The sequence below is a fragment of the Symphalangus syndactylus genome, chromosome 3, assembly GCF_028878055.3.
Source record: "Symphalangus syndactylus isolate Jambi chromosome 3, NHGRI_mSymSyn1-v2.1_pri, whole genome shotgun sequence".
Classification (NCBI taxonomy): domain Eukaryota; kingdom Metazoa; phylum Chordata; class Mammalia; order Primates; family Hylobatidae; genus Symphalangus; species Symphalangus syndactylus.
Genome location: NC_072425.2, coordinates 111440390 through 112593822, shown reverse-complemented (window position 1 = coordinate 112593822; position 1153433 = coordinate 111440390). Strand labels below are relative to the sequence as shown.

The following is a 1153433-nucleotide window of genomic DNA, read 5'->3' as shown; positions in this document are numbered from 1 at the left end:
TCTAATGGGCTGCATTTGCATATCAAAGTTTGCCTACCTGGCTCTCAACATATCTCCCCACATATCTCCACATGTGTAAAACATCCAGGGCGCCCTGCATTTGCATATTAAAAGGCTAGAGTGGGAGAGCCAGCTTTTTTGCAGCTATGTCAATGACATTCCTGGTCAAACCAATCCCCTGAGCCCTATGCAAATCAGACATTGCCTCCTCCAGCCTCTGCATATATACCTAGCTGGTATCTGTGGCAGGTGAGGACTTCCTCTTTCGGCTTTGGAGCCCCTCTCCCTCTCTCTGTACAGGGAAGCTTCTTCCTTCTGTCTTCTCCCTTCTTTCTTGCCTATTAAACTCTCTGTTCCTTAAAACCAAAAAAATAAAAAATAAATAAATAAACACTTTATTGTCTTCAAGTCATCAATCATTTCTCAATTCAAATGCTAATTACTTTTCAAACAGACCCTTTCTGGAAGAGTTAACTCTGCCACTATTGTGATTATGAGAGAATTCATGGTTCTGTTTCATAGGGTACAGGCAAGTAGAAGACACGTTAATGTACCAGCATACAAGTTATTTTCTACTCCTAAGAGCTCTAGGAAGAAATAGAAGGAATATGAGGCACATCTCTTTCTTTGTTAATGATTTTACATAGTGTCTGTCACCTTGCAAGAACTCAATAGTTTATATCTTGAACAGATGAGCATACAAACAAACGTGAATTTGGTCTCCATTAGGAATACTGCAATGGTTACCAAGGGCCAATAGAAACAAAAGGTGCTTTTACTGATTACTTAAGCCATTTATTTATCTTACAATGAAATTTTACATAATTTACTTCAGGTACCATATGAAAAGGGAATTTTAAAATTGTCTTATTTAACCCTGTTATTCATCCCAAGCAGGACAGCTTAGCTCACACTAATGTATGTTTTTTCCCCAATAAGTTGTTTTTTTTTTTTTTGAGACAGTCTCAATCTGTCACCCAGACTGGAGTGCAGTGGCATGATCTCAGCTCACTGCAACCTCCCCCTCCTGGATTCAAGGGATTCTCTTGCCTCAGCCTCCCAAGTAGCTGGGACTAAAGGTGCGTGTCACCACGCCTGGCTAATTTTTGTATTTTTGGTAGAGATGGGTTTCACCATGTTGGCCAGGCTGGTCTTGAACTCCTGGGCTCAAGTGATCTGCCCGCCACCCCCAACCCTTGGTCTCCCAAAGTGCTGGGATTGCAAGTGTGAGCCACAGCGTCTGTCCAATAATAGGTTTATGTAAGATCAGATGAACTTAAGATTACTCTAATTCTAGGCTATTTCTAGACTGTTGCTTAAGTAGATAGATGGGTAGTTTCCCAGGTTAGATGCTAGAATGCTTGTGATCGGCACATTTTAATTCAATATTTGGGAGGAAAATATGAGAGTAAACACACATCCTGACAGCCAAGAGAGCTGGTACTGGCAGGAATAAATGTTGCCCAAAACTTCTAAATTCTGGACTGCTACTTTTATATCTTTATCTCTCCATACATTTCTCTCCCCTTGAATGGGTCTCTTCATCATTCTTTTCAAACCTAAACATCTACTTTCTATTTGTTTGTAGGCATTTAGATTGTTTATCTTTCTAAATCAACTGACCTATTTCCTCACATGGTGGATACTTCTAAGAGCTAGAGAAATAGATGACTTGGCAAAATTTGAGACTGGGATTTTCAAAAGGTTTGCCAGATCAATGTTCCAGATCAATTTTAACTCCTTATCTTGCTGAACTTGGACCTGTTGCCATTCTTCTTAGAGGGAGAGGAACTAATGTGTAGTGCTTAAATTCATAGACTCAGCGCTTGAGTTTGAATCATAGGCACTTTCTAGCTGTGTGAGCTTAGGCAAGTAACTTAATTTTTCTGTGTCTTTTCAGTTTCTAAGCAGAGTTTTGTAAAATGGAGTTCATAATAGTACCCATATCAGTGGATAGAAGATTGTATTAAATAGGTCAATTTGTGTAATACTTTTAGAACAGTCTCTAGCATACCATAAGCACTCAAAAAGTGTTAGCTACTTTTTATTGTCCTGTGTCTGTATCCCTGTAGCCTTAAAGGAAAATGTGCTCCTTGTGGCAGCCAGGACTCCCTCTCATGGCATTGTAAGTTTCTAGCAGGGCAGGAGAGAAGGGGAGCCTAAACACACACTCGCTTGGGTGTACTTTGAGGTGAGGAAACTCTAGTGGACCCTTTTCACTTTTTTATTTTCCCATTCCCATAGTGATGACTAGCAAATTTCTAGGAAAATTAAAAATAATTTTTCATCAGTATAATTTGATATTTTTATTTGGTCTAATCCATTTTAAAAAATGGCTGAAAGTAAGATAATGCACAACAGATAGAGTTTTACTTTGCTCACAACCTAGGGAATCTAGAGTATTGGTTCAGTGGCTCAGGGGTGTCAGCACTTTGACTCTGAGATTCTTGTGGCCTTTTCCTCATGTTTGTTACCTCTTTGTCTGTTTCCTTCTGCCTGAGAAAACAAAAGCTTACTCAGAACTACCCTTCCCACCTCCCTCCCCTCATACCCAAGAACTTTCTGCTAAAGGTCTCATTGGCTAGAAATGGGGCACCTGCAAGCACCAACTGCAAGGGAGCTTGGGAAAGTGGTGAATAGAGTAGTCAGAATTGGTCTAAACAGATCATGCTCTTTTGCTTGGAACTGGGCACTGACTCTGAGCATTCTCAGGCATCTGTTTTCAAATAAAATGTGGGGAGGGATGGGCATTAGCCAGACCATTAGCAATGTCTTCTATAGTAGCTTTCATACTGGTTAATCTTGCCTATCTCAGTGGTAAGCACTTTTACTTGAATTATCTTCATTATTAATAAACAATAGTATAAATAGGTACCCCTTTTTACAGTGCAGAAAAATGAGGCAGCTAATAGGTGGTGAAGATGGGATTCAGGCTAAAGCCATCTGATGTCACGCTACTGCTATCCCCCAACTGTCCATGCAATTATATTAGAGCTAGAGGCAAAGTGATTACCTGACCCCTCCTTGAGAAAATGAAATGTTATTTGTCAGGCTATTACTAGAGAGAAGAATCTCTGGAGTCTTCTATGTGAGAATCCTGAGCATTGAACTACGTGTCATAGCAAGTGACCCAGAATTGCTGAGAAGCACAGCCTCCCTTCTGAGCCCCTAGGTACGTTCCTCTCTGTCCTCATTTGAGGAAGTCTATTTTGATCTCTTTTATCCTTCTGCCTGGGATCTCTTTCTCTGTCAATTTATGGCAAGTTCCAGTAAAGTGTAACTCCTACAGTGTGGGTGACCCTGTACATTCTTTGACTTGTGACAATTACCCTTATGTAATGAAATCTTTTCAAGAAACACTCACACACAATCAGCGTGCCTCCTTTCGGTGTAGGGAGGAGCACAGGGTTCACCAAGGATATGGTCACATATTTTCCACTCTGATTGCATTTACACCTGGTTTGAGGCCTAATTATGCCATCAGCTCTGGCCCAGATGTCTGGCTGTGCAGCTGCAGGGAGAGTTGGTGCTGGGCTGAATTACAGGGAATTTAGTGGACTCTCACAGAGAATATCAAGGAGTTCCTTATTTAGACTAGAGAAATGCTAGGGCTTCTGTTTTATTATCACTCTTTTTTTGGCAGCGGCAGGCCTGGGTATACATCGGGGTAAGCACAGTAAAGTATGATGCTCTAGCACCTGGCAGTTTGTACTGGGGAAGAAGACACTTTTCCTTGTAATGTCTCCCCTCCTCCACCAAAACATATTTCTAACAGTGGTTTTTCTCCTTTCCAATCTTCAGCACAGAAGTGAAAAGCCATTCTGTATACTGGACAAGTTATTAACACTTCAATGTAAGGATTATCTGGTCTACTCATAAATTCTCAGAATCTGGGAAAGTGTCAGGGCAGCTATGGAGACCTTAGTACCTACCTCTAGAGCAGGGGGGTCAGCAATGTTTTCTTGTAAAGGGCCAGATAGTAAACATTTTGAACTTGCTGGTCATATGCTTTCTGTTGACTCTATGGTTGTAACTCAAATGCACTCATAACAATCTGTAAATGAATGAGCATGGCTGTGTTCACTTGTGAACTCTGAAATTTGAATTTCACATAATTTTCAAATGTCATAAAATATCCTTTTTTTCTCAACCATTTGAAAATGAAAAAAAAAAAAACATTTTTATCTCATGGTTCATACAAAAATAGGCCGTGGGTTCTACTTGGCCTATGGCCTGCAGCTTGTTGACCCCTGTTCTAAATGACCTGTATCTAACAGAAACTTCTGTGATGGTTGAAACGTTCTATAATATTGAGCACTTGAAATATAGCTAATTCAATGGAGGAACTGCATTTTGAATTTTAATTAATTGGATTGTAAATTTAATTTTAAGTAGCCACCTGTGACTAGTGGCTGCCTTGTTGAATAGACCTAGAAATCTGCTATTTATCTGACCAAGATTTAAAACTTCCAATTTTTGTGTCTTTAGGTCAGAATTTTAAATTCCTGGAAGAAAAAGTATGGCTGGCCTAGTTAGGGCAAAAATCACAGGCAGTTGTCTTCAGGAGCCCTATTGCTGGTTGGGTCAAGTGGGATTTCCTGCAGAACAGAGCCTGCATATACAACCTGACAGAGGTTTGCTACAATTTTCCTGAAGTCTTTGAATTTTAAAAAGAGGTCCCTAATGGAAAGCAAGGAAATGACTCCAAGATGATATACTGTTGGTAGAATCAGAGTATAAGAAACATTTTGTTGCTATGCATTTTAGCACTCTTCAATTCATATTGTGATGTTGACTTGAATAACCCTGGGCTTTTAAAATATGCTACATGTGTAGCCAATTAACAAGCTTTTTTTTTTTTTTTTTTTTTTTTTTTTGACAGCATCTCGCTCTGTCACCCAGGCTGGAGTGCAGTGGCCCAATCTCGGCTCACTGTAACCTCTGCCTCTTGGGTTCCAGCGATTTTCATGCCTCAGCCTCCTGAGTAGCTGAGATTAGAGGCATGTGCCACCAAAATCAGCTAATTTTTGTAATTTTAGTAGAGACGTGGTTTTGCCATGTTGGCCAGCCTGGTCTGGAACTCCTGGCTTCAAGTAATCCGCCTGCCTCAGCCTCCCAAAGTGATGGGATTACAGGTGTGAGCCGCCGTGTCCAGCCAACAAGCATTGCTGAGCATGTACTATGTTTTAGGCACAGTGCTAAGTGCCTTCACAAATTGTTTCAGATTTATTCTCCATCTCATGAAAATTCTTATATACAATGCTGTTTTGTGAAGAATTAAAATGAAATTGAATGCCCTCATCATGAAAATGATTATTATTCTGTTACAGAAGATACTTCAAGACCATATTGTGGAAAATAAAAGACTTTAATCTTATATTTATGCTCAGAGTCTTAGCCTAACAAATTGGTGGCATATTTGCCAATTTAAGCTCCCTATCATTCTTAAGGTCTATTGGAAACCGCATACCAATAGTTTCTTTGGAAATGTTCTTGTTTGTGTGATGGGCATGTGGGGGTGGGGATAGTAATTTAGAATGAGAGATAAAGCAAGATCTCACTTACAGGTGACATTTCATCAGAGATTGAAATGGTAGGAAGGTGCAAGTTGGAAGATTTTGGAGCAGAGATTTCCAGGAATGGTGACAGTAAGGGCACTACCTCAGAAGTTAGCTCCTTTGTTAGAAGAAGGAAAGGGGGTCAGAGCATAATGTAGCATAATGTAGCAGGAGGGCACCAAGAGGTAAATTCTGGAGATAGCTAATGGTCGGTTAGGTCATGAAATAAAGCATGTTAAACACTTAACACAGACCCGGGAAGGTACTAACATTAGCACATAAGAAACAAAATTACATCACTGAGTTTGAAGAGTCACAACTGTTTCCATATGGCTGAGTTGAAGGTTAGGAATTAGCCAAATGGACATGCATCTAATTGAAATAGAAAACAAGTTTATATAATTATGTCTCAATTTTCCCTCAAGGTATCACAGACAAAATAATTTGGGATGAGAGGCCTCATAATAAGCCCAGCAAGGGCACATGGCTGTCCATAACCCACTGAACATGGGTGAGTTGGATCTCTTTTGGTCTTCTATAGGGATTTTTTAAAAAAATCTCAAAATGCTGATAAAGGGTTCGATAAACAAGAAACACTAGCATTTCAAATCATAGAAGATGTAGAGCTAAGATATCTGACATATAAGCAATTTGCTCTGAACAGAAATAAAGAAAACTTATAAGAACTTAGTAGGACAAGAACAAAACAAATCAAAACAAATTAACCAAGCTATTAAATCTACAGAGCCCAAAGAAGCTGTATGTTCAATGCAATCTGCAGTCTAGTTGCTTGACTGCTGGAGCCTGGCACAGCAACTAAGGTTTTGAGTCACAATTTGTGAAGGTGCTACAGCAGTAGATTTTAAATTTCAATGAATGAAGGCAAAAACAGGATTCCATTAATATGACTCATTTGCTTTGTTAGAAATGTGTGGAAATATATTTGTGAACAGGAAGTAGCAAGGCAGTCTTTTCCATGGAAAACATGAAAACCATTTTGAACATATTTACTTATCATAGAAAAGTGGAAATGACAATTGCTGCTGCAAATGTAGGCACAATTGACAAAATGTAGACAGAACATTATCCTGATGAACCTGTGCAATGCATCAATCCATCATACAGGCCATTTGCATGAGGTCTTTGCCCAGATTTCGAGCACTGGCACCATCAAATGTATTTCACATGATATAGTAGTAAGAATATTAATGAGGATTGTGCAGTTGTGAATTTGCACAAGCACAGCAAATGAAAACACTTTGAGCGCAAATAGGTTTAGTTCATTATCGGCATCAATATTATTAGAAATAAACTTTACACAGTACAGACTTGCTCTTATAAAATATTTATGAAAAATTTGTATTGCTACTGGTAACAGTGGCTTAGTAGTATATAATACAGATAATTCTTCTAATACATAGAAGATCTTATCAAACTAAAAAAAAAAGAGACTTTCTTATAGTTACTTAAGGAAAGAAATGACAGCAAATGTATATTTGCCAAGAACTTTGGTTGAATCTAAAGCATAAGAATGACCAGGTTTTAAGTTGTTCATGAGGTTTTAGCTGGTTTTTATATCTGATTCATCACAACCATTCTGTTTTACTTTTAACCGTAATAGCAGTTTCTCAATGACACTAATAAGAACATAAAAGTGGTGAAGACAAGGGTTACCAGGGCAGTGATACAGACTTGGAGTGTGAGTATGGGGAGAGGTGTGGCATTCATTTTCCATCTCCATTATATCCTTTTATCTCAGAGATACAATTAGACATAAGAAATAAACCACTATAGTTACTTCAAGCACAAATGGTGGCTATGACCAAGGGTATAAAATGATTTCATTGCATAAATATTATCATTCTTTCTCCAGTAGGAATACTTTCACTGTACCCGCTTTGCTTTAAAATTTCTTGGAAGTTTTAAAATAAAACAAACAAAAAGCTTCCCTCTGTTGACAGCAAGTGGTTGAATCTTACTTCAGTTCTGCTGCTTCTAATGAAGTTGTATCTTAGTTCTTTGCAGCTGACTGGTCTCCAGCCAGTCCCCTGTTCCCTAGACGGTATAGCTTCAAAGGCCCACTTCCGGCATTGTAATATTGGTCAGCTTTGCTGACCTCCCATCAGATAAACCTGGCCTTTTCAATCTCAAGGGGTAAGCCTAGTTCTCACATATCTGTGATTCCCAAAGGCAAGCTAAGGCTGAAGAATTATTTTTTGCCATGTGTCACAATGAAGTCGTCAGTAGAAATATGTTTTAATCTTTTCAAAAAGTTGGCTTATTTGAGTATAAAATAACTTGATTTTAGAAAACACACTCTTCCTTTTCTCAATTTTGATTCATTCTTTTAGCACGATTTACATAAAACTAGAAGCATTAGGGTTGAAAATACCCCTTGATAAATAAATTATGATTAAAATATCTGTCCAAGAAGAGCAAAGGTAGCTTGAAATCCACCCATTTATAATATTTTATTTTCTGCTAGAGGAGGATTCTTCCAGAAATACCATATGAGATAAAGAGTGGGAAGGAAGTCTTCCTACAGACCATTGAGCAATAATTTTATGGTAACCAGTTCATGTCCTATCCTATTTCTGTAATCATTTTTGACAAACTGGAGCAAATTCTTTCCCTTTTTGGGCGCCAGAGAAATTTGATGCCCCAAATATTGATTTTCTAATGTAATTGCAATTTTATCTGAAGGAATTACAAACAAATGGAAGTAATAGTCATATGTACATAAATTCAAATATATATCAGTTAAAAGAATTGGTGATTCGTATGTGCATACACACACAAATATTCTTTTTGGATGAACAGAAGTGATTCTAATGGTTTCAGTTTTCTTCTTTGGAAAGATAATCAATTATTTAAGCTTGGAATGCAGCCCTCTAGGGAACAATGTAATCTATAAGTGGCTGAGATTTTCAATTATATCTAGTAGTTTCTCAAATATTCACTTCACTTAGCGTTAGTGTTTACTGATAATTTTTATAATATCCAGGTTACTATGTCTGATTTTTTTGATCACTTTAAAAAATATAATGACTGATTACTCACCAATTTGCAGAGCTATTTAATAATCTTTAAATATGCACTTCTAAATGCCCTTGGCTGGTTTGAATGTCTTTGTGTGTGTGTGTGTGTGTGTGTGTGTGTATGTGAAGTTCTTCCTAAATATCTACAATGCAAGGATAAAGCATTTAAAAGTGGCTTAAATACACAAACTGTTCAATTTAAACCTACGTAAATCAAGTTTGGTTCAATTATGTTTATTCCATCTGTTTTTATCATCTGCTGTTACAATAATTTATCATTTCTACATGGTATTAAAATGTAAATGAATCAAGATAGGAAACACATCTGTGGACTGTTAGTTAAAAAAACTACACTCAGAAAGTAAGCTAAGCCATAATAATTAATTAAATTTCACTGCCCATATATGCTTGTAATTATATGTTTAGTGTGCATTTGCATAATCACATAATGGGATCTATATGATTCATGCTCTGCTGAGCATAATCTGGATGCACAAATCACCAATTCAAAACTGGAGCCGCTTATGAAGACATCACAGAGACATTTTTTTTTTTTCAGGAAATGATGTATACGAAGTAAATAAGAAATATTTATAAATACTTAAATATTACACATCCTTAATGTTTAGCAGAGTAATGATGGAAAAGACAATTTAAGTAACAGATAAACCTTGGCTTTTTTTTTTTTGAAATTGTGCTTTTAAAAGTACACTGCTCTTTCTCTCTTTCCAGTAGTGTATTTAGTAACTTTTGATCAGAGAAAGGTTTACTCTTTTGAAGAAGTGGTGTGAACAGGTTAGATTAGGTATTGTTTTGGGCCGTGTTGTATATAAAGAGTCTCTCACTCATGAGAATTTTTTACTGAATCACCTTCCAATTATTCTAATATCACAATTAATTAATTAAAAATGGAGCCTAGATAGTTGTTTTAGAACCATATCCCGGGGAAAAATTGTGCGTATTGGCCTTAAACACTAAGATATATGCAACTTATGACATTTGCTGAAGGTGACGGGACAATTTTTAGGAGTGACACAGCAGACAGCATAGCTCTAGACAAAATCTATTCTAGGCACTGTCCACCTCCACCTCCTCAAAACCTAGTCCTCTCCAGCTGCCCTCTGATTAGCTGATCAGAATAACTCTCAGCAAGTTGTGAATGACAGACTTCACTTTCTCAGGCATATTTGCATATTGAAAAAGAAGTTTGTAATTCAAATAACTTTTGAAAATGCCAGTTTGTTGAAACCAATTTCCTACTTGGTGCCCTTTTCTTGTTCATCAGGGCCTCAAATTCAATTGTAAACTCCCAATGCATTTAGCACTGCTTGCCAGGCTTACCATCGTTCGATCATCTTTTCTTTCCCCTCCTGCCTTCCTCATCTCACACCATTTGTCCTTCTGTTCTTTAAGAGTTTAATTACCAAGAAACCCCAAGTAACATAAGTTGAGGGTGGCATTTTTTTTAAGGGAAAAATGATGTCAAGGACATGACTGTTTGAGTCTCACAATTATATTCTTACCTCTGCTAATGTCAGGAGTAGGTCAGTTGTCAGTAATGTCAGGAGTAATATAAGGAGTAGGTCAGTCGTCAGTAATGTCAGGAGTAATGTAAGGAGTAGGTCAGTTGCCTGGCTGTTCCAACTACCTGTTAATTGAGGTTGCTAAAATGTGATTAGAATAAATCAGAAGTATGGTACATCAGTTAACTCAGATATCTAAGGACAATTTGTTTTATAATTGGACAAAATAAAAATTGTTCCTCCTCCTGCCAAAGGGATGGTGTTTGTGTGTGGAAATAAAAACACAACCCTTAGCATAGGCACCACACACTGATTTATCCACTAAGCACTTTCTCAACAGGTTAAACAGATTCAAGTTGCAAGCTGAAGCAATAGGACAGACTACCAACCCAGAGGACAGCCAGACAAGCAGTTAGTTGAAATTCTAAATCCGAAGAGTTCAAACATTATTATTTATTAATAATAAGTGTGTTTGTTTGGTATTTACATTTTAAACTCTTTTTTGGAAAATACACACCTTTCCTCTCTAAAAACCTCAAACATTTAAGAAAAACCCAAATATAGAACAACATCTACAGAAAAGGTGAAAATACTTTGTTGTCATGGAAATGAAAGAAAAAAATTAAAACATATTTTGAATAGGCCTGTTGAAGAAAAAGACCAGCAACTCTCATTCAAGCCAATTTCAAGTAAGTTAAAATGCTATGATGCATCAGTATATTTAATAATTACTTATTTTGAACATAAAGAAGATACATGATTTTGATTAATATAAAAAGTTTCACTGTCTGTGTTAAACATTACATCCTTGCTTTCCTCTTGAATCTTCTTGTCAGCAGAAGCAAATTCTTTTATCCTGTATGACTTCTCCCTTTTTTAAACTTTTAATTTTGAAATAATTTTAAACTTACAAAAATCTGCAAAAATAATACAGAGTTCTGCATACCCTTCACCCAGCTTCCCTCTGAAAAATGCTTCTGACAATGCACAGTTGATGGACTCCTGGAATGACTTCATTCAACCTAAAGTTATCTCACACAATAGTATTTCTGGCAAAGGAAATCATTTCACAGTAGAAGTGAGCCCATAGGCTACAGAATCTACTAGTCATACGTATACCTTATCACCTAGAAAAAGTTGGCCTCATAGACATGTGAAATGGCCTGCTAAAAACTCAATATTATTCACACTTGAGGACAATAAGTTGGTGATGCTGTATTACAGGATACTGTATATGCTTTGAATGGGCAGCAAGTGTATAGTTCTCTTTCTCCCATAGCTAAATCCAAGGGGTAGAGGTAGTAGTAGGAACAGTTCCTCTATTATATTTGATGACCTTTCCCTTTCCAAAAAGTCTCTGGTGACGTTTTGCCCTAATTCCCACAAACTTTGTTTTAGATATTTGAAATGTCTTTGTTATCAGAGAAGAATGCTTCCTTTGGGGTTAGGATGTAGAGTGGCATAAAGATTGATTATTGGATTGAATTGGAATTGAGATTACCACTTGGCTATTTTGGGCTTCTTATTCCACTAAACTGACAGATATGAGGTTGCTAAACTGGCTGGGAAAACTGATTCCAATTGACAAGGAAAAGTTGGATTGCTCTTGCATCTGAAGACATCTGGGACCCAGAGGATCCACTTAGTACTTCTATATGGAACAGCAAATGTCAATGGGAGATTAGAACAATCCAATAAAGGCTGGACTAGTGGAGGCTTAGCCTCTTTAAAGAAGAATGTGTCAATCACTCCACCAGGTAGAGAATCTCTACTGTTAAGGTGCTGGCTACAGATGTGAAATGGATGGTGGGAAAAGAATGTGTTTAAGTGGTAACTGCCACCCTAATCAGTTACTAGAAGGTAGAGCAGAAAAGATATGTTATTTTGGGTATATATTATGAATATAAGGTTTGTATATATTGAGAAAGAATAAAAGCAACCCCTGACATCTGGTAACTGGTTTAATGCTCACAGCTGGGCCATGTTATTCTCCTGCTGGACATGAATGAACTCATGAAACATCACCATCAGACAAGGTCACTCTGAGGCCATGTTAAAGTCAGACAACAGCAGGGTAACTGAGTAAGCCACAAACTGAGTAAGCCACAAACAACTGAATATCTCCCTCTCCCAGATAGTACGAGTGACTGCTGCTTGAATTACAGATTTGTCCTCACTCTAGTCTGCTTTCTGTACAGACAAGATTTACTAAAATACTCAATCTTAGAATTACCCCTGCTTTCTGACAGGATTTCATTTCTGGTGAACTCCTGTTTTGTCATGTCCTATCCAAATCACCGACCTGAAGCCCAGACCCTCTCCTAGAATAGGTTCTTTCTAACACCCTCTTACTGAGACACCCAGATAAGCATTCTCTGTGGTATGTGTGCTCCCCTTCTGCAACAGTACAAGTCTGACTTGTTCATCTTATTCACCTGGTGGTCTTTCGCTGAAGAATGTTAACAATATTAACCACTCATATTTGTTTCCTCCATCCCTTCTTCTACTACTACTATTTCACATAAGGGTTCTTATCTTTAATTTAGGTTTTTTTTTTTTTTTTAAGTAGAGACAGGTTTCATCACGTTGGCCAGGCTGGTCTCAGACTCCTGACCTCAAGTGATCTGCCCACCTCGGCCTCCCAAAGTGCTGGGATTATAGGTGTGAGCCACCACGCCCAGCCTACAATTTAGTTTTTAGATTACAGAATACTCTGGTAGGATTTTGACTGAGCTAGATGAGAAATTAACATTAATGGGGCATCTTCTCCCTGTTTGAAGGTGAGGGTGAGGGTATCTGGCTTAGTTTGTATGAAGGATGGTTCCATCATGATAGGCAGATACAAGCAGTTTTTGCTCTATGAGACTTAAATGTAGTAGATCGTAGAGATTGATGCTGAAGAGCAAACATGATAAGCTGTGTAGACATTTGCCCATTTGCTCTCAGATCTAGTCCCCCTTTCCTCCCCCTCCCTGTGATTTCCCAGGCCCCCTTCCCACTGGCTTACTATATATTTTGGCTAATGGGAGGCACTGCCGCAAGCAGAAGTTGGGGAGAAGCTGATGGTGCTTCCAGTGGTGTTTAAGACAGTGGCTACATCTCTTCTGTGGTTCTAGATTCAGTCATAAAGCCCCTGTCACCATAGTCCCTAATCGTTGGTTCCAGCTTATATGTGAAACCTCCACTCTTTGCCTTTGATAACATCACCTGCTCCATTTGTTCACTTGCCCTAAAAAGGGTAGCAACATCCTGCTATGTTTATTTTCTGTTTGCTTTAACTTTATATGTATTCAGTTCTTCCAATATGTCTTTAAATAGTTACCCATATTGTTTCCTTTATTGAGATACTTGGATTGAATAATGTTTTCTTCATTTCACCTGAACTGATACACTCAATAAGCCTAAAATTTGCAGATGCATTTAAACACCTTTATAGAAAATAATGACTCTTGTCACTATTTTGATAAGATTACATTTTCCAAAAATGGGACAACTTAATTCTAAAAAGCTTAAAATGATTTTTGGTAATCAAATCTTATGGAATTAAAAACTACAAAACGTAAATGCAAAATTGTCATTTCCCTCACATTCTTTCCTAATTGTTCCTAGTTAAGCAGTTTCATTAATACTTATAAATATTTGGACCATATAGCTGAAAAAATTCTTAACAGTTCTTTCCTAATAGGGATTGTAAAACAGATATGACAAGAGTAGAGGGCTAAAATGAACTACAAATTTAATGCTTCTTCTGCCCCAGAAGCTGGTTGAAGGACATGCTTTTCTTCCTTATGATGCAAATCTGCCCTGACTTTATCAGGAGTTATGCACAAATCCAGCTAGAGGAGAGAATCTTACTTTTTTTATTGTCTCAGTGGCTACCTGCCTGGATTTGTTTTACCAAAGTTAAATGATACCCCCAAGGTGCTTTCAAGATCAGAATTGAGTAAGGCTCAAACGCTAGAAATATCTTTAGGATACCTCTGGAGTAGGTAATCATCTTTGCAAACTGCCTCATATCTAAGTAAGGAGAAATAAAATTGAAGGGTAGGAACAAAACAATTAGTAGAAATTGATATCTCTAAACTTTGGATACAATTTATCAATTGAGTCATGTTGATTCACCATTTTTGTTATTTTTGATTGGTGGCTAAAGTTATAGCAATAGCTGGCACTTTCTTTTATATAATGTTTACATTGTGAAGAAATAATTCAATTCATAACAGGAGTGTCATTGATGAACATTCTGTTTGGGTTCAGTAAAACTAAAATTAAAATTCCACTCCCTCTGTGCTAATTAACATGTTGCAGAGAGCACGATGCTCCAGACAAGCCCAGGGAAAGGCTCTCACCCATCTCTGGAGCTCAGGGGAATACTGTTTCCCTCTTGGTTTTTCACTATATATTCAGTAAATGGGCCACTTGTGGCCGGAAAGAATTAATGCACCTCTTTAACTGCTCAAATTACCTCCAGGCAGTGACTTAGAACTGTGAAAAAATCCAGCTCAGAGTCTTTGAAGAGCTTTGAGTAAGTCTGATAAAAGCAGTCACTAAGAAGCAAGTAGAAATATATGCTATTTATTGAAGTGTTGAATATGTTTATTAGATGAGCCAGTTGGCCATGGGGAATTTAAAACTTCTCAGCAAGTAAACGTTCAAACCAGATTCTTTGTGTGTCCCTCTATCTTCACACACTTGAGGACAAACCATTTTATAGACTGTATTTTCTCTTATTCAGGACAGGTTTCATGCATGCCTTTCCTGTTACTTGTTTAAGAGTCAGGAGAGTGAGTAGAATCATAGAGAGAAGACAGTAATCTCAAGGAATTAGTCTTCAGCATGAAGGCAAGGAGAGTGCTGTTGTACATATAGGCACAAAGCCAGGACTTAAAACACATCAAACCACAAGTCATTTTGGAATTTAACTAAAAATGAGAAATGTGACTTCATAATATGTTTTGGTTCACACCTGTTTTCCCACCTCTGGGCCATTCCTCTTCTTCTCCACAAATCTATAGATTATTGGCATCTGAATATATAGGACAAGTCTTTCCTTTACATTTTCTGATAACAGTCTAACCTGTACAGATCCCCTTTCTTTGCATTCTCATTGTTTCTATTATCTGTATCACTTTGAGGTAAAGTATTAGTATTCAATCAAATTCAATCAATATTAGTTGCATGAATAAGTCAGAAACAATCTTTTTTTTTGCCTTGCATTTTGTTTGAGAATCGCATCATTTCTGTGTCACTTATGCTTTTTCTGCTTAAGCCTCGTTTCCCTTTCCAGACTATAAACTCATTGAAGGCAGGGATTAGGTTTTATATCACTTGGATACAAGGATTCCTGACATCTTCAGAGTATATCTATATATAGAGAGAGGTCAAAAAACACATACTTAATGATTATTGATGACCCCATCATTACTATTTTTGGGGGGTGGGGAGACAGGGTCTCACTCTATTGCCCAGGCTGGAGTACAATGTTGCAATCTTAACTCATTGCAGTCTTAACCTCTTGGGCTCAAGTGATCCTCCCACCTCAGCTTCCCAAGTAGCTAAGGCTACAGGTGTGTACTACCGCACCAGGCTAGTTTATTTTTATTTTTTGTAGAGACAGGGTCTCACTACGTTGTCCAAACTGGTCTTGAACTCCTGGCCTCAAGCAACTCTCCTGCTTCAGCCTCCTAAAGTGCTGGGACCACAGGCGTCAGCCACTGTACCTGGCACCGTCATTACTTTTTAAATCATGATAAATCAACTCGTGGTTGCCCTGGGACAGTCTAAGATTATGCAATGCTGTTCTTCAGGACTGGTACTCCATCAGAGAGCAAGTGATTCAGCTCCCAGGAGCCTGGGTGATTACCTTGTTAATTTTCCATGAAAAAGGCTCACTACTTAGCATCGATTTAATCTGTATTTCTTCAGACATAATGTTGTTCCTCTGAGATTGTTAGGTCATAATTTACCATTATATTGTCATTTTGAAGTGTATAATATCTTAGAATTTCCATTTTTGGTCAAAATATTTTGTTTCAATATGATTTTTTTGCCCCATAGATATGCAGAGTTTCTAAGTGATTTAAAGCATGCTCACAACCTTTATCTGAAGAGGCATTTTTCTTTTTCTTCTTGCATCTGCCCTTAGAAATTATGAAAGTTCAGAAATGGAAATAGGTTGTGCATTTGCTTAAGCACTGCTGTTAGGTTTGCTTACTACTGCAGGTTTCTGTAAATTTAAATAAATGAAGATGGTTTAATATTTTCAGAAAGAGCTTCTTTTTTAAATGCCTCAGTATTGATAAAGGCCTTTTCAAACAGAACAACGGGGCCTGCAGAGAACTCAGGGTTTATATTTTAACTTTGAAAGGAACAAAAGCAAGAAAATACTTTGAAGATCCCCTTGAATCTAGTCAATCAAGCAGATATTGATGGAGTACCATCTGTGTGCCCCTGTGCTAGGTCCTGGGATAAATAGCAATCAGACACAGGCTCCACTTGCAAGAAGTGTAGGTAGTTTGAGGCAGGAGCACAAGAAGGTGGGCATTCCAGTACAGGCAACATCATGTGCAAATAACGGGAGATGCCCAATGGCATTGACATGTAAACAGTATGGTGTGCTTGAGATGCTGTAAGCTGTTCAGAATTGCTGGAGCGTAAAGTGTGAGAAAGGCATAGCAGGAGATAAGATTGGAAAGTTAGTCAATCCATCTGTATCATGATGGGCTTTTCCTGTGATGCTAAAAAATTTGTAATTTGTTCTCTAGGGGATTGGAATCCAGTGATGTATTAGAAGCAGGGAAGAGACATTATCAGATTATCATTTTAGAAATTTCACCTGTGTTGCCATGAGGTTTGAAAATAAACATAAATAGAGGAAAGAAACCCTTGAAGGAACTGTGTAGAAGTTTATGCAGGAAAGGGAGAACCTACTGCACCTCAATTTATAGAAAAGTAACAATTATGTATTGTGTTGTGGTGACATTATTCTCCTTGGTAGGAATTCATATTTTCTGTGGAGGAAGATAAATTTATGTTAATGGAAAATTGTCTTTATCCTTACATATATTTTATTTCAGTATCATCCACTTAATATAGTGTGGAGCTAACTTGTAGAAACATCTTCACAAATTCATATAGAATACAAGCTATGATAATAAATTTAATAAAAATGGAAATATTTTAAATTGATTACTGAACATTTCTTCCTGCATGTGTAGCTATAGGAATTTTTAATATCCTAGGAATATTTAATTTTCTTAGACTGAAGTCACATTAAAAAAAATAACTTGACCAGTCCTTGTTTAGAACCATGGATTATCAGGCATTCAGAAAATATTAAAAAATAATTATCTTCCGTGAATGGAAATATATTTAAAAACTAAATCTGTATATAGCATTTTAGGACTTCAGCAAATTATGAAATCTTTCATCTAATACCAGGGTTATTACCTCCATTTAGGATACTCACAGATAGTTCATAATGTACAATAGTCCAGAGATGATTTTACCTTTCTGGTGTAAGTTAATTAAAATTTGGAAGGAACTCGTTTCTCTTTCCTCATACACATTTTTGGTGTATTTAAAAAACAAGGTAATCCTAGGTAGGATAAGGTAAAGCCTAGGTAATCATTTGGAAATATTTTGTGTTTATTTCAGTGCCTGTTAAGAAATAATGGAATGGAACTTTATTGAGTGGTACTGATTTATCCGATTACATGGCACACTCAATTCCACCCATGTTAATGATAAAGATATGCTCCAGTATATGCAAAGCAGAGCACAACTGATGGGTTTCTATGACTCTCTATTTTGTTTTATGTCTTTCTATTTTAAAACACATCAGTGACATAATTGAGCATTGTGGACAGTTTTCAACCCATGATGGTATGAGAAAATAAATGTAGCATCGAATAGCAAATACTTTTACAGGACTGTGTGTCTGGCAAGTGTCAAGTCTTTACCAATATCAACTCATTTGAATTCACTAGTATGTTGTATTAGTCTGTTCTCACATTGCTATAAAGAACTACCTGGGTCTGGGTAATTTATCAGGAGAAGAGGTTTAATTGGTTCGTGGTTCTGTGGGCTGCACAGAAAGCATGGCTGGAGAAGCCTCAGGAAACATATAGTCGTGGCAGAAGGTGAAGGGGAAGCAAGGCACTTCTTACATGATGGGACGAGGAAGAGAGATCGGGGGAGATGCTGCACACTTTTAAACAACCAGATCTCATGAGATCTCACTCACTATCGCGAGAACAGCAAGAGGGAAATCTGCCCTCATGATACCATCACCTCCCACTGGGCCTCTTCTCCAACACTGGAGATTACAATTCGACATGAGATTTGGGCAGGGACACAAATCCAAACCATATCATGTATCATCCCATAAATTATGCTATTACATACAAAGTTCGTGTCCCAATAGTTTTCAAAGCCATTATTATCATGAAAGAGAGGCTCAGTAATGTCCCAGGAATAATATTGAAGACTCCTTAATAGTCTAGATTATATTTATGACAAGCATGGTTTGCTTCTCAAAGTTATAGGACAAATTTGGTCATTTCTTTTATAGTTTTAAATAGTTCCTTTGAACTCCACCTTCATACTGGCCAGGAGGCCCAGCATTTCCCTCATGAGCACACTGTCCTTTGTCAAACTATCTAAGGACCTAGGAAATCAATCATGGTGTCACTGTTGATGCTTAGTGATATGGTTTGGCTCTGTGTCCCCACCCAAATCTCACCTTGAATTGTTATAATCCCCTCGTGTCAAGGGCAGGACCAGGTGGAGATTATTGAATCATGGGGTGGCTCCCCCATACTGTTCTCGTGATAGTGAGTGAGTTATCATGAGATTTGATGGTTTTATAAGGGGCTTCCCCTTTGCTTGGCACTCATTCTCTCTCCTGCTACCCTGTGAAGAGGTGCCTTCCACCATGATTGTAAGTTTCCTGAGGCCTCCCCAGCCATGCAGAACTGTGAGTCAATTAAATCTCTTTTCTTTAAAAATTATCCAGTCTTGGGTATTTCTTCATAGCAGTGTGAGAACAGACAAATCATACACTTAGTCTATACAGTCCTATGGACACTTCTCCATTGGAACCTGGGCTCACATCTGCAGGCAAATGTGCTTCTTTTCTATGGGGGAAACTTGAAATTCACTCCTCCGCTCCGACCTCATCACACTACCAAGTGCTGAGTGCTGCCAAAGCATCTGTACACTAGGCCTCCCAGGACCCCAGCTCTATGGTTTACCCTTTTTGACCAGCGATTGTTTCTCATTGTCCTCAGTCGCTCCACCAGGCAGGCTGGGCCCTGAGAGTCTTCTAGCACTGGACATACATTCTTCAGAAATCAGTTCTCCCCCTGAACTCAGTATGAAATTATCATCACCAGCTGAAATGGTCTGATTATTTTAGGGTTCTCGTAACCATAATCTGCTACCAGACTGTGGTCAGGGTTATCTGATATACTCTAGCAATTTTCCCTGGTTTCAAGTTTTAGTGAGTGGGCATTAGGATCTAAATACTCTCTATTCTAAAAGATCCTTGGGTCCCACACATTGACCGTATTTTGCCTTATCAACAATTTCTGAGTACAAGAGCTATGGTAGTAGTATCCTTCAAACATGCCCCAATTCACAACAGGGAGTGCGTTCCCCTTAAATGTGCATAAATATATTAACTTCTTAATTGACCATTCCCAAGATAAAGTATAAAACTTCTCTTATTAAAAACAAACCAAACTACATTACACAATGTCACACCAAATAAAACTAAACTGCAGGCAAAAACGAACAAAACCAAACATTCCAAACCATATCAAGCTACCTACTTATATGCAAGGTTATGTGATATTTTTTGCCTTAAAGATATTCTATGTCTCCCTGAGCTGGATTTGAGCTTCAAAGTCCATTATCCTGATTAGAACAAACAATTCCCTGTTGAAAAGATACTTTGACCCTGTACTACTTAAGAACTAAGATTAAGCCTTCTTTAAAATATTCTTAAATCCTGCAATATTCTCTACTCTCATTCTTCTTTTTATAGAGAAAGATAGTTAAAATGGAGATGGAGAGAGTGCAAGATGTGTTTGTGTGTGTGCACATGCACGCATGTGCATGCTTAAATCCTTGGCTCAAGGAATCGAGAAGCCACAAAAATTATAGAACAATTCTAAGAGGTGAAGAGGCAATTTTTCAAGGTAAAAGTGTCTCACAAAGTGATTTCCTTTTGTGTTGGTTGCTAACGGTTTTTATACCTCCCACAGTGCATCATTTGACATATGAAACAAAACCCAGGGGCCTAGGATTTTTAGATGCACCTGTTCAAAGCAATCCCATATCAAGAATCCTGTTTCTTTCCCCACTCTCTGACTTAAGGGCCCATCTTATTATTTTCTCAGTATTCTGGGCACCTCTCTCTCTCCTTCTCTCCCAAGCTCATTTTTAAAAACTTATTATTAAATAAAGTGTTTATCATAGTCATCAACTTACACTTCACATCTTACCTAATGCTTTTCTTTTTAGTATTGGGCAGTTTTGAATGGCAAATTTATATTACAGATATAACATGTACATTTTGAGTAATATAAATTATTTCCTACTATACATTTTCACATACTCACTACAACCTACCCTCCAACAATGTTTCTAAAACACATCCAAACTGGATATGGAGTCATTAAAATGATTGTGTATGAGAAGAATTCCCTGGCTAGCTGAGAGTTTCCTTTGACGATAAAGAAGGGCAGAAGGGGGCACACATACACACAGGCATCAGTCTGCGGAGATGCTGCAAAAGTGCAAGTTTGCAAAATTTCACTCAGCAGCATCTAAGTGTAGGGAGAAAGATATAGCACATGACATCTTCGCAGGTGACATCTACCCTCTTAATGTCTTTGCCTGAAGTCTCTCCCTAATAAACTTAGGTCTTTGAGTGCCTTCATAGTTATTCCTACCACAAAGATTGCGTATTTCATCCACAAAGAAATTTACTTTGGAGGAAAATTAGCAAGGATAGAAGAAGCATTTTGATTGACCATCATTAGAAACTGTGCTAGACACTGGGGATCTAGAATTAAACAAGTTCAGGAATTTACATTTATAGTGTGCAGGAGGGAACAGAACTGAAGATGTACTTACCCATTACTTAAGCATAGTTTAAAAATCCACTTATCAAGAGAAATATGCAGCTATGAGACCACACAACAAGAAACAAGGAGGACTGTGGAAAACTTTCCTGAGGCCTCTGAAGAAGCGATATTTAATCTTAAACCTGGAATGTAAGTTAGGCAGACGACAAATTGTTAGAGATGAAGGCATAGGGAGTAGTTTTCCAAACCTAGGGAATGGCGCCTGGCATTTGGGAAAAGCTAAAACCATCAGGCAGTATACAGTGCAAAAGCAAGTGTGACAAGAAATCAAACAGCATATAGGCAATCAGGCCCAGGTCCAGCGTGGCCTGATAGGTCATACTTGAAACATTGGGCTTTATCCTAAATGCAAGAGGATGGAAATGGAGTTTAAGGAGGCTTACATGGTAAGACTTGCTTTTTATTTTATTGTATCTTTACCCTGGAGAGTGGATTAGGCAAGAAGAAATGCCAGATGATGGGTTAGGAGACTATTTTAAATTGTACATGTGAGAAATGATGGTGCCTTACAGTAGGGTGATGAAGTCTAAAAGACTTTCTCATAATATTTCCTAATTTCCTCCATTCAGGAGAATTCATGGCACCAAACTTGACATATCAAGTGGGATTTTTAGTTCAGGAAGAAGAAGAAGATGGATTTTATTGCTATTCTTCAAAGAGTAGAGAGACCACAAGTTGAGGAGAGTCTTACCTTGGGATAAGTTATTTAGCAATTTCAGCTTTGCTAGAAGGAATAAATAAATTGGTACAATCATTTCTGAGATATGTTTTACATTCTAACTTACATAACTTATTGATGAAGAAGAGTTGATTAGGAATAGACTTCTATCAGATACTGTGTTTATTATTTTTACATAACATGTTATTTATTTTTATTTTTTATTTTTTTGAGATAGAGTCTTACTCTATCACCCAGGCTGGAGTGCAGTGGCATGATCTTGGCACAGTGCAACCTCTGTCTCCTGGATTCAAACGATTCTCATGCCTCAGCCTCCCCAGTAGCTGGGATTACAGGCATGTGCCACCACGCGCGGCTTTGTGCTTTTAGTAGAGACGGGGTTTCACCATGTTAGCCAGGCTGGTCTCAAACTCCTGACCTCAAGTGATCCACCCGCCTTGGCATCCCAAAGTGCTGGGATTACAGATGTGAACCACCATGCCCAGCTAGTTTTCCCATAACATTTTAATCATTAGTGTATATTAATTATTTAGCTGGGACTCAATAGATGACTTTTGACCAAAACCAAATTATTGCAATTTTGGTGTCTCAGGTACTAGCGTGTAGACATTGTGATGCTGCAGCTCAATCAGTCAGTTACTGTGGAAAACTGCTTGCTATGCGAAGTGATAGATGTCTGTGGAGGAAACGAATAGGCAATTTTGAAGATCAGTGCACTTAATAAAAGATTTGTAAAGATGTTTTGACTTAAAGCTCAGACTTTAGAAAATCTTGAGAAACATAGATACGTTGTCATGATGAGGATTTTTTGAAAAGTACAGTCATGCCCTGCATAATGACATTTTGGTTAATGACAGAACACATATACAATGGTGGTTCCATAAGATTATAATACTATATTTTACTGTATCTTTTCTGTTTAGTTATGTTTAGATACACAAATACTTACCATTGTGTTATAAATGCCTGTGGTATTCAGTACCATAACATGCTGTACAGGTTTGTGGCTTAGAAGGAATAGGTTATACCATCAAGCGTAGGTGTGTAGTAGGCTATACCATCTATGTTTGTGGTACACTCTATGATGTTTGCACAATGACAAAATTGCCAAAGGATGTATTTCTCAGAAAGTGTCTCTGTCCTTAAGAGACACATGAATGTATGTGACCCTTAAAGTATAGGAAATTCTAAAAATAAAATCCTGATTGGGCAATCTTCATCCAACCAAATGAGAAAAAAAAGAGGAAAGGATATATTCTTAAAAGTATTTTTTGATGATAAAAGAAATTTCCAAATTTGGAAACTACAGAAAAGTATAGTGTAGAACAGGTTCACTGTGCTCTGGTTACCAACTTGTTCGAGCTGGCTGAGATTGAACACACTCATACGCAACAAGTTACATGAAGCTGGCTTGCTACTTATAGATAGGCAGCAAAGGACAAAAGAAGTCTAGGAGCCATTGGGAGCTGGTGTCCCAGTGCTCAAAAAACCTGCCCATGGTGGATGAAGTCTTGAGTGCGTGTGCTCCACTTGCAGCACAGCTGAGGGACCCTGAAAGTGAGCCTGCTGTGGGTTACCTACCTCAGGAACCATGTGATTCATTGGGCAAAGTTTTGACAGACATCCTGCATCCAGGAAAGAGAGAAGCAAAGCCCAGGCTATCCTGAGAAGTTCCTTTCCAACTCAGGATGTTGTTGGAAGGGCAGGAACAAGGCTTGAGCTGTTTCAGGCAGCTTCTACTTATCTCAGGATATTGCATTCCCAGCACATACACAGTTATTCTTGAGAGCTACAAGCAAGAAAGGGAGAAAAACTGGGTCAGTGCAAGCCTACCTGAAGAACTGTCCTGCATATCTAGTAAGTAAAACACATTATAAATTATCCAACTAATCCAAGGCAGAATATTTTCCAGATTTCTTTTTAGGCCTTTTGTTCTAATGTAAATTTGTTATACACATGAGAACATACTAATATTTTGTTTTCTGCCCTTTTTTTGCCATACCATAAAAAACACATTTCATGATATTATTAGAAAGTTGATAAAATGCCATTTTGGATAGCATATGAGGCTATCAAATTAATGCATCACTTTTAAATTTTATTATTTTTTATTTTAAAGGACATTATCAAACACATATAGAAATAGAGAAAACGGTATAACAAATTCCCATCAAATACTCATCAACAAATTTCTGCATTTAGGCACATTTAACCAGTCTTGTTTCATCGATCCCAATGATATATATATATATATTCTTAAGAAGTCAAGTATTTTCTTTTAAACCTAGGATATGTTAAATATCAGACATCATTTTACTTGTAAATACTTCCAAATGTACATCTGATAAAACTTTTTCTTTTGTATAGCTAAAATGCCATTAGCACATCTTAAAAAGTTAATTTCTTAATTCATCCAATACTTAGTATATATTTAAATATCCCCATAGTCTCCATCAACATATATATATTTTTTTTTAATAGAGACAAAGTCTGGCTTTGTCACTAAGGTTGGAGTGCAGTGGCGTGATCTCAGCTCACTGCGACCTCCGCCTCCTGGGTTCAGGTGATCCACCCACCTTGGCCTCCCAAAGTGCTAGGATTATAGGCGTGAGCCACTGTGCCCGGCCTCATAAGTATCTTTTTTATAGTTGGCTTGTTTAAATAGAAGCCAAATGCTGCATTCAGTTGCCATAGTTGTTAAACCTCAGTTAGTTTCCAACAAGCTCCCAGCCCCCACTTCTTATGTCATTTACTTGAAAAGGAACCTTGTTGTTTGTCCTGTTTGTCCCCTAGTGTGTCCCACATTCTTAATGTGGCTAATTGATTCTTCACAGTTTGTTATATTTCTTCCTGTCCCCCCTATATTTTCTGTACACATTTAGTTATATCTAGAGCCTGCGTTGGGGTCAGTTTCCATTTCTTTTTGTCAAGAATGTCATAGTTTGTGCTGGTTACTTCTTATATTGCACAAAAAGGCCCATAGTGTCTAGTTACCCACATTTAGTGATCTTAAGATGGATCAGATGCTGTCAGCTCCATACAAGTCCCCCCTCATTCTTTCATCATTTTGACATCTATTGATGAATATTGACTAGATCTATGACTTCATTAGGGGTTGAAAATGCTAATTTCCTAATTTTTATTTCCCTGCTGCATCTATTATCCCCAAAGAACTTTCCCTCATTAACAATTTTGTCACCCCCAAAGATAGTTTGTGCAAATGAGTAAGGTCTGATTCTTTCCCTTTATTTGTTACTTTTCATGATGATAAGTTGGTGCCCAAACAGTCTCTAATGGCAACCAAAGAGGTGTTTTGCTTTTCTAATTTCATTATAAATGAATGAGTTTTTATATTAGAGTTTTTTGATTATTCAACTGCCATCTTTGTTTAGTGGGAGTCCCTTTAGGTTGGTTTCTGTGTCCCGTTGACATGATGCCATTTATGTTGGATGTTTGTTTTGCTTTCTGACACAAGAAAAATATTCCTATTCTTTTGTATTTCTTATCTAGAAGTGGAAGCAGCCATTTCTCCTTACTGCCATAGTACCATTTAGGGGAAAATCATATCAAACTTTAAAACTTTATTAGATATTGGCCAGGCGCGGTGGCTCACGCTTGTAATCCCAGCACTTTGGGAGGCCGAGGCGGGCGGATCCCGAGGTCAGGAGATCGAGACCACGGTGAAACCCCGTCTCTACTAAAAATACAAAAAATTAGCCGGGCGTGGTGGCGGGCACCTGTAATCCCAGCTACTAGGAGAGGCTGAGGCAGGAGAATGGCGTGAACCCGGGAGGCAGAGCTTGCAGTGAGCCGAGATTGCGCCACTGCACTCCAGCCTGGGTGACAGAGCGAGACTCCGTCTCAAAAAAAAAAAAAAAAACTTTATTAGATATTTAGATTACTCTAAAGCTTTCAATTATATAAATATTTCAGGAATAGCATCCTTGTGCCTAAAGCTTTCTTAATTTTTGATAATTTTTAGGATAGATTTTATGAATTACCATATCACAGAGCATAATCATGTCTAATGCTGTTGTTTCATATTGTCATCTTTTTAAAAAGGTTACACCAATTTATGCTTTTACCAGGAGTATTTATAAGTAAAGTTGTTCTATTCTGCTGTCAAATTGCTATTATCCTTACCAAATTAAAAAGGAGAAGAAGAAAATGAAACCTTATTTTACTTTGCCTTTCTTATTAGTGAAAGTGGGGACATTTTCCATTTGAAATGCAAAAGCAAGTTTTTGAGTTAATTTTACTTCTTGGATCATGAAACGCTCTTATTATGTATACATGTAAGACTCTGCTATTTATCCATCCATCTACCCACCGTTCATCTATGTTACCTGTCTTTATATATCCATCCATCCATCCATCATATATCTCTATCTACCAATGTATCTATTTCCATATATTTCCATACTTCACTCCCATTTTCTTACTGTTAAATGTAACCATTTTATTATGTATCATGGATAGCTTCTGACTCAAATGTTTTCTAAAATGTGTATTATTTTATGAACATTTATTATAATTTATGTTAATAATATTGTTATGCATCTCATTCTATTTCCCATTTTTTCCCCACTAAGAGTTGCTATAAAATCTGTCCATGTTATTTGTATAGCAAATCTTTTGCTCTATTGCAAAATTCTCCATGGTGTGCCATATTTTGGCCATTACTTTTCTCCTGTGATAGATTTCCAGGGTGCCTTCCATTTTCTACCAATCATAAATAAATGTTGTCTACCTATTCCACATAGAACTTTGTAAACATTTATTTGGAATTCTGAGCATGTGTAAGTAATAATTTTACTAAGTAGTGCCATAGGATTTCTATCTGTAGGCAATGCAATAGTCTTTCTATATCACCATATTCTCATCAACACTTGGTGTTCTAATTTTCCATGCTGAAACATGTATTGTCTCAGTGACTTAATTTGCATTTTTGAAATATCAATGATTTTTAGGATCTTATAATGTGCTTGCTAACTCTGTGTGTACATGTGTGCATTTTTAATTGCTTGTTCATCTCTGTCGTGTGTTTTATCTATTGTGGTTTTTTGAAAGATCATTATTACTTTCCCAATTATTCTCCAGGTCAGTCACAATCAATTTGAGAGTTGTTTATCTGTTCTATTTTCTTGCTTTTTGATCTTAGCTTTAAAAGCATAGCACCTATAAGCCTTTTCAATCTGAAGTCTTCTATTGAAATATAGGTGACTTTTTCTTTAGCTCCCTAGTACGTTTTAAGGCTTATTTTAAGATTTAATTTTTCAGATAAATTCAGTTGGCATATGCTATGGTCTAAATTCTCAAGGCTGTGCCATATTTTGGCCATTGTTTTTTTCCTGTGATAGATTTTCAGGGTGCCTTCCATTTTCCACCAATCATAAATAAATGATGTGAAGGATACCCTTGTATGTATTCCCACATAGACCTTTGTAAATATTTATTTCGAATTCTGAGTGTGAGTGAGTGTCTAAATGTTTATGTCCCTCCCAAATTCATATGTTGAAATCCTCACTCTCAAGGTGATGGCATTGGTAGGTGTGGCCTTTGGTAGGTGATTAGTTCACGGGGGTGAAGCCATCATGAATGAGATTAGTGCCCTTTTAAAAGAGGCCTAAAAAAGATGCCTCATCCCTTCCACCTGCTGAGATGAGAGTGGGAAGAAGGCTGTCTATGAGAAAGTCAGCCCTCATTGGACACTGAATCTGCTGGTACCTTGATCTTGAACTTTCCAGACTCCAGAACTATGAGAAATAAATTCCTTTTGTTTATAAGCCACCAACTCTATAATATTTTGTTGTAGCAGCCTGAATGCACTAAGAAAACATATTTTATCCAGTTACTTTAAGAATTTTCATGGAGATACTTATACATCTTATTCTGACCTGTGAACTCATTATCACGTGGCACATGAGCTCGTTTGTTTAGTAATGTGAGATGAGGGCAGGTTGAAGGCCAGCTTCCAGTGTTTGCTAATCTGTTTTGTTTGTTTTGTTTTGTTTTGTTTTGTTTTTTGAGACAGAGTCTCACTCTGTCAGCAGGCCAGAGTGCAGTGGCGCACCCACAGCTCACTGAAACCTCAGCCTTCCGGGTTCAAGCAATTCCCCTGACTCAGCCTCCTGACTAGCTGGGACTACAGGTGCACACCAACGCGGCCGGCTAATTTTTGTATTTTTCGTAGAGACGGGGTTTCACCATGTTGGCCAGGATGGCCTCCATCTCTTGACCTCATGATTCACTGGCCTTGGCCTCCCAAAGTGCTGGGATTATAGGCATGAGCCACTGCACCTGGCCTGCTAATCTGTTGAATTTAAGAAGGGTGGAGGAGACAAACACAATCTTGATTACCCTCATTTCCCTCCAAGGCATTGCATGTATCACCTCTGTTCTGCCTCCTGTAAAGGCTTAGAGAGAAACAGCATTAGGACTCTGTTTCTCTAGGTTGTAACTCACTAGTCCTGGGTGATTTGACTGCAGGGTGGGTAAATGTGAATGTCTGGGGGCAGCTGTTTTATGGGCACTTGTTTATATAGATCACATATCTCAGCAGGGTTTTGGCAGTCTCCTGATAATGCCTTGGAACATCTGCACTGGCAATATGAATGGTTGGCACTGGTTTTTATGGTGAAGGCCTAGGAAATGATTGTCCCACACTCAGAGGAGAGGCTAGAGGAGTATTTACAAAGCTTTACTCTAACAGATCCTCTTACTGTTCCTCTAGCTGTTCTCTGTCCCAAGCTTCAGGCAAAGCCCTCCCCTCAACATGTTATTTAAATCAGCTTTAGCATCCCAATGGAAAATTTGTTTCTGTAATATATTTCCCCCCCAACTTCTATAGTTATTCCAGGTTTAATTTTACAGAGGAAGCCAGAAGCCCCATGTTAAGTTGCCATATGGGCAGGAACCAGAAGTTCCTACTATGTTGAGTAAATATTTTTTTTCACAGGCTGATGTCCTGTTTTAAAGACATCTGTTCATTCTTTTGCCCACTTATCCTCTGGGTCTTTGTTTTTTTAAATTAACTTATATGAGCTATTTATCTGTTATGAATACCGTTACATTTCCTGACATTTTAATGCAAACATTTTAAACGTAAATATTGATTTTTTTTACTTTTTGCTTGTCTTTTACATATTGCTAATAAAAGAAAATGTATACTTTCAATGTAGATAATTATATATATAGAATTTCCTTTGTGATATCCTTCATTAATTTCAATCTTAGAAAATTCTAGGGATACAAAGTCCATGACAGAACATATTTAAATCATTTAACTATATAGGATATACATATGTAGTGAGCATCCTGATAAACAAAGTAAAAATCCTATTCAATAAATATAAAAGGCATAGCCATCAATGACTGGTAATAGGGAGATAATTCCTAAGACTTAAGGCTTATAAAAGTTGCTTAAAAATTTTAAAAGAAGTCTTTAAAGGAGTTTTTTGGAACAAGAAAAACCCAGGATTCAGGAGTGAGGATCTAAGAGTCTGTGTCTTAACTGCATTTGAAACTTTCTAATGAATAAGCTTACACATTATTTAGCATCTTTTGGTCTCAGTTTAAAACAAAGTCTGTTAAATGATGATGATAACAGTTGAAAGTACATTGTTGTAACATTTTAAATTTAATAATAACTTTATGTATTAATAGTAAGCAATAATAGTAACAAAAAAGGGAATGACTAACTGCTTAAAGAAAGCAAGACTTAGTGAGATTGCTAAATTATTTTGTGTTCATATTCTACAGAAATACATAATAACTAGAAAGAATGAAAAAAAAAAACTCCCAAAATGATTTGGCTTCACTAATGTGAGAAAACAATAGAAGAATACCTAGGTGCTTTCAATGGTGCTTTGTTTTCCATTGCAACATCCAGAACTGATGAAATTCATATACATGCTATTTCCATGAGTACCCATGACATTGATTAAACTCTTGACTAGTTAAGAAAATAAGTCAAAAGTAAACTTCTTGTGCTGGTTAAAATATAAGTTCAGCTAAACATAAAAGAAACTCAAAAACAGTGGTTAAACTGAGAGAAGTTCATTTTTTCAAACATGTAAAAATGTGTAAGGAGGTGTCTGTCTCACAGCTAATATGATTTCTCTGCACCAGTCAATCTTTCAGAGAGCCATATGCCTTCCGTCTTCATGATCTGCTAGATGCCGCCATTATCTGCACAGCCCAATATGGTTTACAACCATGATTATGTTTCAAGTCCTGGATGGAAAAAGAACAAGCATCTTCCTTTAAGGATGTAATCTAGAAATTACACAATCTACTTCCTCTTATATCGCCATGGCAGACCTTTGTCAAAGGTCTACTATTGCTGTCAGTGATAAGGAGGAATTTCGTCTTTATTCTGCACAGTCAACAGTAGGTAAACAGTAGATTCTTAATACTCTGAGAGTGAAGCAAAGGATGGACATCAAGGGAACTGTTTTCAACTTCTGTACATTAGTTCTTTGGGTGTTGGATTGCCTTCCTATTCAAATCCAAATTTCCATTTTTTCTTTATTGGACTGTCATGTTGCCCAAACCCTATCAATTACAGATTTGTAAACTGAACATGAATTTTTGGCACATTTTAAATAAGCTGTTCATAAATATTTAGAAAAATAGATCTTTGAGTGACGTTTGGTCAAACATTATTCTGGATGAGTCTGTGAGCATGTTTCTGGATGAGAGTAACATTTGAATTGGTAGACTGAGTAAAGCAGATTGCCCCCTGCGTTGTGGGAGGAACTCACTCAATCCAGTGAAGGCCTGAATAGAACAAAAAGGCTGACCTTCCTGCAAGTCAGAGAAAATTTCCTCCTGCCTGACTGCCTTGAGCTGGTACATTAGATTTCTCCTGTCTTTGGATTCAAATGGAAACATGAGCAATTTCTAGGTGTCAAGCTTGCGGGCCTTCAGACTGGAGCTGTACCATCTGCTCTCCTGATTCTCAGGGTGTTGGACCTGGACTGGAACTACATTATTGGCTCTTATGGGTCTCCAGCTTGATGACTGCAGATCTTGAGACTTGTCAGCTTCCACAATCATGTGAGCCAATTCCTTATAATAAATCTCTTTCTACGTATATATCTTACTGGTTATGTTTCTCTAGACAACTTTGATTAATACACATGTTAATGATTTTTTAACAGCTATTTTAGCAAATGAAGACAAACTCTTTGCTGGCATCACAGGCCTATTCTTGTAAAGTGGTTTTGCTTCTTGGAATGAATATTGCTCCATTTTGAAAGAAGAGGATTTTAAAGAAATGTATTGCTTATTGAGTTTCACTATGTAACACACATTTCTCCTTCCTTTAGAATATTTCTGAACATAAATACAATAAACACAAAGGATCAGATTCTCATAATTAACAAGTCTTTGGTATAAAATTAGAGATCAAATATTTTGTGGTCCTTTAATCAACTGTCGTTTTTCTACATTTTGCTTAATTGCCATTCACTTTTACTGCTTTTAAGCTATTCTTGGCTGATTCAGCCTCATCTCAGGAAGAAACCTCTTACCTGGAATCTGGCCAGGTGCACAGCTTGGGCTGCAAAGTCTCTTTCATCTTTCCAGGAAGCTGCCAAGTAACATGTCTTAGTTTGCATTTCTGGAAAACATTAGTAGAAATGTGTGCCTTTGCTCTCATGTAGAAGATGTTGAGAGGGGCATATAATATACTTCAGTGCTAAAATTATAGGGAAAAATATGCCAACATTTTATTTGGCTTCAGTTTTTTGGTGGAAATTCTTCCAGGTTTTAAATTCTATAGTGGTTGCTTGATGCCTAGCTGATAATGGAACATTTTTCTGTAAACAAACAGGTGTCCTGTTATTACAATATAACAATGTAAAACAAACTTCTTGTTTAATGAGGAGTTAGCTAATTTTGTCTTCCACAATCCTAAAATGGAGGCTTTACATTTCTATCTTTTATGTCTTAAACATCTGAAAAATAAGCGTAAATAATGAGAATATTAGTGTTTAATGAAAAAATCATGTAAAAGGCTCCTAAAGATATGGGTAGGTGTATACCAGCAAAGAAAACAAAGATTTGAATGTATTTTCCAGATATTATAGCAAAATGTGCATTTTAATTCAAGTATTACCTTTAGGTCTTCCTAGCTCTTACATGCTATTTGTCCCCTTTTGAATTTTAGAATTAGTTTATATCTATATTTTGTTTTGCTAGTATAGACATGAATACAGGGAAAATTTTATTATGAAATGGAGAATATCACTTATAATATCATGACATGTTATTACCATAGTCCTTACAACACACAGGAGTTTTTGCAGGTAAATTTGTACACTTATTTAGAAAAGTACTTGACTTGAAAAATAGGACAGTATTTATTGCCAGTAAAGAAACTAAAAGATGGAATTAAGACCATAATAATTGAAAACCTAAATACAAAGGTAAAAGGCTTCAAAGCTAGGCTATGCTTAGCTACGAAGTTAGATAAATTGCAGGCGTCCTTATAATTCAGATGTAAAAGGTAAAGATATTTGAGACTATACAGCATTAAAAATTAAAATTTTAAAAATTAAATTGTGATAATAAGAGAAATTCAGAGGAAATTATTGTCAATGGGATATGAATTGTCTATCTTTTCAGAATACTGTAACATTTTTCTTGATGTATTATCCATATATATTTTTAAAAATAAGATTATTTTTTAACACCTTAAAAAGGACAAGTTTCCTATACATCCCTTCAGTAAACTTCATGTTCTGAAAGGTAGTGAGCATGATATCCAATTTCTTTTTGAAATGTGGTATGACTTTGGAAAGTTATTTAACTACTCTGTAGCTCAGGCTCTTACTTTTAGAATGGGGATGATAAGAGTACCTACGTAATTGGGTTGTATGGATTACAAGTTAATGCAAGTAGAAGTCCTATAACAAGTTAATGCTCTCTAAATATTACTTATTATAATTTTATTACTAGACATTTAAAAGGAGCCTTTAGTACTTCTGAAAACATGTACATTGTATACTGAAGAAAATTATTTAGCTAGAAAGTAAATGCTATCTCAGGTGGAGAAAATTGGGAAGTAAAGCAATCAATGATATTGTAAGCTCAGATACAGGCTTCATATAGTGCAATATCTGGTACTTTATTGATTACAATGATTCAGTAAATATGAAGAAAGAAATATATGTATATGTATTGAGAGAGAGGACTGCAGAATCTGGAGTAAATATCCCTCTTGGGCTAAGCAGGTCTAGAAAAGTTCTTCACATTGGCTTACATTTTAGGTCAAAATAGAGTTATCATTCCGATTGTCAATGTAGCCATGATTATTTTTCCTCTTTGATGCCAATCAACTAAATTTCCTTTCGTTTGGAGATTATATCAGGAGATTGATATTGTTAATAAATTAAGTCTGATGGTGTCTTAGGTTCAGAATGATCTTTCCACTAATGAGCACATCACTGTCAAATTTCTTCTCACTGGTGCATATGGAAGACATGAATTACACTACAGAACGGTTATTTCTATGTCCCTCTGCTGGTCCTCTGCATTTAATCGGCTATTTTGTTTATTACACAATTAGCAATCAACTGCAGTGTTGCAAAGATTTTAATGATATTGTTCAACAATACAAAACACACCAAGAAGTGTTTTTTTTGTTTGTTTTAATTATTTTCTGTACATAACAACAAACATTCAGCCTTTAAGACACAGAGCAGGGTCTCCTTTGGGAAGCTTCCTTCAGTGCCTTGCACTGTTCCCTTAAACCACTTGTGATTCCCTTTATTGTGGCACATATTGTGTTGCAATCATAATTTCAGTTTTCTGTATCCCCAACTAGATTTTAAGCAGGCCAATATCTATTTGGTTTTTGCCTGAACATTCAGTATCTGGTATGTAAGTAGGGAATCATAAATATTTTCTGAATGAATAAATTATTGGGCAATATCTATAAATTCCCACATCTCTAAGTCCATTAGATTTAATTCTGGGAATTTGCAAGGCAGACAAAGAGGACGAAATGTTTCTGGAAAAATATATCACATTGGACAAAGGGAAAAGAGGGTGAAAATAAAGTGTATTTTAGGGACTATAAAGGGTTTAATAGGGACATGGCTCCATGTGCCTCACTACTCACTAGAGAACTGCTGATCATTCTTAAACACACTGCTCACATATTATATTTTTGAAGAAGACTTCTCAGAACTTTTCTTCTTTCTTTTACCCAAGGTAGAATTTTTACTACTCTTTATGGTCATCACTTATCATTGTACACATTTTATTTATGTCACATTAAATATCTTACTAAAGTATTTATTTGACCACCTTTCCTACTTAAAACTAATGGCAGAATAGGGAAGAGAGATTGGACTTTGCAGTCTGCCAGATCTTGGTTTAAATACTGACTTCGCTACTTGTAACTGGGTAATTGACAATAAACAGTCATTTAATTTTCTTTAAAGCCTTAGTTTCTTTATCAGTAAAATGGAGAAAATAGTACCAACTTCACAGCAGTTTTAGGATCACTTATATTAGGTATATAACAAGTGCACAATAAATTATATTTCCTTTCTCTTTCATCTTCTCTGAAGACAGGAATTGTGTTTTATTAATTTATTCATAGCGACTAGTACATTCTCTGACACCTAGAAATGTTTAATAGATGCTTATTGAATGAACAAAGCATAAGTTCATTTAAATGTCTGATATAGATATGTGTGTGAGTGTATATATATATATATGTGTGTGTATATACATATATATATGTATATACACACAAGTAAATATTCAAGAAGAATTTATTTGGAACCAAGAACTATCTACATTTCTAAATTGAGTATACCAGGAATCCTACTATAGTAATTCTTATATTACTATATTACTATATATATATATATATATAGTAATTCCTATATAGTCTAGTCTGCTTTACCATTCTTGGTAGGGTATCCTGAATTCAGATATGGAAGACGACAGGAAAGAACATTCCAAGCATTCTACTTGCCGAGGTTGCTCCTATTGGAATATCTGGGGGAAATAATCATGCACAACTTAACACAACCTTCTAAGTAAGTACACATCACTTATCAGCTTACCAAAGTTTATAAGTCTTCCTTTCCCTGAGGAGGCACACAGACACTTAAATAAATTGAATTGGTATTGTTTGTAACTGGTCTATTATAAATCATTGAGTGAGTGCATATTATTAGCTACGTTGCTTTAACATGCTGTCCTCTTTACATTCCTGAGCATAATTGCTGATTAAAGATTGTTTCCAGGGAGCCTCAGTTTTGCCTTTGACAGCATGTACACATAAGTACCTTATTTCATTTCTATAAATATTAAGCATCCAGCAAGCCTGGAGAATGTGCAAGGCAAGGTCCACAGATGACTTAGTGCCTTTCTACACATCTTTTTGCTCTGTATGTTGGAGTTCCTTAGACTTGCTTTTTCTCCCTTTCGCTTCTCTTCTCCTCTTCCCTTCCACTCCTCTCCTCCACTTTTTTATTGGTTCAATAGCTGGGTCAATGAGACAAACTGCAAAACTGCATTCCTACATCAAGAATGTGATGAGACAGATAAACTTTTTTCCTTGGCAATCCCATTTTGGTTGATTACTACCTGTCAGTAAAGGTGGTTTCTCCTACTATTCATTTAGAGAGTTCAATTACTTTGAAAAGCTTCAGTGCATCAGTGAAAGAAGGTGGAGAAATAAGATAATGTGGTTATGAGAGGACCGTTCTACTAAATAATTTATCTATTTTGCTAATTGAACTCTCAATATTTAATATCATTTGAGGGATATATAACTTGATTGAATTTTCTAACTGTAAAGTTAAATTAACAGGAGTGGGGTTTATTGCATAAAACTGTTGAGTTAATTCCAAGCTGAATTTTGTCTTATGTCATTTGACGTTATTCTTAACTTTCTTCAATTTAAATCTAGAATAATTTTATATACAGAGAAAATAGATAAAATTTAGACCTTTATACTTTTTTAGAAAGATTCTTGGTTTGTATTCAATATTTTAAAATCTACCATCCAATAACATGGTCTTTATGTTTACTTTTTTACATTTGTTGTGTGCCAAATTGGCTCTGACACTAATAAGCAGCCAAGAGTTACATATTCTATGATTTTGCCTCATCCTTTAGGACATCTCAGTATTTTTTAAGATGTTCTTCAGTATGATATTTAAGGGAATCAAAATGTAATTCAAAACATACTGTGTATTAAAATGTTAATTTCCGTTAAATAATGGAAGAATCTAAATGTTGGATTGAAGATTGTTTTTCCCAGTATAGAGTAGAAGGAAACTTCATACTGATTTAATGCCTGGTGTTTAATAAATACAAAGCACATTTGTAAAATTCACATAAGCAAATTTATTTGCTAAAATAATTTCTGTAGATTTGCAACCAAGCTATTGTGTATCAAGAAAAAATCAAGTACCTAAACATGTTCATGTGTTTCAGGGATGAGGTATTTTTCTGGGCACCTTGCCCTTCCCATTTTGGAAGGCAGGCTTCACTTCAGCTGAGCTTGTGGAAGCTGATGGCCTGGCACTCTGCTTCTGGCACTGAACTTGAGTCAGCATTTTAAGAGAAACATGAAAAATATCAACATTCTGTGTTTACACTTTGCCAATTGTTGTACATTAGAAAAGAATCCCTTTTCAATGTTTTATAGTTAAGCAATGCCTACATTGGCATTTAGTTTTCACTTCTCAACAAAGTATAAGTGAAATGCCAATGTCTATACTATGAACTTAGGAATTCATCTAAATATCTTTAATATAGTTCTGAATGTGCTAATGCCATTATGCTTTTTCCAAGTAAATACCAGCTTAAATTAAAACATATTGTAAAAATGGATACTTCTTTATAATATAGAGAAATTATATTTCATCTCTTTATATATTTTCTTATAAACAATGACTACATGGAAACAAATAATCTATTTAACAATATTCAATGTTATTTTTAAGAAGTGGCATTCTTCCACCCTAATTTAAAGTAATGTATATGCACAATGAAAGAAAAGGATGACTTATTCTCCCTGTAAAAACTGAGCTGTGTCCTCGACCCCTCCAAAGTTCCGATGTTGAAGTTCTACTTCCTAAAATGTGACTGTATTTAGAAATAGGATTTCTAAACAGGTAATTTAGGTTAAATGAGGTTAAATAGGTTATAGGCCTTAATTTAATATGACTGGTGCTCTTATAAGAGGAGGAAGAGCTACCAGGTATGCTTTCACAGAGGAAAGGTCACATTACTGTGAGGACAGCAAGGTGGTCATCTGCAAGCTTTCCAAGACCTCAAAAGAAATAAAACCTGCTGATATCTTGATTTTTGACTTCTATCTTTCAGAACTGTAATAATAATAATAATAATAATGTCTCTATTGTTCAAACCACCCAGTCTTTGGTATTCTTTTATGGAAGTTCTAGCAAAAAATGCCCTCCCTTTTATTTCTTTAATGAAATTTGATGATACTCATTCTCCTTAAAAGATAAGAGTGAGAAGGCCAGGCACGGTGGCCACGCCTGTAATCCCAGCACTTTGGGAGGCCGAGGCAGGCAGATCACGAGGTCAGGAGATGGAGACCATCCTGGCTAACACAGTGAAACACTGTCTCTACTAAAAATACAAAAAAATTAGCTGGGCATGGTGGCGGGCACCTGTATTCCCAGCTACTTGGGAGGTTGAGGCAGGAGAATGGCTTGAACCCGGGAAGCAGAGCTTGCAGTGAGCAGAGACAGAGCCACTGCACTCCAGCCTGGGTGACAGATTGAGACTCCATCTCAAAAAATAAAAGATAAGAGGGAGAGAGAGAGAGAGAGAGAGAGAAAAGAAGCAGGAGGGTGGGGAAGAAAGAGAAGGAAAGAGAGAAGGAGAAAGAGGAGGAGAAGGAGAAGGGAAGGAAGAAAAAGAAAGAGGAAGTTAGAAGAAGAAAACATGATCAGATGATGCCTAGATGCAATGTAGAGGTTATGACACAACCTTTTTCTAAGGTCACATATGTGGGCAAAAGAGAGGTAAAATTTGAGCCCAAGTCTGTCAGAGTTCATGGCTCATACTTTTAAACTTTATATACTATATTTGATGGAGTTGAAGCCGTCAGAAAAGTGAAATTGTTGTTTTCATGTTTTCCAGCTCAAGCTGGTGTTTTCAAATCTATAATAATTAGAAGAGTTCAACCCAGTAAACACTTCCTCAGGATCTCACTGTGAATGAGAAAGACACTTTTGCTCAAAGTACAATCTAGTAGTAGTAGAACTAAAAACAACTGCAGTAATACAAGAATGATAAAGGTAGAGAGGAAGGAATGACACAAATTCTGTTGGTGGTGATTGTGGTGGTGTTGGTGAAAACAAGAGAATGATTCACCATTTTAGTTTTGCTCTTAAATATTTTTATGTTTTATTATATATTTAAAAAAACTATTAGCCTCTATGTCCCGTATCCTTGATATCATATTTATGTGCAGGAACAATACTGATTAATTCAGAATTCAAATTGCTTTAGAGACCTTATATTTCAGCTATGCATTAATATCATTATTGTTTTCACTGGTTACTTTTTTGAATCACTTTATTCCTAGATATGTTAGGCCTTCTCTGAACTTATTCAGTAACTTGAGTACCATTTTTTTAGAAAGGATATTAATGCTGTTATTAAAAATTACATCATAATTTTTTTTGTCTACAGATATAATCGACTTTCAGCAAATTCACAAAACCTCATGGGATTCTCCACTAGTCTTAAGTTACCAGACTCTTCTTCCTTTTATCACCAGGGTATCCAACACCATGGCCTATCCATTTCTTCTTAATGGTTTCTAATCTGACTTATTCCCCTATAGCTGTCCTGTACCAGCCCTGTGAGAGATTACCAGTGACTCTCAGCTACCCATGACACCACTCTTTCTCATTCTCCTCTTCTTTGATTGGTCTTTGCTCATCACAAGACCTGCTCTTCTCCTGCGTTCCATGACACTACACTTTCTTGGTTCCCCTCATTGTTCTCTGAAAGGCTCTTAGACTCTATCATGAACTCCTTGTGTATTGACTTCTTATTGATAAGTCCTTTTCAGGTCTTTTTCCTTAAGGCTTTCGGTCATGCCCGTGAGTTGGACTCTCGCCTCTGTAAGGTTCTCTTCCAATGTTTATCTCTGTTATCTATTCTAAATTAAAAATCTCTCTCTCAAATGTTACACTTTTATTTCTTAATTTCTCCCTTACTCCCTTGATATCACAACAGTATCTAAAACCTAACATACCTCAAATACTCCTTTGAGATCATCCTATTTTCACTTAAAAAACTGCCATTTTCCCAGTTTGAACCTGTTGACATTGCTTTGAATCTTCAAAGTACCTATTTCTACCTGTAGACTTCACTTCATGAGGTTTCTCACATCCATTGGTTAGGAAATTAGACTTTGACCAGAAGGCTAGGGTTTGAATCCTGGCTCCTACAATGAACTTCTGTGGTCTTGGTTATCACTTTCTCTTTCTAAGGTTATATTTTCTCTTCTGTAAGTGGGACAATGATAGCATCTACCCATAGGGTTGTTGTGATGACTAAATACATTGACATACGTAAAGTATTTAAAATAGTACCTATTATAGTAATCACCATGTATATTAGTTTATACATAATCATTATCTATAATCTTTTCATTTCCTTGGAAAATCTGTTTCTCATTATGTCTTATTTGGCCTTTGATAGATACCTTCTATCAGGTTTCTCTCATTCTCAATCTCTTCCTGTGCTCCTTAATTCTATAACACATTTCAAAATTAACATTCCAGAAACAGAACACAAATAATTACAGCCCCTACTGGCAAATATTCAGTCATTCAACTATTAATCATTTGTGTGGCATCACAAAAGTCACTAAATTTCTCTTGTTTTAGTTTCCAAATCTCTACCATGAGAAGTAGGACTGAATGCTCCTAGCAAAAAGATTAGTTCTGTAATTTGATTCCTCATTGGCTATATAGTGCATACATATCCCTAAGCATGACATTCAAAGATCTTCCTGCTTTGCTCACAAACTGCATTTCCAGAATTATTTCCCCCTCCTCCTCTTCCTTCTTCTTCCACTTTCTGTCCTCCTCCCCCTCCTCCTTGTTATTCTTCTTTTTCTCCTTCTCCTTCTCCCTCCTCCCTCTTTCCTCCTCCTCCATCTCCTCCTCTTCCTCCTCCTCTTCTTCCTTCTCCTCTTTCTCTTCCTTCTTCTCCTTCCTCCTCACCATCTGACCATCTGGAATGAAATACAGTATTTGGTATTTTCTGAAAATATCTGGTGCTGTCTCACCTCCATAGCTCCATGAATATAATTATGACATTCTTTCTTCCTGGAATTTCCTTCTTCTTTATTTACTAAACAAAATTCTGTCATTTCTCTATGCTCAGTTCAATGCCAATGCTTTCATAAATCTACCCCACAAATCTCCACAAAAATACATTTGCTTTCTCCTCTGTAATCCATAAGGAATAGTGTGTATTACATAATTTTTTATCTGTTTCTTCTCCCTTAAATGTAATTTCCTTGTGATTAGGGACCCTAATTTGTATTCATTACTGCATTCTCTGCTCCCAAACCCAGTATATGTGCTATGCTTTGCACATGGTCCCTGCTCCATTGATATTTATCAAATGAATATATGAGGAATCTAGTGTCTATAGGCTCAGCAGATATTTATTAAAAATGATCCTAAAATGTAATAGGAACCTTCACTGTAAGGTAGCCATAGAGAGCTCCAGGTTTTTGCATAATCCCATTGCAGGTCCTAACCCAGGGAGACTCTTTTCACAATGGCACTGATTTGTGAGCCTACTTTGATTCAGCTGTATCAGAGGACTCCATGTCCTCCTGCACTCAACTGTTGGGCTACAGTCTTTTCACTTAGGAGAACAAATGTTGTCTCAAATAACACACATGGGAAAGGATTAAAATGTGAGCTCCTTATTCACTTTGGTATTTCTAGAGCCTAGCGAATGGTGTGTTCTCAATATGAGTTTGGGGAGGGAGTTATGACCGCATGCATATTTGGGTGAGGCTCCTGAAAGGCCCATCTGAAGCTTGCATCTTATGGCTGAACTCACCTATGCTGACGAATGGCATGTGGAGGCAGGGGAACCAGGGTCAGCCAGAAGACAAACTACATAGTCTTTCCAAATAAATAATACCAAGCTGAGTAAACTCTTTTTTGATTATTTAGAGGTTTCTTAAAATATAGAAATACAAGTGTTAGGAATTTTTTTTCTGGTTACTTGATTTCCAAGGACTTTTAAAGATAACATGGTGATACCCCGTCTCTACTAAAAAATACAAAAATTAGCTGGGCGTGGTGGTGCTTACCTGTAGTCCCAGCTACTCAGGATGCTGAGGCAGGAGAATTGCTTGAACCCGGGAGGCGGAGGTTGCAGTGAGCTGAGATCACACCACTGTACTCCAGCCTGGCGACAGAGCAAGACTCGGTCTCAAAAAAAAAAAAAAAAAAAAAAAGATATTGGGGTTAAAATAGTGCTGTCCTTTGATCTAACCTCCTTGCATTATTTAGAGGACGCTGGTGTTATTTGTAATCTAATGCCATCTGTCCTGTGAAAGTTAATTGCTCTTCCCTATTCTTAAGCAAAATCTCCATACACAGAGACAGGGTCACTGTATTATCTAGGATTAACATTCCACATCTTAGTAAAATTCTTTGATTTACTGACCACATAGTACTAGTTCACAGGGTAACTTCCAATTCTCTATTTGGTGGAGAAAGAACCCTAGTAAAAGGGACTGAAATAATTTGGCCAGGCTTGTACAGCAAACTAAGAACAAAGGCAGGAATCAATGCTGAACAATGATGCAGCTTCTACAAATTTGTATTTCCTCTGCCCCCCCTTGAACATCTCTTTAGGCAGTAACTGTACCCCTGCTATTATAACTGACAAAAATAAAATAGTGCTAAAGTATTGGCCTTTGAGGTTATTATCTCAGTCACTTTCAAAATTCTCCTGTTTTAGTTTACTACATTTAAATTATTATAAAATAATGAAACAACCCTTCTGTCAGGTTTAGTTACTGTATGCATTTAGAGACATGGGCTTCCTAACTAAATTTAGGAAATAAAATTGGTATATAAACATGAGCTGTCCTCAAAGCCAAAAGGATTAACATGAGGGGAAGTTCAAAGTTCAGCTGGCTTCTGAAGTTCTTTGGTTTAATTCATTATGTAAGCAATGCTTCTTATTACTTTGCATGTGCTATTTTGAGTTATACAACCAGGAGAAATAAATGCTCACTAAAAACATTTTTTTTTTTTCTGAAATACTTCAATGCTATTCTTCCTAAAATAAAGAACCTTTCTATCAAACATCTCTCAGACCTATAAATCTACACGACTATAAAGGTTTATTAAATGTGTCTTTACATGTAATTTCTTTAAAGAAATAGATATTTAGATACTCTAGGTAGCATTGTAAATAGTATTTAGATACTCTATATAGTTGATCATAGAAAGTGCTTTGGCTATGTCCATACTTTATAACAAAAGCTGTGCTTCAAGCTAGAGCTTCAAGAGTTTTAGGCTACAACCTTAATCTTTTAGTAAGTGCCTTGAGACCTGGAATTGTTCCAAAGAATCTGAGTTACATTTTGCATCTGCACAAAAAGCCACATGCACAAAACTAATTTGTCAGTTTAATATATAGACCGACAATGCTATCTTAAAGATTGCCCTGTTAACAGCTCCAAATCAGTAAATTTGTGAGTGAGTTCAGCAGAGAAACACACCAATTATTAGAAATATACGACAAAAGAACCATGGTAAAGTCCAGATGGCAGCACCCATAAATCTTACAATGTCATCAAAGCCATGTTACTCAAATAAAATGAATGGGTGTTTACTCCAATTAGCCTAACATGCATTCAGTGTATCAATGCTGCTGCTGAAAGCGTGTAGGGCATGCTAAGTATTAAGTATCCTGGGTGTCTGGTAAGTTTGTCTGATCAGGTCTCATTATATTCCATAGCCTCTTATTTCCTCCATTAAATGATTCCTTGTTTTAACACTTTTGGCCAGTCACCTCATAACAATGTAATTTTTAATTTTTTCATGGCTACGTTGTCATTCTCATTACTTTAGTTAAATGGTTTCCTCCCTCCTTTCCCATGTATTTGGCTATTTCCTTCCCATATATAAAAAATAGCACTGAAAGATTACTTCCTCCAGGACAGCAACCCCCATGTCACCTTGTAAACTCAGAACTCAAATAGCATGAAATTCTCCAAGAGATTTCAGCTGTGTGGAATCTTTTCAGAGGTGAATTCATTTACCAACTATGCATTGAACATATAAAATATGCTGCAGTTATGCTCATTTCTATGGGGAAAATAAATATTCAAAGATGTCTACTTTTTAAACTTTGCCATAATGAGTTGTGATAAATATCAGAAAAGTAGGTAAGAAATGTGTGTATAGCAAAGAGAGTAAAAAGGGGGAATATTAATGTGATATTTTCATTAAGAGCTTACTCTCAAAGGCCTAAATATGGCTTACAAGTACTAGAATTACCAGGAGTAGGCATAAAATAAACTCTTCTTCCATTAAATAAATACTGAATTTAGGGTTCGCAAAGGAATGAGGGATTTAAAAAAATTTATTGTGTATCTCAGAATTTATAATGAACTTCACTCACGCCAACAATTTAATAAAATGGTTGAATTGGTTTCTTTAATTGAAGGAATTAATGAAAACAACAAAACTAGATAAAGAAATATTATGACTAGAAAAATGGGATGAACATAACTCTTCTTTAAGCATTCAAAGATGTAAATGCTCATCTAAGTCACAAGATAGTTGCTTCCAGCCTCTAATGTTCAAAAGAAATGTAAACAACTGGAAGATGAAACTGGATATTAGTAAATTAAACAAAATCAAGCACCCTGTTTGGAAAAGGGCAATTGAGGTGAGGTGGGCTTTAAGTACATTCCAAGCATTTTTATGTGTTTTTATTTCATCTAACTTAACCTCTACAAATTTGGTAAAGATAAGAAATACAAAATAATAACATTTTATTTTCTTCCCTAAACTCAGGGGAATTAAAAATGTTCCAACAGAAAGGTTTGCATACTCATTAGTGTGCTAATTACATTATTAGGGGTTATACTACATTATGGGCAGTGGCTTCATTGCATGTTCAGTAATTTTGCTGACAAGCATATTAAAGTGAAAAGGAGCCAGAGAGGTTACTCAGAGTTGTTAAGCATTTCAAAAAGGTAATTTACTATCTTTACTTAATTTTCATGCCTGTCCAATTTATCTGTAGAAACATTAGAAGAGAAACCCGACTAATCAGAACACCACCATCATCTGGTGAGGTTTTTGAACAAGATTGTATCACACCGGAGAAACTTCCTTTTTGTTATGTTTGAACCCTGGCTTTGCCAGTTTCTATTTAGCTAACTGAAGCATTTTTTCATGGCTCTAACATTTTTTCTTTAAAGCAATCACAGTGAGTCCATGTTTAACCCTAAAATAATAGCCACACATGATTCTTTCAGATAATAGTGGCTTGAACTTGCCCACATTTGCCTATTTCCAACTTGAAAATGGCAAGTACATATGGTTCAGCCTGTTAGCAGTGAACATATATTGAGTACTTACTGCTGCCAGATTCTTCACTATGGGTGTTACTTGTGTCAGTTATCTTTTTTGTAACATCCTTCTAAGGAGAGAACTATTACTATTCCCCATTTCATAGATTAGAAAACTGAGGCACAGAGAGGGTAAGCAACTTGTACAATGTTCATTTCATAGGGATTACAAGAGAATGGCATGAAATTTATCTTTATTGTGTTCGTGAAGAAAAAATTAGAACACTTAATGACTGGAGAGACTGTTTATACGATTTTAGAAAAGTCAGTCTTGCTTTCTCTTGTGGGCATTTAGTGCTATAAATTTCCCTCTACACACTGCTTTGAATGTGTCCCAGAGATTCTGGTATGTTGTGTCTTTGTTCTCGTTGGTTTCAAAGAACATCTTTATTTCTGCCTTCATTTCATTATGTACCCAATAGTCATTCAGGAGCAGGTTGTTCAGTTTCCATGTAGTTGAGCGGTTTTGAGTGAGTTTCTTAATCCTGAGTTCTAGTTTGATTGCACTGTGATCTGAGAGACAGTTTGTTATAATTTCTGTTCTTTTACATTTGCTGAGGAGAGCTTTACTTCCAACTATGTGGTCAATTTTGGAATAGGTGTGGTGTGGTGCTGAAAAAAATGTATATTCTGTTGATTTGGGGTGGAGAGTTCTGTAGATGTCTATTAGGTCTACTTTGTGCAGAGCTGAGTTGAATTCCTGGATATCCTTGTTAACTTAGCTGAGTTGAATTCCTGGATATCCTTGTTAACTTTCTGTCTCGTTATCTGTCTAATGTTGACAGTGGGGTGTTAAAATCTCCCATTATTATTGTGTGGGAGTTTAGGTCTCTTTGTAGGTCACTCAGGACTTGCTTTATGAATCTGGGTGCTCCTGTGTTGGGTGCATATATATTTAGGATAGTTAGCTCTTCTTGTTGAATTGATCCCTTTACTTTTACACTGTTGGTGGGACTGTAAACTAGTTCAACCATTGTGGAAGTCAGTGTGGCGATTCCTCAGGGATCTAGAACTAGAAATACCATTTGATCCAGCCATCCCATTACTGGGTATATACCCAAAGGACTATAAATCATGCTGCTATAAAGACACATGCACACGTATGTTTATTGTGGCACTATTCACAATAGCAAAGACTTGGAACCAACCCAAATGTCCAACAACGATAGACTGGATTAAGAAAATGTGGCACATATACACCATGGAATACTATGCAGCCATAAAAAATGATGAGTTCATGTCCTTTGTAGGGACATGGATGAAACTGGAAAACATCATTCTCAGTAAACTATTGCAAGGACAAAATACCAAACACCACATGTTCTCACTCATAGGTGGGAATTGAACAATGAGAACTCATGGACGCAGGAAGGGGAACATCACACTCCGGGGACTGTTGTGGGGTAGGGGGAGCGGGGAGGGACAGCATTAGGAGATATACCTAATGCTAAATGACGAGTTAATAGGTGCAGCAAACCAACACGGCACATGGATACATATGTAACAAACCTGCACATTGTGCACATGTACCCTAAAACCTAAAGTATAATAATAAAATAAAAAAAAAGAAAAGTCAGTCTTGTTTTTGTATTCTAACAATTGGCAGAGGAGGAAAAAATAATTTTCACCTTTCCAAGTTCTCAGCTTGAGCCCCTGTAACAAAAGATAGATTAACAAACTGAGGTTTATTAACATGTATATTTCATATGTACATGGGAAATGCCTAGGAAACGAGTAATTCTCAAAAAGGTAGCTTAGAACTCCAGCTTATATAGCATCTTTTAAAATGAACAATAAACTTTTAGAGAAGTGACAAGACAAAAAACAACCTTGAGTCTCTAGGCATGCCAACTTGTGGGATGGCAAATATAAGGAAACTAATGGTAGATAAAAGCTAGTTAATAAATCTTGTTAAGTAGAATCCTCTGAGGCTAATTAATAAAGCTTATTATGTAGAATCCTCTGCTGCCTTCTCCAGGCTGATAAGGGTCTAAAGTTGTCTTTGTGATCAAGCTGTCCTTTCTAGTAGAGAGAGTAGGAGTGATACCTTTGTAAATGTATGCCTCGCTTTTAGGCAAATAGGAGGAAAGGCAGAGAGCTTTTCTCGTATTTGCTTCTTCTCAGTCGTCTTCAGCTCAAAATAATCCTGATGCCAATGTGGCATATTTTGGCATGGCATATTCTACTACTCTTCATACCCGACAGTTGGACCTCTCTACATCTCAGTTTTCTTCTTTATAGTGGGAATAATATTACTGCCTCATATGTGTTAGATTATTTTCCAACCTTGCCGCTTCTTTCTGTATTAGCACTGCTATCTACAGATGGGCCATATTTTCACACATCAGCTCTATCAGTAATAAAGTTAGCATTTGGATCTTTCATCTGTCTTATCATTTGTTTTGTTTCTCAAGTGTTTCATAACTTAGGCATGGAAAATATTTTTCCCCCTTCAAATTCTTGACAGATAGGGTTGCTAAGAGGGTTAAGTAAAAAAATGGATATAGAAAGGTTATAACATAGACCTTGGTAAATATTAAGCACTTGTCATGTTTATTATTATTACTTTAACATAATCCCTCTAGCAAACTTATACTTTAAAATTCTTTTAAGCTATTTAAATTGCAAATTGCTATTATAGTAAGTAAAAGTACTACAACTGTATTTTTTAAATGCTAAAATTCAGATCTTTTGCTTTTACTAGTGAAGTGATATTTATTATACTAAAATTGTGAGACTTAACCATACCATATTTCATGTAATCTAAAATGCCATTAATAGTAGCATACACATTTATTTTTATGCTATTAAGAAAAAAATGCTTCTAATTAATTCCAAGATGCTATAGATTAAAGATGCATCACAATTTCAAAAGGGTTAAATATGTAAAAAATGTCTTAGAGCTGATGAAATATGGTAATAAAATTAATGAGTTTGATTTTTCCCTTTCACCCATAAGTTGGAATAGTTTGAGATTAAACCAGATAGGCAGCATGCAAGACATTCCATATTTTTGAGGTGTATTAGTGATTTCCAAGACACTCTTGGCAGTACAAATACGCTTCTGCTCCAAATGGGCCAAATCTGGGAAATTAGTATGGATCATTCATTCCACAGAAGTGTTCCTTGGTCATGGATATGAACTATGTCCAGAAAACTAAACCGGTATGAAGTTGCTGAATTTCAATCCACATTCAAATTCTGATGTCTTTCTAAGGCACTAGCAAGTCAAAACGTTTTTGTTTTCAACATTTGAAGCATATACTCCTGGATGTGTATGCACAGTGGTTTACAGAACTGGCTTGCAGAACATACAGTTTACAAAAGCTACTTCTTAATGCAAAGCCAAAAGATTAAAATAAACTCTGCAAAGCATCTTAATTGTATCAGTATTTTTTTATTTGGATAGAACTTATAAGAATGAGAGATTTAAAGAAACCACAATGAATATACACACTTTATGCAAAATATCACACAGGAATCACTACTCTTTTAGTAATGTATTGTACTTCTCTGCTCTCGATTTTCAAAGCCATTAAATAGAAAGACTGAATATAAATTCCTCTAAGCAGAGTTATTTTTTTTCTTCAACTACTCTTTCTTTTTCTTTTAATAGTACTCTACTGCCACATGGACATGTTTATTCATGTGTCTCATTGATTCATGTGCTTAACATTCTTATTTATATCTGGTACACAGTTGATATCATAAAATATGGGTTCGTGGAGTGAGACTCTTGATTTGAAATAGCTGGCCCATAAAACTAAGCTGTTAGATTAACAAGTCAGTGCATTAAAGCAAGGAATCAACACAAGGTTAATTTTCAGTCTGTTTATCACTTTCACACCAGAGGAGAGAAAAAAGTGACTTAACATTTGCATAGTTCTTTAGTCTCTCCGGAATGATTTGTACACTTTACTAACATTGTGCTGGCAACAGCTAGATCTTACAGTCTTGTGCCAGATCCTATGCCTTTTAAATATTTTGCATGGTACTATCTGACGCGGCTTACCCAGAATGGCAGTAAACAAATATGTGTTTGCGACAATCCACTAGTACTTTCGTTTTCTAAAAATTTTTATCCTTCAAGGTCAGTGACCAAGTTACAAAATATTTTCTGCTTTTCTATGCAAAAGGTATTCTATATGTGGTTAGTTAAGGGTCCTGGGATTTTGAATGTTATAAGTGACACAATATGTCAGGCTATTTATGACATTACAATATCAAGGAACCATTTACAAAGAGTGTGACAGATTTTAAAAGGCTATCTTTTTGTGTAAACTTTTATATTTTGGGTTAAAAAGATGTTACTGTGTGTCATGAGTGCTAACATGGAGAGTGTAGACTTGGTCAATATTATCCTATCTCTTGAGCAGAAGCATGAATTAAGCACAGATTTGGAGCTTAACTCATTTTATTAATTATTTTGATCTTTCAGAAATCCCAATTCTTAGTGAATCTTGCTCATTGGTAGAGTGGGAACAACAATATTGGTTTCTGTTTTGTTTTGTTTTTGTTTTTGTTTACCTCCTAAGTTCTTTCCTCCTCTATGATTATAAGCTGCTAATTCACATCTTGAACCATTTGGAATGGATCAAGATGTGAATTATAAATGGGAATGGTAGGCTTAAAACCCAGACACTCATGGGTCCTGTATGTGAGAGACAGGATTTATCCACGATACTACTATTTCTAAAGCATATTTCTTACCTACTCTGTTTGTGCTAAGGATTGCAGAGAGAGTGTTTAGGGGGAGTTAAAGTGGATAGTGACCTCACTAGGCATCTGCTAAAGATCAGGCTACATCAGGGTTTATCCATTAACTTCTCCTGATTCAGAAATCTTAGTTTTCCATTTTTTACTCATTTCTTAGTTATGCACAACTGGCAGGCACAAAGCTGGTGCTGAGACAGGGCTTCCCAAGTTTGCTGCTAATTTATTTCTTTGACTAAACACTTTAGCATGGAAGGAAAATGGATTTGAAACACATGTATTCATGTTATTGCTTTGTTAGAAAAATTAGTATCTGGGCCCAAATGCATAAATTCTTTGCAACTATTCTCCTCTTCCCCAGAAAAAAAAAATCTCAAACATACAAAGTAATTAAGTCATAAACAGGCTCAATCTAAATTCAAACAATTGGTTATTTGGAGTAATAATAAAATACTCAACTATGCCGTAAGAAGTTCAGCATACTTGAATTACTCCATGTACTTCTGAAAGACAGGACCCATTAGAAACATGTACGTTGCTCCCCAGATGGATCATTGTAGAATGCATAAACAAAAGAATATCTGCTTTGAGATTATTCAAATGTGGATTTGAATCCTAGGTCTGGCACTTGCTGTGTGAACTTGGGCAAATTGCTGTCTATCTCTGAGTTTCAGTTTCCTTTTTTATAAAACAGACATCATTATATCACCTTGGAGAGCTATTGTGAGGAAAAAAGTAGTATTACATTAATACTTACAGTAGTTTCTGGAACGGAATAGATATAATGTTAATTCTCTTCTACCCGGATGCCCTGAGGAGTTATTCAAGATCCTGAGAATTTCCTTGCTGAGGATGTGTTTACACAAGGTCCATATTTCTTAGCTATATTGTATTTTGGAGTCTAAATTGTTCCCCCCATTCTCTGTATACCTTTCTACTTTCATTCTGCTCTCCTTTTTGGTCAGTCCTATTGAGTTACATGGCCTTGATGATGACATCCACAGAAGACCCTGGTGTGTCTGTCTTTAGCCCTCGTCTTTCTCTGGAGCTCTAGGCTCCTATTTGTATTATCTGTGGATATCTCACTTTAATATTGTGTCAACATATCTGAATAGGGGCCCCAAACTGAACTAATAACTTTTCCTTCCAAACCTGCACCACTTTCTTCGTGGCTTTTGTGTCAGTTTAACTGACTATCCCAGAAAGCTTGCAGTTATATTCGATTTTTATCAGTACTCCTGTCCTTGATAGTCTGTCGGCCACAAAGTTCCATAGAACCTGCCACCAGAAATCTCTCACTTTCATCCCATCTTTAACTTCCTCTGCCCTTAACAGGGCACAGCTCTAGTTACTTTCCTCCATAATTATGGAGGTGGCCTTTTACTTACTCACCTGACCTTCATCCATCTCTTCCCTTTTCAATCCATTCTTCACTCAGCTCTGAGAGTTATCACAGTCTCAAGACTGTCGTTTCACTTGTCAGAAACTTCAGTAACTATCACTTTCAGATCAAACTCTAAAACAGTAGTGTGGTGTTAATATTTATGTCCTGATTTTGCCCAGACCTACTTTTTAATTTTAAATAAAATTTTTTAAATTAAATATAAAACTTTTCAAACATAGAGATAAGTATAAAGATTATGTAACAGAAACCAATATACTGGCTAATTAGAATTGTAATTCATTGATATTTTCCATATTTGCCTCATATTTTTGTTATATTTACACGTTTAAATAAAACCAAAGTCCTACCTCCTCATCCCTTTCCCCACCATCCCTGGTATCTACCAACCTTATTTTCCCCTTTCTTTGTCATATCCTATGCTCTTGGGGTAGTGAGGTGAAAGAGAGGTGATGTTTAAGGTGAGAAGATCTAGAGATGGTTTTCTAAGGAGATGAGAGCACACATGACTTCTCTCAGCACAAAACCTCCACGTTATTTATCATTTTATTCCTTAGAAGACGGAATCACTGTCTTGTGAGGAGTAGGCAATATAACAAAGTGATTTCTAATCATGGCCATGACACTTACAAGCAAGGTACTTAACCTCTATAAATTTAGTTTTCTCATTTGGAGAGTGGGCATCTCAGTACCTACCTCAAGAATTGTGATGATGCCTTGAGATAATGTAGGTGAAATGTCTGGATCAGAGTCTGCCATCTAGTAGGCGCCCAATAAATTGTACCTGTTAATGCTGTTAGCACATCAACTGAGGAACTGGAATGGATCGTAATAGACTGGATGATTCAGTGTTTTTCTCTTGTTGCAGGAGCACTGCATTATGAATGTGCGAGTGCCATAAATGTGGCCCTGAGATTTTTAGGGAAGTGTTACAAAATCCAGAATGTTTGGATTTGGTTTGATCTTAAAGCATGGCAAATTCTAAGTCTACCCATAAGCCTGCTTCCCTCCACCAGCCTCTGTGTCACCACAGAGACTAAAGTGCATTACTTTGTGCGAAAGTGTCCAGTGGTCATTGCCTACAGGGAACTACGATGTAGTTGCTTCAGTAAAGTCGTTGCTAACTGCTACAAAGCAATCTCATATTCTCTATTTTATTTAGTTTAATGTTTGTACTTGGGCTAGGAAATAGTTAAGTGGATTTCTCACGTATATCTTTGACTTGAATTATTTTGAAGTGACTTCCTGAAATAAGACATCAATGCTACATCTGCCACAGAGGAAAAAAGAAACCGTACATATATGAATGATTATAATCCTCGCCCAGGGCAGGAATCTCCCAGCATGCCAGAAAAGGTCATAAATCCATGCGATATCCCTGACTACTGCATTTTACATCTAGGACTCAGAGTAACTGAAAGGTATGTAAAATTGTGAGCAGGCAGAAAGTGGATTGACTATACATCTGGGAAAGTTCTTATGCATTGCTTATTCCAGGCTGTTCATCTTGTGCTCATGAAGTCTGGCACTGTAACACTTGTGGTTGATGACGGGAGCTGAATAACTTGTGTACAGCTGAAACATTTATCCTCTTAAGAAACCTCTCATCTTTTAACTATTGGTTAAAACCCTTCATAGATGACATAATACCCTATTAGTATGGGAATTAGAAACAATCCTTTTCTTGTTCTGATATTGAAACTATTATATGAAGGATTATAGAACTTTCAGTTATACATTTTATATATAACATATATAATATATATAACATACATTTCATGTATATATATTACATCAAACCCTAACCATTAACGTTTAAAAGATAGATATAAATATTTCTCATGATTTAGGAAATTTTGAAAAATGTATTGATGAAGCCAGCTCCCAGATAGTGTTATACTAACTGAAAAATCAGATAGCAGATAACTGGGGAAAGGATAGAAATCTCATCTGGATTTTTCACATTTGCTTACAATTCACAATAATTTAGGTTGAGAAGATGTATTTTCATCATGCGAGTATGTTAATGAATAAACAAATTCAATTTTTGTTGAATAACACTCATTAAGGATCTATGCCCATAAAAATTTGGATTGAAACGTATGGGCTGAATTAACCACTGCTTGTTCTGAAGTTAGTAAAAGTGGTTGAGTAGAGCACACACTGAAGCAGGAACTACTTAAAGATTTCAAGCTGGAAATAATAAATCAGTTAATAAAATTATAATTTATTTGGTTGATTCTTTTGGTATTGACTTCTTTAGCTCTAAATAACATACTTTTATTGATATTTTATTGTTTTTAAAAAGTTCAGGCATTATCTATTGACTTTCTAATAAAGACTTAGCTGTGTTTTACCAAATCCTCCTCTGCTGACTACTGAGAAACACACTTTCCATAGCTCCAGTTTCCCAAATACATTTCTATTGTCACGTTGACTATATTAATATTCATATTAACTTTCTTAAGTAATGCAAATTATTTATAATGGAGCCTTGTAGTAAACTATAATTATTCTTTCTTGCTTGCTCGATTGGAGTTGATAATTATCTTGTTTTTGTTTAGTTTTAAAATATATGTACCACTAATATAACCTCACTTATTCTGTGATATTAATGACTGTGCTGTATTCCTTGATTTTTGAAAAATATATTTATCAGTAATTTTGTCTCTCATTTTCTGTTAGATATGTAAACTTCTTTTCAAGATGATGTATATTCCCTTCAAGCATTTTACCAGCATCATCGGCTGAAGAAGTGTCTTTATCAAAGCCTTCTGACTTGCTTCTGCCTAGATTGGCTGCCCCTTTATAAGAGGGCACAGTTGAATTTTAGAGATCTATCAGACCTGAAAATGACATTAGTTTACCCTTATATTTGATTAATAATTTGGCTGGATATAGAATTCTAGGCTGGACAACATTTTCTTTCATGCTGTTAAAAGCCTTGTTTTTTTATATGTGAGTATCTAGAGTTGTTGAGAAGTCTTATGACATATAATTTTTGAGACTTTTAAAGCACTTTTTCCCCTTCTACAAGCTTGTAGTATTTTCCCTTTGTTCCTAGTGTTATAAATATGCTTTGGTCTTTTTATGATCCACTTTTTCTGCTATAATTTTTAAATGGACAAGTCTTCATATTTTTATTTGCAGAACACTTATTTTTCATAGCATTTTGTTATTGTTCATGGATGCAAGATATTTTCTTACCCATCTAAAGATACTACTGTTAGGTTTTTTGACATTTACCTCCCTGCACAGTTTTTGTTATCTCCATGTTGCTTATTTCTGCAGGTTGTTTTGATCCTTATTTTCCATATTAGAGATTTTCATCAATATCAGGTAATGTGTTCTAATAGATGGGATTTGGTAATTGTGGAATTCCTTGTAGAGTGATTCTAGTTGTTATTTACTTAAGAAATTCCTGATATCAGTGTCTTTGAGTCTTTTCTCTGAAGACTTTTGAATTCTCTGGGTATTATTTTACACACGTTTCTGAAGGATTCTTCCAAATCTAAGAAGTTAGTTCAGTGTAAATATTCAAGATATTTATCTTCCCTTAATTCCTGTGTTTACTATAAAGTGCTATAAACTTTTAAATGAGACTGATTTGCACTAACCCCTGATTTTTTGTCAGAGCTGAGGAAAGGCAGTCACAGGCTGCATGGAGTGGGGAAATGGGATCTGGAAGTCCAAATGGTTCTTTAACAGATTTTTCAACCATTTCTCCTATTTTTGCCCATTTTTGCCTGTATAATCAGAGATATTTTAAAATTATGTTGTGTAAATAAATTTCTTCCTGGCTTATTCTACTATCAGCCCTAGGATTCAGTTTTTCAGTATTTTTCCCTTTAGATTTACTTTTTAATATTATTTTTCATTTAAAAATTTTAAAGTGTTCTGGATACATAATAATTGTACATATATAATTATATATTTATATATAAAATATATAATTATATGTATAATTATATATATTTACATATATAATTATATATATTTATATTTATATATAAATATATATAATTGTACATATATATATGAAATACACGTGATTTTTTTGTTTGTTTGTTTGAGATGAAATCTCACTCTGTAGCCCAGGCTAGAGTGCAGTGGCACAATCTCGGCTCACTGCAACCTCCGCCTCCTGAGTTCAAGTGATTCTCCTGCCTCAGCCTCCTGAGTAGCTGGAATTACAGGTGCACACCACTGTACTTGGCTAATTTTTTTGTATTTTGTAATAGAGACAGGGTTTCACCATGTTGGCCAGGCTGGTCTTAAACTCCCAACCTCTGGTAATCCGCCCGCCTCAGCCTCCCAAAGTCCTACGGTTACAGGCATAAGCCACTGTGCCCAGCCACATGTGATACTTTGATACAAGCAAACAATGTATGATGATCAAATCAAGGCAATTGACATATCTATCACCTCAAGCATTTATCATTTCTATGTGTTAGGAACATCCCAATTCCACCCTTTTAGTTATTTTGATATGTAAAATAAATTATTGTTAACTACAGGTGCCCTATTGTGCTACCAAATATTAGATTGTATTCCTTCTAACTGCATTTTTGTACCCATTAAATATTCACCCTTTATGATCCCCTCTCCACTATACTTCCCAACCTCTGGTGACCATTCTTCTACTCTCTATGAGTTCAATTTTCTTTGTAGCCACATGTATGAGTGAGAAAATGTGGTATTTGTCTTTCTGTGCCTGGCTTATTTCACTTAATGTCCTCCAGTTCCATCCTTGTTGCATATGATAGGATTTCATTTTTTATATGTAAATAATATTCCATTGTGCATATGTGCTACATTTCTTTATTCATTAATCCATTTATGGACACTTAGGCTGATTCCATATTTTGGCTATTGTGAACAGTGCTGCAATAAACATGGGACTGCAGGTATCTCTTTGACATATTGATTTCCTGTCTTTTGAATATATACCCAGCAGTGGGATTTCTGGATCATGTGATAATTCTATTTTTAGTCTTTTGAGAAACCTTCATACTGTTCATCACAGTGACTATATTAATTTACATTCCCACAAGGGTTCCCCTTTCTCCACATTCTTGGCAGCATTCATTATTGCTTGCCTTTTGGATAAAAGCCATTTTAATTGAGGTGAGATGATACTTATTGTAGTTTTGGTTTGCATTTCCCTGATGATTAGTGATGTTGAGCATTTTTCATATGCCTGTTTGCCATTTGCATGTCTTCTTTTGAAAAATGTCTATTCAGATCTTTTGCCCATTTTTAAATAGGATTATTTGTTTATCTTTCCTATTGATTTGTTTAGATTCCTCATATATTATAATAATCAATCCCTTGTCAAATGGATATTTGCAAATATTTTCTCCCTTTTAACAGATTGTCTCTTTACTTTGTTGATTGTTTCCTTTGCTGTGCAGAAGCTTTTTAACTTGATGTGGTTCCATTTGTCCGTTTTTGCTTTGGTTTCCTGTGCAAGTACTCAAGAAATCTTTGCCAAGGCTAATATCCTGGAGTGTTTCTCCAGTGTTTTCTTGTAATAGTTTGAGGTCTTAGGTTTAAGTCTTTAATCCATTTTGATTCAGTTTTTCTATATGGTGAGAGAAAGGGGTCAAGTTTAATTCTTTGCATATAGATATCTGGTTTTCACAGCACCGTTTATTTAAGAGACTGCCTTTTCCCTAATATATGTTCTTGGTGCTTTGTTAAAAATGAGCTGAATGTAAATGCATGGATTTATTTCTGGGTTCTCTATTCTGTTCCATTAGTCTATGTGGTTTTTTTTTCCTATGACAGTGCCGTGTTATTTTCATTACTGTAGCTCTGTAGTGTAATTTAAAAGTCAGATAATGGAATGCTTCCAGCTTTGTTGTTTTTGCTCTGGATAGCTTTGGCTATTCTGGGTCTTTTGTGGTTCCATATTAATTTTAGGATTAATTTTTCTAATTATCTGAAGAATGTCAGTGGTATTTTGATAGAGATTGCATTGAGTATGCAAATAGCTTTGGGTAGTATGGACATTTTAACAATATTTATACTTTTAATCCATGAACATGGAATATCATTCCTTTTTTTGTGTGTCCTCTTCAATTTCACCAATGTTTTATGGTTTTCATTATATAGATCTTTTATGTCTTTTGTTAAGTTTAATCCTAAGTATTTCATTTTAGTGTCACTAATGTAAATAGAATTACATTCTTTGTTTGTTTTTCAGACTGTTCATTGTTGACATATAGAAATGCTATTGATCTTTTGCATGTTGATTTTGTGTCCTGCAACTTTACTGAATTTATAAGTTCTAATAGTTTTCTTTGGTGAAATCTTTAGGTTTTACTAAATATAAGACCATGTCATCTGCAAACAAGGATAATTTGACTTCTTCCTTTCCAATTTGGATGTCCTTTATTCCCTTCTCTTGTCTAATTACTCTTGCTAGGAGTTCTAGTACTATGTTGAACAAAAGTGGCAAAAGCCTTGTCTTATTCCAGATCTTAGAGGAACAGCTTTTAGTTTTTCCCTTTTCCGTATATGATACTATCTGTGAGTTTGTCGTGTATACCTTTTATCATATTGAAGTATGTTCTTTTTATAAACTTTTTGAAAGTTTTTGTTATGAAGAATGATGAAATTTACCGAATGCTTTTTCAGCATCTATTGAAATGATCATATGGTTACGTCTTTCACTATGTTGACATGATATATCATGTTTATTGATTTGAATATGTTGAACCATCATTGCATCCCTGAGATGAATCCCAGTTGATCATGATGAATGACCTTTTTAATGTGTTGTTGAATTTAGTTTACTAGTATTTTGTTGAAGATTTTTGCTTCAATGTTCATCAGGGATACTTGGCCTCAATGTTGATCAGAGATATTGGCCTGTAGTTTCTTTTACTCAGGGCAGCACTGAGTTTCAATGCAGAGTCCCATATTCATTTTGTTCTCTTTGCCCCAAATACACAGATTTTCTCTCCATGCTTTGCTGACTGAGGTTGGGAGAGGAGTGGTGAAGGCAGTGCAAGACTGTCTTTCCTACCTTCTCCAGTGCCTCTTTCCTTGTTATTAGGTTAAAATCAGGTACTGTGATTGCTCACTTGATTTTTTAGTTCCTATGAAGGTGCTTTCTTCTGTGGATAGTTGTTTAATTTGGTGTCCCTAGAGGGGACCACAAGGGCAGTGTTCTATTCAGTTGTCTTGCTCCCTCCCCCAACCCACCCCCATTTTCTTTTTCTTTTTCTTTTTTCTTTCTTTTTTTTTTTTTTTTTTTTTTTTTTTTTTTGAGATGGAGTCTTGCTCTGTAGCCCAGGCTGGAGTGCAATTATGAGATCTCAAATTATTGACACATATTTACAAGTGTTCCAAGAAAATAAAAAGATCTGTATTTAAATAAAAATTTTATTAAATTGAAGTTCTCATCCTAACTTTAGCATTTGAAATATCATATGTAAACATTATTTTGTAAAATATTTACTGAAAAAACTGAGCTGGATAGACACAGGCAGCCCCTAGCAACCCTCCATTAAGGAATGAGCAGAGTAAGTACTGCTACCGTATTCTACTACTTCCTTCTATCTCTCCATGGTGTTCAATGTTGTTCGGATCTACTAGAAAATATTAATGCAGTTGATACAGATGACTTGTCTCCTACACCCACCTTTCACAGAGCAAAGAGAAAGAATAGAGAGTGGAGCTGGAGGGAGAAATTAGAGTACTCTTAACCTACTTTGTGATTATATTACTAAACTTATTTAAGAAAAGCTAAAGGTAAAGGAATTTAAACTCTACACAATTAGATGGTAAGAAATAGCTAAGGAAAATTATTCAAAACACTTTAAATGACAAAATGAAGTCGGAATTAGACTTCACTATATCTTTTACCTCTTTTTGACCTCACAAAAATAATAAACATGATTAACCAAGTCACACACACATTATTTATGTGATTTAACTCTTAATGCTTCTGAATAAAATGGATCCCAATTTTATTTGAACTCAATATTTCGTATTTGTATGTGACAAAGATGACTTGAAATTACTCCCCATGAATGGACCCATATATAGGTATAAAAGTATACCTATATAAAATATATAGGATATATACTTTTACACATACTTCTGCATTTCAAAGTAATTTTGTGGAGGCTTTTACTCTTGAAAACTTATTGAATATTGCAGTTAATCCTGAAGTTCTGTTTTAAAACTAATCAGGCAGTGTTCCTGATTTTAAATTCAAGTGCAAGCCAAAGCAGGGATCTTTTCAAGTAAGCTGAATTTTAGTGAAATTGTTTCACAGGGGTTTAATTATTAGTAGACTATTTCCTCCATTGTGTTTCTCCTTTTTCTTCTAATTCTGGAAGAGGTCATACAAATTTTGAACACAATATTAATTATACACAAAGGAGTTCAAGAGTGCTTTTATAAGACTAAGTTTAAAATTTGGAGGGAAAAGTTCTACTAGAAGATAGTCAACACATTAAAACGGAAACAGAATTTTTTTCTCCCAATATGTTTAGTCACCAAAGTTATTTGTTTGCAGCCAGAGTAAATTAAATATAATTAGAGATACCATTCTAATAGGAGAATAAAGGATCACATGTTACTAAGAGATTATATGAAGAGGCATGTAGACTGATTGAACAGCAACGTATGGACTTTTGATAAATTTTCTCTACAATGAAGTCAATATAAATAAAGTAGAAATACCATGTTCATTTATTATATCTGTATTCATGACATACTTAAATATTCATCTGCTCCTTTCTAGAATAACAACTCTTATATTTTTGGAGATCTGGCAGGAAGTCCTATCTCTCTAAACATTCCTGAGAAATCATAAAATTTGTGACAGAATTGACTATGATGAGGGAAATGGGGCATTTCTGAATGGTGGCAGAGATGGTCGGCAATTTTCACACTTCAGAATAGGGAGCAACTGAAGCTTGTGTAGTAGCGTGGCTCTGAGAAACTAGACATTTTTTCAATGCAAGCAGTCAGATCTTTCTCAGCCTCACAGAACCATGTGACTGCTTTTCCCTGAATCCAGTTCTAGCCCTTCTCCCTGCATTTAACTAACGCACTTAAGGGGTGCCAGTGCATGTACACTAGCAAAGTATTGTGTGAGAGTAGTTATGGTACAACATGGGAATTGTAGGAAGGGTAAAATTCTATTAAGTTGTTTCAAGCTTATGCCTAGAAAAATATGAGATACAGAAAGTTACAGATATTTGCTGTCAGAAATAGGAGACAAGTGCTTAGCTGCTAGAAATTGGGTAACAAAAACCACTATAACGACTAGTCTATCCTAAGGCTATTCATATAGTAAAGTCCTAACTCCCAAGTACCTCGGAATGTGTCTTATTTAGAAATAGGATCATTGCAAATATAATTTGTTAGGATGAGGTCATACTAAAGTATGATGGGCCTCCTGTTCCAATATGTCCATCATGATGAACCATACAAAAGGGGAAATTTCAACACAGACACATACACAAGGAGAAAGCCATGTAAATATTGGAGTTATGCTGCCATAAGCCAAGGAACTAGAAGAAGCTAGGAGATAAATTTGGGGCAGATCCTTCCTTAATACATCCAGAGGAAGCATGGCCCTGCCAACATCTTGAGAACTTGTAGCCTCCATAACTATGAGACAATATATTTCTGTTATCCAAATAACACAGTTTATGTTATTTTGTTATGACAGCCCTAGCAAAGTAATGCATTCACCTTGCTGAGGCTGATACAGGGATGAAGAGAAGCTTGGCATAAGCATATGTAACAGTGAACTAGAATAAGTCCACAGAGGATTGGATGCAATATAGCTACATAATTTGCTAAACTCACTTTCCTTGGCACTTAGCTAAGGTGCTTCCACAGCTAAGATCCCGGAATGTATAGATAAACTGATCCAGTGAAAAGGAGGACTCAATACTCATCTTATCCCCTTTTATTCGTTTTCATGAAATCCTAAACGTGAAATCTTGAGAAGGGGATGGGGCATTAAAAAAATTCATCTCTGCATCTCAACTCTGCCTGTTACCCTGTTTTGTTTTACAAAACTTCGTTGGTATCTCAGAAGAATTAAGATGGGAGCATAACAATGCCCCCCCAGCAGAGTTTATTATACAGATTTGGACCCTAAAACAGCCAGACATCTGATTTTTGAGTGCTCAGCATCTATTATTTTATTTTCCTAAGGCCACACCAAAGTGTTCCCTGGGAAAGGATCCCTTCCTCATCCTGCTTGGCCTTGGAGGGACAGTCAATGGAGGACCCACATCTCCTCCTCTTGCCAGGGTTTGTGCATGTCACAGAGGCTAAAACAATCAGATGCTTTCTTGTGGGAATTTGGATCTTGTCACAAGAACAGAAACATTTGGAATCAATTTATTTTGGTGTTGATGGCCTAAAAAGACTGTCCTTTAGTTACTGGTTATAAGAGCCTCAGAATTGCCTGTTTGTGTCTTTCCAAAGACTTTACCTTCTCTTTTGGTGCAGTGAAATACTCAATTTCCAATGGATTAGATTTTCATGAGTTAGTAAGTGTTGTTTTCTGCTGCTTTCAATTGAAGATTCTTAACTAATTCAGCATACCATCCCATTTAAAGTTTTCTAGTATTCTGATACTGGTATTTCTAGGGATAATAACGGTACTAGGGCATTTAAATTACTTATTTGATAAATATTGTTTTCAAGACTTTTTTCCTCAAAATCATCTAAGTAAAGTACTTTAGCAATTAACTCTGGATCAATAGTGGTTCAATTCTGCATTGAAACATAATAATTATGAAAACCACACAGGTTTTTAACTTTGGGGTATGGAAATACTTTTGTATTTAAATGGCTTCTCAATAATTTACATTGTTCCTCAGTCTCTTTGTACACTGTCCTTGAAGAATAAGATTAAAACTAGAGGCAATGTTTTCCATTCCCTGAAAATGAAAATTGCTGGTGGAAAAGGGAAGGACATTCATGGTAGCCTGTACAGCATAATATAAATGATATTTAATTAATGTTTTTTTACATACATTTTATTGTGGAGCCAAGATGGCCGAATAGGAACAGCTCTGGTCTACAGCTCCCAGCGTGAGTGGCACAGAAGACGGGTGACTTCTGCATTTCCATTTGAGGTACTGGGTTCATCTCACTAGGGAGTGCCAAACAGTGGGTGCAGGACAGTTGGTGCAGCACACTGTGCGCGAGCCAAAGCAGGACGAGGCATTGCCTCACTCAGGAAGCGCAAGGAGTCAGGGGGTTCCCTTTCCTAGTGAAAGAAAGGGGTAACAGACGGCACCTGGAAAATCGGGTCAGTCCCACCCTAATACTGCGCTTTTCCAACGGGCTTGGAAAACGGCACACCAGGAGATTGTGTCCCGCACCTGGCTCAGGGGGTCCTATGCCCACGGAATCTCGCTGATTGCCAGCACAGCAGTCTGAGATGAAACTGCAAGGCAGCAGCGAGGCTGGGAGAGGGGCGCCCACCATTGCCCAGGCTTGCTTAGGTAAACAAAGCAGCCAGGATGCTCGAACTGGGTGGAGCCCGCCACAGCTCAAGGAGGCCTGCCTGCCGCTGTAGGCTCCACCTCTGGGGGCAGGGCACAGACAAACAAAAATTCAGCAGGAACCTCTGCAGACTTAAATGTCCCTGTCTGACAGCTTTGAAGAGACTAGTGGTTCTCCCAGCACGCAGCTGGATATCTGAGAACAGACAGACTGCCTCCTAAAGTGGGTCCCTGACCCCCGAGCAGCCTAACTGGGAGGCACCCCCCAGTAGGCACAGACTGACACCTCATTCGGCCAGGTACTCCTCTGAGACAAAACTTCCAGAGGAACTATCAGACGGCTGAATTTGTGGTCTCACGAAAATCCACTGTTCTGCAGCCACTGCTGCTGACACTCGGCCAAACAGGGTCTGGAGTGGACCTCTAGCAAACTCCAACAGACCTGCAGCTGAGGGTCCTCTCTGGTAGAAGGAAAACTAACAAACAGAAAGGACATCCACACCAAAAACCCATCTGTACATCACCATGATCAAAGACAAAAAGTAGATAAAACCACAAAGATGGGGGAAAAAACAGAGCAGAAAAACTGGAAACTCTAAAAAACAGAGCACCTCTCCTCCTCCAAAGGAACGCAGTTCCTCACCAGCAACAGAACAAAGCTGGATGGAGAATGACTTTGATGAGTTGAGAGAAGAAGGCTTCAGATGATCAAACTACTCCGAGCTACAGGAGGAAATTCAAAACAATAGCAAAGAAGTTAAAAATTTTGAAAAAAAATTAGACAAATGGATAACTAGAATAACTAATGGATAGAAGGGCTTAAAGGAGCTGATGGAGCTGAAAGCCAAGTTTCGAGAACTATGCGAAGATTGCAGAAGCCTCGGTAGCCGATGCGATCAACTGGAAGAAAGGGTATCAGTGATGGAAGATGAAATGAATGAAATGAAGTGAGAAGGGAAGTTTAGAGAAAAAAGAATAAAAAGAAACGGACAAAGCCTCCAAGAAATTTGGGACAATGTGAAAAGATCAAATCTATGTCTGATTGGTGTACCTGAAAATGACGGGGAGAATGGAACCAAGTTGGAAAACACTCTGCAAGATATTATCCAGGAGAACTTCCCCAATCTAGCAAGGCAGGCCAACATTCAGATTCAGGAAATACAGAGAATGCCACAAAGATACTCCTCGAGAAGAGCACCTCCAAGACACATAATTGTCAGATTCACCAAATTTGAAATGAAGGAAAAAATGTTAACAGCGGCCAGAGAGAAAGGTCGGGTTACCCACAAAGGGAAGCCCATCAGACTAAGAGCTGATCTCTTGCAGAAACTCTGCAAGCCAGAAGAGAGTGGGGGCCGATATTCAACATTCTTAAAGAAAAGAATTTTCAACCCAGAATTTCATATCCAGCCAAACTAAGCTTCATAAGTGAAGGAGAAATAAAATACTTTACAGACAAGCAAATGCTGAGTGATTTTGTCACCACCAGGCCTGCCCTAAAAGAGCTCCTGAAGGAAGCACTAAACATGGAAAGGAACAACTGGTACCAGCCACTGCAAAAACATGCCAAATTGTAAAGACCCATCGAGGCTAGGAAGAAACTGCATCAACTAACGAGCAAAATAATCAACTAACATCATAATGACAGGATCACATTCACACATAACAATATTAACTTTAAATGTAAATGGGCTAAATGCTCCAATTAAAAGACACAGACTGGCAAACTGGATAAGGAGTCAAGACCCATCAGTGTGCTGTATTCAGGAAACACATCTCACGTGCAGAGACACACATAGACTCAAAATAAAGGGATGGAGGAAGATCTATCAAGCAAATGGAAAACAAAAAAAGGCAGGGGTTGCAATCCTCGTCTCTGATAAAATAGACTTTAAACCAACAAAGATCAAAAGAGACAAAGAAGGCCATTACATAATGGTAAAGGGATCAATTCAACAAGAAGAGCTAACTATCCTAAATATATATGCACCCAACACAGGAGCACCCAGACTCATAAAGCAAGTCCTGAGTGACCTACAAAGGGACTTAAACTCCCACACAATAATAATGGGAGATTTTAACACCCCACTGTCAACATTAGACAGATCAATGAGACAGAAAGTTAACAAGGATATCCAGGAATTGAACTCAGTTCTGCACAAAGTGGACCTAATAGACATCTACAGAACTCTCCACCCCAAATCAACAGAATATACATTTTTTTCAGCACCACACCACACCTATTCCAAAATTGACCACATAGTTGGAAGTAAAGCTCTCCTCAGCAAATGTAAAAGAACAGAAATTATAACAAACTGTCTCTCAGACCACAGTGCAATCAAACTAGAACTCAGGATTAAGAAACTCACTCAAAACTGCTCAAGTACATGGAAACTGAACAACCTGCTTCTGAATGACTACTGGGTACATAATGAAATGAAGGCGGAAATAAAGATGTTCTTTGAAACCAACGAGAACAAAGACACAACATACCAGAATCTCTGGGACACGTTCAAAGCAGTGTGTAGAGGGAAATTTATAGCACTAAATGCCCACAAGAGAAAGCAGGAAAGATCCAAAATTGACACCCTAACATCACAATTAAAAGAACTATAAAAGCAAGAGCAAACACATTCAAACGCTAGCAGAAGGCTAGAAATAACTAAAATCAGAGCAGAACTGAAGGAAATAGAGATGCAAAAAACGCTTCAAAAAATTAATGAATCCAGGAGCTGGTTTCTTGAAAAGATCAACAAAATTGATAGACTGCTAGCAAGACTAATAAAGAAGAAAAGAGAGAAGAATCAAATAGATGCAATAAAAAATGAAAAAGGGGTTATCACCACCGATCGCACAGAAATACAATCTACCATCAGAGAATACCACAAACACCTCTACGCAAATAAACTAGAAAATCTAGAAGAAGTGGATAAATTCCTCTACAAATACACCCTCCCAAGACTAAACCAGGAAGAAGTTGAATCTCTGAATAGACCAATAACAGGCTCTGAAATTGTGGCAATAATCAATAGCTTATCAACCAAAAAGAATCCAGGACCTGATAGATTCACAGCCAAATTCTACGAGAGGTACAAGGAGGAACTGGTATCATTCCTTCTGAAACTATTCCAATCGATAGAAAAAGAGGGAATCCTCTCTAACACATTTTATGAGGCCAGCATCGTCCTGATACCAAAGCCTGGCAGAGACATAACCAAAAAAGAGAATTTCAGACCAATATCCTTGATGAACATTGATGCAAAAATCCTCAATAAAATGCTGGCAAACTGAATCCAGCAGCACATCAAAAAGCTTATCCACCATGATCAAGTGGGCTTCATCCCTAGATGCAAGGCTGGTTCAACATATGCAAATCAATAAATGTAATCCAGCATATAAACAGAACCAAAGACAAAAACCACATGATTATCTCAATAGATGCAGAAAAGGCCTTTGACAAAATTCAACAACCCTTCATGCTAAAAACTCTCAATAAATTAGGTATTGATGAGATGTGTCTCAAAATAATAAGAGCTATCTATGACAAACCCACAACCAATATCATACTGAATGGGCAAAAACCGGAAGCATTCCCTTTGAAAACTGGCACAAGGCAGGGATGCCCTCTCTCACCACTCCTATTCAACATAGTGCTGGAAGTTCTGGCCAGGGCAATCAGGCAGGAGAAGGAAATAAAGGGTATTCAATTAGGAAAAGAGGAAGTCAAATTGTCCCTGTTTGCAGATGACATGATTGTATATCTAGAAAACCCCATCATCTCAGCCCAAAATTTCCTTAAGCTGATTAGCAACTTCAGCAAAGTCTCAGGATACAAAATCAATGTACAAAAATCACAAGCATTCTTGTACACCAATCACAGACAAACAGAGAGCCAAATCATGAGTGAACTCCCATTCACAATTGCTTCAAAGAGAATCAAATACCTAGGAATCCAACTTACAAGGGATGTGAAGGACCTCTTCAAGGAGAACTACAAACCACTGCTCAATGAAATAAAAGAGGATACAAACAAATGGAAGAACATTCCATGCTCATGGGTTGGAAGAATCAATATCATGAAAATGGCCATACTGCCCAAGGTAATTTATAGATTCAATGCCATCCCCATCAAGCTACCAATGGCTTTCTTCACAGAATTGGAAAAAACTACTTTCAAGTTCATATGGAACCAAAAAACAGCCCGCATCGCCAAGTCAATCCTAAGCCAAAAGAACAAAGCTGGAGGCATCACGCTACCTAACTTCAAACTATACTACAAGGCTACAGTAACCAAAAGAGCATGGTACTGGTACCACAACAGAGACATAGATCAATGGAACAGAACAGAGCCCTCAGAAATAATGCTGCATATCTACAACTATCTGATCTTTGACAAAGCTGACAAAAACAAGCAATGGGGAAAGGATTCCCTATTTAATAAATGGTGCTGGGAAAACTGGCTAGCCATATGTAGAAAGCTGCAACTGGATCCCTTCCTTACACCTTATACAAAAATTAATTCAAGATGGATTAAAGACTTACATGTTAGACCTAAAACCATAAAAACCCTAGAAGAAAGCCTAGGCAATACCATTCAGGACATAGGCATGGGCAAGGATTTCATGTCTAAAACACCAAAAGCAATGACAACGAAATCCAAAATTGACAAATGGGATCTAATTAAACTAAAGAGCTTCTGCACAGCAAAAGAAACTACCATCAGAGTGAACAGGCAACCTACAGAATGGGAGAAAATTTTTGCAACCTACACATCTGACAAAGGGCTAATATCCAGAATCTACAATGAACTCAAACAAATTTACAAGAAAAAAACAAACAACCCCATCAAAAAGTGGGTGAAGGACATGAACAGAAACTTCTCAAAAGAAGACATTTATGCAGCCAAAAAACACATGAAAAAATGCTCATCATCACTGGCCATCAGAGAAATGCAAATCAAAACCACAGTGAGATACCATCTCACACCAGTTAGAATGGCCATCATTAAAAAGTCAGGAAACAACAGGTGCTGGAGAGGATGTGGAGAAATAGGAACACTTTTACACTGTTAGGGGACTGTAAACTAGTTCAACCATTGTGGAAGTCAGTGTGGCGATTCCTCAGGGATCTAGAACTAGAAATATCATTTGACCCAGCCATCCCATTACTGGGTATATACCCAAAGGACTGTAAATCATGCTGCTATAAAGACACATGCACACGTATGTTTGTTGTGGCACTATTCACAATAGCAAAGACTTGGAACCAAGCCAAATGTCCAACAATAATGGACTGGATTAAGAAAATGTGGCATATATACACCAGGGAATACTATGCAGCCATAAAAAATGATGAGTTCATGTCCTTTGTAGGGACATGGATAAAACTGGAAAACATCATTCTCAGTAAACTATCGCAAGGACAAAAAACCAAACACCGCATGTTCTCACTCATAGGTGGGAATTGAACAATGAGAACTCATGCACACAGGAAGGGGAACATCACACTCCGGGGACTGTTGTGGGTTGGGGGGAGTGGGGAGGGACAGCATTAGGAGGTATACCTAATGCTAAATGACGAGTTAATGGGTGCAGCAAACCAACACGGCACATGGATACATATGTAACAAACCTGCACATTGTGCGCATGTACCCTAAAACCTAAAGTATAATAATAAAAAAAAGATAAAAAAATACATTTTATTGCCCAAGAATAATTCACTTGTTTATATATTATTTGTCATAATAAGATGGAGAAAAAGCATCCCAAATTTCAACAAGAAAAATGTAAACTTTAAGGTTAAAATAAAAACCCAAAACAGGCTATTTTAGTTCATAATACACATAACATTGAGTTTAATAATTTTAAATATATAACACATCTCTTGTTATTTTGGTAATACTTCTAAAATACATACGAATTTGACACAAATATATAAGATGTCTAAGTACTTTAAAGTACATGAAAATGGCTTAACTAGAAATCAAGTACTTTTCCAAATCCTTTCTTTCCAAGTTCTAAGTTCATTTCCAAACATCTCATCTCTAAGTTCATTTCTTTTCTATCCCTGTAAAATCCATCAGCCAAGACCACAAGCCAGAATCACATCTGTCTTGCAGCCTTGGCTTATGAATTTTACAGTGATAGAAGACATATTCCTGTCAAGAACAAAGTCTATATACAAATAAAATCTATATATTTTTCTAAACAAGGAGATACTTTAAAAAATTTATTTCCATAGGTTATTGGAGAACAAGTGGTGTTTGGTTACATGAGTCAATTCTTTAGTGATTTGTGAGATTTTGGTGCACCATCACCCGAGCAGTATACACTGCCCCCAGTTTGTATTCTTTTATCCCTCACTTTCTTCCCACCCTTTCCCTTTGAGTCCCCCAAGTCCATTGTGTCATTCTTGTGCCTTTGCATCCACATAGTCTAGCTCCCACTGGAACACACAATGTTTGGTTTTCCATTCCTGAGTTACTTCACTTAAAATAATAGTCTCCAGGCTCATCCAGTTTGCTGAAAATGCCATTAATTCATTATGAAGAGATAATTTTAAAGGCTCAAGATAAGTTATAATATATAAACAATTATAAATTTTTGACATTTTGTTATGTAAAACTATAAATTATTTAGGTTTAAAAATAAATGTAAAAATTTTCACTAAGGAAGACCAAAATGAAACAATATTTTAATATAATTTTACTGATATTTACCATTTGTATTACTTCCATTTTCTCTTGTGTCTATTCTAAAATTATATATGTGTGTATGTGTTATCACCCAGCAGATTCTTCTTCTTTGCTGCACGGATAAAAAGCCAATTCTCTGAGACAATGGTATTGCAGTAGAGAAAGAGTTTAATAATTGCAAGGCCAGCCAAGTGGAAGGACTGGAGTTATGATTACTCGAATCAGCCTCCCCAAAAATTCAGAGGTTAGGATTTTTCAAGGATAATCTGGTGGGCACTAGGGAATGGGGAATGCTGATTGATTGGGTTGAGGATGAAATTATAGGAGGTCAAAGCTGTCTTCTTGCACTGAGTCAGTTCCTGAGTGGGACCACATGATCAGTTGAGCCAGTTTGTTGGTATGGGTTACTTATCTGGGTGCTGCCAGCTCGTCCATCAGAATGCAGAGTCTAAAATCCACCTCGAACAGCAATTGTAGGTTTTACAGTAACGTTATCTACAGAAAAAATTGGAAAGGATATGAATCTTGTAACCTCTGGCTGTATAATTCCTGACCATAATTCTAATCCTGTGGCTAATTTGTTAGTTTTACAAATGTGGTTTTTGGTCACCAAGCAAAAAGAGGATAGTTTTGGGAAGGGGCTATTATCATTTTGCTTAAAGGTTAAACTATAAAATAAATTCCTCCTGTAGTTACCTTAGCCTGCACCAAGGAATGAACAAGGGCAACTTGGAGGCTAGAAGCAAGATGGAGTCAGGTCACATTTTTTTTCACTGTCATTGTTTTTCTATGTCAGATTTCTCTCACTGCCGTAATTTTTGCAAAGGCTGTTTCAATCATATGCATGTACATACATATGTATATGTGTACAATTGTGTTCAATGTAAAATTTAAATAAATACATTTTAAAGATTTTTTTCCCCTTTAAAGTTGATGAAACAATGTCTTACACTTTCAGTCAGAAAATCCGGTGATGAATCCTACTACCCTTCTAGTAACTGACTAATAAATGCCATCTTGAAAATGTCCCTTAGTTTCTCTGAGATTGTTTTGTTATTGATTAAATGTGTTGTTGATTAAATTTTGCCTACCTGTATCAGTTAAATAGGGTAAGTTATGCTGTGCTAACAAATTACCTCCAAGTTTCAGTGGCTTTAAAAGAACATCCTCTCTTTTTTTTTTACTGCTCACCTAAGCAACGTGTCAGTGTTGTAGACATACGCCATCCTTGAGTGTATGGCTCCATTGCCTTCCATCTCATCATCATCGTGTAACAAAGCTTGTGGGGGCATTACATCTGGAATCAGATCTGTTTCTAAAAGAAAACCAGGCATTGCCCAATGAGAGGCAGCTGTCGTTGGGGGGGCAGGGGCGCACAGAGAAATCCAGAGGAGAAGTAAATGGGCTTGTCAACAGGGTGTTGTCAGCGGAGCTCAAAGATGAAAAGTCAACCTCTTCTTTTTCAAGAATCACATCTGCCTGTGGCCTTGGCTTATGGATTTTACAGGGATAGAAGACATACTCCTCTCAAGAAAGCCAGCCACTTCCTTCTGGCCTCTTCTGTCTTTTGCTTCCTGAGCTCAAGACCTTTTCTCTTTTAATTCCATGGCAGATTCCACAGGATTCTAACTTGCCTGTTTTCTAAGTCCCTGAACAGTAATGATGGAATCTAAAGTTGGTTTTGAGGCTGCTTTTACTTCAAACTTGAGGCAGACAACTTTTTTTCCATTGGGTTTCAATGTTGAAGGTTTCTTATGAACAAGTTTCTACCATCCTGGTTATCCAAATTCCTGAGCACCTGAACAGAAGTATATGGGATTTTCCACACTGAGGCAACCTGCTACTGTGCTCCACCAGTCTGAAGTCTTTTTATTTTTCCCTAGTAAAAAAGTCCAATATTTCCCAATAAAAATGCAGATATCTTCATTCTATCTGAAATAACCTTGATGTCCACTTCCTTCCAGAGACAAGTTGTACATTGCCAACATGATAACTTTGCTGCCATGTCAGCCTCAGCCTTTCATACTGTTCCTTGCCATCTGCTGAGCAACCAGAAAAAGTAAATCTAAAAAAAATTATCACCCTTAACATAACTGAGCTGTCCCCTCAGCTGTCTGGTTGGTATCCATTTTTGGTACTTGCCACAGAAGCAGGACAGCTGCTTCTCCATCCACAATACATCTTCTTCATCGCTGTTAGGGAATCCCTGCTCTAGTCATGACACAAGTCTACTGATGTCTGATCCTCCAATTGGACAATCAGGGGAGTCTCTCTCTCCACTTCACCTTCATCCAGCCCTTCTGAGGTAGATGTTATTGTGGCTTCATTACTATGTTGACTGATCAAACTACTCAGGTAGATGTAACTATCTATTCCTTCCTTCTCACAGAAGCAGCGCTCTTCAGTCACAATCCTAAGCTCTGGGCCATGAACTTAACAGGACTTTTACCAGGATCACACAGGCAGAAACTCTTCAGGAGACTGTACTCCTATACTTCTTTATTCAGACATAAGGAACTTTGAAAGCAGTAATTTACAATATATGATCCACTATCCTTTATTTGATCAAGTTTAAAAAGACAATGACTAAAAAAAAATTAAGATACCACTAAGCTATTCTCCATCAACAGGCACAGATACACACACACACACACACACACACACGCACACGCACACGCACACAGTGTCCAGTGTCATCTGTCCCATTGATATTTCACATTCATTTCAAGTTAAGTTTTTTGAAATCCTTTTGCGAATAACATCTGTCTTTCTGCTTCAAGTTGCTCAGTTAAAATAATCTGTTCTCCCAAAAGATGAATGTTTACTTTTTTTCTAATTTTTTCTCTCAGTGTCTCTGATAACTCCATCATGAAGCTTCTGCTGGTCCTGCCATTGCTCCAGATGCATGCTGGCCACGTGGTTGCCATCAGCATCACCACCGAGAGGCCCAGCAGTGCCTTCAAACGCCTCGACATCCTTGTGCTAGCTTCCAAGGCCTCTTTCTCCCACCTCTCAAGGCTGGTCAGTAGCATTTAATTTAGTTCAACAAACATCTATTGACTGTCTATTATAGGTAAGGCATCAAAAGACTTACTAACTAGTGGAGGAGATATACAAACAAAAATGATCTATGTTATAAGTCAGAGTAGAATAAGTGGTGGAAATAAGTGCAATAAAAGAAACATCTGGGGAAAGAGAAGGAATAATATTCTGACTTGGGGACCAGATAATGTTTCACAGAACTGTAATATAAGCTGGGCCTAGAACAATGAGTAGGGTTTCAAAAGCAGGAGGAGGGGAGGTGTATGCAAGCTGGGGCAGAGGAAAAAATATTTCAGATTAGAGTCAAAATATGAGAAAAATCATAGTGGTAAGAAAATTTATGGCCTATTTGGGCAATATCAAGCAGTCTAACATGACAGAAACATTTTGTCTGTGTGTGTGTGTATGGGTGTGTTTGTGTGTGTGTGTGTGTGACTGAACCATGAAGAGCCCTGAATGCCGTTCTAAAGTATTTAGATTTTATCCCTTACAATAGATGTCCTAAAAGGTTGCCCAGCTAGGGAATGATATGTGCAAACTTTTGCTTTAAGCATATATATATAGCTCTTGAAGCTGAGTGAATAGTGATTGATAGACTGATAGAATGACAGTTAGATCTTGTGGAATACATTCAAGCTAGGAGATCCAGAAATAAGAATGTGAGAAAGAAACCAGGAGGGCAGAGAGAACGGAGAGGGACTGATACGGAATATTGTGGAAGTGGCCTCAATTGGACTTGACAACTGCCTACATATGGACAGCAAAGGAGAGGTGGGAGTTTTTTACTTGGGTGATATTCACATTTTCTCAGCGTTTACTCCCCTCCCACTAGAGGGTCATGCAATGACTCCACCAAATTCAGTCAATGTCCCTGGTCTCTTCTTTTGTTTTTCCTTCCTAAATTCATTCATATTGTTGGGCATACAGATTTTGCTTCACTGCCCATGCTTTGGCATTGATGTACATATAGGGTCTATAATCATAGAAGCAACCTTATGAAAGAACTGTGTCTCAGTGATCTTTTAACACTGATCAGTAGGAGTAGTACTTTCCCTACCACTGTATGCAGACTTGAGCAAGCTCCATAACTCTTCCGTTCATCCTTAAGTAAGAGAAAGAGTTATAGCCACTTTAAATGACTTTTCTCAATTAGGTAAAAAGAATGTGTAGTCAAATAACAAAACTTAGAACGTCATTTAAAGTATAAAAACATTCTCCAACCACGCCTTCCCAAGCTGGGGTCTGCTCTGCAATGGGTGTTGGCAACTCAACTCCTAGCATTTCTTCTCTTCCTTCAATTTGTTAGACTAATGGGAAGAGAGGAGAGAGAAGGGAGATGGAAAAGTTGTTATCTTTGTTCTCATTTTACATGACTTTACTCCCTTCGAGCCTGACTGATGATAAAAGTTAATTCTTTAGTGGGCACTTTGAGGGAGTCATTGGAAACCCTCGTGTATCATCCATCTATAGTTCCCTTGATACAGATAAAAGTTTCCCCATCTTATCTGGTCACTTACTTCCTCTGCAGCTCTTTGCAATTCTTTGGTTCACCTTGAACTCTTGTCTGCTGAGGTCTCAGCACAGGCAGTCCTTATAGGGGAGGCTCTAATACAACTCACATGCTGGCTGACCCTCATCGGGTCCGTGGGAAGCATAAACACATTCTTGGCTCAGACAGTAAATCAGCAGATAATAAATTAGCAGACAATAAATCAGCAGCAACATGCTCCTAAAGCTGGAGGCCAGACCATCCCAATCCCTAGATTTTCTGAGTATGAGTCAGGCAATAGGCTGCCATGTCTCCATAATACATAAGACTTATCAAACTCTAGGCAATCCCTATAAACTCCCTCTCACTAGTTTGCGATGAGGCACAAACAGCTGTCAACTTTCCTTTGTTCCTCAAGAGGTGGGGCTTGAGGATGGAAGCAGTAATCTGCAAAGACATTTTCCGTACAAAGATAGTTTTTACTTTTGCTCTCATGACTATTTTTAAACTTCAAAAAGGCTGAGACATTTGAGAGAATCATGGAATCAGTCATTAACCAAGTTCATTAAAATTTTTATATGGTTTAGCACCCCCTTTCCAATGCAGAATTTTTAATATTTTGATATTTCAGTTGAAACTTCCAAATTTAACATTGGTTTCAATCATTGTCCATTTGATTCCCAAGCCCACTTTCTTCTTGGAGGTTGTTCTACTGTATTCAGGTTCCTGTTGATCCAAAACCTCCAGCCACTTTACTTTCAAATCCAGCTTATACAGGTTCCTGGTGTCAACATCTATGCCAGAGATGCGAATCATTTGCCTGGCTGGAGGGGAGATAGGGAAGTGATGGGAATAGAGAAATGTGTTGTAACTTCAGCACTGTTAACACTGTGGGTCAGATAATTCTTTGTTGTGGGAGTCTGTCCTGTACATTGTAGGATATTTGCAGCATCAGTGGCCTCCATCCATTGGATGCCAGTAGAAACCCCATTTCTTGGTTGTGAAAACAAAAAAAAAGTCTAGAAATAGCCAAATGTCCCCTGGGGGCAAAATCACACACAGTTGAGAACTATTGGAATAGAGTAAGAGAAACAGTTTAAGTTTTGCTGTTTATGGTGAAAGTAATGATTTTGATTGTGTATGTTAGGAGAGGAGCTAGCAATACTCTTATCTGGGGTGATTTAACAGTTGTGGTCTTGCATTGATAAGCTAAGTCAAAGCTTGACTTCTGGTTTGGGAGTCATTTGTACATAGCTGATATATGTACACCAGTGTGGGATGAGTAGTGAAAAGGGCTGAGGAGAAATGAGTGGAAGGCCTTTGTTCAAGGAATGGACAAGTTGTAATTAGAGATTACAGTTGACTTGGAAGGGTGTGGTGGGACAATTATAAAGCAAGAGAATGTTTCAGAAGGAGAATCAAGGAAAGAATGTTAAGAACTGCTGAGAGGTGAAGGAATACTTCTTTCTGTTTGGCTTGTTCAGGCCAGACTCCAAGTAGGGCACATAGATGGTCTCGGCCAGTCTTTATTTTTTATTGGAATTGCAGAAGGCCCAGTATTGAGTCTGATTTGCCAAGCGTCTAAATAATTTTAAGAAAACTCATCATCTTACACAGTAACAACATGAAAATTGTCAGATACCAAGAAGTTCTTTCTCTAACAAGAAAGCTCCTAGACTTTCATGATGACATTTTTTCAGAACAGATTCTGTGAAGTCTGTTGTGTAATAGCACCATCTGATATATCATTTCCTAGGGTGGAATTGTTGACTGAGACTAATTTGTCTGTTCACAAGTAAGAATCAGAAGATACTGCAATATCTTAGACTTTGTAAAGTAACAGAAAACCTAAAGTGGAACAACATACCAAGGATGATAATGGTTAATAAGCTAAAGACAAAGACTAGAAGGAACTAGAGAAAACAGGTTATGGATATTTTACATCAGTAGTTCTCAAACATTTCATTCTCAGCACCCCTTTATACTCTTAAAACAGCTGTTGTTTATATATATAAGATCTATCTTTATTATGGTAATAGGAGCTGGGAAAATTGAATATACACCTATGTGTTTATTAATCTAAAAAGAGCAATAAGCCCATACCTGTTAACATAAATAATACATTTTTATTAAAAATAACTATAGTGATAATAAAACAATTAGCGAGGATGAGGGCTTTTTAAAATATTTTCGAAATTCTCTTTAATATCTGGCTGATAGAAGACAGCTGAATTCTCACATTACCTTCTGCACTCTGTTATGATATCACACATTACATAGTCTCTATGAAACTTCATGTACATTTAAGGAAGAATGAGTAAAAAACACAAATGATGTTTTAGTATTATTTTGAAAGTAGTTTTAACTTCCTAGACCCCTAGACAGTGTCCTGAGAGTCCCAAAACCACACTTTGATAACCGTGGTTTTAGATGATGGCTGTACGGTTTTAGGAGGACTAACGTTAGTTTTAGCAAAGGCATCAGATTTTTGAAACAGGGTTTTAAGAAACAAAACTGACAGGAAGATATTTCCCCATACACTTGATCTTTAAATAAGCTTGGGGCATGGCACGAGGCAGCTAAAACTCATATTTACTGCCAATTTTTAGTTGGCTTCTAAAATTGGTTATAATTATTATCTATCCTCTAATGTAGAATGAGTAGGTTCTTTTATTTCTCTTTCAATAAAGTTCAGTCCTGGATATGACAAAAGGAGCTTTTCTGGAATGAATATTTGGAATGTAGAATTTACATTAGGTAATATTAGGTAATAAATATAAATGAGATTAAAAGAGTTATTAACATTTCCATTTGCAGTATTAATTTTGGCCAGGTAGATAATACTCAGAACATAAAATCTTTGGTAAGAAGAAAGCAGATGTTCAATAGTTTCTCTAGTATATTATACAATAGATAGCATGGACCTAGTACTTTCTAGCAGATCATGGCAACTCAGTCAAGCTCATGTATGATAGAAATATCTAAGTAAATTTAAAGGATTGTAAGGCTGTCTATCTATTTGTCAATCATCTATCTATCTATGTGCCATGTATTATAAAACTACTTCGCTCTATACCTTGTTCAACTCTTCAGAAGAAATAATATATTTATTAATAGCACGGGCTGTGAAGCGAGATTGCTCAGACCAAATTTTAAGTTTACATCATCTCTGTGCCTTTTGGTTCAGTTTCCTCATCTATAAGATTGGGGTTGTAATATTACAGTATTATTGTAATAGTATAATCAATTTAATGTAGTTCGTATAGTGTTCAAAATATGCAATTAGAGGTAAAATTCATAGCACAGTTCCTGGAACAGAATAAATGCACTTTACCCATTGTTTTTTAAAGCTATGGTTAAGAATTATGAATTTTATAGATAATAGGTGATGGATTTAGGGTTTAAGAATATGGATTTAGGGATGTAAAACACTTTCTTAAAGATATATCTCTAAAAAGAAGAATTTTTACCTTACATTAAGAAAGTTTCTCCAAAACTCTGGGTTTCTAAACAAGTTACTTGATGATAGAGGCAAAATGGAACTCATGAAGTAGATTACTATAAAACGGTCCGTCCAGACGATAGTCTTGGCTTTGAAAATTATTTTTTTCAAAATTAATTTTATTAGAGCTTAGAATTTCTCATTCAAGTCAAGTTGAAAGTGGTTAATGAGTTGAGTACCTGAGCAACATGTGGGATTTCTTCTGGCTATATGTGATGGCCAACTACCATAATCCCTTGCCTCTTCCCTCCCAGCAACACTGTGAGCTCTGGGATAGCAAGATTTATAATATATAATGAGCTTAGCCCCTTGCACAGTAGTTGACCAAAGCAGGATATTTTTACTTTGATGTTTTAACCGCAAGGGTATTTGACTATGTTGGGTCTATTGAGATGATGTTTAGTCAACATCAAAGAAAATTAGAACTAACATAAAGTAATTGAAAGTATACAGAAGCATTGGTTTATAAATTCTAGACCTATAGTAGGCTTTCAATAAATGGTTATTGCTCTATATGTAATACTTCGTAACAAGTCAAACATACAGAAGGAATTATTCAGAAATTGTTAAAGCACATTTTAAAGAATAGGCCATTTTAAATGATTCCTTTAAATCAACAATGATAATCAGATTATTCTGGAAAAATGTATTGCCTCTCTAGAATAGGATGGTTATTCCTGAGGCAAAGAGATAAAGTTGCGTATAAAAAAACTTGCTTCACAAGCCTTGACTAGATCCACTGTGCTGGTGGCAGTATTTTTCCTCTTTATGCTGTTGTTTCCATTATTGCCTTACATTTTTATTTATAGATAACGTATTTAACTTCTCTCTTATGAATAAAAGAACTGTTGCTAATTTACTTTCAATTTTGTATTTAAAGAAAATTACTCCACTACATATTTATAAATAAAATGGATTATTTTAGTGTTCAACTCACAGGATATATTTCCTGCTTAGTTCATAATTGGTGTTCTCTTGGCACACTATTATTATTGTCCCTTATTGCAGGTAAACAATGCTATGTGAAATTCCAGTTTGCAAATATAAATACTTTCTCATTCTCTTGGCCCCACAAAGATAAATAAATTTAACGTCTACACTGTAGTATTAAGATTCAAGATGGAAGTTCAGCGGTATAGACAATGATATAAATGATTTAACTAGAATAAAAGGTGTGATGAGTTAGTATATAATTTTAGAGAAATTATACTTGGTAAACATTAATCACCAAGAGAGTTATAAAAGATATTTCTGTGGCTCCAATTTATTTTTTACCCAGAGTTCAAAATTATGACATAAACTGAACACAAAATTCCATTCACTGGGAACTTACAGCTATTTTTCTGGTAAAAAAAAATAGCTAACAAATTAGGACTAAGCTAGGACATATTTAGAACATTAGAATTATAGCTAGAAAATCACAAATTACTTTATAATGATATCACATTTTACTGAAACAGCCAGGGTAACACAAACTTAGTAAATCTACATGGTTTTGCTTGGTAGAACAGGGTAAGTACATAATTAATGGACCAGCATGAAGGAGCATTTCCTTCACGTCTACAAAAGCGTTCTGAAGAAAAGGCAGGATGCATTTAGAGGAGCTCATTGGTCTGAAAATTCTCCTAGACTTCACTGGTTTCATATTTTCTTCTAAACTTGATAAAATAACCTAAAAACATTGATTGGTAAAAGAGGTACTGTTCTCTTCTGGTTTTCATGTAAGCAGATCTGGTGAAAAAAAAAAAAAGAAGATTGTAATATTGAATAATATCTCAAGCTGAAAAAAGATAGTGGGATCCATTTTCTTTTATTGACAATGGTATATAAATTAGTTATTTCACATAGGGTAGAATAAACAATAACAATATTAAATGCTAAATCAGAGCTACCTTGTGGGAGAAACTGTGATACTTAAATTAGAATTGTGGCTCTATATTTACTAGCAGTATACCTTTGAATGAGTAACTTACACTATCTAAGTCTTTCAGTTTTTAATTCTATAAAGATGGGAAAAAATTATTGTGGATATTAGATGATATCATACATATACAGTATCTAGAATAATATCTAACTCATAGTAGATGCTCAGTAAATGGTGTATTTTATGAGAAAGATGAAAGACAGTATTCCATGAAAATCTTTGCTGGGGTTATAGCAACAACTCAGTCTCAGTCTCTTGTTTCAAGTAGCTTATAGTTCATGAAGTGTAGATAGGTAGGAAAATAAAAATAAAATACATGAAACTGTGAAACTGGAATGGTGAATTTTACCTGATGATTTAGGGGAAAAGAAAGTTTTCATCTAAATGGTAATGCTTGTGAGAATGATACAATGGACTTTGGGGACTCGGGGGAAAGGCTGGGAGGGGGTGAGGGATGAAAGGCTACACAGTAGGTACAGTGTATGCTGCTCGGGTGATGAGTGTACCAAAATCTCAGAAGTCACTGCTAAAGAACCTATTTATGTAACCAAACACCACTTGTTCCCCAAAAAACTATTGAAATAAAAATAATTAAAAAATAAAAATCCTTGAAGGCAGGAACATGTAAAAAATGATAATGCTTAAACTGAGTGTTGAAAGATAAGATGCTTATTAAACATACTCTAGAGACAGGAAGGAGAGGATGTGATGGTGGAAATCCAGGTAGAAGGAGCAAGTACTATCTGAAACTATACGTAGTTTAAAATTGCTGCATCAAGGATATGAAAGAGTGGCTTGGTGAAAGGTAAGAATGACAAGTTAGGTAGGGGCCAAATCACGTAGAGTCCTACATTTTAGTTTGAACTTCATCCTGTGGGCACAAGAATGTCATTGGAGGACTTCAACTGCAGAAGTGCCATGACTATATTTTATTAGAAAAAAATATTATGCTAGTTGCAGTACGAAATATATATTAGAGAGGGACAAGAATAAAGGCTGGGACACTAGTCAGAAGTCTAATGTAGCTGTCCAGCTGAGCTGTAATGACTGCCTAAACTAACCTTTTAGAGTATAATGTGTAAGAGAAGAAGCAGATTGTAGCATTTGCAGATTTTATTCATCGTTTGAAGTATAGTACTGAAGGAAATATGGTACTAAAGATGGTAAAGGAAAGGAGGACTTTAAGATAACTTTTTAAGATCCCTGTCATTAAATAAGAGAAATGAGAGTTTCAAGAGAAAAATAAGAAACAGTTTCATCAAATGTTAAGAAGGTGCCAAGTAGAAGGTGAACTGAAAAAAATTAGTTATGATTTGTAACTAGGTTACACACACACATACCTACACATATATGTTATATATGGGTAAAGGTCTAGGAGAATTAGTGGCAATTATAATAGCTGTGGGAAATAAAAGTATGAAAAAATCTTACTTCCTACAGTTCTACTGAATTTCAATTATTACTTTAAAAACAGACATAACAGAAATTGTTTAAAAAGAGAAAATAAATTTTTATTTTAATTTTTTTCTTTTGCATGTTTTAAGCACTGGAATTATGAGTGATTGATTATCTCATGGTGAAACTGGTGTAGTCCAAATTTGGGTCAGTTTAAACCCCAAATTGTCTTAAACATATATGAATTTACATGTTGCATTCTTATTGCATGTCATTTTGTCAGAGATTTTATAAGACGGTCATACCGAAATTTAAATTTTAGTTTGAACTTATTTAATGAGAATTAAAAATAGGATAACTAAACCATTGAGGAATAAAGGATATTTATGTTTACAATTTTATATTATTACAATAAAATTACACATTTAATGCAAAGGATGGAAGGATATTGGGAATATTTGCCCAACATGTTTCTGTGCCGTGGTGTACCATGGGGGCCCATGACGGTGAATGGGAGGTGGAGACGTGGGGAATGAGAATGTCGATGTTTGAGGGACTTGGTGTGAAGGCTGAGAGAGAAGGTGGCAGGTAGCTGGAGGATGACACCAGGCTGGAGGAGATCGGAGATTATGTATTTGTTTTTAACCCGGGATAGAGCTGAGTGTATTCACAGGCTGTGGAGAAGGAGCAGGGAAAAAGAGATTTGAAAATCCAGAAGAGAGAGGATAATAATAGATGAACAAAGTTCTTACTCCCTTTGAAGCAGGAGAGGGTAGTTGGAATAAAGGTCACAGGAAGAGAGACTGGCTTGAAATGAGACAAAGGGCTGTTTCATCTTCTGAGACTTGAGAGAAGGAGGGAAACAAGATCGTGATGTTTGTCACTCAGAGGGCAGGAAGTTGAAGACTATTCTTCCTGACAGCTTCAATTTCTCCGTGAAACAGAAACAAGGTCATTGGCAGAAAGGAAAGCTGGAGAGAGGGAGGGGGCTAGAGTAGCCCTTGAGAAGGGTGAAGAACTGTGTGTGGCTTTTGAGGACACGGAGAAGGCTCTAGCCATCAAGGGATAAAAGGTTTTTCGTCAGTCCCACCTGCACAATTGTGTGGTTTTTTTTCTGGCAACAGTCAGCAGTTTGGGTGGAGAAATTCTTTTGAAAGGAAAAAAAAATCTGGTTTGCTAGAAATGGAGGCTCCTTTAGTCTTCTGCTGTAAATGGAAATATAGAACATCCAAATCTGTATTATCTCTTCTTATGTACGTTTTGACTGTTTTAGGTACATTTTAACTATTGAGCATGAAGCATTTGAATCAGCTCATTTAAAAAGAATCATTTAATTGCGATGGTAGCTGAAGGAGATGTAATTAGGCCTTAGGTGACTGATGCTATCTTTCCGATCTATCTGTTTCTGAACATGTCTGGTGCTTAAAATAAGTGTCCCCTGTCTCTGTCATTATCTTATAAATGACATAATTCTTGCTGGTTAACTGGATAGCAATTCTTCCTCCCATTTTCACTACTTCACTGATCTTTGCCTTGTTCATCTGTCACAACTCTGATCTTTAAATGGCTCTACTTCCTATATGTGATTTCACAGAAACACCAACCACAATGACAGGAACAAAACACAGCACATTTGAGTGAATCTCCTTCAGTTTGGAATCACATCTCCTTTCTCTTTCAAAATCTCACTATGTGTAAGGAGACTGCAGGAGTAGTTTTGCATAGGAGGCAACAAACCACTGCCTTTGTGCCAGCTCTAGACTGCTGCCTGCCTGGTCTCAGTGTATCCAGCCCAGAAGCTAAGAATGAGTGTTACATTCCTAAATGCTCGAAAAAATCAGAAGTGAAACAACAATATTTCACGGCCAGTGAAAATTATAGGAAATTCTAATTTTAGAGTCCACAAGTAAAGTTTTTTTGTGACACACCACACTCACTCACTTATATATTGTCTGAGCGGTTTCTCCTTTTAGTATCAGAATTGAGCGGTTGTAACAGAGACCTGCATGGCCTGCAAAGCCTGAAATATTTACTCTCTGGTCCTTTATGGAAAAACATTGCTGATGCCTGGTTTAGAGGTAGTCCTTGGGTATATTATGTTACCATATGTTTAGTTTCATTCTCATTGCTCTTTAGTGGACTTAAATTATTTAAAGCAGCAAAGTTTTTACTTTGACACTTTACATTTAAGTTTTTTTGATAGACAAACATGTCTGATAAATAATTTTGTGGTCTAGATACTATCTCTGTCATTAATGTATTCAGTTGGTCTTTATTGAATTCCTACTAGGCTCTTTGCCAGATACTATGAATATAATATTGAGTCAGAGAAATGAATATACTATACTGTAGTATATTGTACTATATAGTATACTATACAATAGTACATACAATATACTATAGTAGACTGTAGTCCTATACAGTGTACTATACTATACAGTACAATATATAATATAGCATATTGCTTGACCCTGGAGTCAACTTGATAGCCACAGTTTAAATTCTGGCTCTAATACTTTCTTGCTATGTAAATTGAGACAAGCTCCTTTGGTGTCCTTATCTGTAAAATATGATACTATCCATATTTATCTCAGACCTCTCTTATGACCCTCTAATGAGGTAATCCATGTAGTGAAGTATCTGGCACACGGTAAATACTCAATGTTATTATTATTATTATTATTAGACTATGATAATTTCTATAATGGGAGGGGGACCTGATTCGATGGAAACCATGAGGGAAGGCCAGCTAAAACTTCCTGGAGCAGTTCAACTTGTACTCATAAATCTGGTAGGAGATATAGAAAATATTATGTTTTTTGGATACTATCAGAACACTGCATTCCTAGCCAGTGTAAGTGGGGCTCACTCATTGACTGGGTCAGTTCTTTCTGCTTTGAGCTTGGCTTCCTCTTATGAGGCCTCAGCATTCTTTGTGATAAAGCCTCCTAGAGCTCAATGACAATCATATGCTCGCCTCTATGGCTGGTAGAAATCCATTAGAAGGAGCATGTCTTTGCAGGTGGAAATTCTTGCTGTTGGTGAGAGCTGTGGAGTGCCAAACAAAATGCCCATCTGCCTTATTCTATTTCTCTTAATTGATAAAATACACAATGGGAAGCAATTAGTCCCACTGTATTAGTTTGTTTTCATGCACTGATAAAGACATGGGAAGAAAAAAGTTTTAATTGGACTTACAGTTCCACATGGCTGGGGGGCCACAGAATAATTGCAAGAGGTGAATGACATTTCTTACATGGCAGCAGCAAGAGAAAAATGAGGAAGAAGCAAAAGCAGAAATCCCTAATAAACCCATCAGATCTTGTGAGACATATTCACTGTCACAAGAATAGCACAGGAAAGACCGGCCCCCGTGATTCAATTACCTCCTCCTGGGTCCCTCCCACAATGCATGGTAATTCTGGGAGATACAGTTCAAGTTGAGATTTGGGTGGGGACACAGTCAAACCATATCATTCAGCCCCTGGCTCCTCCAAATCTCGTGTCCTCACATTTCAAAACCAATTATGCCTTCCCAACAGTCCCACACAGTCTTATTTCAGTATTAACTAAAAAGTCCACGATCCAAAGTCTCATCTGAGACAAGGCAAGTTCTTTCTACCTATGAGCCTGTAAAATCAAAAGCAAGCTAGTTACTTCTTAGATACAATGTGGGTACAGGTATTGGGTAAATACAGCCATTCCAAATGGGAGAAATTGGCCAAAAAAAAAAAAAAAAAAAAAAAGTAACAGGGCCCATGCAAGTCCCAAGTCTCATGGGGCAGTCAAATTTTAAAGCTCCAAAATGATCTCCTTTGACTCCAGGTCTCATATCCAGGTCACGCTGATGCAATAGGTGGGTTCCCACGGTCTTGGGCAGCTCTGCCTCTGTGGCTTTGCAGGACACAGCCTCCCTCCTGGCTGCTTTCACAGGCTGGTGTTGAGTGTCTGTGGCTTTTCCAGGCACACAGTGCAAGCTGCCAGTGGATCTACTATTCTGAGGTCTGGAGGATGGTGGCCTTCTTCTCACAGCTTCACTAGGCAGTGCCCCAGTAGGGACTCCATGTTGTGGCTTCGACCCCACATTTCCCGTCTGCACTGCCTTAACGGAGGCTCTCCATGAAGGCCCTGCCCCTGCAGCAGCAAACTTTTGTCTGGGAATCCAGGCATTTCCATACATCTTCTGAAATCTAGGCAGAGGTTCCCAATTCTTGACTTCTGTCTACCTGCAGGCTGAACATGATGTGGAAGCTACCAAGGCTTTGGATTTCCATCCTCTGAAGCCATAGCCCAAGCTCTATGTTGGCCCCTTTCAGCCATGGATGGAGCAGCTGAGACATAGGGCACCAAGTCCCTAGGCTGTGCACAACACAGGGACCCTAGGCCAGACCCACAGAATCACTTTTTCCTCCTGGGCCTCTGGGTCTGAGATGGGAGGGGCTTCTGTGAAGGTCTCTGATATGGCCTGGAGACATTTTCCACATGGTCTTGGGATTTAACATTAGGCTCCTTGCTACTTATGTAAATTTCTGCTGCCAGCTTGAATTTCTCCTCAAAAATGGGTTTTTCTTTTCTACTGTATCATCAGGCTGAGAAGTTTCTGAACTTTTATGCTGTTTCCCTTTTAAAATGGAACGCTTTTAACAGCACCCAAGACACCTTTTGAATGCTTTGCTGCTTAGAAATTTCTTCCGCCAGATACCCTAAATCATCTCTCTCAAGTTCAAAGTTTCACGGATCTCTAGGGCAAGGGCAAAATGCTCCCAGTCTCTTTGTTAAAACATAACAAGAGTCACCTTTGCTCCAGTTCCCAATAAGTTCCTTATCTCCATCTGAGATCACCTCAGCCTGGACCTTATTGCTCGTATCACTATCAGCAATTTTGTCAAAGCCATTCAACAAGTCTCTGGGAGGTTCCAAACTTTCCCACATTTTCCTATCTTCTTCTGAGCCCTCCAAACTGTTCCAACCTCTGCCTGTTACCCATTTCTAAAGTCGCTTCCACATTTTCAGATGTCTTTTCAGCAATGCCCTAATCTACTGGTGCCAATTTACTGTACTAATTCATTTTCATGCTGCTAATAAAGACATACCTGAGACTGGGAAGAAAAAGAGGTTTAATTGGACTTACAGTTCCATATGGCTGAGAAGGCCTCAGAATCATGGCATGAGGCAAAAGCCACTTTTTACATGGTGGTGACAAGAGAAAAATGAGGAAGCAGCAAAAGCAGAAATACCTGATAGACCATCAGATCTCATGATAGTTATTCACTAGCACAAGAATAGCACAGGAAAGACCGGCCCCCATGATTCAATTACCTCCCCTTGGGTCCCTGCCACAACATGTGAAAATTCTGGGAGATACAATTCAAGCTGAGATTTGGGTGGGGAAACAGCAAAACCATATGACCCCCTTCAAATGCACTTTGCAAAGTCTAATTCTTTGATGCTACTCCAACTATCTCTGGCTCCGTAAGTGTTACAATTGGACAGAAATAGGAGAGGAAAGTACAAAGAAAGATCTACTAGGAAGTAGAATCAGAAGGGAATCTTGATAGAATTCTATCTGTGAAAAATCATATCCAATGTCTGAAAGCGTCATGGTGAGGACACTATTATTATAAATGAAGAGCCTCTGCCTTTTGCAAAATATCAAAGTAGCTGATTTGAATGCTGCCCAAGTCCAGGGCTGACTTTGGTTGGATCATGGCAGCCTCAATTTTGCAGAGACCCCTGAAAATATTTTAATTATGGGGCAACTTTTTGATCCAAATATTTTTAATAACATCACAGTCATACAGTTTACTTTGAGTGAGTGAAGTCTGTTCTTAGCTGCTTTTGAATTGTTTGTTGTATTTTGACAATGAAATCAACATAATGAAGTACCTAAGGGCAATTATTTTTTGAAAGAAAATGAGTTGGAATTTTGGTATCCTGTCAGCTGTGTGATCTTGGCAAACCTCATCCCTTTTGTGATTATGATGTGGGACAATTAGACCCATCTCAAAGAATATTGTGTGGGGTATATGAGTAAACATATGTGACAGTCCTGGCTTATTAAACACTTCCTAAATTGTAGCCATTATCATATTATAAATGATTGCTCTTTGTCTCAGGCTTAAGGCAAAGATACAAGAATTCTGTCAATTTGCTTTATTTAGAATCATTTATCTTGGAATAACCTTCTCTAACCTATCAATGTAAACCACAACTTGATTGTTTAATTATGTGTTAAAATAGATTTTTAGTAACAACTTTGTAAAACAAAATTTTCATTTAGAAAAAAAGAAGTCCTTATTAAACATTAACATATGGAAAAAGAAATTTCATTTAAATGAACCAGAAACACAATTTTTTTGGTGCTTAGATGAGAACTTGGTAGAAATTTAAGTAGTTAATTTGTGAATATTAGAACCTAAACAAGTAAAGTGCATATTTAGGAGATGGCTTGATTACTTGGAGTGCCACCACATCAGGTTGAAAAATGATGTTACTGACAAATAAAAAAAAACCCAATAGTAATTAGTAACAAAGTGTGTGGATGTTATTTTTCTTTACTGTACCAAAACATGTATTTCACAGGACAGGAATGGGAAGCTAGCCATAACCAAACATTTATACAGATTTATTTTAATGTTTGACTCCATGGGTGGTTCTAGCAGTGCAATCTGGGACAGATGAATTTAGTACACCCATGAAAATTAGATCCACAGCATCCAAGGCCACACATTCTCTAAGTTTCTTTGATAGAAAGCAATAGAAAACAACCCTTAGTTGATGAATGTCAAGTTGGCAGGTGTGGCTGGAGGGTATAATAGAAAATGAAGTTAGGGAGATTATAGCTGGGAAAAGTAGATATTGTAGAGCCTCACAGGTCACCATAATGACTTTTTGACTTTTTAAGCAAGAGTGAAAACCATTGCTGTCATAAGTGAAATAGCCTAAAATATTTTGAAAGGATTGCCCTGGACACTGTGTGGGTTATATACAGTAAGGGGCAAAAAAGAAAGCAGGTTGAGGATGGTGGTTGGAGATTTCAGGTGAGTTGTGATAGTGACGTGGACATAGGTGGTAGTAGTGGAGGTGACAGGAAGAGGTGGAATTCTGGATATATTTTAAAAATAGAATCAACATGATTTTCTGATAGATTACATGTGAGATATACTTTTTATATTCTGAGTTTTTGAAGAGTGGAGTTGCCAATTACTGTCAGGGGAGAGAATGGAGGAGCAAGTTTGGGATAAGGTCAATAGTTCAGTTTTATAACACTGAATTTGAGGTAGTATCTGATTGAGTTTTTAGTTGGATATAAGAATCTAGATTTCAGAGGAGAAATCTAGGCTGGAGATATAAATTAGCAGTCTTGGGAACATAGGAAATATTTAAAGCAGTAAAACTTTGAGATCACTAAAGGTATCATCATTGATAAAGAGAAGCTCTAAGTGTGCCCTGGTTCACTACGAAATTTCAGATAGCATTTCTCAACTTAAGATGCACATCAGAATTTTCTGAAGACCCTTAAAAAATATTGATGCTGGCATCCCACTCATCGGATTTAATTGTGCAGTTTGGGGTAGACTGAGTATTGGGATTTTTTTTTTTTTTTTTTTTTTTGAGACAAAGCCTCACTCTATTTCCCAGGCTAGAGTAAAGTGGTGGGATCTCTGCTTGCTGCAACCTCTGCCTCCTGGGTTCAAGCAATTCTCCTGCCTCAGCCTCCCAAGTAGTTGGGACTACAGGTGCACACCACCACACCCAGCTAATTTTTTGTATTTTTAGTAGAGATGGGGTTTCACTGTTTTAGCCAGGGTGGTTTCAATCTCCTGACCTCAAGATCTGCCTGCCTCGGCCTCCCAAAGTGCTCGGCCGAGCACAGTGGCTCACACATGTAATCCCAGCACTTTGGGATGCCAAGGTGGGCAGATCACCTGAGGTCAGGAGTTTGAAACCAGCCTAGCCAACATGGTGAAACCCCCTTCTCTACTAAAAATACAAAAAATTAGCCAGGCATGGTGGTGGGTGCCTGTAATCCCAGCTGCTAGGGAGGCTGAGGCAGAAGAGTTGCTTGAACACAGGAGGCAGAGGTTGCGGTGAGCCAAGATTGTACCACTGCACTCTGGCCACGGTGACAGAGCTAGACTCCATCTCAAAAAAAAAAAAGCTCCCTGTGTAGTTCTAAGTTATAGGCAAGATGAAGAAACACTAGGGTTGCACAGATGAAAGAAAATTGGCAAAAGAAGACTGGGAAAGAGCAGCCATTGAAGTGGAAAGAGAATGGAATGTCCTGGAAGCCAAGTGAAGGAAGCCTTCAGGGAGCCAGTTGTGTCAAATATAGCTTAGGGACCAACTAGAAAACTAGAAAGAAGACTGACACTTGACCATTGGATTTAGAAGCATAGAAATTATTGTTGACTTTAATGAAATAAATTTTGGTGGAGAATAGAGGTAAAAGCCAAATGGTTTTACATCAAGAGAGAAAAGGAGACCATGAATCACAGAGAGTGGGTATAGGTAAGTCTTTTTAGGTTTTGCTGTAAAGGGGAACAGGGTAAAGGGGTGGTAAATAGAGGAAGGAATAGGGTCAAGAGAGTTTTTAAGAAGGAATAAATAATGACATGTTTGTATACTGATGAGGTTGTTCCAATAGAAAGAAAAATTATTGATGTGGAAGAGGGAAGATTCTGATGAACTAATTTTTGTGAGTGAGTGTGATCAGATGAGATACGGTGCTTAAATGGAGGGACTGGGCTTAGATAAAACTGTTGATTCAGAGTAATAGGAAAAAAGGCAGAGAATAAAGGTACAGAATATTGTGTGGTATAGAATATTGTATATAGAATAAAGGCACAGAATTTAATAGCCAAGCTTCTGAAAGCTATCTTCTGATTGCTTTTATTTTCTTGGAAAAGTAAACAGCAAGGAATCAGATTAGAGCGAGTATAGGGGAAGAGTTATTGAACTTTTGAGGAAAAAAAAAAGGTTTGAGATATTTGTGTAGAAGAGTAGAAGAATGAGTGGATTAGGTAGAGGTGATCAGATTTTTGGAGCACAGAGGACCCAATTGCTCTTAAGTTACTCTTAATAGTTTTGCATGGTGATATGGTTTGGCTCTGTGTCCCCACCCAAATCTCATCCTGTAGCTCCCATAATTCTCGCCTGCTGTGGGAGGAACCCAGTGGGAGATGATTGAATCATGGGGGTGGGTCTTTCCTGTGCTGGTCTCGTGATAGTGAATGGGTCTTATGAGATCTGATGGTTTTTAAAACGGGAGTTTCTCTGCACAAGTTCTCTCTCTTTGCCTGGTGCCGTCCACATAAGATGTGACTTGGTCCTCCTTGCCTTCAGCCATGATTGTGAGACCTCCCCAGCCATGTGGAACTGTAAGTCCAATAAACCTCTTTCTTTTGTAAATTGCCCAGTCTCAGGTATGTCTTTATCAACAGCGTGAAAATGGACTAGTACACATGGCTGTATGGTTTTATTTTCTAGCTATATCCAGCGCTATAGAAGCAGAGAGAATGTAAATGGAGAGTTGGGTTTAACCAAATGGGGAGTTATTCAGGTAAGTGTGAAGAAGAGAGATGGGGCAATTAAGTTCCGAGTGCTACAGGGAAATTATTGTAATGAGAGATAATGAGATTTAAATTTGGCAAGGAAGGATGTGAGAAGACAAAAGAGTATATGACAATGAAATGGTGGTAGGATCAATGTATTGTAGAGTCTCAAGGTGTTGAAGAATTATTAGAGTTGGAGTAAGGAAGAGGTCACCCAGAAAGCAAGGGGGCAGTTGGAAAGAGAAAGGATTGAGATTAAGATTAGGAGGCTTACATTGTTGTGAACATGTAAAAAAAAAATTAACAACAGCCACCACAAAATAATGGAAGACAGATTTATTGGAGGAGTGGAAGTTAAAAAAAATGAAAGGCTGGGATATTAGAAGAAAACGCTTCATGAATACTGAAGTTACCAGTCATTATGACATGAGTAGTATTGGATGAAGTGGCAGGGGGCCACAAGCTAAATTATTCAAAAAATGAGGGCATATGCTCCCAGGAGTTCTGGAGAAGATTGTAGCAAAATGGGATGGTAGGAGGTAGAGTCTAATGACAAATTCAAACAGAAGATAAGAATGTTCTTAAAGCAGAAATAAGGCACAGAAAGGATAGACACTTCTCTTCAAGGCCCATGAGTAGAATAGAAAACCTGGGCAAGAAAAGCAGCATTGTCAGGTAGAAGAGCAAGAGGTAAAGGGAATGTTCAGAAAAGAGTTTGAGGATACAGAGGACTTTCTGTTCCCACATCCATATGCATCAATGGAAATTTTCTTATCCTTTCTGTCCTGTGTGGGATGTCTAGCTCTTCTTTTCTTCAGATGCTTGCCTGAACATCATTTCCTAGTACCTTCAGGGACTCATATTTCAGTCAAACTGTTTCCTAAATTAGAACACTTGATATTTTTATATTCTTGACTCTGAGCTTAGAGGATTTATTCCTTCTGTACACAAACTCAGTGGGAATAAGTCGCTCTAAGAGATACAGGAGAAAATTCTTTTTGCATCGTTAATTATAGGAAATATTACTTACCTCACTAGGGTTACTGGATTAAATGAGATTCTTAATTTATTTCTGGAGGAAAGACCATGTAAGTTCTATCACCATGTCTATTCTACTCACTGCTGTTTCTCCAATGACTATGACAAGGTAGACATTCAATAAATATTGGTACAAATAAATGAATGTACAAAGAGCGCAATAAATGCACACATACATGCATATATTAATACCTAAATGCAAAAAAGACTTACTATTATTCTTACTGGAGAGAACAGCAGTAGGAGCTGCATTCAACACTATCAATTATGCCTTCCTTCTGAAACACACTCTTCCTTTGGTGTCTGGGACATCCCATGACTTGGATTATCCATCTTCTCCTCTCCTACTTTGCCAGTTATTCTTCCTCTACTTATCAATTATAGGTTGGAGAAACTCAAGCTCCATCCTGGGCCTTCTCTTTTCACTGTATACTTTTTCCTAGATGATTTTGTTCTCTTGTATAGTTAAAATTAAATAAGTGTTATGACTCAAATTACGGCTCTTCTAGGAACTTCTTTTTTGAGCATAGATGTATATTTAAGACTCTAACTTTTACCTCCACCCAGATTTCTTATAGATCCTTCAAATTTACAAGTTTTGTAACTTATTCCTCATTGCTACTTTCCTGTATTAAGTAATCTACTAACAGAAATGGGGGCCATTCATAATACCCCCATTTCCCCTCACTCATCCCCCCATATTTAATCAATTTTATCTCCTAGGTATCCATTGAATGGGATCTGTCTAATTCTCTGGAAAAAAAAAAGTCTCTTGACCATTTGCCTCTTAGTGACCCAACCCCTTTCATGTCTATTCTCAATGTTACAGCACAGCTATCTTTGTAAAACCCAAATCTGATAATATCAGTTCCTTGCTGACACCTTTCCCTGATGCTATTGAGAAAAACTCTCAAATCCTTAACCTGCCTGCAAGACCTTGCATGCTCTGGTTCTTACTGTCTTCATAGGAACTTGTCATTCCACTTTTTTTTATTCTCAGTGACCTAGGCTCACTGACCCTATTGGCATGTCTTTGAGCCTGAGGTTACCTTTTCTCTTGAGGGCCTGCACCCCACACACATGCTCTTTCCTCTACTCAGATATTTTTCTATCCATACTGTGTTAATTTTCATAGCTGAGCTCAAAATTCATTAATCATCCTCTCCTACCCAATGCTAAGTCATGTGATTTTATTATTTGGTTTCATAGCACCCTGCTATGGACTGCATTCTGTATCCCCAAAATTCATATGCCAAAGCTCTAACTCCCAATATGACTGTGTATAGAGAGGGATTTTAGTAGGCAGTTAAAGCTAAATGAGGTCATAAGGGTAAGGTTCTAATCGGATAGACTTAATGACCTTATAGGGAGAGGAAGCAAGATCAATCTTCTTCTCTCTCTGTCATATGAGGATACACCAAGAAGGTGGCCATCTACCAGCCAGGAAGAGAGCCCTCACCAGAGTCCCGCCATGCTGGGGCACCCTGATCTTAGGCTTCCAGCCCCCATAATGGTGAATAAATAAGTTTCTGTCGTTTAAGCCACCTGTCGATGATACTTTTTTTTTTTTTTTGAGATGGAGTCTCACTCTGTCACCAGGCTGGAGTGCAGTGGCGTGATCTCGGCTCACTGCAACCTCTGCCTCGCAGGTTCAAGCGATTCTCCTGCCTCAGCCTCCCAAGTAGCTGGGACCACAGGCACATGCCACCACACCCAGCTAATTTTTGTATTTTTTAGTAGAGACAGGGTTTCACCATGTTGGCCAGGATGGTCTCGATCTCTTGACCTCGTGATCTGCCCGTCTCAGCCTCCCAAAGTGCTGGGGTTACAGGTGTGAGCCACTGCGGCCGGCTGATACTTTGTTATGGAAGCCCAGGCTGAATAATAGACACCTTGTACTTATTCTTCATGCCACTTAATTCCATTTTATATGACTAATTGTTTGATATATGCCTCCTTCATTAGTATGCACACTCTCAAATGGAAGAAAACCTGTTTATCTTGTTATGCTCTGTATTGCTAATGTCTAGCAAGGTGCCTTTTATATTAGTGGCACAAATTAAATATTTGTTGAATTAGTGAATTTATTCATAAAAATCACATTTGTACACAGATTGCACACTACAATATAGAAATATTTTATTAAAAGTGGCACTAGGTAATTCGCTACTTTATGGCAACAGCAGAAGGAAGTGAGAATTAGGATTTGAGTTCATTCCTAACTCTCCCTTTCTCCAAACCTTTGACTTAGGCTGTTTCATTTACTTTGTAAAAACACACATTGTGTTAGGCAACATTGTAAAAGTGCAGAATACCTGATTATGATCGGTCAACATATAAGGGTGTATCACACATTTGTATAGTGCAGATTGAGATGTTAGATATTAGCCCAGTAGAACAAATGGTAAGAAATGTTCTTAGACTATTAATTCATAACATTTTTAAATTAAGAATCCAGCAAACCAATGTTTCTTTTACCCACATCTCAATCCACATTTGCAATACTGTTTTTGTCTGAGAGGGAATACTACAGATTTTCTCTGGTAGATTCAAGTGGGACAGTGGATGACCTGTGCCATGAAATAGTGTTTAATTCTGTTTTATGTGTTATATTTAACTTTGTTATACACATGAATGAATGTTTATTATATTCAAAGTAATACTGATAAAGTAATTGTTTTCATGACTATACTAGTATTAGGCATGTGAACAGTCATCAAAATTGTTATGGTAAGCAGCTCTAAGATGGCTTCCAATAATTCCTGCCTCCTGGTATTCATGTCTTTGTGTAAAACCCTACCTTTGGGTGAAAGTTTGACCTAGTAAGTTATTTCTAGCAAATAGAATCACAAATATATTATCTTCACAAAAACTCCCTAAAATAGACATTATTTCTCATCCTACTCAAATATGAGCAAAATTCACCAAAAACATCACTGTGAGATTTGGTTATGGGCCAACACTGACATAAACTCATCTCTTTTGTTCTCTTACTCTCTCTGGTAGAAGCCAGTTACCATGTTGTGAGCTGCCTTATGGAGAGGCCTGTGTGTCAAGAAACTGAGAAAGGCCTCTACTTAACAACCAGTGAGGAAAAGAGGCCTTTATTCCTACAATTCATGAGGAACTGAATCTTGCCAGAAACCAGAAAAATTGATCTTGGAAGTAGATCCTCCCCATTTGAGCTTTCAGATGAAACTGCATCCCTGGGTAACATTTTCATTGCAGCTTGTGAGAGAACTCGAAGTGGAGGCATTCAGCTGAGCTCTGCCCAAGTTTCTGACCCATAGGAACTCTGAAATACTGAATAATTGTTGTTTGACCCTGCTAAGTTTTGGGGTAGTTTGTTATGCAGCAACAGATAAATAATATATTTGTTATGACTAATCATAACAGTTGATATTAACCTAGTAATTCATAGTTCAGGAAACACACTTAGCCAATATTAAGTTAATAAATGTTCTGAATGCCATTTTTAATGCCAGAAACTAAGAACCTATAGTTGGACCAAAAAAAATTATCTCTCTTCATGGAGTTTACATAGAATGGCTTCATAGAATGATTTAGGGGGTATTTTCTCTTTCTCTATCTTGTGGAATAATGTCAATAGGATTGGTACCAATTCTTCTTTGAATGTCTGATAGAATTCAGCTGCAAATCTGTCTGGTCCTGGACTTGTTTTTTGTTGGCAATTTTAAAAATCAATCTTTCAATCTCACTGCTTGTTATTGGTATGTTCAGAGATTCCATATTTTCCTGGTTTAATGTAGGAGGGTTGCATATTTCCAGGAATTTATCCATCTCCTCTAGGTTTTCTAGTTTATGCATATCAAGGTGTTCATAGTAGCCTTGATTGATCTTATGTATTTCTGTGGTATGAGTTATAATATCTCTTGTTTTGTTTCTAACGGAGCTTATTTGGATCTTCTCTCTTCTTTTCTTGGTTAATTTCACTAATGGTCTATAAATTTTATTTATCTTTTCAAAGAACCAGCTTTTTGTTTCATTTATCTTTTGTATTTTTTTTTGTTTCAATTTCATTTAGTTCTGCTATGATCTTCATTATTTATTTTTTTCTGCTGGGTTTGAGTTTGGATTGTTGTTTCTCCAGCTTCATGAGGCGTGACCTTAGATTGTCTATTTGTGTTCTTTCAGACTTTTTGATGTAGGCATTTACACTAGGAACTTTCCTCTTAGTACTACTACTTTTGCTGTATCCCAGAGTTTTTGATAGGTTGTGACACTGTTATTCAGTTCAAAGAATTTTTTTGTTTCCATCTTGATTTCATTGTGGACCCAATGATGATTCAGAAGCAGGTTATTTTATTTCTTTGTATTTGCATGGTTTCCAGAGTTCCTTTTGAAGTTGATTTCCAATTTCATTCCTCTGTGATCAGAGGGAGTACTTTATATAATTTGACTTGATTGGGGCCTATTATATGGTCTATCTTGGAGAATGTTACATGTGCTGACGAATAGAATGTATATTCTGTAGTTGTTGGGTAGAATGTTCTGTAAGTATTTGTTAAATCCATTTGTTGTAGTGTATAGTTTAAGTCCATTGTTTCTTTGTTGACTTTCTGTCTTGATGACTGGTCTAGTGCTACCAGTAGAGTATTAAAGCCCATCACTATTATTATGTTGCTGCAGATCTCATTTCTTAGATCTAGTAGTGATTGTTTTATAAATTTGGGAGCCTCAGTGTTAGCTGCATATATATTTAGAATTATAATGTTTTCCTGTTGGACTAGTTCTTTTAACATTATGTAATATTCCTTGTTGCTCTCTGTCTTTTTAAACAGCTGTTGCTTTAAAGTTTGGTTTTCTCTGATATGAGAATAACTACTGCTGATCAATTTTGGTGTCCATTTGCATGGAATATCTTTTTCTAACTCTTTACCTTAAGTTTATGTGAGTCCTTAGGTGTTAGGTGAGTATCCCGAAGACAGCGGAAATTTGGTTAGTTTTTAATCCATTCTGCAATTCTGTATCCTTCAGGTGGAGCATTTAGGCCATTTACATTCAATGTTAGTATTGATATGTCAGGTACTATTCTATTCATTGTGCTATTTGTTGCCTGAATACCTTTTTTTTTTTTTTTTGGTTGTTGTTGTTGTTATATAGATCCTGTGAGATTTATGCTTTAAGGAGGTTCTATTTTGGTGTATTTCGTGGATATATTTAAAGATTTAGAGCTGCTTTTAACAGTTCTTATAGTGCTGGCTTGGTAGTGGCAAATTCTCTCAGCACTTCTTTGTCTGGAAAAGACTGTGTCTTTCCTTATTTGTGAAGCTTAGTTTTGCTGGATACATAATTCTTGGCTGATCATTGTTTTGTTTAAGGAGGCTAAAAATAGGACCACAATCCCTTCTAGCTTGTAGGGTTTCTGCTGAGAAATTTACTGTTAATCAGATAGGTTTTCCTTTATAGGTTACCTGATGTTTTTGCCTCACAGATCTTAAGATTATTTTCTTTGTCTTGACTTTAGATAACCTGATGATTATGTACCTAGTCAATTATGTTTTTGTGACAAATTTCACAGGTGTTCTTTAAGCTTCTAGTATTTAGATGTCTAGATCTCCAGAAAGGCCAAGGAAGTTTTCCTTGATTATTCCCTCAAATATATCTTCCAAACTTTGAGATTTATCTTCTTTCTCAGGAACACCAATTATTCTTAGGTTTGGGTGCTTACCATAGTCCCAAACTTCTTCGAGGCTTTCTTCATTTTTAAAAATTCTTTTTTCTGTCTTTGATGGATTGGGTTAATTTGAAAGCCTTGTCTTGGAGTTCTGAAGTTCTTTCTTCTGCTTGTTCAATTCTGTTGCTGAGATTTTGCAGTGCATTTTGCACTTCTATAAGTGTATTCTTGACTTCCAGAAGTTGTGTTTTTTTTTTATTTATGCTATCTATTTCACTGAAGAATTTTTCTTTCATGCCCTGTATCATGTTTTTGACTTCTTTAAGTTGGACTTCACCTTTCTCTGGTGCCTCTTTGATAGCTTATTAATCAACCTCCTAAATTCTTTTTTTTTTTTTTTGGCAATTCAGAGATTTCTTCTTGGTTTGGATCCATTGCTAGTTAGCTGGTATGATCTTTTGGGGGTGTTAAACAACCTTGTTTTGTCATAGCACTAGAACTATTGGTCTAGTTCCTTCTCATTTGGGTAGACTATGTCAGAGGGAAGATCTGGGATTCAAAGACTGCTGTTCAGATTCTTTTGTCCCACAGGGTGCTCCTTTGATGTGGTGTTCTCCCTTTCCTCTAGGAATGGGGCTTTCTGAGAGCTGAACTGTAGTAATTGTTTTTGCTCTTCTTGGTCTAGCTACTCAGTGAAGCTACCAGGCTCTGGGCTAGTACTTGATGGTGTCTGCAAGGAGTCCCATGATGTGATCCATCTTCAGGTCTTGCAGCCATGGATACCAGCACCTACTCTGGTGGAAGTAGCATGAGAGTGAAGTGGACTCTATGAGGGTAGTTGTTTGTGTTTTCGTTAAGTGTGCTGGTTTTCCATCAGTTGGCCTACAGCCGGGAGGTCACGCTTTCAAGAGAGCATCAGCTGCAGTCCTAAGGGAGGATTCAGCCTTCCCCTATGGACACCTGGTTAAGTATTCAGTTTTCTCTGGCAGTGCGCAGGATCATAGAGCTCTCAAGACATTATGACCTTTGTCTTCAGTTACCATGGCAGGTAGAGAAAGACCACCTGGTGAGGGCAGGGATAGGCATGTCTGAGCTCAGCTTCTCCTTGGACAGGGCTTGCTATAGCTACTGTGGGAGTTGGTGGTGTGGTTCACAGTCCAATAGAGTTATATTGCTAGGGGGATTTTGGCTGCCTCTGCTGAGTAATGCGGGTTGCCAAGGAAGTGGGGGAAAGCCAGCAGGCTTAGGCCTCACCCCACTCCCATGTAGACTGCAGTCCTAAAGGCTGGTCTCACTCCCAATGTGCTCCCACAACAGCACTGAGTCTATTTCCAGGCAGCCAGTAACCCCAGCTGAGAACTTGCCCTAGACCATAAGCCTCCTTGTGGAGAAAGCAGGCAGGCTCACAGTTCCTTGGCTGTTCGATGGAGCCTGCAGCAGCAATCCAACTCCTTCAAAAGGTTTGTTGATTCTCTTGGCTTTCCTGGTATGTTCCTGCAGTAGTGGCACTTCCATTTACTAACGATATAGTTTTGGACAATTATCTGGTCTATTTCCTCTTCAGTATTGAAGTGGCTACATTGTCTAGGGTATATACCCAGGGTTTGTCATCTTGTGCCTGGAAAATTTTGGACACAAACAAACATGAGGAGCTTAGGAGCAGAGGTTTAATAGGCAGAAGAAAAGCAAAAGAAAAACAGCTCTCTCTCTAGAGAGAGAGGGGCCTTCTGAGTGAAAAAGACCGGCTGGTGGCAGATGTGCTAGATTTTATAGTCTGGCTTGAGGAGGTGGTGTCTGATTATGCAGGGCTCACAGATTGGCTTAATCAAGTATGACATTTACATAGTGCATGGGGAAGGCTGGTCTCTCCACCCTAATCTTATTATGCAAATGAACTTTCCCCTTGGCCAACTCCATCTTGTCTGCTCCCTACTGTACATGTGACTGGCAGAGAAGGGAATATGAAGCTACCATCTTGAACACGTCTAGTCCCTAGTTCCTGCCAGCATTCACCCGTGCAAGCCCCCAGCTTGCTTGTCTATGTCTGCAGCTGGACTTTACGGGCTGCTCTTTGTTAGAAAATGATTTGAGGCTGCTTTTCATTAAAAAGAAAAGCCTTACTGAGGACTCCCATACCCTTACTATCTGCCTAAGTGATTTCTTCTTAACTCCTGTGTTAGTCTGTTTTCACACTGCTGATAAAGACATACCAGAGACTGGGCAATTCATAAAAGAAAGAGGTTTAATTAGAATTACAGTTTCATAGCCAGGCGCGGTGGCTCACACTTGTAATCCCAGCACTTTGGGAGGCCGAGGCGGGTGGATCACGAGTTCAGGAGATCGAGACCACGGTGAAACCCCGTCTCTACTAAAAATACGAAAAATTAGCCGGGCGTGGTGGCGGGCGCCTGTAGTCCCAGCTACTCGGAGAGGCTGAGGCAGGAGAATGGCGTGAACCCGGGAGGCGGAGCTTGCAGTGAGCCGAGATTGCGCCACTGCACTCCAGCCTGGGCGACAGAGCGAGACTCCATCTCAAAAAAAAAAAAAAAAAAAAAAAAAAAAAGAATTACAGTTTCATGTGGCTGGGGTTGCCTCACAATCATGGCAGAAAGCCAGGAGGAGCAAGTCACATCTTACGTGGATGGCGGCAAGCAAAGAAAGGAGCGCTTGTGCAGGTAAGCTCCCTTTTTATAACCATCAGATCTCATTAGACATATTCATTATCACGAGAACAGCATGGTAAAGACCTGCCCCCATGATTCAATTACCTACCACTGGGTGCCTCCCACAACACGTGGGAATTCAAGATGAGATTTGGGTGTAGATACAGCCAAACCATATCAACTTTGATATCATTCCCCTCCTCAGGAGTGGTAACCCTAACTGCTGTTAGAGGGTGTTGGGTGACAACTCTTTCTGGCTACTTCCTGTTGAAAAGGGGTGTTGTGTGGAGAACAGCAGCTAGGGCTCCTGGGGTTGTTCTAAGTGTCCTTGGAAGAAAGGCGTATCATGTGTGGTTAAGTCTGTAGCACCATTTGGAGTTTGATTGCTTCTAGGTGAGAGGAAACAATTCGAGTTATAGTATTGAGTAGACAAGGTCCAAACATTAATATAAAACACATGAGCAGGAGGAGGCTTAATAATGGAGCTAACCAGTTGTACCAAAGGCTGGATGACTGAATGGTAGAGGTGGAAGTGAGTAGGATAAGTAGCCCTTGCTCATTTACTTATCTCTTTTGATTTTCAGCTTAAGGTCTCTTATTTCCTCACATTGGTATCCAAGACATTCCTCTGGGCTGCCAGGGATTGCTCTCTCAGTTTTCCAGGCTTTAACTTGAGCGTGATGTATCCAGGAATCAATACCTGTAACTTTTACTGCCGAGAGCATTGAAAGGAGAATGGTGTAAGGCCCTTCCCTGCTTGGGCTTAGAGAAGGAGAGAGAGAAGGTAGAGACTTTACCAGTACCAAATATCCTGGGTTAAATAAAGATGGTCCTACTTCTTGGGGTTGGGCTTCTGCTACTTGAGTTAATTCCTGTTGAAAACGAGCCAGAGAGTTTACATGCTTGCCCAATTCAGAGGTCTCTTGGTCTAATAAGAAATCATTGGTGAGAAAAGGCCATCCATACAACATCTCAAAAGGGCTTAGATCTAACATTGAAGGGGTGTTTCTTACCTGCAGTAAAGCCATAGGAAGAAGAGTAACCCAAGGAAGATGAGTTTCTTGGGACAGTTTCCTGAGGTGTCTTTTGATGACATCATATGTCTTCTGTAGTTTTCCTGAGGACTGGGGTCTCCAAATTCAGCGGAGATGATACTGTATACCTAGTGCCTTTGAGGCTACCTGTGTGATGGCTGCTTCAAATGAGGGGCCATTTCACTTTGGAGGCACTTAAGTAGACCAACACAGGGAATAATTTCATTAACTAACATCTTTACTACCTCAGAGGCCTTTTCTGTATGCTATGGAAATGCTTCTACCCAGTTAGTGAATGTATATACCCATACCAGGAGGTATTGGATGTCCTTCGTCTTTGGCATGTGGGTGAAGTCTATCTACCAGTCCTCCCTTAGAGAGCATCCCATCCTTTGGATTTGAGGAGGAAGGGACTGTCTGTTCATGGGATTACTATTAAGAAAGACTTCGCAAGCATTAACAACCTGTTTTACTGTTCTTAATAAGTTCTCTCCTGAAAACAATCTTTGGGCACATTGATAAGTTTTATCCTTTCCCAAGTGAAAAGCTTGGTGAAGGAATTTAAAGACTCCACTGGCTGGAGGCTGGCAAGTGGACCTTGCAATCCTCTGACTGCAGCCATTCTTAGGGCTGGAGGGTGTACCCTTGAGAAGTGGCCTATTCTATTTCTGCAGGGGAATACTGAGGCTAGATTGCTCTTATGGAGCCTTCTCAGAGTAGAGGGGCTTGAAGTGTGTTGATGTCATGAGACTTCCTTGCTGCTGACTTGGCTGCCTGATCAGCTAGCTTGTTTCCTTAGGCTATTTCATTTACTCCCTTCTGATGTCCCTTACAATGCATCACTGCTACCTCTTGTGGAGGGAAAACTGAGGATAATTACTTGTTAATTTCCTGATGATATTTAATAGAAGACCCATTGGTGGTAAGAAAGTACCTTTCCTTCCAAATGGTAGCATGAGCATGGAGAACTAGGAAAGCACACTTGAGTCAGTGTAAATGTTAGCTACCTTTCCCTTGCTTAACTCAAGTGCAACTCAAGTGTAAGAGCTGTCAGTTCAGTTAGTTGAGCACTTGTGCCTAGAGACAGAGATGTGCTTTCAATAACATCATTCAGAGTGACTACTGCATATCCTGCCTATGGATTCTTTGCTCTACAAAGGAGCTTCCATCCATGAAGAGGGTCCAATCTGGATTTTTCTAGGGGAGTTTCCCTGAGATCTTCCCTGGCTGCATAAGTCTGTACCACAACTTGTTCACAGTCACATTTAGGTTTTCCAGCTCCCTCGGGGAGGAAAGTGTCTGGGTTTAAGTGAGAGAAAGTTTTTAACTGGATGGTGGAACCCTCTAACAGTAGAGCTTGATATTTAAGGAAACTGCTGTCTGTTCACCAAAGGCTTCCCTTAGAGGACAGGAAACTCGCCATGTTATGTGTGGTATAAACAGTCAAGTCATCTCCCAAGTTTAATTTGGAGGCTTCTGGGACCAATAGGGCCACCGGGGCAATGGCTCAGAGGCATGCTGGCCATGCTTTAGCCACCAAATCAAGTTCCTTACTCAAATAACCCATTGGCTGTTGAGTTTATCCTCAGGCCTGTGTTAAGACTCTCAGGGCCATCCCCTTCCTTTCTGATACATATAGATTGAAGGCCCTTCCTATGGGAAGGCTGAGAGCTGGTGCCTTAAGTAAGGCCTGCTTTAGCTGGTTAAAGGCCTTTTGAGCTTCAGGTTCCCAGGTTAGGAGATGAGTTTTAAGCTGATGGACTTTCTCTTATGAGGTGATACAGAGAATGAGCTATCTCACTGTACTCAGCCTGAAAAATTCTGTAATGCCCCAAAATCCTCTTAGTTGCTGGAGGGTTTGGGGAGGGGGAAGGAGGAAATGGGCTTAATCCTTTTTTCCTCTGGTGCTTTGGTCCCTTCAGACAGCACTAAACCCAGAAACTTCGCTGAGGTTTTGCAAAGCTGGGCCTTAGATTTTGAAACCTTATATCCTCTGTCAGGTAATAAATTAAAAAGAGCTTCAGTGCCTTCCTGAGAAGCTTCCTCAGTTGGGGTACAGAGCAGTATATCACCCACTTATTGCAAAATCTTGATCTGAAGATGAGAAAACTCAGTGAGGTCTTTTGATAATGCCTGTCCAAACAAATGAGGGATATCTCGAAATCCCCAAGGCAGCACCATCCATGTTAACTGGATGGTTTGGTCAGAGGGATCTTTGAAGGCAAACAGGTATTGAGAGTAAGGATGTAATGGTATAAAGAAGAAGGCATTCTTTAAATCTAGGACTGTAAACCATTTAGTTCCCTCAGATATTTGGGTCAGCAAGGTATAGAGATTAGGTACTACTGGATGGATTGGGACTTTGGCCGCATTAATGAGGCAGAGGTCTTGAACTACTCTTCATTACCCATTGGGTTTTTGCACTCCTAATATTAGGTTTTTGCAGGAGCTGTTACAGGGTTTGAGAGGACCCTGCATCTTCAGATTATTAATAATAGCTTCTAGCCCTTTCCTATCCTCTGTGTTTAAGGAATATTGCTCCTGGTTAGGAAAAGAAGTGGGATCCTTAAGATATATCTGAACTGGCTAGTGGTTAAAGCTTGACCGATTTTCCCTTGAGTTGTCCACACTTATGGATTGATATCAGCTTCTACCAGTGGGAGACAAAGCAATTGTCCTGGGGCTATAAGGATGCTGGCCTCCATGCAAGCTAAAATGTCTCTACCTAACAAATGAGTGGGGCTTTCTGGCATGAACATCACACACCGGGGACTGTTGTGGGGTGAGGGGGAGGGATAGCATTAGGAGATATACCTAATGCTAAATGATGAGTTAATGGGTGCAGCACACCAACATGGCACATGTATACATATGTAACAAACCTGCATGTTGTGCACATGTACCCTAAAACTTAAAGTATAATAATAATAAAATTTAAAAAAATAAAAATAACCCTAAATGTATTTTGTATGTTTTGATTAATAAATATTTTATTTAAATTTAAAAAAAAGCCATGTGTAAACATTAGGTTTCCTCATCTGCAACTGAGTTGAGAAAAATATCAATTTAGAGTTTTTTTTGAGATGTCCCTGATGGTTGTATTATAAGAAGAGGGGAGGCCTGGATTGGAGAGGAAAGGAGAGAGGCTGGCTTCAGTGTCCAGAAAGAGATCTACCTTCATTCCTTCAATTTCCAGAATCATCTCAGGCTCCAGTGCTGTAATGGCAGTTTGAGCTGCCAAAGCCAGGGGTTTGAACCCTGGGATCCATCAGTCCTGTTGGGCCATCTGTGAGACTGATTCTGAACCCAGTGACCTTCATCTTCAAGGGCAGTCTGATTTCCAGTGGTCCCTGCCACATGCTGAACAGGGTCGTGGTGGTTTCTTCTTGCTACCTGGACACTCCTTCTTAAAGTGCCCTGACTTGCCACACTGATAGCAACTAGTGGATGCACCTTGGGGATCCTGGACTTTGCCAGGCTTCAAAGCAGCTACTAGAGCCTCTGTCCTTCCATTTTCTTCCTTTCTTTCTCTTGGTTCTCCTCCTGGTTCCTATTATAAAAGACTGAGGTGGCCACCTTCAGAGGGTTCTCTAAGGTACTATCTGGTCTCTATAGCCTGCTTCTGAAGTTTCCTTTTAATATTGGGAGCTGCCTGTGTAATAAAATTCTATTTTAGGATGAATTGTCCCTCTGCTGACTCAGGGAATAGAGTTGTGTGCTTTATTAGTGCCTCTCTCAGTCATTCCATGAAGGCTGCAGTATTCTCTTCTCATGGACAGTTTAGAGTAATTAAGGGGTTTGGCCCTAGTTCTTTATAGGCCCTCCAGTGTGCACATTAAAAAATGTTTTCTTTTCCATTCATCTGTAGCACCACTGGGATTCCAATTAGGGTTGTCAAGAGGAACTGCTTCTATTGGGAATGGTGTTTCCCTTCCCTATTTTCTCTTTTCCTTTTAGACCTACTGTAGGAGACATATTGCTCATCTCTGAATTTCTCTGCCGCCCTCAGAGCTGCCTGCTTCTCAATTGTGGTTAGGGTTTGGCTTAGGAGCAGCGTAACATCCCTCCATGAGAGGTCAAATACCTGAGTTAAATTTTGGAAGGCTTTTATGTATTTATTAGGGTCATCGGAAAATTGGCCTAAGTCTTCCTTTACTTGCCCAAGGTCCTAAAATGAGAAGGGAACTTGAACCCTAGTGACATCACCTCCATTGTGCCTTTCCTATAGGGGTAAGAGTGAAGGTGGGGGAGTGGGAAATTTTGGAGATGGTGGAGGTAGAAGAGCTGGTGGTGTGGTTGGAAGTGGCCCCAGATAAGGGGAACTGGAAGGGCTAGGATACCCAATAGCTGCCTCAGATGGTTTCCCTGGAAGTTGCTTTTCTAGTCTTGGGGAATCATTCAGTTTGGTCCTGCCAGATATGATTGCTAAAAGGGCTGGGTTGATTGTGCAATGCTTGCAAAGGTCTGGGTTGTCTTGCAGGGCAAAGAAAGCTTATGCATAAGTTACCTTGGACCATTTTCCTCCTGTCTGCAGAAAAGATCTAATTGTTGGATAACATTAAAATTAAGGCTCCCTTCCAAAGGCGAGACTGGTTCAAGAGCATAAGAAGGCCATGCCCTTGTGCAAAAGAAAATGAACTGCTTTTTGTTAAAAGTCTCAGGGTCAAAGAGTCCTTGTGTTTCAGAATGCACTCCAGAGAGGTGCAAGCTGAAGATGGTCTGTTACCCATTTAGAAAGAGAAGTGAGAAAAAGGCATCCCTTTAGTCTCCTTACTTTTCATGTGACCCAGGGTGGATGGGAAGACAGTGGGGGTGTCCCTCCTGCTGTTTTTTCTCCGTGGTTCCTGGCGGCTGGTATGTTGTTGAATGTGCTGCCCATGGTTGCAGGCATGACCTCCAGCTATGGAAACAGAGGAACTAAGAGATTGGGATTAGTCATAGTCATCCATGTGATTTTAGTCCTCTGCCTGTGACTTCCCTTTGATTTCCTAGACTTTTGTGACCTGCCTGGCTCCTCAGGGAAAAAAAAAAAAAAGGGATCTTGAGAGAGACAATGTGACAGTTGCATTTGGGCAACTGTTGCACTTCCCTCCTTAACAGAGGCAGTGTGCTAGTTTGAGCTCTATATACTGCTGTTACAGCCCATGCTAAAGCCTTCACCCTTAGAGAATGGTTCTGGTTAACTTCTGAACTTAAAATCCCCTTATTAATTAAGTACCATTCTAACTGGAGGCAGAATATGTGCCTTCAAAGAACATAGGGACTAAATGGCTATTTTCCTGGTGATGGGACAGTATAGAGACTAAAATTTGGCTTTGGAGAATATTTTACTCCTAGTTGTTGAAGGCAGAATTTTCCAGTTTACAGAAGCAACATGAAGCCTGATTTCTAGTAGAGAAGTGCAAAAAAGAAGAGAATTGGGAAGCTAGAGTGTTTTGGTAAAGGACCTACACAATGTGCCTCATGGAGAGGATCCCTATTCCACTAGGTGGTGCTGTTGACCTTGAAATGCCATGCGCTCTCCAGACCAAGGGCAGAGAGAGACCTGGAAGTTCCATGTGCTCTCCAGACCAAGGGCAGAGAGTGATACTCACTGTAGGAGGCGGCACCCTCTCTTCCTAGAAACTCACAAAGACACCCTTTGAGTTATATCCCTGGTTACTATGACATTCCCTGATCTTGCCAAACAAGATTACTTCCCTGAACTGTAAAACTTCCCACACATTGCATACACAGAGAGGACGGGAGACATGGTAGTTGCAGATAGGAAAGGAGGAAATTATGATAGGAAAGTTGGAGATCCTGTTGCTGACACCCCATTGGGTGGTCGGAGGCTGGGGTCAGTCCAGAAGCCTCTGGATAACACTGGGGAGTAGCCCCAGCCAGAAATCTTCAGTCACTTCAAAACCTCTTCCAGCCCCCCGCAACATCTAAGTCCTCCGTGAAAGTAAGTTGGTTCAAACATGGCCAATATGCCCAGGAACTCGTGGGTACTGGGGGATTCTCCATGTTCTCCCCAGCAAGCCTCACATGCAAGTCTTAAAGAATGACAGCCATGCTAACTGTGTTTTTAACTGGCTAACGGATGCCCATTATTGATTTGATTTGCTTCTAAAATAGAGGCTGAGAGCCCTGAAAAGAGAGGACAAAGTTGGAGTCCGCTCCTCTACTCACTGTTTCAGTGAATGTTGTACTTCGGTATCCTAGACGAGGTCCCCCATATGAGGTGGCTACATTTTCTGGGGTATACACCCAGGGTTCATCGTCTCTCACCAGGAAAATTTAGGACATGAACACACATGAGGAGTTTAGGAGTGGAGGTTTAATAGGCAGAAGAAAAGAAAAAGGAAAACAGCTCTCTCTCTCTCTAGAGAGAGAGTTCTTTGAATGGAAAAGTGGAAAAGACCAGCTGGTGGCACACGTGCCAGATTTTATAGTTCAGCTTGAGGAGGTGGTGTCTGATTTATGTAGGGCTTATGGATTGGTTTGATCAGGTATGACGTTTATGTAGTATGTGGGGAAGGCTGGTCTCTCCACCCTAATCCTATAATGGAAATGAACTTTCCCCTTGGCCAGCACCATCTTGTCTGCTCCTTACTGTACACGTGGCTGGCAGAGAGGGAAGATGGAGCTGCATTCTTGAACATGTCTAGTCCCTGGTTCCTGCCAGCATTCACCTGTGCAAACTCCCAGCTTGCTTGTCTATGTCTACAGCTGGACTTTACAGGCTGCTCTTTGTTAGAAAATGGTTTGGGGCTGCTTTTCATTAAAAAGAAAGCCTTACTGAAGACTCCCATGCCCTTGCTACCTGCCTAAGTGATTTCTTCTTAACTTCTGTAGCAGTGTCTTATTCTCAGGTATAGCATTCCTCCTCAGCCCTTCACAGGATTATTGAAGTGTCAAAAGCTACAACATAGAGTACCTGGCACAGTGTTTGATGCACACTAAACGTTCAGTGTGTCCTACAGTCGTACTGATTTCTTTTATTCAGGATTCAAAAAGCTTAACATAGGGGCTGGGCACGGTGGCTCACGCTTGTAATCCTAGCACTTTGGGAGGCTGAGGCGGGCGGATCACAAGGTCAGGAGATCAAGACCACGGTGAAACCCCGTCTCTACTAAAAAATACAAAAAATTAGCCGGGTGTGGTGGTGGGCGCCTGTAGTCCCAGCTACTCGGAGAGGCTGAGGCAGTAGAATGGCGTGAACCCGGGAGGCGGAGCTTGCAGTGAGCCGAGATTGCGCCACTGCACTCTAGCCTGGGTGACAGAGCAAGACTCCGTCTCAAAAAAAAAAAAAAAAAGCTTAACATAGAATAATGAGTTTTTTTTTTTTTCAAACTGTGGTCAAAATATTATTTTTTTCTAGAATTTTACAGCCAGAAAAGCCTTAAACCACAAATCTTAATTCTGTAAATGAAGGAACAGCTCTAATGAAGTGAGATGATGTGTCCAAGGTGGCATAGTTAATTAGTGATCTGATGTTGACAGGAGAGACTCCATTTCTTACAGAGATCTCTTAGGGAGATATGCACCTATATTTCCCAATTTCCTCTCTTAGGTTTATCAATGACTTGACATGCGCAATCAGAATTTACTTTGAACTCTGCCCAAAGGCTCCTTTTGCATGATCTAGATAACATATTTTTGTGTAGCAGTTTGACAAAGTATGACTTATTATAAACTGTAACTATATAACATTTAAACAAACTTAGAAATTTTAACTAGCTTTTGCAGGCAGTTAAATATATTTTAGCCCATTTAATTTTAAGAGCATTGTCACCATTTATTTTACCACATATATAAATTAAGATATAAATACAAGGTAAATTGGGGACTAAACTTTAAGAATCAGAGTTGGTAGTTTCTCATTCTCTAAACAGGCTTTATTTCATATTTGAAAGCACAAGTGAAAATTTATACTGAACATAGAATTACCATTTACATAATCATGTAAGTGTGATAGATGGAGAACAATTACCTGTGAATGTGGGCAATATGCCCAGACCAGAGAGACCACTTTCTGAAATGAGAATAACAATATTTCTATGAGTTCAAGGATTCTTCATAAAACAGTCATCCTAGTTGGACTGATTTACTAAAAAGTAGAAGCCAATGAGTTACAGAGTTACTTAAATGATAGCTGCACAAAATATTTTCGATTACCATTTAAGTATGATTACACCCAACTTAAAAGGGATCCTTCTCGTAGATACATTTTTTTTTCTCTAATGAATCATTTGCTAATACACATCATTCCAGTCTAAATAGAGTGGACATATAAATTATAATCTAAACAGAAAATTTTTGCTAATAATTATGCAGGACAATAGGTATAAATTATCCTGGGAAAACCACACTATATGATATTATCATGGACATAACTGAAATAATGCATAGGGTTAACAAAATGGGAAAAGGTGAGGTTACTATTGATGCCTTCCCATTTTCCTTTCTTTGTACTTTTCACTGCTTCTGATGCCTTATCTTTTATTGTGCTTCAGGCTCTCTTGATACCCTACCCATGGGTTGTCTTGATGCTATCTCTAGGTACTGTTGTGCATACGAATATTATTCCCTTTTCAGGTGAAAGCTGCTATTCTCCTCAATGCTTATATTAAGTTTAAATCATAACTTGGTGCAGAGTACAAGAACATTTTTAATGTCAAACAGTTCTGTGTTTGAGCTTCATTCCCCCACTCTCTAGCTGTGTAGCTTTGGACAAGTTACATAACCACTCTGTTCCTTATTTTTGATTAAATTTCTGGATAATGCCATCTATTGAGGAGCTTAAAGGAGTATGTTCAGTTAGAATGGGATGAGCTCTGCTAGACACCCGACTCAAAGAGCTGTGGACTTCAGAATCTGTTCTCTACCTGTTATACGAGGTTAAGCCAAAGACAGGACATTTTATCTCCCAAGCCACAGTGTTATTTTGTCATACAACAATGATCCTTCTTTTCCTTTTGCTCCTTTACTTGAAGTCACTTGTAGTTCTCCGTGATTTGAGATATAGATAGAGGAAAGACTGTATGATTGTAATTCTTTCATTTTAAGAGTTAATATTTGGCTTTACTATGATCACCCAGTACCAAGATGTTGAGTTTAATGTTTCATAATGCTGAGATGCCAGGTACAGTGCCTCATGCCTGTAATCCCAGCACTTTGGGAGGCTGAGGCGAGTGAATCACTTGAGGTCAGGAGTTTTAAACCAGCCTGGCCACATGGTGAAACCCCGTCTCTACTAAAATGCAAACATTAACCGGGATTGGTGGTGTGCTCCTGTAGACCCAGCCACTTGAGAGGCTAAGGCAGGAGAATAGCTTGAACCTGGGATATGGAGGTTGCAGTGAGCTGAGATTGCACCACCGCACTCCACCACTGCACTCCAGAGCGAGGCTCTGTCTCTAACAGAGCAAAAACAGACAAACAAAAACCAAAATGCCGAAACTCACCAGAAGACAGGACAGGGTCCCCTAAGGTATGCTTTAACAAGGTTAGTAATTGGATTATGATGGAAAGATGAGGAAGGTATTATTCTCTTTCTTAAATAATTATTCAGAATGTTTACTTGGGAGCTTTCTTTTCATTTCTTTGCTCCCATTGCCCCAAAGTCATTAACACATTAGTAAAATCTATGGTGTTGTGATTTCTGTTAAATTATAGGACCCAAGGAGCTACTGTTACTAAAAATATGATCTTGACACCAAAATTATGCCTAATTTTAAAAAGTTCTCAGAAGAATTAAATGAAATAATACCAATATCAGCTGTATAAGTTGATTAATCATAAGTTTTCTTCTAACAATGTTTTTTCATATCCTGTCTGAGTTAGCATTTCAAAAGAAAGATACTGTGAAATAATCTAACAAGACTTTATAGTATTTAATGGGGCATTTCAGAGGGCCTGACAGAACTTTGGGAAGACACATTTGGGCCCGCAGAGATACTTTTGGGTCCAGGGAGGAAAAATTGCCTTTTTCCTACCAAATCATTTATTATGAAAAAAGTTCAGACATGCAGAAAAGTTGAAAAGATTGTATGGTGAACACCCATAGTCCCACTATCTAAATTCTACAATTAATATTTGCTATATTTGCTTAATCACACATCTTTTCATCTATCCTCACCTCTATCAATTTATCTTGGCTTCTGAATGCATTTCAAGAATTGCCTTTTAGGAGCCTCTTTAATTTATATCTCAAAGACACTTTCTTTCTCTGCTCAAGGGTAAAGCTAACTGATATGGTTTGGCTGTGTCCCCACTCAAATCTCAACTTGAATTGTATCTTCCAGAATTATGTGTTGTGGGAGGGATCCAAGGGGAGGTAATTGAAGCATGGGAGCTGGTTTTTCCCATGCTAGTCTCATGATAGTGCATAAGTCTCACAAGATCTGATGGGTTTATCAGGGGTTACTATTTTTGCTTCCCTCTCATTTTCTCTTGCTGCCACCATATAAGTACATTTTGCCTCCCACCATGATTCTGAGGCATCCTCAGCTATGTGGAACTGTAAGTCCTATTAAGCCTCTTTTTCTTCCTAGTCTTGGGTATATCTTTAGGCAGCATGAAAACAAACTAATACAGTAAATTGGTACCAGTAGAGTGGGAAATTGCTGAAAAGATACCCTGAAATGTAAAAGTGACTTTAGAACTGGGTAACAGGCAGAAATTGGAACAGTTTGGAGGCCTCAGAAGAAGACAGGAAAATGTGGGAAAGTTTGGAACCTCCTAAGGACTTGTTGAATGGCTTTGAAAAAAATGCTGATAGTGAGATGAACAATAAGTTCCAGGCTGAGGTGGTCTCAGATGGAGATAAGGAATTTATTGGGAATTGAAGCAAAGGTGACTCTTGTTATATTTAAGCAATGAAACTGGCGACATTTTGCCCCTGCCCTAGAGATTTGTAGAGCAGTGAACTTGAGAGAGATGATTTAAGTAGGTGGTGGAAGACATTTCTAAGCAGCAAAGCATTCAAAAGGTGACTTTGGTGCTGTTAAAAGCATTCAATTTTAAAAGGGAAACAGAGCATAAAAGTTCAGAAAATTTGCAGCCTGATGATGAAGTAGAAAAGAAAAAACCCATTTTTTGAGAAGAAATTCAATCTGGCAGCAGAAATTTGCATAAGTAGCAAGAAGCCTAATGTTAAATCCCAAGACCATGGGGAAAATGTCTCCAGGCCATATCAGAGAACTTCACAAAAGCCCCTCCCATCACAGACCCAGAGGCCTTGGAGGAAAATATGTTTTCGTGGCAGGGCCCTGGGTCCCTGTGCTGTGCACGGTCTGGGAACCTGGTGCCCTATGTCACAGCCACTCTAGCCATGGCCGAAAGGGGACAATGTACAGCTCAGGCTGTGGCTTCAGAGGGTGGGAGCCCCAAGCCTTGGCAGCTTCCATGTGGTATTGAGCCTGCAGGTATGCAGAAGTCAAGAATTGAGGTTTGGGAACCTCTGCCTAGATTTCAGAAGATGTATGGAAATGCCTGTATTCCCAGACAAGTTTGCTGCAGGGCCAGCACCCTCATGGAGAACCTCTGCTAGGGCAGTGCAGAAGGGAAATGTGGGGTCAGAACCCCACACAGAGTCCCTACTGGGGCACTGCCTAGTGGAGCTGTGAGAAGAGGGCCACAGTCCTCCAGATCCCAGAATGGTAGATCCACTGGTAGCTTGCACCGTGTGCCTGGAAAAGCCACAGACACTCAATGCTAGCCCGTGAAAGCAGCCAGGAGGGAGGCTGTACCCTACAAAGCCACAGGGGCAAAGCTGCCCAAGACCATGGGAACCCATATTTCATAACAGCATGACCTGGATGTGAGACCTGGAGTCAAAGGAGATCATTTTGGAGCTTTAAAATTTGACTGCCTCGCTGGATTTCGGACTGGCATGGGCCCTGTAACCCCTTTGTTTTGGCCAAGTTTTCCCATTTGGAATGGCTGTATTTACCCAATACCTGTACCCCCATTGTATCTAGGAAGTAACTAGCTTGCTTTCAATTTTACAGGCTCATAGGAGGAAGGGACTTGCCTTGTCTCAGATAAAACTTTGGACTGTGAACTTTTGGGTTAATGCTGAAAGAGTTAAGACTTGGGGGGACTGCGGAGAATGCATGATTGGTTTTATGTGAGGACATAAGATTTGGAGGGGCAGAGGTGGAATGATATGGTTTGACTGTGTCCTCACCCAAATCTCGACTTGAATTTTATCTCCCAGAATTACCACGTGTTGTGGGAAGGACCCAGGGGGAGGTAATTGAATTGTGGGAGCCCGTCTTTGCCGTGCTATTCTTGTGATAGTGAGTAAGTCTCATGAGATCTGATGGGTTTATCAGGGGTTTCTGCTTTTGCTTCACTGTTATTTCTCTTGCTACCACTATATAAGAAGTGCCTTTTGCCTCTCACTATGTTCCTGAGGCCCCCTCAGCCGTGTGGAACTGTAAGTCCAATTAAACCTCTTTTTCTTCCCAGTCTCAGATATGTCTTTATCAGCAGTGTGAAAACAGACTAATACACTAACCTATAACAGTTTTAAACAAAATAGAAAAAAAGCTATAAGCAGATTTTTAACTGAGTTTCCATATGTCAGAGTCTGCCGTTTGAGGGTACTTTTCTAGTTTGTTAGAAATCTAACTTCCAGTTGTCAACACTACAACAGGATTTGTTCCTAAGATGAATAACTTGATTATTTCATAGGACTGAAAATAAAGAGCTTTCCTTACTTGTTCTTTTTCTTTGCTCCTTGAATATTTTTGCATATCCTTATCATCCATAGACAGCTGTGGCAATGCACAGGGTGAAGAAGTAGAGAAACCTAAATATACGTAACTGTTTGCTTCTGTCATTAAATTGATGTGATAGCAGAGAGAGTATAGTTTTGTGACTGCAAGAATTTTTCCATTATTTCTAATTCTAAACCACTGAAAGCTTATGAAAAGAAAGCTTGACAAAGGCCACATTCTGCAACCGACAGTCATTGAGCATGGATAAATCCATGGCGGGAATGAAAAAGAGAGATAAGCAACCAATTACTACTGTATTACCAAGGGTATGAAATTGGCTCTAGTTAAGGTGTAAAATTGCTGTTAAAAATATGTGCATATGTCAAAAATTTAAAGGAAAGTTCTTGAAATAATGAACAAATGAAGTAAAGTAAAAAAAAATTGCTTCGCAGAAGACCTTGGAAGCAATATATTTGACCCAATGAAATCAATGCTAGAGCAAATTACTTACACTTGAAAGCAAAAGGGGAAGCAAAAGGAAATAAAAGGAAGAAAAGATCCTCTAAGAAACTGTCTTAACCTCTATGGCGCAATTTTTGAAAAACTTGTCCTTTACAAGTAAAAGAAAACAAACTGAACCTGCATTTCCCCATACCTACTGTCTTTTATTTTGTTTTCTATCTTTGGTGAAGGAACATTTTTTAAAAAGAAAAACTTCCTCATGTTGCAGACAAATACATTTGTAAACTATAGTGAGAATAAATAACTAGAAAAATGAAATACATAAAGTTTAATAGCTCCTATTTTTATTAAACAGGCATTAAATTGCTCTGTTAAATAGCTCTAAAGATTTAGAAACCCATCCACTCAGTTCCTCTACTTGTGTAGACCAATAGCAAACAGTCATGGACAACAGTGTGCAGAGTGCTGACTTAGATAAGGTGTCATTGCGTTTTGAAGGTTAACACTCAAAAAAAAAAAAAAAAAAAAGAGAGAGAGAAACAAATATGAACAAATCTTTTGTTTTGAATGACTTATAACCCTTCTATTTTCAACTCCTAAATAGTCAACTGGTCATTACCAGTTTCTCTATCATAAGTCAGTAAGTGTTTAACTATAAGGGTAAATTTACATTTTATAAAAAGCCAACATCTTCAATAAAGCAAACTAACCATATCTGTAAGAGAGTGTCTATTAGCAAACTCACTGATTATGATACAGAATTATAACTAAAAAATGGTTGCCCTTCATGGAACTATAAAAAGTACCATAATCAATGAATTTGTTAATTGACATTCTCTTACAGATATGCTTGGTTTGATTTTTCTTAATATGTAGTCCATTAGAAAAAGACAAATGGAAGATTTATTACCTCTCTTCTTCTCCCCTCCCTCCTCTACTCTATTACTTGTCAAACTTTATCTAGTATCCCATCTTTCAGACTTCAACTGTCACGTATACACCATGCCTTTGATAAAATACCAAAGCAGTTGAGAACACTCATAATATTTTCACTAGTACTTGACAGAAATAAATCTCTTTATTGTTCTTAAAAGACACTTATCAAAAAGATAAAGTGCAAATACTTTCAAAGCAATGTTAACTTATCTCTAATTCTGCAAAACTTATCTTCACACCACAAGTGTTAAAACAGACAGAAACTCCATCACTTCAAAAACAGCCAAATTAAAAATTTAGCTTTTGAGCTCAGAGCTTAGTCTTCACACCCGCCAGATTCACAGTGCCCAATAAAGTTTCATACTTTCATTTCTGATAAAGTTGTTTCAATAATGTGTGTTATCTTTTTACATCTTGAACATATGATTTATTGTATCTAACTGGCCATGTAATAAGATTTTTTATGAAGGTTGATTAGTGTATCACTAGGCCAATCAGTATCATAAAAAGGTAAAGAGTGAAAATATTAAAACCTGAATTGCCAGTTAAAACAGTTGAGCAGTGAAATGGTGGAAGAAACAGCTGCTGTATTTATTATAGTTTATGATAGTTTTTGGATGATATCATAAACATTTAATAAATATTATACATTCTCACCTTACTTCTTCTTGTATTATAATAAACAGTGATTCTTTTCCAATCATTGTACCTCTGTGTGTTTAATGGGCCTTGCTGGGGGGAGGACTGTTTTTAGCAGAAACTCATTAAATTGTAGACATTTCGGGAATTGTGTGTAGTAGCAAAGAAAAACCCTGGAGCAGCTATACCCAGCAAGAAGGAAAAGTGGCAGAGAAAATTCCTAGAAATAAGATCTTGACCAGCCAGAAGTCAGTGGACACTGTAATCTTTGTGTCCTCAAGGAACAATGTCATTGAAATAGTCTGACATAGATCCAGAAAGTGGCTTACCTATTTATTTGGTTTATTATTTGTTTCTCCCTACCAGGTGTAAGAATCTATGAAAACGTGGGGTTTTGTCCTTTTTAATTCACCACCAAATACCCAGTGTTTGGCACACAGTACTGGTTCAATAAATATTTGTTGAATAAGTGAATGGATGCTTTGTCCTTCTGAATGAGTATGTTGGGAAACATCCCTTCCACACCAGGAACTACTTATGAGGCTGCTTTGTAACACTGGGAATGAAGGCAATTTGACTATGGGAACTTAAACATTCTCAGTAAACCAAAAATATCTTTTCAGTCAGTAGAGATCACCGAAAAGGATATAAGTAACCAATGGATCCATTTGACTGTAACTGTATCTGAAGGGGAACTTTCTAGCTAAAAAATACTTCAGATTTTTGTTGTTGTTGTTCTTTGTTTTGTTTTTGTAAGCAAACCCACCCCTCACTTTACCAAGATGAAGTGAATAATGAAAGCACATCCACATATTCTTGAGAGAACACAAGGACTGGGGCACAATGGGTTGCACGCAGTGTGGGGTTATTTAGGGTCAAGGTGGCTCTAGAGCAAGCAGACAACGTGTGAGGATTTGGAGATGTAGCTAAAGCATTTTAGGACAGTAATAGTGGTATCAGGCAGGATCCGAAGGTTTCATATGGTTACGCGGGGATTTTGGCAGTCTGATATTCTTTAGTGATGGCAATTTCTGATTACAATTTGCAGCAAATAATTCTGGAAATGAAAAGTAAGTAAAAAATAATCTAGGCATCCACTGTATACTCCTTGTTTGCCAGCAGTTTGACAAAAGTTCCTTAATTGTTCTCAACTTTATTAATTTTTGCCTTAATTCTCTACCCTCCTCAAATCTCGATGAATTATGGCATTGTGTTAGGGGTATAAGCTGATTATTAGACATGAGGTTCTTCCAGTTGAGATTTGGCCATCTTAACCTATTTTGTCATCTGCCCAACCTCTAACAGCAGAACAAAATGGTACAAAAAAGTAAGCATAATCTAACAATCTAGTTTCTGAATTAGACAGAAATATAATGGAGTGCATCAATGAATAAGATATATTTAATAAGGACAGGTTGGAATTAGGCTAAAATTAACATAATTTTTAGTGATAGTTCAGATTTAAAATATGAACACCTATTTGGGTACAAATATGAATGCCATAACTTTACTATGAGCTTAGGTATTTTTTCTGATTATTTTATGTTTAATATTAAGTATAATAAGTCTCAAATTCTATATATCTCTATATAGACTCTGTATAAGCTAATCTATATCTCTATAAACTGACTTCAAACCATTTTCAGAACATACACACAGACACACACAGAACCAATAAATACTACCCCTCTCCAAAAAATGAGTAGACTCAATCAAATTAACAAAATTTAATTCACATGCTAAATTCCCAGTATTTAGTAAGGCATGTGATTACAAATATTAATCCAAATTCATCCAGGATTATAAGTGAGGTAAAAAAAAAAAAAGAGCTCCTTTAAAATAGTCTTTCCATTAAAGAATATTGAGTGTCTTAATTTATTAAATTATTTGGTTACATATCTGAATTTAATTGTAGTTTTTTTATATGGGTCTATATTTAACTTTAATTTAGGTATTTTGGTATGTTTGTCCTTGTTGTTTAAATGATTACTTTCTCATATTTTCTCTTTGTTTTTGTATATGGAAGACATTCACCTTTTGCATAAAAGTCTTGTTCCCAATCATTTTGCAGATATTTTCCATAAAGTCTAATCATTTTTAATATATTCTCTTAGGATATTTTTTTGTAAACAGTCTTATTATGTACAAAACATAATAAATTTGACTTCTTTCTTTTTTTGAAGTAAATAAAAGGGTAGACTTTACTCTTTATTTACAGGACACTGAGCGATATGAAATTCCATATAGAAATAAGAAACCCATTCAAAAGACAAGCTTCATACAGTATGTACAATTTGGAACTGTTCAAGTATAGTTTCAGCATAAAAAGTGGTACAATAACAGACCCCATTTAAAAAGAGTTCTTAGTAGAGAAACAGTAAAACAAACTTATACCAAACATAGTACACAACTTTTTGCCTCAGTTACGTAATCTAAAAGTTAAAGGTCCCAGCAGTCCCACCCTGAACTTTGAAGGTACAGCCTTCAGAGGTAGTTTCTGGCAGAGAAACTGATCTTCCTCTCCCTCTACAGAGAAATACTTCTCAATTAAGCTTAACAAAGCCTTACACACAGACTCATTTTCATGGTTTTGTAGAGCTTCAATTTTTTCTAAGCCTCCACATTCTTTACTCATACTGGGTTTCTCAGTTTCACCTAGTTTCTCAGCAGCCTCAAAGATATTTGAAATGGCATCCAGGATAACCAGAATAATCTTGGTATCTCTTGCTGTTAAGAGGTTCATCAGTGGCTTTATTATGCCACAATGAACGAGGTATACAATCTGTTCAACTGTTCCACCGCTGGAATAGTTGATCACAGCCCATACAGTTTCCTTTTTTGTCTTAAAATCTGCCTTAGAGAGAACATTGACGAAGAATGGAACTAATCCATGATTCACAACTTGCTCTATCTGTTCCTGGTGGCCAGCTGTGATATTCGACTGTTAGTTTTGGGGTTGATTAGCAGGCTGGGAAAGATGGTGAGTGCTCCTGCATCAATCACAACCTGAGTCTGTTCATCTGTACCAGTGACAATATTCCCAATGGCTCTTAGTGCTGGAGTCACAAATGGCAATTCAGAAGCTCCGAGAGACTTCACAAGTTGGGGCAAAACCCCCGTTTTCACGACCATGTCACTTCATTCATTTGGACCACCAGAAAGGTAAGGAATAACCCAGCAGATATCTGCTAATATTTCTGGATCATCCTGATGCAGGAATCAAACTAACGTAGGAAAAATTTGCTCAAAAGAATCTAAAGGAGGTGCGAGTATTCTTGTGGCAAAGGTTTGAAAGTGTCCACGTAAGATAAGTAACCGCATGCTAAAGATGACATATCAGGAACTGCAAGAAGAGCCAACAGTGGGTCAACTGCACCACAGTTGATAACCAAGTCTCGGAAAATGGAACCATCACCTGCAATGTTTCCTAGAGCCCATACAGCTTGTTCACTGATGTGAGCATGGGGAGATGCCAGCAGAGAAATGAATGCTGGGATGGCACCTCCGTCTACCACAGCCTTGGTCTGTTCTGATGCCCCAGAAGCAATGTTAGTGAGTGCCCAAGCAGATTCAAACTGAATGGGACTACAATCAGTTCTTCCCAAGAAGGATGGAAATGTTGGAAGCAAATCAGCCTGGATTATGTTGTCTATGGGGGGCTGGTTTTCTCCAGAAGGTAGTTTCCTGGCAGCTTGAGTAGCTTACAGCTGACTTTCCACATTGTTGTTATTTATACCTTTGACAATGTCATCAACGGACCGACTTACAGTATCCTGGTTGTTACAGTTCTTCTGCAGTGGAGAAGTAGCATCATCAGGAAATGAGCTTACATTTCTCCTTCTTAGCTTTCCTCAGCTCCACATTGACTTCTATTCTGCGATGCTTCATTTCTGTACTGTCTTTTTCTTTGTTCTTGAATCTGTGAAGTAGGGTGGCTGGTGTGTATTAGCATTCTCATTGGTGGACATGGAAATGAGACAAAGGGAGAAAGCTGCACAGGGGGCCCAGGTTTCCATGTGAGGCAACAGAGGCCTCAGCAGCTGAGGGGTGGCTGAACTCAAACGTCCACCTCAGTGCAGCCCAAAGACCGTGTCAAATTTGACTTACATCTGATGCTAAATCACTTTCCCTTGCCTCATGGTTTTTGAGTTGTGAGCATGTGATTTAGCCATGGCTGAGTGTGAGCTCCTGCCTACGACTTTAAATCTTGTGGAAGTGAAGCCAACAGACAGGCCAGGGAGAGAGATTGTTTGCTGTAGCTGAAGAGCAGTTGAGAGCCTGGTGGTATAATGATGAGTGCTTGATGAAGTTGGGGGCCTCTTCAACAGATCATGGTTACCTTTTTTTAAATTTCATTCCCAATACAGTTCTCCAGCTTTCTACCTGATTCTGTAAACTCTCCAATATCTTTCTAATTAATTCCTTTTCTGTGTGAATTAACTGCATTTAGTTTCAGTTGTCTAGAAGAATCCTGACAGGGTAGAGAGTAGGCTGGAGGATGGTGATGCAATAAAATAAAAATTTAGAAAACAATAATTACATTTGGGGGAGCAAATAATTTTTGGATTAGCTAAGTAGAGGAAATGGATGAGAATGACTGATCAGGAAAGATAAGAGAAGGCTTTAAATTAATAATCTCAGATTTAAAAAACAGCCTATGGGCTTTATAAGCATTTAATGATGTTTTTTTTTTTTTAATAAAAGTATGAGTTGACAAAACTGGTCTTAAAAGACTGTAAAAATGAAACTTTTTTTAAACCTTAATTTCAGTGCAAATTGAGAATGACTTGATAGGGATCAAACACCTGCTTTGGATCCTGCAGGGCTCCCTGCACTGAGCATGCCAGCAGACTGGAAACCTACCACTGCTAGTGTTTGTGACCTCCCACTTCCACCTTTTAAATGTGTGGAGTGGAAGAGACCAGAGAGAGAGAAGATTTTTCTGGAAAAAGGTACCTGTGTGTTATCTGTCGCCTTCCATGAGGGAATTACGTGGAATGTGTCCTGGGAACTGCAGTCAAAGGTCCTAGCAGAGAAAATTTAAAAAACAAAACAAAACACAAAAGTGCTTTTCAAAGGAGAAGTGAGTTGAAACAAAACAGTACTTGTGCATTCATTACATCCAGAAATAGGAACTCTTCTATCAGCCCTGTGACATGCTTTGTTTATCTCTAATTACCTTTTCTCCCAGTACTGTGCCTCAAGTTATCAGTCAGAATAGCCAGGACTAGGGAAGAAGGAGAATGAGGAATAGAGGAGTAAAAAAGCTGTCACCCTTATTGCAGGCACAAGCTTTATGAGTTCTTTTTCTGGGACATGGGGATAAAACAAGGAAAGTGAAAGTGTGTAAATTGTGGTAGACCATATTGAGACTGTTTGTGATCAAAAGGGCCTAGACAATTGAGAGGATCTGCCTGAAACTTGTGGCAGATGTAGCCAAGGAATTAGTTCATGAGCTTGTTTGAAGTTGAATGGAAGAAAGAATAAAGCTGTTTTCTGCTTTTATCCTACTGAGTCCAGCTGATTCAATAAAATATTTACATATTGTTGTGTGAAGGGGAAAGAGTCCAGTATGAGGAGACATGGAAAACAAGAAAGTCAGATAGGATATAATAACAGCTATCAAGGAATGAGTTTTAAAAATCCTAAAGGTTGTGATGAAATAGAAGGAAAAAGGACAGATGTGAGAGAGATTTAAAGGACAATTTTTGGCAGAGGATGATGGCTAACTGGATTGAGTAAGAAGATAGAAGATTAAAAGGTTAGTTTGAGGTTTCAAGCCTGGAATATTGGTGACACCATTTAAAAAAATAGAGTAATCAAAATGATCTTAATATTGGGAAAATAAAGGGATCAATGAGGAAAAAATGAATGTGCTTTCCTCAATGCACAATGTGCTTTCCACATTTCCACAATGAATGTGCTTTAGGGAAGTAACACCAAATAAAAAGAAAAATTCAGAGGTCCTTGGGTCTCAGAAACAAAATAGAAGCAGGTAGGATTTCATGGAAGATTGTGAAATAGTGAAGACGGGAAATAGTTTACCACAGAATGTATATTATCTCCAAAATGCTCACTCCTGAATAATAACAATCATCACAATTTATATCATTGGTGCTTGGGGGAATACTAATAAAATTATTGAGGGCTTACTATGTGCCAGGCACCGTGGGAGTGCACTAAATGTACCATCTCATTTAATTTAGGACAGCATTCTTTAGTCTGTAGTACTATTATACTTATTTTATAGAAAAGGAATAGAAGACAGTGAGTTTAGGGAACTTACTGAAGTCAGTTATTTATTATCAATTAAAGATTCTGGTACTGATTATGTCCCAAGGGAACCATCAGATATGGGAATGATCAATTTCCAAAAGAAATAAGCAGATAAGATTATACATGGACATAAAGATGGAACAGAGAAACTTGGGACTACTAGTGGGGTTGGGGGGGCGAGAGTAGAAAACCTACATGTCAGTTACTATGCTCACTACCTACATGACAGGATCATACATACACTGAACCTCAGGAACATGTAATTTACCCATGAAACAAACCTGCACATGTACTCCCTGAACCTAAAATAAAAGTTGAATTTGAAACTTGCCTCTTAATTTCTTGTTTTTAATAATAATAATATATTGTGGTTTTGGCTCCCATATCCTGATTTCGCATGCAACTATTTTCTCTGAAACTTATCTTCCAATCTCCTTTTCTTAAAAAAATACAAGCTTTTAATTTTATAATAGTTTTAAGTTTACAGAATTATTGTGAAGATAGTACAGAGAGCTCCTGTAGACCCCACGCCTGCTTTCCTCTATTATTAACATCATACATTTGTATATTAGGCTTGTTACAATTAATGAGCCCATATTAGTATATTATTTGCATCTAAAGTTCGTACTTTATTCACACTTTTCTAGATTTTTCCTCTAATGTGATTTTTCTGTTCAGGATCCCACCCAGGGTACTGTGTTACATTTAGTTGTCACAGCTTCATGGAGCTTCTATGTTGTGACAATTTCTTAGTCATTCTTTGTTTTTTATCATCTTGACAGTTTTGAGGAATACTGGACTGGCCAGTTATTTTGTAGAATGTTTCTCAGTTTGGATTTGTTTGATATTTATCTCATTATTAGACTGGGATTATGAGTTCTTAGTGAGGAAGACCACAATGATTAGGGGTCATTCTCATCACATCACATCAAGGGTACATTCCATCTACATGACTTATCTCTGTTTACATTGACCTTGATTACCTGGCTGAGATCATATTTGGTAGGTATCTACACTGCAAAGTTACTTTTTAATTGATTCATTTTCATGTTATATGCTTTGGAAGAAAGCCAGTGCATACAACCCACACTAAAAGCAGTGGGGAGTTATGCTCCCCCTCCTTGAAAGCAGAGTATCTACAAACATTATTTGTAATTCTTCTGCATGAGAAATTTGTCTATACACCTCCATTTATTTATTTGTTCAACTATTTGTTATATCAGTGTGGAGTAATGGTATTGTTTATATTTTGGATGATAATTTATTTATTTTATTGCTCAAATTGTTCCAGGTTTGGCCATTGGGAGCTTTTTCAGTTGGTTCTTGTATCTCTTTGGCTTACCACTATCATTTTTGTGTGTGAGTACTTTCGTATTTTTCTGGCTTTGGGTTCATCTTGAATACTTTTTTTTTGCCATAGTCTTAGAATCAACAATTTATCCAAGGAGCCCTGATTCCTTTTATTGGAAAAAGCAATTAGAAAGCAGTATCTGGACACTAGGTGTGTTCCTTGCTTTCTGTGTGTCATTGCTTCTGTACCCTTTCAATGAATAGAACAAGGAGATGTATGTGTATGTACTAACCCATGTATATGCCCATATCTATAATGTTTTCTATGTGTAACCATCTATAGCTATATTAATTAAGCATGAGTTTGTACTGATATCTCCAACTCTAATCTAGTACCACATTGATCATTTTAGCCTCCTTTCTTGCTTATCTTATTTCTTATTTCTTTCTACTCTGACCATAAGAAATCTGACTCTCACCATTCACCATTCATAAATTTAATTTTTCAATTCCAGTATGCATGAATAGTCATTCAATAATTGTTAACCCATACCCTTGGGCAAAAAAAAAACCTTTATCCATTACAGTATATACAGTGCTTATGAACATTTCATTTTGCCTTTAGTCTAAAATAACCCACTCATTTCCAAAGTTACTTAGATCAACATCTTACTCTCTTACTCCCTTCAGTGGGGTTTCACACATTCGTAATAAATTTTGCTGTCTTTGCCATATTCTGCATTTCATTCTGACATCTGCCGACTTCCTGAATGATTGTTTTTAAAATTGCTTACATTATAGTTCACTCTTCGTGCTATAGAGCTCTATGGGTTTTGCTTATTGTCATGTATTAACCACTACAGTACTAAAAAGAATGGCTTCACTGCCCTAAAACATCCTCTGTGCTCCACCTAATCAACCATCCCCAGTGTCTTTTTTAGTATCAGTCACTTCAGTTATTTGAAAAAAGCTCAAAAGTTACAATTTGTCTTTGTGTGTATGTGTATTCCACGTGCACACGTATATATGCTACTGCATGCCAGATATTTTAATAGGCCCTGGCATGCAGAAAGGATCAAGAAAGGTAGTTTTCTAACTTCATGAAGCTTACATACTAGTGGAGAAAATTGCTTTTGTGGCATGTATTATACATAGAACAGATGTATAGCATATTATGATTTTATGTTATGAGGAAAACATGATTTAACCTCTATAAGCTACATAGAATAATCCCAGGTATATAGTTGGTAGTCAGAAGACATGAATGTCATCTGCCTTCACCACTCGTGTTGTTTATTTATTGAACTTGGATTTATTAGCACCTCTACACGGGAGTGGAATGTGTCTTAGCAAGAATCATGGGTTATGTTTTCCCATTTATCCCAATACTGGGTATAATACATTCATTTCACAAGAATGTGTCCAGTACCAGGGTTATTGCAGGTTCCGTAACAATGTTAATCCCAGTATTATTAGAGTGAAGAATATGTAAAGAATATGGAAGGAAGCAGTTGTAAAGTTAGATTGGAGGCAAATTGTGATGGCCTTTACTTCCTTACTGAGTTGTGAATTACACTCAATTACATATGACGCAGTGGGAATGCAAAGATGATCAAGATCCAATTCTTGACCTTAAAATCATGGAATCAAGCCTGCACATAAATTATCACTCCTTGAAGCAAGTTGTGAAAGAGATGGAGGGATGTGTAATGGGGGTAGTGCTGAACCTAGGATAAGTATGGAATGAGGCAGACTTAAGTTTCCATACCAGGACACTGGTGTTACAGTGTGAACTGCTTTTTAAAAGCCCAGTCCCTATGGTGTGTTTGATTGCAGATAGTCCTGCCAAGTTTGGGGGTAGGAAAACATGTTGTGCACAAGGGCAGCTTTAAACTGTTACTGGAATTTATACATTAGAACATTTTATCCTTTTAATTCATCTTCTTGAAATGTTTATAAAATTTATAATTTTATAGTTTTTATACAAGTAAATGTACTTTTTATTTATATAGTTCTTATATTTTTAAAATATAAAAAACTATAAAATAATTATACCCACAGAAAGTTCTAGATAGTATGTTTAAAAGCACTTGTAGACATCATTCAAGTTTAACAACTTGTGTTATTTACTACATTTGTCCAATTTAAAAATAACGTTAAAATCTTCAGTGTACCCATATGTTTTTATTCACTCCTCCCTCCCCAGATATAATCATATGATCCTCATCCTGAGTCTGGTGCTTATCATTCTCTCACTTGCTTTTATAGTCTTCTGTCATAGATATTTATATATATAGAATATATAGAATTGTACTGAAAATTATTGTTCTAAAAATAGTATATTGTAGGTCTCTTTCTACCTTATTCCTTTGTTGTTTTTGAGATCTATTCATGCTGCTAATTGTTAAGTAAATGTTAATTTTGTAATTCATTTCCCTATTTGTTGGATGCATAATTGGTTGATAGATACATAGATGGTTTTCTTTTTTTAGAGAAAGAATACTGTAGCAAATCATTTTGTGCACATTTTTCTGTGCACATGTGCAGAAATTTTTCTAGACTATATATCTAGGAGTGGAATTTTCTGAGTTTTAGGCTATGCACACACAAGTTTTCTGCATATCATCAAATTGCTTTTCAAAATGGTTGTTCTGATTTACAATCCCACTGGTAGTGCATAGACATTCCTTTTGTTAGACAGCTTTGCCAAGATCTAAAGATTTTGACAACATATGTGTGAAATCTTATTAATTTGTAATTTCCTGATTAGTGAGTAACGTATCATTTCATGATTTTCTTGGCCATTTGAGTTCTGTTCTGTGAATTGCCCATTGAGATCCTTTATCCACTCCTCTGTTAGACTGATCATCTTTTAAAAATAGGCTCATAAAATGTCTTTAGGTATTCTGGATTTGAATCCTTTGCAATTTATGGTTATTGCAAATATTTCCTTGAGTTTTTTTTAACTTTGCTCTTTTTTGTAAAGAGTATTTTCATATTAATATAGTATTTAAATATATTAACCTTTTTCTCTGAGTCTTATACTTTCTCTATCTTGATAAAGAAATTATTTTCTTCATTAGTGTCAAAAACAATTCACCAATTTATCTATATTTTTTCTTCTTCATTGTTTTTGGTCCACTTTGCCCTTAAACCACTGATTTATTTTTACATAGCATGAGGTAGAAATCTAGTATTTTGTCTATGTGGATAAATAATTCCGCAGATGAATTTCTTGAATGTTTCAGTCTTTCTCACTGATTTATGTCAAAACTATTATGTATATATGTTTCCATATATATGTAGGTCTATAGTCTCTATTCTCGTTTTATTACTTTTTTTTCCATTCATGAGCCAATAACATGTTGTTTTAATGACTCAGACATTATAGTGAATCTTGATATCAAGTAGAAAAGTAGCTACATTATCCTATTTTTTCTTCAAAATTGTCTTGATTAATCTTGGTACCTTTATTTTTCATTTAAATTTCAGGATTAGACTGTCAAATTCCATGTACACTTTTGTTAGGATTTTATTGTTATCGTATTCATTTTGGTGATTTATTTATGAATATTGACATTTTTCATAGCCAGTCTTTCCATCCACAAATATGCTGCATTTACTTAAATCTTTTACATCCTCTAATCATGTTTCACAATTTCTTTATAAAACTCTTGTGCAATATTTGTAAAATTCACTCCTAAGTCCTATATAAATTCGTTGCTATTATAAATAGAATCATTCTCTCCATTATGATAATCTATTTGTATATCTCTGATGTAGAGGCATGCTATTGATTTTTATGTTATGCGTGTATACATACAGTAAACTTGTTGAGCTCTGTTATTAGTTCTAATAATTTTTCCATGGGTAATCTTGAATTTTCTATGCAGACAATTATATCTCCTGTGGAAAATGGCAATTTTGCTTATTTCTTTTCAATTTTTATAATTTCATTTTTAAAAAAATTTTACTACATTGGCCAGAACTTTAAAAAACCACAGATTTTCAAATTTTATACTTATGGTTGTAATAGAATAGTCCAAAAGTTTTAGTAAAATTAGTCTATAATATTATCTAGATATAATGTGTTTCAGAGGTAGAAGTTACTATTTTTCAATGGTATTTTGTTTATTTAGTTTTAAATTTAACTGTTTTATTTCTTCTTGAATCAGGTTTTGTAATTTATTTTTTCCAGAACTTATTTCATGTTTTTCATTTCATGACAATTCATTGTTTAAACATCGATTTCTATTTCCATAATGTATCCCCATTGTCCCTTCTGATATTGCTTATTGTGCCTTTTTGCTTTATCAATACTTGTAGAGATTTGTTACTTCTTAAAATTTTCTCTAAGAAACCACCTTGTTAATATTCTTTCTTTATCACTAATATGATTTTTATATTGGTTCATGTTTTTCTTCTATTTTACTTATGTATAGAATTTTTTAGTTTTTGAAAATGAGTACTTAAATTTATACTTTCTGACAGTAGGTCTTTTAGCAGTTATACTAAAACTGAAAACAATGAAGTTAAATATTCCAAGTTTAGAGGGAATGTATTTGTCAATTTATAGTTTTTTCTAAGCTAAATCATATTTCCAGATGAGGGCAAAATGTAGACAATATCAGGTATGCAAAGGCTGATAGAACTTAGAGCCACAAACTCTCAACGAGGGTATAATTAGTAAGGAAGTAAACCCATTGAAAAACCATGAGTATAAGAATAATGCTATAATTCAGAAATTGACTTTTTAAAATTTCAGTAAATTTAATTAAATATTGACATTAGGAAAACTGTTTTCATACTTACTGCTAATATGTTTAAAGTCAATTTTCTAATCTTTTAAATTTCTTTCGGTAGCTACAGTTCTGGCTTCATTTCTTGTTGATTTTGTTTCTCAATTTAAAAGTGATGTTAATTTTTATCACTCTTTGAGTGTTCCAGAATAGATATTTTAGTGGCGGGACTATAATTTATCTAGAATGAATCAATATTCTGATAGTTAATTTGTTTGACTTTCTTTTCAGTAACTTTAAAAAATGTATTTTCCTTTGCAGATTTATTTTTGCTTAGAGGATTTTTGTTTCTCTACCTTTTTGTTTCTCCCCTTTGTTTTCCCTATCTTTTGACTTTGATTTCACCTTATTTGGGCTTCAGGACTGCCAGTTCAGAATTAGGCTCTGTAATGGTGGTTGGTGGTCCTGTCTTCTGATAGTATTTAAAATGGTAAGGCTGTGTTTCTGCGTGGTGGGGGCCATAGCTCCCTGTAAGCCACTGTGACTTCACCATTGCTTACTACTTGCTGGGTTTTTGTTCACAGAGATGTTTTGAGTTCACAGAGATGTTTTGGGTTCACAGAGATGTTTTGGGTTCACAGAGATGCTTAGCTTATTTTCAAATCAGCTATGTGCTTTTGGTTTTTTCTTTTTGTGCTTTGTCTATTACCATTATGTATTTCAAACACAGGGTTTAAAAATATGAATTTATTATGTCTTGTTGACTATAAGTTTTTATATATCTTCAGTAGAATATACTAACCATAACTTCAACTTTTCTTCACAAGTTAGGTAATTTGTGTTTGAAAATTAATTATTGTATCATGAAATAGCACAGTTGTATTCTCAAAACATTTTTTAAGTAATTCCCCTTTCCGCTAAATAACCTCTGGTCAAATCACTAAAAGCTGCTTATTTTACTTTCTATGTATTTTTCAAATTTGTATTCTCCTCTCTGTAGCTACAGTTTCTGCCTAATTCAGACTATCATGAGATTCCTAATTTGTCTCCCTATCTTCAGGTCTGCCTCCAAAATATATATCCCATAAGCTCCTCCAGATCTGATCATTTTATATCTCCTCTCCCCCAGGTAGAGGTCTAGCTTCCTACTGAGGCACACAAGCCTTACACGGCCTGATCTGTGCCCATCTCTAGTCTTCCAAATCACCTCGGTTCCCCACATGCCTCATGCACTTCCTTCTGCCCATAATTCTGGTCACTCTTTCCTTTTCCTGAACAATCCTACATATCTTTCAGAATTGATCTCAGGTATTCTTCATTAAACTCCCAGACTGGGCTAGTTTTAAACTTTGCTCAGTTTTGGGTACCAATGTTTGAGTTACAAAAAAAGTTGCAAAGATAGTATAGAGAATTCCTGTAAAATCTCCACCCAATTTTAGTTTCCTTAATGTGATCATCTTACATTACTGATATATTTGTCAAAACTAAGAAACTAACATTAACATTGATACATTACTATGAACTTAACTCCATTTTTTTTTCCAGATTTCAACAGTTTATCCGTTAAAGTCTTCCTGCTCCAGAATCCAATCCAGGATACCACAATGCATTTAGTTGTTATTTTTCTATTTCCTCTGATCTGTGACAATTTATCAGCTTTTCATTGTTTTTCTTATTCTGTTTTGTAACCCAGCAACTAAGTGACCTATAGTAAAATAAGTGATAAAATAGACAAATTATTCTGGGTTTGGTAGCTTTTCTGCATTCTCATTTTGCTATTTGCCCTTTATTTTCTAATTGCTACTAAAAATCACTGCTTTGCACTACATACAAATGATCTGACTACCAGTCCCAGCAACTTTACCTCTGGGCTTTATGTTAGCTACTTCTGGCTCATAGGCCTTTTCCATTTCTTCCGGGTCCACAGTAATTTCCTGGATGAATTTAATTAAAAGGTTTATGCCTTTTAATTAAATAACTATTAATAAAGTAAATAAGGTTAGAGGTTACAGAACTGAGAATCTAAAACATTTCAGAGGCACCATTCGACATAACGTCAAATGGTAAGATGGGATTCTAAAATTTCACGGAGGTCTAGCAATGTAAATGCCGTAGATTTCATGTCCACAAGATGAGAAGACAGCAGACCCCTTTCAGTGTTTAGTACCATCAGCTCCTTGCTGGCCATAGGATGGAATAACAATGCTAAGGAGTGTCACTTTGTACAAGACAAACTTCTTTTAGGAGTTAATGCTAATATATGAGCTATGACCTTAGATCAAGCAGCAGTGAGAATGTGCTCCAGTGGGGTGCATATGACACTAGGACCAATAATTCACTACTGGATTTGAGGGAACAGCATAAAGTAGGCAAGAGAAAGAATTTTGAAAATATCTGCATGCAGTTCTGTAGTTTTAGGCTTAGATTGTTCACTTATCTAAATACTATCTCCAAGCCCTGTAAATGATAACTTTGTCCTAACAGACACATTTTTAGACAAAGAATCTCTAGTTTGGATGTATAACTTTTATTCCCTTAAAGTCTTCAATGATACTTAAGCCTGCCCTAAAAACAATGAATAAAAAAATTACTTGGTCTAACTGGATACAAAAAGTAATTTTATAAATTTACTAACAATATTCCAACAGACTTTTCACATTATCCCCTTTATAACCTTTTGACAAGAATACAATTTAGATAAATCACAGCTTTGGAAGTACCTGCAGCTGAGAAATACAATTAACAAAGATTATACAGTTTTCATGAACGTCATCCCCAAAGAGTTACAGCCAAATTATTTGTAACCTATGGGGGGAAATAAAACTCAGGGCTGCATTTATATGTAATTTTATTGTCCTGAGGCCAGGCTGACTACAGAGAAACAAAGGCTTTTTCTCAAGATAGATGGTGGCCTTTTGGACAATACCTGTTAGCACAGTGATTGGTACAGTTACACCACCCTAATGATTATATAATTACATGCACACAAGTTAAAAGCCAAATCTGGAAATCTTGCACACCAACACCAGACACATAATTCACTACTAGCTCTGAAGGACAATCATTTGATTCTGTCTTTTTTCCTTGTAAATGTAAATGGCAGTCAAACCCCCTATACCTTAGTGACTAGTATAGAGCCTTTCACAGGGGAAGTAGATGATCAAAAGATACTTCTTGGTGAAAATATATGACGGTGAATCTAATTACTAAGGTACTTTTTATGCAACATTCCTATGTCTTCCCAGACTCGAAGAATTATCCAACCCTGAGACTGAACCTGACAAATCTGAGCAAAAAAATGTTTATGCTTCATGAAACTACAGTGAACTTTTAGTAGTCAAATGAGTTTTCAGCTTTTGTTTGGGGGATAGGGAAATATCCTTTTAGGTGAGCCAATGGTACCAAGTTCATTCTTTTCCATCCCAGCAAAAACTATCCCAAGCCAGTCTCCTGTTAACTCTCACTGGACAGCTACAAATTGCTTCTTTGTTGAGGTCCTAGCCTCAGGTCTTTCCTTTACCTTAGAGCAGGGGTGTCCAATCTTTTGGCTTCCCTGAGCCACACTGGAAGAAGAATTGTCCTGGGCCATACATAAAAATGCTAACACTAACAATAGCTCATGAGCTTAAAAAAAAAAAAAAAAAAAGGAAGAAATAGGAAAAAAATCTCATAATGTTTTAAGAAAGTTGAAGAATTTGTTTTGGGCCACATTTGAAGCTCTCCTGGGCCGCATGTGGCCCATGGGCCACAGGTTGGACAACCTTGCCTTAGAGAATATTATCTCCTTAGCTCTCTTTAAGCATAGCTCAGATCATTTGAGAGCTGCATGAGGAAAATTTTTAACAGATTTATTGAAGTATAATTGATATACAACACAGTGCACATATTTAAAGTGTGCAATTTGGTGAGTTTTGATCTGCAAATTCTTCACCATAGTTGTTAGTGAACATCACCACTACCTCTGGACAGCTTCTTTCTGCCCCTTTGTAATCTAGTCCTCTAACCCTTCCCACCTCATTCCACCCCACTCCTGTCCCCAGCCAGCCACTTACCTGATTTCTGTCACTATAGATTAGTTTGCATTTCATAGAGTTCTATGTAAGTGGAAGCAAATGTATGTACTCTCTTTTTCTGGCTTCTTTCACTCAACATAATTATTTCAAGATTCATCCAATAGCCTCTTTTGTATAGGTTAGTGGTATTCCATTCTATGAATATACCTCAGTTATTTATCCATTTGCTTGCTGATGGATAACATATAAATGTTATGGACATTTCATATGTTTTGAGTTTTGGCTTATATTAATGAAGCTACTCTAAATGAGGTACAAGTCTTTCTGTGGACATACTCTTTCATTTCTCTTAGGTAAATACAGGGGCTGAAATAGCTAGGTCATGGGGTATGTGTATATTTAACTATTTTTAGAAATTTCCCAACTGTTTTCAAAAGTGGTTATGCCATTTTATATACCCATCAGCAATATGTGAGACTTCTAGTGACTCCACAGCCTTATCACTTTGCATGGTGAGAATTTTTAATTTAAAAAATTCTGGCTGGGCACAATGACTCACTCCTATAATCCTAGCACTTTGGGAGGTTGAGGTGGGAGGATCACTTGAGGCCAGAAGTTCGAGACCAGCTTGGGCAATATAGTGAGACCCTGTTACTACAAAAAATAAAAATAAAAAATCAGCTGGATGCAGTGATGTGTGATGTAGTCCTGGCTACTTGAGAGGCTAAGGCAGGAGGATTGCTTGAGCCCAGGAATTTGAGGCTGACTAATTCCATTGAGTATACATTCGTGTCCTTATTTACCATCTCAATATCTTGTCTGGTGGACTGTCTATTCAAGTCTTTTCCCCATTTTTTGTAAATTTTTATTCTTTATATATTCAGGATATACATCTTTTATTAGATGTATTTGTAAATATTTGTAAATATTTCCTTCCAGTTTGTGGCTGGTCTTTTAATACCCTTGGCAGCATCTTTCAAAGAGCAGAAATACATAATTTTGATGAAGTTTGAATATCAAGTTTTTATTTGATGGATCATGCTTTTGGTGGTGTATCTGTATCTGTTAATATTTTTCTATCTCTAAATCAAAATTTTCTAATGTGTTTTTCTGTAGAAGTTTTGCACTTTTAAGTTTTTTATTGTAATAAAAAGATACAACATGCGATCTACCCTATTAATGCATTTTTAAGTGTACAGTACATTGTTGTTAACTATATGTGTATTGTGGTACAACAGTTCTCTAGTACTATTTTGAGTGGGTAAAACTCTATACCTATTGAACATGAACTCCCCATCCCTTCTCAGCCTGGAAGCCTCAATTCCACTCCTATGAGTTTGACTACTTTAGATACCTCATATGGGTAGAATTATGCAGTATCATTTGTCCTTCTGTGACTGGCTTGCTTCACTTAGCATATCTTCAAGTTTAATCCATGTTGTTGCATTTGACAGGTTTTCCTTCCTTTATAAGGCTAAACAGTATTCCATTGTATGCATATACCACATTTTCTTCATTCTTCAATGGACATGTAGGTTGTTTTCACCTCTTGGCTGTTGTGACTAATGCTGCAATGAACATGGAAGTGCAAATATCTCTCGAAGATTCTGTTTCAAATTCTTTTGGAGAAATACTCAGGAGTTGAATTGCTAGGTCACATACATAGTAGTTATATTTATATAATATAATATATGTAATTTTTTTAAGGAGCATACATACTGTTTTCCACAGTGGCTGAACCACTTTATTTTTCCATCAATTGTGTAAAATAGTTTCAGTTTCTCCACATTTACACCACTTGTTTTGTGTTTGCTTTTGATCATGGCCATCCTAGTATGTTTGATTTGATATCTCATAGTAGTTTTGAATTGCATTTCCCTGATGATTAGAAGTAAGAATCTTCTCATATACCCATTGGCCATTTTGTTGTCTTCTTTGGAGAAATATCTGTTCAAGTTCCTTGCTCATTTTTTAGTTGGGTTATTTGGAGTTTTTGCTATTGAGTTGTGGAGTTGCTGGTGTACTTTGCATATTAATCACTTATCAGATATATGATTTGGAAACATCTTCTCTAGTTTTATAGGTTGCCTTTTACTCTGTTGTTTCCTTTGCTCTACATAAGCTTTTAAATTTATATAGTCCTACGTGGCTATTTTTGTATTTTTTGCCTGTGCCGTTGGTGTCATATCCAGGAAATTATTGCCAAGATCAATGTTATAAAGCTTCCTCCTATGATTTCTTCTAGGAATTTTAGAGTTTCACATCTTATTTAAGTCTTTAAGCCATTTTGAATTATGTGCCTGGTGTGATATAAAGGTCCAATTTAATTCTTTGCATGTGGATATCCCATTTGTCCAGCACAATTTGTTAAAGAGATCATCCTTCCCCTACTGTATATTCTTGGCACCCTTGTCAAAAATTAGTAGACCCTATATGCATGAATTTATTTCTGAACTCTATTCTGTTTCATTGGTCTATGTGTCTATTTTTATACCAATACTATACTATTTTGATTACTGTAGGTTTGCATTATGTTTTGAAGTCAAGAAGTATGATGCCTCCATCTTTGTATTTTTTCCTCAACATTGTCTGGTTACTTGGGGTCCTTTGTGGTTACATCTAAATTTTAAGTTTGTTTTTTCACATGATCTGGGATGCAAAAGCCTCTTACCTGATTTCTGGATTTACCATAAAGGGAATTGGTCCATATATTTTTGAGTCAATGTCTCTGTGGGGAGAGAGAGATAGTCAGGGGCTTCCTATTCCACTATCTTGTTGATGTTATTGTTTTAAGTTTTTGCATTTATTCTTACAACCCTTGAGTTAGTTTTTAAAAAATGCAATTAGATACACAGGGAAGTTGTTGTTGTTACTCTTCTTTGTCTTCATATGGATAATCAATTGTTTAAGAGATTATCAATTGTCCACTGAAAACAGCATTTAAAAAATCACTATTTGTGTAAGAGATTATCCTTTCTCTACTGAATTGCAGTTGTATTTTTTTTGCTAAACTTAAGTATGGGTCTATTTATGTACTCTTTGTTCCACTGATCGATTAGTATGTCTTACTACAATATGACACTCTCTTGATTACTATAGTTTTATGATATTTATTGAAGTCCAGGCATATAAATTCCATAGATTTGTTATTTTTTGTCAAAGGAGTATTGGCTTTCCTAGGCCTTTTGTATTTACATATGAATTTTGATCCTGGTATGTCAGTTTCTACTTTGATTGGGATTATGATGACTCTGTAGATTAATTTTGATGAGTTGACATCTCATTACTATTGTGCCTTTGAACTGTTAACACAGTTTAGCTCTCCACTTATTCAAGTCATCTTTGATTTCTCTCAAAAATTCAGTGCACATTTTTGGCACATATTTTGTCAGATTTATTCCTAAGTATTTCATATTTATTATATTATTATAAATTTTTAAAATAATTAATTTCTTACTGTTCCTTGCTAATATGTAGAAATACAATTGATTTGTGTTTATGATCTTATATCTTACAATTTTTTCAGCTGACTTATTAGTTCTAGGAGCTTTATTTTTGTAGATTCAATAGAATTTTTTACACAGTTTTTAAAATAATGTCTTTGGTTTTGGTATCAGAGGAATACTGTCCTCATAGAAAGTTTGGAAATATTCTTTCCTCTTCAATTTATGGAAGAGTTTTTGTAGAATAGATATTATTCCATTCACAATTTAGAATTCCCCATAAAGCCAAATAGATCTGGAGTCTTCTGTGTAGGAAAGTTTTAAACTACAAATTCAATCATAGATATTAAGTACTCATGTTATCTATTTCTTCTTTTGTGATCTTTTGTAGTTTGTGTCCTTAAATGAGTTTTTCTATTTTCTATTTCATCTAACATTGGATATTTTACCTTGTACAGTGATGGATATTTTGTGTTCCCATAAATATCCTTGAGCTCTCTTCTAGAATTCACTTAGGTTACTTGAAGTTTGTTCCTTTTGAATCTGGGCTTTATGCTTCTTTTTGGGGCTATAGCATTGTTTAGCACTAATTTTGCTCAATCTGTGATACAAATCTCTTCTACAATTCTCTCTGATGTTCTATGAATTATTGAGATTTCTTTTTTTTTTTTTTTTTTTTTTTTTTTTTTTTTGAGACGGAGTCTCGCTCTGTCGCCCAGGCTGGAGTGCAGTGGCGCAATCTCGGCTCACTGCAAGCTCCGCCTCCCGGGTTCACGCCATTCTCCTGCCTCAGCCTCTCCGAGTAGCTGGGACTACAGGCGCCCGCCACCACGCCCGGCTAATTTTTTGTATTTTTAGTAGAGACGGGGTTTCACCGTGGTCTCGATCTCCTGACCTCGTGATCCGCCCGCCTCGGCCTCCCAAAGTGCTGGGATTACAAGCGTGAGCCACCTAATATGACTGCTATAAGCAGAAACTCTTCTTGATCTTGTTTGAGTTGTGGTTATTTTTCCATTTATTCCTTTCAAATGGCTCTTTTTCCAGGCCTAAATAATTTTTTTACACAATTGTGCTCATTACTACTTAGCTTACAATGCAATAGCAACTTCGGCAGATCTCTGAAGCATGCATATATTCTCTCTCCCTCTTTCAATGAATCTCTTTTTTCTCTAGTGCTCCTCCCCAGGAACTCTAGCCACCTTGACCTTCCTGGGCTCCTAGCTCTAGATAGAGCTCTGCAACTCAGAGACATTGCTGGTACCTGGGTTCCCCTCCCTTGCACTGTAGCTGGAAATCTCTCTCCAGACAGTAAAGTTACCATCGTTAGAGTTGTCTTGTTTATTTTCTGTTTGTGGCTACTGTTCTATGTTGCCTGATGTACCAAATATTTAAAACTATTGTTTCATGTATTTTGTCCAATTCTTTGTTTCAGGCAAGAGGTTACATCTAGGCCCTGTTACTCCATCTTTTCCAGAAGCAGAAATCAGCACAAGAATTTCTAATAATATATTTGTTCTGTAACTACTTATATGCATTTTGTAAGTGAATTTCCATACAGAAGTGTGGACATAAGAACAACTATTTTGATTGAGGTGGAAGTTGGGCTCTATATACTCTCTCCCTTGACACATACTCTTCTCATTTTTATAAACCTTGAGGCTTCTTTGTGTGATTTTTAAGCTTGTAATTAGGTCTGATTCAATAATCTGATGCGATAAAGTAAAATTCTCCATATTGTAGCTCCAGCATGTTTTTCCAAACTTCTTTTTCATTGTTTCCCTTTCTAAGCCTTATGTTTCTGCCAATAAAACTACATTATGTTCATTGTATTATTAAGTTCTACCCTTTCGAGTGTCTGTATGCTTTTATATTGTTCCCTACACTTGAAATATTTTCTACCATTTCCACATGGCAATATATTACAACACCAAGCTCAAAGAGCGCTTCCTAACCAAATCTTTCATAAAAATGCTTGTTTAAATACTTTCTACTGTTGGAATTTCATAGTATCAGTCTATATTTTCTTATCCTACTTTGTATTTTATATGGCATCTGAGTGCAATTGTGAATCATCACTCTTTGTGTCTAACATCTGTAATATTTGTCATATAGGAAGTTAATACCAAATATATTTGAATGAATAAATGTACTTTAATGTATAAGGTGATTATATAATGTCCTTTTCTTTTTCTGTGCACGATATTAGCTAACACTTATATAGCACTCATTGCATGTCAGATATAATTATAAATGTTTTATCTGTATTATCAAAATAGCCTTGTGACGCAGAAATTAATATCTTGATTTTTGTAAATGGCAAATGTTAAGTAAGTAACTTCACCAAGTTACTTTAAGTAGTGTTGCTGGGATTGGAACCAAGGCAGTCTAATTCTAGAGGCTATTCTATTAATCTCTGTGCTAAATGCCTCTTAGATAAAAAATTAATACTTAATTTCCTATAGTATTAATCATTTGTTATTTTATGTATGCTTATCTTTTTTTACATATAGTTATTAAGCTGTTTGTGGACAGAACCACCTTGTATACTTTTAGATCCCTTACAATCCATTCTGGACTGCAGCGTAATTAATTGAACATAGAGATATTCAGTTTAAAAACTTTTTATTTATTTATTTTTACTTATACTTTAAGTTTTAGGGTACAAGTGCACAACGTGCAAGTTTGTTACATATGTATACATGTGCCATGTTGGCGTGCTGCACCCATTAATTCGTCATTTAGCATTAGATATATCTCCTAATGCTATCCCTCCCCCAGCTCCCCACCCCACAACAGGCCCCGTTGTGTGATGTTCCCCTTCCTGTGTCCATGTGTTCTCACTGTACAATTCCCACCTATGAGTGAGAACATGCAGTGTTTGGTTTTCTGTCCTTGTGATAGTTTGCTGAGAATGATGGTTTCCAGCTTCATCTATGTCCCTACAAAAGACACGAACTCATCATTTATTATGGCTGCATAGTATTCCATGGTGTATGTGTGCCACATTTTCTTAATCCAGTCTATCATTGATGGACATTGGGGTTGGTTCCAAGTCTTTGCTATTGTGAATAGTGCTGCAATAAACATACATATGCATGTGTCTTTATAGCAGCATGATTTATAATCCTTTGGGTATATACCCAGTAATGGGATGGCTGGGTCAAATGATATTTCTAGTTCTAGATCCCTGAGGAATCGCCACACTGACTTCCACAATGTTTGAACTAGTTTGCAGTCCCACCAACGGTGTAAAAGTATTCCTATTTCTCCACATCCTCTCCAGCACCTGTTGTTTCCTGACTTTGTAATGATAGCCATTCTAACTGGTGTGAGATGGTATCTCATTGTGGTTTTGATTTGCATTTCTCTGATGGCCAGTGATGATGAGCATTTTTTTATATGTCTTTTGGCTGCATAAATGTCTTCTTTTGAGAAGTGTCTGTTCATATCCTTCGCCCGCTTGTTGATGGGGTTGTTTTTTCTTTTTTTTTTTTTTTTTTTTTTTTTTTGAGACAGAGTCTCGCTCTGTCGCCCAGGCTGGAGTGCAGTGGCGCAGTCTCGGCTCACTGCAAGCTCCACCTCCCGGGTTCACGCCATTCTCCTGCCTCAGCCTCTCCGAGTAGCTGGGACTACAGGCGCCTGCCACCACGCCCGGCTAATTTTTTGTATTTTTAGTAGAGATGGGGTTTCACTGTGGTCTCAATCTCCTGACCTCGTGATTTGCCCACCTCAGCCTCCCAAAGTGCTGGGATTACGAGCGTGAGCCACCGCGCCCGGCCGGGGTTGTTTTATCTTGTAAATTTGTTTGAGTTCATTGTAGATTCTGGATATTAGCCCTTTGTCAGATAAGTAGATTGCAAAAATTTTCTCCCATTCTGTAGGTTGCCTGTTTGCTCTGATGGTAATTTCTTTTGCTGTGCAGAAGCTCTTTAGTTTAATTAGATCCCATTTGTCAATTTTGGCTTTTGTTGCCATTGCTTTTGGTGTTTTAGACATGAAGTCCTTGCCCATGCCTATGTCCTGAATGGTATTGCCTAGGTTTTCTTCTAGGGTTTTTATGGTTTTAGGTCTAACATGTAAGTCTTTAATCCATCTTGAATTAATTTTTGTATAAGGTGTAAGGAAGGGATCCAGTTTCAGCTTTCTACATATGGCCAGCCAGTTTTCCCAGCACCATTTATTAAATAGGGAATCCTTTCCCCATTTCTTGTTTTTGTCAGGTTTGTCAAAGATCAGATAGTTGTAGATATGCAGCATTATTTCTGAGGGCTCTGTTGTGTTCCGTTGGTCTATATCTCTGTTTTGGTACCAGTACCGTGCTGTTTTGATTACTGTAGCCTTGTAGTATAGTTTGAAGTCAGGTAGCGTGATGCCTCCAGCTTTGTTCTTTTGGCTTAGGATTGACTTGGCAATGTGGGTTCTTTTTTGGTTCCATATGGACTTTAAAGTAGTTTTTTCCAATTCTGTGAAGAAAGTCATTGGTAGCTTGATGTGGATGACACTGAATCTATAAATTACCTTGGGCAGTATGGCCATTTTCACGATATTGATTCTTCCTATCTATGAGTATGGAATGTTCTTCCATTTGTTTGTATTCTCTTTTATTTCATTGAGCAGTGGTTTGTAAAAAACTTTTTTATTCATTAGTAATTCTTCCTCTAATCATTTACTAATAACTTCTTATCCACTTATAAAAGCAATGTAGAATTACTTACAATAGCATACATATATACAACTGCTTTCCCCAACAAAAGTATAAAACAATATGTAGTAAATATTGTTGAGTTTGCCTAGACTTTATTTTCTCCTCTTAACTTCCTAATGGCATTGCTGTTTCAGTTCCTGGAATTATCTATTCCCCATTATATCCACACTAGAGAGATTAAATCAGGTTCCTGTAACCACAAGTCAGTCACGGGACCCAAGCTTTTGCAACTTCATTTCCCTCTGACCAGACTGTCCTTGTTCCTAGATTATTGTTGTGATTCCTATTTTCAAGGCTGTAGAGTTGCCTTGGTTCCTGCCTCCCACCAAGCTTTATTTTCTGAACCCTCGATATTTCTGATGATTTTGCTTTTTGTGCAAATTAGCCAATTTGCACAAAATTGGAACAATTGTGCAAACAATTATGCAGTTGTGCAAACAGTTATGCAAACAGTTGTGCAAAAAATTGTGCAATTGTTTGCACAAAATTGGAACAAACAATTATAACTGACCTACAAGGATACAAGGGCAGAAATTAGAGGAGGCAGTAATGACATACTTCTCAATCTCAGAAAACCTACACTGGAACAAATAGGCAAAATTACAAAACATATAAAAACTTAGCTTTGAATTTTCTGAACACCAACATAAAAAACCCAAAGTTTCATAACTCTTTAAATTATGGGAAAGGGGATCAGATAAAATCATTGGGAGAGATCTCCTCCTTTTTTGCTTAGAACATTGAGTAAAACATGAAATGTCAGAATTTGTGTGTAGACACTGAGCAATATAATGGCAGTAACTTCAGTAGCAGTTTCATCAAACTACTGCAGAGAGTTTCTTCTTAGAACCATTTATTAAACCAGCCCTCAATAAATACTGAGGACACAAGGCTAAATCAAGTGCTGTGAAGACATTTCTACAATTGATTGATTTCCAATTACAGCATAAACCTGAGGAAAGCATGACAGACTTCCATGTGTCAGAACTGACAGGCTTATCTCTGAAGTGCACACTGCAGAGGGAGAAAAACCTGAAAAAAAAGAGATTTTAAATACCTTACATTGTGAAATTATAGTTAAATTTTAAAATTAGATGCGTTTTCCCATTTTCCATAACATAATACTAAATATAATTACTTCTATATTACTTTAAAGTAACTACAAATATTTTATTGATGCATATAGATTTATGAGGATGTTTAGGGAGAAGCCATCTCAGTTAAACAGGAAAGAGTTCTTAATCTTTAAAATCTTAATTATAATCAGAAGGAAGCAAAAATCTTTAAGCTACTTACCATTTTGTAAACTCTTGTAACTTAATTTGTGAAATTCTCTATTTCTACTTTATATCATTTTAAAAAGAAGTCTAATTAGAGATTTTTATCTAAAACACCTTAGACAAGAATTCCCAAATGAGACGCAAACAGAAAACTAAGCAGGAAGGTAAACTCTCATTGTAATAGGGAAACAAAATAAAAAGTATGCAAAGTGTCAGTGAGACCACAACAGGCTACTACAATTACACTCAGGAGGGAGATGGTGGCTTATGTATTGTCTCCTTTTTTAAACAAATGAGAAGGGGAATAAAATGCAGAAGAATCAAAATGGTTGACACACAGCTCTTTAAAAATAGGTTTCCAATTTGCGCAACTGAAGAAATAACATTTTCTCTAAAGGCACATGAGGAAATACAAGTAATGAAGCAGTAGGCAAAATAAAATAGAAAATGTGAACGAAACAAAATGGCTTGTGTTTGGGGTATTGAAATCAACTAGGCTGATTTAATAACTTATTTGGCAGAAGCCAAGTGGAATTGGAAAACAACAGAACTATTTCAAAAATTTGCCCACTTTTTAAAAGAAAGCAAGGAAGAACCATGAATTCTACCTAAATATTTATTACTAACCAATTTTGAAAAGTAATAAAATGAGATGACAGAAGGAAAGTGTGCTGCTGCTAATAAAGAAAAAACTAAAAATGATAATGACTGGTGGCAATTATTTATTCCAGTTGTAAACATGTCTTATGCACATGATAATATGTCATCATATGATCACACATGGCCTCCAAAGCCTAAAATATTTACTCTCTGACCCTTCATAGAAAAAGTTTAGACTGGCAGTTAGCATTTGAATTATCTGCCCTTTAGTTATTTCGTCCATGTGAGAAATGGAATAAAATCCATTAGAAGAAATTATTGTAAAGTACTTGACAATATTGGCATCTAATACACATTTGTCATGACAATGAGCAGCTTAGTAGTAGAAAAATGTCTTTTCAATTGGTTTTTGCTGAAGGAATGTAGATACCTCTTGTTTTATAGTTTAAGTTCCAAAGTTTAATGTAGAGTAATAGTATTTTATTCCTCTCCTTTCTCGGTGAACTCAGGAGCATTTCCAAGTATTAACTAAGCCTCATGGCAAATATCATCCCCCTTTTACAAATACAAAAATTATAGTAGTGAGAATTTAAATTAGTTATTTAGGAGGATGTGGTAAATTGATGGAGGAACTGGAAATAAAATTATCCTCATGAGTCAGTGCATTACTTCTTTGATTATTCTCCAGCTCTAGCACACAGATAAAATACTTTTAGAATTGTTTCCATTTATTTTTCCTTCTCCCATGATAAGGGTGGAAAGAATATTTACCGGGAAAGTTGTGACTATTTCACCCATTACAATCAATAAAACTAATCTACGAAAGAAAACTTGACCAACATTTCATTCATTCTTAATCTTCCCTAAAATGTGTGAGTCTAGTTAGGACCAATTTTTTTTTAAAAAACGTAGTTTTTGAGGAAATTGAAATGACCTGAAACAGAATAAAGAAAGATTTTAACAGATCTTGAAATGTGGTAAAATTTCTCTTTCATTTCTTACTGAAATGTCAGGACCCTGGTTGAACCAAAGAAAACATTTATGTATATTTGGTTGTGGGGCAAGGAGAAAGGATTTCATAATTTTTATTTCATTCTATAAGAGTAGAGTGAGGCCACCAAATCACTAGGATGAAAGAAGGAAGAGCCTGGAGGATTATATTTCTTCTTGAGCCTGAAGCACATTATCTTTCAAAATCTGAAATTCTGCTCCTTTGTCAAAGCACAGTTCAGAGACTGAGCCCAGCATAAAGTGTTCTGCTTTAGAAGGCTTATTATACCTTCCTCCATGCTCCCTTAAAATTCTGTTGAACTTCTATCTCAGTGGTTCACAGAGTCTGGTCCCTGGATCAACAACATCAGCATCACTTGAAAACTTGCTAGAAATGCAAATTTTCAAACAGCCACTTGTCCACCCCACAGTCCCCTGAGTCAGAAACTCAGGGGATGGAGTCCAATAATCTGTTAGAAAGTCCTTCAAGTGATTCTAATGCCCACTAAAGTTTGAGAACTATGGCTACCACAATTTGTATTTCATCTTGTATTTTGTTATAGTTTGCATTTTACTGTGATTCCTCCAAGGGCTCTCCAAGACTGCAAGTGTGTCTTACTCATTTTTTAGAATGAATAAGACATTCTAAAAATGGAATGATTCGATTTTTAGAATCCTGCATTCCTCATATTGCTAAGACCATGGAGTTCATAGTATTTTGCACTCAGTAGTAACTCAATGAATGCTGTTAAACTGATATCACATTTGAATTTGTCCTCTCTGTTAGTATATAATATTATTTGTGGAACATATACCATTTGATAATTTTCCTAGTATTTGAGAAAAGAATGTTCTATATTTTCTCTTGATCATATGAATCCTCAAAAAGTAATGCAGTTTTTCACAGTCTGGTTTTCCTTGTACAATCCAGAGAAGGTTCTTCTATGATTCTGCCTTGTGCTGCTTATCTTGGTGAAAGTGTAATGATTAAGAATACAAACTCTGAAACCAGACTAATAGGAGTTGTATCCCAGCTCTGTCACTGTTTCTCTGAGCTTGTTCAAGTTACTTAACCTTTTTATGCCTGAGTTTCTGTCTGAAAAATAAGGTATAATGTCCACTTTGTTAAGTTGCTATGAATTTTAAAAACAAACTTAAAAATAAACAATAAAAAACTTGTCAAATAATTAGTAAATATTTGCTGTTATGTATTAGTTTTATTATTATTAACTTGAAGAAAGAACACATGGAAATTTATTACTGTGAATAATCATAATGAGCTCAACTAGTTATTCTAAAAGTAGCACGTAATTTCTATACTGTGAAAGAACATGTTTCTATACTAGGAAAAATATATCTGGACAACTGTTTATTTTCTAAATTGTCCAATTGAGAAAATTACTTCTTTCTAAAAAAAACAGAGTTGTTACAAATACCCTTATAAAGAGACAGCATGCTACCAGAGGAAGAACAGTAATCTTGGAATCAGAAGGACTGAGTTAGAGCCCTACTTCTATTCTGATCATGGTTAGTTTTTTATTTTAGGTGATAAATACAAGGTACAAGTTACTTGGCAAAACTGAACTTCAATTTTCTACCTCTGTAAAAATAAAAGCAATAATACCTTATAAACCAGTTAATCTCATAGTTGTTATAAGAAACAAAAAATAATTACTATGAAAATGCATCATAAAATATAAAGTGCTGCATGAATACAAGGTGTCTTATTGCTGTTATTATTATTATAAAATTGAACTACTCTGCTACTGATTATTTGTTAATGTGTTCTCTTGTGTTACATGGACATGGTTTATTGTTGGTGGTGCAAGTTGAGAGCAAGTGGAGTAGTATTCTTCATGATGTAGTCACATCCCTTAAGAACTAGGTTCAGAATTTTGAAACATTTCACATTGGCTAATAAAACACTATTGGGCACAAATGACTTCTGCTCTGACAGCTGACCCTGCTTGGATTTAAATTGGTGTCCATGAGCCATAAGACATTGCAGTATATCATGCAGGGCCATCAGATGCTTTGCCTTTGAAGACAAATGTATTTTCTAGCCTACTGTCACTACAATTCTAGTTAATCAGTTCCCTGGTGCTTCTTTTTATGACTGCAGGCTGTTCAGTAGTTCTGTGGTAAAACTACATTCTAACAGGGCCTTTGATTTTATTTGAAGTTTTCATGCTTTTGCTTGAGTTTTCTATGTCTTAATATTTATGAATGGTGCCCCAAACTTGATGGTAGTTTTAGAATCAACCTAGAAATCCCCTACTATCTCTGATCTGGCTGGTTTTCTAAATGAAATCTTTCCCTTTGATTACTTCTGAAGTTAAATTAACAGAATACAATACACACATCTCAGATTTGGAGATTGTCTTGCTCTGTAAATTTAGAACCAGCCTGAGCTTCCATTAAGCACAGGGCCCATCTCTCCCTCTCTACATGGGGCAGCAGTATTCCTGCAGTGGAGTGTGGGCCAGCCACAGAGCTGCCTGTTTTGGGTGAGAAAAAAGGGATTCTGCCCTGAAGTCATTTCAGTTGTAGCTGTAGGACAGGCATTTTCCAGGGACTTCAGTTACATTGTTGTCTGGAGATAAAGGACAATGTCTATCTGAACTGAAAGTCATGAACCCTCGAAGAGGAGTATGATGAGAAGAGGATCACTTTCTTACCTGCGAAGGATATGGGGCTGCTGCAGCCCCCTTCTCACTCTCTGTGGAGACCTCAGCTCATCTGACTATGAGTTCCCCCCTGTAATGCCCATCAGGACATGTGCTTCTGCTCCTCTTTTGGGTAGCTGAAGGCAAGCTGGCTTTTACTCATAAACATCACCTACTAGACTGGAGATCAAACCACACCACCAAATTAAAAAACCTGCTGACAGAGGGCATAGTGATAAGGAAGAAGATAAGCTCCCTGAGACCTCCATACTCCCAGCCCTGAAGAAGAGAATGAACCTGCTCATATTCTGAATACAATGCTACTACAATTAACATTTGAGAAAGCCACTACACAGAAGCTATCGATAACCAAGGAACTTATACAGAGCCTTGGCCCCCTGAAAGAACCTGTAATCAAAGCAAAACAGTCATACACAACATACATTACAGTCACACCCTCAAGGGGAGAAAAGAATCCCATCAAAATGAAAGTAAAATAAAAAATAAGAAGTAACAGCTTATTCAGATGAGAAGGAATCAGTGCAAGAATTCCAGCATTAGAAAAAAATAGTGTTTTGATACCTCCAAAGAATTGCATTGGCTCTCTAGCAATTGATATTAACCAAAACAAAAATTTTGAAATGACAGATAATTCAAAATATGAATTGTAATGAATCTCAGTGAGATCTAAGAGAAAGTTGAAAACTAACACAAATAAGAAAAATAATTCAGAATATAAATGAAACATTTACTAAACGGATACACTTAAAACAAATCTTCTGGAAATAAACTATTTATTATTTATTTATTTATTGAAGGAATTGCAAAATATAGTTGACAGATGCTAGACTGAGCAGAAGAAAAATTTCGGAGCTTGAAGACTGGTACTTTCAATTAACTCAGTCAGATGACAATAAAGAAAAAAGAAGTTAAAACTAAACAAAGGATTCAGGAAATAGGGCATTATGTAAAGCAACCAAACCTATGAATTATAGATATTCAGAGGGAGAAGAAGAAAAAGTAAAAAGCTTGGAAAACATATTTAATAGAATAATTCAGGAAAGGTTCCCTGGTGTAGCTAAAGAATTGGACATTCAGATACATGAAGCTCAGAAAATGCCTGGGAGATACTCTGCAAGATGAACCTCATCGAAGCATATAGTCATGAGATTATCCAAAGTCAATGTGAAAGTAAGAATCATAAAAGCAGCAAGAGAGACACATTTAATTACTTATAAAGGAAATCCTATCAGATTAACAGCAGACTTCTCAGCAGAAACCTTATAAACTAGAAGAGAGTGGAGGCCTATTTTCATCTTTCTTAAAGAAAAAAAATACATCAGCCATGAATTTTATATTCTGCTAAACCAAGCTTCATAAATGATGGAGAAATGAACTCTTTCCCAGACAAGCAAACACTGAGGAAATTCATCACCACTAGACTGGTCCTACAAGAAATGCTCAAAGGAGTTCTAAACGTGAAAATGAAACAATGATACTAGCAATCATAAAAGTACATGAAAGAACAAGGTTCACAGATCCCATAAAGCAATTACAAAATTAAGAGTACAAAAGAAGTAGCAATTCATATTATGACAGGAACAAAACCTCATATATCAATATTAACCTTCAATGTAAATGGTCTAAATGCTCCACTTAAAAGACAAAGAATTGCAAATTGGATCAAAAAAAAAAACAACAAGATCCAACCCCACACTGCCTACAGTAAACCCACCTAACAGGTAAAGACATCCACAGACTCAGAGTATAGGTGTGAAAAAAGTTATACCATAGAAATGGAAACTAAAAATGAGCAAGCAGTAATAGCTATCCTAATATCAGATAAAACAGATTTTAAATAAAAAAAAAAGTGAAGAAAAGACAAGGGCATTATATGATAAAGAGTTCTAGTCAACAAGAACATACATAACAATCCTGAATATATATGCACCCAACACCAGAACACCAAGATTCATAAAACAAATACTACAATCTCACAAAAAAAGATAGAAAGCAATACAATAATAGTGGGAGACTTCAACACTCCACTGGCAGCATTAGATAAATCACTGAGAGAGAAAATTGACAAAGAAACTCTGACTGAAATTGGACTCTAGACAAAATAAACCTAATAGACTATTACAGATCACTTTACCCAACAATTGCAGAATATACATTTTTCTAATCTACTCATGAAACATTCTCCAAAATAGACCATATGCTTGGCCATAAAGCATCTTAATACCGTAAGAAAATTCAAAGTCATATTGCATATCTTCTTAGACTACAATAGAATAAAATTAAAAATTAATACTAAGAGGAACTCTTAAAACTATACAAATATATAGAAACTTAACAACGTGCTCTCGAATGATCTTTAGGTAAATGATGAAATTAAGGCAGAAATTAAAACAAAATGAAACAAATGAAAATAGGGCGACAACACACCAAAACTTCTGGGATACAGCAAAAGCAGTGCTAAGAGAAAAGTTTATAGCATTAAATGCCTACATGAAAAAGATCTCAAATTAACAACCTAATGCTGCACCTCAATGAACTAGAAAAACAAGAATAAACCAAACAGAAAGCTAGCACAAGCAAAGAAATAACAAAGATTAGATCAGAGCAAAATTATATTGAGAATAAAAAATTATACAAAGGATCAATGAAACAAAAGTTTGTTCTTTGAAAAGATGAGTAAAATTGGTAGACCTCTAGTTGGATTACCAAGAAAAAAAAGGAAGAAGATTTAAATAAGCACAGTAAAAAATAATAAAGGAGAGATTACCACTGATACCACAGAAATACAAAAGATTATCACAGACTGCTATGAGCATCTCTATGTGCAGAAACTAGAAAAGCTAGAAAAAAGGGATGAATTCCTGGAAACATGCTACCTCCAAAGATTAAACCATGAAGAAATTCTTAACAGACCAATAATGAGTAATGACATGGAATCAGTAATAAAAATCTCTCAATTAAAAAAAGCCCAGGGCCAAATATATTCACAGCCACATTTTACCAGATGTACAAGGACTGGTGCCAATTTTGCTGGAGTTGTTCCAGAAAATTGAGAAAGAGAGATTCCTCCCTTATTCTATGAAACCAGTATTACCCTGGTATTAAAATCAAGCAAGGGGACAACAAAAAGGAAAATCACAGGCCAATATATCTGATAAACATAGACGCAAAAATCCTTAACCAAATACTAGCAAACCAAATCCAACAGCACATCAAATAGATAATTCACCATGATCAGGTGTGTTTTATCCTAGGGATGCAATGATAGTTCAGCATACCCAAATCAATAAATGTGATTTACTACGTAAGTAGAAGTAAAACAAAAACCATGTGATCATCTCAATAGATGCGGGAAAAACATTTGAGAAAATTCAACATCCCTTCATGACAAAAACCTTCAACAAAGTAGGCATCAAAGGAACATATCTGAAAATAATAAAAGGCATATATGACAAACCCACAGCCAGAATCATACTAAATGGGGAAAAGCAGAAACCATTTCTCCTAAGAACTGGAACAAGACAAGGATGCCACTTTCACCATTCCTATTCAATATAGTACTAGAAGTCCTAGCCAGAGAAATCATTCAAGATAAAGAAAAAAAAAAGGCATCTAAACTAAGAAAGAGGAAGTCAAATTATTTCTGTTCACTAGTAAGATAATCTTATACCTAGAAAATTTTAAAGACTCTGTCAGAGGACACCCAGATTTGATAAATGACTTTAGTAAAGTTTTAGGGTACAAAGTCAAGGTACAAAAATCAGTAGCATTTCTATACACCAATAAGGTGAAAGCTGTGAACTAAACCGAGAACTCAATACCATTTACAATAGCCACACAACATAATAAAATACCTAGGAATACATTTAACCAAGGAAGTGAAAGATCTCTACAAGTGGAAATACAAAACAATAATAAAGAAGTCATAGATGACACAAATGAAAAAAAATCTCATGCTTATGAATTGGAAGAATCAATATTGTTAAAATGACAATACTGACCATAACAATATACAGATTCAATGCAATTCCTATTAAATTACTAACAATTTTTCACAGTTAGACAAAAGCAATCCCAAAATTCATATGAAATCAAAACAGAGCCTGAATAGCCATGGAAACCTTAAGCAAAAAGAACAAAGCTGCAGGTGTCACATTACCTGACTTCAAATTATACTACAAGGCTATAATAACCAAAATAGCATGGTACTGGTATAAAAGTAGACACATAGATCAATGAAATAAAATATATGCCCTAGAAATAAATCCACATACCTACAACCAAGTGATATTTAACAAAGTTGGCAAAAATATATTCTGGAGAAAGGACAACCTATTCAATAAATGGTGCTGGAAAAATTGGATAGCCATATGCAAAAGAATGAAACTGGACCTCTATCTCTCACTATATACATAATTAACTAAGATGAATTAAAGGTTTAAATGCAAGACCTGAAACTGTAAAAATTCTGGAAGAAATTCTAGAAAAACCTCTTCTGAACATTGGTCTATGCAAAGAATTTATGACTAAGACCTCAAAAGCAAATGCACCAAAAACAAAAGTAGACAAATGGGACTTAATTAAGCTAAAAAGCTTCTGCATAACAAAAGAAACTATCAACACAGTAAACAACCTACAGAATGGGAGAAGATATTTGCAATGTATGTTATCTGACAGAGGGCTAATATGCAGAATCCATAGGGAACTCAAACAACTCAACAACAACAAAAAGAACTGCAAATAACCCCATTAAAAAGTGGGCAAATAACATGAACAAACACTTCTCAAAAGAAGACATACAAGAAGCCCAAAAACATATGGAAAAATGTTCAACATTAATAATCATAAGAGAAATGCACATTTAAATCACAATGAGATGCCATCTCAAACCAATCAGAATGGCTTTTATTAAAAAGTCAAAAAACAACCAGTGCTGGTGAGGATGTGAAGAAAAGGGAATGCTTATACACTGCTAGTTGCAGTGTAAATTAGTACAACCTCTTGGAAAACAGTACAAAAATTTCTCAAAAAATTAAAACTAAAACTGCCATTTGACCCAGCAACCCCACTTCTGGGTATATAACTAAAGGAAAAGGAATCTTTATATCAAAAGTACACCTGCATTGTATGTTTATCACAGCACTATTCTCAAAAGCAAAATCAGAGAATCAACCTGTGTCCATCAATGGATGATTGGATAAAGAAACAATGATATATATACATTATGTAATACTACTGAGTCATAAAAAAGAATGAAATCATGTATTTTGCAGCAGCACAGATGGAGCTGGAAGTCATTATTTTACGTGAGATAACTCAGAAACAGAAATCAAATACTCATTTATAAGTGGGAGATAATAAATGGGTGCACGTGTACACACAGTGGGGAATAACAGACACTGGAGACTCCAAAGGGGAGGGCAGAAGCAGAGTAAGGGTTGAAAAGTCATCTGTTGGGGGCCGGTCGCGGTGGGTCATGCTTGTAATCCCAGCACTTTGGGAGGCCAAGGCAGATGGTTCATGAGGTCAGGAGATTGAGACCATCCTGGCTAACACGGTGAAACCCCGTCTCTACTAAAAATACAAAAAAAAATTAGCCAGGCATGGTGGCAGGCGCCTGTAGTCCCAGCTACTCAGGAGGCTGAGGCTGGAGAATGGTGTGAACCTGGGAGGTGGAGCTTGCAGTGAGCCGAGATGGCACCACTGCACTCCAAGCCTGGGCGACAAAGCAAGACTCTCTCTCAAAGAAAAACTATCTGTTGGGTACACTGTTTACCAATTAAGTGATGGGTACACCAAAAGCTCATACCTCACCACTACACAGTATATCTATATAACAAACCTGCCTACGTACCCCCTGAATCTTTTTTTTTTTTTTTTAAAGAATGACTCTAAGTTTTTTGGTGTGAGCCATAGGAACGATGATAGTACCATTTCTTGAGAAGGAGAATGGTCATGAGGAGGATGTCGGAGGAGAGAATAAATAATTAATTTTGGTTATAATACATATGAGTTGGCTATTATATATAGAACATGTGCAACTAATGCAACTGTTATTTTATTTACAGAAACCTATAGTTCAGGAGAGAAATCATTGCTTAGTATACAAATATTGAGGTTTCATTGAACACATATACTTAAGCCATGGGACTGGGTAATACAGAGATGGAGACAAGGATAGGGAGGGAGGAAGGGGAGGGAGACAGAAAGATGTACCTGGGTGAAGGGCTTAGATGCAGCAGCAAAGTCATTGAATGAACAAGGAAGGAGCCAGGGTATAAGGAGAGTATTTGGATTTACACAGGATAAGGGACAGTGTGTTTTATTAGAATGGGAGAGAAAGGAGAACATTTACATATACATGTAGAGAGGCCAGCAGGCAGATTAGACTCTGAGAAGATTATCTTTAACTGAGAGGGAGGAGGGGGTGTGGATATTGGCAGTTTGAATTGAGAGAAGTTCTGAAATAACATTTTGGTTTGTGGGAGAACCAAATTACTTGACACATGCTGAGAACTGACTTGAGATTTGTGCTTAAAAATATTAGATAAACTCAGTCAGGAGGGTTGAGTGCTTTCCTTCTGCCATTCTCTGATGCTCAGATGCAGGAATGGATTAGCCAGACAGTTGGATTTAGCCTGAACTCACATTCTGTCAAGTGGTTATCATAGAGAAAGAAGAACAAGAAAGTGGAGGGGATATGAAAAGCAGTGATTAGCAATTATAGGGAACATTCTACTTTATTGTATAATGTGAAAATGTATGATGTCAGTCAATATTCCTGCACAGCACAATTTATAATATACCCAAAATGTCCCATCAATGCATAATCATTTTTGATGGGTAGCAAAGTGAACAGTCTCATTTTTTTCTAGTAGAGCTCTTCCCACCTTCAAACATGTAGAATATACTACAATAAATTGGGATTGCTTTTTCTGTGCTTACTTCAATAAATATTTATGGACTATCTTACTGGGTACCAGGGACCTTTTCTCTGCAATCAGTTTAACCAGTGAGTTTTAAAACTGATTGTTCTTGATCAGAACAAAGTGTTTTTCTTCAGTGCAGAATCTGGCCCTGTGAAAAATCCAGAAGGCAGGCATTGAGTGGAAACCATTGAGGAAAATGCTGTTGCTGTCTTGGAAAAGAAAACTGCCCCGTTAGACCCACCAGTGTTCTTTTTGGGTTGGTAGGTGGCCCTGCCTCTGTTTTTTCCTTCTCAGGTGCAATGAATACTGTTCTGTGGTTGCTGCAGGAAAGCAAATCATACTAGAAGAAATCAAATCCTTAGCAATAGACAAAGAGATTCACATTCCCAGCGATTGATGATAGGATAGTGTGTGGCTGACTTCATAACATGGCTGCAGTCAGGCAGGATGTGCCAACTGTTATGAAATAAAATGTAATGAGCCAACTACAAAAATAGGTTTGAACACCGCAATGTAAGGAAAACAGGAGGCTGAGAAGGGAAAGTGGCAGGGCCATTGGAAAGCCACAAATTCAAGCTTTCATTAGACTTGGCTGAGGATGCGGATGTGTTTGATGGTAGTAGTATGAACCATTTAAGGATAATTTAAGTTGACTCAGGTTTATTTAGGTGCTTTTTTTCCTTTATGTACTAGCCTGCCATTATGAATAAGGATTCTACTATTTTAGAGGGTCTTTTGCTTTTATAACCAAAATTACTAACTCTTTTAAGCCACTAAGAAAACATTTAACTAATTAGTGTTGTTGAGGTGAAGCAAAACAGCCTTGAATGCCTGTTGACCAAAAAGAAACAGGGCTTTAGCTCCCTCTAAAAGTGATCAGAGATGTGGACAATCATTGTATTTGCTTCAGTATTCCATTTGGCTAATGGCACAGCATGATATTTCATGGCCTGAAGGTAGGAGGAAAAGTCCCTGCATAAAGAAGGCAATAAACAGCTAAGAAACTAGGAAGCTCTCCTTAATCTCCCTCTGGCAAACCAAGTAAGGTGGATTGTAAAAGCCAGACTTGAAGCCACACTGTTTTGAATGTAAAGACAAGGCTCAAATGTTCTTAATTCACTCCCAGGGAGCACTCAATCCAGCTGACTGTAACATAAGGAATTTAATAAAATAAAAGCAAGTTATCTAGTCAAACCTCCTGCTGCTTTTTTTATAATATCAAAATGAAAATAGGCTTAATTTGTTGTTGTAATCAAATTCATTATAACATCCAACATGTTTTATGCTGTTCTCCCCTTGGATACGGTATTACTGCTGATAGTATGAATTGGAAGGCAGTAAAATTGTTCACTTGTTGAATGCAAATTAATTCATGGCACTGAGGTATTGTTCACCAAACCTCACAGGTGGCAATTTATAAAGTAGTCATTTCAAAATGGAAACATAATGGGTAGGCTGAGTTTTTATTATTTTAATTTATTTTATTTAATAAGGGCATTTTATTTTTGTTTGATAAAGAGCTCACTAGACAACTTTATATGAAATCTTATTATAAGTCCAACATAAGGAGCTGTTTATCCATGCTCTCACTCTAAGTGCAAAAGGTTAGATTCCTACTTATCAGATAATTACAATATATGATGCTTTTCTAGTGCTATGTGGGCTTACCTAGGATGATGAAAGTGTATCCACTGTCCATGAGGCTGATAAATGAGACAAAGTGAGCGCACAAGCAACTGAAGCTTAAAGAACACAGTAGATAACAGAAGAGTGGCAGATAAAAAGAGTTATGAGAGTTCAGATGAGTGAATTCAATTCAAGCTGTTTCTTACCTCTATTAGCGTTATATTATCCCTTTTAGAGAATTTAACTTTTGCCGCTTCCTACATGTACTTCCTACATGGTGTATGTTTCTCATCTCTCATTTGCTTTTTTGAAGATTGTAATCAGCGAGGTTTCGTTAAAAATAAGTGAAGAAGAAGAATTAATTCAGGCAATTAGCCTGGCTCATTGGGACTGTACTAAAGATAATGAACAAGCTGATACCTGCAGAAAACATAAGGGAAACATATATGCAGAATAGGGAGTGATTTGCACATGCTGTCTTCTAAACTTCCCGAATGATGACAGAGCAGGGGTTGGCTAAAAAATGTTAAGCATGAATAAGGTACTGACATACTGACAGACAGAAAATTACTTTTAGCACATAATGAAAACCATCTGTCAAGACTGAGAAGATTTAGAAGACTAAGAAAATGGGTAGGACATCCCCATATATAGACGAATAAGTCACATTGTGTGTCTATAGAATGACGTTGATGATTGTTACTTTATGCATTAGCTGATGTCCAGTTGAGGAAAGAGCAACTTCAAAATAAAACAGAGATACAGACTACAGCCAGCTTAGCATTCTGTGAGGTGAGTTCTTAACTTCTCTAGTCACTTGTCTAGGCATCCTGGGAAGACATTTGTTTGGACTTGCCACATTGTAGGGTGTGTGTGTGTGTGTGTGTGTGTGTATGGTGGGAGATGGAATGTGGGTGTCTCTCCTTCAAGCCAATGAGTAAAATTAAAAGATCATCTGTCTGCCGCCTTCCTCTCCCTCCTTATATCCCTTTATTTTGTGTTGTGGTGGTGTTCTCTCAGTAAATAGAAATGTAGGACACTGATTTCAGAGGAGCCTTCCTTTGTCTTTGCTTCAGTTCTTAAGTAGTCTTGGGATAAAATCATCAATTATTTACCCTAAACAGGGCTTTTGAAAGTCAAAGCTGACACAGAATTTTAGGATTTGGATTAACAGAGGAAGAGGTGACCACAGAGTTGATTTGATGAGGAGAATAGAATAGTGTCTGTCAGCCAAGACAAAATGTAGCCAAGTTATCAGGAACCTGTAGAGTACAGATGGTCTCTGACTTACCGTGGTTTGACTTAGGATTTTTTAACTTTACAATGGGTTTATTGGAATGTAACTCCATCAAAAGTCAAGGACCTCCTTAGGACTTATAATGGGGTTATTGTTTCTACTGAATGTTATTGCATTCACATCCATAAAATTGAAAAAATAGTAAGTCAAACCATCCTAAATAGAGGATGGTTTGCTCTGTTGCCAGGATAAAGTGCATTTTCAACTTACAGTATTTTTTATTTACAATGGACTTATTGGGACAAAACCCCATTGTAAATCGAGGAGCATTTATGCTTTGAATATGAAATAGAAATAATAGGTCTTTCTAACTCAACCTCCGAGTACTGCTATTCAACTGTAAGCCATCAGCACCCTGATAGAAGGAATTGCAAGCACAGTAGCCTTATCAGCTATATGGGAACATTTACTCAGTAGCTCGTAATCTAATAATAATAATACCATATATATCTATGGAAATTTAAAATATAAAGCAATCTTTCACATATATTATTTTATTATTTTGAACTATATAGTAAATTTATATGGTAGGAAAACTACAGCCACTATCCCCTGGTTATAACTCATAATCTGTATGAAACAATATCAGCCCGTATTATATTGGACATCAATAACTAATTTATTGTCTTTGTGAATATATCTGTGGCACTGTATTTTGTAGGATTAGGAATGCCACATACTATTCTGAAAACCAAAGAGTGAAGACAGCAATTAAATCACACAGGAAAACAAAGCAATTAGAAAGAGAGCTAAAATTAGAACTCAAAACTCTTACTCTTATTCTGATGTTTACAAGAAAGATGGTTTCCAATAATTATACAATGTAGAAGTATGAGCTTGTGTGTATACATGGTAGACTCTGACCGTTTCCTTCTCAATTCAATATTTAACTACACATTAGCATATGACACAAGTTAAAATTATCATTAACTTCCCAGTCAGTGTGTACATTCTTGTTTATAACTTTAAACTATTTCATTCTAAAAGAATAAAAAAGACCAGAGGCAGCAGCAAGATTTAACTGGACATATTTTTAGGTAAATGATGCATTCTATTTCAACATTTTTTGTTTTGTAATCAAAACTCCGTATCAGCAATTAAAATATAAGGGTATTAGATGAATGGCATAGAACAGATAAATTATCCTCAGGTGCCCTTTCTGGCATCATAAATGAGTCATTTTAGAAAGAACTTTTTATATCAAAGCTTTTACAAAGAGCTAGTTCAGGAAAACATTTGATATTTATAATAACTAGTATTTCTAAAACTGCAAAGCCCACGTTATATTAAAAAAAATTCTCACTTCTCAGAAATTTGAAGAACCCCTAGAATGCTAAATGCAAAGCTATTTTAAATAGTGAAACAGACCAGCAGTGAGAAAAAGCTGTAGCATGTTTCAGGAGATAGGAGTGATTACAAGCTCTGGGCGTATCACTGTCTAGTTGTATAACCTTGAGCAGGAAATGATGTCTCTAAACCTCAACTTCTTCATCGGAAATAAAAAGGAGTAGGCTGGATAACATGTAAACACCATTTCAGCTTTAATAATCTCTGGCCATAAAACCTATATTTTACAGTATTACTTGGCAGATCAGAATCCTATAAAGTAATTTGATTCCCTCAGCAGCCTGTGGATATAAATAAGTTTATTTTAGCATTTCTGCTCACATTTCACTGAGCATTGTTTCTTTTACCTTTTCACAACAGACTTCAGTCCTCTGAAAAGTTCACCTTTGTATTTCTGGATGTTGCTAAGATGTCTTACATATGCCTGTGAATAAATCTCAGCCTGCCGAAGCTCTTCAAGCTTTGCTATTGCTCTGATAGCCAATTGCCACCCTGTCCAGTTACTGTCTCCTGCAATTCCTAACCTGGAGACCCATGAGGGGCAAAAATCATGCTGTGTTTCTTGTAGGTGGGGTGTCACTGCATTAGAACTAGTTTAGAAACACCTTTTCCACAGGAGGCTTTGGACTCACCCCATGGGGCCTGAGCTGTGAAGGCATCTTCATTTTCCTTTGTCTCTCTTTTACAGCCACAGAATCCATGCATAAATACTCCTCACTGGCTCCTTTTCTTCTTACACAAATCAGTGTATGTAGATTCCTGAGAGGTTGCTGACCCCACAAAAGCAATCTGAATTTGGACCAAAGTCAAGGCCTTGTCTGGTAGTTGTGCCTATTGGTGGGAACTAATATTTTAAAACAGTGGATACGCCCCCTACAACAAATTCTCTTCAGTCCTCCTAATAAAAGGGAGAAGCATCTAACATGAAGAAGCCTGCACTCAGATTAGAAGTGTCTTGTTTTGGAGTCATGTGAATTTTCCTTGTTTTAGGGTCATGTTAATGAAAGAGTTTCTTTCATTTAAGATTTACTGTTAGGACACCCTAAATTTTATAATCATTATCTGTGTGGTACAGGGTTGCTGCCAGCAAGTAGGTGCTTATAAATGTGATTTCAATTTCAAAAAAGAGAATGTAAGCTTCTATAGCAGTCAGTAAGGTGTTGTGGAAAGACTGAAATGTTCAGTCAGATATGCGAGATCAAATCTTGTCTCCACCACTACTGTAGAGAAAATTATTTATAGCTTGACCCTCCGTTTTCTCACCGATCAAATGGAGATAATAATGCATAACTTGTAGAGCTTCTTTGAAAACCAAATGAGCCAATGCATGTAAAGTGCTCAGTACAGTAAGCTTTAACAAATGTGATATATCTGAAGGGACTCTCTCAATGGTTGGTGATATGGTTTGGCTCTGTGTCCCCAGTGAAATCTCATCTCAAATTGTAATCCCCACGTGTCAAGGAAGGGACCTGATGGGAAGTGATTGGATCATGGGGATGGTTTCCCCTATGGTATTCTCGTGATAGGAGTGAGTTCTCATGAGATTTGATGGTTTTATAAGTGTTTGACAATTCCTCTTTCACACTCACACTCTCTCTTGCATGCCACCATGTAATTTGTGCCTGCTTCCCCTTCTGCCATGATCATAAGTTTTCTGAGGCCTCCCCAGCCATGCGGAATTGTGAGTCACTTAAACCTCTTTTCTTTATAAATTACCCTGTCTTTCGCAGTGGTTCATAAGAGTGTGAAAATGGACCAATATGTTTTTTTTTTTTTTATTATTACTCCCTTGGTATACAGTATCTGGATGATCTAAGTGTATTATGTGACTTAGACAAAGTAAATTCACCGCTGTGGTCCTTAGTTTTCTCAATGGGAAAATAGGAAGATCAGCACCAGCGATTTCTAAAGTTTCCTTGAGCTCTAAAATGAATTATTCTACAGTTTAAATGTTTAATTCATTTATTTAATGATACTGCGTTTCTCTTTGATACCTGTCAAATTCACATTAAAACTATTATCACACTTCATTTATTTTCTAATAAATTTCTGACAACATGAATGAAACCTACAAAGATCCTATTGAGTTTTGTTAATTTAAGTCTACATAATTCTAAGTGGGATCTGAAGATATAAAATATTTTATTGTGGTTACCATACATGTTATTTAATGAGTCAACATATGAAGCTTCCAGGTGCTACTCATTTTTATTGGAAGGTGATAATTAGCTTTATTATGTCTATCTGGCAACACACTATATATTATTTCCTCACATAGTTTCATCCCTCTATATATCCAGAAATCAACTGAAGCTAGAATCAATCATTTTCTATATGTGCCAGTTGGGTTTAGTTGTCCCTGAAGACTTTAATTTTGAACATAAAAGGTGACAAAATAGCTTTGACAGCACTAATTTGACATACATTTTTGTGGAATAGAACCACAACTCAGTCCCCTTGAAAATCTCTATTTGTTGCAAAACTAACGCTGTTATTTTCCATTTCATTTGAAAAATGTTGAGCAAAATAAATCCCATCATGATATTTCATTGTATATGCATAAACAATGTGGGGATACCTTATCCTTTTTCTTTTCTAAACAAAATATTTAATTTCTGTCTTGGACAATTGTTATCATCTTGCTCTTTTCTTTTGAAAACCTATTCATTATACCCTTGTGGGTTATATACTCTCTAAAGTTAATAATTTAAAATAATTTTTCTGCTTAACATTTTCTTCTGATCTCACGGTTGAAAGGCAACAATTTGAATTTTTCTGTTCAAAAAAACAAGACTCATGGACTTCCCTTAAAAATAATAATTTTCATCATTAGTACCATCTTTAAAAATCTTTAGCTATTTACACTTATGTAAAACCACAGAAACCAGAGTGTGAGGAATTGGTAATTTGCACTATTTTTAATTATTATCATGATTGTTGTATTAACTGTTTATAGTTCATATTAATAAAAATGAATGGAGTGGCAGTAACAAATCCAACAAATCTCTAACTGTTGAGGCATGGTATTTTGGCCACAAAATTATCGTCTTTATGCATTTCCAGTGGACACTTCTCACTTGAATATTCTCCTTTTTTGTTATTGTTGTTTTTCTACCATGAGATGGTTTCTTAGTACAAGTATCTGCCACATGGTTTCTAGTGTTTTCATGTATATAGTGACAATAGAAATCATGATCATGACCTGTGCCAATATTCTTATTGCGACTTCCAAATATCTCTATCATATTGCTTATACAAGTTATACACTGATTCTACATTTGCTTTTTACCATCTACATGCAAGAGATTATTGCTTAAAACACATATTTTTCTACTTTTGTTGGTAAAAATTAGAGAAATCAGAAAGTGGAAAAAATAAATATCACCCATAGCTTTATGTCCCTAATGTAGCCACTATTAATATTCATTCTTGAGCAGTGTGACTTGTTGGCTTTTGTATAATTAGTGTGGTGCTTCCTTCTCTTATTTGGAAAGTAAACTGCTTAAGGCATTATATATGCCCTTTGGCATTCCTGAAAAACAAATTTTGATAAGCAAGAATTAACTTTAGTCTAAATTTCATGTGAGAATCTAAGACTGAATAATACTGATTGGAATGTAAAACGATGACAATGTAACAGAATTTTATCTTGTAGAAATAATGTAAAAGGAAAAGTAGTATAATATATATAAAGTTTGAAACAGATGAAAATATCCTGGCATTTGAGAGCCATTCAAATCCCAGAAGTTATAACTCTTTCAAGGATGCATGTTGACCTATTCAAACGAAAAAAAATCCTGATCCACAACCCAAATATCATATATTCCCTTCCTGTGTCCTGAAGTGCTAAAAAATGTTCGTGTTAACATAAATTTTCTTTGCCATCTCCCAAAACTTTATGACCTTTTCCATCCTTGACCTAATTATACAAGACAAATAGAAATTATTTTGGCTGAAGGTTTACTTATCTCCTAGTAGTGAATGAAGAGGGTGGATAATCATAAATGTAAGAATTGAGGATAAAAACTATGTAAAGGAAACAAATTAGGGAGTAGTTATTTGCTTTACGAAAGTGGTCATTAAAAATTATTTAAACAAGTCTTCCTTTATTTTCTTTTAAAAAGTATGGTTGAATTTAATCACAAAAATTTTAAAAGCTAATATATAAGATGAGGTATATTGATTTGGAATTATAGTGCAATTCATTTATAATCCATCTGGTAAGTTGAGTTAGGTTTTATTCAAGAAATAAGTATTGAGTTTATCACTCACACTTTTAAGCAATTACACTTGCTCTGTTTTGGGGGGCATTATTTAATACTAATGATATCAACATTACTGACAAGGAGCTGGGGTGTTTTTGAGTAAGACTTGTTTTAACAATTATTTTCTGATGGTGTGGTATTAAACACTGAATCAACAACCACAAAGATGCCAAATTGATATTTTTTTCAGAAGATATCTCACAGCTCAAGAAAGTATCTAGAAAAATAACAGTGTCTAATATATGTAGAGAAAATAATGTTATTTTATATTCTGCTTGTGATTATCTGAGTTTGGGGATTAGAAAGAAAAGTTGATAATAGTCTTTGTAAGGAATCTCTTTTGAAATTTTATCTGTCTTGGAAAAGATAGAATAAACCATATTAATATTTAAATTGCAAGCATATTTTGACTCAAAATGTGTTTAGGAACTAAAGATAATTTTATACTAGTTCAAAAGACCCTGGTTGGAAGAATGTTCTCATTTATTAAATCTGTCTGTTGAAGTCATTGATAAAGTTGTTGAACCAACAGGTCTTAGGAGGAAATACATCAAAAACCAATAACCATTTCAACTGCTACTTCTGAGGTAACAATACTGGATTGAGACACTGGTTGAGAAACCAACTATACTTTGATGTACAGTCCGTATTGCTTAACAACAGGGATACATTCTGAAAAATGCACCGTTAGGCTATTCTGTCATTGTGTGAACATTATAGTACAGCCTACTACACATCCAGGCTAGATGGTATACCTTGTTTCTCCTAGGCTACAAACCAGTACAGAAAGTTACTCTACTGAATACTGTGGACAACTGTAACACAATGGCAAGTATTTATGTATGTAAACATAGCTAAGCATAGAAACCTATTATAAAGGGTTAAAAAATGGCACACCTATATAGGGCACTTACCAGGAGCTTATAGGACTGGAAATTGCTCTGGGTAAGTCATTGAGTGGTAACTGAATGAGGGCCTAGGGCATTGCTGTGTACTACTGTAGACTTGATAAACACTGTACACTTCGGCTACAAAATTATTTTTCTTTCTTCAATAATAAATTAACCTTGGCTTACTGTAAGTTTAACTTTAGAAATTTTTATTTTTTTAACTTTTTGAATCTTTTATAATAACATTAAAACAGAAACATATTGTACAGCTCTACAAAAGTGTTTTCTTTCTTTGATCCTTATTCTATAAGCTTTTTTCTACTTGTAAAATTTGTATCTTATCTTTTTTTTTTTTTTTTTACTTTTGAAACTTTTATGTTAAAACTAAGACATAAACACACACATTAGCCCAGGCCTACCTAGGGTCAGTATCATCAATTTCACTGTCTTCCACCTTTACATCCTGTGTTACTGGATGGTCTTTGAGAGAAATAACATGCATAGAGCTGTCATCTCCTATCATAACAATGCCTTCTTTTGGAATAGAAGGACCTTCCTGAGACTGTTTTACAGTTAACTTTTTTTAAATAAGTAAAATGAGTACATTCTAAAATAAGATAAAAATACAGCATAATAAATGCATAAACCAGTAACATAGTAATTTATTATTGAGTATTACGTACTGTACATAATTATATGTGTGTTACTTTTCTTTGACTGGCAGTGCAGTAGGTTTGTTTATGCCAGCATCCCCACAAACACATGAGTAATGCATTGTGCTAGGACTTTATGATGTCCGTGATATCACTAAGCAATAGGAACTTTTCAGCTCCATTTTAATCTCCTGGAACCACTGTTATATATGTGGTCTGTTGTTGACTGAAACATCCTTATACAGTTCATGACTGTACAAGAGTTCTGAGGGATTGTTATAAAAATTGTCTGCCTTTAGCATTACATTTATTCCATTATGGTGATATCTCATAAAATATCTACAATTTACCCTTTAACAACACAAATTTGTGCTGCAAGAGTTGACTTATATGTGGATTTTTTCCATCTTTGCCACCCCGAGACAGCAAGATGAACCCCTCCTCTTCCTCTCCCTCCTTAACCTACTCAAAATGAAGATGATGAGGATGAAGATCTTTATGATGATACACTTCCAGTTAACAAACAGTAAATATATTTTCACTCTCTTATAACATTTTATCTTTTCTTTTTTTTTTTCTTGCTGATGCAAAGTCACCACATGGGGATACATGCATTCACCAGTCACCATTCCTGCAATTGGTGACATTTTTCCTTGGAGGAAATGGCCACTACAGATATCTCACTTCACTTAAAAAATATAAAAATTTTCAAAGCATCTTACAGGCCAAAGAGCTGAGTAAGATCCTCACTCAAATACTCAAGAATTTCTCTGAGGAAAACTCAGGGGAGGAAACAGCTTTGAAGATTTTCCAACCAGCCACAGTAAGCAACAAACACTAAAGTCATAGAGCTTTAGCACAGAGAACGTCAACATCTGCATGAAAAGTGGCTCCTCTGGCCAGCAGGAGGGAAGACACTGTCTGTGGGAGCCACTCCAAAGGACGTAGAACTCTGGGGCCTAGGGGCCGATGGGTCAGTATAGGGCTGCTAAGCACGGTATGATCTCCTGTTAAAGGGGAGCAGAATATGGGGTGAAAAGTTTCAGAATAACAGCTGCAACAGACTCAGAACTGTGGCACCCAACATGCCCGGTTGACAATGGACAGAGGACAGTGACTGGGGCACCTGTAGCTAGGCCACTGCTCACAGCTCTAAAGGTTGTGCAGGCCTGAGAGCCCAGAGCAGCAGCAGCAGAGTGTGGGACAGGTGCCATCCCAGCAGCCAGGACCCTGCATATCATAGGGTGCCTGCCCTAGGCATCCTCTGTCCTACCCAAGGCCATCTCTTGTCCTTGAAGATGGACATCAAAGCTATGTCCAGCTGGTGTGTACAAATCCAGAAGAAGGGAGTCCCTACAAGTAGGGGCCCAGGCTGTGTCCACAAAGCCTTCCTTGGTCTCCGCAGCCTTCCCCACTGCCCAGGAGGGCCTCCTTTTCTGTCTGAGGGTCCCTGGCATCACACATGTTCCCTAGGACTGGAAGAGAGCTGAGGGCTCTGACTCAAACACCCTTGAGCTTGCTCTGACCAATGCCTAGCCAGGCTCAGATACGGTCTTGATACTGGCGCCTGGGAGTGTCTACACCAGCCTCTCCCAGGAAGAGGACATCATAGCAAAAAGGCATCTGCGACCCAGTGCTGGGTGTGGGCCTTGGGCATCAATGTGACGGGGGCGAGTCTCAGGAGGCAGCCACTCTGAGGGCCCTCGAAATGCCAACTCCATCCAGAAAATCGAGAGCACAGGTGCCAGGGCATCCTCACCACCTCCTTTCCACGTGTACCAGGGGCAGAGACAATCCCAGCCCTGATGTCTGTGCTGACCAAGCTGGGCAGCAGAGGCCACCCAGTGAAATCAGAGTGTTGGGTCGGGGTTGTTCTGAGTCTGAAGGCTCCGCCCACGGGACTTGCTGGGTCTTCCTGACACTACTCTTTCTTGTTTCCCGGTCCCACCTCCAGCCTGGAGCTCCCCGTACCCCCTGGTACGTGCATCCTGCTCATCCCAGCCTGCAGGCCCTGTGGGCCACCACCGGCGAGGCTAGCTTGCAGGCTGAGGCGGATCCGGGAGGCTGGGGCCCAGATTCGGCCATGATTGGAGAAGTGTCCTGAGGGCCTGGTGGTTTGTTTGCCTTCTGGGGTGTTTATGAACACATCTCAGGTTCGGGCTGAGTGATTTGTGAGAATGGGAAAAGACACCTGCTTTTCCATCACCTTAAAAACACCTGAAAGCCAGCCCTTGGGTGTCAAATCCCTTTGGCAGCCTTTGAGGTGCTGAGCTCAAGGTGTCCGGTGTCAGGCCCTGCCCCAGCGCACCCCCTGAGAGCCCCAGCAGAGGCAAGTGGAGAACCTGACCCCTGACACCATCTCCCCACACGGGCCCATCCCTCTGCAGGATGCCGCGGTGCCTGCCGTCCGCCATGTGGGGAGTACAGGAGACTCTTGGGGCCTCCGGCCGTCACAGGTCCTCTTCCTCCCTGGCTGCCTCAGTGCCTTGGCACTAGCGGGTGTGCCGTGTGGGGCACCGGCATCTGGGGTGGCAGGTGGGGTGAAAAGAATGCCTGCCCAGCATGGCCATGCCCAGCAGATGCAGAGCTGCAGGGCACAAGGCAGGCGGCAGGCCATCTGGAAGGCCTTGCTGCTTTTCCGCAGGAGCGCCATCCTGAGGCTCCTGCCCCTGTGGGCTGGCGGTGGTGGTTGCAGTAGGGCTGCCTCACGCCCAGGAGGGCCTCCGTCAGCGCCGCCGGGAAACCCAGAGTCTCCACAAGCAGGGCCCAGTCTTAGACAGGTACCTGACGTACCCTGTCATGCTATGAAGGCCAAGACGCACTGCCTATAGTCCCCTAAACTTCTGGCTCCAGTGCTGTAAGTGGTGGGGCCAGAAGTCTGCAAAGAAGCGAGTTTTGTTCAGCTTATCTGCCACGCAGACTTCAGTGCAGAGTTTCAACATTAGCAACATGGTCAAGATCATGATTATGCTTTGTCACAGGAGAGGTGAGTCAAAATGACTTCCGAACCAGAAGAGTATCCGTAAAATATTGGCCACTAGTTTCACTAGACACAAGCAGGTAGAGAAGCCATTGGCATTTTGAGTGCTCCCCTCAGTGTACTGCCGGATACATGGGAGCACTCCTCTAAAGACCATGGCTGCAGTTGACTCCAGGAAACCAGCAGGTGCAAGGGCACCAGAGGCCAACCCAGCCCACACACCTGTGCTGCCCTGCTGGATGCCTGAGGTCCACCTGGCAGAAGCCCCTCCATTCTCACGGGCTCCTGCAACTACACACCACAGCCACGTCCCCATTGTTGCAGCTATTCTGTACAATTCTCTACCAACAGGACCCAACACCACCTCCTCTCACTGTGCCAGTGCACTCTGCTCGTCTGTCAGTCCTTTCATGCCAGGGCCCTTTATGATTTTCCTAACATTTTCTTTTCTCTAGCTTACTTTATTGTAAGAATACAGTATGTAATACATATAACATACATAATATGTTTTAAATGACTTTATATCATCAATAAGGCTTTGAGTCAATGGTAGGCTATTAGTGGTTAAGTTTACAGGGAGTCAAAAGTTATACATGGATTTTCAGCTGCACAGGGGTAGGCAGCCCTAATCCTTGCTTTGTTTAAACGTCAGCCGTATATTTTCTCTTTCGATTAGAAAGGTGAGTCCTTGCACCAAGCATACGCAGTTGACATCACATCTACTCTAAGTCACATTGTTCCCACAGAGAGTGTTCTCAGACTCATTAGCACCTTCTAACCTGGGACCAGGCAATGAGAGAAGGTGAAAGGGAGTTATGCTGAGGGAGCAAAGATTGAGAAATTGCTGTGGTACAATTTCTGTCTTTTCCTTTTTATATACATACCGAGTAAATGGACATCCACTGTGAAAACATGCCTTAATTTGAACCCCATAGATCGACTATGAAGAACTAAACCAGACAATGAATTATTGAAATTGGCCATAAGTCATTCTGCAACAACAAAGTGCCCTATAGGGCAAAGTCAAATAAGACATATTTGCCCTTAGATAGCTTAGTTCTACAAAGAAAAATAATCAACTACTATGGCACAGCACTGTATAAGTGCTATGGTATATAGGTCTCTGAGAACCATAGATGAATTATACCTGGATGATAAGGAAAGTCTTCTGGAGGAAGCTAACACTGGTAAGGGAATGAGTATGGTTGAGGTAGATTATAAAGAAGGGAAGGATGGACTTTTCAAAAATGACATAAGAGCATGTGCCAGGGCCATGGTTCATGAATATGACACTTGGAATTATAAATATTACATCAAAGCAGGAACTCTAACAAGTGACTGTGGAAGAGTGGTGGAGCTGACGCTGAGAAAGATAGTCCCAGGACCAGGTCCTGGAGGGGTCTCGTTATAGATGAATATTCTAAATTTTATCCTGAAAGTTATAGGGAGATACTGAAATCCTATTTAGACCACCATGATTAAAGATATAATCTATTTTCTATAGTAAAATGATAGACATTTCTAGGAAATTACACTTTGCCTTAAATATGAGAAAAGTATCCTAAGCTAAGAGACATATTTTATCTTTGTAAGTAATAAAACCTGAAAATTAAAAAAGACTGCTACTTTTGGAACCCTTGTTCAGAAGCGATTAAGAAAACATTGGTTTTATAAATATTTTGTACATATTTTTATGTAATTGAGTTGCTTCATTGCGTTACTTTTTATTAGTTCATTTTGTTGAAAATATTATCGCACTTCAAATGCAAACACACAAAACACTATATGCTATAAATATTTAAAATATCAAAATTTGCAAACATTCCATAATGTGCATACAGATTGTTGTGAATTTATACACATACACACACCACAAATATATATACATGATATTAAATCCTTTCTTTCTTAAGCATTTGTTAATTTTTCCCTAACTTGTGCTGGCCTATAGTTTAACTGAATTCTTAGTAATTTATTCAGTTGCACTTGATAAATGATTCATGAAGTTACTCACATTTTTTATCATTTCAACACAGAAGTGCAATATTGCCCTAGCTTAATTTACTGTATCTAGTAACTTTGAGTAGAACAATAACTACTGGCTAACAAACATTTTAGGCTGCTTTCCATTTCTGTGTAACCTGTTCTGCCTTTGAATTGTCATGATATAAGAGATATATATTACACTAATCTGAGCCAAGAAAATGGGAAAAACCTGTAATAAAAATGTGATGAGGCCAGGTGCAGTGGCTCACGCCTGTAATCCCAACACTTTGGGAGGCTGAGCCAAGTGGATCACTTGAGGTCAGGAGTTCAAAACTAGGCTGACCAACATAGTGAACCCCTGTCTCTACTAAAAATACAAAAATTAGCTGGGCATGGTGGTGCATACCTGTAATCCCAGCTACTTGGGACTCCCAAGTAGGCTGAGTCAGGACAATCAGTTGAACCTGGGAGGTGGAGGTTGCAGTGAGCTGAGATCATGCCACTGCATTCCAGACTGGGCAACAGAACGAGACTCCGTCTCAAAAAAAAAAGAAAAGAAAAGAATGTGATGAGTTTGCAAAGTTTGTGCTATTTGGAATGTTCTTTCATCCAGTGTTTTATAAAGCTGTTTAGTTTATTATTCTAATGTATTTTAAGTATAAATAATAGCTTACATTATTGAGTACCTGTGTTTGAATCATTGCTGTATCACTTACTAGCTGTATTTGAACTTGGGTAAATTTCTTAACATCTCTATGTCTTAATTCCAGGATCTGTAAAAGAGATAATTAGACCAATATTTTCACAGGTTTTGTGAAGATAATATGAATTCATGCATGTAAAAATATTTTAAACAATCATTGGCAGGTAATTAGCACTTAGCATTTATCAGCTTTTGTTATTTTACATTGCAGTTAAGTAACTAGGTTCCTCTATCTTGTAGGCGTTAGCACAGACACTTGAATCTGACTCTAAATTCATGTACATGTGTGTATTAGTCCGTTTTTACACTGCTGTTAAAAAATACCTGAGACTGGGTAATTTATAAAGAAAAGAGTTTTAATTGGCTTACGTTTCTGTGGACTGTACCGGAGGCATGACTGGTGAGGTCTCATGAAACTTACAATCATGAGGGAAGGTGAAGGGGGCGCGGCACATCTTATATGGCCAAAGCAGGAAGAAGGGGTGGGGCAGGTGCTGCACACTTAAGAAAAAAAACAACAGATCTCCTGAAAACTGTATCATGAGAGCAGCACTAGGGGGATGGTGCTAAACCAGTAGAAATCACCCCATGAGCCAATCACCTCCCACCAGGCCCCACTTCCAGCATTGGGGATTACAGTTCAACATGAGATTTGGGTGGGACACCGACCCAAACCATATCAGTGTGATAGATTTTTCTCCAAGCTGTAATATTATCATCCTTTCCCTTTGCTTCACTAGTTTTGTATAGCCTACTGAACCTACAAGGATTAGCTCAATCTTTTGTCTTCTGCTAAGTTTTGTCTGAACACATCAGCCCACAAAGCTGCTTCTTTGTTAATATCTTTTTGACATATCTTCTTTATAGATTATATTAAAATCAGAGATTTTTAGCTTACCCAGTCCCTTGCAAAGTATGTGCTTGGTTAATAATTCTCTCTCTCTCTCTTCATCTTCATTCTATGAATGATAAATTAGATTATCTGGATCACAGAACCATTGAGTGAATTATTATGCAGGTTATCTAACTCATTCTACGGTGTCAACTTTGTCAGCCATAACTCACCCGTCCTTCACTTGGCATATTCAGTCACTGTTTTTATTCAGGTTTTTGTTGTTGTTTAGAATCTTTAGGTGCCTGTGCCTCTAAGGTAATTGAAAGAATTACTGAAATAACATAATTTCTTAAAGTGCTACAAATGATATGCACTGGCCTTTTCCTAAATCATCTACTTGTTCTAGAAAAATTCAAATTTGATTGGCATGATTTTCTTCTCTAGGAAAAAAGCAGCTTTTAACTACGGAAAGCAAAAGCTTCATTTACTGGGTGTCATTACAGAACTATGGCCTAGAAAAGAAGCTTCCTAAAATTCCAAGAAAGCTTAATTGGTTGTTATAACCTATAATGATTTATTTCATGATCAGATGAGATGAGAGAATTGGATCTTTTCTGATATTCAATCAAAGTTGTTTACTTTCTGTTTTTCCTTAATTTAGCCTTTTGATAAGGAAAGACTTATATATCCAGAGATCAAAATATTCAAATAAAATCCAATGTTTTAATATATTAGTGAAATTTTAGTAGAGGTTTAGTGTTTCAAAGAAACAGTCTTGCTGAGTATAATCAGATGATTCTTTTATTTTCCATTTATGAGGTATAAAAAGTCAGAATACTTAGGAGAAATGAAAGAAAAGAATGAACTTTGTCTTTCAGACAAACAAGTAGAATCTGCTTACTTCTATGAATAGTTTCTGACCTTCCACACAGTGAATTATCAAAAGAACACAGACAGTTTGGAATGCTCTTTCCTCATAGAATGTACTAGTGGTCATGTGGGGGGAGGTCATCTGTCTTCGGTAAAAGACACTCCATTGTCAACTTCATCATGGTAAGATTCACTTAGAAGGCCAGGATTCATAAAGGAGAAAGGAATTCAAGAGTTTTAGTGTGTTTTATCTACTCTAATTAGAAGGGATTTTTTTTTACACAACTGTGGTGCATAAGAAAAAAAATTTATTATCTCCTGCTCCATTTGTCTTATCTTTGTACCCCTCATGGCAATTTCCCACTCTCTGTCTCAATTTCACACCTTTTCCTAAAAGCAGAGTGCCTTTTTATGATCGTTACTTATGTACTCATCTATCTTCCTAACTAGATTATGAGTTCCTGGAGGGCAGGACCAACATCTTACCACACTTTATATATATCACAGCTTTAGGCTCAGAGAATTGCACATAGGTTATTAATGGATGTTTGCTGAATTGAAAACAAAATAAACCCAGATTTTTTTTCCTATACAGAAAGAGCTAAATAATTTTATTTTCTAGTATATTTTTAAAAGTTCTTCCCACCACCTCTTCTTTAATCATTCTTCTAGATGTGTGTGTATAGAAGGCCCAAAAAGGTGTGGGTGGGTGGGGAAAATTTGGGGGCAGAAGTATTTCTGGTTCAACAGGCCTGTTTCAGATTTTCTTATTACCTCCATGTTAAGTATCACTGAAATATTTTCCTGAGGATCAGGATATTTATGTTCTTTATACAACCTAAATTCTGACTTGGAGTTTACAAATGAACTACCCATGGAAAAGTATTTTGATTTAATCAGGCTTCCGTTTCCTAATCTGTAAATGAGGCTGTTGGATGAGTTAACACCAGGCACTTTCAAGCTCCAAGATTCTATGAATCTATCATGTTTGATCAATTATTCAGCATTGTCTCTTTCTTTTTTCCCTTTCTCTCTTCTCTCCTTCCTTTTGATGCCAGCAATTGTTCTTGGAAGAAAACATACAACATCTCTGTCTTTGCAGAGCTTACATTATATTGATGGTACATGGAAGCAAAATAAGCATAAGGTTACTTAATGGCAGGTGAGTAGGTTCAGTGCAATTTGAACAGGGTAGAGCATGGTCTGTTTTGGTCAATAATTATGTGTTTGAAGGGAATAAAATGGACTATTATTAAGCTCCTACTTGATTTGCAGAAAAACTGCTAACGAATTTTCGGTATGACTAAGAGACCTGAGACACAGCCAGAGACTCCTAATTTTTTTTTTTTTTTTACCAATTTTCTGAACTGAGCAGCTCTCCTTTTTGAAAAAGGAAGCTTAAGAAAGTGCAGTTATAATAACAGTAAAAGTATGTATAATACTGTGAAACTTGTTCCAGTCTGTCTTCAATAAGTTAATTTATTACATATCTAGGGAAACAAATATCAAAACTTTGGGAAGACTATTGAATCCTGACTTTATACTTGCACTAATTCCTGGTATCACAGAAGATCACTGAATTCTACCAGTAAGAAGGAGAGATTTTTGTAGGCAGGAGTGACATGAAAGTGAACTAAGTAAGCCTAAGGACAGAATCAACAGGACATGGAACTCCCGTTTCTAGAGTTCCTGATTAATACAACTACATAGGTGTGCAGGAGCCAGCTTATATCTACTCATGGAGCCGATTGTGGGCATCTTTTTCCAACTCCATGGTTTAGTGACTTTATGTTGGTAGTTTGAACTCGGACATACTTGAAGTGCTTATAGAAATCAGCAAATTCTACAAATCATGACCTTCCATTCCCAGAACGCTGTTATTAATAATTTGCCAGCACGCACTGTGAATGAATATCATTGGCAAATAGCAAATTGCTACACTGTCTCCATTTATTTTTTTAATATGAGCTATTATATTGGGAAGGTAAAGTGGATATTATTTGAATATTTCCAAAGGGCAAATATTTATGGTTAGTTGGGGGATATAAACTAGAAATTGTGTGTGCTTATGGAGAAGAAGAGTATGTGCCAAGGGATAATTAGATCTTATTAAGTAGTGGCATTTTTGAAGTAGAATAAATTAATTAAAGAAATGCCATCATAATCACACTGAAAGTATATATAGTACTTTGAAAATTGTTCCAGTCTGTCTTCAGTGGGTTGTGTGTATGTGTATGTGTGTGTTTGTGCACACATATGTGTATGTAAGGGTACATGTGTTGAGAAGCCAAGTAAAAAATAATATGAAATTGGCTCTTCTAGAATGGAAGGAAAAAATAATATAATAGACAAAGTAGAGTGACCCTTCATGTTCAAAGTGATGCCTCAGTGACTATGATGTAGCTCTTTCTTCTTGCCATAGGTGATTAATTCTAGGGTAGACACCAGAGCCGTGTATGAATAATCAGATTTGCTGTCACTGGGATTTGAATTTGAACAGAGTCATCTGGAAGATGGAGGTCATAAGATCTGTGTAATATTTCTGGAGGGTAATAGTCAATACAATCTTAGCCACCCTGAATTTACTCCATCCCTAGCAAAAAGATGGATCACATTTTTAGCCTAGCCTTACTCATCTGAATCATCAGCCTAGAGATGCATCTTTCAAAGAAACTAGGACTTACGTCATGTCTGCTCCTAACTGAAGAGTAGAATGAAGAGTTGTCTGAACCCTGGTAATAAAAATAGGGAGGAAATGGATGGATGAAAAGTATGGAATAAATCCAGTCTAGTATTATTTTCTCCTATAGTTTTCAAATTCTTTCTTTTATATCAGATTAATGACTTTCTGATTTTTTAATATTATATGTCTTGGGTTACCTTTTGATCTAGTTTTGCTTCAACTAACCCAACAAATTGCTACACTCTTCATGGTTAGCTGTCTAAAAGCTGTTGAATTCCAAATCTCCGTGTATTCATCTGTAGCAAAGAATTAAGCTTGATCTCAAATCATACTCTGCTCTTTATGACTGGGTACTCTTAAAATACCCATCTAGAATTTTCATTTTTAGAGATAAGAAAATTTAAATTCATGAAACTTCTTCAGAGCGTAGCACTTACTCTCTACTCTAATTTTGCATTTCACCAATTGGGGAAATTTTGGGGATATGAGTGGCAGGATTGGGCAAATTATTAGATTTGTACAGCAAGAAAGGTATAGTGGGAACATTTCAGAGAAGTTTGAAGGGTTGGGATTCTCTAAATCATATGAATGCTCCTAGATATCTTTATTTCAATTACCAGAATTTTCCTAATTTCCTACTGGTATTATATCTTTCATATAAAATAATTAGTGAATTGTGAATTTAATTGATATTGTAGTTAAGCCACTGATGGAATCAATATCTGCATTTGACTTTTAGCAGCTTTAGCTCTATGGCTAAAAGAGATAGGAGATTTGTTTGTTTGTTTCTAGCATGGTTAACATGCAGTACCCAAGTATCAATCTGAGCCTTGAGGTAAGATTTTTAAGACTTGCTTTTAGCATGCTTTCACTTTAAATTACTTGATGCCATTGGATGTAGCAAAGATACTACTGTGGCTGAGAAATTTTTCATCCATTGTTTTTTCTCTGGTAACCACAGTTAATAAATTGATTGGCTAATTTGCTGCATTGTACCATGGGCTGGTATTTTCCTATCGTGGAAAAATGAGAGAGTATCTCGATGCTTTTTGCTTCACACCAACCTAAGAAAAATTCAAGAAAGTTAACTTTCTCTGAGGATCTGTGGCCCTTGCCCTGCTCCTAGTATCTACTTCTGTACGTGTTTAGGTGTTATGGTTGCAAACGATAGACACACTGTGATAGTGCCTTCTGATCCTAAGTTCCTACAGATTGACCATCATTACATGGTTATGTTGCATGTAATGTGGACCCAATAATATGTATTTTCATTTCTTTACAACCTGTTGACAATATAGCAACATGGCATTGGAGGCATAATGCAAAATTATACATAGAGCTTAGGCATTAGATCCAGGTGAGGTGGCTTGCTAAATAATTTTAGCATCATAATAGGTCATTTTTATGTAATTTCGGGGCCATAAATTGATGGCGTTAGAAGCCTGTAAGTCCCTTCTTGTGGCTTCCTGTGACCTTTCAGAATCTGAGGCCTAAGTAGAATATCTTCTCCACCATCCTGAGAATATTATCCTTGACAAGCTGGAGAGTCTTGAAAAGTACCATTCATCCCAAATCTTCTACTTTTGTATCTCCTAGTATTCCCTCTTGATAACACATCTTCTGTATTTTTTATAATAAATTGCAACTTCTATAAGAATGCTATGCCATAATTGTTTTTCACCCAATCTCTATCTCGCCAACTCTTCTAAGGGACTGATTCAGAAACTTTGATTCACATGATTTAAAAAATAGTGTTTTTTTGGAAGAAAAGTGGTATAGTTTACAATCAAATAGCTGGACAACCAGGTCTCAGGAAGAGCAGAAAATACAACTTAGACAATGAGAAAATTTATTGGTTAACGTGGCTGCTATAGGAGCACGTTAGCATTGGTTTTATCCAGCACTTCAAAACTTTCCCCTAGAAATTTGCTTCTTTCTATATCTCCTTCGTGTATCATATCTCATTCTAAAGTTGACTTCTTTTGTCATGTCATAGGATAACATTCATAAGCTCCTAAAGCTACATTCTTCCTTATTCAGAGAGAGAGAGAGAGAGAAAGAGAGAAATTTCTGCCTTAATCATTGAATAAAAGTCCTGAGATTTACTGTAACTGAACTAATTTAGCACTTGTTCATTCATAGAATGTCAAATACTAACTAGCTGACATAGGAATTAGTATGCTGGTAAGTGTTTAAAATAATATCTCAAAAAAGTAAGCATGTATATATACACAAGTTTACTATAAATTTTACTGATGTATATAATCAATAGTAATGCATTTTATATTTTAACATTGCTAAGAGAGTAGATTTTAAGTTTTTTCACCACAAATAAATGGTAAGTATGCGAAGTAATATATATGTTAATTAAACTTGATTTAGTCATTCTAAAATGTACACATACTGTAAAACATCATGTTATATACCATAAATATATACAATATTTGTCAATTAAAACAAATAATAAGAACAGTCTTCCAAAAATACAAAAATTTTTATTGATGTCAAATATATTTAGCTCTCAATTTACAAAATAATAGAATATACTGTACTTTCACTGCAAATTCCATATGACCAATTAATTCCCCAGAATACATTGGCTAAACTCTTTTTTTTTTCTTTTTTGAGATGGAGTCTTGCTCTGTTGCCCAGGCTGGAGTGCCATGGTGTGATCTCAGCTTGCTGCAATCTCCACCTCCCACATTCAAGAGATTCTCCTGCCTCAGCCTCCCAAATAGCTGAGACTACAGGCACACACTACCACAGCCAGCTAATTTTTTATATTTTTTAGTAGAGACAGGGTTTCACCATGTTGGCAGGCTGTTCTCAAAATCCTGGCCTCAGGTGATCCGCCCACCTTGGCCTCTCAAAGGTGGTTGTAATTAAACTATGATTTGAAAATATCCTAATTGTTGGGAAATCTCATTGATTCTTTCATTGGTAATGTGAGAGAATTATTTGCTCATCTGGACAATAATATTTAAATAACAGAAAGATGTATTTTGTTTGCGTACCAATACAATGTCACTGGCTCCAGAGTTAGGAAAAGATGTGCAGTAGCATACCTTTATACAGTATTTTCTTCTGTTTTCACTGTTAAAGTAAATATAAATAATTTCAAGATCATAAGTACTATAAAATTTAGTAAAATATCTTAAAGGTCTGAATTAATATATTTTTGCTTTAATATATTTTAGTTATAAGTTCATATAATTTTTTTAATAATGGCTGTGTTTAGTAACTGACTTGCCAGTTTTCAAGAAATTTAGCAATTGGCTCTCATGAGCTGGTATGAGCTAGCTCTAGTACACTGTAGGCTGAGGTGCAGGTTAGGTCCTCACCCCAAACTCAGAAACTGTGGCATGGGGGTGGATTATGCTGTTGACTTTAGCAAATTAAGACAAACCTTGAACTAGTGGTCAGATAATATCATCCAAACCACATGAATGGAACACTGAGATACTGCTAAGAAGGGGAAAACTGATGCTGGGGAGGCAAGCAAAAAAGGAGAACATCACACACTGGGGCCTGTTGTGGGGTGGGGAGAGCGGGGAGGGATAGCATTAGGAGATATACCTAATGTAAATGACAAGTTAATGGGTGCAGCACACCAACATGACACATGTATACATATGTAACAAACCTGCATGTTGTGCACATGTACCCTAGAACTTAAAGTATAATATATATTTTTATATATATATATATATGAATGAAACACACACACACACACACACACACACACACACACACAAATGTTTGCCACCAACAAGAGCCCGGGCATCCCTAGGGACTGTTGGAACAGGAACTTGGGAGCCTTTGTAAAGTGCTGCATTGGCATAACTCAGCTTGTGTGTGTGTGTGTGTGTGTGTGTGTGTGTGTGTGTGTAGAGAAAGAGAGAGAGAAAGAGAAAGGGAGAAAGAGAGATTTATTGTAAGGAGTTGTCTCACATCATTACAGAGACTGAGAAGTCCAGATTCATGAGAGTCAATGGTACTGTTCCAAATGAAGTCTGAGCCTGAAGGCAAGAGGAGACCAATGTCTTAGTTTGACGACAGTCAGGCAGCAGAAGATTATTTCTTACTCAGCCTTTTATTCTATTCTATTTAGGTCTTCAAAACATGGGATGAGGCCCACTACATTGGGGAGGGCGATCTGCTTTACTGTCTACCCATTTAAATGTTAATTTCATCCAGACATACCCAAAAATGATGTTTAAAAAATATTTGGGCATCACATGACCCAATCAAGTTGACACATAAAATTAACTATCGCATGAAGGTTGTGTGACTCTGCTCAACTGTATAGTTCCTGGGAGAAAAATATGATTGACAACGTCAGAGTTAATGGGCAAAAGCTGGAAGTATTCCCCTCAAGAATTGGAGCAAGACAGGATGCCTTCTCTCACCACTTCTATTCAACATAGTACTAGAAGTCCTTGCCAGAGCAGTCAGGCAAGAGGAAGAAATATAAGGCATCCAATAGGAAAGAAGAAGTCAAACTATGTCTGTTCACTGACAATATGATTCAATACCTAGAAAACCCTAAAGACTCCACCAAAAGGCTCCTGGAACTAATAAACAAGCTCAGTAAAGTTTCAGGATACAAAATTAGTGTAAAACTATCAGTAGCATTTCTATACACCAATAGCATTCAAGTTGAGAGCCAAATCAAGAAGGCAATCCCATTTACAATAGCTGCAGAAAAAATAAAATACCTAGGAGTACCTCTAACCAAGGAGATGAAAGATCTCCACAAGGAGAACTACAAATCACTGTTTAAAGAAATCATAGATGACACAAACAAATGGAAAAGCATTCCATACTCATGGGTTGGAAGAATTAATATCATTAAAATGACCATACTGCTCAAAGCAATCTACAGACTCAATACTATTCCTATCAAGCCCAGCAATGTTATCTTTCACAGAAATAGAAAAACTATTCTAAATTCATATGGAACAAAAAAAGAGCCTGAACAGCTAGAGCTTTCCTAACAAAAGGAACAAAGATGGGGGCATCACATTATCTGACTTCAAACTATGCTATAACACATAATCAAAACAGCATGGTACTGGTACAAAAACAAAGACACATAGACAAATGGAACAGAATAGAGAACCCAGAAATAAAGTCACACAGCTACAGTCATCTGATCTTCAACAAACTTGACAAAAACAAGCAATGGAGAAAGGACTTCCTATTGAATAAATGATGTTAGGATAGCTGGCTAGCCATATGCACAAGAATTAAACTGAACCACTATCTCTCACTATATACAAAATTTAACGAAGATGGATTAAATATTTAAATATAAGATCTCAAATTATAAGAATCCTAGAAGAAAAGCTATGAAATACTATTCTGGACATCAGTCTTGGGAAAGAATTTATGATTAAGCCCTCAAAAGCAATTGCAACAAAAACAAAAAACTTGACAAGTGGGACCTCATAAACTCAATAGCCTCTGCACAACGAAACAATCAACAGAGGAAAGAGACAACCTGTATAATGGGAGAAAATATTTGCAAACTAGGCATGTGACAAAGGTCTACTATAGAGAATCTAAAAGAAACTTAATTCAAGAAGCAAAAAGCAAATAATTGCATTAAAAATTAGGCAAAAGACATGAACAGATACTTCTCAAAAGACAGACAAGTGGCCAAGAAGCATATGAAAAAATGTTCAACATCACTAATCACTGGGGAAATGCAAATCAAAACCACAGTGAGATACAGTCTCATACAAGTCAGAATGGCTATTACTAAAAAGTCAAAAAATAACAGATGCTCGTGAGGCTGCAGAGAAAAGGGAACATGATACACTGTTGGTGGGAATGTTAATTAGTGCAGCCACTGTAGAAAACTGTTTGGAGATTTTTCCAAGAATCTATAGCAGAACTGTCATTTCACGCAGCAATCACATTACTGGGCATATACCCAGTGGAAAATAAATTCTTCTACCAAAAAGACACATGTACTAAAATATTCATCACAGTACTATTCACAATAGTAAAGATGTAGAATCAACCTAAGCGCCCATCAGTGGCAAACTGAATAAAGAAAATGTGGTACATATATACCGTGGGATACTACACAGCCAAAAAAAAAGAATGAAATCATATCCTTTGCAGCAACATGGAGGCAGCTGGAAGCCATCATTCTAAGCAAATTAGTACAGGAACAGAAAACCAAATACCTCGTGTTCTCACTTATTATAAGTGGGAGCTAAACATTGGATACTCGTGGACGTAAAAATGGCAACAACAGACACTGGGGACTATCAGAGGTAGTAGGAAGGAAGGAAGGCAAGAGTTGAAAAACTATAACTGTTAGGTACTGTGCTCACTACCTGGGTGATGAGAGCAATCATATCCCAAACTTTAGTAGCACTCAATATGCCCAGGTAACAAACCTGCAAATATATACCCTGAATCTAAAATAAAAGTTGAAATTACATAAAAAACAAAATAATATGGTCAGTCCAGCTTAGAACACTAGGAGTCAACATTCTCTTAAAATTGCTAGATGAAACTGAAGTAGGCCAAAATTGTTCTAATCCATATTTGGTATAATATAATTATCTCATTTTAATTCAAATAATTGATAATATATTTCCAAATTTAAACAAAATCTAAAAGAATTGTATTTTTGGATGTCAAATAATAACTGCATCATGGGTAGGAATTTAAGGGACTATTTATCACTTTTGGTCTTAGATTTACAAAGTCGTCCAAAAAAGAAAGAGAAAAAAAGTGGATAAAGTAATCTGATTTCTTGTGTATGTGTATTAATTGGATTAGGTTTGACTAAAGCTAACAAAAAAACCCATACAACAATGGTTTTAGTAAGAATGATAAGTCTATTCCTTTTTTTAAATTTAAAATTTTTTATTATTATACTTTAAGTTCTGAGATACATGTGCAGAACATGCAGGTTTGTTACATAGGTATACACGTGCCATGATGGTTTGCTGCACCCATCAACCTGTCATCTACATTAGGTATTTTTCCTAATGCTATCCCCCAACAGGCCCCAGTGTGTGATGTTCCCCTCCCTGTGTCCATGTGTTCTCATTGTTCAGCTCCCACTTATGAATGAGAACATGCAGTGTTTGGTTTTCTGTTTTTGTGTTAGTGTGCTGAGAATGATAAATGGTGCTGGGAAAACTGGCTAGCCATATGCAGAAAACTGAAACTGGACCCCTTCCTTATACCTTATACAAAAATTAACTCAAGATGGATTAAAGACTTAAATGTAAGACCTTAAACCATAAAAACCCTAGAAGAAAACCTAGGCAATACCATTCAGAACATAGACATGGGCAAAGACTTCATGACAATATTTTTATCAAGAGTATGGAATAAGTTAGTTGAAGGATGTTATGATGCTACACAGTGTCGGAAAACCACATTACTTTTCTCTTTTCCCTCTATGAAGACCAGGGTTCCCAATATGAACACATGGCAGGAAATGAATGCTTCAGTTCTAACATTGTAGCCTCATTCCAGCCAGTTGAAAGGGCATGTTCTAGAAATTTTATACTTTTTTTCTGTTTACACTACATTGCCAGGAGTCATAGGTCTACTTCCATATTGCTACAAGGTAGGCTGAGAACTGTGGCTTCTGTTCTGGGACACCATGGTCCAACTACATATTAGAGGGAAATCTATGAATTCAGAATAAGGGCAAATATTAAGAGAAAAGTATCCATTTCTGAAATGCCACAGAATTCCACTGGCTTCTTTTTAAAGAAAACCGATTTGCCTAGTATAAAAATAGTCTTACTGGCCGTGCACGGGGGCTCACACCTGTAATCCCAGCACTTTGAAAGGCTGAGGCGGGCAGATCACTTGAGGTCAGGAGTCATCAGCCTAGCCAGCATGGTGAAACTCCATCTCTACTAAAAATACAAAAATCCAAAAATTAGCCTGGCATGGTGGCACGCGCCTGTATTCCCAGCTACTCGGGTGGCTGAGGCATGAGAATCGCTTGAGCCTAGAAGTCAACGTTGCGGCTAGCCGAGATTGGGCCACTGCTCTCCAGCCTGGGCGACAGAGAGAGACTCCATCACAAATATTATATATATACATATACATATATATATACACACACACAAACACATACATACACACATACACACACATATATATATGTATATATAATATATGTATAGTCTTACTGTCAAGAGTATGTAAGAGTCTGGCTCCTGAAAATATTTGTTGATATAATGGTTCTTCACTTAAAAAAAACTACTAGCAGTTTTAAAAAGTACCTGTGGTTTAAAATTTTTAAGTAAGTATATTTATTTTAAAAGAAAATTGTATTTTACACTAATGAATGGAAAACCCATAATCACTTCCCATAATAGAGAGTAATCACACACGAATAAAATGTAAGCAATCCTGGGTTTCTGGCTTGTTCAGATGCCAATTTTATTCTATAGAGTGGAAAATTCCTTTTTTTGCTTTGTGTGGCTTTAATTCAATTCTTCCCTTATTTTTCTTTCTCATCATCTTTCTTTTCTTCACTTTTTCAATGTTACTCAATTGTTTTCAATTTATCTATTAAATATTTAACATTTTGAGTAATAATACTCTTTATTTTTTGTGTATTAGAAAATATTAAGCCATCTCTGAACCCATCACACAACTAAGAACTCAGTGTTACCAATAACTTTATTCTTGTCCTGTGTCCCTCACATCCCATTGCTCTGACACTCCCCCAGAGCAATCTCTATGCTGAATTTTCCGTTTATCCTCCCTTGAATGTTTCCGATACGTAAGTCCTCACTTAACTTTGTTGGGGTAGGTTCTTTGAAACTACGACTCTAAACAAAGTGACGTATAATGAAACCAATTTTATCTAGGCTAATTTATCTAAACAAGTCAAGTTCCATGACATACTTCTGGTCACAAAAACATCACCAAACTTCTTAATAAAGACCCAAACACTTCTAATATTAAACATTGAAATAAATGAATGTGAGCTCTACATACATTTAAGAAAGATTAATAAGAATTAAGATAATCATTTATCCCATTTTTGGTGGATAAGTGAGTGATGATGGTCATAGTGATGGTGGGTTAAATCAAGAAATAAGTGTTTGCAAAGAATAATTTTAAGGAATACCTCCTACAACCGTGTAGTTCAAACAGATACAATAATGAATATCGGAGGCTCGCTGAGCACTTTTGTACCACATCATTTATTGTCATGCATTTGTATTTTTATTGTATATCTTGCAGATTTTTATTTTACAATAACTTGTATTAGTTTATTCATTCATTTCCCAAACAGCTTATTTTAGTTCAGGGTCAAGGATGGCCAGAGCCTATCCCATAAGCTTAGGGCATAGGATGGAAACCAACCCTGGATGGAGACGCCAATCCATTGCAGGGTGCACATGTACACACACATACCCCTACTCATTTATATTGGGACAATTTGGACATGCCAAGTCATCTAACCGTGCACATCTTTAGGATGTGGGAAAAAACTGGTGTACACAAGAAAACCTATGCAGACGTGGAGAAAATTTGCAGACTCCTCATGGTGGCCCTGCCAGGAGTGGAATTTTTTTTCTCATCAAGTTTAAAGGTAACCGACATTGAACAAAACAATGTTATTTGAGGCACTGCTACAATTTCATTACATACTCAAGTATCCCTAAACAATATATTATTTAATTTTTTTGGTTTTAGTTTTCTTATTATCTAGTGTAATATATTTACACCCAACTTATTGTTTGTATTTCCTGGCCAACCGATTAAGTTTCCTCTGAAAACTTGAAAAAAATATCCAGTAATATGCTAGCACATTTGTATCATGGAAAAAAACATATAGAGGCTATAGTCAAAAGAAGCACAATATTTTTAAGCTGAGATTCTACAGCAATTCACATTTTCTTAAAGATTCTTCAAAGATGTCTGATAATGTTATATATAAATATTTCAACATAAGCTGTCAATGTGAGCTAGATTTAGTGATTTTAATTCACTATTTATTCAATCATAAAATAAATAGGCATTATGTCTTGTTTCACTATTATCTATTTTTATATAATTTAACAATTTGAAACCATATTTTAATCTAACATTATCTTCATATAATTTTGTAAACAAAATGGACATTATTAAAGATACAGAATACTGGAACACACTGGGGGAAAATCCACGAGTGAAAGAATCTGTAGTATATGTTAGACGGAAAGGAAACCTCTCTTTGAGAGTAGATACATGTTCATTCATTCATTTGTTAATTATGTAATTGTTATTTTGAATCAATGATATGCTAGACATTCTAATCTGTGTGTGTGGGGTGACCAAATACACACATGGGTTTCCAGAATTTTAATAATAGACTCTAAATAGTTTAGCCACCAAAGAAATATTTGCTTATAAACTGTGATTAGGGCTGGGAAGAAAATGAGCAGATAGCCATATCGGGTGGAAAATGACCAGTAAAGTGGAAGATAGAAATAAATTTCCAAAAGAGGCAAAAGGAAAAATTTCTAGAGAAGATTTTAATAGGCTAGATAGAATTTGCAAAGATTTTGGCTAAAGATAAGCTTAGAAAGGAAATTTAAGTGTAGGAGAAACATAAGAAAAATCACAGGCATCCAAAAATGTGGAATTTGTTCAGAGAGTATCATGCAATTCTGTTTGTTGAACATTTAAACAGTGTTGACTGTGCACCAAATACTGGCCTAAATATTTATCTTAGCTCATTTACTCTTTGCAGTCACTATTTCAGGGAGATTCTATTATTTTTCCCGTATTCAGATGAGGAAATTGAGGCATGGAGAGGACAAGAAACTTGCTTAAATTTACAGAACCCAAACAGGATCACTATGAACCTTGACTGGATAGATAGTGAAGAAAGCACTGAGGAAGTAATCTGAGATTCTAGTTTCCTCATCTACAGTGTATATTTAGGGTAAAATGAAATAGAAGGCCAAGTTTGCAGTTCTTTGCATAAGAGTATGAGTATTAATTATTGATCCTTTCTGCAGTGGGAGATGGGCTCCAAAGGGAGTAATAAACATTAGTGTTTAGCAATGTTTGGTAATGTTTGTTAGACATATATTTTGGGACTGGCATAGACTTTGGTTCACATTGTTTTTAATCCTCACAGTACAATGGTATGAAACAGGGTTTCTCTGAATTCTATTCATTCTGAGAACAGTATGACTAATTGTGAGGATTCCATAATAAGCAAAATAAAGAACTGAAATGTAGAGTTCATTCTTCTCTTTCCTTTAACAATCTGCAGCCCTGGGGGCAGTGCCCAGCTCAGAAGGAAAGTTCACAGCCTTAAAATGGTTGATCATATACCTGTGTTGAGAAATGTTTTGAAATAAATATTTCTTTGAAATTCAATCTTCTCTAAGATTGCCTTGATCCGAATTCTAAAGTACAACAGATTGAAGCACAATTAGACAAATCTTCATTTATTTGTAGTTTGCTCACATGATTAACTTACATGTACAAGTTTCAGTAACTTTATTGCCAAGGAAAAGGAAGCTCAGTGTTTCCAGAGATTCCCAAGCCTTTCATTTCATTGGACCTTAGTCATGTTTTCACAATGTTATAAGACTGAAAAGAATAGAGTTTCATTTATTAAGCAATAAAGTCTAAATACCTTTATAAATGCCTATGTCCAACAATTTGTTAAATGTTTAGGGAAAATAATACACATAAATTACAAAAATAATATGACATTTAATTTTTAGATAAGCACAATTACTTACTAGTGATATGTATGTATCTAGTGAATACTGCACAACTTCTTAGATATTAGATCCAGACTAGACACAGCCGGGACCCCCATTTTATCTGTGCTACATTGTGTTTTTTTTTACTGCTTACTTGCTTATCATTGTAATAATCACTGAAAACAAAACTTTGCAAGGATATGCCATTGAAAGGAATGTAGTATAAACCACTGTTAAAACTGAACTACTTCAACCTAGTAGTTTGCAATATCTGACAGATGTTAAGTATCATTGTGTTTCCCTTAAAACTTTAAAATATTCCATGGTTCTGTGTGAATTTTGTGGTTTTAACCCAAGACACAATTGCACAGGTAGTGAAACATCAGTATACATGATTCAGCACATTTCAAGAATTTGACCTGAACACATTTCAATTTGCATCCAAACATACTGGATTCAAAACACATATTCCAACACTGATGTTTTTATTTCAGATAGATTATCCCATGGATGCATTACGTTGTTCGAGGGACTAAAAGTATGGATTCAAATCAAGTTTCAAATCCTTGTTTCACTATTTATTAGCTAGAAGTTTGTCTCTGAGCAAGTTACCTAACACCTTTGAGACTAGTTCCTTCATATATAATGTGGAAATAATAATAATAAGCACATGTCATAGTAGTTGTCAGAATTATAGTCAATATTATACTTTGAGTACCCAGTACAATATTTGGCACCTTTGGGGCTACAGTGAATGTTATTTTCCTTCTTATTTTCTCTACAAAGAGAGATTTTCTTATGAAGTTAACCAAGTTTCTGTTTCGAATAACACATATTTAAAATGAGAAATCTTTCTGTAAATACCATGAGGGCAATGATTCGTAAATTAGCAAAATGGAGACTAACACATATGAGATCAGATGTTTAATTTGGAAGATTTATGCCATTGCAACCATTAACAATGTCTTCCCTGATGGTAGTTTGTATTTCTGTGGGATTGGTGGTGATATCCCCTTTATCATTTTTTAATTGCATCTATTTGATTCTTCTCTCTTTTCTTCTTTATGAGTCTTGCTAGCAGTCTATCAATTTTGTTGATCTTTTCAAAAAACCAGCTCCTGGATTCATTGATTTTTTGAAAGGTTTTTTGTGTCTCTATTTCCTTCAGTTCTGCTCTGATCTTAGTTATTTCTTGCCTTCTGCTAGCTTTTGAATGTGTTTGCTCTTGCTTCTCTAGTTCTTTTAATTGTGATGTTAGGGTGTCAATTTTAGATCTTTTCTGCTTTCTCTTGTGGGCATTTGGTGCTATGAATTTCCCGTTCCGTCTACACACTGCTTTAAATGTGTCCCAGATATTCTGGTATTTTGTGTCTTCGTTCTCATTGGTTTCAAAGAACATCTTTAACCCCTCTACACAAATAAACTAGAAAATTTAGAATAAATGGATAAATTCCTAGACGCATACACCCTCCTAAGACTAAACCAGGAAGAAGTTGAATCCCTGAATAGACCAATAACAGGCTCTGAAATTGAGGCAATAATTAATAGGCTGCCAACCAAAAAAAGTCCAGGACCAGACGGATTCACAGCCAAATTCTACCAGATGTACAAGGAGGAGCTGGTACCATTCCTTCTGAAACCATTCCAATCAATAGAAAAACAGAGAATCCTTCCTAACTCATTTTATGAGGCCAGCATCATCCTGATACCAAAGCCTGGCAGAAACACAACAAAAAAAGAGAATTTTAGACCAATATCTCTGATGAACATGGATGCAAAAATCCTCAATAAAATACTGGCAAACCAAATCCAGCAGCACATCAAAAAGCTTATCCACTATGATCAAGTTGGCTTCATCCCTGGGATGCAAGGCTGGTTTGACATATGAAAATCAATAAATGTAATCCAGCATATAAACAGAACCAAAGACAAAAACCACATGATTATCTCAATAGATGCAGAAAAGGCCTTTGACAAAATTCAACAGCCCTTCATGCTAAAAATTCTCAATAAACTAGATATTGATGGGACGTATCTCAAAATAATACGAGCTATTTATGACAAACCAACAGCCAATATCATACTGAATGGGCAAAAACTGGAAGCATTCCCTTTGAAAACTGGCACAAGACAGGGATGCCCTCTCTCACCACTCCTATTCAACATAGTGTTAGAAGTTCTGGCCAGAGCACTCAGGCAGGAGAAAAGGTATTCAATTAGGAAAAGAGGAAGTCAAATTGTCTCTGTTTACAGATGACATGATTGTATACCTAGAAAACCCCATTGTCTCAGCGCCAAATCTCCTTAAGCCGATAAGCAACTTTGGCAAAGTCTCAGGATACAAAATCAATGTGCAAAAATCACAAGCATTCCTATACACCAATAACAGACAAACAGAGAGCCAAATCATGAGTGAACTCCCATTCACAGTTGCTTCAAAGAGAATAAAAGACCTAGGAATCCAACTTAAAAGGAAGGTGAAGGACCTCTTCAAGGAGAACTACAAACTACTGCTCAGTGAAATAAAAGAGGATACAAACAAATGGAAGAACATTCCATCCTCATGGATAGGAAGAATCAATATCATGGAAGGTGGCCATACTGCCCAAGGTAATTTGTAGATTCAATGCCATCCCCATCAAGCTACCAATAACTTTCTTCACAGAATTGGAAAAAACTACTTTAAAGTTCATGTGGAACCAAAAAAAGCCCACATTGCCAAGACAATCCTAAGCCAAAAGAACAAAGCTGGAGGCATCATGCTACCTGACTTCAAACTATACTACAAGGCTACAGTAATCACAACAGCATGGTACTGGTACCAAAACAGAGATATAGACAAATGGAACAGAACAGAGCCCTCAGAAATAATACCACACATCTACAACCATCTTATCTTTGACAAACCTGACAAAAACAAAAAATGGGGAAAGGATTCCCTATTTAATAAATGGTGCTGGGAAAACTGGCTAGCCATATGTAGAAAGCTGAAACTGAATCCTTCCTTACACCTTATACAAAAATCAATTCAAGATGGATTAAAGACTTAAATGTTAGACCTAAAACCATAAAAACCCTAGAAGAAAATGTAGGCAATACCATTCAGGACGTAGGCATGGGCAAGGACTTCATGATTAAAACACCAAAAGCAATGGCAACAAAAGCCAAAACTGGCAAATGGTATCTAATTAAACTAAAGAGCTTCTGCACAGCAAAAGAAACCACCATCAGAGTGAACAGGCAACCTACAGAATGGGAGAAAACTTTTGCAATCTACCCATCTGACAAAGGGCTAATATCCAGAATCTACAAAGAACTTAAACAAATTTACAAGAAAAAAACAAACAACCCCATCAAAAAGTGGGTGAAGGATATGAACAGACACCTCTCAAAAGAAGACATTTATGCAGCCAACAGACTTATGAAAAAATGCTCATCATCTCTGGCTATCAGAGAAATGCAAATCAAAACCACAATGAGATACCATCTCCCACCAGTTAGAATGGCCATCATTAAAAAGTCAGGAAACAACAGGTGCTGGAGAGGATGTGGAGAATTAGGAACACTTTTACACTGTTGGTGGGACTCTAAACTAGTTCAACCATTGTGGAAGTCAGTGTGGCAATTCCTCAAGAATCTAGAACTAGAAATACCATTTGACCCAGCCATCGCATTACTGGGTATATACCCAAAGGATTATAAATCATGCTGTGATAAAGACACATGCACATGCATGTTTATTGCGGCATGATTCACAATAGCAAAGAGTTGGAACCAACCCAAATGTCCATCAGTGATAGACTGGATTAAGAAAATGTGGCACATATACACCATGGAATACTATGCAGCCATAAAAAGGATGAGTTCATGTCCTTTGTAGGAACATGGATGAAGCTAGAAACCATCATTCTCAGCAAACTATCGCAAGGACAGAAAACCAAACACCACATGTTCTCACTCATAGGTGAGAATTGCACAATGAGAACACTTGGACACAGGAAGGGGAACATCACACACCAGGGCCTGTTGTGGGGTGGGAGGAGGGGGGAGAGATAGCGTTAGGAGATATACCTAATGTAAATGATGAGTTAATGGGTGCAGCACACAAACATGGCACATGTATACATATGTAACAAACCTGACGTTGAGCACATGTACCCTGGAACTTAAAGTATAATAATAATAATTTAAAAAAAAAATCTCTTCCCTAATAACAGGTATCTCAGTGGCAAGTAAAGTGAAAGGCCGAGAAGCAAGAAGTCAAGAAAAAGGCAGCTAGATTTAGAAAGTAGGAACAGACGTACCCTATATCAAAAGATGTTCCATATGTTCCCCTCAAAAAAAGTTATAGGAAAAATTATTTTTTAGCTTTTTTTTCCAACTTTTGAGAATACTATTGCTCAGAATTGTCATTAAGATCAAGAATTCCTAACACATTTTTTTAATGTGTATGTTATGTGTGATTGTGTGGCTAACGAAACCATCGAACCAGTGGATTTCTCTACCCATTCTACTCATCTTTCCGCAGATCTGACATAGGTAGTTGGGAAAATTATTTCTGGAGAAGAATCTCATTCATTCAACATTTCTTAGAGCTATATAAGATCATTAATAAGGATTTTCTCAATTAACTACTAAATCAGCAATTAAGGCAAGGAGATCTACCACAAATAAAAGGATTATTGATTTTAAAAATTCAGTCACATCTAGTAATGACGGATATTCGTCACACACAGTCTTTAACTGTAAACTATGACTCTCCCTACCAATTAAACATAACAAAAAGAGGAAAAGTTAGATGGTTTTCAAGTAGTCAAACTGCCAAGACAGTAATGAGATTGTATGCTATAGCTTAACACTTTAAAAAAAAAAGTATACGTGTTTTAAAACACAATTTTAAAATAGCTTGAAATATATTTCAGCCAAGTTAAAACTGATCAGGCACATTTATTTGCAGGACCACATAAAATTACAGTAATGGAAAGGCAGCATGATATACTAATAGTTACAGCTACACCCTACAATTGCATAGAGCAGCATATATGCCAGACCATGTTTTAATTATTAAATATAATGTAAAAATGCTAAGAGTACAATAACCTAGTGAATTCCTTTATATTTAAATTTATTAAGATAAAAACATAGAATTTAAAAACCTGGATATGTTCATTTTAGTTTAACAGGATATGTAAAGTCTCACAAAAATTGAAAAAGCCTACAACCCAACACCTTTCACTCTTTTACTAGATGGCAACGTTTTCTTTAGCATTTTTTAATGTTGGCCAAAGCTCCTGTTATTAGCCCTGTGGCAAGTGAGTTTTGGCAGTCTAGAAAAGATAGTACTAGTTCTACAGGGCAGTGTTACAATTTTTCTTAAATTTTTTCCTTGCCCATGATTAATTACATGTAGACCTTCTGTAAATTAAGAATTGCAAGTTTCATGCTAATTTATATGACTGATAGCAGCCTTTACTCAAAGAGTAGCTTCTGTTTATATCTTTATCAAATGCTGCTCTATCTAGTCGGCTTTTTCATGATTGCAAATCTGAAGGAGTATTTTTTTCTGTCCTAGAAAGCATGACTGCAAATCTGAAGAAGTATTTTGTGTGTGTGTCAATGCAAAAATTGCACTGGACAAAGTTAAATAAGTAAGGAAGACTTTATTCAAGGCCGTTACAATAGGGGAGCAAGACCATAATACATTCTGAACTCACCTTTGCTGAAACAAGGGGTGAGAAAGTTTTAAGCGTTGGAGTGAGAGGGAAAACATAGGCCATTTGTATTGGCTCATTGGCTTTACCCAAAGGACAAATAAACTTTCTTTTATCTTTGTGACAGGAGGTAATTTTACAATTTGGAGCAAGCCACCCACTCAGGAAGTTAAGCTCCAGTGTTCTTACAGAGGCCTGAAGGTAATACTTTATCTTCCTTGATAATTACATATCAAAGGGATGGCTCCTGGATCCTTGAGAAAGACAATCCTGAGTTGTGAAACTGGTAAGAGGCTCTTAGAAAGATTTACATCTCAAAGGGGCAGATAAAGGATTTACAATTAAAGTTTTCTCAAGTAAATGCTCTAAGAAAAGGGAGGTCAAGGGGCCTAGCTAGAGTCAAGAAAGAGCCTGTCTAAAGCTTAATCAAGCTGGAAGGAACTTTAAGCCCATCTTGATCACAAGTATTAACAGAGATTCAGTTGTGAAAACTGATGAGAACCCTATAATAATGGCAAATGGTTGGGATGCAGAAGATATCCCAGTGTTTAATCTTACCAGAGTTTATTATGATTATGATGACGTACTCATTAGGTGCATTTAAGAAATCACCATGAACCCCATTCATAAGGTGAAAGCATACTGTGTCCATGTACATGTGAGTCAGACCTCTCGTTGATTCTCACCCCTCCCACAGAAATGTGTGAGAAAAACATGGAAAATTTTTAAATTGCAAGTGTTTTCATAATCTTTGTTAATCTGACACAAAATGGACCATATTTATACTTCGAATCCTTGTAGCCATCATTTTCATGGAGGACTGTTATGATGTACAGTGGGCCTCTATAACATCCGATATCAGACTTTCAGTTAATTCTGTAAATTATCGCTGGAGTATAATAGAATTAACCTAGAATTTAAGGTGGGAAAAATAAGGCGAAATTGTGGGTAGATTTATACCTTTGTCAAAAAGACTTTTTCTAATTTAGAAAGTTCCAAAGGTAGAATTGATTGGGTTGGGAGGTAGAGAACTCTCTGTTAATCAGAGTATTTGAACTGAAACTTCATATAAGACATAATCAAAAGAATCAATAAATTGGTTGAAAAAACAGTATTACTGACCTTTAAGGCCCTCTTTTTAACTTTACAGTATTTAGATTTGCCATCTGTCCAGCCAAAGTTATTACTACTTTCTTATTCAATTATTATTACTTGAATGCTAGTTATAATTCATTTGAATTCTCATGTTTTTGTTTCATAGATTTAGTTAGAATATTAAATGAAGTATTAGGCCTTGAATGTATTTGTCCTAAACATATGCAAAACAAAAACAAAAGTCTTCTAGCTCTCTGTTTGCCCAAATTAACATGCAGTTGAAAAAAGTCATAATTAGCAGGTAATGTAAAGCAATAGAAACTTTGAAGGCCCTTAGCTTCCTGAAGAAATTTTTCATAACTGAAATTATCACTGGTTTGTATATACAAAGTTTCTCCCAATAATTTGGCAGTAGTTAGTATTTTAAAATCCTATCTAAGGGGTTTGTGTTGAATTTTTAATACATTCTTTTTTATTGATAATTTGGCTGAATGTAAATTATAGTAAAATATTCTGAAAAAGTGAAAAAATTGAGTCAATTGTCTGATACATTGTCTTTCTAATGAAAAGGACCCTGGAGTTTCCAAACATTCATTTTCCCATACAATTTTATTGCATAAAGACTCCTTCCAAAGATTGTAAAGGAATGGGTCTTTTTTGTTCTTTTCATTTTTTCAGGAGTAGAATTTCCACTTCCTTTACTAGACAATTTTGGCAGATAATAATCATTTGGCATATTTTTATGATGCTTTGTGTCACTTACTCTAGACATACGCATTTCCCCTTGAGAAGCTTTCTAAAGAGAGCATTTGACAACTACTTAAAAAATGATTGGATGATATTCTCAACGTTTATCCATTACCCATTTTATATTTTGCTTAACAAAGAAATGCATTGAAGATAGACTTACAGTTCAAAAGAAACTCCAGGAGAAACAATTACTTTGGCACAAAAACTATTATTTCACTTCTTGAATTAATTGATTTGGGAATCAGCAAACCGGAACTATAATTTTAAGTCCTAAGACATAATGCACGTGCATTACAGAGAGAATCTTGCCCTGAAGCTTGTAGTTAATGAAATAAACTATTGAAAAAAAATGTAGCTTTGGAAAATGTTTTAAATGTAGTACTGTGCTCCAATTCTTTCTCGGTAAACTTTTTAATCTGTCAGGTTGAGGAAAATGTGATTGATTTCAAAAGTGTCACTCTGATAGAATAAAGCCACCTCAGAAAAGAAGAGATTGTCAGGGGCAAACAGGTACCAAAGCACTAGCTGATTCTACATGCAGAGTATTTGTATCATATATGAAGTTGTAAAGAATTCCCACATAACCTAACTAAATATATTTTGTGATTTGTAGTACTGAACAAATATTTGTTCCTGCTACTTGTTTTTATTAAATACTGTGAACTCGTGATCCATAGGCTGCATTTAATAAGTTTTGTTCAGTATATATATTTTTGTTTTTCTTTGTTATTTTTCTGAATTTTAAAATGTGTTAGCATTTAAAAATTATATTTATTTAAATATCCAGATGTCTGGTATTTCTTGAAAAATTGAAACTCCAACTGTGTTGGGCCCCCTGCCCCACATGGCATTCATATGCCCATTTATTTATGTATCCATCTTTCCAATTAGTGAATAAATGTTTATTGAAAACTAATTATATGCCAGTCACTGATGTAGGCACTGGAAATATAGAAGGTCCCTGCTCTCATGAAGCTCCTATATTAGATAGAGAGGGATTACAGTTTTCCAGTTCATTACAGATAGCATCTCTCTTCATTTATGTGTTTTCTTGGCTTAAAATTTTAATTCCTAGTCTATATACTTGGAATGAAAGCTGACATAAAGTTAACTCTACAGCAGTTTTTTAAATTAATGTTTTTATTTTGCCTTGAGGACTTTTTAAGATTAAAATCTGATATCTTAAATTGTATGAGTAAAATTATGATTTAAAAACTGGCAAAGATTGTAAATACTTATCATGTTTAACTAAAATGTCAGTTAACTATAGTCAGCTCTGATTTTTTTCTTATTTTCTGTTTATCAAACATTTATAGAGCATTAATTATGCACTATAAAATATTTTAGGTATGAAATTACATACATGATAAGACATGACTCCTCTTAATGTGAAACAAATTTAACACAATGTGATAGACTGTAATAGAGTTTACATGCAAAGTGTAATTCAGAATATTTAAAAAAGAAAGCCAAATTTTTCTTGGGAATTCAAGGAAGGTCTCACAGAAGAAGGGACATTTGGTTCTTTCTGAAAGAAGATGACAAAAACTAAAAGTAGTCATTTTCTAGGAATATAAGACCCAAGAAACAGAACGTACAAACCATGAAAGCATAAGGTGTCATAATGTAGAAAACTGATAGTCCTAAAATTTATTTAGTGAATGGTTCTGACTTACTTTTCAACAAATCTTTCTCTGGATCTGTTAATACTATGTTACTGAATGGTGGGGCTGTCAATCTCCTCTGCCGACATCAGCTTAGCTTAAGTGTACTTGTCAAAAAGAAAGGCTTTTGGTTTCATCTAAGACCTACTGAAACAGAGCACATTTGCATTTTTTGAAGGAGTCCTCTTTGATATTTACAATGATAGGCTGGTATAATGTATTTTCCCATAGAATTAACAAGGAAACAAAAAGTGTTCTATAAAAATAGTAGAGTTTCTTTTCCCCCAGTGGGTTCGCCACCAGAAAACAAGGGTTGTGAAAACAGCCCCAAGAGCCAAAATTGGAAAGGAACACACTCATATCAGCATTGTGGTCATTGGACACGTAGATGGGGCAAGTCCACCACTACTGGCCATCTGATCCACAAATGAGGAGGCATCGACAAAAGAACCATTGAAAAATTTGAGAAAGAGGCTGCTGAGATGGGAATGGGCTCGTTCAAGTATGCCTGGGTCTTGGATAAACTGAAAGCTGAATGTGAACGTGGTATCACCATTGATATCTCCCTGCCAAAATTTGAGACCAGCAAGTACTACATGCCTATCATTGATACCCCAGGACACAGACACTTTATCAAAAACATGATTATAGGGACATCAAATACTACATGCCTATCATTGATTCCCCAGGACACAGACACTTTATCAAAAACATGATTATAGGGACATCTCAGGCTGACCGTGCTGTCCTGATTGTTGCTGCTGGTGCTGGTGAATTTGAAGCTGGTATCTCCAAGAATGGGCGGACCCATGAGCATGCCCTTCTGGCTTACACACTGGGTGGGAAACAACTAATTGTTGATAACAAAATGGATCCCACTGAGCCACTCTACAGCAAGAAGAAATACAAATAAATCATTAAAGAAGTCAGCACTTTCATTAAGAAAATTAACTACAGCCCCTGACACAGTAGCATTTGTGCCAGTTTCTGGTTGGAATGGTGACAACATGCTGGAGCCAAGTGCTAACGTGCCTTGGTTCAAGGGATGGAAAGTCACTCATAAAGATGGCAATGCCAGTGGAACCAAGCTGCTTGAGGCTCTGGACTGCATCCTACCACCGGCTTGTCCAACTGACAAGCCCTTGTCCCTGCCTCTCCAGGATGTCTACAAAATTGGTAGTGTTGCTACTCTGCCTATTGGAGGAGTAGTGACTGGTATTCTCAAACCTGGTATGGTGATCACCTTTGCTCCAGTTAATGTTACAACTGAAGTAAAGTCTGTTGAAATGCACCATGAAGCTTTGAGTGACTCTCTTCCTCAGAACAATGTGGCTTCAATGTCAAGAATGTGTCTGTCAAAAATGTTCATTGTGGCAATGTTGCTGGTGACAACAAAAATGATCCACCAACAGAAACAACTGGCTTCACTGCTCAGGTGATTATCCTGAAGCATTCAGTCCAAATCAGTGCTGGCTATTCCCCTGTACTGGATTGCCACACAGCTCACATTGCACGCAAATTTGCTGAGCTGAAGGAAAAGATTTATCGCCATTCTGTTAAGAAGCTGAAAGACGGCCCTAAATTCTTGAAGTCTGGTGATGTTGCCATCACTTGATATGGTTCTTGGCAAGCCCATGTGTGTTGAGAGCTTCTCAGACTATCCTCCTTTGGGTTGCTTTGCTATTCATGATATGAGACAGAGAGTTGCCATGGATGTCATCAAAGCAGTGGACAAGAAAGCTGCTGGAGCTGGCAAGGTCACCAAATCTGCCCAGAAAGTTCAGAAGGCTAAATGAATATTATCCCTAAAACCTGCCACCCCAGTCTTAATCAATGGTAGAAGAATGGTCTCAGAACTGTTTGTTTCAATTGGCCATTTAAGTTTAATAGTAAAAGACTGGTTAATGATAACAATGCCTCATAAAACCTTTAGAAGGAAAGAAGAATGTTTCGTGGACCACTTTTTTTTCTTTTGGCATGTGGCAGTTTTAAGTTATTAGTTTTTAAAATCTGTACTACTTTTTTTTTTTTTGAGACAAGAGTCTCACTCTGTTGCCCAGGTTGGAGTGCAGTGGCATGACCTCAGCTCACTGCAACCTCTGCCTCCTGGGTTCAAGTGAATCTCCTGCCTCAGCCTCCCTAGTAGCTGGGACTACAGGCGCTTGCCACCATGCCCGGCTAGTGTTTTTTTTTTTTTTTTTTTTTTTTTGTAGTTTTAGTATAGATGGGGTTTTCCCATGTTGGCCATGCTGGTCTCCAACTCCTGACCTCAGGTGATCCACCAGCCTCAGCCTCCTGGGATTACAGGTGTGAGCTGCCTCATCCAGCCTAAAATCAGTACTTTTTTTTTTTTTTTTTTTTTTTTTTGAGATGGAGTCTCGCTCTGTCGCCTAGACTGGAGTGCAGTGGTGCGATCTCAGCTCACTGCAAGCTCTGCCTCCTGGATTCACGCCATTCTCCTGCCTCAGCCCCCTGAGTAGCTGGGACTACAGGCACCCACCACCACGCCTGGCTAATTTTTTTGTATTTTTAGTAGAGACGGGGTTTCACTAAAATCAGTACTTTTTAATGGAAACAACTTGACCAAAAACCTGTCACAGAATTTTGAGACCCATTAAAACAAAGTTTAGTGAGAAAAAAAAAGTAGAAACCTCAACTTATAAGTAGTTGCTTATTGTAAACAATACACAATTGATTCCTAATTTATCAAAAAGTGTGTGGCCAGTTTTTTTAAGTCAACTGTTTGGAACTCAGAATTTCCCACAGAAATTGCTTTATACATAGTGATCAATTCATAACCCATCAGAGAAATATCCATATCCTTCAATCAAGTACCAAAAGAATCCATTTGCCACACTCCTTTAAGGGCAATAATTTAGAGTTTTGACTTGGTCTTGCAAAAGGGCCTGAAGCAGGATCTTAGCTTGCCATTCTGTTCTGCATTTCAGTTAAAACACAAGATAATTGGGATAGTAAGGTGTCTGAAGAAACATCGGAAAGAAATGAGAGAAATGGAATCAAAGGGGATAAGAAATGGTAGAAAAGGAAAATGTTTTCGCAGGAGTTAGATGAACTGAATAACTAAGGACACGTCAGGTTATAGCAGCTTCTATCTCACCTATTGTTTTTGGTTTTTGATGGTTCAGAATTTTGGGGACAGGAGAGATGGTGCTCTAAAGCTGTGCTGTCCAATTTGGTAGCCACCAGACACATGTGGCTATTTAAATTTGGATTAATTAAAATTAAATGCAACTAAAATGTATTTTCTCAGTTGCACTAGTCACATTTCAACTACACAATGCTATGTTTGTTTCATGACTACCATATTGGACGGCAGAGATACAGAACATTTTCATCACTATAGAAGATGTATTAGGTAAAGAAGCCAACAGTAAGTATTTTAGGCTTAGTGGGCCATGATCTGTGTCTCATATTCCCATTTATTTCACATCCTTTACAAATGTTAAAAACATTATTAGCGCATGAATTGTACAATAAAAATTTACAGGCTGGACACCGTTAGTTAAACCCTGCTCTGGAACATCTCATCCTTTTCTTCTAATGAAGAGCAGGTTAGGTCAGAGGTAGGTTCATGATTACAAAGGTTTTCTTGATCCTAAAATAGGTACTTACGCCTCACGTTGAAATTTCAGAAAGAATAGGGGCATGATCCTTTCTACCTCTGCTAAGAACTGTGATTGGTCTGTAGATTTCCTCTACCATGCCCTGGTGAGCAGGGCCATATTTTTAATCTCAGTGCTCATGGATGGTGTTACCTGAGAAAATGTATTACAATGTGATTGCTTTGGAAGCATCAGTCTTTTTGTCCATGGCATTTTCAGATGAATAAATTACTAAAAATACATATTGATGAAAGATTCACATGCTCTGTTATAATATCATTATAATTAATCTAAAAAGACATTCTCTATTTAATGTAATGAAGTGGAACATCTTATAGGGTATTTATGCTCATTTGAAAAAGATATTTTATATTTATAGTGAGAGTTTAAATTTATGTATATATTTTGCATCATAAAGATGTGATCATTTGCTACTATTCTTCTATTACTAAAGTTCTAAATATTTTATATTTCTCCTTTAGCTGTCATCACTGGTAATACTAAATATGAAGTTTCTAATCTTAATTTGGCTTTAAAAACAGAAAAGAAAAATTTAGAAAAATTATCTAAAATATTTATGCATTCATTTCAACAAGATTTGTTAAATATTAGCTATGTGGCAAGCACTATGCTAATAAGTAGTATAGTACAATATGTATATCAGTTTGGAGCATAAAATAATTCAACTGTGATTTGACTTATCTCAATAACACATGATGTGTCTGTAAAGTGTTTAAGCACTGTTGGGTGTTTGTCATTCACTGCATAGTTTATTCCTCACAAAAATCTCATGGAGAAGACACTATTATTATACCCATTTTAGAAATGAGGCACATTTACTTACTTCTGCCAGGATTATCTTTTCTACTACTACTATATGATCCAGAAAAATGCAATAATATGTGCGAAAACATCAAGCGGTGCCTAGTTCATGATACAAACTCAAGTATTAAAACTCAAAGCAGTATGACAGTAGAATATAGTAGTTAGGACTATAGACTCTGGAATCAGACTGTGGTTTCAAATGCACTCCAATGCCAAAACCAGACAATGACATTATAAAAGAGGAAAACTACAGACCAGTATCCCATGAATACAGTGCAACTATCCTAAGCAAAATATTAGCGGATAAAATAAAAGTAATTATACACTATGACCAAGTGGGAATTATCCTAGATATGCAAGACTGGTTCGACATTTGAAAATTAATTAATGTAATTCATCACATTAACAGGTTAAAGAAGAAAAATCACATAATCATAACAATAGATGTAGAAAAAGTATTTGAAAAAATTGAACACTCATTTATGGTAAAAACTCTACAAACTAGAAATATTGGTGGACTTCCTCAATTTGCTAAAGAACATTTACAGAAAAACCTATGGCTAGCATCACACTTAACAGTGACACACTAGAAGCTTTCTCTCTAAGATTAGGAGTAAAGCAAGAATATATTCTCTCACTACTCATATTCTATATTGTACTGGAAGTCTCAGCTAATGCAATAAAACAACAAAAAGAAAGCAAAGAAAAAAGGAAATAAAAAGTGCACAAACTGGGAAGGAAAAAATAAAATTATCTCTATTCACAGATATCATTATTTATATAGAAAATCCCAGAGAATCAACAAACAAGCCTTAGAACTTATAAGTGATTATAGCAGGTTTGCAGGATACAAGGTGATATGGTTTAGCTGTGTCCCACCAAATCTCAACTTGAATTGTATCTCCCAGAATTCCCATGTGTTGTGGGAGGGACCCAGGGGGAGGTAATTGAATCATGGGAGCCAGTCTTTCCCATGTTATTCCTATGATAGTGAATAAGTCTCACAAGATCTCATGGGTTTATCAGGGGTTTCTGCTTTTGCTTATCTCTCATTTTCTCTTGCTGCCACCATGTAAGAAGTGCCTTTCACCTCTCGCCATGATTCTGAGGCCTCCCCAGCAAGGTGGAAGTGTGAGTCCAATTAAATCTCCTTTTGTTAACATAGAAAAGGCAGTTGCTTTCCTATATACAAGCAGTGAACAACTGCATTTGAAATACAAAACACAAAGTCATTTATATGAAAATTAAAAACCACACAAAATATTTTTTCCAAAAATGAAATACTTAGGTATGAATTTATCAAAAACATAGGAAACTGTATGAGAAAAATCATAAAACTCTGATAAAAAATCAGACAATTTAAACAAATGAAAATATTCCCTGTTAATGTGTAGAAAGATTCGATATTGTTAAGATGTCAGTTCTTCCTACCTTAGTCTACAGAGTCAATGCAATCCCAATCAAAATCTTAGAAAATTATTTTGTGGATATTGACAAACTGATTTGAAAGTTGAAATAGAAATGCAAAAGACAAAGAATAACCAAAACAATATCAAAGAGAAATAGTTGGAGGATTCAAGGATTCATTCAACCTGACTTCAAGACTTACTATAATGGCATAGTAAGTAATAGAGACAATGTGATATTGGCAAAATAGACAAATAGGTGAATAGCACAGAATAGAGAAACTAGATATAGACCCAGTTAATACAAATGAGGTCAACTGATCCTTGACAAAGGAGCAAACAGAATTTCATGCAAAAATCATAGTCTTTAAAAAAATGGTAGTCTATTCACACACAAAAACTGAACATAGACTCAAACCTTATGTTTTTGGCAAAAACTAACTAAAAACAGATCATAGATCTAAGTGCAAAACAAACTATAAAGCTACTAGAAGATAATATGGAAGAAAATCTAGGTGATCTTGTGTTTAGTGATGACTTTTTAGATACAAACCAAAAACATAATAAAAAAAACACAAAAATAATAAGTTGGGCTTCATTAAAATTAAAGGCTTCGGATCTGTAAGATATACTGTTAAGAAAATTAAAATAAAAGATACAAACTTGGAGAAAAACCTTTGCAAAACAAATATCTGATAAAGGACTCATATCCAAAATAGACAAAGAATGCTTAAAACTCAACAATAAGAAAATGAACTGTCCGATTAAAAAAACAGTCAAATTATGAAAATAGACAACTCAACAAAGAAGATATACAGATGGCAAATAGGGTGACATGATGCTCAATGTCATACTTAATCAGGGAATTGCGAATGAAAACAGCAATAAGATACCACTACACATCTACTAGAATAACTACAATCCAGTACCCTGACAACACCAAATGCTGATGGGCATGTGGGCAACAGGAACTCTCATTGTTTGTGGGAATTTAATATGGTATAGCCACTTTGAAAGACAATCTGGCAGATTTTTTTCCCCCAAAACGAAGCTAAGCATTGTCTTACCACATGGTCTAGCTATTGCATTTGTTGCGGGTTAATTTGTGTCTCCCCAGAAAAGTATGTTGAAGTCCTAAGTACCTTAGAATATGACCTTGTTTAGAAATAAGATCTTTACTGAGATTACCAAGTTAAAATGAGGTCATTTGGGTCAGCCCTAATTCAACATAACTAATGTCCCTATAAAAATGGAAAGTTTGTACACAGACACAGACATGCACAAGGGAAAGACTATGTGATGACACGGGGGAGAACTCCATGTAAAATGAAGGCAGAGATTAGCATCTGCAAGCCAAGGAACACTAAAGATTGCTGATAATTCTCTGGACACTATTAGATAAGCATGATTATGGCCATAGGAAAAAACCCATGCTGCTGACATCTTGACTTCAGACTCCTACCCTCCACAACTGTGACACAATACATTTCTATTGCTTTAAGCCTCTCAGTTTGTAATATTTTGTTATGGCAGCCATAGAAAACTAATACAGAACTCCTGGATACATATCTTAGCAGCTTTATTCATAATTGCCACAACTTGAAAACGAGCAAAATGCCCTTCCATTGGTAATAGAACAATGCAACGGAATATTATTCAATGATTTTTAAAAATGGATATCCAGCCATGAAAAGACACAGAAGCACCTTAAATGCATATTACTTAGTGAAAGAAGCCAGTCTGAAAAGACTAAATATTGTATGATTCCAACTATATTATATTCTGAAAAAAGCAAAACTATAGAGACAGTAAAATGATCACTGGTTTCTAGGGATTTGGCAGGAAGGATGAACATGTGAAGCACAGGTAATTTTTAAGACAGTGAAACTATTCTGTGTAATAAATTAATAGCAGATACATGATATTATGCATGTGTTAAATCCCGGCAACTGTACAACTCAAAAAGTAAGCCCTAATGTAAACTATGTGTTTTAGTTAATAGTCATTTATCAACTGTAACAAATGTACCATACTATTGTAAGATTTTAATAACAGGCAAAGCTGTGTGCAGGGGAGAAAGGAGATGTAACAAGAGGGTATAATGTCATTTTCTGTGCATAGTTGTACATATTTACGGGGTACAGTATGAAGTTTCAATCATGTATGCATGGCATAGTAATCAAATCAGGGTAGTTAAAAAAAACTGAAGTCTACTAATTAAAGTAAAATGTAATCCAACATTTACTAGCTGTGTGTCCTTGAATGATTTGTCTTTCTGGTAGCTTGGTTTTCTCCTCTGTAAAAAGGGACTAATAACAGAACAACAACCTTATAGAGTTGTGAGAATCAAATGCAATAATACAGGTAAAACACTTGGTAACACTTAGCACAATGCCTTGTACTTATAAGTATTCAAGCATGTTTTAAAGAGAAAGAAGAATTTTATAGGTCACATACTAGCATCTATTTTTAAAGTGGAAGTTTTTGAAATAGCTACACACTGGCCAATTAGTAATTTAATATATAGTATAAAGTCTAATTTCATTACATTTCACACTGGGCTTCTTTGTGACTGTTACATAGTGTTGAAACAGTCATCCAAAATTAGAGAATTTACTCTTGGTAATGTGCATTTTCTCAAACAAGGTTTAAATGATCTTATACAGCTCCTAACATTATGCAGCAGATGTGAACAATGTACCAGGTGGAGTTATTATGACAGACAACTATGAATGCACCTTAAATGCCTTATCTTCAGTGCTCTATTAAAACAATCCTGTTTGGACAAACAGAAGTTTAGAATCATATTAGGGTACATATAAGATCTTTAGGGACATTTAATAATGCCTTACATATTCTTATTTTATTAGAAATCTTGTCTTTACTAGCAGGTGAGGTTGAAAATCAGCATTCTGTTATCTAATTCAATTTTCAAAGCTGGCAACATAGAGCTCATAGGCTGGTAGTGGTATTCGTAAATTAAGGATCACTTTAATCTTCACTGACAGAGATTTATGAAACATTGTTTTAAATTTGTGCTTCATGTGGTAAAGCAAATCGAGTCTATTTTATAGACAAAAGCAAATTGAGGAAACCCATAGATGACTTTGGCCACAGAAGGGTATAAATAATCTTTAACTAAATTTTGTCAGTAATATATGTTGAGCTATTTAGATAAAACCTGTTTTTGACATTTATTGCAAAATAATACCTTTTTCTAGACTCCTGCATTCAGTGAAGTTGAGTATAAAATGAATCATTAAGGGAATTAGTAATCCTTCTTTTGACATGAATTGCGTTATCTGAGGATGTGAAAATCTGAATGTTTTTTTCTAAGTAAATTATTGTGAAAAGGTATCCAAACCTATTATGATGAATTTAAGGTACCCCAAAACATTACACGACCCACATGCATAATTGCTAGGCAAATTTACTGCCATTATTTAGGAGTTTTATGTATATTCATTCCCATGGGTGTAATCCCATGGAGAGTCAAGGTAAGTAAATCATTCTGATGGTGGTGCCTGCTTATAGAAATAGGTCTCACAGAGCATGAGGCTTTCTGGTGGACACCCTGCCACCAGCACTGGCATTGTTGTTATTATTCCCCTGTAGAAAAACAAAAAGGCAATCCATTATGAACAAAGCTCTGCAGTAGGAAGAAAAATATATGTGTTTTTAGACTCCAAGGAACATAACATTTAATGAGCAAAAGAGGCTAATGTGTATATGTGTATAAACATGAAAACACAGACAATTAGCCACAGGACTAAGTAGCAGGAAGTATGAAAGATGAAGTATGGGTAAAATTTTATTTTTTTAATTTATTTTATTTTATTTTATTTTATTTTATTTTATTATTATACTTTAGGTTTTAGGGTACATGTGCACAATGTGCAGGTTTGTTACATATGTATCCATGTGCCGTGTTGGTTTGCTGCACCCATTAACTCGTCATTTAGCATTAGATATATCTCCTAATGCTGTCCCTCCCCCCTCCCCCCAACCCACAACAGTCTGCGGAGTGTGATGTTCCCCTTCCTGTGTCCATGAGTTCTCATTGTTCAATTCCCACTTATGAGTGAGAACATGTGGTGTTTGATTTTTTGTCCTTGCGATAGTTTACTGAGAATGATGTTTTCCAGTTTCATCCGTGTCCCTACAAACGACATGAACTCATCATTTTTTATGGCTGCATAGTATTCCATGGTGTATATGTGCCACATTTTCTTAATCCAGTCTATCGTTGTTGGACATTTGGGTTGGTTGCGAGTCTTTGCTATTGTGAATAGTGCCGCAATAAACATACGTGTGCATGTGTCTTTATAGCAGCATGATTTATAGTCCTTTGGGTGTATAGCCAGTAATGGGATGGCTGGGTCAAATGGTATTTCTAGTTCTAGATCCCTGAGGAATCACCACACTGACTTCCACAATGGTTGAACAAGTTTACAGTCCCACTAACAGTGTAAAAGTGTTCCTATTTCTCCACATCCTCTCCAGCACCTGTTGTTTCCTGACTTTTTAAAGATGGCCATTCTAACTGGTGTGAGATGGTATCTCATTGTGGTTTTGATTTGCATTTCTCTGAGGGCCAGTGATGATGAGCATTTTTTCATATGTTTTTTGGCTGCATAAATGTCTTCTTTTGAGAAGTGTCTGTTCATCTCCTTTGCCCACTTTTTGATGGGGTTGTTTGCTTTTTTCTTGTAAATTTGTTTGAGTTCATTGTAGATTCTGGATATTAGCCCTTTGTTAGATGTGTAGGTTGCAAAAATTTTCTCCCATTCTGTAGGTTGCCTGTTCACTCTGATGGTAGTTTCTTTTGCTGTGCAGAAGCTCTTTAGTTTAATTAGATCCCATTTGTCAATTTTGGCTTTTGTTGCCATTGCTTTTGGTGTTTTAGACATGAAGTCCTTGCCCACGCCTATGTCCTGAATGGTATTGCCTAGGCTTTCTTCTAGGGTTTTTATGGTTTTAGGTCTAACATGTAAGTCTTTAATCCATCTTGAATTAATTTTTGTATAAGGTGTAAGGAAGGGATCCAGTTGCAGCTTTCTACATATGGCTAGCCAGTTTTCCCAGCACCATTTATTAAATAGGGAATCCTTTCCCCATTGCTCATTTTTGTCAGGTTTGTCAAAGATCAGATAGTTGTAGATATGCGGCATTATTTCTGAGGGCTCTGTTCTGTTCCATTGATCTATGTCTCTGTTGTGGTACCAGTACCATGCTGTTTTGGTTACTGTAGCCTTGTAGTATAGTTTGAAGTCAGGTAGCGTGATGCCTCCAGCTTTGTTCTTTTGGCTTAGGATGGACTTGGCAATGTGGGCTGTTTTTTGGTTCCATATGAACTAGAAAGTTGTTTTTTCCAATTCTGTGAAGAAAGTCATTGGTAGCTTGATGGGGATGACATTGAATCTATAAATTACCTTGGGCAGTATGGCCATTTTCACGATATTGATTCTTCCAACCCATGAGCATGGAATGTTCTTCCATTTGTTTGTATCCTGTTTTATTTCATTGAGCAGTGGTTTGTAGTTCTCCTTGAAGAGGTCCTTCACATCCCTTGTAAGTTGGATTCCTAGATATTTTATTCTCTTTGAAGCAATTGTGAATGGGAGTTCACTCATGATTTGGCTCTCTGTTTTTCTGTGATTGGTGTACAAGAATGCTTGTGATTTTTGTACATTGATTTTGTATCCTGAGACTTTGCTGAAGTTCCTTATCAGCTTAAGGAGATTTTGGGCTGAGACAGTGGGGTTTTCTAGATATACAATCATGTGTCATCTGCAAACAGGGACAATTTGACTTCCTCTTTTCCTAATTGAATACCCTTTATTTCCTTCTCCTGCCTGATTGCCCTGGCCAGAACTTCCAGCACTATGTTGAATAGGAGTGGTGAGAGAGGGCATCTCTGTCTTGTGCCAGTTTTCAAGGGGAATGCTTCCAGTTTTTGACCATTCAGTATGATATTGGCTGTGGGTTTGTCATGGATAGCTCTTATTATTTTGAGATACGTCCCATCAATACCTAATTTATTGAGAGTTTTTAGCATGAAGTATTGTTGAATTTTGTCAAAGGCCTTTCTGCATCTATTGAGATAATCATGTGGTTTTTGTCTTTGGTTCTGTTTATATGCTGGATTACATTTATTGATTTGCATATGTTGAACCAGCCTTGCATCCCAGGATGAAGCCCACTTGATCATGGTGTATAAGCTTTTTGATGTGCTGCTGGATTCAGTTTGCCAGTATTTTATTGAGGATTTTTGCATCAATGTTCATCAAGGATATTGGTCTGAAATTCTCTTTTTTGGTTGTGTCTCTGCCAGGATTTCGTATCAGGACAATGCTGGCCTCATAAAATGTGTTAGGGAGGATTCCCTCTTTTTCCATAGATTGGAATAGTTTCAGAAGGAATGGTACCAGTTCCTCCTTGTACCTCTGGTAGAATTCGGCTGTGAATCCATCAGGTCCTGGACTCTTTTTGGTTGGTAAGCTATTGATTATTGCCACAATTTCAGAGCCTGTTATTGGTGTATTCAGAGATTCAACTTCTTCCTGGTTTAGTCTTGGGAGGGTGTATTTGTCGAGGAATTTATCCATTTCTTCTAGATTATTTAGTTTATTTGCGTAGAGCTGTTTGTAGTATTCTCTGATAGTAGACTGTATTTCTGTGGGATCGGTGGTGATATCCCCTTTTTCATTTTTTATTGCATCTATTTGATTCTTCTCTCTTTTCTTCTTTATCAGTCTTGCTAGCGGTCTATCAATTTTGTTGATCTTTTCAAAAAACCAGCTCCTGGATTCATTAATTTTTTGAAGGGTTTTTTGTGTCTCTATTTCCTTCAGTTCTGCTCTGATTTTAGTTATTTCTAGCCTTCTGCTAGCTTTTGAATGTGTTTGCTCTTGCTTTTCTAGTTCTTTTAATTGTGATGTTAGGGTGTCAATTTTGGATCTTTCCTGCTTTCTCTTGTGGGCATTTAGTGCTATAAATTTCCCTCTACCCACTGCTTTGAATGTGTCCCAGAGATTCTGGTATGTTGTGTCTTTGTTCTCGTTGGTTTCAAAGAACATCTTTATTTCTGCCTTCATTTCATTATGTACCCAGTAGTCATTCAGGAGCAGGTTGTTCAGTTTCCATGTAGTTGAGCGGTTTTGAGTGAGTTTCTTAATCCTGAGTTCTAGTTTGATTGCACTGTGGTCTGAGAGACAGTTTGTTATAATTTCTGTTCTTTTACATTTGCTGAGGAGAGCTTTACTTCCAACTGTGTGGTCAATTTTAGAATAGGTGTGGTGTGGTGCTGAAAAAAATGTATATTCTGTTGATTTGGGGTGGAGAGTTCTGTAGATGTCTATTAGGTCCACTTTGTGCAGAGCTGAGTTCAATTCCTGGATATCCTTGTTAACTTTCTGTCTCGTTGATCTGTCTAATGTTGACAGTGGGGTGTTAAAATCTCCCATTATTATTGTGTGGGAGTTTAAGTCCCTTTGTAGGTCACTGAGGACTTGCTTTATGAATCTGGGTGCTCCTGTGTTGGGTGCATATATATTTAGGATAGTTAGCTCTTCTTGTTGAATTGATCCCTTTACCATTATGTAATGGCCTTCTTTGTCTCTTTTGATCTTTGTTGGTTTAAAGTCTATTTTATCCGAGACTAGGATTGCAACCCCTGCCTTTTTTTGTTTTCCAGTTGCTTGATAGATCTTCCTCCATCCCTTTATTTTCAGTCTATGTGTGTCTCTGCACGTGAGATGGGTTTCCTGAATACAGCACACTGATGGGTCTTGACTCCTTATCCAGTTTGCCAGTCTGTGTCTTTTAATTGGAGCATTTAGCCCATTTACATTTAAAGTTAATATTGTTATGTGTGAATTTGATCCTGTCATTATGGTGTTAGTTGGTTATTTTGCTCGTTAGTTGATGCAGTTTCTTCCTAGCCTCGATGGTCTTTACAGTTTGGCATGTTTTTGCAGTGGCTGGTACTGGTTGTTCCTTTCCATGTTTAGTGCTTCCTTCAGGAGCTCTTTTAGGGCAGGCCTGGTGGTGACAAAATCACTCAGCATTTGCTTGTCTGTAAAATATTTTATTTCTCTTTCACTTATGAAGCTTAGTTTGGGTGGATATGAAATTCTGGGTTGAAAATTCTTTTCTTTAAGAATGTTGAATATCGGCCCCCACTCCCTTCTGGCTTGTAGAGTTTCTGCTGAGAGATCAGCTGTTAGTCTGATGGGCTTCCCTTTGTGGGTAACCCGACCTTTCTCTCTGGCCGCCCTTAACATTTTTTCCTTCATTTCAACTTTGGTGAATCTGACAATTATGTGTCTTGGAGTTGCTCTTCTTGAGGAGTATCTTTGTGGCGTTCTCTGTATTTCCTGAACCTGAAAGTTGGCCTGCCTTGCTAGATTGGGGAAGTTCTCCTGGATAATATCTTGCAGAGTGTTTTCCAACTTGGTTCCATTCTCCCCATCATTTTCATGTACACCAATCAGACGTCGGTTTGATCTTTTCACATAGTCCCAAATTTCTTGGAGGTTTTGTTCGTTTCTTTTTGTTCTTTTTTTTTTTTCTCTAAACTTCCCTTCTCAATTCATTTCATTCATTTCATCTTCCATCACTGAGACTCTTTCTTCCATTTGATCGCATTGGCTGCCGAGGCTTCTGCAATATTCGCGTAGTTCCCGAAACTTGGCTTTCACCTCCATCAGTTCCTTTAAGCCATTCTCTTCCTTGGTTATTCTAGTTATCCATTTGTCTAATTTTTTTCAAAGTTTTTAACTTCTTTGCTATTGTTTTGAATTTCCTCCCATAGCTTGGAGTAGTTTGATTGTCTGAAGCCTTCTTCTGTCAACTCGTCAAAGTCATTCTCCATCCAGCTTTGTTCCGTTGCTGGTGAGGAACTGCGTTCCTTTGGAGGAGGAGAGGTGCTCTGCTTTTTAGAGTTTCCAGTTTTTCTGCTCTGTTTTTTCCCCATCTTTGTGGTTTTATCTACTTTTGGTCTTTGATGATGGTGATGTACAGATGGGTTTTTGGTGTGGATGTCCTTTCTGTTTGTTAGTTTTCCTTCTACCAGACAGGACCCTCAGCTGCAGGTCTGTTGGAGTTTGCTAGAGGTCCACTCCAGACCCTGTTTGGCTGGATGTCAGCAGCAGTGGCTGCAGAACAGCGGATTTTTGTGAGACCACAAATTCAGCTGTCTGATAGTTCCTCTGGAAGTTTTGTCTCAGAGGAGTACCTGGCCAAGTGAGGTGTCAGTGTGTCCCTACCGGGGGTTGCCCCCCAGTTAGGCTGCTTGGGGTTCAGGGACCCACTTTAGGAGGCAGTCTGCCCATTCTCAGATCTCCAGCTGCGTGCTGGGAGAACCACTACTCTCTTCAATGCTGTCAGTCAGACAGGGACATTTAAGTCTGCAGAGGTTCCTGCTGAATTTTTGTTTGTTTGTGCCCTGCCCCCAGAGGTGGAGCCTACAGAGGCAGGCAGGCCTCCTTGAGCTGTGGTGGGCTCCACCCAGTTCAAGCTTCCTGGCTGCTTTGTTTACCTAAGCAAGCCTGGGCAATGGCGGGCGCCCCTCCCCCAGCCTCGCTGCCACCTTGCAGTTTGATCTCAGACTGCTGTGCTAACAGTCAGCAAGACTCTTTGGGCATAGGACCCTCCGAGCCAGGTGCGGGACACAATCTCCTGGTGTGCCATTTTCCAAGCCCTTTGGAAAAGTGCAGTATTAGGGTGGGACTGACCCGATTTTCCAGGAGCCGTCTGTTACCCCTTTCTTTGACTAGGAAAGGGAACTTCCTGACTCCTTGCGCTTCCTGAGTGAGGCACTGCCTTGCCCTGCTTTGGCTCCTGCACTGTGCGCTGCACCGACTGTCCTGCACCCACTGTTTGGCACTCCTTAGTGAGATGAACCTGGTACCTCAAACGGAAGTGCAGAAATCACACGTCTTCTGTGTTGCTCACACTGGGAGCTGTAGACCGGAGCTGTTCCTATTCAGCCCTTTAATTTCTTTTTTAAAACAAACAACACTGTAACTGTATCCAGAAAAATTATTTGATAATATTAGCAGTACAATTAGTGTGACACTCAAATTTTTATATATATATGTATTTATATATATGTGTGTGTATATACATATATATAGCAAATGCCATTTATATAATTTCAATTTAATAATTTAAATATGAATTATTTTGACTACTGCTAACTGGGGAGGGGATAATAGACCTTTGATATCAGTTCTTTCATTTCTCAAAAATGTTACTCTAGATAAACCTAAACTAAAACACTGTAATATGTATTTATGTTATTTACATTGAACTATAGTGCCCCTGACATGCATAGTATATAGCCTTCCCTCCTAGCTAACATAATTTAAGTGACATGCCATGTCTCTATGTCAAGATACCACCAGCAGAGATGTTAGAAAAAAAAGATGTAATTAATTCAGTGACTAATTATTTTTTCTATCTGATGAAATTTATCCTTCCATGGCTCATCTTAGTTCACTTATATTATCTTTATTACTTGTACATGTGTACTATTTCCTCCATTTTTTTCCTTTTTTTTTATTTTTTGAGACCAAGTCTCGTTCAGTCACCCAGGCTGCAGTGCAGTGGCTCTGTCTCCGCTCACTGGAAGCTCCACCTCCTGGGTTCACGCCATTCTCCTGCCTCAGCCTCCTGAGTAGCTGGGACTACAGGTGACTGCCACCACGCCCAGCTAATTTTTTTGTATTTTTTTAGTAGAGATGGGGTTTCACCGTGTTAGCCAGGATGGTCTTGATCTCCTGAGCTCGTGATCCACCTGCCTCAGCCTCCCAAAGTGCTGGGATTACAGGTGCGAAACACCGCGCCCAGCCTTTCCTTATTTTTTATGCTCTTTCTTACATGCTTTGAACTTCTTTTCTAACTCGTGTTAGATTAGTGATCATTTCCTAATCTAACTTTTAATTTCCTGCACTGGTTTGATGAAATGGACTGAATTTTTTAGTAGTTACCTTTGCATTCCTTTAATCCTCAGTTTAAAAAACACATGGAGTGGACGAATGAATTAGGAAACAAAACCCAGTGATCCCTTGCCTACAAGAAACATATTTCACCTATAAACACACACATAGACTGAAAATAAAGGCATAAGAAAAGATATTCCATGCAAACAAAACCCCAAAAACAGCAGGAGTAGCTACATTTTTATCAGAGAAAACATATTTCAAGAAAGAAACTATAAGAAGCAACAGAGAAGGTCATTATATAATGATAAAAGGGCCAACTCAGCAGCAGATATAATAATTTTAAATATATATACCTAACACTTGAGCTCCTAGACATATAAAGCAAATATTATTAGAGCTAAAGAGAGAGACAGATTCCAATACAAAAATAGCTGGTAACTTCAACATCCCACTTTCAGCATTTGACAGCTCTTCCAGGCAGAAAATCAAGAAAAGAAACATCAGACTTAATCTGCACTATAGAACAAGTGGACTCAGTAGATATTTATAGAGTGTTTCACCCAGTGGCTGCAGAATACTCATTCTTTTCTTCAGTACATGGGTCATTATCAAGGATAGACCATATGTTTGGTCACAAAACAAATCTTGAAAAACTCACAAAAAGTTGAAATAATATCAAGCATCTTCTCTGACCATGATGGAATAAAACTAGAAACCAATAACAAGAGGAATTTTGGAAACTATACAAACAAATGGAAATTAAACAATATGCTGCTGAATGACCAATGGGTCAATGAAGAAATTTAGAAGGAAATTAAAAAAATTCTTCAAGCAAATGATAATGTAAACACAATATAGTAAACCCTATGGGATACAGGAAAAGCAGTACTAAGTAGGAAGTTTATAGCTGTAAGTGCCTACATGAAAAAACAAGAACAACTTTAGATAAAAAACATAATGACACATCTTAAAGAACTAAAAAAGCAAGAGGAAACCAAACCCAAAATTAGTAGGAGAAGAGAAATAATAATGATTAAAGCAGAAATAAATAAATTTGAAGTGAATAAAACAGTACAAAACATCAATGAAACAAAAAGTTGTGGTTTTTTTGGAAAGAGTAACAAAATTGACGAAACCTTAGGCAGACTAAGAAAAAAAGGGAAAAAAACTCAAATAAATAAAATCAGAGATAAAAACTGAGACATACAACCATTACCACAGAAATTTAGAGGATCCTTAGTGGCTACTATATGCCAATAAATTGAAAAATCTAGAAAAAAATGGACAATTTCTTGACACATACAATCTACCAAGATTGAATCATGAAGAAATCCAAAATCTGAACAGACCAATAACAAGTAATGAGATTGAAACTATAATATAAAAAGTCTCCCAGAGCAACAGCAAGTAAAACCCAGCACCTGATGGCTTCACTGCTGAGTTCTACCAAACTTTAAAAGATGAACTAGTATCAATCCTACTCAAACTCTTAAAAATAAACGAGCAGAGAATACTTCCAAACTAATTCTTCAAGGCCAGTATTATCCTGATACTAAAACCAGAGAAAGGTACATTGAAAAAATGAAAAACTACAGGCCAATATCACTAATGAATATTGATGTAAAAATCCTCAACAAAATAATAGCAAACCAAACTCAACAACACATTAAAGAGGTCAGTCATGACCAAGCGGAATTTATTATAGGGATGCAAAGATGGTTCAACATATGCAAATCAAATCAAACAGTATGATGTGTTCTATCAACAGAATGAAGGAAAAAATCGTATGATCATTTCAATTGATGCCAAAAAGCATTTCATAAAATTTAATATTTCTTCATAATAAAAAACTCTTATGAAACTGTCTATAGAAGGAACATACCTCAACATAATAAAATCCATATACAACGGAGCCACAACTAGTATCATACAGAATGGGGGAAAACTGAAAGCCTTTCCTATAAGATCAGGAATATGATATAAATGTACAATTTCAAACTGTTATTCAACATAGTACTGGAAGTCCTAGCTAGAGCAATCAGACAAGAGAAAAAAATAAAAGGCATCCAAATTGGAAAGAAAGAAGTCAAATTGTCCTTGTTTGCAAATGATATGGTCTTATATTTGAAAAAAATTAAAGATTCCACCAAAGAAACTATTTGAACTGATAAATAAATTCAGTAAATCAATAAATTTTCAGGATACAAAATCAACTTACAAAAATCAGTAGCATTTCTATCACCAACAGTAAACAATCTGAAAAAGAAATCAAGAAAGTAATTCCATTTACAATAGCTACACACAAAATAAAATATCTAGAATTAAATTTAACAAAAGAAGTGAAAGTTCTCTACAATAAAAACTATAAAACATTGATGAAAGAAATGGAAATATATTTCATGTTCATGGATGGGAAGAATCAATATTGTTAAAGCATCCATACTACCTAAATCAATCTACAGATTTAATACAAACCCCGTCAAAATACCAATGACATTCTTCACAGAAATAGAAAAAAGAAGTCCTAAAATTTATATGGAACCACAAAAGACCCAGAATACGCAAAGCTATCCTGATCAAAAGGAACAAAACTGGAGGAATTACATTTCTGACTTTAAATTATACCACAGAGCTATAGTAACCAAAACAGCATGGTATTGGCCTAAAAACAGATACAGATTAGTGGAACAGAATGGAGAACACAGAGGTAAATCCATACATCTTCAGTGAACTCATTTTTGAGAAAGGTGCCAAGAACATACTTTGAGAGAAAGAACAGTCTCTTTAATAAACGGTGCTGTAAAACCTGTATATTCATATGGAAAAGAATGAATCTCTACAATGTATCTCTTGCAATATACAACAATCAAATCAAAATTAGTCAAAGTCTTAAATCTAACACCTCAAACTATAAAGCTACTACAAGAAAACATTGGGGAAATTCTTCAGGACATTGGTCTGGGCAAAGATTTTTTGGTTAATACCCCATAAGCACAGGCAACCAGAGGAAAAATGGACAAATGGGGTCACATCAAGTTAAAGATTTTCTGTATAGCAAGGAAATAAACAACAAAGTGAAGAGACAACCCAAAGAATGGGAGAAAATATTTGCAAATGACTTGTCTTACAATAAATTAATAACCAGAATATATAAGTAGCTCAAAAAACTCTATAGGAGAAAATCTAATCATCCAATTAAAGCATGAACAAAATATCTGAATAGATATTTCTCAAAAGATGACATACAAATGGCAAACAGTCATAAGAAAATGTGCTCAACATCACTGATCATCAGAGAAATACAAATCAAAACTACAATGAGATGTCATCTCACCCTAGTTAAAATGGCTTTCATCCAAATGTCAGGCAACAACAAATGCTGGTGAGGATGTCGAGGAAAGGGAACTCTTGTACACTGTTGATGAGAATGTAAATTAATACAGCTATTATGGAGAACAGTTTGGAGGATCCTCCAAAAAACTAATAATAGAGCTACTATAGGATCCAGCAATCCCACTCCTAGATATGTGCCCAAAATAAAGGAAATCAGTGTATCAAAGAGATATATGCACTTTCATGTTTATTGCAGCATTATTCACAATAGCTATGCTTTGGAAGAAACCTAAGTGTTCATCAACAGATGAATAGATCAATAAAATTGTACATATTCATAATGGAGTACTATTATTCAGCGATTAAAAAAGAATGAGATCCAGTCATTTCAACAACATGAATGGAAGTGGAGATCAGTGTGTTAATTGAAATAAGCCAGGCAAAGAAAGACAAAATTTGCATATTCTCACTTATTTGTGAGAGCAAAAATTTAAAACGATTGAACTCATGACGTTAGAGAATAGAACAATGGTTACCAGTAGTGGAGGAGTCAGAGGCAAGTGGGGATGGTTAATGGGTGGCAAGTGGAGATGATTAATGGTTACAAATAAATAGAAAGAATGAATAAGAACCAATATTTCTAGCACAACAGGGTGACTATAGTAAAAAAGAATTTAATTGTACATTATAACAACAGTAAAAGGGTATAATTGAATTGTTTGTAACACAAAATATAAATTCTTGAGGCGATGAATACCCCATTTACCCTGATGTGATTATTACACATTCCATGCCTATGTCAAAATATTTCAAGTAATCCATAAATATATATACCTATGATGTACCCACAAAAATTAAAAATGAAATTAAAAAAATAAAAATAATATTTTCTCTCCAAGTCTACGTAAGATTTGTCTACAATATCATTATTCATCTCCCCAGAAAGATAAGAATTTAGGTATACTTAAACTTTTCACCAAGCCTTTCCGTTTTCCTTATCATTTGTTTTAAAATATTAGTTCTAACTTTCCTTAGCATAACATAATCAGATGTTAATTAAATATCCTGACAAATAATATATTTATCTTTTTTTGCATTTTATTCTTGGCTTCTAGGACCTCTTTTCTTCTGACTTAAATTTTTCCTTTTGTATGTATCTCTTTGAGCAAACCTCTGTAATTCCTGAACTCTTCTTAACATTTGAGCATCTAGAAATGTCTTCGTTTCACCATTTCTCTTTAAAGTAGCTTAGTTAGATATGGAACTCTAGGTTGACATCCTTTTCTCTAGCACTTTGAAAATAACTCATTGTGTTCTCACATCTATTTTAGCTCATGTCATTCTAGTGATTGCTCCTTTGTAGTTAATCTGGCCCGTCTTTTAGGTTATTTTAAAGGTATTTTTTTATCCCTGATATACTGAAATTTTAGAATGGCATATTTCTGTGTGTATTTATTATTGTTCATCCTTTTTAACACTCTGTTTTCGCTTTTAGTCTGAGGAATCATTACTTTGTTAGTCCTGGAAATTTTCAGTCATCAACTTTTCAAATTTTGCTGCACCAACATTTTTCTTATTCTTTTCTTCTAAAACTTTTATTAGATGATCTTTCTATCCTTCAAGTTTTTAATAAACTGGTTCGTATTTTTCATCATTTTATCTCCCTGACCTGAATTCAGGCTGAATTTAACAGTATTATTATTTAATTATTTAATGGTTGATGACCATTAAACCAAATCCTTTTAACCAGCTATGGCCACCATCCCCCACTTTCTGAATGCTTTACTGCTAATTGCTTCCTGAGTTATTTTCAGAGCCTGGATCAGGCTGAGTCTAGAATTTCATAAAACGTTTCATTTGTTTAGCTTTCTTCCCTTGAGGATTCCGATAGACCAAACTCTTGGTTCAGGATCTTCAGGGAGAACTCTAATTAAGACAAGCACTATTTTCTGATTAATTCTCTTTATGATTGTATCCACTTTAGATTGTATTTCATCTTTTGGGGTGTTATGTTATGAACTCACACACACATACAGACACACATGCACACACACATGCATTTCAGAATTTCCAATTGGTTCTTCTTTCTTTGGCAATTAGCAGAATTGATCTAATAAATAAGAAGTCCCAGACTCCAAGTGGCTCCAGGATAGACTAATTCATTCACTTACAAATATAGAAGCATCAGTGATGTAAAGCAGAAATGTGAGCCAATTTCTAAAAAGGCATCAGTAGTGCAAAGGTATACTGGAAATTTACTTGTCTAGGAGACTACACTAGGCCAGATCATGGACTCTCTGGTTTCATTTTTAGAAATATTTTTTGTAATTTTTATTTTTTAAAATTATACTGTAAAATTTACCTTTTTGGTGTGAAGTTCTCTGAATTTTAACACATACATAGATTTGTGTAATGAACACTGCAACCAGGATTTAAAACCTTACCACTATATAAGTCTCTTTACCCTCCTCCCTATATGTTAGAGTTGGCATGCATTACATCTCCTTATGTTGAAAAGCCCAGTGGACAATGGTACAATTTTGGCACCCAGTCATCAAATATACCATACAGGACCAACTGGAGAAGAATCTATTTATTTACTCAGATGGAAACCAACCTGTGAAAATGCTGAGATGGTGGTGGTAGATAGGGGCTGGAAGGCAGTGATTTGCAGTGTCGTAGTGCTACAACTGTAATACCTAGATCCCAGATATTGATCACATAAGGGGAGTGGCTTTATGTCCCTAACCATGAATGTTGAGATGGCAGAACAGAATTGGAGGCTCAGTTTGTAATACACAATATATTTGTAATTGCACTGCTGATCGTGTGGCAGGTGAGATTAGTGCTTCCCCATTTTACAGTTTATAAGCTACACAACTTATGGACTTGTTCTCTGTCTCTGAGGGCTCTGCTGGGTCTCTCTTCACTATCCCAGAAGGCACCTGGGCAATACCAGGACTACATAACTCCTATTGTCCCCATCTCTGTAAGCTTTATCAGTTACATGTTTCAGGTCAGATGTATACACTTTTGCTTTTAAACCATCTTTTGTTTAATATTACCATACTTACTGATGTCTCTATACTCATCAAGCTGTTACAGAAGTCTTTTTTGCTTCAATAATATTTCCTCCTGTCATTTATCAAAGCTTATATTAATAGTAGTTTTGAAAGTCTCATTTGAAAATTTTCTTTACCTTTTTTCATTTGTAAATATAGTTGAGAATTACCATAGAAACTGGTAAGACAAACAATTTTCACATATGTGAGAAATTATGACTTTAGTTATTGTACTTTTTTTTTTAACTTTGTCCCCTCCATCCATCGTCTGATCTTCTCTGTGTCCTGGGAAACTGACCCCTAGAAACTCTTTGCCTTCTGCTTGATTTCAACCAGTCATAGGCACATAAAGCACAACAGAAAGAGAGAGAGAGAGAGAAAGGCTGTGGTATTCATCCCCTCTGCTCTTTCTTGCCTTGTGCAGTTCTGGAAGTGTCTACACAGCATGTATTGTGAAGCTTCCCTTCAATCTCCAGCTCTCAACGGGCTCTGTAATAATCTTCACACCTCTGCCTTGTCTTGCCCCACTGATTTTAAGGGTAGGCTGAGGAAACAGGTGCACAAAATGAGATTCCTTTGTTTAATGAAGGCAACTGGATACCTCTTCACCATGGGAGATGGGAGACAGGTAATCTTTGGCATGCCATGACACTCATTTTCATTGGTTGGAGTGTGAGATGATGGTGTGCTGATAGACTGCAAGCTGTTTCTTGTGTCCTGGGAATGCTACTTCTGATTTTCCTAGACGGCATACACAAAGAAAAACATAATGTAAACTCTTTCAACTCCCAACTCAAGACATTATAGATAATCATAAAATCTTTCGAGAGGCCAATTCCCTAGACTCATGTAGCAATAGGGAAGACATGGTTAAGAATCAAGTGCAAAGCCTGATTGTCTGGGTTGATAAGTTGAAAAAACTGTTAAATATACAAACCCTCCAAGTCTATTATACTAATAAAAAGGCAATACTGGGCAAAAAGAGGGATGAAAATATGAAGCTGATCATTTTGAACACCAAATCTCTGTGAACTTTCCTTGCTAGTAAAAGCAGCCTCTTTTAGATATGATGATAGTGGAAGATGCTACTGAGGATTGAGTTCCCTGATGTTAGGGAATAATGGACTTAATACTTATAAGACACAGAGATGGTGATTTCTAAAACACGCATGTTTAGCTCTCCTGTTTGATTGATAAAGAAGCCAGATAGGCCCTGTAGAATGCCTGTGTATTATTAATCCAGTGGTGAATACAATTATAACTGTAGTCTGTTACGGTATCTTTCTTGTATCAAATCAACACAGCTTCTAACAGCTTTATGGAACTATTGTCTTAGCAAAAATTTCCTGTTTCATACCAGTCAGAAGAGACAATCAGAGGTACTTTGCCTTTGACTAATAGGATTAAATTTATGCTTTCATTTTCTTAACTCCAGGATAAGAAAGCTCTTGATCTTGGCCATAATATAAACATAACACTCCATGGGGACTGTGACCATCCTATAGAACCTCACTATGGTCCATTGCATGTATAACATTATGCTAATTAGATTTGGTGACCAGTAATGAGCAAATATCTAAATGTCTCATCAAGGAACATCTAAGCCAGAGGATGGAGGATACAATTTTAGAGACAGCTGCATGATGATATCTCTAAGGATTGAGTGGTCTCAGAAATGTCAGGGTAACTTCTCTTATGTGAGAAAGAGGTTGCTGTACTTTGTACTGCTCCACATAAAAAGATTACAATAATTAGTGGACTTCTTTGAGTACTAAAGTCAACATATTTCAAATTTAGAAATGCTATTTCAACCTATTTACTGACCAAACTGCAGATTTTAAATGGGAACCAGAAGAGAAGGATCTGCAATAGGTCAAGGTTTCAGGACAAACTTTCTTGACCCAGTAGATCCAATCGTACTTAAAGGATAGAAAGAGATGCTACATAGAACCTCTGCTTCATGGCAAAGAGAGAACAAGAGTACAGACTCCTAGGATTTTGGAGTAAGTTTTTTTCCTGTGCATTGCATTCTGTGGCTGATGAGAAACATAACAATAGATCTCACACCAGAACTAAAACACTATAATTCCTGGTCAAAAATAATGTCTCCTTGTTTGTTTGGATGATCTCTAGATATTCCAATGTTTGACAGAATAATATCTCCGATGCTTAAACTGTGTTGGGCTGTATCTACAGTTGGATAGGTAACCTTTCTGTGTATCAGAGACTCTTGGCTAGAAACCCCTCAAGGGCTACCCTGTTGGATAAATCAATTTATGATCTAAATCGCACAAGGAGAAGCTACAGTTTTGACATCCTTTTTATCTCCTTTTCTGGAAAGTTCTGAGCTGGCTACTTATATGCTCTGTATCATATGTATTAAGCAGTCTTTTGTCAATTGCAAGAAATCCCCATTCCCACCTCCCAGTATTAAAAAAAAACCTTTAACAGAAAATAAAGATGGAAACATCATCAATGTCATCATATTTGGCTTTTTGATCTAAAAGTCATAATTATACAGCCTTATAAGAGGGAGATTTCTTTAAAAGTCTATCTAGGAACTTTGTCAAATTACTTTGCACCCTTAGGTGTTAAATTATTATTATTATTATTATTTTCATTTTTTTCATAGTTTTTTTTTTATTATACTTTAGGTTTTAGGGTACATGTGCACAGTGTGCAGGTTTGTTACATATGTATCCATGTGCCATGTTGATTTCCTGCACCCATTAACTCGTCATTTAGCATTAGGTATATCTCCTAATGCTGTCTCTCCCCCCTCCCCCAACCACACAACAGTCCCCAGAGTGTGATGTTCCCCTTCCTGTGTCCATGAGTTCTCATTGTTCAATTCCCACCTATGAGTGAGAACATGAGGTGTTTCATTTTTTGTCCTTGCGATACTTTACTGAGAATGACGTTTTCCAGTTTCATCCATGTCCCTACAAAGGACATGAACTCATCGTTTTTTTATGGCTGCATAGTATTCCATGGTGTATATGTGCCACATTTTCTTAATCCAGTCTATCGTTGTTGGACATTTGGGTTGGTTCCAAGTCTTTGCTATTGTGAATAGTGCCGCAATAAACATACGTGTGCATGTGTCTTTATAGCAGCATGATTTATAGCCCTTTGGGTATATACCCAGTAATGGGATGGCTGGGTCAAATGGTATTTCTAGTTCTAGATCCCTGAGGAATCGCCACACTGACTTCCACAATGGTTGAACTAGTTTACAGTCCCACCAACAGTGTAAAAGTGTTCCTATTTCTCCACATCCTCTCCAGCACCTGTTGTTTCCTGACTTTTGAATGATGGCCATTCTAACTGGTGTGAGATGGTATCTCATTGTGGTTTTGATTTGCATTTCTCTGATGGCCAGTGATGATGAGCATTTCTTCATGTGTTTTCTGGCTGCATAAATGTCTTCTTTTGAGAAGTGTCTGTTCATGTCCTTTGCCCACTTTTTGATGGGGTTGTTTGTTTTTTTCTTGTAAATTTGTTTGAGTTCATTGTAGATTCTGGATATTAGCCCCTTGTCAGATGAGTAGGTTGCAAAAATTTTCTCCCATTCTGTAGGTTGCCTGTTCACTCTGATGGTAGTTTCTTTTGCTGTGCAGAAGCTCTTTAGTTTAATTAGATCCCATTTGTCAATTTTGGCTTTTGTTGCCATTGCTTTTGGTGTTTTAGACATGAAGTCCTTGCCCACGCCTATGTCCTGAATGGTATTGCCTAGGTTTTCTTGTAGGATTTTAATGGTTTTAGGTCTAACATTTAAGTCTTTAATCCATCTTGAATTAATTTTTGTATAAGGTGTAAGGAAGGGATCCAGTTGCAGCTTTCTATATATGGCTAGCCAGTTTTCCCAGCACCATTTATTAAATAGGGAATCCTTTCCCCATTTCTTGTTTTTGTCAGGTTTGTCAAAGATCAGATAGTTGTAGATATGCGGCATCATTTCTGAGGTCTCTGTTCTGTTCCACTGATCTATGTCTCTGTTGTGGTACCAGTACCATGCTGTTTTGGTTACTGTAGCCTTGTAGTATAGTTTGAAGTCAGGTAGCGTGATGCCTCCAGCTTTGTTCTTTTGGCTTAGGATTGACTTGGCGATGCGGGCTCTTTTTTGGTTCCATATGAACTTGAAAGTAGTTTTTTCCAATTTTGTGAAGAAAGTCATTAGTAGCTTGATGGGGATGGCATCGAATCTAAAAATTACCTTGGGCAGTATGGCCATTTTCACGATATTGATTCTTCCAACCCATGAGCATGGAATGTTCTTCCATTTGTTTGTATCCTCTTTTATTTCATTGAGCAGTGGTTTGTAGTTCTCCTTGAAGAGGTCCTTCACATCCCTTGTAAGTTGGATTCCTAGGTATTTGATTGTCTTTGAAGCAATTGTGAATGGGAGTTCACTCATGATTTGGCTCTCTGTTTGTTTGTGATTGGTGTACAAGAATGCTTGTGATTTTTGTACATTGATTTTGTATCCTGGGAGTTTGCTGAAGTTGCTAATCAGTTTAAGGAGATTTTGGGCTGAGACAATGGTGTTTTCTAGACATACAATCATGTCATCTGCAAACAGGGACAATTTGACTTCCTCTTTTCCTAATTGAATACACTTTATTTCCTTCTCCTGCCTGATTGCTCTGGCCAGAACTTCCAGCACTATGTTGAATAGGAGCAGTGAGAGAGGGCATCCCTGTCTTGTGCCAGTTTTCAAAGAGAATGCTTCCAGTTTTTGCCCATTCAGTATGATATTGGCTGTGGGTTTGTCATAGATAGCTCTTATTATTTTGAGATATGTCCCATCAATACCTAATTTATTGAGAGTTTTTAGCATGAAGGGTTGTTGAATTTTGTCAAAGGCCTTTTCTGCATCTATTGAGATAATCATGTGGTTTTTGTCTTTGGTTCTGTTTATATGAAAAAATGTTAAGGGCAGCCAGAGAGAAAGGTCGGGTTATCCACAAAGGGAAGCCCATCAGACTAACAGCTGATCTCTCAGCAGAAACTCTACAAGCCAGAAGAGAGTGGGGGCCAATATTCAACATTCTTAAAGAAAAGAATTTTCAACCCAGAATTTCATATCCAGCCAAACTAAGCTTCATAAGTGAAGGAGAAATAAAGTGCTTTACAGACAAACAAACGCTGAGTGATTTTGTCACCACCAGGCCTACCCTAAAAGAGCTCCTGAAGGAAGCACTAAACATGGAAAGGAACAACCGGTACCAGCCACTGTAAAAACATGCCAAATTGTAAAGACCATCGAGGCTAGGCAGAAACTGCATCAACTAACGAGCAAAATAACCAACTAACATCATAATGACAGGATCAAATTCACACATAACAATATTAACGTTAAATGTAAATGGGCTAAATGCTCCAATTAAAAGACATAGACTGGCAAACTGGATAAGGAGTCAGGACCCATCAGTGTGCTGTATTCAGGAAACCCATCTCACGTGCAGAGACACACATAGACTCAAAATAAAGGGATGGAGGAAGATCTATCAAGCAAATGGAAAACAAAAAAAGGCAGGGGTTGCAATCCTAGTCTCGGATAAAATAGACTTTAAACCAACAATGATCAAAAGAGACAAAGAAGGCCATTACATAATGGTAAAGGGATCAATTCAACAAGAAGAGCTAACTATCCTAAATGTATATGCACCCAACACAGGAGCACCCAGATTCATAAAGCAAGTCCTGACTGACCTACAAAGGGACTTAAACTCCCACACAATAATAATGGGAGATTTTAACACCCCACTGTCAACATTAGACAGATCAATGAGACAGAAAGTTAACAAGGATATCCAGGAATTGAACTCAGCTCTACACAAAGTGGGCCTAATAGACATCTACAGAACTCTCCACCCCAAATCAACAGAATATACATTTTTTTCAGCACCACACCACACCTATTCTAAAATTGACCACATAGTTGGAAGTAAAGCTCTCCTCAGCAAATGTAAAAGAACAGAAATTATAACAAACTGTCTCTCAGACCACAGTGCAATCAAACTAGAACTCAGGATTAAGAAACTCACTCAAAACCGCTCAACTACATGGAAACTGAACAACCTGCTCCTGAATGACTATTGGATACATAATGAAATGAAGGCAGAAATAAAGATGTTCTTTGAAACCAACGAGAACAAAGACACAACATACCAGAATCTCTGGGACACATTCAAAGCAGTGGGTAGAGGGAAATTTATAGCACTAAATGCCCACAAGAGAAAGCAGGAAAGATCCAAAATTGACACCCTAACATCACAATTCAAAGAACTAGAAAAGCAAGAGCAAACACATTCAAAAGCTAGCAGAAGGCTAGAAGTAACTAAAATCAGAGCAGAACTGAAGGAAATAGAGACACAAAAAACCCTTCAAAAAATTAATGAATCCAGGAGCTGGTTTTTTGAAACGATCAACAAAACTGATAGACCGCTAGCAAGACTGATAAAGAAGAAAAGAGAGAAGAATCAAATAGATGCAATAAAAAATGAAAAAGGGGATATCACCACCGATCCCACAGAAATACAATCTACCGTCAGAGAACGCTACAAACACCTCTATGCAAATAAACTAGAAAATCTAGAAGAAATGGATAAATTCCTCGACAAATACACCCTCCCAAGACTAAATCAGGAAGAAGTTGAATCTCTGAATAGACCAGTAACAAGTTCTGAAATTGTGGCAATAATCAATAGCTTACCAACCAAAAAGAGTCCAGGACCTGATGGATTCACAGCCGAATTCTCCCAGAGGTACAAGGAGGAACTGGTACCATTCCTTCTTAAAGTATTCTAATCGATAGAAAAAGAGGGAATCCTCTCTAACAAATTTTATGAAGCCAGCATCGTCCTGATACCAAAGCCTGGCAGAGACATAACCAAAAAAGAGAATTTCAGACCAATATCCTTGATGAACATTGATGCAAAAATCCTCAATAAAATACTGGCAAACCGATTCGAGCAGCACATCAAAAAGCTTTTCCACCATAATCAAGTGGGCTTCATCCCTGGGATGCAAGGCTGGTTCAACATATGCAAATCAATAAATGTAATCCAGGGGTTAAATTATTTTTAGGGGGTGCGGTTGTCACACAGTCCATGAGATTTTGGTCTTTTCTCTTTTCCAAGTAGAATTCTATTTACATGAGGCGTGCAGCACCCTAGCAACACTATCCTGCCTTGCACTAGCCTGCACAGTTTCAGAAGGTGGTTAAGGGTGGAATAAAAAAGGCATAATGTCTCCCATTAGGATTATTAAAGTATAACTCTAATCCCTCCAATGAAGTTTGTTCGTTCCCAGTAAACTCCCTCCAAGACTATTAATAATAATAAAAGAATGTTATATTTGGTCTTTGGTTCATGGTAGAGTCATCACAGGGGGTATGTATCAAATTAGTAAACTGTAATTTAAATGCTTAACATTGATTGACTACACTGCCCCCAGAAGATGACTTTTTAAACTCCCCTGGATATGCTATTGCTCTAGTGCCTTGGTTCTTTTCCTGAAGCTTAGGGTGGGTTTTGAGACCATATGTCTAGCTTTCTGTACCAAATTGCAAAATAAATGAGAACAAATGAGCAAATAACGTAGGCCAAGCACAGTGGCCCATGTCTGTAACCCCAGCATCTGGGGATGCCTAGTTGGGAGGATTGCCTGAGGCCAGGAGTTCAGACAGGGCAACACAGTGAGACCCTGCCTCTAAAAACAAACAAAAATAGCTGGGCATAGATGCCTGTGCCTGTATTCCTAGCTATTCTGGAGGCAGAAGTGGTGGAAGGATTACTTGAGCTCAGGAATTTAAGGTTACCATGAGCTATGATTGGGTCACTGTACTCCTTCACTCCAGCCTGGGTGATAGAGTGAGGCCCTGTCTCTACACAAAAGAAACAACCTCCCCCTCACTAAAAAAAAAAGCAAAAACCTAGCAGCACACACAGCAAACCTGTTGTATAAACACAGCAAATGTTTGTAATGAGAAACTTACTGAAATAAGAGGACTAGTATATTTGTAGCACTCTGGAAAAGCCCACAGGAATCTAACAATGCTAGATGTCATTTTCTGAGAGAGGGTCTCTGGCTGAAAAAGCACCATGGCATGACTTGAATTGTAGACCAAATAATGTAGTCATAGCTGTATAATGTAACAGAACTTAGGCCATCAGTACTGATCTGTTTATTTTTTGGCTAGGAGAGCACAAGTCCCTCTTCTGTGATGAAGAATTGGGGCCCATGCCTTGCCCTTATAGACATGTGACAAAAAAAGCCACTGCCTTCCAACCCTGATCCACCACTAGCACAGCATCCTCACAGAATTAAATATCTTTAGTACTTGGCTATATCTCTTTTCCGTGGAGCAATTTGAGTTTTCAGTTGGTTCTGCCCTGTAAGCAGTCCACACCTTCTCAGAAAGACCACTTGCAGGGGATCAGCTATAGAAACAATTAACTCTTCTTACCTCTCATGCAGTATTGCTGAAGAGGCCAGGCACGGTGGCTCATGCCCATAATCTGAGCACTTTGGAAGGCTGAGGTGGGCAGATTGCTTGAGCCTGGGAGTTTCAGACCAGCCTGAGCAACATAGTGAGACCTCATCTCTTTTTAAAACATAAAATTAAAAAAAAGAAACTATACAATTGCTGAAGAGATGTAATGAGAAACGATTCTGTGATTTGAAAGAAACAATAAAACAACTTTTGGAGATGACATGTTTACATGGCAGATGATCCCTTTGTAAAAAAAAATAATAATATTGAGAATGCATAAGTTTGTATATTGATGGTTCAGCAGCAATGATAGGAAGGTGTAAAAGCTTTACACAGTTAAGTTCAATTTGAAAACTCTAAAATTGAAGTAGTACATTTTTCTATTCACAGACTCTCTTTTATATGTAAAGGTTTGCCTGGAGTTCTGGAATCCATAATAAAAATGTTGTCAAAATGATACATCTATTAAAATTCAAGCCTCTACACTCCAATTCTATTTTTAGTTTTATTTAAAGCAATGGGAGCAGAACACAACATTCCACTGTTTTATACTGAAGTATGCTGATAGTAAAAAGAAAGAAATTTATCAAGAGTTTGTAAATTAAAAGTATTATGTAAGGAAGTCGCTATATGCAGTCCATGCTTAAGAATTAGGGGGTTATGGTTGACCTCTGTAAAGGCAGAGTATATACATAAATTATTTAAATTTATCTACATGGACTATTCTCTTTAATTATTCAATCATTTTCATATCAGCATGGATTCAGGTTACTTACTTTACACTTTGAGTAAGTATCCATAATACTTTATGGGTAGCTCAAATGGGTCCATCTTGGCTATGGAGAGCTCTTTTACTTGGCTCTTATGTATTATTGACATACTCTCATTATTGTATTTTTCTCCTTTCTTCTCTCTCTCCTTACATCCCTTCCTCTTTCCTCCCCTCCTTCATGCACCTTCTTACTTTCTGGCATTATAGTATCTTCCAGGCTTACGTTTTATATTTCCTGCCCCAATCCTAGAATCAGCTATTGCTCTAAGAAGCCCTGGTTCATTTTATTGGGGAATGGCATTAGAAACCCAGGTCTGAGCACTAGGTGTGCTCTCTGCTACTGGAATGTCCTTGTTTCTAAGACCTGTCAACTGACAGAGCAAGGAAATATATATATGTATACTAACCAATGTATTTATATATAACTATTTCTATCTGTACCTATATTAAGCAAAATACGAGTTCATACTGATGTCTCTAGCTCTGTTATATTACTCCATGGATGATTTTAGTCTTCGCCCCTTGTTTCCATTCCAACATTAAGAAACCTGGCTTCCCACCATCTGCCAGCCATGGACTTTATTGTTCAAGTGCAGTACAGATTTATAATGGTTGCAGAATGTTAAACTGTACCCCTGTGGAGGGAAACAATGTTATCATCTGTAGTATAGTGTTTATGTGTTGTCCCTTTTGATTTTAGTCTTACAGTTTCTGCTCACTTCCAAAATTACTTAGGTGAGCCTCATTTTCACCAAGCTGCTTCTGAGATTGCTTCATACACTTGTGATACAGTTATGTTATTTTGTCCCCATCTGTATTTTGGCTTAGGATCCTTCAATCTCCTAAATGATTTAATTTTATTTTTTATTTTTGTTTTTTTAGAGACGAGGTTTGCTCTGTTGCCCAGGGTGGAGTGCAGTGGCACAATCATAGCCCATGTTATGCAGCCTTGAACTCCTGGGCTCCAGCAGTCCTGCACCTCAGCCTCCCAAGTAGTTAGAACTACAGGCACATGTCACCACACCCAGATAATTTAATTTAATTTAATTTAATTTAATTTAATTTAATTTTTTTTTAAGAGAAGAGGTCTTACTATATAGTCAGGCTAGTGTCAAACCCTGGCATCCAGTGATCTTCCTGCCTTGGTCTCTGAAAGTGCTGGAAGTACAGGCACAAGCCATCATGTCTAGCCTCCTAAAAGATTTTTAAAATTTGCATCTATTAGGGTCCACTCTTTGTGCTGTGAAGTTCTATGATTTTTACAAATGTATAATGTCATGTATCTATTACAGCACCACACAGAAGAGTTTCACCACCCTATAAAATTCCTTGTACTGCATCTGTTTAGCCCTCCCCCCCTCCAAACTCTTGCAACCACTGATCTGTTTACTATCTCTATTGTTTTGCCTTTTTTAAGGATATCATGTAAATATAATTATAGAGTATCTAGCCTTTTCAGACTGACTTCTTTCACTAGAAGTATAAATTTAAGATTCAGCCTTGTTATTCACATGGCTTGATAGATTATTTTTAGTTATTAAATAATATTCCATTATATAGATTTACTATACTTTGTTTATCCATTCGCCTATTAAATAACATTTTGACTGCTCATCATTTTTGGCAACTGTGAATGAAAGCTACTGTTAACCTGGAGTGCAGATTTTTAAGTGGAAGTGTTTTCAGATCAGTTGGGTAAATAATGAGGAACATGATTGCTGGATTGTATGGTGAATATGTTTGGTCTTGTAAGAAACTGCTGAATGGTCTTCCAATGTGGTCATATCATTTGCATTTCAACCAACAATGGCTGAGAGTTCTTGTTGTTCTATATCTCCTCCAGCAATTGCTATTGTCAATTTTTAGACTGTAGTTATTCTAGTACTTGTGTAGTGATATCTCATTGTTTTATTTTACATTTCTCTAATACCAAATAAGGTTGAATATCATCCCATTTGCATATTTGCCATTTGTAGCTTTTCTTTGATGAGGTGTCTATTCAAACTCTTGCCTACTTTTTGTTTTTTCTTATTGTTGAGTTTTAAATATTTATATATTTTGTATAAAAGTCCTTTATCAGATATATTTTCCAAATATTTTTGTGTAAGGTCTGTGTCTAAGTTTTTTTTTTCCTTTTCTTTTTTCTTTTTCCCATATGAATATCTAAAGGTTCTGTAGCAGGACGAGCCGCAGACAAAACCCCTCAGACACTGAGATAGTGAAGGGAGTGGCTTTAATCAGCTGGGAGCATCGGCAGGCTAGCATCTTAAAATCCGAGCTTGTCAGGTGCGTTACAGATGTAGTTTATCTAATCTACAGTTCCAACACCATTTCTTGAAAAGACTATCCTTTTTCCATTGAATTGCCTTTGCACCTTTGTCAAAATCAGTTTATATATGTATATGGTTCTATTTCTAGACCTTCTCTTCTGTCCCACTGATTTACGTGTCTGCTTTTTCTCTAATAGCATGCTGTCTTGATTACTGTAGCTTTGTAATAAGTATTGAAATTAGGTAGTATAAGTTCTTCAACTTTGTTCTTCAGTATTGTGTTGGCCATTTTAGATCCTTTGCTTTTTTGTATAAATTTTAAATCAGTTTGTCAATATCTACAGAATAGCCTACCAGAATTATGATTAGGATTGAGGTCAAGTTAGGAAAAACTGGTATCTTAATAATTTTGAGTCTTCTACCCCTTAAGCACAGAATATATGGCCTTTATATCAAAGTACTTCAATTTTGGGATGCTATTGTAAATGATATTGTTTTCTAAATTTCAAATGCCAATTGTCCAATGCCAGTGTAAAGTAAAGCAATTGACTTCTGTACGTTGACCTTGTATCCTGTGAATTTGCTATTTCTTGCTTATTACTTAAAGGAGGCTGTTGTAGATTCTTTGGGAATGGTTACATTGAAAATCATGCCATCTTTAAATAAAGATGGTTTTTGTTACTTCGTTTCCAAACTGTATAACTTTTATTTCATTTTATTGCCATATTCCACAAACTAGGATTAGTTGTCCTCCAGCAATTCCTCAAAATTATCAGTATATGGCTCCAGGGGCTTTGGTTCCAGGTAAGCAGGTCTATCCTGTGTGTCTTTAGGTACACATGTCTCTCCATATTTTGGGGTTTTGGTTTGTCTAGTGATGTATAGTTCTATGATGAATCCAAAAACAGTCACTGATTTTCAGTTTGTCCAGCTTTTTCTTGTTAAGGTTGGGAGTGATGACTTCTAATCTCATTACATGTCAGAGCTGAAACTGGAAGTCTCTTAAAATATTTAATCTGAAAAACTTCTAAAGGAATATAAATACATTTGAATTATCACACAATTTTATAATATTGTATATATCAGTGAAAGACAAGGAAGAACTATTAATATTGAAGAATAATCAAACTCTATAGTACAATGATAAGAGATGGAACCAACCAAAATCATGTTAATGGAGAAAAAGAAGTGTTCATTCACAGCTAAATAACACAAAAAATATTCTGCAATTTTCTATCATGTGTGGAAAAAAGTTTCTTATCATGGTAACTACCAAGAATTTGAAGATATTGTTATTAAGATATCTTGATGAGAAATTGTGTGTAGACATTACAAATGTTAAAAAAATTATGAAAACAAACTCAAATTTCTCATTAAATTTGTTTTAAGATTTCCTTTGGAAGTTTTATAAGTTATTTATAAGTTATATAAATTATAAAAGTTTTTTATAAGTTATATAAATACACAAGTAAATGTGCCCATTAATTATTAATAATTTATTTTTGTTAGAACATGTAATTAATTTTTACACCAAATTCCCTCTGACTATTTCAGAACTCATCCCAATTTGTCCATTATGTAGTATAGGTATCATGATTTTCTCAGTGTGCCATGAAGAAAAACTTTCTATGAAAGACTGCTGTAGTATGAAGTATCAGGGGAAGAAAACAGTGGTCATTATTTATTATAGAATGTTGGACAGACACAAAAGTTCATAACCTCTTGGCATTCTGAAAAATGTCTTTCTGCCAGAGAGACCAACATCAAGAAATACCTTTTTTCAGGGGTCAGTGAAGCAGCTTAAAAGTGTTAAAACAGAGAAGTCAGAGTATGGTGTTTTTTAAAAAAATTATTTATTAAATCTGGGGGTAGGAAAAATATGAGTTTCTGTTCCTGAGGAAACACGCATCTTTAGTCTCAGAGCTCATGTGTCTCCCTTCCCACATTTTAATTTTGGTGGATTGATAGTGAGGACTAGGAAGGAAAGCAAAGCTTCTGGCTGAAGTCAGCAGTGTTGACATCATGAGATACTGAGTAACACTGAAGCTATTTCCTGGAGCAGTAGATCCTTTGTAATGTAGAAAGCTGGGTATCCCCTTCCCACTCCTTAGCTAGCTCATGAACATGTCAAATGGCACAGGACTGCATTCCCTCCACCAGCACGTCAAGCTCTGCAGCAAAAGCACTTCCCTCCATGGAGTAGCAATGAAGGACCAGAGAATCTTTGTGTTGAGGTCTTGCATTGCTAGTCAACCTTATGAGAGCTAACCCTGTGCGTTGTTCATAGTGTGCGGCACTGTGCATCCTGTCCCTTAACCACAGTTGCACTGATGAGGTTAACTGAGAAGGTTCTATTGGAAAGTCCGATTTCCTAGTTCCCTCTTTCCACTTGGATTCTTGATGTAGTAAAAAACTCTGTGGATGATTCTTCCCACATTAAAAAAAAAAAGTTACTCTGATGATTAGCCTCTCATTGAAATAAGCAACCATATTTAGAATCCTAGAAAGCTTTGATGATACATTGGAGAATGTAAGAGATGACGTTACTCTGATGAGAGATATTTAAATGTGGAATGTTCCTTGGTCTGAGATAACTTAGTAGAAGGAGCCTTGATCACCAATTCTTTATAGGTTTGCCATGATTAATAATTTAACTACATTTCTCCTGGGAAAATAAAATTCTTGCTTGATTTAGCCTTTGGAAATGTCTCTTAAAGGCCTTATTTGAAGTTCGCTTAAAACCTTCACTATATTCTCACCTTGTATCTTCGGTGGGCTGTACCCTGAAAGAGCATAGGTTCAGGAGTCTCGAAAATTACAACTTTGAATGAGTTAAATCTTTTTCTCCTAGCCATTAATGGACACATCTACCAACGGTCTAGTTTTCTGTTATAGCTTACTCTGGACTGTTTGAATATAATGTAGTAAAGTCTCTGCATTTTGTAAGGAGCTTTGAGTAACTATATCTCTTCAAGTTGTCCTTTGAAACTGTGTATTCCTGATTTACAAGTTGTATGTTAGCATGAGTTTACGCAGTATATATTTACCTTCTAAAACAGGTTCTCCAGTTTCTTCCCTAATTAGAGTCTATTCTTGTTATCAGGTAATATTATGTTGAATTACACAAAGGAACAAAGAGTAAGCAAGTTTTTAACAAAATAAGTCCTTTATTGCTACAAAGTTCTTTGGAAAATCTACCACAAATATTTGCAGAAAAACAAGTAAAACATGAAAAAAAGGACCAATAATATCTACTGACATGCATAAATCTACTGAAAACACAGAACCTTTCACTACAAAATGAAAGCCAGAATTTTGTGGTTTAGGATCAGCTCTTACATGCCATGAAAACTCATGTAGGAGGTTGGCTTATCTTACTACAGCAGGTTTGAGTAGGAAGAATTAGCCAAAAGTCAATCAAAAAGGGCAATGTGATGTGGATGAAAGGGTCCTTAACTGTTTTTTGCTAAATTCACCAAGGGCTCTATGATATTCCAAAAGCAATCTTTGCCTCAGCCCTGGCATTTCTCTTCTTGGCTGCCCAGAAGGAGGTTATGCTTCTCCCTAGTGGAGGAACCTCTAACATACCTGCAGTCATCGAGTCCCAAAGCTCTAGGCAGCAATGGGCCACCATTCCATGTATGTATGTATGTATGTATGTATGTATGTATGCATGTGTTTATTTATCCCATCTATCTTTAATAACTGAAAGACTTGAAACAAGATTTCCGTGCTCATTTTGAGATGAGTTAAAGACATGGTACTTGAAATTTATTTAGTTTAAAAATGTCAAGTTCATTAAAATATGAGGGCCAGTGGTGAGCAGCAGGTCTACATAACTCTTGAAAACCTCTGTCTTTTTCAGTGTTAATGAGAGTGTGGGCTTTTAAAACAACAGCAGGTAAACTAGCTTAAATGGCTAGAAACAAAGATTAGAATCTCACAAATGCTTTGTTTGACACTGTGATATTTCTAACTGTTCTATTTATTGTGCTATACATTAGCCAGATTATTTGAGTGGGCTTGTTAGTAACAGGCTCATGCACAAGCACACTGAGTGTATGAAGCTGTTAGCATTGCACAGATCATCCACATGCAGCAAACACTGCAGGAGGTACTCACACATTGCTTTCCAGCTTTAATTGGAATTTTATATTGAGTTCCCTGGGAAGGAAATATTTAGTCTCAATTGGACAGACAACAGAAAACCACAGTAATGCAATTTTTATCCTTGCTGTCAATTCAGCTCAAATGTATCTATTTATTTGTTTATTCCACAGTATTGCTATAAGATTAAAAATAATCTTTAAGATACAGAATTTAATTTTATATGATGTATATATTCCTATATAAATATGTGTGTGCATAAGTATACATATCATAAATTAAAACAATATAAGGGAAGTAATGTAAAAGTGGAAATGGATGAATTTTTAAATACATAATATTGAGAATATTGGTTCCAGGGAAATTCAAAGTAAAATCTCACATCATACCACATACTCAAATAATTTCCAGATAAAGAGCTAACTGTAAAATTTTAAATCATAAAATGCTGGAAAAAATTCAGAAGCAGAAAGTAATGGAAAAATTTTAACCCTAAGTTGATAAGTTTTACAATGTAAATTTAATAATTTCTGTACAATACAAAAATAATAAGTATGTAATAAGTTAGAGAAATAGTTTTAATAAATATGTAAAGAGTTAATATATTAATAGTCTTCATAAATGAATAAGAAAGAAGCAAAGGACTTAAGCAGACTAATTACAAAAGAAGAAATTGAAATGGTCAAGAAATGGAAACTTATTTAATTTCATTTATAATAAAAGAAATAATTGAATATTATCACTTTTTAACTCATATTGGTAAATATTTGAAATGTTCTTACAAGATATTGAATTTTACTTTCTTCATGTTAACATCTAACATTTATATGTGCTCAATATTTGCTAGGAACTATTCTAAGCACTTTGCATATATTCAATTTAATTCTCTTAATAACCCTATGAGACTGGTATCATTATTATTACCTTTTTACAGATAGAAAAAGTGAGGCATTAAGAGATTAAATACTTTCCAGGATCACAAAGGTAACAAGTGGTGAAGCTGGTACCAGAACTTGGACAGTTTCTCTTTTGCTTTTGAGCTCTCAACCTTTCTACTACCTGCTCCTCAACTCTTAGCCAGAATGAGGTGAGAGAGATATCACATGTGCTCATCAGAGCATATTTTGACACACCATGTCTGAAAAACAATTTATATACAAACACAGGCATGCATACATCACAGTCCCATAGAACTTTAACTACATAGCACAACGAAAGCCTAAATATTAAGTATTGAAAATCAGAGCACAGTTTTACATACAATATGATATCTATATAAAGTTAGTCATGGATAACAGGGTGAAAATTTTTAAGTGATGTTTTAAAGAACACTTTTCTATGTTTTAGAATTTTCCTAGCATGACTAACATAACCTTTTTTGCTCAAAATCTCTATGAAATCCTGTTTAAATTTTAAATAAAAAGTAGTAATACATGGGCTTCTTAAACATTTTCAGGGACTATAGACAAAAGATTTACTGGGTGTAAAGGGGGGCTATCTCTTTAATAGTTATCTTTTGCTTAAATGCCCATTTAGGTAGGATGAAAATAACAAAAGCCTTAAGCTCATGTCAGTTACATTTGACTCACTAATTCAACACATAGTGACTGTGGACATTCCATATGGACCAAACATTCTTCTAAGAATACTGCAGAGGACAAAAATATACTGAGTTTCTCTTCTTGTGGCATTTTTATTCCAGTACGGAGAGACAAACAATAAACAAATATATGATAAACAAAGAGGATTAAAACAGGTGACTCGAAATTGATGGGTGATGCTACTTTCTATAGGTTAGTTGGAAAAAGACATTTACATTAAGTGATGTCTACGAAGACAGAAAAAAGTAAGAGAAGAAATCTAGGGAAAAGCATTCCTCACAGAGGGAAGAGTAAGAATGGATCCCTAGGGTGAGCATATGCTTGATTTGCTGGGAAACAGCAAGGTGGTCATATGGCACAAGCAAAGTTACAAGGAGAATGGAAAGGAGATTGGAGACAAATGCAGTCTATGCAGGGCTCTATAGGTCATTATCAGTACTTTGCATTGCTCTCTAAAGGAGTGTAGGCTTTGACAAGAGAAGTGATGTGACTTGACTTAATTACAAAAACTCATTCTGGATGTTGGATGGAGAAGAGATTCTGGAAGGCAAGGGTGGAAGCAAGGCAACCAGTGAGGAGACTATTCCAGTGATTTCACATATGAGGTAACTGGAATTTGACCTAGGTTCATAGCAAGGGAGCGTGAGATTTGGGATAGATTGTGAAGGTAGACCTAGCAGAATTTGCTGATGGATTGAATGTTGGATATGAGAGAAAAAAAGAAGTCAAAAATGACTCTAAAAGGAAAAAAGCAAAGTTAACTTCACTTAAATGATACAATACCTGTTCTTGTTCTCCCACATCAGAGTCCTATTCCTCTCCATGGTGTCTGAGGCAGCATGTATGGGGCCACACCTCTGTGATTCCCTGATGTCCTGAGTGATTCTTTTGACCAATCTGTAAGTCTCTATTTTTTTTTTTTTTTTTTTTTTTGAGACAGAGTCTCACTCTGTCACCCAGGCTGGAAAGCAGTGGTGCCATCTCTGCTCACTGCAAGCTCCGCCTCCCAGGTTCCTGCCATTCTCCTGCCTCAGCCTCCTGAGTAGCTGGGACTACAGGTGCCCACCACCACGCCTGGCTAATTTTTTTATTTTTAGTAGAGATGGGGTTTCACCGTGTAAGCAAGGATGGTCTCGATCTCCTGACCTCATGATCTGCCCACCTCGGCCTCCCAAAGTGCTGGGATTACAGGCATGAGCCACTGCACCCGGCCTGTAAGTCTCTTAAGGAATGATATTGTCCTATTATCATTTCTACCTCTAGCAGCTGGTACAGTTCCTTACATATAGTAGGTACTCAACATAATATTTTTTAATGAATATGTTATTTACTTACCTGATTAATTAAATGAATATTTTTTGGGTTTTGTATATAGTTCATTATGACAGTTTACTCTCTTTTCCAGAGTAGACTCAAATTATCTAAGTTAAATGTATTACTGTGATTAATAAGGTTTATTTCATTCTATATTGTTTAGTTTTTCAATTTATTTTCTTAAATTACATACACTAACCAACATATACTTATTAAATTGGTCTCTAGATCTTTTGGCAAAAGTCCCAGAATCACAAGCTCACTCAAAATCAAAATAATAAATCAATTCAGAGAGGCATGGAACTTGTTCAATGGTGATGACTAAGTGTTATATATTCTGAGTGCTGGGGACTTCATAAATATTTCCGGAGACTTTATTTTGAAACCCAAGGTGTCTTTTTAACTTAAAAAAAAAAAAATCCAGGAGAACTTCCAAATCTTTCTTTTTAAATAAGTAGATCTCCCCTTTCTCTATTCTTCCATTCTTATATCCAGGTCATCTGAACCCAAACACAGATTTCTGTGACTTTCTTCTAATTGATACCTCATCAGCTGCCAGGCTCCTTTTCCTTCTTCCTAACACCTTACTTACTGATTAGTCTTCATAACTCTCAGGATTCATTGTCATTCCTCCTAGAAAGCATATAAGATAGCTCCCTTTAGTCAAAGGACACTGCTCAGTTTCCTCATCCTGTTTGTTGGGTGCCTTCCATTCTGACCAGTATTTATGGAATGTATCCCTGGGTAAGACATTTCGCTACATCACCTTGCCTCTCTTCTGTGACTACATTGCTCATACTCCTCTGCTGTAGCTAGAGAACCTTCTTACTCTTTCCCTTCCTCTATGTTATTGCAATTATCTGCGTGATTCTAATTTCTCATCTACTGATATCTTCACTTGATGAGCAGATTGGAAACTCATTTTTGCCAATCTGAGAGCTGCATAACCTTTCAGACTGTATTAGAGAATCACCTGCTGCAAACCACCAGCTATCTCAAGCTATCCCCTATGAAGCTCTCTCCTTTGAAGTATTGCTGTATTACATTCATTTCAAATCTTTTAAAAATAAATTGTAAAGTTCTTAGAATTTTCATATGTGTTTTATATTTCCAAATAAACAGTAAGTCCTGGGGAAAAATAAGATACATATCTTGTTTTGTTTTTATCCCCAATTTTTCACAGTTACTATGCATAGTTTAGTATGCTGAGACTTGTTAATAAGCACATATTAATTTGATTAGATTTAAGAAGTATCACAGAGGATTTTAAACATTTTATATCAAATTCCATGTTATGCCTGGGAGCAGGGTTGTGACTTACGAGATTGAGTATTGGCAGTCACTACATATGCATTCACCCTCATGACTTCAGTGTCTTTTTTTATTGAACTTCCTGACACTAATTTAATCTTAGCCTGTAACCTAAATAATAAAGAACCAAACTTTATAAACTATATAAAAGTGAATTTATGATATACATTGTCCATTCATGACATCTACTGCAATACTTTGCAGAGTCAGTATAGCATGGTAATGAGAAAATGGAGACTTTGGAGTCAGTTGAACTGGAAGTAAAATAATAGATTCATATTCTAGGAACAGGCAACATCATTCCTCTACTTCTCTCTTTTTTTTCTACACAATAGTACAAATAATTATTTTGACTATTTTATAGGGTTGTAATAAGCCATGCATATAAGGCATGTAAAACAGTGCTTGACACTCAGTAGGTTCTCAATAAGTTTTAGAAATTACTATTGCTACCATTATCATCTTTATTTTTGTTATTAAGGTACATTAATTCGAATATTATATTTTAATAATATCAATCGTATTAAAAATAGTTCTCAACCCATAAGTAAGAGAGAAAAAATTGAGGGCTATGAGCCTCCAAAGAAATAGCTATCAAAAAGCTTTCATATTTTCTTACTTTCTAAAATAGAGCCACCTTAGTCTTCAAAATTATTTGTGAAATAAAGTAGAATAGAAGCCACTAATTCATCTGTCAACAATGGGATTAGAAGTTTATTAAAAATAAACCAAAGAATTATAGAATACAGGTATTAAATTTTAGAAAAGATAGAAATTGAGGGTTATTTAAAGATAACTAGCCTCACATTTTAAAAAATAAAATCTTGAGGATATCATCTACTGTACCAAAATACTATAATTAATACATCAAATGACAAAAATGATAAAGTTATTTTATGATAAACACTAAGAAAATAAACAGAAGGGAATAAATGTTTCTGCTAAATAACGTAAGAATATTTTATTAACTTGGAAAACATACAATATATCCAGTGAAAACTTTGACATTGAGCACACAAATTTATATCACATCCTGCTGAAATACCACTAAAATGACAGAAATGGGATTTTTAAAAAATGTGTAAGGCACATGGACAAAGAGTTGGGAGCGGAGTAGGGGGATGTAAAAAAATCTTGTTAGCTGGAAAACAGATGGACAAGTGCTTCAGCAGACTGAAGAAAGCTGGATTTTAAAGCAGCTCTTAAGAAGACACCTGACTTGCAAAAGAAATTTTCCCAAAGGCTCACCAGAGGTTTTGGTGGCACTTGTTACCTCTGATAATAGAGATGAAGGCGGGGCTAAAACCAAAATGATTGGTTGAAACACTCTTTAAGAAACAGTTACATACCCAAGCTCCCTTCTCCCATTCCACCTAACTTGGTCACTACTCTTCTCTCATACTGGCAAAAAAGAGTGATTTACTTTTCTTAAATGGTAAAACTGAGGTACTGACGATTTCTGCATAATTCAAATGAGATCTCTAGTTTTCTTCCTCTACTCCAGTCTCTAGCACTGGCAGCCAGGCTTATACCTCCCAGGCAGAGATGGCTGACTATTCTATGCAGACTGAACAGTCAGAGGAAAAGTGCTCCTGCAAACTGACCAAAATGGGTTACCATACAGAAAATTCCATGGTCGATAAAAAAAAACGCCCCAGTCAGCTTTCTAGTGCTTCAAAGTTAAATCAACAATAACAACAGCTCTAAGGAAGTAAATTTATGGAGGTAAAAAAATCTCTCCCCCAATTACTATTATGTGCATAATCCATGAATTATATGTAATTGTACATTATATAGAAAGTCTGTGAATAACACCCTGATGTTTAAAAGAAGAATTATTCAAAGATCAGAAAGAGCTCTTGGAAATTTAAAATATGCAATAAAAAACTAAAAACCTCAATAAAAGAACTGCAAGATAAAAATGGAGGAAATCTCCCAGACAGTAAAACAGTTTCTAAAACAGAGAAGGGAAATAGAGGAGAAAATACAAAGGAAATTAGAAGGCTATTCCAGGAAGTCCAACATCTAAAAAATAGGAGTTCTAGAAAGAAAGAAAAGTAAATGGAGGAAAAGAAATCATTAAAAAAAATGATTTGAGTAAATTTTCTAGAACAGGGATATGAGATTCCCGAATTTTCTATCAGTTCCCTGAGTGGATGAAAATAACTGACCAAGCACATCACTGATATATTTCAGAACATTAAAGAAAATGAGAAGATTCTGAAACAACAATCAGTGTGATACAAAGTATCTCATATTAGAATGGCATGGTATGTCTTAGAAACATTGTTAGAAGCTAGAAATACTGGAGAATGGCCTCAAAATTCTAAGGAAAATAGTGACTCAGGACAGTCCTGAGGGATGTGCTCCACAAAAAAGAGAGTAAAACCAAGAAAGAGAAAGACAAGTGATTCATAAACTTGGGACTCAACCCAAGGGAAAAGGGGAGAAAATTCCCTGGATGATGGTGGAGGAAAATCTCAGATTAGTTTCTGTCAAAGCAGAGCCTGCAACAAGGACTTGGGTATGGTTTATGTGGGAGATAATCCCAGCAGACAGGAATGAAGGAAAGGGTGAGTGAGAAAAAGAAAGAGGAAAAGTCAATATAAGAATACTTTTACTGGGGGAAGACATTATTGAAAATGGTGGATAGGAGACCGCACTAACTTGTAGTTCTCACTTGGAGCTACACAGCAGTGTGTGGAGACCCAGACTGTGAACTTATTCTCCAAGAACTACTGCAGGAACATACCAGGACAGCTGAGAGAATCCACAGACCCTTTGAAGGAGGTGGGTTGCTGCTGCAGGCTCCATGGGACAGCCAAGGAACTGTGAGTCTGCCTGCTTTCTCACCTGGGAAGCTTGTAGCCTGGGGTGAGTTCTCAGCTCTGCTCACCGGCTGCCTGGAAAAAAACTCAGGGCTGTTGCAGGGACACAGTGAGAGTGAGACTGGCCTTTTGGACTGCAGGCTGCGTGGGAGCTGGCTGAGGCCTGTGGCTGCCACTTTCCCCCACTTCCCTGGCAATCTGTGTGATGCAGCAGGGATGGCCATAATCCTTCTGAGAATATAACTCCATTGGCCTGGGAACCACATGCTGGACCCCTACAGCAGCCACAGCCAGCCTCACTGAAGGAGAGTCTGAGCTGAGAAACAACTAACCCTTCCTCCACCTGATGGTCTTTCTCTACCCACCCTGGTAGCTGAAGACAAAGGTCATAATCTCTTAGGAGCACTATGGCCCTGCCCACCATGTGAGAAACCTGAATACTTACCCAAAGGCAATGTTGGGCAGGTTTACATCCACCCTGTACAATCACAGATGATGTGCTCTTGAAAATGCCATCTCCTAGATGGAGGCCAACCAACACAAAACCAGAGCACTTAACAAAAACACAACCAAGAATCTTCCCAGAGTCCACTTCACTCCTTTGCTGCCTCCACCAGAGTAGGTGCTGGTGTCCATGGCTGAGAGACCTGAAGATGGATCACATAACAGAACTCTTTGCGGACACTCCCAAGTACCAGCCTGGAGCCTGGTAGTTCTGCTGGGTGGCTAGATCCAGAAGAGGAATAACAATTACTGCAGTTTGGCTCTCAGGAAGCCCCATTCCTAGGGGAAAGGGAAGAGCATCGTATCAAGGGAGAACCCCTGTGGGACAAAAGAATCTGGGCAGCAGCCTTGAGTCTCAGATCTTCCCTTTGACATAGTCTACTCAAATGAGAAGAAACCAGAAAAACAATTCTGGTGATATGACAAAACGAGGCTCTTTAACGCCTCCAGAAGATCACAGTAGCTCACCAACAATGAATCCAACCAAGAAGAAATTTCTGAATTTCCAGAAAAAGAGTTCAGAAGGTTGATTATTAAGCCAATTAAGGAGGCACCAGAGAGAGGTGAAGTCCAACTTAAAGAAATCAAAAACATGATACAGGATATGAATGGAAAAATCTCTAGTGAAATTGATAGCATAAGTTAAAAAAATAACAATTTCAGGAAATCAAGGACACACTTAGAGAAATTAAAAATGCCCTGGAAATTCTCAGCAATAGAATAAAACAAGTAGAAGAAATCATTTCAGAGCTTGAAGATAAGACTTTTGAATTAACCCAATCCATCAAAGACAAAGAGAAAAGAATTTTTAAAACATGAACAAAGACTCCAAGAAGTTTGTGATTATGTTAAATGATCAAACCTAGAATAATTGGTGTTCCTGAGGAAGAAGAGAAATCTAAAAGTTTGGAAAATATACTTGAGGGAATGATCGAGGAAACTTCCTTGGCCTTGCTAGAGATCTAGACATTCAAATACAAAACGCTCAAAGAACACCTAGGAAATACATCGCAAAAAGATAATTGCCTAGGCACATAGTCATCAGGTTATCTAAAGTCAAGAGGAAGGAAAGAATCTTAAGAGCTGTGAGGCAAAAGCTTCAGGCAAGTTATAAAGGAAAACCTATCTGATTAACAGCAGATTTATCAGCAGAAACCCTACAGGCTAGAAGGGATTGGGGTCCGATCTTCAGCCTCCTTAAAACAATTATCAGCCAAGAATTTTTATCCAGTGAAACTAAGCTTTATAAATGAAGGAAAGATAGTCTTTTTATGACAAACAGATGCTGAGAGAATTTGCCACTACCAAGCCAGCACTACAAAAACTGCTAAAAGGAGATCTAAATCTTGAAACAAACCCTCACAATACACCAAAATAGAATCTCTTTAAAGCATATATTTTATAGGACCTATAAAATAAAAATACGATAAAAAAAGGTATTCAGGCAACAAATAGCAAATGAATAGAATAGTACCTCACATATCAATACTGACATTGAATGTAAATGGACTAAATGCTCCACTTAAAAGATACAGAATGGCAGAATGATTCAGAACTCATCAACCAAGTATCTGCTGTCTTCAAAAAACTCACTTGACACTTAAGGACTCATAAACTTAAGGTAAAGGGGTGGAAAAAGGTATCCCATGCAAATGGACAGCCAAAGTGAGCAGAAGTAGCTATTCTTATATCAGAACAAACAAACTTTAAAGCAACAGCAGTTTAAAAAGTCAGAGGGACATTATATAATGATAAAGGGACTAGTCCAATAGGAAAATGTCATCATCCTAATTATATATGCATCTAACACTGGAGCTCCCAAATTTAGACAACAATTACTTCTAGACCTAAGAAATAAGATAGATGGCAACACAATAGTGGGGGACTTCAGTACTCTATAGATAGCACTAGACAGTCATCAAGACAGAAAGTCAACAAAGAAACAAGACAAAGTCAAGAGGGAAACAAACTATACCCTAGAATAAATGGACTTAACAGGTATTTACAGAACGTTCTACTCAACAACTGCAGAATATACATTGTATTCATCAGCATATGGAACATTCTTCAAGATATACCATATGATAGCCCACAAAACAAATCTCAACAAATTTAAGAATATCGAAATTATATCAGCTACTCTCTCAGACCAGAGTGGAATAAAGTGGGAAATCAACTCCAAAAGGAACCCTCAAAATCATATAAATACATGGAAATCAAATAATCTGCTCCCGAATGATTGAACCGCCTCCCCGGTTCAAGCGATTCTCCTGCCTGAGCCTCCTGAGTAGCTGGGATTGCAGGCATGCGTCACCACACCCAGCTAATTTTTGTATTTTTTGTAGAGACGGGGTTTTACCATGTTCGCCAGGATGGTCTCCATGCCCTGACCTCGTGATCCACCCGCCTTGGCCTTCCAAAGTGTTGGGATTACAGGTGTGAAAAGGGAACACTTTTACACTAATGGTGGGAATATAAGCAACCACCATAGAAAACAGTGTAGAGATTCTTTAAAGAGCTAAAGACCATTTGGTCCAGTAATCCCACTCCTGGGTATCTATCCAGAGGAAAAGAAGTCATTATAAGAAAAAAAAATGCTTGCATGTTTATAGCAACACAATTTGCAATTGCAAAAATATGGAACCAGCCCAAATTCCCACCAATCACAAGTGGATAAAGAAAATATGGTATATATATTTACCATGGAGTACTGCTCAGCCATAAAAAGGAACAAAATAATGTCATTCACATCAACCTGGATGGAATTGGAAACCATTACTCCAAGTGAAGTAACTCAGGAATGGAAAACCAAATATTGTACGTTCTCACTCATAATTGAGAACTATGCTGTGAGGACACAAAGGCATAAGAATGATACAATGGACTTTGGGGACTCGGGGGAAAGGGTGGGAAGGGGTTGTGGGTTAAAAGACTACACGTTGGGCACAGTGTTTACTGCTCAGGTGATGGGTGCACCAAAATCTCAGAAATCACCACTAAATAACTTATTCAGTTAACCAAACACCACCTGTTCCCCAAAAACCTATTGAAATAAATAAAAAAAATTAAAAAGAATACCTCTATTGGTCTCACATTGTAAGCAAACGTGGTTCAATTACAGAGGACCTCTGTGAGAAGCATCTTTAATGACCCCAAGAATTGTTCCCTTGTAAGAGGAGGCTGAAATATTAATCCAGTGGCCACCTTCCTAATTATTCAATATTAACACTGAATTGTTAGCTCTTCCTTACTTCTGGGCCTCATTCTGGAGTAGGTGAGGCAGAGAATAGAAAGCCCTACCATGAGAACTTGAGGTGGGATGATGGCGTTAGTCTGAGATCTCAGGGCACATTCTACCCCAGCAACAGCTGAAATCAGAGATGGAGAGAGTATGAGGTGAGACAGAGAGGGTGGCTGCTATAGGCCCATAGGTTCAGGCCCACCAAGCTGCCATCTGTGACAGAAGCAAGTCATAATTCTTCAAAGAGTACTTCAAATTGAAATGATTGGACTATCTTGACTTTATAACATAATAAGTGAAGTCACACACAACTGAGGGGAGAGAGTGGGCATGAGTTAGTGATTAGTAAATAGAATACTAAGTAATAAGGAAAAAAGAAAATTATTAACTCTGAGGGAAAAATTTATTAAGCAATAATGAGAAATTGTCATAGTTTCTTACATGCCTCATTAGTGAATATCACTTACAAGGCAATAATGATAGACATTTTGAATACTGAGCTAAAAAATTATGATACACTGAGTATGCAATTAGGGGTGGAGGGTGAAAGAGTGAGGTGTCAATAAACAATGACTAAAAATTTTAAAGTTAAGAAGTAACAACATAAATATATCATTTAGAAATGTTGAATATATCAGGAATATTTTCATGTTTCTGCATGGTCAAGGCTTTCTGAACAATGGAAATTGACATGTGATAAAGATAATGTCTTTTTTTTCCCTGACCTCTCCATTTGCTCTTTACACCACTTTACTCCATTTGCTCCTAACCACTTATCTGCTTCATTGCGAAGCCATCTGCTCCCACTCAAAGGGTAACAGGGTAACAAAATCTTTCTTGTCTCCCCTAGAGCCTAATGCTTATACTTGAGAGTAGAGATCTTTTCCTGCACCTGCCAAAAAGGCGTACTCTTGTGCTCTCTCTCTCTTTCTGGAGAAGAGGAGGAACGAACGTGACAGCTCCTATATAATATCCCATTTTCATAATTTCGGGGGTCCTCTACTTTAACACAGATCTCCTGGATGTGCAAGTGACATTCTCCATCTTCTTTTCACCTAGTGTGTGAATAATGGGGTGTGAAGAAAGAAAGCAAAATATTCTGTAAGTAAATAATAGGTTTGCCTCTGATGCAGAAAACTAATGTTTACTGTTATAATAAAATAAGTACATATAGATATATAAAAGGTTATCAGAATTATATATTGAAGTATCACCTAAAATGATTGAATTTGGTTGTTTCAAGATTGGGAAACAGAGACGAAGTAATTCAGAAAATGGTTTCTTATGATACGCCTTACATATCTATTTGACTCTGGAGACTATGTACCTGTGTAACTTTGATAAAAATAAACACTAATTTAAATGTTTAAATGACTACCAATAAACTCCATTATCACAAAAGAAAAGTAGCTCTTTAGCATTATCCAGCCGACCTTGCAATTTGCAGTAGTGTAATATTTCTGTATTACAGTTTGTTTTGACTTTTACTGTGTTGTTTGCTATACTCTTACTAAAAAAGTATTAGCCTACGTTATGCACTTGTTGCTTCACAAATGAATTCAAGAGCTATATGGTTAAAGGAGCTGGGCTCACATTGTAATTATTTAAGTTTGGCTACAAATGGCCTTCAAAGAATGCCTTGGGATTTTTTCATTTTCTCTGTGTCAATACCTTTCCTCTCCAGGACCTTTTGCTATAAATGTAATTGTAGTTTATCAAGGCAGTTAGTCATACACAAAAGTTTTCTGAGATGCCAGTTTGAGAAGGTCTGCACAGTAGTTTTCCAGCTGCTATCAGCCATATAACTTGGTGACACAAAGGTTTTATCCTTGTCCCACATTTTTTCTCCTTAATCTTGAACAGTATTTTTTTTTGTGTATTACAGTTATCTCAATGGCTTTTGTGGAAAAATAGATGAAAATGGTCTATGAAGCTGTTAATATATTTTGATATTAACATGAAATTTGCCATTTCAAAGATGGAGAATGCTAAACAATAATGAGTAATGTAAATTTCCAAAATGTGTTGCATTAGATCTGAACTTATTATCCATACAAAATCTATTGTTTCTTACAGAAATGCTATTTTTTTCTTTAATAAAGATATTTGATAGACTATTTTGGAGATTTTGAAGGCTAAAGTTTTGGAAAGTTCCCTTTAGTGATAGATTATTATCTCTGCATAATTTAATAATATTTTATTTTATTTTTCAACAAATTTAGTTGACTTTTATTTGAAATTCATGAATTGGTGCAGGCTTCATTCTACAAAATAGAACGAGTGTTCCCACTGGGCAATGGCAGAACAGTGGGTTCTGTAAGGTGGGAACAGGGAAAAACAACAGAAAAAAAAAGCTGTCCTGGTGCGGTGGCTCATGCCTGTAATCCTAGCACTTTGGGAGGCTGAACCGGGTGGATTGCCCGAGCTTAGGAGTGAGACCAGTCCGGGCAGCACAGTGAAACCCTGTCTCTATGAAACTACAAAAAATTAGCCGGGCATGGCGGCATATGCCTGTAGTCCCAGCTACTTGGGAGGCTGAGGCAAGAGAATTGCTTGAATCTGGGAGGCAGAGGTTGCAGTGAGCCCAGATGGCACCACTGCACTCCAGCCTGGGCAACAGAGCAAGATGCCTTCTCCACAATAAATAAATAAATAAATAAATAAATAAATAAATAAATAAACTGACTTGTTAACATCAGGTCAGGTTACTTCAGGTTAGTTTTTTGTAAGAGCTAAAGCAGAGGAATCTTCCATATTATGCTGACTCATGTCGACCGGAATATCCTGTTTTCAAAGAAAAATTGGTATTTTGGGGGTCTATCTGCTTTTCCAGTTTGATTATGTGGCATTAAGCCTGAGTGACTCCATATCAATTTGGTTTGGTCTGCTGGGGTCCAGTTCAGGAGCTCAGACTAAAACAATTGCTTCTCAGGATTTTTGTTTAACAATCATTATATGAACTTACTAATTTATCTGCCATTGTAAATGTTCTAATTTTTTTTTCCAGCTTGTCATTTGCCTTTCTAGTTCTGTTTTTCCTATCTTCCGTACATTAACAGCAGAGTTGGCTCTTTTCTATTGTTTTTATTTTTATGTTTTTCTCTTTTTATGTATTTCTTGATTTTATTGCTCCCTGACTGGGCTGGGCACTCACAGACCACCTTGTAGTTAAGAAACCAGGATCCATGAGAGAAGAAAGTTTGCCCAGGTCCCTACCTCAAGAAAGTGTGGGAGCCAGAATAGAAACCCAGTCCCATGTAGGGAGGAGCCTGCAAGGGTCTTTCTCAGGCCAGCTGCCTAGACCAGAGACAGTCCAGAAGAGGCCTGAGAAGTGAAGAGGAGAGTTCAAGGGGCTGTTAAAATTCACAAGGGCCATGGAAGAGCAAGCCAACGGAGGACTACTGCCCACTTCCGCTGCCAGGCAGCTCTGTTCTCATACCTTCTTCTGGCAATGGCAATGGGATGTCCAGAACCTCCCCTCACTCAATAGGTCACCCACAGTGACCATGGTATACTGGACTATGGGACTTTGCCTTCCAGGAGCTCACAGGTTGTTGGAAAATCCTATAGCCCTCTTCAGTTTAGACTATCATTTTAGGAAGGTAAGTGGCAATGGGTGTGCAGGAACTGCAGTTGTAGGCCCCAAAGAAGTCTACTGATGAACACTGGAGGCTTTTGGCATCAGAGCCTGAAGCACTGATGTAGTCTGGTATTGGACTTCAGGCTGTGTGGCCAGGGCATGAGAACCAGGAGCCCATCTCCACCCCCACCCCACTACCAATCCTTGCATCAGACAAATGGGGAGAACAGATAGACTACATGCTCATTTCCATGTCAGTTACATGCTCAACAGTCACATGCTCAATTTCTAAATGTGTTGGCCCTTTCCTAACTTCCCAGATTGATAAGGTTATGCAGAGGATGAAACATGTGACAAGCTATATTAGCCAGGGTTCTCTTAGAGAGACAGAACTATATATATATATACATATATATATATATATATGTATATATATATATAGGGGAGTTTGGCCGGGCATGGTGGTCACACCTATAATCCCAGCATTTTGGGAGGCCAAGGCGGGCAGATCACCTGAGGTCAGGTGATCTGACCTCATGGAGAAACCCCGTCTCTACTAAAAATACAAAATTATCCAGGTGTGGTGGCTCATGCCTGTAATCCCAGCTACTTGGGAGGCTGAGACTCGCTTGAACCCAGGAAGCAGAGGTTGTGGTGAGTTGAGATCATGCCATTGCACTCCAGCTGGGCAACAAGAGTGAAACTCAGTCTCAAAAAAAAAAAAAAAAGGCTGGGCACAGTAATCCCAGCACTTTGGGAGGCTGAGGTGGGCAGATCACCAGGTCAGGAGTTCGAAACCAGCCTGGTAAACATGGTGAAACCCTGACTCTACTAAAAAAAAAAATTCAAAAATTAGCTGGGTGTGATGGAGCGCACCGGTAATCCCAGCTACTTGGGAGGCTGAGGCAGGTGAATCGCTTGAATCCAGGAGGCAGAGGTTGCAGTGAACCGAGATTGCACCACTGCACTCCAGCCTGGGCGACACAGTGAGACTCCCCCTCAGAAAAAAAAAAAAAAAAAAAAGGTGAGGAGTTTATTAAGTATTAACTTACACAATCACAAGGTCCCACAATAGGCTCTCTGCAACCTGAGGAGCAAAGAGGGCCAGTCCAAGTCCCCAAACTGAAAACATGGAGTCTGATGTTCGAAGGCAGGAAGCATCCAGCACAGGAGAAAGATGTAGGCTGGATAGCTAGGCCCATCTCTCCTTTTCACATTTTCTGCCTGCTTTATATTTGCTGGCAGCTGATTAGATTGAGCCCACCAGATTCAGGGTGGATCTGCCTTCCCCAGCCCACTGACTCAAATGTTAATCTCTTTTGGCAACACCCTCACAGACACACCTAGAATCAATTGTTTGTGTCCTTCAGTCCAGTTGTTGACACTCAGTATTAACCACCAGGCAAGCACTTCTGTGGACAAGCAGCACTGCACTTGGCTTCTGGTTTTAGACTGGGCCATTTGTCTCCCTAATTTCATTTCTAACTTACACCACATACCTATTCAGTAACCCCAAAGATATAGTATCCCCCCAAAATGAGAGGGGTGTTTATTTCTGGGACCATGAGGGATCACTGTCTGCCTTCCCTCCTTGAGTGAATCACCTCTGTGCTGGTGTGCCCCCATCCTCCATCCTCCTTCTTCTTTCTTTCTTTCAGCATGGCTGGGCAAATGTTGGAGTAGGGAGAAACATTCTGTGCTAGACCCTGTGAACTCTTAGACAGAAGACATGAATTTCTTTCTTTTGAAGGCAGGAAGCGTCCAGCATGGGAGAAAGATGTAGGCTGGGTAGGAATTTTACTGTGGAGTTTGCTGCTAGCCCCCTGCAAGGTGAGTTGCAAGGAGGGGATTGTTTCAGGAAAATGCCTAGGGACAGGTGCAGGTTCAGCTTCCATAAAGAACCCCATTTGGCTGGACACAGGGAAAAGAAGGCTGGATAGAGCTGGAGATGCAAGGTCGGATCAGGGAGCAGCACAAAAGCCAGGCTGGGGGAAGTCATCACTATGCACAGAGAAGAGAAGAATCTGTTATGGGGACACAGAAATGGCCAGAATAGAACTGATTGTGGTTTACTGATTACAAAATAATACATTTCTACGAAACAATCCTCATCTTGCCAAGCCCCTCTCTCTAGCAGATTTTGTACATTGTAAACGCGCCATGTTTATTTGGTTAATAAACAGAAGGAAACACGAATCCTTTTTTCTCCCATCTAAGAAAAACCCCAAAGTCGGGTGCATCCTGAGGCCCTTCCATTCTGACAACTTCGTTTCCCTGGAAAGTGTGTCTGGAGGCCCTTCCACGATAAAGTATACAAATCTTGATATTCCTCTTCAATTTTCGTAATGTGAACGCTACAGATGAGCGCAGGACACAGACTTAGGTGATTTCCACGGGTTTGCCTTGCAGCTTCCCCAGAGGTGCAGATACTGCAGCGGGTGCTCCGGGGCCTCCCGAGCCGGTTGGGTTACAGAGCAAGAGAAGGAAAATGCTCCTAGCGCTTAGCAGGGCCCTGCACAACCGCTGCGCAGCGGCCAGGAAAGCGGCCGAGAGGCGGGATGCGGCCAAAGCTGCTCGGGCGGTGGCGGAGAGGGCTGCTTTCAGGTCCCCGCGCGCCCCATCTGGGCGACTTCCCTGGCTGCCAGACCCACAATGGCTACAGCTCTGCGGTGACAGGGCGCGGCTTAGGTCCCCACAGGGGCCTGCCGCATGCTGGGAGCAGGCCAGGTGCCCTGGGAGGAACTTGAGGCCTAGCACTGACAGCTTCTAGCTGTGGGAAGGGCTGGTGGCAAGCGGGACCTGGAAGCAGCGCTGAGCCCAAGGGTGGAAAGAGACGTTTGTGTAAGGCTGGCCTGGCACACTGGCTACCATCTCCAGGTCAAGGTGGTGGTGGCCGGGGCATTTGGTCCCGGGACCCCAGCGTGCCCTCAGAGGAGAGCGTGGCCCCAAGCCTCCTCTGATTCCCAGGAGAAGTTGCCCACATTGCTCTGAACCCCTGGGAAGCTGTGCTGGCAGGAGTAGTCAGGGGCCAGCACCGCGGGCTGACTGGGAAGTGGGATCGGGGCCTGCGCCCAGGCTGCCTCCATCCACACTGGGGCTTCCCTGGCTTCTCTTTGGTATCCGAGCTCTCTGGTTCTGAAACCAAACCTGGATTCATGGCTTGGGAATCTGTGTTTCCTGGCCAGTTCTTCTATGACAGTAATATCAGGATAAGCGTCCCTTTCGAAGGCCTCAATTAGAATGTGTTTAGATATTTGTCAAATTCAGTCCTCCTGCTCCTCTGGCCTTGCTCAGGTGTGTCAAGTCATGACCTGAGGTCACTGTCCACTGGGAGCCTCAGTGGAAATCAATATTTTAAATATTTGCCTGGCATGGTGGCTCACGCCTATAATCACAGCACTTTGGGAGGCCAAGGCAGGTGGATCACCTGAGGTCGGGAGTTCGAGACCAGCCTGGTCCAACATGGTGAAACCCCTTCTCTACTAAAAAAACAAAAATTAGCCTGGCGTGGTGGTGGGCGGCTGTAATTCCAGCTACTGGGGAGGCTGAAGCAGGAGAATAGCTTGAACCAGGGAGGTGGAGGTTGCAGTGAGTCAAGATAGCACCACTGCACTCCAGCCTGAGCAACACAGCGAAACTCCCGTTAAAAAAAAAAAAAAAAAAAAAAAAACTTTTATAACTTATACTTTTTTTTTTTTTGAAACGGAGTCTCGCTCTGTCACCCAGGCTGGAGTGCAGTGGCATGGTGCGATCTCTGCTCACTGCAAGCTCCGCCTCCTGGGTTCACACCATTCTCTTGCCTCAGCCTTCTGAGTAGCTGGGACTGCAGGCGTCCGCCACCACGCCCAGCTAATTTTCTGTATTTTTACTAGAGACGGGGTTTCACCATGTTAGTCAGGATGGTCTCGATCTCCTGAACTCGTGATCCGCCTGCCTGGGCCTCCCAAAGTGCTGGGATTACAAACCTGAGCCACCATGCCCAGCCACTTATACTTCTTTTTTAGTAGCTTAGTTGTCATTAAAATTCTGGTAGTTTATTTTAAAATACAAGGTCATTACTACTGTTACCAGTTGAGGGTAGTTGTCCAGATTCTTGGCATTTTGAGCAAAGAATTGGACAAAATGCACAAGCAAGGCAGCCAAGGCAAAGATTTCTTTTAAATGAGCCTACACCCCACAAGATGGGAGCCAGCTCCAGCAAGAGGCTCAGGAGTGCTCACTACAGGCTACAGAGTTTTCTAGGGTTTATATACCCTGTAGAGGTTTCTCATTGGTTCCCTCTAGTGCTCTGTGACCAGTCTGATTGTTGAAGACTAGGCCTGCAACCAGTCGGCTTGGTTGCTGAAGGGCACCAATCAGAGGTACTTTCATTTTCCAGCTGCCAGGCAGCAACTGTCACGCATAAAAAGGAGGGGTTGAAAAGGGAGTAGCTCCTGATATCCAGTCAGCATGAGTCAGCCTTAGGTTTCCTCCAGACCCTATTTGCCTGCCTCATTACGACTATGTATTTGCCAGATGGAGACAGGAAATAATAGTTGTGGGGGGCGGCGCGGAGGTAGGGGGAGAGTGTGAGTAAGATAACATAACTTCTAAAAATAAACTTTTTATTTTGGGAATAATTTAAGATTTACAGAATTGCATGGATAGTATAGTGGGCTGCTACATAGCCTTCATCTAGTTTCAGTTTCCTGTGTTGTTAACTTAGATTACCATGTACATTTGTCAACACTAAGAAACCAGCATTGGTATACTACTATCAGTAAATACTTCACTTTATTTGGATTTTACTGGTTTTTCCATTAACATTCTTTTTCTCTTCCGAGATCCAATCTGGGCTATCACATTCCATTTAGTCAACACATCGCCTTAGTCTCCTCTGATGTGTGACAGTTTTTCAACTTTTCCTTGTATGTACCGACCTTTTCACTTTTGAGGATTGCCAGTCAGACATTTTGTAGAATGTGCTTCAATTTGGGTTTATCTGACATATTCCTCGTGATTAGATTGGGTTATGGGCTTTTGGAAAGAATACTACAGAGATAATGTGCCTATTTCATCACTTCATATTGGGGGTACATGGAATCCACATGACATCATTGGTCATGTGAACCTTGGTCACTTGGCTAAGGTAGTGTTTTCCAGGGTTTCCACTGTAAAGTTACTATGTTTTCCTTTCCTGATTCTTGTCTTTGAAGTCAATTACTAAATCTGCCACACTTAATGGAAGTGGGGATGGGGGACTTAAGCTTCACCTTCGGAGGGAAGAGTATCCATATATATATGTGTGTGTGTGTGTGTGTGTGTTTTGGAATTATCTTATAAGGAAACTTTGTCTCTTTTCTCTATTTATTCAATCAATACAGACTTATGCATATTTGTTTTAGACTTTAGATTATACTCTAACACTACATTATTTATTTTATTTTCCAGCTTTGGACATTAGGAGCTCTTTCAGGTTGGTGTCTGTGTCCTTCTGAGATTGCTTTATGAGTTATTTTAGTGCTTTTTAATTTCTGATACTTCAAGATACTTCAGACTCATCTTGTATTTTCCCTGTTCATTCCTAAATCAACCAAGAAGCTCTGGTTCTTTTAAATGGAGAATTGTATTAAAAACCAAGATCTGGGCACCGGATATAAGGTGTTTTTTTAAACATGGGAAGTCTGTGCATATGTGGTTGGTTGAGTGAAAAGTTCCAGTAGAGGAGATAGAAATAAGAAAGGACAATGATATAACTGGAACACAAATAATTGGTGGGAATTAATAGCACAAATAATCAGGTAGTCATGTCCATATTTGTGTTTACAGGAAGAAAGAGAGAAAAAAATAGCGTCATATAGTTTAAACTTTAATTAATGTCAAAAATGAAAATGCATGTCACCTCTCTCTCTCTTTTTTTTTTTTTGAAACAGAGTCTTGCTCTGTTGCCCAGGCTGAAGTGCAATGATGCAATCGTGGCTCACTGCAACTGCCACCTCCTGGGTTCAAGCGATTCTCCTGCCTCAGCCTCCTGAGTAGCGGGGACTACAAGCTCCTGCCACCATGCCCAGCTAATTTTTTTTGTTGTCGTTGTTATTTTTAGTAGAAACGGGATTTCACCATGTTAGCCAGGATGGTCTCGATCTCCTGACCTTGTGATCCTCCCGCCTCAGCCTCCCAAAGTGCTGGGATTACAAGCATGAGCCACTGCACCCAGCCCTCATCTCTCTTTTTAAGTAGGAGGTGAAGTTACCATCCAAAACCAGTGGTATTAAATGTGGGGTTGAAGGCTTGACTTGATTAGAAACACTTTGGGGGTTGCTGAATGAACTAAAGAGAATCATTAGAGATGAGTAAAATTAGACTGCATAGCAGGGAAGGGAAGGTCCAGTTGAAATTAGAAAAGCTAGTAATGGTCAAGTTAGTTTCTTGTTTCTCCAGGAATGCTCTGTAGAATGAAAGAAAAAGGATGAAAAGGTGAAGTTACTTGCCCCAGTAATTGTGTGATTTTGGTAAAAATCCCTAATAAATATTTGCAAACAAAGTGAAATATTTTCCAACACAGAATTTTTAAAAATCTCCACTGTTACATCTTCAGAAATTTTGTGACCTATTTAACATCATTTGGTGGCTTGAAATTAGTCATGGTGGGAGCTTTATACCACAGACACTGGAAACACAACAAAGCAGGGCTCCCATTTCCCTGAGAGACAGTCATTGAAAAGCTGTCAAAACACCACTGCTCCTTCTCGCTCACCTTAATTTTAGAGAAGGATGTATAAATTTTTTTTTTATCATTTTTTCCAACACAGACTATGAAGGAACAGCAAATGGGTACTTTAATGAAACAAATGGGCAATACACATTCTTTGATTTAATGTTCCCTTCAGGTGCGTGTGGACAAACTTGTAAGTCAGCTTGAAAGTAGTTGTGCTTGGAAGATCAGATGGAACAAGGTTTTGGTGGAAAAGGAAGGAAAATGCAAGATTCTGGTGAGATCACACTTCTATAGCTCCCCAATCAAAGGTCATAGTCCTGGGCCTCAGGCAGACATGTGGGGTGAAGATAGGTCTAAGCAGCAGTGGGAAGCAGTTGTATGTACACATGACAAGAATCACATGTGCACTTGATAAGTCACAGCCCAAGTGTGCCAGCAACAATGTGAAGTCCCTTAAACTGCAGCTCCTCACACAAAATTCCCTGTGTGACAGGAGCACTTCCCTGGTAGAAGGGATGAAGGTATGTCATAAGGCTGAAGGGACAGCTGACTTGGGAGTAGAGATGACTTCATAGGCACATGACCTAAGAAGCTGCACAGAGCTCCAGAGTCAGAAAGGCCCCATGCTTGGCTTGGCTTGGCTTAATTCTTTACCATTGCCATCTTGAAATTCTTAATTTATCTTTGAAATTGTTATTTTTAAAATTTTTATCTTCTATTTTTTCTTTTGAATTTTTTTAATTTTAAATTTTGTAGGTAGATAGCAGGTATATGAATTTATGGGATATATGGGATATTTTGATACAGGCATACAATGTGTAATAATCACATCAGGGTAAATGGGGTATCCATCACCCTAAGCCTTTAGTCGTTGCATTATAAACAATCCAATTACAATCTTTTAGTTATTTTAAAATGTACAATTAAATTATTATTGACTGTAGTCACTCTGTTGTGCTATCAAATACTAGAATTCTTTGTAACTATTTTTTGTACCCACAAACCATCCCCACTTCCCTCCCATCCTCTACTATCCTTCCAAGCTTTTGGTAACCATCATTTCTACTCCTTATCTCCATAAGTTCAACTGTTTTAATTTTTAGTTCCCACAAATAAGTTAGAACATGTGATGTTTGTCTTTCTGCACCTGGCTTATTTCACTTAACATAATGACCTCCAGTTCCATCCATGTTGTTGCTAATGACAGGATCTCATTCTTTTTTATGGCTGAATAGTACTCTATTGTATATATGTGCCACATTTTCTTTATCCATTCTTCTCTTGATGGACACTTAACGTTGCTTCCAAATCTTGGGTATTGTGAATAGTTCTGCAATAAACATGGGACTGCAGATATCTGTTTGATACCCTGACTTTTTTGGGGGTGTATACCTAATAGTAGGATTGCTGGATCCTACAGTATCCTTATTTTTAGTTTTCTGAAGAACCTCCAAACTATTCTCCATAGTGGAATTTTAATTTTTAAAATTTTCCCCATGACACTGATGCATGAATTTATGATTTTTACAAGAAGAACTATGGAGCAATAGAGCATATGTATAAGCAAAGGAAATACAAGAAATATAGCATGTTCAGCATTCCTTGTGTCTTAATCTGCATGTAGTATTTACTATGCCTGGTAAGTACAGAATTCCAGTGGAGAAACAATGTGTGGGGGCTCAGTGAGACTAAAAGGGAATACAAGGCAAGCATGTTACATCTACAATTGAGTAAGCAGGGTTGATACAATTGAGTAAGCAGGGTTGCTAAGAGGCCACACATTCTGTCTGTACAAGTTTGAAACTTGTTTCAAACACAGATAAAAAGCAATGGCATTCTATTATAATGTAAATGGACAGATGGCCAAGGGACTCTATCATACCCTTTTTTACTTTTACTATTCCCATGTATATAACCAACCACTTTTAGAGTGGAGGTACTTCATAACTAACCCTTCCACACGTATGTCACTTTTGAGATAGGAGAATGTAAGGTGAATAATTAGCATCCTGACTTTTTACTTACATAAGAAAAAGTGGCCTGGATAAATGTATATTACAGAGTACCAAGACAGAACAGACCCTTACATGATACAACTTCACTCTTCCTTGACATGAAAATGCAATTTGGACATTTCTATGTATATTTCTCACCCATTATTTGGTGAAAACCCAGCTAATCCTATTGATTCTCAAGTCCCCTTTCCAGATACTTATAGGCAATGTAGAATATAATAAAAATTTCTCAATAATATTGATTTATAATATATATTATTTAATTAATATTCATTCAAATAGCAATTTATCAAAATTTAATATTAATTCAATTTAATTCCATGTACTATGGTTTATTTGATATTTATGTTAAAGTAATATTTATATTACAATTAAACATTAGTTATATGTACTTAATACTTATTTTTGATTCAGGATGCCTGGTTGGGTGTTATGTATGTCTTTGATGAGAATATATTCTCAGTAAAGCTAAACCTTAAACCTTATCTCTGCATTTCCAAAATCATGAGTGCAAATCAACATATTATTATAAGGTTTATGAATCAAGTTGATCCCTTAATTTTAGAATTTAAATATTTTCAAACTAAAAAATAACAGAGTGTACTTCCAAGTTTAATTTCTCATTAATAAAGAACTAAAACTGCTGATGGATGTAAAAACAAATGTACATCCATCAGTTAGCAATCATCCTGTAAGTAATATATTTGGTAAAACTTCAACAAAACTGTTCTAAATGTGAAATGGATATAGTTTTTTTTATAGGTTCATGTATTTCAGCTCTAATCCCAATATCTCAGAATCTAAACTTATTTGGAAATAGGGTTTTTGAAGATGTAATTAGTTAAGTTTGGATGAGGGTATACTAGTAAGATGTGCTCCTAATTCAATAAGACAACTATTCTTACAAAAAACGGGACAATATGGACACAGAAAAACACATAGGGAAAGTGCCATGTGAAGATAGACAGAGATTGGGGATGCTAAAGATTGCCAGCCTACCACCAGAAGCCCTCAGAAGGAACCAATACTTCTGACTTCTTGATCTCACACTTCTAGTTCTCAGAACTGTAAAATAATGCATATCCGTTGTGTAAACCACTCAGTTTGTAGTATTTTTGTTACATAGCTCTGGCAAATACATATAGCCTTTTATAAAATTGTATTGTAGAAGACATATGGTTTTCCTCAGCTAAATGTAGAAAAACTTTATTTTCATATATAAAATTAGGTTTAAGGCTATTAGTGAAATAAATACATCTCTAATTCCCACAGTCTTTTTTAGTGATACCAAAAACCAAAACTAATGCCAAGCAAAATTCTTTGTAGTTCAGCTTTTCTGAGGGTCCTCCCTGTCTTCCTACTCATTACTCTTTTGTAACCTATTGTGATCTTTATTTCGCTGTCTTAATTTCAGGTGCCTAGTACTACATTGTATTCTTAATTTAAAAAGAAATCACAACATAAATCCTCAACTTGTCAACAAATTTTACAAGAGCATATATTAGAATGGATGTTCAACTGTGTTTCCTCTCTTAAAATTTAGGACTTAAAAATTATCTTTACCTCTTTGTGGAAAGGAAAACTCTGTTCCCACTTAATGTAGATTCAGTTGTGCTACAGAAGTTAATAAAAAAAGAAAACTAGATAATCAGCATATTGTAAGACCCTGAAATCACACCTACGCTATCTGCAACTCTGAAATATGAGGTTAGAGATAACGATATAAGTATTGTTTTTCTAGCATGTTATAAATCATTCTACAAAGAGTAGTCATATGTGGTAATAAAATGAATACTTTCTAGTGAAAATTGTATGTTTTTTTGTTCTCAATATATGATTTAGTTCTTTTTAAATCTCTTTTGCATACATGCCCTTCTAGAATATCCAAGATCATTTCTTATTATCAGAGTGTTTTAGTATAAGGTACAATCTGTTATTAGCTTGTGTCTTTAAGTGGAGACAAATTAAAAAATATCCTAAACTCTAAAGGGATACTTAATTCTTAATATTGTTAAGTAAAATGCTACCATAGCTATGAAAATCGTCATATTATTTTTAAATTAAAGTAAACAATTTTATTCTCAGAGTCTTAATATACTTACTAGAAATTAAATTATTTCAAATACTTAGATGTATTTTAGGGTAAATATTATGTAGAAACTTATCTGCAAAGAGTACTTGGTAATTTTTCACAATGTCTGATTTACAACAGCTGAAACAGCTGAAAAGCAAAGATAAAGCAGAATCACTAAAGGCAGCTAGGAAAAAAGAAACACTACACAGGAAGAATGAAAGATAAGAATTGTAGCAGAGTTATTGTCAAAAACTGCCCAATTCAGAAAAGCAATGAAGTGACATCTTTAAAGTATCAAAAAAAGTAATCCTAGAAATTTATTCACAGTTAAAATATCTTTCAAGAGTAAAGTCTAAATGAAGATTTGTTTTTCAGAAAAAAACCAACAGGTAAGTGCATTTATTGCCAATGGACTAATGCTACAAGGAATGATCAAAGAAGTTTTTCAGGCAAAAGGATTATGAGACCAGATAGAAACTTGAATTTACCACAAAAATAAAGAGCTCTAGAAATGGTAAAAATGAATATAAACATTTTCCCTAATTTTCAGTAGTTCTAAACTATAAATAAATATTTAAAACAAAAATAATAATAGCATATTGTGATATGTATAGGTAAAATAAAATGCATAATAATAGTACAATGAATTTGAGTAAGAATTGAAAGGATACAGTTGTAAAGTTCTAACATTATTCATATTAAAAGATAGATTGTGATAAAACCAAGGTATAAATTGTAAACCTTAATGCAACTGTTTTAACAATGAAGTATTATTAATAAGACAGTAGTAAAAATAAAATGGCATCATAACAAACATTCAATTAATACAAAAGCAGGCAGTAAAAAGAAAAAAGTGAATAAAGAATATACAAAACAAGTATAGAAGAACAAACAATATAATAGATTTTAACCCTGCCATATTAATAATTATAATAAATGTGAATGATCTAAAAATCAATAAAAATGCAGAGATTGTCATAATGTGTTAAAAAAGCAAGACCTAACTGTAGTCTGTCTATAAAAACCACATTTTATTTTATTTTATTTTATTTTATTTTATTTTATTTTTTGTTTTTGAGATGAAGTCTCTCTCTGTCATCCAGGCTGGAGGGCAGTGATGCGATCTCAGTTCACTGCAACTTCTGCCTCCTGGTTCAAGTGATTCTCCTGCCTCAGCTTCTTGAGTAGCTGGGATTACAGGCACCCACCACCACGCCCAGCTAATTTTTGTATTTTTAGTAGAGATGGGGTTTCACCATGTTGGCCAGGCTGGTCTCGAACTCCTGACCTCAAGTGATCTGCTGGTCTTGGCTTCCCAGAGTGCTGAGATTACAGGTGAGTGCCACTGCATGTGGCCTAAAAGCTACATTTTAAATATAAATATATTGCTAGGTTAAAAATCTTAAGTATGCACAAAGACAATGGTAGCTTTTCCCTATATTCTTGTCTTTCAGTATTTCATTCCAACGTTTTCTATATATTAGGATATATATTCTATATATTAAGATAGAAAATAAGAGGAACAAATTAAGTTATGGAAAAAAACTACTTCTAAACCTAATTAGCATACAGAGAATGCCTACATTCTTAATAGCTGTAAAATGTTTTAGTGTGTGGTCTCTCACACAGTTGTCCCACTCCAACCCCACTGCAAGACATTTCTGGAAAGAAAACAGAGCTAGAAAATCTACAGAAAAAGAGATAAAGAAATAAACAATGAGGCATAAGGTCTAAAATCTCTGCCAGAAAAACTAAGTCCACTCTTTTCTAAAAATACTAAAATAATGTCCAGGTAAGACAGAGCATGAGCCACAGAAAAGTTATTTAAGAGTTTCACAATTTAAAAAAGCAGAATTTAAAACACATAGCTTCTTTGGAGGAGAAAGAAACCATAAAGAAGTCACCTCTGGCCAATGGGATAGTGAATTAAATGAAAGAGGACATTTTTGAATCCCACAAGACAAAAGGGATAATTCACAATCTAAATCACAAAACTAGATAATTCACAATCCCATTGCCTATCATAAAAGCAAACAAACAAAACCATTGAAGTTTTCGAGTTTTGAAATACTGTGAGACAGGAGTATCATTAAATTAAAAATCTTGTAAAACACTGTAATACCACACATAAAAAAATAGACAAGAGAAGATTAACAGATTCAAAATGAGCTTTTGAAAGAAATCTGAAAACAAAATTCAACACATATTAACTGAGGAAATTTTCCCTCAGACTAATAACCATGAAGCAGAAGAAAACTCCAAGTCAAAACTATAAATGGAATGAGATAGTCTCACAAATAAATGAAGATTTGAAAAAAAAAATCTTAATTAGAAATTCAAAATCTGAGGCTAGACATGGAAAAAACCAGTAAAAATTAAAAGAAAGTTGATTGAATTCAAAAAAGAAATGGAATTAAAAGACAAAATTAACATAGAAATAAAGAATGGATTTTAAGACGCCCATGAGAGAATTGATTTAAGAAAATTAAATAAGGAGCATTGAAGAAAAACAGAAAAATAATTAAGAGAATAAAAATAAGTGAAGAAGTGGATATGATACAAAGATAGAAAGAGAAGGAATAATATGTATATTATTGCAATCCCTGAACAAAACAAAGAATGAAAAGCAAAACTTGAGGACATTAGACATTAGAAAATAACTATTAACAAAAACATTGTAAAATAATATTTGAAATTATAATCACAGAAAACTTCCCAGACATTTAATAAAAAGTTTGAACCTAAAAATTGGAAGACCGCACTGGGTACTTGGGAAAATACAGTTTATGAGAAAATCTAGTTTATCATTAACCCAGACTGATAAACTTTAAGACATATTCTAATAACCAATAGGTTTCAGAGTTAAAAGAAAAATTCTCATGACCTCATGGCCTAAATAAACAAACATATAACTTGCAATGACAGATATATTGGACTGACATTGGTCTTTTGATAATCCAATTTTAAAGCAGTACTTTAAAAAAATGCTCAATGAGAAAAAATCGTGTAAATTAAGTATTTGATATTCAGCCAAACTGTCCCTCCAGAACCAAGCAAGACTACAGGAAAACAGATAATAACAAACAAGAACTTAGGTAAATTTGTATGCAGTAAACTTCTTGGGTAATCTATTAGAATATGAACTTTATATTTTTAATAACATCATTTAAAAGAAGCCTGGGACCATTTTCGGAAAATTCTTTTTATTTCAAACATTCCAAGCATGTTGAACTAATGGAAAATTTAATTTCCTGAGAAGTGTGTGCACCAATATTGGTGGATGTACTTGAGAAAAATAATTAACACAATATTCCCAATAGGGTTTTTTCTTTATTTGAGAAACATTAATAAATTAATAAATTTATTCTGGGGATTAAAGGGACTTGACACCTTCAAAGGGAAATTCACCAAGAATCTTGAAAATTATTCAAGTATAAATCAGTATGGAGGGGAAAATTATGAGGCACAAAACACCTGTCCTCAACAGGTAAAACTAATCAGATAAGAAGTTTAAAAATTTACTATTTGGAAAACAATAACTTGGCATCAAATCAGTGTGGCTAAAGGATTAACCAAGGAGATCTCTATAAAACAAACAAAAACTCTTAAACAGAAATAGTACTTCTTGAAAAACAAAACTACAATATTCAGACCAAATTTGATTTGTACCTCCTCCAAGCTTGAAGGTTTGTAAAGAAAGCTGGTGCCTTATGTCATCCCAGATTTGCAACCAGGCAGCACCGTGAAAACATGCTGACTTAGTAGTTAAAACTTCTCCATCAAATGATGGCAGTAATCCCACACCCGGAAAATACAAAGGCACAAGGGGTATTATCTTTATTAATTTGCAGATATTAATCTGCAAATCATTTGATTGTGAATCAGACTTCCCTGAGTTTCCAGAATGCTTTCAGATTCAATTCTGTTGTTCAACTAGGGGCATATTTCACTTTTTACTATCTGGTTAATTTCTAATCTTTGCTCTTTCTCCCTGGAAAGAAAATGCAGTTTATTGAAAATTAGAGCCAATTATGTTATTGCATTTTTCAAAAATATATCTAAGAGACCTTGGAATTATTATAAATTTTTTTGTCACTTAACCTGGAAACATTTTTGATTAGCCTATGAGGTGGTGATACTTCTCCTGTAACTGAATACATTTCTGTTTGTTTACATATTTTAAAAATTCAATTAGATCCCTGTCCTCACTTGTATAGTTAGCATTGGTATTACTTCATTGAGGAGGAACAATTTATGTGTTCCCTGACTTGGTAGCTTGCCATACCTTAGGGAACCCTCTCAATATTTTTTTCCTATGTCTGTGTCTGAAGTTGAAAATCCCAAGCAATTTTATGTCCTTACATACTGCTAACTATCCACCTCTGCCCAACACAATGACATCTGTATTGTCCCACATCTCTGGTTTTACTTCAAAGACACTTCTATAACCAGGGTATATGGGACAAGTGGCTTGAATAGGGCAGAGAACAATATTGAGTATCTAAGAGTCAGATGTTGTGATGGACATTTTAAACCTACCATCTAATTTCATCTTATTATTTCACAGAAGAGAACATTGTGCCTCAAAGAGGTTAGGTGAGCTTTCCAAGACAAATTCAAGCTTATCTTAATCCAAAGCCACGTAGTGCAAGAACATGATATGAGAAAAAGCAAGAAAATTCTGAATGCTCTTGTAAATGATTTTTAAATCTGGTTAACCCAGGCTTTTCTATTCTTGTGATCTTTGACATTAGAGACTTTGAGAGAGTGTTGAGGGTGGCGGGTAACTCGGTATAGAATTATCAGTTCCATTTAGAAGATTGCAAAATAACAAAATTACTAATTACAGAGTGACAAAGGAAAAGAGTCTTTGTGAACACTCATCTTTCCTTCAGAAATATAGTATCCTAACCATATTGAGTTTTTCCTTCCTAACCATCTATAAAAACTATTATCTGAACTAAAAATCTCAGCACTAATCTAGTTAAAATGTGTATTTGTCTTGTTTTACCAGAAAAGTTCTTTGAAGGCAGCAGTCTTGATATATACAGTCATGCACCACATAGCAACGTTTTAATCAACGACAAACTGCGTATCTGACAGTGGTCCCAGAAGATTATATTATATTTTTACTATACATTTTCCATGTTTAGATATGTTTAGACACACAGATACTTACCATTGTGTTTTAATTGCCTACAGTATTCACTAGAATATGCTGTACAGGTTTGTAGCCTATGAGCAATAGGCTATAGCATATATCCAAGGCACGTAGTAAGCTATACCATCTAGGTTTTGAGAAGTACACTCTATGATACCTGTGTAATAATGAAATTGCCTAAGGATACATTTCTCAGAACCTATACATGTTGTTGAGTGACACATGACTGTATATTTCTTTAGTATGCTCCAATTCCCAAAAGGAGGTTAATCTCATAGAATTGAGTTTTGTTGAACCAAGCTGTCCCAGGTTTCAACCCTTTTGATTTTCCTCACCTTCTACTTTCTCTATTGTGAGCTGCAGCAACATTTTATAGAGTTGTTATTTTACTGAGCTGTTTCTCTGGAAGCAGTTGTAATGTCTGTGGGGATAATGTACCACTTTCCTTTTTACAGGAGCACTGAGAAATCCGGAGAAGCTTTTGGAAGGTATTGACACTGCTCAAAAGGAAACATTTAAAAATGAAAACTAGACACTTGACAATTAAAATTCTTTATGATATGACTCTGTTTTGTCATGAACCTTGAGGTTTCTGAGATGTTACCCATCTCATTCATGTATGTCTGTACATACTTTTATGTCTATCTGAATACTGCAGAAACACAAGGCATTTGGGTAGAGAAAAGCATTCTATATTGAAGCTCACAACCACATCAACAGTAACATTGTTGCATTGGTCCCTCACACCTAGACCTATAGGCAACACGATGAGTTCTAATGAAAACTTTCCAGGCAAGTGGTTAAGTTTTACTGGTAGAGGAGAGATGATAACAGAAACAACAATGGATTTATCAGCTGTCACTCTTCCCTTCTGAAAGATGGGATAGATAGGATCCTGGATTGCACTCACTCTTTTTGATATGTAAATACACCTTTCCAAGGAACAAGTAAGCCCTAGTGTCTATGGCTTTTATGACCTAAACATATCCCCAGGGTTTGGGCTTCATCTTTTTAAAAATGTAAATTCCTAGGAAGACAGTCTTCTTGACATCTTGATTGCTTAACCTAAGGGCCTAATCTAGGCTGTAACCAATTGTTCCTGTAGGAGAGAGAAGAGAAGTTTTATCATACTCTTGGATGAGCATGATTAACTTGACAAATGACTGCAGATCTAATCCTCATAATATGTGGATAGTTAAATGTTTCTAGGGAAAGGGAAAGCAAACATTATTTTTATGTTGTATACATTTATGTGTCTCAGGTGGCTCAAAATTTTTACAGGAGAAATCTAGGGAAGTTTTATCTCCCCACATGCTCTCACCATCCTCTCAATATTATCACTTAGGGCTGCCCTTCATATACAGCATGTTTGACCAATGGGACTATTCTCTGGACATTTTATATGTTTCAGGAATTTTCACTCCAACTTTGCTTATGATATTTCCTCTATCCAGAATATCCTTCTCAGTTCCATGGGTCCTAATCCTACCAGATACTTTAACACACAACTCAAATACTTTCTCTTCAATGGATTATGCCAGATTATTCAGCTGGATACCTTCTCTTCCTTCTTTGAAATATCATCTCATAGTCTGGTCCTCTTTTATGGTATTTAATTATATTCTATTTTGGATTATTGCTATTTAGATATTAGGTACTTTCCCTGATAGATTTCATACTGACTTGAAGCCAGGTTTATGATTCTGATTTAAGGTAGTATTGAATATTATATATATATTTTCCAGATGAAGATGTTTTATTTATTTATTCATTTTTTCCCATGGCCTAGCATGTTTGTCCTTAACATCATAGGAACCTGATCTTTCTACTGGAAGGTAAGTTGTTTCATTTGGGAAGACATGTTAATTTAGGTAACAAATTCTTACTTTATCACAGGCTAAGAGCTACACTTCATAGAAGTAAGCACATAGCATCTGCATTCATAGAATGGTGGCTATGACCACCATCATGCATGTACTTTTAATAATATTTCTTATGTCAAAGTCTTCTTGAAGCCATTTTAGAAATTTATTTATGTCTCATACTTAATACAATGCAAGTATATTAATGATATGATATTAATATACATAATATAATTACTGACATACTGAATTATATAGTTCCATGAATATTGCATGAATAAATAAAGTTTGGCTTATTGCTATTATTACCTTATGAATCACTTGTAACAACATTATCAATCATTTTTAGGGAAACTAAACATTTGGTGAATTCCTATTAAGTGTTAAGATTATAACAAGAGTAAGGATCTGAAAATAATTATTTGTATTATTTTGATTCTTAGCTGTTAATTTTGAATATTGCTAAAGTTAGTAGGCTGATATTAATATCCAACATTCAATTTTATCATAGAATATAGGCTGAGCTTCAACTTCAAACTTTCATATCCTTAATAGAAACTGTTAATTTGGTGTGACTTTTGAGGGAGAATTAGTGCTGTCTTGTTGGTATCTGCATTTGGCACTCCCCTCTAATTCTGTTCTAACCTTATTGCAATTACACTCTTCAAGTGTTGGATTATAGACTATCCAGAAAATACGAGACTGGATTTCTAATCATGAGGCAATGAAAGAACAATATTTTTTAGCAAAACCATGAGGAGAATGAAAAAGTGAGTGCAAGACCTGATCATTTTGGGGTTGTGAACATCATTGCTTTATACCATCCAGCTATATGTGTGGTATTAGGCCAACTGTTTTCCTTTTAGAACTTCCACAAAGAAACTTTCAAAGTTCAACTCCATGATTGTTTTGGAGATTTTTGGAAAAGACTTTGATCCCCTTTTAATTATAGGGCTAAAAATGTGTTAATAAGATCAATAAGAGTTCAAAAATTTGAGCTAAGGTTAATTATACCGTAAAACATGATTATATTTCTTTTGAAATAAATGAATTTGAAAATTATAGAATAATGCCTACAAAATTGTTTTATGATATGCCAAAACCATCAAATGTTTTAAAAAATAAATGACTGCAATTACTTCTTGAGTTCTAAAAGATTCAATTATATTAATGATAATACTTATTTTTAATAGAAATAAAAATTATTCCTACTGCAGATTATCCATGGTTATAAAGTTTAAGGAAAAGTTACACATATTTCTGACTAATTTGAAAAATTCAACACCTCTATGTACTTATGAGAGGCATATTTCATTTATATAAATAAATCTTATGACTTTATTTTATTTCTTTTTATTCCTTTGTTGGTTCATGCATCAGCAATTGCGATGGTAGAGCAACAATACCAAGCACTACATGTGTACCTGTTGGAAGATAAAGTCTTTTGTGATTTGCTGCTTTGAATAGGCTGAATTATATTGTTATTTTGTATTATATTCAAGAGGAAAGAGTGAAAGTGTTCTGTTGTGTGTAGAGGTGCAATAATCTTAGATGAAACTTCTTTATATTGAGCTTTCAAATCCTTGCATACATATCCTATCTTTTACTTTTAGAAATCCTCTTGGAGACAATGTGACTCTTCATTGTCTAATAAATATTTACTTTAGATTATGAGTAAGCTATCTTTTTTTTGTGCTTACAAAAAATAAATACAACAATAGCAGAAACTTTTCTTTTTACTCCTCCTCGTCTTCCTCCTCCTCTTTCCTCTTTTGGTGTATTACAGTCTACCCAGATTCCTTGAAATGGAAAGCCTTGATGGATTCCCTTGAAGTGTTTCCCTCCAGACTATGTTTTGTAGAAAGTCTGAGGAGACAAAACCTAGCTATTTCTATGGAGGAGTATTCACAGCTGACAGATGGTAATATTAGTTTGTGCACAGTCTTCCTATCCTATGACTTTTGTCTTGACATGCTTTTAGAATTTTCTCTCTCCTCTCCATTTCAACTTCATTTATTCTAGGTTGTTTCGCATTCCCTCTAACGGGATTACCACAAGCCATTCTTAATTTATTTCTCTGAACCTATGATTCTTTTCATTTACCCCATCCTTTATAATTTACCATTCTTAAATAGTTGATCCATTTACATTTTTACTTGTTCATTGTTTATTTATTTGTTTAATCATTCACTATCTTTTCATACATCAAACTTTTGTCAAATATCTTCTATATGCCATAAATTCTGGTAGAGAGCTGAAATTATAACTCAGTTGCCATTTTCATGAGGTTTAGTAATTCATTTTTCTACCCAAATCTTAAGTAGCTCCCGTTTCTCCTAATTCCTCAGGTCAATTTGACTGCTTATATTTCAATAAAGGCTGTCCACATTATAGCCCTTGGGTCTACCAACTCATTCAGTTATTATAGTTATTAGATATGTGTTTATTAAACACTGATGACATTTAAAGTATTGCTTTCTGATATTCTCTTTCAATATCATTCAAAATGTGTTTTTTACAGTTGCCAAATAAAATATAGAATGCTCAGTTAGTTTGAATTTCAAGATAAACAACAAATAAATTTTTAGTATAAGAGTGTTTATAAAATGTTTGGGACATATTTATATTCAAAAATTGTTTGTTAATAAAATTTAACTGGGAAGTCTGTATTTTCATTTTTTAAATCTGGCAAGGAACATTTTGGAAATTTGCTTCTTTCTATGAAGTTGTGCGATTCACTCAGAATTTCTTGGTAATAATACAATATTCTTAGCACTTTATATATCTTAATTCAAGTAATCCTCAAATATATCCAATGCTGTAAGAATAGTATTATCTCACTTTAAACATAAGTGTGTTGAGATGCAGATATCAAGGAACTTGCCCAAGCTAGTAAGTGTCACTACTGGGTACAAGCCAATGACTTCGTATCCAGTGCTTTAACCATTACATATGATAGCTTCTGTGGAGCAACGTACCCTTCACAGATCCCTAAGATTGCTCCAGAAAATAGTACTTGATAGTCACAGTTCATATGGCACTTCCATAAATATGAACTCTTAGGAATGTAAGCACATTTTAAAAGTATTGACATATTCACTTTGCCCGGGTATTCATAGACCCTGAGTGCATGGACACCAGAAATATTATTAGGCCCCGTCTTCTCTGTTGCCTGACTGCTCTGGAAAGAAATCAGTATTCCACAAAGCTGGCCTGTAAGCTGCAGACTGGCTTGTTCCAATGACCACTCTCCAGACTTTGAGATATTAAAGCATGTACTCATTCTGTGTCCTGCAGTTACACCTTCTGAGACCTACTGAAAGAAATTCCATCCTTCTTTCCCATGTAAAATCAAACTAAGTCCGCAGATCAGTCCACCCCTCTGTATTTTTGACATGTGCCAGGTTATTCTGCAATGATCAGAGATTGTTCCCTTATCTCTCTCATTTGGCTAAGGATCCTTTCTCTTCTTTTCCACTGGAGTCCTTGAACTAAGCATTACTACAGCTTATTGTACTTAACCAATCTCTGTGCCTCTGTGTCTCCAGAAAAGGTGTTATTGGCTGACTTATGTCCCCAACAAATGTATATTGAGGTCCTTACCCCTAGGAATATAGAGTATAGTAGTATTTGGATATGAAGTCTTTTAGGAGGTGTTTAAGCTTAAAATGAGGTCTAGGGTGGATGGTCATTTAATAAAATAGAGGTGCCCTTATCAGAAGAGAAAATTTGTACATGCAGAGAAATAGCAGACATGCACTCACAGAGAGATGACCAAATGAATACTTAGTGAGAAGGGAGTCATCTGCAAGCCAGTGAGAGGGGCCTGAGAAGAAATCAAACCTGCTGAACCCTTGATCTTAAATTTTTAGCCTCCAGAACTGTGAGAAAATAAATGTCTGTTGTTTGAACCACCCAGTCTGTGGTATTTTGTTTTGGCAACCCTAGCAAACTAATACATGAGGCTCATTTGTTTAGGAGAAAAAGGTCTGATTCTGACTCTACCTCTGAAAATAGACATGAAACTAATACAAACTAATATTCCCATGAACATGTCGTTCTCCTTTGAACCCATAAATTTCAAAGTATTCAAATTTTAGCTGTCCTCCACTACCACAGATACTGCTCTTACTGGCTATTACCCATGCCACTAGTTTACTATTTTTCGAGCCCCTGTTATGCGCTAAGTGATGAGCTAGTGATTTTCGTATGATATCTCAACTAATCCTCACGACAACTCAGGGAGTTAGATATTACAACAGATGATACTTGCAGTCAAGACACAAAAGCATAAGAACCATTATTCATTGTTGTTTCATAGGTAGAACATTGCCATTAAATTCCATTTCAGGTTACTAAGGTCAGGCTTAGTATCTTAATTTACCCACAACCTGAGAACATGATTGGTCCTTCATACATGCTGCTGAGTGATTACTTGATTGAATTGGGAGAGGAAGCTAGAAGGGGTAGAAATCCACTATCTTCTTGACAATGCATCTTGCCCACGTCATACTTCCTGTGGACTCTGTGCTATCTTGATAGAGAGGTTGCACCATCCATGCACTCAAATATATGATATCAGAATAATCATTTAGCTCATTTAAACTTGACTCAGGAGAGAACTTTTTTCCTCCATTTGTATAAATTTAAGGGGCACAAGTGTATTTTTGTTACGCTGATATATTGCATAGTGATGAAGTTTATACTTTTAGTATAACCATCACCCAATAATGTATATTGTACCCATTAAATTATTTCTCATCCTTCACCCACCTCCCAACCCCTCACCATTCCAAGTCTTCAAAGTCTATTATTCCAAACCCCATGTCCATGTATATACATCATTTAGCTCCTACTTATAAATTATCACTTATAAGTGAGAAGATGTGGTATTTGCCTTTCTGTTTTTGAGTTTTCACTAAAGATGATGGCCTCTAATTCCATCCATGTTTCTGCAAAATATATGATTTTATTTCATTCTTTTCCATGGCTGAATGGTATTCCATTGTGTGTGTGTGTGTGTGTGTGTGTGTACATATATAGAGAGCTTATCAATCTTTTAAAAAATTTATAATGAATTTTTATAAAAAAAGAGCTTATTAATCTTTTAAAAAATTTATAATGAATGAAATTGATTGGCTCCCAGTTCTGAAGGCTGGGAAGTCCCAATACAAAGTTAGCAGCATCCGGCAAAGGCCTTCTTCTGCATCATTCCAGGGGAGAAAACAACAGGACAACAGAGATAGCAAGAGGGGACTGAACTTGCCCTTTTATAATGCACAAATCCCACTCATAAAGGTGGAGTTCTTATGGCCTAATCACCTCCTAAAGGTCCTACCTCTTAATACTTTTACAAAGGAAATTAAATTTCAACATGAGTTTTGGAGGGGACAAATATGCAAACCATAGCAATGTATAATCAGCATGGAAATAAATTTCCAGTAAACTTTAAGAAGCAGTCCATTGAGACCTGAAAATAATTCCTTCCTAGGAATAAAGGAAGACCAAGAAAAAAACATATTCCCCATCTACTACATATAGAATAAACAGAAAATTACCCAAGATATCAGTTTGGGGTGGGGGGGAATCTGTCCCCTCAATTATTTATCCTTTGAATTATGAACAATCCAATTACACTCTTTAAGTCGCTTTTAAATATACAATTAAGTTATTATTGACTATAGTCACCCTGCTGATAGGTGAGAGGATATCTCATTGTAGTTTTGATTTGCATTTTGCCAATGATCAATGATCTTGAGCATATTTTCTTATCCCTGTTTGCCATTTTATGTCTTCTTTTGAGAAATGTCTATTATCCATTTAAAAATTGGATTATTAGCTTTTTCCTGTAGAATTGTTCGAGCTCTTTATATATTCTGGTTATTAATCCCTTGTCAGATTGGTGGTTTGCAAATATTTTCTTCTATTCTGCAGGTTGTCTCTTCACTTTGTTGTTTCCTTTGCTTTTCAAACTGATGTCATCCCATTTTCCCTTTTTTTTTTTTTTTTTTTTGAGACAGAGCCTCACTCTGTGGGCCAGGCTGGAGTGCAATGGCACCATTGCAGCTCACTGCAACCTCCATCTCCCAGGTTCAAGTGATTCTCCTGTTTCAGCCTCCTGCGTAGCTGAGATTACAGGCACATGCCACCACGTCCAGTCCAGCTAATTTTTTGTATTTTTAGTAGAGACTAGGTTTTGCCATGTTGGCCAGGCTGGTCTTGAACTTTTGACCTCAGGTAATACCCCACCTCGGCCTCCCAAAGTGCTGGGATTACAGGCATGAGTCACCCCACCTGGCCACATTTGTCCATATTTGCTTTGGTTGTCTATGCTTGTAGAATATTACTCAAGAAATTTTTGCTCAGATCAATGTCCTGGAGATTTTCCCCAATATTTTCTTTTAGTAGTTACGTAGCTTGAGTCCTTAGATTTACTTCTTTAATTCATTTTGATTTGATTTTTGTGTATGGCAAGAGATAGGGGTCTAGATTTATTCTTCTGCATATGAATATCCAATTTTCCCAGCCCCATTTGTTGAAGAGATTGTCTTTTCCCCAGTGTATGTTCTTGGCACTTTTGTCAAAAATTAATTCAGTGTATGTGTGTGGATTTGTTTCCAGGTTCTCCATTCTGTTCCATTGGTTTGTGTGTCTCTTTTTATCCCTGTACCATAATGCAGAATAACTTGAAATCGGTTAATCTGATTCCTCCAGTTTTGTTCTTTTTGCTCAGGATAGCTTTGCTTATTCTGGGACTTTTGTGGATACATATAAATTTTAGATTTCTTTTCTATTTCTGTGAAGAATGTCATTGGTATTTTGATGGAAATTGCATTGAATCTGTAGATTTCTTTGTGTAGTATGGATGTTTTAACAATATTGATTCTTCTGATACATAAACATGGAATATCCATTTTTTGGTGTCATCTTCAATTTCCTGCATAAATATTTTATAGTTTTCATTGTAGAGATCTTTTAATTCTTTGTTTGATTTCTAGGTATTTAATTTTATATGTGAATATCTTAATGGGATTACTTTTTAAATTTGTTTTTCACATTGTTCACTGTTGATATATAGAAATGCTATAATTTTTGTATGTTGATTTTGTATCCTGCAACTTTACAGAATTTATCAGTTTTAATAGTTTTTTGTTGGAGTCTTTAATTTTTTCCAAATATAAAATCATGTCATCTGCAAACAAGAATAATTTGACATCTTCCTTTGCAATTTTGATGTCCTTTATATCTTTCTCTTGTCTGGTTGCTCTAGCTAGAGCTTCCAGTACAATGTTTAATAACAGTGGTGACAGTGGGCATTCTCATCTTGTTCGATATCATAGAGGAATGGCTTTCAGTCCACCACCACTACGATTGCACTGAGTCAGACCTGAAGCCAGCATAGCACTGGGTCTCACGCAAGGCCTGTTGTAACCACTCCTGGCTACTGCCAATGTTCACCCAAGGTCCTGGGGCTCTACAATCAGCAGGTGGCAAAGCCAGCCAGGTCTGTGTCCTTCATTTCAGGATGGTAAGGTGCCCCAGGCTCCAGCTGGGTCCAGAGGTGCTGTCCAGGAGTCAATGACTAGAGTCAAGAATGTTACAAGTCTACCTGGTGTTCTGTTGTATTGGGCTGAGCTGGCACTTAAACCACAAGATTCAGTCCTCACTCTTGCCTTCCATTTCTAAAGGCAGAGAGCCTCATCCTGCAGCTACCACCACCCCAGGCCATGAGGAATACTGCCAGACTACCAGTCAATATTTCCTTAAGGCCCGTGGGCTCTTAAGTAAGCTTGTGGTGAATTCTTTCTGGCCTGGGACTCACCTTTTAGGGCAGTGGGCTCCCCTCTGTCCCAGGGCAGGTACAGAAATGCCATCCAAAAATCAAGTCCTAGAGTTGAGCACCCGAAGACCCTGCTGGATTCTCTGCCCCACTGTGGTCTTGCTGTTACCTATGGAACAAGACAAATTCTCCTTTACTTTTTCCTCTCCTTATCTCGAGCACAAGGAGTTTTGCCCCATAACCACCAGAGCTGGTAATGTGCTGAGTCTCACCTGAAGCCAGCAAGTCTCAGAGGCTCACCCCAGGCCCTTGATATAGCACCTGGGTATCAATGCTGATATTCAGGGCCCAATGGCTCTTTAGATAGCAGGTGATGAATGCTCTCAGGACTGGGTCCTTTCCTTCAAGACGGTGGGTTCCCTTGTGGCCATCCTATACATGGCTTTATTTTGGAGAAATAGAAGTTTGCCAGAAAATAAAAGTAATAAAACATCCCAGGCAGAAAAGAGAATGTGAAAAACAATAAAATGCATTTAAAGCATCTATTCTCCCACTTCATGTACATTATTATACCCTCAGCATCTGGCATGCTGCTTGGCACGAAGTAGGTATTTAATAAATACTTATGAATTTAATAAATGAAAAGCAGAGACTTTTCATTTATTAAATGCCCAGGAGGCCATAAGGAAACTGATATATACAGAACTTAGAACATGACTGGAAAAATATAAAGAAGTCAGTATACAATATTAAATGAATAAAGATTTCTGGATAAAATATTATATAAAGCAAGCTCATTCATTCATTTATTCATACATTCTTTAAAAATTTATTGACCATTTGCCTTATACAAAATATTTAAGAATCAGAGATATATAAATAATGGAGCTAGACTCTGCATTAGAGACATAGACCTTAAATATTTTAAGCTAGTCCTTTGAAGAATAAAGTCACAGAAATTATTGCATTTACTGACAGCATTTATAAAAATAAAAGCTATTAAGCTGTTACTTAGATAATAAAACAAAGCAATTATCTCTGTTGACATACATCAGCATTAAAAATTAAGGGAATTTTAGCATTTTTATACCAATAAAATTACCATTATTTATTATATTTGCATGCCAGAAATCACTATCTTTTTAATAACATAGGTAAATATAATTCAGTATCATTTGGTGAGAAAGTGACATACACGCATAGACATCAATAGAAAAGTTGTTTTTTGGCTGGTCAGTGACACTTCCTTGCCATGATATGAGCACTGATGAGATCAAAGTGTATGTACATTAGAAAGGAAACACAGCAATAAACAAGTAGCAATATTTTGTGTATATGCAAGAGCAACATAAAATTTTATGTTAAGGGCTAGATATTGAGTAGAAAGCTATCCATCCTTGGCAAAAATACAAATTTAAGAAAGCAACAAAATGGAATAAAATAAAGAGGAACTTACATTAATAAAAAGTGAAAGTGAATTTTATTGCCACATGAATTCTTTGTTTTACTAGTTATTCCTGTGTTCTACATAACATTGAATAAATCATCACTGGCACTTTTCTAGCATCTAAGCTTATATTAATCAATGTAATACTTGCAAGCAGTATTTATTGTTAGTGAGAAAATTGTGGGATTACTGAGAAATTGTGGAATTAACAGTTCATTGAGTGAGAAATTGTGGGATCAACCCTTTGAAAAGGAATGGAAGAAAGCAGAAATGGAGAAGAAGAAGTCAGGCTATGACACAGGTCCAATGACAGTGTCTGCTGACCCCAAGGAGTGCTCCGGAGCTAGAATGGCCCTTAAGAGTCATCTGTTCCAAGTTTGGTTGAGATGGCCAAGCCCATCTTCAGCCTCAGTTGTTCATTAAATGTGAGCTGCCTGGAAAGCTGCTTTACTTTGGGAGAAATGGCTTTCTGCATCTGAAATAATTCCTGAAGAGTCTGACAGCCAAAGGCAGTCTGACAACAGCACTTCCAGCAGCCAGGGCAAGAAGTTTGTCACTGAAGGGGCCACACATCCATTCCTACCATAGTCGCCTATCAAATAACAGAAAGAACACTTCAGAAAAAGGAGTAGTCTCCTTCTCCACCTTTCTGTATTACCAGTGCTGCTACCCATAGCTAATCTTATTCTATGGTTTCTGTTTTGATATTTTCTAGTGGTTAGTCCTTAAGCACTAGATTACATACCTTTACCTATATTTCTTCAGTATTTCTGCAGTCATGATCAGGTTCCATGCTTGTAAGCATGGGTTTATGTTGGAGGAATGAAAGTTTACCAGAAAATCAAAATCATAAAACATTCTAGGAAAAAGAGAGAGGGTGAATGATATGGTTTGGTTCTATGTCCCCACCCAAATCTCATCTTGTAGCTCCCATAATTCCAACGTATTGTGGGAGGGACCCGCTGGGAGATGAGTGAATCATGAGGGTCTTTCCCATGTTGGTCTCGTGATAGTGAATAGGTCTCACTAGATCTGATGGCTTTATAAGGCAGAGTTTCCCTGCACAAGCTCTCTCTTTGCCTGCCATCATCCACGTAAGATGTGACTTGCTCCTCCTTGCCTTCTGCCATGATGTGAGGCTTCCCCAGCCATGTGGAACTGTGAGTTTTCCATTAAACCTGTTTCCTTTTTAAATTGCCCAGTCTCAGGTGTGTCTTTACCAACAGTGTGAAAATGGGCTAATACAGTGAACAACAATGAGATGCATTTTAAGCATCAGTTTTCCCCTTCTTTTACGTGCATCATTGCATCCTCAGTGCTTGAATACTGCCTGGCACAGAGATGGTATTTAATAAACATTTATTGACTTCTTCTGTGAAAGATGAGGATTTGGCTTACTTTTCTTACCCCTGCTCTCAAATATTTATAGCTTAATTATTATTTTTAATTTGTCTATTGATCTCTTCTCTAATTCAAATGTTATGTTTACACCATTTTTTAAAAATTGTATGTGCCCTCAACTGCTAACAGCATCACTCACCTCCTGACTCATACAATAAAGACTCCCATGACTTTCCTTTACCTTTTCCTGCTTTCTGCTTCCCAGCATCTATCTTCTATAGCTTTACTTTTATATTGTTAAGTTTATTGACGTTTATATTCTGTTTCTGAAACCACAACCATGCTTTTCCTCCCTTGTGTCTCAGGATCAAATGTGATAATGGCTACAAACTGTTCAAATAAATGAAACTTTTGAAACCACTGGTTTAAGACTACCATCTCAGAGGTTCCAGCAGCTAAATATCATCTGCTGAGTTGTCAGCTGAGGACTGTGGCCTGGACTTACCCTGTAGTTTTGTTTTATTTGGCATAGGTAATATTTTATACATTTGAGTCAGTATTTAAAAGCTACATGATTTTAGGATTACTCTTAAAGAGCAAGTGAACAGTATTTATCCTGTTTCTTCATTGTCAAATAATGTGCTAGGATTAGATTTCTTTTCTATAGGAACAATGTCACCATACTTGGGTTGCTCCTAGGAAGAACGTTTCCAGCATCTTTGCACCCTTTGCGTCATAATGCTAGCATGTAAAGTTCCCCTTGTCCTAGAATTTTCTCCCCTTGGAGGTCTTCTATTTCCTGCTCCAGTCTGGATTAGATACTCTCGAGGTCTGCTGCATTTGAGGATGCTCCTTTTTTTTCTGGAACTCCTGCTATTCGAAGGCTGTATCTCCTGGAATGTTCTTTTATCTGCCTCTTTTCATTCATATTTTCTGTCCACACTTTCTTTCCTACACTTTAAAATATATTATTGCTTTTTCATTCTAGTAATATTATTATAAATCCGTAAGAATGCTTTGACATTCCCTAGTTGATACTTTTGCCAAGAATCCTAGCTTTATTTGATCTCTCTGATCATATCAGAGGTTTCTCTTCTGCTTCCTGAGTGATCTGTTTTTCTCTGATGTTAAATTTTCTATTTTCTTGTTTTGGTCATTATTCTCTTTCATTATTTGATTCTTCTCTTCTATCCAATGATCCTTGGTTGTCCTTAAAGATGATTAGGTGATGGGGTGAGTAGGTGCTTTGGGGTGTTCTTTGCTATTATGTAAATAAGTGTGTTTTCTTTCAGGTCTCTGCCTTAATTGGTATTCTGACTAGGAGCTCTCTATGGAATGAGGCATGGGAGTGCCAGTGCATGATTTTTATTCCTTAGGGGGAGAGTTTGGTGGATGTAGTCTAATTGCTCTCAGCATCAGGATTCACTTCTTTCTAGTAAGTCTTATTTATTTATTTATTTATTTATTTATTTATTTATCTATGTACTGGCTGAAAATCTAACAACTACGTATTCCCTAGACTCCACAGCAGACATGATTTTGGGAGTAAAGTAGGTTCTGTGCATTAGATACAATTGTATCAGATTTGTAAAGTAGGAGAGAGAAAAAACCATCTTCCTACTGTCTTATGGCTCTTTTCTGCTGGCAATAAAGATGTTAGAGACGTATCTCTGCAGGAATGTTCCAATCTCCAATCACCAGCTTTCTGTTTGTCAGAGTGTAGGCAGGCACTCTTTACTGAGTCCTGTTTTTTGACCTGTGAGTTCATGAGCTTAATAGTTTTCATAGTTCTGTTGTTACAGAAGTAGCAATTGCTCTTGCGGATCAGTTCTGCACTGCTCTGGAAATCATTTCTGAAAGCCAATTGTAGATCCTGCTGCTCCATCACTTCCATTGATTTTATAATCACCTAATTCCCTTTATTTAATCTTGAGTTGCTTTAAAAAAACCAGAATTGTTTTTGTTTCAGTACTGACATCAGACAGACAGAATGAGCAGGTAGGGAACTGGAAATCAGGCTATAGATCCTTAAATGCCAGAATGGGGAAAATAAAGAAATTATCAGGAAAACATCTGCAGTAGTTTTCCTTATAATTTCTTTAGAGAGGAGCCATTTAGAATTGGTATAGGGCTTGGATAAATGCCTCATGCCTATGTCTGAGTTGTGATGGCGGAAGAATGGAGGGACATCTGCTCCAGTTGTTCTGTACACGTGTCTTTGGTTGATTTTGCTGTTTTCAAACCTATATCTCACTCCTATCCTCCATTACACCTGCTGCTTTTAGGTTTCCATGAACAGATTGGGCAACTTTGGCCTTATAGTTCTTATACGGTGTATTCTGTCTCTCCTGTTTTTATTGAGAAATGCTCCAATTATCCTTCCGTCTTCCAGAAATTTGTTGAACTTCTTGACATACTAGTGACACTCCGCAAGTATATCCTGATGGTTATGTCTGTTCTTTCATTTCATTAGAATGTATGGAGACAGATGTTTTTTTCCAGTCTAGATCTTTAGCCAGGATCTTACTTGAATTACTTGGTCTTCAGAAGCAGAAGCTGAAGAAGAAATGCTGTCTGTCATAAAAGTGATATATTTGGCCATTTAATATGTAAAAGACATCTAAATTTTAATAATTGTGAAGTTTTTAAAAGCAATCTTTTTAAAGCTTATACCTTTTTTCTCCTTAGAGGAAGAACATTTTAAACCTTGACTGTTTTATTCCTGGCAGACAAGCAAACATCATCATTTTCTATTTAAACCTACACATCAAAATTGGAAAAATGTAAGGTTTTTTTAGTTAGAAGAAAACGTGTATGCAAATTTTGATGTTGCCACTTACAACTTTGGAAGGTGAAGCAAATTACTCCCTCTGAGCTTCAGTTTTTAAAACATTTTTAAATGTGGGTATGTATATTTACTATGCAATAGTCAAGTAAGAATTAAACGTTATGAGGTAGACAAATGAAGATGACTACTATAGTGCCTACTATACAGTATTTGTTCTTTTTTTTTTTTTTAAATGCTCTCCTTTGGATAACTAGAAAATTTTCTAAAAGTGACTTCCTTAATGTTGCTTCATGCACATAAAGATGTCTGTGAAGCATAGGAAAATCAAGTACCAAGAAAAATCTGCTAAAAACATGGAGAGTGAAGTTTACTGTTTTGCCCCAAGAAGGCATCATGGTAATATATACAGAAGATAAAATGGTTTAATATCTTCAAATCGTAATAGATAATAGAGACAATGGATTAAAAGTTCTAAGATGCATTGTAAACCTCATCTGAAATTTTTTAAAAGAAAATTGTAATCAAGCTAATAAAGTATACTGAATCTCAAAGATATCTCTAGCTTATCTTCTAATTCATTATCCTGAGCATTGATTGAATTCTTGTAGCTTATGAAAGCTGTATAAAATCCATAATTTTGGAGATATAATTGAGGAAAGGATGGTATAAACAAATATCTAACGTAAAAGATCTATGTGGCCTTCTTTTATAATATTACTCTGAGTTTTCTTTAAAAAGTATTTTAAAAATATTTCTCTTTGGGAGAAGTGGCACTGAAAGTCATCATCAGAATATGGTGATTATAATGACTAAAAGATAAGTTTTTATTCTTCACCATGACCTAGCCATCTAAATGAATTATTAGTTTCCCATATTATTAAGCTTAATGTCTTTAGGCATAATGAAATGTTCAGCCACAAACAAATAGACCTCTACTCTCTGCTTGAATCTTAAATGAGCCAATGAAAATGAAGTCCCTGCTCCCAAGGTAACAACCTAGTAAGAGGTGGACCAAGAAAGAATATGACCTGTTTTTAATGGTTAGGAGAACTGGTACAAACACTTATTAGATCTCTGATCAGGAAATACTGCTTCTGAGATCACTGCTTTTCTTAAAATGTGATATTTAAGGTATGAATGAACTCCTTTGACTTCTCCCTTAAGTACACAAACAATTTGAGCAGGGCAATATGGGTAGATCATGAGCTAGAGACCATTGATAAAAGATAAGGCCAAAGCAGGAATACCTGAGCCCCGAGGAGATTGTACAAGTTTCCAGAGAGACAGAGAGAAAAAATTTCCTTTAAAAGATCAAGAATTAGCATAGACTTTTTAGCAGTACTGAAAGCTAGAAGGCTGTTCTGAAAATGCACAGTGAAAATGATTTCCAATCTAGAATTCTATACTATCAACCAAATGTAAACATAAAAATAAACATTTTCAGACACACAAAATGTGGAAAAAAACTCACATGCATCCTTTTCTAGGAAACTACTGGAGCATATGCTCCCACAAAACAGAGTAAACCAATAAAAGGGAATATATGGTATCCAGGGAATAGAAGATCTAGTACAAGGGAAAGGTAAAGAGAACTCCTAGGATGACGGCAAAGGAGAATATGAGGAAGATAACTAGAGTGCAACTTGACCAGGCTAAGCAAGTAAGAGGTGTTTGGAAGAGATGTCTCTGTAAAGATGGAATTGTTAGGGTTCCTGATGTATTGGGATATATTGAATAAAGATTTATATAACTGAGATATTTTTTAGGGAGGAAGAATAATAATTACATAAAAATTAAGCCAATAAAAATAATATTTTTTGTAGGAAAGGAAAAGTATATATAGTATACTACATGGATCAGTCATAAATATCATTTTCTTAATTATAATAAATAAATATCTGCCCAAAGATCAACCTGTCATATGCTGATTTCTTAGTACATCAAAATTTACTACTAATGGTTTGTAAATGTTGAGCATATTTCTATCAGCTATTTATAATATAATATGTGCATAAGTAATTACTCATCAATTATTATTATTTTTAAAGACAGGATCTCACTCTGTTGCCCAGGTTGAAGTGCAGTGGCACAATCATAGCTCTTGAAACTCCTGGGCTCAAGGGATCTCCCCACCTCAGCTTCCTGAGTGGCTAGAACTATGGGCTTGTACTACCACACCCAGTTAATTTAAGATTTTTTTTTAGAGACTGGATCTCACTATCTTGTCCAGATTGGTCTAGAACTGCTGGCCTCCAGTGATTATCTCACCTTGGCCTCCTAAAATGCTGGCATTACCGGCCTGAGCCATTATAGCTGGCCAATTATTTCTTATTATCTAAAGCATAATTTTAGAGAGATCAAGTCAATGACCAAATTTTTGAGGATCTATGTTACATATTTAAGATGGAAATCATAAATATCTCTATATAGTGAATAATTGATGGTAATTAAAAATATGTTTTAAATGGATACTCATAAATACAACAATGCATGCTTTTATTATATACGTTGATGAAAATGATTTTTCTTTGAAAAGAGTCAGTGCACTTCCATTTTGCCTGTCAATAAGATATTGTCATTCACTGCAACAGAGAGGATAAAAAATTGCAAATAATTTGCATCAAGATACTAATTAAAAGAGAAAATGCCATAATGGGATGCTGTATCAAATACTGCATTAAAGGATAGCAATCATAAATATTTGTGGTTGGTGGATGGAGGTAATTGGGATATACTCCTAAAGTAATACAATGCTGCCACTATAGTATAATAAAGTTATTTTTCCTTTTTTTTTTTGAAACGTAGTCTTGCTCTGTTGCCCAAGTTGGAGTGCAGTGGTGCAGTCGGCTCACTGCAACCCCTGCCTTCTGGGTTCAAGCAATTCTCCTCTCAACCCCCCAAGGAGCTGGGACTACAGGTGCACACCACCATGCCCATCTATTTTTTTTTGTATTTTTAGAAGAGATGGGGTTTCACCATGTTGGCCAGGCTGGTCTCAAACTCTTGACCTCTGCCTGTCTTGGCCTCCCAAAGTGCTGGGATTACAGGTGTGAGCCACTGAGCCCGGCCTTTTCCTTATGTTTTCTAATCAGATCTCTTTTGGCTACCTTATTTTTAAAATGTAGTGAATTAAAACAACATTAAAAAAAGATGAACTTAGAGGGTCAGAATAGTATAATCCAGTTATAAATCTAAGTGGTTTGACCATTTTCATTATAGGCAAAAGACTATTGGTTAACTCTCTAAAAACAAAACCATTTCTTTCATTTTTGAAATATAAAATGCTACATTAAGCCTTTTCTCAAGCAACTATTAAGAGAGCAGTTACTGGAGAATGTACAAAAACTCTATTTTTGAGTAACTATATACCTAATGCCACTTGAACTAAATCATGTAAGAAAAATGTGTGCATTCTTCTTCATTTAAGGACTCATCTATGGTAAAAATGTATGACTTTTTTTCAAAACAAAAGCAGTGGGAACACGGGAGAAACATGCCTTCTTTATTGCTGAAATATATATTTTCAGTGGTTATACTCTTAAGGAAATCCTAAAGCTGTAATGCATTTGGTGTTTTTTTTTTCCTGTGACACAATAAGAATAAAATGGCAGCTCAGCATGAGACAACTATTATATACAACATCAGATATATTTTAGGTATTTGAAAGCAGGAAATTTTCTCTACCATGGGTTATGGTTTTAGCTTTATAACTGCCTTGCTGTGTGAAATTGGACAAGTCATTTAACCCTTCTTAATTTTCTTCCACCAAATCATAAATGGCAATTATAAAACTCCATAGTATTTTATCTATGCATATACTTTGCTGTTCTATACAGAAATATCCCTACTAATGGTACTTCCTGCAGGTCTGTCTAAAATGCTCAGTGAGTGACCTATAATCCAGCTCTCCACTTAGTGAATGTTACTCTTACCTGTGGAGTCCCTTATTAACAATGTACTGACTCTGCCCTTCAAGCTGCCTGATATTTACACTCAAACACAACTACCCTGTCTATGCTTTCCTCTTGTCAGTGTGGTCTGTAGGTGCCACATATAGGACGCTTTTAGCAGCTATGTCAATCAGATCAAGTGATTCTTTTGTGGGCTTTTAACCTCAAGCAGAAATATAAGTTCTCTCACATTTACCACATTTAGGACAATCCTCTTTGATTTACCACTTGGCAGGTGAGTGGCAACACATTATGGTCCTTTTGCCTTCCATTAATATTTCTAAGACTTTTTCGTATTTTTTTAAATTCCATATTTTATTTTAGATATAGGAGTTAGATGTGTAGGTTTGTTACATGGGTATATTGTGTGATGCTGAAGTTTGGTGTATGGATTCTGTCACCCAGGTAGTAAGCATAGTACCCAATAGGGAAATTTTCAATGCCTTCCCTGCTACAAGCCCCCCTTCATAGTCTTCAGTGTCTATTCCCATGTTATGTCCATGAGCGCTCAATGTTTAGCTCATACTTATAAGTGAGAACATGAGATATTTGGGTTTCTGTTTCTGAATTAATTCACTTAGGACAATAGCCTCCAGCTTCATCCATTTTGCTGCAAAGAATATGATATCCTTTTTTATGGCTGTGTAATATTCTATGGTGTATATGTACAATCATGATGGCCTATATGTATATTAAGAATTAAATAATAATATATATGCATAGTAAAATTATTTATGATAGAATCATAATTTTCTAAATGAATAACTCTAATTCATGAAAAAGTTGTCATGGCTTGATTTCCTGCAAAGTCATGGGTAGATCCTGAGTTATTACTGAAGCTAATATTATTTTACACTTACATAGCAGGTTGTAATATGCTCACCATTTTGCAAAACATTGGGAATGAAATTTGACATATCAAGAAATCAAAGTATGACAGTTTGATACATGTGTTTTTTTCTTGAGATCTTTCAGAGGTTGCATGTATGTCAAGTAATTATCTTTTATATAGCAAAGTAAAGATTGCTTTATAAAAGCTTTTAAGTTTCTGGAAACACGAGGAAATTTTGGTTTATGTGTAAGCCTCAGTGTCTTGTCCTTAATGCTAAATTTTCATAATTTTACTCGAGTAGGAAATATCAGACATGACTCTGGAACATACAGCCTTGTGTTAGCAATATCCTTTTTAGAAAATGCAGGTGGCATATGTAGCACCCCCAGAAAGAAAGAAACGTTGTGAAGATGCTCTATTCTGTTCCTGACCACTCTGAGTATCAGACTGCTATCTACTGTTTTAAGGATTTAGATTTTTGCCAGAGCCAAATATCCAGATATATCTATAGTAGGCTGGATTTTCTATCTTGGGGATTTAATAGCAGAATAAAAATAGTAATTGGGGGCCGGGTGCGGTGGCTCACGCCTGTAATCCCAGGACTTTGGGAAGCTAAGGTGGGTGGATCACGAGGTCAGGAGATCTAGATTATCCTGGCTAACACAGTGAAACCCTGTCTCTACTAAAATACAAAAAATTAGCCGGGCGTGGTGGCGTGCGGCTGTAGTCCCAGCTACTCGGGAGGCTGAGGCAGGAGAATGGCGTGAACCTGGGAGGCGGAGCTTGCAGTGAGCCAAGATTGCACTCCAGCCTGGGTGACAGAGCGAGACTCCATCTCAAAAAAAAAAAAAAAAAAAAAGGGAATTGGTAATGAGCATGTATTTAGGAATAAAACTATAAATTTTTTTAGTATTCATTGATACATATGTAAACATATATAAAATGCATGAATATAACGGAATGATTTCTGACATCAATACCTAGTTATCTTCTTATCTTTCAAATATGGTACTTCCAGGGCAGTAAACTCATATTGTATTTAGATGGCACATCTTGCATTATTCTGTTCTCTTCATTCCACTTAGATGTATCCCATGTCATTTTTTGTACTACATTTTGATACTTGGATAGTCATTATTTTTATTATTAGTTGCCCCAAATTTTCAATCTTTACATCAACAAGTACTCAAAGTTGAGTCTAATACTGTAGCTTAGGTAAGTTCTGCAGTGATTTTTCTTCTTGCTAATATGCTCTACAAAATGCTGGCTCCCTGGTTTGTCTATTAATCCCAGCACTGACTTCTGTCTGTCAGGCTCTGCAGCTTTCATTTGATCTTGAATGTATGCTCTTGTGTTGGCTTTTGATACATAGATGTGACCAGGAAGACCCCTTTCTTGGGAAGAATCCCTTTCGAGTTGGAATTTTAGCTGACGAATAGATGCAAAGGGCCATATTGCTTCCTAAATAATAATATTAAAAATGACCAATATTTTCTGCTTATCATACTACTTACTGTTTATCAAGTGTTCATTTCTCACCTGGGTTTAGGCATTGGTAAGAATAGTAAAAATTCTGGTCCAAAAAATGTAATAAACATTTCTTAAATTCCATTTGGGTACTAAACACTATTCTGGGTCTTCCAACTTTTATTATCTTCCAGTCCTCAAAACAAACCTGGCTGATAGATAGTATTGTTATCTGTAAGATTAATAAACTACTTCTCAGACAGACAATGTGAACTTCCCAAGGTATTTCAGCTGGTAAATGGCTGTATTCAGGTGTCTTGACTGCCACTTCAATGATTCATAATCGATATGGTTTGGCTGTGTCCCCACCCAAATCTCATCTTGAATTGTAGCTCCCATAATTCTCAAATGTCATGGGAGGGACCCAGTGGGAGGTAATTCAGTCATGGGGGTGGGTCTTTCCCATGCTGTTCTTGTGATGGTGAATAAGTCTCATGAAATCTGACGGTTTTATAAAGGGAAGTTCCCTTGTACATGGTCTCTTGCCCGCTGCCATGTAAGATGTGACTCTGCTCCTCTTTCGCCTTCCACCACGATTGTGAGGCCTCCCCAGCAATGTGAAAATGTGAGTCAGTTAAACCTCTTTCCTTTACAAATTACCCAGTCTTGGGTATGCCTTTATTAGCAGTGTCAGAACAGACAAATACAATCATTTTGCAAAATTTGAGACCTTTTAAAATGGCACAGAATAGGGCTCATCTCAGTGAATATTCTATGTGCACTTAAAAAGAATGTACACTTCGCAGGGTAAGTTAGATGTTGTAACCTATACATAAAAATTATGTTAAAGTTGTTGATAGTGTTTTTCAGACTATGAATTTAATTTTATTATAATATCAGTTGCTGAGAGAGGGGTGGTAAAATTACTATGATTGTGGAATTATATATTTCTTTCTTGAGTTTTGTCTCTTCTTTTGACTTCATGTATTTTGAAGCTCTGTTATTAGGCACATACGTATTTATGATCATTATGTCTTCCTGATGAATTGACCTGACCATTGTTATGAAATGTGCCACTTTACTGCTGGTAATATTCTAGCTTGTAGTCTATTTTTTCTGATATTTGTATAACCACACAAGCTTTCTTACCCTTCCTGTTTGCTTATTTACCTTCAGCCTAGTTGTATTTTTATACTAAAATGTATCTCTTCTAGCTAATATATACTTGGGTTTTGCTCTTTTTTTAACCCATTTTTGATAATATCTGTCTTAAAATTGGCATGTTTAGTTTGTTAACAATTAATTATTGCTGAAAGGATTGACTTTGGGCTCTGTACCAGTTTTTTTCCTGCCATCTCTTGGATTACTGTAGTAATTTTTGCATATGATTTTAATGTAACTATTGACTTTTTAGCTATATCTCTTGCACTCTTTTTTTTGTGCTTTTTCTACAAATTACCATAAGCACCTACTTAGAAACAGTATTTGTCACTTAATGTAATGGGCAATAAACTTGCAACTATATAGATCTGATTGTTCTTCCTGTAATCCTCTGTGCTAGGTTGTCATATTTATTACATTTTCATACATTTTACAATCTCACAGGATGATGCTATATATTTTCTTTAAAATGTCCTGCGGATTTTAATGAAATTAAAAGGAAATGTAGCTTTTTATATTTGGCTCCCCACTTTTTATAAAAGCACTTTTAAGGCTTTTTATTTCTTCCTAAAGATCCAGGTTTTTATATGGTGTATCTTCAGCCTGTGGAACCCCCTTTATCACTTATTTTTATTTTTCCCCACTCATATTTCTTATTTTTATTGTTTCTGGGCCACTGGTTTTAAGTGTATAGTTTTTCTGTAAACAACAGACATCTGCATTTATTTTTTAATCTAATTTGAGACTTTAAAAAATAATTTCAGCTTTTATTTTAGATTCAGGTGGTACATGTACAGGTATGTTACATGGGTATAATATGTGATTCTGAGATTTGGGATACGAATGATCCCTTCACCCAAGTAGTGAGCATAATATCCAATAGGTAGATTTCCGGCCCTTCCCCTCCTCTGGTAGTCTTCAGTGTCTATCGTTCTCATCTTTATGTTCACATGTACCCAATGGTTAGCTACCACTTATAAGTGAGAACATGCAATATTTGTTTTTTTTGTTTGTTTGTTTCTCCAGCTAGCATAATAACCTCCAGCTGCATCCATGTTGCTGCAAAGGACATGATTTTATTCCTTGTTATGGGTGTATAGTATTTCTTAGTGTTCTATGTACCACATATTTAAAATCCAATGGCCTGTTGATGGGCACCTAGGTTGCTTCCATGTCTTTGCTATTGTGAATGATGCTGCAATAAACATATGAGTATCTATTGTCTTTTGGTAGAATGATTTACTTTTTATATACCCAGTAATGGGACTGCTGGGTCAATTGGTAGTTCTGTTTTAAGTTCTTTGAGAAATTTCCAAACTGCTTTCCCCATCATTTGTTATAGTAGTGAATTTCTGTTGACAATGAATTCTCTTAGTTTTACTTTTAGAATAAAATATTTTTACTTTTATTCTTAAAGAATATTTTCACTGAGTATAGAAGTTTTGATTGTTTTTTTTTTTTTTAGTTTCAGTACTTCAAATAATACTTTTCCACTATGTTTTGACTTAGCCATTTCTGATGAAGAGTTATTGGCCATTCAAGTTGTTGTTCCCTTACCATTTTTCTCTGACTGCTTTCATGATTTTATCACTCAGAAATCTGACTGTGATGTATTTAGGAGTTGTTCTCTTCATATTTATTCTGCTTGGGGTTCACAGAGCTTCTTGAATATGCACATTTATTTTTTGCCAAATATGGGAAAGTTTTCGTCACTATTTGTTCAAATATTTTTGTGCTTTAAAAAATTACTTCTTCTGGAACTGCAATTATGTACGTTAGCACTTTTGCTTTTGTCCAAAAGTTCTCTGAGTTACTATTCACCTTTTATCTATCTTTTTTTGTTCTGTCTTGGTATTAGGTAACTTGTATTGATCCATTTTAAGGCTCAGTTATTTTTGTGTCATCTCCATTCTGGTTTTAAGTAAACCCAATTTAAGAAATCTCAAATATTGTCCTTTTCAGTTCTAAAATTTGCATTTGGGGTTTAAAAATCACTTTTTAATTCTTCTCCAAGATTTTTTTTTAAAACAATTTCTCATTGTGATACTATTTTTACTGAGAATAATTATAATAATTCTTTTAAAATCCTTTTGTGATAATTTTACTACTTGGTTTTTCTTGTGATATGTCTCAGTTGATTGTATTTTCTCTTGATCTGGGCTAGACATTTCTGATTCTTCATGTGTCAAGTAATTTAGAATTGTGTCTGGGGCATTGTGAATGTTATAGAGATTGAATTTGGCTGTATTTCTCTGAAGTATGTTGATATAATTAATTGGTTGGAGTCAAATTGTAAACTCTGCCTCTTAACTGGCAGCTCAGATCTTGGTTCATTTTTTTCATCTTTAACCTGTGCTGCTCCGAGTTTGCCTAGTGCATTTGTAGTTTCAGGGGCCAAATATATGGACAGGGTTTCTGAGGAGAATTTGGGGCTCAGATCTGTGCCTTTTCATTTCCCTGATTCCTCCCCTATTTATGAATATCTATAATTTACCTGAACTTTTCTCTGATTTTCTAGGATAGAAAGACTGTGGATTTTTCTGTTGAAATTTTAGCGTATTTTATGGTTCCAACTTCCGTTTGCCCATAGGGGAAAAGCCATAAAAACTGAAAATGCACTCCATTTCTAGTCCCTTTTGGCCCTATAGAATCTTAGCCTTACTGGAAGCCTTATTTTGCATTATTGTCTAAACTGTTGTGGGCTTTAAAAAATATTTTAATATCATAACTTAGAATTTCGCAATATCATGATTTCATTTTATATTCAAATACAAACTATTTCATGATAATTAAATCTTTCCAAAGATTCCTTTAGACACTTTCCCAAACTGAATTTTTGTAAATTATACTCAAATACTGATAGAGTGATTTCACAAGTACCAAAATAAAATATTTTTTCATTTTGGGCATTTAAATTAACTAAATGTATTATCACACTCTATTAGAATGCTATACATTGTGAAGCAAGCTTAAAGTTTATAAAGCAGCTTTTTCAGTATTCAAAAGCTTCAATGGGAATTTTGTTTCTGTGAGACCAAAGATTTGTGATCTATGTTGGTGGTGATCATAGAAGAAAAATCAAGAGAATAAATTATTGTGTCAAAATTACTCTTACAGGCAGTGTTTTTGATGTCATAGAGCAATCTTGGCTTCCCTTTCTTCTTATAATGGTATCAGATTCTCATTGTTAAAGAATTCCTCATCCCCAGCTACTCTATTACTCTGGAATTTGTAGAAAGGTCAGTGAGTCTCAGGAGTTGTGATTACTTTTTCTAGCTGACATTTATTGATCTCATTACCTTCATGCTCATATTTCAAAAAAATTTTTTTCATTCTGTTACCATTTCAAAGATGACAGAAATGCTGCCGTGCTCAATGTATTAGAACTGTATGTAATTAAAATTTGTACTCTGTGTTTCATCACAATCTCACTGTCAGAACCACAGCATGTATTGTTTATAAATTAGATTGTTATAATTAGAACCCACAATGTGCATAAAAGAAGGCTGAATTTATATGCTAACATATTTTATATCTTTTCATGAAAATGAATGTTGTAGAATCTTTGGGAATAAAACATTTTACTGGTACTGAATGGCTCACTTGACTCCAGCCATTGCCAGTGCTTTGTCTTAAATGATTGCTTTTGCAAAATCATTTCTAAAAAAGATTCTAGAGACAAGGAATATTAAAGATATGTGAATAAAGATGATTAAGTAAACTATACATAACTGTGTTTTAATTTTCCTAAGACTGAGCCATAATTAGGTTTATTATAAATATATAGATTTATAATACATATAATACTTTCAAATATTTAAACTCACAGTTCTAGCCCAATTTTACTTGTCTACATTTAAAAGAAAAACTTTAAAAGGATGCTGAAATAGTTTTTAAAAAGGTTTATTTGCATGAGGTAGATTTAGGAACAGTTTTTCTTTTGTCTGTTTAAGCAGCAGTTGTACATACTGAATTCCTTCTTCCTATTTGCCAAGAGACCATCCAACCAGAAAGATTTAAAAATTCTCTCTATGAAAGTCAAGAATAGGCACAGGACATTCAGCTGTCATGATGAATCAGAAAACTAATCTATGAACCATTTCCTGGAGGTTATTTTAGATGGATTAATTTACAGAGCACCCCGATTTACAGAGGCTAATAAATTATAGTTGATAGTTATGATCAAAACCATTATTAGATAGGTATGCCATTGTTTATGTATACATCTTAGTCCTTTGGGCCATAGATTTGGCCCCTATTAATTCACTTCTGAGGATTATTAAATTCTTTATTCTGATTTCTAATTTGAGAGATAAAATTCAGAGAAGCATGTTTTGCCTCTCACTGGTGGTTCATCAGTTTTAAGGACCTACTGATACTCTGTAACCTAAAGTTTGTTCATATTTCTGATAAATTTGCAATCTCTTTCTTTACTTGTATTTATTTAAAGATTACTGACACATGACATTGATCAGTCTCAGGCAAATGCTAACCTCACTGCCAAATATAAAGAGATAATCATTTTTGACTTCTGCATTAGGCTCAAAAAAATTCTGGATTGAAATATTCACTAATCATAATAGAATATGCTAATTCCAAGAAATAAGTGTATTTATGTGCCATTTTATAAGGTCAGCCTAATATTCCTGAAGAAAACATCCCCATGTTCTTTCTTATAAAATGACTTCTTATTATTTTTAATGACAAGCATGTTTTATGATGTGTGGATAATATATGTGAAGTTCAGAAAGTCTCTGTGTAATTAATGAATTAATCTAGGTGGGAGATAAACTAGTTTTAAAAAGAAAATGAGTCTATTTTAATAACATTCATGTCTTCAGATGTTGGATGTTGGTCAGAGACCAGAACTGTCTTTGTCATCCCAAGACATTTTTTTTCAACAGGTATTATTATGGATAAAGCGGATTATTTGAAATCAAATCAACAAATTTACTGGCTAGTACCATAGGTTAGGTACCATGCTGGCTGTAGTAGAAAATATGAAGATGCTGGCACCAAGTACTGGGCTAGTCAGTTATAGATATTATTTTATTTATTCCCAACAATGTTGAAGGGGGTATTAGTTCCATTTTATAGCTGACGATATAGGCTGATGGTTAAGAAATAGTAGAGAAATTATTAGATGCCAGCAATACCAAAATGCAAAGCCCTTTGGTTTATGGTAGCATCTTCATATTTCTTTGATCATATGAATACTCTGAATGAATTATGAAAACTATGCTCCCCTTCATGCATGTTTAAGTTGAAACCCAAATTTTTTTCATCACAAATAAGTTATTATAAATAATGTGTTTTTGACATATTGCAAATATTGGCATTTAAAAATTTATCTCCAGATCACTCACTTAAAAATGTCCAGTTGCATCTAAATATCACAATGATTTGATGCTCTTCATCATGTATTTTTTAGAAAGTACACACACATATTATTTATGTCATAGAAGTGAATGGCTGTTAAAATTTGTGTCAGCTGGGGTTCTCCAGAAAAACAGCACCAACGGGATATACAGAGAGATATATAAGAGCAGATTTATTACCGGGGTTGGCTCATATGGTTATAGAGTCCCACAATCTTCTGTCTGCAAGCTGGAGAACCAGGAAAGCAGAGAAAGCAGAGGGAGTAATTTGGTCTGAGGAGAATGTGGTTGAGGTTGGTGATGGTGTTAGAGCTGGTCGGAGTCCAAAACTCTGAGAACCAGGAGCACTGAAGTCCAAGGGCGAGAGAAAAATAGATGTCTCAGATCAGGCAGAGTGATCAAATTTGCACTATTTCTGCCTTTTTGTTTGTATACGGGGCCTTAATACATTGAACGATGCCTGCTCACATGGGCTAGTGTGATCTTCTTTACTCATCCTACTAGTTCAAATACTGATCCCCTGTGGGAACATCCTCACAGACACACCCAGAAATAATGTTTACCCAGAGCTATATGGGAATTCCTTACCCCAGTCAAGTTGACCCATGAAATTAACCATCACATAGTTACATGGTCAATAGAAATAACCTTTGATTATAACCCTTTGGTCAATAGAAACAATCCCTGCCTCTGCAATTTTTCTGTCCACTCAGTTAATATTAATACTTCTACCATTTATGCTGGTTTTTATTTGGCAAACTTTTATATATTCTTATATTTTTAACATTTGTGCATAATTTTGTTTTACACATATCTCTTCTAGGCATAATATATTTTTAAATTTTTTAAATTTTAAATTTTTGTTGGTATATAGTAGAGATATATGTTTATGAGTGTATATATTTATAGAATACATGAGATATTTGATACAGGCATTCAATGTGCAATAATCATATCAGGGTAAATGGGGTATCCATCACCTCAGGCATTTAACCTTTCTTTATGTTACAAACAATCCAGTTATACTCTTTTAGTTATTTGAAAATGTACAATAAATTATTGTTGACTGTAGCCACCCTGTTATGTTATCAAATACCAAATTTTATTCATTCTATCTAGCTATATTTTTGTGCCCATTAACCATCCCCATTTCCCTCTCCACCATTACCCTTCACAGCCTTGGGTAACTTCATTCTGTTCTCTGTTACCATGAATTCAATTGTTTTAATTTTTAGCTTCCACAAATAAGTGATAACATTCTATGTTTGTCTTTCTGTGCCTGGCTTATTACACTTAATATAATGACCTCTAATTCCATCCATGTTTTTGCAAATGATAGAATCTCATTCTTTTTGATGGCTTCATTGTAAATATGTACCACATTTTCTTTATTCATTCATCTGTTGATGGACGCTTAGGTTACTTTGAAATCTTCACTATTATGAATAATGTTGCAGTAAACATGAGAGTGAAGATATCTCTTCGATATACTGATTTCCTTTCTTTGGGGATATACCTAGCAGTGAGATGTCTGGATTATATGGTAGCTCTGTTTTAATTTTTTTGAGGATCCTCCAAACTGTTCTCCATAGTGGTTGTACTAATTTACATTACAACGTTTGAACCGACAGTGTGCAAGGGTTCACCTTTCTCCACATGCTCTCCAGCATTTTTTATTGCTTGCTTTTTGGATATAAGGCATTTTAATTGGGGTGAGATGGTATCTTACTGTAGTTTTAATTTGCATTTTTCTAGTGATCAACGATGCAGAGCACATTTTCCTATGGCTGTTTGGCATTTTTATATCGTTTTTAAAGAAATATCTATTCAAATATTTTATCCCTTTTTAATCAGATTTTTAGATCTTTTTTCTGTAAGGTTGTTGGAACTCATATATTCTGGTTATTAATCTGTTGTCAGATGGATAGTTTGCAAGTATTTTCTCCCACTCTGTGGGTTGTCGCTTCACTTTGCTGACTGTTTCCTTTGCAGTGCAGAAGCTTTTTAAATTGATGTGATCGTATTTGTCAATTTTTGCTTTGGTTGCCTGTACCCATGGAGTGTTACTCAACAAATCTTTACCCAGTCCCATATAACAGAGAGGTTCCTTAATGTTTTCTTTTAGTAGTTTCATAGCTTGAGGTCTTATATTTAGGTCTTTAATGCATTTTGATTTGATTTTTGTATATGTTGAGAGACAGGGGTCTAGTTTCATTCTTTTGCATATGGATATCCAGTTTTCCCAGCACCATTTATTGAAGAGACTGTCATTTCCCCAGTGTATGTTCTTGGCGCCTTTGTCAAAAATGAGTTAACTGTAGATGATGGATTTGTTTCTGAGTTCTTTTTTCTGTTCCACTGGAACAGAAAACTACTTCTAGATGAATATTGGCGCAAAAATCCTCAACAAAGTATTTGCAAACCAAATTCAAAAATAAAATAAAAGATCATTGGAAGAGAAAAGGGAACCCAAAAACAAATCCATACATCTACAGTGAACACTAACTATTCTGTTGGATAATACCATACTGTTTTCATGTTAATACCATGCTGTTTTGGTTACTATAGCTATATAGAATAATTTGAGGTCAGGTAATGTGATTCCTCCAGTTTTGTTTTTTTTGTTTTGCTTTGCTTTTGCTCAAGATAGCTTTGACTATTCTGGGTCTTTTGTGGTTCCATGTAAATTTTAGGATTGTTTTTTGTATTCTGTGAAGAATGTATTAGCATTTTAATAGGGATTGCATTGAATTTGTAGATTGCTTTGGATAGTATGGGCATTTTAACAATATTGATTATTTTAATCCGTGAACATGGTGACCTGTTCAATTTCTTTTATCAATGTTTTATAGTTTTCATTGTAGAGATTTTTCACTTCTTTAGTGAATTCCGTTATTTTATTTTATTTGTAGCTATTGTAAATGGGATTACTTTCTTGATTTCTTTTTCAGATTGTTTGTTGTTGGCTACAAACATGCTACTGATTTGTGTATGTTGATTGTGTATCCTGCAACTTTACTGAATTAGTTTATTCTCATAGATTTTTGGTGGTGATTTTAGGTTTTTCCAAATATAAGACTATATCATCTGCAAACAAGGATAATTTTATATCTTCCTTTTCAATTTGGATACCCTTTATTTCTTTCTCTTGTCTGATTGCTCTAGCTAGGACTTCGAGAACTATGTTGAATAACAGTGGTGAAAGTGGGCATCCTTGTCATGTTCCAGATCTTAGACGAGAGGCTTTCAGTTTTTCCCTATTCAGTATGATACTAGCCGTGGGTCTGTTGTATATGGATTTTATTGTGTTAGGGTATGTTTCTTCTATAGCCAATTTTTTAAGAGTTTTTATTCTGAAGTGATGTTGGATTTTATCAAATGATTTTTCAGCATCAATTGAAATGATCATACGGTTTTTGTCCTTCTCTCTGTTGATATGATGTATCACATTGATTGATTTACATATGTTGAACCATCTTTGCATCCTAGTATAAATCCCACTTGGTTATGGTGAATGTTTTTTTTTTTTGTTTTTTTTTTTTTTTTTTTTTTTTTTGAGATGGAATCTTGCTCTGTCGCCCAGGCTGGAGTGCAGTGGCATGGTCTCGGCTCACTGCAAGCTCTGCCTCCTGGGTTCACACCATCCTCCTGCCTCAGCCTCCCGAGTAGCGGGGAATACAGATACATGCCGCCACGCCTGGATAATTTTTTGTATTTTTAGTAGAGATGGGGTTTCACTGTGTTATCCAGGACGATCTCCATCTCCTGACCTGGTGATCCACCTGCCTCGGCCTCCCAAAGTTCTGGGATTACAGGCGTGAGCCACTGCACCTGGCTGCATGATCTTTTCAATGTATTTTTGAATTTGGTTTGCAAATATTTTGTTGAGGATTTTTGTGCCAATATTCATCTAGAAGTAGTTGTTTTGTTCAATGTTCTTCCTTTGGTTTTGATATCAGGGTAATACTGGACTCATTAAGTGAGTTTTGAAGTATTCCCTCCTTTCTTTTATAAATGCTTGGTAAAATTTGTCAGTGAAGCCATCAGGTCCTGGGCTTTTCTTTCCTGTGAGACTTTTTATTATGGGTTTGATCTTATTATTGGTCCATTCAGTTTTTTGATTTCTTTGTGGTTCAATCTTTGTACGTTGTTTATGTCTAGGAAATTATCCATTTCTTCTAGGTTTTCCAATTTATTGCGATATAGTTGCTCATAGAAGCCTCTAGTGATCCTTTGAATTTCTGCAGTATCAGTTGTATTATAATATCTCCTTTTTCGTCTCTGATTTTATTTATTATAATCTTCTGTCTTTTTTTTTTAGTCTGCCTAAAAGTTTGTCAATTTTATTTTTTCAAAAAAACTTTGTTTCGTCAATCTTTTGTATTGTTTTCTTCATTTCAAATTCATTTATTTCTACTCTGATTTTTATTATTTCTTCTACTAATTTTTGGTTTGGATTGCTTTTGCTTTTCTAGTTCTTTAAGGTGCATGGTTACGTTATTTATTTGAAGTTATTTTTCTTTTCTCATGTAGGTATTTGTAGCTATAAACTTTCCTCTTGCTACTGCTTTTACTGTATCTCATAGGTTTTGGTATGTTGTGTTTCCAATATCATTGGTTTTAAGAAAATTTTCAATTTTTTTCTTAATTTCTTCATTGACCGACGGGTCATTCAGGAGCATATTGTTTAACTTCCATTTGTTGTTATAATTTCCAAAATCCTTTTGTTATTTTTTCAGGTTTTATTCCATTGCAGTCAGAGAAGATATTGGATGTAATTTCATTTTTTTTGAATTTTTTAAGACTTACTTTGTGGCCTGACATACGGTCTATCCTTGAGAATGATCCATGTACTGAGGAAAGCATGTGTGCTCTGCAGGCATTGATGAAATGTTCTGTAAATATCTATTAGGTCCATTTGGCCTATAGTGCAGACTAAGTCTGATGTTTCCTTGTTTATTCTCTGTCTGGATGATCTGTCTAATGCTGAAAATCAAGTGTTGAAGTTTCCAGCTATTACTGTATCAGGATTTATGTCCCTCTTTAGCTCTAACAATATTTGCTTTATATATCTGGGTGTTCTAGTGTTGGGTGCATATATATATTTACAATTGCTATATCCTCTTGCTGAATTAATTCCTTTATCATTATATAATGACTTTCTTTGTCTCTTCTTACAGTGTTTTTAATCTATTTTGTCTGATATAAGTATAGCTACTATGGCTCTTTTTTTTTTTTTTATTTCCCTTGGCATGGAATATCTTTTTCCATTCCATTATTTTCAGTCTCTGTGTGTCTTTATAGGTGAAGCGTATTTCTTTTAGGTAACGAATTGTTGGGTCTTGTGTTTGTGTCCATTCATTCATTCTATGACTTTTGATTGGAGAGTTTAATCCATTTACATTCAATATTGTTATTGATAAGTAAGGACTTACTCTTGCCATTTTGTTATTTGTTTTTTGGTTGCTTTGTGGTCTGCTTTTCCTTCTTTCATTCCTTCCTGTCTTTCTTTCAGTAGAGGTGATCTTCTCTAGTTGTATGTTTTAATTTTTTCCTTTTTCCTTTTTTTTTTTTTTGCATCTGTTTGATTTTTTATTTGAAGTTACCATGGGGTTTGCAAATAATATAAGCCATTATTTTATACTGATGACAACAAATTGTTGCATGAACCAATAAACAAACTAAAAAACAAGCAAAGATACAACTAATAAAAAGTCTACACTTAAACTTGGTCCCGCTGCTTTTTTTAAAAACTCTTTATTGTTTGTATTTATATTTTACTGTACTGACTGTGTTGAAGAATTGCTGTAGTTATTTTTTTGATAGGTTCATATTTCAGTATTTTTACTCAAGATATAAGTAGTTTACATACTACAATTACTGTGTTATAATATTCTGTGTTTTACTGTGTACTTACTATTACCAGTGAGTTTTGTATGTTCAGATGGTTCCTTATTGTTCATTAACATCCTTTTCTTTCAGATTGAAGAACTCCCTTTTGCATTTCTTGTAGGACAGGTCTGGTGTTCATAATGGCCCTCAGCTTTTGTTTGGAAAAGACCTTGTTTTTCTTTTACATTTCAAGGATATTTTTGCAGCATGTGCTATTCTAGGATAACAATTTTTATTCTTCAGTACTTTAAATATGTCATGCCTCTCTCTCTTCTGGCCTGTAAGGTTTCTACTGAAAAGTCTGCTGCCAGCCATATTAGAGCTCCATTGTATGTTATTTGTTTCTTTTTTTCTTGCTGCTTTTATAATCCTTTCTTTATCCTTGGGAGTTTGACTGTTAAATGTCTTGACGTAGTCTTCTTTAGTTCAAATCTGCTTGTTGTTCTATAATCTTCTCGTACTTGAATGTTATATCTTTCTCTGGGTTTGGGAAGTTTTTTTTGTTGTCCCTTTGAATAAAATTTCTCTCTCTCTCTGTCTCTCTCTCTCTCTCTTTCTTTCTGCTCTTTAAGACTAATAACTCGCCGGGCGCAGTGGCTCACGCCTGTAATCCCAGTACTTTGGGAGGCCAAGGTGGGCAGATCATGAGGTCAGGAGATCAAGACCATCCTGGCTAACACGGTGAAACCCCATCTCTACTAAAAATACAAAAAAAATTAGCCGGGCGTGGCGGCATGCGTCTGTATTCCCACCCACTCGGGAGGCTGAGGCAGGAGGATGGCGTGAACCCGGGAGGCGGAGCTTGCAGTGAGCCGAGATCGCGCCACTGCACTCCAGCCTAGGCGACAGAGCGAGACTCTGTCTCGAAAAAAAAAAAAAAAAAAAACACAAAAACTAGTAACTCTTGTATTTATGCTTCATTCTTTTTAGCCTTTTTTCTTTTGTGTCTTCTGGCTGTATATTTTCAAATAACCTGTCTTCAAGCTCACTAATTCTTTATTCTGCTTTATTAATTCTGCTATTAAGAGATTCTGATGCATTCCTCAATATGTAAATTGCACTTTTCAACTTCAGAATTTCTGCTTGATTCTTCTAAATTATTTCAATCTTGTTCAATTTATCTAATACCAATCTGAATTCCTTTTTTGTGTTATCTTGAATTTCTTTGAGTTTCCTTAAAACAGCCATTTTGAATTCTCTGTCTGAAAAGTCACAAATCTCTGTTTCTCCAGGAGGTTACTGGTGCCTTATTTAGTTCATTTGGTAAGGCCATATTTTTCTTTTGGGTATTCATTAGTGTCTGGGCATTGAAGAGTTAAGTATTTATTGTAGTCTTTGCAGTCTGGGCTTGTTTGTAACTATTCTTCATGTCAAGACTTTCCAGGTATTTCAAGAAACCTGGGTGTTGTGACCTAAGTTTTTTGTCATTGCAGCCATATTTGCATGAGGGAGCACCCTAAGCCCAGTAACGCTGTGGTTCTTATAGACTCATAGAGGTACCACCTTGGTTGTCTTGGATAAGATGTGGAAGAATTCTCTGGATTACCAGGCAGAGAGTATTGCTTTCTTTTCTTACTTTCTCCGAAACAAATGGAGTCTCTCTCTCTGTGCTGAGCTGCCTGGAGCTGTGGGAGGGGTGACACAAGCATACCTGTGGCCACCATCACTGGGAGTGTGCTGGATCAGATCTGAAGCCAACACAGCACTGGGTCTTATCCAAGGCCTGTGGTAATCACTGCCTGGTGACCACTTATGTTCACTCAAGGTGCTGGGTCTCTACAATCAACAGGTGGTGAAGCCCAGCCAGGCTTGTGTCCTTCCTTTCAGGGCAGAGAGTTCCCTCAGCCCTGGACAGGTCTAGAGGTGCCATCTTGGAGCTAGTGCCTGGGGTTGGAAACCTTAGGGATCTACCTGATGCTCTAATCTACTGTGGCTCAGCTGGCATAAAAACCTCAAGATAAAGTTCTTCTGACTCTTCCCTCCCATTTCCACAAGCAGAAGAGTCTCTCTCCGTGGCCACCATCACCCAAGACCTGTGGCAAGAACTACCGAGCTATCACTGATGTTCACTCTTCAGTCAGCTTTTAGTGAATGCTTCTCTGCCTGGGACTCTCCCTTCAGGGAAGTGGGCTCCCCTCTGACCCAGGGAATGTCCAAAAATGCCATGCAAGAGCCAAGACCTGGAAATGGGGACCCCAAGAAACTGTTTGATGCCTTACACCACTGTGGCTGCACTGGGTACCTAAGCTGCAAGGCAAAGTCCCCTTTACTCTTCCCGCTGTTTTTCTCAAGCAGAAGGAGTCTCTCCACATATCTACCACAGCTGGGATTGTGCTGGGTCATATCTGAAGCTAGCACATCTCTACGTCTCATCCAAGGCCCACGGTGAGTATTGCCCGACTACCACTGCCGATTATTTAGAGTCGAAGGGCTCTTCAGTCATTAGGTGATTAATCCTGCCAGGACTGGATCCTTCCCTTCAAGGCAGAGGGTTCCCTTCTGACCCAGGATGTGTCTAGAAATGTTTTCCAGGAGCAAGGGCCTGGAATGGGAGCCTCAGAACTCTGCCTGGCACTGTCTTCTACTGTGGCTGAGCTGGTGACCAAGGTGCAAGACAAAGTCCCCTTTACTGTCCCCTCCCCTTTCCTCAAGCAGAGGAAAGGAGTCTCTCTCAGAGCTGTGAGCTACTTCCCTGGGGTTAGGGGAAGGGTGATGCAAGCACTTCTTTGGCCACCCCAGTTGGTGTTTCACAGGGTCATGTACCCTCCAAGTCCACTGGCTCCAAGTCCAGCACAGTACCAGGACTTTCCCAGGAATTGCAGTCTTTGTGGCCTAGACTGCCTCTCAAGTTTATCTGGGACTCAAGAGCACTTTCTCTGTGGCAGCAATGCTTGCTAGAAGTGAGGTTCCTATTGTTGAGATGGGTGATTCCCCTCTGGCTAGGCTGTTCTAAATGCTCCCTCTGTGGACATCAGCTGAGTTCTGTCTGATGTTGCTTTCCACCCTGACAGGGCAGCACTAACTTCCAAGGCAAAGTCCCGTAATCACTACACTCTTCCTCCCCTAAGTGCACAGATTCTCTCTCTACACCACATGGCTGCTGCCAGGGCATGGGGGAGGGGTAGCATCGGCAATTCAAAATGGTCTTTGCTATCTTCTTCAGTGCTTCTTTCAGTGATACGAAGCTAAAACCAGGTACTGTGATTAATCACCTGATTTTTGATTCTCATAAAGGTGCTTTTTTCTGTAGGTAGTTGTTCAATTTGGTGTTCCTGTGGGGAGAATGATTGGTGGAATCTTCAATCTAGACATCTTGCTCCACCTGCTCCTCCTATTCCTTTAATCTTTAAACCAAATCAGACAAATCAATTTTTAAATAAATTTAAATGAATCATATACATTGATATAACAGATTCCTGTTGTACTAGTTTTCAATCACTGAGTAACAAATTACTGCATACATAATGGCTTAAAACAATACCAATTTATGATCTCACTATTATGTAGTTATAAGGTCAGGAATAGAGTGACTGGATTCTCTGTTCACTGTCGAGCTGGCTGTGTTTTCATTTGAAGATCAGGGTACTCCTCCAAACTCATTCACATTGTTGGCAGAGTTCAGTTCCTTAATGGGTATCTGCTAAGGTATCACTCTCGTCTCTTTAAAGGTCCTCTAGGTCCCTTGCCACATGACCCTCTTCCTCTTCAAAGACAGCAATGTGGAACTTCCTGCATGTCAAATACCCATTCTCAAATTTGAAACTCTTCTTTACGAACAGAGCTCACCTACCTAGGTTAAGCCCACTGAGGATAATCTGCCCTTATTAAGGTCAGCTGTGCCAGTTATCATACCCTAATCGTGGAAGAGACTATTCCATCACATTCACAAAGCCTGCCCACCATCAATGGAGGGGTTTATACAGAGGTGCACACTGAAAGGCGGGAATAATGGGAACATCTTAGAATTATGCCCAGCACAGTTGTCTTTACTTTTGTAATCTTACTTTACAATCTATTTAGGCCTCTTAATTTTTTTCTAAGGAAATTTTACTTTATTAAAAACCTTTATACTATAAAGATAGTTTGAACAGTGGTTAAGAGTATGATAATCAAGGGCATAATTTTAGAGCCATTATTTAGACTTAAATCATAGCTCTTACTACTTAGGTGAAATGGGGCAAGTTATTTAACCACTCTTGCCTCAGTGTCTCATCTGTAAATGAGAATAGTATTACCTGCTCCATAGGGCTGTTTTGATGACTAAGTGAATTAATATGCACAAGACACACACAATACAGTCCAAAAGAATATCAGTTATTAAGTGTTAGCTATTAGTATTTATCTTTCACAGTTACATGGAAGATATGAATTCTGTTTTGTAATCTACTAGATGTAGTTGTACATTGAAGCTATGTTTATCTAGCTACCCATGCATGCATTTGCTATTATGGATGTCCTAGTCTTTATTAATATTCTATTGCATTAATATTAACATTTTTATTAATAGAATTAATATTAATGTTGATGTTCTATTTTATGCCACGGCTCTATGACAGAAAAATTGAAGAAAGTGGAGGTGCCTGCAAAGTTATCTATACAGAAAGGAGATACAAAGGCAATACAAACTCCTGAGATGAGAGATGGCTAGATGCGTCCTGAGCAATAGCAAATTTGTCAGTGTGGCTGGAAGTGAACAAGGAGGGAGTGGTAAGAGATGAGATCAGAGAGAGATTTTATTTGTCTAGATCATGTAGGGTCTTGTGCTTTGGCTTTCACTCAGAGGAAGCTAGAAAGCCACTGAAGGTTTTAAAGCAAACATGACATAATCTGTATTTTGTTTTAAAAAGAAAACTGTCATTACTGTATCACACTACATTGAAACAAAGGTAAGAGAAGCAGCTGAGATAGTTGAAGTGGATCATAACAGTAGCTTAGACTAGAGTAGTAGATATGGGGGTAGTTAGAATTAGATTATCTTCAACTATTAGATTCTGGATATTTGAAGAAAAAGTTGAGAGCATTTATAGTTAGTTGTATATAGTTATGAGGAAAAGCAAGAATTAAGTTATGCCTATAAATGTTTTGATCTCAGAAATTAGAAAAAAATAGAATTGCCATTTACTGATATATAGGACTATGAGAGGGAAAGATATGGAAGAGATCAAGAGTCAGTTTTAAACATGTTGCCTCTTAGTTGCCTAGCGGCAGATGTTAAGAAAACAATTTGAACATATTCATTTGGAGTTCACAAGTCAGGTTTGGCTTGGAGATGCAAGTTAGCAATTTTTCAGGAGATTGACAGTATTTGTAGTTATGAGTTTACGTGAGATCTCTTAGGGAGTGAACATAGATAAAGAGGACACGAGTACAGGAAAAGAGTCCTAAGGAATATCAGTGTTGCAGATAATGAAGGAAGAGAGAAAGAAAGGGGACAAATGCAAGAGTTATGCCTCTGAGTAGACAATAAGTGGATGGTATCCAGTGAATAGTGCATGACATCCAGTAAACTCAGGAACATCTGAGTTCAAATAGGAGAATTAACACTTCATTCATTCCAACAGGGGAGAATACAGAGTACAGTATTTGTGTATAGAAATTTTGCCCAGTGGTATAATACAGCCAGAGAAAACTTTCTAGAGTAAAATGTTGTCCTTTTAGGTATAGTACTTAGGAGAATAATTACTATTAGACTCTGATTCCTTAATCTGGAATTGGAAGGAAATACAGAGAGAAATAAAGTTCGGCACTTTGAGGGGAGAGGGCTCAGTGGTGGTTAGAGACTAAGGGGGAGGGTCCATGGAAAGAAGGGAGGGTAAGTGCTGTACCCCTGTCAAAAAATAGGAAGGCTGGGTGCACATGTCTTGTTTAGATGATACTTTAAAACTTAAACATCTTAAATATTTTCCCTGTAAAAATTAATATCCAAAATGGTTTCAACATTATTATATTGCCTAACATTGTCATCTCAAACGAAACACATTTTTTATGAAAAAATATCTCATGTATTTCAAGTTTTTCACAGAAATCAGTAATAATACGCAATATTCTATGATGAATTCAAAAATCCATTTTGATGGATTGAATAAAGGTATGTGAGGAAAATAGAAAAGTGAAATACATAGGCTAAATTATGTAAATATGAATTTAGATTGAAATTGTTAATTTTATTATTAAATACTATGGGTTATTGTGGATGAATCCACCCCATTTTTACCCCTAGATAAGAGAAATATAGTTTCCTGGGGACTATGTATGTCTTCAGAAAATATCATACTCAAATTAAAATGAAATGATTGGCACTACACATCCAACATAAATATTTATAATTATTTTTTATTGACAAAAGTACAAATAATTTACTGATGATCCTGTGAGAGATTTTTGTGTGGACAGAAATATCTGAACGTATTCCACTAAAGAGACTAAATAATCTCACACAAGACTCATCTAACTTAACAAGCTGTGCAATTTTAAGACTCTACCTGAATATAGTAAATGTTATGTGTTTGGAAGTCTGCCTTTGTGGATATTCACTCCACCTGAACCCAAATCATGCACCATTATATAATGAAGAGAATTTCCAAAGGAAAAAAATAGAAATGGTTGATAATTTATGAAAAGAGGTGTTATTTGAATAAAGTGTTATCATTCTGGGGTTAATGGTTTGGCAAAAATTAAGAATATCATTGTATTCTTTGTTGAAGAGAGTATAGAGAAAAAGACTATCATTCAGTCCAGGGTAGAGTTTAAATTGACAGAAATTTTGAAAAGCAATGTGGCAATATTTATTAAAATTTTAAGTGTGTCATTGATTCAGTTCTAGGAATTTGTACAAACAAAACACTTTCAGAAATGTGCAAAGGTGAGTGTTCATGTATATTTAGTGAAGGACATTGGAAATAGCACAAATGTTCATTAATAGGATTCATTAAATAAATTAGCATATGTCCAACTACCTCTACATAACAGTTTTTAAATATTTATTATTATTTTTTAAAAAGTACAACATATGCAGTTACGTTTTCTGTTTAAGAAACAAAAGGACAGTGGTAAACAACAGAGGGTCAATGGCGGGAGCACTCCCTGCCTTGGATTCAGGCAATATGGGCAAGAAAAGTGATACAGAATTTCAACGCATAATTAAACCAACTAAAGGTCAGTCTGCTTTTTATGATGATGGTAAGCTGGCAATTTAAACAATGTCAGTTATAAAATACTTCTCCCCACTGGGGTAGGTTGTTCCTATAACACTTGGGAATAGAGTGGGGAAGAAAGAGAGAAAGAGAGAGATGAGATTGGAACAGAGGGTGGGAGAGAGAGATTGGGAGAGGAGGGAAAGGGAGGAGGGAGAGAGAATATGAACAAGTAGTAAATTAGGGATGGCCCCATGTGTTTCAAATGTGAAATTATAATAGAAAATATTGTTATATTTTGAATTTGTATGTGTTATGATACAGGATTTGGCCAACAGTAACCCATGGTCCCATTCTGGACAGCTGCTTCTTTTTGTAAGTAGTTTTATTAAAATGCAGTGGCACTCATTCTTTTATGCATTGTCTAGGGCTGCTTTCACCCGGCAGCAGAATTCAGTAGTTGCAATAAAGACCATATGCAAAGGAACAAAACTGGACCCTTGCTTTCACCACATACAAACATTAATTTAAGAAGGATTAAAGATATAAATGTAAGACCTCAAACTACAAGAATCCTAGAAGAGCACCTAGTAAATATCATTCTGGACATCGGCCTGGGAAATAATTTATGACTAAGTCCTCAAAAGCAATTGTAATAAAAATTAAAACTGAAAAATGAAACCTAATTAAACTCAAGAGCTTTGTCACAGCAGAAGAAACTATTAACAGAGTAAAAATATACCCTACAGACTGAGAGAAAATATTCACAAACTGTGCATCCAACAAACGACCAATATCCAGAGTCTGTAAAGAACTTAAGCAATTGAACAAGCAAAAAAAATAATAATCCCATTAAAAATTGGGCAATAGACATGAACAAACACTTCTCAAAAGAAGACTGGCAAGTGGTCAATAAACATATAAAACAAGTCCAACATCACTAATCATCAGAGAAGTGTGTTTCAAAATCACAGTGAGATACCATCTCACACCAGTCAGAATGACTATTATCAGAAAGTCAAAAAACAACAGGGGCTGACCAGGCTCAGGAGAAAAGGGAATGCTTATACACTGTTGGTGGGAATGTAAATTAGTTCCACTACTGTGGAAAGCAGTTTGGAGACTTCTCAAAGAACTTACAACAGAATTACTCTCTGACCCAGCAATCCCGTTACTGGGTATATATACAAAAGAAAATAAATTATTCTACTAAAATGACACGTGCACTCACACATTCATCACGGCACTTTCACAATAGTAAAGACATGGAATCAACCTAGGTTCCCATCACTGGTGGATTGAATGAAGAAAATCTGGTACATATACACCATGAATTACTAAGTAGCCATAAAAAAGAACAAAATTATGTCCTTTGCAGTAACATAGATGTAGCTGGAGGTCATTATCCTAAGCAAATTAACACAGGAACAGAAAACCAAATACTGTGTCTTTTCACTTATAAGTGGGAGCTAAACATTGAGTACTTATATACATAAATATGGCAACAATAGACACTCGGGGCTTCTAGAATTGGGAGGGAGGGAGGGGTTGAGTACTATGCTCACTACCTGAGTGATGGATCATTTGTACCCCAACCCTCAGCATCACACAATATACCTACATAACAAGCCTGCACATGTATCCCTGAATCTAAAACAAAAGTTGAGAATGCAATTATTCATTCATCTGTTTATGGACATTTGGGTTGTTTCTACATCTTGGCTGTTGTGAATATTGATGGGGCTTCAGATGTCTCTTTAAGATCATGATTTCAATTCTTTTGGATGGATATTCAAAAGTGGGATTGCTAGAGCATATGGTAGTGGTAATTCTACTAATTTTTTTGAGAAAACTCCATATATTGTGTTTTCTTCTAATTTCACGTTGAAATGTTTGTTGACTACTGTGATAGAAAACCAAGGCTGTCAGAGTATAAGGTAATAGAAGATTGTTGTTTGGTAGCATATTCTCAGAGAAGAGCAAGTCTCCATAATTTTGCCAAATGTGCTCTGGGGTTAGGCCTGTCCCATCCTGATGTGCTTCACCCATTGAACAATTCATTTCATTATTCAGTCATGTAAATGGAACATTAAAAAACTGGTCCCTATTTTTTCCTTTTAAAATTATCGTCCTCTTCTGATTCATTTATTTTACAATTAACTATTGAACACTTAACATGCAGGAGGACCCTTTTTCTAGCCACAGAGAAATAGTAAACTAGACAAAAATCTTCATCCCCAGAGGAGCTTATGTTCTACACCTGTAGTGCTCATGTCTTCAAATTTTACAACTACCAACTTAAAAGTTTTGCTAGGGGATTCTGAAGAAAATGACAGCCTGAGTGTTTATCAACTCTTCAGCTCCCAATCACTTGTCTGTCTAAAGAGATAGCACGTATTCTCTGCCACTCTTAGAGGTGATTAGCCCTTGTGTACTTGTGATTTCCCTGCTGGAGAAAAGTCATGCTAACCTGCTTGTGCAGAGTCCTGGGAAGATCAACTATGTCTTACTAGACCTTGAGGACTTGCAAGAAAGTTGAAAGCTGAAAGGCTACCGCTTCATAAGCTTGGTAAGTCCTAAGTAGATCCTCAGTTGTTGATTCCTGGTCAGTAGTTTTGTTTTATAAAAATTTTGAATATTGTTTCAAAATATATACACCAGTAAAAGACGTATGTAGAAACATGAGACAAGAATAGTAACATCAGAGGTAAATTAGATGGTTTTTCTAATGCAGCAAGTGCATACATGTAAAATATCACCTCAAAGAGCACATGTAAAGAAAGAAACTGGAAGGCCCAGGCAGGAGAATTGCTTGAGGCCATGAGTTTGAGACCAGCCTGAGAAGCATAGCAAGACCTTCGCTTTACAAAAATTAAAGAAATTAGCTCAGTGTGTTGGTGCACACCCATAGTCTCAGATACTCAGAAAGCTGGGTTGGGAGGATTGCTTGATCCCAGGAGTTTGAGGCTGCAGTGAGTTAAGATCACGCCACTGTATGCCAGCGTGGGAGACAAAACAAGACTGTCCCCACTGCCCCCTCCATAAAAAAGAAAGAAAAAGAAAAAGAAATCAACTAACAGATTCAAGGTGTCATTGAGAGGAACTATGTATGGAGTAGTCAGGCATATTTATGACTTGAGAAGGTATATTGGAAAAGTAATTAAATTTGAATGAGATTTAGGAGGGCAGTTTAATAAAGAATTGTGTTTAGCTGAACAGAACCTTAAAATGAGAACAATTTAATAGAGTTAAACTAAATTTCAAGATAAAAGCTTACATATTTTATGCAAGTACCTCAAACCTGGAGAAAGTTGTAATGTCAGGAATTAGCCACAAACATTTCTACTTTGATTGAAATTTAAGGTACTTTCAACACACTTGCTTCACTCTTAATATTTGATTCAAATTATGTTTTTCATAATTTTATATAATGCCAAATCAACTAAAGCAGATTTTACTCTTACAAATCATGTACACATGTGTATAATAATGAGACTGCATGGAGTCCAAATAAAAATTACATTTTCTTATGCACTCACAAAATAAGGAGGTTTGATCACTGTTTTGCAAATGTCCACCAAATAATACAATTTTCTCTGGGGACTTTAGAAATAGGCCAATCTAATGAAAAAGAAAAGACACATTGAAATACAGAACATGTTCTTCTTGAAAAGATTGATGTATTAAATATTTATGCAAACATATTAAATTGGCAAGTGTATGAAAACATTATTACATATTCATCACCTTCACATTTCATCTTTTCGAGAACTTCTTTCCTATAAAACTAAAATGGAAGACTATAAGTTTTCCAAAGCCACATTTTTCAAATTAATAACATTAGATAGTTTTTCTTCAGAGTTTATATTAATTCACATAAACAACAAAATTAATGTTGGAACTGGACAAGGCTAATAATTTATTCAAAATAGAAGCACTAAAGTGCTGTTTCATCATTAGCCTTTTTTCCTAAAACCTGAACTGGAGCTTCCTTTTATGAAAGATGCTCCCTCAGAGTGAATATTCACTTTGAAAAATAAATGAGCTCTTTTAGGTCACGGAGTTATTTACCAAACAACTGACTTTGTAACAACTCCAAATGTCATAAGAGAATTAATGCATTTCCAAATTTCTAACTTCTCCCAGAGTGTAATAAATCTTTGTTGGCTCTAAAATTTTATGATCTTTGGAAAGTGTCATTTAAATTAAAATTTAAAATTGATTATACCTCTCATTAAAGTCAGAAAGTTGAAATGATTTTATATATGCTCTAAAACCACTCATGTTTAATATAATCTGATTTGTTATGGTGATATTGTGTTCTGCATTCAAAGCTTTTTCTACTTTCGTTTCCTGCTAAATTCTTTCCCCATTTCTTTCATCTTTTTCTTACCTCATTATTTATGTGATTGAAACATACTCATCACTATTTTATTCTTTTATTTTCCTATCTTTTCATCCCTCTGACCATTTTTCACCGACTTGTCTTCCTTTCCCGCTTGCACCACTCTCCTTTTGTTCACCCTTGTTGATATTTTTTAATTTTATAATACTTTAGTTTTAATTTTTGTGGGTACATAGTATGTGTACATATATATGAGGTACATGAGATGTTTTGATACAGGCATGCAATGAGTAATAATCACATCAGGGTAAATGGGGTATTCATCTCCTAAAGCATTTATCCTTTGTGTTACAAACAATATAATTATACTTTTATTTATTTTAAATTGCACAATTAAATTATTATTAACTGTAGTCATCCTGTTGTGCTGTCAAATACTAGGCCCTATTCATTCATTCTATTTTTTTGTACCCATTAACCATCCTCACTTCCCCCTCAGCCCTCCACTAGCCTTTCCTGCCTCTAATAACTATCCTTCAGTTATTTACAACAACATGGATGAAACTGAAGGTCATTATGTTAAGTGAAATTAGCCAGGCACAAAAAGACAAACCTCTTTGATGTTTTAAAGATTGTTGTGTTTATTATTTTTTCTCACTTTGAGTCCTCATGTCTCTGTTTTAATAGTTTGTTCACGTTAACAACCCTGGGGTGGGGTAGCAAGTTCTTGGTGTTTACTCTACTTAATTTAACTTGGCTATTCCTATCTTACAGCCTGGTAAGAAAAATCCATATCATGACACAGAAGAGATGGAGGAAGAAGAGAAAACAAAAGGTCAGAGATGTAGCCCTACATAGCTGATTTTAAAAGGAACTTAAAATTTTACTTTGGCTAAAATTGACCTCTCCTGTAATTCAATCCAAACCTCTATTGTTTGTGTGTGGCCAAGTTCAGTAGTCTTTGGAGTCTCACTTCTCTAATTATCCAAATGCATTTGTTGAAGCCCCATCCCTTGCCTCCTCCAAATCCCTTCATAGGTTTGCTTCTGCTCACTGCTCATTGCTATTTTCATGGTGCTGCTGAATTCCACTCTCCTTCTCTGTTTCTAGCCTTCTCGACATTGCTTTCTCCTCTCATCCCTGGCATGAAACACAGATGCTGGTTATTCGATCTTTAAAGCACTGTTCTTTTAAGAATAAACTTTTACTGAAGAATGGGGGATAAAAGATGGAGCGTAAGCTCAGAACAGCACAGCGAGAAAATGTACAAGTAAAACTGTTATTTAGTTTAGAGCTTCTTGATCAGACCCTCCTTAGTCCTGCTTGCCAATTTGTGCTAGATAATTTTTTTCCTAGTAACTGTTTCCCACACCTCTCCTCCCCATTCAGGGACCCCAAAGCATGTTCTTCAGTGACCAGGAAAATATTTTATATTCTTAATACTTCATTATGGAGAATAATTTATTTCATTTTGTATAACCATTGTGTGTTAGTTTCCCATGGCTGCCTTAACAAGTTACTACAAACTGGGTGGCTTAAAGCAACAGAAATTTATTTTTCTCAGTTTTGGAGGCCAGAAATCTGAAATCAAGGTGTCAGCAAGACCATGCTCTTTTCAGAGGCTCTAGAGAAGATTCATTTTTCTGCCTCCCTCCAGCTTCTTGTGGCTCCAGGCGTTCTTTGATTCTCCTTGGCTTGTGGCTGCATCACTTTCTGCTTCCGTGATCATGTGGCTCTTCTTCCGCATGTCTTCTCCTTTCTCTTACAAGGACATCTCGTTGCATTCAGGGCCCACTCAGGTAATTCAGGATGATCTCATGCCAAGACCCCTAATTTAATTACATCTACAAAGATCCCTTAGCCAAGTAAGGTCATATTCATGGGTTCTGGGAATTAGGATTTAGGCATATCTTTTGGGGAGCCATCATTCAATGCACGACATAGTCTGAACAGACTCCAGTTTTCTCAGCTTTAACAGAGACAATCAATCAAATGATTTTTCTTTTTTAATTTAAAAATAAAAACAGTATTCCTGTCTCTCAGAATAATTCTGCAGCCCAGTTCTTAGAGCAAATTACAGTTAGATTTAAAGGAATGCTTTTCTTCTCATTTTAAAGATTTCTGTTTAAAAATTGTTAAAATGACCTAACATTTTAAAAGACGGAAAAATAATTGTAATATCAAAAACTTAACACAACTACATATTTATACAAATGCCTTTATAATCTTTGTGTATATGTGTGTATATATACATGTGAATGTATAAATACATACTTGCAATCATGATGTACTTACAACTGCAGATTGTGTTTAATCTTAGCATATTAAATAAGTTTTTTCAATGTTTTAACATATGTTTTAATTTACCACTTTTTAATTTTTTAATCTTAATGATTTAAGAAAGTATTAGTCATTGTAGAAAATACAAATAAACTAAAAGAAAAATGAATCACCTGAAATTCTTTTAAAAGAGAAAACCAATCTGGAGACACATACATCTGTTTTTTTTGTTTTGTTTTGTTTTGTTTTTGAGACGGAGTCTCGCTCTGTGGCTAGCCTGGAGTGCAGCAGTGCGATCTCAGCTCACTGCAAGCTCTGCCTCCTGGGTTCAAGTGATTCTCCTGCTTCAGCCTCTTGAGTAGCTGGTATTACAGGCACGCGCCCCAACACCCAGCTAATTTTTTTATTTTTAGTAGAGACGGGGTTTCACCATGTTGGCCAGGATGGTCTCAATCTCCTGATCTTGTGATCCACCTGCCTTGGCCTCCCAAAGTATTGGGATTACAGGCGTGAGCCACTGCACCCAGCCTCTGTATTTTTTAATTTAATTATATCTTCATGTTTGTATGAATCTATATCTGTAGCTGTATCTACATTTATTTATAGTTTTGGCTATAACCCCATCTCAGGAACTAGTTGACTAAAAAATAAACGTCTATTTTTTTTTGAATTATTACATATTTTGTGGTCTTTTAAAAAGTACTGCAACCTCTTCTATGAATGAATACACTTGTTTTTATAAGTTTTGAAATGTATTGTTAAATGACATTTCTCAAAGCCTAAGCACTGATGATAATCCCTACTGCTTCTTAACCAAGATTGTAATGACAATCTTAGAATCAAACATTATAAATTTTAATATTTATTAGAGAATGTCTGACAACACTTTCTAGAGATTCTCTTATTTTATCATGTTGCCAATTTTCCTAAAAAGTGTTAAGTGAGATTATTAAGGCTACAATGGATGCAAATAATGTTAACGCTATAATGAATGCAAAATTATTAATTTAAGCATTGTTTCATCATTAAACCTTGTATATATTTCTAATTTTTTTATTGTTATGTTTATACATATTGATTTCTCTGCAGCTAAATTATTCTTTTACATAAATTTCCCAGAAATGTGTGTATTCAGAGAAATTGTGGAAATAAATCTAGTCTTCATACAGATTGCAATTTGCCTTTTATAAGGGTTATATGAAGACAGTTTCATCAGAGTATAAGAGTAAACCGGTTTTACCCCAAGTTCATTATGATTGTTGTATTTTGATATTAACATCAGTATTTTCAATATAAAAGTAGTAGAATTCTACCATAAGATTAGTTTAATTGCATTGCTTCTATCTCAAAATTGAAATTTATATAAGTTCCTAAATAGCTTTAAATTCACTTAATGTAATTTATTTTTGTCTACTTATTTTTGGGGGGCTTAATTTGAATAAATTGTGTTTTTATTGCAGATAGATCATCCCTCTAGTGATCTTTATCTATTTAAATTTCCCATGATTTGTTTTTACTCAATTTAGTAGTCTATAAGGAATTTAGATTGATATAAGGTCAATTTCCACAGATTGCTAATTAATAATCTTTATTTATTAGTAGTCCTTCTCTGTTACTTTATGTTGCCTATGTCTAAAAAATTTCGTTATATAGTTTTGTTCAGGCATTTTCACTATGTTCTATTTATCATCACACTTATTTTTGTTCTAATAGCATGCTGTTTTGATTATCACTGTTTTAAAATGTGACTTGATATCTGGCAGAGCTGGCATCCCTACCTCACAGTTATGCTATTAAACATTTAAAAAATAATATTTCTTTTTTTTTGCATTTTAAAAAGTTTTGTGAATTGGCAAGAAAATAATTAAGGACTATTTTAATGGGTAGTGTGCCAACCCCACAGAGCAACTTATGTGAGAGTACCTTTAAAATGTATTAGTCAATAGTCAATATTTGCATTATAGGAGAATTAGAAAATATCCAAGGAGTATTTTCATACTAAAACAGGTATTTTTAAGTGGGGACTAAGAAATATGTGATTATTTATTGGTTAAGATAAAATGAAAATTAATATTACTGTACTATATTAGGGGCTTTTTTTGTTTTTAAATTCAAATATACAGGTATTTTGTAGGAATTCTGGCTTACTTGAAATATCACCGGATGTCAGGCTATCATCCCTGAAAATTGTATGGGTTTTATATTCTGCCATTCTTTTAACATGGGAGTCTAGCAACCTACAGCAATAGATAAAATACCTTACAAAGCTCAGGAGTTAAAGGGAAATGTTCTGTATTGCAAGAAGTCAGGAAATATAGCTTTGTTTTGGAGGAATGGAACCACATTTATATCTGGAAGTTAATTAGATATTGTGACTTATAACCAATATGATCTAATTCATAATGAAAGAATTTTGCAAAAAAAAAAAAATTTAAATTTTCATTAGGATGTTTTTGTGTTGGTGATTTGCCTGTGTAGCTGATTTGCATGCAGGATGATTAATGATAACTAAAGAGATAGTTTCACCAGGTAGAAGGAGATGAAAAATTATCCTCATAAAATAACACTTCACAGGGTAAGCATTTCAACATTAAAAAATGATTCATTGCGATTTTGTGACATAAAACAACTATGTGAACTAGTAATAAGATAAACTTATTAGCCCGTGTCTATTAGTTTGATTTGTTTACCCCAGGCTTGAGTTTTCTAGGACAAAGGCTTAACGTTCCACTTCTTTCTAGAAACTGCACAAGGTCATGAGGCAAATTACCAGTTCAAAACAATTTGACAAGACAAATGCAAACATTACAAATCAGTTCATCTATAAGTAATTGAAGATATGAAACTAAACATAGTAAAAATTCATGTTATGTTGTTATTAAATTGCTAGATTACAATCTCAGTTTCATTACTTTGAAAGGGTGAATCCTTTTGAGAAAATCAAATCCATTTTACAACTCACACATAATGTTTTATGTGGCTGACAGCATAAATGTTTTTATAAGTCTCCCATATAATATAAAATATAAAAGCCTTCGGTCATGTGATGTGAATAGTTAATACATGAGTTTATATTTAGAATACAAAAGATAGTATAATAAATGCTATCAACTCAAAATAATATTGCTAACATTATAGAACTTATATATTGAGTGAATGTATTATAAAGCTCATTTATTTCAACTTTGGTTCTTGACACAGGTACAGTGGTTTAATACAGCCTTTATTTTGGCTGAGTGGCTATGGATTTTTTATAATTATAAGAAGAGAACTGTGGCATATTCAGTATTTTTACTTGTAATAAGGGTGGGCTCTATGGGCATGCCACCAATGTGGTTGCCCAGGAATCCACACTCTGAAGGGACCCACACTTTAATGTTCTGCTATTGCTTTCTTGAAATTCTTAATATTTGAATAAAAAAACCTCCTTTTTATTTTGCATTGGGATCCTAAAATTATATAGCTCGTTCTGTCTGTAACCAAATACTATCGCCAAGACCCTCTTGTGTTACAATTCCCTTTAAGCAAAAGACTACAGTCCTCTGATATTTGGGGGGTTTTCTTCTTGTTTTTTTTTTTTATGTATACTTTCTTTTCCTTAAAGTTCAAAAAGAGAAATCATTTAGGGGAATACTGGCACGTGTGAATTGTTTTATTTTTCTGATCACATGACTTTCGGTTTTAGGCTACAACTCTTGCACTTTTCTTCCTCTTAGAAAATGCATTAATCAGATAATGTTGTAAATGCTGTTGCAGCTGCAAGCTGCATTACGTGGCCTCATATTTTCTTCCACTGACAAAAAAATATATATAACATAGTAAGTACTTTTATCCCCTTCATCTGGATTCAGTGATTATTAACATTTACACCATTTGCTTTGTCTCTCTCTGTATATATTCTCTCCTGCTCTCTCTCTCTCACACACATAGACACATTTTTCTTCTGATTCGTTTGAAAGTAAATTACAAGTATTTTGACATTTCACTCCAAAATATTTCAGCTTGCATCTCTTAAGAAAATTCTCCTGCATGACCTCAGTGCCATCCAAAATATTTAATATTGATAAAGTATACCTAATATTATTTCAATTCAAATTTCTCCAATTGTCCCCAAATATTTTTTATTGATTTAAAAAACTTCTAGGATCCAACCCAGAATTATGCATTACCTTTGGTTTACATGTCTCTAATTTAATAAAAAATATCTATACTTGTGATTTTTCCTGAAGAGGATGTTAAGCTTGATGAAGGTAGGTATATTTTCTTTTTCTCCAATGTGGTGTGTGGAATTGAAGGAAAGACAAGAAAGAAAATTTTCTGTCTGCTGGTCTTAAGAACCTATAAGCCTTGTATTATCTTCAAGGTAATAAGAGCAGATTGTATAATAGCCCCAGTGTACTGAGATTTATTTTAAATGTGAGAAGTATGTTCAATTAGGTTGTGTTTTAAAATAAGTGTGGCATCTGGAAATCAGAAATGGTAAATTTGGAATATACACTTTGTCTTTAAATGAATGGTTCCTTCCCTTGAATATGGCATGGGAAGGGTCCAGGAAAAGTAGAAGAGGGTCCAAGCCGCAGTGAATGACACTGCCATCCTTCCAGACTTCACTGGGATTCTCTGAGCCAGCAGACACGGTGGTGACCACCACATTGCTTGGCATTTGCTAGGAGCTGGGCCCTCTTCTCCATGGTTTTGTCAAGCTGGCACCATAACTTTGCAAACGGTGAAATGAGAACACATAAGTGCTCTGTAAACAGCAGAGACTCCTGTTTTTCTTTCTTTATCATTCTGTCATCTGAAGTCTTTTTCTACCTCCTATGCTTATGGAATTCTTCTTTGAGGAGAGGGAGGAGTGTGGAATGGGATTGGATGCTCTACTATTGGAGATTCATAGATAGGTCTTATTTGCTTGGTTGTGAATCCATGGATTATTTTGGAAAGGCAGTGTCTTTCTCTTGATGACTCAGAGCAACATCAGTCAGGATCAATGGCTCTTCGATTATGTAGCCTTAATGAATCCAAATCATTGAACCGAAACTTTTCTTTTTAAATTTCAAGGCATATAAACTCATGAAATCAGTTTTGTTTCTTATCATTTGCCGTGCATTCTCAGCTATCACTGTACAACTTTACTGTCTGACTTAACTGATATGCTTTTGCAAAATAAGTAATTGAAACAGTCTGAGAAAACCTCATCCTAAATTCTTTTCTTGACTTTGATTAAATCATCATCCCTGTCTTTGTTACTTGATTTGCTAGGAGGCAGTACTAAAAACATTGCACCTTTTGCTTAGGGACCTCAGGACTCTACAGTCACTCTCACTCTACTTTTTAACCCTGTTGGGTTCATTTCAGGAGTACACATCACTATCTTAAGAATTTTTTAATTGCTGCTAAAAAATCCCTTCTCTTTTTCTCGGTCCCTCCCTCTCTCCCTTCTTTCTTTCTCTCCTTCCTTCCTTTCTTAGTTCTATTTGGAACCTAAACTGAGTTAGACATTAGGTAATTGCAAAACATTGTTTTTTCTTATTTCAAAGTTTTAAACCTCTGTTCAGTTAAATATTAGGGTAAAACAGAACAGATCTATCAAAAATGAAAAATGGTCACTATGAAGAAAGAGTGCAATCAGTAAGCCAATAAGGCAGCCTAGAGTGAAAGAATTTAGAACTGTTAGGGAAAAACAAAAACTAGATTAAAATATGTAGTTTCTGAAGACTTTCTCAAAAGAGTATTTTGTTCAATTAAGTTATTTTAAAATTTTCCTAACTTTTCATAGTCACACTGTCATGATTATTTTAACGAAGGACAGAAGCACAAGGTGTTGTAGTCTCTTTTATAGAGACATCTGAAACACTTTCAAAACACTGAACTGTTTTGGTTTCCAGTGCTGTGTAGCCCAGGTCAAGAATGGCAGTGGCTGGGTCCTGGATTTCTGGCTTGCTGGCTTGGTCCCAGCTACAGCTGAGGAGATCTATGTCCAGTAGTACCCCAGGGAAGAGGGCTCAGCTTACATGTGGAAGGGCCTCACCTATTTGTTGCACCTTCCTAGGGGAAAGTGAGCATGCTTAATACTTTCCTGAAGCAGCGCTGTGAAGAACACTGAGATCCAGGAACATTACCTACCCTATCCCTGCATCAGATCTAGGCTCTTTCCCTGGTGAGATTGTAACCAAATTCTATTCCGTAACCCTTATATACAGCTTCTGATTGGCTGTAAAGGGGATCGCATTGATTTGGACCACTACTTTCTATATGGGCTAGAAAAGTGTATGGGACCTTGTGCCCATTTTCTTTACTTGTATCAAGTGGTGACCAGTATACAGATGGTCCCCCACTTAGGATGGTTTGACTTAAAATCTTTTTACTTTCAAATGTACAATATTATGAAAGTGGGGGTGGAGCCAAGATGGCCGAATAGGAACAGCTCCGGTCTACAGCTCCCAGTGTGAGCAGCACAGAAGATGGGTGATTTCTGCATTTCCGTTTGAGGTACTGGGTTCATCTCACTAGGGAGTGCCAAACAGTGGGTGCAGGACAGTTGGTGCAGCATACTGCGCACGAGCCGAAGCAGGGCGAGGCATTGCCTCACTCGGGAAGCACAAGGGGTCAGGGAGTTCCCTTTCCTAGTCAAAGAAAGGGGTAACAGACAGCACCTGGAAAATCGGGTCAGTCCCACCCTAATACTGCGCTTATCCAATGGGCCTGGAAAACGGCACACCAGGAGATTGTGTCCCGCACCTGGCTCAGAGGGTCCTGTGCCCATGGAGTCTCGCTGATTGCTAGCACAGCAGTCTGAGATCAAACTGCAAGGTGGCAGCGAGGCTGGGGGAGGGGCGCCCGCCATTGCCCAGGCTTGCTCAGGTAAACAAAGCAGCCAGGAAGCTCGAACTGGGTGGAGCCCTCCACAGCTCAAGGAGGCCTGCCTGCTGCTGTAGGCTCCACCTCTGGGCGCAGGGCACAGACAAACAAAAACTCAGCAGGAACCTCTGCAGACTTAAATCTCCCTGTCTGACTGACAGCTTTGAAGAGAGTAGTGGTTCTCCCAGCACTCAGCTGGAGATCTGAGAACGGACAGACTGCCTCCTAAAGTGGGGCCCTGACCTCCCAAGCAGCCTAACTGGGAGGCACCCCCCAGTAGGGACAGACTGACACCTCACTCGGCCGAGTACTCCTCTGAGACAAAACTTCCAGAGGAACTATCAGACAGATGAATTTGTGGTCTCACGAAAATCCGCTGTTCTGCAGCCACTGCTGCTGACACCTAGCCAAACAGGGTCTGGAGTGGACCTCTAGCAAACTCCAACAGACCTGCAGCTGAGGGTCCTGTCTGGTAGAAGGAAAACTAACAAACAGAAAGGACATCCACACCAAAAACCCATCTGTACATCACCATCTTCAAAGACCAAAAGTAGATAAAACCACAAAGATGGGGAAAAAACAGAGCAGAAAAACTGGAAACTCTAAAAAGCAGAGCACCTCTCCTCCTCCAAAGGAATGCAGTTCCTCACCAGCAACAGAACAAAGCTGGACGGAGAATGACTTTGACGAGTTGAGAGAAGAAGGCTTCAGACGATCAAACTACTCCAAGCTATGGGAGGAAATTCAAAACAATAGCAAAGAAGTTAAAAACTTTGAAAAAAATTAGACGAATGGATAACTAGAATAACCAATGGAGAGAAGGGCTTAAAGGAGCTGATGGAGCTGAAAGCCAAGTTTCGAGAACTATACGAAGATTGCAGAAGCCTCGGTAGCTGATGCGATCAACTGGAAGAAAGGGTATCAGTGATGGAAGATGAAATGAATGAAATGAAGCGAGAAGGGAAGATTAGAGAAAAAACAATAAAAGGAAACGAACAAAGCCTCCAAGAAATTTGGGGCTATGTGAAAAGACCAAACCTACGTCTGATTAGTGTACCTGAAAATGACAGGGAGAATGGAACCAAGTTGGAAAACACTCTTCAAGATATTACGCAGGAGAGCTTCCCCAATCTAGCAAGGCAGGCCAACATTCAGATTCAGGAAATACAGAGAATGCCACAAAGATACTCTTCGAGAAGAGCACCTCCAAGGCACATAATTGTCAGATTCACCAAAGTTGAAACGAAGGAAAAAATGTTAAGGGCGGCCAGAGAGAAAGGTCGGGTTACCCACAAAGGGAAGCCCATCAGACTAACAGCTGATCTCTCAGCAGAAACTCTACAAGCCAGAAGAGAGTGGGGGCCGATATTCAACATTCTTAAAGAAAAGAATTTTCAACCCAGAATTACATATCCAGCCAAACTAAGCTTCATAAGTGAAGGAGAAATAAAATACTTTACAGACAAGCAAACGCTGAGTGATTTTGTCACCACCAGGCCTGCCCTAAAAGAGCTCCTGAAGGAAGCACTAAACATGGAAAGGAACAACCGGTACCAGCCACTGCAAAAACATGCCAAATTGTAAAGACCATCGAGGCTAGGAAGAAACTGCATCAACTAATGAGCAAAATAACCAACTAACATCATAATGACAGGCTCAGATTCACACATAACAATATTAACTTTAAATATAAATGGGCTAAATGCTCCAATTAAAAGACACAGACTGGCAAACTGGATAAGGAGTCTAGATCCATCAGTGTGCTGTATTCAGGAAACCCATCTCACCTGCAGAGACACATATAGACTCAAAATAAAGGGATGGAGGAAGATCTATCAAGCAAATGGAAAACAAAAAAAGGCAGGGATTGCAATCCTAGTTTCTGATAAAATAGACTTTAAACCAACAAAGATCAAAAGAGACAAAGAAGGCCATTACATAATGGTAAAGGGATCAATTCAACAAGAAGAGCTAACTATCCTAAATATATATGCACCCAACACAGGAGCACCCAGATTCATAAAGCAAGTCCTGAGTGACCTACAAAGGGACTTAAACTCCCACACAATAATAATGGGAGATTTTAACACCCCACTGTCAACATTAGACAGATCAACGAGACAGAAAGTTAACAAGGATATCCAGAAATTGAACTCAGCTCTGCACAAAGTGGACCTAATAGACATCTACAGAACTCTCCACCCCAAATCAACAGAATATACATTTTTTTCAGCACTGCACCAAACCTATTCCAAAATTGACCACATAGTTGGAAGTAAAGCTCTCCTCAGCAAATGTAAAAGAACAGAAATTATAACAAACTGTCTCTCAGACCACAGTGCAATCAAACTAGAACTCAGGATTAAGAAACTCACTCAAAACCGCTCAACTACATGGAAACTGAACAACCTGCTCCTGAATGACTATTGAGTACATAATGAAATGAAGGCAGAAATAAAGATGTTCTTTGAAACCAATGAGAACAAAGACACAACATACCAGAATCTCTGAGACACATTCAAAGCAGTGTGTAGAGGGAAATTTATAGCACTAAATGCCCATAAGAGAAAGCAGGAAAGATCCAAAATTGACACCCTAACATCACAATTAAAAGAACTAGAAAAGCAAGAGCAAACACATTCAAAAGCTAGCAGAAGGCTAGAAATAACTAAAATCAGAGCAGAACTGAAGGAAATAGAGACACAAAAAACCCTTCAAAAAATTAATGAATCCAGGAGCTGGTTTTTTGAAAAGATCAACAAAATTGATAGACCACTAGCAAGACTAATAAGAAAAGAGAGAAGAATCAAATAGATGCAATAAAAAATGAAAAAGGGGATATCACCACCGATCCCACAGAAATACAATCTACCATCAGAGAATACTACAAACACCTCTACGCAAATAAACTAGAAAATCTAGAAGAAATGGATAAATTCCTCGACAAATACACCCTCTCAAGACTAAACCAGGAAGAAGTTGAATCTCTGAATAGACCAATAACAGGCTCTGAAATTGTGGCAATAATCAATAGCTTACCAACCAAAAAGAGTCCAGGACCTGATGGATGCACAGCCGAATTCTACCAGAGGTACAAGGAGGAACTGGTACCATTCCTTCTGAAACTACTCCAATGGATAGAAAAAGAGGGAATCCTCCCTAACACATTTTATGAAGCCAGCATCGTCCTGATACCAAAGCCTGGCAGAGACATAACCAAAAAGGAGAATTTCAGACCAATATCCTTGATGAACATTGATGCAAAAATCCTCAATAAAATACTGGCAAACCGAATCCAGCAGCACATCAAAAAGCTTGTACACCATGATCAAGTGGGCTTCATCCCTGGGACGCAAGGCTGGTTCAACATCCGCAAATCAATAAATGTAATCCAGCATATAAACAGAAGCAAAGACAAAAACCACATGATTATCTCAATAGATGCAGAAAAGGCCTTTGACAAAATTCAACAACCCTTCATGCTAAAAACTCTCAATAAATTAGGTATTGATGGGACATATCTCAAAATAATAAGAGCTATGTATGACAAACCCACAGCCAATATCATACTGAATGGGCATAAACTGGAAGCATTCCCTTTGAAAACTGGCACAAGACAGGGATGCCCTCTCTCACCACTCCTATTCAACATAGTGCTGGAAGTTCTGGCCAGGGCAATCAGGCAGGAGAAGGAAATAAAGGGTATTCAATTAGGAAAAGAGGAGGTCTTATTGTCCCTGTTTGCAGATGACATGATTGTATATCTAGAAAACCCCATCATCTTAGCCCAAAATCTCCTTAAGCTGATTAGCAAATTCAGCAAAGTCTCAGGATACAAAATCAATGTACAAAAATCACAAGCATTATTGTACACCAATCACAGACAAACAGAGAGCAAAATCATGAGTGAACTCCCATTCACAATTGCTTCAAAGAGGATAAAATACCTAGGAATCCAACTTACAAGGGATGTGAAGGACCTCTTCAAGGAGAACTACAAACCACTGCTCAATGAAATAAAAGAAGATACAAACAAATGGAAGAACATTCCATGCTCATGGGTTGGAAGAATCAATATAATGAAAATGGCCATACTGCCCAAGGTAATTTATAGATTCAATGCCATCCCCATCAAGCTACCAATGACTTTCTTCACAGAATTGGAAAAAACTACTTTAAAGTTCATATGGAACCAAAAAAGAGCCCGCATTGCCAAGTCAATCGTAAGCCAAAAGAACAAAGCTGGAGGCATCACGCTACCTGACTTCAAACTATACTACAAGGCTACAGTAACCAAAACAGCATGGTACTGGTACCACAACAGAAACATAGATCAATGGAACAGAACAGAGTCCTCAGAAATGAAGCCACATATCTACAACTATCTGATCTTTGACAAACCTGACAAAAACAAGCAATGGGGAAAGGATTCCCTATTTAATAAATGGTGCTGGGAAAACTGGATCCCTTCCTTACACCTTATACAAAAATTAATTCAAGATGGTTTAATGACTTAAATGTTAGACCTAAAACCATTAAAATCCTATAAGAAAACCTAGGCAATACCATTCAGGACATAGGCGTGGGCAAGGACTTCATGTCTAAAACACCAAAAGCAATGGCAACAAAAGCCAAAATTGACAAATGGGATCTAATTAAACTAAAGTGCTTCTGCACAGCAAAAGAAACTACCATCAGAGTGAACAGGCAACCTACAGAAAGGGCGAAAGTTTTTGCAACCTACTCATCTCACAAAGGGCTAATATCCAGAATCTACAATGAACACAAACAAATTTACAAGAAAAAAACAAACAACCCCATCAAAAAGTGGGCAGAGGACATGAACAGACACTTCTCAAAAGAAGACATTTATGCAGCCAAAAAACATGAAAAAATGCTCATCATCACTGGCCATCAGAGAAATGCAAATCAAAACCCCAGTGAGATACCATCTCACACCAGTTAGAATGGCCATCATTAAAAAAATCAGGAAACAACAGGTGCTGGAGAGGATGTGGAGAAATAGGAACACTTTTACACTGTTGGTGGGACTGTAAACTAGTTCAACCATTGTGGAAGTCAGTGTGGCGATTCCTCAGGGATCTAGAACTAGAAATACCATTTGACCCAGCCATTCCATTACTGGGTATATACCCAAAGGACTACAAATCATGCTGCTATAAAGACACATGCACACGTATGTTTATTGCGGCACTATTCACAATAGCAAAGAGTTGGAAGCAACCCAAATGTCCAACAACAATAGACTGGATTAAGAAAATGTGGCACATATACACCATGGAATACTATGCAGCCATAAAAAAGGATGAGTTCATGTCCTTTGTAGGGACATGGATGAAACTGGAAACCATCATTCTCAGTAAACTATCGCAAGGACAAAAAACCAAACACCACATGTTCTCACTCATAGGTGGGAATTGAACAATGAGAACTCATGGACACAGGAAGGGGAACATCACACTCCAGGGACTGTTGTGTGTTGGGGGGAGGGGGAAGGACAGCATTAGGAGATATACCTAATGCTAAATGACGAGTTAATGGGTGCAGCAAAACAACATGGCACATGGATACATATGTAACAAATCTGCACATTGTGCACATGTACCCTAAAACCTAAAGTATAATAATAATAAAAAAATTAAGAACATGATACCAATAAGTAGAAACTGTGCTTTGAGCATTCATACACTTATTCTGGTCTTTGTTTTCAGAACAGTATTCAATAAGTTACATGATATAGGCAACACTTTATTATAAAATAGGCATCATATTAGATGATTTTGCCCAACTCTAGGCTAATGCAAGTGTTCTGAGCACAGGTAAGGTAGGCCAGACTAGGCTATAATGTCTGGTAAGTCAGGTGTGTTATATGCATTTTTGACTTATAATATTTTCAATTTAGGATGAGTTTCTCAGGCCATAACCCCATTGTAAGTTAAGTATTGTCTGTACTGATCTTCCATCTCTTTGCTTATGGCAAGAGATGGCATAAATAAATACATAAACTTATATTGGTCATGAGGAAATAAAACAAACACCAGAGAATCAGGTAGTGGGACATGAACTCTATTCTCAATTTGAATGACTCGAAGCATATTGTTAAGTTTCCCTAGGCCCTAGTTATTTTATCTTTAAAATGGAGTTAATTTTTAAAATATATTTTAAAAACTGATTTGTAACATATGTTAAGGAAATGAGTAAATCATATCATGAATAATATTTGCCCCCAGACTCCACTTTTATTCCCTTTCCTTTACTTCCCACTAAAGGAAATCACTAACCTGACTTCTAATACCATAGATTAGTTTTTACATTTTTGAAATTTATATTAATGAAATCGTACATCTTATACTTCTTTGTGCCTGGTTTCTTTTGTTCAACTTGATGTCCATGAAATTCATTCATTTTCTTTTGTGTAGCAGTTACTTGCTTTTATTGTTATCTAATATTTTACTATATGAATATACCACTGTTTCTATTCATGCTATGGTTGAGGAACATTTGGATTGTTTCCGTTTTGAGGTTTCTATGAATACTTCTTCAATAAACATTCTTATATGTGTATTTTGGTGATCACCTGCATGCACACATGGCATGGAATTGCTGGGTCATAGGGTATGTGAGTATTCAGCTCTAGGAGATGTTGTCAACAGTTTTCTGGAATACTTGCACTAATCTCAGTACATGCTATATGAAAGTTTAAATTATTTTTCATCCTTGCCAACACTTAGTACTATTAGTGTCTTTAATTGTAGCCATTCTGTTGGTTGGATCTTGCTACCTCATTGACTCTTCAGTATACCTCTCAAAGAGTTTTTATACACACACACACACACACACACACACACACACACACACACACCCAAGATAAACATATAGAGCATTGACAGCATTCAAGAACACTCTCATATCTTCCTAGTCAGTATACCCCTATCTCTTCCTAGTCAATATACCCCACCCAAGAAATAATAGCTATCCCAACTTCCATCAACATAAATTATTTTTGCCTGTTCTTGAATTATATGTAAATGAAATGACAGTTTGTAGCCATTTGTGTCTCAATTCTTTTGCTTATTTTTATGTCTATGATATTAATATGTGTTAAGAGATGAACATTGCAAGCAAGTTTTATTTTATATTGCTGTGTAATATTCCCTTGATTGATATATTACATTTTATTTTTCCCCTCTTGATCATGGACACTGCATTGTTCCAAATTTTGGCTATTAGGAATAAAGCAGCTATAAATATTCCTATGTGCGCCTTTAGTGGGTATAAACACACATTTATGTTTACTTTTTTTCTAGGAAAAGGATTGCTGGTCATGGAATGGATAATATAAGTTTAGCTTTACTAGATATTGCCAAGCAGTTTCTCAAATGAGTTTTTCCAACTTGAATATTTTTTCTATAACAGCAATTAATTTATTGAGAAGAGAGGACTAGGAAGATTTCAGTTTATTTTTAACATTGTATTCTTAATTTTATTTTATTTAAATTGACAAAATTATATATACTTATTGTGCACAACATAATATTTTGAAATAGAACTAATTATGGAATGCTAAAATGAGCTAATTAATATATGCATTACCTCAGTTATCATTTTTGTGGTAAGAATATTTAAAACCCATTCTCAGCATTTGTCAATACTAAAATTTGAAATTAGATCCTTATGTCATATTATATAAAAAGAATCAGATTAGTAAATGTAAGACCCAAAACTATAATATAAAACTACCAGAAGAAAACATAAGGGAAAAGCTCTATGGCACTGATCTGGGGAATGATTTTTGTGGCTATAACCCCCAAAGCACAGGCAACAAGTAAATGGGCAAATGGGATTACATTAAACTAAAATGCTTCTGAACAGCAAAGGAAATAATTAAAAAGTAAAGAGACAACCTATGGCATGAGAGAAAATATTTGCAAACCATATGTCTGATAAAAACTTAATATCCAAAATATATAAGGAATTCAACTTAATAGGAAAAAAACCTGAATAACTTGATTAAAAATTGGCAAAGTATTTGAATAGACATTTCTCAAAAGAAGAGATACAAATAATCAACAGGTAGGTTAAAAAAAGGCTTCACCTTACTAATCATCAGGGAAATGCAAATTAAAACCACCATGAGATATCACCTACACCTATTAGAATGACTATTTACAAAAAAGGCATAAGATAAGTGTTGGGGAGGATGTGAAGGAAAGGTACACTGTTGGCAGGAATGGAAATTAGTACAGCCACTATAGAAAACAGCATGGAGATTCCTCAAAGAATTAAAAATAGAGCTACAATATGATGCAGCAATCCCAGTCCTGGGTATATACATCCAAAGGCAATAAAATCAGTATGTTAAAGAGATAACCACTCACATGTTTATTGCATTATTCACAATAGCCAAGAAATTGAATCAACTTAAGTGTCTGTCAGTGGATGAATGGATAAAGAAAATGTGTTATACATACACAGTGGAATATTATTCAGCCATAATAAAGAAGGAAATTCTGTCATTTGTGACAACATGGATAAATCTGGAAGACATTATGTTAAGGGAAATAAGCTAGGCACAGAAGGACAAATACCACATGATGTCACTTACATGTGGAATCTAAAAATGTTGATCTCATAAAAGTAGAGAGTAGAATAGTGGTGACCAGAGGCTGGAGTGGTAGTGGTTGTGGGCAGCTGGTGAGATGTTGGTCAAAGGATACAGAGTTTTAGATAGGAGGACTAACTTCAAGAGAGCTATCATACAGCATGTTTTTCCAATTTAAACTCCCACCAGCAATGTGAGATAATTCCAGATCCTGGTCATCATTTTGTAGTTTGGTCTTTTTAGTTTTAATCATTCTGAAGGGTGGGTAGAGATTTGTCATTGCTTTTTAAATTTGCATTTCTCTGATGAAAAAATATATTGAGCATCTTTTCTTACACTTCACATTAAGAGTTTCAATATCCTCTTTCGTGAAGTGCCTTTGAAGTTCTTCTTTTCCTTTTTAATGTTTTTCTTTATTATTGATTTGTAGGAGTTCTTTATATTTATATTCAAGATATAAGTTCTTTATATTCAAGGCATAAATTCTTTATTGTATCTCTATATTGTCTGTATGTTTTCCCAGTGCAGTTTGCTTTTTCATTTGTGATCAAAAGAAAAACCACAGTATATATAAAAAAAGATACTCTGTTAGTTACCAGTACTTAAATATTAGGAGGATTTATAGAAAAATCTGGATTTCTAATTTCGTTTGAAGTAGTAGGAGGATCCTGCAGCATTTTGCTTGAGATCTCATATACCTTAGGCTGCATGGTAGCTACTCCCATGAGATGCCTACTATGGTCCCTGTTGCTTCCTACACCAACCTACTTCACAGGTTCATAATACCAGCCCAGTTCTGTTGGTGCCTAGTGTGAGAGCCTGATCTAAGGTCTCCTTTTTTAAAATTTATGAGCTGTACCTACCAGAGTTTTTTGCCTGACAGGTTCAATAGTTTAAGGGACAACGAAGGTCCCTTTTGGATGATACATACTTAAGAATGCTAAATCTCTGACTACCAAGTAATAAAAACTTTAATATAATTGAATGCATAGTTTTTACAATAATTCATTTTTCAACTGGCAGGATATAAAGCGTCATATCTGGGAGGAGAAGTTGAGAGTTTAAATAGAGAAAATGAGAATTTAATAAAGTGGAATTAGCTTAAATAGAGTTTAAATAGTAGAATCAGTGGAATTTGATTAGGTGTTTCATAGGATGCAGATGTAAAAACGCAAAAATATCATAACCTAAATTTCAGAATTTGTCCTATATATGTGTGTTCATACAGACAATATAGAGATACAATAAAGAATTTATGCCTTGAATATAAAGAACTTATATCTTGAATATAAATATAAAGAACTCCTACAAATCAATAATAAAGAAAAACATTAAAACATTATACATATATAGGTATATGAACACACATATATATATCCCCGTATTGCTTTAGGTGTTAGAACCATAGAAGTGGACATAATAGAGAAGTTCTCTGCTTTCATAGACTTGTAATTCAAAAATAATTAATCAATACATAAATGTACAAGCAAATATTAAAATATACAATAGTTTAAGCTGCTAAACAAGTTTTTACAGTAATCAAGACAGTGTGATATTTGTGAAAGAATAGACAAATAGATCAATTGAATTGAATACAGCCCAGAAATAGCCCACACAAATGCAGTCAATTGATCTTGGACAAAAGAGGAAAGGCAGTTTAATGGAGAAAGTATAGTCTTTTAAACAAATGGTACTGGATCAACATGAAAAAAAATGAAAAAGAATCTAGACATAGACTTTCCACATTTACAAAATTTAACTCGAAAAGGATAATAGACTTTGCCCTTTACTTTTAAGGGCAAAACCATAAGACCCTAGAAGAAAATATAGAGAAAAATCTAGTTGGCCTTGGGTCTGGTAATGACTTTTTAAATAGAGCACTGAAAACATGATTCAGGAAAGAAAAAATTGGTAAGTTGAACTCAAATTAAAAATACCTGCTCTGCAAAAGACACAGTTGAAAGAATGAAAAGATCAACCATGGACTTGGAGAAAATAATTGCAAAACATATCTGATAAAGGATTGGTATCTAAAATATAAGAACTCTTAAAAGTTAGCAACAGTGAAACAAACAACTTAATTAAAAATGGGCAAATGACATGAACAGATAACTCAGCAAAAAAGATATACAGATGGCAAATAAGCATATTAAGAGACGTTCAAAGGAAATTGTGAATTAAAACAACAGTGCAATGCTATTACATATCCATTTAAGTTGTCAAAATCCAAAACATTGACAACAATAAATGTTGATGAGCACATGGAACAAAAGGAACTCTCATCCACTATTGGTGGGATTGAAATATGGCACAGCCGGGCCGGGCGCGGTGGCTCACGCTTGTAATCCCAGCACTTTGGGAGGCCGAGGAGGGCAGATCACGAGGTCAGGAGATCGAGACCATGGTGAAACCCCGTCTCTACTACAAATACAAAAAAATTAGCCGGGCATGGTGGCGAGCGCCTGTAGTCCCAGCTACTCGGAGAGGCTGAGGCAGGAGAATGGCGTGAACCCGGGAGACAGAGCTTGCAGTGAGCCGAGATTGTGCCACTGCACTCCAGCCTGGGCGACAGAGCGAGACTCCGTCTCAAAAAAAAAAAAGAAATATGGCACAGCCACATTGGGAGACAATTTGGCAATATTTTACAAAACTAAACCTAAGATTCAGCAATTGTATTTCTTAGCATTTAGCCAAAGAAGTTGAAAACTTATGTCCACACAAAAACTAGCATATGAGTATTTATAGCAGCTTTATTCATAATTGCCATAACTTCAAAGTCCAAAATATTAATCAGTAGGTAAATAGATAAACTGTGGTGCATTAGTTTCTTAGGGATGCTGTAACAAAGTATCACAAATTGGGTGCCTTAAACAACAGAAATTAATTGTAACACAATTCTGGAGGCTAGAAGTCTGAAATCAAGGTATTGGCAGGGTTGGTTCTTCTGAAGGATAATTTGTTCCTTGTCTCTTTCCTAACATCTGATGGTTTGCTAGCAATCTTCTGGCATTCTTTAGTACATGGCATTGGCTCATGGCATAAGGACTACAATCTTCACATGACATTCTCCTTGTGCCTCTGTCTCTGCATTCAAATCCTTCCCAAACCTTTTTTTTTTTTTTTTTTTTTTTTTTTTTTGTATAAAGACAAGAGTCATTTTGGATTAGGGTCCACCCCAATGACATCATTTCAACTTGATCATCTGCAAAAACCGTATTTCCAAATAAGGTAGCATTCACAGGTGATTAGGACTTTGCCATTTTAAGTGGGGGGGGGGGGGGTGCAGAATTCAACCCCTAATATAGTGGAATATTATTCATTAACAAAAATTAAGGAGATAATCAAGCCACTAAAAAGATATGGAAGAAATTTAAATGTCTGTTGCTGAATGAAAGAGGCCGGTCTGACAGAGCTAATTATTGTATGATTCCACCTACACAACATTCTTGAACAGGTAAAATTAAGGAAAGAGTAAAAAGATCAGTGGTTGCCAAGGATTCAGAGGGAGATAAAGAAGGATGAACAGACGGAGCACAGGGAATATTAGTGCTGTGAAACTATTCTGTATGATACTGTAATGGTTAATACATGTTGTTATACATTTGTCAAAACCTGTAGACTCTACAATACGAAGAGTGAACCCTAATGTAAACCATGAACTTTTGTTCATAATATTATATCAACATTGGGTCTTCAATTGTAACAATGTACCACATAAATGCAAGATGTTAATAATAGAAAAACCTGTCTGCTGGGGCAGTAAGGGGATATATAGGATCTCTCTGTACTTTCTGTTCAATTTTTCTGCAAACCTAAAACTACTCTAAAAATAAAGTCTATTAATTTATTTAACAACAACAAAAAAAAGTGCCAGGTTCTAAGTAGCTCCGTTAGCTTCGTTGGTCAGAAGGAAGGGCCCCTTTGAAGAGACAACCTTTGTATCTGACCTGAAGGACAAGAAGATGTTTCCCTTGTGACGTGCAGATAGGAGGATTTCTAGTAAAAAGAAGAGCTGGAAAAGAGACTCTGCAGTGAAAAGCTGCATGTGCCTGAGGAACACTGTGAAGAGCAGAGGGATTTCCCAGGGGAAGGCAGAAGAAGGAGGCAGGCAGGGACCTGATCAAACAGGACTTTTAAAACAGAGTATAGTTTAGATGTTATTCTGAGTGTGATATGAAATCATTAGATAGCTAAACAGGGATGTACTAGGATATAATATATTAAAATAAATATCACTATAGCCTTTGGATATAAAGAATAAATTGTGTATGGGGGCAACACTGGAGGCAGGAAGACTAGTTAGGAAGATATTAGAATGGCCCAAGCAGGAGATAATACTGGTTTGGACTAAGGTGGAGCCAGGGGTGTATTTAAGATATGTTGATAAAGGTAATAGAAGAGAGGACTTCTCACTGTGTCAATCATCTATGACACAGCTATGAATCTGGAAATACATGGAAATATCAACTTGGTTACAGGCTGAAGTCCATGCCCTTTGCCGTTCAAATCCTCTTCCATGGAATGAGGACTCATCAGATAAATATTGTTTTAAATAAATGGACCTTGTGAAATTGCACATATTTGCTTTTCATAATGTTTGCTGTAATAGAATTTTACTCATATCTAAAACTCATTTAGCATAGACATATTTCCAATTTTCTTTCACTTTTCACTGAAAATTTTTAATTACTGGAGTTGGAAAGAAAGTATCTCTTTTAGTAGAGAGAAAAGTTAAGACAACTGAGCAACTTGATATCTTTAGCAACTATGTAAATAAATATACACATCTTTCTTTTATTTATATTTGGTGAGCCACATCTAAAATATATGCTAGCAAAAATGGGGAGTTGTGAAATATGATGACACCACACTGATAGTTATCAGTCAAAATCTGGCAAGGAAAAGAAGGGAGTTGCTTTCATTTTCTGTTTGTTTTTAGAATTATTCTTAAAACTAGATAAATGTGACAAATGTGCCAATTTTTTGCCTCAATATTTTAAGATGAATGGCAAAAATTAGAAAGAAAAGGACAACCTAACGTTTAAGATATGGCAAATGAACAAATTCTGTGTTATCCATTTCTAAAGGAAAAATACTTCGAAATTTAAAAATTTTTAAGAAATTCAGCAAAATTACAGTAGTCTTTGAAACATTACTATAAAAAGTAGATTATTTTGTTTCCTCTGGGAAAAACTCAAATAGACACAAGATAATGGTCTAATGACAAGAATGTCAGGATGGCTAACAAGTACTTTGAATAAGATATAAAACAGAATAGTGTGTTTGAATTTTATATTTTGATTACTCTTATCCATACTTTCATTTTATAAAAATATGGCTGATTCATAAAAATAATTAAGCAGTATTAGGAAGTATATTTACTCAATGAAGAAGACATAGTACCCTTGGGCTGTTATTTACAGAAATTATATCATTCATCTTTCTAATACATTCTAAGTTGCCTATGCCTTGGTCCTCGATGCTGTTTGCTACCTACATTTATTTATCCAGAGTAAAATAGTAGCTATCAACTGAGCCACACTATCTTCTTTAAAAATTCCACTTTATTCATTTTTTGGTCAATATTTCACCTATTTTTGAAGTTTTACTATTTGCAAATACATTGTTTTCTTTGTATAAAATATATCTAATGTCTATACATGAGTAATATTACTTGTTCTCAGCTTCAGGAAACACTTTACAGCTGTTAAGTTGAATAAACACTATGTTGCTAAACACGCCATTGATGTGGTGTTAAATGCATCAATAGAAAGGAGAAGATGGATCTGTTGCATCTACTGCCACTGTTCTATAAATTTATTTTTATTTCAAAAGTTCTTACCAACAATTTATTTAAAATAAACAATTCCTAAAAGATTTACATTGCACTGTCCCAGTTTCAGTAATTTTTATTCTGAAGGTTTGCAAGGAAGTGGCCTTTTTACCTTATATACTCAGAAGCTTTGCAAACACTTTAAAATACTATATGAAACCTTTAAAATGAGAAGTACATCTATGTATTTTTAAATAAAATATTAAGGATATTAAGCCATTGGAATGATGTAAACAAAAAGTCAAGCCTTTATTGGGTAGTTACAAAAGTTACAATTAGATTCTTTTTTGTTCCTTTTTTGCTTAAGAATTTTATGAGTTGCCTGAATAGGAAAAATTAAATTAACAGTTTTTTTTTTTTTTCTTTTAACCTGTTTTTGCTTTTGTGTCAATGTCAACCGGGATGCCAATGAGGTATTGTGGGAGACAGGGGAGGACAATACTGGGGAGAATACTCAGAGCATTGGCGGTAACCTTTCAATTCCAGCGCTGAAGCAACAGACTGAGAGGAGGTGAACCTTTACCTTCTCCGAGGCACAGACAAGGCGAGGTGAGGCAGAGATGGATTGCAGAACCCCATTAAGCAACCGCGGGGTGGAAGAGAGTGCGGGGTGTCTCCAAACCCTTGGGAGGGCTATCTTCTCCTTTCAGAGCACATTTCTACACAGGTTTTTTTATTCTCAGTGCGGCTCGCTCTCTGGTGGCTTAAATTACGGTAAACGAAATAACGTCCGTTAAAAACCACTTCTGAGGGGGATGACTGTTGGGGGTTTTGAAAGCACAGAGGTCTTATACAGACCAAAAATATGTGCCTCGTTAAAGATACGGAAAGGCTTGTAAGTGAATCTTCATAACTCTGGGTACGTGCATATATATGCACATATACGTATGCATGTCTCGTTTCTATACCTTATATAAGTTTTCTGCCCAAAACTTTCCTCGTCCGTGCGTTCCCTACCATGGCGCATCTAATCTGTCTGCCCTATTTGTGGCTTCACAGCTCATTCTTGCAGCCGGCTGGGGAGCTGTTGCTTCTGCCAACGCCGCCGTCAGCCAGAGCGCTGAAGAAAAGCTGAAGGCCACCAGGCAACGAAAGAGTAAAGAAAACGCTCTCCTCCTGCCCATCTCCTCCACCATGGCCTCCCCAGTCCTCCCAGGTGACTCCCAAACACAGTAGAAAGTTGGCTCAGAGATAGGGCAGACGAACCGGGGGGCTGGGCGGCTGAGGCCGGGAGGCGGGAGAGGCGGGTCCCGCAGCCCCGAGAGCCCCTCGCGGCCGCCGCGGCAGCTGTCATCCCCTGGCCTCGCCCCACAGCACACCTGAGCCTCCTGGGCAGCCCCGAGCCCGCAGCTCCCAGCAGCGGCGCTAACTGCCCTCCTCAAGCACAGGTCGCCGCGTCCCCAACTCCCTGTCCTCACCCCGGCCCGACCGTCGCCTCCTCCGCCCTCTCCCGACTGCAGCGGGGGCAGCGCTTTGGCGCTCCCAAGGACTCCCCGCCACTCTCCCCACAAAGGCAGCGGCGGCGGCGGCGGCGGCTGCTGCTGGATCCCGGCACTGCAGCCTGCAGCCCAGGACGCCCCCGGCCGGACGATGGGTACCCGCGCCTGAGCATCCCCCGGGCAGGCGCCAGGCGCGAAGGCAGGGGGCGGGAGGAAAGGGGCGGGGGAATTCCTGATTCCCTGGAGGACCCTGGAAGTTGTCCTTAAATAAATATATCGCTGGCCCGCGGTTGAGCAGCCACCTCCTCAGAGCAGCATGTGGACTGGCTCGCCGGGTCCCCTCCGTGCTCTGTGCTGTCGCCGCCGCCGCCTCTGTCAGAGCAGCAGCTGTCGGCAGCAGGAGCCCCGCACGGGGCGCGGAGCAGGGACGCGCTGCCGCCGCCTCCCTCTGCGTCCTGCTGGCCGCTTCTTCTCGGGAGGTGGCAGTCGCTGTTGCGGCTGAGAAACCCGCCCGCTTTCCACGGCTGGTCGCCTAGTGAGGAGTTGAGACTCTGCGCCTCCGCCCGGACCCACATGGCTTGTTACTTGGTCATCAGTTCGAGACATCTCAGCAATGGGCACTACCGGGGCATTAAAGGAGTCTTCAGGGGACCCCTCTGCAAGAACGGATCTCCCTCTCCGGTAATGTGCGCGCGCACACACATACATACACAAACGTTCCAACTCAACACAAACAAAAAGATATTGAGAGGTAGTATCCTGATACAATGAGTAGGTGGTGGACATTTAAAACGTAAAGCTTATCCATAGGTATGGAGATACATCGTGTCCGTTTATACAATTTATTGACAGACTGTGACACAGAGAGGGGTGTGTATTTACATGTGTATTTTCAATCCAGTCAGTAGGATCTATAGTGCTACGGATGTAAATACTTAGTGAATGCGGTTATCTGCAGGGCTCTGAAGGTAGCTCCTCTGTGCTATGTCAACTTATGAATCTGCTGATTTGGGCAGTGTAGAAAGTTTGAGTGGCACGTTATAATGTGCTTTTGTGAAGTCATCAGTTGAGATTAGTTTAATAATGCTACTGTTACTTTATGAGAAAAACTCAAGGATTTTCCCTCAAATCATTGGCAAAAGGAAAGGTATAGGTAGTGAAAACTTGATTATATCTAATGCTCAACTATGCACATTCTTTAAGGGGAAGTAAAATAATTCTTTGTGGAAGTCTGAGTTGGATAATTTATTGTATAATATACAAATATATTAACATGCAATTAGCGTGATTACTTTTTAACTTAGTAAACTATTCAATTTAGTTACTATTCAATTTATTCACATTCTTTTTATAAAATAATTTCATCCAGATTATATGAGTTAAATATATTATTAATTCATTTCTTGGTACATACTATTATGTTTTAAGGCTTCAAATGTGTTTCAAGAAAATGTGTGTGAATGTGTATGTGTGTGTAATTTTTATATATATATAATAAATATATATATATATATTAGTTTTGGACTACTAGTGACTAAGTATCCAAACTTAAAGACCAATTTTTGAGGTTTCACATAAAAAACAGTATTTAAGTCTGTATGATATCAAGAGGGAAAACTGAAATTGCCCAATTTTAATTTTTTTATGTTTGATATTTTCCATCATGGTTTAATGCTTCATTAGCATGAATTATTCAAAACTGCAACATATTATAAAAGCCTTTGATTATTAATAAATGCTATATGAAATTTACATGAGAAATCTAGGATCAGAAAGTACAGGTGCCCAGAGATATCACTAGGATTCCTCATGACAAACTATTCCTTCACACGCTTTTATGTACTATAAAAAGTGGGTTGTTGCAACTGCTTCCCCCAACAACTGTATACAGTACTGAGTCAGAACTGTTAGATGGAAAATACTGTTCGTATAAGTACTTAACAATTAAACTCACAGGGTTAGCAGGCACTTGCAGAGTTCTAGCTGAATAAAGCCCACATTCAGTCTCTCTAAGTAGCAGGTCTGAATCTTTCCCATTTCTAAAGATTCTCAGAATTGGAGTTCCTGCAGTCTCAGCAAACCACTGTAATGTTTAACAACTCACAGTGCCAGGAGAATCTTTCTTACAGCAAACTTAAATCCTTTAAATTCTCCTTTAAGTCCATTTCATCTAGAAAACATACAATGTTCTGCCTTTCTCATAGGTATTATTTTTCAATGCTTTGGTAATCTGCATGCCTGTCTCCCTTGCCCTCCTTTTGGTTATGGAAAACTAAATTGGGTAGTGCATTGTACTGTTTGTGCCTTAAGACTTCTCAGTATAAAGGGAGAATTGCTTCATAATCTTACACGGTTTAGTTCTATTCAAGTTGGTTAGACTATGGTGTTCATCTTCCCAAATCTGTAGGGCTTGCAGAAGAATTTCTGTTACATGGTCAAAAAGTGTCCTTTCTCTCCCACTTTGTTCAGTCATCTCCCAAGAGCCTGACTGACACCATAGAGACTGGATGTGTGAATGTGGATGGGAGAAGACAGCCCATTGACCACATGGCTGTGCTGGTTGACCAGGGTTCACCAGGTACTCCCCATCCTCAGGGCACTATTTTTATTCACTGCTGGGCTGGTTTTTACTAAAGTACAAATTAATTTACTTTGTTATCTAGAATCTACACTTTGACTCACTGGAAGGTTCTCTCCAATATTTATTTACACATTTGGATGTACTTAAATTACATATGCATCATTTAAAAATATCTAAATTAAATGATATATGTACTTTCTCAACACTGTTTGATTTACTTGGTCTTCTTTTACATTTTATTATGGAATTTGCATGGCTTTTTCAATATTTGAATGGTTTCTCATGTGAGCTGGGCACTGTGTGAAAATTTGTGTTTATTCATTCTCTATCATTGGCAGGTGGTTGAGATGAGTCTTCCAACGAGTTGAGGTCCTCTTCCCATTACATAACACTTAGCCTTTCTCCCTAAGTTGAAATGGATCACTACCTTCTGGACCTTAGACCCTTACACACTTGAAAACTTTCCTAATCTAGATAAATGTGTGTTTGCCTTCCTTATTAATTAATTGCAAAATATGAAACTGTAAACTGGGGTTATAGATCTTTTTTTAGTTCAGCAATACACATTCCCCAGTTATTTTCAGGTTGACATAACTTTATTGATTTTTTTCCTTTAGTATAAACGTTAAACTCAGAGATCCATAAAATATATTCATTTATTTAAAAAAATAGCTACTTTGATTTTTTTTCAAATTTAGTGCTAGGAATGACCTGAAATTGACCTCTACATCAATGACTTTAATTATTTCCACTCACTGAAACTCAGTTTATTTAGTATAGAGGTATTCTTAGTTGACTTAGCTAACTTTCACTAAGATTTTCAATACTTCAACTTTGGTCTTTGCCCTTTTTATCCAAGTGTCTCTCCTATTACTTTTGCTCCACATTTTTCTGTTTTATTAGAACTGTTTACATGTAGGACATGGTCTTAATATTCAATAAAACAATTATTGGTTAAGACTACTTTCTACCTCTGCTACAGAAAGGAGAAAGCTACAATCCCTTTTTGACATAATAAGGATTTCTTCTTTTGTAGTTCTGATATTATGGATATCTGATATCTGGATATTATGGATAAAGCATTTCACTTTCCTATAGACATAATTCTTCAATTATATAGGTAAAGTAGTTGTGTACATTTATGTTCAAATCGCATGTCTGTAAAATCCGAACATGCAATATTAAGCTAAAAGTAAAAAAGAATGATTATATTTATTTCAAAGGATTTCATTTGGAAAACATGTTGAATCATTATATGGAATTGTTGTAATAAATTCTTAATGAGTTATTTGAGAAATAAAGCATTTTACCCCAAACAATTTTTGCAGATCAGTAAACTGAAAATCCCAGAGTGAAATTCAGCTTCTATCTTCAAAGTGAAAACATGGTAATGTCTTTTATCTATTGCATCTCTCTTCTTTTTAGAGACTGTGTGAAAAAATAGCATACTGCTTTTTAAACCTAATTAAAATGTGAATAATTGAGTGGAGATAGTTTATACTACTTTAAATCCAGGGATATATTAAAGAAAGTAAAAGAAAAAAATGAGAGAGGATTTTATGGTGCTTAATGCTAAAAGTCTCTATTTTTAGAAATTGTGCATTTTCTAAATTCTACCACAATTTATACTTATCCCTGACTCTATCTAAACTCTAAAATAATATGACTACATGATGACTTTAAAAATCATTATGAGATACACATATATACATTATAGATAGAAAAATAGATAGATAGATAGATAGATACACATTGCTATCTGTGCTCAAGCCAAAGAAGTTTTTTATATATTATATTATACAGTCTTCTACCATCAAATATATTAATGGTAAAACTTTGTTTGAATAATTAGGAGCACTTAGGGGACCAAGAAAGCCAGTCCACATGGGCTGCTCTGAAAAGGTGGCTGCTCAATTTAATAATTAAATTTAATAACTTAATAATTAAGCTATTCATTGAGAACATAGTCTATAGATGAATTCAGTGTTCATGAACTTCTAAGTTCTATCACCATGTTTGAATTCAATAAAACAGATACCTTCTATGTAACAAGAAAAATATATTTGACTTGATTTTTAGTTATGTAATCTAAAATAGCATCTCAAGTTTATATTCAAATGTAGTGTGGTTAATAGTGAGACTATCATTCGGGATACCTATTGGTTACCTGTTAATAATAATGGTAGATATATATTTTATCTGTGGTACATATTTAGCTTATTATTACTCTTTTGAAGTTTAGATAAGGTTATATTTCTTAAGAAGTGCTTATTCCTGGGAGCACCATAGTTAGACATTCTGGAATATCTTTTTCTGGGAATGCCTATTGTCTTAATGCATTGGGTATAAAGGAAATTTTGGGGATTGTCATCAAAGTAAAAAATCAGGGCCACTGGATGTTTTATGTTCTCTCATCTTAAGTTATATACCTGATTAAATTGGCTAATAGGAGGATGTGGAATATAAATAAACAAGCATTTTAAATGGACCAAAATCTTCTACAAAATTCCCTTGATAAATTACAAATGTATATCTATAAATGAAAGAAGTTCTAGAAGAGATGAACTACCTTGAAGGTGCATCCATCCAGAGAACTTCTTAAATGAGGAAATGAGTGCAGTTAAACCCTTGTCCTTCTTTTTCTAATGCCTATAATATCCGATTGTGTATGTTTTCATTATGCCTAATAAATACACATTAAAGACATTCAAAATTGCTCTTAAAGTGATGCACTTTTCAAGTGCCAAATATAATTATGAAGACATGCCCTCCTGTAGAGAAGTCACCTGCATCCTTTTCTTGAATTCATGAATACATAATACTGCCTTTCATGTTGGAACTTTCAGATGTTTTCAGTAAAGATGACTTAGTTACAATTCTTATAATACATGTTCTTTTTTATGTCAAGTATCATATAAAGTAACCTCCTTTCTTCTCATTGCCTTTACAACCATTTCTTCTTTCCCCTAACTGATTTCAAAAACTTTGTAGTTAGCACCTATGCTAGTTGGTACTTTCCAGAACCTAAACGAATTTCTGTTTATTTGACTTCAGAAAGTTTCCATAGTAAGAAGACTTAAATAGGTATTTGAGTGCTATAATTTTGGCTTTTATTAGATTATGCTACATTTATTTCATAATTAAAATTAGAAGGCTCATCTACCTTGATTAGTTTCTTTTAGATATATGACTAAAATGAACTCTCTATTTCAGGTTTCTGCTCCATAATTTGGAACTAAAATAAAAATGAAACATTTTGGTATCATGGGTAGGCTAAATGTGCATGGCATTTAACATAGAACTTAAACTATTTGTGACTTAAAAGAAAACATAACGTTAGTTGTAACTGTGAAATTTTTGCTGTATAACGCGTATGCACTAAAATACATATTTTTATGTGTTAAGTAATAACAGAGCTTGAAATGCCAGTTGGTTTTAGGCTGTGTTGGAAGCAGAGAGCAAGAAGAATAATATATATTTCAAATAACTATCAAGTGCCTCTCAGTGTGAAGTTGATTTTTTCAAAATACACATTGTCATAATTCTTTGGTATATATGAACATAGTTTGTATAAAATAATTTGAATAAAATTGAAGTAAAAATGCTACTTTGCTTGAAAATGCCTTTGGGTTGTAACAAATGTAGTTTTTCATAAAAATTCAAGTAATCCTTATAAAATGACAGCTGAAAAAGCCGTTTGTAGATTGATTTTACAAATCAGGTTTACTTAGAGAATAAGATCTGGAGAGAGAAATTAAATATTTGATATGTTTTCAAGAAAAAGTGTAGTTATAGTGATAATAGTGATATACCAATTCCCAACTTACATAGTCTCTCTTGTTTTGGAAGTACTTACTAAACTTGGAAGGAAATTCTGGAAAAATAAATTACTTTCTACCTTAAACAGCATTTTCAGTTGTAGCTAAGACACTCTAAACTTATTGAAGATAAAAAATACAAAAGAGTATTATGGTGTTTAAATTGGAGAAGGACCTGTAATCCCAGCACTTTGGGAGGCTGAGGTGTGAGGATCCCTTGAAGCTAGAGCTTGAAGCCAGGTATTCTAGACCAGGTTGGGCAACAAAGCAAGACCCCATTTCTATAAAAAAAAAAAAAAAATTAGCTGGGCTCGGTGGCTCATGCCTATAGTCATAGCCACTTGGAAGGCTGAGGAAGGAGGATAGCTTGAGCCCAGGAGCTGGAGGCTGCAGTGAACCATAATAAGGCCACTTCACTGCAGCTCCCAGGCAATGAAGGGAAGCCTTGTCTCAAAAATAAATAAATACAACAGAAAAGGGGGTTTTGATTTGCTTTTTAAAATATTCGCTAATGATATTAATTTTCCTGAGATGACACTCAGATAACATGTATTCAACTAATATTTCATTCAAATTTGGTATCTAAATTCTAAACATATACTTCTGAAGAACTGATAATACATTTTTCTCTTCACAGAAAAGGATAACCATATAGTTGAATCATTTTCTTTTCTTCTTTGGCTGGGAGGAAAAGACAAATCTGTGGCTTAGCAAAGGGATAGGAATTAATGTTGGCCTTAAAGGCAACATGATATACCCATCTCTGCTCATCTCCTGTTCTTGGTCCAGCTCTTATTCTATTTCCAATGACTCTCGTTATTTTTGCATTTATATTTTGCTGTCTTAATGTATAAAGTTTCTTTCAGATGACTTAGATCTGTTGTGAAAACAAGTTGGGTTGTAAATCAATAATAAAATATTGAATATCCAAATTAAGGATGCTACTCAGGATTTTGTACTGGACAGCAATGAGAATGATTCGTAGAGATTATTCAGTTTGTTCATTTCTAGCAAGTATAATTAGGACTGCCAGTTTTCTTTTTTTCTTTGACAATTGACAATTTCCTTTTGGCAAATTTTATTTCACTTTTGTGTGGGTGTAAGAGGCAGAATATAGCTTATTTTGAAATGGATATTGCCAGTTTTTTCTTTTCTTAAACAATCTTCTTCCTCTCTATTCTTCTTGCCATCAATCCCTATTCATTTCATTCACATAATTATCAAGTTTTTCAATATCTTTTTTGGTTCACACATAAATGTTGGCATATACTTCTAACTCCAGAGATACTAGCCCTTGCAAATGGTAAGAACTACTCTATTCTGTATGCTCTTTCACCCAACCTTACAAGTTTCTCCCATTCACCATCCACACATAACTTTCATCTTCAGTTCAGAATTTACAGCTTTCCCCTTATCTCCATTCAGAACCCACCTACCAGTGTTCTTCCCCTGCCCTTCTTCCCACAGCTATTACTCAGCATTTCACTTGTCCTGTGTACTTCTCAGCACCAGGCAAATACAGTCAGCTTCCCCTCTTTCCACTCACATATGTCCCTTCCAGTTCTTTATTTTGCTGTGAATAATTATATTCTCTAACGCCTTCCTTGGCAAGCAAAGGCTATATGCATTTTCTTTTTGTGAATGAAATAAATGCCATATTCTAAACAAAAATGGCCATGGGGCCTCTTTTTTTAAATGACAGGGAGGATAGAGGCATGCCTCAAATTAGACTTGTCCTATTCATTTGCTTCATCTGATATGAAACGAAGAGGCATGGAGGTGGCCATATTAGTTGCATTCCCATTACCTAAAAACGTTCAAAATCCTTGAATAATATTTTAAGTGTAGGTGCATGATCCAGCCTGCACCTACATTTTCAGCTTTCACTGTGTATTCTTCCACATGATTCTACTATTGTCCACTTATACTGAAGAGTTCTTGACTATGACATGTTCGCAGACCTTTCTGCCATTGCAGTTGCTGTTCCCTCTGCCCCCAAAAATTTTTTACCCTTCATTTGTTGGGCCATATCTTGTATATTCTTACAGACTTAACTAAGGAGTTCAGTCCTGTGTTTCCTTTCACAGGTCAAGTGCATCTCTTATAGCCTGCCATTACATCCATCAATTGTGATCACATCCATTGAAATCCTTGGGGTAAGTCTGCTGTCATCCTTACGTCTGCAAAGCTTCTGCTTTATTTTACTCAATAAATATCTGTAGAATGAATGAATGGATGTGTGAATAAAAATGAATGATGAACAATATATTATTAGATTCTTCATCATTCAGGACGTTCCCACTGATATATTTGACAATAGTGTAGCTGGTATGAGGAGTATTGGAAATTTCCATCTGGTCATTGACTTTAATGTTTATCTTATGATTTAAAAGCCATTTAAACTTAATGAATTGCTGTGAATACCTCTTATGCAATTTTGCCACAAGAAGCCTCCAGAAAATTGGGGCTAACTCTACAGTTTAGCTATATATTTATATTGAAATTAGTGAAATTTAAGGAAATCTTAAGAATATATTTAGGCATTAAGAACATTAACTCACAAATATTGGGCCAGGTGCAGTGGCTCATGCCTTTAATCCTAGCACTTTGGGAGACCCAGGTGGGCAGGTTGCCTGGGCTCAGGAATTTGAGATCAACCTGGGCAAGATGGCGAAACCCATCTCTACTAAAAATACAAAAAGTTAGCTGGGCATGGTGGCACTAGCCTGTAATTCCAGCTACTCAGGAGGCTGAGGCCAGAGAATCACTTGAAACTGGGAGGCAGAAGTTGCAGTGAGCCGAGATAGCACCACTGCACTCCAGCCTGGGCGACAGAGTGAGACTGTCTCAGAAAACAAACAAACAAAACTTACAAATATTGATTTTTATGTGTTCAGTTTCTGTGATATATTATACCTAAATGTATTTCTCTCTTTGGGTATTACTTTTGGCCACTGATAGAGGGACAATATTACATGAGGATCAAAAATGTAGGCCCTGGAGTTAAACCGCCTATTTTCAAATTCTAGTTTTGCCATTGACTAGTAATTTTATAGCTTCTCTTAACTTCAGTTTTAACTTCTTCACAGTGGGAAAAAATGGTTCCTAATATGGTGTTTTGAGCCTAGTGCTTGACATTCATTGAGTGTTCAGTAAACATTAACAATGATTATTACTCGGATTGTGTGTGTTGATATGTGTGCATGCATATATACACCTGATGTTGTAGTGAGGGAAAACTTCCAGCAAGTTTTATCAAACTCCAATTGGGATAATTTTCCTTGTCTTAGTTAATTTAATGATTTCAATAGAAAATAAATAGATTTCAATGGAAATTTAATTAGTATAAATATGTTCCCTTTTGTCCTGGTGGTAGGTCCACAAAGAAGATTTTTCCATAGAATATTTTTTCCCCAGTTAGAATTTTTTAGAATGTAGACTATTCTACTGATGAATTAAGTGGTCACTGTTTTCATGGCAATGTTTATCACTTTAAGATCTACCAAGATCATTTGGTCAATTGCTTTAAGTATAATTTAGGTCTCCTATCAATCCAAATTGCAGAGTGCTTTATTCTATTTAGCATTTCAGAACATCTTTTGCTGAAGGCCACAAGAAACTGAAGACTGGTATATGTAAGTTGATGTAATTCGTACATGAGTTAGTTAAGCCATATTTTTTCATTGGTGGCATATTTAACAGCTTCTGATAAATGAATTACAAGTTAGGAACTTGATCATTTCTTTCCTATTTAGGAGTTTATAGGAGGTACATAAGAAGAAGGAAAAATAGTGTTTTTTAATCTTTTTCTTTTTTTTTGAAAGAGAGACAAAAATTCCCTGACCAATGACCACTGCAGCCTTTGAGATAGCAACATCCTGGAAAAGCCACAAATTCCTGTTGCATAATTGTTAAGAATCTCCAATTGCCTGAATTTATCAGTCACATACTTTTCAGCAAGGTTTTGTTAGCAATTGTCCCTTCTCGGACCAGTTAGGATGGGACCACAGTATGTAAGAGAAGCTTGGTCTTCTTCTAAACAATAAATTTTATCTAAAATATTTAGTAATCTAGGATGGACATACAGAAAGAAAGTAATACTCTTAGGAGTGAAGAGAATCTGTTTATTTATGTGGTCAGTTTCTTAATCCAAATAAACTTTTTATCAGATAATAGATAGTTAAATAGATAGTTAAATTCTTTGGCTTATTTATAGAATATAAACATTGGAAAGACCCTTAGCAATCTAGATTCATTTACCAATCTATATTTTAAATCACTATGGTAGGCAGATTAATGATATCCCCAAAGATGTTTATATTTGAATCCCCAAAACCTACAAATCCAACATCTTACATGACAAAAGGGACTTTCCAGTTATGATTGAATTAAAGAGGATGAGATGATTATCCTGGATCACACAGTGGGGTCCAAGGTAATCACAAGCGTCATAAGAGGGAGGCATGAATGTCAGAGACAAAGCTTTAAGGTTGCTACGCTTCCAGGTCTGAAGTTAGAGGAAGAAGCCACAAGCCTGGGAATGTAAGTGACTTCTTGAATCTGGAAAGGGCAAGTAAATGGATTCTCCCATAGGGGCTCAAGAAAAATCACAGTCTTACTAACATGTTGATTTGTGCCCAGTGGAGCTTCTGACCTAGAGTACTATAAGATAATAAATTGATATTGCATTAAGCCAGTAAGCCTGTTAATTCAACCTCACTCAACCTTAACATGGATGAATATTTCCAATGGTGTGGGAGCTCTTTGCTTATCAAGGTGATTTCTTCTCCTGTGAGATGAATGAATTAATGCCAGTCTCCTGTCTCTGCCCAAATGTCCCTTCCTCCTTCTTTCTTTTACTCACTGGACTTTAGTGTGCCTTTTTGAAGCAAGAGTGTAGGGAAACAAGAAGAGCTCTCTGTTCAACATAATATCCCTTTAAATATTCAGAGACAGCTGGTAAATTTCATTGTTAAGACATAAAAAGGACTGAAACATTTGTGAGAACAAAGAACATCCTATGCAATGTATATCATTTGCATTATTTCCTTATAAATTGAAATTTATGCAATTGAAAATGCTTTACTACACATTTTATGTAGTACAGGTTTGAAATATAATATACTGATGGTTCTTATATTCTTGATAAGGTGGTAAACTCAGTACAACACTATCATATATTAAGAAAAATACTGTTCACATTTTTAAATATTGCCTACTTTACCCAGATGTTTCCCTGTCATACCATCTACATCCTGTATCCAGAGGGTAAACAGAAAAATCAAATCATTTTAAAGGGATATTTTAAGGCTTTCTCTTTTGGTTTTTTACTCTTCTGGTTACAGATTTGTGAATTCCTAGGGAAAAAAGCATTAGTTTTAAATAAAATGTGATGTATGAATTGAAGTAATAGCTATAATTTCATAAAATAAAAAAATTCTATTGTGGACATAGTGGCATATAAATGGAAAGTTATGTTTAACTTTTGTATTAAAGAATAAAATAATATATAAATTATCACTAATCATATGTGTACAGCTTTTTGATGCCACAAATGTAAACAGAGAACAGTACAGGCCCTGGAAGCTTTATATTAAAAATTAATATTAAAAGGAATTTTAGTAAAGAACACACATTTGCAGCTCAACTGACAGCAAACTATTGAAATAAAGCCCTCATTTCTGGGTGCGGATAGGTAACTGGACAATGTCTCTGTTGCTTCACTTTTCTGTTTCACTTTGACTGGCCAAAGCAAACTTACTAACCATTTGAAACAATTAAGTAAGAGAATACTGATTAGGCACAAATGAATGGATTTATGCTAATAAAACATATATATTATATGAAGAGTGACATCTGTGAAGGATTTCATTATCTTTTCCTTAATAGTACCTGTCAATTTTCAAAGATCTGATCATCATGTAGATTCAGAACTGTTTTGCAAGTGGTTAGGAATGGCCCTCTGTTGAGTTTTCATTATTTGAGAGGAAATGTGAATTATGTATTTAATGGCAAGACAGCAATAGATGATTAAAGGAAAGAAACCTGTAGCTTGGACTTCTCACAAAAATGAAATTTATGTGCAAATAATATGTAAACTTTATTACAAAGTTGTTATACTTCCACAAGCATGCATGAAGATAAAATACAAATTTTTGTCACTATGGAAACAGGGTTATTGCCAAGAAGATTGTAGATAAAGCCCAAACAATGCTGATTTAAATGAATTTAAATAGATTTAAAGAATTGATCATGTATTTTAAACCACGTTTAATGTTCTTTCAATATTCATGTGCTACATACTATACATTTAGGAAGTGTGTATAATATCCCTGGGAGAATCCTTGGTGACCACCACTGATGATTTGCTTTCCTGTCATCATTGAAAGAAGATTTGTGAAATTGTGTTACTAAAAAACAATAAATCTTCTTTATGTGTTTCTTCGAATAGTAGGTCACTTTACGGTGGATTTGTTGTTGTTTTTATATATCACACTCTGTTTAAATCTGTATGATCATCAGGATGCATTCCACCCCTGAAGTGATAAAGCAGACCAGTCTTCCACAGGGAATAGAGAAGGTGAGAAAGCACAGTTAAAGAGAAATGATAATTGGCCTAAAATATTCATAAGGAGTGGACTTGGATGGATTTATATAGTACATAAGCATCCCTAAGCCTGAAGGTCTTAGAAGTAGACCAAATACATAGTAACTGGAATACAACATGTGATCTGATTGTATGACAAATTCGGGTACATGAAGTTCTAAATTCTTCATTAAGTCATGAATATTAAGCTAGCCCTAGGATTTAATTTCTGATCTTGATGAGTGCCATGTTTCATGAGGCAAGGAAAGAACAGCAAACTCAAAATTTCTTACTCCCCTGTTTGGAAACAACTCACTAATACTTGACCAGTGTATTTCAGGTGGTGGTTGTTTTATTTTTAAAGCTATGATATCCTTTGTTCAAAGGAAATTCTAGGAGCCAGGCAAAATAGACATAAGCAGAACTACTTTATTTAAAGATGGGAGGAAGTTCTTGAATGGTGAAAGCTTCTTCCTTTTCCTCTGTATCTGGGCAGGAAAGGTGCTTTTGGCATAAGCCCGGAATACTTTGATCTGAATAACACTTAGATGGACCATGAAGGGGAAGCAGCTGCTGTTTCTAAAACATGGTTAAAATTCATACATCTTACCTGGAGTAATTAAATTAGCTATCTGATACACTGCCAATTAATTCCATCTCTAAGTGTTGATTATATATTAGTTTCATTCTGTTTGCAGTTTTTATGAAAAATGTTAAAGTGACTTTGGGAGCTCAGCCCTCAGGAACTCCTGAGTGGGTAAATTCAAGAAAGCACAAGAAATTTTCCCCTGAGCTAAGTGCTCAAGGAGGAGGGGAGGCCCACTTTAAAGAGTAAAGCAGGAATTAGCAGTATGTGTGTCAGAAACTTGGATATAGAACTATCATCTGGAAGAAGCCAAAGAGTTTAGAATTAAAAACAAAAATATTTCAACTGAGGAGTCAAAGTCATTCATTCATTCATTCATTCTGTCAGTCAGTCAATCAATCATATATTTAACAAGTATTTTTTAAGAGTATATTGTCTGTCAGACACTTGCTGGCCATGTAGCAAAACTGAAAGATAAATCACATTGTGGGAAGAGAAGATACGTTTTCCATAAACCAAATAATCCTGGGAAGTAACACTACTTTGATAAATGACTGTATTAGGTCATTCTTGTATTGCTATAAAGAAATACCTGAGACTGGGTTATGTATAAAGAAAACAGATTTAATTGGCTCACTCTTCTGCAGGCTTTACAGGTAGCATGGTGCTGGCATCTGCTTGGCTTCTAGGGAGGTTTTAGGAAGCCTACAATCATGGTGGAAGGTAAAGTAGGAACCTGCACATCACATGGTCAGAGCAGGGGCAAGAAAGGAGGGTGAAGGAGATGCCACTCTCTTTTAAATGACCGGATCGCCTGAGAACTCATATCATGAAGACAGCACAAGGCCATGAGGGATCCACCCCCGTGATCTGAACACCTCTCACCAGGCCCCACTTCCAGTACAGGAAATTACAATTCAACATGAGATTTGGGTGGGAACAAATATCCAAACTGTATCAGTGACCAAACTCCTCTGGATAAAACAGAAAAAAAAAAAAAAAAAAAAAAATGAGGTAAGGGGCATCTGAAATGGATGGACTGAGATAGTTATCTCTGTTGTCATGGGTCAGTTGACTCATGCACAAAGCACTTAGGTTGGAGTTTAAATTTAATTTAGATCTATACAATTCTAAATTTTTATCTAGAGACTTTTCAATTTTGCTCTTTTGTTTTTTAAGTTTTTTTTTTTTTATTTTGAAACTTCAGCTACCTCCAAGTGACCAAGGGGATTACAGCAATTGAAGGGCTCCTGTTAATCCTCTTAGTTTGGTTGTGGGGTACAGCCTATGGGCCAGTACCAAAAGTGTGATCAGTTAGGGGCTGAGGGGATGTTCTAGATGTAAGACTGAGAGGAAAGAAAGCATTAGAGCACTAGTTTGGACCTGGTCTAGTGTGAGGGCCAGAGTACCTCTTTTTCATTGGGTATCTGTGTGTAAGAGAGGCACAGTTGGCCCCTGTCCATAGTGAAGGTTCTGTTTCTACTCCATGGAGATTTCTCTGTTCCTAGTGGTCGATGCCAGACATCTCAATTTAGATGCTGCTAAATGAAACTATACATTAGAGGTATCTATTCATCCTACTAAGTATTTATTCTTCAACGTGAATAAAGGATCTGGAAACAATTCTCTTAACCTAATACCTCAGGTGTTGGGTCTCTGAAAGAAAAAGTGGGAGACCACTGAAAAAAATGAGAGCTGAAGATGAGTGTTATTGTAAGGTTCTGCTTTGATGGAGTAGGTTTAGTGCCCTCTAAATTGTGGAGACCACAAAAAGGAAGCTCCTAATAGAAAAATGAGGACTTAAAGGACACTGGATGGAAGAGCTCTGTGCTGCTCTGTGTGGCAGACCCTGTCACCAATGTTCCCAGTGAAAAGATCTCAGGGGGATTATGGCTATGCCTTGAGGCTGGGTGGGATTCAGATAGTAAGTTTTCACAAACATTTTGGGGTCCTTACTACATACTGGGCACCGTTACAGGTACTGGTGATAGTGAAGTCAACATAACAGACATGCTGTCTGTGTTAGTGGAGACTAAGGAAGATAGGCAACAAACAGATTTTTATTTCTTAATACCTTACACAAAAATGTATAAGAATTTAAAATTCTTGTGAAGATAAGTAACTAATGCTAAAGAGGGAAAAACAGGGTGACCCTACCTAGTCCTAGAATTGAGTAAGACTTCCCAGAGTAAATGATGCCTAATCTGAGACATGAAGAATGAGGAGGAGCTATCTTTTCATAGAGCTCTGAGTCAGGACCCAAGGAACGGCTCTTTGGAGGTTGGCTCAGAGGCCGAGGGGCAACAAGAAAGCAAAGGCTGATAGGTGAGGAACAACCATGCAGGACCCTGTAGGCCCTGTAACAAGGAAATAAGAAAATCATCTCAAGTAGATAGATATAAGGCCTTTAATCCAACTACAGAACTAAACGTGATCATTCCATTGTCCCAACAGAAGCTTTTCTACTTACTTCTTCTCAGTCATGCCAAATGAGATAGGTAACCATGACTTTTTTGTGGTTGTTGTTATTTGGAACAAAAATCAGAAATAATTTATAAACAAGAAAATAGGAGTTCCAAAGTTGAATCATCATTAATTTAGTTACATGTGCAGTAAATTCAGAATCCATTCCTGTGTATAGCTCTATAAAGTTAATTTTCAGTTCTTCTCTCCTTGTAAGAGTCAACAGATGAGGCAACACTCCTCATTCCTGAAAAGCATGTATGGCCACTAAAATATGAATCCTTTCCAGTGTTGCTTGGTGACAAAGGGTCTCTTCCTATATTTATTTAAAATTTGAAAATAAAATTGTGATATGTGTAGGGCTTTGTGGTATATGTATGTAAGTTGCCTTGATTCATGCATTTCTGCATGTTGTCCCTCCAATTTTAAGGTGGGAACATGGAAATTTTCCCTTCTTGTACTAAGTACAGAGAGGTGCTTATGGGTATTGATTTTAGAGTTGGAATGAGCTGGTTTGACCTTCTATTCCAGCTCTGACAAGCTGTGTGACTGCTTCACCATTATGAGGCTCAGGTTGTTCACCTGTGGTGTTACTTGTCTTATAGGGCCTTTGCAGGCAGTGAATGAGCTTATTAATGTTCTTATTAAAGGGCTTAACACAGGGTCTTGCACAATAGTAAGTGTACAATGAAAGGAGCTGATGATTACTTTGATCACAGTTGGCTTGTTCTGTCAAAAACACGTTTTCATGACTCCTTAAAATATTCTCAGTAGTGATGGGGAACTTAAAATTTTTGTATCAAATTGTTGAAATTATTGCTCTTCTGGATGCCCTATCAGATCGCATTATACTGTAGTTGGTTTTTCTTGGGAAGAGAAGTTCAGGCATGAGGGCCAGTTAGCATTATGTTGAGCACAACTGTTGCAAATAGCAGCCCAGTGTTTTCACAACTCTTGTAATAAAAAAATGTTCAGTGTGTGCCCTACTTTCCTGGTACAGCTTTAATTCAAGATAATGATACATTTGTAGTGGCTTTTCTATTTCTCGTGGTGTTTTTTTTTTTTTTTGTCAGAGCAAATTGAGTTAAGTAGACCAGTTGTTTTCATGAACTTGCTGCCACATGGAAGGATTTTTTTCCCTCTTTTCTATAAGGCTAGAGATTTAATCTAAAACTACTGTCTCTGTGCTGGTAGGCATCCAACCTCATTACTGTTTAAATGTCTACTGTCTTTGGAAATTCTGATGAACCCCAATTAGTACCCATAAACCCCCACCCCCACCCTGTTCACTTCCTTATTTAAAATAAGCAAATATTAGTACAAAAACATTTGTATCAGTGTCTAGCCAAGATAACAGAAATCATTCTCAGCTTTTCAAACAGAGGGAATCCAATACCAAGGAATTGTTTACCGATGTGTTAAAAAGCCTGAGAGAGAGAAAGGAGTTAGTTGCTATTACCCAGAATTAGTAACTGCAGGAAGTCACTATTGCCCCTAGAGTTGGAAGGGCAAACGGGAAAGTGGAATAAGCAGTATTATGTGGACCTTACAAGCATGTACCCTGGGAGTGCTGCAGCTGCTGCTGAAACCACCTGACCTTTGCTTTGCAGGCACCCATGAGCCCACAGTCCTGCTGGTGCTACTGGACTCATTGACAAGGTGAGCGACTGGTGCCTACAACCACTGGCTGCTGCCATAATGATGCTGGTATTGCAGAGAGGCAACCACTGGCCTGGTGCTGCTTCTGCCACCACCAAAACTCATGAGTGCTAAGATGCTAAGGCAGTTGGACACAGAAGCAGAAAAAAATTAATCATGGCTTCTTTTCTTCTCCTAACCTCCACTCTCCCACCAGTCGTTTCCTTTGGAAGACCCAACCAGAAACGAGCTGGCAAGGGGATCTGGGATAGGTACTTTACTGGCTTCAAGCCAGCAGTTTACAGGCATGCAGTCCCAGAGTAAAGTAGAAAGAGTGAGAACAGAGCTGAATGCTGTCAGACAAATACCCAGCACTGTATTTAGACCATTTAATGTAGATTGCAGAAACTGTCCGGGCGCAGTGGCTCACGCCTGTAATACCAGCACTTTGGGAGGCCAAGGTGGGTGGATCACTTAAGGTCAGGAATTCGAGATCAGCCTGGGCTGGCCAACATAGTGAAACCCCATCTCTACTAAAAATTTAACAATTAGCTGGGTGTGGTGGCATGTGTCTGTTAATCCCAGCTACTCTGGAGGCTGAGGGACGAGAATAATCTGAGACCCGGAGGCAGAGGTTGCAGTGAGCCGAGATCACACCACTGCACTCCAGCATGGGTGACAGAGTAAGACACTCCATCTAAAAAAAAAAAAAAAAAAAAAAATTGCAGAAACTGAGAGGAAGTGGCATGAACTAATGAAGGAAATTATTTTCTGAATATATATGTATATATATCTGTTATACAGACATCTAAAGAATGGGTACAAATATTTATGTTCAACTCACACCTCATGTATTAGTTTCCTACTGCTACTGTAATGAACTACCACAAATTTAGTGAAAAAAATAACATAAATTTATTATTTTGCCATTTTGTGGGTCAGTGTCACTAGGCTATAATCAAGTTATAGGTAAAGGTGCTCTGCTTTCTAGAGGTATTCTCTCAAAAGAGAATTCATTTTTAATGTTTTTTTTTCCAGCTTCTAGATAGAAGTTCCCTATATTCTTAGGCTCATTGCAACCTATCTCCATTTTCAAGCTGGAAACTTCCTCTCATGCTGCCATCTTTATGATTCTCTGCAGTGGGAAAAACTCTTTGCTTCAAATAACTCATGATTAGATTGGGCCCACTTGGATAAGCCAGGATACTCTTCCCATTTCAAGGTCTTTAGTTTTAATCACATCTATAAAGTCCCTTTTGACATGCAAGACAGCACTCACAGGTCCTGATCATGGACATCTATGAAGATCATTATTCTGCTTACTATGTCTCAGAATTTTAGACTCATATACATCTGTAGTTATTCACTGGCTATCGTTTTCCTTAGAAATCTCAAACATGTAATCTTTAAAACAAAATTACTCTTCCAACAAATATTCCTCCCCCTTGGTTGGGGACATTGTCTTCATCTAGCAGCCTAGGCTTGAAGCTTGAGAATATTTTTCTGTAGTCCCTCATTAGATTGGGAAATCTGCTAATTTTCATTCGTAAATATATCTCCAATCTACCCCTGCCATGCACTTCTCTTACCACTCCTATATCCTGCCAAGGAATGCAGTCATTACCCTGAAAGTACTTCTTGATTAATGGTGCCTAGCATTGTACTAGCTGGTGGAGCAGCTGATGTGCATAAGGTATCCATGTTGTCTGCTCCAGTGGAATGTGCAGTCTAGCATGGAAAGTGCACATTAAACAAATAAATCTGTGGCAAATGTCCATTTCTGATCTTTCTGCTCATGGCTCCCCAGTTCCATTTTCAAAAATTGGGGTTTTAAAATTTCTGAATATTCTAGAGAGAGGACAATTTGTGTTATTTAAAAGTAATCAAAGTAAGTACTTTTTGTGCATGTGTGTCACTTTTCCCTGATTCTGAGATATAAAGATGGCAAAAAAGACTACTAAATGACACGTCAAGTATGGCAATTTAATTTTAATAAAATCAAGCTAGAATGGCTTTAGGGCTCATCTCCATCAATTGTTGTTTAAATGGGGTTAAGTTGAAGACTTTAGGCCCCCACACTAGACTTAATGAATCAGAATGTCCAGAGTAGGGCCTGAGCTATGCATTTTAAACAAGTATTCCATGAATTTTTGTGCCCATTAACATTATGAAATTATTTAACCAATGTCAACTCATGAATAATCCCTGGACTTATAACACTGAGGCCAGAGGATGAGGAAGGTTTTATGGCTGGCTCACTGTCTGTTCTCTCCTTTTTCCACTAGTAACTCCTGTGAACATTCTCTGTGAAGCTTCCATGGTGACTAAATATCTCCCTAGTGCCCAGTTCACAATCAGAGTAACATGCAGGAAGCACTCACTATATGCCAGACATACGGTGCTAAAGTCAGCCTTTCACATGTCGTCATATTTAATCCTTAACACAACCTTAAGCTGGAGACACTGTTATCTTTCATACTGCAGATTAGATAAAACATCGAACTTTAACTTCACATTTAACTACATTGCATGGCAGAGTGCTGGGGCTTCATTCCAGGGCTTTCAAATTACAAAGCTCAAATGTGAAACTACTTCTCTGAGAATTGACTATTATTCCCTCTCTGTGCCACCATGAAAATTTTTACATTCTTTTATTACAGAATAATGGCATTTAAATTGTTGGTTCACATATCTGTTCTCCTTTCTTAGATCCCCCCCTAGCAATAGGATCAGTGTCTTCTTTATCCAAGTAAATGATAGCCCTAAGGTGCTGCAGGGTCTATGGGTTAGAAGATACTCAATAAACTGTCAAACTGGCCATTCATTCATTCAATCTCAGTTGATTGAGAGTGGGTCAAAATGTAAATATTAAGTAAAAGTAAAATTTGGATATGCACATAATCAACAAAATTAAAAGATAAAACTTATATGAAAAGGTGTGCAACATCACTGATCATCAGAGAAATGCAAATCAAAACTGCAATGAGATGTCATCTCACTCCAGTTAAAATGGCTTATATCCAAAAGACAGGGAATACAAAATGCTGGTGAGGATGTGGAGAAAAGGGAACCCTTGTACACTGTTGGTGGGAATGTAAATTAGTACATTCACTAAAAACAGTTTGGAGGCTCCTCAAAAAACTAAAAATTAGACACATATTCATATCTTCAGCAGTTAATATGTATGTATAATTAACTGATATTCAGACTATTTTTTAGTAAGAAATTAATAGTAAATACTTTTTTGTCTTTTTCTTTTTGAGAGAGGATCTCACTCTGTCACTCAGGAGGGAGTGCAGTGGCATGATCATGGCTCATTACAGCCTTGACCTCCCAGGACTCAGGTAATCCTCCCACCTGAGCCTCCTGAGTAGCTGGGACTACGGGTGCACCACTACGCCTGGCTAGTTTTTGATTTTTTGTAGAGAAAGTGTTCCACCATATTGCCCAGACTGGTCTCAAACACCTGGGCTCAAACGATCCACCCACTTCAGCCTACCAAAATGCTAGGATTACAGGCATAAGCCACTGCATGTGTCCTAATGGTAAAGACTCTAATTGGCAATTACAAAAAACTATAAAGACGTTTTCTGAGAACCCAAAGACATCAAAAATGTGTAAAAATTCAAAAGTGAAGCAAATACTTTTCAAGAATTTTATCTCACGTAAACTGCAAATAATGATATAATTTGAAAGCTCTTAGTTATCCTTCTTCACAGGAAGAAATAAAAATGTGTATTTTGCTTCCCTTATCATTGTGCACTTTTACTTATTTTATAATATACTAATTCTGTTCATAGGTATGAATATTAAAATCTAATTTATACATCAGGCAACAAGGCACAGTAGTATTATTATCTCTTTCTTTTAGGCACATGTAGTTAAGCAACACATTTCTTGTTAGAAACATATAATGGAAACAAAACCCCATAAAACCGACACAAGTCAATTTTAATCTTAGAATTTGAGTTCTTTAACAATAAAAAATCCTTCATATGTATATTAAGCCATTTAATTGAAATAGTGGGTTAATTTTCTGATATTCACATTATTATTGAAGAATATAAGTAGGGTTTCCATAATGCATACTAATAGAAGTTAATTAAATGATCAGGTTCTGGTTATCTGAATTGGCATTCAAGCGTTTATTGAAGTGTAGCTCATATTCTTCCTGAGGATATTAAGAGCAGCAGCAGAAGTCTGCTTAAGGACTTACCCTGGGCTTTGACTTGCTAAGACATATTCTAGAGTATCTTCAGCCTACTGACTCCTTGTTGTAGAGACATTATATATCAGCAGCTTGACAAATTGGTCTAACATTCTTGAGGTCACCCAGGGCTACTGGTCAGAATTCAAACTTTTTTATGTCCTTGTCACAAAGCTGATCATCATAACTGCATTATGGAAAGTGTGAGCCAACAGACTATATGCCAAACACAGCTTAATTCAACAAATATTTATGGAGTTGCTGATAATTTTCTTATATCATTTATTTTATTTAATATTTGTGTGCTCATTCAATTTACAAAATGCTGAGACCCAGAGGCTAAACTACTCAAAGTCGCAGTTAGTGAGTGGAAAATCTGAGATTTGAATACAGATCCTCAAATGTGAAACCTGGGATTCTTTCTGCTATATGTGAGTAGGTTCCTTTGAAAATATCCTCAGGTTACTCAGGTTCTTATTAGCTTTAAGAGACAAAAAACCCTGCAACGCTTTACCTGACTTAAGCATAAAAGAATTAATTGATTGAGAGGACTCAGGGTTAGAAAATGTCTCCAGGCCTTGGCCAAGATGGGAAAGGAAATTGGGAGCTGAGGTGACTCATTGTTTATAGTCTACTTCCAAACATCTCATCTCTGCTTCTTACTTTAGTTTCATAATTTGCTGCCTTACAAAAGGGCTTTCTACACCAATTTGTAAGTAGTGACTATTCCAGCTTTTGTGTGTGTGTGCGCGCGCGTGTGTGTGTGTGTGTTTGTTGTGTAATAGGGCAAGAGAGGAGAGAAAAAGAGATTGGGTTGGGGAGGAGAGGGTGACAGGGTCACACATCTGTATCTCACTCAGGGAACTATGGAAAGATACACTCTGAGAAAAGTCCATGGGCAGCTCTATCAGAAGGAGATCAGAGGAGGGACAGGGAGGACATAATTAATATAAATAATCTACATTATTTATGCAAAACCTTTCTTGTACAGCACTGTTAAACACTGATAGTTAACCCCCTGGTTCTTCCACTTAATTAGGAGCCATTTTATGAATCTTAATTGGTTTCTTTAGTTCAATATAGTTACATATATATATACATATGTGTACATACATGCACATGTACTTATATACAGTAATATCTCCACCTCTATATAATTATATTTCAAATATGCAAATGTATGTAATTTTATTTACACAGGCATTTTATTTCCATTAATCAACTAGGAGTCTTCTTCATCGAAGAGATATTTTGATGCTTCTTCTAGAAACACATAGTGGGAAAACATTGTCTTATTGTCATTTGTAAAGTAATTACTTATGTTTATGCAACCATCACTTGGTTAATATTAGCAGGAAGAACAAGGTAGTGTGAAAAATAAGAAACTGTGCTTCTGTGAGTAGAACTTGCCTAGCTGTGGTTTTCCAGCTCCTCTGATATGGTACAGTACTCTGTGTAAATATCTTTAGCAGCAATCATGGGTGAGTGGTCTTCCTAAGAACCATCGCACAAATAAGCATTTGTGTACAAGAGGACTCTTGGGGGAAAAATCGTACTTATTTCAACTTAATGTTATGTGAGATCCCTAAACATTTCTTCAGTTACAGAATCACTGGCACTTTCACAAAAAGGCCAAACGTGCAAATGTCAAACTGATAATTACCTTCCCTTTATGTGGTAAAAGGAATATAGAGACTGTGGAAATCATCTCATTAAAAGATAATATTGAGTACCTTCATAAAAATCATCTTGGTTAAAAATAATTCAGAACTTTGTCTCTTACAGTCTATCACTCAGCTCCCTCACCCCAATAAGTCAACTCAATAGGCACGTGGCTAAAGTGCCAGACTTATAAATACTTCAAGTTTTTGCATGTTGTTTGTGCTTTGTGAGACTGTAGAAAGTAACAGTAATATGTGGATTTTGGGAAAAAATCTATACCCAAAATAAGGCAGTAGAAGTGTAGTCCTGATTTCAAGGGGAGAATGAGAAAGATGGGGACTACATCTAGCTTCCACATTCCTATTGACTAGTGCTGTGACTTTGGGCGCATCTCTACATGCTTCGTTTTCCTCACTGAGGCACCGGGCTGGAATAGACAGTATTAGAAGTTCTCTTAGTGTGATGTCTTCATACATAATATCTTAGAGGTATGACAGTCATATTTCTTAAAAAATAGTACATTTTGAAAAGAGATGCTGATCATTGTCGAAGGTGAGCGATGGGTAAATAGGTTTGTTATGCTACTGTCTTCACTTTTGTGAGTAAAAATGTTCAGAGAAACAGGGAAAGAGAAACATAGCTGCAGAGAATCATTACAATAATATGGGAATGGTAAAAGAGTAGATTGAACTTCCTTGCCTCTTCCATCCTAAAAAACATGATGTGTTAGTTTATTCTAAGAAGTTACTGCAACATAAAACGTGATATAAACAGTAGAACGTAGTAGGAAATGGGAACAGAGAAGTTGGAAAAATTTCCAAGGCCGCTTGGGTCATTTTGGTTGAAATGCTTTATCATTTTGTTATGAATGTCATATAAGACGTATTCATAGTCAAGTTTAATGAATATACATTTAATGAATATACATTACAAGTTTCATGAATATACATTAATGGATATACATTACAGAGATAAATGGTTCATGAATTCACCATCATTTTGGATCATGCATTATTGCTCTTTAAAGTCATTAGTTTGGAAAATTGAGATTTGATTATAATTTGTAATTTGCTAGCATGCCCTAAGTGGGCAAAAAAAGAAGTGACCTGGATAAGGGCCAAATTTCAGAGCAAAATTTATAAATACAACGTGGTTGATCCATAAAGTATATAGAACACAGGAGACAATCGGCAATTAATTGTAAAAGTTCGACCATGGAAATAGCATTGTATTAACCCAAGGCTTGAGCTATAACATTAGAGCTCACACATATTCTAAACTCACTTTCTGCACAGCTAGGTTTCTTCTAGAGATTAGTGCAATTATTTATCTAAACAAATGTTTATTAAGAAGACAACATGCTGTTCCTGAGCTGTGCACATAGTCACTCTGGGACCTTTAAAGTCCAAGATTATTATTATACACTGCCATTCAAAACTGGATAGAGCCCTTTTACCCTGGGGCCACAGTTGGACATTGAATCTCACATGAAAGGACAGAACCAACCTCACTGGAAACCAGAATAAAGAGGTGATCTTCCTTTTACTAAAAACTTTAGAATCCTAAAAGTGACCTTTATGTTTTTAAATATACTCTGCACATTCATTGCCAATGGCCAAGCTTTTGGAAATACTGTCTATACTTGTTTCCTCACCAGACTCTCGCTCCTCAACCTACCAAATCCTGCTTCTGCCTCTACTACTTTGCATAGGTCACCCTCTCCAAGTCACCAGTGACCTTCTTGTTATTAAACTTACTTTTACATTTCTTTCTTACTTGACTTTGAGGCAGAAATTGATGTTGTTGAGTATTCTCTTTAGGGAATGTTCTTTTCTTTCTCTGCTTTTCTTTTTCTGCTTCTCGGCAATTTAAATTATGTTATCTTAGATTTCTTTGTAGATGGCTCTTTTTTTTTCCCATAGGCATTTCTCAAGGTTTAGAATGAAGTTTTCTTCTCTGCTTATTCTATATATTTGTGTGGGTGATAGCACCATTCCTGAAGTCTCAGTCATTATCCAGAAATTGATTTACAAGTCTTCATGTTCTTGTCAGAGCTACCTATGAGCTTTGAGGAAATACATCAAACTCTGTATTGGATAGTATAACGTTGGTGATTCTCAGACACCTCAAATTTGGCATGTTCAAAATGACAAACCTCATCTCACTCACTGTGAAACCCAAACTGTTGCTCCTCCAATATTCTTGATCTTAGGGAATGGCATCTTCACCTGCGTAGTACTTCATCCTAGACTCTTTCCTCTTCCTAACATTCTATTTTCAGACAAATACCAAGATATTGGACACATCTCTTGATTCTTTCCACCTCTTTCTGTTCATTAAAGGACACTATAGGAGTCTGTTTTTGTACAGACTTCTATTATCTCTTTCCTAGATTGTTGTAATGGCCTCTTCCCTTAAGGTGTATCTATACAGTCTCGTTACCTAGTTCTCATCCTATCTGTTTCCCACAATTCAGAGTGGTCCTTCTATAATGCATAACTGACCATAGTATTTCTCTTGTAAAAATAAAACTGCTTTCCATTTCTATTAAGATAAGGTCATGGTACTTCTTTATTCCACTTTAAATGTTTGCATAATCTGGCCCCATACCTTGCTATCCAGCCTCATCTCTTATGACTCCCCTTTGTACTTGAGGCCCTGCCTTGTAGAAATTCTTTCAGTTCTCCCAACACAGTATGCATCTTCTTGCCTTCAGATTTTAGAATATCCCTCTGCTAGAATACATACATATATAGATAAGTACATAAAATCTCCTCTGCCAGGAACATTCTCCTCCTACTCCTTGACTTTTAATTGGCTTACTTCTATTTAACTTTCAGAAATCTCTGTGTCTTTGTTCTCTTAGAGGCATTCCCGATCCTCTAAATTAGGTGAAGTTAGGAAACCATTGTAACTTGTATATCCAGGATGACGACACTTATTATAATTGTTTAATTTCCTTTTATATGTCTGGGGTGAAGGGAGAAAGATCCTGCATACTCTCTAAGGTAGAAATTATGCTTATTTTGCTTATGATTGTACCCCTGCTGATACTTGGCAAAGTGCCTGACACCGTTTTTCAGTTCATCCTTGCTGAATAACTAAATGCAGAGAGAAAATAAAATGTAATATTTGTCATATACTCCCAGTACCATTTGAGAGAAATAGTGGGCAAGCTATTTCAATATAGTACCAAAGGACACCTTGGCACCTAAATTTTAATTGCAAATAGAGTAGATGCTATATCAGTGAATTTGGGGACAGCTATAGAGAGCCCATTATGTGCTTGTGTCTTCCGTAGTCCCTAGGATATGACTGTGCATATAATGGGCAATCAATAAATAATTCTTGGATTAATGTTTGAATGACTTTTATTTGACTAAAGAAAGAAATTAAGCTCAATAAGCACTGCTGATTTTTTTTTCTCTTTACTGAATGCAGATATAAGATTAAGGGGAGAGGTAGGAGATTTCAGGCTAAGAATAATCTTTGGGCTACTTCCTCCTTTAGCTTAATTTATTTTAATTTATCAAACTGCTTTTATTCTGTTTTTCTTTCCTAGGAGTTCCTCACTTATATCAGAAAATACTGTTAGTACCTAGCTATTTCAACAAAGAATAAGATTTAATATAATTTATATGACCTACACCTCATCTAAAGATATCAATACTGGAGATATCCAACCAGGAAGGAGCAATTTTTGCTTGATAATTCCAACAAAAATTGTTTGATTTCCATTTCAATAATGAAAATATTGATAATGGCCTGTTTATGAGATTGCATAATACTTTTGATAAAAGTGAAATTAATCTTATGGAATAATTTTTACAGATATTTTAAATGATTCCTTTTTGTGATAAGGCACTAAATATACAAATGAAAAAAAGGCCATGACAATTGTTTACAAGTTGCTGGCAGGAAGATGAGTATGCACACAAACATGGCAGCAGAATTTCTAGAATGTGGTTGAGTACCATGTACAGTGAGGACAGAAAAAAGTTCCTTGAGTTTGCCAGTCTTCACAGAGGACATAATTTGATTGATATCAGAATTTTGCTAAGAGAAGTGAGGAAGGGTGATAGAAGCCAAGAGCATGGAAAAATTAGGGAACTGTTACAGAACAAAGTGTGAGAAAAGAGAATGAGAAAGGAGAAAGAGACAAGAGAAAACCATAATGTGAGTCTGGGTAGCAAAGTAAGCATGGATCAGAGAATCAAGGCTTTGCAGATTATTTATTACAGAATTTTGCTTTTTATCCTGAAGGTGAAATGGAATCCATTGAATAATTTTGATCAGGGGAATAATATTTATTGAGTGCTGACTATACCCAAATTACTGTGAATTTACCTGTTAACCAAATAGTGAACTCTGTGAGAAAGTGTTTATGCACACTTCTTTAAAGACGTTCCTTCCCATTGAGTTTAAAGGCCTTATTACTAGGAGTTTACATATATATGTGAAAGATGAATCTGAGAATATTACTTAAAAGATGAGGTTTGCACAGTTTTATTGCAGTGAATTTAACTGTTTCAAACTGTGAATTCTGTAATGAAGTGTTTAAACATTCTTCTTCAAAGATGTCACCATATGATGGGATCTTTACACCATTGTTTTATGAGTTAACACCAATAACTAATCGTAAAATACAGATCCTGTTGTCACTCTCATTGTGCAGATGAGGAAACTGAGGTACAGAAAGGTAAAGAAACAAATTACACTTCTAAAAAGTTGTAGAACCCGGTTTCAGTTCAGCAATTTGACACCAGAGTGGCTCTCTTGATTAAACCTTATGCTATACTGTCTTTATGTTTGATAGAAACATGACATAACTGAGTACAGAGAGTAGGAAGAAGAAACTGGAGTGAGGAAAATGCCTAAGCAGGGTGCAGAAACAAGATCAGACAATGGGAACACTGTGGAAAACAGATGAGGATTGGATTGATTGGCTGTCAATCATAAAAAGAAAGAAAGGAATCTAGGATAATTTTTTAATTTCTGACTTAGCAGCTGTTTGGAGAGTGGTCCATTTTATAGCAACAAGGAGGGTATGGGGAGGGGTAGGTTGAAGGAATAGCGGCGGCAGGGAATGATGCATTCATCTAGTGCATGTGGAGGTGCAGATGCCTGTAGGGTTCCAGTGGGACTCCTTGAGAAGGCCCTGCATGAGGACTGGAGGCCAGGTGGAATTTGGTGTAGTAGTGAAGAAAACATGTGGAATTAAATCCAGAACCCCTAATCATGGCAACAAGGCCCTACATAGTGTAACCCTGGCCACTCTTACCAATCTCACTCCCTTCTTGCTTCCAGTACTCTGGTCTCTCTGGTATTCCTTCTGTCCTTCAACACACCAAGCTTGCTCCACCCCCAGAGCCTTTGCACTTGTTGTTCTGTCATATAGAATGTTCTGACCATTACCACCCCACCTCTTTTCATTCAGATCTCAGTTTGAGAAGGCTTCACTGACCACCAAATGTAAACCAGACCCATTAGTTACTGTCAGCATTATGACTTTTTTCACAGCACATGAAACCATCTGAAATCATTTTCTCTATTTGTTTGTTTTTTTGTTTCCTCTTTCAGAGTATATGCTCACTGGAAACACTGGCCTTGTCTTTTTTACCATTGTATCTTCAGGGTGTAGACGGGAATGCAAACAACATAGCTGTATAATACGTATTTGTTAAATAAATTAATGAAGATATAAATATGTATTTGAAGTCATTATCTCTTAGATGGGAGTTGAGGTCATGGCATTAATTAGAATGAATTAGAGAAGCATGCAACTAGAGTGATCAGGGAAAGAGAAGAATGCCTTGACAACACTATTATTCTCTTCATATCCTCTTTAAGGATAATGGTAATCTTTTCAACTGAAATTACAGGTGAACTAATTCTATAAATATTCACATTCAGTTAAAAATGGTTTCTTTTTCATTTGAAATTTATATCTACTTTTGCTTAAATAAAATATATTTGGTCTAAATTATATGGAAAATCTCTTTTACATTTTGGCCTATATAGAAACATACTAGCAAAAGTATTTTAATAAATCCAAAGTCCAACCATTGTTAGAAATTAACAACTAAACAAATAACCAAAATAAAATGTATCGAACTTGGTCTTTCAAAAATATAAGGAAACACAGAAATGGTAATAACAACTAGTTTTTTTTTATATAGCAACTCAACATAAGGTCAGCTAATATAAAATTTTTCTCAGATATTATAAACTGCCTATACCAATATGAAGTTCTAAACTAATGAGAAAAAGTGACAGGCATAATTTGCTTAAAGTTATGAGTATAAATTAGAGTGAGTATAAATTAGACAGGCATAATTTGCTTAAAGTTACTTACTTGTAGAGGAATAAAGGTCTGCATAATTAATGTGGTGAAGTTAACGATTACAAGACCCTAAATGGGAGAATACTGTTATCTTGCTTTTATTGTTACTGTTGTTACACTGTTATACCAGTATACTGTTATATTTCCTTTTACCATTGGCGAGACACCTTAACGTCTTTAGGTCTCAGAATCTTTATCTGTGGAATAAGAGGAGTCAAACAGATATTTGAAAGGTACTTTTTGGGTTCTCTCTGTATGCTCTTAAAATCTATGCACTGTATTTACTACGTACATCCTGTCCACAGGTAATCAGGAAATTTAAGTAACTGACCACAAGGGGGAGAACTTTAATTCTGCATTAAATTATTTAATACAATATGAAATGATTTGAAAGTACTTGGCTATGTGAGATTGGTGATAGGCTGCTTCATTTACACTTCCTTGTGGAAGTTGGGGCATTCTACTGCTAGCAATAGGTTTAACTTAATTGAAATGTGGTTTTGTGTTTGTAGAGTTATGATACAGTCACTGGATGTCAAATTCTATTTGTATTAAGCAATAATGCTCCATGAAGGGATCCAGATGCCTTTTTTTATTAAATTTATGATAGTAGAATGTTAGAATTCACCGTGGAAGAGTTTTTCCTTTCCCAAGTAGTGTTATTTAAGTTATTCTGCAAGAAATCTATTACCTTCTTGAATGTCAACACTGAAACAAGCATAGGATTATCAACAGGGCAGTCTGTACTCAAGTATCCACATAAAAAGAAAAGAATTAGAACGGTGCTGGTCACATCATTTGAATGTTATATGATCATTGGCTTTATATATATGTTCATTGTTATATGAATATTAAATATTACATGTTCACACTTAAATATTCATTTTTCTGTGGGTTATGTACTCTTATTTAATTTAAAATTTTATTTTAAGGCAACTATAGCTTTCTTTATTTTTAAAATATTTTATTTTAAGTTCTGGATACATGTGCAGGATGTGCAGATTTGTTACATAGGTAAATGTATGCCATGGTGGTTTGCTGCACCTCTCTTCCCATCCCTTAGGTATCAAGCCCCACGTGCATTAGCTATTGACCCTGATGCTCTCCCTCCTCTTGCACCCCTGACAGGCCCCAGTGGGTGTTGCTTCCCTCCCTGTGTCTATGTGTTCTCAATGTTCAGCTCCCATTTATAAGTGAGAACATGAGATATTTGGTTTTCTGTTCCTGCATTAGTTTGCTAAGGATAATGCCCTCCCTGCTCCATCCATGTCCCTGCAAAGGACATGATCTTGCTCCTTTCTATGTATAGTATATATTCATAGTATTCCATATCACATATCACATATACATATATCACATTTTCTTTATCCAGTCTATCATTGATGGGCATTTGAGTTGATTCCATGTGTTTGCTATTGTGAATAGGGCTGCAATGAACATACGCATGCATGTATCTTCATTCTATTATAACTTTCATTGAGTTAAGAATTACCTTATCAGTCATACTAAGGCTTAAAAGTTCACATTTTTGGATTTCATTAAGCTAAATTTGTAAGGTATAAATGTAAGATTCCTGCATTTTATCAAATATACCCAAACATACACAGCTAAATGAGTCCAATTTAAAGACATTATATTAGTGACCTATATAAGTATCTCAATAACTCATTTGTTACTGAAAACAATTTGTACTTCCCCTTAGAAGCATTGTAATGCTCTTTTTAATATGTTCAGTGACAGCAGATCTGTCTTTGAGAGTGAGTATAAATTAAAAAAAATTTCTATCAATGGAGATAAAATCTTAAAGTTACTAATTAAGTTAGAGTATAACAATAATTTGGAGATCAAATATTAGATATAATTAAAATATTTAAGCTCCCTTTGATTTATAAACCTCCTTTATTCAACTGCCATAGGGTCACAAAATGTTTTCAGCAATGGTGTTTCTGCCTGGACAAATATAAATCTTCCTGAAGTGACTCCTATAAGGGGTAAATTTATTTGAATACATTCATTCTGATGTGTTCACAAAAATGAACAAATAACTAAGTAACTGAAATTATTTCGAGTCACACTGTGTTTATTTTCCAGTTATTTTCATAGTGAGCCTTCATGAATTCTTTAAAATTATGAAATACTAAGTAAATCAGCAATTTCATCGTTGAGAGATATTCTATAACTTCTTCCAAAAATGATTAAGATTGTTAATAATTCTCTTTTTGGCTTAGTGAATTAGGTTTCTATTGGTATTCTCACACCAAAAAGTATTATAGACCCATAAAAAATCTATGCCAGGCAGTGTGTTGAATATACCTCTTATTGCTACTTGTACATCCAGTGACTAGCACAGTGATTGGCCTACTAGTACATTTTTACCAGTAGCTATCCAATAAATTTTGGTACATAAATTAATGACTAATAAGTGATACAAAGAGCTTATATACATATATATTGTTTTTCCCATTACATGTGTATTATTTTTCCACAGTGCTGCATAATCATTCACCCAAACCTTAGTGGTTAAATAAACAATAATCACTAATGTTCACAGAACTCCAGTTTGGGCAGGACTTAGTGGAAACAGCTCATTTCTTCTCCACACAATGTCAGCTGAGCTGGCTTCCCAGGTTTACCGGAAGCCTGGGGTCTGGGGTCACCTGAAGTCTCACTCACTCACTCACATGTCTAGTGGATGATAGGGGCTGTTGGCTGCGACCTTAGCTGGGGATGTTGTCTGAAATTGCTGGATTGCTCACAGCATAGTGTTTGAATTCCAGGAGCTAGCATTCAAGTGAGCAAGGCAAAGTGCACATTTTTATGACCTAGCCTTCGAGATCACACGGAATTACTTCTTTTGTATTTTATCGGTTGAGGCAGTCACAGAAGAGGTCTGCCTGCATTCAAGGGGAGAGAGTTAGAAGCCACTACACAATGGGAAGAATATCAAGCTCGTGTTGTAAGAAAGGCATGTGGGATTGGATATATTGCAGTAACCATTTCTGGAAAATACAATATGCCATACTTTCTTATTTATAAATATATAATTTTTATCCAAAACTCAAACTTCTATTCACTAGATAACTTTAGAAAATAATATTCCCAAACAAAATTCAACCTGCTAAAGAAATTCTATCTGATCCAATAAACATTTATTATCCATTATTCTCTTACATATGCTGGTCTTCACTCCCAAACCACTTTCACATTCATTCTAATCTTGGACCAAGGATTGTATCTTTGTCGAATGTTTTCTCTATTCCTTTTTTGCTGGGAAAATATTTACTTACGTTTCCAGTCAGTTTATCACTAATCATTTACTATTGATGTGCTCCTGTGTCTTTTTCACAGTTCAAAGAATAGACAGTATAATGCTGTTTAATATTAGGTGTTTCTTTCTAAATTGATATAAATTTTGAAAGTTATATACTTTCTTAGGTAGAAGAATTCTCATTTTATCTAAAACTTTTTTTTCTGTTACTAACTTGAAAGAAACTTCAGTTAAAAGTGAAAAATACCATTATAATTAATGAAGTATTACAAAATTTGGGAAATAGAATGGTCTTTCCTAAAATTTGATTCTATTATGTAACAATGATGCATATAATTTTTGTTTATTATATATATTTTGTTTGTTACATAAAATTTGGTCAGTATTTTCATATACAGAACAAAATTTTCTTCAAATGAAAAATTTGAGGTGCACACTGAGATTGGTTTGTCCTCAAAGAAGCTAAAAATGAAACAAATAATAAAAAATAAAACTATAATGATAAGTATTTTCTCCATTAACTCCAAAGTCAGTTTCATAAGATATTAAGGTGATTTGAGACAAATATCATTGCAGTATTCAAAATATTGATGTCAATTAATTGTTTAAACAAGCTAAAAACTTTTAAACAATGCAAAAAATATTCATGTGGATAAAAGAAGGGATCAACTTGAAATTGGTCACATAGAAATTATATATAATTAGTTGCTTTCTAGAAAGTGAATTGAGAAAATAACCAGATTGTTTATTTTACATAAAATCACTTAGAAGTAAGTTTTAATAGTGGGCAGATAATGTTTTCTGTGTACTCTGCCATATCCCTCAGTGCCTGGCAAATGTTTGTAACATAGAGGGATGTTCAATAAATGATGTTGCATGGAGTAGCACAATGCCATCTGATAATGTATTTTCGTGTCATTCCAAATAGCTATTGTTTTCTGTAGCTTTATAATGGTCTCAATATTCTTGATTATATAGGCCAGAATATGTGGGCTTTGGAAATATTTTCAACAATTAGATTTTGTTTTCTGAATGCAGGAATTATACAGTGATTATTCCTTTACTTGTGCTCTCAAAGCCCTTCCTATATACTGCTACTATAATGATATATTATATTACATTATATATCATATCATAACTACTTCTACGTGTACTTGCCTCTAACCTTAGGTTGCAAGCAACTCTAGGGTGGGATTTTTCTTCTCGATTTTGTACCCTCAGAACACTGTACTTCTGCTATGTAGTAGTGACTGTTCATTAACTCTTGAGGGATTGGATGATAATCTGAATTCTGTTTGTCTTTTTTCAGCCACACTCTTTTTTTGAAAAGTGTCAATTCATGAAAATGGTGTTAATATTTGAGAACTTATTATAAACTTATTAAACCCATCTACCTAGTAAAATAATGTATTGAACTTCATACCACAACAAATAGATACATTTTAAAATTTAGCTCAACATACTCTGTAAAGATTAATATATTACCTCTGTGTATATTGCAATGTTCTGTTTCTTTTAAAAGAGACAAGTAACTTTAAAAATGTTTTCTTTTTTATTTAAGTAGCACAAACTCCTTAAGAGACATGGGCACATTATCCCTCTGAATCCTAGAAACATGAAGGAGCAGGCCATACCACCTCAGAATCCAGAGTGATGTGTATGGGTCTATCATACATGTTTATAAATGTTGCTGGGTCCATGAATTCTTCGGATTTGCACAAGTACTTTATGATTTGTTCTGGGAGGAGTAGGTCAGGTGCAACTTGGTGTAAGTTATCGCCTGGTCCTTTAGTGCCTACTTTCATAGTCTTGCAAATGTAGAGTGACAGTTTATGAGTTTGTGTGAGAAAATCTGTGATGACCTCTTTTAGGGACTGTGACTGTGTCACATCATCGAGATACATAACTGGAACTTTTATCACTGAAACATGCCATTGCATAAAAAGCCTCATTGGAATGTTATGAGAAATGACTATAATTTTCATTTGTTGAATAAAAAATACTGTTTCATCTTTGTCACGGCCAATATAATCTAAGAGAACTTGGTAGAGAGTGTCGCTGGAGGACTCGAGGATATGCAGAATGGAAGTGGGATAGATGAGCAGCAATCCTGTCACTGCTTCTCCTAGGTGATGTTTCAAAACTGACTGAAACATTTGTTCATAGTAGTCAGCAACATCTTTTCTTTCTACATTTGCTTGTATCTTGGCCACTAGAAACATCCTATGAAGAAGGAATTTCTTTAGGTGTAGTCGTTGTTTCTCTTCTTGAAAGTGCAGGTAATTGCTACGTGGGACTTGGAGAAAAAGAAGAGGCTCCAGTGGCAAAGGCCTTTTGCTGCCCTTCTGGTTATGGACCGAAAAGGACATGAGGAGTCTTATTTATTTTTCCAGATGATTCCAGTTTTTAGCTTTTCATAATATTTATGCTGCCAGGGTACCTCTTTAGTGATGAAGTCGTGTTTTTAATTCTTCTGACAAAAAAAAAAGAGTAAATCACAGTTTGTCAAATGTTACTAAATAGTAAAATCCCAATCTTTTGCCAGTTTTATCAGGAAACAATGTATTTGAAATGAAAGATAATGTTAAAACAATACTCAAACTATAGAGTTTTTTTAAAGTTTACAATGAAAGAGCTAAATCATATCCTAGGAAAAAACTTTGTAAATGTCATGTAATGGTGATTACAGATTGTCCTTTATAAGCCAAATTTTTTTAAAAATGGTATTTTATGGTAATTCTTCCAGGTTCTTTTACAAATCTAACTGGTCTATAACTTTAAAAAAAAAATCCAAGGCTTTCTAAGTCCTAATTAGCTTATGTAACCTTTAGTCAGGACACTAATAGTTAATAATGTTCCTTGAATAATAACAGTAAACATTTCAAGGGAAAAGTTTTGGTTCTTTGTTTTTTCTCCTATCGACAAATCTCAGCAATGATTTTTCCCCCCTTTATTTTTTTCTTCTTGTTGTTGTTGTTGTAACGGCTACATGAAAGTATTCTGCTACTTTAACTTACTCTGCTTACAAATCTCCTCAATTTTTTTTTCCAGGTCAACTTACCATTTTTCTTTTTTTTCCTGTGCTTCTGTCACGTACCTGTCCTCAAGGCCCTACTTGTCCTCCATCAGGCTCCCAACTGCCAGTCCTCTGGTGTTCTCAGCTGTCCTGTGTTCTGCCTTCCCTCGGGCATACGTGAGTCAGAATGTCAGCACCATTAAAGGACCAGAGCGCCAAGTTTCTTAATACGGGTATCTCGACAAACACTTCAAAGTCACTGCAGAGGAAGTGTGAATGGCTTATTCCTGAATGGTTTATTTTTAGTCAGGTGCATTTGTAAGTCAGACAGATGGTGAGAATCTGGACATCTTTTTCCTTTCTTTTTTTCCTTTTGATAAATAAAAAGTTTGGTTGTAGAACTCCTCTGTTCTACTTAGACACTAACTAAAGACTTTAGGAACACATATCTGAATGTGTGTAATGGTGAATATATGATGAGAAAGTTCTATAGTAAGATTTGGCTTACTTAACTTAATGTGAATTTAAGAGATGTATACCTCTTAAAATTGTGTCTTAAGATATTCATCTCTTAAAATTGCATCCACATGAGTTCTAAACAGTAATTTTAAAACAAGTTTAGAAAACACGTTTATTCAATTTTTAACAATTAAACCTAAGAGTAATTTTTTCCCTGAGGTCTGTATTATCCAAACTAATGATCTTATTTTAGTGATAATACAATGATAAATTATCCAAGTAAATGAAGGCAGAGAGGTGACTTAATAATTCATTAATTGTGTAATACACAAAAATGGACTATTCTTCTTCATTATGATTCACTTTATCACTCCCTGAAGCAATACAATCTTTCCCAAGATGTAAACCATGGTGCCAAACCATGTCATTGCCCAGTCTAGTTATTATCTCACTCTCATTCTTCTTACAGCTTTGCTGGAAGAAAGTGTCCATGTTGACCAGAGCCTTCATTATGGCCTTCTCTGCTCTCCTGGTTTCTATGATACTGCACTTTCTTGGATTTCTTTCTAAATCTCTATATGTGGCCTTGCCTGGTAATACCTTCTCACACACAACTCTGGAAAATATTGAGGTTCTGTGCTCATCATGTGGATGGATCTCTCACTCTACTTCTTTGCCCATTAGCTCAGCACCATCTATATGTCTCTGTTGTGAGGGCAGGTAAGTGGTCCTTAAAGCCACTCTTGCCACTAGATTGCACGATTGAAATTGGAAATTGATCATGAGGCTTTCCTGCTGAGCTTACCTGTGGACTAAAAATATTTTTCAATCTGAGGCTCAAGGTAGACACAACTAATTAATTGGGGTTGAGAAAGAAGAAAAAACTGAGCTCCCATTCTAGATTATTTTTGCACAGAAAATTCTCAAATTATTATCTCCAGTCACTTATTCACAACTCTTCTCTCCTTGGATGTAACTCTGTCTTTTCAAATTTAAAATGAAAACATTTAAACAATTATTTTCCTTATTAAACATGTTTCCCTTTACAAATACCCCACTTGTGTCTAAATTAACACGTTTTTTCCTCTCAGTTCCCAGGCCAAAATCCTTGGTATTATTTGTTCATGTTTCGTCCAAGTTATATACTCCAACTCTATTCTTTTTACTAAGTCTTTTTACTCACTTTACTATGCCTTAAGGGTTCTTGATTTACACTACCTCTTTCATAGTCCTACTTCTTTATTTGGATTATAATAAGGGTATCTACCCACAGTATTTCTAGATTTCCCCACCCCACAAATTCAGCTAAGAGTGTGAAACCATAAGCCCTTTGATACATCTACTTTATAAAGTTAAAAAGATTCTCATTTTACAAAGTCCTCCCTGCTTACTTCCCCTCCATAGAATGCTGGGAGGCAAAGCCTCTGCCTTCACCACATCCAGAGTGACTTCTAGTATTTATTTCCAATTTCCAGTGATGGATTAAACCAGAGAGAACATGGGGACATGCAACGGTGTGATTCGTTACCTAACACAGCTACTGATCAAAGTGAGTAGGAGAATTTATGAGTTACTGCTACCCAGGAGCACCTTTTCAGTGCACAAACTCAAATTAGTCTTTTATACACAGGTGAGATTCTTCCTCTTCATGAAACTGTTCCTTACTGACAGCCCAATTTCTTCCCAAACATGGCCAAGAACTATCCCTCAAGACAAGGCTAACCCCAGGATGTACTGTTCCACCTCAACTTTCTGTTGACTTCATTTACATATTTTTATTATAATTATGTTCTCAAAATACAAAGAATTGCCACAGCAAATGAGAGTGATGTACTATCAAGTTTTGAACAAGATTATTAACTCACCTGGTCAGATTCCCACTATCTTCTTGGATTCCCTGAATCTCAGAATAAATAACAAAAACTATTTCATAGTTCTGCTTGTTTTATCTTCTGGCTTTGCTCATTCTCCTCCAGGTCTAGTTATTGTGCACTGCTTTTTCCAAATCTCTTTTTTAAGATTTCTATTTCCATGGGTATCACAACCTTGATGGCTTCCCCCTTATTCTAAATCATAGCTCCCGACTCTGATCAATACTTCCAACACAATATCTCTCTGATAACCACTTGTGTCTTTCTACCTTTTACTCCTATCAAAAGAAGCTTAGTGGTCAACTTTTCTCACCATGTGTGCTTTTTGTTTTCCTTTTATTTCATATATCTAGATTCCTCCAATATAAACCTAATAGAAGAATGATATTTCATCATGATAAACATATAAACTCTATAGAAAATCAACTAAGCTCTCCTTTCTTCAAAAGAGTGATAATATCTTAACAAAGCCCGATTGTTGTTATCTCGAAAAATATATGAACTATCATTTCTGTAAGTCAAAAAAGGCAAGTAGAGACAATGTTGTATGGTTCAAACTAATACATTCAGAAGCAATAGTTTTTAATCTCCATGGATGGTTTGACATCTTTATTCCATTTTCCCAATGTAATTTTCCATTTTCAAATTATTTTTTTGCTGTTGGGTTGCTTCCTAAAAATTTTGGCTTCATTGTCACATGGCTATCTGAAAGGTTTAAAGGCAACTTATTTTCTTTTTTTAAATTATTTATTTATTTTTTATTTTTTATTCTTATACTTTAGGTTTTAGGGTACATGTGCACAATGTGCAGGTTTGTTACATATGTATCCATGTGCCATGTTGTTTTGCTGCACCCATTAACTCGTCATTTAGCATTAGGTATATCTCCTAATGCTGTCCCTCCCTCCTCCCCCCACCCCACAACAGTCCCCCCAGTGTGATGTTCCCCTTCCTGTGTCCATGAGTTCTCATTGTTCAATTCCCACCTATGAGTGAGAACATGCGGTGTTTGGTTTTTTGGCCTTGTGATAGTTTACTGAGAATGATGGTTTCCAGTTTCATCCATGTCCCTACAAAGGACATGAACTCATCATTTTTTATGGCTGCATAGTATTCCATGGTGTATATGTGCCCATTTTCTTAATCAAGTCTATCGTTGTTGGACATTTGGGTTGGTTCCAACTCTTTGCTATTGTGAACAGTGCCACAATAAACATACGTGTGCATGTGTCTTTATAGCAGCATGATTTATAGTCCTTTGGGTATATACCCAGTAATGGGATGGCTGGGTCAAATGGTATTTCTAGTTCGAGATCCCTGAGAAATCGCCACACTGACTTCCACAATGGTTGAACTAGTTTATACTCCCACCAACAGTGTAAAAGTGTTCCTATTTCTCCACATCCTCTCCAGCACCTGTTGTTTCCTGACTTTTTAATGATGGCCATTCTAACTGGTGTGAGATGGTATCTCATTGTGGTTTTGATTTGCATTTCTCTGATGGCCAGTGATGATGAGCATTTTTTCATGTGTCTTTTGGCTGCATAAATGTCTTCTTTTGAGAAGTGTCTGTTCATGTCCTTTGCCCACTTTTTGATGGGGTTGTTTGTTTTTTTCTTGTAAATTTGTTTGAGTTCATTGTAGATTCTGGATATTAGCCCTTTGTCAGATGAGTAGGTTGCAAAAATTTTCTCCCATTCTGTAGGTTGCCTGTTCACTCTGATGGTAGTTTCATTTGCTGTGCAGAAGCTCTTTAGTTTAATTAGATCCCATTTGTCAATTTTGGCTTTTGTTGCCATTGCTTTTGGTGTTTTAGACATGAAGTCCTTGCCCATGCCTATGTCCTGAATGGTATTGCCTAGGTTTTCATGTAGGACTTTAATGGTTTTAGGTCTAACATGTAAGTCTTTAATCCATCTTGAATTAATTTTTGTATAAGGTGTAAGGAAGGGATCCAGTTTCAGCTTTCTACATATGGCTAGCCAGTTTTCCCAGCACCATTTATTAAAAAGGGAATCCTTTCCCCATTTCTTGTTTTTGTCAGGTTTGTCAAAGATCAGATAGTTGTAGATATGTGGCAACATTTCTGAGGGCTCTGTTCTGTTCCGTTGATCTATGTCACTGTTGTGGTACCAGTACCATGCTGTTTTGGTTACTGTAGCCTTGTAGTATAGTTTGAAGTCAGGTAGCATGATGCCTCCAGCTTTGTTCTTTTGGCTTAGGATTGACTTGGCGATGCAGGCTCTTTTTTGGTTCCATATGAACTTTAAAGTAGTTTTTTCCAATTCTGTGAAGAAAGTCGTTGGTAGCTTGATGGGGATGGCATTGAATCTATAAATTACCTTGGGCAGTATGGCCATTTTCATTATATTGATTCTTCCAACCCATGAGCATGGAATGTTCTTCCATTTATTTGTATCCTCGTTTATTTCATTGAGCAGTGGTTTGTAGTTCTCCTTGAAGAGGTCCTTCACATCCCTTGTAAGTTGGATTCCTAGGTATTTTATTCTCTTTGAAGCAATTGTGAATGGGAGTTCACTCATGATTTGGCTCTCTGTTTGTCTGTGACTGGTGTACAAGAATGCTTGTGATTTTTGTACATTGATTTTGTATCCTGAGACTTTGCTGAAGTTGCTAATCAGCTTAAGGAGATTTTGGGTTGAGACGATGGGGTTTTCTAGATATACAATCATGTCATCTGCAAACAGGGACAATTTGACTTCCTCTTTTCCTAATTGAATACCCTTTATTTCCTTCTCCTGCCTGATTGCCCTGGCCAGAACTTCCAGCACTATGTTGAATAGGAGTGGTGAGAGAGGGCATCCCTGTCTTGTGCCAGTTTTCAAAGGGAATGTTTCCAGTTTATGCCCATTCAGTATGATATTGGCTGTGGGTCTGTCATAGATAGCTCTTATTATTTTGAGATACGTCCCATCAATACCTAATTTATTGAGAGTTTTTAGCATGAACAGTTGTTGAATTTTGTCAAAGGCCTTTTCTGCATCTATTGAGATAATCATGTGGTTTTTGTCTTTGGTTCTGTTTATATGCTGGATTACATTTATTGATTTGCGTATGTTGAACCAGCCTTGCATCCCAGGGATGAAGCCCACTTGATCATGGTGTATAAGCTTTTTGATGTGCTGCTGGATTCGGTTTGCCAGTATTTTTTTGAGGATTTTTGCATCAATGTTCATCAAGGATATTGGTCTGAAATTCTCCTTTTTGGTTATGTCTCTGCCAGGCTTTTGTATCAGGACGATGCTGGCTTCATAAAATGTGTTAGGGAGGATTCCCTCTTTTTCTATCGATTGGAATAGTTTCAGAAGGAATGGTACCAGTTCCTCCTTGTACCTCTGGTAGAATTCAGCTGTGAATCCATCAGGTCCTGGACTCTTTTTGGTTGGTAAGCTATTGATTATTGCCACAATTTCAGAACCTGTTATTGGTCTATTCAGAGATTCAACTTCTTCCTGGTTTAGTCTTGGGAGGGTGTATTTGTCAAGGAATTTATCCATTTCTTCTAGATTTTCTAGTTTATTTGCATAGAGGTGTTTGTAGTATTCTCTGACGGTAGATTGTATTTCTGTGGGATCGGTGGTGATATCCCCTTTTTCACTTTTTATTGCATCTATTTGATTCTTCTCTCTTTTCTTCTTTATTAGTCTTGCTAGTGGTCTATCAATTTTGTTGATCTTTTCAAAAAACCAGCTCCTGGATTCATTAATTTTTTGAAGGGTTTTTTGTGTTTCTATTTCCTTCAGTTCTGCTCTGATTTTAGTTATTTCTAGCTTTCTGCTAGCTTTTGAATGTGTTTGCTCTTGCTTTTCTAGTTCTTTTAATTGTGATGTTAGGGTGTCAATTTTGGATCTTTCCTGCTTTCTCTTGTGGGCATTTAGTGCTATAAATTTCCCTCTACACACTGCTTTGAATGTGTCCCAGAGATTCTTGTATGTTGTGTCTTTGTTCTCCTTGGTTTCAAAGAATATTTTTATTTCTGCCTTCATTTTGGTATGTACCCAATAGTCATTCAGGAGCAGGTTGTTCAGTTTCCAAAGGGCAACTTATTTTCTTATCATTCATCAATCACACTCTGAAATGTCAAGAGTAAGTTCTGACTAGATAGAAATAGAAGCAACATGCAATTCAGCCAGTTTTTGATTCATTGTCATGTGTAATTAGACTTGTACACTCTCTGCTCAATGGACATTCAGCTTTAAGTGCCCAGGTGCCACAATCCTTATGTGCCATCTATTAAGGGCAAGTTATTTACCCTCAGATGGTGACTCAAGAGAACTCTTCTATCTGTCTGTCTATGTATCTGGATAAAGAAGCATTTGTGTTGTTCTACCCAGAGTGATCTGTTCAGAATAGCTATCCAAGTTCAAGTTCAAACAACCGATAAGTCACAAAACCTTAATAGAAGCTTAGGATGCCAAGTCTTCTTTCAATTATTCTACTTATCTACCTTTTTAATTCAAGTTATCTCACGTTAATACATAGCATATACTTGTAACTCGTGTCAAACAGTATACCTTACTGTTACTGATATACTTTATGCCCTGATTTCCTTTTTCAGAACCAAATGCTTCTGAATAAACAAACTTATCATGTCCTTTTTGTTTTTGTAAGCCAGACAGAAAGGATTAAAACAATTAAATACCATTTATTATTTACTATGTGCCATGCACTAGATACTTTTATATACAGTAACTAAGCTACTTTTAACAGTAACCCTATATGATAGACAGAATCTTTTCTACAATTTGTAGAGAAGGAAACTAAAATGTAGAGTAGTTAAGTATTTTGCACACAATTAAAATCTTCTCTCAGCAGCCTCTGTATTCTGTCTACCTGGGTAAAAAGGAGGTAAATTATCTCCTATTTCTATCAATGACCATAGTGTCATTCTTCCCCCGTCTATGAGATAATTCCTCTTGAAGTGAAGGATAGCTTGTGGTTTGGATAGAGTAAATTTAAAGAAAAACTTCTACATTATAGCTAGGTTTCAGCAACATTTATCTACTGTTATTATCTACTCATTTGTTTCAGATTTATTGACGCCTTTGGTGTGCCAGGTGGTATCATTAGGCACTATAAGAAATGTAAGTCTGAAAAATACCTACTCCCTAATTTCAGGAGCTTAGAGTCAGGTACAGGTGACGAAATGTACATGAATCTGAGATGTTCTTGAGACAGAGCAGGGAAAAACAATAAGTACCATGCAAATGATGTTTAGTGCTTTAGAAACACCAATTTAGAAAGGGTAACTTTGGAGTTTTCTTAGGAACCTTAGTGAAAGAGTTCTCATTTGAGCATGGCCTTCAGAGAAACAGGATTGAAGGACAGCTTCATGAATTGGTCTCACATTCATTCCTTTAAAATGTGAGGTTGTGCACTTACTAAACTTGATTTCCATCTGGAATACCAGACTTTAAACTCTCACCTGTGCTCAGGTCCTAGCGAAACAAAACACTCTAAATCATTTCCTTTCACTTTATGTCTTATATCAAAATGATCAGCCAAAGAGAACTAATCATCTAAATAAATGGCTTACAACTTGGGTACAGCCTTTCAGTAAGAGCACATATAATAAGCTATTGAGTAGACAAAAAAACATATTTGATTTAGCATAGCAAATCTGAGTGAGATTAGTTATCAAATCACTAGGTATTTGAATATTTATTGAAAAAGATACTCCCCCTCCAAGAAAAGAAAAAAAACAAAACAAACTAGATTACTTTCTCTTGCACTGACTCTCTTCACCAATAGTATTACGGAACAGTGTTTGATAATTACTTATCAAGGAGAGCACAGGCTAGGAACATTTAGTTATTTGATTACAACATTTCACATAGTTTTCATCTATCTACTATTTGTAGAAAAATGTGCCAGGCTCTATGGAAATATTCTTGTGAATCAGATATTCTATCTGCATATGAAAAATTTAATTCTGTTAGTGGATCTTAAGATCCCCATGACTATGTTTAGTACAGGGCTGGATGGGCGTCTACAAGAGTGCAAAGATATAAACAATGAACAATGAAAGCACAAAATTTGGAAACATTTAAATCTGGCTGGAAGAATGAGCATTTAAGCTGGGAATTAAAAAATAGATATGATTTGTGTGTGTGTGTGTGTGTGTGTGTGTGTGCTTAAAGCATAAACAGCAGAGAGCATATATTAAAGATAGGAAGTGTGGCACATCATTAAGAAAATGGAAACAATCTGTTCTGGCTAAAGCACTAGTCCTCAAACCACAGAATCTGCAAATTTGTTAAACTGAAGATTCCTGGTCTCTAGGCCAAAAATGTCTGTTAGTAGGCTTAAAGTGAGACCCAAGAATTTGCATTTTTGACAAGTAATCTCCCAGTCTCTCTACATACCTCACTTTAAGAAAGAAGAGGCTAACTCACAGTGATTCAAACCCTGACTGTCTATTAGAATAATCTAGTGGAGAATTTTTATTTACTTTATTTTATTTTATTTTATTTCCATAGGTTTTTGGGGAACAGGTGGTATTTGGTTACATGAGTAAGCTCTTTAGTGGTGATTTGCAAGATTTTGGTGCACGCACCCAGCACCCAAAAAGCCAGTTCCCAGTCTTACTTAATTAGTCTGGAATGGAACCCTGGTGTGTAGTTTGTTAAAACCTCTCCAGGTGATTCTAAATGTAGCCAGGAGCAGAACTGCTACAGGGTGAGTGGTGGGGAGGGGAAGGAAAAAAAAAAAAAAAAAGTAACTTGGAACCAGCTTGTGGAGGACTTCTATGCCACGCTCCGAAGTTTGAATTTTACTCTGTGGATAATAGAGAATCATGAGAATTTCCTGAGTGCCTGTAATTATAACTGTGTTTAGGAAGTTGCCCTGAAGTGCAGAGGAATTGGAGATGAGAAATACTAGAGGCACCCAGAGCCCTTTTAAGAACTCTGCAGTTGGCAAGTGATCCCTCTTATCTTCTGCCAGCTTAACCGTAAATTGTTTCAACTTTGCTGAAAACCAATTTGCAAATGGAAATCATAAGCTTAAAAATCTACTCTTTGACTAAGTAATGCCTCTTCTAGATCCCATGGTAAGTAAAATTATGAGTTTCAAGTTGAGGCTAAGTGAAGAAAAAATTTTAAAAAAGAAATAAAATTACTGACAAACATTTGAAATATAAAGATAGTTTTTATAGAAAAAAGAACTTTGAAAATAATGAATATATGTATTAATGAACAACTACTATGATGCCCTTGAAATTAATTTTGAAGAATATTTAAAGGGAAGAAAAAATAGTTATTCACTGAAACGAATAGCATAATATAAAAAATTATAGATATTTAAAAATAAAATTTGGATCTGATATGGTTTGGCTGTGTGGCCCCACCCAAATCTCATTTCGAATTGTAATCTCCATGTGTTGAGGGAGGGATTTGGTGGGAGGTGATTGGATCGTGGGGCAGTTTCCCTCGTGCTGCTCTCTTGATAGCGAGGGAGTTTTCAGGAAACCTGAAGGCTTTAAAAATGGCGGTATCTCCTGTGCTCTCTCCCTCCCGCCTCAAGTGAAGAAGCTGCTTGTTCCCTTTCACTTTCTGCCGTGACTGTAAGTTTCCTGAGACCTCCTCAATCATGCAGAACTGTGAGTTAATTAAACCTCTTTTGTTTATAAATCGCCCAGTCTCAGGTAGTATCTTTATAACAGTGCAAAAGTGAACTAATATCTTTGTTCAGGCACAACTTTTTTTCTGTTTTGTTTTTAAATCAGTAAAAGAAACTGGGTCCTTAGAAGCTACCGTGGTCTAAGCAGCAGCAAGTTTATGCATTCATTTTTGTTTTTGTTAAAATATGTTAAAATTGTCACACTGCTGGCACACCTCATTTGCGTGAAATTCTGTACCACACTTAACTAATTGTAGTAAAGTTGCCCCCTATCTCAGGGAAAAGAAAAAAAACTACTCTGGAATGTAATTTTCTCTGAGATCTAACCAAACTTTGTTAAGTGGATTGGGACAAGATTATACATGATGTGAAGAATAACATTTTGACATTTGTCCATCAAATTTAAGAAAATAGTTTGCCTATATAATTTTTCGTAATTTTTTAAAGATAGTGTATTCTACCCTCATATGGTTCTCACATTTAAACCATAATGAACAGGAAAAAAAAAAGGGAAAGAATGCAACTGTGTGCTAAGGCAGAACATTGTGGCAGAAGAAATTAATGAAGGTGGAGTATATACTGAATATCAAGTGCAGAATTTCATAGGGCAAACAAGATAACCGTCTATATTTTTCACATATGCAGGCAAAGTGGATTTTGCAATTGCCAGTTACGTTAAATGATGCACTAAGTAAAGCTCCTAACACTGATACTATAAGGCACCACCTTAAGTTTTCCAGGCTGCAACTGTGCATAATTTTAAAATGGTTTTCTGAAAACCATTTTAAGTTTAAATCGGATTCCCAACCTTATTTTTAAAAGGTCATAGAAACAAGAATAGAGAGAAATCTAGCCGTGTGTTAATTGGTAGAATTTGGGATGGACATTTGTTTTGTATTTTCCAAATTTTTCAAGTGTGTTTATGTTGTTATGTTCGGAAAAAAATAACATTAAAAAATAAGGCTATTGCAATGGTTTGGTGAATGATGATACATGTGTTGCTTTGTTTGTAAGTCTAGGGTAGTCTAGCCTGAGAGCCTGCTATTGAGTAGAACTTGTAGAATGATGGATCATGAACCAAACTGAACAAAGAGAAACTTAGGGAAATCTGGACCTACCGACTAAGAGTCAAGATAGGAAAATATAAGGGTGTAAGATAGGGAAATTACTAAGAAACAGTCAAGGAATTTTAGTCCAGACACCTTGCATACTACTGAGTAAAAGGTGAGTCTTTAAAGAATTTGCTCCAGTTGGATACAGTCTGAACTAAGGCAGTTGCTAAGACTGAAAATGTGCGAGCCATCACTAAGGTAGACAAGACTTGATCCCCTGGATATGGGAGGTTAGGAATGCAAGGATTTAGAGATGACACTGCAGGTTTGAATATCAGTCACTGGGAGGACTAACATTTTTTCTTTAAATAAAGATGGAAGATACAGGAGGATGCCAAGATTTGGGAAGAAAAATAGTTTGTATAGATTATCTTGAAGTGGAGTGGCCATGGAAATATCCAGGTATAAATGTAACTGTGAATCTGAAGATCTGAGGAAGTCTGGACTTATGATGCACATTTGTTAGCTGTCTGCATTGAGGGTAGAACTGAAACCCTGGGAAACAATGAAGTCATGAGATAGTGAAAGGAAAGAAGAAGGTGGAGAAGCACGTTGTGGAACATCCCATTTTAGGGAGCAGGCAAATAAGAGGCAGTGAAAGAGGCAACAACAAATCAGAAATAGGTAGAGAATTAAGAAAACACAGGCTTATGAAGGTCACTGCAGGAGAAAGGTTTAAAAGTTGCTGGTTGAGGTAAAATTCTAAACAAAGATAAAAAAGCCTAAGGGCTGGGGTGACCATTTAATATTGGCAATTACATTTCCTAGGGGTTTAAAGAAAAATAGATCTGGTAAAATAGTTGAGGGAAGCCAGGTGGCAAGCATTGAGTGGATCAAAGGAGAATAAGTGGTCAGAGGGTCGACCACTCCTCCACATTTGTCGGTAAGAAGAATGAAAGCACTCTGATGGTGAACTACGGAGGAGGAAGATAGTAGATTAATAGTAGTATAGTAATCCTAGGTTTTTATCTATTAAAAACTAGCATGCTGGGTTTCTTTTTGTCTTTTCTATCATTGTGTCCAGCCAGGAAGGTGGAATCTGAAAATGGAGTGCTGTATGGTATGCTTCGAAAATATTTTAAGATTGTCAGCTTCTATACAGAGATTTGGAGACTACAGATAGCACTAAACTCTCAGTTATGTTTCTTTTACCTTCTTTTAATCAGTTTTTTTTCAGCTTCTTTGCAAGACAGAATGCTAAAGCTTTATGACTTAACTAACACACAGTGCACATTATGATGGGGTGACATAAACACAACAAATTTGAATTTAGTTTTTTATGACTTAAAATCTTTGTGTAATAGCAAAGTTGCTTTACATATACAAATTTTATTATGATTGGAGTAATATCTTCACAATTTCATTATTCAGGCCCATATAACCTATTATGCTAAAATGTGTTATCGATAAGCTAATATCTATTTTAGTGCTTCCTTTTGGTTTAGCTTTGAACAATTGTCACATGGAATGGAGAAAATTTGAGTAGTAGAAGTTTAGAGCTGGAGGGGAACTTGGTACCACTGATATAACATACTCCGTTTGCAATTAAGAAAACCATGGCAAAAAGAGATTGATACTACTGACTTCAAGTTGCTTACTTGTAAAGTTGCCAAAAAATGTGTACTCATGAAATACTAAAACAGGGAGATAATATTTCACAGTAGAGTATTTTTTCAAATATTATAAAAGTTTCAGTGGATAAAGTGGTGCTAGAGCTATTCTGAAAGAAGTTGTAGGAATCTGAATTTTATGACACTTAATATTGAGAACCATTAAATGTTTTAAACAGTAAAGTTATATGATGAGTTACACATTTAATAGTGACTAGTTTTGGGAAGACAGAAATTTTATAGTCAGGTATGCCCTACTAAAACATTATTGTATTCCAAATATGCAATGAGGGTCTAGGCTAGAATTTAGAACTTTAAAATGTATTTCTTTTTAAAGTAACAGTAATATTAATCCAAGTCTAAATAACATACTGTTTTTATTCCATGTAACTAGAGTAGCAGTACAGTAAAAACAACATAATAAAATATTTTTAAATATTAGCTATGTCCTAGATGTCTAAGCGGATTGCCTTTAATTTATCCAAGAAGTCTTTATTATCCCGAAACTTTCCCAGCATCCGTTAGATTTAAAGCCCCTTTGCTCATTTTAACCCAAGATACCTCCACATTTCTTTGGAAACTGTACCTACTAACACTAGCAGTTGTGGACAATTGAGAGACTTCTGTATCACTGTTTTAATATATGTGTACGTAAGGTACAATCACTTTTTTTGTGAAGACTATTTTGTGAAAATATAAAAGGGTGATGAAGTAGAGAACAGTGTTGATGGTGCCTGCTTCATTAAGGACAGCACATTCCTAGGGGTCTAGAGTAAGAATGCAGTGGTAAGGGAAGTATAGGCACTTGTCCTCCATCATCATCATGAATGCCTCTCTGGTCCATGTCTCACCTGTCATTATAGTTCTTTGTCTCAATGACAAGTACCTCTTAACTACATATGTGCCACTGTTGGCCTCATGGAAGCCATTTCAATGGTGGTACACGTTCCAAGAGTTCCCAGGCAAAGCTGTTCTGGGCTCTGTGTGCCTTGCGTGCTGAAATATAGATAATAGCTTTGTGCTTTTTTTTCTTTTTCCTAACTCAGGAAGTTTTAAGTGCCACATTTTGTAAGATAGTGGCTGATCTAACTATGAGGACCTTATTTCTAACCCATTGATTTAGCTAGTAGAAATTGTTATTTCTATGTATTTTCTATTTAAACTTTTTAATTTTAACTTGGCTGTATCCCTTCCACTGTTCAGTTGTGGTATACTCAGAAAAATCTAAACATTAATCATACAAGGTGAATAAAAGCATAACTATAAAGGCAAAGTTCTCAAAATCATATAATTAGTTTCAGAGTCAAATATTAAAATTGTTTGGATTACTCAATCCTTAAAATTGTCAATTCTTTTAGCTATACGACTTGAGTACAGATTGCAGTTGCTGTGATTGTATTTGCTCCTAATTATCATTTTTATTAAGGATAGTTTGGATTTAAGAGAAGCCACACTTTTTTGGTTTGGTTTCCTGGGAAGAGTAACTCCGTTTTAATCATTAACAGAGTTGCAAGTTAAGTTAACTTTCATGTCTGGTATTTTCTCTACCTTAATATAAGGTAGAGAAATAGCCTGGCCTAGTCATTGTTATATGGGTTGAATCTCTCATCTACTTCTCAAAATAATGCATCTATCTTCCATGGACCCATATTTAATGCCTATCTCATTTGAGGTGTGTGTGTGTGTGTGTGTTGTTAGAAAATTTCTTAAAACTTTTCAGTAATAAGCCATTATCATAGTAGAAAGAAAGCATACTTTTAAGCTTTGCCTCTTAACCAAACTGAAGTCCCATTTTAGATCTCACGGGGTCCAGGGAGGTGATATTTAATAAGTTTCTAGAGGTTAAGGCCAATGGTGTGACCTGTGTTCAGTGACTCATCTTTGTTGTTAGAAATTTGCCTCCAGTGATCTATTTGAGAACTGGGCTAGTTTTACATTTTTTATAAGGTCATTCTCCAAGACCTATGCCTCTTAAAAAGAGGAAAATTCTTCATGGTCCTGTTATTATATTGGAATTCAAGTGCAGGTCTCTGGCCTAGTGTGTGTCTTCTCTGCCTTCAGAAAACTGTTTTCTTTGTGACTCAAAAAATAAAAAATCTATATCTTTTTTGACTGAAGATGACTTTATACTTTTAACCTATATTTCAAAAAGCCAATCTTTAGAAAAAATGAAATATTTTAAGGGAAAACTAAAGCATAGCCATGCTCTGCAAACTTTTAAAACATTAGTTTCAGGCTGTGATTGCTGTTTTCTATTTTAATTTCAAATTAGTTTTAATTGGCATAATTTTACTATTTAATAGTTAAGCATTTTTTTCTATAATAAAATATAAAGGTGAACAATAAAAGGAACAAAAATAAGTTTATGTTATAAAAAATGAAAGAGAAAGAATTTTGTATGGGTAGGGTGATGGCAAAGTCAAATAAAATTCAACCACACCATATAGAAGAGCTAGATTAAATCCTGAATGCTTTGCGTTACGTGAGTAGAAAAGAATGATCGCTCTGAATACTTTATAACCTCTAAGAGGAGAGAATGTTGCTGCAGCAATATTTGGGAAATACAATCAGTGTGTCTGAAGCCAGCATCTATTTATCTTAAATTAATCATTTTTTTTTTCTGAGTAAGTGGATGATGATCCTGGTGCTGGGTGCCAGTGTCTTTTTATTCATGCTATAGATTAGAGCACTCCTACATTGGTGAGAGCTCTACAGTACAGAAGGTCTGAAGCTGTAACTCTTCTGTAAGATTATAGACAGCTTTATAGATTTTCAACATGATTTTGGGATTGAGAATCAGTAAATAATTGTATTTAAAGTAAAATCTTGTGCATAATCAAGTCTATTTTACCTTTCTGCCCTCAGGAAAGTATAAACAAGGTATTCTAAATATAAGGCAGCAATTTTTCTTCTTCATTGTTAAATTCTATGGTCAAAGGAGTTCCTACAACTGAAGTGGAAAAGGCTTCACTAAGCTGTAAACTGTCTGGTTGCTGTTAGTGTGAGCCATAGGGTGAAGAGCAGCATGGTGGCTCTGATGCAGCAAACCTCAAATGACATCACGTTGAAGGCCCAACAATCAGGCTTACATTCAAATATGTACTTGCTTTATCTCTTCTGAAAAGAAAACCAGGCCGGGCATGGTGGCTCATGCCTGTATTCCCAGCACTTTGGGAGGCTGAGGCAGGTGGATCACCTGAGGTCAGGAGTTCGAGACCCATCTGGCCAACATGGTGAAAACCCATCTCTACTAAAAATTAGCCAGGCATGGTGGCATGCACCTTTAATCCCAACTACTCGGGAGGCTGAGGCAGGAGAATCACTTGAACCCAGGAGGCAGAGGTTGTAGTGAGCCGAGATTGCGCCATTGCACTCCAGGCTGGGGGACAAGAGTGAGACGTCATCTCAAAAAAAAAAAAAAAAATGTAAAGCAGAAAAGTAGTCTGGATTTTTTTTTTAAGTAGGTCTTCTTTCCTAGGCATTGTCAGTAAGTATTATATTATCATCTTGTCTAGGCTAGAGGGTAGAGTAGCAAGAAGAAAGTGAGATCTCCTCACCTCTAATTTGAACAGTGTACTGGGATTTAACCATCTTCTAACTCTTGCATTATGTCTCAAGAATATATGTGGATATACAAATATTTGTCAGTAGACATTAGACACTGTGATTAAAAGCTGTGAAAAATATGTAAAATACAATGAAATTTTGGTTCTCCTGGAAAAGCATCTAAAAGGAATTCAGAAAGGAATGGAGCAATGACTCAACATATTAGATTTAGTTAAGTGGTACTGATAGCAGGATGAAAGTTAACCTAACTTAAAAATTAGGTAAGGCTATGTGGCTTATAAGAGTTAAGAACTCAACCATTGGTAAGTTATGAAATCCCTTTTATAGACTATGCATAGGGCTCAAGGTGACCCTTAGTCGCACTGACAAAATAGTCAGCAACTGGGTTGAAATCCCAGATCAGTATAGATCTTCAGTTGGCTAAGAAGGTAACCTCAAAACTGTTTGTAGTGATGTTATTATTTCCTTCTTAGATAAAATTCTTTTAACCCTGGAAGATTTATAATTTACAGTAGAAATATCTAAAATAACTAAATTTGGCAGCATATTTTTGTATTAAGAGGAGGTGTACACACTTGGTATTTTAAGGATTTCTAATGTGAAAGAATCTGCCTTACTAAGTAACAGGTTAGCTTTTTAATTCCATCTTCAAATGCATAACTGAGTAATTGATTTAGATCTGTTATTTTAAATAGAAATCTTACCAAGTTTTATATAACATTTAAGATTTTATGTATGTATATAGAATCTATTGTTTGTCATCTATCATCTATCTATCTCTCTATCTACCTACCTACCTACCTACTTACCAATCTACCAACCTACCTACCTATCTACCAACCTACCTACCCATCTACCTTCCTTCTGAGCTATTTGATTTGTCAGCCAGGCAATTTTAAAGGAATTGTCTTTAAAGGAAGGATTTTTAAAAATTGGGCCAATGATCAGTTGAAATCCTCTTATAACATACTATTAAAATATGCTAGACTAATAATTTGTAAATTGATTTTAAAAACTTAAGAGTAAATCAGGTTTTGAATTTGCTAATTTGACAAATTTATGTTAAGCTTTAAAACCAAAGTAAACCGATGAATTTTTTCATGCATAAAAGCTTCTCTCAAGGACACAGAAACACTTTTTATTGACAGTATTGATTTGTCTTCTCCCTTATGAGAATGTGAGGAGATAGAAGTCAGCAAATTCAGTTAGTTAAGAGTGAATGCCTCCTGCCCCAAGTGTTCCCAGCTTTTCAGCCCAGTTGCTTGTCTTAGCAGTGGAAGGTGGCCATCTTCAATATCAGTAACCATCCTGACCTTTCGGAGACCAAAGGCCAAATAGCTATGGACCAACCTGAGAAATCGCTCTTATGTATTCATGCCAAGTTTCCACTCCTTTATTGTTTTATATGACACAGGTAATATACATTTCTTATAGAAAATTTAGAAAACAAACATAGGCAACAAGAAGATGATATTCACTTATATCTCATAACCCAGATAAATTAACCACTACCCATGTTCCGTGATGCTCCTCTGTAATTCCAATTGTGTATAGACGTGTTTAGTTTGAAATATAATGAGGTTTAGTTAACATGTATCCCTGATAATGTTGCACACTCTCACTCACACAGTCATGCTTTTTTTTCTGCCTTGTATTATAATTATGGTTTTCTACCTTGCTTTTACCACTTAGTAACATATTATGAATTCCTGTTATTAGTAAAATAAAAATAAGAACTAAAAGTACTTTAAATTTATTTAAAGACAATGTAAAAGTATATAAAAATCATAAAAAAGAGCTGAGCCCGGGGCCTCATGCCTGTAATCCCAGCACTTTAGGAGGCCAAGGCAGGTGGATTGCCTGAACCCAGGAGTTCGAGACCAGCCTGGGCAATATGGCAAAACCTCATCTCTACAAAAATCCAAAAAAAAAAAAAATTATCAAGGTGTGGCACTGCACACCTGTAGTCCCAGCTACTCGAGAGGCTGAGGTGGGAGGATCACCTGAGTCCAGGGAGATTCAAGTTTCAGTAAGCTGTGATTGCTCCACTGCACTCTAGCCTGGGCAACAGGGTGAGACCCTGTCTCACATTAAAAAAAAAGCATAAAAATATTAAATCATAAACAATAAAGCAATAGCTTTATGTTTAATGGCTGCATAAATTCCAATGTACAAATGCACTTTATTAAATAACCTTCCAATCTTCAGCATTTTAAATTGCCTACTTTTTGTTAAAATAAGCAACAGTCTATGAACATCTTTGAATCTTAGTTAATTCATTTTACAGTTTCAGTAATTTCAGATGTAAGATATGTGGCAAAATGATTATGTATTTTGTAAGGGTTTGACACATATTTTCAAGTTATCCTACAGAAAGATGAACCAGTTTATGCCCAGGAGTTGCTTCTTGGTTAAACCCTTGATAGGATAAACTGAGAAACCCACCAAAATTAGAATGCCACATCTCAGAATTTAAAAAAAAAACATTAAAAAACAGACTAAATAGATATTAGTTTTGTTATCAGAAACAGTTGAGTTTATTATGTTTATTCTGACCAAACCTAGCAAAGATCCTGCCATTACATCAAAGTGTTGCACTTGGGTTGTCAGAAATACCAACTGTATGGCTGTTGGTTTGCAGCCAACAAACACATGCAAAAAAGCTCAACATCACTGATCTTTAGAGAAAGTTAAAACCACAATGAGATACAATTTCACACCAGTCAGAATGGCAATTATTAAAAAGTCAAGGAACAACAGATGGTGTGGAGAGATACGAACACTTTTACACTGTTGGTGGGCATGTAAATTAGTTCAACTACTGTGGAAGACAGTGTGGCGATTCCTCAAAGACCAAGAACCATAAATACCATTTGACCTAGCAATCCCATTACTGTGTATATACCCAAACGAATATAAACCATTCTATTATAAAGGCACATGCACATGTATGTTTACTGCATCACTATTTACAATACCAAAGATATGGAATCAACCCAGATGTCCATCAATGATAGATTGGATAAAGAAAAGGTGGTACATACACACCATGGAGTACTATGCAGCTATAAAAAGGAATGAAATCATGTCATTTGCAGGGGCATAGATGGAACTGGAAGCCATTATCCTCAGCAAACTAACACAGGAACACAAAACCAAATGCCATATGTTCTCATTCATAAGTAGGAGCTGAACAATCAGAACATATAGACACAGGAAGGGGAATAACACACACTGGGGCCTGTGGGACAGGGGTGGGAGAGCATCAGAAAAAAATAGCTGATGTATGCTGGTCTTAATACTTAGGTGATGAGTTGATAGGTGCAGCAAACCACCATGGTACACATTTACCTCTGTAACAAGCCTGCACACCCTGCACATGTACCCCAGAACTTTAAAAAAAAAAATTTGAGAACTTTTTGATGATCATATGCCATGTAATATCTTTTGTCGATAAATTCTCATATACACTGGAAATCTCCCCTTCTTTCCTCACTGCTGTTGTTACAGTAGCCTGTACCAGAGTAATTAAAATCATATAGGAGTGGTAGAACCTTTCTTTTTTTTTTTTTTTTTTTTTGAGACAGAGTTTCGCTCTGTCGCCCGGGCTGGAGTGCAGTGGCGCAATCTCGGCTCACTGCAAGCTCCGCCTCCCGGGTTCACGCCATTCTCCTGCCTCAGCCTCCGAGTAGCTGGGACTACAGGCGCCCGCCACCGCGCCCGGCTAATTTTTTTTTTTTTTTTTTGTATTTTTTAGTAGAGACGGGGTTTCACCGTGGTCTCGATCTCCTGACCTCGTGATCCGCCCGCCTCGGCCTCCCAAAGTGCTGGGATTACAAGCGTGAGCCACCGTGCCTGGCCAGAACCTTTCTTAACACAGCCAATATAGATTTCATGGTATAATAGTTGAGTACTTAGGCACCAGCCAATAATCCATCCCTGTGAATCCAAGGAAGATTGTCCTTCATCCGTTCCAAAAGAAATTGACCTTTATCTAGTCCAAAAGGCATTTAATTTTGTCTTTAATATTTCTGGTAATATGGTGTCCATTACCCATGTAAAAAATAAGTGTGCACTTAACGTGCATTACGATGGCTACTATCAAAAAAAAGAAAATAACAACTGTTGACAAGAATGTGGAAACATTGTAATGCTGGTACACAGTTGATGGGATTGTAAAATGGTGCAACCACCATGGAAAACTGTATGGAGGTTCCTCAAAGCACAAAAATAGATTTACCAGGTGAGTCAACAATCCCATTTCTAGATATGTAGCCAAAAGAATCAAAAGTAGGGTCTCCAAGAGATATTTGCCCACCCATGTTTATACCAGCACTATTCACAATAGCTAAGAAGTGGAAGCAGCACAACTGTACATTGATGAATGAATGGACTTAAAAATGTGTGTGTATGTATATATATGTATGTGTGTATGTATGTATATATACATATACACAATGGAATATTATTCAGCCTTAGGAAGGAAATCCTGTCACATCCTACAACATGAATGAACCTGGAAGACATTATGCCAAGTGAAATAAGCCAGTCACACACACAACCAAATACTGTTTGAGTCCACATATATGAGGTATCTAAATTAGTCAAATTCCTAGAAACAGAAAGTAGAATGGTGGTTACTAGGGACCAAGGAGAGGAGAAAATGGGGAGTTGTTTAATGGATATAACATTTCTATTTTGCAAAAAAAATAAGTTCTGGAGATGTGAATATACCTCACACTATTGAACTGTAAACTTAAAAATAATTAAAATGGTAAATTTTATGTTAGGTGGTTTTTTCCACAATTAAAAAATGGTGAATTACATGTAATGTCAATTATATTTTAATTTTAAAATTAAAAAAATAGTTTCCCATAAATCTTATGTAGAGTTTTAAAAACATGTTTAATTCTCTCACGCCTATAATCCCAGCACTTTGGGAGGCTGAGGCGGGTGGATCATGAGGTCAGGAGATTGAGACCATCCTGGTTAACATGGTGAAACCCTGTCTGTACTAAAAATACAAAAAATTAGCCGGGCGTGGTGGCGGGCACCTGTAGTCCCAGCTACTCGGGAGGCTGAGGCAGGAAAATGGCGAACCCGGGGGGCAGAGCTTGCAGTGAGCCAAGATTGCGCCACCTGACTCCAACCTGCGCCAAAAAGCGAGACTACGTCTAAAAAAACAAAAAACAAAACAAACAAAAAAATCATGTTTAATTCTCTATGTGCGGTTTGCTAAATATTTTTAAGTGTTATAATATTTTATTATCTAGACTAAGGTTTCTTACTGTAGTTGTTTTTACATGGCATCAATTTCTTCATATTTTTGATATAAACTCTTTTCTCTCTACTAATATATGAGATCCATATTATTCTGTTGAAATTCAACATAACAAAATGTATCTTGGATAAAGTCTAGACATAGGAAAGAAGTTTATTGTGTTAAATACTAGAAACTTAGGACAATTTTTCAAGCCATACCCGTCCTTTTTAAAATGTAAGTTGGAAATATTCTTAACATCTACATAAACTTATGTATTTTCTTATCTACAGGGTATTTTATCTATTAAAGATGCTAAATTAGTTACATAGTTGTTATATACTTCACTGCTCTAAGACCCTTAGCAAGAGTCCATGCATAATTACTTGGATTTTTAAATGCTAAAGAAAAATGGTGAATTTGCACTCACTAGGTTTTGTAGTGAATTCTTGACATGCATAGCCAATGCACCATCAGGCTAAATAGTACTCATGAAGAAACAGAGGTAAGACATTTCTGGAAGTGTGAAAATTCTGATTTGAGAGAAATGTATGCAGAATTGATATTTATAGTACTTATTTTCTGGCTCTAATATGTTACATATTCTGCTCTTGGATATTGGCTAATTATCATGTCAGTAAATGCTGTATCTGGAAAACGTTTTGTCAAGTGAATAAGACTTTTCATATTTCTGGTAAAAGAACAGTATATGTACTTTTATACATGTTTCCAAAGATCAAACAGCTTTAGAAAGGTGTACATCTGGCTATTATTTAACCAGACTGAATAATACATGAAAGAATGTAGACTCTTTAGAATAATGTGTTATTTTAATTCTTACATGACTCTGTTAAAGAGCAAGTTTATTTCCATTCTGAAGTTTGATGTTTAATCTTTCTAGTCATATGAACCAGTCACTGGTTCACTTACCTCCCTTCACACACACACACACACACACACACACACACACACACACACACACACACCGAGAAAGTTTAATGATAATAGCACTTTTTCTACCCATAGATTATGATGAGACTCAGTTGAGGCAACTTAGTTCATTGAAAAGACCATGGATTTCGAGTAAAGCCAATTTGGGGTTTAAATTTGGCCTCTATATTTTATTATAATTGGAACATTAAGCTATGAATGAAATCTGTTAGATAATTTTCTAATTTAAAAAATGGGAATAGATGTCAATGCCTACCTAAAGTTGTTGTGTAGAGCAAAATATGATTAATATTAAGTGCCTAATGTAAACTCTGACATTCAATAAAAGTTTCTTCCTTCTTCATTTCCTACAGAAAGACTTTAATTTTTTACTTTTGTTCCCCCTTACTTTTCTTTCATGTTGAAAAAACACAAACATGTCAAGTTTATAATTGAAGACAGATAAGAAAAGTTTTGAATAGTACCCTGTTTAGCATCCTGAGCTTTTAGTGGAATTATTTCTGAGGATTAATCTTGTCCTGCAAATTTTGGTTTAAAAATAATATATATATGTGTGTGTGTGTATGTGTGTATATATATATTCTTACATATATGTATATATGTGTTCATACATATATGTATTATGTATATTCTCACATATTCTCACATATATGTATATATGGCATAGATAAATTACAATAAAAGAATATTCTAAATGTTATATATAATAAAATATATAAAATATATATTTTTATATATTCTCTATATATAACATTTAAAAAGTTATTTAATTGTAATCTCTTATCTATGCTATCCATATGATTCTGTAGAAACTCAGTATAACAAAGCATAACTTGGACAAAAGCTAGGCATTGAATACAATTTATTGTGTTTAATACCAGAAACCCAGTACAGTTTTTGAAGTCAAGTTCTTTCCATATTAGAATATCAGTTAAAATTAGTGTGAGGCTATGTTATTATTAGGATATGTATATAACTATATGTTAGGTATGTTATTAGAATATATATTTTATATATATTATTATTATTATATATAATGTCCCTTGTATGTAATCAGTGTCACATTGTGGCTATTCCTTCCCCCTTGTGGGCACCTTTCCCCACTTGGTCATGCTCTGATATCCCATGCAAGGTAGCCCCTTCTTGCCAATGTCCTCCTTCGCCTTCTCAGGCTCTGACACCTTTCTGACACTTTCACTGTGTAGTTCCACCCACTGGATAACACTTTCTCAGCCTGCTTAGGTTCCCACACACCACACTCAGCTTTCCTCTTTTGCATATGTGTACCTCCCTGCTCTTTTGGGGCTGTGTCGTCCCATGCCAAGCTGCCTTCCTCTCCCACTGCATGGTCACCATCTTTAACCTGCTCATGCTCTGTCAACACACTCTAGGACACCCATTCACATAGCCCTCTTTACCTTTGTCAAGCTCCAGAATCCCATTTTGGTCATTCTTTCTCAAAATGTGGACACTCTTTCCACCCTTCTTGGTTTCTGTCACCCCTTACCAGGCCTCTTGCTGGTGAATGCTCTTGCTATCCTACTCCGACTCTAAATATTTCACACCAGGCAATTCCTCCCTCTTTTGGCAGGATATCCTCCTCACCCAACTTCAAATTTAACACTCCTCATTGAGCTTTCCTCTTGCACGAATGCCCTCATCACCCTGCTCAGACTCTGTTACCCCATGCCAAGCTGCACTCACAGGCAGATGCCCTTCCTATTACACTGGGTTCCAAATCCCCTTTGCTGTGCCTTCTTCCCATGTGGATGCTTCATTCACCTTGCTTAGACCTAAAACCACAAAAACCCCACAAGAAAACCTAGGCAATACCATTCAGGACATAGGCATGGGCAAGGACTTCATGTCTAAAACACCAAAAGCAATGGCAACAAAAGCCAAAATTGACAAATGGGATCTAATTAAACTACAGAGCTTCTGCACAGCAAAAGAAACTACCATCAGAGTGAACAGGCAACCTACAGAATGGGAGAAAATTTTCACAACCTACTCATCTGACAAAGGGCTAATATCCAGAATCTACAAAGAACTTAAACAAATTTACGAGAAAAAAATCAGACAACCCCAGCAAAAAGTGGGCAAAGGATATGAACAGCCACTTCTCAAAAGAAGACATTTATGCAGCCAAAAGACACATGAAAAAATGCTCATCATCACTGGCCCTCAGAGAAATGCAAATCAAAACCACAATGAGATATCATCTCACACCAGTTAGAATGGTGATCATTAAAAAGTCAGGAAACAACAGGTGCTGGAGAGGATGTGGAGAAATAGGAACACTTTTACACTGTTGATGGGACTGTAAACTAGTTCAACCACTGTGAAAGACAATGTGGCGATTCCTCAAGGATCTAGAACTAGAAATAGCATTTGACCCAGCCATCCCATTACTGGGTATATACCCAAAGGATTATAAATCATGCTGCTATAGAGACACATGCACACGTATGTTTATTGTGGCACTATTCACAATAGCAAAGACTTGGAACCAACCCAAGTGCCCATCAATGATAGACTGGATTAAGAAAATGTGGCATATATGCACCATGGAATACTATGCAGCCATAAAAAATGATGAGTTCATGTCCTTTGTAGGGTCATGGATGAAGCTGGAAACCATCATTCTCAGCAAACTATCACAAGGACAGAAAGCCATATACCGCATGTTCTCACCCATAGTGAGAACTGAACAATGAGAACACTTGGACACAGGAAGGCGAACGTCACACACTGGGGCCTGTGGTGCGGTGCGGGGAGTGGGGAGGGATAGCATTAGGAGATATGCCTAATGTAAATGACGGGTTAATGGGTGCAGCACACCAATATGGCACATGTATACATATGTAACAAACCTGCACGTTGTGCACATGTACCCTAGAACTTAAAGTATAATAAAAAAATTAAAAAAAATACTCCACCATCCCTAAGGCTGCTCTCTCCATAGGCAGTTAGTGCTGCCCTACCTAATGGCTTTATGATGGTATTGTCCATGAAGGGAAAGGAAAGAAAGGGAGAGGATACAGAAAAGATTATTAGTGACTTGCTCTCTATTTTAAATATTTAATTGCATTTATAAAAATAAATATTTTATTCTAGAATAGCTTCAGGTTTACAGAAGGCTTGCAAAGGTTGTTCAGAGAGTTCTGGTATACCCTGCGCCTAGTATACCTAAGATCTTCCATTGGTATGATATATTCATCACAACTAATGAGCCAATATTATGGTACATTTTGTATCAACATCCATAATTGACTATGATTTCCAGTAACATTTTTAAAGAGAAAAGGATTTCATCTATTTTTTTCCATTTATCCTATATGTTACAATATTCCCCCCGAACTGAACTGTTATTCCAATAGAGGAACACTGAAATTACTGATGTGATAGGAATTCCCTAGGATATTGTCCTCCTCCTTTTTATAGATTTTTGTGGGGAGTTGCTATTGTAACCTATAACCTGCAGCCCAGCATTCCTTTTTTACTGGACAGATAATTTTGTGAGATGAGGTCTGTAAAGTGCTTGGCATTGTGCTCAGGCCACTTTATTTATCAGGCACTGGAGCAGAGTGCTAGGGGACTATAGATTTTTCAGTGACTGTAAAAGAAAAAATTTGAGATGAGGAAAAGAAATTGTCCCTGGAACCTATTTTTAAAAAGGCAAAAATCTATAATAAATGAATAAATGTTTTATTAAATGTCCATGAAGCATAACATTATATCAACTTCATGAGCTATTAAACTTAGTAGTCACAATGTCATTATACTTGAAAAAAAATCTGTAGGTTAGATTTTCTTCACCAAAAATCTCAAGTTGGCATAAAATCATTGCTGATAAATTAGGGATTATTGTAATTAAATAAATAGCATATAGCCAAAAATTTTAGAAGCAAAGGGGATAATAATTATGTCCATTTTTTCTTAGAAAAATATGTATTAATGAAAGATAGTCAATTTTAATATACTGTTATGATGCATATGAAAGTCATTAAAATGTCCCATCTACAATATAGTGAGTGATCAGCAAATTTTACTTCTCTTTCTTTCTTCTATAAACAAATATTTTGTATCATGGGGAATTATGAGATAATAATGTAGAAAATGCATGCATTGGCAAATTCCAACAGGAGATTTGATTATCTGAGTTCATTTTGAGGGGATTCCATAGCATAGGAGATAGGAAAAATAAACTTAGACTTGCAGTCAGAAGCCCTGGGTGACTTTCTCCTCTGCCACTTAGTTACTCATTAATGTTAGAAGGCTGTATGTTGCCTCAGAGCTTTGATATCATTATCTATATAGTGGGAATGCTAATCATATCTGTGTATCAACACTAAAGTACTGCTCATGAAATCACTCAGTGAACTGTCAGGTCTATCACAATGTTAGATGAAATTGCTTGTCATGATTCTTGTTGTTGTACTACTATGTCCTTTCTTTAGAAGTATGTCAGAACCAATGAGGTTGATATAATTAGAACATTTTAGGCTCCTCATACAGCTTTCAATGTCAATTTTTAGATAAATACAGATTATTTAAATAAACAGCAGCAGGAGATAGTAGAGTGATTGACTGTATTTTCTTCCCTGCCCATTGTGATACCCTGTGAAAGTATATCCACATTTTGTTTTGTTTTGTTTTTTGAGACCTAGTCTCTTTCTGTCACCGAGGCTGGAATGCAGTGGCGTGATCGTGGCTCACTGTTACCTCCACCTCCCAGGTTCAAGCAATTCTCCTGCCTCAGCCTCTTGAGTAGCTAGGACCACTGGTGCATGCCTCCACACCTGGCTATTTTTTTTTTCTTGTATTTTTAGTAGAGACGAGATTTCACCATGTTGGTGAGGCTGGCCTTGAACTCCTGACTTCAAGTGATCAGCCTGCCTCAGCCTCCCAAAGTGCTGGAATTACAGGTGTGAGCCACCGTGCCTGGCCAGTATGTCCACATTTTCTATGTCTCCTTTATTTATTGATGGTTCCAATGAAGAGGGGGGTACCTGAGGCGTTTTGGGGCAGACACCTCATGATAGATCCCACCAACTTCTTTCTGCCTGCTCTCTTGGAAGATATATACCCATCTTGAATCTTTCCTGCTTACTGACTTGTCCTAGGGACACAAAAGTGCTTAGTCTATATACTTTTATCATAAGTTTAAAAAATCCACAAATAAACTATTAAAAATTTTCAACCTCAATAATTATATGAAGAACATGCGTTTCTAGGTAGAAAGTCATTATAAATATATATATATATATATATATATATATATATATATATACATTTAACAGCTTCATTCTTTTCCAAAAAATTTAGCAAAATTGTTCTGGAAATTAAAAGAAATTATGATTCCACTGCTTGAAACCCTGGCATTTATTGAAGATTCCTCAAAAGAACTGATCCATATATTTTGGCAAGGTCATAAAACTGCTCAGAGTTTTGCTCAGGAAGCATAGTTTGTCCTGTGAAGCTTCTTAAAGGTAACTTTTGAACACATAAATATTTTAAATCAATTGGTTGAACTTAATGTCATTTGAGTTGTAATGAAAGCTCTACTCAAATGCTGTCCCCTGCAAGGACAAGATAATAAATAAAGATATGTATTTTTGCCACGTATTTTTTAGCAAGTCCTGCTGAAATGGGAGAATGTTTTAAATTACAAAGCAATTTAAGAATTCTAAGGAGGGCATATAGATTCATAACTTGTTACATCTTTTTTAGGATACAGCCAGCACATACTTCATGATATAAAACGTTCCACAAAAATATGTTTGAAAACTCAAGTGTCTAAAATAATACAGTAGACTTTTTTATGGTATGGGTATAATATTTCACTTTTGAGAAGCTATCAATGAGTACCATTTCTTAAGCATCATCCCTACTGGCAGTGCCTTTGCCTCCTAGGGTTCAGGTGTTTCAGTGAGTGGGTTCAGACCTTCACAGGCAGCAGGAGAGGCGATTGCCTGCCCATTCTCTCCTGGGAAAAAGAGAAGTCAAGCCATGAGCCTCCCTCTCTCACAGGAACGCTGTCTCTGTGTGATTCTTTCCGTGGGGCGTTGATCTGAACTCTGGGTGGCTTGCAGTTGTTAAGTCACTTGAACTAGATGCCTGTAATGTTCTGGAGCACGGTGAAGGGAAAAGTGAGTGGGACATCCCAGGCTTATTATGTGGCTGCCTGTGGGAAACTCTCTAGCTGTCTTCTAAAGCAGCACCGCAAGTTGCCTTTTCTTATTGCTGTTCTCACTGCCTGTAGTTGAATGAGGACTGAAGAGGAGGGAAGGATTTGGAAAGAAAGAGATTAAGTTGGAGAAGGGGATGCTGGCAGTGACGGTGACAATGTGTGAACTGATAGGTGTCTGAGAGTCCTAGGAATCTGCATGGGACCCCTCAGCATGGAAGAGAGAAGGGAGGGGAGAAAAGACTGTGAATATGCTGCAGTGAGAATCGTCAGAAAGCAGTTTGTTTTTTGGCTTGGCTGGTGCTGCTACAAGTAATAGCCTAAAAGTGTCACAGCTACCTCATGAGGGCTGACTTTTCTTCCCTTTCTCAAACCTCCATGGGTATCTCTAAATCACTCTCAGTCAATTCTGGCATAAAATTTTGAATTTGGCCTACAGAAGGTGGTTTAGGGCATGACTTATAATATACAAACATATCTATTATGTAAATGTCAAGAATCACCTTTTCCATGTGAGTGTATTAAAAAAACTGTCATACACCATAATTCCCTGGTCACAATAGCTCCTGAACAAGTCAAATCTACATCAAGTCCAAGTCTAGTGGGCATTGCTAAGTGCCCACATTAATTCCAAAGTAGTTTATATTTACTTAAATCGTACTTTAAATAAAAGAATTAAATAAATGACCAGATAGATACGATGAATCTATATGTGACTTTACTCGATATTTTCAGTTGTTTTTCTATGTGTTGCCAATAATTACAAATGGTGTTCATAAAATCCCAATATTTCCAATACAGATATACTTTAAGTTTTTAAAATGTATTTCTTGTATATGCAGCACCATGGAAAGGAGGAGAATATAATATTGAATATAGTATATTTAAACAATATCCTTTGGCCACATGCAAGGTTATTGTAAACTTGCAGAAATTATAGAATTAAAACCTTATAACCATCTCTCACAGGTACTTCTGAAGGAGAAATACCAAAGTCAAACATTCTTTTAGAAAAATGTTGGCTTCTTTTCTTTCAAAATACCATTTCTAACTAATTATAAAAATCAAAGGAAACCACTATAGTTTTAAAAGTATCTGTTTTGGCTAGTTGAAGAAAGTCAGTTATTACTTAGCTCATGTAACATAATTCATCTTATATATGTAGCATTTTTATTACTGTTCTAGTACTGATTTTAGTTTGTTGCAATTTATGCTATTTGTGCTCTATTTGAAACACTTTACTTCATATAGAAGCAAAAAGTATGAGGAATGCTGGAGCACCATTGGCTTTTGGAAACATTCTATTCTGTTATTGTAATGCAGTTATTAATTTAAGGTGGGAATCCAAAATGTTCTCTATGGTATGGTGCTAGTATAAATGGTCATTGACTCCTGTACAAATTAAGCTGCAACACTGTTTAGAAAGATTGTGGGACTGTAAGACCAACTAATTATATTTATCCATTTTCTTTTTACCACAGTGATTTTCTTATCAGAGTTCTTAAGGCAATGCAACTATATAGAAAAGATCTTTTATTAGTACTAGTTGAAACTTCTGAAATAGCCTTGGTTGTATGAAGAATTTTTCTAAGTGAGAACCAAAGTCAGCTTTATTTTTATGGGAACTAAAAACATGGATAACCTTGATTAACCTCATGATTGTTTAAATACAACTAATCTTGGTTTCTTGTTTATCGAGTCATTTTCTCTACTTAAAGTTTATTAACATTATTGTCATTACTGTTCATAGTTATCGCTAAATACAGCCCACAAGCCAGTTGGTGCTGAAAGGGAAGACCTTTTATCCTATAATGTTTAATTACTTCTTTCAGCTTGGGAAAGTATGGGCAGAAAGATAGTGAACTTTAGCATAAGAACAATTGAACAAAGTTCTATTTAATCTGATGGTTTTCCTCAATTGTAAAATTGATTCTCTTGATCAATAGTGTAGAGAGAAAAAAAGGTAATGCTGCAGAGAAGTGAGGTGGAAAATGGTACAATTCAATAGGACTTGACAGCAGCACTACAGTCTTGTAGTGGCATAGATTCCAAGAATAGCTCTGTTCATGGCCACTAGTAAATACAAATAAAATAAACAAATACAATTTAAATTATTTTCCACTTTGATTTAGTCACATCATTTGTTTTGTCCATTATTTTGAGTAATCAAGAGTCCTCTAATGAAGCATTTACTTGGTACAAAGAATTGTGTGAGGGATGGCAAGATATATTGTTAGAATTTTCTATGTAAGTCTAGTTATAAAAATGCAATAAATAGGCCGGGCACAGTTGCTCATGCCTGTAATGCCAGCACTTTGGGAGGCTGAGGCAGGTGTATCACAAGGTCAGGAGTTCAAGACCAGCCTGGCCAATTTGGTGAAACCCCGTCTCTACAAAAAAAATACAAAAATTAGCCTGGTGTGGTGGCAGATGCCTGTAATCCCAGCTACTCGAGAGGCTGAGGCAGGAGAATCGCTTAAACCTGGGAGGCAGAGGTTGCAATGAGCCAAGATCACATCACTGCACTGCCTAGGTGACAGGGTGAGACTCCGTCTAAAAAAAAAAAAAAACCCAATAAATATATAAATATAAAAATACATTCAGTGAAGTCATAGTGCATATATACACTAGTGAGCAAAATAGTCAAAACACAAAATGCTCAGTGATCTCCATGATGCCTCTTGCACAGGTATAAACAGCCTGGACAGTAATTTTTCCTGAGAATGCAAGAATATGAACTTAGATGTACTTGAGATTCAGATGTATTATACTGACAAAGGTGTTTGACAAATTATCTCCTGACTGATGCCACAATTCAAGATGGGATAAAGGATTTTCTAATAGATAAAGGTCACCAGGAGAATGTTAGGGGTCTGACAGGGGGTGCCAGGCTCAGAATCAGGGCATAGATGGTGGGAAGGAAGGCGGCAGGTACGAGACTTCAGTGGGGAATGGCAGTGGTTTCTAGTGCAGTGAGCTGAGTACAATTGGCTAGCACCCTTCTCAGTCCCCAGGTACCATGAGCATGTGGCAAATTGTAAAGCACTAGTTGGACAAGGACAGCTTCTGCTATTGGGGTCTATGGATGCACTCACTGATGGACACTAGAAAGGGAAGGTGTTTGCTTACTGGCTTGAGAGAACAATGAGAAGAAAAGGAAGAAAATGTCAGTAAAAAAGAAAAGCGCTGATGGAAGCATAACACCTGGGGACAGCTGCAGCTGGCAACTCACAGATTGCAGCCTAGATGCACCCTGGCCTGCTACTCTATCCCTGACTTCACATGTACAATAGCCTGTGTCCTCTGGTCTCCACGGTGCAGAGAGGTCAAAGTACACTAGTCTGGTTTAGCCTTCTCTACAATCCCAATTTTTCTGAGAGCATTAGAAAAGACAAAAGAAATGGGAGCACTAAGCATTTGGTATATGAGGGTGATATGGTTTGCCTTTGTTTCCCCACCCAAAACTCATCTTGAATTGTAATCCCATAATCCCCACATGTTGTGGGAGGGACCCAGAGGGAAGTAATTGAATCATGGGGGCGGTTAGCCTCATGCTGTTCTTGTGATATTTGATGGTTACGTAAGAGGCATTTTCCCCACTTCCTCCACATTTCTCCTTGCTGCCTCCATGTGAAGAAGGACTTGCTTCCTTTTCCTTCCACCATGATTATAAGTTTCCTGAGACCTCCCCAGCCATTCAGAACTTTGAGTCAATTAAACCTCTTTCTTTTATAAATTACCCAGTCTCAGGTATTTCTTCATAGCACTGTGAGAACAGACTGATACATAGGGATACTAAATCAACATATGTAGAAACTTTACCTTATCTAGCACCTTCAAATCAATGTTGTTTAAACACCACTTCTTGACCTGTTCCTGCCCTTTCATCTGTTTCTTCACAATCTCCCCTAAACTTGACGGTGAATAAAGCTCATTTTGTGTTATCATTGACTTTCTGGCTCTGTCCTTGATTTCAACATTGCATCTGATGCATTCCAGATCTTGGAACCCTATCCCAGAATTAAAGTTAAGTTTGTCTTAGCCTTTAGAAGTGTGGAGTAGAAAATAATACGAATAAAGACTGACAATCAGTAGTAATGATCAAACAGGTCTATGAAGGAAGTTTAGAATAAATAGCTAATGGGTTATAAAAGTTCTGAATGGAGAAGGCAATCTTAACCATGTATAGCTATATCACTGAGGGAAAATCCAAATGATCCTGGCTTTGAAAACGGCCTTATAAACTTCTAAGCCTACACAAAGTGAATGACATATTAGAGATTTTCTGGTACATTTTTGTTCTCATCTGGTTCTGTATTCAAAGGCAGCACCATTTCAAAAAATTGGATGGAAGGGTGGATTGGGGAGTGCAGAAGGAGCTGAGTGGGATCCTGTGAGAGATGACAATAGTGCATAAGTGCATATCTCATTTTCCAGAATCACATTGCTCAAAATACCAGCTACTTTATCAGCGAAGCTAGAGGGTCCTGGCAGTGGTGGTGGTAACTCCACAGCTTATGTACTATGGACTCTCTCTCAATAATCTCCAAAAATCGACTAACAATGAGAATTTTACTAGAAAAATGACTTTAATTTACAGAGTCCAAAGACCATAGGTCACTAGTCTCTCAGCATCTAGTATATGGAGAACCAGACATACCAATCAGACATTCTGAGACCCCAGCAGCACTCTCAGATTGCAGCCTGCATGCTCCCCGGCCTGCTACTCTGTCCCTGACTTCACATGTACCATTTCCCAGATACCTGTGTCCGCTGGTGTCCACAGTAGAGAGAGGTCAAAGTAATCTAACAGAATCCAGAAGGCCTGGCCTTCAGCATCACTGTATCCCTGGCTAATACAAAGGCCAAATCACTTTTCCTTGCTGGTCCTCATTTTTCTTTTTATAAAAGTGATTGAGTCTGGATAACTCCTCACATCTTTCCCAACACTTTGAATTTTTAAATTTATAAATCATTTGAGAAAATTTTGCTCAGTTCCATCTGTACCTGTATGATGATGCTGCTCACTTAAACTCTTCCTCTGTCTCTCCCAATATCCACCAAGTGCCGTGTGACTCAGTTTCCTCTTTGTATCACCGCTGGCTTGGGTGATTCCTGCCTCCTCTAAGATGGTGAAATATAGAACAAATAGTTCCTATTTTATGTGTACATTTCCTTTTTGTGAAGTCAGTTTTGACTGAAAAACCAGCAAATCTTCTGTGAATAACTCCGTTTGCTTTTTAATAAAATAGGAAGATTTCTGATAACACAGATGATTCCAGATTACTAAAAGGTTTAATGATATATGCACTTGAAGTAATAAACGAATTATGTTGAAAAAGAAAATACTTAAAAGCGAATGATACAGAATTGTCTGAAAAACATTGTAATCTCAGCCATCATGAATAAATTCAATAATTTTAGTACTTTTAAAAAAATGTTCTACAACTGATATTATGTATTTGATTAGAGAAAATATTCCACAACATTTCAAAACCTTTTAACTCACATAATATATCCTACTTATAACAAATTTTAGTTTTGAAAACTGCTTCTAAACAAGTCACTTAACCTCCCTGCAACTCCTTTTCCTCATCTGTAAACTGCAGAGTTTGAAATAGCTAATCTCTAAAGTGCCTTCCGGTTTGAAAATGTTATGATTCGATTTTGCTTCTCATTTATTGTATACAGTGAGAACAACTATTTTAGTGGCTAGGCGCAATCGAAAACCTAATGATAATGACTTCAGCAGGGGTCTAATTGGAGCTTTTAGATATAAATTCAATTTATGCTAAGGTCTTTCTCATGGGCCTTAGTTGGGTGGCGGCTTTACAGAATATTATTGGGGTTGGGTGAATTCCAAAGCATCTTTATTTTATAGCAGTATTTTTACTTTTCAATAGAGTCATACTAATTTATAAGTTCATAGTGTAGAAAGACTTTGGCAATGGAAATTATTTTTAAATGAAAAATGATGAATATATTTTGCATAGGTTACGTAATTTCGGGGCCAGAAGCGATCCTGGAAAATTTATGCAGTATTACTAGAATAAGAACAGTGCTGAAATAAGGAAATACATGAACCTGATTCATTAATCAGAAGATTTATATGGATAATTTTCTAACAGAAAGAAATATTTTGGGATTAAATAATGACAGTGAATATGTTTCCAAGATAAAACAGTTGTCCCCATTATTCCTACTAGATGTCATGTGGAGAAATAAGCAACAAAACAAAATAATTTTGAAAATTGTATAAATATTTTTCAGATTATATTTTGTGAACATTATGTCTGCAAAAACCTATTGCTCAAAAATGGGCATTGTATTCAAATTTGGGAAACACTATTTTAAACAAAGTTAAATCATATTTTAATTATAGAACTTTTAGAAGCGTTAATATTTTAGTGTGATATTTACTGTTAATTTCCAAGAGAAGGATACAGTATACACAATTTTAAAAATAAACTCATTAACTAGGGAACTTTAAAAATTTTTGATACAAATTAAAATATATATAATAATTATAAAGAAAGAGTACTATAAAATTTTAAATTCTGATCTATTATGCTATCTTGGAAAACATTCAGCTTAAAATATTTGTAGTTGCAGTTACTTGTGCAACTATATATGTGTCTTTGTATTTACATATATGTGTGTTTTTTTTTTAACTAAAAGACAACTTGGGAATATATTCAGAAAAACTTTTAGTTAATGTTTGTTTTTATGGTGCTATTTGTCTTTATGGTGTTCCAGTCTGGGTTCTGAGGTTATGTCTTTAGTTTTTGCCACTCATTTGGGCTCTAGGTGCGCTTTTAACAGTTTACTTTGTATCTGTACTTTACTGTCTTACTTCACTCTCATAACCTAAAACTGAATTTGGCTCAACCTAATTTATTTATCCATTGCCCACCTTCGTTTTCCCTCCACTCTCAAAACCACATAAAGGTGTTCTCTCTGCAGCATGCCATATTTCCATTAGCAGTGCTGCAACACACCCTGCCAGAAGCGTAGGACCATTCTGAACTCCTTTCTTTCTCCACTGATTATTGCCAAATAGTTAGTAAGTCTTGTTGATTTCACTTGCTAATGGATAGCTACCTGAAAAAGAATGAAACTGGAGCCTTTTCCTGTATCAAATACAAAAATCTTCTTTTTTTCTATCTCTGCTGCATGATTGTAATTGCCTCCTAATTATTCATCACATACACTTTTCCAAGCTCATTTTTCTTTTTGTCACAATGAATATTTAAAACACAAATGTGATCATACCTTTTCTTCCCTTCATAGCCTCTCATAGCTTCTTCCTTTGTAGAAAATGCCAAAGTCCTTACTATGGCCTACAAGGTTGTCAGTGACATTTGCACTCTAATGCTTTCTGATGCCATATCCCCTTTCTATTTTTTAAAAATCAACTTTATAGAGTTGTAATTAATATGCAATAAATGCAACCATTTTAAGTGCACATTTTACCATTTTGACAAATTTATAACTTTATATATTTAAGGTATAGGACATTTCTATCACACCAGAAAGGTCCCTTGGGCCCCTTCTCAGTCAAATTCAAACTCTACCCCAGGCCTTTCTGGTTTCTATGATTCAGTGTATTTTTTTTTTCTTCAGTTTAAGTGGAAGAGTCTTTGACATGTTCATGCAATGCAGGGTCTTCCCTAGTGTTGTTTCCTCTGCCTGGGATCCTCCTCTCTGCCTCTAATGCCAAACACATACCCAGTTGCCAACCAACTCTTATCCATCCATTTTCAATTTAAATATCATTTTCTGAGTAATTTGGAAGAGTGCCTGGCCACATATAAAGCACTCAAGAAATGTTAGTTATTATAATGAATTATAAATTGGTAGCTTGAAACCTATTGGTTTTTTTGTAATAAAATTATAACACAATGGATAACAATTTAGAATAAAAATACTAATTTGCATCTATTGAGATGATCATATGATTTACAAAGTGAGACAGTTTTGATGCAGGCATATTGTTCATTCTGACATTTGCTTGAAACCAGAAGAGCTCTCTGTGTTTTTCTTTAGTCTGTTATTGGTCAATACATTTTCTTAGATGCCATCAAAGGTGGAATTTAGAGAAAAAACCCCTTAGATCACCTTACAGATAATATCTTCTGTAGTTGTAGCGTGCCTTAACTCTGTGTTCTTAATACACAAAAAAAGCTCTATGTTTACCCAGCTACTGAACTGTTATGTGGAAGAGAAAGAGAAAAGGAAGTAATTGCTTTGTTGGGGCTTATCCCATCCATTATCCTTTGTCTATTATCACATATCTATTGTTGTGATACTTTTTTCTATTTTTAAGACAAGATCTCTCTCTGTCACTCAGGCTGGGGTGCACTGGTGCCATCATAGCTCACTGTAGCCTTGAACTCCTGTGCTCAAACTCCTGGGCTTCTCCCATCTCAGCCTCCCAAGTAGCTGGGACTACAGGTGTGTGTCTCTGCACCTGAACATTTTTAATTTTTTTAAACGATCTATTATGTCACTGTGAAGGCTACATTGACCAGGCTATAGTTCTGGATTAATTCTCCCAAAGCCACAGAGATGTGAGCTTGTTCTCTAATTAAATATCAATAATTATTTTAGGAAATCTTCCTTGGTGGGATATCCCTTATGGTGATTAATAAATCATAAAGCTCAAAGAAGACAGTTGAAGGAGCAGCTATTAAACCAATGTGATCCTATTAAAGGGAAAGTGAGAAAAATCGCTTTAGCCAGAATCTGACATTAAACTTTGTAAATAAATTAAAAATTTTAAAATAATTATTTTTCTAAGGAAGTTGAAGAAAGTCTCATATAATAAAGCTGGATACTCTTCCACAATTTAAGATAAAAAATTAAAGAGAAGGAATTGGAAGTGTGTTATGTTAGTGACTGATGTGATTTGTATTTATGTGCTCTCCAAAGACCTTGTGTAGCCTGGAAACATTCATTTGTTAAAATGCTAAAAAGCAAAATATTTATTATTTCATATAAAATCCTCTATGAGATGAAAATAAAGGAAGATTATTTGCTTTGATCTTAAATTGTGCTATAATATTTTACTCTGAATATTTGTTATTGTACTAATGTTTGTAATAGTATCATCAATTATGTTGATTATAGTCCTCTTTATTTACCTTGAATCAAAATTTTTCACATCTCAAATACATTTCTAAACCATTTATTTCAGTTGGTTGAAGAAAGCTAGTTAAGCTGCTATTTTATCCCTTGGTTTATTATTTTACAATTTCTTGTGTTTCTACTGAAATTTTGCCATGGTGTGGCCCTGGCAGGATTTGTTTAGGGAGTGTGCTCAAATGAGAGTAAGAAGGAAAGAGAAAATACTGCAGATGCTGCTGAAGGCTTTCATACAAACCAAATCATACTCGATTACTAAAAAGAATTAGACTGGGGCTTGTGTTGCCAAAGGGCATTTAAGAACTCAAATTATGTAATTAAAATGTTTATGTTGATCAAATTAGCCAGAGCACAAAGCAATCCATAATAAAAATGAAAAGTTATTCAAGTTAATTCAAAAGTTATTAACACGTACAAGTTAGAAATTTAGCAAAAAAACAGAAATATCTACCTGCTACACATATACACACAAATAAAAATCACTTTAAAACTCACCACATAAAGATAATTTTTCATTCTATTTCTTTTGAAACCCATGTTTTTCAACATATTGGGATCCTATATTCATGCATGTTTATAACTTTCTTTTTATACTCAAAATGTTAACACACCCTTACATCTTTTTTAAACTTTTATTTTGAAATAATTTTAGACTCATATAAAATTTGTAAAAATAGTATGTTTTCAGTGTACCCAGCTTCTTCCAATGATAACATTTTACATAACCAGAATACAATGATCAGAAATAGGAAATTGACATTGGTAAAACATTATTGGTCTACACCATAGCCCTTAATTAGATTTCACCAGTTTTTATATATGCCCCTTTTGTGTGGGTGCATATGTGTGTGTAATTCTTTGAAATTTTATCTTCAATATAGCTTTAATTTGCATTTCTTTTATGGTGAATGAGTTAAATATCTTTTCATAAGTTTAATTACAATTTTTATATTTTTATGTGAATTATTTGTTCATGTATTTGCCCACTTTTGTATCTGGTTTTCATATTCTTTTTCTCAAATTTTAACAATTCTTTAAGCATTAGGAATATCAGCTCTTTATTTGTGATATATGTTGCAAATATTTTAGTTTGTCAGTTGTATTTAGATTAAAAAATTTTTTTGAAAAAAACAGTTGTGTTAAAATATAGTTCATATACCATATATTTCACACATCTAAAGCAGACATTTGAATGTTTTCCAGTATATTCAGAGTTGTGCAACCATCATCACAATTAGTTTTAGAATATTATTGTCACTTCTTTCCTGCAAACAAACAAACCTTATAGCCATTAGCAGTCACTATTTCCTTCCCAAATTTTCCAACTTTAGGTAAGACCAACCTATTTTCTATTGCTAAGGATTTGCCTATTCTTGAAATTTCTCCTTACATCCTAAGACTTAATAGGTCTAACAATCATGATATTTTGAAAAGCTGCATTGTATTCTATGGTAAAATGTTGCCATATTTATTTAAGCCATCATGATTATTAAATATTTTGGTTGTTTCCAAATTTCACCTTATAAAGAATGCATTTGATTAAGTTATGACTACTTTTCTGTTCATTTTCTAAAGATAAATTTTGAGAAATCAAATCGTTTGGTCAAAGACTGGGCACATTTGTAAAGCTTTTGTCACATTTTGCCAAAAACAAAAAAAAAATTGAAAGATGTTTTCAATTTGAACTCACTTTGAAAGTGGATAATTCTTGAACCTTTACCAAAAACTATAATTAGAGATTATTTAAAAAATTATCTTATTTGAAAGATGCTTCTAACTGTCTGATTAACAGGAATTCAAATTTTTTATAATCACATTTATTAGGTATTCTTATGACAGACTGACCATGCTCTTCGACCATTTATAATTGAAATGATAATTTCTTACTGATTTCTAAGAGCTTATATATGAACTATATTCACAAGTTTTGTCAAATATATTGCCAATTTTTCTCCGTTTGTTGCCTTTTAAAATTTTGTTTCTGCTCTATTTGTTCTATAGATGTGAAAACATTTTTATAAATATACTAATCTTTTGTGTTTTAATCTTGAAAATTACACATATTATGTATACACCTGAAGGAAAGCCTTTTCTAATTCCTTTATTTTTATTTTATCCATTAGTATATGTGGAACTGATTGACTTGTATAAATATTAGGTGGAGCTTTGTGTTTCCCCAATTAAGCAGTTGTGGCATATGCATTCTGTAGAAGCCAATGGTGATGCATTTCCACAGGAACTATTCTGCTCAGAAAAAAATCAGTGAAATTTGTCTAATGTACTCTTATGCCATAAATACAAACAATTATCATAATCACTTGCCTGTGCTTAAAGTTATTTCAGTCAGCACATTGCTAATAATTTGCTTAGAATGTCAAACATTAATCATTATATTTTGTATACCTTAAAACGCATACTGAATGTTTTAAAGATGCAGACAACCAGCACACCCTTCCACCCAAGCTAATTTCAATGTAATTTGAAATTGATTTGAATCTGTATATGGAAGATGCGCATGGCTTGTTCTTAAGTTTTGTGGAGAAATCAGAGAATTTTAGACCTGCACAACACAGTCTCCTGTACCTGAGATAAAAGCAGGAGCTATTTTTTGTTTGTTTTTCCTTTCTGCTCTGTGTTTATAATTAGAATACAAATAGTCTTGGTCCTGCAAAAAAAAAAAAAATCTAGGGAAGAATTATTGATTAAAATAGATTTTTTTAATGGCATTTCCTGAATCAGAATCAAATTGTTTGGTTAAAGATGTGTTTGGTTGCATCTTAACTGTTACTGACTTCAGTCATTGCTGTTTGAAATTTCCGTTAGGCTGAACCTAGCCTAGCTCACTGCTTGCACTATCATCCTGTGGGGAAGCAAAACAAAACAATACTGGCACAGAAATCAACTTTCTCCCATAATAATGTCCTTAGGAACAGACCTGATAGCCAAATTGAAAAAAGCATAGTTGCACCATATCTGATCTAGCCATTTCTTGGACTATGAACTCTGAGGAATTTAGGCTGGACCATCGATTTGAAAATACATCAGTGTCAGTGCAGTGAGGCCGGGGCAGTTTGAATGGTCGTCTTCATGCTAAAATCTGATTGTTTTTATTGAGTGCTTTTATTTTATTTTATTTTATTTATTTTTTTGTGATTTCACTTTTCTTTTTTATTATACTTTAGGTTTTAGGGTACATGTGCACAATGTGCAGGTTTGTTACATATGTATCCATGTGAGTGCTTTTATTTTTTAACCTGTTGTAAATTTATAGTTGCATAATAGAAATTTGCAATTTAATATTTTATATCCTCTTTCAATGTTTCCTTTCTGCTGTTTTTTTTGCTATTCTATCTTCTGCTTAAAAATGTATTGTTGACATTAATCAGTTTCAAGGATTATAGGAAAAAGAGGTTTTTTTTAACTAGTTATCTCCCCTTTCTAACTAGAATATTTGAGGATGCAATCTCACCTCTGTTATTTACTGTGAGAATCTGAGGAAACTACTTAACTTTTCTGATTCTATTTTTCTAATCCATAAAATGGGTTGAAAACTGCTGTCTTGTAAGGCAGTAGTGAGGGTTAACTGAGGTTCTTCAGCTATTACAAAAAAGTCAAGTGATTACATGTATCTGGCATGTTGCTAGGGAATTACAATATTAAGATGAAGAAGGTAGAAACTCAGGGACTTGGCCCTCAATACATTTTAGGACCAGTAAAAGATAGGAAAATTTAGAGTCTGTGAGTTTGAAAGAGACTAGTTATAGAAGAGCAATTCATTATTTCTGCTAATAATATAATGCAAAAAATCAGTTACCATCATATTTGAATGTTTGTTTTATTATTAACTTAATGGAGAGCCTTAATTCTATTGACCTCATGTGAGAAAGCCAAGCTTCTCAAATAATTTGATTGTGTACTAGGGTGAGGAAATTGAGAACCATAGACTTGGGGTGATTTTCTTAAGGCTTTAGTGACAAGATCAAGCTAGATCCAAATTTCCAGTAGATTTGTGTAACTTGGTGCATTTTCATACTTATGCCAAAATTGCTTATTTTCTTTTTATCAGAAACACTCTTCAGAAAATGAGATCAGATGTTTTTTCAGGTAGAGTACACTTAAAAAAAGAAAAAACAATTACAGAGAAAGCTCTTATCCAGAAATGGGGCTAGTTTTCAGCATCTATTTGGAATTTAAATGCATTCTAGTGAACTCCAAGCAGATTAGCCTGTATTTGAAATATAAGCTCAAGTGGGAGGTTATAATCAGAAAGAATTAGAACTCCAGAAATTAAAGTTACCTTGAGAGTAAATGGCTGTTCTATATGGAATTATTTTTTGTTAAAACAATTTTACACAAAATGCCTTTATAGGTAACTATTATTTTAACGAAATGTAATAATATACAAATGACATGAAGGAATGTAGGCTATATTGCGAATTATTTTTGAATTGTGACTATTACAGCTATTATAACCAGGAATGTAGCTAAAAACCTAGTATTATGTATTAAGACAATAAGCTGATCACACATATTAATTTGTGCTTTAGAATTCGAATATAGTCTATACAAGAAAACTAGTCATCTCCAGTTGATTAAAAGACAAGTAATTCTAATAATCTTGTGAATGCAGAATTGAAAATGCACATGATAATGGATAATGGAGTTAAAGTAATAGAAAGTTCTTGAAGAAACTTATGAACCCCTTCTGAGATTTACTTTATAATGATTTATAGATTATCTTGATTGGCATGATGGTATTATGGGTTTTTATATTTGTCAAAATTTATTGAACTACACACTTACTTTGTGTATATATTTTACTATATATATGTTATATCCCAATAAAGCAGTTTGAACAAAACATCACCTTAAGTTGAACGATGCTATATTAATGTCAGATGCTCTGTTTGCCAAACTATTTTTCCTCATTCAATCTCCTTGTTCTTTATACTTTGGTTACTAGAAATGTAGCTCTTGGGAAAAAAAAATAATAATACATTCTTAATAAAAGTATCATGAAATACTCACTTGCAAAATGTCCAGAACAACATATGACAGAATTTTGACATCTATGAAAGGCACCAGCCCTCTTTGGATTTCAGCAGCATTTTCTTTTGTACAAGGAAATAATGCTCATATAGAAAAGACACTACTGAACTTTCAGTGATCTCCTATGAACGGAACTGTAGTACTCACTGTGTTTTAATCAATTGGAATTCTTTTCTATTTTTATATTACTTTAAAATTGGAGTTTACACATTGGTAATATTAACATTTTTTAGTGGTAATAAAATAACATGCTGCAAGGAAATCAGGATACAGTAGCATACTGCTTTAATTTTTAGAAGTTAGTATGAACCCAAGATCATGAAGTCACTTTTCTATCTCTGTTGCTGAAAGCTTCTGAAGCTGGCAATAGAAGTAGCTACATCTTCACATCACCAGTACTACTGATTGCCTCCTCGTGTCTGTATATTGAATTTTAATCTCAGTCAAAAAAGGGGAACCAGGCCTTCCCAGAGATCTCATTCTGTTGTTGGAGGAGAGATCATTCAGAATGAGCACAGAACTTTCTATTATTGCAAAAAGCAAAAAGTGTTTTTAAATATATCAAACCTATTCCTGAATGGACAAAGAACCCCACTGAAGAAGGCTATCACTGGCCAATGGATAAAAATGTAAGTTTAAATAAGCTTGAATTCAAATGAAAATAATTTGAATCTGTAAAGAGCCATGAGTTCAAAATGTAATTTAAAGGAAAAGTTACAATAAAATTTGCAATGGTGTAGTTATGATGCCAAGAAAGGATAACTTCGATAGTAGATACTTGCTTTTTATTTATTTTATCAACTATGTAGAATGTGTGTGTACAGGTATTCTATATATGCATATACATATATCTTTTTTCAGTGTTTAAGATTGTTTCATATATATAGTTATTAATTATAAGCAAAATGAAAGCAAATACCTAAAAGAAAAAGAAAATATAAATATTTGAGCTCATATAAGCTCTGCATATGCAGATTGTGTGCATATATATGTGTATGTGCATCTTTGTGTAACTAGTCTATAGGAAAGAGTAAAGAGGATTAAATTTGAGTGAGCCAGACATTCTCTGTAAAGGTAAAAACTCTATTAATGACAGGATGTTGTAGCAGATATTTTCTTACTAAACAATCCTGGTATATGATAACCACTTAGAAAGATACTATATCAAAGGGACAGCCAAGGTATATACAAGGGATCAGGGTGATCCTTTGATCACCTCTGGCGGTCATACACATTAATTAGTTAACATCATGTTTTGAGATAATAGGTTAGCCAGGTTCCAAAAAGAAGAATTGTTGGGGCAGACTTGAACCTTCATTTTCTGGTAGATAAATTGCCTTGATTCTCATTCTGTTGAAAGTTATAGATAAATTCAACAGAAGTTTTGAATCACAATAAGTGACTAGGTAACAACACAAGAATAATGAGGTAGTATTGATCATTTCAAAAGTAGAGATCACATATTTTCTGGAAAAGATGTGAAAGGCTTGGACTTAAAAGTCCCATGGGCAGCAAATCAAATCACTCTGGACTACACAAAGAATCACTTGGTAGTCAAGCAAGAACAACAATGACATTTACATTCAGATAGAGTTCTATTTTTAAATTAAGTAAAATTATTATCATTCTAGGAAGTTGCCAAACGAAGTGTCTACTTCAAATACTCACCCTTTAGAGGGCATAAGACTAGAAATAATAAATTATAAACACATAAAAATGTGTAAATGCACAAATGAGTAAATGAATGTTGATCAACATTCTACTGAATACTTGAGGGTCTCTGTGCAGATTTCCAGAGCATGCTATCTCTCTCTCTCTCTCTCTCTATGCAACTCGCTCTTTCCCAGTATTCTGTCCTGCAAACACTTGCCACCTGGATTCCAAGTCTCCTCACCTTTGGAAGTCCATCAGCCTTATTCAGAGGAGTGAACAGGGGGCCGATGTAGGAATCACTTCATTTATTTCCTGTCTGACAAGGAACTCTGTTCTTTGTTGGCTGATGTCCAGTGTTTTGAAAAACCTTGATTAATAGTTTTTGGTTTTTCTTTTGTTTGTTTCAGGGAGGGCAAAACTATTTTCTGTTAGTCCTTCTTTGCCACAAGCAAGAAAGGACATATATGTTTAATATTATTGTAACAAAATAGGAAGTCCTCATAAAGTTTTTCTGCTGCATATCAAAATAAGTTGGTTGCCCCCAAAAAAGCACTTGTCCAATTGATTGAGTTGAGAGCTAAACAATCCCCTTTCTTCATGGTGCACAATATATTTTTTTTTGTAAAGAGTAATTGACAGACAAATTATGGTTATTCATACTTGGCTATATGGCAAACATTTACTTTAAAATGAAAGAAGTGATCCTGTAACTTCAAGACAAAATAAGTGATCAGTATTTGTTGCCAGTGATAAAGTTGGAGCTTTCAAATGAAATCAAAATTTTGGAAAACTTATGCGACATCCACTGTGAGTTGAGAGCTTCCCAATACTTAGATTTTTCTGATAAGAATGTGGTGATATTAACAAATAAATTTTTTATTGTTTAATAAAATATGTTAATATTGGAAGAACTGCATAACTCAGTGAAATCATATTTTTCAATGATCAATGGTAGAAAATTATGCAAATGTGAAAGACCATTTAAAGAGTGGAATATACAATTTAATGTAACAGGGCATAATGATATTTATAAATGGGTTTCAGATTGCACATTGTAGTGAAGCTTTAATAAATCACCAATTGTCAAGTTTTAGTGTAGTATCAAGAGAGAATGTTCACAATTATCTGGAAATTATATTAAAATATTCCTCTTTTTCCAACTGTCTATCTATGTGAGACTGAATTTTCTTCAAGTACTTCAAAATAACATATTGCAACAGATTGTACTCACAAGTATATATGAGAATTTAGCTGACTCTCGATGGCCATCTATTAAAGAGATGTGCAAAAATGTAAAATACCACCACTAATTTCCCCAAGTTTTTTAAGAAATATATATTTACTTTCTACTAAAATATGTTATTTATTTAAAAATATAATATATGTTTTAAATTAATAAGTATTTTAATTTTTCAACTTTTTCTTTTATGAGAAATATTGATAAATATAACTGACTTAAAAAATCTTTGGGATTTTCAATTAATTTTAGGATATTAAGGGATTCATAGACAACAACATTTTAAAATTGCTTCTTTAATCACTGTAATATACAGATAAAGCCAACATTATTCAAGTATGTATCACATGCCTGGTCCTATCAAAGCTCTGTTAAAATATGCTCAATTCTTTTGTTTGTAAGGAAAGTACAATAAGATAAATACTATTATAGCCTCCTTATAGATATGGAAAAATGAGACATAATTTTCCCAAATCATAAGCTAATGTGAAAAAAGTCAAAATTTAAACACAAGCAGACTGTCTCTCAAGTTTGTATTCTTAAACACCATTTTATATTATTCTGCTAAGTGTTTTGTTACATGTTACGGTGGTTTCAATATTTTAGAGTAGAACACATGGGATATCCTTGTTGAAGTGTTTGGAAAATTATTTGAAGTATTTATTTGGAAGGGGCTTGAAACTAGTTTTCTATAGTTAAAAAGTGTTTGCTTATTTTTAAAGCTCAAAATAGATTTGTTACCTATACTATTAAGTATATTTTAACATACTAAATATCTTTTATTACACATTTTTTAGTTTCTCCTAATTTAGAGAGTACATTACAGTGGTAAGAGCCGGGGCTCAGACTTTCTTGATTTGACATTGTAGGGCCATGGTCAAACCCTGTAAAGTCTTTGTGCCTCTGTTTCTTAATCTTGAAAACTGAGAGAAATAGAATCTATCTTGTAAAGAACTTTTGTGAGTTCCTTGAACTAATAAATATAAAAGTCTCAGAAACCTGCCCTTAGCATGGTAAGGCTTCCAATAAATACTTAACTATACTTGTTATAATAACTAGATAGTGTTAGGCGGTCACAAATGTAACCTCCATAAATAAAGTCTTTTAAGTAGAATGATAACTTGCACCCTTTGATGTATAATTTCAGTTATTACTACATGTAACTAGACCTCGTACAATTACAGTTAACTGTATTTTCCATCTTCAATGCCTGATAACTACACAGTTGGCATAATTGCAACTGTCAATTTGTTAGCTTTATAAAAATAGTTGAGCCAAAAGGTTAGTGTATGCTTAGCTTATCCTCACTCCTTTTCCAGTAGGATTGAGACCAGTTTATTTTTCCTGCTATTTAAAGAGTTATAGAAAAACCTGGGTTCCTAGCATCTTATCTCTGATCAATTCCCGTGATGGAGTCCCTTATATTACCTTGAGAAGCTGCTAAGTTGTCCACACCTTAATATTAGGTGCCAGGCTAAGTGCTTTATATACCTTTTTATATTTAGTCAGATAGCAAACCCATAAATTGGTTATGTTATCTGACTAAATATAACCTACCTTACATATAACATAAGGTATACCTCCTAGTTTCCTTAGGAGGAATACTGCTGTCCAGAAAGTAGAGTAATATGCTCAGTGTTACACAGCAATTAGGTGGCAAATCTGAGATTTAAGGCCAGGCTGATCATCTCATCCTTTGAAAGCTAACAACTTTGACTTTCTTAGCTTCAAGAAATTGAAATAATTAGATTGAAATAGAAATAATTAGATCCATCTATAAGCTTATTTGCAATATTGGATCCTGTGATTCTGCAACAGTTGAGACAGGAGTATGGAGAATAACACAGTCTTTGGAATCATATAAAGTGAAGATTGAATCCTTAACCAGCCATGTTAGCAGTTTAACTGAGAGCAGGTTCTTCACCGAGAGCAGGTTCTTCAACTCTTGTGCACATCATTTCTTCATCTAAAAACAAAAATAGGCATAATAATTTATACCTCAGGATAGTCAGGAGGACTAAATCAAACAATCTATACATAGCACATGGCATATAATAAGCATTCAACATATAATATCTCACCTCCTGTTAACTGGGACTATTTTTAGTTTGGCTCCTTGGGTGCTAGCCCTTTTCCATTAGAAGAGAGTTTGCAAAGAAGCCGTTTGTTCTCCAGGTTTCTGAAAGCTCTGGTTCTTGTGATAGCCCCTTCATGGTAGATGCCGAAGAATTTTAGATAATACTGTAGAAAAGTACAATACAAATTGATATCCTCTGAGAAGGCATATTTTAGAGAAAAATGTTCCCACCGACCAGAACAAAGTTCTGGCACAGAGGCAGAGTTCTGTAGCCTTCCCCAGACACCAGCATGTTTCTTTGTCCCTGTCCATGGCAAAGCTATGCTCTGACCTCATCATCCTTCAATCAGTTGTTCATCTAAAGCATTTACTTTCTAATGATCATCATCATGAAGGTAATTTGCTTGATTGGCAGCTTATTATTTCCTATTACCGGGTCCTCTGCTAATGAGTATTTCCCATCTGGATAAATATGTTCTAAATGGAACTTCTTTTGGAAGAGTAACAATATCTAGCCTTGTTTATGCAACAATTGTCTGTAAAATAAGAATGCCATGAATTTTATTTACTTCAGAATAGCAATCGATAAAAGTATTATTTTGAGTAATCTCCTTAAAATTGGGGTTATTAGTAGTTGTGTTGAAACCTATCAAACTCAGTAAACAAGATTCTCAAAATATTTAACTCAGCTTCATTTGTAGGACATTAACCATTAACCCATTTTCTATCAGATTAACTTTTCCAGGATAGTTTTGAGCTGAGATGAGATTGAATTGAATACATTAACTAATAAGCCACTAGATTGGACATACAGAAAACCAATAATTAGTATTGTAGTATTTGTGTTTGGGGAGGTAGGATAAAGTGTTAAGAGGTGTGATGAACAGGCTTTCTTAATGAGTGAGAAAACAGCTCAAAGTACACATTGATCTATAAACAAAATTGACTGACTATAAAATAAAATGACTTGAGATTATAATGCTTTCATAAGTCCCAAATCTGGAAAGGTTATACATCCAAATACTTAAAATATACTCATTGACTGCTAGGGAATATAATATTTAATAGCAGATTATTATACTGTCCTAGTTAAAATAATCACATGGGTAAAACTAGAGATATTCTATTACACTTAACTCTTATCTATCTTCTTTAACTTCACACTTAGGTAGGAAATGATTGTTAATATTCATTGTGTAGCACAGAATTTGGCCTGTCCAAAGAAAGATCTGGCCTTTGCCCTAGGCTTTTGGGAGGTTATTTACATCATACATAATAGGAATGTCATTGTTTAGGATGAATTTGGATCTGGATTTACACTGGATCTTAGGGTGATGCCAGCCACACCCCATAGTCTTAGAGTGGGAGCTATTCATGCCAGAAAGACCAACAATGTGACTTAGAGTGAGAACTTTTGGTCACGTCGTATCAGTTGGTCTGGAGACTGAGTCCAACCAATGGGCAATCAATCTATTAAGTAAGCCCACGTAATAAAGCTACAATAAAAACTATGGACGTAGAAACTTGGGTGAGCTTTCTTAGTGGTAATCTGTGCATATTGTTACACATCAATGCTGGGAAGGTAATATGTCTTGACTCCACTGGGAGAAGACAATGGAAATTTATATTTGGAACCTTCCTAGACTCTTTGTAGCTCTTCCTTTGACTGATTTCAGTTTGTGTCCTTTCTCTGTAATAAACAGTAACCATAAGTACAAAAGCTTTCAGAGAGTTGTGTAAATCCTTCTAGAAAATTATTCAACCTGAGGGTGATTTGGGGATCCCTCCCTCCTGAGCTTTTGGTTGGTGTCAGAAGTAAGGACAGTTGAGGACTGTGCTCTCAAACCTCACGGTTTGGTTAACTCCAGGGATTCATAATAAACATTATAAGCATCACTAAAACCTGTATGGACTTCTGAATTTTTTCAGTCTAAATTATATTCAGTAGAATTTTGCTGTTACTTTGGGCATATTATATTTCTCAGAAAGAGGTAATCAAACACTCATGTAATACAGAATTTATCAGTTGCCCACTAGGCATGTCTAGCTAACATGTAAGATTATTTTTTTAGTCCAGGTATTTCATTGATTGGGATAGGTCATAATCTCAGCTATGCTCTGCTTTCTGATTGGACTAAACAATATATACTTTTTCATTAAATGATTCAATACAAATATTTAAGTAAAATATTCATATTCTAGTCTAAATCCATCTCAATTTTTATTTTTTTAGCATGAGGCAAATCAAATAAAAGTTTGTATTTTTTTCTGTCTGATTTTCCCTAAGGTTGTCTTAATGACCTGTGAATAGCAAGACTAATTATTTTGTTATGTCCTCATCAATTGTACAAATAAATTGAACCAGCCAAATAAGCTGGTTCCATTTGATTAGCTACCACTCATTCTGCTTCAGCCATTGTCATTTATTGGGAAGTGAAATTACAGAAACCAGCTCTCCCATGAAGTGGAACACTGCCAACTCTGTTGGGAGAACATAAATCATATCACAGTTATATCTCAAATCCATTATTAATAAAACTTTGCACTATGGGCTTCAGCCTGCAGCAGACATTTATGAACAGGTCAGAAAATGAAGAGTGTAAATGGAAACACTGTGCCTTTAATTACAGCTGCACAAGTGGCAGCACTAGAGCTACAGAATTGTTAAAAATCAATTAAGGAAAGTTGCCACCTGATCTCCCTGCACATAATCTGTTTAATTAGGTAGTCTGTTTCTGAAATCAAATGTTTCTGGAAACTAAGACTTTTCAACAGCATGCAATTTTCCTTAGAAGAAATAGTTCAGAGATTTACTGGGCTCTGCTGCTTCAAAAGAACTAAGAATTTAAGAAATAATTGTACTCCTTTGCACAAATGGTATAACCTGACCCAAGCTTGTTGAAGAAACTCACCTGGTACCCTCTTAAAATGTAATATAACTTTGTTGAGATTCATCCTCAAATCGTTTGGGCATTTTATAATTTTTATTTTACTTGTTCACTAATAGAAATAATATTCATGATTCTGTAATACAGAAAATACATCTCTAATTGAAATATGTTCATAATAATTTCTATAATCCTTAAATTATAGGAGAAAAATTAGAATTTTTATTCTGCTTTTTAATAAATAATTTGACACATGCAATAAAGTTTGCTGTGATTCTTCCGTAGAAGAACTGTTAGAAACAAAACCTGAGGAATGCTTTGTAGTAGAAAGTATCTTTTGGAAAATACTCTAGTAAGGGAACATTTAAAATTGTATTATTGGTGTTTGTGGTACCCCTATGTACAACAGTTCCATCATTCACTTAGTTATTGTTGAATTCTAGCACTATTTACTTATTAGCTCATTTATTCCTCATGTAATTATGAGGAATTTATTAATATTCTCATACATGAAGAAATTGAAACTCAAATGATTTTGGTAACTTAAGTAGATCTATGGGCATCAAAATAAAAAATTCATTAATTTCCCGAGAATTTTTTTTATGATGTCACTATAAATGAGTAGAATAAATAATTAATAACAAAGGCTGGGCGTGGTGGCTCATGCCTGTAATCCCAGCACTTTGGGAGACCAAGGTGGGCAGATCACGAGGTGAGGAGATCGAGCCCATCCTGGCTAACACGGTCAAACCCCGTCTCTACTAAAAATACAAAAAATTAGGTGGGCATGGTGGCCCGTGCCTGTAGTCCCAGCTACTCGGAGGCTGAGGCAGTAGAATCACTTGAACCCAGGAGGTAGAGGTTGCAGTGAGCCAAGATTGCACTACTGTACTCCAGCCTGGGCGACAGAGCGAGACTCTGTCTCAAAAGAAAAAAAAAATAATAAAATAACAAATGAAGACAATGTCAAACGTACTGTATCTTCTAAATCACAATGGCAATTGTAATATTTTAAGCTAATCTAAAAACATTTATGCAAAAAGACCCCTACTGTTGCCATTCATTGATCTAGAAAAAAATAAACTCTTTTAACAATACCCGGTAAACTTCTAATTGTTTATAGAGATTAAAAAATCTTGTTTTTTTAATATAAAAATGTTCAAACACATGGAAAATATATAGATGCTAACATGACTCCCATAAACCCATTATGTAGAATTAACAAATGTTAATATTTTGCAAATTTGCTTCTGTAACCTTTTTGCTAAATTATTTTAACATAAATTGCAGATATGATACCTCAAACCTACTTTTTATCAACTTAACATTTCTCCCATTACAATGCCAAAGAGTATCATTACTATACCCAAAAAAGTTAACTATATTTCCTTAATATTGTCTAATATCCTTCACATTTTTCAGTTTCATTAATTAACCATGAATGTCTTTTGAAGTTAACTTGTTTAAACCAAGATACAATTAATAAGGCATTATTTTTAGTTGGTATGTTTCTCTGGTCTCTTTAGCTTCTGCATCACCCCCAACCCTCTTTTTTGTGACATTGACTAGTTGAAGAGAAAGTTCCACCTATTTGTCTAATTGCTTCTTTGGCCTCATAGTATCATCCAATCTGTTTCTCTACTCCCTGTATTATTGATAAACAAGAAGTTAGATTTGGCTGCTTGGTTAAATTCATATTATAGTATTTTGGAAATAATTCTTCATAAGTGATTCTGCAAACCTACTGCATTGCATCTGATGCATACAATGTCCAATTGTTTCATTATTACTTTTGCTAAGAGTGATCTGGGAATTCAGGTGGCTGCAGCATGATTCCTTCATGATAGATTTGTGCTTTTCCCTTCTGCATCTGAATCTTGCTGTGAAAAATGCAACTGGAGGCTGTACATTTTTAATTTTTAGTTTCATGCCAATCTCTGTAATACCAGTACCATAATCTTATATTTCCCCTGGTTTAACACATAATTTTGAGATTTATAATAGGATATATGGGGAGTTAAATAATCCTTAATTGTTGCAGACCATTTTATCTCTTGAATAAACCTCTTTAAAATGTGAAACTGCTCTTAATATTTGTGGATCTGCAAGCTGGAAGTTCTCTCATTAAAGCAAAACTATCATAGAAATCCTTTTCTGTAGGTTTATTTTTAAAAGAACTTAGTTTCCTCCTTCTTTCCAATTCCAAGAAGATCAGGATTTGCTTCTGGAAAACTTACAAAGGGAGACATTGACGCTTTAATAAGGCAAGGGGTGGTTCAATGGAAAAGCATGTAGCAATAGCTCTTGCCTTAGCCAGATCAGTTCCATTTTCATCTATTATGTGTTGAACTTCTGATTCTGTGTAACATTTGGTTTAAAAGGTAGAAAGGTATAAACAGAATAATAAAAGCATACACATACGCACGCACACACACACACACACACAATAACAACACACACTTAACAAAATATGCCACCTCTTGTCCACCTGGACCTTAGTACATGGTGTAGGAGCCTGGAAATCCTGACCCTAGCTCCTCTTCAGATGAGGGACAATGGGTAACCATGTATGATTTGCTAGTGTAACCCACAGGCATGGTCTGTAAAATGTTTCTATTATTTTTCAAATGGAACTGGCTATTTCAAGCTGCTGACTTTTGCTCAGGATTTTTTTTTTCTCTTGCTACTGTTCTTCCTTCTTTTTCTGCCAGGAAAAATTTTCTTTTTTCTTTATGAGACATGATCTCACTTCCTTTGAGAAAATCTTAATTATCCTTCAAAATCAGAATACAAGTCACCTCATCTCTAAAATCTTCCCTGAGCCTCTCTTCTGTCTTACCACAAGAACTTTCCAGTTTGCAATTGATTGTTGGTATAATTGTTTTCCTCCCTAAAGTGAGAGGCCCTCAAAGTTGGGTGGCATGTCCTTTTCATCTCTGTTAGTTCTTAGGTTATAATAAGCAGTAAATATTTGTTTAATGGATAAAAAATATTGTAAGCCTTCTGTAAAACTGGAAAAGAGAAGAAAAGGAAAGAAAAGGGGAGAGAGAAATCAACATAGAAGTCTGAGACCTTATTTAAGTCTCTGACTTTGGAATATCACCAGCTTCCAGTGCAGAAAGGCACTGGTGGTCAAAGATATGCTGACACTGGCAGAACATTTTGCATTAAGTTGAAAATTTAATTTATTTACTTATGACATTAACTTAATAATGCCATAACTCTTGATTTCCAATACATCTCTCATTGTTTTAAATTTTCAAATAAGCATTATTTGCAATATGATTTACTGGAGCAGAGTCTAATACATTTTGCATCCGTAAAACCACCCACAGAGTCACTGGTAGGTACTAGATATGCTTATTGAACTAAGTAGAAAAAAACTATCTGCCAAAAAAGAATATTCATGAAAAAACAATTCCAATGAGAAACTAGATAATCTCTAGCTTTCTGGAAGTTTATAGAGCCACTACAAAAAGGAGGAATGAAAAGTGGGGGATAAGAAACACCTCAGGACAAGTGTTATATGTTATCTCCTCAGTGCCACCAGGGATGTGCTAGTCAGAGTGTGTAAGTAGACATTTGTCCACACATTGACTTTAGATGCCTCGAGGCCTGGCACAGTCAGATATGACGTGGGGAAAAATAACCTGGGATTGGAACTAAACTGCTTACACACAATGCTTATTTCCTAAGGCCCAGGGAGGAACAGGAAGAATGAGGCCCATTTCCTTTTTGGTATCACATTCTTTTCAGTGAGAAGATGAAAAACAAAAAAAGGGTATATGTCTATATGTGAGACTACCATATATATTTATATATGTGTGTATATATATATGTGAGACTACCATATGTGTGTGTGTATATATATGTTGTTGTATATGTATATAGTAGTGTGTATATACACATAAATATATATACACATATATTTGATATGTAATTATATACACATACATACATACATGTGTATATACACACACAATTAGTGTATATATACACATAAATATATACACATATATTTGATATGTAATTATATACACATACATATGTAAATGTGTATACACACACACACACACACACTAACAATTACTTAAGGATCTGCAGTAATTATTGTTCCAGAAACTAAGAAAATAGAAAATGGCAGCAAAGAAAATGGAAAACAATCCTTTGATTTTTGGCAAACTATTTTTAATTCGACATGGTATCTAGAATACTTGAAGATACTCTCAGTGTAAATAGTTTATTAAATTTAGCAGAATTAACTATCTTTTAGAAAATATAAGAAAAATATTAATATATATCAATGAAGTGAAAAAGCAAAGGAGAAAACTCTTCAGCAAAATTCTCTTCACTCTGATAGTATTCAGTCTCATTCTGTGAGCATAACATTTTTCTCAATTATGTTAATATTCCATCAAAAAATATTTGTTTAAGAAAAACTGTGTTTTCAATGCCTTGTTAAGAAATCAAAATATTTCTTCCTTGAATAAGAGGTTCCTTTTTAAAAAAAATATATTTAGCTTTAGAAGCTTAATTTTTAAACCATTTCTTTAGCTACTAATTTTTAAGCTTAATTTTAAAACCTTCTGAATTATTAAAATATAAAATAAAAGGAGATTTTTAATAAACTTGCAATAATGTCTACACAGGCTTGATCAGGAGAATTAGTGGAATAGGTAATATTAAATATTTTCTTCAATTAAAGTTATCTAGATGTGGGGGTACAGGGATGGTTGGGGCTCATATTATCTTCACAATGTTTGCATTCCATGAGGTGAGATGAATTTTAATAAAATAAATTATGATAAAGTGTGATGAGTGCAACAGTAGGGAAATATGCAAAATCTAAATGTACTTGGCATGGAGAAGAGAAAAAGAAATTCTGTCTAAGGACCTGGCTATGCTTCCTGAAGTAGTGACACCTAAACTATTGTGGTTGTTCTTGTTGTGGTTGTTTTTCAGTAGTTGCTTTGGTTCTTAGTTGGTTTGTTTTCTAATATGGATACAAGTTTTTTAAGCTTTCATATATAGGAATAATATAAAAGGGAGGAGGAACCATGTTGAAAAACCATGATTCACAGACGTGAATCAGCATATAGCGTTTGGGGAATTATTACTAATTTGGTATGGCTAGAGCAATGGTTTCCAATCAGAAGTGATTTTGCCCCCATAGAGAAATTTGGCAATGGCTGGAAACATTTTTGGCTTTCATAAAGGGAGTGGGGAACAGTACTACAGCATCCGATAGGGAGAGACCAGGGATGCTGCTAAAACATCCTATGGTACAAACAGGACATCCTCCACAGCAAATAATTACCTAGGCCAGAATGTCAATAACATCAAGGTTGAGAAATGCTGGGTTAGAGCATGAAAGCTTAGGTGATAAAAAGAGATGAAGCTGAACAGGCAGAGAGTGTCCACATTATGGGGGCAGAAGGAGGAGCTGGGATGGCTTTGAATACCTGCTTCAGGAACAAATGAGTAGCATGAGTATTATCAGTGATGAAGAAATTAAAGGAAAGATGCAGGCCCAAACACAACTGCATAGGTGTGAATGGCACAGCTAAGGAGTGCACTCACAGAGGTTACAGTGCACCTAGTTTTTCCTGGAGTTGTGCAGCGAACAGACTGCACCATCAGTCTCAGGGAAGAAACCTTTTTGCAGATATAAAACCTGAAGAAACTGTGAAATCTGAAATGATTGTATATTTAGATTGAGATGTTTCATATGAAAATGCATTCTTTTTTTTTTGAACAAAAAACAAGGTTAGTGTCTAATTTTAGAGATTATGGACATGATTAGGAGAAAGGATTAAGAAGGGCGTATAGATTGGTAAAAAATGGGAAAAAGTCTCGGGGACAAGAAAGGTCAAGAATTATGTCATAAAATGGTGACACAAATAGAGGAACTAATATGGGAGGTGCTGAGCCATGAGGCAGGAAAGTTTAACATTGATTGACAAAGAGATTTGGATACTAGTTGTTGGAAGTTTAGATTTGATGCAGTAGGTTAGAAAAAGTCCTTGTAAGTTCCTGAACAGGAGAGAGATGGATGAAAGTGGCCTTTGAGTAATATTGTTTTTCCAGCCCTGTGTTAGATAGATCATAGCATGAAGAAAATGAGGCATGTGACAGGGTGATCAGCTAGGAGGCTATTGAAGTTCTGCCCTCAATTTACAAACAAAATAGCTGCTCACTGCTCCCCATAAAATATTCCTTTATATACATGAAACGTGCTATTAAGTTTCCTTTCAATTTTCTTGGGTATGTACACTTAGTCCTTTAGCCTCTTCTCATCAGGCACATTTCCCAACACTGCAGTGATTTATTTTGCTCTTGCCTTTGTACTCTCCGATTTTATTTTTCCATATCTCACTTCATTTACCATGATTCAAATTGAACAGAGTATTCTAATAAAGTTCAGATCAAAACTGAGTAGAAGGAAAGGGTCTTATCTATTCAAAATAAAATATTTATTTTTTATTTTTTAAGGAAGTAAAGATTAAGAAAAATGAGAAGAGTGGGCTTAAAGGGTGGGCTTAATCCAACATTTTATATTTTTAATTATAAATATTGAGTGACAAGATATGAATAACTGATTAGTAAATGTATAAACTACCGTATTAAAAGTTATTTTATTTTTATTTTTTTTGAGACAGAGTCTCACTCTGTTGCCTAGGCTGGAGTACAGTGGCGTGATCTTGGCTCACTGCAACCTCCACCTCCTGAGTTCAAGTAATTCTTGTGCCTCAGACTCCCAAGTAACTGGGATCACAGGTGCCCGCCACCACACCTAGCTAATTAAAAGTTACTTCTTAAAATTTAAATTTAAATTTTATTAATTAATTTATTTAAATGTAAATTTTCTTAAAGTTTAAGCTTGTCTTTAGTGTTTATAGATGGACATTTCCATTCAAGCCTCACTTAAATATATGAAAATTTAAAAAAATAATTGCAAGATTATTTTAAAAAAATTTTTGCCTTGTTTAAAAATAAGGCAAAATTATTTTAAATTTATGGAGTTAAATTCTCCTTGTATTCAGGCCTAGAGAAAAAAATTTGACCTCCTTCTGCCTTTCATTATAAATATAATAAAAAATGTACCAGCAAAATACCTGAGTATAAATACATGCAAAGACTTTTTTCCACAAGCCCAGGACGGATTAAATGATTCAAACAATAGGAAGAAATTCTATATCAGATAATAGACTAGATGTATCTTCCTATTTGAAATAAACTTTTTAAGTTAAAATATGGGAAACAATAATTCTCAAGACATTTTACATTAGGCAAAGAGGGCAAAGATCCCTGTTAGGTAAAAAGAAGCAAGGTGAGCCTCTGCCATGTGAGGGCTTCAGTTTACTTCCTGGATAAAGTTTCCAGGCACAGCATGGGGAGAGGGAACCCACGTAGAGCCTGGCTCTTTTTTGGAGTTAAGGAGATAAAACTGGTCATCCAGAGAATACACGGTGGCTAAAGTTTGCAGAATAGAATATCAGAGGTGAGAGAGACACAGACAGAAACCTGAAAATCTATATACAGTCTCCTGTGATTATTCAGTAGAGTTCTGATCAGTGCATGTATATGTGAAAATCATCTGAGACTCATGGAAAAAACACCCAAAAGGATTAGCGGAAACATCTGGGAATAGTCCTATTCCCATCAACCAGAGTGAAAAATCTTGTAATTTACAGGGGACAGTTCTCAGAAATCTTTGCCCCAATGGGGTAAAATTTACCCTAGGCAAAATGCCTAAGAAACTTAATAGCAAGATCCAAAAAGAACAAACTGTTTCTAAGAAATTTAAACATACTATAGAGCAAAGATCAATAATATTTATAGAAAAAATATTTATTGCCCAATAACTTAAACATTTACAATGAATGGCATTCAAACAAGAAGTACCAAGCATACAAAAAAGCAAAACAAACAAACAAAAAACAACAAAAATCATTCAAAACTAATCCATAAATGACACAGATTATAGAATTAGTAAAACTATATTAAAATATTTATTATAACTGTATTCTATATGTTTAGAAAGGTAGAGGAAAGGTTGAACATGCTAAACATAGTCATGAAAGGTTTTTTAAAAGATTCAAATCAGGCTTCCAAAGATGAAAAGTTTCAGTGTCTGAGATGAAAAATACACTGGTTGAGATTAACAGAAGATTAAACATTGCAGAAGAAAATATTAGAGAACTTGGAAACAGCAGTAGAAAATATCTGATGTGAAACATAAAGCAAAAAGCCTGGAAAAGAAAAATGAGTAGATTGTTGGTGAGTTGTGAAACAACTTCGGGTAGCCTAAAATACGTATAAACGAAGTGCCTGAAGAAGGGGTAGGGCATAAAAATATCTCAAGAAATATTAGCTGAATATTTTCTAAATTTTATAAAAGCTATACATCTGCAGATATAATAACCTCAACAACAAACATAAGAAACATGAAAAAGCACACCAAAGCACATTACAACCAAATTGAATAAAAGAAGTGATAAAATCTTAAAAGCAGCCAAAGGAAAAAAGACACATTTTGGAAGAGAGGAACAAAGACACCAATGACAGCAGATTTCTTTGGAAACAATGCAAGCTAAAAGACAGTGGAGCAACATCTTTAAAATATCAAAACAAAGAGACCATAATCTAGAATTCTTCACCTACCAAAAAGACCATTTAAAAACAGATGAAATCAAGATTTTTTTTTCAGACAAAGACTAAATGAGTGTAACACTAGCAGACCTACATTATAAGAAATGTTGAAGGAATTCTTAAGTAGAAGCAAAACATTACCACATGGAAATATGGTTCTACAGGAAGGAATGAACAGCATGGATCAGTAACTATATGAGGAAATATAAAGAGTTTTTTTCTTATTATTTAATACTCTTTATAGTCAAGTGATTAAAGCAACAGCAATAATAATGCATCATGGAATTTATAACATATGCAGAATTGAAATGTGTGAAAACAGTGATGCAGAATTTGGTAAGGGAGAAATGGATGCATACTTGGTTCTTATATGTGAAGTGTTATAGCATTGAGTACCATGTGATATGAAATACTTCAGAGATGCAAATGTCTGCTCTGAAAAAGGAACAGCTCTTGTTTTCCATTGATAGCTTCTTCAAGTCTAATTGGCATATAGTGGTGGTGAAAAGAGGGCAGGGAGTTTTGTCATGGTAGATACCATGGAAGAAATGAAGCCCAAGATGAAAAGATAAGTTTTTAAAACTTTGCCTCAAAGAGGGAATGCAAAAGTCAAAAACACAATTCAGCATCTGGTTGTACTTGCAGACAGGGCAAAGTTTAAGCCTGACACCCCAAGAGCATCCATCATGATGTATTATCAGAGGACCAGTCAAGTGGCATTTGATCCCTAGCTTCCAACTAGTATGTATTTCCTAGTTGCAATGTTAGATATATTTCTTACTATGAGTCATGGTCAGAATAGTTGGAAAGCCAGTGGTCTGAGATGAGTTAAAGTCCTTGACCTTAGCTATAAAAATCAATGGATGTAAGCAAATTGCAGTAATAGCACTTTCAATTTAGGCAACTAAGCTATGTAAAAATAAGTATGTGATCAACTTTTAGCTATGTTTTAAAACTTTTAATTAATTTATTTTCAATTTATTTTCTGGGTAGGTAGGAAATTCTCAAAGCAGAGAATACAATAAAAATGTTACCTCCCACCTCTCTCTCTTAGACTTAGCTTCCCTTCCAAGAAGCAACCAATAGACAGTTTCTTGTGTATTCTTTTGAGGATATTTTACTGATGTGTTTTAAGACAGCTTCAGGGATTTTTTTTACCTAGACTGATTAAGGCCCTAGAAGGCTAAATACCTTTGTGTTGCTCAGATAGCCTGATTTATGAGTACCCAACAATCACATCGTAGTTCTGCTGCCCAATCCTTGTTACCTGTCCACTCCCAATAAGACTCAGATTAAAAATAACTGACCCCATGAGGAAAAGGATCCACTGGCTGACTCTCCAAGACACACACCTGACTTATGCCCTCTTCATGATGGAATCCAAGAAAACATCTGATAACAATGGCTAACATTTAATGAGTGTTTACTCTGTTCCATTATGATTTAAGCAGTGTACAAGACATCAATCTTCATATAAACATCAAATAATCACTTTGAGGATGGTGCTAACATTTTTTTTTTTTACAGATGAGAAATCTGAAGCACTCAAGTAACTGCAAATTCACACAGCTAGTAAATGATGGAGTTTCGATTCAAGCCAGGCAGCCTGACTCCAAGGTTATGCACTTTATCCCAATACCAAACTGCCTCTTCTCTAAACTGATAAAAACTGCTCCTTTTATTGCTGAAATAGAAAAGATATAGCTTTTTGAGGACCCATAGCTAATCATGAAACAGTGGTTTTCCTCTCCTCCAACCCATTTCTGTACCAGAGGAGTGACCCTACCCTGCTTGGAGTGAAAAGAAGCTATACTCCTGCGTTCTTCTCTAGCTCAAACTAAGGAGGAATGAAACGCAACATTAGATAAGTATTTGCACATGTGTGTTTTTATCCATATTCTGTGAATTGGTGTCTCTGTTAAAAGATCCAATCATCTGGAGAAAAGACAACCTGCTTTACCTTCTTCTGGCATTAAAAAGTCAGTCTTTCATCAGTCAGACAAATGTATTCTGGGACAAGCTTAAGTAGTGGCCCTCAGGCAGTGTTAGATTTTCTAACAGCTGAAGGGTGAATAAGGAGCAACACAATTGGAAGCAGAGTTAACAGAGTTGGCAGAAGAGATATGTAAAGGATTTATTTAGTTTTGTGTTGAGGGTTATGTGATGTCAAGGCTCCATAAAATCTTAACTAAAATTGGCACTGCTCTCCAAGAGTTCTTGGTAAAGTTAGAATGTATTCTGGGAAATGTAGAGATGCCAATTTCAAAGAAGTGGTCATTGAAAGATAGCTGGATTATGCTAACATTGATTTTTCACATTCTATTCCAAGATTTTTTTGTTCTCGGTAGTCAATATCTCTAAAATGCTTAATTTTAAATATGTGACATTTTATCACATTAAAATGCTATATATAACTCCCAAATATAGAAAGTTAGTCCCCAAATATTGTATAAATGTGTATATATATTTTCACTGAACTATCAATGTACCAAGTTTGTCCAAATTTTAAATTTAAATTTTGGCTAAAAATTTCACCAATGTATAATAACCTTCATAAAGATGAGTATGCACAGAACCATAGATATTAAGATGGTATGACCTTCTAGAAAATAGATTATGCTTATTTAATTCTAACATTCAGAGCTTTAAGCATGCATAAGGACTTAATAAATGTGTGTTTATTGGTGCTAATGATAAGATTAAAACGTTTTGAAGGCTGTTACAATTACATTTAGCACATTGTTTAAAAACCACAAATTCCATAAAGAAAATATTTCAAGTACATCGTTAATATTTTTAATGCTTTTTTCAAATATTTTTAATTCTTTAACTAAATGTGAAAATTAACATTTTAATATCTTGGTAGTGGTTTCCATATTTCCTGGGTCTTTCAACATAATAATAATAGCAAGCATTTATTTATTTTTACTATAAGCCAGGAAAATGTGTTAGACACTTGACAAGTTATCTTATTTAAACCTTAAATAACTTGATGAATTCGACATTTTACCTTCATTTTATATGTGCAAAACAGAAGCTTAAGTCATCATTTGGCTAATTTCACACACACAGAAAATAAGGGGGACCAAATTCAAACCACGAAGTTTTATTCCAGAGGCTGTGCTCTTAAGTACTGCATTTCTTTCTTTCTCTTTCCTTCTTTCCTTCCTTCTTTCTCTCTTTCTTTCTTTCTTTCTTTCTTTCTTTCTTTCTTTCTTTCTTTCTTTCTTTCTTTCTTCCTTCCTTCCTTCCTTCCTTCCTTCCTTCCTTCCTTCCTTCCTTCCCTTTATTCCTTGCCTTTCTTCGCTTTTTTTTTATGCTTTCAGTTTTAGGGTACATGTGCATAACGTGCAGGTTAGTTACATGTGTATACATGTGCCATGTTGGTGTGCTGCACCCATTAACTCATCATTTAACATTAGGTATATCTCCTAATACTATCCCTCCCCCGACCCCACAACAGGCCCTGATGTGTGATGTTCCCCTTCCTGTGTCCATGTGTTCTCATTGTTCAATTCCCACCTATGAGTGAGAACATGCAGTGTTTGGTTTTTTGTCCTTGCGATAGTTTGCTGAGAATGGTGGTTTCCAGCTTCATCCATGTCCCTACAAAGGACATGGACTCATCATTTTTTATGGCTGCGTACTATTCCATGGTGTATATGTGCCACATTTTCTTAATCCAGCCTATCGTTGTTGGACATTTGGGTTGGTTCCACGTCTTTGCTATTGTGAATAGTGCCACAATAAACATGCGTGTGCATGTGTCTTTACAGCAGTATGATTTATAATCCTTTGGGTATATACCCAGTAATGGGATGGCTGGGTCAAATAGTATTTCTAGTTCTAGATCCCTGAGGAATCACCACACTGACATCCACAATGGTTGAACGAGTTTACAGTCCCACCAACAGTGTAAAAGTGTTCCTATTTCTCCACATCCTCTCCAGCACCTGTTGTTTACTGACTTTTTAATGATGGCCATTCTAACTGGTGTGAGATGGTTAGATGGTATCTCATTGTGGTTTTGATTTGCATTTCTCTGATGGCCAGTGATGATGAGCATTTTTTCATGTGTTTTTTGGCTGCATAAATGTCTTCTTTTGATAAGTGTCTGTTCATATCCTTCGCCCACTTGTTGATGGGGATGTTTGTTTTTTTCTTGTAAATTTGAGTTCATTGTAGATTCTGGATATTAGCCCTTTGTCAGATAAGTAGATAGCAAAAATTTTCTCCCATTCTGTATGTTGCCTGTTCACTCTGATGGTAGTTTCTTTTGCTGTGCAGAAGCTCTTTAGTTTAATTAGATCCCATTTGTCAATTTTGGCTTTTGTTGCCATTGCTTTTGGCGTTTTAGACATGAAGTCCTTGCCCATGCCTATGTCCTGAATGGTATTGCCTAGGTTTTCTTCTAGAGTTTTTATGGTTTTAAGTCTAACATGTAAGTCTTTAATCCATCTTGAATTAATTTTTGTATAAGGTGTAAGGAAGGGATCCAGTTTCAGCTTTCTACATATGGCTAGCCAGTTTTCCCAGCACCATTTATTAAATAGGGAATCATTTCCCCATTTCTTGTTTTTGTCAGGTTTGTCAAAGATCAGATGGTTGTAGGTATGCGGCATTATTTCTGAGGGCTCTGTTCTGTTCCATTGGTCTATATCTCTGTTTTTGTACCAGTACCATGCTGTTTTGGTTACTGTAGCCTTGTAGTATAGTTTGAAATCAGGTAGCATGATGCCTCCAGCTTTGTTCTTTTGGCTTAGGATTGACTTGGCAATGCGGGCTCTTTTTTCATTCCATATGAACTTTAGTTTTTTCCAATTCTGTGAAGAAAGTCATTGGTAGCTTGATGGGGATGGCACTGAATCTATAAATTACCTTGGGCAGTATGGCCATTTTCACGATATTGATTCTTCCAAACCATGAGCATGGAATGTTCTTCCATTTGTTTGTATCCTCTTTTATTTCATTGAGCAGTGGTTTGTAGTTCTCCTTGAAGAGGTCCTTCATATCCCTTGTAAGTTGGATTCCTAGATAGTTTATTCTCTTTGAAGCAACTGTGAATGGGAGTTCACTCATGATTTGGCTGTGTGTCTGTTATTGACATATAATAATGCTTGTGATTTTTGCACATTGATTTTGTATCCTGAGACTTTGCTGAATTTGCCTATCAGCTTAAGGAGATTTTGGGCTGAAACGATGGGGTTTTCTAGATATACAATCATGTCATCTGCAAACAGGGACAATTTGACTTCCTCTTTTCCTAATTGAATACCCTTATTTCCTTCTCCTGCCTGATTGCCCTGGCCAGAACTTCCAACACTATGTTGAATAGGAGTGGTGAGAGAGGGCATCCCTGTCTTGTGCCAGTTTTCAAAGGGAATGCTTTCAGTTTTTGCCCAATTAAGTATGATATTGGTTGTGGGTTTGTCATAGATAGCTCTGATTATTTTGAGATATGTCCCATCAATACCTAATTTATTGAGAGTTTTTAGCATGAAGGGTTGTTGAATTTTGTTAAAGGCCTTTTCTGCATCTGTTGAGATAATCATATGTTTTTTGTCGTTGGTTCTGTTTATATGCTGGATTATGTTTATTGATTTGCGTATGTTGAACCAGCCTTGCATCCCAGGGATGAAGCCCACTTGATCATGGTGGATAAGCTTTTTGATGTGCTGCTGGATTCGGTTTGCCAGTATTTTATTGAGGATTTTTGCATCCATGTTCATCAGGGATTTTGAAACCAAGGAGAACAAAGACACAACATACCAGAATCTCTGGGACACATTCAAAGCAATGCATGGAGGGAAATTTATTGCACTAAATGCCCAAAAGAGAAAGCAGGAAAGATCTAAAATTGACACCCTAACATCACAATTAAAAGAACTAGAGAAGCAAGAGCAAACACATTCAAAAGCTAGCAGAAGGCAAGAAATAACTAACATCAGAGCAGAACTGAAGGAAATAGAGACACAAAAAACTCTTCAAAAAATCAATGAATTCAGGAGCTGGTTTTTTGAAAAGCTCAACAAAATTGATAGACCACTAACAAGACTAATAAAGAAGAAAAGAGAGAAGAATCAAATAGATGCAATAAAAAATGATAAAGGGGATATCACCACCGATCCCACAGAAATACAAACTACCATCAGAGAATGCTATCAACAACTCTACACAAAAAAACTAGAAAATCTAGAAGAAATGGATAAATTCCTCGACACATACACCCTCCCAAGACTAAACCAGGAAGAAGTTGAATCTCTGAATAGACCAATAACAGGCTCTGAAATTGAGGCAATAATTAATAGCTTACCAACCAGAAAAAGTCCAGGACCAGATGGACTCACAGCCGAATGCTACCAGAGGTACAAGGAGGAGCTGGTACCATTCCTTCTGAAACTATTCCAATCAATAGAAAAGGGAATCCTCCCTAACTCATTTTGTGAGGCCAGCATCATCCTGATACCAAAGTCTTTCTTCCCTTTCTTTCTCCTTTCCTTTCCTTTCCTTTCTTTTCTTTTCTTTTTTTTTTTTTTATTTTGTCACTCTGTTGCCCAGACTGTAGGGCAGTGGCACAATCTCAGCTCACTGCAACCTCTACCTCGCAGGATCAATCGATCTCATGCCTCAGCCTCCTGAGTAGTTGGGATTACAGGCTTGTGCCATCATGCCCAGCTAATTTTTATAGTTTTAGTAGAGACAGGGTTTCGCCATGTTGGCCATGCTGGTCTCCAACTCCTGATCTCAGGTGATCTGCCCACCTAAGCCTCCCAAAGTGCTGGGATTACAGGCGAGAGCCACGGCACCTGGCCTGCATTTCTTTACCTGTAATTATCTATCTCTCTTGACCTCTAATGTCACTAGTTCATAAACAGCAAAAAAGTCTAAATACTTCTTCTCCTCAAATTAGGCTAACCTCTGACTTTTTCTTGCTGGATATTACTTTCTTAGTTTCCTTTCTTCAAGGTACTTTCACCAACATAAAGCCTCTTGTAGCAATGAGTTAAATTTGATAAATTTTATCACTTATTGGAAGGATAGAAAGTGACTTTAGCAACAAAAATATGAAAATAAGCATGAATATTACTTGAAGTCAAAGGGTAGTTAGAGATGGGGTGATGATTCTTTGTTTAAAATTAAAGCCATTATTTTTTATACAGTTGGTGATTATCAGAGAGGGACAGAGAGAATGGGACATGCAATAGAATTTGATGAATATTTTATAGTTGATGAAAACAGAAAAGCAGTTACTAAACACTGCCAGGTGATGTGCTGCTGTAGGATCCCTGAAGTGTAGAGCACAATGAACATACTGGGGTACGTTGAGGCCAAGTGCAGACATGATTAACAAAACTCATTAACAGAAAGGCCATAATGAATTATATTTATACTAATGTTGAGATTAATAATATATCACTTGAAAGACTTTTGGAGACATTTTAGCATGGAGAAGCATAGTTATTTTCCAGAATAATGATTTTGAAAATAACTGTTAGGATTATGTATTTGAGAAAACACAGCGGCAACAACTGTGAACTTAATGATGCCAATATTTTCTGACTTTTTGTTTTTCTGGTTCTATAGCTATAAGGTAGACATATTTTCAACAGTAATTTAGGAAATAAAACAGCTTGAGATGGAAGATTATTAATGAGGAGGCTTATAAACATTCCCTGAATGTTTAGGAATGGATATATAAATGAACACCATTATGAACGAATTAAATATTAATATTGACATTTAGGTATATATTTTGCTTATCATTGGACCTCTGTCTAATGAGCAGATAGGTTTTATTGGGTTTATTTTCAGGCAACGCTCCTCACCAATCAAATGAATAAGAACGAGGAATTTTTGCTTACTTTAGGAGCTATGGGTGTGTGTGCATATGTGTGTTTGTGTGTGTGTGCTGTTTCTGTATGGGTAATATTTAGGTGTAGTGTTTTGTCTATATTTATCTAAAAACTTATGACTTAATGACGACTCATCAGATACAACTAATAAGTTTAGCAGGAAAATCGGATTAGGCCATTTTTTCATCTGTTTTACAAAAACTGATATAAGCCAGTTTAATAAAAGGGCACAAGCTTTTCTCTAAATGGTAATTTTATAAGACGTTTAAAAATAATAATTAATTCAATCTACTTTTATGTGGGTCATGATTTATGTGAGTTGCGTGAATCATGATTTACCAAAATTTTATTTGGGGAATAAGAATATACTATTCTCTTTAATTCTGTCTTTCATTAGTTTGAATAACAACTTAGTGCCATAATTTACAGACATAACGTTTTCTAGTTTTGATCTGACAACTTAAATCTAACAATTAATAAGATAATTTGTAAATAATCAGGCTCATTAGGACAGAAATGCTTTCCATAGCAATTATGTGCAGCTAAATGTTTCCTCAAGGAAACATTTGGCTCTGTGTCCATGTGCCTGCATATGGAAATATAGTGTTATTTAGATATAAACTAATATCTATTGTTTAAACTAATATTACATAGTAGATATCTGAGTATTCAGAAACAACTTAAAAATGTGCTTTTAGTCAAAAGGATAATTCCTGAAATTTATTACATTCATTTAAAAAATATAAATTTCCTAATGTACTTCAAAAAGAATAAAGTTATGGAGCTGTGTAAATTTCTCTATTGAGAAAAATCAATATTTTATAAATATTTTTAAATTATAGAAAAAGTAAGGTTAATATTTGATGTTTTATACCTAAACTTTCAAAAATATAATGTTCTCTTGCGTCTGTTTTCTTTTAAAATCTGGTTACACTGACTTCAGATATAATTAAGAACTTTGCTTTGTTATATTTGGAAAATCAAAACATACCAGATTTGAGCTTATAGAAAAAGAAAATGCTCTTGCTCAGAGTATTACAATATAAAATATTGTAGAGGGCAATAGTATATTTGAAACCTTTTTCTTTGAAGAAATAAAAAATGGTTAAAGACTTATGTTTGCAGTTTATACGTGTATCATTTAGCAGATTTAATATTTTAATTTTTCAGTTGTTTGCTTGACATTGGAGTATATTTTATCCTTCCTTTAAATTGTTACAGGTGACATATTTATTTTTGATACAATAAGTGAATTAAAATGGGATTTATTTGAATATTTTTATGTATACCCTGATGGGTAGTAAAATTATGCTTGGAAATTTCTGGCTTCAGTAAGTTTTTTACTCTTTGTATTCACAAATAAATAATCTCTTTAACTGGATCAAAGCAAATTACCCAAGGTTCATGTGAATTCTTTATCAGCAGGATTATTGTATTATGACAATCTGAGTTTCATATTTACAGTCCTGTGTCTGAGATAATTGGATTGTTTTGGTAAAGAGTTGTGCTAACAAAAGGAAAATGAGGCAGAGGAAGAAAAGAAGGAACTTGATACATACAAATAGACACGAATAAAAGAAAAAAGTTAGGCACTACATTAACCAATGTGAGATATAAAGGAATATGAATAATTAATTTGTTTTAAACAATGCACCTCCAGAAAAAATTTTGGTCTGTATTTGGCATCTTCAAATGCCATTTAATAAAATAGCACCAGAACATTGATTAAGTAATGTTGCTTTGAATGATACAGTTTTATGCTTTTTATTCTATGGGCAAAGTAAGTTATTATTCTTAGAAGAATTAAAGTTGGGCAAAGTCTATTACAGAATCACACTAGTCAATTTTGCTAAATTTCTGCCCAGGATGCTGACTGCCTTGGTTTAAACTGTTAGTCTTTACCTCATTTACAGTTTCTTTTCCTTCAATAGATATGTATTAATCTACTAGAGTGTTCCAGTTATATTTTTAAGTGCTAGAGAACGTAAAGATGAATGAGACATGGTCCTTGTCGTTATGAGGATCCCAGTCTACTAAATGAGAAGTATTGTAATTTTTTTAAATGAGCTTATAACATTAATGGCTACCATTTTAAGCACTAGTCGTGTACTAGACATTATTAAATGTTTTCACCAACTCCCTTAACATTTCCATGGAATTAAAGAAAAAGATGAAGCCAAGAGGCTTCTGAAACTAGCCAGCAACACACAGGAAGGAAACAACCTTGCCAGCAGAGCTGCTGAGGAAAGACCTTAAGACATGTTCTGGAAGGATCCAGTGGCTGGAACTCGAATAGTACAAATACCAGTTAATATCTAACTGGTAAAGTAAGGCATTTAATATAGGGTGCTTAGGATTTCATACTTTATCCTCAGCAGAAATGGGAAACTACTACATATTTTTGTATGGATTTTATTGATCTCTCAGTGATATCTGTCACATTTTCTGCTGTGGTTCCTAAAACCTTTGATACCCACTGTCTCCAGTACAGTGTCACTGTAATAACATATCTTCTATCGTAGGTCTGCACTTACTCTTTACAGTTTCAGTGTACTTTCAAATAAAAGATATCTTATTCTCACAAGAATCTAAGATATGTAGAACATACTTTAACCACTTTGGAGAAGGGAGAAATGCTGAGTGTTCCAGCAGCTATCATAATAACCCTTGCATATTTTTCAGTAGCATAAGATTAGAATTATGGGAACAAGAAGGAGATGCAGCCACGTGGGATGGAGGAGAAGCAAGAGAAGTGAATGCTGTGTTGGGGCTGGGGGGACCCAGTGCTAAGGACAACTGACAATCGCTTCAACATCTCCCATCTGCCAACCTCACTAGCAACATCACTTCTTTAGTAAACTACCATCTGGCATGGCTGAGAAATGGGATGTTTTACTAAATAACTTATTCAGTTTAATAGAACTTTTGGGTTGAATTATGTGCTTTCAAATAAGTAGACTAAAGGACATGTAATATAAAATTATGCAGCGCATATTTTAAACTTTCTTTGATCATCTAAAATCTACTTCAGGCCTACTCAGTCCCCTTGGATCTTCATAAATTTGGGGGAAAAAACCCTCATACTTTCAGGGCACCATGTCTGACAGTGGGAATGCAAAGATGAAATCCTATAGCCCCTACCCTTAAGGAGCTCACCATTTAGCCAATAGTGCAATAATTACATTGATTATAGAGCATCTGAGTAGTTATGTCAAGGTACATGACTAGCCTAGGAATAATGATGGAGGTATACAAGAAGACAGAATGGAAAATTAAACCCAAGGAACATGGAAAACAATGTTATGAGCTGTAGCTAATACTATAGATACAACAAAATTGAAAGTAATAGAATGTTCTAGTTGAAAATTTGTTCCATGGGTCCTAAAATCACCCCTTTGTAGATTACTTGTAACATTACTTGTATTTTTATGAAATACATGATCACTATGTAATTTTTGCATGGCATTGACTAAGACAAGAGAGTAATTTCCCAGTAAGAAAATGTTATTGTTGCATAGTGGCCTAACTCACCCTCTTATACTCTGTACGTGCCAACTATGAACCCAGGTTTTGTTGTTTTGATTCATGGATGTTTACACTGTCATTTTTTTTTCAGCTTTTCCTGCTTCACACTAATTATATTACTCACTATCCTGCACTCTGCTTTTCACTTTGCATCCACTCCTGTCTCATGCTGAGAAATCACCATTTCACACCTGTATCAATGCAGTGCTCTCTGTTCATCACCCCACATCTCACTGCAGTTAAAGTAAAATTTTTGAATGATAAGCCTAATCATGTCGCTTTCCCTCATAATATCTATTAGCGGTCATTATGATAAAAGCCTATAACTTGTCTACAAGGCCCTGCAGTGGTCTAATCCATGCCTGTCCTTCTAGCTTCATCTTGTACTACTGTCTCCTTGCTCACTGGGCTATAGCAAAACTTGCTTGTTTTCAAATCCTGGAATACATTCTATGGTGTCTTGTCTCATAGCTTTTCACATGCTGTTCCCTCTCCCTACAATGCTCTGATACCCCTGCCCCCGAACCCTACCTTGGCTTCCTTAATGCTTTTTTATCCTGATGTCAGTCCAAATGACCTTTCCTCTACAAACATATTCCTTGTCCTCCAGAAAAAGCTGGTTGTCTTTGTTGGTGTGCCATGCCCATTCATATTTGAATATCAATCTGTTTTTGCCATTTTAATATAATTATATTCACTCATTCAACAGATATTTATTGAACATTTACTATGTTCCAGACACTGGAGTTACATGGTCTTATGTCCATGTCCATGTTACATGTAACTGGAGTTACAAAAGACAAAGAAGCCCTGTTTTTTTTTTTTTTTTTTTTTTTTTTTACGGGGTTTATAGTTTAATGGTTGAAAAAATGAATAGTACTTTAAAAACTGAATTTCACACATAGTTTCTGTAGATGAAATGAAACAAGGTGATTTGGTAAAAAGCACAAAGTAGATAGGGACAAGTGGGTTATTTAGAGTGGATGTCAAGTAAGGCTTTCTGAGGAAGTGACATTTGAACTGTGATTTTATTGCTAAGAGAATGCCAATCACAGGAGGATCAGGCAGCAGAACTTTCAAGGAAAGGGAAAGGCCAGTGAAAATGTCTGTCTGGAGGCAGAAACAAGCGTGGCAGTTGGAAGAGGAAGAACATTATGGCAGATTTAATTAAAATTGACCATCACATGCCTGTCTCCTCCACTAGACTGCAAGTGTCTGTAGGGTGGGGCTCTGTCTCCTTTATCTCTGAAGTTTATTATACAAAATCACACTTTAAAACTCTGCTCAGCAGTTAATTCTTTTGGGAAGAATTTGATGTCTTCTCTCCTGCTCCCTGCCCATCCCCACCATAGAAACACACACCCGCATTCATCCTGGGTAGAAATGACTGCTTTCTTTTTGTAATTCAGTGCTACCGCCTTCGTATTTTTTTCTTAACATGTGGAACACTTTCTCGTATTTGTTTGTTTTTATACCTCTCACTTCTTTTTTTTTTTTTTTTTTATTATACTTTAGGGTTTTAGGGTACATGTGCACAATGTGCAGGTTTGTTACATATGTATCCATGTGCCATGTTGATTTCCTGCACCCATTAACTCGTAATTTAGCATTAGGTGTATCTCCTAATGCTGTCCCTCCCCCCTCCCCCCACCCCACAACAGTCCCCGGAGTGTGATGTTCCCCTTCCTGTGTCCATGAGTTCTCATTGTTCAATTCCCACCTATGAGTGAGAACATGCGGTGTTTGGTTTTTTGTCCTTGCGATAGTTTACTGAGAATGATGTTTTCCAGTTTCATCCATGTCCCTACAAAGGACACGAACTCATCATTTTTTATGGCTGCATAGTATTCCATGGTGTATATGTGCCACATTTTCTTAATCCAGTCTATCGTTGTCGGACATTTGGGTTGGTTCCAACTCTTTGCTATTGTGAATAGTGCCGCAATAAACATACGTGTGCATGTGTCTTTATAGGAGCATGATTTATAGTCCTTTGGTTATATACCCAGTAATGGGATGGCTGGGTCAAATGGTATTTCTAGTTCTAGATCCCTGAGGAATCGCCACACTGACTTCCACAATGGTTGAACTAGTTTACAGTCCCACCAACAGTGTAAAAGTGTTCCTATTTCTCCACATCCTCTCCAGCACCTGTTGTTTCCTGATTTTTTAATGATGGCCATTCTAACTGGTGTGAGATGGTATCTCACTGTGGTTTTGATTTGCATTTCTCTGATGGCCAGTGATGAGGAGCATTTCTTCATGTGTTTTTTGGCTGCATAAATGTCTTCTTTTGAGAAGTGTCTGTTCATGTCCTTCGCCCACTTTTTGATGGGGTTGTTTGTTTTTTTCTTGTAAATTTGTTTGAGTTCATTGTAGATTCTGGATATTAGCCCTTTGTCAGATGAGTAGGTTGCAAAAATTTTCTCCCATTGTGTAGGTTGCCTGTTCACTCTGATGATAGTTTCTTTTGCTGTGCAGAAGCTCTTTAGTTTAATGAGATCCCATTTGTCGATTTTGGCTTTTGTTGCCATTGCTTTTGGTGTTTTAGACATGAAGTCCTTGCCCACGCCTATGTCCTGAATGGTATTGCCTAGGTTTTCTTGTAGGATTTTAATGGTTTTAGGTCTAACATATAAGTCTTTAATCCATCTTGAATTAATTTTTGTATAAGGTGTAAGGAAGGGATCCAGTTGCAGCTTTCTACATATGGCTAGCCAGTTTTCCCAGCACCATTTATTAAACAGGGAATCCTTTCCCCATTTCTTGTTTTTGTCAGGTTTGTCAAAGATCAGATAGTTGTAGCTATGCGGCATCATTTCTGAGGGCTCTGTTCTGTTCCATTGATCTATGTCTCTGTTGTGGTACCAGCACCATGCTGTTTTGGTTACTGTAGCCTTGTAGTATAGTTTGAAGTCAGGTAGCATGATGCCTCCAGCTTTGTTCTTTTGGCTTAGGATTGACTTGGCGATGCGGGCTCTTTTTTGCTTCCATATGAACTTTAAAGTAGTTGTTTCCAATTCTGTGAAGAAAGTCATTGGTAGCTTGATGGGGATGGCATTGAATCTATAAATTACCTTGGGCAGTATGGCCATTTTCACGATATTGATTCTTCCAACCCATGAGCATGGAATGTTCTTCCATTTGTTTGTATCCTCTTTTATTTCATTGAGCAGTGGTTTGTAGTTCTCCTTGAAGAGGTCCTTCATATCCCTTGTAAGTTGGATTCCTAGGTATTTTATTCTCTTTGAAGCAATTGTGAATGGGAGTTCACTCATGATTTGGCTCTCTGTTTGTCTGTTATTGGTGTACAAGAATGCTTGTGATTTTTGTACATTAATTTTGTATACTGAGACTTTGCTGAAGTTGCTAATCAGCTTAAGGAGATTTTGGGCTGAGACGATGGGGTTTTCTAGATATACAATCATATCATCTGCAAACAGGGACAATTTGACTTCCTCTTTTCCTAATTGAATACCCTTTATTTCCTTCTCCTGCCTGATTGCTCTGGCCAGAACTTCCAGCACTATGTTGAATAGGAGTGGTGAGAGAGGGCATCCCTGTCTTGTGCCAGTTTTCAGAGGGAATGCTTCCAGTTTTTGCCCATTCAGTATGATATTGGCTGTGGGTTTGTTGTAGATAGCTCTTATTATTTTGAGATACGTCCCATCAATACCTAATTTATTGAGAGTTTTTAGCATGAAGGGTTGTTGAATTTTGTCAAAGGCCTTTTCTGCATCTATTGAGATAATCATGTGGTTTTTGTCTTTGGTTCTGTTTATATGCTGGATTACATTTATTGATTTGCGTATGTTGAACCAGCCTTGCATCCCAGGGATGAAGCCCACTTGATCATGGTGGATAAGCTTTTTGATGTGCTGCTGGATTCGGTTTGCCAGTATTTTATTGAGGATTTTTGCATCAATGTTCATCAAAGATATTGGTCTGAATTTCTCTTTTTTGGTTATGTCTCTGCCAGGTTTTGGTATCAGGACGATGCTGGCTTCGTAAAATATGTTAGGGAGGATTCCCTCTTTTTCTATCGATTGGAATAGTTTCAGAAGGAATGGTACCAGTTCCTCCTTGTACCTCTGGTAGAATTCAGCTGTGAATCCATCAGGTCCTGGACTCTTTTTGGTTGGTAAGCTATTGATTATTGCCACAATTTCAGAACCTGTTATTGGTCTATTCAGAGATTCAACTTCTTCCTGGTTTAGTCTTGGGAGGGTGTATTTGTCGAGGAATTTATCCATTTCTTCTAGATTTTCTAGTTTATTTGCATAGAGGTGTTTGTGGTATTCTCTGATGGTAGATTGTATTTCTGTGGGAACGGTGGTGATATCCCCTTTTTCGTTTTTTATTGCATCCATTTGATTCTTCTCTCTTTTCTTCTTTATTAGTCTTGCTAGCGGTCCATCAATTTTGTTGATCTTTTCAAAAAACCAGCTCCTGGATTCATTAATTTTTTGAAGGGTTTTTTGTGTCTCTATTTCCTTCAGTTCTGCTCTGATTTTAGTTATTTCTAGCCTTCTGCTAGCTTTTGAATGTGTTTGCTCTTGCTTTTCTAGTTCTTTTAATTGTGATGTTAGGGTGTCAATTTTGGATCTTTCCTGCTTTCTCTTGTGGGCATTTAGTGCTATAAATTTCCCTCTACCCACTGCTTTGAACGTGTCCCAGAGATTCTGGTATGTTGTGTCTTTGTTCTCGTTGGTTTCAAAGAACATCTTTATTTCTGCCTTCATTTCATTATGTACCCAATAGTCATTCAGGAGCAGGTTGTTCAGTTTCCATGTAGTTGAGCGGTTTTGACTGAGTTTCTTAATCCTGAGTTCTAGTTTGATTGCACTGTGGTCTGAGAGACAGTTTGTTATAATCTCTGTTCTTTTACATTTGCTGAGAAGAGCTTTACTTCCAACTATGTGGTCAATTTTGGAATAGGTGTGGTTTGGTGCTGAAAAAAATGTATATTCTGTTGATTTGGGGTGGAGAGTTCTGTAGATGTCTATTAGGTCCACTTTATGTAGAGCTGAGTTCAATTCCTGGATATCCTTGTTAACTTTCTGTCTCATTGATCTGTCTAATGCTGACAGTGGGGTGTTAAAATCTCCCATTATTATTGTGTGGGAGTTTAAGTCCCTTTGTAGGTCACTGAGGACTTGCTTTATGAATCTGGGTGCTCCTGTGTTGGGTGCATATATATTTAGGATAGTTAGCTCTTCTTGTTGAATTGATCCCTTTACCATTATGTAATGGCCTTCTTTGTCTCTTTTGATCTTTGTTGGTTTAAAGTCTATTTTATCAGAGACTAGGATTGCAACCCCTGCCTTTTTTTGTTTTCCAGTTGCTTGATAGATCTTCCTCCATCCCTTTATTTTGAGTCTATGTGTGTCTCTGCACGTGAGATGGGTTTCCTGAATACAGCACACTGATGGGTCCTGACTCCTTATGCAGTTTGCCAGTCTGTGTCTTTTGATTGGAGCATTTAGCCCATTTACATTTAACGTGAATATATTTATGTGTGAATCTGATCCTGTCATTATGATGTTAGTTGGTTATTTTGCTCGTTAGTTGCTATAGTTTCTTCCTATCCTCGATGGTCTTTACAATTTGGCATGTTTTTGCAGGGGCTGGTACCGGTTGTTCCTTTCCATGTTTAGTGCTTCCTTCAGGAGCTCTTTTAGGGCAGGCCTGGTGGTGACAAAATCACTCAGCGTTTGCTTGTCTGTAAAGTATTTTATTTCTCCTTCACTTATGAAGCTTAGTTTGGCGGGATAGGAAATTCTGGGTTGAAAATTATTTTCTTTAAGAATGTTGAATATCGGCCCCCACTCTCTTCTGGCTTGTAGAGTTTCTGCTGAGAGATCAGCTGTTAGTCTGATGGGCTTCCCTTTGTGGGTAACCCGACCTTTCTCTCTGGCTGCCCTTAACATTTTTTCCTTCGTTTCAACTTTGGTGAATCTGACAATTATGTGTCTTGGAGTTGCCCTTCTCGAGGAGTATCTTTGTGGCGTTCTCTGTATTTCCTGAATCTGAATGCTGGCCTGCCTTGCTAGATTGGGGAAGTTCTCCTGGATAATATCTTGCAGAGTGTTTTCCAGCTTGGTTCCATTCTCCCCATCATTTTCAGGTACACCAATCAGACGTAGGTTTGGTCTTTTCACATAGTCCCAAATTTCTTGGAGGCTTTGTTCATTTCTTTTTATTCTTTTTTCTCTAAACTTCCCTTCTCTCTTCATTTCATTCATTTCATCTTCTATCAGCGATACCCTTTCTTCCAGTTGATCGCATCTGCTACTGAGGCTTCTGCATTCTTCGCGTAGTTCTCGAAACTTGGCTTTCAGCTCCATCATCTCCTTTAAGCCCTTCTCTCCATTGGTTATTCTAGTTATCCATTCTTCTAATTTTTTTTCAAAGTTTTTAACTTCTTTGCTATTGTTTTGAATTTCCTCTCGTAGCTCAGAGTAGTTTGATCATCTGAAGCCTTCTTCTCTCAACTCATCAAAGTCATCCTCCATCCAGCTTTGTTCCGTTGTTGGTGAGGAACTGCGTTCCTTAGGAGGAGGAGAGGTGCTCTGTTTTTTAGAGTTTCCAGTTTTTTTGGTCTGTTTTTTCCCCATCTTTGTGGTTTTGTCTACTTTTTGTCTTCGATGATGGTGATGTACAGATGGGTTTTTGGTGTGGATGTCCTTTCTGTTTGTTAATTTTCCTTCTACCAGACAAGACCCTCAGCTGCAGGTCTGTTGGAGTTTACTAGAGGTCCACTCCAGACCCTGTTTGGCTGGGTGTCAGCACCGGTGGCTGCAGAACAGCGGATTTTCATGAGACCACAAATTCAGCTGTCTGATAGTTCCTCTGAAAGTTTTGTCTCAGAGGAGTACCTGGTTGAATGAGGTGTCAGTCTGTCCCTACTGGGGGGGTGCCTCCCAGTTAGGCTGCTCAGGGGTGAGGGACCCACTTTAGGAGGCAGTCTGTCCGTTCTCAGATCTCCAGCTGCGTGCTGGGAGAACCACTACTCTCTTCAAAGCTGTCAGTCAGACGGGGACATTTAAGGCTGTGGAGGTTCCTGCTGAGTTTTTGGTTGTCTGTGCCCTGCCCCCAGAGGTGGAGCCTACAGAGGCAGGCAGGCCTCCTTGAGCTGTGGTGGGCTCCACCCAGTTCGAGCTTCCTGGCTGCTTTGTTTACCTAAGCAAGCCTGGGCAATGGCGGGCGCCCCTCCCCCAGCCTCGTTGCCGCCTTGCAGCGTGATCTCAGACTGCTGTGCTAGCAATCAGCAAGACTCTGTGGGCATAGGACCCTCCGAGCCAGGTGCGGGACACAATCTCCCAGTGTGCCGTTTTCCAGGCCCGTTGGAAAAGCACAGTATTAGGACGGGACTGACCCGATATTCCAGGTGCCGTCTGTTTCCCCTTTCTTTGACCAGGAAAGGGAACTCCCTGACCCCTTGCGCTTCCCGAGTGAGGCAATGCCTCGCCCTGCTTCGGCTCGCACACAGTGCGCTTCACCGACTGTCGACTGTCCTGAACCCACTGTTAGGCACTCCCTAGTGAGATGAAACCGGTACCTCAAGCAGAAATGCAGAAATCACCCGTCTTCTGTGTCGCTGGGGCTGGGAGCTGGAGACCGGAGCTGTTCCTATTCGGCCATCTTGGCTCCACCCCCTATACCTCTCACTTCTAACAACGTCTTGAGAGTAGGGACTATTTCTGATTCAGTTACCTGTTTCAATTGCCTAGTGTAATAAGCTCTTAAGCATGCAATCAAATTTTGTTGCAATGAATGAGACAATGAATATATACTGCCTTATCTCTGCTGTGGCTTCTATTTTTGTCTTGGTCAAGGTGTCTTGGAAAACAGAACCTGAGGTAAGGTACCTTAAACCTGCTATGGCTTCTATTTTTGTTTTGGTCAAGGTGTCTTGGAAAACAGAACCTGAGGTGTAAGGTACCTTAAATGGTAATGTGGTTATTGAGATGTACAATCTCAGGGCCAGGCAAATGGAAGTGATGCCAGGCAGGATGAGAATGAGATGATGTTACACAACTGGCTCTCAGAGACCAGCTAGTTGCTTGGCCATGTGAGATGTCTCCAGATACGCTGTTTGGAAAATCCACCCCTAGAGGAGTATTCATCAGAGGCATGATGGAGAGGTAATTTATCTGCTGACTTCCTCTTGCCTCTAGTTTGCTATTATTTGTCAATGTATTGATGTTAACTCCCCTGGGTCAACTGGCCCCACGGGTACCCTATGGAGAAGTAAGATCTCTTGCCTGTACTTCATCTGAGACCAAAAGCAATGGGAAGAACTGGAGATTCAGTGTTGGTCTCAGGCAGTTGGTCGACAGGGGCCCGCAGGGTCATTTGTGGCAGTGGCAGCTATGGTAGAACAAGTGGCCAAGGGCATGAGATTGCAGGCAAATTTGAGCTGCTCTGAGAAAGTGCATAAGAAGTGACAAATAAAATCTGCAAACTTGATTTTCTTCTAGGCTGTTTCTTCTCCACCCATAAAAATATTTAACTTGGCCAGATGCAGTGGCTCATGCATGTAATCCAAGCACTTTGGGAGGCCAAGGCAGGTGGATCACCTGAGGTCAGGAGTTCGAGGCCACCCAGACCAACATAGAGAAACCCCCGTCTCTATTAAAAATACAAAATTAGACAGGCGTGGTGACCCATGCCTGTAATCCCAGCTACTTGGGAGGCTGAGGCAGAAGAATCACTTGAACCCAGGAGGCGAAGGTTGTGGTGAGTCGAGATGGCACCATTGCACTCCAGCCTGAGCAACAAGAGAAAGACTTCGTATCAAAAAAAAAAAAAAAAAAAAAATAGGCCAGTTACCGTGGCTTACACCCATTATCTCAGCACTTTGGGAGGCTGAGGCAGGAGGATCACTTGGGCCTAGGAGTTCTAGATCAGCCTGGGCAACATAGGGAGATCTTGTCTCTACAGAAAGTAAAAAAATTAGCTGGGCATGGTGGTATGCACCTGTGGTCCCAGCTACTTCTGAGGCTGAGGTGGGAGAAATGCTTGAGCCCAAGAGGTCAAAGCCGTAGTGAGCTATGATTGCACCACTGTACTCCATCCTGGGTGACAGAGCATGACCCTGTTTCTTCAAAATATTAAATAAATACATACATAAATACATATATAAAATGAAAACGAGAAACAAACTTCTGTGACCCCAAATTCCCTTTTAATTTCATCTTAGTTCTCTCTCTCCTTTCTACCAAAACTTTTGTTCCATCTCTCTATGCCTCACCCTTGACACACCATGGAGGGCCAGCCCCCTTTAGGGTTTTACATCTGCTTTGCTCTTATATGGCTCCCATCTCTTTGATCTTGCTGTCATCTGCGCCTAGAGTGACCTTTTCTACTTCTGTATGTCTTTGTAACTCGGACCAAATGGCATCTATGCCATTTGCTGACCGTTTTCCCAGCTTAGTCTGAATGTCATGCCCCTCCTTACTTAAAATGGCATCCTGCCCTTCCCTGAATCATAATACTTATCACATTGGTTTAATATGGTATGTTTTATATGTTCTTCCAAAAATATTGTGAGACTGAATTCTCTCACTGTTTTAAATTCATCTTTGTGTATCGATTTTTGGTTCAATGTCTTGTCCACAGTAAGTAGTAAATACATGTTAGCTAAGCAAAACTATACTAGTTAAGACTAATAGAATAGGTGACTGACCAGAAGATCGTTTTATCTTTTTTAATTTTAACCTGGAAAAAAAGGCCAGAAAATAATACATAAAATTTCACCTTATAATTAATAAGCTCTTGATTTAATTTTAATTTAAAATGATATTATGAAAATATGTTAAAGCGATGATTATCTGTGATAGAGTCTTTCAAGATGGCCATGATCAATTATTTCCTTTCCTTTGCGACTTAGAATTCAGGCTGGGTTTATAACTTGTCTTGGTTAATAGAATGTAAAAGAAATGCCTGAAAGGAGGTGAAAAGCTTCCACTTTCTCTTTTGGGGCACTCAGCTGCAATATAAGTGGTGTATCTTCCCAATATCACCATGTGGTATTGTGAGAATGACTAACCTAGTCGTGTGAAGAGAAAGAGGTCACATTAAAAAAACAAAAAACAAAACAAAACAAACAACAAACAAAAACCCTGACATGTGACCTAACATGAAGCTTTTTGAGCTTTTCCGCCCAGGTCTGCAGCCAAGTAAAATGCAACCAAATGAGTAATCCCAGCCAGTGCCACCTGGAACAGAACAACCTCTCAGCTCAGCTCATCTAACCTACAGACCCATGAAGAAATAATAGGTCATTGTTCTAATCCACAAGGTTTAGGGTGATTTGTTGAATATTGATAGATAATGGAAATACCCATATTTAGCTTGGCATTTCCTTTAAAAATGAGTCTTAACTTTATGACTTAGTACCAAAATAGTTGGCTTCTGATAATGACCCTAGAATTGATTACAGTCAAGCCTGGTCATTCAGTTTACAAGAGTCCACCAAGTGGTTCTGTGAAAGTAGAACATTATAGAATGCATTATAAGATGGGCACAACAGAATTGTGTGCATTGCTTTGTGGCCATATGCACACAGTAGACTCTTATTAGTGGAATGATGAGTACATAAGAAATATGAGAAAAATAATAGCTGGTGGAGAAGACTGTAAGTAAAGGAAAAACCTTGACATCATTAGGAGTACACTTGCTGTATTAGGGTTCTCCAGAGAGACAGACCAATAAGAGATATATATATATATATATATATGAGAGAGGCGATTTTTTTAGGGAAATTGGCTTACAGTATTATGGAGACTGAGAAGTCTCCTGATAGACAATAGGCGCTGTCTGCAAGCTGGAGAACCAGGGAAGCCAGTTGCCTTACTGTCCAGGGCTGAAAGCCTTAGAAACAGGGAAGCCTGTGGTGTAACTGCGTTTGTGGCTGAAAGCCAGAGAGTCCAAAGACCAGAGAACCTGGAGTTTTAACATCCAGGGGCAGGAGAAAAAGGGTGTCCCAGATCCAAGAAAGAGTAAACAAATTTGCCTTTTCTCTGCTTCTTTGTTCATCTGCACCCTTCACTAATTGAATGGTGCACACCCACATTAAGCGGGGGATTTTCCTCTCTAAGTCTACAGACTCACATGCCAATCTCCTAGGGAAACACTCTCAAAGACACATCTAGAAATCATGTCGTACCAGTTTTCTTGATATCCCCTAATCCAGTCAAGTTGACACCTTGCTTACTTGCAGTCATGCAACTTTCTAACAATATGTTGAAAATAATGTTAGTAATAACAATAACAATAAAGCACATTTTATTGAGTTCTTATATATGCCTAGAAAATAGTATCTCATTTAATACTCAGACTAACCATAAGACACAGTTGCTATAATTATAGCTACTTCACAGTTAATTAAACTGAAATATAGAGAAATTAAGTAACTTGTACCAAGCCACATGACAAGTGGTAGAGTCTGGCTGAAAGTAGATTGTCTGATACTAGACCACTCAATGTTAACTGCTGGTTATACTAATATATAATGTCTGTTAGCATAATCACCTATCATATATATGTATATAAATGTGCAATATTCATAATTCTACTGCGTGTATGTGTGTGTGTGAGAGAGAGAGAGTGTGTGTGTGTGTGTATTATGCTTTTCTTTAAGCAACAAATGCTGCCATGACAAGATGTTTTGGAATACCAAGGTCCTCTATATTTCAATGTCGAAGGTAGTACATAGCTTTGGTAAATGACTTCCCTTTACTGATAGCCTGACTGTACCTACCTTCCCCTTCCTTCTATCCCTTATTTGGATGTTGTAACTAGAATTACCTTCTCCAGTCCTCCTCGCTGCTCATTGAACAGCTCGTGAACCAACTGGGCTATGTATATCCATTACTAAAGAACAGGAACCTGATGTTAGGACAGAATAAAGGTATTTGAGTATAATATATAATCTATTATTTTCTCATTACTTCTACCTCAACTATTATTCCTTAGTTCTCCAAATAGGAGAAAATAATTTTTACCTCTTTTGAAATCACAAGAGGGGTTGTAGAAGTGATTTTAAACATTCAGGCACATACTCCCATACATACATAACAAACCCTATTCCACCCATCAGCTTAATGTTCTTGGCAATTTATTGAACTCACACTGTGGGAAACCACTGCCAGCTTCAATTGGCTTGCTGCCTTTATTGATGTTTTCAGGACCCAAGATCTTTTTATTCATGTTTCCCATTAATCTCAGATGCTTTACAACATTTCTACAGACAGGAAAACATATTGGGTCAAATTTACAGCTATCTTTGAACTCAGTAGTTGAATCTGCTAAGTCAAACCCAGGTTTCAGCCAGCAAAGTAGCTTTGAAATGCTAGTTTGAAAAAGACTCAAAAGCTTTCTTAGGTGTCAGTTCCTCCTGGGAGAAAAGAGACAGGAATCACATTTTAATGATTCAAGTCTAGGTATATCACAAGTGCAGCCTGTTTATTTTATTTTTAGTGGAGTGAGAAGAATCACCTTTGAAGATGCTTTCTTATAACCACATATTTATTTTATTTTTAGTGGAGTGAGAAGAATCACCTATTGAAGATGCTTTCTTAAATTCACATATTTAGTCTTTTTTAAGTTTAAACCCATCACACACTATAGAGGCAAGATATTTTTATAAATCACATGCTTTCATCTTACATGATATCTTAGTAATACAGTAATTCTTTAATATAAGGCTTAAAAATATTTTTAAGAACTTTTCAGCATAATTATTTTGAGAATAGGGCTAGTATCAGTCACAACTATAAAACATGGCATTTATTTTTGGTTCCCTGTCATCTTCCTTCCAGTCCTTTGTATTACCCACCAGGTATACCTACCTTGGGGCCCATCCATCAGTGCTTCAGCTCTTGGCAATAACCTATTGCTTTTAAAATAAATGGTGTTTCTCTGAGTAAAATTAAGAAGTTAGTCAGCCCTCCTTTGATCTTTATGACACTTTTCAACATTTCCCACCCGTGCTTACTTTCTCTTCCTTCAGGTGTTAGAAAATATTTTTAAAATATCCCCTCTCACTCCATCAGATAGGGGAAGTAATAGCAATATTTATTATTTTATTACCTAATCATAAGCTAAAACAAATATCTTTTAACCAAATATATATCAAAATTTGAACTTTAAGTTCAATTTCTGAGTTTTAATGGTGGCAATGTCAGGTTTTAGCCTCCTTTAAATATACTTTTGAGTATGAGAATATGTGTGGGAGTATGTTTCAAAGATAACCCCTGGAGTTGCATGTTTAACCCAAAGGTAGACTTGCAAGTATTACTGACTTCAGAATGAAGCAGTATAGTGGGGAAGGGAAAATCTCCTCATGCCTTCCCAAGGAGGACAAGCAAGTACAGGGCCAGCCAAGGCTTCTTACCTAGGTTTCCCTTGCATTTGGAAAATGTATCAGCCAGAGTTCAGCTGCAGATATATTACTAAAACCAGCCTAGCAATTTTAAGAAGAAATGGCTTAAATATAGGGAAATATTCAATCATAAAATAGTTGGAAGTACTGAAGGACAGGCTCTGGGATGGGCTCTGTAATTCTACCACAGACCAGGCCTTCCAGGGATGCTGCCAACTGTCACCATTAGAAAGGTGGGTGATTGGAAAATAACCACTTCCTGGTTGTCTTAGATGAAATTCCAAGATCAGGAAACTGCTGCACTATTTCTTTAGAACTGCATCAGCTGACATTGAATTCCTAGAAGCCATGACTTCCCTCTCAATCTCAATTCACATTCAAATAAATGATTTTTCTTTAATGACAAATGATTGTCAGAACCTAAGTCACCTTCAGAGGTGTAGCTGCAAGGGAGTCTTGAAAATGCAGATTTTTAGTTTTCTGGGCCTTATAGTACAGAAAAAGGTGAGAAAAGATGCCAAAGGGAGTCAATCCTGACATATTTTTTAAAAACGCAAGTGCTTGAGTCATTTTTATGACCCGATTGAAACAGTTACACATTGCAAAAAAAGACATTGCCTAGATAAACAAAATATTCTTGAATCATTTGCTCTAAACTAGGATATTATTTCTAGGCCTTTACTCTATTTATTTGAAACACTTTTTCTGTCTGTATTATTGATGATGGCAATTAGATATGAATAATATGTTTGTCATAAGGAAAGATATTGTGTTAATAAGATTCAGTAATGATATAATTTAATGTCATTTGTTTCTCATATTAAGTTCTATATTTCAAAAATATTTTCTATTAAAGGATTGATAATTGTGAATTCTGCAAGGAAGGGAGAACAACATAAACTGATTTTTTATTAAACTCGAGAACCATTTAGGAATAAATGATTGATATGTTGAATTGTCTCCTGCAGATAGGTGAAGATACCTGAAAAATAAAACGTGCTATCTTTCATTCTTACTGAGGTGATTAAATGAGATCAAGTATGGCTATCTGAACTATCCCTGTGAACTTTAATAAGCTACTCTATCTATTAGGGAATCTGAACTGAAGACTATGCAGGCATACAAAGGCTCCTAAGTTCAGTACAATTAAGGGGGAAGAGGAGGGAACACATTATTATTATAATAAAAAAGTAAAAGTGCAATTTACCGTAGTAAAAAAAAAGCACTACAAAAACCTGAAAACAGTAGAGGAAAAGTGCTTTTAAAATTTTTCAATTATTAATAACAGTTGAAAGATAATATAAAATGCATTAATTATATCGCTGAAAATATATACTAATGAGAGAATAATTACACTATACTTTAGTGGAACTGAGCAAAATGTAAATATAAAGAAACACAAACATAAAATATATATTTAAACTTCAGTACACAATATGATGCTATTGTAGCATTTTTCCAGTTGTTGAAGACAATGATAAAAGTGAAAACTGGGCTGGGTGCTGTGGCTCACACCTGTAATCCCAGCACTTTGGAAGTCCAAGGCTGGCAGATCACTGAGGTCGGGAGTTTGAGACCAGCCTGACCAACATGGAGAAACTCCATCTCGACTATAAAAATAATACAAAAGTTAGCTGGGCTAACTTTCCGGATTCAAGAATTGCTTGAATCCAGGAAGCGGAGATTGCGGTAAGCCAAGATTGCACCATTGCACTTCAGCCTGGGCAACAAGGGTGAAACTCCATTTCAAAAAAAAAAAAGTGAAAACTGAAGTGAAAGTAGTAATATGTAGGAAATTTTATGGTTTTCCAAATGTATATAACGGATTTTCATGGTGAACTGTGTTTTGTATTCAAACACAAGAATTTTTAAAACTTAGACAAAAATGGATTAATTTTTAAGTGTCTCAGGGGAACTTAACTGGAAATTTTGTGGATCTTATTTATTGAAATGCTATAAAATAGGCAAACACATTTAATTGGGATTCAGGCGGTTTAAGCACAGTTCAGTATCACACAGTTAAATAATGGACCTGTGCAAAATTGAACTGGTGCTTTAAAATCCATGATCGTGCCTGTAATCTGAACACTTTGGGAGGCCAAGGCAGGAAAATGGCTTTAACCTACTGGTTTGAGGTTACAGTGAGCTATGATTGTGCCACTTCACTCCAGCCTGAGTGACAGAGCAAGACCCTCTCCCTAAAAGAAAAAAATAAAATAAAATCCACGATATTTCTATCATGCTTCTTGTACTCCCTTCTAGGAGGAATTGCTTTGCATTTTGGCTAATAAAATCATGTCCCCTCTTTACTGTCTCTCAAGTCTATCTCTTTTACTTCTTTCCCAGACAGATCAGTTTTAGCTTACCATAGCAACCTCTCGGACTTGACCCAGTCTTTGCAGACCTGTCAGATCAGTGTTCTCTCTTGAGCAAATTCCTTAAGTGACTCTTTCCTATCACATTAGATCTAACTTGCTCTTTCTGAATTCTCTAATAGGGATATGTTTAAATTAGTTGGATTAATTTTTGCTGCTCTTTCTGAATGCACTTCTGTGAGTCTAATGAGTCTAGGCTTCTTTAAATAAAACTATAATGCTTATTCCAGCATCTATACCTTTATTTACAATTATTCCTTTGATCAAAATATCTGTCTGTCATTTATTCAGTGACCAGATCCTTTTGGAGATCCTAGGCCAAACTTTTCTTATCTATCAGTGAGTTCCCTGATCACTAGGTCTATTTTAATCCACCCATTCCCTCACTTGTCTACTCTCTTGTTGCATTTAGAATAATTCTGTCTTGTATTGTTTGCTGTAAAGTTCATGTGTTTTAATCAATTGTCCTGCAAAAAGCTGTAAACTCCTTGAAAACATGGGCGTGCATTCATCTTCTTCTTAATTAAAAGCAATATCTAGCTCATAAGTCAGTTTCCAGGAGTTTTCAATATTATGCTTTAGCTCTAATAAAATCTTTATAAGAGAATGTAAATGACCTAGAAATGTTAATAAAATATACACCACTTAAAAAGTATGTTGATTAAAGTGAAATTTTAGAAATATGAATTAAAAGTAAGTAATAAAGACAAACATATCACAATGAGCTTTACCTTAAAAACATCATCTGAGGTAGTACAGGAAATTATACAGAGAATATTTGAAAAAATATTTTATATATATATATATATATATATATATTTTTTTTTTTTTTTGAGACAGAGTCTCCCTCTGTCGCCCAGGCTGGAGTGCAGTAGCGTGATCTCGGCTCACTGAAACCTCCACCTCCCAGTTTCAAGCGATTTTCGTGCCTCAGCCTCCTGAGTAGGTGGGATTACCGGTGTGTGCCACTAGGGAAAATAGAATTTTAAAAAGCAAAATGACTAATCAAGTCTGTGTAGATACTGACTGATAAGTAGAAAGTAGAACATTTCTCATTCTTCCTCAGCATTAGAATCCTGAGATCAACATTAGCCAAGTCAAGATTTTGTAGGTATATGTAGAATTAGAAAGAAGCAATTTGGAAACAACTAACTGTTAAATAATGAATTGATTTATGTTAAAAGAGATGAAATCTGTAATACATACCTATCTGAAGGTATCATAATTTGAATTCCAGTCCCTCTTATTTTAGGGGTTAAATGGATATTAAGGGAGTGTGAACCAGTGGTTAAAATCCCTTTGGGACTTAGAAGTATCTGAGATAAAATCCTGTCTCTTCTATTAATTAAGGTGTGATTGTGGCCTAGTTACTTAGCTTCCCCACCCAGTTTATTCTTTATAAAATAAGCATAATAATAGTGTCTACCTCATGGAGTGAGTAGAAGATTAAATGCGATACGGAATTTATAGCAGGGGAAACATTCTTGGCATATCAAAACATTAAATAAATGTTTGCTGTTATTGCTATTATTTTCATAAAATATATTATATTTTACATTCACTCAGAACCAGAGCCAATATTTCTATAAACTGTATTGTTTTGGAATTAAATGAAAAGTTGTGTGATAATATGTTACTCATTTCAATACATAAGGAATTTATACTTCTTCCTTACAAAAATAGAGCTCTTGAGAATAGTCTTCATTATTTCAGAGGTGAAACAACAGAATATGACAGAAAATATTGAAAAATACTATTGTAGAAAAGATGCGGTTAAATCATCATTGGCCATTGCAAGTAAAATTTTTGGATTAAGTATACTGTTAAATTAGTCAATATGTACATTTTAACTGAGATAAATAATTAGTTTAGATAATACCTCTAAAGATAACTCATTATTCTCATTTGAACTTAAAATTCTTCCACTGGTGGTAATTTGAAATGGGCTATAATCCCATTGGTACCTTTTGTATGACTTGAGGGTTTCGGTTCCCCCTGTCAGAATTCAACTCAGATTTAAAACCAGACTCTGGTCTCACTTTCTCCATTAGGTAACACCAAAGATTGCCCTATTTCCTTTTAGAATTTATTATTTATATCACATTATAAAAAATTTGGTAATTTGAGGCCTTGTCTTACAACTTACTACCTCATGGATATATGTCTTAACAACTCAATTTTAATTTTATAGAAGATAGATTACTCAGTATTGTCATCTGTAAAATGGATATAATAAGGGTGTTTGCCTGATGAGAATGGTATAGGAATCAAGAGTCAATATAAGTAAAATGCTTAGAAGAGTATCTGGCATATATTCAAACCTATTTGTTAAATAAAAACTAGATTTCTTTTGCATTTCTTTAATCACCTGTACTATGCTATTTTTGACAATGAAAACAAAATAGTACTTGAAATAATCATGAAGAAATTGGCCATTTGGGATAATAATGTACTTTTATGCTGAAAGCTGCTTTTAACTAATACAAATCCATCCAGTATAGATAAATTAGTAAAATCTTAATGAGATAAATAAATCAGTTTGCCTTTGTAAAACTTTAAATGTATCTAAGTTTAGTGACTTAATTTAGTGACTTTTCCAATTAATTTGTTGTCTATACCATCTTCTAAGTATACTACTTAAATTCCTGTTCCCATGTCTTAACATTTGCAGTTATGCCCAAATACCTCATCCTTCCACTCCTCTAGTCCTCATTCTACTCATGCTTCAGTATATCAGGGTCACAGACCACTCTGCCAGGCAATATTAGGTTCACGATGAAAAGGGAGAAGAAGAAATGTTGGCAGATTCCTGAGATACTCAGAAAACAGGATAAAAAGGACCAAGTGGTTTGAAACAGGATTTAAGATGCAAGAGATTACAAAGAAGCCTTCCTTGTAGATTGAATGTTAGTGCCAATTACTGATATAAACATCTTTGAAGGAGACCGCGTTTGAGCAAAGTTAATGACTTCTGTTCTGGATGTGTACAATTTAAAGGGCCTATAATATGTTTTACCCATGCATCCTCAACAAGGATGATATTGCCACCAAAGGGGGTAAAAATTGGTTGCTGGGGAGTAAAAAAAATCTTTTTATGCACAAAATATAGAAAGGCATATAGTACATGAACATTTCTGCTACCACGTATTTATCAAAATTTCATGGAGGGCAGTTAGGAAAATATTGTCTATAACACTTATGGGAAGCACAGATAATGTAAAAAGTATGAATTTATTCAGGAAGTATGGAATTTATGTGAGAATATGTATGGGAGATCATATGTATGTATGTATGCACGTACACATATACATCTAAAGGGAGTCAGTGTATACACATGAATTGAAGCCACATGCATAGAAGAGTTTACCAGGGTCAGTAAATTCCAACTCACATTAAGAACATTAGGAGAGGTTTAAAAATCTTTCTGGACCCAACCCTGTGGAAATCCAATTTTTAAAGCTTCCCAAGTTAAGTCTAAAGTGTAGGTAGAGTTAAAAGCCACTTGAAGGCGGGCATGGTGGCTCATGCCTGTAATGCCAGCACTTTGGGAGGCTGAGGCAGGCGGATTGCTTGAGCTCAGAAGTTAGAGACCAGCCTGGGCAACATGGTGAAACCCCGTTTCTCCAAAACATACAAAAATTAGTCGGGTGTAGTGGCAGACACCTATAATCCGAGCTATGCAGGAGACTGAGGCAGGAGAATTGCTTGAGCCCAGGAGGTGGAGATTGTAGTGAGCCTAGATCGTGCCACTGCACTCGAGCCTCTAGCCTGGGCTACACAGCGAGACTGTTTTAAAAAAGAAAAAAAAAATCCACTTATCTGGGGAGAGGAGTAATTAACGAATAAAAGTTGTTCTGTGACAGTCTTATGGAATTAGTTCCCAGAGCAACTGGTATGAAAGATAATTTGGAACTTTAGAAAATATGGTGTTTTGCTAGCAGAGTCAAGGGAAAATTTGCTGTAAAGAGGCTGAGTTGTGCAGTTTGTAATCTGAATTGTACAGAATCTGCAGTTCATAATCAGTTTCAGCTTTTGCCGAGAATTTGAAGAATGCCATAAAAATATTTACTGGGTTTAGCAAAATGGATATCATTGGTTTTGGCAAAGCAGATGACAAGTTGAAAACAGATTACAGTAGAAATCGTTTATTCTAAATAGATTATCTAATTTCTATTTTTTCCCAGAAACACCATGGTTATAATCTTTTGTCTAACATCTGTTGGATTGTCATTTTCTTATTGATACATAACAATGTCTTGTAATTTAAACATTACTGAATTTATTACATATTTTAAAGTCTTTATAAAAATTGCTTTGTTGTTTTAATTTTATTTTTAATTTAATGTTCTTTTGGTTTTGTCATTTCAAAGTTTAAAATATTATGCAGTAGAATTTACCAATCTGATACAGTAAATTAAGGGAAGACACTGGGCAGGAGCAATTTATACACAATGAGACAAACCAAGGAAGAAAATTTTAATTAAATTTTTCTTAAATGTAATGGAGGATGTTGACTAAAAATTGATGACTTTCCATTCTCAATATGGTGATTATTAATTTTGCTTCTTTTGTCTTCCTTTCATGTATGAATATTTGTACTGTTCTAACATCTATTACCTTAATTTAATGGCCAGTGAACATTATTTTAATGGAAAATTCTTTAAATGTTAAGGCATTTAGTGAGGTAGATTAATAGCAAATAAACACTATTTAAGATTTATTATCTAGCCATTGCACAAAAGGCATCTCATAACTCTAACTCATAGTAAAATGAGTATATCGATCTCTCCATTTCCCAAATAGTGTTTTAGAGATAAAATAAATAATATATCTTCATCATTATTAAATTATTTTGGAGATATTTAAAATTACGATAGAAGGTTTAGGATTATTAATGGACTATAGGTTATTTATAAAAATAAATGAATGGATTGCATTTAGAAAGAATATTTATAAAGCTAATTTTCATACAACTTTCTTTTGCCATCCAAATAATATTTTTTTGGACAATTGAAACCTAGATCTCTGAAAAAGAACTTCACTCTGTACTCATAAAAATACTATGAGATTGTATTGCGAGTTAGCACCATGAGAACAGTGTTTCTGCAAATTTTTTCTTCTAGGTGCCTACCCCACAGCAGATTCTTCACCAATATTTGTTAGAATTTAAATTTAGCCCAATTCTTTAAGAATGCAGAGATTTCATGGTATAAGAATAGAATAATCAACACTCTTTGTGTTCTGTTTTACTGCTTCATAAATAAAGTTCTTGAGTCCAAGACAGCTGAACATGTATCAGAATATTCACTAATTATTGTGAACATATTTTAAAATGGCTTAGGCTACAGATTCTTTCCTTACAAATCCATCCTATTGTTTGGGGAATCCAATTTTAGGGTGCTTCATATTAGGATAAAAAAAAAATTAGTAAACTTTTTTCTTTTTCTAAAAACATCATCATAGATTTGCAATTTTCCATTATATATTTATTCAGCTTATTTCTGGAAGATGTTGGTCTTTTTAAGAGATCACTGAGAATACTAGATTACTATGTAAAACTTATATTCTGGGAACTGTAAGTAACATTTAGCTGCTTACCCCAAATGGCCAAGTAAATGAACAACTGTTGTGTCTTATCTTAGAAATAAAGGTTCACATAATCATCCTTCAGTGCAGAGTATTAACATTTATTTGAGAAGAGCTCTTCAGTAGAAAAAATAGCTAATATAGATGCTATTATTTTTGTCTCAATAAAACCAAAACAAAGCTGTAACTCTGAGTCTGTTCTCTTTCACTTCATTGCCTCTGTAGGAGAAAACATAACCAAAGCTCCATGCTCAGCACCAGCTCATGAGCACATTTGCCTCACTTAGTGTTTAAGATTGTATGCAGAAGGGCTTCATTTTTAGAATTAACAATGGTGCAATTCTTCATTAAAACATGTATGCCTAAAGAACATGAGCAGACACTTTTCAAAAGAAAACATGCAAGTGGCCAATAATATATTAAAAAATGCTCAATATCAGTAATCATCAGAGAAATGCAAAGTAAAACCACAATGAAATACCATTTCACACCAGTTAGAATGGCTATTATTAAAAAGTAAAAACTTACAGTTATTGGTGAGGCTGCAGAGAAAAACGGATGCTTATACACTGATGGTGGGAATGTAAATTAGTTTAGCCACTGTGGAAAGCAGTTTGGAGATTTCTCAAAGAACTTAAAACAGAGCTTCCATTTGACCCAGCAATCTCATTACTGGATGTATACCCAAAAGAAAATAAATTGTTCTACCAAGAAACAACATGCACTTGTATGTTCGTTGCAGTACTATTCACAATAACAAAGACAAGGAATAAACCCAGGTGCCCATCAGTGGTTGATTGGATAAAGAAAATGTGGCACATATGCACCATGGAAAAGAATGAGATCGTGTCATTTGTGGCAACACGAGTGCAGCTAGACCATAAATCTAAGTGAATTAATGCAGGAATGGAAAAACAAATACTGAATTTTCTCGCTTACACGTGGGAGCTAAACATTTAGCATTACACACGGACATAAAAGTGGGAACAGTAGATACTGGGAACTATTACAGTGGGGAAGGAGAAAGGGGAGAAGGGTTGAAAAATTACCTATTGAGTACCATGCACCTGGGTCACAGGATCATTCATCTCTCAAACCTCAGTGTCATGTAATACCCCCATGTAACAAACCTGCACGTGTACCCCCTGAATCTAAAATGAAAATTGAAATTAAAAAATGTCTTCCAAATAATTTTTTAAATGACTATGCTTTCTACAAAAATAGAAGAAAAAAATTTTTAAAAAATTCCCTCTGGGTTAAACATGGTAGAGAATTGTCACACAAAAGAAGCATTTGCCAGCCATCATTCGCAAATTTCAAGATGTCTAGGAATCTCATAAGGAAATTGTTTAAAATGATTATTTACAGGCTCCACTGCCAGAGATTTTGATCTCATCAGGTTAGGATCCAGGGAACTCCAGAGACTGCATGCGTCACACTTTGACAAACAGTGAAAAAGAATCTTTTTTTTCTTTGTCTTCTATATGTTTAAAATTAGGCAGAGAGTTGCTGTTTCCTCTTTGTGCATACAACTAGACTAGATTTACGGGACATTGTTACATAAGGCATGGCCATATAACTGAGCTGTAGACAATGGAAAGTGAGTGGAAGGCAGTTATCAGTCCTGACTCGTAAAACTTTACTCGACAAACTTGTCCAAGCTCTTTTCCCCTTTCAGGCTAGCTTAAGTGGAGGTGACCACTATGGTGACATTGAAAGTCAATAAAATGTATAGGAGCAAACATCTTCTAAGTCAGCAGTTCTCCTCAACTTCAGCACACATACAAATCAAATCATATGCTTGTTAAACCCACAGATTATAAAATTCTACCACCAAAGATTTTGATTTGATAGGTCTAGAAGAAATGCACAGGAATCCGTATTTTAAAAATCACGAGGCAATTGTGATTTGTGTGATTCTGGTTCTATAAGTTGAGAAGCACTGAATGTGTGTATGTGTGTGTTTCAGTAATAATGTAGTTAATGCTAGTGTTGATTACCTATTATATGTCACTTATCAAACTACATCTATTTCTGCATCTTTTTATATGTTTATTTTAGAAGACAATAGCATTATAGATTACAGAAAAAACTGGATCTCCAGAAATCGCATTATAGATTACAGAAAAAGAAAATTGGATCTCAAGAAATCGTCTAGTTTAATGGAGATCCTAATGGAGGCAGATGTCTAATCTCACTTTTTCTCTAAATAATACCAGCTACTTCAACTCTTCCCTTAGGGTATTATTTTATATCTCTATAATGATTTTATCTTTTTTTTTTTTCTGAGCACTCTCCATATTATTTACCTCCTTTAAAAAATAAGGAGAGCAAAGTAAATATATTGATAAATGTTATTAATGCAGAGTATTACACAAAAATAATTTATAGGCTTTATGTAAGTAGCCATTATTTATACATATTTTAAATACAGAGGATATTATTTAATTTTCTTAATGTATTGGAGACTTTAAAATGAAAAGTACATGTATCTTGTTCATTTTTACATGCCTGACTTACATTGGTTATCTTTTGCTTCTCATATATTTATTTATTTTGCTTTATATCTATATATCTATTTATCATCTATATCTATTTATCATCTATCTATCCTCTGTCTGTCTAATTTTGGCGTTTTATCTTAAAGTTTAAAAAAATCTATGGCACTATATACACCTATATGACCTTGATTCTCCTCCAGTAGTTTCCTGTTTGTATGCTGAGGAACTATTATCTTTTAGACAAGAAGCTTGGCATTTTATATAAATTTCATATTTGAAATAGCAATTTATATTGCCTACTATATGACAGATGGAGAAATGAGATTGATATGTAATAACTTACTTGCCCAATATCATTTACCCAGTAAATTGCATTGTAATTTAACATTTTTTCATACTCTTTTGTCTTAAAAAAATTAAAGCTTGTGAGAAAATCTTTTATAATGAACATCCTTATATAGATAATTTTTATTTCATTATGAAATGAATTTTAACCAGAATTATGTTGTCTTTGAGTGGAAGTCACCATAATGGCAGTCTACAATTATGTTTATTAGTCTCGTCTATTGAATCAGGGTGCACATATTTCCCTTCTAGAAGGCTACTAATAATAATTTTCTCTCAATGCTTTTCCACTTTGAGCTTAAAGTGCTCCTGAATAAATTACTACACTAAATCCTGCCATCAACCAATGCAAAAGAGGAAGCATTTCAATGCATATATAAATTGTATCCCTACTTGAAATGCAGCATTAGATTTCTAGTCACCTCATATTGGATTATTCTTATTTTTGAGTAAAATTCAGTTTACGTACTAAAGATTCCATCACCAAAGTGAAAATAGTTGGGCATTATATTACATTATCTGCTACCTTCCTCAGAGCAGGAATTTTTATTTTGGATAAAAATGTCTTTTGTTTTTCCCTGAGTATTGAAATGTTCGTGGTTTAGAGTCCAAATATCTAAATGAGATCACTAGCTTGTATTTATTATGCTAATTTACCTTTTCTCATAAAACAATACCGGGTTTTCTCTGTGACTGCTGCTTTTCAGTGATGTATTGATCTGATTTTAGCTAAACAATACAATATTGCTAAAATCTGGCTAAGAAGAGGACCATATCAGATAATTCAGTACAACTGTATATCATTTTCTATTAGAAAATTTATGTTTTCCCCTTGAATAGTCTATTTTTCCTAAGTTTGGACCATATTAAATATGCAGATGTACAAAGAACAACTATAAGCAATTACAATATACTAGGTATGAAAAATGTTTTGATAAAAAGTCTATTAGGAATTAGATCTCCTTTCTGCATCTTTCAGAAATTAGTTTTTTAGTTTTCATAAGTTTTACTTTTCATAGTTTCTTTAAGATTACTTAAAGAGAATATCTTCTTTTCATTGTGAAATCGATAACATATAAAAGCCATCTTATATGCGTCTGTTTACACCTGATGAAACATTATAATGAAATTGAAAATCACCATACATTGTGTGCAATAAAATAATGCACTATTAATTATATTAGCACTCAGATCATTAAGAAAATAAAATGTTCTTTATCAAATTTTCAAGTCAACCTTTTGCTCTGAAATTTATTACTGCAGAAAATTTAATGCTTTTGTATCTATCTGTTCTTTTCAGGAATTTGAGGCATTTTGTTAGTTTTCCATTAACCACAAATAAATATCTTACATTTCACCATAAGATATGAAAAGAATTTAGGAGATGAATTAGTCCAAAACAATGGACCATATTTATAGGCTCATTAATGCAAATAAAGAGCAGTTATACATTTATTTCAAAATTTTATCTGAAATTTGGGAGGTTTTGTGGTGATGGTAGATGGATTAGGGATGATACTCTTCCTATACAGATTTCCTGCTCTGCATGGGTATATATTTGTAGGTGCGGGTAGGTGTTGATGTTACTCAGAGGCCCTGCCTGCTAACAGACACTTGGCACTAAGCCATTTGGTGTCACCATGGGTATTAGCTATTAGCTTCCCTGTGAAAACTCAGAAGTTAACAGGAATTGTTTTTCTTTGATAATTGAACAAATTTTGGCTTGAACTACTGATATGGTTTGACTCTGTGTCCCCACCCAAATCTCTCATCTTGTAGTTCCCATAATTCCCACATGTTGTGGGAGGGACCCCATGGGAGATGATTGAATTATGGGAATGGGTCTTTCTCGTGCTGTTCTTGTGATGGTGAATGCATCTCCTGAGATCTGATGCTTTTAAAAACTGGACTTGCCGTGTACATGCTCTCTTTTTGCCTGCTGCCATCCACATAAGGTGTGACTTGCTCCTCCTTGCTTTCTGCCATGATTGTGAGGCCTCCCCAGCCATGTGGAACTATAAGTCCAATAAACCTCTTTCTTTAGTAAAATGCCCAGTCTTGGTTATGTCTTTATCAGCAGCATGAAAATAGACTAATACAGCTATATTCAGTGGGATCCCTACATAATCCTTCTAATGTTTCAGAAAGGTGTCAAGAATCCCAAGTTCCTCCTGGTGTCTCCTGACTGGAACTTTATCCTTGTTCTTATCTAACATATGAGATGGTTAATTTTTTGTGTCAACTTGACCAAGCTAAAAGATGCCCAGATAGCCAGTGAAACATTATCTCTGGGTATATCTGTGAGGATGTTTTTGGAACAGATTAGCATTTGAATTAATAGACTAAGATTTGTCCTCATTAATGTTGGTAGGCATCATCTAATCCATTTATTGAGCATCTGAATAGAACTATTTAGACAAGAACAATAGGGCCAATTTTCTTTCTCTCCTCTTGAGGTGGACATCCATCTTCTCCTGCCCTTGGACATCAGAGTGCTAGGTTCTTAGGCTTTCAGATTTAGAGATGCACAGTGGTGCCATCCTCTGGTTCTCAGGACCTTGGACTTGGAACTGCGTTACATCGTTAGCTTTCCTGGTTCTCCAGCTTGCAGATGGTGTACCATGAGACTTCTAGGTCTCCATGATCTTGTGAGAGAAATATAATAAATCATCTAATATATATCTTATATCTTATTGGTTCTATTTCTCTAAAGAATTCTGACTAATACACTCACCTGCCCTCTTTGGTGACTCTTTTCTTGTCTCTGCTCCATGTAAATTCAGACAAATAGTACAACTCCTTCGTTTGAATTACATCTAAACTACTCACATGACACGTTGTTTGTATGTCAGCCTTATTAAATATTTTTAGAGTTTTTAGAGTGTGGTTTTCTCATTGACATTTTCCTTTACTGTCACTTGCTCATACTTTCTCTCCTTCTTCCATGTCCCTGCTTGAAGTCACATTCTTCCTCTTTGTCTTAACTTGCTGCACTTTCCTCACTTGTAAATTCTTTCTGATTCTAATCAGAGAAGTTTAGCTCTCTCTTTACTATTTTCTTTGAAAGCATGTACTAGGAGTTATAACTTTTGAACTCGGTGAAAGATCATTTGCCAAACAAGAGTTAATATGCTGCTCTGGAAAGAAATATTGCCTATCCCTTAGTGGAAGAAGTAGCTTTGATCAGTTGTGTCCAGTATCTAGTAGTTAAATTACTTGAATGTGAACCTCACTTCAATTTATCCGAAATTTAATCTGTAACATGGGAATTATATTTGCACTTGTGGGTGTGTAGTGCAGGTTTGAGACTATATTCAGCCAACACCTAGCACAGTCCCTGGTATGTGACCATTGGTCAATAAATGTTAGTCTCCTCCTCTTTTCCTTATGTAGGTAACTCCTTTTCCGCTTTCCTCTTCTCAGTCTTCCATCTTCATGGCTCCCCACTTTGCTGCTAAGTAAAGAGCTCTTATGTGGTTCTCTGTGTGTGAGAGCTGAGATGTTATACGTGACTATGTTTTACCTCCTTGCTTATGATAACCTGTAAATATGGAGTCTACATTTTTTAGCATGAAATTGAAAATCTCTCATACCAAGATTCCATTTTATTTACCTCTTTATCTCTCCTCTTCATACAACTTATTGTGTAACCCCACTATACTACCAATTGTTCCCAGAATGTGTCACTCACTTTTATGTCTTTGGGCTGTTGTATATGCTATGCCTTTTCTCTCAATCACCTATTCACCACCTACTAATATCACCTCCCTGCTTTAGCTTTTCCTGACATGGAAGTGTATTAAATGCTGCTGTATCTGAATTTCAAGAAAAACTCATAGCACTTACTATATTGGGTTATTATTTACTAAGTTGTCTGTTTCTATGCCATGCTCTTTCTATACTATCTACGTTAAAGCATGGCATATAATTTAGTCACTTCTGTAGCTTACCATTGAATCTCATAGAATTATATGCTACGATCACTATCATTATTACTGGTATTACAACCTGGGGACAAATAAGCAATGAATTAATAATATTTTGACAGGTGTTCCTATGTGGGACCCATGATTCCTTTCACACCACAGGTTGGAGGGGAATTATGATCCTATTTCTGGTGACTCTGCTTCCTTCAAATACTGCTTTCCCATCTCAAGCAGTATTGGAAGCTCCTGCTTCTCTGGGCCCAGTAGGAGAAGAAAGCATCTTTTAATTGTGTGTTACCAAATTGGAAGAACTCTCAAGTATGACGTAAGCACATGCCTTGTAATTTAGTAGCCAAACTTCCACAGAACCCATTCTGCGACTGTAGTTGCCTTTTAAACCCATCTCTTTATATCAAATTCATTTGACTGATTTATTATTATGCTCACAATATCCAAATATTATACCACCAGACAAAATATTAAACTCTGCCTACTATTTCCGTTCCACTTCCCACCTAGACACTAAAATGAAGAAACCCCAGAAGGTTAGCATGTATACCAACTAATTAGTCCATCTCACCCCATTATCTGTCCACAAGTGAATATGGTCACCACCAGCTCTAGCTGCCATGTTGAGCTGCTTATTCACTGGAATGCCTAGTTGCCGTTTCTTCCCTGTAATAGGCAGCATCATCATTAAACCACTTCTTTAGAAAACAAAAATATGTTTCTAAACAACAGGTGAAGGTTTGTTACATAGGTAAACTCATGTCACAGGGGTTTGTTGTAAAGATTACTTCATCACCCAGGTATTAAGCCCAATACACAATAGTTATCTTTTCTGCTCCTCTCTCTCCTCCCACCCTCCTACCCTGTCAAGTAGACCCCAATGTCTGTTGTTTCTTTCTCTGTGTCCGTAAGATCTCATCATTTAGCTCCCATGTGTAAGTGAGAACATGTGGTATTTGGTTTTCTGTTTTTGCATTAGTATGCTAAGGATAATAGCCTTCAGCTATATCCATGTTTCTGCAAAAGACATAATCTCATTTTTTTCTATGGCTGTGTAGTGTTCCATGGTGTATATATACCCATTTTCTTTATCCAGTTCATCACTGATGGATATTTATAGGTTAATTCCATTTATAGGGGTTAATTCCATGTCTTTGCTATTGTGAATAGTGCTGCAATGAACATTCGTGTGCATGTATCTTTCTGGTTGAATGATTTTTATTCCTTTGGGTTTATACCCAGTAATGGGATTATTGGGTGGAATGGTAGTTTGGCTTTTAGCTCTTGAAGACTCGCCATGTTGCTTTCCACAATGTTTGAACTGAGTTACACTCCCACCAACAGTGTGTAACGGTTCCCTTGTCTCTGCAATCTTGTCAGCATCTGCTATTTTTTGACTTTTTATGATAGCCATTCTGACAGGTGTGATTTTGATTTGCATTTCCTTAATGATCAGTGATATTGAGCTTTTTTCATATACTTCTTAGCTGCATGTATGTCTTCTTTTGAAAAGTATCTGTTCAAGTCCTCTGCCCACTTTTTAATGGGGTTGTTTTTCTCTTGTAAATTTGTTTAAGTTCCTTATAGATGCTAGATATTAGACCTTTGTCGGATGCATAGTTTGCAAATATTTTCTCCAAGTCTGTAGGTTGTCTGTTTACTCTTTTGATAGTTTATTTTGCTGTGCAGAAACTCTTAAGTTTAGTTAGATCCCACTTGTCAGTTTTTGCTCTTGCTGTGATTGCTTTTGGTGTCTGTCATGAAATCTTTGCCTGTTCCTATGTCCAGGATGGTATTGCCTAGGTTGTCTTCCAGAGTTTTTATAGTTTGGGGTTTTACATTTAAGTCTTTAATCCATCTTGAGTTAATTTTTGTATATGGTGTAACGAAGGGATCCAGCTTTAATCTTTTGCATGTGGCTAGCCAGTCACCCCAGCACCGTTTATCGTACAGCGAGTCTTTTCCCTATTCCTTGTTCTTGCTGGCTTTGTCAAAGATCAGATGGTCGTAGGTGTGCGGCCTTATTTCTGAGCTCTCTATTCTGTTGCATTGTAAACCACTTTTTAAAAAAACATGAGCCCTTTCCATATATTCTAATTGTGAATCTTGATCATAATTATATTATGCCCAGCTTATGTTTTACAAAGTATTAAGCTCTGCATGGGTTCATTTAAAAAAAAAAAGTACAGACTTGTATTTATGCCATGCTTATCTTTGTACACTTTGTGCTCATTACTACGATCCTACCCAGTCTCCACAGACACACACAGATGTGGCTTTGATATTAAGTTTTACATTTGCTTATATATGCATATTCTTTAAAAAACACAGGAATGTATATATATATCTGAGAATTGCTATTTCAAAAATATATGTATTACTGAAAATTTCAGTGCTAGTAATACATATTGTCACTTTTTTACTGGCTCTATAGTTGCAGTTATGTAAAGCTATTATATTTTACTTTAATATGTTCCTATAGATGGACATCATTATACCCAAATAATAATTTTAAAAATTGAGTTTTATGGGCTGGGCATGGTGGCTCATGCCTATAATCCCAGCGCTTTGGGTGGCTGAAGTGGGCAGATCAGGAGGTCAGGACTTCGAGACCAGTCTGGCCAACATGGTGAAACCCCATCTCTACTAAAAGTATAAAAAATTAGCCAGGTGTGGTGGGGGGTGCCTGTAATCCTGGCTACTTGGGAGGTTGAGGCAAGAGAATCACTTTAACCTGGGATGCAGAGGTTGCAGTGAGCCGAGACCATGGCACCGCACTCCAGCCTGGGCGATAGAGGGAGACTCTGTCTCAAAACAAATATCTATTAGTTTTATGATCATCTATTAATAAAATTAGTTATCATTGCCGATGATTTACATATTTATGATACTTTTACAGTTGGTCTTCTATATTTACAGACACCGTATCCATAATTTAGCTCTGAAAGATGATTAATGCCAGAAACTGTGGAGCAATTAACACACCTGAAACATTTTATTACAAGTAGAAAAAAAAAGACTGATTACCTATCAGACAATATTGAAACATTTATATTTTTATTACTATAACTGTTTGTTTTACAATGAAAAAATTTCATTGTTTTGATCATGCTACTCTGTTTTACTTATGCATTTTAGTATTTTAAAGAGGTAGGATTGTAATCCTTTACCGTTTTTTGTTTTTTGTTTTGTTTTGTTTTGTGTTTTTTAACTTCAACTTTTGTTTTAGAGTCACAAGACACTTACCGGTTTGTTACATAGATATAATGCTGAGGTTTGGGGTACAATTGATTGCATCACCCAGGTAGTGAGCATAATGCCTAATAGTTGTTCAGCCCTTGCCCTCTTCCTCTGTCCTGCCTCAAGTAGTCCCCAGTGTCTATTGTTCCCATCTTTATGCTCATGTGTGCTCATTGTTTAACTCCCACTTATAAGTGAGAATGTGTAGTATTTGGTTTTCTGTTCCTGCATTTTGCTTAGGGTAATAGTCTCCAGTTGAATCCATGTTGCTGCAAAGGACATGGTTTCATTCTTTTTTATGACTGTATAGTATTCTTCCATGGTGTGTATATACCACATTTTCTTTATCCAATCCACCACTGATGGGCACCGAGGTTGATTCCATGTTTTTGTTATTGTGAATTGTGCTGTAATGAACATAGGAGTACATGTGTCTTTCTGGTAGAATGACTTATTTTGGGGGAGGGGTATATATCCAGTAATGAGATTGCTGGGTCCAAGGAACTCTGTTTTGAGTTCCTTGAGAGATCTCCATTACGATGGCTAAACTAATTTACATTCCCACCAAGAGTAGATAAGCATTCACTTTTCTTTGCAGCCTCATCGACATCTGTTATTTTTTGACTTTTTAATAATTGCCATTCTGACTAGCATGAGATAGTATTTCATTGTGGTTTTAATTTACATTTCTCTGATGATTAGTGATGATGAGCATTTTTTTCATGTTTGTGATGTTTGTTGGCCATTTGTATGTCTTCTTTTGAGAAGTGTCTGTTCATGCCCTTTGCCCACTTTTTGATGGGTTCTTGTTTTGTTTAAGTTCCTTGTAGATTTTGGATATTAGACATATGCCACTTGCATAGTTGGGGAATATTTACTGCCGTTCTGTAAGTTATCTGTTTACTCAGTTGATAGTTTCTTTTGCTGTGCAGAAGTTCTTGAATTTAATTAAGTCTCACTTGTCAATTTTTATTTTTGTTGCAATTCCATTTGAGAACAGTCATAAATTCTTTCCCAGGGCCAGTGTTCAGAAAAGTGTTTCCTAGCTTTTCTTTTGGATTTTTATAATTTGAGGTCTGACATTTACATCTTTCATCCTTCTCCAGTTAATTTTTGTATATTGTGAGAGATAGGGGTCTAGTTTCATTCTTATACATGTGGCTAGCCAGGTAACCCAGCATCATTTATTGAACAAGGAGTCCTTTAACAAAATTGGAAAATAAAATTATGTTGATAATAAGTTATTTCATAATACATTTTTGAATTAGGAGTAATTTTAGAAATTTATATGAAGACAGTAGAAATCTATAAATTTTATAGAACACATCATAATAACCCCTTCACATAAGTCCAAAGGTACTCTTCAGAAATAATGACTATATTTCTCTCAACTATTTTTAGTATTAGTTCTTCAATTTTAACTTTGAATTTTAAAATTATTTGTATGTATGATATTAAGTAAAGTGTTCAAACAATTTTTTAATGAATAAATCTCCTGTAAGTATTTGTTTGCAGGTTTTTACATAGACAGGAGTTTGCATATCAATTGAGTACATGCCTAGGAGCATGAGAGCTGGTATTGCATGTAAGACCATGTTCAGCTTTGTAAATTGCCAAAATGTCTTCCAAAGTGGCTGTATCATTTGTCTTCTCACTATCCACGAATGAGAGTTCTTGTTGCTCCACATTTTTACCAGTAATTGATATTGTCAGATTGGATTTTAGTCATTCTAATAGGAGTTTGGTAGATTTCTGTGCAGTTTTACCACATAGGGTGCATAAGCAATTTATTGTTTAGTTGCTTTTTTTCCCAAAATTTTATGAACGGAATCACGTTTTATGGTGACATTTTGCTTAAAAATGTTTTGCTGAGTTATTGGTGGATACATGTAACTGCATGTTCTTAATTTTCAATTCTGTATATTATCCCACTGTATAAAATGTAACACAATTTATTCATTTTATTATAAATAACATTTAAGTTGATTCCAATTTTTCACTTATTCATAACACATAATATTTATCATACAAATCATGCACATGTTAGATATATTCCTAGATAACAGTGATCTTCTGTGGTCACTGTAAATAGTGCCTTGTTTAACTTTTTTCAGTTCTCATCAACTGACATACATATTTATCTGTTTTTTTTGTTTTGTTTTGTTTTATCCTCCTCAATAGAATATAGGCTTTTTGAAAACAGGGTTAATTGTTTGTGTTGTTTACTGATATACCCCTACCACACACAACAGTGCGTGACATGTAAGAGACCCTCAATAAATATTTAAGTGAATGAATGATATAGAAACATAATTGAGTTTTCCATGTTATCCTTACATATTATGACCTTGATAATGATCGTTAATTCTATCCTTATGCACTGATTGTAGATACATCTATTTTTGCTTTAAGTGTGTTGATACTGTAATTGTAGGGTATACACTTTTGGTATTGCTCTCTCTTTCCAGTGAATGGAAATTTTAATCACTACGTATTTATTTCTAACAAATATTTGAATTAAAGTCTATTTCGTCCAATAATAATAGCTATGCCCATTTTTATTTTGTTTGCCTTTTATATAATTTTCTACCCTATTATTCAAACCTTACATGTCCTTACTCATTATGTGTCTATTAGACTACCATGTAATTCATTGTAATCCAATCTGATAATCTCTTTAACTTGAAGCATTTATTGCCTTTACCTCTATTGAATTATAAATTTAATTGAGAACAATTCTATTATTTTATTTTTTACATTATATTTGTCCTGACTTTTCTAAGTAGATTTTTTTTTTAACTTTTAGCCTTTGTTTGGTTAGTTGAGGCTTTAATTCCCCTTTTTATTTTATTTCTTTCTCTCCACTAGTCTGTTTTGTTCTGTTCTGTTTTTTTGAATTTTGATGTTTCTTTTTTTTTTTATACTTTAAGTTCTAGGGTACATGTGCACAACGTGCAGGTTTGTTACATATGTATACGTGTGCCATGTTGGTGTGCTGTACCCATTAACTCGTCATTTACATTAGGTATATCTCCTAATGCTGTCCCTCCCCCACCCCACGACAGGCCCTGGTGTGTGATGTTACCCTTCCTGTGTCCATGTGTTCTCATTGTTCAATTCCCACCAATCATTTTCTGTTTTCAGTGTTTGCCCGAAATATTTTCATGTGCAAATTTAACATATAAAAGCCTAAAGTTATACAATATTTTTACTATCTTTCTTGTAAACCAAAGATCCTTAGCATGTGTTACCTCCAGCCACCCTACTGTCAACCTAAATGCCTTTACTGTCCAGAAATATATTTAAATATATTAATTTTGATGCTACAAATTAGGTATTGTTGTTTAATGCAGTGTTTATTTAGATCTACATATATTTTCTAATTTGTATGATCTCTATTATTTCCAGCATCATAGGCCTTCCTTCTCAGATATTTTTCTTTATTCTTGAAATATAGAAGTTATGTGGTGCTTTCGGGAGTATTTGTTTTTTAGGTTTATTTATGAAGGGTCTGTAGATATCTTAATTTCCACTCTAACTTGTAGAAAATAGTTTTTTTCAGAGTGTCTTTCTAGCTTTATAAACAAGTTTTTTCCTTTTGTCCTATGTCTCTGGCTTCCATTATTCTTGAAAAGTCATTGTCATTTTAAGTGTCAGTTTTTTGTGTAGAGTATCTTTTCTCTTTGACTCCTTCTATAAGTTCTACAGTTTCACTACCATTTGCCTCATTGCAGACTCTTAAAAAAATGTATCCTTGATGTTCTTTGAGATTCCTAAAAAGGCAAATTCACATCATTAGTCAATTCTGGAAAAGTCCTAGCCATTATTATCTTTCAATATTAACTTCTCCCTCTCACCTCCCTCCAAAATGTTTTCTCTTTCTCCTGTTTTTGTTAAACTTCTGTACCTTTCATCTCCTGGTCACTTCGTTCCTGGAAACACACATTAGTGGGAACACTAATTTGGGATCAATTAAGAGACAATTTCAGATATGAAATTTCAGATTTCAGTTCAGGTATTTTGAACTATATTGATATTGTTACTTATAACTCTAAACTTGTTTAAATGTTGAATTAGGGTCAGAAGTTCTTAGAGGAAACTTTTTAATTCTTCTCCCATTGTCTTCCTATCACAGTAATTTTTTAAACTTAGTTTATTTGCAGGGTGTGTTGCCTCTTGTGGGGACTTATATGGGGTTTTAAAGTGGGTTTTAAATTTAACCTATTTGTTCAGGTTCCAGATTTTGCTTCGTATCCCTCAAGCACTTTGGTCATTATATCCCAAATCTAGGTCAACAGCTATCAAAAGATACCTCCAGGGTAAATGCCACTTTCAGCATTTGATATGGTAAGCACATATGGATTACTATTTTATTATAGTTTCTGACCTCCAAGGAATATAGTTGCTTTCTCACCACCTAAGCAAGAATTTAAAAAGGCATTTCAAAAATATGTCGTCTACCATTTTGGGACATACTTATCTGAACATCTATCATCTGTATTGCTTTATTATACACATTTAAAATTTTATTTTTGAAATATGAACCCATTATGTAAACCCTTTAAAATTATTTTAAAATATTGATGTATGTATTTAATAAATACATACCCTGCCTGTCTCCTTTAAGTTTTCAAAAAATACAGTATATAAACTATAGCATTATCAAAGTATGGATAAAATATCAAAAACCATACAGTAGAAAGTAAATTATACTAAAGCTTACGCAAATAATACTTATTAAAATAGAGTGTTGAACTTAATAGATTTGACTTAAAAGTGTGGTTGCCAAAGGTAATAGGCATAAGGAAACTTAACAAGGAAAAACACTCAGATACCAAAACTTCCCAGCATTTAGCCCGAAAAGCTGTGTGTCACAATGTGAAGCGACATTTTGAAAGATGTAATAGACAATAGCTTCCAATAACTTTATAAAACAGAGGAAACAGTAATTACATGGCTATTTTTAACTTTTATTCTCAATGTCCATCAGATAATTTGAAATTAACATTCATTGGGGACATTATTACAAGTTAACTTAATGTAGAAAAAGGATGAAGCATTCTGATGATTTTCTTTATAATAAGGAAACATCATGGAAAATTAGATAAATTTATTATTAGCATGTCTCTGAAATAAATAATACCACCCAATCTATTCTCCAAAATATTAAGATGTATGTATTTAATAAATACATACCCTACCTGTCTCCTTTAAGTTTTCAGAAATACTGTATATAAACTGTAGCATTATCAAAGTATGGATAAAACACTCTTTATGTAGCATTATCAAAGTATGGATAAAACACTCTTTATAAGTGTTGGAAAATAGTTAATTTTAGATTAAGCATTACAGTGAATTTCTCAGTTGTGGGCTTCAATGAGTTAAATTTAAAAACTATGCAATCCCTTTTTTTTTTTTGAGATGGAGTTTCACTGTTGTTGCCCAAGCTGGAGTGCAGTGGCGCAATCTCAGCAACCTCCGCCTCCCAGGTTGAAGTGATTCTCCTGCCTCAGCCTCCCAAGTAGCTGGGATACAGGCATGCACCACCATGCCCAACTGATTTTGTATTTTTAGTAGAGATGGGGTTTCACCATGTTGGTCAGGCTGGTCTTAAACTCCTGACCTTAAGTGATCCACACACCTCAGCCTCCCAAAGTGCTGGGATTACAGATGTGAGCCACCGCACCTGGCCCAATCATATGCTATTAACAGCATATTTTAGATTGAAAATCCTAAGAAAAAACATCAGATAACAATTTTATTTATCAAAGAATGGAGGCAACCAAGATATCCTTCATTAGGTAAATGGATAAACAAACTTTGGTAAATCCATATAACAAAATACTATTCAATGATAAAAAGAAATGAGCTATGAAGCCTCAAAAAGACATGGAGGAAACTTAAATGCATATTGCTACAGGAAGGAAGCCAGTCTAAATAGGCTATATACTGCATTATTTTGATGATATAACATTCTAGAAAAGATGCAATTATGAAGATAAAAATAGAGGTTTGGGGAAGGGGGTGTTTAAATATATGAAAGCCTGGGGATTTTTTAGGGTAGTTAAACCATCCTGTACAATATTGAACTGGTGGATACTTGACCCTATGCATTTTTTAAAAACTTCTAGAACTCTATAACACAAATGGTGAACACTTAAATTAAGAAGTCAACGTATGCCTAATAAAGTGCAAAATGACAAACTATTAAAATGTATAAAACAATCTTACTGAAGGGGGTATAGATTTTTTTATTTTGTTTTGCTTTTCTTTTTAAACTGACCTAAGTAATTTTGGAAATGAAGGGAGATTGTCAAGAGTAAAGGCAAAAGAAACTGTATATAACTACTAGGTTCTAGTTGGCAACGTTGGTTCTCACATTAGAAATTTAACAATTATGAAATCACTATACTTGTACATGGAAATGGAACAAATAAGTAAATGGGTGGCAGATGGTAGAAGCCAAGCTTCTCACTGTTGAAGTGGGAAGTTACATATAAGCAAGGAGGAAGGCTAGAATAAACCTTGCCATACTGGATTAGAGTTGGATGGATCAATATGACTTCATGTTTAGCTTAATTAGATACTGATAGATATACCTAGCAATATTTATAGGTATGTGCTAGTATACATGTGAGTTAGTGTTCATGCATGTATTTCCTAACACTGTCCCTTCAGAGGGCCTAGAAGCGATGATATCCCATTAGCAATGAGCACATGCAGCACCAAGATCTTGGTTTCTAATACCATTCTCCAACAAAAGAAACCAGTGCTCCTTAGAGAAATGCATGGTTATGGGACTAGGGCAGGGTATATACAAGATGAGGCTATCGTGTCTTGTCTTGTGATACCAGAAAGTAAGGATGTGCTCAGTAAAGACAACTATGAAGGTTTGTCAAAAGGACACAGAAGACAACTGAAAGAGCTCCCAATATGCAAAGCTGGAACAAGTTGTGCAACAGAATAAACCATATTGGATTATAACCAAAAGTGTAAAATAAATATCTATGAGTTTGTACTTATATAAATACATTATTGAATAATTAAACAGATGGGGGAAATAGACAAGTTTTCTTGCAGAAGAACACCAAATAAATTATGTAGACACTGTTCCATCAAGACGTTGGATTATAACTCCTTACTGCTTATGTGCAGACTACACACTGTGATTTAATTTCAAAGAGTAGAGTAATGGACTGGGGGAGAGATAGTAATTGTATGTTGGAGAAGTCTGACAAGCAGTACCTTAGGCAGGTGATCAGTGATAAGTCATGTTGATAACATGTACCTTTAATATGATTTGCTGAGAATGATTATCTCTCTGGTTTTTGTCTCCAAAATCCACTACCCTAGTGTAACCATGTGAAAAACTTCTGAAGAAATCCAAATGAAGCGTAGAGTTTAGTTCATAGTAATTTATCAAGATGGATTCATTGGCTGTGTCAAATATATCATACTAATATAAGATGCCAGTAATATAGAAAAATGGGTGAGAAGTACAAAGGAACTCGCTGTACTGCCTCTGGAACTGTTTTGCAAATGTAAACTATTCTAAAATGGAAAGCTCATTTGCATAGAAAATAAAAGCAATAATGAAACTAAAATTCAGGATATTGATTACTTCTGGTGGGGGAGGGAAAGAAATAAGGCACATGGAGTCTTCAAAAAGATTAGCAATAGTTCATAAAGTGGGTGATGTTTACATTTTTATTTTTTATTTTTACATTCATGTATACTTCGTGTATTATTTTGTATGTTGATATCCCAATTATTTATAAAGTAACAATTGCCTAAAGAATACGTGATACAGAAATGGAAGAAATTCCAAGAGATAAGTTTATCGGAGAGGTTTCTCTGGGAGGTAATACTTAATCATTTGGCCAAAGAAATAATTGGAATGCTAAAGCTATAATTGATTTGGAATTGAAGATGGAGTATGACATTGCAATTATGTGTTGTGTCCAGTGCCTTTGTAAGAGGAAAGACAGAAAGGTTGTCTTTCAGAAGTGAGAAATTTATTTGGCAGGGCATTTGAAAGGGTATGCTTTGAGAATTATGCATGTTAATTTTTCTCATAAAAGTGAATAATAATGCTCATAGTGATAATAATAGCTATAATTCATGCCTATTATGAGTTAATCACAAGTTGACTGCTTTCCAATTCTTCTCAAAGGCTATGCATGGATAATTGATAATCAAGAGAGATGTTCAATAAACTTAGTGCCTGTTGTTGATATTGTTACTCTTACTGTACATAAACTGTGATAGACTGACTAATGCCACCACTAAAGATACCCATGCATTAACCCCCAGAACCTGTGCATGTGTTACCTTACGTAGCATAAGGAACTTTGCAGAGAGGCTTAAGTTAAGGATCTTAAAATGGGGAGATTATCCTGGACTATCTAAATAGGCCCAAATAATCAAATGGGTTCTTATAAGAGGGATGCAGAAGGAATGGGAAAAGATGTCACAGATGTCTTTGGCAAAAGATGTCACAGTGGAGCCAGAGGTTGAAGTAATATGCCTTAAAGACCATGGAAGGGGCTCAAATGCAGGCATGTGGGTGACTTCTACAGGCTGGAAAAGACAAGGTAACAAATTCTCTCCCAAAGTCTCCAGAAGGAACACAGTCTTGCTGACACCTTAATTTTGGACTTCTGAATTCCAGAAATGTAGGGGATTAAATATGTGCTGTTTCATACCACTAACTGTGGTAATTTGTTACACTACAATAGGAAACTAATACATTATGTCGTGAAACCTCACCAGAACTCTATAGATTGGAACTCGGATTCCTCAATTTACAGATGAAGAATCAGAGTCTCAGCTAAATTAAGGAATGTATTTGTATTCAGCTTCTTTTCTCTGGTGAGTGGCAAAGCTGAGATTTAAATCAAAGTCTCTCTTCCTCTGAAGCCTATACTCTTTCAGCTCTAATACTGCCAGATTAGTGCAGTGGTCCTGGAGTTACGCTGTCTCTGTTGGAATCCTACTTTACTACTTGCTGAGTAAAGTTAGTTAACAGCTTGGGGGAAGAATAGTACTTTTTTTTTTTTTTTTTTGCCTCAGATTCATGAATAAAACGAATAACAGTACTTAACCTGCATTATTGTCAAAACAATCTAAGTATTTAGCAGCATACCTTCATATCTACTGAAATATCCTGAAGGTCTTTTAAACCAGAAATGTCCAAAATTGAATTTATTATCCAAACTCTGAAGCTACCCCACCTCCTTCCTATATTACTTCTCCACTCTTTTTTTTTTTTTTTTTTTTTTTTTTGAGGCAGAGTCTCGCTTGTAGCCCAGGCTCCAGTGCAATGGCGCTATCTCACCTCAATGCAAGCCCCGCCTCCCGGGTTCACGCCATTCTCCTGCCTCAGCCTCCCAAGTAGCTGGGACTACAGGTGCCCGCCACCATGCCTGGCTAATTTTTTGTATTTTTAGTAGAGATGGGGTTTCACCGTGTTCGCCAGGATGGTCTCGATCTCCTGATCTTGTGATCCGCCTACCTTGGCCTCCCAACGTGCTGGGATTACAGGCATGAGCCAGCGCTCCCAGCTACTTCTCCATTCTTATGGCTTCATCATCTTACATTCTCTGCATCTCATCTTCTCTTCTAACCTCCCACTAGATACTTTGTTATCCATGACTCCCCCTTCTGCTGCACACACATGCTAGAAACCTAATTGTTCACATGTAAAATTCTTCACTTGGAATACAAATATAGTTATCATGTCTCATTTATATGGTCACACCTTTTCCCTGCTTCTCTCTCCCACAGTCTAGAGGACCCTCCCGCTGTTATTAACAGTATTTCCAACATCTCAGTCTTCAGGTCTTACCTTCCCCTTGATATTGTCGAAGATAATTTTCTTCAAGAGGATTCAATTTACTTTTGCTTTCAAATGCTAGATGCCTCACTGCCCTTAATGTTGGTGCTGAAGAGAGGCCTGGGTGCTTGTTTGCTCTGCAGTGACGCTATTGCTGGTCTAGTCCCAACACAGGTAACACGTGCCTCTGGGCTCCTGCTCCAGGGTGATAGCTTCACTTGTTCACATCATCATGCTCAGCCATTGTTTCCCAGAACTGCACACAAAGGACAGAGCGTGGGTCCTGAATGGTCACAGTCTTAACGCTTGTCTCTTCTAGAGCCATCCAGAGCCAACCCTTAAGTTCCAGTTCTGAGTCTAAGTAAACAATGCAGGTACACATCACCATCCCCAATTTTTGGTGAGTTCCATTATAGAGCCCTTTCCTTTCTTTAGATTCCATTCTGGTCCACAGTGCCAGAGCTTCTGATATTTGATCACTGTAAAATCGATCAACACTTCATTCCTAAGACGTTCAAGTTTGTATTCAGAGAAATTCTGCATTCTTTATATATGATATCTTCAACAATTTTTTTCTTACATTTCTTATGCACACCAAGAGATATTCGAGAAGAGCAGCTAAAATAAGCCAAATAAATGATCCTATCAAAACTTTCTGGGGATGGTGGTTACCTAGTCACCTTATACAAAATCCCATAAGAAAAATCTGCTGTAAGGTTACATACATTTCCAAATATGGACAATAAATAGGTGACAAGGTTTCTAGAACTGAGCCTTATTAGGCATTCTGTTTCACCTTGTCACTATATCACCCAGCTCTGATCTCTCTCTTCACTGTCATATTCTTCATTCAAGCCTGCATCACCTCTCACTTAAGAATTGCCTCAGCTCCTAGCCAATCATCTTGCCTCCAGACTCTCCCTTTTTTTGTCTACTCACTACTTTAATAGTTCCCAAAACAAACATAATGGATTATTTGCTTTTTTAAAAGGTCTTTTTTACTTCTCATTACTTCTGGAATCAGTTTCAACTTATTTCAGTCTATTCAAGACAAGGTCCTCTAGAAAGGGGCTGCAACCTAACTTACTGTTAGCTCCCAGTACCATCATCCTCAGATACCCGTATCTCCTTCTATGTACTAAAATCCATTTTGTCCAAAGTATGTATATAGTAATAAAAATCTACTTTTAAGACAGAAAAGAAGGCAAGTCCTTTCTTTGTACAGTGGGAGTTTACATATTTTATGAGATAATTAACATATGGATTTCATATGTAGGTTAAAATGCGTTCAGGATGAAACACTGAGTTTTACTTGACAAAAGGTATTGTGAATTGGTGTTTCTCAAAATTCAAATTTTATGAATAGTAGAATGAAACAGTAAACGTGTTCTAAGGCTATGTTTAACATTGCAGGTTGAGAGTTCCAATTTCTTTTGAGATTACAAAAAAGATACATATTTAAAATACTTATTTTAGAACAAGATTGGCTGGCATACTTTATGTATAGAGATTTAGAATTTTGTAAATTCATATGATACAGCAATAAGATTGTGAATGAACAAAGATGTTAGTTCAGTGCACGTTTTTCTTTAGATTATTTGATTCTAGGATTTTTAAAAATTGGTAATCGTTGCACATGATGAACTATTCAGACCCCTTAAAAACATATTTAAATGGAAATGAATAAAACTATGTATATTGCATTCCTATTAGATTTTACTTGCTTTAAAAAAGCACGTAGAACAAAATATATTCAAAGATTTACATAAGCCAGAAACTTAAGAAATAGTTTGAGATTAAAGACTATTTCAAATAGACAGTATTTTTCCATTTGATCTATTAAATTTTCAACAATAAATTTCAATTAAATTTGGTCATTCCAAAAGCATTGGTCAAGCATCTAGTATGTGTCAGGCATTGTGATCAATGTTGGGGAAAAGAGAAAAAAATCTCTTTATTATTGAGGAGTATGCAGTATACTCCCATGTAGGTTTAGACAAATATTTGAACAAATATTTACAATATAAACTAATAATTCCTATAATAGAATGATATAAAAAGTATTTATGTGGTCTCTTTTGTACTTTAGATGGCCATCATATTTTTGTTTCTTTCCTATTAAGTTAATGGAAATAAATTACAATGCAAAGAAGATTAGTTGTTATTGAATTGACCCATGGAAAAAAATTATATAGAATTGCTCTGCTTTTTGCTTATGTTCAAGGCAAACAAAGGTAAAATATTATATTTAAAATATCCATACTACATACAGAATGCTCAAAAAGTAATTTAATGATAAATACTTCTAGAAGTTGTGACCTCCTATTTTCCACATAGCATTTATATACTCTATTTTAGCTTCCTTTTTCAAGTTATTAGTGGCTTTTTCAGCCATTATCCAGACTAATTTTGGTACATAAAAGGTATAATCACAGTGAAAATGGACTTTTTTCTTCAACAGAAAAAAAGTGTTGTGAGCTATTTTCCGTATAATTCATTAGAATTAGAACTTAACAGTTTTCCCATTTCAATATTCTTTCAAAGTTAGCATTTCAATCTAAAATAAAAGTGAGCATGTAGGACAGTAATTCTACTTGTCTGAAATGTAGTTATCTAAACTAAAGGCTTTAAAAGAATTATTTTCCATTCCGTATATTAAAAATTCGTCTTCTCAACTCATTTAATTACTGAGAATTTTCAAGGACTTTTAAATTGTGTTTCTATAAAATTCACTGCATCTTAGGATGAGTGTTTGTTTCTTATTCCATGAAATGTCCGTTATCAGCATAAACCAAGCTTGCAAATTAGAAATAGTAAAAACAACTTTACTATTTGCATTCCATTATCCTTGCTCATGGTTTTAGGCTTAACTAGAGAAGGTATCTGCAATTCTGTTGATAATTCTTTTTCTCTGCCATCACCCATCTGAATATTTATGTGATCTTAAAGTGATTATATTAGAGAGGGAAAGAGAGAGAGAGACGGAGAGAGAAAGAGAGAAAGAGAGAGAAAATAGTACTGGTTTTGGTTAGATATGATCCAAAGATAAATTTTTAGAAAATGAAGCTAGAAGCTAGGGGCCTTAAATAAATTGGCCTCACAATACATACTGAGTTAAGCTGAAAAGATTTAGAATTTGAATTCACATATAATGTTTACTATTGTTGGAATAATTATAATGAGCACTTAGAGATATGTTTTCTTTTGATAAGTTTTGTCCATGTATCCCAATTAATGCTGGCTTGGTATGATACTAAAACCTAAAACAACTTACTTTGAGCCTATGTCCTTATTGCAATTCTAGAGGAAGCCTCTTCTAAAATGTGATTAGAACACAGTCATCAAAGCAGGAGATCATTAAAAAAATGACATATGCAAAACTTAGATATTCTAATTTTAGTCATAATTGCATAGATATTACTACATTCATTATTCTTTTGATTTAGCTCTAAACCTGATACACTTTCTCTTGAGTTTGGGGGACTCACAAAGACATTCTTGACTAAGCTACATACCTCATACATTGTATATAAGTTTTCATTTTGATTTTTTAGAGTGGGATACATGACTATTAGAATCAATTTTAAGATATAATCCTAAGTTTTCATTATTTCCCAAAACATTTCATAGTTGTCTTATGCACATCTGTGTTTTCAGCAGCTCACCTCTATAGAGACTTCCCAAAGCATTCAAATTAATACCCTAGAACTATTACTTCCATTTCTCAAATGCCCAAAACTCACTTTGGAGTAAGTTTTGGGCCCAAAACTCACTTTGGAGTAAGTGAGCATCAGTGAGTATGTAACACTTTTTCTTTCCTGAATAAATACATTAAAAAGAGGCATTTTTATGTTAAGCAAAAGTTAATGTGTTGAGTCCATTAAAGAGAATGATTAATTATTTTCAGGAGCTTAGATTTTTAAAATCTATGTTTGTAAGAGAAAATGTAATTTCCCAGCTCTTTCTACTTTAATCAATTCTGAAAGTAAATATATTTAAATACACTATGTTATAAATGAAAGTTTATTTAAATGCATAAAACTGTGCCTACATTATTTTAAAATATGGATATATATCTATTTTTGAGATTCAGTAAAAATAAGAAACAAATGCGGTAAATTCCAAGATGGCATTTGCTATTTTTCGGCACAAATAAAACTATGCAAATTTTCTGTTTCAAATGTAAAATGTCTGTTTTTGATTTTATTTATGTTATTATTTTTTAAAATTTCAACTTTTATTTTAGATATGGGAGTATGTGTGCAGGTTTGTTACATGGATATATTGCATGATGCTGAGGTTTAAGGTATGGATCCTGTCAAACAAGTAATAAGCTTAGTACCCAATAGATAGTTTTTCAACCCATCACCCTTCCCCCTTCCTTCCCCCTCTAATTGTCTCCAGTGTTTATTGATCCCATCTTTATGTCCACATGTGCTCAATGTTGCTCCCACTTACAACTGAGAAAATGTGGTAGTTGCTTTTCTGTTTCTGCATTAATTCTCTTAGGGGATTATGGCCTCCAGTTCCAACAAAGGACATGGTTTCATTCTTTTTAATGGCTGTATAGTATTCTTCCATAGTGTATCTGTACCACATTTTCTTTATACAGTCCACCATTGATGGGCACCTAGCTTGATTCCATATCTTTGTTATTGTGAATAGAGCTATGATGAACATGCACATGCATGTGTCTTTTTGGTGTAACAATTTATTTTCCTTTGGCTATATACCCAGTACTGGGATTGCTGGGTTGAATGGTAGTTCTGTTGTAAGTTATTTGAGAAATCTCCAAAACTGCTTTCCACAGTGACCGAACTACTTTACATTCCCATCAACAGTGTAAAATCATTCCTTTTTCTCCATAGCCTCGCCAGCATCTGTTATTTTTTGACTTTTTATTGGTAACCATTCTGAGTAGTGTGAGATAGTATCTCATTGTTATTTTGATTTGCATTTCCCTGATGATTAGTGATGCTGACAATTTTTTCATGTTTGTTGGCCACTTGCACGTCTTCTTTTGAGAAGTATCTGTCCATGCCCTTCGCCCTTCTTTAATGAGTTATTTGTTTTTTGTTTGTTAATTTAAGCTCCTTATAGACTCTGGATATTAGACCTTGTTGATGCATAGTTTATGAATATTTTCTGCCATTCTATAGGTTTTCTGTTTAGTCTGCTGATAGTTTCTATTGTTGTGTGGAAGCTCAGAAAAAGAGCTTAGCTAGGTCCCACTTGTCAATATTTGCTTTTGTTGCAATTGCTTTCAGGCCTTAGCCAAAAATTCTTTGCCATGGCTGATGTCAAGAAGGGTATTTCTTAGCTTTTCTTCTAGGATTCTTATAGTTTGAGGTCTTAACATTTAAATCTTTAGTCCATCTTGACTTAATTTTTGTATATGGTAAAAGATAGGGCTCCAGTTTCATTCTTCCGCATTTGGCTAGTCAGGTATCCCAACAACATTTATTCAACAGGGAGTCCTTTCCCCATTGCTAATTTTTGTCAGCCTTGTCAAAGATAAGATAGTTTTAGGTGTGTGGACTTATTTCTGAGTTTTATATTCTGTTCCACTGGTCTGTGTGTTCATTTTTGTAACAGTGTCATGCTGTTTTGGTTCCTGTAGCCTTATAGCATAGTTCGAAGTTTGGAGAGTGTGATGCTTCCAGCTTTTAATACTTTTGCTTAGGATTGCTTTGGCTATTCAGGCCCGTTTTAGTTCCACATGAATTAAAAAATTTTTTTTCTAATTTTGTGAAAAATTACATTGATAGCTTGATAGAAATGGCATTGAATCTGTAAATTGCTTTGGGCAGTATGGCAATTTTAATTATATTGATTCTTCCAATCCATGAGCATGGAATATTTGTGATTTATTTGTGTCATCTCTGATTTCTTTCAGCAGTCTTTTGTAGTTCCCTTTGTAGAGAATTTTCATCTCTTTGGTTAGCTGTATTTCAAGGTATTTTATTTTACTTTTTGCTATTGTAAATGGTATTGTGTTCCTAATTTAACTCTCAGCCTAGGTATTATTGGTATGTAGAAATGCTACTGATTTTTATATATTGATTTTGTGTTCTGAAACATTACAAAAGGTGTCTATCAGATCTAGGAGTCTTTTGGGAGTTTTTAGGGTTTTCCATGTATAGAATTATTTTATCAGTGAAAAGAGATAGTTTGATGTCTTCTTTTCCCATTTGGATGCCTTTTATTTCTTTCTCTTAACTTATTGCTCTGGCAAGGACTTGCAGTCCTATGTTGAATAGGAGTGGTGAGAGTGGGCATCCTTGTCTTGTTCCAGTTCTCAAGGGAAATGTTTCCAACTTTTGCCTGTTTAGTATGATGTTAACTGTTGGTTCGTCATAGATGGCTCTTGTTATTTTGAGTCATGTTCCTTTGACACCTAGCCTGTTAACTGTTAAGGGTTTTTATCATGAAGGGATGTTGGATTTTATCAAATGCTTTTTCTGTGTCTATTGAGATAATCATAAGGTTTTTGCTTTTAATTCTGTGTATGTGCTGAATCACAGTTATTTTTTTGCATATGTAGAACCAACGTTGCATCCCAGAGATAAAGCCTACTTGATTGTGGTGAATTAACTTTTTGATATGCTGTTGAATACAGTATGCTAGGGTTCTTTTTTTTTTTTTTTTTAGACGGAGTCTCACTCTGTCACCCAGGCTGGAGTGCAGTAACACGATCTCAGCTCACTGCAACCTTGGCCTCCCTGGTTCAGGTGATACTCCTGCCTCAATCTCCCAAATATCTGGGATTACAGGCATCTACCACCATGCCTGGCTAATTTTTTGTATTTTTAGTAGAGATGGGGTTTCACCATGTTGGCCAGGCTAGCCTTGAACTGCTGACCTCAGGTGATCTCTCTGCCTTGACCTTCCAAAACGCTGGGATTACAGGCATGAGCCACCACACCTGGCCACAGTTTGCTAGTTTTTGGATAAGTATTTTTGCATCTACGTTCATCAGGGATGTTGGCCTAAAGTTTTCATTTTTTGGTGTGTCTCTCTGCCAGATTTTGGTATTGGCTGATGCTGGCTTCATAGAATGAGTTAGGGATAAGCTCCTTCTCCCTGACAATTTGAAATAGTTTCAGTAGGACTGGTACCAGTTCCTCTTTGTAAATCTGTTAGAATTCAGCTGTGAATCCATTTGGGTTGAGGCTTTTTTTTTTTTTTTTTGGTTGACAGGTTTTTTTAAATTACTGATTCAATTTCAGAATTCCATACTTGTCTATTCAGGGTTTCAATTTCTTCCTGATTAAATATGGGAGATTGTATTTTTCCAGGAATTTATCCATTTTCTCTAGATTTTCTGATTGGTTGCACATAGAATTGTTTGTATTAGTCTGAAAATCTTTTGTATTTCTGTAGAATGGGTTGTAATGTAATACTTGTCATTTCTGATTGTACTTATTTGGATCTTTTTTTTCTTTGTTACTCTAGCTCGCGGTCTATCAACCGTTTTTGTTCTTTTGAAGAACTAACTCTTGATTTCACTGATCTTTTGTATGAATTTTTGCATCTCAATTTTGTTCAGTTATTCTCCACTTTTAGTTATTTCTTATCCCTGGATTGGTTTGTTCTTTTTTTCTAGTTCCTTTAGGTGCAAAGTTCAATTGTTAATTTGAGATCTTTCTAACTTCTTGATGAAGGCAGTTAGCACTAAAAATTCCCTGTTAGCACTGCCCAGAGATTTTGGTAAGTTGTGTCCCTATTTTCATTAATTTCAAAGAAGTTTTAAATTTCTGCCTTAATTGTAATATTCACCCAGCAGTTATTCAGGGGCGAGTTGTTTAATTTCCATGTGTTTATGTAGTTTTGGGAGATCTTGATTTTGTTTTCTATTTTTGTACTATGGTCTGAGAGTGTGCTCAATATGAATTATATTCTGTTGAATTTATTGAGATTTGGTTTATTACCAAGCATGTGGTCAATCACAGAATATGTTACATGTGCAGATGAAAATAATGTATATTTTGGTTGTTGGGTGGAGTGTTCTGTAGGTGTCTAGTAGTTCTAATTGGTCAGGTGTCGAGTTTAAGTCCAGAGTTTCTTTGCTAGTTTTCTGCCTCAACAATGTATATAATGCTGTTAATGGTGTGTTGAAGTTTCCCACTATTATTGTATGGCTGTTTAAGTCTTTTCATAGGTCAAGAAGAATTCATTTTATAAATCTGAGCGCTCTGATGTTGGATTCATTTATATTTAGGATAATTAAGTCTTCTTGTTGTATTGTACCCTTTATCATTACATAATGACTTTCTTTGTCCTTCTAAGTTGTTAGTGGCTTAGAGTCTGCTTTATCTGATGTAAGAGTAGTGACTCTTGCTCTCTTTTGCTTTCCATTTGCATGATAGATATTTACCTTCATGTGCACTACAAATTTGGTTTTACTCATATATTTCATATTTTTACTATTAGCTTTTTATAAATAATTGCCTCCTTAATGCAGTTTTAAACATAATAATTGTTTAGAGAAGCCTGTGGGTGTTGTTATATATGAGATAGATCCCTCGAAGATAGCACAAGGTTGAGTCTTGTCTTTTTATCCAGTTCTTCACTCTGTGTTTTTTAACTGGTGTGTTTAGCCCATTTAAATTCAGGGTTAATATTAATATGTGACTTTGATTATGTCATCATCTTGTTAGCTGATTGTTATGTAGACTTGATTTGGTAGATGTCTGATTTTAAAAGTCATTTAGTTTTTGTATAATTAAATACATGACTGCTGCTGCTACTAAGAAGAACAACAGAAGCTAACATTGCTATAGCATTGCTATGTGCCATGAACTAATTTAATCCCTTATGATAATTTTATGAGTGAGGTACTATTACTATGACCATTTTGTAGATAATGAAACTGAAGCACAGACTAAGTAGCCCAAAGTTTGGGGCCTTTAACTTTGCAAGTGGTAGAGGCAACATTTAAAATGAGGGAGCATGGCTTCATCATATTCTAAACCATTACCTAGAGCACATTTTTACAAAATATGGAACCAAATTCCATGTGTTTGGATTTTAACTTCCAATTGTCTTTTACCAAACTCTTGTATTTACTAAAAAGATTAATTTTAATCACCTACTAAATAAATCCACGCTAACCAACTTAATTCATTAACAGAAAAATCAGGTTGTTTAGTAAAAGAGCTGGTTTAATTTTAATTTTTTAAAACTGTATTGACTATTTGACTAAATTGGCTGGGAATACATGCAAAAACAACTTTGTTATGAATTAGAAGCTTGGGAACAAGCATTCTTGCTGAGATTCCTTAGTCAGTCAGTTAATCAATAGCATTTACCAAATGCACTCTGAGGGGTTGGGAAGGTAAAAAAAATATATTAGACATGTAGTCTCAGATGATAAAGTAATTACAGTCTAGTAGGAAACTCATATTCTTGATCTCTAAACATTTGAATTTGATGCTTGATTGGTGACATTCTGAGATCTTTAAGGTACATTACACAGATCATATCTTTAAAGAATTTTTTTGTAGCTGAAACATAATGTATATATGTGTTATACTCTGGTTGTTTTTCTACTTGTCTGGTCCTGTTTTTTTAATGAGTGATAGTTATTCCCAGAAAAATAATGAACACCTGTACATATAATTTGAAAAAGTAACACATATCTTGCCGTTTCTTTCACAGACGACTAAAACAATAAAATTAAACTTAGGCAAGCACACCTTTTATTATGAATAAATGTTGTTGAGAATGGGTTTCAAACTGACCAAAAATACTTCTACCTTCGTTTACATATTCATGCATCATTTTCAAAGAATATTTGCAAGAACTTGAGAGAACCTTCCCAGTGTTTTTCAAAAAAAATTGAACCACTTTTAATGCTGACTTAGTAATACTTTCAAACATCCCACCCCCATTTGACTTTAGAGAAGACGTTTTAGAAGAAGGGGAACATTTTTGCCCACTGCAAGTGTCACCTGACTATTTTTAAAGATTTATTCATCATTCATTCAAGGTAGCATAATGTCATGAGAATGCCAGCTTTGAAATTAGTCATCTGTCATGTCTTCTACTGGCCACTCTTGCAGTTTGATTAGATGCAAGTTTGCTTCTCTTTGAACATTTCAGTTTATTTTTTCTAAGAAATGATTATATTGTTCAAGATAAAGTTTAAAATTATGTGGCTATCTGGAGTATTTATTGAGATATATACCACTGCAGATGTGAGAAATTCAAATATTTTTATGGCAAGTATCTTGACCTGAAAAAGCTTACTACTTACTGAAGATAGATGGAAAAAATCAATCTTTATTTTTAAGAAATTACTATTTAACCTAATTGACGAGTAAGCCTATGGCAGATATTGGTGCATATTAAATACAGGTATTCTCAGAAGAGTTACAGAACCCCAAACCCAATTGTTCCCTCCCTGTATGTTCTTCAGTTGTAGTTTTTGCTTTCTGTTAGGAAGATGATTATAATTTAAAACATGTTCATCTTATGAAAAACTATTTTTCCTCATCTACATGAGAAGATTAACAAAGGTGAAGAATACTGTTTCTTTGAAACTTGTAGGTGCCTATATTCCAGTTGCTAATTATTTTTCAATCTGATGAAAATGCATAAGGGATGAAAGAGCTGTGTTACTAGAGTGTGTTTCATTTTGCTTCAGTAAGCACCGAAAAGGCAGAAGATGGCAGGGTAGGTCTTTAAATAGGTGATTTTTAAAAAATCTTCCTCTTGTTTTTCTTCCCCTAAAATTACAGAGCAGACTTCATTTTATTTCCTAGTAAATATTCCACTGCCAGAGTTAGCTCATGTTTTGTTATTAACTCAGGTTGTTCGCCAGTTTGCTTGCTCAACTTTCTCTAATTCAGGAGATTTTATGTCGCACAGGCTTGGAGTTTTCTTGATTGCCTTGTTAATGCTCTTATTCCCCATCAATCAATTTAGTTTGATTGATATTTGTTATGCAGCCTAGTTAGTTCCTTCACTTGAATTTCATTTACAGGTTTTTTTTTTAATTTACTTCCTTAGCAATCAATTTGTCTTGATTGCTGTTTACTTCCTGACTTGTTGATATTGCAAGACTGCATAAACATCCTAATTACCTTTATGTCCACTGCAAATTTAGTTTTACCCACATATTTCATATTTCTGTTATTAGCTGTCTTTTGGTAAATAATAGCCTCTTTAATGTAGTTTTAATGCATTTGTTGTCAATATAGACAATGGTTTGAATGTATATTTGCTTATTTCTAACTTAGAACATAAAACATGTATATATTATCATGAGATACATTATAACTATTATAAAAACAATCACATTAGATTTAAAAACATAACCAGGGCAAAAAGTGAATAGGTACATACAGATAAACTGTGGAGACAGCCTTAGGCTCCCTTAGAAAACAGCAAGCTTAACCTGAAAATCAGGTTTTTATTTATTTTATTTTATTTTATTTTATTATTATACTTCAGGTTTAGGGTACATGTGCACAATGTGCAGGTTTGTTACATATGTATCTATGTGCCATGTTGGTTTGCTGCACCCATTAACTCGTCATTTAGCATAGGTATATCTCCCAATGCTGTCCCTCCCCTCACCCCCACCCCACAACAGTCCCCGGAGTGTGATGTTCCCCTTCCTGTGTCCATGAGTTCTCATTGTTCAGTTCCCACCTATGAGTGAGAACATGTGGTGTTTGGTTTTATGTCCTTGAGATAGTTTACTGAGAATGATGGTTTCCAGTTTCATCCATGTCCCTACAAAGGACATGAACTCATGATTTTTTATGGCTGCATAGTATTCCATGGTGTATATGTGCCACATTTTCTTAATCTAGTCTATCGTTGTTGGACATTTGGGTTGGTTCCAAGCCTTTGCTATTGTGAATAGTGCCACAATAAACATACGTGTGCCTGTGTCTTTATAGCAGCATGATTTATAGTCCTTTAGGTATATACCCAGTAATGGGATGGCTGGGTCAAATGGTATTTCTAGTTCTAGATCCCTGAGGAATCGCCACACTGACTTCCACAATGGTTGAACTAGTTTACAGTCCCACCAGCAGTGTAAAAGTGTTCCTATTTCTCCACATCCTCTCCAGCACCTGTTGTTTCCTGACTTTTTAATGATGGCCATTCTAACTGGTGTGAGATGGTATCTCATTGTGGTTTTGATTTGCATTTCTCTGATGGCCAGTGATAGTGAGCATTTTTTCATGTGTTTTTTGGCTGCATAAATGTCTTCTTTTGAGAAGTGTCTGTTCACGTCGTTCGCCCACTTTTTGATGGGGTTGTTTGTTTTTTTCTTGTAAATTTGTTTGAGTTCATTGTAGATTCTGGATATTAGCCCTTTGTCAGATGAGTAGGTTGCAAAAATTTTCTCCCATTCTGTAGGTTGCCTGTTCACTCTGATGGTAGTTTCTTTTGCTGTGCAGAAGCTCTTTAGTTTAATTAGATCCCATTTGTCAATTTTGGCTTTTGTTGCCATTGCTTTTGGTGTTTTAGACATGAAGTCCTTGCCCACGCCTATGTCCTGAATGGTATTGCCTGGGTTTTCTTATCTCTCACCATTGTGAATTAAAAAACAAAAAATACCAAACAAAAACTAGGTCACTAATAATGTTCTCTGTTTTTGAGAGTAATTTCAGACAGCACTGATAAACTGATTAATGTCTTCAGTATTTCAGAGAGCCTGATGCAAAGGTCTCCCAATTTAAATTGCTTCAAGGTGAAGCAGAAACTTCTTTGGAATGCCATATTTCTAATAGTTCTCTAAGAAAGGCAATTAAATGTCTATTAGATTAGAAAAAGCTGCTTTGCTTAATCCTATGAACTGTTGTATTTATTTTAATAAGTATTTTAACAATCAAATAATCCTACAATGTCTTAAAAACATGAAAAATTAATTCTCTAGAGGGCCCCATTCAGTGGCTGGTAAATAGTAGATGCGCATTCAATGCAGATAAGCTGTTCTTGGATCTATTTTACAATTTAAGACACTCAAGCTGTGAATCTTTGCATGTTCCTTCTCCACATTTAGGTGAGAGAATGTTTCATCTGCTCTCTACCTTAAGCAGACTGTTGTATAATCCTCCCTTCTGCTCAATATTTATGGAGACTAGGTCCAATGCAAGTGTGATTGAAGAATCGTAAGGGAAGATGTTCTGCAAAATGAGAGCCATGTCTCTACATCTAGTAATGTTATCAGTAGTTGTAAAACTCACAATATTCTTCCAGCAAGCCTTTCTGCATGCCAGAGTATGCAGGTGCCATAAGAGCTAAAAAGTTTCAAATTTAAGAGTAATAAATAATTGTATCATTGAAGTAAGTTTAGAATAGAGGCAATAGGTTAACTGGCATTTGTATTAGGAAATAAGAGGGTGGTCAAATAATCAGAGAAAACTTAGAGAATGTGATTTGTTGTTTTCATTCAGGTCTTGAAGAAGCTTATGAATGCTTTGGTATTAAAGAAAGGAACAGTGAAACAATGTTAGGATAACAGTTTATCTGAAGGCAGACAGGTTAAAGTGGGCACAAGAGCCTAAAATACAGGAATTTATGTAAGTGTGAAAGGACATTTGCAGAAAGATTCAGAATCATACCCTAAGTAGGATTTTACCTTAATCAACAATAAAATGATCCTTTTTTTATGACATGTAAAGCTTTGTAGCGTATGAATGTTTCTTACTTCTCTTGCCTCTTGAAAGAAATATTTTTGTCTACAGTCTACCATTCAAATTCTAGTCCTTCTCTAAGGCCCAGTACAAATGTATATATCATTATATAGGTGGTTATAATATTATATCTTATTTATATAATTTATATATATTTATATTATTCTTATGTATTTAGATTTACACCAGCATTATTTTTATATAATTTACATATTTTTTAAACTTTTTTTCACCTAATATATTGTAAGGCTACACCACCAGCACAGAGTGATATCTCTTTCTGGATCACTCAGCAATTAATCATTTATTCTATTGAGGCAAGCTTTTTGTTTTGTTGTTATTTTTAATTGAGGAATACTTTACATACAAAATAAAATGAAGATCTTAAGTGTTCAGTTCTGTGAGTTTTATAAATTATACGCAGCCATATAACTACATCTAGATCAAGATTAGAACATTTTCATCACTCAGAAAGTTCTGTTGCACCCTTTTCTAGTTGATGTCCCTTTTCTGAATTTTATTGTTATAAGATTAGTTTTTCTGGTTATTTATATTTATGGAATTGCATTATATATATGTTATATGTGTATATCTAGTATCTTTTAAGTGACATGTTTTTAAAGTTCATGCTTATATTTTTACTTTTTTCCTGTGTATTTCCAAGTAGTATCTCATCCTATAAATATACAGTAATTTACTTATCCATATTCCTGTCACACATTTGTAATGCTTTGTAATGTTTCCAATGAGAAAATGGTTGGTGTGTGTTAATTGTATAAGCAACCACAAAAACAATACTCCAAAGTAATTGTACTATTTCGCACTCTCCTCAGAAATATATGAGAGTTCCTTTTGCTCCGTATAGTCATCAACACTTGTTGTTGCTAGTCTTTCTTACTCATTGTAGTGTTTTGTAAAGTTTCTCTACAAGGCTTTAGTCTATTTTTAATTGGCTTGCTTGTCTTTTCATTATTGTTAGGAGTTTATTATATAATCTGTATATAATCTTTCATCAGATAGGTATAGGAATTATATTTTTTCTAATCTATGGTATGCCTATTCATTTTCTTAAATTCTTAGGTTTCTTAACATTGTTTGTTGGTGAGCAACATTTTTTAATTTAGATGAAGTGTAAGTTATTAATTTCTTTCTTGTATAGTTAGTGTCATTTCTGACCCTAAGTTCACAAATATTTTATGCTTTCTTCTGAAAGCTATATGGTTTCGAATTTCACATTTTGTCAATGTTCGTCTTGGGTAAACTTTTGTGTATAGAGTGAGATAAAGGCCAAAGCTTATTTATCTCCAAAGTTTATGTTTTCCATGAAGCTTTGTGAGTTTTTAAAACAAATGTACTAATCCGGCTCTTCGTTTTTGTTAGTCAAATTTTCACATAATAGCCTATCTTCTCAATATGTTTGTAAGTATATTGAGAACCAAAATTTTTTTAAATATTTTTCCATATCTTTACAGTGTGGATTTTTTTTACTTTGTTTTTAAAAAGCAAATTGTATTTGAAACAATGATTCCAAATGTTGTGTGCATTGATATTGATTTGTGATTGATTAAATAAATCAAAAATTCTAATAGGGGTGTTAGATGGAACAACTAAAGAAAACTAGAAAAGGAAAGAGTAGTATTTACAAGATGCTTTCTTTTAGAAGCAACCTTTTGCATTTAGATTGTTTTTGATGTTATCAAAACATTAGATAAGGTTTTTCAAAATGTCAACTTAGGTAGCTTCCTGGTCAACAAAGCCAGCATTACTTTATTTACACAAAAGAAGTGGGTTCACAGACTGGCAAAGAGTGATATCTAGTAGGATTACCTTAATGTCTTGATGGCATATATTCTCATTTATTTAACTTTCACTTTGCTGTATGATTCCTACCAGTTAAGACTGGAATGTAATGTGCTAATTAAATTATTGAAATAGTTAAGCATGTTATATATCTTTTTATGGAGAAATCAGGTATAGTCTATTTAAGAAACTTCATTACTTAAATTCAAATTCATTACTTCTGCAAGTTTCTCTGGAGATGGCAGAACAAGCAGTATCTTTTATATTCTCAAGAAGGTTAGAGTCTGATGCTTTTTTTTCGAGACAGAGTTTTGCTTTTGTTGCCCAAGCTGGAGTGCAGTGGTGCAATCTTGGCTCACTGCAACCTCTGCCTCCTGGGTTCAAGCGATTCTTCTGCCTCAACCTCTGGAGGAGCTGGGATTACAGGTGCCTGCCACCAGGCCCGGCTAATTTTTTTGTATTTTTAGTAGAAATGGGATTTCACCATCTTGGCCAGGCTGGTCTTGAACTCCTGACCTCAGGTGATCCACCTGTCTCGGCCTCCCAAAGTGCTGGGATTATAGGCATGAGCCACCGCGTCTGGCCAGAATCTGGTGCATTTTTAAGCATCTTATGTACTCTTAAACAGTGTGTTGTCCTCTACATGACACAAGTGTATTTGCGGATGAAATAATTTAGCTACCTGTCAAAATGGTAATTATTTCTAGCAAAAAATAGCAAAAGATAACCTGTTTTCCAAGAAGCCAAACTTTACTTTTGTGAATGCCTGAGGATTGCTAAGAGGCAATGACATTGTGAGTATTGCTAAAGTGGCAGGCTATAAATAGAGCTGACTGAGCAAAGTTGCCATGGGAAACTTGTAGACTTTTCCAAAAATGGAAACTGAACCAAAAGCATTGATTGTAGTTGAAGTCTGGGGTCTGAGAGAAAGTCCTTCTGCTTCCTATTGAATGTGCCTACCAGGCTGCTAGAGAATAGGTGGGTTTGTGGACATATGCTCTGCTTATCTATGTCTTTGCAAATTCCCTTATATCAGTTCACCTTCAAACGCAGCACGTCAGATAATGAACACTGCGAAATGAAAAAGAAGTTTGGAAATGGAAATGAATCGTCTCGTGGAAAATGTGTCTTGAACTTAGCCCAGTAAAGGGTAATCTAAAATGGCTTACAGAGAAGATTTTATAGGACTTTTTTAAGTTGCCGATAGGGTCCATGTTTGGCATGCTCTCTCCTGCTCCTTCATGTGTTTTTTCTTTCACGATTGCCCCTGCTAATACTCTCCCTCTAGTTACAAAATGAAAAACACGTGACTTGAAGAGGGTTTCTTTCCTGAGGACAAATGAGCAACACTTGAAGTGGAATACCAATTTTTTTGATCCTAGCCAGCAGTGCCTGATCATTCCCTCATGTATTTTAGCAACTCCCCTGCCTGCTGAACCACTAACATAGTAAATAGTAGAATCCTGCTCTCAAATAACGGACAGAAAATGTTCAATTTTGGTTTCCTTGCACAGTTCACCAATACAGTATATGTTTCAATAATTATGTTTTACAATTAAGTTATATCAAAACTCCTGAAAATAATTGATAAACAAAAAAAATGGAAGCAGTACATTTTGAAAATTAAATGTAGGAGATAATTATTTCAAAAGACATTGTTGACAGATTTCATTTTAATGTAGAAAGGATATTTATTATTTTGGTTTATAAGTCTTTGTTGAGTTTATTAAACAATTTAAGTTGAGAAAGAAAATGTGAATCTAAAGATTTAGTAGAACAAAGTATTACCTTGTTATAATAAAAATCCTTTAAGTTAAAATTTAAGGTGTTTCTAATTTGGAACCTCATTTCTGAGCTGTTCAGATTTAACCGAATCTATTTTTAAAAAACTTAAGTACAATATAGCACATTATCTCTTTCCACCCTTTTTTAATGAGTAGTTTTTATTGATTGATGTAACAGGAGTTGTGTTAGAAATATTGTGTGTATACTTTTAGGTAACCGAGCACCATTTTGATATCAATCAAATTTTAAGAGAAAATAATTGCTTATCTTTAATGAGAGTTTCTTTTATTACTGATTTTTATTTTAAAAGTACAATTTTCTGACAACACATTTTTCAGATAACATGTACTTATACTATACACTGCCTGCCAATAGATTTTGCCTTTCCTGATTAATAATGTTGGCTTGTGAATTCTAAATTCCAAAGGTACGTATTTTCACAAACAGAATCAGTGACATATTAAAACTATCTGTGGGTAACTCATAAAATGCTCTCACAAAATATTCCCAATAGATTCTATTCCAATTTAACTAGAAACTTAAAAATAAGTTCACATTGTGAACAAATTAAATAGATGAACTTAATGATTGAAATGGCCTTATACTTTTATAAATAGATGAAAATTAATGGAAAAAATTATATTAGGTATGTATTAATGAATTATTTAATTTTCAAAAACAGATTTTTTGCTTCATAATGACTATATATGTAAAAGATTTTGTAGAAGTTGTACTCCAAGTCTAGGTTAATAGACACTAAATTATTTTCAATAGACAGAACTTAGCCAGATGATCCTGAAAACATATTCTAGGAAAAATTTAAATATTGTGTTATATTGGAAACAGGGAACAATTGGAAGAAAGGGAATAAAGTTATTTACTTAATGTTAAGATTCATTACTAAAAATTAAATAGATATTTGCTGACATTATAGTTTTATCATAAAAATAAGGATAGTGTAACAATATCTATGATATAATGTATTTAAAATCATGTATTTAAACATGTGAAAGAATTTGTTCTCTATACTACAAAAGGTTTAGTTAATTCATATTAATGAAAATAATTCAAATGGCTCCTATAATATATATTTTGAGTGAATACATTTATGATTATAAATCACCTTAAATTTTTCCTGTAAAGAAAGCAGAATGTATCTGTGGGCTTAAAAAAAATATTGATCACTTAAAATGAAAACTCTTATGAGAAATTCTTGAGCAATGTTGGTTTCAAAGGCCCTTTGACTTCAGGAGAAAGAATATGGAAGGCTATTGAATTTACATTTTCCATTATTTATTTTCAAAATTAATTAATAGAACTAGATCCCACTTTCTTTATATTTGGGTTGTATTGAATATTAGATGAATATATGGAGAGCTCAGATTTATGTAAACTCACCTAGGAAATATGAATGAATGACGACCATTAACTCTCACCAACACAAAATTATTTTTTAAATAAAATTATGATTATAAGGTATTTTCTGAGATTCTTGTATATTAAAATCTGGCATACTGGTATTGGTAATGAAAGCAATGCCTGAGGTTCTAACTGACCATAATTGCACACTCTATTGTATTGCTAGTGAACCGTTTAGCAGATTCCATTCATCTTAGAAGCCTTAGATTGATTAAAAAATTAATGATTGATGACAGTTAGGACTTAGACTCTGTAAAATAAGATGTAAACATTATGGGTTGCTGATTATTTCTTTTTTGCTATTTAGAAATGTAGAAGAATGCTTATTTAATATATACAAGTTAGATTATATCAAACTTTTCTGTGCCTTTTATTTCTGTCATATGGCATTGAAATATTATAGAGTCCTATAGTAACACTTTAGGATGTTATATTATGAAATGGAATACTCTATATTTTCAAAGACATATTGTAATATAAATCCCCAATATCTATCTGAAATTTAAGAAAATTGTTTTGAGAGGAATATCATTTGTCTTAAGGTTATATATGTACTTAAGAGTGTTAATAATACTTTAGTGTTTTTAATGAAAGACTATATGTTGAAATATGCAGGTCTAGAAGCTTCAAAATTAGCTGTAATATAATGTGTTTCAAAAAAATTAATATTGGGCTGGGTGCGGTGGCTCATGCCTGTAATCTCAGCACTTTGGGCGGCCGAGGTGGGTGGATCACCTGAAGTCAGGAGGTTGAGACCAGCCTGACCAACATGGTGAAACCATGTCTCTACTAAAAATACAAAAATTAGCTGGACGTGGTGGCAGGTGTCTGTAATCCCAGCTACTTGGAAGGCTGAGGCAGGAGAATCGCTAGAACCCCGGAGGCAGAGGTTGCAGTGAGCCGAGATCGCACCATTGCACTCCAGCCTGGGGGACAGGGCGAGACTCTGTCTCAAAAAAAAAAAAAATAAAATAAAAATGATATTAAAATGGTCTGAACCATGTTGAATGCAATAGTGTCATTGTTTGGTTGGAACATGTTAAAATGTTAAGATTTTTGTCAAGGCTACAGTTGTACGTGTTGAAACTAATGAAGAATATGGTGAGTCTACAGAAAATACAGTTAAACATTTCTGTCATGAACCTTCTATAGTCATGTACAATATTTTGGTCTGGTATACTATTGACTCAAGTGGAAATAGTCATTCAACAGCTTACTCTTTTAAGTATGTCTTTGGAATCAGGGGACTGAGATGCTATTCTCAAAATAGAGAGGCATCCATTATATGGCCCTCACAGCACTCAACTATTTTCTGAGTAAAATAGTGATTATAAGACATTTTTCTGGGAATTTTGCAAATTACATCAAGATTGCCAGGCTAAATGTAAGAGCTAAGGACTAAATTTTGATGTTATAATACACAAAAGAGGGATGGGTTGTTCATTGCCACATTATTCTAGTGACAGTAAACCCTGATGCCTCTGTTTCCATTCTATTTTAGTAGAAAAAGAAAAACGTGAGCAAATTGAAGGAAATCCAGAAAAGATTTAAAGATGAGAATTACTCAGAATACATAGATAGATCAGGAAATGAATAAGATAGTTCAAAATTAGTCAATATCTGAAAGACAGGAAAACACTAGTTAAGGAAAGAAATTAATGATTTAAAATTTATCCAGAAAGAATAAAAATAATATGAGAAATATGTGGGCATTATTATCATCAAAAACTACCTTGGTAATGAAGCTTGAGTAATAAAAGAGAATAATCTCTCATGGAAAGATAATGGAATTTCTCTTCATTTAGAGAATCTGAAACTCAGCAAGCTAAACCTTCAGAAGCAGTGCCAATGTGGTACCAAGAGGACTAGATAAACAGTTAGTGAGCCTGAGATCTAGTATTCATGGTTCAATAAATACTTTCAAATAAACATAATCCATTGGCATGTGCTGTTTAAGATGTGCAATGTATTAGAATTATTGGCACTATTTGAATTATATACGCTATTGTGTTTGTAATTGTTTGGTTCAGTTAAGTTATAATTGGGGAACTTTAGATCTCTTACTGTCAAGTCAAAATTCAGGAGCATTGCCGGCTGGTTCAAGGGACATCTGCTACATTAAATTTTATGATTTTTGCATGAGTTGTTGCTCTATCTGTTGAGAGTGTCTTGTTTCCCTTGAATTTAACTTTAATTTTAAACATTTGTAGAAAATGTTTATATCACAATAAAATTGTACATAAGGTTTAAAATCTCATAATGGGAAACGAATTGTATGTTGTCACTCATGTCTCTACATAGCCAAAAGTAATGTAAATAATGATACAATTTTTGACTGTTATATAGCAGTTTTCAGAATGCAACTTAGACTTGTTTTACACGTATTGGAAAACCAAGATGAATTTTTATTTCAGTTAAATACTCCCTGGCATCGGTGTCCAAGGCCTAAGAGTGGGATTGGGGGGTGAGGGGTACGATAGATTCTTCCTGATTCTATAATAAAATGACTTAGCAGTTCCCTGTGAACTTGGATGTATACACATATGTTTGTGATAAATCCTCTGACTATATTTCTTACATACAGAGTGAGGAGCAATTGAAACACATCAAAGGAATATGTGTCCTTCATCAGCAAAAGACAAGAAAAAGGGATGATGGGCAATTTTCATTTTACTTGGGGCACGAAAATCAAGTTGATTAATTTTTTTATGGAAGGAGTGTTTATACTGCTCAGTTTTCAAATCTCAATCATGTATTTTATTATGTCTGGATATGTTACATTTCACATTAAAGCTATATGTTTAAATATAACCAAGGAAGCATCATTATAAACCATATTTCTAGATGCCTTTCTTCTCTACTTGGGGTGCCTTGGATAGAGCTGAAGCTTATTCATGTAAACCGTTGATGATGCCTTAAGCCATACTTACAAAGAAGTGTAGTGAAAATAAAACATCTTAAAATATTTGTGATTGAATTAATGGGTAATATGAAACTGATTCATTCATTGGAATAAATAGGAAAAGAAGTTTTAATGATTCATGAGAAAATGGAAATTAGGTTCAACTGTTAACCAGAAAAGGATGTTGTATTCTCAAATAAAGGCATGATGATAAAGGAGCCTATACATTGAGAGGGACAGTCTTTTTAAAGCAAGACATTTTAACATCCATTTGGTCTCTTCTAGAGGAAGCACTCTCTATTAAAACAAAGATTAGAATTATTTTAAGCCTATACATATCAGGAGAATGAGATATTTTTTGACTTGTTATTTTGGCTAACAAGTATATTTTCATTTCTGTGATTCCTCATTTGCAAATTGATTAAAGTGGTTTTAGTACAGTGTTTCCTGTGGTCACGTAGGACTGTCTTAGACTGACTCAGAATCTGTGTACCAGGCACATTGCTATCGTAGCATTTCTTAAACTGCAAAAGTAACAGATTTCCCTACTGTAATAATTCTGATTAACAGCATAAGTTCTGAGACAGGCCTGATTCTAGATGTCAGTCATGACCTCTTATATCCTAACCATTACACAGTTCAGTAGAGAAGAAAAGTAGTTGAATTTGTACTCAGACATGTGTTAAGTACAGAAGCCACCAGAGGTGAAGGTCTGTCCTTCAGAGCAGTTCAAAAGAAAAAACATCCAAGAGCTCTGAGCCTGCATATTATGAGGGAGGCTTGACAGATGTACAAAGAGGAACTTTGGCTAAATACAGTTCAGGTATAGTAAAGGATAACATTACTTCTCATCTCTAAAATACAACCACCCCACGTCCTGGAATTTGATGCACAAGGTTAAAAAAGCAAAACAAAACAAAACTTTAAAATGTAGAACTATTTTAAAGAATAATCATAAATCAGAACTCTCCTTCATAAAGGCATCATAATTTAGAGGTTATCATCTATACAATTGTATTGTTATTCAAAGTAAATTATCTCCTGGCTTATAGTACAGTATTAATTTTGCATAACTGGAATCACATTAGAAACCATGTTACTCCTAGCAGCATTACTACTAACATTTACTTGGTGGTTTTATACTAATTTACTTGGATATCCTTATGAGTAAAATGCATTGTACAAATACATGTAAAGTAGAATAAACTCCTATATTTGTGAATAATTTCTTCCGTAATGTATTAGACAAATTTCAAATTTAGATTTAGAAAGCAGCTTATTGAACAATCTAATTCATTTGCTCTTAAACTTAGTTTATCATCACCATATCCTGGCTCATCATCCTGTATTATATTAAAAAAAGAGTTCCAGGCTTCATTACCAATCTACTGAATCTGAATCTACTTAGCGGAAGGCGTGTGGCACATAGGAGAAAGGCTGGAGTGGAAAATACTAGAAAATTGAAATTTGAAATAAATCACTAGGAGATTTCGATGATTTAAATATATAGAACGTTATCTAGTAAAAACTCATTTTATAGATACAGATATTAATTAATTCATCCATACATATATTTACTCAGCATTTCAATGCAAATATGTAATTAAAAATAATTAAAATAAAAATTAGATATCATCCCTATCTGCAGAGACTTTATAACCTAAAGTCATGAGTTATGTAAGTATTTGCATGACAACCCATGTCAACAGAGAGTAAATTATCAATTGTCAGTGGTGTGGATAGCAAGAGTCGTGATATCATGGAAAAGATCTGAACTAGATATCATGATGGTAGCTCATGTAATTTTTCTAAAAATCAGTATCCTTGCTGATAAAATGAATGCACTAATTTAGATTATTTCCAAGATTCTTTTTAGCTCAATAATCTTAAAATTATGTTATTTCAGAGAAGGGTGAGTGTGAGGTGGAAGGATGGTGGAATTGTGAAAAAATAGGACTTGAGACTGGTAGATGGATAAAGTAGGAGAGCGAGTTGGGAGAATGCAAAGTTGGTGGAAGGAGAGGAGTGAGTTAAGACAAAAAACTGGATGGTGAAGTATCAAGTTTTACTAATAATTTCAAAGATACAAGCACTTGAGAGACACAGGTGAATAGAAGGGACCTGGGACTCCAAAAGGAGCTCCCAAGGTCCGTCCTTTCATCAAATTCACATTTTTGGCCCAGAGTAGTAGAAGAGGTTCCTCTGAGAAGTGAGTTACCTCACCCAAAGGGAGTAGTTTAAATTATAAAACATTTCTATTGTATGCAATAGACATTATGTGACATTTATAGGGAGCCATATTCCACAAATTTATAGACCCTAGATTTGTTTCCTAGAAGAAATCCAGAAATCCTAAACCATAGACCACCTAATAAAACATTTATATGCATTAGGATTCTTAATTCATTTGTTTCCTGTGAGAATGATTACTAGCATGTTTACTAGAGGGTGAGACTAGGTTAACCTGCTTTCTTTCATTCTCATTAGTGTCCCCAATAATAGGTAGAAAAATAGATCATAGACTAGCTTCCAAAGTCTTTCTTTCCCAAGGAAAAATGTATATGTTTAGGAATAAACATGGTATAGCAAGATGACAGGATGTAATTTGAAGATAAATCTCTATTTTAATTGTATCAACATTTAAAAAATTGATTGGGGTTAATTTCTACTGATATATAACTAGCTGTCCCTCACTAAGTAAAGAAGAATTTAAAGTTTGAAAATGTAAAATATTGTAAAAGAAAAGAGATTTTATTTAAAATTGATTCTCCTAACTTTATTTCAGAATACATGCTTAGATGGCACTTTCTGGGAATAGTCGGTAGGGAGAAAGAAATGACTCAAGATTATGGCACAACTTCAGGATCAACAGAATTTGATTCTGTTCAGAATTTTCAGGTTCAGAATTTTCTCAACCTATTAGTCCCATTCTGTTACTGTCTGTGTTTTGTTAAAGTTAATATCCAAAGTAAAGCATGAGATGTGCATTTGTTACTCATTTTATCGCTATTAGCTTTTACCACTGGAAAAAGTTATCAGCAGTTTTGCTGGGAACTGTCATGTTTCTGAATTTGATGTAATAATTTAAAAATATGCCTTTTTATGAGATTTCAACTAAAAGCCATCCTCTGTCCCTTTAACTTTATTTTGTGGTCACCAGAACTCACATATCGAACTAAAGTTTATATTTGAATTTTTACTTTTTATGAATTAGATTAATTTTTACTAAACTGTTGCATTCTTAAAATTATTTTAATGAAAGTTGTCTCTATAATTCATATGTATAGACATTTATGTATTAAAGGATATTTATGTACCAAAGCTAATTCTTGTCAACCCTTATACAAAATGGCACTTATTTTAATTGTAACTAAAAGCTAATTACAGATACATATACATATATACATATATATGTATATACATTTATATATATATATATATACATTTTCTAATTAGCCTCACAGAAAAATTTATCACATAGTCTGTAGGGAATGTATAATGTGCTACTTACCAAAGTGACAGCAATCAATCTATTATGTAATTTTGATTTTCATAATAGTAATGATTAACTAAAAAGGCCAACATCAGATGCTGCATTTAGGCATTTTTTTCAATTATGACTTCATTTTTTGAGGATAACGATTTCAATATATAGCCTTTCAATAAATCAGACAGATGCAAGTTATTCCTCTTACATCTCTAAAATTGGAAAAATATATTTGAGTATCAATCAAGGAAATAAAACTGTGTAATTTTAAACTACATCCAATTCTGCTAATTAATTATTGAAGACAAAATATCTCATAGAGAAGCCCTATATATTCCATGTTTTTCTGGTCTCTCCTCATTTTACATTCTTAATTATGAGGTATAGAATGTTAGAATTTCATTACTGGCATCTGGAAGCAAAGATAAGATGGTTGCAGGCTTTCTGGTACGACATTGTGTGTGACATGAGCTGACTGACAGCATAAAGGGAAATGAGAGAGAGTGAGTGTTCCTTACTGAACTTAATTGTACATAAGAGCTCCTCTGTAGCGTTGCTTCTGGGATGTCTGCCATAGAACTCTCTGATAATGATTTCTCATCAGTGAACCAAGATGCCATTAAATCATTCTCCATGTTAAAATCTGCTTATTGATGAGTTTCACTTAAAAATTAAATTCAGGTGACTTCTGGACAATTGTCTTCTAATTTTTTTATTCTCTACATAAATGGAAAATAAGTCTATAATATTTGTCATCCAATTAAAATTTTATATAATTAAGGCTGTGTTTATCAAAGACAAAGTAACTGATTCAACTTGTTCAAAATGGACCATTCATTGAAATGTTCACCCTAGTTATATGATGCTGTGGAGACAAAAAATATGGTTGACAATGTTTGCCTTCTGAAATCTCTGAAATGATATGATTTAGTGCAAATGTCTCTCAAATATGTTTTTCTTTTAGTTAAAAGTAATAATGATTAATTCTATCATCTTTCTCAATTTTCCTCTGGTAATAGATATTATCAACTTGATATACATCTTATTACACCTTATTCTATGCTAATAAACATAGAAATATGTATAGACATATATAAAATAGAAGTGACTTTAAGTTTATTTTACAAAAATAAGATCATAGTAGATAAGTTTGCTTTCTGTTTTTAAGACACCATGATATCCCTACAGGTCAATAGAAATAATCAAAATGTTATTTTAAGCAGCCACATAGCATTTCATAAATTGAATGTAATATAATTTGTGTGATCATTCTAATGATACAAATTTGTGTTGTTTTTAGATTTGTTTTGGCTTTGCTGCTATAAATATGCTTCAATAAACACATTTCCAACTGGTGCACCTTTTTCTCCAGGGTAGAGCTCCAAGAATGGAGTTTCTGTGTCAGAGGATGTATGTATTTTTTAAAAATATTACTGTATTACCTTCATAAATGGCTGTAGTAATTTACATCCCCACCAGTCATATGTGAAATTTATAATTTATGTATGTTCTTGCCATTCTAAATGCTGTTAATGATTTTATTTTATTTTCATTTTTCTTTTTGACTAATCTGATCGGTTAAAAAATCTATCATATCTAATGATCATTTATATTTGCAATTCTTTGTCTGCATGATACCTTGAGCATGTGTTTTTGCTTTCTTTGACATATTAGGTTTCCCTGTGTCTGATTTTCCTGTTCTTATACTTTAGTTTGTACTTTTCTTATCAATGTATAGATGTTCTTTTCTGAGACATTAATCACATATCTCAAAGTGTGACAAATATTTTTCCCTATAAGTCTTTGTGGTGGGGGACTAGCTACCTCTCCTACATCATACCTTTACCTCTATACCCCCTACATTTACTTCCAGCTACTCTGATTTCCTGACTGTCAAACAAGACAAGCCTTTGTATTAAGTCCTCAACCTGGGAAAGCTCTTCCACAAGAAATTTACATAGCTCACTCATTTCATTCAAGACTAAAATAACACTGTTGTAACTCTATCTCCTCATTTGGTGTTACGTTTACTTATAGAAGTAGTATTTCTCATTACTGTGTATTATGTATCTCCTGTGTGCTATCACTTATGTTATACAATCTCCATGACAACAGGAGTGTCTATTTTGTTGACTTTGTGCCCTCCCCACACCCAACATTTAAAGCTCTGCCTAGTACACAGTAAATACATATTTAGATTTGATGAATAAATAATCTGTTTTTTGTTTTTATTGATGATATCCCAATTTTTAAAAATCTAAAAATCACCGAAATCTCTCAAATAACTTGTATTAAAACTTCTGGCCTAGGACTGCATTATGCCTGTACTTTTAGTTAGGGCATTTCCCTTTCCAAATCTTTGTTTGTAGTAATGTAGGCACTACTCAGTATTCTCAAATACCTATCAGTGGACTCTTCATTATTTACTAGTCCTTAGTCGCACATCGTAAAGTTTTTAGCAATAATTAGATCTTAGAGCTGAGCATAATTACTCCAGTCACTGTCCTCTGAGGCCATCACCATTTACACATCATTTACTCTTAACACTTACACATCCCAATCTCAGGCCCTGTGCCACTGCCGAGGCGACTGCTGCTTCCTACCTGTTGTAGGCAGAATCTTGTTCCCCCAAATTCATATGTCAGAGACCTAACCCCAGTACCTCAAAAAGTAACCATTTTGAAGATAAGATCTCTAAATAAGCGACTACATTAACATGAGGCCATTAGGGTGGGTTCTAATTTAACCTGATTAGTGTACTTATAAAAATAGAAAATTTGGGTTTACAGAAAGGGACACTAAAGATGCACATGCACGGTGGAAAGACCACGTGAGGACACAGAGAAAGTGGTCATCTGCAAGCCATGGAGAGAGGCCTTGGGAGAAGATAAACCTGTTGACAGCTTGAATATGAAGAATGCTAGGATCTTAAAAGTCGATGATAATAGAAAAGGGAAAAAAGTCATTGCTGATGCCCTTCTCCAAAAAGCTGAGGAATTCTATCTAGCTGCAGCAGCCGGCTTTGTAGGAGCAGGTGTGTCATTAAATATGGAGAGCAGAAAGGATGGTGCAGGTTAGCTAAAAACAGTCCAGTGTCAATGGCGAAGATTCTGATCTAGCAGGCAAAGAAGAGCATGGCAGAAGAGGAAGCTCTGAAAGTAGGAAAGTCTAAAATTAGAGACAGTGACAAAGTTATGATGCTAGGTGATCTTCAGAATTGTGACATGCTTCCTATACAGGCGAATAAAGTGGAAGGCTTGGGGAAGAAAATCTAGGCAGGATGTTGGGAGACCTGCCCATAGACTGGAGTCAGGTACCAGAAAGAAATGGATTTTCTAGGTCAAAAATGTAAAACAGAAATCTTGTTCTAGACCAAGTCATCAAGGAAGGCAGCAGATTGGAAATACTGTGACTATGGAAATATGTGACAATTTAGAATTCATTACTGCATTCTGGACGTTAAGCTGAATCATCTGATAAACCTTTTAATGCAGGCACAGCTTATGGAAAAAGGTAGAATTCATCTGTGATTTTAGTCACGAAGATCTGGGAAATCCTAGGCAGACATATTTAATTCCGTTCTGTTCTTTTATTTAAAATCAAAGGAGGCCGGGTATGGTGGCTCATGCCTGTAATCCTAGCACTTTGGGAGGCTGAGGCAGGCAGATCACTTGAGGTCAGGAGTTCGAGAGCAGCGTGGTCAACATGGCGAAACCCCATGTCTATTAAAAATACACACACACACACACACACACACACACACAAAATAGCCAGGCGTAGTGGTGCATGCCTGTAGTCCCAGCTACTCAGGACGCTGAGGTGGGAGAATTACTTGAACCCGGGAGGCGGAGGAGGTTACAGTGAGCCGAGATCACGCCACAGCACTCCAGCCTGGGTGACAGAGTGAGACTCCATCTCAAAATAAGCAAGTAAATACATAAATTAATTAATTAAAAGGAACTGTCCACATGATATGCAAAGCCCCATATGGAAGTGGGAGGGGAGTAAAATCATATCCCAATTTTCTTAGCTAGCGTTTCCTAATCCATCTTTCCCCATACCCAACATTGAAACATACATGATGCCAGCTGCTAGGTGATTTTCCTAAGTCCAGCTTCAGAATTACCCTTACAGCCAATGTAAGATAACAGCAACTAGCAATTGTGTAGACTTTTTATTTTTTGCTAAATGTTTTTTTCTCATTTTAAAATAAATTATGGACCACACTTAGATGTCTGCCGGGTGGTGGGGAGGGGGGGAAGCTGTTCTGTAGTTTGTTACACAAGTGCAGGGCTCCTCAAAAGAAAAAGTGAATGGCAGCGCATACATTTGGGGGGCTTAGTGAAAAGAAGTGTCCTTCATGATATTGTTGGAAATGTTCCTGTATTCCCAAGTGTGCCTTGATTATGAAAACAGTGCCAAAATTAACAGACATGTTTTTTAGCATCTATAAGCTGTATATGGTAAGTCACAGAGGAGACTTTCAAAGTGGCCCTATTGAAAACAGTCATTGGAAGAGTGGCATTTTAGAATAAAATGCTGTTAACTACTCTGATTAAATTAAACATATAAATAAAGATGTTTTTCAAAAGTGCTTCAGATAATCAGATACATTTCTGAGAAAAACAGTCTCATTCTAGTAAAAGCACAAATTACTAACCCTTGAAATAGCAAACAATATTGTGGTTTGATCTGAGAGGCATTTTTATCTAATACGTTCAAACATATGAAGAGAAACATCACTTATTGAAGGCCTGAGGCACCATGCTCAGTCTGAGTTGTAATTTTAGCATGTATAGAGAACTGCTTGGATCCTAGACCCTATACGTTACTCATCTTATAAGCAGCCTGAAAATTGCCTTATCCCTGTCCTTAAGACAAGTATTGTCATAGGACTCAAATTCATTGACACTGATTCTGCAGAATATTTCTTTCTCTCTTGCTCTCTCTCTTTCTCTTGTTCTCTCTTTGATCTAGGTGTTACAGTTTCCAATAATTGGTTTCTAGCCCCTTCCCCAAGTGATCAACACTTCTCTTTAAGCCACCCTTATTTCTCTAACTTTTGTACCCTTAATGATTTCACAATTATATCCTCATTATCTTCTCACCTACAATGATATAAACTGTATTCCTACCTTGTCCTTAAATTACCAGGCATTTATGGGTTTTTTGGCCATGCATGCTTAATTCTTCTTATAACTGAATTAATATGTAGACCAGCCTTCTAGGAGCCTGCATTTTCTGTCCCTGAACCCCAGTTTATCCATGACTCTATCCCCGATATCTCCTACCAAACCTCATCAGCATGAGTCCTTGCCCATTTGTATATCTCCAGGTTTCTCGGTCTACTCTGGCTGCTACAGATAGCCTACTTAAGATTTTGTTGACCAGTCTTCCAGAAGCTGGTCAAATCAACCTCTTCTTTCTTGTAGAATGCTGTTAACTTTTGGTACTGTCCTTTAGATTTACAGAGTCAGTTGTCTGTCCTAAAATAATCCACTCCTGACTTTATTTCTCTTTGGAGCAGGACCTCTTATCCTCCCCTTTTCCACTCTGAGCCATGTGTAGAGAACTGCTTGTATCCTTGACCCTATTTGTTTCTCTTGCTTCCACCTGAGCTCTAATTAGGAAAACTTATTCTGAATAAATGACATTTGGAAGAACAAACTCTGACTTACAAAGTAGCATTATACAGTTTAAGTATTTTTAGCTACCAGCTGTGCAAGCAATAAGTAAGAGACTTTGAAGTGCTAAAAATATTTGGGAAGTGTCAAGTGGGAGTTGGCAAATACCCTGGGGTGAGAAAAGCCCTAGATATGATACATCTGGCACACATTTTTAGAATGTTCTATTTTTAGTCTGTGTTTTGATTTCTGAAGAGATCCAGGGGTGTTTCCCTTAAAAAGAAGCAAAAGTGACAGAAATGCCTTTAGAGAACAAGGTAATCTCTGAAGTTTTCTTTCTCTCTTCCCTCTGCCCTTCAAATTAAAATTGGCATGATGCCTGGCGTTATTCTTAAATCATAAATCACTCTGAAATCTTTAGAAGAAAAATGTTCTGTAATGTCCAATTATTAATTAGAAAACACTGCTTGTAACAGAAAAGTATCTTGCTTTTTGGTTACAGCTCTGAGGTTATCACTGCCATTATTGTTTTCCTAGTTGTTATTATTGACTAATCCTTACAAAATCTTTGAGCTAATTCTTTTTAGTTGGCTCATATATGACACTTATTTTGGACAGTGTATTCAATTGAGCCCTTGTCATCGTGGCTCAATAAATAAAGAATATAACCAAAGGAAAAATAAAATTTAGTGATGCAAGTTTGTCTTTTGGTTCAAGTTCTCGTATTACCAATCCTCAGAATATTTCCTGACTTCTAGTCTCAGGAAATACGGTAACTTGAATACAGTATTGAGCTCCTAGATAAGCTCTCTTTATCATATACAGATCTCTTGCTGGAAGATCTCCTGTGGCCATCAATAGAAATTTAACTCCCAAGCCTCCTAATTGGTATGAAAAATGGGGAGAGAGACTGGGGATGGGTGTGAGTGTGCTCATGTGTTGAATTGGGGTAAGAGGCAACAGAGAGTCCAGTCAAAAAATCGTAGTGAATCTTACTTTTCTACTATATCCCTAAGGTTCTGAAAAAAAAAATTAACTCATGGGTTAAGAAATGCGTGAAACTTATAAACTTACCAGAACAATTTGTTAATTAATGGAGTTTTGAGATAAAGAGTAAATATTGGTTATCAGCAAGTCTTTATACAGTTATCACCTCTGATTTCCAATAATGCCATGGATTATTAAACCTTTTATTTCTTGTCAGCCCCATGTCACATCTTGTACAGTTTGTATAAGGGCACTTGATATCCCAGACTTCCTCAAGGAATCTGTCACTTTCTCTGTATGTTCTTAAAATTTTCAGTCTCCTCTAGTGATAGTATTGGTTTGCTGTAAACATTTCCTGATTCTATCTGACAAGACACTGTTAGTTTTTGAACAACAACAACAAAAATTTCTGAAAAATAATCTGAGAAATCCTACTGCAATACTATCATTAGTGTAATGGTGATTTAAAAATACTTTTAAGGTATTACAATTTTGTGGTGTCTTTTCATAGAGATATAGTTTATAAAAATATCCAACTCATTTGTAAATATCATAAACTATTTGTTAATATATTTATGTCTTTACAACCATTTCAAGTTTTTAACGACTAAGCATTTTTTCTCGAACTTTCAAAAAAAATGTATCTTAAAATTTTAGATTGTTTTTAAAGAAAGGTGGTTCCAAAATGTATGTTTTGGTTCTATTCAGTGTAATTGTGGAGTGTCCACATAGTCTTAAATTTATATATTAAATTACTTTTTAGATAATTTGTTGAGATCATTAAACAAATGTTTAGTTTTCAGAATTCACTAGGAGGTGAATTATAGGTATAGGCACCTATAATATTACCTATATACTTTTTAGTTTCTATTTTGATATTGTCTTACAAATGTCTCAGGTTTTAAATCTCCTTTAAAAACTCAGCAGAAAGAGAAGTTTATTTGATTATCTGTTGGGATATAGTTGCAAAAATTAAAGATAATAGCAATGTTGACATTTGGCCAGTGATCTGTATTAACTGAGGAGAAATGAAAAGTGTTTGTGTCATCACAAACAGCCAGCTAAACCTCCAACAATTTAAAAGGCAACCTACTTCATCATCTTTAAAGCAGAGAGAAGGTTGGCAAGAAATATGCATCAGCAATATTTTCTAGTTGAACAAATATCTGAATATAATTCTAGGCTTATGTTTCCAAAAAATGTCCCAGCCCATATTTAGAAAGTGCTTCAAATTATGTCTCTTAAATTATGTTTATTATTCATATATTGAACTTTCATTACCATTAAAGAGACTTATTGGATGTGTATGCATGAGTGAATTAAGGCATCATGTTTGTGGTAGTTGATAAGAAAGAGAAGGAGAGTTAATGGCCTAGAATGCTGACTTTTCATGGGTTCTTCAAGACAGCGTTCACCAGGGAAAGGAAAACTTTTGATGGCATTCATCAAATTTGCCAGAGAAATTAAGAATTATAAAATCTTCCTCTTACCAACATGCAGAATCATGCAGATGTTCCTTTTTTTATAGATACACCTATGATAATACTGCAAGTGCTAAAATAATAAAGAGAGCTATCAAATGATTTTTTTCCCCTGCAAGGAAATGTCCTTCCTGTAATCAGTAGATATTATAGCCCAGGCATCGTTAGCCATTATATTAGCCTTCTCTTTTTGGTCAGTAGCTTAAGAATTGAACCATAACATTTATAATTCAGTAGTTTCTGCACACCTGTCTACTTTATCACTGGCTCAGGGGATTTTGATGTGCATGTTTTGCCTCAGTGAGTCAGTTTTATTGATGTTCTTGCAAAAGTTGCATACACAGTATAAACTTTCCTGAGAAAGATACTTCTTTGCCATAAGGCTTAAAACTATTCATAAAATAATTCTAATTTTAATCTAAGTGATCTAAATTTAAGAACAAATACCAAAGAATCAAATCCATAGTTAATTTATGCATGATAACTCAGATAAGTAAATAATTGGTATTTATATTTGAAGCAAGCTCAGTGTTTCAATGCAAAGGTTTTATGCATCTGTCTGTAAAATTGGGATTGCTGTTATTGTTCTCTGAATTCATGAAGGTCAGTTTAACTAAAATGCAAAATTGCTTATAGCATTATTTACATAAGGATACAGGTGGAATGCAAAGGAAGGCTGCATCCGCCATCATGGAAATAAGTTTTATGAATCTTTAAATACTACATTAGTTGTCTATGTATATTTATTTTCCTCATTAAGAAAAACTGCTAAGGGATAATGGACATATCTCCCCAATGTAATCTGGCATAAATATCTTAATAGCTCTGACTTCAGTTTTATAGTTACCTGTGTTATCATCTGATTATCTGTCTTCTCCATTTGATTGTACGCTCCGTAAAATGAGTCCAGTCAGATCTTACTTATCATTGTATTCCCTGAATCTATCACCTTGCCTGGAATCTAGTAAATGATCAATAAATGTCTGTTGAATTAACGAGCAAATTGTAAGAAAAGTGATTCAATGTTTTTTAAAAAAACTTCAAAACACCTGTTCACACTTGATCAATTGAAACTTGTTAATAAAAAAACAAAATTAGACTGTGTAGTTTAATGCTAGTACTATTGGTGTTTCCCAGAAGCAAAAGCATATATACGAGAGGAAAAATATGTTTTCTGTCTGCCCTTCTAAGTTCTTGGCAGAGGCCTCTGTAACAAAAGACATATTAACAAGAGGAAAGCATATAAATGCATCTAATATAGGTTAATATGACACAGGAGTCTTCATAAGGAAATGAAGAAATGATTAAACTTGAGTGCTTTTATGCTAGGCTTGACGAAGAGTGGAAAGTCACAGACAAAATGGGTATGAGCTAAGAGTATTAAGCTGAGGGAAACTTGGCAAGGTCTGTGCATTCAGATCCCTCTCAGCATCCGTCTGTCATTTCACATAAGAATACTCATTTCCTAGTTCATAGCATTAAATGACTACATCAAAAAGTCTGAAAGAGTACAACTAGACAACCTAATGTCACACCTCAAGGAACCAGAGAAACAGAACAAACTAAATCCAAACCCAGCAGAAGAAAAGAAATCACAAAGATCAGAGCAAAAATAAATGAAATTGAAACAAAAAAATACAAAAGATAAATGAAACAGAAAGCTGATTCTTTGAAAAGATAAACAAAATTGATTGACCATTAGTGAGATTAACCAGGAAAAGAAGACAGACGATCCAAATGAGCTCAATTAAAAATGAAACTGGAGATTTTAAAACCAACACCATAGAAATTCCAAAGATCATTCAAGGCTACTGTGAACACCTTTATGCACACAAACTAAAAAATCTAGAGGAGATGGGTAAATTCCTGAAAATATACAGGCTCCTAGATTAAATCAGGAAGAACTAGAGACACTAAGCAGACCAATAACAAGCAGCGAGATTGACTCAGTAATAATAATAAAAAATGCCCACAAAAAGTCCAGAACTAGATGGATTCACAGATGAATTCTATCAGACAGTCAAAGAAGAATTGGTAACATTCCTGCTGAAATGATTCCAAAAGATAAAAAGGGAATCCTCCCTAAATTTTTATATGAATCTAGTATCACCCTAATACCAAAACCATGAAAGGACATAACAACAACAACAAAAATTACAGACCAATATCCCTGATGGACATAGATGCAAAAATTCCCAACAAAATATTAGCTAACCAAATCTAACAGCATATCAAAAATATAATACACCATGATCAAGTGGGTTTTATACCAGGGATGCAGGGATGGCTTAATATACACATGACAATAAATGTGATACATCACATAAAGAGAATTAAAAACAAAAAGCATATGATTATCTCAATAGATGCAGAAAAAGCATTTGATAAAATTTAATATCCCTTTATAATAAAAAACCTCAACCAAATAGACATAGTAGAAACTTACCTCTAATTAATAAAAGCCATATATGACAAACCAACATCATATTGAATCAGGAAAAGTTGAAAGCATTTCCCCTGAGAACTGGAACAAGACAAGGATGCACACTTTCACCACTTCTATTGAACCTAGTACTGGAAGTCATAGGCAGAGCAATCAAACAAGAGAAAGAAATAAAGGACATCCAAATTTGAAAAGAGGAAATGAAACTGTCGCTAATCACCAATGATATGATTGTATACTTAGAAAACTCTAAAGATTTGTCCAAAAAGCTCCTATATCTGATAAATTCAGTAAAGTCTCAAGATACAAAATCAGTGTGCACGAATCAGTAGCACTGCTTTACACCAACAATGACCAAGCTGAGTATCAAATCATGAACTCAATCCGTTTTACAACAGCTGGAAAAAAACAAGGAGGTGAAAGATCTTTACGATGAACACTACAAAACACTGCTGACAGAAATCATAGTGACACAGACAAACAAAAACACATCCCATTCTCATGGATGAGTAGAATCAATATTGTGAAAATGACCATACTGCCAAAATCAACCTACAAATTAAATGCAATTCCCATCAAAATACCATCATCATTCTTCACAGAACTGGAAAAACAATCGTAAAATTTGTATTAAGCCAAAAAAGAGCCCACATAGCCAAAGCAATACTAAGGAAAAAGAACAAATTTGGAGGCATCACATTACCCAACTTCAAACTATACTACATGGCTATAGTTACCAAAATGACATGGTACTGGTATAACAATAGACGTGTAGACCAATGGAACAGAATAGAGAACCCAGAAATAAAGCCAGATACAGCCAACCAATCTTCCACAAAGCATACAAAAACATAAATTGGGGAAAGGGCAATCTATTCAATACATGGGGCTGGAAAACTGGCAAGCCACGTGTAGAAAAATAAAAATGGTCCTCATCTCTCACTTTTTACAAAAATCAGCTCAATATGGATCAAAGACTTGAAGTCAAAAATTCTAGAAGATAACTTCAGAGAAACTCTTCTAGACATGGGCTTAGGCAAAGGATTCATGACTAAGACTCCAAAAGCAAATGCAACAAAAACAAAAATGAATAAATGGGACTTAATAAAACGAAAAACGTTCTGCGCAGCAAAAGAAATAATCAGCAGGGTAAACAGACAAGCCACAGAATGGGAGAAAACATTCACAAAGTGTGAATCAAACAAAGGAATAATATCCAGAATCTACAAGGAACTCAAATCGGCAAGAAAAAAATAATCCCATCAAACAGAAGGCAAATGATATGAATAAACATTCTCAAGAGAGGATAAACAACCAAAAAACATATGAAAAAAATGCTAAACATTACCAATTATTAGGGAGGTGCAAATTAAAACCACAAGAGATACCACCTTACTCCTGCAAAAGTGGTAATAATTAAAAAGTAAAAAAACAATAGATGTTGGTGTGGATGTGGTGAAAAGTGAACACCTTTACATTCCTGGTGGGAACGTAAACTATGAAAAACACTACGACAATTCCTTAAAGACTAAACGTAGAACTACCATTCAATCCAGCGATCCCACTACTGGGTATCTACCCAGAGGAAAAGACATTGTTATACGAAAAGACACATGCACATGCATGTTTATAGCAGCACAATCCGTAATTGCAAAGATATGGAACCAAGCTAAGTACCCATCAAACAGAGTGGGTAAAGAAAAGGTTATATATAGATATATGTGTGTGTGTATACACACGCACACACACACCATGGAATACTATTCAGACATAAAAAGGAACAAAATAATGTCTTTTGCAGCAACTTGGATGGATTGGAGGCCATTATTCTAGGTGGAGTAACTCAGAAATGGAAAACCAAATATCATATGTTCTCACTTATAAGTGGGAGCTAAGCTGTGAGGATGTGAAGGCATAAGAATGATGTAATGGACTCTGGGGACTTGGGGGGAAAGGTGGGAGTGAAGTAGGGATATTGGATACAATGTGTACAGCTCAGGTGACAGGTGCACCAAAATCTCAGAAATCACCACTGAAGAACTTATTCCTGTAACCAAAAACTACCTCTACTCAAAAAACTATTGAAGTAAAAGTAATTAAAAAAAAAAAAAAGAATACACCTTTTCTGGCCAGCCATAGTGGCTCACAGCTGTAATCTTAGCACTTTGGGAGGCTGAGGTGAGAGGATCACTTGAGGGTAGGAGTTTGAGACCAGCATGGGCAACATGGTGAGAACTCATCTCTATTTTTTATCAATTTATTATTTTTTTAAATAAAAAGAGTGCTCCTTACTTTCAAGTGTAGGGTGGGCACCTTCCACATTAGGGTCAGAAAGTCTTTCCTGCGCATGCTGTTTCTCAAATTCCTTCAGCTAAAAATATTCAGTGTCCAAGATGCCATATTTTGAGTAGTCTCTCTAAAATCCTATCAAGGAGAAAATTAAATATATGTATTTATTCTAATTCCTCATTTGGTTAGTAGGTGCCGTAAGCTTTCAGGAAAATTACTAAAAAATTTTTTTTATCCTATTTGGAAGTCCATTCAACTACTAATGACAGTTACAGGACTGAACCTCCTTAGAATCTCTTCTCTTCTTTTCTCTGCTTCTTTTCTTATTTCCTTTTTTCTTTTTCTTTTCTCTTCCTTTCCTTCTTTCTCTTTCCTTCTTTTCATTCTTTCATCTTTCTGTTTTCGTATTTTTCTTTTTCTCTCTCTCTCCCTCCCTTCCTCCGTTCCTTTTTTCTTCCTCCTGCCCACCCTCCCTCTTCCTTCTCTTTCTTCCTCCCTTTCCTTTCCCCTTCTCTCTCCTTCCTTCCTTCGTCTTTCTTCCTTTTTTTAAAAAATATAACATATGCCTGTGGTCCTAGAATACTATTGCTGAAATGTCGTTGGAAAGCACTTTAAGAATAAAAAAGTTAAAAGCAATGATGTTCCCAGCATTACACTATCATTTTAATGTCAGAATAAAAACTTGGAAAATAGCTAATGATTCCTAATTTAAAGATATCTCTATTATGTAGGGAAGTTTATGTAGAGGAACTTTCCCTCTGAGGTTTCAGAAATAGAGTCATCCTGCCAAATTAAACTGACAATAGACAGATGATAGAGCAAAAGGCATAGCAATTTATTAAGATGCATGTAAACATGGGAGTCCTGCAAATCTAAGACTTGAGGGCCAGATAGCTGAAGCTTAAATAACCTCTTCATAGCGAAGAGGGAAATGGGGGATGTAGCAATTGAGAGGGGTAGTAAATGACCTTTAGGAGAAATCAGTGGGCCCAGGAGACAGAAATTAGCTTGTAAATGATTCTCTTTGGAACATGAGTGACACTGAAAGAGACAATGTCTTGTGACAAAGTGTGTCTAGGTATTGGTTACATTCTTCAATCTTCCTTCTTGTGTTAGATAATGAAATTTCAGGGAAGGAATAGAAGGAAATTGCATTCCTTCAGGAGGAGCTTCAGATAAGGGAACTTTATAAATAGAGTTCTATCTTGTGCTTGGTAGGAAGAAACAGGAGAAGGTCAAAAAGTCCTTGGTGCTGAGGCTGCTTCTAAGGTCTTTTAATTTCCTTGAGGTCAAAAGTGCTCAGCATGCCAAAGCACCATACTATGGAGCATTGCTCTCTAAGCCTCAACAATTACATTTAAGCTAGACTGAAAAATATAGCCACAAAGTATTAATAAAATAGATGTAATGAGACCAATGTATTTAAAGACATGGATATAAAGATATATTGGATAATTCTAGCAAAATAGCAGATTAGGCTGTTGAAAATAGGCCTGCTTCCTGCCCCAAACACATAAATACTTTGAAAAAACTATGAGAATAGCAAATAAAAAAAAGTATTATTGCTATCCACATAACTGAATTTGACAGAAAGAAGGATTCCCCAGGGGTGAAAAACAAATAATTGAAAATGACAGGGGAAGGCCAAATCTCTGATGGTCCGCTGGCATTCTGGCATTAGATACCGGCAACAGGACTGTAGGCTGCAGTCCCTAATGCCCATTTATAGATAAAGAAATACTTCATTTCAAACAATGGACTAGAATTTAGGCCTCTACCTCAAATAAAGAGCCTAAGCTTATTCTTTGCTCTGAATAGGAAAAATCTGTCCATCGACCTGCAAAATATCAGGGAAACTGTTTAATCTAGGGGTTTGAGTCAGTGTGAGGGAGAGTCACTGACAAGCATCAAAACCCCAGCTTCCCTATAAATGAATGAAAGTTTTGAAGTTATGTTAGACATAGTACACAGTAATCTACAGGATGAGAAATTATATAAAAATAGAGTCGGGGTAACTGATGCTATTTGAGCTCTAGGCAAAAGCAAGTTTCATAAATAAATAATTTCTTGTAAGATATCCAAAAGAAAAAAAAATGAACAAGAAGCAAAAGTCAATGACATAGTGGCAAACAATGTTTTCAGAAAAGAAAAATCAATATGTGTGTACCTTTCATATTGAAGGGTCACAGTGAGTCCCAAATAGGATAGTCCAAAGTCCTACCCAAGTTTAACTGCAGCACGTTAAAAACAAAGAAAAAACTTTACATCTTTGAGAGAGAGAGATTGAGAGGGGTATGTCGACAAAAAGAATTGAACTGTGTAAAATATTGGAAGAGATTTATCCCGAGCCAAATATGAGTAACTGTGGGCTGTGACAGCCCTCAGGAGGTCCTGAGAACATATGCCCAAGGTGGTAGGGGCGCAGATTGGTTTTATACATTTTAGAGAGGCATGAGACATCAGTCAAACACACTTAAGAAATATATTGGTTTGGTCCAGAAAGGCGGGCCAACTCAAAGCAGCGTTGGCAGGGGGGAGGGGGGGCTTTCCAGGCTATAGGTGAATTTAAACATTTTCTGGTTGACAATTGGTTGAGTTTGTCTAAAGATCTAGGATTGATAGAAAGGGAATGTTTGGGTTAAGATAAAAGATTGTGGAGACCAAAGTTCTTTTGAAGTCTTATAATGGCTGCCCTTAGAGAAAATAGATGACAAGTGTTTCCTATTCAGATCTTAGTTAATCTCTTTAGGATTGGGAGGGTCTGGAAGAAAAAGATCTAGCTATGTTAATAGAGATTCTTTATAGATGCATGTTCTTCCCCACAAAGAACAACTTTGCAGGGCTATTTCAAAATACGGCAAAGAAACATGTTTTGGGGTAAAATATTTTTATTTTCTTCCTTGTCTTGTAGTGTTATACCAGAGTCAGTTTGGAAAATCAAGATATATAGGGTTAAATAAAACCCATCTGATGAGAATGTATGATTTGTAGGGCATGACTCCCCAATCTCTTTAGATAGGAATTTGGGCAAGATTAAAAAATCAGTTTAGTCCTCAGGTATATACTGGCTTTCTAAAAAATGAATGATGGTTAGAGCAAAAGTGGAAGTCTCATCAGCAAAACAGGAGAAAAAGTAGAAAGTACTGAGATAAAATAACCAACTCAGAACAATACCCAGCAAATTAACAAGAATAAAACTTAAGTGAATATATAGCAAGCCCAAGAAAGGAAAAAACAAGACTTAAGAATCTATCATTCAAAAATCCTCACTGACAGAAAAACCAAGGGAATTATTTCAGAAAGAAGTAAATTAAACCTTAAGGAACAAGTTTGTTTCAAGAAAAAAATAGACAAAAATTTTGATTAGCCTAAGGAATTCTTGTCACTAAGTTCAATATTACTGTTAAATATACTGACTAGTTTTGAGTGTCTAAAATAAGAGGAATTAAAAAGTAGACAATAGTAAAGTAGAAAGATAGAAGGAGAAAGATTGAAAATCAAAGAGTTCTATTTTCTGTTGTCTAAGAAATGTACAGTTGTTCCTCGGTATCCATTGGGGATTGTTTTCAGGAACCCCCCTGGGATACCAAAATTTATAGATGTTCAGATTCTGTATATCAAATGCACTGTATTTGCATATGACCTGTGTACATCCTCCTTTACATTTTAAATCAGCTCTAGATTGCATATAATACCCAATCAAATACAAATGTTATGTAAATAGTTGTTATGCTCTATGGTTTTTTACACTGTATTTTTGTTGTTATAATGTTCATATTTATTTTTAATATTTTTAATCTGTGTTTGGTTGAATCCACAGACAGAATCCACAAATATGGAGGGCCAACTGTATGAAAATATTGTTTTTGTTTTTAGTTTAGTTTGTTAAATCAAGCTTACTTGTCAAAAGAGGAATAAAGAAACCAATTAAAAAGTAATGATAAAGCCACCAACCATTGTGTTGGAAATGAATCTATCATATCATTCCAATGAATTACAGTGAATATGAACAAATTCTCCCATTAAAAGCCATAGTCATGCACTAGATTAGAAATAATAAATCTACATATACACTATTTAAAACATGATGCAGAAAAGATAAAAATAAAAAGATTGAAAAAGATATAATAGGAAAATGATAATCCAAATAAAGTTGTTAAAGCTGTAGTGATCTAACAAAAAAAAAAGCTTGAAAGCAAAAGACGTTGCTAAAGTGGGTCAGTATGAAATAATAGACAGCACATTTCATCAGGAACATACAACACTCCTGAATGTATTTTGCATTATAATCCCAAAATACATGATAAAGATGTACAATAATTATAAGTTTAGATTGATAAGTCTACAGTCAGAGGGGAAGATATTATTGTACTTCTTTCAGAAACTATCTTATCAAACAGACAAAAGTAATAATATGGAAAATTAAAAACAATTTAAAAATCTTAAATTAATTCATGTATTTGAAAGAACTCTTCTCTCTATTCTTTTTAAGTGTTCTCACAAATTGATTATATACTTGTTCATAAATACCAAAGGATGAACTAAATATACTCAGATCTAAATGTAATAAAATTAGAAAAAAATTATGAGGAGAGCAATCAGATACAAACACTGAGAAACATACTTCCAAGTAATACAAGAATGAAATAAAAAAGTATAATGGCAATTATTAAATGTTTAAATCTTCAAAATAATAAAACCAAAACTTAAGGAAGACAAGCTAATTTTATGGAAAAAAATTATATGGTTTTAAATGAGATTTTTATAAAGGAGTAAGAATAAAAAGTAGATAAGTATTCAACAAAAGAAATTCAAAAGGCTAAAGTTAACCTTAATAAATAATACATAAATAAGCTAAAAGCAGAAATTAATATAAACAAATGATTAAAAATAGAATGGCCAGGTGCGGTGGCTCACACCTATAACCCTAACAGTTTGAGGATGAGGCAGGAGGATTGCTTGAGTCCAGGAGCTTGAGATCAGCCTGGACAACATAGCAAGACAGTGTCTCTACAGAACTTAACAGATTAGCTGGGCATGGTGGTGTGCACTTGTAGTCCCAGCTACTCTGGAGGGTAAGGTGAGAGGATTGCTTGAGCCAGGGAGGTAGAGCTGCAGTGAGCCATGATCATGCAACTGCATGCCAGCCTGGGCAACAAAGTGGGACCCCATTTAAAATAATAATAATAATAATAATAGAATGTATCTCAAGACAATGAGAAGAAAAGCTACATACCGGGAGAAAATATTTACAAAAGACAATCTGATAAGGAACTGTTATCTAAACTACATAATGAAGTCTTAAAATTCAACAATAAGAAAATAACCTGATTAAAAATTGGGTTTAAAAAAATGAACAGACATCTCACCAGATAAGATATTCAGAGGGCAAATAAGCATGTGAAAAGATGCTTAACATCATGTTATTAGGGAATTGCAAATTAAAATAACTAACAGCTATTTAATATTATTATAGCAAAAATGTAAAATACTGACAACATAAAAAGTGGCCAAAAATGTGGAGCAATAGAAACTCTCGTTCTTTGCTAGTGGGACTCCAAAATGGTACAATGACTTTAGGAAACAATTTGGCAGTTTTTTATAAAACTAAGTGTTCTCTTACCATACAGTCCATCAATTGGACTTCTTGGTATTTACCCAAAGGAGTTGAAAACATATGTCTACACAAAATCCTGCACACAGTTGTTTATAGCAGCTTTATTCATAATTGCTAAAACTTGGAAGCAACCAAGATGTCCTTTGTCGAGTGGATAAACTGTAATGCATTTAGATAAGGGAATATTATTCAGTGCTAAAAGAAAATGAACTATCAAGCAATAAAAAGACATGGTGGAAATTTAACTGTATATTACTAAATAAAAGAAGCCAATTTGAAAAGACAACATGTTGTATAACTCCAATTATGTGACCTTCTGGAAAAGAAAAAATTATGGAGACAGTAAAAAAGATCAGTGGTTGTTAGGGATTAGGAGGAGAAAGAGATGAACAGACAGAGCACAGATGATTTTTAAGACAGTGGATCTATTTTGTATAATATATAATGGTAGGTACATGTCGTTATTCATTCGTCAAAATCCACAAAATATACAATACCAGGAATTAACCCTAATACAAATTGTGGACTTTAGAAGATAATATTGTGTGGATGAAGGTTGTTCTTGGTCCTTTGGCTAGAGAGGACCAAGATCTTTGATGTGACTTTTTGTGGTTGTGCCCATTGACATTTCTGGGTTGTCAACTTAAATTTAACTATATACAAGGCAAAAGGAAATCCAAGGTAACTTATCCTCATGTCATTCCTTGGGCCCTGAAGTCCCTTAGAGTTTCCTTATGTTTATTTTATAGATAATATCTAAGGTTTTTAGTTGTGCCTAGATGAAGCTCTTCCATTTTCTCTGAAATAGAAGTTCCGTTTCCCACTTTACCAAGAAAATTAAAATAATCCTAAGAAAATCTACAAACTCCCATGAAATATGTATCTACTCATAGTTACCTGTATTAATATACTCTTATCTCATGTCCTAGACTCTCTATGGTCTTGTATTAAAAAATCCCCATTATTATCCTCATTAGACTACATTCATCTTTTTCATTGTGCCATCGCAGGCAACATTCTGTCATACGATTAGTGCTTAGTAAATTGTGACAAAAATTAACAAATAGTGCTATGATAGTTTTCATAATATGTATAAGAACATTTGAAAGTTTCCTTTAAATTTTATGAGTTGACTTTATATGTATAAATGAGGAGAGTGAATGAAATAGAAATTGAAGTAGAGTGGAATAGAGTGAAGGGAGATTATGTTTTGGCATAAAAGATATTTGAGTGAGTGTGTGTGTTTTGCATTGAATTATTGTAAGGCCTTTGTTCTGTTCACTGATATATCTTTTAAGCTTGAAAAAAAAAAGCCTGGCATATTCTAGGTGCTTGATTGATCACTTTGAATGAATGCATGAATAAGCAGTGATGTATTACACTTAAAAAAACCAATAGTATTTAGGTTAGACCAAGTGTTACCATCAAATGAAAATATAAAGTCTTTTCTAGTCTTGGGACCTTATGTATTATGTGTGTTGGTTCTTCTTGGCATTTATTTCTTAAACATTTCCATTCTCCTTTAAGTGATTTTATCACTGCCTCTTTTATATTCACCACTGAGTGTCTTATGGCACTGAATATAGGAGACCTCATTTATAGGAGCAATATAACCTGTATTGATTTGCAGTCATGTAACATTTAAATGCAATAAGGTTTATTAATGGCATTCTTTCCCAAAGAACAGAAAAACAGTTGCATACTTAAATGTATGGGTGTGACTTGTCATGCATGCTGATGTATCCTACCATTGTTATGCTTGCCAGCTGCAAACCACAATCAGAAAACCCCTAGTAATTATAATAGAACAAATTAAAAAGAGGAAAAGCTTCTTTCTCTCTGCTTAGCTTTCGTAAATACGGAAAGTCAAAAATGAAAATCAGGACTTAGTAAATTTTTGTTATTACAGAAAAGGTATTTCTCTATTTTACGTATTAATAATTGAAGTTGGAAACAGTTTCTACTGGAGCTTATTACACAGCAGCAGCCCTTTCACCCATCTCCAGGCCTTGAAAGTAGTGGTGTGTAAACTACAGGAGTATGATTACCAGCATAGGTATTGGGGGAAACACACCACAATATCCTTTCCATATGATAGATTCTATTTGGACTTCTCTGTTAGCAAGTGCTTTCTTACATTGTAGTATTTTTCTTTGTAATTTCCAATTATGTAAAATCTCCAGCCATACAGCAGTAAATTAAATTTGTAATAAAAAGTTTTGAGTTTAACTTCCTCTGCCCTGGAGTCTTCACTTTTGTAGAGAAGCAAAAGTATAGCCTTTTGTTTGCTTGCTTAGTTTAGTTTATTAAGATAATACAAAGTAAAGCTCATCCTTTATACATTTCAACAAGTTCTGATAAATATAAACAATGTGACTACCACTACAATGAAGATATGGAATATTCTCATTACCCCCAAAGAGTTGCCTTGTGGCTCTGTGTTTTCAATCTCCTCCCCACAGTTAGCCCCTGGAAAACACAGATATGATTTCTGCACCTATAACTTTGAATTTTCTAGAATGTTATATAAATGGGAGCCACATTTTCTTTTAGAAGAAAATTTAAAGGGCTATATACCTTTCTGTATTTGTCTTCTGTCACTTAGCATATGCTTTTCATATTCATTCATTTCATTGTATGTATCAGTACCTTTTTATAACTGAATAGTATTGCAATGTATGGCTGTATAAAAATTTATCCATTTACAGTTTGCTAGACATTTAGGTTATTTTCAGTTTGTGATCATTACGCATAAAAGTGCTATAAATATTTACATATAAATTTTTGTGTAGAAATATATTTTCCTTTATGTTGAATAAAAATCCAGGAGATATTTATGGGATTTTGGTGAGTAAATGTTTAACATTATACTGGTATCTCAGAGTGTTTTCCAAAGTGGCTATATCATGTTGCATTCCCACCAGTAGTCTGTGAGAGTTCAGGTTATTCCATATCGTTGTTAGGACTTGGAATTGCCATTAAAAATTAATTTTTGCCATCATAAAAAGTATGTAAGGGTATCACACTGCAATTTTTGTTTGCATTTTCTAATAACTAATGATATTGAATATAATTTATTTGTTTCACTTTTGTATTTGTTTATAAAGTGTTCAAATATTTTGCCTATTTTTATTGTATTTTAAAATTTTATAATTATTGAGTTGCAAGGTTAATATTTACATTCTGGATGCAAGTTTTCTCATATACACATACATATGTAGCCATGGGTTCTGCATCTGGAGATTCAACCAACTGCAGATGGAAAATATTCAGAAAAAAACACTAAAAAATAATAATACAACAATAAAAAAGATAAAAATACAAAAATATTATAACAACTATTTACATAGTATTTACATAGTATTAGGTAATAAAAGTAACCTAGAGTGGTTTAAAATATACAAAAGGATGTGTATTAGTTATATGCAAATATAGGTTGAGCATCCCTAATTTTAATTCAAAAATTGGAAATCTGAAATACTCCAAAATCCGAAACTTTTTGTGTGCTGACAGACTCAAGTAGAAAATTCTATATTTAGTACTTAACATAAACTTTGTTTCATGTATGAACGTATTAAATATATTGTATAAAATTACCTTTGGGCTATGCACGTAATGTATATATAAAACATAAAAGATGGAGTTGTTTGTTTTTTTCTTGTAAATTTGTTTAAGTTCCTTGTAGGTTCTGGATAGATTGCAAAAATTTTCTCCCATTCTGTAGGTTACATGTTCACTCTGATGATAGTTTCTTTTGCTTTGCAGAAGCTCTTTAGTTTAATTAGATCCCATTTCTCAATTTTGACTTCTGTTGCCATTGCTTTGGTGTTTGCATGAAGTCTTTGCACATGCCTATGTCCTGAATAGTATTGCCTAGGTTTCCTTCTAGGGTTTTTATGGCTTTAGGTATTATGTTTAAGTCTTTAATCCATCTTGAGTTAATTTTTGTATAAAGTGTAAGGAAGGGGTCCAGTTTCAGTTTTCTGTAGATGGCTAGCCAGTTTTCCCAACACCATTTTTTAAATAGGGAATCCTTTCACTATTGCTTGTTTTTGTCAGGTTTGTCAAAGATCAGTTGGTTGTAGATGCGTGGCGTTATTTCTCAGGACTCTGTTCTTGTTCCATTGGTCTATATATTTGTTTTGGTACCAGTACCATGCTGTTTTGTTTACTGTAGCCTTGCAGTATACTTTGAAGTCAAGTAGCGTGATTCCTCCAGCTTTGTTCTTTTTGCTGAGGATTGCCCTGGCTATACGGGCTCTTTTTTTGGTTCCATATGAAATTTAAAGTAGTTTTTTTCTAATTCTGTGAAGAAAGTCAATGGTAGCTTGATGGGGGTAGCATTAAATCTATAAATTACTTTGGGCAGTGTGGCCATTTTCACGATATTGATTCTTCCTATACATAAGCATGGAATATTTTTCCATTTGTTTGTGTCCTCTCTTACTTCCTTGAGCAGTGGTTTGTAGTTCTCCTTGAAGAGATCCTTCACATCCCTTGTAAGTTGTATTCCTAGGTTATTTTATTCTCTTTGTAGCAATTGTGAATGGGAGTTCACTCATGATTTGGCTCTCTGTTTGTCTATTATTGGTGTATAGGAATGCTTGTGATTTTTGCACATTGATTTTGTATCCTGAGAATTTGCTGAAGTTGCTTATCCACTTAAGGAGATTTTGGGCTGAGATGACAGGGTTTTCTAAATATACAATCATGACATCTGTGAACAGAGACTATTTGACTTCCTCTCTTCCTATTTGAATACACTTTATTTCTTTCTCTTGCCTTATTTCCCTGGCCAGAACTTCCAATGCTACATTGAATAGGAGTGGTGAAAGAGGGCATCCTTGTCCTGTGCCAGTTTTCAAAGGGAATGTCCATCTTTTGCCCATTCAGTATGATATTGGCTGTGGATTTGTCATAAATAGCTCTTATTATTTTGAGATACATTCCATTGATACCTAGTTTATTGAGAGTTTTTAGCATGAAAGGGTGTTGAATTTTATCGAAGGCCTTTTCTGCATCTATTTAGATAATTATGTGGTTTTTATCATTGGTTCTGTTTATGTGATGGATTACATTTATTGATTTGTGTATGTTGAACCAGCCTTGCCTCCCAGGGATGAAGCCGACTCGATTGTGATGGATAAGCTTTTTGATGTACTGATGGATTCTGTTTGCCAGTATTTTATTGAGGTTTATTGCATCGATGTTCATCAGGGATACTGGGCTGAAATTTTCTCTTTTTTTTTGTTTTGTCTCTGCTAGGTTTTGCTATCAGGATGATGCTGGCCTCATAAAATGAGTTATAGAGGAGTCGCTCTTTTTCTATTCTTTGGAATAGTTTCAGAAGGAATGGTACCATTTCCTCTTTGTACCTCTGGTTGAATTAGGCTGTGAATCCATCCGTTCCTGCCCTTTTTTTGATTGGTAGGCTATTAATTACTGCCTCAATTTCAGAACTTGTTATTGGTCTCTTCAGGGATTTGATTCTTCCTGGTTTAATCTTGGGATGGTGTCAAAAAGTGGGCAAAGGATATGAACAGACACTTCTCAAAAGAAGACATTTATGTGGCCAACAAACATATGATAAAAAATGCTCATCATCACTTGTCATTAGAGAAATGCAAATCAAAACCATAATGAGATACCATCTCACGCCAGTTAGAAGGGTGGTCATTAAAAAGTCAGGAAGCAACAGATGCTGGAGAGGATATAGAGAATTAGGAATGCTTTTACACTTTTGTTGGGAGTGTAAATTAGTTAAACCGTTGTGGAAGACAGTGTGGCAATTCCTCAAGGATCTAGAACCAGGAATACCATTTGACCCAGCAATCCCATTACTGGGTATATACCCAAAGCATTATAAATCATTCTACTGTAAAGACACATGCACACGTTTGTTTACTGCAGCACTGTTCACAATAGCAAAGACTTGGAACCAACCCAAATGCTCATCAATGATAGACCAGATAGAGAAAATGTGGCATATATACAACATGGAATACCCTGCAGCCATTAAAAAGGATGAATTCGTGTCTTTTGCAGGGACATGGATGAAGCTGGAAACCATGATTCTCAGCAGAGTAACACAGGAACAGAAAACGAAACACTGCATGTTCTCACTCATAAGTGGGAGTTGAACAATGAGAACACATGGACACAGGGAGGGGAACATCAAACACCGGGGCCTGTCTGGTGGTGGGGGGCTAGGGGAGGGGAGGGATAGCATTAGGAGACATACCTAATGTAGATAACAGGTTGATGGGTGCCACAAACTACCACGGCACATGTATACCTACGTAGCAAACCTGCATGTTCTGCATGTGTATCACAGAACTTAAAGTATATATAAAAAAGAAAAAAAAACTTAAAAGAATTTTGTGTTTAGACTTGGGTTCCATCCCCAATAAATCTCACTATGTATATGAAAATATTCAAAAATCCAAAAGAAATCTAAAATCCCAAACAATTCTGGTCCCAAGCATTTCAGATAAGGAGTATGCAATCTATACTGTGCCATTTCACGTAAGCAACTTTAGCATCTGTGGATTTTAGTATCCACAGGGGTCATAGAACCAATTCTCAAGGATACTGAGGAACAACCATATTTGTTTTCACACATTTTATCTCTTTGTAAATTGTTTGTTAATTTTCTTAAGAATACCTGTAGTGTGCTACAAGTGATATTTCATGGTTATAAAATTAGTGATAGACAAAATATCTAATTAAGTGTCTTACAAGGACAATACTACCTGCTACTTAATGGTAGATAGTAAAAGGGCCCAGGAGACTTTCTGGATCTCCATGATAACCAGAGATGGGGACTTCCCAGAGACCCCACCAGGATGGGACTTTAAGATCCTCAGAGCAAACATGCCATGGTATTACTGGGTCTCTATGATAATGAGTCCTAAAAAACCCTACTTGTTCTAGAGACAAGGCCGCCTCAGCACAGAAACAACCTTCATGTACTAGCCACCCATCGTTTTTTTTTTTTTTTTGAGATGGGAGTCTCTGTTGTCAAGGCGAGAGTGCAGTGGCATGATCATGAGTCACCGCAGCCTCAACCTTCAAGGCCATGAACCTTAAAACAAAGCTTACCCTTCCAAGAATAGCTTAAAGTCCCTTTATGAAAGAAATACCTGGTAACTGACCTAGACTGAATGCCAGTATAAGAAGAGGAGAAGAATGCCCCAAACTCTGAGAATAGCCTCCAAACAGAGATCCTCCCTGACTGACCCCCTGCCTGTATCTGGCCCATGCCACCAGCCTGCTCCTGCTATCCATCTGATAAGAGCCCGCCTAAATAGACCTCCTGAGCATTAGATGGTGTCCAGGACTCATCTTTCATGTGTAATGGATGGAAGAAGAGAAGTCACCCCAGGGAAGCTGGTCAACTAGGACCACTAGGGACCACCGAAGTGACATTATCTTTACAAAAAGGAGAGGTGTTTTTTGTTGTTGTTGCTATTTCTAATGTTGATGAAGTCCTATTTACCAATTTATATTTTAGGTTTGTGGTTTTTGAGTCCTGTTTAGGAAATATTTTTCTAGTCTGCGATCACAGAAGTTTTATCTTAACTTCTGTAGAGTTTTAGATTTAGATTTTACATTTTGATCTCTGACCGTTTTGAATTATTTTTTAAAATTAATTTTGTATGTGATTACTTTTGTATATTATGTGAAGTATGAGTTGAGAAAGCGCTGGTGTGTTTTTTTTTGAAAATTAATGTCATACATATTTTGATTTATTTTTGGATTGTTCTATTCTGTTCTGTTAATCTTTACAACTACTTTTCCACTAATACCAGAGATCAGGTAATATGATCATGGAATGTAAGTCATCCAATCTTGTTCTTTTTCAAAATTGTTTTAGTGATTCTAGTCCAAGATTTCTCAACCCTCGGGACAATTGACCATTTGCACTTGATAATTCTTTGCTATGGGAGGGCTGCCTGGGACACTTTAGAATGTTTACCAGCATCCCTGGCCTCTACTCACTAGATACTAATAGCGTCTTTCCCAATTGTGATCACCAAAAATGTCTCCAGACAATGCCAAAAATCCCCTGGGAGACAAAGCTGTCCTCTGGTCGAGAACTATTATTCCAGTTTTTTGCTATTTCATGTACATTCTAGAATTGGCTTGAAAATGTGGCAAAGAACTGACATAACATTAGTAACTTTTCTAATCCTTGAACGTGGCATATCTTCCATTTACTTAGGTTTTTAATTTCCTTTAGCAGGGCTTTATACTTTTTATTATATAGAAATTGCAGCTCTATTGACCAATTTATCTAAAAATGCCTTATATATTTGATACTATTATAAATGGTGCTTTAAAATTTACTTTCTGATTGTTGTTTCTAATCAGTCATGTGCTGCATAAAGATGTTTTCATCAACCACATATATGAAAATGGTCCTGTAAGATTATAATATGGTATTTTTACTGTTCCTTATGTTTAGATACATAAATATTTACCATTATGCTAAAATTGCCTGCAGTATTCAGTACACAAACATGCTGTACAGGTTTGTAGCCTAGGAGCAGTAGGCTAAATCACGTAAAGTGTAGTAGGTTATATCACCTAGATTTGTGTCAGTACACACTGTCATGTTCACACAACGGCAAGTTTGCCTAACAATTGCATTTCTCAGAATGTATCCCTGTTATTAAGCAATGCATGACTTATACAGACATGCAGTTTATTTTTGTATATTAACCATATATCCTGCAACCTTGCTAAACTCTCTTGTTAGACCTGGTAAATCTCTGATAGATACCTTATGATTTTCTACTTTGACAATCATGTCATAAGTGAATAAAGATATTTTTTCTCCAATGAAAAGATTTACATTGTATCTGCGGCAGTAGAAATATTTCTATGTTGTTTGTTTAATTTTTATCTATCTGTCTAAATTGTTTATCAGTTTAATTGCATTGTAATTAATTAGATTGTCTATTTATGTAACTAAATTGTCTCTGCCATTAAGTAGTTTTCAATAAGGCATTTCAAAAAATAGATGATTCAATAAGATAGCTAACTAGAGTCTGTTTTAAGTTAGAGGTTTAGCATATTTTCTAATTATTTACTATCTCATTCTTGCATTGAGAGATAACAGTCACATAAATTTTGAATTCATGAAAACAGACAGATTATTTGTTTCCTCCCAGTGGCTGACATAGACTGTACCTCTGTAGAACATGTAAGACTTAATGCCCGTTTTCTTCTATTTTTAAGGCTCTGTGCTATTTTGTAAGTCTTCGTACACAAACAGAAGTTCAGTCAAAGAAGTAAGATAATCATATTATATATGTATAGAAAATATGTTTTTTTTCCTCTTTATGCCTTTGCAGGTTTTAAGAAATTGCTAGCCATATTTGAATTCTTACATTTGGTATAAGGATCAAATTAGATTATGTATATAAGATCATATTTTAAGCTGTAAAATCAGAGGCAAATGCTAGATACGGCTTACGCATGCAGTAAATACTCCATATATAGTTTTTGAATTGCTAGTGCTTCTCAGATATACAGAAAATTTCCATTGAACCTTAAAAGCCTCAAGAAGAAAGAGAAGTGAGCTAATTTTTGTTTTTTTTTGGCTCTGCTTTTACTCTAGTTACTGTTACATAACGTACCTCTGAAAATATTACTAAGCAATTAGGACAGAGTTGTTTTATGAGATTAACACTGTTCTTTTAAATGCCACCCATCCAATGCACATAGTTGAATTTTTCTACTTTGCAGGAATTTGTGCAATGTCTCCAAATAAGAAATATTTGGAGGACTCTAGCATGGCAGAAAACCTCAGTGGGTCTGAATTGTCTAGGACCGTACATCGGAAGGATGATGCTTCTTTTTTATGTTAGTGCTTAGTCTCTGCTATTCTACATTTAATGCTTTCTCTGTCTCTTTAAAAACATTTCCAAATAAAAAATTAAAGAAAATCTGATAGGTATGCACTTGCGGACATTGCTTCAACATTTTATATTAATATAGAACCATTGGTCAGTAATTATGCTAAATATGATTTGGAATAGAAACTGAATTTGAATCTTACCTGTTACCTTTACATTCCTTCTTCAAAGGAAAACATATTTTGTGTACACACACACACACACACACACACACACATAATGTCTATTATTTCTGTCATTGATTCTGCAATGATAGCAATAATATATTGTATTTGATAATATCTCCAAAAAACCCTGAAAGTTTTAAGATGTACTTACTTTCTGTTGCAGAAATTACTTTTACATTCAAGAAGTTCAACATCTTTATTACAAAAGGTTTCTGGGAAAAATATAGATTTCTATAAACTATATATACATGGACACAGGAGATTGGTTTATGGAGATGAGCAAAATGACCATCAGACACTCACCAACTGCACTGAACTCAAACTAAAACAAAACAAAACCCATTAATGCAAATGTAGGCAACTCCTGCATTCTTTAACATATTTCTGAATAACTTCTAAAAGGATAAGTTTTTTTTCAATAAATGAAGAAACTTCAAGTTTAAAATATATAAACACTAAAAAAATTGATTTCATATCCAAGGGTGAATTTCTCTTTATTTATATCTGTACCCAGCTGGTAGTGGGTGGTATCTCATTCCTGGAAATTCATATATTGGAAAGGAAATGCTTAAGAGAATATTCATTTAGCTACAAAGCAATGGCATTTCAAGCTCTGAAATGTCATTTGGAGGAGTCCCTGATTCCATGGGAGAGAAATGTGGATGTTCTTTGGCAGACTTGGTAAAGCTCACTTCTCAGATTGATGGGTCTCGTAAAGTCCTATTGGCTTTGTTGACTGAGCTGTACGTATCAGTATGATTTGACTGGGCTTGTGCCATATTCACATTGTGAGAATTATTGTCATTAGTATCATTAATATGCATGCATTCTCCTTGTTGTTCTTTGGATCTGTCTGAAATTTTTAGAGAAATAGAATACTGGCGAGGCCTCAAACTGATGACTGTGTGCATTTTTATTTTTAAAATAAAAGCAGTTTATTAATAACCATGCATGGGACCAAGGTGCATAAGTAGGAAAAGCATATTACAATTATGTGGTTCATAACAAAATCATTTTTATGTGCAAATTTGATTTGTGATATTTTTTGTCTTATCTGTTAAAATATCTTTTATGTTTTAGTACTTTGATGTAGCTGATTATAATGACGTATTCAGGCTTTTATAAATCTAATATTAATGCGGGTTACAGAAGGGGAAAGACCTTCCTTTTATTGATTGATTTTTAACAGCTTTTATTCTTAATGATCAAAATAAAACAGTTCATGCCAGAAAACTTGGAAAGTACTAGAGCAAGAAACTCCAAACAAAAGATACTGTAATCTATAATTCCCATAGATGCCTTTGATATTTTGATCTGTTTGTCTTTCCCAGCTTAGGGAACACTGTGGCAAAAAAGTTGGGTTTCCAAAGCATAAAAACACTCACACTTTTCCTTGATTTTTGTTGGGCTGAGTCCACCTCACACATTGAATGGATACATAGAAGAGTGGCAACTACAGTAAGAATACTGATCACATGGTACCTGATTGATTTGCAAGTGTTACTTCTGGGTACAGGCAATGGGAGGAATCCTGTTAACCTATTATATAAAAAGACTAGCATTGGTATAGGAAGTCCAAGCGCTTCCTACCGCCATAGACCAACTCTTACCTGGTGTCGGGATTGAGTCATTTGTCTGGTCCACTAGACTCAGAGCTTCTCCTAATTTTTTCTCTCCTTTATGTTTGTTCTTCTCTTGAAACTTATGGAGACCTAAAGGCACTATGTGGTTCGATTCCAGTATTCCACTCCAAATTTATGTACTTTCATTCTCCAAGTTGCTCAATCAGATACAGTCATACATTCCTTCTTTCTGATTTGCTCTGAAACATGTCAAACTCATTCCTTGTTCAGAGATCTTAGGTTGTATTAACATAATCTGGAATGTCCATTTCCCTGACTTTTACAATTCCCCAGCTCTAATGTCACTTTCTCAGATAGGTCTTCCTTCACTACTCTCTCTAAATAACCCTCCATTTAACACCTATCTTTTTGTTTGACCCCATTTAAAAAACAGAACACATTATTTTAAATTGCTTTGAGGTTTTTACTTACGTATTTATTGTCTGTCTTGATTTTCTATCATGTTCCCCCAACCTCCGAGCACCGTGATATTAGAATTGAGGTTGTTTATTGTGTACATCTTTGTATCTTCATTGTTTAGGTAATTTTAGCAAAGAGGCAATGCCTAATAAGTAAATACTGAATGAATGTTGGATAATAGAGCTTGGTTATCTGTTTGCATGAATGTGATTATTAGATAAGTTCCAGATCATAGAATCTTAAGATTCTTCTTTATACTCACTCAAGACAAAGAGGATCTAGTTTCCCAAAACAAAAAGGTTGTCTACCTTCCCCATAGAAAATAAGGAGGATTTTCATTCCTTCATAATATAAATATATGTTTAATATTACACATAATTTTTATTGATTGCATTCTATTATATGGATATAAAATATTTTTAATCACTAACGTTTTACTGTTGATCATTTTATTTTCTTCCAGTTGTTCTGTATTAGGAATGTCACCTCTGTGGATATTTTTGTCCACATATTTGAGTAAAACTCTGATTATTTCCATAGGCTACATTTGTTGAAATGAAATTGCTATATTAAAATGTATGCCCCTCTTTCAATATTTTCCATACTACCATTTGAAAGTTTGACTCATAAAATACTTATGGTTTAAACACTCATAAGGAAAAATAGATATTTTCAGAAAAGTTTGAAATTCTTGGATACAGTTGTTTGAGTTTTCAGGTTTTTTTTTATTTAACTGCATTGTTAAAGTGAATAAAGATTGATTTTTTTTCCAAAGTGAGAATCAGAGAAAACTAATTTGTCTGTCTCACTCTATAGCCATTTTAGCCAAAATAGGAATGTGAATTGTTTCAAGTTGTCATTCTTTCTTACTTCTGTTTACTGTTACTCTTAAAATAATTGAGGGTCAGCGAAAAATAAGGCTTGAAACACATCAGCAAGAGATCGTATTCATATTGCTCATTGTTTTAACGAATAGAATCCTTTAAGCTAACTTTGAGGGATGTGTATCTCTTTTCTTGAAAGTTAAATGTTACCTTTTATCTCACAAAGACGTCAATTAGCATGCTATAAGAGAAACTCTTTCTAAAACATGTTTTTTTTTTTTTTTTTCCACCTGTTGGCATGAGCAGATATTTAATGCACCTGCTGCCTTGCAAAAATATCAATCACATTGTACTCCAAAAATGTCCAAGTAAAAAAGAAGCAACGTTTAAAATGTGTGGTTTTGGGGTCACCTGTTAAGGTATCTTTAGTTTTCTTTCCTAAGAAAATTATTTTCTTCACTGATAATATTTCAGCTTTGCTCTTAAGAAAAGTTAATGGGCGAAAAGATGGAGTTTAAATTCTTAACGGTGGGTAATTCACTTATTTTCACTATTTGGTTTTACAATTTGAAAAATGAGCATATTTTAGAAGACACTTCCCCAAGATAAGAATTACGTGAGTCTGACAGGAATTATTAAGTATAGTGAGAGAAGATTGGAGAACAAAGTCATTCTGAATACATCTTAGAAAAGGAGATTTTTGGACAGTTGTGGCTCATGCTTATAATCCTAGCTCTTAGGGTGGCTGAGGCGGGAGGATCTCTTGAGCTCAGGAGTTTGAAACCAACTTGGGCAACACAGTGAGACCTTGTCTCTATTAAAAAAAAAAAAAAAGGAAAAAACCAGTTTTTTTCTTTTTAAAATAACTATGTGGTAAATACTTTTTGAATGAGTTTATATAGCTACCTGATGCAATACATTTTCCATGAGAAGCCTCATATTTCTGAGTCCTCAATAGAAAAAAATGAGTGTTTAAAGGATATTCCATATAAACAAGCATGTTGCTTTTTACTATAAAGAGTAGCTAAAATTTCTCCCTAAGAAAAGTATTATTTTATCTACATGAGAGGCTTTAATGTCTTTTTGGAGCTGAATATTATCCAGAAGCCCTCAAATTTATAGAACAAATGTGAAGAATATTAAGAATTCTATCTAGCTGGAAAAGCAAGACTTTGTCTTAGGAACCTGGTGTATATTTCAATCTCATATTCTTAACTTTTCTGTAATCCAAATCCCAACCGATTATGATTTATATTCTAGCTTTTAAATTTTTTCCTTTTCATCATTTTACATTCCACCCAAATCTTTCGTAAAAAGCCTATTTTTGGATATTAAACTATTAACACTTATAATTGAATTCAGACTCATCTAGTTAAAATACTAGGGAAACAGTCTAGGACATTGGTCTAGGCCAAGATTTTGTGGCTAAGACCTGGGAAACACAGACAGCATAAACAAAAATAGACAAATGAGACTATATTAAACTAAAAGACCTTCTGCACAGCAAAGGAAGCAATCAACAGAGTGAAAAGACAACCTGCTGAATGGGAGAAAATACTCGTGAACTATTCATCCAACAAGGGACTAATATCCAGAATATACGAGAAACTCAACTCAAAGGCAAAAAAAAAATAATTTAAAAGTGGGCAAAGGATCTGAATAGACATTTCTCAAAAGAAGATATACACATGGCAAACAGGTAGATTAAAAGATGAGCAACATCATACATCATCAGGAAAATGCAAATAAACCACAACAAGCTATCATCTTACTCCAGTAAGAGTGGCTATTATCAAAAAGACAAAAAATAACAAATGCTGGTGAGGATGTGGAGAAGACAGAACTCCTATTCTCTGTTGGTGAGAATGCAAATTAGTACAGTCATCATGGAAAACAGTATGGAGGTTTCTCAAAAAAATAAAAATGGAACTACCATATGATCCAGCAATCCCAGCATTAGGTATTTATCCAAAGGAAAGAAAATCAGTATATTGAAGGGATGCATGCACCCTTATGTTTATTGCACCACTATTAACAATTACCAAGATATGGAATCAATCTAAGTGTCCTAAGTGTCTTTTACATCAACCAAATTGTGTCATTGCTAATTGCACACATACATAAATAAAAGAAAATTTCAAAAACATGGTTTATGTCATTGGCTTTGCTATTAGCACCTTGCTCATCACTAAAATTAATAACATAGCAGTAATAATGTTCATGGAACTCTTTATTTCCATATTTCAAAATTTTAGTTTTATATTTAAAAATAAAGAAAATTATAATATCTTAAGTGTTAGAGAAATGTCTGCCATCTAAACTTTTAATTTTCTAAGCTAAATTAGTCTGAAAGCAGAGAAAATTACCCTCAACTGGACTACTTCTAACTGGGATAGTTTTTTAATATGATGGACCAAGGAACACAGAAAAAATATTAAATGTAGTATATTTTCTTCTGGAATTAATTATGAACATGTTAATATAAAATGTTATCTTATACTGTGAAAATCATATTGATAAGACTCCATGCCATTCTGTGTTTCTCTAAAATTCTGTATAAATGCTAACAACTCTATTTTACTTTTTTTGCATACACTTTTCTTGTGGCATGAAGCTTCAATTTCAGATAGAGCAAACTGTGCCTTGACTTATTCATGCTGCATTAATTAGGGCAACTTATTTTCTTCCTTACAGATGAATACTGCCTAAAAATAGGAGTTCTGACAATCTGTCTCTTATTGATGAAAAAAAATCTTTTGATACACTTTGAATTGCAAATGAATGAAAGCTCAATGATTAGACTTTGAACACGTCACCCTACCATTCCTCATTTTGTGACTCAGCATTAATATTTTCTGTTTATGAAAGGAAACCCATTTAAAGTAGAAACTTCTGACCCGTTTGGCACTTTATGTTCCCCACATCTTAGAGTTTATCCAGAACACATTTTGTGGTATAATAAGAGAACATACTCACAGCTTGTGTTTATTGAGATGTCTTAAACCTTGCTTTCTTTCTAATTTGATACTTAAGAAACCTTGGATTGACAACCATTGCATTATGATTTTCTGTTTGAACAATACTTCTAGCATCAATGCATACTTACTTCAAGGAAGAGTAAAGAGGCTAAAGTGAATTCATATTGGTAAGCTCAAGCACAATTATAAACTGATACAGTATCATTGTATAAAAATATTACCTGAAAAGTAATCTGTGTAGGTGTGTGTTTCTTTCATGCAGAGGTTATCAAACACATGAATTCAGCAAATATTCAAGGTCTATAATAAGTAGATAAAAATATTTTCTGGTATTATTGCATTAATTATGAAAGAAAATTGTGACTAAAGTTTTCAAAAATTTTATATTATGCTCACAATTGAGGAATTTGAGTTTTAGGTGGATGAGATTTTGAGAAAAAAAGTATTATTTTGAACTGAAATTTTCCTTAATATGTATGATTAAATTCAACTTTAAACTGTTATTTTATTATTTATTTAATTGTTCTTCCTTCTCTGGGTCCCTAAGCTTTCTTCTTAGTCTTAAAAAAATTATTTAATAACAAAAATAAATGTAAAAGAAGATAATAATTGATCATTTACTTCTAAAATACTTAGCTAGTCTCTTCATTTATATAAATACATAAGTAAATGTGTGTGCATATGTGTGTGTGTACACACAAATGTGTATATATATATATATATATATATACACACAGAGTACTATTGTATCTGTAGTTATAGATTTGCTCAATATGAAATAGAAAAACAAGAACACATTTTGTTAATGGCAGATTGCATCTCACAGCAGTGACTCTGACATCAGGTGATTGCTTTCTAGATTTCTGAGCAGCAAAAGTAACTGTTCAATACAAAGTATTCATTTCTGTGAATACTCACCATGGAAAACATGAGCTAAACAATTGGAGCCCACTTGGATCTAGAATTTTCCTTAGAAATTCAGATGATAATGACAATAATTTATTTCTATATTTTTATTTCTCTCATAGGAAAATTTTTTATAAATTCAATGAATGTAAACACATAAAATATATCCAAAAAGTTCATTACCTTTAAAATTATTCATAAAAATGGAGGCTCCTCATGCATATGACAAATACACAATTCAACAATAATTCCAATGCTCATGTTACATCTTTTACTAAAAGACAAAAATCTTTTCATATATCTTATTTATGTAACTAATTTTGACTTGTGGCAAGTAATAATAGCTAGGGCTGAGTCACACAGAGCCGTCCATAGATATCACCATGAAATATGGCTGTTTTCTTGGCATTTGCCTTATGCTGTTGTGTCTAGTCACTATGAACTATGTATAGTACTCTTAAAATGTCTGGCCACCTTGTGGCTCACCATATGTGTGATTATAATATTTCTGACTTTGAATTGAAGGAAGTGTCACACAGTTTGGCCTTTAATCTACCTCTGGAGACTTTAAGATTTAATGTCATATCGAAAAGTAACTTTTTGCATTTTAGATACTGATTCTCATGATGTAGGGTGCTTACGTTATTCATTACCCTTCACTTGCTCAAGACATATACAGACTAATGATAATGTTGGGAGGAATTCTACGGCACTCATTTCAATCTGCATTAGTCTAAAAACTGGAGAGGTGGACATATTATTTCTTTCATATTGTCTTCCCACTAAGGAATTATAATTCCAACTAAATCTCCAAAAGTGGAATCTTTGTTCCTGTATAGAGATGTAGTATTCTTTCAAGGTTTCGCCTGTGATTGAAAAGAGTTCATTATCTTTGGTAGTGAGTATCATTCACCTGCCTGATGCATTCAGCTTTTTTGACTGCTTTGTGAGCTCTCTTACTCTAGAGGTTGTCTGACTTTTGACTTTTCATTTGTTCACCAAGATCATCCTCTCTGAAGTGTTCCCCTTCAATTCGGTAAGATTCATGTTTCTTTCTTGTTATGTAGTACACATTTCTTATGTATTGTCATTGTCAGTGTTTATGGCAAGTTTACCCTTACAGGTGAACTTTGTGAAGAGGACTATTCAAGTGTGTTATGTTACCTTGTTACTACATTTTACACATAAGCTTAAGTATTAGTTAAATAAATATGTGGGTCCAGATTGTTTGAGGGAATGTTTTGCTGGTTATTAACTAGCTCCAAGACATTAAAACTTTCTTAGACTAGAAATGTTTATGTGTTTTTAATACACATAACTGCAGTCTTACTGTCCTGAAACCTTTTAGCCTCCTGGTAACTCTTATTTTTATTTTAATATTCAAATAATATGGCTGGCACTTTTATTCTACTTTCTTGAGAATATCTGAGAGCTGTCATTTCTCCTTCTAAGCTCTTCCTCTGATACCTGGTTTCTGCCAATTTGTCCATCCCCACACTGAATCTCATCTGCAAGTGCTTCCCTCATAGATTTATAATGTGTTTGCATACTGATAGCTGCTCTCATCTCCTCCCACCTCTATTGACACAAATTCATGCTAGTTGTGTATAGTCAAAGTATTAATTATTTGGAGCAATGGGAGTGGTTTATAGCACTGTACACAATGGGCAGCAGCTTAAAATGTCATATTAGCTACCGCTCAAAAATTCATCCATCCCATGCCAGAGGAAACCTTTTACAGGTCATGCTCCTTCTATGGCCCCAGTTTATTGTTATCTTCTGAGCCTCTGTGAAATTTTCTTTTTTTTCTAAGTTTTGGCACAAATATTCTTGAACTCCTTGTACACAAAAATTAGCTTATGCTGTCCTCTGCAATGAAAATTTTGACCTTTAATAATTTGCCCTGAAGAAAACAAGTCATTAAAATGTTTTTTTAAACAAGGACTGTTTCCCCTTTTTTAAATCAAATGTGTCTATTGTACAAATTATTACATAAATTTTGTTATACATTCATTGTTACAGTTGTTTATTCAATTATTTTAAAAATATATTTCAAAATATATTTTAAAAATAACTAGGTGAAGATTATGGGCTATGATCTGTGCTAGGTTCTGAAAGATAGCACCAGAAATAAGACCCCACCCCTACCATCAAAATGCTCACAGTCTACTGGTTGGCAGATGGAGAAGTAGCAAACAGAGAACTATGATGTAGTTTGACTTGAGCTATACCAAAAATAATGTGGCAGCACCAGTGGTGTTATCTGGCCTGGAAAGGAAAATGTGTATGTGCGGAGTGGGGGATGGTGCTCACAGAAGGCTTCAAGGAGAAAAAGTTATCTGAGATATTCGGGCATGAGAGGGAGGAGTAAGAGAAGGTACAAAGGAGAAATGTAGAAATAAGGAGGGATAAGAAATGAGGCAAAGTACTCTCTTAGGTGACTCTTAGGTGAGGGCGAAGTTAAAAATATACGTAGAGTATTGCTAGCTCTCTTAGAGATCTATTTATTTAACATATTATCTTTGTGATTTTTTTAAGTTAATAGTTTCTTCTATTTATTTCCATGATGTCAAGATAATTTTCTCCTTTCTGAAATATAGTACTGAATTCCACGAGCTTTGTGAAAATGTGTTTTGTTGAAAAATTACTTACATGATATAATTAGTATGCCTGAGTAGAATTTCCATCTCCATCAGACATGGTGTAGCTGTTTTTGGAACAAATATTTATTGAAAAAAAGAAAATATTCAATTGGCTGTTTTCTGTTTAAACAGAAACAAACAAAAAGTTTGATACTTTTTCCCTCTTAATCCACCAATGATTTTGTCATTGACAAATAACCTTGGATAATTAAGATTTATTCAGGATAAAACCTCTGCACGGTAGGAACTTCAGAGAGTTTTAGTGTATGAAATATATTTTAGACATTAAAGAACTGAATGTGAATCAAAACCTCTGATTCTATCACATGTGCTCTTAGGCACAATAAAATAATGAAAAAACACCCAATTCTATTCCAAAAAGCTTTTAACTTGAAATTGAACACATATATTGCAGTTTAAAGGAAAGTTTTCTAAATAAACAATAATTATGTTGTGTGTTGTATAAATAATTTATCCATATATTTTTAAATTACTGTTAGAATTTTTAGTGTCTTATTATTTTAAAGATAGCATACGTTTTCTTTGGGTGGAACCATCATTCACTAATCTTTAACGTGGTTGTTTGCTGGTGTTCTCCAATTAAGCCTCATAGGTTGTGTGATTTATGAATGTTTAGATGCTAAATGAAAATTGATTGCTGTCCTGCATTTGAGTTTGAGGTATCCACAAAGGAAACATCTTTAGTATTTTTTCTGCATGACTATTTTTGAAGTTTTTATATCCCTAAATGCAGCAGTGACCTCTTTATAGCTTTTAAAATGAAAAGAAAAAATTGAAGCACTGGTTTGTAAAGTACCTAGGTGAAATGAAATTCCTCAAGAAGAGCTCATGAGATTGAGTTTTTCCATGTCTGTTCACAGAATTTGCCCTCGTGGGCATGAGGTAAAAAAGGAGAACTCAGTGGTTCATGATTAATGTCAGGAAACTATGATCCTGGCGTGACACAAACTATATCACCAAAAGCAAAAGGTAAAGAAAAATGATGATTGCTCAGCAATTTACACCAGAGGATGAAAGGGAAAGGCATTTTAAATTAATGGTCCCAAAGCCTTGATGCTGGCCTGCCACATTTCATCAATCTTGTCTGAGACATATCTCCTATGAAAAAGGGACTTCATAGTCACTTAACGAATACAAAACAGTAAAGTTTTTAAATAGAGGCCCCTTTTACATTTTACATTAGAATTTTCTCTGTAATACACAAGGTTTTACTGTAGAATTTGATTAAAATATACTCTGCTGCCTGGAAAAGCTTTTCCTTGTAAAGCTGCCTAGTTTTATTGTCAAAATGGTATTCGACTGCAATGTCTTTAATTGCATTGAAGAAACTTGTAATGACAATTCATTGTCCTGAGGTTTTTATAGACCTAAAATGGATTATCTCTGCGCTCACTTCCTTAAGGAACAGAAGTTGTCTTATAGAATTTGTATAGAACGCTGTTTGTACTGGTAAATTATGGTTTCTCTTCACACAGCATCATAGTGCTCTTCTCTCCACTCAGGATACCATCTAATTCTACAGTTTATGTAGCAAGCAGCCAGCCGGATGATGATATGCAGTTGTATCAGCGTGGCAGTCATGCATTGCTATTCAGGTTTCTGAAAAAGAGTAGTATTATGGGCAGTGTTCTGATTTAAACTTGCTCCTCATTGAACTCAGTATTGCTCCATTTTAGGTCATTTTTGAAAAAGCACAGAAAGAAGAGTTCCTAGCGTGGTGGCTGCTAATTGATAATTAGAAGGAACATTCTCTATGAATGTCTTGCTTAGGAAGTGTGCCTAAGAATTTGGGTCTAAGAATATATAAACCATGTTTTTCAAAATTTATTTCATTTATGGATGTGTGCAGTTAATGAAGTGACCTTGTGGGATGGATTGTCTGCTTTTCAAAGAAAAGTTATAAATGTTCTTAAACTCACATATATATATATATGAATATATATTTATATAATTACATAATTATAAATTTATAGTCTTAAAAAGAGAGAAAGCATTTCACCCAAACATTAGCTTAGTAGTTTTTTTCTATAACAGAAATGTGTACAGTGCTATTACAAAGGTATGCACTCAGTAGGTACAGCCAGTTTTATTTGTATTTTCATAACATCACACAGAAAAAAACCCTAGACAATTAACATGTTTAGCTTCTGAGTTGCATGAATGCAGCCTAATTAGAAAAGTGCCATCTAAGACGGTCTCAAAAGCAAGGAGGAGGCAAGGACATTCCCTTTTCATGGACTAGAAGACTTAATATTATGAAGATGTTAGCACTACCCAAAGTAATCTACACTTTCAGTATAATTCCTACCAAAATTCCAATGATGTATTTTCAGGAGTACAAAAATCATGCTAAAATTCATATGGACTCTGAAAGGGGCACTGAATAGCCAAAACAATCTATAAAAAAAAAAGTTGAGAGACTCATACTTCCTGATTTAAAAATATATTACAAAGGTACAGTAATCCAAACAGTGTGGTACTGGCACAAAGCCAGATATATACACCCATGGAATAGAACAGAGAGCACGAAAATAAGTCCTCATGTATATGGTCAAATGATTTTCAATAAAAGTGCCAAAACTTTTCAATAAGGAAAAGGCAGTGCTTTCAACAGATGGTGCTAGGAAACATGGCTATCCAAATGCAAAAAAATGAAGTTGAACCCTTTACCTTATACCTTATACACACATCATATACACAAATTGACTCAAAATGAATGAAAAATCTAAACACATGAGTAAAAACTATGAAAGCTGCAGAAGAAAACATGGGGCAAAATATTTATAACTGGATTTGCTGGTTATTTCTTGGCTATGACTCCAAAGACAAAGGCAACAACAGAAAAAGAATGATAAGTTGTATTTCATCAAAATTAAAAACTGTTTTTTACACCAAAGAATCCTGTTAGGAGATTTAAAGGTCAACCTGTGGAATGAGAAAAGGTATTTGTAAATCATATATCTGACAAGAGAGTAATAATATATCAAGGACTTCTACAAATTATGAACAAACAAACAAAAAAGTAAAATAACAAAATGACAAAGGATTGAATACACTTTTCTCCAAAAAAGATAAATGGCCAACAAATGCATGAAAAGATGATGAACATCATTAATCAGTAGGGAAATGCAAATCAAAACCACCTTACAACTATTAATATGGCTATTACTAAAAAAAAGCTAAACAATCCCCAAGAAAACTGAATATAACAAGTGCTGGCAAGGATGTGGAGAAATTGAAACACTTGTGCACTGTTGCTGGGAATGTAAAATGGTGCAGCTGCTGTGGTTAAAAGTATGGCAGTTCCTCACAAAACATAGAATTGTCATATGATCCAACAATTCCATTTTACTAGATATACACCCAAAATAACTGAAAGCAAGAACTTGAACAGATATTTTTACACCAATGTTCATAGCTGTATTATTCACAATTGCTCAAAAGGTGGAAATTACCCAAATGTCTATCAACAGATGAGTGAAAAAACAAAATGTGGTATATACATACAATGAAATATTTTGGATCTTACAAAGAAATTCTGATCTATAATACAACATGGATGAACCTGGAAAACATTATGCTAAGTGAAGTAAGCTGCACACAAAATGAGAAATATTATATAATTCCATTAAGTGAGACACCTAGAATAGTCAAATTCATAAAGACAGAAAGTAGAATAGTGGTTTACCAGGAGTCAGGAGGAAAGATGGTAAGGAGTTACTGTTTTATGCGTACAGAGTTTCAATTGGGAATGCTGAAAATTTCTGGAGATAAACAGTGGTGATGATTGTGCAACAATGTGAATGTACTCAGTGCCACTGAATTGTAAACTTAACAGTTAAATGGTGAAGTTGATGTTGCGTATATTTTACAACAAAACAAAAAGAAGAAAACTCATGTGAAACAACATGCCTGGTATTCATATAACCAGTGTTGTGAGCACTCACCTTTGCTTTCTGTACTACTGTGGGAGTAAAACAAGCTCTTAGAAGCTCACCTGAAATTTGAAGAGAGCAGAGCTCCACGGCTACAAGGAAATCTTGCATACAGCAGAAACAATTATATAAAGCTTCTTAAAGAATCTACCCCTATGATTTCCCGAAGTATATATTGTAGTTCAGAGGGAAATGTTGGGCAAAATTTTACTGTTGAAGAAAATTTATTTTATAGGGTATGAGGATTTATAACATATAAGGTGCCAATACTTGAATAGAATATTGTTTTAATAAGCCAGGACATAACTTAAACATTTGAACTCTTACATATTAAAGGGTAGAAACAATAAAACTAATAAAGATAATTTTCTTGGTAAAACAATATCTTTATTCTACCTCTACCCCATCATGGTGTCTTCACAAATTTCACCTTGACTTAGTACCCTCTTTCCTTACAAAATAACTTTTTTCCTGCATTATAATGGAGTGAAATCATGTGTTCAGAGGACTTGGAGAGAGAATAGGTTAAAGAGATTCTCTCTTTTGTTTCTCTATTTGCTTTGGAAGCTGGAATCAATGGAATTTCTCAACCCTGTTATTTAAAAATAGCCCTGCATGAATCTTTGTAAGTCCATGCGTAGAGTGGATATAGGGCTAGGAGCTATTTTTTTGCTCTTAGAAATTTGAATCTTCACCCATAAGAAAGTTTAACCTTGAAAGGGTGACAATCAGTGATGAGGAGCCTTATGTGAGGATTGCCATTTTTCCATTTACGTTTGGCTATCACAAATACGTCTGAGCTATAAAGAGATGAGAAACTTGAAAACAGATGGCCCATCTGTTTCTGTCTATATGAATTGTGGAGCATTTGAAAGAAATGCCAATCATGTAAATTGAATTCTAAGAGCACTCTACAATTCCCTAAGTTTGTCCTTACAAGCCATTGTGAATCACTGCTGTATCTTTTTCTTATTGCAGTGAATTGAGAGTATTTGCTACTTGTTAAGATTATTTTGCTATCTAATAGCATATCATTTATCTTTAAGCAACACTAAGCAAACAAGGATTAAGATGACAATCAGAATCATTTCACCTTTCTCAAATGTCTTTAAAAAGTGCATAATCGTGAATGACAAACAACTATGAAGTAGTAAATACGGATGATTAAGAGGAAAAATTTGGCCGGGCACGGTGGCTTACGTCTGTAATCCTAGCACTTTGGGAGACCGAGGCGGGCGGATCACAAGGTCAGGAGATTGAGACCATCCTGGCTAACACGGTGAAACCCCGTCTCTACTAAAAATACAAAAAATTAGCCAGGCGTGGTGGCAGGTGCCTGTAGTCCCAGCTACTCGGGAGGCTGAGGCAGGAGAATGGCGTGAACCTGGGAGGCAGAGCTCGCGCCACTGCACTCCAGCCTGGGTGACAGAGCGAGACTGCCTCAAAAAAAAAAAAAAAAAAAAAAAAAAAAAATTTTTGCAGGCAAAAAAGTCCTAAGTTTAAATCACCTCAATTAAGTAAAATTCTTTTAATATCTGTGTTGTCTTAAATGGGAATTGTTAAATTCTATTATATATCTAATTCATAAGTCAGTTCCAGAGAAAAGATAAAAGCTTTCATAATTTTTTTGCATTGACTAAACCATGCAATAGCCCACATCTTTCCAGCATGTTTTGAAGGAATTCTTTATTAATATTATCATATAATAATGAATTATATATGTGTACAGATATTATAATACTTTCCTAACAATATAGTTTTATGTATAATTTTGTTGCATATACTTAAGTAATATTAATGTATGTGCAATAAAACCAGCTTTTTGGTGAGGTATAGAAAGAGCGGATGTAATAATGGACAAAATGATTGTAACATTAATCTATAACTATTGCAACTAATCATAACTGTACATCAAAACCACAAGAGTAGCCTGGGCCTCACTTCTTGAAATTGATTTGGTACGTTTGAACTGATGCTAAGTATGACCTGTAGTTTTAAAAGAACTCCTGAAAATTCTTAATGCTCTTCCTCCGATTAATATTTATTGATATGGAAGAGTGACGGCTCAGCCTTTATGTATTAGATAATTGCACTGTAACATATGTGTTATTGTTGTAACCTATTTGTAGAATAAATAAGAGAAGATGAGTTATTTAATTCCCTTGCTGTCCTTCTAAACTCATACTGAGGTGCTAGTCTTTTCCTGTCTGTATGTGAAGTTGAGGGTAGTCTCCATGACTTTTAGAGTCATTTTCAAATAATAAAAGTCATCTAGATACACACATACATACACACACACACAAACACACACAATACATACACAGAGAGAGATTAAAAAAATTCTCAGTTCAATTATTAATATTTCAAGAAAAGTGTAATGTTGCAAGTAAGTCTGGGCCTCCCTTTGCTCCATCATAGGTGTACTGATTCCATTGCAGCTTGTTGCACTTCAGAGAAGCCTGACACTTAACAGGATCTAGAATTCTAGACTTTTTTTTTTTTTCAAGTGTAATACACCAGTCCGCTGTGACCCCCAAACTCTGGGAAACACCAGGCTTTTAAATGGTCACTTTGGAGTCCCTTTAATTTTACTTACATATGCCTTACAGAGTTAAATAGAAACCTTTCAGTTTTTGATAGTATAAAAGGAAAGATGAAGGAGATGAAGCACATTGCTATGACGAACTTTCTAAGACTGGGTAATTTATGGAGAAAAGAGGTTTAATTGACTCACAGTTCCACAGGCTGTACAGCTGTCATGGCTGGGGGACCGTCAGGAGACTTTTATTGCAGAAAGGTGAAGGGGAAGGAAGAACATCTTCACATGCTGGCAGGAGTGAGAGAGCAAAGGGGGAAGTGCTACACACTTTTAAACAACCAGATCTGGTGAGAACTCACTCACTATTATGAGGGGGAAATCCACCCCCATGATCCAATCATGTCCTACCAGGTCCTTCCCCTAACACTGGGAATTACACTTCGACGTGAGATTTGGGTGGGGACACAGAGCCAAATCACATCAATGGACAAGGGAAAGACCACTTCATGTTAATGTCTAAGGTTGATGAAATACGCAGAAATTTAAGAAAATGATTTAAATTGCAAAGGTAACCAATAGTATTACTAATAAAACAACAGAAAAACACCGTGGGGAGGCAGCAGAGAGCAGCTGATGAATAACAAAGGAGTACATTCTTATCTTTCAGGGTAGGAAGTCATGAACGATGACTAGAATTGAGAAAGCAAAAAAAAAAAAATAAAAGTGTAAAGATGAGATTATAATTAGGAGCTTTAACACAAGAAAATTTACTGTTTTTCAACCATCCTCATCCAAAATTGTTCCTGGAGCCAGAGAAGGGTGTGAAAGAGTACTGTAGGCCTTTGCTACCAGTAACTTCGAGTTAATGGAAATATGTACTCTACAGCCATACCACCCCAAATACACCTTCATCTGATCTTGGAAACTAAGCAAGGTCTTTGGCCTGGTTGGTACTTTAACTGGACACTGCCTGGGAATACAGGACACTTTTTTATAAAAGGAAACATTTAAAAAATAATAGTGTGACTATATTCTAACATTTCAAAAAAAATTCATCAGGAGAGTCTTCTAGATATTCTTAAAATTTAATAACAAAAATTAAGTCAAAGTTAACCGAATTTTTCAAGAACTAATTACAAAAATGGTGTTAGAAATTTATCATGTTAATGATATTTAATAAGGCAATATTAAGTTGTTAGGGACCTTATATTGAAATTTACTAATACTATTGTCCTTTCATAAGCAATAACTTTTGTCAAAGTGGCAAGGAGGTTTTGGGTGGGCAGAAATTTCTGTGCATGTTGTACCTTCCCTGATACAGAAAACCCTGATTCATCATCTTTTTCCGATTGTATCATTTTTGCTCTTGTCACTAATTTGTATTCTTTTTTCCTTCCTGTGAATGCTTTCCAAATAGCATTCTCAACACTTTGCTCTCTTACTATCCTGATGGATCCATCCACGTTCCTAGGCTTAAACATTTTAATTTATTGTGGTTTCATGTCTTTCTTTGCCTACAAGATTGTGTTGAGACTGATTTGGTGAGTGCCTTGAACACAGTGTCTGGAACTGATTGTCTAGAATGAATAAAATGAGCTAGATAATGAATGAATGAATAAATCAATGCAGTTGTGGAAGAATAAGGTGCATACATTGCTTTCAAATTGTAAGGAGATTTTTCAAATAGGAAATGTTACACCAAAATATTTAATTACAGCGTTAAGACTGGACTGATGAGAACTAAACTGCCTCGTTATCAAGGGTTATAAAAAGAAGTACTGTGCTACCTCAGGTAGTTCACAATATACTGTGCACATCCTTAATCCATATTACATAGGTTAGATTTATTTTTGAATATATATAATTTTTCTTGGACACATATCTTTTCTACATATGTTTATTATTAAATGCATATTTTATATGTTTACAATTACAGTCTTACATACACTGTGTTTATATTAACCCTTTATCAGATCAAGTAATTACTTTCTCTCTGTCAACTGAAAATTGGATTTTTCTTAAAGCAGCTAATGTTTCTCTAATTTCCTTTATCCAGGTTAGAAAGTGTCTATCTCTTGGTTTTACAGATCAAAGAACCTATAACCTCATCAAAATAAAGCATATTTGCTACTAATTACATTTAGTATATAGTGATATTAAATTCATTTTCCATGAAGACTCTATTACTGAGGCTTCATTTAGTTAATAGTAATAAAGATTCTGGGAGTCTTAGTCACTCTCTTGTTGTAGCAGTGCATAGCTTTTAAAAGCGAATGACTTGATGTTCAATTCCATTTTATAAAACATCAAGGTGCATTTACTTTGCCTTGTGTAAGAAACTGATGAGTATGCGAGATGAGGTTAATGCAATGGGTAAAATAAATCAATTCCATGTTACAACTAATAGCCTTAATACTTTAGCAAACCACATAAAAGTTTGCTTTTAAATGGACACTTAGGCTAATTTGACAGCATGCTTGCCATTAGGCAACAATTACTGTCATTAGAGTGATGACATTTTTTCTTCCATCCCCACTCAATTCTAGAAAAACAAGAGGGAGGAAGAAAGGAGGACAAACTGTTTACTTCTAACATTAAGTTGTGGTGCCTGTGAGTCAAACTAATTATGCTTTTGTAGCTGAAACAACCAATAAATTTTCACAACTGGTACTTTGCACCTGAAACACTTTGCATTTATTAGCTAAAATTATTTGCTATATACATGATTGCTTAGAGAGAGGAGATTTTTTTCTAAAGCTGTGTTTTATATCACACTGGTAGTCATTTTCTTCCAATTTTTGAAACAAGATATAAACCTTCTATATAAATTGCATAAATATTAGGGGTTTAAAAATTGTTTAGCTTAGTATTGTAATAGAACATCTAATAGAATTATTTCCAAAAATGGGAATCTTGACTGGCAAATACATCTGTATACAGTTATAAAACCTGAAGAGGTAACACTCAACTGGTCTCTTCTTCCTTTGCTCCTTTTCTCTTTCCGTTCATTTCTCTTTTCTCCTTCCTTTCCTTCCTTTTTTACTTCTCCATCCACCTTTCTTCCCCAAATCAGTAATGGTGCAAAGTCTATGCTGTTTTCAATGACAGTAGACATTTAAGTGACATTATTGTATAACAGTTGTATTTTATTTTGTTTTAAGTTCTGGGATACAAGTGCAGGATGTGCAGGCTTGTTACATAGGTAAACATGTGCCATGGTGGTTTGCTGCACCCATCAACCCATCACCTAGGTATTAAAGCCCCACATGCATTAGCTATTTATTCTGATGACCCCCTGCCCCCACAAACCCCTACACTGTTGTATAATAATTTTATCTATGCCTCTGGATCAAATGATGCAGAAAAATAATAACTTTCTATTCCAAACATTTTATAATAAGTAAACCAGATATTCTAAGATTTCCTTTTGTAATTTTGCAGTTCTAATATTAATTTTTCTTTTGCAAAATCAAAGCAGATTTTACTAATATAAATTACTTAAAAATTTTATTTCTTACCTATATCGTTAAGAAAATTGTACAGAATGTACAGGGTTGGGAAACTATAGCCCATGGAAGAAATCTTGCCCACTGCCTCTTTCTGTAAATAAAGTTCTATTGGAACACAGCCTTGCCTATTATTTCTTTACTTATTGCTAGGCTGCTTTCACACTTCAAGCAGTGGCAGAATTGAGTAGTTGCAACAGCTATCAGATGGCCTTAAAAGCCTCAACTATTTACTCTATAGCTCTTTCAGCAAAGATTTGCCAAATGCTGCACTAGAGTGTTCACTTAGCTTGACATTTTGACCTTCTGATCAAAGACTGAAGTTTCATACAGCATTGGTTTGAAGGTCATTGCTGCATACTATGTAAGTCATCATATGGGCATTTATTCCTTCATCCAACCATATCAAATGTTTCTTTTGCCAGGTGATGAGAAGACAAAACTCAATAAGACAGTTTTTGACAATAAAGAAATGTGTAAATATATATTATCATGTACAAAACTCTGATTGAGATATATTCTGTCATTCTTCTAGAGTTTGTATATATATTCTGTCACTTTTCTACAGTTTGTAAGGAGTACAATGCAAGTCACACTTGTTCTATTCACCGTTCCAATTCTCCAAAATAATTATCTGCAGAATAAAGCAGTGGCCTGTAACTTCTGAAATTACAGTTCTGCAAAATGTTAAGATATGGAGGTAAATTTCATAGCTAATGGGCCACATAACTATAACCTAAGATAAAAATTGTATTATTTTTAGTGGCATAATTTTTCTGATTTGTGCCTGCCTCATCCACCTATATTCTACTCACACATGAAGATACATAATTTTTACAATATTACCCTTTTATTATTATTTAAACAGAAAATGCATTGCACCAGAATTTCCTTCTAGCAGAATGTGCATTCACTCTGTGAGGACATTCTCAGTGTTCTTTGGAGGAAATCGATACTCTAGGGACCTGGAGTGGAAGGGATTAAGTAAGACTCCATTTACTGTCTCATTTAGTTTATCTTTTTACCCCTTTTCCAGTTTACGAGAGCTGTAGATCTAGAGCTGCAGGTTTTTCTAAAGGAGATCAAATTTGAAATAGTGATATCTTGAGAAATAAAAACAAGATAAGGAAACAGTATTTCCCTATCCCAGTTCCTCCAGAAGTATTTAGTCGTAAAGTCTTTATTGAGAAGCCATTACATGTCCAGCACTTTGCTAAGAGATGACATTGAGCTCAAAGCTTCACTAAAAATGGAATTTGAATTGTGTATTTTATCTCCATCTTTCAATGACTTGTACATCACAGATGTGCTCCAGTCTACTTATACTGTCTCATTTCTCACCAGCTTAAAATGTCTACTCTTTTAAACTGTTTCCAATTTCTCCAGGCAGTTTTTTTGTTCTAACCTGTCTTAATGTAGCCTATTATTTATCTCTTGGTAGTAACACCCAATTTATTTTCTTATAAATCATGTATTTATATGTCAGACTGTCTTCCTAAATGGCCAGCTTTCCAAGGTTAGGAAGCTACATTTTAGTCAGTCTTTTTCCCTGCCAGGTTCCAACATAATGTGTCCTAGGTGTACCTAGCATAGCCTATGTACTTAATGAAGATTACTGTAGGATTGTGGTAGAAAAAAAGTCCCCTGTTAATTATCAGTTTTTCATAAACACACATTTAATCACAAAATACAACATTCTTTTGAGAAATGGAAGAAAGTGTTGATATAAGAGGGTACTTTCAGATTGAAATTTTTATCATCTTTGAAACTGTCATTTACAAAAATATAGTTAGGAGTGATAATCTCTACACTTTGAAGATTGCTGAGTCTGACAAAAAAAAAAAAATCAGAACTCCAAAGGTTCTATAATTCTTCTCACTAGTAGTAGTATACCTGCCTTTCAGTCAAAAATAGAAGATGTGTTTGGAAAAAGAAGGAAAGGAGAAATACAGGAGTACATATAGTGTTATGAGTGACAGTTAGACTTGCAGATTGAATTTCTACAAACTTCTTTGTTAACAAGGCCTTAGTATGGGATTCTGCCCTCTGATACTATTCTTATTTCATAATTTCTAAGAGGTAAATATCCATATTTTCCAAAGACAGTGAATGACAGATATCCTGCGATAAGAGATTACTAATGCAAGTTATTGACTGAATATTGAAATAACTATTGGTATTTTAATGTTCTTCTCTTTAAGAAAATTCTGCCACTCTCTACTCCCACTCAAGGGTTTTTTTTTTTTGCATGATGCCAAGTTTTACATATTCATTAAAATAATGTACAATCTTTTTTCTTACATATTGTAATCCATTATGTACCTTAAGTTAGCTATTGTCTCTGGGGAGGAAACTTGTATCCGTGTGAATAAGGTTTAGTTTATTATAGAAAACACAAAGTTGCTTACTTCAGAGCTTGTAAGATATAGAATAATAGGTACCAAAAGCCACAAGAAGAATGTTGAGGGAAAACAGTCCAATCCTGGTATGTTTTCTGTAAGTCTCTCTCTCTCTTTGAAAATCTGAAGTGTGATGTGTTTTGATCAAAGATGAACGTGTATCAATAAAAGCTGGAAACATATTTAATTGTGCTTTTTAATTTTCTAGCTAGCAATGTTCTCTTCTAGAACACTTCCAAGTATAATCTTTTTTTTTTAAAGGCTGTTGACTTAAAGTTACAAGACGTAGATATGCTATTAGCAGGAGATTGAAAAGTGAATTATTTTTGCACACACTTTTATGCTACAGTGACCTACTCTTTTGATCTTGGGAGAAAGGTGTATTTTCTTGAGTATGTATGAGACCGTGGTAAAGCTCAGTGTTAAACTTAATAGTCAGTGGTTTCTGTTTGTGTCTAGCATTTTGCTTATTAGAGGAAAAGAAACAGGAATATAATGTGTATAGCTGTTTATGTATTAAATGATCTTCTTGTTGAACAAGAATTCGTAAGATGCCATCATCCTATTGACACAACTTTCAATGTCTAATTTCTGACAATAATCCAAAGTCATATGATAAAGGTTGCATAGTCATTCCTCCTATGGGGGATATATAGGGATTCCTGAAGTGGCAGAAGTCACCTTCTCCCTGACTGCCAACTTCAGATAGTGAAGAAAAGTGTTCAAGACAGTTTCTTAGTGAAACTCTCTGGGCCTCATGAAAATATGAAAAATAGTAAACACAAATATATAAATACATATATATGAAAATATATCAGATATAAATATAAAATCTTTAAAGATATTTAAAATACTCAAGTTGGACAACATGTTGACTACAGTTGACAATATATTGTATAATTGAAAGATGTTAAGAAAGTGGATGTAAACTGTTCTTACAATATAAATGATAATTATGTGAGGTAAAGCACGTATCAGTTAGATTTAGTCATTCCACTAATGTACATATGCTTTAAAACATCATGTGGTACATGATAAATATATATAATTTTATCTGGCCATTAGAAAAATAATTTTAAAAAATCAATATTGATAGCTTATCTCATGTTATAGTCTGTTTGAAATCTGAAGTTATATTTACTATGAACAAAAGGTTTAAAAATTAAAATTCAAGCTGATTCTTTAAATTTTATAATTATTTTTCATTTTTATGGGTACATAGTAGGTGTACATATTTATAGGGTACATGAGATATTTTCATACAGGCATATAGTATGTAATAATCACAGCAGGGTAAATTGGGTATCTATCATCTCAAATATGTACCAATTCTTTGTTATAAACATTCCACTTACACTTTGTTATTACAAAATGTGTAATAAATTATTATTGACTGCAGTCACCCTGTTATGTAAGCAAGTACTAGATCTTTCTTTCTAACGATATTTCTGTACCCATTAACCATTTCCACCCCCTGACTTTTCCCAGCTTCTTGTAACCATCACTCTACTCTCTACCTCCAGCAGTTCTATTGTTTTAATTTTTAGCTCCCCAAAATAAGTGAGAATATGTGAAATTCGTCTTTCCATGCCTGGCTTATTTCACTTAAAATAATGTCTTCCAGTTCTATCCATTTTGTTGCAGATGACAGAATGGCATTTTTTTTTTATAGCTGAATAGTACTCCATTGGGCATATGTACCACATTTTCCTTATCCATTCAGTCTGTGGATAGACACTTAGATTGCCTGTAAACTTTGGCTGTTGTGAATAGTGCTGCAATAAACATGGGAGGGCAGATGTCTCTTCAATATACTGATTTCCTTTCTTTTGGGTATATTCCTAGCTGTGGGATTGCTAGACTGTATGACGGTTCTATTTTTAGTTTTTTGAGGAACCTTCATTCCATTCTTCATAGTGATTATACTAAGTTACATTTTCCCCAACTGTGTACTAGGGTTCCCTTTTTCCCACATCCTCACCAATATTTGATATTGCTTGTCTTTTGGGAAAAAAAAAGTCATTTTAACAAGGATGAGAAAATATCTCATTGTTGTTTTGATTTGCATATCTCTCATGATCCTTGACACTGAGATATACCTGTTTGCCATTTGTATGTCTGCTTTTGAGAAATCTGTATTCAGATCATTTGCCCATTCTTTTTCTCATTGAGTTGTTTGAACTCCTTATATATTCTTGTTATTAAGCCTTTGTTGGATGGATAGTTTGCAAGTTATTCTCCCATTCTGTGGGTTGTCTCATCATTTTGTTGATTGTTTCCTTTGCTGTGCAGAAGCGTTCTAATTTGATGTGATTGCACTTGTCCATTTTTGCTTTGGTTGCATACAAAGTTGAGTAACACCCCCAAAGTGCATGCAACCAAATCCAATGTCCTGCAGAATTTCGCCCAATGTTTCCTTTTAGTGGTTTAATAGTTTTGGGTCTCAGATTTAGGTTTTTATCCCATTTCGATTTGATTTTTGTATATGGTGAGAGATAGGGGTTCATTCTTCCGCATATGCATATCCAGTTTTCCCAGTGCCATTTATTGAAGAGACTGTCCTTTCTCCAGTGTATGTTCTTGGTACATTTGTTGAAAATGAGTTCACTGTGGATGTATGAGTTTATTTCTGGGTTCTCTATTCTGTTCCATTGGTCTGTAGCATAATTTGAAGTCAAGTATTAGTTCTGTAGTATATTTTGAAGTCAGGTAATGTAATTCCTTCATTTTTGTTCTTATTGCTCAGAATGGCTTTGGATATTCTGTTTTTTATGGTCCTATAAAAATTTTAGGAATATTTTTTCTATTTCTGTGAAGAATGTCCATTGGTATTTTGATAGGGATTGAATTGGATTTGTAGATTTCTTTGGTTAGTATTGATATTTTTAACAATATTGTTTCTTCCCATTTATAAACATGGAATATTTTTCCATTTTTTGTGTCTTCAATTTCTTGCATCAATGTTTTAAATTTTCCTTTTTTTATTGTTATTATACTTTAAGTTTTAGGGTACATGTGCACAATGTGCAGGTTTGTTACATATGTATCCATGTGCCATGTTGGTGTGCTGCACCCATTAACTCATCATTTAGCATTAGGTGTATCTCCTAATGCTGTCCCTCCCCCCTCCCCCCACCCCACAACAGTCCCCGGAGTGTGATGTTCCCTTTCCTGTGTCCATGTGTTCTGATTGTTCAATTCCCACCTATAAGTGCGAACATGCGGTGTTTGGTTTTTTGTCCTTGCGATAGTTTACTGAGAATGATGGTTTCCAGTTTCATCCATGTCCCTACAAAGGACATGAACTCATCCTTTTTTATGGCTGCATAGTATTCCATGGTGTACATGTGCCACATTTTCTTAATCCAGTCTAGCGTTGTTGGACATTTGGGTTGGTTCCAAGGCTTTGCTATTGTGAATAGTGTGGCAATAAACATACGTGTGTATGTGTCTTTATAGCAGCATGATTTATAGTCCTCTGGGTATATACCCAGTAATGGGATGGCTGGGTCAAATGGTATTTCTAGTTCTAGATCCCTGAGGAATGGCCACACTGACTTCCACAATGGTTGAACTAGTTTACAGTCCCACCAACAGTGTAAAAGTGTTCCTATTTCTCCACATCCTCTCCAGCACCTGTTGTTTCCTGATTTTTTGATGATGGCCATTCGAACTGGTGTGAGATGGTATCTCATTGTGGTTTTGATTTGCATTTCTCTGATGGCCAGTGATGATGAGCATTTTTGCATGTGTCTTTTGGCTGCATAAATGTCTTCTTTCGAGAAGTGTCTGTTCATGTCCTTCACCCACTTTTTGATGGGGCTATTTGTTTTTTACTTGTAAATTTGTTTGAGTTCGTTGTATCCCTTCCTTACACCTTATACAAAAATTAATTCAAGATGGATTGAAGACTTACAAGTTAGACCTAAAACCATAAAATCCCTAGAAGAAAACCTAGGCAATACCATTCAGGACATAGGCATGGGCAAGGACTTCATGTCTAAAACACCAAAAGCAATGGCAACAAAAGCCAAAATTGACAAATGGGATCTAATTAAACTAAAGAGCTTCTGCACAGCAAAAGAAACTACCATCAGAGTGAACAGGCAACCTACAAAATGGGAGAAAATTTTCGCAACCTACTCATCTGACAAAGGGCTAATATCCAGAATCTACAATGTTTTAAATTTTCATTGTAGAGATCTTTTTGTTGGTTAATTCCCAGATACTTGATTTTATTTTTACTTATTGTAAATGAAATTATTTTTACATTTCTTTTTCAGACTGCTTGTCGCTGGCATATGGAAATGCTACTGGTTTTTGTATGTTGATTTTATATCCTGCAACTCTACTGAATTTATTAGTTTTAATATTTTTTTGGTGAACTCTCAGTTTTTCCAAATATAAGATTATGTCATCTGAAAACAGGAATAGATAATTTGACTTCTTCCTTTCCACTATGGATGCTATTGATTTCTTTCTCTTGTTTGATTGCTCTAGCTAGGGCTTCTAATACTATATTAAATAACAATGATTGCTAAAAATGGGGCATATGTGTCAGGTTTCATGTATTAGAGGAAAGGCTTTCAGGTTTTCTCCATTCACTATGATACTACCTGTGGGTCTGTGTGGTACATGGCTTTCATTGTGTGTGGTATGTTCCTTCTATATGCAGGCTTTGATGGTTTTTATCATGAAGAGATGTTAAAGTTTATCAAATGGTTTTTCAGCATCAATTGAAATGATCATATGGTTTTTGTACTTCATTCTGTCGATATGATGTATCTCATTGATTGATTTGTGTATGTTGAACCATTCTTACATTACTGAGATAGATCTCACTTGGTCCTGATGAAGGACCTTTTTAATGTGTTATTGAATTTGGTTTGCTAGTATTTTGTAGAGGATTTTTGCATCAGTGTTGATCAGGGATATTGGCCCATAGAGTCTTTTTTTGATGTGTCTCTGTCTCTGCCTCGTTTTGGTATCAGGGTAATACTGGCCTTGTAGAATGAGTTTGGAAGTATTTCCTTATCCTCTATTTTTTTTTTTTTTGAATAGTTTGGGTAGCATTGGTATTAGTTCTTTTTTAAATGTTTGATAAGATTTTACAATGAAGCCATCAGATCCTGAGCTTTTCTTTGATGGTAGACTTTTTATTATAGCCTCTATTTCATTACTTGTTATTGGTCTGCTCAAGTTTTGAATTTCTTCATGGTTCACTCTTAGTAGGTTGTAATATCTAGGAATTTATCCATTTCTTCTAGCTTATTCAATTTATTAGCATAGAGTTGCTCATGGTAGTCTCTAATGATCCTTTGAATTTTTGCAATATCCATAGTAATGTCTCTATTTTATCTCTGATTTTCTTCATTTGGGTCTTCTCTCCTTTTTTATTAGTCTTGCTGGAGTGGCAATTGTATTTTTCTTTTCAAAAAACTAACTTTTTATTCTTTTTTTTTTTTTCATTTCATTTTCATTTATTTCTGATTTGATCTTTATTTTCTTTTCCTTCTACTAACTCTGGGTTTGGTTTGCTTCTGCTTTTCTAGTTCTTTAAGATGCATCATTAGGTTGTTTATTTAAAGTTTTTTCTTTTTTTTAATGTTTGCCCTTATTGCTGCAAACTTTTCTCCTAATACTGCTTTCTCTGTACTCCAAAGTTTTCTGTGTGATGTGTTTTGATTTTCATTTGTTTCAAGACATTTTAAAACTTTCTTCTTAATGTCTTCATTGACCCAGTTGTCATTCAGGAACATATTGTTTAATTTTCATGTGTTTGTGTAATTTTCAAAGTTTCTCTTGTCATTGATTTCTAGTTTAATTCCATTGTGGCAAGAGAAGACACTTGATATAATCTTAATATTTTTAAATGTTAAACCCTTTTTTTGTTGCTTAAAGTATGGCGTATCTTTGAGAATAATTATTGTGCTGAAGAGACTAATATGGATTCTGTAGCCATTGAGTTAAGTGTTCTGTAAATTAGGTCTATTTTTATATAGTGAACATTAAGTCTGAGTTTTCTTTGTTGATTTTCTGCCTGGAAAATCTATCCAATGCTGAAAGTGAAGTGTTGGTCTTCATCTATTATTGTACTGGGGTTTATCTCTCTCTTTAGCTCTAATAATATTTGCTTTATATATCTGAGTGCTCCAGTTTTGGGTGAATATACATTTACAATTGTTATATCCCCTTGCTGAATTGACATCTTTATTATTTCTTTATCTCTTCTTACAGTTTTTGTCTCAAAATCTATTTTTTTCTAATATATCTACTGCTGCTCTCTTTTTGGTTTCCATTGACATGGAATATCTTTTTCCTTCCCTTTATTGTCAGTCTATGTGTGTCTTGCTAGGTGAAGTGTGTTTCTTCTAGGCAACAGATCATTTGCTCTTGCTTTTTTTTTTAACTTATTCATCCACTCAGTGTCATTTAATTGGAAAACTTAGTCTATTTATAATCAATATTAAGTAAAGACTTATACTGCCGTTTTGTTATCTGTTTTCTGGTTGTGTGATTCATTCCCTCCCTCCCTCCCTCCCTCCCTTCCTCCCTTCCTTCCTTCCTTCCCATCTTTCTTTTTGTGAAGGTTATTTTCTATAGTGGTATTTTTAATTTCTTGATATATATGTTTGTGTATCCATTGTGGGTTTTAAATTTGAAGTTACCATGAGACTTGCAAGTAACATCTTATATTCCATTATTTTATACTATTGACAATACTGCTTGCAAAAACAAACAAAAAACCAAACATGCAAAGGAAAAGTAGTAAAACTTTACACTTTAATTTCATCCTCTGCTTTTAAACATTTATTGGTTCTATTTATATTATATGTATGTCTTGAAAAGTTATTGTAGTTATTTTTGATCAGTTCGTTTTTTAGTCTTTCTACTCAATATGTGAGTAATTTATACACCACAAATACAGTGTTGTACAAAGCACCCGTGTTTTTCTTTGAATTTAATATCATCAGTAAATTTTGTAACTTCAGATGATTTCTTTTTGCTCACGAATTCCCTTTTCCTTCTGATAGAAGTACTCTCTTTAGCATTTCTTGTAGGACATGTCTGTGATGATGAAATCCCTCAGCTTTTGTTTTTCTGGGAAAGTCTTTATTTCTCTTTCATGTTTGAAGGACAATTCACTGGATATACTATATATAAAGGTTTTTTCCCCCCTTTGGCACTTTAAACATGTAACGCTACTCTCTCCTGGCCTGTAAGGTTTCCACAGAAAAGCCTGTTGACAGATGTATTGGAGCTCCTTTTTATGTTATTTGCTTTTTTCTTTCTTTCTTATTTATTTTTTCTTTATATTTTTTGCTGTTTTTTAGAATTCTTTCTTTATTCGTGAACTTTGAGAGTTTTATTATTAAGTATCTTGAGATAGTCTTCTTTAGTTGTATCTGCTTGGTGCTCTATAACCTTCTTGTACTTGAATATTGGTGTTTCTCTATGTTTGGAAAGTTCCCTGTTAATATCCTTTTGAATAAAAACTTTCTATCCCAGTCTCTCTCTCTACATCCTCTTTAAGGCCAATAACTCTTAAATTTGCCCTTTTGAGGGTATTTTATAGATTTTGTAGGTGTGCTTCATTCTTTTCTATTCTTTTTTTTCTTCTTTTTCCTCTTACTGTGTATTTTAAATACCCTGTCTTTAAGTTCACTGATCACTTGCGTTGTTGAGAAACTCCTATGCATTCTTTAGTATGTAAGTTGGATTTTTCAGCTTCAGAATTTCTGCTTGATTCTTTTAGATTATTTTAATCTCTTTATTACATTTATCTGGTAGCATTTGAATTCCTTCTCTGCATTATGTTGAATTTTGTTGAGCTTCTTCAGAAAAGCTATTTTGAATTCTCTGTCTGAAAGGTCACATATCTCTGTTAGTCATGGGTTGGTCACTGGTGCCTTATTTAGTTTGTTTTTTGAGTTCATGTGTTCCTGGATTATCTTGATACTTGTGGATTGTTGGTGTCTGGGCATTGAGGAGTTAGATACTCATCGTAGTCTTCACAGTATGGGCCGGTTTGTACCTGTCCTTCTTAGGAAGGTTTTCCAAATATTCAAAGGGAATTAATTGTTGTGATCTAAGTCTTTGTTCACTGCAGCCGTATCTGCAGTAGGAGGCACTCCAAGACCAGTCATGTTGTGACTCTTGCAGACTCTTAGAGTTAACCATCTTTGTTTTCTTGGATAAGATCAGGAAGAATTCCCTGGATTTCCAGGCAGAGACTTTTGTTTCTTTCCCTTCCTTTCCTTCAAACAGAGTCTCTCTCTTCATGCTGACCTGCATGAAGCTGGGGAAGGGGTGACACAAGCACCGCCGTGGCCATCACCATTGGGACTGTGCTAGGTCATACCTGAAGACAGTTCAGCACTGGGTTTCACCTAAAGCCCATAGTGACCACTGCCTGGCTACTGCTGATGTTCATTCAAGGCCCAAGTGCTCTACAATTTACAGGTGTTTATTCCAGCCAGGCTATTGTCCTTCTCTTCAGAGCAGTGAGCTTCCCCCAAGCCCAAGGCAAGTCCGTAAATGCCATCTGGAACCCAAGGCCTGGAGTGTGGAAACTTAGGAATCTACTTGGTGCTCTGTTCTGCAACTGAGCTGACACCCAAACTCTAAGACAAAGTCCTTGTCACTCTTCCCTCTCCTTTCCTCAAACAGGAGTCTCTTCTCATAGCTGCCACAGTAGGAATGTGCTGTGTCACACCTGAAGCCAACATGGGGCTGGGTCTTACCCAAGGTTCACAGCACATACTGCCTGCCTACCACTGACGTTTATTCAAGGCCCAGGGGCTCTTGGTCAGAAGATGATAAATCCTGCCAGGAGTGAGTACTTCCCTTCAAGGCAGTGTGTTCCATTCTGGCCCATGGTGTGTCCAGAAATGTCTGGGAGCTAGGCTCCAAAATGGGGGCCTTAGGACTCTATCTGATGCCCTATTCTACTGTGGTTGAGCTATTATCTAAGTTCCAAGACAAAGTCTTCTTGCTTTGCCCTCTCCTCTCCTCAGGTGGAAGGAAGGAATCTCTCCCCGAGCTGTGAGCTACACTGGCTGGGGTTGAGGAAAGGGTAACACAGCACTCCCTTGACTGCCCTAGCTGATCTCTCACTGGGTTGCATGTACCCCAAGTCCACTGGCTCTAAACCCAGCATATTACCAGGACTGCAGTCCTAGTGGCTTAGATTACCTTCAGGTTTATTTAGAATGCCAGAGAACTTTAGCCCACAGTGGTGGAACTAGCCAAAATTTAGATTCTGACTGCTAGGGTGGATGATTCCTCTCTGGCTAGGCTGGTCTAAATGCTTCCTCCATGGTCGCCACCTGAATTCTGCCCTCTGTTGCTTTCCTTGTGATAGGGTAGCACTGAATTCTAATGCAAAGTCCCAAGATCACTGTGCTCCCCTCCTGCAAGCATATACAGATTATCTCTCTGGGCCAAGAGGCTCCTGCTGGGGGATCGGGGAGTGGTGGTGTAGATAATGCAAGACTGTCTTTCATACCCTCTTTAGTGCCTCTTTCCTTGATATGATGTTAAAACTAGGTACTCTGCTCACCTCATTTTTGATTCTTATAAAGGGGCTTTCTTATGTGGATAGTTATTCAATTTGTTTTTTATTCTCGGGAGGATGATCACTGGAGGGTTCTATTTGGCTGTCTTGCTCTGCCTTCTTTCAAGCTGATTCTTTCTTTCACATGTGCTGTCTGCGACTTGGGGGCTTCTTTGTGAGGCCTCCAGCTGCAACTCCCATACCAGGCTGGGTGTTTTCCCTGGCTGCCCACCCATACCAGCCAGCAGTCTTCTATACTCTATTCAATGCAGGCACTGGCTGTAAAGTCACCTTGCATCTTTAATAATATTCTCATGGTCAGCACTTTAATAGTCTAAGGTTGAGTTTCTTTCTTGTAGAGTTCAACTTTGGACCACAAGAGACCCACAGGCATCCTTAGTTGTAATATTTTTCGCTGTATTTGTTTTCTCAGGCTGCCATAACAAACTACCATAAACTGAATGGCTTAACCAACAGAAATTTATTTTCTCAATGCTTCTTGAAACTAGAAATCCATAATTAGGGCATTGGAAGTTTTATTTTTAATGGGGCCTCTCTCTTTGGCATGCAGATGGCTGCCTTCTTACTGTGTCCTCACATAGTTGTCTCCAGGTCTGTATTGTCTATGTCCTAATCTTTCCTTTTTATAAGGACACCAGTCATATTAGATTAGAGCCCACCCGTGAGACCTTATTTTACCTTAGTTACACCCCTCTAAAGGCTCTATGTTCAAATACAATTCTCATTCTGAGGTACTGAAGATTAAGACTTCAATTTATGAATTTAGGGGAACAGTATCCAACCTATATCACCCACATTATGACCGAATGTATTCCCAGAAACAGCACAACCCACCTTGGCTCCTCTGCCAGAGTGACTCACCTTCATCACTCTTACTACCTAGATGTCATGGGAAGGAATCTGACTCCAGATCACCAAGTACTCCAGACTCCAAGAGAAACAGCTCAAGTGCTTCCAGTGATACCCATAAAGTCCTTCTTACTAAGCTTTAGGTGGAAGAAATAATGTTCTATCTTACTATGGGAGAGGAAATGGGACTAGCAGCTCTCATTCCCAAAATCCTCCTTATAAAATTCTGTCACCCCACTCTCATATTCTAAGCCTGTGATTTTCAACCTTAGGGATGCCATTGGGATTGAGCACCACAGCTCAGACCCTCTGCAGTACAACTGTGGTCTGGACCAAAAGCCTTACATTCCTGGAAGCTTGCTAGCAATGAAGACTCTCAGGTCCAGCATGAGACTTATTGAATCAGGTTCTACATTTAACAAGATCCTCAAGTGATATGTGTGCCCATTAAAATTTGAGAAGTTTGCTGTTATAGACTAGTGGTTCCCAAATTTTAGTGGACACCATAATCATCCAGACAGCGTTTTAAAACACAGAATGTTAGGCCCTATCTTCAGAGTTTTCAATTCAGTATATCTAGGATGGAGCCTGATAATTTGCACTTCTAGTCAAATTTCATGGTGATGCTGATGCTACTAGTTTGGGAATCACTCTTTGAAACCACCATGTGTAGATACTACACTGTCCAATACTGCAGCCACTAGTCACATGTTATAATTATTTGAAATACGCTTTGCATTGAGATGTGCTATAAGTATAAAATATACATCAGATTTCAAAAAGTATGACAAGGCAGCATATCACATTTATGATTTTTTATTGATTATATGCTGAAAGGCTAGTATCTTAATATTGTTGAGTTAAAACATATTAAAATTAGTTTTACTTTTTAATTTTTATAATGTGAATACTAGAAAATATAAAATTATATATATGGTACACATTATATTTCTATTGATCGGCACTGTTCATCTTGATCTCCATTTGGCTCAGGGGTCCCTGAAGTGTGTCTAAAGCTGTTTCTTGATCATTTACCTTGAAAATTTATTATTTGCTCTTGTATCTTACTTTAATATGCTATATCTGACAAATCTTGGCACCTCAGTGAAAATTCCAGTTTTAACATTCCAGGTTACATGTATAATATTGTGGGTAATCTTCATCAAATCCTATAAATAAGACATTATTATCTGCATTTTTCCGAATGAGAAACCTAAATGAAAATAACTTACCTAACTTTCTCTAACTAGCAAGTAAGATGCAAATATAGATTTGCCTGACTTCCTAGTCCATGCTTTTCCAGTTAACCGTGCAGCCTTCACTCTAGCACAGAGATATGTGGATGCTGGATCTTGTGAATTTTTGGAAAACTGTCTGCTTAAGTATGTATAACTGCACCTTTATAGGAGGTTCATATAAAAGTAAATATATCTAGCAGCAGCTTAGTGTTAAACAAGACAATCATTTCTTCTTAATGGAGGAATTTAACTAGATTGTAAATGTTATCATCTTTAAGGATGGTGTAATCAAGTAATTGTGTTTTTGCATGTTTTTGTTTCTTTGTTGTTTACTTAGACTGTTGCCAACTCAGACTGTTCTTAGACCTGGGGCAGCACTAGCTGTGTTATATTATTATTATATTTATAATAATTATTTAATATAAGTATATTCATTCTGTGTAACTGGATGCTAACTTTGACTCTTTCCTCTTTCTTTGTGCCAGACTTCTGAATAGCCCTTTTTTCTCTGACTTTATGAGTGGTCCAGACACAAGTAATAGTGCAGTGTAATAGGGAGTATCAGTGCAAAAATTCTTGAATCCTACATTCCAAGTTAGCTCTCCAGAGCAAATTGACTCATGCCAAATATATTTTCTCTATGACACTTTCTATAACAAGGTAGGCAGTATCTTTCCTAAGATATTAGATTGTTTCTTTTTAAACTTCTAATTAAATCACTTAGAAAACCATATTGCAGTTGTCCATTGTCTGTCAATATCCCTGATTTAATGGCGATCTTGAGGACACAGATTGTGTATTTTTTTAATCTCCAGAGACATGCAGGCATGCAATAAATGGTCTGCCTTGGACTTACCTTGCACTAAAATCCTTGACACTAGAAGTGGGTGATTTAAAAAGAAACAAATAAAAAATAAATAACTGAGAGAAACTCTTTACCTTCATTCATAGTTTTCATTTGACTGTTCAAGAGGAATATCTAAAGTCTTATGATAGTAAAATTTTCTTACTCTTTAGAAAGTCTGAGTGTATCTATGTTAGAAGCCCTATAGTCTATAGTAGTTTTTGATAACTATATGAATTAATGGATGAATGAATTTCCAAAGAATTATTGAAAACTGGATTTTTAAATTAACATGAGAGACAAGTAAACATTTGTGTTTGTTTAACCAAAAAAAATTCCATTATCTTTGTCATTTTATGAAGGACATTCTAAAAACTAAAGTATAGAAAAGATATAATCTCAGAATAAAAATCAAATTTTGAAAACATAAATTTATTTTTATTTTAAAATTCAAGGCACTACCCTATCACATACCATGGACTCTACTTGTTAGTTGTCTGTGAACTATTAGGAGAGAACCACTTGTTTGAGATGCAAGGTCAGAGTGTAAAGGATGTGAAGGGCGATGGGGGAGTCTCATGATTCCCTCTCCTTTGTGCGGCCTCTGTTCACTACACACAGTGGGAGTGCTTTCATAGTCAGCTCACCTATTTGAGCTAGTTACCCTATTATCTTTGGCTTAGTAAAACTGCCATTATAGAAAAAGGAAAAAGCCACAAACATTTAAGCTGTAAAACGTTAGTTCCTCCTTTAATGGAAAGATGTGAACCAACATACTTTGTATATAGGGCAAGGATCAGAGATACGGGAAGATTTTAACAGGCAGAGTAACCGTAGACTTTTTGAGAGGAGAAAAATGTTTTATAACCACCATGGGTCACCTGTTGATCATTCCTCATTGGTAAAGTCATTATATACTTGCCAAAATATATAACTGAATGGAAGCAGAAGTAAATTCAGATGGAGATAATATCATTACGGGAGGATATACTTGCTTCTAATAGGAACCAATAAACTCTCATAGTCTTTAAAATGATTCATCACATGCCTCAAATATTTGCACAAAACTGGAAACATAATTTGCAACTAATTATTTCTCTGGATGGACCCTCCACTTATAAAATGCTAGCAGGAGATCTGCAAATTCTGGCAAACATAAAGGCTTTGATGGCCACGAACTACATTAATATAATATTCAAAGCAACAAAGCCAAGACAGACTGCCTAATTATCTAAATTTCTTCTGCTTTTCTCTAGTTCTATCCCAATAATTGTTTTCCAACATAATTTTCTTCCTCTCATACCTCACTGTATTTATTCTCATACTTCCAACCTCTTCAAAGCAAGATGGGCCCGGCGCGGTGGCTCACGCTTGTAATCCCAGCACTTTGGGAGGCCGAGGCGGGCGGATCACGAGGTCAGGAGATCGAGACCACGGTGAAACCCCGTCTCTACTAAAAATACAAAAAAAAATTAGCCGGGCATGGTGGCGGGCGCCTGTAGTCCCAGCTACTCGGAGAGGCTGAGGCAGGAGAAGCAGGAGGTGGAGCTTGCAGTGAGCCGAGATCGCGTCACTGCACTCCAGTCTGGGCGACAGACCGAGACTCGGTCTCAAAGAAAAAAAAAAAAAGCAAGATGGAGCTAGTGATGACTGATGATTTGTGACTCATCTTACTTTTAACAATTATGAAATTTATTTCCTATTCCACAGCACAAAAAATACCTTGTCTGTTTCCCTGCTTTTGCTGTTTAGCTTTTTATCCAGAGAAGCAAAACTGAATGTCCTCCCAAAGTGCTTCATGCTCCTGCCAACACAGAAGTTAATACAGTTTTTAGGTCTAAAAATTAAAAACTAAAAATTAAAAACAGTCTGCTCTATCTAATACACTTGGATATAGTGAAAATAAAATGCAGGAATCCTAGCGCACTGACAAATGTCAGCACTCTTTTCACATTACCTTCTCTTGTAGTGGGCTTTGTTCTCTGTTCCTGACCTCATGCAATGCTGTCCTTTGTTTGGCGTGGCGCCTAGTTTACCTTTTACTTGATATAGCTTCTCTAGCAATCACCTTTGATTCACCAGAGATATAAATCTGCATTTGTCCTCATCATGGTCTATTTGTAGATCTTTGTGTATCTTCTTTCCTATCCCCAAACCTAGTCCTGGACCTTGGGACCTCATCCCAGGCTGCTTCCATCCTACAAAAGAAGAGTAGGCTCAGAGCTGAACAAAGTTGAACAAAGCTAAACTAGTCACCAAATAAAGTTGTTTTGTTTTGTTTTGTTTTAACAGTACCTCATTTCCAAGTAAATCAGTGTTTGAAGTAACCCTGATAATTTGAGTTAACATGAGTCATTTCTTTCTTTGGAGCCTATTATTCAAAATTCTCTATCAAATAGCTCTATGTAACATAGTCTGATTTTTTTTTCTGCCTTTCCCATAAGGATGGCTACTTACTTGCCCCTCAACTACTTGATTATTACAATTGCATGAAATTTTCTTCCTTATTAAGCTCTCTTCATCAAACAACCAAGCATACCCTCACCACAACATTCACATGACCTCAGCTATTTCTGAGTGAATACTGTAGAACTTGATTTGTACGGTATTTATATTATTAGACCATTGTGAGGAAAATTGTTAAAACCAAGATTTCTCTCCTAAACTGGACACCAAGTACCAGAAAGAAAATAACTATGTCCATTTGTCTCAGCATGGGTTAAAAACCCAGCACATTTTTGGATCCTCCCTGATAGGAACATAATAAACATTGAAGTCTGGCTTTTAAAGAATCATTAGTCTTTCTTTGTAAAGAATCATTAGTCTCTCTTTCATATTTAAATTTTATTATGAGAACATATTTCTTTTTACCCAGGAACTTAAAGTACTTTAATTTCTTTTGTAATTTATTTGAAGTATAGGCAGGGCAAGATAAAAACACTTTTTTTTTTTAAACAACACTAGTTAAATAGGCATTCCTTTTTTCAGTTTTTAATTTTTAGGAATAGATAATTATACACATATGTGAGGTACATTTGATATTTTGTTACAAGCATACAATGTGTAACAAATGAGCCTGGGTAATTGGGATATCCATCACCTGAAACATTTATCATTTATTTGGGTTGGGAACATTCTAAATCTTCTCTTCTAGCTACTTTGAAAGAGATAATAAATTATTCTTAACAATAGTTGCTTTGTTGTGCTACTGAATGCTGGATCTTGTTCCTTCTAACTGTATTGTTGTACCCATTAACCAAACCTTCTTAATCTCCTCCTCCTCCCTTTCTTCCCAGCCTCTAGTAACCATTATTCTACTCTCTACATCCATAAAATCATCCCTCCTCCTCCCTTTTCTTCCCAGCCTCTAGTAACCATTATTCTACTCTCTACATCCATAAAGTCATTTTCTTTAGCTCCCATTTAAGAATGAGAACATGTGATATTTGTCCTTGTATGCCTGGCTTATGTCATTTAACATAATGTCCTCCAGTTCCATCCATGTTCTTATTAGTTTATTAAATAAAATTTGTTTGTAGCCTAATGAGTAAGAAAACAATAAAACACATTTTACCACCAAGAAAAATAAAAACGAAAAGGAGCTCTCTATATCATGAAAGTGTGGATTCAGATACAAATAAAAGAAGTATGTAGTAAAAAAAGTCACTAAGGGAAGATCAGAATTTTATTTTCTCTTTTGAAAATGTGGAGACTTGGTTTCTCAGCATTATCATCTGATTTGTTTGTCAGCAAGAGAGAGATGTGCTGCTCTCTTTTGCATGTAATGATACTTGATCAGTTGATATATCATTGCGAAAAAGGCAAAGGGCATCATGCATTCACTGATGTATATACAGCATCAACAGGTGTTAATAACAGCTATTGCAAATGCTTCATAGAATAACAAAAGGAGCATAAATCAGACAAGGAGCGTAGATGGTCCTCAACTGCTCTTTTGAGAAGGATTATGTCTAACACAAAGAATTATTTCATTACTACTTCCAGTACTCTTGAAAAACAACAACAAAAGAATGTGAGGTTTAGAGACTGATTGATTAAACCACTTTGAAAATGTGATTTTTAAAACTGCAGAAGAGGGGAATGACATAAGATGAAGAAGAGTATCTATAGAGAAGGAAGGTTAATATATGAGCAAGACTAAAGGAAACTTGGAGAAGTAAGAGAAGAACCTTTTAAAACAAATTCATGCAAGAAGGATTTATATAACTTGCTGTCTATGTAAACATGACTGGACCTCCCATTAAATCATTGGGTTCCAACCATAAATGTATCTTAAAATATTCAGGGGAAGATTTGCAAAATACTGATGCCTAGATCATACCCTCAGATATTCTGATTCAATTAAAATTTCCCAGGGTTTTATTTTTTATTATTATTATTATTTGAGACGGAGTCTCACTCTGTCACCATGCTGCAGTGCAGTGGCATGATCTCGGCTCACTGCAACCTCTGCCTCCCGGTTTCAAGGGATTCTCCTGCCTCAGCCTCCCAAATAGCTGGGACTTAATTTTTTGTATTTTAGTAGAGATGGGGTTTCACCATGTTGGCCAGGATGATCTTGATCTCCTGACATCATGATCTGCCCACCTTGGCTTCCCAAAGTGTTGGGATTATTACTAGAGTTTTAAATTATCTCCAGGGTTGGCAACCATTTCAATATGTAATTTCAAAGGAGATTTTGTTTTGTTCCTATTAGGAGAGACTAGTCCTCAGTCTTTATTCCTTTAAGATAACAAAACACTGAGCCATGTTGGCATATTTGCATCATAGTGCTTGTCCAACAGAGACACAAAACAACTATACCATTCTTCTAAAGCTAAACTCCTATTTCTCTCAAGGAATAGCCTGAGGTGTACTTCTGGTTGCTCTAACCAAAGGCTCCAGAATGCTCAGGCTTAGAGTTTATACAAAAGAGTGATAAGTAATGCAACTCCTCTTCTCCCTGGAAAATTTTAGAATACAATCATCACCATAGTCAGATGCCTCCATTGGCCATTTTCCCAGTAATACCTAATGACATTCAGAGATAGCTTATAATTTTGCTCTTTTATGAAAAGAAACCAAAGTAGCCCTGTCATGTACCATTATAAAAAATCACTAATTAATGACATGGCATCATGGATATTTTCAGTCTGAAGCCCAAATGAATCACTAGGAAGCCTAAAATTGACCTTCCCTCATTCTTTCTCATTTTTTCCTCTCCCCTAATCTTCCCTCTGAGGAATGACAGTGTTATTTATATCATCTTTCTATCTATTTATCTACCTACCTACCTACGTATTATTTATCCCTTCTATCTATAATTTTTTTATTATGAAGACAACAAAGTTTATAATAGCAAATTTGGAAAATTCAGAAAGACAAAAAGAATATAAATCATCTATTGTGGTTCTAGCCAATGATAACTAATATTACTTAGTTGTCCACCTTGTTAGTAATTTAAAAATATTAGGATGATACTATATATATAATTTTATATCATATACTTTTCATGTAACAAATATATAAAAATATTTTTCAATGTAATAAAAACTTGATACTTATAAGAATATCTACTGTAGAACTATAGTATACTTCTTGGGCACATCATGGGAAGCATGAGATTTAATTTTAATTACATAATTATTATGAATTATTTTAGGTCTTTGGGTATTTTTTAAAATAAGTGGATTGTATCCTTTTCCAAATTTAGTTTTAGAAACACTTGTACAGATACACACACATGCTTTCTCTCTCTCTGGATATACAGATAAATAGATACCCATCACTATTAAACTATTTTTGAAGATTATCTCATTTAATCCTCCACCAATCCTATGAGTTAAGCATTATTATTTTTACGAGAAAAAAATGGAGGTTCAGATCAAATAAATTTCTGAAGATCAGATTCCTCTGACGTTAATGTTCAAAACATTTTCACCACTATACCATATTGTATCCCAGATATTACTGCTAAGGATATTTATCTTAATTTTTTCCAACAGTTTCATGTAAATATTTTGAAGCACAGAGTAAAGGTGAAGAATTTTCTAGTGAGAGTGAGCACTCCTATCCTTATTATCTATATTTTGCCATTAACACTTTTATTGTATGAGTTTTATCACATATCTGTGTTTCTACTCATCTCGGTATCCATCCATTTATCCATATTATTTTTTATGTGTATCAGTCCTTAATTTTTGAGCCCTATTATACCACTGCCTAAACTAAGCAATGGCTATGATAAATATATTTTGGCTGTTTTAGTTTTGTTTCTTTTTTTGCCTATTGTTCTTTGGTCATAGGTAGGAATGATCAAACCCAAATAATACTAAAGATCTAGAAAATCACAAAGTTATTTTGCATCAGTATCACCAGTCGTTGATCTTCTAGGAATAGAAAAATTAAGAAATCCTATACTGGGTGAAGTCAAAAATCTGCTTAAAAACACTGGAGTTGAAAATGTAGTCATTCTACTACTTTTAGGTACAGAGGAAACAATTTTTTAAAGCTATTTAACACTGATTTGATTTTCCTCATGATTTTAGTCAGAGTCCAGAAGGCAGTGGCCCCGAGGCACCACCGCTAGTCCTCATGATGCTTTTATGTATGTTTGAAAAAGTATCCCTGCCTCAAGATCTTGATTTCCCTCTGTCGGAAAATTGTCATTATGAAGGTACAAGTTATAATGTGAACATAGCCTGTCAGGATGTGGTTCCTGTGTAGTACACAACCACTGCTGCTGACTTCAGAGATCCTCCGGGAGGTTCCTGGAGTGGATTCAGTGGATGATGTATATGCCCTGCTGGGCTTGACTCTGTGATGCTCTGGAGGGGATCCTTCCCATGAGCCTGCTGCTTAGGTACCTGGCTCTGCCCCAGCAGCTCCTCTGGTGAGCTTCTGAGCTGTGTTCTTCAACCAGTTTCTCAGAAATCCAGGAATCCAACCTACAACATGAGAATGAAGAATGGCTCAAGGGGCTACTCTCTGCCTGTGGGGTAGCCCTCCTCTGCCGGAGCAGTCATAGAGCAGTAACACTGCCACTTCAATAAAGCTGTTTTTTTCTACCCTACCACTAACTTGTCCTTCAATTCTTTCCTGCGCAAAGCCAAGAAAAAAACAAAGTGGGTCACTGAAGCTACATGCCAGAGCCTTGTACCTCAACATTTCACATTATGAGGCATACGTATGATATGGCCACTACCATGAGGTCTTTCATTCAATGGCCTGAAACATAGAGCTGAACACACAGAATCCCTTGAGATAATTTTCTACAATGATGCAAAAAATTACAATATTGGCATTTCTCTTTCTCTACGTTTATTTCCCTCCTTTGCTGTACTCTTCCACAATTCTCAGGTATCATAAAGCCTTGGCTATTCTTTTACTTCTTCCATATCAGCTCCTTCTTCTTTCTGAGTCCAGTTGCAGATTCAACCTGAGGATGACAGTGATGAGAAAAAGTTTAATGTGAGAATTAGCCATTGATGGCTTAAATGGTGCTAAAGAATCTTAGAAAATCTTCAATCTCTCTTCCAAAAGTATGGTTTAAGGCAGATTATGTTGCTTTGAAGTCCTATTTTGCATACCAATATTAAATATTAACTCTCCTTTTTCTCTTTACATTGCTTGTCAATTTCTCCTACCTTTCTTTCTTTATACCTTGGACTAAAGAGAGAGTCATGTGCTTGTTTAAATTTCCATGCAGGTTTAAATAAGCTACCCATCTGGGTTACATTATTATGGTTGCTTAACAAATCACTGTGCCACAAATTTAGTGGCATACAAGAACACTCAGTTATTATCTCATAGTTCTATAGACCAAAAATCAGTGTGGGTTCATTGAGTTTTCTATTCAGGATGTCCTAAGATATCATCTGGGCTGGCCTTACATAGAGGCTCTGGTTTAAAAATCTACTTTCAAGCTCATTTTAGAGAAAATAACTTTTAAATGGCTGATGTGATTAGATTACACTCAATGAGATAATCTGCCTTTTCATTAACTCAAAGTCAACTGATTAGTAACTTTAAGTACATCTACAAAATCTTTTTGTCACATAAAGTAATATAATCAAGGTGTGGTATCTCATTATGTTCACAGTCCCAGATACTAGGATACAGAATCTTGGTGGACCACTTTTAGAATTCTGCTTAAAATAATTTCTTATTTTAAATCAGAAAGCTAACTCTTGGGATTTCTGTAACTCTTTTGTTTATAATAATCAAAATAGTCCTTCTCAGAGTTCACAGTTACCTGTGAGGAGATTATTCTAGTGATAAAATCGTATTTATGCTTTTTTACCTTTTATTTTAAAAATAAGAATTTTTTATTTGTTGTATTTAATTATGAGTGATATTATAAAGATCACATATTTTATTAAAAGAAGCAGCACAACATAAGAAAATGCCTAAACTACTTATAAAATACTAGCTTTTAAATATTTACTTTGTTGGTATTCTTCATATATATGCTTTATCCATTATGAAATCTGGCATATAATTCTAATGCATTTAAAATATGGAAAACATACTGATTTTCTTTGAAATATTGTTATATCCATTAGGAAGAAGGTGTGAAAGAAATAACACTATATTTCGTGTAATTTGTTTATTCATTATTCCAAAGATCAGTTGGACCACCTTCTTCTGAGAATGTTGAAGTCTAGAAAATTTGAGCCAGATTATGTTGATGTTTTACCAAATCCTTGAGGAGCAGAATAATGTTTTGCAAAGTGAGGATAAGACTACATTGACATTATGATGACAAAAAAGTTATGAGAAATAAAAAAGTAAATTTAGAACTAGTGAAATAAATACCTTGTTTATTCACTACTTGGCTTGCATAATTTAATGAACAGAAAAAAGGTCAATGACCCAAAAAGACTAGTTCCTATCTGCACTAAACAAATGCTGGAATTATCCTCTTCCAGTTACTTTCTACAAAGCTTACTATCTGAATTCCCAAGCAGTGCTAACGAACACAGGAACCAGAATTCAGCATTTGTTTATTTAAAATATGTGAAAATTCATATACGTGCCAAAACATCTATGTATTGTATAGACATAACTACAGGATCTCACTAGAGGATTTTGAGAAAAGCAATGATATTATTAGATTAAGGCTCTGCTATATTTATTTAAAATATTTATTTGATTTATTCTTATTATAAAACTGGTCAGTGTATATTCTGAACAATAGGAAAAAAGATAGAAAATTTGAAAGAAACAAGTGATTATACAGGCTCTCTCCCAAAATATTTTACTGTCACTATAATATTAGATGTGTTTATTCTCGACTTTCTAAGCAGGTTTTTCAGTTTTGATCATATATGTATAGGCTGATGTATTCACTTAATATTGTAGCAAATATTTTTCTATGTTATTACAATCTCTTCATAAAATCAGTTTTGCCTCATTGATTCTTCATCTTACATAAATTTTATAATAAGTATTATCTTACACTTAATTTTCTCTGTGCTTGAGTGAATGTCTTTATATCTGAGTGATTTAATTCTTTCATCATATGGTAACTCTTCTTCATTAATTTTTTTTATTCAACTGCCTCTTGCCTAATGCTTTCAGTTCTAGAAATCATTGAAATATGCTATGGCACAGGTTGTTTATATAAAATTGAGTGACAATGTTTTTATAAAATAGTTTTCCCATTTATTTTTGCAAAAGCTCTTTTGTACTCATTAAACATGCAAAGATGATGGATATATGTTTATTTATGTACCTTTGACACATTGAAACATGCAAGTGACAGTGTTTTTCAACTATTTCATGACACAATCAATTCGATTCCAGAAAACAGATGCCAAAAACTGATGAATTCTTAGAGAAAATTTAGGTTAGTGATTTTTAACTTTTTCATTGTAGCCTTTGGCTACTTAAGTCACTAATTGCTTCAACAAAGATAATACTATTATATGTAGTCAGGTTATATCCAAGTCAAGTTTACACTTCAGTAGTCTTTCATAAAAGCTATCCTATCTTTAATACCATCTTTTCGGAATAATGATTCTGTTTAGAGATTTTCCCTACTTTGTTGGCTCATGATAGATTTGATGCTACAGTTTTTCAACAATATACATTAAATTGGAGTTTGCCTTCTTTTAATCACATTTATTTATTTTTTATCTTATTCGTTAATCTAATTGGGTCATGTATAAGAAGTTTATAAAAACAACTTACTCTCTTCATCAATTTCCTCTGGATTCATTTTGCATAGAGAGGAAATCAACCATAAAAATTAATTCCAGAGTATATACCAGCTTCCGGAATTGGAGTTGCATCAACACACACATAAGAAACATCAAATGGTCTGGGCTAGATTGTTTGATTTTGTTGTTATGTCATTGGCTTTGTTTTATTTCCTGGAAAAAAATGGGGATAAGGGATGACTACTCCTTTAAGAGCTTCAGATTTTCAGAGGTCCTTGCATATCGCCTGCCTATCTATTGCCATGGTTCTGTTCTCCCTGTGCGCATCACTGGTAAGCAGGAGCAGACTGGATGAGAGAGGGATAGAGGTGTTGTAGGAGGAAGGCTCTTTGATTTGCAAGTAGAAAAATAGATAGGTCAAGGATGAGAGTAAGTGGGTAGAAAGTTGAACCTATATCAGAAAACCAAAAACGTATAAGTAGCTATGAAACATAAGGCATAAACAATATATATGATATTTGCAGAGCATATAATAGATATACTTACTAATTGACAAGATTTTAATTTTATCAAATTATATTTCAAGAACATCTCTAGGAAATCCTTCGGTGTAGAAATTCCAACAAAAATGATACATGGTATTATTTCACAATCATAAAAATATGCATCTGACTCAAGATTGGTTTTGTACAAATCAGGCACATTGTACATTTCTTCCCCTAGGCCATCCTTTCCCTAAATCCCAAGCATTCTCACCTCCAATTGGACTGAAGGTGTCGATTCCTGGCTAGAGTCTGGTTTTATGACTTATGTTATGGAACATAACTCCTCACTCTTTAAGTGGGAGATGTGCTTCGTGACCTCCTTCCAAAGAGTGCTGTATGGAAATGTGAGAAAGAGTAACTTCACAGTAGAGAAACCTGAAAAACACCACCCAATCAAAGTGAGAAAGTTTAGCATTAGTAGTGATAAATTATGTCTATAATATATGCCTTTGTTATGTTGTAATGAGAATTTTTACCTCTGTTGTCCTCCTCCCGAAACTTTATAACCCTAGCTTAATCATGAGAAAAACATGAATGGATCCCTTCCTTACACCTTATACAAAAATTAATTCAAGATGGATTAAAGACTTACATGTTAGACCTAAAACCATAAAAACCCTAGAAGAAAACCTAGGCATTACCATTCAGGACATAGGCATGGGCAAGGACTTCATGTCTAAAACACCAAAAGCAATGGCAACAAAAGCCAAAATTGACGAATGGGATCTAATTAAACTAAAGAGCTTCTGCACAGCAAAAGAAACTACCATCAGAGTGAACAGGCAACCTATAGAATGGGAGAAAATTTTTGCAACCTACTCATCTGACAAAGGGCTAATATCCAGAATCTACAATGAACTCAAACAAATTTACAAGAAAAAAACAAACAACCCCATCAAAAAGTGGGCAAAGGACATGAACAGACACTTTTCAAAAGAAGACATTTATGCAGCCAAAAAACACATGCAAAAATGCTCATCATCACTGGCCATCAGAGAAATGCAAATCAAAACCACAGTGAGATACCATCTCACACCAGTTAGAATGGCCATCATTAAAAAGTCAGGAAACAACAGGTGCTGGAGAGGATGTGGAGAAATAGGAACACTTTTACACTGTTAGTGGGACTGTAAACTAGTTCAACCATTGTGGAAGTCAGTGTGGTGATTCCTCAGGGATCTAGAACTAGAAATACCATTTGACCCAGCCATCCCATTACTGGGTATATACCCAAAGGACTATAAATCATGCTGCTATAAAAACACATGCACACGTATGTTTATTGTGGCACTATTCACAATAGCAAAGACTTGGAACCAACCCAAATGTCCAATAACGATAGACTGGATTAAGAAGATGTGGCACATATACACCATGGAATACTATGCAGCCATAAGAAATGATGAGTTCATGTCCTTTGTAGGGACATGGATGAAACTGGAAACCATCATTCTCAGTAAAGTATCACAAGGGCAAAAAACCAAACACCTCATGTTCTCACTCATAGGTGGGAATTGAACAATAAGAACTCATGGACACAGGAAGGGGAACATCACACTCTGGAGACTGTTGTGGGGTGGGGGGAGGGGGGAGCGATAGCATTAGGAGATACACCTAATGCTAAATGACGAGTTAATGGGTGCAGCACACCAACATGGCACATGGATACATATGTAACAAACCTGCACATTGTGCACATGTACCCTAAAACTTAAAGTACAATAACAAAAAAGAAATAAATAAGAAAAACATGAGACAATTCTCAATTGAAGGACATTCTGCAAAATACCTGACCAATACTCAAAGCTGTGAAGGTCATCAAAAACAAGGAAAGTCTGAGAAATTGTCAGACCTTAGAGGATCTAAGAAGCCATGGCAGGTAAACATAGTGTGGCATTGTAGAGGGGATCCTGGAACAAAAACAGAAATTAAATAAAATCTATGGAAAGCTGCACGAAGTATGGACTTTAGTAGATAATTTGTATATCAATATTGATTCATTAATTTCATTGCAAATGTAATCTACTAATATAATATTAAAATAGGAGATAAAGGAAAATTTCTCTAACTGTAGATTGGGGGCATTTTAAAAGACAATGCCTTGCACTTCCTTTCTTTCTTTTCTGCAGAGAAATAGTGACCCTACGTTATATATTTCTGCCTAAAATAACTTGTACCAAACAAAGTTAAATGTTTCATCCTTTCGGAAGAACGTTGCATTAACTTCTACCCAACTACTCCATTGTTCTTCTTTTATGTTCTTGTTTACCAGCTCTTGATCGCAATTCTTCCTTATATTCAGTGCTGTTGGAGTATCCGTCTGACACATCTTAATGAACAGATTTATGGTTGTCTATCTTTCTCAAGAGGTTATCAGCTGTTAACTTTGTCTTTACCATGTGTACTTGAATCTTGAATCATTGTGGTTTTGGATGATAACTCTGAATGCAAGATTCTGAAATAATACAGTTTAAACAGAACAATTTAAATTGGCAAGTGTTTAAACTCTGTACTAAAGAGTGATTATCATGTGCTATTTACTTTAAAGCTATATAGAGCTTTGTCTTATACATGAATTAAAACATTTATAAAACAGAATAACTTAGAAAACAGTGAATCAGAAGTACTTGACTAAAAGACTAAAAAGCAGCAAAGTAGCCTCAGAAGGAATCTGAACAAATTTGACCTAGTGAGATATAAAGTACAAAGATGGTTGAAATTGAGCCAGGAGTGAAGCCCTACCTACCAGGACGTTTAGGTTGGAAGATGTCCATATCTGGAGTTTCCTTCCATCAGACTCAACAGATGGACACGGTAAAAGTTATGTTGCGCATAGTGTGTATGAGAGTATGTGTATGTGTGTGTGTATAAACTGGACATGCTGTAGCATGCAAAAATTGAATTACTTCTTAGAAATATTTGCATAATGCTTTTAAGGCAATATGTTTAACTGATACACACTTGGAATGGTGAAAGTGTGAATTAGGGCCACTGTTCTAAACTATTAATAAAGTGGTGGTTTCACCCAGCACTAGATCCAGATTTGGGAGACACCTTGAGAATTATCTAATCAGTCATTAAGTTAACATCTTTTTTTTAGAGTTTGTTGTCATTTATTTAAAGTGTTCACCTCATTTTGTAGTTATCATTACATCCAGACAATAAGGGATGTGGTTGAATTTCAAAAGTATTCTAACTTAACAAGTCTTATTTTGTTAGCTTATCCTCACTTCGGTCTTCATATAAATTTGTAACTGTTTCTTCTGAAGACATGGAGTTTTATTTAAACTACTGTATTTTTTGTTTTAACATAGAACAACAGAATTCTTATTACAGTAGTTGAAAATTTTAAATCACTGTTGGATATTAACTGAAGTTCTGTTTCTAATCATAATGATACATTTAAGTGCCTACATGTGGCATATATTTCTAGATTCTTTGAGTAAAACATTTGTATGACATCAACATCTGTATTGCCGTCAGGAGTGTTATTTCTACTGGCAGGGGCAGCCACCTGGAAACCTGAAGGAATCATCTACCCAGAAAAAGTGATAGGGCATATCTGTGGTACTAATTTTTGCTTTGATTTATTTCTATTGTTCACAGACTGGCTTTTGCAGCCATTTATTCATTTAGAAGTTTTCTCTGCTAAGGCACCTTCCTCTCGTATTGCACCTCTCAAAATTTGGCCTATCTTTCGGAACTCAGTTGAAATGCCATTTTGCCACTAAGTTGATTGAAATCCTCTCAAATATTTATGATCTATCCCTTTTCAGAATGCTAGTAACTTTTTTACTCTTTTGAGATTCTCTTATGTTGTGCCTTGAATGACAGTTGTTCCTGTACAGATCTTAGCACTCTTACTAGCCTACCACGCCTGGAAAGGGCTGTTTGCCCCTTTGTCATCCTTGGCCTCATCTGGCACAGGACACTATGCCCTCCATGTGAGGTCACTGCCTGTCACCTTATGTTTCTATCCTGCTTTGTATACTCATGTTCTTCCTTCTCACTTCCCTGCTGTCTCCTGTCATTCTTTAGAACTACATTTTCCTCTGGTCCTCCTTCTTTGAGCATGTATTATTTTTAATATGCTCCCCATCCATATAATCCTGGCTAGCCTCTACTCACTTCCTATCCACAACCCTCATCACTTTAAGGGAAGATATCTTAAACTGAGAGGGTTTGGAATAAAGTGGGGAAGTGGGATTTGTCAAACAGAATGAAAGCATGCAGGCAGGTGGCAGTCCTGAATGTGCATAAATGACATTGGAAGAAAGCAGAAAGACACTGGATGGAAATATGCAAATGAAAGAAGATTCCATGGATTGGGAGAGCAGGGAAGTGAGAAATCATCCTTAAGTGATGTTCAAGAACAGAGGAGATGATATTATCCCCAAATTTACCTGATCATAAGAAGTATCTTACCAACTTGGTAAGATGTAGATTCCTGAGACCCACCACAATCTAGCAAATTATAATCCCTTGAGACAGCCTACAAATCTGATTTTAAGAAGCTTCTCAGTGATCCTTATGATGTGAATTTTGAGAAAACCTGGAGAAATTGGTGGTAATGTCACAGAAACATAAAATGTTAAGAGAACTGGGGATGGAGTAGGGATAGGAGGTGGGACAATTTCTTCCTCTTACAATATGGGATAATTGGGCCAAAAGCAGGGGTGCAGAGTAGAGCCCTAATGCACAAAGTGCGTTGGCTTCCTTAATGAGCCTGCATTAACTCTGCCAGCTGCAAATATTTCTCAGTAAAATAGGGCAAAAGGCTTTTACAATAAGATTACTAAGATTTTGTTAAGTGTGTTTGGCCATTAAGGGAAAAATGTGAAAATTTGTGAGGTATTTTCTACTCCTGAAACAATCATTTCCTATTAGCATTTTAGTCATAAGTTTACTTCACTAACTCTTATGTTCTTAGTTTCTTCAACCTACTGCAGAAGAGCTGAAAACATTATTAGAGTAACATATGAGGAAATCATGAGATTTTGATCAGTTTTACAACAGAGCTGAAAGGTGATGTTTTAGAGACTGTCAAATTATTTTCAGAGACTCATACTAGACTACTTCTTACTGAAAATATTTAAATACAGCAGAATTTAACTCAAAGTTCTAAAAAAGTATATTTTATAATATTGGTATTAAAATATCTTATATCAGTACTATATAAAATTGCTGTTTTTGTTTCAGTCTAAAGACTAGTATAGTTAGTGAGGATGTTAAAACTTGAGAGGAATAACATAATTCTTACAGATTTAAATTGATTTCTTTCAACTGGACTTATACACTGGACTATTCAAAGAGAAAAGTATGAATAAGGGCAAATTCATATTTAAAGGGAACTTTTCATTAAACACTTTGTAGTCTACTCTGTTATTTTTCCTCCAGTGAGGAATTCTGTCTTTCATTCAGTGCACACAAAAATTAATTGTAATCAGCATTTTTGTTGCCTAATGTCTCATATAGTTAAATTTTTTCTTAAATAAAAAATAAATAACAATTTGAAATTTAAAGTAGCATTTTATGGAGAACAGAGTTTTAATGAGCCAGTATGTAAAAATATTTTTTCATTTTATAAGAAGCTTATTTAATTTTTAATATTCAATTCAAAAAATACAAAGGGATAAGCAGAAGTGAAGTTTGGCTGTGTGTATTTTACAAGTCATTTACTAAATAAAACATTTATTGCCAGATATTTTCTTTAGCCACATACTAATATTCAACCTAGCCCAGTCCCTTTGAAAATTGTTAACAACTAGATTCTTTATTTCATGTCCTAGTGATATGTAACAGTAAAATATCATTTTTACTTAATGCATAAGTGAGAGATCCTTTGTTTATTCAATATTCTTATCATTTCCTTGAGTAAAAGTGATAAATATATTATTTACCAAGAAAGGATCAAAAGTTCTAGCTGACTCTTGGCATAACATAGACTATGTGATACAATCCAGTTGTCTCATGAGGAATCAAAGAAGCATAGGGATCTGTTACAGTTGGTACTAAATATCCTTTAACTGGTTCTATCCTAATTCAAAGTATTTTCATGTACTGCATGACACAAACAAACAAGGTAGATAATTTTTCTGAATGTAATACAAAAGTCAGGGTGTCTCATTTGAGGAAAAATGCACTATTAGCATTTATTTTATCTTTAAGCAAGATAATGATTTATAATGATGACTGATTCACATACAATCTGCAGCAATAACAAATCATTAAGTAATGAATTGTGAAAGGTAATGTGCTGGCATTTTGGTTATTTCAGTAGGTCAAGTGTTTACTTATTCATTTTAACTGTTTTCCAAATTTTGGTATAGTTGTCAAATAAAACCAAATTATTGTAAGGTGCACAAGGTGATGATTTGATATACATATATTTTGTGAATTAATCAAAGTAGTTTACACGTTTTGCCTCACTATGCTATATATTAGATCCCCTGAACATGTTTATCTTCCAACTGAAAGTTTGTAATCTTTGACCATCTCCCTTTTTTTTCCTACCCACTGCCTCTGATAGCCACCATTCTACTGTCTGTTTCAATCAGTATGACCTGTTTAGATTCCACATTTAAGTGAGATCATGCAGTATTTGTCTTTCTGTGTATGACTTATTTCACTTAGGACAGTGCCTTCACATTTCACTCATGTTGTTGCAAATGGCAGGATTTCTTTCTTTTTTATGGCATCATATATATATGACATTTATATATATAGAGATATCATATATGATACATATTATATGCCACAATATATATTCATATATAGAATAATATATCTAATATTATATATATAGTGATCCAAAAGATAGGTCCACATTTTATATAATCATATAATAAATATACAATCCATAGTTATATATAATATAATGTATAGTATAATATAATATATAATATATATATTATTCGGGGTGGGGATGGGGTTGGAATGATGTTGGTCAAAGGATACACAATTTCAGATAGCAGGAGTAAGTTTAAGAACTCTCTCGTACGACATGGTGACTATATTATATTATATTATATTATATTACACAATATATAATATTCTGGAAAATGCCAAGGAAGTGGATGTAGAGTGTTCTTACCACAAAAGGAACCATGGGAGATAATGAACATGCTAATTAGCTATATTTATTCTTACCGAAGAAATAACTGTGAAGTAACACATGTTAGTTAGCTATATTTAGTCATTTCACAATGAATATATTCTTTTTTTTCCTTTTTTTTTTTTTTTAAGCGAAACAAAAGATTTTATTAGTCTTGGGAAAAAATACAGAAACACACAATAAAAACTTCTCTAGTATGAACATGTGCAAGTTTCACAATCATACTATTATATTTTGCATTGGCAGATAGTGCAAGGTGTAGTTATCTGTCAGCCTGTGTCAGATAGCTTGGTAGCCAGCAGCAGTCTTTTGAAAACACAACCAATAAAAATATGAGATCTAAGCCCAAGGCTAAACTGACACAGAGGTCTTCTGAAACCAAATTATGGTAGAAAATATGAAGATGAGGTTTTGATAATTCAAAGCAAGACTCACCATTATAAAACTGCATGATGATTAGGGCTAAATAGTTACATTCATTTAAATAAAAATATTCATACACTGTTAAGTCAGATAATCTTATAGTATTGAGAATTGAAATGCCTGTCATGTACATGATGAAGATACATGTAATGGAATAAATTTGTAGGGTATTTTGGGCATTTTGAAAGTGTATTTTGTATTATTATTGTCCTTTTCTTATCATGATAAATATATTCTTAAAAGCATCATGTTATACAGAATACACACAATTTTGTCAATTAAAAATTTTTAAGTTAAATTAAATATTTTAAAATATAAAAATCCAATGACCCTTAGATGTTGAAACAATGAATCATAAATGCCCAACTCATTTAATCAAAACCGCTTTTTTGTAATGTATTATAATATTTAGATATATAAAATGTGTGAGTAATATTATAACACATATTTTTAACATTGAGATCAAAAACTAAAACACTGTTAAACTAATAAAAAAGTACAAATACAATAATATATTTAAATTTAAAGAACTTTTAAGCAACTATTGGAGTACAATTTATAGATAGGCACTAATGTTTGCGTTTAGTGCTTAATTTAGTTAAGCTAGAAATAAAATGTAGATTTATTGATATTCACACTGAAAAATAGTTAAAAATTTTTGAGAAATTCACATACAAAACCTAATCCTTTAAACCTCATATATTTTCCCACAATAACATGTTTGCATTTTTCTTGCTTTTCTTATTATTGAATATTGACTATGTTTAGGTCCTGTTTTAAGCAGTTTACATGCAGTGTGTATTGTCTCATTTATTTATAACAAGCCAATTAAATAGATAGCAATTTTCATGGAAATACTTTCTAAATGACAAAAGTTATGTTATGAAAGGTGGCATCCTTTTTTATAACTACTAGAGAAGGGGGTGGAATGTAATCATTTTATCTACTATCATGTTACTTACCTCTAATTGACAATCTTCACAGATTTAAAAGCCCTTATATGGTATTTAGGGACTTAAACCAGCTATAGTCTTCTTATCTCATGTTAAATAGTATCTTCAAGCTGGCTCTTTAAATAAGTGAGTGGATGAGAAAAAAAGGAAGTGAACCAAATATGTTAATGGAAAAATATTACAAAAAGGTAGAGGATTAATGAATTCAACAACTGTTAAAAATCAACTGTTCAAACTACTTTCTATGTAAGTACAATTTGCGTCTATTCTGATACAGAATTAAACTCAATTCTTGAATGTGATTTCAGTATAATTCTGAAGGAGCCTTCAATGGTGATTAAAGGCACAGTTATTGCACAAGGTTACCAATTACATTTGTTTTCACATAGCTATATACTTTTTTTTTTTTTTTTTTTTCAAAATCCTTACGAATTTTCAGAGGCAAGGCTTATGGTAAGCTAATGTACCTACCACTAGATCCCTTTCAGTTTCATTTTCAGAGTGATAGTAATTGTTTCATATCTGGGAAGGTTTTCTGAGACTATAATAGTACATGGGCGATTTTGTGAGGTTCATCAGCTTCTTCAGGAGACAGCAATGTAACAGTTCTCCAGAGGAGACAGTGCCATAGTGAAATATGGGACTAAGGCACTGCAGATTTAGCCCAGACCCCTGACTGTGAAAAGTCAGAATAATACATTTAGTTGTTTTGCTGGACATTGTGTAAATATTTTGGAAGAGTATGCTTTATTTTGCTAAGTTCAGAATGCACAGTGGGATAATGTGTGGTCTGGAACTTGCCCAATGCATGTAAGAGCTGAGGCACATCAACAGAGAGGAGATATTGGCAAACCTTTTACTTGCAGTTCCTAGAAACTGAAGAGCTATGTAACCAGAATATAGAATTACTTTCAATCATGATATTTTAGTACGAGAGTGAGTCATTTAGCATCAACTCTTTCAATTTATCAATGAAGAAACTAAGGCTCAAAGAAATTAAGTGACTTGCTGGAAATTATTACTAAATGGATGCCAGAATCAGAATGAAATCAAAATGTTCATATTCAAAGCCAAGTGCTCTTCTGAGTGCCTCATGCTGCCTCTTACATTAGACTACCTCTGACCCACAGATTAAATTCAATTATTCTACCTACAGTGTTCTCTTTTCATAGCCACAACATCAATCATACAGGTGAAAACCCATGCCTTTATGGTACCACTTCCTTTATGTCAATTATGTTTAAAAGTGGTAAAATCTAGCCTATTTGTGAGTGCCATAGTTTCAGGAAGAGTAGTTTTGTATAGGCATTCTTAAAACAAACTTTCATGCATAATTTTTTATTTAAATTAAAAAGTATGTAACAAGAAGAGAGGAGTTTTGCAGTATAATGTGAAAATGTGATCCTGAATAAGCAAAAAAAAAAAAAAAAAGGAAATTAGAGCAGGTCAGATTTTATTTTTATGGTGGGCAAGGACTGGTGGACTTGGCACTGGTAATATCTGGTTAGAGATTTTAAAATGTATTCAAAAAAGCAAATCAATGAAAATTAAACAATCTGTAAATAATACTTAGCCATCATAATTAAAACAGCTACTATTTTAAGACAGACCTATTTTAAGAAAGGGTGATTTTTTTTTTGTTTCCCATCTGACTTTGGCTATATCTTTTCAGAAAATACTTTATAAACTTTGGAATCTCATGAATAATTTAGTTATTATTCATATAAAGTATGATCATAAAATTAAGAGGATGCATGTAGAACAGTTGAATTACTTACACAGGGAATGTGACTTTATTTTATGAAGCTGTGGGTCTTGTTGATTTAAATAGTTTCTGGGTTTTTTTTTTTGTATCCTGGTTGAAAGATTATGTTGTATTATGTTAGGCTATAATTGTATTATTCATAGGAATGAATTGTATAATCATAGTGTGGTGACAGCATGCAGGTAACCATGACTACTACCGTTGTTCCATCAATTTTTGCTTCTTTATGCAGTGGTGAATATTTTTAGTGGTTCTATTATTTGCTCTTTTAAAACTTGGAACCAAAATTATAAGTCATCTCTATTAAAAAAAAGTCTTACATAATTTTGCAGGGTCCTCCTTTTAGATACTTAGGTATGGAATATCAAAAAGGAAGCTCATGGAAAAAGATTTCTAATTTAAACAAAAATATGTATCAGTGGGGCCACCATCTTCATTTTTCTGACTGTAATATTTGTATTTCTGGACATTTTTTTCTAGCCCTCTTCTCTGTGTAATCATTAATTCCTGGCTATATTTTGTGTATCAGATTTCTGAAAACTTCCTCTTCTGTTTCATTCACACAAACACTATTATTGTTTAGGCCTTCACCACTCATACTTGGATTATTAAAGTACCATTCTGAGTGGCCTTCATTTTATTCTTAACAGTATCTATCCTGGGCTTCATCTTTTCTTACTAATCCTTTTGGCTGGACTGCATTCTAAAGTAGTATAAAACTCACAAAAACTCATGACAAAACTGTTCCAAAGCTAAACATTTCTTCTATCGGAGATTGTAGATCTCAAAGTGAATATAAAAGTATTTATTCTGTAAGGAGCATTGTTTTCTTTACAGACACTCCCACTGATGGGTTACAAAGCACTGAGTGTCAGAAGCCTTGGAGGCTTTTTAGGCTACATAGCAGTGTATATCACAGAGAACATCACAGATTTTGTTGTTGTTGTTGTTCCTTTTATAGTTATGAAGTCTACTGCAAGCAGAATCACAAGGTCAAGGTCAAATGTTATAGAACATTTTTAATACTACTGTGTATGTAGATGGGAATACCAATAAGTTATAGCTGCTAATTTTGATGCACCAATTTTTTATTCTCCAGTAACATAAATTACTCAAGATAATAAAATTCTTCATTATTGAAGCTTCATATTGAGGTAAAATTATTCAGTTATTGGAGTTGTGGAATGTTCCCTTCATTACATGACAACTACTCTTACAAAACCTAGATCCACTTATTGCCTCTGACAGAAGAGTTATGACAAAATCTGATAATCAATAGTTATAGCAAATAGCTCAGTCTTTACTTGCACATCTCAAAAAGTGGAAGTGTTTCCAAACACAACACTAATAAAATTCTCCTTCCTTCTCACCTCTTTCATTACATTGCAGACCCTCCACACTCCTCAGAAACTTATTCTTTCACCATCTCTGAGTGATTTTTCTCCTTTTCTACCCCAGATTCTTTATTATGTAAACATAGCTGGCAGTTCTCGACAAGACATAATTAGTCTTTAATTTACAGAAGAAAGGAGAAAATGGGACTAGATACTCTGGCTGGATGGAAAAGGTGGACATCTATGAACAATCTCCAGTTAATTATTTTCAATCACAAAAATAATGGTTTTTGTAATTAGATTTTTGAAAACAGACTATTTTTATAGGAATATATATATCATGCAACAGAATAGCTGACTGTGCTGGAATTTGGTAACAAAACCTTTACATTTAAACAGGTCTCAAAGCAAGGGCATTTTTTTTTCTAGGTAAAATAATGGCTTTTATTTTCACTACAAAATCCTTTTCTAATCTCTCAGATTATAATCCAGAGACATCTCAATTGTCTTCCTCCATTAAAAAAATCTTTTAGACCAATATTTTCCCTCTGCTTAATTCCCCGTATTTGGAAGGTAATAATATGCCTCTTATCATAGATGGGAGAATTTGTCAATCCATTTTTAAAACGCCTCATATTTTATCTGTTCACAATTGTAAAGGCATTCAGAAGAATGTGCAGTGACATTATACAAACCAGTCTTGAAACCTCATTTATATCTTGCATTGTGAAGAATGATTATGTTTTGTTTGTCTGATTTCCAATCTTGTATGGAGTAAAACTTTGAAAAATATAACAAAAATTAGATAAAATAATAGTTATTATATTTATCATATTTATAATTTAAAGTACAGCACAATTGATGTGGTTAGATGCCATGGCCATATTAAAGTTTTTAAAGCTACTCTCAGCGTCAGTCTATATTCACTTAAGAGATAAGACATAGTTCTAATAAATAGTTCTCTCACCAGCAAACACTGTTAACAGAGACTTCACAAGGAGGCATATTTTCAGGAGAGACTTCTCCAAACTATTCAACTCACCTGAGCTCCTCCGCAAATGTAGATTAATTTTTTTTCTTAACTGATCACATTATTATTTTCTTAGGGTGCTAACAATGTCACCACAGGCCATTGAGCACTTCTTTGTGGACTGACAGAAGGTGTTCCTTCTTCATGACAGGGTCAATGCTGCACTGGGCAGGTGGCTTGACCAGCAGATGAAGTGCGTGTCGGCCTCCATCGTCTTCCAGCTGTGTGCTTCTGGGCTGGGGCACGACCTTCAGCACTATATGCAGCAGCTGTCTTTTCTGGTCCCTCTTTCTGATTTCAATGCCTAAGTTTCCTTTAATTCATTCTCAGCCTCCACTGCAGAGGAAAGCTTGGCAGTCTTTGGGCACAAGAAGTTGCATATAATGGATGAGGAATGATGTTTTAAAATTAGATTTCATAAAGAATCTAGAGGAGGCATCTCTTACTACCTACGCTAAATGAGATTCCATCTCTTAATTACATTTTACAAAACATAAGAGGCATTTTACAAAATGTTTACAAGGTGTATCTTCTTGTTAAGCTAGTTTATGTTTCTATTTAATCCAGCTCACAAGGTTAGAGTGAGTATAGGATTGGGTTTTCCAGGTTCAGGAAACACTTCAAAGGATGTCGTACTTTGAACATGTTATCTAAAGTTATCCATGATTTTATATATATTATATATATAATTATATATAATATATTTTATATATATTATAATATATAATATATTTTATATATTATAATATATAATATATATTATATATATATTATAGTTATATATGATTATATATATTTACAAATATATATATTTTTGTAAAAAGCTTTGAAGTATTTATAAAAAGCAGCTGTATAGAAGTAAATAATTATTCACTGTCTTATGTTGACAGCATGAAACAAAAGGCAAAATCATGACTCATGAAACTATAAGATGAATATATGTCAAATCTTTTACTTAACTCATTAATTAATAAGAGATTCAGTAAAATCTTAGGACCAGCTCAAAGGAAAAATTTAAAGAACATAGGCTGCCAGTAAGTGGAAATAAGTTTGGTAGTATATGCAAAATTCGTTAATAACCTATAAAGTAATAAAATTTCAGTTTTCTAGAAAAGGAAAATGAATTATATCTCAATTTATCAGATGTAATTTGTTTGCGTTTCTATGAACAACAATTATTTGCATGACAATCAATCTTGTGCAAGTTAACTTCTACTTTTACATTAGTCTAGTTAATAGAAAATCAGTTAAAGTTATTCATCCCTATTGAATCAGATAATCCCCAGATAGTCTATCAGACAGCTTCTACCACTTTGTTGAAATGATGCCCAGTAATTTCATTTGCTGATTTCCAAATCTTAGACATTTTTCTTGACACACCCAAATATATTCCATCAGACAACCAGACTCTAAAGTTAAAACAAATCACAGTTTCTATATATTTTTTCATTACACAAAAAACCAAACAGATTCTTGAAGTCCTACTCTGAATCATATAAAGTTAATCTATGAGCACCCAAAAAAACCAGACTATCCCCAGTATGCTTGCCATTCACTGAGAATTTCACAGTTGAGCCTTGTTTTCTCCACAGATAATACATCTGCCCATGCTACTAAGTCTCAGATCAATTCTGAGAAAGACAAAGAGCTGTATTGATCTAACAAACACATATTATTGCCACACATTTCTTACCAGGCCTTTCCTGATGATCATAACATTCCCCCAACACTGTCCCTCAATCACTTACTGATTCCAGCACAGTTCATGCAGCTGGTGGCAGACTTGATTCTCTCTCATTAGCTTCCAATATCTCCCACTCTCCACATTCTCACCATTATAAGAATACCTTACCCCTACTTAAGAAGAAATATTGAGACCATCTGGCATGATATCCTGCCTTTATTCCCATCTTTCACTCAGAGCACTGCTCATAGAATCCTACCAAAAAGGAAAAGCTTTCCTTTCACTTTCAAGTAGACCCTTACACTCTATCCACTGCCATCTCCTTGAATGTAGCCCATGTTTGGCCCCTCTGGCTTAAGTAACTTTCATTTTTCTTTTCCAATGACATTTTCCTTGTTACCCTTGAACATGTTCAGGTTTCTTTCATGTTGGACATTTTTACCTAGATCAGCTACACTTCTCACTGTGACACAGGGTCATATACCTGCAAGACTCCTGGATCATGAGTCTTCTAATTTGCTGCTTCCACAAGGTACTTGCCCATTTTATCATTAAATTTCTGGATTTGAGGTCCACATTTGCTTGACATGTGACTAAAATTCTGTTTTCAAAGGTTATCCTTTGGTCTCAGAATTCTTCTGCAAGTTTTGACATTTTGATTTTCACTTTTCTTCTTTTATCTATAACACAGCACTTTCTTGGTTCTCTGACTTCTTTATCACTTTCTTAATCTATTTACTAAGACATTTATCTGTTATCCTTTACTCTTGATTTCTAATCATTCTCAATATGTGATCCATAATCATAATTTCATTGTTTCAATTATTGAATCAAATATATGTATCTACTTTAAATCTTCTCGATTTCAATCACATAATTCCATTTGCTCACAAGATAAATATTTTCTTAGGGGAAATTTAATACATGTCAAATTGAAAACACGATATATGTTGACAATGGAGCTTCTTTTGTGTCAACCTAATTTTAATTGATGTGCAATTGACTGAATGTTTATGTGTCCCCTCAAGTTCAAATTTGAAATCTTAACCCCCAGAGTGATGGTATTAGGAGAAGGTGGGGCCTTTGAAAAGTGATTAGGCCATGAAGGCAGAGCTTTTATGAGTTAGATCAGTGCCCTTATAAAAGAGGCCTCAAAGAGATCCCTAATCTCTTCTACCATGTGAGGACACAGGGAGAAGATGCTGTTTATGAACCAGAAAGTGGGACCTCATCAAACACCAAATCTACTGGCAACTTCCTCTTGTACTTCCCAGCCTCCAGAACTGTGAACTGTGAGAAATAAATGTCTGCTGTTAATAAGCCACAGTGTTATACTATTCTATGGTGTTTTGTTATAGCAGTTATACTATTCTATGGTGTTTTGTTATAGCAGCTGAAACGGACTAAGGCAGTGTTAACACTTTCCAAATCCCATGGGATCTTTCCAAATCCCATGGGAGAGAAGAATGTCTTTTAATTCCCTATACACATTTTTACTGAATCTCATTTTCCATTATTTCCTCAGCTCTAAATCTATCACCAAATTCTTTTATTAAGTTTATATTTACTATTTTTGGTATCTATTATGTGTATATACATATGTTATTTCCCATCTAGATTATAAGCCACCTAAACAAAAGGACTGTTTCTCTTATCTTTTCTTGGACCTTTGGAGCAATTACTGAATAATAAAAATAATACTAATAATACATTGCAAAGCCTTACATTTTTCAAGTGACATTAACATTTATTTTTAAATTTAATTTCATAGCTTACAGAGAAGTCAAGTGGCATTGCTATAGGATTCACAGCCTATAAGGGACAGAAACAGAACTAGGAATTGTTTCTAGGACACTTCTTCATTACAGTATTGATTAAGTGGCTGGTCAACAAAATGATATAAAGTGGGGAAAAAAGGTAACCCATATTTACCCATTAAAGTTTATTGTTACTCATTCTTAGTAGAGAGGTTCTCTCTTTCTCTCTGTCTCTTTTACTTCTCGTATTTAGGTAACATGAAATTTCCTTGGAGAGTTCCTAGAGCAACTAAAACTTTAGAAACTCGAGAAGCTTCCATACTAAATGGGTGACAACAATTTGCTCACTGAAAATAGTTTCAATAAAAGCACTTAATGGGTTTTTTTGCACTACTCTGAAAGGCAAATTCTTTTTGTATTATTTACTTTGTTTTCCCACCCAAAACAATAAAAGTAGATATTTTTGATGTAAAGAGTTACATGTTGTAAAGCTCTCTTTTTTAAGGGCTGCATTTCTTTTCTACCATTATAAAGCAAACATTATTTTGTGTTTCAAACCAGAATCTAAGGCTGTGGAAAAGTCAAATAAAATTTAGTGTTTCAAATGTTATGTTGGAACATGTTTCTCCTATAAAATCCTAGATTTTGATTGCTATGTTCCTACACAGGAAAAGTCCACAATGTTCTGTTGTAAAGAGATAATTTATTATTGGGCAAAAGTTTTTGATTGATTCCAAATAAAATTATGTAGTAGTCAATTCTCATGCTGCTATAAAGAAATACCAGAGACTGGGTCATTTGTAAAGAAAAGAGATTCAATTGACTCAGAGTTCCTCATGGCTGGGGAGGCCTCAGGAAACTTACAATCATGGCAGAAGGCACCTCTTCACATGGTGGCAGGAGGGAGAATGACTGCAAGCAGGGGAAATGTCAGACACTTATAGAACTGTCAGATCTTGTGAGACTCACCCATTATCACGATAACAGCATGGGGAAAACCCTTCCCATGATCCAGTTACCTCCGCCTGGTCCTGCCCTTGACACATGGGAATTATTACAATTCAAGATGAGGTTTGGGTGGGGAAACAGAGCCAAACCACATCATTCTGCCCCTGGCACCTTCCATATCTCATGTCCTCACATTTCAAAACACAATGGTGCCCTACAAACAGTCCCCCAAAGTCTTAACTTATTCCAGCATTAACCCAATAGTCCAAGTTAAATGTCTCATCTGAGACAAGGGAAGTCTTTTCCACCTATGAGCCTGTAAAATCAAAAGCAAGTTAGTTGCTTCCTAGATACAATAGAGATACAAGCATTGGGTAAATACAGCTGTTCCAAATGGGAGAAATTGGCTAAAATAAAGAGGCTACAGGTTCCATGCAACTCCACAACCCAATAGGGCAGTCATTAAACCTTGAAGTTCCAGAATGATCTCCTTTGACTTCATGTCTCTCATCCAGGTCACACTGATGCAATAGGTGGGCTCCTATGGCCTTGGGGAGCTCTGCCCCTATGTCTTTGAGAGTACAGCCCCCCTCGCAGCTTTTATGGGCTGGCTTTGAGTGTCTGTAGCTTTACCAGGTGCACAGTGCAATCTGTTGGTGGATCTGTTGTTTTGGGATCTAGATTATGGGTGGCGCTCTTTGCACAGCTCCACTAAGTAGTGCTCCACTGGGGACACTGTGGAGGATGAAACCCCGCATTTTCCCTCTGCAGTGCCCTAGAAGAGGTTCTCCATGAGGGCTCTACCCCTGCAGCAAACTTCTGACTGAATATCCAAGCATTTCCGTACATCCCCCGAAAGCTAGGTGGTGGCTCCCAAACCTCAATTCTTGACTTCTGTGCACTCACACTTCCAATACCATGTTTAAGCCACCAAAGTTTGGGGCTTGCACTCTCTGAAGCAATGGCCTGAGCTGTACCTTGACCCTTTTAGCCATGGCTAGGACACAGGACACCAAGTCCTAAGACTGCATAAAGCTGCAAGGCCCTGGTCCCTGGCCACAAAACCATTTTTTCCTCCTAATCCTCAGGGCCTGTGATAGGAGGGGCTGCCATGAAGACTTCTGCCTTGCCACAGAGACATTTTCCCCATTGTCTTGGTGATAAACATTTGGCTCCTCCTCACTCATGCAAATTTCTGCAGACTGCTTGATTTTCTCCTCACAAAATGGTTTTTTCTTTTCTATTGCATCATTAGGCTACAAATTTTCCAAACTTTTATGCTCTGCTTTCCTTTTAAACATTCTAAGCCATCTCACTCAAGTTCAAAGTTCCATAGATCTCTAGTACAGGGGCAAGATGCCATCAGTCTTTTTGCTAAAGCATAACAAGGGTGACCTTTGCTCCACTTCCTGAGAAGTTCCTCATCGTCTTCTTGAGACCACCTCATTCTGGACTTCATTGTCCATATCACTATCAGCATTTTGGTTAAAGCCATTCAACAAGTCTCTAGGAAGTTCCAAACTTTCCCATATTTTCTTGTCTTATTCTGAGCCCTCTAAACTGTTCAAACCTCTGCCTGTTACTCAGCTCTGAAGTCACTTCCACATTTGTGGGTATTTTTACAGCCAACACCGCACTACTCCCAGTACCAATTGTCTGTATTAATCTGTTCTCATGCTGCTATGAATAAATACCCAAGACTGGGTAATTTATAAAGAAAGGAGGTTTAATTGATTCACAGTTCCTTATGGCTGGGTAGCCCTCAGGAAACTTAACAATCATGGCAGAAGGCACGTCTTCACAGGATGGCAGGAGAGAGAATGAATGCAAGCAGGGGATATGCCAGACACCTATAAAACCATCAGATCTCATGAGATTCACTCATCATCATGATGACACCATGGGGGAAACCACCCCCAAGATCCAATTACCTCCACCTGGTCCTGCCCTTGACACATGGAAATTATTACAGTTCAAGGTGAGATTTGGGTAGGGACACAGAGCCAAACCATATCGTTATTTCAATATTTTGTCCTGGAAGTAAGTGGTAAGATTTTATCAGAGAAAGGTAATTTTAAATAAGCCATGCTCCTGCGAGCAATTAAGAGAGAAACATATGAGAATTAGAAAGCTAATACTCACTATAAAAAATCTAGTTAATGAATATACTTTACTTAAAAATGAGATATTGAATCTACCAGCATGATCTCTAATTTTGGCATGATGGGGGAAAGGTAACTTCTATATACAATGAGAATCCATTTATGTAGAACATACCTTCCTTTCTGCAATTAAATTGGAATATCTGAGATTCTTTATTTTTATTTTTTAATTGACATAATAATTCTGCATATTTATGGGGCACATAGTGATGTTTTGATACATGCAATGTATAGTGATTAAAACAGGTTAATATTCACAGCATCTCAAACATTTATCATTTCTTTGTAGGGGGAACATTCAATATTCTCTCTTTAGCTATTTGAAATTATATATAATTGATAACTCTAGTCTAGAACATTAGAACATATCTCTCCTATCTAACTGTAATTTTGTGTCCTTTGACAAATCTCTCCCTTTCTCCTACCTTCCCATAATCTCTGTTCTACTCTTTACTTCTATACAATCAACTCTTTTAGGTTCCACATATGAATGAGAACATACACCGTTTAACTTTCCGTTACCAGCTTATTTTATTTAACAACTGCAGGGTCATTTATGTCACTGTGAATGACAGGTTTCATTCCTTTTTAAGAGTTAAGCACTTGAGTTGACTAAGTATCTTGGCATTATGAATACTGCTGCAATAAATATGGGGGTGTAGATATGTCTTTGATATTTTCATTGCCTTCCTTTGGATAAACACTTAGTAGTGGAATTGTTGAATCATATGGTAGTTCTATTTGTAGTTTTTTAGGAGCCTCTATACTGTTCTTTATAGTGGCTATAATAGTTTACATTCCCACCCACAGTGTATAAGAGTTTCCTACTCTCTACACCCTCACCAACATTAATTTTTTTTTCTTTTTGGTAATAGCCATTCTGACTGTGGTCAGATGATATCTCAGTGTGATTTTGATTTACGTTTCCCTGATGGTTAGTGATTGAACTTTGTTGTTGTTTTTTGAGATGGAGTCTCGCTCTGTTGCCCAGGCTAGAGTGCAGTGGTGTGATGTTGGCTCACTGCAAGCTCCGCCTCCTGGGTTCACGCCATTCTCCTGCCTCAGCCTCCCGAGTTGCTGGGACTACAGGCACCTGCCGCTATGCCTGGCTAATTTTTTGTATTTTTAGTAGAGACGGGGGTTTCACCGTGTTAGCCAGGATGGTCTCAATCTCCTGACGTTGTGATCCACCTGCCTTGGCCTCCCAAAGTGCTGAGATTACAGGTGTGAGCCACCGCGCCCAGCGATTGAACTTTTTAAAAATATATTTCTTGGCCATTTGTATGTCTTTGAGAAATGTCTGTTCAGATCATTTGCCCATTTTAAAATCAAATTGTTTATTTGCTGTTGAGATGTTTGATATCCTTGTATATTCTAGATGTTAATGTTCATCAGAGGAATAGTTTGCAAACATTTTCTCCCATTTCACAGGTTGGCTTTCCACTCTGTTAATTGTTTCCTTTGTTGTGCAGAAGCTTTGTTGCTTGATATAATCACACTTGTTTTTGTTTTTATCACCTGTTCTTCTGAGATCTTATTCATAAAACCTTTTCCCAGACTAATGTCCTGGAGCATTTCCCCTATGTTTTCCCCTAGTAGTCTTACAGTATGGGGATTTACATTTAGATCTTTAACCCATTTTGAGTTGATTTTTGAATAAAGTAAGAAATGGAAGTCTGCTTTCATTCTTCTGCATATAGATATCAAGTTTTCCCAGAACCACTTAAGAGGGTGTACTTTCCTTAGTGGATGTACTTGACACCTTTGTCAAAAGTTAGTTAGCTGTAGCTATGTGAATTAATTCCTGGGTTCTTTATTCTGTTCCATTAATCTTTGTTTCTGTTTTTATGCCACTATCATTCTGTTTTGGTTAACATAACTTGGTAGGATATTTTGAAATCTGGTAGCGTGATGACTCCAGCTTTGTTTCTTTTACTCAGAATTGCTTTGGCTCTTTGAGATTTTTGTGATTCCACATGGATTTGAGGATTATTATTTTTTTCTTTTTCTGTAAAGAATGTCATTGGTATTTTAATAGTGATTAGACTGAATCTGTAGATAGCTTTGGATAGTATGGCCATTTTATCATTAATAATTTTTCTAGTCCATAAACATGAGATATCTTTCTGTTATTTTTGTGTGTTCATCAATTTCTTTCATCAGTGTTTTATCATTTTTCTTATAGAGATTGATCACGTTCTTGGTTAAATTTATTCCTAGGTATTTTTTTGTAGCCATTTTAAATGAGATTTCTTTTTTCAGTTTTTATTTCAGCTAGTTCCTTGTTTGTGTATAGAAATTATGTTGATTTTTGTTGGTTGATTTTTTCTTCTGCAATTTTGATAACTCTGTTCATCAGTTCTAAAAGTTTTTGGGAAGAGCCTTTAGGTTTTTCTAAACATAAGATTGTGTCATCAGCAAAGTGGAACAAGTTGACTCCTTCCTTTTTAGTTGGGATTCCCTTTATTTTATTATCTTGCCTAATTGTTCTGGCCAGGATTTTCAGTACTGTGTTTAATAAAAGGGATGAAAGTGGGCATTCTTATCGTGTTCCATACATTGGAGGACAGGCTTTCCGTTTTTCCCTACACAGTATGATGCTAGCTGTGGGTTCATCATACATGACTTTTATTGTTTTGAGGTATGTTCCTTCTATATCCAGTTTGTTGAGAATTTTTGTTATAAACAGATTTTGAATGTTATCAAATCTTTCTGCATCTATTGAGAAGATCACATGGTTTTACTCTTTTATTCTGTTGATGTGATGTATCATATTTATTGATGTGCATATCTTGTACCATTTTTGTGTTCCTTGAGTAAATCTCAGTAGATCATGGTGTATGATCTCTTTGATATGTTTTTGAATTCAGTTTGCTAATATTTTGTTGAGGATTGCATCCATGTTCTTCAGGAATATTGGTCTGTAGTTTTTACGGAGTTTTTTTTTTTGTAGTTATTATGTCCTTATTGGATTTTGGTATCAAAGTTTTGCTGGCCTTCCACAATTAGTTTGGAAGAATTCCTTCCCCTTCAATTTTTGGAATCGTTTGAGAAGAATTGGTTTTAGTTCTTCAAAATTTTGGTAGAATTCAGCAGTGAAGCTGGACTTTGCTGGAATATTTTTTGTTATTGATTCAATCTTCTTAGTATTGGTCTGTTCACATTTTCTATTTCTCCTTGGTTCAATCTTGGTAGGTTGTATATGTCCAGAAATTTACTTTTTCTCTTGGTTGTTCAATTTGTTGGATACAGTTGTTCATCAGAATCTCTAATAACCTCTTGCACTTCTGTTCTATCAGTTGTAATGTCTCCTGTTTTATTCCTGACCTTATTTATTTGTGTCTTGTCTCTTTTTAGTCTAGCTAATGGTTAGCTGAATTTGTTTATCTTTCAAAATAGCTAACTTTTTGTTTCATTGATCTTTTCTATTTTGTTAGTCTCAGTTTTGTTTAGTTCTTTTCCGAGCCTTCTCATTTCATTCTACCAATTTTGGGTTTGCTTTATTCTTTTTTTTATTATTATTATACTATAGGTTTTAGGGTACATGTGCACAATGTGCAGGTTTGTTACATATGTATCCATGTGCTATGTTGTTTTACTGCACCCATTAACTCGTCATTTAGCATTAGGTATATCTCCTAATGCTATCCCTCCCCGCACCCCGCAACAGTCCCCGGAGTGTGATGTTCCCCTTCCTGTGTCCATGAGTTCTCATTGTTCAGTTCCCACCTATGAGTGAGAACATGCGGTGTTTGGTTTTTCGTCCTTGCGATAGTTTACTGAGAATGATGGTTTCCAGCTTCATCCACGTCCCTACAAAGGACATGAACTCATCATTTTTTATTCTTGCTTTTCTAGTTCTTTGAGGAGCATTGTTAGTTTGTTTATTTGAAGCTTTTCTACTTTACTGATGCAGGCATTTATTTCTATAAACTTGCCTCTTATTACTGCTTTTGCTGCGTCCCATAAGTTTTGGTGTGCTATGTTTTTATTTTAATTTGTTTGAAGAATTTTTAAAATTTCCTTCTCAATTTCTTCGTTAATGCATTGGATGTTCAGGAACATGTTGCTTAATTTTTATGTATGCATATTTTCAGATATTCCTCTTGGTATAGATTTTTAGTTTTGTTCTATTGTGGTCAAAAACATACTTGATGTTATTTCAGTTTTTGAAAACTTTTTGAGATGTGTTTTGTGTTCTAACATATGGTCAAATATGAAGAATGTTCCATACGCTGATGAAAATAATGTTTTCTGCAGCTGTTGGTTGAAATGTTTTGTAAATATCTATTAAGTCCATCTGGTCTATGGTGCACTGTAACTTTGATGTTTCTTTGTGGATTTTCTGTATAGATGAGCTATCCAATTCTGAGAGTTGTGGGTGAGTTGAAGTTCCTATTACTGTATTGTGGCACAACTATCTCTTTAGATCCAGTAGTATTTGCCTTATAAATCTGGACCCTCCAATGTTAGATACATATATAATTATTATATCCTCTTACTGAATTGATCCCTTATTTATTATACAATGTCCTTTTTGTTTCTTTTTACAATTTTTTACTTAGTCCGTTTTATCTGATATTAGTATAGCTACTTTTGCTCTTGTTTGGTTTCTATTTGTGTGAAATATATTTTTCCGTAACTTCACTTTATATGTTTCTTTACAGGTGATCTGAGTTTCATATAGACAGCATATAATTGGGTCTTATTTATTTATTCAGCCAGTGGATATTTTTAATTGTGGAAATATTATCAGTTTATATCGAAGGATATTATCGATATGTGAACACTTACTACTGTTTTTTATTCTTTTCTCATTTCACTTCATATTTTCTCTGTTATTGTTTATTTTTGAAGTTTGATGGTTTTTAGTATTTATAAGTTGTGACAATGCAGCCACCCATGTGAGCTTGCTGTAATAAAGATAGAGTCTCTTTCTTTTCTGTGCATAAGCAGTATTAGTGAGTTTCATAATTTAGTGTGTTTTCATGATGATATTTATTGTCTTTTTGCTTCCTGTTGTAGGACTCTCCTAAGCATTTCTTGTAAGGCCAATCTAGTGATGATAAATTCTTTTGGTTTTTCCTTGTCAGGAAAATAATTTATTCTTATTCATTTCTAAAGTGTAGCTTTGCTGGGTGTAGTATTCTTCACTTTCAATTTTTTGTTTGTCTGTTTGTTTTAGTATTTTGAATATATCATTCCATTCTCTCCTTACCTGTAAGATTTCTGCTGAGAAATCTGTTAGTATAATGGGGATTTTCTTTTATGTGATTTGATGCTTTTCTCTTCCTGTTTTTAGAATTATTTCTTTATCTTTGACTTCTGTCAATTAGACGATAATCTGTCTCAGAGAGGGTCTGTTTGGGTTAAATCTATTTGGTAATCCTCGGGCTTTCTGGATGTGGATATACATCTTTCCCAAGACTTGGAAGTTTTCAGCTATTATTTCATTTAAAAGGTTTTCTATACTGTTTCGCTTATTTTCTTGTTTTGGAATTCCCATAATGTGAATATTTGTTTGCTTAATGGTGTCCCATAAATCCTGTAGGCTTTCTTTGTTTTTTATTCTTTTATGTTGTATATTTTAATTTTACTCAAATTCTTTAGCTGTAAGTGTTTTGGGTTATTTTTGTGATATCTATTTCTTGGCTTAATTTCTCTTTTAAAACATGAATTGTTTCCCTGACTTCATTTAATTGTCTCTATTATATCAGACTGAATTTCCTTAAGATTATTATTTTGACATTTTTTTCCTGGCAATTCATCTATATCCTGATGATTATTATGTTACTAGAAAATTATTGTGTTCTTTTGGATACGTAATGTTTCCCTGCTTTCTAATATCTGATGCATCCCTACATTGATACCTGTACATGTGGTAGAATAGTCATCTTTTCCAGTTTTATGGAGTTGGGTTCATAGAGAAAGACTTATTTCTATAGATGGCCTTAGAATATCAGTTGAATGAGGTGCACAGGCTTTGATTCTAGGTGGATGCAGTAGTGCAGTCTTTGTGCATTTTCTTCAGCAGTAATCCATTTTAGTGATGTTTTCAAATGTCTCAGTGGCCTGGGCTGAGTGTATGGTGGCAATGCTGTGGCTTTGCTGGAGGTGAACTCACAGGACTATGTCTCAGGCCAAGGGTACAAACATGAACATGATGGATCAGCCAATTGAGGGTGTGATTCACTATGGTTGGGGCTGCAGGGTGGTTACTCTGGCTAGGGCCACTGTTGCTTGGTTGTCTCAAGAGTATGTCCCCTGGGCTGTTTCTCAAGCCCTAGATATGGGCACAAGGCCACTCAGCCAACCTGATTGTGTGTCTGCTGATGGTGGGCATGCCAGACTGTTTGTCACACTCTGGGCACAGGTACATCACTGCTAGGCCAGTCTGGTGGCATGTTTGCTGGAGGTGGCCTGTCAGGTTGTTTCTCAGGCCCTGGGTGCAGTTGCAGTGGGTGATGGTTTCTCTGCTGTATAGGACAGGAGTCAGCCAATCCTGGACCTAGGTTTTGAAGAGCCAGAGTTGTGACAACACAGCCACCCATGTGGGCTTGCTGGAATGAAGATACATCCCCAGTGCTGGGGAGGTAAAGTGGCTACTGGCTCCTAGAGCGTAGTGCTCTCTAGAAGTAGGTCCAGTCTTAAGATTGTACCATGTTGCAGTGGCTTGGGACACAAAGGGTCAGTAGGGAATGGGGAATTCACACCTTGTTCTCCTAATCAGTAGTAATGCTGCTGTGTGAATTCCTGGCAGCTCTCTAAACTGGGCTCAGGGCTTTCAAGGACTGTGGGATTCTCCTGTAGTAAGGACTACAAGTGTTTGTGGTGACAGTGGGGTTTGGTGGAGTTTCTCCACTTACTTTTTTTCCACGAGGGGAAGTCTCTCTTGACTTCAGATCGATCTAATCATAGGAGACAGGACAGCAGAGGCAGGGTGGCTCATTAGTCTTTCTACAGTGCCCTCCTGGACTTCTGAGCACCACAGGGACCTCTCATCTCCCCTGCTGCCTTCTAGTGCTCTCTCTTCAATACTCCAGTTAAATTCTATCTGTTTATTCTTTGCCTTGTTTCTTTTTTTGTGGGGAGGATGAGTGCCATGTGCCCCTAGTCAGCCATCTTGCTGACTTTACATTACGAACTTTTAAATAGGTATGTTTTATATAGTTTATATGAAATCCCAGCAAAATCTGTAAACAAACAATTGGACCTTGATGAAGGTGGAGATGATCCTGATTTTCTTTATTATCCAGTTATGTCTTAGTTTTTATTGTTGTTTTGTTTTGCCTTCAATTACTATATATTTTTCCTAAAATTTCAAATTGTTTATGAAAATGTGATTTAAGTATGTCAGTGTGGTTTTGCTCTGAAGGATTACTAAAGGGCACATAGGCCTGTGGGACAGTGTTTTCTGTAACTCCCTAGAAAGAAGGTTTCTTCATCAGGAATGTCATTCTATGAAAGGAAGCTTATGTGTTGCTTTCCTAATTCTTAAATAAGAGCAAGATATCACAGAAATACTTAACTGTTGTTAACATCTACCTTTTGCTCATTGATGAAAGAGAACATGAGCTATCACATGTGAGTGAAGCAAGGCAGAAAAATAAATAGAAGAAAGGAATGGTTAGATAGGAAATGAAATTAGAAGGGAAAACTAAATGGGAACTCGAATATTTTAAGTACTCCATCTTAACCCATGTTAATCCATAAGAAAAATCTTACACATTAGGAGAAAAAAATAACTAGATGGATAAATACACATGCACATAAAAAAATTAACTTTCACAGAATTTTGTCATTAAATACATTTAGAGAAGTTAGCCTGACCCATACTTCTGATTTCAAAATCCATAAATACCAACATATATAACAAAATGAGGTAATATAGGAATTTGATAGGAGTATTTGTTTCTTCATGTATTAGTAATATTCTACCAGTTCTACCATCCTATTTCTAATATTTGAATAGATGGGTCGTGGTCACCTTAGATATTCATTTTATAAATGCAATTTCCAACAGTTAGGTGTATCATGTGAGTTTTCCTCTATACTGCTGACTTTTTCACTAGTGAACTCAATTGGCTGTTTATTCAAATACCCCACTGAAGAAACTAAAGACATGTATTTAAGTTCCTAGTGCAAAAACATGTTGAGACAATAGATGAATTCATTTACTGAATATGATGGCCAGTATGACTTGACAGAGATTAACATTCTCCTATTTCTGTGGAAAATACCACAAATACTTTGCTCTGTTGGTGGTATAGAAATAAGATGATACATGAAGTTTGTGTAAACTATAGATGGCATTTTTGTCCTTAAATTGGTTAATTCCTCTCTAATAACCATTTCAGAATATTTGAGCATTTCACTAGAGTTTATTTATTTTTTTACTGAGTGTGTAGACTTGCAAAAGTCTTAAAGTCTCTCTATATCACTACATAAGGAAAAAATTAATTTGTTCCTAACCACAAGGTTCAGCATTTATATAGATTTGCATGAGAAACACAGAAAATCCATGCGAAGTGATGTTCTGTACAATGCTTTTTCATTAAATATCTTTCATCTCTGTTCTTGATTCCTATTTTAGCTGCTCCTTCCTTTCAGACCTGAGCTCATGTGCCTGGGAGTTTTTGGCTAAAGCACAACATCACTCTTGCCTTGTTTTTCATGTCACAATTTTCCCAGAGGATAGGAAGTTTTAAACTGATAATAAATTACAATGAAACCAAGCTGACATAGAATTCCTAGTTTGCTAAATTGTGGGCAGCACCCTGCCAAGTGTAAGGTGTCTAGAACTGCACTGTGACCATCACGTATGTTCTCCTACACTCCATGACTATATTTCTTAATGCTTCACATTTTACATTAAAACAGTGAGGACCTCACTGTCAAAGAGCTGTGATTTTGCAGAGCTCTCATGTCTAATAATATCCCACTGGCTAGATGAGATATAACGTAGACTATGAATAACCACTTATTTGTGGTTAAGAAAAAGCATACATGGCTTCTACTTCTGGTAGAGTCCACTCTGTACTTTCCTTTGCAAGATTAGATAGCTATTAATTTTTCAGGATAATACTTAGGGTACAAAGAAGTGTATTTCATTGCTTAACTCATGTCAACGTATTATGGGGCTTCAGCTTCTCCCTACTCACTTGATAATTTTAGCTCACAAACTTAGTGTTTCCCTTCCTTTTATATGTCATAACATATGCACATGATAATATTTGTTTGGCATATTGGCATTGGAGTAAAATCAGGCTGTCTCTAAGGTTCTGTTCCCTCCAAAGTCTGGACAATCATTATATTAGTATACATTTGGCTGTTTATTAGTGGCATATTCATTAGGAGGCTTTGTAACTACCTCTTTACTGAGAGTTGCTAAGAAAGCTATTTTTTTTTTTTACAAGAAGTTTCCAAAGTCCTCGCAGAGAAGAGTATCATTCTTAAAAAAAAAAAAAAAAAAAAAAAAAAGATGTGAAATTAAGAGAGTATCCAATCCTTTAGGTTGTCTAGAAGTCCTGGCTGATATCACATTCCATGGACCTGCATAGTCTATGGAGCCATCAACTCCCCATTCTTCTGGTTATACAAAATGGTATTGAAGATTCTTGCATGTTAAAATTTATGGAGAGTAATCTCTGAGATTACTGTTCTACCTCAATCACAATTATCCCAGAATGTAAGAAATGAAAAAAACAAAAATGGTCCGCATTTTTGTCCAGTAAGGAATGAGGACAGATGAAAGCTTTGAGCGACTAGTTACACCCATACCTATAGATGTAGCCGTACAACCCACATGACCAGTGTGTGATTTGCTCACTTATACCACTCCACTCCTCTTCTAAAGTCTTTCCAATTTTCTTTTCAAAGCTTACTGTACATTTAAATTTGTGATATAATGATTAGTCTTAAGCATTTTATTGATTCTCAAGTACTCAAACTGAGTTTGAGTTAGCAGATCTCAGAGTTAGAGATGTTTTAAATTAACTCAATTATGGCAATAGTCATAGACTTTTTGCTCTTATGTGGAATTTAGGTGGGTGAATACTGTAATTATTGAATGACATATATTTTGTTATTTGTAATTAGTTAGAGTCTAAATGCAAACTTAAACATATTACAGTTTGAGTCATTAGCTTATTAATTTTTTATGAAGCTATTATCTAAAGAGCTTGGAGTCTACCAAGTAATTAAGGCAATGTCTCCAAAAATTATATTATTATAAAAAATGAAATTTCCTTATGTTTTAATCCTTCAAAAGCAATTATGCATGTGTGCCCAGTGTTATTTAGAACAAATTTCGTGATATTATAAACTTCCCAGAAAAACTTGTTTTTAAAAAACAAACTTATTATATGTTATCTGACATTGCCCATTCATCTATATACTCACTCTTAGCTATTGGCATATTGTCAATACAAAGTGCTAACAGTCCATAAATGATTTGACTTCTCTTCCTCTCCTATCTTCAGATCAAAATATTCCCTAAGTTGAGTTATTATGTCTCCTGTTATTTGAATCCATCACAATGTTTAAATCCTTTTGTTTCCACATTGATTCAGTTTCTTGCCCTCTTGCTCTTGGATCATGGTAGTAATTAACTAGTGTCCAAACTATTTTTTACTCTACTGAAATTACGATTTTTAAAAGGCAAAGCTAATTATATTATTCACTGACTTAATTATAAATTCACGGCCAAAGTTTCCTATAATCTGCAAGATATGTTTCAAACTCCTTAGCAAATTTATTAATTAACTGGCCCCTGTCTACCCCTTGGCCCTGAAACCACAACTTCCTTCTCCTTAATTACATCAGCTATATGCATGATCCGTTCATTCAACAAATGTGCATTAAATCCCTGTAATGTGCCAAGTGCTGTGCTAAGCATTGGTAATTTAATAGCAGACAAGTGAAATATGTCCTCAGGAAGCTACAATGTTCTAGGCATGAATATAACAAAATTGGCAATAGTAATATACCATAACAAGTGATATGATGTGCTTAGGAGCAATGTTCAATAACTAGATAGGTCAAGAGAATGGAACAGGGTTGCCCATGTAGGGGACAATAGCTTACACATTTGTAATTATGTTTGTATCAGAGACAGCATGGAATATACAAGGAGCTGGGACACTTGGTTTTGCTAAAGCACAGGGGTACACACAGGGGGAAGAGCACAGTGAAGTGGCATAATATGATTACATTTGTATTTTTACAAGGTTTATTTGATTTCTTTGTAGAGAATAAATTGGAGAAAGGCCACATTAGATGCAGGAAGACAAAATGGAAGCGATTCCAAAAATTTGGTTATGAGATAATGGCGACTTAACCTGGGTATAACCCTGGGTGTGGTGAGAAAACGATAAATTTGGTAAACATTTCAGAGGCACAAATGATAGAACCTAACAACTGCAATGATCTTGGGAAAAAGGAGAGTGAGATAGAGAGGATATTGTCCTGGTTTGTGGCTTAGCAAATGAGTTTCTTGATGGTATCACATACTAGTAGAGCAAACCCAGGAGAAGTGAGAAGCCTGTAATGAAAGATAGAAGTTCTGATTTAGACACGATGATTTTAAGATTTGGTTGGACACCCAAATGGAGCTTTTGGTGAAGAGATGAATATGGTGGTCTGGCTCTTAGGAAAAAAGTCTGAACCACTGATTCATATTCAGAAATCTTTAGCATAAAGATATTCTAAGAAAGTAGATAACAATATCCAAGGATAATTTAGAGTGAGAAGAAAAGTTGGCCTTAGAATAAAATTCCTGAGAAATATCAATATTTGGAACATCAATAAGAAATAAGGAGTTGACATATGAAATAAAGGTGAGGCAAGAAGAAAGTGATTATAAAAAACCCGTGAGAGAGAGTTTAGAATAATAGATCAAAGAAAGTAAAACACTGACTGAAAATTATCCATTGGATTGTATAAAAATCGAATCATTTTTTTACATGCAAGATAATGATAAAGTTGAACATGTTTAAATGCTGCAGAAAAAAAGCCAGAGAGAGAGAGAGAGAATCTTCTCTGGAAGATACAGGGAATAAAAATAAGAGTCCTTAATGCTAGCTCTCTGAGGATGTTGGATAGGAAAATGATTCTGCACAATGGTAGATGGACTAACCTTAAAATAAGAGAATTTCTTCCATTGTAATAAAACAAAAAAAAATAAAGATGCAGTTGAGATTGTGAGTATAACATTTATAACAGAAAAACAATAACCTTAGATTTCTCAGCCCTTCTTTCCACCCTACATGAGGCTAATTACATTTTATACTTTCAACATCTATTCAGTAAAACTACAGACCCTTTTTGACAGTTCAGTGGCCAAAATAGAGAATATTCTCATTCATATTCTCTCTCTCTCTCTCTCTCTCATTATCTATAGGAAGAGAGCACCTCTCCCAGGTTGGTCTGAGCTGTTATACGTGAGCCTTCAATGTGGAAATGAAGAAGGTCATGAAAGCTCTTCTCAGACAATACAATACTTTTTGAATGGCTAGGCCCTAAAATCTAGAGATGAATTCAGGGAAGATGCAAATTTTGGTCTCATCCCTGAACTGGTCAGATGACTGTCCAGCCCAAGAGCCCTTCTATTACTTGGTGCAAGTACTTACGCCCTCAATGTTCTGCTTTTTCTAGTGGGTAAAATTAGGCAATTGGTCATCTCCTTGTTTGCCATTTTTGCAGACAAAGAAGGCTGTACTGGAATGTCAGTTTGTGAATCCTTCAACCTTTTACCACTGGAATTTGTTTGTTCTTGCTTGTCTAATAAATCGCTTTCTTTACATATTTACTCTATCCATGATTCCTGACCTCATCTTGTTTATCCAGCATGTGACCTTTGAAACATTTGAGTGGTACATAATTATAGAGTGGTTTGTTATGATAGTGATATATTTTTAAAATGTCAATATATAACATAAATAAGTAGTAAGGAATACCTTGAAGTGAGCATTTTATACAATAATCTTAACCCGATATTGGCAGGAACTTGAGGTAATTACAAACAGCAACTTGATTAGCTTGTGAAATAGAAAGCAGTCATATGAAAAGAGTGAGCAAGAAAGTTGTGCATTTGGAGTTTTCAGGATGATAGAAAACATTAAAATGGCATTGAGGAGAAAGCTCTAGGAAGGTAAACAAGACTGCTGAGCAGCTTCAAGAGCCAGCTGAGATTGGAAACTATGAAGATACAGTTAACTTACTTTCTGTGCGCAATTATAAAATATACCGTGTTGGTGGTGCATTTGTAGGGCCATTTCGTGGTTTTTGAATGCTGTTTTCTACTTCATCTGTTCATTCATGTAGAGAAACTTAATCCTTTAAGAATCAACTCATGTGCCTCATTCTCTGTGATTTCTTCTCTAATCATCAAGCAGGGCATGCCATACAGTAGGCGTGCCATAAATGTTTCTTGAAATGATTAAAATTATGCTTTGTTTGTGCTGACCCTTTTACAGTGATTTTAGTCAACTACTTATGTTCTTTGTTCTTCAGCTTCCTTACTTGTCAAACATGAATAACAACAATGCATATTTCATAGGGTTGTTTTGTGGATTAAATGAGTTCACACATATAAAGAACCCGAAGTAGTACCTGGAACAATTTAAGTACTCAGTTAAAATTAATCATGATAATTATTACTATCAAGCAATTGTTATTATTATATTTAATTCTGTGTCCATCACTTATTTACAGGAATTGATCTACTAGCCCGCAAATTACTTAGCAAAGTGGTCCTTTTATTTTCAAGAACTTACTGTGAGCTTGGCATAGAACCAGCACACATAAGTGCTCATTGAACAAATGAATGACAGTGAATAATAGCTGAATGTTTTCTGGAAAAGCTAGTATTTGTTTGTTTGTTTGTTTTGAGACAGTCTTGCTCTGTTGCTGAAGCTGGAGTGCAATGATGGGATCTCTGCTCACTGTAACCTCTGCCTCCTGGGCTCAAGCAATTCTCCTGCCTCAGCCTCCCAAGTAGCTGGGATTACAGGCGTGTGCCACCACACCCAGCTAATTTTTATATTTTTACTAGGAATGGGGTTTCACCATGTTGGCCAGGCTGGTTTTGAACCCCTGACCTCAAATGATCCACCCACCTGGGCCTCCCAAAATGCTGGGATTACAGGTGTGAGCTACTGTGCCTGACCTGGAAAAGCTAGTATTAACAGAAGAAGAATATCCTGAGATGTAATATCGGATTAAGGGAAAACATACACACAGGCTTTGGAATCAGACTAAGTTTCTAGCTGGGAAGTCTTAAGCAAGCTACCTAATATACTTGAGCCTCAAGTTGTTCATCTGTAAAATCAATATAATTGTACTCATAGAGTAATGATGATTGCATATATTTTACACTAAAGATGTAGATGTTTGGTTATTACTTTTATCACCAACTTCATCAGCGGGGTCATTATTGTCATTCTCGTGGTCATCAAATTGACCTTTTGATTACCACACTTAACATAATTAGGCAAAACACCTCAGTAACAGTGAAGTTTCTGCTTCCTAAAATGTAACTTTCATTTTAATTAGATTATCCTTTCAGTAATGTAACTGAGTGTTAGAAGCTGGAATGAGGGGCTGCTGCTTAGGAATTTCAGGTGGTACTATGTTAGTAATATTCTGACATTTGTCTACTTAATGAGAACAGCAATTCAGTACAAAATGAAAAGGCTCTATTTTGACGTAAAAATCTGATATATAAAGAGTCTTATTTTGGGAACAAAACAACTAAATATATCCGGGTTGTGCTTAAGTTACCAGCTGCAAGCATTAGTCATGACTGTGTTATAAAAGAGTTAATTAAATTCTTTGGGTGAAGGAGGTGCAGAAGGAAGTCAACACAGTCTTCTGATGAGATGAGTCACTGTGATCATATAAGAAAAAAGCATAGGAGCTGAAGAAAGTCCTGGGTCCTAGACTGATGCCATATTGCAGGATCAGCCTGTCTGAAAAGCCACTGACCAATCGGAAGCTCAGAAAAAATAGTTTAGTGTCATCTGAAGCCTCATCAGTACATAAACAGTTTGAATTTGTGTATTCAATTTTATTTAGCATATTTTCAAGGACCATAGGAGAATAAACGTCCTTGGATTCATGACTATTGGTGTTGAAGAGTGGGTTTGGGTATAGTGAGTAATTTCTTCCCATACTAAATAATATTGCTAGATCAGAGAGTATATTGATTTATTAGTATGTATGCTTGATCATGACAAAGAAAACAAGATGCAAACATGTAGATTTATCAATACTTCTGTTAGCCTCATGACTTTCCATTCTGCTGTTATGTGTTGCCTGCTTCTCCCTCGCTCGTCAGTCTTAAGTTTTATGATTCTAATCTGTCAAATATCTTAACTTTTTTTGGTCCAGTCTCATCTCTCAAGTAAATTTTAGAAAACGGTGTTTTCCATTTCTCTTGTCTTTTTTCTAAGTTATTTTCCACAATATGTGGGAAATATTCCGAAACCCAAATCAGTTACATAATTTCTATTCAATTGCTCCCTTTTGTCTTATAGGTTCACTTAGCACGTAATAAAGGGCCATTTGTGATCTGACCTTGACTCTGTCTCCAGTTTTATTGAAGTGTGGTATCTCCCTCCAATATTATGCTCCAGCTATAGTGGTAGCTGCTAAAAGTATTATTCAGTTTCTTGGTGATGTTCCTTTGTAAATGTTGTGAGCTCTTCTTGGAATGCCCTTCCTTTGGCCTTCATCGCTTGGCAAATGCTGGTTTTCCCTTAAAAACCCTGCATCACACACCAGGCAGGGCCTTTTGCGAGCTGGGGGGTTGGGGGAGGGATGGTATAAGGAGAAATACCTAATGTAAATGATGAGTTGATGGGTGCAGCAAACCAACATGGCACATGTATACTTATGTAACAAACCTGCACGTTGTGCACATGTACCCTAGAACTTAAAGTATAATAATAAAAATATATATATGTGTATATATATGTATATATGTGGGTGTGTATATATATATATATATATATGTATATATATATATATATATGTATATATATATATATATCAGAAATACGAAAAAAAACCTGCTCAGACATTTCCTCCCCTGTAAAACTTTCCCTAACTATACTCACCTAGATTCAGTTACCCTTTGTGCACGGCCCCCGTGTCACCACGCACAATATTTCATTATGGCAGTCTTCACACACTCTTACAGTCATGTTTGTACAACTGCCTTCTTCAATAAACCCTGAGCTATTTAAGAACAGGGAACATTTTTCTCTCAGTCTCCAAAAAGCTTGGCACGAGGTAGAAGACAAATAAAATTTTGTTGAACTTAATTTCTAAGTGATATAATACGGGTAATGAAAAACTTTTTCAACGGAGTAGTGTAAATGGCGGCAAAAACATACATCCTAATTTTTTTTCCTTGTTCTGCCATTAAAATTTACAGGATGTGGAAAAGGCAAATATTTTCTTTAGGCTTCAGTTTTTTTTCCCCAAATTTACAGTGAAAGATTTGAATAACTAATACCCAAGTCCCTTTTTTACAAACGTGTTATGACTTTGTCTATACTGAAACAGTCTCTTAAAATAGTAGTATGACCTTATTTTACAAATTAATTTATATCATTTCATGCAAATGTACAATTCCAGAGACTAGTGAGTTACTACATAAGAAAGGCTGTTGAAGGTGAATTTACATCTTTAGGTAATAGGCAACCTTTTCAAAAATCAATGTCGTTCTGAGGCTGAGATTCATGAAGCAAATGGAATTGTTTAGTGTAGCTAGATTTTATTTCATACTGGCAAATGCTTATAATATTTGTGCAATAGGTTTGTTTTTTTCTTGATACAACCTGTTCAGTGGCTTAGAGGCAAATACTGTGTGATCTCATTTATTTGCAAGCTTTCCTTTTTGGAGAATAAATGATGTATCAGCTCAAGATCACAAGGCTATTTTATTTTGAGTTGAAATAAATCCTAAGATACTAAATATGATAGGATTAGTTAATCTTTTGCAACATTTTCAGAAGGTTGATTTTCTTCCCCCTCAAGTTTTATGTCATAGTGATAGGAGCATTTCAAAGAAGACCAGAAATGGTTTCAAATTTTTGTGACTTTAGGTGTGGGAAATGTATGCCCCCAAAATTCTTTATAATACATTCTTGTATTGGGGGGACAGGATGTGGGGTGGGGGGGAGAATGAGTTAAGGGGGATAAATTCAGACTCAATAAATAGTTAAATGTTTCTGGAAAAGATTCAACTAGATTTTAAGGTAAATGTTACATGTCAGAAACTAATAAATGAGATATAAGATTAATGAGTTTAATTTTATATGAGATAGACAGTACAGGTTTACTTTCTTTTCTTCATTTCAGAATATTTTCAAAATTACAAGATTATCTTTATTTCAATAAGGGTGTTTAGTGTTTACATTTAAAAGTCTGTCACATTGAGAAACATGAAAATATACATAAAGCTGGATTTTAAGAGCAATGTAAATACCCACATCATTGGTGAAGGCACAGGGGCTTCACAAGGTGATCAGCCTTGAGGGTGAAAGTCAGTTTGAAAATAAGCGATCTATGTCTCTGTTGTAGTACCAGTACCATGCTGTTTTGGTTACTGTAGCCTTGTAGTATAGTTTGAAGTCAGGTAGCATGATGCCTCCAGCTTTGTTCTTTTGGCTTAGGATTGACTTGGCGATACGGGCTCTTTTTTGGTTCCATATGAACTTTGAAGTAGTTTTTTCCAATTCTGTGAAGAAAGTCATTGGTAGCTTGATGGGGATGGCATTGAATCTATAAATTACCTTGGGCAGTATGGCCATTTTCACGATATTGATTCTTCCAACCCATGAGCATGGAATGTTCTTCCATTTGTTTGTATCCTCTTTTATTTCATTGAGCAGTGGTTTGTAGTTCTCCTTGAAGAGGTCCTTCACATCCCTTGTAAGTTGGATTCCTAGGTATTTGATTCTCTTTGAAGCAATTGTGAATGGGAGTTCACTCATGATTTGGCTCTCTGTTTGTCTGTGATTGGTGTACAAGAATGCTTGTGATTTTTGTACATTAATTTTGTATCTTGAGACTTTGCTGAAGTTGCTAATCAGCTTAAGGAGATTTTGGGCTGAGACAATGGGGTTTTCTAGATATACAATCATATCATCTGCAAACAGGGACAATTTGACTTCCTCTTTTCCTAATTGAATACCCTTTATTTCCTTCTCCTGCCTGATTGCCTTGGCCAGAACTTCCAGCACTATGTTGAATAGGAGTGGTGAGAGAGGTCATCCCTGTCTTGTGCCTGTTTTCAAAGGGAATGCTTCCAGTTTTTGCCCATTCAGTATGATATTGGCTGTGGGTTTGTCCTAGATAGCTCTTATTATTTTGAGATGCGTCCCATCAAAACCTAATTTATTGAGAGTTTTTAGCATGAACAGTTGTTGAATTTTGTCAAAGGCCTTTTCTGCATCTATTGAGATAATCATGTGGTTTTTGTCTTTGGTTCTGTTTATATGCTGGATTACATTTATTGATTTGCATATGTTGAACCAGCCTTGCATCCCAGGGATGAAGCCCACTTGATCATGGTGTATAAGCTTTTTGTTGTGCTGCTGGATTCAGTTTGCCAGTATTTTATTGAGGATTTCAGAGCCCTCAGAAATAATGCCGCATATCTACAACTACCTGATCTTTGACAAACCTGACAAAAACAAGCAATGGGAAAAGGATTCCCTATTTAATAAATGGTGCTGGGAAAACTGGCTAGCCATATGTAGAAAGCTGAAACTGGATCCCTTCCTTACACCTTATACAAAAATTAATTCAAGATGGATTAAAGACTTACAGGTTAGACCTAAAACCATAAAAACCCTGGAAGAAAACCTAGGCAATACCATTCAGGACATAGGCATGGGCAAGGACTTCATGTCTAAAACACCACAAACAATGGCAACAAAAGCCAAAAATGACAAATGGGATCTAATTAAACTAGAGAGCTTCTGCACAGCAAATGAAACTACCATCAGAGTGAACAGGCAACCTACGAAATGGGAGAAAATTTTCACAACCTACTCATCTGACAAAGGGCTAATATCCAGAGTCTACAATGAACTCAAACAAATTTACAAGAAAAAAGCAACCCCATCAAAAAGTGGCGAAGGACATGAACAGACATTTCTCAAAAGAAGCCATTTATGCAGCCAAAAAACACATGAAAAAATGCTCACCATCACTGGCCATCAGAGAAATGCAAATCAAAACCACAATGAGATACCATCTCACACCAGTTAGAATGGCCATCATTAAAAAGTCAGGAAACAACAGGTGCTGGAGAGGATATGGAGAAATAGGAACACTTTTACACTGTTGGTGGGACTGTAAACTAGTTCAACCATTGTGGAAGTCAGTGTGGCGATTCCTCAGGGATCTAGAACTAGAAATACCATTTGACCCAGCCATCCCATTACTGGGTATATACCCAAAGGACTATAAATCATGCTGCTATAAAGACACATGCACACATATGTTTATCGCGGCACTATTCGCAATAGCAAAGACTTGGAACCAACCCAAATGTCCAACAATGATAGACTGGATTTAAGAAAATGTGGCACACATACACCATGGAATACTATGCAGCCATAAAAAATGATGAGTTCATGTCCTTTGTAGGGACATGGATGAAACTGGAAACCATCATTCTCAGTAAACTATCACAAGGGCAAAAAACCAAACACCTCATGTTCTCACTCATAGGTGGAGATTGAACAATGAGAACACATGGACGCAGGAAGGGGAACATCACACTCCGGGGACTGTTGCGGGGTGCAGGAAGTGGGGAGGGACAGCATTAGGAGATATACCTAATGCTAAATGACGAGTTAATGGGTGCAGCACACCAACATGGCACATGGATACGTATGTAACAAACCTGCACATTGTGCACATGTACCCTAAAACTTAAAGTATAATAATAATAAAAAAAGAAAAAAGGAAAATAAGAGAGACATCATCAGGGAGTAGGAAATAGGCACATAGGAAATTGTTAGGTTTCCAGACATAACCTACCTGGGAATGCAGAAACTTCTACTTTATTTTTTAAATTTTTAATTATAAATACACAAATACGGTTGCATATATTTATGGCATACAAGGTAATGTTATAATTTATGAATATAATGTGGAATAATTAAATGATTCTAATTAGCATATTCATTATCTCAAATATTTATCATGTTTTGTGATAAAAACCTTTGAAATTTATTCTCTTGGTTATATTTAAATATACAATAAATTATTTATGACTGTGGTCACTTCTTGTGCAATATCTCTAAAAGGAAAAAAAAAAAAACTTATCCCGCCATCTAATTGAGGCTTTGTATCCTTTGACCTTCATCTTTCCATCACCCCCCACCACTTCCACTCCTACTCCCCAGCCTCTGGTAACCACCATTCTAACATCTGCTACTTTGAGTTCTATTGTTTTAGATTCCACATGTAAGTGAGATCATGTGGTATTTGTCTTTCTGTACCTGGCTTATTTCACTTGGCATAATGTTGTCTGTTGTCCAATTCACGTTGTCACAAATAAAGGAATTTCTTTATAAAGGCTGAATAGTATTCAGTCATGTGTACATATTTCATATTGTTTAGCCATTCATCTGTTGATATACACTTAGGTTGATTTCATAACTTGGTTATTGTAAATAGTGCTGTAACAAATACAGGGGTACAGTCATCTCTTGACCAACTGGTTTCAAATCTTTTGGATAAATACTCAAAAGTGGGAGTGCTGGATTATATAGTAATTCTATTTTTAGTATTTTGTGGAACCTACACAGTTTTCCATAATTAATGTACTGACTTAAATTCTCCCCAACAGTGTACAAGCAAAACCCTCTATGCTAATAAAAAAAGTTTCCTTTCCCATTTAATGTGAAAATTAAACATGAATTTATAAAAAAAAATTATGTGAATGCATTTTCAACAAAGGAAAAGAATGCCTTTCCTGATCAATGACATAATTAAATAAATATGAAAGGAAATATTGTTCCAAAAACTAGCGCTAAATTTAAGAATTTAAAGAAGAAAATATTGAAGATTTATTAATAAATAGGTGAAAGGTCTTTCTGCTTTGTGTCTTCCTTTTTTTCAGTTATGTTATTTAGAAGATTAATCATTATCTGATTAAAGAACTAATTATGATCATTTGTTACATCATTTTTCATACCTTTTACTATTAGTGTAGCATCAACATTTACCATACCAGTTTCATTGTTCCTTTTTAAACACAAAGAAAACATAATAATGTGTTAAATAATTTTTTAGGTCTAATTAATCTCTTCCTACGTATTCATTTGCTGTAGTTGTATCTATTGTATTTATTTGTTATTGAATCCCAGCTGAAGAATTTCAAAGTTGTTTTATGTTTAATTCACTTAATAAGCATTTATTGAGTACTACATATATTAGGTCCTGGAGGGCAGAGATTATAGGTTAATAAAACAAAGTCACTGCCATATAATTAGAAGGAAAACTTTTTTTTGTAATTTTACATTTATTTATTTATTTTTATTCTACTTTAAGTTCTGGGATACGTGTATAGAATGTGCAGGTTTGTTACATAGGTATACATGTGCCATGGTGGTTTGCTGCACCCATCAACCCATAATTTCTCCTAATGCTATCCCTCCCCTAGCCCCCTACCCCCTGCCAGGCCCTGGTGTGTGATGTTCCCCTCCCTCTGTCCATGTGTTCTCATTGTTCAACTCCTACTTATGAGTGAGAACATGCAGTGTTTGGTTTTCTGTATCTGTGTTAGTTTGGTGAGAATGATGGCTTCCAGCTTCATCCATGTCCCTGCAAAAGACATGAACTCATGCTTTTTTATGGTTGCATAGTATTTCATGGTGTATATGTGCCACATTTTCTTTATCCAGTCTATCATTGATGTGCATTTGGGTTGGTTCCAAGTCTTTGCTATTGTGAACAGTGCTGCAATAAACATACATGTGCATATATCTTTATAATGGAATAATTTATAATCCTTTGGGTATATACCCAGTAATGGGATGGCTGGGTCGAATGGTATTTCTGGTTGTAGATCCTTGAGGAATTTCCAGACTGTCTTCCACAATGGTTGAACTAATTTACACTCCCACCAAAAGTGTAAAAGCGTTCCTATTTCTCCACATCCTCTCCAACATCTGTTGTTTCCTGACTTTTTAATGATCACCACTGGGATTTTAGTTTATTATACTCGAAGTGTTCTATTGAGGAAACTGCAATATGAATTTCTACAACTGCACATTGCACATTCACATATCACCATAGACAATTACATTTTGGGGGAAGAAATTACATGTGAATGAGCATTTTGGAGAAATATGATGGTGAAAGGAGTATTTTAGAAGACAAGATTTTACCTAAATTTTCAATAAGTGTTCTAAACTAGATATCACATTTTTTATTAGACAATATTTGGAAAAGACCCACCTGCCGAAAAGAAAGAACAAACATGGTTACTGTTATAATTATTGATTCAGAGGGGATGTTATGTATATAGGAAAATCACAGGCAATTCATTAAAAAAATCTTTTGGTAGCTTCTATCACCAGCAAGCAAAATAGTTTAATTTCATTTTATTATAGTTCAAAAGCCTCCCCAGGGTGTAATTCTGATTTTTTGTCACAGGAGCCAGTTGTGTTATTAGAATAAGAAAATGGTGTATTTTAAAAAAATCACCTACGTTGGCTTTTTATTCTGATGGTAGTGAGGAAATTATGTGTGTATGTTTCACACATGATGGAAAAAAATGAGTAAGACATAAATCTTCAGAATTAAAGCCTGGAAGCAAAGTGTATGTTCCAGTGAAGACTTTAAGTGACAGCGTGACAAACTTTTGATCAGTGTTTCTTATTATGAAGTAATTTCTTGATAATTAACAATAAATTAGAATTTCAGACATGGGTTAGATGGCATGATCCTATTTCAAAAATGTAATGAGCCAAAAAAATGGGTTGGCAGATTCCAGAATCTATGAATATACTGATTTAAGAACAGGAAAAACATTCAAATGTCACATTTCTGTTAGTACATTGGACCCCTAGGGTATGGGAAAAATAATATACTGGAATATTTGCAGTCATTCCAAATATATATATATTATATTATATGTTAATATATATTATTATATATTTATATATTATATATTTATATATTATATATTTTGTATATATATATATCTCTCCAAGTAAAAGCAATAGGACAAAACACAGTATGTGGTACTTGCAATGCTCACTGCAATTGAACATTCAGTATTAACTCTTAATTCCCTTGAAACAAAACCAAAATGGGTCTTGTATAAAGATGTATAGTTCTTAAGCTGCCTGAGACAAAATTCTGAATTATCCACTTATTAGTTTTTTGCAAATTATTGACTTTATTCTTGGCTAAACTTTATCCATGAAGACAGAAGAATATTACCTTAATCATGAGGATATTGTAAGAATTGCAGGTATTACTGTATATAAGACCCTTAACACTGATGTGCACAGACAAAACCCTTAATATTAATGAATATTAGCAGTTAATAATGTTATTAATATTAGTATTATGATAAATAAAAGTATGGTAATTTATATGAGGAGATTCCTTCTTCCTGCTTCTCCTACCCCAGCAACTAAATTTAGATAAAGCATTTATAATAAGGATAAAATGGAAATTAGTTAATATTATTTTTCTTTAAGTGTGGTTTTTAAAAAAGACGAATGTATTTTACAAAGCTATGTTTCTTTTATCACCTCTATACATAAACTGAGACCTTAGTCTAAATGTATAACTTAGAAAAGAGTTTTTCATGACAAAGTGCTGAAACAATATGGTGTGGACACCTGATTTCCTGGTAATCTAATTTAATACAGGGGTAAAACTTGGAGAGCTTGGATGTTGGACACATTATGCTGTCCCTTCCAATCACTAGGAGTCTGAAGTAGCTGGTGTTGGGTTGGACTCACTTCCAAGCTGAATTCTTTTCAATAAAAGGCCAATATTGTTTGGTGACTGTGGTAAGGTCTGTATGCTTAAATTGTCAGACAATAAACAGAGTTGGCATTCTGTTGTGAAGATGTGGAAATCAAAATTGGTTCTTGCTATCACGTTTAATCGACTTTTTCAGATCAGTGAGTCTCCAAAATGCCTCTGGGTATAGCTGACATTTTCCTGCAAAATGAACTTTAAATCTTTTTAATTACTTGCCACATTACATGCATGAGACAGTTTTAACCTAAAGAAAATATAAGGGCAGATGTTATCAGTTAATCATTCTAACCAAAAAGAAAAAATAATTCCTGTGAGTCCTATGGGCAATGCTCACATTTCAGTAGAAATGTATTCAGGTTGACCTGCCAGAATGAGTTGGTTCCTTAAAATACCAATATAAAATCAAATATAGTAATCATTTAGAATGTACAGACCACCAACATGCTTAAGAATGTCCACTAAATAGCATAATTACTGCTTTTACTTGTGTTTTACTAGTGTATATATCATCACACTAGAAAAAACTGTTGATTGTAGTATTTGTTGTAATCAAACCAAATCAATTTAACACATTTACCAATTATTTAAACATAAACCTAAAATTTGAGGATGCACATCTAGATTATAGTATTAATTATATATGTATATATTTATTTTTACCTAGCCTTATTGACCTATAATTGACAAATAAAAATTGTATATGTTTATAGTGCACAATGTAATACATGGCTATATGTACACATTTTGAAATGATTACTACAATCAAGCTAATGATTGTATTAATTGCCTCACACAGTATCAGTTTTTGTGTGTGATAAGAACATTTAAGTTCTACTTTCTTTGTAAATTTCAAGTATACAATACATTATAAAGTATAGTCACTATGCTATATATCAGATCTCCAGAATTTGTTCATCCTGCCTAACTGGAACTTTCTATCCTTTGACCAACTCTTCCCACTTCCCCTATACCCCAGCCCCTGGCATCTGCCATTCTAAGTGGCAAATGAACTTTTATAAGTTCAACTTGTTTAGATACCACACAGGAATAAGATTATGTAGCATTGTCTTACTATGCCTGGCTTATTTCACTTAGCATAATGTCTTACAGGTTCATTCATGTTGTCTCAAATGGCTGAATTTTCTTCTTTTGTAAGGCTGAATAATATTAAATTCTGTACACATGCACATACACACCCACATGCATATCATATTTTCTTTATCCATTCATCCACTGATGTGCACTTAACATTGATTCCGTATCTTGTCTAGTGTCAATAATGGTGCAATAAACACCGGGGTGCAGGTATCCCCTTGATATACTGATTTTACTTACTTTAGATGTATCCTCAGAAGTGGGATTGCTGGATTGTTTTTAATTTGTGAGAAACCTCCATACCCTTTTCCATAATGTGTATACTAATTTACCTTTCTACCAACAGTGTACGAGAGTTCCCTTCTCTCCACATCCTTGCCAACACTTACTTTTTGTCCTTTTGATAAAAAACATCAAAACAGGTGTGAGGTGATATCTCATTGTAGTTTTAATGCATATTTCCCTAATGATTAGTGATGTTAAGCATCTTTTAACGTATCTATTGGCCATCTGTATGTATTCTTCTGAGAAATATTTATTCAGGTCCTTTGCTCAGTTTTTAGTTGGGTTATTGTTTTCTTGCTATTGGATTATTTGAGTTCCGTATGTATTTTGGTTATTAACTCCTTATCAGATATATGATTTGCAAATATTTTTGCTCATTCTGTAGGGTGTCTCTTTACCCTATTGATTTGTTACCTTTGCTGTGTGGAAGCTATTTAGTTTGATATAATCCCATTCACCTAGTTTTGCTTTTATTGCCTTTGCTTTGGGGTTATATTCAAATAATCAGACCAATGTCAAGAAGCATTTCCCCTATGTTGTCTTCTAGAATATTTAAACTTTTAAGTCTTCCTGTTAAGTTTTTAATCCTTTTTCAGTTGATTTTCGTGTATGATGCGATACAAAGGTACAATTTAATTCTTCTGCAAGTGGATATCCAGTTTTCCCAGCACCATTTATTAATGAGACTTTCCTATCTCCACCATGTATTTGTGGCATTTTTACTGAAGACCAATTAACCATAAAAGTGATAACTTATTTTTAGGCTCTTTATTCTGTTTCATTGGCCAGTATGGTGATTTTCTATTTTTTTTTTATTGCCGATATCATGACGCTTTGATTACGGTACCTTTGTAGTGTATTTTAAAATAAGGTACTATGACACCTATGGCTGTGTTCTTTTCTCTTAATATTTGGTTGGCTGTTTACTGCCGTTTGTGGGTTTATACTACTTTTAGGAATTTTCTTCCTGTTTCTGTGAAAAATGCCATTACAATTTTAATAGGGATTTTATTGTATCTGTAGATTGCTTTGGGTAGTATAAACATTTAACAATATTAATTCTTCTAATCAATTAACGTGAGTTATCTCTCCATTATTTTGTGTTCTTTAAATTTCTTTTATTGTTGTGTTTTAGTTTGTAGTGTACAGATCTTTCGCCTCCTTGATTAAATATATTACTAAGCATTTTGTTTTATGCTATTATAAATGAAATTGTTTTCATAATTTTTTTAGATAGTTTACTGTTACATGCTACTAATTCATATATGTTGATTTTGTCTTCTGCAAATTGAATTTATTTATTCTCACAGCTTTTTTTTGGTGGAAATTTTAAGGTGTTCCCTATAATAATCTAAAAACAGAAAAATTTTATTTTTTTCTCTTCAATTTAAGTGTCTTTTTTTTTCTTGTAGGCTCTATCTAGAACTTTCAGTACAGCATTGCAATAGAAGGAAAGAGCATTCTTATCCTATGTCCTCCAGCTTTTCTGGGTATAGTTTTTTTTGGTTGCCAGCTTTTTTATTGTAACACACTGAATTTATCATCTCATACTCTCCTGGAGTGCATGGTTACTGTTGAGAAATTCACTGATGGTTCTAATAGAGTTTCTTTCATATGTGATAAAAGTTGCTTTTCTCATGCTGCTTTCAAAATTCTCTTTATCTTTGACTTTTGAGAATTTTGTTACCATGTGTCTTGATGATGATCTGTTTAATCTATTTAGGGTTTTCTGATCATCATGGATCTGGATATTCATTTTCCTCTCCAGATTTGGAGAATTTTCTGTTATTATTTATTTAAATATACTTTTATACTTTTTCTCTGCTCATTCTAGGAATTCTATAGTGCATGCATTGATGCATTTAATAATATCTCATAAATCCCATTGACTTTCTTTACTATTTTTTATCCTTTACTCTTTTTATCTTTTATTTCTTTACTCTTTTTTATCCTTTATTTCTTTTTATTCTTTTGGATAATTTCAAATGACCTGTCTTTGAACTCACTAGTTCTGGCTTCTACTTGATTGAGTCTTGAGACTTGACCGAGCTATCTGTTGGATTTTGCAGTTTAATTATTGTGTTATTCAGCTCCAGAATTTTTGTTTGGTTCATTTCTATGGATTCTATCCCTTTCTTAAAACTCTCATTTCATTGATATATTGTTTTCTTGTTTTTGGTTAGTCGTATGTCTGTGTTCTCTTGTAGCTCACTGAGCTTCTTTAAGACAATTTTGAATTATTTGCCAGACAGTTTGTAGATCTTCATTTCTTTAGGGCCAGTTAATGGTGATTTCTTTTATTGATTTTATGGTATTGTGTTTCTTTGATTATTTGTAATCCTGTGGACTTGCATTGGTGTCTGTGGTTTTAAAGAAGTGGACACCTCTTCTAGTCTTTATAAACTGGCTTCACCAGGGAATCTCCTTCATCAGTCAGCCTTTCCAGCTATTATGTGCAGCTTATCTGATGGGCTCTGTGTGTGCCAGACAAGTGTTGGGACAGGGCCTAGAGCCTGAGACTTTTGAAGCTGGCCTGGTGCTAAAGTGGAACTGTTATCTGGGTCTATGGAGATGTCCTGAGTTTGTGGGAACCATCCTGTGCTGAGGACAACTGGGGTAGGTCTTGTTATTGGGACCATAAATTTGAGTCTGGAGTCTGGTCTGTGGGTCCAGTCTTGTGAAGATCTCCTGGGGTAGGCCTGAACCCTGGGTCCATGGAGTCTTGGTCCTTGGTGGCTGGCCTGGAACCTTGGTCTATAGGGACTGGCCTGAAGCATGGGTCCATGAGGACTAACCTCACACTGGGTCAGGCTTTAAGCCTGATTCGAAGGGGCTTGGCCTGACTCTGCAATGTACCTGGAAACTGTATCCAAGGAAACAGATCTGGTCCTGAGTCTGTGGGAGTCAGCCTGAAACTGAAATTTACTAGAGTGGGCCTGGAGTCTGGGTCTGCCCTGGTAGGCCTGCTACCTGTATCTTTGTGGGCAGGCCTGGTGCCATGAAACCACAAGGGCAATTCTAGATCCTGGGTCCACAGGAGCCAGCCTGATGCTGGGACAGGTCTTAAGCTTGAGTGTGTAGGAGTTGGCCTGGGGCTTCAGTCTGCAAGTGCCAGCCTGGAGCCTGGGGTCATGAGGGCTGACCTGGCACTGGAGTGTCCTTGGAACCTGGGCTCATGTGAGTGAATCTAGAGACTTGGTCTTTAAGGACTGGCCTGGCACCAAGCTAAGCCTGGATTCTGAGACCATGGGGCCTTGCCTAACACTGGGACACTGGGATTCAGTGGGATGGGGCTGGTGTCGAAGTTTGTGGTAACATCAGGTATTCACTTCCCTTTCTTTTCCTTGAGCAGAAGATAACTCTTTTCACACTGTGCTGTCCAGGCTTGTGGGAAGGGTTTCATGAGTAATGTGAACTGTCCTTGCTACTTTTTACAATGTGTCTTTTCTTATATCTGTGCCCCACCACTTGCTATAATTTGTCAGCTAAATTTCTTAGCTTTTGTGAAGGTATTTTTACCCATAGATAGTTGTTCAAATTAATGTTTCTGTAAGGGAATCATCACTGCGAAGTCTTATTCTACCATCTTGCAGACATCACCAGTATCATCATGTATGACTTAAAATAAGGATTCAAAGTCATTTTTAAAATAAACTATTCCTGCCAGAGGAGTCAAAGTGTTATAACAGATCCGTGAAGGCTGAGAAATGTGTTATAATTTTTCTAGTTCAGCTCAACTATAAATAGTAGCAAATATTGGTAAAGAATAAATTCTAGCTCTGGAAACAGACAGAGGAGGAGATGGACATGAGTCTCAGCTTTAATATTTACTTGCTGTGCACTTGGAACAAGTTATTCAATGTAAATAAACTTCAGTTTCATCTAATAATAATATGAAGGATAATAATGTAACAGTTTTTCACAATGCATTCAGAAATGTTATAATATTTCTGAAAGTTCTGTTTGAAGTCTTCTAACTTTGGGAGATGAAAGAAACCAGTTTGAGGTGTTTCATGAGGGTTTTTCATAGAGAATATGAAAAGTGGTTAAAGTTGTCTTACTTGAATAATATGTAGAACACACACTTAGTAGTAGTTCAGACACTGAAAGTGATTAGCCCTAAAATATTTACCAAATCTGAGATTTTTTTTCACTACTGATACTGAGCCAAATTTAAAGGTTTGAATTTCTAATGATATGTAAACTTTGTTTTCCTATATAGTTAAGTTATAACCTCTCTGAATAGATCTTAGGGTAAAAAACTTTCACTGTAAAATAAGCCCTAATTTCAGCTATCATAATTTGGGACTAATGCAGAGCTAGCTCTGCTCTGAAGGATTGGATATGAATGTGTTTTACACATTGAATTCTTCATCTTATCTGAGATTTTACCAGTGAATCAGTGACAACTTTGAAATCTAGAGTTTCTGAATGAGTTTAATCCTCTCCTGTTTCCTAGGCAAAAATAGCTCAAAACATTTTTTTTCATAGATCTGAGTATCCTGTATTTATATTACGGATATGAGATAGGAGCAGGTTTTTAAAATCTGGACTACAGGTAACGAAATAATGCATGTATTGTGTACACAGGCCAATTTAAATAAGCTATTCTTTTTTAAAATACAATCCCATTCTTTTTTATATGCCATTTCATAAAATATGCCTTTTTTATTGACTTCCTTGGGCAGGAACTGTATGTGTAAAACAAATATGGAAATCAAGGACAGCTGTACAATAAATCAAAGTCACAATGCTGAAAGCAGAAACTTGAGACGTTCCTTTAAAAAAATGACTTGTAAATCAACTCATGGTTACCTGACATTTCCACTGATTAATGCCGGGTCCTTTGAGGCATAAGCCCTAATAGGATAAACAAGGAAAAATGGAATTTCTTGCCATAAGATGAGGGTCAGTTTAAAGATATTCATGACTCAGTCACATCACTTAATCACAAATAGTTGTAACCTGAAGCAGAAATTAATTCAATGTGAATTTTTTACAATTAAACACAATAGCCTTTATATTGCTGCACATAATTAACCTTCATTGTCTCAAATTTTGCAAAATAAAACTAATTTCTACTCTTAATTACAAACATCTAATTTTTGTGAGTTATAACAAAATGGAATATTTTCTGAGTAGGCTATAGAGTAAATTTAGTTCTGAAAGTTCCTGGAATAATGTCATTGAGAAACATAATATGGCATCAACCATAAAATGTCATGGTTGATAAGATGCTCACTGAAAGCCATTCAAAGGACTTCTCTATTAACTTTTGCAAATGCACACTTTGAATCCATAAATCTTTTTGGGAACACATTTTAACAAATGTACTGTGGTTTATATTTAAAAGCACTATGTGGTTTATAGTTAAAAGCAATTATGATTCACTCTGTCTGCTGAACTGACTAAAGGGAAGGTCTTCACTGAACACAAGACACTTAAGAACAGTAAAGATTGTTGTTAAAATTCAGAGTATCAGCCTCCTTCCAAACTGGGCCAGGGATCTCCTTTAATAAGACCAGCTTCAGTGAATATATATTAAGAGATATCAGGAGCTAAAGTAACTTAACAGAAAAGAAAACATCAAAAGAGTACATGCTAAAGAATGTATGGTATATATACACAATAGAATACTATTCAGCCATAGAAAATGAAATCCTGCTATTTGTAACAACATAGATTATGATATTATGACAAGTGAACTAAGCCAGACACAGAAAGACAGACACTGCATAATCCCTACATGTCCTGGGAGGGACTCAGTGGAAGGTAATTGAACCATAGAGATGGTTACCCCCATGCTGCTGTTTTCCTGGTAGTGAGTTCTCATGAGATCTGATGGTTTTATAAAGGGCTTTTCCCTCTTTGCTCGACACTTCTTCCTGCCATCATGTGAAGAAGGATGTGTTTGCTTCCCTTTTCGCCATGATTGTAAGTTTCCTGAGGCCTTCCCAGCCCAGTGGAACAGTGAGTCAATTAATCATCTTTCCTTTATAAATTACCCAGTCTTGGACAGTTCTTTATAGCAGCATGAGAATGGACTAATACAGTAAATTGGTCACAGAAAGTGGGGTGTGGCGATAAAGATACCCAAAAATGTAGACGAACTTTGGAACTGGGTAACAGGCAGAGGTTGGAACTGTTTGGGGGGGCAGGGCCCAGAAGAAGATATGAAAATGTGGGAAAGTTTGGGACTTTCTAGAGAGTTGCTGAATCACTTTGATCAAAATGGACAATGAAGTGATACAGACAATGAAGTCCAAGCTGAGGTGGTCTCAAATGGAGATGAGGAACTTTTTGGGAACTGAAGTAAAAATGACTCTTGCTATGCAAAGAGACTGGCGGCATTTTGCCCCTTCCCTAGAGATCTGAGGAACTTTGAACTTCAGTTAGATGACTTAGGGTATGTGGCGGAAGAAATTTCTAAGTGGCAAAATGTTCAAGAAGAAGCAGAGAATAAAAGTTTGGAAAATTTACAGCCTGACAATGCGATAGAAAAGAAAACCCCATTTTCTGGAGAGAAATTCAAGCAGGCTGCAGAAACTTGCATAAGTAACAAGGAGCTGAATGTTAATCAGCAAGACAATGGGGAAAATATTTCCAGGGCATGTCAGAGAACTTCACAGTAGCCCTGCCCATCACAGGCTGGGTGGCCTATGAGGGAAAAATGGTTCCCTGTGCTGGACCTAGGGGCCCCTGCTCTCTGCAGCTGGGACATGGTGTCCTATGTCCCAGCTGATTCAGCCCCAGCCAGGGCTAAAAGGGACAAAGGTACATCTCAGGCTATTGCTTCAGAGGGTACAAGCCCCAAGCCTTGGCAGCTTCTAGGAGGTGTTGGGCATCTGTAGGTGCAAAGAAGACAATAATTGATGTTTGGGAACCTCCACCTAAATTTCAGACAATGTATGGAAACGCCTGGATGTCCAGGCAGAAGTCTGCTGCAGGGGCAGAACCCTCATAGAGAACCTTTACTAGGGCAGTGTGGAGGGGAAATGTGGGGTTAGATCCCACCCAGGGTCCCCACTGGGCACTGCCTAGTGGAGCTGTGAGAAGAGGACCACCATTCTCCAGACCCCAGAATCTTAGATCCACTGACAGCTTGCACCATGTACCTGGAAAATCCACAGACACTCAATGTTGGTCATGAAGGCAGCCTGGATGGGGGCCATGTCCTGCAAAGCCACAGGGGTGAAGCTGCTCAAGGCGGTGGGAGCCCAACTCTTGCATCAGCATGACTTGGATGTGAGACATGTAGTCCAAGGAGTTCATTTTGGAACTTTAAGTTTTAATGATTGCCCTATTGGATTTCAGACTTGCATTGAGCCTGTAGCTCCTTTATTTTGGCCGATTCATCTCATTTGGAACTGGTGTATTTACCCAATCCCTGTACCCCCATTGTATCTAGGAAGTAACTCCTTTGCTTTTGATTTTATAGGCTCTTAGATGGAAGGGATTTGCCTTGTCTCAGATGAGACTTTGGAGTTGGACTTTTGGGTTAATGTTAGAATTATCTAAGACATTGTGGGAATGTTGGAAAGGACACAATTGTGTTTTGAAATGTGAGGACATGAGATTTCAGAAGGACCAGAGGTGGAATGATATGGTTTGGCTCTGTGTCCCCACCCAAATCTCATCTTGAATTGTGGTTCCCATAATCCCCAGGTTTCATGGGACAGACCCCATGGGAGGTAATTGAATCACAGAGACTGTTACCCCTGTGCTATTCCCATGATAAGTGAGTGAGTTCTCACGAGATCTGATTTTACAAGGGGCTTTTTCCTCTTTGCGTGGCACTTCTCCTTCCTGCCATCATGTGAAGAAGGGTGTTTTGTTTCCTCTTCCACCGTGATTGTAAGTTTCCTGAGGCCTCCCCAGCCTAGCAGAACTGTGGGTAAATTAATCCTCTTTCTTTTATAAATTACCCAGTCTCAAGCAGTTCTTTATAGCAGCATGAGAATGGACTAATACACCTCTGAAAAAAGTTGTATAAAATAGAATGCTGCTGTATTTATTACAGGAGAAATAGAAGGTCAAAGACGTGGGACCATTTGTGTCTCTTGATAAGTTCATACCTTCTGTATTTCAAAATGTCACAAATAAAAGAAATTATAAACAAAAAAGTTTGTAACTTAAAGTCTGAACAAAAGGGTTTTGATGGACTAAATAAAGGCCTCTCTTCTCTCATTGTCTGAAATGCTATCTAGATAGTTGGACATTATTATGGTTAGTTATCTAACCAAATATACCTCCTTAAAACATTCAGGCATGTTAAAAACATAAATGTTATTGTTATTGCCAGTGCTTTAGAAGATATGTTTCTGACTTGAAAATTTTGATTTTGATTTTCCTTTTTTTCCAATTTAAAAAAAGGAACTGGAAAGTTTGAGATAGTTACTCATATAGTTTCTGGTCCCCTAAACATTGTTGGAGATACCCTATTATCATTTTTTTTTTTTTTAGAATCCATAGAGAGTGATTCTGATGCAAGTATACCCATAAATAGAATATAATTAATCAATTATATCACTGGTGCAGTCCAGTTATTATGATCAATTATTATTTATTTCTTGTAATCATTCCTCATTTATTTTAATAGCTTTCTATAACTTTACCTACATAACTTAAATAACTTAAATTTTGACGTTTGCTTGCAATCATATATTTTCTGGCTATTTCTTAGGCCAGATAATTTTCATAAATAGCTGAATTTATCCTTTGAGGATTTTAAAATTATGTTAAATTTCCATGTTTATCTGCAAGTTACAGATTATGTCACTTTACCGTATCACTCCTTTCTGCAGACAAGCATTAACATCTGTGGGTGATTTTGTAACAACAGCAAACATCGTCATTGTAGTATTCTCTACCTAGGACTTTGTAAAGTTAAGGAAGTGATGTAGTAATATTTACTAGTTGTGTGATTTTGAATGTTAATTAATTTATCCAAACTCAAATTTCTTTCACCAGATTATAGGGAAACTTACAATTGCCTAGTTGATTTTCCATATAAATTAGGGATAATGTATATTAAATTACCAAAAATAATGACTGGCATTTGTTACATATTATCAACTGAAGAGTGAAATTTGGAAAGGAGTGCTTTATTACTCATAAAATATTGCAGCCTTCAGGGTTGCCATTCTGACTGGCTGGGAAGCATAGCCTCCAGCCAGATGTCAGAAACAGATACTTCAAAGGTGGGAAGAATAAGATAGTAATTTATGCTGAATGAGGTAGCCAAATATAAGTATTCAATAAGCTATGGGAGGAGTCATAAATGTTCACAAATGGAGAAACATGCACGTGTGCAATAGAGCTTCATGCTTCTCCACAGGACCCGTGTTCAAAAAATAGTGACAACAGCATGAACTCAGGGCACTCTCTGATGTTAAAAAGTGAAGCAGAAGGCATGAAAACCCTCACTGTGCATTCTCTCTAGACTGTCTATAACCACTCCGTGATCAGTGGTCTCTTAGGCAAAAAAGGAGGGGCAGCATCAGGTGACTGGTTGATCTCAGTGGCGAAGTCCTTTTTTTTCCCCCTTTGGATATAGAGCCTTTTGGTTTGTTTTATTTTTCTTTTCTTTTCTTTTTATTGATTTCCATAGGTTATTTGGGAACAGGTGGTGTTTGCTTACATGAGTAAGTTCTTTAGTGGTGATTTTGGTGCACACATCACCTGAGAAGTATACACTGCACACTGTTTGTAGTCTTTTATCCCTTACCCCTTGCCATCCTTTCCCCCTGAGTTCCCAAAGTCCATTGTGTCATTCTTATGCCTTTGCATCCTCATAGTTTAGCCCCCACTTATTCGTGAGAATATATGATGTGTGTGTGTGTGTGTGTGTATACACACACACACATACACACACAATAGAATACTACTCAGCCATAAAAAGGAATGAATTAATGGCATTTGCAGCAACCTGAATGAGATAAGAGATTATTATTCTAAGTGAAGTAACTAAGGAATGAAGTCTTTTTAAAAGGACTGGTTTCTGTTTAACCTTCAGGGAAGAAAGCCTAATAGCTGTTAGCCACCTGGGAGGAGATATAATGAGGGGTCTGTAACCTCCTATCTAGTCATGAGAGGCAACTCAGCTTTCATGGTCTCTTTGTAGCTCTGTTGGCCAAGAGATGGTCTGTTCAGTTGGTTGAGATGCTTAGAATTTTATTTTTATTTATCAATATTATGACTGTTGCAATGAGTGATAATATATTATCATTAAAAATAAGCCCTTAATTCAGTTACCTTAATTAGGTAATTTAATTAGAAATACCCCTGCTACTATTTTGAAAGATGGTCTTGAAACACAGAAGAAATTATGTAAAGATTATAGAGACTGTTTATATAATTTTTTGATTTAAAAAACTCATTTCGATTAATTGGTTTTAGTACAGGTCTTGTCATTCCTTAAGTACTGCTCTTAATTATTTCCTTACTTGGATTGGCTAGTGGTTTTTATCTTCTTATGAATTTTATGAAATAAATCAAAGTGAAGTTTAAGATAGAAAAAGGATGCTTTTAGAGAAGGCAAAGTAGGGTCTTAAATATGGAATTTGTATGACAAATTATCTTGCCCTTTGCTTCTGTTTCAGGGTCATACTTCTTATAAAATATTTGCTGACAAGGAAGAAACACAATTTCAGTTTCTTGTAAATAGCCAAGAGCATTTGTAGTCAGTTTTCCCAAACGTATTTGCTTTGTATTGTACAAAGTCGCTATTGTCTATCATTAACATATCATTAACAATCATGTGAACACTTAATAATTATCTACCTTCATGCTGAGCCTTCTTGACTTACCATATGTACAATGAAAATGTTGAATCAGCTTTTTTAGTACAAGGTCATTGACAGGCCATGTGGGAGACACTGACTGATAAGAATGGAATCTTCTCAGCCTAATGCTTCACCAAAGGGAGATTTTCAGTTTGCTTCTTATCAGCATGATTCACAATTGAGAAGTGTGGATGATCTTATGGTTCACTTCTATGATGTGTTGGAGTTGGCCTGCATGGGTTTGCAAGAGCTGGCTCTTAAAATTTTAGAAAACTTGCCAGCTGGTTTTTGAATACTTGGTAGCTTGAAATTGGTCATAGTGTGAATAGTTATACCACAGAAATTGGAAAATGCCTCTGACCCTCTATTCCCCAAAGATCTTATTGTTAAACATTTATTAGCACATCTGGTTTAGTTCCACAAATTTAGTACTCAGCTATGACCGGAGAAGTCCCTGATGAATATATTTGTTCTTTACTACAAAGTTTCAAGTGACAGAAATTAAAAAAATAAATACTGCAGAAACTACACTGCTCTGGGTACAACTTCCTTTGAACAGTTAAAAATTTCCCACAGTCTGGTCGGGCACAGTGGCTCAGGCCTGTAATCCTAGTACTTTGGGAGGCCAAGGTGGGCGTATAATGGGAAGTTCAAGACCAGCCTGGCCAACATGGTGAAACTTCGTCTCTACTAAAAATACAAAAATTAGCCATGCATGGTGGCATGTGCCTGTAGTCCAAGCTACTTGGGAGGTTGAGGCAGGAGAATCACTTGAACCCACGAGGTGGAGGTTGCAGTGAACTCAGATCATGCCACTGCACTCCAGACTGGATGGCAGAGTAAAACTCTATCTCAAAACAAAAACGAAAACAAAAAATTTCTCACTAGTCTAAGTAGATGGAAAAAGAAATAGTTTTTTTCCAATTATGAGTTTACCACAATTTGGCTCTTCTAGGTCCAAAGTACTAATGCTTTCTATTTAAAATCATATTTCGGAAGATAAAGTTTTAAAAAAAATTTAAAGGCAATGACAAAAAAGATTTTAGTATTATTACCAAGAGACCTAGATATAAAATTGTATCCATTAATGCAACATCATGAACTTCCTATAATTTCCTTTCTGGTCTCAGATGAAGGGATTATAGGTTATTGCCGCCTAAGAAAGCATGGGATCAGAGTCTTAAAATAAATCAATATTCATGTGGTCTAAAATGATTCCTCCTGTAATAAAGTCATACCATTTTCAATCAAAAATATAATTCAAATGGGGAATTGGCAAAATTCCAATGCTTGCTGTATGGTTAGTGGTTTTACAACTAATTCCTTCTATCATAGTGCATGATCCTTGGATTAATGTCCCTGATGATCAGTCACTTTGTTAATTGACCTGTCCATCAGGACTCATTTGTGATACCTTATTCTTCCTTCAGATGGTTTAAATTTTAAAAGAGAATACAATTCTCATCTTCTAAAGGTGCATTAGATATCATCATCTACCAGGGTCTTATTTATTGAAAGACCTTCCAAGAAAATAGGAAATTTTCTTCCTCTTTCTGCTTTTTCAAAACAGTTCATTTTCATATATCAAAACCTGCTCATTATAACAAGTGAAATGATAGAGATGAACAGAGAAACAGCTAATAATTCCCACCTAAGTCCCCCTTAATGATTACCTTTCTGTCATAACAACTTTTTATATACATATATTGTTTCATATCATTTTCCAAGTTATAGCCAAACAAATGGATATAACTCATTATCATTTTGTTGAGGTTTTATTAAGGTAGAAGCACAAAATAAACCTCATTTTATGACTTTGTTTCTTTTTTTTTTTACATAAAATATATTATGGATATCACTCCTGGGCAATAGATACGGATCCTACTCATCCTTAATGGCTACACAATGTTCCATAATATAGATGTATCAATGTCTTCAACTATTCACTTATTTATAAACCTTCAGATTACTTTTGCATTTTATCTCTTCTACAGGAAATGCTGTGTTAAAGATCCTTGCCTGTGTGTAGGTGTGTGTGCATGTATACAGTTATTTCAGTCAAAAGAAAATTCCAGAAGAGTTACTACTATAAATTTTTAAACAGGTATTACCAAATTGTTTTTCAAATAATTGTATCAGTTGATAGTCTCACAAGAAAACTTTTAGGAACTATTTACTTTCAATGACCAAAAGAAATTGATACTATTACCAAGTGATTTAAATGTAGAATTTCAACCATTAATACAGAATTATTAAAAGGATATGAGAATGAATTTCTCCACATATTATCAAGTGCTGGATTTTATCGTTCCTGTTAATTTTTACTGAATTCAGAAGCCTGAAGTTTGCTATTTTACCATTCAAGCTTCTGAGTCCAGCAAATACCAATTTTAATATATGCCAATCTGACAAGAAGAAAAACATGGTCTTCATGTCCACTAGTGAGATTTAACATCTTTTCATATACTGAGTCTATTTTGAATTTTATTTTGTTAATTATGTTTCAATTAATTGCTCGTTTTCCCTTTAATCTTTTAATTTTTGAGTTTTATTTCATCTTGTAAATTTATGAGTTTCCTTTGTTTATCAAATATATTAACAATTTGCAGTATAGTGTCATGGTTACAAGCACAGACTGGTGTCAGACCACCTGCCTTCAAATCCTGTCTTCCACATCTCTTACCAGTGTGTCTTTGGGGAAGTGTCTTGTCTTCCCTGTTGTTCAGTTTCTTCATTTATAAAATGGAAAGAATACCAAGACCTCCCTCACTGGGCTGTTTTGAGGAAGAAGTGTTAGCTATTAATATATATACATTTTCCCCTTGTGATTTTGTCTTTGAACTTTGGGATATCTTTCATTTTACCAACTTAAAGGTTTTTTGTGTTGTTAAATATGTCTAATTTGTTTTATGGATTATGCATTTTCTTTCACTTAAAGATCTCTCTCCTAACTCTTTTATTCTTCAGGTATTAACTTTATTTTTTATTTTTTATTTTTTTGAGACAAGGTCTCGGTCCATCACCAAGGCTGGAATGCAGTGGTGTGATTATGACTCACTGCAGCCTCCAGCTCCTGGGCTCAAGTGATCCTGCCACATCAGCCTCCTGAGTAGCTGGGACTATAGGTGTGTGCCACCATGCCCAGCTAATTTTTTTTAATTGTTTACATTCAGTTTTATAATTTTTCTGTATATTTCCTACGTTTCTAAATAACTAGCAAATTACAGGATAACCAAAGCTATGCTCAGTGATTGCTGGTGCTAGATTGCATATATGAAATAACTGTAAAACAAGAATTACAATAGTAAATAATTTTCATTATCATAGATTTTGAAACTAAGTTAAAATTGCTACATTGAACATTACAATTTAAAAGTACACATCAAAGAAGCATTTATTATTTTATTTATTTGGGGTCATTTTCACCAAACTAGCAACTTCATGGGTACAAAAACATTGAATGGCATATAGTTTCTGATTTTGTGTCCTTAGTTAATAACAGGAAGCACAGAACTCAAACCTCCTACACAAGGAACCCATTTTACTATGGCTTTCCCATCCAAGCATTGCCTCAACAAAACGTACTCACATTTAGCCCAATTCATTCTTTTTCATGCATGTGGAATAATGATATTCAGATTTTCTAAGAAAACTGATATTTCCCACACTCACTTCTTTGCACTGCAGTTTAAGAGTGTATGAAAGCTACTTACCCTTTGGTCATCCATGTTTGAAAGAGATATTTGGGCTTTCACATTTTTCTGTTACCTAGTTAGTGTAAAACTTGTCTATATTCCTCCAGCTTAATTAAGATCAACTGTGCTTAACAAAGTCATTGATTTCTTCTTTAACATTAAATCATATTCCAAAAGAATTGCCAACTTCTCTTGATACATACAATTTAATTTAGGTATAATTATAACAGTTTTATGGTATATTGTTTTTATAAAATTAAATAGAATGTTTCTTACAGAATTTTGTAAAAGGCGTTCTGGTTGTGATTTCTATAATCAAGCTGTCAGAAAGCTAGTGTGTCAAATGAATGAATAAGTGACATTACTTTAGTCAAAACTACACTTTTATTGCTTTTACCTCCTCGTTGTATTTATAGCACCTAGTCATAATTTCTAATTTGACAGACACTTGAGTCTTCTTGCTGTACTCAGTGGTGTTTCTTGTCACTTCCTCTTTACCTCAGGTGTTTTCATTTCTGCATTTGACTCCAGTATCTAGAAAATCATACATAATGGCAATTTACACTGAATAATAAAGTAGATTTGTGTGAATTTTTTCTTGAGCTATTCATTTTGAACTTCAAGTCAATATTAAGAATAATATCAACTTTAAAAGTAAAGTAATTTGCAACTGAACTTTGCAGCAGGGATCAAGGAAGAGTTTTGCATAATGTTACTGTATTATTTTTCAGTATCATAACTTTTTTATTGTTTTTGGCTATAGTCATAGTTTTTCCTGTTTCAGATTATCAATTTTCATTTCCTTCCACTTCTCTTTTCTTCCTTCCTTCATTTTTTCCCTCAATCGCTTTTCTTCCTTGCATTTCTTGCTCTCTCTTTCTTTTTCTGTCTCTGGTTGAATATAATTAATTGTATACTCTTAGGCACTCAGCAAAAATCTTAAAACCTCTTATCTGAACTGATATTTTGTATTGAAGAGAGTAATATGAAAATTGAAGGCAGAAATTGAAGATCTGACCTAATTGGATGTTGAATGTTGGTCCTCCCTTGTCTTAGATGGAGAGAATATAGGTAATAGGTTCTGTCTATGTTGAAGTGTTATTTGTCACTCACTATTCAATTTCAGTACTTATATATGGCTTTAACCTCTTTTAACCTGCACAATTACATTTTCACAACTATAGCTATGCTGCCACTTAAAATGTGGTTATTTGTCTTAAAATTGTTCACCAAATTTCGTGCGGAGTTCTAAGCCTGATCTCCTTGGAGATATGACTCATTTGATAGGTAGAGGCTTTCATAAGTAGTTAGCCTGGTTCTCTCCTGCTGTGTTCTTCTTTTCCCTGGCATTTACCCTGTATTTTAGGAAATTAATCGCTGTCTTATATGTGCCTATTATACAAGAATAAAATAATTTATTCTCATATATTCATATATACTTATATATAATATAAATATATATTATTATTAATATATATTTATATATTATTTGAAACCTTATATATTCTTACTATATATGAATAAAACACTTTCTGGAGAGAAAAAAAAACAGACATCAGAATAGTGCCTGGGATAGCCTATTTGGTAAATATTTGTTGTATTATTTCATACATGAATGATGGCACAATAAATTTTCTTTTAAAGATTAGCATTTCAGAGAGATGCTCAGACCATACCACTTCTAAGGAAATGATTGTGGCTTAGAAAGGAAGGAAAGAGGAACAAGAAGTAGTAAAGGGTGGTCAAGCACTGAGTAAGCTTGTTTTCATTTTTGTTATCTGGCATAAAGCATTAGGAAAAAACAACTCTTTTTTTCCAGATGTCCCAGTCTTTCAACTGAAATATTTACAGCTAGAGCAGTCTTCTTCATTTATTTATTTATTTTTGGAGTGGAGGAAGAGGAGATAGTCAGGTGGTTTACAAAAGGTGGATTTCTAAGTCTCTGTCAACATAGACCAACCCTGCTGGACCTCATACTTTTTCCCCTTCCTGCCTCTCATCCTCATTTTCTTCCTTTTCTTCTTCCTTTCTTTAAAACTACGTTTTGAATGTCTACTTGAATACCTGTTCAAGGCATTGATACTTATCAGTAAATACAATGGCCAAGAACTTTGCTACCATGTAGTCATTACCTTCTACAACAGGGAGAAAACTAAAATAAAGCAAGCACTCAAATACCCAAATTTAAGATAGTAATAATTACTATTATAAAAACAGAGTAATGAGTTAAAGAGTGATGGGGTGAAAGTGATGTTAAGTGTTGACTTAGATTGACTGGCTATGGAAGACCTACTTGAAAAGGTTAATTTTGAGGGATGACTTGGCCAAGAAAGTTCGGTTATGGGGAAATCTGTGGCAGAGGGAAGAATCCTTCTTGGGAAAGGCTGAGTACAAAGAGGAGGCTTATGTGACTCGAACTTGGAAAGTGAAGACAAGAATGGTAGAAAGTGAAGGTCCAGGTTTTCTAAACCTTGAAGACTCCTGTAAGTTCAATGAGAAGCCAAAGGGCTGTTATAATAGCAAAATGCTAAGATCTGATTTATAGTTTGGATGCTATGTGGAGAAGGGGTTAGGTATAGGTTAAAAGAATGAGCACCGGGATTGGGGTGATTAGGTCCATCAGTAATATTTGTGGGCCTAGTGCAAGAGGAAAAATGGAGGGAAATAAATGGGATGGAAGGTTAATAACATGTCACAATGTGTCCGGAATGGTGGGTTCTTGGTCTCACTGACTTCAAGAATGAAGCCGCGGACCCTCGCGGTGAGTGTTACAGCTCTTAAGGTGGGGCGTCTGGAGTTTGTTCCTTCTGATGTTTGGATGTGTTCTGAGTTTCTTCCTTCTGGTGGGTTCGTGGTCTCACTGGCTCAGAAGTGAAGCTGCAGAACTTCGCGGTGAGCGTTACAGCTAATAAAAGCAATGTAGACCCAAAGAGTGAGCAGTAGCAAGATTTATTGCAAAGAGCAAAAGAACAAAGCTTCCACAGTGTGGAAGGGGACCCAAGCGGGTTACCACTGCTGGCTCAGGCAGCCTGCTTTTATTCCCTTATCTGGCCCCACCCACATGCTGCTGATTGGTAGAGCCGAGTGGTCTGTTTTGACAGGGCGCTGATTGGTGCGATTACATTCCCTGAGCTAGACACAAAGGTTCTCCACGTCCCCACGTCCCCACTAGATTAGCTAGATACAGAGTGTGGACACAAAGGTTCTCCAAGTCCCCATCAGAGTAGCTAGATACAGAGTGTCGATTGGTGCATTCACAAACCCTGAGCTAGACACAGGGTGCTGATTGGTGTGTTTACAAACCTTGAGCTAGATACAGAGTGCCGATTGGTGTATTTACAATCCTGAGCTAGACATAAAGGTTCTCCACGTCCCCACCAGACTCAGGAGCCCAGCTGGCTTCACCCAGTGGATCCTGCACTGGGGCTACAGGTGGAGCTGCCTGCCAGTCCTGCGCCGTGCGCCCGCACTCCTCAGCCCTTGGGTGGTCCATGGGACTGGGCGCCTTGGAGCAGGGGGTGGCGCTCATCAGGGAGGCTTAGCCGCACAGGAGCCCACGGAGGGAGTGGGAGGCTTAGGCATGGCAGGTGCAGGTCCGGAGCCCTGCCCTGCGGGAAGGCAGCTAAGGCCTGGCGAGAAATCGAGCGCAGCACTGGTGGGCTGGCACTGCTGGGGGACACAGCACACCCTCCACAGCCGCTGGCCCAGGTGCTAAGCCCCTCATTGCCCGGGGCGGCAGGGCCGGCCGACTGCTCCGAGCGCAGGGCCAGCCAAGCCCACGCCCACCTGGAACTCCAACTGGCCCGCAAGGGCTGCCCGCAGCCCTGGTTCCTGCTCGCGCCTCACCCTCCACACCTCCCTGCAAGCTGAGGGAGCTGGCTCTGGCCTTGGCCAGCCCAGAAAGGGGCTCCCACAGTACAGCAGTGGCCTGAAGGGCTCCTCAAGTGCCGCCCAAGTAGGAGCCCATGCAGAGGAGGTGCAGAGAGCGAGCAAGGGCTGTGAGGACTGCCAGCACGCTGTCATCTCTCAAGAACAAAGTTGGATCTTACCAGTTTTGTCTAATTCCTGATATCAACTTCACCTCTAAGCAGATAGAAGTGGGGGAAAGACTGCCCATCCCCTTCCTTTGTCCAGTGAAAAGTCTCACACATGCGAATGAACACTGTAGCTATTTAGGCAGGAAATTCCATGGTCCTTTGCATTTGAAAAGTATAGCAGCCAGGGAAACCTTCCCCTTATTGCTCTGGAGGTTTGCTGCAGAAAATCAATCAGAAAAATGTGAGGAGTAGAGCTGCACAGGAACAAATGTATAATTATGCAGATTCATTCCCTCAAGTAATTTCTTGGCACTGCTCTTAGAAGAATAGATGAAAGCTATGTCTGGGTGTGGTGATAACTCCAAGTCTTTTCTCAGGTGGTTGATTTTTCCTGGTTATTTGATGAGATCACTTAGGGTGAGGATTTAAGACAATTTTGGAAAGAAGCTTTCTTGGTCAGATAAGGAAATTCCAAAGAGATTCTCTCCCTATAATTGGAAGTGGAGAAGCAAGACAAGGTTAGAGGAGCATTGATTCTGAGTCATCTTCAAAAGCCTCTCAGTATATCAGAGTGCCAGTCTGGGATATTGCTTTTTGAGTCTCAACAAAAGGGATGGATAAATGGGATTGTGAAATTTTGAGGATGTAAACACTCAGTCTCAAAGATTCCTTGTCCTGTAGCATAGGATAAATGTAGAGGTGGGCAAAATTGGGCCCAGTAAAGCTGGAAGCCCAGGGGCACATACCCTGTTTGCTCAGCTCTAAGGGAAGTGTCATTACTGATAACATTAAACATGGAGAAAAGTAGAGAGGTGCTATGTATGTTTAGAAGTAAAATCAACCAAGTTGAAAACTGGGTTTGAGGAAAATAGACAGTATGTGTCTTCTTAGAGCTTATGATGTAGCAAGGAAAGGAGATGTAAGGTCAGCGGGAGACCTGTTAAAATTGAATACAGCAAAGAAAATCCCTCTTGCCTCCAATCCCAGATGTCTTTTTCATGCAGTATTTTTGATATGACACTGAAATAGGACTAAACTTCTGTAGGAAAAGCATAATACCAACCAAATTTCAAATAGTCAGTATAATACTTTTCCAGAAAATAAATGGGATCAGAGGTTAATAACCTGTCACAACAAGGTTGGATCTTACCAGTTTTGCCTACTTCCTGAAATCACCACAACTCTAAGCAGATAGGAATGGGGGAAAGACTATAACAGGAATAGGTTCATTGCCTGATGCACACAGCAAGTCAGTACACTAAGACTCTGGGTTGCAACAGAAGAAGAGGTTTAGTCATAGTGTCACTGAATGAAGAGATGGGAAGAAACCTCAAATCTATCTTCCGGGAGAATTTGGGGTTAGGGTTTTAAAGGTTTGGGAGTGGGCCAAAGTGTGAAGATCATTGATTGGTCAAAGAGTACAGGGAGAAGTCATGGGACAGGGAGAGGAAGAAGCTATATTTTCATGCTGGTCCCATTTCTCTGAGGGAGTCCTCCAACTTGTTGCTGGAATTTGGAGTCTGAAAAACATCTTAAGCGATAGATTCTTAAACAAAAGCCTTATGATTGTAAAGTCAGAGATCCTGTCTATAGGAATAATGGGGATGAAAGTCAATTCTTAAACAGTCTTATGACCCTAGTGTCAGAAATCTTGTCTGTAGGAACAATGGGGATGCAAATGGTCAGTAACAATGCTAACGTGACTTTCAGCGGCAAGAAAATAGGTCAAAATGCAGCCGGACTAATGCTTAATTATAACTATATTTCTGTCCAGAAAGTGGCATGCAATTCTTATCAACCCTGGGGAGGGGGCACTTTCAAGACTGAAGAGATAGGGAGGCCAAAAACAGTTTGCTCAGACCATCCAATGACTGGAGCTCAGAGTGAGGGCTACAGTTCCTTGAAGGACTAGGAAAGCAAGGAAAAACCCTCTTCATTTATTTAAAACTCATTAATTAATTAATTAATTAAAACTATACCATTCCAAGTCACTGCTGGGCACAGAGAAGTGTTAGTGGAATTTACATTGTTTCTGACTTTATCAATGTCCAGTGTAATAAAGTCATTCAGAGGGGGTGTGAGGGATGAAGAGAGGTGAGGCTGAGTAGAGGCAGAAAGAAGCCCAGTGGCAAACGGCCAATGAAGGAAGCAGGCCACTGTGGAGTGGGGTTAGAGTAGAAGCAAGTGATGTGATGTGTTTTATTATTCGGTGCTATTAAATTTATGAAATGCAGGGGTGGACAAAGAAGTACATCATTATTACAAAAACTAATCTAGAAAATGACACAGATTAAGTGTGCAAGTAAAGAGAACAACTGAGGCATTTATCAATATTCTATCCCAGGAAAAAGAGAAATGTTCCAGAGTCTGTTGGGGGAGGTCAATTCTCAGGCCAGTGGTTTAATAATACAAAACAACATTAACATAGCAGCACGTTTCATCAACTTTTATTACACTCCTCTGGATGCTTACTTGCCCTTATGGATTGTTAGTAAGGTGTTTTCCTTATATTTATTAGAAAAGCAACCTTTATGTTGAAGATCTGCAAATAAAATAATGTGTTGAAATATGGGGATATTTTGAAACTGCTTAGGTATAGTGAAAGTTAATGATTTCAGTTACGTCTTTATAATTGCTGTCATCAGGTTTCTACCTTTATGGCTTCTTAATTGTTTAAAGATCATAAAACAGAAAATTTAGCACAAGCTTGAGAAAGATATTTTATGGTACAACATAATTTCATATTGATATTATCACTATAAAAAGATTAACAATGGATTTTACTTTCCAAACCTTTGATTATTATTTTAACTATAATATACTATGTAGTCTGTAGCATAACATTCCTACTAAATAAACACTCTGTTTTTATTTAGAAACAAGCATTTTTTAAGGTTTTAACTTTTACCAGGCTTACCCTATTGATGCAAAATAAGGAATGGGGGTCTGGTAGTACATGAAGGGAAAAAGACAGGGTGACACTTCCCACTGGGGAAAGTCAAATTTACCCCCTCAGAAATGTGGCAGTGAAGGGGTTTGTTTGTTTGTTTGTTTGTTTTTAGATAGTGTTTCACTCTTGTCCATCTGGAGTGCAGTGGTACAATTTCAGCTCACTGCAACCTTGACCTCCCAGGCTCAGGTGATCCTCCCACCTCAGCCTCCAGAGTAGCTAGGACTACAGGCCTGTGCCACCACATCCAGCTAATCTTTGCATTTTTTGTGGAGACAGGCTTTCGCCATGTTGCCCAGGCTAGTCTCTAACTCCTGAGTTCAAGTGATCTTCGAAGTTTGGCTTCCTAAAGTGCTAGGATTACAGGTGTGAGCCATCATGCCCAGCTGGAATGGTTCCTTTCAGGCTAAATTATTCTCTTTTGGTCAAATTCATTTGCTTCATTCTAGTGTATTCAGACTGTACTCATGAAACCAGATGCCTATCATAATCCCAAAAAACAAAATCATAAATATAAATATTGAAATCCTGAAACCCAAATTCTAGGGAAGGTATTGTTGCATTTTCAGTTGTATGCAGGATGGTTGCTTCATGTTAGTTTCATCACATTAAGTGAAATTATTACTTTGTGCATTAGTCTGTTCTTTCATTGCAATAAAGAAACACCTCCAGCTCCTGAGTTCACTGCTACTCAGCCTGAGGTTGCAGACTGGTCTGAAGGTGTACAGGTGCCCTCTGTGCCTATTCAGCAGTTCCCTACTGAAGACTGGAGCGCTCAGCCTGCCACGGAAGACTGGTCTGCAGCTCCCACTGCTCAGGCCACTGAATGGGTAGGAGCAACCACTGACTGGTCTTAAGCTGTTCTTGCATAGGCTCTTAAGCAACATGGAAAAATGGTCGATGGAAAATAAACACCAGTTTCTAAAAAAAAAAAAAAAAAAAAAAAAAGAAACACCTGAGGCTGGGCAATATATAAAGAAAAGAGATTTAATTGGCTCACGTTCTGCAGGCTGTACAGGAAGTGCATGGGCCTCTACTTCTGGTGAAGGCCTCAGGAAGCTTACAATCACGGTGGAAGGCAAAAGGATAGTAGGCGTGTCACACGGCAAGAGTAGAAACCAGAGAGAGAAAAGGAGGAGATCTTAGACTCTTAAACAACCAGATCCCAAGTGAACTGAGCAAGAACTCACTCATCACCAAGGGGACTGCACTAAGCCATTCATGAGGGATTCACCATGATCCAGTACCTCCTACTAGGCCCCATCTCCAGGACCAAAGATCACATTTCAACATGAGATTTAGAAGGGGCACACATGCAGACCATATCACTTTGTTATTGTTTTTATTTGGAAATAAAATATAGTTTAAAGACATATGTATGTGTACCAAGTTGACAAGGGCTATTCTAACTTGTGGGACTTAATTTTGGATGTCAACTTGAGTAGATTAAAGACTACCTAAAAACCTGGTAAAGCATTATTTTGGGTGTGTCTGTGAGGGTGTTTCTAGAGGATATTAGTGTGTGAGGTTGAGCGGACTAGATGGGACATGCTGGCACTGCTGGAGAGCACCATCTAATTGGCTGGGGCCTGGAGAGAATGAATACAGAAGGTGAATTGGTCTCTCTTTGAGACATTCTTCTGCTGCCTTGGAAATTACAGCTCTGGACTGACTCACTAGGCTTTGGACTCCAGGACTTACACCAGTGGTAACCTGGGTCCTCAGGCTTTCAGAGCCTTCTGACCAAGAGTTACACTGTTGGCTTCCCTGGTTCTGAGGCTTTGGGACTTGGACTGAGCCATACTATCTGCATCCCAGGGTCTCCAGCTTACAGATAGCCTGTCATGGGACTTCTCAGCCACCATAATTGCATAAGTCAATTCTGCTAATAAGTCCACTATGTCTATATACATGTCATATTGGTTCTGTCTCTCTGAAGAGCCCTAATTCTGATTTGGTATTGGGAAAGCTGAATATCATTTCTTCATACTGTATTCCTTACAACATAATGGAAGAGATCTGTGAAATTGTTCTCTTGCAAAAAGGCTGTGAGAAGTGAAGGAGTCTACTTAATAGTAAAGATAAAAGCTTAAAAGTGAATTATTATTGGTGCTATGAAAGTAGAAAATCACTTAATCGCAATAGCAGAGCAATAACCAGACTTTCAAGTGGACAGCATCTACTTACAGAATTTGTGGGTCACAACCACTCTTCCAATCTATATGCCGTGGTTTAAAGATCACAGAAGAGGAGAAAATGCAGGTGAAAAATACAAGAAATCTCCCCTGCCAAGTTATTTAATCATATATTAATTCTACTCCTCCACACATGGTGCCAATTGGATGTGCTATGTGTTTTCATCTTTGCATCATTTCCAGTACTGAGATATGTATTGTGCAAAGATTTTTAGAGTTTTAATTTATCTTATACATTTTTGCAAAATTGACTGCACAAAAGTGAGTTAACACAATGTTGACTTCATGTGTAAGCACTACGCATGTACATAAAAAACACTGAAACTTAATAAATGAAAAGATGTCCTTTTTGTACGTCGGCATTTGTGAAAGACAGCATTTCTCGATATCCTGGCTTTATTGGCAACTGCATATGGAGTGGTGACACAATGAAGTTTTTGGTCAGTGTCATCAAGATTGTGGTTGTCTGTCCTGGTATTTCAGATGACCACAGTTATAAATCTGGGTGCACACAATTACCAACCATAGTGATATATATGTATTTATACATTTCACTGTTTAACTTTTTTCTTTATCACTATGGTTTGTCTGCTCATAACTGTTGTACCCTTGTGACTGTTGTTAGTATACCTGAGTGTTTATGCTTGCAAATTATGTGTTATTATTGCCTATTTTATGGTTAATGTAGCCTACAAAGTGTTCTGTTGTGTTTGCATATTATTCTCAATTATCTCCCTTTAAAAATGTAAATATGTGTCTTTCAAATAATTTTAAAAAATTTTTCCAGAATTTTTGAAATTTTGATCTTTTGGGATTTCAGCATTTGGGATTATGGTGTTTAGAATTATATCATTTGTGACTCTGGCCCACACCCCCTGAAAATGTGTGTGTGTGTGGTATATTCACATCAGGGAAACAACACATTAGAAAGTGTGAATTTAAGCTTATGTTCAAAATTTCAACTACCACCTATGCATTTTATAACTCTGAAATGTGTGCATTCAAAACAGTCCATACCCTCTCCTGGGACCCACACATATTTCCTAGAGGCAGCACTATTGTGGATAAGAGCAGGGATTTTGAAGTAAGATAGTTCTAACCATGTCATATCCCAGCTGTGTAACCTTGTGTGAGTTACTCACCTCTTTGTGCTTCACTCAGTTTCATTTCATAAGGTTGTATAAAAATTAAGAGAGTTAATATATATAAAATGCTCACATCAGTGTCTGGTAATAGCGCTATATAAATGATCACATTTATCATTATTAATATCATGTCTTACTGTCTATTGCACATCTCCATCATCAGGATGTCTCACAAACAACTAAACTCAGTATATTCTCAAATTAACTTTATCTTCTTCCTCTCTACCTCTCTCCCAATCTCCTCCTCTTCTGTATACTACATGTATACTCTTGCCCAAGTCAGTTATCTTGGTTTCCTTCAAACATTCATCACTCCCAATTCCTAGGGGGTCCAGTTATTCTTCATATGCTAATCAAAAGCACCGCCCTTGTCTTCCCAGCTGCTAGTGCTCAAGGCAGACTCAATGTCGTATCCAGGAGGCATCACTATGATCTCTTCCTGATGACCACTACTTCCAGAAAGAAGGCCCTTCTCATCTGTCCTTTACTCTGTCAATAGGATGTCTTTCTTAAATAGTAAACAGAAATATACAATTCTGCCACTCACATTCTTAGAAATCATTCTGTGGATCTCCATTCTTTACAGAACATTTGAACTTCTAGACATGGAGTACAAGGCACTCACAGTCACCCCTTAATTACTTCATCAGCAGCCTCTTGCTTTTGCTCCCATCTCCAGCTGGACCTTTTTACCTCCCTTCACACCCCATTTTTACCACTCCCCAAAACCTTGCCCTAAGCAATATTGACCTGACTTCTACCCAGCCTCCACCTCAGAAAGAGTTAGCACTCCTCTCTCCGTTTTCTTGGCAATCAGTCTCTCCAAAATGGCTTTTGTCATATTATTTTGTTATTTTTGTTTATATCTTGATACTTTTTCTCATTTTGACTATTAGCTCTTTGAAGGCAAGACTATACTGTATTATTTTTGTTTCCTGGTACTTAAAGTAAAGCCTGCTACAGAGTAGGTGTTCAGTTAATATCTTTTCAGTTAGTGAAGAAAGTAGTCTGAGGTAAGTCAGGGAATTGACTGCTGATGACTAACACATCATCAGCTGCCTATTATTTCCTATTGAGTGGACCCAATCAACTCAAGTTTTTATTTTCCAGATTCGTTGAGGTGAATATAATCAATTCAAAGTGACATGTAATTCGTAAATAGTTATTTATATTTTTATGCTTTTTCCTACCTTCTGGTATTTTAAGGATTCACTTATGAAATAATAAATTTACATTATCAGAAGAAACTTGCTATGAATAGAAGCTTAATAGTGGATTAAAGGCAGAGTTGTTCTGAAATTTTACTTTGCCCTTACTAGCTTTTGACCTTAGGATAGGTACTTTAACCTTCTAAGATACACTTGAAAATTTGACATAATAGTAATACTTTATTTCATGATTGTTGTAAGAAGTAGGATAATCTATTTGCAGTACATAGTACAATGTCAGACATGAAAGCAAGTATATTGTAAGTATTAACAATCGTCATTATTTGTTCAACTATAGTAGAAGTATACCTCCCAACTAGAAAGAAATGATACAAAATTGCTGGTCAAACTAAGCTACATTTTTTTTCTTTATCATCGTGAAAATTGTTAAATTTGGGGCATTTTGAGGACCTACTGCATGTCTGATGCTGTGCAAGACTTGGAAAACATATAGCTATTTACTTATGAGAATAAATTCTTTAGTCAATTAGCTCATAGTCTATGGTTTCAAAAATGTTCATCTTTAGAATACATATTAGAAGCAAAAGAAAATAGGAACCTGGCTTAAATGTAAATCAAACTGAGGTGTCAGTAGAACAAATCACCAACCAACAGATACCTGTTAGGTATCATGCTATGCAGAACTCATAGGAAGAAGTTTCATGCCATTCAGTTAATTATTAGAGAGAAAAACTGGTAGTAATCAAGGTGGGGAACTGGGGGATGCAAATATAGACCACCTTGTGCTTTATGATGTATAGGAAATGAGAATGTAGAATAGCTTCATGTGAAGAAAGAGGAAGACCATCACAATGTTTAAAATATTTTCTTTGCTTTCAAATTATTTAACTAAAATTGTCTGCATCAGTGGAGGAAGACCCCAACATTTAATTCAGTCACCCATTCATTTGTTCATTCATTCAGTAAACACGTACTAAGTATCCAGGCAAGTAGAATACACTGAATCACAATTGGGTGAATGAATGTGTCAATAGCTAGGACCCTCCTTGGTGTTGGTTACAGCCAGTGGAGAAATCAGACAAAGTGCCTTCAGAAAAAAGTATATTTTCAAATTAGTAGTATTGCATGTTACTCTCAATAAACTATCAACTAAGATTTATTGGGTAGTTTAGAGTTGGTGGTTGTCAGTGAAGCAGGTTGGGTTCTCGAGGAAGCAGACTCTGAGACAGAGTTTAGTGTTCAGAATATTTATTAGAGAAGGAGCTAAAGCAGGATTGGGCAGAGGGAGAGGTCAAGATGCACTGCAGCATTGGCAGACCCTCCGTGGAGCTCTGGACCTTTAATGGTTACCCAGAGTTGTCCTACCTTGGGTCCAAATGACTGGGCTTTTATAAGAGTGCCTCATTCCGCCACTGGATATTGTCTGTTCCAGAAGAACATAACTTGAGTGAGGCTGTTCTCTCTCCTGGAAACAATCCCTTAAGGGCAGATAGCTGACTATCCACTCACAGCCCTCCTTGAAGCTGGGGCAACAAGTCCTTCCTTGACAAGGAAGCTGCTTGGTATAACCCATGTCTACCATAGTCGCTTAAGGTTTCAGGAGCAATAACCTAAGAACAACTCAAATTGGCTTATATAATAATTAGATCACATAACTGAAAAGTTGAGAAGTAAACTTTAAATTGTGGTTTAGATTAGAGCTCACATCTTGAGGTTTATTTCTTGATTGACGGACTGATTGTTCCTTTATAAAAGTCTGATCATACAACCATGGAACAAAAATCCTGATCCTTTCCTCCTTTTTAAGATTTCTAACCCCTAAGGTTCCTTTCTGGTGGGGCATGTCATGTGCACAGTAAGACATTTGACAGAATTCCTGTTCTCCACCCGGTAGGTGCCTATAGCAAACTGGAGGCTTCTTTATAATTATCTCTCATCCTCCCTGAATGTTGGTGGTAAATATTATTAACTTCAGTGGAAGGTGGTCACATCATGAGTGCCAGAAGCAGAATTCAGTTGTCTGGTGGACACCCATGCTGATTACCTGTTCTCTGCATCACACTAGCTTCACTTAAGAGTCATCCAGAAATGCAAGAATCAGGCTGGGCACAGACTTTCATGATTGTCTCCAGAACAGAATTAAGGAGAAGGCTAGAAGGGAAATTGCCTGGGGTGCCAGGCCACAAAAACCACTAAAATATCACTGGAAACAGTTTGGAGGAAAAAAAATCACTAGAGTTTCTCTCAGGGGATACTGTTTGTGGTCAGAAGAAATACTTCCATGAGCCACCTGTCAAGAGAAAGAACCCTCTGATAGGAGCTTGCCAGAGCAGCTGCCCTCTAGGTCATGTGAGCAAGTAAACTACAGAGCATGTGTTTGGATGAATGAGGCCTGCACTGTGAGCTAGAACTAAATCATTCAGTGGTATTGCCACTGGCTGCCTTTCTTCTCCGCCCTGAAGGCAGCCTGCTGGTGCCAGCATTGAGTTTTCTTCTTAAACATAAGTCGAACAAATGTATTGATTGGAGTCCCATGTTACCAGCTGGACCAAAGTAATTCTCACCCTATCTCTCAGCCCATAGGGCTTCTGCATGGATGCATCGTATGTATTTGTTTTTCTTTTTGTATTCTGATGATGCAATAAAGCTTAGGCTTCAGTACCCCTCACCAGTATGGGACCCCTTTAAAACCCTGAAAGGGGCCCAGCAATTTATACACATGTGTATTAATTAGTCTTTTCTTATTGCTGTAACAAATTCCTACAACACACAGTGGGTTAAAACACCAGTTTATTCTTTTATAGATCTGGAGGTCAGAAGTCTAAAACCAAAGTGTTGGCAGGCCAATGTTTCTTCTAAAGGCTTCTGGTGGGGTTGGGGAGGGGTTTTTGTTTCCTTGCTTTTTCCAGCTTCTAGAGGCTGGCTGCCTGCATTCCCTGGGTTGTAACTCCTTCTTCACATCATCTCAACCTTTTACTTCCATCCTCAGATCCTCTTTTGTCCTTCTGATCTCCTGCCTCCTTTTATAAAGACACTTACGACTTCATTATGCCCATCTCCTGATAACCCAGGATAATCTTCCCATTTCAAAGTGCTTAATTTAATCACATCTGCAGTCTTCTGTTGTAGATAGTGACTTGTAAATTTTGAGGATTAAAAAGTAGACATCTTGGGGAGCCATTATTCTGCCCACCACAACACAATCATATGTTTAAGTACAATTTGTAGAAGACATTGCATACACACTCAGTTAAAATGGCCATCCCTAATAACTTCTGATGTCACACTTTACCTAAGGTTTGGTAGTGTTGGATAGTTTCAAGCATTCAGGGTTCTAAGGGGAATTTGGTTTGAGAACACATTTGGTTTGTTTTCATGGGACATATTGATCACAGTCACAGTGTGTATTTTTAAGGTGTGGCTGGCTAGCTGGTATGGGAATGGCTTCCCAGGAGTAGTCCTACTGCCTGTTATGCTAACTCACTCAACATTGTGCCCTGAAGCCACAGGGCACAATGAAGCCTTGATCCTGGACCAACGCTCAAATTGCAATAAAATCATGTCCTATGGTGCCTGGAACTCTTAAGTATATAGGTAGTGGAGGGGAATCCATGCTCAGAATACCTGGAACCTGAAAACAAGTCTGTAGAAAATAATGGGAACCATTAGCAGGTTAAACATGTAAGTGAAGAATTTGTTTTTCATTGACGCCTGGCCAAAATTATCCTTAATTAAAAACCAGTTTTAATCAAATATGCTAGAGGACAGACTGGACTTTCTTTTAAAAAGTTGTCTTTATATAAAATGATAATTACCAAATATTTGTCATCTGGGGTAACAATTAATGAGTATGCAGCCAAAAGTTGTATAGAAAAATTACTTTTAAGCTATGCTAGGCAGTTCATAATAAAAACAGTACATTCTTTTGCTTGTTTGTTTGTTTTGTTTTGTTTTGTTCTGATTTTTTGAGATGGAGTTTCGCTCTTGTTGCCCAGGCTGGAGTGCAATGGCATGATCTCAGTTCACTGCAGCCTCCGCCTCCTGGGTTCAAACAATTCTCCTGCCTCAGCCTCCCAAGTGTTCTTATTCTGGTTTATGTGATGTTTGTGGTATTTGTCAATTTCTAAATATATATATATATATTTATATATGTATATGTATGTATTTCTTGTGGTTATTTTATCATCCTAAATATTTAACACCCAAATATCTAACTCTTTTTTCTATATCAAACTGTATAAGCTTCACATCTCACAAAATTGGGATCCAACACTGGCTACACTTGTATCAGTCAGGGTTCAATCAGAGAAGCTGATAAGCTACTGATCAATCTATCTACCAACCTACCTATCTATAAAGAAACATGTATTATAAGAAATTGGCTTGTGTAATTGTGTGTAGCTGCTGACTAAGCAAGTCTGAAATCAACAGGGCAGGTAGTTAGGAAGGGAAGATCCAGGAAAGGGGAAGCAATTGTAGACCAAGTTGTTGATTGGAATCTCTATCAGCGGGAGGAGCCCAGGCCTTCGTAGGGCTTACTTGGTTGAGTTAGACCCATCCAGGATAATCTCCTTCATTTAGTGGCAGATACTCAGAGACTTTCATTATATATGTACAAATTCAAACAGCAGCACCTCAATTTGTGTCTGATTGAGTAACTGGCAGAAGGTGTATGCATGCTACCAAATGGTTGCTGTCTTCCCTTTCATAAGCCTAGCCTAGCCCAGCGGACACAGCAAACACCCATGGCAACACTCCTAGTGTTATTGGCCAAAGGTGTCTCTTCCTGGAACAGTGAGAGTTGGAGGACTTCCGTTCTCTTGGGATTCATACTTATTACCTTATTAGCTGCATGTGTATTTTAGCTGGTAAAATTTTACAAAGGGAAGCAGGTCAATACCAGTAGTTAGCCACAGGGGCTGTGAAGTCAAACAGCTGGAGTTCAAAGCCAGGTTTCATCATATTCTATCTGTGTGACTTTAGGCACATTTCCAAACTATGCTTCTTTTTTTTTTTTTTGAGACAGAGTCTCACTCTGTCACCCAGGTTAATCTCGGCTCACTGCAAGTTCTGCCTCCCGGGTTCACACCATTCTCCTGCCTCAGCCTCCTGAGTAGCTGGGACTACAGGTGCCCACCACCACGCCCAAACTATGCTATCTTTTTTTAGAGAGTGTTTATGTTAAAATATTTTTTAAAAGTTTAAATAAGATAATCCATGCAAAATGCTTAAACCAGTGTGGATGACAAATGCTTAAACCAGTGTGGATGACAGTGCACTCAAATGTTAGTAGGTAAGAGTTAAATATTAACTATTTTCAACCAGAGAGCATACTAGATGCCTTTATTTATACTAGTTAATTTGGTATTTTTAATTAGTGTTGTGAAGTTATTAAGGCAGAATTGGGTAAATAAGAAAAATACTGTGAGCTTTTTCCTCTTCAAGTTGTAGCAATATATTCCCATTTTGTTACTTTCCATAATAAGAGTACATGTCTAGAATATTTTATATATTACTGAAGCCTGATATCATTTTTAGTATATTCTTAAGATGTTTTATTATATGAATGTTTTATGAAACAGAAACAATGTCTTGTAAAACCAAATATCTGCATGAAGTTATTACCTATTTATAAATATTTTTATTCACTGATTTTTCTGTAAGGAGAGTAAATGTGATCACAATGTTTAATGTATTACTAAAAAGAAACACATGATGTTTAAAAAAGTTACCCTGACATTTTTCAAAATGCTTTTTTTTTTTTTTTTTTTTTGAGACGGAGTCTCACTCTGTCACCCAGGCTGGAGTGCAGTGGCGTGATCTCGGCTCACTGCAAGCTCCGCCTCCCAGGTTCACGCCATTCTCCTGCCTCAGCCTCTCCGAGTAGCTGGGACTACAGGCGCTCGCCACCACGCCCGGCTAATTTTTTGTATTTTTAGTAGAGACGGGGTTTCACCGTGGTCTCGATCTCCTGACCTCGTGATCTGCCCGCCTCGGCCTCCCAAAGTGCTGGGATTACAAGCGTGAGCCACCGCGCCCGGCCTCAAAATGCTCTTTTATGCAAGGCATTGGCTGCATTCTATATTGGGAATAGAAAGCAAACTACTGGAAGAGGAAGAAATAACATTATAAACGGGAGATGCTATAGTACTGGCGCATAATAGGTCTACCTGGAATGTTTTAACGTTTTTAATTTGGCCTTTATAAATCTACGTAGTGAATGAGACTCTGTTAAGCACTATATGAATAGATTAATTCAAAAGTTATCAGAAGGTGTAATTGAGAAAAGAGCCAATATTTTGTTAGACTAGTCTAGGAAATTTGGACTGCGAGGGACAAGACACTAGAGGCACTTGGAAAAGTATAGATGGGTCTCCCTAAGCCTGTTTTAGAAACAGTCTTCAAGGCTAGAACTGAGATGAATTTGTGCCCAAGGGGAAGGGGCCAGTGCCTCTGAAATATCTGACTTCAGTACTCTGCTCAAGAATGGTGACTGGGAATCATTCAGCATGGCTGTGATTGGACAACAAAAAACATGAGCAGGTACTCTTTTATGTCAATAAAATCAGTTGTGACCTTACCAGTACCCTGTAGGCAAAAGACACAAGAGGGTGATTCTCCCGGACTGGCTTACTTATTCTTAATGTGACTGTGCTTTATGAGAGAAGAAAACTTGTAAGGCCTACCTGCCATAATTACTGTGGCCGGGATAGCAAGAGAAATCTGTTATGTCTCTTTACCTAGAGAGCTTCAGTTAAATGGAGTTTGATGGGGCACAAAGTGTTAAAGGGCAAGGCCCTCCCCACGGAAGGAAAACTCATGTACCATTAAAGTCTAAATGTCTCAAATGACACTATGTGTGTGAAATTAAAATCACACCATTACAGAACTAATATGAGCTTATTAAGGATAATTAGGGAATTTTTAAAACCAGAAAAAAGAAATATCATGCATAGTTCAGTCATCCAAATACAATCACTATTTGGTTCATTCCTTTAAATGTTTTTTAATGTAGAATTTGTTTATTTCAATTTTGTAATTATATCACATATAAAATTTTGTACTTTTGAAAGTATGATATACAATAAGCATTTTGAATGTTATTCTATGATATTTTATGAACATTATCTTAATCGCTGCACAGTATTCCATTTTGTGATTGCATTATGTTTGGAACTATATACACTGTGGTCTATATTTGCACTTTTGGAAATAGTCTGCTATATATGTTTTTAGTAGAATTTTCCCCCAGTATTTAGCACTGTACTTAAAAGTCTAGATGCTAGAATTGAATAAACTCAATTTTAAGCCACTTAATATTTCAATGACCTTGGAAGATTCTTTTTAAAATGTTTCAGTATCATCATCTGAAAATTAAGATAATAATACCTGCTGGCAGGATTAGAGTGAGGTTAAATGAGATATGCGTGAAAGCAAGATGCCTGCTCCAAGCTTAGTGCTTGATAAATGGTACCTTATTATTAAGTTTATTTCCCTTGGGAAAAGCAAAATTATTGTGTCTAAAGGGTGTAAAGGTTTTATTTAATATGTTTCTTGTTACCTACTGCCAAAGTGTGTTTTCAAACACCCAGACAATTAACAGCAAACAAATCAGTAGACAAGATTTTTTAGACTCTGTTCTGTGTTATGAAGTAAAGTGGCAAGGCACATTAGAAGGTAACATTACTTGTAGGAGTAGATGGCAGGTAGAAATTATTTCAAGTACTATGGTCCCAAATATCAAGATTATTATGTTTCGTTTTTGAGAGAACAGCAAATGCAAAAAGCGCTGGTTTGAGAATAAGCTTAGCAAGTCTGAGAAACAGAAAACTGATCTAGGTGGCAGGGACACACTCAGAATGAGCTGGGGTGTGACAGGGGGATCCAGGCTAGACTTGGAGGTGCCCCCAGGTCATGACAACAGCTTCAGATCTGGCTCCCAGAATGATGTAATAACACTGGAGGGTTTATGCAGAGATGAGGTGAATGTTAGAATCAGGCTGCTGTCTGCTAATACCATCTCAATTACTTCTTAGCTGTGTGAGCTGAGAGTAAGTTAACTAAGTTCTCTGAGGGATGGTTTCTTCATCTGTAAATTGATGGTAATAATAGGATCTGTGTCCTTGTTTTGTTGTGAAGACAGAATGAGATGCAGCATGTAACAATTCTAACCACTGTGCCTGGCCTACAGTAAGAATTTAGTAAGATTTAACCTCAGGCTCAATGGCAAATTTTATAAGGTCAATAGACCATTGACTTTTTTTCTCTAACTCAAGGAGCTCGCTGCCCCGTAATGGGCACTCAAGTCTTCATTTGTAGAGAAAGAGAAAAACTGTATACTCTCTTATAATGGCATTTCTCCATTCCTAGTTATCAAGATTTCAAAATATAGTCATCCCCCAGTATCCATGGAGGAGTGGGGGATTGGTTCCAGGACCCCTGTGGATACCAAAATTCATAGATGCTCAAGTCTCTCATATAAAATGGTGTAATATTTGCATATAACCTATGCACATCCTCTTGTATAGTTTAAATCATCCCTAAATTATTTATCATACTAATACTATGTACATAATACTATGTACCTGTTTGTTATACTGTGTTGTTTCAGGAGTATTGACAAGAAAAAACTATGTACATGTTCAATACAGACACAATTGTCCTTTATCTGAATGTTTTTGATCTGAGGTTGATTCAACCCATGCATGTGGAACCCATTCAGTTCAAGGGTTGTCTGTATTAAATTGTAAAGGCTGACTCAATCAGGAAATTTCAGTACCTAAATAATGCTTTGACAAAAATGTTAATTTTAAAATGTATGCGTCTGACTTAAATGTGTTTTTATTTATTTTTATTTTTAAAAATTTTACTCAAGAAGTATAGAAAGTGTGTTTTTAATTAATTAAGAAGGTCTTTACAGGGTCATTTCATGTGATTGGGAGGTAAGGACACTCACCCAAAGGCATAGTTATAAAAAATATAAATGAAACTATGATATCAGGAAGCAGTAGTGCCCACAGAACAATCACAGGAATAATCAGTAAATGTCCAATTCCATCACTAACTTATAGCCTGTTTTCTGACTCATTCAATTACAATGTTCTTGTTCTCAAATTCAGGTCAATTTTGCTATCATTCCAATTTAAAATGCTAATTTTAACAAAAGGAAATATGCTTTTCTATGAGCAGAAATATTTGAAATTTTTTAAGTAGAGATTTTTCAAGTATGTAGTAGATATTTGTGCACACACAAATGTACACACACACATACACACACATTTAATTTGTCTTCCAAAAACATAACATGGCATCCTACTGAGAAATACTTACTTTTGCTACCTAATTTTGAGATCCTTATTGTTACTTCTATAAGTTTTCTTACAAATCCTACTTGTTCTGGCCAATTTTTCAGGGTGGTGACCTATCTCAAGCTGAGTCAAAGACCATAATCCTTGCTACAGGTGGTAAAAATGGGAAAGAGAAGCTGACCTAAGCTAGTCTGATAGAGGCCATTCTTCAGAGTTTTGACCTTGAAAGAGAGGGTCTGACTTTTAGCTCTTCTCTGTAGGTACAGATGTGAGGCTTTAGAGAAATGGTTTCCATGATCTTGCCTTTGGAAGAATTCAATCTCCAATAGGGAGAATGAGATCACTTGGCAAAGGAGAAAAGCCCACACAAATGATAGAAAGAGAACACATGTCTTTCACAGTCTCAATTCCAGTTTTCTCTGAGGCCTATGTAACATTTCTTTCTCATGGTTGGAATGGTTTGGCTCACTGCCACTTGAAACTTTAGGAATCAAGACTAGTTGAAATTACTAGGCCTTATTTTCCTCTTTTGGTTTCTACTTGCCAGAAGATTGCATAACCACTCAACAAATGCCTTTTAAATTCAAGAATGAGCTCTGGACTACATTTCAACTATTCTGTGAATAACTCTTAAACATTTGGATATCTGATATAATATGAACTTGCACTATCTCATCCAATCTGAGCTTTACCTAAAAGTTGGGGCTACTGCCTCAGAGAGACCAGATCATGTACTCTCTTTTGGAGTATATGAATAAGTTATATAAAAATAACAGTATGAATAAATATTCTATGCAAAATGAATAAGGGGCCTCCAAATAAAGGAAGAAATTCAGGAGAGTGACATGAAACTCTGTAAATATAACCAGGAAGATAACAGAGAATAACATGTTGTTTAAGAAGAATTATAAAGGTTATTTTTGCCTTTTTCTTATTTCAACTCTATTTAGAGAATAAAAAAACACAATGAAGAAATAAGGCTACTGTTTGGGAATTGCAAATGTGAGCTCTTTTTATTTTATCTTCTTAAACTATATATCATAAAGATATATGAGAGCGCAGAAATGCACCTGGGCAATAAACTATTAGGTTTCTGAAATGAGTTCAAGCCAGGGTATCAAAGAGCTTATTCAATTAGGACATAGTTACTAGCCCTCAGTCAGAGATTATGGATAATCAAGTTTGAAATAAAGACTGTTGACCCATTATTAACAACTGATAAAATAATAAATTTCAGAAATATTTCTAGTAATTTCTGTCAAAACATGTCATGAGAATTTTTAAAAGATTAGTTATCACTACCTGAAATAAATTAGTGAGCACTGGAAGTCAGCATAGGCAACTCAAGAACCCATTCAATTGAGTTTCTAATCAGTTGGTAGAAATTGTTTCTTACATTCTCCACGATAGCCTTTTATTAATACAGATTGGAAAATAAATTTTCACCTTGTATTTTGGGGAGGTAGGAATTTAGAAAGTGAGTCATGTCCTACCATGGGGAAGGGTTTTCAAATGCATTGAGTGAACAAAAATATGCTCACTCTGATAGATTTTCAGTAGAAAGAAATTATTCTATTTTTATTCTACATAAAGTTTTTATTAGAAAAGGCTGCTTATTTTTATGTAATAGATTTTCTGAATATATTGCCATAATTATCTGATCATCCCATTTATTTTGCTAGATTTGCTATATCAGATCATTCTTGAAATTTTGCATTTGATATGTTGATAGATTATTATTTTTTAAGAACTTTTTCTATATTCATAAGTAAAATTAGTTTATTATTTTGTTTTATACCGCCTTCAATTTTGTGGTATTGGTGTCACTAGATTCATAATCAAATGTGATATTTATAGCATCAGAATTACTTTTTCTTATAAGTTATGTAGAACTCATCTGTGAAATAATCTGTGTACATCTTCAAATACTTTTGATCTGTGTTTAACTTCTGGTCATTTAATTGTAATTAAAAAATCCTGTTTTTATTCTAAATTTTTAACTTTGTTAATAGGGATTCAGGTAATATTCAAAATGATGTCAATCTCAGAAGTTCCTCTGATTTTGAGATGATCACATAATACAAGTCAGGCATTTAGCATCAGCCCAGAGCTTGTCATAGTACTAAAAGGATTTTTGAATTTGTAGGACTGCCAAAGCCCACCACAAGGGAAGTACCAGTTTATAGAGGATGAGGTGGGAGGAATATTGAGGGAAGTAAAGATGAGAAATGGGGAAGGTAGAGTACTGATGATATTTATTAAGTGTCTGGATACAGCCGTTCCTAAAGCAAAAATTACCTCCTGGAGTGTTCATTTATGTGAGCCAATAAATTCTAATTGTTTTATGCCAACTTGAGTTGAATTTCTTGTAAAGTCAAAGGAGTTGGATTAAAATATTCTTCCCTCTCTTTCTAGGAGAAAATAAATACATATTCCAGGCAAATGAAAAAATCAATAATATAGTTTGGCTGTGCCTCCACCCAAATCTAATCTTGAATTATAAGTCCCACAATTCCCATGTGTCATGACAGGAACCCAGTGGGAGGTGACTGAATTAAGGGGCAAGTCTTTGCTGTGCTGTTCTTGTGATAGTGAATGAGTCTCATGAGATCTGTTGGTCTTAAAAAGGGGAGTTTCCTTGCACAAGCTCTCTCTTTGCCTGCCTTCATCCATGTAATATGTGAATTGCTCCTCCTTGTCTTCCACCATAATTGTGAGGCCTCCCATGCCATATGGAACTATAAGCCCATTAAACCTCTTTTTCTTCCCAGTCTGTGGTATGTCTTTATCAGCAGCATGAAAATGAACTAATACAGTAAATTGATACCAGTAGAGTGGGGTGCTGCTGAAAAGATACCTGAAAATATGGAAGTGACTTTGGAACTGGGTAACAGGCAGAGGTTGGAACAGTTTGGAGGGCACAGAAGAAGACAGGAAAATGTGGAAAAGTTTGGAATTTCCTAGAGACTTGTTGAATGGCTTTGACAAAAATGATGATAGTGATATTAACAATAACTTCCAGTCTGAGGTGGTCTCAGATGGAGATGAGGAACTTGATGGGAACTGGAGCAAAGGTGACTCTTCTTATGTTTTCGCAAAGAGACTGGCAGCGTTTTGCCTGTGCCCTAGAGATTTGTGAACTTTGAACTTGAGAAAGATGATTTAGGGTATCTGGCAGAAAAAATTTCTAAGCAGCAAAGCATTCAATAGGTGACTTGGGTACTGTTAAAGGCATTCAGTTCTATAAAGGAAGCAGAGCCTAAAAGTTCAGAAAATTTGCAGCCTGACAATGCAATAGAGAAGAAAATCCCATTTTCTAAGGACAAATTCAAGCCGGCTTCAGAAATTTGCATAAGTAATGAGGAGCCAAATGTTAATCCCCAAGACAATGAGGAAAATGTCTCTAGGGCATGTCAGACATCTTTACAGCAGCCCCTCCCATCACAGACCCAGAGGAAAAAATGGTTTCATAGGCCAGGCCCTGGGTCCCTGTGCTGTGTGCCATCTAGGGACTTGGTGCCCTGCATCCCAGCCACTCCAGCCATGACTAAAAGGGGCCCAGGTACAGCTCCAGCTGTGGCTTCAGAGGGTGCAAGCCTCAAGCCTTGGCAGCTTCCATGTGGTGTTGAGCCTGCAGGTGCACAGAAGTGAAGAATTGAGCTTCGGGAACCTCCACCTGGATTTCAGAGGATGTGTGGAAATGCCTGGATTTCTAGACAGAAGTTTGCTGCAGGGGTGGAGCTCTCATAGAGAACATCTGCCAGGGCAGTATAGAAGGGAAATGTGGAATCAAAGCCCTCACACAGAGTCCCTACTGGTGCACCGCCTAGTGGAGTATGAGAAGAAGGCCACAATCCTCCAGACCCCAGATTGGTAGATAACACTGACAGTTTGCACTGTGTGCCTGGAAAAGCCACAGATACTCAACACCAGCCCATGAAGGCAGCCAGGAGGGAGGCTGTACCCTTAAGAGCCACAGGGGCAAAGGTGGCCAAGACCATGGGAACCCATCTCTTGGATCAGCATGACCTGATATCAAAGGAGATCATTTTGAAGCTTTAAGATTTGATTGCCCTGCTAGACTTAAGATTTGCATGGGGCCTGTAGCCCCTTTGTTTTGGCCAATTTCATCCATTTGGAACAGCTGTATTTACCCAGTGCCTGTATCACCATTGTATCTAGGAAGAAACTAACTTGCTTTTGATTTTACAGGCTCCTAGGTGGAAGGGCCTTGCCTTGTCTCTGATAAGATGTTGGACTGTGGACTTTTGAGTTAATGCTGAAATGAGTTAAGACTTTGAGAAACTGTTGGGAAGGCATGATTGGTTTTGAAATGTGAAGACATGGAATTTGGGAGGGGCCGGGGTGGAATTATATGGTTTGGTTGTGTCCCCACCCAAATCTCATCTTGAATTGTAAATTCCACAATCCCCCTGTGCCATGGGAGGAACCCAGTGGGCGGGTCTTTCCTATGCTATTCTCTCGAGAGGGAATGAGTCTCATAAGATCTGATGTTTTCAAAAAGGGTAGTTTCCCTACACAAGCTCTCTCTGCCTACCTCGATCCATGTAAGATGTGACTTGCTTCTCCTTGCCGTCTGCTATGATTCTGAGTCCTCCCCAGCCATGTGGAATTGTAAATCTATTAAACGTCTTTTTCTTCCCAGTCTCAGGTATGTCTTTATCAGCAGCATGAAAACGGACTAATACAATCAGTTATAAAGAACCTCTCTTATGTACGTAAGAAAAATATTGTCAAATAATGCAACCAGTTAGATCCAAATAATTTCTGATAATATGACTGTGACATTTACAGAAATTTTTATTCAAAGATTCTTAAGAGAAATTTTTGTATAAATTAAAATATTGTAGCCAGTAGAGTGATGTTATACCAGAACTATTGTTAAAAAGTAATAGAGGCTTAATTAAGCATACATGCAAACTGAAAGGGTGGATAAAATTCAGTATTAGTGGGTGGACAAACAGGAGAGAGAAGGACGCTGAGAGGGTCCCTGGGAATAGGAGGGATTTACACTTAAAACACTGCTGGGGGAATGAGCCTCAGGGCAATGGGGAGAAGAACACAGGGGTGGCCTACATAGGCAAGTAGATAGTGTCATATGCCAATGAGAATGGCCCTGTCTAATGGCTTCAATATTAGGTGACATAATCTGCAGTGTCAGAGCATATATGTGGAGACTGAAGTTGAGGGAGAATGGAGGATATCTGAAACGGTGATGATGAAGAGCTATCTACACAGCCAATGTAGAATGTTCCCTTGATGTTGCTTTCCCTGTCATAATGGTCAGTAATCAATCCTATTGTGTAATGTTCTTCAGTAAATTTAACTGCTTTAGGGCAGGTACGGGAAAAGCAGGTTCTGGGGATCATCCAGAGCTGGAGAAGTTCAGAAGTGGAGGAAAGTATAAAAGCCTAGAGGTAAGGAATTCTAGATTTTTGGCAGAAGGGTAATTCATTGAATAATGGGTCATGGTATGTCAGTAAATGAGGAAAGTGAAGAAAGAAGGTTGACATTTATTTTCAAATGTAGATATTTCTGATAGCTGTAAGAGATAAAATCACTTCCAAAAATTACACATTTTTTAACAGCCTTAATTGCAATCTTATTTAGAGCAACTTGTGTTTTGATTAGGTATTGTTTAGAGAAAGATAATTTAACGAGATGGTTTATTCTTGAGTAAGATTTCTGAAATAATTGAAAGAGGAAGATAAAACCTTGTGGTGCCTGGTTATATAGCACTTTATGTTCTGCTCAAGTTCAAAAGATAACTTTTTTAAAGTTCTGAATTTGAAAATATGATTTCAAAATACTTAAAAAAAATTCTGTCTTTACAATTACATTTAAAATGTTGCTTCTTCCTAACTATATATTTTTGAATAAAAAATTTTACATTAGCTTCCCCAAGGTTCTCTCTTTCTTAAGCTAATCAGTGGGATTCAAGTGAAATTAGGTGAATAAACAAGACATTTATGCAGCCAAAAAACACATGCAAAAATGCTCATCATCACTGGCCATTAGAGAAATGCAAATCAAAACCACAATGAGCTAACATCTCACACCAGTTAGAATGGCCATCATTAAAAGGTCAGGAAACAACAGGTGCTGGAGAGGATGTGGAGAAATAGGAACACTTTTACACTGTTGGTGGGACTGTAAACTAGTTCAACCATTGTGGAAGTCAGTGTGGCGATTCCTCAGGGATCTAGAACTAGAAATACCATTTGACTCAGCCATCCCATTACTGGGTATATATCCAAAGGACTATAAATCATGCTGCTATAAAGACACATGCACACGTATGTTTATTGAGGCACTATTCACAATAGCAAAGCCTTGGAACCAACCCAAATGTCCAACAATGCTAGACTGGATTAAGAAAATGTGGCACACATGCACCATGGAATACTATGCAGCCATAAAAAATGATGAGTTCACGTCCTTTGTAGGGACATGGGTGAAACTGGAAATCATCATTCTCAGTAAACTATCGCAAGGACAAAAAACCAAACACCACATGTTCTCACTCATAGGTGGGAATTGAACAATGAGAACTCATGGACACAGGAAGGGGAACATTCCGGGGACTGTTGTGGGGTGTGGGGAGGGGGGAGGGATAGCATTAGGAGATATACCTAATGCTAAATGACGAGTTAATGGGTGCAGCACACCAACATGGCACATGGATACATATGTAACAAACCTGCACGTTGTGCACATGTACCCTAAAACTTAAAGTACAACAACAACAAAAAAAATTAGCCATGTATGGTAGTGTACAACTGTAATCCTAGCTACTAGGGAGGCTGAGTCAGGAGAATTGCTTGAACCCAGGAGGTGGCGGTTGTGGTGAGCCAAGAGCATGCCACTGCACTTCAGCCTGGGGAACAAGAGCTAAACTCCATAAAAAAAAAAAAAAATTAAAACTACTTAACTATATCAATATAAATAAAAATACCTAAAGTGCTATTCACCTTAAAAATATTTCCAGAAAAACCACAAGGGTTTTTATCATATGACCTCTAATTGAATTATTGTGCTCACTCTTATTCAGGTTAACCAGGTGAAAATTTTCTTAGAACCACTTTGTATTAAAATATTTCTGTAATATATAAATAAGGCTAATAAGAGCAATAGTCTAAAGGCATTACTCCAATTAAAAAATTCTATGGCTACTGAGAGTTAAGAAGACATAATTTTATCAATTAATGTTAAATGTTTACGAACTTAGTAATGGGATAGTGAGCTCCATTTGGAATTCCTTCGTGTCTAAATATTTCCCATTATTAAGGTGAATCTCAGTGTGAAGACTAACTTTTTCAGACTTGCTCAGTAATTTACAATATATTATTGCATCAATGACTTGAGCACTGAGGGAAATCAAGTTTAATCAGTATATTCTGTGGTAGGAAAAACGAATGCTAAGCTTTATCTCCCTTTAGCGTAGCATGTGCTTACTAGAAATGCTCAATTAAGAACTTTGAAAATTGTTGGTCATGCTTCTAATTTGATGCAGCCTCTAAAGACCAGTATGCAAGAGTCTTTGAAATAATATATTGCTGAGAAAATAAAATTCTTCTTCATTTGGGCTAGGAAAATGTGTTGTATTTGTTTTCCTACCATTCTTTACCAGAGGGAGGTTTTCCTTTCTCTTCAATATTACCTAAATATTTTGCAATCAGATAAATAAAATGACAAAATGAGGTGTTAGGGCAATATAAAAAAAAAAAAATACTGCAATTTGTCTAACACAATTTTTTTTTGCAGTTTGTTACCTCTTTTACACATTTTCTAACTAAAATTTTTCAATTGCCTCCAAAAGTATGTCTAGTATTATTTTCTCCTCTGTAAGGGATTAAAATAACATTTTAAGAAGAAGGAATTAGGGAGTCTGAGAAATATAATTGGTCTTTCTAACCTCCCTTCTTCTTTCTTTCACCATTTACTCAAAATATTTTAAACTTTCAAAAATTTTCATTGGATTCAAACCATGATATTATAAGATATATCAAGGCCCACTTTATTCATTCAGGTGATTAAAGGAGATGGAGTATGGAGCCAATTGTTTATTACGGCAATTCTGACGTAGTAGTTGTAGTTCTTGTTACTTTTTCCATGCTTTTATACTTCTAATTTTTAAAATCCATAACTCTTTCAGCTTTGAATGGCTCAAAATGTACCTGCCACTTTTAAGTATATCAAATTCCCAATGATTTGTCAAGATATGTGTATCCATTTAGCAAAAAATAAATTTCATAGAGGCCACAAAATATAGAGGCACCATTTGTGAATGAGGGAAAAGATAAAATGAGGTTCTTGCAGTAGTTCTAGAACGTGGCTATTAGATGTTCTAACTGCAGCTGAAGCATTAAATATTACATGGTCATTTTTTTTTCTACCCAGGGGCAGCATTTAAGCTAAATGTTTTTTATTTTGACATTCCCTTTGTAGCTCTATATTTAGCAAGTAAAAAGTAAAACATAAGACAGTTTGGCAAGTGTCACAAATTAATAAGTAAAATACCATTAAATAAAGACCTGATTTGAATACAAAGTCCTTCACTCTTAGGCATGTAGCCCTTTGGTAAATTTTTCAATATCTGGGAACTTGACTTATTTACTCAACACCTGTTAAACACTCTCTGCAAAATTCTCTTATGGGTGATATAGATACTGCAGTGAATCTGCCTTTATGAAGCTTACATTCCAGTCGGGGCAGACAGGCATTAAAAAGGGTGAAAAATACATGAAATTTAGATAATAAGTGTAAGTGAAAAAACAAAAAAAACAACATAGGAGTCAAGAACTAATTAATATAGGAGGACTAATATTTTGGATAGTGTGTGCAAGAAAGGCCCTTCTCAGAGGTGACTTTTTTGTAAACATGACTTGCCGATATCCAGGGGAAAAGCTTTCCAAATAAAGGAAATAGATGTCCAACAACTCTGAGATGAGATCAATACTGGCATATTCAGGGAGCAGCAAGAGGCCCATGTGGCCAGTACACTATGAAGAGTATTAGGAGATAAAAAGATGAAAATAGAGAGTCATCCGGGAACTAGATTATGGAGCACCTTGGAGGTTATGAGAAACCATGAAGGCTTTGAGCATTGGCATGACAGGATAACTTACATTTTTTATTTTTATTTTTTAGAATCACACGACCTACTAGAATGAAAATAGAGTGAAGGTAGGCTAGTCCTGAAGTAAGGAAACTGATTAGAAGGCATTGCAATAATCAAGGATAAAGATGGTGGCTTGGACCAGGGCAGTGGTGGTGGTGACAGGTAATCAAAGATTCGGTCTATTTTGAAGAAACCTCAATCAAATCCTATTGAAGTTAATTAGATTTGCAAGACTATTGTGTTTTTGAGAGAATGAGGAAAATCAGATAGCTTCAGTCTCTTCACCTGAAAAAAAAAATGAGTATATCATTTGCTCATTTTCCTTGTAGGTTGTTATGGAAACATATTATAAAAATTAAATACATGGTAGTTATTATTTGAGCTATTTGCACTAGTTATATTTAGACTATGCCAAAGACTGAACATGCCGTTTTATAGCATACTTTTTAGGAAGTAATACTTCCTTTCTGAGAGCAAGAGAACCTCTAATTAGCTCCTTATGCTCCAGAAACATTTCTTCTTCTATATTTATATGATTTTGATTAGTAAAGATTATGATCTGTAGAGATCCAAGTGACTATTCATAAATGAGCCTTTTATCCATGGAAGGCGTCTCATCCAGTCACTTTCCATTTGGTTGAACATCTTGAGGAAGAGTCCTTTTCACTGGTGAACATAGTGAACTATTCAGTTCTGCCTCAGCATGCTCAATCTAGAAATCCCAAGGAATAGGTGACATCGCCCATGAAGAGCTGCCTTATTCTTATAAATTTTAGGTGCATTTTGTAGCAAGTTAAAGCAGAGTGTTTTGATGCTTTTTGTCATAATAAGGAATTCCCCACACATCCCCTACATTTTTAGGAAAAAAAAGTCTAAATCCTAAATATATGCTAAAATCCATTTACAGAAATCTATCAACAACTAAATGAATAGATAATTTTCTCCACACTGAAATGTGAAAAGCTTGATGCATTCCAAATGTTTTTGCTTGATATATACAATTTGATAAGGAGAATCTACAGTTGCTATTACAAAGCTAGGCTTTCAGAGATAAAGAAGAGTTAACTGAGGGATGTTGAAGCAATAGAGATGAATTGGGCTTTGCTATCCTGTATCTAATAGACCTGAGATTGCTCCTTATGATTGAGAAAAAAAGTCAGCCTTCTTCAGGGACACTAGACAGCTCAGGGCTAGAAATTTGAAACTTATTCAGTGCCAGGAATATAGAAAATAATAATTAGAATTGAAGGCAGAATTGAGTCTAATTAGATATTAGGCAGGGTAAGAACTGAACAGGGTCAGGTGTTCTTCAGAAATGCCTCTGGACCTCTCCAATTAGATATACTACCCTGCCCCCCAACGGGGTGTTCTCATAACTTGATGTACTTGTCCTTTTTAGAGTAACAAATTTACATTTATTTTGTTATTTAATCAATATTCCTTACTTCCAATCCATTCTAGGTCTATAAGTTCCCCTAAGGCTGGTTTAGATCCCCATTATGAACTAAGAATAAGCACAATACATGGTATATATAACTCAATCACTTATGGAGGAAAGTTGAGGAAGAGATAAAAAAGAAAAACAGGTCATCAACATTTAAGCAAATTAAATGAAGACCATTCTGAGATGTAGCTGGGGATTCACATAATCTCTAACATAGACATCTTTGGAAAATGGACTTTTCTTACACCCCTTCACCATTTTAAAATCTAACTGCTCTCATTCTTTACTCTTTCCCGTCTATGTTGACCAAATTGTTCATCTTGTTGTATTTGGGTGTTATAGATCATGTTGTCAATAACCTATGAAAAGCAAATAACCTTATTTTCAACTTTCTATACTTTAGTTTCTTCTCTGAAATATCCCTTTTGTCTGAAACTCTTCCTTTCTTCAAATCCAAGGGAACATCTTCACTTCCTTTCAATTTCATAAATTTACCTAAATTATTTCCAGGTTTCCTGGAAACTAATATTCACCCATTCTCATAATTATTTTTGATAGGATATGAAGTAAATGTCAGTTTATTTTTCTGCTTATAATTTTGCAACTTAAGTTATTTGAATAGTTTAAGAATTATATAACACATATCTACCAAATTATTACCCAACTTTGTGTGAAGAACATTGGTAAAAGCTTCCTACAGATTATTAATAAATGCCAACTAATAATATTAAGCTGATGAAAGGGAACAAATGCCAAATGACAACTCAACAGTCATCCTAAATTATATTAAAATTTGAATATAAATAGATGTTCAAATGCAAAACAGATAATTTTTATCCACATATATTTCCTGGTTAGGCTTTTTTGAAATTACAATTATAAAGTAGGCAAACATGGTTATAAGCATTTCTTATCTGATATATTAGTGTTTTTCATTATTATTATTATTATTATTTTTGTGGGCACCTAAAGTTTTCTGTTTTATTTTTTTGTTTTATTATTATTATTATTATACTTTAAGTTTTAGGGTTCATGTGCACAATGTGCAGGTGTGTTACATATGTATCCATGTGCCATGTTGGTGTGCTGCACCCATTAACTCGTTATTTAACATTAGGTGTATCTCCTACTGCTGTCCCTCCCCCCTCCCCCCACCCCACAACAGTCCCCGGAGTGTGATGTTCCCCTTCCTGTGTCCATTTGTCCTCATTGTTCAATTCCTACCTATGAGTGAGAACATGCGGTGTTTAGTTTTTTGTCCTTGCGATAGTTTACTAAGAATGATGGTTTCCAGTTTCATCCATGTCCCTACAAAGGACATGAACTCATCATTTTTTATGGCTGCATAGTATTCCATGGTGTATATGTGCCACATTTTCTTAATCCAGTCTATCGTTGTTGGACATTTGGGTTGGTTCCAAGTCTTTGCTATTGTGAATAGTGCCGCAACAAACATATGTGTTCATGTGTCTTTATAGCAGCATGATTTATAGTCCTTTGGGTATATACCCAGTAATGGGATGGCTGGGTCAAATGGTATTTCTAGTTCTAGATCCCTGAGGAATCGCCACACTGACCTCCACAATGGTTGAACTAGTTTACAGTCCCACCAACAGTGTAAAAGTGTTCCTATTTCTCCACATCCTCTCCAGCACCTGTTGTTTCCTGACTTTTTAATGATGGCCATTCTAACTGGTGTGAGATGGTTTCTCATTGTGGTTTTGATTTGCATTTCTCTGATGGCCAGTGATGATGAGCATTTTTTCATGTGTTTTTTGGCTGCATAAATGTCTTCTTTTGAGAAGTGTCTGTTCATGTCCTTTGCCCACTTTTTGATGGGGTTGTTTGTTTTTTTCTTATAAATTTGTTTGAGTTCATTGTAGATTCTGGATATTAGCCCTTTGTCAGATGAGTAGGTTGTGAAAATTTTCTCCCATTTTGTAGGTTGCCTGTTCACTCTGATGGTAGTTTCTTTTGCTGTGCAGAAGCTCTTTAGTTTAATTGGATCCCGTCTGTCAATTTTGGCTTTTGTTGCCATTGCTATTGGTGTTTTAGACATGAAGTCCTTGCCCATGCCTATGTCGTGAATGGTATTGCCTAGGTTTTCTTCTAGGGTTTTCATGGTTTTAGGTCTAACATGTAAGTCTTTAATCCATCTTGAATTAATTTTTGTATAAGGTGTAAGGAAGGGATCCAGTTTCAGCTTTCTACATAGTGGCTAGCCAGTTTTCCCAGCACCATTTATTAAACAGGGAATCCTTTCCCCATTGCTTGTTTTTGTCAGGTTTGTCAAAGATCAGATAGTTGTAGATATGCGGCATTATTTCTGAGGGCTCTGTTCTGATCCATTGATCTATGTCTCTGTTGTGGTACCAGTACCATGCTGTTTTGGTTACTGTAGACTTGTAGTATAGTTTGAAGTCAGGTGGCGGTAGCGTGATGCCTCCAGCTTTGTTCTTTTGGCTTAGGACTGACTTGGCGATGGGAGCTCTTTTCTGGTTCCATATGAACTTTAAAGTAGTTTTTTCCAATTCTGTGAAGAAAGTCATTGGTAGCTTGATGGGGATGGCATTGAATCTATAAATTACCTTGGGCAGTATGGCCATTTTCACGATATTTTCTTCCAACCCATGAGCATGGAATGTTCTTCCATTTGTTTGTATCCTCTTTTATTTCATTGAGCAGTGGTTTGTAGTTCTCCTTGAAGAGGTCCTTCACATCCCTTGTAAGTTGGATTCCTAGGTATTTTATTCTCTTTGAAGCAATTGTGAATGGGAGTTCACTCACGATTTGGCTCTCTGTTTGTCTGTGATTGGTGTACAAGAATGCTTGTGATTTTTTACATTGATTTTGTATCCTGAGACTTTGCTGAAGTTGTTTATCAGCTTAAGGAGATTTTGGGCTAAGACAATGGGGTTTTCTAGATATACAATCATATCATCTGCAAACAGGGACAGTTTGACTTCCTCTTTTCCTAATTGAATACCCTTTATTTACTTCTCCTGCCTGATTGCCTTGGCCAGAACTTCCAGCACTATGTTGAATAGGAGTGGTGAGAGAGGGCATCCCTGTCTTGTGCCAGTTTTCAAAGGGAATGCTTCCAGTTTTTGCCCATTCAGTATGATATTGGCTGTGGGTTTATCATAGATAGCTCTTATTATTTTGAGATACATCCCATCAATACCTAATTTATTGAGAGTTTTTAGCATGAAGGGTTGTTGAATTTTGTCAAAGGCCTTTTCTGCATCTATTGAGATAATCATGTGGTTTTTGTCTTTGGTTCTGTTTATATGCTGGATTACATTTATTGATTTGCGTATGTTGAACCAGCCTTGCATCCCAGGGCTGAAGCCCACTTGATCATGATGTATAAGCTTTTTGATGTGCTGCTGGATTCAGTTTGCCAGTATTTTATTGAGGATTTTTGCATCAATGTTCATCAAGGATATTGGTCTGAAATTCTCTTTTTTGGTTGTGTCTCTGCCAGGCTTTGGTATCAGGACGATGCTGGCCTCATAAAATGTGTTAGGGAGGATTCCCTCTTTTTCTATTGATTGGAATAGCTTCAGAAGGAATGGTACCCTTTCTTCCTTGTACCTCTGGTAGAATTCAGCTGTGAATCCATCAGGTCCTGGACTCTTTTTGGTTGGTAAGCTATTGATTGTTGCCACAATTTCAGAGCCTGTTATTGGTCTATTGAGAGATTCAACTTCTTCCTGGTTGAGTCTTGGGAGGGTGTATTTGTCGCGGAATTTATCCATTTCTTCTAGATTTTCTAGTTTATTTGCATAGATTTGTTTGTAGTATTCTCTGATGGTAGATTGTATTTCTGTGGGATTGGTGGTGATTTCCCCTTTATCATTTTTTTATTGCATCTATTTAATTCCTCTCTCTTTTCTTCTGTATTAGTCTTGCTAGCGGTCTATCAATTTTGTTGATCTTTTCAAAAAACCAGCTCCTGGATTCATTAATTTTTTGAAAGATTTTTTGTGTCTCTATTTCCTTCAGTTCTGCTCTGATTTTAGTTATTTCTTGCCTTCTGCTAGCTTTTGAATGTGTTTGCTCTTGCTTTTCTAGTTCTTTTAATTGTGATGTTAGGGTGTGAATTTTGGATCTTTCTTGCTTTCTCTTGTGGGCATTTAGTGCTATAAATTTCCCTCTACAGACTGCTTTGAATGTGTCCCAGAGATTCTGTTATGTTGTGTCTTTGTCCTCGTTGGTTTCAAAGAACATCTTTATTTCTGCCTTCATTTCGTTATGTACCCAGTAGTCATTCAGGAGCAGGTTGTTCAGTTTCCATGTAGTTGAGCGGTTTTGAGTGAGTTTCTTAGTCCTGAGTTCTAGTTTGATTGCACTGTGGTCTGAGAGACAGTTTGTTATAATTTCTGTTCTTTTACATTTGCTGAGGAGAGCTTTACTTCCAACTATGTGGTCAATTTTGGAATATGTGTGGTGTGGTGCTGAAAAAAATGTATATTCTGTTGATTTTGGGTGGAGAGTTCTGTAAATGTCTACTAGATCCACTTGGTGCAGAGCTGAGTTCAATTCCTGGGTATCCTTGTTAACTTTCTGTCTCGTTGATCTGTCTAATGTTGACAGTGGGGTGTTAAAATCTCCCATTATTATTGTGTGGGAGTCTAAGTCTCTTTGTAGGTCACTCAGGACTTGATTTATGAATCTGGTTGCTCCTGTGTTGGGTGCATATATATTTAGGATAGTTAGCTCTTCTTGTTGAATTGATCCCTTTACCATTATGCAATGGCCTTCTTTGTCTCTTTTGATCTTTGTTGTTTTAAAGTCTATTTTATCAGAGACTAGGTTTGCAACCCCTGCATTTTTTTGTTTTCCATTTGCTTGGTAGATCTTCCTCCATCCCTTTATTTTGAGTCTATGTGTGTCTCTGCACATGAGATGGGTTTCCTGAATACAGCACACTGATGGGTCTCGACTCCTTATCCAATTTGCCAGTCTGTGTCTTTTAATTGGAGCATTTTGCCCATTTACATTTAAAGTTAATATTGTTATGTGTGAATTTGATCCTGTCATTATGATGTTAGTTGGTTATTTTGCTCGTTAGTTGATGCAGTTTCTTCCTGGCCTCGATGTTCTTTACAATTTGGCATGTTTTTGCAGTGGCTGGTACCGGTTGTTCCTTTCCATGTTTAGTGCTTCCTTCAGGAGCTCTTTTAGGGCAGGCCTGGTGGTCACAAAAATCACTCAGCATTTGCTTGTCTGTAAAGTATTTTATTTCTCCTTCACTTATGAAGCTTAGTTTGGCTGGATATGAAATTCTGGGTTGAAAATTCTTTTCTTTAAGAATGTTGAATATCGGCCCCCACTCTCTTCTGGCTTGTAGAGTTTCTGCTGAGAGATCAGCTGTTAGTCTGATGGGCTTCCCTTTGTGGGTAACCCGACCTTTCTCTCTGGCCGCCGTTAACATTTTTCCCTTCATTTCACCTTTGGTGAGTCTGACAATTACGTGTCTTGGAGTTGCTCTTCTCGAGGAGTATCTTTGTGGTGTTCTCTGTATTTCCTGAATCTGAATGTTGGCCTGCCTTGCTAGATTGGGGAAGTTCTCCTGGATAATATCTTGCAGAGTGTTTTCCAACTTGGTTCCATTCTCCCCGACACTTTCAGGTACACCAATCAGATGTAGGTTTGGTCTTTTCACATAATCCCATGTTTCTTGGAGGCTTCGTTCGTTTCTTTTTACTCTTTTTTCTCTAAACTTCCCTTCTCACTTCATTTCATTCATTTCATCTTCCATCGCTGATACCCTTTCTTCCAGTTGATCACATCGGCTACTGAGGCTTCTGCAATCTTCACGTAATTCTCGGAACTTGGCTTTCAGCTCCATCAGCTCCTTTAAACCCTTCTCTGCATTGATTATCTTAGTTATACGTTCATCTTTTTTTTTTTTCAAAGTTTTTAACTTCTTTGCCATTGGTTTGAATTTCCTCCTGTAGCTCAGAGTAGTTTGATCGTCTGAAGCCTTCTTCTCTCAACTCGTCAAAGTCATTCGCCGTCCAGCTTTGTTCCGCTGCTTGTAAGGAACTGCGTTCCTTTGGAGGAGGAGAGGTGCTCTGATTTTTAGAGTTTCCAGTTTTTCTGCTCTGTTTTCTCCCCATCTTTGTAGGTTTTTCTACTTTTGGTCTTTGATGATGGTGATGTACAGGTGGGTTTTTGGTGTGGGTATCCTTTCTGTTTGTTAATTTTCCTTCTACCAGACAGGACCCTCAGATACAGGTCTGTTGGAGTTTGCTAGAGGTCCACTCCAGACCCTGTTTGGCTGGGTGTCAGCAGCGGTGGCTGTAGAACAGCGGATTTTCGTGAGACCGCAAATTCAGCTGTCTGATCGTTCCTCTGGAAGTTTTGTCTCAGAGGAGTACCTGGCCAAGTGAGGTGTCAGTCTGTCCCTACTGGGGGGTGCCTCCCAGTTAGGCTGCTCGGGGTTCAGGGACCCACTTTAGGAGGCAGTCTGCCCGTTCTCAGATCTCCAGCTGCGTGCTGGGAGAACCACTACTCTCTTCAAAGCTGTCAGACAGGGACATTTAAGTCTGCAGAGGTTCCTACTGTCTTTTTGTTTGTCTGTGCCCTGCCCCCAGAGGTGGACAGAGGCAGGCAGGCCTCCTTGAGCTTTGGTGGGCTCCACCCAGTTCGAGCTTCCTGGCTGCTTTGTTTACCTAAGCAAGCCTGGGCAATGGTGGGCACCCCTCCCCCAGCCTCGCTGCCACCTTGCAGTTTGATCTCAGACTGCTGTGCTAGCAATCAGCGAGATTCCATGGGCATAGGACCCTCCGAGCCAGGTGCGGGACACAATCTCCTGGTGTGCTGTTTTCCAAGCCATTGGAAAAGTGCAGTATTAGGGTGGGAGTGACCCGATTTTCCAGGTGCCATCTGTTAACCCTTTCTTTGACTAGGGAAGGGGAGTCCCTGACCCCTTGCACTTCCCGAGTGACACAATGCCTCACCCTGCTTCGGCTCACGCACGGTGCGCTGCACCGACTGTCCTGCACCCACTATTTGGCACTCCATAGTAAGATGAACCTGGTACCTCAGATGGAAACGCAGAAATCACCCATTTTCTGCGTCACTCACGCTGGGAGCTGTAGACCAGAGCTGTTCCTATTCGGCCATCTTGGCTCCACCAGCCTTTTTTATTATTTTTCTTACAAGCACCTCTTATAGTAATGTTCTCTATTTTCCATTTAAATTTAAATTGGATTTAAATTTTCCATTTAAATCCAAAATTCAAAGCAAAACAAAATCTTTTTAATATCAGTTACACTAAGGAGTAGAAAATTATGTTACACAGTTTGTTGTATCACCCACATATAGTAAAAATAATAAAACTAATAACTCTTTTTCTTTGAAATGCCATCTGTCACTAGGTTGCAGATGGACTTATTCCTATCAGTAGGTAGAGGTGGACTTATTCCTGATTTCAAAATCTTACCATTATTCTCCTTCTTATTAAACTAACTTTTATGACTGATCTAAGTGGTTAAACACAAAATAAATCACCAACTCATTTGTAGCTCTCATTTGCATGGTACCCAGGGAATCCCACACTATTCAATGGAAGACATGTGTAGCGATCTAAATAAGTGTAAAAATGGTAATTATTCTAGGGTGCAAAGGAAATGAGTGACCTAAATATAATTTTTGTTTTTCTACTATATTACTTGTAGTTTACAGTTGTTTTAATATTTGATATGTAGATAATTACATATTATTGGCACTTTGAAGATTGATTTTTACTATTAACAAAAAAGTATTTTAATAATAATCTGTGTTTTGTTCATGTAATATTATTTTGAGTAAAGGATTTCCAAGGGCATTTTATTTCTGTAAATGCCCTTTGAAGTTTTGTAAATGCCTTTTGTAAATGCCTCTTGAAATAAAGATCCCCTTTACAGCAAAGAAGACTTTAAAGAGGCAACTGTATTTTGACTGCCACAAAATTTGAAATTCTGCTAATTAACCTAGAAACAGAAAATATAGTTTACTGTTATGGAATCTATTTTTACACACACATACACACACAGTATAATATTACAATGATTTTTGGAATGACTGTGCAGTTATTTGGACTTTCTGAAATATGAGCTCTACAAGAAACAATACGTTTATAATCATATCTGTTAATAATTTCTGTTCTTTGATTGCTTTTTTTTTCTCCAAATGCACCCTCTTGATTCTGGGTTTCTAATCATTTGGGGGAATGTCTATAATGTTAGTGGCTCAGCAGGATCATAAATAAATAAAAGACGAAGGCAAGAATAAATGGCATTGATTATTATTGTACATTCCTAATAATCTTATAATATATATTCAGAAACTCATGTGTTTGAGGATGTACCTAACTTTGTATGTCTGAATAATACTTAGACTCAAGCAATATTCCAAGTGTAGCAAAAGCATTACACTTTGGAAAGAACTGAAACCAATGTAAAAGCAAAATTTCATATAACTTAAGTACAATAATAAAAGTGAAACATATTGAGACAGTTAAACTTTGAAGATTTTTTTTTTCAGAAATTAAAAGCTATAACCTATGGATTAAGTTTATACCTGAAAAAGAGTGTATTTCTTCTATTTGTCTTTGTGTTGCATCCTAAAGGGTTGGACAGTATGACCAAATGGCTCCAAATGTGCTTCGGATATGTGTAGGACCCATTTAATGATGCCTGAGGCCTGGAGTCAATATAACACTATGATTTTAGCCACGTGATTGTTTCTTCATTGGGTTCATTTACAAAGCCTCATCAGAATAGTCGAAGAAATGGCAGAAGCCGTGGATAGATGGAATAGGACAAAGATATCTAGACAGGATGTAGGTCTGGCAAGTCTTGGTGAGCTGTCAAGCTATCTAAATCACTCTGATCAAAATCTGGGTGGACACATAAAGAAGCTTGATGTATAGGCAGAGCACAGCAGATGAATTTTCTCAACTGTAGCAATGCCCTGATATATGTGAGGAGTGTGATTCTATGAGATTTGCACAGCCAGTGAGAATCTGTTGCCAGTCTCAGGGAGTGGGAGTGGGAAGCAGAATCTTAGAATCCTTAGAATCTTAGAATCAGCAAGCTGATTGAATTTCAAGAGAAAGCTCAAATCCTAGGAGGACCAACCATAGTGAAGTCAAGATACTGAAAGAGAGGCTGAATGATACAGTGTAAACCATACTATAGGTTTAAGCAGAAGTCTACAGATCATAGCTCTCACCCCAGGCACATTGGATACCAGATTATATCAGATTTTTCAGGCATTGGCTGCTAATAATATTTCCCACTGTGGCAAGTGTTTACAGTGGTAAGCATGGAAAATTGGTTTCAGTGACACCAGCAAATCAGCTTATTCCATTAGTATTAGAACTCTAAACAATTATATTTATACTTCTGGATCTGACTTAGATTTTTGTATCAATAAGGTCAGGTACGCAGGGTATATTGCTGACACTGATTTCTTAATGTCTATAAATGTCTTCAAATGTTTAGATGACAATAGTTATACACACACACATATATTTAACTACCTACATAGATATAAAACAGACCTTCTTCTTTAAAACAAATGAGTTCTTTAAAATAATTACCATTTATATGATTTCTGTTTTTCACAGTTTTGTCCTATTCGGACTGGATTTTTACTTCTTCAGTAAAATGTTATTTATTACTGGTTGCTAATAAGTAAAAATACTATGGTGAAAAACTGCAGCATGACAATTTCTATAAATAATCATTTATAAAATAATATTACCAAAAGAAAAAGACAAATATGGACTTTGAAAAATTGCCCTGTAGCTCTTTTTTATTTCAAGGGGACAGACTTTCTGTACACAGTTTCACTTTCCTTGAACTTTCTTTAGGTTAATCTTTCCAAATCAGGTAACCCTGTTCAGCATTCATTCTGTAAGTTTAGAATATGCTCGTCAAAATCAAAGCTCTTTTGAAAAATCGAAGCTGCCTTTGTTGGGGAACATTCATAAATTGACATGTTTTCTATGTTTGAGAATTTCTACTTTCTTCCCTTTCATCTGCACACTTCAAGAGTTATTATAGATTGTCAGAAGAAATGATTGCCTTCCTAGTTTTATAGAACTCCAAATAAGAAATCTAATTTGTTGTTTCTCTTGGATCCCTGGTTAAAGTTTCTGAATAATTTGGGGCAGAACTCTTTTTCCTCCATAAGTAAGCCTGTTTTAGTAGTTGATAAATGTTCTTGGAGTTGATGAATTGAAGTACAATTTTTTTTCTGCTTTTAATTGCTCCCCAAGTCTGCTATGTTCACTCTGCAAGAGTGAGTATTAACCCATGGAACCAAGGTTAATTGTGAGGTGAGTTAATTCAGTGATATTTGGATATTTCACTTGGATGCATGAACACTCTATATGCCACTCAAATGACCTCATTCCATATGCCTTACAAGTGTCTCTGTGACACTCTGCAGGATTTTTTGTCTATGTGCAAAGGAGGCACACAGCTGTTAATTGACAAGGTAAGTAATTGTCTTCTGATTACAGTAGTTAAAGGCTGTTCTCTAATGGATTTTACTTGTCACTTTTAATTCTTTTTAATCTTTGTCTGCATTTCATTAGAATGGCTTTATCATTTGGATTGCCCTCCTGTTGGTTATTCTGATAAGATTTAATGGGTTATCTTCCAACTATGACAATCCCTCAAAAATATAATAGAGTGATATTTAGATTCTTCCGGGATTTTTAAAACACGATTGCTTTTCCAACCCATTTTTTCTCTTTTACACTTCACATTTTTGCAAATCAAATATTTTGCATTTTCTACATGCCCTGAGCAAGTTTCTGCTTTAATCTTCCATGACTTAATCTATTGACTAAATAGGAGATAGTTGGTGAGGCAGGAAAGAGTCTGTTATCATTTTCTATTCTGCTTACCTGCTGTGATTTTATTTATTTATTTATTTAATTTACAAGCAATAGGTTTTAACTGCAGTTTTCTAAGAGATGATTCAGGTACTGACAAAAATATTTGTAAACCTTTTAGGATCTAGGGATAACAGAAAAGTAAACTTGTAAAAATGGTTTATTATGCATTTCGTGATGCAGAAATGTAATGTTAAGTCGTCATTTATTCTATAATAGAGCATTTTTAGGCTTTGCATATGTTCCCCTACCTATGAAAATGACAATTTACTTACAAATGCATATCTTTAATCATATCTCACTCCTCTATAGCTAGTGCATTTACCAAACCGCTCTTTATAAGGTGTACTGTAATTACTGAATTATGCAGTCAAGGTGTCTGGTTAGTGGAAATAATTTATTGATGTAATAACAGCTATTAAAAATAAAAAATGCAAACATTTGTGGGAAAGAGATAAGACAGAGTATCTGTCTTTTTAATGTTTAATAAATTGAGATAAATTGTCCTACCTTGGTTTCAAATACAATTGAGTCATTTAACAATCATATCTGGCAAAGGTTATGTGATGCTGAACCATGCAGCAGATGGTGGAATTACAGGATGCAAAATTTTATAGGATGCTTTTTCAAAGTTTGCTAAAGTGAGATCTAGTACATGGTTTTTATAACAAGTTAATTCTTCCTAGAAGCTTGTATGTAAGTAATTTGACAAAACAGTTATAATAAAAATTTGTCTTTGTATAAACTTGAATCTATACTAATGCTAAATGACGAGTTAATGGGTGCAGCACACCAATATGGGTGCAGCACACCAAACCTGCACGTTGTGCACATGTACCCTAAAACTTAAAGTATAATAATAATAAAAAAAATTGTAGTGCCAAAAGGCAAATAAATAAATAAATAATAACTTTTTTTAAATTCAAAAAAAAAGAAAGGAAGCGCAATTTTCAAAGGACTCAGTGCACTCATTGGTTTTTAAGATGTACCAGTGAAGTGGTAAGTCAAAATTGGTGTATATTTGGAAGCTTAAATGGATTTCATTTTTGGTACTGTAACTAAGAGTTTTAAAGCCTAAGTATGAAAATAAGTAAGACAAACAGTGATCATTTTCAATTCTTGATTTGCCCTTGTTTAAATTGTAGCTGCCCAAAATGGTCGTGTGACTCTAACCTCAATTATCATATATTTTCTCATTATAAAAAAAAGTCCAAATGTTAAGTACTAAATGTGCTTATGAGATATTATAATGCTTCAAAGTCCCAGAAGTGACCTCAAATCATTTGAGTAATGATGTAGAAAAGGAATACATAAATATTAACATTAATAACACATAAATACAACATCAATATACACTAAGTAAATATTACAGTTATTTAAATATGCAAGTGCTTTGCAAATTTAACTAGTTTTGATATCTATTTAAATGATTTTTATTCATAGATTCACCAGAAAATCATATATTTGATTCTATATGTTAGTGTCTGTTGAACTTTACACATTAAACTAAAATTTTGTTAAAATGTGGAACCCATTGGTAGAAGACATTGACTCTCAAGTATTTCATTTATGTTTATCTTCTATGTGACACATAAAACTAGTAATTCTACTTTCTACTTTCTTTCTTTTCCCAAATCTTTCATTGCTTTCTTCTACTTTCCTACCATAACAAATATATGTACTATGTACTGGGCAGAGTCCTCTCTTCTTGGCCAAAGCTAAATTACAAGAGGTTATAGAGGAAATGTCCATGTTCAATTAGAAAATCTCTGGAAATAAAGATCTCTCAACAAAATCATAGCAGTGATTATGTGCTTATATATATAAGCTTACACATATGTATATAAATATATATATTAATTTATTTCCTTTCCAACACAACTCTTCAAGAGAGCATATTTGATTTTACAGACAAGAACATTTCACAGTTTCTAAGAGGAAGAACCACAAATCCAATCCAGTCTGGCTGACTCAAGAATTGTTCTTCTCAGTGTTCAGTTCTGATTCTCTATTAAGTTTATAGTTTCATGATCATTACTATTAAACCATGAGAAATAAGGCCAAACTGAAAGGTGGAAATATCTAGAAGCAAGAACAGACCCTCAGATAAGCACTAAAAGGGAAATGACATGCAAATAAATTCCAATTTATGAAAACCTAGAAAACAAAGGCAAGGTGGATATAGGAGCTGAGAATGAGATCTGGAACCCTTAAAAAGTCTAGAATATGGTAGCCACTTGAAATCTATAACAAGCTATTGCTTATTTGTGACATGCTTTTGCTCACTTTTGAAAATGATTTGTAATTAATTTTCAAAAAGAGCAAAGCAATGTATTGTGAGTGAGATCTATGAGTAAAGGCCCCATGTAATAAGGACTGGATTCAGTTTATTCATCGCCCTAGGTCCTTGCACTTGCCTTGCCTTGCTCTCTAGCCAGAATATCCCTGGTACTACTATCACTGCTGCATCCTAGATAAGAGTCACAGCTGCTGTCTCTGATGTTGCTCTTGTTTGGGAGCAAACCCCCTGTCATGCTCTATGTCCTCTACGTCTGGGCTTCCTCGTTGCCTCAGACCACCTCTGCACAGTATGGACATGCTGGGAGTTAACACCTTGTGGAGGCAAACATTGAATAATGTGAAATGGGAGGCAGTTGATGTTTTCTTCCTTCTTCTTCCCCTAGCTAGACTTTTCAAAGGTGTAGTAGCTACATAAAGCCTCTCTAAAGACTGAACAGTCATCCTGCTACAGAACCATGGCCAGCCCAGCAAGGCTCTCCTTCTTTATATTTGCTATTCCACCTCCGTTGCCACATTCCCCTTTGCTCTCATTTCTCTCCATGTGCTCCTGGGTAAAGTGTTATCATATGAGCTTTTTTTTTCCTTTTTTTTTTTTTTTTTTTCTAGAGAGTCTAAGGAAAGCTAAAGTATAGCATACTAGCTTCAATGTAGTTTAATTTCTATGAAGATTACATGCAGTTGCCTTCAAAAATTTTCCTTAATAACTACTTCTTATTGATTTTTATATGATTAACTCTGTTTCTCAGCTCATTGCTAATTCTTGAACAAGGAATTCTTCAGTGTTAAAATTACCATTCTCTTCATGTAACAAGACATAATACTTCATTATGTTGTATTTGTTACCTAAAAATGTACTGTGCTCAGATACAGATAGCTGTGTTTTTGGAAAAAATTTTTTTCCCATATCTCTGAATAGGTATATATAGAATCACATGTGTAAGTATATAATGTTTATATATATATATATATATATATATATATATATATATATATATACATACATATATATATATATATATTAACCTTTGGCAGCAAATAATGTCTTAACAATTTCTTAATAGCCTTCTCTGTAAAATGGAAATGAGTGGTAATTTAACTCAACCACTTCAAAGTGCTTCATAAGAGGTAGAGAAAAAAAATTATTTTTTTGCACCCACACATACCAATACAAATGCACACACATACCCAGACACACTCACCAATCACAAAAGCAGAAACAACATCAAACAAAATATCTAAATATATTAAAATTTAAATATTCAAATATAATTAAAATGAAATTAAATTTATTTTTAAGTCAAAGTTATTTTAATTTGATACTTGCCTGAAATGTGCAGGTGGCAAGTATATATTGAAAATGCAGGTATTGTATTTTCTGCTAACTTTACTTCTGAAAGACTTTCAACATGTCGTTTCTTATGGAAAATTATACTCAATAATTCTCAGCTACACAGCATTGACTTAGAATGGATTGTAGGCTGTGCTAACTGAAATATAAGGTGAAGAACCCAAAGATCTATGTGTTTGAATTGTTTAAAGAGAAAAAAAAGCCTAAGATTTTTTCTCAAATTTTAAAAGTAGTTGTTACATTTAGAGACAGTAAAATAAATAGATCTGGCCATTACAGCTGTGAAACACAATAGGAAAATAAGCACAAAGGATATTCTTAGTTTCCAACATCTAATTGCAATTGGGCTTTCTCTTCCCATCATCATTAATTAATAATAGATAACATTTATGTTGCATGTACTGAACATTTCTCATCACATCCTCAATATTTAAATACAAAGAATAAAAACTTCACTGGGATACCATTTTTTGTCTGTTTTGTTTATTGCTACATCTTTACCTCTTAGAAGGTTCCTGGAATGCAGTACATGTTCAGAGAATTTTTGTGGCCTAAGTAAATATGAAAATTTTTTAAAATGCTAGAAAAAAATATAAGAAGAAATGAAAAGTATCAGGGTAGAATAAGAGAGACTTGGGATGTATTTTCAGGATGTGATTAGTTAGTTCCTCTTTATTTCCTAAATAAATAGTACAATGTTTGGCACAAAGGAAAACAATCAACATGTATTTGATAAAATAAATGTAACCCAAAATATTGTATATAGGTGTAGTTTTAGTTTGTTGACTACTTCTAGGTATTCAATAGCCTCATGATGATTATTAGATTATAAAGATGAAAAATAGGAAATTCAGCCTTATTAATTGTCTACTTTATTGAAAAAACAATTACCTAGCTGGTAATTTGAGGACTTTGGACTGCCTAGCCACCAGTAATACAAATGCACAGTTTTTCAATGGCTTTCTTCCTTTTCCCCTTCAAAAAATACAAAAATACTATTCTGGTCTTTAAAGATTTTTAATTTGTTTTGGTAGGCTGCATACAGGCACATGTATGCAGGTAAAAATATACATATACCCACAGAGAGTATAAAGGAACTGAAAATATTGAAAAAGCTATTAATAAAGACTGATACAGACTATACCAAATGTAAAAATGCTGAGAATTGCACGTGTAATTAAAAATAAAGGGGTGATCAGAATCAGGCAGTAAGTAACACATTTTGAGGAAAGTTTGGACATAAGTATTGAGTATGTGGACGAGCTGTCCTTACATAATGCTTCGTCTAAATTTATCTTTCCTGTTTTCTTCTTCCAAAATTTACTTCATTTATCAGTAAATTTATTGATAGCTTTTGTCATTGAATAATATGAAAGATTGGCTTTAGCAAACCACAGCATATCTAAAAATTCATGAGTTTAGGGACGCTAATTATCTCAGGATAATAATGCCAGTTAGGAAAAAAAAAAGTAAAATCTTTCAAATTAAGTGACTTAGATGTAAATTAGATGTAAATCACACATCATTTTAAAGAGAGAAAAACAATTTCCTTTCAAACATGGTGAGACCTAGCCAAGTCAGCAACAGAAACAAATATGTGGTAACAGGTGGCAAAAAGTTTATTATTTTACCATATTTCTCTATTAGATTTGCCTCAATTTCTTGGGTTGAGTATTTTCAGAGCTTTGAATGAATACTGGAATTTAAACAAGTTTTCTCGGTAAAAGTCGAAAGTAGATAATTAGCCTCAGTAAAGCTAAAAGTATGTGCAAAAGGGAATGAAAGCATGATGTGGTGGTCTTGGTCATAATCAAAAGCAAATAAATAAGCATTTGATTCCTGAGGATTTTAAATTTTTCAGGCATAGATAATACATCCCACAAAGAGCACAAATAAAACATACTTTTATCTTTCCACTTTTCCTTGTGTAGCTCATTCTCCCTCTCACTGTAACCACCTACAAGGATTCAGTGCCTTTCTATGGCACTTCATACTGAGGGCTTCCGTCCTGGGGTTTCTGTGAATGAGTGATACTACGAGTTTCAGAGGTTTTCTTCTCTCCTTGTCTCCATCAACATGTGCCTATTCAGAGTCTTGTTTTACCTCCTTGAGAAGGCAGTAGCTGTGTAAGTTAAGGGGAATTCTTATGCACAGGAGTTTTTTCTATTCTTTACATTTATTTATATATTCAATCATTTATTTACATCTGTTAATAAATATATCTCATATGTCTTAGTTTGTGTAGGCTATTATAACAAAACACTGTAGATTAAGTGCCATATAAACAACAAACATTTTTTTCCCATTGTTCTGGAGGCTGAGAAATCCAAAATCAAGGGGCCAAAACATGTGGTGTCTGGTGAGGGCCCTTTTCCTGGTTATTAGATGGTGCCTTTTAGCTGTATCCTCACATCGTGGAATAAACAAAGGATTTCTCTGGGGTCTCTCTACGGGCAGTAATCCCATATGTGGGCTCTACCTTCATTACTAATCACCTCCCAAAGTCCCTACCTTCTAATACTATCGCTTTAGGCTTAACATTTCAACATATGAATTTTGGGGGAACACACATTCAGACGATAGCATCATGGACACTTACGTTATACTTTGGATTTTACTCTAACATTGATTTCTTTTCTTTTCCGTTTTTTTTTTTTTGAAACAGAGTCTCACTGTCTTGCCCAGGCTGGAGTGCAGTGGTGCCATCTTGGCTCACTGCAAGCTCCGCCTCCTGAGTTCAAGTGATTCTCCTGCCTCAGCCTCCCGAGCAACTGGGACTACAGGCACGTGCCACCATGCCCAGCTAATTTTTGCATTTTTAGCAGAGACAGTGTTTCACCATATTGGCCAGAGTGGTCTCAAAATCCTGACCTTGTGATCCACCTGCCTGGGCCTCCCAAAGTGCTTTGATTTATTTTCTTGCTCAAACTGTACCAGCTTTGGCTATTGGAAGCTTCTGCAATTGTCTCCTCAGCTCCTTTGATATATTCCCATTATTGTGATTATGATTATTTTTGAACACTTCTTTACTTGCTCACACCAAAAGATGGTACAGTTCATCTTATACATTTCTAAAGAGTCCTAGTTCCTTTTATTGGAGGGTTGTATTAGAAACCAAGATCTGGGTGCTAGATGTATTCATTGTTACTGAGGTATTGTTGCTTCTAGGCCCTTTTTCCTGAAAGAGCAAGGGAATATTTATGTATATACTAAATCATACATATACATATATTCGTAAATCTTTATATATGTAACCATTTGTATTTGTATGAAAATAAAAATGAGTTCATATTGCTATTTCCATTTCTAATCCATTACTACATGGATTGTTCCAGCTATCTCCCTTCACTTATTTATATCCTCCCACTCTAACTCTGAGAAAACTGGCTCTAACCATCTTCCACTTATTTATCTAACTGTTAAATTCCAGTATACATAAATGATGCTTTCAAAACTGCTACCTGTACCTCTGTGGGAAACACCTTATCAATTATAGTGCTATGTACACTACCTTGTGCCTTTTGTCTTGATGAAACTTCCATTTCCAAAGTTACTTAGGTAACTTTTCCCTTTTCCTCTACCCTTTCAGTGAGGTTGTTTCATAATTCCTAATACAGTGAGATTCTCTTGTCAAATTCAGCATTCCATGCTGGGATCCCCCCAAAACTTCTAAAGGAGCTTTAAAAAATTTGTATACATCAAGGTTCACTCTTTGTGTTTTAAAGTTCTGGGTATATCAACAAATGTAAAGTTTGATGAATTGACCACTATGGTGTCAGACAGAATAGTTCTGTTACCCTAAAAATGTTCTATGTGTATGAGTGTGCACACACACATTGCCCTGTTTGTACGATTATCTTAAAGACTAATATTGGTAAAGTGGACTCTGTCTTTGGCCAAGAAAATGTTCCTTCTTGGGAATAGGAGAGGGAATTCAATCTGCAAACTTCTATGCACTGAAGTCCCTGTGTCTGAAGGAACTGCCAAATTATTTTGCAGGTCTCCTGGGGAGGACCCTTTCAGCAGGTATAGAAAGGTCCAATTATCCAAGGTTGGTCATTTACTAGTTCAGATACTGAAACATATTTTAGCTCAGGCATTCATGCAAATGACCTCAATTTACCTGGAAGTGAGTTAGAACTTTGAGAAACCACTCAAATTGTTGTGGGATAGCTCCCTTCACTACTGATTGGCAGCTTACCGTGAGTTCACAGGGTTCAGAAGCCCACCAGGATAGGTGACCTACTGTTAGCTAGTTAAATGTCTTTAGGCAATAATTCCATATACAAATAGACAGATTTTAGTCAAAGACCTTACAAACACTTTATACTATTGTCAAACATTTGGGAGGACAGAAAAATGAAGATAGGGCTAATATTTATTGCAAGCTATTGAATTGCAGATATCATTCTAGGCCCTTTAGGTCACATGTTCATTCTAAAAGTTCTAAAAATCTCAAGTAACAAAGATTTTACTTTGTTGAACCAATGTCACGATGCCTGTATAAATCATTATCTCACTTCTTCTGAATCAGTACTGTGACTTTGTTTTCAAATGTTTATTTAACCTCTCTGTGTATGTGTATATACATACATTTACTTTCTTTAAAATATGCCATATCAGGAACTCTCTCCAATTGTCTTTTTGAAGTTTCCTAAATGCTGAGAAAGTCTACCTTTCTTATGCCTACTAAACATTCAATTGTCTGCTCTTTCCTGTTCGAGTCATATGAAATTGCCTCCACAGCTGTCCATAAAACAAATATTGGAGAAGATATGAGTACACTCATTTACTTAAAAAAAAATCCTGGAATTTTAATACATTAGTCACTGAGATGCAGTAGTTTTCCTACCCTGATTGATGGAAACTCTTCTCCTTTGCTACAATGTATTTCTGATGAAAACCAAAGAGTTGTTTATACATTTTTTTTCAGTTTGTAGACTTTTTCAAAACAAAAATGATGATTAATTTTCCATTAAATTCTTTATTTTGTTTATGCAAGTATTGATAAACCTATTCACATTAAAAAGTCATTACATATGGAAATAGACCTAAAAAGAATAGTTGCCTTACCATGTCAGGATTTGATTCAATTAAAACTGATTGAATAACTTTGAAGGGGAACAGCAGAAAATAATATTTGTTTTAAAGTTGAGTCCGTAGCAATATCTATCATGGTCTTCATTTATTTTCAATAAATACAAAAGTTAAAATGTAAGTATTACCCCCCAGAATATGAGCATGAAAACTCTTACAATGTGCTGTTCTCGTGATACAATGTTTTTGCTATCCTTTGAATGTTTTTGTTGCCTCCAAAATTCATGTTGAAACTTCATCCCCAATGAAATAGTACTAGGAAGTGTGGCTTTTGGGAGGTGATAGAATCATGAGCCCTCCACCCTCATTAATGAGATTAAATGCCCTTATAAAGGGGTTTGATGGAGAGGCTTGCCCTTTTTTGCCCATTCCACCGTGTGAGGACACAGCATTTCTTCCCTCTGGAGGATGCAGTCACAAAATGCCATCTTGGAAGCAGAGAGCAGCCCTTGCCAGACACACAACCCGCCAGTGACTTGACCTTAGACTTCCCAGCCTCTAGAACTGTGAGAAACAAACATTTATTTTTCATAAATTACCCAGTCTGTGGTAATCAGTTGTAGTACACAAACTAACTGAGACAGTGTTGTATTTTATGTAACTGTGCAAGAGACAATTATAACAAAATGAGAGCATGCATTGGTAAGATACATCTGAACCTTGTCTGGCATTTAGATTAGTGATTATGTAGTCATGCACAAGTCTAAAACATAACACAGGTCAATGTAAATCATCAGTATGTTTAATAATAAATTTGTGAAGGTATACATGTATGCAATGGGAACACAGGGAAAACTGTTACTAGTTTAGCATAAAACTAAATTATCAGATAATTGCAAAAATTAACAAATGAGAATCCCAACAAGTCAAAATTTAGTATAAAATATTTGCATTTACATTTGTTTCCTGTTAAGTTTTTAAACTCCTTAAAAATAGATACAAAAATATTTTTAGTTAAACCTTTGACACTCCCCTAGAACTTCTCTACAGAACTCATCAACAGTGCGTCTGTATAGAACTGAGTTTGAAAATCAGCTCACGCCTGTAATCCCAGCCCTTTGGCAGGCAGATCACGAGGTCAGGAGATTGAGACCATCTTGGCTAACGCGGTGAAACCCCGTCTCTACTAAAAATAAAAAAAAATTAGCCAGGCATGGTGGCGGGCGCCTGTAGTCCCAGCTGCTCGGGAGGGTAAGGCAGGAGAATGGCATGAACCCCGGAGACGGAGCTTGCAGTGAGCGGAGATTGCGCCACTGCACTCCAGCCTGGGCGACAGAGCAAGACTCCGTCTCAAAAAAAAAAAAAAAAAAAAAAAGAAAGAAAATCAGTACCTCAGCAGATGAGAAATGGGTCAATCTATGGTGTGACTAGACAAGTAACTGTTAAAACTGAGCACTGGGATGATGCGTGGCAGCTCTGACCATACAAGTAGGATCAGAATGTAAGTGTGGAAATTCAGTGTCACTAGGGAAGAATGGGCTGAGAGAAAGTTTAATAGGTAGACAATAATCATAAAGGAAAGAGTTGCCCAAGGACTGGAGGGGAACCAGGTGGAAGAGTTGATCCCGAGACTGATGTGACTGATGATTTTTATCAAATGCTCCTCTTTGCTGGCCTTGCTTAGAGCCTTCTTTGGTTGTTTTTAGTGGTTGCTTTCGACTCAAAAGTGATCTGTTTATTGTAGCGTGAGAGATCATATATTTGTGGTCACTGCTGTCCACGTTATTACTTGGATAGATGTTTTTCCCAGTTCCTGATTTTACGATAATCCAGTTCAAAGTGACACACATGATATTTCAAAAACAGATGTCATAATCTTTTCTTTGTGTTTTAAATCATTAGATTGTCTAGCTCATTGATATTTTTGAACATAGGCTTTCTATTGCATTCCTCATCAAAGTAATTTTCATTATGTGTTGTTTTTTCTAAGTTTATTTTTATTGCAAGTGGCCAAATGATAGGCCTTTTCTAGGGAACTACATCTACACAAAATAAAATAAGGTTAAAATTATGCAATGAAACTGGCACTTCGGTGAGCTATAAACCTTCTCTGTAGACATTGTCCTTAGATCATCCTCACACCTGTAATGTAGAATTATTCCCTCCCTAGGTTTCATTCCTAGCATTTCTGATCCTTAATCTCTGCTTATCCAGAAAGTCATTTTCAGTTGCAGGGCTAACTTCCTGAAATCCTCGCAGATTGATTCAGGCTAAATCCTGTATTCAGGTTCATGTTGAATCCCCAACTAAAATTAATGGGATATGTGTAGCTGCATCTCTGGACAGACCACACCTCCTCTCGCTTTCTGCAATCCCCATCCCTCACTTGCCTTTTAAGTGCTTTGAGAACTGTTGTGACTACTTCAGAATGAACTATGTTTCTGTGACTCTTTCTTGCTGGCTCATTTCACAGGAAGCCCAAATTTACTTGTACATGGCTCACAGATCAATCTCTGCAGTGTGGATGTTTGTAATATACATAAATGTGTTGGATGAAGGCATTGAAATAAAATTTTTGAGTCTGCAAATTAAGCTGGAATTGAAATCAGAGAAAATAATGAAAGGCAATGAAAACTGATTCAAGGAGAAGTTTTGAGTAAGAATGCCAACAGGCACCAAATCATTTTAAATGAAGGCAAATATTAAATAATTTAAGAGTGAAGAACCAAGCTGGAGATTATCTGTTAAATAGAATAATGAATCAGCAGTTCAATCATTATATGGTTTGAAAGTTATTATGGAAAAATCACAAAAGCTATCAACTCAAATAAAACCTAACAAGAAATTAATAGAAATATAATAATAGTGTGTATTTTGAAAGTGATGAAATACCTATCAAAACATTAAAAAATTATAATACAGACTCTGATTATGTTACTGTAGAAATATTCTCATTTGCTTAAATTTGTGAGAGGGTTTCTTGAGTTGGAAAGCCCACAGAGATGCAAACTCTGATTTATTTTGTAATGAATCTTCTTTCTGGAAATTCATTTCATTTTCCTACAGATGCATCACCCACATTTTTCTGTAAGCTGCTTGTCTTAGTACAATTATCTACTTTGATAAGGTTGTGCTTACTATGTCATATCGCTTAGCTATCATTTACCTAGCAGGTAAGATACATATTCGGAAGCTATATAATAACATAATAATTTTTAGCAAATTCTTATTATGCACTAGCTTGGATACAGACCTAAGCATTTTACATATAATTTATAAAATTTCTTTAAGGTAGGAACAATTAAAATTTTCTCTTATAGATGGGGAGACTAGGAAGTTAAGTAAGTTGTATAAGTCTCTACATAATTAGAAAAAGAGCCTGGATTCAAACCCTGGCAGTTTCTGCTTCAGAATCCATGTTCTTAATCACCATGTTATCCTTACAAATTCAGTGCAAGGCAAAAAGCATTATAATAATTTTTTTTTTTTTTTTTTTTTGAGATAGAGTCCTGCTCTGTTGCCCAGGTCGGAGTGCCGTGGTATGATCTTGACTCACTGCAACCTCCGCCTCCCGGGTTCGAGCAATTCTCCTGCCTCAGTCTCCTGAGTATCTGGGATTGCAGGTGCATGCCACCACACCCAGCTAATTTTTGTATTTTTAATAGAGATGGGGTTTCACCATGTTGGTCAGGCTGGTCTCAAACTCCTGACCTTGTGATCCTCCCACTTCAGCCTCCCAAAGTGCTGGAATTACAGGTGTGAGCCATTGCGTCCGGCCCATAACAACTTTTATTAATGAAGAAACTGAGATGAGGAGTAGCTAAAAACAAAGAAACAAACAAAAAACAATGCTAAGGTTATAAAGTTCTTAAATAACTTTGGATTCAAATTTCATTCTAACTTTAAACTGCGTGCTGCTCCTGCATGACATTTGCCTCATCTTATCTAAAACTTGTCACTCTATATTTCTTTTTAAATGGGGATGAAGGAGATTAATTAATGACTCTGAACTGTAAACTGCCAAAATAAATAAGTTACTATGCATTTATTTGTTTATAAGCTCAAGTACCTGCCTAAATTTCACTAAATTTTGTAGTTTTATACCTGGTCATAAGATGAAAATTTCTTACTGAAAAGTAAGTTGTGTTGTTTTAACAAGCAAACCGAAATGAAATCTTGAATGAAAAGTATAATTCAGCAGTATACTGAATTATACAATTATATACGTTTGAATATTTATATTAGATATGTACCTATTTGAATAACATATATTATTCAAATATATAAGGTGTATATAGACACACACACACACCTTAAATGTGGCATGGGAATGGAATGTTTAAGAAAAATAAAAAGGCTAATTTCGGCTGTGATGATTTCATCCTTGAGGACACCTCCAGAAGGTGAGATTACAGAGCTAAAACCTGTGGAACTTCCAACTCACTACTATATCGTAACTTGAAATCTAGAGCTCTTTCTTTGAAAGGATGATCTAAGGACAGCTATATACAAATATATAATAAAAGGGGAAGAAAAAATAATGTAAAGCAAATATTATTTTCCCAAAAATGTTAAAATAGAAGTCCACATATTTCACAGTTTGGGTACATGGTTTAAAGTCCACCTGCTCACTGGGAAGCAGCAGCCACTAAGAAATAGATGCACCTCTAGGGGCTGGGAAAAGGTCCAGTTCAGTGAAAGGAATATGATGTTCTAATGTGACAAACAAGAGGAGCTCACAGTTCAGGTAGACGGTGGGCTTCATGGATATCAAACCACCGTAATGGAAATGTTGCAATTGATAGGCATGGTGATCAAGAGTTCAAAAGTCATGTCCACAATTTGGGGGTTTTTAGAGCTCTACACAGAGAAATTTCTCAGTAAGGGTTGTGTTGGGGTTTTGAGATAACCCATCATCTCATCTAGATGAACTTGTAAGAATAAGGCACACTTTAGTTTTAGAAGTATTAGACAACTCATAAAGACAAAGGTCAGGCTTAGAGATGAGATGTAATACAGAAGCAGCTCAGGACAATACTGGGTGACAGTGAGGACTGGACTGAACTAACTGCAAGAGTGACCTCATGTTGATACCCAGACTGGTGCCATCCTTGATCTTGGAGAGGCTTCAATCGTTTAGGTATTGAGTCATATGACTCATCTGAAAGAAGAGGTAAATCTCTAAGGCTAGAACCTAGGTAGAGGTTAACAATGTGTATTTCAGAAACCTCAGATTAATTAAATGAGTGTTTCAAACACATGTATTTTATTGACAGTTTTTCCCTTGGGAAAAATGACGAGAAACCATATTTTTTAGACTAATGGAACAGAATAGAGAACCCAGAAGTAAATCCATACATCTACAGTGAACTTATTTTCTACAAAAGTGCCAAGAACAGACATTGGGGAAAAGGCAGTCTCTTCAATAAATGGTGCTGGGAAAACTGGATATCCATATGCAGAAGAATGAAACTAGACCCATATCACTTACCATTTATAAAAATCAAATCAAAATGTATTGAAGACTTAAATCGAAGCCATCCAACTATGAAACTACTACAATAAATCATTGGAGAACCTCTCCAGGACATTGACCTGGGCAAAGATTTCTTGAGTACTACCCCAAAAACATAGGCAGCCAAAGCAAAAATGAACAAATTGGATTACATTAAGTTAAAAGCCTTCTGTGCAGCAAAGGAAACAATCAACAAAGTGAAGAGACAACCTATAGAATGGGAGAAAATATTTGCAAACTATCCCTCTGACAAAAGATTGATTATGATAATAAGGTGTTCAAACTACTCAATAGGAAAAAATCTAATAATCTGATTAAAAATGGGTAAAAGACCTAAATAGACATTTTTTAAAAGAAGACACACAAATGGCAAACACATTCACAATAGAAATGTGGTTCATATTGGCACCCATAAAGAGATATAAATACATTCTATTTTAATCATTTTTCTTCAAACTTAAATTCATTAATGGAATATTCCATTGTATGCCTGTAACAAAATATCTCACATACTACGTAAATACATATACCCACTATGTACTCAAAAATATTAAATATTTAAAAGAAACCATAATATAAAAATGAGGTTTCAAGGTTATGTGTGTGTGTGTGTGTCTGTGTGTATGTATATATACACAAGTATGTATCTATTTAACCTCTGTTCCATTGGAAAACCAAATGTGATTCATATCAAACCACCCACAAAAAGAAATGATACATTCTATTGTCATCATTTTTCTTCAAACTGCAATTCATTAATGTAATTCAAAAAGCAGTGCAATTTTGAAAGAAATCATTTAATGTAGCAGTTTTAGTGCACACAGTCTGATTCAAGAGCATTTCGTTTACTCACAGGCACTATGGCAAAACTCCATAATCTGTATTCATTATATGAAACAGTTCCTCCAGCAGGCATGTTTAGCTTTGAGCTATTTTCATGGTGTGCATATCACCAATTTGGCGAGGTTGGCATTCAAACAGATGTATCAGAAGTGCATATTTTGTATACTTATCAGATATATTCATTTATGACAATATTGCCATTTTTATAAAACTCTCAAAGTGATATTCTCTACTTGATATACAGTGTAGTTTTAATGATGAACATAAACAGCTACTCCTGTTTAAAATATAAAATTGGATCTACTTATGGTAATAAAATATCTTATTTTTCACTTTTAAAACTATAAAGAAGTCTAACTCACATTTATAAAAGGTGTGAAAAGTTCAATTTCTCACAACCTAAAAAGCATACAAAATTTTACTAATTTTATTATGTAAAATCAGAAATAATTGATTATAAGTAACTGGTGTAAAGGTAACGTAAAAACTACCTTTCTTTTCACACTTAATTTATATATGATATTACAAATTTATTTATGTATGTATTCATTTATTTGTTTTAGATTTGGGGGTACAAGTGCTTGTTTATACATGGATATTACATGCTTAATGGTAGCGATTGGGCTTTTAGTGTACACATTATTTAAGTGTTGGATATTATACCCAATAGGTAATTTTTTAATCCTCATCCGCCTTCCTTTTTCCCTCCTTTTAGAGTCTCCAGAGTCTATCCCTTCCATCTTTATCTACATGTGTGCCCTTTGTTTAGCTCCCACTTATAAGTGAGAACATGTGATATTTGATTTTCTGCTTCTGTATTAGTTCACTTAGGATAATGGCCTCCAGCTCCATTTATTTATAGCTGCATAGTGTTCCATGGTATATATACACCACATTTTTTTTTATCCAATCAACCATTGGGGACACAGGTTGATTCCATGACTTTGCTATTGTAAATGGTGCTGTGATAAACATGTGAATGCAGGTGTCGGTTTTACATGATTTCCTTTCCTTTGGGTAGATATTCGGTAGAAGGATGGCTGGATAGAATAGTAGTTCTATTGTTAGTTCTTTGAGATATTTCCACACTGTTTTATCCATAGAGGTTGAATTAATTTGCATTCCCACCAACAGTATGTGAGCATTCCTTTTTCTTCACATCTGTGCCAATGTTTGTTTTTCTGTTTTATTTTGTTTACTTTTTAATAAAAACCGTTATGAGTGGTATAAAATGATATCTCAGTATAGTTGTTGCATTTCTCTGATTAGTAATGTTGAGCGTTTTCTCATGTGTTTGTTGGTCGCTTGTATTTCTTCTTTCGAGAAATGTCTGTTCATGTCCTTTGCTCAGTTTTGAATGGGGTTGTTTGTTGCATCTTGAGTTGTTCTGGATTCCTTGTAGATTGTGCATATTAGTCCTTTGTCAGAGGCATAATTTGTAAACAGTTTCTCCCATTCTGTAGGTTGTCTGTTTATTCTGCTGTGCAGAAGCTTTTTAGTTTAATTAAGTTTTATTTGTCTATTTTTGGTTTAGTTGGATTTGCTTTTGGAGTCTTTGTCATAAATTATTGGCTTAGGCCAATGTCTAGACAATATTTTCCTAGGTTTTCTTCTAATATTTTTATAGTTTCAGGTCCTACATTTAGGTATTTAATCCATCTTGAATTAATTTTTGTATATGGTGAGTGAGAGATAGGTGTCCAGCTTCATTCTTCTGCATATGGCTAGCCAGTTTTCACAGAACCATTTATTGAATAGGATGTCCTTTCCCAGTTGTTTATTTTTGTTGACATTATCAAAGATCAGTTGGTTATAGATAGTGGCTTTATTTCTGGGTTCTCTATTCTATTCCATTGACCTATGAGTCTATTTTTTTTTTTTTTTTTTTTTTTTTTTTTTTTTTTTTTTTTTTTTTTTTTACCAATACTGTGGTGTTTGGTTATAATAAACTTGTAGTATAATTTGAAATCAGGCAATGCAATGTCTCCAGATTTGTTCTTTTAACTTAGGAATGCTTTGGTTATTCAGGCTTTTTTTTTTCCTGGTTCTTTTTTTTCTGCTATGAACTTGAAAATTGTTTTTTCAAATTCTGAGAAAAATGATATTGGTAATTTGTCAGAAATTATATTGAATCTAGAGGTTGCTTTGGGTAATGTGGTTATTTTAATGATATTGATTCTTCCAATAAATGAACATTGGGTATTTTTCCATTTATTTGTGTCATTCCTAATTTATTTCATCAGGGTGGTTTGTAGTTCTTCTTGTAGAGATATTCCATTTCCTTGGTTAAATGTATTTCTAGGTATTTTGTGTGTGTGCATATGTGTGTGTGTCTACTGTAAAAGGGATCAAGTTCTTGATTTGGTTTTCACCTTGAATGCTATTGGTGTACAGAAGTACTACTGATTTTTGTATGCTGATTTTGTATCTTGAGACTTTTTGTATCTTGAGGTCTGTGAGTCTTCTAAAGAAGTCTTTAGGGTTTTCTAGGTATATGATTATGTTATTAGTAAATAGAGAACTTTGACTTCCTCTTTACATTTGGATTCCTTTTATTTCTTTCTCCTGCCTGATTGCTCTGGCTAGGACTTCCATTATTATGTTAAATAGGAGTGGTGAGAGCAAACGTAATTGTCTTGTTCTAATTCTTAGAGGAAATGCTTTCAACTGTTCCTCATTCAGTATGACATTGGTTATGGGTTTGAAATGTATGGCTGTTATTATTTTGAGGTGTTTTATATACAGCTAGTTTGTTGAGGGTTTTTAATCATGAAGGCAAGTTTAATCTTATTAAATGCTTTTTCTGCATCTAATTGAGATAATCATATGGTTTTTGTTCTCAGCATTGTTTATAGAGTGGACAATGTTAATTGATTTGCATATGCTGAACCATCCTTGCATCCGTGGAATAAAGACCTCTTTATCATGCTGAATTGTCTTTTTGATGTACTGTTGGGTTCAGTTTGCTAGTATTTTGTGGAAGATTTTTGCATCTATGTTCATCAGGGTTATTGGCCTGTAGTTGTCTTTTTTTGTTGTTGTTGTGTCCTTGCCTGATTTTACTATTAGGGTTATACTGGATTCATAGAATGAGTTAGGAAGGGATCTCTCCTCTTCAATTTCTTGGAAATAGTTTGAGTAAGATTTGCACCAGCTCTTCTTCATACACCTGGTAAAATTCAGCTGTGAATCTATCTGGTCTTGGGCTTTTTTTGTTGGGAGATTTTTTTACTACTGATTCAATTTTCTTCTTCATTATTGGTTTGTTCAGGGTTTCTATTAATATTTCCACCTGGTTCAATTTTGGGAGTTTGTATGTTTCCAGAAATTTATCCATTTCCCCTAGGTTTTCTAGTTTGTGTGAATAGAGGTGTTCATAGTAGTCTCTGATGATGTTTCATATTTCTTTGGTATCAGTTGTCATGTCACCTTATTTTTCTGTTGGGACAAGTCCCATGACTCTCTCCTTTTTTTCCCCTCTTATTTTCACCTCTATCAAGGTTTTCTTTATTTACCTTATTTTTCAATAATCTTTAAATTTTTTCCACCTTCTTGGGATGAGTCCTTTGATTCTTTGCTCTATCCTTCACTCTTCTCTTGTTAATTAGCCTAATGTTTTTATTAATATTTGTAAGATCTATGAGGGGAATCTGAGGCCACAAATTTGACAACGCTTCTGGAACTGTTATTTGATTCTGCAGGAATCAAATACTCACCTGTGATTGTTCAGTAGTGAGCTGTTTGTCCTGAGTCAACGCAAACATGTTCTTCTAGTGTGCAGCATTAAAAACCAAAGACACTGCTCCTAATTAGTTACTCACAACCCATTTTAGTAAGGTTTCTCAGGAAGCTGATGATACCAATCTAAAGAATGGAACAATTCCCTTAAACTATACCTTCTGATTTCAATGGTTACTTGGTTTTGCCCTTCTCCTACCTTTACTACCTTCTTAGTAACCACAGGTCTCAGAGGTAGTTTCTGTTGTCTCTGTATAATTCTGCCCTTGGGGGGTTGTCTCTGAGTCTAGCTCAGAAAGACTCATATCTGAGCATGATCCAGTCTTAAGGCTTGACCCAGCACTCTCTTTTAATTTCATTGTAACTGTTATAGATAACAATAACCAAGGAATTAAACATTTCACTTTTTTATTAGTTTGCATTTCCTTATGCATCCAATGAACGGACTCCTTGGGAGTCAGATTTATCTCTAAATTCCATGGGTAGCTTTTACTTTTAGTAACTGAACTAAAGCACAGTTGCTGTTTCATACCATGGGTGACCAGGTGGCCACCCAGGAATTTGAGGGTTTTTTTATTCCCTACCCTTATATGCATTCTTTCCCCAGCCCATATGTTTCCTTGAGTCTGGGCCAGTCCAGCAAATCCAACTTCACTGACACCAACTGGGTAGGGGAAAACTATCTCAACCTGTGTTTTCCTCCACTCTCACACAACTACAACCATCATCAACACAGAAGACTTATATAATCAAAGGTATGGGACTTTCATCTCACACAGCAAGCAGCAGACACGTGTTGGGTGTTCCCCAATTCAGTTTTGTCACTATCTACCTGGAAATAGTTTCTGATCTCACAGGTCCCCAGGGATACCTCTGACATTCCCAGATACCAGGAGCAAGCCCAGCCAGGCCTCTGAAACTTCTAACCAACCAGCTTCATGTTGGGGTTCCCACGACCCCTTCATTAGGTTCAATTAATTTGATGTAGCAGTTCACAGAACTCAGGGAAACACTTATATTTGCTGTTTCATTATAAAGGGTATTACAAAAGATACAGATGAAGAGATGCATAGGGTGTGGTCTGCGAGGAGAGTCGTGGAGCTTCCATGCTTCCCCAGGTACAACACCCTCTAGGGACACCCATGTGTTCAGCTCTCTGGAAGAGCCATACATTTATTTAAAAGCATTTACAAATAAAATATAAGTTCCAAATGGCAGAAATGGTGTCAGTACTATTCCCTGTTTTACAACTAGTGTGTAGCATGGAGCCCAGCATCTATGGGTACTCAAGAGAAACTTGTAAGATGTATGAATTCAAAGAAAATTTCAAAGATTTATGATATATCACTTACTATTACATGTTTTTGTTTTCTCAGTCAACATGTGCTAAAAGCATAGCCATTATCCTGAGCTGGTCGGTGAAACTTTACATATTTAAAGGAGTTTTTTATACTTTAAAAGATTGGGCACCAGTGTTTATACTACAGAATTAGTAATGACTTTTAGTATTATGTGCTAGATCCTCTGTGTTTTAAACTGGGTGATACAATAATGAATGCTTTTGGAAACTAGCCCGAGATTGATGGCTTGTGTGGAGAGAAATTGGAGAGTTAGATGAGAAAAATGGATCCGTATTGATCTATTACACTTCTGAATGAAGAACTGATAATACTATTAAAATCTAATGAAGAGAAATACAATTAGAAAAAGCCATTCTTTAAGAAAGTCCCTTACTTCCACCAAAAGAAACTAGAAGGTAGGAAGACAACGTAGAAAAATCCTGTAGCAATGTAGGCCTAAGGTTTAAAACAGACTGGATTGGGAGGATGGCTAGAGAAATCTGTTAACAAAGACATAGGTAAGTGATATGTTTTAGAATGTGAAAACAAGACCAAACTAACATGGAGGAAGAACTGGAGTTGGAGAACAGAGAATGTCCCATGTTTTCAAGTAGGAGATAGATTTTATCTTTGAATAAACTGAGGACAGCTGGTTGTTGGGGGAGTAAGATGATGAATTTGGTTTTGGAGCTGTAAGAGTTTGACAGCTATGTGACTCAAAGAAATATTTAACAGGAGTTGTAAATACAGTACTGGAACTCAGATAAAGAACATCTGTGGAGATGTAATTACAGTCGTTAAAGGCACAGTTATTAAAGGGAAAATGAAGTGAAGAAAATGAATGAATTCTTCAAGAACATATTCCAATTGGAAATTACCCTGGTAGTTTTACGTATTAGTTAATAAGTAAACCACTTTTTATTTATAAAGTATTCATAAAGTTTTAGATTATAATAGTGGAGTACTTTATAATTCTTTTGATATTTAGAATAACTTTTTGATATCATGCATGATGATAGTTATTTTAATGTGTGTGATTTGAGAATATACTGATGAATTATAAATTTAATGATCCTTTTACATGAATTTATGTAATCACTACTGCTAGATACATTAGTAGTAGTTTCCATATGTTTGAAATATCTATGTGGAGTGGACTGTAAAATATATATTGATGAGTATTTTCCAGCTTTCCTATTTCAGCCACCAACACTCCTTTCTTAGCAAATCTATGGAGGTACTCTTAGTACCTTAGGAATTATCCGTAGCTGAGAATAATAACTTCACATCTTTTTAGGATTCTAAGTCTAAAAGACAGAAATTATAAACTCATTAGGGGATACATGTGAACAGGAAAAACTATCATTTCTCTTCCTGTCAAACAAGATATTTGACCCTTCAGCTGGAGAGAATCAGTGTATGTGCATTCTGTTCCTTTACCCGATGAATCTGGGTGGCTTGAAAAGAATTATAATTTCCTTGAAAGTGTTTATAGAACAACGGAGTTGTATCCTATGTCTCAGACATAATCCATACAAAAAGAACAAGCTTAGAGAGCCACAGACAATTTCCAAAACTTCACCGCTATTACTGAGCGGCATGGGAGGTATTCTCTGAATTTCCTTTGGGCTCTATGCGGGCTAGGGAATTGAGAGAAACAGTGGGTCCTTCCCAGAAGGTCACCTGACTATAAAGAAGAAATGAGCATTAAAAAGTTGTACTGTGGGCCACAAGCCTGAAGCTAAAGAAGGAAATGTCTCAATCTCCTAAGACTGTCACAGCCAGGAAGTCAAAGGGGGCTGAACCACACAGGGAAGAGAAAGCAATCATGAAACATCTGAACCGACTGGTAATAGAATGCAGTTTTACTGTATGAAAAACAGGAAATGTAGGCAAAAACAACTTAAGATTAGAACAGTTTGATGATTTTCCTCCTTTTACCTATTTGTGGGCATTAGTTATGAAGTTACACAGTTAGCTGCATTTTTTTCTTTTTCCTTTTCTTCCACCTGCTAGGGAGTGATGATAGGTGGCTTTTATCTCAGACAGAAAGTACACAGAGGGAAGAACATAGGCTTGGAGGCTGATTCTTCTGGATATTCTCTGCTACAGAGAGAGGAAGAAGTTGTGGAGTCAGTGGCTTCTAATGAAAGACAGATCATGACTGGTCATCTACATACATGAGGAGGGAATGAAAAGTATCTTACTTTTAATATTATAGAATAGTTTTCAGACCTTAGCTCAAAAGAGCCTCACTTTTAGAAACTTTTTATTATTCTAGAATGATTTCATTCTCTTTAAACAATCTCACAGGTCATTTCTGGAAAAGTGATCTTATTTGGAAATACAGTAGCAATGCAACACTTTTAATGGTTTCCCTGACACGACAAAAGGCAAAGGAAACTGATCCTATTGGATGTGGCAAGATCTAGGTCAATGGTGACCTTTTAGAGAAACATTTCTGTAGAAGGCCTGGCAGGAGACAAATTGCAAGGGACTAAAGAAGAAATAAGTGCGAAAAGTAGAGAAGAAATGACTGAAGATCAAGAAGAGTGCCCACAAAAAAAAAGTGGTAAGCAAAAGGGCAAGAGTTAGAAAGGTTAACCTATATAAAATTCAGGCTAATAAGGAGAAATACATTGCTTGAAAACACCAGAGGAAGAAAAGAAAATTAGTTCCTGAATTTCTGTTACATTTAAACTGCAGATATATTTAATAAGTTCAGGCTTTCATGCAGAGCTGTGTCATTAGTATTGGAGGGGAAAAAGTCCAACTAATAGTTATAATCTATTAATAGGCATGAAGTAAATCATGTTTGGGTATAATTAGTAAGAGAACATCAATAAAGGAGAAAAATTTTTAAAATCTAGTAGACCTAGAATAAATCACGCATTAGGTGTAATTACCAGGAAAATACTTGGATCATGGCAAATGATTTGACAACATGGTTCTGTTTAATTTACCAACCTATTTTAAATGGAAACATAATGCTTGCAATGTATTTTACTGTCTATTTCTTACACCAGCACATTGAGATAATAATGAGAATAGCATGAGATAGTAAAGAACTACTTGTTCTCTTGAAGAGTTATGAGAATAGCCAAAATATTCAAACTTTACATTAAATTTTGTATCATCATGTTAATTTATTTTAAATTTACTCTGTCATTCCAATGAGAATGGCTTTTTCTGCAAAGGTTTCTGCAAGCTGTCAATTGTCCCAATGCTGGCTGTTGATCTCCTAGGCAGATTTGGGCCATAACACAGCACTTTGCACCCAGTTACCAGGGATAATTGAAATTCATCAGTTTTCCACATTTTGATTTCATGTTCATGGTAACTTCTCTTTCACAGACTCTCATTGCCACATTTTTGCATTACTGCTGAAGTCTGAAAATTAGTCTTCATCACGTTGTTCTTTCATTCCCTCTTTACTCAAATGCCTAATTAATCTTCTTTAAGCATACCTTAAATCATTCTACTCTCTTTTTCAAAAATCAGTAGCACCTCTGAGCTTCTATTTTGTTAGCCTTCAGTTGAATTTTTGTTTTGCTCTTTTCTGGGAGATGAAATATTTTGTCACTCTACTCCTGCAGTGAATTTATATGTCTTACTAGTGCATAATTCATCTCACCTGATACACTTTTAACTTATTTATATGTTGAAAGTAAATGCATTATATAACTATTTGGGCCAAACTCTGTTCTAGGTCCCAGTAATATGAAGGTAGATATGCAGTTGAGGGAAAAAAAAGACAAAAATACACAGCATTTGCCTTTGAAGAGGCCACCAGTTTGGTGTGGCAGCAGATGAGAAAACCAGTGATTCCAAAATAGAATTTAGAAAAAAATGAGAATACAGACAGGAGAGGATAATGTTTCAGAAAATTTTCAATGGTAGGTGGGGTGCTAGGTAATGGTGAGTCACCAGGGGGTGTACCAAGGAAATAAAATAGCACAACAAAACTGCCATACAACATGTATATTCAGAAAACTAATTACAGTAGTTCAATAATACTAATTCATGAAAAACCAGGTAGGTTATCTAGTGAGCTGATGAGAGGTCCTCACAGAGTTTAAACAGGGAAGTACCATGGTAAAATTTGCAATTTAAAAACATCATTTTGAAAGCAACGTGGTAGATGGGTTTGAGTTGAATGAACCAAAGGCAAGTTGACTAGGTAGAGAGGGCTATCACAGCAATGTAGAAAAGGAATAATGTGGTTCTGGACAAAGGGAGTGTCAGCATGAACAGAGTTAAGGAGACAGATATAAGTGACAGCTCAAAGACTTTAAAAATAAATATACTTTATATTTCGTAGTAATTTTAGGTTTACAGAAAAGTTGAACAGAAAGTATAGAGGGTCCTATATACTTTCTTAAATGCTGCCCGAGTTTCTCCTATTATTAACATCTTGAATTAATGTACATTTGTTAACAATTAATGAACCAAAATTGATACATTATTAACTACAGTCAATAGTTTACTTCAGGTTTCACTCTTTGTGTTATTCAATTTTATGGGATGTAGAGTAACAAAAATGCACAATATAATATGTGAACAATTACAGTTACAGTATTGTACAGAATAGTTTTCCTGCCCTAAATATCTACTATTTTGTTTTCATTCATCTCTCCTCTCCTCCCACCACCCCAAATCTCAGGCAACCACTGATCTTTTTACTGTTTCTATAGTTTTTCTTTTTCAAGGTTGCCATATAGTGGGAATCATATAATATACGGCCTTTACAGATGGCCTTCTTTCACTTAATAATATCATTCTAAGTTTCATCCATGTCTTTTTATGGCTCGGTAGCTCATTTCTTGTCATTTTTAAATAATATTCTGTTGGCTGGATACACCACAGTTTATCTCCAACCATTGAAGGATATCTTGGTTGCTTCCAAGTTTTGACAATTATGAATAAAGCTGCTGTAAACATTTGTGTGAAGGTTTTTGTATGGACATAAAAGTATTTTTAAACTCACCTGGACAAAGATCAAAGAATGAATGCTGAATCATTTGCTAAGGGTTTTATTTCACTTTGTAAGAAACTGTCAAACTGTCTTCCAAAATGGCTGGTACGAATTTGCATTCCCATCAGCAATGACTGAGAGTTCTTGTAGCTCCATAACCTCTCCAGCATTTCGTGTCAGTGGTCTGGATTCTAGCCATTCTAGTAGGTGTGTAGCATTGCCTTGTTGTTTTAATTTGTAGCTCTGTAATGACAGATAACGTTGAGTATCTTTTCATATGCTTATTTGCCACATGAATGTCTTCTTTAGCGAGTTGTCTGTTGAGAGTTTTTCACACTTTTTAGTTGTATTTTTATTGTTGCATTTTAAGAATTGTTTGTATAGCTTAGATAAAAGTCTTATCACATATGTGTTTTGCAAATATTTTCTCTCTGTAGCTTATCTCTCCTTAATTTTAAGTTTCTTTCTCAGTGTAGAAGTTTTTCATTTTAATAAAAACCAACTTATTCATTTTTTCTTTCATGTATTGTGCTTTTAGTGTTGCATCTAAAAACTGATTGCCAACACAAAAATGTGAATATATTTAGTGCTACCAAATTGTATTCTTAAAATAGTTAAAATAGGGCTAGGTGCACTTTGGGAGGTGAAGGTGGGCAGATCACTTGAAGTCAGGCGTTTGAGACCAGTCTGGCCAATATGGTGAGACTTCATCTCTACCAAAAAATAGAGAAATTAGGCAGAGTGGTGGGGTGTGCCTGTAGTCCCAGCTATTTGGGAGGCTGAGGCAGGAGAATCGCTTGAACCTGGGAGGCCTAGGTTGCAGTGAGCTGAGATCATGCCACTGCACTCCAGCCTAGGTGACAGGGTGAGACTCTATCTCAAAAAAAAAAAAAAAAAAAGTTAAAATGACAACTTTTATGTCATGTACATTTTAGAATGCACAGACTACACAAAAACTCATTGCCAAACTGGAGATCACATAGATTTTGTCCTAAGCTATCTTATAAAACTTTCATGGTCTTAGATATTACGTTTAGGTCTATGATTTATTTTGAGATAATTTTTGTGAAAGGCATAAAGGTCAATGGCTAGGTTCATTTTCTTGCACGTGGATGTCCAATTATTCCTGTACCGTTTGTTGAAAAGGCTGTCTTTTCTCCATTTAATAGCCTTTGCTCCTTTGTCAAAAATAAGTTGACCCTATTTATTTGAGTCTATTTCTGGGCTCTCGATTTTGTTCAATTGATCTATTTGTCTGTTCTTTTGCCATTACTACATTGTCTTGATTACTGTACCTTTATAGTAAGTCTTGAAATTGGTTTTTGTCAGTCTTCCAACTTTCTTCTTTTTATGTAATTTTGTGTTTGCTATTTTGGGATTTTTGCCTTTTCATACAAGCTTTAGAATCAGTTTGTCGATAAACACAAAGTAATTTGCTGGGATTTTGATTGGAATTGTGTTAAATCTATAGATCAAGTTGGGAAGAATTGACATCTTAATAATACTGAGGCTGCATAGTGCTTATTTTAAGTGAAGAGTGAAGAGAGAGGAATTAGGGATTACTTGTATACCTCAAATTAGGACAACTAGGTGAGTCTTGACCCTCAGTTGGGTATAAAGGGAGGTACAGATTTTGAAGTGATTATGATAAATTAGATGTTAGATATTTAGAATTTGAATTGCCAAAGGGCAACCAGATAGATATAATCACCATGCAATTGAATAATCAGATATGGAATACAGGGGCCTGGCCTGTATATAAAGATTTAAAAATCTTCAACATACATATAATTGATTGCCTATGGAGAAAATAGATGTGGGAAAGAATATGTGAGAAGATGTTAGGAAACATAAAAATGTTCAGTGTGAATATAGAAAAAGTTGCCCTGGAAGGAACTATAGTGAAAATGTCAGAGGTGAAATGAAATAAAACAATCCACAGCAGATGAGGTTGTTTTGGAAGCCACATAAGAAAATGATTCCAAAAGGAACTTGTCAGTATGCCAAATTAAAATAGCATGAAGATAGTTTGCTCACTGTATCTGAGTGATGGGATCATCGTACAACAGGCCTCAATGACATGCAATTTACCCATGTAATAAACCTGCACATGTACCCCTGAACCTAAAATAAAAGTCATAAAAGAAGAAAAAAATAGCATAAAGAGTGAAAGTGCAAGGGTAAACCAAATTTCACGGACATGAAACAATGGAGACATAAGTATGAATAACTCTTATAAAACAAGTGCTTAACTTGAGAGAAGGAGCAGTATAATTAAAGGAGGATGATAAAAGGACTAGGGAGGGTATTTTGTAATCATCTCACCCTCATTTTCATCATTACCATCATTGCCATCAGTCTCGTTATTTAGCTGGGACAAATTGGAGTATATTTATATATTAAGGGCAAATAATTAGTTCAAAATTGAAAGGTAAAAAGCAGGCCAGGCGCTGTGGCTGACACCTGTAATCCCAGCACTTTGGGAGGCCGAGGCGGGCAGATCACGAGGTCAGGAGATTGAGACCATCCTGGCCAACACAGTGAAACCTCATCTCTACTAAAAATACAAAAATTAGCCGTACATGGTGGCGCCTCTGTAATCCCAGCTACTCAGGAGACAGGCACGAGAATCGCTTGAACCAAGGAGGCGGAGGTTGCAGTAAGCAGAGATGGTGCCACTGCACTCCAGCCAAAAAAAAAAAAGGAAACACATTTTCCTAAAGTAATGAAAAGGAATTTCCTTTCAGGGATAGGTGCAAGAATTAAGCTTAAACTGGACAAGACACTTTTCTCTCAAGCAATTAATAATAAGTAAACAGAAGTGGTTGAAGAATGAGAAGAAGCTTGATGTTTAAACACTAGCCAAAAAAAATATAAATTATTAGTATCTAATAATCACTTGGATACTAATCATTTGATTATTGGACATTAGTAAAAGTTAAAAGTAAATTAACTAATAAATGTTAATCAAAATATTTCTCCTCTCAACCTGAATAAATGTTCAAGAAAATATTTAACTTACTTCCAATATGTTTTACTTCCAAATTTAGCTTTGGCATATTGGATATAAAGTGTGGAAATTTTCAACTCCTTCTCCCTAAAATCATGCAAAATATGCAAATGAAATTGAGCCATGGTTCAATGAAGCAATTCCCCAGGCTCTTTGTCATTACTGAGAATAATGACAATGCAGAGATGTCAGACATTGCAGCACATTTGAATCTCCCAGTATACTTTGTACAAATCTCACATAGATGGATGAATAAGACATGAAGTTTAGATACAGGTTTGCTCCTTGAATGATATCTGGTGCCACTAGTTTCAGTCTTTCTTATTGATGCTCTTTTTGCATTGCTCTTTGTCAGTCAGGATTCACTCATAGAGAATTTAATGCAGGTAATTGATTACACAGATGTGAAAAGGCCTGAAAGAAACAGAATAAAGGAAAAAGAAACATTCACGATTTTAACTGCATAATCATTCTTAAGGCTGAGGGAAGAATAGTAGGCTATGGAGTCACCGGTGCTTAGAATCATGGAGGGTTGAGCCAGTGCTGAAACCAGGAAAGGTAAATTCATGAAGGTGTTGGGAACTTTGAGAGGGTCTGAGCACTGGTGGTAGGCTAAGATAAATGTTCTGTGTTGTAGCTACTAGAACTGCAAAAAAAACCCACCAAAAACTATTAAACATTTAACTTTACACGTTTATAGAGACCATAACCAAGTATTTTTTTTCCCTATCTTGCCGCTTTCCTTTTCCTGTGAATTCCTCTAATGGAAGAAACTTAACTCGAAGTCAGCTGGCCAAGGAATGTGGAAAACATAGCTAACAGGGCCCTAACTCCCTTAAAACGCATAATAGAGCATAGAGGGATAGAAGAGGGAACCAAGGACAAGCAAATTTATGATTGGCAAAATGAACTCTCCACTAGGAGCATTCTTTGACAAGATTCCTGAATGAAAGAGGGTTTTAAATGAAAATAACCACCACCTCTGTTGTCCACTCAACAGTATATTTGAATTCAAGACATTCCAAACATGGGCCAGAAGACCTAATTTTTAATGAGAGCTTTACCCTTAACAGGAAAATAAGGAAAACATCTACAACAAGCATATACTCAGTAGGATTCACAGAGACTGTATTTTGAACTGGCTCATTGTTTGATGTCCTGAAGGTTTTCCCACCCCAGGGAGATGCATCCTATTAAGATAACACATAGATGACATTACACCAGTATTGTGTACAGTAGGAGACAGGGTCATACAGTAGAGAAGAGTAAGACATCTTGAGCCCAGATGTATTTTTAGGCACGTGCATTTAGGAAAGGTAGTGGATGGAAGTTGAGGATCTAAAAATTGATTTCTATAAAAATACCACAATCCTGTACCTCTTGGAAAGTCTTATGAACTTCTGTATGTATACTTCACCTTGAAAACTGCTCTTATAGATGATTAAGAAATTGTGTACATTTAAATAATAAGCTCTAAAAGGTTGTGCAATGAACTTTAGTATGAAATGATAGTTCTTTGTAGTGTTTAGCCTATTGCAAACATATTCAATTTCTGAAGGGAGAATCAAGATTTTGCCTTTTTAAAGTCAAGTCAACATTATTACTGAGTATTAATTAATCATGTATTTAAAGGTCAACAGGTTTTTTTTTGTTTTTTTTTTTCTTTTTTTTTGACAAGAGTCTCACTCCAGTTGCCCAGACTGGAGCAGTGGCATGATCTTGGCTTACTGCAGCTTCGACCTCCCAGGCTCAGGTGATTCTCCCACCTCAGCCTCCTGAGTAGCTGGGACTACAGGCACATGCCACCATGCCCAGTTAATTTTTTTTTTGTATTTTTAGTAAAAACAGTGTTTCGCCACGTTCCGCAAGCTGGTCTTGAACTCCTGGACTCAGGCGATCCGCCCACCTAGGCCTACCAGAGTCCTGGGATTACAGGCATGAGCCACCGTGTCAAGCCACGGTTTTTGGTTTTTTTAATTGAGACAGAAAGTAAAGACTGTGATTCTTGAATAAGGTATTTTTGATGTCTATGGTTCAAAATGTTTATGATTTATGACAGGTGTGGCTATTAAAACACATATTACTCCTTAAAAACTTAGAAAACACAAGGTTTTTCAATTATAATAGTATTCTGCATTTCCTGCTCTAAGTATAAAGACTTTGAAAGAGTGGGTCTCCATTTCTATATTTGTCCCTTAGAATCTCAGACAGGATGTTTTGAGTCTTCATGAACCCTGTGAGAAAGTAAATAACCTACAACTATTTCTTGCATAGCTTTGAAATATAACGAAATCAATTGGACCTAAAATCCATTCTAAAGGTTCAAATATTAAGCTTTAGTTATAAAATTATAAAGCCTTTCTCACCAATTAGTCTGGTTTGTAATGTAGAGACTCCATTTTCATAAAGGTTAGTGATACTTAGCCATGGTCTTTATTTCTAATTTATTTACCAGCGTATTTCCTTATCTGTCCTTCCTCTAGCAACTACATTTCAGCATAATTATTGGGAGATCTTTTTTACAAGAATTTTAAATTACCTGGATTCCACTAGAGTGCTATATAGTAAGTTGAATAATGGCACCAAAGATATAAAGCCTATTGTCCAGAGCATGTAAATATTACTTTGTATGGCAAATATATTGCAGATATGATTAAGAATTTTGAGACTGAGATGTTATCCTGATTATCTGAGTGGCCTTAAATGCCATCACATGTATATTTATAAGAGGGCGGAAGAGGCAGCTTTGATCACGCAGAGAAGGCAACAGGAGAAAATGGAACTGAGAGAGGTTTGAAGGTACAACCTTGAAAATGGGATGATGTGCCAGATGATAAACCAAAGAATTCTAGCAGCCATCACAAGGTGGAAGAGGCAAGGGACAAATTCTCCACTAGAGCTTCTAGAAGGAGTGTGGTGCCTCTGATAAGTCGATTTTGGACAAGTGATAGTTTTAGACTTCTGCCCTCCAGAAATATGACAGATTAAATTTTTGTTGTTTTAAGCCACCAGGTTTTGGTAATCTGTTACAGCAGTCATAGGAATCTAATATAGGTATCATGCATCATGTATACAGAAAACTATAGTAGCAACTGGGTTAAGTTAGGCCAATATAATTCTCATACGTCTCTTCCAAATTCAGTATTACCCAATAAGAAAATTTTCCTTCTAAGTTTCTATTATTCTTTTAAAAACCTGCATTCTGTGTTGCTACGCTTACTTACCATAATTGATTAACTCTCTGGTTGTACTTTTGAAAGACTATATCCAATCACTAATCAAAAAACAGCCATTACGCAGTATGATACCCAGTTGGATGAGTTCAAGTAATTTGATCAATGGGGAGAAATCTCAAACGGTTTAAATTGTGATGGCTTTTTAGCCATAATGTTGATGCTATATTGACTAAGTTGTAATTATATTATACTTGTGCTATTTTGGGCAGTGAGAAAATTTTTTATTCAAATTATCATACTCATTACCTATGTAACTATTGAAAAATAAGATTTGAAGGCTTGTAATTGTGTTGTTTTATTTCATAGCTGGCATATAAATGTAAAATCACACTTTGAAACTTTAAAAATATTCCAGAAAAGTTTTTACAGTTTGAGTTTGGTAACATTTTCTTAAGATTGATCATGAATACTTTGTCTTTGTTTCAACTACTGTTAAAAAATGATGAGAAATGCAAATCAAAACCACAATGAGATACCATCTCACACCAGTTAGAATGGCCATCATTAAAAAGTCAGGAAACAGCAGGTGCTGGAGAGGATGTGGAGAAACAGGAACACTTTTACACTGTTGGTGGGACTGTAAACTAGTTCAACCATTGTGGAAGTCAGTGTGGCCATTCCTCAGGGATCTAGAACTAGAAATACCATTTGACCCAGCCATCCCATTACTGGGTATATACCCAAAGGACTATAAATCATGCTGCTATAAAGACACATGCACACGTATGTTTATTGCGGCACTATTCACAATAGCAAAGACTTGGAACCAACCCAAATGTCCAACAACAATAGACTGGATTACGAAAATGTGGCACATATACACCATGGAATACTATGCAGCCATAAAATATGATGAGTTCATGTCCTTTGTAGGGACATGGATGAAACTGGAAACCATCATTCTCAGTAAAGTATCGCAAGGACAAAAAACCAGACACCGCATGTTCTCACTCATAGGTGGGAATTGAACAATGAGAACTCATGGACACAGGAAGGGGAACATCACACTCCGGGGACTGTTGTGGGGTGGGAGGACGGGGGAGGGACAGCATTAGGAGATACACCTAATGCTAAATGACGCGTTAATGGGTGCAGCACACCAACATGGCACATGGATACATATGTAACAAACCTGCACATTGTGCACATGTACCGTAGAACTTAAAGTACAATTAAAAAAAATGATGGAAAATGTATCATTTGTTAGCAGACTTCTGAAAGTCCTGTAGGCTTGACATACAATAGCATGAATTATTTTGTGTCTGTAAGGTTTCTACATTTGAGAGCAGCAAAGCACAATCAAGGAACAACTAATCTTAGACCAGAAAGAAACTGGATGAACCTTCTTTCACACATACTGAAAACTAACTGACTTTTTTTGAAGATCAAACTTTTTGAATACCAAATCATGCTAAACTCATAATCTTACAATTGTTTTATGACATAATTATTCATATTCTCATTTTAAAGCTAAAGTAACTATGTCTCAGAGTAGTTAAATATCTCCTCCTTGGAGTACTAAGTCAGAATTAGGTACCAGGTCTGCCTATGTCTTTTCTGTCTCCATGTAGCACTATCTTAAGTAATATAGCCACTTTATCAATTAGTGAGATAATCTCCATAGTTCCTAGGCACTTTAACTTTATTTACACATAAGAAGTTAAATTTTGAATACAGACACCTCTTTCAAAATCCATCTTCTTTCAGAAATGACAGGGAAAATGTCATTCAACAGACAGTAAAACAGTGCCCAGTATAGATTAAATAAAAACAAAATGTTCTGTTCTGAGTTTTGCAATGTGGTATAATGAGTTTTTCACAAGAAAAAAAAATGGCCACAATATGAAGTGCCCCTGGCTCTCATACTTTTAATGTTATTAAATTAAGTTCCTTTCACCTTACCTTGAAAATTCCATTCCAAAGCACACTAACAAGCTATTTGTTACTTTTTAATTATTTCAGTTGTTATCTGAAATGTGAGCAAGGTTAAAATTTTTCGTGGGAAAGTTATAAAACTTCAAGTTCTCATTAAGAACTGCAAAATTTGTCCCTTCAGTCTTCTGACCAACATTCTCCATTCATTACTTTAGAGTTTCCCTCTGAAAGAGGACTACAGAGATAAGATGAGGTCAGTGATAATGGCGATGATGATGGTGATGATGATGACAAATCTGACATTAAAGAAAGTTCAACTGTGGAGAATTCTATTGTGCATTTCCAGTCACCTCTAGGTCAAAGTCAGATTTTTTTCTATATACTTTTTTGATCTTATAAGCCAATTGTATCAGTTAATTCATCGTCATTAGACTGAGTTTAATGAAAGAGGGTATAACATTTTGAGTGCTTATTATGTTTTAAGCACTGGGCTAGCCCCTTGACCTACCTGATCTCAAATGGCCACTGTCATCTTTAGTATCATTAATGGTGGTTTTCTGCCCTGGCTGCATGTCAGGCTTATCAAGGGACATTGAAAATTATTGATGGCTTAGGCTCTATGACAGAAAAATTACAACAGAACACTTCAAAAGGTCAGTTGCAGCCATCAGTATTTTTAAAAAATTAAATTAAAATTTGAAGCCAAGGGAAAGGAAGTATCATCACCTTCAAGACAAAAATGTCATTCCCTCTTTTCCCTATTTGGCCAGTTTAGAAAATTCAGGAAGACTTTCTTCACTAAACTACCTTTCCGGCAAAAAATAACCCTATGAAGTATGAGATATTGAAATATTAATTTGCTTTGCTTTTCTCCGTTCTTCCTCATAGTCAAAATAAATCAATAATTATAAAATTATTCACCCAAGGACTCTTGCCTCTGAGTCTGATATGCTTTTGTGTATCTTTTCTGTACTAAATTTACTATTTCCTTTTATAAGTCAAAAGCATGTGTCTGGTCTGGGGAATTCAAGTGAAGAGAATTCAAAATTAGAAGGATTAACATACAACATAGCCCCTGGCTGTGCCCAGTTACTTCAATCAAGCAAGCTAATAACTCAGGTAGAACCAACTAGCCTTGTTTGATAATCCTGGCATGGAAAGTTACTAAGACATAAAAATCAATTAAAAATACATAATTTTAAAAATACATGTTTTAAATGAGTTTCTATATTGCTTGTTTGTTTATCTAACATGCTCATATGGATAGCAAGGTTTATTCCCAAGTGGGTTGAGTTCCTTTGACTTGTGCAGCACCTTTTTTTATGTAAACATTTTTTTAATGGAGCAGACATAGTGTTACTAGAAAAATTCAGCTAATGCTCTTCACAGAAGAAGCACAGAAGAGATCTCACAAACAGAAAATCAGCCATTGTAAAATGATACTGTCAGGTGCACCTTTATCACCTTTATCTATCCATTTAAAAATGAAGACTTAAAAATGAAGTTTACACACTTACCTGTAATCCCAGCTACTTGGTAGGCCGAGGCAGGAGAATTGCTTGCTTGAACCTACGGGGCAGAGGTTGCAGTGAGCCGAGATCGCGCCACTGCCCTCCAGCCTGGGCAACCGAGCAAGAACTCCGTCTAAAAAACAGAGAAAGAAAACCAAACCAAACCAAACCAAAACAAAACAGAAAACACACTTACCAAAGATTTCTAAAAAATTAAAAATCCGGCCGGGTGCGGTGGCTCACGCCTGTAATCCCAACACTCTGAGAGGCAGAGGCAGGCGGATCACGAAGTCAGGACATCGAGATCATCCTGGCTAACACGGTAAAACCCCGTCTCTACTAAAAATACAAAAAATTAGCCGGGCGTGGTGGCGGGCGCCTGTAGTCCCAGCTCCTCAGGAGGCTGAGGCAGGAGAATGGCGTGAACCCGGGAAGCGGAGCTTGCAGTGAGCCGAGATCGCGCCACTGCACTCCAGCCTGGGCGACAGAGCGAGACTCCACCTCCAAAAAAAAAAAAAAAAATTAAAAATCCAAAAATCTGCTTTTAGTCTTCAGCACCTTATGTCCAATGAATTGGTTTTTAGTTTTATTGTTTTTAATTTCCATTTTGTTTGTGTGGCAAAAGATACTACTTTTTAATTACACTTCAAATAGTTTGCAAAAGAAAATAATAGTAGCAGTAATGATTATTATTTAAAAGTGGGCTTTTCAATAGAGGTAGATATTCAAATATGTTAATGACCAACATGCTGAGACAGATACTTGAGAAGCTACGTTGCTTTATCCAACAAAAATATAGCCACTATTTCTGTGACACCTACTGTCCAAGACATTTTGCATATATTAAATGACTTAGTCATCATAAAATGTGCTCCTTATTTCCATTTTGTAAGGATGATAAACGAAATCCAGAGAGGTTAAGGAACTGCCTGAGAGGTAGACCAAGTGATTCCCCGCCTGTGTCACACCCCACACCAGCAGGCTTTTTGCTCCTCAAGGCTTTATGGCACATGGGTAGAGAGCTCATTGCTATCTGGCTAGATCAACTATTTGCTTCTTTGTTTAGGAGTCATGAAATCCTCTTCGACTTTCTATTGGGTTGGAACTATATGTAAGACTAACGTATTTCCTACAATTTTACCTGGGAATAAATATATTCTATGAAGACTGTATGTGAATTGTTAAGATGTCTCTAGTATGGTGAAATACCTAGCATATGTGACAGCTCATTTTTAACATTTTTCTCTACAATACAAAATTATTTTCATTAATAGCCATGTAACAAAATAAATGATAATAATGGCCATAAAAGTAATACAAACAGTTAAAAAATTATTGAACTTTTATGTATAATCTGCCATACCTAAAATAAATGATATAGTATGGAAAAGAAAGTAACATGTTAATACTTTTAAATTACATTAATGTGTTGGACTAAACTAAATATTAGTTATCATAGTAATGGATTAAAATATTGACATTTCTGTTTCTTGTTTTAGCTTCTGCAAATTTCTATACTTTTAATTAATAAAGAATCTAAAGATTTACACAGAGGTATAGAATTAAAGTAAATCAAGCCCTTCCTTTATTTTGATAATTGCTGTGTTATTAGTGTTTATTTCTAATTTATCATTTAAATGCAGAACCAGGTGGTACCACAGAGACACAAAATACACAGAAAAAATCTGGACAAAATATTATGAACTTACTATAAAGACAATTTTTGTGTAGCTGGGTCTGTGAGTGTAGGTAATAGTTATTTGAATTAACTTCCATGTACTATACAGTGTTTATTAGAAGATTAGTAAAAATGTGCTAATTTAAAATTTATGTGCCTATATATTTATACATGTATATGTATACATTAATTATGCTATATGTTAAATTATGTATAAAGTAATATATATATTAAAGTATTTATTTATATAGTTAAAATACAGTAGTAACCACAGCAGTTTTTCAGAACTGTCCTGTCTGATATGACAGCCATTGGCCACATGTAGCTACTTATATTAAATTTAAATTTGTCAATATTTAAAGAAAATCAAGAATATTAAAACTTACTTAAAGAAAATAAAATTTCAGTTCTTCAGTCACATTAGCCATGTTTCACATGCTACATAGCTCATGTGGCTAGTAACTACTCTATAGGACCTCATAGATACAGAACATTTCCATTACTGCAGAAAGTTTGTTGGGCTGCATTGATTTAGAATTTATATCATCCAAAGATTTTCTTGATTAGAAATACTTTATTACTAACATTGTTTAGAATTACCAGTGGAAGAAGATGAAAAATCAAACTGACATTTAGTAGGCATTATTATTACATAACATTTCTCTACAGACAGTGCAACCCTTATTGGTTTCATTGGGGGCCATCCATTCCCACAACCTTGTCCTGAGGTTGCCACTGCTCCAGTGACCCATTAATGCTTCTATGGCTTTCACATTCTTGTAGACAACTGGTGCCTTGCCACTTAATCAGACCTTATGGAGAGCATTATTTGTGTGGTTTGGATGCCAAGTTTTTCTACTTCCTCAGAGGACACACCCCATCAATCATTCTCCATCTTTTCTCTCTTTACTGTCAATTCACCATGAATTGAAGCAAGCTGTGTCCCACCTTTGTACAAATTCACATCATAGTGCCTTGGTTTATTTTCTCTCTCTAGTCAACTTTGAACCATTTTCATATCCTAGTTTACTGAAATTGAATTTTATGATTCTGTTTGCCTCCCAGTCATTCCTAGTTCCATTATAATCTGCCTTCCACCAAATCTGTCCTGGCTATTGCCATCCCAATCTCTACAAGAACTCATCCCTGACCGAACCCTGTGGACCAAGCCCTGACACCATGATCCCATGGTGTCTATAAAACTTGTCACAGTATACTTGAAAGGTGGATTTGTTTGTCTCTTATGGGCAGGAAAATGTACACTCCTAGAATACATAAGTAATTCTGAGCCCCAGGACCAAGTTCAGCTTTTTTTTTTTTTTTAATGTAGAGATCACTAAGCAAATATTTGTAGAAGGAAGGGAAGAAGGGAGGGAATTTTGATATTATTTTGAATAACCTAGTTGTGAGCTCAAGTAGGGGGCAAGAGGACAAGCAATTAAAATAAAGTGCATGCATGTCTGCTATCCTCAAGACTATGGAGTCCTCAAGAAGATATACTATGATGGCAAGCAAATTACTCTGCATTTGTGAAGATGCACCTCCTCCAATGATCAGACATACTACAGTGCATCAATGATGCACTGTAAATCGATACCTTGAAATTGTCCATGGCTCTATTCATTTAATGTAAAAAGTATAATAAAGGGTTTGCTTTATGCTAAGCATTGTGCTAGAAACTGAGGATAGCAAGATGACTAAGACATTTCACCTGCCCTTAAGAGGTAAATTTATTTGTTAAGAACAAGACACAAATATTTAAAACAATTATGATGATAATGATAGTTAATGTTCATTTAGTACTCCTAATTTTGCAGCACTAAATGCTTCTCATATATTTTGCCATATAAGTTGCTTAACAGCATATAAGTATTAATGTTATTACCCTTTTATAGGTGAGGAAACTGAGACAGAGAGGATGAGTAAGTTGCCAAAGATGATACAGGTAGTAATTGGTTTAGTTGGAATTGTATCCAGGTAGCCTGGAAATTTGGAATATTTGTAAGGATTTATCAGACTCCATGGAATATATTTATATAAGAATTTCGTTTTAACCCAAATATACGATGTGGTAAGAGAAGGAGTGTGCAGGCAAGCATGGGAAGTCTGAAACACAACCAGGTGCAAACTCCTCCCAGGTTCTTAGTCACCCACGGATGGACTTTGCCTCCAGAAGGAACCACCGTGAACTGCGCCATAACTCTTGGCTCCAAGTGAGCTCAAGGTAGAAGTTACCAGGAGGATATGTCATGTCCCTCTGGCTTCTGGTCACGCCGGACTGTCTAACAGGTTATGCTGGGTGCAAAGCATCAGTAAACAAACTTGTACTGCAGTTAGCTAGGGAGTTCTGGACTTTAAACAGCACATCATAAATCCCACTATTATTATCTTGAAAAAGATTCAAAGCCAGTCATCCAGGCATCTTCAGAAATAAGAAATAATAATTCCCAGTCTAGCTTTGTATTTACTCTATCCTACACAGAAGAGCTAATCATGGTGATGGGGATACAAGGGAGAAAAGTTTAGGAAAAAGCATACTGATGATCCATGAGTGAAAGCATATGCAAAACTGCAGAAACAAAGGCTGTTTTCCTAGTGCTCTGCTGGGACAAAGGGTGGACTTGAAATGGCATTAATTACTCTAAGCCAGTAAATGTGTTCAGCACTTCAGGTATGTAATATTTATCCACATAACAACCCCATGAAATCAGTTTCCCTTCATTTATAACTGAGAACATTGAGGCTTAGTGAGAAGAAGCAATTTGTCAAAACTTAGATGGAGAGAAAATAGAGAAGCACTATCACCCTGTCTCAAAAATAGGTGATTATGATTTTTACAATATTGTCTGCAGGTAAATGTGGAAGGAATTGAAGGGTTGTAGGTGAAGGTCAAGAGAGACTTGTGGTTTTATTTATGACCAAATGCAGTAAAGGATCTTGTTGGTGACTAATAGAATTTTTTTTCAGTTCTTGATAACTTTAAAGACCTTGGTGAAAATATTGGGAGTAGTCTCAGCTCAGAAAGACTTGTTCTCATTCAAGAGTCCATCCTCTTTTTGTCTATCAGGAAATGCCAGGACTGCCTGGATAGTGTTATGTTTTTTATTGCTCCCATGCCAGTGTTTAGCATGTGATTGACCGTCACTCTCCTGAAGAAAAGGACTTTGGAGATAATGTTTTTTTTTAGTTTTATCAAGCTGTATTTAATTTTGGTGTGTCAATATGACAGATGTCAAGGAAACTTCTTGGCTTTTTTTCTTAATCTCTTCAGCTTAAGGGGGTGTCTGACAGCCTGATTTTGGTGATGAGCTGGCTGTCACAGCTGTAAGTAGTACCAAGGAGAATAGATAAAAAGATTCTTGAAACTTAAGGGTATATTGGTAGAATTATTGTGAACAGAAGCAGTCCATTTTCTGAAGTGGTTTCATGAATATACTCTATCATGTAGATATAGATATTGATATGAATATACATATATATCTATGTGTGTATGTGAATATATGTAAAATGATCAAAATAATTTATGCCTGAACTAACTTTCAAACTTCTTATTTTTATTATTTTTCTTAAACTCATATCTCAATGAAACCAATTTCTACCAATTCTTGCTTTCATTAAAAAAATTCTAACAGCCTTAGCCATAATTGATTACTATTGTCCATTCATAAGCATTCCATTAAAAAAGGAAGAAACCAGGCCATGGGTTTTAATTTAAATTTTCTTGGCTTAACAAATACAATTTAAAAATTGAGTAAATTGTTCTTCGAATGCTTAAAAAGTAAGTTTTTATTATTTCCATTGTAATGGGTGCTACTTCTTCCTTCAGTATCTTAGCGTGTTTGGTACAGAACAGAATGAGTTAACAGTAACAGTGGCCTGTCTATGCCTCCTTTGTTCAAGTGACTGCAACTAACTGCAAATTTTAGAGGGCCATGTTGAAACTCCAATAATCTAAAATAATTTAAAATTAATAATACATAGTATTTATGACAAAATAAAATGAATTTTATGCCAGATATATATTTTAATGCATGTCAGCTACATGCTCAAGACTGTGGAGCGCTCAAGATGATACACTATGATGGCAAGCACATTACTCTGCCTGTGCCAAGATTCCCCCTAATGATCAGATATATTACAGATGCATCAGTGATGTATTGTAAATCAATATCTTCAGATTGTCCATGGCAATTCAATTGGTTTCAGTTTCTGGCAAAAAGTGGCTTGACTAACGTATTGGTATTCTGGTTTCATGAAATGTTAATAGATTTTTTTTAAGAAAATGAATTTCTTGGAGGGAATTGAATAACTTGACATTTCAGGTTTTTTAACATATTAGTCTATAATGTGACAATTTTCCTTATGAATATCAAAGAGAACCATGCCATATACTGGGTTTTCCCAGTATATTTTTGGAAGAAAGGTATTTCTCAAATCTCTCTTTAGGAGGAACTTTTTGATGGCTGAGTAAACCATGGCCATGGGATATACTTTGAGAAATACTGAATTACACAGTCTTGAGACTACTGGGAAGTGAAGCTAACAATATTTTGGGTTAAAGTCAATCTCCAATCAATACACAAAGGAATCCCCACACACATTGTGGAGTTTCTGCTTTATTAATAATCTCTACTGTCTTACAAATAATATACTTCGGAACTTCTTTATGTCAAAAACTTAGAATATCCATCAAGAGAATATCATTAATTATTGAAAAAGAAGTACCAGAATTTTACATCTCTGTAAATATTAGAAATTTTTATTCTGCTTTCTGCAGATTTTTGAATTACGGTATTTGTGTGTGTGTGTGTGTGTGTGTGTGTGTGTGTGTGGTGGCCCTATTGTTTTTGGAACACATAAGACTCCACTAATTCACATCCTTTTACAGATTCGGAGTACAGAGATTCTTTATTTATCAACCTTTTCTGAAACTAAGCTATTTCTGTTCTTTAGATTATACTACTGTGTGATCCACATGAAGATTTGTGGGCCATAAAAGCATCATTAGTATACTGAGATAGTAACATGATAAATAGATATCACACAGATAGATTTAACTTTTGCAACTCAGATCTCTCACAGGAAAATGGTACCTGCTCTGCCTACCTCACAGGGATGTCAGAAAACAAAAATGAAAATAATGCAATATGTGTGAAAATCTTTTGTAAATTGCAAAGTAGCCTACAAAGACAAAGAACTTTAATAATGATAATGATCATGACTCCCAACTGTACCTGATCATTTCTGGAAAATACAACAGCTCATAAGTTAGCCAAAGACAAAACATACTCTGGCTCAAATAGAGATTGTGTCAAAGAATATGTTTACTTTAAAACATAATTCATTTTAGGAAAACACTGGAGGAGAAAAATAAATATTGATATTGATGTTCAAGATATTTCTAAAAATTCAGAAATCAGCTCTTTAAGAATCTATGAATATGAAAAGAATTGAGATGAGTAATTTTTGTTTGTTTGTTTTTGGTCTGTTTTTCAACTATTTTTCTTCTTATAACATTGGAAGAGCACAAATCCCAAAACCGCATTTTTTTTTAACGTTATTGTGTTGTTGAAGGTAGAGTTAACCTTAAGTGAAAAATCTCTGATGCAGTAAAGAAAATATACTGAAAGTGCCTCAATGATCAGAATGTTTTCTTCTTGAGAAAGTTATATAGTGCTTTCAAAAGTACAGGTCAGAGTATGTCTCTGCACTCAATTTTGATTTTTATATAAAATCCTAGATGTTTCTACCACAGCTGGATCTCTAAGGAAGTAGTTAAGAAAAGAAAAATCTAAGCGCAGATAACATGTAGTTCTTTTTAGTCCTATAGGAAGGCCATAGTGTCATGCTACTGAATAAAATATTTTGAGGTTCACACAATTCACATATAAATCTGTCCTAAGTATAATTAATATATTTTATATTTTTCAAAATAAACATGATGGTATTAGGTTTGCCATTAAGTAATGGCAAAACAGCAATTACTTTTGCACCAACCTAATACTTTCTGATGATAGATTCAGACAACAAAAAAGGTACAAGATTATTTAAAATCCATTTTTATCTGTAAGTATATATAATTATTATTTTCATATAAAAACTTCAGAATTTTTTCTACCATTTTTTATCAGTTTTACTTTAGAAAAATGAAATAATACTGTGCATAATCTTTTATAACTTGTTTGGCACTGAAGTACTTTTGTAGGTATTTTTGTGAACATCATAATTATGCAGCATAGTATTTAGTATGTATATCCAATTTTATTCTAATTAATAGTATAATTTTTAATAAATTCCTATTGGGCATTTGAATGTTTTGATTTTTTTTTAGTATAAAACCTAATTGGTGAACATTGTTAAACTAACATCTTTGTACTTTAGACAATTATTTATTTGAGTTAAAGTCCTAGACATGTAGTTGTTAAGCAATATTAAAATTGAACACATATAAAATTGTATACTTATTGCTAGATCTTCATTAATAAATTGTAGCAATTTCTCTCCAATGAAAGCTAGATTTAACCATTTCACAATGTATATATACTTTAAAACATAATATTATACACAATAAGTTATATAGAATTTTATGTGCCAATTTAAAAATAAATACATAAATTTGAAAAGTATATGAGAATGGCTTTTAGCCCATCCTTTTATCATTATGAAAGTATTAATAAGAATGTTTTTTTCTTTCCCAGTCAGATGCAGAAAATGTGAAAACTCATTAGCTCAGTCTGCATTTATTTTATTAATAATGAAGTTGAACATCTTTTTATATTTACCAGCCATTCTTTGAAATATGTTAATTTCTATTTGTTCTCTTTTTCATGTTAATTTGCTTATATTTTTCTAATGGATATTAACACATAACTAGTTTAACATATTTTCTCATCTCTCTGTTTTTTCTACTTCTCTGTGTAACTAAATCACTATCTTTGCATTTGATTAAAAATTAAATACTCTTTTTATTCTGAAAATGACAGGAATCCCTAAGGGAGTGAGAACCAGCTCTGTAAAAGAGACCCTGATACACGTAAATTGAGACCTTAGTTGTATCATGTCTGTGTCTAAGTGCCTCATGCCAAGGTGAAAGCATTCACGTTCATGTTTGGTTGAGTGTTTCTGAGAGTGTGGTCTTAGCCCTCCCTGCAGCAGAATTCATTGTGCTGACTGCTCCACAATAGATTCCTGTTCCCTCTGTATCCTTGTTATTTCCAGGGACAGGCCTAGAACCTGCATTTAATAATTAGGTATTTCTTATACCTGCTAAAGTTTGATAACCCCTAAGTTGAATAATTCTTGGGTATTAATCCCCAGATAAATTCAGGACATCATTTGAAGACTATTTTTTACCTTCGGTGCCCCCTCCTGTATGCATGTATCATTATGGAAAGAGATCCACCTTATATATTGAGTAAATTAAAACATTTAAGTAATTCAATAAAGTAATATTGTTTTGTTAGATGAGAACAATATATCATCATATTTCCCTTGTCAATATGGCTTCCATTAAGTCCAAAATTAAAATTAATGCTCAGTTTAAGAAATCTCATTGATTTACATTTCTTTAAACCACAAAGTACAACAAAACATTTGGGAAGCCAGGGACAAATGAAAATAAATGTGCACTTCCCAAGCAACCTAACATAACGGGATATTAAAATGGGCTTCTCTCTTTCTAGCTGGACTAAGGCTTCCAAGATTGAGAACAATACAGTAGTTGTCAGAGTCTTACATGAGTAATAGCTAACATTTTCAGTGCTCATTACATGCCAGGCACTCTGCTAAGACCTTTAAATTTATTAACCCCTCAAATGATTTGAATAGGTAGAATACTATTATTTACTATTATTTCCATTCACAAATTAGAATATTAGGCATAGAGAGTTTCAGTAACTTCCTCATGGTTATTAAGCAGTTTGCTAGGAAAGCTGGGATTTAAACACAGCCCACTGGGCTCCAGAGCACGTGCTCTTAGCTACCAATCCGTGCTGAATACTTTATATCCTGGAGGATTATGAAATTAGTGCCAGTGGCATTAGCCCATGAAGACAAAAATATATATTTGGGTGAGTAAGAAGATTCTTAAGGCTAATAATGAGGAATTCATTATTCAGAGAAGAATCATATTCCCTTTAATTTCTTATGGTAAAATTGTGTGTAGACTTCTCCTTTACCTTAAATAAGGAAGAAGTTTAAAGTGAACCTCTTGGAAACTGTAATATATATTCCCAACTGTTGAAGGTTTATACAGAGATTAGTGTCAGTTTTCACCAAGAGAAATTGAAACACAAAAGACTACTGGAGTGGTTTTCCTGGCCATAGAGTGAAGAGGGAGGATCTGCATCCCAATTGAAAGGTGGCTGCGGGTCCCTTTATCCTGGAGGCTGTATGAGAGAGTTATGTTTGGAAGCTGACTGTGGCCCATTTGCCATCCTAAAAGGGACTTGCTCCTGGAGAATGGCTGAAACAGAAGTTACCCAGGAAAGGAGTAGGAAGCCAAGGTGGAAGAAAGCAGCTTTCTGAAGGAGACATTGACCGTAGTAAGGAAATAGTTACATAAAAGATGACCTAGAGGAAGTGTTCTTTAGAAATCCCAGATGAACCCCAAGAAGGAACTAGAGACAGGGCATCTGTCACATCTGCCTATGATGCAACTGACAACCACGCCAGCTCCATGAAACTGTGCTCATCTTCGTGAATCTTCTATTTCTCCTTGTTCTGACCCCTGAAGGTTAGAAAGAGCATCATGAAGAATAAAAGGGGTGAAATGAATACGAGAGAAGACACATCTCCAAACACAGCATTATGAGACTGGGACTGGCCCATGCTGAGGAGAGGGGAAGCCTTTAAAGAATACATAGAACATTTTTAGTAAGAATGAATTTGATTCCTTCTTTTCATTTTAACTAGAAAACAAAACGACTATTTACTTTTTCAGAATGACAGGAATAACTAGAAACATGAGGTGATTTTTATACCAAGGTGGAGAAGGTCATCCCTACAAAGCATCTAGGGGGTGTCTTATTACTACAGAAACAATCATCTAAGCAGTCTTATCCCCAATCTTCCTGTATTTTAGGAACTGAACAACCAAAGTTCATGAAATTCTTTTATTAGCTTTTGTGTAAAACTGGGATATAGCTTATACTTTTGAAGAAGTGTTAACATCAACTACTTTTAAACTCACTCATTTCTATTTTCTATATAGAAGCAGGGGAGCACATTTCATAAGTTGTCCCTTCTTCAGAATCTTGTCTGCCCTCCTTATAAAGGGAAGTTCATGTATCTGAGATCTTTGATTTGTGGGAACATAAAAATCAAATTGACTTTATGCAGCATTTTTATAGAGAATTAGGTTTTTTGAAAGCCCAATATCAAAGTCCGCTTTGTTCTATTTTAAAAGATAATCAAAATATCTTCAACACTGTAGGAAGTCTCCCAGTAAACATGGATTTATATTTAGCACAATTTATTTGAAAACCAGAAAGTCTGCCAAAGTGGTATAAACATTAACTTATTTTGATTTTAGAAGACAGATATTAGTGAGAAGTAATAAAATATTGCCAGCCTTCATAGGCAACTCATCATCACTGTTAAAACTAAATAAGAAAAGACCCAGTTATGCCTAACATGGACCAGTGTTGGTTGAAAGGTAGATAGACCCCATAACTGGCTAGCCACATTTGAAGGCTATAATCATAGAAGATGGGTGAAGGAAATGCACAACACCAAAAGTTGCAATGCAGACTCATTTGATGAAAGGGGGAAATATGGGACATTTTAAGGAAAATGTCAGAGGAAATTGCTTGATAGTAAGAAATACTTATGTGTGATTCTTAAGAAAATCGTTTCCTTAGGAAATTGTGTTCTCAAAATATCTTAAATATAGACATAACTGAATATTCTATATTGTGGTCAGACATTAGAAAAATTGTTTTTACCTGTCATAACTCCTCATTCTCCTGAGGAAGACTTAGGATTTGTCTGAGTTTGAGGGTTCTGGAGACGTACTCAACCTCTTTCCCATTCAAGCCTGATAACGTGAATCTTAGGCTAAGACCCCATTAAAACCTAACTGGATAATTTTGTACATGAATAATTAAATGCAAATTCAAATGCAAATAGCATATATAAACTGCATAAAGGCAAGGTGATATTACCTATATGATTATTACATGCATATAACAATCTTCACTTATTCACTGAGAGTTTACTGAAATAAACTCAATACTGTTCTCTTCATGGGAAAGATAAGGAAGTCCTAGCTTTCAATGTGTTGAAAGGCCTGTAGGGAAAAAAAAATAACAGGAATGAGAACACACGCACACATACACACACACACACACACACACAGTGTGATACAATGCGTAATTAAGTGCTACATTATGGAACACAAGTCTATAGGTGTTCAGAGAAAAATCAATGAGAACTGGAATACTCCAGAGGAATTTTCTGAAAAACAAAACAAAACAAAAAACAAAGATGCTATCTTGAAGTGTGCCTTGAAAAGTGAGTAAGTTATAGAAAACCAAATTGGAAGTGAGGAAATTTCAAGAAAGAGAAATAAAAGCCCACAGGTCCAATGGAGAAAATGACAAGGAAATTGGATTAGGGAAGCAGCATAGCACAGTGGCTACAAACAGAGTCAGCAGCCAGATTTACCTGAGAGTCCCAGCTCCACTACCTACTGCTGTGACCTTAGGTATTATGTCATCATTCTGCACACACTTCCATTGACAGTAAAGTGGAGATAAACTGTCATATCCATTTTTTATGTGAGCGTTTTGAGAATTAATGTGTTGACATATGTAACAAACTTATGCTAGGACTCAGTACCTAGAAAGCATCCAACAATATTGTTATTATTGTTGTGCAACGGTAGAAGATGTAATTGTCATGGCTAGAATGAAGCCAAATTATGTAACAATAGCAAATGCCACTTGTTACAGACTAACTGAGCAATAGACCCTAGGCTCAATACTTTGTGTACATTTTCTTCCTTATTCCCATCCACAGTCCTGAGAGGGAAACATCATTTCTCTCACTTTAGAGAGGAAGGGACTGAGACTTCAAGAAGCAATTTTCTTAAGAATTCCACTGCTGGTAAAATACAGCCAAAGATTTGCAGTCAGATCTTTTGGCCTATGCACCAGTGTTTTTATCTGCTGCATTATGATGCCTTAACCTAAATCTAAGAGGGCCCCAAGATTTAGGCAGGCGAGTGTCTCTCAGACCGAAATTTACTGGATGGGTTTGAAGCAGAAAAGAGTTCATATTCTGGAAAACCAGCCAGGTGGCAGCTGGAGGCTGTTGGAATACTCTAGGAAGGGAGGTAAATGAGCTTCTTGTCTATTGGCAGTGCTGAGACCTGCGAAGGCAGAACCAGGATGCTAGATTTGTTCACCACAAATTTTTCACACTAATTTTCAAATAAAATTTACACTATTTTATTCTGGGCCCTGAAGATGAGACTTCGGTTAAGTATGACTCTTGCTTGTAGAGCCCACCTGACTAAGGATATGGTTGCTTCTGGAAGGCCAACACTGAGAAAGCCTGCAAGAGGGACCTAGGTTCCTTTCACATAAGGCCAGGGCTAAGAGAGTCTGGTGTTAGCCTGTATACTTTTCAGAATGCTGGCTGAGTGCATCTACCATTGCCTTCATGAGACTGGTAATTAGCTTTCCTGTTACCTTGTATTGCATTTCACTTGCCCCATGGGAGCTCATGTTAACATTCTCTGAACTGCGTTCCATACAAAAGTCACTTAAGAAATAACAAAGTTGTCCTGGAAGACAATGATTGCTCCTAATACAGTTGAGAATTCTATGCTTTGTAGCCTTAGACCCTTTACGAGCAAATAGTAGAAATAAACGTCATGGCTAATGCACTTCGGTAATATAAAAGGTTTCTACAAGGAAAATACTGCTAACAGTAAACTGTTTATATATAGAAAAGATAAATCATAATGGAGTGATAATTTCAGTTTATTTTGTATCTCATTGTGTCTCTCCTGGGGGGACTCCAAGTGCTCTAAAGACACTATCTCATTACTATTTTGAGTACCTCTGAGAAATACGCAGAAAGCATTTTTGTTTAAGGATCTAAGTCACGGAATTTATGCAGCTTTTCAGTGGATGAAAGTGGATTATTCCTTTTCACAGAGAGGATTGTTTCTGTGAATGGCTGATTGTCTGGTAAGATTAGTCACTCAATTTAAGAAAAACAAAAAAAGAACAATGTCCCCAACAAAAACAAATAAGCAAATAAAAAAGACCCTGTTAATCTATTTCAATACATGTTTTGGCAATATTTTGTAGACTTCTTTGAACTTAATAAATACAGCCAGGAACAAAATGTGTTTTTCTGACTTTATCTGCTAAGTAACCAACCACATTGTTAGGTGAAAGTTGTTGATAAGTAAGATGAAATTTTTAAGAAAAAAATTAGGAGACTTGAGGTTTCTAGGAAAATGTGTAAAACAGTGGGAATGGAGCTGCTTTTTTCTGCTTTCTACTATCTCAGTGAGGCCAACCCTAATCAGTGACATATCAACATCCCTATCAGAGCATAAACCCCTGTTGCATCCAGAAATGATGAATGAAGAATGGTAGATCAATTCCTTAGAGTTTCTAAGGAAATTGTAACGGAGCCTACTAACTCTTTTAGGCATGTGACTCCCTAAAGCACCTACCTCTTCATGCGTAGCTGGAGGGTTTGATGTTGCTGCTTCTCTGCCCATGTTTCCCACAGCGTTCCTGCTTCCCCAATTTCCTGCCTTGACTCAGTTGAATACATTCAGGAACTACTTAAGTTGCAGCATAGTTCTAGAAGATTCTAGTGCTTGTCTTCTTGGTTGATCCTTTTGGGTAAATTATATGTAGAACAACTTAACTCATCTTTATTCCCAGATATAATAACCCATATCTTATTGCTCTTAATTTTATGTATAACCAAACATCCTGTTTTTTTCTTAACCCTCTTTCAAAGAGAAAATGTTTTTGAGCTACTATGTACTGTGAATGCTGATCTCTGGCTAATAATTAGGAAAGGTAATGTGCCTGTTATTTTTAGTCAGTTTTACTGCATTGACCTTATTTCTTACAATAAATATTTCAGTGGTGGAAAAAGAGATATTTGAACTCTAAATTCTACATTAGTGTTTTGTTAAATCGTTCTACGTAGGCACTAGTTTTCAGCTACAAGGTGATGAGAAAATATTGGTTGTATTTGTTAATTAATGAACTGTTTCAAAGTGAATCAAGACCAAGCTCAAGCATTCATCACCATTTCTTTTCCATGACTGACTTACAATAGAAATCTACAGATGTTAATCACCAAGATACTTTTCCTGATTTGTAAAACCTGAGAAAGTTGGGCATTCTCTTATGCCTGCTTTAATTTGCATATTTCCATACAGTATAAAGCCTAATAGAAGCCAAGAAATTGCTTAATTATTTGCTGATCTTGAATATGGCCCAAATGTTGCTTGAAATGTCTGTGCAATGGTCTTCTCTGCATGATCACCCACTTAGTCTGCTCCATGACTCCTCCTTCACGTCTACTGATAGTCACATTTTCTTGTGTTTGTATCAAGGTTTCATGTGATTTATCACATTTTTTTACTTTAAAACATAATAATTGAGTAATATTTATTTTAGCTTATGTAGCTATTTCCTATCATTTTACAAAAGTCTTTGATAGGCTGTAAATTTTTTTAACTACACGAGCCATTAGATGTGTAGATACTCTTACATCTTTCTTGTTCTTTCCATAAAACATGTGTCCTATCTGATGCAGAAGGATGATATTAAGGTGAAAGCTTTTTATTATCTAATTTTCATTTTACTTTCATGGTCAGACTGGATTTTCAATATATTTTTGTTATTAAAAAGTATTACGTATCTTTTATCTACTTTTGGCATCATTCCACCTATTCCTATATAGCAGGAAATACGAATAGGCCTCTCACTAGCTTAGATAAATGTTCTATAAGAGAGAAGACAAGATCAGTTATTTTTATATTTCTAAACACATTTGAGACTGATTAAAAGAATATAAAGCCATCTTTTAGCTTAATAGTCTTCGTTGATAGATCAGATAAGGTAGAAAACTGAGAAATAGTAAAAATTTATGTTTTTGAATTTTTTAACCTTCAAAAATATTTCAAAATTTATAAACTTTGAATTTATTTGTAGCTTGCTAACTAACATCATGTCCTGAAAAATAACAATATAGCTGTAGGTATAATGTTGAGTATTAGAATTTATAAGATTTTTTTTTATAACTTCAAATATTTTAAATATTCTTCTTTGCTTCCTGTTGAAGGGAAAACAAGCTCAGGCATTAGTATCTCTTTTAGTTGAAGATCTCTGGCCTGTTTGTGTTGTGTGCAGCCTAATTAATTCCATTTAAAAGAATATTTACCATATTCACTGTATTCAGATAAGAATGCTATTTCTTTGTGTGTGTATTTTTTTGGGGGTGTCTGAATTTCTTTACTGTGATAAAATATATAAAATATCACATTTGTTACTTTAATAATTGTTGAACGTACAATTCAATAGCATTAAGTTCATTCACGTTTTTTGTGCATTCATCACTACTATCTATCTCAAGAAGTTTTTCATCTTTCTAAATTGAAACTCTGGATTCATAATACAATAATTCCCCTGCCACCTTTCCCCCAGCTTTTAATAAGCACTATTCTACTTTATCTGTATAATTTGATGATTCTAGGTGCTTCACATCAGTGGAATTCTACAAATCATAAAATCATTTTGTATCTGGCTTATTTCACTTAGCATAATGTTTTCAAGGGTCATTTTTGTTGTAGGATGTATCAGAAATTTTTCTTTTTAAGGCTGAATAATATTTGTGTGTGTGTGTGCACGTGTGTGATGATTTGGCTGTGTCCCCACTGATATCTCATCTTGAATTCCCACAAGATGTAGGAGGCACTGGGTGGGAGGTAATTGAATCATTGGGGGAGGACTTTCCTGTGCTGTTCTCATCATAATGAATAAGTCTCATGAGACATGATGGCTTTATAAGGCAGAGTTTCCCTGCAGAAGCCCCCTTTTTTTGCCTGCCACCATCTGTGTAAGAAGTGACTTGCCCTTCCTTGCCTTCTACCATGATTGTGAGGCTTTCCCAGGCACATGGAACTATAAGTCCAGTTAAACCTCTTTCTTTTGTAAATTACCCAGTCTCAGGTATGTCTTTCTCAACAGCATGAAAACAGACTAATACAATAAATTGGTACCAGTAGAGTGGGGCATTGTTGGAAAGATACATGAAAATGTGGAAGATACTATGGAACTGGGTAACAGGCAGGGGCTGGAACAGTTTGGAGGGCTCAGATGGTATTAAGGTGAAAGCTTGTTATTATCTAATTTTCATTTTGCTTTCACGGTCAGACTTGATTTTCAATATATTTTTGTTATAAAAAGTATTACATAGCTCTGAAATTTGGAAGTTCCTAGAGACTTGTGGAATGGCTTTGGCAAAAATTCTAATAGCTATATGAACAATAAGGTCCAGGCTGAGGTGGTCTCAGATGGAGATGAGGAATTTGTTGAGAACTGGAGTTAAAGGTGACTCTTGTTATGTTTTAGCAAAAAGACTGGCAGCATTTTGCTCCTGTCCTAGAGATCTTGGAACTTTGAAATTTACAGAGATGATTTAGGGTATCTAGTGGAAGAAATTTTTAAGCAGCAAAGCATTCAAGAGGTGACTTGGGTGCTGTTAAAGGCATTCAGTTTTAAAAGTTTTAAAAGGGTAACAGAGCAGTTTGGAAAATTTGCAGCCTGACAATGTGATAGAAAAGAAAATCCCATGTTTTGGGGAGAAATTTAAGCTGGCTCAGAAATGAGCATAAATAATGAGGAGCCTAATGTTAATCACCAAGGCAATGGGGAAAATATCTCCAGGGCATGTCAGAGGTCTTCAGACAGGGCAGCACCCCTCATCACACACCTGGAGGCCTAGTAGAAAAACATGGTTTTATTGATCAGACCATGAGTCCCCATGCTGTATGCATTCTAGGGACTTGGTACCCTGTGTCCAGGCTACTCCACCCATGACTAAAAGGGGCCAAGGTACAGCTCAGGCCATGACTTCAGAGGTTGCAAGCCCCAGCCTTGGCAGCTTCTACTTGGTGTTGAGCCTTCAGGTGCACAGAAGTCAAAAATTGAGGTTTGGGAACCTCTGCCTAGATTTCAGATGATGTATGGAAACACCTGGACATCCAGGCAGAAGTTTGCTGTAGGGGCAGGGCTTTCATGGAGAATCTCTGCTAGGGCAGGTTGCGGGTCTTGCCTTGATATTGATAGCTGCTCATTCATCAGGGTGGTGGCTGTTAAAGGTTGTGGTGGGTGTGGAAATTTCTTAAAATAAAACAATGATGATCTTTGTCACATCAGCTGACTCCTCCTTTCACAAAAGATTTCTCTGTAACCTGCAATGCTGTTTGATAGCATTTCATCCACAGCAGAACACCTTTAAAAATGGAATCAACCCTTTCAAACCCTGCCACTGCCTTATTAACTAAATTGAGGTAATATTCCAAATCCTCTGCTGTCATTTCATCAATGTTACGCATCTTCACCAGGAAAAGATTACATCTCAAAAAAAAAAAAAAAAACCACTTTCTATGCTCATCCATAAAAAAACACTCCTCCCCCATTCAAGTTTTGTCATGTGATTGCAGCGATTCGGTCATCTCTTCAGGCTCCACTTCTAGTTCTAATTCTCTTGCTCTGTCTACCACATCTGCAGTTACTTCCTCCACTGAAATCTTTAACTGCTCAAAGTCATCCATGATGGTTAGAATCAACTTATTCTAAACTCCTATTAATGTAGATATTTTGATCTTCTCTTATGAATCACACATGTTCTTGATAGCATCTAGAATGGTGAATCTTTTCTGGAAGGTATTCAATTTACCTTGCTCAAATCCATCAGAGGAATGACTATCTCTAGCAACTATAGCCTTACAAAATGTATTACTTCAATAATAAGACTTGAAAGTCCAAATTACTTTTTGATCCATGAGCTGCAGAAAGAATGTTTGTGTTAGTGGGCATCAAATGGCATTAATCTTGTAGAGATCCACCAGAGAACCAGGATGACCAAATATGCTGTCAATGAGCAGAAATATTATGAAATAAATCTTTTTTCTGAGTAGAAAAAAATTCCTGGACTTAAAATTTATAAAACCAAGCTGTAAAAAGTTGTGCTGTCTTCCAGGATTTGTTCTTCCATATATAGAGCGCAAGCAAAGCAGATTTACCATAATTCTTAGTGGCTCTAGGATTTTCGGAATGGTAAATGTGCATTGGCTTCAACTTAAGGTGGCCAGGTGCTTTAGCCTCTAACAAGAGAGGCAACCTGTCATTGAAGGCTTTAGAGCTAGACTTTGACTTTTACTCTCTAACTATGAAAGTCCTAGTATTTATCTTTATCCAATAAAAGGAAATAGAAGCTTCCTTATGCTACACTGAAAATGTGTTGTTTAATGTAGTCTGTCAATGATCTTAACTAGATCTCCTGGATTACTTGCTGTGCTTCTACATTATCACTTGCTGCTTCACCTTGCAATTTTATGTTATGTAGATGGTTTCTAATGAACCAACCTCTGCTAGCTGCTGACTTTTCTTCTGCAGATTCCTTACCTCCCTCAGCCTTCATAGAATTGAAGCGAGTTATGGCCTTGCTCTAGATTGGGCCTTTGTTTAAGGGAATGTTGTGGCTGGTTGATCTTCAATGTAAAAGTTTCTTGTTATCAGCAATAGGCTTTTTTGCTTTTTTGTCATTCATGTGTTCATTGTAGAAGAACTTTTAATTTTCCTAAATATTTTTTTTTTACACCAGCACCTTGGCTAAGTGTTTGATAAAGAGATCTGACATTCAACCTATGTCAGCTTTCAATATGCGTTCTTCAATAAGCTTAATCATTTCTAGCTTTTGGTTAAAAATGAGAGAAATGCAACTCTTCTTTTCATTTGAAACCTTAGAGGACATTGTAGGATTATTAATTGGCCTAATTTCAATATTGTTATATCCCCAGGAATAGGGGGGCCAAAGGAGAGGAGGGGAGATGGGGAACAGCCTGTCAGTGGAGCAGTGAGAACACACAGCACTTATGGAGTAAGTTTGCCATCTTAGATGAATATGGTTCATGTTATCCCAAAACAATTACAATAGTAATATCAAAGATCACTGATTAAAGATCACCATAACAAATATAATAATAATTAAAACATTTAAATATTGCAAGAGTTACCAAAATGTGACATAGAGAGAAGTGAGCACGTGCTTTTGGAGTAATTGGGCTGATACCCTTGGTCAACACAGGATTGCCACAGATGTTCCATTTGTTAAAAAAGATACCTTCTGTGAAGTATAACAAAGTGAAGCACAATAAAATGTGGCATGCTTGTTCATATATGTGTGTGTATTCCATTTTTTATTGATTTATTCATCAATGGACATTTGGGTAATGCTCACCTTTTGGTTATTGTATATAATGCTGTTACGAACATGAGTGCTCAAGCATCTGTTCAAGTCCTTACTTTCAATTCTTTTGGGAATATGCCTAGATGTGGTATTGCTGGATTACACGGTAATTCTATGTTTAATTTTTTTGAGGAATCACCATATTGTCTTTTGCAATAGCTTTACCCCTTTATATTCCTACCAGCAATGCCCAAGAGCTCCAATTTTTCCACATCTTGCCAACACTCATCTTCTATTTTTCTCTTTTTAAGTAAAGAATTTTAAGTGCCAAAACAACATATGGGAGATTTGTAAGTATATTATGTTTTCTAGAAATTTTGACCACAGCAATATCTAGGAGGGGACTTCCAAAAGCTCCTGAAATAATAGAATTGAAAGATAAAAACTAATAATAATAATAACTGTATTTCTCAACGTAAACTTCATCAAGTTCAAGATACTTCTGTAAACAATGATAACAGACATTTATTCCATCCCTAAAGAATTGAGGGTCCTGAGAATGTAACCATGTCAATGCTATCTTTGTAACATTATTAATGGAAGAAAAACAAGTGCCCTTTAAAGATTTTTTTAGATTAAGAAACAAAGCGGTAGCCAGAAGGAGCCAAATCAGGACTGTAAAGTGTATACCTAATGATTTCCCATCAAAACTCTTGCAAAATTGCCCTTACTGGATGATAGGACTGGGATGGAGCATTGTCTGAAAAAAAAGAGAATTCTCTTGTGAAGGTTTCCTCAGGGTTTCTTTTTTGTTTGCTTTTGTTGTTGTTGTTTGTTTTCTTTTTGTTTTTTGTTTTTTTGTTGTTATTTGTTTTTGCTAAAGATTTGGCTAAATTTCTCAAAGCACTCTTACAGTAAGCAGATGTTATTGTCCTTTGACCATCCAGAAAGTCAACAAACAAAATGCCTTGAACATTCCAAGTACCATTGCCATGACCTTTGCTCTTGGCAGATGTGTTTTTGCTTCAATTGGAGCACTTCCTCCTCTTGGTATCCATTGCTTTGATTGTGCTTTGTCTTCAGTAAAGCTATGTTTCATCTCCTGTTATAATTCTTGGAGTAAATTCTCAGGATCTTGATCCCACTTGTTTAAAATTTCTGTTAAAAGCTCTATGTTGCCTGTAGCTTGCCTGGGCACAATGGTTCTGGCACCCATTCAGTGGAAAGTTAGTTCAACTTTAATTTTTCAGTCAGAATTGTGTTGAGATGTCTATGATGTTGGCTGTTTTTTTCTGCTATTAATTATTGGTTCTCTTCAGTTAGAATACTGATGTTACCAGGAATTCTGGGTTGAGATGTATTCTTTAACTGAGGACATCCACAGAACTGGAGCATTGGACCAGCAATCTCAGTTCTTGTGATAGTGAGCAAAGAATTGCAAACTAATACCAAAGTGCAAGTTCAAAGCAGAGTTTATTGAAGCACTGTAATACACTCTCAGAGGGAGAACAGACCGATTTCTGTGAAGTGAAATCAGCCCCTCTTTACAAAGCTCAGAGGACTTTCATGGAGATTTTGTGGGGAGGAGTTGAGGTTTGGGCTACGTGTGAGTGGCAAGATGAAGTCATTTGATTGGCAGTTTATGGATATATAGCTAAAATTAAACTGTACATGTTTTTACCCATAATTTGCTAAGAAAAGCCAACTTGGAGGGTGGGGGGGGTTGGTAAAGCCACATGTAAATTTTATTATAACGATGAGATTGGGATGAACTTGAGGACACAGTTCTGTGTTAGGGGATTTCCACCTGTCCCCTAGTTTCTCCTTCTCCAGGATATGTTGGCCACAGATTTTATTACAAACTCCATCCTTTAGGATGGATGGAGTTAGGGCAGTTCTGGGGCTGAACTTAGGTGAGCTATGGGCTGTCTTAGTGATAACCTTTTTGTTCTCTTTTCTTACCCGCTCCCAGCTTCTAATATCTATCTAACTACCTAATACTAACAAAATTATGTTTTTAAAGAAATAGATGTGGATGATCAGCCACTGTGGGATTCATCTACGACATCATCTTATCCTTTTTAAAATGAGTTATCTATTTGTAAAGTGCTGATTTCTTTAGAGCATTTTCTCCAAAAACTTTTTTAAGACGTAAATGATTTCACATTCTTCCATTAATCTTCACCATAAATTCGATGTTTGTTCTTGCTTTAATTTTAGCAGAATTCAATTTGTTCTGATAGGAACTCTCTTCAAATTGATGTCTTATTCTTTTTAGTGTCTCAAACTAGATTCTGTTCAGATATGCTATAACAAGTAAGTATGAGTTTATTTAGGTACAAAAATGTTTAAAATGTATGTATAGTTTTTTCATAATATGCATTTTCCATGAACTTTTTGAAGATCCCTTGTATCACATTCTCTTCCCATTTTTCTAACATGGGCTGGTGGCAATAACTTTAAATTAATGCTGGTATGAAAGTCAAACCAAGTAGCTATATTCTCTTCAATAATATTAGCTACATCTTATTACACCCATCTCCTTTTCTAAAAAGTGTCTAGTCATAATTACTCCTACTAAATGAAAAAGTAGATATTTGTGTAAACTCTTATAATGCAGTATTTATGAAACCGCCACAATTCTCCAAAAGCAGAGAATATACATTTGAATTCATTTAAAGAAATAAAACAATTTCAGTTTGATTCAGATATGTCACATAAACTTAATCCCCTCTTTGTATTTTTCTTTACTTTCAATGGATCCTATAACATATACATGTCATTTCTATTTTGAGAAAAAAGTCATACAAATAGTCGTAAGCGTTAAGATCTGGACTAATATGCATTATTTTATTTTAAAGTAATGAGTAGGTGAAAGTCAGTGTTATCTAGCATGGAATTTGGTCTTATTCTGCTCTTTCAGAAAAGAAGTTACAACTGTAAGTAACATTTTTTAAGAAGACTGTTAGCCAGGCATAGAAAGACAAATATTGAGTGATCTTAGCTATATAGAGAATTAGAAAAAGTGGAAATCATAGGAATGCAGACTAGAAAATGATTATCAGAGGCGGGGAAGGGTGATGGACAGGGAAAAGGGAGATGTTGATCAAAAGGTATAAAGTTTCAGTTAGACAGGAGAAATAAGATTTACTGATCTATTATGCAACATGGTGACTAGAAGAAATAATAAAAATTGCTGAAATAATAGATTTTAAATGTTTTCACTAAAAAGCATATGAATTAATGAATTTGTTAATTAGCTTGACTTAATCATCCAACATTATAAACATATATCAAAATGTCACATTGTATCCTATGAATATATACAGTTATTATTTGCCAATTAAAAATAAAATTTAGGCTGGGTGCAGTGGCTCATGCCTGTAATCCCAGCATGTTAGGAGGCCAGGAGTTGGAGCTCAGGAGTTATAGCCCAGCTTGGGCCAAATGGAGAAACCCCATCTCTATAGAAAATATAAAAATTAGCTGGGTGTGATGGTGCATTCCTTAGTCCCAGCTACTTGAGAGGTTGAGATGGGAGGATTGCTTAAGCTTGGGAAGTGGAGATTGCAGTGAGCCGTGTTTTTGTCATTGCACTCCAGCCTGGGTGACAGAGTGAGACTCTGTCTCAAATAAAATTTAATTTAATTTTAAAAAACTAAAATAAATGATATAAACTACAAAAAATAAGACTCTGACATCTAAAATGACAATATAATTTTAACAAATCAAATTACACATAATTATATATTTAATAGTTTAAAAAATATTGCCAATTAACTGACAACTGAAAGGCAGAGAAGGAGCCATTCATTATTCATAGATAACAGATGGGCACATTTAAAGATTCAGGAGTAGAACCATAGCTATTTCTTGATAAGACAATAATATAAACAGTAAGGGGCTTTTCTACAAATGAAGACACTGTCTTAAAATGAGATATTTTAAACATGAGGTTTTGATTGCTTTAATGACCTAATGCATTCATACGTTTAAAATTTACTTAATATCTACTGTGTGTCCAGTACTGTGCTAGGCAAGAGCAGACTCAAACAATTCTTTGGTTTTCTAATTCAGGTATTATTCAATTCTTTACAACCATCATATTTTTATTTAAGAAATGGCTTGGTTTTTTGTCCTTGAGATAGTTTGCTGAGAATGATGGTTCCCAGTTTCATCCATGTCCCTACAAAGGACATGAACTCATCATTTTTTATGGCTGCCTAGTATTCCGTGGTGTATATGTGCCACATTTTCTTAATCCAGTCTATTGTTGTTGGACATTTAGGTTGGTTCCAAGTCTTTGCTATTGTGAATAGTGCCGCTATAAGCATACATGTGCATGTGTCTTTATAGCAGCATGATTTATAATCCTTTGGGTATATACCCAGTAATGGGATGGCTGGGTCAAATGGTATTTCTAGTTCTAGATCCCTGAGGAATCGCCACACTGACTTCCACAATGGTTGAACTAGTTTACAGTCCCACCAACAGTGTAAAAGTGTTCCTATTTCTCCACATCCTCTCTAGTACCTGTTGTTTCCTGACTTTTTAATGATGGCCATTCTAACTGGTGTGAGGTGGGAATTGAACAATGAGAACACATGGTCACAGAAAGGGGAACATCACACACCGGGGACTGCTGTGGGGTGGGGGGAGTGGGGAGGGATAGCAATGCTAAATGATGAGTTAATGGGTGCAGCACACCAACATGGCACATGTATACATATGTAACAAACCTGCACGTTGTGCACATGTACCCTAAAAGTTAAAGTATAATAATAATAAAATTAAAAAAAAAAAAGAAATGGCTTGTACTACCTAAACTAATTGTAACCTTAAATGAAGTAACAACTTATAATCAATTTAATACATTCATTGATTAATTCCACAAACATATACTTATTTCCCACTCCGGACCAGACCTTATGCTCTGTTAGTGAGCAGGGATGATGCTTTTCCCTCCCTAAGTGGTTTAGAGACATTTCATTATAATTGATTCTGGATCAGTGCACTAATCCAGAGGATAAATCCTCTTTTTTCATTTTTGGTTAGTTATATAAAGCTTAGGATAAGGAATTTAAAAAAAAAAAAAAAAAAAAAAAAAAGAAAGCTGTTTCTTAACCTTTAAAGACACAAGAGTTGGAGAGATTTTCTATTTATTTTCTCAATTCTGTGCTGCATTAGCTAATCTCAAAAACTTTCTGGCATGATACCAAAATGAACTGAGATCTTCAGCATGCTTTGAATCAGTCTCCAAATAAAGAGATCACTGAGCTTCCAAATGATGTTGAAACTCATTATCCTCCAACAGGGAAGCATTAAGCCATTATCCCCTAGAAACATTATTACTATGAAACATCTGCAAACATCAGTACGTGGTCAGAGATTGATGGGATCCACTTTTTTGTAGATTTAAATATATTCAAAAGATGAAGAAAATCAATGAACATTTATAAGTAATGAGAGGAAAAAGATCTTATAGCTTAAGCCCATTTTGTAGGATGTAGTAATGTACCCATAAAACTACAGAATTACTTACAAGCCTATTAGGATGTGACATTAATCTAAATGTGGGGATAATGAACATAGCTGTAGAAATTGACAATCAGGAATTTGTAAGAGTGAATGCATTGAAATTATGAGCCATCTAAATGAAATAAATTGGAAATCAACAATGGATATAATTGACAAGCTGGAAGTAGCTTCCTTGTTAGAAGTCTCATAGACTTATGGAAATAAAGTCATTCAGATATTAATAGTCAATTTTTTCTTCCTAAAATCTTTCAGATAAGTAGAAAACTCTCAAAATGATCAACCTTGAAATATTTCAGAAGTTCTTTCAGCTTTCCTAAAACTAGGGAAATCAAAATATTCAGAATAACTGTAAATGAGATAGAACTGTATTCTGTGGCTCAGTTGAATTAGGATAAAAGGAACTTTATGTAAATTAAATTAAGATATTAAAAATAAATAAGATAATTGGCCAGGTGTGTTGGTTCATGCCTGTAATCCGAGTACTTTGGGAGGCTGAGACGGGGTAGATTGCTTGAGCTCAGAAGTTCAAGACCAGCCTGGGCAACATGGCAAAACCCTGTCTCTACGAAATAACAAAAATTAACTGGGCATGTTTGTGTGCACCTGTTAATCCCAGCTACTCGGGAGGTCAAAATGGGAATGATCGCTTAAGCCTGGGAAGTGGGGGTTGCATGAGCCAAGATTGCACCACTGCACCATAGTCTGTTGCAGTGAGACCCTGTCTCCAAAAACAAACAAAAAACCCCAGAGTGAGACCCTGTATCAAAAAATAGTATAATCAAGTATATATATATATATATTTAATGTTTAATATGTTAACATTAATATACATTTAATGTAATAATAAACATTAATATACATTTAATGTTTAAGAAGTACAGGACCACAAAGTGATTCTGTGAGCAGTCCTTAAAAATATCTGTCATATTACAGCTACGCTGTGAGTATGTTTCAAAATGTTGAACAATTGTCACCTGAATCTCTAACCCAGATATTGGAGAGCAATGACCAGGTCCCTGTTGGCTTTGTTGGCAGTTAAAAGGATGGCAAAGATTTCTTTTCTCATCTTAAAATTGTGTTTGCTTTCCTACTAGCAAGTATTAACATAATATAAAAAGTGATCTAGTATTACAGATCAAAGTGTCAAAATTGTTTTCATGTTGAATTAAATCATTGTTTTAAATTATTGAATGTAGAAACTAGCAATTATTACATTATTTCACATACACAGAACAAGAAAAAATGTAGAGTATAGAGCAGTGGTCCCCATGCCCTGGGCTGCTACCAGTCTGTGGCCTGTTAGGAACCAGCCATACAGCAGGAGGTGAGAGGTGAGCGAGAAATCTTCATTTTTATTTACAGCTGCTCTGCATGGCTCACATCACTACCTGAGCTCCGCTACCTGTCACATCAGCAGCAGAATTAGATTCTCATAGGAGAACGAACCCTATTTTGAACTGTGCATGCAAGGAACCTAGGTTGTGTATTCCTTATGAGAATCTAATGTCTGATGATCTGTCACTGTCTCCCATCACCCCCAGACCATCTAGTTGCAGGAAAACAAGCTCAGGGCTCCCACCAATTCTACAATATGCTGAGTTGTATAATTATTTCATTCTATATTACAACGAAATATATAATAGAAATAACGTGTACAATAAATATAATGCATTTGATTCATCCCGAAAGCATCCCTTGCCCCATCTGTGGAAAAATTGTCTTTCATGAAACCAATCCCTGGTGCCAGAAAGCTTAGGGACCGCCTACATACAGGCTGTGTTTAGGAGTCATTTTGATATAGATCAATATGCCAGCTCTGCTATTTTTTATACCTATAATCTGAGACAAATCTATTAAACTTTCTAAATTTAAATGTTCTCATCTGCACAAGGTATATAATATCTCTATCTTAGGATTGTTGTATATGGTTACTTCTTATAAAATACTTAGTAGACCACCTCACACATAGTACTCTTCCAAAATTATTAGCTATTATTAGTGATTATTCTTTAATCATATTAGTTACTAGTGAAAGTGTTTGCAGTGGGTATGGTATAACTGTGGCTTCCAGATACTTGTAGCATACAGATAGCAAATAAGAGTATTTGAGCAGGAAAGGAAAGAGAAATAGGCAAGCAAGGCATTCATTCTCTTGGAAAATTCCATGTCATTCTATTTGCATTTTACATTTAACTATCTCTGCTTGAAACATAGAAAAATGTCACTTATACTATTTGAAGTTATTCTAAAATAATGTTATGTATTTAAAAATATTAATATAAGTAGTTGAACAAAATAAAGCTAATTTAAAAATTAAATCAATATTATCTCTAAAGACATAAAAATCCCAGATTTACCCAGGAAAACTTCTGCTATTGAAATGTAGTCACTTAAGAGGTTTGTGAATAGAATTTTTAAAAATCCCATTCCACAAACCATCATGTCAGAGAGACAATACCTAGAAAATCTAATAAATTATGTTATATTGACTGCATCTGCTGAATAGTCCCTTATGTGAATTCATTCAATCTTTCCCATTCTTTGATGAATATCCTTGTTCTAAAAAAAGTCTCAATTTTTATTTCTTTTCTTTCTATTATTGGCTGAAAGAAGCTAGCCATAAACAATCAGGTCGACAGCTGCCTATGAGAATTATGAGGCTCTTTCAGAGTTATTGAGAAACTCCCTGAGTTGCTGCCCTGCAGACCTAGTCTGATTTTTTGCTTTTGGCTCCTTATCTTGTCACTCAATAGAAGAAAGCATCAGAAGGTTACCACCAAGCTGAAATTGAAATCGTCTCCACTGATCCCATGGCATGAACCTTTCATTTTGTTCTCTGGGATGGGTCACATCTTATTTGTCCATTGTAAATTTTTAGTGTCTATTCACTGAATTCCCATTCAGTATTTTAAATCAGTTTCTCAGGGGCTTTTTAGGAAAACAAGCACAAAAGAACAGGATTTGAGCTGCCACTCATGAACTTCTTTGTCTTGTCTTTGCAAGTAGAATCCAATCCAAATAAAGGTACAAAGCCTTGGTCAAGAATTTCAGTTTTTTAAATCTTATATAAAGAAACTCACAAATCTGTCATTCCCTTAAGTTAATTATACTTACCCTATGTTTGCCAGCCTTATAGTGTATATAAAATTGGTTATAAATTAATATTACTAATAAAGTTATTATTTTACTTCCCTGAAAGTAATTAATTGATACATATGAATTAATATGAACAGGCAGTTTTATTTCATCAACTATTCTATTGCAAAAATACCAAGTCACTTTTCAAATCTTAATATTAAAATAGTCGTTATCTAAAACTTGAGATAAGAGTTTCATTACTTAATATATAGTGAAAAAGAATTCTTAATTCTATTTTCATTGTAAGTACTTAATCTCTGAGATTTCACCCTTCCAAAATTTCCCACATTCCTGACGCAATGAAGAAAATGGTGATCCCCATTTTGGCATACCAGATTGGCAGGAGCAAGAGGCTTTTGTAGGGATTCCTAAAATTACATGAAGTCATTACTGATATTTGCCCAGTAGGTACTTCTTTCACATATTCACTGTTGACAGTTGAACTCAACTACTGGTCTCCTTTAGGACTAGACTTGATTCCACTCTCATTGTCCATATCTGTGCCACAATGTTAATTTTGAATGCAGTAGTCTGCCCCCCATTATCCATGGTTTCAGTTACTTGCAGTCAACCTTGACCCAAAAATATTAAGCAGAAAATATCAGAAATAAACAATTCATGTTTTAAATTCCACACCATTTTCAGGAGTGTGATGAAATCTTGCATTGTCCCACTCCATCCCATTCAGTCATGAATCATTCTGTTATCTGGCCTATTCAGCTGTATTTACTATTTGCCCAGGAGTCAGTTAGAAGCCATCTAGGTTACTAGATTGAAAAAGCCTAGTAGATATAGAATTCGGTACCATCCGAGATTTTAGGTATTCACTAGGAGTCTTGGAATACATGCCCCTAGGATAAGGGGAAGCTACTGTAATATGTATTGTTGCCCCACTAGAAAACCCGATGCTATGTTGAGGCCGAGGAAGCTACAAATGTATATACACACACATTATTTCTCTTTCAGATTCTAGTGAGTGCACTTAGAGAGAAAAGCATTGTCTTGTTAGAAAAAGCATGGGGCTGGGAATTTGTCATCCTGGCCTCCAGACGCATTTTTGCATTAATTAAATTTCTGCCCTTAGGTAGATCATTTAACCCTCTCTGAATTCCATTTTATCTGGAAAGTGTGAAAGTTTTAAGTGTATGTAAAAGAATTAAGATTTATAGAGAGGATATATGTCCCTCTAATATCCTTTTCATTTAAAAATTATATTTCCATTTTGGGTCATTGCTAAGTAGAAGAGATGCAGTTGAGAAATGAAATGCTTACCCACCAGTGGACAAAATGAGAAATGTTGAAAAAAGTCCATATGAAGAGTGAGAGGCGCTGGAGGGGAAGGAAGGACAGAGAGCTTGGCTGAGGCTTTGTAAGAGGCCAGTCCTTCCCAGAGAGCATGGTAGGCTCTTTGGATGGTATACAAATATTGTGAGGCCTTTAGTTATCATTTGATGAGTTTCTACTTCAGTGATTAGTACACAGTTTAAGCACTTAAATAACTGAACCCTTGTGCTTCAGGTGTAATTAGTCTAAAGAGCAAAGGAAATATTATTAAAAATAAGATTGACTTTGTACATCAGAACTATTAATAGTACAGCTCCTATTGCATATGATGTAGTAGGTGCTTCAGAAAGGAAAGAAAGTTTAGATGTAAGAGATCTGGGAATCAAACGGTTAGATTATAAAATATTATTTTGCTGTATTTTTCAAAGTAATTTAAAGGCAGCATAATCAATTAAATATATCCAACCATCACTAAATCTGAAATTTGGAATACTATAATTGACACTCTTCTAGCAGTTTAGGAAAACAAAATGTGGTATTTAATGACCATTGAACATTCATCATTATTAGTAAAGTCTGAACAGGAATTGTATTGCTTTTATTTTATTAGAAACTTCTTGATGCCATTTATTATTTATTCACTTAACAATAATATGATCTAGCATTAACGTCATCATCCTCCCATCTCCATATGATTTTGAGACAGATTGTACAATCTAGAAATAACACTGGTAAACGTTGAAAACACCTCTAATCACTTTATGACTTAATCATCAATGTAGAATTGAACTCACAGAAAATAATTTGTTTCACTGAGAAGAGAGACCATGGATGTTGTCCGTGATTATTGCCATTAAATTTCATCATTCATTATGTGTTTCTGGCTACAGAATGATAAATGAATTTACTATGAAATGTAAAACTGCTACATATTCAGGAATATAAAACAAAATGTGGTTGAGAATAAGCATCTAAGTAAACTTCTTCAGATCTCCTGAAAAAAAAAAAAACAAAAAAAAAAACAAATTTTCCTGAAAGTGAGTGGCACAGCCCCATAAGCCAAATTTAAAGAACCTTTTGTTAGGCTCTTTAACATGGCAATGGTATGATGTTGGGGGAAGAGGGGATACATGAAAATTCACACTCATAGGCTATGATCTACCTCCTAGGCAGGAACTACTGTCTAAGAGTCACATGATAAGATGCCTAAGTGGGTTTGTTTATTGGTTTCCCTGTCTTAGTCTTGTATGGGCGTGGAATATTATTGAATGTTGGGCTTTTTTGGCATCAGTTTTTATAATCCTTTGTTCTTGTTTTCTCTCTCTATTTTTTATGTGTTAACATATGAATAGAACTAGCAGAACTATCAATGTTAAACTACCCTGGTGTTCCTGTGATTAACCCAACTGGGACATTATGCAGTACTATTTATATGGATTTGGCTTACCATATTTTGCTTAGAATTTTTCCATCTATTTTAAGTGAGATAAGAGAGCTAAGTTTTAAAAATATTTCATAGCAAATAGTCAAATAATGTTTCAGACTACAGCATAGTTTTTTCTTTTTTTTGTATTTGTATAGATTTATGGGGTACAGGTATGATTTAGTTTCCCTGAAACTACCTATTTGCTTTGCAAAAATTTTCTTCTTACTGTGGAGAGATATTTTAGGAACTAATAGGTCTTTTTAAGGAAACAGTTGTCTGAAGTTTAGAAAATTTTTCAGCTTCAGTTTTTTTCTATTAAATTCAATTAAAATTAAAACATTTTTATTAAAAAATGTGTATGAATGTATCCCATTTTTCAATTCGTTATGCATTCTATCTGAACATATGCAGAAAGAGGTGTCTAAATAACGTTTACACATTATTATGATCTTTATGTTTCAGTTTTAGGTGATTCAAAATTTTAGTCATTTCTAGTGCATAAATTTATGTCATAATCATACATAGTTTTATCAGCAAAGAAAGCTGTAATTCTTTTTAAAATAAAATATATAGTTACCTGTTTTCTTGCCTTTAACATCAATATTGAGTCAATTTGCCTCAGTATTTTCTTTTTCTACAATTAAGTCTAAATTATTATCACTGCAAATTGACATCTTTGTACATAACCTGTGCATATGCTGGGCTGATGTTGCAACGACAAGCACTCTTAGGGTCTGAAGGCTAGGGTCTGCTTGAGATCCATGACCATCTGTTCTGATTGGCCTTTGCCCCTGCCACCTTTGTCTTTAAACATTTGGGCTGTCATCCACAGGTGTATGAAAAAAATGTTAACTAAACTTAAATGTCACAAATCTTTGTAAATAAACATTGTAAACTATTTTAATATCATTATAAACTAAGACTCAAAAGCAAATATTATATTTTATTTTTCACCATCAGCATGAAAATAATATGTGAACTAAGAGTTCATTTATCATTTGCTTGTTTGAAACCTGAGGAAAACTCTGACCAGATGACCTGGCTCATAGTTCTAGCAGAATGAGGCAATGAGGAGGGGTAAAAAAAGAATCATGAGGAAAAATGACTTGAGTTCCAGATTTGAAACCAACAGAGGTCACCAAAAGGAAAGAGGGAGAAGCTATCAATTACCATAGCAAGATGTTGATTCTGAGTTGGCTCTCAGATCTTCCTGTCTCCCTGCTCCTTTCTTGTGGCAGTCAGGGACTGCTGAATCTGCTTCTTTTTCTGATGCCAGTACTTTATTTTAACACTACTACTAACGATGATGATAATAATAATAATAATAATTTTTGCTCTATTTTCTTTTTCTGAATAGAGGTTTACTTTTGTACCTTACCCAAGAGCAAAAAAGAATTTCTGAAGCCTGGTTATTAGTCTCTAGAGATATAATAAGGTTTTTCACTACTAGCAATAATAGCAAAGAAAAGTTTAACATTTCTAGGTATCATAAGATAAGAGGTCACGATGAAAACTGGAATCAGACCTAGGACCAGTTCCATGGAAGAGTAGAATCACTTTCTCACATCAGATTTTAGTTTTTAGTTCTTTGCTTGCTTCTACTTGTATCTCTCCTCTGAGACTGTTCTATTGAAGGTCTTCAGTTATATCAATGCAAGAATTAAGTATATACACCTTTCAGCTTTTGACTGAAATTATTTCATTTCTCTAGGCACTTGAGACAGTAGCCTATTCCGTTATCTGTGAAAGGTTCTTCACAGATGCTGAGACAACTTCTCTCATTTTCTTCCATTTTGACCATTTACTCAGATGCTTCTTTGCTTATATGCTGTAGCCTTCCCCATCACCTTTTAAAAATTATTCTGTTCAGAATATATAAGGAACACAAACAAATCCATAGGAAAAAATCTAATAATCCAATCAAAAAATGGGCAGAAGTTTTAAATGGATATTTCTCAAAAGAAGACATACAAATGGCAAACAGGAATATGAAAATGTGCTCAACATCATTGATTATAATAAAAATGCAAGTTAAAACTGCAGTGAGATATCATCTCACCAATTAAAATGGCTTATATCCAAACACAGGCAATAAAAAATGCTAGCAAAGATGTATAGAAAAGGGAACACTTATACACCACTGGTGAGAATGTCAATTAGTACAACCACTGTAGAGGACAGTTTGGAGTTTCCTCAAAAAACTAAAATTAGACCTACCATATGATCCAGCAATCCCTCTGCTGGGTATCAGTATATCAGAGAGATACATGTATTTCCATGTTTGTTGCAGCACTGTTTACAATAGCCAACATTTGGAAGCAACCTGTCTCCATAAACAGATGAATGGATAAAGAAAATGTGGTACTTACACACAATGGAGTACTATTCAGCCATAAAAAACAATGAGATCCTGTCATTTGCAACAACATGGATGGAACTGGAGATCATTATGTTAAGTGAAATAAGCTACCCACAGAAAGACAAACATCACATGTTCTCATTTATTTGTAGGATCTAAAAATCAAAGCAATTGACCTCGTGGACATAATGAGTAAAAGGATGGTTACCAGAGGCTAGGAAGAGTAATGGGGGGCTGGGAGGGAAGTCGGGATGGTTAATGTGTACCAAACAAATAGTAAGAGAGAATGAATAAGACCTGCTATTTGATAGCACATCAGAGTAAATATAGTCAATAATAAATATACATTTAAAAATAACTACAATAGTATAACTGAATTTTTTGTAACACAAAGGATAAATGCTTGAGAGGATGGATACCCATTTCCCGTGATGTGATTATTACATATTACATGCCTATATGAAAAATGTGATATGTTCCATAAATGTATATACCAACTATATACACAAAAAATTAAAAAATATTCTCTTTTAAAAATCCATATATCTTATTATTGTATGTTTCTTCTAGAGTCACCTGCTCTACGCTTATGCTTTCAAAAACTACCTGTTTGTTGATAAATTGTTTCAGATTTCTCTCTTGGGGTTTATAACTGTTAATAGCTACTCAGTTTTTGGTTTGATATCGCTGACTAGCTGCTGCATGTTACTTCACACTGAATAAATCCAACAGACCCATTTGATCATCCAAGAAGAAAAAAAGAGTTAGCTCAGATTTTTCCCTTTGCTGAATGTTCCACATTCTAACAGCCTCTAATTTTGTAAATGATATGATTTCTCATCCATAATATCTCATCTTTCACCTAAAAACCCATGCTGTTCTTTTAGCTCAATATCTCACCATCTCTCTCACCTGGATAATTGCAATGGACTCCTACCTGGTCTCTCAGCTTCAAGTCTTATATCCTCAGATCTGTCCTGTACTCTGCTGTCAGTAAGGCTTCTAAAATACAAAACTGATAATTTTGTTTTCTTTCATTGTTTTGGTCCATTTTCTCCTGAATCAGGTATGTATCATGGCAAATGGGAGCCCTTCATTACCTGGCTCTGTGCCTTCCTTTCACTCTGTCCTGCCTTGCAGTTTGAACTTCAAGCACCCTGAATTCTTATCAGTTTTTGGAAGATAACAAACTCTGTTGTGTTGTTGTGTCTTTACATCATTGCCCATTCTATTATCTTTCTCTAGAATGCCTTCCTTTCAATAGGAACATTTGCTTTTTTAATTCCCAGCACTTTGTTTAAATATTGCCTTTTCTAAAAAAGTTCCTTGACCACGCCTTTCTTCCTTCCTTCCTTTTCTTTCTTTCTTTCCTTCCTTCCTTCTTTCTTTCTTTCCTTCCTTCCTTCTTTCTCTCCCTTTCTCTTCCTTCTCTTTCTTTCTTTCTTTCTTTCTTTCTTTCTTTCTTTCTTTCTTTCTTTCCTTCCTTCCTTCCTTCCTTCCTTCCTTCCTTCCTTGCTTCTTTCTCTCCCTTCCCTTTCTTTCTCTCTCTCCCCTTCCTTCCTTCCTTTTTTCTCTCCCTTTCTCTCCCTTCCCTTTCTTTCTCTTTCTCTCCTTCCTTCCTTCCTTCCTTCCTTCCTTCCTTCCTTCCTTCCTTCCTTCCTTCTTTCATTCTTTGACAGAGTTTCACTCTTATTGTCCAGGCTGGAGTGCAATGGCACAATCTCAGCTCACCACAACCTCCACCTCCCAGGTTTAAGCAATTCTCCTGCCTCAGCCTCCCAAGTAGCTGGGATTACAGCCATGAGCCATCACACCCGGCAAATTTTTTGTATTTTTAGTAGAGACAGGGTTTCTCCATGTTGGTCTGGCTGATCTCAAACTCCCGACCTCAGGTGATCTACCCACCTTGGTCTCCCAAAGTGCTGGGATTACAGGCCTGAGCCACTGCACCTGGCCGACCACCTCTTTCTCAGAAGGAATTTACTCAGCTTAATTTCAGTGTTACTTCCATTGTAACATTTGTGTACATCAATAATGCAGTCTTAATAATTCACTTTACAACTACAAAATGGGGATGACACAGAACTCTGAAAATTGCTGGAAGTGTAAAATGAGATAAGTATGTGAAAATGCCAGGAACATAGCAGGTGCTCAGAAAAGCATGAACTTTTTTTTTTTCTATCTATATATTGGCAGAAACTGAGTATCTCTGGAGTGATTTTTGTTATTTTTATTAGTTTCTCTAATTAAATGATTGCTTTTGCGCCAGTTCTCTAATATAAAAATTAAAAAATATATTTTATTTTGAAGTGTCTGTATGTTTGGAAGATAATGACAGAATTGTGAATGCTGGTACCTGGATATACAAAGACCAACACCTATCAAGGTGTTTCTTACATTTCTTTTCCAAAGATGGCAGTTACTGAATATTTAATTGCTGCATTAAGAAAGATTCAGAACTTGGTAACCAGTGAGGGAGGAGGGAGGAGGGAGAAGGAGTTGTGGGGTCTACCCTTTTTGCTTATCTCTTCCTTTCCAACACACCTGCCACTTGAAATCACCCTCATTTACCTGAGACTGGCACAGATGCAGGAGAAATAGTAAGAAAATCTTTTTTGGTAAAGGCTCTCTATTGGTGATACTGTTTATATTTAAGACACCAGTAAAATAAGGTTTGCTTAAAACAAATGCCTAGGGTAGCTTCCTGTGAATATGGGATACATTTAGGTTGGACATAGTTAGGTTCAATATTTCTCTTATTCTGTAAAGTCACTTTAAACCAAAACCATGTTATCTGAAATACAAATTAATTAACACATCGTATTTAACAAAAGAAAATGTCAAGGTCTCCTAAGCTAATTAGTGATTCATCTTTCTCAACTATCACTTTTCATCCACAATTAGAGAGAAAGCTTTTGATTGTTGTAGCTGTCATTTTTCTTTTTATAAGCTGTAAAACATGTACTGGGACACATCTTTGGTGAACATATTGTCATCTACCAATATAATGGCACATTAATTTTTTTCATCAAAATGATAAAAAAAAGGCACATTAATTTTTTTCATCAAAATGATAAAGTCTTTTGATGAACATATTCTTTGATTTTATAAAAGTGATCAGGTTTCCAGTCCAGTGACTGCAATTTTAAAGGGATTCATTAAACACAGTGGACTAATTATCTTGAGCAGTCATCTTTCTCTGAGTTTTGAAAAGCCAGTCCAAAAGTGAATTTTATTATAGAGTTAGTACAGAGAAAGATGTTTAAGTACAAAAGCAGTATTTGAAAGGCAGTGTGTAGTGAATCAAGCATAGCCCTATAACCATGTTAGGATCACAAAAGTTTAATCCTAAATCTACCATTAAATTGACATTGACTCTTCAACATGAACGAGTTACAAGGTGATGCACCATAGATGATGTGTAGATGAACATCAAGGGATTTTAGACTGAACTATGATTACTTCATTCAACTCCCCAGGTATGCCTCACTTTGAAAACAAACTCATAAATTAACTCCATGGGAGGCACACACATCCAAGTCTTTCTCTAGTGTCTGGTTCAAATGTTTTTCCGTCTTTTCTTTGGTTTGTGCACACTTATTTAGAGAAGGTAAAAGACAGGTCAGGTGTGTGACTGTGACCTGTACTAGAATTCTCTACCAGGAAAGCAGTTTTGATTTGAAAAATTGCTTTCAAAAAAGTCTGAAAAATTGAAACTGAAGTGGAAAATATACTGAAAGTTAATACCGTAAGTTGGGCGAATAATTTCTTGCTCAAATATACTTGGTTTAATGACTCACAGCATAAAATGTGATTATTATAAATTAATAGCCTATTCTTCTAGTGTTTTGGAATATGTATGTTAATTTCAGGAAGCCTCATAAGCGCTGTTTTTCTCATGGCAATTAAACCAACTTAACCCTGACCTTAAATTGGGGCTTAACAAAAGGATGCATCTCAACAATCTCATAACATGATTCTGGTTTGACTCACTTTCTTGGCTCTGGCCTCAAACTCTCTTCAGCTCCAGACTCTGGTTCGAACATCTACTAAATGTTCTAAAGTTTTTCAATGAAAAAGATTTGTCACTGACTTTCTTATCTTCTTAAGGCAAATCATCAGACTGAATTCTCTTTAAATTAATGGCACTGCCCTCCATATAATCTTCCCAGCTAAAATTCTCAGAGTGCTCTTTAGTCCTCTTCCTCCCTTAGCCCTCCACACCCATTTCCTGACCACATCCTGTTAGCTTCATCTCTGAAATACTTCTCAGATCATTTTCTCTTTTCCGGTCTCAGGACCATTGTGTCAATTCCTGCTCTCACGTTCTCTGACCTTGATTATTGCTCTTGTTTTCTAACTGATGTGTTTGCTTCACCCTTACCTAATTTATTTTTATTTTAACTGCCACCAACTTAATGGAATAGAATACAAATCTTCTTCTTGCTTAAATACCTAGTTTTTCTCGATGAATTATAGTTTATACTCATTAAAGTATGTAAGTTAGTGTATAGCCCCACACTATTTTCCTAAGGGCATCTCCTGCACTTCTTACTTCTCTTTCCAGTCCAACCTTTTTCATCCTCCATGTCTTTGCACAACCTTTCTTTCTATTAAAAATTCGCTTTTGTGACTTTACTTATACATTTCTTTACCTTTCACATTGATAGTCATTTTAAGACAGTTAAAATGTTCCATCTCTGTGACACATTTATTAAGATCCCAACAAAAATTGAACCTCTCTCTATTGTGAACCTCATCAATAGTTTGAGAAAATAATTCTCATATCATATAATACAGAGATTGTCCCCAAACTTGGTAATTCCCAGAATAACTTGAGGAATTTTAAACAACTGAATTTCACATGCCTAGATTCCACAATAAATTTCTGAGTTATTATTCTGAAGATGAGGTCCTAGAAGCTCCCCAGTACCTTGAGAGGAATGAATTTACTAATCCATCTCTCTATTCCCAGTCTCCTGGATGATTCTTTGCACAAAAAAGTATGTTAATGAGTAGTTGCAAAATAAAAGATGAACTAATTAGTTATTTAGTTTTTCATTCAAATCTACAAGCTCATTCTGCCCTACTCTCCAACCTAAATCTGGGGTAGGTTGGGCTAGTGTCTACTGAAACTTGGCGAGGGTATTTGGAGATCCTTTGGCTCACAGACCTCTGTAGTGTCAAAGAGACCCTGTGAAAGTGAATTGAGCAAGGGCTTTAGAAATAGAACTGGATTCATGCTTGGCTTTACTTTTTTTAGTACTATGATCTTGGACACATTATCTAATCAGACTGAGCCCCAGTTACTTCACATGTAAAATGGTGATTAGATTAAATGCTACAGAGAAGAGAGTAGGGAGAATTAAATTAAAAGAGATGGTGAAGGTAAAGCATGGAATAGGGTGGGCATGTATCATATGGAGGTTCCTATTACAATAAATCTTTAGTCATTTTTCACTAACTTCATGAGTTAACATCTGATAATAGTCCATCAATGAACACTTTCTTCCAATATTTAACACATTAAATCTATAACTATAGGCACAGAATTTTCTCACCAACTTGAAATAAGATACACAGCTCTCACTCAATTATCATGCAAGAGGAAAACATCAAGGGTAGAATAACTCTGCGTTTATGGTCTACAATCCTGCTTTAGTCTAGGGAAGGTTAAAGAATGAAGACCAATTTAGGGAGTATAAAATATTTGGGGAAGTCTTTGGTCACCTATCCTTTGTACAAGGCCACTGGAATACTTTCTGAGCTCCCAAAGGAAAGAAGAGTCCACTCATACTAATATGTGGTGTAAAGTTACCTCTAGCTGAGCAATGATATAATAACATTTGTGTATGATGGAATGATGTTGCAGCATTTATATCTACTCATCACTGTCTCTTAATCTTGATACATTTGAACAATAGTAATTCCAAGGTAAGCCATATCATTTAGAATATTCCATTGTTAAACATATTTCAGAGGAAGTTATTAATTGATAATTAATTATTCTATTTTAATTTGGCTAAGAAAACCTATCATTTTGGCAACTGTACTTTGAGACCATGCTTCACATGATATTTTTGTTTATATTCTACATGTGTGCCTGTGTGCAATAAATCAGGCTCAATAGTGTCTTTCCTGTCACATTCTATCATGTCACACTAATAAAATTTGACATGCTCAGGGATGTGGTGATGAATAACTGTATGTGATGACACCTTGGGGAATGCTTAAAAATGATGCTCTGTGGTGGTTTCAAAACCTCATGTATACTTCCAAGTTGTCTAAGTAACCCTAACTAAATACATTGTTCCAGCCATGAAAAGATCAATTTAGTTCTTTAGCACCAATGTCACTAAAAGAAATGAACATTTAAGCTGATTAGTAATCACTAAATAACACAGGATCGTAAAATAGAGTACACCTAATATTTCAAAAAAGCTATACCATATCTCATGTGAATGAGCAGACCAAAGCTTTAAGACACTGATAAGGAAAAACAAAGACATTTATCATAGGTTTAAATTTGGGATTTTTGTGGTTGTTGTTAGCTTCTTTATTATTATGTCTCCTAAAATAGTCATTATTTCTGTAACTACTAATCTGGCTTCTGAACTAAATCCCCTCTTCATGCTAAGAACCTCATATCATCTAGTCTTTGTCAACATTCTGCATCATTATTCCCATTTACTAGTTGACTAAACAGAGGCTGAAGAAGTGGAATTAACAAGCTGAAATTGACATAGCTAATAAGTAGCAGAATTAAAACTAGAATTCAGCTATTTTGTGCTGTGCTCAAACACTGCGCTTTCCAGATCCTGCCAGTCTCTTGTGCCCCTTGGAGCTGAACATTTTCCCAGGACACCATATCCTTGTGGTATTCCAACCACCTTTCCTGGAGAGATTGCCTTGTGGTTAGGATTCTCTTCACCAAGAGAAGAAGGGCTAGAGACCTCTGTCTGAGAACTGAGAGCTGACTCCTATAACTGTGCAGAGAAACCTCCGCAGCCTGTGAAAGCACATTGGGCAAGCCTACTCTGATTAGTAGCACATTATGATTTCTGAAGTAAAGCAGTCTCTAAAACCCAGCAGGATGCATCCAGAGGAAGTCCTGTTTATGCTCTTCTTGAACCTATATATACTAGATTTGGTGCTAAGCTTTGAAAAAGAAGCCAACAGAACATTACCTAGGTGACATGATCTCAATAGTCTACAGTTTTATATTAAAAACCACTTCCCCATTGGAATAAACTAATCCACATGAAATAATGGCTTATGTAATACAAACTATTCCTGATTTTACTATTTAACTTGGAAGTGGTGAAAGCGGAATATATACTGTAGACTACTGAGATCATGCCACCTAGGTAATGTTCTGTTGGCTTCATTTTATATATATATTCTTTTACAGAGATGGGGTTTCACTATGTTGCCCAGACTGGTCTCAAAGTCCTAGGCTCAAGCGATCCTCCCCCCTTAGCCTCCCAAAGTGCTGGAATTACAAGGCATGAACCACCACACCTGGCCTTAATAGGAAAGATTTTGTAAACAATTTCTTGCTTTTTATGGAGAATTGGTAAAATATCCTAATATCTGGTTAAAGTTGACATTATATATTCCAGTTTGGATAAATATTATCAAAACATTCACTCATAAGTTTGTTATTTGTAATACTTTTTCTGATCTAGAAAATTCAATATCATAATGATTTTTAGGGATAGTTTCTGTAGCAATATGAGATAGTAAATTTTATCCACATTTATTATATATAATTTATCATAAACAGCATGTTGATAATGATCTACACAGATAATGAATGAATAATGTGATGAATAAGAGGAACATATTTAGGATTTGTCGTATGATATGTCAGCTTTGAAAAGCTAATAATATTCTTCATTCTCTAGTTTAAGATTAGTATCTGTATATTTCAGTCTGTAGCATGTGGACAACATCCCTTTTCAGGGGCGGGTGGGGGGAAGTCTTATTGAATGGGAATATAATTTGCTACAGCTGGTCACCATTTTGTAACAAGTATAGATACACATCTCCCTAGCCCACTTTATTTTACTTTTTTAAAAAACATTCCATTCCCCAGTGAGTTCTGAAGATTTATCATGATTTCATCTCATAAACAAATACAAAACTTTAAATATTGGGATTGAAAATGACTATGAAGATACCATCTAACCCTGTAGTTTTTCCAGATGCATTTTATCTAACCAAAGTCAAATTCCTAAATAGCTTTTGACCCAAAAATAGAATCTAGAAAAATATAGTTCATTTGTTGATTCAATGCAATGTAAGGTAGATCTGAAATAAAATTCCCAATTGTTTGGGAAAATAATCCTAATACTTTTCATTTACTACTACCTTTAATTTTGTAACTAAAGTGAAACCGCAGCTACCAGCAAAAGCATTTGTTTGGTTGAACTTTTATAGTTAAAGCCACAAATGGGAGCTCAGTATTTTTTAACTTATAAGCTTTGTTTGTTGAATGTCACTTTTTGAATTGTGAAACCTTGTTTCTGGTATTCCTTTCTTCTTTTGATTTTTTAGTGGGGGTGAGAAGTAAAGGGCTTAATTTATCAATTTTTTGCCTTCAGAACAGGTAAATTATTAAAGAATCAGCCAAATGCAATGGCTTATTATGTGTTTTATGAAAAACAGGAAAGAGAGTTAACTCTAATGTTTCCATTTCATTTCGTGTTATCTTTTTCCTTTGCATATCTGTTTGATTTCTATCACTTTTGGGTTATCAGTAATAAGTCTAGTCAAAAGCAGTTATAACAGAAACAGCATTGGTCACTTTTAGCAAAAAAATATATTTTTAATAATTTATGAATTTTCAATGACTGAAGTTGAAGTGGATAGTAGAGCAGTGTGTTGAACTTATACCTGCTTCATAAACATTTTCTGCATAGATCTTCAATTGAAAAGAGACAATAATTCTAAATGCAGGTATCGTCCTTTAAATCAATTAGATCTATTTTCCTCTTCTCTTCCTTTCTTCTTATTTCCTTCCCCTTTTCATTTTTATTCCTTTGTTTCTTTTTTTTTTTTTATTATACTTTAGGTTTAGGGTACATGTGCACAATGTGCAGGTTTGTTACATATGTATCCATGTGCCATGTTGATTTCCTGCACCCATTAACTCCTCATTTAGCATTAGGTATATCTCCTAATGCTGTCCCTCCCCCCTCCCCCCACCCCACAACAGTCCCTGGAGTGTGATGTTCCCCTTCCTGTGTCCAAGAGTTCTCATTGTTCAATTCCCACCTATGTTTATTGCGGCACTATTCACAATAGCAAAGAGTTGGAACCAACCCAAATGTCCAACAACGATAGACTGGATTAAGAAAATGTGGCACATATACACCATGGAATACTATGCAGCCATAAAAAATGATGAGTTCGTGTCCTTTGTAGGGACATGGATGAAACTGGAAAACATCATTCTCAGTAAACTATCGCAAGGACAAAAAACCAAACACCACATGTTCTTCCTTTGTTTCTTTCTTCTTCCTCTCCTCCCTCCATTCCTTCCCACTAGATAGGTTGGCAAATATAAGCTGATATTTTTAAGCAAGGGAATGACCATTTTTACATTTTGTTAGTTTGAAAGGATTTTTTTTTACACCTAAATTACTATCTCTCAAATAATGCTTCTTCAAGCATTCTTCAAGGGCTTTAAAATGTACCACTGAAAATACTCTTTTTGTTATAAAATGAGCTTTGATAACACTACATATTCTACTATAGAATAACCTTATTAGCATGTAAATGACTCCTAGAATTACTATATAGTAAGAAAACCTGATCAAAAATACCCCTTTCTTGACCATTACCATCTTGTGAAGTGTCACAAGATGTCCTGTGTTTCCAGGACAGTAATTTGAGAAACACTAAACTCAGCCAATTGTAGTTATACATCAGGACCTATATGTTCTCACAAGTGCCCTGTTTCTTTTGATTTTGAAAGAAACTGGGGGGAAAGTCAGTAAATAAACTTAGGTGGATTGGTATTTTGTAAAGCAATCAAAATTCTAGACAATTCTGTGTCTGTTGCCATAGAATGAATGGTCAGCTCACAGGGAGAAGAACTCAGGAGTTTACATGAAGCTCTTATTTTGGTGGTTGGCATATGGACACAATAGGTACACAATCTGTGGTTTTTGTTATTCTTGATGATGATGTTACTTACTGGTAACACTCTCCACCATGTCTTTAAACAATACTGAAAATATGTTCCCATGTGTTTACTCAATACCAAACTTAGCTTTATCTTTACCATTTTGATTAAGAGCTTTCCAAAATTTCTTCTCTTTCATGTTGTAATCATATAATTCTGATGTATTAGATACACAGCATAACATTATGTTGCTGTCTGAAGCATTAAAATAATATCTGTAAACTTTTAGATATCAGTACCTTTGTCTCTAGGCTAAATAATGAGATTAAGAATAATAATAGCACATATGTATTTGGTGTTTTTTGTCTTGCTCTATACCATGTATTTTACATATGTTGTCTTATTTAATCCTCAGAACAGCCATATGAGGCACATGTCATTTCAAGGTATAAATTTCTGTGTTACTTCAAAATATGAAGAAAATGTGATTCATTAAGCGTTAATAACTTACCCATTATCACAAGGCTATTGGGTAGAACTTTTGGGATTCAAATCTTGGTCTATCATATTCAGAGCTGGTGTTCTGAACTGATTATTCTGCTTCATGCTACAACTAGATGGCTAAAAAAGGAAATCAATTTGACTTCTGTAGTGCTTTTCTGCCATTCTTACAGTCTGAAATTTTAAGCATAATTGGGGTATTACATTTTCCACTCAGCTATCTCTGAATTTCAAGTGTTCTGCTGATGAGACATGGACTATACAGATGGTGATATGTCTGGGGTTTATACAAAAGATAGAGGATACACAAAGAATGACTTCAGAGGGTGATATATGCAAGCAGGTTAAATTGAATTGATGAATAAAATGATAAAATTGTATTTCACAAAAAAGAAAAACACAAGAAAATTGCAAAGCAGAATGGGAGAAACCAAGAACAAATGAGAAAGCTTTTTTGGCACATTTGTCAAAAAATGTATATATGAATAATTTTTTGGAAGGCAGAATCCCTTAAGATAGGAGTTTTATCATGTAACTTAAGGGAAGACATATGTGCGAACCCATGTCATGCTAAAATTAATAAACACACTGTACATAAAATTAAATGTCTTTATATACACAGTCTGTAAAGAACTCTTGCACTTCAAATGGAAGATTTGGTTTAAAGAGTGTGATTATGAAGTACTATATCTAGTTTAGACTCCAGGATCCAGAATTAAAAGGAAACTTCAACTTGGTTCAACTTTTCTTAGGAACTAGGAAGTAAAACAAGCCAAACATACAATTATGCTGTTAGATACTTTCAGAAAAGAAACGAGAGAGTTTCTAAACAGAATCACCGCATCTCAATGTTGACCTATTGTATATCATACCATGTGTTTGTTATCAGAATGTGTTTTGGGAAAGTTTTACAAAACATTTTAATTTATACCTTGAAAATGACATTTTATTTGTATATACGTTTTATATTACTGGTGGGTATTTTCTGTTAAAGAAATAATTTCAGAATGTCACCATATTTTTCACAATTGTGAAAAAGGCTTTTTAGATTGGTGTCCTGTCCCCTGGCATCCACAAATGTAATGTCTTCAAGTTAGACTGCTTAATGTGCAATTATTTTATTGAATATTCATTTTTGTGCATTGGGATTCCAACATAAAGTGAATTCCTGTTCTTCAAGAAAATATGGAACTTAATCACCAAGTTGTACATTTAACCTTTGAACAACGTGGGAGTTAGGGGCACCAAACCCCTGCACAGTTGAAAATCCAGGCATAATTTTAAAACGTAACTACTAATAACCTGCTGTTGACAGGAAGTTTTACCAATAACGATATATTAACACATATTTTATATGTTATTTGTGTCACATACTGTATTCTTACAAAAAAGTGAGCTAGGAAAAAATGTTAGTAAGAAAATCATAAGGAAATACTCTAGTATATTTATCGACACCTTAAGTTTGTGTTGTCTGTTTGCAAGATGAATTGTCTGTCTGTAATAGTAGGCAACCACAGCTGCAGACTTTAATCCATGGTATATATCAAGCAATTCAACTTTTTCTTATAATATCATGTCTTTTCTCTGATTTTTGAGAGTACTTTCAGCATCACTATTGGTGCTTATGTAAGTCCCATAACATTATTTAAGGTTTATGGTATTGCACTAAACATGACGAAAAGTATGTGAAAAGTGGAAAGATCACTTTTTACTTCCGTACACAATTTATTGGAGAGATGAACTTCCCAAGTGGAGATGTTTAACAGATTCTTGTAATATTTGAGCTCACCACAATAGTAGTAGGAGAGGGCTATGAAATTATTACAGCAGTATATATGTACCACAGTTATTTTTTATCCAGTTATGATTTAATACTGCATCTTTATATTTGGTTATATTTCTCTGGACTGTGAATGGTACCAGGTAGGGTCGGTATTTGTGTGAATGAGTTTTCATAAATTTTAACTTTTTATAATAGGTTTGTGTGTATTTTAAATGATAAAATAGACTAATTTTTTGCATTATTTTATGCATTTATGACACACCTTTTTTCTTTTTATATATATTCTTAGACTATGTGATTTGTCTGCTAGTTTTTGTGAATTGCCACAAATTTCCAAAAAAATTTCCAGTATATTTCTAGAAAATAATTCATGTATGGGAGGCTGAGGTGGGTGGATCACCTGAAGTCAGGAGTTTGAGACCAGCCTGGCCAACATGGTGAAACTCTGTCTCTGCTAAAAATTTAAAAAAAAAAAAATTAGCTGGACATGGTGGCAGGTGTCTGTAATCTCAGCTACTTGGGAGGCTGAGGCAGGAGAATTGCTGGAACCCAGGAGGTAGAGGTTGCAGTGAGCCAAGATTGTGCCATTGCATTCCTCCCCGGGCCGAAAACAGCAAGACAGTGTCTTATAAATAAATAAATAAATAAATAAATAAATAAATAAATAATAATCCCTGTATAAGTGAACTCTCGCAGTTCAAACTAGTGTTGTTCAAGAGTCAACTGTATTTTGAACAAAGCAACCACTTCTTGAAAAATGAAGTTGGAATATAAGCAGGGTGTACTTTCTATAACGCTTTTAAAGGATTGTGAACAATTGGGAAAAGAGTTTCTAGAATTAATGACTTTTATAAGGAGAATAAAGAAAAATACTGCAGTAAAAATGTCTTAGAGTTTGAACTCTGCATATTCCAGCTCAGGTGAAACCGCAGATTATGGTAGCTATTATTAAACTAAGCTAAAATCTCACACAGAAAAATGAGAGGTCCAAATGGTGATTGTTAAGTTATATAACTTGTCATAAAGTTCCTTATTATATAAGTAACCTCATCTTTTATTATATCTTAAATACAAAATAAAGAAACCACAAAAAAGACCTTCTGTATCAATAGCAGTAAAGCAAAATAATCATTAAAGCATAGATATGAAGATTTAACAATATCATACAATATCTATTTAAACAGAAATAGTACATTGTACTTGACTTTGAGTACCAATAATGTATATTTAAGCTTGTTTCTATTCAATGAAATGATTAGGGACACTAACTGTCTTGTTAGCAAAGAAAGCCTTATCCACAGAGAAAAGAAAATAACTATGTCAGTACTCTTTCTCAGAATGGGAGTTTTTCTTCTATATTTCTCTTTGTAGCCTTTATTTATAAACTGATTATCATAAGCTTTTACAGTAGTAACTCCTGTTAAGAAAACACAAATCAATGGTACTAAAATAACTTAAAGCTACATGAAGTCATTTTAGTGTGTTTGTGCATATGTGTGTGTACTGTCTGTGTGTGTATATATATATCTATATATGTAGATATATATACAAACTGTTCCACTGCATTATTTTAGCATATCTGTGAGCTAAACTGAAGGAGGGAAAAAGTAGAAGGATTCAGCTGTAGTTGTACTGATACTTAATTTCTATTTATTTTAGGCGTTTAAGAGCAAATTTTATATTCCTTGCTGTGTGACTCAAAAGTCCTAATGGGCAATGAAAACCTTTCTAGCTAATGCTATTAGGACTTGTGGTCAGTTGGTTAGTAAAAAGTAACCCCTTAAAGCTGGAAATTGTGAGATGATACACACAGAGCTAACCATTTTAACTTAGACTATCCCTGAATCCCTTGTAGTAGAGCTGAATACTTTTTTTTTTTTTTGCACGGGCCTGCTCATGCTCAAAGTGGAGTTGCACATTGTCTTTTCTTGCATAAAACATATCCTTATTCATCAACAATAACTACTAATTTGGGTTCTTCGAAGTACAGTGAGAACTTAATTGATACTTGTGAAGCTATATTGTTACAGGTGGGTCTTTGTTCTTGGAGCTCCCAAGATGGGGGTGGGCCACTCCCAAGTTGGCAGCAAGCCTTTTGTTCTCTGACCTGGGTTCTTGGCCTCACAGATTCCAAGGAATGGAACCTTGGGCCATGTGGTGAGTGCTACAGCTCTATTAGAAGTCATGGGTCAAAGAAGAGAGCCATGGAAGCCAGCGACTAGTGTTCAGCTCAGTTAGGACGAACTCGGGCACTTAGCCTTGCAGGAACAATGGCGAGCCTTTAGCTGGATTGGAAGCAGCAATGAGTGCCTTGCTGGATCAGGAGCACAGAGGACACCCTGCCCGATCCGGAGGGGTGAAAGTCAATAGCAGGTCTGCGATGGCGGGGAACAACAGTGGTGGACAGTGAACGAAACCTCAGCTCGGGCCGGAACAAACACAGACCTGAAGAGTGTACACTTGCGAGATTTAATAGAGTGAAAACAGAGCTCCCATAGGGGACCCAAGGGGGTTGCCCCCCAAAGGGGTTGCCACTCCCGGCTCGAATGCCTGAGATTTATATCCCAATCATTGCCCCTCCACCTGTGCTCTCAGGCAATATATGATTTGACTGTTTCTTTACCTCCTGCTTTTAGCCTAATTTGTATATTAGTGAGCCCTCTTTATTACCTGATTGGTCGGGTGTGAGCTGAGTTACAAGCCCTGTGTTTAAAGATAGGTGTGGTCACCTTCCCCAGCTAGGCTTAGGAATTCTTAGTCGGCCTAGGAAATCCAGCTAGTCCTGTCTCTCAATATGAATGTAAAATCTTTCTAGATTTATACTATTTCCTCAATAGTCTAAGGTCATTGTTCTCATACATAATTCAATAATATCTATTCCTGAGCCTTTCCAAAGCATTGAACCTAGTTTTCATAGAAGTAGCTCTTTCATTTCAAAAATATTTTATCAGTAAAAAAAAATTCAATTAACTTATATATTTAGAAGTAACAAGTATAACTGCCACAAACAGGTTGAGGAAGAAATATATATTCTTATAAGCATACAGGTTTGGATGGTGGGAAGTCAAGTGCTCAAGTGCCCAAGGATGTTATACCCTTCACCTCATCCAAGCTCTAGATACTATGGTTTACAGAGAAATAAGAAGCTATTGGTAAGCCTGCAAGTCAGTTCTTTAGTGATAAGTTAAGAGAGCTTTTACTGAAAAATTTCGAAGGCCTTGGATAAAATAAGAAACCAACTTTTAATACACTTCAAATATACTTCAACATTCTGTTTGGACACTTAGAACCCAGACTGTGCAGATCTGTGGAATAGTTATTTAGAAGGCATGCATTTACTGATTTTAAAATGAAGTCACTAAACACTTTATTTTCTTTGATAAATTTTGTATGAAAACAGATTTCAAGTTGAAATTGGGTATGACCAGAAATCCAAAATTTTACTCTTCATTTCAAAATAGGGAAAAAATGGATATTTTATCTCATTTAGGCCACAGTGATACTTTAAGTTTTATGTCATGGCCCAAATTGATTTACCTAACCAATGAAGATGCAGAAACTATGGCCTTGTTCTTTGCAATAGTAAACACAAATGACAAACTACTTCTAGACCTCCCTGAGCATGGGTAAATCATTGTTAATAAACCTATGAAATGTGAAAAAGTAAAGGTTTCTTTCCTTTAGTTTATATCTGGAGTGAGCTGGGAATATTGAAGTTGAGGGAGTTGTAGGGAGAAGTATTGGACAGTCTACTTCCTTCAGTAGAAGGACTTGTGAGTCTCCAGTAGAATCAAGCTTTGTAACACAATCTCTTACTGAGGCTGAATTTTTTCTTGTTTTCTTGTTGCTTCTTATGTGCTTGTTTATTTGGTTTTCCCTGAGGTCCTTGCTGTGGTGGTAGGTTTGTAAAGAAAAAGTCACATAATCCCCATTATATTGTTTGAAGCAAAAGAGAACACTCAGCTCTGCTTCAACACTCTCTCCCCTTCAGTTGCCACCACCAGCAGCACACTGCCAGTGGGCTTTCCCAAGTTATCTCTGTTCTTCTGCCTTCACACTTCGCAGATGGGTTTCCTCTGCTTCAACAATACTTTGCTCATTTAAAAACCCAGCCATTTTTTTACTCATCTTTCACCTCTCAGCCCCAAAACAAACATCTCCTGGCCTTGCATTATTTACCCAGAAAAATCTGCCATGATCAAATCCTGGGCTTATTCTTGGTAGGATTAACACTGTGGAACAAAAGGCACCAGGAAAAAAAGTGTTTATATGAGTGACCAATAAAGCTGGTCTGCCTCTAGCCTTAACTGAACTGTGGTTTCTGGTCAATTTATAACATGTGTGAATTTCTATTTAAAAATGCAACAACAGAAGTAATAAATTATTTGGGGTTCAAAGTATTCATTAGGGCATTTACGTCTGTTACCTTATTTGTTCCTTGTAGTAACTCAACGAAGTAGGCACAAATAATGCTCCTTATTATTATTATTATTATTATTATTATTATTATTTTGAGACAGAGTCTTGCTGTGTCACCCTGGCTGGAATGCAGTGGCGCTATCGTAGCTCACTGCAAACTCTGCCTCCCGGGTTCAAGCATTTCTTCTGCCTCAGCCTCCGGAGTAGCTGGGACTACAAGCTCGTGCCACCACACCTGGCTAATTCTTGTAGTTTTAGTAGAAAATGAGTTTCACCGTGCTGGCCAGGCTGGTCTCAAACTCCTGACCTCAAGTGATCCGCCTGCCTTGGCCTCCCAAAGTGCTGGGATTACAGGTGTAATCCCCATTTGTGGGCAGCTCCATATTATTATAGATTAAGAGACTAGGGCTTTGGGGGATTAATTTGTTCAAATTCCAATAGCTAGTATCAGCAAATGTGATCTGAGCCTGGGTCATCTTATTTTGAAGTCTGAGATCTTAATCCTGAAAGACGTTGCTGTCTCCAATTAATAATTGAGTTATTTTAGACTTGGAGGAACTCTGAGATGCCAAACAATAGGATTTTGAAATCACAGAAAGATCTATTTGAAAGATAGTCCCTGACACTTACAGAAATTGACTTGTATAATTGACCTAAAGTAAGTGGTGACTGGCAAAAGATGTCACGGTCTCATCAAACCCTGTAGCTGAAAGGGCACTTTGAGTTCATGGCACTATATAATAAAATCAGACAAAGGAAGGAAGAATGATAAGTTGTGAACTAGTAACTATGACACTCAGAAACCAATTGAAGAAAGAGAGAACATTCTAGAATATCTGGATGAGGATTTAGAATATGTCATTTGATTTGTAAAATACGACTTTTTGACAACATTCAAGAAAATAGTTCCAGCAAAAGATGGAAGAGGGCACCAGTTTGCAGTAGTAAAAGAGTAAATGGGAAGTGAGAAAATGACAGCAGTTAGTATAATCTACCTTTCAAAATGTTTAGCAAGATATCCCAGTTAAGCCATTCAGTTGAGCAAAAATCATGTTGAGAGTGACTGTGCTATGTCAGTCAAGTTAATCTATACATAGGAGGTCACTTACCATACTCCTTGTTGATTCTTCCCTCCTATGAAATTCTTTTCTTTTGCCTTGTCAAGTGTTTTACTAACTGTACAGCCACTTTTTCTCCTTCCTGAATACAGTAAACTAAAAATTTGTTTCTGACATGTTTTATAGCAATGTAACAAATTTAATGTTCTTAATATACCCTTGTAGAACTTGAAAATTGAAATATAGGTATTTATAAATAACCAGAGTTTATTAAGGCTAAGCAAAACTCAGGGAATTGTATCTCACTTATAATTTGAAATTTAAATCATTTGAATCTTCCTTTTCTCCATCTCATTTTGAAGTAATAAAACATGATCTTAGCTTTGGAATTGGTCTTTGACTAGAATAAAAATTTAAGTAAACATTTTGATGCACTAGTAGTGTATATTTCATTCTCACCTGCCCTCAAAAGGAATAAACTTTAATAAGTAGAGCTAATTATGTCATAGTACTTGGTGAGAATGCATTCAACAGAAGGTAAGGAGTATGTCTAGCGGTACCATAGAAAACCAGGGCTTCGAGGACGATAATTCAAAGCAGTGATTATAATTTGAGGCTGCTGCATGCGCCCTCCTGGGGTATGAATTAATACTTTGAACCTTTCTGTTTCACATTATTTAACAAAAGACCTAAAATTAATGGTAATACCTCTTTGACTCAAAAAGTTAATCCCTGACTATGTGAAACATGTGTCTGGCTCTCCTTATAAAGTTAGATTCAACATTATGAGCTTTTATTTTATAATGTAGCCTACACCATTCCACAGTAGTTTCCTCTCTTCCCTGTATTTATTAATTGTTATAGAGGTAGCTGTTTTTTTATATTTACCTGAATTTTAATATTTGACTAATTTAAATAAGTTAAATTATTTTAGATTTTAGAATATCACATAAGTATGAAAATAATTATGTTAAATCTATACATCAAATATTTAATAAAGCTGATCCTATGTGTACCCTATGACTCAGCAATCCCACTTTAGAAAACAAGTTAAAGAATATTTATTGCAGCTTTGTTCAATTTAGTTTCAAACTAGAATTGACCTGAATGTGCTTCAAGAATGAAATGGGTAAATAAATAGTGCTATATTTCTAAAACAGAATACTGTATCCGAGTGAAATGAACAAAATATTGTCACAGGCAGTAATATGAATGGCTCTGAAAACCATAAATGTGAGCAAAAGAAACCAGACACATATGCTGATGAGTCCACCTGTTATCTATCATCCATCTATCCATCATCCATCTATTTAACCATCCATCCATCCATCCATCCATCCATCCATCCATCCATCCTCTAGCTATATATCTAATCAACACAAGCAAAATTGGCCTATAGTGGGATAAAAAGTTAGAGTAGTGATTCTTATGATGAAAAAGGACCATGACACAGCATGATGGATATTACAGAACTCTAACAATATTCTATTTCTCTTTTTTAAATGTTCAAATGACATTTTTATTTATATTTTTAATTTTTACAGGTACTTAGTAGGTATATATATTTATGGGGTATGTGAGATATTTTGTTACAGGCACTCAATGTGTAGTAATTACATCAGGGTAAGTGAGGATCCATCACCTCAAGCATTTATCATTTCTTTGTGTTACAGACATTCTGAGTATACTGTTCTAGTTCTTTTAAAATGTATAAGAGATCCATGTTGACTGTAACCACAACTTTTTGTGCTATCAAGTACTAGGTCTTATTTATTCTAACTATATACTTTTCTGCCCATTAACAATCTCCACTTCCTCCCATCCCACCACTCACTACCCTTCCCAGCCTCTGGTAACCATCCTTCTACTCTCCATCTCCCTGAGTTTGTTTTAATTTTTAGCTCCTACAAATGAGTGAGAGCATGCAAAATTTGTTTTTGTGTGCCTTATTTATTTCACTTAATATATTCCACAGTTCCATCTATGTTGTTGCAAATGACAGGATCTCATCCCTTTCCTTTTTTATGGCTGAATAGTACTCCATTGTGCATATGTACCACATTTTCTTTATCTCTCTGTTGATGGACACACAAGTTAATTCCAAATTTTGCCTACTGTGAATAGTGCTACAATAAACATGGGAGTATAGATATCTCTTCAATATACTCATTTACTTTCTTCTAGGTATATACTTAAAAGTTAGATTGCTGGATCTTATGGTAGTTCTATTTTTGCTTTTTTGAGGAACCTCCATAGTACTCTCCATAGTAGCTGTACTAATTTACATACCTACCAACAGGGCATGAGGATTCCCTTTTCCATATCCTTGCCAACATTTGTTATTGCCTGGCTTTTGTATAAAAACCACATAACTAGGGTGACATTATAACTCACTTTAGTTTTGATTTGCATTTCTATGATGTTCAAGGATGTAGAGTGCCATGTTTATGTCTACTTTTGAGAAATATCTATTCAGATATTTTGCCAATTTTTAAATTGAAACATTATTTTTCTATTGAGTTGTTTGAGCTCCTTATATATTCTAGTTATTAAATGCTTGTCAGATGGATAGTTTGCAAATATTTTCTGTCATTTTGTGCATTGTTTCTTCACTTTGTTGATTGTTTCCTTTGCCATGCAGAGGCTTTTTAAGCTGATGTGATCTTATTTATCCATGTTTGCTTTGGTTGCCTGTGCTTGTGAGGTATTACTCAATAAATCTTTGCCCAGACTAATGACCTGGAGAGTTTCCCCAAAGTTTTCTTTTCATATTTTTATTGTTGGAGGTCTTAATTTAAGTCTTTAATTCGTTTTGTTTTGATTTTTGCATATGATGAGCAATAGGGGCCTAGTTTTATTCTTCTGCATATGGATATCCAATTTTCTCAGCACCATTTATTGAAGACTGTCCTTTCCCTAATGTATGTTCTTGGCAACTTTGTCGAAAATGAGTTCATTGTAGATGTATGGATATTTTTTTCTAGGTGCTCTGTTCTATTTCATTGGTCTATGTGTCTGTTTTTATGTCAGTACCATGCTCTTTTGGTTACTATATCTCAGTAAGATAATTTGAAGCTAGGTAATGTGATTCTTCCCGTTTTGTTCTTTTTGCTCAGGATAGCTTTGGCTATTCTAGCTCTGTGATTCCATATAAATTTTAGGATTACTATTTCTATTTCTGTGAAGAAGTTCATTGGTATTTTGGTAGGGATGCATTCAGTGTGTAGATTGCTTTTGGTAGTATGCACATTTTAACAATATTAACTCTTCCAATCCGTGAGCGTAGAATATCTTTTCACTTTCTGTGTCCTTTTCAATATCTTTCATCAATATTTTATAATTTTTATTGTAGCAATCTTTCACTTATTTGGTTAAATGTATTCCTAGGTATTTTATTTTGTTTATAGCTTTTATAAATTGGATTACTTTCTTGATTTCTTTTTCATATTGTTCACATTTAAATGCTACAATTTTTCTATAATGACTTTGTATCCAGCATCTGTAATGAATTTGTTGATCAGTTCTAATAGTTTCTGGTAGAGTATTTAGATTTTTCCCAAATATAAGATCATATCATCTGAAAACAAGGATAATTTGACTTCCTATCAAGTTTGGAGGCTCTCAGTTTCTTTCTCATGTCTAATTGCTCTAACTAGGACTTCCAGTATTATGTCGAATAAGAGTACTGAAAGTGAGCCTCCTCGTTGTGCTCTAGCTCTTAGAGGAAAGGCTTTCAGTTTTTCCCCATTCATGATACCAGCTGTGGGTCTGTCATATACAGCTTTTATTGTGTGGAGGTATGTTCATTCCATACCCAGTTTTTTGAGGGATTTGTTTTTAATCATGAAGGGAGGTTGAATTTTATGAAATGTCTTGTCAGTATCAATTGAAATGATCATATGATTGTGTTTTTCATTCTGTTGATATGATGTAGCACATTGACTGACTTGCATATGTTAAACCATCTTTGCGTCATTGGGATAAATCTCACTTGGTCATGATGAATGACCTTTTTAATGTGTTGTTGCGTTTGTTTTTAAAAAATATTTTATGGAGGATTTTTTGCATCAGTGTTTATCAGAAATATTGGCCTGTGGTTTTATTTCTTTTCTTTTTTTTTTCTTTCTTTTTTTTTTTTTTTTTCATGTTTCCTTGCCTGGTTTTGGTATTAGGGTAATACTGGCCTCACTGAATGAGTTTGGAAGTATTTCATTTTTCTCTATTTTTTGGAATAGTTTGAGTAGGATTGGTATTAGTTCTTTGAAAGTTTGGTGTAATTCAGCTGTGAAGTTATATGATCCCAAGTTTTTCCTTGGTGGGAGACTTTTTATTACAGCCTTGATCTCATTATTTGTTATTCATCTTCTCAGGTTTTGAATATCTTCATGGTTCAATCTTGGTAGGTTGTATGTATGTAGAATTTGGCCATTTCTTCTAGGTTTTCAAATTAACTGGCATATAGTTGCTCATAGTAGTCTGTAATGATCCTTTGAATTTCTGTGGCATTGGTTGTAATATCTCCTTTTTCTTCTCTGATTTTATTTACTTGAGACTTCTCCTTTTTTTGTTAGTCTGGCTAAGCTTTTGTTTATTTTGCTTATCTTTTCAAAAAGAAACTTCATTTCATTGATATTTTGTATTTTGTGTTCGAATTTATTTCTGCTTTGATTTATATTTTCTCTACTAATTTTGGAAATCGTTTGCTTTTGCTTTTTTAGTTCCTTAAAATGCATCATTAGGTTGTTTATTTGAAGTTTATCTTCTTTTTTGACATAAGCACTTATAGCTATAACATAAACTTTCCTCTTAGTACTACTTTAGCTGTATCTCATAGGTATTGGTGTGTTGTGTTTTCATTTTCATTGAAGACATTTAAAAAAATTTCTTCTTAATTTCTTCATTGGCTCACTGGTCTTTTAGAAGCATATTGTTCAATTACCATGCATTTGTATAGTTTCTGAAGTTCCTCTTGTTACTGATTTATAGTTTTATTCCCTTGTGGTTAGATACTTGATGTGATTTCATTTTTTTCGAATGTTTTAACGCTTGTTTTGTGGCCAAATATGTTATATCCTTAAGAATTATACATGTGCTGAGGCGAATGTGTATTCTGCAGCCATTGAATGACGTGTTATATAGACATCTATTAAGTCCGTTTGGTCAATACTGCAGAATAAGTCTTAGGTTTCTTTGCTGATTTTCTGTTTAGGTGATCTGTTCAATGATGAAAATGGGGTGTTGAATTCTCCAGCTATTATTGTGTTGAGGTCTCTCTCTTTGGCTCTAATAATATTTGCTTTATATTGGCCGGGCGCGGTGGCTTACGCCTGTAATCCCAGCACTTTAGGAGGCTGAGGCGGGCGGGTCATGAGGTCGGGAGATCAAGACCATCCTGGCTAACACGGTGAAACCCCGTCTCTACTAAAAATACAAAAAATTAGCTGGGCGTGGTAGTGGGCACCTGTAGTCCCAGCTACTCAGGAGGCTGAGGCAGGAGAATGGCGTGAACCCGGGAGGCGGAGCTTGCAGTGAGCCGAGATAACACCACTGCACTCCAGCCTGGGTGACAGAGTGAGACTCTGCCTCAAAAAAAAAAAAAAAAAAAAAAAAAAAAAAAAATTTTACTTTATATTTATCATTACTATATCCTCTTGATGAACTGACCCCTTTATCAATATTTAATGACATTTTTTGTCTCCTTTTTTGTTTGTTGTCTTGAAATTTATTTACTATAAGTATAGCTGCTCCTGCTTTGTGGCTTCTATTTGCATGAAATCTTTTTCTATTCTTTCATTTTTAGTCCTTGTGTGTCTTTATAGGTGAAGTATATTTCTTGTAGGCAGCAGATTGTTGGGATTGCATTTCATCCATTTACATCCTCTATGTCTTTTGATTGGATAGTTTTATCCAATTACATTTGAGGTTATTATTGATAAGCAAGGACTTACTCCTGCCATTTTTTTTTTCTGGTGGTTTTGTGGTTTCTTTTCCTTCCTTTCTTCCTTCCTTCTTATAAAAGTTATTTTTATGGTGCTATATTTTAATTTCTTGATTTTTATTTTTTGTGTATCTGTTGTAGTTTTTAAAATTTGAGAGGACTATGAAGCTTGCAGATTACTTCTTATAGCCCATCATTTTATTTATTTTATTTTATTATTTTTTTTTTTGAGACGGAGTCTTGCTCTTTCGCCCAGGCTGGAGTGCAGTGGCGCAATCTCGGCTCACTGCAAGCTCTGTGTCCCGGGTTCACGCCATTCTCCTGCCTCAGTCTCTCCGAGTAGCTGGGACTACAGGCGCCCGCCACCACGCCCAGCTAATTTTTTGTATTTTTTAGTAGAGACGGGGTTTCACCGTGGTCTCGATCTCCTGACCTTGTGATCCGCCCACCTCAGCCTCCCAAAGTGCTGGGATTACAAGCGTGAGCCACTGCACCCGGCCTAGCCCATCATTTTAAACTGATGGCAACACTGATTGCAAAAACAAACAATAAAACATGCAAAGTGAAAACTAATAAAAATTCTACACTTTAACTTCATCTTCCCACTTTTTGACTTTTGTTTCTTTTTGTATCTTATTATACTGTTTATATCTTGAATAGTTGTCATAGTTATTATTTTTGATCATTTCATCTGTAAGTCTTTCTACTCCAGATATGAGAAGTTTAGATACCACAATTACAGTGTTATAATATTCGTATTTTTCTTTGTGCTTACTATTCCCAGTGAGCTTTTTACATTTAAAAGATTTCTTATGGCTTATTCACATCTGTTTCTTTCATATTGAATAGCTCTCTTTAGCATTTCCTGCAGAACAGGTCTCCTGTTTATAAAATCCTTCACCTTTTGTTTGTCTGGGAAAGTCTTTACGTCTCCTTCATGTTTGAAGGATATTTTCCTGGAACAATTGATTCTAAGAGAAAATATTTTTTCCTTCAGCATTTAAAATATGTCATGCCACTCTCCTAACCTGTAAGGTTTCTATTGATAAGTCTGCTGTCAGATATTTTGGAGCTTCTTTGTATGTATTTGTTTCTTTTCTTTTGTCACTTTTAGGATTCTTTCTTTATCCTTGGCCTTTGGGAGCTTGATTACTAAATGTTTTGAGGTGTTTTATTTGGGTTAAATCTTTATGGTATTTAATAACCTTCTTGTACTTGGATATTGTTATCTTTCTCTAGGTTTGAGAAGTTCTCTGTTATTATCTCTCTGAATAAAATTTCTACTCCAATCTCTCTACTTCCATTGTAAGGCCAATAACTTAGATTTGCCCTTTTGAGGCTACTTCCTACATTCGTAGGCATGTTGAATTCTTTTATATTCTTTTTTGTCTCCTCTGACTGTATTTTCAGACTGTCTTTAAGCTCACTATTTCTTCTGTTAAAAAAAAAATCTGCTATTGAGAGACTCTGATGCATTCTTCGGCGTAGCCATTAAATTTTTCAGCTCCAGAATTTGGTTGATTTTTTTTTAAAGTATGCAAATCTTTTTGTTAAATTTATCTCATATAATTAATTCCTAATCTGTGGTATCTTGAATTTTGTTTAACTTTCTTAAAACAGCTATTTTAACTGCTCTGCTGAAAGGTCACATATTTCTGACCCTCCAGGATTAGTCACTGGTGCCTTACTTGGTTTGTTTTGTGAGGTCATGATTTTCTGGATGATCTTGATGCTTGTAAGTATTCATCAATGTGTGGGCATTGACAACTTATGTATTTGTTGTCGTCATCACAGTCCGGGCTTGTTTGTGCACGTCTTTCTTTAGAAGACTTTCCAAATATTCAAAGGGAATTGTGTGTTCTGATCTAAGTTTTGTCTCTGCAGCCACATCTGCATTAGAGGGTGCCCCAAGCCCAATAACACTGTGACTCTTATTGACTCGTAGAGATATTTCCCTGGTCATCTTGGCTACTATCCTGGAGAATTACCCAGATTATCATTCAGAGTCTCTTGTTCCCTTCCCTTACCTTCCCCTAAACTAACTGAGTCTCTTTCTCCATGCTATCCTGCCTGGAGTTTGGGGAGGAGTGAAACAGGAGTCCCATGTCCACCACACTGGGGCCATGCTGGGCCAGACTTGATGTCAGCACAGTACTGAGTCTCACCCAAAGCCTGTGCTGACTATTGGTTAGCTACCATTGAGATTTATTCAAGGTCCAAGGGCTCTTTAGACAGCAGATGGTAAAGCCAGCCAGTGTTGTGTCTTTCTCTACAGGGCAACAGGTTCCTTTCTGGCCCAGGGTTGGTCTAGAAATGCTGTCTGATAGCTAGGGCCTGAAGTCAGGAACATTAGGAATTTACTTGGTGCTTTAGTTTACTGTGGCTGAGCTTATACCCAAGTTGCAAGATTAAGTCCTTTTTACTCTTCTGTTTCCTTTCATCAAGCAAAGTAAGTCTTGCCCCACGTTCAGACCCACCCCAGGCCAATGGTGGATACTGCCTGAATCCTGATAATGCATATTCAAGACCCAAGAAAGAACTGGGTCCTTTCTTTCAAGGCAATGGGCTCCCTCCTGGCTCAAGGTGTGTCTAGAAATGTTGTCCAAGAGCTAAGGCTTACAGTGGGGGCTTCAGGACTCTGCTTGGTGCTTTATTTTACTGTGGCTAAGCTGTTATCCAAGTTGTATGACAAAGACTTCTTCACTCTCCCCCTTCCTCTGCTCAAGTGGAAGAAAATAGTCTCTCCTGGAAATGTTAGCTGCGCTGCCTGGGATTGGGGAAAGGGCGATGCAAGCACTCTCCTGGCTGCCCTGGCTGGTGTCTCACTAGGTCATGTGTCCTGTGAACCCAGGACAGCACCAAGACTTGCCCAGGAATTGCATTCCTTGTGATCTACAATGCCTTTTGTGTTTATTTAGGACACCAGAGTGCTTTAGCCTGTGGTGATGAGGCTTACTGGAACTCAGGTTCTGACAACTGAGATGGGGAGTCAACCTCTGGCTAGTGCTGGCCTGAATGCTCCCTCTGTGGGTATTGGTCTGAAATGGGGGCCTTAAAACTCTGCCTGGTATCCTACTCTACTGTGGCTGAGCTGGTATCCAAGTTAAAAGGTAATCCTCCTTATTCTCCCCTATCCTTTCCTCAAGTGGAAGGAGTCTCTTCCTAAACTGTGAGCTGCACTATTTAGGGTTGGGGAAGGGGTAACATAAGCACTCCCTTGGCTGCCCCAGCTGGTGTCTCACTGGGTTGTGTGCACCCCAAGTCCACTGACTGCAAGTCCAGCATGGCACCAGGACTTGCCTAGGAACTGCATTCCTTGTGGCTTAGATTTTCTTTCAAATTTATGTAGGACCCCAGTGCACTTTAGCCCATGTTGATGGGGCTAGTCATAACTTATGTTCGGACTTCTGGGATGGACAGTTCCTCTCTGGCTAGGACTGGTCTAAATGCTCCCACCATGAGTGCAGGCCAAATTATGCCTTGTGTTGCTTTGTGCTGTAATAGAGCAGCATTGAGTTTCAATGCAATGTCCCACGAACCCTGCAGTCTCCCTTCCCCAAGCACACAGATTATTTCTTCATGCCATGCAGACACTTCTGCGGAATGGGGGAGGGGGTGGTCTCCACAATTCAAGACTGTCTTTCTTCAGTGGCTCTTTCCTTGATATCATGTTAAAACCAGGTACTGCGATTGCTTACCTGGTTTTCAATTCTTATGAAGGTATTTTTTGTGAGGGTAGTTGCTCTATTTGCTATTCCTGTAGGGGTTAAAAATCACTAAAGGATTCTATTTAGCTATCTTGTTTTGCCCACTCCCCTAAAGTTCTATTTATTCATCAGGTTGCTGGCTATAAGGATGTGTTTACTTTATGAAAACTCATTGATCTTATGATTTGTTCCCTTATTGTGTGTAATTTATGTTTTAATAAATTATGCACTTTAAAAAATTTATGTGCTAAGAGCAACATCCTAAGAGACCTTTTATATACCAGTTTATTCTCTATTATGAACCAGACCAATAGAATGCTTTAATATTTCAACCTGTAATCTTTCTGAATTGACTATTAATTGAAATGGAAACTGCAACAAATTAACATTGAGCAGATGACATTTAATTCAAACAGTATCAGATAGGAAATTACCCTTTCTTTAAGGTGCTATTACGAAGAGGTGTGCTACCTAATCATAGATACTAAATCACTAACTTTTATTCATTCTGTTTTCAAGAAGCATAGTATTATGGATAGAATTTATGTGCATCTAAAATTGAGATACCATGTAAAAGACACTTAGCGATATGTTAAAGCACTTATTCCAAAGACTAAGCTAATTTGAACTTGACCTTTACAGCAATCAAAATTCTTCTAATACAGCATATTTTCCTGTTCATAAAATGATATGTGACAGTCGAAAAATTTAGTTCCATGTATACCAAAACATGGAAAAGGAAGACTAACACAGTTGTAGCTACTGTCCTTGATAAGCCCATGATAATAAAAACCCCATTAATATTTCCCTCTTGCTGTTGACCAACACTCTTGAGGGAATGTGTTTTGTAATTAATTATCAGAAGCACAATTTTGAAATTACATAAAAGAAGAACAATTAAGTTCACTTTTTCTTGATGACTTTGTACAAAATAAACTTGCCCATTACTCCAGAGAACTCAAAAAGAGAGGTGAGTTTCTTCTCCCCATTACTATAACAGTAGGTAGTATAGAGTTGTGCAATGGTTATGGAATATTATTATTTGCTGGAAATTATTGGAATTGAATAGAATGTTTTTATTGCTGATTCATATACTCTGATTTGAGCACCAATCATCTGCTTCTGCACAGGATTGTATTTTGGTTACATCTAGAGTTACTTTGCCCATTTCTTAGGGGGAGATATTTTTTCAAAAACATATATGAGTGCATTGCATGTGTACTCTGCACCAGAAAATTTGTTAAATTCTAGCAAGATACTGGAATGAATGCATTATCTGTGTTTTCAATAAATTTATACTAAAGACAAGGCATAAATACAAGGAAGAAATTAAGAAATTGATACAGGTTATATGTAAAGAATAAAATACAATGGGGGCTCATGTCTGGTAAAAATTAGTTTTGGCAAAAGTAACCAGAGAAAGCTAAGAAGTTGAGCCTTTTATGTTGGCTAAAATATAAACATGTGGCAATAGGAGAATAGCATTCCTGGAAGAATAGTTAGAACAAGATGCAGAGGAGAAAAAAAATGGATATTAATAGTAATAATGAGTCATAAACCTTGACAGGAACATAAGCTACATATAGGAGCACCCTGAGGAACAGACCGAAAAGTGTACCGAAGCCAGATCCTGGAGAAATTAAACATTTGTATGTTGTTCATTAGATAAGTGACCTAAATGGTATTCATTTTATGGTAATTATATATAAATTAAACTATAGAGTTAAAAAAAAAAGATCCTAAAAACCCCAAAGGGGTAATCCAATTTGGTCTGTTCATCTATGCAGGAGAAAAGTAAGGATAAATACTGGTATTAAAAAGTCTGCAAAAATAATTTTCTTTTAAAAATTATTTGTTCTTTCTCTCAGGGAAAAATGCTGTAGATTTCTTTGCAATGTGCCTAAACATTTTTCCCCTTAGCTTCAAATACTGCATTCCTAAGTACATCCACAGGTTCAGGTAGAGCAAATCTTAGATGTGTATAAAAAGTTGAATGATTTTAATTTTCAAATAATACTTTCTTTTATGGCACAATGGCTGTGACAAGATTAGCCAGAATCACAGCACCCATTTTATGAAGAAAAATATGAAGTCAGTGACAGTCATTTTATTTATGCATCTGTCTGCACATTCACGTCTAAATCCTGGCATTTGAATATACAGCTTCCAAATTCAGGATCTTGTTGGGAGGCATGAGTCATTCAGAATCCAGCAGAAATGACAAGCGCTGGAAAATCTTTTTGTGGGTCCTTAATTTCAGTCTTTTATAGAGTTAGCCTTTTTATAAGCTGATGTCACTGTGGAACCAAGCAAACACCAGTAAACAGGCAAACAGCTTCTTGGCTCTCTAACATGCAAAGGCTGGTCTGGTCTAAGATTAGACATATGGAGTCAGGCTCCAAATTAAATCAGAATAGAATGATAGAATCATTTAGTTTGTGATGTAAGGAGCCCTTAGAGATGGCCTACTTGAGCATTGACACTGGGCAGACATGTTGTGGAGTACTATGGACAAACTTATGGAGTGGTAGGACTGCAATTTTACACACACATATTTTAATCAAAGCAGTGTCCTCTGATCTGATCTAATTTAAATACATTTCTAGATTTTCATCTGATGAATAATTCAGAAATCTGCAAACCAAGTCCAGCAGCTTATGGAATCCAGGTTCTAGATTCATCTTACAGATTATGCAACAGTTAGAAAAAGAATAAATGGCATGTGTAGGATCGCAGCTTATTTCCCCTCAGCCTTCTCTTAGAGAAGAAAAAATGGTTAACAATGTAGTCTATAGTATTTATGATAGCGTAAGTTAACTTTCAATGTCAGTTCTTTCTCTTGTTAAGTTCTTTATCAGTTTGGTGTTCATGTAATTTCATGCTTTCTATTTATTAATAATAATTTAGTGCATATGTTTCTCTTTTATTTAAGGAATACTCATAATTTTCTCCTTCTACTACAGAAATGGATCTGATCATTGATTTCTGTTGTTTCTATCACTCTGTATTATCTTTATGCAAGTTATTCTATCCACCCTTTATCATTTTTAGAAAGTGACTCAAGTTACTCTAGAGAACCATATTTGGAACAACCCACAAGTTGTGTATGAACTTAGATACCAATTTAATATCTATATTATAATTAACATATTTGCCAAAACTAATTGAAATGTACATTTTGACAAATATGTGTATATTCCTATGGGCAACTAGACAGAATATTTGACTGTTCCAGAAAATCTGGGAGAAAATTTTAATATATTTATGTGGATTCAACAGTGACTTGGCTTAGACAGGTCTTAAGTCAACAGTGACTTAGCTAACGACTTAGGCTGACAAGTATTGATCAATGATAAGTAACTATTATTGAATTATGTACTCTAAGGGCTACAAAATAAGTAGCAGAAAGAATCTTCTCAATTTTACCAAATAATGAGCAAAATAAAGCATATTTAAAGAAAGCAATTAGAGAATGATACACAAATGTAATTATGGCTTACCATATATGTGAACAGATCAATTTCAGAAAGTGAAAGAGAGTTTGGGACAAAGAGTCCATTAAACATATGGCTGAAGCTATAAACTTGATTTGGACTTTGAAGGAAAAGTGTAGTTTGGTTATAGTACCTAACACAGAAGTCTTACACATAGAAGATACAAAATATTTCTTGAAGTAAACATTCTTACAGAGAAGCAGGAAAAGCATGGAGTGACCATGAAGTTTCACTGTTCCTATAAAACAGTGGGAACAGGGAGAACACCCCTGTGCCATAGTAACTCTGAACATTTTCTGTGTTCCTTTGACTTACCCATTTATAAAACACTTAGTCCAATAAATAGTAAAAGTGAGAGAAAGTTCATCTTCAAGTTTCAAAATAAGCTACTAAAAGGACGTATTGAAAAGAGGATCTGGTCGGGCGCGGTGGCTCATGCCTGTAATCCCCGCACTTTGAGAGGCCGAGGCAGGTGGATCACATGAGGTTGGGAGTTAGAGACCAGCCTGGCCAACATGGTGAAAACCTGTATTACTAAAAATACACAAATTATCCAGATGTGGTGGCTTATGCCTGTAATCCCAGCTACTTGGGAAGCTGAAGCACGAAAATTGCTTGAATCCTGGAGACGGAGGTTGCAGTGAGCCGAAATCACGCCACTGCACTCCAGCCTGAGACTACTGACTGCATTCCAGCAACAGACTGAGACCCTGTCTCAAAGAAAAAAAAAAAAGAAGACACAATTTTAAAAAGTTAATCTTTATATAAGACTTAGTGCATCCAAAACTGTGGAAGTCATGTAGAATAATACGGTCTTATTTTAAAATCTATTATGGCTGCACACAGATATTGACAGGAAAAGCTGACCTTTTGAAGTTGATACTTATATAGTGAAAAGTTAACTCTTGGAAAGAAAAATATGAAAAATTAATAATCAGAAAGAATATGCACATATTATCAATTTTAATAGTGATAAAATAATTTTGTAAATAGAAATTATAAGAGCACCATTTATGCACAAATAAAAAAATAAAAGTATTTATAAAACAAATTATCCCTACCACACATGAGACTGTTTTAGAAATATTATACACAGTATAGCTAAAGGACTAATTCCTATTCTATCTAAAAAAATAAAATAAAATGGATGCATTTTTAAAAGCAAGTTTGCTCTGACCTACCTAAAAGTTAGGCTTTGGGTGAATAAGAAGATATAACACCTTTTTTATTTTGTATAGAGAAAGACTTTGCTTGTTTGATAATAGTAAGATTTATATTATAGTATTTTATAAGAACTAGCCCCATGTTAGCAGAAAAAAAGGTGAAAACAGAAAGAAATAAAGCAATTTCTGTCATGTGGCCAAATGCATGTAGCCAAAACTAAACACTGAAGTATGAATACTTTCAGATTTTATTTTTCCCTGTATTTGCATTGCTTTTAAGTGTTACTTTTTTTCCCAATCTTCTTTTGTATATAAAAGGGCAAACAACTTTGTTCATGTCTGAGGAATAGTTCCTGGTAAACCCTCTTTCAGCCACCTGGTTTTGAAATAAATGACTTTCACTCCTTCTGCAATAGTAATCTGTTCTTGATTTTAAAAAGATGTTTAGAAAAAGAAAACAAAATACTTATTCACCTACATGAGCCTGGAGTAATATGATATAGCAGTTGTGTTGTACTTATAAATACATTTTTGGGGAACTGAGAAAATCCTTTTTCTTCTGCTCACTTTGAAAATAATAAGAGCCCTTTGCAATGTAATCTCCCTGAGGAAACAACACAGGGACCTCCACAGGCAAACCACTTTTCTAGCCCCTAACTTTCTAATCTAAATCTTTCCATCAATATCTGATATATTCTGTCAACCTTGATGACTGTCTTGGAATGTAATTCCAAAGTTACTCTCAGCATTTTATTTGCAAGAGCACAAATATCACAGTCCTTTGATCTTTTTAGAGATTGGCTTAATCTTTAACACTAGACTTGGAATGTTGCTATGTGGGGCTCTACATTTGAAAGCAAAACACTTGGCAGGGAATTAACTTTAGCCCTTAGTGGTTGGAATTGACCCTCTCAGTTTCCAAATCTTTTTCTGTTGTTTCTGACATAGAAACTCATTTAAATGAAAGAGAATATATTTTCTTTTGTACAAATTTTGATGGATCATATTCTTTCTCACCAGTCGATTGCAAATGGGAAAGTACATCAGTAAAATCATTACATTTTAGTCACTTACCTTGAATGAGTAGAAACTAAGGGAGCTCCAAACAAGCCATGCAGAAAACCATAATAAAGTAAAAACAGTCTAAACAAGTGGTTTTCACACATTCAAACTCTAATTGTAAATCAGATATCTTTTGGCACAAATTATTAGATTAAAGAAATTTGGGAGATATTAATGTGAGACATAAAATTTACTGTAATCTCTTCTCGTGTCTTGGGATTTGTCTGCAGTGGCAAAAGTTTGGAGAAGCAAGTGAGTATTCATTTTTTCTGCTGAGTAAATCATTGTGGAAACTAGTGAGCCTGAATATTCAGATTCCTTTCCCTCGAATTCTTGTCTCACTTTCATATTTTGTCAAAAATATTACATTAACTGACTTCTTTTTCTCCTCAAACATAACTTTGACATGTAAGGATCCTGTTCCAAAGTAACAAGAATTAATGACACTGTGTTAGAGTTCAAAAGAAACTTGTCAATTAACCAAACCCCTCTTTTAGAGGTAGGAAAATTGGGAATGAAGGAAGTCATACACTTCTAGCTGGTAGTAAGGCCAGATATAGACCAGAAGTCTCCTTGATCTCCTACCTGAAAACAGGACTTATACCACATTTGCTTGTGTGGGTTGGGAAAGTCATTTGATTGTGTTTCATTTTACTGTATTTCTCAGATACTGCATTTTTTTTTAAATTGACAGATTGAAGGTTTGTGGCAATGCTGCATCAAACAAGTCTACATGTGCCATTCTCCCGACAGCCTGTGCTCACTTCTTGTCTCTGTGTTACACTTTGGTAATTCTCACAATATTTTAAACCCTTTCATTATTATTCTATTGGTTATGGTGATCCATGATCAGTGATCTTTGATGTTCATATTGTAATTGTTTGGAGGCGCCAAGAACCATGTTCATATAGAACTGTGAACTTAACCAATAAATGTTGTAAGTGTTCTGACTGCTTCACTGAGCAGCAGTTCCCCCATCTCTCTCCTTTTCCTTGGCCTTCTCTATTCCCTGAGACACAATAATATTGAAATTAGGTCAATTTTTAATCCTGCAATGACCTCTAAGTGTTTAAGTAATAGGAAAGTCATAGTTCTTTCACTTTAAAGCAAAAGCTAGAAATTATTAAGCTTAGTGAGGAAGGCATGTCAAAAGCTGAGATATGCTGAAAGCGCAGACACTTCAATCAAACAGTTAGCAAAGTTCTGAATGCAAAGGAAAAGGTTTTAAAGAAAATTAACAGTGCTACTCCAGTGAACGCATGAATGATGAAAAAGCAAAACAGCCTTATTGCTAATATGGAGAAAGTTTGAGTGGACTAAAGAGAAGATCAAACCAGTCACAACATTCCCTTAAGCAAAAGCCTAATCCAGAGCAAGGCCTTAACTCTCTTTAATTCTGTGAAGGCTGGGGGAGGTGAGGAAGCTGGAGAAGAAAAGATTGAAGCTAGGAGAGGGTAGTTCATGAGGTTTAAGGAAAGAAGCCATCTCTATAACATTAAAGTTACAAGGTGATGATGTAGAAACTGCAGCAAGGGATCCAGAATATCTAGCTAAGATCACTGATGAAGGTGGCTATACCAGGCAACCGGTTTTCAATGGCAGATAAAAGAGGCTTCTATTGGAAGAAGATACCATATACAACTTTCATAGCTAAACAGAAGAATTCGTAACAGGGGATAATGTAGCTGGTGACTTTAAGTTGAAGCCAGCATTCATTTACCATTCAGAAAATCATAGACTCTTGATAATTTTGCTAAATCTGTTGCTCTATAAATGCAACAACAAAGCATGGAAGACAGCACGACATTTTACATCATGGCTTACTGAATACTTTAAGCCCACGGTTGAGCCCTATTACTCAAAAAGATTAATTTCAAAGTGTTTCTGCCCATTGACAATGCACCTATTCACCCAAGAGCTCTGATGAAGATGTATAAGGAGACTGTTGACCTAAAGGAAGAAGCCAAGGCACAAAATATAATTTTAGGTAGTTTACTTGAACCAAGATGAGGCAGCTGCTCGGAAGCCTCGACCCAAGTAAACTTGTGGTATGAGCCCCATTTGGCCTTTGTTACAAGCAGGTTTTTAGAGGCAAAAAAGACAAGGAGTGGGCTGACACAAAGTTATTTTGTAGGAATCCTCATCGGTTTACAGAAATGACAATGATTAGTGATTATCTATACATTGTGAACTAGAGTGTACAGGCCACAGTGTCCAGCACGTGGCATTCTTAGCTTAATTTACGGCTATTTGTGGTGACAGTCTAGAGTGCCTACAGCAAGCAGCTTCAAGCAGGGAAGCAGATTGTGACTGCTGCCTCATTCCCATTTCTCTCTGGGACTGATAAGTAAGAAGTGTTTGGAATTCCTCAGATAAATTTTTTTCTTTCTTAAAATTAATGTTTTTATGGCTGCTAACACAACATCCACTCTGTAGCCTATGAATCAAGGAGTAATTTCAACTATCAAGCCCTACTATTTAATGAAATACATTTCATAAATTTATAGTGCCATAGATAGTGATTTCTTTGATGGATCTGGAAAGGTACATTGAACACCTCTCCAAAGAATTAATTATTCTAGATGCCATTAAGAACATTCATGTTTCATAGAAAGAGGGTGAAATATCAATATTAACAGAAGTTTAAATAAGTTGTTTTCAGCCCTCATAAGCGACTTTGAGGGGTTCAAGACTTCAGTGGAGGAAATCACTGCAGATACGGTTTTAATAGCAAGAAAACAGCCGGGCACGGTGGCTCATGCCTGTAATCCCAGCACTTCGGAAGGCTGAGGTGGGAGGATCATCTGAGGTCAGGAGTTCCAGACCAGCCTGGCCAATATGACGAAACCCTGTCTCTACTAAAAATACAAAAATTAGCCGGGCATAGTGGCACACACCTGTAATCCCAGCTACTCAGTAGGCTGAGGCAGGAGAATCACTTGAACCTGGGAAGCAGAGGCTGCAGTGAGCCGAGATCGTGCCATTTCACTCCAGCCTGGGCAATAAGAGCAAAACTCAGTCCAAAAAAAACAAAACAAAAACAAAAAGCAAGAAAACTAGAATTAAAATAGGGGCCTGAAGATATGACTGAATTATTGTGATTTCTTAATAAAATTTTAACAGATGAGGAGTTGCTTCTTATGGATGAGCAAAGAAAGTGGTTTCTTGACATGCCTGAGATTAATCTACTTCTGACAAAGATGCTATTAACATTGTTCAAATGGCAAGAAATAATTTAGAATATTACATAAACTTAGTTGATAAAGCAGCTACAGGGTTTGAGAGGATTTACTCCAAATTCAAAAGAAGTTCTACTGTGGGTAAACTGCTATTAAACAGCACTGCATGCTCCAGAGGAACTTTTCATGAAAGGAAGAGTAAATCACAATGGTCAACTGTATTATTATCTAATTTTAAGAAATTGCCACAGATACCCCAACCTTTGGCAACCACTACCCTGATGAGTCAGCAGAAATCAACATCAAGGCAAGAAGACTCCCTCAGCAAAAAGATTTTTACTCGCTGAAGGCTCAGGTGATTGTTAGCATTTTTTAGCAATAAAGTATTTTAAAATTATGTCAGGTACCTTGCTTTATGGAAGTAATGCTATTGCACACATAATAGACTATAGGATACCGTAAATATAACTTTTATATGCACAGGAAACCAACAAATACATGTGACTTGCTTCATTGCAATGTTTGCTTTATTTTCAGTGCTCTGCAACTGAACCTATGATATCTCCGAGTTATGCCTGTGTTGCATTTTCTTCATACGAATGAATTTTTAAAGTTATACGCTCGATTTAGGAAATAAAAATATTTGCTAGACACAGAATCTAAAAAATATACCCAAACTAAATAGAAACAAGTCTTCAAGAACAACATAAATTAAAAACTAGCTATGTAAAGTATTCATATAAAAGACAAAATTATCACATATATTTAAGAAAAGTAAATTTTGAAATTATAAAATATATTTGTCAATATGTTTAATTTCCAGTATTCATTATGAATCTATGAAATATGCAAACAAGTGATTAATTTCAATATGATTGTTGATTAGTTCAGCAGCCAATGACAAGTGGCCATAAGGTACAAGAATTATCTTTAATAACACAAAATTGCCATCTGAATGCTTTTAAGGCCTCATAAACCCTGATAGAGTGTAAGAAATAGCCCACAAATTATTGAGTTTGCTATCAACTAAATTCTGAATAACTCATCAGCTCTTAAGGTTATGACTAGAGGGTATCGATTAACTGTCTTATCCACTGAAGCAGTTGTTATAACTTTAGCAATATTTTAATCTCTCTGTAATGAATCATGAAATCTATATTTTAAAAAAGTATTTGAATGACATTCAGTGGTATTTGTATCATGATTTTAAACATTCATTACCACTACCATAAAGTAAAAATAAAATATACCACCAGGACAAACAGCCTGTATGAAAAAGGAGAAAATTAATTGCCTGAGGGCATCATGTAGAAAGCAGAAATGTCAAAGTGTGATAGGTGGCAGAGAGAGAAATCTAAACTGGATGTTTTAGCAGTTCATCCTGTAAGAATAGCTCACATGTTAAATTATACTTTGCTCACAGAAAGGTATAATTTACAAAAACTATGAATATAATTTTCACTTTTTGAATGAAATAAGAAATAATTATAAACTCTAAGAAAATATTGATCCTGTTATGTATGAGATAATATCTGTCTAGAACTTTTCTAAAAATGGGAGCTTAAGGATTCTTATTAGGAGGATGAAAAATAAATTAGACTCATCATTAACTGTTAACAGTTTGTTGAGAATATAATACACTACACATATTTAAAGTGTACAGTTCAACCAGTTGTGACATATGTATGCATCCATGCATCACTAAAATCAAGATAGTTTAATGTATGTATCACCCTTGAGAGTTATCTAATGCCTTTTTAAAATTCCTTCCTTCTGTCTTTTCACGCCCTTTACCCCTGTACCCCTTCTTTCCCTTCCACCGCTCCCTGAGTTCAAAGTACCACTGAAAACAAGCTAATTACCCATCCACAGGGGAATGGATAAAAAATGGTGGTATATCCATACAATAGAATGCCATTCGACAATGGAAATGAAGAACTGATATGTGCAAAATGGATTAAACTAAAAAAAAAGCTAAGTGAAGTCAGACAAATATAGTGCATGTTCTATGATTCCATTTATATAAAATCTTATGAAATGCAAAGTAACCTATAGCGACTTACTGTTTTTGAAACTACCAGATATATATTACCATTACCATTTATACTGAAACTATTCCAGAAAATTGAGAAGGAAGGACTCCTGCCCAATTCATTCTATGAGGCCATGATCATTCTGACACCATACCTAGCAGGGACACAACAAAAAAAGAAAACTTCAAGCCAGTGTCCATGATGAACATCAATGCAAGCATCCTCAACAAAATACTAGCAAAACAAATCCAGCAGCACATCAAAAAGCCTATCCACCATGATCAAATAGGATTTATCCCAGGATGCAAGGTTAGTTCAACATTCATAAATCGATAAACATGATTAATCACAAAAACAGAACTACAAACTAACCACATGATTATCTCAATAGATGCAGAAATGGCCCTCAAAAAAATTCAACATCCTTTCATGTTAAGAACTCAATAAACTAGGTATTGAAGGAACATGCCTCAAAATAATAAGAGCCATACATGACAAACCCACAGCCAATATCATACTGAATGGGCAAAAGCTTGGAACATTCACTTTGAAAACTGGCACAAGGCAGGGATGCCCTCTTTCACCACTCCTATTCAGTGTAGCATTGGAAGTCCTGGACAGGGAAATCAGGCAAGAGAAAGAAATAAAGCACATCTAAACAGGAAGAGAGGAAGTCAAACCATCTTAGTTTGCAAATGACATGATCCTATATCTAGAAAACCCTATCCTCTCAGCCCAAAAGCTTCTTAAGCTGATAAGAAACTTCAGCAAATCTTAGGATGCAAAATCAATGTGCAAAAATTTCTAGCATTTCTATACACCTACAGTAGGCAAGCAGAGAGCCAAATCATGAAAGAACTCCCATTCACAAATGCTTAAAAAAAAAGAAGAAAATACCTAGAAATATAGTTTACAAGAGAAGTGAAGGACCTCTTGAAAGAGAACTATAAACCACTGCTCAAAGAAGTCAGAGAGGACACAGGCAAGTGGAAAAATATTCCATGCTCATGAATAAGAAGAATCAACATCATGAAAATGTCCATACTGCCCAAAGTAATTTATAGATTTGATGCTATTCCCATTAAACTACCATGGACATTCTTCACAGAACTAGAAAAAACTATCTTAGAATTCATATGTAACCAAAAAAAGAGCCTGAAGAGCCAATACAATCCTAAGCGTAAAGAACAAAGCTGGAGGCACCACACTACCTGACTTCAAACTATACTTCAAGACTACAATAACCAAAAGAGCATGATACTGGTACTAAAACAGACCCATTGGCCAATGAAATAGAATAGAAACTTCAGAAATAAGGCCACACACTTACAACCATCTGATGTTTGACAACATGTAGACCAATGGAACAGAATAGAGAATTCGGAAATAAGACAACACACCTACAACCATCAGATCTTTGACAAACCTGACAGAGACAAGCAATGGGGAAAGGAGTGCTATTTAATAAATGGTGCTGGGAGAGCTGGCTAGCCATATGCAGAAAATTGTATCTGGACCCCCTCCTTAACCTTATACAAAAATTAACTCGAGATGGATTAAAGACTTAAATGTAAAACCCAAAACTGTAAAAACCCTAGGAGAAAATCTAGGCAATACTATCCAACATAGGCAGAGGCAAAGATTTCATGAGAGAGATGCCAAAAGCAATTGCAACAAAAGCAAAAATTGACAAATGGGATCTAATTAAACTAAAGAGCTTCTGTATAGCAAAAGAAACTATCATCAGAGTGAACAGACAACCTACAGAATGGGAGAACATTTTTGCAATCTATCCATCCAAAAAAGGGTAATATCCAGCATCTACAAGGAACTTAAACAAAATAACGGGAAAAAAAAACCCTATTAAAAAATGGGCAAAGGACATGAACAGACACTTCTCAAAATAAGATATACATACGATCAACAAACATATGAAAAAAAGCTCAGCATCACTGATCATTATAAAAATGCAGATCAAATCCACAATGAGAGAGCATCTCACACCAATCAGAATGGCTATTAGTTGAAAGTCAAAAAACAACAGATGCTGGCAAGTTTGCAGAGAAATAGGAATGCTTTTACACTGTTGGTGGGAGTGTAAATTAGTTCAACCATTATGGGAGACAGTGTGGTGATTCCTCAAAGACCTAGTGGCAGAAATACTATTTGACCCAGCAATCTTAATACCTAGGTGATGGGATGATTTGTGCAGCAAACCACTGTGTCACACATTTACCTGTGTAACAATCCTGCACATCCTGCAGAGGTAGTCCTGAACTTAAAATAAAAGCTGAAGAAAAAAAATTATATCTTTCAACTACTAACACCTAAAACGAAACAAAACAGAACAGAACAAAAAGGCCTCAGTGCCTGACTGTAGCAGTTTTAAAAGTTTTTCCAGGGACAATATGGTTTGCCACAAAAATCTGACAGGAAGAAAATAAAAAGCAGATGCAAAATATGTGAAAATAAAAGTCACACTAGCAGCTCTCCCTTTGTTGATGACTTCCTTTTGCAAATTGTCTTCCACTAAGTAATGTAGTCTGCATAAAAATCCTTTCATTTTTCTTCCTCTTTTCTTCTATTGGCTATTTGATTATAATATTTTGTATATACTATAAGAGTTTTCATATTATCTACTTTTTTGTAACTGCTACATGAAAATAAAAAGAGAAGCGCTTTTGAAATTGTAATTATGAGAAAATCAGGAATCTTAGATCTTGATTCAATCTATGTCACTCAGTTACTCATTAGAATTTATATTTTTCTCTTAACAGCACGCTTAGATTCTTGATTTTTCCTTTTCTTGTTATAATAGTATATGCACAGGTTAGTGGATTTAGATTTAGTTCAGTTATATAGAGTTAAAGATATCTTTAGTTAAAGATAGTTGACATTTTTGTACACTTTAGTTTTGAATACTGAAGAAATATGTCATTTCTATATGAACAAATTATTCTTCAATTGATTAGCAAATTGGATGCTTAGATATTACTGAAAGTTATTTAAATAATGACACCTTATTAGTATGTTTCCACATACAGATCTGGCCATTAAAGATTGGTGAGTAGAACACTGACCTTAGAATGTCCAAGTTTTCATGCAAATATTCACTAAATGAACAATAGGATTAACAAGCAAATGGATTATTAAACCTTTGCAAATAGATTATTAAATCTTTGCAAATACATATTTTTATTGCAATACTAGCTTGATCAACTAATGATACGATTTAAGGCATATAGGTTAAAATGGGGATAGTTTATGGAAATGCTACTCACACACACATATAGAGTCATATGTAATTTTTAAAGCTTTTAATTGTTAAACAGACAAAATAATTGGTGTGAATCTAGACATTCTTTTAGTTAGAAATGTTATAAATTATTACCTTTCATTTTACTATTTGTAGTAAATGCATAAAGCCCAAAGTAATTTCTAATCACCTTGCTGTTCATGCTCACTGAGTATTTATATGTTTACAATAATATTAATAGCATTTGTAAGACTACATGTTTTCTTCTAACGAAAGCATTATAGAATCAGATCACATTGCAGTTAGTGAAAAACACTATAAGCTAGTGTGTTTTATACTAAATAAAAAATAATGTGACCTTGAGGTTACCTGTCATTACTCAAGGAATATTTTCACTGTAAATGCAATAAAAGTTAATACATGTCATTACAGAGTGATTAAACATTATTTATTGTTAATCTTTGAGTAGATTTATGTTATAAATTGATAAAATTTTAAATAACTGCTTTTTTTAAAGTAGTAAGAATACAACAGAAAATATATAAAGCTTTCTATCAATAACAAAAACAAGTACGAAAAAAAAAAACAAAAACGTAGTCCATCTGTACTCCAGCCAAAGGCAGAAATCCAAAAGACATAGTAGCAAAAGGTCATGTCAGGAAGCTAGCTCACCATCTGTAGCAGAAAGCAGAGCCTGTTTTCAGTAAGGAAAATGTATGTTTAATGCAAAAAACATTATTTCTAACAAGTAACTTATCCGGAATATGGAGCCATAGGGAGTTTAGAAATAAAAAAGTCAGCAATAAAGGACACTGGTGTCCCCAGAAGGCCATGATTAAGTGTCTGGCTGAGGCTTCTGCTTGCACAGGATGTTTTCTTCCCCCTCTTAGTTTGCAACACAAAGACTGGCCCCATTGAAAGAAAAACTTGTTATCCACATAGTATATCACTCAGTTGGGTACAGATAACTACATCTCTTCCCAGTGAGAAGAAATCCTTTTTATTAGGCTTTGTGGGCCCATTCTTTACTTACATTGTTTGGGTGCCAGTTATGGGAGGCCAGGCTTTCCCTTTCCCTCTGGAGTCAGCATTTTTCAGGGCAATCCTCAAAACTCCTGCAAGGCTCCATTCCCAAACCAGACTCTTCTACTCTAACCTGCCAATTTTTTTTAAACTATCACAGTACAGCATATTCAAATCTAATGTCATGTTTTTATATTGCTGTTAAAATCTGAAAAAGACAAAATAACCCAAAACAAAACTTAGAAAATATAAACAAATTAACAGCACAATAGAAATACAAGGCTTTTACTATACTAAGTATTTATTTGAATTGTTTCTATAATCAATATATTGGCCTGATGGGTTAGTTACACTTACACATTTGTTTACCAGATGACAAAACAGATCAAATTGCTGAGTATACCACACCCATGAGAAACTGAAGCTCGATTTAAACTCTGGCTGACTCCAGAACGATACTCCTAGCCACAAGGATGTACTGCCTTTTCATTTTTAATAACTAGTTTCAAAACTCAGATCTTCCTAGATATTATTCTTACTGGCATCTTTCTATTTTGGTCACTTCCTCAGAATTTATGACATTTTATATACATATACACACATACATATACATATAAACATCCATATATGTGTGTGTGTATATATATATGTATACATATGTAGTATATTATATAATATGTGTATAAATATAGGTATATGTGTATATTATAAAATATGTGTATATATGTTATATATACACATATATAGATATAAATACATCTATAATATACATATTTATATTTAAAAATGTATTTGTTCACCTTTGTATGGTGCTCAGAACTGTGCCTTCTGCTTTTCATGTTTGAATTTATTTAATCATTCGAATCATTCTGTGAGAGTGATATTGTTATCCTCATTTTATAGAGGTTAAGTGATGCACCGAAGATCATTGAGTTTGCATGTGGTTGAGCTTGGATTAAAAGACTTTTGTCCCAATCTCTGTACAACCCAAATGCTCTTTACTCTTAATTAGATGTAACATGCTTCCTTCTTTTCTCAAGTTTTATCTCTATTAGTTAACTATACATTCTTTTAGTATAGGAACAATACCTTCCAAGTCATATACAATTCCTGTAGCCCCTAACACAGTAAGAGTTTAATACATAGTTGGCGAATTTATTTCCAACCTTAGGATTCCTGTCCTGGTTTGTAAAATCTCCAACTGAGATCATAAATCTCCTCTTAAATTTACTACCAATACTTAGACTCCTGAAAAATGTCTCCTGACAACGAGCTTCTTACCAAGGAGCACTGATGATTTTGATCAGACCCAGAGAATGTCAAGGTCAAGATTGATACAACAAAATATTGATTCCCATAGATGTAAATATTGTTGACCTTCCTATACTTTCAAGTTTCTACCAATAAATTTCAAATCATGAACAATCTTAGAAGAAATATGTCCCCCACTCCCACACAAATAGCCTTTGACTAAAAAATTATCTAGAACTGAGGAAATCATTCATGGTTTCTTTCTTCTGTCCCCCCCAACATATTATTTTTAAATTCTACTTTACAGCACCACACCCCTGATTCTTGCCTCCATTCATTTTCTTTTCTACCCTTTGGTCACAAGGGAAATTTGGATTCTTCTGCCCACTTGAGGCATCTGTTTTCTCTTTCTATCTCCATGTTTTCATGATACTTCTCATATATGTTTTACTTCCCCTTTTTTCTGTCACTTGACATTCCTCCCTACATGGGCATTCCAGTGTGAAACCATAGTGATATTCAGGCATGCAACTAATGAAGAGGCAGACTCTTATCTGAGCTTTTGCTGACACTCTTAGGGAAAGCTTCGTCATATTTATTTAGATTTTTTAAGATATAGTTGTTTCTTATCAATGAAAGTTATTTTTTTCATTTTATATTACAGAAGAGACATTCTCTACTAAAAAGAGTGTAAATATTCCCTGTCATCACTGCAGTTTCACAGAATAGAGATTTGCTGATAAATATAACCACTAATGAGGACACAGATTCCAACCCAGAGTAGTAACAGAGCATGTAAGCTGACAAATTCCAGAATTAGGATTTTTTATAGCATAATGGACAGAAGCAAAAGATTCTATAGAAATCAATTTTTAAAATCACTTACTTGTGCTTTGACCAATTCAAAGTGAACTCAGGACATACAAAATGGAATAACAGACACTGGAGACTCCAAAAGTGTCTCTCCGTTGGGAGGAGAGTGAGGGATGAAATATTACCTAGTAGATATATTGTACACTACTTGGGTGATTGGTCCACCAAAAGCCGAGATTTTACCACTACACAACAAATCCAAGTAACACAACTGTGTACCCCTAAATCTATACAAACAATTTTTTTAAAAAGTGCACAATGTAAGTTCAGACTTTGTGTAAAGGCTCTGAAACAAGAAGCAGAAAGTCCAAGAAAGAAGTGCTGGGAAAATAATCAAAAGGAGCACGTAGTGGAATAATATGAAAAGGATCATAACTACTACCTAAGCTACTGGTCAGAAATAGTGACCAGCTGTAATAGAAGAGAAAATGGGAGATAGTAATAATATACTCTCTAAAGTTTGTATGACTTCCTCTTTATTAATACATGGAGTAAAATCTGTACCATTCTCATTACCAAATGTAGGTTTATTATTTCTCAGGAATACTTTGGTCACCTTCTTAAGCCCCAGAAGTAAAAAGCTCATCAAGTATCATTCATTTCTTTTATATCTAAGAGTCAAATTCAAGCCTATTAATTTAGACCCATTATAAAATTGTAACTTATTGAGGCTTATTCTGCTTAGGTATGTACCTGTGTTCCAGACCAGCATGACTATTTCCTTTCCCTAAATACACACGGAACTTTAAATCCCTAACATACGATTTTATACCCTTTATGTTGTCCTTTGTATCTTATGAATTAATCCTATCCTTGCAGGTGGTCTGTGAGTTTCTTGAAAACAAGGATTGTGTATTATTATCATGCACAGTAAAATGGCACAGTAACTCATCCAAGCATTCATAACATAACTAAATCCCTACCCTAAACCAAGCTCTTTCAAGAGCACCATAGAAATGTGAGAACAATTTTAAAAATAATTTTAGGTGTGAATTCTTTTATCTTTTGATTTGATGTTTTCCTTTCATGTTAGACATCCCTCCTATATCAGAGAAAGAGGTAGCTTCCTCCTTTCTAAAACCAGTTTTCAGAACTGGCTAAGTTCAGTGCTGAATTTATTATAGCTACAACTAGTGATCTATGGACTAGCAAAACTCTAAATGCATTTTTTAAAGCTTAAGGGGATAAAGAAAAGAGGAGGTCTCTATTGGGGATGATTCTGTCTTCTTTTCTAGGAGATGGCTTGAAACAGAAAACTTTTATCTATGGCATCCCAAGAATATGAATGTTATTTCTAAATATGTTGTTAAATAGACTTTGATTTTGATTACATGGTTTGAAGGAAGAAAACAATTCTACATCTACATTTTAAAGATTCCAGAGATCCATGTATATGTCTTGAGTTTTAGAGACACAAAAATTCTATTCCTTAGACTAACCTCATTTTCCAGATGAGGAAATGGACCCTCCTGAATTAACTGCTCTGCCATTGGTCTCAAAGACAGGAGTCAGGACTTGAATTCTCATTCCAGATCTGCTATTTATCATCCTGCATAAACCTTTGACAAGCCAAAGAACTTTTCCTGGATTAATTTTCTTAAAAGATTGTTGAGATTCTTCCAGTTACCTACCTGTATGATTATTCTAGCTTTCTATTTGACTTTTTTACAATGGGCCCGCAACTTCTCTTGTATCGTAGCTACAATACATCTCTTTTTAGACTAGTTCTCTACACAGCGCACACACACACACATACACACACATGTACATACCCACGCAAATGCACATACAGAATAGATTGGAGCCCAACTCAGTATGGCTTGCTGAGTTGACACCAGTGGTAACAATAAGTACGGATTCTCCAATGGCTGAAGCAGCTGTGACAATCTTGGACAAATGTAGGCTGTTTGCCAGAGCATGGGTGGACTACACCATCAGCGCTGCCATTGTGATACACATAGACGTTGGCCCCAGTTTCCAGCTAATTAGGCTTTCTGACTCCAGCTCACAAGCATTTGTAGTTAGTTCTCATAAAAGCAGGTATATGTGCATAACCTGATGAACAGACCTTCTTTTTGAGGTTTTCTGACGTCACTTATCCAAGTTTTGCAGTTACATGCGAACATTATTTAATAGACAAGCATAAGTAGTTTATAGCAGCTCTTTTGGCCCTTGTGAATATCTTTGTCTCAAAGTAAACTAGTATTTTTTAATTTTTTTTCTTACTTTGACACATTTTTCTCAGCTTAAAGTTAGTATTTTAGATTTAAGACATAGAGCTTCTGTAAAGCATAATTTTTTTCACAATTTCTAGTATTCTCTAAGTTCGAAATTAAATTACCCACTAGAATTTCAACAGATAGAAGCCTGGAGCAGCCAGTTTGAAATAATAGTGTGCCTTTGTGAGAACAATCAATTTTTAAACATCTCTGGTACAGAACAAGTAAACCAAGCAGCAGACTTATTATTAGACATGATAGCAGACGTTCAGGAGAATACAGAGATGTCCTTGGTGTTTTGTAATTCATCTGACTTACTTTTTCTTAAAAGCAAAGCCATTGGCTTTATACTATTTCAATATGTCATCTTAGGAGTTTGCAGGCCTGTGTTTAGCACATGTAGAACATAAACACAGCAGAGATTAATACCAGAACAATTTAAGAAGTTCAGAGAAGGAAAAATCACTTGATATTCACTGAATCTATTTGAAGGAAACATATTTGCAATCAGTTCCCAAGGAAAGGTGAAGCAGTGGCTAGATCAGCATTGCTTAATGGTCATTTCTCTCATAGATGGCTCTCACAAATTTTAAATTAAAAGAAAAATGGTTTGTAACTGAGCAGGTATCACTAGCAACTTTCCAGAAAACTTAGTTGTCCAACATTTTTCATTGACTTTTCTTATATTAGAAAATGAAATGTCAGATGCTATTAATTGCATTTTTACAATAAGTAGCTACATCAGGAGTAATGGCTAAACAAAAGTACTTCCTGTCTAATGCACAATAGATATATTCATTTAAATGTTTTCAATTTAGATGAATGCAATATGTCTATATTCATATCAGTTATACCTACCTGTGGGCTGAATTGATGAGGTGGTAATTACTACCTTTATAAATGGAACAGCATTGTCAGTCTGGAGGAAGAAAAGCCATTTTCTTATCATATTTCACACACCCACACAATAGACACATTCCAAAAACTTTCTTCCAATCATAAAAATTTTACCCTTGAATTTCCAGTGGACCTAATGATTGTAAACATGATCACTTGGTAGGTCCTGCTTTTCTGGAGGGTTGCAAAGGGTTGGTCTCATGGGATATGCTGGAGGGGCACCGAGAGTCTCAAAATCTCTTCATGCAAAGTAACTCTCATGCTTGTTATTCTGCATGCCTGCAGTGCAGCTGTAGGCATCATGTGGTATGGATTTGATTATTCTTATACCGTACATTGTTTTCTGAGTTCAGTAAAGGTAGGACTATTAAAATGTGACGTTGTTGAATATTTTTATTTTTAGAACGCTGTTCTAAAAATATAGTCTGCTAATTAGAAAAAGCAAGTACACATAGTTCCTATACACTCTGCCCAATCCTAAATAGTTTCTCTTATTATTATTTTGCGTTGTGTGGTGAGTTAGTGTATTAGACTGTTCTTATGCTGCTAACAAAGACATACCCAAGGCTGGATAACTTATAAAGGAAAGAGGCTTAATTGACTCACATGTCCACATAGCTGGGGAGACCTCACAATCATGACGAAAGGCGAATGAGGAGCAAGGTCATGTCTTACATGGCAGCAGGCAAGAGGGCATGTGCAGGAGAACTCCCATTTATAAAACCATCTGACCTCATAATTTATATTCACTATCACGAGAACAGCACAGGAAAAACCCACCCTCCATGATTCAATCACCTCCCACCAGGTCCCTCCAATGACACATGGGGATTATTATAATTCAAGGTGAGATTTGGGTGGGGATGCAGAGCCAAACTATATCATTCTGCCCCTGGTTCCTCCCAAATCTCATGTCCTCACATTTCAAAACCAATTATGCCTTCCACTGCCCTTCAAAGTCTTAACTCATTCCAGCATTAACCCAAAAGTTCAAGTCCAAAGTCTTATCTGAGGAAAGGCCAGTCCCTTTCACCTATGATCCTGTAAAATCAAAAAGCAACTTAGTTACTTCCTAGATACAAAGGGGGTACAGGCAATGGTTAAATACATTCATTCCAAATGGGAGAAATTGGAGAAAACAAAGGGGGTTTAGGCCCCATGCAAGTCCAAATTCCAGTGGGGCAGTCAAATCTTAAAGCTCCAAAATGATCTCCTTTGACCTCATGTCTCACATCCAGGTCACAGTGATGCCAGAGGTGGGTTCCCATGACCTTGGGCAGCTCCTCCCCTGTGACCTTGCAGGGTACAGCCCCCATCCTGGCTGTTTTCATGGGTAGACATTGAGTGTCTGCAGCTTTTCCAGGCACACAGTGCAAGCTGTTGGTGGATCTACTATTCTGGGGTCTGGAGGATGGTGGCCCTCTTCTCACAGCTCCACTAGGCAGTTTCCCAGTGGGGACTCTGTGTGGGGGGCTCAAATCCCACATTTCCCTTCTTCATTGCCCTAGCAGAGGTTCTCCATGAGGGCCCCACCCCTGCAGCAAATTTCTACCTGGACATACAGACATTTCCATACATCTTCTGAAATCTAGGCAGAGGTTCTCAAATCTCAATTCTTGACTTCCGTGCATCTGCAGGCTTAATACCACATGGAAGCTGCCAAGGCTTGGGGCTTACACCCTCTAAAGCCATGACCTAGGTTGTACTTTGGCCACTTTTAGCCATGGCTGGAGCAGCTGGGACACAAGACACCAAGTCCCAAGACTGCATACTGGAAGAGGGGCTTGGGCCCAGCCCATAAAACCATTTTTCCCTCCTAGGTCTTTGGGCCTGTCATGAGAGGGGCTGCCATGAAGGTATCTGACATGCCCTGGAGAGGTTTTTCCCATCGGCTTGGCGATTAACATTTTGCATCTCATTACTTATGCAAATTTCTGCAGCCAGTTTGAATTTCTCCCCAGAAAATGGGATTTTCTTTTCTATTGCATCATCGGGCTGCAAATTTTCTGAACTTTTATGCTTTGCTTCCCTTGTAAACATAAGCTCCAATTCCAAACTATGTATTTGTGAATACATAAAACTGAATGCCAGCCAGGCGCAGTGGCTCATGCCTGTAATCCCAACACTTTGGGAGGCCGAGGAGAGTGGATCACCTGAGGTCAGGAATTCAAGACCAGCCTGGCCAATGTGGTGAAACCCTGTCTCTACTAAAAATACAAAAATTAGTCAGGCATGGTGGCTGGTGCCTGTAATCCTAGCTACTCAGGAGGCTGAGGCAGGAGAATCGCTTGAACCCAGGAGGTGGAAGTTGCAGTGAGCTGATATCATGCCATTGCACTCCAGCCTGGGTCACAAGAACAAAACTCCATCTCAAAAAACAAAACAAAAAACAAACAAACCCACAAAAATGAATACTTTTAACAGCACCCAAGTCAGCTTTTGAATGGGTTGCTGCTTAGAAATTTCTTCTGCCAGATGCCCTAAATCATCTCTCTCAAGTTCAAAGTTTCACAAATCCCTATGGCAGAGGCAAAATGCTTCCAGTCTCTTTGCTAAAACATAACAAGAGTCACCGTTGCTCCAGTTCCCAACAAGTTCCTCATCTCCATCTGAGACCCTGAGCCTGGGCTTTATTGTCCGTGTTGCTGTCAGCATTTTGGTCAAAGCTATTCAACAAGTCTCTAGAAAGTTCCAAACTTTCCCACATTTTCCTGTTTTCTTCTGAGCCCTCAAAATTATTTGAACTTCTGCCTGTTACCCAGTTCCAAAGTGGCCTCCACATTTTTGGGTATCTTTACTGCAGCACCCCACTCTACTAGTACCAATTTACTGTATTAGTCTGCTATCATGCTGCTAATAAAGACATACCTAAGACTGGGTAATTTACAAAGGAAAGAGGTTTAATTGACTCACAGTTCCACATGGCTGGGGAGGCCTCACAATCATGAAGGAAGGTTAATGAGGAGCAAGGTCACATCTTACATACCTGCAGGCAAGAGGGCATGTTCAGGGAAACTCCCTTTTATAAAACCATCAGATCTCATGAGACTTATTCACTATCATGAGAACAGCACAGGAAAAACCCACCCCCCATGATTTGATTACTTCCCACTGAGTCCTTCCTATGATACATGGGGATTATTACAATTCAAGGTGAGATTTGGGTGGGGACATAGAGCCAAACCATATCAGTTAGTATATTGTAGTTGATGAACCCATATTTATACATTATTATTAGCAAAATCTACAGTTTACATTAAGACTCAGTCTTTGTGTTTTGTAGTTATATGAGTTTTTATACCACCATATATATTTCAGGAATTCCAATTCTCTCCCCTTTAGCACATTAAATAACTGGATAAAAATAAATAAATTAATCAGTCAAACGTATTCGTTCTTTCAGTCACTACATTTATTAATTCATGTATTCTTTCATAGACATTTGGTAAACATAAACTCTAGGTCAAGAATTCACTGTAATTTAATTGCTTCAGGCATTTTCCCAACCCAGGCTTAATATACATATTTTTTAGTCACTCTTTTTTCTTCCCCACTCAAGGATATTGTCTGATTTTACTGGTGAGCCCTGAAATGTTCTGTGTTAGAGAGACTGATAGTCTTTGCATTTTGGTGGGCTAATACTGCATTGTGTCAGCAAAAGTTCATTGGTTTATGTGTGTTTTATTTACTATTTTATTGGTTTTTTTTTTTGAGACAGAGTCTCGCTCTGTCGCCCAGGTTGGAGTGCAGTGGTGCGATCTCGGCTCACTGCAGGCTCCGCCTCCTGGGTTCATGCCATTCTCCTGCCTCAGCCTCCCAAGTGACTGGGACTACAGGCATCAGCAACCACACCCAGCTAATTTTTTTGTATTTTTAGTAGAGATGGTGTTTCACCGTGTTAGCCAGGATGGTGTCGTTCTCCTGACCTCATGATCTACCTGCCTCAGCCTCCCAGAGTGCTGGGATTACAGGCATGAGCCACCACACCTAGCCCTGTTGTATTGGTTGTTAAGCAACTCTGCAAAACTATCTACAGCCTTTATAAACTTGTGGAATGTAGCATCTGTATCTGATCATTAAGAAATCTGGAAATTATATCTTCCCCCTTTTTCCTTCCATTAGACAGATAAGCATGATTAAGCAATCAAGCAATAGCTGCTGTTATGATTATCTTTGGATTCACCTGGACTTCATTATTTCCTTTCTAACATGTTTTTCTGGTGGAAGAACTGTATATTAATTCATGCCGAGGAAGATGAAATTGGTGGTGGCCAATGCTGATAACTGTGGTCCTAACGGAAATGCATGTGTTCCTAAAAAATAATCCCCGTTCAGGCTGGGCGTGGTGGCTCATGCCTGTAATCCCAGCACTTTGGGAGGCCGAGGTGGGCAGATCACAAGGTCAGGAGATCGAGACCATCCTGGCTAACACAGTGAAACCCTGTCTCTACTAAAAGTACAAAAAATTAGCCAGGCGTGCTGGCAGGCCCGTGTAGTACCAGCTATTCGGGAGGCTGAGGCACGAGAATCGCTTGAACCTGGGAGGCGGAGTTTTCAGTGAGCTGAGATCACGCCACTGCACTCCAGCCTGGGTGACAGAGTGAGGCTCTTTCTCAAAAAAATAAAATAAGAATAATAATCCCTGTTCAAATGCAGTCAATTAATAAACATCTCCAAAATAGGCAATTATTTAAGCAAACTTTAAATATTGTCTCTTCATGTATAGAAATGTAGTCTGGCATCCTGCCTGTAAGTCAGAAATTTGTCATTCTTTCCAAATTAGAAACAATGCTGAGTTGTCCCCAGAGAATGCCACTGAGAGACAATTTCACATGTTTAATGTGCTTGTATTTATCTTTTAATGTGGGCATCTTTGATGAATCATTAATAAGAGGAGAAAAAATCCCTTTCAAAACTAGTTAGTGGCTGACATCACACCTTACCTGGGCATTGATGGAAAAGTCAAATTTTGTTTATGTCTCATTCCAAGTCTGGCTACTGGATACTTGGTTCACACTGAACTATAAGAAAAACAATTGATTATGGTAAAATGGGAAGAGCATTGGAAGACAAGAATCTGCATTTCTGATTATGGATTTGTGTGCAGTTGACACTCTCCATTACTTTAGGAAAACTCTTCAATAAGCAACATAGATCTCAGAATCTACATAAGAAAGATTGTTCTAAAAGTCTAAAACTACCATGTGTTTGGAATCATACTTACCTATCTACTCTAACATTATTCCAACAGTCTAATTCTCCATGATATGACTTGTGTTGCCAGGGTAGGCCGTACTGTCTATGTGTGTAAGAGAAAAGCATTCTCTGCCTTTTTATTATTATTATTAATTTCACTTTTCAATAAATGGTTACTGAGTTTTTCTAAGTAACAAGTACCATCTTAAATGTTGTGGAATGCAAAGACTATCCTTTTTACAAAAGAAGTCAATCAACCCAGCATGGTGGCTCACACCTGTAATCTCAACACTTTGGGAGGCTGAGGCAGGTGGATCACCTGAGGTCAGGAGTTCTAGAACAGCCTGGTCAACATGGTGAAACCCCATCTCTACTAAAAATACAAAAATTAGCTGAGCGTGGTGGCATGCACCTGTAGTCCCAGCTACTCAGGAGGCTGAGGCAGGAGAATCACTTGAACAGGGAAGCAGAGGTTGCAGTGAGCTGAGATCGTGCCACTGCACCCCAGCCTGGGTGAGAGTGAGACTTCATATCAAAAAAAAAAAAAAAGTCAATCATAACTTTGGAGAAATCAACATTAATAATATTAATGTTAATTAAGTACATATTATGCTCTCTTGACTATGTTTGGAATTCTTAAATAGGTAAAAGTAAAAACAAAAAACAGAGATTTAAAAACTCCTGAAAACCCTAATTATGCAAAGAAAATTAAATTTGCTAGCTTTATTTTTATTTTATGTTCTTGGGTACATGTGCAGGATGTGCAGGTTTGTTACATAGGTAAACGTGTGCCATGGTGGTTTGCTGCACCTATTAACCCATCACCTAGGTATTAAGCCCAGCATACATCAGCTGTTTATCCTAATGCACTCCCTCCCACTACCCCACCCCTGGAGAAGCCCCAGTATGTGTTGCTCTCCTCCCTGTGTCCATGTGTTCTCATCGTTCAGCTCCCACTTATAAGTAAGAACATGTGACATTTGGTTTTCTGTTCCTGCATTAGTTTGCTGAGGATAATGGCTTCCAGCTCCATCCATGTCCCTGCAATGGACATGATCTCATTCATTTTTATGGCTGCATAGTATTCCATGGTGTATATGTACCACATTTTCTTTATCCAGTCTATCATTGATGGGCATTTGAGTTGATTCCATGTCTTTGCAATTGTGAATAGTGCTGTAATGAACATAGTATGCATGTATTTCTGTAATAGACTGACTTATATTCTTTTGGGTATATACCCAGTAATGGGATTGCTGGATCAAGTGGTATTTCTAGTTCTAGATCTTTGATGAATTACTGCACTGTTTTCCACAATGGTTGCTAATTTACATTCCCACCAACAGTGTAAAAGCATTCCTATTTCTCTGCAACCTTGCCAGCAACTGTTGTTTCTTGACTTTTTAAGCATCTCCATTCTGACTAGTGAGAGATGGTATTTCATTGTGGTTTTGACTTTCATTTCTGTAATGATCAGTGATATTGAGCGTTCATTCATATGTTTATTGGCCACATGAATGTCTTCTTTTGAGAAGTGTCTGTTCATGCCCTTTGCCCACTTTTTAATAGGGTTGTTTGTTTTTTTCTTGTAAATTTGTTTAAGTTATTTGTAGAGTCTGGATATTAGACTTTTGTCAGATGGATAGATTGCAAAAATTTTCTCCCACTCTTTAGGCTGCCTGTTTGCTCTGATGATAGTGGTTTTGTTGTTGTTGTTGTTGTTTATTTGTTTCCTGTGCAGAAGCTCTCTAATTAGATCCCATTTGTCAATTTTTGCTTTTGTTGCAATTGTTTTTGGCAATTTCATCATGAAATCTTTTCCTGTGCCTGTGTCTTGAATGTTATTGCCTAGATTTTCTTTTAGGGTTTTTGTTGTTTTGGGTTTTATATTTAAGTCTTTAATCCATATTGAGTTAATTTTTGTATAAGGTGAAAGGAAGGGGTCCAGTTTCAATTTTCTGCATATGGCTGGCCAGTTCTCCCAATCCTTTCCCAATTACTTGTTTTTGTGAGGTTCACTGAAGATCAGATGGTTGTAGATTTGTGATCTTATTTCTGAGTTCTCTATTCTCTTCCATGGGTCTGTGTGCCTGTTTTTATACCAGTACCATACTGTTTTGGTTACTGTAGCCTTGTAGTATACTTTGAAGTCCAGTAGCATGATGACTCCAGCTTTGTTCTTTTAGCTTAGGATTGTCATTGCTATACAAGCTCTTTTTTGAATCTATATGAATTTTACAATAGTTTCTTCTAATTCTGTGAAGAATGTCAGTGGTAGTTTAATGGGAACAGCATTGAATTTGTAAATTACTTTGAGCAGTATGGCCATTTTCATGATATTGATTTTTCCTATCCATGAGCATGGAATGTTTTTCCATTTGTTTGTGTCCTCTCTGATTTACTTGACCAGTGGTTTGTAGTCCTCCTTGAAGAGGTCCCTCACTTTCATTCTTAGCTGTATTCTTAGGTATTTTATTCTCTTTGTAAATTTGCTAGTTTTTGTATGAGATAGTGGGCTAAAGATGATAAAAATTCCTCTCACCTGCCCAAATTTCCATCAGGAATTTGCTTTGTAGACTCAGGGGAAAATGGTATTTTGTTAAAAATAATTTTATAGTGTCACATGCATTCAGTGATACACACACACACACACACACACACACACACACACAAACAGACCACAGAACATCCAAACATTGAGTACCTATATAGGGGAAGAAAAATAATTTTCTTCTTCTCAAGCATTTTGCTGTGACTTCCTGTAACAAAAGACAAATTAACAAGAAAAGAAACAGAAGTTTGATAACATGTATACCTCTTGTGCACATGGGAGATAACCTGGAGAAATAAATAAAACTCTAGACTAAATTTCAAAGAATTGTCTTAGACTTCAGGCTTAAATATCATCATTCTCCAAAACAAAGAAGTACGCAGTGAAAGGTAAGGTTAAGACCCATGCAAAGTGCTACTACAAAACAGGAAAATGTTTGTTATGCAGATTTAAGTCTATGCCTTTTCCATTGATTAAGAGTCTCTAGTAATTTAGAGCTAGCCTTCTCTTAGGCTGTCTTAGGTGTCTTAGGAGACACCTTTACAAGTAAAGATTTCCTTTATAGGTGTAAATTTATCTTAGAAAAGGGTAGGTAACTTTTCAAAGCTTCTCCTGTGTCTATAATTTCTTAAAATAACTAGTTCAAAATTATCCTTATGCTAAGGAGGCATACTGGAGTGGCATAATTAGGTTTCCTACAGTCATAGTTTGGGGTGGCATATTCTGAGCCCCATCACCTATATTTGCCATGTGGTATACTTAGTACTTCCCTAAAAATTATCTAATTTTTTCTTCACAACAGTCTTGTAAACTACTTATTATTATCCCCCTTAATCTATTCTGAGATAACTGAAACCTTTGGAGCTTGAACTTCTGTAAGATAGAGGCTGACATTCAAGCTAGTCAGGTTTCAAAGACAAATATTTTTTTTTCCTATTATAAAAACAGAATAAATAAGTGAATGAAACCTCGAAAGCAAGTTTTCTGTTATCCAAGCTGTTACAGAGATGCAGGAAGATGATGGGTGCCAAAAGAGCGTTCTGACTCAGCAGCAGCCACTTGATTGGAGGAGGGGAAAATTCACTCTCTTTGAAGTAGGATTTCGTTTGGGGCTAACATAATAGAACGAGTTAGAGAATATTAGAATTCTTAAAGCAATCTCTTACACATAACAGTGAAAGGTCAAATGTGGGCTTTCATGCAAAGAATATGAATTCAATTCTCACAGCTCTGTGCTGGTATTACCCATAAAGAGCTATGAAGAACAGCAGTTGATTTCTTCCCTTTGTTTTTCATAATCAGAACACATATTCACAACCAATGCAACAAGACTACTACCTTGCATTTTCCTAGTATCCATCTCTCAGCTTCAAGAGCATTATAGATTTTTAAAATTATAATTAGTTCTCTCACTCTTCCTGGGAGTTAACTGCTCCATATCATCCCGAACCCACAAATGAATTAGCGGAGACAGCCTGGACTTATGTGGCATCTGGATAAATGCTAAGTAATTGGAACAGCCTTGAGTATGGTGAATCATGCCTCTGAAGTCAGGCAGATCTGAGCTTTGATCCAGTGAATGAATTTCTAAACATGTTTATGCCTTATTTTCCGTGTCTTTAAATGAGATAATAATAGAACGTACTTCATAGGGTTATTGTGAAGATTAAGTGAGTGAACAAGTGTGAAGTGCTTGGCACATTTCTAGTTTACAATGTAGTTCATGAGGAGTTAATGTGTAATAATAATTACAATAATAACAACAATTTGATAGCAAACATTCATATTTCTAAGTGCATTCATTACTCTAGTCAGAATACTAGCCACTTTAAAAAACATACCTGTTTTATGCATTAATGTAAAATTTTTGGTGTGAAAAAGTACATATTCTCTCCTTGCACCCAAAACATTAATTATAAAAAGTAATTAATTACTACAGAATTCATACTGAATGACAACAAAAAATGCCCATTGGCATTACCGAATGTTTTAAAAATGACTCTTGTTAAGATAACTGTCATATTCAATTTGTAATTTATTTTCAACCTTTAATGAATCATTGAGAGTGATTAACAAGAAGGTTTCTTTTATGTCATACATTTTTTTTTTCCGTCAGATAAGCTTTCAAAACCTCTTCCTCTAGGCAAACTCTAAGAAGGGAAATTTAAATAACTGGCAAATGAATGAATTAATTATATATCAAATCTTGTATCTATAATTCTTTCTTTATTTTAAAATTTTACTGATACTGAGAATAGGTCATCATTTTTTACTCCTTTCATACAGAACACTTCATCTCTAAATATATTTAAAGATTGTGTAATTACTTCAGAGAGTAAATCATCTTATTTACCTTCAGGCCTATTTTTCAGTAAAAGTATCCTGTCATTCAACAAAAAACCAAGAAATAATGTGTGCTAAAAATGTGTATATAATGCTATGTGAGAGAGACATTAACTTCTAATTATTCTTAAGTAGTCTGATCTAGGTAACCCTCAACAGCAATTTGTGATTGTTACTCTATCACAACTTATAGTTTTTACCTCTTTACATGTAACTTTCCCATTAAACTGTAAATTAATGAGTGTAAGACCCAGTAAGAAATTGACATTTAGAAGTTGCTAGATAAGAGATTCTTGACTGTATGAATACTTAATAAACAGTTGAATGAATGGATGGTTATATGTGTGGATAGATTGTTGGATGAATGAGGTAGCATGGCGACAGTGAAAAGCATGCCCCCTTTTACCATTACCTAGCCATTAGATTTTATACAAAACATGAAATTACTAAATATCAGTTGCCTCTTTTGAAAAATAATAGAGATTTCTACCCTTATAATTCAGTCTATGTTTGTATGTTTTGTGGTAGAATTTATACTCCACCTGTTCACTCTTTCTCTCTTAATAAAGTGGCCAGAATATGCCCTGGAGATTGTCATTAGCACCTTAGAGGTAAGAAAGATAAGGATATCTGCATAATCTCCTGGCAAGAATAATGAAGCAAGAAATGTGATACGTAGTTTAGTCGAGCGACCTTGTAAAATATAAGTGTTCAGAAAAAGATGGTATTAAACTTAAATTTTGGTGAAGCTGTCTTAAAAGTGTAAAATTTTGAATTAAAAATCATCAATATGATACTTAAAGAACGTTTTAGAAATATAGAATGTTTAGATGAAGGTAAACATTCACTCTTGACCATTGAACTACTGTCATAAAATCTCCTACATAATCTGAAAGAATATAAAAATACATTTTTAGCCTCAAATCTATCCTGAATTTTCAGTTGTTCCCCTACCCTAGTTCATGAGGCTAAGGTATTTCTGAGCACTAAGGCAGTGTTGACCAATGTCTAAGAACATGGTCAGTTTTCTAAGGCTGTTGTCATAAAGAAGAAAGAAGAACTATGATTAGGCTGGGCGCGGTGGCTCACGCTTGTAATCCCAGCACTTTGGAAAGCCGAGGCGGGCGCATCACGAGGTCGGGAGATCAAGACCATCCTGGCTAACATGGTGAAACCCCGCCTCTACTAAAAAGACAAAAAATTAGCCGGGCGTGGCGGCGGGCTCCTGTAGTGCCAGCAACTCAGGAGGCTGAGGCAGGAGAATGGCGTGAAAACGGGAGGTGGAGCTTGCAGTCAGCTGAGATCGCGCCACTGCACTCCAGCCTGGGCAACAGAGAGAGACTCCGTCTCAAAATAAATAAATAAATAAATAAATAAATAAATAAATAAATAAATAAATAAGAACTATGATTAAAACAAAGTAATCCCTAGTTTCAATCCGGTCCCTGTGATTATACTAAGAAAGAACATGAAAAATAAATAAACAAATAACGGCCGGGCGCAGTGGCTCACGCCTATAATCCCAGTGCTTTGGGAGGCCATGGCAGGTGGATCACCTGAGGTGAGGAGTTCGAGACCAGCCTAGCTAACATGGTGAAACCCCGTCTCTACTAAAAATACAAAAAAAAGTAGCTGGGCGCGGTGGCGTGCGCCTGTAATCCCAGCTGCTGGAGGGACTGAGACAGGAGAATCGCTTGAACTCCGGGAGGGGGAGGTGCGGTGAGCCGAGATCGCGCCATTGCACTCCAGCCTGCGCCACAGAGAGAAACTCCATCTCAAAAAAAGAAAAATAACTTAGTGAGGAAGAGTGGAGAAATAATGGTTTTCCTTGATTCTAAGTCTACCAAATCAAGGGATTTAGCACCATCTCAATGCTGTACTCCTGTCTCACTTCTCAATAGTGATTGTATCAGCTGGCAATTATCCTAGTTCTTTCAACAACTGGGTTTTGACCTTGAAATCAGAGTCTCCATTCTCATTACTGGCTACAGCCTGTCCACTAATTTTTTTATATCCGCCATTACTATAGAATGTAACCAAATTCTTTTTTTTTTTTTTTTTTTGAGACCGAGTCTCGCTCTGTCACCCAGGCTGGAGTGCAGTGGTGCAATCTCGGCTCACTGCAAGCTCCGCCTCCCGGCTCATGCCATTCTCCTGCCTCAGCCTCTCCGAGTAGCTGGGACTACAGCTGCCTGACACCACGCCCGGCTAAATTTTTTGTATTTTTAGTACAGACTGGGTTTCACCGTGGTCTGGATCTCCTGACCTCGTGATCCGCCCGCCTCGGCCTCCCAAAGTGCTGGGATTACAAGCATGAGCCACCACGCCCGGCCTGTAACCAAATTCTTACTTTAACTCTCTTAGATAGGCAATCCATATACTTGGTCTAGTTGTGCTGTTAGTTAATGGTATCATGCCCTTCTTTCTTTTTGCCATGGGTTTTACCCTCTTATATTTGGGCTTAAATCATTATGTTACACACATGTCTAAATTAATTGTCCCATTACTTCACCCCATTCTGAAAATATGCCTAAATTATTTCTGCTTACTTTCTTTTTCTAGTCAGCTATTTGCTATGATGTACACTTATGACCCGATTTCTTTCTATTGAGGGTAGTCGTTTTGGAGAAACAAAGATAAAATCCATTCTTTAGTTTGTTCATTCATTCTTTATACATATTTACTTGGTATTCTCAAAGTGCCAGTCACTCTTTTATTTGGTATAGGGATAATAGAGCAGAAGTTGTAGAATGGTATGAAGCATAAATATATAAACAATGATTATCCATTAATTTACGTAATGCATATTAAGTAGCACATATTCTGGGCTAGACAACATGTTGTTTAGTATTGTGCAACAAAAATGAATAAAATAGCTTCTTCCTTCAAAAAATTAGTGGAATAAATAGACATGAAAACAGATAATTTAATGCTATGTGACATCTGGTAATAGAATTAAAGAGGAAAATATAGAAGCAGGGTTTGATAAAATATGATACAGGCAAGGTAAGAAGTTTTTCTGGCATATTGAGAAGGTTGGCTTTAAAGGAATATAGCAAATCACAGCTGTTTACTAACAAAGGAGCCAGGCATAGGTTGTTTGAATTCAAATTCCTTCTCCACTTGTTAACTTGGAGACCATGAGTGTGTAATCTCTCTAAGCACTGGTTGATGCATCTATAATGCAGATGAAAATAGAACCTAACTCATAGGGTTGTTGTGAGGAATGATGAGATAATTCATATACCTTGCGCATAGTTTATACTCAGTAAACATTTGCCACGATTATTCTATAATCAAAGAGATTCTATAATCAAAAGAGGATTTTAAGCAGGAGAATTATGTAGCCAAAACTGTTTTAAGTGGAGCATACTACAAATTTTCAGGAGAATATTTTGAAGAACATGGACATAAACCCATTGGTAATGTGTAGCAGGAACCAATGCTTGTGGAGGAGGCTTTGGCAATATTGAACATCATGGATACATCAGGCTGTATCTATAGTGTGAATGGGGACACCCATGGGAGAGCAAATGAAATAGATAAATCATTTGGCTGGAGATGGAATTGCATAGAACACTAAAATTTAAGGGGTAATATCAGAAAAACAGAGGGCTATGAAGGATATAAAGAAGAATGGCCAGTGATGTGCTTGGTAATAGGCACAATCACAACCTAGAAATGGGTGGCAAGAAGAAGGATGAGTAAAAACTAAGCTCCAGGCCAGGGCTACTTTAGAACTCATGATATGTCAATTGATAAGTTAGAGATGATGCTAAACTAGAAGTTATTTTCACAGTGTCATGAATTCCCAGAAAATAATGTGCTCCGTCATATTTCTTTAAGTTAAATACCACCTTGATTAATACGAGATCTGGTTATGCTATTAGAGAGAAGTCTAACCAACATTTTTGTATTTTTTCTTAAAGGATTTTACAGAAAAGGAGAAGTCCACAGCAAAGGCCCTGGAAGATGTAAAGGCGAACTTTTACTGTGAATTATGTGACAAGCAGTATCACAAACACCAGGAGTTTGACAATCATATTAATTCTTATGACCATGCTCATAAGCAGGTAAGCCAAAGTGGGAAAAGTCCTTCATATTCCTGTATTTATACCTTCAGAACAGAACTGTATGAATTTGACCTTATTTACTGCCATATAAGACTGTGAGGTGAGAACATTTTATGTCTTTCTTTCCCCCTGGAAATGTTGTGTTTTGTTTTTAAATGTTATCCAAAGTCGTTTTTTTTCCTAGAAATACTATAAAGCTGGAGGTAAACTTAGAGATAATTTAAGAGTAGACTGACATATTTATTTTAGAATTATATTCAGTTAACCCTTAAACAACACAGTGGTTAGGAATGTCAGTCAAAAATCTGCATATAACTTTTGCAGTTAAAAATCCGCATATGATTATTTTTGATTCCCTCAGAACTTTATTAATAGCCTACTGTTGACCAGGAAGAAGTTTACTGTAACATAAATAATCCATCAATGCATGTTTTATATATGTTATCTATATTATATACTGTATTCTTACAATAAAGTAAGCCAGAGAAAAGAAAATGTTATTAAGAAAATAAGAGAACATATTGTTACTATTCATTAAGTGGAAGTGGATCATCATAAAGGTCTTTATCTTCATTGTCTTCATGATAAGTAGGCTGGGGAGGAAGAGAAAGAGGAGGAGTTGGTCTTGCTGTCTCAGGGGTGGCAGAGGTCGAAGAAAATCCACATGTAAGTGGACCCATTCAGTTCAAACCTATGTTGTTCAAGGGTCAACTGTATGTAGGGAAACCAGGACCCGGGAAAAATAATGTCTTATTCAAAGTTACTTAACTAGTTAGTGACAGATTTAGAATCCTGGACTAGTACTAGGACATAATCTATTACAGAATCTATTATAGTCTACATCTTTCAAGGATTCTAAGTTATAGGAAATATTAGTTCTTTGGGAAAGCAATTCTCAATAAAAGATTACATTTTCCTAAGCATACTCTCTTAAAAAAGTCAAAGTTGTTATTTAATAAATGAAACATTGAAAACAAGCAAACAAAAAATCCAAAAGGGAAAAGCCTGGGGTAATCACAGGTGAAAACATTTCAGTTTATTTACTTGAAAGATCATATGGGCATCCATATTATTAGTGTGGATATACTACATATGGCTGCTTATATTATCTACTCTCCAAATGTGAAAGAAGAGGCTGTTGTTCTCATCTGGTTAGATGTTATCCTTGCTGATTGAGGTATGGCAATACTGGCAATTTAGGAATGTTAAATACCACCAACTGAGAAAAAAAATTTTATGTGGCCAAAGATTATTGCTAACAGCTGTAACAAGGTATGCATTCCTGATACCAAATGGACCTGGCATGTTGGAATGTGTGGGTAAGTCTTGTATACTCTATCTCAAATATTTATTCAGATTAAACAAAAATAAATATTTCATCAGACATCACTAGCATTGTATTGAGTGTATACTAAATATATATGTGTATATATATGTATGTGTGTATATATAGTATATATGTGTATATATACGTATATGTCATATATATACTATATATACACATATATGTGTATATACACACATATATGTATATACACGCACATATATATATATATGTGCGTGTATATACATATATATCTCCTTGGGAAATGCAAGCCTGACAAAGACACAGCTTTTATCCTTAAAAATAAGTGATATGTATATAGTTGGCTTCATTTCTCTGACAAGGGCAAGATAATGAGATAAATTGTTTTAGGATTGTAATTCCCAAATCCTAGTGTGTATAACAATGACCTCAGAATATGTTAATTGTTCAGATTCCCAGAATCTTCCTCAGATATTCTAGTTCAATAATTCTGAGATAGGATGTAGCAATCTATATTTTAAAATGAATTGAAAATGAAAAATTTCAAACGTATATAAATGTGAACTAATGGCTATCACCCAACTTCAATGATAATCAATCTTGCTTGATTTATACCACCACTGCTCACCACACCTCCCTACTGTTACATTATTTTGAAGCAAGTGCCAGATGGTATATCATTTTATCTAAAAGTATTTCAAGATATATGGTGATGCTTTAAAATTGATGCTTTGATTATTATCTAACCTAAAAATCAACAGTAAATTTTTAAATACCAGTTAGTGCTCTTGTTACCTTAGTGGTCTTATAAATGATTTGTAAATTTGAATTCATTGAAATTAGGATCCCTAAATATCCACACTTTTGGTTGGCATGTCTTGAAGTTTATTTTGGTGTATTTTAATCTATGGGTTTTTCCATTTCTTTTAAAATTGTACATTTTGCAGTTCCTTTCCCACATTTGGGATTATGCAAAATTCTACTCACTGTTATCTTTCAACATTTTCCTTGGTTTCCTTTTGACTGGTTTTTATGGATAGAGATTGGGCCAAATGCAGACATATTTTTTTCATGGCAAGAATATATTAGAGGGTATTTTGTGTCCTTCCATAAGGAGGCATATAATGTCTGGTTGTCTCTGTTTTTATAATCTTAAGTTTGATGAGTGAATTGAGGTACTATCAGATTGTTGATCCATTTATCATTAAGTTTCCACTGGCTTTTTTCTCACTAATGATTTCATAGACATCAATGATCATTTGCTCAAATATCTTTATTTGTATTTGTAAAATGATGATTCAAATTCTTTTACCCCTGCTACATATATTAGATAGATTATGTCTGTAAAGAGAAACTTCTTATAAGCACCACCCCCTGTGGGATTTTATGCAGGTGGCCTTCAGGCTGAATATTAAGAAAAATGTATTCAGGGATTCGGAGAAATAAAAGACCAGGAAAGGTCTCATGCAACAGTGGGATTTGATTTGTGCCTTACACATGTATAAATAGATGTTAAAATAGAGGATCAAGGTGAGATGGCATTTTTGTCACTGGAAATAGAAGCTAAGGTGAGAAAATCGAAGAGCATGAGGCATCTTTTGAGAACTGTAGGAAGTATTGAACTACCTGGGGTGAATCTTCCATACCAGGTCTGCATGCCACAGCATCCCATGTACTCTGGAATCCTGCCTAATCAATTTGTTTTTTATCATTTTCTTCAATCTTATTTCTATTAGCTATCTAACATGTTGATAAACAACCTTCCTCAATCTTTCTATTCTATTCTATCCATATGCACACTTCCGTCTTTCATTTATTTGCTTGTTTCATTTGTTTGTTTATTGACTTTCTGTCATTCTAACTTTCCTGGGTATTCTCCTTCATTAAACAATGATTCGGTTTCTACTGTGTGCTACTGTGTTCATTGTGAAAAAGCGACACATTTGGCCTCCACCTTCAGGGAGCTGGTAATCTAATTGAGGAGAAGACAAGTCAGTAGATCTTGTGATACATTAATTTAAGTGTTATAAAAATTTTATATGTAGGACACTTAAAAGCACACAAAACTGATTCCAGAAAGAAGAGAAGATAAATGAGCTGGATTTCTTTTTTTTTTTTTTTGAGACGGAGTCTCGCTCTGTCGCCCGGGCTGAAGTGCAGTGGCGCAATCTCTGCTCACTGCAAGCTCCGCCTCCCGGGTTCACGCCATTCTCCTGCCTCAGCCTCTCCGAGTAGCTGGGACTACAGGCGCCCGCCACCACGCCCGGCTAATTTTTTTGTATTTTTAGTAGAGACCGGGTTTCACCGTGGTCTCGATCTCCTGACCTGGTGATCCGCCCGCCTCGGCCTCCCAAAGTGCTGGGATTACAAGCGTGAGCCACCGCACCCGGCCCTGAGCTGGATTTCTTAAAGACTGAATAGAAGCTAACTGTGTACTCAAGAATAATAGGTCTTATACGGTAGGAAACCTATTATCAAGGCATGGGGGCAGTTAAAAAGCGTAATCTATGAAGGAGCAAATGATTCACTGTGGCTGCTTAAGGCCATTATCACTCTCTTGGGGATCACTTTAGAAATCTTTGAAACTGCATCCTATTTACCTCCTCTTTTTGCAGTGCATCTTGTCCTCATTTTTTATTTTGGATTCCCATTTCCACTATCATAATTAATCTCACTTCTAACTTATTGCTCAGGTCTTCAAACTGGACTCCCCACCTCCAGTACTTTTCCTGCTCCACACCAACCCACCACTTATGACCAGAGAAGTCTTTTCAAACTACGCCATTTATATGATCACTCTTTTCCTAGGAAATCTTTAGTGCTTGATGACTGATTTTTGAAAGGGTCTGAACTACTTATCATGCTATTCAAATCCACAATGTGGCTCTTAACTCCGTTTCCAGATTTATCTTCTGCAAATCCAGAATTTCCTTATAGTATCTTCAAACATGTCTTGTGCTTACCCACATCCTCATCTTGGATCATTATCTTCCCTCTCCCTGAAGTGCCCTCTTGTCTTGTGTCTCTTTTCAACACATACTTCTGCATATTTAATGCAGAGATTGGCAACTTATATGGGATATTAAAATAGCTGAGATTTCATGGTAAACTAATTTAACACAGAATTTTAAAAATAACTTTTGCTTAAAATCTATTAATATTATTGACAATTTTTGTATATGCCTCCCACTTTAAAAAACATTGGAATAATTTGCTATAAAGTTTGTTAGACTGCTTTCTTGGATAATATTGAAATACTTCCATTTAAAGATTTATTTTAGCCCAAAATATTTTGAAAATTACCTCAATTTTGGATGAAGCTGAGTTGCACTGAAGTAAATCATGCAAAAGTATATATTTTTTCAAATTTCAAAGCTAAATTTGTCCATTTGGTTCTTTCTTCTTTAAGAGCTCTCCTTGATTGTGATGATGATTATAATGGTGGTGGTGGAAACTGGCTATTTTTTGGCCTGAGTAATGTGAACAGTTGCCATAATTTTATTTTCCATGTAGATTCAGATGAACTAGCCAGCTTCTTCTATTGACCTTCCAAAAATATGCTCTTTTTGGTACACTTAGAAGTAAATCCAAACTCTCATGAAATCCATTCTATTATTCATCAATAGAACATCTTAGATCTGATAACAAAATAATCTTTGAATACTCTTCTCTGCTTTTCCTTCATTCATGTATAATTACTCAGGATCCCATCGCTTAATAAGTAATTTCTGAAGCATTTGTTATTATCTTCTGTCAGCATCATGTGTTTATTTTATCACAAAGATTATATTTTTCATGGTTGTATTGTAATTCTAGACGAGTAAGTCAACACACAACTTCAGGAAATAAAGTAAAAGAGCATGTCATACATGTATTTAAATGAATTCCATTAGCGCTTTAAAAATATTTTTCTGTAATTTGAATAAAAATTAAGATTTATTATTTATTTATTTATTTATTTTTGCCTCATGGCACTCCAGTATGGGCAACACAGTGAGACCTGTCTCCAAAAAAAAAAAATTAAGGTATTTTCTTAGGTATTATTTGTAGAGAAAGACAGCTCATCAATAACAAACCTGATTTTTTACATTTCTTTAGTGAGGAAAAATAATGAATTTCTAGCTTTGACAAGCCACTCTATATATAGTTCACGTTTTTGGAAACAATTCAATATCTTAGCTATTGCCTTGAACTTCTTAAAATTCTGTGTAAATGTTGAGTATTATTCCTAATGCAGTTTGAATGTGTATACAAATTATAATCACTTAGATAAAGACAGAACTGTAACTATTAATATAGGTAACATGTCAATAACAGGTAATTCCTTGTGAGACTACCTAGAAGTCATAATCCCTTTCTCGAGATTGTTAGCTGCAAATGTATTACTGGAATGAATAATACACATTCTCACATGCAGCAGCAGTCTCTCCTGCCCCAGGGACATTGTGACTCACCTCAATTTTGAAAAAACAAATGAGCCAGATCCCTGTACAATTAACCCATAAAAAATATCTTTAATAATAAAAAACAAATCCACTTTGAAACCTTCCACATGTGACGCTTAATCCTTCTAATCTGCATTTGCTTCACAATAGGATTTATTTTTATGCAGAAGGAACTGTTCACTTGTCAAGCCCTGGATTTGAACTCCAATGGATTCATTGTTTAAAATACTGTTTTGGATTCACCCCGTCTCTACTTGCTGTAGATAACATATCAAAACAGAACTACCATTGTCATCTTAAGAGGAAAAGACCCCAAAATTGCTAAAAGAATTTAATTTAATTACCTTTTTTTGTTTCTGCAATTTGATTTATATTTTCCCCAAATACTGCCCAAATGATATATAGTATGTTTAAGTTATTAGTCCTCTAAAAGTGGTAACAAAATGTCAAAGTGTAGATGATTGGTAGGGTCAGCAACATTGAAGAAATAAATACTGGAGTGCCTGGAATGAATACCTTCAGTACCATAAAGTAGTACTATCTCCTGTTCTGTTTTGCATTCTGTAAACCAAGATTTCTGGCAGAGTGTGTGTGTGTGTGTGTGTGTGTGTGTATCCTGGATTCACCCAGCAGTAGTTGCAACCTTTATTAGCAGAGAAGTATAAGACAAAAGAACCAAAGGTGATCTTAGCTTCCTGTCATATTTAACTCTCCCAAATTACTGTCTGTATCTTAGCCAAGAGGCTTTTTGCTCTCAAGGTTCTCCTTACTGAAAAATATATTAAAAATTCTGCATTCTGGCACCTTCTGACTTCCAAATATATCAAGTAGTTTCCTTCTACCTTATGACATTGGCTAGAGCTGACTGTTCCCTCTGTCTGGAAAATTTTTCTATCTGACCTTCAATGTTCTCGTTCTCTTCATTTGTGTCTCAGCTTAAATGTCACCTCTTCAGTAGGACATTTCTCTTTTATCTTAAGTAGTCAGTTACCAGTTTTCCAGTTCTAATGTCCTGTTGCCACTATCAGTGGGGATGTACTTTGTAATGGCCAGAGGCAGCTGTTCAATATTGAAGAACTTTGTGAGCTGGTTGTTTAACCATTGGTAGATTGAAATCAGCCATAATAGGATATCTACAAACACTACAAGTCAGGGCTTTCTGTGTTTTGTTTGGTTTTTCTAAAGAGTTGATAGACCAGCAGAAAACTGCTTATTACTCTTTAAAAAGAAAAAAAATTACTTTTTAAATTTTGTCCTCATACTCCACTCCCAGCTATTAACCTCATAAAGGGAAGGGCACGGTTCTATTAGCCACTGTGTCTCTAGAACTTAGAGCAATTTCTGGCGCATAGTAACATTCAGTAGATTTTTTTAAAATGAATAAGTAGCTGAATAACTTAGTTTTTAGAGTAGACTATTTCACTCTGTCCTACGTCAATATACTGACCTATCATTGACTAATCATTTCTTAAGTGAACAGAGTAAATACTGTGGTAAACATATGGGGTGCCTAATCTCAAGTTATTTATGATTATTGAACAAAAGGTGTCATGAAATGATGTTTTTATAATTTAAGAAAATATTTGATCCCATATTATTGTTGACAAGGTGTGCCACCCTAATACGTTCAGACTTGACTTTGTGGAAAATTGCTAATCTTCAAGGACTTTTAAGCAAGCAAATGATATGACTAGATTTGTGATTTAGAAAAATAATCCTAAAAGCAGTTTATGTTGGCACACAAGAAGAAGAGCTTGGCTCTGTGATGAGATAGGCATTCAAGAGTTCAAGAGAGACAATAGGAGTCTTTATAACAATGACAATGAAGGGAAGAGAAAGGGATAGATTCTAAAAATTGTCAATGGATTACAAAATGTGAACACATGTTTTGCATGACTACTAATCAACTAATACAAATTTGAGGAGATTTTAAAAGGTAAATTTGTCAAGCGTGAAAAAAACAATCATACCACCCGGTGTTGACAAGGTGTGAGAAAACATTGCTTATGACGGTATAAATTGTCTTAATTCTTCAGCATTCCACTTTTGATTATTATGAAAAGGCTCAAATTTAAATTTTTCTTACTAACAGTTCCATTTGGTAAGTATGCTAGGAAAATAATCAGATGAATTTCAAATATTTATGAATAAGGATATTTAAACTAGAAAAATACTGGAAACAATCTAAACATACAATGAAGAGAGAGTGGCTAAATTATGGTGGACTTAAACTGGAGTAATATGCTAGAATTAAACTTATGTTTTGGGTCTACTAAAAACAGGTGATGTAAAATGTAATTCTTAAAAGTTATTATTAGATAATTTATATTAAAAATCAAGAAATACAGAAGTGTAGAAAAATATTTAAAATTAATAATAATTTGGTTCACATATTTTCGGATAAGTCTCTAAATGTTTACTATCCAATCACAAACTATGATGTAACAACATAAAATGTGGTTATGTTATACATAATATTCTGTCTTCATATATTTTCACTTAATGTTATATCTCATAAGTCCATAGAGATCTATATTTTATTGTGTTGTTATATAAATACTCAGAATTTACATTATTGTGACTTGTAAATATTTTTCCAGCTGAGCTTCATAATGTACTATGATGACTTTATGAGTATATCTTCTTTCTGGAGTTAGAAATTGCTTAACTCTTATATTTCATCAATTTTGCATCACTGCCTATTACTCCTTTCCTGAATTATATACAATATATGAGAACAAAGTTTCATTAAAAACATCACATAAGTCAGATAATCAATTAGTCCTTTCTCCCTCTTCCCTTACACATATATAGTAAAGGCCTCCATCTTTCTTCTCTAATCCTGACAATTTGTCCTTCAGATCAGCTGCATAGCTATTGTTCTAGGACTTATTTTCACCATCATTTTGTAAATGCTTTTGCTTCTATCCTGGATTATACTTCTTGTTTCCTTGATCCCATGACTTTCTATGTTTTCTTTATTTCCTTATCCTATCCTCTAGGGCTATCCTCTAGGGCTTCCTATCCTCTAGGGCTTCCTAACAAAAGATACGTATGAGATAAAATTTGGGGATCATTGTCTATCAGTAAAAGTAAATGTGTTTATTCTACCCTCGCAGTTGATTTATTTTCAAACTGAGTTGTAACTTTCAGTTTTATTGTTGAGAAGCTATATGCCATCTTGTATCCTAATTGTTTCTTTCAGGAAACTTTTAAACTTTTCATCATTTCTTCCTGCAACAAAAATTGGTCTAGTGCCTTCTGTATGCCCAGCACCATTCCAAATGCTAGAGATTCAGTACAGAGTGAACCAGACAATCATCTCTATCCTCATGGAGCTAACATTATAGACAAGGTATAAAAAAGAAAGTGAACATATAAAATAAGAAAAATATATAGGATATCAGATGTTCTATATGCTATGGAGAAACATAAAGGAGTGAAGTGTACAGAGAATACGCTGGGGTAAATAGCATTTTAATTAGGGATTTTAGTAAAGACCTTAATTAAACAGCACTTAGGAGCAAGGGCCTAAAGGATATGAGGGAGCAACCCACAGAGCCATCTCTCTGAGAGAGAGAGTGTTCCACACAGAGGGAATGCCAAATGTAAAGTTTGGGAAATAGGGCCATTTAGTGTTCCAAATACTCCTAACACATTAACATTCTAGAACAACTTGCCTTTAGATGGCTTTCCAGTTACTGTGCAGGGCATTCCATGAGATCTCTCAATAGGGAAAAAAATATGTCATTTGTTTTAGAAAAGCGGTATTTTAATATTATTTCTTTGATTATATCTTCCTCTACAATCTATGTCTCTGTTTTCTTTCAAAATCTGAATACACAGTTAAAAGACAGAATGTCATGTGTGTCCAGAATTGGTGGGTTCTTGGTCTCACTGACTTCAAGAATGAAGCCGCAGACCCTCGCGGTGAGGGTTACAGCTCTTAAGGTGGCGCGTCTGGAGTTTGTTCCTTCTGATGTTTGGATGTGTTTGGAGTTTCCTCCTTCTGGTGGGTTCATGGTCTTGCTGGCTCAGGAGTGAAGCTGCAGACCTTCACAGTGAGTGTTACAGCTCATAAAGGCAGTGTGGACCCAAAGAGTGAGCAGCAGCAGGATTTATTGCAAAGCGCGAAAGAACAAAGCTTCCACAGTGTGGAAGGGGACCCGAGCGGGTTGCCACTGCTGGCTCAGGGAGCCTGCTTTTATTCTCTTATCTGGCCCCACCCACATCCTGCTGATTGGTAGAGCTGAGTGGTCTATTTTGACAGGGCGCTGATTGGTGCGTTTACAATCCCTGAGCTAGACACATAGGTTCTCCACATCCCCACTAGAGTAGCTAGATACAGAGTGTCGACTGGTGCATTCACAAACCCTGAGCTAGACACAGGGTGCTGATTGGTGTGTTTACAAACCTTGAGCTAGATACAGAGTGCTGATTGGTGTATTTACAATCCCTGAGCTAGACATAAAGTTTCTCCATGTCCCCACCAGACTCAGGAGCCCAGCTGGCTTCACCCAGTGGATCCTGCACTGGGGCTGCAGGTGGAGCTGCCTGCCAGTCCCGCACCGTCTCCCTGCACTCCTCAGCCCTTGGGTGGTGATAGGACTGGGCGCCATGGAGCAGGAGGCGGCGCTCATCAGGGAGGCTTGGCTGCACAGTAGCCCATGGAAGTGGGGGAGGCTCAGGCATGGTGGGCTGCAGGTCCCCAGCCCTGCCCCGTGAGAAGGCAGCTAAGGCCCAGCAAGAAATTGAGCACAGCAGCTGCTGGCCCGGGTGCTAAGCCCCTCACTGCCCTGGTCGGCAGGCTGGCCGGCCAGCTGCTCCCAGTGCGGGGCCCACCAAGCCCACGCCCACCCGGAGCTCGCAATGGCCTGCAAGCACTGTGCGCAGCCCCGGTTCCCGCCCGCGCCTCTCCCTCCACACCTCCCCGCAAGCTGAGGGAGTCAGCTCAGACCTTGGCCAGCCCAGAAAGGGGCTCCCACAGTGCAGCGGCGGGCTGAAGGGCTCCTCAAGTGCCGCCAAAGTGGGAGCCCAGGCAGACGAGGCGCTGAGAGTGAGCGAGGGTTGTGAGGACTGCCAGCACGCTATCACTTCTCAATAGTTCACAAAAAAGACTCAGCTCAGATATCTACAAGAAACCCACCTCAAATATAAAGATCGATTAAAAGAAAAGTAATAGAGAAACATACACCATGAATACTAGCTGGAAGAGCAGCATTAATTTTAGGCAAAGCTGAGTTGAGAAGAAGCAAAATTTTCAGAGATAAAGAGGAACATTACATAATGATAAAGAGGAACATTACATAATTATATCTCCAAGAAGACATAACAATCTTTCATGTGTATGTATTCAGCTAACAACAGAGCATCAAAATATGTGATGCAAAACCTGATAGAAATGCAAAGAGAAACAGATGAATGCACGATTTTACTTGGAGATACCAACACCTGTTTGTCAGTAACTGACAAATCTAGCAGGCATAAAATCAGTAAGAACATAGTTGAACTGAACAGTTCCATCAATCAATTGGATCTAACTGATATCTATAGAATACTTCATCCAACAGCATAAGAGTACACATTCGTCTCCAACTCACATAAAACATTCACCAAGAAAGACTAAATTATGATTAAAAAATACACATTAAAAATTTTTAAATAAAAAATCATACATAATATGCTCTCAAATCACAATGTAATTAAACTAGACACCTGTAATAAATATTTGGAAACTCAGAAAACCCTTTGATATTATAAACACATGAATTAAATAAATATCAAAAAAGTAAAAATATTTCAAACCAAATGAAAATGAAAATATATCTTAGTAAAATTTGTGGAATGTGGCAAAGAGTGCTTAGAAAAAATTATAGTGTTGAATGTTATATTGAAAAAAGAAATATAAAAAATTGATAATCTAAGCTCTTACCAAAAAAACTGCAAAAAGAACAGCAAATTAAATTCAAAGTAAACAGAAGAGATAAAAATTAAAGCAGAAATCAATAACACTAAAAATAAGAACCAATGGAGAAAATCAATGAAACTAAAAGCTGGCTCTCTTAAAAAGATACAGTTAATATATCTTTAATCAGGTTAACTAAGGAGAGAGATAGACATGGGGGAGGGGGGAGAGAGAGTGAGCGAGTTAGGATAATAAAGAAATAGTATAAGTGACTCTGTGCCCCCAAATTTGATAACTTTGATGAAAGGTCAATTTCTTAAAAGACACCATCTATCCAAACTCATACAAGAAGAAACAGATAATCTGAATATTAAAGGAGAAAACTAAAGTTGGTGAGCTAACACGATCCAGTTTCAAAAAGTACTATAAAACTAAGTATGTAAATAAGTAAGTAAGACAGTATGGTATTGTCAAGAGAATAGATAAATAGATCAACAGAGCAGAGTAGAAATCCCAGAAATAGACGTGCACTAATGTAGTCAACTCCTGCTCTTTGACAAAGAAGTAAAAGTAATTCAATGGAGAAGATATTCTGTTGAACAAATGGTGCTGAAACACCTGGACATCCACATACATCTGATTTTCTAAAAGAAGCTACAGGCCTTTTCCTAACTGTACATTATTCAATCATTATTGTATGTAGTGGTGTCTCACTGTGATTTATTTTGATTCCTCCAAAAACTAATAATATGGAACATATTTTCATTTGCTTATTTAACATTTACATATCTTCTTTGGTGAAGTTTCTATTCACAAATTGTGCTAATTTTTCTAACTTGGTTGCTTGCCTTATTGTTTAAGAATTTTTAAAGTTCTTAATCTATTTTGAATGCAAATCCTTTATGAGATACAAGATGTATAAATATTTTCTGCCAAAATTGCAAAATATTTTTATATTTCTCTGAATATTTTATAATTTTAGTTTTCTAATATAGGTCTATGATCTAATTTTTAGTATTAATTTTTGTGCATGGTGTGAGGCAAGGGCCCAAGTTCAATTTTTTTCTTATAGGTATCCAGTTGTTCCAACGTAATTTGAGGAAAATGCTATTTGTGTCTCATGGATTTACTTTGGAAGCACTGTTTGAAGATTATTATTCATAAATGTATAAGTTTATTTCTAGATTCTGTATTTCATTACTTTGACTTATATGTTTATGCTTATGCCAATACCAAGCTATCTTATTTGCTGTAACTTTATAGCAAGTTTTGAAATTAGATAGTATGAGTCCTCCAAATTTTCTCTTGTTTTTAACAATTGTCTTAGCAATTCTAAGTCATTTGAATTTTGATATAACTTTTGGATTCTGTTTGCAATTTCTAAAGCAAACCTATTTGGATTTTGATAGGAATTGCACTAAATTTAGATTAATTTGATGGAATTTTAATCCTTAACCATATTGAGTCTCCCAATTTATACATATATGTCTCTGTTTACTTAAATTGCCTTTAATTTATTGCAGAAATCTTGTGTAGTTTTTATTTTACACATTTTTTCTTGTTAAATATGATATATTTTAGTGATTTTTATGCTATTTGAAAGGGAATTTTAATTTGACTTTCTGATCGTTTGTTGCCACTACATGAATATCCAATAGATTTTTTATATTAATATTACTATTTTATATTGATCCTGTAATTTTGTTCAACTTGGTTGTTAGTTCTAGCATCCTTTTTGTTAGACTTTTAGGATTTTATGTATATAAGAACATGTCATCTACAAATAGAGCCAGTCTTACTTCTTTCTTTTTGAGCTATATGCCTGCACTTACGTTGTTTCTTGCACAGAATTCCAATGTGGTGTTGAATAAAAGTTGCAGAAATGGCCACTTTTGTGTTCTGAATCTAAGGTAGAGATAATTCTTTTGACATTGAATATGCTGTTGGATATAGGTCTTTAATAGATACCCTTTATGAAAATGAAAGCATTTTTTTACTCCTAGTATATTGAGAGGGTGTTTTATTTATTTTGAAATTATAAACGGGATTCTGTTTTGCCAGATGCTTTTTTTTGCATCTACTGAGATGAATGTGTGGTGCTTGCTCTTTATTCTGTTAATGTGGTGTGAGATATTAATTGATTTTTTGGATATTAATTCAACCTTGCATTTCTGGAGTAAATCTCACTCATGGTGTATAATATCTTTTTTATAATTTATAGGATTTAAAATTGATGGTGATTTGTTAAGGATTTTTGTGTTTCTGTTCTTGAGAGAAATATAGTTCACTTTCTTGAGATGTGTGTGTGGCTCTGGTATCGAATACTAGAATTAGAAATGAGTGGGAAATGTTTCTTGCTCTTCCAGTTCCTGAGTTTCTGTAGGGTTATTATTCATTCTTTAAATGTTTAATAGAACTTACCAGTGAAGCCACTTTTAGGTACTCTTTTCTTTACTTAATGAAAATTTATTGAGATCTTTCTATTTCTTCTTGGCTCGATTTTGGCAATTTCTGTCTTTGTAGGTATTGTCCAGTTCATGTATGTTGTCAAAAAGTTGTTGGCATAAAATTATATACAATATTTTATCATAATACTTTTAGTATACCCTATCTAATATCCCCTACATTATTTGCTTTGGTGACACGTGTCTTCTCTGTTTTTCTCAGTAAGTCTAGCTGAAGGTTTATGAACATTAGTAATCTTTACAAACAAAATCTTTGTTTTCATTTATTTTCTACTTTTTAAAAATCTACTTGCTATTGATTTCTGATTTCTCTTTTGATATGTATAATATACTTTCTCCTTATTTTGTGTGTAATTTATTTATTTTTATTTATTTATTTTTATTTATTTATTTTTTGAGATGGAGTCTCGCTCTGTCACGCAGGCTGGAGTGCAGTGGCGCGATCTCTGCTCACTTCAAGCTTTGCCTCCCGGGTTCACACCATTTATCTGCCTCCGCCTCCCAAGCAGCTGGGACTACAGGGCCCCACCACCACGCCCGGCTAATTTTTTCTTGCATTTTTAGTAGAGACGGGGTTTCCTCGTGTTAGCCAGGATGGTCTCCATCTCCTGACCTCGTGATCCACCTGCCTCGGCCTCCCAAAGTGCTGGGATTACAGGCGTGAGCCACCGTGCCTGGCTAATGTATTCTTTTTTAAAGGTTTATTTGCTTTTAATCAATCCTGAACCCTTAGAGTAACTGTTAATATAATAATGGGTTTCTTAAAGTAATTCTATGGGGAACCAATAAAATTGTGCCAGAGCACACAGACATGTGGTTGTCTGACTTACTCAGAAAGTAACGCTGAACAGAAAAATAAATATATAGTATATTTTTATGAAATCCTCTTTTGATAAATATTTTACAATCATGAATTTGATATTTTCTTGAGAAGTATTGATTATAGCCATTTTGTTTGCATTTTAAAGGTGTACTCAACATGGTTTGGCCATATTATGAAATAAATGAAGGCCAAATAAGCCTTCCTGAATGTGGGGGTGGCTTCAGTTTGAGGGGTAGGCTGGAGGAACACTGAAAAACAGAGCTAAGTTTTTTTCTTTTCTTTTCTTTCTTGTTTTTTTTTTTTTTTTTGAGATGGAGTTTCACTCTTGTTGCCAGGCCGGAGTGCAATGGTGTGATCTTGGCTCACTGCACCGTCTGCCTCCTGGGTTCAAGTGATTCTCCTGCCTCAGCCTCCTGAGTAGCTGGATTACAGGCACATGCCACCATGCCCAGCTAATTTTGTATTTTTAGTAGAGACAGGGTTTCTCCATGTTGGTCAGGCTGACTTCAGGTGATCCGCCTGCCTCATCCTCCCAAAGTGTTGGGATTACACGTTTGGCCACTGCTCCCTGCCAGTTTTTTCTTAAGAAGTAGTTTTGTGTCTACTCCAGTGCATAGAGTAAAAGCCTCAGCATTTTCCACAATGGATTGTGAATCTATTAATTTTAGGCATAATGTCATACCTGTTTGCTAAAAGGAGCTAATTCTTCAACTTAGCCAAAAAGCCGTGTAAGTAAGCAATCATTAGGAGTTTTAACTCAATATATTTTTTTTGATATAAGCCTAGCTAATATAATGAGCTTGTTTTTAAATAGAGGTATTAAATATATGGCAATTAATTGTTGAGGTGTGTATATGTTAAATGATCTGTTTCTTTTGAATTATACTTCTGTGATATTCCCTTTTTTTTTATTGTGGTCAACCCCCTTATCTTTCATAATAGCTAGCCAAATGGGAGGAAGTGTATTAAATTGACTACTACTCCATACCCAGAGTCTTTACCCACTCTTTTTTTTTTTTTTTTGAGACGGAGTCTCACGCTGTCGCCCAGGCTGGAGTGCAATGGTGCAATCTCGGCTCGCTGCAAGCTCCGCCTCCTGGGTTCACGCCATTCTCCTGCCTCAGCCTCTCCGAGTAGCTGGGACTACAGGCGCCCGCCACCATGCCCGGCTAATTTTTTGTATTTTTAGTAGAGACGGGGTTTCACCATGGTCTCGATCTCCTGACCTCGTGATCCGCCTGCCTCGGCCTCCCAAAGTGCTGGGATTACAAGCGTGAGCCACCGCGCCCGGCCTACCCACTCTTAATATCAAACTAGATTCTAACTTTAGGTGTAATCTACTTAACCTCTTTGAGTAGTAAATGATACCTACTATGTAAGATTTCCATGAAATTAAATACCACCTGTGATGGTTAATATTAAGTGTCAGTATGACTGGCTAGAGGGATGCCAAGATGGCTGGTGAAGCATTGTTTTTGGGTATGTCCGTGAGGGCATTTCCAGAGGAAACTGGTGTGTCATACAGGACCAATAGAAACAAGCAGATGAAAGTGAGGGGTTTCTGTCTCTTTCTCTTTCTGTTTCCTCCTCTCTCCCCACTCCCATTTCTCTCTCCCCATTCCATAAGGAAACACCTTTCTCCTCCTTTGCTTGGACATCAGACTCCAGGTTCTTTGGCTCTTGAATTATGCGACTTGAATTACCAGCCTCCTAGGGTCTCTCGGGTGTTCAGCCTCAGACTGGGAGATGCACTGTTGTCTTTCCTGATTCTAAAGCTTTCAGACTTGGACTGATCCATGCTGCTGGCTTCTCTGGTTCTCCACCTTGCAGTTGGCCTCTCATGAAATTTCCCTGACTCTGTGAGTTCATTTCCCTAATAAACCCTCTCTCTTATATCTTATTGGTTCTGTCTCTCTGGAGAATTTGGACTATTACACCATCATAAACTCTCTCAATGCAGTGCTTAATCCAATAAATACTTCTATAGTAAAAAATATATTTTTTATTTTTATTTTTAAATCTGCATGTAATTGTATCCTTATCTTTTTATACTCTATGAGAGCATCAGTTTTCCAGTTTATCCAATATTATAAAATGACAAAACATAAAGTAAAAATATAATCAAACCTTTCCTCACTGAACTAGAAATTTCTGTTTATTTTTTCCAGAGAAATATACAAATGTCTGAATCTTAAAGAACCTTATAAAACCTTTAGGTATTAGCAGATGCAGGAGTATATTGCACTTTCACATATTAGATTATTGTCAAGTCTTCTCCATAAAGTCAAAAGCTAAATGGAAGTAAACGAAAAGAGACCATCCCACGAAGTAATGCTGGTACACATGGACTAAATCCATATCAAAAATCTGAGTTACCCTCCACTTAAAATAATTCCTTGTGTTTCAAACATAATTAAAGAAACTGGAATACATTTGAGATTCAATTTTGAATAACTAATGTGTGTTAAATTTGATCAGTATAAAAGCTGCCTTTTGCAAAAACATCCTGGATCCAGATATATATTTGAAAAAAGGAACTTAATTGGCTATAGTAATAGCGGTGATGATCACCTATTCTTTACAATAGTTTTGTAAAAAACTGAGGATGAAGTATATTTGCCTTCTGTAGGCAAAACCTGATGACCATATTAATTTGGGCCCAAATTGTTTTTTTTCTGAGGAACGTAACAACTGACTAAACTGAAATGAAATACTCTTATTTGAATGTTTCCCACAATGTCTTTATACTCACAACAAATATTTAGAAATAGGTAGTAAATAAATGTGTATCAAAGGAATAAAGTCTATTAACATTAAAATAAGAAGATAAAAAGAAAATTTTAAACAAATTTTGTATCAAAACCACCCATCAAAACCACATTCTTCCAGTTGTTTGTATCGTCTTTTATTTCACTGAGCAGTGATTTGTAGTTCTGCTTGAAGAGGTCCTTCACGTCCCTTGTAAGTTGGCTTCCTAGGTATTTTTTTCTCTTTGAAGCAATTGTGAATGGGAGTTCACTCATGATTTTGCTCTCTGTTTGTCTGTTATTGGTGTGTAAGAATGCTTGTGATTTTTGTACATTGATTTTGTATCCTGAGACTTTGCTGAAGTTCCTTATCAGCTTAAGGAGATTTTGGGCTGAGACCCTGGGGTTTTTTAGATATACAGTCATGTCATCCGCATGGATTGGAAGAATCAATATCCTGAAAATGGCCATACTGCCCAAGGTAATTTATAGATTCAATGCCATGCCCATCAAGCTACCAATGACTTTCTTCACAGAATTGGAAAGAACTACTGTAAAGTTCATATGGAACCAAAAAAGAGCCCGCATCGCCAAGTCAATCCTAAGCCTAAAGAACAAAGCCAGAGGCATCACGCTACCTGACTTCAAACTATACTACAAGGCTACAGTAACCAAAACAGCATGGTACTGGTACCAAAACAGAGATATAGATCAATGGAACAGAACAGAGCCCTCAGAAATAATGCCGCATATCTACAACCATCTGATCTTTGACAAACCTGACAAAAACAAGCAATGGGGGAAGGATTCCCTATTTAATAAATGGTGCTGGGAAAACTGGCTAGCCATATGGAGAAAGCTGAAACTGGATCCCTTCCTTACACCTTACACAAAAATTAATTCAAGATGGATTAAAGACTGAAATGTTAGACCTAAAACCATAAATACCCTAGAAGAAAACCTAGGCAATACCATTCAGGACATAGGCATGGGTAAGGACTTCATGTCTAAAACACCAAAAGCAATGGCAACAAAAGCCAAAATTGGCAAATGGGATCTAATTAAACTAAAGAGCTTCTGCACAGCAAAAGAAACTACCATCAGAGTGAACAGGCAACCTATAAAATGGGAGAAAATTTTCACAACCTACTCATCTGACAAAGGGCTAATATCCAGAATCTACAATGAACTCAAACAAATTTACAAGAAAAAAAAAACAACCCCATCAAAAAGTGGGCAAAGGACATGAACAGACACTTCTCAAAAGAAGACATTTATGCAGCCAAAAAACACATGAAAAAATGCTCATCATCACTTGCCCTCAGAGAAATGCAAATCAAAACCACAATGAGATACCATCTCACACCAGTTAGAATGGCCATCATTAAAAAGTTGGGAAACAACAGGTGCTGGAGAGGATGTGGAGAAATAGGAACACTTTTACACTGCTGGTGGGACTGTAAACTAGTTCGACGACTGGGGAAGTCAGTGTGGTGATTCCTCAGGGATCTAGAACTAGAAATACCATTTGACCCAGCCATCCCATTACTGGGTATATACCCAAAGGACTATAAATCATGCTGCTATAAAGATACATGCACAGGTATGTTTACTGTGGCACTATTCACAATAGCAAAGACTTGGAACCAACCCAAATGTCCAACAATGATAGAATGGATTAAGAAAATGTGGCACATACACACCATGGAATACTATGCAGCCATAAAAAATGATGAGTTCATGTCCTTTGTAGGGACATGGATGAAACTGGAAATCATCATTCTCAGTAAGCTATCGCAAGGACAAAAAACCAAACACCGCATGTTCTGACTCATAGGTGGGAATTGAACAATGAGGACACATGGTCACAGGAAGGGGAACATCACACTCCGGGGACTGTTGTGGGGTGGGGGGAGTGGGGAGGGACAGCATGAGGAGATATACCTAATGCTAAATGTCGAGTTAATGGGTGCAGCACACCAACATGGCACATGGATACGTATATAACAAACCTGCACATTGTGCACATGTACCCTAAAACTTAAAGTATAATAACAATAAAATAAAATAAAAAACACATTCTTTATGTATTTTTTGTGGGGGGAACCATATATCTATTTTCAAAATTGACTCCCAAATTTTTGTAGCTTCTCAAATACACATCAAGTTAAAATGCTTAGTAGGTGTAATAATATTTGTCAGTGACCTCAGCAGGTAAATTTTTATCATTACTTGGCCTCCATATTTGATTAAATTCAATCAACATTTATTTAGCTCCTACCATTTGCAAAGATCTGCCTAATGTGATTTGAGGAGAAAATTGAAGTAAGATGTGTCTCCAGTCTTCAGGAAGCTTCCATATGCATGGTGACCAGATATCCAGATTTCATTTGGAAACCAGTAGACTCTTGAGCATATGTAATGATTCCTAGAACAGTGAGGTGAGAAGAGGCAGAGCATGTAAGACAAGTATACATGTAAATCTAACATATTGAGCCAACTGTTATGAAAATTACAAAATTCCCCATGGTGATTAAAATAAGAGAAAATAAGATCAATGTGAAACTCATTAATGGACAGCAAAGTTCCATTCATACATATATAGAGAAAAGAATTAATTCTCAAGGTAGTTAAAATTAGAACTTTCCAATTTATCTGATCCACATGTGACATTCACCTGGTCATTAAGTGTAATTAGAAATTCACATTAGTCTTATTAAATTCATGGTAACATACAAAGATTTCAGAATCCCAAACCATAGTGAGATTTAAAATTACATTTATGTTTGAGAGAATAAATTGAGATTAGCATACATAATTTAAGTTTTATGAAATCATTTTCTTAGATTTCATAGATGGTACTTTTTTATAAGGAAATGAACATGGCTTATCTCACTGTATTTTTTTGCAATTCCATAAAAATATTCTGACCAGTAATTTTAGAATCTGGAAGTCTTGTTTTTAGGGTTAGACTATTGTTTTCTAATTAATATAATTTTAAAATTTAAATTTATTTTTCAGATTTTACGTGTGGAATATTAGGAAAGATTAATACATTGCGAATGACATGAAGGCTTAGTATGGAAAAGTAGGCAGAATAGCAACCCAAAGGCTAAAGCCGTGACTTCACCATTAATAAACACTTAGAATTTAGTGATGTCACATTGTGATTCTTAGTTTTAATATTCATGTGAAAGTTATGATAATAACATGTATCTCACCCAGAAGAAAAAAAAATTGTGGAGAAACTTAGAAGTTCCAAAAATATAATGATTTTTTTAGGCCTTGTAATTTTCAAAATATGTGTATATAGTTAGCTGATTAGAAGAAAATATGGTTGACTCATTAGTGTGGAAATAGCCTGATACAGTGAAAAGGCCATGTTTTCAGTTAGAAGACTTAGATTTGAGCCCTAGTCCAGTCACTTTTTAGTTTTCTGGTTTCTGTCACATCATTCATCCTTACTGAATCCCTTCAGTTTCCTTAGGTATGATCTATCTGAGGCTCATAGATCTGTCCCATCCACTTGAAAATGTTGATGTGATGATGATGATGAGTTCAGATGAGGCATGTTAAAGTACTTCATAAGTTCCTAAACAAATATAACTTTATATTTCTCATCTTGATTTTCTAAACAAATTCATTTGTGTAGTAGTTAACTCTAGGCAGAAGGTGCAAGAATAAGTACAGTTCAGAGAAGCTGTAGTGGGGTAGTCAATGGCTTCCAAGCCTGAGTCAGAACTGTGAGTCTTAGGTTCACAGCTGGGTGTGCTCCAGAGAAACTGGACCATAGGAACTGCCTGTCATGAAGTTTTATAACTATTCCAACTATTCGGTGCAAGATGATTGCTGCCAGCACTTTTCTATATGCTACGGGAAAATTACACACCAAAGATCTGTCATATACAATTGCTTTATTCAAGATACTCACAATCCAGACAGAGAGATAATAAACACAGAAGTACTCTGATAAGAATAAAGAGTTTAAAACCGTTTACCAAGTTTCACAAAGAAGAAACTGTTAATTGACAAATGACAAGTTAAGAAAATAATTGCCCCTCTCACAAATACTAGAGATCTGAGCATATCTGTCTGCAGATGGAAAGAATCAAGTAGGGGAAAAAAGATTCAAAATGCATGAATGAATGTAAGTGAGGAGAGGGAGGATAATAGAGCAAGAGGTTTTCAGTAGGCAGAGTGGAATTAGATCAAAGCACAAGTAAAGCAGACATGGAAAGGAGGAGGGGCAGAACTCAGAACAAGGGCAATAATGAGGGAATGTTTATAGAGATGTATATTTTGACATGGAGAGAGGAAGATGAGAAAACTGATGTCTGATGTTGATTTTATGAATCATCTGATGGACATCAACCCTAAATTTATGAAACTACATCTGATGAACATCATCCCTAAATTCATGAAACTACTAGTTTTCTAAACTAAGGGTTGTGATCTATGAGTGGGTCATGACTCATTATGGGGTCATTGAATCATTTTAGTGGGTTGCAACTAGTAATGTTCAAAAATAAAATAGGCTGAAACAGACAATATTACATCCCACTGCATTTTGTAAAAGCAAGTTTGTTTTGTGAAATTTTGTTGCAGTTAAATTTATATGTATGTGTATCCTGGGTCATGAAATAAAAAGGATATTTTCTGTGGGGTGCAGTTAAAAAATCCCAAAAACCACTCAACTAGAGAATCTCTATAAACTGAACAAAAATATTGCCAAGGGGCAGATAAAGCTTGTACGTATCATGCTGGTTCAGATTTGTGTTGAGTAGTTAATACAATGTCTGCCTTTTTCCAGTGGTTCTCAGAAGGCCAGAAGCACACATTAAGGAACTAGTGATGTTGATCAAAGGTTAGAAATTGGACCCAGTGGAGTTAGGGCTGTTAGAGAAATGAAGATGCCCTGGTTGTTGTTGAGGCTAGGTCAAGGTGGCAGACCTGACTTCCCAGACTATTGCAGGGGGATCCTCAATTATTAAAGCTTCAGTTGTTGGAAAATATCTTTTCCATTGAGTTCAAGTCTACCTTCTTGTAATATCTACTTTTAATATCTATGATTTTGTCTTCTGGTGCCACACACCATATATCTAATCACTTCTCTACAACGAGGAGTTTTATGTTTTTAAAAATAGCTATTGTCATTTGGGTTCACTTGGGTCTAAATGTAATGCTAGTTCAGGGAGCCTTAGAGGCCTGGAAGCTGATAAGGGTGGGTACAAAAATTTAGTTGAAGCTGTAGGCATGATAAGGGACTGGTTTGTGCAGGACAGAGTCTATCAAATCTGAGGATGCCCAAATTGAATGGGACAGGTGTGTGGGTCAGCAGAGGGCAGACACGTATTCATAACTGTGAATCAGGAAATGAGATGGCAACCACAACATCATTTCTGAACTCTTCTCCTTGTCTTTGAATTGGCAGTATGCCTTGAGAGAGGGCCTGGTACCCCAGAGTTCAAGACGCTCTTAAATCTTTATTCCTGAGTTTTCTTCAGCTTTTTCTCATGGGTTTTCAGCCCTTCATATGTCCTCAGAACAGCACAGCCCTTCAACTTTTCTAAATCCAGCTATTTAGAATACCTTAAATGTATATCACTGGCCAGTTTACTGTGCTTCTGAACATGTAAGGAACTTATCAATTGAATATATAATTAAGCTACTTAAAAATATTTGGATAAATCAACTGTTTTTGAATGACTGATTCTGTGTTTGGTCACGTCGATAGACCCATTTATCTATGAGGGTTTCTATATGTAGTTTATTTATGTCTACAAATACATTGAATGGGGAATAGAAGTTTTGCCTATAATTTTACTCAATTTTAACAATGTGGACTTTCTGTCTATATTATGTCATTTTTCTTTATATATATAAAATTTAGTAGATTGACATTTTTATTACATTAGTTTTGAAATTTTCATTGAAAAATCCAGTGTTTCATTGAAATAACTGTATTATATATGGTCTCTTATAATTCAACTGACTGTTTAATATTGGGCAAATACATTCTTATGTCATTAATGGTATCTAACTTCTCAATTAAAATAAATTCTCTATTCTTGTGAGTTATGTATTGCACATTAAATTAGGATAAAATAATAATTGTAAATATTTTGAATAAAACGTCTTGATTTCTAGTTACTACTAGTATTTTTAAAAGAGAAGCATGATTTATTTGTCAGACAACAACTTACAAATTATCATATTCAACTTGTCATTTTATAAGTAGGAAACTGAGTTCTACAGATGTTGAATAATTTTCAAAGTCGTTTTGCTAGTCAGTAGTAACAGAACCTAGCCTGTATTTCTAGCTCGAATACGTACTTTAGCTTCCTCAAACTGTTGTGAGTTAGGTCTGAAATTGCAATAGAAAGGCTATGTCTATCAAATTCCCTTTTGGTTGGTTATGTGAGCTTTGCGTGGGTTTGTTCATGTAAATCCCACGCTGAGGTGAAAGATTTTTTCTTCTCTCTTTCTCTTTTTTTTCTGTAAAATGAGCGTTTTGTACTGCTAACATAATTCTTATATATTTAAGTGAAAAATCATTACATAGTTGTCAGTATATCTTACCTCTCCCTAAATAACCTCTACTATTTATGATTTAGAACTGAATTCCCTCCTTACTTAACCTCTTGCTTGATTTATCATTGATATATTTCCTATATTTTCTGCTTATATTCTTCATTTTATATTTAGTGCATCTCAATTGATTTTTCTTTTTTACTTTGCATTTTTTTCCACTTTTATATTCATCTTCCTTGGCTCTCTACACTGAGTATAAATACCAGACCATAGTCTCAACCCGTGGGAGCAGAGCATAATTTCTTGCTGAGTACTTAAAATTTTCCTATTTCATTCTATTTTATAATTGCCTTACCCACTGGTTTTCAGAAGATAGGCCTTCATTATTCCAAAGTATGCTTGGTTTATTGTTTAAAAGACACAATAGGCTCACCCCACTTTAGTCCATTTCTAGTCATGCTTTATTCTTTATTTAACTTTTAATTGCTATTCCAGACTCTACAGTGTCTGTAGCAGATGCTGGCACTGCCCTGTCTGTATTACTCAAGCCTTTCAAGTGTCCTCTAACTTTCTCCCAACTGTCAGTACCTACATCTCTGTCTCTGTGTCTGAGGCATTCGTTTTTGTTTTTACTGTTGTTTTACTTCCTAAAACCACTGAAGGCCATTCTGCTCTTACGTAGAAGAGATATGAGGCTGGACTTATCACACTTTACTCCCCCAAATCCCTAACAAATAACCCTACTGATTATAAACAGTCCATTCCCTTTATAAACAGGAGAATTCTGAAGCATAGGTTTTATCCCAAGTTCCAGTACTTTTCCACGAGATGAAGCTTCAATTATTCACTCGAGGTAGCTGATTTCGTAACACCCTTTGTTGGCACTTTTTTCCTTCTCTGCACCACTACGCCTACTCCCTGCCAGTGTTTTCTGGCCCCCTGAAATACGCTATTTACCCTCAAATCTTTGTTTCAGAGTCTGTCTCACTAATTTCCTTGAAGCTGTAGTTCTCTGATTTATGAAGTAGTGACAACACTTGAGTTTTGGCAGAATTAAATAAATGTGCAGAACCTGATTCATAATAGGTACTCTAATACTGTTGTACCTAGTTAAAATAAATGCTGTTTTTAACCTCTGAGTACTTTCTCCCAAATATAATTTTGTTCCATCTATATCTCAATAGAATGAGCTATTTTTTACTGCATGGACAGAGCCATGCCAGTGGTCACCAATGTGATGAATCTGAGGGTTGCATATGAAGAGTTCATACATTTTTCTGTCTTTTATGCCTACAACTCCATCACTAGTCACACATTTTCATGCAGTGAGAATAGTCTTTTTTTCCTGCAGTCCTATTTTAATCACTACAAACACTACAGAGTAATGTTCAATGAATGGTTATTGGAAGAGTCTATCTTTTTCTTTTTCTTTTTTTCCCTTAAAGGAACAATATGCTATGATCTTTCACACTTTCCACCAACTTCTCTTCTCCAGGCTTTTCCTACTTATCCTGTAAAACTTAATTTACAGGTCTTCTACAAAGCTTGACCTCATCCTCCAAAGCTTTTAGTCATCTTTACTCTAAGTTGTCATAGCTTTTAATATTTATTTCAATCAAAGTGCATAATCTACTGAGCTGTTAACTTATTTATCTCATTAGCAAGATTCTTAATTGATGAGACTGGGTTACTTATTATTGCAACTCAACACCTAGAACAATGTTTACGCATACTGACACTCAACTGTTAGATGAATGGATTAAATTTATAAATATTGTTGGAAAGAAGTAAGCTATTGTTAGGCCTTAAAGTGGCTTTAATTGAATCTAAATTTTAATTGAATAAATTGGTACATCTCAATTGATTTTGCTTTTTTACCTTGCTTTTTCCCCCATATATTAAAATTACTTTTAATTACAAAAATTGTAATTACTTTTGCACCAACCTAATATATAGTTATGGAATATGTATTATTCCACTGCCTCAAATAGACACAGCTGACTATTTCTCATTTACCACCCCTACTTTTATGTTATCATGTAGTTAACCATATTCTCCTGTTTCCAATGTGTGGACAACATTTAACTTGCTAATGTTTGATCTGTGAATATTTTTTACTTGAGACACAAAGAAGCCTTTGGGTCATATTATACACTGAAAAAAATAAAGGTAACTTAAAATAATACAGTATTAGGATATGACTCAATTTCTGCTTAAGTAAAAGCAAAGAAACTAGATATCAAAATACATACTCTTTCCAAAGCATATATTATATAAAATTACGTTTATTTCATTTTGTTATATTTGTCATAATTTATCACCTAATTTATAATATGTTGATCTTCTAAATGTTGGAATACAAAGTATATTAGTTTAATAAAAGGTTGAATAATGTGTTTTACTTACCAATTAAATCACTATATAGTATGGCAGTGCTGTAGGAGAAAAACTTAAATTATCAAGTGCCACTGAACACAAGCCAGTGATTGCTTTTGTCTTACGGCAACAAATTCTAGTCTTAAATGTCAGCTTACATAATTCTTTATTTTAAACACGTACATTTATGAAGACTCTTGGGCTTTAGTAAGAAATGCTATACCTGCCACACTAGGAAAAGTGTTTTCTTATTAATGACAAGGAAAGTAAATAAATTAGTAGTTTTAGTCTTGTAAAACATTATGTTTAGAATGACTTTACTTGAGGTACTAGTATCTAAAAAACATCTTAACAAAGCAATGATCCCTTTACATTTAATGGTTAGATAAAATAAGTTTGTCATTAAATGTTGGATTTCAGAGAAATTACATTTGCTGCTTTTTAAAGTGAATGCCAATCAACATGTAAATGAGCAATTCAACCCCCTTTAAATTGGAAAAAAGAATCCTTGGGATAGTTAATTTATAGTTGTTAGTGATGGTCAGATTATTGTAAAATGATTCTTTGTATTTCATTATAAAAGAAATTATAGAAACACATAATCAGACATTCATAGTTAAAACAGAATGAATGATAATCCTGCCTGGCAGAGAATGTTGTTCCATTTTGTTGGTGTACTGATGTTTTAATTCTCTTCAAAGAGTAGAAACAAAAACATTAATAGCTGAAATCTGTGTATGTATTAGATGGGGAGTGGTACTAGAAGAAATGTTGTTGTAATACTGTTTTGCATCACAGTGAACCATAAGATTGGGGTTAATTCAGGTATCAGAGTTATCCTAAGCACTGAGGTTTTCACTTAGACATAAAAAGCAGGCCCACCCTGCTCCTTGGCCTTTCAGATTCTTGCATATATAGCTCTCACTGACAAAGCCCTATAAGATTCAGATGCCAGAGTCATGTCTTTCAGACTTAAAGGAGCTAGAATATCTGATATGCCAGTGAGATCCACTATGTCAATCTCTCTCTCAGGTCTCGAGCTCTACTTTTATGCTGGTTTGAGAACTGTGACCTAGTCAGTTGTTCATTTGATAAATATTTCTTTCAACATATACGCAGTACGCACTTAACAGTATTGCAGATATTTTGGTCCCTGTAAGTCCCAGATGAGAAAAGCTAACTTAAATTGATAACTAATGGAATTAACCTAAATGCCCATCATGAGTAGACTGGATAATGAACGTGTGGTACAAATACACCATGGAATGCTATGCAGCTATAAAAAAGAATGAGATTATCTCCTTTGCAGGGACATGGGTGGAGCTGGAGGCCATTATTCTTAGCAAACTAACACAGGAACAGAAAACCAAATACCATGTTCTCACTTATAAGCGAGAGCTAAATGATGAGAACACATAGACACATAGAGGGAAACAACACCCACTGTGGCCTTTCAGTGGATGGAGGGTTGGAGGAGGGAGAGGATAAGGAAAAATGACTAATGGATACTAGACTTAATACCTGGATGTATTAGTAATGGTTCTCTTAGAGGGACAGAACTAATAGCAGATATATATATATAATTCTTCTCAGCATCCATTAAAAAGAAAATAAGAATCTTCTCCCATATAACGCTGTGACAGACAACTCTTCTAATATATATATGAAAATTTTGATTTTTGGAAGAACTAATGAGAACTGTTAGGAGATGTATATATATTAGTTCTGTCCCTCTAAGAGAACCCTGACTACTACATCCAGTGAGTTTATTAAGTATTAACTTATATGAGCACAAGGTCCCACAACAAGCTGTCTGCAAGCTGAGGAGCAAGGAGAGCCAGTCCGAGTCCCAAAACTGAAGAATTTGGAGTCCGATGTTTGAGGGCAGGAAGCATCCAGCACAAGAGAAAGATGTAGGCTGGGAGGCTAGGCATGTCTCATCTTTTCACATTTTTCTGCCTGCTTTATATTCCATGGAAGCTGATTAGATTTTGCCCACCAGATTAAGGATGGATCTGCTTTCCCCAGCCCACTGACTCAAATGTTAATCTCTTTTGGGCAACACCCACACAGACACACCCAGGATTAATACTTTGTATCCCTCCATCCAGTCAAGTTGACACTCAGTATTAACCATCACACTGGGTGATGAAATAATCCAACAAACCCTCATGAAAGGAAATCACCTATATAACAACCCTGCACATGTACCCCTGAACTTAAAATTTAAAAAACAAACAAAAATATGCTGTAGCTTTGAATCAGGCACTCAGGGATGCCATATGATTGGCTAACATATGTCTAAGGCTTTCTAGGCAGCCTCTGAAATGTTATACTACGTTTTTAGCAGCCCAGGAGGCTGAGGCAGGAGAATTGCTTGAACCCGGAAGGCGGTGGTTGCAGTGAACCGAGATCATGCCACTGCACCCCAGCCTGGGTGACAGAGCCAGGCTCCATCTCAAAACAAAAACAAAAACCCCTATTTTGTTCTCAAGTGAAAGCAACAGACAAAAAGTGGAAACCAAAAGACAAACTATTTTTATACAAATGAAATAATTTGTAAGATATGTTATCTTTCTTTACAAACCTTTCTATGTTTAAATAAATTGTTTGGAAGATGTTGAGAAGAAAGCTTTATAAGAGGAAGAAAATCCTTAAATGACACTCAGTAGACCAGACTCTCCTGTGGAAAACCTCTGAGCCCACAGAGACATTATGAGCATCACAGGACTTTGGATCCTTATCAGGAAAGTCAGGTGATTGCACTAGGCTTCTAAATCTCCATCTAATTCCAACTATTATTTTTCATAACTGGCACTTAGATTTTGTGTTCCATAAATATATGTATAATTGTGAACTAAGGTCAAATTAGACTGTGTTTTCCTAATCCTTGAAAAACTGGTTGATTTTGCAAAAAAAAAAGAAAAAAGAGTAACAGGGTTGTCATTGTGCACATACACATATACCTCCATAAAATGTTTCTGGACTTTTCAACAGTTCTAATGATGTGATTTTGATATTTAGGTATGACCTGAATGTTGAGGAAAGATAAAGATTATAAAATTCAAATTATCCATGTTTGTAAAGGGTATTTCTGCTCTACTTCCTTGTATTTCTTAGATGATATGGAAAGTTTCCATTATCTTTGATCTTTATGGCACTTATGTAGCAATAATAAAGATCATAGGTAAAATCTGTCTCATATATATGCATATATATACATAGTTACGTACATATTTGCTATTAAGAATATGACAATAGTCTTCCAAAAATCAAAATTTTCATATATATTGGAAGAGTTGGCTATCACAATGTTACATAGGAGTAGATTCTTGTTTTATTTTTAATGGATGCCAACAAGAATACCTGAGAATCCTGTCTGCTGGCATTGGAAGATTTTACAAAATACAATCTGATAGTATTTTCCCTACTTAACATTAATCTTCTTATATAAGCACCTGGTCTTCTATAAAATTATTTGTTAATTAAAAGAAGTCCTATCATTACTCTTGATACTGCAAAAAAAAAATGGCCTTTATGAGTAAACATAAATATGTAACTAAAACATAAATGAAATCAGGCAGTTACAAATAAGAAAATTAGTCATTTGGGGCAAGCTAAAGAGTTAAGAAAACATGGGGACATAATTTACTGGCACTTTAGAGAAAATAGAAGGAAATAATGGGGCTTCTCTCTAGGTGTACATATTATAAAATTATAGTATGTTGGCATATTTGTAGGGTTGCTATTTTTATCAAACCAGAACGCACCATTCCCAGCTGTATTTGAGTTGAGGAGAAGAACCAAATAGTTTTTAATACTGAATGTTCAAAATATTGCATGGGATATACTTATACTCAAAAATAATTATTATTCATCTGAAATTCTTATGTGACTCGGCCCCCTTATCTGGCAACCCTACCTAGTAGGAAAGAATGTTGTATACATTTTTTAAATACTGATTAATCTAGTAATATAATTATTTGGCATTTAAGGAAACATAAACAAAGGACTATTTCTGAGATATTTTCCAGCAAAGTTTGGAAGTCATATTTTGTTTTGTTTTGTTAACTTCAATTTCTTATCACTTTTGAACATACAATATGTATTTACTTAGGAGTCAAAAGTTCATGTGGTAAATAAACAGTATAAATGTAAACCAAGGATCAATGCTTCAATAGTAAATTTATTCAGTATAAAATGTCAAAGCAGCTTTTATATTTCCAAATACATAAGATGTAAATTGGAAAGTATTTGCATTTTAACTAGCTTTAACACATCCATTATATAATAACATGAGAGGAAAATAGATTACAGCTTCTATTTTACTACCCCTTTAAAATTCCTTCGTTTTCATTTTGTATAATGTAGTTTAGAGGAGAAAAATCAGAACTGACAATATTCTTTAATGAAACTGTTTTAATTATGTAGATAATGTAAATGTAACACCAAGTCTGCACATTTATAATGCTGTTTTCCACATTGTAAAATTGTGGTATTCAACAGTTGGGAAATCTGGAGTAATGTTTGTTATCTCTCAGAATTTGCTATACAGCTTATGACAAAGAATTCAATGTGAACCACTTCTGAATTATGATGATTATATATAGATGAAATGTTTGAAAACTTACTACATGTGAAGCACTTTGGCTCATGCTTTGCAAACATTGTATACTTTAATATTACACTATGAGTTTTAAAATATTAGTATATTTGAAAAATCACATAAACACTTCCTTTTCAGATATGTTTTGCTAGATAACCCTCTAAAGATAACACTGAATAAAGTAAAAATCCATTGCTGAAATTGCACAAAAATAAAAGGTATGCAAAATCTAAAATAAGAAAAAAGCTATAACTCTGAAAAGTGAGGATTGAAGATAGTTATCACTTAAAGAATTTTGTATTATCCTAGAAAACGTCACCGTTTTAAAAACAGCTTCACAGCACCTGGAGACAAAAGATAAATACTGGGGAATGCCCAAGCTATAGAGTCTAAGAAGATAAACCCCGGACATAAGGTTTACATCCTCAGCTTCAAAGGAGATGGTGCAAAACTAAGGCGTGACAAAGTATGGATCAAAACATTACAAAGAACCTTGTCCATCAGCCATGGTGCTAAGGGAATGTGAAAAAACAATCAATCTGAGAATTAAGTTCTCGGCAGAGTTTTAGTATAATTCACAATCTTTATGATATGAACAATCTCAAATTTACTTATTTTAAAATTGTGTCAGGCAACTTACACTGGCAAGAGGCAAATGTTTCCTAGAGGAATGACAAATGAAACTATGACATCACATAATACTCAAGTTAAAGTTCTAAGAAAAATAAAAATCGCATGGACAAAATTCACAAAGTGCAACAGGAATAAGGTGCGATTAATAGGAGAGATTAATACAAACATCAATATCATACCCACAAAGATGTTAACATACTGAAAATATTACACCCAAAATTACAAACATAACTATGATTAGGAGATTTTAATAAATGAGAAGCTTGAAACTACAAGCAAGTAAATAGAATCTCAGAAATATTTAGAAAATTACAAATACACTTCTAGATTGAAAAATATAAATTAAAATTAGAAAGAAATGTCAATGAATAATTAGCTGTGGCCTAAAAAATAGACTTGAAGAAATTTCACAGAATTTCTCACAGAGGCTTTTGTTGGAAAACTATGAAAAAGGAATAATAGACATACAAATAGCTAAGGGAAAATAATAAAATGTAAAAATTATAGCTGTTTAAATAGCAGAAGAGTTTCAAGTGGCCAGCATTTGAACACAATGAAATTAAATCAGAAACCAGTAAGTTTTAAGTAGGAAATCTTACGTACTTGGAAATTGTAAAAATTACATCTAAAATTTCATGAATCAAAGAAAATATCAAAAATAATGACGGAAATTAAGATATTTTATTTTTCCAAGATGGTGGATTAGAGGCTTTTAGCATTCTTCAGCTGCTTTGAAATAGCAACAGTGCATAAATATTAACTCTGTGAGGTTTGATTCAAGAAAGACAATGAGAATCCACCAGAATAATGAAGGACACCCTAAATCCTGGGAAGGAGAACATGAGCAAAAAGCCCCTGTGACAGCATCCAGCTGATAAAAGTGAGTGAAACCCTAGCACACGAGAAAGGCAGACAGCCTCCTTCTGTGTCTCAACTTTCCACTGAGGATCTAAGCAACCCAGGGAGAGGGAGAGCCCTTTGTTTCACTCAAGCCATGGAGCTAACTTGAGGAGAGGCTTGGAGGTGCTGTGAGGAATAAACACTGGGAAAAGCTGCAGACATTTTCCCAGACCTGAGACTGAGAGCAGGATGTCATTATAACCTGGGTGCACACAAAGTCCGCCATTGTGGTGACTCGGCAATGTGGCCGCATGGGCATTTTAGTCTTGGGGCAGAGATAGAAGTACCTGCTGTGGACCAGGGTAGAAACCTCCACAACCAGAACAATGGAAAGTGTCTCAGCAGCAGGTGCTGGAATTGTTCTCCCCACTGTGGGACAAGAGGAGATATATGACAGCTGCAGTTTCTCCTGGACAATAAGACTTGCAGCCAGGGGCAGTTTGTCAACCTGGAACTGTCATTATTCAGTGCCCCAGCTGCTACCCTGAGATCATGGTGCAGCAGGCCTCTTTCTGCTCCATCACAAGGCAGAAGTCTAGGCATTTGGAACACCTACTTGCCTGGACCAGCAGCTTAAGCCTCCCCACACTTCATGGACATAGACTGTGGTGCAGCAGGGCCCTCTCAGGTTTCCAGGCATTTGAAGCAGCTACTCATCTGGATTAGCAGCCTGACCTGCCCCACCTTTCCTGTGCAGAGATCCTGGTGTAGGGAGCTCCTCTGTCTTTTATGCCCAGTGAGATCTCCAGGCATTTGAGCACCTGCTCACTTGGTTCAGCAGCCTGAGCCATTTCATTCTTCCTGGGAATAGATCATGATGCAGTAGGGTCCTCTCTGCTGCCCACCCAGGCAGATCTCCAGATATTCTGAGCGACCACTCACCTGGATAAGCAGCCTGAATTGTCCCACCCTTTCTGGGCATAGATTGTGGTGCAATAGGACCCTCTCTACTCTGTACTTAGGCATATCTGCAGATATTAAAAGCATATACTTGACCAGATTGTCAACCTGAGCTGCCCCACCGTTCTTGTGCAGAGATCTGTATGCATGGGTGCCATCTCTGCTTCATGTCCAGGCAAATCCTCAGGAATTCAGACCACCTGCTTGCCTGGTTCAGCAGACTGAGTTGCCCCACCACTCCTGTGAGGAGATCTTGGTGCAGGGGCTCCTCTCCACTACATGCCCACACAGATCTCCAGACATCTGGAGCACCCACTCTCCTGGATTAGGAGTTTAGGCTTCCCTCCTACCTGTGCAGAGAACTCAGGGCTGAGGAGATTTCCTAGTTCCACACACCTAGGCACACCTCTGGGCACTTGGTGGCTGCCCAGTGGATTCTCCTTTGACACTGGTGTTTGTGCCTGACATCAGCAGAACAGTAAGTGGACCTGCCCGTTCTAGCTTTGTTCATCAGGGCCCCCACCCCTCCAGGGATGAGTAGGGTGTTCAGGCCACTGTGCACTCCACAAATCAGGCCATTGCCTGAGGCAACAGAGAGCTTCTGCCATTAAACAAGGATCAGGTGTATACCGAGCTGTGTTAGTCGCAGCTAGCTCTTAACTATAAGCACCATCTACGGGCTGGTAGGTCCAACCACAGAGCCCAATATTCAACTGCCGACAGAAGCACATAAGGCTATAGAAGTAAAACCAAAACACCCTACCCAACATTCTCTACAATCACATAACCAGGGATGGGTAAAGGGAAAGGGAAATAAAAAAAATAATAATAATATTACGGATAAAGAAAAAGAAAAAAATCTACCCACAGGAATATAATTACAAAAATTAGAAGTGCTAGTCTCCAGATGACAAGGAACCAGTGCAAAAATTAAGGCACCATGAAATATCTGAAGGTAGCAACACCAAAGGATCACAATAGCTCTTCAGCCACATCCCTAACCGAAATGAAAACTCAGAAATGATGCAAGGAATTCAAAGCATGGATTACAAGGAAGCTCAACAAGATCCAAGACAAGGTTGAAAAGCAACACAAAGGAATTTCAAATGCAATTCAGGAAAGGAAAGAAGAGATAAGCATATTAAAGAGAAATTAAGCAGATCTTCTGGAATTGAAAAACTCACTTAAAGGAATTTCAAAATACAATGGAAAGCTTTATCAATAGACTGAACCGAGCCAAAGTAAGAATTTCAGAGCTTGCAGACTGATCTCTTGGAGTAAGGCAGTTAAACAAAAATAAAGAAAAAAAAAAGTTTTAAAAACAATGAACAAAGTCTTCAAGAAATATGGGATGATGTAAAGCAACCAAATCTATGAATTCCTGGCATTCCTGAAAGAGATAGAGAAAAGATGAACAACCTGGAAAACATATATAAGGGAATACTTCAAGAGACTTTTCCCTAATCTTGCTGCACAGTAGACAGCAAGATACAAGAAATCCAAAGAACATCTGTGAGATACTATACAAAATGAACAACACCAAGGCATGTAGTCACCAGTCTGTACACGGTGAATGCTAAAGAAAGAATCTTAAAGGTAGTTAGAGAAAAAGGTCAAATTATGGACAAAGGGAACACTATCAGGCTAACAGTGAGAGTTCTCAGCAGAAACCTTATAAACCGGGAGAGTTTGGAGGCCTATTTTCAGTATTCTTTAAAAAAAAAAAAAAAAAAAAAAGAAAAAGAAAAAAGAAAGAAAGAAGGAATGAATGAAATTCCAGCCAAGAATTTCATATCCTCCCAAACTAAGCTTCTTAAGCAAAGGAGAAATAAAATCCTTTTCAGAAAAGCAAGAAGCAAGGCAATTTATAATCACTAGATTATTCTTACAAGTAATACATAAGGGAGTTCTAAATAGAGAAACAAAAGTACAATACCTGCTACCACAAAAATACACTTAAGTACCTAGCCCACAGCCCCTATAAAGCAAATACACAATGGAAACTACAAAGCAACCAACTAAAAACTCATGACAGGATCAACCTCACATATCAATATTGATCTTGAATGTAGGCTAAATGCCCCACTTGAAAGTCATAGAGTGGTAAGTTGAATTAAAAAAAAAGCACACAGAAGATCCATGTATCTGCTGTCTTCAAGACACCCACCTCACAGTAGCAGCACCTATACCGTCAAAGTAAAGGATTGGAAAAAGAAGTATCATAAAAACAGAACACACAAAAAAAGGCAGGGTAGCTATAATCAGATTTTAAACCAATAACAGTAAAAAAAAAAAAAAGGACAAAGAAGGGCATTACATCATAATAAAGTGTTTGATACAACAAGAAGACTTAACTATCCTAAATATATACACAGCTAACATTGGAACACCCATATTCATAAAACAAGTACTTCTAGACCTATGAAAAGATGTAGACAGCCACACAATAACAGTGGGGGACTTGAACACTCCACTGACAGCATTAGGCAGGGAACTAACAAAGAAATTCTCAGTTTAAATTGAACAGTTGGCCAGTTGGACCTCATATATATGTACAGAACACTCTACACATCAACCACAGAATATACATTATTCTCACCTGCACATAGATCATACACCAAGGTTGACCACATGTTCAGCCATATAGCAGTTTCAACAAATTGTTCAAAAAATCAAAATCATACCAAACATACTCTTGAACCACAGGGGAATAAAAACAGAAATCAATAACAGGAAGATCTCTTAAAACTACAAAATTACATGGAAATTAAACACCTTGCTACTGAATGACTTTTGGGTAAATAACAAAACTAAGGCAGAAATAAAAAAAATTATTTGAAATAAATGAAAACACAGATGCAATATACTAAAATCTCTGGGATGCAGCAAAAGCAGTATTAAGAGGAAAGTTTACAGTGCTAAATGCCTACCACAAAAAAGTTAGAAATACCTCAAATTAACAATCAAACATTGCACCTAAAGGAAATAAAAAACAAGAACAAACTAACTCCTAAGGTAGCTGAAGAAAAAAAAAATAACTAGGCTGGGCACGGTGGCTCGTGCCTGTAATCCCAGCACTTTGGGAGGCCAAGGCGGGCGGATCACTAGGTCAGGAGATCGAGACCACCCTGGCTAACACAGTGAAACCCTGTCTCTACTAAAAATACAAAAAATTAGCCGGGCGAGGTGGCGGGTGCCTGTAGTCCCAGCTACTCGGGAGGCTGAGGCAGGAGAATGACATGAACCCCGGGGGGCGGAGCCTGCAGTGAGCCGAGATCGTGCCATTGCACTCCAGCTTGGGCGACAGCGAGACTCTGTCTCAAAAAAAAAAAGAAAAGAAAAAAGAAAAAAATAACTAAAATTACACCAGAAGTGAATGAAATTGAGACCCCAAATCTACCCAAATAATTTATGAAACCAAAAGTTGGGTCTCTGAAGAATAAGTAGGATTGATAGACTGCTAGCTAGACTAACAAAGGTAGGCCAGGTGTGGTGGTTCACACCAGTAATCCCAGCACTTTGGGAGGCCAAGGCTGGTGAATCACAAGGTGAGGAGTTCAAGACCAGCCTGGCCAAGATGGTGAAACCCTATCTCTACTGAAAATACAAGAAAATTAGCTAGGTGTGGTGGCGGGTGCCTGTAATCCCAGCTACTCAGGAGGCTGAGGGAGAGAACTGCTTGAACCCAGGAGGCAGAGGTTGCAGTGAGCCGAGATCATGCCACTGCACTCCAGCCTGGGCAACAGAGCAAGATTTTGTTTCATTAAAAAAAAAAAAAAATAGGTAAAAAGAAGATCCAAATAAGCACAATCAGAAATGACAAAGGTGATGTTACAACTGATTCCACAGATACTAAAGACCCTCAGATATTGTTATGAACACCCCCATACACACAAATTAGGAAATCTAGAGAAAATGAATAAATTCTGGAATCACACAGTCTCCCTAGATTGAATCAGGAAGAAATTGAAACCCTTAACAGACCAATATCATGTTCTGAAATGGAATCAGAAATAAAAAGAAAAAAATCTACCAACTAAAAAAAGCTCTGGACCAGATGGATTCACAGCAGACTTCTACCAGACATACAAATAAGAGCTGGTACTAATCTTCCTGAAACTATTCCAGAAAATCAAGGAGGAGGGACTCCATTCTACAAAACCAGCATCTCCCGATACTAAAACTTGGCAAAGAGAGAGCAAGAAAACAAAACCACAGACCAATATCCCTGATGAACACAGACACAAAAATTTCTCAACAAAATACTAGCAAAGTGAATCCAGCAGCACATCAAAATCTTAATTCAGCACGATCGAATAGGCTTCATTCCTAAGATTCACAGCTGGTTCAACGTATGCAAATCAATAAATGTGATTCACCACATAAACATAATGAAAAACAAAAAAAAATGATCATCTGAATAGACATGAGAAAAGGCTTTCGATAAAATCTAACATCTCTTCATGTTAAAAACATTCAAGGAACTAGGCATCAAAAGAGTGTACCTCAAAATAATAAGAGCCATCTATGACAAACCCATAGCCAACATCATAGAACGGGCAAAAACTAGAGGCATTCCCCCTTGAGAACTGGAACAAGGCAAGAATGCCCACTCTCACCACTCTTATTCAGCATAGTACTGGAAGTCCTTGCCAGAATAATCAGGCAAGATAAAGAAATAAAAGGCATCCTAAGAGGTAAAGAAGAAGTCAAACCATCTCTTTTTGCTGATAATATGATTCTATAGCTACAAAACTCTAAAGACTCTACAAAAAGGTTCTTGGAACACATAAATGACATCAGCAAAGTTTCAAGATACAAAATTAATGTACATAAATTAATAGCACTTCTATACACCAATAATATTCAAGGTGAGACCAAAATCAAAAACACAATTTCATTTACAATAGCCACAAAACAAAACACAAATTAAAAAACAACTAGGAATACATCTAACCAAGAAAGTGAAAGACACAAGACATCTACAAAACACTGCTGAAAGAAATCATAGGTAATACAAACAAATAGAAAATCATTCCATGCTCATGGACTGGAAGTACCAATATCATTAAAAATTCATACTGCCCAAAGCAATGTACAGATTCAATGCTATTTCTATCAAGCCACCAATGTTATTTTTCACAGATCTAGAAAAAAACTATTCTAAAATTCATATGGAACCATAAAAAGCCCAAATAGCTCTTCAAACCATACCATAAGGCTACAGTAACCAAAACGGTATGGTATTGGTACAAAAACAGAAAGACCAATGGAACACAATGGACAACCTAGAAATGAAGCTGCACACCTATAACCATCTGATCTTTGACAAAGTCAACAAAAACAAGCAATGGGGAAAGGACTCTCTAGTCAATAAATGGTGGTGGGATACGTGGCCAGCCATATGTAGAGGAATGAAACTGGACCCCTACCTTTTACGACACAAAAATTAAGTCAAGATGTATTAAAGATTTAAATGTAAGACCTCAAACTGTAAAAATCCTAGAGGAGAACCTAAGAAATGGCATTCTGGATGCCAGCCTTCAAAAATAATCTAAAGTCCTAAAATCAATTGCAACAAAAACAACATTTGACAAATGGGATCTATTTAACTCAAGAGCTTCTGCGCAGCAAAAGAACCTATCAATAGAGTACACAGACAACATACAGAATGAGAGAAAGTACTCACAAACTGTGCATCCAACAAAGGTCTAATATCGAGAATCTATAAGAAACTTAAATAACTGAAACAGCATAAACAAATAACCCCCTTAAAAAGTGTGCAAAAGACATGAACAGACAATTCCCAAAAGATTTATAAGCAGCCAGCAAACATATGAAAAAATGTTCCTCACAAATTATCACAGAAGTGAAAATCAAAACCACAATGAGATACCATCTCACATCAGTCAGAATGGCTATTATTAAAAGTAAAAAACAAACAAACAAAAAACAGTAGATGCTTGAGAGGCTGTGAAGAAAGGGAATGCATATACAGTGTTGGAGGGAACATAAATTAGTTCAACTACAGTGGAAAGAAGTTTGGAGATTTCCCTAGAACTTAAAACAGGACTACCATTTGATCCAGCAATCCCATTAGCGGGTGGATGTCCCAAAGAAAAGAAACCATTCTACCAAATAGACACATGCACCCATTTGTTCATCACAGCACTATTCACAATAGAGAAGACATGGAATCAATCTAGATGTCCATCAATGGTGGATTGGGTAAGGATAATGTAGTACATATACACCATAGAATACTATGCAGCCATAAAAAAGAATGAAATCTTGTTCTTTGCAGCAACATGAATGCAGCTGGAGACCATTATCCTAAACGAATTAGCACAGAAGCAGAAAATCAGATGCCTCGTGTTCTCACTTACAATTGGGAGCTAAATACTAGTTACACATGGACATAAAGATGGCAACCATAGACACTGGAAACACTGGGGAAGGAGGGGGACAAGGTTTCAAAAACTATTGGATACTATGCTCAGTAACTGGGTGATGGGCTCTATCCATCCCAAACCTCAAGTGTCAGATATACCCAGGTAACAAACCTGCACGTGTACCCACTATATCTAAGATGAAAGTTGAAATTATTAAAAAGAAAAAGTTAACATAAATAAGGACAGAAAACATATCTATAATTAAATAAATATGAAAATGCTGCTTTTCAAAACTTCTGGGATATAGCTAAGGTAATACTTATAGGTACTCTAGTTTTAAGAGCTTGCTTTAGAACAGAAATAATGCTAACTTTAAAGCTAAGTATCCAACTTAAAATTTGAGTATTTTTATAAACAAGAGAGTAATTTAAGCATAAAAAAGTAAAATGTAAAAACTAATAAACATTGAAACAGAGAGGATCAATAGAGTCAAAAGAAGGCAATTTGTATAAACTAAAATCATGCCTTGTTAAATTAATAAAAGAGGCATCAGCCAAAAGTACATTAATATGAAAGACAATATAGGTATAAGTAGAGATGCTATTGATGTTACGCAGCTAATAAAAGAGTATTAGGAAAAACTTTATTCATGTAAACATATATATGAAATGAATACATTCTCATAAAAATTGATTTCACCGAAACTGATTCCAGAAGAAATAGTAAACCTTATGGTTCAATCAGAATCAAAATAACTGAAATTTCTTTTAAAATCCTCTCATTGTGTAAACACCAGGTCCAGGTGGTTTCAAGGTAAGATTTTCAGGTAATTCTAGTATTACACAAAATTCTCCAGACCATTTAAAAAAGAAAGACAACAAAAACAGAAGATTATAAAAAATAAAAAATGTATATTACAGGTTCACCTAGTCATTAACAGATACAAAAATAGTAAATACATTATTTGCATCTAAATCCATCAGTTTAAAAAATAAAAATATATCGGTATAATCTAAGCTGGATTTCTCCAAAGAATGCAAACCCCATTTATACTAGAAAATGGATGAATGTAGTTCACCTCATTATTCCTACTTTAGATGGAGGGGAAAAATTAACATTCAATATCCATTCAGAATGAAAACCTTAGGAAGCTAAAAAAGAAGGGAACTCCCCTAGCACAGTAAATGATTTTTACTAAAATACAATGAATATGTTATTAATGGCACATGTTGAAACCTTCTTTTAAAATTGTGAACAAGAAACAAATCAGTGGAAAGTTTCTGTTATCACAATTTCTATTTAACATTGCATTGACGGTTCTAGCTAATGCAGTGAGATAGGATTAAAATGTTTAATAATCAGAAAGGAAGAAACAATGCTGTCACTATATCTACAAAACATAAATAAACCTACTGATTATTAGAATTAATAATTTAGTCATGTTACTGGATAAATATTAATATTCAGAAGAAAATTGCATTTCTAGATAACAGTAAAAATCACTTGCAGAATATAATTGTATTAAAAGAAAATTACAATAACATCAAAAATATGAAATACCTAATAATTAAACTACCGTAAGATGAGTAAATCCTTTAGGAAGAAGACTATATACAATTTTATGGAAGGATATTAAAGAATACCTAAATTAAAAAAAAAAACCCACGACACATTCTTAGAAAATTTCAGTGATATAAATGCGTGGATAGTCCCTTAATTTAAAATACTCCTTCAAATAAAAATCCCACCAGGATTTCCTGTGGAATGTGGAAAATTTACTCCATATGAAGGATGAAAACAGCCAGGACTCTATTTTGTTTTTTTATTTTTTTATTTTTTTGAGTCAGGATCTCACTCTGTGGCCCAGGCTGGAGTGTGGTGACACAATCTCGGCTCATTGCAGCCTCTGCCTCCCAGGTTCAAGCAATTCTCCTGCCTCAGCCTCCCCAGTAGCTGGGATTACAGGCACCCACAACCACACCCAACTAATTTTTGTATTTTTAGTAATGATGGGGTTTCACCATGTTGGCCAAGCTTGTCTCGAACTCCTGACCTCAGGCGATCCACCCACCTTGGCCTCCCAAAGTGCTGGGATTACAGGCATAAGCCACCACACTCAGCCAGGACTGTTAAAGAAGAAAAATAAAGAGGGGAATTTTCTTTTGAAGTATTATAATGTATTAATCTGTTCTCACACTGCTATGAGGAAATAACTGAGACTGGCTACTTTATAAAGGAGACAGATTTAATTGACTCACAGTTCCACATTGCTGGGAGGCCTCAGGAAACTAACAATCATGGAGGAAGGAAGAGGAGAAGCAGGCACCTTCTTCACAGGGGTGGCAGAACAGAGTGAGTGCAAGCAGGGGAAATGCCAGATGCCTACAAAACCCTCAGATTTCATAAGACTCACTCGCTATCATGAGAACAGCATGGGAGAAACTGCCCCCATGATCCAGTCACCTCCCCCGGTCCTGCCCTTGACACATGGGGATTATGGGGATTCCAATTCGAGGTGAGATTTGGTTGGGCACACACAGCAAAACCATACTATAGTGATTAAAACAGAATAGTGGTGAGGAAGAGATAGACAAGTAAAAAAATGGGACAAAATAGCAAGCCTTGAAACTATTCTATTCATGGATGCAAACTGGATTTACAGCCCAGTGGGCATTGCTGGTTAGTGTGGAAAAAGAGAGCCCATTTCATTAATAATACTGGAAAACATGGTCATTTATTTGAACAATAAAATAAAATTGGACTCCTACATCATACTCTACACAAATAAATATCAAGTAGATTAAAGACTTACCTGCAAGGGTATAGGAAAATATCTTTATAATTGTAGTGGAGGAGATAATTTTTTAATAAAATCATAAAAAGCAGCCTAAAGAAAAAGATAATTTAAATGATACAAAAAAACCAACAACTTGACAAAGACGGAAATATAAGTAAGAATCTGTAAAAAGGTGTTTCTAATATTTACAACTGTCAGAGAACTAGTATTCAGACTATAAATCAGTAAAAAAAGATTCATAAAAATGAGTAGAAGATAAAAATAGACATTTTGCAGAGGGGGTAATATAAATTGCTCATAATTTTTTTAATGCTTATGCTTAATGGTAATTAGCAAACTTCACGTTAAAACCACAACCCAATTCCAAAACATAACGACCTGATTGCAAAAAGTATTAAAAGCACATTAGTATTTGTTCAATACTAGTGTGCTGGGATGATTTTAATGATAAAAAACTTTATTTTTCCAAAAATAATTTAGCAGGGGTCTGCTTTGTGACTAAGCAAATTCATAATCATGTATATAGACTATAGTAACACTTTCACATTTTTACCAAGAGACATTGACAATATTCTATTCTTATCAAAACTGTTTATAATAGTAAAAAATTGGAAACAACTCAAGCCATTAAAAGGGTCTGGCTGCTGGGCACAGTGGCTCAAGCCTGTAATCCCAGCACTTTGGAAGGCTGAGGCGAAAGGATTGCTTAAGCCCAGGAATTGAAGACCAGCCTGGGAAAAATAGCAAGGTGCTAAATATATATATGCAAGCTGGGCGTGCTGGTATATGCCTGTGGTCCCAGCTACATGGGAGGCTGAGGTAGAAGGATTGCTTCAGCCCAGAAGATTGAGGCTGCAATGAGCTGTGTTTGGGCCACTGTATGCCAGCCTAGGCAACAGAGCGAGACTTTGTCAAAAAAAAAAAAAAAAAAAAAAAAGTGGACTAGTTATACATTCAAATACTATAAAGCACTTAAAATAAACATTCTATCACTACCACATCCAAACAGATGAAGCTTAAAAACATAATACTCAGCAAACAAGCCAACTCAAGGATGCATAGGATATTATTTCATTTGCATAAATATCCAAAACATATGAAACAACACATCTAGGCTTGCTCGTAGGTGGAAAAATTATAATGAAAGTTAAGTGAGTGATTTCCATACTCTTCAGAATTATAATTTCCTCTGGTGGAGGAGGATGGTGCAGCTGGCTACACCAGAGGCCTTTATGGCACTAGCAGCTGGTGACATTCACTTTCATAACATCTGGTGGTGATTATTCAGGTGTGTTTACAATTATTCTCTAAACTACATATGTTTAATACTTTTCATTTATGATATATATAAGAACTAAAACTTTTTAAAAAAAAGAGAACATGTATATGAAACTTAAAATGCCATTGTGAGCCAGGTGATGGAGTTAGACAAGTTGCTGCTGCTCCCAGTGTGTTACTACCCTGAAAAATGGCTCATTAAAGAACAAATTTTGGGATTTTTTTTTCTCATCATCTGTGCTGAGTTTAATTAAAAACACACTTATTATACTGAACTATAGGATGGAGTATCTCCTGTAGCTGGAGAAATGTCCCTCAGTTTTGTAGTGACTAAATACTGGAGTCAATTTCTGAAGGAAATTAGAGATTATCCTTCCATGAATTTTTTTTAAATATGCTTTGAATATAGCATATTATATGTAAAGTTCTTCATGGTTGTTCCTTCATAAAGTACTATATTTTATAATGCACTAGAAAGAATACTGTGATAGAAATCACACAATTTCAGTTCTTGTTTTGCTTTCATTTCTTATAAGCTTAATCTCTGAGGCCTAATGTAATGCATTATCTATCCAATGCCCAGATCAGGTTGTATTACATAAATGTTCACATGAAATTATGCTAATAGTAATGTCCCTTACATATAAAAGGAGTCATTGCTCTTGGTATTTAATCACTCTTTTAAATGAATAATTGGCATATATTTATAATTGTATATATATTTTTAACTTTTATTTTAGGTTAAGGGATACATGTGCAGGTTTGTTATAGAGGTAAATTGCATGTTGTAAGGCTTTGGTTTGCAGATTATTTCATTACTCAGGTAATGAGCATAGTACCTAACAGGTAGTTGTTTTATTCTCACCTTCCTCCAACTCTCCACCATCAAGTTGGCTCTGGTTTCTGTTATTCCCTTCTTGTGTTCCTATGTACTCTGTGTTTAGCTCCCACTTGTATGTGAGAACATGTGACATTTGGTTTTCTGTTCCTGTAATCACTCTTTTTTTTTCCAGTGAGAAGTTTTACATGTTTTCAGGTGCATTATACAGATATTGATATCTCATAAAGTCACCCCATCCAAATTTGCTAACCTTGTATAATAGGTCATCAAAATATGATTGGCCCTTCATATTCATGGGTTCCACATCTGTGGATTCAACAAACTGAAGACTGAAAATATTTGGAAAAAAGTACAATAAAAATAATACAACAATAAAAATAATATAAATAAAATATAGTATAACAACTATTTATATAAACTTTACATTTTATTAGGTATTATAAATATCTGGAGATGATTTAAAATATGCTAGAGGATGTGTACAGGCTATCTGAAAATACTACACCAATTTACGTAAGGAACTTGAGCATCTGCAGATTTTGGTAACCACAGGGATCCTGGAACTAATCCTCTGAAGATACCAGGAGCAACTGTATATATTTTTCACTCCCTTAATTGCTCAGAATCCTGCTCTGCTAGTTTAATGAATAATGAAAATTTAACTGTGTCAGTGTGGCTATGTGTAATAATAGCATGGCAGCTTAATTTTGGTTACATAGTTGAATTATAACAAAATACTTTAGGAAAAGCCATATAAGTTGAATAAATGGTTATTCCATAAGCTGCAATGCTCTGTAATTGTAGAATCAAAAACGGGTGAAGATGGTAGCAATAGATATACAATTGGCCCTTGAACAAATGGGGGTTAGGGAAACCAACCCCTCTCCCAGTCAGACATCCGTGTATAACTTTTAACTCCCCAAAAACTTAGCCATTAAAAGTCTGCTGTTGACCAGAAGCCTTACCAATAACATAAACAGTTAACACATATTTTGTAAATGTATTATGTACTGTATTCTTACAATAAAGTAAGCTAGAGAGACAATATTGTATTAAAATCATAGGACAGAAAAAAATATATTGACTATTGATTAAATCAAATTGGATCATTATAAAGGTTTTCATCTTCCTCATCTTCACATTGAGTAGGCTGAGAAGGAAATAGGAGGAAATAGTGAAGGAGGTGGAAGAGGAGGCAGGAGAGGCAAACATACTCACTGTAATTTTACAAAAATACATCATAATTTCTGTCTGATTTTTTTTTTGCTTTTTCATTTCTAAAAAAATGTTTCTACAGTTACCAATCCTTTCTCCACAATTTTCCCATATCATAGAAGGGTTCATGTCATAAGATAAGTCAAAAGTAGTCTTGAATAATCAGAACCCTTCTACCAGATTGTCTAATGTCAGTTTTGTTTTCTGGCACTGCTTATTTGATGTCTTCTTCCTCATCATCTAGCTGTGGTTCAGAAGCCTTAATTTCCATTATTATCTTTTGTTAATTCCTTTAGTGTGGTGTCTATTAGCTCTACTTTTTCTAAGACCCATATCATGTAACCTTGCACCCCAACTGTTTCATTGTTGTGGTTGATTTTGTTTTGTTTTTGGTTTTTGCCACATCCACAATCTCTTTCATGATTTCCTTGATTGACTCTGTTGTAAATCCTGTGATGTCATGCACAATACCTGGGTACAGTCTTCTCCAACAGTAATTTATTGTTTCAGACTTGATGACTTTCACAGCTTTTTCTATAACAATGATGGCATCTTAAATGGTATAATCCTTCCAGACTTTCATGATATATTCTCCATCAGGGTTCTCTTCTATTGCATTGACAATCCTTTCCATAGAATGCCATGTGTAATGAGCCTTAAGCATCCTAATGACCCCCTGATTTAGCAAGTAGACTAAGTCATTTCCTTCAATGTTGAGTTCATGAAGTTCTGGGTGCTAGGGGCATTGTCCAATATCAAAAGAATGTTACAAAGGCAGTCCTGTATTGGATCCCAGCACTTTGGGAGGTCGATGTGGGCAGATCACCTGAAGTCAGGAATTCAAGACCAGCCTGGTCAACATGGTGAAACCCTGTCTCTAATAAAAATACAAAAATTAGCCAGGCATGGTGGCAGATGCCTGTAATCCCAGCTACTCGGGAGCCTGAGGCAGGAGAATTGCTTGAATGCAACCCAGGAGGTGGAGATTGTAGTGACCTGATATCACACCACTGCACTCCAACCTGGGCAACAAAGCGAAACTTCGTCCAAAAAATAAAAAGAGAGAGAGAGAGGGAGAGAAAGAAAGGAAGGAAAGGAAGAAAAGCAAGCAAAGCAGCCCCTTACTGGGGCTTGTGTCTTCATGGACAAAGCATCAGTGAAATCAATCCAGAATTCTCATTGTCCAGGCTTTCTTGTGGTACAACGAAGACTGGCAGCTGGTGCTTATTTTTTTCCTTTCATGGTTCTGGGGTTAGCAACTTTATAGATAAGGGCAGTCCTAATAGTAAACCCAAGTGCATTTACAGTAAACAGTAAAGTTAGCCTATCCCTTCTTGTCTTAAATACTAATGCTCACTTCTCTTCCTTACTAATAGATGTCCTTTGTGGCACTTTTTTTGTTTTTAATAAGGTACTTTTTTCCTTATTAAAAACCTATTTAGGTAGATATACTTTCCCCTCAATGATTTTCTTAATGGGGTCTGGGAATTTTGCTGCCGCTTGGTCTGCAGAAGTTGTTTCCCCTGTTGTCTTGACATTTTGTAAAGCCTAAACCTATTTCTGTAATCATCAAACCATCCTTTGCTTTATATCCTTCACCATCCTTTTGATTTAAGTTTTCACATAATGACTTCATTTTTTCTCAAATCACATTAGAATTTATAGGCATGCTTTTCTTATACCAATCCTGAAGCCACATAAAAGCTGTATTTTCAGTAAATGGTAAAACAAGTATTTCACAAAAAGAGTAAGATTTTGTGTCTGTTGGTATAACTGCAATGACAACTTCATGAATTTCTTATTCCGTCTTTACCATGGTTCTTATGTTGGATTCATTTATCTTGTAAAAGTAGGTAGCTACAGCTGTATTGTATCAAGCAATTCAACTTTTTCTTACAATGTCATGAGTTTTCTCTGCTTCTTGGGAACACTTCCAGCGTCACTAGTGGCACTTCATATGGGTTCAATGTTGTTATTCAAGGTTTGTGGCATTTGCCCTAAGCACAATAAAAATATGAGACAACCATGATAGTTTACCTTTTACTGCTATATGCAATTTACTGTAGAGAGGAACTGCTCAATTGAAATGATTACTGTTACAAGGGCATTTTAAGCAGATAAAACACTTCAGCTCAAAGCAATAGCAACAGGAGGTGACTATAAAATTATTACAGCAATAGAGTAAGTACTATAGTTAATTCTATGCAGTTATGATTTACTGTTGCATCTGTACATTCGTTTGCAGTTCTCTGAACTGCAATAGAGCCATGAATAATCCATTTGTATGTATAAGTTTTGATACATTTTAACTTTTTATAATAGATTTGTGATATTTTTAGTGGTAAGTGGTAAATGATAAAGCAGACTAGTATATACATATATTTTATGCAACATGACATACCTTTTTCTTAATTTTTGCTATTTTTTGACCTATATTTTATATATCTTTGTCTTCAAGTTTTTTCAAATTGTCCAAAGTCTCCACAAATTTTTCTTACATAGTTATTGAAAAAATGCTGTATATAAGTGACCTGTGTAGTCCAAATCCGTGTTGTTCAAAGATCAATTGTACATATACAGTCATGCATCCTTTTAAAGGTATGCATATGTACTGAGAAATGTGTTGTTAGGCAATTTCATCATTGTGGGAACACCAAAAACTGCACTTAAAAAACCTAGATGGTATAGCCTACTACACACCTAATCTATATAGTATAGCCTATTATCCCTAGGCTAAAAACCTCTACCACATGTCATTGCGCTGAATATTGCAGGCAATTGTAACACAATGGTATTTGTGTATCTAAACATATCTAAATGTTGATTATCTAAACATAGAGAAGGTATAGTAAAATACAGTATTATGGGACCATTTTTATACATGCAGTGTGCATCAACTGAAACATTCTTATGCAGTGCCTGACTTTATCTTCCATGAGGTGTGTTATTATATAGCTTAGTCATTTGAATCCCCTTTTCATCAGAATCCCTCTCACTTTCTGGGTTTATTATGATGCTTGTATTTGTTTTTATGTTGATTAATTAGAAATATTTTTGGAAAGTACAACTCCAGAACTTACATACTCTACTTTAATGAATTCTAATTTTAAAGAGGGAGCTTTAGAAAATCTTTTAAAGAAATGAAAATGCCTTGTGAACTTCCAAAACACTCATATTTCCCCTTTTTCAACTTCGTTGATTGGCCTGGAACCCTTAAAGGAGAAAAAAAATCTATCAAGTAGAGCTGGATCAAGTGTAATTTTGGTTTGTTTTATTTTTGAATAGTTTTTTCTCTCAGGGAAGTTTCATGCCTTTCTTCAGTCATGGGAGTTTCTCTACTATCATTTATTCAATTATGCCTCTGGCCCATGCTCATTATTTTCATGCTCTGGCAGTTTAGCATAATGGTTAAGAGCATGCCCTCTTGAGCCTGATTGCTCAGGTCCAATTCCTGGCTTCTTTATTTATTAGCTATGTGACCATGGGTAAGTTAATTACTTTCTCTTCCTCAAGGGCTTGCTGCGATGAGTAAGTAAATGAATGAATATATGTAAAGTGCTTAGACAGTGCTCAGTATATTTTAAGTATTACGTAAGTGCTTGCTCTTATTATAATGATTACTTTTATATAGAGGTATAAATCTTTTTATCTTTTTTCCATTCCTCTTTCATACTTTCTATCTTTATAACATTTGGAATTTGCATTATGAGCTACTAGGCTTGGTGCTCCAGAATATTTGTGTGCCCAATAGCTGTGACCACCTTTCTTTTTCAGTCTATATAATTAGAGTTTGCTTAGTTTTTTGTTATAATTTCAATTATATTTTTATATTTCAAAAATCTCTAATAATTTCTTATTGTACAATTGCTTAGGCTTATATAGGTATAATATCTTCCTAATCTCCAGATATTTGGACATATGTTGGACATTTTACGAAACACACTTTTTGCTAATTCTTTCAACACCTGTAAGTGTCTCTGTCATGGTGCTGATATTTGCTGCTTTCTTGTGCACTTTGTAGCTTAGTTGTCCTGTATGACTATCTCCTCTTTTCATTCAGGGGGATTGGTATGAGCTGAAATGTGGCTTGGATACTTGGTTAGTGACTGTGAGAAAGTGGCATCCCTTGGCAGCTGTTTTTCTGAGTATGGGTACTTGCAACCAAATGTTGTGAGCCATTCAGGACACATTATGCCTCTGTCTTCCTGACCTCCTTCAGTTAATATTCCTACCTCGGGACTTTTCCATTGTTGTTTGCCAAGGTTAACTTAACCTGGCTACTCCAGCTGTGAGACCATGCTAATAATTCTGGTCATTGCTCCTTAGCCTCTTATTCACTGGTTCCATGCCCTACCAGCACAGACCAGTTAATGTTTTATTTTAAAGTTGTGCTTTGATATGGCTTTTTTTCCCTGCTTTTTGTTTCTCGGGATTCTCTAGAGTCTGTAGCGCATCTAGAGTGACTTTTTGTTTTTAGTGGAGCTATGATTTATTTTTATATATGACAAAATAATGTCTATGAATTTGATGCAGAAGGAGAAAATTGCATAATGTATTCAAGTCTGCTATGTTGAAATAGAATTCAATAGTGACCTTCAAAAAGATATGTTCTAACCACACAAACCTGTGAATGTGATCTTTTTTTTTTTTTTAAGGTGACTTACGCAGGTGTCATTAAGTTAAGAATCTGGAAATCAGGTCAACCTCGATTATCTGGGTGGACCCTAAAGTTAGTGATAAATGTCCTCATGTGAAACATACAGGGGGAAGGAACAGAAGATCATGTAAAGATAGAGGCAAAGATGGAAGTTATGTGGTCACAAGCCAAGGAACTCCATTAACCACTGGAGCTGGAAGAGGCAGGGAGGGATTCAACTTTAAGCTTTTAGAGGAAGTGTAGCCCTGCTGACATTTTGATTTTGGACTTCTGGCTGCCGGGCTGTGAAATAATAAATTTCTCTTGTTTCAATTAACCAAGTTTGTGGTAATTTTTAATGGAAGTCCTAGGAAATTAATAAAGGTATCTTCTTCTATTAATACCCAATTTTAGCAGAAAATATTGTCTCTCATTTCACAGAAAATATTAAGACAGTACATGAAACCTTCCTTAATTTCCTCCTTGTCACTTACAAACATGTTTATATCCACATCTATACCTACCTTCCACATCCCACCTACTGTTCAAAGTTACATTTGTGTTAGGGACCCTCTGCCATTTCTGCCTCTGCTTTACCAACAAACGTCTTTGTAATCTGGTAGATATTTTCGCTTTACATATAAACATAGCCAAGCCTCTTTGAAATAAAAAATTCCTGCAGGTTTAACAAATCACCCTTCAACTTCTGCTCTGGATTCTGTCTTCATTTTACAGCCAATCATTGAGGGAGAGAAGCCAGCACACACCATCCTGTCTGTGTCACATATCTCAAACTAATGCAGTCTTTCTCTTGAGGCTAACATGCCACTGAAAGCTAACAGTACCAAGGTCCTTCACATTGCCAAAGCCTGTACACATTTCCTATGCTTATATCAATTGCCCTCACTTTGATATTTGACTCCCACCATTGCACACCACCCTTCAGTCTCTGTTTACCCTCTTCTTCTGTTTCTTCTGATTGGTTGTTTCTTCCCAATCTCACACATAGGTTTCTTTCTCTCCCCAATGCCTTTTAAATGTCAGGAGTATAATCCAAGGTTCTGCCTTTGTCCCTCACTTCTTGCTACATTGCGTGATCTCAAGGTGACCACATTCATACTCATGATTTTATCTTTATTTGATATACTGGAGACTTTCAAATATATTCTCATAATTTAGAACTCACTTTGGGCTTCAGTATTGAACATCCAACTGTCACTGGCACATCTCCATTAGGATGTCCCAAGGACACTTTAATCTTTTTTTTGACATCTTCTCATCCTGACTTCAGACTTGTTACTCTATATTACCTTTTTTAGTCAACAGATTCTTCATTCAAACAACTGAAACAGAATATTCTTATTATCTAGAAGTCCTTTTTTGTGTTCTCTTATATGTTTGTACCTGATTTAAGCAATCATTTTATTCTGCTGTATGTCATGTAAAATTGGATCTAGAATGATAGTTTTTGTCTCAATCACCATGTGCCATTGATTTGTAGGGGCTGCCAAGAGTACAAAGTTGAGAAAGATAGTGTGATCACCTCTAGAGTGAGAGGAAAGACTTCCACAGTTGATGATAGATAGATGAAATGGCAAGGGTGAAGAAAAGTGAAGTATCTAGCTCTGAATGTATTATCCATGATCTTAGATTATAAATTTCACAGGTTAAGTCAGTGTGTGTGTGTGTGTGTGTGTGTGCGCACAGGCACACACTTGATTTGGGATATTTTAGTAAATAAACGGATAAACACAAAAATGATGCTTTAGGCAGGAAGAACAAAGTCAGAGAGGAGTGAAGTGGAACTGAGGGGATACTAATGTACTAATGAGAACTCCATAATTTAATTTGCCTAGAGGAAAGTTTGTAGTTGATGAGAGAAATTCAGATTGGACTCAAATTAGTTAAGTCCATTTGTGCCAAGTTAAATAATTTTTATTTAAGATAATACAAAAGGATAGTAAAATCTCATTCTTTCTGGCATTGTGGAATTTTAAAAATTCCATTTAAATTTATTTTTAAACACTTCCCTTACAGGGTAATCTCAAAATAAAATGATGCAGCTTAAAACAATAATAATTATTCAAAAAAATAGAAACGTGAAAATACAGATTATTTTTCTATTTTAATTAAGAATGGTACTAACAGCAGTAATGTATCTTCTGCCTGCAGTGTCACCCACCATCTGTGTGTTTCTTGACCCCTGGCAATAGTCCCAGGCAGGGATAGAAATCATCCCTGGAGTGGGTGCAGCCACATTAATTTTCACTAGGGCTTCATAGTAAGTTTCCATATTGCAGTTCTTTTAGGGAGAGACCTCTGGTCACTCAACTTCATGGCAGACAGCTCAGCTAATTGAAGAAGTGATAGTATTCTCTACAACCATGAGTACAATTAACGAAAGTATTCTGCTATTGCCTAGGCTTAGATTTTTTTTCTTCACATAATTTATCAGAGAATTTGAGGTTTGCAAATAGATTTTTAAGATGTCATTTGGGACTTTGACCTCCAGAACAGGGCCATTTCCATTCTTCTTCTGAGCAGCTTTCCTATTTGACTTTAACAAGCCACCAGAACAGCTGCCCCAACACCCCTGCTGTTGGTATTTCTGATATTACCAGTCTAGCACCAAGATTTACTTATTTTTTCTCTTTTCTCATCATCGGCCAGCTGTGAAAAAAGAACCATTCTTCATGATAAAGGTCATATTTACATTTCAAAATTTTGAGTGACTGTACTGCCTGATATTAATATATATTATAAATAATATGGACTCAAATTTCCAAGTAGCAGCATTGACTATAAATAAATGTATCTAAGTAGGAACTATAGGAGGCTCACCTATCAATGATTGTTTCCAGTTTTAAAGATATACTTTTAACAAACTATAATATGATTTCCTCTAAGATACAGTTTTTCATATAAAAACCAAAGTGGCAAGTACAGTTCAAGTAATTCCAAAGTTCCTCTTGCATGAATCACCTTCTCACATATGTTATCCTAACATTGATCTTTCATTTAACTTCAAGGTATTCTCTATTTCCCTCTGTGAAATCAGACTTTGTACTTCATTGGTCATTTTATCCACATATGCTTTCTCTTTATGTTTCTTTATTTGGTTCCAAAAATATTGGCATTGTAATAAGTAGAGTTTTTATCAGGTATATCATAAAAATAATTATTTATCCTTTTCAGGAAATCAAAAAAGTGAGAAAATGGCTCCAAAAACTTAGTAGTAATAATGTGTGTGTGTCTCTCTGTGTGTGTATGTGTGTGTGTGTGTGTGTGTGTGTGTGTATGTGTGTCTTTGGGAGTGTTGGCAATGGAAAGAAGTTAAACTAAAATTGCATATACTAAGTTGTACCAATATTTTGTGAATCAATTTAAATAATTCTGTGCTACTAAATTGGGAACATTATTTGTTAGAAAAAGGACTTCCCCGAGAATTGAGGAGTTGACTGTTTGGAGTGATTTGACCAACTGGTTATTTTATCATTCTGCAGACTTTGGTTTAAATCACATTTTATGTCCTTGTATTCCCTCCTTTTCATTTGTTGATATTGATCCTTTGTTTCACCTTTTTATCCTATTCCCTCAAAATATGAAATGCTTCTTTCTTCTTTCCAAGGCTATATTTCCCACCTGCTAGTGACTGGATTCCCTCTCTCCTTTGTGAACTTGCTCTATCCATTGTAATTTCTCTGTTTTGTATATTCTACACCTTTTACAGTAGCTATTTGATATCAGCCTATGTTATCAGGATTCTGGTGGTTGCAAATGACAAATCAAATTTGTAAGTGTGGAAACGTATTGATTCATAAATTTGAAAAGACCAAGGAAATAAGTAGTTGTAAACATGACTGCATCCATGGGCTCAGATGATAACATTTTTTTCTTTCATCTCTTCACTCTACTTCCCTCTATGTGTTGATCAAACTTACTTCCACCAAATATAGTCTAGTTATACATGAGACCTGGAGTGAACATAGATATCTTCAGACCTTATCCTATGAGCCAGGTATTGCAGAAGACAGGACTTCTGGTTGTCCACAGTCAGTTAATGGTTCTTAAGTTACTGAACTACTGCTGAAATCGGTAGCGAGGAAGGAGTCATTTTCCAATAGAAGGATGTTTTTGCATTTTCATTTGAATAAGAGAAGAAATGCTGAATAGTCAAGCAATAGGTGTCCTCTAAATATATTTGTTTCATAACGTAGAAAGTACCTTAGGTAGGATAGCAACATAAAAGAGGAAGAGGTATTGGAGTGATTATTAAAAATTTGATTTGTGACATATTGTGGGGTTTCTATATGTCTGGTGATAGGTAGCTGAAAATACAGATTGCACTTTAGGGTAATGAAATTCACTGTCTTCAATATATTACTCTCTATTTAATTATATCTTTTCTGGAAATAATCTCTCTTTGGTAATCTAAAGTCTGCCCACATTTCACTTTGCTCTTCCTACACATGTTGCTGTGATGAACCTTTTGGACCAAAAGTCTAATGAGTATCTTTCTCCTATGTTTATTAAAAACAGCATTCTTACTAAAAGTAATAACTACTTTTCTTTCTTCACAGTACTTGATTACATTGTCTTTGGCATTATTCAATGCTGTATTTCCAATTCCCTATCAACAGACACACACAAATCACAATATATCACAAATCCAATTTTTAATAATCACTTCCAGATTCCTCCTCTTTCTATGTTTTTATCATATTCCAGGATTTTAACAATTCTTTATTAAAGCATCTAGGGAAGTCCGTCAGTATTGGCTTTCCTCTTTCTCATGTGCACATTCAGCATCTCAACAAATCCCACCTATGTTAGACTTCTTTAGAGTCTATTCTCTGCTTTCTAACAACATTGCAAACATTTCATGATGAGATCTTTCTTAAACTATTCCAATGGCTTTTTAACGTGTCTGCAGTCTTCATTCTTTTCTATTCCAGGCAGCAAGGCACAATGCTATTTGATTTATTTTTCTTTTTTTTTCAAGTAGACGTTTTCTTTTTAATAAAACAGAGCACAAATTTAACAGTCTTATAGTGGGATTCAACATTTTTCCTTCATGCAGCTCGGTTGTGAGTACCTGGCTTTAAAGCAAATCCAGTATGTGAAAATGGGGATGTGTACCCATCAGATCTGGGGCAAGAGATTCACTTCACAGAATGAATGCTTCTTTTCTTTACCAGAGGGATTTTCATAGTATTCTCTGGAAGGGATAAGCTTTCCTCATACATATAAACACTTAGTAAATTTTTTATTTAAGTATACTCTTTAGACAAGTGCTGTATAAAGAGAAGACTCAGATCAGGCAGATGGTGCATGTTATTTTTCAAGCAATTACCTTATTTCAAATGAAATCCAAATGTTTTGTCAACATCTGGTTGGCATTCAGTGCCTTGCCTAGATTGTTCTTTTTTATTTATTTTTTTTTTTGGTAATAGAAAAATTTATTTTTCCAAATTAACATGTTTTCTTCTTTTTTTATTATACTTTAAGTTCTAGGGTACATGTGCACAACGTGCAGGTTTGTTACATATGTATACATGTGCCATGTTGGTGTGCTGCACCCATTAACTCGTCATTTACATTAGGTATATCTCCTAATACTATCCCTTCCCCTCACCCCTACCCCACAACAGGCCCCGGTGTGTGATGTTCCCCTTCCTGTGTCCAGGTGTTCTCATTGTTCAATTCCCACCTATGAGTGAGAACATGCGGTGTTTGTTTTTTTGTCCTTGCAATAGTTTGCTGAGAATGATGGTTTCCAGCTTCATCCATGTCCCTACAAAGGACACGAACTCATCCTTTTTTATGGCTGCATAGTATTCCATGGTGTATATGTGCCACATTTTCTTAATCCAGTCTATCATTGTTGGACATTTGGGTTGGTTCCAAGTCTTTGCTATTGTGAATAGTGCCGCAGTAAACATACGTGTCCGTGTGTCTTTATAGCAGCGTGATTTATAATCCTTTGGGTATATACCCAGTAATGGGATGGCTGGGTCAAATGGTATTTCTAGTTCTAGATCCCTGAGGAATGGCCACACTGACTTCCACAATGGCTGAACTAGTTTACAGTCCCACCAACAGTGTAAAAGTGTTCCTATTTCTCCACATCCCCTCCAGCACCTGTTGTTTCCTGACTTTTTAATGATGGCCATTCTAACTGGTGGCAGATGGTATCTCACTGTGGTTTTGATTTGCATTTCTCTGAGGGCCAGTGATGATGAGTAATTTTTCATGTGTCTGTTGGCTGCATAAATGTCTTCTTTTGAGAAGTGTCTGTTCATGTCCTTCGCCTACTTTTTGATGGGGATGTTTGTTTTTTTCTTGTAAATTTGTTTGAGTTCTTTGTAGATTCTGGATATTAGCCCTTTGTCAAATGAGTAGATTGCAAAAATTTTCTCCCTTTTTGTGGGTTACCTGTTCACCCTGATGGTAGTTTCTTTTGCTGTACAGAAACTCTTTAGATTAATTAGATCCCATTTGTCAATTTTGGCTTTTGTTGCCATTGCTTTTGGTGTTTTAGACATGAAGTCCTTGCCCATGCTTATGTCCTGAATGGTATTGCCTAGGTTTTCTTCTAGGGTTTTTATGGTTTTAGGTCTAACATTTAAGTCTTCAATCCATCTTGAATTAATTTTTATATAAGGTGTAAGGAAGGGATCCACTTTCAACTTCCTACATATGGCTAGCCAGTTTTCCCAGCACCATTTATTAAATAGGGAATCCTTTCCCCATTGCTTATTTTTGTCAGGTTTGTCAAAGAGCAGATAGTTGTAGATGTGTGTTATTATTTCTGAGGGCTCTGTTCTGTTCCATTGGTCTATATCTCTGTTTTGGTACCAGTACCATGCTGTTTTGGTTACTGTAGACTTGTAGTATAGTTTGAAGTCAGGTAGCATGATGCCTCCAGCTTTGTTCTTTTGGCTTAGGATTGACTTGGCAATGCGGGCTCTTTTTTGCTTCCATATGAACTTGAAAGTAGTTTTTTCCAATTCTGTTGATACAGTCATTTGTAGCTTGATGGGGATGGCATTGAATCTATAAATTACCTTGGGCAATATGGCCATTTTCATGATATTGATTCTTCCTATCCATGAGCATGGGCTAATTTTCCCTTTGTTTGTGTCCTCTTTTATTTCATTGAGCAGTGGTTTGTAGTTCTCCTTGAAGAGGTCCTTCACATCCCTTGTAAGTTGGATTCCTAGGTATTTTATTCTCTTTGAAGCAATTGTGAATGGGAGTTCACTCATGATTTGGCTCTCTGTTTGTCTGTTATTGGTGTATAAGAATGCTTGTGAATTTTGCACATTGATTTTGTATCCTGAGACTTTGCTGAAGTTGCTTATCAGCTTAAGGAGATTTTGGCCTGAGACGATGGGGTTTTCTAAATATACACTCATGTCATCTGCAAACAGGGACAATTTGACTTCCTGTTTGCCTAATTGAATACCCTTTATTTCTTTCTCCTGCCTGATTGCCCTGGCCAGAACTTCCAACACTATGTTGAATAGGAGTGGTGAGAGAGGGCATCCCTGTCTTGTGCCAGTTTTCAAAGGGAATGCTTCCAGTTTTCACCCATTCAGTATGATATTGGCTTTGGGTTTTTCATAAATAGCCCTTTTTATTTTGAGGTACATTCCATCAATACCTAATTTATTGAGAGTTTTTAGCATGAAGGGTTGTTGAATTTTGTCAAAGGCCTTTTCTGCATCTATTGAGATAATGTGGTTTTTGTCTTTGGTTCTGTTTATATGCTGGATTACGTTTATTGATTTGCATATGTTGAACCAGCCTCACATCCCAGGGATGAAGCCCACTTGATCATGGTGGATAAGCTTTTTGATGTGCTGCTGTATTCAGTTTGCCAGTATTTTATTGAGGATTTTTACATCAGTGTTCATCAGGGATATTGGTCTAAAATTCTCTTTTTTTTGTTGTGTCTCTGCCAGGCTTTGGTATCAGGATGATGCTGGCCTCATAAAATGAGTTAGGGAGGATTCCCTCTGTTCCTATTGATTGGAATAGTTTCAGAAGCAATGGTACCAGCTCCTCTTTGTACCTCTAGTAGAATTTGGCTGTGAATCCGTCTGGTCCTGGACTTTTTTTTGGTTGGTTAGCTATTAATTATTTCCTCAATTTCAGAGCCTGTTATTGGTCTATCAGGGATTCAACTTCTTCCTGGTTTAGTCTTGGGAGGCTGTATGTGTCCAGGAATTTCTCCACTTCTTCTAGATTTTCTAGTTTATTTGCGTAAAGTTGTTTGTAGTATTCTCTGATGGTAGTTTGTATTTCTGTGGGATCGGTGGTGATATCCCCTGTATCATATTTCATTTATTTTTCTACTTGAAAAAATTTGTCTTTTAGGAAGTTAAGGATTTTTTAAAAACCTTCATTGTGTCTTTTTAGCTTACAACATAAGGTTCAAAATTCTTAGCATGAAATTTTTAAATTATTCTCATTTTTTCTCAATAGTCTTGCAGTTCCACATTCCATATTTCAACCACATTGGAAATTTGCCATTCTCCCAATATATCATTCTCCTGAATGCTTCTGTATCTGCGCTCATACTGTTCTTTCTACTAGCAGCACTCTTTTTTATTGAATTTGATCTCAATCTTCTAAGCCATAGGACCAAAAAAGCACCTAGCACATAGCAAATGGTCAATAAATATGTGTTGCATGTATGAATAAATTTGATCATACTTAATTTATTTTAGTTCTACATTTTCTAAATTGGAATCATAATTTATGCCATGAGTACTTCACAGGCAAAATCAAGAAGGTTTTGTTAAAATTGATTAATTAAAATTTATGTCTTAATTAGCCTAACATAGTGAACTTGTTCCATAAAACACAGATAGAACAGGAGCCAAAAATACTATGAGAAAATCATTAGAAAGTTGTTCTTAATAAATCAAAACAAAGGTAATTGAAGTGAAATGCAGGGTTCTAAACAACAGATACATTCTCAAAATATGACTGAGTACATTTCACAAAATAACTAAGTTTTGCAGCTACCCCTTTATGTTCCTGTCACTTTTAAAAATGATCTTTTGAACTTTATTTGTAGCACAGCAAGTCTCAGAGAGTTGGAGAAGGGAAAAAATGCTTTAATCTTCATCTTTTTCCCTCTTATAGATTTATAGTTGGAAAGTTTTCTTAAAAGAAACAATGTATACACCACCTACCATCAGATCAAGAAAACAAAACAAGCATTTAATTAACTGTCTTAGAACATTGGAAAGGCCAACTCCAATTCTGTTTACCTATTCCCCAGCTTTGGGAAAAATGTTGCCTTTTATACTGCCCTCTTGTTTTCTCACAGTGTTTGTAATGCATGGAAAAACAAATACTAATACACTGATTTTCAAATGCTATGTAGCTGCAGTTTTAAAAATAAACAGTTTTTTTTGTAATCTTAAAAAATTGCTTTAACTGATTAAAAGACTACTTCTCTCATATAGATAATTATAAAAACATGTAATCAATTTTTACAACAAACCTAAGCACTATGTCATCATAAAAATGCACAACCCTTCAAAAGTAGTTTTAAGGATATTTTACTAAAACCGGATTCTAAAAGAAAAAATTAACTTCAAAAGACAGACTAAAGCAGTGACGTCATGCTACTTACTACAAAGAGGCAACAGTAGACAATAGGGTCATCAAAATGAAAACCATGCCAAGCTAAATGAAAGGAAGACAATAAGCTTTCTTTCTTTCAAAAAATGGGTTTCATCGGGATTTCTAACGACATCTCAAGGGTTATAGATGAAAGGTAGACCAAATGGCTAGGTGGAGTTGTTGGTTAAATGTTTTATTTTGTTACAATTAATTTTCAAGTAAAATTATTTAAAGTGGTCAAGTTCTAATTAAATATTAGAATTTTATTCAGTTTTAGCCAACTTATAAATATTTACTGCTATAAGCTTACAAACAACATGCTCAGTTTAATATTTTCCATTTGCAAAGTATGACACAATTGAAGAAACAAATGGGACCCAATGCATTATTTCTGGAGTATTATTTTATATTTATGAAGCTTGTTTTATAAATATCACCTTGATGTCTAGCACATATTAAGAGCTCAGATACTTAATGTTTTATTGATGTGCCATTGCATGGCAGATGTCCTGAGTGGTAAATTTAAATTTGCCCCCAAACTTCAATTTAATTCTCATTTCCTAGGCCATCAGCATTTCCAATAAACAAAACAAGGCTTTGGCATTTCTCTAAATAATAATAAAATGACTTTACATGTTTGGAAAAGTTATTTTTCTGCATCAGTAATGTTACACATTAATCTCAATAAGAGATTTTTTCTTTTTCTCAAGTCAGTAGCTACATTCTGCTTTTTCTGTTTCAGATAACGGTCTTTCAAATTCGCGTCTTGGCCATGAAGAATAGACATACTAAAAATCCATTCTTAATGCACTCTTCCCCTGTGACTGATGACTATTCCACAACCTCTCATCTCTACCAAAATCTCCAACACTATCTCTCTGCTTCATTCTTAACTGGGGACATTTTTCCTATTTAAGTGAGAAAATACCCACAATGATCCTTAGAAGACATGTTCCCCAAACTCCCAACACCATGTAACTGACCTGCTTACTTTTGTATTTATCTCTTTTAACTGCACTCTAGTATTGTGAAAAAGTTTGTGTATCCATCTAGAGTCTTATATCAACTCTTCCACTTGCAGTTCTTCCCTTCTCATTTACTTATTCAGGTTTCCCTTGCAGGACGTCACTCTACCCTGACTTTCCTCCATTGTTGCTAACCACTCTTTTTTCAATCTCACTGTGGATTCCTTCACATCTCCCATCCTCCAAATATTGGAAGTGTTCTTGGGCTCAAGCCATGGTGTCCTCTCACTTCTATCCTTATTTATCCTTAGTAATCTCTTCTGGTCTCAGTGAGACAGAGAATAGAAAAGTCTCAAATGTGTAGCTCTGAAATGAATTTGTCTCCTGATTCCAGATTTTATGTAAGTCAACAGACTTGCATCTGTATTTGGATGTCTAATAGGCATCTGAAAATTATCTAGACCTTGCTCTTGATCTTTCTTCTCAAAAACCTGTTTTTCTTCAAGTCTTTACATTCCAAGGAAATGGAAAGTTCAGCCTTCCAGCTTCTCTGGCCAAAAACTCCATCTTGTCTTTTTCTTTCTCATTACACATCAAATCAGGAAAACATGTTTCTCTACTTTAAAAATTTAGCAATTTCCAATCACCTTGTTGACACCCAGAAATACTGTAATAGCTTTATAACCAATCTATCTGCTTCTGCCCTTGTACATCCTGCTTTTAGTCTATTCCCAAAAGAGTAGTCAACTTATTCTTATGATTGGGTCAAAACCCTCCAGCTCTTTTCCATCTCACTCAAAGTAGAAGTCAAAATGGATAATGATCTGGTGCTTCCTGCTGCTTTCTTTGAATCCAGTGCTGTCTAGACACATCAACCTTCTAGCTTCTCTGTCCTCCAGGCTCTTGCACTTGTAGTTCTCTTTGGCTTGAACATTCTGGCCACAGATATCTACACAGTTTATTCCCCTCTCTATTTCATATCTCTGATCCAATTCCATCTTTCTTAATATAGTCTTTTGTACCTATTAAATTTGCAATCTCTCTCTTTGCCATTTCACGTTTCTCATTTCCAGCCATTTTAAGTAGATTTTATTGTGTTATGCTAGATATTTTATTTATGAACTTTTTGTTTTCTCCCTACAAGAAAGTGAGCTATCTGAGGATAAAGACTTTTCTTTATCCCATTTATGAATATATCCCCATCACCTAGAAATGTTACCTGCACCTACTAGGCATTCTAAAGTACAAAACCTCTTGGATTTGCAAAGACATGGAATCAACCCAAACGCCCATCAGTGATAGACTAGATAAAAAAAATGTGGTACATATGCACCATAGAATACTATGCAGCCATAAAAAGGACATGAATGGATCTGGAAGCCATTATCCTTAGCAAACTAACACAGGAACAGAAAACCAAACACCATATATTTTCATGCATAAGTGGGTGATGAACAATGAGAACACATGGACACAGGGAGAGAATAACACACAATGTGGCCTGTGGCAAGGGTGTGAGGGTAGGGAGAGCATCAAGAAAAATAGGTAATGCATGCTGGGCCTAGTACTTAGGTGATGGGTTGATAGGTGCAGCAAACCACCATGGCACATGGTTACCTATGGAACAAACCTGCACATCCTGCACATGTACCCTGGAACTTAAAATAAAATAAAATAAAAATTACTCCATGTGCAGTTATATAGGTAAAAGACCCCTTGGATATACACACATGTAGTATATATAAGTTTAGTGTTACACTGGTTCAGAATACAAAGTCTCAGAGACTATACTTTGTTTTATAAGGGGTTCACTAAAATATAAACACAAGTAATTTCAAATTTACAATATGTGTTTATTTGGGAGAATACAGTGGACTTCTGAGATAAATTATGAGGTAAATTGAAAATATGTTTTAAAATGCTATTTTATGCATGTTTCAAAGGGAACATTTAACTATGTCTGTGACAATCAAAATAAAATCATAAAAAATTCAGTAAGTATAATTGAGTTTTACTTTCTTTGAAAGTACATTTGTTAATAATCATAATACCTCTTTAATGGATATTTGACTACATTTTAAATACCATTAAAATTAACTTCCTAGCATTAAAATGTTTGTCAACTATATCATTTTAAACTTAATCATATATTTGTACTTAGTATGATTCTAGGGGTATTCTGGAGTCTTTTTATCACTTTAATCTACTAAACAATGTAGACAGTATACTGTATATCACCAAGAAGTGTTTATAAGTTGTTTTTTCCCTCCTTCTGAAAAATATTATGTCTGTGTTTTAGTGTATGTGTTTGTGTCTTTTGGGCTATAGGTGTACATCTGGAATTTGCTATCATTAGCACACAGAAATGTACACTCGAGTGATTTGAAGCAACTTTGGTCTGTTGTCAAATTTAATGGACTTTTTCAGTTTATTATGTATACAAATATTTATTATATATAAAGATATAAAAATATAAAATATACAAACACATAAATATAAAATGTTATACATAGATACAAAATTTTACATACACACAGAAGAGAAATTCCTCAAATGCACAGCTAATGCACCAATAAACAAACATTTGTGAGTATATTTAGCTTATTAGTCATATCTGATGCTAATATCTACCATCAAAAACATCTAAAGGAGTTTTTTTCAAGATGTTTATATTTTAATGTCTGTAACATGATGTCTAATCTTTGTTTTACCATCAGTGTTTTGTAGTAAATTTCAAAAATATCATGACCATCTGCACCATTCTTTCTCTTCATGATTGATGTTGAAAATTTAACAGCATAATTGTATTCTGAAAAGCTAGTCATATCATATATCCTATTGTTCATGGATTTATATTGTAGAATGCATTTCTTTAAGGGATACTTCTTTAAGACCTGTATATAATTATGATCACTATAGATGATATGTTGGCATGGTTATAAATTTATTATCGAAGTTGGGTTTAAAATATTAATTAATAAACTTTTATTTGGCTCCCAGGGGAGAAAAAACCAATAGCTCTGTATTAATTATTTTGTGAGAGAGTCTTACAAATTTTGAAGAACTGCATTTTCATCAGCATTTCCTCAAATGATGTGAAAACATTTAAAGGTTACTAACTAGTGCTACATTACAGTAGAACAAGTAAGGAATTATATGTCTGATATTAACATGAATTTATTTCAACCAGAATAATTTAGGATGATTTGTAAAAATTCGTAATATTAGGAGTTTTTTAGATAATACAATTAAAAATGTTAAATAATAAAAACATCTGTAATTTCTGCTCTATATGATGTTTATAAGCCTAGATTACTACACAACTCTCTGCTTGAAGCATATGGCAAAGTCAAGTATAATATGAATATGGGTAACGACAAAAAATGCCATAGCAAGGATCAAAATGAAATAAATATCTCTGTAGACTTTATAGACAAGGTCTTTCTATGTTGCCCAGACTGAAGTGTAGTGGTTGGATCATAGTCTATAGAATATAAACAGGTAAGAAACCCAAAGTAAGGTATAGTATTAATGGGCTCTGGATCTAAAAGCAAGCAAAAGCACTTCTAGAATTGTAAAGTAAAGGATAATAAATATAATCCACTCAGACAGAGTCCAAAAGTCTCTGCTTAACGTGTGGCCCTGGGGTAGGCTTTCCCACAGTAGAAAGAAGAGAGCCTAAAACAATGTAACTTAAACAGTGGCAAAGCGCAAATCTGGTTACTGCTTTTAACCAGATCCCAGCCTATGGAGGCTACCAAATTCATGATTATGAAATAGCGCATGTGCCTGTGGTATTGCAAATATCATCAACACAGAGAGGCTAATTACTACCTAAGACATGATTGGATGGAGGCCCCAAGGACAGGTAATTTAAAAACTTATTTAAAAAAACAGTTGACAAAAATAACAAAACAACAACAGCAAAAATAGACTTTCCACTCAACGTGAACCTCAAAATAAAATGCCAAAACAAGGAAGAAATCAAATAATAAATGTGATGGGCTGAATAATACCCCCTCTCCTCTCAAACAGGAGGTCCTAATCTCTGCAACCTGTATACGCTATCTTATTTGGAAAAATGGTCTTTGCTGCTGTAATCAAAATGTGTGTCTTGAGGGGGGTACAATTAACCTGGATTCAAGGAGGTTGTAAATAAAGTAAAATATGTCCTTATAATAAGAGGCAGAGGGATATTTGATGATGCACAGAAGGGCCTCTTTTCTGGTGTGATCATGGAGGCAGACACTGGAATGATGCAGTCACAAGCCAGGGAATGCCAGCAGCCACCAGAACCTCTAAGAGGCAAGACTCGGAGTTTCCCCTAGACCCTCTGAAGGAAGTATGGCCCTGCCAATATCTTGATTTGAGCCCAGTGAAACTAATTTTATACTCCTGGCTGCCAGAATTGTGAAAGAATAAATTTCTATTGTTTTAAGCTACCAAGTTTGTAGTGATATATTATATCAGCCATAGGAAATTAATACAATAAGAGATACAGCTAAGAAAACCAATCAGAACATGAAATTAAATAAAATTAATTGTCTCCATAATGAATTCATACTCTGAAAAGACAAAAATTTGAAATACGTTCAGGATACTTTAAAAATGCTATAAATTAACAACAGAAGGTCCTGAAAGTAATCAAAATGTTGTCATAAAAATTAATTAATTTTATAAAAAACAAAAATTAAAATATCCAAGAAGAATCTCTAAAACTGACACTACTGAAGGAAATATTAATAAACTAAAATGTGGTATTGAGAAGCATTAAAAAAAGATGAAAGTTTTGTAAAAAACAGTTAAGCATCAAGTGGTTCCAGTGATCACATAATACTTGGTATCACACGTATGCTTGCGGTAAAAAACTATAAAATATATGTGTATGTGTATTAGAGCCCATTAACGCTATACCTTGCTTTGTGTTTCTGATGTATTTATAGCCTATGGACTATAAATGAGCCACTGCACTTTTTTTTTGAGACAGAGTCTCACCCAGGGTGAGACGTATTTAAAAACTTATTTTAAAAAAAAGTTGACAAAAATAACAAAACAACAACAGCAAAAATAGACTTTCCACTCAACGTGAACCTCAAAATAAAATGCCAAGGTCTTGCTCTGCTTGACACAGCAAGAACCTGTCTATATAATCTGCAGGGCTATTTATTTCATTTGATCCCTGCTATGTCACTTTTTGTTGTTGTTATTTATATTCATATTGTACTCGGCTTTGCCATGTGTTTAAATCAGAGTGTTGTATCATGATTTCAGCTTATAATATATCATCTAGACCAGAAATTATAATTGTTTTTATTATTTTATATTTTTAATTTTATTAACTAAAAATTCCCTAATATTATGAATTTATACAAATTATCCTATATACACATACATATACAGTTGACCCTAAGTAGCATAGATTAGCATTGCATGGGGCCACTTTTATGTAGATTTTTTTCAGTAAATATATTGAAACATTTTTGGAGACTTTTGACAGTTTAAAAAACTTTAAGTCTCAGACATACTGTGTAACTTAGGAATATCAAAAAGGTTAAGTAAAAGTTAGATATGTCATAAATGCATAAAATACAAGGAGATACTAGTCTATTTTATCAATTACTGCTATAAAATATACACAAATCTGTTATAAAATGTAAAAATTTATCAAAATGTACACACACAGACCATACATAGCCCCATTCACAGTTGAGGTAAATGTAAACAAGCACAAAGATGCAGTATTAAATCATAACTGAATAAAAGTGACTGTAGTACATACTATATTGCTGTAATAATTTTATAGCAACTTCCTGTTGCTATTGCAGTGAGCACAAATATTGTGAGTATCCACTTAAAAATGCCTTGTGATGCTGATCATCTTCATGTGGGAAGTTTGTCTCTCCAATTGCAAATTGCAGTAAAAAAACGATCTCTCTCAGTTCTCACATATTTTTATTGTGTTCAGTGCTGTACCTTGAGTAACTCCATGGGAAGAACTCCATATGAAGTAGCACTAGTGATACTAAAAGTGCTCTGCAAAGGAAAAATCATGACATTATAGGAAATATTTGAATTGCTTGACATGTACCATAGATTGAGGTCTGCAGCGTGGTTGCCCACTATTTCAAGATAAATGAACACAGCATAAGGACCGCTGTAAAAAGAGAAAGAAAGAAAAGGAAACTCACAAAGCCATCACTGCAGCTACCTCATCAGCTGCAGAAACCTTGCAGTTTTTGTGAACTACCATTTTTATCTCCTCTGGAAAGTGCAACTTTTATGTGGGGGCAGGATTGCTATAAGAAAGGCACATCTATAGACTCTAACAGGATTTGGAAAAAAAATAAAGTTATTATATGACGACCTCAAGCAAAAGTAAGGTGAAAAATCTAAAGCTAGCTAATTTAATGCTAACAAAGGATGGTGTGATAATTTTAGAAACATTTTTGGTTAAAAAAAAGTCAAGATATCAGGACAAATGGCTTCTGGCAACCAAGTGGCAGCAGATGAATTCTGAGGGGCCATTAAGAAAATAATTGGAGGCAGGGCATGGCAGCTCAGACCTGTAATCTCAGCACTTTGACAGGTGGGGGCAGGAGGATTACTTGAGCCCAGGAGAGCAAGGTTAGTCTGAGTAACATAGTGAGACCCTGTCTCCACTAAATAAAAAAATTTAAATTTAAACTTAAAAAAATAGCCAGGCATGGTGGTGCACTCCTGTAATCCCAACTATTTGGGAGTCTGAGGCAGGAGGATAGCTTGAGTCCTGGAAGTTGAGGCTGCAGTGAGCTGTGATCATGTGACTGCTCTCAAGCTTGAACAACAGAGCAAGACCCTGTCACAAAAAAATAAAAGAAGAAAATAGGCTGGGCACTGTGGCTAACACCTGTAATCCCAGCACTTTGGGGGCCATGGCGGGCGGATCACGAGGTCAGGAGATAGAGACCATCCTGGCTAACACGATGAAACCCCGTCTCTACTAAAAATACAAAAAAATTAGCCGGGCGTGGTGGCAGGTGCCTGTAGTCCCAGCTACTCTGGAGGCTGAGGCAGGAGAATGGCGTGAACCTGGGAGGCAGAGCTTGCGGTGAGCCGAGATCACGCCACTGCACTCCAGCCTGGGCAACAGAGCGAGACTCTGTCTCAAAAAAGAAGAAGAAGAAGAAGAAAATAAAATCATTGAAGAGAAGGGATATCTGCCTGAACAGATTTTTAATTCAGACAAAAGTGCCCTATTGTAGGAAAAAAAAAAAAAGCCACAAAGGACAATTATTAGTAAGAAAGAGAAATGAGCACCAGATTGTAAGATAAGAAGGAATAAGTTTACTTTTCTGTGCAAATGCAGTTGCGTTTGTAATGAGGACTTCCCTTATCTACAATGCTTTTAACCCTCAAGTCTTGAAAGAAAAGATAGACACCAGCTGCCAGTTTTTGTTTGTACAACAAGAAATCCTGGACAAAGCCTCCACCTCTTTTGCCTCTGTCACCCTGAGACAGCAATACCAATCCCTCTTCTTCCTCCTTCTCCTCAGTCTACTCATACGGACACAATGAGGATGAAGATTTTTATGACGATCCAATTCCACTTAATGAACACTTTTTCTGATTGGTTCAATCAATGTTTTCTCCCTGAAGTCAGGAAGGTGTTTCCAGTAAGAGACTACATTTCTAAAGTTCTTTTGATGTTGAAAAATGCCCCTGGCTTCCCAGAATCCCGTGAATTCAGCAACTAAGGTGTTGAGGTGGTCTGCTTGTCTCTTCTGTAGCCTCTAAATCAGGACTTTAGGAATTTATCATTAGGACTTTAAGGCTCATTACACACAATCCTCTATGGAAAGGACAAAGTGCGACTCTGTCTCTAAAGAAAAGAAGAAGAAGAAGAAAAGAAAAAAAACTGCCAATTGTATGAAAGATAAACCTGAAAGTGAGAACAACATGAAAGTCTGAAAGAATTATATCATTGAAGATGCCATCATTGTTATAGAAAAAGCCGTGAAAGCCACCAAGCCTGAAACAATTAATTACTACTGGAGAAAACTGCTGAAATATTGTGCATGACTTCGTAGGATTTACAACAGGGCCAGTCAAGAAATGACAAAATAGACTGTGGATATGGCAAAATACGGAGTCGGTGAGGTTTTCAAGATATTGATCCTGGGGAAATTCAATAGCTAACAGATACCAAAGAGAGAAGTTAACAGAAGACAACTTGCTGAAGATGAATGCTTCCAAGCCAATGCTGGACAATGAGGAGGAAGACATAGAAGAAGCAGTGCCAGAAAAAAAATGACCTTAGACAATCTGTCTGAAAGGTTCTGATTATTCAAGACCACTTTTGTGACATGGGCCCTTCTATCATATGAGCATTGAAACTAAAGAAAATGGAAGAAATATTGATACTAAATAAAAATACTTTTTAGAGCAAATGAGAAAGCAAAATATAGACAGAAATACAATGTATTTCCATAAATTTACACTGGGTGTTCCAGTCTCTCCTGCCTCCCCTTCCACCTTCTCCACTTCTTTTGCCTCTGCCGCATTGAGATAGCAATGCCAACCCCTCCTACTCAATAGGGACACAATGAGGATGAAAATTTTTATGGTGATCCACTTCCACTTAATAAATAGTAAATATATTTTATTTTTCTTATAATTTTCTTAATAACAATTTATTTTTCCAGCTTTAAGAATATAATACATACTATATATGACATACAAAATATGTGTTAATGAATGTTTATATTATTTGTAAGACTTCTGGTAAAGAGTAGGCTATTAGTAGTTATGTTTTTGGGGAATCAGAAGTTATACTCAGCATGGGGTTGGTACCCCTAACCCCTGCATTGTTCCATGGCCAACTGTATATATATATATATATATATATATATATATATATATATATACACATATGTATACATACACGCACACACACACATGTATGTGTGTATTCAGACCTTAGATAGCTCAAGGCTATTGTCTTTGTGAGAAAGGAGGTAAGTAACATGAATCTCAAATTTTTTCAGATTTTCTCCCTGAAGTCATTTTCTGAAGGTTGTGCCAAAAAATAAAGCTAAATCTAGCAGCAACAATCTTGCTGGGTGTCAGAGACTAATAGTAAATTTCTGGACTATTAAATAAACTAATGGTGAGAGGATAAATTATTCGTTGGGGGCACCTAAAGAAAACTCTAGAAGACTGGATAGGATAGATATTTCCCTCAGGCCTTGGCTAACTTTTGAACTGCTCATAAATGTAGTGAGATTCCATAGTACTAGATAAAACAGTCAGACTAGGAGGCTGAGAAATGAGTAAAAGTTACACAATGCTGAGGAGACACTAAAATTTGGATCCAGCCAAAGGGAGAAACCTCAGTGAACACTGGGCATTTATGTGCAAACTCAGAAAAAATATCTTGAAATAAGATCAAGTATATAGGAGTAAGAACAATGCTAAAATAAGCTTTCCCTAACAAAGCCTAAAACTAAGTCTCAACAGCATCAAAGTATTTCAGATAATTTAATAGATTTTCAGGAAAAAAAAAACACATACCACTTTGTAGCAAAAGATAAATATCCAGAGCCTGTACAGTATATCATTACAATGTTTAGCATACCATCAAAATTAATATATATGCAAAGAATACAACCAAAGATGACCTAGATATTACAGTTAACAGATAAGGGCTTCAAAATAATTAAGCCTAATGAGTTGAAAAAAGAAAAATATGAATAAAATCTATGTATGAAAGAAGTGTAGTAATTTACACAGCAGAAGGTAAGAATACTGTACTTAAATAGAAAATGTTTATTGTGACGCATAAAGAGAAAAAAATGGAAAGAACTGATAAGAACATTAAAATGTGGGTAGGACACAGTCAGAAGATCTAACAGATATATAAGGAGTTCCAGAAAGAAAGAAGACAGAGAAAGGGACAGAATTAATATCTGAAGAAATAGTAGCTGAGAATTTTTCAAATCTGGTGAAATATATTATCTCATGGATTCAAGCAACTAAGCAAACCATCAAAACAATAAATACAGCAAAAACTACAACTAAGCACAAAAGAACATAGCTGACAAGATCTAAGAAAAAGAGAAAACCTTATAAGACAGTTTACTTTTAAAGATGCAATAATCAACAATAAAGCTTTTGGCTTACTTTCTAGCAGTAAACATAAAACAATGGAAACATCTTTAAAATGTTGAAAGAACAAATAATTTTCAACCATAATTTGACACTCAGATGAATCCTTCAAAAATATTGTTAAAATAATTACAGTTCAAGAAAACAAAAAAATAAAACTGAAGGGATTTTCGCCAGCCCACATGTGCATAAAAATACTAAAGGGAATGATTCAGGATGAAGGTTAATTATGGCATGTAGATGCATGAACATGTAGAAAAAAGTGAAGAACATCAGAAAGGGTAAATATGTTAGTAAATATAAAAGATTATTGACTTTTGAAGAAGGAACAATAAAATATATTTTTGCATCTGTAAAGTATGATAATAATAGGTCAATGAGAAGAAATAGAGTTTCATTATGGAAAAGCAAAATATTATTAAAAGTCTCTTGCATTGTTTTTAGAAGTGATAAAAATGCTAACATACGGTAGACCATAATAAGTTAAGAGTGCATACTTTAATCTCTAGTGTGATTACTAAAAGAATAATGAAAGAAGACACAAATTGAAAGAAAATAGAGGAGGTAAAATGTAATGATAAAATGATTTGGTTAATCTATTACAATGTAAGGAATGAAGAATGAAGAAACAAAACAGGTAGTAGAAATTTTAAATATTAGCAAAGTAGTAGCCATAAACTCAACTGCAATTGTCGTTACATTAAATATAAATGGAGGAGGAGTGGAGCAAGATGGCCAAATAGAAGGCTCCATTGATCGTCTGCCCCATAGGAACACCAAATTTAACAACTGTCTACACCAAAACAAACAAACAAACGACAACAAAAAACCTTCATAAGAATAAAAATCAGGTGAGCACTCACAGTATCTGGTTTTAAATTAATATCCCTGAAAGAGGTACTGAAGAGGATAGAAAAGGTAGTCTTAAATTGCTAATGCCACCCCTTTCCCACCCCTAGCAGCAGCCATGTGGTACAGAGAGAATCTGTGTACTTGAGAGAAGGAGAGTGCAGTCATTGAGAGACATTGCATTAAGCTCAGTGCTGCCCTGTCATAGCAGAAAGCAAAACCCGGCTGAACTCAGCTGGTGCCCATTCATGGAGGGAGCATTTAGAGCAGCCCTACACGAAGGAGAATCACTCATCTCAGTAGTGGGAACTTGAGTTGCTGCAAGCCTTGTCACCATGGGCTAAAGTACTCTGTGGCACTAAATAAACTTAAAAAGTAGTCTAGGCCACAAGGACTCCAACTCTTAGGCAAGGCCTAGTGCTGAGCTGAGCTCAGAGCCAGTGGACTTGGGGGACATATGACCTACTAAGATACCAGACAGGTGGCTAAGAAAGTACTTGCACCATCCCTTTCCCAATCCCAGGCAGCACAGCTTGTGGATCCAAGAGAGATTTCTTCCTTTCACTTGAGGAAGGGAGAGAGAAGAGTAAAGAGGACTTCCTCTTGCATCTTGGATACCAACTCAGCCACAGTAGGATTGGACACTGGTCAGGATTGTGAGGCCCCCCCTTCCAGTCCCTAACTGGATGATGACATTTCTAGACATACCCTAGGCCAGAAGGAAATCTGCTGCCTTGAAAGGGAGGAACCAGTTTCAGGAGGATCCATCACTTTCTAACTAAAGAGCACAGGGGCATGGAATAACAGGCAGCAATATCCAGTTAGTATCATAGACCTTTGGTGAGACTCTGAGATGTGCTGGCTTCAGGTGAGACCCAGCACACTCCAAGATCTGATGGCTACAGTGAGAGAGAAATTCTGCTTGAGAAAAGCAGAGGGAAAAGCAAAGGGAACACTGTCCTGCACCTTAGGCACCATCCCAGCCACAAGGGAGTATAGCAAAAGTGGGCTCTTGGGGTCCCCGATTTCAAGCTTTGACTCTTTGATGGCATTTTCTGGGCCTTCCTGGAGCCAGAGAGGAGCCCACTTCACGGAAAGGTGGGTCCCAGGCCTGGCAGTATTCACCACAAGCTGACTAAAGAGCCCTTTGGTCTTAACGGAACATCATCAGTAGCCTGGCAGTACTCCCCGTGGGTCTGTAGTGGTGGTAGCCATTACAGCTTTGGTAGTAGAGACTCCTTTGCCTGTAGAAAGGAGAGGTAAAAGGGGGAAGGACTGTGTCTTGTGGTTTGAGTGCCAGCTCAGTCACAGTACAACGGAACACTAGATAATTTTCTAAAGTTTCTGACCAGTCCCTGGCTCCTGGATGGCATCACTTCCGAGAGCGTTGAATGAACACAGGTGATGGTTGGGTAGTAGTTACAATGAGCCTTGGGTAAGACCCAGTGCTGTGCTGGCTTCAAGTATGACCTAGTAGAGTCCCAGTGGCCACAGGGGTACTACAGTCACTCCAACCCAGCTACAAGTGACTCACCACAGAGAGACTCCGTTTTTTTGGAAGAACATAATGGAAGAAATCAAGAGTCTCTAACTGGTAATCCAGAGAATTTTTCTAGATTTTATCCAAGACTACTGTGGCAGTACCTCTATAGGTCTGCAAGAACCACACTGTTACTGGGCTTGGAGTCCCACCTAATACAGATCCAGCTTAGATCACAACACCCAAGTCCTGTCAAATACCTGAAAAATCTTCCCAAGAAGGGCAGATATGAAGAAGTCCAGACTGTGAAGAATACAATGAGTACCCAACTCTTCAATGCCCAGACACTGACAAATATCCACAAGCATTGACACCATCTAGGAAAATGTGACCTCACCAAACAAACTAAATAAGACACCAGAAACCAATCACAATGAAACAGTGACATGTGACTTTTCAGACAGATAATTTAAAATAGTTGTTTTTAGTAAACTCAAAGACATTCATAACACAAAGAATTCAGAATTCCATAAGGAAAATTTAACAAAGAGATTGAAATAATTAAAAAGAATTAAGCAGAAATTCTTTAGTTGAAAAATGCAACTAATGTACTGAAGAATGGACCAGTCTTTTAATATCAGAATTGATCAAACAGAAGAAAGAATTAGTGAACTTGAAGACAGGTTATTTAAAAATACACAGAGGACACAAAAGAAAAAAGAATAAAAAAGGATGAAGCACACTTACAAAATCTAGAAAATAGCCTCAGAGGGGCAAGTCTAAAAGTGATTGGACTTAAAGAGGAAAGAGAGAGAGAGGGATTAGGGTAGAAAGTTTATTCAAATGGGTAATAACAGAGAACTTCCTAAACCTAGAGAAAGATATTAATATCGAAGTACAAGAAAGTTATACAATACCAAACAGACCCAAAGAAGACTATCTCGAGGCATTTAATAATCAAACTCCCAAAGGTCAAGGATAAGGAAAAGATCCTAAAAGCAGCAAGAGAAAAGAAACAAGTAACATACAATGGAGTTCTAATATGACTGGCAGAAGACTTTTTAGGGAAACCTTACATGACGAGAAAGACAGGCATAAGATATTTAAAGTGCTGAAAGAAAAACAAAATACTTTCATCCTAAAAGAGTAAAAAATTCCTAGTAAAAAAAATTCTTCAAAAATGAAAGAGAAAGAAGGGCTTTCCCAGACAAACAAAAGCTGAAGGATATTACCAACACCATACCTGTCTGTCCTACAAGAAATGATAAGGGAATTTTTTCAAACTGAAAGAAATGGATGTTAATGAGCAATAAGAAATCATGTGAAGGTATAAGACTCATTGGTAATAGTAAGTACACAGAGAAACACAGACTATTTTAACACTGCAGCTGTGGTGTGTAAACTACTCTCATCTTAAGTAGAAAGACAAAAAGTTGAATGAATCAAAAATAGTAGCTACAACAACTTTTCAAGACATAGTACAATAAGATATAAATAGAAACAAAAAAAGTTACAAAGCAGGGGACAAAGTTAAGGTGTAGAATTTTTATTAGTTTTCTTTTTGCTTGTTCATTTGTTTATGCATTGTTAAATTGTTATCAGCTTAAAATAATATTGTATAATACAGTATTTGCAAGCATCATGGTAACTTCAAATCTACAAACATACAACAAATACACAAAAAAAGAAAGCAATAAATTAAATCATACCATGAGAAAAAATCACCTTCACTGAAAATAGACAAAAAAAGAAGGAAGAACGAAGACCACAAAACAACCAGAAAACAAATTAAAAAATGGCAATAGTGAATCCTTACTTACCAATAATAACATCGAATGTAAATGTTATTTACATTCTACAAATTGTTAAAATTATCTTAATGTAATGAAATAATTGGATGAAAGGTCAACATAATAAAAATTAATTGTATTTTTATATATTAGTAATAAACAACTGGACATTTTTTTTGTAACATCTGAAATAGCAATAGCATCAAAAAACCTAAAAACTCAGGAACAAATTTAACCAAAGGTATGTAGGACCCCACACTTAAAACTATAAAACAGTGGTGAGAAAAATTTAGAGACTTAAATAAATGGAAGGATATTTCATAGTTATAATTAAAAGCATGAGTCCTGTAATTATATGTATCTGTAGTTATTTCTACTCTATTGTTTCATGCTTTACATTTGTTACATTTTTCTGGAGGTCATTTTTTATCTTCTGAAATTTTTTTGAATTTTTTATCTTTTTTAAATGATTTGGAAGTTATATATCATTTTTTTCTATTCATTTTACAGTTACCCACAGTATTTAGCCAACATGTTTAATTACACCCTTTTCTTTTAGCTTTTTTGAAATGTATAATACGTTATTAATAAGTATGGTCAAATGTTCTCACCACGAAAAAGTTGAGTATTTGAGGTGATGGATATGTTAATTAGATTGATTTGATAATTCCACCATATATACATGTATGAAAATATGACATTATACTCTAAAAGTTATACAATTGTTATTTGTCCCAATTAAAAATAAAATAAAAGTAAATTTTTAAATAAACTGTTTTCTTTCAATGTCTGGAATTACTAGATATTTATATCCTCCATCAGTAATAATGCAGAAATGGGCCAGGTGTGGTGGCTCACACCTGTAATCCCAGCACTTTGGGAGGCATAGGCAGGCAGATCACGAGGTCAGGAGATCGAGACCATCCTGGCTAATACGGTGAAACCCCGTCTCTACTAAAAATACAAAAAAATTAGCCAGGTGTTGTGGCAGGCGCCTGTAGTCCCAGCTACTCGGGAGGCTGAGGCAGGAGAATGGCATGAACCCAGGAGTCAAAGCTTGCAGTGAGCCGAGATTGTGCCACTGCACTCCAGCCTGGGTGACAGAGCGAGACTCTCTCTCAAAAAAAAAAAAAGGATGCAGAAAGGAGAAACATGAGAAACTCAATTGCATTTTGCAATCTCCACCTCTTATTTTGAGATCCCATGCAATATTTTTCCATTTGTTTTAATTTACACACTATTAGTTAATTTTAATTAAAATTGTTTTCCGGTTTTGTTAAAAGCTTGTACTAACATTCTTTTAGCTGAAATTGTTCTACCCATTTCTATGGCAACTCTGTCATCATTTGGTAGTCTGCCTTAAGTGAGTCAAGGCTCTCATTCTTTCTCTTCTTGGAGGTTCTTCTCTTTCCTTAGATTTTGGGTTAATTGGTTTTCCTGACACTGCAACTCTTTGATGCATTCAAGAAAAGTAGTTATGATTCAGTAGATTTTTCTAGCCTTTTCTTATGGTTGGTGAGCGGAGTGACCTTATCAGATTTCTGCATTTTAAGTAAAAACCATAAGTTCACTTTAAACTTTGTAATGCCAAATGTCTTTGTAAATAGTTATATTTTACCCTCACACATAAATGCTAATTTAGCCAAGTACAAAATTTGAGATTCAAAATGATTTTCCCTCAGAATGATACTGCTTCATTGTAGCCCAGTAACCAGTTTCGATGAGAAATATAATGACACTAATTCTTGCTCTAGAAGAGATAAGTTAGATTTGTTTGTTCAGTGTTTTTTTCAGAGTTTAGAATTTTTCTCACCTGTGTTCTGAAATCTCACTTGAAATACGTCTAATTGCTTTTATCTCTTGTTACTTTAAAAAAAAAAATACTTCTCTACACCTGCTGGGTCTCCTCAATGCTTCCCTTCTGTTCTGATCAATTTTCTCCTGTTAATTCTTTGATAATTATTTTCCTGTCCTATTATTTCCTTTTATCACTCTTAATTCACTGATATTAACATTTTAGGGCCTTAGTTTCATGTCTTAATTCTTTATACTATTTTTCATATATATTAATGTATATGCTAATTTTTAAGTTCTAGGAGAACTCCTAGTTTTACTCTTTAGCTCCTTTCATTCTGACATTCAGTTCTATCTACATTTTTTCCTTTCACACAATTTTCAATAATTATTTTAGTTTTTCCAATTAATGGGAATTCACTTTCATATATCTAAGGACATTAATTATAATATTTATGTGTTTACTTACTCTGTTTCCTCATGTTCTTTGTGTGAGGACTTTCATGATACTAGTTTTCCTCAACTGCTTGCCAATTCTTGGCAGTATATAATTTTTGTATTTGAGAATTCCTGTTGCCTATTCTTTGGATGGTAGTTCAATATACCTTTCCTGCCTCTGCAATTATATGAGCACCCCGAATGTATTATTATCTGGGGATTCTGATAGTTTTTATTTTGACAGTGAGGGTTTCTTGCTTCTTCTGAGAGTAATTATCTGGGCCCATTTTTACATTTCTCTGGTCTCAGTGTGTGCATCCTATATTTGTTGTAGGAGAAAATATCACTGCTGCCCACTGCTCAATACAAGATGCTGTGTAGTACAGTTGCTCAAAATGCAATTCTGCAGTGACTCACTTTTCAGATTGCCTCAAAGCTTTCTTGTTGACTCTGACTTTGCATATTCCCTGGGAATTTTTCTCACCGTGAAGACCATCTTTTCTTGCAAATGCTTTATACTCCTATTTTATGCTGAATGGTTTTTCTCCAAATCTCTTTTTGTTTCCGTCAGTTTCTCTTATTCCTGAAATGATCAAAATAATCAGTCTGCTAATGGTACTCTTTTTTGTTTGTTTTTCACAGTTATCAATAATTTATATTTTATAAATTATACTTCGTTCTCATTTTATTTGATTTGGGGCATATTGAAAAATACAGATTATGTACACAGTCTGCAAATTTGAATCGATCTCAAGGTCCTAAAAATATAGTTGACTTATTTAGATTAAAATAGGTCCTTTTAATGTGAAGTCAATCTAAGTACTCATCAACTAATGAGTAGATAATGTGGTATATATACACTTTGGAATACTGTTGAGCCATTAAAAGACACAAAACAATATATTTTGCCGCAACTTGGATGGAGCTGGAGGACATTATTCTAAGTGAAGTAACATAGGAGTGGAAAACCACAAGCTATGTTCTCACTTATAAGTGGGAGCTAAGCTTTGAATACGCAAAGGCATACAGAGTGGTATAATGGACTTTAGAGCCTCAGAAGGGGTAGGGTGGAAGAGGGAAGGGGTAAAAAACTACACATTAGATACAATGTACACTACTTGAGTGATAGGTACACTAAAATGTCAGAATTCATCACTATATAATTCATCCATGTAACCAAAACCACTTGTACCTAAAAGCTATTGAAACAAAAATAAATACATAAATACATACATAAATACATAAATAAAATAGGCTCTTTTAAAACACTAAACTTCCTTGTTAAATAAATCAGTTAATATTGCAAAATTCGATTATACAGGAAAAAAACTCTACCTATTGATGATTCTTAATTTATCTAGATTTATAGATATGTAATTTTAAAATAAAATGTTTGCCCTCTTAATTTTCATATAATTTTTGGTGTTATGAAGCTTTCTGCTTGGCTATTAGTCCTAAAAACTAGGATATATGATGGATATTCTTATTTAAGTTATGTCTTGTTAGAGAGTCTTTGGGAGGACAGAACTGCTTCTACTTTTGAGAGCCACATTTTCCCTGGCTCTAAAGAATAAGATGACTATCTTTTTCTCATAAATTGTAGGTTTTTCTACAAGGCTCATTAATGATTCCTTTCAGAGCTCATCTTCCTACAAAATACGTAGGAGATCTCAGTGTCCTAAACCAGAATAAACTTTTGAATTGTTGTATGTAGTGGACCCCAATACTTGACAAATTATCCACTCCAATTAACTATTAATGTAAGTTCTTTAATGTAGAGTCTCAGCATGTAGCCTGCTAAATTTTTAAAAAGAGCCAGCCACCTTTCCTCTCCCTAAACTGTAAAACAGAGAACTTAATAGGTAATTCGGTAACATTTTGTGATAGCTTTCTCCTTAATGAGCTGCTGGCCTGAGTCTCAAAGTTCACTCCCTTAAATGAGAAGAGCATGGTTTTCATCTCAACTATTTTAATATTGACTCCTTTTATACTCATTTTGTTAAGAAATCAATTGAGTCAAATACAACTACTTGTAGTTTCTATTGCTTTGCATTAGCCAATAATTATGTGTACAAAATTGAGCAAAGAGTCAAGAAATATAAGCTTAACATAGCCCCTCAGCTGTAAATGCTTTCATGAATTCTAAACCATATAAAACTATCTTAATTAGTATAGGTAGATGTGTTCTGCCTGACCAGGTCAGTTTCAAGTAGCATATACTAAAACTATGTTTTAATTCTCCTTCTCTAGCTCCTTTTTAATGGCTTCCTACTAAGTTCAATTAATTGGACACATGCTGTCCTGGAGTAGCAAACTTAAAAATATGTGTGTTTTTATGTTGATGAAATGTTTTCTCTTTAGGGTCTAAAAGTTATTACCAGAGGCAGCTGGTCTTGATGTCTAAATAGATAAGAATTGCTTACTATTAACTATGCTAAGTAATAATCATCATCCTTAAAAGCTATTCTCCAAAAATGAAGCATTCATTTTAATCATACATCAGTTCTGGAGACAAATGTAAGATTGTGCTGCCTTCTATCACACAGTCCACAGAAGCCTATGTTGCTATATCTATGATAGGTAAATCGTAATATATTTTTTGAAAGAGTTCAGGCCCAAATTAAATACGCTGCAGAACTTTGACATTTTCAATTGAGCATTTATCACTTTATTTGAGGGTAGGGTACTTCTCCTTTTGATGTAGTTTCAGATTTACAGAAATAGTACGAAGAACTCTCATATATCCCTAGATTCACCAGTTATTTATATTTTCTCTATATTCTGTATTATTCTCTATGAAGATATGAGTGTAATTTTTTTTCTAACCATTTGAGAGGATATTGGAGACCTCATTCCCCTTTAAGCCTAAATATTCACATGCACTTTTGAAGAGTAAGGACATTATTTTACATAAACACAGAACAATTCCAAAGTCAGGAAATTTAGATAGCACTATTTTTAATCCCCATATTCAAATTCCATAAATTGTGTCAATAATATTCTTTAGAGATATTGTTTCCTGGGTCTAGGATCTAATCTAGGATCGGGCATTTCATCTACTTATTTTTTTTTTTTTTTAGTTCCTCTAATCTAGAACACTGTTAACCTATGACCGTATGTGTGCGGTTTTGTTTTTTTTTCAGGTAAAATTTCCATACAGTGAACTACACATATTTAGAGAGTTGACAAAGGCCTCTATTTCATATATATATACTTTAAGTTCTGAGGTACATGTGCAGAACGTGCAGGTTTATTATATAGGTTTACACGTGCCATGGTGGTTTACTGCACCCATCAACCCATCATCTGCATTAGATATTTCTCCTAATGCTCTCCCTCCCCTAGCCCCCACCCCACAACAGGCCCTGCTGTGTGATGTTCTCTCTATTTCTATAATCAGCACTACTGTTAATATACAGGACATCTCTGTTCTCCTCAAAAGTGAGATTACATAGTATATGCTATTTTATGTTTGACTTTTTTAGTTCAGCATAATGACTATGTAATTATACATCTATGTTTTTGCATGTATCTGTTGTTCATACCTTGTATTACAAAGCAATACTTAATTATCTATATATGGAAAAAATGATTTATTCCTGTGTTGACAGCTGTTTAGACTGTTATGAAAAAGCTTCTTTGAAACTTTTTGTACAAATTTTATTATATTTGGTGCATATGTATTTTCATATATATGTATTTTTAGTAAATAGAAACAATCGCTATATCATAAGGTAAATATATGTTCAATTTTATTAAAACCTGGCAGAACTTTTTTCAAAGTGGCTGGTCCATATTACATCCCCACCAGCTATGTGTGAGAGTTGCCAGTTCTAAAGAACAGGCAAAATGAATCAATGTGAAAAAAAAAAAAAATTAGAAATAGATTTGTCTCAGGGTTGGGATAATTTCAGAGTGACTAATTAAGTGAATTTTGGACTTGACTTGGAGACCTTTATGGCCCATTTTCGCAGATACCACACCTACTTCTTATTAAGAATTCCAGACAGACTTCTCAACTTTCGTAATAGATATTCCATCCTTCTTTTCACCTCTTTGTTTTCCAAAGCTTAAGAACTACCAGATATATAGATTGCTAGCATTTTAAACTCTTGTCTAATATGTTATGAGCAAATTGTCCGCTTTCCAGTTTTTAATCACAAACTTAACTAAGAGAATTGATATTCAAGGAAGATGGTCTATTTGACCAACTATTCATGTATTACTCTAGGAATTCTATGTTATGTCCTATTATCAGGTCACACAGCCCAAATATCAGTTACCTGTAACATGTTATTTTGCATATAAAAAATCTATGTTGCTGGATTGCAATTTAAAATAAAAGTTCTTATTTTTTATTTGCTTGTTTGACAGTTAAAACTGTATTGATGTTTATAACGAAAATACTTGCTTTTTTCTCCTCTCTAGGATTCTGATTACTATTTAAGTTTTATTCATATAAGCCAACTAAAGGCATTTCTGAAGTGAAATATCACAGTTTTAAACCTTCAAATACAAATTCAAAGAAAAATATCCACAACAACAACAACAAAACTCAGCTGGCTTATTCAGAGTGCTTTTCAGCAATTTACTCACTTTGGGAATATCTAGTTTTCATTGTGGATTAAACACGTCTGACCTGACTCACTGCTCTAAAATTCCCAGTTTTGAAATAATATTTTGTTTTATTTGTCCTAAGAGACTGAGGGCTAACTGCTTTCTCCCATTTAGCTCTTAAAATGTATCAGTTTATTTACAGTATTTAACATGCATATATTAGGACCTTCTTATTCTACAAAAATAGAACTACTTGTTTAATTAAACCACTAATTGCCTTAACCAAAGGAAAACATCTTACTGAAATAAATGATTTGTCTTGGTAATAGAAGTGTCAAAAGTGCAAATAGATCCCTAATTGATAGATAATTTCCCAACAATTAATTCTGCTGCCTAAGTATTCCCCAGCTAGCTCCATGTTGCCTCTCATTTTAGATCAGCACATCACCATCTCCTGCTTGATTATTTATTTGCCTCCAGTCTTGCCCACTTTATCTACGCTACTACCTTTCATCTTTGTAAAGTACAGTTATGGCCATGTCACTCTGCTGTATGAGACATTCCATTGTCTTCCTTCTCACACCACTATATAGATCAAAATAAAGCCTAACCTCTTTATGTTGGCTTAAAAGCTCTTCAGAATTCAAGTTACTTCTGTCTCATCTCTTACCTTCCTCTATTTTGCACCCCTACTCTATTTATAACCATTTTCTAGCCTTGTAAGTGTCCTTCTCTTCCATGCGAATCTTTGTATATGCCCTCTTTTTTTTTTTTTTTTAACCTGGAACACTCTACAGCAGCTTTTATACTTCATACACTTAATGACTACTCTTCCTGTGATGTACTACTGAGTGGAGGAAAAAGTTAGAGCTATTTTTAATTAGTGGTGAAGGTAAGCCTCTGACAGCATGATATTGGATTCTGAAGATGAGAAAACAGCCTTCTAAGGAGAAATGAGAGTGGTCTAGAAAGGGCAGAAGTCCTGAACTGGGAAAGATTATGGCATATTTGAGTCATAGAAGAAAGTCAGCATAGCTGGGGAGCATTGGAATGGAGAGAGTGGCAGAGAAGAGAGAATGACAAGAAGATGAAACTGGAGAGGTGTATACTGAGTGTCTAAATCATGTGTGATACCACAGACCATTCCAAAGATCTTGGATTTTAGTCTAAGATCATTTCTAAGCCACTAATAAGCTTTAATCAGGCAAAAGGTTTAATCTGAAAAAAGTTTTGAAGTGATTGCTCTGTTTGTATTGTAAACAGTGGATAGAAGTGGAGGAGGGTGAAATTGGCAGCTGAGAGATCTGCTAGATCTCTCTAGCAGTAGGTGGCATCCAGGAAGAAAATAATGATGGCTTGGGTAGGTGGAAGCATTGGACAGGGGTAAAAGCTACTAATATATAACTTAGGGGATGAGCTAAACAGAACTTGCTGAGGAATAGGGAGTTGATAAAAATTCTCTTACATTTATGTAGAGAATTTCAGAGACTGGAATTTTTCTACAAGTGTCTTTTTTTTTTTTTTTTTGATTGTTGTTCTCTCTTTTTTTATTCTGCAACAGTAACAATGCATCAACAAAAAATTCTGATAGATACCTTAAACTTACCACACACTTATTTTTTTTTTTTTTTTTTTGAGACGGAGTCTCGCACTGTCACCCAGGCTGGAGTGCAGTGGCGCAATCTCGGCTCACTGCAAGCTCCGCCTCCTGGGTTCACGCCATTCTCCTGCCTCAGCCTCTCCTAGTAGCTGGGACTACAGGCGCCCACCACCACGCCCGGCTAATTTTTTGTATTTTTAGTAGAGACGGGGTTTCACTGTGGTCTCGATCTTCTGACCTCGCACACACTTATTTTGACAGCTTTTCATCTTATTTTTTAGAGTTTAGCTGATCTCCTTGATAAACAAGTTTATTCATGGATGGCTGAATCACGCTTATTATTTATATCAGCTAAATAAAGTGGCCTGCAGTAGTTGATCTTGACAGGACAATGCAATAGCTTTCTTGCTGATCCTTGTGATTCATTATTTTCTCTTCCAAACTCACCCTGTGAACCATATGCACAACCATCACAATTTCCTCAAGAACCATTTCAATTAATTTTCTTTTCTGCTTAATATAGTTTTTATAGCCCACTGTACTCAGGACTAGGTTTATCTTTCAGGCTTGATTTCTCTTTTCTTTTCCTCATGAATGCAATGTTTCAGCTAAAAATAGCTAGTTAGTGTTCCTTGAATCCTCCAGAATTTTATCATTATTTTGTCTTTAGTCTTGCAGTCTTTCACAGGACATATTAATATCCTATCTCTAAAACAAAATTCTACCACCCTCGGGGATTGGAATGAGAGTAATGCATAGTAGTTAAGAGAATTAGCTTTGCAGTTAAAGAAACATAGGTGAGAATTCTGCCTCTGTCACTTAATAGATATGTGACCCCAGCAAGTTCTTAGCCTGAGGACCAGTTTCCCTTTCTCTGAGATGGAGAAGATGAGAGTATCTACTTTATGATGCTGCACTAAAAATTAAATAAGATCTTACTTGCAACACATTTTATAACATTGTTTGACATAAATTAAGCACTGAACAAATGATAGGTATCAATATCTTTATTAAGGTTCACTTTAAATGCTATGACTTTATATGAAAAACTCATGGCATCAGCTTGAATGATCAACTTGAATGTAATGTTATATATTCCCATTGTTGTTATATGTATTATGAGACATACATACATAAGCACAAACAATGTCTTACATGTTCATTATCATAACCAATTGTCTACATCTGTTGCATCATTCTTACCACATTCTGCTGTGAATAAGATTGTGTGTATACCAAATATATAATAATTTTCCTTTTTGTCCCATATCCAATTCTTAGATAACTGATTTATGCCCTCCTTTCACACTGCTTTTACCTGTATGAGAGTTAAGCCTCAGCTGTCTAAACTCTGTATGAGAGTTAAGCCTCAGCTGTCTAAACTCTGTATGAGAGTTAAGCCTCAGCTGTCTAAACTCTGTATGAGAGTTAAGCCTCAGCTCTCTCCAACCCTGTCACAGCTATCGGGGACATGGATGGACCCTTGGTGTTAGTTGTTCCAGGTACATTCTTTTCTTCCATTACTTAGAAATCAGAGCCTAAGAATATGTCATCTTGGGCAATGTTAAGCTAGAGCTTGGAATGGCCATGTTCGGATCTAATGTATTGTAAAACAAAGGAAGTTATGCTAGAGAGAGAGAGAGACAGAAGAATGATAGAGTTGATCACAGAGAAGGTGAGATGGGAGACCATGCAGTCCTCTATTGACAGATAAAATAATTTCAATTCATAGCTTCCTTGTTCCTGGTGTCAGTCCATTTTGCAGTCTAGCTACACACTTCCTGCCAGGTCTTTTGGTGAAATAGCCTATAGTCTTCCATGAAATTATCTTCACTTTTAGTAGATTTTGTTACTAACACATAAACCATCTTTGTAAGAGGCCACGTGCCTATCTCCATTCCCTTCAAGCCCTATAGCTGCATGAATATCTTTTTCATCTTCATCTAGGTCAATGCCTAACACAGAGCAGCAGTAACAACCTGACGGCAATAAATTGGTTTTACCATTGCTCACAGTCTAGAATTTAACACAATACTATTCAGGCACTAAATCAAGCTGATTTAAAAGTAAATTTAAATTAATTTTCTTTGAAAACATTGGTAGTGTTTTATGAAAATCCTTGAGATTTTCTCTGAGATCCTGGACTGGGAATTACTATATTAAACCAAAGTGTAGTAAGTATCAAAATTGGCTTTACTTATGAGTGTGTCTCATGCATTTGGAAAAAGCAAAGATGTTTCTGGATTGAGATCTTATTCTAGTAAATAATAGTTTCTTTGAAGCTGTGTTGTATTCCAGACATTTCACTTATTAACCAAGGAGAAGGCAGATATTTGTATATTGCTGGCATGAAGACATTCTAAATTTCACATTCTAAATCTCAAATGGATATTTCAAAGCTTTCATAGTTGTATTTTTTGAAACTTCAATTTATGTAGAATAGAAAATATAACTATTTTGAAATATAATTTAAAGTTCTTGGTCCTGTGAAGATGGCAATGTCATGATTCCAAGGGAGAGTAATGATGTGTTAAAAGGTACACAAAAAATTAATCAGAGAAAATAGATTGCAGAGGTTACCAGCTAGGGCTCAGGAGTCAGGTAGCTTGGACCTCAAATAAATTCTGTAAAATTAATTGCTACTTGTATAATTCTGAGCAAGTTATCCAACATCTCTTAGCCTCAATTTTCTTATCTTAAACATCAGGATGTAGATGCAAATAGCACTCACAGAGTTTGGGAAAAATTAAATCAAGCTATTTAAGCAAAAGGTTTGGCATTATATCCAACATGTAAAAATCTTACAATTCATGTGGTATTTCACTGTAGTAGTCATTATAGACAGATTTTCATCTGATTTTACTTTTTTCCTGGCTTCAATAAGAATTAGATGAAAAAGACTATAAAACTGCATCTATGACAAAAATTCTATTTATAAATTAATTATGCATAAACATTGAAAGGGCAAACTCCAATATTTTAACAGGGATCTTTGCTAATAAAGATAAGAAACATTTTCAATTATTTCTGCTGGTACACATATATTTTCCAAGGCTCTACTGACCAAGACAGACTTAATTTGCCCTCAGCTTAAGTGAACTTTAGACAGGTTTATTCTGGACTATAGGACCTTGACTTGACCTCCCTTTTTAGAGCACTTTTTAATGAAAACTTTTAATGATAAATTATTAATCTGCCTCTTTGAAATGTAAACATTTTATAATCCATAAATGTCTTTCCCAAAGACCTGGGAGTCATCCCTTTGAAATATAATCTTGGAAGGATATAGGATCATTGTCTCCCAGTCTCTGTGGGACCACAGGAACCTAACTTTAATAAACAACAATTGACAAGCACAGGTGGCCTAATCTCACTGATGGACTTCTCCCAAAACATCCTCCAGTATTTTTCCATTAGTTCACTCCTGCCTTTAAAAATTACCTGCCTTAGTTCAACGGGGTTGAGTTCCATTTCTCTCCCCTATTTCTATAGTCTCTCTCCTTTATTGTAATAGTCTTGAATGAAGCCTTCCCTGCTTGTTTAACTTATCTGGTGCAATTTTGTCTTTTACATTACAAGGATTGTATCTATGGTAAAATAGAAGTGCAGAGGATGTGTATGTGTGTGTGTGTGTGTGTGTGTATATCTGTCTAGACATAAGAAAATTTTTATTAGCTAAAAAAGCTAAAGAGGAACTGAAGTTCAATGTCGTTAAAGTGTTTGTCTTCAAACTTATCTCTTAATAGATTACAATGATTGTATTTTAGGAGAACCTGCCAAATTCAAACACACAGCTATGTCATGGCAGTTTAGTGTCAGCCCCAGAGACTTAGCAGCTAATAGATTTCTTTCTAAAGCACAGACCTTCCATCTAAGTCCAAGTCTCCACTGGCTACTGATTTATTGAGTAGCATTTGGCAAAAGACATGGTCTTAATCTTAGCTGGGTCTCATTTTCCTGTTTATAAAAGAGAAAAAAAAAAGTTCTGAGAAGAAGTACAAAATTCGAAATTGAAAAAAGAATAAAATACTTTCACCTAGAAAGATTTTCTCTCCTTTGGTATGCAAGACAGACTTGCATTAGAGACAGCATAGCATGGCTGGTTAGAGCCACTCTCTAAAGTGGGCTGGCTGCCTGGTTATGCCTCTAAGTGTCTGTGCCTCCACTGTGTAATGAGAATGATTATAACAGCATTTAGGTCATAGTTTTTTTGTGAAGATTAGAGGGATTAATACTAATAAAGAACTTGCACTTTTAATGTGCCTTGTACATAGTACTTTGAAGTCATCCTAGCTTTATATGTTTGCTCTTATATCATTATTATTATTAGATATTTTGATACACGTTAAGGAGGAACACAGTGGCCACCAGTCAATTTGATTATGAACATGAGAACAGAGTCTGTTATGATTTTCTTTTGGCAAAATTGTAGGATTTTATTATCACCATGACAAGATCAGGGTCGCATGCACTTCTGAGATCAAGAAATTACTACATCATATAGTTTGAAAGAAAAATTGTGTTAGCAAAGTAGAAAAGAGGCTGGTGTAATTTTGAGTAAGTAGTGTCTCTGTCATAATGTCCATTTCCAAGGTAATTAGGTGTTCTTACTCAACATAGTTTGTTGTTGTTGTTGTTGTTGTTTGTTGCATGTCTTTTATTAAATGATTCCATTATAATTTGAATAACAAATTTCCTATAGTTGAAATATTCTGGATAGTTTCCAATTTTTTATCATTATAATAAATGTGATAAACATAAATGTTATACATCCACAAGGGAAATAAAAACGTTTGATGATAAAATGTCAATCTTCAGCAGATTATTTTATAAATTCTTTTTTTCTTATACTTCTGGTATTAATTTTTGAAAGAGGATATTTTTTGATACACATATTTATTTGAAGATCCAATGACATTTATTCATCCATAGATTTACATCTATCTACATTGAATAAAGATGTGTACTTTTTATGGTAGCCATTTTTATTCTGATACTTTGTAAAGATACTAAAGGTTAGATTGCTTTGTTTAGGAAAATTAAAATGTATGGCTTTCTGAAATTATCATTTTTAATAGATGTAATAATTGTCCCAATTTTGAATTAGTGTAGTTAATACAATTTAGGAATTTTGTTTTAAAATAGATTAAACAAAAGAAGGGATATATAAAGAGCACCATTAAGTAGCACCAGATAGCTGACTTACCCAAACAGATTTCATCTCCAAGCACAATTTGTATCCAATCAGCAAACAATTCAGAGGTCAAAGAAGATGATTTTTACTTGAATTACAAATTACAGTTAATTGCATAATCATATTAATGAAATATCCCATTATCGTTGTGTATTCATAATAGTTTTCTGAGATTTGAATGTGAAAGCAGGTCAAATACTTCATAAGGAAGGAAATAGAAAGAGGCCCATGATATTTTCACAAAGCCAAGGATTCCACACATGACTGTGCCTGTGTCTCACTCTGCTCTTATTAAAACTCAACACCTGCAATCATTATTTTTGCTTTGACACATAATATTGAATTTTAAATTTTAGTTGCTTAAAGCATTGTCATCTCAACTGATCATGTCTTTTATTTTATTTTTTCTAGAAGTATTAAAAGCTGTGAAATTATGTGAGTCTGGCCTTGAGAAGGAAAATTTGGGGGGCCACTGATACTTTAGCACTGAGTTTGATGAATTCTGCTCTATACTCAATATTTCTGAAGGCAACAAAAACAGCAAAAGTTATGTAGTTGACTTTCTTTTTTAACTTAAGCTAATTTTAGGACTGGGTGTAGGGAAGAGACATAAAAATGAATGAAGAAAATACAGTTTATAGAAATGGTTATAACTTTTATATCATTCCCCAAAAGAAGCAATCATGGGCAACTTCAGTAGCGGTTTAGAACACAGATTTAGGAATTATACAGACATTTCACCCCCAAACTTAGTTCTGTCTCTATTACAAGGAACAGCCATTGTTCAGATGTGTAATGATATGTGAGAGATGTATTTTTAGACGTGGAATTGCAGAATCAGGATGATGATACATATAGAAATGTAATTGCTGTTGCCAAATTACCCTCTAAAAGGACTGCATGCATCCATTTCCACTCCCAGCAGTAAATGAATGTGCTTGTTTCTTCATACACTCAATGAAACTAGGTTGTATAAAAACATTATGACTTAGTTTAATGAGAGAAAAACATGAAGCCTCTAATGTTTACATTAAATTTCTTTATGAGTAACATTATCTTTAAAAGTCAAAATAAATCTAAGGAAACTTTCTTAGTGCTTCTGCATTTCAAACTAAAAGTTTTACATAGTAAATATTTGAAGATATAAAGCACACAATGAACCATGCATAGAGTATTAGAAAAAGTATAGACATAATCCAAAATATCCTTTTAAAATAATATTTTTTTTTTTTTTTTTTTTTTTTTTTTTTTTGAGACGGAGTCTCGCTCTGTCGCCCAGGCTGGAGTGCAGTGGCGCAATCTCGGCTCACTGCAAGCTCCGCCTCCCGGGTTCACGCCATTCTCCTGCCTCAGCCTCTCCGAGTAGCTGGGACTACAGGCGCCCGCCACCACGCCCGGCTATTTATTTTTTTGTATTTTTAGTAGAGACGGGGTTTCACTGTGGTCTCGATCTCCTGACCTCGTGATCCGCCCGCCTCGGCCTCCCAAAGTGCTGGGATTACAAGCGTGAGCCACCGCGCCCGGCCTAAAATAATATTTTAAAGTGGTTAATTGCATTCCTGAAATTATTAAGTCAGTTAAACACTGTCCAAGTTTTATATAAACATTTTAAATTTGCATAAATGCACACATGTTTATATTCTCCTTGAATGTCACACTTTACTGGAAAATCTAAGAATGGCCAATATTGGAACAATGCAGCTCTTTCCATGTATTTATGAAATATATTGCCACTTAAATTATAAATTTGATTCTAGTGGCAATTCATTCATTTAGAGTGTCTTTTCAAGAGGTTTTGCATTAACTAAAAGAAACAATATATAAAATCTTATTTTTGAGCAGTAACAGCTATATATGTAGATAAAGTTTTATTCAAATAATTTTAATTTTAAAAACAATACATTTCCCGTCATTTGCCTTTACATGAGTCACTAATTATTGAGAAAATAACAAATATAAACTTATAGAAACATTTGTTTTTATACTTCAGAAAATGAGAAATTTAAAAAGAAATTCCACTCTAAAAATACAACCCGGTTTATTTAGGAACATAGATAACTCAAGAATTATTTAAAGGAAAAGATGCTTGCACAGCCTTGCCTAATAACCTTTTTTCCTCAAGTATATATTCAGCTAAAACCTTAGATTCCTAGGTTCTTGCAATTAGTAGTGAGGCATATGACAATAGTTTCCCAAATGTGCTTAATAAATAGAGTTGTACTTTTGAAAAACAAACACAGAATAAAAGTATTTTTAAAAGACTTCTGATCAGTTTCACTTGCAAGAAAAAAAGTGAGTCTTTTGAGTATTTTTCAAATACAATGCTCCTTACTCTTGGAATATTTGAACGCTCTTGACAGAACTATATTTTCCTTATTTCTTTGTTCTGCAGTACCTTCATGCAAAACTAGGTAAGGCATTAGAAAAGACCATGAATCTCTCAACTGCTTCATGCTGTTTTCTGTGAGCAATACTAGTGAAATGCATGAAATAAGAGATGATTCATTATTTTGAGTTCTGAAAATTAGTTGTGCATTTAATAGTTCTGTGAGATCCTATCAGTGAGAATATTCAGGGCTTGTTTTGATAACAAAGTCAAATTCAGTTAGACTCCTGAAGGAAGTTGGGAATATAAAGGCTAAGTCAACATCCTAATAGGAATTCCAAGTTATTCCCTATATGCACTGGTATTTTTGCATTCTAGAGACTCAAATATATTACTAACAGTTAAATAATACTGATATTTTTCTGCAAATATAATTACCTCTTTCTTTTACCACCATCTGCTTTTCTACTTTTCCATTCACGTGGATATCACTCTCAGGAAAATTCTCCCGTAAGGTATACAAATGTGGAACTAAACACCTCCCTCATCCTGAACTAACCAGAACAGGGGTTTTTCTCTACCCAGTGTTGGCAAACATCTTGGAAAGGCTCCGATAGTAAATATTTTCGGTTTTGCAGCTCATACAGTTCCTGTGTCAAGGATTCAACTCTGCCAATACGGTCTGAAAGTAGCCTTATGTAAAAAAGTGGAAGTGGCTGTTTTTATATTTATTTACAAAAGGAGGTTGAAGGCCAGATTTGGCCCATGGGTCTTAGTTTGCTGACTCCTACTTGTAACACAACATGCCTAAGAAGAAACTAATCCCAAAACTTCTTTTGAGAGAATTAGTAATTTTATTTATTTATTTAACTTTTATTTTAGAATCAGGGGGTACATGTGCAGGTTTGCTACATAAGTATATTGCCTGATACTGAGGTTTAGGCTTCTAATGATCCCATCATCCAAGTAGTGAACATAGTACCTGATAGGTAGTTATTTAACCCTTGCCCCTCTCTCTTCCTTCCCCCCTTTGAAATCCCCAGTGTCTATTGTTCCCATCTCTGTGTCCATGTGTACCCAATGTTTAGCTCCTGCTTATAAGTGAGAACAGAACATGTGGTATTTGGCCTTCTATTTCTGTGTTAATTCACTTAGGATGAGGGCCTCCAGCTGCATCCATGTTGCTGCAAAGGACGTGATTTCATTCATTTTTATGGCTGTGTAGTGAGAATTAGCAATTTTTAATTAAAGATGTGGAGTAAAATGATCTAGAAACTTCTCTATATTTTATTTGGCAGTTCAATGACTTAAACTATCTGGAGAGGAGTTTTAGATTTGAAAGAAGCAATATGTAGAGGCCAGGCATGGTGGCTCATGCCTGTAATCCCAGCACTTTGGGAGGCTGAGGCAGGCAGATCACAATGTCAGCAGTTGGAGACTAGCCTGGCCAATATGGTGAAACCCCGTCTGTACTAAAAATACAAAAATTAGTCGGATGTGGTGGCGCACACCTGTAGTCCCAGCTACTTGGGAGGCTGAGGCAGAAGAATCGCTTGAACCATGCAGGCAAAGGTTGCAATGAGCCGAGATTGTGCCACTGCACTCCAGCCTGGGCGACAGAGTGAGACCCTGTCTCAAAAAAAAAAAAAAAAAAGAAGCAGTATGCTTGGTTGAACACTAACTGTAACCCTTCCTTTTGGCAACATTTAATAATTTTAGTAGGACAGACAATGCTGGTCACTTAATCAATGTCCATTCCACTTTCTCTCCTCATGGACAAAACACGGATTTATTCTGAGGGATGGCCATATAGCTAGCTAAAAACCTGGATGTCTCACATTTCTTACTTAAATGTCAATAGCATGTGAGGTTTTTCTAACAAGTGGTGTGAGAGTGGAAGCTACTCAGGTTGACTTCCAAAGCTGTTGTTTTTAAGGCAAAAAAAAAAAAAAAAAAAGGGTCAGCTTTTGCTCTGAGCCCTTCTTCCTGCCTTCATGGAATGCAGTTCTGATGCTTGACATTTCTCAGGCATATTGTGACCTTGAGGATAAAGCCACATGTTTAAGTTGGAGGAAACTGAAAACTGGGAGAAGACTGAGCTGTGGACTCCCTTGAGGTGGTGTGAGTATCATGGTGTGATTGAATATAGATTCTTGGTTAGGAGTAAAACAAACCTTATTTGATTAAGCCACTGAAGCCAAGATTCTGATATGTAAAGCTCAACTCAATACTATCTTTAGATTTGAAATAGTGTCTCTATTTTATATAAGAGGAACATGATCCAAAATTCAATTTTACACCAGAGTCTAATTTCATTAATTTCATGTTTCTCTTCCTGCTTCTATTTTAATAGTTATTTTTTCAAAGAGAGTTCTATTTCAGAAGATTTAGGTAGGAAATGAAGGAAATTTCAAAAACCCTTTCACTGTGCTAAGGTGCTCTTACTTTGCAGGTATGTTCAAACTAAATACTTCTGTCTGCAATATTCTCAGCAGCAGCCATCGCTGACCCTAAACTAGAGTATAAAAGAGTGGGAGGATGAAGTAGAAATTGAAAAAGCTCTTAAAAATCAATAAAATGTTAGGTTGTAGAAGATATTGAAATACAAGACATTACTCTTAAGAAAACAGCTAGATAGCTAGGTCAGAGTGCAGTAGGTCAAGTCCCTTTTATGAACTGAGCAGGGAGGATGTGACCATGAAGGAGTTGCACAGCAGGGAAAGATTGCTGCAGAGCAGGTAACAGCCTGCCAAATAAAGATGGCTTCATGTCAGGAACCACACAGTCTTCTAGGAGAGCAGAGGTTTGCTAAAGGATTCTCTTAAGATTTATTTATTTTTTTTAATTTTTGGGGCCTAGTGCAAATGCGTTTCTTTCCCACAAGAAACGTGATTAATTCTCCTGATCTTTACAAATAAATAAATAAAGATTCCCTTAAGACCTTGGTCTTGTCCACACGTGACTTGAGGCAATAGAGGTAGAAATGAACCTCACACAAAAAAAATATCCTTACTGATTCTCTTAACTCTACATTATAATGCTTGGAAGTATTTCTGACAGTCAGAGATTTGAGAAATTTATTTGAGTACTTTGTTTTAAAATAATGAATACTTTTCAAATATTAACTGTAAGGAATTTATAAGGTAGATTATATACTAGACTATAGAGAATATACGTAACATTCAAACACTCTCCACTTCGTCTCAAAGAAATGGTGATAATTTTGAAACGCTGCTGCATGAGAAAGTGTCTGAATTTTTCTGTTCTGGAATCTTTCCTTTTTTTTCTCACATTGAATTTATTCTCCATGGTATAGACTGTGATGGAATGCCAAATTATTTCTTCTGAAGCCTTATTAGTAAATATTAGTCTAATCAAATATTTACTCAAGACATAATCTTTCACAAAATGACACTGTTATAAATGTCCAGGATTCTGCATAAAGTCTGCTTATGTTTCCTTAGTCTTAGGAAGATTAGATACTCTGTTTTCAAGTCACAGTCCTTTTTCTGGTCTCTCATTTGGTGTGGATCAAGTCACTTAACCTTCTACATGTTTGTTTCTTCATCTTTAAAATTAGATTAATAATTTTGACCTTTTGCCTTGGTGTTTTACCCTGAAGTAAAGAAAAATATTAACACATGGAAATCATTCTGGGATCTATAGATGAAAAGTGCAGAGATGGAAGGAGTTATTCTATTTAAAAGAGAAAAAAGTAGACACACTTGAGTGAATTCACTTCACATGTGTGTTCTGCTTCAGTGAAGTTGAAAGAAAGTGGTTACTGGAATAGACAGATGTTTACATGCATGTTTGGACTGGTAAGCAATGATATTAAAAATATTACTATTCCTAACACATAGAGACTTACTGGCCTGATCAATTTGATTCTTCACTTGTTTATTCACAGCTGAATTCTGCTTGCAATACACATGCAAAGCATTCTTGCTGGCAGGTAGGGAAATAAAGATTTTTAGTTTGTGTTTTTAAAATGAACTCAGGAAGAAAATTAAATTCCAAATACTTCATAAATATATTTTTACAAATATGTTTCTAAAAATTTTAGTTTACCTCTTGCTGAGAGAAAATCAAATGCATTGTGAAAAGTGAGGAGGATATGTGAAGATCACCTCCCCTTTCTTTTTCTTGACCTCTGCAACTGTCCTTTATTGCATTGTTTTTGATCTGAATAGTGGTTATGGAAGGTAACTACTCTCCAGAACTATGAAGCCTATCTGCTTTGTCATTTCTCTTTAAGTCCATTTAAAAAATCCAAGGACGTGAATTAGATGTTTAGATATGTCTTTTACTTTACATACCTATATTTCCCTGTTTCCCTCTAGGAAATATAAGAAACGCAGTTTTTCCCCCTTCTCTGATTAATATCAATTTTGTATAGCATTAATACCCAACAGCACAATTCAAATAAAATTTATCAAAGAAAATCCTGATAACAAATCACATTTTAATTCAAATTTTATAATTTTACTCAATAGTGATATGTAATCTTGGATTTATGGAAATTATAGATGTTTGGATTAAAACCATAAATTATTTAAGACAAGAAAGACCATTTTTTATATAAAATTGACCATAGCCAACTGACAACCTTAAATTCTTAGGCTCAAATCTAAAGTGTGGCAAGGTAGAAGTATGCCCAACATGCTTCCTTTTTTTCGACTTCTCCTTTGCAGAAAAAACTACACCTACCAGTCATACTGTCCAGGTGAAAGCCACTCAAACAGTCTGCTTTCAGTAAGAACATGAATTAAATACTCTCAGTGGAATCCCACTGATGGTTGAGTCGAGCATTCTTTGCACATCCTGCTTCACAAAGTTCCACAAAATCTGACCATTCCTTATATTTTAACATGATTATAATTCATACATACTGAGCATTTGCTATATATCAGGTGCTGTGCTAAATGATTTACTTTTCCAAACTTAAATAATATTCCCAAGAATTCCACAAAGTAGATACTGATAGTTGGCTAAGTTACAAATGTGTAACTAAATCTAGAGAAAATTGAGTAACTTTGCAAGAGTCTCAAGGTTAGTAAGTGACAGAAACAAAATATAAACTCGGATCTGCCTGATTTGGGATGGTTTTCTTAATACTTACACTGTCTTTGTCTCCTATCCGAATAACTCTGGAAATACTTTGTTTTATTCTCTCTATTGTTAGTTACTACTCTGTCTTCCTCACTTCTACTTCCAGAAAACTTCAAGCTCTTAACGCCTCTAACCTGTTCACCAAGTTCCTACTAGTGAACAGGTGTGTATTAGTCCATCTTGCATTGCTATAAAGAAATACCTGAGACTGGATAATTTATAAAGAAAAGAGGTTTAATTGGCTCACAGTTCTGCAGACTGCACAGGAAGTATGATGCTGGCATCTGCTTGGCTTCTGGGGCAGCCTCAGGAAACTTACAATCATTGTGGAAGATGAGTGGGGAGCAGGCATGTCACATGGTGAGAGTGAGAGCAAGGCGGGGTGGAGGTGCTACACACTTCTATACAATCATGTCTCATGAGAACTCACTATGATGAGGACAGCACCAAGTCGATGGTTCTAAGCTATTCGTGAGGAACTGCTCCCATGATGCAATCACTTCACACCAGGCCCCAGCTCCACCACTGGGGATTATAATTCAGCATGAGATTTGGATTAACACAGATCCAAACCATATCAAGGTAAGCAAGTGATTATTGTTCTAGTAGTTTTTGAAAAAGTTTATAGATGATGACCTATAAATTATACCTCTGCATTTGATTATAGATGCTAAGCAGTTTAGGAATCTGAAGTTAGTAAGCTTTTCTTTTTAAAACCATTGATACATCCAAGAAGAGAAGATAATAATTAAATATAGCATTGTTTTAGTTTTGTGCTTATTATATATTGTTGATTTTTATATTATATACATTGATTTTATTGATTTTAACAGAAAATTTAGCTCTGATGGAGTTTTGTCATCTTGATAGTGACTTACTAACAGTCTCATCATCCTTTTAAATGAGTCACTGCTAAAAAAGTATCTGAATAGACACATGGCTCTAAATACACACACACACAAACACACACACAAGCTGATCATGTCAAGTTATTTAAAGTCAGAAGAGTTACCAATTGATCCTGCACTAGCAGAATTTTATCAATTTGGGAAATTAACTGGGGCCTGATCATCACTGGTAAAAATATGCGCTATATAATGATAATTTCTTTGTCTTGTGAAAGCACTAAAATTCCTAGGAGAACTGGCTAACTTGTATTTATTATCTGCATTGTAGGAATTATGTAGAACCAGAAAATAAGAAATACCTCTGTACAATTGTGTGTGTGTGTATATATGTGAGTGGGTATCACCAAAAAATATTAAAATATTTTCCAAACAAAACTAAGCATGCTACTTAATATTAATTCTGTTGGTCTTCATGCCCATTAAGATGTTCTTAATCAGTGGATCTCTGTGTTACAAAGGTGGTTCTGGATAGGCGTTGGCAAGATTAACATGTTGAAGGGAAATATAAAAATGAAACTGTGTTCTTCCTGTCATTATGAGGGAGCATACTTGAACCCTAATAAAATTCTAATAGAATTTTCCTCTTTTCAGTTTCTCTAAATGTACTGCTATCTCTGACCCTCATCATCCTGGCATTTAAGTCACAATGTTGACAGAATCTAATCAGGAAATGGCAACCTGTAAATTTTGTAGACCAATGTAAAAGGGTTCCCTTTATCATAATGTGTACCCAGGGTCCCCAACCCTTGGGCCACAGGCGAGTACACACATTTTTTGGGAGATTGCAAAAATAAAGGGAAAGGCCACAAATGCAGAAAAAGGAAGGGAAATTAAGATAAGTAAGCCGAGTCTTCCACTTAGGTTATGTAAAATCACAACAAAAGATCACCTCCCATCAAAACAAGAACATTCTAGATGTTCTACAAAACCTAAATTTTATAAAGACCATCGGAAAGGTGAGGTTGCAATGTAAACTAATGAAATGAAAGGCTAATCATGGACTAGTTGAGAATAAATCCCACCACAGGCAAGTCTGCACTCATCCACACAACCCACTCTTTTATGTGGTCTTTACTTAAAAGAGAGCTCATGAAGATTCTGAGCAGCACAGAGGCATGAAAAAGACCCTTTGTACTGCAAACAAGAGAAGTTTGCCTAAGTTTGAGGGTGAAACAGGAAAAACAAGGAAAACCCTCCCATATTCTGGATTCTGCATGAGTTTAAAGGCAAAGATCTTTTGTCACTTAAAGAGGGGCCAGCAAACACTCCCTTTACTTTCTGCCTAGCAGCAAGTACAGAGAAATTTTATCTACGATGGAGGGAGGTCAGGACTATTGAGAAAGCCCAACCCCAGGGCATAGGTACACAGAGACTAAGACTAAGGCTGAAACAAGAGAGCCAAAAGAAGTCTTCTTGTGATTTAGATTCTGAGAGTGAGGTAGGAGGTCATTAGCCACTATGGGAGGGACAAGAATTATATTTGCATTCCAGAACTTGTACAGAGAAGAAGACAAAGGTTATCTCCTGCCTATACTCTTGATTATACATTGAACCATGAGGCAGAAGTCATCTGTTACAAAGTGGAGGGGTGGGAAACATGCTCATGGTGTAAAGTCTGCAATGACTAGAAGAAGTGTATGCTTCTGGGAAAAGAGCAGAAAAGTTGAGAGTGATTTCCTCTGGGGTGTAAATGTTTATGAGCCTGCACCCAATATGACTAAATGTGAAGCAAAGAACTGGACTAAGTGAGGGCTACTGCCAATGAGCAGTTAACTAGAGCTTTTCTACGAGACAGAATATCAAGTAAGGAGGAACATTCTAAGACAAAGCACCTAGCTAAGAAGCTGGAAAAGACAGATGGAGTGATAAAGAAACAGGATGCATTTTGCAAAGAGCAGCTGGCTAGACTACAGGAAAGGAACTCAGAGTTCTGCAAGGTCACCACTCAACATAATTAGAAAGCTGCTGAAGAGGTGCCAGGAAAGTTCAAGTGCGTAAGTCTCATCCAGTCTGTACTGATCCATATGCCACAATTCTCCAGTATTATCACCAGAACACCCCAAAACTCTCAGCTGCTCTGCTCTGGCCAACCAGTATAGCCAGAGCATGCTTGTGAAGGGAAGATAAAATGAACTTTTAGAGCATGCAAAATTTCTTCAACATTAATTCAAGGGACGCAACATATTTTTTTTCCTGGTACGAAAATAACCTATTTGAAGAGAAGAACATCAAAAAGTATTATGTAGCAGATTCAACAGAATTATATCACATCTTAATCAGCAACAATTTAAGAAGCCAAGGCCTAGATCAGGGATCAGTCATCAAAGAACACTCTTCAATATTAGTAAACCTCATTTATGGTGATTAAAAGAGGACAGCTCTCTGCATATTTTTGTATTTTTAACTTCTACTGATTATAAATTATTTCTCTTGTAACTCGGCTCCATCATTTGATGAACTTACATTCTAACATATTTGGAGTTTGGGTGGCAGGGGATAATAGGAATGGAAAGAGGAGGAGGCAAACAATCTTGGGGCAACAGTGCTATGTGGAATTGTCTAGACTGTGGCATGTTGATTTTCTCTCTTTTGCTTTTTTCCTTTGATTAAGTAACAGCTATCTCATTTTAACTTCTAACAGTGATCATGCTAGCAAAAAGACAAAAAGGAGAAAAGATGTACCTTTTTAATGAAGTAGTATTTACGATTACAAGTCAAACAAGGCATTTTTGTCAATATAAAGGCAATTTTGGCCAGGCGCAATGGCTCACACTTATAATCCCAGCACTTTGAGAGGTCAAGGTGGGCAGATCACCTGAGGTCGGGAGTTTGAGACCAGACTGGCCAACATGGTGAAACCCTGTGTCTTCTGAAAATACAAAAATTAACCACGTGTGGTGGCAAGCACCTGTAATCCCAGCTACCTGGGAGACTGAGGCAGGAGAATTGCTTGAAACCGGAGGCAGAGGTTGCAGTGAGCTGAGATGGTGCCACTGCGTTCCAGCCTGGGTGACAGAGCAAGACTCCGTTGCCAAGACCAGCTCAGTCGGAGAGACCCTAACCCAGCAGCGCTAGAGGAATTAAAGACACATACACAGAAATATAGAGGTGTGAAGTGGGAAATTAGGGGTCTCACAGCCTTCAGAGCTGAGAGCCCTGAACAGAGATTTACCCACATATTTGTTAACAGCAAACCAGTCATTAGCATTGTTTCTATAGATATTAAATTAACTAAAAGTATCCCTTAAGGGCAACGAAGGGATGGGCTGAATTAATTGCAGCAGGAACACGCCCTTAAGACACAGATCACTCATGCTAATTGTGTCTTAAGAATGCCTTTAAGCAGTTTTCTGCCCTGGGCGGGCCAGTTGTTCCTAGCCCTCATTCCCGTAAACCCACAACCTTCCAGCTTGGGCGTTAGGGCCATTATGAACATGTTACAGTGCTGCAGAGATTTTATTTATGGCCAGTCTTGGGGCCAGTTTATGGCCAGATTTTGGGGGGCTTGCTCCCAACACTCCATCTCAAAAATAATTAATTGATTTTTAAAAATTAGGGGAATTTTGGCTTACACAACTTCTCCTTTACCATAAATACTGTAAAACCAAAAACTCAAAAACCCTCTTCAAAAACCTTATGGGCAACTGAAAACCCCTCCCACCCAGGGAACTGCACAGAGTAGCAAGAGGCTGCTGTCTGCCACTGGTAGACAAGAGCACTGAGAAAGATACAGCTCTACTCCTGTGTCCAAGTCACAGCTGCACAGAGCCTGTTTATGCGTGAAAACATATACATTGAAAAAAATCTTCTCACAAAGACATACTCTAGGCCTTTTAGCAAGTACTACACAATTGCAATGTACTTCTGAGATAGAAGAATACTGATAGAAAGTACTTCTGTGATGCAGGCACACAGGGCCAGCTGAAGTATTAGCGTACCGAACTAATGATAAGGTAGTGTCTATATGCAAATCAGGTACTTGAAGGCTGTGGACACTGAAATAAAGCAACAAAGACCAAATGCAGCTCAACTAGAGATTGAGCTTGCCCAACACTCATACTTGAGGGCTCACAGAAAAAGAAGCATGTCTGTTTCTGGGTATAAATATTGCATGCCTTAATCTATACTGTTCATCTACAAACAATGTTCAGTATTTAATTACAAAATTATTTGGCACATATAAGTCAAGAACATATTGCTCATCAACAAGAAGTATAAAAATCAATACAACTAGATTCAGAAATGGCGTGGGGGGCTAGGGGAGGGATAGCATTGGGGGAAATAACTAATGTAGGTTACGGGTTGATGGGTGCAGCAAACCACTATGGCACGTGTGTATCTATGTAACAAAACTACACATTCTGCACATGTACCCCAGAACTTAAAGTATAAATAAATGAATAACTAAATGGCAACAAATAGCCTACATGTTAGAATTACCAGAAACTTTAACAAATAATGATATGTTAAAGGATTTAGTGGAAAAAGTAATGATACACATTAAAAATGAAAAATGTTTAAAGTAGTACTATAAAAAAGAATGAAAATGCTAGAAACTAAAAACATGGTATCAAAGATAAAGAATTTTTCTGATAGTCTTATCTGCTGATTAGATATAGAAGAAATAATCAATGAACTTGAATCCACGCTTATAACCTAACTAAATAAAAACGCACACACAAAAAAAAGTGTCAAAAAACCGTAATGGAGCACTTGTGATATTTAGCACAATATAAAATCATTTAGCATGTACACTATTGGAGTGCAAGAAGGATAAGAGAGCATGAGGTAGAAAAAAATTGAAAAGATACTATTTGAGGATTTACCAAAATTAATAAAGGATATAAAACTACAGATTCCAGAAGCTCAGAGTATCCCTAAAAGGACAGATATCATGAAAAACATGCCAAGGTACGTCATAGTCAAACTTATGAAAAATAAAGAGAAAATCTTTACTCCAACCAAGGGAATAAAGAAGAAACTTTACATACAAGAGAGCAATAATAAGAAGATAGCACACATTTCAGAAAAAGCATGCAACTAAATGATGCTTTTAAAGTGCTTCAATTAAAAAAGAAACTAGAAATACATATCCAAAAAATATGTTTCCTAAAAAGTAGGTAATATGAAGAAGTCACACAAAAATGTATAAATAAAACAAGACAAAGTAAATATGTTAGGAAATATAAAATTTCCTTTAAAAGTATTCTTAACATATGATTTTGAATGCATTAAGTAAAATAATAAGAAATAGTTTACCATGTATACTGAAATGAAGGATATGACACCAAAACATGACATATTGAAGAGTATTAGTTGAAAATATACATTAATATTGTTTTAAATGGATAATATTATAGAATTTTAACATAAACTGTAATAATTTTATGATGCGGCCAGGCATGGTGGCTCACACCTGTAATCCCAGCACTTTGGGAGGCCGAGGCAGGTGGATCACGAGGTCAGGAGATCAAGACCATCTTGTCTAACAAGGTGAAACCCTGTCTCTACTAAAAATACAAAAATTAGCCGGGCGTGGTGGCGGGTGCCTGTAGTCCCAGCTACCTGGGAGGCTGTGACAGGAGAATGGCATGAACCCAGGAGGCGGAGCTTGCAGTGAGCGGAGATTGTGCCACTGCACTCCAGCTTGAGCAACAGAGCGAGACTCTGTCTCAAAAAAGAAATAAATAATAATAATTTTATATTGCACATTTTAATGTCTAGTGCAACTATGAAAGTAACATAGGTAGACGTAACTAAATAATCAATAGAAAAGATAAAATAGAATTCTACAAATGTTTGATCTACTCAAAAGCATATAGAAAAGAGAGAAAAGAACAGATTCACCAAGTATACACTTGGTGTTTTCAGTATACAGATGGTATACACAAATACAAACATTGAAATAATTACGTTAAACATAAATAAATACCTCAATTAAAAGGAAAATATCCTGAGTGAATAAAAACACAAGATCCAAATAAATGGCTTTTAAAATAAATACACTTTAAAGACACAATCTATTTTAAATTAAATGAATAAAAAATGATACACCATGCCAATGCCAAGTAATAGAAAAGAGATATGACAGTACTAATATCAGACGAAGCAGACTTCAAAGGAAAAAGTATTTTGAGATGAAAAGTGGGATATTTCACAGTTATAAAAAGTTAACTAAATAACAAGATATAGCAATTCTAAATCCCTGAATATGTATGCATCTGATAAGAAAGTTCTCAAAAACACATAGTAAAGATTGACGGAAACAAAGGGAACTATGGACCAATCACAAATATAAGTGCAGAATTTTATATCTTTTCACTAGTAATTGATAAAACAAGTAGGCAAAAATTTCCATAAGGTAATACATGATTTAAGCAAAACTATTAACCACTTGACATAATGATATTTACAGAACTTGAAATACAGCAAATAGAATAAATATTTTCTGCTTTCAAGTACACATGGTATATTTGCCAAGATAGACCATAGGCAGAGTCATTATAAACATTTCTACAACTATCTTAAAAACATTTATGAAACTGTCTAAGACCTGACATCATGCAGAATATATTATCTGGCCAAAATAGTATTAAAATAGAAATTAGTAACATTAAGATATCTAGAAAATGTATGAATATTTAGATGTTATTGAAAGCATACTACTGAATAATATCTGGTTCCTTTAAAATATTAATAAAATTAATAATCACTAGGAAGACTGGTGAATAATATAGAATACACAGGTTGCCAATATCAGGTTTAAATGAGGTAACATTGCATTTGATGCTTCAAATATCAAAAGAATAAAAAGAAAATATTTGGAACAATGTTTCCACAATTAAAAAGCTAATTTAAATAAAATGTAAAACAACCTTGAAAGGAACAAATTACTAAAACTCACTCAAAAAAGAATAAAAAATCTATTTTGTCTTATATATCTTGCATAAACTGAATTCATGATTTAACAAGTTCCAACAACAACCAGAAAAAATACTCCAGGAAAACATGGCTTCAATGGTGACTCTAGTATTCTAGGAATATGTAATATTAGTTGTATGCACAGTCTTTTAGAAAATAGAGAATAAAACATTCTCTAACTCATTTTATGAGGCCATTATTACCATGGTATTTGTTATAGACTGTAAGTTTATGTTCTCTCAACCCCCAATAGGATAGTATTAGGAAGTAAGTAGACTCTTTGGGAGGTGATTGGACATGAGGGCACAGCCTTCATGAGTGGGATTAGTGCCCTTACAAATAAGACAAGAGAGCTTGCCTCTTCTCTCTGGCCTAGGCCATGTGAGGATGTAACACAAAGATGGCCATCTGCAAACCAGGAAGAATTTCATAACTAGACACTGGATCTGTCTGCAGGCACCTTGATCTTGAACTTCCCAGCTTTCAGAACTGTTAGAAATAAATGTTTGTTAGCTAAGCCACCCAGTCTATGGTATTCTGTTATAGCAATCTGAATTAACTAAAACCACACTAGAATTACACAAGAACTTTGAAAGATAATACAGACCAATATCACACATGAACATAGATGCAAAGTTCATAATGAATGTTAGCAAATCAAATTCATCAATATTTCAAAATGTTAATATAAAAACCAAGCAATATGTATCCTATGAATGCGAAGTTTAACACAATAAAATAAATAGAACTTATTCACTATATAAAGGGAAATTAATAATGTGATCCTTTTCAATAGATGCAAAAATGTATTTAATAATATAACACACCTGTATCATAATTATGTTGCTTAGTTTTCTTTACTATATGGCCATCTACCTTTATCATTAAAGGATAAGAATGCAAGGTATTGTTCTAATCTTACCTATGCTACATCTTTGTTTATTGCCTAGACTATAAGGTAATAAAGCAGATTCACTCTTTACCACCTGCTTTGCAAAATACCATATTTGTTTTCCCATTATTATGTGTAAATGTGTAAGGTAGCATTTTTTTCTGAAATATGTATTCCATGTGCTATCTGTTGTCAATAAGAGTTGATTCATTACACACCCTCAAAGAACATTTTGCTTCCAAATGGATTATGTTCTCTTTAAATGGAGGAAGGTTACTGACAATCATTGTATGTGCCATGGATGAAGTAAATGAGTTCTTGTCAGAACAAGGGGAGAAAAATAGAAATTTGGGCTAAGCCAAAACATGAGGCTGGCAAAATTTCGCCTCTGGATTCTTAGAAGTCCTTCCCATCTGTCCAGCGATTGATAGTCCTCTTTTCATCAGACCAATAGACTTTTGGAAGGGTCTTTTATAAGAGATACAATCACTTTGGTGTAGCGTTTTCCGTAAGTATTGGATTTGCAATTAGTATTTTGTCGATGTTTAATAGCAAGACCTTGAAATATTCTATAATAATTATCCATTTATTTCCTCCATGCAGCGGGTATCCATTTTCGCTTTGTGTGTTTTAATGCTCCTCTATCATTGTGAAGAAACCTTCCTTATTCCTGGTAAAATATCTTTGCTCTGAGATCTAATCTGTCTTACAGTGATCTGGCCCCCTTAGCTTTCTTTTGACAAGTGTTGACACAATATATGTTCTTACATTCTTTTCTTTTAACTCATTTTGTCCTCATTTTTAAAAAAGCTTGTTTGTGTAGTCAACAGAGTTGACCTCACACTTTTATCCAAGTGAATACTCTCTGTCTTTTAATTTTGGTGTTTAGACCATTTACATTTAATATATTATTATTATTATGTTTAGATTTTATTATCTTGTTATTTATTTTATAATTGTCCAGCCTACCTTACCTTCTTACTTTATTTTTTATTTTTTATTTTTTTTTGCATTTTCTTGCACTGAGTACATTTAATGATTTTCTTTTATCTCCTTTGTTGTCCTCCTGGCTAAAACACTTTATCATTTTAATGGCTGCTGTTGAGTTTATAGTATATTTTTCTTTAACTTACAGACCAGTTTCAACGGCTATTACATCTTGATAATATTTGATTGGATACAAGATATTAATTTTTCTCATTTCTGTTGGCTATTTTTTTGTGTGTGTTGCAATACATATCCCAGTGTTTGGTACTATGATTCAGCTAAGTTACTTGGAGTCAGTTTTATACTTTTATTTCCTGCCTTTATGATTTTTTTAAAGCAACTCCAAAGTAGTGCTGAATCTATGACTAATTATCCTCTACTGAAGCATGACTTTTCTGAATTATCTATTCAATATCCTGTCATTTTTTCCAGTTTTGTTAGTGAAAACAGCCACTATTCCTGGCCTTATATGAATGCTAGACACTGTTTTTCTTAAATTTTTTTCAGATGATTTATTTTTTCCTAAACTGGAACAGTTTCCTCACAGAGATGCATTGTTCAGTACACTGAAAACTTTAGGCAGATCTCTGGGGTTTTTTTTCTCTACTTAAACTTGAACACTCAGCACTGACTAAACCAAATTTGTGGCTAGATGTCTTTAAACAAAATCTCTTCTTCCAGTTTTCTGTGTTCCTTAAAAACATTTTAACTTTGCAGACTTCCTAAACACAATTAATCTTTTAACTATTCCTGTATATTTCCAAAGCACATTGTGTGCACCCTTATTAAGAAACTCAACACTATCTTATAGAAGTGTAAGCACTTGTCTGTCTTCCTTAAAGGGAAAATTTGATTTGTTGACTTGTACATTTTTACACTTCATAGTAAAATTAATAAGGATTAACATAGAAGCAATTAACATTATTTGTTGTTAGATAAACAATACAGAATTCTCAATCATTTCTATAACTCAAAAATAAAAGTATAGTCCTGGAATCTAGAAGGCTAATAAAAGAAACAGAGGTACCCCAAATTTTCAAACAGGATTCCAAAAATGAGTCAAGTGTCAATTGTTGTGAGTAAATGAATCAGTTTCCTTCTCTGCATTATACAAGTTTTGTGTGCTGGTAATACCTAATATTAAATAAATATAATATGGAGTATTTATATTCAGTACTAACAGAGTGTAAAAAAACCCTCTCCTTTTTTTCCAAAATAGCAATTTTCTCTCTCTGACACAGTTGAACTATAGTTTATAGTTCTTAAATCATGTAGGACAATTTCCAAAAGTTCTTTGCTTGTAAGACAAGGCTTCAGTCTGAGAAATAGGCTTTCAAGTACATAGGGTCTGAGGAAGTGAGTAGCAGGGTACGTAGCTATAAGGATTTTATAAGCCTTTCTTCCTGTCTTCTGACCAAGGCTATCCACTCTTTAATGCTCAGATCATCTGTTGTTTATAATTTCCAGAGAACTATTGATCTTTTTTTTCTGATAACATGTAGAGCATTATTATATTTCTTGAAATTTTCTATTTTTAGAAGGATTTGAAGTATTTGTCAAAAATTGAATTCAGGTTGAGTCCACTGTTCTCCCTGTAGCTATTTCTAATTCTGTGAGGTTCTTGTTCTTTGTGCTCAGAATATTCTTTCTTTGAAAGACCGATCTGCCTTCTTCTTCAAATCATTAGCTTAGATGTAGTTATCTCACCACTGTCTACCATGAGCATGTTTCATTTAAAGAATGAAGCTAATGAAAGGTTTTGGCCCTTGCTCTGTGAGTAACAGTCGGCTACAGTATTACTATCTTACATGATAACTATGTAGTTTTCTCCATACCTGGGAAACATCTCTTATACTTGATACGTGAAGTGAAAATAATTTCAACAGATACAGATTTTAGACTGTTTAAAATCACTTTGTATGAGTTAAGAGGATAATCTTTAAATATACTTTCAATTCAGGATTAAGCCCCAAACTTCAAGAAATTCATTTGATTTTGGCTGTTTCTCAGTTCATTCAATATCATTAGTTGTGCCTAGTGGCAGATTCTTAAGAAGAGGTCTTACTTGCATGTAAGTCAATTGTTTTAGAGAAAATATTAACTAAAATAAGTGGTGAGTGAATTTAAATCAAGCAGGGCCATGCCTCTATTCTGAGTTTAAATCTCTGACTCATTTTTTTCTGTCTTCCTGGATACAATATAGAAATATGTATTTAATAAATCTCTCCATCCAGAAAAATGAATTCAAAATCACATTTACAGCTTTGAACTAAATCTTTCACAGTTAACAGATGCTCTTTCCTGAAACAATCTCATTCTACCCAGTGTATTTAATAGCATCACTTTTACAAGTGAGGGGCAGGTGGGTGGAAGAACATGCATCTCATAACCTGCCTCCCTTCATACTCATTCATGTATTGCATATTTTCCCCATTTGTGTTTTTATAAGCACACAGATTATTATAGTTGCATAGCCAGGGTGATACCAGCAAGGCCTGGGGCCCGGCTTTGCCGTGACTGTGACAAGCTTGGAAAAATAATCTGGTTGACAACACATTTATCTGCTAAATGTGTCTTGGAGCAGAGAATAGCAACAATGGAGAAGATACTTTTACTCTTTCTGTCCAGAAAGTCACCTCTGCACTTAGGATAAAGAATAATAAGGAGCCTTGTGGATGGAAAAGAACATATTATTTATTTATAATACCTTTTTGGTTTTTCTTCTTTTTCCACAGAGACTGAAAGAATTAAAGCAACGGGAATTTGCTCGAAATGTAGCTTCTAAGTCATGGAAAGATGAGAAGAAACAAGAAAAAGCACTTAAACGACTTCATCAGCTGGCTGAGTTAAGGCAGCAATCTGAATGGTAAGAATTAAAGGTGTCTGGGATGCTTCAAAACTCTCGTCAACCTATGGGGAAATTTTAAAGGCAAATCTACTGTAACAATGTAAACAAATCATAACTAACTAATAGATATGTCTGAAGGGCAAATATAGTTAAACATACATAAATTAATTACTTTTGGCCTTTGATATTTTTCTTTCCTAATATTGTTAATTTAATGTACTCTATAATGAAATGATCCCAGAATGATTCAAATACACAAGCATTTATTCTATCCAGTTGACTAAATGGATTAATATCACTTCTTAATATATTTTCTAAATTTTGTAATAATAATTTTAAAAACCATAATTAACAATACATCTTAGGGGGTGAGGAATAAGTCTTCTGAACATTTCCGTGTACACACCTGAGTCTAGTATAAATAACACAATCATTGTCTGGCTGACTAACAAGATGTAATTAATGCAGTTAAATTTACCACACAGTGCCATTTAAATTGATAATTATAATATAACAAGTTTTATACTAATACATTCTTGTAGCTGAAAAATAGCAGTTTTACAAAAGCTTGGAACCACTGGATGTTTCAAAGTTGTTACCTGGAATGCAATTAAATTTGCAGATTGTGATTTGTGTTCATATGAATCATAATGTAAAACACTAATGTAGCTAATTAATGTGTTTGACAGCAACCTAGTGAATTGTGAAACTTATGCCTCTGTGCCAGAATTTAAACCCCTTTTTAAATTGCTTAAATGGAAAGTAATATATAATAAACAGGAGTGAGTGGCTCAATTAGTTACCACAAAATATTAGACTTAAAAGGTAATTTTAAGGAAACATTTATTTTTGTAGGACCAATTATGAGTAAAAATACAATTAATATTCAGCTGGCATGTATTTATGTATTTGTAGCTTTTAGAACAATCTAATTAATTTATGAAAATATGTAAAAGATAATCATATTAAAAAGAAATGAGAAATTTCGTATGAAGACAAAATAAAGATACAACATGTAGCCAGAAGTAAGGTTAATACAAAAATGCATGCTCTGGGGTCTTATACAACTCTAGAAGCAACACATACATTTGGTACTGAGCTTTCTACAGCCAACACAATGAGGGACTTACAATATGTTGTTCAAACTTATTGTCAATGAGAACTCAGACAGTCCTTGCCAAAATAGGGCTTAGAAGGAAAAGTTCTATTGTTGTTAGGGTAGCATGCAGGAAAAAATCTAGGGAAAGTGTCAATTCCTGTGATTAATAATGAGATGCAGTAAGTTAGATCATAACAAATGGTACAAGTTCTACCATAGATATACATCTTTAGATAGGTCCCTTAAGGCCACAACAGCAAATCTAAATAGTCTTAACAAATATAATTTTGATTGTTTGTTATTATGAAAGTTGTCACACTTCTACATTTCTACTTACCCATTCTATATTTTCCTCTGGGGTAAATAACAAAGAATCAGAGGTGCCTTGCTAATGGCAGTGGTCATGGTGATGGTGATGATGATAATGATGGTGATGATGATGGTTTGTATAGAAGTTCTAAGTTTGCTAGAGCTACCCATTAAGTTTCTTCCAAATAAAAAGGTCCACTCTATTAAATTTCAGCTGTCCCTGAAACTATTAAGTTTCAGCCTTATTCACTAAACAAACACAAACCTAACCACTCCTTTTGGTGATGTGATAAAATAGGCAAACTCTCTAGGTCACAATGTGCCCATATTGTTACGGAAAAGACAAGTGTTCAGCTTTCTAGATATAGAGCCTGAAACTAGGAAAATAATTTTTTTTTATCTTCTACTGCCCATCACCTGCCTCTTAGCCAATTGCTCTCTCTGCTTAAACAGCTTCATGGCTGAAGGAAAGTCCCTTAACAGAATTATTAAATACTTTATTTTGGTAGGTGAATTGACAAGTGAAAGTTAAAAATAAAATAAAAACAAAAAATCATTTTCATTACCCTTCTCCTGGACAATCTTTTCTTTGTCCTTTTTCCTCAAAATGAGGGCTTCTGAATAGGATGATCCAGGTAACACAATTCTTCTGTGACCCTTTGGGAGAAGAGAGGTGAATTTACTGGTAGTGCATAAAATGATGGCCAAAAAATGGTAACAGATCTTATAAAGGGTCATCAAATTTGACCGTCTCTTAACTAGTTCCAGCCAACCTGTTTCCTCAGCAATAGCAGTTATTATATGGGGCTGAGGGTTTAGTCACTCTCTGTATGTGAACTTCTTACGTATATAAGTTTTAGTACATCTTAATATGAAAATTTTTCCAAAATTTAAAAATTGTGGGGCCACTGATTCTGAGACTATGAATTCCTTAAATGGTGTCATTTCTTCATGTTCCACGTTATCTAACTCTTATATGAAGTTTTTCATATAAGAGCTGGAAAATGGAACATGAAAAAATGACACCATTTTAAAAAATCATGTTGTTTTGGTATGTTTTTCTTTCTGTTTGGTAAGGATGCTTTTTGAACAGGAGAGAATCAAATTGTGCATTTGTTAAGCTGCAGAGTATTCACATTTTTGGAGAACAATTTGAATGGAAAATCCATCAATAAGAATTAAAAACCAAACTCTACTTTATTAACCATTATTTTAATATAAGTAAGAATATATTTTAAAAACTAAAGAAAGTTCCAAAGAAGTGAGGGAAATATTAAATGTGGAGAAAACTATAAAAGTTGAAGTTTCATTGAGAATGCAACTGTGGTTTCCAGGCGCTGGCTGGTGGGAGAAATGTGAATGTATTGTTCAGAGTTTATAAACTTTCAGATGTAAGATGAATAAGTTTTGAGGATCTAATGTAGAGCATGATTACTTTAGCTAATAATACTGTATTGTTTACTTGAAATTTGCCAAGAGAGTGAATCTAGTGTCCTTATCTCACACAAAATGGTAACTACGTGTATGATAGATGTATAAATTAATTTGTTTGCACACATCAAATGATCACATTGTGTACCTTGAATATATACAGTTTTTATTTTCCAGTTATATCTCAATAAACCTAGAAAAAGTTAAAGCTTTAATAATGTTATAATACATAAACTTGTATTAAAATAGAGGAATTTAAAACCCCACAAAGATAGAAACAGGATTTTCCAAACTAATAAGAATAACTTTGATTTAAGAAAAAGCAAATTAAAGTTTATAAAGCAACAAGATAAAAAGTTTAAAGAATAAAAGTAAGAAGTATCAAAGATTAACAATAAGGACAAAATGTTAAAACCTGTGAAAAATCTGTAATTATAAATGCAATTTAAATTGCAAAGTGAGAACTAGAATTAAGGACAAGAAGCTAGAGAACAGTATATTACAAAAATAATAAGAGCAAAGAAATTTAAAAATATTTAAAAGAATGTAAAAGGAAGAAACTTGCATATTAGAGAGCTACACGGTAAAATAAAACAGCAGTACAGAAAAGAACATTTAGATTAGCATAAAGCAAGAACATGAATAAAACAGTGTCAGGATAATCAGCAAAATTATTATTAAGAAAAGTATATATATAATATATATAACATGATATAATAAATACTAAAATAACCACATAATAATGGAGTTGGGAAAGGAAGAACAATAGTATCCGTACACTAGACTTGTGGAATAATTTCAACTGACTTTCATACAGGTGATAATGTCAGATTGATTGAAGCTTCTGGAGAAGGTTAACTTAATCCAGAAGTATAGTTCCTACTTAATCCAAATTGTGGCTACAAATATGGAAAATAATCTCTTTGGTACCAAGGCAAAGTTAAATGCTGCAGCTGTTTCTGGATCACTTCCTTCTATCTGCAGGCTGGAGGCACTTTCAAAGGCCAATAATGTTGTAATAAAGTCTCTACGCTCCTTATTTACTTTCATGCTTGAAAGAAACTTTCATATAACTCATATACTTTCTTAGAATGCTCCTCACTATTCATTTTATTAAATATGCCTAATGAACATAAAAAGTTGACTCAATAAAAGGAGAGTAATGTGATGAATAAGAACTTTCCATTATGAAAGAGTTACTGTGAGGAAGATAATACAGCTTTTAAAAACTTCTAAATTTAGTTTTTTACAAGATTTAAAGGAACTCTGTAATTCTAAAATTACAGCCATTCATGAAGAGGAGACATTCTAAAATCATTAAAAACTAAATGGTGGCTAAAATTAGTGTTTGCAAGTTAAAATCCATATGGTCATAATTTGTAAACAGATTGAATATTGTAAAAAAATTGAGTCAGAAAATAGAAATTAAATCAAAGAAATTCTCCCTGAACTATGGAAAAAGACTGAAGACAGAATAAAGTACTGAGATAAATATCAATACCTAAAGGAGAGCCAATGATTTTAAAACATAAATTCCACAGGAAGCAATAATCAGATAAATCAAGGAAAAAAAAATGTATCTGAACTGAAGAAAGTTAAATTGAAAGTGCCCAAGAACTACTAGTAAAAATTCACCCAAATTAATCAACCTGTAACTATGTTCTGTTAAAATGTTATACATACATATATGTATATATTAATATACATGTATATATACTCTTTATGTAACAAATCTAATGAATTATATATGTTTATATTTTTACATGTTATAAGAAGGGAAAAGCATACAAGCACACTAGCAGATTCATCTCAAAGATAAATAAAGGGAAGCTAATTCAATATGTCTATAATATTATTCATCTAGAGACAATGAAGCAAAGTACATGAAATTTGGTGGACAAGAGGAATGTGATGACTCTAGAGTTCTATGCTGATTTGCCAAAGAATGGTAAAAGAAACCAACAAGAATTTGTTAGACAAGGACTCAGAAAGCACTACTCTACATTCGAATTTGAGCAACATATGGAAGAGATACCAGTTGGCTTAGTATTTTATATTCAAGCAACAAATGACTAGATGAAAGTAAAATAAAAATCAAAATTAGAAATAGGAAACAAACACATCCAAGTATATGGAACAAGAAAAAGGAAAAGAATGCCAGTTCAAAGCAAACAATAAGAAAAATGATGTGATTTGTATTGTCTTCTTTCCAGTGAAGCCTTCTTTTATAGTAGAGGGTATGTAGATAGACTGTTAAAGGGCATATAATTTTAATCTAAAGAATTTTATCTCTTATATATGTTGATATTTTCAATCTCCTGTATGAATTGCTAATGAAGCTCAGTAGAACAAATAACCTTTTGAGACCTTTAAAAGATAAAACGTATAATACAGAAATGGTAGAAAAAAATATTTTGGTGAGTAAGAAGCAGAAGAAGAGATTTCAAAATCATTGAAGATATTTAGATAGACTGTACATATGTCTTATTTTATTATGCATTTATTATAATTAGTCAAATTACTGACAAGTCATAAAGAAAGAACTTACCACTGTGTTTCAAAAGAAAGTGAATATGAGGGAATTTTAAACCCGAGGAACTAAACATTATAAAATGTTAGAACTAATACATAAAAGCAAATTTTAAAAAAATTTTATATTTTTAAAGTGACTTTTAATTCTATTTAATTTCTTATTTAATGTGAATGCACTGATTGGAAAACTATTAGTGAAATAATGTTAAATCTGTATTCCAAAGATTGATAGATTCTGTGGGACATATATTGTGATGTAAATGCTTTAGAAGCAGTAGCGTAAGATAGTTCACTTGCTATTGCTTTTTGGTAATTGCAAAATACTACATGTAAACAATTCATTTTAGAAATAGCCACTATACAATTTATGCTAAGCTATATAAGGAGAACAAAAGGTTGTATTTTAGAAGATGTGGCTCATAAAATGTAAAATAACTCATCTTAGAAACACTATGAAATGTTCATATGTAGATATGATTCCAAAGCTAATCTCTTAATCATTTAAATATTTATTGTATTTACAGTGTTTCTGGAAATGGACCAGCATACAAAGCCCCCAGGGTAGCCATAGAAAAGCAACTCCAGCAAGGAATTTTCCCCGTTAAGAATGGCAGAAAGGTATCATGCATGAAGAGTGCTCTTCTCCTTAAAGGAAAAAATCTCCCCAGAATCATATCCGATAAACAGCAGTCCACCATGCCAAATCGACACCAATTACAATCAGACAGGCGTTGTTTGTTTGGAAATCGGATACTGCAAACATCTTCAGATCTCAGCAATGCAAATCACAGAACAGGAGTATCATTTTCTTTTTCCAAAAAAGTGCACCTAAAATTAGAATCTTCAGCATCAGTTTTCAGTGAGAACACAGAAGAAACCCACGATTGTAACAAGTCACCCATTTATAAAACAAAACAAACTGCAGATAAGTGCAAGTGCTGCAGGTTTGCAAATAAAGATACACACCTTACGAAGGAAAAAGAGGTAAACATCTCACCAAGCCATCTGGAAAGTGTTTTACACAATACCATCTCCATAAACTCTAAAATTTTGCAAGACAAAAACGACTCTATTGATGAGACACTAGAAGATTCAATTGGCATTCATGCTTCATTCTCTAAATCTAACATTCATCTTTCAGATGTAGATTTTACTCCTACCAGCAGAGAAAAAGAAACTAGAAATACATTGAAGAACATTTTAGAAAATTGTGTTAATCACCCATGCCAAGCAAATGCTTCCTTCAGCCCACCAAACATTTACAACCATAGTGATGCCAGGATATCTGAATGCCTGGATGAGTTTTCATCACGGGAGCCAAGTGAACAAAAGAGTACAGTGCATCTGAATCCAAATTCCAGAATAGAGAACAGAGAAAAATCTTTAGATAAAACAGAAAGAGTTAGCAAAAATGTTCAAAGACTTGTAAAAGAAGCATGTACCCATAATGTGGCATCTAAACCACTACCTTTTCTCCACGTTCAAAGCAAGGATGGCCACACCACTCTTCAATGGCCTACGGAACTTCTGCTCTTTACAAAAACAGAACCCTGTATCTCTTATGGTTGCAACCCACTATATTTTGATTTTAAGCTTTCTCGGAACACAAAGGAAGACCACAATCCAGAGGACTTAAAAACAGAATTGGGTAAGAAGCCCTTGGAATTGAAGACTAAAAGAGAGAACCAAGTCTCAGGTTTAATTGAAGATCAACAAAAATTGATCCAAGAAGATAATCAATATCCGAAACCAAAGATGATGATAGCTAATCCGGATTGGGAAAAATTCCAGAGGAAATATAATTTGGACTACAGTGATTCTCAGCCAAATAAGAGTGAATATACTTTCAGTGCAAATGATTTGGAAATGAAAAATTCTAAAGTGCCTCTTTACTTCAACACATCTCTAAAGGATTGTGCTGGAAAGAATAATAGTAGTGAGAACGAACTTAAGGAAGCTTCAAGGGCCCATTGGCAAGGCTGCAGAAAGGTAGTTCTAAATGATATAGATGAGGACCTATCTTTTCCTTCCTACATCTCTAGGACTAAAAAGCATAAATTGATTCCCCGCAATCCTCATTTGGAATTTGAAGATGAAAGACAATTCAACTGCAAGTCCAATCCTTGTACAGTAGGGGGTCACAGTGACCATGGGAAAGACTTCAGTGTAATTTTGAAGAGTAACCACATCGGCATGACCAGCAAGGTTTCCGGATGTGGAAACCAAAGATACAAGAGATGCTCTCCACAGTCATCTTTGAGTAGATATTCTTGCTCTTTGGAGACATCCCCTAGCAGCATGTCTAGCTTGAGAAGTACTTGTTCAAGTCATAGATTCAATGGTAATAGCAGAGGTAATTTGCCCTGCTTCCATAAAAGAGAACACCATTCAATTGAAAGGCACAAACGGAAATGTCTAAAGCACAACTGCCTCTACTTGTCTGATGATATAACAAAGAACAGCCAAATGCAGTCTGAACCACAGAAAGAGAGGAACTGCAAATTGTGGGAATCATTTAAAAATGAAAAATACTCAAAACGTAGATATTGTCATTGCAGAGAAAGACAAAAACTGGGCAAAAATCAACAACAATTTTCAGGGCTAAAATCTACGAGAATCATCTATTGTGATTCTAACTCACAGATTTCCTGTACTGGAAGCAGTAAAAAACCACCTAATTGCCAGGGAACTCAGCACGACAGATTGGACTCTTACTCAAGAGAGAAAATCTATTACTTGAATAAAAGCAAGAGAAATCAAGAGTCTTTGGGCAGCCCTCACATTTGTGATCTGGGAAAAGTCAGGCCCATGAAGTGTAACTCCGGGAATATCAGCTGCCTTCTAAAGAACTGTTCCGGTGGCCCTTCAGAAACCGCAGAATCAAACATTACAGGAGAGAGGACCCCTCTAACAGCAAAAAGCCTTTTAGAAAGAGTACAAGCCAAGAAATGTCAGGAACAATCAAGTAACGTTGAGATCTCTTCAAACAGTTGTAAAAATGAATTAGAGGCTCCTTCGCAAGTCCCATGCACAATTCAACTTGTACCATCAGGCTGTAACAGACAAGCATTGCCTCTGTCTGAAAAAACACAGTATGCAAGTGAGAGCAGAAATGATCAAGACAGTGCAATTCCAAGGACTACGGAGAAAGACAAAAGCAAAAGTTCACAGACAAATAATTTTACAATTTTAGCAGACACTGATTGTGATAACCATCTTTCTAAAGGTATAATTCATCCAGTAACAGAGTCTCAGTCACTAAACATAAAAAGGAATGCGACAACAAAAGAACAATCAAAACCTTTAATTAGTGAAATCCAACCTTTTATTCAAAGCTGTGACCCAGTACCAAATGAATTCCCTGGTGCTTTTCCATCTAATAAATATACTGGTGTTACTGATTCAACAGAGACCAAAGAAGACCAAATAAATCTAGACTTACAGGATGTAAGCATGCATATAAATCATGTAGAGGGAAATATAAACTCTTACTATGACAGAACTATGCAGAAGCCTGACAAAGTCGAAGACGGATTAGAAGTGTGTCATAAATCTATCTCTCCCCCTTTAATTCAACAGCCCATAACATTTTCTCCTGACGAAATAGACAAATATAAGATCCTACAGCTACAAGCCCAGCAGCATATGCAGAAGCAGCTCCTATCAAAGCATCTTCGAGTTTTGCCTACTGCGGGGCCTACTGCCTTCTCTCCGGCCTCAACCATACAGACAGTTCCAGTTCACCAGCACACTTCTATCACCACCATCCACCACACGTTCCTGCAGCATTTTGCTGTTTCTGCTTCCTTAAGTTCTCATAGCAGTCACCTCCCTATTGCTCATCTACATCCTCTTTCACAGGCACATTTCACTCCTATTTCATTTTCGACTCTGACTCCAACCATTATCCCTGCACACCCCACTTTCTTAGCAGGTCATCCCCTGCATTTAGTAGCTGCTACCCCCTTCCACCCATCTCACATAACACTTCAGCCTCTGCCCCCTACAGCATTTATTCCTACATTGTTTGGTCCTCACTTAAGTCCAGCCACAACTTCTATCATCCACTTGAATCCTTTAATCCAACCGGTATTCCAAGGTCAAGATTTTTGCCATCATTCTTGCTCTAGCCAGATGCAACAGTTAAAGGAAGTGAAAGAGGCCTTAAATGTGTCCACACACTTGAACTAATAAGTGTTAAAGCCCCTCTTGTGGATAATTTTTTTAATTGTCACTACCTATAAAATAATACATTTAAAGAAATCTGTCAATTATAAGATTTAAAATATTGCTGCCAATTCAAAATGTGACAAATATATAAATATGAACTGAATTGCTAATATTAAAACAAGCATTTTAATAATTTTTTAGCTTGCCAAAATAATAGGCAAATTTGAATAATTTTATGAAAGCGTAGAGGGAAGAGGGAAAGAGTTAAAGATTTGTTTTGGATGGGTTCTCGCATAATGTTATAAAATAGCAACAGAAAACATTCAAGCAGAGCATTAAAATTAAAAAGAAAAATCAAATGAAATATGGCACCCTGCGTTCTAAGTGTTTGTTGCGTGAATGAATGTTGATTTGGCTTATTTGTTAGATAATAAAAGGTCAGTGAAATGAAGCAATTATTTAAAGTAATTTCTATAGTTAACTATTGACTAAGTTTTCAATTAATGTAGTCTGTTACTGTATTTTCATAGGAAATAAGAACAAGATATTTTCTGATGAATTTAGGTTGAAAATTACACTTTAATGAAAAACAGTATAGATTATACTTTTGAGTTTCTGTGAAAAATAAATTATCTTCATTTCACACAAATCTATGTCAAGATAATTTTGTAATTGTAAGAATCAGCAAAATCTAAAACTAAGAATGTTTAACTTTTGTATAAAAACATATACAAACTATCATTAGTACTTGATAATGCAAACTCAAAAATAAAATGTGCTCAGAATAACCTTTTAAATATATTGGTCAATCTGTCAAATATTACAGGAACTAAAATATTGTTTATTATTATTCTACTCAAAAATTTTACTACCTTCAGCCAATACGTGTATAAGGATAGAGGTGAAGGTTTGAAAATGTCAGTGTTTTTACATGTTTATTGAGGGTATCTTATTAGATATCTGGTGTATTTTTTTCAATTGTACTAGATATTTATGAAACAATGAATGATAGTGAATAAAATCACCATCCATGTAATTTTGCAAATATTTCAAACATTCATTCAAAATGGTTTTTGGCTCCCAAAATTTGCATTTCATACATCTATATTGGTGCATAATCCTACAGTTAGTTTTATTATTTTATATTCTTAAGCATAAGTTTCAGAGAAAATCGAACTTAACCGAAATGGAGGTAATCATTTATCTAATGCTGTCTATACGAAGATGCAAACTCCTCTACCACTAGAAGATTAGAGGATGTCTTCTTCAGCCTTGGCTTCAAAAGGAAGATAGCTATATTTAAGACTTGTTGTGATTCAGGTACAGTTACCCTATCCACTTGTTTGCATTATCTTCTTTAATTTTCACAACTGTATTTTGAAATCAGTATTATCATTCCTCATTAGAGATAAAGAAAATGAAGTAGAAAGGTTAAATACTAAATACTTGGTAAACAGTAGGAAAGGACATCATTGATTCAGGAGAGACAGGTGAGAGAGAGAGAAAGAAAGGGTGGGGGGAAGAAAAAGAATAAAAGGCGATAAAGTAAATTTGAAGTTTTAACAGAAAGAAAAACTGCAGTTCCCAAGATATCACTAGAAACTTGTGAGATGAGAGTTCTGACTGGTACATAAGAGTGACAAAATCTAAATTTGAAATGAATGGAGAAATGAAGAAAAACCATCAAATAGCAAGGAGCTATACTTGCATGGAATTCCGTAAAAATGATTATAAAAGATCATTGATGAACATTGAGTAAATCCAAAAAGAAGCAAGGCAAATGAAATATTTCTTATAAAATGGATGACAAATGGTCTAGCAGATTTTTTTAAGTAATGTGGATAATTATTTCCTAAAGCAAATTACAAAGCTGATGCAGAGCCAAGATAGAGTAATCATGGGAACTCACTAGATGTCCTATTATAAAAAACACCACTTGATTGATTTTTATAATTGCCTTGGTGACAATTTAAACTCTCAGAAGGTTAGACCCGAGCACCTCTACTGAGCACTTAATTTTGACTAACAAAGACAGATTGATATGAACGGATGACATGGAAGTGACTCTTCCATCTTGTATTAACAGTGATGAGGTGTTCACTGGACAAACTAATTTGGACTATGTGGAAAGCAAACGTCTCCCTTTAAATAAAAGATAATTTGTACTCCAGGGTGAGAAATTGGAAAAGTTGTGGCATCACGTGAGGAAAGATGCAATTATGCAACTTACTTTGCCCCCAAAATGAGTAACTATAGGCTGAAACACTGTTTTATTTTACATTTTACCTTAAGATAAACACACTCTGGGAAAAAAAAAAAAAAAAAAAAAAAAACAGAATTTTAAATATATATTGAACCCTAAAATAGTTCAATTTAAAAAAAATTGTCACTGTGATGGATTGTATTTTTAGCAGTGTTTCCTTCCATTTGCATAATTATTTGACAGGTGACTTTTAGCATTAAATTCATTTTATGACTATTGCCTGATACAGGTTAATTCTCTTTATGGGATTACTGTTTCACAAGTGGCTCATGGAGGCAGTTTTTTAAAAATCTGTCTTAAGCTCTAAATGCTTAAGAAAGGCTGTGAAATCTTTCCACACAAGTACACACACATGCATGCACAAACACACATTTATCTATCTATATGTCTTTCTTACAGATTATGAACCAGTCTAGCATCAGATAGCATCATTGGATTCAAGGTAAACAAAATAAATGCTTTGTATGAAGAACTGAAAATTTGGGAAAGTTCATCTTCTTAATAATTCCCTGCCAAATTGAGCAAGAAAAAAATACAATGGGCCTATAAAAATGCAAAGGTAAACTTAAGGTTTGTCTTTAAGATGTTATAAATAAATTATTGGAAGTGATTAGAATATAGAGAATGATTTAGAAAGTCTCCAATTCCTAGAGTTTTTGCTCAGGTAGACATTTTACAAAATGATCCCTTGAAATTTGTTTCACTTCCCGAAAATGGATTTAACAGTGACTCCTTTTCTTAAGTTTCTGCCAGGACTTAATGGAATCTCTCTGTTATCTCTAAATGGAAATATACTTAAAGAAACTAATTCTGTAAAACGTTTCTGTTAAATGAAACACTTAACCAATACAATTACTCAGGATTATATTGCTGAATCTGACCATCTCCTTAGTGCATGAAGTTATTACTTAAATAGCTCCAAATGCTGGCAGCAACACAGCTTTCTGAATTTTACCACCATACTTTTAAGCTGATCCTAAAACATTATACATTTCAAATCATTTGATACAATAATTGGAGATATGGAGACGGCTCTACCCAATAGGATACTGATTGGTATTCAAGTGTTCTAGACGTATATGAATGAAACGTCCAGATCCCCTCCCAAGGATATGTGGATATTTAACTCTTTAGTGGTGAAATAATACTGCTGATCATCTCAAATCAGTAGCACATTTCTTAATCATTCCTAAAAAGTTCTCCAGGTTTTCAGAGTTTCTGAGTTTTCAGAAACATAGTTAACATTCTGAAAAAAACATGTCAATGTCAGATCCAGTTTTGTAAAAACACAATGTGAAGGATCTAAATCTTACTTATCAGTGTATGTAGATAAGATACTTAGGGGCAAAATGGACCTAATGCTCATCTCTGGCCCAGCAAAGCTCCTGAGAAGGTTTACTTTTGATTCTTTAAATTAGATGAAATTCTGAAGGAAAATGTGCTCTCATTGGCGAATAGAAACATTATTGAAAAGCATGTGAGTGGCCAGTTCCACACAATAGTTAGGAAAACAGATAGTTGCCCTTTGTGTTTCAGACTGAAACCACTTCAGTAAGATGAGAATTTCCTACTAAAATACGAGTTCTCCTGCCAATAAGCCTGGGTCTAGAGGATTTTCCAAGGTTATCATTTCATTCCAGCAAAAATATTATCCGCTTCTTCTATTACGTAGACATTGAAAGTGATTGTTGTATCTTTGGATTAAGCTATATTAAAATGGAAGCAGCAGCTGAATGGGTTAGGTTTAGAATAAGCCAATATTAGAAAGATAAGCCAAAGGGTCATTTTCATTCTATGGAGCTATATATAGGAGGGAGAGCTCCCAATCCATTTTTTAAATTCTTTTCTCAAAGTCACTTCCTCTTTTCGCAACCCCCCATTTTTCTTAAATAGCAAGAGTAAGAATATCTTGTGAGAAACATTACAATAAAATCAGGCAAATTGGAAAACTTAAAATATGTATGAGTGCACACGTGAGTGTGAATCTGTGTGTGTTTTTAATATACTCTTTAGTCTTTAATTGTACATCTTGATCTTTGTTGAAAATAGTGTTTTTTAAAACATATTCACATATTGAAACAATAACTTCAAGAAGAGGTTTCTTATCCCCAAGCCAAATTGTTAGTTCCTTCCATATGTGAGATAAAATAGTTGACAGTGTAAATTAGTCGTATAGCTGTTTAAAGCAAATTCTCATCTTACTCAATTCTATTTAAAGTACTTAATTTGTAATTAAACTTGGTGATCCTCTGGCAATATGACACATAAACCAATAATTTTATGTTGCATTTTCTGTATAAATTGTCTTTTTAAACTATACTGTGGCTAAGTAAATTGCACTATTGTACATGCAAAGCAGCTTTTTTAGGTTATTCAGTAAATTACTAGGACTGTAGTTCAATGCAATAATATTTTTTTCAATAAAAAGCTTAGTGATATAGGAGTGTTAGTCATGTATTTCTAACAAAAGCATACCAAAATATAAGAACAAACTCAAATGCAAAATGGTGTGGAAATATTCTGTATTTTACACTGCTGAATTAAAATGCATTTATCATTTTATTTATTACTGTATGTATTTATATTATATATTTAAAGGCTGGGATTTCTTAGACTATTTCTTAAAATTTTAGTGTTATTAAAATAAGCTGTTTCCTCAAACTGAAAATAAATATAACTTTAAAAATTCTATAGATGTATTCTTTGTTGAAACCTATCCTACATATACATATACTATGAAATCTGTTTCTTTTTATTTGTTTTTAAAAATGTGAACTAATGCTTTGCAATATTCTAACAAAGCTTCATAAATAGTCTCAGGAATGTATTCTCTAGCTGGTAATACCATATAATATGGTAGCATTCTACATATTTATTAAAACTTTCATATGAACTCTAGAGATACTTTAATTAAAGGAAACCCCAGTAAGTTGTTAGTCTCAATAGAACTCAACTCACTAGGAAATCTCTTTAATCAAGCATGACCAATGTTGTGGGAAAATGACATTTCATACAACTCCCATTCATCTTTACTTTCTTAGTCTCTGCACCCTGGAGTAGCTGGATGCTACTCTGATATTTGTGCAAAATATCAGAACAGGTGTTGTTAGAAATAACCACTAGATACTCCCTTGTTCTTGAATTAACATCTATCTTTATCCTTCCCTTTACCCTTCAGTAAGCTTTAACCAAATGCTAAATCTCCTTACTTTAGTGTTTTAATTGAATGAGCTGTCACTACCTGTGCATTTTAATGGAGCAGAACTTTGCAATGCACTCTAAAGTAGTGGTAGAGTTTGAGATTTCAGTAGATAAATGTTTCAGAGGCCAGTCACCTACTGCCCTACACTTCCAGCCTAGATTCCCTACTTTTATGCTAGATCATTTATTAGAATTCTGCCATGTAACAAAAAAAGTATCTTTTCACACAATACATACACATCCACACACAACTACATACACACACGTGCATACCTACATTGTTGGTGGAGTCATGAAGGAAACTCTCCTTTCTTAATCAAATTGTCACCATTTACTGAATACCTAATATGAGCCAAATATTGTTTATGTCCTCCCCACTAGCTATATTCCTGGATTCCCCCTGAGGAGAAAAATAAGTTTCTCCTGAAAATGAAAGTAGATTATATTAATAATTACACTGAGACAAAGGAGTAAATGGTAATCTATGGTCTCTATACTCAGAGCCTGCTCTTCATAATGTGTGAGACTTCTGCCTTTGTTCACTCTCTGTGTCATTTTTTGGTGCATCATAAAAATTTTGGCACCAAGAGAAAATGACCGTCACATACTCTTTTTTATTTTTTATTTTTTTTAAGTTTATTATTCGTATGCGTTAAGTTTTAGGGTACATGTGCACAATCTGCAGGTTTGTTACATATGTATACATGTGCCATGTTGGTGTGTTGCACCCATTAACTCGTCATTTAGCATTAGGTATATCTCCTGATGCTATCCCTCCCCCCTCCCCCCACCCCACAACAGTCCCTGGAGTGTGATGTTCCCCTTCCTGTGTCCATGTGTTCTCACTGTTCAGTTCCCACCTATGAGTGAGAACATGCGGTGTTTGGATTTTTGCCCTTGCGACAGTTTACTGAGAATGATGATTTCCAGTTTCATCCATGTCCCTACAAAGGACATGAGCTCATCATTTTTTATGGCTGCATAATATTCCAGGGTGTATATGTGCCACATTTTCTTAATCCAGTCTATCGTTGTTGGAGATTTGGGTTGGTTCCAAGTCTTTGCTACTGTGAGTAGTGCCACAATAAACATACGTGTGCATGTGTCTTTATAGCAGCATGATTTATAGTCCTTTGGGTGTATACCCAGTAATGGGATGGCTGGGTCAGATGATATTTCTAGTTCTAGATCCCTGAGGAATCGCCACACTGACTTCCACAATGGTTGAACTAGTTTACAGTCCCACCAACAGTGTAAAAGTGTTCCTATTTCTCCACATCCTCTGCAGCACCTGTTGTTTCCTGACTTTTTAATGATGGCCATTCTAACTGGTGGGAGATGGTATCTCATTGTGGTTTTGATTTACATTTCTCTGAAGGCCAGTGATGATGAGCATTTTTTCATGTGTTTTTTGGCTGCATAAATGTCCTTTTGAGAAGTGTCTGTTCATGTCCTTCACCCACTTTTTGATGGGGTTGTTTGTTTTTTTCTTATAAATTTGTTTGAGTTCATTGTAGATTCTGGATATTAGCCCTTTGTCAGATGAGTAGGTTGCAAAAATTTTCTCCCATTTTGTAGGTTGCCTGTTCACTCTGATGGTAGTTTCTTTTGCTGTGCAGAAACTCTTGAGTTTAATTAGATCTCATTTGTGAATTTTGGCTTTTGTTGCCATTGCTTTTGGTGTTTTAGACATGAAGTCCTTGCCCACGCCTACGTCCTGAATGGTATTGCCTAGGTTTTCTTCTAGGGTATTTATGGTTTTAGGTCTAACATGTACGTCTTTAATCCATCTTGAATTAATTTTTGTATAAGGTGTAAGGAAGGGATCCAGTTGCAGCTTTCTACATATGGCTAGCCAGTTTTCCCAGCACCATTTATTAAATAGGGAATCCTTTCCCCATTGCTTATTTTTGTCAGGTTTGTCAAAGATCAGATAGTTGTAGATATGCGGCATTATTTCTGAGGGCTCTATTCTGTTCCATTGGTCTATATCTCTGTTTTGGTACCAGTACCATGCTGTTTTGGTTACTGTAGCCTTGTAGTATAGTTTGAAGTCAGGTAGCGTGATACCTCCAGCTTTGTTCTTTTGGCTTAGGATTGACTTGGCGATGCGGGCTCTTTTTTGGTTCCATATGAACTTTAAAGTAGTTTTTTCCAATTCTGTGAAGAAAGTCATTGGTAGCTTGATGGGGATGGCATTGAATCTATAAATTACCTTGGGCAGTATGGCCATTTTCACGATATTGATTCTTCCAACCCATGAGCATGGAATGTTCTTCCATTTGTTTGTATCCTCTTTTATTTCATTGAGCAGTGGTTTGTAGTTCTCCTTGAAGAGGTCCTTCACGTCCCTTGTAAGTTGGATTCCTAGGAATTTTATCCTCTTTGAAGCAATTGTGAATGGGAGTTCTCTCATGATTTGGCTCTCTGTTTGTCTGTGATTGGTGTATAAGAATGCTTGTGATTTTTGCACATTGCTTTTGTATCCTGAGACTTTGCTGAAGTTGCTTATCAGCTTAAGGAGATTTTGGGCTGAGACAATGGGGTTTTCCAGATATACAATCATGTTATCTGCAGACAGGGACCATTTGACTTCCTCTTTTCCTAATTGAATACCCTTTATTTTCCTTCTCCTGCCTAATTGCCCTGGCCAGAACTTCCAACACTATGTTGAATAGGAGTGGTGAGAGAGGGCATCCCTGTCTTGTGCCAGTTTTCAAAGGGAATGCTTCCAGTTTTTGCCCATTCAGTATGATATTGGCTGTGGGTTTGTCATAGATAGCTCTTACTATTTTGAGATACATCCCATCAGTACCTAATTTATTGAGAGTTTTTAGCATGAAGGGCTGTTGAACTTTGTCAAAGGCCTTTTCTGCATCTATTGAGATAATCATGTGGTTTTTGTCTTTGGTTCTGTTTATTGCTGGATTACATTTATTGATTTGCGTATGTTGAACCAGCCTTGCATCCCAGGGATGAAGCCCACTTGATCATGGTGGATAAGCTTTTTGATGTGCTGCTGGATTCAGTTTGCCAGTGTTTTATTGAGGATTTTTGCATCAATGTTCATCACGGATATTGATCTAAAATTCTCTTTTTTGGTTGTGTCTCTGCCTGGCTTTGGTTTCAGGATGATGCTGGCCTCATAAAATGAGTTGGGGAGGATTCCCTCTTTTTCTGTTGATTGGAATGGTTTCAGAAGGAATGGTACCAGTTCCTCCTTGTACTTCTGGTAGAATTCGGCTGTGAATCCATCAGGTCCTGGACTCTTTTTGGTTGGTAAGCTATTGATTATTGCCACAATTTCAGAGCCTGTTATTGGTCTATTCAGAGATTAAACTTCTTCCTGGTTTATTCTTGGGAGTGTGTATGTGTCGAGGAATTTATCCATTTCTTCTAGATTTTCTAGTTTATTTGCATAGAGGTGTTTGTAGTATTCTCTGATGGTAGTTTGTATTTCTGTGGGATCGGTGGTGATATCCCCTTTATCATTTTTTATTGTGTCTATTTGTTTCTTCTCTCTTTTCTTCTTTATTAGTCTTGCTAGTGGTCTATCAATTTTGTTGATCTGTTCAAAAAACCAGCTCCTGGATTCATTAATTTTTTGAAGGGTTTTTTGTGTCTCTATGTCCTTCAGTTCTGCTCTGATTTTCGTTATTTCTTGCCTTCTGCTAGCTTTTGAATGTGTTTGCTCTTGCTTTTCTAGTTCTTTTCATTGTGATGTTAGGGTGTCAATTTTGGATCTTTCCTGCTTTCTCTTGTGGGCATTTAGTGCTATAAATTTCCCTCTACACACTGCTTTGAATGTGTCCCAGAGATTCTGGTATGTTGTGTCTTTGTTCTCGTTGGTTTCAAAGGAGATCTTTATTTCTGCCCTCATTTCGTTATGTACCCAGTAGTCATTCAGGAGCAGGTTGTTCAGTTTCCATGTAGTTGAGCGGTTTTGAGTGAGTTTCTTAATCCTGAGTTCTAGTTTGATTGCACTGTGGTCTGAGAGACAGTTTGTTATAATTTCTGTTCTTTTACATTTGCTGAGGAGAGCTAGCTGAAATGAAGCAAAAAATGTTAAGGGCAGCCAGAGAGAAAGGTCGGGTTGCCCATAAAGGGAAGCCCATCAGACTAACAGCTGATCTCTCGGCAGAAACCCTACAAGCCAGAAGAGAGTGGGGGCCAATATTCAACATTCTTAAAGAAAAGAATTTTCAACCCAGAATTTCATATCCAGCCAAACTAAGCTTCATAAGTAAAGGAGAAATAAAATACTTTACAGACAAGCAAATGCTGAGAGATTTTGTCACCACCAGGCCTGTCCTAAAAGAGCTCCTGAAGGAAGCACTAAACATGTGAAGGAACAACTGGTACCAGCCACTTCAAAAACATACCAAATTGTAAAGACCATCGAGGCTAGGAAGAAACTGCATCAACTAACGAGCAAAATAACCAGCTAACATCATAATGACAAGATCAGATTCATATATAGCAATTATGAACTTTAAATGTAAATGGGCTAAATGCTCCAATTAAAAGACACCGACTGGCAAATTGGATAAAGAGTCAAGACCCATCAGTGTGCTGTATTCAGGAAACCCATCTCACGTGCAGAGACACACATAGGCTCAAAGTAAAGGGATGGAGGAAGCTCTACCAAGCAAATGGAAAACAAAAAAAGGCAGGGGTTGCCATCCTAGTCTCTGATAAAACAGACTTTAAAACAACAAAGATCAAAAGAGACCAAGAAGGCCATTACATAATGGTAAAGGGATCAATTCAACAAGAAGAGCTAACTATCCTAAATATATATGCACCCAATACAGGAGCACCCAGATTCATAAAGCAAGTGCTGAGTGACCTACAAAGAGACTTAGACTCCCACACAATAATAATGGGAGACTTTAACACCCCACTGTCCACATTAGACAAATCAATGAGACAGAAAGTTAACAAGGATACCCAGGAATTGAACTCAGCTCTGCACCAAGCAGACCTAATAGACATCTATAGAACTTTTTTTTATTTTTTTAAGAGACAGGACCTCACTCTGTCACCCAGGCCGGAGTGCAGTGTCACCATCATAGCTCACTGCAGCCTCAAATTCCTGGGCTCAAGCAATCTTCCTGCCTCATCCTCCAGAGTAGCTGGGACTACAGGCACATGCCAACACAGTCTGGCTAATTTTTTAATTTTTTTTGTTGAGACAGGGGTCTCACTAGGTTGCTCAGGCTGGCTGCAAACCCCAGCCTAAATTATCCTCTGAGCTCTTCATCCCAAAGTGCTGGAATTACAGGTGTGAGCCACTGTGCCCAACCCAACACATACTCTTGAGGTTGTTTTCTTTTACTACATTTACTGGTAGACTTGAGTCATTTCCCAAATGTCAGTTTATTAATACTTTGAATTCTGGAGAGAAAACCTAGCAGAACTTTCTGAAGGTGCTTAGCAATAAATAAATAAATGGAACCACTCAGCAGACTGGCACACTCAAGAGAATACTATACTTTATAAAGAATCATCAGTCAAACACCTTACAAGTTAAATATTTTCTTTATATTCTGTTTATCAGAAAGAGATTTTAAAAACACAAGATTTCAATTGTTTGTCTGGGATTAGTATGACATCTTCAGAAGAGGAAGCAAACTCTGATATCTCTTCATGGAATTGCTTCATTCATTATCAGGGCATTTTAACAGATGCTTTTGTCTTTTGTTATATTTTATTCATAGTTTGTGGGCAAAAATATTTCTTCCATATTTCCAAGACTTAAAGAGAGTAAAGAAAATATATTCTAAAAATAGACAATTAGGAAATAACTGGGACGTAACTCTCTGTTCTTTAACCCCCTATCTCCCCAAATAATTGCTTGGGAAATTATATTATTCTGTTTCATACTGCTATAAAGAACTACCTGAGACTGGGTCATTTACAAAGAAAAGATGTTTACAGATATACACTGTTCCACAGGCTGTACAGGAAGCATGGCTTGGGAAGCCTCAGGAAACTTACAATCATGGTGGAAGGGTGAAGGGGAAGCAAGCATGTCTGCCACATGTTGGAAGAAGAGAGAGCAAAACGGGAAGTACTACACACTTTTTAAATAACCAGAACTCATGATAACTCACTATCATGAGAACAGCAAGGGGGAATTCCATCCCCCATGATTCAGTCACCTCCCACCAGGTCCTTCACCCAACACTGGGAAGTACAATTCACATGAGATTTGGGTGAGGTCACAGAGCCAAACCATATCATTCTGTTTTGGCCCCTTCCAAATCTCACACACTTCTCACATTTTAAAACACAATCATGCCTTCCCAACAATCCCTCAAAGTCTTAAATCATGTCAGCATTAACTTAAAAGTCCAAGTCCAAAGTCTCATCGAAGAAAAGGCAAGTCCTCCCACCTATGAGCTGGAAAAATCAAAAGCAAGTTAGTTACTTCCAATACACAATGGAAGTCTAGGCATTGGGTAAGTAGCCTCATTCCAAAAGGGAAAAATTTGCCAATACAAAGGGGCTACAGGCCCCATTCAAGTCCAAAACCCAGCAGGGCAGTCATTAAATATTAAAGCTTTGAAATAATCTTCCTTGACTCCATGTCTTACATTCAGGCCACATTGACACAAGGAGTGGGGAGCTTTGCCCCTGTGGCTGCTTTCACAGGCTGGCATTGAGTGCCTGCAGCTTTTCCAGGTACACAGTGAAAACTGTAGTTGGATCTACCATTCTGGAGTCTGGAGGATGGTGGCCCTTTTCTCACAGCTTAATAAGGCAGTGCCCAAGTGGTGACTCTGTGTGAGGGCTCCAATCCCACATTTCCCCTTCACACTGCCATAGTAGAGGTTCTCCATGAGGTCTCCATCCCTGCAGCAGACTTCTGCCTGGACATCCAGGCATTTCCATACATCTTTTGAAATCTAGATGGAGGATCCCAAACCTCAACACTTGCCCTCTAGCTACCCGCAGCCCCAATGCCATGTAGAAGCCACCAAGGCTTGAGGCTTGCACACTCTGAAGCAATGGCCCAACCTATACCTTGACCCCTTTTAGCCACAGCTGAAGCTGGAATGGCTGGGATGCCAGATTCCATGTCCTGAGGCTGCACAGAGCAACAGTGCCCTGGGCCTGGCCCATGAAACATTTTTTCCTTCTAAGCCTCCAGGGGCTGCCACAAAGCTCTCTAAAATGCCCGGAGGCATTTTCCCCATCGTCTTGACTATTAACATTAGGCTCTTCTTCATTTATGCAAATTTATGCAGCCTAGTATTTCTCCCCAGAATATGAGTTTTCTTTTTTACTGCATGGTCAGGCTGCAAATTTTCCAAACTTTTGTGCTCTGCTTCTCTTTCAAATGTAAGCTTCAATTTCAGGTCATTTCTTTGCTTATGCAAATAAGCATAGGATTTTAGAAGCAGCCAGGCTACATCTTGAACACTTTGTTGCTTAGAAATTTCTTCTGCCAGATACCCCAAATCATTACTCTCAAAGTGACCTTTACTCCAGTTCTCAATAAGTTCATCTTAGACCTCCTCATTCCAGACCCTATTCCAGACTATCTGCATTTTGGTCAAACCAGTCAACAAGTGTCTAGGAAATTCCAAATTTTCTCTCATATTCCTGTCTTTTCCTGAGCCCTCCAAACTGTTCCAACCTCTGCCCACTACCCAATTCCAGAGTCATTTCCATATTTTCAGGTATTGTATAGCAATGCCCCACTTCCCTGGTATAAATTTTTTGTATTCGTTCCTTCTCACATGCTATTAAAAAACTACCTGATACTAGGTAATTTATAAATAAAAGAGGTTTAATAGACTCACAGTTCCACAGGCTGTACAGGAGGCATGGCTCAAGAGGCCTCAGGAAACTTACAATTATAACAGAAGGGTGAAGGGGAAGCAAGATCATCTTTACATGGCAGCAAGGGAGAAAGCAAGAAAAGAAGGAACTGCTACATACTTTTAAACAACCATAACTCATGAGAACCCACTCACTATCATGAGAACAGAAAGGGGGGAAATCTGCCCCCATAATCCGATCACCTCTTACCAGGTCCCTCAGCCAACACTGGGTAGTACAATTCGACATGAGATTTGGGTGAAGAGAGAGAACAAAACCATATTAAAGATTTTTCAGCATTGACTAAAATAAAGGTAAAATTAAATGATCCATGAAAATGTGATGAATCTAGTCAACTTGAATATTTTCTCTTCTGGACATTTGTCCCTATCTGTATCTAATAACATTGACTACCAATTCTCAATTTAGCACAATGAGCGTATATCATTAAGGTAAAGTTAAAATTTCCTTTAGTTTGCCTAATTATAATATCAATATAAATATACAAATAATTTTAGAATTATAAAAATTTCATAGTGGTAATCAACTTCCATTGTTCCAATCCAAAGTCAATAATGTTTGCAGAATTGAAGATTTCATATGCTAAATAGTACATTTGGCATAGTTCAATTTCAGGAAATGGGTTCATATACATTGTATTTAAAGTACTTCAAACATGAAATGAATGCATATATCATTGCAATCAACCAGGAATTTTATGAGAAAGATTCATTTCAGACCCCATCATACACATTTATTCTCAAGAAAGTTTATCATTCTTCCTGATATGAAACAATTTCTTCATTTGACTCTAGTATTCTATGTACTTTAATTTTCCCCGTCTGATTCCTTCTTCGCAGCCTTTTTTTTCCTCCAGAGCTTCTTTATGCTACCAGCCTCTAAAAGGTGGAGTGACCCAGGATTTTACTCTTAGAAATTTTCTTACTTCTGTTGTACACGTTGTATGATTTTATTCAGCATCAAGCATTTAAGAACCATTTACACACTGATAATTCTCAACTTTATATCTTCAGGTATGACTTTCCCTTGACCTCTACACTGAATTCAACAGCTTAGTCAAAACTTGCATAGAATGTCTGTTAGTCATCAGAAAGTTAATGTCCCAAAAGGAAGTCTTGGTTTGCTTCCACAAATCCACATCTTCACCAGTACTCTATATCTCAATAAAGAGCTCTATCAGTCCCCCAATTTCTCAAGTTAAATTCTTGAGCAGCTTCTTTGATTACTTTCTCATATCTCCCTTTCTTACCAACTTACCACCGTGTTCCACCAGTTCTACCTTCACAATATATCCCCAAACTGACCTCTTCTCATCATCTCTGTTGCTACCATCACAGTATATTCCATCATCATCTCTTACCTGAATACAGAAGTAACCTCCTAATTGGCATTTCTGCATTTCATGTACTTACAGCCTAATCTACAGAGAGGAGACAGGGTGCTATCCTAAATATAGAAATCTCAAATAGTTTCCAGTTATTTTTAGAACGAAACCAATGCTCTTTCAACAACCTTTAAGAGCCAGTTTCATTCGGCTTCTGACAATCTCTATAACTTTATCTTCTTCATTCTCTCTTGCTCACTCCTATCTTGCTGCTTCTCAAACAAATCAAGCATCTGCCACACAAAGCCTTTGTATTTGCCATTTTCTCTGATTAGAATGCTCTTTCCTAGGTACTCTGATGATTCCTCTCCTCTTTCACTCAAGTGTTTTTCAAATGTCTACTCCTCAGGGAGGTCATTCTTAACCACTGAATCTAGAAGCTACCTACTTAAATATGCAAGGTTATACAATTAACCTTGAATTATTTTATAAAAAATTAATAATCTACTATTCTGTTATACACGCTCATATTTATAGTTGCATTTGTATTTATATATTTCTGAAGTCCATCTTAGAAATAAACATTTTGTGAGGAGGGAATTTATGAGAGGATTATTATGTTCCTCTTTTGTTCAATGCTATTTTTCAATTTCCTAGAATTATACTGGAAACATAGAAGACACCCTGTAAATATTTGTGGAGTAAAATAATAAATGAAAGAATTGAAGAAGACTGTCAGCTTATTGGTTGACTTGATGCAATAATCTTTTACTGAGCATCAGTGTGCAAAGTTTGATGCAATTTATTAAACAGATTATAATTTGGGAATCAAAGCCTATAATTTCATCTAAAGAGTAGAAGTAAAAAAAAAAAAACTTGTTGAAATTGATAAAATATTTGTTGAAGTGTTGTTTAGTTGTTATTTTAACTTTTAGGATATCCTTAGGACATAGTGTATTATTTCCTTGAAGATGTAAAATGTACATGCATACATAAAATATTAATATGTATTTTAAATATTGCATTGATTAGTACAAATATGTATCATATAACCTCTTTCAGTTGAGGGATTGTCTTCAATCCTGATAGTCAAAAGCAGTATAATCAATGTTGTTTGGGTACATATATCTACTCCATATGTAATGTTCCCACTGCTATTTACAGTTGGTAGGACAAGCTGGAAATTCTTTGGAGAGTGACTCCCTTAACCATTTAACTAATATACATTAGGTAGCTACTACATGCAAGGCACAAATATAGCAGTATATAAACTATCTAAAAGTTCTGCTCTTACCGAGCTTCCATTTTAGTGGAGGGGGAAGAAAAAGAACAAAATAAATAAGCAAAATATGTGATCAAAATTAGTAAGTGCTGAAGAAGTTAATGGCCATCTACACATAATGGAAGAGTCTATATTTGTACCAAAATCTGTTTTATTATGAAATCTATGCTTATACTTCTACATGAAATGGTATAAGATAGAGATGACTATCTGGGCAATGACGCATGTTTATTTGGTTGCTCCACTAAAGAAGAATGGTGAGTTTAAAGAAATTCATCTATTTTGAATGGCCTGTAGAGAATAGTTATAAAATTTACCCTAATGTTGGCCATGTTAAACCTATTTCGACTTTGAGCCTGGAATTCTGTAATTGCACTGCTTCAAAATGTGTTGCTATTGAATAATTTAAAATGCACCATATGCTTATAGGAGAGACGATGGCATATTTACAAAGATATGAATGCAACATTGTAGTCATCAGTAATTAATGCATGTTCAAAAAGGAAAAAAAATGATTTCAGAGAATGACAGGTGTAGTAGTCATCTGAGTTCTCTGTTTTAGAAAAGCAGTTAGGTGTGAGGAAAACCTCTAGCGTTTGGCAAAATCTACAGGGAAATTCCATTTCATCAAAAGGATAGGCTCCTCAGGGTTCGCTGCCATTGTCTAACTAGTTGCTGTATTTATTAAAGTGTGACTGTTTCATGTCTCTTTGATGTGAAGCCATTTTCCTAAATCCCACAATCAGTAATTATTTACTGGGCTTTTTGTTTTGTTATCCTAGTTATTTCTTTTTTTCCCCCACCGACTTAAACAATAGCACAATTCCTTTTTTCTCTGTCTAGGAGCAGAATGAAAACTGTAAAATCATCCCATATGAAAATCTAAACTATATGAGAAATTTTACTTCTTGATTTCTAATTGATTATCTTTGCAAATGATAAATAAATTAATTATCAATAAATGAGGCTGTCTGATAAATGAAGCTTTTTGGATTGTCGTTACACAGAAAAATGTATCTTTGGGGATGATATCAAGTGTTTCTCCTTGGAAAGCCAGACTCTCAATTGCAGCACTGCCTGGCCTTGGTTTCTTATTTCAAATTGAGCTGTCCCATTCTTGATGGCAGCATGAGGTTGGTTGTCACCACTTATATGGATGTTTCAGTGCTTCAGGCTGATTTCTGGCATGTCCTTGAAGGATTACACTGCCCCTCTTGGGCATGCCTGTTCTCCTTCTGCTCCTTAGATATTCTGCTCTCATCAATTTTTCTCACATGCCAATCCTGTTAGAATTGAGTTTTCACAATCATTGTGACAAATATGAAGAAGCAAATGCATCCTGAACCCTGACCAGTGAGAATTTTTTTCTGCCTACTGAGGTTGCACGGGTGGTAGTTGCACAAGAATTTAGTAACCAGCTGTGACAAGGAGACAAATTCTTATAAATTGAGTGTTTGTGACCACACAGTTACTTTGTCAACTTGAGATTTGATGTATGATGGTGTTCTATTAAGAGAAAATGAGTTCATGTGCCAATTTGAGAGGCATGTCATTAATGAAGATTTCAGAGAGATAAGAGCTTAAATATTTTCATAGAGGAGTGAGCTTATCCAAAAGTTTTCAATGTTATTCGTGTTTCCTCAGTCAAGATGTACGGACATATTATAGGAAAAACATAGCAATCATAATTTACTAGCAGGTTAAAGAGAAATGGTCCCAATCTATTTGTCTCATCTACTTTCTCCACAAGACTGATAAAAATTTAATTGCCTATGCCAGGATTATCAAGCTCTAGAACAATGGTGTACTTGTGATTTTGCATCCTACTTTTTTTTTAACTTACCATTATAACATTTTCCTTCTTGCTACATTGTTTCTTAATTAGCATTTTGAATTAGGAAGAAAAGTGCATGGAGTGAATATACTATAAATTACATAACCATTCCCCATGTTATTGTTATTTAGACTTTCCCCCAGCTTTTTGCAAATATAAAGAATGTTTCAATGAACATTTTTATAGATGTAGTATTCTTTCTTCTTATCATTACTGATATATGATTGGTTTTTGGAAATGGAGATCGAAGCACACATATTAATGTTTTGTAGATATTACCAAATTGCTTTCCAGTGAGTTTTATCAAGGTCATAAATATAAATATATCAAAAACCATGACAGTAATGTGCTATAATTCATTCAACTCTTCCTTCTATCCTTATCATTATCATCATCATCATCACTATTATTATTCTATCTATACTATAATTGTACCATAATTATATAACGATTGAAGATTTAAAAAGACTTTGGTATATTCTTTTTTCCATTGTAAATTAAAAAATAGTTATAGTTTCTACTTTTTGAATTATCTGTCAATATATTTGGGAATCTACATTAAATAAGAATGTGTGTGGGAGTTTATAGCTCTTGTTCTTTAATGGACTACAAATAAGGCTTAATCATTATGCTTCACAATTTTATTCCTAAACTTGCATAGCTACACTTCATACCCCATCTAAATGTCTAATTGCCTGTCTAGGAATCAAATATCTTCCTGTAGGATCTTGTCTCTTATCATTGTATTACACATATTTCCTTTAGAAAGAAAAAATTATACTAACAATAAATGCTAACTAGTTCTTTCAAAGATATCAATAATGGTAAAACTGCTGTTCCCATGTAGCAGAAAGTCATAGAATCTTACAATTAGGAGAGACTTTAGAGATCATCTGGGGCCGAGAACAGCAACTACAATCTTGTAGACACCCTGTTTGATTTACTGAATGAATGACTGAATCTAATATTGTGCTTTCATTTTTATAAACAATGAATTTTCTAAAGTGTGTCCCAGGAATACAAATGAATTTGCCAGTGTAAGCTGGTATTGAAAAAAGAGATTTAGTTCTTAACTATAATACTGTGCCATCCAGATTTAGATTGATGGCAAAAGTTAAGAGCGTTAGTAGTAACTTAGATGATGGACCTCAGAACTGAACTACTCAGTTTCAAACCCCCTTTCATTTTCTAGATGTGTGACCTGCGGCAAATCACTTAACCTCTCACAGCCTCAGTTTCTTTATTTAAAGATGTATATAATGATAGTACAATCTGTGTAATAAGGAATTTGACTGGAATGTAGCCTCTAAACCCTTGGAATAAGAAATTTGGCTGGCCTATGTCCTGGGTTTCTAGAAGGTAGTCTCTAAATTCTAGGACTTCCCTGAGTGATATGTGTGTCTTTGATATTTGTGGTTAGCCTTGATAGTTTATCCTTATGAGGTGACCCATTGTCTGCTCCTAGACATTTAAAGTAATGAGATTACTCAGGATAGAAGCTGGCCGTGCCAAAAAGACGACATGTGGTTAGTGGGTTGTGGCTTTGAGCCAGATGATATCAGCCCAACCTCCAGAGAGGGGAGAGGAGAAATGGAGGTTGAGTGACATGGGCAAGGATTTAATCAATTGTGCCTATGTAATGAAGCCCTGATATAAACTATGCATACGATGTTCTGGTGTGCTTCCTTGGTTGTTAACACTCTGTGTCATGACTCCAGGAAGAGAACAATGGAAGCTTTGCATTTCGAATCCTCTCAGAGGTTCTTCTGTGCAACTCTTCTTTTAGCTGGTTCCCATTTGTATCCTTTTTGCTGTACTAACATTGTCATCAAATGTATAGTACTTTCATGAGTTCTGTGAATTGATTGTCGTGAATTGAGCCTGAAGGGGTAGTAGGAATCCCCAGATTTGTTGCCAGTTGATCAGAAATGAAGAAGGCCTTTGGACCCTTGAACTTTCAGCTGGTGTCCGAAGTGAAGGTAGTCTTGTGAAGGATTGTGTCTTTAACCTGTGAAGCTCATCACAACCTCTGGGTAATTGGTGTAAAAAATTGCAATGTCTCATAGAGTTATGAGAATTAAATAATGCTTAGAATAGTAACCATATGTAATAACACTGTGTAAGTGTTAGATACTGTAATTATCATTAAAAGTTCAGGTTTTCTCATGACTGATAAATATAATGTCCATATGAAAAGCATTGGTCATTTTTTACTTAGTACTTTTTATTTAACCATTAAAACAGTTCTATAAAATGTTTCCATATGGCCATTTTCCCAATTGTCTGTTTTAAGGAAACATCCAGTGAGTGGTAGTTCTGACATTAAAAAAAAGAAAAAAAAAAGGTCTGTGTTCCTCATTACAATGTAATATATAGCCTTTCCCACTTATTCCAACCAAAGGCTAAAATGTCATTTTCTAGAAATAACTATTACATTTATAATCACTTAAAAGTTTTTTGGCTGATCTTTTGCTGACAAAAGAATGGAAAATTTACTTCTAGATTTCTATACAATCTAAGCTAACTGACTCACTGAACTGAATGTTCAGCTATCTGTCATAACCAATAGATTCCAGAAATTATAATAGTGCAAACTCAATAAGTGACTATTTTAAAATAAAATTTATTAAAATGTATTTGTAATAGGAGCACTGAATGAGTAAATAAATCCACAAGGCTCTTGAAGCCAGCAGGCTGATAGGTGTTCTTCCTCTTCAAATTCTGGCTCCCAATGTTTTCTTGAGTGTCATCTTTAATTCAGCTGAACAGAGGTGGAGAAGGAAGTGGGGAGCAAGAGGACATGCAGGAGAGGAATGGGAAGAAAATATAAACATTTAATATGGTTTAAGCCTAGAAGTAATTTCAGCTCACATTCCATTGACTAGATCTCAGTCAGGTGGACACATCTAAGCGCAAGGGATGCTGGGAAATATAGCATGTCTGTGGAAGAAGAGGAGAAAAATGCAATACTAATAGTTTAATATTTCATTCTTAATTTTTCATATGCTTTGCTGCCCTATCAAGTCCTTGCAGGAAGTAGTCCATAACAATTCAATGCTGATTGTTTTATTAAAATCCTTTACTTCAGTGAAATACCCTACTTGCCTATCATGACTGAAAGTCTCTCGTTTTCACAGGTGAAATTGTAGTTCTGATTCTGGCAAATTTAAATATTTGTTTCTTCTTCTGAGTGAATGAAAACCAAATGTTTAAGATTGTGCTTGCTCTTTTTCTTATCATTTCTGCTTCTTATCCCAAGCCTTAACACTTGCTTTTCTTTCTCCTTCTCTTGACCCATATCATGTGATTAAAAAAGGAGGGTGGGGAAATGATGTTTGCTGATCCTGAGAAAATGGAAATGTGTAATTTCAGAATTCCAGGGTTTTCTAAGGGAATATTGTGTGAAGAGCATGATCCAGGTCTCTATTTTATAGCAGGTCAGTTTTTCATCCTCTGACCTTCACCCCTCTTTCTTCTGACACTTCTTGTCTTTTGGTTTCAAAATATTACCTTAGAAAACTATAAAATAATAAATACCTAGCACTGTCCTGTTGCAGAGCAGTTTCTTAAACATTGCACTCATTACTGAATTTTCCATACCGCACCTGCCAGTTCAATGAGAGATAGTCTATTTCATTGTATAATTCCTCATCTTGCAGATTTGCTTCAAAAGTCTACAAAATAGACAAGCACAGGCTTTATAAAAGTCCTTTACCTTTAGGTGCTTGGTGATGTTCAATTGACCTATGAAATTACATATTTATAATTGATCAACTGCTTATGGTTATAATACTTTCTTTTACTTTACATTCCTAACAAATTAGCATATATAATCAGCTGAATTCCCTTTCAACAGAAACTTTATCATTCTTGAAATAAGAAAAAAAGGCCGGGCGCGGTGGCTCACGCTTGTAATCCCAGCACTTTGGGAGGCCGAGGCGGGCGGATCACGAGGTCAGGAGATCGAGACCACGGTAAAACCCCGTCTCTACTAAAAATACAAAAAATTAGCCGGGCGTGCTGGCGGGCGCCTGTAGTCCCAGCTACTCGGAGAGGCTGAGGCAGGAGAATGGCGTGAACCCAGGAGGCGGAGCTTGCAGTGAGCCCGAGATTGCGCCACTGCACTCCAGCCTGGGCGACAGAGCAAGACTCCATCTCAAAAAAAAAAAAAAAAAGAAAAAAAGAAAAAAAATCACCAAAATGATCACTTAGAATGTCACAACTACATTGTACCCTTCGCAGTATGTGACCTATCCTGGGAGAAGGCATATTCTTGGCAGAATGTAGCCCTGAATCATCATTTCAGAACTGTTATGCCTGGGAACCAATACTATAAGTGTGGAATAAAACTGAAGACCAGGAGAGGATGGAGCATTAAGAATTAGGTTTCACCTCTGATTTCTAGGAACGTGGTACATTCTTATAATGAAATGTAGATATTCCCACAGTTTGATCAATAAAACAAAAATTGGTAGGAGTATGAAATACATTAAAAATCAAGGCAAAAATGTATAAATCATCCAAGACACTCATTATTATTTAAAGCTTTTGGATACTTGGAAAACTATTTGACCTTTGTTAACTTCCATTAAAAAATTAAGGCAATGAACTTTCATACTAAAATTTTTCCCCAAAGAAAGTGTGCACATTTTAAGTGTCTGAATACATTTTAGCTAATGCCAATATATTTCTGTCATTTCTTTTGCATATATTTTACTTTTTTATTTAGAATTCTGTAAAAACACACACACACACACACACAGAGTGTAGTTTTTATTTCATGTTGTTTTGTTCTGTTTTTCATACAGGCTTGTTTTCAACCAGGCATAAAGGTAGGAGATAAATAGAGATTCTTTTTTAAAAAAATAGTTTGAGCTAAACAAAGTTTTAGATTAGTCAAAACACTTCTGGCTTTTTAGTCCAGTATTTTTACAAACATGTAGTTTTGCTTTCTCTTCATTCTGGTTCATTTGGGTATTATTTTTAAAAGAATGACTTTGGACAAAATAAAAACCTGCTGAAGGTCACATAAGTTAGCATAATATGCTAATAGCTTATATTCAAGTTAAAAGATATATATTCAGGTCAAGTCCTTACTGATTTTAAGACTGAGTGACCTATGCCAAGTGGACATTTACTGTCAGAAAAGTGTCCCTTCAGTATCTCTAGGGACCAACGAGACTACAGGTGCTATAAGAAGCTATAAATAATAATGAGTGTCTTGGATGATTTATACACAATGTGACTAAAATAAACTAAGAGGTGATAGTTGAAAATTCTAATTTGTTTTGACCTCCAAATTTGTATCTTAGAAAGTATGCCTCCTAACAGGCAGTGCTATCAAGTAAAGAACAAAACCTTTAGACTGATACTATCTAATTTCAGATTCCAGCTCCATCCTTTACCAGCTATGGATACTTGGGAAACTACTTGACCTTTGTTAACTTCCATTTCCTCATCTAAATGAGAGTAATAAACGTAGTTTCTACCTTCGGAGGTTATAGTTAGCATTTTGTAAAAGTGTTTGGTACATATAGAGGTGTAGTTGTGTTGGCTAATGGTTTGATTAAGCAGCATACCAATTTAAAAGCATATTTTAAAGCATATCTTTCATTTAAAAGTGATATACTATGACAAGATAATAAAAATGGGAAGGGAAAACCCACAGTTTGGATTTTTCAAAAAGGAAAAAGCCATGCCCCTCACTGCCACCTCAGATAGATTCACTCATTTTTTTCCTGTCTTTGGGCTTAGTCTATGGACTTTAGTGTAAGATGAGAACAGAACTCCTGCTTTCCTGAACTGTCCTGAGTAACCAGGCCCTAAACACACCTGCTTCTTCATACTGCACACTGCTATGAATATATAAAATAGCATCCTGATATGTCCTGGAGATTCAGCCTTTATTATTTTGCAGAAAATCTCTAATTGGGCAACTTACTATCCAAATTATTAATATCCACAAGGATCATACAGTCTTATTAAAAATTATTTTATTGATTTCTATCTTTCCACCTGTGCTTGTCACCTGAGAAGCAGATGCCAGATTGGTAATTACATGTATAAACGATTTCTTGGAGAAAACATCTGTGAGGAAGAATCACCAGGACGGAGTTACAAGGGATCAAGAGAATTGTCAGACAAAGATGTAGGTATAATTCCTGTAAAAGAAAGAAAAAAGCAAGGAAAGTTGAGTAGGAGAAGTTGTGCAACTCTAAGACTGTTTCCGCAAAGCTAATGGGGAGCACTTGAGCCAAAGCCATCCATTATTGGAATCTTATATTTCCTAAAATAAGACCTCGCCAAGATTCCCTGTTGTATTTAATCATTGGCTATGAGCACCTGGTGGGAGGCATGGCCTCTAATCAAACATATCCCTGGATTTCCTAGTACATCAGCTGGGCCCATCTTTCAATTATGCTCCCTTCAATGGGAGATAGAGAATACTTAATGGCCACCAAACCACCTGATGCTTGAGTCTCTTCTACACTATCTCCTCTCTGCAATGCTAGAGTTCCATCACCCCTTCTGCTGAGGTACCAGTTTAGCATTTACCCTTTGTTCCCTCCTTCTGCCTTTTAATCTATCTCAAATAATACCCAGATCATCCCTTATGCTGTTGAATGTATCACCATAAATTCCAAAGACAACAGCAATGTTTAAATTATTTTTTGTTTAAAATTAACTATTAATCAAGAGATATAGAACATAAATAATAATTCCCAGAGCAAGCACAGTCTCCAGTTGTTATTAATCTTTGCCAAGACTGATAAAAGATTGACTAATTACATGAAATATTATAGACTCAGGAAAGCAAAGCAGAATGTTAAAACAGGGTGTAAGCAACGGTCTGCATTAATATTGTGTTTTGTTCACTGATGCTGCTTGTGAGCTGATTGTAAAAACAAATCGGCATTTAGATATTCCAAAGTTTCTCCAAACCTATAAAAAACACTGTTTAGTTGTATTTTTTTATTCATCAGTGCTTATAATGTAAACAATTATTTAAAATGATAATGATGACAATAAAGTCATTTTCAAAACAGATTTACAGCAAAGGGCATTAGACATTATAAATCAGTGACAATAATCAATTTACCATGCTTCCAAATGTACATAGGCTAAACTTTTCTCATGAACGTTTCAAAACATTCAAATTTGGTATAATTTTGTAACAAGTTATAATAATTTATGAAAAGGACAATTGGTAGTCAGCCACTTTCTAGGGAAACAAAGAGAGAAACTCAGAGCTAAGTTTAGAGTGCTCTGCAGTTAGTTTTATTAATTCCATTTGACTAAATAAGGTAAAGTTTTGCCTTTTTTTTTTTTCTAGAGTGTTTTAATCAGTTCAAGCTGCTATAACAAAATACTATACATTGGGTGGCTTAAACAACATAAATTTATTTCTTACAGTGCTAGAGGCTGAGAAGTCCAAGATCAAAGTTCCCGAAAAGTAGGTTTTATTCTGAGATCTCTTCTCTTGGCTTGTAGGCAGGCACTAGTATCTCACTGTTCAAATGACCTCTTTGTACACACCCACAGAAAGACAGAAAGAGAACAAACTCTCTGGTGTCTCTCCTTTACAGACACTACATGAGGGCCCCACCATCATGACATCATTTAACTCTAATCATCTCCCAAAGGCCCCTCTCCAAATACTATCACATGTATGATTAGGGCTTCAACATGTGAATGTGGGGGTGGGGGCACACAAACATTCAGTCTATACCATAGAGGAACTGCCATAGCATCAGATCTCAATCTGTAACACAGCACAAATTCACAACATGATCAAATGACAATATTTCCCAGGTCAATGGGAGGTACACTCTTTTCCCTCTGCAGTTGCTCTTTGCAAATTCTCCCATGGTTCCCCAGGGTTCTTTACCAAGATCAGTGTTTCATTCCTCCTTTGTACTGAAAACTATCTGCTAAGAGATTGGGATTTCAAGGATATTCTTTAAAGCCAGTTGATGCAATAGTGACCTCCTGTCTGTTGGTCTTGATTACTTCCAGGGCCTCCATGACCAAATTGGAATCCTGGGTTACTGATTAAACCATTATAGCATGAAGCAATGCCCCATATTTAATACAGCATCACTGCAGTTCCGGCACCATTTTGCTGTCACCACGGTGCTGATGTGAAGCTCTGCTGATTCTCACAGGACTCTGTGAGTAACTCTAGTGTCAAACTCAGTCAGTAACATCCTACAGCAAAAATTACCTGAACCCAAGCTATCACAGCTTTCATCTACACATGTGCAGGTGTACACATGTATGTGCACGCAAACACACATACACAGATCTGTTTCCTCAACAAGATGCCTAGGATGACATCACCGGGTACTTGCAAGGCAGAGCCCAAACTACGTCTGCCCTAATACGTGGCTGGTATGGAGTGTTAAGCACAAGTCCAGACTCTTCCTCCCTTATAGTGAAGCTTACCTCTGAGGTTTTATTTTGCTTCTGTATGTCTTAGGCTCCTCCTGTTTAATCCTATAGATTTCAGTACACTTAGAATTTCAGAGAGAGGCTGGGCACAGTGGGATTAACTCACTGGGCACAGTGAGACTGTAATCCCAGCACTTTGGGAGGATGAGGGAACCTGAGGTCAGGAGTTCAAGACCAGCCTGGCCAACATGGCGAAACCCCATCTCTACTAAAAATACAAAAATTAGCCTGGTGTGGTGGCTTTGCTGTAATCCCAGCTACTCGGGAGGCTGAGGAAGGAGAATTGCTTGCACCCAGGAGGTGAAGTTTGCAGTGAGCCGAGATTTGTGCCACCGCATTCCAGCCTGGGTGACAGAGTGAGACTTTGTTTCAAAAAAAAAAAAAAAAAAATTCAGAATCTTTTGATAAGTTTGTCTGATTCTACATTCAGCCAGAAGTTTCTATTATATTCTTCATAACGAAATGAATACATTACTTATATCAACTTGATGTAAGACATATCAACATAGAGATAGACAGATAGATAGATGGATAGATGATATAGATTAGATAGATAGATAGATAGATGATAGATAGATAGATAGAGATATAGCTAGATGATAGATGTGGGTTCGTAATTTGAAAATTTAATATGATAAAAAACACTGCATTATATGAACCAAAAAGTAATAATGACAAAGCCCTATTGTAGTCCTTGATGCCCTAGAGAAGTAGCTTTGATACCCTGGACCTCTTTGCCTCTGACTCCCATATTATTGCTACATTACAAAGTTGAAATACAAATAAATAGAAATCATGACACTTCTATTTTAAGATGTGTTTTCCACCAATTTGCTTTGAATTCTTCATTCACAGGGGAAAATTCTAAACTCACTGAGTCTTAGAATCAATAGGTCTGACTTTTTGAGAAAGCTTTCTAAGTTAAAGTTACTCACAGGCAAGTATCTGAGCTCCAAAGGAATGTACTCTTCTGGCTCAAATATTGCCTTGCAGTGCTTCTGCCTAGTATCTAAGGGAATACTTCCCCTACTCAATACCCAGGCACTGAAATTCCTTCATGGCCCAAAGCCCAAAAAGAAGCTGAGAGGTATGGGGTCAAGAGAAAGTGGGGATCTGGAGATCAGGCTGATAAAGCACTGCCCTGCAGGAGACCCATCTGTCTTTGCCTTTGCCCTATGGAGCATGGTCGTCAGGAAGAAGGTTCTAGGTGAAAAACTGTCCTTCGGTACTTGTCACTTAAAATTAAATGTGGCAAGTCCCACCAGGCTCTTGTTAAAAAACCTAATGATGCATTTCCATTTTCAGTTTTATTTCTTCCTCCTGAACCATTGGCATTTCTTTAACATCAATCAGGAGGAGGTTGCTGTGAACTTTCCCTATTTGAACTCAGTCAATTCTGAATTTGTTTTCTAGGTAGTCTAATTTTATCATAAAAAAAACCTCAGCTCTGAAATTAAAGCTAGGTTATATCAGGTTTCTTGGGAATCTGAAATGTATGCCATATTGGCCTCCTTAAGTTTTATTTCTTAATATGAAAATAAAATCTCACATTTTAAACTTTAAGAAGAGAGAGTACACAGGCTTTGGGAATTCAACAGCATCTAGCCACAGCAGCAATACTTGTAGCAGCAAATTTGTAGATACAATGGCATGAAAGTTCAACTGCTTATTACTCTCATTAATCTTTACTCTTACTTTTGCTGTCTTTGCGCCTCTGACTGTCTTGTTGTCCTCACTGGAGTAATGCCAAGCTAGTATCCAGTTTCAAAGTTCACATGTTGGCCTCATTTCCCAAACTGTAGGCCCTTCCGGGATAGAGACCACATCCTCTTGTCTACAGGTCTGTAGCACCTAGCATAATTCCTGGGACATTGTAGGTGATCCATAAGTATTTAGTTTTTAAAAATGAATTTTTTTTTTTTTTTATTATACTTTAGGGTTTTAGGGTACATGTGCACAATGTGCAGGTTTGTTACATATGTATCCATGTGCCATGTTGATTTCCTGCACCCATTAACTCGTCATTTAGCATTAGGTGTATCTCCTAATGCTGTCCCTCCCCCCTCCTCCCACCCCACAACAGTCCCCGGAGCGTGATGTTCCCCTTCCTGTGTCCATGAGTTCTCATTGTTCAATTCCCACCTATGAGTGAGAACATGCGGTGTTTGGTTTTTTGTCCTTGCGATAGTTTACTGAGAATGATGTTTTCCAGTTTCATCCATGTCCCTACAAAGGACACGAACTCATCATTTTTTATGGCTGCATAGTATTCCATGGTGTATATGTGCCACATTTTCTTAATCCAGTCTATCGTTGTTGGACATTTGGGTTGGTTCCAACTCTTTGCTATTGTGAATAGTGCCGCAATAAACATACGTGTGCATGTGTCTTTATAGCAGCATGATTTATAGTCCTTTGGGTATATACCCAGTAATGGGATGGCTGGGTCAAATGGTATTTCTAGTTCTAGATCCCTGAGGAATCGCCACACTGACTTCCACAATGGTTGAACTAGTTTACAGTCCCACCAACAGTGTAAAAGTGTTCCTATTTCTCCACATCCTCTCCAGCACCTGTTGTTTCCTGATTTTTTAATGATGGCCATTCTAACTGGTGTGAGATGGTATCTCACTGTGGTTTTGATTTGCATTTCTCTGGTGGCCAGTGATGAGGAGCATTTCTTCATGTGTTTTTTGGCTGCATAAATGTCTTCTTTTGAGAAGTGTCTGTTCATGTCCTCTGCCCACTTTTTGATGGGGTTGTTTGTTTTTTTCTTGTAAATTTGTTTGAGTTCATTGTAGATTCTGGATATTAGCCCTTTGTCAGATGAGTAGGTTGCAAAAATTTTCTCCCATTGTGTAGGTTGCCTGTTCACTCTGATGATAGTTTCTTTTGCTGTGCAGAAGCTCTTTAGTTTAATGAGATCCCATTTGTCGATTTTGGCTTTTGTTGCCATTGCTTTTGGTGTTTTAGACATGAAGTCCTTGCCCACGCCTATGTCCTGAATGGTATTGCCTAGGTTTTCTTGTAGGATTTTAATGGTTTTAGGTCTAACATATAAGTCTTTAATCCATCTTGAACCAATAACAGACAAACAGAGAGCCAAATCATGAGTGAACTCCCATTCACAATTGCTTCAAAGAGAATAAAATACCTAGGAATCCAACTTACAAGGGATGTGAAGGACCTCTTCAAGGAGAACTACAAACCACTGCTCAATGAAATAAAAGAGGATACAAACAAATGGAAGAACATTCCATGCTCATGGGTTGGAAGAATCAATATCGTGAAAATGGCCATACTGCCCAAGGTAATTTATAGATTCAATGCCATCCCCATCAAGCTACCAATGACTTTCTTCACAGAATTGGAAAAAACTACTTTAAAGTTCATATGGAACCAAAAAAGAGCCCGCATCGCCAAGTCAATCCTAAGCCAAAAGAACAAAGCTGGAGGCATCACACTACCTGACTTTAAACTATACTACAAGGCTACAGTAACCAAAACAGCATGGTACTGGTACCACAACAGAGACATAGATCAATGGAACAGAACAGAGCCCTCAGAAATGATGCCGCATAGCTACAACTATCTGATCTTTGACAAACCTGACAAAAACAAGAAATGGGGAAAGGATTCCCTATTTAATAAATGGTGCTGGGAAAACTGGCTAGCCATATGTAGAAAGGTGCAACTGGATCCCTTCCTTATACCTTATACAAAAATTAAAAATGAATTTTGAAAGACTTGCCAAACCTGCATTTAAAATGCTTCCTGGAGGCAGCAATGCAGAATTCCTGGTCCAGGTGTCAGCATTTACCTGTGACTAATCTGATAACAGTGTGCTGACCATGCCTCGGCCTTCTGCCTGGGTCGGGTACAGTGGGAGTAGGGGGACCCGTGAAATCTTAGACTCCTCATGACATGCTGCAACTCGGTATTTGAGGGGTGTAGGCATAGATGTCCCCCTTTTGATCTCCCAATGGAGAAGTATACAGCTTGTTATACTGTCATTAGGGATCCGATGTAGTCTGCCCACTTTAGGGTGAAGGTATAGCACATGTAAATGGTGAGAATTCGAGTCATTTTGAGTAATTTTAAGTAACTATGTTACTGTGAACACTTAACATTTCTGAACCTTAGCTTCTTGTCTGCAAAATGAGTAAAATAATATCTTCTTTTCTCTGGATTTTTATGTATCTGATGTAAAATAATACAGAAAAGCTTTTCAGATTATAAAATCCTATTCAAACATAAGATATCAGTATTACTATCTTATCTATAGTAAGTCTATGCATGGTAAGGCATCTGAAATTTTCCATCAGAGACTTCAGCAAAGCAGGTAACTAGGTATAAATTATGCAAGAATTTGGATAATTTTGTAGTAAATTTGGAAATAAATGCAAACTCCACCAGTTGCAGAATAGGAGCACATGTTAGCATTTAGGTTACATGTTGAAGTGCAAGCGAAGTAAGTACTCCCAGAAAATGAGGCAATGATGGAGACCAATATCTGAACTACCTGATTCCAGTTAAAATACCAGTAACTTTTTTCGAAGAAAAACTTCTACCATCAAAACCACAACTTCTTACCACAGGATGATATGACTTAGAAGACCATAAAATAAGAGCTGATGTTTTGTCTTTACATGTAATGAAAAATGACAGAATTGCAATGGGGGCAGCCCTAGGAATCACACCCCTCAGAAACATTCAGGAGCCCCAAATAATCATGGATGCCACTAAAAACAGGAAATGTCCTCATATAAAAGATGCAACAGCCCCTGTGGCATCCTCAGACTCACTGATGCCTAGATGAATCCTTCCCTCATCCAGGGTCAGGCTTGCAGCAACTGCAGTCAAGCCTTCTCACAACTATCCCCCACTTCCCTCTACTTCTTGCCTTCAACAAGTGTTCAGCCTGTCCCCCTACCATATGAATTGTTTTCCATGAGGATTTCTTATACTTAGATCTCTATACATAAAGATCAAGAAATTATAATTTGTAACAAAGCATACTCTGCATTCTCAAGCTGAGGTAGTTAATAGAAAACAGTACTGAAATATACATGCCATGTGAAGTACTTCAGTTGACAAAGGGTAATGTTATAAACTGTTTAATCATAGAGACTTAGCTTTTCAGGTGAAGTGCTGTGTAGTTGTTTTTTTTTTTAATATTTCTCTACTTAAAATAACAGTGGAATTACACTAACTCATCAAGACTAGAAACCTAGAAATAAAGCACAAAGCTCCATAACTTTGTTGGAAGTTATCTTTCTGCACACTAAACAAATTACCCAAATGTTTCATTCTTTGATTACAAAATCATTTTTCCTAAGTAAATTTTCCCTGAATGTACATCCAACAGGAGTATCAATAAAGTGCCTAAGAATCTAGGGTTCTAGGGTTTTTATGTGTGATTAGATTTCTCTTCTTCTATGGCCTTCCTGAGCTAAAATATAGTTCAGGAGAGCTGTCCTTGTTTCTGACCCAAAATTTTCTCGCATTGTCAAAGAATAGCTCAGCTTTTCTGTTAACCAACAATCTGCAGCTCTTCAAGACTGCAACTCTTCTTAGGATTTTTTTCACAGCATCTGAATGCAGGTATACATGCACTCTGGCTCTTCCTTTTTCATTATTCAGACATTCTCAAACAATTTATTTTATTTTATTTTTTTGCCAAATGAATAAATGAACAAGTAATACACAGAATTATAATGAGACATGAGATCACTTTCTTAAATATCTTTGTCATCTAAAATAAAGACAGCAGTCTACCACTTGTTTTGCTCACCATTGTATCTCTGGAAAATATTATAGACTTTGGCACATAGGGAGCCCTCATTATTTATCAAATGAAGGAATGAATGAATGGTATAAGAAAATGGCACACGCTTAGGAAAAGAAAACACTCCACCTCTTGTGATCATTTACTGCCCTTATCAGGGAACCATGAGTCACACTTTGGGTGAACTCTCTTCAATTAAGACCCCCAAGCACATCTGGGAAAAATTAAAATCTAACATTATCTTATTTTATTTATTCCAAAATGAAGTGACAGAAATAGTTTACATGTACGGAAATACACAAGAAGCAATGCATTATATACAGCATGTGAATATAAAGAATCTTGATATACCACCTTTCCTTAAATGCAATCCTTACCATTCATAGGCTCTGGAAAATCATAGCAATGAGAAGATTTTTTACTTCGAGCATACTCACTGATTAGCTCCGCTGCATCCCCTACTTCCAGAATGCAGGCTTGACATGCCTTCACCTGTGTGCTCTGCTTAGTGGACTCCCTCAAGTGAGCCATGGGCACAATCTCAACATTGGAATAACCATGGAAGTGTCTACATTTCTATTACTTCTTCAGTGCTACACTATTTTCTTTTAGAGGGGGAGGGACTTTCATTCAAGCTCACTAATATGAGGATCCTGACACAGAACTCAGTCCAAACACTTGCTAGAGGCACTGTATGGTTTATTCTGATTGATGTCAGGTTCCATTGAATTGTAAAAACAGAGAGAGCTTCACAGTGCAGGGACAGGCATCACTGTACGATAATGGAAGATGCTCATGAGTAAACTCCTGAGAGGAAAAAACACACAACACATTTAGAGAAAGGTGAGAAACATCTTTCAGTTGGAGGTTGGGGTATTCTGTGAAAGAAGAATTGATGTGTTAACAGATAGGTTTGGGTGAAACCAATCTGCTTTTTTTTTTTTTCCTTGATGTAGTGAAGTCATCCCATATCAGTGTCTTTGCTGTTTCTTCTTTTTGGAATGATATTTATCTACATTATTGCATGACTGATTTTTTTTTTTACAATTTCAGATACAACTCAAATGTTCTCAGAGATCCTTCCTTGACTATCTATTTAAATTACCTCCTATGTCATTATAAAACATTAGTCTATTCTATAGTCTTCATAGAACTAACGATATTTTTTTCTTTTGTTTTTTTATTATACTTTAAGTTTTAGGGTACATGTGCACAACGTGCAGGTTTGTTACATATGTATACATGTGCCATGTTGGTGTGTTGCACCCGTTAACTTGTCATTTAACATTAGGTATATCTCCTAAGGCTGTCCCTCCCCCCTCCCCCCACCCCACCACAGGCGCCGGGGTGTGATGTTCCCCTTCCTATGTCGGGGTGTTCTCATTGTTCAATTCCCACCTATGAGTGAGAACAAGCAGTGTTTGGTTTTTTATCCTTTTGATAGTTTGCTGAGAATGATGGTTTCCAGCTTCATCCATGTCCCTACAAAGGACATGAACTCATTGTTTTTTATGGCTGCATAGTATTCCATGATGTATATGTGCCACATTTTCTTAATCCAGTCTATCATTGTTGGACATTTCGGTTGGTTCCAAGTCTTCGCTATTGTGAATAGTGCTGCAGTAAACATACATGTGCATGTGTATTTATAGCAGCATGATTTATAATCCTTCGGTTATATCCCCAGTAATGGCATGGCTGGATCAAATGGTATTTCCAGTTCTAGATCCCTGAGGAATCACCACACTGACTTCCACAATGGTTGAACTAGTTTACTGTCACACCAGCAGTGTAAAAGTGTTCCTATTTCTCCACATCCTCTCCAGCACCTGTTGTTTCCTGACTTTTTAATGATCGCCATTCTAACTGGTGTGAGATGGTATCTCATTGTGGTTTTGATTTGCATTTCTCTGATGGCCAGTGATGATGAGCATTTTTTCCTGTGTCTTTTGGATGCATAAATGTCTTCTTTTGAGAAGTGTCTGTTCATATCCTTCACCCAGTTGTTGATGGGGTTGTCTGTTTTTTTCTTATAAATTTGTTTGAGTTCATTGTAGATTCTGGATATTAGCCCTTTGTCAGATGAGTAGATTGCAAAAATGTTCTCCCATTCTGTAGGCTGTCTGTTCACTCCGAAGGTAGTTTCTTTTGCTGTGCAGAAGCTCTTTAGTTTAATTAGATCCCATTTGTCAATTTTGGCTTTTGTTGCCATTGCTTTGGGTGTTTTAGACATGAAGTCCTTGCCCATGCCTATGTCCTGAATGGTATTGCCCAGGTTTTCTTCTAGGGTTTGTATGGTTTTAGGTCTAACATTTAAGTCTTTAATCCATCTTGAATTAATTTTTGTGTAAAGTGTAATGAAGGGATCCAGTTTCAGCTTTCTACATGTGACTAGCCAGTTTTCCCAGCACCATTTATTAAATAGGGAATCCTTTCCCCATTTCTTGTTTTTGTCAGGTTTGTCAAAGATCAGATAGTTGTAGATGTGTGGTATTATTTCTGAGGGCTCTGTTCTGTTCCATTGGTCTATATCTCTGTTTTGGTACCAGTAACATGCTGTTTTGGTTACTGTAGACTTGTAGTATAGTTTGAAGTCAGGTAGTGTGATACCTCCAGATTTGTTCTTTTGGCTTAAGATTGACTTCGCAATGCAGGCTCTTTTTGGTTCCATATGAACATTAAAGTAGTTTTTTTCCAATTCTGTGAAGAAAGTCATTGGTAGCTTGATGAGGATGGCATTGAATCTATAAATTACCTTGGGCAGTATGGCCATTTTCATAATATCATACTGAATGGGCAAAAACTGGAAGCATTCCCTTTGAAAACCGGCACAAGACAGGGATGCCCTCTCTCACCACTCCTATTCAACATAGTGTTGGAAGTTCTGGCCAGGGCAATCAGGCAGGAGAAGGAAATAGATGATATTCAATTAGGAAAAGAGGAAATCAAATTGTCGCTGTTTGCAGATGACATGATTGTATATCTGGAAAACCCCATCATCTCAGCCCAAAATCTCCTTAAGCTGATAAGCAACTTCAGCAAAGTCTCAGGATAAAAAATCAATGTGCAAAAATCACAAGCATTCTTATACACCAATAACAGCCAAACAGAGAGCCAAATCGTGAGTGGACTCCCATTCACAATTGCTTCAAAGAGAATAAAATACCTAGGAATCCAACTTACAAGGGATGTGAAGGACCTCTTCAAGGAGAACTACAAACCACTGCTCAATGAAATAAAAGAGGATACAAACAAATGGAAGAACATTCCATGCTCATGGGTAGGAAGAATCAATATTGGTAATTTTTTCTTAATGGTTGCCATCTCTCTACACCATAACATATACACTTTTTCCATTCACCTCCTTTTTTTTTCACTGCTAGATCCGCAGCACCTACAATAGTTCTTGGCCAAGAGTAACTGTGTGGCCACCTTACTGATACAAGTAAAGGGCTTGTAATGCCAAGGCATTTCTGGTGGGCAAAATGAATCTACTGGAATTTTTTCAGCTATGGGAGAACAGAGGTCCAGAATTGGGCCTCAGAGAAATTATGTTTGTGGCAACATGTAGTCTGGAACTGAAAAGAGAGATCCTGGGTCAGAAAGACTAAAAATAAAATATTTTAAATGTGTGTATACACACACACACACACATTTAAAATACATATATACACACACATGTAATTTCTGTATGGTTTTGCTGATATTGCTTTAATTTTTATTTATTTGTACAATATATTAGCTGTTTAAGCTATAAACATGTTTTAAGCTAAAGTAAATCTATTCTTTAAGACCTGTTAAACATGATAGATTATACATATTTCCCAACTTGGCTATTAGTATTGTTCGTTGTTGCTTTTTGGTGGCTTAAGGTTATCAGCACATCTCTGTATAAATGAAGACAACTACTAACCAAGGCACCTAAGCATTTTAACCCAGACAATATAAAAAGCCTCATAATTCAGAATTTACTGTAATTATTGCAGTTAATAAATAGTAAAGGCTATTTAAAAACTTCCTGTCTTGAGATGGTATGCCCTTGTATTCCAAAAACTTAATAAGGGATAATAATAATGATTAGGATAATGATAATGACATCAAGATCATGAAAGTATGTTTAAAAAGCTTAAAAGGAGATTCCTGCAGAGATGATAAAAAGGGTTCTCTAAGACCAAGTTGAGAGTTGAATTTCCACATAGTCCAATTAATTTCACACAGAGGAAAGGCAAAAAAATAACGATTACATGGATCCATGCCATACTCTCAATCCTGTGTAGCAATCACAACAAATCAACAATATAATTATTCAGTACCTGATGTGTTAGATGCTGATGGTCACATACAATTTGCAAATACATGCCATTAGACAAATAGAAAACTAGATATATCAGTGCCAACTGAAACCTCTGGCAAATGTCAGAAAAAAAAGTCACTCTGAGCAAGATCATCTTTTTTTTTAAATTCAGGAGTTGGGTGCTGTTTTCATCTCTTACGACTTCTCTATATTACTTGCAGTAAAACTTAAGGAAAAAATGTAGTAATGTGTCCCCACATCTTATTTTTATCTGATGGCCCTCATCTGACCTCCCTTTCAATTCTGCAGAGTGTATTTAAAAGGCAGACCTGATGGTGACTCTCCACTACTAATAAACGGTTAGTAGCTCTCAAGAATCAACTAAAAAAGACCAACCTTCTAAACCTTGCTTTTAACATTCTCTATTGCTGGTGCCTTGCTTAATTCTCACTTAATAATGTATCAATACTAACTGTTTATAGTACAGACAATTGCTTGCCTCTACTCATGCTACCTGAAACGCCCACCTTGCTTATTCTACCTTCTTACTTCCTCTGTTTGCTAAATCTTACTTTATCTTTAAGACTAAAGTTACACATCATCTCCTTAAGGATACCTTCCCCATATCTTGAGCCTTAGTTAACTGTCTTTAGTTGATAATTCCATGCACTCTGTGGATGCTTCTATTCCATTTACAATTGACTTCATTCTTATCCAGTTACATCACTTCACCCAATTTCAGAATCACATCTGTCCTCACTTTATTCCAAAAGTGTATCCATTCTCACTACTACTTTCAAATGGCTGAATGATATCAAAAATTGATGCTAAATGTAAATCACCATTTAAATGTTGCTATGTTGCTTGACTAGTTGCAATACATAATTGAAACTTCTGTAATTTTTATTAAAATAATAAATTATAAAATATAAACCTGCAGAAAACTCCACGTTGTAAATATATACAGATCAACATCAATTTTTACAAATTGAACATACCCATGTAATTATCACATAGATCAAGATCTCGAGGTATAAAATATTTTCAGCACCACAGAAACCTAATCCTGGACCTCCCTCTCATAATCACTAATTCCTGCTGAAATTTTGCGTGATGTTTAACTTTATATAAATGAAATAACACAACTTTGTTGTATTTGGATTAATTCCCTCAAGTTTGGGTTTATGAGATTTGCCCGTGGCCCCCATGTAGAAATAGTTTATTATTTTACAGAGCTGTGTAGTATTCTCTTATATGAATATAATACAATTTGCCTATTCTTTGTTCAATGGTTATTTGGTTTCTTTACAGTTTGTGGCTAGTGAGAAGAATTATTCTCTGCACATTTTTGTACTTGTCTTTTGGTACAAATATGTATGCATTTCTACGGGGTATATGCCTAGGAGTAGAAAGTCAGGTCACATGATATGCATATGTTAATCTTTATTAGAGACTGCCAAACAGTTTTTCAGACCGGTTATGTCAATTTACAGTTTTCTTTTTTTTTTGAGATGGAGTTTCGCTCTTGTTGCCCAGGCTAGAGTGCAATGGTGCGATCTTGGCTCACCGCAACCTCAACCTCCCAGGTTCAAGCAATTCTCCTGCCTCAGCCTCCTGAGTAGCTGGGATTACAGGCATGCACCACCATGCCCGGCTAATTTTGTATTTTTAGTAGAGACAGGGTTTCTCCATGTTGAGGCTGGTCTGGAACTCCTGACCTCAGGTGATCTGCCTGCCTCGGCCTCCCAAAGTGCTGGGATTACAGGCATGAGCCACTGTACCTGGCCTGTCAATTTACAATTTTCACAGGTAATGTATGAGAGTTCCGCTTGATCTACATCTTCACCACCAGTTGCTGTTTTCAGCCACTGATTGATTGATTTATGCATTTTATTGTAGTTTAAATTTGCAATTCCCTGATGACAAATTATGTTTTGTACTTTTTTAAAACTATTAATGTTCACTTAAGTGTCCTCTGTTTTAAAGTATCTAACAGGTCTTTTGTCCACTTTTAATCATGTGACTAGGTTTTTCTTATAGACTCCAGGAGTTATATATTCTGCATATGAATCCTTTATGAAATAAGTGAATTGCAATTATTTTCTCTTACTCAGTGGTTCCCATTTTCATTCCCTTAGTGCTGTCTTTTAATGAATACTTTTGTTTTAATGTAAACCAACTTATCAGTCTTTCCCTTTGTGGTTAGTGGGGGATGTGTGGTGTGTTTGTGTATGTGTGTGTGTTTGTGTGTGTGTGTGTGTGTTTCTTCTGAATGCTTCTAAGATTTTCTCTGTTTTCTGCTTTAGCGGTTTTCCTAACGTATGCCTAGATCTTTTACTTTGAATTTATTCTGCTTGGGTTTCATAAGACTTCTTGAATATGTGCCTCAATGCCTTTTAATTATTTTTGAAAATGATTGGTCAATACTACACAAAATCTTGCTTCTGCTGATTCTGCTCTTCTCTTTTGGAATTTATATATATATGTGTGTGTGTGTGTGTGTGTGTGTGTGTTTGTGTGTGTGTGTGTGTGTGTGAATTTCTATTCTTATCTGTATTTTCCATACTTTTATTCTTTAAGCTACAGCCTGAATGTTTTCTGCTGGCCTGTCTTCTAGTTCATTAATTCGAACACTCTTGTCTTGCCATGGTAAACACTTACATTAAGTTGTTGATATCTTACTATCCATTGTTGGATTTTTCTGTTCCAGAATTGGAATTGGAATTTTAAAATAGATTTTATCTCTGTGGTAAAATTATTCAGATGTCATATATTTTCTTGAATATCTTATCATATTAACTTTAAAACCCAAGACAGATTATCACCAAAAACTGGGTTATTTATATGTTTGTTACTATTGTCTGCTTTCTTTCAGATATATTTCTTAGACTTAGTAATTTTTTTTCAATTTCTTAAAACTATTAAAAAGTGTAGATACTTTGCATGATTTATCTTTCCAGAGTAATTTTTAATAAAGTAAAATTTATCCTATCTTCTCTTTGGATGCCTGAGTTAGGGACAAACATTTTTAGCATCCAACTATACTGAATTGTCTTGAATGTTACTTGGCATTTGTGTAAGCCTGGGTATTCTCTTGTTTACTCACTGAGAATCCCAACTGAAAACTGGAATGTATATGGGATCCTCTTCCTTGTCAGGGCCTCAACAAAATTTATATATCTTCAACACCATGACCTAATTTAAAGAAACAAAAAGGATTATAAGAGAATACTGTAAGTCAACAAATTTGATAACTTAGATAAAATGGTTAAATTCCTAGGAGAACACAAACTACCAAAACTGATACAAGAAGAAATACAAAATCTGAAAAGACCTGTAACTAGTAATTAGAGTAAATTAGTAATTGATTTTAAAATTTATTTTTTTAAATTGACAAATAACTTTTTAAAAATTATTTACAACATTTTTGAAAGTATATATAAATTGTGGAGTGGTTAAAACTAGCTAATTAACAGTACATTACCTCACATAGTAATCATTTTTATGATAATAGCACACAACATTCTTTTTAGATTTTTCAAGAATACAATGCACTATCATGAATTATAGTACTCTTGCTGTACAATAGTTCTCTTGGGATTTAAAAACTTCACACGCACACACACACATCAAAATTCAGGCTTTACTATAATCTACAAATACTTAAAAAAGTAATACCTATACTTCACAAACTCTTCCAAAAAACAAGAGAGAAGGAAAACTTTCTCTTTATTCTAGAAGGCTAGTGTTAGCCTGATTATCAAGTCAGGCAAAGGTACCACTAGAAAGGAAAACTATAGACCAATATGACTTATGAACATAGATGCAAAAATTTTCAATAAAATATAGCAACTTAACTCCAGAAATATACAAAAAGAGATTATACACCATGACCAGCTGAGATATAGCCCAGGAATGTAAGACTGGTTTAACATCTGAAAATCAGTGAAAGTGATGTACCATGTTAATAAAATAAAGGACAATAAAATCACATTATCATCATAGTAGATATAGGAGAAGCATTCACAAAATCTAATATACTTTCATGATAATAATACTCAAAAACTTAAGAATAGAAAGAAATTCCTGAAGCTGATAAAAGGCATATGAAAAAAAAACCGCAGATAACATCATACTTAATGGGGAAAAATTGAATATATTCTTCTAAAATCAAGAACAAAACAAGGATGTCCATACTGACTGCTTCTATTCAACACTGCACTAAGTGATTCTAGCCAGAGATATTAAGCAAGAAAATAAATAAAAAGCATACATGTTGGAAAAGAAGAAGTAAAACTATCTGTCTTCATTTGTTTTGTGTTTCTACAACATCTGAGACTGAGAAATTTATAAAGAAAAGAAATGTATCTGGCTCACAATTTTGGAGGCTGGAAAGTCCAGAGGCATGGAACCAGCATCTGCTTGTTATCTAGTGAGCGCCATATTGCTATGTCATTCCCATGACAGAAGATGGAAGAGCTACTGAATGCATGAGACAGAAAGAGAAAGAGGGCCAAAGTCATCCTTTTTCTTATGAACTTACTTTTGTGATAACTAACCCCCTCCCTGATAACAGTAATGACATTAATTCATTCATAAGGGCTGCCCTCATGATCTAATCCCCCTCTTAAAGGACTCACCTCTCAATATCACAATGGCAATGAAATTTCAACATTAATCTTGGAGGGGACATTCAAACCACAGCACTATTTTTGTTGACAGATGGCATCATTTGGTATAAAGAAACTTCTAAGAAATCACGCAGACACACACACACACACACACACACACACACACACACATACACATACACATACACACTACTACCCCTAATAAAGGAGGATAGTAAGATTATAGGATACAAGATGAACAGAATCAATTGTATTTCTACATGCTAGCAGTGAAAAATCTGAGAATAAAATTAAAGAAACACCCTCATTTATAATAATATTAAAGTAAAAACTTAAAATCAACATAAGAAGTGAGAGAATTGTATGCCAAAATTATACATTATTTAAAGAAACTTAATAAGATCAAAAAAGGAAAAACAATCCATGCTTATAGATAAGAAACATAAGTTTTTTTGTTTGTTTGTTTGTTTGTTTTTTTTGAGACAAAGTTTTGCTCTTGTTGCCCAGGCTGGAGTGCAATGGCATGATCTCAGCAGCTCACTGCAACCTTCACCTCCCAGGTTCATGCAATTGTTCTGCCTCAGCCTCCCGAGTAGCTGGGATTACAGGTGCCCATGACCGCTCACAGCTAATTTTTGTATTTTTAGTAGAAACAAGGTTTCACCAAGTTGACCAAGCTGTTCTCGAACTCCTGACCTCAGGTGATCCACCCCCCTCAGCCTCCCAAAGTTCTTGGATTACAGGTGTGAGCCACTGCACCCAGCCAAGAAATCTTAATAGAACATGGTAATACTCCTCAAATTGATCTGCAGATTCAATGCAATGCCTATCAAAATCTCAACTTGCTTTTTTGCAAAAATTGACAAGATTGTTTTAAATTTTAACACTATGAGCTTGCCAAAATCTTTATTCTGTTTTTCAATATCTTTCTGCTTTTAGCATGTTAGTCACCTCTTCTGCAAAGTTTCAGAATGTTTTAAATGTCCTGATGGGGGATATACAAGAATAACGTTCAATTTGTTGTTCATCTCTACTCACCAATATATTCACCCTCAAACTTCTAGCAAACTGGGAGTTCCAAACTCCATTTTTTTATCTCACCAGTTTCAAGAGATTTTCACATGCTCTACTGGCTTTTTTCCCTCTTAGCTTTGTCCCTCTGACTCATGACCCATTCCAAAATCAACAAATTCCCTGACGGGTAAGGTAACACACAGAATGCTAGCTTCCCTTCTGCAGCTTTTTCTCTCCATTACTTTAACTCATGAGATCTCGTGTCTCAAGAGCTCTCCAATGCCTTACTTGTTTTTGGTTTTGTATGCCTTTCCTAGTTTCCTCAGCAAAAGTTATGGTTCAGGACTAATTTCTCTGTTTTGAAGTGAAATAGAGTTCTCAATTTTCTTTCTTAAAAATGTATTTCTTTTCAGTTACAATTCTCCTGCTTATCATCACTGGCTATATTTCAGTTTCCTTTCCTAGTCCCTCTTATTAACCTATACAATTTTACTGTTTCAAGAATCTTCCCTGATTTTTTTTCCTTTTTTATGTGCATTTCCAAGCAGCTTTACCCAATCTCATGGCTTGAAATTCTATTTATGAGCAAATGTCTCCCAAATTCTTATTTCCCATCCTGATCACCCTCTCAAAGCCTAGACGACTATATCAAGCTTCTACTTGTTATGTTCACTGAGAGAGTTTACTTGGCATCTTAGTCTTATTAAGATGGAAACGAGAAATCTCAGATTCATAAATCTCAAAGCTGTTACTTCTACCATTTTACTCATCTCAGTAAAAGGCACCAAAATCCACTCAATGGTGTTAGCCAAAATTCCAAGTTTTCTTGACTGACTTTTCTCACTTTCTGCATTGATTGCATCAAGTTCAGTAAGCTCTGCCATTAAAACGTGACCCAGTCTATTCAATGTACCCATCTCCACTATTACTACCTAGTCCAATCCACTCATATGTTGCCTGCATTATTGGAGTCACCAGTAGGTGGTCTCATTGCTTCTGTTCTTGCATAAACCCGTCACCACCATTATCATTTTCTCATGGCAAGCAGAGTGATTTTTTTTATATATTAGGTGGTTATATCACTATTGTATTTGAAACCCTCCAAATGCTTGAAAACAGGTAAATCATAACCCTAGTTAATAAACCCTTAAAAGGCTTTGCCTATGACTTCCTTTTTTCAGTTTTTACCAGCCTTGTACTTGTCCTGCCCTCCAGCCAAACTCACCTTCTTTTTTTTTTTTTTGAAAGATAATTCAATAGTTACTGCCTGGTACTTTTAAACAATTTGTTCTTTTTGATAAACTCAACACTCCTCCTTCATTAACAAACACGTGAAATATAAACAGTGTATACTTCCTTTACTAGTACGTATGTTTGTGTTTTTACATTTATTCCTAAAGCCAGCATTATTTTTTTAATAGTCAAACACCGGAATATTTCCATCAATTCAGGAATAAGAAAAAAATATCTATTTCCTTTATGATATTTAACATTGTTATAGAAGTACTGGCCAAATGAATTTCAACATAGAATTAAATAAAAGGCACAAATATTGGAAAATAAGATTTAAACAGTTTTATTTGCCAGAAATATGATTTTATACACATTGAATCCAAGAGCATCAAATAGCCATCAGAACTAAATGGGAATTAGTTATTTAACTGGTTAAAGATTAATATGTTTAAATCCATAGGTTTCCTTTCTGAAAATTATAATAATTTAGAAAATATTATGAATAGTTATGACATTTGCATTGCTAAACATATACCTCAGGATAAAGTGAACAAAAATTTCGATACCCATATCAGGAAAAATTTAAAACTCTAGTGAAGTGTACCAAAGACATCTTGAGGAAATTGAGAGGCATGCTTTTCTTAGGCAGAAAGAGCAATATGATTACATCAATTATTTATAAAGCAGTCACGGCTGGGCGCGGTGGCTCATGCCTGTAATCCCAGCACTTTGGGAGGCCGAGGCGGGTGAATGATCTGAGGTTGACACCAGCCTGGCCAACATGGTGAAACCCCGTCTCTACTGAAAATCCAAAAATTTAGCCGGGCTTGGTGGCAGGCGCCTGTAATCCCAGCTACTTGGGAAGCTGAGGCAGGAGAATCGCTTGAACCTGAGAGGCGGAGGCTGTAGTGAGCTGAGATCTGCCACTGCACTCCAGCCTGGGCGACAGAAGCGAAACTCCAGATCAAAATAAGTAAATAAATAAATAAAATTTAAAAAAATAAAGCAGTCACACACACACACAAATGTAAAATGTTCTTTGAAAGAAATCTGGTAATGCATGTGGGAATGAAGAGGATATTGTAGCCCTATCTGTTATAAAAATACATGAAATGAAACTTCACAATATAAATGTTCGGTACTAGAAAACAAGTCAGGTTTATGGTATAACCCAAAATTATAAGACTGTGTAGCACATAAGTGTGATAGAGTTTCATAGCAGTGGAAAAAGTAGACACCATTTAACAAACCTTTGTTAGGAACTACTTTGCTGCTTAATGTAAGGACGTATTCCTAATACCCTTCTTGTAGATATTTTAAACAAAACATAGGGATGAACCTAACATTGAAATAGAGTTTTCTTCTCATAATTTAATAGCCAGAAGCAAAAAGTAAAAAAACAACAAAAGAAACCAGGCTGATGATAAATAGATACTATTATAAATATTGCTAGTAGGATTGTAAATAACCTTCTGTAAAGAAAATATAACACTCTCTGTCATAACTTAAATGTGCATATACTTTGACCCAGAAGTTCCGCTTCAGGGAATTTTTCTCATTCATCTCCTAATGTGAATGAAAACGTTGTGAACAAGGTTTTTCACTGAAATAACATAACTGAACATAAGTAATGAAATTATTTATTATAAAGTTGTATAATGAGATTAAATATTACACTGTCATCAAAAAGAATGAAATAGAACTCTAGGTACAGAAAAACAGAGTATTTTTTAAGAAGTGAAACAAGGCAAGTTGTCAGAGTATATGATAGAGATGCTATGTATATTAATATGAATACAGATTACAAATATGCCTATGAGTGATTGTTTATGAATATTCATGAAATATACACACCATCTTGATAGCAAATGCCATCTTGGCAGCATTTTATTCATTTAGTTATTCTCTAACACTCTATGGCTTTAAAGCTTCATATCTTCATTTTTATATGATGTATGATTTTATGTCAACCCAAACTCATGCTTTAAAATAATTGCCTTGATTGTATGTACATAATTATTCTTCCAATTAACTTTATAATTAGCTTGTGAAGTATCACAGAAATTATGTTGGGATAGCCGGGAGTGGTGGCTCATGCCTGTAATCTCAGTACTTTCAGAGGCTGAGGCTGGCGGATCACCTGAGGTCAGGAGTTCAAGACTGGGTTGGCCAACATGGTGAAACCTTGTCTCTACTAAAAATACAAAAAATTAGCCAGACGTATTGGCATAGGCCTGTGATCCCAGCCACTTGGGAAGCTGAGGCGGAAGAATCGCTTGAACCTGGGAGGCGGAGGTTGCAGTGAGCCGAGATCGAGCCACTGCACTCCAGCCTGGGAGACAGAGGGAGACTCTGTCTCAAAAAAAAAAAAAAAAAAAGAAAAAACAAAAGAAATTATGTTGGGAATTTGAAAGGTATTATTTTGGAGATATAGCGTGACATCTGTATAGAGCTGAATCTTTCATCCTCACAATAGCGTAGCTGTAGAGTTCAAAGTTTTTCTGTGTTTTTATAAATCTTTGTATATTGTCTTTGGAATATTCTTGCACCACTTTTTTGTCATGATATTCCTAAACACATTAGTTTCTGTTGTTATTATGACATGTACCAATTTTCTACTGCAAGTTTTAATTGGTTGTTGCTCTTCTATATAAACATAATGGAATTTTATTGTTGATCATGTATCTAGTAATCTTGTTGAATTTTATTACTTTATTTCCTGAATTTGTTTATTTTCTTTACTTAGAGTTGAAGAACCAAATCATACATTTTCTTTTGTTCAGTTTTTGTCTCTTTTGGTCTTAGGGCTTTGGTTAAAAAAAATACCCTGTAAAATCAATTGGTTAATCATCTATCTAATTTTTTGCTCTAACATTCATATAGGACAATAGTTACACTTATCTTGAAAATGTTTATAAAGCTATTTGAACTTTTGATCATTTGTATGTGTGTGTATGTTGAGTAATATATAACTTTGAATGATATTTTAAATGTTTTTGATGATTTTTAGTATTAAGTCCCTAGAAGTTTGTCCACTTTATCTAGGTTTTCAATTTAACCGGCACAAATATACTGGTATTGCGCTCCTATAATTTTTGTTCTTTAATCTACCAATGTTTAATTACTTTTTTCTTTTTAATCACTCCTGGTGTCTTTTTATTTCTCTCTTTGATTAAATTACAAATTTTCTAAGTTGTTATTCTTTTCAAATAACTGCTTATAATTTTCTCCATAAATTTCTGCTCTTTCGAAAAATTATTTCTAACTTTGTTTTCCCTTGATTCAGGAAACATTTCTTAGTTTGAGCTTTTAGTTCTCTAATTTATTTTTTTAACTCTATCTGCTCTTCATCTAGTTGTTTTGTTTTCAATTAAACAATTAAATTCTTAATTTATTATATCTCTAATTTGTTTTCTTCTATTGTCCTCAGTTTTTGTTTCATAGCATCTTGTTTTTACTTAACAGTGCTGATTCCTTTCATTGCTTCATATAATCAATTTAAAGTGCTTTTTTGTTTTACTAGTAACTACTTTTTTTCTATGTAAGATCTCCTTATTGTTGTGTTTCTGTCATATTGGTCTTTCTCAGATGCTCTTTCAATTTCTACGAACCCCATCTGGCCTGTCTTTGGGAAGCTGCATCTGTTTCTTCTGTGGCTATAGTGGAGTGACCTGCAGTGGTTGGACTATTCAGTGTTCCCCTGTGGGACTGTGCAGCCTTTTGAAATAGCCTTGTCTATGGCAAGCACTGGGCTTACCCATGCAATATCACTTGTCAGGCATGCCTTACAGCTTCAGTCCACTGTGAATTCCTCTTCCTCTTCAGGAGCTTGCCTGTGTATCACTTAGCTTAATGTTTATCTGTGCTTTTTCAGGTTACATGCAGGTGAGGGAGATTTGAGCATGAGTTCACTATCTGGTAAGATGAATTTACTGTATCATTTTTGTAACAAAAATATTTTAAGCTTAAAATATCTACACAGTGCCTGGAATATATTAATTTCCTTGTAAATGTCTGTTGAACTGAAATAAATATTATAGTTTCAAATAATTAAATTTGATAAGCATAGAATTTGATGCTTGATCCAAATTATCTTTTTCAAAATCAAACAATCCTTTACTACTGTCAATTTCCAGACAATACACACTCTTATAATAATATAATGCCGTTTAGTTTACTGAATGACAGAGTATGCCAGAGTACAGCTTCCTAGCCATAAAATCTGGATCTATCACATGCTCTTTTCATAGAAATTCTAACATTTATTTATTATCAGTCTCACAATTCATCTATTTTTTACATGAAAAAACATATAACATTTTAGTGTGTCTTTTTTCATTGACTATCCTCAAATCATAATCATATATTGCAAATTAAAAATTGGCCTTTACTTGACAGAGGGGAGAATTATTTTCTTTGCTCATACTTTTTATGGTATGACCTAGAAAGTTATAGATGTCCATGCTCAGAAACTCACTCTTACCTGGCAACTTTTTCTAATGATTACACTTTACTTCCCCCTTGCTTCATAAGTTCCATAATAACCTTTGCTCAAAAGTAATAGAATTTAACCTGAAGATATAAAGAAGTTTCCTTTTGAGATAAACTCTGAAATTAGCTGTCTACATAAGTAAGCACACCTTAAAGTATCTGAACAATTCAGTTTTATCATATATTGGGCTATCTCAAAGAAAGAGAGATTTTGATATTCTTCTCATATATAGAATGTTATCTCCCAAAGTTTGAACCATAGAGAGACCATATGCTAAGAAAAATGTCAATCCCTTTTAAGAACCTTGTAGAAACACTTTATAGACCTGGCAAAGTACTCTGAACTCTCAAGCTAGTTGTATTATTTTTCTTTTATTTATACATATATATATATTTATTTATTTATTGAGACGGAGTTTTGCTCTGTCGCCTAGGCTGGAGTGCAATGGTGTGATCTTGGCCCACTGCAACCTCTGCCTTCCAGGTTCAAGTGATTCTCCTGCCTCAGCCTCCCAAATAGCTGGGATTACAAACATGTGCCACCACGCCTGGCTAATTTTTGTATTTTTAGTAGAGACAGGGTTTCACTATGTTAGCCAAGCTGGTTTCAAACTCCTGACCTCAGATGAGCCACCCACCTCGGACTCCCAAAGTGGTGAGATTACAGGCCTGAGCCACCACGCCCAGCCAGTTGTATTCTTTATATTTCAGGGCTCAGGCTTCCTCTAAATGCTCTGTGTTCCCTAAAATACTTGCAACAACCTCATGGCCAATGTGTCCATAGAATGATTTTGTATGATACAATACCTTCCTAAAAGTACACATTACTTAAAAACAACATAGAGCAGCTCAGGGCAATAGAGTAATAATGCAGTTAAATGTTAACATTACCTGTTATTTTGATTCATTTTTATGCCAGATAAACCACATCAGAGAGATAGATGCTGCTTCAATTTTAGATTTGCATCTATTTTCCTTTCCTCTGTTCCCATAGTTTATGTGGAAAATTTAGTGATTTCAGATTACTTTCCCTTCCACTGACAAGCTTAATTCTTTAAATTTAATTTAATTTTTCATTTCCATAGTTTTTAGGGTATAGGTGGATTTTGGTTACATAGATAAGTTCTTTAGTGGCGATTTCTGGGATTTTGGTGCAACCTATCACCTGAGCATTGTACACTGTACCCAATGTGTAGTCTTTTATTCCTCATCCCCCTCCCACCCTTCCCCTCCAAGTCTCCAAAGTCCATTATATCATTCCTATGGCTTTGTATCCTCACAGATTTGCTTCCTCTTATAAGTGAGAACATATATGATATTTGGTTTTCCATTCCTCAGTTACTTCGCTTAGAATAATGTCCTCCAGCTCCATCCAGATTGCTGCAAAAAACATTATTTTGTTCCTTTCTATGGCTAAGTAGTACTCCATGGGATACACACACACACACACACACACACACACACACATATATATACATCTCACCTTTTATTCCACTCATTAGTTGATGGGCACTTAGGTTGGTTCATACTTTTCCAACTGTGACTCAAGCTGCTATAAACATGTGTGTGCATGTATCTTTTTCATATAATGATTTTTTTTATCCTTAGGCAGATACCCAGCAGTGGGATTGCTGGATTGAATGGTAGTACTACTGTTAGTTATAGAAGGTACCTCCATACTGTTTTCCATAGTGGTTGTAGTAGTTTACATTCTCACCAGCAGCGTAAAAGTGTTCCCTTTTCACCACATCCACACCAACATCTATTATTTTTTGACTGTTTAATTATGGCCATTCTTGCAGGAGTAAGGTAGTATCTCATTGTGGTTTTAATTTGCATTTCTCTGATAATTAGTGATACTGAGCATTTTTTCATGTGTTTGATGGCTATTGTATATCCTCTTTTGAGAATTGTTTATTCATGTCCTTTGCCCACTCTTTCATGGGATTGCTTGTTTTTTTCTTGCTGATCTGTTTGAGTTCCTGTGGATTCTGGATATTAGTCCTTTGTTAGATGCAGTTTGCGAATATTTTCTCCCACTCTGTAGGTTTTCTGTTTACCCTGCTGATTATTTCTTTTGCTGAACTGAAGCTTTCCAGTTTAATTAGTTCCCATTTATTTATTTTTGTTTTTATTGCATTTGCTTTTGGGTTATTGTTCATGAATTCTTTGCCTGAGCCAATGTCTAGAAGAGTTTTTCTGATGTTATCGTCTAGAATATTTATGGTTTCGGGTCTTAGATTTGAGTCTTTGATCCAGCTTTAGTTGATTTTTGTATTAGTTAAGAGATGAGAATCCAGTTTCATTCTTCTACATGTGGCTTGCCTGTTTCCCCAGCCCCATTTGTTGAACAGGATATCCTTTCCCCAACTTATGTTTTTGTAGGCTTTGTCAAAGATCAGTGGGCTGTATTTGGATTTCTTTTTATTGATTCTCTGTTCTGTTCCATTGGCTTTCATGCCTATTTCTATACCAGTACCATGCTGTTTTGGTAACTGTAGACTTGTAGTGTCAAGTCAGGTAATTTGATGCCTCCAAATTTGTTCTTTTTGCTTAGAATTGCTTTAGCTATGCAGGCTGTCTATATTCCTGATGAACTTGATGCAAAAATCCTCAACAAAATACTAGCTAACTGAATCCAACAGCGTATCAAAAGGATAATACATCATTATTAAGTGGGTTTCATACCAGGAAAGCAGGGATGGTTTAACATATACAAGTCAATAATTGTGTTTATGTGACATACCACATAAACAAAATTATAAACAAAAATCATTATCATTTCAATAGAAGCAGAAAAATAACTTGATAAAATCCAGCATCCTTTTATGATAAAGACCCTCAACAAAATAGGAATAGAAGGGACATTCCTGAAAGTAATAAAAGCCATCTGTGACAAACCCACAGCCAAAATAATACTGAATGGGGGAAGTTGAAAGCATTTCCCTTAGAACTGGAATAAGACAAGGATGCCCACTTTCACCACTTGTATTCAACATAGTACTGGAAGTCCTGGCCAGAGCAGTCAGACAAGAGAGAGAAATAAAGGGCATCCACACTGGAAAAGAGGAAATGAAACTGTCACTGTTCACCAATGATATGATTGTATACCTAGAAAAATCTACAGATTCATCTGAAAAGCTCCTAGATCTGATAAACAAATTCAGTAAAGTCTCAGGGTACAAAACCAATGTACACAAACAAGTAGCACTGCTTTATACCAACAGTGACCAAGCTGAGTATCAAATCAAGAAATCTATCCATTTCACAAAGGCTGCAAAAACAAACAAACGAACTTAGTATCATACTTAGCCAAGGAGGTAAAAAATCTGTACAAGCAAACCTATGAAATATTGCTGAAAGAAATCACAGATGCCACAAATATAGAGGGGTAGAATCAATATTGTGAAAATGACCAGAAAATAACTTCCTTTAGCATTTCTTACAGGACAAGTCTAGTACTGATGAACATCCTTAGCTTTTAGTTTTGTGGTAAATTTTTTATATCTCCTATTTTTTTAAGAATAATTTTGTCAGGTATAATATTCTTGGTTGGAGGTTTTTTCTTTTAGCACTTTGAATATACCATCACACTCCTTTCTGGCATGCAAGGTTTCTGCTTAGAAATCCACTGGCCTTACACCCTGCTTTTCCAGGAAACATTAGTATAAATCTGTCTAGTTATTCACATTAAATTTTCTAAAAACATAAAATGATATTTTTTCCTCATAATTTATAATGTTAGCATTAACTAAAATTCATCACTAAGTACTGTATTTGGCCTTGAGAGTTGAGTTAAATATTTTGTTGGGCAAGAATCAGAGGTGAGATATAAAGCACATTGTTGTGCTAAAAGGACCATGCAGATTATCCAACAAAGTTTTTCATTGCTAAAATATTACATCATATCCTGTATAAATGATCCATGATAATAATACTAATATTTTACATTTATTACACATTTGCTAGGTTCCATGCCAAATGTTTATGTTATTATTTTACTAATCCTTGGGGCAATCCTATAAAGTAAGTACTATTGTTATCCCATTTTATAGATGATAAAACTGTGGTTTATAGAGGCTATCAGGATCTGTCTGAAAACAAATAAGAAGTTGCCGAAGAGAGGTGCAGGAAGGTGTTAAAGGAACCAACAAGGTACAAGACTAGGAACAGTAAAAAGTTATCATACCTCTAGGCTTGAGTGACAAGGAGAAACAAGATTATCTGAAATCAATTAAGAGCTGAAATGGTGTAAAAAGCATTATGTTTCTGAAAGTCCAGTTACCATCAAACAAGAACCGTAGGTTTCAGATTCCCCGGCAACATATCTTTTCACCACAGCCCAGGGGCAGAGCTTCAAAAAGCAGGTGAAAAGAAGTATCCAGTTTAGTTATGGTCATTTTCTCTGGGTTTAGCACGTTGCTTTTCCTGCAGAAAAGTAGTGTCTGATGCACTAACTGCAATAGGAATATAACAGTTAAGCACTGGGTTCCAGTGAGCATCACTTGCTCATGAAAATCAGATACACCATCTCAATGGCTATTCATTCTTAGAGGCCCTTGGAGAGGAGTAGGAATGCAAATCAAAGAAAAGCATGATAGCTTGAAATGAGAAGCAGAAATAGCCTGGTAAACATTCCACAGTAATCTTATAAGAACCATCAATACGTGTCTTCTAACAAATTGACTTGATACACTTTATTGTGCTCTACACAATGCTGAACACTTCTGAAACATTTTCTAGAGCCTATATTTCTAGAGTCTGTTTTCTAGAGTTGTGGGCCAACATGCCTATGCCCAGAGGAAGGCAAGTAAAAAATGTGAGGTTCTGAAAAGCCTGTTTATTGGTTAAAGAAATGGAGATCTTTACCCAAGAAGAGAAAAAAAAAAATCAGGGGAGTCAAGTAGTATAAAAAAATCCGTAATTGCCATGGGAAAAACTGGGGCTGAAATGAGAAAAAAATAAATAAATTAAAAAACAACTTAGTTTCATGTTAAAAAACATGGTTCTAATTATAATTCAAAATGCTAAATTCTGTCTAAAAACAAAATGGATTGTCTTGCAAGGTGATGAATTCCTCATCCCAGAAAGTATTTCAGCAGGATGTCATGAAAGGGCTTCCTATATTCAAATATCTTACAAGATTATCTCCAAAATACTTTTGAAGTACATGTAAGATTCTGGGCAATGTCACAAAAGTATAATCTTTACAACATTGCAGGCCTCTATACGATCTCTTATCTTGCAAAGAAACATTTGCCTAGACAGTTCAGCTGGCTGAAAATGGGTTTCTAAAAGTTTCCAGAAAAGAAATTTTTAAAATACGCTTTCTTCTAAATTACATTGTTATGAATTCTAAGTAAATACCAAAAAACCTCAATAGGACTTTGCCAAAATTTATATTGTTTTTATTGTTCTATTTTCATTTGATTAGCTCTCTGCAGTGTACATCAACCCTTTAGCCAGAATGCAAAGACAATGAGAAACTTAACATTTTTCTCCCATTAACATTCTATCATTAGGGCTGAGCAAGTTAAATTTCCACTGGTGCAGTGTGCTCTGCATAAGACAGCAGAAATCTTCCTCCTTGAGGGAGTTCTTCAGGGTACAGGATATCATATCACTAATGTATTATCTGCTGAATGCAATCTTCATTTTGGAGTATAATGAGAGAATAAACAATTATCTGGGCTTGGAGTAGATGACACATATGGGATTTTGCTTGAACAAAAGGAATTACAATCACCTAATGGTTGGAAGGAGTTCTAAATATCTACAGATCAGATATTTCTTCTAAGATGAAATTGCTACTTACAGATAACCAGAGAATTGCTCAGTTTGAATTGTGGGTTATTGAGGGTCAAGGGCAGCATCCCTACAGCCACAGACAATAGCTAAGTCTTGCTAAATATCAGCACCCTCTGAAATCCTACTAAAACGCGTCCAATGGGAAAACGTTATTTTCTGCCTTTCTGATGAGCAGTCATCTCTTTTTCCCATGTGTTCTTTAAGTGTCCAGAAACTCTAGGGTCTCTTTACCCTTCTGCTGTTAAAATCTTTCTAAAGAAGAAAGCTGAGAGACTCATACAACTCATAGTGATCTCAGGTACATTTGTATTTTAAAAGCACTTAATTTTATATTGTTGCTCTTAAAACTTGTATTTACCTTATCTTAGCTACTGTATCACCACAGGAATAGTTCAATAAGACAAATGATGCTATTTATTTTAGTGATGTATACACTACAATAAGATAAATACAAACTTGAGTTGTACATGCTATAACCTAGCACGTCTGCAAACATATATACACGCATATACACATTCAGTCAAAAAAAGAATCCAGAAAGCACTCCTTTTACTTTATTTTAACCCACAGAATACAAACCTAAATTACTAAGAATACAAAACGCCATTTCAGGCACTGGTCAGAAGGCCCCATAGGACAGTAGCTATGTAACTAGAATATTCCTAACCCCACTTGTGCCTTTGCATCAGCTGAAGTATTTCCCAGGTTAACAAAATACAGAATGTTAGTGTTTGAGGCAATCATAGCAAATTTGTGCAAGTCTCTCAACCTGGAGATAAAAATGCAAAACAAAATAAAACAGAACAACAGCAACAAAACCCTGAGACTCAAAAAGATGTAGGAATTGATTGTCACAAAACAACTGTCCAGTGTCAAAATCAAAATGACAACTCAGATTTTTCCTACTTGTAGTCTTCGAAATATTTCTATACCCCTTCACTCATTCTTTGATATTCTACATTTTTATGTCATATCTTGAAGTTATGTGGATATTCTTTTTATGTGAGAAATTTAAGTGAAGATGTGATTTTTAAAGTAGAATCATGGTAATGTTATATACAAAAACGTATTTTTTAAGGAAAATATTTTGATGAGTGCATACGTGTGTGTGTGTATGTGTGTGTGTGTGTGTTGGCAGGAGCAAGAAATTAATGTTTCAGAGTAAAGATGTGTTTTTATGCTATTAAGTACAACTCAAGTGTGTATTTATCGTATCATAATGTATAAATCACTAAAATAAGTGACTACCTTTGTTTTATTCTTTTGTCTTATTGAGCTATGCCTATGGTAATACAATAACTAAGGTAAGGTAAACACAAGTTTTAATAGGACTTGCTATAATCTAGCATACTTGCATATGTATATCCACACACATATATATTTTCAATCAAAGAGAGAATCCAAAAAGCAACTATGTAAACTTAATTTAACCAGAATATAAAATCATTCTCAAAAATTAGATATTTTTCCAATATTTCAACCACATTTAACAACTTTGTAAAATATTGAAAATACTGACTTAGTAGAAAAACTTTCTTCCATCAATTCTATATATTCATCAAAATACAACACTGTCATTCTCCAAAATTTTATCAGTACTTCTATAATTCATAAGTCAGTGACCACTTGTCATTAAAATCTATTTTTAATAAACTGTCAAAAGCACTACATGGGGAGAGGAGGTTTTAAGAAAATAAAAATAAAAAAGCTTAAAATTGAGTTGATGCAAAATTAGATTATCTCCCTAAAAAATATAATGCAAATCATCATTGACAACTTGATTATAGGCAGGAAGTACATTATACTCTGCATCTCGAAATCGGAAGCTGTCAAATGATGCTTGTGGGTTGATATTATTTTGAAGTTACATTGTGATTATTAGACAAATTCTCAAATATTTGTTTGTAATTTATCTTTATTTGCAAAATAACCAGGCATGAAAGTTGAAATTTAAAAAGTGTCCAGAAAATGAAAACACAGGAAAGCATTAAAGCTGCTGCCTATGATTAATTTCTTTCTCATTTCTCTGGGAAAGAAAAAAAAAAAGCAGATGACTCAGTCTAATTTCCTTATAAATTTGATGGTAATTGGACTTCCTGACATATAGATTATTTGTGTTTGCTAAGAGAAGAGTCTTTATCTATTGAAAGGTTTTATTAAGAGAATCCTGGATTAAGATTGCTTATAGTAAACAAATATAGACCTGTGGATGCAGGAGGCATGACTCCATGGCAAATGTCTGATATGGTTTGGCTCTGTATCCCCACCCAAATCTCATCTTGTAGCCCATCTTGTAATCCCCATGTGTTGTGGAGGGACCCAGTGGCAGATGATTGAATCACGAGGGCGGGTCTTTCCTGTGCTGTTCTGGTGATAGTGAATGGGTCTCATGAGATCTGATGGTTTTGAAAACAGGAGCTTCTCTGTACAAGCTGTCTCTTTGCCTGCTGCCATCTATGTAAGATGTAACTTGTTCCTCCTTGCCTTCTGCTATAATTGTGAGGCCTCCCAAGTCATGTGAAACTGTAAATCCAATAAACCTCCTTCTTTTGTAAATTGGCCAGTCTCAGGTTTGTCTTTATCAGCAGTGAGAAAACGAACTAATACAGTCAATTGGTACTAGAAGTGGAGTACCTTTGATAAGATACCTGAAAATATAGAAACGACTTTGGAAATGAGTAACAAGCAGAGGTTGGAAGAGTTTGGAGGTCTCAGAAGAAGACGAGAAAATGTGGGACAGTTTGGAACGTCCTAGAGACTTTGTTGAATGGCTTTGCCCAAAATGCAGATTAGCGAAATGGACAATAAAGTCCAGGCTAAGTTGGTCTCAGATGGAAGTGAGAAACTCGATGGGAACTGGAGCAAAGGTGACTCTTGTTATGTTTTAGCAAAAAGACTGGCACCATTTTGCCCCTGCCCTAGAGATTTGTGGAACTTTGAACTTGAGAGAGATGATTTAGGGTATCTGGTGGAAGAAATTTCTAAGCAGCAAAGCATTCAAGAGATGACTTGGGTGCTATTAAAGGCATTCAGTTTCAAAAGAAAAACAGAACATAAAAGTTTGGAAAATTTGCAGCCTGACAATGCAATAGAAAAGCAAATCCCATTTTCTGAGGCAAAAATCCAAGCCTGCTTCAGAAATTTGCATAAGTAACAAGAAGTGGAATGTTAATCTCCAAGACAATGGGGAAAATGTCTCCAGGGCATGTCAGGGACCTTTGCAGCAGCTCCTCCTATCACAGGCCCAGAGGCCTAGAAGGAAAAAGTGGTTTTGTGGGCCATGCCCAGGATCCCCATGATGTGTACAGCCTAGGGACTTGGTGCTCTGCATCCCACCCTTTCCAGCCAGCAGCTGAAAGGGGCCAATGTAGAGCTCAGGTCATGGCTTCAAAGGGTGCAAGCCTCAAGCCTTGGAGGCTTCCACATGGTGTTGAGCCTGCAAGTGCACAGAAGTCAAGAATTAAGGTTTGGGAACCTCTGCTGAGACTTCAGAGGATCTATGGAAACACTTGGATGCCTAGGCAGCAGTTTGCTATAGGAGCAGGCTCCTCATGGAGACCCTCTGCTAGGTCAGTGCAGAAGGGAAATGTAAAGTGGGAGCCACCACAGAGTCCCTACTGGGGTACTGCCTAGTGAAGCTGTGAGAAGAGGGCCACCGTTCTCCAGATCCCAGAATGGTAGATCTACTGACAGCTTACACCATGCGCCTGGAAAAGCCGCAGACACTCAATGCCAGCCCATGAAAGTAGCTGGGAGGGAGGCTGTAGAGCCACAGGGGTAGAGCTGCCCAAGACTATGGGAACCCACTTCTTGCATCAGTGTGACCTGGATATGAGACCTGGAGTCAAAGGAGATCATTTTGGACCTTTAAGATTTGACAGCCCCATTGGATTATGGACTTGCATAGGGCTTGTAGCCCCTTTGTTTTGGCCAACTTCTCCCACTTGGAATGGCTGTATTTACCCAATGCCTGTACCCCCATTGTACCTAGGAAGTAACTAACTTGCTTTTTATTTTATAGGCTCATAGGTGGAAGGGAATTGCCTTGTCTCTAATGAGACTTTGGACTGTGGACTTTTGAGTTAATGCTGAAATGAGTTGATATTTTGGGGGACTGTTGGGAAGACATGATTGGTTTTGAAATGTGAGGATATGAGATTTGGGAGAGGCTGGGCAGAATTATTTGGTTTATCTCTATGTCCTCACCCAAATCTCATCTTGTAGCTCCCATAATCCCCATGTGTTGTGGGACGGACCCAGTGGGAGGTGACTGAATCATGAGTGTGGGTGTTTCTCATGCTGTTCTCGTGATAGTGATTGGGTTTCACAAGATCTGATGGTTTTTAAATTGGGAGTTTCTCTGTACAAACTCTCTCTTTGCCTGCTACTATCCATGTAAGATGTGACTTGCTCCTCCTTGCCTTCCACCATGATTGTGAGGCCTTCCAAGCCATGTGGAACTATAAGTCCAATAAACATCTTTCTTTTGTAAATTGGCCAGTCTCGGGTATGTTTTTATCAGCAGCATGAAAATGACTAATACAATGTCATATAAGCTGTGTAGCTAAGTATAAAATGAATATGTCTTATAACTTAAACACTCCTTACTCCATGAGTTAGCTCACATAGTTCAGTAGAGACTAAATGTAATATTCTGGCCCAGAGTATAGGCCTGATATGACAAAGATTTGGGAGGCTATCCTTGATGTCTCAAACCTCCCTTTGCTTTGCTTGTGTGTCTTGATAGAATGCATCCTTGAATTATGTAGCAAATCAGAATTCTGACTATTACCTTACCTTATTCATGTGAATCTGATTTGATAATATGATCTTTGTGATTGCTTGATCATCTGTTTATATCCTGCCTCTTAGAACATTGTCAGTATCAAATGTTCTCCCAAACTCAGTCTTATCACCACAATTTTCTTGACAAATATCATGGCACCACAAGACGTCCCAAATTCCCATATCATTCCCTTCCAGATTCTCATCCCAATAGGGCTCCAGTATTACCTTATCTGCTTTTATTCCATACCCCTCCTGAAATTTCTAATGCTTCTACTGTGCCCTTAGTACTCGGAGGATATAATCAGCATAATGCTATGTTTCTCTAACATTTTTTTTTTTCTGAATGATTTTCACAGTCACTTTTTTTAACTGTAACCTGATTTTCTTCTGAGGCACTAACCACAGAAAAAAAATTTTTCGCATGGAAGCGTTTTATCTTTCACATATTCTGTCTCACTGAGCCCAAAGATAGATATCTATCTTGCTTCTCATTTCTTTTCATCTCATTTTGTCTCTATCATCCCGTAACTCTCACACTGACTACCCACTTTGGCACAATTTCCTTCAAAACTTTGACAATTCATTCCTTGGTGACTTTAGCTGTCACTCATTATAATGTGATGGTTTGTCACATTTAGCTGTTCCTAGCAGACATACGTTGCTATGAATAGTTTTATTTATTCAGCTGGAAAAATTGTAAGTGTCATGAGATCCAAAGAATAACCACTTCTTTAGAATCCAAACCCTCTAACATCAAAAATACTTGTATCCTTTTCTCCAAATCTTTTCCACATTTTTAGAAAATATTTCCAATAACTTGGTCTTCCAGTTCCTTGTCCTCTTCTTCTCCAATGGCCTTGACTTCTGGTCTATCTCAGCCACTCATTCCTATCTTTATACCATAACACTTAATGCCTACTTTTTTTTAAACTCTGAAGTGTCTATTATTATTTATAAATCTTTTATATAGATATAGACACAGGAAAAAAAACAAATCTATAGATACAGACATAACTAGAATTTGAGGAAACATCTTGAGGACCTCCTCTCTCATTGGTCACCAACAAAATTAGGCATTTCTAACAGAGATTGGCAATGTTTACATAGCCTTTTGTAGGTAACAAAGTGATTCTTTAGACATTCCCATACAATTGATACAAAATGATTTCTCCTCTGCTGATTTTTATTTCCATATGCAATGGCATTCATTTTAAGAAATGTTTTTTGAAGATTCAATACTAACCCTTGATTTTTTAGCATAACTTTGGTACCTGATAATAACTTTTAAATTATCCACTTATTATTTTTTGTACCTGCCACTTATTAAGTGTGTATCTGAAGGAGACAGAGACCAGTGATGTGTTTAAAATAGCAGAGACACTGAAGAAGTGATTATGTGATCTAAATAGACAGGGATTGAGAAGCAGAAGGATGATCAGGGGAAATAACTAATATTTATTGTTTATTAAAGTAGAATTTACCTTCATCAGAATGTACAGGTATTAACTGTTTATCTCAAGGAGTTTTACAGTCATATACACCCATGTGGCCACTACCCAAAACAAGATACAGAACATTTTCATGATTTAAGAGAGGGTTCTCATTCTTATTTTTAGTTCATCCTTCGCAGAAAATTCCCTTCCTGACTTGTATCATCACTGCTTCTTTTGCCTTTGTTTGGACTACATAGGGATGGAGTTCATATCTTTTCACGCAGAAGATATTGACAGAAATTCTAATCTTATAAGGGGAAATATGGATACTTATTATTTAAAAAATAAGCAGGAAGATAAATTCTCAACCAGTAAGAATTACGTTTTAAGTAGAAAGAAGCTGTGTGTTTACAAGTAAAGCATGTATAACAGATGACAATTTCTCTTTCTCACACACACAAACACACATACACATACTCACGTAAATACACAATATTATAAAGACAATGGAAATGAATAGAGCCTTAAATTATAGTAGAAGTTGGATGGGCTATGGCTGAAGAAAGAAAGCTCAGACAGAAATCAGGGAATTTCAGGGAAACATAATCATCACTGATTTGTAAAGATTAGGCTGTAGAGAAAGCCTGAGCAGCTATTTTTAAAATAGGCCTTATAACATCACTAATCAGCAGTAGTGACTGGCCAAAATATCAACATCACACTGTAGTTTCTCACCTAAATGTTGATTTCACATTTATTCAAAAGGTTTTGTTTTTAAAGAGGAAATGTTACTGCACTCCATTCTGATGTGGTTTGCTAGTATATGGATCAGGAAACAAATGCATACATTAAGAACAGTAAAATAGCCTCTATTGAATCACATTATTACATTTATCCTTGATTGTAACTATTTTATCCCCTGCAGTATACCCGTTAGAAACAAAATGGGTGTCCTAAACACATACTGTCCTCTTCACTGTGGGTTCATGCCCTATATTGGTCTTAAGGTTTTTGCATAATATGATAGCACAACAACCAACTGAATGTGTACTTTTCTAGAATATGTGCAGTTTATTTCCTAATTATATCCATTGCTATTCCTGGTCTCACCTGCAGTCTCTGGACCTTTTTGAAACAAGTGAAGGACATTATTGTTGGTTACAGCACCTGAAATAAGTGATTCCCGCAGATTGGTCTTCCTCTTTCAATGAGAGAGATCTGTTTTAAAAGGAGATCTCAAAGCAAAGCCTAATGGGACATTTTTCGCTGTCCTAACTCTGCTTGGCATATCCAGTGTTAGATATTTCCCAAGAAATTGAACTGACGCCACTCTGACTGTCCTGGAATCAGTGCTCAAAAAAGCAACCAGCCGGCAGGTTCTTGTAAAGCACGCTTCAGTCTGCATCACTCCTCAGTTCATAACCTTTTAGTGGGTAAAAACAAGGTCCTTTTCTTATTAAATTGCTTCTTATTAATGTTGACTTCTTATTAATTTGTATGTTACTTTTATGTATTTTGAATACTAATTCTTCAATAAAAACATTTTGAAATATATTCTCCAAGTTTGTGGCTTATAGTATTTTCAAATCATTTTAATGTAGTCAAATTGGTGAATGATCTGTTTTAGAGTTTGATATTTTGTAGGTCTAATTTTTTACATCTTTCTCTATTCTAATATTCAAGTATATATTCTGTATTTGTTTCCTTACACTTTGGAGTTTTGTCATACCTATAATGGATTTTAAAAATCAATTGGATTTTTAAAAGTGTTATATAAAATTGAAAACGAATGCCACCTTTTATATTGTTAACTAATTGTCTCAGAACCATTTATTAAATATTCAGTCATTTCCCCACCGATGCCCATTGTTAATACATCAGAGTCTCTTGTCATTTATCATTTCTATTAGCTTTTGACTCCACCGCCACCTTCCCAATGAGGACTTTACTTATTTTCCTATAATTATACCCTACCCTTCACACAATCACAGAGAAGGTTTCTATGTCCCTTTCTCGGATAATTTTTCTCTGTAGCAGTTATCACTACTGATGTATTATATGTTTTAGTTATTCATCTCATTGATTTATTTTCCCTCAGCTATACCACATCTCCATAAGAATAGAGTTTTATTTGCTCATTGTTGCTGTATCACTAAACTTTCAAACAAAATTAGAATACAATAAGCTAAAAATATATTAACTCATGAAATTTATAGTCTGTATGTTTTTTGCCATTCCTATACAAAATGTCTTAATTATTGTTTTACAATGTGTCAATATTTTGTATCTCAATCTATTTACCTGGTCTTCTTCACTGAGAGTATCTTGGAACTGGGTTAAATTCACTTTCACAGCTATAAAAAATACCCTATTTAGGGGGATGTTAAGTTGGCATACCAATTTGGGAGAAACTGAAAATTTTTTACTTTGAGAGTTCTTTTCTACGAATATTGTTTATCTCTTTAGTTGCATGGGTCTTATTTAATTGCCTTTAAGAATATTTGTAATTTTGTATATACAGTTCTTGCATACATTTTGCTAGTGTGTTTATTAAGTTCATTTTGTATTTGTTGCTGTTGTAAATGATAATTTTTATTTATTTATTTATTTATTTTTGAGATGGAGTTTCACTCTTGTTGCCCAGGCTGGAGTGAAATGGCACGATCTCTGCTCACAGCAACCTCTGCCCCCGCCGGTTCAAGCAATTCTCCTGCCTCAGCCTCCCAAGTAGCTGGGATTACAGGCATGCACCACCACGTCCAGCTAATTTTGTGTTTTTAGTAGAGACGCAGTTTCTCCATGTTGGTCAGCTGGTCTCAGACTCCCAACCTCAGGTGATCCGCCTGCCTCTGCCCCGCAAAATGCTGGGGCCTAAATTTTTTTATAGAGGTTAAATTAGCTTTTTAAAATACAGACTGAAAAATGACAGTTTTATTTTCTATTTCAAACATAGATGTACTTTGTCTCTTCTTGTGTATTCTTTTGTCTTAATATGATGGTGAATACCTCTAATAAGTTGTTGAAGGAAAACCATAAGTCAGTTTTATCTTTCTCCTTATTTTAACAATAGCATTTACAAATTCACCACTGAAGTTATATTTGTTGTAGGAGTTTTCCTGGGGGTATTCTTTTTCAGATTAAAATTTTTTATTTGAATTATTTCATATTTTTATTAAAAAGGAATATTTTAAAACTCTATCAATGTGTTATTTAGACTGTTATTGTGACTTCCATTTTTATGTTCTGTAGACAGCATTATAATGCTAGAATAAGACAAGTCATAAGCTTGTTAATTTTTAAATAATTTTTATGTATATTCTTACAGATATATTATGTATGTGTAATAAAAACAGTCTTTATTAGTCTTTTCTCATTTGGCTTTGAGTTTAGTGTTAAAGATAAAAATATCCCATAAAATAAATTAGGAGGGGTTTTTGTTTATTTTTTCCTGGAATAGCTTATGTATATTTTGACATATGTATTACATTGTGTTACTATATATTGAACTCACTCTAAAAACCATCTCAGTCTGAAATTTTCCCCTACAGAATAATTATCAACTGCTGTTACAATTTTGTTAATAATTTTAGGACTATTTAGTTTTTTTGTTTCTCCTGATTCAGTTTTGGTTACTGTGGTTTTAGGAATTGTTCATTATTTCTAATTTTTAAAAGGATATATGTTTTTTCTATTGGAAAATTGAAATAATAATCTATTGGAACATTGTATATATTGCGTTTTACTTTTAGCTTTTTATTATGTAAAAATAAGACATCCACAAACGTAGATAAAATACTATCACAAACTCCCATGTATACACATCTGTCAGTCAGTTTATGTGCATTGCATCAATGAATAAATAATTCTACAGAAGTTAAAGTTAATTAACTAGAACAACTTATATGAATAGCTATGATTCTCAAAAGAGTTGTATAACAGATGCATATTCCCAGATGTGTATGATAGAACATCATTAAAGTTTAGATGTAATAATTTATAGCTAGTATTTAAGAAAATATATCACAAAAATATTGCTATAGGCTAGTTTTAATACTATTGCTCAATTCTGCAATAATTTCACTGTTATCCCTTCCAAAACTGTTCTTGCCATGCACAATACTTTTAGAAACAATAATCTGCCTTCAATAGGCAGAGAAAAATCAGCTGAGATAAGGCTATCCATCCATTATGTCCTCACAGCCTGCAGCAACTTGTATGGCATTTTAGTTCTGAGGTCTTCCTTTTCAAATTGCTGGCAGAAGGCACCTGGTTTCTGGTTTTAGGGTTCACACAGGGCATTATCTCCCAAAAAGTTCAATCCAACGTCTTTTCAGTACTAGGAGGGATTTAAACCTTAAGAGTTCAAATCCCCTCTAGAAATAAAAAGAAGGGATTTAACATTTAGAGTTTGATATGAGATGGAATGACAAGGCATGGCATTGCAAATAATTTGGACAGAGCTATAATTCTACTTCACTGTTTATGAGTAGAAAACACTATTTTAGATGACTGACCAATTTTTTTAAAAACCATACCTATAATTTTCTTCTTGCAACATCATGTTAGGGTTAAGAGTGGTGCTGTTTTTTTTTTTTTTTTCTCTCCTAAGATTTGTTCTTTGTTAAAAGAGACAGAAATGCCATGCTTCCATATTATTCAGAGGCAATATATATTATATATGCCATACTTTGGAATTTATCAATATTTAGTTGCATCTAATTTTCCTTGAAGCAAGTTGGAATTTTCCACTTAGCAATTTTTATGTAAGATTCAGATCATAAGTGCACATACTGAAACATGAACTAAAGATGGGATGAGGAAGGATGAGATTGTTATTATCCTAGAAACGAGTTGATAGCGTTTGCCTGTGTCCACACCCAAATCTCATCTTGAATTGTAACCCCTACAATTTCCATGTGTTGTCAAGAGGGCCAGGTGGGAGTTGATTGAATTATGGGGGCAGGTCTTTCCTGCGCTGTTCTCCGGATAGTGAATGAGTCTCACGAGATCTGACGACTTTAAAATGGGAGTCCCTGCGCGAGCTCTCATTGATTGCCTGCCGCCATCCGCATAAGATGTGACTTGCTCCTCCTTGCCTTCTGCCATGCGAGGCTTCCCCAGCCATGTGGATCCGTAAGTTCAATTAAACATCTCTCTTTTGTAAATTGCCTAGTCTTGGGTATGTCTTTATCAGCAGCATGAAAATGGAATATTACACTAATAATAGTTAAGTAAAGATTTAGAATTTAAAAGTTAAGTAAATAATTTAGACATTACCACATTGGGAAGTAAAATGGAAACATTAACCTTACTTTACAATAGTTTTTTTCAACTATATGGCATGTTGGATACAAGACAAAAAAAAAAAACGAGAAAGCAAACACTAGGACCCATTTAACACCAACTAATTCAGAATTGCTGAGGGTTGGGCTCAGGTGTTGGTAATTTTAAAATTATCTCCTAAGTTATAAGGAGTGAGTGTTGAAATACTCACCAGAAAAGTATTTAAAATAACATATTAATAAGCAACACTATTAGATGGTAATTAACATTAAATGTTCAGGCTTTAATTATATATATGTGTGTGTGTGTGTGTATATATATATATTTGGATTTAGACCCTCTATATTTCATAGCTAATTAAAATAATTATTATGTTCCATTATTTCCTGTAATGGGTCTTTAAATGTATTCAAAAACACCAAACTATCATTTTAGTTTTTAATTGTTTAAAATTCGGGAAAAAATCTTTGAGACTAAAGGATATGCAGTTAAACTCACTAGCCAGTGTACAATTTCCATGGAAAATAAAACTAAATGTTCTGAACATCACAATATTCATCAAGGAGGAAAAAAAAGCCCTTTGCCATGGGCTTTTGTATGGTTAAATTTTTAGAATATTTATAAAAATAATCCATATAAAAAAGACATATTATTTAAAATATAGCAAGAAAGGAAGATGCTCTGGAAAATAGGATCTGTATCATTTCAGTTAATAAAACAAAATATGATGACTCAAGAGACATAAAGGAGAACAATATGAAGACTACTTTTGAGCATCAGGTTTAGAGAATATGTAAGAACTCCATTTCAAAAGACAACTCTTTTTCTTTAGGTAAATTTATGGAGGGTCTTTTTGAACGTCAAATGTGACAGATGCCCATCCCCATAGCCAGAATGAAGGATAAAGAGATAGGTGAGTTACAATTATTAAAGTGGGGAATTTTTAGCTTCTTGGGACAACCTGGTAGAATCATGGGGGAAAAAAACAGCCTCAACAACATGGTAGATTGCCAGCAACAGTCTGAGAAGGGAAGAAGGACTTGTAGGATTTGATTTGCCTTTCAAGAGAGGCAAGAGAATAACTACGTAGGAGTGGGAAGAGGGTGTCAGGCCAAGAACGAGCCAGGGTTTTATAAACCCACAATTTGGAGTCTTGATCCATTTCATCTTATTTTAAATTTTAAGAAGAATGTGACCCCATGTGTATGAATTACACACACCTAACAAGCCCTTCTAGATAGTTCAGAAATAAACTTCATGAATACCAAAACTGTAAATCCAGGATTCTCAAATTAGGGCACCTAAGAGTAGACTCCAGTGTGCTGTGAGAAGAGATGGAGTTAGAAGAAGGATAAATAGTCTTAAAATAGGGTACACAGACTATGGGTTACACTAAAACTTTTCAAAGGACAACATAGCCATAAATATTAAGATAATTAATCATCAGATTCTAATTTTCATTTTTACTCCTTCCTAAAAGATACAGCTACAGTCCAGGTCTCTCGTTCATTTTCTATTTCAGTTTCTCTTTTCAAAATTACTCTTCTCTCACTTTACAAAAGAAAGGCACATTTGCCCAGCCTGCCAGAACTTTTTAGCACTCTTCAAGTTTTCAGTGTTGCTCAGCAGTGGAGTGCATAAACTTCTCGGGAACAAAGGGACAATTCTAATTATTAGTCTTGAGGGGCCTCCTTTAATCAAGACAACAAAAATCTTTGGTGTGTTTTGTATCTTTCTATGCTTTTTACATATTTTTGTTCAGGACAATGGATGGTATTAGAGATACGATATTTTGGCCTGTGTAAGTGCGATACCATGGAGTTTGTCCCCGCAAACTTCATGTTAAACTTTGGTCCTCAATGTTGAAGGTGGGACCTAATCGGAGATGTTTTGGGTCATGGGGACAGCCATTCCCTTATGAATGGCTTGGTGCTATCCTTGCAGTAATGAGTTCTCTTTTTATTAGTTCCCAAGAAAGTTGATTTTTAAAAAGAATCTGCCACCTCCCCCCCGCTCCTTACATCCTCTCTCATCATGTGAACTCTGCACATCCCAGCTCTCCCTTGCCTGCTACCACAAGTGGAAGCAGCCTGCAGCCTTCCCCAGAAGCAGATGCTGGTGCCGTGCTTCTTGTACAGCCCGCAAAGCTGTAGGCCTAGTAAATCCCTTCTCTTTATAAATTACTCAACCTCAGTTATTCCTTTATAGAAACGCTAAATAGACTAAGACAGTTGGATAATCTGAATTCATGAATATTGTAGAGCATGGTGGTAGAATTGAGGAAAAATTCCCTTTAATGTCTTTCCCTCTACTCTTCGATAACTACTGTCAAATAGTACATTATTCCTGAAGAATAGTTATTTGAGAATTTTGGCAAAAGTTTTTTTTAATGCTATGAATCTGTCTCCTTCTAAAAATATCACTTACAAAATTTCTGAAATCTATGAAAAAGCTATTAATTTTTAATTATAAAACATTAATATTAGTAAAAGTGTAAGTAAAGCTAGAAATCTCATTTAGCCATCAACATTATCTTGGGAGCCTAATTTAAATTAGCTTTTCCCAGTGTGAAAGTTAATACTTAGTGTAGGAAAAATTATAATATCTGTTGCACTATTGATAGTTTGAAAATATTAGATGCAAAGTCTATCGTGGAAATTAATGGTATCCTGTGAATACAGAATTATACTTTACAGAGATCAGAAAATAGGAGAGAACATTATTCAATACATTTTGTCAAAACTTGCTGTAAATAAAAAGTACAATTTGAGTAATGAGGTCCAGGGATGTTTCCAATCTCTATCTATTAAAATTGGATATTCATATGTATTTTAAAGAAAATCTTCATTAATGACTATGTGTGATGTGCAATTCTTGTCAAATAATATTATCCTAGTAAACGTATGTCTAGAACATTATCACTGTTGTTTGAGTAGCTTCGGGCTGGATGGGCAGTGATCAGGTACAAGAATGGTTTACTGCTCATCCTTCCACTTAAAAAATTACTTTATTTGAGGAATGCTACTTTTAAAATAATCTCTTTAAATTATGTGTCAACTGTATACTTTGGTCAGTATTGAAAAAACAAAAATTCAAATATCTTAAAATAATAGATTATAGCAATGTAAGAATCTGAGTAGATATGAAGAAACCTAAGTGCTGATGTTTTAAATTAGGCATTCATAAGGAGCTAGTAAAGTAACACAAATACTCAATCTGGAAATTGTGGAATGTAGTTGGAAGCTTTAGTAAGACATGAGTTTTACATTTATGAAGAGGAAAGTAAGTATAGGCTGGGTGTGGTGGCTCATGCCTTTAATCCCAGCACTTTGGGAGGCCAAGGTGGGTGGATCACTTGAGGTCAGGAGTTCGAGACCAGCCTCACCAACATGGTGAAATGCTTTCTCTACAAATAACACAAAAATAGGCCGGGCATGGTGGTGCAAACCTGTAATCTCAGCTACTCAGGAGGCTGAGGCAGGACAATCACTTGAACCTGGGAGGTGGAAGTTGCAGTGAACTGAGATCACACCACTGCACTCCAGCCCAGGACAGAACAAGACTCTCTAAAAATAAAAAATAAAAAAAAATAAGTATAGAAAATACATACAAATTTATTGATTTATTTTTCTGGGCTGAACATTCCCAAACAAAAGGCAAAACAAAGTGAATATGTGTAATGTCCATGTCAAAATTAGAGCCTTAAAAATAAATTGAAAGTTGAATGAGGAAATTTGATCACAGCAACAATGAACAAGTGTCTTCATTCATTGATATTTGATAAGATTATAGGTCTATAATCTCATTATTAATTCCAGAGTCCAAAAACTTCTGAAAACCAAAACAGTTTTATAACTTATTTGGAAACAAGACCTGATATAAGCCGATGTGTGGCTATTTATAGTTTTTATCTTACTTTATCAGACTTAGTATGATATATTGTTATATGTTTCCTTACAGAGATAGTTATTAGTTTGAGTACAGGGTGCTTCCCTAGACCCTGCTGAGAATTTATATAATTTATGGCGTATGTACTCTCTTAGCATTGTAATGTCTGAAAATTATGAATATCAAAACATACGTGTCAGCAAAGAATTTATAAAAGAAACTGTTGACCTGCTCAGAATATTGATGTAAAATAAACTACAGGAATCACTAGTCATTTTTCTACACTGAAAAGACCTTTGACTCAGGTTTCCCTGAGTTAGTGAAAGAACCCAACTGGCAGATGGAGGAACACTTCAGCCATCATAGGGAGTAGTTCATCTGAACTCACCAAAAGAGTGCACCTAAATAAGTGTTTAACAGCAGAAATCTGGAAAATATTGCTTTTCCATTCTTGGTGGTACTTTGGAGCTCCAAAATACTGGAAAATACTGTTGCTGTATGAAACCAGAAATATGTGTAAATTCAGCCCTCAAAATGTTGTGACAACAAAGTGAAGAAAATACATTACCTGAAACATGAATATGATATATGCATTCATTCAATTAGCAACTATTACAAAATGCTTAAAGTGGGTCTGGGGGTCTGGCACTGCTTCAGGTGCTGAAAATGCAGTGGTGACATGCACATTTGCCTTAATTTTTTGACTATGTGGCATGTGCTGACGAGCTTCCTTATATTTAGGAGATGGATTTCCTAGGTCAGAGCTGCTCTTCTCAAATTAGAAGTCTGCAACTTAATCTTCTAGATGCTCTTCATCTAGGGCTCGTGTAGGTCACTTACAATTTGCCAAACAGATGCACTCACCCAAGACTTTTGTCCAGAAGGAACAACTGGAGGAAGAAAACACTGAAAGGGACATTTTTCTAAATATTTTAGCTGTCGAGTCATTGCCAGTGGCTGTGAAGTTGTAGTTCCCGAAGCAGCAGGTGATCAGCATATGAACTGTTGTTATCTGACTCCCCTGGCAACAGTGGTGGGATCTTTATTAGAACATCCCTACTGTGAGGTTCCTGGTGGCTTAGCCTCCAAGTCTAACGATCTTGCCCTTTGGAGAGTCCATAAGCAAAGTTTCAGCTTTTAATAAATTTATTACTTTCTGTGATAGCTATGTATTTCTGTAGTTAACAACCATGAATCATATAAAAAGTGAAAAAAAGTTTCTGACCTCATTGGCTGGCATTCTAGGAGGGCAAACTGATGAAATCTTAAACTGATCAGTGCCAGGCATTTTTTCAAAAAGAGGATGGATAGTGAATGAGGGGATACCATTTTAAAAGGCAAGGGCAGACCTCCCAGAGAAGATAGCATTTAAGACTAAGTGAGATGTGGCAGAAGAGGGAGTTAGCAATGGAGATAGGGAGTTAGCTATCTGACAGAGAACACGGTAAATACAAAGTTGCTGAGGTGGGACTTTGCTTAGAATATTTGAAGAACAGCAGGAAAGTTAATGTGGCTGGACTAAGTCCAGATAAATTTAGATAAAATTAGGTCTGAGGGATAGCTAGGGGTGAGAATTATGTAGATCATTGTAGACCATAGCATAGATAGGTGGTTGGTTGATTGTTAGATGATAGATAGATAGATGATAGATAGATAGATAGATAGATAGATAGATAGATAGATAGATAGAGTATTCAGCCTGTTTTACAAAATCCTTGGAATCAACCTAATAATATAATGCTCATTAATCAAAGTGACAAATTAGAATATTTAGTTTTGTGGCTTTTTATTTAAAAATAGTTTTATATTAAAATAAAGAGATACATAGTAGAATGCTGATTTTGCAGGAATTTGGAAGTTATTATAGGAGTCCCTAAGGATAGTTTAAGTTTGTGGACAATTTAGATTGTTTCCCAACCTCTTATTTGTACAGTATCTTTTGCAATTAGGTAAATTAAGTTAAAAAGTTTAAGAACTATATTGTTAAGCAACATACATTCAGAAAAATGAGTCAGTTTTTTTTAGATAAACATTTCCTCTTTTTTAGTTTTATACATTTAGTGAATAGAAGTGCAGATTTATTACATGTGTACATTGTGTAGCAGTGAAGTCTGGGCTTTTCGTGTACTCATCACCTGAATAGTGAACATTGTACCCAACAGGTGATTTTTCAATCCTCCCCCACATCCTCCCTTCCCACCTTTTGTAGTCTCCAATGTCTCTTATTCCACTCTGTGTTTCCATGTGTATCCATTGATAACTCCCATTTATAAGTAACAGCATGAAGTATTTGACTTTCTATTCCTGAGTTATTTTACTTAAGAAACTGGCCTCCAGTTCCATCCATCTTACTGCACAAGACATGATTTCATTCTTTTCTTTGGCTGACTAGAATAAAAATTTAAATTAATTAGACATTTAAAAAGATGCCCTTGCCTATTTAAAATAAGTGTGGTCTAGTGAAATAGTACAGACCTTCAAGTCACTCAGTCCTGGATTCAAATTTTGTTCTGCCACTTATTGCCCGTGTGATCATGGAGAAAGTTACTTAAATATTCCTCAGTTTCCTATTTGTAAAATTAGAAAAAATAAAACTTACCACACAAAATTGTTATATATATTAAATAAGGCAACATTTTTTTTTTTTTTTTTTTTGGGATGGAGTCTCTCTCTGTCTCCCAGGCTGGAGTGCAATGGCACAATCTTGGCTCACTGCAGCCTCTGACTCCCAAGTTCAAGCAATTCTCTTGCCTCAGCCTCCTGAGTAGCTTTACAGGCACCCGCCATTATGCCCGGCTAATTTTTGTATTTTTGTAGAGACTGAGTTTCACCATGTTGGCCAGGCTGGTCTCGAACTCCTGACCTCAGGTGATCCACCTGATAATGCAGCATTTCTAAGGCACAAACTAAGATGCTTTCCATAAGTCACGTAACTAATATGTTAATTTTCTTTCTTTATTACATTTAATTTTTTATCTTTTGATATCCAGTTTGTTTCACAGTATAGCTAAAGAGCCAGAAGAAAAAGGAGAAAAAGATGCTTGGAATAACATTTATGCTAACTAACTACAATGACAAAAATAAAAGACTAGTTTACCAAGAAACCTCTCTGAGAGCTCTATATCATATCTTGAAAGCTTCATGTCTCTTGATAAATTCACAGGTTTTGAGTTTGTTGAATTTAGCATCTCACCTTCTTTAGTGCTTCCTATCTCTACGAAGCACCTGGAGATAGAAAAGCCAACAAGAATAAAACAACCTGCCTCCGTTACCTGACAGTAGGATGGAAATAAACGCAATCTAATTGGCTTTTAAGATAGCTAGTAGGTACGTTTATGTAAACATCATAGAGTTTTAGAAAGTACCAGTGACTGGAAAAGCTCAGAAGCTAACATCAAGGTCACACCACTCCAGAACAAACTAGGAAATACATATTTGGAGATGTGTTGGCTATCTAGAACTACAGCCAGCTAGAAACTGATAAATAAAGGTACCAAAAATAGGGATCAGAAGGGTTACACAACAATGATGTGTGTAGAAAAGAGGTCACAATCAGAAATGTAAGAAATTAAAATTTAATGCCAAAAAACATATTTGTTGAATATTTCAGTGCAGTAGGAAATATGTGAGAGAGGACAAATGAAAAGAATCTTCAGTGAAATCGTGTGATTAGTAGATTTTTTTCACAGTTAATAGGCAGCAAATGGAGAACATTACTAGTGCAAGGAGGACTTAGTGAAGGTTATGTACTACTTTAACAGACAGAAAAAAGCTCAGAATACAAACACAATTCCTCAGCAAAAGAACAGTAGGGAAGTATTGGTGTTGAACCTAGGGGCCTGTGTATATGAATATCTACCAGGAATGGCTGATTTGTGTTTCATTTTGCTAACAAAGCATAAATCAGTGAGCTTATTTTGCAATGTAGGATTTTCAGTGTACTGGAATCATTACATGTACTGGTTCAAATTCTGCCTCCTCTACTTAACTACCAGTATGGCCTTGGGCCACAGATTCAGTTTCTTCAACTTCGTTTGTAGAATGGAAATAATAATCCCTATCTTATAGCATATAAGAGGCAACTGATATATTATTTACTTCAGTATTTATCTTATTTTAGTATTGATATTATTAAAAGTCAATATGAACATCTTTTTTTCTCACAAACCTACATAACCACATTTAGATATCCCTGCATATTATTAGCTCTTTTATATCTAACTAAAACACGAACAGCAAGAACATCAAACTAGAAGGCCTAAGGAAAGGATATGGTCTTTAGTCAAGACATTTATTGCTAGTGCTTCTGCATGAAATGATTAAGACCTTGCTTTACATATAGGTCTAAATGTATTATCAGTTCAAATAAATTCCACTTAAATTTAAAGTGTTATTTTCTTTTCTATAAGAAATATATGTTATTTGATCCCCCAATTCCCTACCAGTGCCAGACATTTCAGTAGCTATTCTGGGCATTAAAAATCCTCCTGGGTTTAACTGCTCTCAGTTAAAGGAATTATTTCAAAGGTGTTGAGTTCAGAAAAGAGGCTCCCTCTGAAGTATTCAAAGGATAGTGGTGCTAAAATATGCAGTGTTTATAAGGTTTCAGGCCAGCGAATTTTTCATCGGCCTTCTCAGAACACAGTAGGATTTTATCATTTCATACCTCTATTTCAAGATCTCTCAGTAATCAGTATTGTGGGTCCTATTTTTGATCAATCAACCTCCCTATTGGTTTGTGCCCAGGAATTGAGAATAGTTGCTAGGCTGACAAATGTTCTTGGGGTTTAAATTTGGTGAATATTTACTCTCTAACAAAAAGAACACAGATACTACATCCAGTTCCCACTTTCTGCTCTTGATCAGGAAATAATTATAGCTTCTGAATTTATTCAGTGACTTAAGCATTTTCCCACCCAGGGTGCTGGCATTCTGGGAAAAAAGAACATACAATGTTTGATTTCAGGCTATCCTGTGAGTCTGGATTTTAAAAGTAGAGTCACCCTCCGCACCAGTTTATTGAGTATGCAGTAACTAACAACAGCAGCTCTGTGTGAAAACTGAAGGACAAGCATGCAGTTGGTCAGCTTGATACCACCACCCATGGTCATTTAAATAAATGAGAAGAACAAAATTAGTTTTGCCACAACTTAGGCAACAATGGATACTGTCTAATGCTCTATGTGAAAATAGTCAGTAATCTGCTATTTGAAATTTTACTGGCATTTAGACATTTATTGAAGACAATTTTACTCTATCATCAACAGAAAAATTTTTGTAGAGCTGCAAATGACCTGACTAGACAAAGTCTTTTCTCCTAAAGGGTTAGTGCCAAAAAGTGAATTAATAACTGTCATTTCAAGGATTAGTGCCATATTAGAGTCCTCTTGCTGGGGAGGAAATTGAGAACAGTCTCAGGTGAAAAGAGAGGAACAACCAGGGCAATATTATATGGCCTTGTTCACCCAGCTAGCACAAAGCAATGGTTTTAAATGTGTTTTCTAAACAAATTCAACTAATCACTTCGATTCATCCATTTTGTAGGGTGGATAGATTTCAAAACAAATTGCCGCTTGGATAGCTTAGCTCACAGGAAGAGTATGCTCTGGACCCTGAGGAATGAGTGAGGAGCCAATTGTTAAGATTATTCCTTTGCCTGCATTTTTCAGGATGTGTGTCACTATCCACTCTGCATTTAGATAGCTCTCAAACCAGGCAATAGTCACAGTGTATACTGCATGGGTTTTAAATTAGGATAAAATGTTAGAAGCTTCCTCAGCTTCATGGCCAGGAGAAAATGAATTTGCCCATGCCAGACAGAGATGGCCACAGTTTGATTAAGGGATTTTTAAAAAGTTAAGAGAAGTATCCGAAATTTGCAAAGCAACCACTCAAGGGAATTACATGGCAGCGCTCATGAAAATAATATGAAACACCTTGCAAAGCTTTTCACTAAGCTTTGAGCTTATCACTTGCTCTTTAACTTACTTCTGGAAACTAATGCTGTGGAAAAAAATAGGAGAAGGTACTTGAACAAACAGCTTAAATTATATTGTCTAAAAGTTCCTTACACAGTCCAAACACCTTGAAAATCTAGAGTTTCTTGGCTTTAGCATTGAGCAATAATCTTGCCTGATAAATGGATACATACTGATATTACCTAATAGCTGAAAATGTTTTTACTCAGTTACCAAATAATCATTAGTGCAGAATAGATGTGAGGCCTATTTTCGGTGTCAGCCAGAAGCACTGTTTACTCCTCCACATTTCCAAAAATTCCTCTGTTCTATCTTCCCTCTTGAACTTGCCTTTTGTTTAAATGTTTGTAATAAATGCTGACACAAAAGAAATGTTGTTTACTTCAACTTAATCTAATCGTGGCTGTCCACCAAGAACAAAACAAATCTCTCAATTTCTGTGAAATAAGCCTCTTGCTCTTTCTCATCTTATTTTTAACTTTTGACAATAAAAATGTATGCATATGAGCTTGACCAAAGCAATAAGTAGGAAAAATGAACTAGCAACCCTGGATCTAAACCTGACTCCTACTCACATTTCTAGCCCTCAATATCTTTTATATAAAATAAAATGATCTATATTAGAATGGTATTTAAAGTCCTTTTCAGCTATGAAATTTCACGAGTCTTTCATTAGACTTTCATCTGTGTATACACAGAAAACAATATCTCGCCCTTTGCAAGTTCTATAGTTTTTTTAAATTTTAATACTCCTCTAATTCATCTTTATCTTAAAAACCAGCCTCCTTGAAATTAAACTGACATGGATTAATATCTCACTTATACTCTAATGACAGAAAAAAAATTTAAATTTTTGGAAAGAGATCATTAAGAAAAATGTACATGTAAGAGGACATATATATTCTATATCAGTAAATATAGAGGTGTGATACAGATCTGTGTCTATAATTATATAGACAACTATATCAGGTTATATACCTTATCAGAAAACAGAATGAAAATACATCAATATAATAAAACTTAAAATGTACCAACTAGATAAAGCCAAGAACTGATGACTACTGAGAAATAAATAAAATGGTATTATGAATGAATTTGCGTTGTTCTAACTGCATCACATATTTCCAATGACAGCTTCACATTGATTTAATATTGGCCAGGCCAAGACTGGAAGAAGAATATGTTGTCCTGGACCCTAGAAAACCGCATCTGATTGTTATTGTGAATTGTATTTCATATGGCTGTGATTATTCTGAATTGTGTTCACTAATTTCTTGTCACGAAAAAATGCTTAAAATACAGTAAGAAATGGGCTAAAGCAGATTTTAAATGGATTAGTAAAACCACTAGAGTATTACTTCTATTTTTAAAGAAATACCATGTATTTTGGAATTGTGAAGAACTGTGTCAGCACATTTTTAAACCACTAGGCTTTTGTTGTTGTTGTTGCTTTTCTTTCCAATTCCAGCTTTTTTTTTTCTAATTTTTAAGTTCAGGGTTACAAGTGTGGGTTTGTTACATAGGTAAATTTGTGTCATAGGGCTTTGTTGTGCAAATTATTTCATCACCCAGGTATTAAGCCTAGTATCCATCAGTTATGTTTCCTGATCCTCTCCCTCCTCCCACCCTCCACCCTCCAAAAGGCCCCAGTATGTGTTGTTCCCCTCTACGTGTCCATGTGTTCTCATGATTTAGTTCTCACTTGTGAGAATATGCAGTATTTTGTTTTCTGTTCTTGTGTTAGTTTGCACTTGTAAGTGAGAACATGCAGTATTTGGTTTTCTGTTCCTGTGTTAGTTTGCTAAGGGTAATGGCCTGCAAAGGACGTGATCCCGCCCTTTTTTATGGCTGCGTATTATTCCATGATGTGTATGAACCACATTTTCTTTATCCAGTCTTTATTTTCTTTATCCAGTCTATCATTTAGTTTGATTCCATGTCTTTGCTATCGTGAATAGTGATACAGTAAACATACATGTGCATGTGTCTTTATGATAGTATGATTTATATTCCTTTGGGTATATACCCAGTAATAGGATTGCTGGGTCAAATGGTATTTCTATCTTTAGGTCTTTGAGGAATCACCACACTGTCTTCTACAATGACTGAACTAATTTACACTCCCACCAACAGTGAATAAGTGGTCTTTTTTTCTCCACAACCTTGCCAGGATCTGTTATTTTTTGACTTTTATATAATAGTCTTTCTGACTGGTGTTAGATGGTACCTCACTGGGGTTTGGATTTGTATTTCTCTACAGATCAGTGATGTTGAGCTTTTTTTCCGATGTTTTTGTTTAAAAATAAAATTAGAAATCGAAGTAAAAAAGTAAATGTGGTGAACGGTGTAAGTCAGTTTATTCTGTAATTCTAGGGGGATGTTTCAGTATGCTGTAATTCCTATCCCATAGAACAGCACTCCATGGTCCCCAGACTTTTTGGCTCATAAGGAGTGCACAACCTAGATCCCAGGCATGCGCAGTTCATAATAGGGTTCGTGCTTCTTTGAGAATCTAATGCCACAGCTGATCTGACAGGAGGTAGAGCTCAGGCAGTAATGCTCCCTTGCCCACCCCTCAACTCTTGCTGTGTGACCCGGTTTCTAACAAGCCACGAACCATTGCCAGTCTGCAGCCTAAGGGTTGCTATGGAAGGCAATTAGTATGTGGTTAATACCAGATGAACAAGAAAGATAACATCAGGCAAATAAAACACACAGTAAAACAATGTATATAACAGCACAATGGTTTTATTGACGGCAGAAGAAAAATTTCCTTTGACTTGTAAAAAGACTTTGTTTTATTTAACTCAGTATTTTTCCCATTCTTTTTGTGAGTTGAATCTTTTTTTTTTTCACTCTAAAATACGTTTTTTCTTTCTACAAGTAATACTATCCACCATAGCTGCTACTTATTCTGAAGAGAAAGTAGAGAGGTCTATCGACAGGTTTTGACCAGAATGTTTCAGTCAATGGCTCCTTTCTTCACATAAACTCTATTTTAAATAGAAAGGAAGAAAATGAAGTTGAACCCTCAAATTAACTTTTTCATACTTTGTAAGACACATTTCTGCTGAAACTTATCTGTAAATATGAAGTGTTTGCATGTTTGCGTAAATATAAAGTCTCTGATAGAATAAATTTTGGACAGTGCTGTCAAAGCAAGCAAGAAGGGAGGGAGGAAGGGAAGGGAGGTGGGGAGAAAGGGGAGAGAGGGAGGGAGGGGGAAGGGGAGAGAGGGAAGGGGGAGGGAGGGAGGGAGGGAGGGAGGAAAGAAGGAAAAGCTTCTGAGGCAAAAACTTATAACCTGAAAGTTTAATGGGGTAGATGAGAAAACAATCCCTAGAAGTACAAGTCAATGATAAAAGAAAGAGAGACTATAATGGAAGGAGAGAAAATACCCACTGGTTTGCTACCATTCAGGCCACAGCTTCAAGAGGCAGTACAGTTGATAGCTGTAAGTTGTGAGTTGTTTCCAGAGAAATTGTGAAAGTCCCTGTGTTTGCATTGATCTATTGGATGCCGAAGTAAGTAGGGAAGGAAGGCTAGTGAATTACTGATTCTTTTTTGTCCATTTTTCCTACTGGTAAAAGACAAGCTCATTGGTTAACTGTCCTGTAGCTGCAGGTTGTGTTTCCTGGGTTCTCTAGGCAGTTGTGGAAGAAATGAGGGTTCCAGTGGTGCAGTGAAGTCAGTGTTTGGTTCTGTGGACTCCTCCAAGTATGTGTGTAAATGTGTGTGTATGCTGGTTGGGGGATCCTTGGCCTGTTTTGATGGTGGTGGTGATGACAGCAGTGGCAATAACCTAAGCTTTATGGTTGAAGTAATTTCATCAGCCCTTCCTAATACCATTCTGGCCAGGAAGAAAAGCAATCTGCCAAGTCCTGAGGGTCAGGTGAAGTCGGGTAGAATCAGAGGGCAGAAACTCATTTTCACTCTCACTCTTCAGTGATCTTCAGATCTCACATAAGAACACTTTGCATTCAATTCTTCCCTAGGAGAGGAGGTGCAAATCTAATTCTTCAAGGTGATAATTAGTTGCAATCTCCTAAAAAAAAAAATTAAAGGGGACTAGAAACCAAGCCATGTTCAAGCTATTGCAGGTGGTACAGAATAGATGTTTCTCGTCATTCTTTTTAACTCAAACTCCCTAGATTCCCCTCACTCCCTCTCAGCCCTTTGGCAGGTCAGGAGATGACATATCTTTCTTTTTTTTTTCTTCTTTTTATTATACTTTAAGTTCTAGGGTACATGTGCACAATGTGCAGGTTTGTTACATATGTATACATGTGCCATGTTGGTGTGCTGCACCCATTAACTCGTCGTTTACATTAAGTATATCTCCGAATGTTGTCCCTCCCCCCTCCCCCTACCCCACAACAGGCCCCAGGGTGTGATGTTCCCCTTCCTGTGTCCAAGTGCTCTCATTGTTCAATTCCCACCTATGAGTGAGAACATGCGGTGTTTGGTTTTCTATCCTTGAGATAGTTTGCTGAGAATGATGGTTTCCAGCTTCATCCATGTCCCTACAAAGGACATGAACTCATCCTTTTTTATGGTTGCACAGTATTCCATGGTATATATGTGCCACATTTCCTTTCTTTTTTGCAGAGAAACTCAAGTTATTTATTTATTTATTATTTTATTTTTTTATATTCGTGGCTTTTTATTGTAAATAAACTATAGCTCAATTATAAAACAAATAATAAATCATTTGTATTAGCCTATTCATTACATTTTATATTTAAATTTCCAAACTAAGACAGAAAACCATGTATATCTTTCCTATTTTCACCATCAGAAACGACAAGACATTTTATTTCTATTTTGTGCACTGTTTTGGGAATTTCTGCAAAGTACATTAAAATAAGCATTGAGCTGTATTTTCCAAGAACTTAAAGTCATTTTCAAGTAATAATTTTCATCATGGAAATTCTTTTTTTTGTTTGTTTTTTTTTTTTTTTAACATGTTAGTATCCCTCATTATTGTTACAAAAATCACAGGCTTATAAACAGTACTTTGCTCAAAATATACAGTTGCAAGATATTGGTTCCACTAAAAGAGTTTTCTTCTGTTTTACACCATAGTAATAGATCTCATTTATTAGATGCTGAGTGCAGTATATTATTCTTTTTTTAATTTAATTTTATTATTATTATACTTTAAGTTTCAGGGTACATGTGCAAAATGTGCAGGTTTGTTACATATGTATACATGTGCCATGTTGGTGTACAGCACCCATTAACTCGTCATTTAGCATATCTCCTAATGCTATCGTTCCCCCCTCCCCCCACCCCACAACAGTCCCTGGAGTGTGATGTTCCCCTTCCTGTGTCCATGTGTTCTCATTGTTCAATTTCCACCTATGAGTGAGAACATGCGGTGTTTGGTTTTTTGTCCTTGAGATAGGTTGCTGAGAATGATGATTTCCAGTTTCATCCATGTCCCTACAAAGGACATGAACTCATCCTTTTTTATGGCTGCATAGTATTCCATGGTGTATATGTGCCACATTTTCTTAATCCAGTCTATCGTTGTCGGACATTTGGGTTGGTTCCAAGTCTTTGCTATTGTGAATAGTGCCGCAATAAACATATGTGGCATGTGTCTCTATAGCAGCATGATTTATAGTCCTTTGGGTATATACCCAGTAATGGGATGGCTGGGTCAATTGGTATTTCTAGTTCCAGATCCCTGAGGAATCACCCCACTGACTTCCACAATGGTTGAACGAGTTTACAGTCCCACCAACAGTGTAAAAGTGTTCCTATTTCTCCACATCCTCTCCAGCACCTGTTGTTTCCTGACTTTTTAATGATGGCCATTCTAACTGGTGTGAGATGGTATCTCATTGTGGTTTTGATTTACATTTCTCTGACGGCAAGTGATGATGAGCATTTTTTCATGCGTTTTGTTGGCTACATAAATGTCTTCTTTTAAGAAGTGTCTATTCATATACTTTGCCCACTTTTTGATGGGGTTGTTTGTTTTCTTCTTGTAAATTTGTTTGAGTTCATTGTAGATTGTGGATATTAGCCCTTTGTCAGATGAGTAGGTTGCGAAAATTTTCTCCCATTTTGTAGGTTGCCTGTTCACTTTGATGGTAGCTTCTTTTGCTGTGCAGAAGCTCTTTAGTTTACTTAGATCCCATTTGTCAATTTTGGCTTTTGTTGCCATTGCTTTTGGTGTTTTAGACATGAAGTCCTTGCACGTGCCTATGTCCTGAATGGTATTGCCTAGGTTGCCTTCTAGGGTTTTTATGGTTTTAGGTCTAACATGTAAGTCTTTAATCCATCTTGAATTAATTTTTATATCAGGTGTAAGGAAGGGATCCAGTTTCAGCTTTCCACATATGGCTAGCCAGTTTTCCCAGCACCACTTATTAAATAGGGAATCCTTTCCCCATTGCTTGTTTTTGTCAGGTTTGTCAAAGATCAGGTAGTTGTAGATGTGTGGTATTACTTCTGAGGGCTCTGTTCTGTTCCATTGATCTATATCTCTGTTTTGGTACCAGTACCATGCTGTTTTGGTTACTGTAGCCTTGTAGTATAGTTTGAAGTCAGGTAGCGTGATGCCTCCAGCTTTGTTCTTTTGGCTTAGGATTGACTTGGCGATGAGGGCTCTTTTTTGGTTCCATGTGAACTTTAAAGTAGATTTTTCCAATTCTGTGAAGAAAGTCATTGGTAGCTTGATGGGGATGGCATTGAATCTGTAAATTACCTTGGGCAGTATGGCCATTTTCACGATATTGATTCTTCCAACCCATGAGCATGGAATGTTCTTCCATTTGTTTGTATCCTCTTTTATTTCATTGAGCAGTGGTTTTTAGTTCTCCTTGAAGAGGTCCTTCACGTCCCTTGTAACTTGGATTCCTAGGTATTTTATTCTCTTTGAAGCAATTATGAATGGGAGTTCATTCATCATTTGGCTCTCTGTTTTTCTGTTATTGGTGTATAAGAATGCTTGTGATTTTTGTACGTTGCTTTTGTATCCTGAGACTTTGCTGAAGTTCCTTATCAGCTTAAGGAGATTTTGGGCTGAGACAATGGGGTTTTCTGGATATACAATCATGTCATCTGCAAACAGGGACAATTTGACTTCCTCTTTTCCTAATTGAATACCCTTTATTTCCTTCTCCTGCCTAATTGCCCTGGCCGTAACTTCCAACACTATGTTGAATAGGAGTGGAGAGAGGGCATCCCTGACTTGTGCCAATTTTCAAAGGGCATGCTTCCAGTTTTTGCCCATTCTGTATGAAATTGGCTGTGGGTTTGTCATACATAGCTCTTATTATTTTGAGATACATCCCATCAATACCTAATTTATTGAGAGTTTTTAGCATGAAGGGTTGTTGAATTTTTGTCAAAGGCCTTTTCTGCATCTGTTGAGATAATCATGTGGTTTTTGTCTTTCATTCTGTTTATACGCTGGATTATATTTATTGATTTGCATATGTTGAATGAGCCTTGCATCCCAGGGATGAAGCCCACTTGATCATGGTGGATAAGCTTTTTGATGTGCTGCTGGATTCGGTTTGCCAGTATTTTATTGAGGATTTTTGCATCAATGTTCATCAAGGATATTGGTCTAAAATTCTCTTTTTTGGTTGTGTCTCTGCCAGGCTTTGGTATAAGGATGATGCTGCCCTTGTAAAATGAGTTAGGGAGAATACCCTCTTTTTCTATTGAGTGGAATAGTTTCAGAAGGAATGGTACCAGTTCCTCCTTGTATCTCTGGTAGAATTCGGCTGTGAATCCATCTGGTCCTGGACTCTTTTTGGTTGGTAAGCTATTGATTATTGCCACAATTTCAGAGCCTGTTATTGGTCTAATCAGAGATTCAACTTCTTCCTGGTTTACTCTTGGGAAAGTGTATTTGTTGAGGAATTTATCCATTTCTTCTAGATTTTCTAGTTTATTTGCATAGAGGTGTTTGTACTATTCTCTGATGGTAGATTGTATTTCTGTGGGATCGGTGGTGATATCCCCTTTATCATTTTTTATTGCGTCAATTTGATTCTTCTTTCTTTTCTTCTTTATTAGTCTTGCTAGCGGTCTATCAATTTGGTCAATCTTTTCAAAAAACCAGCTCCTGGATGCATTAATTTTTTGGAGGGTTTTTTGTGTCTCTGTTTCCTTCATTTCTGCTCTGATTTTAGTTATTTCTTGCCTTCTGCTAGCTTTTGAATGTGTTTGCTCTTGCTTCTCTAGTTCTTTTAATTGTGAAGTTAGGGTGTCAATTTTGGATCATTCCTGCTTTCTCTTGTGGGCATTTAGTGCTATAAATTTCCCTCTACACACTGCTTTGAATGTGTCCCAGAGATTCTGGTATATTGTGTCTTTGTTTTCCTTGGTTTCAAAGAACATCTTTATTTCTGCCTTCATTTCATTATGTACCCAGTAGTCATTCAGGAGCAGGTTGTTCAGTTTCCATGTAGTTGAGCAGTTTTGAGTGAGTTTCTTAATCCTGAGTTCTAGTTTGATTGCACTGTGGTCTGAGAGACAGTTTGTTATAATTTCTGTTCTTTTACATTTGCTGAGGAGTGCTTTACTACCAGCTATGTGGTCAATTTTGAAATAGGTGTGGTGTGGTGCTGAAAAAAATATATATTCTGTTGATTTGCGGTGGAAAGTTCTGTAGATGTCTATTAGGTCCGCTTGGTGCAGAGCTGAGTTCAATTCCTGGGTATGCTTGTTATCTTTCTGTCTTGTTGATCTGTCTAATGTGGACAGTGGGGTGTCAAAATCTCCCATTATTATTGTGTGGGAGTCTAATTCTCTTTGTAGGTCCCTCAGGACTTGCTTTATGAATCTGGGTGCTCCTGTATTAGGTGCATATATATTTAGGATAGTTAGCTCTGCTTGTTGAATTGATCCCTTTACCATTATGTAATGGCCTTCTTTGTCTTTTTTGATCTTTGTTGGTTTAAATTTGTTTTAGGCCGGGCACGGTGGCTCATGCTTGTAATCCCAGCACTTTGGGAGGCTGAGGTGGGCAGATCACGAGGTCAGGAGATCGAGACCACGGTGGAACCCCGTGTCTACTAAAAATACAAAAAAAATTAGCCGGCAGCGGTGGCGGGCACCTGTAGTCCCAGCTACTCAGAGAGGCTGCGGCAGGAGAATGGCGTGAACCTGGGAGGCGGAGCTTGCAGTGAGCCGAGATCGTGCCACTGCACTCCAGCCTGGGTGACAGAGTGAGACTCCGTCTTTAAAAAAAAAAAAAAAAAAAGTCTGTTTTATCAGAGACTAGGATTGCAACCCCTGCCTTTTTTTGTTTTCCGTTTGCTTCGTAGATCTTCCTCCATCCCTTTATTTTGAGCCTGTTTGTGCCTCTGCATGTGAGATGGGTTTCTGAATACAGCACACTGATGGGTCTTGACTCTTTATCCAATTTACCAGTCTGCGTCTTTCAATTGGAGCATTTAGCCCATTTACATTTAAAGTTAATATTGTTATGTGTGAATTTGATCCTGTCATTATGATTTTAGCTGGTTATTTTGCTGGTTAGTTGATGCAGTTTCTTCCTAGCCTCGATGGTCTTTACAATTTGGCATGTTTTTGCAATGGCTGGTGCCAGTTGTTCCTTTCCATGTTTAGTGCTTCCTTCAGGAGCTCTTTTAGGGCAGGCCTGGTGGTGACAAAATCACTCAGCATTTATTTGTCTGTGAAGTATTTCATTTCTCCTTCACTTATGAAGCTTAGTTTGGCTGGATATGAAATTCTGGGTTGAAAATTCTTTTCTTTAAGAATGTTGAATATTGGCCCCCACTCTCTTCTGGCTTGTAGAGTTTCTGCTGAGAGATCAGCTGTTAGTCTGATGGGCTTCCCTTTGTGGGTAACCCGAGCTTTCTCTCTGGCTGCCCTTAACATTTTTTCCTTCATTTCAACTTTGGTGAATCTGACAGTTATGTGTCTTGGAGTTGCTCTTCTCGAGGAGTATCTTTGTGGCATTCTCTATATTTCCTGAATGTGAATGTTGGCCTGCCTTGCTAGATTGGGGAAGTTCTCCTGGATAATATCCTGCAGTGTTTTCCAACTTGGTTCCATTCTCCCTGTCACTTTTAGGTACACCAATCAGACATAGATTTGGTCTTTTCACATAGTCCCATATATCTTGGAGGCTTTGTTCGTTTCTTTTTATTCTTTTTTCTGTAAACTTCTCTTCTCACTTCATTTCATTCATTTCATCTTCCATCACTGATACCCTTTCTTCCAGTTGATCGTGTCAGCTACTGAGGATTCTGCATTCGTCATGTAGCTCTCGTGCCTCGGTTTTCAGCTCCCTCAGGTCCTTTAAGGACTTCTCTGCATTGGTTATTCTAGTTATCCATTCATCTAATTTTTTTTCAAAGCTTTTAACTTCTTTGCCATTGGTTCGAATTTCTTCCTGTAGCTCGGAGTAGTTTGATGATCTGAAGCTTCTTCTCTCAAGTCGTCAAAGTCATTCTCTGTCCAGCTTTGTTCCATTGCTGGTGAAGAGCTGCGTTCCTTTGGAGGAGGAGAGGCGCTTTGATTTTTAGAGTTTCCAGTTTTTCTGCTCTGTTTTTTTCCCATCTTTGTGGTTTTGTCTACCTTTGGTCTTTGATGATGGTGACGTACAGATGGGTTTTTGGTGTGGATGTCCTTTCTGTTTGTTAGTTTTCCTTCTAACAGTCAGGACCCTCAGCTGCAGGTCTGTTGGAGTTTGCTAGAGGTCCACTCCAGACCTTGTTTGCCTGGGTATCAGCAGCGGTGACTGTAGAACAGTGGATTTTTCCTGAACTGCACATGCTGCTGCCTCATCGTTCCTCTGGAAGTTTTGTCTCAGAGGAGTAGCCGGCTGTGGGAGGTGTCAGTCTGCCCCTACTTGGGGATGCCTCCCAGTTAGGCTGCTTGAGGGTCAGGGGCCCACTTGAGCAGGCAGTCTGCCCATTCTCAGATCTCCAGCTGCATGCTGGAAGAACCACTACTCTCTTCAAAGCTGTCAGACAAGGACATTTAAGTCTGCAGAGGTTAATGCTGTCTTTTTGTTTGTCTGTGCCCTGCCCCCGAAGGTGGAGTCTACAGAGGCAGGCAGGCCTCCTTGAGCTGTGGTGGGCTCCACCCAGTTCAACCTTCCAGGCTGCTTTGTTTACCTAAGCAAGTCTGGGCAATGGCAGGTGCCCCCCCCATGGCCTGGGCCTTGCTACCGCCTTGCAGTTTGATCTCAGACTGCTGTGCTAGCAATAAGCGAGACTCCATGGGCATAGGACCCTCCAAGCCAGCTGCAGGATATAATCTCCTGGTGTGCTGTTTTTAAAGCCCATTGGAAAAGTGCAGTATAAGGGTGGGAGTGACCCGATTTTCCAGGTGCCGTCTGTCACCCCTTTCTTTGGCTAGGAAAGGGAATTCCCTGACCCCTTGCACTTCCCAAGTGAGGTAGTGCCTCGCCCTGCTTTGGCTCGCTCACAGTGTGCTTCACCCACTGTCTGTCACTCCCTAGTGAGATAAACCTGGTACCTCAGATGGAAATGCACAAATCACCCGCCTTCTGCGTTGCTTATGCTGGGAGCTGTAGACCGGAGCTGTTTCTATTAGGCCATCTTGGCTCCACCCCCCACCACATTTTCTTAATCCAGTCTGTCACTGTTGGACATTTGGGTTGGCTCCATGTTTTTGCTATCGTGAATAGTGCCGCAATAAACATACGTGTGCATATGTCTTTATAGCAGCATGATTTATAATTAACTGGGTATATACCCAGTAATGGGATGGCTGGGTCAAATGGTATTTCTAGTTCTAAATCCCTGAGTAATCACCACACTGTCTTCCACAATGGTTGAAGTAGTTTAGAGTCCCACCAACAGTGTAAAAGTGTTCCTATTTCACCACATCCTCTCCAGCACCTGTTGTTTCCTGACTTTTTAATGATGGCCATTCTAACTGGTGTGAGATGGTATCTCATTGTGGTTTTGATTTGCATTTCTCTGATGGCCAGTGATGATAAGCATTTTTTCATGTGTCTTTTGGCTGCATAAATGTCTTCTTTTGAGAAGTGTCTTTTCATATCCTTCACCCACTTGTTGATGGGGTTGTTTATTTCTTGTAAATTTGTTTGAGTTCTTTGTAGATTCTGGATATTAGCCCTTTGTCAGATGGGTAGATTGCAAAAATTTTCTCCCATTCTGTAGGTTGCCTGTTCACTCTGATGGTAGTTTCTTTTGCTGTGCAGAAGCTCTTTAGTTTAATTAGATCCCATTTGTCAATTTTGCTTTTGTTGCCTTTGTTTTTGGTGTTTTAGACATGAAGTCCTTGCCCATGCGATGTCCTCAATGGTATTGCCTAGGTTTTCTTCTAGGGTTAGTATGGTTTTAAGTCTAAAATTCAAGTCTTTAATCCATCTTGAATTAGTTTTTGTGTAAGGTGTAAGGAAGGGATCCAGTTTGAGCTTTCTACATATGACTAGCCAGTTTTCCCAGCACCATTTGTTAAGTAGGGAATCCTTTCCCCATTTATTGTTTGTCAGGATTGTCAAAGATCAGATAGTTGTAGATGTGTGGTATTATTTCTGAGGGCTCTGTTCTGTTCCATTGGTCTATATCTCTGTTTTGGTACCAGTACCATGCTGTTTTGGTTACTGTTGCCTTGTAGTATAGTTTGAAGTCAGGTAGCATGATGTCTCCAGCTTTGTTCTTTTGGCTTAGGATTGACTTGGTGATGCGGGCTCTTTTTTGGTTCCATATGAACTTTAAAGTAGTTTTTTCCAATTCTGTGAAGAAAGTCATTGGTAGCTTGATGGGGATGGCATTGAATCTATAAAGTACCTTGGGCAGTATGGCCATTTTCATGATATTGATTCTTCCTATCTATGAGTATGGAATGTTCTTCCATTTGTTTGTATCCTCTTTTATTTCGTTGAGCAGTGCTTTGTAGTTGTCCTTGAAGAGGTCCTTCACATCCCTTGTAAGTTGGCTTCCTAGGTGTTTTATTCTCTTTGAAGCAATTGTGAATGGGAGTTCACTCATGATTTGGCTCTCTGTTTGTCTGTTATTGGTGTATAAGAATGTTTGTGATTTTTGCACATTGCTTTTGTATCCTGAGACTTTGCTGAAGTTCCTTATCAGCTTAAGGAGATTTTGGGCTGAGACAATGGGGTTTTCTAGATATACAATCATGTCATCTGCAAACAGGGACAATTTGACTTCCTCTTTTCCTAATTGAATACCCTTTATTTCTGTCTCCTGCCTGGTTGCCCTGGCCAGAACTTCCAACACTATGTTGAATAGGAGTGGTGAGAGAGGGCATCCCTGTCTTGTGCCAGTTTTCAAAGGGAATGCTTCCAGTTTTTGCCCATTCAGTATGATATTGGCTGTGGGTCTGTCATAAATAGCTCTTATTATTTTGAGATATGTCCCATCAATACCTAATTTATTGAGAGTTTTTAGCATGAAGGCTGTTGAATTTTGTCAAAGGCCTTTTCTGCATCTATTGAGATAATCATGTGGTTTTTGTCTGGTTCTGTTTATATGCTGGATTACATTTATTGATTTGTGTACGTTGAACCACCCTTGCATCCTAGGGATGAAGCCCACTTGATCATGTGGATAAGCTTTTTGATGTGCTGCTGGATTTGGTTTGCCAGTATTTTATTGAGGATTTTTGCATCAATGTTCATCAGGGATATTGGTCTAGAATTCTCTTTTTTGGTTGTGTCTCTGCTAGGCTTTGGTATCAGGATGATGCTGGCCTCTTAAAATGAGTTAGGGAGGATTCTCTCTTTTTCTATTGATTGGAATAGTTTCAGAAGGAATGGTACTAGCTCCTCATTGAACCTCTGATAGAATTCAGCTGTGAATCCATCTGGTCCTGGACTTTTTTTGGTTGGTAAGCTATTAATTATTGCCTGAATTTCAGAGCCTGTCATTGGTCTATTCAGAGATTCAACTTCTTTTTTCTTAATGTATTTGAGGCCTTCCTTGCCTTGCCTTTGTTGGGCTCTGGGTGCTGAAATATTTCACTCACAATTATCCATGGTCACAAAAGAACCAAAAGACACATCAGTGAATACCCTAGGATAAGAACATACTCTACTATCCCTCCATTGTGTAATAACAAACTTATCCAGCCTTACATTCCTGCTTTATAACCATCAGTTAGATCCATTTCCTCATGTGTTTCCCTGGTTACTGCTGCCATATACTAATCAGGCCTTACATTTCTTTGCTGTTTAAGATTTCTCTTCCCAAAGCCAAGTCTATTCTTCTCTTTTTGGATTGTGAGGAGATTTGATCATTTGGTCCTGGGGCCAATGAGGGATATTGGGGACTGATTATTTTGAGCACAAACATTATCTTTTTATACTCCCACTTAGGTCAAGTCGGTAGACAGTCCCTAGAAAACAGCAAGCTGTTCTCCTATGACAAGTTGTTTTAGGGCTGTCTCTACTGACCAAGAAGTTTAAAGAAAATTTAGTAAGTTGATATTCACAGGTTCATTTATCATCCCAGGTTTTAGGGTCTCACTCTTTCTCTATCAAGGCCCTAGTTTGATGTATGAAACTTACTAAGAGGACACATTTCATCTCCTCTACAACTTTCCCATTCTATGTTCAGATCTGAGACTTGATCTTCAACACAATCTACCAGAGGAACAATATATAACCAAATAACTCCTTCAAAGCTCCCATAAAGACTTTTTGGTTTTCATAGAAAACAGCTGTCGTTAGACTGTCATTTTTATCTTTCTCAAAGTTTCCAGTGGTACTAAAAGCTCAGTTATTATTGTCCTCATAATGATCAGTGCAGCAGTTGCTTGTATTCCAGCACTTTACTTACCTGTACTCCATTCCAATTAACCCCAGGTCAAGGTGTGAGTAATTATGATATCTCTGAATACCAAAAGTTATTAACCTCCCCGACTTACCATGAGCTTTGTGATTGCTTTTGCCTTCAAACAGGCAGGGAATCCAACTCCAAAATACTCTCCTGAAGGATGTGTGCTGTCTAGAACTAGTCTAGGATTTCCTCAAACACAGAGCCTGAGGAAAAGAATACGAGCAAAGAGGGAAGAGAAACAGAGAAAGAGGAAGAGTAAATACAAAAGGTGTCTAACGGAGCTGACAGCATCACCAGAAAAACAGCTGGTTTGTTCAGATGTGAACAGCTGATATGTTCACAGGGAACATATCCAGAGACACAGCATGAAACCCCCATGTAGTAGTCTGCTTAGGCTGCCAAAAGAAAATACCACTGACTAGATGGCTTCAACAGCAGAAGTTGATTTTGTCACAGCTCTGAAGGCTGGAAGTCCAAGATCAAGATGTCAGCAGGTTTGATTTCTCCCAAGGCTCTCTCCTTGGCTTGCAGATGGCCACCTTCTCACTATGTTCTCACATGGCCTTTCCTCTGAGCGTGTGCATCCCTAGTGTCTTTTTCTTTCTATGAGGACACCAATCATTATGGTATTAAAGTCCCACCTTTGTGACCTCATTTAGCCTTCATTGCCTCCTTAAAGTCCCTGTCTCCAAATACAGTCACATTGGAGGTTAGAGCTTCATAATATGAATTTGTGGGGGAGGGATTCAATTCAGTCTAGAACCTGCACTTCTCAAAACACTCTGTTTTGTATATGTGAGGGGGTAGTGGCGAGGTTGAGAGGACACATCAAGGGAAAGTTCAAGCAATTCAACTATTGTATATTCCTTGTTTCGTGTGTCTCATTGAGCAATGTCGGCCACATAAGCATTAACTCCCCATACTTTGAGGCCTATCTGGGCAGACTTTGAAGAGGACAGAAACTTTATGGGTCTATTCAGCAAGTCCTCATTTGTAACGATAATTGTTTTCAATTAACCCTGTTTATCAGGCTCTATGGTCTCTAACAGTGCTAAGGCTGTAATTAGGAAGAAAGCCAAGAAGGCCTGGAGGAGGAAACTGGTAGAAGGTAACTGGAAAGGTGAAAATATATAGTATTGGAGATCTAATAGTATATTTTTTCTGGATTGATAAGTTTTATCATTACATCAGATAATATGTTTGACTTTTAATGATTTGAGATATTCGACATTTCATTCTAAATGAAGCCAAACTAGCAATTTGTAATGGAGAACTCACATGACATAGTCTATGCTCATGATACAAATCTCTGAAATAATGTTTCTGTGGGATATGGGAAAATTAGCTGTTAGATTGCCAATTTGTGCAACTTGGGAATATTTGGCTACAGGAGAGCTTGTAAAGCGGTAGTCCTTGGTATTGTCCTTCAAAGCTAGGGGTGAAGGGGTATGAGGAAAGCTCTTATTTTTACAAAGTATTATGTACTTTTCTTGTCCTTTTTCGAAAATTATTTGAACTTACAATTTTAGAGATAGAATAAATGATTGCTGGGTTAAAGACTGGATATCCTTAGAAGCATGAATAATGACATATAATAAAGTGAATATAGATCTTTTTTGTTTTCATTGCAGGTTTTTGGCCCTGGACTGTTATACTTTCAAGGATAGTCATAAGGGTTTTGGTCATTTTTAACCAGGATCAGCTGAGACAGTGATAGCAGAGCATTACACCAAGTGCGAGGCCTTCTAAGCTCAGGGACTTGGGCAATTGCAAAGGACATGCAATCATGAAGCTGGCCTTGTTTACCTCATTTATTGCAAAATAAAGAACAAGAAACAAGTATTTTTACTATTTTACACAGAAAATATGTATTAGTACAAAGAAAGTAGAAAATATGTTTTGAATAAAGTAAAAATTATCTTAATATAAACAATCTTTCCCCATATATCAAAATTTAAACAGTCAATATTTAAACTTTAATTCAGAAAATGACAACATAATTTATTAATATTTTAATACTATATCATATTTAGTTGTTTTCTTCATACACGACTGCAGTTTAGGAACATTTATACAGTGTATCATAAAGTAAAACTGGAATATCTAACGTGTTCTCATATAATTTCTATGATAGATTTAATATAGTACTTCTCATATATCCCACACCCAGCTTTGCCTATTATGAATATCTTAAAATATTATGCTACATTGGTTAAAATTAGTTAACTGAAAGATGGAATGAAGGAAAATTAGCTTACATTGATACATAAGTATTAACTAAAGCCCATACTCTATTCAGATAGCCTTAGTTTTTACCCAATGTCCTTTTTCTGTTCCAGGATTCTATCTAGGATACCCTATGACACATAGTTGCCTACTCTTTTTATGTTCATCTTAACTGTGACAGTTTTTCAGACTTTTTTTTTTTTTGGTTTTGAAAACCTTGACGATTTTGAGGAGTACTCATCAGATATTTTGAAGGATGCCCATCTACTGCAATTTTTCTGATGTTTTTACTCATGATTAGACTGGAGTTAGGGTTTGGGGAAGAATATCACAGACATAAAGTGCCATTGTCATCATATCATATCTAAGATAGATGCTAAAGAGATGATTTACAACTGTTAATGTTGACTTTAATCACTGATGTGCTGTAATGTTTTTTAGGTTTCTCCACTGTAAGGTCATTCATTTTTCCTCCCCTTTCCATGTAGTACTCTTTGAAAGGAAGTCATATGCACAACCCACGCTTGAGAGGAGTCACGTTCCACCTCCTTAAGGCAGAATAATACCTACGTAGATTTATTCTGTCCCTTTCCCCTATTTATCTATTTATGTATTAGTAATCTATTCTTCTATTAATCAATTTTTTATTTGTCAGTATGGCTTCATTCCAGCAGAGAGAAATCTGACTCCCAGTATCCACCATCCATTTACTCTCCTCAATTCCAGTGTGCACAGAAGCAATATAAAAATCATTAACCCATACCCCCATAGGAACAACTTTATCAACAAAATTATAATGTCTATGTACAGTTACTTCTGCCTTTAGTTTCACAGCCTCTAACTCATTTACGAAATTACTTAGGTTGCCACGTTTTCTTCCAATCCCCTTAGGCAAGGCTGCATTATACTTTTGTACTAGGCATATTATTTTATCACATTTTACATCTCGTCCTGGGATTCCCCCATACCTCCTGAAAATAGTGTTTTTTTAAAATTGTCATATATTAAAGCTCACTCTTTGCATTTTAAATTCTATGGGTTTTTATAAATTCATAGTTTCATGTATTTGCCATAAGAACACAACACAGAATAAATTCATTTTCCATAAAATTTAGTTTCTTATCTTTTCAACCATCTTAACTCCCATCTGAACCTCTGGCAACAACTGATTGGATATAATTTATTTAGTTTTGCCTTCTCTACAATGCCATATAATTGGTCCCATCTATTATGCAGCTTTTTCCTACTAGCTCTTTCACTTAGCAACATGTACTTAACATGCATCCATGTCTTTTCATAACTTGAGAACTCATTTACTTTGTCTCTAAATAATATTTCATTTTATGGCTAACCATATTTTATTAATTAGTTGATAATTATTTGGATTATATCCGCTTTTTGCCTGTTAAAATAATGTTCCTATGGACATTCATGTAAAAGTATTTGTGAGGACATACATTTATATTTCTCATGGATATATAACTAGGAGTAGAATATATAACTGGATCATATGATAACTCTATGTTGAACCATCTGAGGGACTGTCAGATTGTTTCTCAAAGTGGCCACATCATTTTATATTCTACCTATCTACAAATATGAAATATATCCCAAATATTTAGGTCTTCTTGGATTTATTTTGTCAGTGTTTTATAGCTTTCTACATATAGATCCTATATATATATTTTAATTTTATATGACAAGATTTCCAAGTTTTGGCACTATTTAAATTTTCTTTTCGTTTCAAATTCTAATACTTTGCTGCTGGTGTATAGGCAAGCAATTGAATTTTATATGTTGACCTTTCACTAGGTCAGTTGACCACATGCACTCATTAATTCCAGAAGTTTTTGTAGATGCATAGACAATTATGTCATATGGCAACAAAGATAATTTTATATTTTCCTTTCTAAATTTTATGTCTTTTATTTCTTTTTTCTTGTCTTACTTCAGTAGATAGGACTTCCACTATGACATTGTTTAGGAGTTGTAAGGGAATGCATCCTTGCCTTATTACTGATCTTAGGTGAAAAGTGAATATTTTCTCACCATTAAACCTGTTGTTATGGAAGATTACATTGAGTTTTTTTCAGTATTGAACCTGGAATAAACTCCATTTAGTTGTGGAGTAAAATTATTTTTGTATCTTTTTGGATGTGATTTGCTGATAATATTTTGTATCTATGTTCATAAGAGATATTGTTCTATAATTTTCCTTTCTTGTAATGTCTTTATTAGCTTTTATTAGGATAATGTTGCCCTTATAACAAGGAGTTAGAAAGTGTTACCTTTGCTTCTACTTACTGCAAAAAAATTGTGAAGAATTGGTAGCATTTCTTATTCAAGTATTTGGTAGAATTAACCAGCAAAGCCATATGAGTATGGTGATTTTGTTTTTAACTGTTATTTTAAGTTCAGGGGTACAATTGCAGGTTTATTACATAGGTAAAGTTGTGTCATGACAGTTTGTTGTACATATTATTTCATCACCCAGGTATTAAGCCTAGTACCATTAGTTATTTTTCCTGATCCTCCCCCTCCTCCCACTTTCCACCTCCCCATCAAAAGGCCCCAGTGTGTGTTCTCTCTACTCTATATGTCCGTGTGTTCTCACCATTTAGTTCTCACTTATAGGTGAGAACCTGTGGTATTTGTTTTTCTGTTCCTATGTTAGTTTGCTAAGGATAACGGGCTCCAGCTCCATCCATGTCCCTGCAAAGGACATGATACTGTTCTTTTTTAATGGCTGTGTAGTATTCCATTGTGTAAACATACCATACTTTAAAAACTGAATAAACAATTAACAACTTCCCAAAAGAAAAATCACCATACAGCCCACAAAGATGAGACAGTATGGTGATTTTTCTTTTAGAAAGTTATTAATTATTGATTCAGTTTTCTAAGTAGATACAAGCCCATTTATATTTTCTCATTCTCTTTCTATAAACTTTGTTGGTTTGTATCTTCCAAAGCATAAGTCCATTTCATCTAATATAAAAATTGTGAGTACTCAAGATATGAAATCAACCTAAGTGTGCATCAGTGGATGAATGGAGAAAGAAAAAGTGGTACATTTAGACAATGTAATACTACTCAGAATTAAAAAATAATGAAATCCTGTAATTTGCTGGCACATGGATGAAACTGGAGGACATTGTGTTAAATGAAACAAACCAAGCACAGAAAGACAAATATAACACGTTCTCACTCATATGTGAGAGCCAAAAAAAACTGAACTCATGGAGATAGAGAGTAGAATGATGGTTACCAGAGGCTGGGAAGGGTAGTAGGGCATGGGGAATATAGAGGGGAAGGTTGATGGGCACAAAGATACAGTTAGGTAGAAGGAACTAAATCTAATGTTTGATAGCACAATAGGACAGCTATAGTTAACAGTAGCATATTGTATATTTCAAAATAACTAAAAAGGTAGAATTGGAAAGTTTCTAACACAAAGAAGTGATAAATGCTTGAGGTAATAGATATTCCAATTACCCTGGTTACCTTAGCTAGACATTGATTTTTAAAAATATTTTCATAGAGGCAACTTTTGGTTAACTTGATTGTCCCTAGTGTTTTACTGCTTAAAATGTCATGGATTTCTGCTCTTTTATTTCTTCTCTTTGTTTTGGGCTTAAATTGACCTTCTTTCTATAGTTTTCTATGTGAAGAATGGATTAAAATATTACTGATTTAGATATTTCTTAAATACATATGCATTTAGTATTAAAAATTTCTGTCATGCCCCTGCTTTAACTCTATCCCATACATTTTGATAAGTTGTATTTGTATTTCACTCAGTTCAAAATATTTCTAAATTTCTAAATTTGAATCTGGCACTCACCATGCAGCTTCAATGAGTTATACAACCTCTCTAATCCTTGGTTTCCTTAACCTTAAAATGGATACACTAATATTTAACTGGAAGAATTGTTGAAATGTTTAATTTGGTTCATCAAAATGGGTAATGCAGAATGATAGATATTCAATAAGTGATAACTATAATTATTGTTAATGTGTAAAAGTTTTCTCGCAAAGATATATTTCATTAAAAACCATCACAACTTGCATTTGAAATGAATAGAGAAAAGATCTGCTACTCTGTTTCTACTTATACCTCCAGATAGCATGATGCTTCTTCCTGAAATAAAAATAAGAGGGGGGGGGGGCTGGGTGCAGTGGCTCACGCCTGTAATCCCAGCACTCTGTCAGGCCGAGGTGGGCGGTTCACAAGGTCAGGAGAACAAGACCATCCTGGTTAACACGGTGAAACCCTGTCTCTAATAAAAATACAAAAAAATTAGCCGGGTGTGGTGGCGGGTGCCTGCAGTCCCAGCTACTCAGGAGGCTGAGGCAGGAGAATGGCGTGAACCTGGGAGGCGGAGCTTGCAGTGAGCCAAGATGGCGCCACTGCACTCCAACCTGGGTGACAGAGTGAGACTCTGTCTGAAAAAAAATAAAATGGAGGAGGAAGGAGAAGAGGAGGAGGAGAAAGAAAGGAGGAGACAGAGATGGCTCCACTCCTGAATATGTTTTAGGTAGTGTGGTATTTAAGCACTTCATCTGGACCAAATTTGATAACAATTAAAGTTTGTTTCCAGGTTCCTTGGGACTCTATTTTAGTGTTCGTTTCCACTCCAGGTTAGACCTTTCCAAATACTCTCAGAAACTTTAGATGTCCTCCAATCAAACTCTGCTCTCTTGAAAAGACTGCCAGCAGTCTTTTATACCTCTCTACATTGCCATTCCAGAAATACTGGTATTTGGGGTCATGTTTCTAACTAGGGAATTGAGAGTTACAGGTAGCATAAGGAGTAGTGTGTCCAGAATTGGTGGGTTCTTGGTCTCACTGACTTCAAGAATGAAGCCGCGGACCCTCACGGTGGGTGTTAGTTCTTAAAGGCGGCGTGTCCGGAGTTTGTTCCTTCTGATGTTCTGATGTGTTCGCAGTTTCTTCCTTCTAATGGGGTTCGTGGTCTCGCTGGCTCAGGAGTGAAGCTGCGGACCTTCGCAGTGAGTGTTACAGCTCTTAAGGTGGTGCGTCTGGAGTTGTTCATTCCTCCCAGTGGGTTCGTGGTCTCGCTGGCTGCAGGAGTGAAGCTGCAGACCTTCATGGTGAGTGTTATAGCTCATAAAGGCAGTGTGGACCCAAAGAGTGAGCCGCAGCAAGATTTATTGCAAAGGGCGAAAGAACAAAGCTTCCACAGTGTGGAAGGGGACCCAAGCAGGTTGCCACTGCTGGCTGGGGCAGCCTGCTTTTATTCTCTTATCCGGCTGCACCCACATCCTGCTGATTGGTCCATTTTACAGAGAGCTGAGTGGTCTGTTTTGACAGGGCACTGATTGGTGCATTTACAATCCCTGAGCTAGACACAAAGGTTCTCCAGGTCCCCACTAGATTAGCTAGATACAGAGTGTCCACACAAAGGTTCTCCAAGTCCCCACCAGAGTAGCTAGATACAGTGTTGATTGGTGCATTCACAAACCCTGAGCTAGACACAGGGTGCTGATGGGTGTGTTTACAAACCTTGAGCTAGATACAGAGTGTCGATTGGTGTATTTACAATCCCTTAGCTAGACATAAAGGTTCTCCAAGTCCCCACCAGAGTCAGGAGCCCAGCTAGCTTCACCCAGTGGATCTGGCACCAGGCGCCAGGTGGAGCTGCCTGCCAGTCCTGTGCCATGCGCCTGCACTCCTCAGCCCTTGGGTGGTCGATGGGACTGGGCACCATGGAGCAGGGGTCGGCGCTCGGCGGGGAGGCTCCTGCTGCAACAGGAGCCCCGGGGAGGGTTGGGGGAGGCTCAGGCATGGCGGGCTGTGGGTCCCAAGCCCTGCCCCACGGGGAGGCAGCTAAGGCCTGGCGAGAAATCGAGCGCAGCACCGGTGGGCTGGCACTGCTGGGGGACCCAGTACACCCTCCACAGCCACTGGCCCAGGTGCTAAGCCCCTCATTGCCTGGGGCCGGCAGGGCCGGCCGGCAGCTCCAAGTGTGGGCCCACCAAGCCCACGCCCACCCAGTACTCCAGCTGGCCCGCAAGCAGCACGCAGCCCAGATTCCCGCTCGCGCCTCTCCCTCCACACTTCTCTGCAAGCTGAGGGAGCCAGCTCCGGCCTTGGCCAGCCCAGAAAGGGGCTCCCACAGTGCAGTGGTGGCCTGAAGGGCTCCTCAAGTGCCGCCAAAGTGGGAGCCCAGGCAGAGGAGGCACCGAGAGCGAGCGAGGGCTGCAAGGGCTGCCAGCATGCTGTCACCTCTCAGTAGTATAAGTATATTGCAACAAGGATTTTGTAAAGTATCCCTGAGTAAGGGATCTCAAGCCTTAGATGGAAGGAATATATCATGTTTGCATGTGTGTTAATATGTTAGTGTGTGTGTGTGTATGTGTGTGTGTGTCTCATCCAGCTTGTGGCCCTATGAGCAGAAAATGGTAGAGGCTGAGAACATAGACATTGCCACATTTAATAATGCAAGAGGGTATTCTTTAGTTGAATATTTCTTTTCAGAAATCCACACAAAATCAGATATAAAGAAATTCAACAGAAAAGAAAAATCAGGCTAGGCACAATGGCTCACTCCTGTAATCCAAGCATTTTGGGAGACTGAGGCAGGAGGATGGCTTGAGCTCAGGAGTTCAAGACCAGCCTGGCCAACATGTCAAAACTCTGTCTCTACAAAATATACAAAAATTAGGTGGGTGTGGTGGTGCATGCCTATAGTTAAGCTACTTGTAGACTGAGACAGAAGGATCACTTGAACCCAGGAAGCTGAGGTTACAGTGAGCTGCCATTACACTATTGCACTCCAGCCTGGGTGACAAAATGAGAGTCTGTCTCAAAAAAAAAAAAAAAAATTACCTAAGCATGGTGGTGCATGCCTGTGGTCCCAGCTACCTGGGAGGCTGAGGTAGGAGGATGGCTTCAGCCTGAGAGGTGAAAGTTGCAAGTAAGCTGAGATGGTGCCATTGCATTCCAGCCTGGGTGCCAGAGCGAGACTTTGTCTCTAAGAAAAAAAAAAGAGAAAAGATCACTTTTCTAGTTTGTTTATTTCATAAATTGGCAACAATTTGTTAATTCTTTCAAAAGAGTTTTAAAATGTGTTATTTATTCCAAAGAAACCCATAAAACATTGAGAAAGGAAGAAAAACTATTGTTTTTCTTCATACTAACACATAGCAAATATTGAATGAACAATTCAATTCCATCAGCTTTCAAAACCCAAGGTTTTTGGTTCTTGTTTGTGATGGTGCTGGTAGTGGCAATATATATGTAAGTGTGTATATTTTAAATTATAAAGGATTTTGAAATCCTTTTACCTTAATTATTGAAACCGCAGTCATATAATATGGAGTTTCACCAGTCTATGTGTGAAAGACTAATGAGAGGGTTAAAAGAATTCACAATTTCCCAAAAGAAAAAAGAAATCATGAAATAAATCCACTATTAGAGTCTAAATGGTAATGCAGCCTCATTTAAATAACAAGGAAATTATAACTTTCCAAATAATAAGCTTAAAAATAGCTCTGAGTGAACACAGGACAACTAAAAACAAAATGGAAGAATGGAAGCTCAGTTCCTACCTTAATGGAACCTCAGTTCCTACCTTACCACTGAGGAATTTTAAGTCATCATTCCTGTATACATTTCTCCAGTGGCTCCACGGAATTTAAAAATGCCCTCCAAATTGCCTTCAGTTTTCACAGGCCATCTAAAAGAAACATCATTTTCCTTTCTTAGCAAACATGATAAAGACCTTGAGGAGATATAAGCAATATATTGATGAGGACAAGAATGGCTTTTAATTTGCCATGGGTGATTTGAGCCAGAAGTTACTGGAGCACCAAATCTGTGAAGCTGACATCTATAGGTCAAAAATAAAAACAAAAGAGCAAATAAAACACAATCCATGAACAAACACATTTTTAAAAATTAGATTAAATTGTATAGTTCCAGTTGAAAGAAATTTTCAAAGGAAATTGTATCTTTTGGTCCATTGCAAGATGCAAAGAAAAAAAAAGCATTTGAAAAGATTATTCTACATCAGAGGAGAAAATGCATAATGTCTAGTTTATGGTAAAATTTTTTCTCTCTGCTATGAATGTTAGGAAGAGTTGGGTGGACATATGTTTTCATTTATTTGGGATTGTTTCTCTGGTGACTTATTTTGTGACCTTGCCAAACATTAGGGGATTTTCCAGTTTTCCTTCTGTTTTTTGATGTATAGTTTAATTCCATTACATTCATATAACATACTTTGTATTATTTCCATTTGTAACATTTTGGGGGCTTCTTTTGTGGTACAGGAGATGGCCTATCCCTTTGCTCCATGTACACTTGGAAAGACTATCTTTTCTGCTCATTTGATGGAGTTCTTTATAAATATCAATTTGAATAATTTGGTTGATACTGATGTTCAAGGCTTCTATATCGTTAGATATTTTCTATTTACTTTTTTAAATCTTATCTATTACTGCAAAAGGAGTACAATATGTATTTGTAGGTTTGTCCATTTTTCCTCTTAGTTCTATCAGTCTTTAAAGTTCTATAAGTACTTTAATGTTTTGTTATTGGTTCTATACATATTTGATATTTTTATGTCTTCTCCAGATAGACCCTTTATTACTATAAAATTAAAATTTTTCTTTATCCCTTTTTAAATTGTTTTTGACAGAGTCTTGCTCTTTCTCTGTCACCCAGGCTGAAGTGCAATGGCAAGATCTTGGCTCAATGCAACCTCTACCTCTGGGACTCAAGTGATTCCGTGCCTCAGCCTCGCAAGTGGCTGGGAATACAGACATGGGCCACCATACCCAGCTAATTTTTGTATTTTTAGTAGAGATGGAGTTTCACTGTGTTGGTCAGGCTGGTCTTGAACTCCTGAGCTCAGGCGATCCCCCCACCTCAGCCTCCCAAAGTGCTGGGATTACAGGCATGAGCCACTGTGCCTGGCCATCTCTTTATCCCTTATAAAAGTCATTTTGAAATATGCTTTGTGTGATATTAATATAGTCTTCCAGCTCTCTTTTCATTAGTATTTGAATATGTTACTTTTAATTTTTAAACTTTCTATATTTTTATGCTTAAAGGGGATTGTTCTATAGACAGAATACTTTTGGTCTTGCTTTTTTTTAAAGCCAATATGACAATCTCTGCATTTTAATTGGAATATTTAGCCCAAATAAATTTAAGGTAAAGTGATAATGTGTGTGGCTGGCCAAATAATGCCATACCCAAAGATATCCACAGCCTAATCCACAGGATCTGAGAACGTACATGATAAAGGGGATTAGATTATGTTGCAGATGAAATTGAGGTTAATAATGAGTTGACCTGAAAATAGGGAGATTATCTTATTTAATTAATTATAGGGTCCTTAATACTGGAATAGGGAAGTGGAAGGGAGAGACTGTGGCATAAAAAGGACTTGGCCCAATTTTGATATACAAAAGTGATCAATAGGCAAGGAATATGGGCAACCTCTATCAACTGAACAAGAAAAAGTTATTTGGATTCTCTCACAGAAGAAAAGCAGTCCTACTGATAACTTCATTTTAGTTAACTGAGACCCATTTCAGAAATCCAATGCTGGGAAGTAATATAGAATACTGAAGGTAAAGTTACAAAGATGAAATTTTTCATCTCATCAATTGGCATTTGTGTGTATGTATACATACATAAACACATAGTATATATATATATACACACACACAAACACAAAACCCACATATATTCACTTAATTAAAATTCAATCAAATTTTTAGTAACTTCAATATGTAATTTAGCAGTTACAGTGGCATCTATCCCTAAATAGTTTTTATTTATGGGATATGATATGTAATAAGTGGTGATAATTCAAAGTACTGTGATATTTGCCAAAAGTAAAGTGCAAATTGAAACCAAATGCTAAATAAGGAATAAAATTAGTAATCAAGTGTAACAAATCATGACTGCAGAAGTGTTTAATGAAAAGTTGACATATGAAATGGATATTGCAAAGAGCTCTTAAATGCCTTTACTAAGATGTTTAGACTTTAGTCAAGAGTTAGTGGGGAAGATGAAAATGTTTTCTCTTTTCTTTTCTTTCCCTTTTTTTTTTTTTTTTAGTAGTGAAATCATCTAAACCGGAATCTTCTTTTAGAAAGATCATATTGATGGTAGTAAAGAAATGGAAATGGCAAGAACATAAGAGAAGGGTGTCTAGGTTAAAAACTAATGCAATAATTCATCCATGAGAAATAAAAGAATAAACTCTGTACTGGAAGGATATACAAAAGAAACATATATGAATACTACAGAAGTAGAATGAACAGAATTTGAAGACAGAAAAATCATAAAATGATTTTTATATGAATTATTTAAATTATATATAATTTATAAATTGGATCTCCTGGGTTTTGTACTCAATGGTTAAACTCCTTGTAATTCCACATATGAACTATTATTTACTTTGCTAGTATTGATCCCTTACGGCCAGCCTCTTAATAATTTGAATAATATTATTATGTCCATCAGATAGAAAGAGAAAGGGTAGTAAAATGTAATCCAATTAGTTGTCTTTCCTACTTGCCAGTAATATTCTGGGCAAAAAAAAAACAGTTTATATGGTATAAGCTTATACATTTTTACTTTATATACTCCCTTAATATACAATTAGAAGATGAATATAAGTAGGCCGGGCGCGGTGGCTCATGCCTGTAATCTCAGCACTTTGGGAGGCCGAGGCAGGTAGATCACAAGGTCAGGAGATTGAGACCATGGTGAAACCCCGTCTCTACTAAGAATACAAAAAATTAGCCGGGCGCGGTGGCAGGCGCCTGTAGTCCCAGCTACTCCGGAGGCTGAGGCAGGAGAATGGCGTGAACCCGGGAGGCGGAGCTTGCAGTGAGCCAAGATCGCGCCACTGCACTCCAGCCTGGGCAACAGAGCGAGACTCCGTCTCAAAAAAAAAAAAAAAAAAAAAAAAAAAAAGAAGATGAATATAAGTAAAAGGCCTACTGTATTTGATCTTTGGATGACTTCACAACCAATAATTGTTTTTTCACCTGAACTTCACATTTAAAACTTTCAAGCACGAGAACTTAGAGAATGCACAATTGCTCACTCCAAGTACTTGTAACAGTAGAATGTTTATATACGTAAAAATGTGAAATTATTATTTATAATCTATCCCTTTTGTATTATATAAGTCTCATCTGGTAATTATGCCCCAAACTCAGAAGAAAGTGTAATCACAGGCATATAAACATATAATATATATATTTTTTATGATATATTCATTATCACAATGTGATTTTATTTGATAAATCAATTAAGCCTACTTAATAAATACTATAGAAAAGGACTAATTTTTATTTCTCTTAATGGATTATTTGTAGCAAAAATAATTGTTTGAAAAACAGTTATTTATAGGTATAATATATAGAGGAAATTGGTTGGAAATAAAGCAATTATTTGCTATGAAACTTTTTAGATGTCACCCCTACCTAACTTGTAGAATTCTTGGGATTTTGGAATGTATGACATAGAGACCTTTATGAAAGATAATTCCATTACCTCTCTGTTTCAGATGTATTGTTTCAGGACAGGCAAGCCCCAAAATTGGGGTTTAGCCCAAAAGAGTTCTTGGCTTCACCCAGGAAAGAATTCAAGGGCAAGCTGCTGGCGGTGTTAGACAGCAATCTTTTATTGAATGGTACTGCTCTTTGCAGAGCAGGGCTAACTCATAGGCAGTGCACCCAGATTTGCTAATGTATGGACTCTTGGCAACTGTACTTAACTCCTGTAAATCCACTTTCAATTATGTGCAAATTAATGGGGGGGTCAATGCAAATTGGGGAGCAGGTTACTTCAAACTTTCTAAGAAAGGGGCAGTCATTTCTGGGTTGTTGCCTTGGAAAATGGTAGTAACTTTTGGGTCATTGCCATGGCATTTGTAAACTGTCATGGCACTGGTGGGTGTCTCTTATGCCATTGAGCAATGAGAGCAGCTAGAGATCATTTTCATTGCCATCTGCTTGTTACTGTCAGTTTCTTCATTTTATCCTGGCTGGACAATATTTTATTTTGGTCATCAGGGTTGTGAACAGAATAAAACGTCCTGCAGTCTCTCACGTCGTACCACTGAGTTCATAAGTTGTTCCTTCATGGAATTTTTTTTTTTTTTTTTTTTTTTTTTGAGACAGTTTTGCTTTTGTTGCCCAGGCTAAAGTGCAATGGCATGATCTCAACTCACCTCAATCTCTGCCTCCTGGGTTCAAGGGATTCTCCTGCCTCAGCCTCCCAAGTAGCTGGGATTACAGGCATGTGCCACCATGCCCAGCTAATTTTGTATTTTTAGGAGAGACAGGGTTTCTCCGTGTTGGCCAGGGTGGTCTTGAACTCCTGTCCTCAGGTGATCCACCCACCTTGGCCTCCCAAAGTGCTGGGATTACAGGCGTGAGCCACCATGCCCGGCCCCTTCATGGATTTTAATCATTGCCTCACAAACCACCACTCACTAAATTAAAGGTCTTTACTACTTCAGTTAGTACATATTTGCACTTAGCAAAGGGAGATATAAAATAGTCCAGTGAAAACAAGAAATTCAGCTGAGAATCTAAATGTGTTTTTTATTATACATAGCAAGATCTTATTCTTAAAAGCTTTAAAAAATTTTTAAATCATATATATCTGGGGCAGAGAGGAAGGAACTCTCTGTATTCAAAAGCTTGACTTCAAATATCAACAGATGCAGGCAAGTAGGTAATTCTTAGTGACACAATAGGAATGTGTATTGTTATGAAAGCTGGCTTTTCTGCTCCAAGAACAATAAAGTTGGCTGGTTGGCAAGATAAGAGACAGCTGGGAGCTGAAGATTAAGTGTGTAAGAGTATTATATTTTAAAATTGAGTAATGACCTCAGCACTACTTGCTCCTACCACTTCTATCTGCAGCAAAACTGTTTATAACATTATGTTCCAGGAAAGTATAGGAAACAGATCTACCAACATTACACATGATGAAAACTCATAAATTCAAAAAAAATGCTTTCTAATAACATATAGAAACAAGGCTAAAAGTTAGAACTACAGTTCAGACATCTATGCTGGTAAAGTCCCTAAGCCTTATTAATCAAATTATTAGTAAATTTGCAAAATAATGAAATGACTTACAATTGATGATTTCATACGCAAAAGAACTGAAATTGTGGGAGAAAACCAAAAATCACTTCTCAGCTATTTCTGTAATATATGTCAGTAGCAAAACCCAGAATTTTCAAACCTTATTTTCCAAAGGGAAAACTAGAAAAAGAGCTGCATGCTGCACATTTGTTATTAAGGGGAGTGATTTGAAATCAGTCGAAATGTAAAGATGAAGTTTTTCACCATTGAAAATTATTTCCAGATATGTGGATTTTTTTGGCTACAGCAAGATAATAAACACTTTAGGAACAAAAACAGAGCTGTAATATCACCACCGCTCATGATTCAGGACTTCAAGTAATGGTGAAAAATAGAACAATAATTATTGCCCCCTGACCCTCCTAAAAACACGCAGTCTTCTGCTTGGGGAAGAAAGGAGAGAGAAGAGAAAGAAATCACAGAAATAGCCAAAGGGAAAAACGAAATAGGAAAAGGTGTAAAATAAGAAAGCAGGAGATTGAAGCTGAGTTTTATGGCTCCTTCTGTTCCCTGGTTGCATGCACCCATATCTTCCCTGGTCTAAAGAGTTCTAAAGATGATGTATAAAGGAGCAATGCAACAATAGCAGAGAATAACTTGGGTAATTTATTAGGTCTGTAACAATTCTCATTTTCATTATCAACACATTATCTTTTACATTCATTCTTCCCAACTTGAAGTGCAAAATGCAGATGGCAAGTTCCTTTGAGAAAGCACATTGTTTTGTTGCTTAATGTTTCAAAAGGAAGATGTATAATGAATTGAGCATAACACATAATTACAGCTTGTTCGCTGTATTTAGCATCGAAAAGTTCATAGCCAGATGGAAACATCTGACGAAAACCAGGAGTGTCTCTTACTAAGCACGCACCATAATATGTCTAGGACCTAAATTTATGAATCCTGGGCATAAGCACTTTTAAATAGAAATGCTAATAGATATTTGACTATAGTGTCAAGAAAATCCCTGCTCTAATGAAAATGTTCAGATGTTTCAATAGGCTAAAGCTTGAGAAGAATAAGGGATACAGAATTTTGCAGCCCCTGCTGGTTTTTTTTTTTTTTTTTTTTTTTTTTTTTCCCGTTAGAAAAAGGAGGAAGAAACCGTGGTATCCAGGCACAGGGAATACATTTCTGGAAGCTGTTTAAGAACACACCAGCAAAAGAACCAATACATTCTAGTTACATTGTAAAATATTAGAGGCTTTTATTTTATTCAACTATTACTCAATATAAAATATTGTTCACAGTCAAAAGAAAAGTCATCCTTAAGCCTTTTATTAGAATTTTTCATAATGTTATTTAGATAGACTCCCAGCATGCCTGTTTAAGATTGCCTTACAAAGCAGAGGCAAAAGTCTAGGCTGCCTTGGAAACAGGGTTAAAAGTAATTTAGGTTTTATTCCAGTAATATATACTTGGTAGAAATGGACTTCCGAATCTCGACTATATGTTTATAAAACCTGAACATAAAAATAATTCCATCCCTTTCATCCACCTCACATTTATAAGAAAAATAGCAAATATTTCCAATTACTTGGTGTTTGGGATGAGTACAACGGCCCCTTTCATTTTATGAATATGACATTTGAGTAAGTTTGTAGATATGGCATTTCAGCAAGTTTGTTGTACATAAAGACATTCTTTAAATGGGGTTCAGAACATTTGCATTGCAGTGTATCTACTTAAAAATACCTTTGTATCCTCATTAAAATCTTAGACTTCATCCCTCCAAAACAAACACACAGACACACACACACACACACACACACACGCACGTGTTGATAGTGTTAGCAATGGGAAAAAAAAGGACAGATGATACCTCATCATTTATTTCATTTTATGGTAGGAACAATACAGAGATACAAAACCATTCGTGAAAACTTTCTTGTTGACAGGTGTCAACTGAACAAGTTAAATTGCATTGACTGTGGCCTTTAATCACATTCTCCTGAGTTCCAACTATGCGTAATTCCTACTCAGGATGCCTACTGGGATGTGTAATGGGCATATCAAACTTGAACATGCCTCAGTCAGAATTTTTGATACATTCTACCTGTCCAGAGCTACTTTTCTTTGATTCCCTACCAAATTTTCAGTTCATGAGACCTTTATCAACACTTTCACAGACCAAAAATGTAGTGGATAGCTTTGACTCTTTTCTTCTCTACCACCTTCATGCTGCCAGCACCCCCTCTCCTGTATAGTTAGTTTATTGGATTGTATTATTCTACCTCCCTTATCGTTGTTTGAATGAATTACTACATTTGTCTCCTAAATGAACTCCTTGTTTTCATTCTTGACCTGTTAAAGCATATTCCCCAAAGGCCAGCCAAAGGGATCTGTTTGGAACATACATGTATATGTTCTAGGCCACTGCCACTTTCTTGATCTAATTTGTCTCACATTTTGCTTTGTTCACTGACTTTCAAACAAACTAGTATTCTTTCTAGTCCATCAGAAGCCAAGCTCCTTCTTCCCTCAGAGTATTTGTACATTTCTTCTTTGCATAAATGCTCTAAATTTACATTTTTCATTCAGGTATTGTATTAGTCTGTTCCCACACTGCTAATAAAGACATATCCAAGGCTGGGTAATTTATAAAAGAAAGAAGTTTAATTGACTCAAAGTTCCACATGGCTGGGGAGGCCCCACAATTATGGCTGAAGGCGAATGAGGAGCAAAATCACCTCTTACACAGCAGCAGGCAAGAGAGCTTGTACAGGGAAACTCCCAATTATAAAACCATCATATCTCATGAGATTTATTCACTACCAGGAGAACAGTGTGGAGAAGCCACCCCCATGATTCAATCATCTCCATCTGGCCTCACCCTTGACATGTGTGGATTATTACAATTCAAGGTGAAATTTGGGTGGGGACACAGCCAAACCATATCAGGTATAAAGTCAAACTTTATTTTCTCTTGAAGGATCCTCCTGCTGACTCTCAGCTTTGTCAGTACCCAGTATATAACTATTTATTTCTTCTCAGTAATTGAATATAACTGTCTGATACTAGAATGCCATATTTATCTGTTCTAATATTAATAGAATGTTATATTTATTTGATTTACTTATGGCCCATCTTTCTCTCCATTTGAATGTTAGTTCTCTGAGAGCAAGGAACTCATTTGTTCTCTTCACTGTATATCCAACAGCAAGCACTGAGTAAATATTCAAAATTTATTCTTCCAAAGTGTCAGCAAATTTCTGAGATCACCCCAGTCATGACCTGTGATAAACTTTAATGGCAGATATCCATAAGATTAAGTGGCAGGTTCATTGTTTCCAGTCAAATACATGCAGCATTTACTTTCGTCTAAAATATTATATTGTTTTTTTGTTGTGCTTGTCAAAAATTTTATTTTTTAGGAAATAAGCGACTCTTTGTTGAAGTATGACCAGGACAAACTTAATGTCTTCAGCTGGATCATGCTTTAGACAGGCTTCTTCCTTCTCTAACTAGGCCCACAGGGCCTCTCTTTCCTTACAGCATTTACTTTAGAAAACTTTCAGTGGAAAATCCTTTCTCTGCCTTTGAGATGTAAATTTTTTAAAAAGCCTCTTATCCAGGACTGTCTTTTTCAAAGAACTGGGAGCCATCCCTTTGAAATGTGATTATCAAGAATGATAGTGCCCCATCTTCCCGTATCTATGAAAGCTACCTAGAGGGAGCCTTGTTCCAATTTGTAAAACTACTTCCTGTCTGAAGATACAAGTTTACACAAATGGCCTGAAATATCCTCCTTCAGCTGGGCTACTAATAATCCTGCTGTTAGTTTCAGCTGAATTGAGTTCAGACTCAGTTCTGGTTTCACTCCCCTTCGACAATAGTGTTCAATAAACTCTTCGTTGCCTCTTCACCTTTCTCCAGAGCCATTTTTGTTTCAGCAGGTTGAATTAACTAACAGTAAAATGCAGGGATCTTAAGTGGCATTTCAAGAAGTTTCGACAAATGTGTGAGTCCATGCAATCCCTATCCCTCTCTAGTTGTAGAATATTCTCATCATCCTAGGAAGTTCCTTCTCATGTGCTTTCTCCCAAACTCCAACTTCATAGAAACAACTGCTGATTTATTTCCACCATTATGACTAATTCCATTTATTCCAGAAATGTATATGCATAGATTTATATAGGATGTGTGTACTCTTTCTTTTCTTTCTGGGTTATTTTACACAGCTTGATGTTTTTGAGATTTATTCGTGATGCTATTTATACCAGTAGTTTATGCCTTTGTATTAGTGAGTAGTATGCCAAAGTGTGACTATATCTGTTGGTTGATAGATAGCTGTGGTTTCTCCAGTTGGGGGTTACTATGCATGAGGCTGCTAGGAACATTCCTGTATAACGCTTTTGTTTTCTAAACTTACATTTTTATTTTTGGGAGATGAATCCTTAGGAACAGAATTGGGTCATAAGAGAAAATGTAAGTTTAAACTGTTAAGAAACTGCCTAAGAGTTTCCCAAATTGCATTGCTTTACATTTTCATCAACAAAGTATGAGTTCTGGCTGTTTCACATCCTCTCCAACATCGAATGTCAGGCTTTTTAACTGGAATCATTTTAGTAAGTGTGCTTAGTGGCTCAGTATAGTTTTAATTTGCCTTTCTCGGATAACTAATGATGTTAAGCACTCTTCTGTGTGGTTATTGACCATTTAGATAACTTCTTTTGTAAAATATCTACTTATTTTTTTCCCATTTATTTAGTGGTTTCTTGGTCTATATATTACCTCTTTTATAGTAGTTTTTAGTACTCTGAATAAAAATTATTTGTCACATATATGTATAAAATATGCCTCTAGAACCTTCCTCCAATATATTGATAACCCCCTTCTCTGTAGCCCCTCCCTTAACCTATCTATCCAACACCCATTCAACTTCCAAACTTTCAACATACTCATGGATATTAGGTCTCACCTACAAAAGCTCAGGTGGCCTAAACCCAGGTCACCTACGTTGGACTCATCCTAACCGCTGTAGATCCAGAAAATCTGAGACAGGTCTCAGTTAATTAGGAAGTTTATTTTGCCAAGGTTGAGGACACATGCCAATGACACAGTCTCAGGAAGTCCTGACGACATGTGCCCAAGGTGATTGGGGTGCAGCTTGGTTTTATGCATTTTAGGGAGACATGAGACATCAATCAAGTACATTTAAGAAATACATTGATTTGGTCCAGAAAGGCGGGACAACTCGAAGCATGGGCTTCCAGGCTATAGGTAAATTTAAACATTTTCTAGTTGACAATTGGTTGAGTTTGTCTAAAGACCTGGGATCAGTAAAAAGGAATGTTGTTTGGGTTGCAATAAGAGGTTGTGGAGACCAAAGTCTTATCTTGCAGATGAAGCTTTTAGCTAGCAGGCTTCAGAGAGAACAGGCTGTAAAATGTTTCTTATCAGACTTAAAGTCTGTGTTGATGTTCATGCTGGAGAGGTATAATGAGGCATGTCTGACCCCCACTTCCCTTCATGGCCTGAACCAGTCTTTCCAGTTAAATTTTAAGAGCCCTGAGTGAAGAGGAAGTCTGTTTAGATGGTTGGGGAACCTTAGAATTATATTTTTGGTTTACATTCTCCCCCTTCTGGACAAGATTTGCCAGAGGCAACTTCAAAGGCCAGTAACTTTTATTTTGTTTCATAGCATTGCCAGGGTGGCATGGCTGCCTGCCCCAGGTCCATCTTGTCCCTCAGTGGGACTCCCTATAGCTAAGGGCCTTAACAATCAAAAGATTTACAGCCAATTAATTGTTCTAGGCCAGATACGAATGAATGTGGACAGGCATTCATTATCTTTTAAAATTATTATTTTAAGTAAAAAGCCAATGAATGAAACCAAAAGGCAAAATTAAGACACTGACTTATTTTTAACTTCTATGTTTTGAGCCACTGTAAGCTTGGTTTTTGTTACAGACATAGCAATTAGTTATACACAGATATAAGCATTGTTCTGAAAAAAAGTAAAATATCTAAATATTATATATATTTATTTATTTTCATAATTTATAACTGGAGTATTGTACCCAGGAGGCTTTGTTACAAGGTATTTTTACCCTGTAAGTAAATATTTTACTTTAATTCTATAGTAAGCAGAAGATTATTTATGGTTGGGGTGGAAGCAAAGGTGACACATAATAGTTTAGAAGGCAACTAAATTTGACTTACCAGCGGTTTAGGCATTTTTCTACCCCTTCTTGATTTGGAAGGTTTGACCTTGACCTAATTTTATCCTTCAAAACTGGCCCTTACAATCTTATGCTCCCACCTCTCCTGTGATAGTCTCTGGGCCTGGAGAACGGATGCTTGTATGGTTTTAACAGCAGAGCATTCTCACTGAAACAGATCCATGCCCAGTGGGAGGTCAAATGAGGGAGATTCATATCTATAGTTCGATGATTCTGGTTTCCTTGAATGTAAAACAAGGAGACATAAATAAAATTTATAATTTGACAATGATCAGAGTAATTTGTTTGTAAGAATGGAAAAAGGAACCTATTTCACTAGGTCACCCATTAAAAATATGAAGAAAAATTATAATCTGGTATTCTCTAGAGGATTATTGTAGCCAATAAATAATGATTTAATCTCCACTCAGAGAAGTCAGGGCTGAAATTTAGTATTAAGTGTTATGCTTCTCCCTTAACAATTTCTCTAGTGGCTTTTTTTTTTTAATTAAGGGAGAAATTATAGCAAGACCAATTTGTGTGCAAAATAAGTTTCAGGCTTATTACATTTGGCCTGATTATTTTGCATCGAATGCAGCAAGAATTGATTGGCCATATAGGTTTCGTTTAAGTTGGCCTTGCCTGAACTTTACCTAAAAATATGCTATTTTAGTTAAAGTCTTGGTAAAATAACCAGTGCCTCCAATTGTTCCAAAAGACTCTTGCTGAACTTATGCAGATAACTATATTGTTATAAAAATTACAATCTGAATTTTAGAACGCACAGAGAAAGGTAAATTTGCTTACAAAAACATACTTTCCCCAAATAACTTTTCTAAAAAAGTGTTTTTGACTCTTCTTTAACCAGAGCGGCAGCTTTTAAAACAAGATGTTTGTTTACCTTGGAAATGCCATTTACAAACCAAACAGCTCATGAGACCTGTCTATTAGGCATTGTAGAATTTAGTAGCTCCTCATAATTAGTCCTAGGAAAAAGGCTTTCTGTTTATTAAGTAGCAAGATTTTATGTATACCATTTTTATTGTTTTGACAGAGATCTTTTATATATTTTTAGTAGTGAAACTGTGTACACAACACATAAATACATAGATGTGTTTAGGCATGCTGATAGAAGTACATTTTACAGATTCATAAAGACCACATTTTTTTCCGTAGACTTTCAGATTCTTGATAACCATTTTCACAACCCTAGGCAGTTGTCAGCTAAATAACCTTAAATTTGCATATTAAAGGAAACTACTCAGGTGAAAATCAAATAGCAAAACATATCAAAAGTTACAGAGGGAAAAGTCAGGTGTTGTTTGAGATTATTTTTATTTTTTTAGCCAAATTAAACATAAAATTATAGAAATCAATCACAGGATTATATAAGAAGACTAATTTTATTTAGATAGGTACTACCTATCTTTTAAATGGATCTCTGAGCTCTTAGCCAGAGCCCACATTGAATCCTGGGTTTCCAGAAAGGGGGAGAATTACTTTGAGGTTAGACCACATGATACTTTTACAGTGGACTTATTATTTTTTTTTTTTAACAAAGATGTTTCTAAGTGTCTAAACTGCACTCTTCCTTAAAAATCCCCAGAGTAGCCTCTGTTGCAATAGATATTAAGAAAACAGAATTGAGTTAACTGAGAAGAAAAATAAAATTTGCTCAAAAAAAAGACAAGATCCTAGGAAAATAAAAAGAAAAACCCGAAAGCCTTTTAAATACAAACATGGACACATACACAAATACACACACATATCTTGGATGTTAGCTTCAATTAAGCTGAATTATAACCATTGGGCTTCTTTAAAAGAAGTCTTGAATAGAGTTGTCAAGCCCAATGGGAAAAAGACCAAAACAACAACAAAAACAGAAACAAACAAACAACACCCTAAAAAAAACCGTTAAGCAAAACAAATAGTCACAAAACTTTTATAATTACTGAACACTCTAATGGTAAGGGGAAATTAAGACCAGCTTGTGGTTAGCCAACATTAGCCAAGACAAACCCCAATTCATTTACTTACCTAGGGATGGGTGTCAGGCTGTAGACTGCTCTTTACCATGCTAGAAGCATGAAAACAAAACAAAACTCATCTTTGGAAGTGAGCACAAATTCCGTAAAGAGGTTATTTTCCTTACAACGTCATGGAAGCAGGAAAACTTGGCTTCATTGTTGGAAGCGAGTAAAACTCAAAAAAGAGGAGCTATACAGTAAAATAATTTTTAGATAGCTACCAAATTTCTTGTGATCAAGGATTCTCTAGAGGGGGTGCTCTCAGACCTCAGCAAATTGTCCTGTTGGTTTGAGCCATAAAGTTAGCTCATGCTGGTACCAGTACCAATAGGAGATTTGTAAAAGGTAAGGGGCATCTTCACTCAGGATCCTTCTGTGGTTACCAAATGTAAACCCAGAAAATCTGAGACAGGTCTCAGTTAATTTAGGAAGTTTATTTTGCCAAGGTTGAGGACACATGTCCATGACACAGTCTCAGGAAGTCCTGATGACATATGTCCAAGGTGGTTGGGGTGCAGCTTGCTTTTATACATTTTAGGGAGACATGAGACATCAATCAAGTACATTTAAGAAATATATTGGTTTGGTACAGAAAGATGGGACAACTCAAAGAGGGGGCTTCCAGGATATAAGTACATTTAAAAATATCCTGGTTGACAATTGGTTGAGTTTGTCTAAAGACCTGGGATCAGTAGAAAGAAATGTTTGTGTTGCAATAAGAGGTTGTGGAGAGCAGTTTTATTATGCTGGTGAAGCTTTTAGCTAGCTGGCTTCAGAGAGAACAGGCTGTAAAATGTTTCTTATCAGACTTAAAGTCTGTGTTGATGTTCATGCCGGAGAGGTATAATGAGGCATGTCTGAACTGCACTTCCCTTCATGGCCTGAACCAGTCTTTCAGGTTAAAGTTTAAGAGCCTTGGCTGAAGAGGAAGTCCATTTAGATGGTTGGGGGGCCTTAGAATTTTATTTTTGGTTTACACCCTTCACTCTCAGGCCATACCAATTTGACAAAAAGCTAATTTGGGGCATGTCCCTTCCTCATACAAAGAAAAACCTCTTCTCCTTCTTAGGCCTTGTGGGATACTTCCAGCTGTGAATTCCCATCTTCAGCTTACTGACCAAGCCACTCTACATGGCATCATGTGGGTCCATCCTAAAAACCCTGGACCCAGCTTGCCCCATTAACTCCCATTTCAAAAAAACTGAAAAAATGCTCTTTTAATGGCCCCAGCACTGGGACTACTCAACCCCACCAAGCCCTTTACTCTGTATGCTTATTCCAACCAAGGCCTTGCTCTTGGGCTACTCTGTCAGACCTATGGCAATGCCCCGCAAGCCACTACATACCTCTCAACATAACTGGACTCTGTCATCCAAGGTTGGCCACTCTGTTTAAGGATTTTGGATGTGGCCATGCTGCTGGCCTCAGAAGCACAAAAACTAAACATCTACTAACACATTACTGTTGCATCCTCTCATAACCTGCAGGAACTCATGAGCCATCACTCCCTCCTTTACCTACTGCCATCCTGCCTACAGCAAATACATGCCTTACTCATAAGCCTTACTCATAATCAATCTTTAGTCACCTTCCAAAGATGCAAAGCTCTCAACCTGGCCACCCTCCTTCCTATGAGTACTTCCAACTCTGAACTCTCTCACTCCTGCTTGGACCTTTTAGATTCCCTTTCTTTCCCTTTCCAACACATAGCAGAAACCCCTAACCTGGGACACCTACATGGTTTATTAATGGAAGCGCTTTTAAGGAACCACATCCTGCAGTGGACTACACCATCACTGACAAAAAAAAAAAATGGACTCTTGGAGTCCAACCTCCTCCCATCCCATACCACCTCCCAACAAGTAGAACTAGTTGCCCTAACCAGGGCCCTCACCCTAGCAAAAGGAAAGAGGGTTAATATGTACACCGACTCTTAAGTATGCATACTACATGCTACGTTCCCATGTCCTAATCTGGCAGGAAAGAGGTTTTCTGACCACCAAAGGAACCCCAATAGTAAATGGCAGGCTAATAGGTAAGCTGCTGGAGGCAGCTAAACTACCACTAGAAATTGCCATTATCCATTACAAAGAACATCAACAGGCTACAAACACCATTGCTAAGAGGAACACCTTGGTGGATTCGGTAGCCTAGCAGGCAGCTCTTAAAATCCCCTGACTACTAACCATTTTTTTCCCAGCATACACCCTGTATATACCCAGGAGGAACAAACCTCACTCTCACAGGCTGGCGCCATTCAGGAAGGAGAATGCTTCTATCTCAATAACAAAATTCTCCTGCCCAAGTCCCAGGAACCCTCTGTTCTTTCATATGTACACAACCATTCCATACCACTTACTGCGCCCTACTCCAGCTCTTAAAAACTTATATACATTCTCCCACCATGGCTGCCAATCTCAAACGTATTACTAAGGCCTGTTCCATTTGCACTCAAACTTCCCCTCAGGGAACCATGAGGCCCCTCCTTTACCCACACACCAGGCCCAAGTACACCTGCCAGAACAGGACTGGCAAATCAACTTCACCCACATGCCCCCTGTGAAACTGGTCCAGTATCTTCTGACAATAGTAGATACATCCTCTGGATAAACAAAATCTTTTACTACCACCAAAAAGGCACACACTGTCAGTTCTATTGTCTTCACTCATATTATTCCGCAGTTTGAACTACCCTCTTCCATCCAGCCAGACGACAGGCCAGCATTTGTTTCATAGGTTAACCAACAGCTGGTAGAGGCTCTAAACATCAAATGGGTCTTCCATATCCCCTACCACCTCCAATCTTCAGGTAAAGTTGCACTGGCCAATGCCCTTTTAAAGCAAAAACTGACCAAACTCTCCCTAGAGGTTAAGATGGCCTGGACTTCACTTCTCCCATTGGTGCTCATGTATTTACAAGCCATTCCCTACAAGCCCCTCAGCCTAAGCCCATTTGAACTCATGTACAGATACCCCTTTATCTTCCAGAATCTCTCTCTATTCCCCTTCTGTCTATATGGGATACTTGGCCAGCATTACACTTCATTACACATCTAATAAAACAGTACACTAATGCTTCCTTGCCCCAAGCTTGAAGGCCGATCCTCTGAATACTTGTCCCCCTCCCTGCAACCAGGGGACTGAGTCTGGATTGCAGACTCCTCCTCCCTTCTCCAAACTAAGTAAATGGGTCCTCACCAAGTTATCCTAGATATTCCCATGGTGACAAATCTAGCATCTTTTCCACAATGGATACACCATTCCAATCTAAGAAGAGCACCAGACCCACATCCAAAAATTTTCTTACCCCAAAGATATTCTTCCTCCCTCAAATCACTGCACTTAACAAGAATTCCAGAAGTTGTCAGCCCTAAAGGCCCTGGCCCACAACATTTTCCATCTCCAATTTTAAATCTTTCATTTGATAACTTGTTTCAGATCTTTCCTGGTACCCCCTTCCCATGTCCTGAAACAGTCCACTTCAATTTCTCACACTAAACCAGGAGCTATAGTTGCAAATCACCTTCCAAAATTTCACTCCTACTCAAATCTCCCTTTTCTCCTTTTGTCTTCTTTGTGAGATGCTCTAAGTCCCCACCCCCAACCTTTGACAGTTGGGCACTCTTTGCCAACCTAATGTACTACCTCCTCAGCCAAGCCCAGTCTTCCCTCTCCTCTAGTTGCTGAATATGCTTATCCACACAAACCCAATAGTTTCCTGCCATCACCACACACTTGGACTCCATCTAGCATGACCCTGCACTTCATATATAAGGCTGTTCCATTTTCTGAAACTTTTTATACCCTCAGCCATCTAAACACCTTCCCCCACAGACATTTTGTTCTTTTCAAAACTCTAAACTCAGGGCTGTTACCCTCCTATGACTCCTTACTCCTGGTCTATCCCTAATACAGGCAAATTCCCCCAGACCACCCACTGGAAGTTTCATTTCCACCCAGACATCACTCACAGCTCAGGTCCCCCTCTGCTTTTGCAGATCTTTCTCCAACCCCAACCATGGGACTCTGGTGGGCAGTCTACTTCCATCCCTGTACAACTTTACCCTCACTTTCAACCCATCTCAGGATCATCAAAATCACCAAATAAATTACTGAACAGGCTCTTCCTCAGCACCAAATAAATCACTGAACAGGATCTTCCTCAGCCTTCAAAAATCCACTGCGATTTTCTGCAACCCCCCTTCCATGTTGGCACCCACTTCTTCTATCTCCTCCCCACCTCTATCTGTAAGTGAGAGACTCACAGGTACTCAGGTTGGGGAAATCCACTGGAGGGAATGCAATAACTCCTCTCCCTCATGCTTCCTCCTGCGTAGTCCTTCTTCCAACTCACAATGGCTGTTAATGGACAAAACCCATTATTTCCTTTTTTTTTTTTTTTTTTTTTTTTTTTTTTTACAAAATCACACTTCCTTCACTCCCTCCCCCACTAACATACCTTATCAGTCACTCACCATAACTGTCATTGAAGGTAACTTTTCAATATGGGAGAATAAGAAAAATGTCCAAGAGGGTATAAGGAAATGGCTGTGCTTCAGTCAGGAGTAGGCTGAGGAAGATACCTGGTACAGCATGACACAGCAGGTTTGGAGTGCAGGTGCACAAACGCCTGCACTATGTAATCAGATTTATGTAGCCATTTAATGTAACCTGTTTGTGTAAGCTCATATCTGGCTTTGAGACTCTTTTGTCTGTGAGAAATACAACTGCACTGCTGGCTCTATAGGAGAGAGACAGAATAAAGCCATGTCCCAACTACCTACAGTCCCTCAAGTGTTCTTTCAGCTACCTGCCACCTGTCCATCAGCTCCTCTCAGGCCCCAGCTCAGAATGGAACCTGACAATTGGTGTAGTCATCAGGATACAGAGCCATGCTGCTAGGATGGGCTCTGGTGAAAACATGGGTGGTGGTGGATGGGTCCCCTGTGAGTATGGAGAAGGCACTGAAGCACCTGGAAGCACACAGCACTGAGAAGGAGCGCACCTTTGCCAGCAGAGTTGGATGGGCATTTTTGACTGTGATACAGAAAGTGCACACTCAGTCCCTGTGGGATGCAGCACAGGTAAGGGATTTCCAGACACAAGCAGAACACCTGGAGGCCCAGATACAAAGCTTGGAATGTGAATGAGGGGCTGCTGTCCTCACTCCATATGTGGGGCATCACATACATGAGGTGACTACTGCCATGGCAGTCCTCAGGGAAGCAGAGGGCCATTGTTGGGACTGGGGGTATGTGCCATAAAAAAGGGGAAAGCACCCCTTCTGCAGGGGACCACCTCATGGAACAAGAAGGGGCCCCAGCAGGTTACCCACATGCAGATGTAGATTGATTTAATTTTGGCTGGGGTTGCCGGAGAGAAAATTGATAGGCAACCCAATGAAGTGCTGTTAAGTTTGTGGAGGCAGCTGTCCCCAAAGCAGCAATTCCAGAAAATGCCCAAAAGGGGGCAGGATGATGCTGCTTGACCCAGTCTCGCCCAGCTGCTCCAGCTCAATGACTACTTGCAGACAGGTGGTGGTATAGAGCTTTTTGGTTTGATTAGGGAGCTGGCCAAGGTGCCTGCCTTGTGGGCGAGGGGGGTGGGGGGGCACTGGATGACTGAAGGCCACATGTGGAATTGGCAATCCACTGGTGAGCCCTAGACCGACTAGCAGCTGAGAAAGGGGGCACATGTATATATCTCCAAGAAGAATGCTGTTTTTATGTTAATGAATCTGCCATTGTTCATGATGCAGCCCGCAGCCTCCTTGATAGGGCCACAGAAATCCAACGTCAAGTCACAAACTCCTAGTGGCAAGGGTAATCCTTTCTAAAACGGATGATGTGGGTTGCCCTTTTCTTGGGGCCTCTAATCTTTTTCCTTCTGTGACTAACAATTGGCCAATGCATACTTAATGTTACATGTCACTTCATTTCCCAAAGACTGAACTCTCTTATCCAGGCAATCACCCAGAAACATATTGATACTGTCCTCCTCCTCCACCAAGTCCATTGTCAGAACCTCCAGGAAAGCAACTCTGAAATCGAACACCTACCACTTCAAAACCTGAACCCTGATTACAATGCCCCTATTCAGCAGGAAGCAGCCATGTCCCCTTCCTTTTATACTAAAGGACAGTAATGTTAGCCCAACCTGTGCCATCTTGTAGACCCCGCCATTTTACACACCCTGGACAGATTGAAAAATTCCACTGGGGCCTGGGCCATGAGAAACATCCTGTTGGGCAAGTCCCAGGCCTAATTGCCTGACCATGGGAAATTTCTTGCTTATCAGCAGCTACCCACACCACTCCGTCCCGTTTTGCAACACTCCTCTACCCATCTAGACCTATAACTGCCCTCGTCTATAAGTGGGGCTTGGGCTCTGGCACTCGCTGGTGTCCCCCTCTGCAAGTATCTTCCTCCAATAAACCTGTGTTGCTGTGGAGGCGTGCCTCCCGCCTCTTGTCTCTGTCTCTTTCTCATCCCAACAATTATAAGCCTATATCCTGTCTTCATTCCTGTGGCTTTATTGTAATAATAAAATTCAGATATAGTAAGTACTCGAACTCAGTTCCTCCATTTCAAGATTGTTTTGGCTATTCTAGGCTTTTTACATTTCTGTATGTTTTACAGATCATCTTGTCCATTTTTACAAAAAAACAAGCAAGCTAGGATTTTGATATGGATTGTACTGAATCTATACCCCAACCTGAGGAGAGTTAGATTTAATAATATTGTGTCTTCCAGTACATGAGTGTGATATATATCTGTATTTATTTAGGTCTTCTATAATTTCTCTCAACAATGTTGCCCACTTTTCAGTATAAAAGTAGACATTTGGTAGACAAGTAGACATTTGGTAAATATCTAATTATATTATGGTTTCAGAAACTATTTTAATATTGTAGTTTTATTACATTTCCCAATTATTCATTGTTACTATATAGAAAAAGAATAGATTTTTTATATTTACTTCATATTTTAAGACTGCTAAATTCACCTAGTAATTATGATTATTTTTTGGTAAATTATTTAGGATATTCTATACAGACAATTATAACATCTACATTTTCTTGTTATCTATTGCAACTTAATTGTCTTTCAGCTAACCAGCCAAGCATGAAAGCCATCCTGTGTCCATTCTTTTATAGAGTAGTCATTTTTATCTCATTCGTTGTTTTTTTTTTTTTTTTTTTTTTTTTTTTTTTTTTTTTTGCGAACTCTGCTCTCTGATGACCTTAGAAGAAAAACCAAGTCTTTTTTTAGTTGGCTTATTCTCATTATTAGGGTAGGAGAAATTCTCATTTGAAAATTTCTCCAGCCTAAGAGGAAGCAGAAATCCTCTTTTTATTGTGGTTCTTTGTACTTATAAAATCAATTTTATGTTTATTATTTTAAAAGTTTGCACAACTACAAAGAATAATTAACTTAATACTAATGGTCCCACCACCAAAAAAAAAAAAAAACCTCATAAAGTCATTAGTTAATTTTTGTAACATTAAAGCATTTTAAATAAAATCAAAGAACCACAAAACTGTCCTCACTCCACCCTCCCCTTGTCCTCTTATTCCCAGAGATTTCACTGCTATAAATTTACTGTGTATTCACCTCACACTTTAATCACAGGCATAAAGCAATAAAGCTAATATTACTTCTAAAAAATTCTGCTAAACAGTATCATAGTGTGCAAATAACTGTTTTCAAAAATGATACATTTCAAGATTTATTTATGTTCATATATAGATCTAATTAATTCATTTTAACATATACTCTATTATAAATACATCTTAATTTATCAATTCTATATGATAAACATTTAGATAATTTCCTTTCCTTTCTTGTTGTTTTGTGTTATTTGTTTTGCTAATCACAACCAGATCCACAATATGCAACATTTTATTAATTTTCTGAAACATATGTATAAGAGTTTGTTCAGGGTCCATACCAGTATAATAGGAATTTTCTGTGATAATGGGACTGTTCTATGATCTGTGCTGTTCAATATGGTTTCCATTAGGCACAGGTGGCTTCTGAGAACTTGAAATATGGCTACTGAGACTGAAAAACTACATTTTCAATTTTATTATTTTTTATTTTATTTTATTTTTTAAATTATACTTTAAGTTTTAGGGTCCATGTGCACAACGTACAGGTTTGTTACATACGTATACATGTGGCATGTTGGTGTGCTGCACACATTAACTCGTCAATTAACATTAGGTATATCTCCTAATGCTATCCCTCCCCATTCCCCCCACCCCACAACAGGCCCCAGTGTGCGATGTTCCCCTTACTGTGTCCATGTGTTCTCATTGTTCAATTCCCACCTATGAGTGAGAACATGCAGTGTTCGGTTTCTTATCCTTGTGATAGTTTGCTGAGAATGATGGTTTTCAGCTTCATCCATGTCCCTACAAAGGACATGAACTCATCATTTTTTATGGCTGCATAGTATTCCATGGTATATATGTGCCACATTTTCTTAATCCAGTCTATCATTGTTGGTCATTTGGGTTGGTTCCAAGTCTTTGCTATTGTGAATAGTGCTGCAATAAACATATGTGTGCATGTGTCTCTATAGCAGCATGATTTATAATCCTTTGGGTATATACCCAGTAATGGGATGGCTGGGTCAAATGGTATTTCTAGTTCTAGATCCCTGAGTAATTGCCACACTGACCTCCACAATGGTTGAACTAGTTTACAGTCCCACCAACAGTGTAAAACCTTTCCTATTTCTCCACATCCTCTCCAGCACCTGTTTTTTCCTGACTTTTTAATGATGGCCATTCTAACTGGTGTGAGATGATATCTCATTGTGGTTTTGATTTGCATTTCTCTGATGGCCAGTGATGATGAGCATTTTTTCAAGTGTCTGTTGGATGCATAAATGTCTTCTTTTGAGAAGTGTCTGTTCATATCCTTTGCCCACTTTTTGATGGGGTTGTTTTTTTCTTGTAAATTTATTTGACTTCATTGTAGACTCTGGATATTAGCCCTTTGTCAGATGAGTAGATTGCAAAAATGTTCTCCCATTCTGTAGGTTGCCTGGTCACTCTGGTGGTAGTTTCTTTTGCTGTGCAGAAGCTCTTTAGTTTAATTAGATCCCATTTGTCAATTTTGGCTTTTGTTGCCATTGCTTTTGGTGTTTTAGACATGAAGTCCTTGCCCATGCCTATGTCCTGAATGGTATTGCCTAGGTTTTCTTCTAGGGTATTTATGGTTTTAGGTCTAACATGTAAGTCTTTAATCCATCTTGAATTAATTTTTCTATAAGGTGTAAAGAAGGGATCCAGTTTCAGCTTTCTCCATATGGCTAGTCAGTTTTCCCAGAACCATTTATTAAATAGGGAATCCTTTCCCCATTTCTTGCTTTTGTCAGGTTTGTCAAAGATCAGATAGTTGTAGATATGTGGCATTATTTCTGAGGGCTCTTTTCGGTTCCATTGATCTAGGTCTCTGTTTTGGTACCAGTACCATGCTGTTTTGGTTACTGTAGCCTTGTAATATAGTTTGAAGTCAGGTAGCGTGATGCCTCCATCTTTGTTCTTTTGGCTTAGGATTGACTTGGCAATGTGGGCTCTTTTTTGGTTCCCTATGAACTTTAAAGTAGTTTTTTCCAATTTTGTGAAGAAGGTCATTGGTAGCTTGATGGGGATGGCATTGAATCTGTAAACAACCTTGGGCACTATGGCCATTTTCATGATATTGATTCTTCCTATCCATGAGCATGGAATGTTCTTCCATTTGTTTGTATCCTCTTTTATTTCATTGAGCAGTGGTTTGTAATTCTCCTTGAAGAGGTCCTTCACATCCCTTGTAAGTTGGATTCCTAGCTATTTTATTCTCTTTGAAGCAATTGTGAATGGGAGAGTTCACTCATGATTTAGCTCTTTGTCTGTTATTGGTGTATAAGAATGCTTGTGATTTTTGCACATTGCTTTTGTATCCTGAGACTTTGCTGAAGTTGCTTCTCAGCTTAAGGAGATGTTGGGCTGAGACAGTGGGGTTTTCTTGATATACAATCGTGCCATCTGCAAACAGGGACAATTTGACTTCCTCTTTTCCTAATTGAATACCCTTTATTTCCTTCTCCTGCCTGATTGCCCTTGGCCAGAACTTCCAACACTATGTTGAACAGGAGTGGTGAGAGAGGGCATCCCTGTCTTGTGCCAGTTTTCAAAGGGAATGCTTCCAGTTTTTGCCCATTCAGTATGATATTGGCTGTGGGTTTGTCATAAATAGCTCTTATTATTTTGATATATGTCCCATCAATACCTAATTTATTGAGAGTTTTTAGCATGAAGCGTTCTTGAATTTTGTCAAAGGCCTTTTCTGCATCTATTGAGATAATCATGTGGTTTTTGTCTTTGGTTCTGTTTATATGCTGGATTATATTTATTGATTTGTATATGTTGAACCAGCCTTGCATCCCAGGGATGAAGTCCACTTGATCATGGTGGATAAGCTTTTGATGTGCTGCTGGATTCGGTTTGCCAGTATTTTATTGAGGATTTTTGCATCGATGTTCATCAAGGATATTGGTCTAAAATTCTTTTTTTTTGTTGTGTCTCTGCCAGGCTTTGGTATCAGGATACTTTATGCTGGCCTCATAAAATGAGTTAGGGGGGATTCCCTCTTTTTCTATTGATTGGAATAGTTTCAGAAGGAATGGTACCAGTTCCTCCTTGTACCTCTGGTAGAATTCGGCTGTGAATCCATGTGGTCCTGGACTTTTTTTGGTTGGTAAGCTATTAATTATTGACTCAAATTCAAAGCCTGTTATTGGTCTATTCAGAGATTCAACGTCTTCCTGGTTTAGTCTTGGGAGGGTGTATGTGTCAAGGAATTTATCCATTTCTTCTAGATTTTCTAGTTTATTTGCATAGAGGTGTTTATAGTATTCTCTGATGGTAGTTTGTATTTCTGTGGGATTGGTGGTGATATCCCCTTTATCATTTTTTACTGCATCTATTTGATTCTTCTCTCTTTTCTTCTTTATTAGTCTTGCTAGTGTTCTATCAATTTTGTTGATCTTTTCAAAAAACCAGCTTCTGTATTCATTGATTTTTTTGAAGGGTTTTTTTGTGTCTCTATATCCTTCAGTTCTGCTCTGATCTTAGTTATTTCTTGCCTTCTGCTAGCTTTTGAATGTGTTTGCCCTTGTTTCTCTAGTTCTTTTAATTGTGATGTTAGGGTGTCAATTTTAGATCTTTCCTGCTTTCTCTTGTGGGCATTTAGTGCTATAAATTTCCCTCTACCCACTGCTTTGAATGTGTCCCAGAGATTCTGGTATGTTGTGTCTTTGTTCTCCTTGGTTTCAAAGAACATCTTTATTTCTGCCTTCATTTCATTATGTACCCAGTAGTCATTCAGGAGCAGGTTTTTCAGTTTCCATGTAATTGAGCTGTTTTGAGTGAGTTTCTTAGTGCTGAGTTCTAGTTTGATTGCACTGTGGTCTGAGAGACAGTTTGTTACAATTTATGTTCTTTTACATTTGCTTAGGAGTACTTTACTTCCAATTATGTGGTCAGTTTTGGAATAGGTGTGGTGTGGTGCTGAAAAGAATGTATATTCTGTTGATTTGGGGTAGAGAGCTCTGTAGATGTCTATTAGGTCTGCTTGGTGTAGAGCTGAGTTCAATTTCTGGATATGCTTGTTAACTTTCTGTCTTGTTGATCTGTCTAATGTTGACAGTGGGGTGTTAAAGTCTCCCATTATTATTGTGTGGGAATCTAAGTCTCTGTAGGTCTCTAAGGACTTGCTTTATGAATCTGGGTGCTCCTGTGTTGGGTGCATATATATTTAGGATAGTTAGCTCTTCTTGTTGAATTGATCCCTTTACCATTATGTAATGGCCTTCTTTGTCTCTTTTGATCTTTGTTGGTTTAAAGTCTGTTTTATTAGAGACTAGGATTGCAACCCCTGCCTTTTTTTGTTTTCCATTTGCTTGGTAGATCTTCCTCCATCCCTTCATTTTGAGCCTATGTGTGTATCTGCACATGAGATGGGTTTCCTGAATACAGCACACTGATGGGTCTTGACTCTTTATCCAATTTACCAGTCTGTGTCTTTTAATTGGAACATCTATCCCATTTACATTTAAAGTTAATATTGTTATGTGTGAATTTGGTCCTGTCATTATAATGTTAGCTGGTTATTTTGCTCGTTAGTTGATGCGGTTTCTTCCTAGCCTGGATGGTCTTTACAATTTGGCATGTTTTTGCAGTGGCTGGTACCCGTTATTCCTTTCCATGTTTAATGCTTCCTTCAGGAGCTCTTTTAGGGCAGGCCTGGTGGTGACAAAATCCCTCAGCATTTGCTTGTCTGTAAAGTATTTTATTTCTCCTTCACTTATGAAGCTTAATTTGGCTGGATATGAAATTCTGGGTTGAAAATTCTTTTCTTTAAGAATGTTGAATATTGGTCCTCACTCTCTTCTGGCTTGTAGAGTTTCTGCCAAGAGATCAGCTGTTGGTCTGATGGGCTTCCCTTTGTAGGTAACCTGACCTTTCTCTCTGGCTGCCCTTAACATTTTTTCCTTCATTTCAACTTTGGTGAATCTGACAATTATGTGTCTTGGAGTTGCTCTTCTCAAGGAGTATCTTTATTGCATTCTCTGTATTTCCTGAATGTGAATGTTGGCCTGCCTTGCTAGATTGGGGAAGTTCTCCTGGATAATATCCTGCAGAGTGTTTTCCAACTTGGTTCCATTCGCCCTGCCACTTTCAGGTACACCAATCAGACATAGATTTGGTCTTTTCACATAGTCCCATATTTCTTGGAGGCTTTATTCATTTCTTTTTATTCTTTTTTATCTAAACTTCTCTTCTTACTTCATTTCATTCATTTGATCTTCTATCACTGATACCCTTTCTTGCCATTGATCAAATTGGCTACTGAGGCTTATGCATTCATCACATAGTTCTCATGCTGTGGTTTTCAGCTCCATCAGGTCCTTTAAGGACTTCTCTGCATTGATTATTCTACTTAGCCATTCGTCTAATTTTTTTTCAAGGTTTTTGACTTCTTTGCCATGGGTTCAAAGTTCCTCCTTTAGCTCAGAGTAGTTTTATGGTCTGAAGCCTTATTCTGTCTACTCGTCAAAGTCATTCCACGTCCAGCTTTGTTCCGTTGCTGTTGAGGATCTGCGTTCCTTTGGAGGAGGAGAGGCACTCTGATTTTTAGAGTTTCCAGTTTTTCTGCTGTTTTTTCCCCATCTTTGTGGTTTTATCTACCTCTGATCTTTGATGATGGTGACGTAGAGATGGGGTTTTGGTGTGGATGTCCTTTCTGTTTGTTAGTTTTCCTTCTAACAGTCAGGACCCTCAGCTGCAGGTCTTTTGGAGTTTGCTGGAGGTCCACTCCAGACCCTGTTTGCCTGGGTATCAGCAGCAGAGGCTACAGAACAGCGTATATTGTTGACAGCAAATGTTGCTGCCTGATCATTCCTCTGGAAGTTTTGTCTCAGAGGAGTACCCGGCCATGTGAGGTGTCAGTCTGCCCCTACTTGGGGATGCCTCCCAGTTAGGCTACTTGGGGGTCAGGGACCCACTTAAGGAGCCAGTCTGTCTGTTCTCAGATCTCAAGCTGTGTGCTGGGAGAACCACTCCTCTCTTTAAGTTGTCAGACAGGGACAATTAAGTCTGCAGAGGTTTCTGCTACCTTTTGTTTGGCTATGCCCTGCCCCCAGAGGGGGCTGTCTACAGAGGCAGGCAGGCCTCCTTGAGCTGCGGTGGGCTCCACCCAGTTCAAACTTCCCGGCTGCTTTACCTACTCAAACCTCGGCAATGGTGGGCACCCTTCCCCCAGCCTCGCTGCTGCCTTGCAGCTTGATCTCAGACTGCTGTGCTAGCAATGAGTGAGGCTCCGTGGGTGTAAGACCCTCCAAGCCAGGCGCGGGATTTAAGCTCCTGGTGTGCCATTTGCTAAGACCATTGGAAAGGTGCAGTAGTAGGGTGGGAGTGACCCAATTTTCCAGGTGCCATCTGTCACCCCTTTCTTTGACTAGGAAAAGGAATTCCCTGACCCCTTGGACTTCCCCAGGTGAGGCGATGCCTCACCCTGGTTTGGCTCACACTCGGTGCACTGCACCCACTGTCCTGCACCCCCTGTCTGACACTCCCCAGTGAGATGAACCCAGTACCTCAGTTGGAAATGCAGAAATCACCCATCTTCTGCATTGCTCAAGCTTGGAGCTGTAGACTGGAGCTGTTCCTATTTGGCCATCTTGGCTCCCAAGTTCTGTAATCTTCAACTAGGCTTTGCTTGTGAAAGGGAAGCTTTTTATTTTTATTTTTGTTTTTGGTGTGTATGTTTAGCTAAAGTAGAACAGTTATTATCTAAAAGTTTTCTGTTAACTAACCTGCTGCTTTCCTGTTTTTTTGTTAGCAGGCCTTTGTTGGGAGCTAATTTTGTCTGTGTCTGTTGACAAGCTCTGTCTCTCTCTATTATTATTTTTATTATTATTTTTAATTATACTTTAAGTTCTAGGTTACATGTGCACAATATGCAGGTTTGTTATATATGTATACATGTGCCACGTTGGTGTGCTGCACCCATTAACTCATCATTTACATTAGGTATATCTCCTAATGCTATCCCTCCCCCTTCCCCCCACTACATGACAGGCCCTGGTGTGTGATGTTCGCCTTCCTGTGTCCATGTGTTCTCATTGTTCAATTACCACCTATGAGTGTGAGCATGTGGTGTTTGGTTTTTTTGTCCCTGTGATAGTTTGCTGAGAATGATGGTTTCCAGCTTCACCTATGTCCCTAAAAAGGACATGAAGTCATCCTTTTTTATGGCTGCATAGTATTCCATGGTGTATATGTGCCACACTTTCTTAATCCAGTCTATCATTGTTGGACATGTGGGTTGGTTCCAAGTCTTTGCTATTGTGAATAGTGCCACAATAAACATATGTGTGCATGTGTCTTTATAGCAGCATGATTTATAATCCTTTGGTGTATACCCAGTAATGGGATGGCTGGGTCAAATGATATTTCTAGTTCTAGATCCTTGAGGAATCGCCACACTGACTTCCACAATGGTTGAACTAGTTTACAGTCCCACCAACAGTGTAAAAGTGTTCCTATTTCTCCACAGCCTCTCCTGGACCTGTTGTTTCCTGACTTTTTAATGATCACCATTCTAACTGGTGGGAGATGGTATCTCATTGTGGTTTTGATTTGCATGTATCTGATGGCCAGTGATGATGAGCATTTTTTCATGTGTCTTTTGGCTGCATAAATGTCTTCTTTTGAGAAGTGACTGTTCATATCCTTCACCCACTTTTCGATGGGGTTGTTTGTCTTTTTCCTGTAAATTTGCTTGAGTTCTTTATAGTTTCTGGATATTAGCCCTTTGTCAGATGAGTAGATTGCAAAAATATTCTCTTATTCTGTAGGTTGCCTGTTCATTCTGATGGAAGTTTCTTTTGCTGTGCAGAAGCTCTTTAGTTTAATTAGGTACCATTTGTCAATTTTGGCTTTTATTCAGTTAGGAAAAGAGGAAGTCAAATTGTCCCTGTTTGCAGATGACATGATTGTGTATCTAGAAATCCCCACCATCTCAGCCCAAAATCTCCTTAAGCTGATAAGCAACTTCAGCAAACTCTCAGAATACAAAATCAATGTGCAAAAATCACAAGCATTCTTACACACAATAACAGACAAACAGAGAGCCAAATCATGAGTGAACTCCCATTCATAATTGCTTCAAAGAGAATAAAATAGCTAGGAATCCAACTTACAAGGGATGTGAAGGACCTTTTCAAGGAGAACTACAAACCACTGCTCAACAAAGTTAAAGAGGACACAAACAAATTGAAGAACATTCAATTGAAGAACATTCCGTCCTCATGGGTAGGAAGAATCAATATCGTGAAAATGGCCATACTGCCCAAGGTAATTTATAGATTCAATGCCACCTCCATCAAGCTACCAATGACTTTCTTCACAGAATTGGCAAAAACTACTTTCAAGTTCATATGGAACCAAAAAAGAGCCCACATTGCCAAGTCAATCCTAAGCCAAAAGAACAAAGCTGGAAGCATCATGCTACCTGACTTCAAACTATCCTACATGGCTACAGTAACCAAAACAGCATGGTACTGGTACCAAAACAGAGATATAGACCAATGGAACAGAACAGAGCCCTCAGAAATAATACCACACATCTACAACCATCTGATGTTTGAGAAACCTGACAAAAACAAGCAATGGAGAAAGGATTCCCTATTTAATCAATGGTGCTGGGAAAACTGGCTAGCCATATGTGGAAAGCCGAAACTGGATCCCTTCCTTACACCTTATACAAAAATTAATTCAAGATGGATTAAAGACTTAAATGTTAGACCTAAAACCATACAAACCCTAGAAGAAAACCTAGGCAATACCATTCAGGACATAGGCATGGGCAAGAACTTCATGTCTGAAACACCAAATTACATGAATTTTAAATAAACATAATTTAAATAGCTACATGTGGCTAGTGTCTACCATATTTAGAGAGTACAGGTCTATTCCAAGGAAGAGAATTATTAGATAATCAGGTATGCATATTTAAGCATTTCTAGCTAATGTAGAATTGCTCTCCAGAATAGACTCCAGTGTTTGTTTTCAACTGCCTATAATATGCAATGATCTATTTATTTCCCCATCTCCTTGGCTATATGCTTAGTTTTATTAGTTTGTACCTTTTTTAGATAATTTGATGAGTATAAAATTGTATCTCATTAACAGTTGAGTTGTAATTCCCTGTGTGGTGCTGTAATACTCATACATCTATTAAGGACTCTTTTTTCCTCCCTTTAAAATTATCTTCTTATTTTTTCTTCGGATGATTCACCTTTTTTTCATTGTGGGAATTCTTCATAAACTTATCATTTTACTTGATAAAAGGTCATACTTAAAAGTCTGAGGCTTCTCATTCACTTGAACTCTGTAGTCTTTTGTTACATAGTTGTTTAAATTTTTGATACATATCTATATATTCCCTCATTGTTTCAAGTATTAGTGCCTTTCCTAAGGAGCCATTTCTTATTATGATGTCACAAATGTATTCTGCTATGTTTACTGGGAAGATACACTAGTGGGGATAGGTCTGTATATACAGTGATTAAGCACACAGATCTGGAGCCAGTCTGCTTCTTTCAAAATCACCTCATTGCTTTTGAAGAATCAAGTAAGTTAGTCAACTCGGTGTCTTAGTGCCTTTGTAATGACAAAAAAAGATAGAAATGACAATATTAATAATAATACTTACCTCACAGAAATGTTCTGAGGTTTACAAGTGTTAATAAAATGAAAGAGTTAGTACAACATTCAGCATGCTATGTTAGCTATTATCATTCTAAATGTTTAGCCGTGTTTTCTTTTTTTGGTTGGCTACTGTATATATATTATATGATGAATCTGTCTATCATCTTTCACATGCGTATCCAAATAACTAAGCATTCCTCATTGAATAATGTGTATTTTTTCATCTTGAAGTTTGTCTATATAATTCTAGATATTCTTTTCTGTTCCATTGCTTTCTCTATTTTTGTGCCAATACTATGTGATTTTATTTAGCATAAACTTTATAGCAAGCCTTGAAGTTCTGTTCAGCAAATTTTTCTGTGCTCTTAAGTTTTTTTTTTGTCTTAAAAATTTTTTTGGCTACTTAATCCTTATAATTCTGCTATTAGCATTGCATCAGTTTGAGTTTTGTAATGACATTAATTTGTAAAAAGATATTTATGATATCAATATTCCTCACCATAGGATATTTATTCATCTTTATTTTTATGACCTTCAAAGAGTTAATTTTTCCCATAAAAGCTTTGCGTGTGCATATATATATATATATATATATATATATATATATATATGGTTAAAAATACTCTCTTAGGTGGTTTTTTGCTATTTAAAGTAGGTTTATACTGAAATTATATTTTTGATTGTCTCCAATATATGTAGAAAATTATTACTTATAGTTGTATGTTGACCTTTCCTACAGGCATTAATGGTTACAGCTAGTTTGAACATCCCATTGCGTTGAAACACCATCTGGTTGTACTTAAGCTTTATTTCTGGCACCTGAAAATTTTCATTTTTTTCTTTCTAGCTCAGCAATGTATTTAATTTTTTAAAGATATGGTTTATACTATGTTCTTCCCAGAAAAGAAGAGAAGTCTGTTGGTTTGGGTCCATTCTTTCAAAATGTTTGAACTTAAATTCTCTAAATAAATTTTAAAATTACTGATTCATGTTCCATAAATAACTGAAGATTTCATTCTTCTTTCATAAATATGTAAATAATTTGTAGCTAATTATCTTTTCAATATTGAATGTTCTTCTCATTAAAAATATGTCCCAAATCATACAGATATTCATGTTCATAAATAACATTTTGTTCTAGTTATTTCCCAGTTAATGTTTTCTAATTATTGTATATTTATTTTCCATCTAGTATAGTATAACTAACTTGGTTATTTCTGATGGCTAAGAAGAATGAGTTTTTTTAGATGTAAATCTTCAATCCAATGTATTTGGTCATAGAACTGTGAGTTAATAAATACTGTTTTAAGCTATTAAGTAAGTTTGTAATAATTTGTTATGCAGCAATAGAAAACTAATACAATTGACTTGCTTCTAACTTTAATGAGAATAAGTCAAAAGCTCTACAATTATGTCAGACGTTTTCTTTAGAATCCTAGAAAATATATTTTATCAAATTAAGAAACTTTGTTTCTGTTTCTCATTTATGATTGTTTAAATTAAAAATCAATGTAAAATTATGTTTAATGCTTTTCTGCATCTGTAATATAATCATATCATATTTCTCTTTTGATATGTTACTCTGGATATTAGTAGTGTTTCATTTTCTAATACTGAATCTGCCCTGCATTTCTGGATCATGATTACATTTCTGTTATTCTATATTAAGCTAATAATATGTACTTGTCACTTATCTCTAGAATCTACCTATGATGAGTGTTTTCTCTTAGTTTTATATCTTACTGGACATTATTTGAGTCATCTTAAGGCAATGGGTAGAAGTAGTTAGACAGGTATGCTCAGGTTGATATCCCATCCAGAAGTTGTAGTAATTTTCTTGTCAAAGTTCGTCTTTGCCCAAGGGCCTTGAAGTGAGTAAAAGCTATGGCAAGATACTGCCATAGGTTGGGTTTTTTTTTAGCAAGCAGATTTGAAGACAGTTGAGCACACAGTTGAGCATCCACTAACACCTGTGGAAGGGAAGGGAAGGGAAGGAAGCAGGATTGGGCAAAGTAGGAAGTGAAGCTACCTGCAGTCCCAATATCAGTGTCAGCCTGGGCAATTCTGGAGTTAGAATTGCTGTCCATAGTTGTCTAGACTGCACGTGAGCCATCCCAGGAAGGACATAACCTTGTGGAAAGTGGCTTTCTGAAGCTGAGACAATTCCCTGAAGTGTTGACATCTGAAAGCTGTCTACTGTCCATACTCCCAGCAGCTGGGACACCAAGTCTTTCTTTGAAATGAGAGTTGGGTTATACCCAGAGTATCCAATACAGATATGTATGAAGAGACAATGAAACAAAACTTCTGCAGACTTGAATGATCCATTCAGGCAAGGACAATGCTGATGTTGGCTGTCCTAAATAGGATGGCCTGGTACTTTTGAAAAATCTCAGATACATTAAAAGGAACCTGGTGTATTACCATAGATACAAACATATTATGCATTGCTTTGTATAATGCACCTCTTGCAGAATGACTAACAGATATTTTCAGTGTTTAGAGTTTCTTCCTTCTCTGAAATGTAGAAGGCTTATCATGGCCTAAGTAACCTTCCAGCCAATGAGAGGTAGGAAATTATTACATATCCTGAGCCATAATTATTCCAACTGCAAATTTTATAAAACAAAAGTAAGTATCTTCTGGTATGTGAGTTTTTAGCTGCAACATTGCTCTCCTCCAATGCCATGCCACCTGGATGGTACAGCTTAGGATCTGTGCAGACAAGAGAATGTCAAGTTTAGCCCCTCACTTCTCTTCTAATCTTTTCTCTCCGGCCCAGCTAAAATGGACAAAGAGGTCATTTTATATTTTATCACCTAAGAATTTGATTTGAAAAGAGGATCAGAAACCACAGGAAATTTGATTTATGCCAGCCCTGCATCCAAGGTACCCACAGAAGAATAATATATTTTTTATGAGATAGTACTGATCCGAATGGGGGCACATTATAAAAATGGCTTATCGTTTAGCCACAGGGTCAGTCCAAAGGTCAAGGCCTCAAGTACTGTTTATTTGTTAGCAGATTTCAGAACTAATTTCACCTGTATTGGATTTACTTTTCCAGCCTCTTCAAAATCATTTTGTTTAGATTTATATCACAACTTTCCTCTCTTTTTTCCATTTATTAAATTTGAAAAGCTTTCCAAATACTGTTTGTTTCACCAACTTGTACCTCTTTACAAGTGACAAAACTTTTATTAAAACCATTTTTTTTTTGATGAGTAAATCTGGAAAATAAGGAAGTAAATGAAAGAATTACTTTGGGTCTCAGTTTTGATGGATAATATAGTCTAATTTGAAAACCTAATTACACACATTTGCCACACTAATATTTTTGTATATTTTGGCAAATGGTTAATATCCTTAATGAAAGGCCGGGCGCGGTGGCTCACGCTTGTAATCCCAGCACTTTGGGAGGCCGAGGCGGGCAGATCACAAGGTCAGGAGATCGAGACCACGGTGAAACCCCGTCTCTACTAAAAAAAAATACAAAAAAATTAGCCGGGCGTGGTGGCGGGCGCCTGTAGTCCCAGCTACTCGGAGAGGCTGAGACAGGAGAATGGCGTGAACCTGGGAGGCGGAGCTTGCAGTGAGCCGAGACTGCGCCACTGCACTCCAGCCTGGGTGACAGAGCGAGACTCCGTCTCCAAAAAAAAAAAATATCCTTAATGAAAGGTTAAATTCCAAGAAAAATTTTGCCTCACAAGCTTTATTTCATATCTTATGTTGGACCTTTATAGTTACCAGTCCAAAGTGTTTATGATTCAGTGTCTGATATATTCTTCCTTCCAGAAAACTTTAATCCTTCTTGTTTACCTCAAAGTTCAATATAAACACATTCAGTGCAAAGTCTTATCTAAAATTCACGTTGTTGAAAAAGACATTTTCCTTATTCATGTAAAGTTACTCATGTAAAAATACGAAACATCGAGTAGTGTCTCATAAATTTTATGTTTCCAATGGAAAGGTTTTACATGACTTAGACTTAATATGGCTTAGATTGCGTGGCTAAAAACATAAATAGGTAAGAAGTCAAAACAGGCTAAGTGGTTATTAATATCCATTGCTTAATTTAGAATATGACAACAATGACTTCTCTTATGTTTCTTTTTGAGGAGAAATAGGATATAGGAGAGATTCAGTGTTTTTAGAAGTAACCAGAACGCCCTTGGAAAAGTTTTCTTTTCTTTTCTTTTTTTTTTTTTTTTTCCAGAGATGGGGTTTTGACATATTGCCCAGGCTGGTCTCAAACTTCTGAGCTCAAGTGATTTGCCCACCTCAGCCTCCCCAGTTGCTGGATTTACAGGTATGAGTCACCATGCCCGGCCCCTTGGAAAATATTTTTTTTATTATACTTTAAGTTTTAGGGTACATGTGCACAACGTGCAGGTTTGTTACATATGTATACATGTGCCACGTTGGTGTGCTGTACCCATTAACTCGTCATTTAGCATTAGGTATATCGCCTAATGCTATCCCTCCCCCCTTCCCCCACTCGACAACAGTGCCCCCGGTGTGTGATGTTCCCCTTCCTGTGTCCATGTGTTCTCATTGTTCAGTTCCTACTTATGAGTGAGAACATGTGGTGTTTGATTTTTTTGTCCTTGCCATAGTTTGCTGAGAATGATGGTTTCTAGCTTCATCCATGTCCCTACAAAGGACACGAACTCATCATTTTTTATGGCTGCATAGTATTCGATGGTGTATATGTGCCACATTTTCTTAATCCAGTCTGTCATTGTTGGACATTTGGGTTGGTTCCAAGTCTTTGCTGTTGCGAATAGTGCCGCAATAAACATACGTGTGCATGTGTCTTTACAGCAGCATGATTTATAATCCTTTGGGTATATACCCAGTAATGGGATGGCTGGGTCAAATGGTATTTCTAGTTCTAGATCCCTGAGGAATTGCCACACTGACTTCCACAATGGTTGAACTAGTTTACAGTCCCACCAACAGTGTAAAAGTGTTCCTATTTCTCCACATCCTCTCCAGCACCTGTTGTTTCCTGACTTTTTAATGATGGCCATTCTAACTGGTGTGAGATGGTATCTCACTGTGGTTTTGATTTGCATTTCTCTGATGGCCAGTGATGATGAGCATTTTTTCATGTGTCTTTTGGCTGCATAAATGTCTTCTTTTGAGAAGTGTCTGCTCATATCCTTTGCCCACTTCTTGATGGGGTTGTTTGTTTTTTTCTTGTAAATTTGTTTGAGTTCATTGTAGATTCTGGATATTAGCCCTTTGTCAGATGAGTAGGTTGCGAAAATTTTCTCCCATTCTGTAGGTTGCCTGTTCACTCTGATGATGGTTTCTTTTGCTGTACAGAAGCTCTTTAGTTTAATTAGATCCCATTTGTCAATTTTGGCTTTTGTTGCCATTGCTTTTGGTGTTTTAGACATGAAGTCCTTGCCCATGCCTATGTCCTGAATGGTAATGCCTAGGTTGTCTTCTAGGGTTTTTATGGTTTTAGGTCTTACATGTTAGTCTTTAATCCATCTTGAATTAATTTTTGTATAAGGTGTAAGGAAGGGATCCAGTTTCAGCTTTCCACATATGGCTAGCCAGTTTTCCCAGCACCATTTATTAAATAGGGAATCCTTTCCCCATTGCTTGTTTTTGTCAGGTTTGTTAAAGATCAGATAGTTGTACATGTGTGGTATTATTTCTGAGGGCTCTGTTCTGTTCCATTGGTCTATGTCTCTGTTTTGGTACCAGTACCATGCTGTTTTGGTTACTGTAGCCATGTAGTATAGTTTGAAGTCAGGTAGCATGATGCCTCCAGCTTTGTTCTTTTGGCTTAGGATTGAGTTGGCAATGAGGGCTCTTTTTTGGTTCCATATGAACTTGAAAGTAGTTTTTGCCAATTCTGTGAAGAAAGTCAGTGGTAGCTTGATGGGGATGGCATCAAATCTATAAATTACCTTGGGCAGTATGGCGATTTTCACAATACTGATTCTTCCTACCCATGAGCATGGAATGTTCTTCCATTTGTTTGCATCCTCTTTTATTCCATTGAGCAGTGGTTTGTAGTTCTCCTTGAAAAGGTCCTTCACATCCCTTGTAAGTTGGATTCCTAGGTGTTTTATTCTCTTTGATGCAATTGTGAATGGGAGTTCACTCATGATTTTGCTCTCTGTCTGTTATTGGTGTGTAAGAATGCTTGTGATTTTTGCACATTGATTTTGTATCCTGAAACTTTGCTGAAGTTGCTTATCAGTTTAAGGAGATTTTGGGCTGAGATGATGGGGTTTTCTAGATATACAATCATGTCATCTGCAAACAGGGACAATTTGACTTCCTCTCTTCCTAATTGAATGCCCTTTATTTAAGATTTTTTTTAAAGACAAAAATATAAGACTGTAGTGGGAGATGAATAATGAGACCACATGGACACATGGGGCAGAACAACACACACTGGGGCCTGTTGGGGGGAGCAGGGGGAGGGAGAGTACTGGGAAGAACAGCTAATGGGTGTGGGGCTTAATACCTGGGTGATGAGTTGGTCTGTGCAGTAAATAACTGTGGCACACGTTTACCTATGTAATAAACGTGCACATCCTGCACATGTACCCTGGAACTTAAAAGTTGATGTGAAAAAAGAAAACACACACACACACACCCATACACACACACACACACACACACACACACACACACACACTAAGGAGTTCCAGAATTAATTCAATGAATAATTAGCTGGTTATGAAGCCAAAAACATGGCTCTGCCCCTGGTTTATAGAGATATAGATGATATAGATATAGATACAGATATAGATATAGATATCCATAATGTGAATAAAAATAGGGCTGTAAGACCACTGATCTAGAAAACTCTCAGAATAAGCAGGAATTAAGTAATGATATTTCTCTTCAGGTTAGTGCGCTGACAAACCATATATTGAGATAGATAGGCTGTGACATAATGTGTATTGGAGTTGAAATACTCTCAGTTGCTGGGTGCAGTGGCTCACGCCTGTAATCCCAGAACTTTGGGAGGCCGAGGTGGGCGGATCACGAGGTCAGGAGATTGAGACCATCCTGGCTAACATGGTGAAACCTCGTCTCTACTAAAAATACAAAAAATTAGCCGGGTGTGGTGGCAGGCGCCTGTAGTCCCAGCTACTTGGGAGGCTGAGGCAGGAGAATGGCGTGAACCCGGGAGGTGGAGCTTGCAGTGATCGGCGATCATGCCACTGCACTCCAGCCTGGGCAACAAGGGAGACTCTGTCTCAAAAAAAAAAAAAAAAAGAAAAAAAGAAAGAAGAAATACTCCCAGTCCCCATTATTTAGAAGAGATTAGATTCTTAGATTTTCTTAAACTACAATTAAAGAACCATATGTGAACTCCACAGAGTGGAAAACATGTCTTAATGAGTACTCAGTGGGTGTTAAAGTAAGGGCAATGACCAGAACAAAAACTAAGAGGAAAACATGCTAATCCATCTTGCTAGAATTTTAAGACAATATGCCACCTTCATTCTCTCATTCTCTCTCTTCCTCTCTCCCCTAAACTCTATGCTGCTCATTACCTGTCTTGCCTCCCTCCCTTCATCTCCCCAGCTTGACACACTTTCCCTTATTTTATTATATGATTTATTCCCATTTGTGGAATTTTTCAAGTGATATGGAGAAAAGGTTTTCTTGGGGCTTCATCAAAATTCTTCTCTAAGACTATAAGAATAAATTAAAGGAAGCGTGTGGCATCTCTGCTGGTGGGAATTGGCTACCCATGTTTAACAGTGAAATCTAATATTAACAAAATTAATTGCTAGGCTTGAGTACTCTCCAGCTCACATCAAAAGTCTTCAGCCTACTGTTCCAAGTATATATTGTCAGCGTGGTTTTCTAGTCTATATTATGTAGATACTAATTAAGTCCTGTGGTCATTTTTTTCCAATAATAGCTTATTTCCAATAGTAGGAATTGTTTCTATTGGTTTAATTTATATTTTTCTATGTTTATCATCACATCTCTTACCTCTGATTCCAAGTTACCAATTATTACAGTTTAACAGCCAAGTTTTAAATATCAGTTATATTTATATTTTAAATATGTTTGTTATATATAGTGTATATATAACATTTTACATATATATATATGTATAATGTCCCAGAAATTTGACAACATTTTTTATTCCAAAAATAAAAGCATCCAGCAAAGAAGCCAAAAACATGGCCCTGCTCTGGTTTAAACCATCTGACTTCAGGGACATAATTACAGGCAGAAACTGACTTAGGTCCAATTATGTGCACGGCTCTAGCTGGGCGCCTCCTGTTTCTTCAAAGATGAGTAGTCAGAATTAAAATTTAAATTGTCAGCTCAAAGAAACACAGGATGTATTTAGTTTCTGCTAGTTAAAGAGTCATCTGAGAACCCACAGGGGAAGACTCATGTCATTCATGTATTTCTCTGAGCTTGATCCTAGTTTTTTAGGTTAGAAAGGGGTCCTAGGTTCCTGAGAAACTGAAAGCTTAACAGTATTTTCAATTACTTTGTGCTTTATGAAATACCTTATGGCCAGAGCCTGCTATTCAATGCAAATGAATGTAACTCTATTCTCCCACATTGCATATAAGGGATGGAGGGTGGAGAGGGGGAGGGAAATGGAGGGGAAAATTAAAATCTCTTGAAATAATAATAGTAATTAGATTCTCTATTTGAAAACTCTAAGTTTCATTAAACAGCAATAATAACCAGCAGTAAGTAAACTGCCACCCCCAGGAGAGGGAAAAATGTCAAATTTCATCCTAAAAAGACTTTTGTGAAAACACAGGCACAGTCAATCCCATTTTATTTTGAAGATTTATTTCATACCAGTCAAAATTAATTCAAACCTGTCTCCCAGATGCAATGAGTGTGAAGAACTAAACTTACTGTCATTGGATTTTGCTACATCTCACCATCTCTAAATATTGAATATGGATGGCAGAAAAACGCTATTATTTGAAATTTGTGTTAAGGAAGCTTTAGTTCAAAAAAACACATGCTGATACAATAGTGTGTGAGCATGTGTGTGTGCGTCTTTGTGTGTGTGTGTGGGTGAGAGAGAGAGAGAGAGAGAGAACCAGGGAAAGAGAGAAAAAGAGGGATATTTTCCTTTTGGGGGATCTATTTCTGTATATACACGTCTCCTTTGTATCATATAAACGTAATAAAACCAGAGAAGGGGAGAGGGGCTCATTTTAGCCTTCCTGAAAGAAAGGCCTTAGTGCTAAATGTTATGTAAAATGATTTCACTCACCACTAAAGAAGTGACATATTTGAAAAATGATACGGCAGTTCTTTGAAATTCACTAAGGAGTTCTAGAATTAATTCAATGGATAATTAGCTGGTTATGGAGCCAAATCACAACTTGCTTGTTGCAATGAAAATAGTAAATAATCATTTCACTTACTGTATGACTATTTTCCTTGTGAACTGAAAAAAATTATTACAAAATATGAAATCAGAGAACCTAGAATGTACATATTTACAGGTATTTATGGAACCTCAAATTCTATTCCAGGTGAATTTGAATAAAAATAGTTGTTTATTCTTTCTTTGACAAGGCAGGTACCCTAATTCCGCTACCTGAAGTTGGCATAATATCTATTAACAGCTAATGCCAAAATCAAAAAAATGCTATAATTCACATAATATAATTGACAATAATGTTAATGATAGGTAAAATGTATGCCTAATTCATTTAAACAGATTCCCTTCTCTTGTCACCCATCAATCCAATTACAGCAAAACCCAAATTAGTAAGCTTTTACCAGTATCATGCATTGCATACATTGTTCTAAATCAGTACGTAGTATATACACATAAAGAAATGCTTTCAAGTGAGTTTGAACTACCCTTCTTTTGGCGCTGCAGAACAAATCAGCACCCATTTGGCCTTTTAAAATCCATTAAAAGGTTGGTCAGTATCTTCTTATTGACTAGTAAGGCAGCCAACACTATCTCCCATGCTTTGTCAAAGGTCAGACATATTGCATGTCTTGTCTCTCCTTAGAGGGGTTTGTCCATCTTTGGAATCTTTAAACATGATTCAGGTTTACTAGCCTCAGCTCTGTGATGGGCTCAAAAAAAGTTATCATTCTACTGATTATCTAGATTTTTCTTGTTGTAAGTGAAGAAGACACTCTTTTAATAGTTTCCTACATACTATGCAGAACTAGAGGTGACCTAATAAACATTTGTCTATATAAATATATATACACACACACGCATATATACGTATAGTATATATGCGTATATATGCATATATACACTATACGTATATATGCATATATACGTATATATACATATATATACACACACACACGTATATAATGTTTTTTTTTTTTTGAGACGGAGTCTTGCTCTATAGCCCAGGCTGGAGTGCGGTGGCGCTATCTCGGCTCACTGCAAGCTCCGCCTCCCGGGTCCACACCATTCTCCTGCCTCAGCCTCCCAAGTAGCTGGGACTACAGGCACCGGCCACCACATCTGGTTTATTTTTGGTATTTTTCATAGAGACGGGGTTTCACTGTGTTAGTTAGGACGGTCTCAATCTCCTGACCCTGTGATCCACCCGCCTCGGCCTCCCAAAGTGCTGGGATTACAGGCGTGAGCCACCGTGCCCGGCCACATTTGTCTATATTTTTAATTGTTGTAAACATTGTTCACAATAGGTACATAATATTCCACGGCAATTATCTACCGTAATTTACTTGACTATTGCACTGTTGTTAAATGTTTTTTTCCAGTTTTTTACCATTAAGAAAGAAATTGCAGTAAGCATATTTATGTACATAGCTTATTTTTTATTCAGTATTATTTCCTTAGGACAGGTCCATAAATACAAAATACTTGGTTAAAAAAGAATAAGGTCAGACTCCAACGGATGGGTTTGAATCAAGTTCTACCATTGATTGTCTGTATTCTTCAGGTAGCTGAGTAACCCTCCAAGCATTTTTTGTAAAATATTTTCATTTTGCAAAATAAAAATAGTAGCATCTGTCTCTTAAAGTTGCTGTGACAAGTAAGTGAAATAGCACAAATGTAGTGCCTGGGAGTGGATCATCATAAGGTAAGCATGCAATTATTGTTATTATAAGATAATCTTTTTATAGATTTTTACAAATGACTTTCCATAATTATTGAGCATTTCACACCGTCCTAAAATGTTTAACAAAGGCCTGCCTTTAGAAATATTTTATATTTATTTTCATCCAGATAACATAAGTTCTCTTATGTACATTGTTTTATTATCACATATGTTGTATGATGTAGTCAAAACGCCAGGGCTGTGTATGAAGGCAAATATACTTGGGATCAAATCCTGGTTTCGTATTTAACCATTTACGAACCTGGAATTTATTTTTAACTTCTTGATTTTCAAGTCCCTCATGATATTAATAATTACTCCTAGTCATTAAAAGGATTAGAAATAATGTAAGTAATTACTTAGACATATTACATGCTCAAAATAGATTTCTCATCCTAAGTGCATATTAGAATTACCTAGAGATCTGATGTCCAGCTGCATCCCAAGCCATTCCCATCTTAATTTGGAGGCTGCCACCAAGTCAGTATGTTGTTACAGCTCCCTAGGTGAGACAAATAGGTGGTCAAACCACTGCCTCCTTATCATATTATAGGCTTAATAACAACCAAAATGTATAAGTGACTTTATAATTTACAAATCACTTCCATAAACATAATTGGATTTGATTACTATAAAATATTTGAAGCATTATTTTTATTGAAAATTCTTATATTATTACAAATGTAAGTGGATTATGAGCTATGATAATGAGTAATGTTGGCACAACTCCCTTTGCTCTATCTAAATTCATGGTATTTCACATTAGCTCATACAATTGTCACCAGATCTGTTTACAAATCTCTTGTCACATTTATATCATATATCATAACACCTCAAGCACAAAATTTTTATTAAAAAAGCCAGTCAAGTCCTTCACAAAATCTCTGATTTTCTTCTGCCTCTTACTCAGTGACCTGATCATAGATACATAGACAGATGAATAAATAGATAGAATACCAAAAGTTGCAAATAACTTCATCTTATCTGTAACCTGCCACCCCCCGCCCTTTCTTTGCTATGAACACAAAGAACCTACGTCTATAGGCATTAAAAACACTGTAGAAACTTGCAAAGAGAAAAATAATTGGTTGGGATTCCAGAAACACTGATCTTCATACAGAATCCAAGAGAAAGGCCCTACTGATGAATGAAGAAGTGGCTTTCTAGATTATTGTAAAGCAATAATTTTGTGTTACTCCCTTCCACTACTAAAAAAGCTATAACAAGCTTTTTCTGGCCCCTCTGTGTATGACTACTTGATTTAGATGACTCATATTGTCCTGTATGTTTTTACGGCTCAGTTCTTAATGGATTTTGTATTAGAACCTTATAATTTAAGAAATTAAAAAAGGTATTTTCTTGGACTATTGAAAAAGTACCTGTTTGGGGCTATTTCAAAGATATATGGAGTACCAAGACATTAATATTTGTTAAAATAAGAGTATTGGTGACATAATGGTATAGCTTGAAAAGCAAATAATATATCTTTAAAATAAATTATACAGGTTTAATAGAAAATAATACCTCAATATCACTGGCCAATGTGATGTAAAAAGTCTAGCTGCATTTAGCAAATAGATGTGACTATTTATTTTGATTGGCCTCTAAAATTTCTACTCCTGCTTCTAAGTGTCCTTGTTGCCTATTTTTAGATATTACAATATTATGAAACATTCCAAAAGATGCATACAAAAGATGCATACAAAAAAAAACTCTTCTGCTGACTCAGCTTCCGTTATATCTTAACCCAATAATGGTATGTTGAGAATTAAGACTCTGTCTACTATAGTATATATTTTAATTATACTTTTATAAACCTGAATAAAATATAATTAAAATGTACTTACCATAGAGCTACAATATGAGAAGTCTATGATTTTAATGTACACATTATAGAAAATGTAATTGACTTCTTAACAAAACCAGAAACTCTTCCTCATAACCAGGAAAATTAATCTCTACGCTGGGTAGATTTATTAGGAGTTATTATTATCCTAAAGCTAAAAAGTTAAAACAAGTAAATATTTTATAAGTTGTCATTATTAACAAATGTACATTGATTCCCTCCTCTTCCCAGATTTTTCCACCCTATTGTTCACTTAAGGAAAAAGCAAGTTGATTTACTTATTTCAAAATTTTCTTCTCAATTTGTGTCTGGAAAGTACCTTGTGAGTATGATCTCTAATGTTTCTTGCTGACATGTAGCAGGACTATTGCTGTAGACTTATGAAAACAGAATCCCAACACAGTGTACAAGATGGTGCTGTATGACATGCCACTTCCAAAGACATAAATTTTTCCCAGGGATGAAGCCCACTTGATCATGGTGGATAAGCTTTTTGATGTGCTGCTGGATTCGGTTTGCCAGTATTTTATTGAGGATTTTTGCATCAATGTTCATCAAGGATATTGGTCTGAAATTCTCATTTTTGGTTGTGTCTCTGCTGGGCTTTGGTATCAGGATGATGCTGGCCTCATAAAATGTGTTAGGGAGGATTCCCTCTTTTTCTATGGGTTGGAATAGTTTCAGAAGGAATGGTACCAGTTCCTCCTTGTACCTCTGGTAGAATTCGGCTGTGAATCCATCAGGTCCTGGACTCTTTTTGGTTGGTAAGCTATTGATTATTGCCACAATTTCAGAGCCTGTTATTGGTCTATTCAGAGATTCAACTTCTTCCTGGTTTAGTCTTGGGAGGGTGTATTTGTCGAGGAATTTAGCCATTTCTTCTAGATTTTCTAGTTTATTTGCATAGAGGTGTTTGTAGTATTCTCTGATGGTAGATTGTATTTCCGTGGGATCGGTAGTGATATCCCCTTTATCATTTTTTATTGCATCTATTTTTTTTTTTCTTTTTTTGAGACGGAGTCTCGCTCTGTCGCCCAGGCTGGAGTGCAGTGGCACGATCTCGGCTCACTGCAAGCTCCGCCTCCTGGGTTCACGCCATTCTCCTGCCTCAGCCTCTCCGAGTAGCTGGGACTACAGGCGCCCGCCACCACGCCCGGCTAATTTTTTTGTATTTTTAGTAGAGACGGGGTTTCACCGTGGTCTCGATCTCCTGACCTCGTGATCCGCCCGCCTCGGCCTCCCAAAGTGCTGGGATTACAAGCGTGAGCCACCGCGCCCGGCCTACTGCATCTATTTGATTCTTCTCTCTTTTCTTCATTAGTCTTGCTAGCGGTCTATCAATTTTGTTGATCTTTTCAAAAAACCAGCTCCTGGATTCATTAATTTTTTGAAGGGTTTTTTGTGTCTCTATTTCCTTCAGTTCTGCTCTGATTTTAGTTATTTCTTGCCTCCTGCTAGCTTTTGAATGTGTTTGCTCTTGCTTTTCTAGTTCTTTTAATTGTGATGTTAGGGTGTCAATTTTGGATCTTTCCTGCTTTCTCTTGTGGGCATTTAGTGCTATAAATTTCCCTCTACACACTGCTTTGAATGTGTCCCAGAGATTCTGGTATGTTGTGTCTTTGTTCTCCTTGGTTTCAAAGAACATCTTTATTTCTGCCTTCATTTCGTTATGTACCCAGTAGTCATTCAGGAGCAGGTTGTTCAGTTTCCATGTAGTTGAGTGGTTTTGAGTGAGTTTCTTGATCCTGAGTTCTAGTTTGATTGCACTGTGGTCTGAGAGACAGTTTGTTATAATTTCTGTTCTTTTACATTTGCTGAGGAGAGCTTTACTTCCAACTATGTGGTCAATTTTGGAATATGTGTGGTGTGATGCTGAAAAAACTGTATATTCTTCTGTTGATTTGGGGTGGAGAGTTCTGTAGCTGTCTATTAGGTCCACTTTGTGCAGAGCTGAGTTCAATTCCTGGATATCCTTGTTAACTTTCTGTCTCATTGATCTGTCTAATGTTGACAGTGGGGTGTTAAAATCTCCCATTATTAATGTGTGGGAGTTTAAGTCCCTTTGTAGGTCAGTCAGGACTTGCTTTATGAATCTGGGTGCTTCTGTGTTGGGTGCATATATATTTAGGATAGTTAGCTCTTCTTGTTGAATTGATCCCTTTACCATTATGTAATGGCCTTCTTTGTCTCTTTTGATCTTTGTTGGTTTAAAGTCTATTTTATCAGAAACTAGAATAGACCAATAATAGGCTCTGAAATTGTGGCAATAATCAATAGCTTACCAACCAAAAAGAGTCCAGGACCTGATGGATTCACAGCCGAATTCTACCAGAGGTACAAGGAGGAACTGGTACCATTCCTTCTGAAACTATTCCAACCCATAGAAAAAGAGGGAATCCTCCCTAACACATTTTATGAGGCCAGCATTGTCCTGATACCAAAGCCTGGCAGAGACACAACCAAAAAAGAGAATTTCAGACCAATATCCTTGATGAACATTGATGCAAAAATCCTCAATAAAATACTGGCAAACCGAATCCAGCAGCACATCAAAAAGCTTATCCATCATGATCAAGTGGGCTTCATCCCTGGGATGCAAGGCTGGTTCAACATACGCAAATCAATAAATGTAATCCAGCATATAAACAGAACCAAAGACAAAAACCACATGATTATCTCAATAGATGCAGAAAAGGCCTTTGACAAAATTCAACAACCCTTCATGCTAAAAACTCTCAATAAATTAGGTATTGATGGGATGTATCTCAAAATAATAAGAGCTATCTATGACAAACCCACAGCCAATATCATACTGAGTGGGCAAAAACTGGAAGCATTCCCTTTGAAAACTGGCACAAGACAGGGATGCCCTCTCTCACCACTCCTATTCAACATAGTGCTGGAAGTTCTGGCCAGGGCAATCAGGTAGGAGAAGAAAATAAAGGGTATACAATTAGGAAAAGAGGAAGTCAAATTGTCCCTGTTTTCAGATGATATGATTGTATATCTAGAAAACCCCATTGTCTCAGCACAAAATCTCCTTAAGCTGATAAGCAACCTCAGCAAAGTCTCAGGATACAAAATCAGTGTACAAAAATCACAAGCATTCTTGTACACCAATCACAGACAGAGAGCCAAATCCTGAGTGAACTCCCATTCACAATTGCTTCAAAGAGAATAAAATACCTAGGAATCCAACTTACAAGGGATGTGAAAGACCTCTTCAAGGAGAACTACAAACCACTGCTCAATGAAATAAAAGAGGATACAAACAAATGGAAGAACATTCCATGCTCATGGTTGGAAGAAATCAATATCGTGAAAATGGCCATACTGCCCAAGGTAATTTATAGATTCAATGCCATCCCCATCAAGCTACTAATGACTTTCTTCACAGAATTGGAAAAAACTACTTTCAAGTTCATATGGAACCAAAAAAGAGCCCGCATTGCCAAGTCAATCCTAAGCCAAAAGAACAAAGCTGGAGGCATCATGCTACCTGACTTCAAACTATACTACAAGGCTACAGTAACCAAAACAGCAGGGTACTGGTACCACAACAGAGACACAGATCAATGGATCAGAACAGAGCCCTCAGAAATGATGCCACATATCTACAACTATCTGATCTTTGACAAACCTGACAAAAACAAGCAATGGGAAAAGGATTTCCTATTTAATAAATGGTGCTGGGAAAACTGGCTAGCCATATGGAGAAAGCTGAAACTGGATCCCTTCCTTACACCTTATACAAAAATTAATTCAAGATGGATTAAAGACTTACATGTTAGACCTAAAACCATAAAAACCCTAGAAGAAAACCTAGGCAATACCATTCAGGACATAGGCATGGGCAAGGACTTCATGTCTAAAACACCAAAAGCAATGGCAACAAAAGCCAAAATTCACAAATGGGATCTAATTAAACTAAAGAGCTTCTGCACAGCAAAAGAAACTACCATCAGAGTCAACAGGCAGTTTACAAAATGGGAGAAAATTTTTGCAACCTACCCATCTGACAAAGGGCTAATATCCAGAATCTACAATGAACTCAAACAAATTTACAAGAAAAAAACAAACAACCCCATCAAAAAGTGGGCAAAGGACATGAACAGACACTTCTCAAAAGTGTCTATGCAGCCATAAAAATGGATCAGTTCATGTCCTTTGTAGGGACATGGATGAAACTGGAAACCATCATTCTCAGTAAACTATCGCAAGGACAAAAAACCAAACACCGCATGTTCTCACTCATAGGTGAGAATTGAACAATGAGAACACATGGAGACAGGAAGGGGAACATCACACTCCGGGGACTGTTGTGGGGTGGGGGGAAGGGGGAGGGACAGCATTAGGAGATATACCTAATGCTAAATAAGGAGTTAATGAGTGCAGCACACCAACATGGCACATGTATACATATGTAACAAACCTGCACATTGTGCACATGTACCCTAAAACTTAATTTTTTTTTATTATTACACTTTTTCCTTAGCAGGAGCACCATGCTTCTTGTTATTGTAACCAAATTCTCATTGATTAAAACAAAAGCTCAGCCTGCATAAGACACCAGCTGCAATCAGTTATTTAAGCTGTATCTACACAAGGCAATTTTTATACAGTAGTGCAAGCAAAAAAAGATCACTTTAGTTATCTTTTTCTATCTATCATTATAAATCCAGAGAAAGATTAATAGTTCTTCAGAAAAAGTATTTTTTAATAAGTCAGACATTCTTGGTTAAAACAAAAATGTTGATGAAATGTTTAGTATGGCTTAATAAAAATAAAAGCTAAAGTATATATGGAATTGGGGGGTTTTAGTCAAAAACTTTGTGACAATCATTTGATGAAGAAAATCTTATTAACTATTTTCAATTTGGGAATAAAGAGGTAGCTAATTACCTCCTCAAAATAGGTTAAAACATGGATTAGGTTGCTCAAGAGAAATAATAGTTTTTTACAAGAAATATAATTTCTATGTCTGTAAATATTTTAGCTGCATAAGTGTAGTAATCCAATAGATAAGCTGTCTGTATTTTTAAAATATAAACAGGATAATTTACATTTGACACTGTCTAGTCAGTATGAAGCCAAAATGTTGCTAGTCAGAAGTTTTCAGGGGTAATTGACTTTGAACTTTCATTTTTCTTTTTAATACCTGACAATTTACAATATAAGCTTTCCCTTGGAAACCTCCTCATTTTCTCTGGACTGTCTGCCCAGAGGAACATGGAGTGGCTAACTCACAGTTTGCCTTCAGTAAATTCCGTGATCTGGCTGTTACTAGAAAAGCAATGCAATGCTTGTGTGATTTAGTCGGGTAAAATAACAATGTGTGCTAATCGGTCACTTTGTGGTTAGAATACTAGCACAGACTTCCACATGGATACCATAATCCCAGTGACTACTTGCCATATTAGGAGAGTCTGGTCATCTATGAAAGCTAACAGCCAGCAAGGGAATGGCTAAGATCTCAGCGGTGAGTTTATAATTCCCAAGGACTCCACAGGACACTTTCTCTTCTCTCCAGAGTTTTATAGATGAAGGCAGAGTATTATTTGTAAAAACTCTCTGCTTGTCCTCAGTCAAGGTCATGAGAATTTCAGAAATAAATTCACGAAATGGATGCACTGCACTCAACATCTTCATGTGTTAAAGATACAAATATAATTTACCTGGCAAAAATAGCAACTGATCATAGATAGAGCAGCAGTACTTTCAAGAAGATTCAATCCATGCTTTGCACAATTAAGCAGTGCTACCCACCCACCCAGTGAGGATGCTTTATAGTAGCTCATATTTTCATAACAACCTGACTGGTAAATTTAAATGAAAAGTTTAGTAGGTACAACAGTGAGTGACCTGCTAATGAGTTGTTAAATCAAAGAAATAAGGAAAGTAAGAAAAAAAGGAGAGCTTATATAGGCCTATTTTAATGACATCAGAGATCTTGCAAAATAAAATAATAGGATCGATGCAGGTGCATAAAAGATGCTGTGAAAGCCAGAGATCTTCTGCAGTTTAAAGGAGATTCTAATATGCTGAAGCTGCATAGCAGAAAATGCTTAAACTTAACTCCAGATTATGATTGTGAGGGTGTCAGATCCTCAGTAGATGATATGAAATCAGAAGCATCTCTGATGTCAATGCCAGGATCATAATAGGAAAATTGATTAGAATGGAAATATTTCAGTAGAAGAGCCAAAGACTATGGAATCTCCAAGTTCCTCTTATCCCTCCTGGCTGGCAGAGGCAGTTCCTTACCACTTATCAGAGCCTCTTTTTTGCCAGTAGACCACACAAAGACCTCATTTGAGTTAGGTATCAAATAAAATGTTGCTCTTCTTCTCACTCCACCAACACCTATTGCCTCCAGGCTAACCAGAATCAGGTTTCAGCACATCCCATGTAGGCTGAAAAACAATTCTCTAAATGTCAAAGAGGAAGTCTGGAAAATATGAACTAGCACACACAGATTGAAATGAATGGTCATAGATCCTGAAGGTGTTATAACGAGATGAAAATGTGGAAATTAAATAGAAAAAAATTCATCGACATGAAGGTATTCACCTATGACTTAGGATTGAAATGTTGGCAAAAATACCTGTAACTGGACATAATTTTCTGGAATCGCTTCTTGAAGCCTGGGCATAACAATCTAGAGCAAATGATATAGAGATGATATAAATTCTTTGACACTGTATTGAAGAAAGTCTCAGATTTTAGTAGTTGAGTAAATTCAGAATGAATCTACTCTGTAATATCTAAGAACAGTAAATCTTTCTATTTGTAGGTCCAGTAGGTCCAGAAGATACTTAAAAAAAAATTAAGGTGGTAGGGAATGCCTTGATGAGGGAAGCATCTGAACTTTGAGAATTACAGTGATGACTGACCTCTGCAGTCCAGAGGCAGTAGGAGGGACTGCCATGGAATTAGGGTATTTAATATCAATAGGGATGATGGGATTCCAGGAGGGCATAGCCTGAAGAGCAGAACATAGCTGTGAGAAGCAAGGAAGGCATCATTACGTCAGGCAATAATGTTTTTTCCTACAGGAGATAAGGTGATGGTTAATCAATCATGATGTTCCTAGGAGTTTGACAGCTAGACATCTGGCAAGGATATCCTTCCATTTGTGTAACAAAATAGTCAAGGTCTGGCAAGAAGAAAGTTGACAGTCCTGCAGTGAAAAATTATAAGCTCCCACTCTTTTGAATACTTAAGTCAGTTTAGAGACCAAGGCCCACTGATTGAAAGGAAGCCTACAACACTTGAGGGAGGACCCTACTGCACCATCACAAGTATTTATGAAAGAAATAGTCCTCCAGTTTTCCCCAAAGTGAGTACAGGCATTTCCCAGGGTAACCACCAAGTGGGAAGAATGGATTACTGAAGTTTTTAAGGATTGCTAGAGACCATCATGAGCCAAGAAAGATAGATAGAATGGAACCAAACAAATCTTCAAACAAAAGCCAATCAATCCAGCAGCAAACAAAAATCCCTCTCAGTTCTCTTGCTAGAATGGAGTTTATGAATAACAGGTGACAAATGGAGTTTTTCAAGTCATTCTGACAGTTGGTCCAGCAGGTCCATGGAAAACCATGGTGTTACTCCTCTTGTCCTTGAATGCATAATTAGAATATATATACCAACATCTGGAAGGACTCTCATATCTTGTATTGGTTAGCTGACTTGAATATGGTAGAAATAGTCAAATAAAAGATCCTAAAATTACTTCCTATATATTCACTGGTCACAGAGAGTAAATTAGGAGCAATATTGCATACTTTGAGTAGTTGCAGAAATTAGTGTCACTATTAAAAGAATTGAAGGCAGCTTTGCACGATGTCTCTTACTTGTAATCCCAGCAATTTGGGAGGCCAAGAGGGAAGAATTGCTTGAGGGTAGGAGTTCGAGACCAGTATGGTCAACACAGACCCCATCTCTACAAAAAATTTTAAAAAATACCTGGCATGGTGTCATGTGCCTCTAGTCCCAGCTACGTGGGAGGCTGAGGCGGAAGAATCACGTGAACCTGAAAGTTGAGGCTGCAGTGAGCCATGATTTTGTCATTTCACTCCAGCCTGGGTGATAGAATGAGACCCTGTCTCAAAACATAAAAAGCATTAAAAGATGCATGGTAGTTGGTCTCTACCATGTCTCTATTCAAATTACCTATTTAATATTTGCAAAATTCAGATGGCAGTAATCTACTACATATTACCTAGGTCATGCCCCAATTGTAGCTACTGTACTAGATGTGATAACTTTACTACAGCAAATCAACACATATCCTAGTACTTGATATTGTGTTAACAATATTTTCCTTCTCTGTCCCTATCAATAGGGAGGATCAAACTATTTATTTTTATATGACATGGGCATTATGTATCCAATTAGCCTCATAATTATATTAACTCCATAGGTCTCCTAACTGTCAGATCAAGATAGAAGTCCAGGTTGCCTACTTGGGAAATATTTTTAGCACTCATTTTAATATCAAAATAAAAATTTGTCTTATCTGACTATTACCATTGAATTTGGGTCTTGGTGTTGAATTATCAGTTTATTAATTCTCCAAATCACATTAAACTATAAAAATATGTTGTGAACAACTGGTTATTTCAAATATACAGAATAAAGATTAACTTCATAATTGATATTTCATAAATTTGGATGACCTTAGTAATGTCCATGAATATATCCCAAAACAAATAAGAAAATACTTGTACATTTCTCACTTGTTTTGTGTTTGTATGTTGCCTATGTTGTTCTTTTGCTGAAAGTCAGTTGTAAACGTGGCACCTCCATAAATCCCTTCTAAGGCTGGGAACTACATTTCCCAGAATCACCTCCCCTGTATGGTTTTGGGTTGGTTTGCCAATCAGAGAAATTCACAACATTTAGAAGATAGTGAAAAAAAAAAAAAAAAGACTCTTGTTCCTGTGGCAGTCAAATGCATGGCTTAACAGACTTCTCTATGAGCTCTCACCCTATGGTCATGGCAGGCAGGCATAATGCCTTCTTGGGCTTCATCACCAAATCTGGCCTCTGGTTGACATCAGTGATTGCTTCTCCAATTCTGTGGTGCTGGCTTACAGACCTTTGTTTTCCCACCTTTTCCCATTTCATAAGTTCTGGTTCCTACATTAAATAACCTATTATCATAATTCTGGTAGTGGCTATATTATTTTCCTTAGTAAATGATGACTGATAATAGGGAAGAAAAATAAACATTAAAATTTTGGGATCCATAGAGAAAGTTTAAATTTAAAGAATAGAAAAATTACTAAAATAAAAGAAAAATAATTTAAAAATTTACAAAATGGAGTGATTTAATGAAAAATAATATTTTACCTGGACTGCAAAACCCAGAATAAAGACTGTCTTAAACTTAAGTAATAATGTAGATACAAATGTTATTAATAAATACCACCAGGTGGATGTATACCAATGATTATTTCAATAAAAGAAATCATTAAACCAGAGAGAAAGTAAATTGTGAAAATGAATAAAGTTTAGAACATACTCTGAGAATATAACATGATAATCATGAAAAAAGAAAGAATAACCCTAAAAGACTGAGAGCCTAAAGGTAACTAGAAGAACTCAAGTGTATAACCCCTTATATTTTTGTATATAAATTACATGGGAGAAATTCCACTATTTACCATAGTCCTAGATACCTTTTTGCCCTGGCCTTTATCTAAATTCTAAGACCTTTTCAATTCTTTTTAAAGTTATTTTCTCAAAGAGGAAAAGTTGAAGGCAGCCCTTAAAGAGAGAATCGAGAAAATAACAATTGATTCTGAAGTCAAGGAACTGAAGATGTATAGGTTCACAAATTGGTTGGTCACATATCAATTAATTATACTTTTTATTTAAAATAAGTTTTATACCGAATGTAGGACTAAAGACAAACTATATATGCAGATTATAAAACTCTGAGAGTACATGAAATGTTAAAAGTGCCGTAAATTTGCTAAGCATTACTGGTATCATCTTTGGAACAACTCTTCAGAAGAAAAAAGTGGCATTATTATAAGCAAAAAGTGGATGTTTTATGGCTATTATATATATTAAAATTTTTTTCAAATTGCTTCTTTTTATGATGGTCTATGTTAAGGCCTCATAATTTATTGAAAAGTTCAACTGAGATAACCTCGAAAGTGCTTTAAAATGAATTAAGAAAAATGAAATTCATGCAAATTATTTGCATGTAATGGATTTAGAAAAGCCACACTCATATAGTTTTTTTTATCCATTATAAGTAAATACAGGCCATCAATATTTTGACCAGTGAGCTACACTATACAGCAGTTCCAGGCTCATTTACCCTGGCACCCGACATAGTTCAAATTCCACTTTCCATGGAAACATATTTCAAGTTTCACTCTCTAAGGGAAAACCAACACATCTGAATGTTAACTTCAACCAAGCCAAACCAGAAAATAAATTTGCTTTAGAAAATGCAGTGATCTTCAAGTCAAACCTGTATGACACAGGAATATCCCTGACGTTATAGATTATCTCTGTCATCACCCTACTTAACTAGGAACAGGAAGAGAGGGTGGACTGAAATCACATTTTTACCCATAGAACAGTACAGCATTTTAAATCATATTTCTCAAGGGCCTTTGCAAAGTTATCTTTAGAAGTTGGCAGTCAAGTTAACCTGAACTCAAATGTGAAATGTATTGAATAATTAAGTATCTATTCATTGCCGACAAGAACATTGAGTTTGTATGTACAAAATAAGTGAAAAAATAGATCAGTAGTAGAAAAATAGCCAACTGTTAGCAGAGTTCACTTAATGTGTCTCTACTCTTGCTGCACTAGTTATATTTGTATGTTAACCTCTTGGGGATTACATCTTAATAGAGATATTAACCTCTACTAAAGAATGTTAAATGTATTGACTCTTTTATTCATTATTTTCTTTGTCTCCCCTCAGATACAATTTATAAAAAGTTGATCCTTTCAAGATGGTGAAGTTGGTATTAAAATAGGAAATAGAAATCCAGTATTTGCTGGATGCATGAAATCACCATAAAAATATGCTCAGAATACTATAAAACATTCTGGTCAGAAAGACTGCAGCCAAAGAGATATCAAAAGCAACAGCATCTAGTGCAATTAGTATAAAACGGTACTGAAAATCTATCAATAAAAATTAATGTATCAGCTGTGTAATAAGCAAAGAGGTAGACATTATCCACCTACTGCTCTTATAAATTAATTTTGCAAATTGAAGCAAATCCAAGAATTTGTACTGGGAAATTTGTTACTAACAACATGCCACTAGTTCAAGAGTTGCTATATCATGCAAAAAATCCCTGTAACTAATCCATCTCTTGTTCAACTCTAGCCTGAAAATGGATGAATATGTCATGAACTTCAAAACCCTTCTCTAAGAACTAGGAGCATCCCAAGAAATTATACAGTCTCATTTGGAACAAAATGAAAACTCAGTCCACTTAAGAGTTTCTCAGACATTTGACCTTTGTGTCTGCAGGAAATAAAAAAATTGAAACAGCATTTGTACTCTGTAATTGGTCCAACCTTAATGGAAGGTATTCACTAACTGAGCAGAACACTAAGACAAGCTTTTGGTAAATGGCACATTACTTTATAAAGAGCTCTGCTCAAGGCAATTTATTTGAAACAGGAAGGCTTATTTAAAGCTACCACTTGGAATTGTATAAAATCAAATCAATTTCACAGTTTAATTTTATTGACGTTTCTTCCGCTTTTATATTTTGTACATTTGAAATAACGAAAACATTTGTGAGACATATCAATTTTAACTCCACTTTAAACTTAACTTTATCCTTTGAGTTTCTTTGTAAATGATGAGTTAATGGGTGCAGCACACCAACATGGCACATGTATACAGATGTAACAAAACTGTACATTGTGCACACGTACCCTAGAACTTAAAGTATAATAAATATATATATATTAAAAAAAAGAAAAGGTTTGTTTTCACTGTGAATATAGCAATAGAAATCATTGTACCAGAGAGTACTCTGACAAATTTTCAGCATTTAATGAGAATGTGGGCAGGAAGCCAAATAACTTATTCTTCCTGTAGTGTAGGAAGGTAAAGATTATTTTATTATTGGGCACCTGTGTTTACAATGGGAAGTCCAGAATAAAGGAGGCCTCAGTATGTTCTGTGGAACGAACTGTACAAGAGAGAATAGCAGCAAATTTTATGGCAGATTTTGCCACCAGACCTCAATGTGTATTATGCCTTGTAACTACATCAGCTTTGGAATTCAAACACTTCCTCATTTCCAACTCTAAACATTGGATTATCATTGCCCTGCAACGAATATTCCATTTGCCTTCATTTGTAGTTGCAGGGTATTTCCTGGTAATCATTACATTTCTTGTAACCATAAAATAAGTAAGTACTAAATAATATCTGATAAGAACTTTGCTTCATTTTTTTCCTGCTAGAATCAAAATTTAGAGAAGCAAAGCATCAGAATCCATTTCCAAAATTTGATTGGTACCACTCAGTACAAAGACCCATATTCCACTGTAGTGTTGATATGTTCATCTGTTTTCGTATCATGTGTATCTGCTTTATAATTTCCCTACATTCTCGAGTATTAATTTTCAAATGATTTTTAACTTATTACTTCTGAATTAAAACACAATTGTTTTCATTTTGTCTACATGGATTTATAGCTTCATATAGTTGCAATCACAAAATTTTATACTTTTAGTAAGATTATATTCATCCAACAAGGGACTATATCAAGAATCTACAAGGAACTCAAACAACGCAACACCAAAAAAAGTAAATAATCCCATTAAAAAGCGGGCAAAGGGTTTCAATAAGCATTGTTCAAAAGAAGACACACAAATGGCCAACAAGTACATGAAAAAATGATCAGCATCACTAATCATCAAGGAAATGCAAATCAAAACCACAGTTAGATAGAATTCTACCGCAGTTAGAATGGCTATTATCAGAAAAACAAAAAATAACAGATTCCGGCAAGAATACAGAGAAAAGGAAACTCTTATGCACTGTTGATGGGAATGTAAATTAACACAACTATTATGGAAAACAGTACATAGATTTCTCAAAAAACTGCAAATAAAACTACCATATGATTCAACAATCCCACTACTGGGTGTTTATCCAAAGGAAATGAAGTCAGTGCATCAAAGAGCTACAGGCACTCCCATATTTCTTGCAGCACTATTCATAACAGCAAAGATATGGAATCTACTTAAGTGTCCATCATCGGATGAATGAAGAAAATGTGGCATATATTTACAATGGAATACTATTTGGCCATCAAAAGAATGAAATCCAGTGATTTGTAGTAATAGGAATAGAACTGGAGGTCATTGTGTTTAGTGAAACATGCCAGGCACAGAAGACAAATATTGCTTGTTCTCACTCATATGTGAGAACTAAAAAAATTTGTTCTCATGGAGGTAGAGTATAGAATGACATTTACCTGTGGATAGAAAGGGTGTGGTGATGGGGGGGATGAAAAAAGTTAGGAAAATGGATGCAGACATACAGTTAAATAGAAGGAATAAGTTCTAATGTTCAATAGTACAACAGGGTAACTATAATTACAACATATTACACATTTCAAAATAGCTAGAAGAGATTTTAAATGTTCCCAACACATAGAAGTGATAAGTGCTCAGAGTGACTGATATCCTAAATACCCTGACTTGATCATTATACACTATATGCGTGTAACAAAATATCACATGTACCCCATAAACATGTACAAGTATCATGTATCCATAGAAAAAAGTAAAATTCAAGCTAAAAGGATTATGTGTTAAATATTTTCTATTTTCACATTGCTTTAACAAAAAAGAGTGCACAATGATCCATTGTATTTGTATACCTGTATCATAATTTAGTTAACTGTTTCTCTTCTGTGGAAAAAATAGGTGGCTTAAAATTTATGCTGCTACATTTAGACTTTCAGGAAATACATACATATTCTCTTCATGCTTTGCTTCTTTTTTCTGGTAAATATTTTCAGAATATAAGTCACCAAGAATGAGACTGAATAGTATGAAAATTTTGAAAATTTTTGATACGTATTTTATCATTAATTCTGATTTTTTATCATAATTAAATATTTAATATTTTAAACTATAAAATATATACAATATGAAAATAATAAAACTAACATCTATTAAATACCACTGAGAGTTAATTGAATAAATTATAACAATGCCATATTTGATTCATATCTCTGTTTTTCTTTTAAAATAAAATCTTAGAAACGCTAGGGTCAGCTTTCCAACCCTTCATATGATTGCCTTCAACTTAAGTTCCACTCTGAAAATGGTACTATCATTCCCAGGCATGCTTTTGTGTTTTACCAGATTTGTATGTATCCATAAATAATATAACGTACAGTTTAAAGAGTTTAAATATGCATATATTTTAATATATTAGTATCACGTCCTTTCTTCTTTTTTATTTTTACATAAATTTTTTTTGAGTTCTATTCATGTTTTTTCCAGTAGTTATAATGTATCTATTTTAACTGTTATGTAGTAGTTTATTTCATGTTTATTTGTCCATTTTCATAGAGTATTTCATAGCATATTTACCCATTTTCATGCATATTTTTGATTTTTATTCTATTACAAACTTATTTGATAATGGCCTTGTTTCTATTTGTAAGCTTGTGCATTTGTACAAGAGGTTCTTCTTGATTCATACTTAATGTAATTGCTTGGTTCCTCTTTACCCATAATCTCCCTTGGTGTTATTGGATCTAGTACACCTTGCCAATTGATATAATATGAAATTGTATTCCATTTTGGTTTTTAATTACATTTCCATGATTACTGCTGAGGTTTAGCAGCTTTTTGAGTATTAGGGAATTTTGTTTGCTCCTATGTGCATTACATTTTCATAATTTTGCCCAGTTTTTCCTTGGGTTGTTTTTATTTTTCTTACTGATTCCAAAGGTATCTGTAAATTGTTGAAACATATTCTTTTAGTATTGTGCTTTTCAGCTTTTCTTTTCACTTTAATTGTGCATTACATCATATAAAAGTTTTCATTTTAATGTAACCTTAGTTGTAAATCTTTTTAAATTTGGTTTGTTCTTCCTGTTATTTGTTTAAATATTATTTCTCTCCCCTAACATCTAACAAATATTTTTCACTTCTGTTTTTTCTATAAATTTTCAATTCTGCTTTTCACACTTATGAAATTACTTAGTAATTATTCAGTTACTAATTAACCTTGTTACTTGGTCAATTTTGCCAACATTTTGAGTTATTTTAAAATAAAATATTTTGGTGTTCTTAATCTCTATTTTAAAGTTTCTATTTAATTACCTCTTGCTCTTTAACTTTGTTTTATTTGTTTACCTTCTTTACCTTCTCTATTTTCTTCTAATTACTTGAGTTGGAAAACTTCAAGAAATCTTCAATATTGATTTTTTTCTGATGTAAGCATTTCATGCCAGTTTTGTGAAACTATTGCTTTATACACATTTAACAAGTTTGAACACATTGTATTTTCATTGTTATTAGTTCAAAATGTATTTTAATCTCTATTATTAATATAACTCCTTATTTGGTCTGTTAATTTTTTGGAAGATTGTACCTGATTATATTTTAACCCAAATACATTGGGAAGTGTGTGTTAACTTTCTATTAATTTCTAACTTTTAAATTTAACTAAACTTTGATTACTTCTTTGTGACCCAAGAGAGTGATGTCACCAAAATGGTGGAGTTGGGTCTGGTGTGGTGGCTCACACCTGTAATGCCAGCACTTTGGGAGGCTGAGGCTGGCAGATCACTTGAGGCCAGGAGTTCGAGACCACCCTGGCCAACATGGCAAAACCCTGTCTCTACTAAAAATACAAAAAAAAAAAAAATTACCTGGCCCATGGTGGTGCATGCCTGTAATCCCATCTACTTGAGAAGCTGAGGCACGAGAATCGCTTGATCACGGGAGGCAGAGGTTAAAGTGAGCTAAGATCGCACCACTACAGCCAGAGTGACAGAGCGAGACTGTGTCTCAAACCAACAATGACAACAACAACAACAACAAAATGGTGGAGTAGAAGCAATCTGGCTTCACCCTCCCCACAGAAAACAAAACAAAACAAAATCCTGTCCAGTGCCAAAATTATCACCACCAGTACTCCAGAACTCAAAACTGAGGCTGTGATAATTCTTGAACCACAGAGAAGTAAACTCAATGGGGAGGGTAGAAGAAATGGACTTTTCCATGTGTTACATGCTTCCTCCAAACTATCAGGCACTTCACGGAAAAGTTGTCCTGGAGTTACTGTCTCTGGAAAATGTGATATTGCAGCAGACAGCTGGTTTTCCCATCATCTTGGGTTCCTACATAGAAAAGCTGTTTTTTCTTCAACCCACTTAAAGCAACTTGAATGCCTTTAGGGAGAGGAACCCCTAAAAAGGCTACTGGAAATAGACAGTGGAGGTGGGGTTAGCAGTCCCAGTGCACAAAACATGGGCACTGCTCTCCAGCTCAGACAAAGGAGATGCCAAATCAAAGAGGTATTGCAACACTTGGCATGAACCCCTAACCAGCCTCTCTACACAGCCAGGGAATCCCCTTTGCGTTCCTCCCCCCGACCCCAATTTAGGACAAATGGCACATCAAACTTTTGTAAAGGCTGAGGCAAACTTGAAATTGGGGCACCATGTAGTGCCAACAAGGAGGCAGCAAATTAGGAATAAGGGAAATCAACAGTCAAACTGCATAGATACTCCAAACATACATACACTAGAAAGGCCAAACTAACCCAGACAGGAAAGCTGGGAATAAATAACTAATCCTTCAGTGCAAAGACATAAACAACAGGTGTCCATTAGAAACAGAAGTCCATTAGAAACAACAGCAAACAAGGAATTATGACCTTCCCAGATGGACAAAGCCAGGAGCCAGTGACCAACCCAATGAGACAGCAATATAACAACTCTTAGATCAATAATTCAAAATAACAGTTTTGAGGAAACTCAGCAAACTCCAAGATAAAGCACAAAAGCAATTTATTAGAAAAATTTATCAAAGAGGTTGAAATAATTAAAACAAACAGAATCTTGGAAATGAGGAAAACATTGGCTGAAATGAAAAACTCATCAAAAGGTCTGAACAGCAGAATTGATTAAAAATAATCAGTGAGATTGAAGATAGGCTATTTGACAACATACAGAGGAGAAAAAAAAAAAGAATGAAAAGGAACGAAGAATGCCTATGAGATCTAGAAAATAATCCCAGAAGAGCAAATCTGAATCATTGTCTTTCAAGAGGGAGGTGAGAAAGAACAAGGAGTAGAAAGCTTACTCAAAGACATAGTAACAAAAATCTTTGCAAACCTAGAGAATGATACACATATCCAGGTACAGGCAGGTCAGAGATCGCCAAACAGATGCAACCCAAACAAAACTGCCCCTAGGCATAGAATTCTACATGATCCAGTTTCTTGAATATTTCTTATGATATGTCATGTAACCTATTACTTGGGAAAGTTTTCCAAGTGTTACACGTATATAGTAGTCAGCAATGCTATTTAACAAGTGTTTCTAGATCTTCTCAGTTGTGATGAAGCTTATATTGCCTGTATCCCCTGTCTCTATAATGACTGTGACACAATACTTAATTGCATTGGCATGTAGCAGTAGCATGAAATATATTTTCACTAACCCAGTGAGAGTTTGGGTGTTTCTGTAACTGCAGGATTATCAGCCAATGCTAATGTGGTGGATGTGGGGTGATATTAGAGTCCTAGCAGTGAGAAAGGTGACAATCCATGTTACACATGAGCAAAACACTTATGAAGCTGTTATGTGCTATAACTTGCTTAAACATGTATCTAATAAACTTGTAGCACTACGAGAAGTATTTGAAAATAAATACAAACAATATTGGCACATATTGATTGGTATTGGCTGTGCTTACCTAGCCATTATGAAAGAGACCCAAAGAATATCTGCTTTTAAACAGTATGTTTTATCTCATCATTTGGTATAGTGTTCTATACTACTGAGTCAGATTAACTTATTACTTGTTTTTGAAATCTTCTATATCTTTAGTAACTTCTGTCTAGTTGATCATTTAAAACTCCATCACTATGGAGTAAATATTTCTTGAAAAGAATGTAAAAAGTATCCAGCATAAACGTGGAACAAATGAAATGTAATTAAAATTACAAACTTCTGTCAATCAAAAGACACCATTAAAAGAGTGAAAAGGCAAGTCAGAGAGTGAGAGAAGATATTTGCAGTACGAAGAAAAAACACACAAATATTCTCACAAATTAATCAGAAACAAAAGTCAAACCAAAGAAAAAAATGTAAACGATCTTTTACATCCCCAATGATATCCAAATAATCAATGCACATTTAAAAAGGTACTTAAAGATATTAGTCATTAGGGAAATGCAAATCAAAACCATGGTATCATACCTACTATACCCTAAAAATGTTAAAATGAAAAAGATGAAAAATAGTCTCACATACTGCTGCTTGCAGTGTGAATTTGTACTTCTTTGCAAGACTGTTTTTTGCAGGATCAACTAAAGCTCAAAATATGTGTAATCCTATGACCTGGCTATCTCAGTCATACTAGAGAGATCTTTGAGGATGCCAGCTTTATGTAAAGCAAATTCTCTCAATGCAGCAAGCTAGGGCAGTTATAGGCTTATCTCATTGGTCCCCTCTTCCCTTCAGGAATAACTGTTCTACACTGCTTGTTGTCCACTACCTTAAAGTCGTTGTGTTAAATATTTAACTGCTTTTTAGTTGTTTAAGGTAGAAGGTTAAACTAATTTGTATTAATCATCCATCTCAGCTGAAAGCAAATGTTGTATGGAAGCTTTTGTTGGCTAACCATGGGGCCATTTCATCTTCCTGCTGGGTCACGGCACATGGAGCTGCACTTGCCCTAGTGGTACACCTCTGGTGTGATGTCTGACTCAATTCCAAGAAATTTTGCCTATAATCTGAAAGATATTTAAACCATACATAATTGGTTTGGGGTGTGTGTGTGTCTGTGTGTGTGTGTTAGTCTTTTCTTTCTTTTTCTAGGTTGTAGACAAGAAATTGTTTTTTCCCTTTACATATTTGATTTAAAAAACCAAACTTCTTAATTAAAAAATTAACTGAAAAAGACATAATTCCTAACATATTTGGATTTAGTTTGGGAGTTTGCAGTGAGACCCCATATATGAACTTGCTTTTCTTCTGTTTTTACACAAGAAAATGGTATCAGAAATGTTAATGATATCAGAAAATGCTACTCTTGCATATTGTTGAATTTTATGATAAGCTCATTAAAATGCTTTGGACTGCTTATTAACATGCTGTAAGACTAAAGCTGTTCTTTAACTTAAAATTTTTATAAATATGGGCAAGCTAATAAAATGTGTGATGGCCTACATGTAAAACAACTGTAGTTTAATTTCTCTTTAAAAATTGTTTTGGTTTCATTGTCTTTTATTTTATTCAGCAGAGAACCAAACTGTGCAATTTGTTTGATATTTTGTTGCTGTTGTTTTTGAATTTGAAGACAGTGTGTGCTTAACTAGGGAATTATTAAACAGCCATGGAAATTTATAGTGACTCACATAGAAACTCATTTAAAAATTCACTTTTTTTTTTCAAATTTTACCCTTTGTTTTTTGCTGTGATTGGCAAAACGATTTAGTAGTTGAAGTTAATTTTTGGTCCACTCTTACTGATTTCAACTCTTCTTCCTCGCTTTTACTTTTGAGATGGCTGGTGCCTCACGTGCCTCTCCAAGATACCCAGTTGTGGCATCCAGTGCCACAGAAAGCAGGTATTGTCTTTTTTTATTCTTGTTTGATTGTTTTCCTCAAAAATGTATATAGGGAATCTAATAAGCAGAGCTAAGTTTGTGAATAGTGTTCAATAATGGTTTAATGCAGGGATATAGGGTCAGCAACTTTTTTCCTGTAAGGGGCCAGATAGTAAGTATTTTCAGTTTTTAGGCCTTACAGTTTCTCTTATACCTACTCAATTCTGCCTTGTGACACTAAAGTGGCCATAAGCAATATGTAAGTAAATAAGCATGACTGTGTTCCATTAAAGCTTTATGTACAAAAATAGGCAATGGGTTATGTTTGGCTTGTGGGCCGTAATTTTCTGAACATTAGTTTAAAAGGTTATCCTTCCCAAAGCTGTATGCTGGGATTTTAACACATGACTCAGGGAAACACTATAACTCAATGTCAAAGGTGCACTTTAATGGCGACAATTTCAGGTTCATTGGCATAACTGTTGTTAGTAATATATTTTTAAGCCACTCAGCATCCAGCAAATTGGATTATTAAACAGATACAGATGCCAGTGAAAAGTGCCTCATGAAAAAAGAGTTTATATTTACTATAAGCACTATATAAAAGTCTAACACTCACTGAAGTTCAAAGAAAGCAACTCAAAAAGAATAATAATTTATATTAATCTTTCCAAGCATTGTCAGCTGATGATTGTGGTAGTTGAGAAACTTTAAAAATAACAAAGTATGTAGTGATCAGATATTAGAGTTTGCTAAATTATTTGGATTTCCATTTTTAAAAAGTCTCATTAGTTTTGCAAAATGATTGTCTAATATGGACATGTAAAGTCCAAGCTGTATGAGTGGAGAAATTATCTTCCCTAAAATATCCACATGGAAATCAATATATAAGCCATAAGTCTCAGATAGAGGAACACAAAAATAACTTTCTGTTAACTAACTTTAATGAATAATTGCAATTTTCTTTCTAACAAAGGAGCAGTTCTTTCTTGGTTAATGTTTTTGTATCTGTGGCTATATGTAGACAGTAAAATTACATTTATTTTTGCAATTCTAGCTTGAATAGATGTTTTATTTTTGGAACTTGTCAGAAAACCATGGGTTCTCACATAAGACTAAAGCTATTTTATTAAAAAGTTGTGTGATGAATTTGAAGATTCTTCTGCAAAGGACAGATCCATGGTTTCAGATCATTTTTGGAAAAAAAAATCAGTTAACCAGTATTTTCTGCTATACTGTCATTTGTAATTCTTTAAGTTTCTTTGTGCATGTAGCATTGTAGCTGAGATATATTTGGCCATTGTAGCAATATTCTTCTCTTCACTAAACCCAGGTAACTTAATAAGTTTCTTGAAACTACATAGAAGAATTGAGAGTATTTTTACAACATTCAGAACATCTAAAAGAAGGCATATTCAAAGATTTCGGTGGTCACTCAGCAGGAAAATTTCATTTATTTTGCCAGTATGATTCTATGAGCTTTTATAATACCAGGCAGGTCAGGATATCAGGTAATGTTTCAAGTCATTTCACAATACTTTTAAAGTTGTACATTTAGTCTTGAAATTACTATAATCCTGATTTTTATTTTTCCTTAATAATTCATACCTTCATTTATTCAACAAACTTATTCTCAACCTACTACATGTTAATATTTGGGAAATCTGGGATGAACAAGTTAGATGAATTTTCTGCTCTTATAAAATGAGCATTCTAGTTGTCGGAAACAAACATTAAACAAGCATAGAAATTAACCTGATAAGTTTAGAATATGATAAATACCATAAGAAAAATGGGCACATGACATTAAAGGATGTGACAGTTACTGAACCCAGTAGTACCTAACAAATGAGGGACTCAAAGATTCCTTTGCAAAGGAAAAGTGCAAACATGAAGTAGTATGTCGAAATTTCCTAAAAAATAAGAATTTTCTAAGGAGTTATGGCTATTTTATGACAGCAATAATCTGAGGGAGAATATAAAATATTTCAAGATTTTAAACTCACAATAAAATAATTTACACTTTCCTTTATTTTTGAAGTTTCCTCTAATCTAATGGGACACTCCCGCCATGATGCTTCAGCTGTATTTTAACCTCAAGAAACCCTAAGATCCCTCACTCCTATGCTGCTGTCAACGGGAGGCTAAGAAGCACAGAGAAATAGGCCATACAAAGTCTAACTCTCTGAACACTCTGGTTTGTTGAGATGACAGATGGTTAAGTCTCTCTCTGACATCAAGAGATAGAGCCAAAGTTATCACGGAATTGTTTCTTTTGGAATGTCAAGTTTATGTGCACCGTATCACTCTTCTGAAATGGACTCAAGATTCAGGGTCTCATCTCACTTTTGATTTAACTACACTCATATTCATCCATGTGTGAAAAACGGTGGTCACAATAGGAAGCTTGTTCTTACTGTTTCCTTGCATATCTGAATACCTGCGTCACATTCAAATCTAACTTACTGCCTTAATTTAATAGCTGAAAGAAACACTGAACAAGTCACACTCCTGCAAGGGCATGGAACACAGAATGGCAAGTATATCCACTAGGATTGTATTTTTCTACATGAAATAGACAGCCTGGCAAATGGTGGCCTAAATTACTAATCAGTTTATTTTATTCTTGTACATAAGTTAGCAAACCACGATTGGTCTCAAGGAGCCATCAAAATCCAATTTCCTTCAAGCTTTCTGCCTAGCCTTCCTTCACACATAGCTTCCCTTCTCCAGTTTTCCCCCGTGAACCTGGTAAAAAGAGATTTCAAGGTTCAAACCCAAAATATAAATAATTATTCAGGAATATCTTAACCAATTTATTTCATGTATAGTTTGTAGTTTTATAAATGCACAGCTTTGGGAGGCCGAGGCGGGCGGATCACGAGGTCAGGAGATCGAGACCATCCTGGCTAACATGGTGAAACCCCGTCTCTACTAAAAATACAGAAAATTAGCCGGACGTGGTGGTGGCGGGTGCCTGTAGTCCCAGCTACTCAGGAGGCTGAGGCAAGAGAATGGCATGAACCCGGGAGGCGGAGCTTGCAGCGAGCTGAGATCGCGCCACTGCACTCCAGCCTGGGCGACAGAGCGAGACTCTGTCTCAAAAAAAAAAAAAATAAAATAAAAGCACAGAAGTATTATGCGATAAAATTCCATGAAAATCTATCTTTCAGTAAGTATAAAGTAAAATACCTGTGATAAGAAAGCATGTACCATGGTTGAATTGGCAGTGTATCTTTTATTCATACTTCTTAATAATGGGTATTTTCTTTGGTGTGTGTATGTGTATGTATATATCTCCTATCTTGTGCTTATGTAGTCTTGATTAATTATTCAAGGCATCAGAGAAAGCAGTAGATACTTTTTTTTGGAATTGAAGAATTGCTTTGCAATTCATGTAAAGCATGTAGGTACCAGGAGTTTAAGTAACAAACATAGAAAGATTATCTGGAGCAATTCTCAAAGCCTTTACTACGTGAAAGCACATGCAGAATTTCGAAGACGACATTACAGTATTCAGCATTTTCCATGATCCATATTTCACCATGAACATTTTTTCTTGCAGATTCTCTTACTGAGATACCTTGGAGCATGGTTTGAATAATATTGCTCTAACTTCTTTCATGTCAGGAAGCTCTGATGTATTTTTTAATATTTTATACACTGTACTGTTTAACAAAGGAAAAGGTATTATATTATTTAATTGTTTTACGAATGTATGTCATTTTCCTCTACAACTGCTACAAATTGGAACTTAAGTTAGAAAGCTACTTTATATTTGTATAATCTAGAAGGCTTAACTACACCTAGATTATACAGTAGTTGCTCAATAAATGCCCATTGAATAGAATCATAAACTAACTTCATTTCCAAACTGCACAAAACAGTCAATCTAGTAACGACTGGTGGAGGTGGGGCAGGATAGGGTCATTGCTAGGGCTCTTACACACACATCATGCTATGTATCACTTTTCTATATTTATCACTCCATTAAGTCTGTTCAAAATCAACCTTCCTATCTAAAATGACCAAGAATTCAAATTGAATTCTTTAGAGGCATAGTGATCCAATTGCTTGTTCTATTTGATTCACACACAGTCAACAATCTTTTTCTTTCCCAATTGTATTTGTTGTCATTATTTTAATCTAGCATTTTGTTTCATGTTGTTGGAATACTCTGAATTATATAGGAGGTTTATACAATAACAAACACTTCAAGAAACAAGTCAAAGTATCACCCTCCCCAGGTGAACATCCATTTTAGCCATGTGTCTATTTCTTTTGAACTCAAATTTTAGACAGTGAAATCTGTAGTTTATTCTTTTAACAGTTGCCATAGACTCGCGGAAATGCCTGCTACATACCGGCGCGTTGAACAATGAACTTCATAACTGACATATTTATCAGAGAACCAGGAGGAGAGAAGATGATCACTTAAAAAGAAAACCCTAGTTTGTATAAGATGGATGTTGATCAGGTGCTCTCCAGTATCATAATTACATTTGTTCTGTTCAGTTAGGGTTGGGGACTAGACAGAGAATGTTTTGTAAAAGGAAATACCCACCCTCTTTGAAGCACTATTAAACATAAATTCTTTCCAAAAGTATTTTTAAAAATTACAGAGGAAATACAAAATTAGAAGTGATCCATTTTTTATTATTATAAAAAGACACAATTGGGCCAGTAGTAAAATTGTTGAGTTTCTTTTTCCTAATAGTTAATTCACCATATGAAATATTTAATTTATTCACAGCAGCTTGTTATGGGATTCTAATTGCCTATTTTTCCAGAAATGGTGAACAATCTTTCATTTAAAACAGGGAGCAGAATAGATTAAACATGAAAGGAAAATATACAGGCAGTGAGGCCCTCAGCTTTTTCAGCACTATTTTGTTCTGTCCTCTTTTTCTCTCCCTCTCCCTCCTTCTGTGTATTTCTATTCCTTCTATCCCACACTTTTCGTTCAGAACTGCTCATTTTTCTTTTTTTAAATGACAAGGGCCATTCCAGCCTTATTAAGTGGAAACCTGACCGATAGCATTGAAAAGGTCACCTGTAATCCAGGCTACAAGTGATAAAAATTTAGGGGTTAAGATCAACATAGACTGGGAGGAAAATTGAAAAAATAGAGATAAAGATTTATAGACATGAGGCTATTCGAAGAAGACCTAGTGCTGCCAGTCGCTGAGAAATCAAATTGATGACCAGAAAATAAGATCAGATTAAGAAATATGAGGTTGGTAGGGCCTCCTGAGGCACAGTCAGGGGACACTGAAATGTATTTTTAGTGGATTATGAAGGGTCTGGGAATGGATAACTCTGAAATCCTTTTACAGTACATCACAATGTGTCACATATTCCTTGAGAAACTCAATTACCAAACATCCCAGACAACAGGAGTGGCTCTAGTTGAAGTGAGAAAAACTTTAAAAGTGACATGAAATGTTAAATTGGCTTTAGGGTTCAGAAAAGTATTTTATGTAGGTATACAGCCTGATTTTCTTCAGCACAGAAAGCTTATATTTATAGAAAAGTACATATTACCTGTGGAAAAAAATTATTTAGACTATAAAGAAATATTTAAGGATTATTCTGAGCCTTTAACATGACCAGACATACATTTATATTTATAATTATTTAAAGTCTCTCTATTTTATTCTTCCTCAGCTTTAATTCACCTGGGAGAGGTGCTTAGGAGCTAATTGAAAGTAAACAATTACAAACAATGTATGTTTTGAAGAATTGTTTTATGAAATAGGGGGCAGGGAGAGTTTTTCTTAAGGGAAAGAACAAGATAGAATGATCGCAATAAATATTAGAAGAAAGAAATGAATTCATTGTATGAGCAATAATGTACTGGAATAAATGCATCAAACACTTTTTCTTCAAGCATAATTGCCTGGGAATAATAGTAGATAACATTTAAATTCAAATTTTATTTTGTGAAGGATAACATTTAAATTAAAAAATTTTTTGTGAAAGCAACTATCTTAACTATCTGTGCTGACGACAGCTCTATGATAGAAGGAACTTTGTTTATTATGCTTACTATGCAGATGCAGAAACACAGAAAGGAAGAGGATTAGCAACTTTCCCAGATCTGAGTTGAGCTGAGGTTTGAGTCAAGGCAATGTTGCTTCTGGGGCTGTAACAACTACATTTGATTGTCTCCTAAACAGATACTTCCTTTTCTTACTTAATAAGAATAGACCTTGGAGGTCTGGACCTGGACATGAACATACACTTTTCTAAAGAAGATATGCACATGGCCAACAAGCATGTGAAAAAAAGCTCAATATCACTGGTCATTAGAGAAATGCAAATGAAAACCACAATGAGAGACCATCTCACACCAGTCAGAATGGCTATCATTAAAAACTCAAAAAATAACAGATGCTGGCGAGGTTGCAGAGAAAAGGGAACACTTATACACTGTTTATGCAGCCATGTTTTTTTTGGTTGTGTTTATGTAAGCTTTTGTTTTCAAATAATTTTTTATTGAAAATTTAAATTTAAAAAGCATTAATTTTTAAAAATATTATCTTGATCATTAAAGTCTCCAGTACTTGTTGCTGAGTATTTTTAATGTAGACTTTATGGAGAAGAAAATTAAAATTGTCAACATAACTATGGTACAGAAATAACTGTTGTTAATGTTATCATGTATTCTCTCTAAGCTATTTTTCTATAATATACCCATGCACCTTAGGAAGAAGACATGATATTGGCTTATTATTTAACCCTTGTTTTAATGTCTCTTTGATTTTGTGTCCTTTGTTTTAACTTGCAACAGATATATTTGTGAGGAAGCAGGGAATTAATAATAGAGAAAGAAATTAATTTGGCAAATGTATTTTTCAACTTCTTTATCAGATTCAATTAAATGTATAAGTCGCTTTCCCTTAGAGAGTTGCTTATCTAATGTATTCCAATAAGAAATTCACTAATGTGAATTAAATCATTTATTTCTAATGGTATTAGGGATAAAAATGCAACAGACCTTATCAGTCACACAAAGATAATAGGAAACAGGTAAGGAGAGTAGACTTACAAAGGAAATGTATAACCTTCAAACAAAATTGACCACCAGAGAGGCACAACTATATGCATGAGCTCTGCATGCAGACAAGCAAATGGAACTGATAGGCATTTTAAAGACATCTGATAAAATAAATGGCTGACAACGCTGCACAATAATTTCCCCTTGTGACCACTGCTTCCTTTCTTGGATGTATAATAATTGAGCCTTTAGAATGTGACACATTTATCCGTTTGTGAAAATAATATAACTCTAATATAAATTATTTTAGCTGAAAATACCACATTCCTGTTCCTGTATTTGATGGCAGAGACTAAACAATAATGCTTTCAATGGGTGCCTACATACACATACACACACCCATACCCCACCTTAGTAATGCTGAAACATAAGAAACAATTGAAAAATAATGTAATTAATTGGGAAAATTATATAGTGCAATTATAGAGTCTTATCGAAAATCATTTATATGCAAATATATTTATAGATGTGGACAAACTATAATATGAAAACCTTATTCTGAGTACTCTTAAATATATGAGTTTATTTATATATTCTATTCAGTCTTCTACTGAATTCTGCATTACATTTGTATAGTAGATATCCAAGGAAAAATGTTCAGTTGCTCCTCATTACTACTATAATGAAATTAAGTTCTGATGACAGAGTAATATATTGAATAAAAAAGAATCTATCTGAAACTTTCATCAACTCATAATCAAAAAGCCATAGGAATGTATGTGGAAACACACATAGTGTTTGCTCCTTCAAGTGAATAAAAATAGAAAATGTGGAGAAAAGAGCAGTTTATAGGATAATGCTTAGAGGAACTGGGTTAACATTTTCAGTGAAAGCAATACAAGCATCATTGGGTCCTTAGAGACTAGAAACTATAAAAAGAGAAATTGGCCATCAGGCTTGAGTAAAGAAGGTTGCTTAGGAACTAGGATATTTCAAGCTTTTAAAACAAGGAAAAGCATTTCACCATTCACTAAACAACTTAACCTGGATCACTTTCTGAATCCAGTATGTGCTCTAAATTGCCCCTGGAACAATTTAGAAAGATGCTTCATAGAAAAAGAGAGCACTCAAGTTATCTTAGGGCCTGGAATTATTCCAGTACTCAAGAATTAGATCTCTACTCACTCAATTTACCAAATCCATTGCAAACAGACTGGGGACTACAGATGTAAAAGTAAGCTGATCACAGTGGAAGTTAGCCATTTTCACTTAAATTGTTATACAAAAATCAAACATTTTACTAGTACAGAATATAGATAATTAACACCATTTCAAAACACTTTGCTTTCCCTCCTAAGTACCATAGCTCCCAGTCTATCTTAGTGGCATCAGAAGACCTAACATCTAAAAATCAAAATTTCAAAAGAAATGTTACACCCCAATATACTGATAAAATATTGAAACTTATTTTTATATAGTGCTTAGCATTATAAAAAGCATTTGTGGCTGGGCGCGGTGGCTCACGCCTGTAATCCCAGCACTTTGGGAGGCTGAGGCGGGCGGATCACGAGGTCAGGAGATGGAGACCATCCTGGCTAACACAGTGAAACCCCCTCTCTACTAAAAATACACCAAATTAGCCAGGCGTGGTGGCGGGCGCCTGTAGTCCCAGCTACTCGGGAGGCTGAGGCAGGAGAATGGCGTGAACCCAGGAGGTGGAGCTTGCAGTGAGCCGAGATAGCGCCACTGCACTCTGGCCTGGGTGAAAGAGCGAGACTCCGTCTCAAAAAAAGAAAAAAAAAAAAAAGCATTTGCAAACAAATTAAGTCATCCTCATATCTACGTTTTGAGCTGGTAGAACAGGCATTATCACCATTTTAAAGACGAGGGGATTAAGACCATGAAGTTAAATAAAATAATCAAGACTAATTTTTATTTTATTTATTTTTTATTCAAGCACCAACGTGAACCAGATAAATTTTTTAAAACGATAATACTGTTACAACCAAGACTCAGTACTCTCTTTAGTGTTTATATTGTGTATTTTATATAAAATTACACAAAATAGCCATAAAATAATCAAATCCAGATATACTGTTTTGACTTCTGCTACAACTACACGTGTCTCCTCCATAAAACAGAAAAGGCAGTTAAGAAAAATGGGATGCTCCTTCCTCAGACTGGGTTCCGGGAGTAAACAACAACAACAAAAAAAACCATAAAATATAAGCACCCCACCCATGCTTCTGATCCGTCTTCCCTTTCTGGTATGGTAGTACTGGAAGAAAGGAAATCAGGAACTGGTTTGTTTCTGCAGCACTGGAGAGGACTGTGGTTTGCTGGGGAATTAGGCACCTTAGCGCACTCTAAGAAAAGGAAGTAGGAAGCTTGGCTCTGGAGGCACAGCTTGCCCCATTAAGTTGGTTCATGGAGACCCATCCCTATCCCTTACAACTTCTCACTCAAGAAGAAGCTACTCAGTCAAAACAGTGGCCAGAATCTGACTAACCATAGTCCAGGAGGAATGACTATTAATTTTATTTCCCAACACATTCATACTGAGATTAAAAATCCTCAAGAAAAGCTCTTACCTTGAGAGTAAGGATGAAGATTTAATGTGACATTTGGGGCATTTTATTTTTATCTTTATGTTCAAAACACCCAAATAAATAAGACTTGTTTCAATTTTAAATCATTTGTGCAAAGATGGCTTAACTTGGTTTTTTGAAAAAGCAGAAGAGGTAGGAAAGGATTGAGCTAAACTGTTGTTGATTTCTCAAGCCAACCCAGAAACCAATAATCAATTTCCTTTGAAGGCTGTGTACATACCAACAATATGTCAAATTATATTCTCCTTCATTCAAATACCACGACTGTTTTTTTTTCCCCTGTGTGATCGAATTATCTTTTTTCTGTGAAAGAAGAAGCATTTATCTTCTAATCACATCGCCAAAATTTTTCGGGTTGAATAGATTTTATCTCAATTTTGTTAAAGTCTTTCTTTTTTTTCAGAACCACTGACTGCCTACAGACACAGAAACCAAATTGTCTGGGCTTGAATTCAGTGCCACGACTTGGGAAAGTCATTGAATTATGTGTGTGTCTTGATTTCTCCGTTGTACAATGGTAATAATAGTAATCCTACTGTTGGGACTGATGAGAGGGATTCAGTTTATATGAGTATACTTAGAACAGTGACTTCTAATGTACTTAGATCAGTGACTTCCACAAAATATGCTGTAATTAGTGTTATATATTATTTTTATTTGTTGTTGTTATTCGTGTCTCTTTCATTCTAGGCCCATTCCAGAGCCATCATTCTGGAATACTTTTCTTGGCATTCCTAGAACAACTGCACTATTGCATGTGTTCCTCTTAGTTTCTCCCATCATGTTTGCTAGAGTACAGCCACAAATAAATTTCTTAGAAATAATGAGTCAGATAACATTTCTATTTTCTTGTCTGAAAATGACTTTATTGTGCTGTGAACCTTTAATGCTGAGTGGCTGTAAGTACTGGTACACAATTATTTTCTATTAAAACTTAGAAGACATTGCTTCTTTGTCCTCACTCATACTACATTAGTGATCAAATTCTAGTGCTACTTGAATAGTTGTACATTTATTAGTGACATGTCATTTTTCTCTGGAAATATTTTCACAATCTCTTGGAATTTTTTGAAACTTTTTCCACTGAAAGTTTGAAGGTTTATCAATATATGGGCCTTTCTTCATTTTTTTTCTATAGGCCCTTGGAGGGCTATGCAATCTACTGATTTTTTACTTTCTTCAACAATGAGAAATTAATTCAAATATTTCTTATGAAATATTTTTATCCATTTTTCTGATATTTTTATTAACGTATTTTCTTCTTTTTAAAATTTATTTATAAAGGAAACAGGTTTAATTGGTTCATAGTTCCACATGGCTGGGGAGTCCTCGCAATCATGGCAGAAGGCAAAGAAGGAGAAAAGTCATGTCTTACATGGTGTACAGAAGAAGTGCAGGGGAGCTCCCCTTTATAAAACCATCAGATATTGTGAGACTTATTCACTGTCATGAGAACAGCATGGGGAAAAAAAGCCCCCATGATTCAATTACCTTCCACCAGGTCTCTCCCACACAGGTGGGAATTAGTGGAGCTACAACTCAAGACGAGATTTGGGTAGGAACACAGCCAAATCATATCATTCCACCCTTGGCCCCTCTCAAATCTCACGTCCTCACATTTCAAAAGATGGCTTCCTAACAGTCCCCTAAAGTCGTAACTCATTTCAGCATTAACGCAAAAACCCACAGTCCAAAGTCTCATCTAAGACAAGGCAATTCCCTTCCACCTATGAGCCTGTAAAATAAAAAATAACCTCCTGGATTAATTTTCTATAAGTTTTTATCTCTTTTCTTTCAGTTTTTGAATTTTGCATTCTGCCAGACTTATATTTGGGTGTATGTGTTATGTGTGTGTATTTCTTTTATTTCAAAGGGCTTTTTCCTGGTGTCTAAATGTCATCTGTTTATAGCATTTGATTCTTACTTTATAAATTTGTCTTTATATATCAATTATAATTTTTAAATTCTCTTCTAATTCCTGAGTTACCTTTGTAATTTTTGGTCTTTTGAATTAGCTATTCTGTTAGTCTTTCTCCTTATTGCTGTTAATTTTCTTCATTTGCTGAATTATCTTTAACCATTTATTTCTATTTTAACAATTAGAAATTGGGTTAATCTAAATATTATGTATGAATTTCCTCCACTGTTGTACATGTAAGTTCTTTTCCCTAATCAGTTGCCTTGTAAAATGGAAAGTTTGGCTAGATGCTTTATGAAAAGGGATGGCACTTGTCAACTAGTAGTCTTTGCTTAAGGTCTTGTGGACTATTAGTTGTCAATTCACAGAGGTCAGAATATGAAGGGTATTAATTAAGGGTGGCAGCAGCCACACCTGCAGTCCTATTTATCTTCTAAATATGAGTCAAAACATCAGTTATCATTTCAAACAATTTTTAAAAGATAAATAAGTGGCTACAGCTATAATATTTAGACTTCCCATGGCTATAACTTTACATTCAAATAGTAATTTGTAAAATACCTTAGCAATCAGTAATCCCTTCAAATTCTCTTCTCGACTCCTCTATAGTTCTGTGTGCAATAATTATATTCCCAATCACAAAATGAAAAAACTTCAGAAAAGTGTTAGTGTTCAGGTGGCATTTTCTCTATTTCATATATGGTTTCATATTGAATTTTGCATACTTGCATGAAGATTATTACAGAAGCCTCAAGTTACTGAGAATAACCACAGAGTAGCTAATATCATGAACATAATTGCTTAACCACAATGGATAAATACAGCACAGTGATATTTAGGAGAGAAGACTGTTCTATAGCCAATGACAAAACAAAGCTAGGAGCAGGCAGACTGTGTAACGACTGAGTAGTTAATGGCACATGCACTTGAAGGAGGACCAAAGTACCTGTTCTGAAGCGATTCCAAGGGTATGCAATTATCTGACTATGTACGATTGAAAAGGATGCTGTATAATGGGAATCATTAGAGAAGAGGTGAAGGAAAGTGAAGGCAGTACAGAATCATGCAGAATGGAGTAGATTGAGTTGCCCACAGGGTGCCTACATTGGTGACTGAATGAGCATTGACTGGGGAAGTGCAGTATGGGTAACTTCCTTAGTCAAATCTGCAATAGATTAGAAGAAATATTTTTCTAAAAAGAAGCATCAGTGTTTTTTGGCTGCATAAATGTCTTCTTTTGAGAAGTGTCTGTTCATGTCCTTCGCCCACTTTTTGATGGGGTTGTTTTTTTCTTGTAAATTTGTTTGAGTTCATTGTAGATTCTGGATATTAGCCCTTTGTCAGATGAGTAGGTTGTGAAAATTTTCTCCCATTTTGTAGGTTGCCTGTTCACTCTGATGGTAGTTTCTTTGGCTGTGCAGAAGCTCTTTAGTTTAATTAGATCCCATTTGTCAATTTTGGCTTTTGTTGCCATTGCTTTTGATGTTTTAGACATGAAGTCCTTGCCCATGCCTATGTCTTGAATGGTATTGCCTGGGTTTTCTTCTAGGGTTTTTATGGTTTTAGGTCTAACATGTAAGTATTTAATCCATCTTGAATTAATTTTTGTATAAGGTGTAAGGAAGGGATCCAGTTTCAGCTTTCTCCATATGGCTAGCCAGTTTTTCCAGCACCATTTATTAAATAGGGAATCCTTTCCCCATTTCTTGTTTTTGTCAGGTTTGTCAAAGATCAGATAGTTGTAGATATGCAGCATTATTTCTGAGGGCTCTGTTCTGTTCCATTGATCTATGTCTCTGTTGTGGTACCAGTACCATGCTGTTTTGGTTACTGTAGCCTTGTAGTATAGTTTGAAGTCAGGTAGCATGATGCCTCCAGCTTTTTCTTTTGGCTTAGGATTGACTTGGCGATGAGGGCTCTTTTTTGGTTCCATGTGAACTTTAAAGTAGATTTTTCCAATTCTGTGAAGAAAGTCATTGGTAGCTTGATGGGGATGGCATTGAATCTATAAATTACCTTGGGCAGTATGGCCATTTTCACGAGATTGATTCTTCCAACCCATGAGCATGGAATGTTGTTCCATTTGTTTGTATCCTCTTTTATTTCATTGAGCAGTGGTTTATGCTCATCATCACTGGCCATCAGAGAAATGCAAATGAAAACCACAATGAGATACCATCTCACACCAGTTAGAATGGCCATGATTAAAAGGTCAGGAAACAACAGGTGCTGGAGAGGATGTAGAGAAATAGGAACACTTTTACACTGTTAGTGGTACTGTAAACTAGTTCAACCATTGTGGAAGTCAGTGTGGCGATTCCTCAGGGATCTAGAACTAGAAATACCATTTGACCCAGCCATCCCATTACTGGGTATATAACCAAAGGACTATAAATCATGCTGCTATAAAGACACATGCACACATATGTTTATTGCGGCACTATTCACAATAGCAAAGACTTGGAACCGACCCAAATGTCCAACAACGATAGACTAGATTAAGAAAATGTGGCACATATACACCATGGAATACTATGCAGCCATAAAAAAGGATGAGTTCATGTCCTTTGTAGGGACATGGATGAAACTGGAAACCATCATTCTCAGTAAACTATCGCAAGGACAAAAAACCAAACACCGCATGTTCTCACTCATAGGTGGGAATTGAACAATGAGAACTCATGGACACAGGAAGGGGAACATCACACTCCGGGGACTGTTGTGGGGTGGGTGGAGGGGAGAGGGGGGAGGGACAGCACTAGGAGATATACCTAATGCTAAATGACGAGTTAATGGGTGCAGCAAACCAACATGGCACATAGATACATATGTAACAAACCTGCACATTGTGCACATGTACCCTAAAACCTAAAGTATAATAAAAAAATAAAATAAAATAAAAAGCAGCATCAGTATTTTCAATACTGACATAAACCTCTTCATGAGAAACCACGTTAACCATGGAACATGGTTAGGAGTGTTGTGATGGTGCTAGGGAGATGGATGGGGCGGATGGGAGAGGCAATAGTCTTTTTCATGACTTTAAATATAAATATGTCTAGTAACTACATGATACTAGTTGCTTTATGAAGGTAAATTAATTTTTAAATAAAACAAATGTGAGGATCTATTGTTGATTAAAAAAAAGAGCTTTCTCAAAATCGTATTGTAATAAGAGAGGGTGTGAAGTTCATTATACATGAAATTTCCTAGTCATAAGTGTGTAAAAAGCTAGGTTTTTAGTTTTAGCTCTCATTTTGTGGAAAAGAGAGAGCTTAGTCAATTCATAGCACACAGAAAGCATATGCTGAAGTCAAAGCAGAATTGTAAATAAATAAAAAGGACAGCTTAAAAGAATCTTATTTAGAAGTGAAATCACAAGATAGGCTTTCATCATCAATCAAGACAACCGTCATCACAGTCCAAATAGCCTGGTAATGGTCTCCACACATGATCACCAAAGATAAAGCACGAAATCCCGGCAGCCCTTTCTGAATGGCAATCACAGGACCCAGATGCCAGCCTTTGAAAGACCTTTTGTTAGCAGCAGGATCTGACTCACTGGCAGGCTCTTCAGTTTCCCTGGCAGCTTTGAAAGTTGCCTCTAAGTCAGTTATGTGATTAGGCTCTTCAGGGAGCCTGGGTTTGCTTATCTTTGTCTATGTTGTATCTTTGAAGAACACAGCTTCTCACAAAGGCAGGTAACTGTGCAGATCCCAAAAGTTTGGATTGCTATTTTTCCAGGAGTGAACTATCTACTTTGTTAAACTAAAACATAATCAGTGTTCCAGAATATACTTATCTAAGCAAAAAATCTGTATGCCAGAGAAAACAGGTTTCTTACATTTTTGATTCTGGATACTTGGTCTTTTTTCCTTCCTGGATTCTACTCCCATTTTGGAATTTCCAAAGATTCTTCTTTATCTTGTCATACCAATCACTTTCTCTAGAATCCATCTAAAACTATGTTTTATGGAAAAAATGGGAAAGAAACAGAAGTTCAAAAGAGAGGAAGATAAAGGAATATTAAGAATGGTCATAGGAAATATCTTTCTAATTTATATCATCATAGGTGTTTTGCAACTGCATGAATCCTGAAGATAGATGTGGTAAAAAAAAAATGTTTAAATCACATAGAATTGAGGAAACTAACAAATAACCTTTCTCATTAAGCCTGACACCCATCAAAATAAGGCCCCTAAAGCCTGTATTTCTTTGTACTCATACCTGTACACACAGGGAATAAAGGCAGTAGTATTTAGAAAGGCAGTATTGTATGCATCAGACCGAAATTTGATCTCTTTTCTATTTTGTTATAATAAGTGACAAATTGTGCTCTGGTAGCATGGAAGAAAGATGGCAAAGTAACTTGCAAAAGAAGATCCAAGAGTTTGACAAAGTAATGAGATCCTAACAGTGCCGGACTCTGAATATTTAACACCACATGTGTGTTACATTTTGTCTTTACAGTGTCCCCTAGTCGATTTTATATAATCCATAGATAATTTTCTTCCTTGCTAATACATAATTTTGGAGTAGATTTAATAGAATTAATTTTATCATTTACTCAGGGCCCTGAGAGAACCAAACTTACTTATGCATGTATTATTATAATTGCCTTCAGTTAAAGTATGTTGTATCTTATTTAAAAAACATAAAAGCAATGGAAAATAATATATTATTTTGCATAATTTATTTTTTATTTCTACAAATTCAAAATAATATACCAAGAATACATATGATAAAATAGCAGCTTAAATTAAAATTTCACATATATAACAATTAAATTATTATTGCCTTTATTAGTAAAAATGTTCTCCCTTATCTCCAAAGAGCCGTCGACATTTGAACAATAGTGCATTTTGATTTATTAAAGTATGGGTTGTCACGAAGTTAAAAATGAAATAATAATACTGTGCCATATCTCTTCACCCTCAATACTGTGGCATTGCGATATATATATATATTTTTCCTTCATCATCTGGCAAATAGGGTCTGCCTAGTTAGAGCGGAGGTTGTTCTCACTGGCTCCAAGGGTAGAAGCAGATGTGTTCAGCCTTAGGACCCTTCATCCTTAGCCAAGGGTACTGAGAAAATTACAAATGAGACAGACTTGATCTTCAACTAGGGGAGTCAGTGCTCATCAATCTTAACCATCAGACCATCCCCTGCTAGATTTTTCAGCCAGATTGGCTTGGGAGAAGTTTAAACAGAATTTTTATCCCATTTTTTTCTCTTATATTATTTTTGCTGGTATTGTAAGAAAAGGTAGGGAGAAAATTTAAATAGTAAGTCTTCATTCAGAACATCTACATTATGATTCCCAAAGTAAAGCCCTCAGCACTACAATTGACTGGGAATATTAACAGAGGACTATGTAAATGTGTGAGCCATAATATCACTTTAACGTGGTTTCTTTAGAAAGCCTTAACATTAGGCTGAAGAAGAGAGTAGGCAAATGTCCCCTTGGAAGGGCACAGGGTACAGGTACTACGCAGCATTTCAATATAGTATATTCTGGATTGACTTTCAGAGACCTAGACATTTAAAGATAATATGGTTAAGGCAGAGCAGAAATTTTATGTTTCCATATGTGGGAAAACATTTTTCTTTTGTTTTGAAAAGCAAAATTTCATCTCACTTGAATGATGGCAATTGCAACAAAAAACATATTAATAAAATTATGCTCATTTTCTTTTATTTTCATCCTGTCCAATATGATTTTACCACTTTCCATTATACAACTTGTTTATTTTCAAGTACAGTTACCATTCCAAGTTGCTCAATTGCATCTAAACTTTAAAAAATAAGCAAAACCCCATATTATTTTGGTATTAATATCGAATATTTATATAATGTTTTGCTTTATTATAATCTTTCACAGGTACCATGTTATTTGAACCTCATTAGATGATATAGGGCACCTAAAGGAAAAGATTATTATCCTAGTCTCACACACATGGGAATAAATGTTCAGAGAGATTCAGTCACTTTCCCAGGCTAGTAAGTGAAATTGCCAGGATCTGATGGTTTCCAGACCTAAAGCTAGAGATCTCTGAGCAGTGTGTTCCAATATTTTTATCTCCTCAGGTTTTAGGCTGCCAGGCAGAGTTTATGTGCCATTAATCATCTAGCCAGTTGTCTTTATCTGTGAGAAACCTCATTCTTTAGACCTATGGGCCATACACATATTGTCATTTTTACATGTATCCCTTAATAGAAACATAGTTGGAAAGTATTGCTACAGGCTACCAGTGTCCCCTAGAGACATTTACCTAAATAAGTGTTCTCTAGTCTAAATACATCCTGATATTAAGTTATTAAATCTTATCATGTGGCCTTACCTAAAGTGCATTTCTCTCTTTAGATCATATACCAATTCTTGACCACATATCTCTTACTATATTTCAACAAGAAACAGGTAAAGAAATATCTCTGTATATACTTCAGGAAGATAGAGAAATAAGTGGATTAATGGATGAATAGATATATGATTGATAGATAGATAGATAGATAGATAGATAGATAGATAGATGAAGATACAGACTATGCTTGATGCTCTAAATCCAAATAAGTGTCCGATTAATTAGCTATTTTCTTCTCAAGTTGAAGTTCAAGATGCCTTTGGATGCTATGGCAATAATTAAGGTTCTAATACACTCAATAAAAGTAACAAAAACATAACTTTTGAATGTTGCTTTACCATTCACAATTTGCTGGGTACTTTTATATGTGTTTTCTCTTTTAAGTTTTCACAAGAATTTTGTGAATTATCCATTATTCCATGATTATCCCTAAGTTTCAAATAAGAAAGTGTTTATTTGTTAGATATAGTTCCTTTTACAATTACTTTAAGTTCATTATCAGCCTAGAACTTCCTAAATGTTCTGAGGAATGATCCTGACTAGCCATCTCATTTCTGCCAAACAAATCCTTCCACTAATATTTATTATTTGGTCTCCTTGTAATAACTCACAAAATTCTTTTAGAATATAATGTTTTCTCTTTCTTGACTAACACATCCTGAGACTAAATGAGTTATTCAGCTATCCCGAGCTAAGGTTATTCGTTCCACCTACATCTTCAAACTTTCAGAATCCTCATCTCCACCTAAAGTAAAGGATTTAAAAATAGACCACAGTTTTCAATACAAAATTTGCTTAATAACACAGAACTATTAAAAGACAATTCCTACCAAGGAGAAAAGATGATCATTTCATCACACAAAGCCTTTATAATTGGTATGTCTCTGTTGCCAGTGCATTTGCTAGTAATCCCCTTAAGATTAGAGGGTGACAAGCTCACAGCAGTGCAGAAGGAGCACACAGTATCAAATGGGAATCGTGAGGACAGAAAATCACATGACTAGAACAGATTCAGAATCCTGGGCTGCTTTATCTACCACCCGACATTCTGCCTTTCAGTAAAAATAGTGCCATAATGTGCTCCACAGGCCCAAAGTCACGCTCAATCCCCATTCTCACATAAATATTTCATATTAAAGAAACCGATTCAGAGCCTCAGAGCTCACACAAGCTTCTTTCAAAATGACAGATGACCCTCTGCCCTACGGAGACCGATTTCACTGACTGCCTCAGTGTAAGTTTTGGAAAGAGTATCCTGTGATGAATTTCAGTAACAACAGTTATTCTGCTGTTCACAAGCCTAATAGCCAGGCAGCAATGAAGAGCCTTGACACCAAATTCCTAGCCTTAGGTTCAGCAGTCAGGACAGCAATCTGCTTGAATGTCTGGTAGACACTTCTCCTCCTTAGTGCTTGATATGTGGCAGATTATTAACTTCAGAATTGTCAGAATGACAAACAAGGGGAAGCACACTCCGAAGAGTGCTTGATATTAGGAATGCCTTGTTTTTAATATTAGTCAGGGACTTTAAAAAGCTTATATTCTAACTGACCATTATATTAAAGTTAACAATGCTGACCTAAAAATACCAATAGTCTCAAGTTTGTTCTTTACCAAAATGTCTGTATTCTTGGACAGACACCAAAAGCCTTTCATCTTTATAAACTTTCAGCACTCCTAGATTCAACAGCAGACACATTTCCACTCTTTATTCTACCAGATCCAAAATAACAGAAAAGTGGTGGAAAGAGAGATGGCAATGGGTTGGTATTTACAAAGCATTTTCCTGTTTTATCTATCCATTCATTTATTCAGTTAATCATCAGTATTTACTGGGCATCCATTATATGCTAGTCAGTGGTATGGCTATCGAGTGGCAAGATAAAATCAAGTTCTATGAGCAGACCCAAGTCTAGTGGGGTTATAGGGGTAGAGAGACAGAGAGAGAGAGAGTGTGTGTGTGTAAAATGTATTAATAGGTAACCATGAGCCAGATATAATCTAGGACTTCATGGCCATAAAATAAAAAAAAAAAATACTCATATACTTTTCTAAGTTTGATTAGAAGCTAAAGAAAACATCTGAGCAGGAAAAGAACATGATCAGATTTACTTTGTAGACATATCCCTTTGGCTTCACTGTGAAGAATGTGAGAAAGTACAGAAGTAGAGCAACCAGTTGGGAGTTCGAGACGAGTGTTGGAGCGAACTGAAGGTATTTAAGACTAGGGTAAGATTGTCAAGGGGGTTAAAAATTTACCAATTTTGAACAATTTTGAAGTTAGATATAAGAGAAGTGAACATGGGGCTTGAGAAAACAATCCAGAAAAGCTCTTAAATTTCTCTAAACAGCTGGGTGGCTGGTGCTACATGCTGAAGTCAGGAGCACTTAAGGGATGGCAGCAACTAAGAGTTCTACATTAGCTCTAGAATTATGAATGCCTTGTAGACATGCAGTGGAATTATTACATTGGCAGTTGGATATACAGATCAGAAAGAGGTTCAGGATGAAGTTGCAAGTTGAAGATTCATCCATCTATCAAATAGGTGATATTTAAATCTATGCGATTAAATAAAATCACTTACGGGGTGAGAGTAGACAGAGAAGTGAAGTCTAAGGGTTTAACTTTGGAGCAGTTAGTCAGAAATGCTAAGTGAAGAGGCTGATTCATGAAACGAGACTAAGTCATGAGTAAAATAAGAGGAAAATCAGGATGGTGTTTTTTTGTTGTTGTTCATATTCATTTTGGCTGCAGGAATCATTTTGGGGACTGTGCGGTAGTGTTACCTCCAATAAGAAGTTACCACAGTTCATCTAGTCTAAGATGGCCTTTGTTTTCCACATTTACATCACTGATATCAGTATGCATCTTGTAATACTGGCATCTTCAGATTGTGTCACAATTTAATTGGCAGAGTTTTTAATGCTGGTACATAAAATAATAGTGCATTTTGTAATTTGTATACAAATTTTATTGGATCTAATTCTTTTAGATCCAGTGAAATTTAATAAGATGACTACACAACACAGCACAAACACAGGTTAGAGATATTTCTCTCTTTCTGTTTCTCACTGTCTCTTGTTGTCTCTTTCTCCATTACCATTACCATATTTAATTATTTGAATACTTAAGGATTCTTGAGAATTTAAGAGAAAATTTATTTTCCTAATTGAAAATAATAAGTAGGCAACAAATTAATGAGTTCCTACATATGATATTTGAGAAGAAGGATAAATTCTCATGGTATATTATCTGTATGTTTACCATCACATATAATACTTTATAAAGGGAGTATAAATATACAGATGTTCCTTGAATTACAGTGGGTTTATATCCCAATAAACCCATTATAAGTTGAAATATTATAAATAAAAATGTATTTAAGACACCTAAACCATCAAACATGATAGCTTAGCCTCACCTACTGTAAATGTGCCGAGAACACTTAGTAGCCTACAGTTGGGCAAAATCATCTCATGACACAGTACATTGTACAGTGTCCGTTGTTTACGCTCATGACTGTAGCTGACTGGGAGCTGAGGCTCACAACTGCTGCCTAGCATCTTAAGAATATCATACCACATATCCCTAGCCTGGGGAAAGATCAAAATTCAAAACTGAATAAATACCACTTTTGCACCATCATAAAATAGAACAATTCAAAGTCAATCCATTATAAACTGGGGACTATCTGTGTTATGCTCCAATTATAAATCCATCAAATGAAAATTTACTGTGTTATTTATCAAGCAATACATTTAAACTATTCTTGTAAATTTCACAACTAAAACACATCTTGATAAAATGTTAATGATTACTTTCAATTTACTAGAAATAAAGAAAATTATGGCACATGCGGGAAAAAAACTTTTGTTCATGGTAATTTTGCAACAAAATTTTATCTTCAAATATTTAATAATTGCTCTTATAATGAAAATTGGCCTTGGAAATGAATGTAAACTATACAGCTATCCAAAATTGTTATGTAACTTGAAGTAGTAAACAACTCATTATTTTATCAAAAAATAGTAAGCAGGATATAGTCATTGTACATTTGTCATATACAGGAGTTGTTTTTGCATTGTAACAAGCTGATATTCCTGCCTAAATTAAATATTGATAAATTATCAGCAAAATATGTGAAGTATATGGATATGGAGAATACCAATATTTGCAACTCATTCCTGCTACCAATAATTTTTAAATGGAGATAAATAAATAGGATACTGCTGGATTGGGGACTGTTTTATAATTTTCTTGCAGTTTATTTTCATTAGGTTATTAAGTTGTTACTCTGTTTCAAAGTTGAGGATGAAAAATTACCCTGGTTTACCATTTTGTAAACAAGTATTCATGTCAGTGACACTAAATTCTTCAGCTGCAGTAATGAGTCAAAGATCAATTAAGCACAAGACCATAATGGATCAAGGCACAAAGATTTTTTTTTCCCCCAATCCATTTGAATTTAGAAAGAGACAGCCTGGTTTAATCTGTCTTCTGAAACGCAAGGTCAGCAGACTGGAGGATATCAGCTGCCACACTTTTTGACATCTCCAATCAATCAACCTTGATTAGCCATGGAATTGGACTTCAGAGTTATGAAAATGATGTTTCTCGCCTCCTCTACTAATGCTTGAGATGAAAGCAAAATGCATCTTGATTTTAAATTTTAAACAAATTGTGAAGTCCAATTTTTATGTATTATTCAAGCCTTGTCTGTAAAACCCCAAAATTCACAAAGTTAAAATATATTTCAATAAAGAGCTAGACAGCTTTATTTTTATTTAAAAATAGAATTACATTTCTAAATTATAACATAAATATAACTTTAAAATATATATCTCATGGAATTATTTTTATCCAAACATCATATTTATAGCTACAGAGAAAGTGATTTCTAATTAGATGAAATAAAAAAAAATAGTCTGAAGGGTATGTTTCCCCAATGACCATGAAAACAATTTGCATTTCACGGAATAGAGTATACATTTTTATTAGAAGAATGACAAGGCCAAATGAAACCCAGACAATCTGACTACAAAGCCAGAGCTAATCAGAGCAATGGAAGCAAAACCATCTGGAATATTTGGCGTCATGCTCATAGAATACCCAAAATTGGAACTGGGTCACTTTGTTGAAGTTGGTGTGTGTGTGTGCGTGTGTGTGTGTGTGTGTGTGTGTGTGTGTCTAACAGGGACTCTGTTTTCTTTTCTTTGGTGATGTTTTCCTGGTATGCCCAGATTTGTTCTATGCAAAGGTTATATAATTTATCTCTGAGTATGACTGCATCATCTCCTTCTTCTCTCTGCCCTCTCATCCCATTTCAGACATTTTTTTCTATGACCTTGGCCTTGTTGTTTTGCCTAGGCCATGTTAACATAATCCACTAACATATTTTATTTGAGTAAATCCATTTTGTTTTGCTTAAGATATTGGGTTATATGCTTCAACTCTCCATTTAACACTTGTGAACAACTTGTTTTTACCATATTCTCCAGCAATAAAATGTGTGGTCTTTTGGAGTCAGTATCTGTATTGAGAAATTTAATATGCTTCATATTACTAAAAAAGGCACAGTATCTTTCATATTTCTGCCAAGAGGTGAGATCTATTACCTGTCCACACATGTTTCCCACTTGCTACTTAATACTATTAGAGGACTTCCTGCTTCAAGTTTTGGGAATCTTGCTTGCTTCAAGTTTTGGGAACCTTGCTTGCCATTTCCTATGACCTCTCAATAGGTGATTTATGAAACACAACCATAGTTTGCATATTTACAAAATGTTTATGCAGGCGTTTCTTCATGGCTTCTACATGGCAAATGAAGATTCAAATTTTCCTTGTGAATTGGTTTCTAGATTTATTGCCTATGAAGACCTGGGGAAATGCTAGACAATCTTACAGTTCCTGCTCCCTAGCATGTCTATTGAAAAGTGTACTCCTCATCTCCAATGTTGCAGACACAATAAATAAAATAAAGTGGCAAAATGATGACAAAGACACAAGTAACCTAGTATGAGTCTTGTTGTGGCTGGGAAAAGAAAAGATAAATCTTTCATATCCATATTTTTACAGGGTCATTTTCATTAAAAAATTACTTCTGGCTATAATGCTAAGATGAATTGACCAGTCAGGCTAGTGTATTATAAGTACTAAAAAAGGTGAATGGAAAACAATATGGCATTGGGTATCAACTTGGTTCAAAATACAATAATCTCATTCTGGAGTAAAAAAGTAATCCAAAGATCCAAATGAGGATGACAAGTCATAGTGAGAAGCATAGGGAAGTAGAGTCAAATGTACTAAGCAAAAGTTAGCAAGGGTAGCTACAGAGGTTGAATAAGTTCAAGAAAAAGGTAAAAGTGTTACAAGTTAACGTGAAGGTGCCTGGGAACACTAACTTCAATGATTTGATGGGTGCTTTTAACTCCACCTGACTGTAGCTTATAAGTTACCTTTCGGGGATTGAATAACCTATGGCCTCATAAACTACATGTATGACTATCTCATAGAGAAGACAGAGGATAATAAGAGCTCTCCAATCATTGCTTGAAGACAGTTATCAAATGTCCCTTTTTCAGATTACAGTAACTAATGTTAATTATTAAATCATTAAACATATGAAACTTTCTTTCATTGGCAGAATAAACCATAGGCTTGGATATATAAGCGATCTTCAAAATGTTTGTGGAAAATGTGTATTATGAAAAAAGTATGTATGGATTTCCATTTTTTGCACCAAAATAAACTCTTGCTAACTTATTATGATATGTCTGAATAGAATATAGTTTGAGACACTGAGAAGAATAACACATCAATTTGAAAAGAGCCCCTATAAGAGCAACCTTAATATGCTAAAATTGAAGCAAGAACAAACATCAAATGTATGGTGAAGCTTGAGTGGATGAATGGTGAATTCATCGATTCTTTACAAAAAGTTTATGGGAACAATACCCCATATAAATCATCAGTTTATAGAAACTTATTTTAAGACAGGTTGAGATGATGTTGAAGATGAAGCCTACAGTGGCAAACCATCCACATCAATTTGCAAGAAAAAAATATTTGTCTGTTCTCAAATTGAATAGGACTGGCAATTCACAGCAGAAACAATAGCCAATATCATTGACATCTCCATTGTTTTAGCTTACACAATTGTGACTGAAAAATTAAAGCTGAGCAAAATTTCCACTGAATGTGTACCAAAACCATTGCACCCAGATCAACTGTAGACAAGAGCAGAGTTTTCAATGGAAATTTTAAACAAGTAGGATCAAGATCCTCAAGTGTTTCTTTCAAGAATTGTAACAGGAGATGAAATATGGCTTTACCAGTATGATCCTGAAGACAAAACACAATCAAAGCAATGGCTACCAAGAGGTGGACATGGTCCAGTCACAGCAAAAGTAGGCTGGTCAGGAACGAAGGTCACAGCACTGTTTATTTTCTGTGATGCTCAAGGCATTTTCTTGTTGACTTTCTGAAGGGCCAAAGAATGGTAACATTAGCTTATTATGAGAGTGTTTTGAGAAAGCTAGCCAAAGCTGTAGCAGAAAAATGTCTGGGACAGTCTCGCCAGAGAGTCTTTGTCCACGACAGCAATGCTTCTGCTAATTCCTCTCATTAAACAAGGGTAATTTTGCAAGAGTTCCAATGGGAAATCATTAGGCAACCACGTCACCGTTCTGATTTGGCTCCATCTGACTTCTTTTTGGTGCCTAATGTTAAGAAATCTTTAAAGTGCATCTGTCTTTCTTTAGTTAATAATGTCAAAAAGACAGCATTGACATAGTTAACTTCCCAGGATCCTCAGTTCTTTAGCGATGGACTAAATGGGTGGTATCATCACTTATAAAAGTGTATTACTTTGATGGAGTTTATATTGAAAAATAAAGTTTATTTTTTATGCTTATATTTTACTTTTATTTTGGAGTTTATATTGAAAAATAAAGTTTATTTTTTACACTTATCTTTTACTTTCATTTTGTCATGAGCTTTTTGAAGGCTTCTTGTATATGCCTGTAAAATAGAAAATTCTATATATTGTTGTAAAAATTTATTGCATAACTTTTTATATACTAATAGGAATATACTATTGAAGTGGGGCTCAGAAATAGAAAGATAAAATGCATAGTACTTTTCAAGAGCTTATAATGTATGGTGGGAGGCACAAAAAGCAATAACCACTCAAATAGTTACTATGTTATTTATTGTGATAACTTCGGGGATGCCTATGATAAGCACCTACTGTAGGCAGAATAAAACATCACACTAGATAATATCAAAGAAATAAGGTGTTTACAAGAGTAATGCATGGCAAAAGAGGTTCAATGTCATGAGAGTTGTGTCTTTGGACAGACATAGGAGGAAGAAATCTCACTTCATTAGAGAATAAGGAAATCCGGTTTATAAAGGCTGGATGAAATAGAAAGAAAACCAAATAAGATGAACAGTAGGAGGTATAAAGAAGCAGATAAGCTGAATAATACCAGATGTGTTTAGAGGTGGTAGTATCTTAGTTTAACTGGAGCACAGAATATGTGTTCAGAAAGAGAAGGAGGTGGGTATAGAATTAAAAGTGGAGAAAATCAATATTTTTGTGAGCCTTCAATATTTTGGCGATGCTGTATACAAATTTACATAAATTACTTCATTTATCTTCCCAACCATACTATCAAGATAGGCATAATCATCAACAACTTAAAGATGAGGATTTTAAGAGACCCAGAGGAACTATAACTTAATTTAGATCAAACAGATGTTTAGTGGGAAAACCAGAATTTGAAATCATGTGTATTTCGTTCTTTTCATGACAACATATTGCCTCACGCAAAAGTCAGATGAGACTAAAACACAAAATTATCTCTTTTTAATCAGGTTCCTGGGTTTGTGACAATTTATGTAATAAATTGTCTTTAATAGTGATTTAAGAAGCTCTAATCAAATTTTTTTCACACTATTCATCTCATTCATCATATGTTCTCATTTCTAACAAGAAAGTGCAAATAAAAAATACTTGCCTTTTTCCTACTAGAATCAGAATTAAAATGTGGTAAGTTCTGTTTCAAAGCTTGGAATAGTGTGAGGTAGAGATAGACCTATAATCTGCAGTGTTTTGTCAAAATCAGTGGCAGGTATGAGGTTAATCATTTTTCAATAATATGTTAATTCATGGAAATTGCCTAAAAATATTATATTATTGAGAGGAAAATAGCAATTCTACATGAATTTGAGCTATTTACCAAGTTTCTTTACCCTAGTTTTAAAAATTTGCAGAATTTCTTTTGTTTTCAGGAAACTCGTTAGAAGCCCTTCCTCATGAAGATTAAATAATTAAAGTATGAGAAAGTGGATAGCCCAATGTATGACATATGTATATGATTAAACATATACTAATTTATTCATTCATGCATATAATTTAATTACATTTTATTAATTGAAACAAATCAGCTATGGGAGCTAATTTAGACGCCAAAATATTGCCTGTGATACTCACTGAATGAATTTGTCACCTCCTCACAAAATGTAAATTTGTTTTCAGATAACACGTTATAATCTAAAGTGGTGAAAAGCAGGATAATTTCTTTTTTACTTGCCTTATAAGAACAATACCAACAGTGAATAGACACTAAATATTCTTGACAAAGAAAACTAATTAAGCTCCCTTTTCACATTCAACTCTCCAAATATATAGCCCATTGTCTTAATTTTTTATTTTATATATATATATATTTTTTGCTATACATAATTTTCATTTGGTGCATTTTATTTACTACTGACTACTCTCAAAACCATTGCTGTGTCTGAGAAACAATAGGAATATTGAGACTAAACAAAACTCTAAAATAGTAAAGTAATTCTTGGATGTAGTTTCAGTAATAAAAACATAATTTTGGTAAAAATATGTTACGTAGCCCGAGTTTTCTAAAATCAGAAACAGAAGGGTGTATGTTGCACAGGTGATTTACTAAGGAGAAACCCAATAGGCAGCAGGGAAGCAGTCCTGGATAGAGGAAGCAACTTGGTGAAGTTGGAAGCAGTACTGGATAGAGGAAGCAACTTGGTGAGGAGTCAGTGGCAGTCTAGCCACAGCCTGGTCCCAGGGGATCTCTGGAGAATGAATAGCTCCACAGAGTGCCCTGATTAAAGGCAAGGTGGCAAGACTTGTACGGTCATGGACCCAGGAGGGTGTAACCCCGCAAGAATCTCCGGGGAAGGTGATTTCTGTCAATCTAGACCAGTTGTTATCAATGTGTGGTCCCAAGACCAGCAGGGTCAGCATCACCTGAGAATTTGTAAGACATGACACATACTATATCAGAAACTCTGGAAGTGGGGCCAACCAATTTGTGATTGCATAGGCTCTCCAGGTGACTCTGATGTATCTTGAAGTTTGAGAACCACTGGCCTAGGGCAATCTTCCAGAGAATGACAAAGCTGTGAGCTCCTAGCATCCAGTCCTCACAGCATTAAATGCTGGCTCAATAACTCTGTGAAGGAAGTCCAGGTCGGCCACCAACAGCGCCCACTACATGTTAAATGCTTTAGTTGTATTATAGTAAATCATCCCTCTCGTATTAAGTATTTGTAGCTTCTGTAAACTTGATAATTTAACATCTGCCCTATGCTAGACACTCTTTGTTCTGGACAATCCAATAGTATGTCTAAATCACCTTGCTTTGGCTTCTTACCTCACTCCTCACCCCTCCCCTTCCTCCTTCTGGGAGGGCACTTTTCAAATACAAACCAGCTACTCCAGAGTTCACTCTCGATCACCTTATTTATTGTACTCTCACAACTGCTCTACTCACCCCCACAGCAAAGGAACTGGAGAACTAGAAATACCTCCTTTGTTCTAGAGCCCACTGAAATTATTTTAACCAGCCAATCCTAAATCTATTTATGCTGCCTCATCTATTCTTTCCTACCAAAGCAATAATAAAGTCCTCTGCCTTAAAGCTCCTTCCCATCCCTCTGCTGCATGACCAACCTCTGATGTATTACCCCCATGACGTAACACACCTCCTGCTTTAAGAAACTCTGAGTAATAAAATATCTTTTCAATGGCAATTGTTTTCTGATCTGTTGGACTTACTGTATCTCAAAGTTTCTATTAATTCACTATATTTTCAAATCTAACTCTATCACAATCCAATCCCTGTGGTGCACATAAGATTCATACCCAGGAGGTATAAAGAGTTATACCAGTGTGTGTGAGAGCATTACTTCCACTGGTTTGGAGTTAAAATTTCAATTTGGGGCAGTTAGAAGCAGAGAGATTCCAAAGAGAATATAAAATTATACCTCATACAATTTCTTATAATGTGAATCCCCCTTTTATTTTAAACAAGCATAATCAAAGTTCACACAAAGATAGGGAAAGTATTTGCGTTTACCACATAAGAGTTGGCCTAGAGAAGAAATTCAACTTGCATCTCTGTGCCAGAATTTACATAGATTTTCCTTTGAAGCATCACACTTCAGTTGCAAACCTGCTTTGTGCTCACATGCGGAACACAGTTATAATTTTATTATAAATACTGTAATATGTATACTTTTTGTTAAAACAAACAATTATGTGCTCTTTGTTTCCATGGTGTGAATGGTTATGCCAAGGCTGACACTTTGGAGTATAATATTAATACTGTTAATTAATATTAATAATAATACTATTAATTAATATTAACAATAATAATTAAGAATATTGATATTAATAAATATAAATAATAATAAATATTAAACAAAAGTACCAATGTAAAAGGAGTGTAACTATGTAATGAAGCTATTTTCCCACAACAACTAATGTGACATGCATCCTTTGGCATTGATTTGCATTGGATATTTCTACAAATTGCCCAGAGTCAGCAACATTGCTTTGTTATGTGCTAATACTTATTCATGAATATATGTTTCAATTTTGAGTAAAGATATTTTATTTATCAAGGACTTTAAATTCAAAAGTGTGAACACAATCCCAGCTCTAGTGACCTTGTCTTTCAGGTATTCTCTGGTGTGCCAACTGAGAAAACTGCAGGAGATACATTCATCTTCAGCATATGTGTTTGATAGCAGTTATTGAATTTTTAAAATTAAATAGTTTGCAGCCTATTTTCGAGTCCAAAATTTTCTTCTAAATTTTCTATCTTATGAGTGATTTATCTCTGGGTCCAACCAAAACAGTAGAGGCTATAAAGCTGTGGCCCAAAAGATTCTTGCTCTGTAAATAGATTAAAAGGTTTTTATCTCACTAGAAGAGAAGCTAACGCTTTACACAGATGCCAAAGTCCAATGGTGTGCAACATGCACAAGTTATATCATCTTCAGTTGTCAAAGCTGGGCTAGAGACTGGTGTCAGCCTCCTTTGTGAAATATTCCTTGAAAAACAGAAGTTTTAGCTACTTGAGGATTACAAGTCACTATCAGCATAATTCAAAATTTAATTCAACTCCTGATTTTATCAGGACAAGAAAGAATCAGGTTTAAAGTTTACAGGGCCAATATCTTAGCTTTTAACACAGAGGAATATTTGATGAGCTTATCATCACCTAGCAAGCCTATCCCATGCTGTGATGATATAAAGGAAGCTGATATTCCATGTCACGTAGTTTCATTTATAAGACTTAGTTTATACTAGGAGAAAAACGATTAAGAAATACAATTCAAAACCCACAGCATTTAAAATGTAATATTTTCCCCAGTTGTAAACCTTTTAGCATAGAAAATTGCTTTTTATACTAAGAGCGCATGATTTGTTGTGTCATAACCCCCCTAACCTATTCAATCAGACATAATGACAATTGTGGTAAAAACAAGGATAATGGTAATTACAATATAAATAATATAGCTGCAATTTCATAAGTGTTTATAGGTGCCAAAATTGTTCTAAATGCTTTGGTATATGCATTATCATTAGAACAATCTCATTAGGTTCATTTTCCAGATGAATCTGAGATGAGCGCCTAATCCTGTATATGGGACTCTGGAACAGGCAGAATGGGTTCAAATCCAGGCTCTGCCACTGACAAGGTGGGTAACCATGGGAACATTACTTGATCTCTGACACACATTAATTGAACTGTAAATAGCTGACCATTTAAAAGACCCTTAAAGTGAAGCCTCTTTATAATATGAATAGTATTTCTGACAAGAACTGTCAGCTTTACTTCTGAAATGTGTTTTGATTTGGTTTCCTCCTACCCACATTCACACTTGTTTTATGAGTCTGTAACTTCATCTATCTCACCTAGACAAAGCTTATTCTCTTCCTCTACTACCAGTGATGTTTTAGAACAAGCTGTACCGGCTCATAAAATTACAATTGTTAAAATTCAGGAATTCTGAAATCTGGTTATTAAACAATTGGCAATTTGAAATCAGCCACAGTGGGAGTACTTACACCAGAGAAATCTGTAAATTCTACAAATTTGTTCTTTTCCTTCTCCCCATCTCCTGCTGGAGATCCACTTTACCAGCCAATTAATCCTACTCTGCTAGCCTAGTAATATTCAAAAACACATATCTGGTCACTTTTTTACATACTGTACTTCTATTGACTTCCCAGTTCCTGGAACCCAAAGTACTTAAAATTACTTGTAATCATTTTCATAACTTAATAATAGGCAATCTTCCCAGCTACTCCAACTGTCATTTCTTTCATCAAACAACAAATGTATACTATGTTACAAGAACTCTTGACTTCTTAACATTCCCCAAATGTATTATGAACTCTGCACATATTGTCATTCATAGTTTCATTTGCCTAAAATTGTCTTCATATGATGTATACTAGGATATTTTTTCCTTGTTCTTCATGGTTCAATTTTGTTTTCTAATCTGTAAAACTTCCCTAAAGCCTTTCTTACTTCAGGAAAAAAGAAATTCCTCCCTCTGCTCTTTTTAATAGCACATTTGTAAATGTGAACCTTAAACTTATCACCTTAATTTATATTTGCCTAGGTGGCTAAACAGATCCAGGATGTGAGACTGTGGTTTATTACCTAGAGTACAGTCGGTGCTTATCAGAGAAAAAGTTATCTTTAGGTAGTTAGCAGGTAAGGAAAACTCTACTCAAGGCTATTGCAACAGGAGTCAAGACTACTGCAATAGGGGAGACAGGCTGAACTGAACCCTTCTGAAACAAAAGGTAGGAGAGCCTTTAAGCACTGAGGCTATCTAGGGGAAAAGTGCTGGAGGACCTTGCGGAGGCACTGTTGGTCTGTGTGAATAGGCCACCTGTGTTTGCTAATTGTATTATCAAAGTTAGGCTTCTACCCTTTCACAGAAACAGGTATGGAGGCTCTATCTTTCTTAATGATTATATTTGAAAGAAATGGCTCCTGGATCCTTGAGAAAGAAATTCCTGATTTGTAAAACACACAAAAGCCCAGCAAAGACTTACTTCTCGAAGGGGCAGAGAAAGAATTTAAAATTTCAGATTTCCAAAGTAAATACTCTAAAAAAGGGAGATCAGGGACCTAAAGTCAGAAAGAAACCAGTTTATGGCAGGCTTTGGTATCAGGATGATGCTGGCCTCATAAAATGAATTAGGAAGGATTCCCTCTTTTTCTATTGGTTGGAATAGTTTCAGAAGGAATGGTACCTGCTCCCCCTTGTACCACTGGTAGAATTCAGCTGTGAATCCGTCTGGTCCTGGACCTTTTTTGGTTGGTAAGCTATTAATTATTGCCTCAATTTCAGAGCTTGTTATTGGTCTATTCAGAGATTCAACTTCTTCCTGGTTTAGTCTTGGGAGGGTGTATGTGACCAGGAATTTATCCATTTCTTCTAGATTTTCTAGTTTATTTGCGTAGGGGTGTTTATAGTATTCTCTGATGGTAGTTTGTATTTCTGTGGGATTGGTGGTGATATCCCCTTTATCATTTTTTACTGCATCTATTTGATTCTTCTCTCTTTTCTTCTTTATTAGTCTTACTAGTGGTCTATCAATTTTGTTGATCTTTTCAAAAAACCAGCTCCTGGATTCATTGATTTTTTGAAGGGTTTTTTGTGTCTCTATATCCTTCAGTTCTGCTCTGATCTTAGTTATTTCTTGCCTTCTGCTAGCATTTGAATGTGTTTGCTCTTGCTTCCCTAGTTCTTCTAATTGTGATGTTAGGGTGTCAATTTTAGATCTTTCCTGCTTTCTCTTGTGGGCATTTAGTGCTATAAATTTCCCTCTACACACTGCTTTAAATGTGTCCCAGAGATTCTGGTATGTTGTATCATGTTCTCATTGGTTTCAAAGAACATCTGTATTTCTGCCTTCATTTTGTATGTACCCAGTAGTCATTCAGGAGCAGGTTGTTCAGTTTCCATGTAGTTGAGTGGTTTTCAGTGAGTTTCTTAATCCTGAGTTCTAGTTCATTGCACTGTGGTCTGAGAGACAGTTTGTTATAATTTCTGTTCTTTTACATTTGCTGAGGAGTGTTTTACTTCCAACTATGTGGTCAATTTTGGAATAAGTGTGATGTGGTGCTGAGAAGAATGTATATTCTGCTGATTTGGGGTGAAGAGTTCTGTAGATGTCTATTAGGTCCACTTGGTGCAGAGCTGAGTTCAATTCCTGGATATCCTTGTTAACTTTCTGTCCCGTGGATCTGTCTAATGTTGACAGTGGGGTGTTAAAGTCTCCCATTATTATTGTGTGGGAGTCTAAGTCTCTTTGTAGGTCACTCAGGACTTGCTTTATGAATCTGGGTTCTACTGCATTGGGTGCATATATATTTAGGATAGTTAGTTCTTCTTGTTGAATTGATTCCTTTACCATTATGAAATGGCCTTCTTTGACTCTTTTGATCTTTGTTGGCTTAAAGTCTGTTTGATCAGAGACTAGGATTGCAACCCCTGCCTTTTTTTGTTTTCCATTTGCTTGGTAGATCTTCCTCCATCCCTTTATTTTGAGCCTATGTGTGTCACTGCACGCGAGATGGTTTTCCTGAATAAAGCACACTGATGGGTCTTGACTCTTTATCCAATTTGCCAGTCTGTGTCTTTTAATTGGAGCATTTAGCCCTTTTACATTTAAAGTTAATATTGTTCTGTGTGAATTTGATCCTGTCATTATGATGTTAGCTCGTTATTTTGCTCGTTGCTTGATGCAGTTTCTTCCTAGCCTCGATGGTCTTTACAATTCGGCATGTTTGTGCAGTGGCTGGTACCGGTTGTTCCTTTCCATATTTAGTGCTTCCTTCAGGAGCTCTTTTAGGGCAGGACTGATGGTGACAAAATCTCTCAGCATTTGCTTGTCTGTAAAGGATTTTATTTCTCCTTCACTTATGAAGCTTAGTTTGGCTGCATCCACAACAAAAGAAGAGAATTTTAGATCAATATCCCTGGTGAACATTGATGCAAAAATCCTCAATAAAATACTGGCATACCGAATCCAGCAACACATCAAAAAATCTTATCCACCACAATCAAGTGGGCTTCATCCCTGGGATGCAAGCCTGGTTCAACATACACAAATCAATAAATGTAATCCAGCATATAAACAGAACCAATGACAAAAAATACATGATTATCTCAATAGATGCAGAGAAGGCCTTTGACAAAATTCAACAACACTTCATGCTAAAAACTCTCAATAAATTAGGTATTGATGGGACATATCTCAAAATAATAAGAGCTATTTATGACAAAACCACAGCCAATATCATACTGAATGGGTGAAAACTGGAAGCATTCCCTTTGAAAACTGGCAAAAGACAGGGATGCCCTCTCTTACCACTCCTATTCAACATAGTGTTGGAAGTTCTTGCCAGGGCAATCAGGCAGGAGAAGGAAATAAAGGGTATTCAATTAGGAAAAGAGGAAGTCAAATTGTCCCTGTTTGCAGATGGCATGATTGTATATCTAGCAAATCCCATCGCCTCCGCCCAAAATCTCCTTCAGCTGATAAGCAACTTCAGCAAAGTTTCAGGATACAAAATCAATGTGCAAAAATCACAAGCATTCTTATACACCAATAACAGACAAACAGAGAGCCAAATCATGAGTGAACTCCCATTCACAATTGCTTCAAAGAGAATAAAATACCTAGGAATCCAACTTACAAGGGAAGTGAAGGAACTCTTCAAGGAGAACTACAAACCACTGCTCAATGAAATAAGAGGATACAAACAAATGGAAGAACATTCCATGCTCATGGATAGGAAGAATCAATATCGTGAAAATGGCCATACTGCCCAAGGTAATTTATAGATTCAATGCCATCCCCATCAAGCTACCAATGACTTTCTTCACAGAATTGGAAAAAAATACTTTAAAGTTCATATGGAACCAACAAACAGCCCGCATCACCAAGTCAATCCTAAGCCAAAAGAACAAAGCTGGAGGCATCACGCTACCTGACTTCAAACTATACTACAAGGCTACAGTAACCAAAACAGCATGGTACTGGTAGCAAAACAAAGATATAGACCAATGGAACAGAATAGAGCCCTCAGAAATAATGCTACACATCTACAACTATCTGATCTTTGACAAACCTGACAAAAACAAGAAATGGGGAAAGGATTCCCTATTTAATAAATGGTGCTGGGAAAACTGGCTAGCCATATGTAGAAAGCTGAAACTGGATCCCTTCCTTACACCTTATACAAAAATTAATTCAAGATGGATTAAAGACTTACATTTTAGACTGAAAACCATAAAAACCCTAGAAGAAAACCTAGGCAATACCATTCAAGACAGAAGCATGGGCAAAGACTTCATGTCTAAAACACCAAAAGCAATGGCAACAAAAGCCAAAATTCACAAATGGGATCTAATTAAACTAAAGAGCTTCTGCACAGCAAAAGAAACTACCATCAGAGTGAACAGGCAACCTACAGAATGGTAGAAAATTTTTGCAATCTACTCATCTGACAAAGGGCTAGTATTCAGAGTCTACAAAGAACTCCAACAAATTTACAAGAAAAAAACAAACAATCCCATCAAAAAGTGGGCAAAGGATATGAACAGACACTTCTCAAAAGAAGACATTTATGCAGCCAAAAGACATGAAAAAATGCTCATCATCACTGGCCATCAGAAAAATGCAAATCAAAACCACAATGAGATACCATCTCACACCAGTTAGAATGGTGATCATTAAAAAGTCAGGAAACAACAGATGCTGGAGAGGATGTGGAGAAATAGGAACCCTTTTACACTGTTGGTGGGACTGTAAACTAGTTCAACCATTGTGGATTTCAGTGTGGTGATTCCTCAGGGATCTAGAACTAGAAATACCATTTGACCCAGCCATCCCGTTACTGGGTATATACCCAAAGGATTATAAATCATGCTGCTATAAAGACACATGCACACATATATTTACTGCAGCACTATTCACAATAGCAAAGTCTTGGAACCAACCCAAATGTGCAACAATGATAGATTGGATTAAGAAAATGTGGCACATATACACCATGGAATACTATGCAGCCATAAAAAATGATGAGTTCATGTCCTTTGTAGGGACATGGGTGAAGCTAAGAAACCATCATTCTCAGTAAACTATCGCAAGGACAAAAAACCAAACACTGCATGTTCTCACTCATAGGTGGGAATTTAACAATGAGAACACTTGGACACAGGAAGGGGAACATCACACCCCGGGGCCTGTTGCAGGGTGTGGGGAGGGATCGCATTAGGAGATATACCTAATGTAAATGATGAGCTAATGGGTGCAGCACACCAACATGGCACATGTATACATATGTAACAAACCTGCACATTGTACACATGTACCCTAAAACTTGAAGTATAATAAAAAAAAAAAAAAACAGTTTACGGTTAAGCAAAGTGGAACTTTAAGCCAATCTTGGTCATGTTTGACAAATGTCTTAAGAATTGTTTGTGATTGTGACCAGTGATGTGAATCCCATTAGTTATATGATTCTAAAATCATTTATGGCTAAAAGCAATTAATACTGTGACCTTTCTATATGGACATACTAAGCATATAAATGGTGACTACCAATTGTTGTTATCTTGGGAATATTTTTATATTAGTCTACCTAAATCTATGTTCCTACAAAGCTATGTGCATAAAAACATTGTATAAACAAAACCATATTTTAAATGTTGTAAAATAGTTGACTCCTTAAAGAATCCTTAAAGAGAAGACTGTATATATTTTGTATAATACCACAAAATTAAATGTTTCATAAAAATTTATTTTCTAATCTGGTTCCCTTTTTAAAAGTAAGTTATTTTTGGTGTTTTGGGGATAATCTGTTCCTTGATCTTAGTTCTAGTTACGTAGGTGTTTAATAATTCACTGAGATGCACCTTTATATGTCACTTTTCTGATATATTTTATATTTCAATGTAATCATTTTTCTGTATGTCTATTATCCTTTGGTAAAAGAAGATATACAACAAGTGATACAAGATTTGAAATTACAGTTTCTGCATTAGACACCTAAGGAAAGTTGCCTAATTGCTCTGTGTCTTAGTTCCTGCATCTATAATGTAATGTCATGTACCTAAATCACTAGTTAACATAAGTCAAAAGGGATCATATATGGAAAGTATACTACATAAAACTCTAAGTTAAATAAATGTGAGTTTTATGAATATATTAATATTTATAACATTATTATTGTTATAATGTATTGACATGTTTGTATTTATAATATAATATTTTATTTAGAGTCCATTAATTGCGCACATGACCCTGAGTGGAAAATGACCAATACACTGTGCAATTTGTTTATGCTAAATTTATTTACTTTTGCCTTTGTTAATAAGTTTTTAGACCTGGTCTTAACATAGAGATTTTTGTTTCTGAAAAATAAATTGTTTTTTCCAAATTTTCAATGTTTTAGATAAAAACTTTCAAATATAGAACAAAGTGGAAAAGAATTTGCAGTAATCCTCTGTATCTACCACCTACATTCTCTCATTTTCTGTTGCTTTTTTCATATATGTAATTTCTTTACATGGAGTACAATTCACCTATATAAGTGTACAGACTTAAGAGTTTTGACACACAAATACATTTGCATAACTACCACCATAATGAAGATATGTATTTTCATTTTCCCAAAAGGTTATCAAATGCCAGTTGGTAATCATTTCCTTCCCCTACTTCCAGCTCCTGGCAACCTCAGATATGATTTCTGATCCCTTGAGTTTTTTTTCTTTGAAAGTATTTGTTTTCCTAAATTGACAAATAAAAATAGCATATATTTATGGTGATGTGATATTGTGTGTGTGTGTGTGTGTGTGTGTGTATATATATATACACACACACACACACACACACACATTGTGGAATGGCTAAATCAAGAAAATTAACATATCCAGTACCCCACGTGGTCTTTTGGTTTGTTTGTTGTGTTTTTGTGGTGAGATGCTATAGTTTTACCTTTTCCAGAATGTTATATAAATGGAATCTGTATTAGTCCATTTTCATGCTGCTAATAAAGACATATCCAAGACTGAGCAATTTACAAAAGAAAAGTGGTTTATTGGACTTGCAGTTTCATATGCTGGGGAGGCCTCATGATCATGATGGAAGGCAAGGAGGAGCAAATCACATCTTACATGGATGGCAGCAGGCAGAAGGAGAGCTTTTACATGGAGACTCTCATTTTTAAAATCATCAGATCTCCTGAGACTTATTCACTATCACAAGAACAGCATGGGAAAGACCCGACTTCATGATTCAATTATCTCCCACAGGGTCCCTCCCATAACACGTGGGAATTATGGGATCTACAAGATGAGATTTGAGTGGGAACACAGAGCCAAACCATATCAGAATCTTACAGTATATAGCCTTCTGGATTTGACTTTTTTTTAATTTAATGCCATTCAGATTCATCAATGTCATGTCATACATGTCATAACTATTTAACTAACATGTCATACATGTATTTGTAGTTATTTCTTATTTGCTGAATATTATTCTATTATTCAACTGTACCCCAATTTGATTATCCATTCAACAGTTGATGGACGTTTGGTTTCTCTCCAGATTCTGGCAATTATGAATAAAGCTGCTGTAAATGTTTACAAACAGTTTTTCAATGGAAATCGATTTCATTTCCCTGAGAGAAATTTTCTCTTGGAGGAACATTATATTCCTAGATGTAAGATTGCTAAATCATATGATGAAGTGTGTTTAACTTCTTATAATATTGCAAAAACTGTTTTCCAAAGTGGTTATGTTGTTTTGCATTTCCCCCAGTACCATATGAGGATGCTCACTGCACCTCATCATTCCCAGAAGTTGGAATTGTTGAATTTATTTTTATTTTATAGACATTCTATTAGATATGAAGTGATATCTCGGTGTAGTTTCAATTTTAATTTCCATAATGAGTAATGATATTGAGTAATTTTACATGTTTATTAGCTGTCTATGTCTTCGCTAGTCTGTCTCTTCAAATCTTCTTTTTCCATTTTTTCTTATTGTGTGTTTATGTTCTCCTTGGTAAATTGTAATAGTTCTTTATATTTTCTGTACACATCTTTTATTAATATTTCCTTACAAATATTTTATTTTAATATTTATATTCATGTTTGCTCTAATTTTTATTTTCTTCCTCCTGCTTCCATTGAGCTTACTTTTCTGTTCAATTACTAATTCCTTGAGATGCAAGGTTAGATTCACTTCGACGTTTTCCCTATTATCCTAACATAAGGATATAATGTGTAAATTCTCTTTTGAACCCTATACCTCCACTTTACATATTTTTATATATTTTTAAAATTTTATTCAATCCAGTATATTTACCAATTTCCCTTGTGACTTTCTCTTTGACCCAATGTTATTGAGAAGTGTATTTTTATTTTTTAAGTGTTTGGGAAATATTTCCAACATCTTTTCATTGTGTACTCTAGTTTACTCATTTGGTTTTCAACTCTTTATATCTGTTAGTTTATGTTAAGGTAGAAAATATAGTCTCCTGGTGAATGTTTCCTGTGTGGTTGAAGAGAATGTGTCTTCTGCTGTTTGGTGGACCGTTCAAGTAGGTCAAGTTGATTGATTATATTGTTCACATCTCATATATTCTTAATGTCTTTCTGTCTTTAGGAGAGAGGTCATGAAGTCTCCACATGTAATTGCAAACTTGTGTGATTTTTCTCTCCATTCTGTTAGTTTCTTCATATAGTTTTGAAAGAAATGTACATGTATGCATAAAATTATTATATCTTTTTAATGAATTGCTTTCATTATCATTGTAAGTTTTCATTTACCTCTGCTAATATCAGAGTTTGTTTTGATAGTAATATAGCCTATCTTTCTTCTGATAACTGTTTGTATTATATAGCATTTTTAATCATTATAATTTTAACATATCTATGTTTATGTATTAAAAGCAGATTTCTTTTAAAAGTATCGAATTTCTGGCTTTTGAATCTAATCTTCCAAACTTTTTACTATTGGCAATTTAGAATATTTCACATAGTTTCACATAACATAAACCTATATAGTTTTTTAATAGTTATTAATATGATTGAATTTAAATCTGTCATCTTTCTAGATGTTCTTGCTTTTCCCATCGTTTTTGTTTTATTTTACTCCTTGTTTTGAAACACACAAAAATGATTATTTTTATGATTACACATTTTTCCCTACTAGCTTATTAGGTTTACTTGTTTAGAATGTTTTAGTTTCATTAACACTTAAAATATACAACTTTAATATAACAGTCTACTTTCAAACAATATATTATTTCACACATATTATTAAAACCTTGCAACAATATACTCTAACTCCTCCAAGTTATCCTTTATACTGTGTTTGTAATACATTTGAATTTTATATGTTATAAGCATCACAAAATAGTACTTTTTGCTTGATGATTGTCTTTTAAAATAAGTAATGAAAAAAAGTATTTTATATTTACTCTCATTTTACCATTACTAAGCACACTTCTTCTATTTGTGCAGATCCAAATTTTTATCTTTTGCCTGAAGAATAATATTTCTTGTAGCTCAATTTTGCTGGTAATTTTTTTTAACTTTTTTCTAACAACCTTTATCTTGCCTTCATTTTATTTTGCCTTCATTTTATTTTTCATGATTTTTTGATGGAAAAATAGAATTTGAAGTTGAATGGTTGTTTCTTCTTTTAGCACCTTAGGCCTGGTTTGCATAATTTCCAATAAAAAGTCTGATGTCATGACTCTTGGATGCTCTGGTCTTTTCATTATTTTTTCTCTTTTGTCATTTTGGGGACTTTTATTGATAAAAATTAAAGTTTCCTGATTCTTTAGCTTTGTTCATTCTTCTAATAATCCCACTGCATGAATTCTCTATCAATGATATTGATATTTTATTTTTAGCATTTTCTAAAAGCATTTCTAGCTTTTATTTCTCGAATTTTCATTTGACTTTATTCTATAGTTTTAGTCTCTCTGCCAAAACTCCTTGTTTATCTGTTAACGAATGCTGTCCTCTTTTTCCAATAAATTCTTTAACATGTTAATCACAGTTATTCTAAAGTCTTTGACTGCTCACCCTTTTTTTGGTCTTGGTGATTACCTATTTGTTGAAAATAAATCACATTTTATTTGCTTGCTTTATATGTTTCATAATTTTTGATGGAATGCTGGATATTATGTACTGAAGAATAGAGGCTGGTAAAGACAAAGTTTCTGCTCATTGACAGGCACAACTCGTGTATCATCAGGCATCTAGTATAAGGTTTGGATTAATGTAGCCAGTTGAGTTTGGTTTGAGTTTTATTTTTTATATCATGATTCAAATTGCCCCAGTGGTGGTCTGCCTGTTACTTCATTCTTACTGTGTGTTTGGCATGCTAGAGAATACTCTCAACATTTATGCTTACTCTGAGCTTTCAGCAGTTCCTTCAGTCCCGTGCTACAGCTAAGAGTCTCCACATCCTCCCTCAGTGTCAGATTGATGCTGTTTCTTTCTCAATGCTAGGCTTTTGTTTTAGGCAAGATAGATGTTCTCTGTTGTCTTTATCCAGCTTCTGTCTTAGGCAGGGCCTAAGAACCTATACCTCAAAAGTTAGGCATTTTTAGCATTTCTGGCCTTTCTCTTACTGGCATCCAAACTGAGTTTGTATCTGTGGTTGATCTTGAACAGCAGCTTTATATCTTGATTTCAGTGGATTATAAATGTAGCTTCCAGGGAAAAAACTGGTCCCACACCTCTTCTGTAGATGCATTTTGCTTATATGTCCCTCTTGGACAAATGGATTTTTTGCCTGTGCCCTGACAGTAAAAAGTTTTGTTCCTCCTCTTCCAGCTGGGTAAGAATTTTCTTTGTATAAATGGTAAATCCAGGAAGGAGTACAAGTTTTTGATCTGTCACTTTCAAAACTGCCAAGCACCTCAGCATTTCTATGAGCTTTTTAGATCTGCCTTGTCCCAATCTGAGGATGCTGAGGAAGAGCTTGCAAGTGAGTGAAAACTCCTTTTTCCCCCCAGCTGTTCTAAACATGGCCTTTAAGAATGTGTTAAAATTTTAGCTGATTTCTTCTTAACTGGTGAATGGCAGCTAAATCTTTCTCCAATTTCCTGTCATAGTTAGAAGAGTGGGTTTCCCTTGTATCTCCTTGGAGGACATTGACCTTATTTAATATTTAGTTGGCTTGAATAAACTCAAAGTGAGTCCATGACTGGCTAAAAAATATGACAAACAACTTAGCCTCCAAAAATATAGTTGATATGTGCTCTGTTGATATTTATATTTTTTATTATATAGACTGACATTACCAGACTTCACTTCTGATTACAAAAATCAACACATTGACATAGTTTCATTAAGTATTTAAATTTTAAGATAAACATTTTCAGCCGGGCGCAGTGGCTCACACCTGAAATCCCAGCATTTTGGGAGGCCAAGGTGGGTGGATCACCTGAGGTCAGGAGTTTGAGACCAACCTGGCCAACAGAGTAAAACCCCATCTCTACTAAAAATACAAAAATTAGCCAGGTATGATTGTGGTACCTGTAATCCCAGCTACTCAGGAGGCTGAGGCAGGAGAATCGCTTGAACTCAGGAGGTGGAGTTTGCAGTGAGCCGAGATCAGGCCACTGCACTCCAGCCTGGGCGACAAAGTGAGATTCTGTCTCAAAAAAATAAAATAAAATAAAAATAAAAAATAAAAACATTTTAAAGGCATCCAGGTAAAACAAACAAATCACTTACAAGGAAGAGAAATCAAATTGGCCTCAAGATTCTCTATACAACCATAAAATGTCCTAAGACAATTGAAAAATGTCCAATAAAATTATACCCATCCAAGGGCTCATAAGCTTCAACATGATAATTAGGCACTTACAAACAAGAAGTTAAAATGTGATAAAATTTGGTGTGTATATTAGAGGTAGACCTGGCATGATGTAGCACTGGATTAAGTGTGTGTGTGTGTGTGTGTGTGTGTGTGTGTGTGTGTGTGTGTGTAGTGGTAGTAAGGGAAAGAAAGGTATTAAGAATGATGACAGGGTCCTTGTTCTTTTGTCTTGAGAAGCCGAGTGAATAATAGTACTTTTTACTGAAATAGGAAAGATTGATGGAAAATCACGTTATGAGGTGAAAGGCACAAATCAAAAAGTTCTATTTTAGACATGTTTAACTTGAGATGCCTATTAGTCATTCAAGTGACAGCTGGGTTTATGAATTTGGAACTCAGGAGAAAAGTTAGACAAGAGGACATATGTTTGGAACTCATCACCCAATTTATAGTATTTTAAGCAATACAACTAAGATTAAATAGAAGATGTTTTAGAGAAATAATAAAATTGAGCTTACAACCAAGAAATAAAAGGTTCAAAAAGTTAAGAAAAAAAAAAAACAAGAAATGTACTATCACAGAAAAAACAAGAAAAAGTCAGGAATCAGGTAGTTGTCAACTGGATGAAATTCAACAAGGAAGCAGAGAGAACACTAGGGAATTTAATGCAACATCAGCAAAGCATAGAGGACAAAAGCCTGATCAAAGAGAATTTCAAAGAAAATGGGAGATAAGGACAAAGAGATGGCAAGATAGATTACTTTTAAATTATTCTGTGAAAAGGTGAGAAAAAAAGGCAAATGCTGGAATAAAATGTAGCATAAACAGTGGAGATTTTTAGATTAAAATGCATTGTCTTTTTCTTGCAAGATTTGAGATACCAAAGCACATTGGTTTAATTATTCAGTATAGCAGAAAAATTGTTGGTGCGAGAGAAAAAGGACGGGTCAAGAAAGACTGAAATATTTAGGAAGAAAAGAGGGTGAAAATCTGGGTCACAAGTATAGGATTGGCCTTTAGTAGGACCATAGACACTTCTTTGTAGTGTCAGGAAGAGAAACAGCATGTGCGTTACAAATTCGGTAGGTTATAGGTTTGTTTACAGGAAGATTAAATCACTCCTGTCTATATCTTGATAAGCAAATATGAGGTGAAGGTCTCATCTGAGAGTAGCTAGGGGACTGAAGAGGTTGGAAGAGAGAAGAAAAATACAATTGTTGTCCCTGGGAATGGGAATTCTCACTTACTGGGGAAATGTAAAAAATTGTCTGAATATGTTGATTACCTATTTCAGCTATGTGGGTATAAATGGAAAGATAATTCATGTAACCTGATTGAATAATTTTCTACAGCCAATATAAATGTTGTATAGAAAAAGTGTTACATTAAATGGATTTGCAGTTCAGCCAGGTAAATAAGAAGGGAAGAGTGGTGGAGCCAAGATGGCCGAATAGGAACAGCTCCAGTCTACAGCTTCCAGCGTGAGCGATGCAGAAGACGGGTAATTTCTGCATTTCCATCTGAGGTACCGGGTTCATCTCACTAGGGAGTGCCAAACAGTGGATGCAGGACAGTCGGTGCAGGGGGAAGCGCAAGGGGTCAGGGAGTTCCCTTTCCTAGTCAAAGAAAGGGGTAACAGACGGCACATGGAAAATCAGGTCATTCCCACCCTAACACTGCGCTTTTCCAACGGGCTTGGAAAACGGCACACCAGGAGATTGTGTTCCGCACCTGGCTCAGAGGGTCCTATGCCCACGGAGTTTCGCTGATTGCTAGCACAACAGTCTGAAATCAAACTGCAAGGCGGCAGCCAGGCTGGGGGAGGGGCGCCCGCCATTGCCCAGGCTTGCTTAGGTAAACAAAGCACCCAGGAAGCTCGAACTGGGTGGAGCCCACCACAGCTCAAGGAGGCCTGCCTGCCTCTGTAGGCTCCACCTCTGGGGGCAGGGCACAGACAAACAAAAAGACAGGAGGAACCTCTGCAGTCTTAAATGTCCCTGTCTGACAGCTTTGAAGAGAGTAGTGGTTCTCCCAGCACGCAGCTGGAGATCTGAAAACGGGCAGACTGCCTCCTAAAGTAGGTCCCTGACCCCAGAGCAGCCTAACTGGGAAGCACCCCCCAGTAGGGAGAGACTGACACCTCACTCGGCCAGGTACTCCTCTGAGACAAAACTTCCAGAGGAACTATCAGACAGCTGAATTTGCGGTCTCACGAAAATCCGCTGTTCTGCAGCCACCACTGCTGACACCCAGCAAAACAGGGTCTGGAGTGGACCTCTAGCAAACTCCAACAGACCTGTAGCTGAGGGTCCTGTCTGTTAGAAGGAAAACTAACAAACAGAAAGGACACCCACACCAAAAACCCATCTGTACATCACCATCATCAAAGAACAAAAGTAGAAAAACCTACAAAGATGGGGAGAAAACAGAGCAGAAAAACTGGAAACTCTAAAATCAGAGCACCTCTCCTCCTCCAAAGGAACACAGTTCCTCACCAGCAACAGAACAAAGCTGGATGGAGAATGACATTGACGAGTTGAGAGAAGAAGGCTTCAGACGATCAAACTACTCCAAGCTATGGGAGGAAATTCAAAACAATGGCAAAGAAGTTAAAAACTTTGAAAAAAAAATTAGATGAATGTATAACTAAAATAACCAATGCAGAGAAGGGCTTAGAGTTGCTGATGGAGCTGAAAGCCAAGTTTCGAGAACCACGTGAAGATTGCAGAAGCCTCGGTAGCCGATGCAATCAACTGGAAGAAAGGGTATCAGCGATGGAAGATGAAATGAATGAAATGAAGCGAGAAGGGAAGTTTAGAGAAAAAAGAATAAAAAGAAACGAAAAAAGCCTCCAAGAAATATGGGACTATGTGAAAAGACCAAACCTACGTCTGATTGGTGTACCTGAAAGTGACAGGGAGAATGGAACCAAGTTGGAAAACACTCTGCAAGATATTATCCAGGAGAACTTCCCCAATCTGGCAAGGCAGGCCAACATTCAGATTCAGGAAATACAGAGAATGCCACAAAGATACTCCTCAAGAAGAGCAACTCCAACACACATAATTGTCAGATTCACCAAAGTTGAAATGAAGGAAAAAGTGTTAAGGGCGGCCAGAGAGAAAGGTCGGGTTACCCACAAAGGGGAGCCCATCAGACTAACAGCTGATCTCTCGGCAGAAACTCTACAAGCCAGAAGAGAGTGGGGGCCAATATTCAACATTCTTAAAAGAATTTTCAACCCAGAATCTCACATCTAGCCAAACTAAGCTTCATAACTGAAGGAGACATACACCCTCCCTGGACACATACACCCTCCCAAGACTAAATCAGGAAGCAGTCGAATCCCTGAATAGACCAATAACAAGTTCTGAAATTGAGGCAGTAATTAATAGCCTACCATCCAAAAGAAGCCCAGGACCAGACAGATTCACCAACGAATTCTAATCTTCTGTACAAAGAGAAACTGGTACCTTTCCTTCTGAAACCATTCCAAATAATACAAACAGAGGGACTGCTCTTTAACTCATTTTATGAGGCTAGCATCATTCTGATACCAAAATGGCCAGAGACACAATACAAAAAGAAAGTTCAGGCCAATATCCCTGATGCAATTTAATGTGAAAATCCTGAAGAAAATACTGGCAAACTGAATCCAGCAGCATATCAAAAACTTATCCACCACAATCAAGTTGGCTTCATCTCTGGGATGCAAGGCTGGTTCAACATATGCAAATAAATCAACGTAATCCATCACATAAATAGAAACAATGACAAAAAAGTGATTATCTCAATAGATGCAAAAAATGCCTTCTATAAAATTCAACACTCCTTCATGCTAAAATTCTCAATACACTAGGCATTGATGGAACACATCTCAAAATAATAAAAGCTATTTATGACAAATCTACAGCCAACATCATACTGACTGGGCAAAAACTAGAAGCATTCCCTTTGAAAACTGGCACAAGACAAGGATGCCCTCTCTCACCACTGTATTCAACACAGTATTGGGGGTTCTGGCCATGGATATCAGGAAAGAGGAAGAAATAAAGGGTATTCAAAAAGGAAGAGAGGAAGTCAAATTGTCTCTGTTTGCAGATGACATGATTGTATATTTAGAAAACCCCATCATCTCAGCCCAAAATCTCCTTAAGCTGATAAGCAACTTCAGCAAAGTCTCAGGATACAAAATCAATGTGCAAAAATCACAAGCATTCCTATACACCATTAATAGGGAGCCAAATCATGAGTGAACTCCCATTCACAATTGCTACGAAGAGAATAAAATACCTAGGAATCCAACGTACGAGGGATGTGAAGGACCTCTTCAAGGAGAACTACAAACCACTGCTCAAGGATATGAGAGAGAACACAAACAAATGGAAAAATATTCCATGCTCATGGATTGAAAAAATCAATATAGTGAAAATGGCCATACTGCCCAAAGTAATTTATAGATTCAATGCTATCCGCATCAAGCTACCACTGACTTTATTCACAGAATTAGGAAAAACTACTTCAAATTTCATATGGAACCCAAAAAAAGCCCATATAGCCAAGACAATCCTAAGCAAAAAGAACAAAGCTGGAGGCATCATGCTACCTGACTTCCAACTACACTACAAGGCTACAGTAACCAAAACAGCATGGTACTGGTACCAAACCAGACACATAGACCAATGGAACAGAACAAAGTCCTCAGAAATAACACCATACATCTACAACCATCTGATCTTTGACAACCCTGACAAAAACAAGCAATGGAGAAAGGACTCCCTATTTAATAAATGTTGTTGGGAAAACTGGCTAGCCATATGCAGAAAACTGAAACTGGACCCCTTCTTTACACCTTACACAAAAATTAACTCAAGATGGAATAAAGACTTAAACCTAATACCTAAAACCATAAAAACCATAGAAGAAAACCTATGCAGTACCATTCAGGACAGGCATGGGCAAGGACTTCATGACTAAAACACCAAAAGCAATGGCAACAGAAGCCAAAATTGACAAATGGGTTCTAATTAAACTGAAGATCTTCTGCACAGCAAAAGAAACTATTGTGGGATCTGGCCAGCAGCCTGCAATGCAACGGGGCTCTCTCTTTGTTCCCAGGTGGATCGGCAGGTCGAGAAATAAGAGACACACACAAGATAGTGAAAGCTGGGTCCAGGGGGGTCACTGCCTTCTGGTCACACGGTGCCACCAATGCACTGGATATACCAGCATTTATTACGAAGTTTAGTGAGGGCCGGGGTAGGTTAGTAAGGGATTTATGGTCATTTGATTATGAGGTGAGATGGTCACATGGGGATGAAGTAATTCTTTAACATAACATCTGTATGCAGAAGTACAGTATACAGAGATAAGAATTTACAATATAGTGTGTGCATCAGTAATTTCTAACAGAGCCTTAAAACAGAAACACAGTCTTTCCATAACCTATGATTAGCAAGATATTAATCAGCAATTACAGGTGCAGCAAAAGCTGGTTACAAACAATCCATAGAAATAGGACATGAAGCTAGACAACCGGTTAGACCAGAAATTCTCAGAAGGGAGTATGGCTTAACCCTAAAGAGGCCTAGAAGAGCCGTGGCAAGATGAGGGCATTTATGGCCCCATCTTATCCATATGGACAGGCACCCCCGCCATGCATCCGTTTATAGGCTCTCCACAAAGGTCGCATTCCATTCCCAGAGCTGTGAATATCTGCTTTTCTGGGATAGGAATCTTGGTGATGTGAAACCTCCCTGACTGCACGTCCATTCATGGGCTCTCTACAGGGGGAAGCACATCACACGCTGTTGGCTCATTCTGGCAGTCCAACCTGGCATTGTCTTTACACAATCCTGCATGCAATTTTGTATTTACAATAATCAGGAGCATTTCATCTTTTATTCCACAGCAACAGTTTCAGGGGGTCTCCCTACAGAATCTATCATCACAGTGAACAGGCAACCTAGAGAATGGAAGCAAATTTTTGCAATCTATCCATCTGACAAAGGACTAATATCCAGAAACTACAAAGAACTTAAACAAATTTACAAAAAACAAACAAATAAACAACCCCATCAAAAAGTGGGCAAAGGATATAAACAGACACTTCTCAAAAGAAGACATTTATGTGGCCAACAAGCATATGAAAAAAAGCTCATCATCACTGGTCATTAGAGAAATGCAAATCAAAACCCCAGTGAGATACCATCTCATGCCAGTTAGAATGGCCATCATTAAAAACTCAGGGAACAACAGATGCTGGAGAGGATGTGGAGAAATAGGAATGCTTTTACACTGTTGGTGGGAGTGTAAATTAGTTGAACAACTGTGGAAGACGGTGTGGTGATTCCTCATAGATCTAGAACCAGAATTACCATTTGACCCATCAATCCCATTACTGGGTATATACCCAAAGGATTATAAATGATTCTACTATAAAGACACATACACATGTATGTTTATTGCAGCACTGTTCACAATAGCAAAGACTTGGAACCAATCCAAATGTCTATCACTGATAGACTGGATAAAGAAAATGTTGCAGATATACACCATGGAACACTATGCAGTCATAAAGAAGGAACGGTTCATATCCTTTTCAGGGACACGGATGAAGCTGGAAACCATCATTCTCAGCAAACTAACACAGGAACAGAAAACCAAACACCACATGTTCTCACTCATAAGTGGGAGCTGAACAATGAGAACACATGGACACAGGGAGGGGAATATCACACACCAGGGCCTGTTGGGGGTTGGGGGGCCAGGGGAGAGATAGCATTAGGAGAAATACCTAATGTAGATGATGGGTTGATGGGTGCAACAAACCACCATGGCACGTGTATACCTATGTAACAAACCTGCATGTTCTGCACATGTAACCCAGAACTTAAAGTATATAGAAAAAAAAGATGAGGTAAGACTGTCCTTACTTCTGGAGGTTGATGGTAGCAGTAGAGTTGAGAATCAAGTACCCAAGATGAATCAGAATTGAAGTTTAAGAGTGCGTGCTTAACACACAAGAAGTCACTGCTGCCCATGGTGGCTTGGCAGAGCTTGTAGGAACATGTGAATCTCAAAGGTCTAGGAAGAAAGCCAGCAGAAATCAGGACCCAGCAATAAAAGGAACAGAAATAGACTGAAAGAGTGGGCCACAGAAACAAGTAAACATGAGTAACAACAGGAAATTTACCCTGCTAGCACCATTCCAAAACTATGCTTATTTTTAGGACATTTTCTATGAAGGCAAGAATCAATTTCCAGCTTGTCTGACTTGAGTGTGGTAAAAGGGCCATGTTTGGTTGATCCTGAGATAAGAGGCGCAAGCAGGTCCTGATAATGGCAAGCCTGGATTGTATCTTCAAAGATGGCACACAAGCTGATTTTAGGGGCCACAAGCCACCTGTAACTGTTATGAAACCCAGTGATTTCCAAATATTCTTGAATGCCTATAATATGCAGCACGAAAGACAGAAAGAAACTTTATTGAAATGGGATTCTGTCAGGAATTTATTTTTAACTTTGTTTTAACTACTCTGGCACCAAAATCTTTTGCATAGGAAGAAATTGTTTTTTCTCTTCAAGAAGTAATTGATTATATTATATGGAATCTTTAATGTAAGGTTTAGTAAAAATGTAAAAAATGTGGATATTTTTATTAAGCACACTGAGGAAAGAGAGAATTTTGTACTTTAAGATGTATCTATTTGAATGAAGAATAACATTCTAATACCAGTTACAAATTGTACTGAAAAATGAAACAGGAAATATTTAGCCTGGGTGACAAAGGAACCAGTCACTTTCTACTCTGGATTCTAAGGCTTTGGGTTTTGTTGGAAAAAGGGAATTAGTAGCTTAGTAGCTGTCACCTTCCACACCTTCAGAATGCAACATTTGCATAGTGATGCATGTAATGATGTCCCCCGGTGTTGTGCAGCTAGCACAGCCTGCATTGTTAAAAGTAGCAGCCTTGCTACAGGTCTTTCTCTTTAAAGCTTGTTCTACAATGATCTGCATTGGATTTGGCCCTTTCTGTAATCATATTCGTATTCTTGGTCTTCACTTTTGCAGTTGTTTAAAGTTGACTTTAAGCACAGCATTTTCAATTTATTTCCATAGCAGTTTTGATAGCCTCAGCATGCTCTTCAGAATGCTTCCTGCACACTAGGCCTTAAGAGCTAACTGTCTTATAAATGATCTCTGCCAAGCCAGAATTAAATTTCTTCAGCGTAGTATTGCTTCTTTGCTACAAAGAGAGAATGTTATCTTATTTCCTTAAGCAGGAAATATCACTTTTCAATTAGAGTCATAGCTAAAATTATATCCCAATGTGCAACTCCTTGACACTACTAAATGAATGTTGGCATTACTCTTTATTAATATTACACACAATATTTATAGGCTATATGCCATTTTGCAACACATAGGACATGCTACACTTATGCAGTAATATCAACATGAATAAGACCTAGTCTCTCTCCTCAGGTTACTTTTAGTCTAATAAAGGAGTGATAAGGAGCACAGAAAATTAAAATTCAGGGTGTTCCTTGAGGGAAGTGTATGTAATTTCACTGGCTTCTAGAAGGCAAGTACTCCTATTTGTGTCCTCAACCACAAGCACATACTTTAATAATTATTTTGCAATTAAACAAGTGCTAATCTAGCATATGAACAAAAGGCTCTTTTAGCCTGGAATGTGACAAAAAATCTTATTGTTTGAAATGGAAATGGTCCAAAGAGGAAAGAATATTCAATCTTGACTTTCAAAGATAAATAAGATACTGGTAGGCAGAGAAAATAGACAAACCCTCCTGGCATAGGCAATAGTGTGAGCAAAAGTATCCATACAAGTTCATTCTCTCTCCCTGGCGCTCTCTTCCCCAGATGTCAGTGCCTGTCACCCCTCACTTCACTTGGGCCTCCCCTCAGATGTCATCCCACCAGAGACTCCTGCCTCATGACCTTTGTTAAAGTAACACTTTATCCATCACTCGCTTTCCCTTTGCCTGTTATTAAATGTTACTTATTACTAACTTAAATACGTACCTAATTTTTCTCCTAAATTTTTAGTATCTGTCTCCCTGACTTAAATATAAGCTCCATAAGACAAAGAAAATACTATTTTGTCCACTGTCGAAGCCTCAGATCCAAGAACAATATTTCACGCAGAGAAGATATTTACTAGGAATAATTTTTTTTAATTTGCAGGCAATGAAGTAAGTAGAAACAGGAAAGTATAATTAACTGGGAGCCTTGATTATTAGGGATCACTTTAACTAAGGAGCATTCCCTTCTCTGGTTCAGCTCAGTGAAAAAGTGAACACTTGATCACCATACATTCCACTTGGGAGAAACCCAGGGTTACCAACATCACTCCACCATAGAAGCTCTCTCTGCCCTACCCAAAAAAAGGCACTTCACTTCTTGTAAGTTTCCGATCTCTTCACATTGGCAAATTCAATCATCTCCGAGCATACTTTTATACTTGCAAATGGATAGGCCTTATGTTACCCGAAGAAGGTATCCTGGTATCTCAGGCAATGAACAGGGCCAGGGAGCCACCAAAAGTCCTTGTCCTTTGTGTTAAGCTACCAGGGCAGGTGGAAGAGCAAAGCCAGGTGGGGGCTTAGGCAAATCTGCACTCGTTCTTTACATAGAGGCACAAGCATCAGACCCAATGGAGACTGGAGAGCAGTTCTCTCAGTACTGGGGAGACTTTCCAGAAAGGAGCACAGCTGCCTTTGCTGCACAGAAGAATCCACATGGGGAGTGGTGGGTAGCAGGTGGTAGTAACCCCTACACAGCTCCCGTGCATTTGTCAAGGTAGGTCTCACATCTGTAGAGTTCCACTAGCAGCAGCTTGTTGGGTTTTAGGCAGCCTGCACTGAGAACTCAAAACTGCCCTAGGACACAAGCCTTCCCCGCTGAGATTGAAACCATGGCTTTGAAAGCACACCCCTCCCCTCTGCCCATGATGCAGGGGCATCCAGCTCCTGCACCCATGGCTACAGCACACTTCCCACTCACCTCTCAGTTCTGGCCAAGGGAGTTTGTCTCCACTCAATATTATATCACAAATCCTAATTAGGAGATTCCCTCAACGCGTGACCACCACCAGAGTTAACTGGTGGACTTCTGCAAGGTCCTCTGTGAGATGGGATCAGTAATGGCTTTCCTCCATCCCCACTGGAGTCTGGGAGTGTACACAAAGCACATCCCCATGCCACTCCTTCTCATCTGCTCCCCACTGCTCCCCAGCTGCTTAAATCAGCTCCAGTGCTGGGAAGGATTAAGACATTCCCCTGTGGTCTGGATTAACAGGTCTCCCAGAGGCAGCGAGTGTCACAGAGGCAGTCTCTCTCTCCTCACACTCGCAGTTTTCTGCCTGGCTCACAGTGTAGGCTGCAGCCCACCTCTTCTTTCAAAGGGTCTGTGGTTTCTTTCAGTGTGTTCCTCTTAAGTTCCTATGTTGCCTCTTGGAAAACAGTTCGCAGCACGAATTTCTACACACTATTTTGTCTTTCCAGGTGGGTGAGGCATGCTAACGATGCCTCCAATCCAGCATTGAAATCATCATTCCTGATGCAAGTCAGTGTCTAGGTTTTTCAAAATGCTGAGAAGTTGGTTGGAATCCTACCAAAACTATATGTCAATGAGGTTAAAATTTTTATATATAATATATAACATATATTATATATTTATAATTATATTTAATTCCTTCTTTCTAAGAATGTGGCAAACCGTTCTATTTTAGCTGTTTTAAAATATTTTTCAATATGTTTTTTGAATTAAAAAACAATGCCAACAATCAGATATTGTCTAAAAATATGGCAAGATTTAGGAGCTGATAAGCAGAAATCTAGGAATCAAAGCTCTTCATAGAATTCTTGTGATGAATCAAGTACTTTTGCCTATATATCTGATTGGACGGCAACGGAAACACGGCCTTGTCTCACTCTTAAACGCTCAGTGGACGTGAGCCATACATAGGCTCATAAGTTTTCAGACTATACTAACTGAAGGCAGCACTGATAGGTTAAAAGATTTGTCTAAGTTTAGACATCTAATTAGACATAATGTTAGAAACCAGAACTCTTGTGGCTTCAGTAAAGCAATTCCAGCACTTAAGGCACTCATGTCTAATAAATATGTATATATGTGTCAGTGAATGAATGGATTAATGAGTCTAAATTTTTCCAACAAGTCAGTTAATTCTTAACACGGGTTTTCGCAGATTTCTCACCCATACATATGCAAAAACTTCTTTGGACACAAGAAATTTAATCTCAAAAATAGGACATAGATTTAGTGGCTTATAAATAAGCCTAGACCATACTAGTAACATTTAGACATATTTTTGCTTGGGTACAAGGCCCTTAATCCTGTCAACTAGTCCCAGTTTCTTAGTCAATAAATTAAAAAGAAAGCTTTTTTTATCTGATTATTTACAGGAAAGCCCACTTTAATCATTTTAACCAAATATAACCCATTATTGCTTGTTATCCAAGTAGAATTCTCCCAACTATTCTTTTTTTTTTTTGAGACGGAGTCTCGCTCTGTCGCCCAGGCTGGAGTGCAGTGGCGCAATCTCGGCTCACTGCAATCTCCGCCTCCTGGACTCATGCCATTCTCCTGCCTCAGCCTCTCCGAGTAGCTGGGACTACAGGCACCTGCCACCACACCCGGCTAATTTTTTTTTGTATTTTTAGTAGAGACGGGGTTTCACCGTGGTCTCAATCTCCTGACCTCGTGATCCGCCCGCCTTGGCCTTCCAAAGTGCTGGGATTACAAGCGTGAGCCACTGCGCCCAGCCCCAACTATTCTTTAAAACTCTAAGCAGGAAATAGAGTAAGGATTAGGACTGCCAAAAAACAGTACTTCACCTTTGAATACACTTTTACCCTTCTTGTAAGATGTAAGAAAATGTAAAGAATATAAACTTGACTAACCAGCATTGTAAAGAGAAGCATCATAGCATCATATGTATATATATATGTATATATATACATATGTGTGTATGTACATATATAACATATATATGTGTGTGTATATATATGTACATATATATGTGTGTATACACACACACACACACACATACACATATATGTATATGTAGCTGGGCAGCCGCACGTATAGTCCCAGCTACTCTAGAAGCTGAGGTGGGAGGTTGAAGCCAGAAGTTCCATGCTGCAGTGCGCTATGACCATGCCTGTGAATAGCCTCTGCACTCCAGCCTAGGCAACATACTGAGATCCTATCTCTTACTTACAAAGGGGGAGACAGAGAGAGAGACAAAATTACATTCCTGTCCTTAGCCTTTATTCACATCAGTAAGAGCACTTTGCTTCAACTTTTGGACCCAGTGATGCTTGAGCACATCATTTTTGATTATATGATTTAAAGTGATCATTAGGAGAAGTCAGGAGTTAATAGGAGATAGGAATCAAGGAAACTAGATACTATACATATAGCAAGGGTCATGAAAATAACATAGAATACGTTTGGCTCCCATCACCTCTCTTTTACTTATTTGCTGAAACATCATGGATCAGTTACTTAAATCTCTCTGACATGAAGTTTATCCAACGTAATAAAGACACATTCCTGAGAGGACTAAATTGGCAACTTTTGTATATTTCAAGAATACCGTGAGATTTAATACAGTCACATCAGCCATATGTGAGTACTGAGTACTTGAAAAGTGACCAGTCTGAATTACGATATGCTATAATTGTCAAATGAATCCTGGATATTTGAAGACTTAGTACCCAAGTAGCAAAATACATCATTTATAATTTTACATTGACTGCATGTTGAAATGATATTTTAGATATATATATATATATAGTTAAATCAAATATATTAAAATTCATTTTACTTTTTTTACTTAACATCGCTACTAGAATATTTGAAAATACAAATATTTATATTGCACAGCATTATATGAATATTTTGCCATTTCCCCTCCTAGACCAAAATCACCTTGACAGTAAGGGTTCTCTGTCTTATTTATCTTGTGGTCCCAGGATCTAGTAAAAATCCTGACACAAAGAAGACCTCCAATAAATATGTGTAAAATTTACAATGAGTAAAAATGGTAATTTTAATCAGGAGTTCTTAATGCAGTTTCCTAGAACGATTATTGTCCTTATAAATATACAAACTCAAACCACATTTCCTTGGTTTCCTATCCCATTACTCAGGTTTTCAAATAATACTTGTTCTGGTCTCACTGTTTCCCATAACTTATGAGTCAAAGGAGAAATTACAAGTAAAATTAGAAAACATATTAAACTAAATGAAAATTAAAATGCAACATACTCAATTTTAAGCAGTGTCTAGAAGAATATTTATGGCTTCACAAGGGGAAGAAATCCTAAAATTAATTATTTAAACTTCCATCTTAAAATACGGTTTGAAAAAAGCAGAGCAAATTAAGCTCAAAATAAGCAGAACGAATAGAATAATAATTTTAGAAAGAACAGATTCTACTGAAATAAAAATAGGAAAATGAATGTGCCCCAAAGCTTATTTTGAAAGAGCAGAAAAATTGATAAACTCCTAGACAGACAGTTCAGAAAAAAAAAGATTCTACAATGAATATTAACACCAAAACAAGAGCCCATTACAAACAATTTACTGTAAATAAATACAACGAACAAATCCAAAATTAATAAAACACATTAGAATAGAAGATACCTTGAATAATTCATGTTATTTAAGTTAACTGAGTCTGTAGTTTAATACTTTCCACAAAGAAAAGTCTAGACCAATGTGGCTCTAATGGTTAATTATATAAAAAAAGAAGAAGATGAAATAACATAAATTCTATGCATATTGTTGCAACAACTAGAAGGGGAGGGAGTATTTTCCAATGAATTTTATGAAGCTATCATTACTATGATAAAATATTGAGACCAAGACATTAAAATTAAAGTACAGATCAATATCTCTCATGAATATAGAAACAAAAATCCTTACGAAAATTTTAACAAATGGAATCCCAAGACAAAAAAAAAATTAATTACCACCTGACCAAGTGTACAGTTCAAAGATATTTGACAAATGAACAATTCTAGTAGTGCAAGTGTAGTTTAACATTAAAAACAATTAGTGTAATTCACCGTATCTCCTAGACAACTAAAGAAAAAAGAAAGTAAGGAACAGAATAGAAAATTTAATATTTGGAAATTATAGAGATCCACAAACCAAAGGAATTTGTTATTTATATTCTGTCAATATTCAGGCTGAAGCCAAAGAAATTGAGACAGATTTGAATTCTACTTCGCTGAGTGTTGCTTAGGAAAGTCACAAACTCTCTTAACCTCAGTAGTATCACCTATGTAAATGATGTGTCAGATAAATCTATGAGAGAACTTTGTGGTATTAAACCATATTACAGACAGCTACATGGTAATATCAACATTAACAAAAGGCATGAATATGTGGAGACTTGAATTTGAGTCCTGACAGCAGAATGTGTTAATTTTATGAGTTTGGTTGGTTTTCTAAATTTCTCTACGTCTCAGTTTTCTAATCACTAAATTAATGATATTATTTACTTCATAGAATGGTTGTGAAGATTAAGTGATGATCAATTTAAAGTAGCATGGAAAGTAGCTGTTTTTTCCTCTGAAGCAATTCTAAGTGTTGGACACCAGCACAAATAAAGTGACTCCCTCTTCTGTAGATTCAAAACAAATGTAAACTCTACAAACATAAAGCAGAACAAAACAAAACAAAATTTAAAATATATAGTTGCAGGTAGTTTAGCTTCTCTAGTAACCCTAATAACTCTAATAATTACTTCTTCCATATGTTTTTGTTGTTGTTGTTTTAGGTCAGAATGAATACTCTCTCAGTAATCAACCTGATGTTTTTCTTCATAATATTCCACAATAAATGCTACCCGGGTATGCAAAGGTACCAGTATGCAAATTTAACTCTGTATTCTCCGCAACTACTGTTTTTTTAAGAAATAGTTTTCAGTAATTTATCTCTGTCCCCAGGTTAATCATTTCTTTACCCATTTCCTTCTGTTTCATATGCTCAGGAACCTAATGCTTTTTTCAATAGTTTAAAAATAATTATTTTCTACACAAAATAAACAACAATTACATGACCACCAAAACAAGCTTTTAAAAATTCTCTTTTAATTAACAAATTGAGATCTGAAAAGTTTATAAATGATTGAAAAGTAAAAATAAGATATTATCTTGCTTAAAAAAATGAAGCAGCAGGTTGGGCACTGTGGCTCACACCTGTAATCCCAGAACTTTGGGAGGCTGAGGCAGGTGGATCACCCGCGGTCAGGTGTTCAAGACCAGCCTGGAAAAGATGGTGAGACCCCATCTCTACTAAAAATACAAAAATTAGCCGGGCATGGTGGCGGGCACCTGGAATCCCAGCTACTCGAGAGGCTGATGCAGGAGAATCACTGGAACCTGGGAGGCAGAGGTTGCAGTGAGCCAAGATCACACCACTGCACTCCCACCGGGGCAAAGGAGCAAGACTCTGTCTCAAAAAAAAAAAAAAAAACAGAAAGGAAAAGAAACAAAGAAACAAAAACAAACAAACAAAACGAAGCAGCCTAGAAGAAAAAATGACTTAATAAAAGAAATAAATGAAATAGAGAAATATGAGCCAAATAGGTATTATAACCCTAATAGTTTCAATTCTATTTATATAATCCAAATATCAACAATATGCTCTTGTGATAAATTAGATTGAATCATCAGTGACAAGTGGAAGATTTCTCTGCTGCTAAGTCAAGAGAAAACTGAAGCAATTTGTTAACTACACATTTTGATGAATTTTTAAAAACCCTTCTATTAATGTATTAACCATTTATAAAAGAGATTTTAAGGAAATATAGAATTTGGGTAAAGTGATCATAAACTTTTGAAAAAGAAACTCTTTTATTATATTAATATGCTTAAGAATGCAATAAAATAACTGAGTCATAGGAGATCATCCTGGGAATATTATTATTATTATTTGACACGGATTCTCATCCTGTTGCCCAGGCTGGGGTGCAATAGCACAATCTCAGCTCACTGCAACCTCTCCCTCCCGGGTTCAAGAAATTCTTCTGCCTCAGCCTCCTGCGTAGCTGAGATTAGAGGCATGCCACCATGCCCAGCTAATTTTTGGTATCTTTAGTAGAGATGGGGTTTCACCATGTTGGCCAGGCTGGTCTCCAACTCCTGACCTTGTGATCCACCTGCCTTGGCCTCCCAAGGTGCTGGGATTACAGGCATGCCACCATGCCCGGCTAATTTCTTGTATCTTTAGTAGAGATGGCGTTTCACCATGTTGGCCAGGCTGGTCTCAAACTCCTGACCTCGTGATCCACCCACCTTGGCCTCCCAAAGTGCTGGGATTGTAGGCGTGAGCCCCTCGCCTGGCCAGGAATATTATTTTATCCAAGAGAAGTTTTAATCTGTCCTAATATCCACAGATTAACAGAATATGGGTATCAATTACTTAAATGAAGAGCTTGATAAGAATTTCCAAAAGGCATGATAGAAAGATAATTGTAAAGGGGGAAACAAAGAAAGATTGGGCTTAAGAATGATTAGTGGAGATCCAAGAGAAGAGCACCTTGTTTGGGGAATGTCATTCATGTCTACAGTAAAAATTAGGGAATTCCATTTGTAAACAGGATGGAATCTACCAGTGTTAATGGTAGTTGTCATGGATACAGTTAAGCTTTTCAAATCATCTGAAAATAATCAGCCTATACCTGTCAATGGAACATTAAGTATAGAGGACCAGAGAAGTGAAGAAAAAAAATAAACCATTGGATATTTAGACACTATTCATTCCTAGATCATCAATGAAAGATTATCTTAATTGTATGATAATTCAAAATTCTTAGTCTTTTAATGTAAATGTTTTTCAGCATTTGTCACAAAAATGTAAGCAAAATATAAATTAATATATCTCTTTTATCATATATCTATTGACCCTATTCTA

General features: G+C 35.9%; 3 protein-coding genes, 2 long non-coding RNA genes and 4 pseudogenes across 10 annotated transcripts; 3 read left to right on the top strand and 6 right to left on the bottom strand.

Annotated features, from left to right (window-relative positions):
• Positions 1 to 70094: 70094 nt before the first annotated feature.
• LOC129478561 (cysteine-rich protein 2-binding protein-like) lies at positions 70095 to 71604 on the bottom strand (annotated as a pseudogene).
• A 32-nt stretch (positions 71605 to 71636) lies between these two features.
• On the bottom strand, positions 71637 to 72019 carry LOC129479536 (protein PET117 homolog, mitochondrial-like; annotated as a pseudogene).
• A 45067-nt stretch (positions 72020 to 117086) lies between these two features.
• LOC129479529 (importin subunit alpha-1-like) lies at positions 117087 to 118967 on the bottom strand (annotated as a pseudogene).
• A 74153-nt stretch (positions 118968 to 193120) lies between these two features.
• On the top strand, positions 193121 to 195154 carry LOC129479534 (elongation factor 1-alpha 1-like; annotated as a pseudogene).
• A 48183-nt stretch (positions 195155 to 243337) lies between these two features.
• On the bottom strand, positions 243338 to 272346 carry LOC134736213 (uncharacterized). The gene is made up of 3 exons (XR_010120087.1): positions 272045 to 272346; positions 271815 to 271941; positions 243338 to 243658 (listed from the first exon to the last, which is right to left on the bottom strand). It is a non-coding gene; the product is annotated as an uncharacterized lncRNA (long non-coding RNA).
• LOC134736210 (uncharacterized) lies at positions 252549 to 332328 on the top strand. Of its 4 annotated transcripts, XM_063636427.1 has the most exons (7): positions 252549 to 253154; positions 262586 to 262618; positions 263920 to 263965; positions 297462 to 298413; positions 303486 to 303536; positions 308281 to 308341; positions 332103 to 332328. In XM_063636427.1, exons 4-7 carry the CDS (start codon positions 298091 to 298093, stop codon positions 332277 to 332279), a joined length of 612 nt encoding a protein of 203 aa, XP_063492497.1. In that variant the 5' UTR covers positions 252549 to 253154; positions 262586 to 262618; positions 263920 to 263965; positions 297462 to 298090; the 3' UTR covers positions 332280 to 332328. The 4 variants fall into 4 exon arrangements, 3 of the variants coding, with proteins under 3 accessions (XP_063492497.1, XP_063492496.1, XP_063492498.1); XM_063636426.1 differs by lacking the exons at positions 262586 to 262618; positions 263920 to 263965; XM_063636428.1 differs by lacking the exons at positions 252549 to 253154; positions 262586 to 262618; positions 263920 to 263965 and having other exon boundaries at positions 296918 to 298413.
• Positions 332329 to 332760: 432 nt separating this feature from the next.
• On the top strand, positions 332761 to 955620 carry ZNF804B (zinc finger protein 804B). 3 transcript variants are annotated; one of them, XR_010120080.1, is made up of 5 exons: positions 332761 to 333223; positions 811220 to 811363; positions 920493 to 920623; positions 926501 to 932968; positions 955315 to 955620. XR_010120080.1 is itself a non-coding variant. In XM_055272789.2 (4 exons), the coding sequence occupies exons 1-4, from the start codon at positions 333116 to 333118 to the stop codon at positions 930165 to 930167; spliced, it is 4050 nt and encodes a 1349-aa protein (XP_055128764.1). In that variant the 5' UTR covers positions 332761 to 333115; the 3' UTR covers positions 930168 to 935058. The 3 variants fall into 3 exon arrangements, 1 of the variants encoding a protein (XP_055128764.1); XR_010120081.1 differs by lacking the exons at positions 811220 to 811363; positions 920493 to 920623; positions 926501 to 932968; positions 955315 to 955620 and adding exons at positions 335012 to 335120; positions 336452 to 336510; positions 341029 to 341097; positions 368746 to 368883 and having other exon boundaries at positions 333105 to 333223; XM_055272789.2 differs by lacking the exon at positions 955315 to 955620 and having other exon boundaries at positions 926501 to 935058.
• Positions 367228 to 368854, bottom strand: TEX47 (testis expressed 47). Its single transcript, XM_055272790.1, has 2 exons — positions 368756 to 368854; positions 367228 to 368167 (listed from the first exon to the last, which is right to left on the bottom strand). Exon 2 carries the CDS (start codon positions 368061 to 368063, stop codon positions 367302 to 367304), a length of 762 nt encoding a protein of 253 aa, XP_055128765.1. The 5' UTR covers positions 368064 to 368167; positions 368756 to 368854; the 3' UTR covers positions 367228 to 367301.
• A 52623-nt stretch (positions 955621 to 1008243) lies between the features above and the next one.
• LOC134736214 (uncharacterized) lies at positions 1008244 to 1043397 on the bottom strand. Its single transcript, XR_010120088.1, has 3 exons — positions 1043356 to 1043397; positions 1019862 to 1019976; positions 1008244 to 1009026 (listed from the first exon to the last, which is right to left on the bottom strand). It is a non-coding gene; the product is annotated as an uncharacterized lncRNA (long non-coding RNA).
• Positions 1043398 to 1153433: the final 110036 nt, after the last annotated feature.

What these genes read in the sequence shown, in the direction of transcription:
- TEX47 (XM_055272790.1), bottom strand. Translation starts at nt 368,063, where the DNA reads ATGTCCTTTTCGGTCCATAACCAGAAGGGCAGCAAAAGGCCTTTGCCA.
- LOC134736210 (XM_063636426.1), top strand. Translation starts at nt 298,091, where the DNA reads ATGTTCACTCTTCAGTCAGCTTTTAGTGAATGCTTCTCTGCCTGGGAC. An exon ending in CGTCTCATCCAAGGCCCACG is followed by an intron (nt 298,414 to 303,485) that starts GTGAGTATTGCC and finishes GTTATGATACAG; the next exon opens with GATTTGGCCAACAGTAACCC. An exon ending in GGAAGAAGAGAAAACAAAAG is followed by an intron (nt 308,342 to 332,102) that starts GTCAGAGATGTA and finishes GTGGCTTCACAG; the next exon opens with CTCATTCTTGCAGCCGGCTG.
- ZNF804B (XM_055272789.2), top strand. Translation starts at nt 333,116, where the DNA reads ATGGCTTGTTACTTGGTCATCAGTTCGAGACATCTCAGCAATGGGCAC. An exon ending in ATGACCATGCTCATAAGCAG is followed by an intron (nt 811,364 to 920,492) that starts GTAAGCCAAAGT and finishes CTTTTTCCACAG; the next exon opens with AGACTGAAAGAATTAAAGCA. An exon ending in TTAAGGCAGCAATCTGAATG is followed by an intron (nt 920,624 to 926,500) that starts GTAAGAATTAAA and finishes TTGTATTTACAG; the next exon opens with TGTTTCTGGAAATGGACCAG.